Raw genomic sequence first — 1,153,433 nt, 5'->3', positions numbered from 1 at the left:
CCCATAGTGAATGCTGCTGACAGGTGAATAAGCAAGCTGCAGTCATCAGTCCTTGTCCACCACTACTGAAAGAATAATGGGTGCTCACCCTGTTGAAAACTGGGTGCTGAATACACAGATAACCATTTTTTCTCTAGCCCTGTATGCTGCAACATTCTCACATTGCTAGAAAGCTGGAGACTTCTAACTGAGTTTAGTATATTTTACATTAGTGTCTCAATGCCTAGGGTAAGAAGTAGGGCTAATTGACTGGTGTCTTTGCTGGGATTTAGGCTGAAGAAAATTTCTCTCCCAGACTTCAGACTGTCCATAGATAAATAACAGAAATAGGGCTCAAATATGCCATAGCCTGTAATAGAGTAGGAACTGTGTAATGACATATCCCCAACTCCAACACCAACACACTATCTCACCCTGTTTTCTCTGGATAGAAACAAGAAATAACACAATTTTGACACCTTTGTATTTCTGGTTATCACCATATCTCAGAGCAACTGCTGTGGAATTGAATAGCTTCAGAGTGCAATCTGGAGTTAAAATAGCTACTCTTGAAAAACAAAGCCCATTGTATCCTCACAGTCAAAGTGAAATCTACTCAAAGATGCTGATAGGAGCCATCTTTTAAAGAAAAGAGCATTTTCAGAAGTATTCACAGTGCTAAGAAAAACAGAATAAAGATGCAAGTTATGTTTGGGTTACATAATATTTTAACATCTTAATTGTTTATATCTCTGTGTCATTATTTTGCTTTTTATCTCAAGCAAGAAACAGCCATGGTATCAGTGGTATCATTGTCATATATTGATGAGATTAACTTTATACCCATAAAGAGAATAGGAACTTCATCTTTTAAACCTAAACAATATCAGCACCTAATCCTAATACTCTTTAACAGACACTGCTGTCTTGGATTCTGCTACTGAACTTCCTTTTGGCAGATGTACTAGAAATAATTATTTACCTTATATTCTGCTCTTCCCTGAACATTAGTATGGTAGCAACTGCAAAGCAGTAACTGCACTGGCCTTAGAGTCAGATTAATTCTCACATGTATTACCTATGTATGCATGGCTCCATTGGCAAATATTTTTCACCTCTTCACCTGAAATACTTTGATGTCTCTTCACTGGAGGGGGGGGGGGGGGGATTTATAGGAAAAAACAAGGAAAAAAGTCCATAATATTTTTTCTCAGGAATGTAAGTACATGAATGGGATTCTAAATTGCTAAGTGCATTTTATCCAAATTTTGACAAAACGCTTTCTTGAATGGAGTCTGAATCTGGAAAGTATTGGTTCATTGTGAAGATTTTTGGAAAATTACTAGCCTAGGAAAAAAGGCAAAACAATGTACCCTCTCACACTTCCACTAAGGGCGTTGCTATGGTAATTAAAAACACTTACATTAAAATAAAACCCAACAATATTTTTCACATTTTCCCAAAATTTATTTTCCTATTTCAAAAACATCATGGTTACATGGATACATCTAAATCACATGTTAGACATGATAGTAAAGCAGAATATACTCCATTTATCTGTAACATATTTTGCTTTCAGCAACAAAAAAAGAAATAACTGTTATGCCATGTGTGGGATAATAGGATTATCAGGGATATATGAAACTCCACAGGTGTCCCATAGCAAAGGCAAGACTTTTTCAAGCTATTTACAGAGGTAGTCCTGCTGCTTCTGTGTAGCCTCTGCAAGTGTGATGAATGCACGTATCATTATCCTGGCAAACGGGGGAGAGGAAGGAGGATGTTAGAAAAAGGTGTAACTGGGGTAAGATTTGTGTTTGTTGCAACTATGAACTTCAGTGGAGCTGTGTAAGAAGACTCTGCAGCCACAGGAAAAAGAAAATTAAAAAGCTGATTCCCTGTCTTTGTACCAAAAGCATTTGTTCTGGACTAATTTTATCCCTTGAATTCCATGGTAACTGTTAATACTTCTGTTATTTCAAGTGCTGTGCACTATGTTTCCTAGCATGGATGTGTCTTAAAATAAGCATCAGTATCTGTGTGAGGAAGAGGAAATGCAAAACAACTATAGAAATAATTATAGGGGCCAGTAGTACTCAAATGAGAATAGAAAACTGAATGCATCCAAATAATGTCAATTGGCAGGCAACTGTCTCTTTAGAGTGTTTTATGCTGTAGAAACTGTGTAAGTATTTAGAAGGAAGAAAACAGTTATGTTCACAATGAGGCAGCAGCTTTTTTTAAGTAATGAAGTGGATGGAAGTGAAGGTGTAAGATAAAACCTAGAACACTGCACATTTGGAGACAACTGGGAGTCGTAGAACAAGTTACTACCTTGCTAAACTCTAGTTAGGGAGACATTGGGAGGAATGGAAAATACTTTAGTCCCTACTGCTGTTCACCAGGACTTAACCATCAACAGGATTACACCACCTTGTGAAGTTGTGAGTGCTAAACTGTTCTGGATGATTCAGGGCAAAAGGAGGAAATGAATCCTATAGACATTATATACATGAGTAACTGCTCTCCCAGGGCTGTCCTATGCCTATTATGTAAGTGAACTGATGTGTATAGAGATGTTTGCAAGGATTAACATTAAATAAAGATTAAAATTTTCTCATGGCGGCTTATAGCTCCATACAGCTGAGACAACAGGCAGTAACTGTAGGGGTAAAGGAATATGCCAGCTATGCTGCTTTTCCCTGAATACTCTCACTTTATAGAAAGAGCTGTAGGAAGGAGGAGAGATAGACAGGAGTTATAGAAGATATCCCTAGGCAGGGAATTTTGATACAGATCTCACAGCTGTTTTCTGCTGGGATAACACAGCTGCTGTAAGGCAGATATAGAAAGAATCTCAGATGCACAACCAGATACTTTAAAAGATAGAGCCTGGAACTTCTTTTTTTTTTGCTTTGTGGGCTGATGAAAATAAATAGCATCACTTTCAAGCTTGTTATCTTAGCAGGTATTCAAACTTGCAAGATGCTTGAAAAAATTGTGTTGCACAAGATGATGCACTAAATTGCACTGTCAGACACACAGAAAACAGATGGATATGCTCCAGGTCTACAAACATGGTTTTGGAGGATGGGCCCCAATGCTTCAATCGAACATCTTTGAACATGAAATTACAATACTCAACACAAATTCAAACAAGCACTACAATGATCTTGGTTGTGTTTATAAATATCCCATGGCTGGTCACTAAGTATGTCTATTACACAGCTGGGGAAAGAATTATAATGTGATTTAGCAGGAGCTAAGCTAGCTTTAAGCAACTTACTCTGTTGTTGATAGCCAAGTGCAAGTAGCACTAAATTCAGTGCAGCTTATTTTCACAGGTCCAAAGCAATTTCTTGGGAAGAGAGGAATAAGCTACTGTAGCAAGACTGTTCATTATGTATGTTGCTGACTCAGAAATGTTTTCAGTCTCTTTATATCTAAGGACAATAATTTCTATGTCCAGTGCCTAGGTGCCTTTGAATACCAGCCAGTGGTTTCAGCTATGCCCAGCTTTACAGATACTAAGCTCGAAGACCAGCTTTGCACAGTAAAAGCATACTGCTTTAATACAATTTGGGTTCATACATGTCTTATATGGGTCATGCCATTTTAATAATAGCAGAGGCAGTGTTACATAGAGTTGCTTTTTAGGACAGGAAGTACCAAAAAATAATACCCAGTTGAAGTGATAAAACAATAATCCCAGAAATGTCTCTGACCTCATGCTACTCTTACTAACAAATACTCCTTTAATAGTGATGACTTAATGGTATCAAGCCCTGTGTGATCTGACAGGCAGCATGTGAGATGACAGAGTTGAGACAGAAATACTCTACCTCCGTCAAGCTAGCTGGCTCCTATTATAGCATGGGTGTTAAACCATGCTGCTGAACAAGCTTTGGCAGCTATCATGCAAGCTTCTGAAGTGAATGAATCACAGTGGTAACGGATGATTGAACAGGGGTATATACAGCCTGACTCCAATTGCTTTCAGAGTTTCACACTTCAAATCAAATGCAGCAAAGTTCAAATTATACGACACTGAAAACTGAGTTCCATTTCTTTCAACACCCCACCCCCCCCCCCCGCCATTCTTCTGTGGAAGCCACAAAACTGTAGATGGAAGGACCTTCGTATTTCCAGGTAGAAATACATCTTGATATTTTATTTTGTCTCTGAGTAGCTAGTTGCAATATCGACATAAGAAAGATATGATTGTCTTCTAGATATTAAATGCAGTATTGCTCATGTTTTATTTATTGCAGAAGAACATTTCTAATCTGTTACTAAGAAAAAATCAAAATACTGTCTTCAGAACGTTTTACTAGATCTAGACTAACTGTACCTAATAGGTTGCTTTCCAGTGTCTACTGCTGAAAGGGGGACTGTGTCTAATTAACTTTGCTCTTCTAAATAGCTTTTAATAGAATTAACAATTTTATTGGAAGGAAAAAGTAAACCTACAAAGCTGTTTTTGTTGAGAATTTATTTTTTGCACGAAGTTCACAGTGAAGAACCATCTGATGACTATGTTTCATTAATTCTTCAAAGAAAGAACAAGTTGTGCCTTATTCCGCAAACATCCCTAATGTGAAATACAAGTTCGGCCTTGTGACAGGTATTGGGAGAAATTTTTTGAAAGATGCTTTTATAACATTTAATTACCCACATTGAAACAGTCTTTCTACCTCTTCATTAGTGTTTGCTGTATATAGAAAAGAGCTGTAGAACTCACATATGGCAAAAGCACAGCTGCATGTACAATCCTGTCTAATACTTGTAGAGGAGAAATGAGGAAAAAGGAGTAACAGACAAACAGAAATTTAAAGAGTAGACGCAGTAAAGATTTTTAAAAAGATATTCAAAAGACCTGTTTTTGTTAACAGGATGCTACTGCCATCTCTAAAATTTTTATTGCAATTTCTAGGACTCCTGGTGTCATAAAAGGCATACTGCTGGAATAAAAAGCAATTCCTAAGCAATTGCAGTATCTGCCATAAATATGAACCTGCATGGTCAATTAAGGAAAGAAGAAAATGAATCCTAAAATGTTAGGAAACAACAGATAAACTGAAATAAGTTTGTTTGCTTTGACAGTTGCCTTTTTTGTAGCTGCTTCTTTTTTTTACTTAGAATTTTGAGATCATGATTTTGCTACATCATACAATAAAATCCATTAATATTACTAATATTTTAACACAATTTTTTTTTTAAATTAAGATATCATTTATTGTGATGCCTGTTTTAATTTTGCATTTCTATGCCAATAGTAGAACCAGAATAAACAATCTCATTTATCAATTTCCACACATCTGTGAAATGCTGATATGTTAAGACTCACCAGCTGGCAGTCAGGGAAACTTTGAAACAAAATGACATTCCTTAAAACAAACCAAAAATAATTGAGAGAATTTTGTCCACATCAATTTTTGTAAGACCTCTGTAACTTCTTCAGATTTTGTCTTTCCTAATATTATCTCTATATAGGCTTTGACAGTCTTATGTCATCTGCTATTTCCTGTACTATCAGTTCCATATATTCCTGCATCTCTTTTCCTTCCCTTTGGAGTTCTCTGCAGGCCATTCATAAATTATCTCCTCGTACAATTTTCTCCTTGATGCCAGGAGCTATGTTGCTTACTATGGCCTACTGCAGACAAAGAAGTGCCATTGTATCACTCTTACAGCCTTGCTTTCTTTGGCCAGTTTTCTGTAGTTTTAGCATATTCTCTATGGTGTACCACAAGAATGTGATGCAACCCAATATGCTGGGTTGCCTGAAAGGGAAAGTAGAAGAGGAAGTTCATTCTGGACCTCCCTGCTTGAGAGGCCCAGTGCACTTCAGTAAACCATCTTAATATCCACAGAAAGTAGTGTCAGTGGGCAGTCCCCATTTCCACTTTTGCCAAGGGCCCCTGGGATGTCTGCAGACCAATACCATCATGCCACCACGATCTATGGCAAATGGCAAGAACATATATTGCCTTTTTATTTTTCTTAGTTAATTTTACTAGTTACTTTTTCCCAGTTAATGAAAACTCTGTGCTTCTAACATACCACTACACTGTTTTGGTTGAAGAAGCAAAGAAACTGAAAAATTTTGCTGGGATGGCTAAACATAAAGAATTCCCTGCCCTGCAAATAGCTGAAGAGATGGTATCAGACAATGATCCATAACATAGCTGAAAAGAATGATAAAAGCCATTGTTATGCACTTAATTCATCAATGACATCGAGCCTTTGTTATTTGCAGCCGTAGTAAAAACGTGCATACTGTGAAATAGGCAGCTTTGCTTTTGATTTAAAGAATTGATGTTTTTATGGAGATGGTAAGTAATTTATTTCAGAATTTCTTCAGAATTTCTAATGTTGACTTTCTTCACCTACAGTTTCTAGGTTTTGTTCACTATGACAAATTAGTAGGAATATATCATCTGTATACACCTTTAGAACTTCTTTTCAGTTTTGGGCCCAAGTATTTGGCCAAAATCATTAATATGCTAAATACTGGTTTTTTTTTTCACTATATGAGGTAACTTTAAGTAACAATTCTGCACATAAGTGCTGAGTGTCTTGATGTTTAAAGGTTATGACCATCAGGGTCATGATGATCCAGGTATTTTGCTTGACATATAGAAAACAGGTAACTGGCTTCCTGCATAATGTTATTCATCTGGTCCCACATTTTAATGCATGCATTTATTAAGATGATAAGTGTAGAAGTATCTTTTGTATTTCACACACACACACACACACACACACACACACACACACACACATATATAAGGTCTTATTTCAAAGGGACTGTTAAAATCGATCTGTAGAAAGTTCATTTCTTAAACTTTGACAGAGACATGGGCAACTATATATCATGAACAGTGACTTTATAACTGTAGTGTCAGGCTAGAAATCTGTGTCAACTTCTTGCACAGTTAATTTAGAGTGAAGGAAGTGCACGTGAAGCAGAATCCAGCACTGATTCCCATCCAAGTTCAAATTTCACTCTTCAGAAATAAGATACACTGTTTGTACACATATTGCCAATCCCAGGGTTCGCTGCTGTGCTTCCAGTGCTCTAAAGCAAAAGACAAGGTTCTCTCTCTGCAACTCTAACAATTAAATAACTCATGGCACTTTTCTGCATGTGAAGGGCGTTAACGTTGGTGTTCCAGTCAGGCTATAGTTCAGGAAATTACATTTTTCCTCCCTGTATTTCCAAATGGATAACGTGACTCCAGTTCTGTTCAAGGCTGATAACCGGTGCTTATGAAACGAAACAAACTGCTCCATAAGTAGCAGAACAAATGATTTATTTCTTGTTCGTCCGCCTGCAAACCGATGAGCACCCCGTTCATTCTCCCCTGTACCCCCTCCAGAGGACCCTGATGGCATTCCATGCCTCCCAGCTCCTTGGAGAAAGCTTTGGTGGTCCCACCCCCAGAGGGCCACCCCGCAAGCAGGCTGCGGGGCGCTGGCACCTGCCGAGGTAAGCCACCTTCTCTCCGCAATTACGTTCATTGTCTAACTCGCTGCTAACTCGCTAACCCTGCGAGTTTTGAGACCCCGCAGCGGCTCACTCCATAGCGGCCAACAGCGGCTCTCCCAGGGTGGGGAGGGAGCCCGGCGCCAGCTGGCGGGGCGGCAGCTCCCGCCGCGCCACCACCGCCGCTGCCCGGCGCCGTCCCGTCCCGTCCAGTCCAGTCCCGTCCAGTCTAGTCCCGTCCCGTCCCGTTCCACGGAGCTGCCGTGAAGCGCCCGTTCGGACACTCCGCAGCCCCACCGCGCACTCCGTCGCTGCGGCTGCTGCTGGCGGTGGCGGGACGACAGCCCACGCCCGGCGCCGCGCGCGCGCGCTCCTCTGTCTCGGACTGTTCCTCTTGGCGCGCCGTAGCGATGCTCCCGGCTCCTCTGCCCTCGGAGGCTGGATTCAAGATGGCGCCCGCGCGGGCGGCTCTGTGCGGCTGTGTGTCTGCAGCTGGGTAGAGAGCCCCCCTTTCCCTCTGCCCTCCTCCTCACCGCTGCACCCTCGGCACCGCAGCGGGCCGGGCCCAGCCGCGCACTGTGATCCGCCGCCATGCCGGCTTCGGTGCATGTATGAGAGACGTCGCCGTCGCGCTGGTCCGTGCCGCTGCCGCCATGGAGGAGCCGCCGGTGCCGCCGGGGAGGTCAGTATCCAGCGCTGCCAAATAGGCGCATGCAGCCTGCTGCCGGGCTGCAGAGCGGGGCTGGGAGTGCGAGCGCCGGCCACCCTTCCTGCAGTGCACGGGCGCAGCCTGCCTGCCCTGGGGCCGGTGGGCACGGCGTCTGAGCTCTGCGTGGCTGCGGGCGCGTTCCGAACCTTCCCACCCCCGGCCCGTGCGCGGTGCGAAAGCTGTGGCTGTGGCTGCTGCAGCTTCAGCGTTTCTAATAGCGCGCCCACGGAGTGAGAAGGCGCTTCGATAAGGAATCTCTAGTGGCTGCGGTGGGTAAGGCAGTGTTTTGTGAGTGCTTTGCAATTAGAACCAGATCGTTTCCTACCCCCCCTCGCTGAGCAGCAGGAGCAAACGGGTGTTTCTGGATATTCGCAAGGCCAGCTCCCGGGGACAGCTTTTACCTGTGATTAGGAAGCGTGCAGAGACGGGGGGAAGCAGCTGCCTAAGCCCCCCGGCAGACTGGCGAAGCGTGCACGACCTGTGCTTCATGGCTTTGAGCTGCACGGACAAAAACACCGCCTGCTGCGAGGGTGCCTCATGTTTGCAGCGGCCGTGATTAAACCCCAGTAGTTTGGTTCTCTCGGGCGCGCCGATAAAACAGCAGGATCTCGGAGTATTGCTCCTGGCAGCTCTGCGATTGCTGTTCGGCAGAAGACAGAGTTAAAAAACAACTTCCACAGAAAGGGCTAGCGTTATGATGCCTCAAGCTTTTTGCAGCTGCTGTTAACCTCCTGAATGTGCTGACCTGCAGATTGGCTTTTTGCAGGTCTCCATCTGTGCCCTGCTGAGAGATGGGGATGCAAATTACTTCATGGTTTAGTGTTTCCAACTGGCTGTAGAAGTGTTGCATAAGTCCAAGTTATTAATTCTGTGGCAATTATTTCTCCTTTTAAAATAACATCCTGTTGATGCACTTCACTTCTCACTAGGAGGCATTCAGGAAGGGTTTCTTAAACTGCTTGAGTGATCAATTAGTATTGTGAGGCACATTCTATTCCAGGTGTGCTGTGCAGAAAAGCTTCATGCTGTCTTGTTCCTGAGATCACTCTTGGATATTGCAAGCTACTGTTTCTTACTGATGTAATAAAAGGGAAGTGGTGATGCACTCCAGTTTGGATCGAGGCTACAGAGTTGAACAATGTCTGCTTTAAGTTTTCATTAATGTATTTTAATGATTTGTTTTTCTTAAGTCATGAGAATGCCAAAACCAGAAGGTACATAACAGTTAATTAGATTTAACAGAAATATTGTGAAACACAAGTGCCAGTAGGGCAACTGCATTCGTAAGCTTCCAAGTTCCTTGTTACAGTATCTTCAAAGAGTAATACTGCAGGTTAAGCAGAAAATGATTTAAAGTTTGTTCAACAGCATGACCCTAGACCTGGGCTGTCTTCATGTAGAAGAGTAATCTGCAGTGCCTGGATGGAAAACACCCAGGCATTTCCTGTCTAGGGCCATTTCTGACCTCTGCTGGATTCTGCTTATTAAAAGACAGTTTATATGAGTCGGATGTGGGTGTGGACAGTGTGGTGGCAACTTTACCCAGCAAACGAAAATTGAATTGGTTATTTCAGAGTGAGCTGGTGGGTGGGAAGGAGAGGTCTCAAAACAATTAGGTAGCCTTAATTTGGGTAGGGTAACGCATGTACTCCATTGTGATTCACTTCTGTGTGTACTCTGTGTACCAGCTTCACTGCTTTAGAGCAAACTGTTTCTCTGGCTTTATGCAGTACTTACTTTATTCCTGTGTTATACCTGAGAAAAAGCATCTGAAGCTTTTTGAAATATAATTAAAGTTCATTTAAATTTTGGGCTTATCATTAGGTGTGCAGTCTTGTGGGTGTGAGGTTAGAATCTTGTTGAAATCAGTGGGACTGTGTGAAGGCTTGGGAATTTGAAATCCATGTGGTGGCAGATAGCCTTTAATCCTGTTTGTAGCATATGAATGTGTTTCTGGCCAGAAGAGAAGTGTATTGATGTAATGCATTTTCTTTAAGTTAAATACTCAAGTCATTCTGATTAGCAATGTACCTCCATTTATTTAAAAAAGAAAGTTTATTGATTTATTGTTGTGGGATTGCTTTATGATAGACAAATAGATACTTTTTTGTTTTTGCGTAAGGATTCTGTGTCTTGTCAGAATATAAATGTGACGGTCCAGTTTCTAACTCTTAAGGCAAACATACAATATATTCATGGCTTTTTTGGAATTATGTAGTTCTTAGTCCAGAGGATTTGATTGAGAATCCCCTTCCAAAGTAAACTGTTTTTCTGAGGTCTTCCTTTCTTTCTTGAAAAATATGCTTTGGGGTAGGGAAAGCGGGGAGGTAGCTCTCAATTGAACAGGCACGTGTTTGGTGCTTCCTGGTTATGGCCTATAGACTTTAAATTTTCTGAGACCAATTTGCAGCTTTCCTAAGAATTTTCTGGCACAAAAAACACAACAGAGAAGAATGAGGCCTTAAGCATGGCCTTTGTTGGGATGCCAGTTTTGGTGGCACTGCAAAAGCATAAAGAGGCATAGGGCTGTTTTAACTTGTGCCTAGGTTGTAGCCCTCTTTTTTTCCTAGCTTACATCCAGTGCAAGCGGTGAAGGAAGCAGCAGGGCTATGAATAAAGTGGGACAGAATTGTGAATAATGTGGAGGCTTCCTACACGCTGGGGAGTTTCTCAGTGGTCTGTCTATCAGATTTGTTGGCTCTACGTTGACAATGAATTGGGCTGTCAGTCTGCAACATCTGTTGTTTGGGGGAAGCCTGAAGTCATGTCATGGATTGTGCTTCAACCTATTACTCTGTTTGCCAAACTATCTGTATGACTTAGCAGAGAAAGAGTTTAAAATCATTTTATTAACTTATGATCGCAGCTTCAGTGGGAGAAATTACTTGAGTGTATATAGTTTTACCATACTCTTTTTTTTTCCTTTTGTTATTATTTTTTCATTCATTTAAATGAGGCAAGATGTAATCTCTATTCCCCGTGTACTGCATTTTCTTGTTTACATGTGCAAGATTGGGATGAATGACTGATTGCTCCACCTACGCACAAACACACATGCAGCGCTGGCTGAGATGTCTTTGGTATTTGTAGGAGCAAGGATTAGTCTGCGTTGTGTGGCTGCTTGAGTTGTTTTTGTGTCTGTTAATTAGTGCTGTGTCAAGGTTGGTTTTACTATTATGTAAGCTAGTAATATTGGCCCTTGTGGAATGCAAACTGTGCTGTGATGGAAAGCAGATCTGCAGAATTTAAAGGAAAGGATAAGCAATATGCAGTGATATTTATTTTAGGGAGCAAATTGGGATTTTTAGAGGCTTATAAAGATTTGGTTTCCATGACAACATTTCTTAAATTATCCAGAAATCATTCTTTTAAACTGCATCTAAAACAGATTTAGAAGACTATTTTTTAATACTGCTAATTGCTAGTCAAGTAGTATATTGACCTGTGTTAGGAGAGGTATCTTGGCTCTTCATTCTTCAGCTGTCTGGGTGGATCTGCTGTTGTATATGCTGTTTATGTTTGCAGGGCTATTACTTTCTTCAGGTTTTCTTCCTCTCAAGTGTTTCTGCATTGATTCTATGTTTAGCCTGTAATCTATTAACAAAATAATTTTTGATTTTTTAAAAATAACTTAGAAGCTTGTGATTTAAAAAGCTGATAATTGTCCTATGCTCATCCTTGGTCAACTGGAAATGTAAAGCCAAACCAGAATGTTTGCTCTGAACACCTGAGTTTGCGCGTTACTGTGTTGTCAAATGTTCACCCATGTCCAGTTCAAGAGCCCTGTATGTAAAATCACATCAGCTTTCCATGAACCTTGATCAGGTTTATTCTGGATCCAGACAAGACGGGCTATAACTTTATTGCCTGATGAATGTCCCCTGCTGTCATGGGGTAGGAGGAGGGAATTAATTCTGTTCCTTCTGTGTCCTGCTAACATTTAATGGTGTTGATTGTTGTGTATTGCTTTCTGATGTGGTATAAATGTATGATTTATTCTGTTCTTGGCTTACATGTGCTGCTGGCTTACTTGCTGATGATTTCTCAGAGAGCAGTATTTGTAAAGGTTTTTCATTTTAGCTATGAAACATCCATCCAGTAAGTGGTGAGAAGGCTACAGATATATACACTTCTCAACTCCTTGGCTACAGTGTAAAACTCCATGGGTGCATGTCCATTGAGCACCTGGGGTGCTTCAAGTAGTGCAAAGTACCGCAGGTCCATTACATTGCCTGGGTTTTCCAGAGGTCATAGACTACCAATTCAGCATCCAGTGCTTCAGCACCAGCTTCCACTAAAAACATATGTAACTTAAAATGCTTCATCATCAGGGTTCTTGTAGACTTTGACTTCATCTAGAACATGAACTGAAACTTTGCGATCAAAGCCACTTGGTAACTTTTTCTTATCTAAGAATTGAACTTTCTGCCAGAAGAGTAAAGTTTGAGCATGGGAGAGTGGGGGGAGAATGGCTGTTACACATCTTATTTTCTTAGGTCGGTGTCTTTTCCAGTTTATCACCATTATAAATGGTATCTGTAGCTGAGCCGAGCAGCCTAACACTTTGTCATAGTATCTCTTTCCCTGGCAGTGTGCAACTTTTCCTGGTGTGGCTTAAATTTTCCTGAAAATCCAGATTTGTTGGTATAGATTTCTCATAAGAAGTACTTAAATGAGCTACACACCCCAAAAATAAAGTATGTGCACCTTGAGACCTTGGGATCTGATCTGTGCAGGTACCAAGAGCTTAACTGCAACACTTATCCTATGGATTTATACTGTGCTATGTAATGCTCAACAATCTTTATAGTACATATTTTGGAGTTTCTCATTAAAAAGCAAAACAAACAAAAAACCCCCAACCTAAAACAAACCAACCAACCAACCCCAAACAAACAAAGAAAACCCAACAAAGTGCTGTTCTTGGAAGTTACAGTTTAAAAAATATTTTTCTCCTCCCCCCAAGATGAGTTAGGATTTAATTGAGGTTGAAAAGATAGTACTAAGGATGAAGCAAGGTGTTTGAAACCAGTTAATGTTTTGCCATTAGTTATTCTGAGACAATGGTGAAAAGAGAGCTGGATACTGCCCAGGCTGGGTATAGCTCTGCTCCTTTTTTACAGTTCTAACCTTTAATCTATTTGCAGCCTCACCTGGTAGGCTTAAATGTAGATGTGGAAACTTGAGAAACCCAGGAACATTTTCACACATCTGTAACACATTGTCAGAGCAATGTCAGAATTAAATAGGTCTGTTGCTCTTTATTTGATAAAAAATTAAGCCGTATTTTATTTCAATAAGAATCTATTTATGAATGGGAAAATGAAAAGTCAGAGATGAACGTACATGCATATTCTGTAAATGCTGTTGTATCATAATCCAAATTTGTGTGAAAACTTACAGTATTCCAAGATTGGAAAATTAGTTAGCCTTTCTGTGTTTCCACATTTACCAGAAAAAAGAGCGGGAAGTTCTGATTATTCTTCTCTGAGATGAGAACGTGTAGAACTGCCAAAACTGTTATAAGAGATTTTATATGTTTATTTAAAATATTTATATAATATTTTATTTTTTAGTTATTTTTAGTTGGTCTAGCTTGCAGAGGAAAAAGTTCTTCTTTAGACTATTTAAGTAGGTCTCAATAGCTCTTATCTCTGCTTGCAATAAAAAGGTATGATGAATACTAATTTGCATTTTTTCTTAATTGATTTTTAATTGTCAGTTTCTGTCTTTTCGAGGTGTTTTTTTTTTTAGACACATTATTATAGTCAGGCAAAAGGTGCTTCAGCACCTCTCCGCTGTTTGAGTGTTGCTTTTCCGGGACTCTCTGTCTTTCTGTCATAAATATAATAATCAAGCACTTAGAAGCTTCTGCCAGCGAATATAAGAGAATTTGGGGAAAAGTGTGGAAGTATTAGTCATTCACAGAGCTGAGTGTGGTAGTTTACACATCTTGAGAAGCGGAAGATTTGGTTGGAATTTCTTTCAAAATAAATATTGTTAGTTAGTAGCAGTGTGAGGAAGTTTGCAATGGGGGAGACTGGATACAGTCAGATAATATGCTTGAGTTGTACTGTAGAAATTGTATTCACACTTGCTGGGTCCTTCTGTTCTCATTAAACAGCTTAATTGAGAGTTACCAAGAGAGAAAAGATGTCTATGGAATCTATTAAAAATTAACTCTTCATCTCTAAGCTTTACATTAGTCTTTTCCCAATAATGACTTTTTTTCCTTTTATATTTCTGCAGAAATAGTGGATACTCTGTCGCAGTGAAGTCTTCCTATAAATCACTGTTCCATCTTGCAGCAGAAATGCTTTGTGTTCTTCTCTCAGGCCTTAGCCTATCTGGGATTCATTGTATTTGGTGCTTAATTGTTGGCAGGGCAGTTGTAGCATAAACCTCTAGTTTTCAAACAGGTAGGAAGATGTAGGTCAGGGCTTCATAGCAGGATTGGGTGTTTGCATTTGTGTGGCGATGCTGCAGGTTAAACAAGGCATCGTGAGCAAAGCATGGCTGTTGTGGGGCTACTATTACATTTTGACTATATACTAGTTGAGTTTTAGTATTTCTGTAGTTATTTCTATGTTGACAAGGCCTTTACTATTACATTTTGACTATACACTAGTTGAGTTTTACTGTTTCTGTAATTATTTCTATGTTGACAAGCCCTTTATCGTAGTTAATTTATAAATTAGCTCCTGGAATGATGTAGTTCAGTCACTCCTTGGTAGTGATACAGGTATTACCTTAAGCATCTTCCTGCCCATGTACTTCAATTCTGTCATTTCTGCAAGTAAAAAAAAAAACAAAAACAAAAACCAACAAACTTGCATTAGTTTTGCAGCTGACCCAGACTAGAAATTGCTAGTCTCATCTCCTAACATAGAATCACAGAATAGTTAGGGTTGGAAAAGACCTTAAGGTCATTTAATTCCAACCCCCTTGCAATGGGCAGGAACACCTCATGCTAGACCATGTCACTGAAGGCTGTGTCCATCCTGGCCTTGAACACTGCCAGGGATGAAGCATTTACCATTTCCCTGGGCAACCCATTCCAGTGCCTTGCCACCTTACAGTAAAGAACTTCTGCCTTATATCTAACCTGAACTTCCCCTATTTAAACTTAAACACGTGGTTCCTTCACTACAGTCCCTGATGAAGAGTCCCTCCCCAGCATCCTTATAGGCTCCCTTCAGATACTGAAAGGCTGCTATGAGGTCTCCATGCAGCCTTCTCTTCTCCAGACTGAACGGCACCAACTTTCTTAGCCTGTCTTCATACAGGAGGTGCTCCAGCCCCCTTACCATCCATGTGGCCCTCTTCTGAACATACCTCTCTTCTCCCCCCTCCAGCTAGGAATATCTGCCATATGAAACTTGCTATCTTACCATTAAGTACATTTGTTTGCCTAATCAAAATTTAAATGGTTGAAGTTGGAAAAATCATGCAAACAAAGACATTCCATCTGAGCTGGATTGTTTCGGCAGCACCAGTGAAGAACCAGTGTTGGTATTTTCATTTGCCCTTGTGCAACTTGGGGGCTGGTAACATCTGGAGAAGTGTCAGTGGAAAGCAGAAAGGACAGTCATCTTATAAATTGTTTCATCTGCAGCCAGAAGAGAGTGACTGAGGGCATGATTTCACATTACACTCCATGTGTTGGAACAGCAGGTTGCTTTCTTCCCCCTGATCTCCTCAAGAGGAAGCCAAACTCTTTCACAGCATTCTTTCTGGATCTAGTAGTCACATGTCTGTAGTTTTCACTTCAGCTTATTGATCTGATGGGTAACTGGTGCAAGAAAAAATGGGCATGTTTTGTTTTTTCCCCATCGTATTGGTGAATGAATATGATTATTGGCTTCTCTGTATAGGGGGCAAGGATATGCAACCTGGGGAGCAAAAAGTGCACTTGGAACAGGTTCCCCTTTTTGTGTCAGCTTACTATGACTATAGTCTTGGTAATTGCCGTGGCTCTTCATCCTGGTAGAAAGTTGTGTGAATAAGCTTCATTACATGTCATACTTGATTTTAAAAGTTTTTTAGTATTCACATTTTCTGTGTTTTTACAAGCTTCTCTGCTATAAGATGCTCTAATGTAAACTTAGTCTGCAGATGCAAATTTTACAGAATCTTACTTGCTGAAAGATGCAAGTGTTTGGTTTGTTGTTTCTTTTTTCAGTTAATATCAGCAGTAAATGATGAAATTACTATGTTATAAGTAAATTCCTTCCCCCCCCCCCCCCACCTTTTATCCCCAGTACTTTGGCTGTTCATTCCTAGACTATAGAGATAACTGATCATATATCCCACCTTCCCCTAATTTCTCCGGGAGGAAAAATGTAGCTATATACAGCTGAATTAGAATTCAAATATTTTGTAAAACTGAAATTGTTATGCTGCTACTATTTTTTTTTTTAAATGCTATTTTGAAAGACAGTGAATATGTTAAAGCCTCAGGTTTCTGCCTTAGGATGTTGTTTTAAGATGACAACATGATAAAACACTCTTTTGTTTCCTCATGTTACTTCCAAGCATTATCTTTAGAATCTGTTTCTCCTTTAAACTTTCCTCTAATTTTAATATAAATTTTGAGTTTGTTTTTCTTTTTTCTGTCCCAGTTTATTTTAGCCTTGACCTTGGTGTGCCTTACATCATATCTGCTTTTACGGTTTGAGAAATCAGTGAAAGGTTGAATGTGACTGTCATAAATATTTATGTCTTAGCTTTTAGAAGAGATAGGAAATGGATGCCTTTAACTATATAGGATTAGCTGCCTCCTGTAGAAAGGAAGATAGTGCAGGTGTAATGGTGGTCACAGGGATACACAAATTGAGTTAGAGAAGTGTGCTTGAAAAACAGGTCTTGAGAAATGATGGGAGTTAGCAGTCTTGCTTTTTACTTACTAACTGAAGGAAGAGTTGCAAGGGCAACAAGTGCTTTAGAGTGTTTTTTTTATTTTATGCCTTTTTATTTATAAAGCCTTCAAGAGATGATACCCTGAAGTTCCCCTTTTCCACTGTGAGATGGCTGTTAGGTGTTCCTTCTGCCAGGCTTTATTGTCAAATTAAGTTATCCAGATGCCTCTTTTCTAGGGTAGTGTCTAACAGATCAGTGTGAGCTGGAAACTTGGAACTCCAAAGCTCTTGTTCCTGATCTTTCCTCCAGCTTAAAGTTGCTGTTCTACTGGTGAGATGTGGCATCTGGAGGGGTCTGTGTGTTTTGTTTTGGTTTTTTTTTTGCTAAGCAGCGATATTTTCCAGACATAGTAAGATTTTTGTTTCTCATGAGGAAGCTGATCCGGGCCTTAATAGAAATGTGGTAGAAGTCTAACTGCATTTGCCCTTAATGATTTCAGAACTTTTCTGTTCTTAGAAAAATTTTACACTAGAAAAACCTTAGAAAGGACTGTATTTGCAATTTATTTTCATGGTAGTGATTCTCATTCAGAAAAGCCCAATGCCAGGCTTGTTTCTTTCCTATAGCTTACCCAGATTATCTTAAATATAACACATTAAAAAGCCAGACATATCCTGAGCTTCAAGTTGAATTTAATTACACTGTTAAAAATCTTGGCATATTACCAAGTTTGTAACAGTAAATCCTATTAATATGTTGGCAATAATCACAGTTTATTGGTGACTAAGGTTTGACATTGACTGCTCAGAAAAGTTGAGCTCGGATTTACGAGATTCAAATATGAATACAAGGTCAAGTGTCTTCATTACCGTATATCAGTATTAGGTTTTAATGTGAACAGTATGTTTTTTTTTTTTATAGTCTCTGGAGGCATAGTCACAATAGGAGTATGTGACATGTACATGCTAGTCACAGAATTTTTTTGTATCTTGCTAACCAGGCTATTCCCTGTGCCAGATTTACACAGGATGTATTTGGGAAAAAAATACAGTGTTATTTGTATAAACTATGAGCAAATTCCTCTTTCTCTAGAATAAAAATATAAAATAATGAATAAAGCTCAAGATTTTTTTTCTTTTTTGCTTTTTATTGAGGGCTTCCTCAGAATTGTGCTTATAGCCCTTTCTTCAAGATTTGTTGTTTCTTTTGCTTCCTTAGAGCAGTTTGTAATAACTTTTTTAAATGCAGTAGTTGCAAACGCTTATTTTAGTACTCACAAATGTAGCAGAATGACAAATGCAGAGACCACTATATACAAAACTGGATCTGTTGTCCTTTCTGCTTTCAGTTCAGAAACTTTTAAGAACCAAGTCTATTTATTTAAGCTTACAGCTTCCCTCATAACAGGGAATTTTTAAATGATGATTAAAAAATAGGGGTGTATGGTGCTTTCATGATGTTGGAATGACACATTAGGAGTTTATACCAGATAACAGTCCTGTACTTTAGCAGAACTTCATTTCATCTTAACTTGGTTTTCTGATTAGATTCTATACTCATTAGTCTTAGTTTCCCGAGGTACTGCTGATAGATTAATGAAGTTCCTTGTGCTGTTGGTCCAGGAGTACCATCACATTTTCTAGTGCTGTGCAGATAAAACAAAACCCCGTACTTCCCCACAGAAGTTAGAGCTGCTGATTCCATAGTTGTATTGTATGTGGTGTTCAGCAGCTCTAACGATACCATTTCCTTTTCAGTTTTAACAGATGCAGAGGTGGTTATGTAAAAATCCTGTTTTCTCTTTGCATTATCAGCAGTGGTGGGATGATGACAGTTTGCAATTATGTTCTTGTCAGAATGTTGTTTATCTTTGAAATTGTTGCAACAACATTTAGGGAGAGCTACCTTAGTTTTAAAATTACTTGATTGATAGTGTGTAGTGTCAAAGTTTTCTGCTTCCTTATCTAATTGGCAGTGTACAGGCTAATGGAGCATATATTTGAAAAATAGACTCTTCACCTTTAAAGCAAAGACACTGAGTGTCAGTAACTAGGACTTGGTAATTCAGCAGTGGGCCTTGTGCAGATCTTGCAGTTCTCTCTGTGGAAATGGCAGTGTGCCATAGGAAGTGTGGAGAAAGAGCCTTGCTGATGTGTGAGTGGTGTAATGTCTTTGAAACTGAGGGAAGCTGTTTACGGCAGCAGCCCGTGGAGTGCGCAGCTTTGTAACTGTTGTGGTGGGTGATTGTCCTGGCTACTGTGTTGGAATTGCTTAACTCAGATTTATTACTATGTGCTTGTAGTCCCATCATTTGACCTCTACTGCTCTGATTCCCAGCAAGCTTTTAAACTGTGTGTGGGATGATGACCAGTGGCTGAACCTGAGTTAATTGTGTGTCTAATACATTCAGACTCCCGCTTATGAGGATCAAGGTTAGCTGATAGGGAAAATCAAAAAAATTATTCCCCCCATTCAGATGTCACAGTTTTTAGCATGACCTCTTATTATTGCTTGTTACAGTCTTTGAAAGTTTTTTGAGTAATGCTTCAGTAAAGTACAAAAAATTTGTAGTGGTTAAAAATCATACTTTTCAGTGTGACTTCAGCCTACTTAATTTTAACATGTTCCTATGTGATCTTCAGTGGTCTTTTCATTTATTGATATATTTTTAAAGATAAATGACTATTTTTCTGAAGACTCATGGTCTTTATTAACAGCAGTGGTTACCAGGCTTTCTTGCTCCCTGCCCTGCTGCTCCAAATTCTGTACCTCAGTTTTCTCACTTCTGTTTCTGCTTGCAGGCCTTTGGAATTGTAGATGATTTAACTCAATTTTCAGGATTGAGCTGAAATTGTAGATACATTACCAACATTTCGATTTAGTGAAGAAAAAATAATTATTAAAAATCCTGTTGCCATCTACACAGGCAAATTAAAAAAAATCCTGTATTTTGTCTTTTCAGATTCTGGTTGAAATGCACACTGGTATAGCATACAGTAGTTACTTGCTGGAAGCGTTCTTAGTTATTTATTTCTTGTTGCATTTCCGAGCTGTCAAGGTATTTTGTTTGGTGGGTGGTTTTGTGTTTCGTTTTTTTACCATATTGATCTTTCAACTCTCCCAGTATTCCTGATTTATTCATCCTGGCTACAGTCCCTTCTATATTCATCAAGGCAAAATTGATGAGAAACATGTTGCTTGTTAAAGTTAGGGCTGGGAGCAGCCTATAAATAGGTTGATGTGAAAACTGTGCACTTCCAGTTTTCCTTGTAAGCATTGGGTTCAAACTGTCCTTGGCAAATAGTAACTTCACTTATCACACTTCTAGCTTTTACTTTTTGGATATATGCATAAAGAGGATTAGGATGGCTTTCACTGGCTGTGGGGGAGAAAGTCTGTTCTTGGTAGCAAACAAGAAATTAGTTTTGATTAATGTTTCCCAACTCTGCTTGCAACAGTATTTAGGAAGCAGCAATTTTGTGTAATAACAAATACTATAATCTGATTTAGGTTAGCCAGCACTGCATTTTATAGGTTTGCAGATTTAATTATTCTTTGGTTAAGTTCATAAAAGTGAATAGCACATGGACATTACAAATGCTATGTCAGTAATCTGTTAACTAGTTTTAATACCAGAGGGTTTCTGCTGATGATCATATATGTCTAATGTTGTCTGGATGAAAAAAATTGAAACCAGCATGACTAAGCTGATGTAGTTGCTTTAGTTCAGCCCCTATATATTTATTGCATTGTTGTATGCTAAGGCTTTCACTGGTGAAACTGAATCTTTGTGTTGACTGGCATTGATTTGAGCTCTGAGATACAGTTTTAGCACACGAACCCTAAACCAAGCATGATGTATTTTTAAACTTGAGTTACAACTTGAATTGGCTTCCTCCCTCTATGATGAGCCAGCTCCAGTTAGATCATCTGGTTAGCTGCTAACAAGAGTGGTTCTGTACAGCATGATTGCTGTTTTGTGATACGACGTCTAGTACTGCATGTTTTGTAATAAATATGCTATGGTTCTTCACAAATTAAAAAACAACCTACTAAATTACCTGGGGGGGGGGAAGTCTGAATGTCAAGTAAATCATTCTGGATCCAGCATGATGCCAGTGAGTCCAGAGGAGGGTCACGATGATTATCAGTGGGCTGGAGCATCTCTCTTATGAAGACAGGCTGGGAGAGTTGGATTTGTTCATCCTGGAGAAGAGAAGGCTCAGAGGAGATCTTACAGTACGTAAGGGGGTCCTACAAGAAAGCCCGAGAGGGTCTTTTTATAAGGGCATATAGCGATAAGATAAGGGGGAATGGCTTTAAGTGTAAAGAAGGTAGATTTAACTTACATAGTAGGAAAAAATTCCTTCCTATGAGGGTGGTGAGACACTGGAACAGGTTGTCCGGAGAAGCCATGGACATCTCTTCCCTGGAAGTGTTCAAGGTCAGGCTGGATGGAGCTTTGAGCAACCTGGTCTAGTGGAAGGTGTCCCTGCCCACGGCAGGAGGGTTGGAACTAGATGAGCTTTAAGGTCCCTTCTAACCCAAACCATTCTGTGATACTGTGATCCCACTGTATAGTGTATATGTAATTCAGGTGTAGGATTGGAGGGTGTTCTGAATACTTTTGGCCTTCATGCCTTCTCCTCAGCCATATCAAGAAACAAACAAGGTAGTGACTGTTAAGGAAAGACCTAGCTTATGGTCTCTAAAGATCAGCTCATTCAGCCTGGTGAAGAGGTTTGATCATTATACTCTTAGAAAAGGTTACTCACTGTAAAACAGAAGGAAAGCAGTGTTTTCACTGGTCTTTTAAACTAGGACAAGTTACCTCATTATAAAACTGCCTTGGAACTGAGACTGAACGCGAGTGCTGCAGGATCCATTCTGCCAGGCCCAGCCAAGAGCATCAGCACCCCACCCTGTGCCTTGCCAGGCCAGTGAGATCACTGAAAAAATAAATAGTTCCATAAGTACTGGAACTAATGACTTCTGTTTCATGTGGTTTAGTCTCTTGTGGTTGATTTGTCTTTGGCAAATTCAGAGGGGTGTGCTCTGCCTGGAGTGTTTTCTGCAGTAAGGCTGTTTGCAAGAGTTCTCAAGTATAATTTTTTCCTGATGTAAACTCGAGTTCCACTTTCACAGTTCAGCACTTACAAGATCCTTTTCTGTTATTCTTCCACCTATTTTCACAGGATCTGTAGGAACAAATTAAGACCTCTTTGTTATATATATAGGGGTTAATTAAATCAGATTGCTAAAAGACACACAAACAGCATGATTTCCCAAGGCAAGGAACCTAGGCTAAAAGTACCAGTGATTCTGTGTGGTGGTCAGTGGCCAAATTCACTGCAGAGCTCCCCTTAGGCTACAGGTGGTGCTATGGTACCACCTGAATAATTTTTCTTAGGTAACCTCTAAAGTTTATCTACAGTAGTTGGTGAACTTGCTTGCTGCCTTTTCAAAGCTGTAGTGTGAGAAGAGTAATTTCACATGCTAAAAGTTTCCATGGCTTTGTAGAGAACATAATTGTTCTGCATGTTTATATCTAAAGGCAGAGCAAAAGTACAGTATCTGATTTGTTTGTTTGGTTTTTGTTAGCCTTACTGCTGTTCTGTTGGCTGGCAATATCCTGGTGTATTTCTTCCTGCAGACACTTGGACTCGCTCCACCAGAATATGGGTAAAATTCCTCATCTGCCTCAAAAATAGGAGAAAGTAAACTGCCATTTATGATTCAAGTGAAACTGAAATTGACGTTACCTCTTCCTGATGCCAGTCTTGCACTGGTTGATTTAGGTTGAATGTTTCTTTGCCTCCATGTCTTTTACTAGAGTGAAGATGGTGTTATTTGCACGCTTGCTTCAGGAATAAAATATCTGAGGGGACGGAGGCAAACTGGTTTTTTTTTCCCCTCCTTGGAGCTAGTGGTGCATGTTGTTCTCCCAGGTAGGTGTATGTTAAAGCAAGAGAGTTCCACATATGGCTCCAGTGGGGAGTGCTGGTGATAGGAGGACTGTGCTGGGGTAATGGGCCCAGTATTCTGGGAGAAGGCAGACATCTCTGTGTCACTTCGAGCTCCAGCCTATCCATGGGATTCAGTCACGTAGAGACTTGTTTTGGCCTTAGAGTGCTGTCCTCCTACTGTTTTTCTCCCTTCTCTACCCAGAGTAGATAAACATCAGATGGGTTTAAAAGGATAGTGAGAGATACTAAAACTCTGTCCTGCTGCCATCTACTTTCCTCTGAAGCCTGAACTAACCAGAGGATTGTCATTAGTTTGGGCAGCTTTTTTTAACTTTGTGAAAAATTCATGATACGTTTGGGCAATGATACAGTTCACAGATTGCCTTAAAATAGTTTGTTTCCATGTATGAATCTGAAATTTTGTAGTATGTCAGTGAACAGCATAAAATGTACTGCAGTTTGGCTGTTCAGAGTCTGAGAGTAATTTCACTGCTGTTTGTTTGTCACTTGATCATGCAGAGGAGATCCAGCTGTTGTGCCCAGGTGCAACTCTGCTGAAGTAATTTTATTTGGTAGGACAGTGCAAGCGTCCAGGAGGGAAAAAGGGGTATCCAACATGATTACTTATATATTGTATTTGTCATGTATTTTTAAAGCAAGTTACTGAGACTGCATGCATGCCCCCTCTTCTGGTGGTTTTACATCTGACGTCTTTTTATGAGAGGAAGTTGGTACTGGAGCTTATCTTTGAACTGGCCCAGAGTTTACATGTAAAAACTGATGGCTCTTTTTAATTATTTACACACATGCACTCACACACACCCACCCCATGTGATTTTACAAATAGATTAAATCCTGGCTTAGGGGACAGCTGTGTAAGTGCCAGAACTGACTTGAAGGAAAGGCTATACGAGTTTTTGGCTGGGGAGAAAGGGAGACCCGAATCATAGCAGTCTGGACTTTGATCGTCTTGTTCTGCAGTGGAATTGTGCCATTGCTAAGGTTAACTACTTGATACCATACAGTTGTTGTTGAGTTTTGGTTGGTTGTTTTTAGGTTTTGTTTGATTGGTTTTTGTTTTGAAGGCCTGGCCCTCACTGAAGGAAAAAGGTGTTACTCTCTACTTTTATATTCTAGTAGTTTAAATTAAAATAGTGTAGAGATTTTGAAAATTACAGAGACAAGTCAGCATTTTTAAAGTAATGGAATGTTTTGTATTACTGCATGTAACGCTACTCTATAATGTTTGCTGATACTATGGAAAGTAATAGTAATGAAATGTCTTGTTTGGCATTGGAAAGTTACTGTGCTGGACTCTGTACTGACATAGGTGCTAATCCTGCAAAAGTACATGCTTTCTGTTGAATTCAGTGATACAACATCCAGTTGTAAAGCTGGCCATCTGGATTTGAGGTTTGAAGAACGTATATACATTATCTTAATTTTGGTTTTGCCTGAGCTCTGACTTGTTTTAAAGTATTATCAGTATTTTTTTCCAAAGTGCCAGTGTAATCAAGGCTAATTGAACAGTTACTGTGGAGACCCTGTTGGGCTTTTTTGGTTTGCCAAAAAAGAATTCTGAGGTTAAATCCAGTTAGTATTAAAATCAGTGGGAAATACATAAAGTACATTCAGGTCTCTTATGCTACATAAAGTTTTGTGAAGGGTAGAGAGGCTTTCCAGTGAATTTGAAAGCTGCATTCATGGTATGCACATGTTAGGGGGTGGAGGATAGAAAGAAAGGCCTCTGCTGCTGTCTCTGCCACTGATTAGATTGATTGTCTTGCATTATATTTGTATATTTGAACCTTTGTTTGGTGTTCCTCTTAGTTTAGGCTTGCCCCAGGTTTTCTCAGAAATGAACGCATTACATATGCATGTATGTTTACACTGTGTTCTAGTGACACTGGCCATACATCCCCTTTGTTATATGTAGCCTATACTTTGCTTGATTAGAAAGTTGCCCTTAAGGATGTCAAAAAACGGGATAAATACACATGGCTGTGGCAGGAAAATATAGAAGGTTGACTGTGGTTGGGATACATCAGTGAATTAGCTTTCTAAACAGATATTGCAAGTAAAAGTTCTTTAACGTAATGGTTTAACTTGTTCTCTACAGGAAAGTGTGCACGTCAGAAGATGCTGCTTGCAAGATCTCAGAATCTGACCCTGAGGAATTATCAGATGAAGCAAGTGCTGACACCTTCTATGGAACTTCTCCTCCTAGTACACCCCGACAGATGAAGCGTATGTCAACAAAGCATCAGAAAAATAACGTTGGGAGACCTGCTAGCCGCTCTACTTCAAAAGGTAGGTGTGGTGTTTTGGTTTTTTTTCCTAAAATGACCATAAAGTCGTAGTAGTTGCCTTTCATTCCCTGATGGAGGAGATGCACAGAAATTGGAGCCAGGTACTGCAGTATCAAAAGATACTTGATACAAGTTTTTCCTAATGTTACTAAATACTGACATCTAATAATAAAACACTTTTAGGTTAAGGTATGAATTTAAGCTTTTTTTTCTTTAATTTTGAGCAGATAAAGAATATGGTAATTACTTGTTGAAAAGAATCTTAAAAAACATTCAGTAGCTACATCTTTTCAAGCTGCCCTTCTAAGAGAAAGAAAAAATGCGTAACAGTAGTGGTTTTGCTGAGCTTGTGATGGGTGAAGAAAACCCATTTTTTAAGATGATGTGTTCAGTATTTTCATACAGAATTATACCTAGGCTTTTAACTTTATAAAAACCCCAAACAAACCCACCACTATGTCTGACAATGTTATTTGCCAAAGTTGTTAACGGCAGCTTAAGTATTGACAGTTAATGTTTTGGAAGCAATTTTTTAACTGGTTTGCATGATACAGGAAGTGGTGTCTCAGAGCACATTTACTTGCAAAGATTACATTTTCAAGGTGAGTGCTTCAGCATGAATAAAGGAATACAGTCTGTTCTGCAGTTGCATGGAGTTGTAGAGTGCAAGTTCATAATAAAAGGATGGCCCACATGAACATCTTCCAAAGCATTTGGTTCCCTTTCGTTTCATACAGTCTCTGATTATTGTCACTGTGAAGAGACCATTCACCAGAAGACCTCTTCCTCAAAGTGCCAGTACTTGTGTAAGCACTGGAATTATTAAGCTTTGTTTATTGGCTTTTAATTGTGCCGTTTGGCTGCGTTAAACTCCTCTAATGCGACATTAACCTTATTTAGTTCTGTATATGGTAGTTATGTAATAAGTTCTCCTGCTTTCTGTCATTTTCTTTTATTTCTGTGCTTTAAAAAAAAAAAAGGGTTGGTTTCTAACCAGAGAAATTGTGGTAGTGAAGGACTGTAGTGCATAAGACTTCATAGTAGCCTTTTAGTGCTGAGCTTGTATTAAGGATCTATAATTGTATGAGAGATAGGGAGCTGTTGTTTACCCCTGCTATCCTCTAACCCACTGCAAAGTCAACATCTTCAAAGTCTGTTTGTTTCTTGTTTTCCTAGAAGCAAGGTAGAGATTCTGGGATGTGATTTGCAAATTGTTGAGAAGTCAGGGTGCAAATTTAAGTCAGAGAGCGTTGAAGTGCTCAACATTCTGAAATGTTGAGCAATAATAGATCTTCCCATTTTTGGCACCCAAAAGTATGTTGGCTTGGTGGATCATTCTCTATCATGTTTTTCCATTGACAGAAAAAGAATAATATTATTCTTCCACTGAGGAGGCCTTTTTTGCAAATAAGCTTATTAGTATTTCTGGTATTAATGGACGTCATAATGAGGAGGACTGTAACAAAAACTCTAAGGCAATCACTACTTCTAGAGTGGAAAACGAGCCCTGAGCAGCAGATAATCCTTAACAGCATACTAAACAGGGAAAAAATGACAAGGTGTTCGGCCACGTTTTGTTCTTGAATAAGCAGGGGCCCTGTGACTCTAGCTGCTTGTGTTCCAGCTCCTGATTCCTGGACTGCAGCTAGTCTGCATTACAGGGATTTTCCTCCAGCGTGCCATCAGTTACTTGAGGAAGAGAAAACCACTGTTTCAATACCAAGTAGTTCCTCCTGTCCTGAACTGTAAAGCCTAGATTGAAGAGCTTTTGTTATTGCTGCAGAAGAGCGATAAGGTCTGCTGCTGCTGAGGAAAGAACAGGAAGAAAAGAGATTACATAGTTGTGCAGAAAAGGGCTGTTACGTAGTATGGGAGAAGACAAGTGTTTGTGTGTTGGGAGAGTGGTAAGGTAGGCTCCTGGTGTTAAAGCAGTGTATTAAGATTACAGACGGTTTCCCAGACCTCAGATCAAGCCTCCCAAGAGCCATTGTTAGGTCATTTTGGCTAGATTTCAGAATCCATACATGCTTCAGTTTTTATGAAATTGCATGTGCAATGTAGTCTCTTTATTTCTGTTTGACTTGGAAACTCAAATGCTCTGTTACATTTTGAGGTTTTTGTTTGGGAGGTTGTGTGACAAATGTATGGAAAATGAACTTGGAACCCATTCTTTTCCTTTTGATCATACCCAATTTTCAGTAGGTGGCATGCTCAGGACAGTGGCAGTTCTCTGAAGTCCTTTCTACAAAAGAGGTAAAGCAAGAGGAGAAAAACATTTTCTTTGGTGATGCTGTTGATTTAGCTGTACTGATGGTAATTTCCAGGACTATATTTCACTTCTACCCATGCCTGTTTTGTTTTGTTGCTATTAAACCATGCTTTATGCTCAACGTATGAAATGGGATTGTGAGCTGGATTGAACGATCCTTCTTGCTGCAGTCACGTTCATTCTTTTATTCTTTTCTTACAGAAAAGATGAGTATGCCAACTCAGTCTGTGCATAAAGACAATGGGAAAACCATTGATAATGTGGAGGAGCACACTTATAAGCAAGGGAAAAAGATCCGAGACACACTAAGGACTACAGAACGAGATCACAAGAAAAATGTGCAGTGCTCATTTATGCTAGACTCAGTTGGTGGGTCTCTGCCAAAAAAACCAATTCCAGATGTTGATCTCAATAAGCCTTACCTCAGCCTTGGCTGTTGCAATGCTAAGCTTCCAGTCTCAGTGCCCATGCCAATACCCAGAACTACACGCCAGACTTCTAGGACTGATTGCCCAGCAGACCGCTTAAAATTCTTTGAAACCCTGCGGCTTTTGTTAAAACTTACCTCAGTCTCAAAGAAAAAGGACAGGGAGCAAAGAGGACAGGAAAACACCTCTTCTGTCTGGCTGAACCGATCCAATGAACTGATCTGGCTGGAGCTACAAGCTTGGCATGCTGGCCGGAGCATTAATGACCAAGACCTCTATCTCTATGCAGCACGACAAGCTATCCCCGATATCATCAATGAAATCCTCACCTTCAAAGTGAACTATGGGAGCTTCTCCTATGTAAAAAACGGAGCCAGTCTCAATGGTACTTCAGGAGAAGGAGCTTGCAAAGCAACACGTGGAACTAGTACTTTAGGTTACTCAAGTTACCATGAACACCTCCATCGCCAGCGGGTCTCTTTTCAGCAAGTAAAGAGGATAATGGAGCTGCTAGAGTATATAGAAGCACTTTATCCATCTCTGCAGGCTCTTCAAAAGGACTATGAAAAGTATGCTGCAAAGGACTTCCAAGACAGAGTGCAGGCACTCTGTTTATGGTTAAATATTACAAAAGACTTAAATCAAAAACTAAGGATTATGGGAACTGTACTGGGCATCAAAAATCTTTCTGACATTGGCTGGCCAGTGTTTGAAATTCCTTCTCCTCTACCGTCTAAGGACAATGATCCAGAGGATGAAGAAGTTGATGGGGAAACAGAAGTAAAGGAATCCTCAGGAACGTGCACAGAGGAGAGCGATGGGGACGAACAGATCTCTGAAAAGAGTGTTGAGGAACTTAGACAAGCCATCAAGAACAATTTTTCTAATAAGCCAAATTTTGACTTTCAGGACCATTTTTCAAGGAGACTTGATAGGCTTGAATCTGAGGATGACTCCGCCTCTTGGGTTATTCCAGAATGCAGTGCTGAGGCAAGCTGTAGCCAACACTGTTTGACCTCTATTTACAGGCCGTTTGTAGATAAAGCACTGAAGCAAATGGGGTTGAGGAAGCTAATTTTAAGACTTCACAAGCTAATGCATGGTTCATTGCAAAGGGCCCGTATGGCGTTGGTAAGGAGTGATCACCAGCTGGAGGTAGGTTGCTAGTAGTGTAAATGGATAACAGAAGTACCTCCTCTGCTGTATTGTTTCTAACTGAAACTGGAGGAACTGGGATCATATGAAAGTCTTGGTTGCTTCGTTGGCTTTTGATAGCGTGTGTTACAATTAAGAGCCCAGTTCTACTTTCACTGAAATTAATCTGTAATTTGTCCTGAAGTAGAATTTGTGTGAAGCACAAGCTAGTTCTCTATTCTTGTTTCTAATTGAAATGACATTTTTATGCTAACATCTTTTCTCATTACATTTTCTAACATTTATTGCAAATAAGTCAGAAAAATTGCAATGAAAAATCAGGCGCAAAAATTGAAATGTGGGAAGAGTTAGGTATGGAAGCATCATTTTCCTTTTCTTGTCTCCAAGACTGGATATCTTTCTGCAGGACATCCTTTATGAAAATGTCACTATTGTTTTGAGGTTATCTTCATCTAAGTGAATGAAGTACTCTGATGGTATGTTATGCTTGAGGCCAGATGGGAAAAATGAACGGATTCTCTTAACCTTGAAATACGTGAAAGCAAGTCATGTTAGAATGTTGCATTCTTCAGCTGGCTTAGTTTTTCTTTCTTTGGGTCATTTTATATTCTTGATTGTGAGTTAATAAAAACAAAATTATGAAGTGGTAAACAAAGGACAGTAGCTGACATTTGATGTATATATGATCTCAATAAATGGCTCGGACTCTGATTTCTTGGGGGTTGTTTAAGAAGTATTGGTTAGTCACTTGAAACATTTCAGATTGGGCCTACTGAAGATTGATTAGTTAGTTAAATTGAGCAATAGAAGTTTAGGTGTCTAATACTAAGTCCTAATGTCATGTGCTGTTATCCTTAATGTTAGAAAATGAAATAACATTCATTTTATTTTTGCTCATCAACTAGGGGTGTTTTAATATTTTTATAAGGAAAGAAAAAAATCCAGCACTGTACTTGCATCACAATGAAGATTGTATCTCTTATGTATTTTGTTGTATTTTCATAATCTATTGTTACCGAAAACTTCTTGTATAAAAGCCTTCAGCTCTGGTGCTATATGATTATTTAAGAAATAGTACAAAGAAGACTTTAATATACCATCTAAGAGACATTCTTATACTGTAAATCAGCTGGTGATTAAGTTATTATACTGTAGATCAGCTAGTGATTAAGCTTCAACTAAACTAGGTGTAGAGGAAATCCCCGCTCACACATGTTTGCTGTCTCTGCATAATGAGCAACTAGTTTTATAAACTACTTAAGAGCCTGCAATGCATAGTACATTATGTGCCAGTGTTATACAGTAATGAATAAGCTATTCCATCCTCCATGACGGTTGAGAAACATCACAGTATTAAAAAATGAAAGTAAAATTTTTCTTCTTCCTTTTTGTTTTACTTTCTAGGCAGCACTTTACCAGGAATTAGATCAGCAATAATATTTTTCTCTCCTTTGAAGTGATACTGTTTAAACTTGGCACTGAAGAAAAGAATAAAAAATGCTAGTTATGGCTAATATGAATGAAGGATATTCAGGTGTTGTAGTTAGCAGCTGTGAAATGAGAATTAGGATAGAACAACCTGAAACAAATCTTATCCTTAGGTGATGGACAGTGTGTGGTTATCTTTGAGCTTCAGACATATTGTAGGCCAAATTTCCTTCCTAAATTAAAGAGTACCTCCATATGTGGAGGCTTTGAATTGTATTACAGGGTATATAGTTTAGATATCTAGCGTATCTATTTCAGATAGCTTCAATTACTCATAGAAATGGCATTTCATCTAAATGAAAATTAAGTTTATTAATTGAAAAAAAAGCTTGATCTCTTTATATTTCATCTGCCTTTTTAAATTTCAATTTCTTAACATTTACCAAAGTTTGTAAGTAATTTTTTCAATAGTTTTAATAGTTTTGTTCAGTTTAGGTAATGACACTTTCTTGAATATTGCATTACTTTACAATACGGAGTTTTATATATGTGCATTATGTATTTGAAAGGAAAGAAGTTGCCATCTCTTGCAAACTTGTTTCTCTAGATATAGTTATTATTGTAAGACCTTTTTTAACATATTTTGGAGTTTTCAAGTCCTGTATCTTATAATGAATATATGTTCCTGTGTATGTTGTTAGGCTTGCGTGTTCATCATAACCTCAAACAGCAGTTTCTTCTGTGTAGTGAGGTGATCTCCAGTGTTAATGGATGTTTTAATTGTTTTAAAACAGAAACATAAAGAGATTGTTTCATTCGCTCCCGGGGGCCCATAATTGTTTTCCTTACCCTGGTGTTGCTCAGATTAAAAAATAAAAAAGAGAAATTCAAACTTCTATGGTTGATTTGCCAGTTAGTAGAATCTTACCTTTTAAAAATACTTTTGTATGATCTACTTTAAACAAATGCTAAATCCTAAAGAATTTAAGGATCCTTTTCATGATATCTATTTCTTGTTACAGTTTTCAGAATTTCCAGATCACATGTTGTGTACAGATTACGTGCAGTTACTAAATTCCCCGCCTTGTTGTGAGCAAAAATGCAGTACTGTATCATGGGAGGAGCTGAAATCCATGGATTTACCGTCTTTTGAACCTGCATTCTTGGTCCTCTGCCGAGTCCTACTTAATGTTATCCATGAATGTCTCAAGCTAAGGTTGGAACAAAGACCTGCTGGTGAACCATCTCTTTTGAGTATTAAACAGGTTTGCTTCAACTGTCTTGTGTTTGCCTTTTTCTAATATATATTTGCTATTTGAAATTATTTTGTCATTTTGTTATAAGGTTGTCAGTTTAAAGAGGATTAGTTAAAGAAATGACAATCTGCAAGTATGTAACAACTTTTAATAAATAGTCTTTTATTTCATATGGAGATCTGGTTTTTTGCATTGTAAACAACTAGTCAAATATACCTTTCCAAATCAGAAGTGGTGATTAAAGAGTTATCAACCAGTGAAGTTATTTGTTCCATTTGCATTATAAGCTGTATAACAGTGTCCAGCACATCTTTCTCCATTTGGGTTTCTTAGGCAGTGTATTTTATTTTTTTTTGTTTGATCTGATCCTTTTTTCTTTGCAAATGTAAGATCTCTGCCAACATACAGTGGTCACATAGAGAAAGTTGATCAAGAATTAAAACAAAATGGAAAAAAGAAAATCTTTCCTAGGATATTGTTTTATATAAATATCTGATATTTTCTGTGGATAGTGACCCAAGGTTATCAGTCCTGTCACTTGTTGCGAATGTTGTATAAGGATTCCTTTTCTGCTGCTTATGGGATACACTGAAGACTGTTTAGATCAATGCCATTTTTCAAAGTCTAGTCCAGGACATCCTGCAGTTATCTGAAGTCATCTCCCTGTTCCCTGGCAGGCATAACCAGATCAAGGTTTTATCAGGTGGTCTTTAAGGGTAAACACTTAAATAAGCTTTTGGGCTGATGATGATTTCACATTCCAATTATCTGCTGCTCCAGAATCACTTTACGGTACCAAATAAATTTCAGTCACCTCTCATCCCCATTGACTCACCCTTACTGTCCCCCTTTTTGTTTCCTGGGTATGCTAGGATTTTGGATGTCCTTCTATCCAAAAGTACAGTACCTACAATTTCAATCTTAAGAATCATAGTAAAATATAGTATAGCATACTGTATTGGAAAGAACAATAGCTGGGAGAACAGAGACTGGGGCTTTTTTTTTTCCCCTTACATTTTGTATTCTCTGTGTGGACTTTGATATAAGTAAAAATGACACTTTCTTCCTGAAAAACAATGTTGTTTGTTACAAACTGTTTTGATGGTGTCTACTTTCTTGGTAATTACATTATAAAAGTGAATTCAACTCAGCAAATGCTTGCTGTCCCACGCAACATTTCTGAACAGGCAAAGGAGCTGTGGAGGATATTTCACAAGTCTGTTTGTTTCCTGAAGAATTGTAATTCCTAAAATCTTGAGCAGGCTTGAAACAGAGTCTGTGGGTCTGTTTTGTTTTGCACATTCACAAAGTATTACAGAATTACAGAAAATTCTGGGTTGGATATACTGTGGTCCAAACCTGGGGAAGCTGGGCCTCATACTGAGTTATACAGGGCCTTGGTAGGCCAGGTCATGCATACTTGAAGTGAGAGAAAGATTCCACTGCTTCTCCAGCCAGTCTGCTCCAGCATTTGTTTTTTATCCCAGTAAAGCTTTTTTGGATCCACACACAGTTTCCCTGAAGCAGCTTGTACTGTTGCCTCTACTCGGGTTACTGTGCATCCTTGTGAAAGGAGTACCCCTGCTTTCTCTGTAGCTGCTACTCAGTAGGCATTGGAAAACTGTGATTAATTCCCCTTGCATATTTTCTTCTGTAGGTTGAACAAACCCAATCCCTTGAACTGTAATTCATATGCATATAGAACAGTGCAGTCTGATTTCTATAGTGATTGACCTAGTGGGTGTCATTTAGGGCACTGAGACCTTCTAGTGTCTCTTACATTTTGGTACCATTTGAAATGCGTAGCAGTACTGTTTGAACGTATCAGGCATGCAAGTCTTGATACTCGGCTTTTCCAGGGTGAAATTTTTGAATTATTATCAAGTCAATTCTATGAAAAAAAAAAGTGATTTGCAAGAAAAAGTATACTCACGGAAAGAAAATCAGCACAGATTACGTTCTTCCTACAGGGTGCTTTTTCTCCCATCCTTTCTTATTAGCTGCTTTTTTAGCCATCTCATCCATGTTTTAGTAGTAGCTCTTGTAATCCTTATGATCCTGTGTTACTGGATCTCTTAATGTTTTGACTGATGGCCGTTTTCGGGTTTTTCTTTTGCAGCTAGTGAGAGAGTGTAAAGAGGTTCTGAAGGGTGGCCTGTTAATGAAGCAATATTACCAGTTTATGTTACAGGAGGTATTAGATGACTTACAAAAGACTGATTGCAACATTGACTCTTTTGAAGAGGACCTACATAAAATGTTAATGGTAAGCTTCAAAAAGGAGAAAATATTTGGAGACCTAGTGTTATTAATCTGAATGCTGCTAATACTGTCCCTGTTGTAAGTCTTGCTAATTTTTTGCTCTTGTGCTACTTTAACATAATTTTACTATTTTAATGGACTTGTAACACAATAGGCATTGCCTTTTTAGCAGTGGTTTTAGCAATATTGATTTTTATTTACTGTACTGTGGTACAGAATACTTGTAAATTGCGTGTATTTACAATAAAATGATTCATATATAGAACTGTAAATTCCATACATTTAAACTAAACATTTAGTAACCTTTTGGTATTAAATAGAAAAATAAATACACTTATTTGACTAACATCATGTCTTGATATCTTGCTGTTGCATTCATCCATTAATGATACCTTCCTTCTAATGTGTATTCATACTCCTATAAGTTAAAAAACGAAGTATTTTCAAGACTAACACTTGGCCCCTGAAAGGTATTAAATGAAATATTCTTTAGTAAATTTAGTTTAAATTCTGTTCTCTTGGATGTGACTGGTTTTTATTCTTTGTGAGTTGTTTGAGCTTTGTCCTCAGTATTCTGGGAGAGGGAGGGAGATGACAAAAGTTACACCTCAGTACCTCATCACTAGTGTTTTGTCAGCAGAGCTGTTCACAGAGTCACAGAATGGTTGGGCTTGGAGGGGACCTCTGGAGATCATCTAGTCCAACCCCCTGCTATAGCAGGTTCACCTAAAGCAGGTCTCATAGGATTGCATCTAGGCAGGTTTGAATATCTCCTGGGGAGACTCCATGACCTCCCTGGGCAGCCTGTTCCAGTTCTCTGCCACCCTCAAAGTAAAGAAGTTCTTCATTATATTCAGGTGGAACTTCCTCTGTTTCAGTTTGTGTCTGTTGCCCCCTATGCTATCACTGGGCACCACTGAATAGTCTGGCCCCATCCTCTTGACACCCACCCTGAAGATACTTGTAAACATTAAGATCCCCTCTGTCTCTTCTCCAGGGTAAACAGGCCCAGCTCTTAGCTTTTTCCCTATAAGCGAGACGCCTCAGTCTGTTAATCATCTTGATAGGGCTCTGCTGGACCCATTAGTCAGAACTCTGTCCAGATGGCTCTTTATTATCTCCCAGAAAGGAGACTCCACAACCCCTCTGGACAGCCTATTCCAATGCTCAGTCACCCCAATGGTTCTTCCCCATGTTCCAGTGGAACTTCTGGGGTTTAGTTGATGCCTGTTGCCTCTTGTCACCTGGCACCACCAAAAAGAGTCTGGTCCCATCCCTTTGACACCCTCCTTTCAAGTACTTAGGCACATTGATCATATCTCGCCTGAGCCTTCTCTTCCTCTAGGCTAGACAGGCCGAGACTTTCTCAGAGGAGAGATGTTCCAGTCCCCTAATCATCTTTGTAGCCCTCTGCTGGACCCTCTCCAGTAGTTCTTTGTCTGTCTTATACCAAGGAGCCCAGAACTGAACACACTACTCCAGATGCAGCCTCACCAGGGCAGAGTAGAGTTGGGGGATAATCTTCCTCAACGTGCTGGCTATGCTCTTCGTGATGCACCCCAGGATATAATTTGCCTTTTGGCCCACAAGGGCACATTGTTCATAGTTGACTTGTCTACCGGGACCCCCAAGTCCTCCGTAGCTGCTTTCCAGCTGTTGATACCATCTATTGTTGAAAGATGGTGAGGGACTCTATCAGAGAGTGTAGAGATAGGAGTGATGGCTTTAAACTGAAAGAGGGGAGATTTAGACTGGAAATTAGGGGAACTGTGAGGGTGGTGAGGCACTGTAACAGGTTGCCCAGAGAAGTTGTGGATTCCCTGTCCCTGGAAATGTTCAAAGACAGGTTCGATGGGGCTTTGAGCAACCTGGTCTAGTGGAAGGTGTCCCTGCCCATGATTTTATGATCTTGACATTATTACAACGTGGTCTGAAGATACGTAAAACCAATAGGAAGTGTCTTAACCATTTCTAAGGAGGGGTGTTGCTTTGTATTGCAGGTTATTAAAGAAATTACAGCTGATCTTGAAGGGTGGGTGTTTTAAAAAGAATTGTACTTAACTTTGTCTTGGTTTAAAACAATAATAAATAGAAGTGAGGGATAAGACTTGATGTGAAGGAATGCAAGGTATAAAGTAGAATTTGTTGACTGCACTTACCCTTATCCAGGAGGATATGTACAGATAAAATCTTTTGGAGTAATCCAGGTAATAAAAAGATTCAGATACTGTAGTTCAGCTTTAAAAACTGGCCACTGTAGGTACTTACTGATACAATGCTGAGTACCAACACAGCAAGCAATGTGATGATACTCAATACTTTCAGAGAAGTTTTGGGGAGACGTAGTATAAATACTTCAGTAGCACTTTCTACTTCCTAAGCCATAAATTGCCCCTTTTTTATGGAAGCATGTATCTCATTTTCAGTCATAGCAGATGAAAAATGTAGAAATATTTCCTACAAAATGTATAATGCTGAGGTGGTTGATCTGAGAAGTTGTAATCATTAGTTACATATTGTAACTATTTCTGTTTAAATTATCTCTTTCAATGTACAGGTTTACTTTGATTATATGCGAAGCTGGATCCAAATGCTACAGCAGTTACCTCAGGCTTCTCATAGTTTAAAAAATCTGTTGGAGGAAGAATGGAATTTCACCAAAGAAATAACTCCCTATATAAGAGGAGGTGAAGCTCAAGCTGGAAAATTGTTCTGGTAGGTTTTATTTAATTATTCCACTTGTGGTGTTGATTTGTACCAGACAGATACTCAAGTCAGCACTTGTTCAGGGTTCCCAGGTTGGACTTCTGAAGGCTTCAATAAGCAGCTGATAGCTTTTGTGAATTTATGGATTATTACACTATGACAGTAGCTATAGGATGCAGCAAGTGCAGATTGCTCTTACTCTGGCTGTAACAGGTATGACTGCTTCTATGGAAAAGTCTGTTCTTGTTAGCCCTGTGCATGTAGAGTAACTACTGAGGCCCCCCAAGATGCTGCTTGTTTCTGCAGGCGGACTTGGCAACGCGGCTCTCTTGCGTTGGACAGAGTAGGAAGAAGTTTAAGGTGCCATGCTACCTGAATAAGACTCTGAAGTTCCACCATTTCTGTTGCTACAGTGATATTGCAGGAATGCTGCTGAAATCTACAGGAATGTTTTTAGATTCTGGACTACAAGACAGTTGTGATGAATTTTGGGCCAGTGCCGATGACAGTACTGCATCAGATGAAATCAGGTATTAAGCCCTTCGGCTTAATAATAACAAACACACTCATGTTTCTGTACCCCTGACAGGTACATAACTGCATTTCATTTCTAAGAATGAAAACTTTGTAAATGCAAGACTCCCTAGACTTTTATTGCTGATATTTCTGTATGCAGTGGTAAAGACCATCATCTTGTTCGTTTGAAGCTTAGTAACCTTCTTTTTAGTTCAGAGTATGAAAGATTGTTTATGTAGCAGTCTTTAAATTCACTTTACATACCCTTATCAAAAATGTGCCTGTGCAAGTTTAATTTATTTTGGTCAGCTGTTTGTAAATATTTACATTTCTATGTTCTTTCTACTGACACATATGTAAATAATTCTTATTTTCTAATACCTATATAAATGCAATATGATTTATTAAAACACTGTCACTTCATTCTTACCAATGTTTCAGGAGGTCTGTTATAGAGACCAGCAGAGCACTCAAAGAGCTGTTTCATGAAGCTAGAGAAAGGGCCTCCAAAGCTCTTGGCTTTGCTAAAATGCTGAGGAAGGTAAGTTAACAGTAGAGTTTCATCTTATTTGTATGTTTTAAAGAAATGTAGTCTGAAAGCATATTCTTTTCTTTTGTCATTGTTTGTAGGACCTTGAAATAGCAGCAGAATTTGCGTTGTCAGCCCCTGTGCGAGATCTTCTGAAAGTTCTAAAAACAAAAGAATATGTAAAGGTAAATTCAGTTTAGAGGCATGGAAGTAGAGTGGAGATAGAAAGCAAAATGTCAAAGGATATTTATTGGCATACTTGCAATTTTTTAATGTGGCATCTCTAACTCAGTATTTAAAATACCGTATTTAATGTTGAATTGTGGTAGTCAAATTATTTTCTATACCTGTGTTTGTGTGAGTGAGAACACTAGCCTGTATTTCGGGAGATCAGTGTCTAATTCCTTTTCTTTCCAAACATTATCTTTGTGATTTAGGAGAAGACTTTTTGCTTCAATAGTACTTACTCATTTGTGGGAGGGGAGAAATAGCCCTTAGTAGAGAGTGTTGTGAAACATAAGTACTTTAAAGTTTGTAAGGTAAAGAGGTACATCAGGAAATAGACATGTTTAAGAAGATCATCTAAGACTATGGACCTGTGTTCTATGTGCTTTTATAAAGCAACAGTATTATACTGGAGGTATATAACAGCATATAGGAAGTTTAATTTTTTTAACAGGCTTTTAACTCAGATGCTCATTAGTTTCGTGACTATTTTAGCTTTCAGTAATAACAATCTAGTTTTTACATCAACCTACCATGAAAACCGAATGGTTTTCATTATAAATTATGGCTGCCCAATGGTAAAAACATCAAGTGCAGTGTTTCATCATTGCATGGTGACATCAGACTCTGAAAAAGAGAGAATTAAGCTCCACTATAGTCAGTTACCTCATGTCAAATCACAGGTATCACAGTCTGATTCTGATGCCTGACTTGGTTAATGACAGATAAATGACAGATATAATGTAGAAGTAGTTTTTAAATAGTATTGTAAGTAGTATAATCGCAATAAGTAATATAATTTTGAGTAGTATTTTTTTTAAAAGAGAACGCTCTTATTGGACTTAATTAATCTCTCTTACATGAATAGTAAAAGAATAACTGATATTTTTTAGTAATATTTTTTGCTTACTCTTAATCTTTTGTGGCCATTGGGAAATGCTATATGAATTATTAAAGATTCTGAAGGAATTTTTCTTCTTTTAATATTCCAGTCATAAAAATGTGCGCTTCAGAACTGTTATATTAGTGTTGACTAATTTAGTTTTTAAAATATGTCTGTGTATATATATATGTATATGAAATCAGACTTCTTTCTAGCAAGCTTCCTTTAGAAGAATATGTAGAAGGATCAATTGAAGGTGCAAAGAAAGGTATCATTGAAAGTTGGTGATCTAGCAGGTTTTAAGACCAATAATTTCTTATATGCATTTTGACTTTTAGTGCAAAAAAAGCTGAATGTATTGGTTTAGTATATGTACTGTGCAGGTGTTTAAAATGGAAACTCTCCCTGTTGCTTAAATGCGATGCCATAGATTATTTTATCTATGTATCATAGAAGACAGTGAGATTCACTTGTTTATAATGTTTTTATTTTTTCTATAGGTACAAATCCCTGGACTTGAGAGTTTACAAGTATTTGTACCAAATAATATTGCAGGGGAAAAATCTGTGATTTTGCAGCTCCTTAATGCAGCTGCTGGAAAGGATTGCTCAAAGGATTCAGACGAGCTTGCGTATGAGGCCTATTTACTAATGACCAAACACAGTGGTAAAGAGCCTGAATTAGATGACAGCTGGAGTGCATGGGAAGGTCAACCAGTCAAAGTTGTGCCACATGTAGAAACTATTGATACCCTACGCACCATGCAGGTGAGTTTTGTTAGTTTTGGGGATTTTTTTTCCCTGTTTAAATGATCCTCACATTTCCATATGAATGCTTGTCTTTCAGCTTAGCCATGCTAATTCAAGTGAGGCATGTGTTTTATGGGTAATAAGAAGTTAAATTCAAGGGTAGGATTGATTTGTAAGTTGTGTTAATGCAAGATTAAATTCAGTGGATTTTAACATTTATTTCTACAATGTACATTTTTCACGGTTGGGCTTTTGCAATAAAGAGATACTTTAAATATCTAGTTTGGGGCTTCAAGATTAAAAGTGTGCATGAGTCTTAAAAACTGTGCATTAAGAAGTCATCAGTCTCTGAGAACGTGTGGTGGTTGTGTGCTTTCCACACACTGAGACCAGTTACTTTTGATCTTGAATGAATTGTGACATTCAAAGTTAAATTTCCGTGGAAGCTACTGGATGTTCAGTGGTTATGCAGGGAGAAATATTTCCAGTCATACTTTCCCTCATAGCAAACTAATAGGGGTTCCCTACCAGCAGTTCTGCCATGCTTTAGCAACTGAGCCAGCTGCAGCTCCCTGCCCCTTCTGTTCTTATATCCTTACATTACGCTAAGTGAATTTTCCTTTTGTATGTCATGCAGTTCCTTGAATCCCTACCGTAAGTGGGTTCTACTGTCCATGAGCAGAGTGATTTTCCATGTCACTGTGCCTGGCCTCTAGCATTTAGAAGGCTGTAGCAATTATAGGAAGTTGAAAAGGTCACTCCTGCCCATACTGGTGTTTTTAATGTGCGTGTTACTTTTTGTCTGTTGTCCAGACTGAACAATAAAAAAAATAGCCTTTGATTAAGTGCTTAGAATTTCACTGGACTTCTTTTGAAGTCAGCATTTCATTCAGAAAATGAAAACAGCAAAAGATGAAATTTGGCTTGCAAATGGTACTCTATCTGACATATGTAAGTGCATGTAAAACACTGTGTGAATGTGTTTGTATGTGTATAACACTGTTTATTAAGTTTCTTAATCTAATTTTGAAAGGTTAGAAAATAAAAAGTCTCTCAGAAAGATGGTGTCCTGTGTTTTTTAATAAAACAGGTTTTGATTGCAGAATAGAGAAAGTGTAAGATGTTATTTAAAAAATACTCATAAAAGTATCCCATCAGCATTTAAAGAATTTTGAGCATGAAAATATTCTGGGTGAGGTATTGAAAATCAGGATGAAGTAAGTCTTGTTTTGTGAGTAGCTTGTTGCAGATGGGTTGTCTGTAATTTGAAATCAACAGAACTCACTATGTGACTCATAGTGCCGCAGCAAAGACTGTGACTGTGTACTGTTATAGACTTCTGCAATGTCAGAGCTCTGCTTTCCAAAACAAATTCTTACATTTTAATAATTTTCAAAATGTGAGCAAACACTGTGTGGTAATCTATGACTTTCCTTGTTCAGTCGTAGTTTTTTGTCCTGAAGTGTATTACATTACTTGGATAAAAACCTGTTTATTTATGAATGGCTGTTACCTCCATCTGCTCTGAGAAAAATATAATTATTTTGCTTAGATTTTGCTTCTTTGTGTGTAACTATAAGAACTACTGATATCTTGTATTCCTAGGTTAATAACCTCCTCCTTGTAGTCATTCAATCTGCCCACCTTGTGAGTCAGAGAAAAGCTTTCCAGCAGTCTATTGAAGGGCTCATATCTCTGCACCAGGAACAAACATCGAGCCAACCAATCATTGCCAAAGCTCTACAGCAGCTAAAGGTAGTATCTCAATCAAAATTGATGGTACTTCGCTCACTGATAAGTAAATATGTGTAAGGAGACTTGATTGCAGAGCTAATGACATATTCTGCAATTGTAATTTATGCAACCTCTATGGACCTTACTGTCAGTACAACTTTCATTGTGCTTCTGCAAACCGATTGCCTAGTGTATTTTTGAGCAACATTGGTGTAATCATTTTTGCACTGGGTAAGTGGGACAGTAGTCCATAATACAAGAGAAATAATAACAGCAACAGAATGAATACATCTTTCTATGAGAGCACTATTGAATTAAAAGAGTTTGATTTCATAAAAATGAATTCTGTCAAAATCTGAAAGAATTCTATCAATGATATGCAAGAAACAACTTTTTTTTTCCCACTCTTTGGTGAGGTGTGTTTTGGTTTTGTGGTTTTTTTTTCCTTCTGTGTTTTTTTTTTTGTGATTTTTTTTTTTTCTTTGTGTGTGTTTTGTTGTGTTTTTTTTTTTCCTTTGGTTTTGGTATTTTTTCTGTTTTTGTTTTTTGTTTTGTGATTTTTCTTTTTTTTTTTTTTTTTTAGAGGACCAAAAAAGCAAAGATTTGTTAGGTTGAAGTTGCAGTGTTAAGTCCCTGCATTTCCCCCTGAGTTCAGTAGAAGCTCTGCACACATACCAGGTTGAAAGTACAACCAAAGGCTTGGTCATCTTATAGAGAGTAAAACTCATTTCTTGTCTGTCTGGTTTTGGTTGAGTATCTTTATTTTGTGTCATCCCTGCCTCCTCCTGCTGTCTTTAAAGTTAATCTTATTCAAGCAAACAAAATTATAATGCTTCAGTTAATTGTAAGATTTGCTTAGTGCAACTGCTAGAAACTTTCATTTTCCGAAGACTGAATGAATTGTAATGGCATTACAGTACATTTCCATTTAACGTAATGTAATTGTTAGATTTGTGTTTGCCTTAGTCTTGTCAACTGTGGAATATAAAGACTAATTTGATGCCTCACCCGTCTCTTTTTATTGTTGTTACTCAGAGTGATGCATTACAGCTATGCAGTAAGATAAGCAGTGCCATTGATAGAGTTGATCACATGTTCACATCTGAGTTTGATGCTGAAGTTGATGAATCTGAATCTGCCACTCTGCAGCAATACTACAGGGAAGCCATGATTCAGGGTTATAATTTTGGGTTTGAGGTAAGGAAGCCAAATCTTAATGACACCTTTTACTTTTGGTAAGAACCAGTTGAAATTTCTGGTTTTGTATTGGTGCAAATAAGGTAACTGTAACTCTGTGGGAATAAGAAGAATTCATAGAATCATTAAGGTTAGAAAAAATATATAAGAACATGAAGTCCAACCATTAACCTAACGTTGCCAAGTCCACCGCTAAACCATGTCCCTAAGCACCACATCTACGTGTCTTTTAAATACCTCCAGGGATGGTGACTCCACCACTTCCCTGGGCAGCCTGTTCCAGTGCTTGACAACCCTTTTAGTGAAGAAATTTTTCCTAATATCCAATCTAAACCTTCCCTGGTGCAACTGGAGGCCATTTCCTCTTGTCTTGCTTATTAAATGGGAAAAGAGACCAGCCCCAGCTTTACTACAGCCTCCTTTCAGGTAGTTACAGAGTGTGAAAGGTTCTCCCCTGAGCCTCCTTTTCTGCAGGTTGAACAACCCCAGTTCTCTCATCAGCTCCTAGCAGGACTTGTGTTCCAGACCTTTCACCACCTTTGTTGCCCTTTTCTGGACCTACTTCAGCACCTCAATATGTTTCTTCTAGTAAGGGGCCCAAAACTGAACACAGTATTCCAGGTGTGGCCTCACCAGTGCCCAGTACAGGCAAACACTGGGGCCTTTGTGCCCAAAACGCAGGACCTAGCACTGAGCCTTGTTGAACCTCATACAGTTGGCGTCCGCTCATTGATCCAGCCTGTCTAGATCCCCCTGTAGAGCTTTCCTACCCTTAAGAATATCAACAGTTCCACCCAACTTGGTGTTATCTGCAAACTTACATAGGGTGCACTCAATCCCCTTGTTCAAATCATTGATTAATATATTAAACAGAACTGGCCCCTGTACTGAGTCCTGGGGGACACTGCTTGTGACTGGATTTAACTCCATTCACTACCACTTTTTGGGCTTGTTCATCCAGCCAGTTATTTATCCAACAAACAGTACACCCATCCAAGACTTGGACAGCCAGTTTCTTCATCAGAATGCTATGGGAAACAGTGTCAAAGGCTTTACTAAAGTCTCAAAAGACAACATCCACAGCCTTTCCCCCATCCACTAAGTGGGTCACCTTGTCATGGATGGGGATAAGGTTAGTCAGTCAGGATCTGCCTTTCACAAACCCATGCTGACTGGGTCTGATCACTTCGTTGTCCTGTACATGCCACATGATGGCACTCAAGGTGATCTGTTCTTCCCTGGCATCGAAATCAGCCTGACAGGCCTGTAGTTCCCTGGATCCTCCTTCCAGCCCTTCTTGTGGATAGGCATCACACATTTACTAACTTCCAGTCAACTGGGACCTCTCAATTCTAGCAGAACATCATATAAAGTATATGTTGGTGCAGAAATCTTATGGGAAAATGGTTGTAAAAGAACAAAGAGCTCTATTAAATGCAGGCTCCAATTAGCAATGCCTGGGACTTTCAAAAAACTTAAGAACTTAATGATTTCAGGTGTAGTCATGTAAGCTCTGCTAGTTGGCAGTGTATTAAGTGAAATCAGAAGTATCTTTTGATATTGATTGTAATGTGTAACTTGGCTTCTTAACAGTTTTGTCAGCGTAGGATAGCATAATATTGTAAATGAGCCATTCTTAAAAAGCTCACAGTGATTCTTTGTTGTGCTGCGTATAGCTTTTGAGTGCCTACCTTATGAGTGCTGATGAGGAAATGCCATGTTCATGTTGCTTTTGTATACAGGTTTGCTATTTGATTCCTGTGAGCTTTGTAAATGTTTTTTAAGACTGTATTATACTCCAGCATGCTTCTAAGGTTAGTCTTAAAAAAAACCACAACAAAACAGCTGCCATTTCTGTTTAATTTTATGAATGCAGACATATAACTTTTTAATCCCCTAATGCTACCTGCAGTTTACCTAAAAATAGATGCTACTTAGCAGTTCAATCTCTAATTGTAGAATTGAGCTTTTTTTTTTTCTATAAATATGCAACTGCTTGCATAAAATGATTTTGTCTAAGACTAGGATGTGACTGTTACTACACTATAGAATTTAGGTAGACTGCAAATACTCCGGTGTGTATTGCAGATGGTATTCCTGTTCTTATTATTAAGATGTGAAAAGTAATCTTTAGTTTCTTACAGTACCATAAAGAAGTTGTTCGCCTGATGTCTGGAGAATTCAGGCAGAAAATTGGAGACAAATATATCAGCTTTGCCAGAAAATGGATGAATTATGTGCTAACAAAATGTGAGAGTGGCCGGGGCACTCGACCCAGGTAACAGCCAACTTGTTACTACCATAGCAGTTTGTGTTTAAATACCATGCAGGATTTCTCACACTGTGAATAATGCTTTATTGTTTAAAAGTTCTTCTGAACTATTGATTCTTATGGCTCTTAAATTTTGAAAGTAATTTGAATAGTAAATGCATAAAGCCAAGTGAACACTCCAGCTGCTTAGCAGAAGAATGCAGAACTTTTTGCCTTATGTTAGCTGACAGAAAATGGAAAGAAAAAGTGGAGATTGTTAGACCCAGACAACTAAAAGACATTAGGTAAGGGTCATTAGGTTGGAACAAAAGTGCTGTGTGGTCAGGAGTCAATAAAGATTGCAGAATATGCAACAGTAAATCTCTGGGTATTCTGCAGAGAATTCCATGCCAGTTGTGGAAATGTACATATGAAAGCTTTAGCCTCCTGTCCTTCTATTAGTCCTTTCTGAAAGCATCTGAAGTACGGCCTGCAGATGAGGTAGAAGTATTTCCACTCTGGTGAAAACTCTTCAGTTTTATGATTGCAGTAATGGATGGATTTGTGGATTTTGTTTTATTGTAGTCTCAAGTACTTTCTGTCTGTTGTGAGTAGTGTTGTGTCTAGCGATCTCTCAAACTGCTTGCAGCTGGTGCTATGAAACGACTCCTGGGCACTAATGAAAAAAGTTATAATCTTACATCACTTTGAGGATGTAAACAGAGGAACTGGGAAACTGGCCCAAGCAAAATAATACCATTACTTACTTCATTTATTTAGGTGGTTTTGCAGCTGATATATCAGAAATTTAATAGAATTCTTTTGCATTAAAATAGATGCCTTATCTTGATCTGTGCTAGCAGTTTATATATCAGTGACAGTTTTGTTTTCTTAAAATATAGGGCTAATCACTCTGTCCTGGAGGTGGTTTGTTCTGCTTGCTGAAAGGCAGAAAGAGTGGGCAGCCTGAAGTGGATAGGCTAGTTAGGGTGGTGTGCTAATCTTCAAAACAAAAAAGTAAACAAACAAAAAAGCCCAACCAAAACAAACTTAAAGGATTTGTCAAGTATATTAACAGCAAAAGGAGGATGAAGGTAAAGCAGAGATGGGTAATGCCTTCTTCACCTCTGTCTTTAACACAACTGGTGGACCCTGGGACTCCTGGAGTCCTGGGTTGGAGTACCGCGACTAGGGGAGTGATGAGCCCCTGGCTGACTTTCAGCTTTAACAAGTTTTGCTGCAGCAATAGAAAACACACAAGTCTGTGGGGCCTGATGGAATTAATTCCAAGGTACTGAAGAAGTTGGTCAGTGTTATTGCAAGACCTCCCTCTGTTATTTATCAATGGCTGGAAATCTGCAGAGGTCCCTCTTGACTGCAAGCTAGCAAACGTTATTCCAATTTTCAAGAAGGGCAAGAAAGAATACCCTGGTAATTATAGCCTGTCAGTCTCACTTCAGTTCCTGGGAAAATTATGGAGAAGATCATTCTGGGAGTTATTGAAAAACACTTCAAAGACAGTGTCATCATCAGTCAAAGTTAACGTGGGTTCATGGAGGGCAAGCCATGCCTTGCTAGCTAAACATACTTTCATGACAAGGTTACATGCTGAGTAGACGAAGAGAAGGCAATAGACGTGGTTGGGTTTTTGTGTCTTTCTTAATTATTATTTTGACAGCTTTTGATACTGTCTCCCACAATATCCTGAGCAAAATGTCCAGCATGCAGGTAGATGTGCACAATATGATGGGTGAACAATTGCCTGAATGGCTGGGCTCGAAGAATTGAAGCAAATGAGGTAATATTTGGCAGGTGTTCTCTGGGGCTCAATTTTAGGGCCAGTTCTCTTCAGTGCTTTTATCAGTGATCTAGACATGGGAGTTGAATCCCTAATAAGTAATTTTGACAGTGATACTAAATTAGGAGGAGCTGTCGATTCCCTTGAAGGTACGGAGATCTTACAAGAAAGAATTTGATAGATTATGAGTACTGGGCAGTCATCTTCTGAAATTTAAGAAGTGCCAGATTTTGCAACTGGGGTGGTGTAATCCTGTATGTACATGTAGATCAGAGGCCAAGAGGTCAGAGTGCAGCCCTACAGAAAGGGATCTTGTGGTTCTGGTTGATGGTAAGCTTTATGTGAGTCAACAGTATGCCCTGGTGGTGAAAAGGGCCAACCGTATCCTGGGTTGCATTAGGCACAGTATAGCTAGCCAGCTAAAAGAAGTGATTGCCCCATGATAGAGTACCATTGGTGCAGCCTCACCTTGAATATGTGTGCACTTCTGGGCTCCACAGTGTAAGGAGGATGTAAAAATATTACATTGTGTTTAAAAAAGAGCAACAAAGATGGTTAAAGGACTGGAAGGTAAGATTTAATGAGGAGTAATTGAGGATACCGGGTTTGCTTAGCTTAGAGAAGAGGACACTGAGGAATGACTTCATTGATCTCTATGACTTCCTCATGTGAGGTGAAGCAGAGTGGGAGGCATTGTAGTCCATGAGGAAGCAGCTTAAAGCTGTGTTAAGGGAAGTTCAGACTGGATACTAGGAAAGAGCTCTTCACTGACAGGGTGAAACAAGCTTCCTAGGGAAGTGGTCATGGCCACAGGCGTGTCAGTGTTCAAGAAGCATTTGGACAATGCTCTTATATATATACTGTTTAATTTTTAGGTTGCGCTGCGTGGAGTCAGGAGTTGGACTCTGAGGATTCTTGTGGGTCTCTTCCAACTCAGGATATCCTATGATTCTACTTGCATTTTGTAGGTTGCAGCTACTAATTCTAGTAGGCATAAGAGGAGGCAGTGAGGGGGAGAGCAGGTGACTGAAGACACAACTTTCTCTAGCCATGTTACTTTTTTTGTTTTACATTACGAATGTAGGCCCTGAAACCACTGATGCCCAGTTACTACTGATCAGATAGTAGTGAAATCATTAGTAGTTTTGTTTCAGAAAGGAGAATTTAGGTAGGGAGCATAGTGGTTTGGCTTGTTGCTCTGAAACATACTACAAGGGAATTGTTGATACTGTTCCTGTAGATAGCATGTATATAGGTTGAGATATATAGCATGGCCTGCTTACTTTATTTGGCAGTGTCCTTGCTAAAATCAGACTTTACCTGAACATAACTGGGCAAATACACAGAATAAATATTTTACCTCTTATATATTGATCCAATTTATTACAAAGATTTTATCGTATTTTCCAGAGGAAAAATAATTAACTGCCATTTACTGATCTTAGATGTTGTTGAAACTCTTATGATAGCTTTAGCCAAAGAGCAATTAATTTTCTTTCTTTTATTTTTCTTTGAGATAGGTGGGCAACTCAAGGTTTTGATTTTCTTCAAGCCATTGAGCCAGCATTTATTTCAGCTCTGCCAGAAGATGACTTCTTGGTATGGAATAAGTTATTCTGCTTGTTGATTATTTCTAAGTGCTGGTGAAGCTATCAGTATATGTTTTCAGAGATATTTTTTATGAAACAATGTCTGAATATAAGTGCTGTCTGAAACAACTGCTGTTGTATATTACTGTTGATGTTGATCTCATAAAATCATAGAATCATGGAGTCAGCAAGGTTGGAAAAGACCTTTAAGACCATCAAGTCCAACCATTACCCCAGGACTGTCACGCCTAAACCATATCACTGAGGGCCTCATCTATATGGTTTCTGAACACTTCCAGGGATGGTGATTCCACCACTTTCCTGGGAAATATGTTCCAATGCCTGATTACCCTCTCTGTGAAGAAGTTTTTCCTAATATCCAATCTAAACCGCCCCTGGTGCAACTGGAGGCCATTTCCTCTTGTCCTATCACTTGTTACTAGGGAGAAGAGACCGACTCCCGCCTCACTACTGCCTCCTTTCAGGTAGTTTGTAGAGAGCAATAAGGTCTCCCCTGTGCCTTTTTCAGACTAAGAAAACCAGTTCCCTCAGTTGTTTATCACTTAATTCCCTCACCCAGATCATCAGTGAAGATATTAAACAGCACTGGCCCTTACACCAAGCCCTGAGGGACACCACTAGTGACCAGTCACCAGCTGTATGTGATACCATTTACCACCACTCTTTGGCCTTGGCCATCCAGCCAGTTTCCAGCCCAGGCAAGAATACATCTCTCCAGGCCATGAGCAGCTAGTTTCTCCAGGAGAGCACTTCTCTATTTTGTAAGATTCTGAGTAGAGCAGTGAATACGGTGTGTTTGTGACCATTGCCATTAATGTTTTCAAATTGCTGACAAGTTGCTGGTACATCTTAGGAGGTTATTTTCCTTTGCCTCTTGGGAAATTTGATGGCAGCTTTTTTTTAGAATTACAGTTTATAATTGTCATAATAAATTTCAAATAAGATTCTGACTCTTAGTTAACACCTGGAATTCATTTATGGGTATGAATACAAAGTGACAGTTGTTTAAAGGTATTTCTTCAAATTGTGCCAATGTGAAACATACTTTAAAGCATCTTTCTTTTGTTTTTATTGTGGAAAAAAAAAAGCCCCAGTATACTAAAGCTGGCTTTCTCTGTGCTCTGCCTTCCTCCTTTTCCTGTGGAAGTAAAATTCTGAGAATTTATTTCTCTGGTCTTGGTACAGTCCTACAGAGAAGTGAAAGCACAGTTGCCACAAAATAGCAGAATGTGAGTGATAGCACCTCTGATTTTTATTAATTTCAGGATGTGTTATGAAATGCCAACCACATTAATCTTGCATAATACAGAAACAATATAGTTTAGTATTTTTTCACATGTATTTTTATCAAGAGCTCTCACTAAGTTTTGTTTTAGTCCTGTATGTGTTGCTGGGAAAGGGTTGTCTGCCTAGATGATGGAGTTAAGCTTGTATTTGAAATACACTGATACTTTAGCTTCAAGAAGTAGCCGCTCAAAACTATTTGTGTTGACACAGTTTCTGAATAAGACACTGAAAAAGTGGGAGAGAAAGGGGGAGCCCAAAACCTTAGCTGCATTTCTGAACTTCTGCTTTCTTAAACTGGATTTCAGTCTTGGAGAGCATCACTTGAAATCTCTGATTAATCTGACTCCTGTATGAAACAGGCCACAGCATTTCACCTAGAAACGTCTATGTGAATCCTGATCCTTTATTTAGATAATACCTGGTGTCATAGGAGAATTGCCGTCTGGATTTAAAGCTGAAATTCTTGCTCAGTCTGGGTTGGAAAAACACTTTTTTCTTTTTCTTTTTTTAACTAGCTTCAAGTTCCTTGTCTTCACTAAGTTTTTGAATTTCTGGAAGCAGTTTTGATAGTCTGAATGAGTGGTGTATAGAAATGGCCTTTACAACAGCTATACCAAAGAACATAATTCTGATTCCTTATTGTGAAGATACATCTTATCCCTGGTTTTCTGACAAGTAAATTGAATCAGAGGAAGATTTAGTAACTTGTCTGAGGTTGCATACACAGTGAATAGTACACCTAGTAATTACGCTCAGATTGCCTGAGCACCACCAGTTCAGTGGTTCTAACTATTAAAGATTCATGAAAGATTTGCTAACTTCAAGGGCAGATAAGTAGATTTACGTAGTGCTTCATGTTTGTTGTTCTACAGGCTTCTGTCTTGTGATTCATGCTGTCATACTCTCACCCATTTGGGTGTTTCTTCTTGGGGTGGGAAGAGAAGGTAGTTGCAGCTTTTTTCTAGTAAGCTTGGTGTTTAGTTTTATTAACAACGGATATTTTTAAGTTCCACTAGCTTTATATTATGAAATGTTCTTTATGATGAATCATTGTTCAGTTCTTACATAGTTTTGACAAGGTCAAAAGGCAAGACAAAACTAAGACTTCATAGCTTAAAAAAAATAAAATCAGTGAAATCAAAACTCTAATGTGGATCCAAAATTTTAATGTAATTGAAAGAATGCATGTAGGGGTGCTTACTTGACAGATTATATATTTAACCAATGTAATTTTGTTACTGTGAGATTTAGCATATGACTGTTAACTCTCTTGTAGCATAAAACATCACTTTTTCTGTTTGTCTTTTTTAGAGTTTACAAGCACTGATGAATGAGTGCATTGGCCATGTTATTGGAAAACCTCACAGTCCTGTAACAGGTTTGTACCTTGGTAAGGCAGAAGTTACTGGCCTTCATTCTGGAGCTTTGCTGCTATGGTTGCAGAATTTTGATTGTAAAGTACTTGTAAAATGCTACAAATACCAATAAAAGTATTTTTAAGCTTTTTGTGAATGTTGATGCAAAACCGTTATTGCCTGACATGTAAATACATGGTGGTTTTAGTCAGGAAGTTAAAATGCTTTACAGATGCTTTCCTCTGATTTGGTCCTTGAATTCTTGCAGATGTTGTAGAAAAAGATTGTGCTTTTTAAAGGCTGGCTAAAGAAGTAATTACAGCTTTAAGGAGGTAGTAGTAACTCCTTCTCCCAAAATTTCATTATGGTGCTGTAGACATTTACACTTCTGATGGACTTTATATTATAGAGGGTACAGAGGAGTTATACCTGGGGGCTTGACAATAGAGCTGTGGGAAATAGTTCTCCAAATCACAGAATTTGTCATAGTGTAAAAAGTATCCTTGGTGTTAGAGTGAAATCAACATATTTCATTGTTTATCTTGAGAAAAGGATGTTTCCTCAGCTGTGTTTCCCTTTTCTATATTTCTTTCTCAGCACCGTTTCCCTCTTCCTACTCCCAGGTCCATTGACTGTTTTAGCTTTCAAAATAGCATGTCATCTTTTCTTTCTCCTGATGTCCACTTCCTGGATGGGTTGATGGCAGAAGGCACATTAATTTGACTTGGGCAAAAGGAGGTTTTTCAGTATTTCAGGAAAGTTTCAGTTTTGATATAATTTTGATGAGAAACCTTTACAGCTGAGAAACCTTTCATAATGAAAGTCAGTCCAATTCTGTGGAAAGAAGCATAGTCTAAAATAATTCAGGCAAATTCTGTACTGTGATGTAAAATCTGTATATTTGCTTTTGATACTGTTGTTCAGAGAAAGGCCCATGTTAGGTAAATCACTAGCGTGATGATCCAAAATTATGGAAACTCTCATAAATGCTATTGCAGAGCAGATCATGCGAACTAAATTACTTGACAGCTTTTGGCTCAGAGGCGTGGAGAGAGAGTGACAAAGAAGGATGGCATGGCGCAGAGTTGAACAGCAGGCTGAAACTTCAATACATAACTAAACATAAACTGTATCCTTGCTGAAGATGTTGCAGATACCCCTTTCTATTTTGTGATCAAGAGAAAAATAAGAATTCTTAGTTCCATTTGCATACCCTTTTAAGGGACTTAAACCCACTGTGATCTCTACCTCTTTCCGCAAAGCTGAGGATCCAGCTGCATTCATGCTGCTGCCTGTAGGCGATCTCCCGTGTTTTATCCTGTCTTTTTACGTTGAGAAACAGCATGTGGTCCACCCAATTGGGTTAGGTTATGCCTCTGGATCTTCTGCTACTGTCCTTGTGAATTGTAACAGGACAGCCAACACATGGCCCTGGTATCTTTTGCTGGTAATGCAAACAAAGCAGAAACTCAGCTTGCTGTGATTAACCTAGCCTGGCAAAAAGTGCTGGCTCATATTTTGATTGGGCATCTTGCAGTGTGACTGCCACAATACTTTTCTGGCTAGTGAGGAGGGAGGAGTTGAGGAAAGCAGAAGATGCTGCAGACTGTTCTTACAGGCTAAGCATGAGAATAGTGATGGCTCACTTAGGTTTGACCCTCTCCTTTTGTACTACTTCCTTGGGGCAGACTGTTGTGTTGGGCATTAATATAGGTAGAATTGTCATATGTGGGTTTTTTTCCCAGCTCATTTTGCTTTCTGTTAGTGTCTGAGAAAACTAATCCTGATGAAAAGGAACATAATAATCCTGTTTGCTTTTTAATTATTTAAATTGTTTAAAACAGTTTAGTTTGTTAATATTGATTTTACGATAAGATTAAAAAATAAGCTTAAGTCTGTGAAGCTGAAATAGTGAAGATATAGTTAAGAAATTACAGCTCTTCTAATTGCTATTTTTTTAATTCTCTGGAAAATGTTCCTTATTTTATAGATGACTTACATGATACAATAATATGAAAAGTATTCATACAATTGATTTATTTTAAATTTGAATAATTCGTATTTTTCTTAAAGGGTAGGAAAAAATTATGTGCCAGTTCATACTTAGCTTTATCAAATAGGAATTTGTTTTAATTTTCTGTCTTGAAATGGCCCTAACAGTGTCTTTCTGACATCTGAATAAATGTTCTACCTTTTTTATGTTTACAGCTATTCATCGAAACAGTCCCCGTCCTGTAAAAGTACCTCGGTGCCATAGTGATCCACCAAATCCTCATCTTATCATCCCCACACCTGAAGGCTTCAGGTATTTAGCATTATACAGATTTGTAAATTGGCTTATCCTCTCTTGCTATGCTGACAGTAAGGGTAACACCTTTTCTGTTGAAGACAAAGAAAGTAGAAAAAATTAGCATGTTATCAATCTGAATTGTGTAAATATGCATTTAATGACAATGTAGTTCCTTACTTTCCTCTACTCCCTTTATTTTACAGTTTTTATTGGTGCATGCTTTCTGTCTTTGAAGTCATTCTTACCCTCTTTGCCTTTCTTGAGAACTGTGTTTCAATGTAACAAGCTTTAATTCACTGAAACCTGGTCATTAACAAGACTTCTGTTTCCTTCCCCGCTTTGAATGTCTGCGTATGTGCCCACAACAGTGCTTTCTATGGTTTAGCGTAGATTCTTTAAAATGTAGCATTTTGGAATATGGTGGCATTTCTGCATCATTACCAACCCGATATGAAGCAACTTAAAACACTGGATGGTTTTGCTTACTTTTGAAAGAGTTGACATGAGAATTAATGCAAAAATAGTTTTAAAAATCTCAAAAAGAACTTTGCCGTGCTTATCTTTACACAATCAGAGGGCCTTGGTTTTTAAGATCAGCACAGTGTCATGCTCTACACTTGACTTTGTTGTTGTTGTTTTGTTTGAAGTTGCTTAGATGTTGGCAGCAGCTAGCTCTACTCTAAAGATACAGAGATTTTTCTTTCGAAGATTATTATTATATGTATTGACAGCCCCTGAAGGTCCTGAGACACAGAATTACGTCTTTATGTACTAGAAAACCCTTTAAAATCAGGCCTTATCATGCACACTTCAAAATTTGACTTTTAAAATAAACCTTCAATTCCATACGTTTTTATTTTTTTTTCCAAACTGTTTCCTGAAGTTTTTCTTCTTGCCACAGCACGCGGAGTGTCCCTTGTGATGCACGGAACCATTGCAGCATAGCTGTCAGTCGCCCCTCTCCCGTTGGTAGCGACTCAGCTCAACCCAAACCCGTCAGCAGTGCAAATGATACCAGGTAGCTCCACTCCATGATGTAGCAGCCTCATTCTACTTACATCACCCATATAACTTTTCCACATACTTGCATCCTAGTAGATCATTTGCACTGTGTTTTTCCGTCCCATCATGTCTTCCACTGGCTCCTTCATTCATGTTTGACTTGAGCAAAATCTTCTTAGACATAGATGATAAGACTGCTTTCAGACTTAAAATGCCTGACCATATGGTAGTTAAAGTGTGCAGTTCTGATGTAGATTACAAATTTGCTCAGTAAAAATATCTGTGAAATTAAAGTATGGCAGTCAGTTCATTGGTATAACTTTACTAAATAATTAGTATTGATAACTAACACTTTGCACTAAGATGACTGTAAGATGCAAATAAACCCAAGGATTTTTTTGTTTGTTTTTATGTGAGCTAACAGTTTTGATATTGTCTGCTATAAATATTTGGAAGTACTGTGTAGTGGCAAACTCAGAAATAAACACGTAACATTTCAGGAAGGTGTTTTTTTTATTTCTTGCTACGCCTTTGGCTTCTTAGGGCTATGCAGCATAAAGTTAATATGAAAGAAACCATTCCTGTACCAGGATATGTGAAAGAAACCATTCCTGTACCAGGATATGCAACAGAAACCATTCCCGTATTGTCTGTTTGCAGAGGTCACAAGTGAATTTTTTGGCAGACCTAGGTTAGTATCTTTCTTGCTTTTTGGCCTCTGATTTGGCTGTTATGTTTCAGACTGTTGGTGTTCTTTCTTCCCGTCCCACAGTCAGACCATTGACAAGTCTCTCTTTTTTCCCTTCACCCCGACCATGAAAATCCTGCTATTCACACAATGATACCGTCTTAGGGTTTGTAAATAGCTTTTTGGATTTTTATTTCTACTGTAGAGTACCAAAAACTCACTTGTACGAGAAATTTTTATGAATGGAGACACATGAGCTGTTTCACACAGCCACAGAAAAGAGAAAGAGCAGGTAGTGAAGGACAACAGCTTGATGGTGACCAAAGTGAACTTAGATATGACTTGGTTATGAACCATTATTATTTTAATAAATAATTTTCAGTTGTTAGGCACAAAATCATCATTGTTTATAGATTTGTTTCCAGATGCACAGCAGAAGCATGCAGTAAGTTCTTAAGAGGGAAGTTACCACTTTTTATAAAAAATCTTTTCTGCAAGTCTTTTCAGTTAATTTTTATGGTAAGATGTGATTTACACTCTGCAGTAGCTTCCAGATGTACACCTTGTGAGTCTGGGCCCCTTATTTTGATTGGAAATATATCCAGAATTTCTGTCATTCAAACTACCTATATTTATTATACGTATTATTAGTCTCCAGCTCTATGCACTTGAAAAGCCCTTTTCAAGTAATGTTGTAGGGAATTTTCACTGAGAAGATTCTGGCATCTTTAGAAGCTGACGGGGTGATGGTTAATTAGGATTTATGATTTTGAAAATGCAGAATTTGTTCATTTAATAATTAGTCTCTACACAACATTTTCCTAGAATATGTAGAGCTCTTTGAGCCAAGGAATCTCTTTGAAGTTAGTTTTTCAAGAGGGTGATAGGAAGCTAGTTTTTAATACTTGTAGGCTTTGACGTGATTTTGTACCACTCTGTCAGGTGGCATTTTATACACAACTGTCAAGTTTATAAATTGACACACTTGAATACAGCGTTATATTCTTCTAATGTTTTCTTCATATTTGTCCCACACAAATACCAATCAAAGTGTAAAGTTCAGCATTTTGACAGTTTCTTCTAGTTCAAGAAAATAGTCATTAGGAAGAAATGAGAATTTTGCTCCTTAGCTACAATCAAATGCATGATACTTTTATGGATTGTAACACAAAAGTTGATGTGAATGCAGCATTTTAGTCAAATTGCCTCGGTCTGTAATTCAAGGACTTGTATTTTCCTCAGAGCTCTCAGTTTTTTACTTTTCTGATGGTTGTTAATAAATCGTCCCATGATTTTTTTTTCCTGAGCGCTGCGTGGATTTTTAACTAGCGCTGCTCAACCCTCTGGATTATCTTGGGAGAATTCAGAGAAAAAGTTATTAAAAATTATTAAAGCAGAGACAGAGTTTTGGAGGCTCTTAGGGGTTTTTAGGGGTTTTGTTTATTGAGGAAGGCAAACTATTGCAAGGTGATGTATTTATAGCAAATTCTTGTTTTTAATATAGTCAAAGTTGCAAATGGAGTCTGTTGGATCAAGAGAGTGTTTTCTGGTTTTGTATGCAAGGTGTGGGGCCCAGCTGCTGGGCTACCACAGAAACAGAAACTTTGTACACTTTCCAGAAATTCTTTAGGCGCCTATAACGTGATTGTAGGCATTAAATATCTACAAAAAGTTGAGTGTAGGAACTTGATAAATCAGATGCATGAGGCAGCGTGTAGTGCACAAATGCCACCATAGTTCTGCTGAAGTTTCTCTTAAAAAAATAAAAATAAAAAATCAATGTAATACAACTAGAAAGCAAAGTCCAAAGTAGCAGTTCCTGGTTGTTTTCGGTAAGCTTTTGGTTGGTTATTCATTTTGCACTGTGTTCATCCTAATGACCTTTAATGTTAATTTTCTGAGCTAGCTGGGGGTTATTATTCATCGTTTTATATTTATCCAGGACTGAGCAGAAATTTAGCAGGTCGTCTTCTTTTTTTACTCTATTTCTTTGCCTAATAACATGCACACAATCTTTCTGGACACAAACAGTGAAAGATCTGGGTGGCAGAGATGAGCATGAAATGGATTTTAAACACCTGCATTCAAAGCTATAATACTTAAGGTCCTCTGTTTAACTACTGTCTCATTTTAGGGGTGGTTTAGCATTGCTTGTTTTTGAGGTCTTTGTGCATCTAGAATTGTTGCTCTGTATGTGCTGAAAATAACCTCAGCCTTCTTGCTGATTAAAACCACAACTTCCTGAAGAGTATTGAGTATTCTCACTAGCTCAGGTTCAGTTCCTCTTCAAACTTCAAAGATTTAGTTGGCAGTAATAGGGAAGGCAAAGCAAACACTCTACTGAGAACATTCTCATGGGAATAGGGTAACTTGGGTTTTGGCTTCTGTTCTTAAGATTATGAAGTTTGCATCTTTTCTTTTTCTCTCTCTCTTTTTTCTTTTTCTTCTTTTTCCTTTAATAAACCCCCCAAACTATTATTAGATAATAATTGGGTACTATTCAGAAGCAACTTTAGAGCGGTAGGGAAGCCCTCTCATAGGTGTGTGCACGTTGTGATGCCAAGTATCTTTCATCCTTTTGTAGTTGTTAAATCCTTCACTGAAATCTAACAGTGTTTCTCTTTCCAGTAGTGTTTAGCTCATACCTCTAAAGCATTATGTTAAAGGAGGCATCAGTCACACATCTTCCCCACCATACTTTAAAAATTGAAAGGCACCCTTATGCAAAAGGGACTTAATGTAGAAAGACTGCCATGAGAGAATGATGGGTCTAAAACATGAGTGGATTGATTAATGTCTTGGGCTGGAGAAAGGTGCTTGAAGATTTAAGGGTTTAAGACTCATTTCTCTCAGTGTTATTTTCACGTTCTGTTCAGCATGCTTGTTCATCTGGGACTTATTCTGAGGTATCTTATTCTACTCTGTGCTGTCTGGAAGAGCTAGGGCTTCCAAATAGTCAAGTTGCTGTCATTTAACACTCTCCTTCCTGTCAGCTTGCTTATGGCTTTTCCCACTAGTTTTATCTTCATGACTGTGGACTATGACTGTATTTGCAGCTCACTAGGAGCATATGAATTCAGTTGCCACCCTTCATCTGATAATGTGGATCACATTATCATCCAGCTGAATCATTTTTGATTGTATATCCAAACCTGGCACCAGCTATGTCCTGCAGCAGCTGTCTTAGTAGTATGTTCCAAGTCATTAAAATGCATTCTGTGTTATGGGCAAGTAACAGTTGCAAGTAGTTTGGGCTTTTGAAGCTTAGGGGGTTTTCACAGAGTGGCATGACTAAAATAATGTAAAAAGTCTTCATTTGGGGGAAAAAATAGCATAGAAGGAGCTTTTAATTTACCTCTTGGCATCAGGTTTTCTTTCATGTTACTTCCAGGGTTCATATCCTAGGCTTCAGAGATTCTTTCTCTTTAAACTGCAGTTAAATTGTCACTATTAGTTATTTAGTGCAATGCTAAGTTAATTAGTACAATGGCTCTTTTTAACAGGGGTTCCAGTGTCCCTGAAAATGATCGACTGGCTTCAATAGCAGCCGAGTTGCAGTTCAGATCTCTTAGTCGTCATTCCAGTCCCACTGAAGAGCGAGAAGGTGATTGTCACAGTAACAGATTGTGACCTGGATGTGCAGATGATTTATGGCGTTTACATATTTCTCTCTGTTTCCAGTTCTGCCTCTTTCCAAATTTTTTTTTCACCTTTTTCCATTCAGAAATCTTAGGTTTTTAACTTCTAGGCTTATACTGTCAGAGTAAGTTCCTCTGTTTTCAGAAACATCCACTATTCTCTTGCCTTTCATGTTGTTTCTGAATTGTAGCAGAAGAAATTTCCTGGTATCTTACTAAGTTACAGTGTCCAAAATGAAATGAGTAACATGATTGCTGAATTATAGTAACTTTCTAAATGCTGTTAACGAGGTATGAACTGGAGCTATCAGAACAGTGAAGTTTTCTGTCCAGTTCTTTAACTTCCACTGCAATATTCATCTTACAAATACTTGCTGTTATTTGCATTCTGGAAGAGGGGACAGGGTGTGTGACTTGATCTACTGAATCAGAGCTTCTCCTTCAGGTTTCCCCAGTCCCTGTATATGTGGTATTAATTACATCAAATACCTTGAAATGTTGATTGTTAAGACAGTGTGTTCTGTGCAAACTAAAATGAAGTACAAAATCGCAAGTGAAGTAGAGTTGATACTGTGGTCATCCTTCAAAATGAAGTGGATTTTGAAGAAAGAATGGCCTTAATAATTTATACTAAGAGGTGTGGGGATTTTTTCGTTGGTTTGTTTGCTTTCTTTTAAGCAGATGTTGAAAATACTGTCTGCCTCATGCTTATTTCCTTTTATATTATCTGTATGAATAGGAAACTGGCTGAGTTTGGAATGAATACAGGTCTTTTTCTAAGGAACTTTAAAAGATTTTTTTTTCCTTCAAATTTCTTACATATTTGATTAAGTGCCCTGACTTGAAGTGCTTCCCTCAATTGGGAAGGAGATCACTGTTCCTGTATAAATTAAATCCTGTTTCAGGATAGCTTTCACAATTTGTTTTCTAAAGATAAGTGATCTTGTGAGTTCAACAACATACATTGCTATATGGCTGCCTCATATACTTGTAGGGTGTATTAGTCCTGATATGTAACATCTCAGGTTCTGCTGAATATAATGGCATAATTCTTAATATGAGATAAATCCACTTCTATGCTCACAGTATTTTTTCTCTAGAACCATCATATCCAAAAGGAGATTCAAGTGGCTCTTCCCGGCGGAGCTGGGAGCTCAGAACTTTAATCAACCAGACCAAAGGTAGGTGTTTAGGAGTCACTTTGATGTAATAATTATCAAACTAATGCTGCAATAAAAGGCTGAATCTTAATGCTGATTGTAAAGAGATTTTCACTGCTTTTTAGATAGAAAAGGGAAAAACCAAAATTCTGATTGCAGGTAGAATAGCTTACAAAATCACAAGGTGTACTCTCTGAGGTAGGAGAAATTAAACTTCATGAAGGTTAGATCTTTTCTGTTCCTGAAAGATGCTAGCAGTGTTTGTGTTTACAAAATTAGCACATTTATTACTATAGGAATTGAGGACATTTGCTGTCCCTGCTCAGTGCCCAGTTATGAGTTGCATGAGAGTAGGAAGCACTTCCTCACTTTCTGAGATCTCTTCCCCAGTATGGGATTTTCTTACTGTGGGTGTCTAACAGCATGTGATCCTGACTGTTTCCTGAATTCAAGGCTGTTGCGGGGTCCTTCCTCTCTGTCCTGCTGCTTATTTTTATGAAACATAAAGTAACTGAATTACTTGTGAGACTCCTATACCATACAGATATATACGTGTAGCTTGCTTGCATGTATCCTGGCAGGGTGGAATCTCATGAAACATTAGAAGAAAGTTTTCTGTCATATGAAATCTGGTCTCATTAGGTGGCTCAGGCAGAACACAGGAAGAACAGTACTTTTTTCCCCTGAAATCAAAAAGGCTTATTTTTTTGTTCAGAACATAAACATTGAAGGAATTGAGTTTGTTTAAACTAGGAAAGTAGAGTGAAGGAAAACCTGAGAATTTCAAGAAGGCTGTTGCAATGGGAACTGGTTTTACTGTTCAGAGATTTTGGTTTAAAACAACGAGGCAGATTTGGTGTAGATGAAGTGGTATTAATGTGTGGGCACTAGAGTATGTCATTTAGGAGTATCAGTATCTCCATCTTTTGGAGGCTGTTAGAAACAGGTTGGACTACTGTCAGTCAACAGTGACAGATATGTAATTTTGGTCATTTACAGGGAGGGGATAAATTAATGCTGCCCTGAGATATCTTCCAGCCTCACTCATAAGGATTCTCTTTCATGATAAGATGTGAAAGCTGGAGTTACCTGGTACCACTAAATCTCTGAAATAACAGATACTGAGTTTTCCAAGAAACCTCTTATATCTCTGTATAGCAGAACTTAACCTGTCCTTCTTTCCTTGCTGCCCTTAGTGACCCTAATATATTTCCACTATCTGTTGGTGGTTAGTTACAGGCTAAGTGCAGACAAGTGTTCCATTTCATACGTTTAATTTCTTTCAATCAAGTAAGAGATGACTGAAAAAGTACCAGTACTCATTTTACTTTAGTTTCATATTTGATTTGTAAGTGATAGTTTAATATGTGATTGCTAAAATGTTTTATGCTTTTCCTGCACCTTAAATTAGACTCACAAAATAGGTGTCTTCTAATTAGGTCACTTCACGTGATACCAAAAGGTAACAAAATATAAACACAGCGAATATTTCTTAATCAAGGAAATTGTTCATCACTCTTTTTAGACACTGCTTCCAAGCAAGCACCGATTGAAGCTGTTCAAAAGTCTGTTCAGTTGTTTGAAGAAAGGAGATACAGAGAGATGAGGAGGAAGAACATCATTGGCCAAGTTTGTGACACACCGAAATCTTACGATAATGTCATGCATGTAGGTTTGAGAAAAGTGACTTTCAAGTGGCAGAGAGGAAACAAAATTGGTACGTTCATTATACCTTCATTTGTCAGGCTAAAATACCAACCTTAGTATTTTTGAAGGAAATCTAAGGCTATCTTTCGAAATCTTGGGTCTCCATGTAGGTAATACCAATTTTACTGGAATCAGAAGGTTAAAATACTATTGCAGCTAGGACTTCCTTTATGCAGAACTTCAGTGAAGTTTTCACTGGTCAAATAGCAGGAAACAACAAGAAAGAAGAGGAGGATTTGGTTAGGACAATTAGTTAGGTATGAATCTGTGATTCCTGCATGTGTTTAACTCTGTGAGATGGTTGACGAGTTCTGCTTTTGGAAGAACCAGAAATACAAATGGAAATGAGCACAAACTTTGGGACTTCATTCACCAATATTACTGTTTTTCCCCCGTATGATCATTGCTGATCAGGCTTGGGGTTTGTGGAAAAAATCCTTGTATTCATGAGAAGCTATCTTTCAGGTCAGGCTGTTAATGTAGTGTTTTTACTTTTAATCAGCTTGAATTCAGGACTATGAATGTAAAAATAGGTGTAACAGGTTAAAAGCTACTTAAATTCTTACATTGAAAGAAAGGTAGATAACTTCGGCAAGCTGATTCCAGTGATGTTTTCTCATTGCAGTTGATGTTCACGTTGGTTATTGAATGTAGTATCATTTTTCTTATTTAATCCTGCAGGTGAGGGCCAGTATGGGAAAGTCTATACGTGTATCAGTGTTGACACTGGAGAGCTGATGGCTATGAAGGAAGTGAGTACTTGTACAAGAATCACTGCTGCCCTTGTGGGTTTTTTGTTTTTTATTTTAAACCGAATGTTCATGACTTAGCAGATATGAAGGATTTCTGAACACTGTTGCTAGCTGAGAAAGGGCAGGAAGGCAAATGTTTCTTCATGTAGCCACACAGGCTCTTATCGCTTGTTCCTCTTAAGTTACTTAAGCTTTTTCTTTTCAGTTTGCAACTTCCAATTTAAATGTATGTGAAATGGATAGGTTTCAGAGGGATGTTGTGAACTTAATGAAAGCCTGCTTAATATATAAGAGCTCCCCTTAAGAGATCTTCAGTTATTTTGGAAAAGAGTTTTCTGGTCAGTGAAGTCTGTTCACAAACTTACATTTACTTTGCAGGTTTTCCTTTCACATTTTATTCCTTTTTTCTTTACTCCTTAGAGCAGAAGTGTGGCATCAAATTTTTTCAGCTTCTCCTGTAGTTTAAGTAAGCTAAGCTGAGTCACAGAACTGTTGACTAACCTGGTGGGTACAGAAAATTTGTCAGGGTAGAAGCAAGTAAAGCTGTGTAGGTGCAGAGATCTGTTTTCCTACAGCACCTTGCCTTTTAAAATATTTGTATTGTTTAGTTTTATGGCATTTCTACATCTTCAGACAACTGTGGGCATCAGCTGTTCACAACAGTTGCCATGCCAGCCATTTGATGCTGGAGCAGTTATATTTCATGAGCCAGTTCTGCCCCCCTCCCAGTACGTATGTGATCTGAAAGGTTTGGGCAAGCAAGGCTGGTCTTACGCTTAACTTCTTGTACCATAGTCATTCATTAATACCAACACTTGAAATCTTGTTGTTGTTTCTTTTTTTCTTAAATAACGTTTCTCCCCCCATTGGTAGCACTCAGCTTCTGGAATTCAAAGTTGCTTTCTAGGTGCGAGTACTTTTTACAGGTTAGCATGTGTGTGCTGTTTAGCAGAAGCTCAAATAAGTCAAGTGGATCCTCTTTCACAGACACTTTACTAGGAGGCTGAATGTGCAGTGTGCCGCCTTTTCCTGTAGTTTTAACTTCCAGAATTATCTATTTATTTTTAAGCTAGTTAACGATACTGCATCCCCCCCCCCCCCCCCCCGAGATTTCTTTACTGTCTAAAAATCCCCTCAGAGTATAGTGGAGAAGCTTTACCACAGAGTATGGCAACTTTGAAGTGTTACAAAGTATGTAAAATACCTGAATGTCAGTTGTTACCTTTTTGTAACCTCTATGTATTTGATTTTAACACTGAGTGCAAACTGTAGCCTGTAGTTTTTGTACAGAATAAAACAATCACAAGGCTTGATAAATTTTTCCTCCATGAAAATTCCGTCATGGGATATTGTAGGAGAACTAATGAAAACCTGGTTCTTTCATTAAAACCTTTACCGCTGTATTTGTTCCATGCTACACCTTTTCCTTGCAGCTGCCTCATTCTCAGTGAAGAACCCCTCAGTGAAAACCTTTAGAATCTCAGTTGATGAAGTACCTGGTAACGAGTCTTTCTTGAATGATAGCTCTCACTGATACTACTTTCAGATTCTCTTGTACTGTGCCTATCTACCTTGTTTAAGCTAGTAGGCAAACTTGGAAGAGAGATATGTGCACACATATGTGTAGTTACACATTTAAGTTATGGCGTTTCGCTCTTACAAAGTTTATAATTCATCATACCTGCACATAATCTTGCAAAAATATCTTGTTTGTGGTTTTTGTTTAAGTGTTTGGGTTTTGGTTTTATTTCTTTTTTTGATGGTTTGTTTTGTTGTTTTTGTAGTTGTTGTTGTTTCTTAGTAATTTGAAATAGTGGGGAATAATGAAAAATCTTTCTTGCAGATAAGATTTCAACCAAATGATCACAAAACCATCAAAGAAACAGCTGATGAACTGAAGATTTTTGAAGGCATCAAACACCCTAATCTTGTTCGTTATTTTGGTGTGGAGCTCCATAGGGTAAGAAAACATTAATAATTTGGGCTTTTTTATAGGGCAGAGAGAAAAATTTAAGAAGCTTTGGATCATTGGATTTACTTGAGGACATTCTAGTTTAGCTTGTCTGGATATCTCTTGATATTTGAACTTGCAACATGTCTTTTTAGCTCTGAATGTTGAGGTCTCTGAAACATAATTTGGAGAAGTATTTTGGAGCTGGTACATAAACAGAGAAGGTTCCTAGTAAGTGAATAGACTGAGTAATGCTGGAGTTATTTTGTGCTGCTACTGTTTTAAGTGCTCTAAAGCAAGCTGTATCATATACAGTACAGTAACTTTTGCATGTAGGTAAAGACTAGAGAGCCTAAAACCCTTCACTGTTAGCAGCAAAGGTTTTACCAATGTCTTTTTGATCCCTGGAAAAATTTTGTGCTGGTGTTTAAATGTTGATGCCAGAAAAGTATCTTAAGAAGCAGATCTTTTGGAAGTCAGGTAGCACCTCTTCAGAAGGAAAACCAAATTATCTTTCTGGAGCCTGGTTTTCTTATGAAACTGGATTCCAGAGCTCCCCTTTTTATTAGTCCTGCTTCCCATGTGCCCTTCCCACCTCCCCTGGTGAGTCTTGGGTCCTTCATGTTTCTCTACTGAGTGAAGTGGGCAGGGAACAGAATGCCTGGTGTCTGGCTGGAAAGTGGTGTGTGGATTTGACTGATTTGCTCAATATGAATGAGCTGATTTGCTGACCCATTGCTGGTTTAGAAGGGGACACGGGGTGCTTTCTGTCTACATTTCTGTACTTGAGGACAAAACTGAGGGTGTCTGTGTCACTGGGTCATTGGGTTCTCAGGGTAGTTCTAAGAGCTTAGTGTCTTTGCCATCTTTTTGTATTAATTGAGGCTGTCTGAAATTGGCTGGGCTTGGAAACAGAGAGAAAAGAACCTAACTTCTTAATGTGAGTTAGAATTGGCATGCTTGTTCAAGCCACAGAAAACAGCAAAAAACTTGCCCTCCCCAAGCAAGCAACACAAGATACTGCAGAAACTAGGAGAGAGGGAAAAAAAAACCCTCATTAAAACCCATCATTTTACCTTTTTGTCTAAATATGCAAAGAAAGAAACTTTTTGTAATATGTCTACAACATTTCCAAAATGTTTTTTGGTTGATGTCAAGGTAATATTAATAATAATAGTTTTATACCACCAAATAGATAGACAGATAGACATGTAGCAGAGATTTTCCATAGCTGTGCAATAGAATATATTAGTTTGAAGCATGCTGAAGAGAACAGAGTTCTGAAGATATGATTTATTAGACATTCCATGGTAAGAGGTACTTCATCAAAACATTATGTGGTACTTTCATTACTCTTGTCACAAACAGTGAAGGATGGAAGGAAAACTTGATTGTAATCCAGTGTTAAAAACCTAAAAAAAATCAAGCTAAAACTAATCATATCTGGTTTGGTTCCCACAACAGGAAGAAATGTACATCTTCATGGAGTACTGTGATGAGGGCACTCTGGAAGAGGTATCAAGACTGGGCCTTCAGGAGCATGTCATTAGGCTCTACACAAAGCAAATCACGATTGCTATCAATGTACTACATGAACATGGTATTGTTCATCGAGACATTAAAGGTAATGTTTATTGAAAATGGCAATGTTTCAGTGTTGTAGATGAGGGTGGTGTGGGGAGGGATGGGGGACATATTTGCCCAGATTTAGTGCATGTTGTCTATACAGCCTTTAAGTGTATGAAGCCTTCCAGTCATTTTCAGTTTTCAGTTTACAAGTGGTTAGCCAGTAACATTGCATTTTGTTAAGTGCCGAACATAAAAAGTGTTCACACTTGTCATTGAAAACTCATAAATTCTGCCCATGATTTATATAGTTTCTGTGGAGGTTGTTAAGATTGTTGGGGATTCATCCAGACTCAAATTTTGGTCCTTGTATTTTTAGTACTAATATATTGAGTTATGTAATGTTGTTTTTCTTCTCAACTATGCAAGAAACGGTGTTTTCTGGGAGCTGACAAGCAGCGTACTGTGCTAGAGTTGTTCAGCAGAAGTCTTTCTGGTGATTCTCATTTTCCAGAAGAGTTTTAGGATTTCAGATGGGAATTGCTTAAACATTGTTTAAGCAATAATATAATAAAAGCCTTGTTAAAAGAAGCCAAAGGGATATGGTAAAATTACTTATGTATTGTTTTTGTTTTTGCCATACATTTATCTACTCATGCCTGGCTCTCAGCATTTGCTTACAAAGTGAGCAGACTGGAACTATGGTAACCAAAGGGGCTTTGGTTTTGACATTTGCTTAAAGCACTCTGTGTCAGTCCACATTTCACATTCATTTTTCTTTTCCTGCGCCTCCAAGAACATCCTCCATGTGTGGTTTATCTTGATTTTGTTAGTCTGGCATATTTTGCTCACCTATGACAGAAACTTAACTGAAGGTAGGGGAAACGATGAACAATGCAGACTATGCCCTGCGAATGCTCATTTTGTGTCAAGGCAGTGCAACCCAACGATGCTGGGTTTCTATGTCCCTCTTGCTCACAGGGTTTTGAATCACCGCAGCAGTGTAGGAGGTTCCCAGTTGCTCTTGGTCCTTTGGCCTCGTGCTTCTCATTTGGGAAAAGAACTATCTACGATCCAGAGGCCTCCCACCCAGGTAGGCCACTCTTGAGTCAGTTTTGGCTTTTGTTTCCTAGAAAACACTTTCCCTCAATCCCGTTTCCCAGCAATCTTGCCTTTTCTGGTTCTCCTTCCTCACCCAAGGTTTCTCTCCAGTTGTGAATTTCCCTCTGTGCTATTCACAGTGCCCTCCTTGTCCTTTACTTGATCATTCCATATCCAGGTTCTGATTAGCTGGATTATGCTCTCCTGGAAGCTTAATGTGATCAAAGGCTGTGACCAAAGCTGGCTGACAGGGATTTCTTTTGTGCAGCTCTATGTCACTGCTGATTTTTGGATATATTTCCAAATAGGTCTTCCTCTCATCAGGGAAATGCAGGGAAGCGAGAAGAGCTGTTTAACAGAACTGTAATTCAGTGTTATTTGAAGGCATTTCTGTTGCAACAGGTTCCTCTTATCAAATGTTGGGGTGTTCCTTGAGAATATAGCAGCAGCTATAAACAGAGCGTCACTGCAGACACATCTATGTATAGACCTTCCTGAAATTTAATGACAGAATTTGAAGACAGAGCACAGAGGGTGTTTTTGCTAAGGATGCCTGATGTTATGTTGGGAGTCTCTTGCTGTCTCCTTTTATGCTAACATTGCATCCTCAAGTTTTCAGGCTAACCACAGTAAAGAAAGTTCTGGTTTTCATTTTAGCTCCTCTGTAGTCAGGTATTTTTCTGATAGGGAATCAGAATGATAACACGTCAGTCAGACTTTTAAAACTGCTTTCCTGTGGAAATCTTGCTGTCAGATCAGACGTTGCTAAACATCACTGTGGATCTCTTTCTTTTACCAGCAGATAACAAATTCATAATTGTTTTTATGTATTCTGCAGTTGTTGTCTGCTAGTATCTTGTGCTCAAAACCTGAGTCTTTCAGTTAGTAGTGTTCACTTGTGCCACTGTTGTCTTTCAGATGCTATTACAGCATCCAGTTCTTCAAGTGTAAAAGATGAAGCAAGATACAGCTGCCTTGAATCCTATTCAGCCCATGACTGCGAGAGCAAACTGAGGGTAGTGTTGCCTGGTTGTTACACTTGGCTGCACTGGTTTCAATATGTAGTTGGTGCTAGTATGTGGTGGTGAAGTCTTTTGGGATACTTTTTTAATCTCTATTCTGGGTATTGGATTTTAAGCCCTGTGGCTAAGACCAGATTCCTCAGTTATAATTCATTCATTCTTTGCCAGAAGCTGTTCTGCTAAATGATCAAGAGTGATGGAATATTTAATGCTGAAGGGACAGCTCTTGGGCCCTGTGTTCACAACAGGGCCAGCCTCAGTATCAGATCCATTGTCAAAGTAGATCAGATTGCTCAGAACCTCTTTCAGTCGAGATACTCCTGTCACCATGGATGAAGATGCTCTGGGCCCTATCCCAGTGACTGGCCTATCCCCACTGTGGAAAACTTTTTCCCAGTACCTCCCTGGAGGTATTTGTGTCCATTACCCCATATCCTTTCACACTGCACCTTCGAGGAAAAATCTGTTTCCATCTTCTTGATATACTTCTGTTACACAGCTGAAACCAGCAGTAAATTCCCCTCACACACACCTTTCCGGTTTTCCCTTCTTCAAGCTAAACAAACCCATTTCACAGCCTCTCCTTGTACTTCGTGTGAGCCAGTCTCTGACCATCTTGATGCCCCTCTGGGCTTGTTTCAGTATGTCAGTGTCTTGTCTTGTACTTGCCTAAACCCAGGACATAGCACACCACGTGTGGGCTCACAAGTGCTGAACTGAGAGGCATTAATCACTGAGGTCATGCCCTGTGCTCTCTCTCTGGGAGAGAAGGGCATATTCCTGAAGAGTGCTTGGATTGCGTTTTCAGGACGAATACAGAAAATGAAGGGGTTGTATCTGAAGCCTCAGTAAATGAGAAACCTGTGAATGAGATGCTTCAGGCCAGGAAGTCTTCATTGAAGTGTTATTGTGTTACTGTCCTCGTCTTAACTTTGTTGTTAGCTCAGAATTTCATGAAGGCCATTTCTGACTTCATGTCTTTGTGATGAGCACAAGGAAAGGAAAGTCATTCAGCAAAAGATGAAAGGCTGCTCAATGGGAGACTATAGGCATGTGTCAGGCTTTCTAAGAGACCGAGTAAAAGAGGATGCAGAAGCTGATTTTCTCATCAAAGGGTAGCATTAGTCCTGCTTGTTTCTTGAATGAATTTTGCCGCTGCACTGCTGAAGTAGTGGCTGAGGATTGTCTGTGAGCTGTGCCTCTTTGTGGCATTATGCCACAGTCTTTGGTGGGGCTTTTGGTAACTGTCCTTTGGCGTGTGGTATTTACACCAGCACCTTTGGAACATCATGCCAGTGTAGTTGCACTTAATATGGGGCTGACTTGGCAGAGATACAAGGCATGCAACTTCAGCTTAAATGCTTTGGGCCATGGTTGTTGTTTTCTCTAGGAAAGGTACAGCTTTTGACATCTGCTGTTTGTTTGCAGTCTGCCTGGAAGGTCTTGTGGCATATATGGCAGTAGGGCTGTGAACTGGGCTACCTCTTGCCTCTGCCAAGTATATCCAATGAAGATGCTTTATGTGTAGGAGGACAGAAGGACCAGATGGGTGTGTTGTTCCTTTTTGCTGTTTTAGCCATTGTCTCTGGTTGTATTTGGCTCATTAACTATGCAGATATGGTACAAATTCTGTCATTTTCCCAGCAGCATGAACTGTCAAAGATAAAAGGCATCAAGCGTCCTTTAGGCCTTTTTGTCCCCTGTTCTCTTACCCAGGTCAAGCAACCTACAAAACAAATGCTCCAGCAGACAGCACATCAGTGGAAACTTTATTCAGGTGTCAGAAAATGTGAACAACACGAGTCTTCAATCTTCAAGTGCTGCCCGTTTCTTCATGGTGAAACTTCAGTTTGTTTCTTTGCCCCATTCGGCAGTTCCAGGTGCTTGCAGGAAAAGGGCTCACAGGAGCTTTCACAGTAACATTTATGCAAAGTTGTCTCTACTTTCTTTTAAAAGGGACAGACTTTAGTTTGAAAGGCCTTGTAAGTTGGTTCTGAACTGTGTTAAACCAAACAATCACTATAGCTTTAGGTTCAGTCAGAAGAGAGATCCTTGCGCTTCAGCTCTGCCAGTTTCCACCCAGTGCAGGAGCTGGGAACAGCTTTATAGCCTTCTGTGAAATTTGCGTGTTGCTTTCTTGAGGAACAGGAACACAGGTTTCCAAAACACCCTTGTGAAAGTGTTTGCTACTGACAGCTGTTCTTCCAGAGCTCTTTGCGTGGGCTAAGTGCGCCTACTTTCTATAGGACAAGTGATTGCTTGAAAACCACTAGAAAAGCTGTGGGCAGCAGTTCAAAGGCAAAGGTGCTGAAAGAGTAACTGTCACTCTTCCAGTGCATTTCCCATACTTGGTGTTCCGTCGAGCTCCCTTCCTGTACTGCTTTGGTGCATTTCTGGATTCTCTTTCATTGAAGAAGCTGAGGGATGGTTGACCCATCCCTGTTACATGCCTGTGATCATGTTGTGACTGTGGACGTGTCTGTTTCTCTGATGGCAAACTGCAGAATCCAGCCTAGGAATTCTGATTTTGAGTATGGGCAGGCACCTGAATGCTGGAGCGGAAAACTTACGGACAGTGTGCACGGGAGTTGTATTCACTGAAGGTTAATTCTTCTTCCAGAACTTGTAGAAGGCTTGTAGTAATAAAAGGTTGGAATTTATTTCTGTTACTGATTTCTTTCCTCTTTTTAGTGCAGTTCTGTGCAATGCCTCTTGGACTAAATAAATCTTGATAACTAAAGCAAGCATTCTCATATTAGTTAGAGAAGCCCTTTGAGAAGCAGGCAGGGTTTTGGCATCATTGACCTGCACGGTTGTCTTTGACTTGAGCTTTTTGAGGATTCTTTTTCTTTTCTGTGAATATCTTGGGGATGCTCAGCCAACCTAACTGGAAAAAATCATTAACTAAGAGAACATAACACAAAGGAGGAGCAGCCGGGAATTCCTGCACTGACCTCTGTTCAGGGTGGAATGAAAGGGAGAAAATTCTGAAGGCTGTATTCAGATGAGCCACTTTTGAAAGAATTTTCTGTGTGACATGGGAAAAGGCTGTGTGTAATGAAGTCCCCAATGTTTGCCTGCTCCTACAGCAGACATACACTTTTGTTCTGTGCTACCATCCATCTCTCCTTAATAGAGATCACAGCTGATACCATGTTGACTCTTGCAATCTACTTGTAGTTTCATTGTGGTACTTTCAGAGCCCAGGACTTGACCTGACATGTATAGTGAGCTGCTTCTGCTCTACCTCTTCTCTGTTGGCTCTCAACATGTGTTTTGGCAGGATGTTGAACAAAAGAAAACCACTTGGCTTATTTTGCACTGTTGTGTAGAGCAAGTGACTTGAAGGCACTTGCAGATTCTTCTTGGAGACTTTTCAGCTATGCTAGGGAAGTTTTTTCTAGTGTAAACTAGCAGTGTATCCAGCTATTGTAATGGTAGCCCTTCTCCAGAAGTTCCTCTGGAAGTACAGCACAACAGGAGCGGGTATTTGGTAGTACATGTAATAAAGTGCTATAAGCTCCATTTTGTAGTTGGCTGTGATGACACAGCTGTATGATATCATGGCTTGACACTGCAGAACTGCAGAGATAGCTAGTGGGAGATGCACAGCAATGGCCTCTGCCAGGAAGCTCCTTCAGGACAGGTGTTTTTACACAGTGCAGCATTCACAAGGATAAGCACTGGAATTCATAAATTCCTGGAGGAGTCATTTCTCATAATGAGCATGTGTGGAAAGCTGATGAATTTGCCTGCTGTACTGTTCTGTGATTTGAACACTTCCTATTGTTAACTTCCAGTACATTTAGTGTTTACGCAAACCCACCAAAAATCCTGGTAGCCTACCCTTTGGGGAACGTCTCTAATGCTGTTGTATTTTATACTTAATCCACAGGTAAAGACCCAAGTGTGAATTCGCTGTTATCTGCCATGTAACTTCCAAGAGTATATTGAGAAACCCTCATTCCTCAGTTCAACACCAGTTTAACAAGTGTTACTGTTTTTTGTTGTGTTTCCTAGGAGCCAACATCTTTCTTACCTCATCTGGACTGATTAAACTAGGAGACTTTGGCTGCTCAGTGAAACTGAAGAACAACACCCAGACAATGCCTGGAGAAGTGAACAGCACCTTGGGGACTGCAGGTAAGGAAGCCTGTGCTAGGCAAGCACTTGTCTACCTACCATAAAAGAAGTTACCTCTGCCAAAAGTGTGGGCCAGAGTGAAATGCTGTGTTTGGGGGAAACTTGGTTTTACAGTAGCTAGTTAGATGTGCCTTACATCCAGAAGCCAAAACAATCAGTGAATGATGTCACTGGAGAAATAAAGTTGTGTTTGTTTGGTAACTATAAAGGTGCTGGAGCTTGTGTTTTCTGGGGTTGCATCTTTCTCTGCAGCCTTACTGGAACAATGCTGTTCTTATTGAACAGCTCCTGAATCTGCTTTTTTTAAAATGACAGCAACTGAAAGCATGTTATTGTACCAGCGTTTTCACAGTCGCCTTTCAAATTGAAAGAGAGTTATGCTGCCGATGTGTCCAAGAACAAGGAGAGCGCAAATGACAAAACTTAGCAAGAAAAGCTGAGTGGTAATTCATTACAGATGTATTAAAAAGCATTTGGCTTACCCAGTTAATCACTTAATGTATACCATTCCTTCTGCCCTATGTACTGATGACATCATATGTGTTGTTTCAAAGCATACATGGCTCCAGAAGTAATTACTAGAGCTAAAGGAGAAGGGCATGGACGTGCAGCAGACATCTGGAGCCTGGGCTGCGTTGTTATAGAGATGGTCACTGGCAAGGTAGGGATGTTTCACATACTGGATGACTGCAGATTGTTCCTAGCAGTTTCTCTGCAAATTCTGCCATTTATCACACTGAAGTCTGCAAGTACTGGGGTGGTTTTTAATTTCCCGGGGTCACAAATATATGCTCTGTTGGATAGCAAGTTACTCACTAAACCTTGCAATGCTGTTACCTGTTGCAGAGGCCTTGGCACGAATATGAGCACAACTTCCAGATCATGTATAAAGTGGGGATGGGTCATAAACCTCCTATTCCTGACAAAGTGAGCCCAGAAGGGAAAGACTTCCTTTGCCACTGCCTGGAAAGCGACCCAAAGATGAGGTGGACGGCCAGCCAACTCCTCGATCATCCTTTTGTCAAGGTTTGTCTCGTGGCTTTGGCTACAAACACTGTAGATAGAATCAAAACCAGACTTTTTGCCTCCCTTGTTTGCAGCTATGCTGCAGGGCTTTGGATTACAGTGGGAGGTTGGTTATCAGGTTGATGCTGTCCAGAAAACAAGGTTTGGCAACTTCTCAGAAGCACATGTGATGCTGCTGGCAAACATTTGACTAAAAGAACCTGGTGCGCACCATGTCATGAACTTTTTTCTGCTGTTTTGAGATGCAGTATCTTTATGTTGGAAAGACTTGTCAAGCTTCAGCTCAGCGGTGATTACTTGAAGGGCTCTGTCCCTAAAACTTCAGCACGTACAGATGCACAACTTGGGTAGTATAGAGAGTAAGGGTCCCCTCCAGAAAAAGGGAAAGAGGCACATGCTTGAGAACTTGACCAGCCTTCAGTGCAAGGGCCTGTTTTTCTTTAAAGCTCATACTTAACATGACATTCATGCTGAATGTTCACCTGGCAGTTGGCATAACAGTCTGCAGTTCCTGCATGAAGTGGGGTTTAATGCTTAGCTTAGGAACAAGCAAATAATGACAGCTACACATTCAGGTGTATTAGTAACTTTTTTGAAGAACAGGGAGCACAGCAGGTTATTGAATTCTCTCATTTTCCAGCTTAAAGTTTAGTTGCATGGTGACAGTGCAAACATGGGTATTCATGTGCAAACACTTGTAATTCATTATCTGTGTAACAAAGGAGAATGAAGAAAACTTCAAAGATGTTCAGTGAAGGTGCTGAAGAAACTGATCTGTTGTCTTGCTGTAGCAGGGAGACAATGGAATTAATTGCCTTCTGTTCCCTTCACAGGTTTGCACAGATGAAGAATGAAGTCATTCAACCTCTGGCCTTTTATATTCTGGCAAGATATCTTTTAATCACTACTGTATGTAATATTTACATAAAGACTGTGCTGAGAAACAGTATAAAAGTTGAACTTACGAAGACTGCACAAGTGACGAGCGTCACTTTCTCTGCTGCTCCTGTATGTTTTACTTGGCACATGTTGCTCATGTGACAGTGTCTGCGAGGTGGAAGAAGCTGCATGTTTCAGTGAAAGTGCCATTACTACTGTATATGGACCATACCCTTTTTGTTCTTGCTCCCGTTTCTCATTTGATTGAGAACTGTAATGTTAATACCTAGTATTTTTGAACTCATTAGGTTCAGAAAAATGCTGTAGTGTTATCAGGCGTTATGGACCTTGTTTTTTAATCCGTTTGTTGAGTGCACTGACTGTGAACTTTTACTGGGATTTTTTTGTTTATTTGTTTTTTGGCAAGCTTCAGATTTGTTATGCAAAAGGCTGATTAATGAAATTTTAAAAGAAGTTTTTTCCCAATAAATGGTTTATTTTAGGAGTTGTTGGTGAAGGGGTTTTCTTCTGAAAATAAGCATGTGGGGTTGTGTCACATTTTAAACGAATTTTTTTCAATGCCTGTTTGAGACTGCTAAGCTAACCCAACTGGAATAAGCTTCTTTTATATTGCAGTGGTCACATTTTGTCAAGTTCAAGATACGCTTCTTACATAGTTGATAATAGAATTAAGGTGCTGTGTCCCCACCCCTTCGTCCTCTCCTGAGGAAATAAGGTGATGTACAGCTCTTGATACTGTGTAGTATCTAAGGGAAAGAGTCATGGTCTGAAGTAACTTTCTTCTGGAATGAAAGTACTGTGAAGAGGGAGCACTTCTGTGGCCAAGGAATCAGTTAAGGTTGTTCCTGTGGTTCGTGTGGCAAAACCAAGAACTTACTGTTAGCTTTTTAAAACCGATTTCTGATCCTGGACTTTGATGTCCCCACCATCCCCCAGCTGTCACTGGTGTGAGAAAACGCAGAGAGGTTAGAAGTGATTAACAACTAGAAGAAACAGTCTGTAACACTGGATCTAGTTAGATTATTTTAACTTGCTAGTGCAAACAGATGACTTACTTAAAACTTACTTGTTACTTGTAAGTATTAGTGCAAGTTTCCATATTCCTGTTCAGCATTAGACCTTAAAATGGGTAACTTGCTTATAAAACAGAGAACTTACTTGCTTGGCTTTATTCTAAAGTCCTGTTTCTCCTCTTAACCCACAGTGCCTTGGTTTGTTTCAGGTGTGCAGTAGCTTTTAGCAGGTGGGTGACCTGTTGCTAAGGTACTGTGAAATCTGACATTTAAATCTAGAAAAGGATGAGTCTCAGTGTGCAGGTCACCATTGAAGGTAAAGACTCTCCCCTCTCTTCAGGTCTCTGTTTTCAGTTATGACAGGAGAAAGTACGTTGTCATCCTCAGCAACAGACTATGACCAGAGGTAAAAGTAACCTCTCCAGCCTGCTGTGCGCTTCCCTTTGTGGTGTATCAGAAGTGACTGAGTGGTTTGTGTCCTTATGTGCCTCATTTCAGGTGCCCCTGTACAGAAACAGGAACTGTGGCCAGCTCTTAGGAGTCAAGATAAAGGTGAAAAGTAAACTCTTAACTAGTTCCTTGTTGCCAACCAAAAGAAAACTCATTCACTCCACATTAGCTTTTTATACTTTTATTTTTGTATAAACAAATGTTAAGACTACTTTTGTTAAGGCAGTTGTAGAACATATAGTTGCTTGTGGGGACACGGGGCAAACACTGCTTCCTGATGACATACATCATTCTTTTAATACAGTGAACTGGACTAGTATAACTACTTTGGCAAGTTCCAGTACTCTTGCTCTGTTTGCCAGTGGATGCTGGCAGGGCCCAGTGCTGCAGTCCTCAGGTGCTGGGACTGCCACAAGTGCTTAGGAGGACAGATCCAGGAGCGGCATGTCCCAGGGAACTGGATAAGGAATAGCCTAAATACTTTCTCAGAAGTATTTACATGGTTGGTATTTTCCTCTGGGAGAAGTGGCACTACATGCAGTTGGAGAGGAAGGGACTAAGAGTCATAAGGAATGTTCAGTGTCACCCTGCCAGCATGTTTCACCAGTGGCTCTTGAAAAAGGCAAAAAAGCTACTCTCTGTCACTGCATGAATGTGTATTTGCTGCTCAGAATTACTTGCCCTGCATACAGGATCATTCTTTAACCCTGACAGAAGTCCACTGCATCTGCCAGGTAAGAGTTATAGTAAAACACTAGCTTGGAGAATGCTCTTCTCTCCCATCCCACCCACATTCAGTGTCTTGTGTACAGTGGCTTCAGGCCTGGCTCTGTAACATGGCCTGCTGTATTACTGTGGGATAACTGGATTGTCAGACACTACTACAGGCTGTAATACTCAGTTTTCCACTGTTAGGATTAAAAGAACAGCTTTATAAGCATGGCAGTGTTTTCTGATTTTGGGTTCTATCTCCTGTGTTGGAAAAACTACACTAAAGCCCATGTTTATGTTCATGACCTCATACACTTCTTTGAGAAAGCTTCAGAGCATAGGGGATGTGTGTGTACACAAGACAGGGAAAAAGCCCCCAGAACGAGTCCCTCACATGTCCCAAGGCCTGTTCCTTCCTTCATGTTATACTTTTTATTGCCTCTACTATCAAAAATCTTTACTTTCTGTCCCATACTAAAAGCACTACTGCACCTGCTCTTTAGGTGCTGTGTATTAAAGACAGTAGTTTCAAGATGGTCTGACATCTGAAGAGCAAACGTGTATTTCATGGAATGATTCATATGCTGTTGTATTAGCCCCCATTTCTTCTGGCCTCTGTTTTACTGTAGGGAAAGAGAAATGTTTTTAGTATCAGCTGCTAGAACTAAGACTTTCTTCTCTGGGCTCACACAGACAGTTTACTCCTAGTCTGTCACAGTTTAGTCCTATGCACAATGAAAATGTACCATCATTGAAAGTGCCAATCCTGATTGCCCCTGCTCAGCATCTGTATCTTTAGATTTCAGAGATTTGGGGTTTTTTAAATCATAATTGCCAGTAGCTGAAGTCTGCTCTTTCCTTTTTTCTTTTTTTAAATGAGTTCTTTTTAGTAACTTGTATACCCTTAACTCCTTAAGTTCAGAACCAGGAGAAGGCTGCCCTGGGATGTCAGAGCAACACAGGTGCTTGATTCTAGATTTATTTAACTGAGAAGGGTGTCAAAGTCCAGAAAGCCATAAAAAGTCCCAAGCACTGTCACTGTCCTAGGTCTGTCTAATACTTCCCCTCTTCTCCCCCCAAAAAAAAGGCAAAAGATAATTTAGCTGTTACCTCAGGGTGACTGTTATGAGGCACTGTGTAAACTAACCGAAAATGACAGACAAGCAGATTAATAGGGATCACAACAGTAGTAGGGGTGTGGGGCATAACTTTTAATGTGCTTTGCATTACTTCGTTACAGCATACCCAGTTGTTCTGTTTCCACCACTATTAGAAAGGCCTAGAATTTTAATCAGTTTAAAGATGAAAAAGAATTTTAGTACCTCCGTTTTTCCAAACTATAAATGGCATTTATTTACTCGCAAAAGAATTACAGGTTTTAGTTGTCCCTCTGATACATCGCCTGGGGAAAATGTGGCAGTGGGTAACTCTTAGCTCTGCAAATGGCCCCAAGGCTAAATGCCACTCCAGGTTATGCCACTGCAAGATTACGATGTTGGGATGTCTGGGGTCTGGCTGAGGTTTCAAAGGCCCCATGTGGTGCCCACTATGGGAGTAAGTTCTAGATGTAGAAAAACCTCTACTTGCAATTCTCTCAGTTCAATAGAGCTGCTTCAGTCTAGTGCTGGTATAACCAAGCAGAGCCTCTTACTGTATTTAAACACTGACAGAATATGGTTGTTAAACTGTTAACGTGTGATCTAGACAACTACCAATTTTAATCATCTTGTAACAATCTTCTGACATTTGTCCATTCCTTAGAGCAGGTTAGGAAAGATAAAGCCTGCACCTCTGGTTAGTTTCCAGGTAATCTCTCATCATACAAGTACACTGGAATTACTTTTTTTTCTTCTTCAAAACTTAAGACAGTTTATAGGGAAACAAACCAGCCAAACAAATGCAAACTTGCTGTGGCAAGTAGACAAAGGAGTGCATCTTTCAAGTGTGTCATCCAGCCCAAACCCCCAGAGAAAAATAACAGGAGCACAAATTCAGATATGCATGGCAATTGCTCATCCTATGCTTCCTCTGCTCTCACTTGAAGGACCATGATACACACTTAAGAGTTTTCAGAAGTTGGATTTGTTCCCTTTGGATTGAAGCAGTCTCTGAAGATACTACTTTCATTTCTGCTTGTTGTCATTGTTGCCATAGGTGGAACCCCTGTTAATTTCTGTAACGCCTATCATCCATCTGACACCGACAGAAGCTGCAAAAGAAGTAACAATAAAATTAGACGCTGCTTGCAAAGACTGAAGATCTGTACACGTGTAGCATTTTGAACAAGACTGTTAGTGTTCTCAGCCTTACAGCAGCACAGCATTAAAGGTAACTACCCCTACTTGACCTTTGAAAGGTACAGCCCCATTCATCGCCATCAAGTAGTTTGCCTACAGTATTTCATTAAGGAAGGTCATAGGTCCCTACACACATCCCTTCTCCCAGCAGAGAAGAGGCTGCATGGTCCAACATTGGTGTGAGAGGCACACGCATGGTATGCTCAGCCCTGTTAAACCCTGAACAAGGCTGGCTGTGAAATGGGGCTGTTGGGATTACCTGGCTCCCCAGTCGAGTGTCAAAATGTACTAATGTGTCTGCATGCGAGGTGTGGCGGGGAAGGGAACTCTGCTTGCCTTCAACAGCCCCTGTGCCTGGAAGAGTAGGAGCAAGTGCAAGGACACTTCAGATCTTGATGGACAAAAATTGTTGCAATTTTAACTACAGCCATGAAACAGTCCATTATAAGAGGCCAGGCTAATTTATAGTCAATTTAGTGATGGCTGAAAAGACAGAGGTGCAGTGGGGAAGCTGGGCTGCCTGTGGGGCTGCCCTCCAGCCTTCTGGATGCCAGACAACAGGAAAGCAGGGTCCTCTCAGAGGCAGACCAGAGAGTGGTAAACAGACCAAAAAGAGAGATGGCTCCTTGGGAACCACTGCTAGTTCCTGAATGGAAATACACAGCTGGGACAAGTGAAGGGTTTCACTCTTACAAACAGACTAGAAAAAAACATCCCTGACATTTAACTGGCCATGAGCTAAGGAAGACAAGAGGAAGATCCAAAATGACCTGCAGTCTGGGATCATAGCATAATAGTAAGCATGAAATCATTAAGATTTTAACCACAAGGGATAGAAACAGCGTATAAATAGAAACGGAACATAAATAAAGAGCAGCTGTTACAGCAACCACACAGCACATTGGGGATTTCATCCTCTTCCAAGAATGCCACTGCCTGGACACCAAAAACTACATGGTTCAGCAATTCAGATTTATTGGTGTTTATTTCTCCTTTGCTCCCTGATAGAAGGTGCTGCTGCCCCTCTGTCCTCATTTCACCCTGAGCCCTCAGTGGTTTCTCCCTGCACTGCCAGCCTCCTCTCCACAGCTATCCTGGCGCCTTAGAGCATACTACTGATCCTCATTTCACAGCAAACCGCAGAAGGTAACTGAGCTCCTGCCATCTTTCTGCCACTATTACACACCAGCCAAAAGAAGCAGGAGGCTGGACCTGCTCTGCCTGCCGGAGTGCTGGGGCTGAGGGAGGGATGAGCTGCACTGCCAGCCTACATCTCTCCAGCAAAACCGTATCTATTCCCACCTTTTCTCTCAATCCTCAGGATTTCTTATCTTTAACCTGGGGTTTGTACCACACAGAAAGTGCCATAAACAACACAGCAGGTAGGGGCATGAGAATTTTCTCTGTATAGTCTGCTGTACACCTGAGTTATACACTGAAATGCAGATCTGTACAACTAAAGCTTATATGAATGGTAGAAATTTCCATTGAGGCCCTATTTTGCCCACTATGATGGAGAATAAAAAAAAAAAAAAAAGTACCTGTTTTAAGCACCAGGTTGAAAGGCCAACAGGCAGAATCAACACTGGCAGAATCCTGCTCACTGTTTGTATCCAGCTGTACAACTTACTAAAATGTCGCTGGCTCATGCTCTTCGTACCTCCTACTCATCTCAGCCTATAGACATCAACAGCTTTAGAATCACAGAATCTACTAGGTTGGAAAAGACCTTTAAGATCATCAGGTTCAACCATTACCCCAGGACTGCCAAGACCACCACTAAATCACATCGCTAAGGGCCTTGTCTAGATGTGTTTTGAACGCTTCCAGGGACAGTGATTCCACCACTTTCCTGGGCAGCCTGTTTCAATGCAAACAGATTTTTCCTAATATCCAGTCCAAAACTCCCCTGGTACACCCAGATACCTCTTGTCCAGCCTTGCTACCCAGATCACACCATGCTCCAACCCATCAGTCCACACTCGGCACTTGGACACTGCCAAGTCACCAAGCACTCACAGCTTGTATTGTGATCCATGGAAACGGGTTTTCCAATAGTGCCGTGCACACACTGTAGAGCAGGCATACAACTCCTGCAGAATCACAGCTGTCTCCTTACTACTTACACTTGGTTCAAATGAAATACTTCTCTCGCCTATAACTGATACTTAATGGCTGGCCCCATGCCATTATGCTTTTAGCATTAGATGCATAAGAGCTACTTTTTCATTTAAAAGCCAAGAGAAGCCCTCTCATCTTTTCACGCAGAGCCAACATTTCCCTTTTAACTGCTGCTGACAGCTCTATAATAAAATACTTCTGGAGGATGAAGGTTGTCCTCTTCCACACATGTTACCAAAACATGAAAGGCAACTTAACACTGGGTTCTTTGAAGCCAAATGAAACTGGGGAACAGGAGGAGATAAAAACACAAAAGCTGCTGTCAAGTACTGGCATTTGACAGACTCGCTCACTACTTCAATACCAAAATATCAGCCCCAAGTTTTAAACAGCAGTTGTGAACTAAGTACATAAATGTCTTGCCATGCATCCTATGAAACCAAAGCCAGTTTTCAAAAGAGACTTTTGGCCCTCAAAACTACTTCAGTATTTCTTCTCTGGAGCAGGGATGGCCTGTATTATGATACTACTTGTTCAAGTAGTATCATAAAGGGCTCCTGGTTCCAGACCAGTAGTTCAATATTCACACAATGCAGTGATTATTAGGAGTATAAATAGCCAAACTGCTGCAAAGCAAGAGGGGATGGCTCAGCATTCTCAGTATAAAGAGGAGACATCGTTTATTTAGGGCTGACAGTGTTTGAGCTGAACAAGCAGAGCTATATATACATTGGTTATTCATTCATTGGATCCAAGAGTTAGGGTCTGAGGGATCACAGTGCTTTCACTCCAGCTTGACCACCATTACTTACGAGTAACAGTATTTTACTGGAGTCCAGCATTTTACAAGTCCAGTGTTTTATTGGGAGAGCACAACTGGCAAACACTCTCCAAAAGAGAAATGTCACTTTCGAAACAAAGTAGAGGGTACCAGATAAAAGGACTTCCTAGTTCCTCCCCTCTTCACTATCACAGGAGGTGTATGCATATCTTGTGCTGTAACAAAGGTTATCAGGTACTGAAATCTGCTCCTAGAAACAGCAGCCTACTTATAATAGGCTATTAGGGACTGCAGTAAGCTTCCTGATCCTGGAGTAATCAGGTGAGCTGTCAAACTGCCATATAAAAAGCAACATCCCAAACGCTAACTGTGCTGCTTCAGTTAAACTGCAGGAAGAAGTCTGCTAAGAATAATGTGAAACAGCATTTTCATCATCTGACCCCAATGCTAAATAAATTCCTCTGGTTCACAGAAAAAACTTCCTTTTGCACTGTTAAGCCACCAGGTACCAATTACTGCTCACCCTCGAAAGGACAGCGAGTATAGTGCTCCCTACAAACCAGCTCCCAACAAACCAAGAGTCACAACCTCCAAGGTGCATTTGTGTTCATGTACCTCTACTGCCCAGCCACTGCAGAATTCACTTCTGAGACCTTGCCTAAAGCTGGAGATAAACTGCAAAATAACATACTGTTTGCTCCTCTGTCAGCAGGTGGCTGCATCTGGTCCAAGACATTCATGACAGAGATATGCCTTGGGATATAAAACACAGTTTGGGGAGAACGGCCTTGCTACATAAACTCAGCTATAGGCTAGAAATGTCAATGTGGCAGCTTGGGTTGAAGTTCTGAGATGTTTCCACAGAAAGAGAGCAATGATTCCAACCATGTTGTGGTTTAAGCCCAGCCTGTAACTCAGAACCATGCATTAGGACTGCTTTTAAAGGTATACAATAAAACAGGAACAGACTGTAACATACAAAGTGAACTGTTGCTCTTTTGGCAAGTTATGACATACCCACTTTTAAGTGACCAGGACAAACCAGCTCTTCTTTCTGCTTGTTTTTACTGAAGGCTGAGCTTCCTTCCACTCACACAGATTTTCCTCCTTCCACAGCTTCACGGTGGCTGCTATCTGCTAATAAGTGACAACAGCATCTTTCTTTTTAATCTGCTTGTAAGCAGGCTGAGTCTGATCAGGTGACAAGCCTCTACTACAAGCAGTGCAGTGTCTTCCACTGTGCTGCAAATCCTGGCCAATTACAAGCACTTTGGGTTTGATCACACCAGGTATTCAGGTATTCAGAGTGAGAACAGAGCTATTGCTAAGCACAGAGGTCTTCCAAAGGTTGCGGAGGACTGCGACCTGCACCATCCCACAAATGTGGCGGGTATGTATGGGGCAGCAACGCACATCACACAGTGGGCCATTAATCTCGCCATTCGTATTGCGTTCTTCAGCTGTGCTTTTGCAGCCTGGGAGCTCATATGTTCATTCTGGCAGCAGACTGCTTGCTGCTGTAGTTCTCTGTTAGCTCCAGCGTTACTGATAACCTTCAAACTAGTCCTTTGGATTATCACTGCATTCAAAAGAAGATTCATAGCAGCTTGCTTATTAATCTTTCCTTGTGTCTAGAAGCAGAAAAAATCTAAGTGGGGACTAATACAAGGAAAGAATACAGGTTCTTTCCTTCACTTCCTGATAGAGAAGATGTGACCTAGTTGTAAGGGTCCTTAGTGGCAAGATGGTATTGGACTTGGGCAGGGGGGAGGGCAGTGAGGGTTGTGGTGTCACTTAAATTAATAAGGACTATATCCAAAGACATCACAGATGCCACAATGCCAAGCATTAAAGCATCCAGGTCTGAGGTTTCAATCCAGAAACCTGAATTATGCAGCAAAGCTCCCTGTGGAGGGTACACAAGGCATAAGGCACTTTGGAACAGCACCCAGACAACTAGCCTGCTGAGTGGAGAAACTGAATTAAAAGAAAATGCTGAAGGAAGGATGAGAAAATAAAATTGCAGTGGCTAAGCTTCAGTGCCCCATTAGGCCATCGTTCCAAAGCCAAGTACCAAACACAGACTATGCCAGCATTCCTTCCAAAGGCAGAACAAATGCCCTATTTGCCAGTTTGTATTTATAATTTGTAATTTGTATTTATATATAATTTGTATGTATATTTTGTGTATATATATATAAAATATACATTATATATAATATATATATTATTTGTATTTATATTAGTAATATGAGTGCCGTTGCCAGGGATGTAGTATTTGCAATGGTGTCATACCTCATCCTGCCCACTGCTGTGTACCCATTTTTTCTTAGAGCACAGGGGAGACAACTGACCTTTCTCTGCAACTGAAGGGGATCTGAATCTAGCATCGCCCGTTCCTGAGGGGCACACCACAACCGTGGTGCTTACTCTTCACTATTCACTGGTCAGAGAAGGGGGGGGGGGGGGGCATGTGTGTTGGCAGGGAGTACAAGTGGGTGAAAAGGTGCTTTACTGCTCCAAGAAATTCTTACACATTTGAGCAACCTAGTCTAGTGGAAGGTGTCTCTGCCCATGGCAGGGGGATTAGAACTAGGTGATCTTTAAGGTCCCCTCTAACCCAAATCAGTCTGTGATTCTATGATTTTACATAAAACATTCCCAGGGTAAAAACAATTTCTCCAGGTGAGAAAAGCAGCACAGGATTCCCCTCCTTTTCCCTCTACTTTGACCATATTAATGTACCAACTACTATGTTACTTGCTCTTGTTTTCCTTCCTCTGGTCCAAAGCATCATGAAGCAAACTGCCTGTGTGTGTATACACACACAAATTCTTTCTCCTCCAATTATTTTTATAAACAGCTTCCACAATATCTTATGTAGAGTTTGATTTGGTGGGCACCTTCTGAAAAAGAATACTGTGTGCCTACCATACCAAGCTCTTCACAGATGGACAAAGGGACAGCAGGTAATTCACCCTGAGCAGACTAGCATGGGACCTGCTCAAGATTCAGACTTCTGAGAATGCAAAGAAATATAATGTGTTAGGAACAATCTCCTAGGTAGAGAGCAAAGATGCATTTCTGAGACAAGAAAATGCGCAATGTTTTCCTATTTCCTTTGTGTTGCTCTTTTGGACATGGCTTTTTAAGCCAACTCTAATATCTCTGCATCCAAGTTCACCCAGAGCCAGAAGGACTGTGAAGTTCTGTTTCTTTTTCAAAGGATGTTTGCAATACACATAGGCATTAAGATGATGAAGCCATAAATACATGTGATGGTCAGTGCAACCATAGAAAATATTTGCTTTATAAATGTATGGGTTATTCTGGAAATTACTCTTCAAACAGCACCCAATATACCAAAAAAGCACAGACACCCAGATATGAAAAAAATTTGCCAAACTGACCTGGTTCCTGCTTCTGTGACAAGACACCAAATAAGACCTCCTTGCCTTTCTGTTGGTCAGCTCCTCATTTTGTTTTCCTTCCACCTCTTAAATAACATAGTAGTTTAAACCCAAACCAAGGCAGTCCAGAACTACCACAGGAACTGTAGGAGTCACCTGTGATAGTCTATGATGTCCTGCTGCTACATAAAGTCAGAGTAGATGGCCATAACAGGTTGTCCTTAAGTCACAAATTCATGGATTTCCAGTGGGCAACATATCAGATTACGATTAGCTGAAAGAATTCTCAACAGAATAAATTATCCTTGAGCACCTCTTCTAGGCATTCAAAGTGCAACCCAGCAACACACAATACAAGAAAAGAAAGCCTTTTGTAGGCAACCCACTGGAAAGTTATTGATTTGATTTCTACAGGAAGACAGAATTTTGTATGCAGCTTTTAAAAAAAAATAATACAACTATTCAAAAACAAAGAAAGGAACAAAAATTATCTATTTAACCTATTCCAGGCTAAAGTTGACATAGTATCAGCTGGTTTGTTGAATTCACACGTTTATATATAGTAAGCCTCAGTAAATTATCTAACAGTTACTCTATAAGTAATCTTTCTCTTTCAGAAAACTTACCCATTACAATGACAAATGCAAAACTAGCCAGTGTCAGTGATGATCCACTGCTGATCATGTTGATGAGCAGCTTGAATAAGGGATATAACAGCAATAAGGCCCAGAAAAGCCAGTTCAAAAGCGTCCATGGTCGTCGGGGTGGTACTATAGGGACTTCTGGGTAGGCTCCTGTTCGGTAATATTCTTCCTGGAATGCATCCTAGTAGGACAAAGGAGGGCAACAATTAAATCCCATTTGCCAACAAAACTAGCCATTCCTGACTTTGATATTTCTCTTTTTTGCGGGCTTGTAACTATAGGGGGCAGATCAAAGACCAAATCATGGCTGGAAAGCTTGTACTTTGAAGTCAATGAACATACAGTCAAAAAAAAAAGAGCTTACACTGATGTGCACATCTTTTCCTTCTCTTACACAAAGAAGACTGAAAAGTAGTGTGCCTGGAGAGTATAACAAGCCCAGTAAAACATGAAGGGTGAAGGATGTATACTCCTGCAGCAATGCAGACATCACCCTTGAACCTCCTGCAAGAGTCACAACCCCTGGCCAAACACTGTCAGTAAGACAGAAAGGCTTTTGAGCTACATGTTCTGCATCCGACCCTCTGTTTGATAATGTTTTCTCCAACCACTGCTCTAAAACAGCATCCGCACCCCTGTCAGAAAAGTGAGCACGCACCATTTTGTCCCATACTCCAAAGAATATCACCCTCTCCTGTCTGCTTTGTCCCATAGACGTAGTGTTGTTCATCTTGTTCCCATGAAGCTTACGGGAAGAAAATGTGGGTGCTGCACCTCTCTACAGACACTTGAGCATGCAAACAGGTTAGAATCTATCACTGTTTTTGACTGAAAGGACTGTCCCTTTTGATATAATATGAGGAAGATAATAGGGCATGGTTTGGTTTTTTTTTGTATTGTGGAGCGTGCTCTTTAAAGCACAATACAGAATTGAGTATCCTCCTCTAGAGGCTGTATGGGTGAACAGCAATGCCTTCAGTGATGCGATCAATACAAGATACCAGAGTAGGTGGGGTAAAAAACTTCCTACTGGTTCAAAAGCAAACATTATTAATCTGTGTTATCAAATAAAACTGGTTAATTAATGAATTCAGAATTAGACAGACATAAAAAGGAATCTCAATTTAGTCAGACTGAGGTATTAAATTTCTTCAAAGAAAGGAGTATTTCACAAGTTTCCAAAAATTCTGGTAAAGCCAAGATTCCCTTAATCAACCATAAGATTATTTCTACTGTGCTATGATTTTACATTTACTTACACTCCAGCTGACAATTCTGTACTTATTTAATGGCAACTTGAGCAATTACAGTCTGCTACCATTTTATCTATTTCAAAGGGAACATTCAGCTTTTAAGAGATTACACAGTAATTAAAGCATTGCACTGTCTTTTTTTGAGATTAGAAAGATTATGAGTGTTTTGTACATGTGAGCTAGACTATAGTGGGATCACTATGGCACATTAATTAGCTGTCTTCAATAAATTACAGTGTATGAAGTTTTCTTTACAGTGCCTACAGAGGATTTTGGTCTATGAGTGGTTTAACACAGAGCTACTAATCATCAGTAAATTAAATTTTACTTTATACAATTAGGTTTCTAAACACCAGTATTTCCCAGGAAAGTTAAGAACTTCCAACTATTATTGGTATCACCATCAGGGGGCCTATTACTACAGAGAGCCAGGCAGTCTAGCTTCAAACAAGCAGCAGTTTTCTTTCTTGGCTCTGTGCAGGATTAGAAACAACAAAACCATTGACACATCTCACCAAGAGGTTTGAGGCAGGGGCAAAATAATGTCAGTGCCATCACCTCCGCTACACGTTTTACATTGTGGCGAATAGCTCTTCAATTCAGTTATGATTCCTTACCCTTAAAAACATTCCTATTTTTTGCAGAAGAGATCTGTGAGTTGATCAGTCTTCTAAGCTTTTGCAAGAATGCCTATGGTTCCCATCAACAGCTCAAGTCAGCATTTAAACCCATGATGGATCTCAAAATTTCCCTCAGTCACCTTGCCCACATCAAGTTCATTTAATTTCTGCACACAGAACTTGTTTTCAGTTTGTAATAAACCCCAACTAACCAAGTACCATATCTGGACATCAAAACATGCTCACTCTAACGCCTCCACCAAATCTGTGTTACTTCAGACAGTGAGGTGTGTAAGGCAGGTGTGGGGAAACTGGGAAACATACATCACCTTGTGATAAGCTGTCTGGATTCTTCAACCCCGCTCCCACCAGGGAGGTCTGACTGCAGAGGTATGCCTCTGGTCTTTCATGGGGAAGTCCATAAAGAATGTAGTATCCAAAAATACATCCTTTGTTCCCAAACACAGGCATTCTGTGCACTTCCCCTCTTCAGTCGTGCTTTGCTAGTTCCCTGGGGCATTTCAGAATATATTTTCATGCCCTGCTTTCTATGCTTCTTTTACAAGTGAGAAGAGTTTAGAAGCTCGATTTCTTTTTAATGGAAATGAAGGTTCTCAAGCAGAACTTCTATTTCAGGTGCTGAGGTTGAAAGGAGGTGAAAAAAGAAAACAAACATGCAAGGGCTTGCCAGGTTGTGGCTATTATACAGTACCTCTTCAGAGGAGGCACTAAGATGCTCAGCCTGGTCCTTGTTACAAAGGGAATCTTTCTAACAATTGCATCTCAAAAAAACAACATTAAAAGGAATAAAACCCCAAGAAAAGGCAATGTGCAACTCAAATCGCACCTCTGTCATAATCTGGTATTAACTGATACAGTGCTGGCCATCTGTAGAAGGAAAAATTACAAAATTCACCCAAGGTGAGGAAGAAGTACATGGACGTGTTTGGTTTAGAACAGCACAGTACCACTGTTACCCGGCAAAGCCCTTGTTCACTACATTTTCATCAGTGGCTAAAGCAGAAATTGAAGGTAAGTAGCAAGGACACAAACACACCAGATTCCCACAGAGCAGCATCTCAGAGGCACATGCAACTGAGATCAGGCAATGAGGTAAAACGAACAGAACAAGCTTTACTCAGACTCTCACTCCTTTAGTCACGATAGTTTAAAAAAAATAAAAGTAATGTCCCTTCATGTCCACTAAACTGCTAATTTCATTACTCATTCAAACAGCATTGTGGCCCTGTCACCACAAGTACACAGCGCTCCAGCCTTGACCTCCCTGCCTTTGGCACAATCCTGCTACTAAATCGTGCTACTAGAGCATAACTAGCATACTTGCACACAGCATGCAAGTCTTGAGAAGGTACTGGAAAATTATAAAACCCATTTAGAATAAGCAGTGGTTCATGCAACCATAATGCAAGATAAAACAGGGGCTGTTTTTCAGTAGTATGCATACTTACCTTACTTTGAGACAGCAAATGGAGTGTTACAACCAAAATACACAAAGCAGGGGATGAGTGTGTATGTTGTAATTAATTACTGCCCTTTGAAGACAGCTTTGTTACATTTTATCACAAATATTTACTGACTCTGAAGACATTAGCCTGAAACAGATTTCATTTTTGGAAACAACATGTAGGTGGCAATGCTGCTTGCTATCCAACCTAAGACCAATTATCTTTTTAGAGATGCATGGCAGAAAGGTGAAACAGAATTGCAGTATTACCCTGCAGATAGGCTTTCATAATCTTGGAACTTTTGATGAAGTTGTCCCTGCTCTACATTCTCCCACTCTGATTTTACAGAGACACGGGCTTGCACAGAGTGGGAATGACTGCAATGAAATAACAGTTTCACTAATGCAAAACAGCTGAAGAGGAACATACCACCTTCAGAAAAAAGAAACAACAAACAAACAAAACCATCAAACAAAAAAAACCCTAAGCATTAAAAAAAATGCCACATCTAAAAAGGTTTTAATGGAGAGGAAAACTGAACACACATTCCTTCCTCCTATATTAAATAGGAAATTACGGATTTAACCAATCAGCAAACAGTTTTTATGAAGAACGCAGGACAGTTGTACCCTCTGTACTAGAAATAACCGAGTGTTCACCAAAAAGGGAATAATAGAAAAAACTTGAAAGTAATTACTGCAAACTATGTAATAAGGGACTTAGGAAAACAATAACCACATTCTCATTTGATATACCCTTGTCTTGCAAAGGTCTAAACAGTTCTCTGGAAAATGAAGCAGGGTTACAGATCAACTTACAGTAGCAGATAGTGGACTTTTCGCAACATCCAGCTAACATGGTGTTCTGTATAGAGTACAGCAAACAGCACAGCAGAAACCTTGCCACCCCAGTGAGAGGAAACCAGAGTAGCTATATTCTATCATTTCTAAATCCAAAGCACTGCTGTATTCCAGTCTGAATACATAAGTTAGATCAATTTATTGAAACAAATGGAGCTGCCAGGCCCTCATGCCTTGCATACCTATGACTCCCACTGACTGAAATGGGACTGCTGCATCTATTCAAAGAGTGCATCCCTCAACCATTATCTCCTATGTTCATAAAAACAAAAGCCATGAGAAACAGATTCTGAAAGTCTGAATAATGCATATGGAAGTATTTGGAAAATAAAAATCAAAATCAGCAGCATCTACAAACACACAGTCATTATTATTCTGCCCCCATCTTATGTAATTAGGAATCTTAGATGCATGCCTTCTACGCACACAACGTGAAAGCAATTTATCAGCCTGTCCTATTACTGTTGAAGCTTTGCTTTGGTAAAAAAGAAAAGGGAAAAACAAGGGACAAAAATTGTAATACACTAAAGCAAAATATACCTCATTTATCCCAGAAATTACTTCTTGATTTAGGAGGTGCCTTTCAGTGAAAGGGAGGCCTTCTACCAACCAGGAGGTAGTTGCGGTTTTATGTATCCTAATGCAGCTTTCTAAAGAAGAGTTTTAAAACTGTTCTATAAAGGCTTGCGTAAGTTTTCTTTCTGTTGCTCTTTCTGTTGCAAAATAAAAGCAACCATGACTGACAGTGCAAGACCAGTTTGCCTGGAGAAATAGAGCACTTCTCCTGAAAAACAAACAAACCAGCCCAAAACCCCTAAAGCAGGGCCACCACACACGTACACCAGCAGTACAAACAATTGAGCACGAGTGGCTCACAAATGCTGTCTAGACAAAAAACCAACCTTTTCTTGATACAGCTTGTGAAGCCAGTTAGAACATTCCTGCTCATCTTCTGGGACTTCCTCTAGCGGAATCCGCCTGCCAGTGGCAAACAAGAGAAATTGAAGAATATTAAATACTTCGGCTCCCATGAACAGCACTTACATTACACAGATTATTGAACTGACAGTAGACTCAACTCCATATTCCACCTTTTTTTAATCTGTGGTAACTGCTTCCAGATCAGCAAAGCACAGTTTACTTCTAGAAACGTTCAGTTTTCAGATGTATCTGAAATTGAGAGATTTAGATTTCTGAAACAGTAATGCATATGTCTGAGCTCACTAGAGCCCCTTCCAGATAAAGGTTTGCAATTTTCTGCTTCCAAACAAAGGTTTTGAATTAATTAATTTCTTACCCCACCTGTGGGGTTCAAGGCTGTGTTTAATCAGATAGGTATCAGAGATTAAAACCAAACTATTCTTATACCTAGGTTAAAGCAATCTAGTACTAACATTTCCCATTCTTATAATTTTTGTTATGTACAGCTTGGTTGGAAAATTTCCAGCAAAACAGCTCCTATCACTGAAAAACCCTCTCTTGACAAAACAAAGATTTCATCACACTACATGAATTTTGGTCACTAATCCTGCAACAGAAAAAAAATCCCCTTGTCATCCTCATTTAGGTATGCTAATAGCAATACTTAACAAATTCACATTTTTCAATATAGCATATATAGTAACTAATATCCATTAAGAGCAACATCAAATTAACCTCCTTCCGCACAGGAGACAGCTCTTTTACAGTCAGGACACTCCTGTTTGCAGTTAATAAACTAAGAGGTATAATAATATTGGTTTGTTCCTTTATTTAAGAAAGTCATAAGATGACAAACATCAGATGTCAACACATTTTAAGCAGAGACTAACAAGAGCATCCAAATTTTGCAAACTTCTCCCGAGTGCAACACCTGCAGCACTTCAATAAGCAAATGTGGAGACTTTGAAGAGCATCCCTAATGGGCCCCAATTAATTGCCAAAACAAATTTTGCCATGAGGTTTACCATTTACCATGTCTGTAAGAGCTTTTCAGGAAGCTCAGAAGGGCAGAAGAGCAAATAGCTGACCTGAGTTGTGAACAGCAATTTCCATGCTCTGCCAGACTGACTTGCAGCAGGCTGGAAGGGTGTAAAGGGAGACATAGTACGATGCACACCTCTGCAATGTTGGAGGAATGGCCCAGGCAGGTAGGGCCAGTTACTTCGCCATGAACACATGGCCAGCCAGGCCATGTACACCAAACAAAAGGCTACTAGGCTGATCTACCTATGAGACCCAAGTGGGGATGCAACTTCATGTTGCATCCATAAGGAATCAAAAGAAAATTTCCTTTTAACCTTGGGCAAAACGGTTCTGAAGAAAATGTCTTTTTTTTCAAACAGGCAGAAGAAGAAAAGATCACCCTACTCCACTTGACGTTGGTACCCAAGATAAAACAGTTGGACTAGCCGATTATAGCTATAAAGGAGTTATGATGAACTTGTGGGATCACTTCTAGGCTCCTATGCTCAAACCCTAAACCATCACATAACCTGAGGGCCTGCAGCATGGGTGCTGCTGGTAGAACCTAGCATGGGAATAAGGGCTTTGGAACTGGCCCTTTTCCATGAGAATTATGGGAAACTGTTGGGGTATTCATCACTTATATAAACATTTATGATACAGAATCCAGGTAATTTTCTTTTCATTAAAAAAAGCCCTTCTTGGAAGGGAGGGAACAGCAGTCAAATACATTAACAACTACATCAAGCAGAGATAGGAACAGTCCTGAGCCTGACCTCCACCTGAGTGGGAACTGTGGTGGCAGACAGGTGTAAAGCCACTCCATCTGAACACTTAGGTATTTGGTATTCTGGCCAAGTGAGTGAAAAGAGGCCCCACTGTTGCTGATAAGCTGACAAAAAGACACAAAAGTGAATAAGAAAATAACAAAAAAATCCTGTAGACATTCACAGGGTCCCCACATACTTACAGTCACAGTACTTTACAGGAAACCCTTCCTATCCCATATGAGGTTTTATCTGCAGTTGTGCGAAGCCAGGTTGGTAGAGATTTGCTATCCATTATCCACTCAAAAATACTTCCCTTATTTGTGGAATTGTGATTGCAAGCACACACTCCTGTATGGCAAAAAGGAATTAAAATATGGATTACTTGCCTTACATATAAATCTGCATGATATTTCTTTCCATTCAGAACTCCCAGCAATGTTGGATTCTCATTATTTCTAAAATTGAGGGTAGAATCATACACTGCAGAAACTACAAGAAGAGAAACAGGTTATGTTATTACTGTAGAATGGAAATAAGTCATTCTCTCTCAGGCAAGAAGCATATTTAAATATGAAGTCATCAGCAATAGCAGCATAGTTTGAGCTGTTACCAAAGCAATGACAATGGAATATTCAACATGCAGTTTTTATGAAGCCAAATAACCAGCGGCTCTTTCAAGAACTGCACCAGTAGAATAGAAAGGTTTCCTCTCCACCCTTGTCTACCATCAGGTGCAGGATGTTGGGACACAGGGAGCACAGTTACAGTTTCTGTCAGTTAATATACCTAGGACATCCTACAACCAAATGGCTTAAAAACTATTAGCATTCTCAACTCACTGTGAATGACACAACCCCCCTCCAAATCTGCATAAATAACCAGGCACATACACACTTTAATACTGACAAAGAATGGGTAAAGTGCGCGAGCCACATCCCACAGCAAGAAGGCTTAATGCAACTATGAATCACAGTGGCTCAAAGCAACCTCGCCTTCATGTTCATTACTTGATAACTGAGGCACTTACTATACAGCAAAGGCAGAGACATAGTAACAGACCACATCCTGTGTGAGCTGGGCTGCTGCTATGAAGACGTGCAGCAGTGAGGGATATAACATACAAGTTTCACAGAACAAAACTACAACCAAGCTTTAAGCCTTGAGAAAACAACTTCTGCATTTCAGGACTGCGTGTAACAGCAAAAGTATTTGCAATGGTTGTTCGTAGTTTAACTAGACAACATTAACAAGTAGTTTCTACAGAAAAAGTGTTCACTGTTTTAAACCACATAAAGTGTTTCAAACAAGTTTCTCTGAAGACATCCTGAGAGACACTGTTTTCCTGATGTCACAAAATTACTAGATAGCAATTCATTCTCTTGACACTGAAACCAATTGCGTATCGTGGCATTAACACTACAATCAATGCCAGCCACAAAACTTTGATTTATTTATTTTTGATCACAAAAGCAACTAACATACACTTCACATGTAGCCTGCTACATTTGAGGTTTTCTGCTCTGAAGTTTTACAATAACAAACGCTGAGATAGATGAACTATTGTGAGAGCTCCTGACCCACCTAGGAAAGCCTTTTATTAGACAGATTTGCTTTTCATTTTGAAACCTCTTTAGCTACAAGAGATAAATATAGCTTGGTCACAACATTTACCCCCAGAAACTCACCACATCATTTGTTATTGCAAAACAGAATTCATAGCGCAAAACAGAACGGCCTGGCTTCAGCTTTGCACAGAAATCCTGAAAGCAGAGGCCAAAACACTGCTGCTGATGCAGACTGTATCCTTCATTAACAACTCTACTCTTTTTCTACTACAGCTGGGTTTTTAGCCCAAACTCAAAACTACAACATGTAAGTGAAAAATCTACTTTGAGCACACTACTCTTGCTGTGCAATGTAAGTAGTAAACTGTATTTTGAATGAACTACCTCCCTCCATTTTTAAGACGCTTAGTGTAGAAGGATTTTACTAATCTACTCTAATTTACTAATCCTATGTAATTGAAAGAAGACAAGAGCACAATTTGATTTACACAGGGTAAGCTTCTCAGTTTATTCTTTAATAGCCTGAGTTTATTCTAGACAAAAGGAACACAGTAAGGGAAAGTATGACGCACACAGGACTTGTAAGACATCTGCATTTGAGTTTTTATATGGATTGGGTGCTTGTTCAGACATACTGGAAGATGCTTCTCCTTTTCTGAAAAACTCCTGCAGAATTGTTCAGGAACATCTGTATGTGCTGATAACTTAACACAGAGTTTTTCTTCACTCCAAGGAAAAAAAAAACAAAAAAACAAAAATCCAATCCAGATTTTAACTAGTCTGTAGTTTGATATTCAGTTCAGTCCTTTTTTAACATCGCACTGAAATCTTTTGGTGCGATGAAGTGCTAAATCCAAGACAATGATAGCATATGCAGGAGAAAACAGACCTCTGTCATATCCAGATAGAAAACAAATTAAGACTTAAACTTTTCCATTTTGTAAGTGCAGAAGAACAACATTAGACATATCAAAGAAAAAGACTGAATGGAATTCAAACCTGCCAGAAAGCCTCCACAGCCAAAGCAGAACTAGCATGCTGTGTGACACACTGGGGTTGTTTTTCATTAAATGTGTAATTCATAATTACATAATTAGAAGTGCGTATCTCATGACTGTCTCGTCTGAAAGCTGAAGAGTCCAGAAATTTCACGCTCTAAACCAAGTAAAAAACCCAACTCTACAGTACCTTGACAGCATCACAACTGTCTCACTCTCAGACTAATTTAGACCGTGTTGGAAAAGTTTTGTTTCAATTGCAAAACCAAATGCCTTCTCAAATAAGTTATCTTGAAGCATCTTTTTAATTAAAACCCAAACACAGTTCAGTATTTGGAAGCCTTTTCAAAGGCTCAGAACAGATCCTAACTGAAAACAACATTTTTCCAGCTAAACGGCTATTTTCTGACAAAAAAGGCTGGGGTTTTTGTTCTGTTTTCTAATCTCTGTCCAGGTTGTTTTTTTTTTTTAATATATCTTCAACTTTTGGTTCCTCGTACAGCATTATAACAGAGAGCTAGGTATTTGAGAATTTAAGACTTAATTTCTGAATTTCAACCCATGAAATTAACTCTCTGGAGAGGATTTTTCTTACTTCATCTGTCCTCTTGAATTTCATACATTATTTTGTGGGCATGGTGGATTATGCCAGTACAATCATCTGACAAATGGGCAACAAGTATGCCCACAGATTCATACTAGCCCCTCATTAGCTGAAGTGAAGACTGTTTGGAAAGAGAGAGGAAGAGACAGTGGAATTCACTGTGCTGCTGGTACAACAGCCACCTTGACACAATCCTCCAACATTTAAGCTCTTGGTCAAAAATCACTCATCCTCTTAAACTTGGTACCTTGCTCAGGAGGATGACCAGGAGCCTCAGTAAATATCGAAAAAGAAATCCAGGACTAAAGTGCAGTTCACGGGATAAAAAAACCATCATTGCAAAACCCCCAAACACTGTCATATTGAACTACACGTGCGCATCATCCTGGAATTTATTCTCACACGTTGCCTCTTGAACAGTAGTTCCCAGCAGACAAAATTGGAGGAAAAGGTTGGCAACTTGGAGTTATCTACAACCCATCATGAGGCATATTTTTAAATACACATCTTAACTAAATAAAAACAGCTGAAAGGCACTGCCTGATATACAGCCAGGCAATAAAAGTAACAGTTAAATATATCTTCTGCAATATTTATGACATTTATTTTTAATGTAAGTAATGGATGAGAGTTTTAGAAACAGATCTGTATTTTCATTTGCTTCCATGAACAGTATAGGCAGCAAACTCTGAAACCTAACGCCAAGTTATTAAGACAGCAAACAGCTTCTAGAAATGAAGTTCCTGGGGACTGTGTCTGTACTAACAAACTGGTAGAGATGGTCACTGATAAAAACATCAAAACAAGTTCAAAAAAACTATTAAGAGCACTCCTTTAAGAATCAAATTGTGTGAAGAGATCTGAATTTGTGAAAGTAAGTCTCTGAAGAGAAAAGAATTCCATTATCACTTATAAAAGAAATTAGTTATGAGGGAAGGTTCTTTTCTTGTTATTTTGTGTGAAAGATATTTTTATCTTGCGGTTATTCTGACAATATGGAAGCAGTTTCCCATGTATGCACATTAAACTCCTTCTGAAGCTAAGTTTTTCAAAACAGATGGACTTGTCAGATTGTCACCAATGCCTGTTTCCAACATACAGAACTAGTGCATCAGGTAGCATCAAGAGTTGACACAAAGTTTTGAAAAGGACCATTTTGTGCTTGAATTACAGCTACAGCCACAGAAACCAGCATCCATACATCCTATCGTACTAAAGCCTCACAGGTTGAATCACACCCTTGTCAGAAAGGAGGAACAAATAACAGAGGAAAAGGAAATGCTGACTTTGTCACACTCAGCTTGGAACTGGATCCAAACCATTTGGTTTGCCTTCAATGCTATGTCACACTGCAGCTATCTCCCTTAGTGAGGCATTCCAGCCAGGCCCACCACCCCTTGTGGAATAGCAGAAGTGCATTAGCTTAAGTGGGAGGCCCCAGAATAGGCTCAGCCAGCACTCAGCCCCATTCTCACACTTTCGGAGACAAGTAGGAATACCCCACTGCAGACCTGGCCACCAAAATGGGTGTGAATAGCGCCACACAGGATAGGTCAGCCTGCAAGAGTTATTCTTGTAGGTCACTAGTCATGTCACTGAACTAAAGTTATGAACGTCTGCTTGTTGCCATTGCTGCTTCTGCAGAACAGCAATTCAGCAGTCACACCAATGTTGTTTGTTAGAAGTAATTTGAGGCTGTAATAGAGGGATACAGTCACTGGCAGGTCTGCTTTATACGACAGAGCATAACAATAAAACTTAGGGGATTTACAGTGAACAAGTCAAAGAGTACTTTGTACAAGGTAAATACTCAAAACAAAAATCTGCCCAAATTATTACAGCATACAGCCTCTGCATATATTGACACCTGCATGTGACCACTTATAATGTGGGCATTAAATGTCCATGCAGGTTAACAGAGATAAGTGGTCAAACCTTATCAGTATACATGCAAGAAAGGAGCAATTTCTAGACAGAACTTACATTTCTAGATTATGGACTTTCAAAACAGACTTTCATCATATTCTTTGTTCGAAAAACATTTCTGGACTTCCTTGTTACCTGTACATATGAATGTTATAAGGAGCTCTGTTTACAAAGGACTTGCAAATACTCTTCACATGCACCCCTTGTCTCTAAAGAAGACAAACATTATTGTAACCCACACAGTAGCTCTTATTATCTCACCCTCATTGCAAAAAGTGGCAAGGCAAATAAAGCAACATACCTAGTAGATTCTGCAACACCAGTCTGGGGTCATCAGCTGTTTCCCTCAGGTATGTTTTTTCAACAAAAACTGTGAGAAGCTATGACTCTGTGCTTCTCCTTGAACCCTCCGTCTTACTAGCTGTACCCTGTTTGATCTAGCAAGTCACAGCTTCTGGATTGAGATAGCAACATACACTTCTCTAAGGATGTAAGTAATCCAGAAATGTCAGGCTTTTTTTTTCTGAAGGTATTTCAAATATTCAGGATCCTAAGAAGCTTTACTGTAGTGTATCACATGAATGCCCAAAACTTTTTATAAAGGTCACTCATGTTCTTTAAAAATGTTTCCTTTTGAAATATTTTCCCATGAATCAACTACTTGTCCACAATCATACCAAGTTTGCTTGCTTTACTAACAGTAGTGAAAAGAAACAAAGCACCAAAATAACCTGTCCCTGATTCCCAGCTCAGGCACTGAAGGTCACAGAGTTTTGACTCAGCTCTTCTTCAGTGTCTTAAGTCTACCTCCCTCCACCCTCAGCAAAACAAGTCACCTATATTCAGAAGGGAAGGTTAAACTGTGCCCCTAAGGGCATTGCTGGATGCTGCAAATAACTTACCTCTTTTCCACATATCAGAAAAGATCCAATCTATGCTACCCATTCTGGGGATGGGAAGTTGTGGATGCCTGACAAGCTACAATAGCGATACCATCTACCTGACTTGCAAGAGGACATGTAGAATTAAAATAACAGAGAGCAAGACAGCTGACTTCAAAGCTTCTTTTTTTTTTTTAAAGCAGCTATCCCAGATATGCCTCATGAAAACATGTCTTCAAAGACAAAAGAGGTTTTGACATTAACTTCCATCAAACTAGAACATTCTCTTCTAAACCACTGACCACTTTGTCTTTCTTACATATAAGCCTTCTAAGCAACACACAAATCTACCAAACCCCAAAGATACTGTAGCACTATGGCTAATTAGCACTGTCTTTCCTTTGCCCGTGAAGTATACAGCAGAAGACTTCGGTGGATTTTATTAGTCAAAGAAAATCACTTCAAAGGTATGTGTGCCATGTTCTTACTGATGTTACTTTAGAGCTGGCAAGTGCAAGTAATTTTTATTACCCAGCTCCACAAAGAAACTAAAGCGTACATCTATAGAGAAATTTAAAGCAGAATAGGTTTTGATTTTAAAAGGGTGCGGAGGCAGACATTTACCAGAAGAGAATATTTAAGACACACTGCCTCAGATTCTCTAGTGATGGGTTAGCTTCATTTAGAACAGGATTGCTTAGTAAATACTAAGAAATACTGCCCTTCAACAAGAGGTACAAAATACGCAACCTGAGATCCCCCAATACAGAGTCACAGTAACAGAAACCAAAACAAAAACAGGGAAAAAAAATCCCAAACCAAACAAAAAAAAAACCAAAGCCCCAACAAAAAAACCAACACACAAACCCCCCCAAAACAACCAAACCACAACAACAACAAAAGCCACACACAAAAAACCCCAACACAACAACCAAAAAAACCACCAAGGTGCCCCAGGACTTTGTTAGTAAAACCTAATCTTTAATTTTTGCAGGCTAGTGGAAGAAAAGTCAGAAAGGCTCCCAGGGCTTTTCTGTTATGACACATGCTGCAGGGAAAAGAAGAGCAAAGTGACAGCAGTTACATGAAATAACCATTTAGGATTGTTCCGTGTGACTTTCCTTACCTACATTTCTCAAACACTGCACGGTGACTGCAAATCCTTTTGTTCTTGGCAGCAGGTGGTATTTGAGCTTGGGCAGGCCTTTGGCTTCAGCTACCTGCATGCTAATCTGGTGCTTCTGTTCTGTGAACCTTGTGCCCTCGCAATGAATTAGGAACTAAAACCAAGAGAGAACTACAGTTAAACAGCAGCTCACATCTTCTGCATCTGTCTGACCAGAGGAGCCTCTAATTCTCACTAACACAGCCCAAATGAACACTGCTAGCAGGGACACCTCTAGCCAAATACACATTTAGCCGATTTAATTGCCCTGGAGCCTCAACTGCCCCCACCCACCCACCCAACTTGCCATCCTCTGGTTTAAACTCTAGCCTTTAGGCTTTAACATCTGCTCTGCTACTTGCTATCAGAACGACTTGATTTCTCTAAATGAGTCACTCCATCTTTAATAAGAGATTAGAAAACACTCAAAACATACCTCCTGTTGCAAATCTCTCACTGACGGTGTAGAGTTTGAGTGCCATGGTATCTAAACCTTGGTAACTGTCTAAACCAAACATATTTCTAAGAAATGCTTCAGTGCCCAGCTTGCTTCCCATCTCTTCAACCTGCTTGCTTTCCCTCACTTCAACCTGCTTGCTGTCACTATGGCATCAGGACTGCTGACAACTGCAGACAGTAACTATGATGCCAGCGACAACTGTTAAGAGATGCACGGCAGTAGATGCAGGACAACTGAAAGCCTCATCCCCTTATGAGTGGAAGTGCTCAGACATGAACAATTATAATTTTGCCACTGGCAGGCAGGGGAGAAGAACAGACAGATCTTTGGAGATTAACCACTTGCTCATCTGCTTTCTGCCAAGCCTGAATGTAAACTAACATGTCAGACAGCACTGCCAAATTGCAGAAGCTAAGTCTTCATAACCCACAGCAAAGATTTAGCCAACAAAGACAGACTTAAAAAAACTAGCCAAGCAGCCAGCTTCAGTTCCAGTTCATCAGTAAAAGAGCATTTTTACTCATGCATCACATGCATAATGTTAAACAGCCAGATGAAACATACAGAAACTGATGAGAAAATCCTTCTGCTCTTTCTACCTTCCCAGGTGCTATTGCTGTGCATTTTGACATTATGTCACCATACAAAGGCAAATTATATCTACACACTGCAATAACACCAGATGTACATTAACAACTGTACGTCTCTCATTACAGATACAGCTCCTTCTTAGTAATCCCTCTACAACAGTATATAAAGAATGATAGCAGTTTGTGCTCACCAATTAGAACTGAACTGCCTAGGTGTGCAGATGGGCATTCACACCTTTGAAGAGTCACAGAGCACAGGCTTTGTGAGTTCTCTCCCTCTGAGAAAGATTGGAACTAGAAACTAAGAATCGTCCCTTTGCTGAACAGCCCCCTGCCTGGAAGTCACTTAATCATTAATGGAAGCACAGAGCTGTGTTTCGGTTGCTTAGTGCTCATCTAAATCAATGATAATTTAAAAAAAAAAAAAAGAAGGAAAACAAAACCCAAAAAAGGTTTCGTTTCAAAGAATGAAAGACAGAATATCTCTGTCTTCACTAGGAAATTGCTTCTTAAGCAATAGTTTCTGTAGGCCCTTGTAAAGCTGCTTAAGATACTATTTCCTTAACCAAACCCCTTTCTCACTATCCAGCTCACAAGAAGAAGGATTTTTCCGAATACCAAGAAGTGAACAAAATCAAAGGCTTTTCATTCCCTCTAGAACTAGGAAATGCCAGACAGGCTCCATGCTAAAAAATGGTGATGCAAAACACAGCACTTTTCTGTTACTGGAAGGTGACCCAAATCCTCTCCTTGTAACACAGCCAACGGCCCCAAAGGTCACTTCTCTGACAGGTACTTATCTGTGGCTTCCACTTCTACTGGGCCATGTCTGACCTACCACCTTCACAGGAATGGAAGAATCACAGGGAAGTGGAAAAAGAAGAAAATAGTTTGAACTCTGCAATCTAAGGTGAGACGCAAGCTCAGGTAAAGAATACAGCTAATGTATTTCAATACAACATTGTTGCATGCATCTGATACACTGCTATGAACCCCTACATCTACCACTCTCAAGCTCCTGTACTTAGAGGACTACAAAGTTTACTGAATGACTGCAGTGGAGGTATTTTTGCAATAACATCTGTAGGGCTCCATACTACAGAAGAAGAAAACAGACAAGACAGACTATTACACAGAAAATTCAAGAGAAAATTCAATTCTTAGAGAACACTCTCCTGATACTGCCAGGAAGCTTATGAATCAGAGTTCTCAGGAGCAACCTGGTGACCGTCACATATTGTCTATGCCCTTCATACTACGCCAAGCACTACAGCACTTTACACTCCACTTGTTAGTCGTCACTCACCCAAAAGTTTTCAGGGTAGTCCCGGAGATTCAGCAACTTCTGTACGACTGTTTTCCGATCTTCCTCCCACTTACGCTTGCAGAAGACTATCTCTAGGAAATACCACATCCAGCCAATGATGGGCATGTAGGAGAGCTCCTTCTTTGCAAGCACTTTGGCACTCTGCAAGACAGAGTTAAAGCAAATGAAGCAGTTACACCACTTACGGTTCTTCGTGGATATGCCGCATGAACAATTAGACACTAATGATTCATATTGACCAGTCCCAGTTTTAACAGCAGCAAAACAAAGAAAAAAAAGTTTTCTCAAATGACAGAAGAGTGAAATCTAATCTCAGATATCAGCATGAAAGAAAACTTTAAGAATTAAATACACGTATGTGTGTGTTCATGTGTTTGTCTATGCTACCCAAAAACTGAAACTCAAAACACAAGGCAAATTCCTTCAAACACTGAGAAATCCATTCAAAAGACCCAAACCATACAGAATGAAATTCGTAATTCGAATTAAGCAGACCCTCGGCAGTAGCCCAGTCCTAAAGGACTCAAGTTTTTTTAAGATCTCTTGCAGCTAAACTTGTCCCCAAAGCTGGTACATCTCACCATGATGAAAAGCCCCACTATTCTGAACAAGCAGCAGAGCCAAGAGCCATTCCTGAACAACAATATATTGATGCATACACATGGTTTACCAATGGAAGAAAACATAACCACTAGAAACAACAGCAATAGAAATACTTCGTGTTTTGGTTTGTTTATGGAAGGGCATTAATACTTACACTAGCTATCTGTGTTACATTTCACTTTGTTATTTAATGAATAAAATGGCACACGCGTGCGTGTGTATACAGAAATTGTTGCTTTGGCATTTCCTGCAGAACAGTGACATTTTCTTAGAGGACAGATGGAGCAATTACGGTCCAGTTTCTATCCATGATATCATTATAAGCTATCCCATCAAAGTGCTCTGTAGGCAGGTTCCAGGACATCACATTTGATTAGTAGGAATTATTTACTGGTAGAAATTAACATCAATAGAAATTATTTACTTCTATTTTTTGGTCACTGCTGTTCATTTGTTTACTAGTGGAAGAGAGTTGACCTAATTCTTTATCTCAGCACACTTCTCTCATTTGTTTTTCTCCCTTGAGAAGGAAAATACCTTAAATAATTAAGCTATCTAAAAGCTCCTAAGACTGAAAGGCAAGTGCATGTCATATAGCTTCACTAGCAACTGTTACACAGAATCAGACCGGAAGATGACATGAGACAATTCCTTTTCTAAGAATGCAGGAACCATCACTGTCAAATGATTAACCACTTCGTAATGAAGTGCTGCCTCTTGATCATTTGAGAATTTCAGTGATGGAATGGCAGCAACACTGAGCCCAGCCTCCTCTTCCAGCTCCCAGACCAGTTCATATGCTCTTCCATTCTTCTCCCCCATACATGCCTGAGGAAGACAGCTGAGCCAAGAAACTCCAACTGATGCAAAGCAGTTTTGGCTGAGCAGAGAGGCCTAAAACCTTAGGGAACCACTGCCCACCTCAGCCACAACCAGGCCACCCATCAGCCACAGCCTAGTGCAAGCCACTGCACAATGAGGCAAACAGCAACAGTGTCAGCCCCCCAAAACAGAAAAAAGCCCATGCTCTTAAAAATTTATTTACAATAAGTACTCAGTATTGTAAGATCTACCATAAGCATGCTCTTTATAGAATGTACAAGGCCTCCAGAGCACAGAGACAGACTATTATTCCTCCCTCCTAGACTTTAGAACACAGGAATCCTAGTCCAAAAACCAAGCTAAAGTAACTATTTCACCATAGCTGCTTTCTAATGTTGGGTATATTTTTTAAAGTGTGTGAGTTAAAAAAGGGGCCACTGTTGTTATTCTTTCCCCAGTGAAACAAAGAAATGATGCTGTGAGCTAAGGTGTCGCGTAGCGAAAGCATAACCACAACAGCAGAATAAATGTTTGAATTCTTCCCCAGGGCACATTCTTACTCATTTTCTGTACCAACTCGTTTTTAAAATTTAAAGTACTCTTCTAAACACGTGAGAGTATGGCTCCTTAGATGCACATAAAAAGAAACTAAATCACCTTATGCTATTTTGTGCATCTCATCTATCCTAGGAGTAGAAGGAAGGCTAATGACATAGAACTAATTAGAGAAAGGAAACTCCTCAGTGCATTATACTGGCAAGACTGCTCTGGTGTGGGAGGAATACATTAGGCCTCCCCTCAGAAGCTATAATCTCTCTTACAATAACCAGAGCTACAATCTGCTCTGTCTCAGTCATCTACCCACACACAGCTACCACATAAAAATCTGAAGGGGAAAATGCAGCTTCAGTTGACTTTGGCCACTAGGTTCTTCTTTACCAACGTGCTTTCTCAAAAATGTGACAATCACCTCTAACCTTCAACTTCAACTTGCTCCAGAGAGTAAATTTCATTTTAAAGTGCCCGATGTCTTCCATATAAATTGTCTTCTTGAAGGAAGTAAAATATTTTCAGTGCTCAGAACTGTCCAATTCCAACAGCTGTTTAATGAAATTACCACTGGATAGGGACAATTTGTCTACAGTTATAGCATTTTAATGCAGGTTAATTTCTTCTGCGCAGGTTTGTTCAGATGAAAATACCCATGAAGGTCTCCTTTCCTGAATGACTGCATTAACATCCCATTAAAAAATGTATTATTACGAGCTTACTTTAGATGCACTTGCACAGCTATGCTGTCACAGAAAGAAAATCTTGATTTATATATCCACCCTCAGTTATTCAATACTTCTTGATCACAGGATGCAGCAAACAGCATTAAATCAACCTGCAAAGTGAGGATGTCTAAGAAAATTTGTTCTACAGTTTCAAAACAAATTCATTGCAGTTGTAAACCATTACAGTAACAATCTCCTTTGTGAGTGATTTGCGCCCCAGGCTGCCCTCAGCACTGGCATACTTCTGATGATTCTGTTTGCTCTATTTTTGAAATACAGTATTCATTCATATTATACTTTCTGGGACATCAAGATGGAAAGATGTTTCTTTACTCCCTCAAAGCCATTGTTCCAGAAATTTACTTAGGCTCCTACTTTCTAATGCTTCATATTGAATAAAACTCTTCCATAAATGAAAGGTGACACAACAGTATTTTAGAGGACATATGCCCAAGCATATGGTAAAATGCTATGTTAAATATAAATAATAATGCAGTTTTGGCTGCCTACATGAACAATTACATAATTTAGAATCATTTAGGTTGGAAAAGACCTTTAAGATCAGAGTCCAACGATTAACCTGTCACTCTCAAGTCCACCCCTAAACCATGTTCCTAAGCACCTCATCTACACTTCTTTATATACCTCCAGGGATGGTGACTCCAACACTTCCCTGGGCAGCCTGTTCTAGCACTTCACAACCCTTTCAGTGAGGAAATTTTTCCTAGTATCCAATCTAAAGCTTCCCCAGCACAACTGCAGGCCATTTCCTCTTGTCCTATTGCTTGTTACTTGGGAAAAGAGACCAACACCTGCTTCACTACAACCTCCTTTCAGGTAGTTGTAGAGAATCGTAGGGTCTCTCCCAAGTCTCCTCTCCATGCTACGCAAACCCAGTTCCCTCAGCTGCTCCTTATCGAACTTGTGCTCCAGACCCTGCATCAGCTTTCTTGTTCTTCTCTGAATATGCTCCAGCACCTCAATGTCTCTCTTTTAGTGAGGGGCTCAAAACTGAACACAGTATTTCAGATTCAGCCTCACTTGTGCCGAATACAGGGGGACGATAACTTCCCTGGTCCTGCTGGCCACACTATTTCTGATAGAGGCCAGGATGCTGTTGGCCTTGGCCACCTGGGCACAAAATGGCGCATGTTCAGCCATCTGTTGATCAACACCCTCAGGTCCTTTCCCACTAAGCCACTTTCCAGCTACTCTTCCCCAAACTGTAGTGTTGCATGGTGCAAAGGACTGTTGTGACTCAAGTGCAGGACCTTGCACTTCACCTGTTGAACCTCAAAAGGCTCAGTCCATCAATTCAGCCTGTCCAGATCCCCTATAGAGCCTTCCTACCCTCAAGAAGATCAACAGTTCCACCCAGCTTGGTGTCATCTGCAAACTTACAGAGGGTGCCCACAATCCCCTTGTCCAAATCATTAAAAAAGGATATTAAACAAAACTGGCCCCAGTAATGAGCCCTGGGGAGCACTGCTTGTGACTAGCCACCAACTGGATTTAACTCCATTCACCACCACTCCTAGGGCTTGGCCATCCAGTCAGTTCCTTTACCCAGTGAACAGCACACCCATCCAAGCCATGAATGCTGTGGGAAACAGTGTCAAAGGCTTTACTAAAGTCTCGGAAGACAAAATCCACAGCATTTCCCTCATCCACTAAGTGGGTCACCTTGTCATAGATGGGGATCAGATTAGTCAAGCAGGACATGCCTTTCACAAACCCATGCTGACTGGGCCTGATCACCTGATTGTCCTGTATGTGCCACGTGATGGCAGTAAAGGTGATCTGCTCTTCTCTGGCACCAAAATCATCCTGACAGGCCTGTAGTTCCCTGGATCCTCCTTCCAGCCCTTCTTATAGAAAGGCATCACATTTGCTAACCTCTATTAAACGAGGAACTCTCCAATTAGCCAGGACTGCTGATAAATTAGATGGTGAGCACTTCTGCCAGCTTCCTCAGTACCCTTGGGTGAATCCTATCTGGCCCCATAGACTTGTATGCGTCTAAGTGGTGTAGCAGGTCACTGACTTGGATTATGGGGCCTTCACTCTGCTCCTCTTCCCTGTCTTCCAGCTCAGGGGGCTGGGTACCCCAAGAACAACTGGTCTTACTATTAAAGACTGAGGCAAAGAAGGCATCAAATACCTCAGCTTTTTCCACATCCTTTGTCACTGTGTTTCCCCCTTCATCCAATAAAGGATGGAAATTCACCTTTGTGAATGTATTTATAGAAACATTTTCTCTTATATTTTATGAGAGTAGACAGATTAAGTTCTACTTGGGCTTTGGCCCTTCCAATTTTCTCCCTGCCAACAACCAACCTTACAACATCCTTCTTGCCCTCCTGAGTTGCTTGTCCCTTCTTCCAAAGGTCATAAACTCTTTTTTTAACCGAGTTTCAGCCAAAACTCTCTGCTCAGCCAGGCCAGTCATCTCCCCATTGGCTCATCTTTTGGCACATGGGGCCAGCCTGCTCCCACGTCTTTAAGACGTCCTTATTGAAGAATGTCCACCCTTTCTGGACTCCTCTGCCCTTCAGGAGTGCCTCCCATCAGACTTTGTGTACCTGAAACAGGTCAAAGTCTGCTCTCTGGAAGTCCAAGGCAGCAGTTCTGATGACCCCCCTCTTACTTCACGAAGAATCATCCATAAACTCTATAATTTTGTGATCATTATGCCCAAGTTGGCCTCCAACTGTCACATCACCCACAAGTCCTCTATTCACAAATGACAGGTCCAGCCATACACCTTCCCCAGTTGGCTCACTCACCAGCTGTGACAGGAAGTTATCTTCCACACACTCCAGGAACCTCCTAGACCATTTCCTCTCTGGTGTATTGCATTTCCAATAGACATCTGGTAAGTTGAAGTGTCCCACAAAAACAAGGGTTAGCTATTACAAGACTTCTCCCAGATGCTTATAGAGTACTTTGTCTGCCTCCATTCAGGTTGGGTGGTTTATAACAGACTGCGACCATGATGTCTGCCTTGCTGGCCTTCCTCCAATTCTTATCCATAAACAACCCTATCGTCATTATCATTAAGGTCTAAACAGTTAAAACACTCCCTAACATACATGGCCACCCCACCATCTCTCCTTCCTTGCATGTCCTTTCTGAAAGATCTATAGCCACCCACTGCAGCACTCCAGTTGTGTGAGTAATCCCACCATGTTTCCGTGATTGCATCTATGTCATAGCCTTCCTGCTGCACAACAGCTTCCAGCTCCTTCATTTGTTGCCTATGATGTGTGCACTGGTGTAGATGTACTTCAGTTGGGCTATTGATCCCACCACCTTTATGGGGGAAGAAGTCCCAACTCCTACATGACCATTCTCAGGCACTTCCATGGTTTCTAACATGTCAGTAATCCTGGCATCTTTGCTGCTGCATGGATCTCCAACCCCTCCCTTGAGTGAGATGGCAGACTGAAGAACCTTGCAAGCACACTGTCCCTCAAACATTTGCCTGCCATACCCAAGGCTTATTTCTGCCTGGTTTTATCCCTTTTACCCCTAGAATCTAGTTTAAATCTACTAACGTATTAAAATGTGCAAGAACTACTGTGTTCACATAGCTTTCGGTCCCATATCAAAACCTATAAAAACTGCTCACACCTATATTTAAAGTCATACTCAGTTTTTCCAACAGCCAGCTTCAAGATAAACAGCTTTTAAATAAAATTTAGGTTTCCTAGCATATAGAACAGACAGAGTTAAAAATTATTACATGTGCTTGGCAATTTTTTATGAGAAACTAAAAGCCAAGTAGTTAACAACTAACAACTAACTACAACAACAAACTCATAATGGTTTTCTGCCTTGTTTACCCTGCCAAGGAATAAAAACTATGGCCTCTTTTGGAAATGCACAGATTTTGATGCCAATACACTGAGCCGCTCAGTATAATGTTTATGTTTTGCCAAGGTAGAAAGACCACCCATATCAATGACATAAAACTCAAAGACAGCAGAAGATGAACAGACAAAGCGGCAGGTTCAGTTTTAAAGAACACACAAATTTTGCTAATACAACTGACTTCATCTCAGAAAAAAAGGGTTACTAAAATTAAAGAGCTTTTTTATCACTGCTGGGTCAGATCAACCAAAGATGCAGAAGAGTAAAGTGAATCCTGGCAGGGAGTGTATTAACGCGCTTTTGGTCTAAATGCTGAAGAACACCTCCCTGCTCAGAACATGCCTATGTCTTGACCGCAAGTTCTTGGTGTCCAGTGGGTCTGTTTTAAAGAGATACTTAGCCTACAACTTGAAGAAACTAAATGCTACTGATGTGTTTAAATGCTTATACAGTAGCTAGGCTGTCCATCACTAAGAAGGTGGTAAGTCCTAGGACTAGAATGTTACAAAAAGGAAAAGGGAATAGCACAGGAGAGTTCAGGGACCTATCACCAAGACCACATCTCTATTTACACAACAGAGCAACACACAGACACCAGAGTCAGTATCTCCCCCAGCCATTGCACCAAGCATGGAGTGGAAAAGCAGAGAATCCACAACACAATCATCACAGTCATCCTGTCTCAGGGTCATAACAGACCTGTCCTTTTATTATGAAACACTTGTGTGAATAAAGCTCTATCTGTTGGGGCTATGCTACTTCCAACCCTACAGAAAGCCAAGTCAGAAGCGCAGCTCCTCCTTCCCTCACAGCTTGCTGCATACACCTCTGTTTGAGGAGCTGGGACTCCACCATCCCTGTGGACAACCATGCTGCCCACAGCAGCATGATGCTGACTTGACATCAAGTACCCCTGCATTCTCTCCCTTCTGCACACATCACTGAGGACTGGCAGCACAAGGAGGTGGGTATGTGTGGCGGATGGGTGTCAAAGACAAAACAAAACAGGAAGATCCCTTTACAAAAGAAAAAAAACATGCCACATGTGGAATACAAATGTAAATGATTAATAGTTTGGGCTGAACAACAGGTTTGCCTGAAATCCCTGTTGACTTCTAGGTTTTCTGAAGCTTACTTCCTTCTAATTTCCAACAATAACCAAAAACTCTTCTAAGGCTTGGTTCTGCAAACAATTACAAACCAGTAAGTTCTGCTGCACAGAATCCAACTGCAGCTAGCAAGACAATCTCAGTGGCTACAATACCTTGCAAGAGTAAAAGCGAGCACAGAATTGCTGCTTCATGTGGTTTTCTCCTTCTCCACTATAAATGAATAGGTCTCTGTCTCTCAGCACTTTCAGCCCATTCCCTCTGAGCATTTTCAATGGGTACTCCAGAGGTATCATATTAAAGAAAAATATTTAGAAGTAGCATCAATGTTAACATTGTCTATTCCCTCCACTCACCCCCCGAAATTCTCTACCCTATCCCACTGAGGACAGTGCAGGGGACTTAGGAAGTGGCTGTAAGGTGTTTAGCTGTCTGCTGGGTGAAACTGGGCTGACCAAGTGAAAAACAACAGCATTTAGTATCTTCATTTAATAAAAGTTCAAGCTGCAAAATACTGAGTTTGGACACATGCTTGTGACACTGTTAAAAGCACTGGTGGTGTCTGCAGTGGCTGCAGGGTACAGCTGGATGTCACAACAAAGCCATTCTGTCTGCCTGCTGCAGCCAAGCACAATCAGTCCCAGTTCCTTCAGCCCTAAATCATCTTCACCTTCACCCTTTTCTCCTACCCCAGTCATCTCTCCTTTCTTCACTGTATTAGTTAAGGCAGGAGAGAGAGAAGGGGGTCTCTGAAACAGGCCAAAACAGAGCAGACAGGCACCAGAACAGATGCAGGAGATAGGATGGCATATGCAAGATTTTCTTTTCAGTAGCAGTGGACGCAAGATCAGCTTAGTAAGGTATTGGTAGATACCTAAAGCTTGCATAGAAACTTCATGGAGTATAAAATCAAAGAGCATTAAATATAAAACACCACCGGAGCATAAATTCCCTAAGCTACAAAATGCTGGAGTCTGGGATGCCACTTAGGAATCTCTCTGGACGCTTGTCTTTTTAACTCCTTTTCCCAGCCATCATCCCTCAGGATAATGGGTCCTACATTCCTAGTTGTGCTGTCACACCAAACCCTGAAGCTTCGCACAGTGCAAACTCACATAAGGCAGCACAAAGGCAGGCCAAGCTACACTCCAATCAGGAAACCAATTGTGCATAATTTTCAATTTAAAATGGATTAAGATTAATCTCAACTGGTTGCCCCAACAGGGAAATGCACTGCTTTGGTGGGTAAAGACATCTATGCAAATGACAGCACATGGGAACTATTTCTTCCTGGAGCAGTTTCTGGGAAGTAAAACCACATTACTCAAGTACAAAAGTACATTACTCAAGACTGAAATAGTTTAAAAAAATAAAAATAGGAAAAAAATTAAAAAGCACATAGCAAAAAAAACCCCCAAACAACTGAGAAATGACTGTAAGCGTCTAAAAAAACCTAAAAATTATTTTCAGTTAGTGCAGCACAGTAATTGTTCAACATTTATGCTTCTACACGGTGGTTTTCTTATGCATAGGGAGCAATATAAAAAAATAAAACATGATCCTGATTACCTTGGGAAACTATTAAAAAAAAATGATAAAAGCTAATGAGATTCAATCCAATCACACAGCACCAATGTAAAACAGGACATTTTTGACCTTGTAGGTCCCTATTAGTTTGTACAGAAATAATCCTTTAATTTTCTACAACAGAGCTTTCTGAAGCACCACTTGATCCTCTAAAACACAGTTTTATTTAAAGAACTGTAGCCATTCGGCTTACAAAATTAGATAGGCTATACTCAGAAACACCTCTATAACAAGCACACAGAAGAGAGAATGTTTTTGGCATGTACATCTGCCTGCTAGGACAGGTTTCCCTACATCTCCAGTTGCCTTATGCTATCCGCCAGCTCTGTTCTCAAGTCTTAGACATTATGGTAGAATTGTTCCTCAGTGATCAGGAGCCAACAGCCATTTTGGCAATATGCAGGGCCTGTAATGTTTAGGTTCATTTTTCTCCAGTTTTAAGAATCCTTTCTTATTTAAGTAGACTGTCATTGTTTTAATTTGAAAATGACTAGAGTGGTGCCTAAATGTCCAGGAAATGCAGAGTCCAAAGGAAAGGCCACAAGATGTTTTAGGTTCACACAGTCCAAGGTCAAGACTTGACAGCAGCCAGCAGCAAAGTTGGAAGAGAACGCTGCAGATATGCCAAAATGAAGTATTAGTCTGCTTTCTTAGGAGAAGAAACTCTTATCTAAATTCCTTGTAGGCAGGGAATGTCATCACCACCAAATAATTAAGTCAAGCTGTCTTAGGAGCGATGCTTGAATCATCCCCATGAGCTGACAGGGGAGACAAAAACCACCCTGAAAACAAATGCACATGTACTCCTAGCCTAACTTAATAGTGTATTTAACCATGACTAAGTCATTCCTCCCCCATCTCGTACTAGCTATAACCTGGTTAATGCTTTCACTTGAGATGACAGCTCTTTCATTCTGAGAGACAGAGACTACATCATTCAAACTCTAGCTGTGGGTTTGTAAGACTACACTGGAGAAAGCAAAGTCTACGATTTACTGGGAAAGAATCTCAGAACAGCTCATCCTTCTGCAGCACAATGAACCGTAATAGTTATCTAGCAAGCACACAGAAATAAACAACTGTAATGACCTCCTCAGGTTAAAGTAATAGCTCCATCAGCTATAACTGCAATGCTTTTAACACTTCCATGAACGCTCCAGCAATCCTGTCTCTGTATTCCGTACTTGCACTGCACTGCTTTACGTTCACCTCTCTAATTCTAGAGAGGGAAATTTGAGCAAGAATTTGTTGTGGGGTGTTTTTCCTGCATTTAAGAAGAGGAAGTTTATTTTAAATGCTAAAGAAAACTCACCCCCAAGACCCCAAATCTTTCACAAAAGTTCCAACCACAGAGAAAGTCGATTTCAAAGTTGTGATTAAGGATTACGATGGCATTCTCCTTCCCGTACTTGGAGTAACTTTGTGGGTCAGTGTAGAGAGTGCAATTGGTGCCTGACCACCATTCCAGTAACATCACCATCTCTGGAAAAAAGAACAAGAAATATATGAATGTACATCGTATATTCAAAGCCACAAGTTAGTAACATGTTAAAAAGCATCAGTCATTTCAACCAGCACATAGCAAGAAAGGGCTGTAACGAAGTTGAAATGCTGAACATAAATCAGACAGTCACACATCTTGGTACAGCAAGGCAGGGACAGAGGAGAGAAGGAAAATAAGGATATTGCAGGGAAAGAAGGAGCAGAAAATTTCCACAGTGATACTGAGGAAAAGGAGTTCCATTTATTTGAAACCTGCAAATTCAATGCTTCAAAAATCAGTAATTTGCATTCAAAATTCAAATTATCAAAAGACATGTAAAATTATCATTCACTAGTACAACAAAATTAGATGAAGAACAGAAAAAGCTTTTAGAAGGAAGAAACGCAACTATTCCTGCCATATACAAGTCACCATGCTCCTCTAAAAACTGTACAGTTTTAGACCACAGAGCAGTTCGGACACGACATCTGCAACCCGCTCTGTTACATGTACACCTTATGCATCATCCTGGTAACTTGTCAGAAGCAACTGTCGTACGACCTCCTACAACTGATGCGCTCTACATTTGGCAGGGGTGCATCAATCCTCTAGAGCAAAGCCAATAGCTCAGACTGGACGAAGAACTTCCATGCCCAGACCAAAGGTAAGGTGAGTGGCTGGCAAAGTGTGTAGAACCAAGGATAGTTATTAATAGCATAACTATCAGCATATCCTTTAGTTGATGCACGGATGAAGTAAACTGGCGGATGGGAGGGAGGGAACAGGGAAGGAGAGAAAACAGGGAAATGACTGTTAAATATCTCAAAGCCACTCTGGATTTACATGCAGATTTGCAAAAACCTAACTGTAAGAAATGATAAAAGGACTGGGAGGACAGTGAGAGCTGTTTAAAACACAGGTGTACTTAGAAGCTGGAGTGTGGTTTCTCAGCAATTTCCTAGTGACTATCATATAACTGTCACCTTCCTATTTGCTTGTCCCACTATCAAGCACAGGCAAGAAGTAGGCTTTCACAGAATCACAGAATGGAATGGGTTGGAAGGGATCTTCCTTGTTTAGAGACAAGGATGCCATGTAGAAGAGTGTCAAATGCTTTGTACAAGCCCAGGCAGACGACATCATTTGCTATTCCCTTATCTACCAATGCTGTAGCCCCGTCACGGAAGGCCACCAAATTTGTTCGGCAGGACTTGCCCTGAGTGAAGCCATGTTTGCTGTCACCAGTCGCCTCCTTATTTTCCATGTGCCTTGGCATAGTTTCCAGGAGAACCTGCTCCATGATCTTGACAGGCACAGAGATGAGACTGACTGGTCTGTGGTTCCCTGGGTCTTCAATTTTCCCTTTTTTAAAAATGGGGATTATGTTTCCCCTTTTCCAGTCAGTGGGAACTTCACCTGACTGCCATGACTGCTCAAATATTACGGACAGTGGGTTAGCCACTTTATCTGCAGTTCCCTCAGGACCCACAGATGCATTTCATCAGGTCTCATTGACTTGTGCACCTTCAGGTTCCTTAGATGATCTTGAACCTGATCCTCTCCTATAGTGGCCAGTTCTTCATTCTCCCAGTCCCTGCCTTTGCTTTCTGTGACTAGGGCAGTGTGGCTGGAACACTTGCTGGTGATGACAGAGGCAAAAAAGTCATTGAGTACCATAATCTTCTCCATGTTCCAGGTAACCAGGCCTCCTCTTTCCTTTTGGAGACAGCCCATCTTTTCTGTAATCTTCCTTTTATCACCAATGTATCTACAGAAGCTTTACTTGTTGCCCTTGATGTCCCCGGACATAATTCTATCAGGGTTTTATTTTTCCTAACATATGCCTATCTGCTCAGACAATTTCTCTGCATTCCTCCCATGCTGCTTGTCCTTGCTTCTACCTTCTGTAGGTATCCTTTTTATGCTGGAGTTTGTTCAGGAGCTTCTTGATCATCCACACAGGCCTTCTAGCATTCCTACCCAACTTACTCCTTGTCAGGATGCATCAGTCCCGAGCTTGGAGGAGGTGATCCTTGACTACTAACCAGTTTTCTTGGGACTCTCTTCCCTCCAGGGCTTTATCCCATAGTATTCCACCAAGCAGATCCCTCAGGAGGACAAAGTGTACTCTTCTGAGGTCCAGGGCAGGGAGCTTAATGCGCACACTCCTTACCACCCTAAATGTCTTGAATTCTACCATTTCATAGTCACTGAAACTAAGACTGCCCTCCAGCTTCACATTTTCCACCAGCCACTCCTTGTTGGTGAGTACAAGGTCCAGCATAGCACCTTTCCTCACTAGCTCCTCTATCACTTGGAGGAAGAAGTTATCATCAATATATTCTAGGAACCTGCTGGATTGCTTATGCCCTTCAACAGTGTGGTTGAAGTCACGCATGAGGACCAGAGCTTGTTAATGTGAGGCTGCTCCTATCTGTATAGAGCCTCATCCACTCGGTTCTCCTGGTCAGGCAGCATGTAGCAGACCCTCACTATAATATCACTTGTCCCTCCCCTCCCTTTAATCCTGACCCATAAGCTCTTGGTCAGATTGTCATCCATCCCCAGGCAGAGCTCCATCTGGTCATGACATAGAGGGTGACACCCCCTCTTCATCTTACCCATCTGTCCTTCCTCAAAAGCCTGTATCTCTCCATTACAACACTCCAGTCATAAGAGCCATCCCATCATGTCTCCATGATGCCAATAAGATCATAGCCCTGCAGGTGTGTGCATGTCTCTGCCTCCTCTTGTTTATTCCCCATGCTACATGCGTTTGCACAGGGGCATTTCAGTTGGGCCCCCAGTGAACCCAACTGACTGGCCAGAGGGGCAGGAATTCCTTTGTGCTGCTCTTCAGGTGCTCTCCTTCTGAGCTGTGATCCCTCTCCAGGCTCTGGGCATCTCTTGCTGGCTCTGGCACCAAACTGGTAGGAGTGGGATGGATTGAGGTTTCTGCCCCCCGGTCGCTTAAGTTTAAAGCCCTCTTCAATGGCTTGGCAAGCCTATGACCAAAGATGCAATTCCTCTTCCCTGACAGATGTACCCCAGTAGACCAGGTGTCTCAAAGCAAGTCCCATGGCCTAAGTAGCTGAAACCCTGGCTGTGGCACCAGTCCTATAACTTTGTATTGGTTTTGCTTTTAACTATAAGCCTGACGACAAGACTTGTCAATCAAACCTTTATTTATTGAAGTCCTTCCAGTCTGGGGTATGGAGTTTGAGGTGAGTCAGTAAAGCCAATAAGCTTGGAGAGCTCTATCTCCATGGAGATAGAAAAAGAAAATCTAAAAGCAGTGGCTCTCCTCAAGCAACCTCTGTCCTGAGCTGGGGGTCCATGGGACTAAATCTGTCAAGATGGAAAAGGAGTTAAGAGACATGTTTGCCTCATGTCAAAGCTACCAGGAAACTTCCGCACCAAAGCAAAGGTCTAATGTGAGAAGCTGTTCTTTGCTAAGTGAAACATATCTCCTTCTCAGAGCCTATCTGTGCCATCTGAATGTCTCTGCTGGAAGGATATCTGAGATGCTCCAAAAGCACCAGAAAACCTCATTCTCCTCAGGGAAGATCAAAACCAGACCAGCCTTTGAACCTTTCAGTCTTGGTTCCCTACTGGCCTCGACTAGTGACCGAAAACAGAAAACAGCTAGGAACAAGTCACCTACACTTTCAAGGCATCATCAGTGAAATTAATTGGCTGAAGATTTTGTATGGCATCGTGCTGTACACTGGAGAATAGGCATTAGTGATACGAATAAATTTTATCTTACAGTCTTACAGTCAGGCTAATAATAATCTATTCAAATAACATTACGTTAATATGATAAAACCATGTTTATAGTCAGATAAATGACTGACTTGTCCATCCATCTGCTTATTTCTAACCAGTGCAGGTAAGTACTACCATGGCTGGAGTACATAATATTCAATACATGCTATTAGGCATCAAAACAATAGTCTGAGATGCAGAGGGAGACCTAAACTGCCATATGTTATTCGAACGACAACTTCACTGGTTGGAAACTGACTTCCCAACAAAAGCCAAAAGATGGCCATATCTCAGCAAGAGAGCTGTGGATATCTCCACAGAAATCACAGAATCACAGAATAGTTACGGTTGGAAAGGACCTTAAGATCATCTAGTTCCAACCCCCCTGTCATGGGCAGGGACACCTCACACTAAACCATGTCACCCAAGGTTCTGTCCAACCTGGCCTTGAACACTGCCAGGGATGAAGCATTCACAACTTCCTTGGGCAATCCATTCCAGTGCCTCACTACCCTTACAGTAAAGAATTTCCTCCTTATATCCAATCTAAACTTCCCCTGTTTAAGTTTTAACCCGTTACCCCTTGTCCTGTCACTACAGTCCCTAATGAATAGTCCTTCCCCAGCAACGTACATACACGGTTGTGCTTCTGGACTTTCCCTGCTAAGATCTGCTCCTTATGACACACATTCACAATTTTACATCTTTCCAAGCATGTATTAAGATTTGCATTGGACATAAAAGCTCTCCACTCCCAAAACACAGAAAAATTGAATAAAGATTGGGGGGAAAAAAAAAACCTAACCCAAACACAGTCATTTGCAAACTACAGAATCTACAGTCATATCACAATCACAGAAAAGAAAGGAAGTTAGTGAAAGGATTAACTTGTCTTTTGCTTAAATGGGAACCTAACTAAGAGAAGAAATGACTGCCAGCTGGGATTTTCTCTTTTTTAGCCTCTACTGCCCTGAGACCTATTGCCTAATACAAACAAGTAGAGATGATGACTATCAGGCCAGCCCTTTTGAAGAAAAAGCCAAATTTATGCCAGAAAAAAAAACCAAAACAACACTTCAAAGCCATCCCTCTTCAAGTGTGCTGGTTTTATTTTTGCCTTTTGCTAATAAATTTCAACAAAGCTAACACTACATCACGAATCTCACTAGACAGGCATGACACATTCACCGAGCTCTTTCAGTCTCAAATACATTCCAAAAAAAGCATAGACAAAAATATTTCTGATACTTCAGGTTTCATATAAGCAGGATTTTTGTTTGAATAAATACTGCAGAAATAGGTCCCTGCCCATGGCTGGGGGGTTGGAACTAGATGATTTTAAGGTCCTTTCCAACGCAACCATTCTATGGTTCTGTGATTCTACTCCTGACCTTTCATGCCCATTGGTCAGCGATACGCTCAGGCAACTGCTGCAGAAACATAAAGCAGGCAGCGAACACCTCTGTATTAAATACAATAAATACAAACTTTCATCCTTTAAGTTCTTAGCCTGTTTCTTCCCCTCATATTCCCTACTCTTTCTTTCCCCTTCTTCCCTGCCTCCATCCTCTTTGTGGTTCTCAAGCAGTGATCAGCAGTATCAGTTTGCACTACTCTTGCATCATGTCCCCAGCTTACTTCCACCACTTGCCTCAGAAATTTATCACCCAGCAGCTTGCTGTGGTGGCTCAGCAGCACAAGGTCACTCATACACACCCTCCTTCCCACCTTCACAGTGTAAACAATCAGTGCAAGTTTCCTCCTCTTCATACACCAATCAGAATGTATAACTAAAAATCAATTTATAGAGGGAGAAAAAGGATTCTCCTGCTCCCAGTCAGGGCTGGTCCAAGATTTCTAAGCCTTCTCTCCACTCCCTTTCATGGGGTTTTGCAGTTTGAACATCATGACCAAGCTGGTAAATTCACATTCACCCATAAGGGTCGTAAGGGTCATAAGGGTTCCTACCTTTCAAAGCAACTCCTCCAGCGACACTTACACACATTTAAAAGGAAGGAGAAAACTCAAAAGAACTTGAAATTTCTTGTCACTGTTTTGAAGGCAGAGTCCTGCAGTACATTACAACTAGCTTCTGGAGAGGCTGATGGTAGGGAGAAAACATTCCTTCAAATGTCTAATACAGACAGTCTGCCTGCTTAAGAATTTTTGAGGTTTTCTAACTTTCTGGAACTAAAAACCCTGCACCCTGGAATACAGAATAGCTCCTACCTCCTGCGAGAGTAGACTGCTTCCTAGTCCTTCACTGCACGAACCTGAACTGCCTCAATGCCTCAACAGAACAAATAACGAATGAGAAAACATCTCCAAGGCAGACCTGAACTAGTTATATGAAAAACATTACAGGGAAGAAACAGAGAGTTCACTGATACGTGTTATTTCCCACCTCAAAGTTTTAAAAGAATGAGTCATTAAAACAGTTGACACTTAGAAGCTGTTAGTAATTCCTTTAGCTAGCTATTCTTGTTAAGCTATGGAAACATTTGTTTACAAGATTAACCATAAAATGCCTATTTTAAAGTGCAACTAAAAGCATTGTTATGTATTGTCTCTGTAAGTACAATAATTTTAAGATCTCAAGTAAGTATGTAAGCTGTTCTGAAGAGCAACAGAACTGTTTTCCTCTATGACATTCTTCATTTTGTTTAACCTATTTTTCAAGGCAACATCAAGAAAGAGAAAATTCTACTGAGAATATATGATACAAGTATAGTAAACTCTTCAGTTTAAAAAGCAAGACAAGTGGGCAAGCTGTGACCACCATCCCAAAGACTTGACAGGGTAAATGACTCTATGATGAATGGCTACATGATGGCCACATAGAACACTGGGGAAAGCCTTAAAAAAATGGCAACAAAAAAAAACCCAAACACAAGTAAAAATAAGGCTAAAGACAGACTGACAGACATTGCAGACTGGTCCATGCCTGTCTGTGGAAGAATGACTTACAGTAATAACTTACTATCTTTCCAAATTTTCAGACCACACCTACTAGGTGCACCTCCTAAACATTTTCCATAGAATGAGTTAAAGTCTACAGGTAACAAAGACTTTAATTCATTCTGTAGAAAACTAATTCTGTAACTAAGAAGCCACTCTGTAACCATGCAGCCACTCACTCACTCCTCTCCCCCCACCACCAGAAAAACAAAAGATTTCTCCCTGCATCCCTGGCCTACTTGTAGCTTTTATTATTTTTAAGCCTGCATATCTTTAAGAAATACTGTGCCTACCTATTAAACCCTTTCACTGTTAAGAAAGGTGCACTATGACCATTAGATTTATTATAAAGACCTCAGCATTCAGATCCTCATGAGTACTGGTTTTCAGCAGGAAAGAGATAACAACCCGAAACAAAGTCCAAAAGCTACCAGCTACAGCTTGCAAGCAATTCCAAAAATTTTTTCGGAAGTTACTGATGCTCTTACAAGTGAAGGTTGAGAAGAAGAAAGCACATACATCTGTCTTGGGCACACATGCATGTTTTCCATGTTGATGGATTCATACGAGTGGCTTCCACTTCCTCTCAAAGAAAGCCTAGTCTATAATATACTAAAACCAGTCAAAAGATAGCTGGAAAGAATGGTTATGAAGTTATGGTTTCTGTCACCTCCATGATGCCTGTGTATGTCCAACTAACATCAGTGCTCCACAAACTGTTCCCTGTCTTTCTCTGTCTTGTATTCCTACTTTTCCCAACTCCATAGGTACCAACCCTTCCTCCTTTCACAGGCTAATGGGTGAATAGATATGTTAACTCTTGAACAACTGTTCTCAATCTGAATTTAACCTGAAGATTGAAATTTCTCTTTTAAGCTTGAATAAGGCTTTCTGCATGCAAATCCTTTTCAGCTTTCCAGGTAAGTCAACTAGTCTAAGAACCAATACTTTTAACTGCAAATCATTTATATTACTCATTTTTCTTAATTCTGTCTTCAGCCACTCAGACAACATCATTCAAAACAGTAAAGCCTAGATACACTATGGCCTCCTGTTATTCATATGGGCAGGCATTATCTGCCATAGTACTTCATGATTCTATTATATGATTTTATGATGCCTAACAAATAGCACTTTACACAAGTAATCCCCACCACCCCCAGGAAAGCAGGTTGGACTCCAGATGTCAGTACTGATTTAACAGCACTAACCTACTCTTCTGTCTATCTTAAGCAACCAGCATCATCAACTATCTCAACTGCTATATGCAAATATTTCTAAAGCAAATTTTAATTGCAATATGATGGATTTATATACTATGCATCATCTTCTTGAAGTTTAACATAGGTTTCTGGCATGTACTTCAATAATATGTTCCGTTGAGGTGGCCTGTTAGGATGCAGTAGACATTCTGGAAAAGCGTGCTCACAGTCGTTCTGTCCCAGCTGCTATACAAGGTTTGTACTATGAAGTAGCCTTCCTGAATAAGAAATTTATACAAGGAGTATCAGGAAAAGTTTTGCTGTGTCCTTACTAGAAGGAAGCATTTTATCTCAGCAAGCAGGAGCTGAGGTCAGGTTTCCATGAATATTACATTATGCTTTTTATTAAATTATTCAGTGTATGATGTTCTCGAACCAGGAAGTCTAGTATATTCATCTGTACAAGTACTGAATGGTGTAAGAGATGAACTGGTGTAAGAGATGACTGGTGGGAGAGGAAACATGAAAAGACTGGGTAAGAAACAAGAGTTGTGAAGGGTTCTGTGATGATCAGTAATACAGTGTTTGATAGCCCTTATCAATTAGTTTAGCTTGGGCTTGCATATCAACTGCTTTCTGAAGAGGTAGCCAAACAGCTTTCATACTCTGGCACAGAGTCCCATCCTAGGACAAAATAAAATACTACCTGATCCATCACACATTCCTCTCCTGACATGCCTTCATCAGGTATTGGCTCTGTGTCATGACTTACTCAGGAGAGTGTGCAAGGACTAAATTTTGTGTCCCACTGAAGCTGTTGCAGCAACGACAGCTTGTTTGAGCAGTACATTTGAGGTTACTCCAGTTCTCATTTTGATGGCTAGGGTGGCATATTACTGTCTAAATCCCAAAACAGAAGCTTAAATGAGAACAAGGTGACCTATATTAAGCATAAGCAAGTGCCAGCTTAAATTGACAGACTCAAAAAATCAAATCCAATAATTATGCAGTGGTCACAAATCTGTTCCCAAACTTTACCGAATGCACAATCCTTGCAACCAGGCATTTGAATCTCTACAGTTTCTTTTCAAGCTCTTTCCTGATATCAGAAGAGCTAGGAGCAACTTGCTCTAAATAGAGGTTGAGAAGCTTTCAGAAGAAACATCAGCTATTTACAGTAATTAGAGCATGTACAGACAGAGGAAAGAAAAACAAATAATTGAGGATGCAAAACACACATAAAAAATATCACTGGGTAATATGAAAAAATTACAAATACTGTTAATCAGACAGAAACATCTGACATATTTATAAATTTTTTTCATGGTACAAGCCAAACCAGAACCTACCTGCTAGTACAGAAAAGGCTAGGAGAAATAAAGTAGATGTGCAAGCCAGGACTGCAACCTAAGTTTTAAACAAAGTAGATTTTTTGCTTCTTGTTCCTCAATAACTGAGGCCATGATATTTCTTTTTGTGAAAAGACAGCAGGAATAAGTCAGGTTAGTTTGGATTTAAGTGAATGGGAGAGGAGAGGAATGGATAAATAAGACATTTCACTGGGACAGACCCAGAAGTCAGATGGATGAGCCCCATGCTGCATTTAATTATAGAAGGGTTAGGGTTTTTTTTATTTTGTCTCACATTATTTGAGAAAAATATACATTATGGGTTAACCCCAGTCAGCACCTAAAGCCAAGGAGCTAGGAGGAGCTATGCTTCTGTACCAGCTATTTTTGAAGTAGCTCAACTCTGTCTTACATATGTTGCTAATATCTATTTCATTCAGGGTGCTGCGGGCCTCAGATCCTCTATACCCCCAGAGGTCTCCCCAAAGCATGGATCTCTCATGAAGGTCCTTTGACCCTGCTTTATTTTGAAATCAACTTTCAAAACCATCTAGAGTATTCTCTTCCCTTTCTCAAACACTTCCTCAGCTGTGTTGCCCCAAACTAAGTGTGACAAAGGACTGTTGTGGGTTAACCCCGATCAGCAGCTAAGCACCACACAGCCACTTCCTCACTCCCCACATCCCAAGTGGGACAGGGGAGAGAATATAAAAAGCAGATGCAAGAAAACTCATGGGCCCATATAACAAAAGTTTAACAAACAAAGAAAAGAGGAATTAGAAAAAAAGAGGAAAAAAACCCAAAGCAAGTAACACAAAAGCAATCACCTCCCACAGGCAAACTGATGCCCAGCCTTGTTTCCAAGAAATACCTGCCTTCAAAAAAAAAATGCCCTCCCCTCAGTTTTTACTGCGGTGCATGCCACTATATGATGGCCTTGGTCAGGTTGCATCCCCTCCCGATTTCTTGCAAACAACTTCTTGCCGGGGGAGAGCAGACAAGAATGGCAAAAAGAGAAAGCCTTGATGCTGTGCAAGCACTGTTCACCTATAGCCAAAACACCGCTGTGTTCCCAGCACTGGTTTAGTTACAGATCCAAAACACAGCACCATACAGACCAAGTACAATCAGAAAGAATTCATTCTTTATGATTAAATTCTTTCTTTGAATGGTGTGCAGACTAATGACTACATTTAATGATTTAGTCATTCAGTCATTCCTAGCCATTCCCACTTAACTAAACGTTTTTAGTTAAGTAAGAGTGCCCCAACAACAAAGCAAACATTTTTGCCCCCATATCACCAGTGAGAAAGCAACAAGGGAGACTGCTGGCAAGGGAGCAGTGCAAAAACAGAGGTACTGCAAAACTCTCAAACAAATTTCAACTCAGGGAGACCCAGATAACCTCCCAGAATACTGAATCAGAGAAGAAATGATGTTTTGTCAAAAAAATAGTTTCTGACTGAACATGGCACTGTGTTTTTAAAAATAGAAAAGAGCAGAAAGTACTAATAATTAGACTGGTAAGTAGATAAATGATCAGGCTAACTACAGATAGAGTAATCAGACCCCACAAGACTACACAGGAACAAAAACAAAACAAAATCACAGAGTTATTCAGAAGAGACGTCTGCAAGAGTCAGAATTCAGGAAAACAAACTCTGATTATTTTTTAGAGGAAGGTCTATTTGTCACTATCTCATAACTCTGATTTCACTGACAAAAGACAGACTTCAAATCTAACATCCTAGGCTATATTAAGCCATTCATTTAATGCAATAAAAGAAATTGCTATTAAACCAAAGGGAAACTGAAGATTAGTAAACAGCTGTAAAGACGGACCAAACTGAGAAGTGCGACTATCTGGTTTTGTTGTCTTTCTGGTCAATCTGGATAAACAAAGATCTCCTTGAAGTGTTTCTAAGGACTAAGACATTCAATGCAAATGAATAAATTTTGTGGATGATACGAAGTCAGAACACACTTTAAGAATTAGATGACCTTGAGAGGTAAGGTAGCAGAAATGGAATTAATTTTGATAGGACAGCTCATTGTGCGATGCCTTGCAGAACTAATAAAAGGTCTCATAATTTCAAAATGACAGAGGAGAAAGATATCTGAGAACATCAGCTTGCCACTGAAAGTTTCTGTTCTGCTCATAATATTCAGCTCTAAGAAAGAAAAAAAACGGCATTAGGATGTTTGTTCCTAAAAGCGAACAGCGCATTGCACCACCGAGTTAATCTCTGGACCAGCAGATCAGTACCAGACATCCATGCTCAGGAAGAAAAAGCTGAGACAAAGCAGATGCAGACCAGGGCTATCAGGGTGGCTGGAAAATAGAAAAGCTTGGCTTCCTCAAGCCATTAAACAAATGCTGAAAGAGGATTGGGTTGCTCCCCACAAAGGTGGCTTAAGGATGCAGAAGGTTAGCAGTGTATAAAAAGCACAATTTATGCAAAATACCACTAGGCCAGTAACAACTGTGTCTAAAGTGACTGAAAATACAGGTATCTGATATTCTGAAGCATCTTCTCATTGCTTTGGGAGATTAAAAATACCTATCAGCTTTACAAATTGAAAAAGATTCATCTTAAGAAGAGTATATCATAATGCTGATAGCAACAGCATGACTTTACTTCAGAGACAGGAACTCTGTTTTAGTCCTATTTCCTGACACTGGATAAAAAAAAAAAGAGTAAGATTTCCGAACAGACAGACTTACAGGTCAATAAGGCCCTTCCATCACTGCTCAAGAAATACACTGCAGAGGTATGCTACACAGGCTGCTTCGAGCATTCACTGTACAAGGAGGAAGCCAGTACCTTGCAGCAATATGCAAAGGCTGTTTAAGCAGGGTAGCATCAGCCAGAAACCTTTCCCAGATTTCCCAGATTTTCTCTGCTGAAAATCACTTGCCAAGGTCTAAGGATCTGAAAATTCAAGTACATACAAATGCAAACGTGAACTAAGTTAATACATGTCATAATTAACTTGCAGTACTCATTCAATCTCAACTGATTCCTTTGAGGCAATGAATCAGTGTTTCCTTAATTGTAGGGTGATCAACATTGTCCATACTTAGGACTCATACTTCGACTCAGAACAACAGCCCACACACTCATGTGACTGTGTTTTTCTGCCATATGTATTGCTTCTATGTACTAATTAAACCATCTAAGGACTAGGGAAGTTATTTGACCCTTAACTGAATCTTTCATGTTTAATCCATGTATTTAGGGAGGTAAACTATTTTCACATAATTTCTCTCCTTGTAGCACATATTCTCACAATGGTCTTAATTTCTACATGTAGCAAGTTTACCTTCTTTAGCTTCAAATCAAACAAAAATTTGGACTCTGGAACAAAAGCATTTCAAGGAAAAAATGACACATCAAGACAGAAAATCCACTATTTTTGTTGCTCTAAATCCATGCCATCAACATGTCTAATCTGCATTTTCAGTTACTAACGAGAAAAGATGTGAATTTATTTCAGAGAAATAAGACTGATGAGAAAAGAGACCACCAGATGCCAAAGAAAGCCATCTCTAGCACAAATTGCAAAAGTGAATTTAATTAGGAAACTGAGCAAAACCTAATTTAAATCCTAGGAAAATCTGCACTGCTTTTAAATAAAGCTTCTAGTTACCAGTATTATATTTCACAGAGGTGCAAACACACACAAAAAAAGAAGGAATTACCATCTCTGTAGAACAGCAGAATAAGAAAACTAGGGGTAAAGGCATCTAAGTTTTCTGTACTTTCCCAGTAGTATCTGTGTTTGGCTTTTGATTTCAGATAACTACTGCACTCGTAAGAAATACCCACATATTAGCAGAAATAATACAGTACAACTTATTTTTAGACATAAGGCAGATAACTTCTACTTAAGTCTTCTTATGCACAAGATTCTATCTGAATTGAGCACTGGAAACAAAAAGTTGACCAAGTACCTGTATTACATCATGGGAGTTTCATACTGAATAGTCACAGAACCTCTATCATTTCGAGAACATTGTTCAGAACAAAACCATTATTCATTTTTCACTGGCATTCCATGAATTCCCTGTCTCTGCATGTAATCTTATAGCATTTCATCACATGAGGTCTTGAGAGACAAGAACTATGTCCCAGTGCTTATTTTAGCTTCTTTATCCCTAACAGTGACTTTCACAAAGTGTTCTTTAAAGGGACAATAAGGTCAGAAACTACAAACCAAACAAATGGCTCTCATCAATTAATAATAAAGTACCACAGATCAAATATACCTATCAAGTATACATAAAGCAGTGTTTTTTGTACCAGGTACAGTGTGTAACCCCTCTGCCGAAGTTATCCAAATAAATTAATATACAAAAATTCCCACTTTTCTTACCAAAGAATGAAATACACATCAGAAATAGTACATTCTCTTAAGAAAAACAGGCACACGAAGTACACAACAGTATTATACCACAAGTCAGGACACCAGTGCCTCTCAATTCACATCTAGTCTGATTGTGCTTGCATTAATATCTCCTCAAAGCTTAAGTGCAGTGAGGAAGTTAGAAAACAAACCCACAAGCACAACATGATGACCTGCTCAGACAGCCTGCAGGTCATGTGCTCCAGCAAGTGAAAATGCCAAGATATCACTAATCTGCCTAACCTCTCACTGCTCAAACTAAAAAGGTCCCCACAAAAAAAGATTACTGGCTTCCTGCTTCATCGTCCCAGTGGCTTAATATAACACTGCAGAAATAGTGCACACAGAGGTAATTAGCTTCTTGCTTTTGCATCTGATACAGCAGTGTTGTACTCTTAGAATTATTTGTGTTGAATAGTTTTCCTAGGAAACAGAGGTTTAGTTTACATGGTACTTGGCAACCTTGCATGATCAACACACTCCAAGCTTACACTCTTCTATTCAGTTTCCAAAAAGATAGCCTCTGCCAGTTACAAAAGGCAGGCTGTGCTTCTCTGGTAACCTGTAACATTTTCCTGTTCAGTGTTTTGCCAATTATCACAGAATGGTTGGGGTTGGAAAAGACCAACAGAGGTCATCTATTCCAACCTCGCTGCTCAAGCAGGGTCACCTAGAGCATGCTACTCAGGACTGTGTCCAGACAGCTTTTGAGTAACTCCAGGGAAGGAGACTCCACAACATCTCTGGGCAACTTATTCCAGTGCTCAGTCACCCTCACAGTAAAGTTCTTCCTCATGTTCAGGTGGAACTTCCTGTGTTTCAGTTTGACTGCTGCCTCTTGTCCTATCGCCTGGCACTACCCTCTTGACACTCTTCCCTTCAGACACTTGTATGTACTGATCAGATTCCTCCTGAGCCTTCTGTTCTCTAGGCTGAACAGGCCCAGCTCTCTCAACCTTTCCTCATAAGAGATGCTTCCAGACCACTAATCATCTTGACAGCATGCCACTAGACCCTCTCCAGTAGTTCTTTCTCCCTCTTGTACCAGGGAGCACAGAAGAGAACTTAATACTCCAGATGCAGCCTCACCAGGGCAGAGTAGAGGTGGGGGATAACCTTCCTCAACCTGCTAGCTATGCTCTCCCAGATGCATCCCAGGATATCATTGGCCTTCTTGCCCACAAGGGCATATTGCTGTCTCAAGGACAAGCTGCTGTCCATCAGGACCCCTGCTTTTCAGCAGGTCAACCCCCAGCCTGTACTGGTACATGGGGCTATTCCTCCCCAGCTGCAGGAAAAGGTGCAGGTACCTTTGTTGAATTTCAAAGGGTTCCTCTCTGACCATCTCTCCAGCCTGTCTAGATCCTTCAGAATGACAGCACAGCACTCTGGGCTATCAGCCACTCCTCCCAGCTTCGTATTGTCAGGAGGAGGCACTCTTATCTCTTCATCCAGGTCATTGAGGAATGAGTTAAACAATACTGGCCCCAGTACTGACCCTTGGGAGACACTGCTAGTTACAGTGTTACTGTTCACAATGCTCTGAGACCTGCTATTCAGCCACGTTCTCAACCCACCTCATTCTCCACTCACCCAGCCCACTCTTCCTGAGCTTGTCTATGAGGATGCCATGGGAGAGAGTGTCAAAAGCCTTGCTAAATTCCAAGAAGACAATATCCACTGCTCTCCCCGCCATCTATCCTGCCAGTTGTCCCATTGTAGAAGGCAATTCAGCTTGTGAATCCACGCTGACTACGCCTGATCACTTTTGGACTTCCACATGCTTAGAGATGGCCTCCAGAATGAGCTCACCTTTCCAGAGACTGAGATGAGGCTGACTGGCCTGTAGTTCCCAGTGTCCTCCTTCTTGCCCTTTCTGAAGACTGTGATAATATTTGCTTTCTTTCAGTCCTCAGTCACCTTTCCTGACTGCCATGACCTTTCAAAGATGATTGAGAGTGGCCTAGCAACAATGTCTGCTAACTTCCTCAGCACTTGTGGGTGCATCCCATCAGGGCCCATGGACTTCCAGTTGTCAAGTTTGTCCAAATGATTTCTAACCAAATCCTCTTCAGCCAAGGGAAAGACTTTTGTTTCTCCAAACCTTCTCCCTGGTTTCCTGAATCATGTCCTGCAGGCTCTTCCTTGGCTGCATGGAGCAAAAAAGTTGTTCTGCTGTGATCAAGGTCCCTATAAACCTCCCCTTCCTCCACCTTTCCTAGTTTAAAGTTCTCCCTGCCAATGTGGCCAGTCTGTTGGCAAAGATATGGGTGCCCCATTGAGTGAGGTGATCCCATCTCTCCCAGCCAGTTGTCAATCTTCAGAAAGGGTCCCATGATTATAGAAACCAAGATCCTGTTGTCAACACCAGCAACACAGCCAGTTTTTAATTGGTGAATCCATCTACTCCTCCCTTTACAGTTCACCCAAATAGCTAGGATCAAACAGAAAACTACCTAGGAGCACAGACCCTTGACCACCATCCCCAGAGCTCTGAAACCCCATTTGATAGTTCCTAAGTTATCCTTGGTATCTTTGGTGCCCACTTGAAATATCAGTGGGGGGTAATAGTCGGATGTGTGGACAAGCCTTGATAGTCTTTCCATGGCATCTTTAATTTGAGCCCCCAGCAGATAACAAAGCTCTCTAGAAAAGTGGTCAGGCTGGCAGACGGGTACATCTGTCCCCTGAAGCAGACGGTAACAATCACTTGCTGGCTCTTTCAGGTGATCCTGCATGGCATGGGGTCCAGCAGCCCAGTTGCTCCACAGTAAAAAAGAGGAAAACCTTCAATATTTAAGCAGGTAACACAATATTACACTAAGTATATCAGGTACCAGAATTTTCTCCCATGATAAACTGATCAGAACTGTACAGAAATCCCAGAACAAAGAAGGCACTCTATTGCAAGAGTCAGTGATTTCCCTGAACTTAGCAAGAGAATTTCTTTCTGCATTACCTCTACTAACTTCATTACCCCAGTTTTCTCTAAATTAGAGATACACAGGACTCATATGACTCAAACACTGATGCAGCATTTACCAGCTTGCAAGGTGATGGAGACAAAGTTATCCTCTTCCCAGCCTCTAGGCCATACACACTACTGATTTACAACTGATTGAAATACTGTGCTTTAACTCATGCAAACTGCCATTTCCTCTTCGCATTAGGAAGACTGGAAGCTTTTTAAGATGGTTATATGGTCTTTTTACAGGACTCCAGCCACTTAAAATTAAGAGAAGCACAGGAGTAGCATCAGCTCCATTTGCTATTATCAGACCCACCAAAGGCAGACTGCAGAGTTGTTAGGTTGCCAGCTGGCACTGTGCCTGAGGTCTCTGAGGTTCTGTGCAGGCCATCTGGATCTTCTCTAAAAGTCTTGCCTAAAAAGCTGGAAAGTGAAAAGCCAGTGCAAACAAACACTATTAGCATTTCAATTTACTGGCCTTATTTGAAGGTTTAAACAATAACCTCCTGTGATATCAGCACTGCTCCTTTAATTCTTTGCAACAGCTTGCATCACAACAGGACCAAGAAGAAGGGACAGGAAGAGTATAAAGGTACTCCACCCTCTCTCATTACAGGCCTGTCCTGGGTTCAGCAGTAGCAGTCAGTTTTCTCCTTAGTAGCTGGTGCAGTGCTGTGTTTTTGACTTTCAGCCTGGAACAGCACTGATAACACCGATGTTATCACAGTAAACACTGACCAAGGACTTTCTGAGCCTCACGCTCTGCCAGGGAGGAGGGGAAGCCAGGAGGAAGCAGAGACAGGACACCTGACCTAAACTAGCCAAAGAGGTATTCCATACCACAGCATGTCATGCCCAGGATGTAAAACTGGGGTCAGTTACTGGGAAGGGCTAGATCGCTGCTCGGGTTGGGCTGGGTATCACTCAGCAAGTGGTGAGCGGTTGCATTCTCTTCCCTTGTTATTTCCCTTATCATTATTATTATTGGTGGTAGCAGCAGTGGTTTCTGTTATACCTTAGTTACTGGACTGTTCTTATCTCAACCTGTGGGAGTTACATTCTTTCGATTCTCCTCCCCATCCCTCCGGGAGGCAGGGGGAGGAAGGGAGGGAATGAGAGAGAGGCTGTGTGGCTGACTGAGTTTAAACCACGATAAGGCCTGTTACTTGAAACTGTGATTTTTACCAGTTCAGGTATTTCTCCAACTGGAATTGCCATGTAGGCTGACAGTAGTGGAAGAAGCAATGTCAGCAAGTTCAGTTGAAGTATGGAAATCACTTATGACCTAGGATGATGTGAGCATCATTCCTTCCAATGTTTTTCTCACTGCCATGGTAAGACTGAGTAGCTTGTGAAAAAAAACGTACAGGAGCAGAGGAAAACACTCCAGCCAGATGGCATGTAAATGCTCCTCCAACAGCCTGGCTCCGTGGGATGAAGCTTTCATGGAGGCTTCTATAAGGAAGAACTGAACCAGGGTCCTCCATATCCAGGCATTGCAGAACATCAGATCACTCCCTGACACAGTACAGCAGTGGTCCAAGTAAGGCACCAAGTAAAGTTCAGCAAGGAAAACTTTGATTTATCAACTTTGTGCAAGAGGTACATCCTCTTGCAGAAAAAAGATCCATGGAAAGGAGTAGAGCTTCTTCTATAGAAAAAGGGGCAAGACCCAAACCTGAAGAGGAAGTCCCTCTCTGTTCTTAGCTGAGAAAACATAGCTTAAACGGCAAAGGAAAAATAAATCTAAAACAAGACGCAAAACTCTGTTTTAAGGTACACTTCAATTTTCAAACCAAAGGTGGCCGTTTATAAAAAGAAGCCCACAAACTCAACAAGGAATGTGAACAGGAAGCAAGGTTTCATCTAACATCACTAGATGGGGACCACAAAAGGAGCCCCAAGCTAGCCACAAAGTCCACTGCTATTGCTTATCTTTTAGATGTAGTGAGCTGTCAGGATATGCAGTGTACAGAATCAGCTCCCAGGCAAGCATATAAGGTGGGTTCTTTTATAGGACATGCACAGGTTGCTAAAAGCAGAGCTCACTAATAACTGCTTAAAAGCATGTTCTAGGCAGAGATAGCCCGTGACTGGCAAAGAATAATATGCTAAAAGGAACACTTCATAAGTGGGTCATCTGGGATATTAAAGTACAAAGTTATCACTTTAAAGTGATAACAACCACCTCTAACAGTACTTTGCCAACATAACTTCAAGATAAAAATCACAGATTAGGAGAAAGGATAATATATCATGTTGTTAAACCAAACTGAAGAATGACAATACAATGATTTTTTTCCCTACTTCCCACTCCCACCCCCCCCATCAAATATGCACTGACATTTATTTAACTTGGCCTCAACTGGCACAAAAATAATTCTCAGCTCCAGTATAGTCACTGTCACACCACGCTAGTTACACAAAATAAGGATTAGATTCATCACACCCATTTCAAAGCTAAAGCTCTATCTGTGGTTTAATCTTCTTGGCAATTTAACCTCAATGCTTGCTTAGTCACAGAATTAAAACCTGCATGTACACATTCATGAACTGACTTGTGTAATACAGGAAAAATATGTTGGTCTACTGAAACATTATGGCTGTAATTTTGATGGCCAACATTACACAAAGGTACTTCTGGCGCATGCTGTGCCTCAGCTCCATGAACACAATCCACTTCATTTTCTCACAGAATGAAGACAACAAAGACTTTATTGATATAAAGTGGTTCACCCTTTTTGATGAGTGTCATCAGTGTTTTCTCAGATGAAACATACTAAACGAGATAAACTACAGACAGTTTAATATGGTCAAGCTTATGTTCTTGTAACACAGCCAAGATATAATTGCTTTGGGAACTGAGATCACAATCAGATTTATGCAAGATCTTAAATGCACAAGTCTTCAACATATCCTGCAAGTTGGAGTATTTCAGATCCTCACAGGGACAACAGGAACTGAGAATGTGTGGTTAAAACCTGTACTGTAAGGCACGCCTCTAGTATTTGAGCCAGCACCCTCATCTGGGCACAAGCCTTCTGCAGGACCCTTACAGTTACTGCACGTGTACTGCCACACCATCTCACTTCCCAGTTTTCCCCCAGCTACAATTCCCATATTGCCTTCCTTCTCAAAATGCACACTGATCATTCAGGTTTGACCAACTAGATTCTCTCTTTCTAAAGTAACACCCACAAACTGTAAGCCATAATTTTATTTCAGGTGAAGAAGGAATTTTAAGTCATCAGATGTATTCGTGAAATAAGGTTTCAATTGATGCTGCCCCCTCCAGTGCAGTCTTTAGCTAGAGGGGTACAGCAACAGGGAAACAAGTTATCGTCATTTCTTTAGCCACTGTTCCTTTTAAACTATCTCCATGCTGAAAATTAAAGGCAACCCTCCCTTCAGAAAAAACAGCTGCACACTTCAAACATTTCACAGCTTTTTTCTTTCTTTTATCCTTACACAATCTGCCTACAAAACAGCTTCTTCTCTCCACGTTACACAGTGTGCGGAACAAAGCCAGCTTTGCAACTACAACACGCTTAACACAGAGATCTGCAGTAGTCAGTGTTTTGAAATGCTTTTTTCAAACCCTTTGGAGAAATTAATTATTTAACAGCCATGTGTCAGACATATCTGTCTCACATTTGAAGGCTCCCCTTACTCCTCTTCCCCATGGAATTCAGCAATATTCCTACATTTCAACAAGCTAGCAGTTCCTTGTGGCAACAGAACAGTCACTGCAGATAACAATCAAACATTTCCTCCTACTCTTCCATCCACCAAGACTGCCCCCAAAGGCCAGCACAATTCCTTGTTGAAGACCTAATGGGACACTGAACACAGCAGCAGGAAGGACCTTCCAATTGTACTACCAGAATTCAGTAAAGTGCCCTTCCAGACAGACAAGGTGATTCCACAGGTTTCTTCTACTAGCATGTATTTTTCATATCTCAATTTTATTTTGTAGAATTCATCCTGCAAAAGTATCTCCCTTTAACAGGCACTGCTCCTAACCCTTTTTCGGTCTTCCCTGTTTGAAAATGCAATCACGATTACAGGACTTTCCTGCAGTAACAAATCAATGACACAAGCTGGAAATAAAGGAGCATTCTGACTCTCTGTATGAAGGTCAGGGACAGCATTATCATTCCCATCCCATTTGAGACTAATTACCCAATAGTATTTTCAACCTTCTCATATTGTTCACAAGAACCACCTTTGAAAAACAGTCCTGAAGTCCTGAGTCTTCTGGCACCCCAATATCCTACCTAACACAGGAAGAACCTAGAGTACCACTTTTCCTAACAGAGATCCAACATAGAAACAGAACGTTTTAAGTTCATATGTAAATAAACATGGCACATACATCAAGTAGCAGCACATATCAGGTTCTAAAAACCTCTGGAAACTAAGAGGCATGTCATCTATTTTGCCTATCTTCCTCTTCCTTTATGAACACAAAGGCAATACATGTTCAAATAATACAACTCTAATTGATATATTTTGGTGGGTAGGACAACTCATTGATGTTAAAAATTCAGCTAAGATCAGTTTGCATTTAATTTCTGAAAACATCACCCAATCCAGACAATGAATGCACCTTCCTGAATACTGCAAGGTTAACATCCCTATTTTTTGCCTTTGTATGAAAAATAGCATTACAAAAGCCTATCACACAGGCCCTACAGAGAAATGTTTTGAGTTTGAAGGAAGTAATAGACTCTTTAGTTTTCTATGGCTAGCTTACCAATATAGAGTCCTCATCAACCTGCAGAGTATTAACACATTGCACATCTTCAGATGAGACACCATATGTGGCAGGGAAAAACCCTGGAAAATGTCAGAAAATGGTATGAGTTTGGTTTAGTAAAAAAAAAAAAATAATAAAAAAAATAAATTAAAAAAAGCCAATAAGACTCTCCACAGCATTCAAGGGTGGAGCAGGAAAAGAGCTCCTTTACAACAGCAAAGCTGTATTAATGAGAGCCCCTGTCAAAAGACTCACAGCTGCACATCTCCCACGCTTCCCCAAAAACCAAGGGCAAGCTTCTTTAGAAGTGACAGCAAGAAATTAAGTCTGTACAATCACTCTCTATATTCCCTTGCCTTACACAGGCAGCAGATACATTCATTCATCAAAATCTTTCATTAGTATTACATATTGATTCCTAGATTTTTTCTGCTTTAACAAAGCCACATAAGTACTGATGAGCAGTAAGAAATCCATGTATAATGAAAAAATCCCTTTTTCCTATGTATTAGGATGCTCACTTGGTTTTTAACTGTCAAAGAAAACCCCACACTTGGAGTTCCAATATACTGGAGATTCAATTTAGAAACACAGGTAAGTGAACTGAAGAATAATCACACTGAAGTGTACTTCCCGCTTCTTTAAAACCGTAAGAGAAATGTTAGTTATTGACACTCCAATACAATTTGCTTAAGTACAGAAAAAGCACACAGACGTAAAATACTAATAAAAATGTGTTAGCAGAAAAGCAAAACAAACTACCCACAAACAATTGCACTGTAATCTCTTTTTGGTTCCTTATTTTGGCAAGGACCAAAATGGGTCTGGCAAAAGAGTAACTGCCTCCCCAAAACCAAGCAGATGAAAGAATTGTTTTGCACACATTTCCATTTTGTTACTTATTCTAGAGTTAAAGGATTCCTACTTCTGAACAGTGTTGGAAGAAACATGCTTAAAAATTCAGCAACATATATTTAGATTGCCCAACAAGACCCTGCTACCTTGCAAGTCTCCAAAGTGAGGAAACATAACCCTGAAGTAAGAAGCCTTAACCTGAAGGTCACAAACAAGTTACAGAAAACAGCCACCTAGCCACACAGGAGTACAACTGTGTGCATTCAGCAGCTCTTTCACCTCAAGTGTCACACTGAGAAGCCTCAACTACCTGCTCAAATACGATACTGCTTCCTACCAGTTTGGAAATCCTCCTGCACAAAGTTAATCAGACACCAAATACTTTCACTGGACCAGCTACTGAAATCCTTGCTGCAGGATGAGCTTGAAAACCTACTCCACAACTTGCTGCTACGCCACTTTCACGCTTTTGGGAGAGGGGGATTTGCCAAGCTGTACACTTTCAGTGGTACACATTGCTCAGAAGGAAGTACAGGGGTGTAAGATGTAGCCAATCAATAACAAAAGAAACAAGGCACACTGCATCTCACTTGGATGTTACACCAGTGCAGCTATTCCCTGACCAAACACAGGAGAATTCAAATTTTCCCCAGTAGCACTGCCTATGAAAGTACTGTTCTTCCCAGACATGGCTGGATTACGGCCAGTTTGTATTTTCTTGGAACTGGTGATGGTGACCAGTGAGCTACTCCGCATCTTTGCAGGAAGGTAACATAGGATCAAGAGGCTATCCTCCAGTTTTAGTACCATTTTAGCAATTAAAATTGGGCTTATAGCTAAAATGGGGTATCTACGAATATACAATGTATTTTAAGAATAATTTGATACCCTCTAATATCTACCCTTAATGAATAAACAACGCTAGCACCAAACTCATACAAACATTAATGTCTTCATATTCTGTGCTATGGCTTAGGTCACTAGATATCACGTTCCTGACGTACCTTGTGTCAGATGGAAGTACTTTCATAGAAACATTTAAGATTTACCCCAGTTTAGAAATCTAGGAAGCTTACTGGCCAGACCTAATGCCTAACAAGATGTGCTAGAAACTTTGCGATGTGAGATGCCAGACACCAAACAGAATGTGGTTCACCTTCTATTGCTTCCCTGCCATCCCTCTCTCCAGTCTGCAGGCTACCACCATCACCCTTCTTCAGATCAGGAATCTGAGGCAAAAAAAAAAAAAAAAAAAAAAAAAGAAAGGAAAATGAAGACAAGTAACCTCTACAACGGCTCTAGCAACAGCAAAATAGTATCAGTGACAGTGAAGATGCTCTTTTCATTAAAGATTGGACTACATGCCTCTCTAGCTCTTCAATCTTGGACAGAAATAATCAGTATCAAAAGTTTTTGATCCACACACATCCATTTGCCCAGAAAGCAGTCCCTTTCTAAACTAAGAGCTGGTCATAACAGACCATATCTCTTTTTTGGTTGAATTAGGAACTCTGCTAAAGGTCATGCACAAATGTCATTCAATTACACCCTCATGAATAGAACAGCTCACACAGCATGCCTGCAATCAGCATAGTCTTGTTTGATCCACTAAAGCTCATCGTCAATACCTAAACCACTATGAAAACTGGGTAACAACGCCTGCAAGTGGCATAAAATGAGAGGGAGTAAAACAACATTAGTTGACACAGCAAGTTACTGGTAGTAGGAAAAATAGAGAGGCATTTGCTAGGCACTGCAGAGGACTTATTCACAGATGAATAGAATTCCACTAACATAATCTGGAAAAAAGGCAGCTCAAGCTGTGATGTATGCAGATAACAAAAACATTATCTTACTCTACCAGCAAAATAATGGAGAACCTGCTGCAGTGACTGGCTCCTCCAGTCTTTCCAAATTGAAGCAGAGAAGTTCAAGGTTTGGTCTCAGTGGGGAACTGTACAAATCACCAGCAGCATTCCCGTAAGTATGTAACAGGTAAAAAGGGGTATTAGGAAGCAGGCTGGAGGAAGGCATTAACAAATTAGAGTAAATGACACTTTTGAGCATATTTCTACTCTAACAAAACATCTACATTGTCAAAGCAAAGGAAACTAAAACTTTTGAGAACAAAACTCATTTTGGGGTGATGAAGATCTAACTGGAGGGCTGGAAGCCTTTGGAAGGCTTCAAAAGGGAAATTAACCATAAGAGCGAATCTGATCTACCAGAAGGAAACTGTGTATGCTCATAAGTGGACATGCACACACAGACTTGCAGGACAGCAATTCAGACAACTAAACAGCAGGATACTGGGGAACATGCCAACATATAACAAGAGAATGCTCAGCAAGAGAGAGAAAACATTTCAAAAATCACATCCACAAACAAACATGGTGTGATCTCCCTGCTACTCCCAGAATAGATCCTGACAGATTTTATGAATGGCATTACAGAGCCTATCACCTGAAGAGTGAAAAGGTTCGTATTTCAGTATTATGGCACATACCAGTAAGTCTACTTTTGGCCCTCCTGCCCCTAGAAGGCGGCTCACACACCAGAATGAAGCAAGCAAGAGCTGGAAAACACACCAATATGGGCTGCAATGTATTTCATACCTGTAAACATTTAATCTACTGATCTCTCAGCATTATTTTGTGAACAAATACTGATACTGCACCAGCTACTAAGAAGGAGAAAAATGACTGCTACAGCTGAACCCAGGACATTTACCAACAGACATGTTTTCAGGAGAGGGACAAACCAGGGAGCTCTTTGCAAGACTGCTGACCACCAGCATGTTTTGAACTAACAAGACCAAAACCTTGAAGTCATAAAATTTAGATACATAGACTGTTTAAAATTGAAGCATACTTTTGCCCCACATTAATGGAATTATTATTTTTTAAAACAATAAAAGGTATTCTAGATGTAGAAGCTAACACCATTTTGCTATGAAGTTAATAATTTGTTATATATTATTTTTAAATCAGAGGAATACCTCCTGCTGCCCTTACTTCGATGGCTTCAGTGAATCAGACACTACTTTCTGATTCTGGTGTTCTTGCTAGCAGTGAAAGGTGAGATCACTCCAGTCACTTTGGTCATTTTCACTACATCTCTTTTTATGTAAGTTACTACGTTACTTGTAAGGGAGGGAAGACAAAGCAAGTTAGAAAATTAAATATTACCATATGATGACATATATACACACTCTCCTCTTCTCCAAGCATATTTTGTATTTAACAAAATCTGTCACACACCATTTACCCCTATAAATTTGATTTTTGAGAGCAAAAGAATCCAAAGATTCAATGATATCCATCATTCTAACAAAAGTAAATTTTAAAGAAAGCTAATCACCTAACTTCCTGTACACAGCTCAATGATCAATATCGACGATGGGAACTCACAAGCATAACACCCTCCTAGTCTGACATGCAAATCCCTACTTCAGATTTGCAGGGAATATGGGAGGAAACCTAAAAGCTATGTTACAAAAAAGAGGTATGGCAAAGGGTTGACGAGAGCTACCAACGTAGCCTGAGTGCTGAGACTGAAAGTGCCACAGCAGCATGGAACTCAATGCAGGCTGCAACAAACACTTCACTGCCCAGACAGGTACTTGGACACCTGTCTACGCAGATGTTCATGCTACCATTAACTATCCTGCCATCAGTAGCTGAGTTTAACTAGGTTAAAATTAACATAGACATTTCCTTAGTATGCTCTATTTCTACAGTCATCTCCATGGTGTGGGGCTTGAGAGAAAACAGAAAGCTAAGGTGAGAATTCCAAAGCTTGAGCCAAGAACTCCAAAGGTTCAAATCAACATTTTCTCTTTGCATGACTATCAAATCTGGCCTCCAATTTGCCATCAGTCCTTGTTGTAAACTTTTCATAGCGTTTACCAGTGGATGTGGTATGTGGAACCAAGGTAACAAAGGATTATAGATGCAAGTAGCACCTGAGAAAAAGTAATTCACACAGATTACTCAAATCAGTGTTGCAAGCAGGCTAAGAAAACAGTTCCACAGTGCTCTATGAAAGCTTTTTGCTACATCTCCCTTGACATGCATAACTCTGTTTGCCTTATAAATAAAACACTATAGGATCATATTAAGGACACTGTGGCATACTTTGAACAGCAGCGGACTGCTTTCTCTGCAATGCAAGATGGCAGGAGAGGAAAGTGGAGGAAGATAAGCACCCTGCCTCTCCAGGACCCTCTAGCTTCCCACCTGCCCAACTGCATCAAAAAAAAAAAAAATCTCTCTGCCCCATACCACCTTGGTACAAACAACAAGCAAGATGGCCAAGGGCACCCCTGATCTCCAAGTGGGCAGTGGGCTGCATGGAAGGAAACAGCTTGAGGATTAACACGGACCCAATACTACCACAGAGCCTTACTTGCATGCCCAGTTCTCACATTGCAAAGCCTACAGTTATACATGGAAGGAATTAGCTTTACTGTCTCAGAACAGCCAGCCAAGATGATGAACTTGAAGCAGGTCTCAGTTTCCTCTGGTTTTGTTTCTAGAAAGCTCAGTCATAAGAATAATCAGTTTCCATCTTGGTTTTGCTGCAATAAGCAGGAATCAGGGTGCATCTTTCAATGCAAAGGGCCTTCCCCTCAGAGGAATTTGTAAACTGCAGTCCACGTAGTGTAACTTTACCCAGAGGTGCAATAACACCCCTTTCATAGCACAAGAATAGGTGTTAGTACTACTGTAATTTATTTATGAAGGCAGAATAGAAGTTAAGTCAATTTATTTTAAAGCCCTTATGCACCTGTCCGCACCACTGTGCCACTGTTGCCAGATCTTTTGTTTACGCAAAGTTCACCTCAAAGTGCAACAAATCAGCAAGAGGGAAGTTTGCCACTCACCCTGGGAGCACAAGGTGGATCTCAGCACAAGAAGTTAGTTTTCCCCAACACTGTGGCAGCAACAGGACAAGCTATCAACAACTGCACCACTCAGAAGCAAATACCTTCCTGAGCATAAAGACCCAGCACCGCTAAAGAAACCTGTGTATGTTCCATTCTCAGTCCTCACCCATGGCAGAGTTACATCCCAAACAGCCTGCAGAAGCCCAGCATTCTCTGCTCACCCCAGGTTAGCGCTGTACCAGCCTACCAAGCACAAACTGGTTCCTGAAGTACAAACCACTTTCTCACTGACCCACCAAGCTACACAACCCTATGCGCACATGTCACTAATACCCAAGACAATCTGTTCCCTCTATGTGTTCAGCCAACTTTTTAAGATAGTGCAGGAAAGCTGTGCATACCCTTTTTGGTGGTTTGCTGTTCTCAGATAAGAAGGGCAGAGGAAAATGCATTCCAACCTCTTCCAATTAGAATCATAGAATAGTTAGGGTTGGAAAGGACTTTAAGATCATCTAGTTCCAACCCACCTGCCATGGACAGGGATACCTCACACTAAACCATGCCATCCAAGGCTCTGTCCAACCTGGCCTTGAACACTGCCAGGGATGGAGCATTCACAACTTCCTTGGGCAACCCATTCCAGTGCCTCACCACCCTTACAGTAAAGAACATCTTCCTTACATCCAATCTAAACTTCCCCTGTTTAAGTTTTAACCCGTGACCCCTTGTCCTATCACTACAGTCCCTAGTGAAGAGTTCCTCTCCAGCATCCTTGTAGACCCCATTCAGATACTGGAAGGCTGCTAGGAGGTCTCCAAGCAGCCTTTTCTTCTCCAGGCTGAACAGCCCCAACTTTCTCAGCCTATCTTCATGGCATCCATAAGAACTGTGATGTATTCCACACTAAGTGCTTCCTTCCTTGGCACACATCTTGGCTCTCAGTCTTTTGGAAAAAGAGACTGAGGACAAGATGACCCAAAATTATTTAAAAATAAAAAACAACATTGATTGCTTGCCCAACCTTTGTTTTAATGCCATCTTCCAAGTACACATCTAAATTTTTTACTGTTACCACCTTGTTGAGCTTCGCAGTGTTCAATTTCCTTGATAGAGGTACAATCTGGAGTTCATTATTTAGGGAGAGTTTTATCAGGGCTGCCACTTTACAAAAGGGGGATTATCAGGCAGTTGAACCAGGCACTGAATACGTACTTGGAGCCAGAAAATATTTTCTGAAAGTTAGAAGTCCAAAGGCTTTGGGGTTTTGCTTGGTTTCATTCTGTTTCTGTAAACTTAAGAGTGTTTGTAACCCTCACTACTTTTTTAACTTATTTCAAGACCAACACAGACAAAAGTCTGTTCAAGTTGAATGTCCACTCTCTGCATATAACACTCTTCAGTAAAGTGTTCTTTTGCTCTGTGTGTCTCAGAAGAACACATTCTTCTGACACAGAGAAAGGAGGACTAGAACTAACCATTACCTTGTAGATATTTGTCAAATGGGATAATGGGATCAAACAGGATGCGTGTATTCATAGTAAAACATGAGAAATATCTTGGAGATTTAAAAGTAACCCAAACTCCAATCTGATGAATGGCCAACAGCCTTTGGGGAGCAGGAGACTTGAGCTGAATAAGGCTTCCAATCTGCAATTAAAGAACATTTGCCCAATTAAAATTTCATTAAAACTTGGCAGTTTATCAGATCCAGTATTTTTTTCATTTTTCAATGCTTTCATTAGAAAGTTCTCCCCAAAGCTAATATACAATGAAGCAGGTCACTAGAGAAGCTAAACTCACCCTATTTGACCAATCCGGGATTCACAACTGGTTTGAAGAAAGACAACAAATTCTCAATACCAGTTATTGAAGGTAACTTGGTAACTATGTTCCATTAAAAGCAAGTTGTTACACTCCCAACTCTAGCTGAACTACTGAAGCTAGAATAAGTCATTAACCACAATAGCAAGTTAGCTTCCCATATGCAGTATGACAGCAGATATTGCATGTGAAGTGAGAATATTTTGTTCTTGTACTAGAAAGGAGGTAGAAAGAAGAAAGGTACAATAAAACACCACCACTACCTGAAACACAGAATATCTCAAAGAGCATAGTTTCAGAGATTAAACACTTTCCCTGATTTTATGGAATCATTTATCTCTACTTTTGACATCTAATGGAAACTCATCATACTTTCAAGTTTTAAAGGCAGCTGCAGCATCATTCCATTCTTAAGTTAAACCATGCTGCTCCATTTCACTCTTCGGTTGACTCAGAGACTCCGGCTGTACCACTCAAAGCCACTCACAGCAACATGATGCTCGTCACCATTGCAAAGCACATGCCTCTCTACATTTGCCTGGGCCAAACTTCATTCCCTCAAACTGGAGGCTGCTTCCATGACTTTCAGCAGACCCATACCGACCCAAGTTACTACTCAACACACCAATAGCCTTGCTCTATTTTAAAGATAGAGTAATTGTCTTTTACCTAAATACAGTTTGTTCTGAGCATGGCTGGGTAAAATTCTCACAACACAACCTTTTCCACTGGCATCAACACTGGAGACTAGATCAGCAAACCCTGAGTACAAAGCCATCTGCCCAACCAAGGACAAGCATGCATTTGTTCTTGAACAGTGAATAGCCCCTAGATGAGACTACACTGAAGGCAGTTGAAGAATTCAGTCTGGAAACTCGAGTAGCTCATATCTCTGCTCTAAGAAGCCAAAAGGAAGAATGGGGCGGAAGACACTGCATGAAAAATAATAATAATATACCTGTACACACCTGTATACAGCTGTACATTTTACATGTTCAGCTGTATCTTCTACATTCCATGGCTTCACACATATACTATCCTACCAAGCAGAAGGCAAAAACCCGGCCATATTCATGCCACTGTTTGTACATACAAATGAATATTACTTGCAAACTCCTTACTTCAGGGGCATACACATGGACACAATTAAATCTTTTAGCAGGAACATCTTCTCTTTATTACAGAAATAATAAAACAGCACCCATAATTTACTTGGGCCTATACCTGCTGATGCAGCTTTGACATTTAAGTCAAAATACATTTAAAAAAATGCTTTGAATATTTGCACATCAGAGTCACTGATGAGAGATAAATAATCCCTAGTGGACGCCCATTTGTGGCAGGTATCTCCCTCAAGCAGTTCATTATGAATACTAATAAATGCTTTCCCTTTTCAGGTTCCTAGTAGCAGAACAAATTACCTGAAAGAAACCACTCTGCGGCAGTTCTGCAACACAACTCTTTAACACTACATTGGAGGGCTGTATTTCCCCCGTATGAAACCATCCATAACTTACTTGGCATTGACAGTGACATCACACTTGAATAACCTTTAGGGAGCCTCAAAAGGCAGGCACTTTACAACAGTATGCTGTTTAGAAAGCACTTTCGAGTTTCAGACAGATCCAAGGGAATCTCCCTGAGAGGTGGCCACTTTTATTACAAAGCACTCAGCAACTGAACAAAAGCACCATGTTTCGTTACAGCTTCTGCAGGGAATGCTCTCTGCTTTAAGCTGAGAGCAATTATGTGGAAGTCAGAAGTTGCACTGCAATAAATCACTACTGAAACTGCTGCCACTGTTCTTTAAAAACAAATACGTAAGTAGAGGTAGGCAATATCAAGAAAACTACACATGCTTTGATAATTCAGTGTTGATGGGTGGAGATTCTATCAGCCTCATACTAACAAAGAAGAAATGAATGGGACAGGTGTCATTCATTCCACTGGAATTACCTGTTTAGTCAAGCATCAGTGAATTGTCATGTCCCAGCAGTTATAAAGATCTGTTTTTTCTAAATGTAATATCCTATGCTTATGTTCCTATCTCCCCCAGAAAATAGAAGTAATTGCAACCTCTGCTTCTTTCAATGCTTACACACTATGCTGTATTCTACATTATAACTATATGCATAGTGAATACACACAGACGCAGCATAAGGTCCGAAATGTCTACTCAAAGAAACAACAGCTTACAACTGGCTTAAGAAAGAAGCACATGGAATGAAAGATTTTTCCTTATTTTACTGTTATTTCTCAGTCCTGAACAGTATTCACACATGAAAAACTTAAACCAAGACCATAAACAAAATCACGATAAAAAGACTGAGAGCATTATTGGAAGTGACTTGTTAACACTGTAAGCATACAGATAATGCATCTCAGCAAGTCCAGCTATTATTTGGTCAGTATTTCTCATTTAGCTTAATGGAACATGATGGATAGCCAAATGATAGGCAGTCTTTCTTCAACATCCTGAGTCAAGCAAGTATCCAGTATAAAAGAGCAAAACATTTAAGAAGAACAGGACATTTCAACAAAGCACACACCTCTTCATGCAAACAAGTAATGTAGGAACCAGTAATGACCTTTACATATGTCACTTTTAAATCTGTTTCAGAACTTTTCTACCAGTTCTCTCAAGACAAAATATGAAATACTCTTAAAAACAAAATGAAATCTTACGGCTTGAAATGCAGTAAGACAGCCTGCAGTTGATCCTCCTGAATAGTTGCTTGTTGATTGGCCAAAGTATAAGTGTAAAAAGTTGAATGAAGTTAATGATCAGTCCTGACACTATAAATATGTAGCAGATCAGAAGGTGGCAAATGAATTGAGACTTCAGAAAGCCAACGATGTCCATGATTTGCTGAGAAAGTAAGAGGGTACCTTCAGACCCAAAATCCAGAAGACAACCTGCAAAACCAAACAGTATCAGTGGTTACAGTGTGCATTTATTTAAGACAGAGTTCCCCATTTTACACTTAAATACACTAAATACACTAATATGAAAGTTAAATTCTATTGTGGAAAAATGCCTAATAACAATATTTGCAAAATTAATCATGGAAAGATAATACCATATTTCTGAATCAATTTACTTTTGGCTTGGGAAATAAAATTTCACATTCTGCAAAACCCATGACCATACGACTGTTCCATGGATCATAATACTCCTCTATCAGCTCCTCATTGATAAAATACAAGGAAAATAATCCTCTTATATTTGGATATGAATTTTATGTACGTCATAAGACATGTACTGAGGCCTTTGTTATCTTCAGAGCAGATAGCAGAGCAGCTCCAAAGTAAACACAATCTTTACAGTTTTTTTAGAGTTGTGCCTTCCTCTACAGGCTATGCCAGCATGCTCCCCATAAAGTAGCTGAAGCCCCTTAATTCTAGCTTTGTTGTCTTGTTCCCTTGTCATATTCAAATATCAGTTGACTTTGGCAAGAAAATAAAAGCTTGGCTATGTGCAATGCACACAAGTTGTTCAATTATGCCTTGACACTGTAATTCTGTCAGTTATACTACATAAGCCCAGAAAGGAAACATCAACAACGGTACTAACACATGACCCATAGTGTTTCCAAGAAAAAATCAACTCTTAGGTTGCTGAAGAAACATTTGTATAATTTTGGAAAGGACTGGTCCAACCTTAGCAGCTGAGCATTCAGAGGAAGTGTTCTCTGCCAAACATACTGGCCTACCAAACACTCATTGACCTCCCCCACCATTCCTACCACCACCACCAGTCCCATTTGTTAGCAGAAAAAATGTGAAGACAGTAAACAACACACCACTACTTTAAACACAGTTAAGCAGGAGGTGCTGCCATCTTGCTCCACTGTTTCTCCCTCGAAACATATGAGAGCTTGCCCAGGGAGGAAGCCCTGAGACACTATTTCTGAATGTGCCAGTCATAGGCAATAACAAAATGGCAGCTGTCAGCATCTCAGGGAATTAACTGATCAAAAAAATCTTTATGCCTATCCTTTTAGTTGATATGAGACCCATTATGTGAGGCATTGAGTCTAGATCAGTGCCCTAAACATTTGTTTTACTGACCTTGCTGGCTATGCTTACCACAGTGAAGAGCACACACAAGAGTTGCTGCAAAGTGCTAGGAAGATATTCGGCCAGGTTTTCAATCACAAAGAAGATCAAAAAAATTTAAGAAAGATAATATGCATTGTTGAATAAAGAGTTTATGGCAGTCCCAAGCCTATTATTAGCAAGGAAAATGTGCCCTTTGTGTATCACAGGCTTTGTTCCCTTTAAATCTTGCAGTACTATTCAGTATCAAAGGAGACACAATCTGTAGCTCAGAACCGCGGAACAGGCCTCTGTTCATTGTAATAACTGCTGTCGTGATACTTGGAAAACGTTTTTCCAGCTTTAACCAACCATTCTATTAAAGATACGTTTCTGAGGGTGGCAGACAACTTATTAGCATGGGCTTTGACCAAAGGCTTTGTTTCTGTTGAAGGCTAAGTAGAACTGAGAAATCTTGTCTAGTAGGAACCACTGCAGTGATTCATGTCCCAACTCCTCCATTGCACACTCTGAAGACAGAGACAAATAAAAACAAACAAACCAAACACAAGAGAGTAAAAAAAGAGTAAACCCAAGTTTTGAATGAATTTACAGTGAAAGATACAAGATTTCACTTCCCTAATTCAGACTACCATACTTCACAAGTAGCAGGATGAGATTACTTCTTACTTAATACTGAATGGTTTAAAAGACTGTGCGCTGCACCGAAACCCCCTGATGACTGGGTTTATCCTATTGTCCTTATAAGGTTAAAGCACTGTCTACTTACAGTGGACACTACTTGATATAATCAGCAGAAATCTACTGCAGTAAGCAGTTATCAACAGGCTTTGTGGACTAATTCCTGCATTAAATTACATTGAAATGCTATGCTTAAGTGAATAATTTACTCCACACTGGGTCTTTAAAACAAAACTTCACAGAATTAAAATAAATAAAGATGAGATGACCCTGATAAAACATAATTACTGTCTTACAATTTTATGAAGCCACAATGGAATGTTTGGAAGTAATTTATTCCTTTCACACCTCAATCATCAAATTTCAATTCTGCAAAGCTTCTAAAACACGTTTTATAGGCAAACTAAATCTTCCCAAGCCATACCACTGAAAGACATCTAACCTAACTTGCTTGTGAAAGGAACAAGAAATTAGAGAACTGCTTGTATTTTGCTTCTGTAAAAAACAGGGAGACTAGAAAGATTAATTTTCTCTTCTGATTAAATGCAAGCTGTTTTCCCTGCAAAATTTGCAAACATTGTATGCAGAGTGCTAACTAAGTATTCTTTCTCAGGCATAAGCAAAGCTCATTCTTGTAAGATATTTTTCTTATGATACTGTTTGGACTGTTCATTATCCACACTCAAAAAAAATGCAGTTTGTCCTTGGTACAAGCAACAGAAAAAAATTAGAATTTTATTTTCAAGAATCCATTCTGAGATTATTAAACAGGTCCAGAAACTTGCTTTTTAAGAATTCTTAGGAGCTTCTTCCACTTGCTCTTTGTCTTATTAAAGTTCCTCATGGGTAATATCAACATAACACCAGTTTAAATGATAAAAGAATCAGGTCTTTAATTCTTAATCCATGATGCTGGTTTAATAAATTACACTGATTTCCTTATAGATAATGACTGAAAATCACAGCAATCTTTTGAAAACAAAAGGGCCAATCAATGCATTTTCTCAGAAGCTATTAAGATCGGAGAGCTGCCAAGAAGCTCTCTTCTATCAAACACCCCTTAAAATGAATTAGGAAAAAATGGCCAGCCAGAACATCAAAAACAGATAGGGTCATTCTTTAGTAACAGTTTTTCTCTGGATGTAAAACAAAATACTCAAACCTCAAATGTCTGCCTAGGGAGCAAGCCAACAAGCATCTATTCATGCAACTAAGATCACAGGATGGATCAGGTTTAAAAGCTAACTCCACAACTATTCATTCTACCTTTTTTTTTGTTCCAAGTTTCATTCTTCAGCAAGATCCACTGTGCTTTCTACTTCAACTACTCTGCATTTCCTTCTGCTTAGAATAACTGACCGAGACACAGAAGTGATAGGCAAGGTGAAAACCTCTCTCCAGGAGAGGCTGCTGCCAATTAAAAATGCTACTTTATACTTCAAAGTCTGTAAGAGTTTCAAGGCTACAATTAGTGATCTTGTAAAGAACACAACTGTTTGCACTTTTATCAAAAGCACAATGAAGCAAAGAACTGTCACCCACCTTGTCCAAAGTTTAAGCAGTAAACGAGTCCTCAGGGTGTGGAAAGCAATACAGAATCACAGAATGCTTAGGGTTGGAAAGGATCTTAAGATCATCCAGTTCCAACCCCCTTGCCCCAAGCAGGGCCACCTTCCACTAAACCAGGTTGCTCAAGACCCTGTCCAACCTGGCCTTGAACATGGTACCTACCTGGCAGATGCTAGACTAAGCTAGCACTGTCCATACTTACACATAGAAGCAAAACAGCACTTTACACATTTTTTCAGGACAGTGTATTTCAAGTCTATACAAAGGTTTTCACTTATGTCAACAATCTGATATAGTCCTTAAATGCTTTGCTGCAAGTTAAGAACAACCAAGCACATGATGATGCTGCTCATTCTTTCATTTTCTCATATAAACCAGATTCTTGCCTGGATGCATTACAGAGATTACAACTATGAAAATATGCTCAGGTTATATTACAGCAGTTCCAGTAGTGAATTTCTTTAAGTGAATTTCAGTTACCATCAGAACAGCACGGACAGCACCATTGTATTTCATATTGGACTCCATTTTAACACCTCTTCTGCATATCAAACATATATGTAAGGCAAGTCACTGAGCATCAAATGTCAGCAAAAGTGAGGTTGTGTTCATTTTCAAAGAGAATGTATTTGTACATGCCACACGAAAGAAACCCCAGGTCTGCGGGAAGAATTATCCGTCTATCTGCCTCATGCTTCGTTAGGGTTTGAACTGCTTCTCACTTTCCCCAAGAAACACTAGAGCATTACCTCCTGTGTTTGATTTACATGGCAAGGTTGTTGGTTGGTTTGGGTTTGTTTGTTTGGGTATTTTGTTTGGCACTTTTTTTTTTGGGGGGGGGAAGGATGGGGGGGAAGGAAGGGGCAGGGACTGCTCTTGTGAGAAGGCACCAGGAGCATCAGAACCAATTCCAGCCACTTCCAGAAAGGACTAGCCACTGGCCAAAGCTGAACCCATCAGCAACACTGGTGCCTCCGTATTTAAGGGTAAAGAATGCTGCACAGCAGCTGTGAAGGAGGAGCAAGAAAAAGGTGACAAACAGCCCCGCAGACACCAAGGTCAGTAAAGAAGGAGGGGGAAGATATGTTCCAGGTGCCAGAGCAGACATTCTCATGCAGCCTGTGATGAAGACTATGGTGAAACAGGTTGTCCCAGTGCAACCCATGAGGGAGCATGGTGGAACACACATCCTGCAGCCTGTGGAGGAGCCCATGATGCAGCAGGTGCCCTGAAGGAAGCTGAAACCCATGGAGGGGACCACACTCAGAAGCAGGTTTTCTAGCAGAAACTGCACTCTGTGGGGGATCCAGGCTGCAGCAGTCTGTTCCTGAAGGTCTGTACCTTGTGGAAGGGACCCCATCAAAAGCAAGGCATCAGTGCAAGGAAGAAGTAGAGGCAGAGAGAAACTGTTATGGACTGACTGCATCACCCATTCCTCTGCACGACTCGGGGTGCAGCAGAAGCAGGGAGGTAGGTTTCAAGTTGAGCCTGGGAAGAAGAGGCTTGGGGGGAAAGTGGTTTTAGTTTTGTCTCTGTTTTTTCACTGCCCGACTCTATTGTTAATCATCAATAATCTTCCCCAAGATTAGTCTGTTTTGCCTGTGATGGAAACTGGTCAGTGATCTCTCAACCCATGAGCTTTTTCATCTTATTTGCTTCCCCTGCCTGGCTGAGGAAGGGAGTAAGAAAGGAGTTTGACACAGACCTGGCAGCCAGCCAAGGTCAACCCACCACACCTCCTAAGAAAAGTCCCAAACGGGAAGAATTTGAGCATATCTTAAGACCTTCCCCTAAAGTGAAGGGAACTTAAGAATGTTTTCAGGTTTTCCTGAGGAGTCATGCATTCCTGGACTGCATGTTTTGTAATACAGTCCACTACAAAGAAGATTGGTCAGTTTGGCTGTTTCAAAGGCTGAAGAACGAATAACACCTACCAGCAACTTCGAAGATTTCATATTTACAGACTTGCTGCAAAACTTTTTTATTTTCTGTTGAGCACAGAGATAATTAGAGTATAATCTGAAGAAATGAAAGTAACACAGGAGTTTTTGAAATGGTCACCATATCATAATTCTTTCCCCTTTTCTGTTTTCTTCCTGCTGTGATCTAAGACAGCTACACAAACCCTGCATGTCTGCCAGGAGACAAGCTTTCTATCTGTGTATGCATACTCTCTGCTGGTCTGGGAAGGAGCAGGAAAGATGGGGAGGTGGTGCCCAAGTTCTGGTAAGAAGCAGTTCAGCCTTGCTCCTTCTTCGAGGAGCATGAAATGTACAGAGAAGAGAGAGCTGAACAAGGAAGCCATAGGGAGCTGGGCTTCAACACAAGGCAATACAGAATCCCTTGGAAGTGCAGTGTTTAGGCACTGCAGGCTTGATGCTGAGGGAAGCATTTCTTTTAAGAGGGTAAACCGCTTGAAGTTGAACACTTCTGTTCCAAGCTCCTAGAAAGATTCTCAAAAACTGTGTCAGGGTAAAGTACAGCAGTTACCTCAGGAGCAGAACACTAAGTTCACAAAAACAGCTGTGGAAGGCAAGGCTTCTTCCCAGCATGTCAAGCATTGCTCTTCAACTGTTTCTCACTCAAGTTTCTGTATTTTAATAAACTCACATATATTTTTTTTTTTTTTTCCCAAAGCACAGTTACCTCCAATTTGCTTGGGAAAAATAAAAAGAGCTGCATGAAGATACTTAAGACCTGGAGGAGTCTTTCAGAGATCAGCCCCAGTGTTCAGTCCTGGGGACCACCGACTCCCTCTGTTTCCTCATTTACTTTATGTGGGTTCATTAATCGAGTAAGTTACTTGTGCTGCCAACAACGGCAACATAACCAACACAAGTCAAACTTAGGGACTAGGCAAGTGAGCAGGACTAAACAGCAAATAAAAATTTACCAGAAAGTACACCCAGAATCTAAGCAGGATGTGGGCTAGGCTGTCACACAAATATAAGCAACCTGGATAATTCCTCAAAAATAACCAGAGTAAACAACAGCAATGAGCCTAGGACAAGCAACTGCATCATGCTCATAGCCAATTTAATATTTGCTCTCATAGGCAACATTAAGTGCTTAGTCAAAGGTAATAAAGCCCACACATTACTGTCATCTAGAATCCTCCTCTATAAAAAAAACAACCCCCCAAAAATGTTTCTACAAAATCACCTCAGTGGATTATCTGGCTTGCTGCAAAAGTACAGATGGCCTATCAAATAACAGAATCTGCATGTCTGCAATAAATAAACCTTCTCAAATATAAATATAAATATAAATATAAATATGTATGTGCCCAAGTACGGATCCTTTTGTGTTTATGATACATGAAATTGTGTACAGAACAGTCATGGACCATTTAAGGCAACTGTATACTTGAAGAACAGGGATTGGAGTCTGCCTAGTTAAGCCACTGGTCATTAATGCATGGCCTGTGAGAAATCTCTCAATGGTGAGATCCACACCATCACTCCTGTGCACAGGAAATTAACACATTAAAAACTACAGACGCAGCAGGAGCAGTGAAGCAGGATGCTGCCACCTGCACCATGGTATTTACCCAGCATCAAAGACAAACAGCAGTACGGCTGATTATCTCTGCACTGGGCATTTCAGAAGGAGATCCAACACAGGAACAGATACCAAGCTCTCCAGTGGTTATTATTAAAACATATATTTTAGAAGATCCCAAAGAAATAGGGGAAGGGAGGAAGGCAGACAAAGGATTATTAAGGAGCTGATATAAAACCAGGGTTATCTCTTTTTTTTTCTTTTCTTTTAATTGTGCTGGGAGTTCAAACATTCTCTTGATAATAGGGAAGCTTTGGGGATAGCAGGTGTCTCCTATGAAGACTTCATGCTTGCCAAATACTCATCACTCTCATCTTGTTATAAAGAACTGTAAATTACATTCACAGCAACACAAGGGTCAGCACAAGGTACAGGAACTGCCCATACTCTCAACGGACAAAATATTTTCCCTGCATCCAAACCAGCTTTAGGTGTGAGGCAACAAGGAAACATGGATGACATGTTTAATTCAAAGCTTTAAATATTTAATCCTCCTATTCTTACCCACAATGAGCTAGTTACAAAGTTAGACTACAGAAGTATCATCTTCTAACTCCAGTTCTGCGAGAGCTAGCTTTCGGCGCCACTGACACATGTAAGGAGTTGTATCCAGGCAGAGGAGTTTCACATCCCCTCAGCAGACTTAGTAGCATGAGCAAGTCCATTTCTGTATGCAAGATCAAACCCTTTACGGATAGGATTAGAAAACGGTGTAGATTTTTGTCAGTTCTTTCATGGATTTATCCATCCCTCTCACGTGGAAAGCTATAGCCATTTAGAAGAGGTTACTGAACTCAGCCTAACAAGATCTGTCTTGCTGTCCCCATCTCACACATGGGGAACTCAGAACAACACTTCAAGAGCTTGTGACAGTCACATGGCAAATCCAAGGCACACCCAGGTCCAGAATTGTAACCTGCCAGCTACCCAGGCTCCAGCTTTCAACACAGACCAGCACTTTTCATCCTCCTTTATTTCCCTTCTTGTCCATGTTCAAGTTTCCCTTGCAACAGCTTCTGACAGGCCAGTATAGACAGCAGAGTGAATGGATGCATCCCACAAGGACCTTCAGTGGCAGCACATAATGCAACACGCATAAATGCAGGAGATGGTTCAATCCAGATGCGCTGTTCTAACAACCCTACTTTCCCTTCCCTTCTCCATTTCTCAAGAAATGAAAATCAAGTATTCATCAACAACTTGAATGGCTCTGTACTATAAACCAGAAGCTACAACTTTAGTATCAAAACAAACATACATCTCTCATTGCTTCTACCAAAGAAGGAATTAAAGGCATTGCTAGGTGCTTCAAGGACAACAATCATCAGCACTGGGAAAAAGTTAATTTTCTTTCCTTGGTATTCTTGACCACTTTATATTTTCTGGAACCGTGATTTACATTTTAGTAATTCTGGATAGCCTCTTTCAGCTTTTTCCTAGAAGTCTAATTCTTAACCTGTGTGGTTTTGTTGTTTTGTTTACTTAAGAAAGCCATAAAATGCAACTAATGAATAATACAGAATTTTGTGGCAGCAAAAATCTTAAAAAAAAGATCTGAAAATTGGCAGAGATTGGGCATAAATCAATGAACTGAAATAAACACCATGGTGGAAGTACTACTGGTTTACAAGTGAGACTCTCACCACCAGCCTGTGAACTGGTAACAAATTTTCTACTGTCCCCTCAGAAAACAGCATGAATACTTTTAACATAGTGTCTCTCACTGAGCATCTCTATGGCCTGCTGGCAACAACCACATTCTCCCACTCGGTGGATCTGAGCCCCGCTGACAATACTGCCACAGACACAGTGGGGTGGGACACACCACATCCTCCATGCTTCTGAATCACAGGGATATGAGGGAACAGTGCTGAAATGTGAAGGGATAGAGCAAAAGCTTCCAGGACAAATCACAAGATGTTGTTGATAGTGCTAGAAACAAAAAGTGCCATCCACCTGATTACAACTCCAAGTGAGCTATTAGTTTTTTTGATCTTCTATTACAGTAGACTGCCTCCTTCAGCTAATCCATTTGCATATTTTTAACTTATAGGAAATAACATCCATTAGCATGCTCTTTGAATACTGAGTAAATGTTACAGAAAAACACAAGATATTTTTTAACCTCCAAATATTAATTTAATTTGGCTGTATACTATCATATGACACTTGAGAGTATGAACAAGATGTAACCACACCAAGATGGGATAAGCAGAACACTAATATTTATTCATTAAGTGTTTTCTAATGCTTCTTTCTGTAGAAAATAGTTCAGCTGGAGAATGAATGTGACAGCGAAGCTTCTAGATTTATTATTCAAAGAAAACCAACTCCTGCCTTAAAGAGGTAACACCCAATACTTAGGGAAACACGTCTTACAGCTGAGATGTGTTTGACATGGTTTCTAAAATAAATGCCGGCTTCACTGTAAGGCTCAGCTGCACCTATACACTACACAATCAGACATCCAGATTGTGCTGGGCTCAGCAGTAGCAGTTATTTTTTTCTCCTTCTTAGTAGCTAGTGCAGTGGTGTGGCTTTGAGTTTTGGCCTGGGAACAGCGCTGATAACACCGATGTTTTTAGTTGCTGCTCAGTAATGTTTAGTCTGACCAAGAACTTTCTAAGTCTCATGCTCTGCCAGGGAGGAGGGAAAGCCAGGAGGAAGCAGAGACAGGACACCTGACCTAAACTAGCCAAAGAGGTATTCCATACCACAGCATGTTATGCCCAGGACGTAAACTGGGAGTTACCCGAAAGGGCAAGTTCACTGCTGGGTGGGGCGAGGTATCAGTTGGCGGGTGTGAGGTGTTGTATTCTCTTCCCTTGTTATTTCCTTTATCATTATTATTATTGGTGGTAGCAGCAGTGATTTGTGTTATACCTTAGTTACTAAACTGTTCTTATCTCAACCCGTGGGAGTTGCATTCCTTCTGATTCTCCTCCCCATCCCTCCGGGAGCGGGGGAAGGAAAGAGGAGGGAGTGAGAGAGCAACTGTATGATTTACGGCTGAGCTTAAACCACGACACAGATGCCAGGCAAAAATCCAAATAAACATGGTGGCTGCCTAACCACATTTCAGTGGTCCCATTCTACACCAGGTTTGACTCACCTCTGCCTCCAAGACACAAGTGTTCAGAATTATTTTGCTATACCACGAACTCAAAATACTTCCAGCGTCCTCATTTTCCTGATCATTAGTCCCCAAACAGCCTTATTTAATTTGAGAACTTCAGAGAATAAAAGCCTTCATCACAATCCCCAGATTTATCAAGTCCAATAATAAAGGGAAGTTTCATTTTGGACCTGATTCAAATCCTGTTGAAGCCAAAAGAAACCTCTTGACAAGCTTCAACAGTCCTTGTTGTTCAGAAAATATTATCCCTCAAAACCAGTCAAATGAAATACAACTAATTAATGCACTTGTATTCTCAGCACCTTAGCCAGGTCTAAGGTGGCAAAACCACCTTAAACCTCCAGCAAAATCATTCAGAGATAGTGTTTGATCCAACAGCACTTAACCTTACTGGATGGCAAGTGTGCAGATGTTACAGTTCCTAAACATCCTGGTAAGAATCCAGTAACATTTTTATAAATTTTGCACTAAATTAAGCATCAGGTGCTTCAACATCTACCTGGATTTTTTACATCTCTGCACCATTTCAGGTGCCTAAATCTTTTTGAAAGCCTTGCTTTGAGCATTTGTCCTGCTAACTTCAAATAAATTTGAGACATTTTGCAAGGCTTAAATTCAGAATAAATCCTTTCTCTGCCTCCATCTTAGGTGAAATGCAGTATTTATGCACACTCTCAGAAGTACAGGCATAGGCGTGTGAAAACCAGTCAGTGACACACTGAAGGCTCAATATAAAAATAAAAAATGTAAATGTCTGTGCAATTTTAAGCACTGTTTAAACATACCCTCAACCGTAAAACAAACTAAAGCCTTTGTGACTTAAAGGAGGGAAACCTCATACATGATTCAAGTGCAGGTGTAGGCTCCTGCAGGCAGAATGCTTCCAGACCTTCCAGAAGTATAAAAGCAACATCTGTAGTAATGGTATATTCTGAAGTGCTGAAAAACATGATTAAAAGGCAAACTGTGATGCATAAAGAGAGGCATAACATGGAGACAGGGAAAAACAGGACACAGTTTTAACTTTCACACAGTAGTTGACAGTTTAAATTGATAAAAAGTCACATGTCAATTCTACACACAGACTTCCCCCAAATATATTCTTTCCCCATCTTTAACAGCAGGGTTTAACTCAGCTCTTCCCCTTTTCCTGATAGGTAAAAAAAATTGCATAATCTGCTAACTGAATTGCACAGGCAAACCTTTTCGTTCACCTGAATCCTGCTGGGAAAATATGACTGAAATTTAACTGTTGTTGGTCAGATTAAAAAGAAATCCAGTGCACACCAGAAATTTTTCAGGCGTTAATAAACAGTCACAGATACATGTGAAATCAGTGTGCTTGTCCCCGCCTGCAGCTCCTTCTGCTAAGTGACCTCTACCTCTGACTTTCCAGCCTAGAACTGGTTAATTGTCTTTCTCTGTTCCTGTTATTTATGCTACAGCAGAAACCTCAAGCCAGGTCAGCTCTTCTGCAAGTAGCAGAAAATGACTTCAGTGTTAAGCTCTTCATGGCAGAATATAACCAGACAGACAGAAGGGCTGAAAGTGCAAACGGAGGCAAAGGAGTAAAAAGGCTTTTTGTTCAAAATGAAGAGCATACCACTAACAGGACCATAAACCAGCATCTCCCAGTTGTGGGATCACTACAGTTGTTCGACAGCTTTGCCTGGATCCTAACATATGGTTTATTATGTACCTTTTCAGGAAATCCATTACAGCCATCATCTTTTTTTCACATTACCAAAGAAGGTTTTCTTCAGCATCTTCATCCTTGCCACACATACAGTTATACTCATTCATTTCTGTTTCCTCTTCCCCTGACCTTACCTTGACCCTACCACATCTCTAGTCCAAGGCTCTGGAGGAAGACAGGGGAAAAGTATAAAAATTAAATGAGTCAGCAGTTTCTGTGCAGCACACAAGCATTAGTCAGAGGTGCTCAGGGTACTCACCACACAGTCAGATGTGAATGAGTTTAAAACCACCAAAAGATTGGTGGGCAAACTTTCCCAAACACCTGAAACTGAATCACTGGGCAAAGCAAGCCTGTGGACAAAGCACCTGGGGAAAAAACACATACTGGGCTGCTACGTACCAGCGCCAAAACACAACAAAGTGTACAGGGTATTGCTCTCAGTCACATTTCTAGTTTCTTCACAAAAAAAGTCCACTGCATTCAGTACAGCTAAATCAAACACACCTCAGAAGAAATTTGCTTTGACTCACATAACATGTTCCCTAACAAAGGCGGCCCACAGTTGCAAAAGCTTTCACTGACTAAAGCATAGGCACACTGCACAACAATGCATTGTTGCCTTCTTGTTCATCTGCTCCCTTCCCTGGGCATATCAACAGCAGCAGTAGTGACACAATTAGTTAGGGAAGTGCTCTTCTACATCATGCAATGGATATTTGGCTTTTTAAAATTTAAACCAGAATTACTAATACAAGTTCTAAGGCCCAGAAGTGCATTTTTGTGATACGGGAATATCATCTTGGTAACCTCACCACAGCTGTGACAGTGTCTTCCTGCACCGAAGAGATTTCAAGGGGTGTTACTGCCGGCCTTCACCTTCCAACAATAAAATCAGGGTATACAACTGAGAACAGTAAGCTGCCTCTTTTCAGCAGGGCAGAGCACAGGCATAGGATTCTCATCAAGTTCCTGTAAGAGAACTCTCCTTCTACACAGGTCTTCTCTGTTATGGAACAGTAAGTGCACTAAACTGTAAATGATGTACAACTGTCATTCCAGGAAAGCATGCCTCATTCCAATGCAAAGACGCTTCAGTGCCCCTGGATTTTGGGTGGATAGAACAAGACTTGCTGAAAGAAAACAACCTCCCCACCAAACTGACACCTCCTGGGTCTCAACACACTTCATTACCATGCTCTGGGCATAGTGTTCTCTGTTCTGTGACTCTGGGCAAGCATTATCCTCACTGTGTAGTTTCTCCACTTCTAAAATATAATACTAAAAATCTGTTAAAGTACTTGCCAACAACACAAGCAAACTTTGCTCAAGAGCAACCTTTATCCATCAGCAGTCTACAATATTTCCCCTGCTCATTGGAGGCTTTCTGTTTTATTCTTCCACATGAATCCTGGCCGTCTTGTCTTCCAGAAAATGCGGTTGAAGCTACATTTTTAGACACAGTTTATTTAGGCATTGTTATGCAAAACATTAATAGAAAAGAACAAAGTTATGCATAATATTTACACAAATTCCTAAAATGGATCGAAATGTATTTTAAACCACTGTATTTGGAAAAACACAACATTAGATCAGATAACAGCTTGAGAAAGCTGTTGGTCAGTAAATGACAGGAAACATCTACAGCACAAGCAACTGCTTTAGTGATCCACTCAGTCAGTCTTTATACAGAGATAGGCCTTGTTTACCATAAACAGTCCTCTGTATGTCTGCAGTAATCTTATCATTCACATGAGAAGTTAGAGAATATGGCTGCAATAGTGTCTCTACTCCACCAGCTTTTAATTCTTTTGCAATTTAGTGAGGTGATTACCAGTACAAGCTGAGGCTACAATCACCTGGCACAACTTCCTGAGCTGGATACATCGCTGGTTTTAACAAAATGCTTGAGGGGGTGGGGAGGGGGGGTTAGTGGTGGGTTTTTTTGGTTGTGTTTTTTGTTTTGGTTTGGTTTTTTTTCTGAGAATGTTTCTTGTATCCTTCCACTTCTTGTATTGTCAGTTTTGACACAGCAGCAAGGCTGCTCTCCAATACAAGTACCTGCATAAGGTACAGCATTCTTAAATGTCTACACACGCTCCAGAAACACAACTCTTAGAAATGCATAACAAAGATACAGATGAGAAGTTTCCATATGACATTGTTCAAACAGATGCTTTTCTTGGTTGCTTCTTTTTAGATATGCAAGTGCTCACTTGTTGAAACAAATGCTACAAAGGGTTACTTCGTATTTAAACAACACCCCCCTCAGAGTTCTCCTTTCACCACTTGGTATCGGTCGACAAACCTTAAACCAGTTTGTGGTTGTTACCTAATTCGGCTTAAATATCTCTAAGAGACACAGGGAGATGAAGGGCTTTTACAACACGTGAGCACATCACCAGAGAGGCAGGCTCCCCAGTCCTCCGCCCAACCACGGCTCACGCTACCTCACCTCATCGGCACGATTTTCGGTACCATGTTAAAATCAGCCACCGCGACCTGTGACTGTAACTGCACGCCTCTCCACACGACCCCCTCCCGCCACGGACAAGCGCCTTCGGCGAGGAGGAGGCACCGAATAGGCGACCGCACAGGACCGTTTCCACAGCAACCGCCCTGCCCGCACCCTCCTCCCGCCATCGCCAGCCCCGCCGGGGCAAGACCGAAAGGAAAGTGGAAGGGGCCGCGGTGACCGCCCGATCCGGCCCGGCCGTCAGAGGCCCCCCCTTCAGCGTGCAAAGGCCGCCGCCGCAGCTCCCCCGTTTCCACGGAAACACCGGCACGGGCCGCGCTCGCCACACAAAGGGGGCCCGCGGACAGCAACAAAATTCTCGGCGGCCGCAGGAAAAACGGAGCGACGGGGCCAGGCGACGGCGGCGGCTGAGAAGACCCGGCCCAGCGGCGAATAAATCAGGGAACTTCTGTCCGCAGCCCGCCTCCCGCCCAGCCGCGCCCCGCCTCGCTCGCACATCCCGCCGGCGGCTGCCGGCCCCTCGGCTTGCCGCGCCAGCGCGCCGGGAGGTGGCTGTTTTAGGAAGGGAGCTGGGACGGGGATGCTTCAGGGCTGCTTTTTCCGAACGAGACACCAGGGCGGGTGGAGAAGGGCGGCCCCACACCTGAGGAGCTCGCCGGCCGCCAGGGAAAGAGCACGTACCTGGCGCCGCGGGACCTTGGCATGCGCGCCGCGCTGAGGCACCGGGAGCGACAAGGCGGCGGCCGAGCCGCACCAACTGCCACTAGTTTGCACGCGCCGGGAGGCGGCCGGCTCGGGCGGGGCCGCCAGGCTCCACCCGCCGGGCGGCTCCAGGAAGAAAAGGGCGCCCCTCGCCTTCCCTCCCCATCGGCGCTGCCATGTCACTTCCTCCCGGGGCGGCGGGAGAGGGGCGACGGCTACCCCGCACCGCCTCCCTCTGCCCTGCGGAGCGCCGCCCGACAGCGAGTGGAGCGAAGCGGGAGGGCTCTGCCGCTGGGGAGCGCGGGGGGACGGCGGAAGGGCGGCTCTGAGGGGGAAGCGGCGGCCCCAGTCCCCAAAGGGACGCAGCATCCCTTTTACGGGGGTAAAGGCGGAGGGGGGCTGGTTGGGCCGTGGCCGCAGCGGAGTACTGCTGTAGGGCAGACTTGCGGGGTGAGGGGCACCTGTGAGTGCCTGCCACTTCCCGCAGCACCTGGGGAGCAGTACCAAGGCCATGACCAGAGCGCTGTGGAGAAAAATAAATGCACATGGCAGTCATCCAAGCACCGTGTACCCTTACTCACAATATTCCCTCTCTGAAAATGCGAACATACACTGTGGAGCTCTGACTGTGGAGTGAAAAGCAGCTTCCCTGAATAGTAGCAAGAACCGAGCCTGTTAAACACCCTAAGCACTGGAAGGTGGTAATGCATGGGAGACCTCATAGCAGCCTTCCAGTATCTGAAGGGGGCCTATAGGGATGCTGGAGAGGGACTCTTCATTAGAGACTGTAGTGATAGGACAAGGGGTAATGGGTTAAAACTTAAACAGGGGAAGTTTAGGTTGGATATAAGAAGGAAATTCTTTCCTGTTAGGGTGGTGAGGCCCTGGAATGGGTTGCCCAGGGAGGTTGTGAATGCTCCATCCCTGGCAGTGTTCAAGACCAGGTTGGACGAGGCCTTGGGTGACATGGTTTAGCGTAAGGTGTCCCTGCCCATGGCAGGGGGGTTGGAACTTGATGATCTTGAGGTCCTTTCCAACCCTAACGATTCTATGATTCTATGATTCTGTGATGTACCGCCAGGACAGCACTGTCACCTCTGCAGGGTGTGTGATTGCACTAGGCCAGGAGGGCTCCAGAGGCTGGGGAACAACTAGGGGAGACCTGGGTGAGCTGGCCAGAGCAGAGCCCTGTAGTCCTGGTCTGTAACAGCCACATTGCATCAGTGTTTACACTCAGTGTAAACTGGTTTTCTTTTTTAAAAGGACTTGAAGCAAACACTGAACAATGGGAGTTGTACTATGCGTTAAGGAGGGGGGAAAGAGGGTATACACAAGACTTCCCAGACTAGTTGCTGCAAGAAAAGAAGTGTCCTGACTATCACATTTGGGAGGAACAAGAAGCTATAACTCTTCTTGGTGAGCAGCAAGAGCAAGGCTTCTTGGTGCCCAAGGGAAGAAGAGCCTAGAGCTGAGGGTGACCACTGGGCAGGCAGTATCCTTACCAGCCAGAGCTCTGCCCCACAACACCAGAACAGAGCAGTCACAGCAGAGTGCAGAGAGAGTCCTGGGCAAGATGAAACAATGAATCAGGTGCAGAGTTTGTATAAAGGGAATCCAGTGACACCATAGCTGGAGATGGGGCTACAGCATAGATCCACCCAGGAAACAAGGCAGGAGACTAAACAGAAGGCACATCCATCTACTAGATAGGTCAGGCAAGGACTGAAGTCCCAGACGTGGGCTTAAATGGAGCCATGGTCTATATGCAGGGTGGGTGGATGGGGAGCCTAGGTCAGGGCCATTAAGGGCTAGCAGTGCCATCAGGGCCCTCTCAGGTTACTGCTGGTGGGGTGGGTGAGTGTGCTGTTTAGGAGGTTGAGATTTGGCAACCTACCTCCCATTTGGTCATGAAGGAGTTGAATCCAGCTCACTCAACATCCTCAGGCCAGTGGTCTAACTGCTGAACAGTTACATAAAGATAGATAGAGGGCATTTCTGCAGCCATACTTTAAGACTGACCTTGTGGCTGCATTTGGAAAAAGGGACAGTTCCAGGCAGAGGGAGAAGACTTACAATCCCTTACAATTCCTCTACTTAATTCTGGAGAGTGGCTGGGAGTAGCACAGCTCTGTCCTAAGCATCCCCTGCTAGCTACTTGAAGCTGCTTTGTGTACTACACATACAGATATTTTGGGTATTATTCCAAGACATCTCACTCAGTGTATAGGTGCTATCCTGAGAGCCAAAGGTCCAAAAGTCAGGCCCCCTGATGCTGTGTGTGGTCATGCCTGAACATCTTTTACATATCTAGCCTTGAGACGAAACTGTGGCTGCTTGTTTGTATGTTCCCCATTTTCTGGGAAGCCATAATAAAAATCTGGCTTCTTGCTTTCATTAGTGTTAAGCTGCAGCTGAATATAATAGGATTTATGGATGCTTTACACCTGGAAAACTCTCCAGTGAAGAGATAAATCTAGTTCTCAAAAGTCTAACCAAAGAAATGTGAATAATAAACCCCTCGTAATTAAATTGGAGTTTAAAAGGTAAATGTATTAATCTTATGGAGCTGTTAGATACCATGGTAATAGTTGAGACTAGAAAGCCCATAGAAAAGAAAAACGCTTCTGTCTTAAGAGCAAGGTTTGCGAGGTCCTCACTTTGTAGTTCTTTAGTTGCTACTAACAAGGAGGATGAAAAGGAATCAGACTAAAAAAAGCTGGACCCCAGTCCTGCTCAGTACATGCACTTTGAAGTGCCTTGTGAATTCGATTTCACAAATTTAATTGCAGCCCAGAGCTTCTCTATTCTGGAAAGTTCTTCAGTTCTAGATAGGCCAACCTAGAGGGAGAGGCAGCACTGCTAGTGTTGATGCTGCTAGATTGATAGGATGGATACTACATAGGGATACGCTATGATACACTGCCATGCACAGCTAGACTCTTTGAATCCCTGTTTGCTCTTGCTGCATGTCTTACAGTTTGATTGTCTAATATCCAATAAGGTGCAGATTATAAAAGATATGTTTCCTGTCTTTAAAAGCATTCATAATGTTCCTCCTCTGTGTAGGCTGAGTGTAATAAAGGCTGAACTGCAAGCTGTCCCTCCATGCAGGCAATAACAGGAAGTCTTTCCTGTACTTGTCATATCCATCTTTATGAAATCTGTGGGAAAGTAATTGTGTCTGAGATTTCTGCTGTGTTCTTGGGCTTGATTAAATTCAGCTAACAAGTTCAGGAATTATTGTGAGGATTGATGCGTAGAGCATGACTGCACCTTTTTTTTTTTTTTTAGGAAGCCAGATGAAAGTACATGTACATGGGTAAATATATGCTAATAGTGTCGTTAAATATGGAAACCAAAAATGAAAGGTACTGATACAATGCTTTGTTGTAATGATAAAAGCCCTAACACAGATGCAGGTGTACCAGTTTAAATAGGCCAATGGGGGGGGAAGGGGGGTGGGGTGGTGAAAACCACACACTTGGCAGCCCATGTAAGTATCTTTTGTGGGCAAATTTTTCTAATGTGGACTAACCCTAACTTCTCCAGCTTTTTGTTTACCTCAGCTATACAGTGGATCCACTGTTTTCAATCAAAAACCCCACTTCCCTGCACAGAAGCCACCTGGTACCCACAAATGGAAACATCCTCTTAAAACTAAACCCTGGGGCCACAGTTAATTTTAGAAGAGACTCATTCTTTAATTGAGTACACATTAGCAAAAGCGTTGTGTGAGATGCGTTACAGGAATTTCAGCTCCAGACTGTCTAATTTGATCCTTTACTAAGTTTAGTACGTACAGAAAGAATACTGGTTGAGATGCAGAAAAAACATGTTTCTTCTTTCAGCATGCTTCTCTTTCTGCAACAAGTCCATGGCTACTAATAAGTTCTGGTGCATTTATCATTTTAAATAATACTATTCCTTTAATAAATACCAAGGATCATACCATACAAAAAGTTTTCAAAGGTACTCTTTGCAGAATTGGACAAAATATTTTCACATCTACTGACATCCACAAAATAAACACTTACTCCTTACATACGTGCAAATGTAGTTCCCACAATTGTTTTAAGTATTCAACTTGAGCCTACCCTATGAGAAGAGGGACCTTGCTTCTCTCCACACCGGTCTAATACAAAATGCCACAGACTTGTTTTTTTGTTTTCCTTGATTTCTTAAAGCTTGATTAAAGTGAAGGCTTCTGCATGGACCACTTCAGACCAAAACTTGGTGGCTCAGATGACTGGTTTTAGAGATACCTGAATGTGCAGATGATGGAGCAGAAGTTTTTACACATGCAAAGGCAGGTGCCGCATGTGCACACCCACACATGTCTGTGGTATGAGGAAATCTTGCAGATGTGATCACACATAGTTCAGAGAGTGACAGAATGATGAGGGCTTCAGTGGCACCTTGAAAACACAGAGATCCTATGTCTGTTATTGTCATGGTCATGGGTGTGTGTGGGAGGGTGAAATTTCTCCAAGGTCTTGAAAGAAAGATCACTTTGGAGCTGTAAAGGTGAGTGCAGTTTAGAAACCAGGACACTCAGGAAACTGCCACTCTTCCAGAAGAAGAGATAAGAAACTGTAAATCAAAATGTTTGCCTGAACGACTTGGAACCTGAAGTAGCTCAGATCTTGTAATAACAAATGCTGCTTTTGCATATCTCTGTTTACATCAAGTTTACTGGGGAAGAGTCACACTGGCTGCTCTCCAGGTCTTCAAGGGCAATACGTAATCTGCATATATAGTATACACATACATTAACAGAAACAAATCACACAACTATTAATTTTGATTATATATATGTATATTTCCACCCTTAGAAAAGGAAATAATTATTTCAAAATGATAAGGAGGAGGCTGCTTTGTTGCAATAATGTGTTGACACAAACTATGCAAGCCTTGCATTTTGAGCTTTTACACACTTGCAGAAAATGGCAATCGCTGCAATAAATATGTGCTGCCTGGTCTAGTTCATAGTGAATTCTGTAGCAGTGTCCTGACACTGCGAATGGCTGCATACTCACCCTACCCATAAAAAGACAGCAGCTTTAAGCCACACATAAAGCATTCATTTACATTCTGCCAGGGAGCAACATTAGTTCCCTTGCCAAATTTACATGGAAGTTAGCATTTGATTATCTGTTTGTTTAATTATCAGATTTGGAAAGGTCATGAAAAAAAAAAAAACAACCAAACTTTTGAGAAGTGGCAGGCAAAATACTCAGACATTGCTCACCGAAGAACATATTGCCTGCTGCAGCTCCTCCAACCCTGCACCACCTCGTCCATAGTGGAATCACAAGACGGGACACGACTCTTGTCTTAATCAGCTGTTGCAGTCACTATCTAGTGTTGTCATATGTGCTACTTTTGTAAAGACTGCTTTATCTGAAGGGAACATCAGGGAGCCATCTGTTTCCCAATAAATGTATGGGATTAAATCCTGGCTATGTAGCAGGAAATATCCACTATACAGCAGCCTTCATATGGATGGTGTGTATATATATATATTATTATTTCTGTGCAGTCTGATCTATTTGAAGAACAGATTTGTGTCAAATTTTATTCTGTATACTTTAATTGAGCCCACTGATTATTCGTAAAGACCCCACACTTTTAGAGACATTCTGGGAAGTACGGCTCCTCAATACTTAAGGGTTAAATTAGTAGTCCACCTTGTAGACTGAGGTACTTGACCCCTCAAGAATGGAGATAACTGGCATTCTGTAATGTTGCTTTCTTTCTTAAAAGGAGCCAGTGGTTGATGAAATAGATTTTTAAATAAAATGCATTAGCTAAAACCTAATTGGGTAAAAACTGGATACTTGCAGTTCTTGTAAATGTCTATTATGCACATTAAGGAATGAAAAAATTTGGGACAACATCTTTAGTACTAAATTTCTGAAACAGATTGCATAAAATGTGCTAACAGGGAATAGAGAGGAAAAAAAGCATTAGAAGCTCAGGACTTAGAGAAAAGGGGTGAAAGAGTCCAATAAGATTTTGTACTGGTATTGCCTTGGTCTGCCAAATACCTGTGATACCACTGAAAAAAATACAGTACACTGTACATTTAGAATGCCTTATCCCATTAAGTAGAGCAGATCTGTGTCTTGTGTTGCAAATCATACAGGACACTAGTTTTCCTCTAATTTCTCCCAGTTAATCTTGCTCCTCCTCTATAGATTTGGTCTGAGAATCTAAATATTTCTAGTGTCACAGCAGGAGGTAGGTCTCTTACTTTGACCCCTTAGTTCTCAGTTTTTTATTATTTGGCCTGATCTTGCTCCCAGTGGCATTTCCTTGATTTCAGTGGATGCAGACACAGGTCCAGAACTAGCTATTGCATAAGGATGCAGTATTAAGAAAAAATAAACTTCCAGAGAAAAAGAAAATAGTTCCTGAATATAAAACTCTTAAGTGATCATTAAAACCTCAAAAGAGGGACGTTTTTACATAAAATAGCTGTAAATTTATGAAGACATCTGCTCATTCTTCTGCAGCAGTCACTCAAAAAGGAAAGGAGCCAGGAAACAGAAGGTTGGACACCTGTGAGAAAAATGACAGTGTAATTCTGAGAAGCCCAGGCCTCATAGTGCTTAGGCTGTTTCAAACACCACACTACTCTTAGGCTGTAATGAAAAGAAACCATTGTTGAAAGGGTGATGTTATAAATTCTGAAGTGAAATTGCTTCAGTGTGAAAGATTTTCTGGGTGCCTTCCTGGCATCTACTAATCATTTACCTTTGAATCCTTAACTGTAGTATTAAAGACATGTTTGGTTCCAGTTTTGGAACCTTGCTGTCCTGCTGCCTGTGCATGGGGCAAAGCTTAAAAGGATTTGCCAGAGATCTAATCTGGCAAAGTTTAAAAAAAAAGATGTGATCTGGCAAAGTTTAAAAGGATTTGCCAGAGATATAATCTGGCAAACAAGAAAGGCATATAATACGGGGATGCTTTTTGGTAGGTGCAAATCAGTGATGATGCCATACTTTTTCCCTTCCCAAAGAGTCTCAGCCATGGCTCTGCCATGGCAGAGCCTGTCCCTGTTATCGGACACAAAAGATCACACTATTTCTGGAAAAGCTTTCTTGTGCCTCCAGCTGCCCCCATGTGTCTATATATTCTTGTCCACCTCAGTCTCAAGTGTGGCTTTTATGCACTTATCACAGCAATCCCCAGGACTGTCTCTGTGTAAGGGCCCTGATTCTCTTCATAGATAAGAAATCAACCCTTCCATCTTTGCTTCATGGCACAGGCTGCCGCACTGTATTGTCCTCCCTTCTGTTCTTTGATTCTGTGAAAAGGTCTGGGCCTAGGGAATAGTGAGGGGAGTGGCAACAGGGTATGGAGCTAGTCAACAAAGCTGAATCCAGCAAAAGATGGTGAATGGAAGGTTGTTTATTCAGACTTCTCCTTTGTGGTCTATGTGAAATTGCAATTGTGAATTTGCAATTGCAATCCACTTCCTTTGGAAAAATCACTGCAATTGATAATAATTAGCAACCTCTTACAAACCATTGGCAGGCTGTCCTGAAACCAGTCCTCAAGTTCCTTAGGCATTGCATTGCCTGAGACTGCTGAGTCCCTTGTCAACAATTTTAATATGTTCCTTTGCTGGAGGGAAAGGCCCTACTCCAAATACCTCTTCAGTAGGAAACTGTGCTAAGTGACCTTATGGCTAAGTGCCCAAAAGGCTCAGCCAGAAATTTGGCAGTTCTCCCACTTGGCCCTGCAGGGGTGAACCTCCTGGAGATGGCCACCTAAAGCTGGTACTAAGGTACTAAGGGAGTACCTGAGAGCAGTCAGTACGCAAGACCACCTCAGAGAGCTGCCTGCTTCACAAATGGGTCTCAAACACCCACCACCTTGTGTCAGATGAGTGTCAAAATCACAAGTTTAGATAATCCTTCATGAAAACTGATACATACAGTACTCTGAATTGACTGTTTTATGAGAAAAGACTGGCTCTATAGCCCAGCATCAGGATTACTTTGACAAGGCATGTGTTTGTATAAGAAGGCTTAAAAACATCAACAATGCAGTTTTATAGAAAACGCAGTAGGAAGTACAGAAGCACTAGAGCTGAGTGCCATACATGTTGGATGTTTTTCTCTGTGATATGTTAAAAACTGATTGGGCTGAGATACCTGGATTGCTGTTGAGACACCTCTTGCTCTACTGTCATCCTAGTAGCTGTCATTTATTGCAGGAGTTCAGGTGCTCCTAAGCTCAAGCCACAAACGTTAGCAAACAAAGGCTTGTGCATACTTACAGCCTGGTAAACCCATGTCCTTACCAACTCCTGAGACACTGAGCTCAGGCCCAGCTGTTTGATGTACCTGGTTTAGCACAACTGCTCCCAGTGTGATTTGGCATTGTCTTATTTGCATGCTCACATATGCTAGCAGCATGTTATTAATCCTACAAACCCCGGTGATTCATATTTTTTGCAATCTGATTAAAACAGCTAATGTCATTTCCTACTCACCAACTCTAGATGACTAATAATCACTAACCCAGGAAACTGAGCTCTGGGATCTGTCAATCAGTTACCTGGCAATTCAACCACAAAAGTCTACATAAGCACTCTGAATCTAGTGCTCTTCACACCTTCGTTAAAACACAGGTGTCCCAAGTATTATCAGTATTATCAACAAAGCCTGCTGCCTCCCAGGCACAGTAGCTGTAATGGTAGCATGAATCAGAATTGGCTACACTAACTGCAGTAAATGGGCAGCAGTGAGCAATCCCATTTCATTAATAACAGCATCTCATCACCAGCTGCTCCTTGGAGACAGATGGCTGCAGCTGCTTCCCTAAGCATCACTTTTTCTTGCCACCTTCCAATGAATTGTAGCATTTGAGACATAAGTGACCTAGAAGTCTGAGTTTGTTTATACACCGGAAATGTGTTTTCTGTCCTGTCATCTTCTTTTCCTGTCCATTTTTCTTCATGAGGAGAATCACAAACAATTAAAAAAAATATAAACACACACACACACACCAGTATTTCATTCAACACAGATAATAGAATTGCAAAACCCTTGGCGTAAAAATCTCCACCTCACACTAGCACTGTTACAACACCTACATTAGGCAGTGCAGTAACATCATGACAATTAATTAAAGAGTTTCCCTCTTTTGCCAGAGGTAAAACTTTGTACCTGACAGGTATAAAATGCTTTTTTGTCTCTTGATACAAATACCTTATTTAGGCAAATAAATGAACTCTGAAAACAAATCCTGTGCAGTGGCACTGGTCAAACAGTTGCAAACCTAATTGTACCCTCCCTCCTGCACTGAGCTGTGCCAAGGGGAATTTCCCAAACTCCATTTGAAATTAATAAAGCTTCTACAAAGACAAGGGGATTTGCTAGTACTCAGTTTAGAGCAGCATAAGGATCTTACAGACAGTGTTACATTCACTCACCAAGATACATGGACTTCCAAATGGCAATGATTCTCCATCACACAAGAAAACAAGGGAAGCTTGCGCAGCTCCATAGTAAAGAGTTCTGCATAGAGTGGTATGCTTCATCCAACAGCCAAAAGAAATTCCTGGGCTTGCATGGTGAATCACTGTGTTTCATAGCTGGAGGGGTCCAGCTGCTTTCATAGCATTTTGTGGATTTTGCCATCAAGTTTAAGCTCTTCTTCTCTTAATGGAATAGAGCCTTGTGGGAATATGATATGTCTTGCTCTCTGACTGTTGCTCTGTTACTACAGTACTGCTCAGAAGAGGGGGTGGGAGGGAGGAAACGCCAACCATCTGGGTCGTGACACCTTAAGGGCACAAAAAGTCGTCTTTTGCCATAGCGCTAGACAATATGAAGCACAGTAAAGCTTTGCAAGAACTGCTAAAATATTACTAATAGCACTCCACAGCTATTAGGAGGCAAGAAGTGACAGGCTGGGGTAGCAGAAGTTGTTTAATATTAGAGATAAACTATTTCATTACAAATAGCTTTGGGAATCTAAAAGCCATTTCTGAATTCAAAAAAGAAGGCAAGCAAATAGAGAATACATATTTTCCCACAAGAAAGTAGCTTTTGAAAACCTTCTTTCCAAAATGTTTTCACTTAAAAGCAATTCAAGTTTGTTCTTTTTTTTTTCTTTCTTTTAGTTTCCTGCATCCTAAAATTGTGCCTAGAAGCTGGTTACTAAGAGTGTATTTTTGGAAGCGTGGCCATCAGTACTTTTAAAGCAATTTAGAGCAAATGACTTTATATTGGATGCTAGCAGCAAATGGGATCCAGCACAGTAATGGCAGAGGTAGTGGGTTAGCAGAGGGTAAATGCTCATGAGGGAAAATACAGTAAGTGAAAACTTCTCTGACTTCAAATATCAGCACTAATGATCACCTCGCACTACTGCGTCTGGAACGCAAGCTGATAAAAATAGAGTTATTAATAAGATCCTTAAGTGTTTATGGATCAGTTGATTGTACCTTCTTAATTAGACAAGAGTTGAACTCCTTAAAGTTGCATTCAGCTCACTACCTGAGTGCAAATCACTGTGGGGAAAGCTGTGGCAGCTGTGGAGTGATGTGTGGGCAGGTGGGAATGGGAAGGACTTGCACTTGTGTAGAGAGGAAGCTGTACCCTAATCTGACACACATCTGGTCAGTGTAGACTGTAGTGAGCCTTGGATTCTGCTGCCTAAATATTTATCAGGGCATGAACTACGAACAAGTATAAGTGCTTAACTGGTGTAAATATGGTGTAGCTGCATGAGTTTACATGACACTAGGTTTACACTAGAGGAGACTGTGGCCTTTCATGCTTTACTAACATAGCCAAGGGGCTTTTTAGCAGACAGACTCTGGCAAATCTTGCAGGAGCACTTTCAGATGTTATTAGTCTCCTAGCTGTCCTTCCCACCCTCTTGGGTTATCGATTCTGTAGAAGACAAAAGAGCAACATGTGTCTGTGTCTTAACTGCTCCAAGGCAAATCCCAAGTTTTCAACAACATCCTCTCCAAAGGTGAACTGCTTAATGCTAACTGTTCATTGGTATAAGTCAAGTAACAGAAGAAGGGCAGGGCACACAGACAGGCGTGGTAGTGTCTTCAGCTACTTCAGCAAAATTCTCCAGAGGACATTTTCCAAGGTCCTCACTTACATCAGATATATGCAGAAAGATATGGGGGCAGGGGGAGTACGTGGGTACTTCTTGCTCTCTGGGTTAAACCACGACAGGAAGGTACAGTAACTTGCTTCCCATAATTAGCTCTCCTAAGGAGAGGGGAGAGGGCACAGATGTACAACAGATTTGAAATGAGTCTAAGTAGCAAAATGTGGCTACAGCATACGATTTCAAGCCTTACAGAGCTGATAAGTTGGTATTATTAATGCACCGTTTCAGTTTAGATTTATATGCTACACACATAAACAGCAAACAGCATGCTGCAAAGTCAAATATGGAAGTGTCAGAATGAAAGTGACTGGTGCACATTTACTGCCTCCTCTGTAGGTCTTTGTATGTCACGTAGGTTTCAATGGACATGGCTGCCCAGTTCTTTTTCCACAGACCCCTTCCCATATTCAGAGCAAAGACCAAGGAGGCCTCATTTAATGAGAACTTATTCAAAACTTTTATTCTTCGTTCAATGTGTTTGGCAGCAGCACAGGCTAATATTTATTGCATGCTGTTTAAACACTCATGGGAATTGTTAATTGTACTGACTGATACAGTGTTTATTTTCACAACTCATCTGTCAAGTGAGGCCAGGGGCATGAACCTGATTCTGCCACCCTTATCCTAAGTAGTGAGTAACTTCCTTCATGATTACTGGTGCTGCTCTTCAGAAAAATGAAAGAAAATTCAGGCCTGATTCACAGTCAGTTGTGCTTTTTCTAATGCCCTCTTTACCAGAAAGGTATGTGGGAATGGGGATGAGTTAGGTTCTCAGCAGAGAGATGTGCAGTGAGCTTGGTATCAAGTTCAAAGAGGAGGAATCTGGATTGTCAATGATAAAGGGATTTGTCATTAAGTCCAAACTTTGTTCCGAAAATGCAGTTTTTCCATTACCTTATGTGCAGTTCCTAGCCACATAAATCCTCATGTGCAGCCTCTTTCAGTCACAGTGCATGGCACTCCTGGCTGGAAGAGACAGAAACATGCAGAGGCAGCCTGAAAGAGCAGTGAAGGAAAGAGGATGAAATTGGTTTATCATCCTATTTAACAACTTCCTCTGAAGTATAATACAAGACATTTGATAACCCAGCTGCTTGTGTGTACAGGGTCAAAACATTGTCCCTGGGACATAATCGTTATTATTGTAATTAATGAAAACGACAGAGCTGGGATATAAGAGATTATAACAGCAAAAATGAAAAGCATGCTTAATACTTTATAGCAAAGCTCTTCCAATGGCGTATGGCCCTAGAAAACTTTTGGCTTTCAAATTGAAATTCCCCACCAGTGCTCACTCTTCAAACTCTATTCTTGGTGAAATGACAAGGTGCTTGCTTTGTTCTTTTAAGATAATAAGAAGCTAAAACTGAAGCAAAACCACGCATTATTGTTTTGTCTGTTTGTTTGGGGCTTTTTTTCATATACTAAATGAGAACTATTGAGTTATATTTGGAGGAACTGTTGCTCTTCAGCAGTTTACCACAGAAGAAGGTAGTTTGTCACAGAATAATTCTGCCAGAAAGTTCTGCAAGTACACATTAATGCATTTTGCTCAAGGCCTGGCAAGTCATCAGCGGCAGGTCAGGAGGCATATTCCAGTGTTCCTGACTTGCTGGTTAACATGTTTAAAACAAAGGTCATTTGTTGATGCAAAGACTGCTTGGTTTTTTATTATTTTTAAATGAATCCTGGCCTAAGTGTTGCTCCTGTAATTGTGGCGTTCAGCAGGCAGTTCAGTATGGTACCACCTTTTATGAAGTTTGCAATGCAAGATTCACGATGTTTGTAACTAGGAAGTAACAAAGGAATAAGGTTGTACATAAAAAGTTATTTTTTTCCTTTCTCACTTAAGTAGGATATGAACCACACAGGATCTATAGCTACATGAGGAGGTTTTAATATTATATTTGCTTTCAGAGTATGGAAGTTTCAGGGTCTCCACAAACATTAAACTGTATTTTGCTGAAATGGTTTCTGACAAGCCATTGCTCTCTGCAGAGAGGGTGCGCTGAGGCCACTTACCCAGTGGTGCTGGCATTTGCTGCTGGGTTTTCCACTAAGCAGTTTGCTAAAACATTCTGTGTGTATTTGAACAAATTTCTGACCAGTGAAGTGTTTTATTTTTGGTTTCTTTGAGCAAAAAAGAAAAAATCCTGTAAAAGAGTTTAGGTTTTTTTTACTTCCTTCCTACAGATATAAATGAAAATTCTGTCCATGCTGTAGAGTAGTATATATTCCAGGTAGCCTATATAGGAAATAAAATCATGCCTGCTATGTGGTATACCTTCTTATTACTTACTCAGTGCCTATGGGATACAATTTATTTAGAATTTATTTAGTCCCTATTAGGTGGTATAAGACAAAACTAATTCTGGGGAAAATGTTTAAAAATGCATAAATAGCAGAGAAGACAAAATCCTATTTTAAAATTTGGCTTCTTAGCTAGTGCGATAAAGAGTGAAAAAAAGCTCTTTAAAAATGTGTCCTATTTAAACCTTTTTCAAAAGTTATTATCTAGCAATACAGTTTATATTCTGCCAATCACCAAAGTACAATGAGTTCAATAAAAAAAGAAGCAAAACGTACTTTTGAAAGTCCCCCATGAGATGTTAAACTAAGCCGGAAAATAAAAGGATGTGATTATGTGGCATTATTTCAAACACTGGTACTTAGTGATGAAGAGCCATTATAATCCCTTCTGGAAAACTCTTCCTGTTCTCTCCTTACAGATAAACTGGGCCCAGCCTGGAATCTGGCAGACCAAAGACCAAGATCACTGAAAGCCACCTAATGTCTCTCCTCCTCTCACCTCTCCCTGGAGTATTGCTTTGAAGCTACAAGAAGTGAGAAAGTTGGTTCCATAAGCCATGTACCACTGGACTACTGCCACCACAGAAAAAAGTTTGACTGTAATGAGCTGTGACTTGAATGTCCTCTCTAGTGAGCTGGGAGTTGTGCTGCATGTATCCTGGTGATCTTTAAATAGTAGCCAAAAGCAGGCTGTCTGCAGCTGGTGTCATCCCACCAATTTGAGATATTTAATAGAGATACCCCAATTAGGAGCATGGTTGCTCCAAACTTCATCTTCAAGAGAGAGACAGGCAGGCACTTGGTGAAAATGAATCAGACAATTTCTGTAATTTTCATCATTGATGTGTTTTAATTAATGCCAACCTCATTCTCCCCATGAGTCAGTAGAAACAACATCCACTTCTTCATGCTCCCTGTATAGCCCCAAAAGGCAGGGTTGGTGGGCAGTGGGGAGTTAATCCATTTATCACAGCCACCTGTCCAAATCTATGCAATAGTTTTCCCCTTAAGTTAATGGGGAACTTCTGATCTCAATTTAAAGTAGAAATTAAGACTGGACTGGGAAATGCTGAATGCTTTGTGTAGCCATCATTTAATGATACACTGAGGCTGTTTAGCCTCCTTAGCTTCATTTCTCTGTCTTTACTGCACACTTGCCAGTAGCTCGGTGAGAATTTCATACAGCTGTCTGGGTTTTAGCCTAGCTTCCTTACTGTCCAAATCTGTCTGTCTCTGCAGCTGTCAGTCCTCCCACAGAAGCTTTTCAATGTTAGCCTATTTCAACCAGATTTAGTTAAAGCAAAAATTTATAAAAATAGGCTGCCAGTCATGTACAGAAAACCTGTCAATTCTCACACTCAGAAAAAAACTTCATTGCTAGTTTAACCCTTGTTAAGCATCAGATCACTTAGGGACACCAAGGCAGGAGGTAATTCATGCTGCCAGGACCACATGTACAGCAGTATCCTGTGTCAGCTACAGCAAGCTCTTTGTACTGGGTCTAGCTGGTACAGACTTAATTTTTTTATAGCAGCCTGTATGGTGCTGTGTTTTGGATTTGTAACTAAAACAGTGTTGCTAACAACCCAGGGTTTTATCTGTTGCTGAAAAGGGCTTGCATGGCATCAAGGCTTTCTGTATTTCCCACTCTGCCCCCTCAGTGAGTATGTTGGGATTGGGCAAGATGCTTGGAGGAGACACAGCTGGGCCAGCTGACCCAAACTGGTCAAGGCAATATTCTGTGCCATGTAACATCATGCCCAGCAATAAAACCTGGAAGGGTGTCTTTCTAAAATAGCTGTTGCTTGGAGACTGGCTGGGCATCTCTGCTTGTGGGACGTGGTGAGTGATTGCTTTTGTATCACTATTTTTTTTAACTCTTGCCTTCAGTTTTAAACTATTTTTATCTTGAGCCATGAGTTTTGTCTTGCTTTTGCTCTTCCTAGTTTCTCCCCCATATTGCCGGGTAGGGGAGTGTGTATTTGGTGGTTACTTAGCTGCTGGACAGAGTTAACCCACTACATTAATCTACCTCTACATGAGGTCTAACAGAGGCAGTATAGATAAACCTTAAAGATAAAGAACTGAAACACATTTGGCAAGTAAATAAGTTACCAAACTGGAAGTATTCAAACCCATCAAGCTCCCAGATTCATTGAACATACCAGATTTACAGTAGTGTAAAGTAGTCAAAAATGCTCTTGGAGCACAAAAAAAAAATCATAACAGAATGCAGATGTGTACAGGGGTGATTACCAAAATAACCTGCTCACTTTGCAGTAACTTACCTGTCCTGAGATGCACAGCAGCAGCAACATCTGCATAAATGGAGAAACGGACAAAGTCAGAAGGAAAGTGTAGACACCTCACAAATTGGAAGCACATCATTTGAAAACAAGGTGAAGAAGGTGTTGGATGAGGCAGACCATCACAGGGTGGTTATGAATTGCCAGCATGATGTGTCTGTGAACAATGTGTTGTGACCTGGCATGTGTCAGAAGTGTTTCCAATAAAGACATGGAGGCCTGAATGCCACAAAAGGTGGCGATGCAACCACACCTGCCATGGTATCCAAAAGTCCATCACTTGTGCTTGAGAAAAGTACATCTCCAAGATGTTTAGAGAAATGTTGATTCAGCTTTTAAGCTTGGCCTTTTAAGATTAATGAAACAAATGAAGTGGAAATATAATTGCTGTCTACCCCATCCAATTAGGGAACAAAGGGAATAGGAAACATAAGCAGGAAAAAGAAAACCTTAAACTTAGAAATGCTATCTGTATAGTGATAAATAATTATAAAGTGGCCATTAATACCTTGGAATGAAAAGGTCTCTCAATACTAGCATCTGGAATCAGGTTCCAGAATTGCATTGCCATGAAAGGAAAGCCACAGCTTTCTGTGAATTTATGGAGACTTGCATAACAAGGTGACTGTGATGGTAGGCTGGACACAACAAACTAACAATACCTTATTACTCCTTAATGCATGAAAGGGAAAGAAACTAAGTGGCATGATGTATCAGAAAAACCTCCTAGTATAGAGATGTATCTAGTAATGCCATTGACTAGTAAAGGATCTGAGACAATGACTACATGAATAAGAACGGCTTCTGTATGTCTCTCTCTTCCTGCAAGCAATTGATTGAATAGTTCTCAAAGTTGGAATTTTCATTTGGGATTAGGCCAACACAATGCTGTAGGAACATATATGAAGGGACCTCTTAAGGACATCTTATCTGTCAAGGACTACTGCTTGTAAAAATAGTGCTCTCTTCCATAGTGGAGTGAAGGCAATAAGAAACACCATTTTTCTTTGCACAAAGCAGTGCTGCATAATAATAAGTATAAATAATTTATCTAAGACTTGTTAAATCTCTGCTAAGGCCTTTTACAATCTAATACAAATGGTTAAATAACTAGCAAAATATCATGATTATATATTGTTTACTGGAAATATAACAGAAAAGCGACACTGAGGATACTCATTACAAAGGGGTCTGCATTGTGGACTTTTTCATTTTTTGAATAAGCAAACTTATTGATTCACATTTTCTCAAGGCCAGATTTTTCCATACTACTCAGCATCCACAATCACAGAAAAGGTCTCAACTGTTCTTTTATGGGCACTACCTTTGCGTAGACACCAAAAGAAGGTGTCAAAGTACATCTGGTGGTGACATTTGACAACCTGGCCTCTTTTGGGTTCCTGAGTGGGAGCTGAGTGCTTACAAATAGGAAACTCCAAGTGTGAGAGCAGGCTGTACCCCACCTCACACAGATGACAATACAGTTTATGTGCTAGCAGTTGGACTACCTCAGTCATCGCTCATATATTGGAAAGGGCCCTAATTGAGGAGGGAAGGGGCTTACAAGTTTTCTAGACTCGCAAAGATCTTAAAAAAATAGTGCAATATAATGGCATAAATAAATAGGTAAATTTGCTGATCTACAGCTTCTTTTGTAGACTGCACTGGACAACCAAGCTGCTATACTGTATCAGGCAGGTCTGTGGTATAGCTGTACTGAAACAGCAAGAAAAGTAGGATTTCTGTTGTGTAGACTTGGCTTTATATTTTTCTTTTTTCAATTCTACCCTGAAGCTTACACAGTAAAGAGGACTAAAGATGAAATGTCACTGATTGTTTTTACTTTGTGCACAGTAAATGTCACACAAGAAGAGATTACTAGTTCAGGATAAGATATCCTACCACACAGGAGCTTATTGCTAGCACTGGTTTGAAGCCTGTGTTTGCTTTCTGCAAAATCCAACAGAATGAGGCAATAGGAATAGCCTTGATCATTGTACTTCGAAATAAAATAAGGACCTGAGTGATTGCAACTCAGCACCTTAATATTTGCTAAGCAAAGCCAGCATAACATTTTGGTATAGTGTTAGATTCAGTTACATCACCACTAAAACCTACAAGCTCGAATCAGAATTGATTTCTGCTTCATTAACTGACTGATTTTAATGTAAATATCACAGTCATTTTTGCCTTTGAGAAGCAGATTTAAAAAAAAAAAAGCAAACCTGGCATTTGCTGTGTCACTGAGCGCCTGAAAAATATCAGTGTAGCTCAGTGAGGTGGTTTGGTTTTTCTGTCTTTTAATTCCATCAGCTCCAGAACACATGGACTTCAGCTATTCATTAAAAAAATTTCAAACCCTTTTACTATACTGTGATCGCTTTATTTTCGAAAAGAACAGTCCAAGGCTTTCCAGGTTTAGCTTCCAGGCATAAACAAACTCAGTTGGGTGAACCTATTCAGGAGCATTTAGCATCCATTCCAAGAAAAACATTATATTTGCCCTAACAAAAATAGTGTCTGAATACTATTTCATTTTATTGATTGCTTCTTTTCATTTTAGCACTATATTTTCATCGTTACTTAAGGTCTCCATCCAACAAGTTTTTGGCCTGGTAACCAGCAAATGAAGTTGGAAAACTGCCTGAGATTATGAAGCAGACAATACAATCATGTACCAAGTGAGTGTCCAATGTGTTGCTTCAGCTGTACTTAACACTTATAAAGCGACTCTGACATCAGTGCCTGATAGATTTTAGTTTACGCTAAAATGAGGTGGAAAGAATGGGCATGAATGTGCTTTGTAGATAACATATTCAGCTAACAAAGAGGCAAAGAGGAAACTGGGACATCAAATTGTTCTAGAGATCTCCTATGTACTGCTAAGAAGTCAAACTAAATGGTGTTTTCAAAGTCTCTATATTAGCCTTCTCTTAGTGATGCCAGTGGTAAAACTCCCAGTGGTTGCAAAGGACATCAGGTTAGGTCACTGTTCTTTAGGCAACTGAAAATGCTACCTTTTATTTTAAGTATTTCTTTGTGTCCCTAGTGTCATACTGGTGTCCTCTGGGCCTTAAAATTCAAACTTGCTTCCTGCTTCCCTGAGCTTGTCTCATCACTGTGCTGGCACACAGGTGGACTCCACTTTGATGCAGCCACAGATTTCCCCAGTTGTGATGAAAGGGCTGCTGTACATTTGAGCTGTTGCCTCCATGTAGTCTGGTTATGCTCTCTGGACTAATTCCCTGACTGTAAAATACAGATAATGGCACTTCCCTGCCTGCATGGGTTATGTGGATTCCTCAAGCTTTCTAGGGATAAAAGCCAAAAAGTAATGTAACAGGTGATGTCTTGCTGCATATTTTATCTACTGGCATAGAAGCATTACTCCATTATTCAGAAAGATGGAGACGCAGACAAGAAAAACAAATTAAAAGCAAAGAAAAAAGCACTATTAATAATAATGAAGAAAAACAAAATGGCATATGACTTGATTTCTAAAAAACAATAAAAATCCCTGCAGATCCACAAGCCACTACATTAAATATGATTCTCCATATGATCAAATGAGCTTCTCTCAGCTTGCCTACCTTACTGCTTGCTTAAAGCCATTTACATTTTTTCTTGTCTGCACATACCCAGAATATGAGAAAGACTACTCAGTGCATGTATTCTAGTAGTTCCCAGACAGTCAAGTTGAAAACTTCTGGAGCATTACCTATCTGAAGAGGAGACGTATCTGGCAATCAGTAGGTGATACACAAGGAGAACCACATGGGCACACGTGCACAAATAAACATAATAGGAATCAGTAGAGAAACATTTTTGAAAACAATGAGAGAAGCATTTTTCTAAATTTGCTGACTAGAGATAGAAATATTTCCTTACAAACTGTAATCAAGTATGATACAATGGAAAGTGGTAAATTTGTCTCTTTTTTGCTGAATCACTGTCAGTGCTGTTCTCTCAGATACATCTGGGTGAAGTTGCTGAAGAACCGTCAGGAGCAGTCAGACGTGGGGTTTCCTTCTGGCAGGTTGGGACCAGTGCTGTCTTCTTCAGGCTTTTCTGTTGCTTGAAGGGGAAAGGAAGGAAGCACAAGAATTTTGCCTGGGGACAGAATCTAGTTGTTAAGAGCTGTGCTGCAGCTCTCCACCTCTGTGTACAGTTTCTCTAGATCAGCCATCACAATACTAGTCAAATGCTAAATCAGATAAATTAAGACAGCATGAAGTGAACCAGTCTTCGGAGTTGACAGTACGCTTTATCCTTATCTTGCTGCAAGTGTTGCTTATTGAGCTTACTGCACTACTTGTGTAGTAGTTTGAGCAGCACTGTGAACATGAGGAACATAGCAGTTGTTACCTCAAAGTGTGAGAATATTTGGCACAGAAGGATAAATCTTCTCAGTCTTCCAGGGCAGAAGAATCTCTTAGAATCTGGCCTCTCAACTCCAAGTGCCCCACGTTCTCCCCTATAAATGCAAATTTTACTTCCATTTACATAATCTACAAAATGTGTAGGCAAAAGGCTTTGCTACTGTACTGTTTTGCACTATAGGTGGTACCTTACTAGTCATATGCAAAAAGCAAACCCCACTGCTTGCTGTCCTTTGAAAGCATGGCTTTTATTTCCCAGCAGTGGTGTAATGTTTCTTCTGGAGTGCCATTTACTGAATCTTTTTTAAAGTGTACATTTTTAAATGAAATTATTTGGCATGCAGTTTGTGACAAGATAAGGCAGACATATAAATGATTTTTTACTCAGAGTCACAGCTCCCAGAGTTTTATTTATGCTAAGCTTTGAGATGTTTTTTCCTGAGGGAGCCAAGCTGTTACATATTATCTTCTAAATCTACTTGGTATTCATATTTCACTGCCAGCTGTAATTAAATATTAGACATTTTCATTGTTGTTATAGAGCTGAATTATTCTAAAGATAATTATTATTGAATATTTCAGCATACATACTGTACTTTATCCATTTAACACACACTAAAAGGATCCCAGATTGCAGTACCAAGATCAACTCTATTTTAATCTGAAAGATGAAGATGATTCAAGGTAAAGAGAATTCAATTAACAAAGGCAAACCTAGATGTAAAAATATACAGACTTCTTTTTTGGTTTATATCACCATAATAAATAATCTTCTTGGAACATATAATTAAATTTTAGTGTTTACAGAGTGTATTGCTAGTAGAGAACATAAACCCACAAGCTCTTGGATGCCCTCAGGTTGGTTTCCCTCTTGTTTTGTGCTTGGTCCTGTTTCTCTTCATTACCCCCATGGGTGCCTGGGACAACTTGCAGAGATACGCATGACCATGCAGAGGAAATGTTTGCCAAGTCTGGCTTCACGGACGCTAAGCAAGCAATGCCAGTTCATAAGTTTCAAAAAGAGGAAGGCTTCCTTCTACACATAAGCAACAGAGCCAAGAGCGTGTGGGAGTTCTGCAGTCCTGTTCATCCTGTCAGGAGCTGCACTCTGTCTCTGGCAATGATGCTGCCATCACACTTCTAGCCATAACTAAGTTTACTTAAAACTCTGCAGGTCCCATCATACACATGCACGACAGGTCTCTGTGCAAGTCTCTGAGGCTATTGAACAAATTATGTAGCTAAAGTTGGGTGAGATGAGTTCCATTCTGATATTTCACAGCTGAAATAAGAGTAACAGCCTGAATAAACACTGCAGACTTAGTTTGTTCTGTTTCATTTCAAATTACAAATTAATTAGGGCTTTTTTTAAAGTTTTAGATTTTTTTTCAAAAAAGGCATTTTCCAGTTTAGGAAATCTTAGATCCAGTTCACACATCTCTATAGGAATTCCAGCATCCTTACAGTGTCATCTGAGGATTAAAACTGATTTTTCATGTCCTGTAAATTGTGCAAACTATGAGACTCTCACTGTAAACAGAAATCAGGTTTACAGCCTATACCATCTCAAACTTTGTGGATGTATGCATACAGATGTATATGCATTAAATGAGAGAAGATCAGGATGTGTTCTATTAAAATCTGGCGGATTCACACTTTCTTTTTAATGGCAGGATGTAAATCTATACTGAGTGAAGCAAACATATGTGACAAGGACCTATCAAGTCAGTCTCTAGAAGTGGATAATCTTGAGTCAATGCTGGAACTCCTTTCTTTATTCACCTTCCATGCCCTTGCTTATGTCTCAGATGAATGCTCATAATCCCATTCTCTGACAAGTTCTTCCTAAGAAAGAGATGTTTCTAGTCTAGCCTTATGAATCACACCTACCATACCCTTTTCAGGCCAGAAAGAAATACAGGAGCTGATCTATAGTCCATTGACTTCAATGGACCTTGATCCAGGGGCATAAATTACATTTTTCTACATGACGATTAAAACATTGACTTGTTAGGGCAGTCTTTAACCCAGTGAAACTGCCTTACAGTGAACAAGTTTTTCTTCCTCAATCAGACAGACATAAACACACACACACACAAAAACAAAGATTCAGACTTCTTTTATTCCCAGTGTTTGTGGATATGAAATATAGTGATGAGCTCCTAAGTAACACGCTATCAAAGTAAAATTAAGCATTGTGATTATGTCCCTAGCCTGTTGGCAACAAGCCATATAAATTATAAAATAGACCCAGGTATAAGAAATCGAACCATGAAATAATCAGGGCTCACAGTAAAATACTGCCATTAAGATAATGTACTTAAATGAGCTACATTGATTGAGTCATTCTGTTGCATCCCTGCACTTTAATGTAGCTAGCCACTTCTGCATACATATTAGCTCACCAGTGCCAAAAAGGAAAATGACCTTTAAGAAATGGCCATTGTCCTCTCATTGTCACTTTCTTTCCTCTCATTTTCTTAATTCTGCCTGATCACTCTCTCATTTTTGGTACCTCATGCCTTCATCCTTTTGTTTCCTCAGACTTTTAATGTCACTCCTAGCTGACATAGTCGAATACTCCACTTCTTTGCAACTGGACATTTTTGTAGTAAGCCTGGACTTCCTTATACCTCAAGCTTCTTGCTCTGCACTGAGTGATACCAGGCACATCCGTATTTTCAGGACTCTACCGTCATGCCATATAAAATATTAATTCAAAGTTGATAAAAGAAGTCCATGGCCCTGGACTTCATTGTGTGCTAATAGTATGTTTTAATCAAAGGGCTAGTTTCTTAGCTGGGAGTTCAAATCAGTCAATGAAATACATGACCAACATCTTTGTACTCACTTTTTATTCAAATGAAAAAGGAAACAAAGTTTAACATTTTGACCACTGCATTTATTGTGTTGTCTTTTTCTTTGTTTGTTTGTTTTTCAAAACTGAATTGTGCAAATCCTTAGTGGCATGTTGGATATGGACAGTACCCATTTCATTTCAGAATAGACAGTGTGTAAAGCACGTAAAACAGTAAGATTGTTCAGGCTTGGAAATGCTAGTAAGCTTTACTTACTGTGTTAACATTGTAAAATGAAAGATGTCTTTCTGCCCCTCAGTGAATGTATTTAGCTGTGAATGTATTTTCAGAAATACAACCATATTCTACTTGGAGAATGATGGTAGGGAAAACCCCTGAGAAGTCCTGCCTCCCCTTGCCATGTCCAAAGTACTGCTGTAAGCACAACACTTAATCAGAACCACTGCAACAATGGTCATGGTTAGAACTGAAACTGCATCCTTAGTTAGTCTTCCAATGGTAACAAAGTCTGTACTGAATATGTAGGCAGGTTTCGTGTGGTGTGTTAGAAATACACAAGCACAAATATTGCATAAAGCTGGATGTTCTGTTAGAATTTGGCTAGAAAGCAAGACCCCTACAGAAGGAACCCTGTTAAAATTAGGAAGGAACCCTGAGAAAACACTGAAGAGCCACAGTCTTCCCTGTGCCAAAAGAGCTGTTAAGAAATATTGCCTCAAAATCAAAAACCGTGCTGAATGAGCAAAGGAGTGGGCAAAGACAAAACAGCTCATGCAGGGGACACTCTCCAACCCCGCTGACACACACACACTCACACACACATATACAGGCTGCTGTCTCTTGCAAGAGTTGTTGATTCCTAACTGTAAATGTCAAGCAAAGTTCCTAATGGAACTTTGTCTGCTCTCCATGAGACAGACTGTGTAAGTCCAGAAAGGTGTAGTTTACCCCTCTTTGTACTACAATGGGCAAGTTTGTCCATTAAAACAGTTACTCTTTTTACTTAGTGGATTTAAAAACTTCAATGCGATTTTGGTATGATTGCATGTGCAAGAAAGCAAAAACCAAAAAACTTGGCCAACTTCTGAACTCTGTGACCCTGAAACCACTGGTAATTTTGTTTAAGCAAGGGGTTCAGAAGTTTGCCCTGATGAAAACAAGCTTTACGCAGCAACACAGGCTGGCCTCAGCACCACTACTCAAACCAGTGATCTCCCATGCAGGTTCTGTTCCACTCCAGGCCACAGTTCCAGCACCACTCAAATCTACACTGAGGGCGAGGACATTTCATGTGCATGCAGCCACCTGCAAAACAGCAACAGAATTAGATAATTTAATTGAGAATTATCGGTGTGAAAATCAACTTTCTTAGGTGCTCATTTATTAACTAAGTAGAATGTTTAATAAAAGAGAAGTACAAACCTGAAGAATATTTTTCCTGAGCTTTCTAAAACTTGCTACTCCATTTCATATTGGGGTGTAATGTGTTGGTCTCCCTTAAGGGACTGCAGGAGTAGGAGGAAATTAGAAATAACTGTACTAGGGTCAGCAAAAAGAGATGACAGTCTGTGGCCTCTGAAAGCAGACATGGAGGTGTCTCCTCAAGGATACTCTACCTTAGTCCAGCTGTGAGCCAGAAGGCGAACAAAATGCAATTCTTTTTTGAAATTGGATTCAACAATTTAGGGATTTGCAGAGAGTAAATCAGGAGATACAGAATTTGGTGGCTGACTTCTGATTATATCAAAATGACAGTAGTAATTTAAGTTGATTTGACCTTCTTAGTATCTGAAGCAGTCTTTTGATCGTGTGTTTCCTGTGTGCTGAATTTCTTACTTGCCCATACTGTGAGAGCGGCTTTAATCTCTGCCCACAACCTTGATCAAATGTTTATCTTGTAATATATAAAACATTAACATTGTCAAATGTCATTACAGAAATATACTTCAAATGGAAATTATGTTGCTTACCACACAAAGAGATGTCTTGTCTAATTCAAACTGAAAGAAAAGCATAGAGTATGAAGAAATGCTGAAATGTCATCTTGGTTTGACTCCAGATGGTGATAGGAGGTACAGGGAGTGCTTGTTCCTGACTGTATGACCTGTTACCCTTACACCACCATTTTTATAAATACCAATCCAGAAGGATCCTCAGAAGGTAAAAACAACAGGAGACACAAGAACTGGTCTGTTAAAATAGGCCTGTCTGCTTCATTTGACAGAAAGAGAAAACTAGCTGTGATGGCATGGTCTATTTAACTATTTATATCTTTTTTTAAGAGATGCAATTCACCAGACATTTTTATCTTATTTAAATGTAAGCGTACCAATGGCCAGCCTCCATGTCACACTTTACTTATGGTTTAGGTCCAATCTTCTCTTCTGATTTGTATTAAGCAATCACTGGGTAAAATACGTCTCAGTCCTGGTGCAGGACTGAGACCTGTGGGTACCTTGTGGTCAAATACGTGCTCTACCTGCTAAACTACATAAATCATGTTATTCTCTGCTACATGGCAGTTGAGATCAGCAGTAAGAGTGGAGAGTGCCTCAAGCAGCATGGCTTACAGCTTTGTGGGTACAGCGGTCCTCTGAGAGATATGGATGGGTGTTTAAACTCACTCAGAGTGGGAAAGTGTTTCACTTTTTCACTTTGGCTAATACAGAAATGTTATTGGTGTACTGAAGTATTCTACAATGCCTATAGCTATACAGGCTATTATAGAAAAGTTATTGACATAGAGAAATATAGGCTATTACAGAAAAGTTATTGGCATCGTCACCGTCCCTTGTAAAAGACAGTGTCCACAGAAGCATTTGGGGAGTGAAGACACAATTATTCTTTTGTGTGGACTCAGTGTACTCCTCCCAAATGAGGACTGCTGGAAGACAGTGTACAGTTGTCAGCCTCTTGACACCTGCTGTACTTAGGCAGGAGTGAGGTGATCCTTTCAGCTGACAAATGTCAGCCTAGAAGGTGGCACGTGCAGTACCCATGACCAGAGAAGAAAGCAAGCACTGCACTTTTTAAGCTTCACTCCTTAATTCGCAAGATCACAGAATCACTGAAGTGGGAAAGGTGACTTTAGAGATCATCCAGTCCAAACCCCACTGCTCAAAGCAGAGACAACAAAAGAAGGGCTATCAAGGTTGCATGCAGTGAGTTTTAAATATCCTAGAATGGAGACACTTTCTGGGGTATCTGTTCCAGCCTTCAATCACCCACATGGTAAAAGCATTTACTTATGTTTAAGTGAAATTTCCTGCATTTCAGTTTGTGCCCATTGCCTTCTGTCCTTTTAGTGGGCACCACTGAGAAAAGTTTGGCTCTGTCTTCTTTGCTCCCCACATCAGGTATTTCTGCAGTCCTTTTTTTCAACTTTGTAACCTTCCATTGGACTCACTCCAGTCTGTGTACAGGGAAGCCCAGAACTGGATCCACCACTGTAGATGTGTCTCCCTGACCTGCTGCTGGTCATGCTCTTCCTGCATGGTGCTGCTGGCCACCTTTGCTGTAAAGGCATGTTGCTGGCTCATGTCCAACATGCAGTCCACCAGGACACTCAGGTGCTTTCCATCCTTTTGGCCCTTAACCTGTACTGGTACATTTCCCTTTATTGAACTTCATGAGGTTTCTCTCAGCCCATTTCCCAGTCTGTCAAGGTCACTCTAAATGGCAGCACAATCGACTGATTCCATTGTGTTGAAACTGTTGTGGCTTTGGCATTTTGCATTATGAGGCATTGTTCTGACATGGATCAGGGTATAAGCAAGCAAAGGTCTTTTCCTGCTCATTATCCGTTTTCAGTAAATATTTTCTTTCAAAGATAAAAAGTATAATGGCCTTTATTTCCTTTTTGATACACTGGGGATTTTACAAGCAACTTCTCTGAACATTAGTGGGAGTTGTGTAAATGGTGTCAAATAGGGATATCCTGTTTGTGACAAGTGACAACCTCCTGAAATTTAACAGTAAAGATTTTGTAGTAGAGTCCAAGGGAAGGTAAAGTACTGCCTCAAGTCTGTCCAGAAGTCTTTTTTATTTGGCTGCACACAAACTGTTAAGTATGAAAACTCAGGATTATTATTTGCCTGTTTCTAATCCAGTTCAACTTCTGTTTTCCAGCCTGTTTTACAAGCCTGTAAGTAATTTTTTTGACCTACCCCTCTGTTATCTCTCCTCTGCTGCCTACCTTGCTCTCTACACTTTGCCAAATCTTGTCTCACCTTCCCACTCTTGAATTCATGCTTTCTTTCCTTCTGCTTCTTGTGCTTGAAGAAGTCTCCCACTTTCCATCTGCCAACTGCCTTCTCTTCTTTCATCAAACCCTAGATCTCAGGATTTTGTCCTATTTCTTCCTCAGTAATATTACTGTGGTATCACTATTTGAAGTGTTCTTGCAGTTTACAGTGTCTTACTTGGTGTTTTCAGCATCCCACTGGAGTAAATGCCACAAAACTGAGAGGCATCCTCCATACTTAATATTTCCATTATATATAGGCAATAATTTGGGTATATTTTAATTAACATAAATACAATTAAATTTTGGAACAGTATGAACCTTTAGGGTTCCTTTTCCCCATTTTAACCACCCAAGTGCCAGTAGATTGCTTACGTTCCTACATAGTAAGCATTGACTAGTGCAATCAGTTTGGCAGAGTTCATGTTTCTTCCTCTAACTTGTTCTTCTACTATGGGCATGTCACTGGGTTGAGATTAATCTCATCTAAACTCAGCTATATACTGTGTAGAATTCCGCAGCAGGACTAATTATCACACCCCACTTTTAGGTGCAATTCTTATGGCCTACACTAGACGTGCATTCTGTTTCATTGTGAGATGAGTTTTACCCTACAAATGTCTATGTTTTACAGTGACAATGAAAAATCTAGACAACTAGATGAATATTCAGTCATATGAATGCTACATCCAGTGTCTCTCTAATGCCTCATTTTCCTTAGCTATAAAACAGAGGACATTTTGTGAGGCTTAAGTAGTGGCTTTAGAACTACGTGATTTAGATGTAGTGATTTCAAGATAGTTTAGTTAAAGTGACAGGCATTCTTTGGAATAATAGTGTGCGTGTGTACATATGAACATTCATACATTGATATTATAAAAAGAATTTTAAAAGATAGTTAAGAATGAAATATCTAATAAATTTACCGTTTTTCTCTACTGGAATATTGCAGTTGGGGCATGGCTTAGTTGTCTTCTTGATTGTTTCTCTAGATGCCTCTTCCCATCGAGCTTGCATGGCTGCATGTTCATCAACTACATATCCCTGCAAAGAGCGAAAAAAACCACCTGTGGGCACAACACTGAAAGGCTGTACCGGGACATGATATCTACATTGAAGCAATAACTATCTATCCATGAGAAACAGACAGGAGTGATTGCCAGGCCAGGTAGGTTGGACTTGTTGAGAGATGCAGAACTTTGCTTCAAAATGCAAACTTCTTTTCTCCCAGTGTATTGGGTTAGATCCAGGGCTGCAGGATGGTGGGAGGAGATGCTGCAGCTGGAGCATGTGCCATCCCAGGGGTCCTTCTTGCATCCAGCTGCAGCACAGGCTGCTTCCTCCACCCTGCTCCCTGCCCCGAGTGGAAGGCAGAGCCCACAGGAGGACACAGAAGGCATTAAGCCATGCTGCAAATGCACAAAGACAGGTAAAGCAGAAGGCAAAGAGAAGCAGGAGTCAGATGAACCCAGCTGAGGTGTGACATGTTAACACCACAGGTTTGATTCTGCTTCAGGAATTAAAGCCCTCCTTGCAAGGAAGGCCAAAACATCATGGCTATGAAACACTTGGTAACACAAAATGGTGGGGTCCCCGGAAGGAAACTCTTTTTCATAATAAAGCATAATCCTTTGTTCCAGAGGTCTAAATGTCATTCAAACATAAATCCATACAAATTTAAGAGGCCTTAAGAGGCACAAAGAAGAAACACAAAAAAATTTGGAGAAAAAGTAAAAACACCCAACCCTAGTGAACAATGAAAGCAAGTAGCTCCACAGATAGAGCGACACAGATGAAAAAAGTCATCATGAAGAGGGTTTTAAAAGGGACTCCTGTGTTTGTCCTATTTATGACTGGGACAAAATTATGTAATCTACACAAGTGTCCTACTTGGCAATTTCCTACCTAAAATGGTAGTACAAGGACAAAGGAGATGGCAGTGCCTAGGGTCATTTATATCACACAAGGTTGGTAACTACGTGAATAGCAGCTGTAAACAATGTATGTAGGTCCCAGCCTTGAAGTTCTGCTCTGTCCATTCATGGTGTGGTTTGTTGTTTTTTTTTTTTTGAGCATGTGGGAAAATAATGAGCTTAAACTAAATTACATCATTTGCAAAAATTCCCCTAACTTCTTTGTGTATATCTTCAACATACTTGTAGGCTGTACATGGATATTTTAAATATATTTATTTCTATCAAGACAGAAAAATAAAACTGGCCCAGTTTTGAAACATGCAGCACAATCATTACTGCTTGATTTCTGCTCAGCTAGTAGAGGTTTTACTTAGATAAAACCTATGAGTTGTTGCAGTGTCAGTGAGTAAGACCTAGATTTTATTTCTTAGCTGAAGTCACCTGAGTTAAAATGGAATAACAAAGAACGATATCTGCAGAAACTAATTTCCAGCTCATCTGGTGGCCATTGCAAGGTGCATTAAAAACAAAACAAAAGAAAACAAATCAAAACAAAACCCCAAACCCACAAAAACCACAACCCCAAGCCTTTTTAATCAGAAAATCTCAACAATGGTATTTTTTTTTTTATTTTACTACCAACATCCATCTCCTCACACCTTGAATTGCTTTTGTTGCTCCTCACTTAATATTCTCCAACTTGCTGTTATTTTTGATGTCGAGGGGACAAAAGTGAACATAGTCTTCTCATCTGTATCCTTAGAAGTGACTTTTACTTTTGTTTTTCTGCATCTGGAGAGGGAACTCGGCTCTGCTCCCTGCTGGATTATTCAGCAGTTTGGCAAAAGGATGACCTCTATACAACATCACATTAGTAAGTTCTGGGAAATAGAAAAAGCAGCTCAGGCTAATAGCAAAGAACATTATCTAGTATTGATCTTGCAACACCTTGATCTTAAAGGATGACTTTAGTAAGCAATCTGAGATAACTCAGAGAGTCCTGAACACAATACGGGGAGAGTGGGGAACACCTGACCTGGGCCTCAGTTTGCGCAGTGACAGAATGAAGTTGACGTTAATTTGATCTCATTGTGATGGGAATTAATTGCTTAACATCTATACAGATGATTCAAGATGAAAATCAGTATAGCAGTGATAAATCTTTGCTATTCTTTTCAGAATAATAGCTATATGAGACCAGAACTATTTTTAGGTTGTAGTCAACCCAAAAGAGGTTCACAGTGGCTCTGTTTCTCTCAAATAGTCCAAATCCAAACTGTGTGGTTCAGCACTTGGAAACACACTTTTTCTCCATCTTCTTGTCTTTGTTGTGCCCTAATAGCAAATGAGAGTGAGGAAAATGTCACATGCCAAATTGCTAATTTGATTTGTATAGATACTTGATTTTAGTTCTGAAAACAAATGCAAACTTGTAAAAGCTTAGGAAGAACTAAAATAAACAACTTCAAAACACTCGTATGCAATTCACCAAGAAAGAACAAATTGCTGAAACAGCAGTCAATTATTATATCAATATTTTCCATTGCAAAAATTCTAGCATGAACTAGATGCAGCAGCATGATGTTTTCAGCCCGTTAGAGCTGAAATGTCCCTCCTGAGCCCAAAGCTGCTGAATGCTAAGTTAAAAACTTCCTGCTACAGGAAGCAAATGCAGAGTAGTACAGTGATGGAGTCCTGATTCAGTAAAGAAATCACACCATACTGATCTATGAGCCTCCAGTGTTCATGTGCTTTATTTAGCGCTCCACATACAATCGCTGCAAGCACACATAGATTTATCTGCATTTTTTCCTCAAACAATAAAGGAAAGGCTGTTCTCCATTACCAGTATCTACTTAAATCACATTCTTTCACCCTAAGATAGCAAATCTAGTCTCTTATTTGATAATGGCCTAGGTAATAGAGCAGGTTTATCAAGCAGAGGTGGCTCAGTTTATTTGGCCTCCTGATCTTGGGTAGGACGTTCAGAGATGCACATCAGTTTGCCAGGGAGAGAATACTTTAATCACGTGTGACACTGACCTCACACAATATGTTCCCCAATTACTACAAAATGTTTGCCCTAGTAGTGAAAAGCTACTAGATTCTACCCATGCCGCTTTATGAATTATTTTTTTTTTTAATGCTTAACTATGCTGCACATTATGACCAGGAATGAATGCCCCAAAATAACAGCAAGCTACAGTAAAAGCTGTTGCAAGCATTATTCAACATCCCCTCTGCAATATTCCTTGAGTGAGACAGTGGAAAAAGTCTGTCTTGCTATCTCTGGGTCACACTGAAGGGCATAGAGTTACTTCTGTTTCTACGCTGAGTCCTTTGGAAAAGTTAACAGGGATAAAGAGATCAGAGAGACTGCTGAGCACCATGCAGCAATACAAGAACATGTACATGAAAAGCTTTTTATGGAGTTAATCAATACCAGTGAGTACTGGAAAGAGTCTTACAGAGACAGAAAGCATCTTGAAACAGAAATAAAGTGTCCTTAAAGCAGCATCTCATTCAGGTAATAGTGGACACATCAACTTGTCGGTAGAACTACATAAAGTAAACCAAGTATGTGTTCAGAGTCAGCTACTAAGTAGAATTATAGAATACTTAAGGTTGGAAAGGACCTTAAGATCATCTAGTTCCAACCCCCCTGCCATGAGCAGGGACACCTCACACTAAACCATGGCACCCAAGGCTCTGACCAACCTGGCCTTGAACACCACCAGGGATGGCGCATTCACAACTTCTTTTGGCAACCCATTCCAATGCCTCACCACCTTTACAGTAGCACCATCTAGATAAAAGAATGATGGAAAAAGTTCTGTTCTGGAAGTATTAGATATATAATGTTTAAATCCAATATCTACTGCAGAATATAATGCAATATATAAGCACACCTTTTTATGATCATGCTTATTTTACCTAGCATAGAAAATATCTGAAAACTGAAGACCCTTGATTCAGAATAGAATATGAAGCTGTTAACATTATGCTGTGTTTAGCTTTAGTACATGTAATTTCTAGACTTCTGCTTCTTTGCTCTTGGTGCTTAATTTCTTTCTGATAAGCAAAACTGGTCATGCATAACTTCAAAAATGCATCCTAGTGCAGCTTCCTTTACATCAGAAATACCTATTCTTTTGATCAGAAATGCTCTGGTTTAAGTTAATTTTCCTTGGAAAAGTAAGATTAAAAAAAAAAAAAAGAAAGAAATGTGTAAAATGATGATTTTTTTTATGTGACATACAGAATTCTAGAAAGGTTCAAAACAGAGCATATTACTCATTTTCTAGCATGGATGTGAGAATCACTATGGATATTTGAAAATGATTGAAAGGAAAACAAAGAATAATTCATTGTACACAAAGCAATGTTCAGCCCACCATAATACTTAGATTATCACAGCCCACTAATTATTTTGGGCTAGAGCTCTAAGCAAAAGCAGCTTCATCTGTTGAAGCCTGATCCATGAGGGATGGTGACAGTCAGACTTGAATTTCCTTTGTTTTCTCAGTATCTACGGGGCTGTTTTGTGAACATGTTCACATGAATTAATCTCCTGTTGTGTTTAGCGGTGTCTTTTGCTTCAGTTGTGGGGAGTAAAAATAGCAGATGTCTAGGGCACTAGATAAATTGGAGGGACTTTGGGTTAAATGAAGTTGTTTAGGAGTAAAAATCTCACAGAGGTGTACATAGCTATAGGACTAATGTTCTAGTCTAGAGAAAGCTTTGGGCTAATTAAAACACTAAAATATGTCTATAGATAAGGAACAGGAACAATATCTACCAATGGGAATATGTTTCCCCAGAAAACAGAAGTGTCAGTGCCACAGGGACGCAGTTAAATTCACATGAAGCAGCTTTGCGCTAGCCAATTTGTCTGGTGTGCCTAGGTAATTCTGCCATTAAAAAGAAGTCACTTTTTGATGGCAGCAACTAGCTAAAATCAAAGTGATAGACACATGGTATTGTGTCTGATACAAACAAAAGAGACTTCCACAGAATAAAATCAGAGATCTCTGTTTTGGTGGCACTGTACATCAAGGTTCTCGCACTGCCTCTTGGGGCCATTCATATCATCATGAATTAAATTCAGGTAGTTGTGAATATTGAATTTACACTGCTCTACAGCAGAAAATCTAATCTAATACAGGTCATTCTTGTAGGACTGTTTTCCATGAGTGGAGTAAAGATGTGCCTTCTCCCATAAATTGCAAAAAAGCTGCAAATGACTGTCAGCTTAACCTCATAAACAACAGCACCCTGTCAAGTCTTTTTAGTTTATTGCTGCCCAAAATGGGAATTCTAGAATTCTCTCTTTATAGTTCCCATCTCTTTCTCATTAGACAGAAAGTTAAGACCTATTCTCAGATTTCCTCCGGTGCATCTTTATTTATAACAGAGAGATTAATTTTACAGGACATTTCCTGGTTATAGTTATTTTTCTTGCTCCTTTAATTAGGCATCTGTGGGTTGAAATGTCCTGTTCTTGACATTGTGAATATACTAGGTACTAAATGCCCAAGCTTTTCTTTTACAACTGCTTAAGATACTTTAGAAATCAAGCTAGGTGAGCCATTATTTTTTTACAGCCATGTTTTATTTAACTTTTTAAATTTATCTGATGGAAAAAAAATCAATGGTCTAATAATAGATGTTCCATATTTCATACTGTGACTGAGGACTCATTGAAAGATGTTATATATGATGAACCTCTTCAGTAGCTTTTTCTTTCACTAAAATGCAGAGAAATTATTAATGTTTTTTGTGGTCAGCATTAACTATTTATCATTTTGATTAATGTCACCTCTCTTTTGAGTAGAGAAAGAAGTTTCCATACAAATGCTGTGTGTTTCTCATTTTAGCTTTTGCCTGTAGTACACCATTTCCAATACCTCACCATCTGTTTTGATGTTCTAAAAGCAGTAAGGAAAGTTTGCCGAAACAGTGAAGGAACAATTCTTAAAGTGATATTTGCAATATTTAGAGCATATATACAAAACACTGACAGCCATGAACTGATTCAGAAGGTCACGTAACTGTGGAGTACAATATAATGTATGTTTTCCCTAACAACTCACTTTTCACTGAAGGTTCAAGCCAAAAAGGAGCTTGCTGCTTCCTTCATACAGTAAGTCAGGGGACACATAGTAATTCCATAGTTTTGTCAGCATTATGGCTTTCTGTTACACTTTAATATACACATTGCATAGATTTCAATTTCACAGCAACATTATAAGAAATACACTGCACCAAGACCGATTTTACTGAAGGTTTGGAAAATATTTCATGTCTTAGCATTCAGCTAAGGACATTTTGGAAGCACCTTTTTTGGGAATTCCACATTAAAATCAAATTTTGAAATATCTTGTTCTTACAGTGGGCCAATATGTTCTGCTATATAACTACACCAAACTGCCACCCACATAGAGACCCTTCATGCTTGCTGGAAACCTACAGGCATAAGAGATTAGACAAGATGCTGTTTAGTGGATGGATAAAGAAGCCTGGCAGGTAATAACTCTATATTTTATACCACCTACTGGCAACTTCAAGACCTGCATACGTGAGGCAATGGGAGGGAAAGATGGGCTAGAGGCTCACCTGCAGCCCAAGTGAGCTGGGAGCTTTAGAGGAATACATTACAAAAGCACTCAGCAGCATGCCAGGTGATGTGACAGGCTTTCCTGGATGTGTGCACACATACGGGTGTGCTTTTATGCTGCATCTGTGCAGCAAAAAAGCATTTCTGGGAAGTGATCAAATGGGTCTGCTTCAGGGCTGATTGTTTGCCTGAAGGCTCATGACTGAGTTAGGTTTGAGACCATAAACTATGGTTAGGGTTGCAGTCAGGGCCCCAGTGGCATGTGCTGATGAGCAGAATCAGCCTGCACTGATTCTGCTGAGGCACGGCACTCCTTTTGATTTGGTCTGATGGGTTCCCAGGCTAACAGGGGTTCTGGATACGTTTTACACTGACAGTGGCAGAAAATCAAAGTTACTGTCTGAATCCTGTTTTAGCTACGTTAGTACTGTAAGGACTTGGTCCCAAATAGCAAACAGCTGAGGTCTGATTTGAAGGTGGTAAATTTGGAGATAGGTTTTGGTATTTTGGTGACCAAGGCTTCCATCTTAGGGCTACAGCTGGGAGAGGCAGCATCCCACAGGTTTGGAGTGGCGTTGAAATTTTACAGCACTAGCTGTAAAATAACACCAAAGGTTTAGAACATGTAGCTTTGTGGCTTAGTAAAAATGCTGTTGCTCTTTCTTGTAAGAGGCCACAGCTTTTGCGCCAAACCAGCACCACAGGCCTCAGGATCCATCAGGCTTTATGTGGACTTTTCTTGGCCTGCCTGGAGATTTGGTTTAGCAAGTGACAGCAGTTATCTAATTACGAGGTGACTATTGCCTATTTTGCTTTTGCTCCTGTATAATTTTTATAATTGCATGTTTTAACAATGTTACATGTATTTTTGTAACTAACAGATGGCAAGGACAAATATAGGTATTACGGGCAGAATGAACTCTCTCTGACCCTACAGTAAAAAGTCATGCAGAGGCGTAAAGGCATGGGATGGTAGCAGAGGCCTTGAAAGCACAGGCACAGGATAATATGGGAGGCCCTGGTGCTATAAACAACACTCCAGCGGTTAGTTACCCAAAAGAAGCCTTTAGAAATCAGTAAAACAGTCTTTAAGGATAACAAAGAGAACAAAGACATAACTGACTTAGGCAGAACATTCCATAGATAGTAAATTTGGATCCAGTCAACCTGCACACCAGTGAAGGACTGTGTTTACATATAAAAGTGACCCTGAACAGATCATACAGTGAGAAGGAAATAAAACATCAATATCAACATTATTCTCTTCCTGGTAAAGGATTCACTATGCCAGGCCGTCGCAGACTGAATTGAGCCTCGGACCCAGAGGGGCAGCGGAGGGTTAAACATAACACCAAAGAAATGGGTTTTACCAGAAAGTTTGCATATCCATTAATTTAACTATATATAAATTGAACTATAAGACCCAGTGTTATTGTAAATGGATTAAAAATAGTTCTTCAATTACCTTTCTAAGACTTCTATAAGACTAACAATGAATCTTTTACTTTGCATATAGGATGAACCTGGTCTGAAGACCTTTAGCAAGTAATGAGATTTTCGATTTTCAATGTAATAAAATGGCAGAAATTCAGAAAACCTGTTCTATAACCTGTCACCAAAAAAACTGCTACAGTTTTTAGCTGCATCAGCAGCTAAAGGTGCATGGGTTTTGCTGGACTGCATATTTTTCAGGGCTAGGGTTGCTAGAGCTGGCTGGAATTAAGGCTTGGACTAGCACTAGATATGGCCTGAGAGGATTTTTAAGGAGCTTGGGTTAGATCCTGGAGCAGAAAAGACCACTGGGCAAGTTTTAAGACTTCAGCCACCATGGATGTTTAATCCAGTTTAGATTTACAGCTGTTGCTGTCCCAGGGTTAACTGCGGAGTTTGCTCAAATGAGATGAACTGGATTTACATCTGGTCCTACAAAGACTGCCAGACTGGTTTTGTGGGATGATGAATTAGACATTAGATGTTCTTTTAGGTTCAAGCTTTTGAATGCAGGTAATTGGAGAGATTTGTGCACAGCTGTACTATAGAAATCTACCATGATATTTATTCTCTTAATTCACAGCAACCTCTGAAAAAGCAAACTTGCTAAAAAGTTGTTACTGTTTTATAATCACACACTCAGTGGCTTGGCAGAACAAGATAATTAGCAGCTAAACATTCCTGGGGAAATTTTTTTTCATAGAACCATCTCTGAAACATACCTTTTTATAACCCATTTTATCCATTTTGTGTCTTTTTTTCCCAAATATTTATGTCTCTGTGCCCCACACTGTGGTCCTTATTATATATGCACTACTTTTATATTAGTGTCATTGCTATCGCTATTATGGTTTACCTTGCAGATGTCTTATCAACATGCCCAGCACCAAAACTGTCCTGGGAGCTACTCTGTATGTGTTCAAATCTAATGTGGTCATATGTTGTCCGGTTGCTACTGAGCAAGAAGATGCATTACTTATTGTGGTAAAAAGCAAACTGTCTACAAAGGTTTTGTGCTAGGAAAGTCGGGCTAATTTTAAGCTGGGGACTTAAAGAGGAAGCTGGTTTATGGCTAGATTCCCCACCAGCATAGACTATCTCTGGGTGAGGTTAAAAGGGGCCAGGAAGCTTGGTTTTGTGGTGTACGTAGCAGGGACTATGTGGTTATTTCTAAACCTAAATCTGGATGGAGTAACCTTTAGTGTCATTGATTCCATCATGAACACTGTGCCTTTTAATCCATCAAATACGATTACTTCTCTCATCCCAAACTTCAAACAGCTCCAAGAGGCTGCAGTGGTTTTAAAAGAAAGCTTCTCGACTGGAATTGCCACAGAAACATTTTATTTTCCCTGAAATTATGCATGTTTCACACTAAGAAGGGTTATAATCAGCCCTGCAGCAGTAAGTAAATGCTTAAGATGAACTTTCAATGGCCTATCAGAGCTAGAAGTGGGCATTTTGATAGAAAGAGAACATTCTGTCCACACCAATGGACCATGCAGTATCTGTGCATAGACCGGAAAGAATATGATATGCTAGTATTTAGAATTAGGCTCCTCTCTGCATGGCTGCTGCTGAGTTTGCCTTTTCTGCCCCAGGCAGCAAGCATTACCCTCTAGCTTCCCACCATTATAAGGTTCAGCCTCCTCGGTTTCGAATAGCCTTAAGCACCACATGTGGTACCTGCTTTATCCCTCTTGTTTCTTTTTCTTCCTCCTGCCAACTGACTCCATTTTCCCTTCCCCGATGCCTTCCCTCCCTTCACAATTCCACCAGCTCTGCTCCCCACTCTTGACCTCAGGCTTTTTCCTTAGTCCTTCTGATATCTACCCAAGCACAGGCCCCTTTCACCAGCACCATTCCTGCTTCCTAGACTCTCATAATTGTTCCCTGTCGCTTAACAGGCTTACTCCCCTTCTTCTCTCTTCCTTTTCCTCTTTCTGAAGCTTTCACAGCAACTCTGACAGGTCACAGTCACTCCATCACCTCTTGGCCTTCATGGACACTTGAATGCTTCTGTATCAGGCTCTCTTTCTCTTTCTGAGGGATTTCCTGCTCCAAGACTTCCCAAATGGGTCACACAGGCTGCTTTGAGTGGCACCACAGCTCTTCCCTCTCTCCAAGTTGCCATCAGCTCCTGGCTACCCAGATCCTCCACACACCACTCCTTTTTGTCTTCTCTTCCAGTGCTTTCACACCCCTAATGCTCCACCAGATGCATCTCTGTAATGCTAATTTAGGCCTTGACCTACCCACAGTGTTTCCTCTCATACTGGGAATGTTAGAGACATGCAGGCATTTGCAGAAATGTGAAGACAACAGAAAGTCTTTTCACTACTATAGCTGCTAGAGGCTAAAGTAAAACCTGCATTTTTCTCATAGAAAGTATTTTCATGAGATCATGTATCCTGAACCAGTTTTGGAGAGGAACAGTTTGGTGGCAGAGTGTCTTGTTGACCCTGAAATCCGAGTGAAAGGAATTGTACCAATGAGATCTGTTTCTAAAATAAATGATATGGAAAGAATATGGAGAGGAGGCAGCTACAGGAGATGAAGACAACCCTGGAAGTGTGTTATTCCCACCTTGAAACAGATGACGGTCAAAGATAAAACAATCGTTCTCACTGCCTCAACAAGCAGCGCAATACCAGCAAGTTAACTCTGACACACAGGGCTGTGCATCTATCACAGGGTGGCCAAACAGAACAAAAAGGCTGAAAGCACAGATGGATAAATGTTTAAATTAATCCCAGTGAGAGATGAAGACACATGCCCTGTGTTCCATATATGTTCTACGAATGATTTGCATGCATCTTTATGCTTGCCTTGGTTTAGCTACCTCAGTTTGCTCGCCTGGTTAGAGAAAGTGAGGGAAAACATTCTTTCAGTGGCACATCACCATCTTGTGGAGAAGTTTAATTAGTGCAGCTCTCAGTTGGGAAACGAAGGCTGACCTGTCTCTTAACCTCAGATTATGCTGGAGTCTGAATGAATTTTGGGTACTTATGGTCTTGTTCATACTGGGGAACTGGCTTGCATAGTTGCAAGATTTATTCTGGTACTATCAGTTTGCTCTTCTGGAACAGCTCTTTGAGAGCACAGGAAATTTTTCAGGATCAGCAAAGGTGTCAACATTGCATTCAGACAGCAAAATCGGTTAACTTCCCTGAGTCAACGGATCTAACAGGGTGCAATTCATGTGCTGAGATCCTGGACCAGATGGATGGAGGGCTTCCACTGTCATTCAGGAGAAGCTAAGACAATATGCAAATATTTAAAATGAACCACTTCTTCCTATGGTATTCTCATTTTTCCTGGCACACGTACATCTCTGCCATAGAGCATGGAAATTATACAAACTAATATCCACAAAGCCAACACCGTTGAACTTATTTGTAAGGTTCCATGATGGCTTTCAGTACTCTAGGCAAAACTTTAGGCATAAATAGGACTCACTGTTCCTGTTGAGATATATTCAAATTCTAGCTCTATTTAGTTCAGGTAAGGCATTGAGCCTTTGTCTCTTACTTTACTAGGCTTTTGGGTACTTCAAGCATCTCTCAATGTCTCTGTTGAAGTTGTTTTTACATAAATATGACTAGGAGCTGGAAGACTGTTGTCAGTCTACTGCAAAGAAAAGGAGACTTCTTTAGAGAGGCTAGTTAACCTGCAAATCTCCTTGTATATATATGGCTTCAAAAAAAGGTGTTTGCACAAATTAATGGAATACAAATTTGCCGATAGCTGCTAAACATAAATACCAAAATCTAAATACCAAGTCACAAGAGGCTAGAAAAGTAGATGGATTTTGGGTCTCATACAGTACACGTTTCAGGGCAGCAGAGGTAGATAGCCTGACTACTAGGATACAGGCTGTTTAATTCTGCCTCAATGAGTGCTAATTGTTATTATATATTAGAAGAGTTTCACTAAGAAAGGGTAAAGAGAAGAATCTCTACACAGCTCATAGCCTAATGCAGTGTCTCCAAAGTATGGCAAAATGAACTGTCCCATAGTAGCACACAGCAAAAAGATTTCCAACAGGCCTCCAGCTCCCTCCCCAGTCTCTGTGGTCAAAGAGTGAGAGGCCCCAAAAGTCTGCCTCAGATAGAGCGTGCCTGCAGGCACTGACAGGAGCTGGACATGCTTTGCTGAGAGCTGGCTAGATGAAAGTCCATCAGCACCTGCCCACAAGCCTGTGTCTGCCACATTGGACTATGTGGGGGCTCAGGATTTGAGTTTCCTCTTAGCATCAAATATACCAGACATCAGTTTTCTGCTTCCTAGGTGCATATCCTGGGCATCAAGCTGTGAGATACTTATGGAGTATCTCTCCTGTTAGAATCATAGAATAGTTAGGGCTGGAAAGGACCTGAAGATCATCCAGTTCCAACCCCCCTGCCATGGGGAGGGACACCTCACACTAAACCATGCCACCCAAGGCTCTGTCCAACCTGGCCTGGAACACTGCCAGGGACGGAGCATGCACAACTTCCCTGGGCAACCCATTCTGTTCTTTGCTCCCTCTCTCTCTCTGAAAGATTGTGATTTATTTTCCATGGAGATCAGGGAAACTTGAATCTCAAACAAAGAGAAATGCCAGGAGAGAAAAACTATTTCCTGTCCAGGTCTATATATAGCTGCAATAGCTACAAAAGCTACAAGATTATAGAGCAGCCTAGAGTAATTATCATCTAACAGCTTCCAGCCTAGGCAATCCATTTCTTTATTTCCCTAAGCTGAAACATAAATTATTGGCATTTTCTGCATAGGCAATATAAACCCCCAGTTATTCAGTCCAAACCCACATGATTTCCTGACTGGTTCACTGAAAATAAGCTGAAAGGCAGCAAGGCTACAGAAACACAAGCATATTCATATTGAATAGAGACAACCCCAAAAGCCCATTGGGAAAGCTTTTTTTTCTACTAACTGATGGCAGAGCCTGTGTATTCCTGAGAGAACTCAGCTACTCTATCAGTCAAAGCGACTGAAATCTACTGCAAAGCCAATCTGGCAACTCCGATGGCTGGAGTAATTCAGCATGAATATCATTGCTTTTACTTAGGATTATAATTAGGACCTATTTGACAAATGTCACTCTAGCTGGGCCAGGGATAATGATCAGGAGTTGTGGGATCCCTACCTTCTGGGCGATAGCTCCCTGCAGGCTGAGGAGAGAGCTGCATTCCCCTTCATGGTACTCTTCTTTACATTCACGGCAGAACACAAACTGGAAAACAAACCAAAGCACGCAAGTCATAAAAACACATTAGGGATATAGACAGCGGGTTACAATCACGAAGAGTCATACAGCAGATGATCTCTTGCCCTTGTCATCCCATTAAATTCCCATAATCATCCTAATTGTGCATCTTATTATATACTCTGATCATTAACACAACAATTTGCTGTTATTTTTATACATTTCATTGGTGAAATAACATAAATGCCATTATTAAAAATGAGATTTTGCTGCATGGTCCATTTAGGGACATAAAGTCATACTAGATACTTCTGGGTGTGGTTTTCCTACCGTAAAATCTGTTTATACAAAGGGTGCTGGCTGAAACAAGCAGTTCTGCTTTATAGTGTTCGCTAATGGAAATAGTCTATTCATATTTCTGAAACAAATAATTTCTCTATGGAAAACAATTGCTGACTTGACTTTACATAGGTCATATGAAATACCATTCTTGAGAAAATGATATCTATACTTTTATAGAATGGTTTAAAAAAAAAATCCATAGAAGGAACACAATGATAGGTTACTTAACACAGGTTTTAGGTGACTATTTCTAGACACTTCATTTCTAGCAACTGTTCTGGTTTCATCTTCCTTAAATTGCATGGTTCTTTATCTAAGGCTTCATTGAAAAGTAATGTCTTTTGCAGATGAGTAAACCAATTGTCCCTAGCTCAGCCTGAGCTGTTTCTGCCACCTAAACTGATTCATATGTATCAAGATTGATGCCTTTTTTTTTTGAACTCAAAAATGAAGATACCTGTCTTGACATGCGTCAAAATCTTTGACCCATCAATGCTGCATTAAATTCTGTGTCCTTGCAGGTAAGAAGAAAAGTCAATAATGTAAAATGGGTTTCTCTTATGCTGTTTTAAAGCTATACTGTCTTGATGCAACTCCAGACTCTGAAAGATCTCTCAGCGGTAAGCCATTCTGACTGCCGTCATAAGCAAGACTGATATAACAGCCTTGATTTTTAGATACAAGCTGCATTCACATGTAATGAATAAAGGATATCAGGAGGACATGGCACTAGAACATTTGTCTGCCACAAATTCCAGCTGTTGGAATTTCATTTTGAACTCTTTCAAGCTGTCACTTTTCTAAGAAGCACTGAAAATGATATTTCACTGTCATGCTAAAGAAACTGCACTTTTATGAAAAGGAGCATTGTGCAAGTCTGAAAGGATTGATTCTGTTCTTCAGAAAGTCAGAGAAATGGGGAGCAGAGGGGTGGAGTTAGTGTTCTAACTTCCAGAGATATCAAACCTAATCACTTATTTGCTCTCTTGTCCCTTCTCTCCACTATTTTGACAATGATTTAAAACGTTTTATTTTACTTCAGGTAACACGGATTTGTTAATTCACTTGTGCTTGTTAGAATACAGCTTAACAATGGAAGCACTTTTGTAAGGTATGTTGTATGAGAGGCTGCATTATTGTAAAAGAGCATCATATGAATATAACAATTTGCACTACATTAGCAGTCAAAAGTTTCAGCTATGTTAAACACTTCTCAAATGCATAAGGAGGGGTACTCGCTGTCTGGATACCGAATATCTCAAAGACTTGTTATCCTTTAACAAATAAGGTTATGGCCAGGTTTAACTGTATTTCCTACTATTTGTCCTATTCTCTGTTTCCTTCATGATTTTATTTCCTTATGAACACATCTGGCTGAAGGGATTTTGTGTACACTTGCTTTATCACTGCCTTATCGCACAATGCCTCAGCTTGCGTTCTGCACTCCAGTCTCTCTCACTTTTCCTACACAAGTGCAATTTTAAACCTTCCATAAACACTGAAAAGGGGAAAATAATGAAGAAAGAACACCACCACCACCATCCTCCAGGCATATATTTTGCAAACAGTTTCCATCTGCCTCACAATGTAGTTTATGTGGCATTGCTATTTATTATAATAATAAAATTCACAAACTCATGCTGTATTATTTAAAGATGTGAAACGCATTTTCTCATTATAGAGCCCACTTTTTATACTTGCCTTTAAAATGGAAAGTCCTCAAGATCAACATTACCAATGTTTTCCCCATAGGATTGCTGTCCTAGAAGCATGCATGAGTGTATAACTGGGCCTTTCACTAACAGCTGTATATCCTGCAAGTAAGTCCATGAGTGAGCTTGCCACATCCTTGTAATGAAACAAAGCCTGATTTTTTTTTTTTTTTGGGGGGGGGGGAGTGAAACAGGATACTCTTTTCACATATTATTAGAAAATGGATGAGATGTAAAATCAGTTCTGTGGCAAAAGAACACCCTGGAGGCTGATCAGTTTGTCAGAATAAATAGGCATCTCCCAACAGAAATGCAGTAAGCGCTCCCTTTTTATGGCAAAGCATGCATCATAAAGAAAAGGCATGTCACAGCAAAGAGCAGTTTGTGGTAGTTTTATTCATTTTTTACATTCTGATATAAAAAATATAATAAAGTTTCAGTAATAAAATACAGCAACTGCAAAAATGCTGTCAGTCAACTTGTGTTTTGTGGCTTCATTAATATTAATACACTTATTTTGGCCTTGGAGAAAAAAAAAGGATTTAAGTGGTTCAGTCAAGATTTAAGACTTTTGCATAAATTTAATATTAGCAAATGTTTAAAATTACTATAAGTAGTGTAATTACTAATAATAGTTACACTTTCCTTTCATTTACCAAAAAAAAAAAAAAAGACTGGCAGATTATTGTGATAATATCAACAGCATATAAACTTTCTATGTCATTGTGTATTTAATACTTACTTTCATTACCCTTGAAAAATTCTTCAGTTGGAAACAACCAACACAAAGAATAAATACCAAAGGTCTCAAACCTATCCCCTAGGTTTATGCAGTAAAAAGAGGATTAGCAGGGAAAACCCCAAAGCTTTTAAGGGATTTAGGCACTGGAAATCAATATAACCTGTGTGTGTGCTATTACAGGCTTCTGAATATCTGTAAAAATGTATGTTACAGCCCTAAGCAGAAATCCTGAATCCAAGTGATCTTAGAATAGGAGGTATTTAAAACCTCAACAAGGATCCAGATCATGTTTTTAAAATCCTCCCATGTTTATGATCATTCAAACAACAGGTAAAATCAGATCAAACTCTGGTCAGCAGTATGGAATTCAAACCCCACAGATCTGCAGCGCCGACAGTGATGCCAAAAAAAAAATGAGGATAGTGAAACCAAGCTGTAGACTCAGTTATTCCTGACTGGCCTATTTATGGTGTTTTAAATTTGGGAGTGGCAGCAGAATGTAGCTTTATTTTTTTGTTTGTTTGTTTGTTTTTGTTTTGGATGAAAGGAAAACAAGTTTGTCATTTACATGCTATGCTGCTCTTTTGGAAACAAGATTTTGTCATTTTCTTTTTCCCAGCATTTCAAAGATCTGCTTTCCCTTGGATTAAGCACCAGAGCTCTCATTCTCCCTCTTGCCTACTGCAAATGCCTCTTCTTTGGTCTCTGATAGTATCTCCCTATAGTGCTCATAAAATATTACTGTCAAAATTATCTTTCTTCCAACTTCAATACAGTACTCCCATTCTGAATCCATATACAAAGCTTCCAGTTTGAGCTCCCTACTATTATTTTAAAGTTATTCCTCAAATCAGAGATTCCTTTTCTTTTTCACCCTTACCTCCTTCCTGCATGTGTCTACACAGCAGCATGAAGGCAAGATTGCTGTGAGGTATCCATAGCCAAGGTTTAATCTGCATCACTGTAAGTGCACTGCAAGTACTTCAGTGTGAGCTAAGAACTCAAGCACATACCCAGATTTCTTACCAGGCTTCTGCAGTCCATGTTGAAATCTGGACTGCCACATCTTCACTCCTACAATTATTACTATTAGCTAAACTATACACGTTTTGGCCAAAGTGTATCTTCCAAAACAGACATTCACATCCAGATTAAAGATATCAGGCAAGGAAAGATGCACTTTCATCTCTGATAATATCTCCCTGTAGTGCTCATAAAATATGACTGTTAAAATTATCTTTCTTTCAACACATAACCATGGCTCAGTGAGGCATCCATACTGTATCATCTGATAGTGATGAGACAATGCTGCTGCACAGACACCAAACACATCAGTTGGAACCCAGCCCCCTAAAGCCTTTTACTGATATCTTATGGTGATGATTTCTTAATCAGAACATTCTGTAGTTTGAAATCTTACAAAAAATGAAATTGATTTTCACAATTATTTTTTCTTATCAAACCTGTAATCTCATCATAGAATAAAATCCGTTTCCTCTGATATGACATGCTGTCATTAAGAATATATTGACTAGCAATCGTATCAAGATTGTTTTGTCTTCTCTTTCTTCTACCTTTTCTTCTACCTTTTTTTCTCATTCAGTGATGTCTGTCTGGACCCTTCACTATGGATGTGAATCACAAATTCTTAATCTACTGAATGCAGGCAGGATCAACACCTCTGTAAGTACTGAAGCTTTCTGCCAGTACTGCAAAACTAGTACAGAAAGAGACACAAAGGTTCCTCAAAACAATGACTATATAAACAAAGAAAATCAACACAGATATTTTCACCTTTCATTTAAAATGTAGCATACAAGCTTTATCCTGCCTTCTCAGGCAAGCAAGTACTTCAAGAAATCAATGCCTCTACTCACACTTTCCTCTAAAATCAAGTCTAAAACCAAGCCAAAAGAACACTACATTGTAATCATAATTCATTCTAAGGGTGAAATAAACTAGAGCTGACTTATTAATTTTATCATTTAATGAGCAGCCAGAAAATGCACATTAAGTGCTACTGTAATGTCAAAAGGCTACAGTATATTCTAAAGAGAATACAAGGGAAACCAAGTATAATCTAAGATATACATAGAACTAGACAGACTTGTTTTTATGTCTTCAAAACCAGTTTGGTTATATATTGCACATCAAAGCAAAATAATGTAGCATTGTAAGATACTTGGCGTGGCTTTGATCACCAGAGCATCATAGCATCATCCCTCTCACCGTATTCCTGTAAAACAGCAACATACTACTATTTCTGTTTTAGTGACTGGAGCCTAATTCAGAGAAATCCTTGGCCACAGACCCCTAAAATTCGAGGATCTTAATTAAGTTGATGTGGAAACACAAATGCCATTGAGGATCCACACCAAAGAGTCTTGTCCAAGATCACACAGCAGCACTTTAAGGGAGATTTCCAGTTTTTAAACACTGGAGTCCCCACTGCTCATCCCAGGTCATTCATCAAAAGAACAAGACCTCGGTTTCAAAAGGTCATGACTTAGCCTAATAAAAGCAATCACTAAAGTATTTCCATGCCCTTTATTTTTCTGGGGGGAGGTGTAAATGAAAATATGATGGGGGAGTGCAAATAGAGAGTCACCAATCACACAGAAGCTCCTGTGAGCTCTAACCAGCAATGTTTATATTGTATACAGCAAACGTATAGTTGTTTGTTTTTGTCATCAGGCTAACAGGATGTTTCTAATACATTTTTCTTACCTGGAGAGTGTTTTATTAAATAGTAACATAAACAAAACACTGGAAAGGCAAAACATTCCTTCTTTTCACCTGACAACTTGATCACTTGGTCAAAAAAACCCTTGAAAATGTTAAATATTATAAAGCACCAAGTTTCAATCCTAAATGAGCTTTTGTAGTCAAACTACAGGCTGCTGATTGGAGCAACAATTTATAGTGAAAATATAAGCATGACCTAAGAGAAATCAAAGCTATTAGAAAGTGACATACAGAATAGCACTGCCCATAATACTCAAAGGCATCTCTTAAAGTGTTTCTGATTAGCAAAATATAGCTTCTAAATTCACTTTCCAAAGTACAAATTATAACATTATATTGTTATAGTGAGTGACACATACCTACAGATTTTTTTTTTTAAGAAAGCCCCCAAACCCCAAATTTCACCGGGAAAGTTTTCACCATACAGTGTATCTTTTGAGTAAGAGAGCATTTGGATTCTTAGCTAGAGTTCAAACCTCCATACACACAGACTAAGCATTTTTTACCATGAAACTATGTATTATGATACTTATATCCATTCAAAGTCAATTAAAACCACCTCCCACACTCCGCCAAACGTCACAATCCTTGTGTTACTGCTGTGAACCACATGTCTGAGTATTGGATTAACTTTGCCTCTGGCATTTTGTTATATCCAGCATCAAGTGTGAGACTGTCATCTGCACACCCTGTCTTTTGGTGTTTCTTGTGCTTACAGCAAGAAACTTTAAAAGCAGTATATTTGCCATCCGTAGTAGCTATGTTTACTTAGGATTTGTGACTTTCCCAATTGTCAGTTATAAAAAAACCTGCAAATTCTACAATGAAGATAAATGCCACAGTAGAAGAAGTATCCATTTTTAATGATGCCAGTCTTATCAGATAGAAGGCAATTGAAAAGCACAGTAGTACTTTCAGAGCAATTTTGATTTTTCTCCTTATAATAAAGTGAACATATTTACTATGCATATTTCATCTAAAATCAAACTTTTGTGAGAAGCACAACAATCTGTCAAAACATGGTGTCAAAAATGTAGCTGCAGTCTCTGTGCAGCTTTTGAAATCTTCAGGCAATTTGTCATCAATACTATAAGAGGCAATTTTCTATAAACATTAAAAGCCTTAGGTGTAGGATGCATCAAAACATTTTAAGACATTTCAGTGTGTTTCTTTTGAATCCGAAGGTGAAAGTCTCCCTCCTGACTTCTGCAAAACAACCCATGGGCTCATTCCCTAAGATCTAGATGACGACATGTACATCACAAGGCTCTTCAGAGAGTGCTGATGAGTTTGTGTCTGCAGACAGACAGACTTTCCTGGAGCTTGCCTTACATCAGGCAGCATTAACCTGTAAAATGGATTGGTAAAATGGGCAGCCTAAGGTCAGAGAACCTGTCTCAGACCTCCCCAAATCTTGTTTGCTGATTTATGTGGATAGGCAATCTCACTTCTTCTTTCCAGACCACTTCTGAATTGCCTTGTGGACTAAGTGCTGCAAGGGATAGAACAGGAGGTTCACAAGGGTATTGCACAGTCTTGTTCTCAGCATGTTGGCTGAGATGTGAAACTTACTAGCCTGTTTCTGTAAACAAGAATGAAAGCCGAGTTAGTAACAAGTGGTATATTGAAAGTACGAAACCCTGTTATTTGTTGTGCTATTATGTGTACATAATAGAGTCAGGTCTTATTGAAGAATCCCATCTGACAGCTGACTACACAAGCAAACGTGAGTTCAAACACTGCAAAATTTTCAAACTAGGCCATAGTTTTGGTTGTCTGAACAGGCACATCTAGCCCTGCCAGAGTTGCACAGCTTTACCTGGAAGCAGAACAATACTGTGCCCTGAAGCATTAGGAAGGGATGCCCAGAATGATGCCAACAAAGCTACCTCTGGAAAGGGAAGCCAAACAAGCTCCAACAAAGTAGGCAGCTGCCTACAGCGGCAGGCTGCTAAACACTGCAAGACATTTATGTCCTTGTTACTCACCTCACCTATGCCAGAGCTGCAGACAGCCATCAGAGAGAGCAAGTCTTCTAGCTTGTCAGGCTACAGGGACTACGACAAGACCTCAGATGTTAAACATCACTATCTTGAGGAGTTCTTCCTAACCGCAGAAAATGCTGCTGCCACAGACTCCGATCTGTCCTTCAGGACCAGCTGTCACAGACAGGCATCTTCCCCTGCTCTTAATTCCTGCGTACCCGCTTCTTTCTGCCTTCTCATTTCCACACAGCAATAGCCTAGCTCCTTTCCTTCTTCTTCAGGTGGCAAAACTGAAATTTATTTGCATTTTACACTGCTGAGAAGCTTTAAGGTAGCCCTGCTGGATGCCTTACAGCCATGTCAGTAACCTGTAGATAATGCAGCTATAGCACATTTGGTACCTGGACTGTTGTATCTGCATGGTGCTGCACTGTGCCAAGTAAGATGTTTCAGCACTGCTTGTAGCTAGCTTGGGGATGCAGAGCAACAGAGATCCCTTACTTCACTGTATAGTATAGACATGACAAAAAAACGTAATTCAGTATTATGTTCTTGCTGGCACCACTGGAGGCAAAAAAAACAATTGTGTAATGACTTAATTCTGTTCCCATTTGAGTAAGTCGTAAGTGGTACAGACATCTAACCACATCCACCTAGTGTATAATTTTGAGCAACTTTATGCCTGGATGATTAACAAAATGCCAAGTGGATGCAGGTAAATGTAAAATTTCTACAAATTATTTCCATAATAAATTAAATAATATTTATATGAGGAAACATTGAAAATAAATCAATATTATTGACACCTTATAATTTAATGAAATATATCAGAAACTAAATGAAAGGGATAAGGGAGTTAGTCACTTATGAATATGAGGAATATTTTTAAAACAGTCAGAGATGTAAAATGTATCAAACCTGTGATTTAAAAAAAAAATAGCATTTTTGTAAGTTAGCGAATATTATTCTCTATTTTGAGTATCTCACAGAAAATGTAGCATTCCACTCATATCTTATAAAAAATAAAAAAGGAAAAAAAAAAGTGAACCAAATCCCTAAATACATGATATGCAAAAGGCATATATTAAAACATGAACTGTGTATCTCTCTCACTCACAGTAGTACAAATCCACTGTAACCCTAGTGGAACAATACACTATTTACCCTAGAACAGATAAAGTCAGAGCAGGAGTTATGTTGTAGAGGAATAAAGCATGTTGTCACCACTGAAAAGGATACAAAGAAGAATAAGAAGTAAAATTTTATATAGAAGAAAGCATTATTTTTAAGGAACAAGAATGCAAAGAAGGAACATGATAGTTATCTTGAGATGGCTTTAGAAAGTATGAGACAAGGCGTTTTACAACTGCAACAGTGTACACTGTGAAGATACTCTTCCTGCAGCACATGCATCACTTCTTTACATGTGTGATGTCAAAATCTGGGTTTTTTTTTGCAACAAAGTGGTTGGAAGCTACATTAAAATATCACTTCGTACAAGCTTGAAAAAGATGTTTTGTTGCTGAATGCATAGATCAGCTCACAAGGGATGTCATAAGGAATGAATTTTATTGCCTGTGGCTTTAGCTCCTGCTCTAGAAGCTTTGGAGCTTTTAAACAGTACAACAAACCTATTTCCATATGATAATATTGCTACTATGAATGCATGCCCTGGGCATTTGAGCATCTAGCTGCACATTTATATGTGCAAACAGACTTGGAAAACTGATGGATTCATTAACGTGCTTCTTGAAATGAACTACTGAACATGCAGAGTGGGAAGCTGATGAGAGTTGAGCAATTACCCAGTGCCTAATTCACACTGAATTGTAATAGAAATCAGGCCACTCACTTCCCTGAATGTTTTTTAAAATATTCCTAACAGAACCAACGCACCCCAAGTACAAACTTTTATTCCATGCATTCAGACTGTGTTCCTCTAGCCATCTCCAAGAAGTACGTATTTTGTTCATCTCCTGGCTGCTGGAATTCATCTCCATTACAAAAAGCCATTCAGTGGTATTGAAAACTTTCCAGAGGATGGCAGCAGTGACACAGGAATTGATACAAGCAGGCTTTGCTAATCTTTTGCAATTGAAAAAGATTCTAAAAAATCATACTCAATAGCTAAGATCCTGTTCAGGGTTACTAACAGCTGACACATGCAAAACCAGCCCTGACAAGACAGTCTCATAAAGAAGAAATGGTATTCAGATGCACTGAAACACATAAAAAGAAGCAAGGGGTGCTCCTTGTTTCAAGGGCATTGCATTTTACTTCTCTTGAATCTGCTAACAGCTGAAGAAGCCCTGTGAAAAGAATATCTTTCTAAATATGACCATCTAGCAAATAAAATAGCATAAATAATGTATCTTGGATAACTGTGGTGCTGCTTTATTTGGCTCATTCTATCTCCTATGCGTGCACTTCCTTTTTATAACTATAAACACACATCTAGCCCATGTGCTAGGGAGAGCACAAAATAATGAACAGATTTCTGTACACCTCTCTCTTCTAAGGAAATGCCTACCTTCTGCACAAGGGCCCAGTGAAGTGCCTTACCTCTCAGTGATGAGATTAAGCAAGACATTAGGATATTTCCCTACGAGAAATGTGCTTTTTTTTTTTTGGTGGTTTGGGGAAGGAGAATGATCTTAAGCCTCTATGTAGCTTCTTGTTTAGGTTTGTCTTATGAAGAAGTGAATCCTTTAAAATTAGACGATAACTAAACTACAATAGTTAAATCCAAACCATGTTCTCTTCAAAGACCAGCACCATTCAGTTCAACAACTGCTTTGTTCAAATTCTGAGTGTGAGTAGTAATTTACTGAAAAACAAATCCTGCATTAGATAATTCTAATTAGAGGTGTTTCTAAGCCTGAATACTGATGCTGAACAGCACTGAGAAACTTTGGGCAAATTTCAAAAGCTGATGAAAACTTTGTGTTAAGCCTCAGTCTAAAATTAGATGCAGCCAGACCTCGGAACTCCATCAACTCCAAGCTCTGAAGGATGGATTTAGACTCAGAATCTGCAATTGCAAGTCATCTGAAAGGGGAATAAAAATTGTTTAGGAGAGAACTGCAAAAGGAATTGCAAGAAGTTTTGAAAACCTTCATATCTGGTTCTTCTGAATGGGGCATCATCTCTGCAAAATGTTCTATAAACACAGCTGGAGAAAGTATTGGAATGAAAATGAAAATATCACGCTTCATCTTTCAAGGAAGAAAAGCAGCGCTTCCTGAGAGGCACAGGCCTGATAAAAAATCATTGATAGCTGGGCTGGTTCAAGCTAGGAGTACCCTGTCACAACCCAGAGCTCCCATTAAAGATCCCTCAATTTCTGTATGTTCTTTTCAGTGTAAAGGCCAGCTGTGTGGTTTCAAGTGATTTTCTTCTGAAACAAGAATGCTTTTTAAAACTTGCACAGTTTGTGCTAATTACATTCACAGAGTATATAGTTAGTCAATAATGTGACTTCTGGTCTGACCTTTTGAACTGATCCTTTTCTGGTTTCTTGATCCTAGACATTTTCTGTAAAGTAATTATACAAAGTACCAAAAAATGAGCCTTGAAATGTGAGCTCAGAATATTAGCTGGTTTATGGAAAATGCAGACAATTTGTCTCTTATCTCAGCATTGTTTTGGTGAACACACAAGAAACATTTTAGCAAAAGAAACTCTGTAATTCAGATTCTGAATACATATACATATGTGTATAAAGCCAAAAAATATTGTCCTGTATCAGCATATACTGACAGGCAGCAAGATCCCTGTCTACAAAAAATATGTTTAATGTTTATAAAAAATACTTTTACAACTCATCAATTTTATTGCTTTTCTTTGGATTTCTGACAGATCTACAAATCACCCAACATTCACTGTATTTCTCTCATGCCTGGGAGGGAACACACCATGTCATGAGCAATGTAGACGTTTTCTGTAGTGCACTGAAGACAATTCCTTGACACAAATGATGGAGGTTCCAACAAGGGGACAAAGTCTGCTGTACCTTATACTTCCATTAAGGAAGAACTGCTTGGAGATCGGAAGACTGGAGGCAGCCCAGGCTGCAGGAGCCGTGAATTGATGGAATTCAGGATCCTGAGAGGGAAGAAACAGGACCACAAGCCTGGACTTTAGGAAAACAGAGTTTGGCCTGTTCAGGGAAATGCTTTGAAGAATCCAATGGGAACCAGCCCTGGAGAAAATGGGGATCCAGGAGACTGGCTGATGTTCAAGGATTGTCACCTCCAGCTCAACCATGGTCCACGCTGACCATCAGCAAGTCAATAAAAATAAAGAAATCTGCATGGAAATCTTCCAGAAATCTGTATAAAAATCTTCCTCACGCACATCGGTATAGATAGATGTACAGTGAATCCCTAGGACCCACAAGTAGCATAAATTTCACTGCTAGTAAACATATGATATATAACTACAATCTGTATGGAACAGCAGATTACACTAAACCAAAGCCCAGATGCTCACCCTTTTCTCAGCACAGTCAGTAAAGCAGATGTGACTCTTAAATCCCATGGAGACATTCATCTGCACGTGCACTAGTACAGGACCACACCAAGCTGAACTTTCTGCACAACACGACAGTTCATATCTGCAAGTATTACTCTCCTCACATGCCTCCTGAACATAGGAAGAGCCTCATAATAGCTGTTAGAATTCAATAAAAACAGTAATACACTTCTAACAATGGCAACAATATCACCTTACCAACAAGTAGGGTAGCATGAGCTAAATTCTGTATTCAAGACCTGCATAAAAAGCAGATAATTAATCAAGGGGAAAAAAAAAAAAAAAGGAAACTTTTTTTTTCTATATATTATGAAATTATAAGTTATATAAAATTATATATTACAAAACTGAGCCTGAGGAAATTATTACTGTATATCTAATCCCCACTACATGCCTGTGGTTCTATTCTGTTGCTAATCATGATATTTTGGCCCTTTTTGGGTTTTCTTTCTGCATAAATCAAAGAGAGAAGCATACTAATGGATCACTGATAAACAGAAAGGTATCATTTACCACAAAATAATTATAATCTCGGAGCAAATGTCATATTTTTTCTCTTTTCCTTTCAAAATTCAAAGCCCTTTGCTACTGGGAATTTAATGCAAAGAAAAAAGAAAATAGCCACTGTTAGTGTATGACCCCACTGTATTTTTGTTCTTCAGCTTCAAAGGCAACCTGTAGCTCACACAGAAAACAAAGAAAGGTTACTTTTGCAAGCCATATTAAAAGCACTCGATAATAATGGCCCCAAACCACTATCTGCCTTACTGCACTATTTGGGGCTATTACTGTAGCTTTTTATTAAATAGGCATCATTAGCAAACCTTAAGTCTTATGTTGCGTTACCCTTATGCTGTATGCTTACTGCAACTGTGTGGCACAAGATCCTTCTGACTTCAAGTGTGATTTTTGGATACATAGAAGGTCAGAATTTTTCTACAGGCACCAAAACAAAATGAGGCAAAGCATGCCTGCTTGCACTGAAGTGACAAAATCATGTTTGTCAAATAGAGGCGGACTTTAATTTGCCCTTGCAAGTTGTGATATGTGTTATTTTCCCACTGGAAAATCAAGTGTGCATCACTTTTCTCAGCTACTGTATGAAAAAATTGTAGTTCGTGGAAAGCTTGCAGGTATTAATGGGAAAAGGATACAGTTTGACTTACAGTTCAAGTTATCTTTATTTTCCATTACCAGAAAGTGTTATGTTTTCAAATTAAAAGTGGTCCCAAGCTACAAAAGTCAAGGTTTGTAAAAACAATTTGTTCAATCTCATGTTCAAGGAACAAGCTGGAAATGAATCCATGCTTAGGTTCAGGTCACTTTATATATCCTCTTCTTGCGGACTCTAGCGCTTGAGGAGTCACGATCCACTTTCAGGAATGTGGTAAATGCTCATCTCTTTTTAAGATAAAATTAGAAAGTCAGAATTAACAATTATTGGCTCTAGTTTGTCCACCATCCTGGATGCTTGTAGTAAATACCTAGCCATCTGCTCAGTACACACACACACACAAGCAGAATTATGCGACAGCACCTCTTCTCGTTGAATCACATACAAGCTTCCAAAGGGAGATAACTTTACAAGACACAAACCCACGATTTTATTTATAATAATGTATATGCCATCTGAACTAGTAATGTGACAATAGATAAAAGAAAGGAATTGCCCCTGAAGTCAAATAATAATGTACACCTTTGCTATTTTTTTAAAAAGCTTAATTTAAACTAAAGGAAGTTTTGACAGATGTCACTGTCGCTGTGGGGTCCAATTAGATGTTTTTGTCTTGCATAATGACTGCTAAAGATACGTACACATGGCATTACACAAAGAATTAAGATGTATAAGTCTTAATCAGAGCTATGTCTAATGCCTGAGAGTAGCAGCCTAGGCATTAGGTCCCCATTAAGAATAAGCTTAATTTAAACCATTTGAATAGTCTCACTGAAATGGATCTCAAGTATAAGCAGATGCTTAAGTGAAATTTTGCATTAGGTCTTTACTCCTAGTTCACAGCAAATTTATTTAATTCAACTTTACTAAGAACTTGTATTAGTAACATATAAAGCCAAGCAATTAAACCACATGTACTTACTTACATAAGGCTTTCCCAATACATTGCTTTTTACACCTGATAATTGACAAGTCAACCTACAGTGAGTCTTTGTGAATCATTTTATTAATGTCTTCTCTACTGTTTGTTTTTTTTTTTTTTTCCTTAAAGAAGAAAATTATTTCAAATATTTATGGTGTTCTTGGTGTTGCTATTGGGCCATCTCAACCCCCTAACAGCTCTGCATTCAAATCTGTCCACACATTTAAGGGTTTTCAAAGGAAACTAGTGTTACGTCTATTTCTTTCTTGACTTTGGTCTAAGGGTCTTCCAATTATACACATCCGATACATGATGGTTGTACATCTTGGCCCTGAACTGTAGACAATGGGAGAGCTATAAACATATAAAAGTAGTATTTCTGTCAAGACCCTCACAGGAAGCTTGTCCATTAGCCACAGAAACTGTAAGGCTCAACAAGATGTGTGGTACTCTGAGATAACACCTGCCTTGTGGGTGTTGTGAAGTATGAGGCAGAGGCAAATGCTTTTAGTGACCTGACAGTGTTATCTTACAGTAGCACACATACCTTGGAATATCCTATGAAATTATAAAATAGCCCCAAACTCACAGAAAATTAGATCTATTTTTTAATTTAACAACTAAACAAAAGAAATGAGGTGCATAACAATTCAATGGCCAGTAAAGAGCAAATAGCTTATGAAATGTTTTATTTCTGGACTGGTAAGGAGAATAATAGGCAGGGTCACAGGTGAATGAAATAAAATGTCACGTACATTCTTCATGCTATTCAAGCATAGCAATTTCCCAAAAGGTCCTTCATTAAAACAAAAATGAAATAATGGAAGAGATAGTTTGGAAATATTTTTTTCTTTTTTTTCATGCACCTTCATTTTTCTCAAGAAGCCCTCCTATTTATAATTCTGACTGGGATTTGGAATACAAATTTTTCAGCCTGTAATTTACCTTATATAGATACATATAACTAGAATAATCTAATGTTTCCAATAATCTGTATAGCAAACAAAATTCAGTGGAAATACAGAATCCTTTCCTAAAGTATTCTTACAAAACAATAATCATTATTATTGAATTCTTAAAGGAGAGAAAATCATTTATCAATTTGTTCTGAAATCTTGCACCCTGCACAATGTTTAAGAAATATCAGGTACTATTCTGGATTTACAGTGTTTTGTTTTTTGCATTTATGAAAAAAAGCCTGTTCAGTTATATGGGATTAACTACTAAGAGATAAGAGATACTAAACCAGCAAGTTCCAGCTGTCTGTTGAAGCAACCTTTCAAAAATGCTGTTAACAAAATCTGTCAACCATACTCTTTGAAAGCAAAAAATCCTTCCTAATTTTGTTGGACAGTCAATTACAGATAAAACATTTTTGTCCAGACCACCACAACAACTAATGCCTCAATTCTTTGTTGTATCGGTAAATAAATATTGGCTTTGTCTGGCATAACTGACCAAATATTGATTGCAACTCAACTTTCAAAAATATCTCGCTGGACTCCATGTCTTAATGGCTTCTTGAATCAGTGCGTTCCACTTTAGTGAAGTACTTTACATTCAAGAGGGAGTTTCCTCTTGTTTTTCTGTGAGAAATGGTTATATAAAATTCATATGCCAGACTATAATACACCTTTGATACAAAAGGGAATGAATGAATCAACATTCAAACAGTGTAACAGCAGCATAAGACTGCACATACTTAGAATTTCTTAAAAGTCTTACTTTAGCTGTAAAGATACATTATAAATCCACCCCTGATATTTATGCAGTTATTTAATATAGTATTATTTATTTCATAGTATATTTGCTGAAAAGTAGTATCCTGTTCAAGGGCAAGATCTCTGCAGACAGACAACAGCCTTTACTAGACCAGCTGGTACAGCTAGAATACTGAGCAGGGCATTGGGATATATACAGTCATCTTCATTTTGATCCAAACCCAAAAACTTCTACCTTTTAGGAGTTTCCCAGAATGAAAGAAATTAAGAAAGCTTTTCTATAAGCATTAGCAATCAAGACGACAGTTTTACAGACATTTGTATAATGACTTTGAGAGATGATACGGATTTTCTGATGCTTAATCAGACTTGAGCTCATAATGCAGCTCAGGACATTTGAAAGGTCTCTCCCTCTTTCTCTTCCATCCCATTATTTATTCAAGAAATTTGTGGAAATGTATCTGGTAACGCACAGTTAAAATAGGCCCCACAAGCTATCAAGTTACTACAGGGCTGGGAAAGATCTGCAAATACACAGAAATAGTGCTATTGCACAAGACTTATTTCCATGCAAAATCAGGATAAAAAAATTTGGGCTCATCTCGCACTTTCTGACAGGCAAAGTCTGCTGATAAAGAGAGAACAGGAATGTGGAGCAGATACATAGTGATGAACACAGGGTAAGGACTTACAGAGTAGAGAACAGAGTGACATGTCCCATTGTTAAATCTGCTCCTCTTTGTGCTCTCTATATAATTTTCTTTCGTGCTCCTGTAACTCTTTATCCTTCTTGCTGCTGTATGTTCTGAAAGGCAGAGAGCTATCTTTTAAAGGCCCTCAATAGGTTTTTGGTAACCTATTTTATGTGATCATTAGCCTTCATTATGTTTCCATCATCTGATTTTCACATTACTTAGCTTCATTTTTTGCTCTCTGTGAAAAAAGAACTGCACCTACATCTAGGTTAGCTTCTAGCTTTTTTTATGCTAATACTTTCCATAAATTACTTTAAAGGTTTTCTGTTGTTGTGGTTTTTTTTTTGTTTTGTTTTTGGTTGGTTGGTTTTGCTTATTCCCCGACCCCCCCCCGGAAAGAAAAACTCCTATTTTGCAACATTGTGGTGCTTAAATATTCGAAACTTGTTACCACTTTGGTCGTTCTGATTTGTTTCTTTTTTTGAAGAGCAATTATACCCCGAGGTGCAGAACACGACAGGGGTTATAGCATTTTTGATGCAACGAAGCTGGTGTCTTATGTAACAAGACCATTACCTCCCAGGCTTTGCTTCACTCTGTTTACCCCAGCAATGCAATCCAGCATCTGATTTGCTTCCAGCACTGCAGCTGTATTTTAGTCCAAAGGCTTTATGGACTTTTCTATAAACAGCTCCCAAATCTCTCTCCCATTAAATAATCCGTATTCTGTCCTGGGAAGAATTATTATTTTTTTTCCTGTGAGTGCTGATTATCAAGGTAGCTGAGCCGCAGTTGTTTCCTTTCAACCTTCCTACTGATTCACTTGTAGCAAGACGATAATGGGGTGCTTGTGACACCACAGCTATTTCCAAGAGGCAGAATTTTGATGTCATAAACAAATGTGGGCTCATGCACAAAAGCTATTAAGACAAAGCCAGTTATAAAGAAGAAAGCTAAAAATAAGCTTTTTCTCACACCATTATTAACTAATGGTAAGCCATGAATCATCTGTGTCTATTTAATGTTACTTCCTCATAAGTTATGTAGATTCTCCCCTAGAGATGACAAAACAATAACATTTAAAAGTATTTGTTTTATGGTTTTTTGATTGATCAGGCTGTGATCTGATATACTACTACAGCAAGTTCAGCAGAGGACATTGACAATTGTATGTGATATAAAGGCAAACATATTGACACATAAACACAGGCCATTTACCATGCTTTTGAGCCATTTTCCTATAAAGTGTGTAATAGAAGTTACAAATACATACTTTGCTTGTAGTTGACTCTGTAGTCACTACAATATTGTGGTTTTGTCAAAAAAGTTTGTAATGGAGAAAAGCTACATTTTGTCTTGTTGCTCTCTGGGTCCTGTTATATGCTCCCAGGGGAGCAGGGGCTCTGGCATGTACGGACGTATGGGTGTTGGTCGACAAGAAACGTAACATGAGCCGGCTTCAGTGTGCACTTGCAGCCCACAAAGCCAACCGTATCCTGGGCTGCATCAAAAGGAGCGTGACCAGCAGGTCGAAGGAGGTGATCCTGCCCCTCTACTCTGCTCTTATGAGACCTCACCTGGAGTATTGTGTGCAGTTCTGGTGTCCTCAACATAAAAAGGACACGGAACTGTTGGAACAAGTCCAGAGAAGGGCCACGAGGATGATCAGGGGACTGGAGCACCTCCCGTATGAAGACAGGCTGAGAAAGTTGGGGCTGTTCAGCCTGGAGAAGAGAAGGCTGCGTGGAGACCTCATAGCAGCCTTCCAGTATCTGAAGGGGGCCTATAGGGATGCTGGGGAGGGACTCTTCATTAGGGACTGTAGTGACAGGACAAGGGGTAATGGGTTAAAACTTAAACAGGGGAAGATTAGATTGGATATAAGGAAGAAATTCTTTACTGTGAGGGTGGCAAGGCACTGGAATGGGTTGCCCAGGGAGGTTGTGAATGCTCCATCCCTGGTGGTGTTCAAGGCCAGGTTGGACAGAGCCTTGGGTGGCATGGTTTAGTGTGAGGTGTCCCTGCCCATGGCAGGAGGGTTGGAACTAGATGATGTTAAGGTCCTTTCCAACCCTAATTATTCTATGATTCTACGATGCAGGAAAAGCTGTGGTAGTACAGAGTGGACAGAGAGCGGAACCTGACAGCTAGGGCATGGATACAGGGTAGGACTCTCTTGAGAGGTACAGGTGACTTGCTTGAAGAAGGCAGCAAAGCAAATGGTAAGTCCTTATAGAAAGCAGATGAGTTCTTAAAAATCTGGAGGGCTCTCTGAGAAGTTTGTTGTAGCCTACAAAGCCACTAACAATTGATGGGTTGGAAAGCAATATGGAAGTAATGGCACACTTGTAATACACACTGAAGGATTTATCTTCTCCCAAACATTTTTATTTAATGTCTTGGCCACCAGCTTTTCTCTGTTTAAAATTATTACTTTATCCTATCTCCGTATAAGGAATATAAATATGTATATGTACACAATGTATAGTTGTGGGTGCACATGTGTGTATCTGGTTTGGGATATTTTTAACAAAATTCCAGAGATGGAAAATTATTTTTTCAGCATGCTTAAAAAATTGGGGCAGTTCAACTTTATGGCTTTTCGTTAGTTGCAGGTCCAGCCATAATATACAGCAAGAATGCATTACCATTTGGTCAGGTAAATGCCTCTTGGGTTCAAAAGACAAGTCAATTAGAATTTTTTTCTGTCATTACTATTTTCTAATGATTAGTCTTCACAGTGTTTGTCTTTCAATCTCCTCATGAGAATCGTGTTTCAATAAATAAATGAATTCTACTGAAACCAAATCACTGGGGAGAGGTTTTAATATCCTCTGAACAACATGAAGCCATTTATCAAAACTGACTTAACCTCTAGGACTATGCAATCACCTCTGGAGTGTGTTTGGGAAGGGTTCTTTAAAGGGGATCCTACAGCTTCAAGTGCAGAAGACACAGCTGAGATCCACCTGCAAAAAACTGAGAGTGAGACTCCCTGCATCAGGTTTCACCATGGGTCCAAAGTGTGTCTACTTCTGTCTCCCACATAAGCTTTCCCATTTCAGTGAGATATCTCATCAGAGATCCAAAGATTTACTGATGAGAGAGAAGCATGAAACTGGGCAAATGAAAGACTTCAGTCTCCTGACTGTGCAGACAACCTCAGCCCAACGTTTATCATTCTTTCAGAAGCATAGCCAGGTTTCCCAGTAAAGGACTGTAAAAAGGTAGTACCTTCAAATGCTTTTCTATCCTACTGCTTCTGTACAAAGGAACACTGTTGGTGTGTACTTCAGGCTAGATCCAATAAAGGACTTGAGTGCACTGAAGTTAAATACGCAGTATTTGATGTCCTAGAATGAAATACAGAAATTTTCACATGAACAGCAATTTGGTTTAGGTGTTTCAGAGCAGCACAAAGCTTCTGGCAGACAGATGTGTTGTTAGCCCATTGGGACTATATAGCGGCCACAAAGGGACTAGGTAGACTGACTATTAGAGCTCAGGCCTACACAGAAATGAACAGGGGGTACTTTGCAGGCAAACACAAAGCAGGGAGTAAACAGCCTGTTTTTTCAGTGCCACTGCAACATGAGTGGAATTCCACAGGAATGCATACTGGGAGCTGCTGTTCATCATGCCCAGCCAGGAGTCTGCAGTGAGGTGAGAGTCTGCAAATGACACTACGTTGTTTAGAGAGGTAAGGATGAAGGCTGATTCTGAAGAACTGTAGAGGAACCTTATAAGACTGGATGAGGCAGCATCAGGTTAAATTCAGTATTTATTTTGTGGCTGATTACTCTGATTCAATGCAAGATATAAGGGGTATCGAGGAAGATAGTAGCAATGAAAGTCAAAGCAGTTGACTGGAAGGAAGCTTACTGAGGACTTACTGCCAAATGATGTTATGCAAGCTAAAAATCACACCTTTTCAAGAAAACCTGGTCAAGTACAAGAGAAATCCAATGAAAGTAATTATAGACACACTGGTATTGGAAGCATCCTTAGCTAACTGGAGTCTGAGAAGGTGTAAGAGACAGTACCATAGATGCTGCTTCTTCTCCTGCTCTTTCCTAGGGACCTGCATAAGGCTACTCCTGGGGACACCATACAGGCTTGGGGAAGCTCAGATCCAGCGCAGCATGGCCATTGCCCTCCATAGAGGAGTGTGTTCTGCCTTTGCCTAAGTGCAGAGCCCAGGCATGTGCTGGTGCTTGGCCCTGGGGCAGGGGCTAGGGGTGTTTAAGGGTCAGGTGGGACTCAGTGAGGCTGGGTGGGTTGGACAGTAGAAAAAGGCCAGTAATACTGTAATTCACTGGCACAGAGATTTAGAACTGGACATTATTGTGGTACTGCTACCAGGGCAATGGGGCTGGCAATGGTACCACCTACCCCTGTGTTGCAGAATGACTCTAAGAGCAAGACCATAGAGACCTGGAGGACTGTGCGAGCAAGGCAGGGGGTGGCCCCCACAGGTAACCGGAAACCGGACATGGGAGGAGAATGTGGAGGAAGCTGTGGGGGCTAACCAATACTGTTGTGCCAAGGAGGAGTGGCTGAATACCACTCCTATATATATGTGAACTGCGTCACAAATAAGGTAGAAGTTTGCTTATCACCCATATTGGGTTGGCCTGTCTGCTTCTCCTCGCCGCTTACACCCCTGCTGCCAGAAAGCTCTGGCAGTAGGATCTTGTTGGGGAGTAGACTGACAGTGAAGCCCCAGAGCATGCCATGACAGCTATGCCAGCTGACTGAAGGAGCTACAGGAAACTGATCTACCCTGTGGCTTAAACTACATTGAGAGCCATGACAATGCCAGAGTAACTCAAGATAGAATGCATTCCTACACTACTACTCCTCCATTTGCACTAAACTGCATCTTTGGTGATGCCCCTGCTGAAGGAGCAGCGCAGGAACTTGTTCTTCATATATGAGATGCTGACTATGTAAAAACAGGTCTGGCACAACATTAAGCAATGAAAAACTATACATGGAATGAGAATTGAAACCCAAATTTAAAATTAAGGGCTTCAAACTCGGTTCTTCTTCCCAGTCAGTTACAAATTATATAGCCTTCAGTATTAGCCTAAAAGAACAGCAGTTCTTGACAGCAGTTAACCTCTTTTTTCATTACTGGGGCTCTCCCAGTTCCTCCAGATCAATAGCACTCCTATGTGTCTTTATAAATCTGAGTAGCAGATACATTATCATAAAGTTGACCCCATCTTGCTTTTCTGCTGAAAAGCAGAAACAAAATGTATTCTAAGGGATATTTGAAACAAGAAGATTAAATTCTCTCTTAGTTATACCATGAATAAAATCCAAAAAAGAATGCTACATTCCTTGGTTTTTACATGTTTTACCCTTGAACTGCCTCAGAACATAGTTATTTTTGTCATTTTTTTTTCACATTGCTTTTTGCAATCCTGAAAGTTTTTAATGCGAATTGACTAGGTTAAAAGGTGCCTATATTTCATAACCTATTAAAAGAATGAAACCCCTTTAGTTTATAAAACTGACATTGTTTTTACATTCGGCAGTTTACTTTTAGAAACAGCCTGAGTAAGTAAATGAGTCAGTCCAGGTCTATCCTTCTTCCCAGTATGTTTCTAACCACATTTTTATTCAGGGTCTTTTATACCAGCATAAATCTGTTCCTTCCGTGCTCTAAGGACTAATGTGGATATTAAAGGAAACAGATTTTTTCACTGATCAAAGGGTATTTCAAAATAAAAAAAAGCACGAGGGAATGTGTATATTGATTTTAAGTTTCTTTCCAGATTGATTTTACAACATTTGTAAGCTAATCAAATTTCATAAGAGTCATAGAATGGTTTGGGTTGGAAGGGACCTTTGAAGGTCATTTAGTCCAAACTTCCTGCAATGAGCAGGAATAATGTTGCTACTCATTATATTCCATATAATATTCCATCAGTAAAGCTCTTACCGTTTATCTCAGGTCTCATGATAATTTGTACCAGGTCTCACGAGTGTTTATACTTTTTCCCACTGCCTCAATCCCTGAAATCCCAACATTACAACCAGCTCCCATGCAAAAATGGGTAATCCTGGTATTTACTGAATTTAATCCTGGTATTTACTAAATTTAATCTGATAATTTCATTTTAAAATTCAGCTCGACTTTATACTAGCATTTTCTATGTAGGTGCTTCTCAAATGGAGGATACCAGGATGCTTATGCATGTATGCCCACTCATCTTTCTAAGGGTTTTGCAGAAACTTTGTCACAGTGAACAGGATAATAAAAAGCCTGTTTCCCAAGCTAGCTAATAGTTGTATGCACCACTAACTACAAATACAGGTAAATGTACTTCAGTGGAACGTAACTTAACTACTCAGACAGCTAAGTAAAAATGCAAGTTGCTACAGAATGATTTACAACTTGCTTATTTGTTAGTTGATGACAAGAAAACAAGTGAAATACTTTGGTCTCCTTTTACTGAGAATATTAAAAAAACCACCTCATGTCTTTTCAAAGACAACAGAGGAATTTCTGACAAGATGCTGAAGCCGTCAGATATCATACACAGATTCGCAACTAAATTTGCTTTAGGAGCAGAGCCTCTTTTATGTGTGGAAGACATTATGAAGGCTGTGTCTGTTTTAGGAGCTGTAAGTTTGCTTTTACAAGTGACACATCCATAGAATAATAATGACAGTAGTAGCAGTAATATTAATAAAATCTAAATTAAAAAAAATATTTTACGACTATTGTTATTAAATCATTTGAAAGAATAATGCTTTAACATCAGTTATTAAACTAGTACCTTGATAATAATCTCCAAGGTACCTAACTGTAGCCTGAGACACCTGTATCATTGCTACATAAGAAATGGAAACTAGAGGAACACTGACTTTCAGTTCTGCTTTAACTCACCATGCTACCTCCAGCAAGTCACAACTTCTCAGTCTTGTCCCCTGCATTTCTGAATGACTGTGGGAAGCAATTCAGAAACTTCTGAATTGTACAAACTAAAATCCCTCATATGGCAAGTGCACTTGAGCATCTGCACTCTGTGAATGTGGAGAGGGCAGAACCTCCCCCTGCAAAGCACAGCTCAGCCACACTGGGGTTGTCTGGGGCATCCTGGAAACAGACACACAGACAGACAGATCCTGGCTGAGGTGATGTAGAAGGTGTGATTATTTACCAGCCTTCATAAGAAAGCCGTAACTAGCAACAAAATGGAGCCAACTGTAACCTAGGAAACTGCTGTGAAATAACGACAGAGCAATTGAGCACAACTGCTGCATGGGTTACATCTGCACAGACTTCAACATCTGTAAGTTGCTCTGTAAGCTACCAAAACCCCCTCAGCTTCTCACTAACAAGCTTTTAAAGGGCCTATATAGCAGAACTAGGAGTTTGGCCAATGGCTGCTCAGCAGAGAGCAGAAGGCGCTCTGTGCATAGCAGAAATCAGGGGCTTCACAGTCTTCTGGGAGTGGGCTCCAGTGGAAATGTGACAGCAGCTCTAATTCAGGGCCTTGGAAATATTTTCAGCTTATCTGTGAGGCTGACAAGCAGTTGTTCAAAATTTATATTATGAGGTATGCACTCCATAAAACTTTAGAAAAAGCCCTTGACCCAGAATGAACATGTTAAAAAAAATAGCTGTAAGACAAAGGTATATGTAGGCTGCATGCAAAAGAAAGGTATGTAATACAGAAAAGCAGATTTCCTTATATTAGATAGCTGGGGTTTTCTGCAGGTGTAAGTAACTCTGAATTTCAAAGCTTTAGGATATTCATTGGGAGCATTTTCTCCCTTTCCCCCAGTTTCTGGATTTGACAGACTCCCCTGCCTTCCCCTACCTACTAATCTCAGCAGTCCTGCTGACCTCAACAGAAGCTTTAAAAAACTGGAAAGCATTTCCCAGAACTTGGAAGGACTCAGTATCTTTTGGATACAAATATCCCAGTGCCCAAGACCATAAAACATGTAAATTCTTCAATGTCACTAAACAATTCTGAGCCTGCATAAATTTGCCATGTGCAAAAATTAATATTTATTAGACTTCTACACTTCCTAACCTTTCGTAAACACACAAAATTCTGGCAACTTCACTTATTCTGAGCAATCCTCTTCACTACAAATATTCTTTTTGTTTTCAGTGGTGTCACTTTTGAAGTAAGATACCATTTGTTGTGGTTTAAGCCCTGTCAGCAAGACAGCCACACAGTTTCTCTCTCACTGCCCCCCTTCTTGCCCTCCCCCTGCTCTCGGAGGGATGGGGAGAAGAATCGAAAAGAATGTAACTCCCACTGGTCAAGATAAGAACAGTCCAGTAACTAAGGTATAACACAAATCACTACTGCTACCACCAATGATAATAATGATAAAGGAAATAACAAGGGAAGAGAATACAACACCTCAGCACCCGCCAACCGATACCTCGCCCCACCCCACCTGACCGAGCATCAACCAATACCTCGTCCAACCCCGCAATGAACTTGCCCTTCCAGGTAACTCCCTGTTACATCCTGGGCATGACGTGCTGTGGTATGGAATACCTCTTTGGCTAGTTTAGGTCAGGTGTCCTGTCTCTGCTTCCTCCTGGCTTTCCCTCCTACCTGGCAGAGCATGAGGCTCACAAAGTCCTTGGCCAGACTAAACATTTGAACAGCAACTAAAAACATCGGTGTTATCAGCGCTGTTCCCAGGCCAAAAGTCAAAAACACAGCACTGCACCAGCTACTAAGGAGAAAAATGACTGCTACTGCTGAACCCAGGACAGTATCCACCCCTTATTCCATACCATTCACCTCATGCTCAGATCCCACATTTTCAACATACCATCACTCTTATCTCAGTGCAGTCTTAGGAACAATCCCTATAAAACTGTTGAGTCCATATGGTCCATGATGTTGGGCTCTATCTCTTGTCAGTCTTTCAGAGCAGGAGAGGCAGTGTTCACACTTAGGAATAACCTAGGCAATAGTGTCCATTGCTAAGTCCACCCCTCGATCATGAGTCCATCTCTGTTGCATCTCTGCTCTGATGGCCTGAAGTGTCATGGGACCACCAGGCTCAAAATATTTCACTGTCCCCTTCAGCAGTTTCTGCAACTTGTCACTGGGGACTCCATACAACTCCTTCCATCTCCAACGCTTCCAAAGCACTGGAGGGGCCCAGTGGACCAGATATTTGCCCATACTGTCCCACACACCCTGCCACTCATGACTGTTCAGCCTTGGGGAAAGTCTCATGGTCCTCCTATATCATCGTCTAACCCTAGACAAGACCCAAACCCGACTCTGCTTTACTGCTGAGATCAGACAAAATGGTCGTGGGCAAAACACAGTCTGTATGTGTGCCAACATGCTGATCCCCATCACAAGCAGCAGGCAGGTCCCAAGGGTACCCAAAGGCCATTCAAAACCTTCAGAACTCTCAAATGATGCTGCTGTGCTTGTCACCGGGGCTGGTGTAGCTGCTGTGCTCGCTGGCTCTCTCACCACCAGCTTCTCTTTTTCTGAGTCCAGGTCTTCCTCCTCTGCCTTGCTGGGAAATGCTGCGTGGTCTCCTGCATCCTCCACTTGTTCTGGGTGCCTGAGGCTGGACCCAGCTGAGGCTCCCAAAGGTGTTATCTTGCTTTCCGCATCCTCCCGGGGCTCAGGCTCCCGGGGCTCAGTGGGTGGCTGCTGGGGGATGCTCTCAGCTGCTGCGGGGCTGGGATTGGCCGTAGGGCTTGGCTCGTCCGCCACCTCCTCCCACTGCTCGGCAGCTGCCTCCTTCCCCTCTTCAAATGCCCCGACCTCCTCCACTGGCAGCCACTCCCTGCCGGCCACAAAACACAGCACTGCACCAGCTACTAAGAAGGAGAAAAATGACTGCTACTGCTGAACCCAGGACACTGTTGAACATGATTATTTCTTCTATTTGACCTCCAGGAACAAATCCGATGATTGCCTATCATACAATAATACAGTAGAGAACTAGAATCTGTATTTTGATTTGAAAAGCCATTCCTTTCATATTTTTCTCAGTCTCTTTTCCTTTCTTCCCGACGTGGAAAATAAAAGTGTCCTAACAGTGCACACATTTATTTGAAATATATAAAACACAGAACTTTGGAGTTACAATGACTGCAAACAGAAAATCAGATATCAAAGATTTCCTACAACCAAATGAAGCATAGGCTCTTATGAGGCTACAAGAACAGGAAAAAATTGGTAAAGTTTGGATATGGATTTAAACTTTTGCTTTAGGGTTATCACAAGAGCCCCCAGATTTTAATACTTAGTAATATAATAAACTGTGGAATTTTGCTCCGAAGAACCATTTCTATGCTGAGTATTGTTGGGAATACATAGCACATGTGAACCTGGCACATGAACATTGTTGGGCTCTGGAATATACAGAACATTTGTTTCTTGCAGCTGCTGAACCTTTTGAACTGTGGTGGGAAAACAGATCCAACCGCAGGAAAAAGGAGTTGTTTGGACCATTTCCTTAAACAGGTTTCATACTGTAATACAAGCAAACAAGGAATTGCTTGAACAAGGATTTTTTTATACATACATAGCACCATGTTTGGGTTTGTTTTTGTTCTTTTTTCAGATGAAGCTGAAGGCTGATTTGGTATAAAAGGCAAATTATTCTATCACCCATTAGAGGATAATAGAATCATAGAACAGTTAGCGTTGGAAAGGACCTTAACATCATCTAGTTCCAACCCCCCTGCCATGGGCAGGGACACCTCACACTAAACCATGCCACCCAAGGCTCTGTCCAACCTGGCCTTGAACACCACCAGGGATGGAGCATTCACAGCTTCCTTGGACAACCCATTCCAGTGCCTCACCACCCTTACAGTAAAGAACTTATATCCAATCTAATCTTCCCCTGTTTAAGTTTTAACCCGTTACCCCTTGTCCTGTCACTACAGTCCCTAATGAAGAGTCCCTCCCCAGCATCCCTATAGGCCCCTTTCAGATACTGGAAGGCTGCTATGAGGTCTCCATGCAGCCTTCTCTTCTCCAGGCTCAACAGCCCCAACTTTCTCAGCCTGTCTTCATATGGGAGGTGCTCCAGTCCCCTGATCATCCTCATGGCCCTCCTCTGGACTTGTTCCAACAGTTCCATGTCCTTTTTATGTTGAGGACACCAGAACTGCACACAATGCTCCAGGTGAGGTCTCACGAGAGCAGAGTAGAGGGGCAGGATCACCTCCTTCGACCTGCTGGTCACGCTCCTTTTGATGCAGCCCAGGATATGGCTGGCTTTCTGAGCTGCGAGTACACACTGCTGGCTCATGTTAAGTTTCTCATTATCTCTGGATGGTCTCTATAGATCAACATATCAACAGAGAACTGCGGTAAAATTCTTTAGCTGTCAAAGACTACATTATACGTGGGCTGTGAATGAATGGATTTGGTTCTAATTTCAGAAACTCCCATCACAGAAAATGAAACTTATTCCAAAAAGGAGAAATATTGAGGATTCACTTTCTTTCCAAAATTATCTGACAGCTTCAATGCTCAATGACATACAGCCTGTTGTTCCTCAGAAAATCTGTGAAAGCCACAGCTGCTGTGTCACCTGAATTTTACTAATGCACTATTCACATCATTAATAAAACCATATGGATGGACCATGCTTTATCAGAAACAACATCAGCATACACAAAAGCTTGTATCCTGCCCACTTCTGATACATTGCCAATGACTGTGACTAAGACAACATGATCATGTGTTATCTATACCTGTGCAGTTGAGTCAAGGCTGTATATGCTAATATGACATTTTCTTAACTTTGACTTCCTAGCTGTTCATCCAGAATATTTTTGTAACCGTTTTTGAAAAGGAACTTATTTATCCATAAAAAAAAATTATGTCATTTCAGGGTCTTAATTCTGATTTCTTACTCTTGAGGCTCTACGGTATCAAGAAGGCTTAGTTGCAAGTGTTGAGGACCACAGATGAAATAATATGAAGAAATATCCCTAAAATGAATTTTCTTGTACACAGAAATGGTGGTATTGTTTATTTTATAAAGCTGTATTTATGACTATATAAGTGCCTCTATGAATGTCTCCATGAGCCATGCACTAGCTACTTTTGTTGTGTTTTTCACCTATAGTTTGATCAAAGGCTTTAAGGAAATACAGAACAAATGTGGTCCCTCTCAACATTCCCATGTCTTTTCACTGTTACAGACAGCTACTTCTAGGTAAATTTTTCATTGTGGTCTGAGTTCATTTTTCATGTCAAAACAAAATGCTGTTTATTGGCTCACATTAAGGAAAGAAGAATATATCTCTACCAATGTGGAAAATTCCTGCTTTGAGTAGTAAAATTCAGACATCTTTTGCTCTAAACTTGGGTCAACTCAATTCTCTTAAGTGTCAGATTGTTCAAAATGCAGACTGAACAAAAATTAATAGCAGCTTATCTGACTGAAGAAGAAGAGATAGAAGAGATCCTCCTTCATGACACTCATTTCTATTTCTGCTCATCACTTTCTGTCTCTGTTGTCAACCATGCATTTGTCCCTGTGCTGGACCGATTCTGCAGCACTTCCTGTGCCAGGTGTCGTGGTTTAAACCCTCGCCAGACAGCTTGTTCACTCACTCCCAGTGAGTGGTGCTGGGCTGAGAACAATCGAGCCCCCCCCCCCCGCCCCGGGCTCTCCCCTTCCCTGCTCCTAAAGGAACGGGGAGGAGGATTGAAAGAGTGCAACTCCCACGGGTTGAGACAAGAACAGTCCAGCAACCAATGTACAACACAAATCACCACCGCTACCACCAATGACAACAATGATAAGAGAAAGTAACAAGGGAAGAGAATACGATACCACTGGCCAAGAAATGAGTCCCACCCGGAAGCCTGTGTCCTTCCGGGTAACTCCCAGTTTACATCCTGGGCATGATGTGCTGTGGTATGGAATACCTCCCTGGCTAGCCTGGGTCAGGCTCCCCGTCTCTGCTTCCTCACGGCTCCCCCTCCTCCCTGGCAGAGCATGAGCCTCACAAAGTCCTTGGTCAGGGTAAACATCACTTAGCAACAACCGAAAACATCGGTATCACCAGCACTGTTCCCAGGCTGGAAGTCAAAACACAGCACTGCACCAGCTACCAAGGAAAAAAATTGACTGCTAATGCTGAACCCAGGACACCAGGCCTGCCCGGCAGGGACACATCAAGGTGACCCTTTCTAGATAGAAATGATGGACAGCAGGGAGATGCTGTCTTCCCACAAGACTTGGTCAAGCTTCCTCACAAGACATTTAATAACGGTGAAAGCAGATGACAAGAGCTTTTTGCCTCTGGCTTTTCTTGGCCTAGGGCAGCCCTTGAATGTACAAGAGCACCAGCTGCTAGAAAGTCTTAGAGAGAAGCAGAGCTGAAGAAAAAAGCTCCCCAGAAGGTGAATGCAGCCCAGGGCACATCTGGGGAACAGACAGACATATTGCTGAGCATTCGTCTAGGTCACAGATTTGAAATACCAGGATTTCAGTTTCCCTTGAAGGAACTCTGGACCCAGAGGGAAGGTCTCCAACTGAGTTACCAGCCCCTTCTCTCCGCACCAAGATAATAAACAAACCAATGCTTCCCCTGCCAAGGGCAAGGGAAAAAGGAAAAAAAAAAAAAAAGAGAAAAACTGAGAGGATGAGGTTTTCCCTATTCGTTAAAGAGTGGCAGTTCAGTCCTGCCCTCACACCCTACTAAAGACAAAGTGTAGATACCCCTGGCTGGAAGAAGATACTATAAGAATGGCCATATTCAAGGTCCTTCTTCACTTTGTAGCTCATCTTCACTTTTATGTAGAGGAAAATCTTGTGCCTAACACAGCTCCAAGTATGATGCAAGAATTGTGTTGGCTCACAGGATGACTGCTGAGGCAGTGTGTAATCTGGGTGCCTCTTTTTATACTCTTGACACCAGAGGAGAATGGAATGAAGGAAATTACATCTGAAATAGCAAATGTAGGGTTTTGAGTCACCACCCAGAAGCATCTTTTTATAGATGAAAACTGCAATCGTTTTGACAAGCAAAGTGTAGTTGGGTGTTTTTTGTATAATTCGACTTATCTGGGTTTGCTTTTTATAGATCTCTTTCCTACCCACAATGGCAATTTCCTGTTTACTGTCTTTTCCAAGTAAAACATCATTTGTTTCCCTTTGTAATTAAGACATTAAAAATTACAGCAGTGTTCAGTCATAAAAGTTGCAATGGTATAGGCTTTAATAGTAGAGTTTGATTCTTACAGACAATGCAGGGGAAGAGAGAGAGAGAAAGGAAAAACATTTTTTCCTTGCATCACAGCAAATATGCTCTCCAGAACTAAAATAAATATGAATTTCTAAATTCTGACTTTTGTAGTGGAGGTCACTTCCATTCACAATGCAATAGGATTTGTTACGTGGGACTCTTTATTGCTAAACAGTTCAATGTGTTCTGCAAGTGTTTATGTGAAATATGACACACAGTTTGTTTTTGTGAACATTAGCACAAATAAAACTTGATGGAATTATATGTTTGCAATGGGAAAGTAAACAAGCCCAAAACATAGGTAGGATCAAACCATATTCACTTTAAAACTGAGTTGCTTTTTGAAGAAAAAGCTTTGCATAACATTAGAGTTCCAATATGAAATATCACTTCTACCATAAAATATGCCTTCCAAATTGGGCAATAATTAACAAATTCAGCTGTAGAGTATTTGCACTATTTTCAATGCTCTTTTGTAAACCAGCATTATTCACAGAGACTAAGGTAGAAGAAAATGCAATCAGACTGTACAATGTGCTGCTTTGATAAGCTCAGTATATCATGTTTAACAATACTGGTTGTGTAAGTGCAATATCTGTATTATCATTTGTAAAAATATTTGATTCACTAATTGTGCAAATATAATAACTTTGTTTTTGGAAAGCTAAAGCATGTGAAAGATCTTCCAATCTTAGTCCAATTTGGTTGTGTCTGGCTTCAGTTTTAAGACTTGGTTCTTGTTAAACTCCTACATTATTAGGTTTTCAAATTCTCAGATGAATTAGAACATCCTTAGCAGCTTCCCCAGGAAAGGGAAAAATCACCCTTTAGATGCTTCTGTTGACTTATATTAATTGAGCAGTCTCACTTTTTAAGGCATTTTCTCCAGATCTAGAATAAATTTTGTGGCTCTTATCTGATCCTCCTCCTATTTTCCACTGTTCCCAGTCATGACATCCCTTTTCTCACATCACCTGTTCCTGCTGCATCATCCTGGGAGTGCATGGGTAGTTTCATGGCCCTTATGACCCACAGGTCCTTATCAAGGTCTCCACCACTTTCTTAAATGTAGTCCTATATTTGGCAGGCAGTTGTACAGCTGTACCCATATATTAAAGTGCACTGTTTTATTATCTCAGTTTCTGAGAATGACTGTCTTTGTTTACAGTACCCACCAGTCTGTGTCACGCACAAGTTCTATGATGGGTCATTTCCACTCACCTCCAGATCAATGATTAAAATGTGGCTTTGTACCAATGTCTATGAAAATCAAATGAAATCACTCCCATCCAGGATAATTTCTCATTGGCAACAGCTTTTTGACATCTGTTCAGTACATTAGAATGTCATAAGTTATGAAGTCAAACTCCTTGCAATAAATCATAGTGCATTGTTTCTACCCAATTATATTCATCAACCAAATATGTCATTACATCTGAGATTTAAATCAAGTTTGTTGACAAGATCTTCTCTACATAAAATCACCCTGTCTGAAATTGATTATTTTCTTGCCCTTTAACTTTTTATTAATTTAATTTCATTGGCCCTTTCTTGGTTTTGTCAGGGCTAGGTCCCTGACTAATCGGCATATTTACCTGGGACATCCTACTTGACATTTTTTATAGGGAGAAGATACTATGTATTGCAACAACAGCTACCACTTCATCATTGTTATTTCATTTTGCCAGAACCTCCTCTCTTCCAAGATTTATTAGAAAGAGCATCAGCAGACTTTAGATCTCCTGATCTGTCTCTTTCGGGACTTCTGAATACGCATTATTGAATGTACTTACTTAGAAATATTTATGCTAAGTACACATTTCTGCAGTCCTTCCAAGTTAGTAAAGGCTGGAAAGCCTGCATGTGAAATAAAATGAATTATGCTACCTTTTTTCCAAATAAAGAGCTAAAATATTTATAGAGCACTATTGATAATTTTGCTGACTAGAGCTAAAGATGAGACTACCACACTTAGGCTTTCTTTAAAAATGAATATATTAATTTTTGTTGTTCTTATCTTCTTATTTATACTTGAAAACATATTTGTTCTGCAAATTTAGCAACCATATTTTATAAAAATACTCCTTTTTTTATTTGACTCAAGTGAATACATAATACATTTTGTACCATTTAATGTTTATGTAAGCAGCAGTGTTTGCAAAACCTTACAGAATAAAGTGCCTGAGAAGGCAGGAACAAGCTTGGTGGTTTTGGCCTGTGCATTTCATTACTGTGGTCACTCTATGACCGTCTGCTGTCGTATTCAAAGTATTCACAAACCCGCTTCCTCACTAAAATCTCTTACAATTCCCTTTAAATGGTTTTCTTCCATGCCTTCAAAATTTATCCTTGTAACTTCAATTAAGAACTTCAGCTCTATACCTGCTATTGTCAGGACAACAGGCTGAGAAATATACTTAATACCTTATTCCCAATTAATGAAAGTACGTCCAATTTTCTTAAAACTTCTGAGCACAGAGAAAAAATATTTATAAAGAAATTTAACTGTATCTTTGCTGGAGATGGTCAGAGTTTGAGACAGGACTGCAACTTCCCACCAAAATCCCCATTTATTAAGACTCTCCTTGAACAGACCACAAAGAACTACCAGATAATGCAACAGTAGCCTTTGAAGCTATTTGAACTGAGCCTGCACAAAGAACAGGGATCAGTAAAGAGTAGTCACCATGGACAGAGGGGTGGACTGTATGGCATTTCCCAACTGCCATTTCAGTGGCTCTGCAATGTATAAACCAATCATATGCTAAAATGATCAGTCAGTGAGTGTGAGACTGATAAGTGCTTACGTATACCTAACAGGACTCATCTACCAAGAAATGAGAAATTTTCTTATTTTGAAGTGCAGTTTATGTGCAAGGCTTATAGTCATAATTACCCATGATCACAAACCATGTATCTCAGATTCATTGCAGCTTCAGAACAATTTTGCTTATATTTTTGCTGCTTGAGGTATCACGTACTGCGAGGGTAGTCCATGACAGCGTATTTCAATTAAGTGTCAAAACTGACAGTCATCTGGGATGGGACAGCACACTATAAAATTATCTGTAATTATTAAAAGTGATTGCCATGGCCTTACCACTGTCCCATGCATGAGGGAAGATACTGAGAATGGGGCTGTGTCACTGTATTTCATTAACCTATCCCACATTTTAATCCAGACTGAACTAAGCCCTGTGGTTGATTACTTTCTACAATCTGTGCTAATTTGTGTAGGTAGCGATTCGTGCGGCTCTCTAGCACTGGTGCTTTAGAAACAGAATGTGATCTGGCAACTCAGACTTATTCCTTCCATTGCTATGCAAGTTCCACAGAGCAAGCAGAGAGAATCAAGTAGGACAAGATGCTTCTCTTTTAATCAACTGCAATGGCATGCAGGACAGACAATAATCCTTCTGCACACAGTGTTTAAAGGAAATTAAAGCTTTCTGAAGGATAAAAAATACATACACTTACAAAGTGAATTTCGGGGATTACATTTATCCACAGTTATATGCAAAGGAGATAAAAAAAGAATCTCCCTTTAGTTTTAACAATATCTAAAGGTGAAAACAATCTGTGACTGAAATTTACTGCATAAAATGTGCTTCACTCCCCTCAAAAGTTTCATTTGCAAGCTACTTTCCTATGTGGTATTCAACTTTCAAAATTCTCAGTTTTGAGGCTTGATTGCATAAGATCATATCTCCAATTAAATTAAACACAGTTTTTACTTTATGAGTGAAAACAATGAAAGCACTTAAAGGTTCTGACTATATTCCTTAGGAAAAAGCATTCTTACATAGCTGCTCTCTAGCACTTGCATCTAAGGTCCCCATACTAATGCAACTTGACTTTTGTGCATCATCTTTGATTTCTAGGAAGAAATCAAAATTTGGAATGCATAGGACAGATTAATGCTTCCCCCAGTTACTTAAACTACTGGATTTTGTCTATGCTGCCATTTAAACTTACCATCTTATTAAATTAAGCCTCTGAGAGATGAAGTGACAGCTAGAAAAGTCCTTGATACATCAGAAGTAGTGGCATACCAGGAAGAGATTTGACAGCACTAATGTTCTTGGGAATATGAGAATCTTCAATTTACAGACATCTTGCACAGGTTTGGTTTAGTTTGATACCCTCAACTGAGAAAAGATGCCCTCAAAATTGCAATCTTGTTTTATTAAATTCACAGTTTTCAGAGTTCAGTGTCAAGACTGGATTTTCTTAAGACATTTGAACACTTGTCTAAGAGTATTATCTTAGTTTTGCTGTGCTGTCCTATATACTAAGATGTCCATATCAAGACTGATCTTGTAAGAAAATTTCTGCTTACATATGCAATAAAGGTAGTACTCTGTCTCCGTCACAAAGAATGTTCAAATTTCTGCTTCAAAGAAACTCCAAATAAGTTTAAGATATGTTCCTTAAAGTCGATCTGTATTGCCGCAGATGTACATAATGCTGAAAACAACTTCGGGAAAGAGAAATTACACTATGAAAATCTAATTTTTGGTATTGCCAAAGCAATAAAAATATTCTAAATCTAAGTTGCAAGCCAAGGATGCCTTTCAGTTATTTTCAGAACTGAGGTTTTCCCCAGGTTTACCTTCAATCTCATTTTTGTTTTCTTTCCTAATGAAAGGGATACAAATGGGTTGTTTTTGTGGTTTCCGCAGTTTTGCTGTTTCCAGGGCTACTTCAAAATATCTTCTTTGGAAAATATCAGAGCTCTAGTTTGAGGTCCCTCCCCTCTTTACTTTGGCCTTATTATTTGAAAGGTAAAGTTGTCCTTTTCCTCTTAGCCCAGTCCAAAAATGTGTGTGGGTAGATAAAAATATATTCAACACTGGTTTAATATTTTTCTCTTAGTTCCTTACAGGGTTTAACAAAGTTCTTTTCCTAAGGTTTTGGAACATGGCTTAAGGTGATTTAAATGTATGTCTTAGAGAATGGACCTTTCTTTGAAAGTTGTTCCAACTGAGAAGGAAGAGAAGGAGATACAAGTTAAAATGGACATAGTGAATCTGCAAAACACACCAGGAATTCAAAGTAATCTGACTTTTAGAAGGACAGTGTTATCCATTCAAATACTTCTTTTGTGTCATGGTCTATTGTGTACATGCTTCCATATGTTCAAGCTGTTTTATTGTTAATTATAATACAAATGGGAAGAACTAAACAAAATTAAAGAGTTCAGGCATAAGCACTGACCTGAGCTATTTATTTATTTTTTCTAGCAAAACGGATCCACATATGTCACTTAGGAATGTCATTTTGCAGGCTGACAGATTTGCTGATGACACCACTCTGCTATATAGAAAAAAAAGTTAAAGGTTATCACTGCTCCCTTTCTTTTTGCAGGCTTGTGTATGCTGGACATTTGGCAGACATACCATGACCTTTAAATCTTATAAAGGCTGCAAAAATGGCTGTGTCTTTTGTATAAAGTTATACACCCCAACTACTGATTAACTGAAGTCTCGAAATTTCCTGGAGAATTTTTGAAATGTTTTCTCTCTAAGGCACTTCTAAGTGAGGGTGACAAACAAATTACTCTCAATTGAGTCTGGGATATTTGATAGTAGATTTCCAGTTTTATAAAGGGTTTACAGGTTCTAGCAAGTGGCAAAACCCATCCATCATTCTAAAGAGCTGCTGCTGGAAGTTTCAAATTCCTCTCTTTCAAATTCAATGTTTTGCCATAAGCTAAAACCATGAGTGATGCTTTGTAATCACTGCAGTGTTGCATGGTTGAATCAGGCTGCACTTCCTAAGTGTCACGAACCTTGGTCCTGGCACAATAGAGAACAGACACTTTCTTCTTTCTCCTTTTGAATCAAACATATTAAAAGCAACTAAAACTTTCTCAAAGCAATCTAGCTGTTTTCTTCCCAAATGGTGCACTAAGTTTTTAGCATGTGACATGTCAAGAATGTGAAAAACATAAAAGCCTCACACTTTCACCAGCATATCTAAGAAAAGCAGACAGAAATTATAGCTGGAGCATTTGGGTGGAGTAGACAGACCCTGTGTGACTCTGGCTGACTTAACATCTAACAGATGGGACTCCATATCACCAGGTCCTTCTGTTGCTCAGCATTCATTCTGAAAGAATATACTTCTTACTGCAGCCTTGAAGGTCTTTAATTTACTGTGTTTTTTTTTAAATGTGCTGAACTAAAGCTGCATTTGATTGTTTAGGGATAAAGGTCTGAAGGGCTGTGTTTTAATTTCCAAGTTATTTTTCTAGCCACAAGCTCAGCATAGCAGTCTTCCAGTATCTGAAGGGAGCCTATAAGGATGCTGGGGAGGGACTCTTCATTAGGGACTGTAGTGATAGGACAAGGGGTAACGGGTTAAAACTTAAACAGGGGAAGTTTAGATTGGATGTAAGGAAGAAATTCTTTACTGTAAGGGTGGTGAGGCACTGGAATGGGTTGCCCAGGGAAGTTGTGAATGCTCCATCCCTGGCGGTGTTCAAAGCCAGGTTGGACAGAGCCTTGTGTGGCATGGTTTAGTGTGAGATGTCCCTGCCCAAGGCAGGGGGATTAGAACTAGATGATCTTATGGTCCTTTCTAACCCTAACTATTCTGTGATTCTATGCACTATAATATTATAGGAATAATAGTAATAATGCTCTGAAGATGTGCTGCAAGTCCCACCTTTTTTCAAAGACTAAAGAACACCATGAAATTACCACTCCTGCTACATTTAGTCATCTAAGCCTCCTACCACAACTATATCCCTTACAAGAAGAAAACCTGAAAAACAGCCATTCTGTGGATCTGGTGTTTTTCCTACACCACTTAAAGATCTCTATTCCACAATGTAAGGCTCTTGCTTACCTAAAACTTGGTTTAAGACACTAATTTAGCTGAGAAAAAGGAGGTGTTAGCTTTTCCCTATCAGAGCTTGCCATATCTTCAATTATAAGTGATGGAGTGGTGCTTTTCAAGCCTGACACTGCTTGAAACACTGATCCAGAATCTGCTAATGAACATTTAAAAAGTTATTTATCTCTGATCCACATGTCTGTGGGCAGCTGGATTCTCAGATCACTGCAACACTTACATATATTGCCTTGAAAAAATGTCAGATTACTTCCATTCAGGAAATATTTTGTCACATCTGCATTCACATATAGCTGAATACTTCCTCCTGGGAATACAGAGATAAAAATCAGTGTTTCATCACAATCTGTGTGAAAAAACAATATAGAATTGGATTGTTTCACAGGGCAGAAAACATGATTTTTTTTCACCATGATTCTTTATCAATGGACTTATTTACTCTCATCCACTTTCTACTGCTGATAGAAACTTTATTCCAAGGCAGTGCTGAAAGACATTCTCCTTCATCAAAGTTACATTGCTCCCAATATTCTTTTTAACATCTCTTTTTCATGTCCAATACCTTATCCCAGAGATAATTATTCAGCTATTCAGGTTTGTTCTCTGATGGACTAAACCAAAGCAGCATCATTACTACTACTAAAAGAAAAAAAGATTCGCTGTGATTTTGCTTTGGGTGGTTTATCAGGCTCTTTTTTCATGTTGCTGTGCCCTTCAAAACCTCTTAGACTAGTCCATTGGTGCTAAAAATATTTTCTTTGTACATCTTTGCCAATTGTATGCAGAGTAACTTTGAAGTCATTGATAAAAGAAGTCATCAACAGGATAATGAACTGAGCTTCTCATTTCTTCCCACCAGAGTCAGCCTCCATGACCGTATTTTTTTCCTGAGGTACAGTTGGTAACACAAAGATATTATCATTCTCACAGTCTTCTTTCTCAAAGGAATAAGATTTATTTCATCCACCAAAGAACTTTTCCCCTAGAAAGGCAGATGGAAATGGTTTCACTACAACCCTTATGTGTTGAGACCTACTCATGAAGTTGCTGTTACTTCTTACTAAAAAATTGAATGGGTATGCAAACACTGCAACTGCTGCTAGCAGGAGCTGCCGCTTACCTAGAGACCACTTCATTTAAGAATTGTGTGCCAATATAGCTTCAAAACTACATACGTATACTGAGCTGAAATCTGTTAAGAGAAGTAAGAGACTCCTAAACTACAAAACATCTCATGTTCTGCAGCTCCCTTTCTAGAGCTGCCTTAGTGGGAAAGTCTACAGGAAAACCCTATAGGCTTGGAAATGAGCTTGGGAGGTCAGTGACTGGTATTATTGATAGCTTAACTGAGAACTAATGAAGTTCTACTATATCTTAAGATGCTTAAAAAGGCATTTTAGGCTTAACCTGACCCAATTAAATATGCTTACTTACTATTCATATAATTCCATGTAACTAACTTTAAAGCATCACATTCAAATCACTTATCTATTTTATTCAGATTCTGGTTTTAAATCCAACCTCTTTGTGGCACTGCAAGCTCAACATAAAACACCCTTAGTGTTTTCTGAGTTGCTTGGAATGCCTAAGTAAAAACTGTTTTCTTTGTTTCCTTATCACAATAACATCTTAAAAAAATTATGACATCTCTATATAGCTTAGCAAAACAAGTACTTGGCAGAGGTAGCATGCACTATACTGTTATTTCTAGCTAATGCTTCCTCCTGATACAATCCCACCATTTTTATAGAAAGAGTTATTCTGTCTAGAATAACTTATTGTGCCCATTGCATTACAGCCAAGAAATTAAACTTTTTCTACTGCTGGTATCTGAACAGTTGTGATCTAGTTTGTCTACGTATTACACACAGAAATAAAACACTTAGTATTGTACAACAGCCTATTACAGAGATAAAATGGTTCGATCCTGATAAAGTTATAGAAAGGGAAATGAAACATTATTTCACTGTGAGATTTTTTTTTTTTTGTGGATAGCGAGCAATAAAGCAACATTATTTTGTATGCCATAACTAATGGACAGTGCAGACTGCAGTTTTGTATTTTTTAGGTCTATGTCATTTCTAATTGTCCTTTGGGGATTTTTTCACTGTGCAATCAGCTCCTTCCTTGAGATCCTCTTTCTTTATTTTGTTTTTTTTTAACTAAGTTTGTTTGCCAGTATATGGTTGGCTTGTACTTTTACTTGGAAATGTACTCTGATCAGCTCAAACAGCATTTTTACTAGGGTCTTGCAGTACTTTTAAAGATGGCGACATTGTACAATCACACATCTAACCCACACCTCAAAGAATCAACGCTTATTTAATAGTACTATGACTTGGAAAGTCATCCTTGAATAAGTTGCATTTTTGGAGATGCTGTGAAAAAGGTGAAGCAGAAAGGGCTGGGTAGAACAAGAAAGTTCTGTGAGATCAGGATCTATGAGGACATGCAAGAAGACAGAACTCAGGGCTAAACACCTGTAATATGTGCATTGCTGATCAATCACAGGTGTTGCTTGTCTTTAGGGGACAGCACATGGACAATGTGTATGAAAATGTAATATTTGATGGATTTTTGCTGACTGCTCCAGACTGATTTAAGGACGTGAGAGGGTGGGGACCAAATGGGAAGTGTGTCCCCACTGTGGCAACACAAGCCACTGTGGAAGAGCTGCATGATCCTGAACTCAGCAGTTGAGGACTGCAAATTCATGGACAACCTATGGCATTCCTATCTTAATATCAGCAGAAACAGCTTTTTTCATCTAGACTGCTCATCTAACAAAGTGGAGGTATCAGTTTAAGTACAAAACCTGTTAAATGTATTATAGTGGACAAGTAACAAACAATTATTGATACTTCAGTCTCTTCAACAGAATATGGCAGAGCATTAAAACACACATATTTTTATTCCTAACATAAATTGTTAACTACTTCTTATTCCTACTTGCTGCTCACCTCAAACATTTAGCCCTAGCTGACTGCAATATCTGCATGACTTTGGAATCTGAATTCTCATCACACCATGCTTCTTCATCCTCCATTTAATCCACTAAGCCATATTTCTTTACTCATACCACAATTGGAATTTAAAACTCACTTTTGATCTATTAATAATATCAGACGTGTTTGTAACAGACCTTTGCCATACATTTAAGGCAATAGGAAGACTGCCAATAACTTCTTTTTTTTCCAGGCCAGACTGTGCTCTAAATTCATTTTAATGATCCTTAACTTGGGCAGCATGTTTTATAATCAGATTGTACTTTTGCACTAGGGACACACCACACCTGTGATGGGTGAATGCTGAAATCTTTCTAAACATCTAAGTATCTAAGACTTACTTCTTTAATTTATTGAGTTTTCTTTTTCACAGATCCACAGCTACTCTCCAGTAGGGTTTTAAGAGAAGATAGCTGTTTCATGATTCATAGCATAAGTAGGTAGCATTTAAAATAACAAACATTAAAGCATTTGAAAATAATTTTGCTGATATCTTATACATGTATTTAAAAGAGCATAATATGTAAAGATCATAAGAAAAAAGCTCTTCACAAACTCAGTACGCATGAAGTGAGGCATAGATTATGTAAGGCTAAATTTTTAAATGTGGGCATCTGAAACTGAACACCTGTTTCTGCATTTATATTTTAGGGATATGTGAATTAATATTTACCAGGAGAAGATGTTCCTGCAATTAAGTCACTGTTTGGGGCACTAAATACAGAATCATAGAATCATAGAACAGTTAGGGTTGGAAAGGACCTTAAAATCATCTAGTTCCAACCCCCCTGCTGTTTCAATTTTTGCTGAGAATATTTTTGCTATGCCACAGTTCCCAGTGGTACTGCTTTACCATACAGGCTCAGGACAAGCCATCAAATGTGAAAAATGTATCTATATGCCAAGGTGACAAATACCACCAAGAAGCTATTGACAAATACCTACTTATTATAATAGTGAATAATAGTCTATTACTTTTTTGTCCCACAATTTGGATTTTAGTGATTGTTTTAGACACTTAATTGAAAATATGTCCTTTAGCTACTTGTCAGGTTATATATTGACTTTAGCAGAGCAACCCAAACCTCAGGGCCTTTGTGTTGAAAACTACACCACATTTACTCTTTAATAATGTTCCTCTTTTGATCAACAAATTCAAGACTTAAAAGATTATAGAAGCACAGAAGAGAAAGATTAATATGGACTCCTGATTTCAAAATAATAAGATAATTAATTACTGTAATAATCTAAACCTGACAATGTGCTGAACTCAGGACACAATGGCTTAGATAAGGTAACTTAGTTTTCGTGCATTCTGAAGGAATATGATGGGTATGCAATTTTATTCTTTTGCTGGTGTAACTGTCAAAATGGACAAAAACGTAAAGCTATATTCATTCTATTCCCAGGTGGCTCTAACTGCGGTATGAAAAGGAAATCATGTGTGGTAATAAGTATCAAAGAAATGCTACCATAAAAGCCTACCTATTTATATTAAAATCCTTTCTGTGATCTGGGAAAGAGATAATGAAAAACTCAGTGAATACAGTTTACAAACCTATGTAAGCTTGAAAGTATTTGCCATGTAAGCTCAGACACATCTATCATTAGAGGTCAGCAGTGAAAAAGAAAACAGATTCCCAGAAGCCCCAAAGAAAAATGTTCTTGAAACAGCAAGGTCACACAGCAGTGTGTACTCAAGATAAGGTCTAACATACCAAACAATGACAGTGTTTGTGCTATTGAAACATGAAAGACAGTGGTGGATAGCTGCAGCATTGGAGTGCTAAAGCTTTTCCATTGAGATACATCTTGACAGCGTTCTTTGGTGATGCATGCAAAAGCCAAATCCAACCCCTTTATTACTTTGGTTGGTTCAGCTTTATCTTCACAGGAGCCTGCATAGCTCCACTGCCAAAACAATTTTCCCAGCAGATACAGCACGTATTGTGAAATGCACCCCCTCCACCCCGCCCAAACCCCATAACACATCTGTTGCTTGTGGAGTGGTGAGTCCTGCTTCAATCTTCATGCTAGACCTATTCACAAGCATGAATTACATGGCACACATTAGCAAAAGCATGAGAAAGCAACTGCATAATTTAGAAGGAAAACCCCAGAAAATCTAAAATATATTTCTGTATTATTCCTATTAGTGTAGCATGACTAAACATAGTGGTGGATTTATCTCTGTGTACCTAATCAAAGGCCTGATTCAACTTCCTTCACCGAGAACTGCTGAGCTGCTGTACAGTCATCCACACGGCCTTGCTTGCTGCCTCATGTTACTGTTCCTGTGTTTATACCTACACATTCACCTCAGCAGTGTGAATACCTCAGCATCTCACTGAAGGACTGAGGCTTCTGGTTTAGAGTTAATCTCTGTAACAAAGGAACAGAGACTTCGTGGAAGGTTATAAATCAGTTACTTTTTATCAGATAAATGAAATGTAAAAAAGCCTATAGATGTTTGCTAGTAAGAAATACTTTCAGTGCCATGGTATTCACTCTTGCCTTTCCTTCCTTTGAATGATTTGCTGAATGATTCATTTTGATGAAATAGCTGGGACTTCCCCTGCATCGATATTGTCCCACACCAAATAATCTGTATTTCTACTCAGGAAAATGGTCAGAGATGTAAAACTGTCTTTATGTTTTTTATAACCTGTCACTTTCCTGTGTCATAGACTCCTGATCTACTTTGACAGGTTAATAAGCATCACTTATAGGCAATGTCACCCCTGCAAAGCTACATGTCTTGCACATAAGCCAACCTATTGCCTTGAATCAATTCTTTTCTGGGACAGAACACCTAAAACCAAAGACTCATTTTGTCAGTCCCATGACCATGCTTCCTGGAGCTCTCATCCCACAATTAAAACAAGTTAAAAAGGTAACAAGAACATAAGAATATTCTCAGGATCACATGAAAAGTAATAATCCTCAGCATCAGTCAGAACTCAGAAACTGACTGTAAACAGATTATCCGAGTCATAACCCTTGAGCCATGAATTTCTTCTGTTTTCCATTCTTGTGTTTTTGACATGTAAATTCCAACACATATGCCTTCCAGACACTTTTGTGAGACCTCAGTCATGATCAGCCTCTTAATGATCATTTGCTATTTCATATTGTAATTGAATATTCATTTTCACCTTTCTTCTGTGTTACATATTTCTACTGGCACTTCATTTATAGTTGATTATTGCTACCACTTTTGCATGTTGAACTGCCACATTTTGGTGATTCCTACATTAAGCAGGGTCAGATGGTTTGAGTCTCAGCTATAAAATAAAGTAACTCTGTTACAGACATACGTGAAACTAGATCTAAATATATTGACGTGTATTAAGTGCTTGGCATCTGTATTAGCATGGCGGTATACAAAGCATGACACAGTTACATTATTATAAGCAGTAAAGAAGATTACTATGCTCTATCTCTTTATGTCATCACACCAAAAAATCATATCTTAATCCTGCCTTCTATGTGGTGCAAGAATATACTGTCAATTATTAATGCTTCTATTTTATTTCTTAAACATTCACTGGATTGCTATCAGTAGTAATACTGTAATACTCATTTAGGATTTTGTGAAATAGAAAATCTATGAATGAATAGAAAACCTATTAATTCAACCTTCTCTTATAAAAAATAAAATGTACCTTCTCCTTATTTTCACTATCGAAAAACTCCCTTCTCTTCCCCTTGTCAAACCAAGGTGTTTTTCATCTGTTTGCCTCTTCTGAGCCCTTGTGAAATAAGGACTTTGTCCTTAGTTCTATTTTCTTCTCTTTGTATAATCTTTTTGGGGTGATTAATCTATAGACATACATTTAACCTGACAACTCACAGACCTCCTTCTCTACTCCTTACTTGCCTCTGTCATTCACACTAAATTCTTCATATATCTCCAATATCTCCTCAGATAGATTCCTAGCCATACCATGAAGTTAAATATGCTTAAATTAGAACTCTTCCTTTTTCTCCCTAGTCTATCTTTTGTTTACCATGGATAAAAGAACTATCTTTAGATGAGTGAGTTGGTACTCACCTTTCATTTTTACCTCTTTCATTTCTTTGTGATGCTTTGAAGTGTTTTTCCTGTTCATACACATATCTGGAAATGTCTGATGAGAGCTGTGTTGGGTAGTGCTCTGATTAATAAAATACCCTCTTTTCTTGCTTCCATTCGGATTGCTGCTGCAGAGATCATCTACCCAACCAGTATCTCTAACTATGTCATTCTCCCTCTGCTTCCCCCTTCATCTTTTTTTAATTTACCATATTTAGCCGAAGCTACTTGTCATCTCTTTCAAGACCTTTCATTGACTATTGTTTCTTTACATACCATTTGTCATTCACCAATAGAAAATACTGATTCATATCAGCCCACTATGATAATGTCAGCCTCAATCATCTAATTGCATTATTGCTTTCTACCTTAGTGCATTTGCACCTCAGAAAAGCTCCCTATAATAAGCCACACAGAATTTTTTTCCTCCAGTTTCACATCTTTGACCTTGAAGCACGTATTTGCTTTAATGTCTACCTATAAAAATAGCTGAGAATAGTTAGGACACTCATCTGCTGAGAGTCCTGCTTGTTGTCCAGTTGTGCTACTGCCCGTGCACTCTCACTTCTCTACCTCTATCTGTTGTCTTGTGTCTTATCTTTTTATTTTTGTTACCTTTATTTTGATATCTCTTATAGTGGGATTTGTTCCTTGGTCAGTCCACATGAATTACATGGCACAAAATAACTGCGTAAGTCTGAATACAGGTGTAAGTTGGCAGCAACGTCATACTTAAGGTCAGAGGGGAAAAGAAATAATGAAGTTAAGAGTTTCAAACTCAGAATTATACTTATGGTTTTACTATTGTTTAGAGTGCAAAACTCCTTTCAAAACAATTCAAAACTACAGCTGCTGCAGAAAGATTTATTTTAAAATGCATAAACCCAAATTTTTACATTAAGATATGAACTGTATTCAACAAATTAAAGTTCATTTTTTAAGTGAGATAGACAGGTGATGGGGTGAAAACCCCACAAACCAGTTCTGTTCCCTTCCCCATCCATTCTTGCAAGACAGTATTGAAGATACAGAGTAAATACCAGCAATTTCCCAAAAAGCAGTTATTCCAATACTACTGCCTTGGCAATTGCCTATCACTATCCTTAATAACCCTATAGGAGACATTGTTTAAAACTTACAGCTGTGTACTTAGAAAAATCAAAAGCTTTCAAAAGCACATTGACATGCACTGGTTATTTGCCCTGAATGGAAGCAATGAGATGCCCAGGATACTTTCTGACCAGACAACAGAACAAAAAGCACACAGTTCTGTAATTAGGTGTAAATCCTTTGGCTGAATGAAAGATTATTACTGAGCCTGAAAATAGAGTTTGGAAATCCAAAGCTCTGTATGTGGAATGCTACACAGTACAACCAAGAACATTAGGGAGTCTATTATACTGAGGCAACCACACGCCCACACAATAAAAGTGGTGTGCTCATGTTGTCTTTCCTTTGTAAAGCATTTGGGGAAAAATGATAATAATAAAGAGCAATTTTGAGTCAGGATTTCAAAGACTGGAAAATCATTATCTGACACAGAGAGAACTATCATATGGAAAATGACTACCTTTAGTATTACCTTGAATGCCTGGAATGCTTTATAGAAAAATGAGAAACATTTTTTTCTTATTACAAGCTTTCAAAAAAAAAAAAAAAAAGATTTTATACATGCAGTATCATTCTACTAGGAAGAGCAGCACTTAGCACTACAGTGTGCCAGGCACTCAGATACCCAGGTGATAAACAGTATCAGCTGTTCACAGAAAGCCCTGGGAGTCTAGCTGACTGTTGAAACTTCTTACAATGTCTTCACAATTGAGAAATGTCCTTTCATTTTCATCACCTTTGTGAGAAAGGAAGAGTGAAAGTTTAATTTGTAGAGTGAAAAGAAATATAAAACAGCCTTTCGGCACTAAAACACTAGTCAGTGAGACATTATCTAGCTGTGCTTCTTGCAGTCTTTGAGATCCTGACGTGTTACCAGGGCGATATGACTCTTATTTACCACAAAACAGTAGCCTGCCTACCTACTACCCACAGCTTCTTCTTAAAAATGCCTAAGTTGCCCTTCATCATCTGTAAATTAGAAGAAATTCTTTGCATTCAGCTTAAATCATACTGACTAGACTCAGTGGCAGGAAACAAGGAATAGGACTGTTATGGCTCCCCAGCTTAGCCAAGACTTTGACCCTTTTAAATTCAAGTTGCTTTTTCTTGGTGGTACAATCAAGTTGTCTCTTCAAAGCACTGTGGCAAAGCCACAGTGCCATTTTAATAGTGGCCCACATATTTCAATCTTTTTGAAGGCACTCTCTGCAACTCACTTTTGAGCTATGCACACTGCACAATTATCAGAAAAGGGGGAAAAAAAAAGCCCCAAAACAACAATACAAACAAAAAACCAATAGACCTGTTTCAGTTCTGCAATTTGTTTTAGTGGCAGAGAAAGTTCCATATGGATTTATACCTTCTTCGTTGCCACCAAATAACCTTTGGAAAATTACTTACAGTCCATTTTTCACTATTACCTCTAAGGCAAAAGCTACAGGACAGGTAGAATAGAATGCTAACCTCTCTCCATGAAGAGATCCAAATTATATTTTAAATGATAGGTCACCAATGAAATTACACAATCAGGACCTTAGGCTAGTCATTTTGAGTAGAACTTCTGTTATAAGAGGTTAGGGAAAAAAAGACAAAAGAGTAGGAAAGCAGTATCCATGCCAGAGCTGGTAAAAGATAGGTACTTGTTACTCTTAGATTCGCAAACTATTATTGTTTTAAATTAAGTAAATTGATGTATCACCTTTTTTTAAAGTGGTGGCATGCCACTTTTGAGTGAGTGAAAAGAACTGGGTTTGTTCAGCCTAGAGGAAAGAAGACTCAGGGGAGACCTTATCACCATGTTCCAGTATTTAATGGGTGGCTACAAAGAAGAGGGATACTCCCTTTTCACAAAGGGTCACATGGAAAAGACAAGGGGCAATGGGCACAAATTACTCCCAGGGAGATTCCAGTTAGACAATAGAGAAAAAATTTTCACAATGAGAACCATCAGCCACTGGAATAATCTCCCCAGGGAAGTGGTAGACTCCCCAACATTGAACACATTCAAGGTTCAGCTGGTCAGGGTGATAGGACATCTAGTCTACATCATGCTTTGCCAAGAAAGGTTGGAGCAGATGGTCCTTGAGGTCCCTGCCAACCTGGTATTCTATGATTCTATGAAGGTGCTAAGAGCAAGAAAATGCTTGGGACACTGCAGCAAGAGATGCTACCTTTACTTTAACACTTTCCCCTGTCCCTGTGAGAAACCTGGAAGGTTCAGCCTTAAGCTGGTATTAAGTGAGTTCTCAGAAGCATGTGGCTTTGAGATTTTTACTTCAGAAACCAAGGCCCTTTTTGGTGTTTTTTGAAAAATATTAAATATTTTAATATGGAGAGCAGCATGCTGCTCAGCAGGTCTGAAATCTCAATGCTGCTCTGCATTTCTGGAGCCAGACCTTCAGCTGGTGTAAACTGATATAGATGTTTTGTTTTCAGTGAAGCAAAGCCAATTTACAGCAACTGGGAACTGAATCTACAGCTGGTAAAGCATTCTTGGATCTTGGATACATAATTAATAAAAATTAATATTCATTCAGCAAATAGTTACTGTAGATAATTAATAACTGAAACATTTACTAAGTTTTCATCTAACAAGTGAAGAAAAATGTATTTCAGCTTTATACCAAATATGCAACTAGTTTCAAACGAAAAATATTTCTACTTGAAGAAATTACTTCATTTACTTTGCTAGGGCTTGTCGAAAAATTGTTTTAAAATGCTCTCCTAAACAAGTTCTAGGAGGGTAAATTAAAGCACTCAGTGGTAGGTATTTTTAATACCATTTTTCTTCTTTCTCCTGTGTACCCCCGTACGGTTATATGTTTGATGACATTTTCCAGGAGACATCCTGAGGTCAGAGTGCATGTGGATTTATGCAATTAAATAGAAAGAGCCCATGCTATCAATTTCTCATTTAGTCTATGGGAAAAACCAAGTTGCATAGCAAGCAATGATAAAAGATAATGCACTAAATCTGAATAGGTTCATAGGCACCAACAGAACTGGAAGACTGGTTTCAACTCATGATCAAGATGCAAATGTATAAATGTTTTAATTCACAGCACTGAAAGTAAAAAAAGAGACATTTTCTGTGACTTGGCAATGTGTAAGATACTGTTCAGCAAGACTGAACATCTCTCACCATTAATTACATATATATGAACAAAACACATACACACAGTTTTGCTTTGTCACAGGTGCTGCAGCTCCACCTTCACATGGCACAGACTTTTTTTAGAATTGTGAGCTATTTTAGTTATTCATTTATTTTACAGTTCCAGTGGTAGAGTAGAAATTTTTATCTGATTTTGCACACACTGGACAATGTGGCATATGCTTTCCTGTTACTGAATGGTTAATGACTTTCTAAATCAGTTTGAAGGCCTAAGGCAAGGAGTGGGTGGTTAGTACATTTGACCAGTCATTAAAGTGTCTCTTGCTGGAAAGAAAATCCTCTAAGGCAAAATTATACTTGGGTTTTACACTAGCAGCCTACCCAGTCCGCATTCCAAAATTTTTATGTAATAAGTGACTTATGAATAATTCTGTAAAAATTTGAGGAGGTAAGGAATCCTCTTTTCACCTCGTTGCAAGCAGAAGACACATCCTGAAATCCAAACTGCATGATAAGGACCTCTGTAAGGACTTTTCCAGTAAAGAGATAGTCCTATTTTCTGTAGAGGTAAACCACAGTCACTAAAACCTCCCAAACAAACCAACCCACCCCAATCCATTTTAATTTAACAGGATACGCTTACTGCTTATAACCATAATGCTTTTTATTTTTTTTCTCTTCACTTAGAACAACCTTCTTCAGTACTGCAACCCAACAGTTTTGAAAAGTCCAGCTGTTGGTGTGGGAGACACAATGTCCACACTATGTTCCAGCAGTTTTATTTCAAAGCTTTAGTCTGTCTTGCAGACTGAGTGCTCATTAGCAGCAGGAATGCATGATATAAGCTCTTGGACCTCATTGTTCAGTTTAATTTTTTCAGGAAAAAGGCCAGTTGATGTGCCCTGAGATCATGCTATGATGTGAATCAAAGTTCAGTGAGTGGGAACAATCAAGAAGTTTGCTTCACATGTGCTCTGCTGAGATGAAAACTCTAAGGCCAACACACATCCTGATATCCGAGGTGTTATGAATTTTAAACAATATTATTTCCACTCTGAAGTTTGTAAATTTTTAATGGAAATAAGATTTTTCTCCCTCTTGTTCCTTCCAACCTTTATTCATCCTGTCACTTTGTGGATAGTTTTGAATTGACCAAATACTTACCCAAAGAAAAGAATGAAATTACATTTCTGTATCAACGTGATATTCTAAACAGTATCTTTCAAAATCCTTCTGATATGAAAAAAAAGATGGGGACACAGAAAATTATGAAGCCGTTTGTATGAAGTCCCTGAAATCTGAAAGGAAACAGCATAATTCTTTTCTTCTGATCATGGTTTAAATTGGACCTACCTTATGGTGGTATGATTTGGCCTGGCTTTGGGCTACCCAGTGTTGCCTGGAACACTTGGAGAGTTATGAAGGAGTGGCTGGTAGTACATAAATCAGCTGAAATTTGGACTCTGAATTCATTCAGATGCCTAACTTTCCCATTACTTACTACATCGTGATCAATGATAAAACAGACATTGACGCATCTATAATGAGTTTGATCTCCAATAGGATTTGAAGCCCATTCAGTGTCATAACTCATCTGCCTAAACTCTACCCAATTTCTGTGCTTAGAGCTTCAGATAGCTAGTCCATTGATTTAGGCTATACTTAAAGATTAGGGCCCTAATCTTCAATTCATCCCTATCAGTTGTGTTCAGTTTATTGTCTGTTTTCTGTTCCATGTTTTTTATGTGAGACAATGATATTTCCACTTTCTTCTAAAATGAAAAAACTGCAGAAAGAACTCACATTGTTGTGCACATTACATGGCCAAGCTCCCTATTTTTTCACATTTTGAACCTCTTTTCCTGTATATCTGTTCACCAGTCCTGTTTTTTACAGTTAGTTTAATATTTTTTCCTCTCCCACTGCTTGTTAAAGCATCAAGATGCTGCCTGGACTACACTAGCAGTTTCACTGAAGTCTATGCAGCTCTGCCAACTTTCACCTTCTCAGAATCAGGCACATGACAACTCCTTACATTCAGGACAAAGAGCTAGAGCTCTGGCTTGCACAGCAAAGGCAACTCCCCAGGGTGTATTTAAAAGCTTTTCTTTCTCAAGGATGACTGCAGATGTCATGAGCATGAATTTTACTACTGACATGTTGATCTCCCTTATTGTATACCAGAGATGCCTAAAACACCTTTGGATTTTTAAGGCCTGTAAAAATATTTGCTACTCAAACCCCTAAACTGCTTCATGCATTTTTTATTCTTGTTAATTGCTTCTGACACATAACAATGGATAAGTTTTCATCAAAAGTCCTCTACGTCATTTGTTCTAGAAAAGGAGGACAGGGATGATTCTGCTTCCTTACCTATCAGCAAATGAAAAGGCATCAGACTAATTCTTTCTCTTGACCCATCAAAGCACCAGCTCTGCGCTGCAGGGTCAAGGTATCTACATCTACAGAGGGGCTATACTTTGAAAAATAATCCAAGCAAAAACTAGGTTATCAATCACATAGCACTGTAATTATAGGTATATGACACAGGGACAGACAGCTGTTTGGAAACTTCTTTTTGGCTTGAAACACTACTATCTATAGCACCACTTGATGCTCCTAGATGGATGATCTCTTGGCTGACTCTAAGCCTGGGTGGAGCTGTGCCATCTGAACACATGTGCCATCTAAATTGCTTGGCCAGTATTGCTAGGGGTTCAGTGCCAAGTGACTGTAGGTTTAGACAGGCAGCATACATAATATGGTAAATGCAGGCTCCTCTGTAAAACTCCTATCCTCTCTGACAATGCTGCAAATTTGGCTTTACTTTCCATCCAACATGTGACTGCACCTGCTGGTGCTTACAGAAATCCTCCTTCCCCAGACAAATCCTCACAGCAATAAATGACCATTCAAATGGTATTAGGCAAGGCAGGTCCTCATCTACCTAGGAAATTAAACACCCCTTTATATAGATATGAGAAAAATAATAGGTGTCTTCAAAACTGAAGGGTCTACAGGGACTCCTCAATACAATCACAACATCTCTTTTAGTATGTTTGACCTCATTGTGACAAATCCAATTAAATTAATCTGTTTTTTTTCAAAACACCGCAGTGTGATATCAGCACATCACTTAGGGAACCACACCTAACATGCTGTCTACCTGTGCTTGTATTCATACTTACTGGTAAAATCAGGACAACTATCCCATTACGCTTCATGTGTACACAAGCTGTGCAGAAAAGATGCAAAATTTCCAACAATTCAGGAAATGTTTGATTGCACAGAGTGCTAATGGAAAGAAATCTCAGCCAAATTGCTTATGCAGGCACCGTTCTGGGAATTTTTTGCTCTACAAAATAATTAGCTTATTAAGTCACTTACTGGAAGGTGATCAAATACCAAACCCTAGCTTCCAGTGAGTACACAATAAAGCTAACTAGTTTGGTTGCTATCATTTTGTCACCTAGGTTCTATCTGTCATGGTTTTATGTAGGTGCAGGTTTGAAGGAAGAAACTCTATGCATTGATGTGTGTGTGTGTGTGTGTGTGTTACAGGAGTAGGTTAAATATTATACTACCATTCTCCAAAGGAGAACCTTATTTTACAGTACAGAAAAGAACTGTGCTGCTAGAAAGCCTTCCCCTTTCCCTCCCTATCAAAATCAGATGCATCCAGCCTTGGATGACTTACAAACTCAGTCAACTAAGTTGTAGAGAACATGGAGCCTTTGAGTTAGTTCTTCTTGAATATGGAATAAAAGTCAGCAATTAATAATCAATAAGCTGAATATCTGAGGGACTTATTCAGGAAGAGAACTACTTTGAATACACTACAAAACCAATACCTTCAGACAACAGAATTTTCTATTTCCTAGGAAACCTACTGGAGAATGAGAGAACGGAAAAGACCTATGATATTAAATCCATGCAAGTATTAATAAAAGTGAAATTGCTAAAGAGAAATCCCTCCCACTTTTCACTATTGAAGGATTAAAATGGCTGCAAAACCAAAGCATTGCTGTGAATGAAACGGCTGCGGTCTCTTGCAGGACTCACTGAATGCTGCCACTGACATCACACAGTGATCAGTTGTGAGAGTGCTAGAGAAAAAAACGAACTACTGTAACTTTTCCACACTTTGCCCTGACTCTTACTGGGATGTGCCACAGTAACAGAAGAATGAACTCCTACTTCACAATTGTGTATCACCATCCGTCACACACAAAATAGACAAAAAGTCAAAAACTGTATGTCAACTTACACACTGTTAACTGAAAACTACTGAGTGACCTAAGGTGAATCTCAATTTCAAAATACAAACTGGCATCCTTTAAACATTAAACAGTGCGATACTCAAGGAAACAAGGAGGTTTCTTAATTAACTTAGATGATGCCAAATAGCTTTTTCCATGATGAAAAGCCAAATGCACTTAATATTCGAATGCAGTTAATTTTTAGAAAGAAGTATGTTTTCTCTTTTCAAAAGCATCAAGTACAGTTTTTAACCAAGTACATTATAAAAGAGTTCTGGTTTTGTTTGAGAGGATTTTAAGTCATACCTGTTTACTTAAACAATGTTGTTTACATCCAGAGACACAAAGGCAGTTAAAGGACTGATCATCAGATTTTCCATTATCCACTTATGAGTTCATTTACTGCTTATTGGCAGAATTTAAATATTACTGCAATTAAATAGATTTTTTTTTAACACATAACAATACAGTTTCAAACAATTCTCTTCCATTTCCTAGATTTTTACTCACTGCTCAACACCACAGTCTTTTAGTACCTTTTAGCAATTCAAGGAACAATGCAGTTAACGTTTTGTACTTATTTTCCTGCAGTATCCCCACAGGGAACTGGGTACATAGTCTTGTTCCAGTAGGATTTTTTTTTTTTTTTTTTTTTTTGCTGTTTATATTAACAAGAATTTATATAAGTGCCAGGGGAAAAAAGGTCAGAGAACTGTCCCTCTGGAATGGTAAGCAGTATTCCTGCTGCTCATTCCTGATAAAATGAACAGCAGCAAGGAAAGATTTTTAGAAATGATGAATGGAAAAATATCTTCATCTGTTTACACACACAAACACACAGAGACACACAGGCACATGTTTTATGTATGCATGAAAAAAAATTGCCATCTTTGAAACAGCCACAGTCGTATCATTCCCCAAGATGAGGCTACTTCAAACATCTTTAGCTTATCACCTCAGTACTGTAAATTTCTATTATGTTCTAGAGAAAGGAACCTTAATAGGCAAGTAAAGAACTTGCTTTGTTTCTGTCTCTTTTGCTCTGAACCAAATAATAATCACCATAAAGACAAATTGGCCACCTAGAAAAAGATAATGCAACATGGGATGGCAGCTTCTGTAGCATCAAAATCACTTAGGTACACAAGATACATTCAGACTCAGAAGGATTTGAGCTCCTAAATCTCTTTTATGCTTTTAAAAATTTCCCACAGTTTTGGTTTTCTTTTCCTAGAATTACCCAGGCAATTCCATTCACTGCAATGAAATAATTTGTGATTCACAGTGCAGCACATAAGAGGAATATCATACCCTTTAACTCTACATGACAAAAGAACTTCCTTTTTTTCCAAGGAAGAATTTGTAATTTAAATGCTAAGACTCGGAAGTGGGAGTATGGCACCCCTGAGGCTTTGAACGAGTTTCTGAATCTTGCAATTCCAGGTTCTCCATCTGTAAAAAAAGAGGATAATACTTTCTTGTGCAGTAACAAATAGAAAATAATGAAAGTACCTGCTGCCTCCTGCCATGGGACAGGTGTCTTACTGCTTGGGCCAAGAAAAGGAAAGAGATTCCTTACCAGCACTTTTGCTCATAATGCCTACAACAAATGCCATTCTGTAATTCATATATGCAATATATTCAGAATGCAGGTTGAATATAAGTACTGCCTTGGAGGTGTAAAAATACTGCATTAACTTGCACTTTATTTTAGTATTATTTTCCAGTTCTAGCAGTGAGATGTAATTGTTTTTCAAATTTGGGGCGCAGACATCTTCTCATATTTGTTTCTTAAGGGTGTAATGGCTTAAGCTGAACCCAGGACACAGGGTTACTTACATTCATACTGAATCATACCTGGACTGCACCAGTGGGAAATGTATTTACTAGTTCCTAGTAAATACATCTGAGTTCCTAACTCAAAGCAGATTCTTGCGTTACTTGAGATATTGAAGTAAATGAATTGGTCTCACAATTCATGTCCTACACCACCTTCAGCAAAAACTACCTTCCATATTATGCCCTGGTGGGCACATTGCGTTGGCTTTTGACCTTTTTCATTCCAGAAAACCACATCCTAGCACTGTATCAGTGACACATCCCTGAGAGAGATTTCTGCTTAGGCATCATAAAAATGTATAACCTAAGACACAAAGAATCACGTAAGTGAAGAGACTTGTTAGCTCAGTAGTTACTGCCAAGGAGCTGGGTATTTAGATCAGCTCTCTTCATAGCCCTCTTCCCTTCCAGAGTGGTAAACACAGCATCTGCCTGCTCCAGCATGGGGATGTAGGTGGATATCTGCTCCACCATGGACCTCCGTGAGCTGCAGGGGAACATCCTATCTCACCATGGTCTTCACTACAGATTGCAGGGGAATCCAGTTATCCTTGGGGTTTTAACCCACCTTTCTTAAATCTTTTGTCCCAGAGGATCTACCACTGTTGCTGACAGGCCTGACCTAGGCCAGTGGTGGGTCCATCTTGTAACAGGGTGACATTGCCTTTATTGGAGATGGGGGAAGCTTCTAGCAGCTTCTCATAGAAGCCACCCCTGCAGGCCCCCAGCTACCAAAACTTTGCCATGCAAACCTAATACAGTATTAAATACCAAAATGAACATCACATGCTAGTCTGTTATTTGTCTCGCCATTTAGTTTAGCATTTATATTAACTCCCTCCCGCCCCATATTTAAGATGCCAAGAAACTCCCAGGGAGAATCAGGAACCTTGCCAAAGTGCCTAATTTAAGTTCAATTTGTTCTCAGACTCTGTGGGACAAAGCCATGACATAGAAGTACCACTATCACAAAGCACTTCATTATTTTTCAGGACTGAAACACTTGACAAATAACACATTCTTACTAGTGCATGTATGAAGACTGCCTAAATCCCCATCTGTATTAATTATCTCACAGAGCTTGAAGAAGTTGAAACTTAATATCTCGATTTTTCAAAAACTTTTGCAGAATCCCCACCAAGGGTGAAGATGACAGAATTTAAGATGTTTTGAAACTTGCATATTTTAGAAATCTCACTCTCCCGAATTCAAAATTTTAAACAGGAAAAAAAGTCTATGTTTGGATGCAAACGAAGCTGTGAAGTAGGAGCAGAAATAACAGCAGGAAATAAATCTATCAGCAGAAGCTGCTGCCTGTCTTTGGGAACTCATCTAATGAATCTTGTGATTCAATAACCTCCACTACATCAGTGAATCATCATTCCACTATTTATTAAATTCTTCTGTAGTCACAAAATCCTATCAAGGGTCTCCTTTAATTTTAAATCTATCTGTTCAGCCTTCATTCCTAGTCCCCACAGACCACTTTTATGATAATAATGCTGAGTCTACATTAAGTTGGATACAAAGAAAATGGAGAAATCCTTGAAATCAAGCAGAGCTCATCTTTCTTAAACTGCAATAACCTACTGTACACTTCAGCTGAATACTGTTTGTAATAACTTCCCTTGAGTACCGCAGTAGTGTTGGATACCAGTACTTGAGAAAATTGAACAGAAAATAATGTAACATTTCTTTTGGCTCTACCTTCTACTGATATAAGGCAGTCTTGTTCGTCTTTTTAATTTAGATTTTTAAAAAGAAACACCACACAAGGAATCTGCTGCACTGCCAAATCCAGTATATAGCTACAGGATGTGTCGGAGAAATTGCACCTATTTGCTGCTGCGCTAACATAAAAGAACAGTTCCTGCTCTCCTAGACATAAAGGAGGTGGAGGAATCATGTTCTCCCCCAGAGATCTAGGGCAAGGAATGACAACTCTTCCAGAAACTGTTTTATTGCAGGGCTGAAGATATGCTAAAACACCTTTTATGCCCCCTTAAGAAAAAGTATTTTCCAGCCTTCCTGGTTAATGGAGAATACCTGTTAAAAAGTACCTTAAATAAATAGAGAATATTGACAAAGTAGATAAAATATAAATATGTGCAAGGACAGTGGCTTTTTGGTTTTCTCAGTAATACAGCTTTCAGTACTTTTTTGAAAAATAAAAAGTTTAAGCTCTACCTTGTTTAACAAAGAAAATGTAAAATTGAGCTGAACTGATTCATGACCAAAAGCAATTTTTCCAAGAAAACATGTAGAAATTGCTGAACTCTCTCTTTATGGTCCAACTAGTAAACCTAGACTCTTCCAAGGAATCGTTGCAGTTTTTCAAAGACTCTGTAGAAGAAATTAATGCCTTTTGTCATCCTTGCACCACTATGTGGTAAATAATGGTCCAAAACATTTTCATGTAGGCTGATATAGAGCCAAGGGAGAAAATAGTGCATTAATCCTTTGGGGAGATGCAGTAGGTTCTTACGGGAATTCAAATAAAACCAAAGAGATGAACCTTGAATTAATATGTGTGATGGTTAAATAATGATGACTTGAATGCCTAATGCTGAAGGAACTATGCTTACTTGATAGACCCATGAAATTTTTCAAGATCATTTCACCTGTGTGAAATTCTTCATTGTGCATGACTGCTAACAAGTACTGCGTTAACTAGGACAGCCAACTTTTCCAGGAAAAAGCTAAATATTTTCACTCATGTATCTGAGGCTTTCACTCATTCAAGCTGAGTCCCATCATTGCAATGACAATTTGTCTATCTGTTTTACAGTGTGCAAATCATCAGGCTTGATGAACCCTTGTTGCAGGATTCTCTTTGCATATTACAATTTTGTGTACATATTTCAGAGAAGTTATATAAACAGTACTAAATAATTCAAACCCATGTTTTCATTGTATTTATAGACCAAAGACTCCATAAGCAAGAGTCCTTTGCACAGAGGAAAGGCCAGCTTTAGTATATGCTACAGTTTGACAGTGAATAAACAGGCATGGAAATGAATTCTTGATACAGAATTCTTGAAGCTCTTGTACAAATGATGCTACAGATGTGAATCTACAAAAGAATATAAAAACATGAAATGGAGAAGAAAAAATCACCAAGATGCACCTACATGAGAATTTGAGTTTGTAGCAAAAATATACTTTTGAAGCAGAACTCCTAGCCACATTCACCTAACAGGCTTTGATTCATGTTGTGACATGGGCTGGAGCATGAACATGACTCTTTTCTGACATAACTGCATTGAAAGATATACTCCAAGATCTCACTTAATGCCATATGCTACTAGTGGGTATTACGTCTATAGGATAGATTAGCGCTAACCTGAGGTAGAACGAAAATGTTAATAGTATCATCACTGTCTCTAGCACCAACTATTTCACTTTACAGATCCATTATTGAAACTACATTTGCTAATGCAGATATAATTTTAGTATACTGGCAGGATTGCAAACTATACAGAAGTCAAGCAGGGAACGATTCTTGATACAGATCCCAAATTGGTATGTGTTGCAGCCTGTAGATTAAGTTTTGTGTGCATACAAATATTTGATTACAGAAACTGCAAATCCAAATTACTTCAGATTGAGAGTCATAGTGCTGCCATCTGAAGAAGTTTAGATGTGAGCTGAAAGTCTGGCTCCACAGTTTTGTCTTGGAGTCCTATCTGCTCTTTCAAATGCCTTCCAGTCCCACAGGAAGTAAGGAATAAAATCTTGACCCCAGTCAACCCCACTCAAATTCTGGTGTCAGAATTTTGCTACTGACACCAGTGGGACAGGGGTTTCATAAGTAAAATGCATTTCAATACAATAATTTTAGTCTGTTTTACAAAGCTCCTATTAGACTTCAGTTGAACTAAGTGAAAATAAAACATGCAGTCATCTAAGAACACACTAAATACTATTTTTAGGAAATTCTGCTACGTAATAAAGTAACTAACAATAACTTATAACAAACTAACTAATAAACATTTAAAGATTATGATCTAAGGCTTTTATGTGTTCTCTGCGTCATGAACATCTGAATACCTAGTACACTGAAATGTCAAAACAGACACACCCCCTTACAGAGCTCATGCACCTCAAGTAAGACTATCAGGCACAACGGTATCAGTTCCACATCTGAAAGTATAATTTGCAAACTTGTACTCAGCTCCTCCAGTTCACATTGTCTCCCACCAATACACAACTGGACTCTGAAAGAATTGCTTAGGCTGTGAACTCTCATTACTTGCATTCATACACATTACTATTTCCACAAGCAGGGAGGCTAAAATAATGTATAGAAGACCCTTTTTTTGCACTGATAACATGCTATAATATAATACCAAGCTGCTAAATCCATTATCATTGATGGATTAAACCCCAAACACTAATAACTGTAAGTAGTAATGGGATAAGAAAAACACTTTCCTTTGTAAGGGGCTATTAATAATCCAGCAAAAAAGAAAGACATTTTCTAAATGCTGCATAAATATGCAAAAATGACACCCTAAAGGCTGCAAATACAAATTTCTAGGAAAAAAAAAAAAAAAAAGACTCTTCTTTTGTCCTATACTTTGAAATAAAATATATATCAAATTATAGAAATCTGTGGCCTAGATATGTTGGACCTAGGTTGTTCAAGGAACCGTCCTATTTCTATTAGGTAATAGTTAAATCATTACCATTTGATTTTTACTCACGAACTGCTACCCTGATTTAGTTTCCAGAGGACAAGGGTTCATACTGCAAGTACCAACTTCATTTGACAGTGTACGCAACAGTTGCAACTGGCTTATTAGGGAGAAACAAATTTTAAGAGACAGTAACTCATTACCTTTAAAGAAGATACTGCAAAGGGGACTAGTACTACTTTGCAATTTATATTGAAAGCAAGTTCCAGTGATGAGACATCATTTCTCTACCATAAAAAAAAAAAATTAAAAAACTCACTCTCAAAAAAGTACATTTGATACAAATTCAACTCCTTACTGACTCTGTTATTTATTACAAGACTGATTCTAAGGAGTACAAAATTGACCAGATGGAATAATAGATGCTAGTAGCTACATTTGTTCTTTAACATCAACACCTGAATCACCATGAAAATCAAAGCATATTAATTAAAACTTTGCTCCTATACAATTTATCATGATTTGTTAGAAATCAGCAACTGATTATATAATGACTTGTATTCTTCCCTTTTTTCCCTTCCCTGAAAGCAGAGAGCACAGCAAAAGATCACTATCAGTAGACAATTTCATAATAAGGAAAACTGAATATTGCTTTCCACTATGTGTAAGACTTACATGAATTCCATAGGTCTCAAAAGCATATTTTTCTATTAGGATCAAAAGATAATTTCATTGAATTTATTAATTCAAGGGGTATCCCCTGTATTATGTTCTAGTTACATACAAACAACAAAAAATGTTTCTAGAACAAAATCTAATTTAGTATTTCTCTTTATTGATAGGCTAGTGAAAAATATTAGGTAATCTTATCTACTTCCACTCTTTCTTCCAGTGAGGAAGCTGCCTTATAATAAGGGTACTTGTTTCATGACTTAACTAGCTTTCTTACTCCTTTATGATAATTACAATTTCGTTCTTATGTTTTATTTTCTCCATTTTATATCTGGTTCACTGGCTCTCAGAAGCCACTTCAAAACCATTCTTATTGCTCCATCATGATTTTGCTGTCTTTAATGCATTATTATCAATAAGAACCATGTTTATTTTTCATGTATTTTAGTTTACCTTTAACAGAGAGCAGCTTGATTTCTTATTCATTAGCCATAAATAGAAGCAGTCTTTGTTGTAAGGGATCAAAGACCAAAGATGGGATTCTATGTTTCTGTAGGAAAAGATGTATTTGATGAAATTCCATTTCTCCACTGTTTATCTAACATCCCTTTCATCATAGGCTAATGGTGGTAGCAGTATTCATCTCCACACACAGTCACATAACGCTGAAATTCTGCCTAAGCATACCTGAATAATCTTTTTCCTCAGCACTTCTGGGGAGTAAAGTTTTCAGCAAATTAATATACATGCATGCTTCTTGACTTCTTTGTCCTTAGTTGGTTGGGGTTGGCAGAATTTATTTTTAGCCTGTGCTTCTGCTTATCCTACATCTCTGTCCATTTTCCTGAAAAAAAGTATGCATAAGTACACATTCACCCATAGAAACAAACAAACTGTGAGCAACTCACAGAATGACTGCAATTCTACTACCAAATAATGGTTTGTTTTCTGGGCTATAAACATGGGAAACATAGATGTAAAAGAGAAGAAAGTGTTCTGATAAAACCTTTTTTATTTTTTTTAGTGGAAACACCAGCAAACCAACACTCATTTAACACAGAAGTACTTTAAAAGCACCTCTTTATACTAATAGAAGGTACATATAACCAGTCTTTGCTCTTGGAAAGCATGGGATCTAGAAGTCCATTAATAATACTCCCTAGATAATTTTCTTTTGATTCTCCACATTAAGATTTGAGCATTATAAAAAAAGAGGTCCAGGTAAGGCTTCAAAATAATAAGCCAAGTTTGGATGTGAGTCTAAATGGGAATGAGTTGCTTCTTTTTATTCCATGTTAAGATTTAAGCCAACTGGCTAAAAGTTTTACTATTTTAATACATACTAAGAACTCCAGTAAGCAAAACTTTCTCCTGCCAGCTTCTGGATGTATAACCATGGTATTACACGCTAGTTTCCAGCAATGTGTTCTCTGTATAAGCATCTTTTATCTTACTTATTTTGTCTATTATGCTCTATATTTAACTCTAATCATCTGTACAATTTAAAGTGTACAGAGAGAGAATGTAAAGACAGTGAAGTGTAAAGACAGAGCCATCTCATTCAACTGAACCACTCCCTGCGGATGTTCAGTCATATCAGCAGCCTTCAATGGAAAAAACCCAACTGTTAATGCTGTCAGAGTTTTAGGACACAGCATAGCTACTAGTGATAATAGCTGTAACAGATAATAGCTGTGGCGATCTTGTTTCTACTTCTCCTGGTACATAATAAAATTATTCACTGAGCTCCTATTGACTACATGAATAAATTACATTTGAGTGAATGCCTTGCTTGATGGGGCTGATTGGTCTTTCCAATAGAAACTTCATCGCAAGAAATGGTCCCAACATAGCACGTTCATGTTGATATTTTGAATCCAGGTTGAGTTAGGAATAAACATAGGTTCTTCAGTTCAATGCGTTTACTTCATGGCGATGAGTATCAGTTGTATGGCAGTGACATAAGCAGTAACACGGTGTGGTTGAGCTTGCATTCTAGGTACCTTACAGATGTGAAATATAAAGGCAGTTCCTTGTCTCAGAAAGTTTAATGCAGTACCAAGCATCGACTCCCACAGTGCCATTTTTACAAAGTGCATTTCAATATGGTATTTACACTGTAAGGAACTGTACAGTTAATTAAACTTTTGAAAAAGCAGAACACTTTGCGTACTTTTTATACACAGGCCTAAAAATCTTGGTGCAGACAAAAAGCAGATCATTCAAAATAACTGAACTTCAGTGCCTAAAGAGTCATTGACTACAGGACAGGCCAGCAGCTTGAATAAATCCAAGTGCCAAAGAGCTCAGGTTGCTTTGTAAATGAAGGTCTTTAATAAATAATAGATAATAGTGTGAGTGTAACAAGCAGAACGTGCTCTATAGAATCACAGAATGGTTCTACTTAGGTGTTACTTTGGAATTGCTAAATTGGAATAATATCTGTGAATTTATTCAGGGCTGCCAAATGTGTGACTAATTTGGAATCTGGTAATAGTAAAGTTTATCTAAATGCTTTAGCACCAGGAGCCACCTGAATAGTTTTGACTTAAATAAAAATATTTCCTTGAAACGCTTGGGAACATGATGTATCTGTAGCCTAATGATTCAAAAATCGGGTTGTTAATAGAACTACCTGATTACTCATTAATAAAAAGCCATCATCAAAGTGGACAATATTCTTTCAGGCAGCATAATGCTAACTTCCTAATTAAAAATAAATTAATTGCTGAAGACTGTACTAAGTCATATCCAGAATAACAAAGCCTTTGTTCAACAGACAAGAACTTTTTTCAGGTATCTTCAGAAGCTCCTTAAAGAACTGGTGCATGAAGAGTAGACAATTATCACTAAATCCTGAGAAACATACTTGCATAATTTCCCCTCGACTACTGACACTACTTGTTGATTGAAGTTAATTACTTGCATGAGCTCCAGCAACCCAAAAGAGCAATTTTACTTCTATAATGGGCATTCAATAAACCTGTTCATTTCCTGACCACAGAAAATAGAATCTGGTTAAGTTCATAAAACATAAAAAAAAAAGATCCCAGAAAGCTTTGTAAAAGGGTTTCTCACATATAAATGATTAAAGCATTAAGGAGTGCTCACTGACATTTCCTTTTATTTAGTCTTTTAAGAGTGAGGAATATTTCCTTTACTAAAAAAGTAAAACCAGTTTGTGCAGACTTTCAGAAGAACTAGAATGGATATTAGTTGCCCCCTGTCTCTGCACTATAACAGCTGTACTACCATGTGCCAGTTCTGACCGATGGAGTGTTTCTCCTTGTCTCATAGATGGTGACAATTGCAAGAACCAAATATTCAGGAAAATACAAGCAAGTTTGTAGTCACTTAGTGATTTAATTACCTTGATTTTACATGCAACTAGATCATAACACAGCATGTCCCTGCTGGAAGGAAAGAGGCAGTTCTAAAAGATGAAGTACAAAACCTATACAGTTAGTTCAGTGTTTATTGAACATAGAAATATGGGTCTGTCTAAATTACAGGGGGTTCTATAAGTTATTCTGTGATCTACAGCACTGTCCAGAGTACCTGTGGCACTCCAGGTTGTGACAAATGTATGTTGAACAAGCTCCTCCTTTTTTATGATGACATTTACAAAAGGCTCCTTTTAGACAGCTTTATGGCTGTTCTCTGTAAACCTGTATCAGGCTGGCAGCCTGAAAGAGTAATACTTTATTAGTACACAAAGACAGGTCACCTAATGATGGAAAAATAACCTAAGGTTAGTCTCTGCAAACTTCTGACTGACTCAGATTGCGCTGAGGTCAAATACCTACTCAGCCATTAGCAGCTGGAGTTTCATTAATCCTCTTACCTTAGAAACCACAGGCAACTCTCCTGGAATACAGTAACATTAGCAATTTACTATTCTTTTATCATGGTTTAAAGTATTCTGGCTGTGATAGCCATTCCTTGTGGCTGATTTGTTTCTGAATGATGTAAGGCTAAAATATATTACTACAAATTTTTGCCTCTCCAGAGAAGGAGGGGAAAGTATGGAGATTTTTTCTGCATTCCTTAATTATCATTACTACATTCTTTCTGTACATTCTTTTATACTCAGAGGCTTTTACTATTGCTGTAAACGTTCATATATTTATCTGTTAAACTAATAGCTGTCGCTTTCCAGCTTGCACAGCTCTGTACATAGCATTTCTGCAGCATGTGTGAATAAGCAGCAGAAAGTACAGCAAAGTAGTGTTAAGTTTGCACAGTTAAAATAGCAAAATGTCTGAAATTCCCAAGTGAGGATCCAATAGCATTGTTAGCTAAGCTGGTCAGGTCTGTATATTTTGCAATGTATACTGCAGATTCAATTATGATCACTGAATTAAATGATGAAAGAAAGATGGTTATAGATAATGTTTTCTATAGATAGCATCAGTTATTATCTTGTGGACAGATAGTCTCTATCTTTATAGATAGATAAAGGTATCTACTTTCTTCCTCTTTGAGTTCTTCTCTGCTTCCCAATTCCAATTATTCATTAAGCAGCTTCTGTGAATCATCTATTGGTCTTTTAATTTAATTTCCTATGTTAGAACAAAGAAGAGAAAACATTTACAAACCACTCTCCTGAATTTTCTGAGTATCTTCAGGAGCTAAACAGGGTTGACCTGACTCAAAATGAACCATAATAATCTATAAGCAAGAATCAGCCAAAATGCAGAAGCATGTCAAAGGTCCTTGGGGTATTTCCTAATTGTTTTACCTTGCCCAAGTACTGCAAAACAGTGGAAAGTTGAGGATCTGGTTCTTAGCTACTAGAAAAATGATCTCCTAAAATATTTCTGCACCTGGTATGACAGTTAAAACATTTGACATAGTAAATCCCCTAGGAAACCTTTACTGCACTGTGGAAGTCTTGAAATAAAGGGCAATAACTAAGCACAAACCAAACCTACTTAGATAATTGGAATTACCTGTTACTGTAACCCTCTTGCTTCCTTCCCCTCACTTCCTTTCATCATGCCACTTCTGAAGTTTCATCTCTGAGGCAAGGATATAAGTTTTCTATGGTGTTGTTGAGAGGCAGCAAGTAAAATGGTGAATATCCCAATACAAGAAGTTCATAATTGTCCATTAGAATTATGACTATGCTATTCCAACACCCACACAGTAACAGAGGCCTAATGCTGTTCAATTATCCCCTAAACCACTCTGTAACTCCATAAATTCAGTCCAGTACTAATCATGTTCAATGAAACTGAAGGTTCCACTAGTGAGACATATATTTGTACCTATGCAAATGTTGGCCAGATTAGATAATAAACTCTTTAACAATAATTTATCACTCCATTCCTTGTGCTTTTTATTAGATTTTTTTTTTTGACTAAGTGCTTTATAATTTTCTTTTAATGAAAGCAGATAATCTGATGCCATTGTGATACGAGATCTCTATTTAGATTACTTTAATTGAACAACAAATTAGGGCACTGGAACCTAATGTTTGCTTTATCACTCTGTTTTATCTGAATTAGGAAAAGAATTATCACCATACAATGTGAACAAGCATGTGCTCAGTAACTTCCTGTGAAGTTGATTAGAAGTTGCTGTGAGCAAATGTAAACCAACAGCTTCAAATAGTTAAAAAAGATTCTTACGAGACCTTGAAGAAATGTAAGGTTGGGAAAAGTTGATGCAGGTAAGGGCTACTGTATAGTTCTGGCAGCTGTGCTCCCATTTCACCCCTCTTTTTGGCTTTGATGTAGATGTTTTTTCAAATGCAATGTGACTGGAGTAGGCAGAAAATTGAAAGAGCAAGAACAAGGAGCACAGTTAACACCGCATGGCACAAGCTGTGCAAAACCAGACAGCATTCTGCAAATAACATCTAAAATCGCTAGGTGCGTTAGACACTGCTCTGCAATTTGGAAGATTTAACAATTTTTGGGATTATAACTTTTCTCTTTGTGCTGTAAGAAAGATTCTAGAAAAAAAAACCTTAACTATTTAGCTCTCACAATAGGTTTTATTTCCTTGACTACTAAAGTGCAATGTTCTGATACATTAATACAACAACAGATTGAGAGGTCTTTATTTAACACTAGTAGTACCTCTGGTATTAAATTTATTCTCTAATAATGGTGATTCTTGTTCAAATGCACAGGGTTCAGTTTGTTTCCCTACATGAGATTTAGAAAAGATCAACCTAATGTCTTAGTTGCTGTTTTCTATCTCTAGATTGATGAACAGTGACTATATACACTGCAGTCAGGTGAATTATCTTTGCTCACAAAACAAAAGAAATGGTAAGTTTCAGTTACCTTCAACATTTGGAGATATCAATTAAAAAAAAAAAAAAATTCTAGTATCAAAACCTTCAGGTATTCATCCATTCATTTAACAAAAGAAAATTCCTAACGAAATAAAAAGGAATAACAACTGATAAAAAATTGAGCAATGATTTTTTTTTTATCTTTGAGGCTTTGACAGAGAGGGAGGTTTCTAAACTTGGTCAGATGTGAGTACAACACTATCAAAGATAACTTAAAATCTGGAAAATCTTAACAATTCTAGCAAAGAGATGGTTTTGGCCACGTTCACATACTAAATAGCATTCTGTAATAGAAATAGACTGGAGTCAATACAGTTCTTGTTATTGTCTGCACTGAAAACATAAAATTTATTGTAGTAATGTCAAGAAACCCCATTCACAACCATGTATGGCTGCATCACTGAACAAACACAAAACCTGCCACACATTTAACAGTCATAAGTAAAAGTATGACTCAAGCTAGCATCACTGTAAACAATGCCACCATACTCTAACTCTTGGGAATATAATTACCCCTTTCAAAACAGCCCAATTGATTTATGTCACTTTAATCCTATGTAAACTCTGTCTAGCATATAAAATCATCTGAAAATCATGGTCTCTCAAACCTCTGAGGTCACAAACCACCATCAGCCCTCAGAATGTCCTGCATATGCTCAATTTCTAGGGGCAAGCACTAGAATGGCAGTATTTATGATTCTGCAGACCAGCTATAGTAACTGCCAACATCCCTATGTACCACAACGCACTCACTGAACATCAATGAACTAACCTAATCTAGCTGTTCAATAACATTGACAGTCTACACCTGATGTTTAATAGCTTGAACTATGCTTTTCTTTATTAAATTATAGCAAATTTTAAACATTCCTGCTTATTAAAGGATGACATGGGAGCCTGCTGCATGGTTTTGGGAGATTCTGGAAACTAAATAACATTCTACATCACATCAACATTCCCAGCTCCCCAAGATACAGTAATGAACAACTAGATTTCTTTGTTCTTAATGTCTCAGTGACTTAATTTGTCTTTCTCAAGGGTATGCAATTTTAAATGGTCTTTTGTTCTATTCTTCACCCCCATAATATTCTCTGTTTTTCCTCTGATAGGTTTTCAGTGAATTCAGAAGAGAAAAAAAGGCTGATGTTATAATCTCTTTGACCTAACAATCTGTTAAAAATCAGTTAGACAACCCATTAAACTACATCATATGTTTTACAAAAGTGGGTGTTTAACACTTGTGCCAAATTTCTCCAAAAATATTTAGAATAGTCCTCAGGCAGTTGCCTAATGTGAATCAAACAGGTTTTATTTCCTGATAGATTTTATCCAACAGTATGATGAATACCTCTTCCAAATGAAAAAGCAGGGGCTGTAGTTCCCAGCATTCAGAGGGCCTTCAAATAATACCAAGATAATTTTTGTTTATAACTCTGTGCCAGACTGGCTTTGTTGCTATGTTCCTAGTTATCTTAAGACCCTATGATCTCTTCTCATGCTTATCCTTTCAACAGAGACACTTGCTGCGAACATTATAGTTGAGGGAGAAAATAAGCTATTTTTCTGTTCAAGCCATCTGTCTGTTTTAACAAATTCAGCATGGTCTCTCTCATTTGCTCCTCTTTTAAGTTTCTTAGACATCTTTGGGATATTTACTGGACAGAGAGGACTGTCTGAAAGGCTTTTTTTGGGGGGGTGGTGTTCTTTCTTTTGGGGGGAGGATGTTAGGAGCCTGCTGAAACTACAAAGGAAATAGTTTTGCCATTCAATTTTACTTTATGACACAACAGAAACCAAAATGCTTTTCTGCATGCCGAATAAGGAAAACAAATTTAGCTATGAGTTTTATTCACTAGAAAACTTGATTCAGACCCACCAACACTCCTTGTGGATTTGGCCTGGGCTAGGCACATAGGTTTCATCGATTCTACTTTTTCAGGATATATTCACGAAATCAAGAATGTCTAGGAGCAGATGACAAGGAGACAGCAGTTCTCTCTTCTGACTGAGAAGCTGTGAACCTTCGTCTTTCAGAGGAAATACCCTGAACACTGCATGTCTGGAGGACTCTCCTTGAAAGTACTTCAAAGATCATCAGATGAATAGCTCAGATGGGTGTTTCCTACCTCCTGGGAAGATGGGAAGTTTCAGTTCCCCTTCCTCCTTGTTGATGCGACTTAAATCTAGCCCAGCATTCTGTTACTTTGCTGCTACATACATATTTCTTGCTACAGGAGCGAAACAGACCGTTTTGGGCCAAATATAAAATTTTTATATATGTTATTTTTCTTTGATGACTCAAAGTCTTCGTCATGAGATGGCTGAACCAAAAGATTGGTCCTTGGTATGGTCCCTTTACTGATCAGAGGAATCATCAACAGTGAAAGAAGAAATTAATCCAGATTCAGAACACACTTCAGAAAGATGATCCATCCCTAACTGTTCTCTCTCATACAAGTACCAAGCTCCACTGATCAGATTTCATTCATGTAAAGTGATCATCTTGATTCAAAGGGGAAAACAGCGGTTGTCCTGAATAGTAATGGAAGCAAAGGCCAATAAAGGACAGAGTCTTTATTGTATTTTAAGCACAGAAATTTTTAAACTAAAGCAGGAAATTTGTTCTTTATGCAATCAGAAACACTTTTTACAGCAAGGACTGAGAGTCAGTGAAAAGCATGCATTGCTATATATGATCACAATCAGAAATATCACAAAAAAGGAAAATAATCTCCCTCAAATGGGAAATAATCTCAATAATCTCAAAAGCAATCTCAGTAATATCAATCTTTTTTTGTTTTAGTGACCAATTTTTTATGGAAAAGTAATGAAATTTTTTGGTACCTATTCCTTTAAAAATTTCACAGAAGTGCTGAGACAATTGCCATTAGAAAGAACAAAGGATAAACTGTGTTAACAGGGCACAGTCTTTAGGGGAACACTAATTTCTAGGAGCCCCTAAAACCTCAGATATTTACTAGTGTCATCAGTTGCCACATACGCTGCTCTGAAAATAAATATACATAATTATTTCCTGGACTGCTTTATTTGCTTAAAATACTCTGATTTTATCACTCAGCTGCAATGTTACCATTTGATCACAGGTCAAGATCAGAAACAAAAGCACAAGCAGTGAGTTGCAAAGATTCTATGTGGTTCAAGCAGCAGATGGGTTGCTTTCTGAAAAAAAGAATCTGCCAACTGGCAGGAGAAATGTTAGACTGGAAAAACAATATCTCAGTTTTGTGGAGACAGCTCCTGCAGTAGCATTCATTTGTATCATGAGATGGACTTTGTCTCACCGTCAGCTCTCAGCTGCAGCATATGGAAGAATGTTTTTTATCCCCTCATTCTCTCTCACACACACACATCCTCAATGTCACTATAATAATTCTTTAATATTAAATCTCATATTAATATTAATTTGCTCACATACTCTGAATTTATTTAATCTCCAGGTACCAAAGTTTCAAATTACAGTTTCTTGAGTAAGGTTTAATATGCAGGTACTTTTTAATGATTTGAAACCTGCAGTGCCATAAGTGTGCTTAGTGATGAGATTCATTGTTCAAAAGTCAACATTTCTAGGAGAGTATTTGACTGTAATTTAAATGAGAATTCACACACAAAAATGAATTATGACTTCAGCAAGGCTTTTGGCACTGTCTCCCGTAACATCCTCATAGGTAAACTCAGGAAGCGTTGGTTAGATGAGTGGACGGTGAGGTGGATGCAGAACTGGCTGAATGGCAGAGCTCAGAGGGTTGTGACCAGTGAAACAGTCTAGTTGGAGGCCTGTTGCTAGTGGTGCTCCCCAAGGGTCAGTACCATGTCCAGTCTTGTTCACCTGCCATCGGTGGCCTGGATGAAGGGACAGAGTGTACCCTCATCAAGTTTGCTAACGATATAAAACTGGAAGGAGTGGCTGAAAACACCTGAAGCTGTGCTGCCATCAGAGAGACCTGGACTAGCTAGAGAAGTGAGTGGAAAGGAACCTAATGAACTTCCAACAAAGGTAAGTGCAGGGTCCTGCATCTGCGGAGGAAACAACCCCATGCACCAGTACAGGTCAGGAGTTGACCTGGAAAGCAGCTCTGCAGAGGACCTGGGAGTCCTGGAACAACTTAACCATGAGTGACCAATGTGCCCTTGTGGGCAAGAAGGTAAATGATATCCTGGGGTGCATCAGGAAAATTGTGGCCAGCAGGTCAAGGGAGGTTATCCTCCTCTACTCTGCCCTGGTGAAGCTGCATTTGGAGTACTGTGTGCAGTTCTGTGCTCCCCAGTTTAAGACAAGGAACTTCTGGAGAGGGCCCACGGAGGACTGTGAAGATGATTAGAGGAGTGGAGCTCCCCTCTTACAAGGAAAAAATGAGGTAGCTGGGCCTGTTTAGCCTGGAGAAGAGAAGAATCAGAGGGGAACTTATCAATGCATACAAGTATCTTCAGGGTACATGTCAAGAGGATAGGGCCAGACTTTTTTCAGTGCTGACCAGCAACAGGATAAGGGGCAATAGGCACAAACTGAAATACAGGATCTTCTATCTGAATATGAGGAAGAACTTCTTCCCTTTGAGGGTGGCAGAGCACTGGAACAGGATGCCCAGAGAGGTTGCGGAGTCTTTCTTGGGAGATATTCAAACCTGCCTGGACATGATCATGTGCTACCTGCTCTAAGTGAATCTGTTTCAGCTGCGGGGTTGGACTACATGATCTCCAGAGGTCCCTTCCCATCACAACCATTCTGTGATTCTGTGAAAATGTACATTACTACATTTATTGTGGTAACTATTATTGATTTTCAACAATAATGGCTTACATAAGCATCTCAGGCACTGAAATATCTTGCTCTGCACATCTGCTTACGTCTGGCCCACAGCCCATACTACGCACATTTATAAAGGAATTCGGAAAGAAAAGAGCAATAAGAAAATCTAAGAAAGGAAGAGGAGATTCATCTGAAAATGCTGAGAATATTATTAATAAGACACATGCTCATAATGAGTGAGCACTTTGAAAAAGGGCAGCATTTAAACTCTGAAAACTCAAATGGCTGAGTTAAAACACCTTAACAAAGAAGAACAAAAGTAATCTCTTACTGTCCTGGGTTCCGCAGTAGCAGTCATGTTTTTCCTTTGTGTTAACTTCCAGTTTGAGAACAGTGTTGGTGAAGTGATGTTTAAAGGACTCTGTGAGGCTCATGCTCTGCCAGGGAGGAGGGGAGCTAGCCGGGGAGGTATTCCATACCACAGCACGTCATGCCCGGGGTGAGGGGTAACTGGGAGTGACCCGGAAGGACAGGGGCTTCCGGGTGGAGCTCGTTTCTCTTGGCCGGTGGTATCGTATTCTCTTCCCTTGTTATTTTCCCTTATCATTGTTGTAGCTGATAGTAGCGGTGGTGAACTGTTTTTGTCTCAACCCGACAGTTGCATCTCTAAGAATTAGCACCACTCACTGGGAGTGAGTGAACAAGCTACCTGACTGGGTTTAAACCACGACACCTTCCCTGCTCCCGGAGGAACGGGGAGGAGGATCGAGAGAGTGCAACTCCTACGGGTTGAGACAAAAACAGTCCAGCAACAAATCACCACCGCTACTATCTACAACAATGATAAGGGAAAATAACAAGGGAAGAGAATACTCAATGGAAGCCCTTTACATCTTTCTGTGGGAGGGTACAGAGTCCTTGGGCAGGGTAAACATCACTTAGCAACAACCGAGAACATCGGCTTCACCAACACTGTTCTCAAACTGGAAGTCAAAACACAGCACTGTACCAGTTAACACAAAGGAAAAACATGACTGCTTACATAAAACCCATGAATCTGTAGAATTATCACCATCAGTAGATCTATTGAAAATCAGATTCTTAACCACAAAAGAAGCCCTTTACATCTTTCTGTGGGAGGGTATCCACTTGCATACAAGCATACATGCAGACTTTTTATCAAAACACAGGTGAATTCCTAAATTCTGAATTTTTTCACTTTCAGACTCTAAAAAGAGAATTGCATGACAAATGTCTGTATGCTACCTCCTCATGTACAAACTCACTTAATTTTGCTTTGGAAACTGTCCTGGTTTAAGTCCAGTCAGTAATTCAGAACCATGTAGTCACTCTCTCACTTCCCCCTTCTGGAGGGATGGGAAGGAGAATCAAAAAGAACGTAACTTCCATAGGTTGAGATAAGAACAGTCCAGTAACTAAGGTATAACACAAACCACTACTGCTACCACCAAGAATAATATGATAAGGGAAATAACAAGGGAAGAGAATACAACCACTCACCACCCACCGACCGATACCCAGCCCGACCGAGCAGTGATCTAACCCTTCTGGGTAACTGCCTCCAGTTTATACAGTGGGCATGACATGCTGTGGTATGGAATACCTCTTTGGTTAGTTTGGGTCAGGTGTCCTGTCTCTGCTTCCTCCGGCTTCCCCTCCTCCCTGGCAGAGCATGAGAGTCAGAAAGTCCTTGGTCAAACTAAACATTACTGAGCAGCAACTAAAAACATTGGTGTTATCAGTGCTGTTCCCAGGCTGAAAGTCAAAAACACAGCACTGCACCAGCTACTAAGGAGGAGAAAAATGACTGCTTCTGCTGAACCCAGGACAGAAACTCAGTTGTTCTTAGATAAACTAAGTTTTCCTAGTTTCATTATTGTCTATTTCATCACTTTGCAAGCAAAATGTCTTAAAGACAACTCACAGCTTTTCCTGTGTACAATGAGTAATGAGTCTATGCCTAGCTTTATATTGACTTTATTTTAAGGATTTCCAGAGACAACAAGAAGAGTAAGCTCCATCTGAGAAGCGATTTAGCAGAGAACATATTTTAATTCTTACTCAGCTTCTGAGATGGGTTGACATAGCTGAGGATGAGTGGAAAAGGTGATTTCATGTTCCACTAAATCATGACCCAGTCATTTTCAGGCCAATTTCAGACATAGTAAAGTTTCACTGAGGCTGCTTTATCCTAAATTGACTTTCCCTAGCACTAATCTGATTAATCCAGTTTTACTGCTGCGAATGGATGGATTAGCATAAAGAGATCAACAGTTAAGAAGACAGCCTGGAATATTTCAGATTCTCTTTTATTCCATTAATTTGTATATGAAACACAAAATCAAGTCAGGAGTAATTTCCATTAAAAGTTATGTAAGTACTCAAAGTATTCCTATGCAGTTTCTGAGTTCAGATTCTTTCTATTTTGATTATTTAGCTATATGCTGTACCTAAAGTTTGTTCTAAGCACAACAGCAAATAAATAAGCACAAGCATGTAGGAAACATCTACAGCCTCGTGCACCCTACCCCTCAAGTAATTATTTCCAAGGACTTCCCTTTTAGGTTACTGTGACTTTGACACCTTTAAATCAATCTCATTGTGTTAATATTAATCCTAGATCCAGACCATGAAGATGACAGGATTCTCTCAAGATACAGTAGGTAAATGTATTAATGCTGGCAAAACCTTGTTCTTATAATGTCCATAGAAATAAATCTCCAAAACAAAGTGTTTTAAAAATATAGCAACTTGGAGATTAAATGATATGTTTGGTAATGTTTGGTATTTTTATAATGATCCTACTAGGGAAAATATGTGGAAAAAATTAAAAAAGATATTGCTATGAAAAACTGCCTGTGAAAATTAACTAACAAATCATATAATTATCTGATTAAACATTTAAAATAAAAAACATGACATTGAAGACCATTTTAAAAAATGAACCATCACAATCTTTCATATACAATGTATGTATTTTATGCTTAAATACATAATGAGATAGAACAAGAGGACTGTAGAGTGATTACATGATGTTTTTTAAAGAGTTTCCCAATGTAATTGGAGGAAATAGTAAAATTAACTTTTCATTTTTCCTTGCCAAAATAGAGGTCCTTCCTATCTTGCACCACACTATCAATTTTGCTAAACTACAGGCTGAGGTTTATGCCACTTCCATAATACGATATCAACTATAATATACATAAAATCAACCAAACATTTGTCACTGATATCAGGCAAAAAGTGGGGCCAGGAATTTTCAGTGAAGTATGTCAACTCTGCAAGTTAAAACTTTTCTTTCTTTCTTTCAACTGCAAAAGTCTCTTATAATGTATAACTCCAGAAAGATGTTGAAAATGAAAACAACTAGGAGGAAAGCATTTATTAGACTCACTGGTGTATCTTATAATACAGATAGTGTAAGTAGCTGATTTTAGTAATAAGGTTAAAAAAAAAGAGTTGACATATCCTGGTCATATTCTACTGGGGTTAATTCAGATTAAAATCTGACAATCCATTTTATGTTTACAAACTATTTCTCAGCAGCTACCTTCTGAAAAATGATGCAGCTTTTGAAGTCCTAAGAGATATCTGAAAGCACTGAGGAACAATTAAGTAAGCTAAGGTTAGAGCTGTTTTCTTTACTGAATTTCATTACACTGAGAGCTCAAACTATTTTGCAGCATCTCAGAAAGAAAATGAGTCCAGCTCTAACCAGACATTTACACACTCCTTATCCCAGAATTTGTTGACAGGGTTCTGATTAATTCAGTGACATAAAAATCATTGTCTCTAAGTAAAGAAGTTTCCTTCAGCTTAACCTATACAGACAGTATCATTAAATATGTGGAGCCCTCATGAATTTTTCAAGGAGACCTAATTAAGAGGTATGCTTTAATATGCATGCATCTTATTTATTAGCAGGTTGTATCATACACCTTATATTGTACTTACCTGTACAGTGATGTCACTATAGCCATAAAGATATAGACTTTCACCCTACTTGTACACTGCTTCCTCTTAAAATCACCAGAAAATTATTTTTGCCATAACTATAGCCTAGCTTCATAAATGTAGGCACCCCCATAATAAAGCTCTCATAGATCAGCTAACATACATTAATAACCCATTGAAAGAGACCCCAGAAACATCACATTTCTCCTTCATTAGATGACTTAAAATCCAATTTGGAATATAAATGGAAGAAAAGACAAACTGACAAAAGTTACTCAAGGGGTTAAAAGTACTTTGTGGAATGTGTGCAGAAAGAGGAGAAAAGGGACAAAAATAGTCCTCAGTTTGTCAGAGTCTCTCCAAGCGGAGGTTTAAAACCTGACACTTAGCAAAAATGTTCTGAAATTGTGTCTCTGTAGGGCATTTTTAAAAAAAAATCCATTAATAACATGTTTGCTGTTGTTGAAGTGTCTATTATGCAGCTCAGGCTGTGTGAAAGCCTGTCTCTCCACAAGAGAGGTATGATAGGCTTGTTGGGAGGGAAAGGAGATGACTGAAGATGGATATGTGCTGCCCTGTTGACAAGTGGTGGGGACAGGCAAGGAGATGGATCAGTAAAAATTTCCATTAAGTCAAGAAAAACACAACTTGCCCCTAACATCACCTCTGATAGTTTCTTAGACCAGCTGCTTCCCCGACACCCTACTGAGGAACAAATTGCTTTCCTAGCAGGACATTTGGACACTCCTGCATTAATAGATATGGATCCCAGCATGCCAAGCCAAGCAAGAAGGCAATTTAATATGAGCAACACTGTCATCTCAATTTAGGACAACAGTTAGGATGCCCTACAGGGCACTGCAACAGCTTCTAGAAGCACACAGTGCAAGACATTCTGTCTGTCTTAAGGCTATAGAAAGCTGGTATTTCTAGTAAATAGCCAAGCCAAGGAGAATGGAAAATGTAAATGCATAGATGACAACAGCATTGTACTGCCTAGAAGCATCAGTTTCAATTCAAAGGGCTTTCATTTCTGTGGAGAAATGCAGCAAAATTTTCAAGGAAAGAAAAGAGAAAAAATTTCGAGGAGACAGGAATAACACCAGGTTGCAGGCATTTCACTTTTAGGTAGAGGCATATTTCAGAACAAAAAATTTGCCAGTTCAGATAGCTGTCTGGCATAAGTGCTCACAGTGCTAAGTAACAGGAAGGACACAAATTTTTAGTATGCACTTTCTGACAGTGAATGCTTCTATAATCTGTGGTTGTTTTCAGTAACGTGCTGTTATTTTTGCACAAGTGTGCTCTTCATTGCAATCTCCAGTAAACCTAAATAGGAAAATAGTTTTCAAGTGCATACTTGAAAACAATGGGCAGTGTAGTGCAAAGTCTCCATGACTATGTGGAGAGAAGGACTGGGGATTTCCTGAGTTATCAGCACCTGCGCTCCTGCAAGTCTTTTGTAGTTTGGTGAGGCAATGAGTCTTTGATTATATGTGGTAAGAGAAGGATAAATAGTGGGATCATCTGATAAGGGAATAACAAGACTTTTTCTGAATCTGACCCTTTAGGAAGAAAATCTCCTCCAAATATGAGGAATATATTTTAGGATTAAGTGGTGTTGCAGACAGACTATATTGGAAGGATGCTTTATAAGGAAGTTGAAAACAGGGCTGTGGGAGGGAATTCAGAGATGGCTATGAGAGAAAGGGAGTGAGCAAACATGTCATCATTGGAAAACAGAGGTTTTTCCTCTATGCTACATACAAATATCAGATCTACATGATAGATAAAGCAAAGCTGTGACCCTTCATCTGGATATCTTGATGAAGGATGCTTTAGAGAATGTATGTCCTGGTCAACTATCTATCCCAGCTTTGCAGAGCAAACTCTGACTTGATCCATCTCCAAACATGATTCAAGTATATGGTTATTCAAAATGTTTCTATCAGCAATGCAAGCCCATCTTCCTGATCACTTGCCGTTCCTGAAGATGGTCATCTGTGCATGACAGTGCACATTCTTGGTACAAGTGTAGAGTTATGGCACATGTCCAGACGTTTAACCAGTATCAGGAAGACATTACAGGGAGATTTGCTTCCCCAAGAAAGACATTACCAACCCCAGATATACTACTTCAAATTTTCTAAGTGAGCATGGAGTTTCACAGAAGTGCTGAGGGTGAGTCTTATCCTCTGTCTTCAGGAGACCTGCTCAAGGTCCCTTCTCTGACTGGTTCATCTGCACACCATATAAAGATGGTATGACCAGAATTGGCAGCATGTGTTGACCACTTCCAGAAGCAACTATATGATGTCTGGATAGCTACTACTCTGACAAAATCAGCAGCTGCTATAGAGGGCCAACCAATTTTTTCAGGAGTAGAAGCAGACAGGGGGCCTTTCTGACTACAATTATCTATGGTCCTCACAATTTTCTCATTTAAAATGACAAGGAAATAGAAGGCTGGAAGCTCTGATGGCTTTACACATTGCAAGCCCATTGCAAGCCAGCTAATGATGCAAGGGAGCTTTCTTCTTTGAGAAGAAAGAGAATGCAGATAATTGTTGACTACAATGCCAAAAATGGGAATCCCTGATTCTACTGGTAGCTTCACTGCTTGAAGCTGTTTCTGGTCTCCTATGTGTCGCATATGTTAGTCAGATGGTTTCATTCAGTATTCTCTATCTCTAAGTTGATCTAAGTTGAAAAATGTCTTCAACGAATTCATGCAGCAGGAACAGGGTTATTTAAAAACATTAATAATAATACTCAAGGAAAATGCTGTGTTTGAGAGGACTGTATAAGGGAAGAAAATAGACTATACATAAATAAAGGTAAAAGAACACATACACACAATAAATAAAAATGCTACATGAATAGCTAAGTGCTGAAGAACCAATATACAACAAATAAAATATGAAGGGAATTAAGTGAATCTAACTGTACTCAGAAGTTTTAAGATAAATATGAAGTTTTTACCACAAAATTGAGGGTATTTTTCTGTTTTAAAGCGGAGATAGTTGAAAACATCCGACACAGACTGAAAGACTTCTTCACTTGCTTAATAGCATGTCTAAAGGCTTTACTTCAAATGTGGGTTTTACAGAGACCCACATTTAGGTGAGAGGATGAAATCACAAGACAAATGATAGAATTGAAGTGGTACAAAAAGGCACGGAAAACCCACATGCATCTATACACACACACAGCACAGGTATGCATCGATTCTGAGAAAGACTCCTACAAGGAGCTGGTTCATCCAAAGAACAGAGTGCAACTAGAAAGATTTCTTTTTAAAAGGCTGAATGTTTCCTTCCTCATTAAATGTCCACACTGATTTTATGACATGGTGGCTAGTTTATTCTGTGTTATCATGAAGTATCAGCAGTGTCATCTCATAAGCAGCTGGCTATTTGAAGGAAAAAGATTATCTAATCATATTTTGGCAGTGAGAACTCACAAGAGAGATGAAAGAACTAATGTCACTGTGAGCTAGGATTTGCTTTCTGTATAGCAGTATTTAGAACGCCACAAGGGATGTGAGCTCTCCTTAGGTTTATGTATGTTAGTTGCTGACAGCATATAAGCATTCTGCAATACTGCACTTATTAGATTTTCTCTTTTTCATCTGGCTTTTATTTGGGACTTTGTATTGCTAAAGCAAAGTCTGCTAGAGACTGGAATGAGCAGAGAGTCAAGCAAATACAGAGAAAGGTGTTGACTGCACAAAACCAAATTGTTTGAGAAAAGGGTAGAAAGAAGACCCTTTTCTTGGATAAGCAGCATTTTTAAAATTGATATCTGCCTGTTTTAACTGAGTCATAACATCAGAAATGAAAACAGGGCCCACTGCTCAGGTTCGTGTTTCCTCACTGTGCATTTAATCTGTTATTTTGGATTAGGAGAAGTAATTTACTGTGATTTATACACCTCAGTCCAGCATTTGCTTTTTTTTTTTTTTACACTACTATCCTCTTGACTTCAGATCAGACTGTGATCTGTTGCTGTTCCCAGATCAATTTTTACTGTCTCTTTAAGCATTTATTCTCTCATAACATATGGCTGCTGGTGTTTGTCTAACTATAGAAACTTTACATTTATCCTAACTGAATTGCTTTCAAGTTCCAAACTGTTTGCTATCCCCTTGGTACATATCCTATGCAATTTTAATAACCTTACACTATAACCATTCATCAAGGCATCAGAGAAAATATTAAAACCTGTCAACCTCAGGACAGATTTGAAACATCCCTCTGCTTTGATTGCAAAATGCTGACAAATAGTCTATACACAACTTTCCAACTAGTTACATATCAACCTAATAAAATTATCATCTAATCTTGTATTTCCTAATTTGCCTATGGGAATTTCATATGAAACAATGTGAAGAGCTTTACTGTATTCAATACAGATGACATCAGCTACTTGTCTACTACCCACAAGTCTAGATTGATGTGATAAACTCTTGCTAAGTCCATGCTCCCTGAGGCTTCCTTTTTTTGTCCTCCAGGTAATTACCAGTAGTTTGATTATTTGCTACAGTTTTCCTTCAGGAATTCAAGTTAAGCCTACCCGTCTATAAGTCTGAGATTTTTTTTTCCGTCTTTTTTAGATACAGACTTCATGTTTTTGACTTTTTCAAAATCTTTCTTACATATTCTTAGAAGTGAACATTAATGTTGTGGATTTTCTTCAGTCATTCCCAGAGGAAAAACTCCATCAGGTCCAGCTGATTTGAAACCATGTCTCTATTCTGTCCTTTCCCCACTAGAGCTGGTATTTTTAACCCTGTTTCACTGGTTTTAGCTCTGCTAATCATCTGAGCAGGTCTGACTTTTTAAATTAAGTTTGAAAAAAAACAAGTAAACTTTAGCTTTCTTGGAGCTGTTTAATGACACATTTTCTTCTCCCATGAGGAGCTAACTTACAGCTTCCTTAACCTTTCATGTTCCTGTTTCTATTACTTCTTTATGGAAAACTTTCTGAATATTCTTTGGTAGACTTTATATTAAAAGTATTTAATGCTTTCCACTTTATGACTTTGTCTCTGTTTTTTTTTTCTGTTTTTCTAGCTGGTCCTACTGATACAACCTTCTTAAATTTTTCACAGACTTTCTTACTTTTCAGGTCATAAAAAACATTATCGTTCAAGCAAGATGTGTTTTTCCTCACCTTTCCTAGTTCTCCTTTACATGGAGATAATTTACTATTGTGCCCTTAATACGATTTCTTTACTGAAGCTCCCTCTTTCTGCTTACATCTGATTTCTTATTAGTCACCCAAGCTTGCTTACTTCTGCTTTCCACAAATCACTGTTTATCTCTTGCTTCACTTGCAAAATTATGTTTTGATATTTTTATTCACTTTTGTCTAAGGGACTTTCTCTAAAAAAAAAACCTCTAAAAGAATCAAACTTTTTATTTCAGGAGTTGACCCCTGGACATCAATATGAAAGAATTTCAATACTGTTTCTTTCTGAAACAAAATGGAGAGAACATGTTTGAATTACACAGATAACATTTTTGCAATCAGGAAACATTTGCAAATGTTGTAGGGCAATTTATTTCTGTCATGTGTCATCTCTTCAGCAGGAATACTCTGCATGGGTTAAATGTTTTCTAATGCAGTTTTGACTAGTTATATGTCTCACTCTGAAAATAAAAACTGAGCTGCTAGTTCTCTGTTGACTGAAATCATGTAAGAGATCTTCTGCTAATAATGTCACGTCCCACTGGGACAAACACTATTTGCATGGTTTATAATAAAAACAATTCAAAAACACTAATGTGTTTCCATGAAAGCTTGTGATGCATATTATGAAAACACCACTGGTGAGAACCACAGTAGCATATAAAAGCCATTATTTTATTATACATTTATTGCTAATTTTGTTTCCTCTTTGATTTATTTAACTCACCAATTAACAGTTGTTTTCACTCCTCTGATGGGAGGATAGGGTGAGTTACTAGCTCAGAACAATACCACTATTTGGAGCCACATTTTTGCCCATCTCCAAATCTGAAACACTTTCCTGAATAACCTTAGGAAATTACTCCATGCCCAGAAAAAGCTTCCTGTTGGTGGAAAGGATTTTAAAATATGATAACTGTAGATACCTGAAAACACAGGTTCCAGTTAACTCCTTCCAGGCTGTTCCTACAAAATGCAGGAGCACTCTTCAAGTCAAGACAGGTGGTGAGGATATGGGTGCTCCTCTGAGAGTTCTGAATATTCAGTAAGATCCCACTAGGTCTTCTCAGACCTCACCTTGAGGCTGGTTCCTTGTTGCCCTCATTTTACTATTTACTACTTCTCCATCTCCAGTGGGGATCTTATAGATTTGTTTTTTGGTGGGTTTTTTTTGTTGTTTTTTTTTTTTTATCAGAACTGCTCTGCTCCAAAAGATTTTGACATAAACATCCTTACCATAAAGATTAAGACATTTCAAAAAGCACATTTAGGAGGCATACAAGTAGTTCCCTAAACAAAAAGAGGAAATAAAATTTACATTCATTTTATTTTTGAAGGGAAAAGTAAGTAGCAAAGTCTGGTAAAGCTTTCTTTATATATGATAATGTTGTAGAACATGCTATATGCTCATTTTTTTATTTGCAGATGATATTTAATATTAAGCACTGGCTTTATCTTGGTGGCCTAAACGTCCATCTTTTTTAATAAACCATTTCAGATGTGCATAAAAGACTTATCACTGCCATTATCTGGCATTACATATGTAAGCATTTTCACCGGCATAAAAGAGAAAATGACAGAGATAAGTACAAAACATACTACTGCTATTTGATATTTCTTGATGGAAAAAACGATCAGCTTAAATCAGCCTCTTCTACTGCTCACTTAGTCTGAACAAGTGAGCCACCAGTACCTTTAAACCTTACTCTTTATCTCTTCACTTTCAAGTGTCAGTGGAATAGATTTTCTATCATGGTAGTGACTGTCACCCTATTTAACATGAGAGCTCTTGGAAAAAAAAATATAATTGACTGATATGAATGACTTAATTTTTGATAAATATAGGGATAAAACTGAGTTAACTGGGATTTAGTTATCCACCCATGATCTTCCGCTCTTAGCCAAGGCCTCCATTCAGAGATATATTGTTTTAGAATCACAGAATCATAGAATAATTAGGGTTGGAAAGGACCTTAAGATCAGCCTGTCTTCATACAGGAGGTGCTCCATTCCCCTGATCATGCCTGTGGCCCTCCTCTGGACTTGTTCCAACAGTTCCATGTCCTTTTTATCTTGAGGACACCAGAACTGCACACAATACTCCAGGTGAGGTCTCACAAGAGCAGAGCAGAGGGGCAGGATCACCTCCTTCGACCTGCTGGTCACGCTCCTTCTAATGCAGCCCAGGACACGGTTGGCTTTCTGGGCTGCAAGTGCGCACTGAAGCCGGCTTCTGTTCATTTTCTCATTGACCAACACCCCCAAGTCCTTCTCCACAGGGCTGCTCTGAATCTCTTCTCTGCCCAACCTGTAGCTGTGCCTGGGATTGCTCCGACCCAGGTGTAGGACCTTGCACTTGGCATGGTTAAACTTCATGAGGTTGGCATCAGCCCACCTCACAAGCGTGTCAAGGTCCCTCTGGATGGCATTCCTTTCCTCCAGCGTATCAACCGAAACACACAGCTTGGTGTCACCGACAAACTTCCTGAGGGTGCACTCAATCCCATTGTCCGTGTCAGCGACGAAGATGTTAAACAAGACCGGTCCCAACACCGATCCGTGAGGGACGCCACTCGTTACTGGTCTCCAGCCGGACACTGAGCCATTGACCACAACTCTTTGTGTGCGGCCATCCAGCCAGTTCTTTATCCACCGAGTGGTCCATCCATCAAATTGATGTCTCTCCAATTTAGAGACAAGGATGTCGTGTGGGACAGTGCCGAACGCTTTGCACAAGTCCAGGTAGATGACATTAACTGCTCTACCCCTGTCCATCAGTTCCGTAGCCCCATCATAGAAGGCCACCAAATTGGTCAGGCAGGATTTCCCCGTAGTGAAGCCATGCTGGCTGTCACCAAGCACCCCGTTGTTTTTCATGTGCCTTAGCATGCCTTCCAGGAGAATCTGCTCCAAGATTTTGCCAGGCACAGAGGTGAGACTGACTGGTCTGTAATTCCCCGGGTCATCCATTTTCCCCCTCTTGAAAATGGGGGTTATATTTCCCTTTTTCCAGTCATCGGGAACTTCACCTGACTGCCATGATTTCTCAAATATGATGGCCAGTGGCTTTGCAACTTCATTTGCCAGCTCCTTCAGGATCCGCGGATGGATATCATCAGGACCCATTCTATTATCCTTATCACAATTTTCCCTTTATTTTTCCCTCAGGATGTTTTTATGAACACATACTGCATTCTGGTTTTCTATTATTTCCCGCTGAATTACAGGTGGTCATTGTTCTCCAAATCTGTCTTTGCTTTTCATTAATATTATTATTGTGTAAGGGATGTCTTATTTAATTTGTTCATTATATTTTAATTTTATTTTATTTTCATAGCCCTCTCTTGACTTTGCAACATTTTCTTTACTCCCTCTATTACAGCTTAGTGATCTTAATATCACGGTTAAGGCCGAGATGCGACTTCTATTCTAAACTTATTTTTACAAGCTTATAACTTTTCCCAGATACTCTCTTTTAGGCTGAGATTTTTTAGATATTCATGCTTTGTTAGAAGTGGATTTTGTTTGAAGCTTCAGAAGCTTCACCTATTTGTTTTGAATTGTCCAACATGAAAACATAGCAGTTTTTCGGCAATCAAGACAGTTTTCAGATGTTTCTTTTTGACTCTGATAATTGAAAATCAGCTTTGTTTCAGCACTTCAAAATCAGCTTTGATTGTGGAATGGTGGCTTTGCTATCTCTTTGAAATGGTTTTGAAATAATAAAGTTCTGTGTGTGAGATCATCATTAAATAACTTACTGAAGTAGTAGTGACAAGGAAAGTTGATCTCAGAATAACCCTGTTCTACTTCATATTATTTTAAAGAGCTGTTTATTTTCTGTGAAAAAATGACATTTAGTTATATTTTAAATCTTTTTAATGCCATTTTCCTCCCACTTTTCCAGGAATGTAGCCTAACCAGATGCATTACAGAGTGCTCAGTCAGTCTGGAGTCTATACAGTATATGGAAATAATGCAACATGTGCAATGAAAAATAAACATTTCTCTTGTACTGGTGAAAAGACAAGCAGTTGTTTTGCTTCATTGCACAGACATACTGTTGCAATTATGAGAAGGTGCTGGAAGGAGCTTTTGCTTAAACGTCCAGTAAGAAATCCTATATAGCTGTGAGCACAAAAGGAGCACTGGTATGCTGTGGACAACTTCTTGCTTGTCTTCACGGAAAAGTTGTTCTTCAGTGAAGAACTAATGCAGAATACCCCTAGCTTTTCTGTAGCCCCTCCCTATGGTATACTTGTACTCGCATTTGTTGCCATTCCTTTTTTCATCACTAAGGGCTGCACAATCTCAGGAAGTAATAATTTTATGCCCTCCACATGGATAATGCTGTTGTAACCTTGAAAGAATGAACCAAGAGCCTGGCTGACCAACAGAGACTTTACATATTTCAGAGAGTTGAGGCAAAGCTGAGATGAAATTCTTCGGGAATTTCTTTGATCACCTAATGGAGAAATATAAAAGCTTGAAAACATTTGTAATTGGGGTGCTCCTTTTAGAAGAGAAAAAAAAAAAGAGGTGTCATTATGTCTAAGTTTCAAACTGACATAAACTGATGCTTTCCATATTTGCACTTACACAAAAGAGGCTTAAATCCCAAATCTCTATTGCACTGTTTCACTCTGACATCAAATGACGTGAAGACTAGAAGTGCCACAAAAGCTGTAGCTGTTTTTTTTTTTTTGATCTATGTAAGCTTCTCACTTTATGAGCCTTGTGATTTACTTTTGAACTGTGCTATGGGCCAGAACTGCACCAGAACCAGACACATAATGAGGACATATTTTCTTTAGCGTTTTTAACTTTGAGTTTTTTTCCTGGCTAAGTTACAAATACCAGTCAATAGATTAATTCTAATCTATGATCTTATTGTTCTGGTCCTATCTTTTTACTCCATCATTTCTCATTGATTAAGCAGCTCTCGCATTTTACAATAACGTAGTGATACAATCTACAGTGTCTCAGGAGACCTTCATATGAAATTTCATATGCAATTTCATAAGCAATAAATAGGCTTACTTTGATTCATATTTATTTTTCTTTTCATTTATAAGTGATTTTCTGCACTCAGCTCGTGTTTTTCTTTCCTGTTCAAATACAGAAAGTTTTTAGAAGATTGCTCAAATAAGTCTCTTGCTCAATTAAAATCCTGCCCTTGGTGGCTGCCATTCTCAAGCAGCACATCCTCTGCTGATTGCATTATTATTCCCCTTCCAGTGATTCAGTGATAGATCTGTTTATTCATACCAGATCTTCCATTAACCCCCAGTTCTGCTAACTTACAAATTTATTTGTATTCATGATTAGAAACTGCAGCCAGTATGTCAACTGTAGAAAGCAGGAAATCTCAAGCACCTCTTTCCTGTGGTCTGGGACAGACTGTTATAACCAGAATATTTTAATCTGTTAACTGAAGGAATCACACACTGGTTTTAAATGGCTACTCTTTTCCACCGTGTGCAAAGTGTCTCTCTCTACCATAAAAGGGAGAATAATCCTACCCTGTATGCAAGTGGAATATGAAGTCAGAAGACAGAGCTCAGTTTCTCATACATGCAGAGTTAACTAGAGATTCCTATAAACAGTTTATTTCTTATCTCCTACTGTTGTACTCCAAGCCCTTCCTGATGGGCCACATGATAAAATATTGTCTGCTGACTGTCAGACATATTTCTAGGCACTTTGTTGAAGAGGAAAGAAATAGTAAGGAAAAAGTAGTTCCAAAACCTCTCCAGTCATAAACTTCCATTATATTTAAGGCTTGACAGAATTATGAGTTCACCTAATATAATCTCCTGAGCATCATAAGCTATTAAATATCACCCAGATACTGCTACATGGAGACCAATTATTTTAATTAGGCAAGAGCACTTCAGTTATCAGGAGACTAAACTGTAATGTGCCACTGGCACAGACCAAAATAGTCAAAGATGTCATCAAAGCCTGAGGCTCTTGCAATAACAAGGAACTTCTAGGTTAGAAAAGCTCTCAGAATTCCTGGAGATGGTGTGTCACTCATCCATCAAGTTTGGCATGGAATGTCAAGTCCCTGCCAATGAGACCTGAGAGAAAATTTTGACATCTCTTTCAAATTTGGTGATCAATTTAACCCTGACCTGAGCATCAGAGTATCATATACTCAATCAGTACCTAAGAAAAGGAATCAGTCAACCAGAGAAGGCACTTTTTAAAGGCTGTTTTTCCAAGTCTGTGTGCTAAAATTAATTTCCAGTAAGTTGTGGACATGTTAAAATGTGCATATTTTTGCATTTCATCTACTGTAAAATGTTGTTCTCTTTACACAGGTGAAGAAATTAGAAGTCAAAGTACCTTCAGCTCTGGAATCTGAATACTGAACGAGTGGCAGAGTCAAGTATTTGTTACCTCTAATATGAAAATCCCTAGTACCCTTCCAGAGGAATGGTTGATCTAGCAGTTTAGGAGGATAAGATTTAGTTGATAAATGCTAAAATCAACTACTAGAGTAATTTTAAACTTGACTCCTACTTTATCTCAACCTTCAATTTAAAATGGGTCTCACATGCTTGCAATTTTAGCTCATTCCTATTTCAGACAAATTGGCAAATTTGGGATCATTTACCTTCAGCAAAACATTGGTTTACAAATCCCAGTCTAATCTGATTTACATTCATAGAAACCAGTATTATCTTTGCTAGTTCCTAGGTCCACATGTCCAGCTTTGACTATCTTTACAAGCAGGAACTTGATTTTATCCTAGTTTTCTCTAATACAACTTCCCTGACTCAAATACAGTGTTATTCTACTATCTGTGTTCTCATGCTATCTTACAGAGACCAGCAGCCTCCATTCCTTTATTGGTTAACTATGACTTTTACCTCCCTCCTTGCTCCTTCTTTCTCAGAACACATATGACAGATTTTAAATGGTGAACTACTACTACTACTACTACTACTATAAATCCAGCCAAAACACTGAAGATAACACACATTCAGTACAAAATCTGCAATGTGCATGTACAACAGCCATGTTCCAAACGCCTGCATGATGCAAAAGTTAGGGAAAAGCTATACCCTGCATAAGCTAAGGGATATAGAATTTGCTCACATAAAATGGGACATTCCATAATATTCCACACATCTAGCAGACAAAACTAACGAAGTTTCAATTCTAGATCATTTAGAGCTGAAAAGTCTCACATGTTGTTTTCTAGCATTATTTTAGTAGCTAGTTCTTCGTGATTTGGGATGTAAAGGAAAAGGCAGTTATTCTTCTGCCTACTGAATGCAGGCAGTAAATTGATTTGGTCTCCATATAAAAAGTAGTTGTTTTGCTTTTGCAAGTCTTATGAACTAATGTGATCCATGTTATTAATAATGGAAACATTCTCTGGATTGCTTTATCAACTCACTGCTGACAGTGGAGTTTCTTATCAGCTACCAGATCAATGAAATGAAGCATGCCAAGACATGGGCAATGGAAATAATACACCTTGACAATAATATAGAGGCTGTTAATTATACAGTGCTATTATAGGTTAAATGTTTTTATTAAAACATCAACAGTCTACTGCATCTTAAAAAGCTCCATGCTTTTACAGTTAATTTTAAACCACATAAACTAGAAAAAAGCTGCAAATCCAAAAAGAATTTTGGTCAGCCTGAGAAAGGCTGTCATATTTTAGCAACGAAACAACTTGCTTAGCTGCTGAAGCATAATGTGTCAACAAGATGGAAAAGATGGAATTCCACTTTCTAAAGGCTAGAGTGCCCACTCAACAGAAGGAAGCAATACATGATTACAGCTTAGAGCTTGTGGAACAATGCTAGCAACTCAGTATTTAGCAATAATAGAAAACGTCTGTCTCGTTTTCATTCCCCTTGAAAAAACTCCCTACACAATATTATGAGACACTCCCACTGTGAGTTGGTTTCTTAATCTCAACGATATCTTCTATTACTTTATCCATGGTAATACCTTTCTGGTGAATTTTCTTAAAAGCAAAACTTTGATGACATATGGAACAAGGACAGACACTTGAAATGTAATAACAAAGAGTAACCCTTCAATTTTACAACGTGTACTAGATAGCAGCAATCTCCTATTTCCATTTTAGTGTTCTGCAAATCGCACAAAGGTAAATTTTAAGGTCTTTTATTTTCTGAATTATTCTGCATTTTTCAAAACATTGTAGCCTCTTATTTCTGCTTGTGCTTCAACATTCATTCCAATCTTAAAACTGAGACAAAAATTCAAATCATTGTGCACACAGCCCTTCTTCACCCATGACCTTTTATTCATCTCATTATAAAATTAAAAAGATTTTTTTCAGTGCAATAGTCTTCAAAGATTGCATTGAATTACCACTACTCATCTGGACAATCTTTATATGTTGAAATATTTTCAAAGGTGCCTACTTTTTCTTTACATACATTCAAGATTTTCCTGGTACTGCTAATGGAGAAGCAAAGCACGTGTCTTGAACCAAACATTTATACCTACATCTCGGTTTGAAAATAAAGTCTTTTAGGTTAGTCAGACTTTCGAATTTTTGATCAGGCAACATATAAGGAATAATGTGCCAAAACTAGGCACAAGATGGATAGAAAGTGCACAAAGAAAGTACACGCTGATCATGACAATACATTATGTTAGAGCTGAACTTTAACACCAAAAGACTTACTTAAAACTGCCAGATGTGAAAACCGCTTTTCACTTCTAGACTGTAGTACACTTACAAACTCTCATCCACTTTAATATACACAAAATAGTTCTGAAAAAGTAATTGCTAGCTAGTTCAGATTTGGGGGGGGGGGGGGGGGGGGTATAGCTACACTCACATAGCACTCCCATTGAGATATAAAACCCTAAAATAAACAACCCCACTCCAGAAGTTTAGAAGGACACAACCAACTCATAGAATCATGACTTGTACTATCAAAATAAAGTGGATAGAATTTGTTGCTTGGAATTTTCATAACTCAGATTTGTTTTCTCCAAACATTTTTTCCCAATTATTAGTTTGCCTATATGCATGTTACTGTGCTTAACAAAGACATCACTGATCATGAAACATGCATGCTAGGAAATGCATGAACAGGAGATAATGGACCACAAAAAACAGCTTTGCAAACACCAGGACCGTATATTGCATATTGCACTTCTCATGTAACTATTTTAGAGTGTCCTCTATTAAGCTTTCTGAAAAGGCAGACAATTATTAATTCTACAAATACGCTGCAATTGCTTTTGACATATGCTTCCTTAGCCATGGAAGAAGAATGCAAGAAGAAATCAATGGGGAAAAATTGCTGGGAGAAGCAAAATTGCCTTAGGGATTTTGTTTTATGTAATACAATGATCTAGAAATTCTATTTATAAGGAACACAAGGTATTTATAGCCATTATTTTGGGGGACTTCTTGCAGTCTGCAACGTAAAAATTTCACTTGCCTGAGAAGGGAACAAATCTTTAGTGAAATCTTGCTCTTCTTCAATGGCATTATGCTTACAGAACAGTAAATATAGTGTAAAAGAGGTGAAATAACCCCAAGCTTTGTGCTCCTTTTGCAAGGTTATAAAACTTCCTTTATCATTGCACATTTATTACACTAAGGTTCAGTATACACTTGCAGACTGGAGTTTTGCATTAGGAGATAGAATGAAGGGCCACAAAAACATCACTTGTGACAGTTTGTTTCTATGACTGTTTAAATTGTCACCCAGACCTTGGGATAGTTTAGAGTTGTCTCAGGACCTCCATGAACCTTCAAGAGTCAAGTCTCCTAGCAAGGGATTTTCAAACAACAGAGGATCTCTGCAAATATATTCTTCTTGCTTATTCAGACTATGATAGGAATGAGTAAACTCAAGAGGAAAAGACTGTCAGAAGCTCTATTTCCACTATCCTCAGTCTCCCATCTCACCCCATGCCAGAGGATATGTCAACTGATATGGCATGCTGCAAAATGTTTACACAGTTGTGGAACAAGGGCTGGGATGCAAGTCCCTCATTAGTCAGTTATCTCACTGAAAGATATTGACAGGGGGTGTTTTGCAAGACAGATGAGCTGCATGTGTAGAAACAAACAAGTAGCACAGTCTGTTTTCAAGCTCCATTCTAACCTAATTTCAACCCCAAATTATTTTCTTTAATATGTAGGAAATAATATGCCAGTATAATATAAAACAAGACAAAAATGTTTATTCATAGAGCTTTTGTATGCCTCAATTACCGCAGCTCTTCCTGCGCACAGGCCAGCTAGTACAAATGTACTGTCTTCTAGGTTTTGTTGCCGATTTCTGATATTAAATATGTCAAAATTTTGTATCTCAGCAACAGAAGTTAGTAATGTAGGTCTGATGCATAGCAATTAAGGTCGAACAACAGTGTATAACAGTAGTATCTTGGTAAACCAATTAATATGTTTATGGCTAATGATAAAAAATATGAAAGATTAGGCAGGAGTGATGGCAGTCAGTGGTACAGCATATCTTTGGCGAGGACTATTCATAATCATTAAAAACATATTTGCAGGCTACTTCTCAAGTCAAAATAGATCTCTTTTGTTCTATTTCTTTGCCTTAAAGCCTGAATAGATAGCAGTGCCTGAGTGCAGAGGGTACATATGGGGATGCTTAAATTTAAACCTTGCTCCTCACTTTTTGGTACAGTTGTCTTACCAGGCTGTTTCTGGGCCCCATATATTTCTGTTTCCAAATTTCCTGAGACAAAGCAAAATCCACTATCTTTACCTTTCCCAAAGGCTCCTGTGGCAATTACAAGCCCTCTCTTGAAGACTCACATTTAGCTTTGACACCAACAGCCTTGACTTTGGAAAACCAGATTCTAGTTCCTCATTTCAAATACCAGAGAAAGAAACTGAGAAAGGCAAAATGTCAGTATCCTAGCCTGGCTCAGTTACCTGTTCGTATTTCAATGCTCTTTCATGTTGGAGTCCTTACATGTTTGGGACTGCTTCGCAGGTTTTTTTGCTGAATAATGGAATATGTACTTTGCTTCAGACCCCAGTGTCCAGTTTATTCTCTATTTTTTTCTGCCTCTCCTTTTTGAAAATGGCTCCTGAAAATCCTTTTTAATTTACTTCTCCACTTTCTCTTGAAAACCTCTCCCTCCTATCCCCCTTGATCCATCTCATCTGTTAATTAAAATCTCCATCTATTTAACAGTTGATAGCTACCCTTATACTGCAATTCTGACCCAAACAATTGGTCTGTTTTGTGCAGTAGACAACTATTTCTCTACAAGGGCTTTTGGGTGAATAACAGACCACTGATGTTAGATGTAAATTCTGTTGTCAGCAATATGCTATCAACTGTGAACTTTACCCAAAGACAGAGGTTCAAATACCCTCCAAAAGACTCTACATATCTTACGTATAGCTTAAACGATGACATCTATATTCATAGAGAACCTCCTGGTTCACATTACCATCCTTATTTCTTTGCTTACCAGCTTCAACAAGAAACCTAAGCTGTACATGTAAGCATTTCAAGGCACCTTTTGCAGCCTTAATTGGGATGGACAAAAGGGACATTCTTCATCTTGGCCTTTCTTTGAGATTATAAATCATTGTGTACACTCGTGAGGAAGCCCAGAGCTCTGAAGTGGATGTTCTTGGATTCCATAAAGAGTTCACATTAAAAAAGGCCAGGTTTGGGAGAAAACTCACCATAGTTTAACTTTCTGAATAGAAAAAACTCAAAATGACTTCAGAAAATGAAGCAGAAATAAACAGTCTTCCTAACTGTCTTGGTATCCTTGCAGGGGGATCCTTACCTGCAGCCAGCTTTGTCTCTGGCAACTGACTTCAGTGTTTAGACCCTCACCATCATCTGTAACAAATCTTCCTTGAGGTTATCATTTGTCAAGGTGCAAATAAAGATTTAAAGACACATATTTTCACTCTGTTCCATTACAGATTCTGAGGAAGGGCCTTAATGTTACCAAAATTTGGCTTGCAGACCAGCCTCTTGCTTCTAATTTCAGCATTAGTGAATTGTACCCCGTAATGTTCAAAGATGTCATGTAATTCAAAACAAAGGTTGAGGTTATACTCAAGGCTGCAGATTTTGTCTCTAACCAGCACAGCACAAAGTCCATAAAAGGAAACAGAACTGTTTGCTAAACCAGGCAATTCATCAATCCTCTATGCTATGTACACTTTATTTACAGGGCATTTGCAGATTCAGAATGATGATGAATGAAGCTGCAAACCAGTTTGATTTTCATCACTTCAAAGCAAAGAGCAGAGTGAGAATCATTTGTGATTTTATCTTTTTTAACCAAACCCTAATAATTAATCCAGAAGAATTTCCCGTTGTTTACTCAGTTTTGTTTCTTATTACTGTCCCACCTTCTGCTTTTTTTTATAGACCTATGTCTGCTCAGTGAGTCTGGGGAGTACTCTGTTTTACATGCACCACTGCATGGACAGATAGGAAATTTGACCAAGGTCGACAGATGCTAACCTACTCATAGAAGACAGGCTACTGCAAATTCCTAGTTCAGCAAACTATTACTCTTCCACTGTATCAGTTTAGGCAACACCAAAACTGCAATAAAAAGTGCATTTTCCACAAGAAAGACAAGGGCAAGAGCATGATAATATTTTACAAATATAGGTATTTTCTCTTTTCTCATAGCCTGCATGGAGTCACTTAGTACAAACATCAGTTAGTTAAATCTTTTATTTAGATATTTCTCTCTACATATTTCTATTTCCCCCAAAGCTTGATTACTGTAAAGTACCTGTTTTTTTCTACTGCCAAAAAAATCATTGATCAAAAAAATACGATCTGACCTCCTAGCAAAAACATTTTCATGTGTCATGTGGTTTTGTTTTCCAGAACTCCACCATTATTTGAGCATTCACTCTTCTTAAAAATAATTTTATGAGCAAACAAAAAGATTTCTATATTTCTTTTCATTGTGTAGCTTAACACATATAAGCAAGGTCTTACTTATAAAGAAAGTTGGTGTTTATAGAATAATGATTTGCCCAAGATCCCATTCATTTTTGCTGGGTGCAAGGAGAAGGTCAAAGCACATTTAGATTGTCATTTGCACAGTTCAATTTCTTACTATAACTACTCAGCAACTTCTTAAACCAAGTAAAGCAAAGAATTCTGGAATGGACATAGTCTATGCAATGAAGCCATTGTTCCTAAGCCATGGTGCTATATTTAAATTGTTTACTGAGCTACAGTATCCCATTCTGGTGTGAAGGACAATTCAGTCACTGATGGAAAAATGAAAAATCATATTGTACAATATCCATTGTTTCCCACACACGAGTAGAAAAATGTATGCTCTTACCCCACAGCCTATTCCATTGCCTGGTTCACATACAATTTTCTTCACTCCTGGTTCAGGAAGCAAACCTGCTCCACAGCCGGGAGTTGGACACAGCACTCCTCCCATCTGCAGCACGCATTCCTCGGCCCCATAGCGCTGGTAGCGGTTGTACTACAATACAACACACCAGTGTTAAACTTCCAACAACACACAAATATACCCCCCACTCCCAAACCTTTGAGCTTAAATCTCTCCCACATAACCAAGTCAACCATCCAGATGTTAACCGTACATTCTGTGACTCCATGTCTTACATGCTAAGTTCAGTTATTTGCAGAAAGTGTAAAATTCCACAGTGTTGTTAAATGGGGTGTCACTCTGAGCTGACTCACATCATACACATCCTTTTTGTGACTCACAAATATCATTTGCACTACCAGAAAATTGTGGGGGATATTAAAATCAAGAAAATAATAGACTGTTTATGTAAGTAACCTCAAGAACTCTTACACTGTTACAAAAAAAATACTGTAAGCATCATAAATGTAATCCAACAGCAGATACTGATAAATGCTGAATAGAGACTGAAAAGAAATTCTCAAAACCCCTCAAGGATCTATAGCTAGAAGTATCACATAATGATTTACAGCTAAAGTGTAGTAAAAATCGTGCAGCCAATTTTATTTTCAAAATAGATTTCATGAAACTGATTGGCAAAATAATTCTCTGACACACATTTATTTCAATGTTAGGTGTAGGTTTTTTCCAGGGTCTCCCAGGAAATTTTCTTAGTTTCTGCAGTTTTCATCTAGTTCCACCCTGATAGCCTAAAAGGCTATGGAAATGCCTTCATTTCAATGACGGAGACACAGACACAGAGCAATATTAAATAACATGCTCGGTGTATCCTCACTAACAAAAAAGCCCACTCTGAAATGACTGATGCCATTGCAATGAATTTCCCTGGTCTAACTTACCCTGCTTTCAGCTGGAGATAAACTGAGCAAGTACAAATCATGCTGTGTACATGTAAATCACAGGCACTCTAGGGTTCTGTGTTGGTGCAGTTCCACACTAATGGCTATATAACCATTGTAAACCAGGCTTCAGATTTGCCTATAAATCTGGCCTACTGTAAAGTGAAATAAATGAAAGCATTTGGTTCTAACAGCTCCAAAGAAAACAGGAAAATCCAAAGGCCAAAGAGGAAGGAAGTAGCATGAGTTTTCTCCGCGAGTGGAATGAATTTATGGTGGGCTAAAGGAACAAAATGGAGCTTTATGTTACAGCACTCACAGCAGTATTTAGTGCTTCATAAACTTTTATCTCATAACTGCTCATGAAAATCTTGTTCCTTTCTGGGGGCGATAACAAACAAAAAATTCTTTCTTCAATCTGCAACACTCCCCAAAGAAATCCCACAACTAAAATTCAAGGACCAAATATTAGGACCAAAACCTCATACGCAAAGCATACAAAGAAGCATTTTAAATCATAACACAGGGGCTCCACTGCATGTTTTCTGAGTACATTTGAGATTTTTCTGCAAATATTGCCATAACATATCCTGTTACACTGTCTTTTTAAAAATAGTATATGACATCTTAAACCATTATAATATAGAGACACAAAAGTGCTCGATCACAGGAAGAAATAATTAACAAACTGAAGGTATCTGCCTTTGTCAATTTACAAAAAATCCAAACAAAAGGAGGACAAAATCTAAAAGGAGAGAAAGCCTTCAATATATCACTCAGTGTGTGAACAACAGACAGAAATGCTGAATTAAGGATCTCAGATCTAGAAAATAACAGTATTTTGAGAAATGTAGGATAAATGTCTGCAAAATCTCCTTGAATACAGGGGCTCAACAAGTTGACTAGTGTCTTTCTATGTTATTGTTATGCTCGAACATAGAGTAATGGCATAAATATTTAATGTTGGAGTCTACCAATTTTCAGCAAAGTTTGTAATCCTTGCACTAAATACATGCTGAGTGCTCCAAGTTGTTCTGCTCGCCTTGAACAGAAATATGGGTAACCACAGCTGCAAAATTCCCTGCTGACCTAATTTTTCTTCAAGGCAGACACTGGACCTGAAGGTGAGGATGGTGACTTACTGTGTTAAGAGGGAACATTGTGCTGGATGTGGGATTGTTAGCAGCTTCTCATTACGGCAGCAAACACCAGTGACATTGTAGCTGAGATTCTGTCAGCATTTCCATTATAAACTCTCAGTAGAAAAAAGGGATATGCTTTCCAGTCATTAACACAGCAAAAAAGGACATGGAGAGATTTCTCCCATCTTGTCTCCTTTTTGTTGTTTTAATACACAAAAATGTAAGATAGATAAGCTGGGAATCAATCTGTCTTGTTAAAGAAAGTTACAGGAAAGAAATGTCCAGTCTATCTACTGGCAAACTGGACAAAGCCATTATATTCTGTCTAAAAATTTGACATTTTATACTGGTTCAGCACAGGACTTCTACCAAATCAGTAGAGCTTGTCATCAGTGTTTTTCACACTATAAAATCCCCCTAAAATGATCCCATTTCAACACAGGAAAAATCCTACTGAATGCATTTCCACATTTTGACATCTAGTTACCAGCCTGTTTTCTACCTTCAAAGTACAGATACATTTATAAGGTGTCATTTTCCAATTTCTTTTTCTTTGTGCCTGTACACTAGCTCACATAAAATCCAGCAACCAACTAAACCACGTAGAGCAGAACGCATATACTTTTGCTGCCGTAACACAGTCATACATAACATACATGGATTTATATTCTTTATTCAGTGTCCTGAAACAAAATGACTCACTTTACATTAACGGTGCATTTATAAAAGGCTTGTAAAGGACCAAATCACTTATTAATTAATTATTAAATAATTGCATATAGTCACAGATTATGTCTATTAGAGGCATTCTTTTCCTATATATCACAGCTATACATATCACACAAGACTGATACAATCAACATGCTTATAGCAAGTCAATTTTCAAAAGCCCTTAAATGTCTTTGGAGCCCATGATGTATTTTTGATCATATGCCTGGATGAGATATTTAAGGATACTCAGCAGACAACCACCATCACTCCATTTAGTTTGGATTTCTGTGGTTGTGATGCCTATAGTTGTGCTGGTTGCTTGGACTCTTTTTATAATTAACAGGAGAGATAGGACGCAATTAATCTTTTTCTTTTAGATTTGTATGTGAGAACTAAGCACGGGAGTGCCCTGTTCTATTAACAATAAAGAGAGATCAGACAATTTTTTAGATACTGACACCTGAAATCAGGTGACTCCCACAACAGCTGTTTCAGTTCCAATAATCCTCATCCTAATTCATCTGGCCTAAACTATTTTTGAAAATAAGGTTTAAGAACCTAAGTAGCTTGGACTGTGAACCACTTCACACCATATTAGCTCTTCACACCTTAAACATCTAACCTAAATAAGTAATATAGGCTCCAAATACACCGAATGAGAAGAATCAAGATCCCAAGAAGGGAATAGGGAATTTATCACTGCTGTGATGTCTAAGATAGGTAGGATGAATCTCCTTGTGGAAGTGCTATAGTTGAAGCTAAGAAAACTAACTTAGGCTTGATATCTGACACATAAAGAGCTGTCATTAAAGAGGAGTCTATGAAGTCTTCTGTATGTTCAAAATATTTCACAGTATTTATTAGTCAATTACTATCAATGTGCCTCCTATTTAGAGATACACTCATCATCATCATCACAGTGTAAAATGGTTCTTCATTCTACAAGAAGCTAAAATATCTCCAATTATTTTTAGGAAAAACTTCTTAAAAAGTTTAATATATGGGGAACTTGACTGAACTGGTATTCATGGCACCTGATTTCATTCCTGGCAGCAGCACAGCCTTCCTGTGGTTTTCACATAAGGTACTTAATCTATGCTTCTTATCAGTTGCCCACTTGTAAAGAGGGAGAATGATACTTGCTGATTTCATTGTAGTGTTAAGAGGCAAAAGCCATTAATAGTCATGAGAACATCAAATACTATGGCAATGAGGCTCATAAAATTACACAGATATCACCATCCGTCTCCTGCTGCTAGAAAGTAGCTTTTGAGCAAAGCATGTCAGCAATTTATATGCTACTGTAATAAGGACCTCAGAAATACAGGTAGATAAGTAGTTGTTGGATTCACCATAGAACCATACATTTCAATGCTTATTTTTTGGGGAAAAAAAAAAAGACCTAAAAAATATGATTTACCCTGAATCAACAAGGCTAAGACAGTTAAAGGCATATGAACAAGATAAACATAAAACGTTCTGATTTTTTTTTTTAATCTTGTGAACTTTCCCCTCAATTTGTGAATTGTCCCAGTCAACCAAAGCTATACTTTTCATGGAATAAAATTCTAACCGGAAAAGATTCACAGCTCTACTTATGGTATTTCAACCATATCATGAAGTTCTTTTGCACAATCTGCTCATAAAGACTTGTCAGGGCCTTTAGAAAGTATTTTTATAAGTGATTATAAATTACAGTATGACACAGATATGGAGGCTATATAACTGTAATCATTTATTCCCTGTTCCCTATTTTCTAGATGGGGATGGTTTTTCTTGAGTCATAGAATGGCACCTACTTGGTTTTCAACCAGTGGAAATTCAATCACTTGATGTTGTAAATCAAGGGTAATATACATGAAATAATTGGGCTGACAAAAGAATAAAACAGGTTTAACTATAGAATTCAGTCTTTTCAATTACATTGAGATTCAGATACTAAGCAAAATGGATATTCACCTGGATGCACAAAACTTGCAAAATGCTCTTTGTGAACACAGTGATTCCTTACCATACTATTTAATTTGCAATATGCTTTAATATCCTAGAATCGTAGAACAGTTTGGGTTAGAAGGGACCTTAAAAGATCATGTATTCCAACCTTCCCTGCCATAGCACATATGCCTTGTGCTATTTTGCTTTTGCCTTTACACTTTGGGCACAGTTTTATTTTCCTTTTTTTTTTCCCCTCACACCTAAAGGCATCTGCTCAGTAGTAGCCTTGCAGGGAACTTTAGACAAAAGCTTAATAGTAGATGTACAGCCAAAATTTTTAATCTTTGAAAGGTAATTCAGTTACTTGTTTCTTTTAACTGCATGTAATGGTCTCAAATGAAAGAAAATCTACTTTCTGGTGTCAGATTGTTTTTACTGCTCTTATAAATCAAATAACCATCTGTGTGTTTCAAAATTAGATTGTGGAGGCTATTAGTCCATAATGTAGACTAAGCACTTTATTTATATGTATTATACACACAAAAAAACCCCTTAGAATTAGTTCTGTAATGTAATTAGGCAACTTAAAGTATAAACCCCTTAGTACTTATTGGACTAGGGTCATGGTTTCACCCCAGCTGGCAAGTACCATACAGCTGCTTGCTCACTCCCTGCACCCCGCTCTCCTGGGTGGGATGGGGAGGAGAATTGGAAGAAGATAAAACCTGGTACAAGTCAGGACAACTAGATGACTATACAAATATGTCATCTAAAATACAGATTAAAAGATGTGGACTGACATGAGTCTCCATGGGGCAACCTTATTTAATTTTTCCTGAGTTACTGGGCTCCTCTGCTAGCCAGTAGTAGGATAGGAAGTGGAGAGCATCAGCTCCTTGTTTTTCCCGCAGAAGCTCCACAAAGCAGACCAGAAAGACAACCACCTTCTAGAAGGCTGGAATTTGCCTGACTTTGGAAAGTCATGGAAAACTGGGTGAGGCAGTCTCAAGAAAATATTTAGATAAGAATCCCCTGACTGGATCAATGCAACACAATTCATGGATGAAATTAAACTGGAATAGAGAGGGGGAAAGAAAGGAAAGACTGCAGTTTGCAGAATGATATGAAAGAAAGCAAAAGGTGAGGAATATGAAAATAGAAAATAAAGAGTACTGAGAAGAGAGGACACTGAAGCAGGTTGAATCGGAGATCAAACTGAATATATGAGAAGCAATACGCTGCAATGAAGAAAGTGGACTAAACATAGTGTATGGCTTGGCACTATATTTACAAACCATTGAAAACTTGAGATCTTTCAGCTGGTATTTGGGTGATCACACTGAACAGACTGAATGCTGGAGATAAACATCCAGTTCCTTCCTTGTGGAGCTCAAATCCATATTCCTTTCTCCCCTACAAGTAACAACCACCATGGCTCTAACTGATTTAAGGAAATCTTTTCTGTTGATATTGTTGCAAATTGTGCAACTGAGATTCAGTCAAATAGATACTGGATTCCAGGAATTCCACTTCTCAGGTCACAGGAATAAATACATTCACGTCCTGTGGAAGCAGATCAAAGTCTGTACAAAGGGGCTCATCACTGGTCATAAGAAAATGCAAGACAGTAAGCTTTGTTGTGTAATTCCAGCTATATATAAAAAAAAAAAAGTGATGTAAAGAGGATCAAGAGTTCAATTTTAGAGAGCAGGCAATGGATTGGTGATGACAAATCCAAAAGCTGAGACAAATGAGATAGACAGAATTCAGATATTAAGACAGAAGAAGTGGAAAAAAAGGAGATAAATGTAGGCATCACTCATGTTAAGTAGTAGCTGAAGCCAGGGGTCTGCGTGGGAAAGTGCAGAGGTGCAAGAAAGAGAGATTTGAGAATGTTAACAAAATAGGTTTGGTTTAGTAATTACAAAGTGGGAAAAAATATGCAGTGATTCTGCCCCCGCCAAGTGTGTATTATTGAGAGGTGACTTTTTTCCAAGCGTAGTTACCAAAAATTCTTGACCCATAAATATTTCAGAAGCACTTTGTTGATCATATCTGACAGTTTCCTGCACTGAACTCAGCTGATTAATTTGAATTGTCACATGACATTATTTTTGCTGGAATGGGTTAATACATAGCAATTAGTTTAAGACTGATTTAAAATTAATATTCTGTAGCATATACTTGAAATGCACTTGCCACACATGTCATTCCTTTAAAACCTCAATTAATGTTAAATGATTTCTGTCCACACTGTGATCTCTTAATACTAGATTTCCACATTTCCTGAAGTTACAGCTCATAGCAAAGCCCACACACCTTTGAACAGCATCAGGATGTGCATCTGCAGATTTTCAAATCAGGGTATTCCTTTGCATATGTTTTCCCCATCTGGCAAGGAAATGTGAAAAAATAAAAAGGAGCGCTCCCATTTGGGTTTGTTCAGATCCCAGGGATACAAACACCCACAACATTTCTAAAGAAAAAGTGAGCAGTAATATGAGTTGCAGTAGCAGCTGACAGAAGAGATCTGTTAAAACTGATCATTCCCCTGTCAAAATATCAAGAAACTGGCCAATACATTCTGCAAAGTTGTCAGAGCAGAAGATATAGCAGAGAAGCGCAGCTATACATTACTTAGCAGCTTCTTTTCTTGCCACTAGCATGTCATCTGCTTCATCTGCACTGTGACCTGTTGGGGGCACTCAGGTATAGCAGCAGATTGCTTGCTATTGCATTATTTGTTTTCCCTTCCAGCCTTCAGATGTATCTGCTATTTTATTCATGATTCACAATATTCCATTTAAACAATTAAACAAGATTTTTTAATCACTTTGGGGAGAAGAGTGAAATTTCTCAGAGAGTCATTAGGGAGACTCCATAACAGTTCACTGCGCGTCATCTTACTATATTGGTATACTGTAGCATTTAGGTCTGAATTAAAGTGTTTTCTCTGCTGTTTCTGGCACTGGCCTGTTGACTTACTTGCTCTCCACTGTATTTGGCCATATCCCATATCTAGTGCATCTTGAACATATTTTTGTAAGCAGCTTATACTATCAACACTTGTAGAACCATTTGCATTTACTTGCAGAGACACCCAGCCTGAGAGGGCAAATGGCTACTGCCATTTCTTATATTGTACTATTTTTCAATGGCTCCTCAGTTAGTAACTCTTTTATCCCAATACTGAGTGTATCTCAGGAACCTATGAAGTGAAGCAGTTAGCCAGCAGGTTGAACTGCATCCATTATTATGCTAGGGGAAATGACGGATTATGAACAGTGAGATCAAATTGCAAAAAAAAAAAAAAATCAACAGAGCTAAGGACATTTAGAAAGCTTCGGGTTTTATCCTTCCTGGGGCTGCATGCCCAGGAGACTCTCTTTGCCTTGTACAGACCTTTGTGGACTGTGAAAAGGACATCCAAACCAAACCTGTCAAAACTGCTTTTGGAGAGTTTTCTAGGTCAGAGTTTCTGGCACTTTCTCAAAGCATCAAGTACCAAGTGGGGTAGCGATCTATTGATTAATGTATTTGTGTTGCATATTATAGCAACTACTCAAAAAACCAGTTTTATGTGGTAAATCAGGTATCCAAAATGCATATCATATACCAGGGAAGTTTATACCCTTCTATTTCACCACGACTACGACTACCCTTCTATTTCAGACTAGGATTACCTCTTTCCATAAAGTCTAAAAACAATTCCATCTTTAAAACCCCTCTTGTTGCCACCAACTAAACCTTAAAAGATAGGCTTTTCAGCTGGAATGAACTTCCAATAATTTACATTCCTGAGGGAACAGAAGACATGTCCAGCAAACTACCAAAAAGTTTGACTACTTGGACAACTGTGTCAGTTTTTTGTACAACTGTGGTCAGGTGATGAGGTGAGTAGTTAGAGAGAGGACGCTTTCCATAGCTAAGCGGAGGGAAGCTCAGCGTCCAGGAGCCTCAACTCAGAGCGGCGACGGCCAGCGAGGGAGCCTGGAGTCCCCCACATGACTTGCCCAGGAGCCGGCAGCTCAGCTGACGAGAGCGAGCAGCTGACTCACACGGGGCGGAGCCAGGAGGGACGACACCCGCCCTGGCTGGGTAAAAACCTGCCCCGGGGAGCGCGGGGAACAGAGCGGGGCGAGGCAGTTCGGGCGGGCAGGGGAGCGGGATGGTGAGCACTCGTCGTATGAGCAGGGCCCGTTCCGGGAGCTCTGCTCTGTCTGCCCCGGCGGTGGCCGGTGTAGGCATCCAGACAGAGCCGATGAGAGGGGAGGCTGCAGTGCAGAGCTCGGGGTGTAGAGAGGAGAGTGCCTGCACTGGTCTGGTGAGGGGAGGGCGCGCAATGGGCAGGGCTGCACTCGGTGCTCCCTGGTGGAGGTCCTCCTGCAGCAGGGGCTGAGCTGCGGGATGCTGTCAATAGGCTGCGAGATGTCAGGGAAGCTGAGAGGAAGCAGGAACGCTTGCTCCCGGCCCAAACTGTGCAGGAGTCTCGGGCTTCCCCTCTAGATCATGTAGGAAAGAAGGAGGCCGCTAACCTGGGAATTAGTGCCAAAAAAAACCCAAAAAACACAAAAAAACCCAAACACAACAAAGGAGGAAGAGGACAATTAAAAGCAAGGGACTTCCTCCTAAATCTGTTGTCCCCACCCAGAACTGCTTTGCTGTCCTGCAGGGGGCTGATGAGGAAACGCACTCGCATCATGAACGGCTGATGCACTGGTAAAGATCTCTACTGGTGCTGCCAGGAAAAAGTGGTGGGTCATAGTGGTAGGGGACTCTGCTTTGAAAGGAACAGAGGCTCCCATCTGTCGGCCTGACCCAGTCTCAAGGGAGATGTGTTGCCTACCAGGGGCACGGATCAGGGATGTTGCAGAGAGACTGCCTGCTCTAGTAAGTCCCACTGACTATTACTCACTTCTAGTGACCCACGTGGGTGCTAGTGATAAAGATACCAGTAGCCCAGAGAACATAAGGACTACAGAGCCCTGGGAGAGGTGGTTAGGGGCTCTGGAGCTCAGATAGTCTTTTCGTCAATTCTCCAGGATAAAGGAGAGGACCTTAAAAAGGCTGGGAGGACCTTAAAAAAGCTAGGAGGATTTGCCAGGTTAATAAATGGTTAGAAGGGTGGTGACATAGCCAAGGCTTTGAGTATCTAGAACATGGGATTGAATTTAGTAGGCCAGGTCCACTGGGGGCTGGTGGAGCTGGTCTGACAATGAAGGGGAAGAGTGGTTGTGGTAGGAGGCTTGCCAGACTGGTCAAGAAAGCTTTAAACTAGATGCGTTGGGGGAGGGGGGCATCATTCCATCCCAACACACCCAGTCAGTTGCCAGCACCTATAATAAATGCTTGGAGCAATGTAGAAATACCCCAACCGCACCACCCAATGAGCCGGCTTCAGTTGGAGCTCAGCTCAGATGCCTCTATACAAACGCCTGTAGCATGGGGAACAAAGGAGGAATTAGAGATGTGCGTATGTCTACAGGGGTATGATATAATAGGCATCGCAGAAACATGGTGGGATGGCTCCTATGACTGCAGTGTTGGAATGGAAGGTTACAGGCTCTTAGAAAAGACAGGCCTGGCAGGCGGGGAGGGGGAGTTGCTATTTATGTTAGGGATAGGCTGGAGACTATGGAATTCTGTCTGGGGACAGGTGAGCAGTCAACAGTTTGTGGGTCAGGGTTAAAGGGAGAACGGTGATGGGAGACATGACTGTGAGGATCTGTTACAGACCACCTGATCAAGAGGACTCTGTGGATGAAGCTCTCTATAGACAGATAGGAACAGCCTCACACTCGCAGGCCCTTGTTGTCATGGGGGACTCCAACCATCCTGATATCTATTGGAGGGACAGTATGGCCTGGCACAAGCAATCCAGGAGGTTCCTCGATTGTGTGGAAGACAATTTCCTTATGCCAGTAATAGAGAAGCCAAGAAGGAGAGGTGCCATGCTTGAACTCGTGCTCACCAACAGGGAAGGGCTGGATGGAGATGTGGCGCTCCAGGGCAGCCTTGGATGCAGCGATCATGAGATGGTTGAATTTGAGATCCTCAGGACAGTGAGAAGAGCGTGCAGCAAGCTCACTGCCCTCGACTTCAAGAGAGCAGACTTTGGCCTCTTCAGGAACCTGCTGAGTAAGGTTCCATGGGATATAGCCCTAGAGGGCAGGGGGGCCCAAGACTGTTGGTTGATATTCAAGGATCACCTGCAACAAGCTCAGGAGTGTTGTGTCCCAACTAGAAGGAAGTGCAGCAGGAGGGCCAGGAGACCTCCTTGGATGGATAAGGAGCTGCTGAGGAAACTCTGAAGGAAAAAAGAGGCTTATAAAAGGTGGAAGCAAGGACATAAAGCAAAGCCTTTGACACAGTCTCCCACAGCATCCTCACGGCTAAATTGAGGAAGTGTGGACTGGATGACCAGGTAGTGAGGTGGACTGCGAACTGGCTGAAGGAGAGAAGCCAGAGAGTTGTAGTCTATGGGGCTGAGTCTAGTTGGAGGCCTGTAACTAGTGGAACCTGCATCAATGATTTAGATAAGGTTTGCTGATGACACTAAGGATATGTGCTGCCAGCGAGACCTGGACAGGCTGGAGAGTTGGGCAGGGAATAACGGGATGAAATATAACGAGGGAAAGTGTAGAGTCCTGCATCTGGGCAGGAACAACCCCAGGTTCCAGTATAGGTTGGGGAACGACCTGCTAGAGAGCAGTGTAGGGGAGAGGGACCTGGGGGTCCTAGTGGACGACAGGATGACCATGAGCCAACACTGTGCCCTTGTGGCTAAGAAGGCCAATGGCATCCTGGGATGTATTAGAAGGGCGGTGGTTAGTAGGTCGAGAGAGGTCCTCCTTCCCCTCTACTCTGCCCTGGTGAGACCCCATCTGGAATATTGTGTCCAGTTCTGGGCCCCTCAGTTCAAGAAGGACAGGGAGCTGCTGGAGAGAGTCCAGCGCAGGGCAACCAAGATGATTAAGGGAGTGGAGCATCTCCCTTATGAGGAAAGACTGAGGGAGCTGGGTCTTTATAGTTTAGAGAAGAGGAGACTGAGGGGTGACCTTATAAGTGTCTATAAATATATAAAGGGGGAGTGTCACGAGGATGGAGCCAGGCTCTACTCAGTGGCAAACAATGATAGGACAAGGGGTAATGGGTGCAAACTGGAACACAAGAGGTTCCACTTAAACTTGAGAAGGAACTTCTTCTCAGTGAGGGTGACGGAACACTGGAACAGGCTGCCCAGGGAGGTTGTGGAGTCTCCTTCCCTGGAGACATTCAAAGCCCGCCTGGACACATTCCTGTGTAACGTTATCTAAGGGGGATTGGACTAGATGATCTTTTGAGGTCCCTTCCAATCTCCAGCATACTGTGATACTGTGATACAGGCGGCCGGGGAAGAATACAGAGATGTTGTCTGGGAAACTAGGGACCACATTGGGAAAGCTAAGGCCCAGTTAGAATTAAAATTGGCTAGGGATGTGAAAGATAACAGGAAGGGATTCTATAATTACATTGTAAATAAAAGACACACAAGGGACAACATAGCCCCCTTCTGGAAGCTGTCAGGAGAACTGGCTACCCTGAATTTGGAGAAGGCTGAGGTTTTTAGTGACTTCTTTGCCTCAGTCTTCACTGGCAAATGCTCTGACCATACCACCCAAGTCTTGGAAAACAGATGCAGGGACTGTGAGAATGAAGACCATGGGCCCACTGTAGGAGAAGATCTGGTTCAAGACCATCTTAAGAACCTGAACGTACACAAGTCCATGGGACCTGATGGAATCCATCCGCGGGTCCTGAAGGAGCTGGCAAATGAAGTTGCTAAGCCACTGGCCATCATATTTGAAAAATCATGGCAGTCAGGTGAAGTTCCCGACTACTGGAAAAAGGGAAGTATAACCCCCATTTTCAAGAAGGGGAAAATGGATGATCCGGGGAATTACAGACCAGTCAGTCTCACCTCTGTGCCTGGCAAAATCTTGGAGCAGATTCTCCTGGAAGGCATGCTAAGGCACATGAAAAACAACAAGGCGTTTGGTGACAGCCAGCATGGCTTCACTAAGGGGAAATCCTGCCTGACCAATTTGGTGGCCTTCTATGATGGGGCTACAGAACTGATGGACAGGGGTAGAGCAGATGATGTTATCTACCTGGACTTGTGCAAAGCGTTTCACACTGTCCCACACAACATAGAATCATAGAATAGTTAGGGTTGGAAAGGACCTTAAGATCATCTAGTTCCACTCCCGCTGCCATGGGCAGGGACACCTCACACTAAACCATATCACCCAAGGCCTCGTTGAGCCTGGTCTCGAACACTGCCAGGGATGGAACATTCACAACCTCCCTGGGCAACCCATTCCAGTGCCTCACCACCCTAACAGGAAAGAAATTCCTCCTTATACCCAATCTAAACTTCCTCTGTTTAAGTTTATCCCGTTACCCCTTGTTCTATCACTACAGTCCCTAATGAAGAGTCCCTTCTCAGCATCTTTATAAGCCCTGTTCAAATACTGGAAGGCTGCTATGAGGTCTCCATGCAGAGTTCTCTTCTCCAGGCTGAACAGCACCAGTTTTCTCAGCCTGTCTTCAGACATCCTTGTCTCTAAATTGGAGACACATAAATTTGATGGATGGACCACTCAGTGGATAAAGAACTGGCTGGATGGCCGCACGCAAAGAGTTGTGGTCAATGGCTCAGTGTTCAGCTGGAGACCAGTAACGAGTGGCGTCCCTCAGGGATCAGTGTTGGGACCGGTCTTGTTCAACATCTTCGTCGCTGACATGGACAGTGGGATTGAGTGCGCCCTCAGCAAGTTTGCTGATGACACCAAGCTGTGTGTTTCGGTTGATACGCTGGAGGGAAGGAATGCCATCCAGAGGGACCTTGACACGCTTGTGAGGTGGGCTGATGCCAACCTCATGAAGTTTAACCATGCCAAGTGCAAGGTCCTACACCTGGGTCGGAACAACCCCAGGCACAGCTACAGGTTGGGCAGAGAAGAGATTCAGAGCAGCCCTGTGGAGAAGGACTTGGGGGTGTTGGTCGATGAGAAAATGAACACAAGGCGGCTTCAGTGTGCGCTCACAGCCCAGAAAGCCAACCATATCCGGGGCTGCATTAGAAGGAGCGTGACCAGCAGGTCGCAGGAGGTGATCCTGCCCCTCTGCTCTGCTCTTATGAGACCTCACCTGGAATATTGTGTGCAGTTCTGGTGTCCTCAACATAAAAAGGACATGGAACTGTTGGAACAAGTCCAGAGGAGGGCCACAACGATGATCAGGGGACTGGAGCACCTCCTGTATGAAGACAGGCTGAGAAAGTTGGGGCTGTTGAGACTGGAGAAGAGAAGGCTGCATGGAGACCTCATAGCAGCCTTCCAGTATCTGAAGGGGGCTTATAAAGATGCTGGGGAGGGACTCTTCATTAGGGTCTGTAGTGATAGGACAAGGGGTAACGGGTTAAAACTTAAACAGGGGAAGTTTAGATTGGATGTAAGGAAGAAGTTCTTTACTGTAAGGGTGGTGAGGCACTGGAACGGGTTGCCCAGGGAAGTTGTGAATGCTCCATCCCTGGCGGTGTTCAAGACCAGGTTGGACAGAGCCTTGGGTGATATGGTTTAGTGTGAGGTGTCCCTGCCCATGGCAGGGAGGGTGGAATTAGATTATCTTAAGGTCCTTTCCAACCCTAACTAGTCTATGATTCTATGATTATTATAGAACTCCTTTTAGGAAATTCTAGATTAATCAGCAACTCTTGAAGCTTCAAGTTAAAGCCTTTTTTTTTCTTAGCATTATTTTTCTTTCGGTGCTTACATTTAGATAGAAAAAAAGTTATTTGGCGGGCATATAGAAGGTCTTGAGTGGTTTGATTTTGAAAGCTGCTCAAAACCTTTCTCTTTTAATGATATCAGTAAAAATTTTATTTTTTAAGTGTTTGCAGGAAGCTTATACTTGATGAAACTTATACTTGATGAAAACACTTAATGAAGAAATGGTAGTGACCATCATTTTGTACTAGGAAAAAGTTGCTTGACTTATTGAGTAATTTGACTGGAATTTTTTTATAAAGGTAAAGAATGATGGTAAAAAATTGATGAAGCAGACCTCTCTAAGGCATTTGTCATGATGCCACCTGGCATTTTGATTAAATATCTAGAATGGTATGAAATTATCATGCCATATACGAAGAGTTTGAAAACTTACCTATCTGGCATGTTTAAAATAATTGTAAATGGGCAATCAGTATTAAGCAGGTGTGTTCCCAAAAAGGTCCTTAAAGTATTGATTCTTGGCCTTATGCCACCTAAAGTTTGTTTCAATGACTTGGAAAAACCCAAGAACATAGAACATCATAAAGAACATAGAACATTATAAAGCTTGCAACAATTTTGTAAGAGGAAGTAATGAACATGTATCTTGGATGGTTAAGTTCATGCTAGAGAGATATCTGAACTGTTTTTCAGAGTTGTTTAAGCAAACAACTTTTCAGCCCAGTCACATGTAAAGTTATTTTTCTAGGAAACAATCTATTACCCATCATTACAGAACAGAATTTCTGGTTGGGAAGCATTGTGATGGATTGTGAGCTGAATCTGATCTATGTCCATCCATGTCCAAAAGCACTAAGGAACCACTTAGATGAATAAATAGAAATCTTTAGAAGGGAAATTGTATTTCTTCTATGGCAGCCACTGGTTTAACCAAAATCTGAAACTTCCAGTGGGAATCTCCACTTCAAACTGCAAAGTTTCTTTATTCTGTCTGAAACAGATTTAGCTGAAAGTCACCTGACAAACAGCCATTTTACTGTATAAGCAATTATTTTAGTTCTGTTTCAGGGCTATGGTGGCTTTTTTCTGAGTTGCATTCATAGACTGAAGTAATTTATTATGATGATCATCTATTGCCTTGTGACAGGACAAAGGGAGTAGGAAATGTGAAGGATCTGAACACTAAGGAACAGGAGATATGCAATGTAGGGAGCATACTGGTAGGGTGGTGGAAAGAAAATAGGCTGGGAGTTTTTCATCTTTCACTATGGAGAGGTATAATAGGATCTAATGTCTGCAGCGACTTGTAAACAAAGAACTGATGTTTTCCTAGGCAATATATTCCAGCTTAAACAAGAATTAATCCAAGAAAGTAATGTAATGTTCATTCTAAAGGAGATCAGAACAGATTATCACAATAGCCCATTCTGCTTTTATAATCTGGCCTTAAACACATAAGCATTTAAAAAATAAATCAAGATTGGACATGAAGCAGTGCATGACCCTATTATTCTTTCACTGTTGCTTGGGGTGGAAGGTATATATGTTGGTTGATAATACCAAAACTGTAAGCAGTCTGAATAAAACAGTGCTATAATTATGATTTTTTTTTCCCATCTAGTATGCATGATAACAGAAAACACTCTATATCTTTTTAAAAAGCAAATATGTAACTAAATAAAAGTAAGAAAAAGTTAGCCATATGAATAAAGACTTTACCTGAAATTCCTTTCTTTATTCATTTAGATGTATTTGAATTTTATTTCTTTTTTTACCTAGGTTTTGAACCAACTTCTGTCTGTCAAAGTGTGTGCTAACTTCAAGCAGGATGCGGTCATCAATGGACTCAAGATAACAATGTTTTTGTGGGGAGAGAATATAATTGTAATATTCTTTATACTTGTATGGGCTTATAGAATAATTAAAGCATCATGGCAACGTTCACTACTTGCAAAGACATTAATGATAATCACTGTACGCAAATAGCCAGTTTCTGAAAAAGGCAACTGTTTACAGGTCAGACCCATTCTGCAAACAACTTTCCATCTGCACAGTTTTACGCTCCTAATGCATGATGACAAAAAATTTTCATCTCTTTAGGTGTATTCAATAAAAAGAGTAATTTTATCATAAAAGTCTGAAAGAATACCAAAAATATTCCAAGTGTCAAAAATACTGTATTTATTTGATTAGCGAGGCTTTCCTTTTCAAACTCCTCTAATTCAACTTCTCTTATTATTGGACAGAAATTGATTATCTTTTCTCCTGTGGTTCTTTATGGCTTACATCATCCCACTTCTGATGTTTGTGTAACCATATAATTTAGTGCTCTCTTAGTGCAAAGAAAGCATTAAAAATAAATAACCTTAAGTCTGACATTTCCTAATGTCTGAATTCTTCATTTGCACTCTTAACTCTTTTAGCCTTACTTTTTATGTCTATCAGTTTCTTTTCTAAAAAGCAAACAGAAAAAAAAAAAGTCCATCAATTAAATTACAATGTTCTGTCAGTGGTCATTAGCAAGCCTGGGTCTACAACCCCATCCTCAGAGCTCCTCTGAGCTATCAAGGTCTGCCTGGTTCAGCCGTCCCACTCATACTCAGTCTCTTGGTTTAGCTATTCCTTACTTTCCCTTCAGGTCTCTCCCTTTTTCCCACTCCTCCTACTCTGCATAGCTTCACCTCCTTGTGCAGCTCATTAAGTACAGATCTTCCTTTATTTACCAGTCTCTTTAGCAAGTTTGCATAATTCGTCATTCTCTTTCAGTTCAGCCCTTCATCCTAGCTTCTTGTCTGCTTTCTCCACCTACCCTCTTTCACCAGGCAGCCCCATGTCTCCAGTGTCCCGAGGCTTCATCACACCCTGCCCTCCATTTGTCAGCTGGCTGTAATTGGTCTATTGGCCCCATCAGTCCTGGTCATAATTTCTTTTATTACTTCTTCCTAAATCCTCAGTCTCACCAGATTCCTGCTTCCAGGATCTCCTTTGTCCTAGTCTGTTTTCTGTCTTTTTCCATTCCTGTCAGACAAACCCTCCCACACTCCCCATCATGCTGCCTTCTTGCTGAGTAAAAGCTGAGTCCCTGAGGAATTTGGCTTTTGACTTTCTGTAACAACTGAAGTGGGGACTGGTGGGGGAAACCTGGAAGTCTAGAAAACGTACCAGCAGCCTCATCTGTGATAAAAAAAAAAAAAGGAGAGTGAAGGAAAAGAAAAGCAACAGGGTGTTCTTGACAACAGAATCTGACCTAAAAACTAAGAAACAGTCTTTGAATTAACATTTCAGGAGCTGCTCCTACCTCTGTCACAGCCCTCACAAAATCTTGTCCAAGTCCCTTGGTGCCAGGTTCCTTAAGAAATGCACATATTCTCATGTACAACACGTTAATGCCAAGCTTTCAGGCCTTAGTACTTGCGACTCATTTTGGCTTTATAACCAGTGCATTAGGAGAGATACTTCAGATACAAAGACAACTTGAATTTCAGAAGCATTCAGCATTTGAAAATTCAACCTATCTCTCAAAATATAAGGCCATTACTCAGTATATCTGTATGGTGATTTCATTATTGACAAAATAATAATTATGACTGTCTTGTGAGTATTGTAAAGCGAACTTCGCTAATGCTTTCCTAAAATCCCTCTACAGAAATAGTTTTATGAGTGCCAAGCACAACAACAATTATGAATGAGACACTTCTAAAAGAGAAAAAAGACAACAAAAAGTATATCATGAATAGCTGTAAGTATCAATCCTTTAGTCGGATTGTTTGCCTGTCTCCTGTTTTAGAAACCCTGTTTACTGCTGTAGTTGAAAGCTGAAAAGCTGTGGCAGATAGCAGATGTACCAATTAATAACCTGTCAAGGCTGATGGATGGAATGAAAAGAAAATCTCACATACATCTCCTGTGTGGTTTTTTCCCCACATTTCAGGTCACTGGGGGTCATGAGATACACTCTACCTCCCTGGAGAGAGATGAAACTGTCTCATTAGCGTCTATCTTCCATGACATTAAGATGCTGCCTTTGAGCTGCTGAGATGCTGCTAACTCACCTGTTCTTCTCCCAGAATCCTGAAGTGATGAAGCTCTTTAATCAGGGAGTCTGGACAGCCAGCTGTTAGAAAGAAACAAAAATATGCATTTTAGAGCTTCCTGTCAGTGCAGTTTCAGCATAAGATACATAGTTCAGAGAGGACAGAATATACAGATTACCTTAGATAAAGAAGATTAGAAAGATTAGCCATGGTTCTGTGGGCACCAGAATGCTGAAAACCATCTATCAAATAATCCTTCTACATTTCTGAGCATGCTACCAAGAACACTTAGAAAGGTTATATTCAGAATATTTTAGCCCTTTCCCCAAAGAACTACAAACAAAAGCAAGATGAAAAGGGCAGCACTGTCTGCCAGATACTGCCAGCCCTTCAGTGTAAGCCAAAAAGCGTTAAAAAAGGATCTCATATCAAAACCTTGGAGCTGCCCAAAGCTGAATTCTGATTCACTCATCAGGTCTGGACTCATTTCTAAGCATAATACAGGCTTTCCTTGATTCCCTGAAGGATTTCATAGGCTCCACAGATCACTTTAATTTTGGCTGTCACAAATGCAACCCATTTCACAAATATGTTGTTGTTACCCACAGGTATAATATACAAACCAACTATGCAGGCAGGGGAGTGATTTGCCAGAATTTTGCAATGAGATTAAGGTTTAATTACTACAGAGTCTTGCATCTGTACCAGTCAGTAAGAAAGAATATGTCTTGCTAGACGCCATGCACTTTACTGACATGTTCAGACTCTGATTACCTTCCTGGTGATGAAATCCAGGGCTGCTACTTGCTTTTGTACACTACTAGACTCATGTCTGGCATGGGATAAAAGTGCAGACTGTGAAAGCAATCTGTGTTTTATTCTTCTTGCCATAAATTGAAGCATCTGCTTGTGAATAGATAAAATTCCTTAAAAGGAATTAAGAGCAGCTCTCCCCAGAATATGGAAGGAACTATGATTTTTATCAACTTCCTTTCCTGCTGATGAAGCTACAAATAGTTACCTCTCACTCTAAATGACTGCCATTAAAAGGATGGAAATAATTTGGAGGCAGTTGTCAGGAAATCTCCATCAGTACTGTGGCTTCACTCAAAGCCAATGAGGCATGGCCTACACTCATGAATTCTGTTGGCATAGCTGTCTCTTCACACAGGATACAAAGAGAATAGCCTTTATACTTGCAAGCAGCATAACTAAAAAGGGCAAAACCCCTAGTATAGACAAATTGTCAGAGAATCATAGAATCACAGAATGGTTTGGGTTGGAAGGGACCTTAAAGCTCATCTAGTTCCAAATTGCCTTCCATGGGCAGAGGCACCTTGCACTAGACCAGGTTTTGCAAAGCCCCATCCAACCTGGCCTTGAACACTTCCAAGGATGGGGCATCCACAGCTTCTCTGGGCAACCTGTTCCAGTGACTCACCACCCTCATAGTAAAGAACTTCTTAACATCTAATCTAATTCTCCCCTCTTTCAGTTTAAAGCCATTACCCCTTATCCTATCACTGCATGCCCTTGTGAGAAGTCCATCTCCAGCTTTCTCCTAGGCCCTCTTTAGGTACTGGAAGGCTGCTCTGAGTTCTACTAAGACAAATCTCCTACTAGTATAACTTCAGACACTTAGAGAATTGATTTAAATTATATTAGGATCACCTTATTGCTGGTAAATGCTTTATCTCCATTCAGAGGAGGTATGAGTGGAGAATGAACCATCAACACAACTTCATATTATCCAGCTATGCAGAATTTTTCTGTCCATTTTCACTGGGATTTACATCTTCATCTTCCAGCTCATCTGAACCCTGAATGTATCTCTGCCTAACTTCTTGACCTGATTTGTAGCCCAGAAATGTTGACTTCTCTGTGTTTCAGATTAGAACTCACTGCATAAAGCATAGGCCCTCCCTCCTAACCTCAAGCCCTTATGTAATTAATAAATTACATGTAATTTTCTCTGAAAGTATCTTCATTGACTCTACACTGCTTTAGGTATTTCTGTGTGTAGAGGATAATTATGAGTTCATGTAACACGGTGTTAATCTTTGTTGGATATTAGCTTTGTAACGCCAACTACACATTGCTTTCTGCTTTTCTGTGCTTTTTGCAGTCTTCACAGCTTCTTCTTCAACCAATCATTTCTTTCTTCCCTCTTATCCTTTCCAATTTATTATTTACTATATCGCTTAAGATGGGAATGTTTCCTTTCTCTTGCTATCTTTTTCTTTTACCATTCTATTTCCTGAATGCCTGTTTCTCCCAGAAATCCATCCCATTCTGCCCTCATGCATAATTTATATAATCTCTCTTATGTGAACTGCTTATATGCATTCTGTCTTTCTTCCACACTCTGGAACCAAGGATCATTGTGAAAAAGTGTGAAGATATATATAGACATCTATATATAAACATGTATATGTTTATTTGATGTATACTAGTTGTTCATTGCTGGATCCTCTTCGCAATACAGTATTTTGTATAGTCTATTTTTCAGATACTTGCCAATCTAGTTTTCAGTCTTTTCATAGTACAGACCTTCACTGGATCTTGAAAGCTGATTATAGAAGAGATCCTGAAATTACTAGCAAAGGAGAAAAGAATGCTTAAAAAACATGACGCTGTTGGCATGATGCTTTCCAGCAAGAATTAAGTTCAGAAATGTCAAATGTGTGTAATATTGGATTACACTGGCACACATGAAGAGTCTGCTGTCTGTAAGAAGTCCTTTCAGGTCTTCACACTGCAGAATCAATAATTTGAGGAAACAATGGAAATTATTGTTGTCAAACAATAATTTGAGGGGGAAAAAGGAAATAAAGTAGAAACATGGAAAACAAAAAAGGAACTGAGATGGAAATATCTTCCTTTCTTTTTGGATATTCATGGATTTATTTCTGATATTTCCTATTCCTACTTTAATTTCTTCTGTTTTGTAAGTGGAACTTTGTAAAACATGCTCCAATGCTTTGACCCGCTTTTACCAACTATTTGGGAGTCCTGGATGATGTTGAATTCTTGCACTGTCATTAGAAACAAATGCTATAACAAATAGCCATTCCATTTATAAAAAGGAGATTAAAAAATACCTATTCTTGTAAAAAGCATTAAGAACTATTTGTTATCTCATCCACAAAGCTACCCATGTATGTATCTCAGTATTCATCTATACGTAAGCACATGTGATGACTTGAAAAATATTACAAGTTAAGCACCAGACTCCAGTGGGTTCATTGGCAAACTGTGCATAGCAAAGTTTAAAAGAAAAATGTATTTTCTAAGTCTCTGATGTGCAGATAACACATGCCACATGAAATAAATAATCTGCACTTTATAGATTTCTGCTGTTTTGTGTAGAATGTTTTAAGGATTAGGTTTTATGCCCCCTATAGCACAGAAACCCTTATAATCAATGGTCTCAGCAGTCACTGAATCTTTCTGTTTCCTTCTTCTCAATTATTACTTGAAAAAGTACAGGTATACATAAAATTTCCACAGACATAAACTGAGCCATAGGAATATTAAATAAATCAATCAATGACAATTACACATAGGAGTGTTAAAAGGAAAGGATGTAAAACCATGAATAATTGCCTTTAATCAGAAGCCAAAATTTAGGATTGAGGACATCCGCAGACTGATAAAAAGGCAACTAAACTGTTTATTAGTTCCTTCTTTCAAGTCACATTCAAACCTATGTGTTTCATATGTTCTCACTATAACAACTGTTAGAAGCTTTTGCTAACTGTGAAGGCAGAGCAAGATGTAAAAAATATAAAATTGATGCAAATCTTTAGTATATTCATACCATTTTTTACTCTGAGATATAGCCATTGTCCTCAAAGCAATAAGACCCATAAAACTAATGTGATGTCTTAGGAATGAGCCTGAGTCTAACCAGGAAACTAAGTTATGAAGGGATGATATCCAGTTCGTAGCATCAGCAGCTTTATAAACTCATCACAAGTAATTTCTTTGCTTCCTATCTAAGCATTTATTACTTAAATTAAATTTAAGCATATTGTTTGCTTCTAAATGTTCCATCATACCCCAGATTACTTGAATAATTTTGTTGTTGCTAAATTCTCATATTGCTTTAACTCCAAATGCTGCACTTATGAATAAAAGGTACATACAAAGTTACAGAAATTTTCAATTGTAAATCTACAGTTTACATTGTGGTATTCTCATCATAAATGTATAAAGATATTTTTAACCTGTTCATATATGCATCTCCAAGAGAAGAATAAAGAAGCAAAATTTAGGAAGGACAGTTTTATGTCTTCTAATATCATAAATCCCCTGACTTCAACTGGTCTGAACACACATTTTCAGTTTCACTTGTAATTAAACTGTGATTCTAACTACTACCAATTTAATTACCCAAGTCTTCACATATTTTTTCTCAGACAGAATTAGCTTCTGGTTTTGTTTTTGCTCAAAATTATCACTTTGCATTACTTACATTCTCCAGTGAGAAGGCAAAGGAAAAATTAAATCAACCCTTTAATATTGCATAAACTGGCAAAATGAAACAAAAAAAATTACTGCTGTTACAAACAGAGCCAACTGAGAACCAGTGGAAGTGCCAGGGCCCTGATGGCACCACCAGCCCTGACTGTCCCTGCCCAGCCCCTCTGGGATCCCCACAGCCCAAGACCCTATGTTAGCATCTTGGGCCATCAGCCCCAGTGATGCTGCAGCAGGGCTGGTCTCCATCTCCCCACAGCCCTGGCCAGCCCAGCCATGGGCCTTCCTGAGCCACGTCCATCTGCAGTATGAAATTCAGGCTTGGCCTCAGCTCATCCCCATCCCCAGGCAGGTGCTCAATGCCCACAGCTAGGACAGCCCTGTTTCCTCCAGCTGCCTACTCCTGGCTGGTGATGGGAAGGACCCTGGCCAAATTTTAGCCTCAGAGAATCACAGAAAAATTATACAATACCTTCACTGACTGTAGTTACAAGCACTTATATGTCTTCTGTAGGATTGCGTGCTACATCTTCTACTATCATTTGGCATTACTTCCTGCTTTGCATTTAAATTTCATCTTTCTATCTAAATTGTACAGTTAGGTGAGATTCAATTCACTGAATTTAAGCATCAAAATATTGGCTTTATGAGTCTAATATATTCACTGCAGGCTTCCTTTTTAGCCAGTAGAAGGCTTCACCTTCACAGGGTAATTTCCATCATCTAAGACAGGCCCAACAAAGGTATCCCATTATCTCCATTAATTTAGGAATCTAAGGTGACTAGGTAACGCTTATAGAAGTAACGTTCAGGCTTTTAAATTTAGACAATCTTAATTCCACACAACAACTACAATCCCAATAATTTCTGCACATGCAGGTTGCCCAAAGGAATGGCAAATTCTTCATCCCAGGCCAGGTTGGACAGAGCCTTGGGTGACAGGTTCTAATACAAAGCATCCCTGCCCATGGCAGGGGGTTGGAACTAGATGATGTTAAGGTCCTTTCCAACCCTAACCATTCTGTGATTCTGTGCTTAACTTTGAGCATGCAAATTTTCCCATCATATTTAGCTCTGTGCAAACTGAGCATTTACATTGTGAACACAAGTGTAACTTCCATTTCTCTCACTTAAAATCTATGTCTGCATCAACACTTGGTAATTCTGAAAAGTACATACCCTTATGTGAGCTCTGAACAAAACCATGTAAAAATATTTATCAGCGTCCTTCAAAGGATATCTTTCCACAGTGCTAATTGTTAAACCAAGCTTGTGACTGTTTCAAATACCTGAGAATAGCTGCTTCAGCCTGAGAAAATAAATGGATGTGTGTCCTTTTTTTCCTGATTGCTCCTTGTAGAATCATATCTGATGAGTACAGTTATGAAAAATACTCCATATTACCAAAAAAAAAAATTCTAAAAGTTTGGAAATGCAGTACTCTAATGGCAGCACTTGCAATATGGCAACAATTACAGATATACATATATATATATATATATGTTCCCAGGCTGAAAGTCAAAACCACAGCACTGCACCAGCTACTAAGAGGAGAAAAATGACTGCTCCTGCTGAACCCAGGACAATGAGCAATACTTTTGTAAACAGTAAATTACTGAGGGGTTTTTTTTTCTGTTATCTAGATAATTTTCTACTGCAACCAAACTTAAAGCTTCATTTATAGATGTATGCTGTGCCTACAAGATATCTTCCCTTGTATAAGAAAGATTCACGTTTTAAAGAAAGAAAGGTAATAAAACTGTTCTGAGGATAACTTGTCACCTCAAATCCCAAGCCTTATATCTGCAGATCTTAAAATTCGGAGGATTCATGTGGGTACACAACTTTACCTGGAATATCAAGATCAATTATTGCTAACCAAGCTTAATCATAAAATTACACATCAGAGTCAAAACTCTCTCATAAAATCAGCTTGCAATCACTAGGTTTACCTATTGATTTATTAGTAACGAAAGTCCTTATTTACCTTCTGAATTCTCAGTGTTGATTGTGCATTCAAGCCACATTTGCAAACTGAAATTCTCTGACCACTAACTCATGCTTACACTTCCACACATGTTTTAATGTAACTGGGGTAGGTACAGTCACGGAACATTTTTCTATGAAGAAAGAAAACAGAACTATTTTCTGTTCAGCAGATGCACAGTGCTTATTCCCTTGTCTTACCTATAGGTATCAGAACTTTTCTCAGCAAGTATAACATGTCTTAGCTGTAGATTTATTTTGAAGTGCTAGATGAAGCATTAAGGCTGTTGGACACACTAAAACATCTGATAAATTTTTTTTGGAAATATATTGTTGACTGCAGTCAGCAGTATATTTACAAACTGGGAGACAACTCCTTAGTACTCAAATATCTTGCACTGGCCACCTTACAATTGCTGTAAGAAATAACATATCCAGTAAAAGCAAAAAAAAGTAAAGCCAAATATTACTTGGGGTTCTTTACTTGTACTCATGCCATTTTGATAACATCAGTTTGCAGATGCTATTTTTCTGTACAGTATTCTAGATAAGTAGATACAAGGTATATGCCCAGAAAGAGACATATTGAAGTGTCTCAGTAATACAAAAGGAGGTCTTTCAAAAGCAAGAAATATTGAATTCTGGCCTTTAAGTCAGCAGGCATGTATTTAGGCTGCAAACCACATTTCTGCAGTTGGGGAATGCTAAACCAGAGGGCATGACGTGTCCCTGCCCATGGCAGGGGGGTTGGAACTAAATGATCTAAAGGTCCTTTCCAACCCTAACCATTCTATGATTCTATGACAAGCAATTGTTGCATGTTATGAGCAGTTACCAGAGATGTTAATTGCCAACCTGAATGGTTGTTTTTGTTTGTAAGCACTTAATTTCAAAATCATCTAAAGGCACTGGCATTTTTTCCCTCATGAAGTACTTGTGCAAAAATTCTGCAAAGGGAGTGCAATAGAGTTGGGAAAGTATCGCATAAAGTTTGACTACTGGCAGCAGAACGAAGCATTTCAGAATACAGAAAATTCTGCTGGCCTGGCTCTTTCTCCCACTGCACACAGTTCTGGACTTCAATGTGTGGTACTCACCACTTTTTTTGTAATGATGTGTTAAAGCCAAATGACTAGAAGTAATGAACCACGTTATTAGTAGCCACTAGTTTCTACTAGGGTCTTTCTTTTAATCCTTACAATAGAAAATATCAGCAGGAATACTGACCTGACATTTCAGTTTGCTTCCTTGCTTGCTGTTTGCATATTTAAAACAATATTTAAAACAGACTTGAACAAGTACCGTTTAATCACAAGAGCACTCAAACCCTGAACGGTACTAAACTGAACAATGCCAGCATGCCACTGCTTGGTTTTGTTGGGAGTTTTCTGTATATGCTGCACTGCTATGCGACCAACTGTTGAAAGAAAGAGTCTGTCAGAAGTGGGGAAATCTTATAGAGAAAATTGACTGTTGCCCAAGAGACTAAGACTTCAGGGCAACAACGGAATAGTGCAAACATATATGACTAATAGTCTGTACTATCTCGTTGCTTGATATTCCAGTTTAAATTATAGGTGTAAATTATCCATGCAATTCTCAGTAAAGTCAGTGAATACTATACTCACACAATAAAACAAAATCCTGTCTATCTGTAATGAGAAATTGAACTATGACCTTTACTGCTTGAATACAGCAGCTTCATGAGCAGAAATAAAGACTTGACTCCCTTCTTTCCATTCAAGTACTGACTTTTGTTGACTTGAATTTTACAGAAACAACTTTGTTATAGCATAAGTCAGAAAATCAGGATATCTAACGCTCCTAACACAGCCAGGTGATTTTCTTTTTTTTTTTTTTTTTTTGTTTTGCTTTAAATGAGATACAGCATAGCTACTCTGAACTTCTTTTGGAAGACTCAACACCTTCTTCTATGAAAATTTCATTGCAGGGAATTGGGCTGAAACGAGTGCTTCGGTCTCAGTATGCTAGGTTTTTAGCTCGATCAGCTCAATTCATGAAAGGCTTTCTCATCTTTTATTTAAAAAGTAGTTGAAATCTCTAAAGCAACCGTTCTCTCAAATTCCCACCTTCATGCTGGCACTGGCCTCTGATGACGATCAGTACCTTTGAGCAGGTAAGTGAGAGGTCAGGAGCTTTCAGCATGTGGTGTAGACTTTATAAGAGAAGAGACTGTCTTCTCAGGGAAAATCCAACTTATCCCTCAATAAAAGTCAACACATGACAAAAATACCTATAGAAGAATTTCATTTCCCAGTTACTGAAGAGCAAGTCTTTAGAAGATCATAATTTCTGAATGCCAGAATTAAGCAGGTACAATAAAGAAAACACCTGAAGATTTCTAAGCTGAATTTAAACCAACGTTCACACAGCCATTTTCTATGTGATGGTTTGATAACAGAAGTTTACTGTAAACTCTAAGTGCAAAGAATGAGATTTGGGGAGTAAATATTGCTTCTTTTTCCCCTTAAAAGTTGAATGAAAGAAACAGTCTTCCTATAATTTTTTTTAATAACAGATAGAATGAACAGTTTCAGTAATTTATGTTGCAATAAATTTCCGTTTCACTCATATTTTACCAAGTGAGGTTATTACACTATACAATGTAGATGATGTAATGTAGAATAAGCCATCAAGAAAGATGTGGCCAGGTGCCAGAAGGCAAACACATCTTTCCATTTCTTTAATTACAAAACTGATGTTCAAGGATCTTAAAATGCAATTTTTAAAGGTTATTTTCTGTCCATAGTACAGGAAAATCAATATGCCAAGCTAAAGAAAAATCTGTCAGAGAAAACAAGATGCACACATGTAGGTCTCACTCTCTTACTCACACATGCATAAGCATGCACAAAATTACTGTTGGTGGAAGGAAAATGGCAAACAGTATTCAGTGACCCAGAAACAGCAATGCTTTTCTTTCTACTTTTGCATTATTTTTTTTCCCCCCACAGGATATGACATCATTCTGTATAAACAGCATAGAAAAAATGCTATTCCTTTTATCTGTGCAGCATTCATAAGACTTCAACATGAGCCTTTTACTGAGAGTTTAGACAAATATTTAAATTGCTACATAAATGACTCAGGCTATAAGGCAAGCCCAGGCTACTCTAAAAATAAATGTTCATGGACAATAAGCCCATCCAACCAAAAAAGGAATTTTAAAAAGCTATTGAATATATTATGTCTCACAGAATAGTACAGACATATCTGGATGAATGCCTATGATTTTCTCTTTTTCATAGGGATTTTATGACAGAAAACCATTTCCAGAACACTGAAGAATGAGCTAGTTGTCTAGAAGTAAACTGCACTCTCACAATGGAGTTGAAATCTTAATTGTTACCTAATTCTCATATTTTTCTTCCTCCTTCGCAAGAGCAATATACATATGCATATCTTATTGTTCTCCATAAGGGAACATGGCAAAATTCCACTTGTGAAATGAGGATGGTTTTGCATTTCACCTTAATCAGAGCAAATTAGGGCAGGTGGTAACCCTGCAGGCAACATAATTATGAAAAATGCCTGTGTTCAATACAAACTGCCCTTCCAGTCTTCAGGTCTAATAGGACATCATAGTACAATCTTCTCTACATTTTACTGGCAGCTCAGAACACAGAAGTCCACAGAAGGGGAGGACTACATACTGCTCTCACTTTTGTCTGTGAAAATCCAGACAAATAATACGTTATGTTCTTCAATACTTACTCTAACGCAAGAGGCAGAGTGTTCCTGGGAGTGCAAAGGCTGGTATGGGATGAAAACTAAAGTTGAATACAGAAGAAAAAGAACTTAACTCACTCTCTAGTATGGTCTAATTCTAATAACATTGTGTGAGACAGGCTAATCCTGCATTACAAACAGTGATTTGTTTTTCTACTATAAAAAAATGTGACAAGCAGATATAAATACAAGAGATCATGCTGTCTGTTCATTTAACAGAAAAGAATTGGAACGACCTAAGAGGTTCCCCAAAGATAGAGAGTTAAGGATTTTTCTGATTTTATATTGATATACTGTCCCTATTCTCGAACAGACCACTTGTGATGAATAGCTGGTGAAACACATCTGAAATAAGCTGAAAATTTAATGCAAAATTCTACTCTACATTAAAGGGATAATACAGCCAGGCTCATTTAGAATATTACTCCTCTGAAGACACCCCAAGCACTACAATAACAAATGTTATATCAAAGATGCACTCAGCAACAAATGCAATATGAGTCTCTGCGAGGCGATTTTTCAGTATGTCAGAATTATAATATCACTCCATGGAAACAAATTAAGCAGCAGAAACTTGGCTGTTGGAATCACTTTATTAGCAATGCAGTGTTTTCTCATAAAGAATGTTTTACTTTGGATCTGCCAATGAACATCAAAGATGGCCTATCTGTTTTTATAGTGCACAACTTATTATTTGCCTATGACATAAACAAAACACTTTAACATCCAGATCTCTGCAGCACTGCAAGAAAAGAAATATTGACAATAGCAAAAAAATTCCTGATCATTTTTACTGTATGGCTGAAGTCCAGTCCAGTGCGGGGGTTTTTAATCAATGGGGATAAACATTTTAATCAGGAGGGATAAAACCAGTACACTAGCACCAGTGAAGGAATACTGAACAATTTCTACCTGGTGGAGGAATACCTATTCTTAAATACCCATGGGCTTCTGAAAAATATTGAAAAATATTCGGCTCTAGTTAGTTATCATGCTGATACAAGAATTGACTTAGTTTTGTCCCTTGTGCATAAAAAAGAAAACAGCCCTTGCTAGGTGGATAGGCCCTTTCAATGCGTTGGAGAAGGATGCTGCTCCTGCACTGTGGGCATAAATTTTCAAGGCTCTTCCAGTTTACCCCAAGCTCAGTGGTCACACTGGACTAGGAGCACAGGGGAAAATGAAAATGTTTTACTATGTACAGGGCAGGAGAGAGCCCCCACAGCTCAGCATTATGCCATCAGACTCATCAGGACACTGAAGTGAATTAGTGCAAACAATTTCATGAGATAACGCTAGCAATTTAGTACAGAGCAGCTGCTGCACCACGCTAGAGGATATTCCTTCTAGTCTTTACTTACACAGCCACAAATAATTTCTGAGTTAATCCAGAGCAACAGCATACATCGTCTATCTTTACCACCTTATACAGAGATATGTTATGCCTTGTAATTAGTTGGTCTTGTCTAACATTTACACAATAATTCCATTATCACAAGCCCAATATATCTTCATTAAATTAGATGGTCTATGTGACACTATTCTTCTAATATTTGAATTTCTTCCCATGTCTAAAGCATGTCTATTTTTTCCCTCAGCTACCCTTTTTTTTGTATTCTTTCAACAGTGTAGAGTATCTAAGCTGTGAGCCTGAAGCCAGCATAGACAGGTAGAGGAGCAGATCTCCAGCCTTATTAACTGCATATATGAAACCCCACAGGATACAGAGTTTGACTGCAGAGGACTGGTGGATGCTGGGTGCACATATTTGGTTTTTTTCCCACCTTAGGTACTGCTGTATCAATGATTTCGAATCAGGAAAAAAGAAAAAAAAGTCTTTCTGAAAATTTGTATCTAGTGGGATCCTAGAGTCACATAGCATAGCTTGGCACTATGAATGCTGATGCAGACACTAGAAATCAGGACTGGAACACCTCTGACCTCAATGCTAAGACTTAAGCAGGCTGATAAGCCCACTCAGATCTGGTGTCCCCCAGACATCCCTTCTCCCTCCCACACATGCAGTCTACTCCTTGCCTGGCAACAGAGAAACAGAGCTCAGGCATAAGTGTACTCTGCTTTTTCTTTCCTTTTGCAAAATGGAAAGTCAAGTTATTGAAACTAACCATACAGTTCAGCAATTTTTTTTTCTCATGTCATTAAAATGATCACTTGACTTTGCTTCATTTCAAGTAGATCACCGCGTTGCAGTTGTAAAAAATAACACTAGGTCTCATCACCTGTATGCTTACCTTCTGACACCATGTTAACTATTTTTTCTGTAGAGTACTTCTGAGCAGCCATTTATATGTTAAGTACTGAACTCTGTATCACTTTTGCCTTTCAAAATTACATTGCTTGCTATGTATTTTCCACTTGTGTCTGTTAGGTCATGCATCAGAAATTCATTCCTTCTACTTCTGTATGGCTCCAGAATACCATCGTGCATGAAATTTCAGAGGTACATTTTTTCCTGACTAAGAATTATTTGATATACAGCTATAAAAGTATACATAAAAGCTAAAAGCCCCTAGAATTATTTGGAGAGCAAACAAAACATCCCTTAAGCATTAAATGGGTTGGAAATTTTTCATACTGTGCTTCTGCACCAGTTCCTGTAGGACTGTAGCTTAGCTCCTGCCAGCTTCAGGAAAAAGATCATCAATTATGATAAATGATTCTGTATAGAAGGATTTGGACACATGCTACAGAAAACTGCCTCTAATGAAATTATCTGATTCTTTTTTAAGGATCAATAATTTATTTATAGGCAAGGGCCTCAAAGGTTAATTTCTAGTCCTTTACTCACTAAGGTATCCAGCAGTCAAATGACTTGTAGGAGACACACAATCAGAACTGGGTAATCCACATCATCTTGTTTTAAAAAAAAGTCAGGTTAACAAATCAATGATACTTACACACTAAAAAATTGGTTCCCACTTAAAAGCTGACTGGATTTACAGAGTTCACATATAGCATAAATCCTGTGTCCATGTAATTTAGCAGGATTCCAGGCAAAGTGATTCTCCCCTCTCTTGTCAATGTACAAGACATAAACTGGCCTGCAGAAATCCTATTGCAGTTTGATGGATGTCTATTGAAGGAAACAGGGGAAGAGAAAAAAAAGAGCGAAGCAGGATTTTTGATGTTTGGCTACAGATTGCTGTCACTGGTCATTTTCCTATCTCTGCTTCCACAGCTAACTGTGGCTTTCCATTTAGAGAGCTTTTCCCTGCTTTACTGGTTATGCCAAGAAGTATGTATGCTACATTCATGGGGTTTTCATCCATTTTATCATTTTAATTCTGCTCACACTTGTTGCACACATTATTAAAGAGTCAACAGTGCAGATGCCCTCAAGCAGTCTGTAGCATTGAATGCAAAAGTTAACTTTGCTGCAACAATTCCTTGGTATGTGCATGCACGTCTCCTTTCTCTCTCTCTCTCTTTCCCCCTCTCTCTCTATGTCTTTACTGCACCCCTTTGAAGGTTGTGGAGCATTATTTGTTTTTATTTTTTTGTTACTTTTGGAATTTGATGGAGAGTGTGTTGCGGGAACACAGCACACTTGAGAACATTAGGAATATATCCTCCTTCACTGGGACAACAACAAACAAGGTAGCAAACAACTGAAAGGCACAATGATATTTTTTTGTGCAACGGCCATTGAATTAGAAAACCTGTGATATAAACCTGATTTGGGTGACAGGTGCTTAATCAACTGAATCTCCAACAATTCTAATAATAGTTTCCTAACTTTTTTCTGTACCTGGAAAATATGATCTCAAAACAGACATAAATATTTGCAATAAAAAAATACACAGTGTCACTTTGCTTTTTTCCAGTCTTGTCTCTACAGATCAAGCTGAACTGAAGGTTAATGCTAACATTTAAAGACAGGCTGTGCATAATGTAAGCAGACGAGACATTTTCAGGTTTCAGGCTAATGCTTTGTGTCTTTGTTGTTCAGGAGAGTTTCATGTAGGAAAATAAGCTAATTTCAATGACTATTTCAATATTAAATAGATAAATAAATAAATAGAGACAAAGAAAAACATGATGGAAGTGGCTGAAATGAGTGGCATGTGGACAGTACAGTAAATAATTCTGCTGAGCACCATTCTAATTTGTCCCAGTCTACTACAACCAATCACTCCTGCTTCAGAGACTCTATCTTAGATTTTTCAAGCCAGCTAGCCTCTATTTCTTGATAAAAGACACAGCAGTATTTCAGAAAATTGCAGACTAGATAAAGAAGAAACCCAGTGCTAGAAATAATTGCCTGTATTTTTTTCCTCAGCTGAGCTAATCCTCCCTCCAAACAGTTGAAAAGCTAACTATCTTCCAAATTAGGTCTCAGTAATCCATCTCTATTGGCCACAAAATAATGGCTTTGACAATATTGTAGAAACACTGCTCTTTGCAATACTGTCTGCTAGAAAAAAGATGGGAATATAATCTTTGAGAGGTCAGCAAGTGCAAAAAAGGACTGGGTGGAATTGTGCTCTCCACAATACTGGCTGGACATAACATGCGCTTGTGACACAGATGACACACTGAGAACCACAATGCACAAACGCAGAAATCATTCAGGCCTGCTTCTTTCTTCTACCTCTCCCTCCTCATCCCCCTTCTGGGAAAGAAAATATAATTTGGGGTTTGGCGAAGCTGGAGCAAGAAGTATGTACTACAAACAAACAAAACACTGAACCTTACAAAAGGTCCACCTCTTAGTATCCCATCTCTGACAAATGCTATGAGAAATGCGCAAGTAAAAAGAAGAGTTAAGTATCTCTCTATACCATCCTTATCTTCAGAGTGAAGTTTTGGGACATTCTGTGATAGAGGATGAAACCAGACCACTTTCTTCCCTTGCCACTCTTCAGAATTCTTCATTTAGTCACTTTGGGAACCCTGAATAGTTTTGGTCTCTACAATATCCTTAAGCAATAAGTGCCACAATTTTAATTTGCAGTGGGTGAGCTTCCTCTATTTTCTTTATATCTGCTGCCACATAGTTGCATGGCTATCTCCACTTCTCACATAGTAAGAACGGGTAAACCCCAATTAATCTTTTATATTACTCTCATGATTTTGGAAAACCCTATCACATCTTGATCCAAGTATCTCTTGTCACAACAGAAAAATAAGCAGCCCTTCACATACAAACTGTTGCATACCTCCGGCTATCTTTGCTGCCCTATATTTAAACAATAGCACTTTGTTTTTCAGAGGCAATAACCAAAACTGCACTTGAGAGCAAGGTGTGCTCTCAATTTAACCCAGATAGATAAATAACATTTTGTCATTCCTCAGAGTTTCTAAGATCTTAATTGCCCTTTTGACTTCCACTTAGTGCTCAGGTGATATTCTTAGTGAATGATCCAAACAGGACACCAAATAAAGGAGGCAGCAGATGAGAGACCAGTGCTGCACTGCCTGCTTTGCCCTTCTACACTGCAAATGATGCCACCTCTGTTTCTTAAGAAGCCTTACTGGAAAGCATGTTCAAAAATACTAGCTGTGTCATGCTGAGAGCTCTGTAAACTGTATCACTTTGTTACACCAAACTCGCACCAATGCATTGCAGCCAAAAATGGGCCATGGCCATTGACCTGACTTGCCTTCCAGTTAGGTAGGAAGGCTTGAGGCTCCACCTCAGCTCACCTCAGCTCACCTCAGCACTGGAACTTCCCTGCTGATAACAGAGCTACAGCTGCCCCTGCGCATTGTGCCCCATTGGCACAGCACAGCATAGCACTGTTGCCAGGATCACTTTGCTCACCACATCCTGCCAGAAAGAAGTCACTATACAAGAGGTGCCATGCTTGACCTCGTGCTCACCAACAGGGAAGGTCTGGTTGGAAATATGACGCCCCAGGGTACCCTTGGTTGCAGCAATCATGAGATGATCGAATTTGAGATCCTCAGGAAGTGAGAAGAGCGTGCAGCGAGCACACTGCCCTGGACCTCAAGAGAGCAGACTTTGGCCTCTTCAGGAGCCTGCTTGGTAAGGTTCCATGGGATATAGCCCTAGAGGGCAGGGGGGCCCAAGACTGTTTGTTGATATTCAAGGATCACCTGCTCCAAGCTCAGGAGTGTGGCATCCCAACTAGAAGGACCTCCTTGGATGAATAAGGAGCTGCTGAGGAAACTTTGAAGGAAAAGGAGGCATATAAAAGGTGGAAGCAAGGACAGGCGGCCTGGGAAGAATACAGAGATGTTGTCTGGGAAGCTAGGGAACAGGTTAGGAAAGCTAAGGCCTAATTGGCTAGAGATGTGAAAGATAACAGGAAGGGATTCTATACGTACACTGCAAATAAAAGAGACTAGGGACAACGTGGGCCCTCTCCAGAAGCTATTGGGAAAACTGGCTACGCTGGATTTGGAGAAGGCTGAGGTTCTGAATGACTTCTCTGCCTTGGTCTTCACGGGCAAAGGCTCTGACAAAACCACCAAAGACTTGGAAGGCAGAAGCAGGGACTGTGAGAATGAAGACCTTGGGCCCACTCCAGGAACGGATCTGGGTCGAGACCTTCTTAAAAACCTGAATGTGCACAAGTCCATGGGTCCTGATGAAATCCATCCACGGGTCCAGAAGGAGCTGGCAAATGAAGTTCCTAAGCCACTGTCCATCATATTCGAAAAATCATGACAGTCAGGTGAAGTTCCCGACGACTGGAAAAAGGGAAATATAACCCCCATTTTCAAGAAGGGGAAAATGGATGACCCGGGGAATTACAGACCAGTCAGTCTCACCTCTGTGCCTGGCAAAATCTTGGAGCAGATTCTCCTGGAAGGCATGCTAAGGCACATGAAAATCAACAAGGAGTTTGGTGAGAGCCAGCATGGCTTCACTAAGGGGAAATCCTGCCTCCAATTTGGTGGCCTTCTATGATGGGGCTATGGAACTGATGGACAGGGGTAGAGCAGTTGATGTCATCTATGTGGACTTGTGCAAAGCGTTCGACACTGTCCCACACAAAATCCTTGTCTCTAAATTGGAGAGACATCAATTTGATGGATGGACCACTAGGTGGATAAAGAACTGCCTGGATGGCCGCACACAAAGAGTTGTGGTCAATGGCTCAATGTCCGGCTGGAGACCAGTAACGAGTGGTGTCCCTCACGGATCGGTGTTGGGACCGGTCTTGTTTAACATCTTCGTCGCTGACACGGACAGTGGGATTGAGTGCGCCCTCAGCAAGATTGGCGATGACACCAAGCTGTGTGGTTTGGTTGATATGCTGGAGGGAAGGAATGCCATCCAGAGGGACCTTGACACGCTTGTGAGGTGGGCTGATGCCAACCTCATGAAGTTTAACCATGACAAGTGCAAGGTCCTACACCTGGGTCGGAGCAACCCCAGGCACAGCTACAGGTTGGGCAGAGAAAAGATTCAGAGCAGCCCTGTGGAGAAGGACTTGGTCGATGAGAAAATGAACATGAGCCGGCTTCAGTGTGCACTTGCAGCCCAGAAAGCCAACCGTATCCTGGGCTGCATTAGAAGGAGCGTGACCAGCAGGTCAAAGGAGGTGATCCTGCCCCTCTACTCTGCTCTCGTGAGACCTCACCTGGAGTATTGTGTGCAGTTCTGGTGTCCTCAACATAAAAAGGACATGGAACTGTTGGAACAAGTCCAGAGGAGGGCCACAACGATGATCAGGGGACTGGAGCACCTCCTGTATGAAGACAGGCTGAGGAAGTTGGGGCTGTTGAGCCTGGAGAAGAGAAGGCTGCGTGGAGACCTCATAGCAGCTTTCCAGTATCTGAAGGGAGCCTATAGGGATAATGGGGATGGACTCTTCATTAGGGACTGTAGTGACAGGACAAGGGGTAATGGGTTAAAACTTAAACAGGGGAAGTTTATATTGGATATAAGGAAGAAGTTCTTTACTGTTGGGGTGGTGAGGCACTGGAACGGGTTGCCCAGGGAAGTTGTGAATGCTCCATCCCTGGCGGTGTTCAAGACCAGGTTGGACAGAGCCTTGGGTGATATGATTTTGTGTAAGGTGTCCCTGCCCATGGCAGGGGGGGTGGAACTAGATGATCTTAAGGTCCTTTCCAACCCTAACAATCCTATGATTCTATGATAAGACTGCAGAATGACTTACCTAGTTTCTAAGGGGTTAAGGATATTGGAGCTATTCTGTGGTGTGAGGCATGAGGAAGAAAACAAAATGGACAAAAATCTGATAATCTGAAACTAACACATGAAAATGAACATATCAAAGCTTTTATCTGAAAGTTGAACCCAAGGAACAAAAAAGATTGAAATAGCACAGAAATAGGAAGAACAAAGAAAATGTCCATCAGCCTCCTCCTTTTCATCTTCTACAGGACAAATACTTATCAAAGAGCACTATATTTACTCTGTAATAAGTAGCCTTGTAATTTTCATTATAAAGGTCATGGAATAACAAGAAAATTACAAGGATCATTTTATTTTCTGACAGATTAAATAGCACAGGATTGAAAATTCAACACTAGACAATGACTGATGTCCAGTGGAATTTTTCCAGTCCCCAAAGCATGGTATTAAGTAATGTAAGAAAAGTGCAATTAACCCTTAACTACACAATATTTGCAAAGGCACTGTATTCTGCTGGATGTTGTATATGATATTGGCAGCTTCTTTTCATCAAAGCAAAGAGAAATGGAAACAGAAAGCACCTTTTTATACACGCCTTACAGACTTGAATTTGAAAACTGTGAAGAGTGATTTCTCTAAACTCTAGATGTGAAACCATGGAGTTTCATAAAGAGCACAAGGCTCCTTTTAACCTGACCTGTGCACCCATAATGCTGGAGCAGCCAGTGTTTATGTAAAGCCTGTATTGAACTCATGCAGAAGATTCCTGAAGATAATTTGTCTGGTGCCCTTAGTTTTCTTGTCTGTACTAGGAGAAACAAAGGCCTCAAACCTAGACAACATATGACCCACAATAAATGGAAAATGAAATCTCCATTTTTAACTTAATCTTTCATCTGCAGGTCCCTCTACAGGTTTGATTTTGTTTGGGGTTTCTTTTCATCTCCGTAGCTCTCAGGACAAACTCTTTTGCAATGGAAAATCTAAATTATATGAAGTACACTGCATCTAGCTGTGCAGAGGTGATATAGTATTTACTTTTATTTATATTACACTTGAGCTGAAAGTCTCCCCTTTGCTAACAACCCCACTGTGCTAAATAGAGGCTGAACATGTAAAACGGAACAGATGACACAGTCATTTTTAAGTCTATCAGAGGATGCCATGTGCACGGGTGATACAGAATCTATGGCAGATTCCCCAAGGGAGGGGGCTGAAGAAGAACAAGAGAATTCCATGTTCTTCCATGTTATGGATATAATGACCAATGCAAAATCGGGATTTTAATTGCCTTTCAGCATGACAAGATGTGAGTTTGGCCTAACTTAGTGATCTTACAAAAAAAAAAAAATAAAAAAAATTATACTTCCAAAGATAATTATCCAGCTACCTTTTACAAGCAGAAAACCATAAATCCTATAACTTGAATTTACAGAATATAAACCAACAATGTGCAGCAGACTTAAATCTATGTTAGAGAATGACAAGGCAATGCTGCCCTGAAAGTACCTTGGGAACTTCAACTGGCAATGGCAATTGAAAGTTATAACATCTGGCTCTGAATCCTCACATTATGACTTTGTGAGGAACGAAGAACAGTCATAGATGGGTGACAAAACATCAGTTTCATATTTTCTGACCTTTCTCTCAAAGTCTTCACAATATTTAAATATGGCTCACTTCACTTTAATGCATGTATTATACAATTGAAAAAATAGAAGATCTGGATTCCACTAAACCTTTTATGGAATATACTAATGTACATTTTACTCAAGAGACTGAAGTCTTCTCTTCACAGGCATTTCAGCCTTTTGCATAAATGTAAGTTTATGCAGGATTTAAGAGAAAAAATAAAAAAACAACACAAACAACAAAAAAAACACAACACAAACAAAATAACAAAATAAACAACCGAACAAAAAAAACCCACCTTTTTTATGTGCTCAAAAGACCAGAACAGTTGAAATTAGCGACTTCAGTATGCTAGGTACAGCCTGTTTCTTTTACCTAGCTTATTTATTTGCCTTACTGGGAAAGGAGTTATTAGAGCCCACACGTTATTGGCCCTAAAACCTGCACAAAAACGCAGAGGATGCCATTTAAGTAACAGGTCCCTTATCATTCTTCTGCTTTAACAATATAACTATTTAAACAAACAAAAAAAACAACTTTAGGGCCTGAGGTAGCTCTATTTTTACAGTAAATTTTGCTAATATATTGCTTCATTGGCAGGAGGCAATCTGTAGCTTATGCAGTCTGTAATATTCTCATATACTAGTTCTGATGAGTGAGTTCAGTGCTCAGGAACAAGCTATCTCTGCTTTGAAGGAAGTAGGGCTTAGCTGGGCTGAAGGATAGATTGGAAAACCAACATCCTATATAATCATTTGTGTGGGGTGAACAGAGAAGAGCAAATGGGGATAGTTTCACTAGGAAATTGAAGGTAGGTGTACAGGAAGAGGAGGTGGGGATTGAAGCATACAGAAAAAAATCAGAACACTGAAGACACTCAGCACCAGCAGAGCTATTTTTCATGTCAGATTTTCTTTAACCTGCAAGCTCTCAGGGCCAGACCCATTAGCATACTGACCATGATGCCTCAACCCAGGCACTGGGCTGTATTTGCAGGACAGTGGCCTACATTTTTATGACAAATGAGGTCAGGAAAAGGATGGGTTGCACTGAAGGAGCTGACAGCTGACAGCATCTCACTGATAGAGGGAGAGGTTCAGAACAAGGGGCTGTGCTGAGATACATTTGTAATCTGAGAGACCTCAGTGAGATGGTATCATTCATAGAGTATGTGGGGGATGTCCAAAGACAGAAGAGCTGAATGCACATCTCCCAGGAGAAAATGGCTCCTCTGCAGGGAAGAATATGACTGGTCACTTTGCATGTAGATTGTTATACTCCCTAGCAGTAACAGCTATGTGGAAGGAACTAGTAACAAGCAAAAAATTCAACCAAGAATTGGTGACAAGCATGAGAGTGACAGAAGCAGCCCCCTGCCAAATATGCTAGGCACAGTAGTGGATGTGTCACTTCTCAGAAGTATGAAGCCACTGAAAAATTGCTACAGCACAACACAAATGAACTCTACTCTTGTCCATATTAACCTGCGTGGACAACAGCTATACTGCAAAATGATCTTGTGAACATCAAAAGGGGCTGAAAGCTCTGATATGTGAAGAGATGGCAGTTCTAGGGCTATTCTGATTAGTCCTTTTGGACAACTGTCAAAAATCAGATAAAGACAGATATGATCTAGAGGTAAGTATAGGTAGTGTTCACAGGAAGACAATTAATCTTCTCAACCATGGAATGGTGTTCCGTGAATGCAACTTCCCAAAGTTCATCTCAGGGTAGTTAAAAAATGCGTGAAGAAAACTCACAACTTCTTGCAGTTTCCTTTGAGAACACAGGGAGAACAGGTTTTCCTCAGTAAAAAACAGAGAAAAATGTCTTTAGACCTTGACTTATAAGAAATAATAACAAACTTAAATAGCTGTATTGACAGTATGTTCAATGTTGACAAGATCCTTGCCCCTAAGAAGAATTTTGGGCTGACCTATCACTCAAGATCCTCTGTAAAATCCAGTTGACGGTGATAGCTTCAGGGTCTGTGTTCAGTGTTTTTCATTTCTCCGTATTTCACATACAGTTTCTCCAGCAGTGACATATATTAACATTTGTGCATCTCACATAGTGTCTACGCAGAGGGAATCTGAATGAAGAGAGACATTGCATGGAAGAGGTATTAAGAGGTACAGTCCTTGCCCCTTCCACCCCTAACTTTTACAGCCAAATACAGGACTATTCAGTTTATGTCATGATTTAGTGCAGCCTAAGGAATAATTTAATTTTTGCCACCTGCAGCATTTTAAAGATGTTTGGCATTGAGGGACTGCTAAATGAGCCCTATATAGACACCCTTTTCTATTCCTCCCTCTCTAGGCTCTCTAATGGCAATTCCATAGCTCTGTGCTACCACTCAGGAAGGGAAATCTCAGCTGACTACCTGATGTCACCTCAGTTTAGTAGTTTCATGAGGGCCTGGATATGCTCCGTGACAGAATGTCAGCACTTAAAAAGATAAAAAACACTGCTGTTATAGAAAAAGGTAAATGGAGATTGCTAAATATGTATGTGAGGAACACAGTATTATTTATCCAATTCTTAAATATACATTACATACAAGTTTGTCCATCACTGAGAAAGCCACTCAGTCTCTGAAGAAAAAGATGTGCAAAAATTTCTTTAGAGGTCTAAAACAACATCCATGTGTATCATATAGGACTTTTTAATGGAATCATATTTGTATCACTATAAGCCAATACATTAATAAATTTATCTTCTAAAAGGAAACCTTTTAGAAGGGCATACCACTAACCTAGAGGCAAACTGGCAATAATAAACCTACAATGGGTTTAAAATAAATGTGTGGTATGAAAATACATACACCAAAAATAAAATTGAAGATTCATCCCCAAAGAAATAATAAAAACAACTATCAATATATAGCAGTGTGAGTACCCCATAACTTCAACTAAGCAAACTCTAATGCCGACATCCAGAAGTCTGATTCTAATAACTAATCCACAGCATATGTGTAAAAAAAGTCCAGGGGCCCTTGGTTGCCTCACAAGAGTTCTGGACAGAAATAAATTAGAACTTTGCCTTATGTGAACTGGGATTCGATATGACCTTCATGCTGCAGACCTGTCAAGCTGTAGCCATGATGAATGCAATCAGACAGCTATTAGTGTTCTAATTTAGACACAGCAAAACCCATTGAGTAATGTCAAGTGAAACAAAAAACAGGACTGAGTGTGAAAGTGCTTTAGTTCCCTTTAGGTAAAATTCAAAGGACTTTGTAACATCAAGGCCTTGCTGAGGCGGGCATGAAGGCCTTGGAAGTGATGAGGCAAGATTGCTCATCGAATATGGCCAAATCCTGTTACAGTCCTCAGAGGAAGATTAAAGTTTCTACAGGGATGCTGTGTTTTGCAAAGTTGAGCAAGACAGTTAAAATAATTTTGAAAGTTTGGCTTGTCAAGAATACCTGGAAGATTAATTCTTAAGCAAGAAACGGGTGAAGGAAAGTATCATTTATTTCAATACTGCTTTATCATTTTAGTCAAGACCCTGTCTATGAAGAACACTTGAACAATTTTCTGTGTGCCAATATCTACATAAGCAGAAAGACACAGGAGTGAAAATCTCTCCCCTGGATCTGACCTATTTTCAGTATTTTAACACATACCTGAAAATGCTCCCCAAACCCCTACAAAGCTGTATGTGGAAAAAGTTCAGGATATTGACAAGTGGGAAATATGTAAAATATTTTAAGAGTAAGGAACTACCTTTTCTCTCTACTACAGTAGACACTGGCTCAGGAATATTCAGTTTCTGTCGTTCATCCTTCCAAATTTACAAGAAAATAGAGGATGTTTTAAGCTCAAAAGCAAATTTCTGCTGATCAGATGTGATTAGATTTTTAGCCTGTTCTAGATCAGAGGAAGTCTCTAGATGAGTCCAGGTCTAACAGAAGGACTAAATGTAGTTTGGAAGCTATTTTAGGGGCAAATTCTGGCAGGGGCAAATTCTGGCAGGGACATAGGGTTGACTTTATTGTTTCAGAAGCAAATGTCTGCTGACCTCACCATGAAACCTCTACTGTCCCTGCCCTAAGTGATGATGGCACAATCATTACGATAGAATAAAAAACATGATGTCAAATGCCCAAAAGAAGATTCAACAACCTATGAGATATCAAAAAATCAGACACAGAGAGAAAATAGGAGTTATAATCCTGTGAAGATTATTACTGCTGGTTATAATAATGCATTGGAGGGTGGCGTGGGTCTACACTGAGCTGGCACAGCTGGTAGATGCAGCAGTTGGGTACATTCACCCCTTCAAAGCTCACAGGTAATGTAAACCAGGATGAACCAGTCTCTCTTGAAAAGAGACAGCAGTGTAAGCAGACATAGAATCTTTTTCATTTGGGCTTGAAACTGCTTGAATGCTCTTTGCAATGTTTTCTAAAAACTGCCAAATATGCCAGAACCTAGACTTGAATATTGGGAGTGTGAGAATCTAGATACAAATATTTTCTTGCTTTTCTCAGAAATTTTGTCCATACAAAGGACTCAGCTGGCCAAGGGCAAGTCTACCCAAGGGAGCTTTAGCGGGTTTAACAATTTGTGGATGTTATATTTGCATTATCAGAGCTACCGATACAGATAATTTTGCTAGGCAAAAAAAAAAAACAACACCCAAAAGCCAAACAAAACAAATGAATGGGTTTATTCTATTTAGAAACAGAAACTGCTTTTCAGCTGTGAAATGGGCTCAGGTCCTCTTACAGCAAACTAGGTGACACAGGCTACTTCTGTTTTCATAGATAAATACAGTGATTATTTATATAGTTAAACCATGAGAATGGTCCCTGGTGTACTTTTGGCCCTTGCACTGTCTCCAAAAATATGTCAGAATGGTTTCAAAACAATAACATTTCACGGTCCATTTCCCAAAGACTTTCTGCATGCAGTTGCCCTCGTCTGGAGGCTAGAAGAGCTTCTTAGCATAGACATAGCTGCTTTTGTGCCAGGTAGTCTTCACGTGCCCAGGTACCTTCCTTTTCAGTTTTAATTCACTGCTTTTGATACCAAGTCTGTGGAAAAAAATGCTGACCAACACTATGTACAAAAACCTCCTGAATGTTCTACTCTTTTGTTGATCTCTAGTGTCAGAACACAAGAACAGACCTGGACTAGAAAAAGGTCAATTATTCTCTCAGTTGTATTAAGTTACTATTTAATTAAGTAAAAGCAAAGTTAAAGCTCTCATTATCCTAAAATGGAAGCAGAGTTAGGCTAGAGTGAAGTGGTTTTGAAAAGCCAATACAGATGTGGTACTTAATGGCAAATAATAAATTCCTTTCAAATAAAATCTACTCCAAGCTAAGACTGGAAACATATTTTGCTATCTGTCAATTCCTATTAGTGAGATTCTGTACAACCCCACTTGCTGGGTGACAATTCCTGACATCTAGGTTTTGATTTATGGTATGTCCTGAGGATTAAACTACTACTTAAGATTTACAATAATTGCTGGAGCTGCAGGGAAAAGAAGAAACACAAATCATTTGATGTAATAGAACTTCATGTGTACGAGCTGCTGTATTAGCTTATCATTCAATTGTTTTAATGTTCTAACTCAAAGGCTCCTATCAAAGAAATTACTAGTCTTAATAACAGTATGAATTACTGGCAGTTTACAGATTATTCATTTCAGTGGCCATAAGCTCCCTTTCCTTTGAGACCTTGTGAACTTCAACTGCAGTAGATTTATAGCTTTACTTTGGGAATCGTTACTTAAATTCAGTTAAGACTTATTATCATCCCTTACAAATTGTTAACATTAAGTTGTCTATAATGAAACGGTTTTATTATAGAAAAGAAATTTATAAGTTTAGATTTAATAAGGGCTTCACTTCCACTGGACAGCAAATATGCAGCAGTATCAAGTCTCAAAAGCAGTTTAAATAACTGCGAATTTCCTAAAATAGCCTAAAGTGAAACTTATATTTTTTATTTTTGTGCATTCTCTTCTGTTCCTGAATGTTTAAATGTACAAAATACACATAATCGTCAGCATGAGAGCAAGAGCAAGTTTGTATACTTCATCAAGTATTCCAGTAATTGTGCTATGGAGGGATGCAGAAACTCCAACACAAAACTCCTTAACTCACTCTGACTGCACGAAAGATCATCATTAGATACACTCAAGGGTTCAGCTATCATTCCCTTTCTAAGAGGAAGAAAAGACTAAATGGATAAAAGATATCACAATGAATTAAAGTGAAATAAATGAGCACAACATACATAAGTGGAAAGTAGCATGGTACTGCAAGCCAAGGATACTACAGAACTGCTTAGTGCTCAGTAACTATGTGGATACTTGAGCTGGTAGATTTGTAAGCAAAGCAGCAGATCTGGTCACTTTCCAAATAGCATAAGCGGCATCGCATAAGAAATATGATTTTCTTAGCAGGTGAACTCATACTTTTTCTGAAAAGCAAGAGGTCAAGGGGCTGCATATGAACCTGTTTAAAATGTATATTTAAAAAAAAAAAAAGTTTTAAACAAGCTTCTCAGAGACATGACTTTTTGAGTATAATACTTCTGTATTATACCTTCTGTTCTACATAAATGCTTTCACAGTGACACAAACTTTCATTGACCTATTCTGTCTATTAAAACCTGCACTCTTACGAAAGTCTTGCTCTGTTATTTTTGGTGGTAGTAGAAATTATAATGCAATTATTTAAGACATAGCCAGAGCTGTAAACTTTCAAGGATTATTTGAAATTTTTTAATGGAATGCCTACTGCACTATGACATTAAGTAACTGCATAAAGGTTGCTTCTTACTGCTGAATTTTTCTGCTCTACAATGCTTGATTTTAGAAGAAAGCATAACAGCTCCATAATTCAGGATACTATGAAATGATGATAACAATCTTACTATCAAACTTAATTCATCTCCTGGAACACCAAATTCGGTAAAAAAAAAAGAAAGTTTATGAATATTTCACAACAGTCTTGGACGCTGCACTTACACGTAAAGAACCTTGCAAAACCAGTGCTTTAAAAATAAATATTTTAGATGCATGGTTTAAAAATATATTTTTAAAGTGGAACTGTAAGCAATTGCATCAAAAATTCCATTTCAAAATTATTGTTATATAAGTGTGTAAAACATCTATCATGAAAGCAATCAAAACACTTCAAACTTGGAGTAATAAATACTTCCACTGCTTATAAGCCATACAAAGAATGAAGTTGTTCAAAGAAGTTGTCCAAAGGTTTGAAAAACAAGCATCTTAATAGTTTTCAAACAAGTCACGAACATGGAATGGGTAAATTTCTAAAAAAACCCGAAAAAAGAATATGTCTAATTTCAAAAGGTTAAGCTTAGCCTGCAGCAGAAAAGCAACAGATTTGGTTCTGTTGCAGGAACAAGTTTCATAAATTCATAACTTAAATGGTTCTAGAATAACTATAGTGTTATGATAGCTTAGAAATGACATTGGATGCCTGTGTAATTAGAACAAAAAACATATTGCCATTATTATAACAATAAAACAAAAAAAAAATCTGAAAACCAAGGATATTCAAAATAGAAACATTATGTTTAGAACCCCACAGATAAAGCTATGTTTACCAATTAGCTAAAAATCCTTACTGCCTTACTTTTTTTCCAAGTATTAATGAAGGTGCCCACCTACAAAAAAATCTCTTTGCTTCAGTAATACTACCCACATATTTCAGCTGATGTTTTTACAGAACATTCGTCATTCCAAAGCTCCCTAATAAAATGTTGGGATGCCACCAAAATAGTTCTAAATGCCAGTGTATTTCCCAAATTTTGACAATTATTTCAAAATGGTACTTGACTCATTTTTAAGCTGTTTTTAGATGGAAAATTCTCTCACGTATCGTGACCTTGAATTCACTTTTAGCTACCCACAGAAAACCAGTAATTCCCTGCTTTGATCCATGTATGTTAACCCATGACTTTAAAACCCAGAAATAGGTCTGAAGATATTGCCTCTTTCCCCCATTAGTTGCTCTCCTTCTTCCCCTATTCCACCCTGCAGACAGGATATGCAGTCATGATATCACACATGTTAAATTCCCCTTTTTACAATACAGGATAGTATTGTAATCCACCCCATAAACCTCAGAAAGAGTTCAGATTAGAAAATCAAAGTAGCTTTGCTAATATTCACAAAACAGTTACCTGTTATTAAAGTGATTACTGTGTACACCTGAAGACAGCTTGTGTGACATAGCATGCCACACCGGTATTGTTTTCACTCCCAAAGATGGAAACAACACAAAAAATGAAGTATTCCTTTCTAATGTCCATTTCAAGTAATCTGTGTTTTCTTTTACCATTTCAAATAAAAGTAGCACTTGAAAACCTGAATTCCTCAAATCTGCCATTTTTTCAGTTAATGGATATAACAATTAGTAATGAATTTATAATGCAGTTAGGGTTTTGAGGACCTAATTGAGATTACGTGCCATTAAATTCATCATTATCTTGTCAAAATACACAATAAAATTAAGTTAAATTCCCTTCTTTCTGGGCTTTTTATCTAAAGGACAGTTTTGTAAAGACCATCCAAAATTTGGAGGGCTACTGGGTTCCATCATATCCATAATGGTCTAAAAGAGATCCCAGAGCCATTTTCCCTTCCTTCCTCCCCTTTATGTTATCCTCAGAATGAAGGGAAAAGATTGCAGAAATATATGACTTTATTTATTTTATTTTTAAAGACATTCAAGGAAACATTTTGCTCATTTCAGACCCAGTACTGGTCTCCCACCCAAACAAAATCACAGGTGACCGTGCAAACCAAAGGCAACTACATCAGTATGTGTTAGTGGAAGAGTTTTCCTGTTTACTGTTCTGTGAAGGGTTGGGTGTAGAACAGAGAAGGAGGGAGAGTGAACTATCCCACACAACATCTTTTCATCAGTAAAACTGACTTTAGGAGCTCCAAACCTGAACATGTGGTGAAAGAGTTTTGCTGCTCCAAAGCCGTGTTAGTGCAATTGTTGTGAGTCTACATTGTGAATTACACAAGGGAACTGTACATATTAAAATCAACACTGCAAATTTCTCACCATGACCCTGTTATGGTCAACACAGATAATTCCTCTGCTTTACATCTGAGTGCAGCCCCAAAAAACTGCACTGACCCACTTACATGGATGGCCAGGGTTCGGGACCAGGAATCCAGAGATAAACAGTTCAGGTATACCTGCAACTGGCACTGCTGTTAAAAAATTGGTACATAGAAATGCAATGTGAGAGAGACACAGCAAGGTAAATCCAAGGAAAGTACAGCTTTGAGAAAAGCCTAGAAAGGAATATATTGGGATGAGTACTCCCCAAAAGACACTAGACACTGTGAAAAACACATTATCTTCTGCTGTGTCCAAATAAACAGGGCTTTCTTTATAAATTGATAAACTCTCCCAAGGTAGCACCTGAAGCTGTAAGCATTCTTCTTCTACCCAGAAAACTCACAGGAGCAAGCAAGACAAGTGCTCCCCAAGTGGCTATTCAGTGAAGGGCTATCAAACACTTCCAAGCATAATCCTAAATTATGTATAATTGCAAGGAAGACTTCAACTGTAAACACAATCACCATGTTGTACATCAAAGAAAAAAATTCATTACATATTCATTCCTGATTTGGACCAATACAATTAATCTATACAATGCTGTAGCCCTAGACTTCTCTAATGGGTGCAAACTGGAACACAAGAGGTTCCACTTAAACTTGAGAAGAAACTTCTTCTCAGTGAGGGTGACGGAACACTGGAACAGGCTGCCCAGGGAGGTTGTGGAGTCTCCTTCCCTGGAGACATTCAAAGCCCGACTGGACACATTCCTGTGTAACATTATCTAGGTGTTCCTGCTCCGGCAGGGGGATTGGACTAGATGATCTTTTGAGGTCCCTTCCAATCTCTAGCATACTGTGATACTATGTGACTGAGCACATAAAGAAACTGCAGTAGCAAGGCTAGATGAATAGATTTCTCCAGTCCATTATCCTCTCAATCATATCAGTCCAACTGCTTGTAAACCTGATTATTGAGAGATCCAGTCACTTATGCTTTGTTGCTTCTTAAATAAAATAGTGATATGGTTTAGTTCTGGGCTCAGAAAGAATTGTATCGACTGAAGAGGTAGTAAAAACGGTGCAAGGGTAAGAAGAGGCTGGCGTGATGGGAGGGGGGTACATATGAATTTCTTGAGATGTTTCTGCTACACATCACTCCATCTTTTGAAAGAAAAAAACAAAACCAAACAACAAAACAACGAAAAACCCTCAAAGAATGTTTAGGGAAGAGGTGATCAGCAAGAAGCAGCAAAAAGGCTTAATATCTCAAGACAATAAAAAGTATCAGAGATATAAGTGTTCAGTATGGAGACTGTTAAGTCCAGAACAATAACACTAGTTTCAATGGTATTATTTATATGCAGGAAACTTCTGACTCCTTGTCATTTTTTGGCTCATCATAAAAAACCCTGGAGGGATCTGGTGGGTGTCATGTTCGGAGAGTTGTTGGCAAAGACAAGGCTTGTGGAGTCATGAGGATAAATTTAAAAGAACAAACCATGAGACTTAAGAGATACATTAGCATTCTGTCTCTGCCCCACTCTGCACAGAATGAAAGGTGTATTTGGAAGGCCAAGAATGTTATAAATTCTTCTGCTGCTGTAAGGATATCTGCTTTCTTAGTAGGTATTTGGTTTACTTAAAACCTGTCAGAATGAACAAAGAAATTGAATATTTACCTTTAAATGTGAATACTGTGTAAAAAATTGTGTCACAATCGGGTCATTCTATTGTCACACCAGCTGTGAAGGAATATTACAAAATTAGCCAATATGTCATTGCTGCAAAGAAAGCCTTTCACTAATCCTAGAATCATAGAATAGTTTGGATTGGAAGGCACCTTTAAAGGTCACCTAGTCCAAACTCCTGCAACAAGCAGGGATATCACTGACTAAATCAGGCTGCTCAGAGTCCTGTCCAATCTGACCTTGAATGTCTCCAGGGATGGGGAATCTACCACCTCTCTGGGCATCCTGTTCCAGTCTTTCACCACCTTCATCATAAAAAATTTCTTCCCTACATTTAGTTTAAAAAAGAGGTTTCATTTTGCTGTTGTGTTTTTTTGTTCTGCTTTGTTGAGTTGAAAACTGTTAACAGCCATTTCCTAAACTAATACTACTAATATCGCTGGCCATATTTGAGCAAACTACTAAATACTGTTTACTTATTAGAACACAGTGTGCAGCAACAGCATTCTATTTTATGCACTCAACTCATAAATACGTCAGCTATCTTCTCAAATACCATAGTGTGTAAAAGCAAACGGTAGGGGAGAAATTCAAATTTAAGAGATGCCATTACAGCTATCACAGGATTTGTCAATACGCATGTTGAACTTCTTGTGTATGAAATACTGTAACAGGGGAGCTACTGTAGAAAATTGGTACTTCAGGCTACTGGATGGAAAACTGTAGAATTAATATTGCTGGACTCCTAGAAATTTCACTGCCTTCACAAACTTGATTTTTTTTTTTTTTGTCTGCTCCCTCCCCTTCCACTAAGCAAAAAGCTGCATTAGAGACTTACACTCTGTTTTATAGCTTAAGCCTACCTACAAACTATACATCAATACAAGACTAATTGTGCATAAAATTTAAATTCTATTGCACTGCTACATAAAAATGCAAAACGCTCCAGTGGTATAATGGCTGGTGCTGAGCTCAATCCAATAAGGGTTGCCCCAAGGCAAGTTATCCAAATGCAATTACCTCTCACATACTCGAACTACGTTCTTTCACAACATTACTTTTATTATGCAAATGTATAAATCTAATTTTAATCCGCAAGACCATCTAGAAGATTAAAGCAGTACTCGTGTCTTACCTTCACTAACTGTAATTAAAGATATTTAAAAATTTAGTCTTGAAGGAATGATTCTAATGCAAGGGTGAGCTCGATATTGCACACAACTTAAATTATAAAAGACAGATATTAGAAGAAAGAGAAAAAATGCTTAGATTCAATATGCTCAGTTGCTCTCTCACTCTTTTCCTTCCCCTTTCCTCCTGGAGCAAGGGGTCCTTATTGTTCAGATGAAGGCAATGTGGAAATGGGACTATGGACTAGAAGTCCCTGTTTGAATAAGGCAGGCAGAAGTACTGAATATTCATTGCCCTGCAACCTGTGTAGTCATTTTGATGACTGGTAGTTGCATTCTGATCAGGCAGCATTTATACTCACTCTACACAACTGTGACTGACGATGGAAAGTGCTGAAACAATGAGTGAGCCAGACTGGCTGTGTCAGCAGGGAAAGAGCAGAGTAAAAGCCTGCGCAGAAAAGTGCTAGGATACAAGGACAAAAGGGAAAGTGCCATTCACAATCAAGTGGGATGTGGAATGGAACAGACTACTGCTTTGATCTGGCACCCCTTTGTAGGATCCCATGATTTCTTATGATCTGCCTGGGGAGAGGGTTTATTCCAGGGCCAAATGGACCTGCTCCTTCAGCAGGAACGAGGGGTTTTAGAGCCTCTTCTATCAAGGCAGTCCTCTTGACTGGTGAAAAAGCACATCACAGATAATAACTGCTATCCTGATAATCCCTATTGAAAATTAACAGTTTTTAATAAACCCATCCAAAATGCACTCTGATTTCCTGGCTGTTATTTTGGGTTCTCTGGTAAGGACCTATTATACATGTCCAAGAAAATAACTTATATTATATAGGTCTCATGAATGCAGAAAAATGAAGGGATGGAAATTTCATTCCAGTTGTGTTTGAGCTGAAATACTGAGGAATCCATTTTTCAATAATAAAAAGTACAATGACAATTGAAATTAAAATAATCATAAGGAAAGGTTGTGACAATTCCAGGAAGAAAAAGCAACTTAGAAAGTGCTGTGGTCCTCATCCCAGACGCCATCTTTTTCTTTTTTTTTTTTCCTTCAAAGAACTCGTTTTGTTCTAAGTATTTTCTGAATTTTAAAGAGGTGTCCAAATACTTCTGAAGCCAAAATGACCACAAGGACAGAAACACTCAAGAATCAGCAAAAGCATTTAGTTAGTTACTTTCTTTAAAGTGATCTTTAAAGGATGGCATATCTAAAATGTCTTCCCCCTCTTCTCTTTATTTTCCAACCTTGCTTATTAAACTATTTACAATGCCTCAAATTCTCATTTTGTTAATCTACTGATTGATAACTTCATGCAAATAAACAGGACCCTTCTCAAATCTCAGTACATGTAAAACAGAGTTTAAAAACCTAAACATGAATAATTCCACAACATATAGTTCATTTACCAGTTCAAATGTGCACATATTTTAGATTAAATGGTTCTTGGAAAAAAAAAAACAGAACTTAACAACTCAAAAATAAATGAGTGAAATACACAGATGGATGATATTCTTTATGTTCTGTGATGATTTTCTATTACCATTGTGAAAAAAAAAAATACACAGAATTTTTGAATTCCACAATTTTCCTATAGTTGTCACTGTGAATTAATAACATTTTTTATGGCCTATAATATTCTTTTTCAACTGCAATTTTTTTGCTTCCAAGTTCAAAAGGAAATACACCTTTTCAGGCTTATTTCTTTCTGCATTACTTGCCAGCAAATGTAATAAAATATTGGTCAAACTATACTGACAAATATAAAAAGACAAAACCATTTCAGAAAATACCCTGTATAACATGTAATTTTTCGTCCCTAACTCTAATAAGGAAGGGCTAACAAATGAAAGCTGATTCTCCATTTCCATAGTATGCTTTGCGTTGGTATTTCTTCTCTTCCCAACATACAGTCTCATGTAGGAAAGGGTGTGTCCCAGCATGCTCATGGAGTTACAAAACACATTAGAACTTGGACTTTTATCCTATTGCCTATTCCCTGTAGACTTCTGTAACCATCTCGCTCTCTTCCTCTTCACTTGGTTTTGAAAATTTTCCTAACTGCAAGGACTGCTGTGTTTCGCAACTTCACCCATTTTTTGATGATTTTATATTGTGTTTATTATGTTATCATTTTTATTTCTTAACCTTCCTCAGTCAGAGATGAAATAAGGTAACTGCAAAACACAGTAAATTGCTAAGACACTGTAAATGCGTGTAAAGTGAAGACAATGTAATTTCCCTGTGCTGTCTCATGGCACATCTAATCTTTGGACTACTCCTATAAAATTAAATGAGTCAACTCTAGATACCTCATCCCAGTGGCTTAATTATGAGGTTTTTAGGTAACTAAATATGCTTCTAAGAGGGGTTTTATAGAAATGCACCTTAGATGTAGCTTTTGAAAGGAAAGGATAACATGAAGTGGAATAAACACGTACTTTTTAGAAGTCTTAGAGACACCTTGGAGCATGAGAGGCAGCATGCTTGCTGAATTATGTAACAGTAATTACAGTAATAACATGTAAAAATTTATATGTACTTCCACTCCAATATAAAACAATTAGATTTTAAGATGGTCTCAGTTGTTACTAAATATTGGTAGCTACTAATATCTCAGAAGACTGTTTTTTCTTCCAGAAATGAAAGGGCACGTAGGTCCAAAGGGATACAGTAGGCAAAAGCATGTGAACATGGGCTTTTAGCTGCAGTAAAAAGCACTTTGACAGCTATTTAAATTAATAGGGATGAGCAGTGGATTGGAAAGTGATTGGAAAGAACAGTGATTTCAGTTTTATATACAGCAGCTACAAGCTAACACTGAAAATCCACATCTGTGTAGTATTCCTAGTCTTAAAGGCATGTTAAGAAGCTGAAGAGGGTGGAGAAAAGATCCACAAGAATGATTGAGGACTAAAGAAAATATCTTACAATGACAGACTTAATCTGTTAGACTTGCTGGAAAAGAAAATTGAGAGCTGACTTGATTACAACAGGTAAGTATCTTCATCAGGAAAAAAATACCCAACCTGGATAGGACATGATGCTACGGTGGAGAAATACTTGATGAGAACCATTGGTGGAAGCTAAGGCCAGGCAAATCCAAATGAGGATGAACCACAGTTTCTTTTGTAAGAAGGTGGCTTACTAACCTTGAGCTAACTAGCAAGAAAACTGGTAGTTCCTTTGTGACTTCACAATACAAATCCAGTGCCTTTCTGAAAGGTGTGCTTTTGTCAAATAGTCATGCTTCGTCAGATTAGGGGGGTTCAGGAGCAATACACATGGAAATGTGCAAAATACGATGCTCTGTGATATACAGGGTATCCAACTAAATTATTTATGTACCCTAAAATTAAAATCTAAAAATCTGTGAAATCAGAATGATGATCTTTGTTGCTACAGCTTAAAGACTTTGACTCAGAAGCTGATGGGGACAGAGGATTCCTTGGCAGTGAAATTGTTGTGACTCAGCTATGCAAAAGGGCAAAAAGATACTAGATATCCATGAAAGATGGCTCTGAGGAGCTATAGAAACATTCAGCTGGCATCTCTAAAAGAACTACATGACCCATCACTACGAACTTTTGCAAGGCAGGGTCAATATTAATTGCTTAATGTCTGCATTAATTCTTAAGGTAGACTGTAAGTTGTCAAGTCAAGAGTGAACATTTTCCTCCCTTGCCCATCTTTGGTTCCTATCACCTACCTGGATATTCATATTTAAACAACTGATATTGAATAGACTAGGGAAGCAGATAGGGAACCTAAATGAAAAACATGTTCATAATCTGTGGGACTTTTGAAATCAAAACCTAAAAGCAAATAAAATATAAAACCATTTGCTGCAAAAAAGACCCCTAATAACAATAACTAGAGAAATAAATTTATCAGGACAATCCTGATGGTCTGCCTTTATTCTTACAGCTGAAAGCATACTTCATCACATGAAGGAACCACTATGGAATAAGTGTTCAATCTCCGCCCTCTATATTTTAATGACTTAAAAATCAGTCCTTCCCAAACTTCCTGGATCATAGCCTACCTATCTTCCAAATTTCTTTCATTTTAAAACTGTAATATTAATGTGTTAATTGAAAGTAGGTAATACAGTCCCATGGACCACCTGAAGACCATTGTCCGGCTGGGCCACTACTTGCCTATTTACAGATTAAGAACCACTGACTAAGACAAGGTTCCCCCAAGATCTACTGCCTCAGAATGGAAGACACTCCCCAGGCTAAAAACTGGGGTGTTTGAACCTATTGGTCCAGTGAAGTAATTTTTATTTTCCATGACATTGAGGAATAAAATAATACAATCACCAACCCTGCTCATTGCCAATAATTTAGCCTTTGAACTGGGGAAATATACCCACACTCACCTTCTGCACACAGATTGCTATGATAAGCATTGTTGAAGCGGTGCAATTGATTATATAAAGGGCTTTTGTATTACAGTAGTATAAGAAGGAGGAAAATAGAACTTGACATACCTTGCTGACTAGAAATCTTGTTGGCTGGTGTGACATAAACAGGAATAGTTTGCGCTTCAAACATTAGAAAACATTTTTAATTGGCTGAAAGGTGATAAAACACACTGCCTTGTTATGTGCTATCTGTTGGATTGAAAAGTCTTTAAAGTGCCGCAGAACTGTAGTGAAGATATTTTAACAAGGTATTTGTAGGGTAGGCTGTGCTTATACCAAAGACTCTCATAAGATATAAGTACAGTCAATGTAGCCACAGAGGATTTCAATAAAATATTGAATTAAATAGGTCACTGTGAACTAAATGAAGTTGCAGGTACAGAAGGGAAGAAAATGTAAATATGTTGCTCTTTAACCAATGAAATAAGCGCCCAAAATGTATATTGAAACATCTCTCATTTAGACAGTTCTGTTTGTGAAAGGGCATGTTTAAAAAATAACACTCCAGAGCTCTTAAAAAAAGTGCTTTTTTTTAACAGCTATCAGTCACCTTGTTCTGCCAGGCCAAGAAAACTGTAGGATAACAGTTATATGTTATCCCAAAAGGGGGAACAAATTACTAGCAAGATCTGGCTTCACAGGAATGTTTCTTTGGCTTTATAAAAAGAGAGCACTAACTCTAATTCCTCATTTCCTCTTAAGTTTGCTTGTAACTTTCTGTATTAATTTTAGCATGCCCAACAGGAGTTGAGCCTTATAGAAGTAGTGTGAATTACATTTTACCAGACTTGGGATAATCTGTAAGCAGTCTATTCTACAACATTCATACTGGATGAAAATCAGCTTTATAACAGTGATGCTTGTGAACCCTAGCACAGTCAGCCAGTATGTACATATGTTGTATGTACATATGCCAGTATGTTTTCTCATTACTGCTAATAAACTCGCTCTAAAAGCTAACATACAAATGAAACACATGCGCATACACAGGCATCTATGAAGACTAGAGAACAAAAGAAAGAATTAAAGACATTTGCATAAACTTAAAATTACAGTTTAAATTACAAAATATGGTGCTGAATTATTCACATAAAATACTCTGAGAAACATGCAGCAAAGGCCCAACTTTAGACTATTAAGCACTGATTTTTTTTTTTCTCTTTCAGAAAATTCAATTCAAACTTTAAACTACTTTTTTATGTCCCCTTTTCTGTTATCAGTCAAATTTAGGATTTACTCTCTTTAATATACTTGCAATAAAGAAAATGGGCCCCATAAGGATCTGGTCTCCAAACTTACTTCCCATGCTCTGAAATGCCTGAATGTAAATGAAAGATCAAGGAAGATAAAATGCAAGAAAGATAAAATCCTAAACAACTGTTTCTATTCAAAAGCATCTGGGCAAATTTGCTTGAGGTATACACAGCAGCCTTCATGCATAAGCAATATCATCCTTGGTTATTCATGGAATACGTTTGCTTTTACTGTCTTCTAATCTGCAGCAATTTCTCCCTTGTTTCCATGTTATGGTAAGTGCATAATAAGTGCCAGCCTTCTGGCTTCTCCTGTGTTGCAGTCTGTACTGCAGTGATACGTAAGAATGCGTTTCTAAAAACATTTGTTAAAAATTAAAGTGAAACTAGTGGGAACTACAACAACATAACCTCTTTCAGCAACAGAAAACAAGGTACATTTTCTAGCTCGACACAGATGACTTTGGGTAAATTCTCAGTGTTACTGCCCAGCATAATCAGAGCTAGAGACAGAAAAAGAAAAAAACAAACCCCCAAAACAACAAAAAACCCAAAACTTACTCCAGTTTCTACTATGCTCTTGTGTACAATGCCATATTATTCCACTGATGCTTGAGCTGGAAGACCATTTTTTTTCTCACCCATTATTGTAACACCTGCATAGGCACTCAAAGCTGAAGGTATATCCATCCACTATTTCCTTAATACTTCAGGAAGTCCATTTGTATGGAAAACCAAAAAGATTCTCGAATGAAAAACACAGAAGAGAGCTTGTTAAACATGAAGAAACAGCATCACCTCTGTGCCCACACAGGCAGCCCCAAAGTTTTCTAGGCACAACCTAGACTATTTTAAACTCTGGTTACTAAACTTCTTGACTTGCTGGAATAGTAAAATTTTCCAAATGGGACTCATTTCTGCTGTGCTATATCCCAGTTCTGCTGCTTAGTATAGGTATTGTAACTGTGAGGACAGCTTCCACAGAGGGAAATTGTGTCAAATCTCAATCTGCTACAGTACATTAAATTTTGTCGGTTTAATGCTGAGTCCTGTAGACACTAGCACAATTTTCTTTGACTTGATATGTAATAGGACATAGAAGTGTTAATATTTTTACTTGATGAATTTGGTTTTTGCTTTCAGCAGCAGACAGTTCTGAAAAGTTACAGTGGTACATTAGTTACAGTAATTTGGTTTTGGGACACAAGCAGAAACAAATAAAATACATTAACAGAGCCAATAGCTATAACCAAAGCTAATAAAAAGGGCTAAAGGCAATTTGTAAAAAGGAGTCTGAAAATGTCTACAAAAGAAAGAAAAGTTAGAGTGATCTTTAAAGTAGCTGAAATAATATTTTCCCAATACTTTAGTTAATGATTTTCATTTTAAAACATTTAGCAACATATATGTGTAGGGTAATGCAAAAAATTCCTTTTGTTTTCTCTAGTTCCATATATTTATTTACTTTAAATGCTTATAAGACTTTTGTAATGCTTATAAGACTTTTTCATGTTAAGATGAAAAAATACACCAATCCAGAAACACTAAAATGAGACCCTCCCTATAATTCTAAGTCTGTATCCAGGTCCACATTCCCTTCATCTTTCAGTAGTGGAATAGCCATGTATTATTTTAAAAAAGCATGATATGCGTGATTTTCAGAACCCTTTTCTTTTTCTGTCAATCCTCTCAAGACAGAGCTATAACTTGATCCATCACGAATCTGACCTTAAAGATATTTTAACTTTTTCTTTCTGAAATTAAGTACTTTGAATGACATAATTAATTAAAAGACCACAAGGAATGATGTTCAAGATACCAGTATGAAAACGTGAGACAGTCTGCACGTGAGAAAAAGCAGGACTCAAGAAGCAGCAGAGAGACTACACATGGATCAGCAGTTATGGCACTTTAAAGCAGAATGAGATAACCTCATTTATTAAAGTATGTTACACACCAATTCTTTTTCTTGAATCAGAGAAGCAAAACACTATAGTGTTTTCACCAGCACTCATGCAAAAATAGCATGATAGGTGACTCAGAAATGGACTTAGGGACATTGGATACATATCATTAGTAATAAGACATATGGCTTTGTGTTCTACACATTATCTGAAATTGATTCAAGACACTATGGGCTACAGAAAGCACTCTAATGGCATGATGTATGTAGCCCGTAGAACCAAGTCCATCAGCAAAAACAGCCACCACACAAATTTATGTGCCACTTAACACTACTGCTTCGTGGCTGTGGATGGGGCACAGTGAAGGATTTGCTCTCCTAAGGCAAATAAAGAACGGTAATATTTTATTGCTCTGGGGAACTAGAGCCTGCAGTATAAAAATCAAAAATGGTTATAACTAGAAGTAGGTTCTAGCACAAATATTCGTCTCCATTAACCAACAGAAAATATCCGGTTATCTCCTCTTAATTATCAGAAAATTAAAAATGTCTGTGTGCACTTGTCCACACAAAGAGGGTAAGGCACAGTAAGCTGCAGCATAAAACTGCAGCAGATTTGTAAACACTCTTAGCTCATTTTGGCCACCAAGCAACTTACTCCATTTGAAAAGTGCAGTAATGAGCCTCATGCAAATGCAGTTTTAGGTTATGGGTTTCCACAGGAAAAGCTAACAAGGAACATAGCTGGTAGACTGCTAATTGCCTACTTTATCTGCTCATACTTTAGGGTAAAAGTAGCTTAACCATATATAATGAAAATTCATAATATTTCATCATCACAAGCTTGGGATGTTCCCCATGCCATACAGTTAAAAAAGCAGGTATTATGCTCTCTGACAGTCTTTAGGAAATTGGCAGCCCTTCATCTACATAGTGAGCAGAGTACTAAAAGTACACCTGAGTAGGACTTGAATAACAAGCTTTTCAACTTTTAATGACCCAAGAAGAAACCGAAGAGAAACACAGAATGTCACATCCTCTGATACCCATCTTCTCCATTATTTTTACAGTACAAAATTGACTCTTTGAGTCTGTTGCTTTGAAAGGAACAGAAATTTCTCCAAGAGCAGGAGCTGAACATGACAGAACCACTTAAGACAATAACAGTATTCCTTTACACATATTATAGTGAGTGGAGGCCATCAGCATCATGTCTTCATTTGTAACTCTGCCTTTTATGCAGAGATACTTGGCCATTACATGACCATAGCAAGACAGGCAAAAAGCAAGAGGGAAAACACTAACTTTTAAAATAACATAAGTTGGACACCACACTAAAGAAAGTCCACAGTTTTATGATGAAAGTAGTTACTGCAGAAAAAACTGCCATCAGAAGGATTGAACAGTCTGTAATTTTAATCTATTACTACATAATGATACCATATTTTGGTTCACTGATCTAACATTCTAAGACCCCTATACCTATGTTCATACTCAAATTTCACTTACTAGCTTCTAGAGTAGCTAATACTTCTGAAGAACTTTACTTTAGAAAAGGTTAGAAGGCTATAAAAAAACTCCAAACCCAAACCAAACCACAGCCCCCTCCAGTTTCAATATTCAGTGCAATTCCAATTTCATTTTGCTAGACATAGCAATGGCAGAGATGAAGTGAAATGAAAGTAGGTTCCCTAATCAGGGTGTCCTAAGTTGCAGATGGCTGGAGAGTTATCTCCCAGCCGCATCTGGAAAGCTGTACAGGAGGAAGCACTACTTGCTTTTACATCCTGATACAATCTTGTCATAGTCTTTCCCTTACTGTCCTCTGAGGGAAATTTTGGTTTGACGCAGTATGTTAAAACAAAAAGAAAAAAGAGAGAGATCCCAATAAGTTAATAATTTCTACTGTATAAGTCCAGGGAATAGAAATCTTTCATTTGTGCTTTCTGTCACTAGAAAGAGAAGTATATTAAGTGAGCCTAGAAGCCATACCACAGTTTTGTATAAGTGAATCTCAAAAGAACTACAAAGAATTAGTGACTCTGCTCCTGTTAAAGGGAATTGCTAGTTGTATAAAAGCTGCTCTTCAAGTTCAAATTATTCTGAAAATCCTGACTCATATCATTATTACATTTCATGCCTGTCAGGGTGTAAAGGGTTGAGCTAGTTTAAGATCTTGCTCACTTCAGTAAATCAGCTCTTCAGCTCAAAGGCTTACACAAATTTTGCTTTGGTACTATTGAGGATACTGGCATTAGAGGTAAAGTGAAAGATTTCACCCAAAGTAACAGACATACTTGGCAGTATTGTGGGCTCAGAAGAACTCAAGCGGAGAAGGAGAACACAGATGAACAGAGCAATTTGCAGCCATCGGGGTCTTATTTCAAACTGTATTTATCTCCACTAGGTGTTCTCATCTAGGAACATCAAGGTATGATTAAGAGGCCACTTCATGTCTTCTGACACCTTCTATGCTGCTGAAACCAGGACCAATTTTGGTGCAGAACACCAGATATCTAATCCGCTATTCCTCGTTCACAGGTATGTGCACTTTAACAGCTCTGCATGCCTTTACAAGCTTACTACAAGCGTGGGGTAGCAAGAAACTGGGTGGACATTTTTCTATCTTAAAACAGCTTGAAACCATAAACAGAAGAGGTGTGGAATTGAATCCTTTGAGTTACAACCAACCTACAGGGACAACATTAATTTCTATTTCCCTCTACTCCATTACAAACTTTCATTATTCCTTTATTCTTTTTGCAGATACTCAGCCAGAGAGGCCTTAACTAGTAAATGCTCCTTTGGCAGGAAAAGGAAAAGACTTTGCAGGTAAGAATTAATTAACCTGTATAGCTCCTTCACTGTTCAATTCCAAAGAGCTCATGGAGGAAATGGGGAAAAGCTGGGTTGTGGTAAAGGGGAAGAAGCCAGGCAATTAGAAATGAGGATGTGAACGTCAGAGGGAAATGAACCTGGTAAAATATCCATCCTTTTATACGGAAATAAACTGTGTCCATGAATCCACATATGAAGAGTTAATGATACAGAACAACATCTGCGCACACGTTCTTTCAGATCTGCTTGTCAGAGCAGTGGCAAATTAAAAGGTTCATTTAGAAGAAACCAAGTTCCAGTTTGTCAGCAGGCTATCAGAAAAAGAACAGAGAGAAAGGATCCTATCCCCATGTTACTTCTCCAGTATGGAAAAAAAAATATGCCCTACTAGCCTTTTCAAAACCACAAAACCCAAACAGAACCTACCTTACTCTTTTACCATTCCTGGATTAAAAATCCCAACATGTTATATGTGTAATATCTCTGTTACTTTAAATGGGTGAAATCACATTGCTTACTCATATATTAACAAAAATGTTTTGCCATTACACAAAAGCTGAAGTATGACTGCTATATTCATCTGTTCATGTATTGGTACTGAGAAGTAATTTACAAAACAGAAAAAAAGCTACGGGAAGGCCATTGTTTGTATCTAATATTTGATGCAGATTTCCAATTTATAGATAATTTAGACTGCATATGTTTGTTTTCTCTTAATCATATTAACACAATAATATTTTAAATAGTCTTACATGGTTTATGTTTAATCATGTACTGTATATGACATTACCTACAATTATGTCACTGTGCCAAGCTTCTTATGAGATCAAAAGATCTTTGTGGCTTAAATGGACTCTGCTTAATGCATCTGAATTGCTTGAAAGGGAAGAATGAACAGGCTGCAGTAATTTAGTATAGAGAGATGGTCAGTGAGCACCTCTAAGAAAGCAAAGCAGTAACTTCTGCTAAACAAGGACTGCTTTCTAGGTTATAGCTTTGAGTTGCTGCAAATGGCAAAGATGATCTATTTTTCTACACGAGGAAGGGTTATCATTTTATTATCAATAAATAAGTACTTAAATGCATAATGAATGTGGCTAACATTTTCTTTCCCTATTTGGTGGACAGGAAAATTCATCTCCTGTAAAAAGGGAAAGGAGAAAGTACATCTATCATTAGACTAACCTTTGCCCTTGGAATTCATTTTGAGACATAACCTTCATTTACCCCTTACAAGGGCCCACAAACAACAGTATGTTTACCATCAGACTGCCGGTAAATCCCATCTGTACACTAGTCCTGATATACAGAATTTAGCACTAAAATTAGATATATTTTGTCCTTCAAGAGGTACATACCCACTTATCATATCAGAACAATAATTTTACTCCAGTCTGCTCCATCTGATCTTCTTCCTCATCATTAAGAAGCATGGAGATACAGAGACAGACCTAGGATGACACAGTAGAGCATACACGATGCTTCCTGGTCTTTTTTTTTTATTCTTTTTTCTCCTCTGTGTTATAAGCTCTTAATTTCTCTTTTACGTACTTTTGAGCATAGGTCACACTTTTGGTGACCTCAATTCTGAGCACCTTATCTCAGCAAAACCCAGACCTTCTCCCAGGTAAGATTCTGGCAATTGTTGTAAGTAACAGTTAATCTGGTAACTATCTTTTCCTTTGGAAACAGGAACAATATTCTAACAGGCTGTTGGCATGAACATTTGATAAATGTTAAAATTAAACTGACCACATCTGTATATGGAAGCACAAGGACTGCTTCACTAATTAGAAACAATATATGCACCTTCACAACACCATGACTTGCAAGCTGACAGTGAGAACTACCCCCAAAAAAAACCCAACAAAACCAAACCAATAGATTCAGTTTAACAATGCTTCTCTATCTTTACACATTCCTTTCATTAATATAGATGAGGCCTAAAGTTATGAAAGCTGTGGAAGAAGTAAAACTTAATTGTGCCTATGCAATATGTCCTGGAAAAGACAATATAAAAAGAAATACAAACAGCTCTTTAACTTTCAGGTGAGTACTATGTGACTGGACAGACTCTCTAAGTTCCTGTCATGTAGAGTATCTCTGCTTCAAATTATTGGATCAATTCATTAGCTGATTAGTCCAAAAACTGTACAGGACTTTAGGTTTTTTGTATGAGCAGATGGAGGCAGGCAGAAGTATATGTGACACAAAGCCCTCTACAATTTTCTCCAAGGATAACCTGATTTTCTTCCTCAATCTTTTCCACAGCAAAGTCCTAAAACTTAAACAGGCCAAAGAGATTATTGTTTTAAGGGAGTGTCATGTGAAGGCAGGAGATTTTCTCAACCCCTAGTGTCTGATCTATTGGTGTCCCAGGAAAGCTGAGACCCTTGTGCCCGACCAGTCTGTCAGTGTTGCTTTACAGAGATCCTTCACCAATAGTCCTGCTGGATCAGAGGGCAATTCAACTGACTTGTTCAGGGAAATAAGCCAACAGCATAAGGGAAACCCCTCAGTGTGTCTGCTCACTTTATCTGCATATTTTACCCACTGCCAGAGACTGCTAGTGTCAATGAAGGACTAACACTAGCAGTTTACGGAATAACACTCTTTATTAATATAAAACCCTGAGAAATTAAGGTTCAGACACTGACGGTGATAGGGACTGTCTGCAAAAACAAGCTTGATGTGATACACAACCAGACTATAATCACTAATAACAGCTAGCATCAGTTAGTTATTTAGCATGTATAAGATAAAGTTTTTACCCAACAGGCATCCCTCAAGGAGAGAAGACAGATTCAGCCCATTCACTGATCCCAGAAGTTACAATGGAGTCTTCCCTGCTTTCCCTTTCCTAATTTCACATATTTATACAATTTGATTCAGGTTAGTAACTCCCTGTAACGCCAGTGTAGAGAGTGGTCAGTTAATCTGCATAAGGTTACATCATTTTCATCAAATGGACAGCCTAGTCATGTTTTGGTGATGTGTGAAGCTGTACGTTGACAATGCCTATGTGCTGAACCAGGCTTCAAGAACAGGCTTTCCTGAGTAGAGATTAATTAACTCTGTTTCTTAATCTCCCTACAGAAGGGCAAAGCATTCTCCCCCACTATCAGTTCTTTGTTCATAAGTGTTGCTCACCCTGACCTTGTAGGAGGCCTTGTATCTGTCCAAGCTTCTCCCTAGTAACACAAGTTTCAATTTTTTAACTCTGTGTCTATGGAGCTTGAGTGACTCTAATCATACATACTGTGATACTGATGGGTGTAAAATCCTGTCACTTCGCTTTTAGAAATACAAATCTAGTTTCCTTGTTTGGCAGCTGCTGCGTGGTTTATCAGTATATGGTGCCTTCAACTTCCTGCTTCTGCCTGGCCCCAAGGCCCTTGCTCCACTCCACCCTCTGTTCAAGTTTCTCTTAGCATATGCCAAGGTTGCAGGGTCGCCTGGGGGAGCTATCACTGGTAGACTCCATACATGCCAACCGCATCCCATCCTGGAAATAGCAGCTGCATTTTACCCTAAGGCTCCCTTAGTGTTATAATACAACTTTGGAGGACTGGGGAGCAGTAGTCTCTAGCTTCCCCCATTTTCACACAGAGAGTAAGGCATGAGGCTAAAGCCAAAATTTGTAAAGTTAAAAGCTTATAGATGAGCAACACTACTTGTTAACAGGCCTGAGGTTTTTGTCTTTCATGGAGAGGTCTAACAGTTTAATAAACCATCAAAAATTAATGTATTTTATATAAAATTAATTTTACAAATATTTGGCACAAGATATACACAATGCATATTCTTTCTCTTTTATTATCTGTAATAATTTTGTAAGGAATAGTCACATGAAAAAAGGACACTTTTAAACAGCTTATTTGTTCCTGCCTGTTATTAAATCCTTGAAATCACAATAATGTTCTCATGACATCACAAGTATTTCCACATCAACCATTTGTAGCCATTGCATTTACTGAAATAATGAGATGGACATTTCAAATCCAAACTCATTTTTATGTAAATAACCCTATCACTGCAAAAAGAAGAAACAAAACTACAGAAAGCATGTATTTGTACAGTCAGAAGAGTCTGTAAATATAATGAATGTTTTTCTGTGTCTGCCACGAAATGCCAGTGCAGTAAGAAGTGAATAGACTTTCTGTGTTATAAATGAATACACAGACTGGGAGAAATGCTCCTTCCATTTCAACTCCAGTCTTCACTAATCAATTGCTGCACTGTACATTTTCAGTTTCATGGGAAAGAAAATTACAAACTGCACTATTTTGATGTTTCAAAAGGAAAAGGGAAGAAGGATGAAAAAAAAATATTGGAAGGACCTGGACAATATTTTTTTTACTCTTCACAACATAAAAAATACCACGTTCTTTGAAGTACAGTTCAGAGTGCAAGTACCTGATGCACAGATTTGCTAGGTTGTATTTGTGACCCTCTGTTGATTTAAAATGTTATCTGAGCCATCTGGCTTAATCGCATCTTCATCTTCCACTGTGCTCTAAAAAATGGCAAAGCAGCACCTAGCAGCCACAGTGCAGCCTTTCACATAGATAGGCAAGTATGGTACCTTTGTCCTTTACAGAACTCATTTGACTCAAAGATGGCTCTGTGAAATAACGTATTTTTTTAAATAAGATCCTTGCACAAGAAAAACTGCTTTTGAAAATGCTCTACACTTAGTTTTAAAGTGTACTGCTTTCTGCACAGCCTTGGGCCTATTACTCAAGACACTGTAGACTGACCCAATTCTCCCTCATTCCTCTAAATCCTCATCAGCGCATATGTGATCACCCCGGACAATGTGGTGTGAATTACTTTCTCTTTGATTATTTTTACTATCTCCCAGCACTTCTCAAATTCTTATGTCTCTTTTAAGCAATAGTACGCTAATCCTGTATGGTTACATATTCGGGGCTGATTTCATCTTTACCCTACACTGCAGTTAGAAAAAAACTGTGATGCTACTGCATGTGAAGTGCTTTAATATTTTGCATTTTAGGGAATATTTGGGGCACTATTTCCCAAACTTATCTGCTTCTTCTGATACCATTCCCACATCTTCCCTCCAAGAGGTACCAACAACTTCTCCACATGAACAAAATGGCAACACTTGAAAGCTTTTCACTTGGAGCTCTTTAAAGAGAGGTTCTCAGCCACTATCAGAGTGACATTTTCAGGAAGTGATCTAGGCTTTTTAGACCTTCCTTTGAAGGTGCTGAGAAACTTAAATAGTCTCACACTAAGAAAACAAATTACACCCTCTAGACATTATTTAAAGACAAACCATTACCATCTTAGATAAACCAACAGTTCAGAGCTCTTTACTAGAGTACCTATAGAATGAAGCCTTAAAATAGTCTATTGTAATGAAAATTCAGTTTCTAAAAGACTATTGCAATTCTTTCAATATTCTCCTTAGTAGCATTCTCTATTTTGAACATCTGTTAAAAATCAGTAGCATTAACTTAATGGAATAATCTGGCTGGGCTCTTTTGAAATTAATCAAACAAATTAGCATTATGGATTTTTAACAGAGACTGAGAAGAGCTGATTGGAATGCCACACACTAAAGCAACAAGCACATCTGTACAGGAGCACAGAATTTGCAGCAGATAAGCTTCCATGGTGCAAAAGCACTTTTAGGGTCACACAGTTGTCATGCATTCATAAAGTGATAAAGGAAGGTCCTATTCCGTCAAGTGAGATATAATTCAAATAAGATAATTGCCAAAATAAAAGCATTTCCTCCCTTTCTGCACCTTCCTCTGTTAACGAGGAAGTCGAATAATTGCATAATGATAAACGACCTGAGACACACTGTTCCCAGACATTCATAACAGCTAAGTGCTGTACTGATCATATAATACTGTGATGTGCTGGTATATGATTCAGTCAATGGAACAAAACAGCAGGGCAATGTTACTTCTATCCAGCTTTACAGAATACCTACCTGATACATTCATCCTTGAATGAAAATAAATGTGTTACAGTTGTACTCAATGACTGCTTAGTAATGCAAGTTCTCAAACCACAAAGCTTCAAATTTGGTATATAATACTGAGAAGACAAACAGTGACAAAATTTTTAAAATGTGATCAGGTTCAGTACATGACATCAGTATCAATATCCAGTTTGCCTGTGCATCTGCAAAGTGTGAAACACAAAAGCATAATCTCTTGTGAAACTTCCAGGTCTTACACATTAATAGCAGGTCAAAGTACTGTAAGGAGAGGGCAATCTCTATTGCACATGTGCAATTCCCTTCATTCTTGGCCCTTCTCATAATAAAAAATATAAAGGAAAATAAAGATAAAAACTAGGGGGAGCAAAATTAATTAATTGATTTTGAGACTGTTTTAGATGTAAATAATATAAAAATACAGAAATAATAGCAAAAAAGTTAAGCTGTATGAAAAATCAACTTTATGTATTCACTGTTCTCTAGTTCTTTATTCCATTTGTATTGCATTTCTCTTTTGAGAATGATGTTACTGAAGGAGGTTCCATACGGCTGTTGTTATGCAGGAGGTCAAACACTTATGATGACTATTTCTGGTCTTAAATTCTATTCACCTATCACAATACTAAGGTATCCATTATTTCTTATTTACTAGCAGGTATGTGCTGCTATATCCCTTGTCTCCTTGAATACTATTGTAATTGTTGAAGATCACACAATCTTAAAGTCCTCCTTTCCTAGCACCTCCTTTCCTTTCAGATTTCTCATTTATTTTATTCTTTCCCTTTTTACCCCATTTGCATTCACAAAACAGTTCTGAAATGCTAGAACAGATAAGCTGTCTTCTTCCATCCACAGTTTTGGTCTGCGTATGTATTCTCCAACCTCTTTTCCTCTCAGTTTGGGTCTGTTTTGGTCATAATGCAGAGGACCTGTCTGCTGCTCTCCTGTGTGGGGGCTAGCATGACAGGTTCCAGTTTTCACTGGCTATAGCATGGTACTGAAATAAATATGTCTAATGACAATATTGGAAGGAAAGTGAGTTTTCTTTTCATTAAAAAAAGTTAGAGACTACAATGCATCACACAACTGAATGCTAACACTGAATATGCCGGGCAGTTATGGCTAAATGTTGCATGATCAGTCAAGCCTAGATAGGAAAGTTTATAAAGAAGAAAGAATACTTGGCTGAAGGGCTGCTGAAGGAATTTCACAGAAGTTAGAGCTATTGCTGCTCTTGGCAGAAGTTTCAGAAACAGGATTTTGTCCAAAGTGTCCCCTGATATCTAGCAAGATAGAATATGAAGCAGAAGAGCTGAAGGTATCAGGTCAGAAGGACAAAGTTCAAAACAGAGCAGAACTATGCAACTCTGCATCAAGTATTTATGCATTTCAATGCCACACACCGATCCTGATGCTGGCCTTTCAGGCTGTTATTAGCAATGCTACAATTCACAGTGACACCTGACAGCTACTACAGATTCTGAAAATCTGAAATGCACCTCAGTATTTCTGGCTATACTGATTTAGACCAGAAAAGTTCTGGTAACGTTAAAGATACTCAAGTAAAATTCAACAAACAAAAAACTGCAAAGCATAGGGATACTTAATCAGTGCAATGAACTTTAAAATAATTAATATTTATCATCTTTCTCTGTGATTTTAGATTAGATTGCACACAGAACTAACAGCCTTTACTAAGTGTGCCATGTCATCTCACACAAGTGTCTTATCTGAAATAAACAGCAACTGGTGGAGTATGAGACCTCTTATCAGAGTTAGTAGAGCATGACCAAGAAGAGGATTTGAAATAAGATTCTAGAATAAATGGAACTTCTTGAATAAAAGAATGATTTTTAAAATCTTGCTTGGCATGTTTTGCTGGCTGATCATTTCCATTTTGTAGTTATACTTTTGCAAGCTAGATCCATGACATTCTTTTTATTTTGCTGATATTACTCCCCCCAGTTGTCCACTTAAATTTACTACATCTAAAAGCCAAAGCACATTACCTCCAAGAGCTCTGGGAGCTTACATAATCTGAATCAATTTCATTACCATAAATAAATGTCAAATGGCTGAAATAAATTTTCTCTGATTAAACTATCAAGGGCAAGAACATGCAGGACAAGTGTGTCTTTGTTTTATGCCTCTTAACAGTTAAAAAAAGGGGAAAAAAGAGTGATCATAAATGATCTTTACACAATAGAAAAAGTAAGGTGATGCTTCTCAAAGACAAAAAATGACCTAGCAGTCCATTCATTAACTAAATAATTCTGTTTCAGGAAAAAATCTGAACACCCAGTATACTAAGTATTCATAACTTGAATCATATTTTGCTGCCTTCAAACCTTTGTAACAAGTTTTTCTGCCCCCAGCTTATGAAGAAAACCATGTTTCCATTTTCCTAGCTATCCCAAATAAAATACAGTGAACTCTAGCATCTTTATACCATGCTTGCTCAGAGAATTCACTCTCTTAAAGTGGCTAAAGTATTTCCAAGAATTTTATTCATAAATTATTCTTACTGCTCTAGTACCTGGAAATCCTCTAGAAACATCTGTTTTTTACCTCTGACAGTAAAGGGGCTTGAAGTGACAGGCTCAGTTGTCAATGTCTGTTTTTCTTGGCTGAGGTCTCGACCAAAACACAATCTCTCCTCTGGAAACAGATGTTCAGGTCCCCAGGTTTAGTAAGAAACAGCACTTTGAAAAAAATTCAGGTTTCAAAACAGTCACTTTCAAGGTACTAATCTTTCTTAAATAAAGAACTGTAGATGAATGGGATTAAGTGGTAATGCTAATTTTGAAATTCATTACAGAAATTCAGAAACATTTCTAGTATCAATATAGCACTTGTGACTTATACTGTACATGTGTATCGTCCCAACCATTATTCATTCCAGCTTCTAAAAATACAGCTATTATGAGTACTGTTCATTAGTGTCAAAACACAAGTGTACTTTAAATATTCATCTCATGCATTATGGATAAGAAAGAGTGGACTGACAGAATGTCAGAAGTAAATGGATTGAAAATAACAGTTTAGGGTTATCTAAAGGAGATGCAGCCCTTCAAACTGGAAGTATCACTAACTTACATGTTCTTTTAATGAAAATTGCCTAAGGCAAAGTACAGCTACATTAAGTAAACAAATACAGTAAATTGGTGTTATTTCCAAACTACCATCTCCGAGCTAAATCCTAAATAAGGTTGTTTTGAAAAAAAAAAACACAAACCCACCAAAAAACCAACCAAACAACCAAACCACTTGGAACCAACTCAGCTGAGAATGTTACAGAGTTAGAATCAGGAAAGGGCTCAAAATGAGAAGATTTGGAAGAACAGCAGCCAGATTTTGATTATCTCCTGGTTGCATTACATTCCATCAACAGGAGAGAAGCTGTAAGCATTTCTCAGTACAGGTACCACAGGATAGTAAAACGCCATACTAGGAACAAAAGGTGTGATTTCTGAATGACAAGAGTGCTAGCTCTCACTTCTGATCATGGCCTCAGGGCAGCCCACTAAAGACAGTGAGTAAATTATCAAAGAAGAAACCCTCCAACAGCTGCTTTCAGGGTTGTGTTGCCTATGTCCAGGCACCTTTTCTGTCCCAGCTACACAGCTCCCTGCTTGTTACAAATTTTAATTGGCTTTAGCTGATGAGCACAGTGGCTTCATCCAACTTTCAACAGGTTAGAGTTAGCTGCGCACCATTCTTGCATAAACTTTGCTTTCAGCTGAGTTTAAAGCATGTCCAATGTAACTGAAGGTGGATTTGGTTTAGTTATCAGACTAATGTAGATACTGAATTATTTCTGAGTTAGTATTGTATGATATGGCTGTATTGATTTTACAGGTCATATCTCAGTTTGGTTTTGCAATCTTTGCTTCTTGATTTATTATTCATCTTGTGTTTAGTCCCTGCTGTTCACTTGTATCTCTGTTAATCACTGTGTACAATATAAGGCACAATGAGTTTTTAACTGCAGCATGCGAAACTGGCCCCGTGGAAAATGATGAATCACCTAGACCATCCACTACCTGCCTCATGCAGTGCTGCACATACAACAGCAAACAGTGAAACCCAAACAAAATCCTCTCTGTATTAAGCCTATCCTATAACATTGGACATGAGAGACAAAAGAAAGCTTCCATCTCTACCTCAGATTGCTGCAATGCCTCAATTCAGAATATTAATACAGCATAATTTCCATGCCTTAAAAAAAAAAAAGGAAAAAAGAAAGAAAGAAAAAAGAAGTAAAAGAAAAGAAGAAAAAGTAAAAGTTGTGAATTGATATGGGCATTTGGGAAGGCATATACGTGAACAGGAAAATGTGTGAAGTAAGAGAAGGAGAAAAGCTTCTCTTTCTTTCTGTTCAGGGAAAACTGCAAGTTGAGCTTGTTCAGCCTATCTTGGCTGATCTCACTGACTCACATAATCACCCCCCCCTACCCCATCCTGGCCACAAAGATGATTAGGGGTCTGGAGCACCTCCCGTATGAAGACAGGCTGAGAAAGCTGGGGCTGTTCAGCCTGGAGAAGAGAAGGCTGCGTGGAGACCTCATAGCAGCCTACCAGTGCTAAGTCCAGCTTTCTGAAGGGGGCCTACAAGGATGCTGGGGAGCGACTCATCATTAGGGACTGTAGTGATAGGACAAGGGGTAATGGGTTAAAACAGGGGAAGTTCAGGTTAGATATAAGGAAGAAGTTCTTTACTGTGAGGATGGTGAAGCCCTGGAATAGGTTGCCCAAAAAAGTGGTAAATGCTCCTTCCCTGGCAGTGGTCAAGGCCAGGTGGGATGGAGTCTTGAGTGACATGGTCTAGTGTGAGGTGTCCCTGCCCATGACAGGGGGGTTGGAACTAGATGATCTTAAGGCCCTTTCCAACCCAAACCATTCTGTGATACCATGAATGGTAACTCATAAGCAATCTCCCTATCTCAACCTATGAGCTTTCTCATCCTGTTTTCTCCTCTTGTTTGATGGAGGGAGGGATGCAAGCAGCTGTGTGGGAATCTGACTGTTAGTAAGCTACCCACAACAGTTAATAGCCTGGGTCTGTGTGGCATTGATTCTATCTTGTAAGCCCTATTGGATATTCATAAACTCTGTGAAGAGAAATGTATATTCTCCAAGGCAATTTGCAGCTTACCTTGCCATACATCAGATATCTGGGACATTTTTAATTGTCTAGTACCTTGGTTACTAGGAGGCTAACTGTACAATGAAGGAAGTGAATCTACATGCAATCCCATAAGCATGTATTTTCACATTCTGAAAATAAAATAGCCTATAAATTATTACAGATTATGACTCATCTTTCCAAAATTATTACATAATGGGAAATATTATTGGGAAGATTGTTGTGCCCATTTTTCAAATAAAAAAACAAACCAAAACACCAAAAAACAAATTTTAAATAGCACTAAGGAATTTCTCAAAGAAATATCTGGGAACTAAGCCTTTTTGAAAATCCTGATCAGAGCAATAAAAATGTCATCCATCCTTTCCCCTAACCAGCTAATATAACAGCTGCTATTATTGCCATTGACCATTGATAATGCTGCATTTTGATAAAAAACTTCCATCAGGGCAAACCCCAACAAAATCCTGACAAAATAATTGAACAGTATCAGAGGTTAAAGCTTAAGTGGATTAGAAAATTGAGATGAAATTTCTAAGACAGACAAAAATATAGCACAAATGTAGGCTAACTTGAAGGACTGGGATGTCATTACTAAGTGCTGAGAACATATTTGTCTCATTAAGATTAGTTTTGCCTCAGGGCAAGTTATTACACATTGCCTATAGAATTTATGACAAGAAAAAAATAGATAGCAAGAATAGACCCTGCATACATCAGACTATATCGCTTTTATGTTGTTTTCAAGAAATTAACATAGATGGTTGCTAATAAAGCTTAAAATCGTGCAACCTATTTAGTTTCTAAAAGCTAATTTCATAATGCCATAGATATCTGCATAAGCCATATATCAGAGAACTGGGAAAGAAATAACTGATTACAAACTATAATGTTCCTGAAAAGATTAAAAAAAAACCCCAAAACAAAACAAAACAGAAAATATGACTCAATGATACTTTTTCCAGCCAAGTTTCTGCTTACAAAATCAATACACTATTAATTCACGTCTTCGGTTTTCAGCAATGGAAAGTTAATGCAGAAAGTAAGAAAAAACACTGTACTTTGAACAACTTGCATTTTTCACAGCTTTAGCGCCATTTCTGCTTCTCAAAAGCATTCAGGAAAATAAAAAAACAAAAAACCCTCACAAAATTTGACATGTAAGTCTGAAGGACTTCGGGCATTCTAACGGGGCTTTCTAATTTCATATGATTATGAAAGAATAATTTGGAATGGCCATAGAGACATATGCAGATGTTGCAGAAGTCATTTTATACTCAGCAATGCTGAAAAAACAGACGTGATTATTAGAGCCAATTAGATAATATTGGTCTGAAATGAAAGCGCAAGGCCTGGCCTAATGATATCACCTTTTTCAGTTGCTGAACTAAAAACACAGCTTCTAACATCTACATGAATTAAGATTAAATATGCACCAGCACTTTCAAGAGTCTTTGGTTTAAATTTTATAAAAACCCTTGACCTTTTAGCAATACAGCAGCTTTCTTGTGATAGATCAAACAACTGTTACAATTAGCTGGTTTTCTAACCCCTGAGTTCAAAATGAGGAGCCAAATATTCAGTATTAAGTGACAACCGTACTTTCTGTTTAATAATCCATATTTTAGTAAAGCCCTCCTGTTGGAATACAATATTGGGGTGCATAGCAAAGTAGGACTGCAAGACCAGTTACCTGTGCTTGAGGCAATAATTTCTTGCGTAAATACATATCTGTATCTTTCTGTTTACATATTTGTATTTTTTGTAAAGAGAATAATATGGATCCTCTTACACCCAATTCTTCAAATCTGTTTAAATATTAATAAATTTTTAGGAGCCCAAGGGAAACTAATTTTAGCTGGACATATCTATCTAAAGAAAATTTCAGCTACTAAGGCAGGCATGTAGTCATGAAGTTCTTATAAGCTATACGAGGCTCTGTTTTTAACAAGACTCTTCCAACAACTAAGAACTCCATTCAGAGTGAAACTTAGCCTATGACTGCTAAGTAACTTTCTAAGTAGTTCAGGCACTGGATCTTGAGACTGAGAAATATCTGGTATCATTTCCTGAAGGACAGCATCTTTCTCTCCAGAGACTCCCTACAATGCTCTTGCCCACTGCAGAAGCATTATGTTCCCATACAGGACCTGAGAATTCAGCCCATTTAGGATGCAACTCCAGATGACAAAACCATATTCCATGTTCAGTGAAACATGGCACTTAATGTCATTGCTGCTGTAAGAGCTTTTAAATTGTGTGGCAAGACTCAAACCTTCCAGTGGTTTTATACTAACTGGAAGAGGGCAATGGCAAGATTCAGTCCAGCAGGAAAAAGAAAGAAGCTGTGGAAAATCTATGAATATAAACACAATTATTGGACTTGAGGGAAAAGCCTGTATGCTGAACAGCTACTATGATTAGCCAAGCCATATGTTTGCGAAAGATCTCACTGCTCACCCAACACATTTAATGGGCTCCCCTGACAATGCCCCTTGTTAGTACTCTCTTGGATACAGACATGAGGGGAGGAATCATGGAAACATGCACCTTATCAACACTGTAAATGAAAAGAAAGATATAACCTCAGAGTCTGCATCTCCCAGGGTAAACAGAGGAAATGAACATCAATTTCTGTAGATAATTTTGTCAGAATTAAAGTTGCATTTTGTGTTACATCTTTACACAACCATTTATCTGCAAGCCTCCATGACAAAATAGGTAAGCCAACTGACATGGAAAGATTGGAAACTTATAATTCATAGTATTTGACTACAGATAACTTTGTCAATAAAAAAGTAGTACCACTATTTAATGTAGGAGAATGATAGTAGTATTGCCTATCACCTTATAGATTTGCTGCTCTGCAATACATGCTATAGCAGCTTGAGAAAAATATATTCAGGCATGCTGAACTTGCTCAAAGAACATAATCCGTGAGCTCTTGGTCCAGTCAAATTGATTCTTCAGTTTCAAAGGAAAGAATCTTTGGTTGTCATCCTGAACAAAGTAAGAAAAGAAAATGGCATACCTCTGTAGAGGTGATATAGTATCTCTCAGGAGCATGTGGAACTATGAATATTAATTACAGTAATTACTGCGGTTTGTATCAAGCAAGTAGAGGTCTGACTGATGCTTATTTTTCATTAAGGGATTCCTGATGAAAAGACACGATGGTTACAAACATCATATTCAAAGACTTGTATACATAGCTACATTTGTATAATCATATGACATATCAAAGCAAGGCAGGACTTTAATGCTAGCTAGTGTTAAAAGATTCAAAAGTGATTGAAAAGAGAGGAACAAAGCTCCTTCTACTAAAGAGGTTCTAGCTACCAAAAAGAGGTTACTAGCAAGTCAATTTTTGCTATCGTAAATGCCAAGCACTTGACAGTGAATCAGCTGTCAAACTCAGCAAATCTAAGACATTTAGATTGAGGTTGAAAGAATTCCTCAGTTGATGAAAAAAAGCTAAAGTATAATGATAGCATTCTATGAACAATCAGAGCCAAAGTCTTTTTAAAGATACTGCCAGGAAAAGAAAGATCTTAATTTGGTGGCAATCCCACTCTGATTCCAATATTAGACATAATCCAGTGTAACAATTTGATAATCTCTTGCAGGGCAACAGATGTGATCTCACCACCCTTCTACAGCAATGGAATAACTCATTGAGATTATCTTCTGCATGTTATTTTACTGATAAAGAGAAATAATTTTTCAGTATCTAAGGCTGCTATTCACCCTCTGTTCTTTTCTGCAACCAGACATATTTGCTGTGGAGCCCCTTCCTCTGAGAAACAACCTCTCACCAGTTCTTTTACACTGGAGGCACAAACATGACTGACAGTCCTGAGAACGGCACTGAAGAAGGAGGGAAGAAGCTTCAGAAGGTGGTAATGCCCAACCCCCCCCGAACTTTACATCTCTTTCACAGGATAGATAACCCTACTTGGTTAAAATACATGGCAGTCTGCTCACCAGAAGTTACTGGATTAAGGTACACAGAGATTTTATTGCAGAAAGGAACAATACTTTGTGCCTATTGATATGACTTCAGAAGTGTGTCCCTCATTAAGCACAGCATTACTCCATTCCTAGTGAACAGCAGCAACTAAACAGTTTGAAATTTTGCAGGCTCTTGATGCCTCAATTGCAAGAAAAATGATACAGCAGAATATGTGGATCTGAAACAAAGAGAATATTGACAGAATATTTACTTTCTGGAATCCGTTGCACCTGTTACTAGGAATGTCTTCCAAGAACAACAGCTTGATGATCATTCACAGAAATTTAGGGATCTTGGAAAACAGCTGCAGTTGCAACTGTAAAAAGAATATCAGAGTCCTTTCCTAAATTTCTGCAGTAGAAACCCACAGAAAGACAGTAAGTGAGCAAGTACTTTATGGAAAAACAGTCCAAGAGAACCTCATAATGTGCAGCTTCAAACTGCAGAACAGCTGCAGAAAACTTCCTCCCTGAAAGGAACAAATATGTGAAGTCTTGGTTTCATTGATCTTCTTAGCAGATTCAGCAGCTTTCAGAGAGGAAGAACTGCAAGAAATTTAGTATTTTACCTGGGAATGCAGGACCTTCTTCCCTCTCACCTAGACATTCTTCCCCTGCCCATCTTATCCCACTCCACTGTGTCAAATTAAACATGCTAGACCTAAGAGCCCTTCACTAACAGCCAAGAAAAGTTTAGAAGCTGAGTAATGGTGGAAGTTCAAGACTATGTTTCATCCAGAGGCTTATTCAAGGGAATAGTAAAAGAGGAAGCTAATCTATTTAAAAGCTCTAGGAATGACTAATAGGTGCCATATGCCACTATATGAATTACAGCAGTTCCTACTAGTAATTAAAGTAGGCTTTCCCAGAAAAAAAGAATCTAAAGGCTTTGGGGCTATTGGCAATATAGTTGAGAACTCCTATTTTAGTATTGGTACACTGAGAGGAGGTGCAATGAAGCATGTAGCTGTAGTGTGACAGAAAAGGACTTTTCATCAGAATAAAATATCACAGGACAATCTGAATAAAATGGGGTCATGGTATACAGCAAAAATGCATATTTAAAACTTTGTAGTACTGTCAAAGCTGGGCCACTTTAACAGCTGTGCTAGTCTACAAGGAATACAGACAGGTCCTCAAAGAAACTATAAGAGGGTTTCAACAATAATGAAAAGTTAAGGGTACTCTGCTTTAGGCAGGCACAGAAGGACTATTTCCATTTAGCAGAACACTAGAAGAACACTGGAAGAAAGAGAGAAGAAGCACAGTATGCCCCTTTCCTTTTAAAACTACAGAAGAAAAAGCAGAGGCAAGTCTTTTAGAACATGACCCTCATAACACTGGCTAATGGTGCAAGAAAACGCATGCTCTGCAGTGTGAATATGAATATACATCAACAGGGATGTATATGAGTAATTTGAAAATAGAACTGATTCACACCTCACAAAAAAAGAAAAACAGAAATGATGGGATGGAAGGAAAAAAAAAAATAAAAGAATTGTTAAATGTAACATGCAAGCCCCTCAGGATTATACTGGCTTTTGGCAGACAGATGACAAAGCAAAGCATGAAATTTCAAGAGGTATGCAGTACAGAGCAGAGCACTGTAGCATTCCTGATGCGAACGACAAAACACTTGCTAAAAAGTAAACAGAACTATACTATCTGGATGAAACAATGCAAATCAGAAATACTTTAATCATAAGATAGCTAACCATGCACTCCTTGCACAAATGATGTAAATCATACAGCACAGATTCATCAAAACCTGCAACATGATTCAAATATCATCTTAGAAAGACCAATAAAGGAATAAGATCATAACTTTCAAATTAAAAGTTAAGAATTCATTTCAAAGTAGATTGGAGAGCTCATGCTTACTAATTATTTTGTTAATTTGTTGAGATTTTTTTTTTTTTAATAAAAAATGGAATTTACAGTAATTTAATATTTTCAATTGGTCCTCAACTGGTACCCTTGTTAAAAATCTTTTCTGAACATTAAGGCCTACAGAACATTTATGCTTTTTGTATTAATGAGAATACTGCAGATTAGCTAATGTGAGGTAACTAGTTGCTGCTGTTGTTTTCAGTTTATTATTGCAAACACCATTTTATCATTTAGTTCTGAAGAGTTTTACTAATCATCTGGTAGCAGTGAAAAAAAATCAATGAATATTTGGAAAGAAAAGGAATTGCATAGAGGTGACAATGAAAACCAAAATGACAATCCAGGCAATTAAATCCACCCCTCTTTTGAGAAACAGTGCCAAGTAGGGAGTATAATGATGAGTGCCAACAGCAAATAGGTGTTTCCTTTAATCAATATAAATATTGAAGTTTTTCAAATGTTTGAAATGCTGATGCAGACATCTTGTTTTTATAATTTCCAGGAATAGATATTAACTTTTAGATGAAAGGCTTGTTTACTGCTTTTAATCTTTCAAGCTCAGCAAATAAATCGGTTTTGTTTATTTACTCAAGTGTTGAGCACACTTTATCATAGAAATGTCTCTTGCAAATTTTGTATATTTTGAGCCCATTTTCCGGTTTATGCTTTTAGCCTTTTGGTGCCCTTTTTTAAAAAAGCAAAGTTAGCATGCAAAAAGCATAATTTAATTGAGCAATAAAGATCCTAATATTTTCATGCATCTAAGAAATTTAATATGCTCTACAGCTCACTGAGATAAAACCAGTTCAATAAGGTTTTGCTTTTTCCCCCTCATTGTTTACTTAAGCTTTTATTACCAGTGTGGTTCTCATGATGGGTGAAGAAATGACAGCACAGAAGCCTTGAGTCCCCCGCATACGCACCTGCTAGGAATGGTTCAAGTGGAAGCAATTCAAAGTTATTCCACCAGTGCAGATCCACTTCACACCTGACCTAACAGTGCCATCTCTTCTAAAGCAAAATGGCCAGTCAGGTTTCATGTTCACTGAATTTTTTACCCTCATTGTGGACTTCAAGCTGTGCCAAACTGTGCATAAGGTTTCTATAATGCTCTTGCCAACTTACCAACAGTTAGTCTTCAGACAGCTCTGTAGGATTTGAATAAGAGATTCCAAACCTGCACAATTAGGTACTGGACACAGTATTTCCAGTATCCTCTCAGGGAGAATGGTGAATGTGAAAATGTTCATAAAGAGATAATAAACGCCTACATAAATGAACAAACACTGGTCTGACACTTAGCTGTGTATCTGGTAAGGTATCGTTTACATTTCAAGATTTGATTCAGATGTTTGTATTTTTTATAAGGCATAATTCTTCATATTTAATTTCAAATCTCTGCCAATGATTCTTTCAGCACAGTTTCTAGTGTAACATTATGTCCTGAAGCAAAAATCAAAGCTACCATGCAATATATGCCTCTTCGGTAATTTATCCATAATAGTCAAGAGCATGCATCAGATTCCAGTAATGTGGAAATATATTTAAGAAATAGATTTCCTCTTTTATTTTCCATGAAAAGCACAGTATGATATGATTTTCCCTAATGAATGCATAAAGCACTTCTGTAACGGCAACACTAATAAAAAGAGAGAATGTAAAAATCTACCTTTTCATTTGAAAGAAAGAGGTTCTTTTACAGACATCATATTTAAATGCTTGTACTGGGATTTTAAAATGTTTGTACTGGCATATAGATATTATTTTAGCACGGTTGATATGGAGTTAATTTCATTCAGAGCATCCCAGATGGTGCTGGATTTTGGATTTGTGAGTAAAAGCACACCAGTCATTTGGCTTTTGCTGAGCAGCAGTTGCATGGCATCAAGGTTTTCTCCTTTTCCCACTCTGCACCCCAGTGAGTAGGCTGGGGTGAGCAAGAAGTTGAGAGAAGAAACAAGCATGACAGCTGACCTGAAATGACCAACATTCATACTGTATGATGCCATGCTCAGCAAGAAAAGCTCAGGGGGTAGGAGGAGGAAATAGGGATATTAACTTCTGAATAACAAAAATAAATAATGGTATTTCAAGTATTAAGTAACTGGTTGTGTGATGAGGCCCTACTTTCCAGGAAATGGCTAAGTATCTGCCTGAGAATGGGAGGTAGTGAGTAAATGCCTTATTTTGTTTTGCTTAACAGTCTTTATCTCAACCCATGAGTTTTATTGCTTTGGCTTCTCCTATTCTGTCTCCTGTCTCACTGAGTGACTGAGTGAGCAAGTAGCTGGGTGAGTCCTTAGTTGCTGACAGTGGCCAACCCACTAAAGTGTTGTTTTAGCCACAAAGTATAGAAGAAGCCATGTTTTGCAATTATTAAATAGGCAATCAGGAATGGCTGAGACTTCCTAGCACCACTTATGGTAATGCTCTTACACTGATATTTTAAAGTTGATTGGGAAATCAGTTGGTGTCTGCACTTCTGTACGTACTTTATGACCTTCTTTGCAAAAATCTGAACCCAGTTATGTTAGTGTCACCCATTAGGATGGGTGGAGCACGAACATAAACTGAATTAAGAGTAATCTGAGAAAAGTGTATGTATTATTCAGTCATATGACAAGCAATATTCCATAGTTTCAGTTCACTTATATATAGGTTTTATGTCATTAGACCTCACGTCAGCAGAAAGGTTAATATAGTAAGTATCTATTTACAAATATTTCTTTATTTATTTTACCTGAGAGAGTTAGGCTTGTTCAGTCTGGAGAAGAGAAGGCTCTGATGAGATCTCACAGCAGCCTCCCAGTTCCTAAATGGGACCTACAAGAAACCTTGAGAGGGACTTTTTACAACTGCATGTAGAGACAGGACAAGGGGGAATGGCTTTAATTTGAAAGAGCGCAGATTTAGATTTAGATATTAGGAAAACTTAGATATTAGGGTGGTGAGACACTAGCACAGGATGCCCAGAGAAGCTGTGGATGCCCCATCCCTGGCAGTGTTCAAGGCCAGATTGGATGGGGCTTTGAGCAACATGGTCTGGTGGAAGGTGTCCCTGCCCATGGCAGGGGGATTGAAACTAGATGATCTTTAATGTCCTTTCCAACCCAAACCATTCTACGATTCTGTGATTTATGGAGTTGAACACTAAGGCACAACATAGGGTATTTTGCTAATCTGAACCTTATCAGCCAAATGAGTTTACCAATGAGCTGAACCTTTGCCAGATTTGTGCTGTATCTGTGTCACGAACAGAAGTAGTTAAAGAGAGGAAATGAACAAGTTTCCCATTCCTAGGTAATGAAATATCACTTGCCCTGCAGACCTTCACAGAAGATGAGAATAATGAGGCACCAGCTAGGTTCCATGAAATTACAGCAAAACGTAGAAGATGGGGCAAAGGATCTCACAGTAAAGACAGTGGCGGACCTATTCCATACCCTAGCTCTGACTTGCTAAATGACCTTTCATTTTCACCTCTTTGGATTTCAATATCCTTAACTGAAAATTGGTGGTGTCAATTATAAGGCACTGCAAAATCTGCAGACAAAATTGCCATCCAAGGCCCACAGAAATCCTAGTGCTATCAAACATATACGATCAGCTACTCTAGCCGTAAAAAGCAACAGCTGAATTGCCAAACATTGACTGATCATTGCTAACAATTATTTATGGTATTACTGTTATTAAGATTACTACTACCATCAGCATAACATCTAACTACAGACCAAGTGATTGATGCTGCACAAACACTGAATAAAAAGATCCTATAGGGTTTGCAATATAATAAAAAACACCCCCCCCCAAAAAAAAAACAAACACAACAACACAACCCAAACCCCCAAGACAACAAAACACAGCAAAACAAGAGAACAAGGGAATGAACACTGTCAGAAAGATGAATGGACTAGTTTGATAGCCAGTAATTTTACCCCATTTATATAACACTTGTATACACCAGCTAAGAGTGCTAAAACATGTATTCACTTCAAGGACTTGCACCAGTGCCATCTTCAATGTCATTTTTGCTTTTGGCATTGCAGCTACAGCTGCTTCCTTTTCCTTTCATTTCTGCCTGCTCAGAAAATTAAATTACCAATTTGCTTTTTACAACTTGTTAAGGTTTAACTATGCCTAAGACTATTGGAATGAAAGTAAGACTAATATAAATCATATTGATTTTTTTCTGCATGTAGAAAGGACCATATACTGATGAGATGTATGTATCAGTCATATCGAGAAATCTGCTATATTTGTTTGTTACAGAGGGGACCTGATGAGAGAGCCGCATAAAGACTAACTACCACAAAGAACTGAGTTCTAAAACCTACCAAAACCAGCAGAGTGAATAAATCTGATCAGCACCTTTGGCCCTTACTAAGAAGGAAGTGTACCCAACAGCAAAAATTTGGTTACAGAACAAACTTGCGAGTTCCATAAGGAGATATAGGAGCAACCTATTGCCCCTTCCAAGTCCCCCAAATGAGACTCCTGCTACGAAGATTTTGTGGGTCTTGCCTCTTCATGGGGTTTCCAAGATAAGACACTTTTGCTGGATGTGAGTCAAATGAATATAGGATTTCTGTTATTCTGTCTGAAGTCTCCTGCAGGTATGTATTGCATAACTCAATTACTAAATATAAAGGAAATCCCTTAAAAGCCCCTTGATGTAACGTGGACTCCTTGCATGCCAAAATGATGTTTTCACTGCACTCTGGTTGCTGACTCCCCTTCAGAAACCACTTGTAACCCTGATTCTCTCTAGTCAATAGGGCACGGTGCTGGAATTTTGACATTTATGTGCACAGAAATCATGCTTGCTGCGTAAAACAAGTGTGTGAAACATGCTTGTGATTTTTCTTGAGCTTATTATCCTACGTATTCTTTTTCTGTCCTGATCAATATATGATCTTTCGACCTGCCAGGACACAATAAACAACAGAAGGCACTATTTAAAGCAAACTTTTCAAATCCTAATTCTTTCAAGCTCTTTATTACTGCACAAAGATCAATTTACAAATACAGTAGGCAATATTCCAACAAAATAAGAAAATTGCACTGAATAAAAAACAGCTATTCTGCTCTCCTAAAATCTCATTAGGAAGAAAACTGCTCACAGCTCAAAACCAGAGAAATAGCCATTTTAAAATAGATTCTATCTGCCGGCATCCATCATCCTTTCTCCTGTTTGTCAAGACTCTACGGCCTTCAGCTCTGCTTTAATTCATAATGGTAAATTAAGTTCATCCTTTATTTAGTCTCAATTTAATAAATTACTGCTAAACGGTCCTTTTGGTAATTAAGTAACATAAAATAATGGCTTTACAGGAGGTCATTTAAACCTGTTCTGAGCTACAGAACAGCTAGTCCACAGCATCATAAGGCTCCTCTCAGTTAATAGTTATCTACCAGTTATTAGTTTTAGGGGGTTCGGTTACTGTTTCTATAAGATTATATTTTTCCAGGAATGCAACTTTGGATGGTTCCATGAACAACTTAAAACTCAGGAACAGATATTTAGTATTATTACAGTTCATGTTGATATTCATATAAGTGATTCTTAGTTAGGTTATATTAGATAAAAGTCCTAGAACTTCCCCTTCGATCTCTTGGTGTCCTTCTTAAACTGCTCAGAATAAAAGCAGCATCAAATTGGTCTGCTAAAGAATTCTAGACCCAACTAAAAAAATATCAACCTGCAGCTTAATATAAATCATTCTCAAAAGATAGGGTGGAAACTTCTATTTTAATGCCCAGAAAAATGGGGTTTCTTTTTATTCATTGAACTGGTGGGAGTTCAGAGCTGTTCAGGTTAATCACATGCACTGCAATATTAGCCAAAAAATTCTTCTCTATCAGAGTTTGGTCTGGATGCAGTTGCAGACTATCTGGAGTAATGCATGGATGTGCATCTCCTTCCCCAAAGTTATGGCAAATGACAAATGAATAATGCTAATGAATGATAGCATTTTCAGGAAAGAGCATGGATACAGAGTCACAGTCTCCATTTTTTGAAGAATATTTGAGGTTTTTGAAAGAACATTAATTCCAGACAGCAGTACATTGATAACAACAATGTATCGACAACATGGACATTGGTATGGACATTACTTCCATTGATATTAGCTGAGTCTTGTTATTAAATGTAAATTCACTTGCAAAAATTTATTGAGCTGTAAGGAGTTAAACATAATTCTAATGTCCCTGGTTTCAGCTAACCATATTAGATTTTCTTTGCTTCATCGTGAATATTTTGTTGAAGATAAAAAGTCTTAGCCGCTATTTTAACAAAAGAATATAAAGAGCTATAGTCCAAACATCCCAAGATAAGATGGGAAGTTTAAACCAGGAGAAATACTTTGCAAGTGAAAAATGCCTCAGAACTCCCTTGTGCCCAAACAAGATGTTCTGATTAGTCAAATGTCTAATGTAAGACGTTAGCTTACAGCAAAAGTATTTTCTTCTCCCTTCACCTTGAGTCAGTTTGTCCACCATTAATACAAAGTATGCACAGCTTAGACATATCAGATGATACAAATTATATTCTTTGAAAATAATACTCCTTGATATAATGGGAAATGAAGAAAATATGTCATCAGAGAGAATGATGGGCATTACATTCACAGGCAACTTTGGCCACTTGCCCAGTCACTGTGTATTATAGCTTCATATTCCAATAAAAGGATGACCATGTGGTTTGTTGTTTCGTGGTTTGGTGTTTTTTTTAGTCTTTGCTTCAACTAAAATTACTATTAACCCAAACCAATTGGTTTATGGTGGTATAATCAAGTTAGTCTTTTAAAACAGAAATTATACTTGAAACATTACTTGTGCATATGCCCTTAATAACAATTAACAACTGGAAAATTTTCTCTTTAGAAGAAATTCTAAGTGCATGAAGAAGACTTTAGACAAAGGTCACACTTTTTATTAGGGTAGTTATGCATTTGTGCAAATCACAGATTCCTTTTGTTGTTAGAATTAACACAGAGAATCATAAAATCAGAATCAGGGTCGGAAAGGACCTGAAGATCATCTAGTTCCGCCCCCCCCTGCCATGGGCAGGGGCACCTCACACTAGACCATGTCGCTCAAGGCTCTGTCCAACCTGGCCTTGAACACCATCAGGGATGGAGAATGACCTAAGCCAGCGGTTTTTCTGTTGTTCTGAACCTCTAATGTTATTAAGTTGTTGAAATTTAGTAGAAGAGTAAAAGCTAATCGATTGACCCAGCTGGTGTGCAAAGCATGGCAATGATCACCTCAAAGGCTAATCATTTTCCCAGAATACTCTCAGTGTCAACTCCAAGAAGGAAATGTGAAGCTTTACTATCTTCTGTCACACGGGCAGAATTCAGAAAGTAGTAGCTTGCGGGCAGTCTGTGTCTTACAGTACTCAGCTACCCCTGAGAGTCAAGTGTTCTTAATGAATGTCACAGTATGCATTAGAGATACTGTTTCCTAGTGATAATAAAAAGATTAAGTAGGTAAAAAGCAGCTATCAGCAAAATAAAAAATGAATGGTATGCTTTCTAAAGTGGACAAGGAAAAAAGTACTATGATGATGGAAAAACAAAAACCATCAGAATGTCTTCTCCTAAAACCTGAGATAAAAGAGATAGCATTCTGGCACCTATTAATGTAATAGCTTCATAACAGCTTTTGTGATACACAAAAGTATTTTGTGTATCAGAAGTATTATGTGGATAAATACGTCCATGAAGTCTTTCCTTTCTGGGTGTCATATAATCATGCATTTCTAACCGCCTTAGTGTTCACAGGAGGAAATTTATCTCTTTTTATATCAGTTTAATTTCTTCCCCATTCTCTGCTTCCATCATTCCACTCAACACAACAACAAAAAACAACTTGAAAGTAAACTGAAAGTAGTAGTACATAGTACTTTCTCCTCAATACAAAGGAATTCTCTTCTGTTTGAACCATAACAAGCCAGGAAGCAGAACAGAAAGTAGAATTCAAGAAGTAACCACTTTCCATGGCAACCTCTCTTTAAATGCTTCATGGCAGGACCAAGAGGAGACAAGTCCAAATATTCACATATAGTTTTAAAACCATATCCAACAACTAAAACCATATTTATTAAGTTCTGTAAACTTTCTTCCAATACCAGTTCACTCAACTTTCTGTGAATGTGCACACAACAGCAGTTCAGTACACAAATATAAAATACTTCCAGTTTACATTCTTTCTGATGTCTACACAACATTTTTCAGTTGCAGGTCTACACTAGATATAGGCAAATATTACTGAAATGCTCCATAAATGTCCACTGTACTTTAAAGTAGAACATTTACTGGCAAGATTTCCCCAGGACATGTAAGTTCAAATCAATATCCTCTAATAACTTTTATTAGCTGGGGCAGTCCCTTTATCAGCTTCACTCAGAAAAAAAATCTACTTACACTGAAAGGAAAGGAATACTACAGAAAAAAGCTTTTGTTTTTCTTTTTGTAGGTACCATATTCTGGTGGGAGTTATTTCTCCTCTTTCAGTGAAGCTTGTGGTCTAACACTCATTCCTTTCTGACTTAGGTAAGAAGACCAGCAACATTAACAAATGCCTGTGCATGCTGCAGAAGCACCTTCTGAATGCAAGGAAGTGGTAATTATGGCTGATGGCAGCTGTGTTCTCTCAGCACTGTAAAGGCAGTACTGTGCATGTGTAGATCAGATTACCACATTATGGACTACTAGAGCAACCTATGCCACAGGGAACATGAACAATCAGAGATCACACCCTTGCAAAACTAGTATTTTCAGCCCAGCTATCTCCTAGAGGAAAAGAAAGAAAAATCAAGGTTTTGGATGAAGCTAAATCTTAACATAACTTAGTGTCATAGGTGCAGTGGGAAAATCATCCAAGAAAAATCCTGGTAAGTACTGAATAAAAAAACAAATTTCTCATGCAGTTGAAGGAAATTCATTGAAATTACTTTTGCTACAACAATCATATGGGAAAGAAAGCTATTTAGAAGCAGAGGAGACATAGTACATGCTGTTTCATGTGTTCAAATGAATGGGTCCTGCTAGCAAAAATAGCAGTGTGACAAGCAAGTATTTAGCAGAATGGGCTACAAAGCCTGCAAAAACTTGTGATCTAGTCACAGTCATAAGAAAACCTGCAACAGCCCAATGGTAGGTCAGCAGTGCTCTTCAAGCCACTGAGGGCAGATGATTACCAAGCAGCAAGCTACTGAACCCTCAGCAGCTTGGCCCTTATTGCTGCTGCTTCTGCTGCTACCTCCGGCCATGAACACACTGCTTGACTTTTCTGCACAGCAGTTTCCCTTACTGGCAAAATGTGAAGAAAAGTACTAGCTTTCCTTGTCAGAAATTTTGGGATTTACAAAGCACTCTAAAATAATCAAAACGCAATGCAGTAAGTTGGTATTTAATAATACCGTTGTATTATTGTGTTGCCATTCACATGCAAGTATTTCAAAGATCGAACAGATCTTGGTGGGTAAAAATTTGTCCTTAGCATGTTTTGTTGTAACAGCTTATTTGTCATATGCTGAGGTAACTGATTAGGTTTCATTTTCAAAACCAGAAATACATAATTTTGTCAAAGATAACATGACAGAAATGACGAAAGAGTCAAATACTGCAACTCAGCATGTTAAGGATACATCATGGATGAAACTGAAGCTGAGATTTTTGAAACTGAGCTTTTTGTCATTCTAAGGATGTCTTAAATTAATATTGATCTATTTGGTAAGCAAATCAGTCAAAAATATAAGTTCTTCTTAAAATTATTTTTTTCAGTCATTGATTGTCTTCTGGTTTAGAAAATCAAGTATACTGAATACACACATCCATACAGAACAAGCAGAACATTTTAGCATGAGAAAATCTATTATGCTATCAACCATTACAGTTGTCAGGCAGGCAGTATTTGCAACTTTGTTTGCACATCTATTGTGCCTGACATCAGCACAATATGGAAAGGATTTTTCTACTACCACTTCCGATCATGGCAGTAGGATTAGACTTTAGTTTGATTTTTTAGGTTCAAATCCTTTCCTAAACCTTGTTGTTTCTGAAAGATAACATCTGTCTGTCAACTGAGCTGACTTACAGATCTATATAATGAATAGAATGGTAGAATAATAATGGTAGAATGAATGAGAACATTTTTAAGAAGCATTTTAAAAACTTGTTTCAACCCTCATAGTTACATTTCCATTACTGATAATTTTCCTGAGAAAGCATCCCGCAAGAAATATGCTAGCATTTGTCTCAGGCAAAAATGATGGATGTGCCTCTCCAGGATGAGATTTGTAGCAGGGCTAGAGCATGTCCTTGGCCGGATCAAGCAAAGGACACAAACAGCTGCTGTAATCAATTGATACTGTGAAACTGTCAGATTCATGATCAAAAAATTCTAAACTTCTTTCTTACCTAAATAGGTCTGGAATTCTTAAATGGGAATATATAGGATAGACAGCCATTGATATCCAAGCAGAGGAATCACATATATCCAGTGAAGCCTTAAGATGACTAACTTCTATTTAGGCTCTTAAATAACCATTGACTTGAATGCACTGCTAGGATACTCAATATTCCTTTGATTCATGACCAAGCACCATGAATTGCCTGTGAAAATTCCAGTCAACAACAACAAATATTTCTTATACTGAGACAGAAAACAAATTTGAGTAAGATGTAAGCACATCTCTGATTTTTAACTTAAAAAGAAATTTACTGTATCAAAATGCAGTGAACATAGTAAACCATGTTATGCATAAGCACATTAAAGTACTTCCTATTTAGCTTTAGTATTGAGGATGTTGATGCTGTTGCTATTGTGCAATGAAGATGTTGAGAATACAAAAATTACCTGCATATATATACTAGTATTCCAGTTTCAAGTCTGTCAGACATTTGTGTTTTAGGAGACCTAAATTATGCATGGAAAAAAACCCAGATTTTCATGTAACATTTGACATCAGTTTACTGTTATAGTCGTCAATTTATGAAATGTTGCTATCTTTGTCTCCTAAATGATCTGTAAACTGGTAAAATCTAACTTAGGACATTTTGTGTAAAACAGAGGAAAAGAAATGGAAGGAATAATTCCTAGGCACAACATTAAGCCAATATATTAACAAAAGGAATATAGGGGTTTTCAAGGAAAGGAGAGATGGTGCCAGCTTCTCCAAGTGATTATTCTTTCCCTGCTTTCCACTTCCTTTCCTTGCTTTCCATCTTCTTCCCCCACGGTATAACTTGTCTAGCCATTAGTTGAAATAGAACTTTTTGCTGTTCTTAACACTTTGGTTGCACAAAGCATTGCTTATACTGCTAATTTGTTTTCACCATACTGAGCCTCCTCCTGGGAGGCAAACAGGCTACTTATGTAAAGCTACCCAAAATTAAACTCTTTGGAGTTAATTTTCTGCTGAGGCCCTCTCTGTCTCTTGATTCAATTTAAACAGAAAAAAATAATCAAATTTATTTCTCTCAGAGTGATCTTCCTACAAATATAATGTAATTCTTTAAACTTAATGCCACTTCCTGTGAAATGCTCTTTAAGGCAAAAAAATCCCTTGAATTTTATTAGATTTCTCCACGATATATTTAATAAATCAGTCAGTTTATTAAAGCCAAGTAAAGAAGCTGGTGGTTTACCAATATAAATATAGTAATAATAACAACAACAACAACAAAAACCCCCATACATTTTAACCTATATATGCATCTTTAAATACTCAAACCAATAAATCTGTAAAATTAAAGTATATATGTAACAGAGCTCAGGACCTGTATGCTAATATGATGTCTTCTTTGACAAAGACTTCCTTAGGAATGAAGGCTAAACAATTCAACCTGTAAGTGTTTAAGAAACTGAAAAACACTTAGGAAATGTGATCTAAAAGAATTTGCCCCTTGTGCTATTATACCTGAAGACATGATTAATATATTTCATTGTACTTTGTTTAGTAGTGAAGATCTCAAGTCATTATTTCATACAATCCCTTTATATCTTAAGAGCAAAGTTGAAAATAAAGTGACCACTTTATACTTAATATTAAAATCAAAAGGTAAAAAAAACCCTGATGTGTAGAATTTACAAACATCTTCAGGTGTAGGCCACTAACATTATTTTTATAAGATTATTTTTTCTAGTTACTACTGGGAATTTTGATATTTGTACATTTTATCTAATACTTTTGGCATCATGAAAACACCATCATGTCCTCTAGAATAATATGCAGTAAACAGATTACATAAATAATACTGACTAATTTTACCAAAAAATATCTCATTACAGTTACAGAACAAGGTGACCAACACGTGAAGAGTGTAGCAGAGACTATATGCCTGTCTTTGCAAAAATCCACTGTAACCACTACCCATTGGCTCCCAAGCCAATACTGTGAAGGCCCAGTGACACTGTCTGCTATAAAGAGCAACACTGGGGCACGTTAGCAAATAGCATATTTCATTGTAGCATTAAAAATGTAGGTAATGGAGGAGGTACTGGAAAAGAATGTTAATTGTGGTTGGATTAGGGGACATTACTGCCCCCCCGCCCCTGCCCCCCCAAGTAGAAGCTAGTTGTCAGGAGTTTTTTCTTCAAATATTCTTCCTTCAAATACTTCATAAATATCACTCGGAACTGCCTCCTAGTTTATCAATTTGGAGATTATTTGTTGTTTTCTGAATTCTCAGGTTCTTTGTCTGAATACTATTCATTCTCACTCCACTGGTTGGTTTCTTCTGCCTATTTCCCTCTGACATATATGCTTTTAAATAATATATTAATTCTGTATCTTTTTCAGCTACTAAAAATCTGTTGCCTTCTGCTGTAAGAATTACAGGGAATTCAGACCGTTAGAGGTTTTTTGCACATATATTTTTCTAATTTCAGTGTAGCTAACTCATCAGCCCAACATATGCAATCATTCCTCCACTTGTTCTTTCATTTGAGAATATTTAAGTACAGTAAACTGGCATTGGTCATACCTCCATATTATTGTAAGGGAAAGATGTTAAATTATATTCTTGTCTGTGACTGCTAAAAGACTGCTGAGAATACATCTATATTAAAAATCTGAGTTGAAAACTCAGATGAATCTGATGTTTTAAGAGACCGAAAGAGGAAGAAACTAATAAAGCTAAAAGAACCACAAATTAGCAAGCAAGTTTAGCTACATTTTTTTTCTTTAACACAGATATATCTAGTTTGAAAATATCTATACATGCTATTCAGAACCTTGCTGCATGACTCAGCGTACTTCCAGTAAGTATAACCTTGTATGTGGCATGTTGAATTTCATTGCCTTCATGCTGCCTAACCCTCCAACATCATTAGCAGTCAGCAGAGTTCCTCAAGATTTTCTCTAGCCTGAATTTATTCACTTCATTTGAAAATTTAAATAAAATGAACCATTATTCAGAGTATTTGAGTACCCACAGCGCCTCATGATTTTAGTCATGGAGTCGTAGATATTCTAAATTTGTGAAGACCAATTCAACAATATCTGATATCATGCTGCAGCCAGAAAAAGTTAATATGGCATAAGTTTATGTGAAGAGAAATGCCATGCACAGAGCACACAAAGTAGTTCTTCCAGCCTACTTAGCCTGGACAAGATTGACTCAAACGGACTGTGTTATGTTTTGTGTAATGCAGCCCAAGACAGCAGGCTGGTGTAGTGTAGAAAGCAATGAATGGTTGTTTAATTGGGTTTTGCTTGGTTTTGTCTTGAAAAAAAGAAGATTGAAGAAAAGGAAGGCATGAACATGCAAATGTGGCTAAAGGATCTGCAGGGAGGCAAGAGGAGAGTCTCTGTGACCACAGCCAACAGAGGAACAACACAAAAGAATCATAGCAAAAAGAAATCCATTTCACCTGTTCTGGGAAGCTTGTTGAATAACAGACAGCTGAGAAGAGGTAGAACCTATGTCACTGGAATTTTTCGGTAAAACAAACCTGATTACTACCTTAAAAGCTTGGCATGGCATGACTGACTTGCCTTTGGGAAGGTGGTTGGGCAGGGACCTCTTAAAGATTTTTCAGATTATGGTCTCCAACTCTGCATGCAAGGCTTTGAATTCTTTAAAGGTTTCACAGTCATATGCATATTCATCAAATTTTACAGTAGTGCCCGACAAGGGACCCCATTCTATGCACATAAACATTGCAGTTCCAACAACTATCACATTAATTCTCCATGAGAGAGAGGAGGCAGGGAATGGACAGGGATTGTTATTAAAATTCCTTTAGTAAGATAATGCTAAAATGAGATTACTAATATGGAAACAAAACAGGGTGTGTTTCAACAGTCGATAGGAGGCAGTAGGTTTTCATAAACCTCCATATGGAGAAGATGGTACCTGTGGCACAAGATTCTTATTCTCATAGTACCAATAGATATTTTAAGAGGGAGCGGGAAAAGTCATGTATGCCTTACTCGTCTAAGACATCAGTTATCAATTTAGCTGGGCAGACACTAGTTCCTATATATTCCTATTTCCTAATATGAGATAATGCCACTATATACTTCTAATAAAAAGTCAGGGCATGCAAAAGGACATCACAAATGCAGTGCCTACTGAGTTGGCCTTCTCCAACTTATGGCTCTACTGGGTGTATAAAAATTTAATGGAAAAAAAGATTATGTCCCTAACACTCACAAAACTCACAGATTTAGCCAGCCAACATGAACATCACCATTTGATATAAATACCTCAGTGTGGGGAAATAATGTAATCAAAAATGGTAGAGAAGCAAATAATGTGAAAAACCTGTCTGTACCTTAATTAACAAGATGGAAAACAGGATATGCCAGTTACTTCTTTTCAGTCATTATACATTCTACCAAGTAATACTACAGCATAAAATTATATTAAAATATATCACTAATCTCTTTAGTCCAGAAGCTTTTGCATTCTAATAAAAGAAGACATTACAAAGGTGGTGAAATATCAACTTTTGCTACCTTGCAAAAAATCTCAAAACAAGGTGAGAGAACTGGTATGAAAGATTACCTAATATGGCTAGAAATCCCCTTAACACTTCTCCTTTCCCTCATATCTCACTTTTCCAATCCCTCCCTACTTTTCCCACCTGAAATGTCTTGAAAGAGAATGTAGAAGTAAAATCCATATGCTTGGAATTTTGTAATTAATAAGTGGGAAGCCAATTAGTATCTAACTGCTTTGGGTTCTGATGAAGTATTGTCCTTGAGCTGGCTATGCTGGCACTTGAATTTGCAAGTTTCTAGAAGTTTAAGAAGTAGTTTTAAAACACTTAACATGCTTGGCAGAGTTTCACTTTGTATCTTGATGTTTCTATTGCAACTCAGGCCCACATGGAGACATTAGTGAGTCATACTATTCACACTTGAAAAGAAACTAGAAGAAAAAAAAGTAGTGTGTGTGTATTTTAAAAGGAACTAGACTAGGAAAACAGTCTTGTTCTTTCTGCTAAGAAAAGAACAATGAAATTAGAATTTTAAATTCAATTCTCAAATAAAGTGTTACTACCACTCATTTCCCTTGCCACTAGTTTGTAAAATATCTGCATTGCAAAGGCAAATGTGCAGTATTTTAGACATATTTTGTCTTCCCTTGGAACATCAGTTTTTTCCTAAAGATACTATGCCAAGCTATCAGAAGAGATATTTTTTCTGAATTTAATTTCTAAAATCATGATGACATCTTTGTTTCCACTGCATAGAGCTATAAAATGAGAGAGCGGACTTTTCTGCTTTTGTTCTGTCACTTTGTTTTTACAGTCACTGTGTTTTTACAGTCTCTCTGATTATAGAGAAAGTAAGTTACACTTTGGGCCTGTATGAGACTTATTTCTAGAAACTTACAAATATATTTCTAGCTCTACATGCAGAGCACTTTTTAAAAAGGCCTTTGTATTAAAATCTGAAAGACTTGTCAGAGTGATAGTAGGCTATGTTTGTACTGTTTTCCATTCTCATTAATAAGTACCATCATAGTTACAGATTGAAACTGCAGCATTTCTCTCTCTTGTGGCAATCCATGGCGCAAGAACGAGCTATCAGAGTTTTAATACTTCATATATTCTGTAAGTTAAGTACAGTTCTGTATGGCTTTGACCTTTTCAATATTCCATAATTTGACTGACTGGCTACTCTAAGTTTTCCCCTGTTTACAGTCTCAAAAACCTGTGGGGAAGAAGCAAAATGCCCAGCCAATCAAAATAGTGAACACTGAAAAGATCAAAGTAGTAAAACATACTACAGTCTTTCACAGAATATATTAGGCATTAAAATTTTCATATCACACTATAAAAAGATAACATTTTCCTCTGCAACTCTAGATACTATAAAAGTGGAGACACTAGTGCTGCAAAGGTGATATCACTAAACCAAAAAACACCATTTATGCTACTCATACATTCTTGGTTTAGAATGTCACAAATTTCCCCAAATAAGTAGCTCTTTCCTAGCACTGAAATGAAATCAAATTCAACTTTATTTTGATAACTTTAATAAAAACTCATGACTTTCTAGTCTGAGTTCCAGTTTTGGAAACTGAAGGGCTAGATGCTTCTGATCCCGCTGAATGCATAACACAAAACTTCTGTCAACATCAATCAACATTTCTGGCTTGGCTTTATGTGATACCATTCCTTTTCTTTGTGGTTCACAGATACAGGAGAACCTACTAACATAGAGGCAATTTTACATTATTTTTTTTACAAGACTCATTTGCTTTCCTCTACTAGTGAATAAATAGTAGTATGAGCAGGTGACATAAAAAAAGAATACATCACTTCATCACTTTGCCAATACAGCATTCTACTAAGAAATAAAAAAAAAGTCATCTTACTAAGTCAAAGATGCTAATAGTACACAATGAACAAAAGAGATTAAAAATCAAATGTAAACAACATTGAGACGATATAATCTGAATACTTTATGGATTCATTTCCATGTAATCATTGCAGCTTAATTGGGTTATAGAACTATAATGTATTACCCTGTTATCACAATGCATGTTTCTTTATTTAGTTGTTAATGAAACAGAGTTAAACAAGATGAAGAGCACTAATATGATTTGATTTGTAATTCTTTCCTTGAAAATGCCCAAGGAACATTCTTATTACTAATACTCTTATCAAACAGGTTGTTCCATTTGCTACCTTTTGAATGCAAATTGCTAATGTGTATCCTTAACAAGTTGCCAAACCAACACACAGTTAATTAGAAAAGTTTATCCCTATAATGTGGATTTATCAGAATCTCTGCTCATCTTTAGAAGCAGACCACTTATAAGAAGGATGTTCAAATATAATGGACAAGTTGCTCACCTTGTTTGCAAAACTGCCTTTTGTGGCATGATCAGACAGCAAGCACAGTCACCAAGAAAACAAAGAAAGAGGCTACTTCAACATCAACCTTCATACTGGAATAGCAAATATCTTATAAGACAATAAGAAGTTACACTATTTGCAAATAGAATAATAATTTTTGTTATAAAATTTATAATTTAATACCTCTGCAAAGAGAAAAACAAAGACAATGGTGCCACCTAATTTGTTGCATTGTGATGGTGAGCAAGGTTTACAGGCAATGGTGCAGAGCAGCAAGCATGAATCTTCCTCGCTACTCTCTGTTATATTATCTCATACTGTGCGCTGTGCTGTTCTGTATTTCTTCCTTCATATTGCATTACAGTTATCACATATCCCATCCTGTTTATTTTTTCTTTTATCTATCATGACTGCCTCTTTTACTGTCTCATTGAAATGGCCCAAAAGAACTTCTAAAGGGCAACTCTCCCACAATTTCTGAGGAAAATGCTATCCTACATGTGAATCTGGAAAGAAATATTTGTAACAACAGGTACAGTAGGACTCCACAGAGTAATACTAGTAATTTGGGTAGGGTCAAGGGGAAATTACCCATATGCTTGTATATCACTCTAGAAATCCCTGAAAGGAGGTTGCAGCGAGGTGGATGTCAGTGTCTTCTCCCAAGTGACAAGTGATAGGACAATACAAAATGGCTTCAAGTTGTACTAGGAGAGGATACTAGGAAAAGTATGTTCTCTGAAAGGGTTTTCAAGCACTGGAACAGGCTGCCCAGGGAAGTGGTTGAGTCACCGTCCCTGGAAGTATTCAAAAGATGTGTAGATGTGGTGCTTAGGGACATAGTTTAGTGGTGGACTTGGCAGTGCTAGATTAACATTTGGTCTGAATGATCTTAAAGGTCTTTTCCAACATGAATGATTCTATGATTCTGTGAGTATCAATAAAGAATCCAGGCAAGTATAGAGAAAGATTAGCAATTTGTGCAGGATATGTGACGTGACATGATACAGGTAAATGCCAGGCAGGAAAAAAAAAAAGAAAAGAAAAGTCAATGGTAATTTGGTAATTTTCCCATAGAAAAAGTGGATGTAAGCTGGTTATGAATATGCTGACACTGGAAATTAGATGATGATTTTTAACAATAAGGAATACATTTCTGTAAAAATATCCAAACAGTAGCAGCTGAAGGAAAATATTCTCATCTTGAAATACAAAAGGAAAAATATATTGTCAAACATTTGTATTGCAAATAATTTTTTTGCATCACTTTCTACATCTTTGGTGAAGAGAGGATTTACTTTTGCTCCTGATAATTAAATTTATTTTGTATGCATACTTATTAAAGTATAAGGACTGATCTAGACAGATGTCTCACCGAGTTAAATGCTGTAAAATTGAGCCTGTGAAATTGCATGAGTCAATCCCTCTACAAAGCAATTGCAGTCATCAAGAGGAATATGGACTACAAGAAAGATTATTTCCCATTTGAAAGCACCTGTAATTGTGCAACAGACATTAAAGGACATATAATTTCTTCTGTCTCAGATGCTCATCAGAAGAAAGGCTACACTGACCATCGCCATCGCCAGTCTCCTTGGCAATATAGGTCTAAAAACCTTGGAAACATACTCCTAAATAACAGCAGAACACTTATGTTCTCCTCTATTAAAATGCTAACAGGAAATTTAGAGTTACTAAATTATAAGCACTGTACTTCAGGGAACAGCTGAAGAATGAAGATGCCAAATCTCAAGCATTACTATCTGGCAGATAGCCTAACAGAAATCAATCCAGTTCTAAAGGAAAATCTCCTATAGACCAAGTGGAGATTTAAGGAGAGAGATAGCAAGTAGAAATGAAGTTCACTTCCAAGCAGAGTTGTTACTGCAATCAAAAGATATTGCTGTTTTTCACTATGCCATAAAAAGTTATTTGCTGACTCAGGTGATAAGTTACCAATTTAGGAAGAGTGAGGACTCTGGTAAGAGGGACTCTCTAATCACTTCCATAACTGAACTGAAAGTATCCCTTGCAGTTGGATGGATGGAAATATGGTGATATCTCCAACTGATCCTGTGTATCAGGTGAGACCTTGAGCTGTCCTCACAATCACAAGCTTACAGTCTGCTCTTCTTCCTATTTAACTGGATGTGAAAGAGGATGTTAACAAACAGGTTTATAATTTAATATGTTCAAAAATTTCATATGGAGTATTAGTCTTTCTCTGTGTTTGATGGTGAGAGCTTCATTTCTCCAGAGATCAGTTCAAAGCACAAGCCTAATTTTGATGCTCTGTGTCATTTACTGGAGGACTTCCTATTCTCTCTTATATGGGAAGATAAAGGCACCCAGCTTCACAAAGCCAGGACTACCCTTTGTGACTATACACTATATTGATGTGGGAGAATATTTTCATGAATGAAGACCATGAAATAAACAATGTTGAAGTTTGAGGAAGAAAATGTGGGGGTTTTTAAATTAAGAGTATTAATTTTTAAAAATAGCCTGGAAAAATAATAAAAATTAAGATGTTCCTTTTCCCCTTCCTTACTCGTAGATTTTATATATATATGTTAGCTCACTGAGGAAAAATCTTGGGATGCAGAAAATACTAAGACTAGGGAAAAAAAAAGTCTATAAGAACCTTCTCTTCATCCTCTGCTTTTACTAAAGACTTTTACAAAATTTTAGGTTCCAATCCCTTTCCATTTTTGGAACTGAAGTCTTAGCAAGATTTGAAAAATTTTTATATGGCTTTTCATATGAAACATTTTTCATATGAGAAAGGCTATTTTTATGCTGCTTTGCTCCTACAGGACAGGCTGAAGAATTAATGGCTTGCTCTCAAAAGCCTCTTGTAGAGAGATTTCCAATGCCATTTAATAAACTCAAGACATCTGAATAAACATCTAGATTTTCTTCTTGCAACCAGCTAAGCAGCTTTTGAATTTTACTGAATGTATATTGATACCACAGGCATCAGGTAGCATTAAATAACCTTAGTGGATCAGTTGAACTGGGTCTTACTGTTAAATAAGGAAAGTATTTACAAGGATAAGTTTAGGAACAGCAGGCAGTTTTCTAAGGCTCCTTCTCTAGTTAGTGAATGGTGACAGAGAGTCCTAATCAGGGACTCTGCTCCTGGGTTCCAGATTTCTTGAGTTCAGGATAACAATTGTTCTGTTGTTGGCCACCTCTTCAGCAATACGTAGGTGGAAGACATATAAGGTAAAAGTCAAGAACTAAAACACCATAATTTCAGAGTAAGAACATCAGAATGAATGTGTATCACTAATAATAAATTACAAACATTTATCTACAGTGTGTGTTTTACACATTAGTCCAGTGAGGATTCAATGATACTCTAAGTTTTCCAGATGTTTCATAAAATGGCATATCAAAATGAAACTGTATTTGACAACGAGAGCACAACTAAGCACAAAAGTGCGAAGAAGTCAAGGACACAATGAGTTGGTGGATACAGGCTAAAGAATAGCATATGTGAGCACTACCAATTGCCAATTATCAATTAAGTATCTGGCAGTTGAATTACTTGCTGAAATACTTCCCTTTTTGTGCTTCTTCCCCTCCCCCAATTTCCTTTAATCTATCTTTCCTTTTCCTTTTCTCTGACACACTAATATTTTCTAACCCTAAACTTTTCTCCTCACCACCTATATCCTAGGATAATTACTTCCTCCCCTTATGTAGAAGAGGAAGAGATGTGACTTGGAGAACTGTGCATGAGAAAAATCCTGGAAATATAGATTTGAAATATGTAATACTAAGAATTCTGTTATATTAAGACATGGATGTGTTCTGGCACAGATCTGTCCCAGGCCTTTTTGAATGATGGAAGCCTGTTAAAGAGAAATCTCAAAGCTACATTGCTGAACTAGCTTCCACATTCCACCTGTTCAGATTTCATCTGCCATTTCTAGTAAATTCCCATGTGTTTGCTATTCTATTTGTTTCACAAATGACCTGATTTAAACATGCTTAATTTGTCTGCTGATAGTGAGCATACAGTCATATGATACCAAGCAGTTTAAAATCTCTCCATAGGAAATAAGCAAACTCAGCATGAATTTGATCCCAGGCCTCCTCTGCTCTTTCCCTTTTGTCTAATGCAGCATATGCATAAAAAGAACATAGGTTCAAGAAAACAAATTAAATTCCAACTGCTGGGTATTATCACTGATGATATTTGTCAGAACCCTGGAGTATAAAATATGTTTTCTTGATAACAATGGTATTACTAGTTGCTGAGAGAGACCACAGTAGACATTCTTACAAAAAACGGGAGTGACATAATAAAGTCAGCTGAAACAGCGGTAAGAAAGAGAGACATTATGTAATTATTACTGAAAAGCTATACAATTCAGACCAAATCTTCTCATTAATGAATGCATATTTATTAATAAAAAATGTTGAGTAATCTGTAAGTCTACGGGAGTATTATTGTAGGGATTTATTTAAGTCTCAATATAACAACCAACAATCATTATGTCCTCCAACCTGTATATACACAGACCTATTTTTAGATGTTATTCCAAAACAAAAAATCGAGATGCTTTTATACATGATGAATACAAATTGAAAGACTTATATAATAGCTTTGGTTTGGTTTTTATGCTGTTAAAGACAGGCTTAAATTCAGAGTGGATGCACAACTAAGTTCTGTGTAGGCAGTCCTATGTAAGAAAATGTAATAGTCACATTAACTGGATCATCAAAGAATAGTTACATGTACAAGTAGGATGTCATTACTGAATTTCATGGTAACTTTTAAGAGGAACAGAATTAAGGCACAGCATGAATTATTTTGATTGGTGTTACACTTTTCACCTATGTTGTATATGCCTGTATGCGTCACACTCCTTCCTAAATTCCCTCTGCCTTTTTTTTTCCCCTCTTCAATCTCTTTTGTTCCGTAAGGCACTTGCTATCTCTTGAGGGTTAGAAGAGGAAGGAAGGAGATCAGAGACGTACAAGTACTCTTATGTTCATGTGCCTGGGAAAATAACACAAACCATTTGCCATCTGTTGACTCCATCTTACTAAGCAAGGGACCAATTGCACTGCTGTCCAAGGGAGGTGGAAGGCAGCCCTCTGTTATCTATTTCATTCTATTTCAAGAGTGACCCAGAAAACCACAGAATATAGGTCTTTATCAAGTTATAGGAAAGGACACCATGCTTTAACAAGTAGATGTCTATGAAACTACTCTGCTTTCTCAAAGTCCTCGATAAATTGCATAGCTGTAGCAGTCAGTCAATAACTGGTTGTTTTGATACCTGTCAAAGACAGAGATGCCTCTCTCAGATCAAAGATATATGGTGATTAATACTGTGAATATGCTGCAGAGTGCACCAGTGAGTGCTAAAATGGCAAATATGAATTTAAAGTCTCAGATACTGTCAGACTTAAATACAAAGCTGAGTTGCGTTGTCCCTGTGAGACCACTCTACCTTTGGGAAACAAAGACAAGTAACAGCTTTATGCACATGTTTAGGTTTACAACAAAATGGATTACTTTGGTTTGCAGAACTAGCAGGGACAAGTGTTAGAAGGCCTATTTAACAAGCAATACCTCCTTTTCTGCTGGAAAAAAAAACACAAACCAACTAACAAACAACAAAGAAAAAAACAATGGCAAAAAAGATTTTGTATCACCATGCATTATCCACAGACAGGAAATCTTAGCAGCTTTAGGAAACAGAAACAACAAAAGCCATGGGGGAAAAAATCTTGATGCTCTTGCAAAATGAAGAATAAAACTGGAATTAAGTCAAGGCAACTAAATAGCAAAAATATATTTGCTTATAAGGCTTCCCCCATCTTTTCTATTTTCTTAAAAAGTGTAATGAATATTATGAGCATCATCTAAATGCATGGAAGTCTGAGTATTTCTACTGACTTTAGTGGAGTTCAGAATGGTTCAATTCCTGTGCCATGCAGGTTTAAGTGCACAGTCAGGGTAAACGTACTGCAAAATCAGTGCACAATTTACCCAGCTAAAAAGACAATGGAAAAAACAATGGCCTGTGTGCTGAGAAGGCAATAGGAGTAAAGAGCTGTATCCAACTCATGTTAAAAACCGAATGACTGGCACACAGTGAGGGGCTACGCTGTGAACTCACTATACATAAACACAGTAACTGTTCCACATAAAGAGCTGTGAAATAAACCTGCAAGAAGAATCTTTTACGTGCTAAGGAAAACATCAAAAAGCCAGTTTTGCTTGTCTTTCTTCGACTGGTTAGGAAATGCATAATTATCTACATGTATCTACTGCTCTGTTTGCAGAAATGATCAATGCCAAAATTACTTTGCGCTTGATTATTCACCAAAGAACTCCATAAGTACTACTGAAAAGTAGGACCTAACAGAAACAATGAAAAGTCACTAGATAGAAGGAACTGATCACAAGTCATTATGAGGTTTTGCATAGTAAGAAAATAATTTATCTCATCATAGTCCACAGAAACGTGCTATGACTGTAACTGATGTTGAAATAAGCTGCATGGGAGGGAAATGGGCTACACACCAGGAATACTGAAATAATTCATAGTTTCCAGAAAACCTGGAGAGTCAAGGCAAATTTTAGAATTTAGCATACAGAAATCAACATAAAAATTGATAAATTTAAACAAATCACTAATTCAGATATCAAAGCGGAGAAACATAAGTCCTTTTGTGTGATTTATTAGGTATCTTTAGCTTCCTCAACTACAAATGAAATCAGCGGATAATCTGAAAACATAAAAAAAATAAAAAATAACTTAAATATTAGTTTCCTAATACTTAGGCTTTGCAATTTGCAGGCATATAATCAATTTCCTGCAGCATTAAATGATAGGAATATTCAAATGATAGGAACGGGCTTCAAATCTGAACAGCACTCAGACACTGGTGAGTCACAATTAATGCTTTTCTTTGTAGTTCAGATCACTAAATACATACAACTTATTTTTGTGATGTGATGCATTTTCTTGTTGAAAAATACCACACTTGCTGAATATTAAGCTTGCAATGTTTAAAAAGGCACACTGCCATTTTAAACAATATATCTACCTACTGTCACAACATTCCGATGCAGGTATTATGCCACATTCTGAACATGTACATTACAAAATATATATTCGTTTTCTGTCACACAGCACTTACTGAAAACATCATAACAGCCTGTTAATGGTTTAACAACTAAATTAATAAATAAAGTTTTTGAATAAGAACAGCCTGAGTCTGTCCCCACTGACATGGCTTTATAAGGCACATGTTTTTTCACTCACTTATGATCCAGACTCAGTTTCATCCACAGATTTGGAATACATTTAGATATTTTTGTTTCTTCCTTTGTGCACTACTAAAAGAAATTCTTATACCTTATTTTATTCCTTTTTATCAACTGTCTTATAATTTATACATACTTGGGTGCTGACTAGCAATGAAACAAGAGTCAAGATACTACCTGCAAGACTTAGTGGTACAGTTAATAGGCAGAAAACTGGGATGTGACTTTACATGGCAGGAGTGGATGGCACCATGGACATTCTTATTAGTGGTTTTAGTATTTGAAGCTTTTGACTGTTTAATTTAGGGCTTTGTGGGCTGCTTGGATGAATCTTAAAAATGCAGCAATATACTGCAAACAGGATCAAGCCTAAAGCCAAAAGACCTGCAGCAAATTTTCAAGAATCAACTCAAGCAAAGAAATATTGAGGCTAATAACAGTATTACAAGACAACCAAGGGTCCACCAGGTACTAGAAATACATCTTCAGAACAATGGAAAACAAATCTCAGTTATTCAGCATGTTTCCTATGTTGAAAACACAACGAAAATGTTTTACGCTGCATCAGCCACCGTTATCTACTGAGAAAGAATATAAAGTGGGAAATAGCTCTTTCTGCTTATAGAAAGTATATTTTTTCTGTATATTTGCTGCAACTCCTTTCCCACATAAGTTAATGGTAAAACGTCTACTGATCAGAATAGAATGAATAAAACTTTGATAAATGAAACTTTTCCAGTTTTTGTGCAAAATACATCTAAATTAGTTCAACACAAGATCTGCTAAAAAGGGTTTGAGTTTATGAGCCTGTTTCTATGAAACAGGTTCATAAACATGGAAATTTAGTTCAATACACTCAAGCCAATATGCGTTTCTAGCAAAGAAAGAGATGGCTGAACAAAACAGGTCATCCAAGATGTCATGATCCAGGAAGCATGAGATGGGGAAAAACAGAGCAAGAAAAAAGCAGAGATCAACTAACTGACTTTGGACTTTCAAAAGACTACAGTAATACAAAGTCAAAGCTGCCACTCAGTTCCATGCAAATAATTTGATTTCTTTTTTTTTTTTTGCAATGTATTACCTCAGGGATTTCCTTTAACATTTGGTAGTACAGCAAAATTTCTTACTTTACAATAATGTATAACAATGGTGTTCTAGAAACCTCCACCATTTGAAACCTACAAGATGATAAGACACTAAAATTCCACTACCCCTTTTCCCCCATGGCATTTAATTTAACTAAGCTGCTGACTGACCTTGCTTAAAATTTGTCAAACATTCAATCATTATGTAAAATTGTATTTTTGGTGACAGAACAACTTTTCTCGGCAATGTACGCTGCAACTGTACAGAATATAAGGGGTTTCACACCCTAAAAAACGTTAGTCTTTTACAACTAATAGTGAAAAACATACTCTTTTGCTGAGAGGCCATCCATCACATATATAGTATCTGGATTCAGATGGTTAACAAGTGGGCTAAAAGCAATCATACAAAATAAAGCTCTTCACTACAAATCAGAGCACTCTGTGAATGAGAATCATTCACTGTTCCCTGAACTTACAGTAACAGAGACTCTGAAACAACTGCCTGGCTGATTTCTTCTGCTTTCAAAACCAATTAGATAGATTCATTATAGTAAACTTTTGAAGAAAGGCAATTTTAGGTTTTCTATCTCATATTTGCTCCCTCCACTGGGAGGCTGATTTTCCCTAGCAATTTCTCTGAATGCAGTACCTAATGAAGATTCCCACTTTCATCATAAGCAGACTCCAAGGCCCCCAAAATACAGAGCAAAATTGCTACTATACCGCAGGGTAAAAAACCTACCATAGCAGTCATTACCAAGGGTAGGCAGAAAAACCAGACTAATTGGAGGAGACTTTAAGAAATAAGAATACATATAATAAGTGATAGTACATGAAAGGTCCCTGATATCCCCAAATACTGCTCATTTTAGATGTCTCTAAAGAGTCGCTGGGTATGTGCGAGGAAAAAGCAATGCAATCAAGATGGTTCCATTGACATCAGGTAACTAAAGCCTAGTCCTGTTTGCCTGAAATCTAGTTTTGCAGGCATCTCAAGATGATGCAGGCATCTCACTACAAAGTATTTTCTGCTTAGAAACAGAATTTACTGCTTAGTCTGCTTAGAAACAGTAAGAATCTTTGCTTCTGGTGCCTACTATTCAAGAATAGTGCTTGTTTTCTCCGCTTCTGTCTCACCAGGGGAGGAGATAAGACAATCTGGGGGTTGGATGAAAATGAAAACTGCTTTTTTACAAAAAATGTGATGGATACAGAAACAATCTCTCACAAAGTAAGGCAGTTATCTCATTTATTGCAACTGTACAGTAATGTAAAGGGTGCACAGAAAACACCACAGCTTCAGGTAAGCCTGAGAGAAAAGCCTAAACGGTATGAATAGACATGTATTTTCATATAAATCAATGGAGCAAGTCCTCTGTTTAGCTCTGATTTTCACTGAATCAGTGGCTGTAAATGACTAAGGAATCCATAATACTGCAGGGAAGTGATTAAACTTTAGCATGACAAATGTTTATGTGTTTGTATTTTCTATAACTAATGGCTGTAAGCATTGGCTTCAGTCATTAAAAAAACAGACCCAATTTCAATAAAATGAAAGTTACAAAATCTAAATGATCATTTATAACATGAATAAATGGAGAAAGGTACTTGAAAATAAAGGTAATTACTGTAGGAATTTCTGAGTCACCCTCTGATGGCATTCATTTGCCTGAAAAGTAATAAGATTTGTGACACAAGCTGCACAGTTGCAGGAGATAAACTACTTTAAGAAGCGTCCATCCTTATTTAATACTGGTTGATGAACCACAGAAAAATATTCTACTCTTTAAATATTTATCATATTGTTTAAATATTAAAGATTAAACTTTTCTTCTTGATTGCCAAATCAGTATTATAGAGTTGGAAATTGTTTACAGTATTCTACAAGAGGATCACTACCTGTCAGTAGTAGATGACATAATTTTCAAGCCTCTGGCTGGTGACAGCTTTCTTGCTGTGAGATAGCAAGTGTAATTAAAAGTTTGGTTGCAAAAGCATTTCCATTTTATTCCTGGTGAAGAGTGTTTCTGCTTTATGAATCTTCAGACTACAGGGTTGAGCAAAAATATTGACTTTTCCTATAACTGTGGCTTAGGATTTGCAGACTGAAGTGAACAACCATTGTTGAAAGTCCCTCAGAATAATTATTTCTATTTCTTCAGTGACCAATACAGAAAAAGCAGTGAATTTATGTCAGGGTAAAACAAATCTTGTGAAACTCTGACAAAATATTTCTAAATAACACTTGTTAAATAATGGTAAACACATGAAGATATGTAAAAAATGTAAATCAAGTAATTAAGCATGAATATGAGTCAAGGCAATAAAAAAAGCAGACGCCATATTATCAGCAGATTGCAATGCATTACTTCTAAAGATATGATAGAGAAGTAGCAATAACCTGAACCAGACCTTTAATGCTAAATAAGCAAATGATTATGAAATTTTATACCTGCATCCAAGCTTTGCGGTTGGCTCTACTGCCAAAAGCTACAGATCTACACATTCATAAAAGATGCAGTATATCAGAAATACACATCTCAGCTTATTCTACTGCACAGTCTTTTAGAGAACTTGACACTTCAGAGTTGCGGTTACCAGGAAAGAAAGACAGAAGCAATGTTCTTGAAGAACGATGAGGTGTAGTAGGGAGGTACCCAAGTTATCATTTGAAAAAGGTAGATGTGAAGTTGCCATTACTGCAGGTAAAAAAAGGCAAATATTTTCAGTTAACAGTTCTGTGGAAGTCCTGTATTACAGAGCTATAGTGGGCCTCTATCTAAACTTGCCTAGTAATTCTAATCAAAACCTATTGCAGAGCTTTTTATTAGCAAATGCCTTAAGCTATACACAAACCCACAGATTATATTTCTAGGAAAAATGACAGATCCTCCACTCTTCTCCCAATCACAAATATGCTTATTTCCAGTATTTCTGCAAGAGAAACAGGTATTACTGCTTGGTCAACATAACAACTGCACATATTTTCATATCCAGCAATGTATTACATTCTTTTGCTCAGCATTTTGCAGTATTATAGGATGTTATGTGATATTTATAATTTAAACACTGAGCAATTTTGATTATCAATATGCATATGTCATAAACATATAATTAATCCTCTGAAAACACTCATTTCTACATAAAATTGTTTATCTAATGATTCTGCCCACAGATTTTTTTTAAATTATTATTTTTCTTAATTTCTATTTTATTAACTCATAAAAGTTGTTTTTGCAGTTTTGTTTTTTGGAGACGGTTTAGGGCATTGGTTGTCTTGTTTTGTAAATTCCTAATCTATCTGCAATTAAAATAGTCCATAACTGTGAGAAATAGTCTTTAACTATGTGTGAATCTCTAAGAATCAGTACTTAGGACTGGGTTTACCTTTTTCTCACAATACAGGCAACCTGGACTCGGTGATCCAGGATATTAGAGGAAGACAGGGACAAACTGGACCAAAATACCTTGTCCAAAGGATCCTGGAGCTCAGGAAGGCCCAGCACTACCTTTTATGAAAGGCAAATAGATATAGCATGATCAGTCTGCTTTTTTTCTTATTTTTTTTCTGAAGCACTGGTGAATGGTGGCTCTTGAATACCCTGGCACTCTACTGCAGGTGAACTTCATGTCTTTACTACTGCAATGGTCTTGTGTTCTGTGATGGAATTGTAGAGTTTTCAGGCTTTATGGATGATTTCTATGCCTCCCAGTAGTTATTTCAGGAGGAAATAATAACATATATATATATCATATTCTTCCTGTGTCTCTTATATACAGTCAAAATATTCTGTTGTACTTTTTAATCCACAGGATAAAAGCAGCCATCTAAACATTCCTTGCCTTTGTTTCTCACAGATTCATTTGTAACAAATCAAGAACCTACAGGTGAGAAGTCTCATGGACTGAAGCATGCTTTTCATTCCCTGTTTTCCAACAGGGAAGTGAGAATTTGAAGGCATTCAAGAGAGAAAATCAGACAAAACTGAGGGAAAGTTTGATATAATATTTTGAAATACCTTGACTCTTTGCTACTCTATAAGCTGGCTTTAGACAATAATTTGTAGCATTATTAAATATCCTGAGGTTAATTTATGTAAACAATCAACTTAGATTTACAGTTTAAATTATGTGAATCTATGAATTTGAGACCTTCCCAGACTCTCTACAGCATTTTTCTTCCCAGTTCTTATGCATCCTTATACCAGGACTGCACAGGAGTAGTCAGAATGAAACTCTATTGGTCTTCAACTGCATTGTCACTACAGAATCCCCTCTTGGCAGAAATGAGAGCCCCTTCCAACACTGCATCCCTTTAAACCAGCACAAAGGTGGTTCTCTAAACACTGTCTCACATGAGCTATGCCAGTGACAGCGTATCATACCTCACATCAGGGAACTTAGTATTCTTGTCTCTAAGACTGTGGTAGATAGTGATGGAAGATGGCAGTACATTCTGTATCAGCTTTAGGAGAGGACTGGGTGGCAAACAGCAGTCAAGAACTCATGCTTTAACATAAAAGAGACTTCCAGATCCAAAAAAATGGATAGCAACCAAACCCAAATTTTAAATGCATAAAACTGTATTTTGGAATTACTAGCAGAGAATAAGCACAGAATCATGCTGTAGCATTTTCACAGTCACTTTGTAAAGCTGAGCTGCACCTTAAACAGTAACATTAAGAGTATCTAGACTCTAAAGAGTATAAAAATCAATTCCAGGAGTACAGATCACTCTATCATATACTATCCAAAGACTGTAATTGCAAGTTAGTGTTCCATCTATGTCTAAACCTAACAAGATAAAATTGCAAAAAAAATGTTATTGTTTGACATCACCCATAATAAATAACATGTCCTCCATTCTGTAAGGGAATTAAAAGGGCGTACATTTTTTGTACATATTTCAATTTTATTTCTGATGTGACTCTGTGGAATTAGACAAGAAAGTATTTGGCCAAATACCACACAGAAAGAAAACAGGTTGGATTTCAAGGACAGTGTGTAAGAAGACTCAAAAGTCAATGCGATTATTCTATGCCTTTGTTTCCAGGGACAGTTTTTATAGTTTCAATAGTGGCTTCAGTGAAATCACACTAATTCCATGCTACAAAAAAACCTGAACAATATTTCAGCAAACAAATACTGCATGCTTTTGTTAGCTGCTTTCACGTTATAATGCCATAGCAGCAACTAAAGCTAAATTGGATTTTTTTATTTATGTTTTTTTTAAATATATGATGCCAAACTTGAAGGCATTGCCTGCCTTCCTCAGTTGAGCCACAACATCAAGAACAGATTTTCATTCCACGGAGAACAACAGAATTTGACCCTTTGATCTTAGAAAAAGTTTTAAAGATAGTATGTATAATAAATGTATGCCCATTGGAAGGGTATGGGTCTCATAAATTTGTTCTGTAATGGGTCCTTGGCTTGAACAAGCAAGAAAAAACTGAGCAGTAATAGTGAAGACAAACGGTAGCAGTATTGTTTCAAAGAGAGTGAGGAGGTAAAAGAGGTCTCTAGAACTCAGAGAACACACTGGCTGAAGAACTCTTTCAAGAACAAAAAAAAGGGATAAACTTTATTGTTCTATGAGAATTTACGCCATACTGATACTGCTTTGAAACAATGTGAACTTAATTCACAAAGAGCAGCGTCTGCAACAAACAAATCTACCCAATTGCAGAAAAAACCTGAAGGCCACATTCCTGCAGCTCAAAATGTCATGAAAACCTTAGGAACTAGAAGATCTTAAGGTCCTCTCCAACCCTCACCATTCAATGTTTCTATGATAAATGCATAAACATTAGTACTTCTATTTATTTGTAAGGCTCAGAGAGCTGTGCACCTTCTAAAATTAATAAGCAGTGTTTCAAACTACTCCAGCTTCCCCAGATTTAATCACCATTAAACCGTTTATGATGGTTCCTCCCTTAATATCCTTTGATATTCTTATGTATAATTACTTTTTATAATCGGTGCATAGCTATTAAGTGATGTACTGCTAAACCTTCAGGTTTCAAATGGATAAATATTAGCCTAATGTGCTCAATCAATGCATAGAAATAGCTTTAAGCACTTTTCCTGCCAGGGAAAATATTTACCATATATCATAGTTAGATTAGGTTGAGGTACTAAGCATCTGATAGAGGAGGATTGAAAGCCTGGAAATCACTTTAAAAGTCCTTGCATTTCTGTGAAGGACATCTTCAACAGAGAGAGAGCTCTGTTACCTTGAACTTCCTATAAAACAGAGTACTTAGGATCAGCACCATGGCAGAATATTTGCTTCATGAGACACAAAATGCTCCTTTCTATTGAGAAATATTACTAGAGAATACAAGGAGCTTCTCATCTCTTTCGTTTGCTGAATTTTTCAATCTAAATGACAGCTCTGGATTAGGTTGTTAAAAAAAACAAACTACTCCACTGAAGTTTACACTGTAGCTGGGGTCATGCCTGACAAGATATACAATTAATATAGTAGACTTAATTGCACAACTCTTAAAGAACATAGCTCTTAATAATAATAAATGAGTACCTTCAGTGCTTCTCAGTTTAAAGATGAGTGGCAGGTGGAATAATTTCTATATACCTTAGAGAAATTGCAATACCGTATTCAAATTGAGCTATTTGACTTTCTTCTTCATTCCCATTTAATAAAGTAAGAAAGAGAATGCAAATTACATTTTGCAGGTGTAAGTCAATTGTTTAGGAATTCTTCCTGTCCAGAGAAAAATTTACTTACTGTAAGAGTAGTGCTATAATAACAATGAGTTTTCCAGAACTGCTTGTACATTTAGATACAAAGTTAGAAAACTATACAATGCTTTTTCCACTGCAAAGAGGAAAAGTTTCCGTTAGCAAATATGTCACGTGTAAATAATAATCTTAACATTTCTTGCTATCTTTTGGTTAACTGCCAAATTAATTCTTATTTCCTCAAATGTACTGAATATGAACTGATTGGATATGTTAAGTGGGCTAAATATATAATTTTCCATATTTCAGGCTGTTTACCATTTGAGTTGATTATTATTCTTCCTTTTGTCATTTATTACCGAAGTTGAAGATTTTCTTACACATGGGAACAAAAATATGGAATTCATTAATTTTATCAAAATATTCCTGGTAGCACTGTTAAAACACTTTTGCCATTGCTGTTTTTACTCTATCACTCAAAACTTCTGACACACATCATTTGGCATTCCAAACACTGGTCATCTTGCTTCTCTATTTGATTTTTTTCTGGTTATATAGCACATAAGTGACCACTGACAGGTAAAACACTAAAATGTAAATTAATTTGAAATTAAATACCCACTATTTGCCCTCCTTTTTAAGTAGATCACGATTAAACAGTGAGTAATTAAACTTTACAAATTACTCATCTTTCAGTTTCTTGAAAAGAAATTGTATTTTTGAATAATGTTGCAATCCTTCATGAAAGAAAAGTATACTTTCTTTAGAGCTTGACTTAATCCAGTAGTTTAGTTCAGTATTATTCTTTCAATAGCAAATAGATTCTACTGAATAACATTAACAACACCGAGGAATTACTTAAAAGCAGAGTGCAAGAGGGTAAAGTAAAATGATCTCAACCATGGTTTTGAAAAAAATTTTTGTAACTTTTGAGAGGCAGCTACACAATGTGAAGACAGAATTATGTTCCTTTTAACTCAAACTCTTGTTTCATAAATTATTTCTTATTTCACATACAGAGTAATTGCTGTCACCTCTTGTAAATCAGGATATTTATTCCTTTTGTTTAGCACTTTTTCAGTACCTTCTTAATGAATACAACGGTAGGCTAAAACCAGCAAGGACAGGCACGACACATTTCTGTCATGCAAGCAAAGATATAGGATGAACAGTAACTGCAAGAAATGCTCATGCCATTACTATGTCTCAGCCTTAGAAAGCAGAGGAAAGACAGACAAAATCAGAGTTTTGGTGACTTAGCTGAAAATAAAATCATCAAATGCCAATTTTCCAGCTCAGCTTTTGCTAATTCAAATGTGATTGAACATTCCATTCATTTTTTTTCAGAACAAAATGGAAGAGTCATCATTTTAAGCCAGAATCCCAAGCACAGATAACAAAATTTGACATTGCTGGATCATGAGTGCTGGATTCACACTGTTTTTCTGAAGGCATTCTTCATCTTTCATTAGCCAAAAAAATTTCTCCAACCCTGAGTGCTGCCAACTCAGTGAAGAAGCCAGCTACTGACTGTAAACAGACTAATTTCTTTCATTGCAGAAGATAGTTATTGTTCAGAGCTGAAACTGACTGGTTTAGGAAATTATTGGGATTCCACTGTTGTTACTCTTTTTTGTTACATCTTTATCCTCAAGATTTTTTGATCCTGTTTTCTAATGCAAGATTTACATGATAAATATCTAGCTTCACTAACCTACAGCATTGTTGAAAGGTTTTGAAAAATGGAAGATGCCCATGAACTGAGATAAATTATGCATATCAGTAAAAAAGGCAATTAAAAGTACTTAGAATGAAGGATATTTGCACAATTAAAACTTCATTTAAGAACAGATCTGGCATACATCTGCAAAAGCAGAACAGGAAAAGAAACAGCTTCTGGTGAAATAATTAGTTTTCTTTCATTTTCTGCACTACGTATACTACAGTTATTTCACCTCTTCCTACCCCATCCATTATACTAGTTAGTTCTTCAAACAGAAAAGAATGAGGTTATTTTGCAGCTGTAATACTTGGAATACTCTATCTTTAGGAAGAAGAGGTTTTGCACAGATGACAGCACAGAATTCCCTTGGCAAATACAATTTAAATTCAACTGATATGAACAACAGCTTAGAGTTTCAAAAATGCTCACTACTCATCAGCTCTCGTGTTCTCAGTGGGAACTGCTGGGTGCCGAGTACTTTTGAAAAAATCTGGTTTTGTACTTGGAGCTGTGGGTTATGAAGCTATTTTTAAAACAACCTGGCCCAATATTATTTCTTGTTGTATTGTAAGGAATGGTGACAAGATCCTTTGTCTAGGGCTATGCACTATACATATATTTTTACAGTACTACAAAGAATTATAGGAACATATAGCAAAGACAAAATGTGCATTCATGAATGTGGTTAACATAACTAATTAACATTATGCAAGTAAATGAGCTACTTGTTTGTTATTGCATTGTAAAAGAAATAATATTTGCATGCTCCATTTACCTCATAAAAAAGGATCTAAACTGTTCATTCCCAAATAAGTTGTGAAAAGAAACGTGCATGTGAAATCAGTGGCTAATTGCACATGTAAACCCTACACTGTTTTAATTGTAATAGTTCCTTCTACCCATAAAAGTGCACAAATTCTGTTTATGCATTCGAATAATCTAATTTTACCAGGTGTCTATTAAACTGAATTTGCCACTGTGAAATGCATTTAAGGACATTAAAAAAACTTGCAAAGTGTAATTCTGTAATCCAAAAGCAACTCCATATGAATTTTATATTGCTCCACAACCACCTTATCCAGATTCTATCTTTATTAGATTTCAGCTCTTAATTCATTATTGAAGCGCAGTTTAAATGAATGAACTACCTTATGTACATTATTTGTTCTCAGAATTATTTAATAAAACATTGCTACAGGTTTACAGTTGCGTTAGTCACTGATCAAAATAAAGAGGTTTACAGAGCGCATCATCACACAACAGTAGCGAAAAATTTTTGTCATAAGATCATTTACTCATGTGTCCTTAGAAAAAAAATCTCTGCAAAATCAGAATAACATAAACATCTCTTTCCTTGTCCCACTATTTCCAGTCTCACCACATGTGCTTACTGATTAGGCTTCAAATAACACAGAATAAAAAATAATTCTGTGAGACTGAATTAAATTTTTCTTGCAGCATGATGTGTAAATGTCATGACAGTGATTCATCATAGACAGAAACATGAGGATCAGAAAAGTCTATCAGAGGAATCTTATGGATGGGGCAAGAAGAACATGGGATGAGGAAGCAAAACCCACCAACGAGGCATGGAACCAACCTTTATTTTCATATCATATGCAAACTATTTAAGTTTCAGGGTTGATAGAGAAAATGTTTGGTTTAGTAGCAGACAAAGTGTATTTACTATTACTTAAAAACACAATAAACATTGCACAGCAGTGCTTCATTCATCATTTGGAGTGCAATCATAGTATACAGGGTGATGAACAAACTCCACATTTTTTGTTCAGTGTCACATGGGTTTCATACTCCTTAGTGACTCCGTGTGAATGCATCATAACACAAACTATGGAATGAGGCAACTACACCAGTAATTCTGCACCTGGCATGACACACGACCTGCATATTGAGGGAACTGGCAGCTTTGTGATTCGTACGCATGACCTCATTATGCAGTGATGAACTAATAGCTGTGTTAGCTGTGACTGCCAGCTCCTTGGACAGATGGAGAGCCAGCAGTGTCATAGAATGCACATATTAAAATCCTTGTTCCTGCTGAACACAAAAGTGCAAAGAGCAATCTGTTTTTCTGACAACTATGTTTAGGACATCACCTAGCATACAAAAAGGCCTTTGAACTACCACATTACATTGGCCTCTTTTAGGAGACTAAAACCTCAGAAATATTGGCCCTGTTGTAGACCTTTCCCCTGCATCCCAATATTCTTCTTGGTCATTTGGTCAAAATAAAAATGGCACAAAGTACGCAGATATAATTAGAGAAGTAACGCCCTTCTCATTTTCACTGTGCCTCTGGGCAGCAGTGAACCTCCAGGATTCAACAATTATCTTCTTTCCAACCTGTCTAATCAGGACTAAGCTTCTTTTCTTCTAGTCTACTCCAGTAATTTCACTACTCCTGCACTGAAAACCTGAGATTCTAGAGGAAGAATCAGAAATCCCTATTCCTTGGTAGAACTCTGTGAAATGTACTGTGCTGAAGTACTGAGGAAATGTTTCCAAGGAAACCTCAGTGAAAGCAGAACTTCACCTGATTTTCTTTTTTTTTCAAATATCATATCAAATTCAATAAGAGGTGTCCTAAGGCTTGCAAACATTTTACTGAGCTTTGGCCAATTCACGACTTCAAAGATACTGCAGAAAATAAAACATTTTTTTTCAGCTCAACTGGAAAACTAAGCATCAGACTCTTATTTGAATGAATTGCATGTGCATTCTACTATTTTTTAGAGCACAGGTAAACCTATCAAAAATATTTGGAAGTCAGGCATTTCTGAATGCATGTAAATGAAAATTAGGCCCAGATCTGCACCTTTGTGTGCATGCATTTGAAAACATTGTTTCATGATGCTAGTTTCAGTGGAGCTGCTTCTGAGTTACTATCGGAAAGTATCACATATGGATCCAACCTCAAACGAACTACTGAGAAATAGTTCTGCAAAGGCTTAGTACAGAGGTTTTGTAATGGATCAAATTTAATTTTATTAACCAAACTCCATAACACTCCCTCTTCATTGGCATGGAGCCTTAATGAGCATTAGCTTCTGGATACCAGCCACTGACTGAGTTTTCACTTGCTCTGATAATTTTAAGCAGCTGGCTGCAAGCTTGATTTTATTTCCCATCTCTTTCTTTTTTCTCCATTACTGACTAGGTATTTCAGAATTAAATATGCATTTGAATAAAGTCTAGAATCCATGAGAGCGTTCTCCTGGTCACCTTACATTGCTTTTCTAGAGAAAAGGGGTTTTAGCTTCTCCAGAGAATGATGGAAACTTCTTCTAAATGAGTTTATGAGATATCTTAGGGTGCCAGATACACAATTCCTATGAACAGTCAGTGGTGGCCCCATACCTTATACATGTACATAGCTTTGTAAATAGCACTGTGACAAGGAAAAAAGGAAGCAAGCTAGGATCTCCCAGAAACCAGAGAATTCAGAATTAATAGACTAAAGCATTTCATAATTAGTTGCAATTCCACTGATAAAGTTTCACCTGGTATTTAGCAGAATAAAGTGTGGTCTGGGTTTCCTACAGGAAGTGAAAAAGACTAAGAACTAACATGAGTAGGTAGGGAGAGTTGTTCTACTCTGTACAAAACTCTCTCCATAGAGGCCAGGTCTGATTACTTTCATAAAGACCAACTTGTCGGATTTGTGGTTTCAGTAAAATATTTGCTTTGGTGTACATTAAGCCATAGAGATACCAAGGACCTTACAGCAGGGTATCAGGAGCACTGGAAAGCAGGAATTTTATGCTGGACTGACATTTAAATTGCTTTAACAATTTACTTGGCATTTGCATAGAAGCTGTAGACAGGAAGCTGCCTACATGCCAAGAATTTTGTTACAGATAAAGGTCCTTTTGTGACACATTGCACTGTTTGGTTTGTACCTTTGGTACGCTTAATCCCTCTAAAACCTAGAAAAAGTCCAACATATACATATGTGAATGGCCAATTCAAAATACATCATTTTCTAATCAGTCACATCACTAAACAATTAGTCTAAAACGCATTTCAGTAGTCTGTTACCTATAAACCCCTCAATCTTACATGACCTTTAAATTGAGAAGGCATTTTAATTCAAATTACATGTACACTTTAATTAAATATCAACTAGTGAAATAATTAAGTGGATGCCTGTAATTTTCAGTCTGAAATACATTCTTCCATTGTATGGTCTATGTGCTTGCAAAGTTTGCTCTTCCCTCCCTCTTCCTTTTTTTTACTGTTCAAACCAAAGTGTTATCAGCAAGGATAAGGGTAATTAAATAAACTCCAACAAAAACCACTAAAACACCCTGGTTAGAAACATGGTTCCATTTCTAACATCATGATTACAGTTTCATGTCTGAAATAGTCTGAATGGCTCAATGTACTAGAACTTGGCCAATATGAATGCATAGCTGGTTTCTTTGAGACTCACAGAGATTAGTATATAGATATAAGGACTATATTTTAAAATTCATAATGAAACATTTTTCAGTAAAGTGTAAGTTTATACAGGCTGGAAAAAGCCTTGTCTGTAATTCATCATATAAAGGTTTTTGTCTTCTTAAGCATCTAAGTACCTTTCCAGGAACTTTTTGATACAAAGCATTCTCTTTTACAGGAGAGAATGAATAAATTAGTAGACTGGCCCAGAAGGGAATGAAACAGGCTTTATCTGAAAGCTATTAAGTTGAGAAGAAATATTGCTATGTGTTAGTAATAATGATAAAAATGTTAGTAATAATGATAAAAAAAGAGAGAAATTATGAAGAAAAATGTGAGAAAGCCAGAACTTCAGTGACAATAGAAGCATGGTCCAAGTTGGAGATGCTAGTAGAAAGGGAGAGATTCCATAAACAGAGTACTTCTGAAGAGGTAAGGTTTATCCTTCTGTTTAAACCAAGAAATGCCAAATTCTGCCTGTACAGTGAGACTTTAGCCCAAACCACAGAATGGTAAATATTCTTAAGATTACAGAATGCTTAGTAGGGTTGTTTTGTTGTTCGGGTTTGTTTTTATTTTCTCCTCTCTAATTTATCCCATGTTACTCCGTGGGGTGTGTGTGTGTATATAATGAAAAATGAAAGGGTTTCATAAAAGAAAAAAAAGCTTTGTTATGGCAGATAACTCACATGAAGCATCTGATGAAATTGCAAACTTGATAGCTTTTGTTCAGAATGGAATAACACAAAATACTCTGCAAGAATAAAAATCTTGCTTTTCTTCTTAACTAGTACAAACACATTTTTGCCTTGGGACAATTCTAGGTGTCTTCTAAAACATTACTAATCAAAGTTGGGTACATCTAAAGCCCACTTTAAAATATATAACAAGAGAACTTATAATTTAATGTCTGGATAGACTAAATTTATATTTCTTTGAAACCAAGGAATTTCAGAGAAACTTTGATAAACTTAGGCCTGTCAGGTGAGAAGTATAAGAAGCAAAATGATTAAGAGTTGGTGGTTTTGCTTTTGTGCAAGTACTACTTTGGGGGTTATAAAGAGTGAGGAAATGCTTTAGGAGTGCTATTTTAGTCTGCATGATTACTACTTGTGCCAAAGGTAGCAAGCACTGAGTGGGATCAATAACAACTCCTCGGCAGGTAAATACTGTTTCCACAAATTGTGTAGTTTACTTTACGAAAGGATAAAAGCACAGTGAAAGATTGCCAGCATCTTCCAACGGTTCTGCATAGAAAGCTGGAGGACAACATGAGCAGTCCTACATAAAGCTAGTATGTTGGCAACGACATGAAGAAATTAAAAAAGCTAGTAAAGGAATACACACAGAGAATGAGAAATAAGTGTGACTATGTCTGTTACTAAAATAAGATAAATTGATCACACAATTTTCCTTGTACACAGAAGAGATTTACTTCCATGGCACTGCACTAGGATCAGTGTCAGATTGACTATTTAATGTGACCTGTTAAATCTTTTTTAGACTAGCTGCTGTTGAGGAATGGATTCGTATATTCTATAAATATGATACATGTTCCTTTTTCCAGATATATTTTCCTAATGAAATGCCCAGTTTTTCTTTTCTCAATTTGTCAACTTAGCCAGGTTGTTCCGTATCAATAATGTTTTCTCTCAATTACTGACAACTACTCAAACTTTATTTCTTCTGCAACTGCTTGTTTCATAAAAGTTAAATGCAACCAAGAATATATTACTATTATACCTTATGTTTCTATTATAATCTATTAACTGTAATTCCTCATTTGACATGAGCTCTCACATAACCAAAACCCATGCCATGTACAGCTAGTGCTTCTAGAGCCCTTCTAGTGCATCAAGATATGCTGTCTTACTAAACTGTGAAAAAAAGGCTTTCAGAAGGCTGTTATTTTAACATTATTCATTTTCTAACAAAACTTGTAATCTCATGACAATTATGAGTTCAGAAGCACACATTTTCCACAACTCATTTTTAGTTGTTTTTAACATTATCCTTCTCTATCTCTTCACTAGAGTCTGAAAGCCAAATGACAGGCCTTCAGTTACCTGGGTTTTCTGGTTTCTCCTTTCTGAAACATTTTAGCATATTAGCTTCCTTTTTCCTTCATAACTGTTCTCTAAAACCTATTGTGTACCAATGTTAAGAGTCTGCAAAGCTTCTCAGCTAGTTCCTTTCAAGCAAAGCTGTTCAGCAAGGGGCTCTGGCTGTGATGCCAGACATCATTCCAAAAGACTAATGTCAAAAAATAAATAAATGAATTGTTGTTTTAGTAAGTAGATGATGTCAGAAAAATTGCAAATAAGCTTTTCATTAGAAAACAAACCAGACCAAGAGTAGAAATGTATTGTAACACTTTCTAGCAGAGTCTGGTTAATCATGGGATCCTCTTTGAAAAACAGATTCAAAATGCTTAAACGGGGAGTCTTGGCAGGAGACCCAGATGTGCCAGGAAGTCTTCGTTTATTTACAGGCTTGTCAAGCCACTCCTGTCAGGATTGTCAGCCCGTGGTACAGAGAAACACTGCCTCCTTGCCCCAAAGTCTTAAGTGTGGAAATTGTGGCTTAAGGGAGAAGAGAAATCAGTATTTTTGAAGAAAAGCCAGTAGCACCCTCTCAAAGCATGCTTCCTGCTCAAAATGAAGCTCTTCCACAGAATGGGAGGCCCTCAGGGAAGGGCTGCAGCAGCAGCAGTGAGATGCTGGAGGCCATCCCAGCATGGTCCTGGGGTGGCTGCTTTTACCCAGGCACTGCTGGTTACCTACAGGCCAGCAGATACCTTGGGCTCACATATTTAATAAACCACTGTTAAACCAGTGAGGTTACGATGCACACATGTTGTTACACATGACTAAATGGCATTCATATAATTTTGAAGGTAGCATATAGTAGGGCTAAATCAGCCTTAGCATTGATAAAGCTCATTTAGGATAAACTGTAAAACTATATTCACTCTGTCCAGACAAAACTTAGGGTTCTGTTTTTCTTTTAAATATCTTTCTACCTGCACTTTCTAAACTTCAATGCAATTACACTCCTGCAGCTGCAAGCAGAATTGATAACTCTCTTCTTGTGCAGTAGCATTTACTGTGGTTTCCTCCTTGGAAATTCTCAATATATAAATCAGTAGCATCTGCTGGTTTTTTTTTATAATTTTTTTTCTTTTTTTTAGTAAATACACAATTACTGTGGTAGTTATTTCCTTACCTAAGCTTTGAGTCATCTTATTGCTACATATCTATTGGCTTAACATGCTCTAAAGGACAAGAAATAATTACAGTTTGACTAAAATCACAAAAAAGGAGATATATTCTAACACAATGTCCATTTCTCAAAAAAATATTTGCAGTAATATTAACAATAAAAGGTTTATCATTAATATAGCTTAAGATGGCCAAACCAATTAAAGATGGCATTTGTAGAAGATTTTTCTTTACATTTTCAAAAATAATGAAGTAAGAAAAAAGTTCTTAGAAAAGAGGCATGATAGATAAATCACCAGAAAAGATAAGCTTAGGTTCAAAAAAACCTAACAAGCATGCTAAATAAGAGGTAGAGAGCATTCAATGGAAGATGTATTGGCAACGATTACTTTCTAGATGAAAAGCCTGAGACTGATTTCTTAAAGCATTAATATTTAATAACTTTGCATTTGCAATGTGTTAGACCGCTACTTAAAAATGAAATTGGCTTATAAGTTTTTATAAGAATTGCTGGTCTGCCAGACACTTAAGGATACATTTTCAGCACTGTGCCTAGGAATTAACATTAACGGGATTTATGCAACGAAGTCCCTGAGCACCACTCTAAATATTACTCTGCTTAGTAAGTAATTTAGTGTGGTTACATGAGTGTAAATAAAAGGAGAATTTTGATCTAATACTTTTATACTATGAACTAAGTATATGTAACAGTTTGATTCTGACCAATACAAAATAGCATAGTTACATTAAAACAGTGATTTATGTTAGAACACAAATTTCTTTGCACAGCAATTGAAAATGGTTAAATTCATCAGAATAATATGATAATTATCAGTACAAAAAAAAAAAGACTTCTAGATAATAGTATATCATGGTTTAGATCCAGCCAAGAACTCAGCAGTGTGCAGCTGTTCGCTCACTCTCCTCCTTCCCCCCACCACCCCAGGGTAGGATGGGGAGGAGAATCAAAAGAATGTAAACCTCACAGATGGAGATAAGAACAGTTTAATAACTAAAATAAAGTAAAATATGCTGAAAATAGTAAGAATAGCAACAATAATAATAATAGCAGGAAATGACAAGAGAAGAAATGAAAGCTCAGAAAACACAAGTGATGCACAATACAATTGCTCATGACCTGCTGACTGATACTCAGTCTGACCCAAGCAGTGATCAGTCCCTTCCAGGTAATTCTCCCCAGTTTATATACCGGCCATGACATGCTGTGGTATGGAATACCCCTTTGGTTAGTTTGGGTCATGTGTTTCTGCTCCCTTCCAGCTTCTTTTGCCCCTCCTCACTGGCAGAGCATGAGACTGAAAAGTGCTTAATTGGAGTAAGCATTACTTAGCAACAACTAAAAACATCGGTGTGTTATCAGGGTTGTTCTCAGGCTAAAGCCAAAATGCAGTACTGCACCAGCTACTAGGAAGAAAAAAATAACCATTGTAGCTGAAACCAGGACATAGTAGCTCTAAGAACTGCTATGTAAAAAATGAACTGGAGGCACAAAGTTCAGATCTCCATGTTCTGAATAGTGAGGTCCAAATATTTTGTCTTTGACCCATCTTCACTACTGCTTTAACAGATAATATCACTAACTTGATCAAATGCAGGAGATAAAAATGGTTTAATATTGTATTCATGTGGTACCAGCCCATTAATATTTTAATTATATAGTATATTTTATGTTTTGTAATGTATTAATATATTGTTTTACTTAAAGGAGTAACCTTTTCTATTAACAACAAAAAAATAAATAAATTAAAAATAATGTCCAGTAAGCCCCAAACATACAGGAGAATTTACTGCTGTGCCTCTTCTAAAACAGAATTCACAAATCTAAGTACTGGCTTCTATAAATTCTTACCTGTTTCCCTATATGTTTTGACTTAAAGAAAAAACAGAAACGAGTAAAATAAATATAAATAAAACCAAAAGTTGAGCCATATTACAGAAATGCACTTCTTAAGTCACCAAGTATAGATATTTACTTCTATAGGCAGGTACTTCTTACAATCCCTATCTGAAATTTATCAGGCTCTATCATAAAAGTGCTAAGGCTGTTAACCTCCACAAAATTTGCTCTAGAGCAGCAGCTTTCTATGGTTAGAAAAGTTATATTTTCCATCCTAAACTGATCTTTGGACAGTTTATAGCCATTTGGTTTTATGAGAACATATCACTTTAGCTCTTCTCATGCTCTAATATTTATCATCTCTATGATATTTCTAGGCAGCAGTTACATCCCCTTCTCAGATCTTCATTTTTCTAGGTTAAATTCCTTTGGACTTCTCTTCCTAGGACCAAATTCCTTTGACTTCTCTCCCACTACCCCTTTCACCCTCACAGTATGTTATACTTCTTTCAGTTTACATCAGATTTCCTGAACTGGCAACCATAACAACACGTTATGATGTAAGCACCTGCATAGACTACCATGAAATGAAAGATTACCCCAAAACTTTCACAACCTCTTATATTTCCATATTTATTTACTGTTTGGCACTGTAAATGTCCCTTACTGTATAAGACTTCAAATATATCACAAAGTTAGTATATCTAGACATGCTACCATCAGCTGTGAGAGCTGATCTATGATAACTGCCTGCACATTCAGTCTCCACAGAATGGTGCTGGACACACTCAAAAAAGTTAAGCAAAGTATCTCCACTGCTCTGAGCTAAGAGCACATATTGAGCATATATATCAGAGAAACATTCACTAGTTATTTGTGTGGTAACATTGTTGTTCACTCAGTCACAGAACTACATTTTCATCTATTACTACCAACACACTTCAGCAAAAAAGCTTGCAATTTTAGTGTTAGAGATGAAGGACACATTTCCCTTGGAATCAGGATTGTTTGGGTTGCTGCTGTTGAAACACTGTAATTTCCCACTCAAGACATTTTTTTTTGTAAGTCTGACTATGCTTTTGCTCTCTTTGATGAGATGTACGTATTCATTATTCGTTTTTTTGTGTTCCTACTTCACATGCAATATATGGAAATAACAAAGGCCAATGCATAATATATACATAATTTTAACACATGAAATAACACTAGCTGGTTTAAAAGAAATTCTTAGATAAGCCTCAAAACAGCCTTACTGCAACATGCTTGTATATTACCTGGTAGCATCCTTGGACATGCATAAGTTCTCGTGGTAATTATTTCCAAGGGGAAATGAATAATTCAGGGGCCATAAAATGGTGATTTCAGATTTGGGAATTACAAAAATACCCTGTGGGACATATACTTAGCTTCCTATGTGACCCTGGGCAAGTCAAAGACTTTATGGTTCGGTTCCCCATCAGTAAAGTAGAAATATTAATATTTTCCTTCTTTAGAAATCTATTTTAACAGCAGTATTGGAAGCCTTACAAGTAAACAGAATAGAAAATACACCTGGAAAAAGATACTATGTACTATTACCTATTAATAGGTAGAAATAAGCCTCCACCTGTGGCTGATTTATTTCTTACTGTGATCATGTCTACTAAGTAGGTACTTAGAGCTTCCTTAAGTGTTTGTCTGGGATAAAGGAGCATAGATCTCTATTTCTGTGAAGCCTGAAGCAAAAAAATAGGTAATTCCCCTACTGTTACTCCAAATGCAGGAACTGTGTTTCTGAAAGAAAGCAGCAATGTGTTTTCAGCTACAAGGCAGATACTGAATTGCACCAAACATGACATTTTTGGAAGAATTCTTTCTGGTGTTTATGAGAAGAGATAGAATTAGGAAAAAAATACTTAAAAATTATGTTCTGTAAAATCATTATGGCACTGTAGCTTGAGTCTCGTTTTTTACTTAACTTGCATGAACAACTGAGCTTATTTAGCATAATAAAAGAATAACACCTCTATTTGTGATATATCCTAGGCATAGATTCATGAGCATATAAATAAATTGAAGAACCTAAGACGGGCAATGTGCTTCCAGTTTTTATTTTTTTACATGTTCTTGTTTACAACCAGAGTGATACAAGGATCCAACAAATAAAAATATACAAGAACTGTACTGATCCATCAGTTCATCTAATCCTTCCCCTTTGACAGGGGATAGATATTTACACTCTCTAGTTTTAATCCGAGTCTACTTTAGTAAAGAGAATGGTATGCACTGACTGATCATAGATAAAACTGTATAATCATATTTATAGCATACAGATAGTATGTTTTTACTCATGTCATACTCTATAGATGGGACTGCTTTCATAAAGTGAGATGAAGGTATCTTTACATTAATTAATGCAGAATGGCTCGCTTGAATTTTTTTCCACATAAAGGAACCTCCTCTCTTAGTCAAACATTTTCGTTCCATAAAATTTTCCTTCTTTTTGCCCTTCTCCCCCAAATGGAGTCACAAGAAACATGTTCAGATATTCAATTCTACATATGCTGTGGTAGAGATAAAACGGAATACATTAAGAATCCCTCGAGGAAAATTACAAGGATCCCAACTTTATAGGACAAAAAGATAACCCTCCATCCTTAATGTAGGAATGATTCCACCTTGCTGAACGTCTACAGATCACTATGAAGTATACGCAAGTATTCACATTTACTGCAGGAACTCCCTAACCTACTCACCCTGTCCCAAGAATAATAAGTATCAGCCAACATGTGTTAACACTGATAGCAGCGTATTATATTATAGAATAGTAGCCTCATAGTGCTGCCAAGTCTCTAGTGATCATGTGGGGAATACAAATGCAGAAGTACACAGAATATGTATATATAATGTACATACAATCTGCACCTAATACCTTATAAAGTGAAGCAGTACTATGAGTGCAAAAGAATTGCAAAGAGAAATGAATAAACCTCTTCTATGTGTAGTGAATGGCAAGCAGAAACAATATTGTAGCCATGCGTGTAAAAATGGCTAGCTGCAGAGGATCTCAAAGCGTAATATATCCTCCTGTTCAAGAAAACAAAGGACAGTTTTCACCTTTGTCTAAAATTAACTATTTTACTCAGCCAAGTATTTCTTAGTGAAACTAAGTAGCATTAGCTAAACAGCTCAGGAGAAGCCTCTCCTAAAAAGCACCTTATAATGGCACAAATTTATGTCAATATTTTAACTATTAATTCTAGGGTAACTTGGACAGAATAATAATAGATACAAAACCAGAAGGACAGCTGTCTAGTGCTGGCTGAGAATTTCAGCAAGAACTTAGGCACTGCTTACAACAGTGTGCTGGTTTTGGCTGGGCAAGAGCTAATTTCCTTCACAGTAGCTAGTGTGGGACTGTGCTTTGGATTTGTGCTGGAAACAGTGTCGATAATACACAGATGTTTTAGTTACTGCTAAGCAGTGCTCAGGCAGAGCCAAGGCCTTTTCTGCCTATCACACTGCTCCAACAGTGAGGAGCCTAGGTATGAACAAGAAGCTGGGAGGGGTCAGAGCTGGGACCACAGCTGACCAAAGGGATATTCCATACCATAGGTATCATGGTCACCAGTAAAATTAGGGGGAAGGTTGGTGTAGGAGCCTGTGCTTGGGGACTGGCTAGGCAGGAGTTGGTTAGTGATGAACAATTAAAACACTTGTCTGTCTTTGGTTTTATTTTTGTTATTTTCCTGTTCATTACAATTTATTATTATTATTTTATTCCAATTATTAAACTGTTCTTATTTCAACCCACAGGTTTTCTCATTTTCACTCTTCTAATACTCTTCCCCATTGAGCTGGGGAGGTGGGACTGAGCAAGAGGCTGTGTTGTGCTTAGTTGTTGGCTGAGGTTAAATCACAACAAATAGCTTTTCATTTCTAGATATGATACAACAGAACATGTGCTCATGTGATGTCAAACTTGCCGGAGGACTTGAGCCATGCAAGCTGAACACACCTGGAAAACTCCTTGAGCTTTTTTCTTCTTCCAGATATTAAGTTTACAGAATTTGGCTTCCCACAGAGCTGACTCTCTGAATGCCAAGGCTGAAATGTTTACTTAAAAATAGCAACCTATGTTTCCCAATGTAATTTCTGTCTTTTCATGAAGCCACCTAATAACTAAGTCTAGGCAGATACTAGTACTGCTCCCTTGCGTAGGTCTACATCTGCTCGCTTTAATGTCATAGTGTAACAATCACAAACACAAACTAAAATTAGACATTTTATGGGCTTTTATTTAAGCTTACATGATTTCTTCTGACTGATGTGAGCCTTTGAGCTATACATAGACTCTACACCTGATTTCAACAGCAAAAACCACAGCTGTTTTAACAATATTGGTAATCAGATGATTTCTTTTTCTCAGAATAACTACCACAAAACATTAATTTGTTGGCTTGATACTACTGGTCCAGATATTTGATAGACATTAAAAGTGCAGCCAAGGTACCAAGCACTTAGTACAGACATCAGGTGCCAGGACAATAGAGTGCCAAAGGTACTGGCAAGCTCAGTTTTGAAATATTGGCCTGATCTGGGAAAAACAATAGCAGCAATCCAGAAAGCATTGGTAATACATCATGCTTGATCCAATACTGAAATTGCAAGCATTAAACATCGGGTGTTTGTTCTGCAAGTGAGGGAATTCTGTTAATTTTGTGAACTTTCTGAAAAACAACTGAAAGGTCCTGGACACGGCAAGCAAACCATAAGGAAATAAATTGCTTAACAGCAGGTTTAAGTAAACTCAGAGCCACATGCAACAGCATTTTGATATGCTTGGCAATAAGCAGAACCTTTGTTGCATCAAGCAAACAAACTGGAAAATTATTGAAGGCTTTCGAAGTTATGTCACTATGAAGTCCAACTGAACAGTGTATCAGTAACTCAAATGACAGATACGGCTGAAAATAGGATACTGTAGATTTCCTTTTAAAAAAATAATTCGTAAGTGAATGCAGGTTAATGATCAAAGTAAGTTGGCTGCCCTTCTCCTGTATTTAAAGCTTCAGGGGCCACTCCTGAAAATAAACACATGATGTATTCTCTTTCAGCATATCTTTCTTGGCATCCCTTGTGAAGGTGACAACATGCATGCCAAGTAAGTTAGCCAATTAACCACCAGCAACATTGCTCAGAATATTTATATCAGAGAGCTATATAAAGTAGCAAAAGTTTGTTTATAAAACTGAGTACAAGCTGCTGACACGCTAGCTTGCAATTTCAAGCTAGTGACATGGTACTTTATACACTGTGGAGAACTTCTGCAACAAATCTGGAACAGGAAAACCATTATGGTCAAGAGGAGAGAAAGTATACGATGCTCCCTGACAGACTGTAGCACACTAGCTTGCTACAAAAATATTTTTGAAGTAGCATAGCTCTTCACACTACTTTCATAGTTTTTGAATAGGCTTCTTGTCTCACAGAGTTTACATTCCTATCATAGTATTGTATCATGAAAAGAAAGGAAGGAAATGTGAATGTAAAGCAGAGATCATTCTAAAGTCAAAGAAAACAAGTGACATATCACAAGTGGGCAATAAAGATGTAAATGTTAATAAGCAAGGAATTTATTACAGCATCCAAAAGAGAATGGGCATCACAGGAGAGAAGACCAGAACAAAGAGTGAGTCAACAGGCATCAGATTCGGTGTTGTATTTGGTAGTAAAGAGTAGAAACATAAAAAGAAAGGCAGTGTATATATTGGGACCAGAGAGGAATTAAGTAAAGAAATGAAGATCTGTGTGGGAGGACACAAAAGTTCACATGAAGCAGATCTCGATGCAGCTGTCTGAAGTTTGGACTCATGAAGTCTAAAAATGGTTAGATAGCAAGACCTAACGTCTCAAGACAATAGCATGCCGACACCTGACTGATACTGTTTGACTACACCTGTATACATTTGGCAGAATCTAAATGGCACTACCTTGTGCTATGTGGACTTCAAAATAAGATGCTCTTAGAAATACTTGAATCACCCACACAACAAAGCTGTGCCTTGTTGTACAAAGGAGAGCAAGACTGGACAAGCAGCTAACACAGATTATTACTACATTCTTCAGAGAAGCTCACCGGAAGCTCCCATTTTGGTTTAAAGCTATATTATCCTATTTCATTTTATTCCCAAAAGAATGACTTTGTAAAACAATTACAATCTTGCAATATTTCTCATTCTTAGAGAAAGTTGATGAGGAAGAAGTGAGCTGTGCGATAGTCTGCAACATTTCATGCACAATTTGCAGCATTCTTTTACTTAATAAGAACCTATACTTAGTAGCAATAAAGAAAGAGAATAAAGGAAGGCATGGTAGCATATATGCTTGTAAGAGAGGGGCTGTAGCAAACAATAAAGTGATGCAAACCTAGAGAGAAATAATCCCATATATTCTATGCTATAGTGTTACTAAATGGGACTCTTAAACACAGTCATGAATAATCCCCATTTTTTTCCACCCTGAAAAAATAAGCTGGCATTGTTTTCTAAATGGAGCATTACAATGCCTGTTCTTTGTTCAGCCCTCCATGGAACAGTATGGTGTGTAAAATCTGTCTCAAAAAAAGCAGTCTCTCTCTTTCTTTCTGCTGCCATGGATATGACATCATTTTTGCCAACCGTTGCTAAGTCATGAACAGAGGGAACATTTCCTTTTCTCACACAGAGGGCAGGGTATGAGCCAGAGCTACCAAGAGACACAATGTTCTCTTTATGCAGCCAGAGAAAACAGTAAGAGAGGGCTGCTGATGGTCTGGGAAATGGCAGGCAGCCACAGAGCAGACAAAGCTGACAGTGCTGCCTGGCCAGTCTCAGTTCCCACTAAATTGGTGGCCTATTTTCTCATCTCAAAGAAAGGGAAGGAGCAAACTAAAAAGGCCTACATCTTTGCCACCTAACTCTTGCTGAGGCAATGCTCTGGTCCCTTGCCCTTTCCAACGAAGGCTGCATCCTCTGTTGGAAAACAGGAGAAGGAACACATAGGATGAATCTGGGGCCTGCTGCTTCAAACCCCATTGCATGCTGCACCTACCAACCATGAATATAATGGCTGGGGGGAAAAGGATTCTTTCAGAACAGAAAGAAGTTAGGACCCAGAACTCAGTTATAGTCAGATCAAGAAGCACTCTAAGACATATGCTTTCTGGACTCCTGTAGCCTTAAATGCAGGCCCTGAATTCCTAACTCGGTATTTCTTAGTAGGCAAAACTAATGTCAGTATCATATGAGAAAGGACTTTTGATACATGACCTTTGATCATTTCCCACACTTGCATAGCTACAGGGACATAGATTACAGTGTTGCAGTTTACAGTGTTCAACACATAAAACCTTCTGGTAATTGAAAGAAGCTCTACTTATTTACTTCTCAGAAAACACATTAATGAAGCATGTTTTCTGCAGCACTTCTGCACATCTTACAACTGAAAAACTGGCTTTCTCCCAGATCTGAAATCTTTCAGAGCTCGCATTGTGTGACTTGGACTGAGGAAGAGCAAATGTTCACATTTTCTTTAACAAAGAAGATGATTTCTTTTCCTTATTGCAGCTATCCATCACTTATTTAACTTAAAATAGCCAGACTACAGTTATTTTTGCATGATTCTGTCCTAAAAGAAAAATAGAATTTCCTGCATCTCAGATAATGGCACCAACAAGAGAAATCAATTGCCTTTTGTTTTTTGAAGAATCTTTATGCAAGTTGAAAGGGATGACATTTTTAAAGGGCGGGGGGGGGGGGGGGGGGGGGGGGGGGGAAAAAAAAGAAGAGGTTGTATTTAGATTCAATCTAAAGTACTATTTTTCCATTCCACCATAGCCAAGGTTTTCACAAACTGCTCTCTTCCATCAGGATAAAAATTTACTCCAGCTAAGTTATCTCTGGAATAGGTAAAAATTTTAAATATGTGCTCCTATTTTCTCATAATCCTTAATTTGTGCTAGAAAACAAGAGAAGAATACAAATACATGTTGGCTCAAACCCTGCTTCAACTGGCTGTTCCTGTATAAACTACCAGTAGGGGACACTAAATGAGCGGAAGATTTTCACACTTATTTAACAGATATACAAGGTTGCTCTTAACATGGTTAATGGTGGAAAGCGCATACATTAAAATCAAAAGCCTCTCCAAAGCAAAGCCTCCCTTTAATACATATCTTTGGCCTTCCTACTGAAATAATTTTGCATAAGCAAATTTCATGAGCACAGACACCTATGTGACACATGTTCCACTGACACACTGATGTGTGGTACAATATTGTATTAGTTAAAAGATACTCTGTGTGTGTTTGCATTTCGGAGTACAGATGCTATGTGTAACTTGAGAAGTTTTAAGGGTGAACTTTCCAAAACAATGGTTATCAATTTATTAAAAAATGCACTCAAGTAGTTTGACAGGATGGGATTAGCATACAGTACATAGCCTGTGGCATAAGAGAGCCTAAACTTCTAGATCCTGTTCACAGTTAGATACAGCATCATGAATAAGCAGTGAGCTTCTGTCCTCAGTCATCAAGGGAAGGCTTGATCCTGCCCTCAAATATGAAGGCACTGTCTTGTAAAATCAGCTACTTTACTAGTACTGCATTTGATATTACAAGACACAAAGAGATGAGTGCTGGCTTACTAAAGAGAAAACTCAAAGCACATAGAATAACACTCCTCCAACAATCTCTCCTGCAAGAAAAGAGATGAGTACTAAAAAAAGGGCTAATGGAAAATAACCTTGTGCCCCTATCTTCAGTGTAAGAAGAGAAAAAATAAATGGCAATAGATATACATATAAATTCCCAGAGTTCAACAGAATAACAGCATCAGAGGCAAGGAATTTATATTAAGCCTTTTAGAACACTTTGGACTCTACTGATGGCATTTGTTTTGAGTTCATTCACGCCTGAATGCCCAGGAAGGAAGCAAAGTGAATGTGCAATGTTGAGCTCGCAGGATATGTTGCCTGATAGGGTGCTGGCATCACCAGAGTTCATTTTCCTCTCAGACCCCAGAGCTGCACAAGTGTATTACTGTGTGCTTTTGTGCAACACTAGGGAAGCTGGAACAATTCCACAAACTATATGGATGAAAAGATGGAATGCATCATCCCACAAAAATGCACTCCTTTTCCCCTCCTCCTTTCCCAAGAAGAGGCAGAAAACGTGATCTTTTTCGTAAATCTCTCACAGTCCTTTATTTTGTGTTTGCACTGAATTTCTCTTAATTGAACATACTGTTGGAACTCAAATATTATAGTAACATAAAGAAATTGTTCATGCTATGAGAATTCCCAGCACTGCAGATCCATGTTCTATTACACATGCAAACTCCATCAAAATTGCCTTACAGTTTTGCAGAAGAGTTTTAACCTAATCTAGCTTTCCATTGTTTTTTGGCACTTGCTCACTTCTCATTTGTTCAAAACTTAAATTTCAAGCTCCCCTCCTCCATGCCACAATAAGACAAGAAAAATTTACGTGAATCAACATAAAAGCCTGTGGATTAGCAGTGAAAATATCCTAAACCAAATAATTCATATTTGAGAGTATGATCTCATCAAAATTCACAACCCCGGAAGTCTATTTGCATTAATTATTTAGGAAGCTTACTAAGGAGACTATGAATACCATGTCTGTTTCTTTTTTTACTAGATGAACAACTTTTTGTTAATTAGATACAGTGTAACTAGCATCATCAGGAGAAAAATGTGCCACTAGGGAAAAGAACGCTACTAATGTAATGAAACATTGAGAGATAATGAACCTAGTCAATAGATAATCATGTACTTTTGGTTAAGAAAAGTATGATTTTACATGTTTGACGAGTCTAAAGCTTTGGACTCTTTCAGAAATTGCCACAAAGCATCTAACAAAAGTTCCATGATGGACATAGACCAAACTGGTTTAAAAATGTATTTAAAACAATGTAACCAGGAAGTGAACTGATTCCTCTGTTTCAGCTAACAGAAATGTTCCAGAGTGAAAAATGAACATGAAGTGTTTGATGCATTTGCAGCATGATTATATCATATCAATGGAATGGCAAATGTTAAAACTTTCCAAGTGAATTAAACGGGCATCGTTAAATAGTTGGTCATTTTCTGAAATTGGTACATTCAAAGCATTAGTAACTTTAAAAAGGAAAAGGAAAAACTGACCAGCTCTGTGCTGAAGAAATCTCTACTCCCTGCAAGCACTACAACTTCACAGTACTAGTAAAAAGTAAAAAATTATTATTGTGACTAAATGCAGTAAATTTGCCCTTAGGCTCCTCAGCTCCTTAGCTGGGGTGCTAATGATTGAAAAATATATTTCAAAATCATACTCTGATAAAAAAGTACTACTGAAAGTCCCAGTGAAATGAATCCTGCTGAACCTTAAGATTACTATCATTTACTTGTTTTATGAACCCACATTGCAGCTGCACTCAGTGACCCAATTTCTTATGCCAAATAAACTGTTGCAGAAATCCATTCATGTCCCCTCCAAATAGCAGAGGCTGCTGTACAGCAGGCTGACTTGCCTGAAGGGTAAATGAAAGAAAATGGAAATCACCTACAGAATAAATAAAATCTTGTGGTATGGTCCATGTATTAGAAAAGACTGAGCATAATGAGACATCTCATCAGTGAAAGAGTAAAAGGGGAAGTCATATTAATCTGAAATCCTCTTGGAAATGATTCATTATAGCCTGCTGCAGAATTTGGGAAGAAGCTCCTCCACTAAAACTTCTTGGACATTTTTCATTATAGCATGCTCTCAGGAAGCCCTGAATGACAACATTTATGAGTTATGATGGCACAGATTTAGAACTGTGGATACTACTACACATTTCCATCTTACCCTCTGGTAAAGTCAGGTTTATTGTAAAATGACCAAAACCACACTGGTCCATAGTCTCTGAACCCTAAGACTGCACTTCCATACAAAAAATGAAATTTTAGTTTTGAAAGAAGCACTCAAACATTCATTAATAGGAATACACCCCACAAACCAAGTTGAATTATAGACCTAGAGAACCAGGGGTTTCCCAGTAACAAATGGTGCAGTAATTAAAGTAAAATAATAATTTGCCATCCAGTGCAAACTGAACACTGACCTACAAATGTACATTACGTACTCATCTCTCCTTTCAACCATCTATTTCCTAGCCTTAAAGAGAGGTGGAGAAACAAGCGTCTAGTGAGTAAACATGACCATATTTCAGCTGAGATAACAAAAAAAGTGTTGAAATCCAATTTCTGGGACAGTCAGACTTCACTACATGTTTCCCTGAACAGCTATCCAAATTGAAATTTCAAATTTCCAAGCATTATTGCTTTCATTTTCTAAAAGCTTTAATGCTGATGAACTTTTTCATTTTCTTTCATCCTTATTCACAGTTCTGGGAGCCTGCTAATCCTTTGATTAAAAGTTTACATTTATTTAAAACCACACAGTTTCCACTTGGTGTGAGTGCAAAACCAGTTATCTTAATCTCAATTAAGTAGGAAAAATCTGATACCTCAGATACTGTACACCCATTTCAGGTGATAGTAAGAAGTCATGTGGTACCTGGAATATCTTTAGCTATATTTCTAAAAGTTGGATTCTAAAACCAGATGTTCCCAATATTTTAAACCATAAATTTCTGATACAACAATTCAGGATTGGTTGCAAAATCTCTGTTGACAAGTCTGTATAATCTATTATTCAAAAAAACCCAAAATGCAGATCTAGGTTACAACTTGGAACATAAACATATTTCTGGTAGAAAATTACTATTATTTGGTTTAACTTATGGAGCAATTCAATAGACTCTTGCTAGACTCTACTGGTAGAGAGAATCCTCCGAAAGTAATGCAAACCTTAAAGTGTAAAGGATAAAAATCAACATTTCCCTGATTCATACTGGCATGATATACCATTGCGATAAAATTAGTATTGCCCTTTTGAAATGGAAAACAATACACTAGCCTATTCATTCTTGATATAAAAATCACTGGAACCAATTTGCTCTGCCCTGTAGATAACTTGTGCTCATTCCCTTTAAAGTTACAGCAACAGTAGCCTCACAGCAACTTAATCATCATAAAAACAAAGTGCCTTTATTCCTGAAACATGAATTAAATTTCTGGAGAAATATTGATTGGATCACACTATTTCTGTCAAACAAGAACAAGTTTCTGTTTGAAATCCACGGATGGTGCAGAGTCTTCGATTTTACACAGAAATGAAGGAAAACATTTGTACCTAGTGGCCTCAAACACACAGGTGAAGGTGATATAAGGTCACCAAATGGGTGACCTAAATAGCTGAAACAGTATCAAGAGCTCAGCAGGAGAACTTTACTCATTAGTGAACACATGCCCTGTATAGTGGTATTCAAAACAGCAGAAAGCAGCACCATTTGTAACTTCTACATATTTGATACATACGAAGTTGTATATACACAAACATATATGGTTGAAAGCATATAAATATGTACAGATACCTTTGAATATGTAATCATACATAAAGAAAGCATAAATTCTTTCTCATATGTGGATATTGGCCAACCTCTGATACGTCTGGGTCAGGAAATGCTTAGAAGTCCTCTAGTCTATTTAGGGGTTATGTTTGTAAGAGGTGGGAGCTATAGGCTGCATGAATCTGGAAATATTCATCCATTTTCCTCAAAGTTAAATATCTACCATTCACCTACAAGCTGACCCCTGGTCACAGCTTGAGAACTCCAGGTTGTCAAGAGATCTTTTATCTTTAAGGACTGACCTTAGCCATCTGACTGCAAGGGACCTAGTGGGTGACCTAAATAGCTGCAACAGATTCCAAGTGCTCACCTGGGGCACTCTGCTCAGCAGTTAAAAAAACCCTCCAAACCACCAAAACCCACAAATAAAACCCTGTTTGTAACTACATTAAGAAAGCATTTTATTCAGTATATGTCTTTTCACTTGGGGTCCCAGACAACTGTTCTATGTTCTGATTTTATTCAAAATATGGTCTGGTTTATTTTCAAAGATAAGGGCCTGATCTGTAGCCAGTAAGTGTATTTTTAGCACAACAGGACACACATGGTTCAATAACTAAACATGACACAGAGTCTCAGATTGATGTTCCATGCCTTGCTTCTTAAAGGTTTACTTATGCTCAGTCTTTATTGCAACCCAAATCCTCAATTTGAATTAATATGTGATATAATACACTAACCTGCAGGAACAGTACTTTGCCCTTGTGCCCTGAGGATTGTAAGCCTCTCAGAAAGTACAAGAACTCTTATCAGAAGACCTAATAGGGAATCTAATCCTGCAGATAAGACTAACATGGAATGGGATACAGAGGAGGGAAGAAGTGGTACAGAATCCATTTAATCGCTTGAGTGATACTGTAAGCAGTTAAATTTATTACATTTATCTACTTTCACGGCCAGTTTACATGACTAGATAAACATCTTGCTTGGGCATTTTGATGGGATCATAACAAGGGAGGAACTTTGAAAAAATAAAAATCCCAGAGACCATAATAGTGTTTTACTGAGATTTCCAGTGTCCTTCCCCTTTAACTAAAACCCGTAAATAAAGAATCATAGTGCGGAATGGATTTATAAACAGCACTTCCAATTGATTTCAGTGGGGTTTGCTTTAAAAAATCAATGGTGTGACACACCATAAAGATAGAGATTAAATTTTTTCCTACAAAATACATTAACTATGACAAATTACAAATTGGTTTTTAATATTCATGTCGTTGGATGATGGCATGTACTATTTAGAAGTCAAAAATCAAATTGGAGAAAACAGACCCGATTTCTTACATAGCAAAAGCAAAACAGTATGTAAAAGACAAGTAGTATAGAAAAACAAAAACAAAGGTAGTGTAGAATTCAGAATATTTACAAGAAAGTTCATCAAAGTTACCTTCATAGTAGATAAAAATATCATCAATACATTAAGCAAGTAAAATAGGAATTTAATAAACCTATTACGCATTAAAAAGAACCCCCCGACCTCCAAAAAAAAAGAGTGAACTTTGCAAAGTTATTTATATGTTTACTGCTAGCGATGACATAAACTCAGATGATATTTTCATGAGAAAATACTGAAAGGGGTATTGGAGATGCTATATATACCCTCTGACAACCTAGAAGCAAACTCTCCACATGGACAGTTATAAGAAAATCAAAGATAAGCCTCCAGCGTGTTTCCTGTTATAGCGCAGGGGCACAATTATTCTGAACTTGGAAACAAATCCCAATCCATAAACATTCAAAGCTGTGACAACTGAATGCATCCAGTGGAGACTGATACAGTGTACCATAAAGTTCAGCTTTACAACCGAACTAAAATGAAAATTACAACCAAGTTAATAATTGTACCTAAAAATACCCACTTTGCCCTTTGTTTTAATTTTCTTTTTTTTTCTTCTGATTTTAAGGATATAGGAAAATGCTAAATTTTCTTAGCACATACAAACATAAGACACACAGCTGATAATCTTGCTTCCCAAAAACACCTTTCTTTTTTTTTTTTTTAAATCTAAACCGAAACCATGACACCTACAGCCCATATTTCAACATTTTACTCTGAACTCTCTGAATACTTTAAGGGGTTTTCAATATCTTAATACCTGTTACAGACTGTCTGCTGAAGCACACAAAAAGTGTGGCTAGTTAGTGCTAGGTGAATATGGTTAGTCATCTGGTAACCTACTCACTTAAAAACAATTGAGAACAACCTAACTTCACTATTCAGTTTTTGATTCATTGTAACAAAAGATAACATTCAGACCTTTCAAAGACTACAGATATTATTTTTTTATCTTGAAAATATGATTGCTTATTTCAACTGAGGTTTTGGGATTTTTTTTTTTTTAACTAAGCTTTTTGAAGGAAACAAAACACTGGATTCTCTTTTCAAGAAAAGCAAAGGAACAGAAGACAAAACATTGCTATTTACATAGAAATATTTTTCAGTTTGTAAGCAACCAAAGTTCTAAGAATAATATTCTATATAAGCCACATTAAATTTACACTAAGTTGTTATGGTAACTCTATTTTTTAACAAAAGGAAATAACACAAGTTTGCACTTGGACATAAATGATGGAACACCATCCTTTTGAGGCTCTTAATAAAACTACTTATGCAAGGTTATTCATATAATTATTTTGCATTATATGCTACCTACCTATTCTTTCAGGAAAAGCTACAATGTTCCCAGGGAGTGCATGGACATGATCACTTGTTACTGTGATCTCTTTTCTTTTTTTAGCTTTTATTAGCAATAAAGTAAGCTTGCCAAAAGTACTGTGTATTGACAACTGCCATATTTTAATTTCACAATATCAGGAGCAAAAATGGATTGAGGAGGCACTCTGAACTCATCTCTGATGGTTAATGCTTTGCTGAAAAAAGGACCGCTGGTGTCATTTATAATGGTTTCCTGGAAATACCTCCTCATTAGCATCAATTCAGTTTTAAAATGACAGATTTCATTATAATATCAATGGTGCACTACAAATGGTAACATGATAACTTTGGTATTTCTATATATAAAATGATTTCTATAACTTTAATGAAAATCACAGTCACTGCACATCAAGCTCATTATTCATTCTAGCAATGAAAATTTACCCATTCATATTTCACAGACTGGGGTGGGAGGAATGCTAAATAAAAAGGAAAGGCCTTGGTACATGTTGCTGAAGATCTCCATTTTAGCACACATACAAAACTAGCCAAATCCTACCTACACTTTTTTTTTTCTTTTTCCTTTTTCTCTTACATCCTCATCAGAGCCTTCACAACATAGATTTAATCTTCAGGAGAACAAATGTCACATGTGAGTCACTTTGCTTTGCTCCATTAATTACACTTTGTATAGCTTTTTGCATATTACAGCCAAGAAGCAGGTTTGTTCTGGTGGCCATGTACAATTGTGCTAGAATTGGCATGCTACAAGCAGCCGTGATGTACAGCAATAAGAGACAAAAGAAAAAAAGAAGTAAATGTGACATTTTCCTCCTGAAGCTTAAATGAATAAGCCCTGAAGAAAACTAATGATGGGGCAAAGAAATACTGTGAGCCAACTCTGTTTTGATGTAGACAAACAAAAAGGAGGAAGAATAAATCAGGCAGAGGCTCCATTCCATTGATATTTCTAAGCTGCATTGAAGACTACTTTGCACAAAACTGTGCCCAAGACAAAGACCCAAGTTGAGGGCAGTGCAAAGACAAACTGTCCAAAGGGAACTCCAGGAGGTACTGTGCCTCACTGCTTCTGTTTTACAGACCTGGGGACAGCCTTTTATTCAAGCTGTTCAAAAAGCATTAACTCAGAGTCTCACCATCTCATTTGAAAACTGTGACATCTTCTTGGAAGTGCAAATTCACAAAAAAAGTCTTCCTTTTGGTGTAAGCTTAACAGTGATTTCATTGAGTAACTGCCAATTTTTCTACGACACATTGTTAAAAGTAACAAAGAAGTATGAGGAGGAAAGGAAAAAGAAAGGAATTCATTGAGCTCAGCAAATTGTACAAAGCTGGGTCTAGAGAGTAGTTCATTGAGCCCTTGCAAAAACATTGGAGCTCCTCCAAACCGGAGACCTTACAGACTTTCTGCACAGCAGAGTATCAACACATCCAGGGAGGTTTGCCTTCCCTGGGAAGAAACGAGTGTTTGTCTACTCGTTTTCTGGTCCTATGAAGATGACTTGTCTAGGCCTGTGATGGAGCTGGCATGGGTTATATCTATGGGCTGCCCAGGCCCATCATATTTAGTATGGATACATGAAAAGGATCACCAGTGTGTGTCTATTCATCAGCACCCTCCCACCTCACCCCTAATTTTAAGAAATTACATGTCCATAACCTCTGTTTATGGTTAAAAGAGTTCTGAGAAAATGAGGAAATGAAGACCCAATTTTAAATTAAGTGAGAACCCTTCTTCTCACACTTTGCCTTCTTCAGAAGGCAAAATCCTTCTGTGGGCATATTACATACACTAATTTTTGCTATGCCAAGAAGCACTGCACTGTCATTGGATGTGGAGATTTTAATTCCATGTCATAGGAGAATATGCCTACATCTAGGGAAAAATAGCATTTATCTTCACCTAAGATTTCATGGAGGTTAAGAGAATTAGAAACCTTGCACACCTAAAACCAGACTTTTTTTGTCTTTCAAAGATCTATTTTAGAAGTGGAAGGAAAAAAAAAGAAAAAAAAAAGAGAGTATTAAAGATTTTTCCTATTTTCTGGAAATAGTTTCTCTCCAAAGGATATAAATAACAAATTTAAAAATGAAAGAAGAAGAAAAAAAGGAATAAAACACTAGATGCAGAGGAACTTATTCAACAACACAACAGTAGTGACTGCTGTCCTTGCTTTAGGCTTCAAAAATCCGTAACAGCTGTGTCAAAATCCTACCCTGTGGAAACATGTAAATTCTGCTGCTGTTGCTGCTGGCATCACTAAATCTGAATGCTACCCACACTGTGTGACAGCTAGTAAATTTTCTTTTGTTCAGTAAGAAACAGAAGCCACAGCCCATTCACTAAGACTAGTGATTTGTAAGGGCATTATTCCAATGTTTGTCCACATAGAGGGATTCTTTTGGTGATATATTTTCTCTCTGAGAAGATTTTGTACTACCTTTCTGAGACTGCATTGACAATTTTACACTGTGACTGTCTATTCTCATGGCAAAACTAGACGCAATTCTCTTTGTGCATACACCTACTCAACTATGTACTTGCTGTTTTACCCTCTTAGATATATCAGAGGGAAATACACTACTTCTTCAAGTTGTAGAAAGAATAAGAAATCACTTAAAAAATATTTTACACTTTTAAGATTGTTATAATGTATTCTCTTTGCAGCTTTGCAACATAAATCAAATGAAAAACATTACTTGATAATACATAGAAGGTGTAGTGGTTTAAGCCCAGCCAGTAACTCAGAAACACATAGCTGCTCTCACTCACTTCCCCCCTTCCTCCCCTGCCCCCCCCGCTCCTGGAGGGATGGGGTGGAGAATCGAAAGAATGTAACTCCCACAGGTTGAGATAAGAACAGTCCAGTAACTAAGGTATAACACAAATCACTGCTGCTACCACCAATAATAATAATGATAAGGGAAATAACAAGGGAAGAGAATACAACCACTCACCACCCACTGACCGATACCCAGCCCGACAGGGCAGTGATCTAACCCTTCCAGGTAACTGCCCCCAGTTTATACAGTGGGCATGACACGCTGTGGTATGGAATACCTCTTTGATCAGTTTGGGTCAGGTGTCCTGTCTCTGCTTCCTCCCAGCTTCCCCTCCTCCCTGGCAGAGCATGAGACTCAGAAAGTCTTTGCCAGAGTAAACATTACTGAGCAGCAACTAAAAACATTGGTGTTATCAGCGCTGTTCCCTAGCTGAAAGCCAAAAACACAGCACTGCACCAGCTACTAAGAAGCAGAAAATGACTGCTACTGCTGAACCCAGGACAGAAGGCCATTAAGGAAAGACTGTATGGACTAGGGTTCATGGCTCACATTCTAAAAAATAACTCATTTTATTTTAATCAAGTCTAACTCATAATCTTGGCTGCAAACCAGCAAAACTAACTGGCAGAATAGGGGCAATTTATGATATTTTAGGGAAGCATCATGCTCTGATTTGAAAATGCACAGTGGTTCACTGGACTCGATTTTACATTTGATTAAGGTGACTTCCAGACTGGACTTTTTAATTTAATAATCATCTAAACAAATGACTCTTTATTTTATGCTAAAGTTCTTAATTTCAGTAATCTCCTCCAAAGCCAAAAGCCACTCACACTGATATAGTAAAAAATTGTTTAATCAGAGACTGTATATGATGATAAATTGGTATGGCATTTGTTCTTCTGCCCTTTTAATGCAAGAAAAAGAAGTGGCTTTCTAATCAACTTATGTGGTGACTTCTTCTAGACCTCTCCTTACCTTACAGGGTATTACAGTAAACCAACAAATACAACTGTGCTGCACAAAAAGCAGAAAAATACAATGAACAAAAAATCTGAGACATTTCAAGACTAAAAGGATATAGCTAGATTACCATAAAATATAGTCAGTATCTCACTGATAGCAAAGTAATAAAGTGGAGTCATTACCCTATTAATAGGAAAGTAATGAAATAGATTGATAGCTATGATGAGAGGCTGGACTGGATGCCAGGTGCCCACTAAAGCTGCTCCATCACTCCCTTCCTCAGATGCACAGGGTAAAGAATATAAAACAAAAGGCTAGTAGGTCCAGGCAAGGACAGAGAGAGATTGGTCACCAATTATTATCACAGGCAAAACAGACTCGAGTGGGGCAAATTTCTTACCACTTAAATCAGAAAGGATAATGACAAATAAAACAAAAGCTCAAATGCACCTTGCCCCCACCCCTACCTTCTTCCTAGGCCCAACTTGACTCTTTCTTTACCTCTTCCCCCACAGCAACACAGGGGGACATCCCTGTAGCCCCCTCTCTCCCTTCCCCTTACCACACAAACCCAATATACACATGCAGATTTAAAAAGCATTAGTTCTTTCAGTTCAAGATAATGAATTGAAATGCATGTGCTTAACAATGTAGATAGGACAGTGTGAAATGGAAACCAGTGCTGTGCACAAGGCTAAATGAAGAGAAATGCACCTATCCAGACATGCCCCTCATGTGCCCGCTCTCTGGTGGTCTTCCTAGGGCTGCTGCTTCTATCCTGGCATCAGAATAACTGGGTGTCTGGAGACACTCCAAAGTGGAGGAGGATCCCATTGGAAGCACTAAAGGGAGGGTGGAGGAGAGTTGCCCAAAGTCTGACAGGAGCAAGAGGCAGGGAGGAGGGAGGAGAGACAAGTACTCTTAGGATCAAAGTTGCTTTCTACATCCCTGTGCGCTTCATAAATAATGGAGTAGGTCTCTTTCTTGCACAGTTTTTACACTGTTATAACTCTACAGAAATACCATTGGCCTGAAGCTAACTGTAAAGGGGTGATGAATCATAATAATTATTAAAACCAGTAAGTAGTACATAAATCCAAAATTCAAAGGACTTTTATAACTGCCAGTCTTTGCTGTGTATATAGTGTACACAGGACCTGTATAACTGGATAGTATGTGGAATCCTTTACCCTCAAAGGAAAAAAAAAAAAAAAAAGAGGGAAGGTGAAATAAAGCCACCCAGAATCAAGGAAACATCTCAATAGCTCTTCCTACTATTTTCTGTAATCACAGACTTGTCTGTAGAACAGCATCAGAGCATACTCACTCTGCTTTCTACTCATATTCTTCATCTACCACTACTTCCTAAAACTCCCAAGGAAAGAAAAGAGATTTATCCAGATTCTATGTTCTTAAAGGGAGCAAATGGAAAGCTAAGGCATCTCTCCCAGAAGCAATGTAAACCTCTGCTTTTGCAATAGCTTAATTTATTAAAGTGCCCTGTATCTTTAAGTGACTAGAACTACAACTCATTTGCCTCAAAACTTTCCTAAGAGTTGTCTTAGTTTATGAACCTTTATGAATTTCTCCATTGTTGCCAATATTAATTGAAACAATTAACTGTGAAGAACACGTGGTGCAAAAATATTAGTAGCACATCATTCTTTGTAGTTAAGAAGTCCTTACCAGATTATTGCAGAAACACTCTGGAGTTCTAATTACCTATGGAAGTCCCACAAGGTTACTGCAGAACATGGTAATTAGATAGTTGTAATACAAGGTGTTAGCAGGGGATTGAGGATTTGTGCTAAGAAACAAGGTGTTTTCATGGCTATTTACTGTGCAGAGTACCAGCATTTAATGGAATTTAGTGGAAATCTCCAATGACAAGTGTAGTTAAAAGGTGGGAGAAATACCTTAATAGGGATTCAGGAGCTGGTGAAGATGATTAAGATGATTAAGGGAGTGGAGCATCTCCCCTATGAGGAAAGACTGAGGGAGCTGGGTCTCTATAGTTTGGAGAAGAGGAGACTGAGGGGTGACCTTATTAGTGTCTATAAATATATAAAGGGGGAGTGTCACGAGGATGGAGCCAGGCTCTACTCAGTGGCAAACAATGATAGGACAAGGGGTAATGGGTGCAAACTGGAACACAAGAGGTTCCACTTAAACTTGAGAAGAAACTTCTTCTCAGTGAGGGTGACAGAACACTGGAAGAGGCTGCCCAGGGAGGTTGTGGAGTCTCCTTCCCTGGAGACATTCAAAGCCCGCCTGGACACATTCCTGTGTAACCTTATCTAGGTGTTCCTGCTCCGGCAGGGGGATTGGACTAGATGATCTTTCGAGGTCCCTTCCAATCTCTAGCATACTGTGATACTGTGAAATACCTTAATAGGGATTCAGGAGCTGGTGAAGGAAGACTAGTTATACTACACCATGACATTTATGTGAACAAAAATTACTCGTGTCAAGATTTTTATGGAATTTAAAAAAATCTTGACCATGTATTTAATGCAAAATACTTTTCAGTTTTGTGCACAAGGTGTTTTATATAAGCCAGGGCCATTTGACAATCCATCTATCACTTGTAAAAAGGATTAGGTCCCTTTCTGGGGTTCACAGCACACAACAAAATTATTTGGCTCATACTGTGTCCAGAAGTCTTTGAATTCTGAACTCACAGGACAAGGTCCACAGATACAAGGTGGTGTTAAAGCAAAAGCTCAGGGCAAGGTTCAAGCTTATACTCCTGGCTCCACAGCAAGACACGAACTATTATTCTCTTACTAGATTCCATGCAGTAGAAGCAGTTCAGCATTACTGGCTTTTTAATTTAATTTAAATGCATGCACAAATACAAAGGCAGAATGCTATTTAATTATTCTAAGATAAAGAGTATATTTGGAGTATCTAAAATTGAATTAAGTGGCACTACTGAAAACTCACACTGCTAAACAGGAAAGAAAAATGTGGTCCCTAGTGTTTCTCTTCTATATGGCTAGGACATTCTAAACACAATTTTGCAGTTCTGAAGCCATTCACATACACCACTACTCAGGAAGAGTAGGAGGACTTGACACAAGCCTCCAGCCTTTCTCAATCTTTTCTTTACAATTCTGTGAAGTGGATATACAACACTACAGATGAAAATTATTGGACAAAGAGGAAGGTAGTGGAGAATCCATCTCTAAACATCATCTTAACATTTTACATGATTGTTACTATAACTCATTTGTTCATGATGGCTAACATCAAATCTGAAGAACCAGTCTTCCACAATGCTTTAGGAACAGTCTTTCATAGAACTCTGTATAAAGGTAGATAGCTAAGCATAGAGCAAGTTTAGATCTCCCTCTTTATTAAATGGTAATACTGCCATTTAATCTTCCTTACCCACTGCCATCAGTAAAATACACCTTTCAGCTTTGTATGTCAGGCTGATTAATAGGACGTTTATACAATTCTGAAGAACACCTAATACTTAAGTTTTTAATTTAAAAAAGCACAGTCCTCACTGTCTAGATACATATATTTAAAACACATGTATTCTATAGCTATTACTATACTTAAGCAAATAACTACAGAGATGCACAAACATCCTAAGCTTCCCTAGTATTTTTCAGCTCTTTTAATCACAGAAAATATTTTTTGTTACGCTGATTCTGAGTCCATGACCTTTTAACCTATCATCTTGCCCACCTCAGTATAACTTTTGATTTGTGACAACAAGATAACAGTTGCTGCTGCTTAGTTCATGATGGTGACTCCTCTCTGTGGAAGTTAAATCATGGGTCTTATGATCCTGGCCCAATTAAAGCAAGTTTATTTTGCCATTTTAACTCAACATTAATTAAGAGTTTGTTACCTTCTGCAGATCTTTCTAATGAAGCTGGAATGCATACGGATTGCTGTGGAAGCAAAAGCTGCCAAGATATGAAAATTCATGTGTGCCTATTTTTCAATATGAAAATACTCCAAAGATATGAAAATCCATATGTCTATTTCTCAATGAATCGATGAAAGAACTCTTTCCCAGACAGAAAAAAAGAAGAAAAAGAAAAATAAGAGGGAAAAGGAGAGAAATTCACCCTGAATGACTGTTGCCTTTCAGCAAAGAAAACATCTTTCCCAACGTTAAAGCACAGAGTTAAAAACAAGAGAGAAAGCAGCTGGGTTGCCAATTCTTACCAAAGGACTTATCCTGAAAAGATTGCCTTTTCTAATTTGATATGAAAATAATGCCAAAGGACCAAAGGAGGGAATGGGGATGAAAGGAAGAAGAAGTCAGTAGGAATGATGAAACTGCATGAAAGCAGGAACTAGGCTGAAAGCACGTACATCTCCTCTAACACATGATCTCGCAGCAGAAAGGTGAGATGGTTGGAAGGATGAGATATTTAGGAATCTCAGTGAAGTAGGGTTTTTCTCTCTGGGAAGTAAATATTGCACTTTAAGGAGGTTACAAAATACAAAGATATTCACTGAAAGTCACTCCTTTCATCCACTCAACATGCACATAATAAAGTTTCACATTGTTTTAAGTTATCCATCTGTTAATGGGCATGACAGCCCAGAGTATCTCACAGCTTTCCAAAGGACATTGGGAAGTTTTGCTTATTGACTTATTGCAGTATGTGAAGTGTAAACTGATTTTCTCATTATTATTTAGATGTATTCAAAGCTTTCACATCCTGGGTACTGACAGGACATAACTGGCTAGCAATTTTATCAAGTAACGCATCTATACCTTGGGGAAATATATTTTCGTGGCATATACTGGAAGTGCTAATTGACTTTTATTTCCTAATAACTGTTGAAACTAATAAGTCTGGAAAAGCTGGTGATTTCAAAGAACTGTAAATCAGACATTAAGACATTCTTCAGCCTGTCAAGCCTATATGTAGAAATCTTAAAAAGTCATATTTAAACTTTTGTCCTCTGGACTGAATTAATGAATTCATCAATAAGTCAATCGTAACTGTCATAATGCAGGATGTTGAGAATCTAATAACATCATATATGTAATTACTCCTACCGTAAGTCATTGGAAAGGTAATGCAATTGCCTTTCCCTGCATCAGCAGAATGGCAGTATGGAAAAAACCTCAGCTGCAGCTAAGACATACAGGACATATTTGGCATTATGCCTCAGGAGTTGGACTCTTAAAAACTGATCTTACTGTGTGCATCTGACAGCCTTTTTCCTTACTTTCTTTTACCAGCCATTAACCCAGTTTTTAACACATTGGCTGATTTTGTGGAGGAGTACAAATTAAAATTATCACAAGACCTGTGAAAATCAGCAGATGGCCAGAGGAAGGGGACCTTGTAAGTGTCTAAAGGAAAGGTGAATATAAGAGCTCATAATGTATTAGATGGCAGAGAATCCACAAAGACAACTGACAAAATGTCTCAGCTATGAGAAACTTTTCAGTCAGTGCTTGTATATTCTTAAGGTACTGCAGTCAATTAACCAGGATTCACGCATCCAAGGGAAACCACTTTTCACGCGTTCTTGCAGTTGAGAGAAATCACTGCAATGCCAAGCCTGACTACCTTTTTCTTTAGCTTCTAGAACAGAACCTATCTTCAAACGTTTTTGCCTTAAAGGTGGGCAAAGTTAAAAAAGAAAAAAAAAGGCATTAGAAAGAAAATAAGGAAATTTATGAATTGGGGTGGGGTGGGGGGAAAGAAGAGAGAGAACAAAGACCCCCTCCCTGCAACCTACCTTCCCTTCCAAAAAAAACCCCAAAACAAACCAACAACCCAAAGCCTGAAATACACAGATGACAGTGTCAGTGCTAAGGAACAGTGTTAGGGGCTTCACTCACCCACTATGTTATAAATGTGGCTCAAATAAATTGACGAGAGCCAGACCAATGAATCAAATCTGTTTATTGAGCAAGCGACAGCAAGCAAAACAGCGCTGGGTGGCCGGGGAGTCTCCGCTCCGCCAACGGCATGCACCCCACTTCCCCAAAGTCACTGGTTTTATACTCTTCTTCATCCGATATACGTGTCCCTAGTCCACTGGAAATGGTGACACCAGGAATACATGGTTGGGACCCATGCTCTTATAAAATGAGACAGCTTCACCAAATTTAACTGGTCTGTTTCATTCACTCTGTGGGTTCTGACTCATTCAAAGTACATTAGCAGCCGCAAAGCTGACTGACAACTGCTTCCCTATTCAGTGTTTATAATTGGAGTGGAGGTGGGAGTTGATAAAAGCAAGGAAGAGGCATAACAAGGCCAAAGAGCAGAGTGAAAGGTAAAGCTGGCCGATGGAGTTAAAAAGAGGGGATGGAAAGCAAATTAGATACCTCATGCTGCCAAAGCAATAAAACAGTGAGAGCCTGGAAAAGAAGAGAGAAAATTGGTGAAGTTCAATCAGGAATGGAGAGGAAATAGCCCAGTTAGAATAAAATGACTGGCAGATGGAAGAAAGGAGGATGGTGCAGGGAACAATCAAAGACACAGAGTGCAGATAAAGAGACTTACAGAAAAGGGAATTAAGCAGTGGAAGGACAGTGTCCCTGAACTGAGGACATCGGGAGAGCTCAGTTTACTAAAGGTGAGAAGTAAAAACACAAAGGAGAGAGATAATGAGGGGAGAATGAGATGTTAAAACCAAAGAATTGAAACAATATCTGCCACTAAGTATTCCAGTAAACCTGAAGGAAACACTGAACTGGCAAGATCAGAACACAGGGAAAGTATGCCAAACAGTGAGACAAAGGGACTTCAGGATGTGTGTACATCTGCATGACTCATAAGATGATCTAGTCAGCACTAGGAATTTCAGCAAAGTCTCCTTTAACACTGAATAATTTAATCACCTTTATTTTTTGTCCCACAAGCAGATTCCCTTTTATAAGCTAAAGTAGCTTATGATCAAGGATGTTTCCAATACAACAACCAGCAATATCACTGCTTCTGGAGCTATCAGCTGTTTGCTGGTTTGCAGTTTGCCAGCACCAGGTGACTTTGAGACCTGAACCTAACAATCCATACTGTCGCTCAAGCAGGAAACTCAAGTTTTAGTACTGAATTTCCACTAAGAAACTCTTAAATAGAAAGTCATATTAAAAGCCAAGCAAGTCACAATTCATATAAAGCGCATCATAAATTCTATAGAGTGACTAGACACAACAAAATTTCTGTGAAAAAATAACAGAAGTAATTATATTTTCCGTTTATCCTCACAAGTCTATAGGGTTGATCCCACATCTAACCTGCAAAGGCAAGTTTCAAAGTGATTTCAGAAGAAATCTGAAATGCACTTGACTAATATTCCATTAATGATCCACATTGTTGGCCTGAAACACATGGGCACATAAAGCCAAAATACTCAAGAGTTACTTCTAACAGTACTCTTTGAAATCAATACATCTTTCTCAATGGAAAACTCTTTCAGGACTACATATCTCATTGACACTTCGGCCATCACTAATGTTCTTTCTCTCAGCAAGGTCACTATTTAGTAGTCTTATTTCACAACTAATCCAGACATCCAAATTTCTAACAGAGGCTTTTTTTTTTTTTTTTTTCCCATCTGAAACCAGGTTTTAGAGTCATGGTATTAGCAGTTTTGTAAGCCTTGGCTCCATTGTGGTTTAACAAGGGACTGTAATGCTATATACAACTGTATCTATCACATCTCCACGTTATTTTCTCCTACAACTGACATCTGAGGTAAGAAAGGTCCTTTCCTGGTCACCAAGGATTTTGTAAGCATTATCAGTAATGTAGTTGGTCGCATTATTTGCAGACAATACTCAGGCATTTACAGTGAAGAAACAGACAGATGCCATGCTGACCGCTTCATAGAGCAGCAAAGGACTATTAGAAATGGGGGTTCTAATAGAGCTATTGTGTCCCATTTCACTTCTAATAACTGTGATCTCTTTGTGTCCTTCAGCAAGGTTTCAAGACACTAACCACTCAGAGCTTAATAGCCATATAGATTCTCACTAGCTAGCAAAATCAGATGACAGAATAATTTTCTACCAACTTTTTCTTGTGCTTATATTTATCTGAAACGTAATTCCCACAATATCTAATGATATTGCAGTTCTGTTTCTGTTTTTCACCTGTGTTCAGTGACTCACCTAGAATATCTTTGTCTTGCAACATTATGCATTGTTTGATTAATCTCCCTATGCATATTTTAACATCTTAGTTACTGAGTCTCCAGCTTTTAAAATGTTTCCAGACTTCCAAACTGCATCATTTTCTCCCTTAAAACTCCTTTAACTGCCTTTTAAATTTCTTGTGGAGATTCAAGCTTACGATACTAAGGACCAATAAAACTGCCCTTGAGGCAGACTGTCAAACAAACCCTTACTTTCAGCAAACAATACAGGTTCTATATAAATTAGGCACACAAGTACAGAATTGATGAGACATAAATATCACAAAGAGCTAGCATACCCCCAGTGTCAAATATCATATATTTCTTAAATGTTGTTTCAGGTCATGAGAAAAGTGTCATTGAGAAGAAATATGATGAAGGAAAAGTGAACGGCCAGGTAGTCCAGTAGAAAAGGGGAATGAACAAAGTATGCAAAAGGAGTAATCAGGCAGCTATGGAGTAAAATTAAGGGGGAGGCGTGAGAAAACAGCCATTCAGCACAGGGAAGAGGCACTCACAGCAAAACAACAGCTTTCTGAAAGTCCCCTTCAGTTTCTCAGAGCAGGAGCATTGGCTTGAACATCTCTGTAGTTTTAATCCTGAAGGCCAAATGTGGAGAGAATGGGAATATCACCTACACTGCAGCTCTCCCCAGGGTGGGGAAATCATCTCCCCTGCACTGTTGTGACCCTCTGAAGTATGGAAGAAGGAGATACTGCCAATTCCATGGCTTCTCCATGCAGCCAACAGTCTTTTTTACTTCTGTAGCTGTTTCTACTGGCTGGAGTCCACTTCCATCTTTCCTCTATGTTTGCTGATTTCTCTTAATAATTATTCTCACCTCCATTCCTCTTCCTATATCTACATGAGTTTTACCTCTATTGTATCACATTATGGTAAAAATGTTTTGTTTTGTTTTTAATGAAATGCTGAATGAATGAATTAATGAACAAACAAAGCAACAAACAGAAAAAAGAACAGAATATTCACAGTAGGGAAAAGAACATAATAACACTGCATAAAGTAATAGTGAAAAATAGAGTCAGAAATTCCTACCGCAACTGACCCCCTTGCAGAGTATGCATCATGTTATGAAGTTAAATGTTTATAGTTTCTTAATAGGCAAGGGTTCAATTCTTCTAATATAACATAAAGAATAATATCAAAATGACTTCATCTGGAGCTTCAGAGAAATATCTAAAAGGAAAATCTGACTACAGTAAATGAAGTAGCCAAGGCAGAATGGCAATTTCTGACATTTCTTAACTTCTAACCTGAAACTCTACCTTTCTGTATATCTATGTGCATGCATGAGTATATACGTACATGTGTGGTTTTGAATATATATGCACAGTAGTCACACATACAAATATTTATGTTTATATAAAATGCATAATATGAATTTGCAAGGGATAAAAAAAACAGTGGCAAAACCATGAAGGATGCTATGCAAGTCATCCTAACTGAGCAATATTAAGCCATAAAAAGCCATCATTCATCCTGCATCCTATATATATTTTACAAATATATTCCTATAAAAATGTTAAACGAGTTTTATAAATTTTATTAGGATTATATTTCATATCTATCCGCTTGTAAAAGCAGGCTCTCTTAGTACTAAGATTCCAACTGTAGAGGGCCCTGAGGGAGAGCAATAGTATAATTTTTTTTTCTAAAACCTCTCAAATTATGCAAAATGGATTTCCAACATATAAAAAGTGTAATAATCTTAAAGTCTGCTGTGAGCTAAAAGCATGTGCCAATGGAAATCAAGGATTCCTCCCTAAAAGTATAAACTTTCCATTTTTATTCCTTAGATTTGCAAGATAGCTCTAATTGGCGCAGCCTTAGCACTAAACTGTGCACAGACCAGCACTTTAAGAAATCTAACTTTTAGCTGTCTTTGTGCACATTCTGAGAAGACAAAAACATGAAAAAGAAATGTTTCTTTTGCAAGCTGTACTAAACACTTTGCATTTGATATTCCTCAAGAGTCTGGAATTGTAAAGGTGTTCCAGTTAAATCCTGGTGGGACAAGGGCAGGAGAGTTGATTGAAGTGGCTATAACTGCACATAACCACAAAGTATATAAATGATCACAGAGACAACTAATGTGCGTGGCATTATACAATGTGACACATGAATAAAATGAGGGATATTTTGGGGAGTCAGATTGGCTAAGTAAACACAAAAGGAAAACTGCAGGGTGATATGTGGCAGAAGCCACACAGGAAGCTTATGATACAAGCAGAGTTTAAATTTGTTTTTTTATGTGTAGGCTACCGACGTGTATTATAGATAACAAACAAAAATTAGAGGTCTAGTTTACACACATGGAAATGGAAACAAGTGTTTTGGCAGTAAATTTTTCAACTCTGGCCTCAACAAAATGAATTAACACCGTCAGAAAAGGACAGTTTCTGAGTGATGATTGTCTCAAAAAGCCTGGATGATCTCATTTCTCCAAGGGCAAAAGAGAAACTCTTCTAAGGCTAATAGGCCAAGTAATACATTTACATTTAAAAGTTACATTTCTCTAGACACTTAGAAGGAGAAGGACTTTTACAGTAAGGGGAAAGCCTCATGCGACAGAACTTAACCTGCAAAATGAACTTAAGAGAATTGGCTTTCAAGAATACATGCTTAAACATGATAACTAAAGTAATAATTCATTGTTAAAAGCAGTCACTTTGATCGTAATCATATTTTGCTTTCAGCTGTGGTAACTATATATAGATTTCAATATCTAGTAGGGTTACTAGATTTGAACTACGGTGTAAAGCTATTCACTAGTGGATTGAAGAATTCTGGGAAGTTGATTATAGCAAAATAATGGTCAGAGTAAGCTTTAGCTGATACAGTTCAATTTCTTTGATAAAGCTACATAATGTCTGTACTTTAATGTAAAAATTTAAATATGTAATGTAAAGCTAAATAAAAATGTACTTGTGCATTTGAATTATCTTCCCAAAATAAAATTTTCAGCATATAAATATAATATAAATATAATATAAAGTGAAAGCAAAATACAGATATGTAAACATATCTACACATATGAAACTTGATATGCAGGGACAGAATCATCAATCTAGAGTAACTTTAGTCCTTTCAGTTCATTTTATAAATACTCAAAGTAGCAGAACAGCAAGCTGAATCAGGACTACTCTTTACAGGTAGAAAGCATTCCATTCTGCTTGGATTTTTTCAAATTCCTGGGTGTAAGTCTATGTCTACATGCTGCCAGATCAGCAGTTTGTAAGTGGGTGGCTAAAGCAAGCCAAGATTTCAGTGTTATCTCTTCCAGATTTTACTGGTGCACTAGTATACACTTTCTGGCTGCAAACAATAACATACTGTATGTGTCATATTGTTAGTACTATGCCTTAATTTCAGATGTAAAACTGCCTCTCAAAATAGAGCAAAGAATGAATTAAAAAAGAATGCCATCATACCAGAACTGTGAGAAACTAAAAAAGACAGAGGACCATATTTTCAGGTTCCTTGGATATATCACAACATATGGTGTAGAGAACATTTTATATTTACAACTTCCCCAAAATACAGAATTGTCATTCATAAGAAAACTCTTCTGCACTTTTGAATTCTGCCAGAATTTCATCTCATTTTATCTTTATTATTGGCATAAATCCACATTTTCAAATAGTGCCCAAGATAAGACATTTAATTTATCTAAGAAATATTTTTTTGTCTTCTGGCCAGGAAACTCTCTACGCACATGAGGGCCCACCAAAACCTAAGTTTTCAAATTTGTGAGCGCTATGTTACTGGGCTGAATTAATTGTAAAGGATTTCTGATTTACCATTAAAACCTAACACCTATCCCCATCTTAGGCACTTTTTAATTTCAGGATTCAAATGACTACCTGTCCTTACTTCTGGAAAACCAAAAGTATGAGTACAAATTTTCTTATGTTGCATATAATATCACTTCAATTATCCCAATTCCCTGTCAATCTGTACAAACTGATTATTGCCAATATTTGAATGCTTTGTGAGAGACAGTGATCTTAATATGCACACAGCAGGCATAGGAATATCATGCTAAAGTTAGGAAACTCTCCCACTGCAAAAGCAGTGTGGGCTGTCCTGAATTTCATGGTCATGGTCCATACCGCACAGTATCTAAAGAACAAATTCAGCATAGAGCTGGCCTATACCAGAGGTATACTGTTCAATTCCCAAATTTCAATTAATGTACAGGCTCTTGCATGGCTAAAATGAAAGCATAAAATAAAAGTTAAACCATCTTATATTTGCTCTAAGGTTGGACCTTGCTATTTGCACTAAATCACAGTGCTGCGCTGCTTCAGTATGTAGCTACAGAGTATGAGACCTATCCACTGCGTCATATATTCTTTCAGCTCTACAAATGCTGTAAATGCCTACTATTTTGTAAACAAAATATAGATTAATCCAAGGTTGCTTTGTTTGGGTTTGGGAGGGTTTTTTTGTTTTCTTTTTTCTGTTTTGTGTTTTTTTTGTTTTGTTTGTTTTGGTGTGTTTTGTTTTTTGTTTGTTTGTTTTATTGTTCGTTTGGGAATTTTTTTTACCATTATCAACCTGGATTTTTTATGTCCAATATTAAAATGTCAAATCTATTCTAGAATGGTGCTTAATTGGGACTTAGAATTAAAAGCAGTGGAACAAAGGAGGGAAAAACACCTTCATGAGCTTCATTCAGTACAGAAAATACACTGTAATACTTTCTGTGCATCTGGATAGTCATGTAGTATATGATGTGTTTTGAAACAATGCGTTTTTCAGGTTAGGATGCATTTCCAAATATGCTGTAAAAATACAAATAAAGTGTGTTTATTTAGAAGTAATAAAGCAGTTCATTGAATCAGTCCATCTTGATAGCACTAATGTTATCTAGCAGTGATTTTAATGCATGGAAATGCCTTTATCCAGGCAAGCATGCAAGTCCATGCATAAACATAAGCATGTGAGTACTAACCAACTGGGCTAAGCATGTGCAGCTAGTCATGCATGTTCCTGTGCACTGCAGATGAGCAATATGTTTTCTATTGGTGAAAGACTAGCTAAGTAGCAGCACATCCAGAATTTTCTTACAAGACGGAAGCAAAAGAGTAAGCTATAGGTTACTTACAATAAGAGCAATGAGTAAAAGGTGGGGGAGTCCTAGGTTACTTTAGGATGAAACACAGAAATGGGGACAGAATGACAGAAGAAAACCTTGTTACAATTTCTTCCTCTTATTTATTGTGGAAATCATCTAACTGAGCACATGAGGTTAGGCCTTTAAGAGGTAACATTTATTACAGGCATAATGCGACTGTTTTCTCCTCAGCTTTTGATATTGATTCCGTGATGGGAAAAGAATTTTATGTAACATGCCCATAAATCCAGATGAAGTCAGGAGGAGATAAGGAGGATATGACTAGTTTTCAAGAATATTTGAACAATATTCTACATTTGGTTTGATAATTAAAACATTCTAAATCCTGACGCCATTTTTGATTTTTAGAAATAAACCTTAATTTACTTTGTAATAACATGCAATGTCACGAAATTGATTCTTCACACAATTCCTCTTGACTAGATTTATTATTATGAAAATTCTACTCTTCATTGAATAAATATACTATTTGTAAATATTTCTGCCTTGAGGCATTTTCTGATGGAAATTATTTCTAGCTTTTAGCAAAAAATAAAAACTGATTTCTTAAGTGGATTTCTGTAGCACCTAAAAATGCACAGTCACACCAAGTAAATTCAGAATAGCTTTCATGATAGTCTATGGAAACTAGTCTATAAATTCTTGAATAATGGAAAGAGCCCAGGTAAAATTCTAATTCTGACAGATATGTATGAGACATTCTATTCTCTTACTAATAACTAGTTATGGTCAAAGTATGCAATTCATTATTCAAACAATTATAAGAGAAAAAACATCATGTCTAGTGCAACAATGCTATGCAGTTTCTGACCTTAACTGTGCTATAGCTTTTAATAACTGCTGACTAGTGATAGCCTGATTTATTTGTGATTGCAGAACTCCCTATTCAGACAGTATTCACCTATAAATATGGCTGCTTGCACATGAAAAGACAGCTATGTTAGAGCAGAATAAAGTTTGAAGCCTTTATAGAAATCCTAAATACTTGATAGAAAAGTAGACAAACCACTGCATTTACTAATAATGTATTTTTGCATTCTTTGATTTGGTGTTTTGGAGTGGTGGGGTAGTTTTCTTTTTAATACCAGTGTCGTGGTTTAAACCCAGTCAGGTAATCCGTTCGCTCACTTCCCCCCCTTTGCTGGCCCACCCCTGCAGAAGAGGAGAATCAAAAAGAATGCAACTCCCACGGGTTGAGATAACAGTTTAGTAACTAAGAAACACAGATCACTAACCACCAATGATAATAATGATAAGGAAATAACAAGGGAAGAGAATACATCATCTCACCACTGCATTTACTAACCCTGCAATGTATTTTTGGGCATTGCTGTGGTGATTCTGGTGTTTGGGTCAGTGTCCTGTCTCTGCTTCCTCCTGGGTAGGCTCACAAAGTCCTTGGCCAAACCAAAACATCTTGTTCTGTTCCCGAGCTGAAAGTACACACTACACCAGCTACCAAGGAGGAGAAAAATGACTGCTACTGCTGAACCCAGGACAACCAGCATTCTCAAGCAGAACAGCTCTGCATGGAAAGTCATAAAATTCACACTACTTACGCCAGTAGCTAGAATGACTTCCTTCACAAATAAATAATTAGGCAGATTTACAAAACACACATTATTTTCCCAAGTGACTGGAACAGCTCCAAGTGATTAAATACATAATTAGGTAGTTTTTCTAAAATGCTTATTATTTACCTGAGAGTCTCATTGCAGACTCTGGTAAATACTGTCTCCCTGTTAGCAGTTATTACCAAAAACACCCCCATAATTTCCAGCCTTCCTCCAGCAGTGATATAAACAGAGGATATTACTTAGGGCAATGGATTATGAAAAGCAAAATCCGACTGTGCCAGGCAGCCTATTTAACTGACAAGCTGAGATTCTTTTGTACCTGGCATTACACTCTTTCATATTACAAACACAGTAGAAGGCAAACAGAAAGACTTTTCTACTTTTTGGTACTTTTAGTTTGTGTTTTAGCTGGCCAGAAATCCTGCTGAAGGCTGTCTCTATGTATGTGTATATGCATGTATGGCTACAGAAAAAATGAGAGCAAAAAAAGACTCAAACTCTCATTATCTGTTTCTTCTTAGTGAAAGAAACATCATGTGTTTGTCACAAAACAAATAAGAAAGCCCCTCAAGCCCCACACTCCTTCTGACATAGCATTTTCTTTCCTAAGCAGCTGTCTTGGGCCAAATTATCAGAAAGGACCAACCTTCATTTGTACCTTCTCCCATTGCCTCTCACTAGAGGATGCACAGTCACAGCCTGAGGTTTGCAACAAGTGAAATGTGAACATTGCTGTTCACAATTCACTGGCTGGTGTCTAAACTAGGCACAGAGAGATGGGAAAGAAAAAGGTCAGGCAATAAGACCTAGCTGGTTCACTTATGAAGCCAAGGGACAATACTAAATGCCCTTTTCCTAGTTATCACAGACAATAAAACTGACCCTTGGAAGTGACCCCTTTACATTACTTCACCACTAGAGTAAATTTTCCTTATGCTTTTATCTGCCCAGAGGCCTTACTGCTTTGTGGCCCTTACGGAAGAGATCAAAAGTGACTGGAATCTCAATTAGAAAAAAGAGGGCAGGAGGACACAGCAAGGCATGACAAAGTGAGGGAGACAAAAGAAGAAATGAGAAATGAAAAGCAAGAGTAAGAGTTGGGAAACAAGCAGAGGGTGAGCAAGTAATTTTTAGGCATCACCAAATAAAGACAACAAAGGGAATGGCAGTGAAGGACAGAAGAGAAAATACTCTGCTTCTCAGAAAGAAGAAAAAAAAGGAAAAAATAAATTGTGAAAAGGCAAAGTAGAATCAGGATAAGCTTGCTCTTGAGTGAGGGACACACAAAAAGAGAGAAAGAAATCAGACCAACTATTCAAGAGGCTTTTACTATGTATTTTTTTCTGTATTTCCCAGTAAGATGTTTCGTTTATCTGTTGTTTTATTTTTAGCACCTTCAATTAAGCTTTTTATATCTTGCACATACATAAAATGAATTCACAGTCACAACCAAATAACTTAAAAGGGGTTGAGAATTTCTTTGGAATACTAATCTGAAGTTAATATCAAATTCTGCCTTGGATATTTTGGGCATTTCAGTAAAAATCTAACAGTAAAACATTCTTGAAGCATTGGTGAGCATTTCATGCATTGTAAGGCACAGAACTGAAGATGGAGTAGATGAGGTGTGCACCAGACTCCAGCAACTGCACACTTTGCCAGGTCATTGCATTTATAGCAGCTGCCTCATTTTTTATGAGGTTTAAAGAGAGACATCTAGGGCAAAGGGGAACAGAGAAGAGAACAAAACAGGTACTGCCAGGCAGACACTGGGTGACTGAGCACACTAGGATGCTACTAGATGCTCTCAGTTTCAAATATAATTGTTCCCATAACATTCGGATCTCTGTTACAAATAAACAGACTGTAGGATGCATTTTGGCGCTGCATCCTGCTAAGCCTGTTCAAGGCCTATAACACAAAATATTCTACATATTATGCAATCTTCTGAACATGGCTGTATTACAACTTATTATTTACTGTTGAAATTTATCCATGAGCATTTGCAGTAAGCAAAGTATGCAAAGATATTAACATGGAATGTGTAAATACTGTTCAAACTTAAATTGTTCGTGAAGGACACAAAGAGCAGGGGTCTGGCAAGTTTCATTTCCATAAGCATTTCAGAAATGGGAAAGTCTTAGAAGAGAAACTCCTTCACCCTCATATTCAAGACCCTGAAGCAACACAAAAGCAAAACTTGAGTTCCACAGTTATTCTTAGCTAATTGCATCCCTTTGTCTTTTAACCCTTACTTCGGCTATGAATAAGACTAAATCATGCACTAGGAAAGTTCATTTTTAGAAGATGTCCCTGATTCTGTCCAACCATGCTATTCACCTAAACTCTGCAAACTGCAATGTTAGTGCTTTTACAGACATTTAAAAGTCAAAACATAAAATATTGCAGTAAATATTAAATTGTTTTGGAGAATAATCTGTTCTATTATCCTCTTGCTTTCATTGAAATAATGAGGCTACATTGTTTTTAAAACTGGAAAATGAAACAAACATTTCTAACTAGCCCAAATTTATCAGGCATCAAAGTACAAAAAAGCTAACTGTAAGCATCTCAGTAATTCCTTTACAAGACCTTATTAAAACTTACCATCTGCTAAACACGTGCATTTTTATCTTAAAGAATCTAGACTTATTTACAAATAAGAGTACTCTGTTATATGGTGGCAAATCTATATTAGCAACAGCTTGACAGTTTAGTGGCCTCTTACTGTAACAGGCTGGGACCCTGCAATCCATATTACCTCTTTCCATGGTCTTCTCCCAACTGCCTGTGTTCAGTGCCATTGCTCCATCTACCCAATTGCAATAGCACTTCAAAACCATCCAGCAATAAACCCACAACAAATGTCATGCAGGTAGATTACAATTGCAATAACAAAGGTCCAATTCTTGAAATTGGCCTATGGCATCAAATCCTAAGGAAAAATACTAAGGTGCAATAACTTCAGTCAATTCCAAGACTGACACAGTGCAATGTGCAGATGTTCAGATTCCATGAAAAAAAAAAAAAAATCTCTTGAGCTAGCATGAAAGGATTTTGAATAAAAGCACTGCAGATTGCATCTCAGTGGCTTTTCACCAGTGCAAACAACACCATTTGTTCTGACTTTGCTTCTGATTTCCACAAAGTACTTCAGCTACAAAGAGCTGGTTTGACTTCCACACTAACAGGATCCTTTTCTGTGTTCTTAGGGAAGGAAACAAGGCTACCAACTAGCAGTAGATGACATGACAGCTTTTGTAATGTGAACATGGATTCCCCAAGGACCAGAATGAGAATGTTATTTCATCCACCACCACTTCTAGGCAACCCCTACATTGGAATGTATTTGACCCAAATAAAGAATGAAAATCTCTTTTCTAAATGGTACGCCTTATCTCCTCCCCCCCCCCCCCCCATGACTTTCTTTTCTTGAAATACATTTCTGGGGAGATAGAATTTACTGCAGTTTCAACCATGTTACTTTTCATAACCCTCGCTTGCACCTACATTGTGCAATCATTTGACGTATCTGTTGTACCAAGAACAAATCTGATTTTAGAGTTTTAATAAGAACTTGCATCAATAAATTATAACAGATTGGTGATCAGTAGCATTATTTATATGCAATATTTTTGTAGCCCTTACAATGCTGATGTCTGCTTCATGGGGATTAATTATTTTCATAATTTTGTCAAAGTAGTAATATAGAAAATGTCAAAAGAAAATTAGATTTTCAATTTCCAGACCCAGAAATTTAATTAAAGCCAACTCCTTGTTGAAGGGGAATGTCCTTAGCTGGTTCTATGATATGGCAGCAGCTCTACATGCTGCAATGTGGGAGACCAAGTCTTAGAAAGTGACTCGGGGAACATTAATCACCAGACTTCAGAGACTAAACACATGTTGAATGTGCCACAGTTGGTCTCAGCAGGTTATACATGGAGTATATAAGTTAGCAGACAGTAATAATTTTTATAAAGGCTGCTGCACAGTCCACCTCAGAGATGGTGCTATACTGAAAGAGACCCTCCTCTGCTCAGGTAAAAACTGATACATTAGGAAATCTCTTATTAGGCAGGCATGAAAGGTCAGCTTCCCCTCCTGCTGCTCTAGTGTAAGACAAACACTTCAAGCACATTCTAGCTGTGAAAACCAGCATCTTCTACAGTCCATTGGACATTTTTAGAACACACACTCAGGTGTCTCCAGTCTGTGGAAGAACAGTCCACACATAAACCACTGAACTACTGTCACTAAAAACTAAATTCCCAGCCTTGCCAAAATGTGAATGAAGCTGGAGGCGTTATTTTCTCACTTTACCCACTCTCCCTCTTTAGAACTTTTTTCTTTCATTCCTTGAATAGACACTAACAGTTCTTAATGCACTGCTTCTTTCACCTCTCTCTCAGTCCCCTTCCTTCATGACCCTTCGCCCTTTTTTTCCCTGTATATGATTCCTTTCTTCTATTTATCTCCCTTACCCCCATGTTTCACCCAGACTCTTCCTCATTAACTGCCCATGGACTAGACTGGGAGCACCCAGAAAGGGGATCCAGGACGTCTATGCACTATCCAGGGACAACTGAATCTAGTCCTGGTTCAAAGTGAAATCTGCAGCCATGGTTCAAAGTGAAATCTGCAGCCATGAATGAACACAAAAGCTTCCTGTTCAAAAGCTTATTCTTCTTTCTTAAAAAATATGTTTTTCTGGAGAAGACAGACTCCAAGGAGATAAAGTCTAAATCACTGAACTTGCTATAACAGCGCTTTATATAAGACAAATTAGAAAACAGCTTGAATTAAAAGCCTATTCAAGTAATTGAGTGTAAAGTTGATGACTAACAAGACTATATTTTATTGTTCATGCAAGTGATGATTTTTCTCAGTCAGATGGCAGCTTAGAAGTGACTTGCCACCCATATACCCACATCAAGTGATTATTGTAAGATAAACCAATATGGGCAGAAACACTTCCAGTCAGAATGAATACCTTTCTTTTCCAAAGACAAAGCCACAGCATTCACTGACTCAATCTGAGAGAAAAATTCACCTTCACTTCAGCTGGATGTGGATATTATGAAGGACAGACAGACCCTCCAACACACTTCTGCCATTGCTTCAGTATTTCTTTATTACTTTGACAGTGGACATCTTATTTCATAGGAAAAGAAGTCTGCTTTGAAAGTTCATTTCTAGTTCCTCTGAAAGCCAATTGATTTCTAAGCAAGATCTTTTCATTATCTCTTATCCTTCATTACTGCTAACCAGGGTAAGCCTATCTCCATACAATTCACAAATGAAATATATTTCAACAGAAGATCTAGTAAGAGATAAGGTAGAACACCTATGGTTAAGACATCTCATGTTGAATTTAATTACTTCAACTAATATTTTTTTAAGGATCACATGGCATGATTTCACTATAGCTGCTCCCAGAGAAGAATACAATGCCTGCCTCAAACACACCATGGGATCAAGCTCTGCTTGTTCTACAGACTGAAGCTGTTTAGATATGGAATTGGCAATCTGGTGCTACAGAAACAGAGCAGACTTGAGGGAACAAACCTCAGACATTGCTGCTTGAACTTCAGCCAACACTGAAAATGGAAATGAAGCAGCTGTTGTGACTTCTAAACGTATCCTTTGAGCTAGCCTCATGTGCCTGTGCTAGTAAAGAACCCAAAAAAACCTACTTGATACACTGTTGGTTCATGTTTATTTCATGCCCACAGTGACAGTAGAACGCAGAAGACCATAAAAAGATTCTTCAGTGAACTGCTGCAAATTCAATTAACTCTTGAAAGTAAAAATTTGGTTCATCTATGTGCTTTTTCCCTTCTCCACCAAAGCCTAGTTGCAATAAACTTGTAATTACTTGAACAAGGTCCGGTTAGCTTCACCTACTAGATGAGGACAGAAAGCAGCCTAGTTGTATTCCCTGAAAAGCTTCCAAAAATTTTTAAAAATAAGTGGACAATTTGGTCAACAAGGCTCTTTCCTCCAACGCGCTGCACAGAGCTATGCTATTTGTTCAGTGCACATACAGTCTTACAGAAAAAAATCATTACCCATCTTAGCATATTGACCAAGAGTTACAAAAAGTTAAAAGAAGGGCAATTAGAGGAATCTACTTTTAAAACTTAAGGGGTGAAAAAGAATCAGGGATTGGTTTGGGTTGGAAAGGACCTTAAAGATCATCTAGTTCCAAACCCCCTGCCACAGGCAGCTTCCACCAGACCGGGCTGATCAAAGTCCCATCCAACCTCGCCTTGAACACTTTCAGGGATGGGGCAACTTCTCTGGGCAACCTGTCCCACTGTCTTGTCACCCTGACAGTGAAGAACTTCTTCCTTATATCTAATCCAAATCTCCCCTCTTGTAGTTTAAACTCATTCCCCTTGTCCTATCACTACAAGCCCGTCTATGAAGAACCCTCTTCAGCTTTCTTGTAGGCCCCCTTTAGGCATTGGAAGGCTGCTATGAGGTCTCCACGCAGCCTTCTCTTCTCCAGGCTGAACAGCCCCAACTTTCTCAGCCTGTCTTCATATAGGAGATGCTTCAGTCCTCTGATCATCCTCGTGGTCCTCCTCTGGATTTGCTCCAATAGTTCCATGCCCTTTTTATGTTGCCGTCATCAGATGCAACACTCCAGGTGGGGGCTCACTAGAGCTCAGTAGAGGGAGAGAATCACCTTCCTCAACCTGCTGGTCATGCTTCTTTTGATGCAGCCCAGCATACAGTTGGCCAGCTCACACTGAGCTTCTTGTCAACCAACACCCCAAGTCATTCCCCTCAGAGTTGCTCTCAATGCATTCTCTGCCAGCTTGTATTTGTGCTTGGGATTGCCCTGACCCAGGTGTAGGCCCTTGCACTTGACCTGGTTTGTTGAACTTCACAAGGTTTGCACAGTCCCACCTCTCAAGCCTGTCAAGGTCCCTCTAGACAGCTTGCCTTGCCTCCAGCGTGTTGACCATACCACACAGCTTGGTGTCATCAGCAAACTTGCTGAGGTTGCACTCAGTCCCACTATCCATGTTGTCAACTAGAACTGTCACCACAAATGCTCTGAAAACTGCAATTTCTTGTTTATTAATTCATCAGGATAGAAAAAGCCTTTTCTAAGTTGTACAATACACAAAGAAAATAAAAAGCATTTCTCCAGCATCTTACAACTGCTTTTGTATGCTCAGATATTTCATACCAACAAGAAATTACAAAAAGTTTATAGCTGCCAAGAATTTAACAACCCCTCTCTAAATATTCAACTTAAGGAGCACTTTGAAGAACTTCCTAAAACTGCAAATATGCGTGCTTTCAATCCCTTTTATTTTATTCCCCTTATAATCACTAATATTTCTTTCCTTTCCGGTTTCCTAAGTTACTTCAAATATTTTTTTATGCAGGGCTATTGAAGAACAGAGATTTCAGAAAGTGTTGATGTATTGAGGCTTCACAGCAGGTAAATCTTATTGCTTGTACCAACCAGTGCACTCTTCTTGAGAAGGCTCTGTCATAGATCACTGACCTTCACATTAAAACCCCTCGCACACACAGACCTCCTACATTTAATAGAGATTTTGTCTGTAATAGAAAAAAATCAAACATACTATTTGGAGTTATCAAATCAAATACAGTTTTCCTCCTCCCTTTTACTTGCCAACTGCTTAGACTACCTGTTTATTCTCCCCTTTTCTTTTTGGGTATTATGAATTTGAAAGATGTTTCAGATCCACCACTGCAATGACATCCTCCACAGGAATAACAAGGTGCCGTTATTATACAGATATCATGTAATGGGATAAAGAACTTAATCTTAATATATATGCCTCCTTAATCAGTCCCTAGAAGCTTTCTTTCAATGGAACACAGCTCTCAAGGCAATTTATTATACTTTAAAGCTTTAGTCTTTTTTATTAGCAGTTCTATACCCAAACTGGTGGTAATTTCACTTATTTATTTATATATCTGTGTGGTAAAATCAGATTACTTCCAGACACAATAGTGTTTTGCAGTCATCAGGAGAACCACATCTTTTATCTGGATTCCTTTAAAACACATCATGCATATGATTACTCATAAGAAATAAAGTGATGCAAAGACATTTTGGAAAGTGCCTACAGCAGTGTAAAACCTTGCCTTTCCTTAGCCTCATCACCTTTTCTTCTACCAAAGATCTGTGGAAGTTTATTTTACCCTGGGGACCAAGACCTATAATGCTGTAATGTTATTTTAAAAAGAAACAGTATTCATAGGAACAGCATGTGTTTAAATGGGCTAATACATTGAATATTTGTATACAATTCCTGCTCTGAGGTAATGCTATGAGATTCTTTGCCCTGCACAGTAACTAAATAACCATAAATGATCTTTCATGCATATGCAAATCTATCCCTCTAAGCACCTTATTAATTATTTCAAAGATACTTGGAGGTCACCACTCATGGAAATTTCTACGCATGAAGCCTCATTAGTACAAGACACCATACAGAGAGATGGGATAGATTTTTGCTGCCATTTAGCAAGGGCAGAGAGAGTATAATCTGTAGCGTTTGCTTTTTTATTTTTATGACCAATAAAATCCAGCCAGCTCCTATCTGTAAGTCCTTGCTCTGAGCTGATACAGTGGGTTTGAATCTTGGGGCTTCTGCTACACTACTCTCAACAGCTAATCCTATCAATGCACTAGTTATCATGCTCAGAACTGCAGCCCTCAATGCTGGCTGTTCTCAGCTGGAGTAGTGCTGCCTGGCAGCATTAGCAGCTAAGCACTAAGAAATTAATGTTGTTCTTCTAAAAATTACAGCAATGACACATTTTGTGTTGGAACAAAGCAAACCTATGGAATTATCAAGGTGATGTATCACAGCTCATCAGCTGAGATGATAGCCTTCTTCTGAGCATGTATTATCTCCTGCTTAATTAGGCCACATAACAGAAATCAAAGCAAAGCAAGGATATAACCATACAAAATACCTGAACGCAGTAACAAAATGCATCTTCTGCTATATCTGTACCAGGAAGCAAGAAATTGAACCTACTTGAGAAGCACTGTTTATCTGAAATCCCTAGATGCTTTCAAGCTCAAGTTATCATACACATGTGATGATAATGCTGATCTTGTCTGTCACTGTGACCCTTTGCTGTAGCAGCTGCTGTTTATTTTTATTCTGTTGTGTGTGGTGCTTTCACCTCTAGATTGATCCAATAAAAGATATTAAAAACTTGCTATGTTGGTACATTCCCTTGATAAAAATCAGGAACAGTGAGTCAAATGTTAACAGAAACTTCAGGCTATGTTCATTATGTTATCTCTATTTTTGAAAAACACTAGAATGAATGGAACTAATTGGAAGTGCAAACAATTTAAATAGGCTTAATTACAAAACCAAACCCTCCTGTACAGTTCTAGGGCAATGTGTGCACATATGCCTTGAAGAAATGGGGTAGTTTTTAAGGAAATCTGTTCTTACCTGAAAATGGAAAATAAAATAATTTTTACAAAGTCCAAAGTCAGAGTGTTAGTATTTTGTATTCAAGACACCATATATGCTATTTCAGTATTAGTCCGTGATGTTTAAAAATACATGTATTAATACAGACTGTTTTGATCTGTCTGTGTAACCTCATCACCTACCACGACATAAACCTCATTACAGTAAATACAACTTTGTCTTGTATTCCTTTTAGAAGCAGGCTCAAATCAACCTCTAACCTTTCAATAAAGCTCAGGTCTAATATTTTTTGCTCTGAGTCATGCTTTGTCAGAGATAACATGTATTAAACCAACACTGACACGGTAAGAAAGAGAAGTCTTTTCTTAGCATGTCCCATGATATTCATTCTTGTCAAGGGAATTCATTTTAGGCTTTAACTGAGGTAATTACAGAAAGTTGTGTCAACAGTGCTTTACCATCCTCACATGCAAATACAAACTGGAAAGTGCAGTTGCAAAAATTAAGATTGCTAACTGTAGACTGCAAAAATGCTGTCTTATACTATAAAGTAAGAATGCCAAGATAAGTGAAAAAGACAATAGCAGGATACCGTTTTGAATGTTTCTCAATTGAACTCATTTCTGAGGAAAGCCACCAGATCCATAGCTATGAAGCAGGCTAAAATCCTCTGTAGCTGAACAGTAAGAAAGAAAGGGTTGGCAACTCATGCATTACTCTTCTCACAGGTCTGATGCAACCTCAGCCTCATGACTTTCTCAAAGAACAAAGAATAGTCATCAGTTCCTAACTCCAATGTAACCTGGTATTTTCTTGCATACCAGAACATAGCTGCAGAAATGAATCACTGAAGTTATAATAGCACTGCTTAAATTCTTCATCCTGCAAAGCACTCTGAAAGATAATGCTTACAAATGCCTTTTTTGGTACAGAACTGATAACACAGCAGACTGATGGAGGTAGAAATCAATTTTAGGTTTAGATGGAATATTATTTAAAAGTGCTGAATACTCATACACTGTGACTGAGAACCTCTCCAACACAAAGCATGCCATCACAGTATAATGTCAATACTTCTTAGAGATAATCAGATTGGCTCTGAGCAAGCAGGTATGCCTAGACAGCACCACACACCACTGTGCAGAGACACTAGCACAGATCTCAAAGCAGTATTTGCCTTGTCAGTCCTCATCAGCCTACCAGAAGTGTCAAAGAGCCTATAATATGTGCTATACTGACACAACTATATTTCCTTCCCTTCAGCATTACAATTCAGCTTTACCTCTAGAAACTCTGTACTGCACAGCAGGGCACTACACTGTGGCAAACCTAAACTATGACATCCACTGGCACAGGACAGCACCTCTGCAGAAATTTTTCCAAGAAACATTCTTACTAATAGGAGCTCAGAGAGAAAATGTATCAGTTATAGTATTATTATTACTACTGCTATTAGTACAATCTTAATGTATAGTATTCTAAAAACAACTTTCCTATTTGGGGAGTCCTGAAACTTTTAAAACTTCCATATTTAGCTATTTTAACACTTAAAGTATAACCCAGCTAAGGCTAGATTCACAGCAACAGCTGCTTTTCCATTACCACAGCTGAACACTATCTCACGTGAACAGCAGAAGTACCATTTACCTTTGCACATCCTTTACAATATTCCTTTCTCAGGCCAAGCCAATGTCTTCCTCACCATGCAAAGACTGAAATCGCATCTCTGAGCATTTCACTCTGTCTTCTTGCATCTTCCCCTCATGCCATACCTACTCTGTTTCTACTGCTCAATTCCCATACAGTTCAACACATAGAGGAGAGAAAAAAACTAGCCTGCTACTGCCAGGCAGGGTTAAAAACTTTTGCAAACTTCTTAGTCTCCTCTTTGAGAAAAAAAAAAAAAGACAGACAAAACTTCTGAACAGAAGTAGAGTTAATTAGAGTTGCAAAAAATCCTAATACAAGTTTTGTGGAGCATGACTAGCAATGGGTTTACAGACAGAAGTTGTGTAAGGGTCATTAGTTTAACATAACACCTAAACTGGAGGAAACTCTGTGATGCTAGCCATGGCAGCAAGAAGGCTCACAAGAGAGGAGAAAGATGAGTTGCTTGCTGCACCACTGGAACAACTGATCAACTTAGGGAGCTAAAAGGAAAAGAGGAAGAGAACTGATAAAAAAAGAGGGAAAAAAGGATGGATCCATCTCAAGTAGCTGATTAATTTGTGTGGGAGCAGAAAATGGATTAAATTTTGGAGAAGCAAGGAGGGAGGCTCAGCGTACAGACTGCCACACAGTACTATAGTAATGTCAAGGTCAAGGAAAGAGAACTGGGTATAAAGTTCCTGTCAGGTTCTTTATGACAAAATTTCTTACACAATGTTATAAAGTGTTTCGTGCAGTATGAGATCAGTGTGTAAATGCAGTAGCAGAGCAAACTGTTGGGCTGTAAGTAAAATGAGACCTGGTGAGACAGCACATAAACAGCAATTTGAGTGGAAGGTGATGACCATTGCTATCCTGCTCCTGAAGCAATTAAAACCAAGTGAGTTTAACAGTTTTTACTACTGTTCTTTCACGTTCTTACTGTTCTAACATGTTCTCACAGTAAGTAAATGCCACTCTCCTAAGAAATTTTGTCTTTTTTTCCCCTATCTAGTAATTTGAAATCTATTTGCCAGCCATTCATGTAACCAGGCAAATCTATCTTCCATTCAGCTTCTAATATGCTGGAAAATTATACAGTACTTGTGAGAAACGTATAAGCACATGTTCAAATATAGCAACATGAAAAATAAATTCTACTTTTTTTTTTGTTCACAGCAAAATTTTTGAGAATTTGCAATGGAATCAATTCTCAAAACATGTCTTCAGGTTCAGTGTAAGCCTTTATTTTGTTAAGTTAAACTGTCTCCTGCTCAGGTAGAACAGATAATCCACCATCTTCTCAAGTAGAGATGGTAGATGTCATTTCATTCAATGACATTCAAGCTGACAATTAGTAGCAATAACTTCATCAACAGGAAAGCTATTTGAAATTCCCATTGCAGTCCTCTTTTTATTAGTACTTGAAGACAGGCCAAGAAAGTTAACACTTTACTTAATTTGAAAGTGGAAATGTGGAAGTCAAGGTGATATTTTTTAACCAGAGTGTAATGCTATCATCTGCTAACATTTTGTGATTACAAAATTCTAATGTAAAGAAAATATCACACAGTATCACAGTATGCTAGAGTTTGGAAGGGACCTCAAAAGATCATCTAGTCCAATCCCCCTGCCGGAGCAGGAAAGTATGCATCTGCTTTTAAAAGAAATGCCCTTTCGAATCCAGTTAATTCCTCAGTTCACATGTCTAGCAAGAAAGGCTCCGATATTCAAATATTTTCTCCATTAAATTAAACAAGTCATATGAAAACAGTATGATTCCACACATATATTCAAAACTAATAGGTGATTAAAAAAAAAAAATCTTGACATGAAATCAGAATCACATAAATTAAAAAACAAAACAAAAAAAAAATCAGTTTAAACATACCTACACAAGGGAGAGAATAGCCAAGCTCTGGGTCATGGATGAACTGGCGGTCATTCAGCATAGTCACACAGTACAAGTGGAAACAGTCTAGGCAAATGACATGGCGATGCACACACTGGAACACAAGCACAGGACTCCTGTAAAAAAAAAAACAAACAAAAAAAAACGAAAAAGAACAAAAAAAATCCAGTGAAAATGATTAATAAGGATGGGATCAAATCTGCAAACTGGCCACAGCCAGGAGAGGCAGCACCTCCCAATATTCTGCTCAGGACCAGCACACTGGAGATGAAAGAAAAAATGAGTAAGTTAGGAAATATTACATACAGGTGAAATGTGCCTTCACTGCAGTCTTCACTGCAGGAACACCTGATCGGTTTGCTCTGATACAGGTTAACTTCTGCTAACTCCTGATGGAGGTACCTTAACTGTTAATTCTGAAACAATGACTATGAACACCTTGATAAAGCACTGTTTGTACTCTGTTATCCTATATTGCTTGCTTATCTCTCCTTCTTGAAGAGTATGATCAACCTTGAGTATCAAAACTGGAAAAATTGAGACATGTATAAGCTGAGAAAAATGCTCAACTACTTTTATTTGTCTGTGGGCAAACAAACAAATGGGTTATATGTTAACATTTTTAGTAACTATGAAGAAAAGGAATTATTTTTAAAAGTAAAAGGACAAATTTTCACATGTTCATGGTAGTCCAGGATACAGGTATTAAAATACAACATCAAATACAGTAGTACTTGTGACAAAATCATTAGAGTTAACAATACTCCTTTAGCTTCTATAAATTCTGCTAGACGATGCTATGAAAACCCACTGAAATAGTAAATCATCAAGCCCTCAATGTAAGAATACAACTGCAAAATGTAATCAATAATAATTTCAGATACTGTATATAAGCATTTAATCTTCCATGAAAATATGCTTTAGAGCTGCACATACTATAGAATTCATGGCAGTGTGTTGGTATCTCCAAAAATACAATTTCTGTGTTTTAAGGATTTTGTTGAATAAAGCAGATTAGAAACTGAATTAAATAAAACCTCCCCATTACTAATCCTTATTAGTTACCCCCTTGCTGTTCTGAATGTAACAAATAATAATTTTTAAAAGACAGCTGTTAGGCAAAATGAGAAGCTGATCTATATCATTTTAGATCTGGATGGTCCCAAAATCATTATAGAGAACAGGAGGAGCAGTCATCTTGCCCTTTGGGACAAAAGTCCCCAGTGTTCACCAGATAAATGAAACCTTAAGCAAAACATCCCAAATATTTCTTTCTGAAATGCAGATATAATTAAAATTTCCTATAACTTTAATAGATACATCATTTTTAGGGTTAACTGCCCATTTTTATTACATCAGTATCTGAGTATCTTTTTTAGTTTCATGGGAAGCTCAAGGGATCTAAATTTACAACACTTTAATTTCAAAGACAAAACTTATCTTATGCGTAAGAACAGATCCACAATAGAAAGCCATCAGAAGTTGAATGTCTTAAAAAAAAAAACAGGCCAGAAATAAAAATGGCATTATCAACACTTCCACTTAAAGTTGTAGGAAACCAAGACTGACAGCATTTCATTATGCCAATGAACTAGTACTGCCAGTTACTAATGTAAATTATTTTTTGACAAATATTTTTGCTTCTTAATATATTACAACTGTTTTTAAATAAATGCTCCATTTCTGGCAGTGTTTAAGGCCAGGCTGGATAGAGCCTTGGGTGATATGGTGTGGGGTGAGGCATCCCTGCCCATGACAGGGGGGTTGGAACTAGATGATCTTAAGGTCTCTTTTCAACACTAACCATTCTATGATTCTCTATAGTCCAGAAAAAGCACAGCTATATACCTATACACTTAAACTGTATTGTTAGAACATTTTAAGATTAACGTTGTTCTTATCTTTTACCAGTACCAAACTTGCAAGCAACGCGCATGAACTAGCTATAAGTCTGGGTTCTGACTGTCACAAAACATGAGCTTAAGCTTTCACAGCTATTATACTGTCTGCTAATTTTGCAACCCACAGTATCTGCGGCGTAAGGCTTTGAGAAACTCAATCTGCATGCAATGCAGATTTATTCAAACGCATTTGGCACTGGAACAGTCACTGTATTCCAACATTTTCAGATTTTGTATCAAAAGAAAGCACTTCTATCTTAAAAGTGATACAGAAGTTTGGTCCCTAAGATCAGTAAAGACAGAGATGTAAAGATTATATTCATAATGGCTGGATGAAACTAGTAAGTACCCATTTAGGATAACCCCAAGAGTTATTAATAGAAGCCTTGCACCAAACACAATTTATTTTAGAAAGGAGTATTATGAAAGTCAAAAAATTTGCCATATAATGTAAAAAGGGCCCTTGCTCAATCTAACATAACAGTCTAGTAATGCAAATCTGGTATATATTTTAGAAGGTATTTCATAGGTTCCATTTACATAATACATTTGGCTGAATTAGAGGCTTCATGAGAATAATATATAAGAAAAATGTTTCTCACAGCAAGGGATAAATTGGTCCTTTTTATTCACCAATTACAAATGTAACCACTTTTAAAAACTGAAAATCCAACATTACAACGCATCACAGAGAATTCCCATAATGTCACTTGCTCCTGTGCTCTGATTTCGTCAGAATGTTATCAGCATGCATTTACTTAGAGAAAGAAAGGAGAATCTAAAATGTTTCTCCTTGATGTTACTGCTGTCAGATACCTGTGTGGCACAACAGGGCCATAGCTGGAAGTACTACCTGGTCTACACACTCTTTCCTGAAAAGCATCACACTGCAGACAATTCTCAGTCAGACTACAACAGTATACTAACTAAACAGACATACAAAGACTACATCTTTTTTAGATAAGAAGCTCACTGTGAAATAAATCTCCTGACAGTTATTAACATACTGTGAGTGAGCCCAGTGGCTATGAATGTGAGGGGCTACTTAGCATAAGGAATTATTTGCAGACATAACAGTGGATTAACTGATGTATCTTTCAATGCCTGCTGAAGAAAAATGTGGGCAACTTGTCCCTTGCTTGGTCTTTATCCTTCTTATTTTGAAAAAAGCTTCACTGAGTAAAGGTTAAACAGCACACCACATAAATCAATCCATTATTTTTTAGCAAATGTGAGTTGTCACAGTCTGAAGCACTTCAGATCAAAGAATACCTCTAAGCCTGTAGAAATCTGTGAAAAACATGTTGGACAAATCTGTGAAACCCCCTTGGGGTCATTTCTAGGTGACAGTTGGATTTTTCTCACCTCAATCTCAAAATCTTAACCAAATAATAATAAAAAAACCCTTAGCAGATGTCTGTAAGTCTGCCTTGTTGAGATTACAGTCAGCAAAGCAAAAAAACAGCCATTTGGGATTCATTTCTGTGCAGTAAATAAATCTGAATGCACACAGCTATATCACAGCCTTTAACCCCACCTATGAGTGCTATATTTATCATAGCACACTTCTGCATTTCTAATACATTTTTCCATGTTGGCAATCTTCCTGTACTTCAAAAGGCTCTCTAAGTACCACAAAATAATTTCAGTTATAAACGAATTTCTATGCCATTCCTTAAGCAGCATTCAAGCAGTTTTGGCTCTACCCATGCACCAGAACAAAGTTACAATGCCTTATTATCCAAATTATTCATCTACCATGTCTTCCTCATAGAGCTGTTATAGGAAGTGTTCTAATTCGTACAAAGCTGGTGGCACACGTGGTTTTCCTGTCTAATGTGTACTGTCCACAGTCTTATGCAAAACTACTGAAAGGATTGCCCATTTATGATGCTTTAAGTTCACGGTTTTCTTACCATTAAAATACTTCCAAGTACTTTCAGTTAGAGTAGATTATTAAATTCCATTAGAAAGATGCTACTAATTATACAAAATATATAGAAAGCACAGAAAAAAATCACAGGGATTTCTCTTTTAGAATTGAGGCAGTTTGAAGGAAAGCATAGCAACAAATTCTGCCTTTTAATGAGCAATACACCATTAAGGGTATTAGAAACAGTGACCTAGCAATTGCAGACAACCTGTAAATAAGAATGCAGACCTCTAATTATTTAGACAAGGGTAGGTATGTGAAATGGGTATCATACAATAAAAAAGAAACAATGATAAAATACTAAGAAATCTCAGTTACAACTTTGCAATCAAGAACCCGTATTTCAAGGACTTTTAGGAACACACTAAAAGTACATCCCTGCCTTCCCTTCCCTAAGAGATGAAAATAATTCTTCACAGACTGTGCCAATTAAAAAAAAACCCTGTGTATATAAATACAGTATTCTCAGAAAACTGACACATTAAATCCACTAAAACAACCAAAAAAAATCTGGTTTTGTGTCTTTGATCACTTGCCACACAGCACATCAAAGGTCATAAGGTGAAGGTTATGAACAGCACGAGACATCACTGCGCAAGCTTACATTTTCTGTCTGTGCTTCTGTATAAAAAATGTATTCTGACCCACAGCTGTTAACTTAAAGGGGCATTGGCAAGTGAAAACTGACCTACTTTCTCCTGTATTATGTTACATGTTTTCCTCTAAAATGTGCTTTCATGTTTCTTATTTCTATTGGAAAGCAGCACCGTGCGGCCAGAACCCAGGAACAGCCTGACAGCAATAAACCAGAATATAAGAGGGAAGAAGAGGCACACTTTAAATTAGCGCTCATCATGGCAAGTGCTCTTTTCAGCAGTGCTCCTGTTAACTCTATTGTTAAGGGTTTTTTTCGAACTGTGGAAATGACACACATTATTGCTTGTAAAATCTGTGATCACTGTGCCAGGCAACAGCATCTGCCTCCCGACAACACAGGCAAAGGAATTCAAAGGTATGTGCACTGGTACGTTCATATGAGCACCCAGCATTAAATATGTGCTATGCCTGCTTGCTCAGACATGCCTTGTATGAGCTCTGTCTTCAGACAAAATAACTACTGTTGGCACTAACAGCTGAATCTTATGTATCCAGGAAAGGACAGTAATTAACCTGGAGAAGAAATTTTTCCTGTAATCTATCAGATTAGCTGTCTACAGCACTCTGCACAGCAAATAACTGATAAATCAGTCATGCTTTGAAAGGAGATCAGTAGAACCTGCTCCTTTTCCTTCATCTGTGCTTTTAAAACCAACTTAATGCTCCACTGGAGGGAAAAGGAAAAGACCTCAGTAATGGAAAGAAAAGATGACAGAGGAAGCAGCTCATTGAACTGTCCTAACCCAAGCCCCAGTGCCAGTTGACAGTGGAAATACAAGAACAACCAATGGGACCAACCTAAGTGTGGAAAGTCTTTGTTTTTCCACACGGCATGGAGGACTTTGCATGGATGTGGCTCTTCAGTGCTCACTGGCCCTTGGATATTGATCCACTGTATTCCTCCCCGCAATCCCCTGGGAGCTCAAGGATTGCCCTGGCATAGGGCTCATGATTTTTTTCACATGTATGTAACTGCACTCAGTAGTACAGCAGCAGTAAGACTGCAATTATCAGTAAGAACACAGCAGAGCAGCCTCCTTAAATGTTAACTCAGAACCTTTATAGCTTGATGAGCACCAGCTTACTGTGAACTGATCCATCAATACTGGCTCTTTAGCATGCAGTCACCTACTGAAGCCTTTGTCACCAAAAGGTGGCAAATACTTCTTTCACCCTCCCGTGGATTTCAGTTGGCTCACAGCAGACTTTCCTCTCCCCTGCGGCAGCACTCAGCCTTCAGCACCACAGGCAAAACTGCTATTATGGGTAGTCCACACAAGCCACACACCATTTTGCCCGGAGCCTCCCTTTCACAGGCTCCTAACTTACTGTTTGGAGCGACTCATCTTGTACAGACTAGAGATACGCAGTAAGAAGTCAGCCTAGTTTGATTTTCAGAAAAGGAAACCAAAACCATACAACCCCAAAAACCCAAAACCATCAGTGAGGTACCCAATGAAGTCAGGAGAATGACGTGATATCACAACAGGAGGAGGAAGGGCTAATTGCACCTGCACAAGCACTATCATGCAATCCTTCAGTAATTAAAAATGAATAAAGCCAAAATGCCTTTGCACCCTATTGTTCTCTTATTTCCCTGAGTGGTTGTTGAGGATCCCATTGATTTCTTTCAAGGATTTAAACTTTAGTCTTAGTCCCTACATCTATGCTAGTAAAATTACATTTGTCAGGAAATGTTTTTATGCTACTGGGACGCAATTGTCTATGCTCTTAAATTGCTAAAATGGGCCCCAGCATTGTTTTAGGCTTGCCAAATTTCTAGTCCCAAACAGCTCCTGGTCACAGTCCAGGGTTTACCATGTGCTGTCTCCAGCGGGCAACAGTAATTTGGCGACCCTACTTTAAAAACTAAGAGAGTTTAATAGTACAAATTTACAGTAGAAGAGCTTTATTCTGGGACACTTCTCTTAACACCAATGCTTACTGAATTATTCTCTTTCTTGATTTTAGATTTACTCCTCCATTCACAAACCAAAACTTTTAAGGCTGCCTGTGAAAATTACGCTGTATGTAAACACACTGCACAGAAGAAAAGTTTCCCAACACAAAAGACAAGACAGAATCATGACCTCTTTTTGATTTCTTGTGGATGCTGAAATCCCTGAAAAGATAAAAGTGGAAAAAAATATTGGGTATCATCTTAATGGATGCTGTCACATTATCCTCTTCATTCCCTGGGACTCCATGAGGGACTATGACTGTTGGACGCAGCATCTTTCACTGTGTAAACTTCAGTTATCCCTTTAGAATGTGTTTCTTAACATGTATAGAAGAAAAGACTGGAAAACAAGGTAAGGTAGAGAAGAGGAGGAAGGGGAAGTGTCGTGGTTTAAAACCAGTCAGACAGCTCGTTCACTCACTCTCCCCTCCCTTCCTCCCTCTTTCTTTCCTTCCCCCCCCCCCCCCCCCCCCCCCCCCCCCCCCGAGGGATGGGGAGGAGAATCAGACGAATGTGAACTCCCAGGAGTTGAGATAAGAACTAGGTAACTAAGGTATAACACAAATCACTACTGCTATCACCAATGATAAGAGAAAATAACAAGGGAAGAGAATACGATACCACCTGCCAAAAGGAGTCTGACCCCCAAAAGAGACACCATGCCCTTCTGGGTAACTCCCAGTTACCCCCCCCGGGCATGACGTGCTGTGGTATGGAATATCTCTTTGGCTAGCTTGGGTCAGGTGTCCTGTCTCTGCTTCCTCCTGGCTTCCCCTCCTCCCTGGCAGAGCATGAGAGTCACAAAGTCCTTGGTCAGAGTAAACATGACTTAGCAACAACTAAAAACATCAGTGTTACCAGGTCTATTCCCAGGCTGAAAGTCAAAACACAAGTAGCTGCACCAGCTACTAAGAAGGAGAAAAAAATGACTGCTACTGCTAAACCCAGGACAGGAAGAAAAAGGAAAGATGTAAGAGGGAAAAGGAGATACACCAGCTGTATCACTTCTATTTGCTCCTAGAGAATTATCGTTTACCACCTTGTTTTATGGTTTTCCTCATCTTTCTTGTCAAATATGAATATTCAATTTATATGTTCATCCAAACAATAGCTTAAGGGTGCTTCCCATTAAATGAGTCTTCAGTCTCAACCAAAAATGTTATTTTTATCTTAGAAACAAAAACACCCTCAAGTTACTGTTTTATTTCTTGATAGAAACCCCTCTTTTTCCAACTCACTATCATCATAATTTACAGATAACATTTACCCTTTCCTCCTCAAGGCAAACACCTTACCATAAATGTCAAGATGCAGTTACCTGAGAACGCTTTCTACATCAGCACCTCCAGTCAAAGGGAAGAAGAACAGGCTTTGGGCTAGCAAATCTTACTGAATGCATTTTGCCTTTTTAAGTGTACAAAGCAGTTAATTCCCCTTAATAGTCTAAAGGAAATGGTTTACAATGTCCACCAGAAAATTGTTCTAACAGTGAGAATGGCTTGCTTATGTAATTTTTCTATATTGCTTACAAGCACTATCATAAGATATTCATACTGTGATTTTTCTTTTTTTCTGATCTTGCTATGGCACTTGCCAGAAGAACAAGTGTGGAATTTAAATGCCCAGCATCCACACAGCTCTATGCTTAAATTTCTTTTGCCTTCTCCATCTTTATCCCTACATGTCAGCTTACATTAATTACACAAAAGAGTAAATCAAACCAACTTTCCAATAAGGAAAAAAAAAAAAAAGAATGAAACACACAAATTAAATAGTAAAAAACCAGACATTATTACACGGTTTGGGAAGTATCAATTCTGAATTTGTAATTGAGCCAAAAAACCTAAACCAAACCAAAATTTTGCACAAAATTCAATGTTTTTTAATTTTTAGAGATTAAACTCAACTCAGAAGAGGATTCTAGAAGCCTAAATAATTTGATGTGCCTATTTCCTGTTTAATCATAGTATACATTTTCATTTTGTAGTGCCTGCTTAGGGGCTGGCTTGTCCTCTTTGTGTCTGTTCTTTCAAGGAATTACAGTATACATTAGAACTCAGGTAATTTACTGTTCTTTACAGAGAAATGTTCAGGAAAAATCTTTTCCCATTTGTCCATCTGACCTAATAATCTGTGCAACACCTAGGAAGTCAGACATTCATCCAAATATAACTTTCTGGTTTGTACAGTGAAAAACAACAATAAATAGGCACATATGAGATTTATCAGCTTTCCCACAACACATAGATCATTCCTACAGAGACTACTCATACTCTTCTGTTACATGCTATTACAGGAAGTAACCTGTCCTCAGGAGAGAGGACAGGATATAGGCAGAAACTTGATATGTAAAAACTAATTCTAAATAAATTCAAAAATATTAATAGGCATTTACTAAGGTAAGATTTCCTCTGCCTTCAATTTCCTTTTGACACATCTGTCAACATGCTATACTTACTGCATATGACCTAGGGTTTGCATTACAGTCTAGCTACCAGGAAACAAAGGAGGTGTCAAAAGAACAAGAAAACAGAATGGAAAAAAATCAAGACAACATTTTTAACATAGTCAAACACATTTAACATGTGACATAATATCTCAATGTCTTGCAATCATCATGGATAACATCACTGCTTCATTTCATTGTCTGCCGATATTCATTCACAGTCTGATTAAGGCATAAACTATATTAGACAAATCTTTCATTACAAATGGTGGATTTCTTCCATCACAAATGGCAAAGATAATGTATATGCACAGGGAGTCAAAAAGCTTGTTTAGCCCTAAGAATCTGTACACCACTAAAATATGCCCAAGGAACACATTTGGACTCTGTGACAAAACCCTTCCTGCACCTTGTTTTGTTCAGGGAATAGAGACATACATCATTACTCAAAACATATTGATAAAATGAACACGCGAGCATCACTTAATTCAAAATGTAGGACAAAACAACAAACATTTCTCAAAAGAAATCTATCTGAAGCTCCTTCATTTTCTGTTTCAAATTACAGAACAGCACCAGAAATAAATGGCAACCCCACCTTATTTAAAATGGTATTTACCAATAATCATTGGAAATTAGATCACTCATGAATCTCTATCTTTTGCTTTTAAGTGAAACATTCAAACTATTGTACTTTTTTCTAATAATTTAAAAAAATATATAAGAAAACAGTACTCTGAGCTATATATTTTTACCCCTAAAATGTACTCTAAAGTTTTACTTGAAGTTTTTACACTCATAAGTTTTTAAGTTTGTGTTTTTTTAAAAAAGACAGGACCTACTGAAATGCACCTACTTTCTTTCATAAACTGTCCCCCCCGTCCCGTCCTCCGCCCCTGAACTAGCAACAAACCACAACCAGAAATCAACAAACCAGGATATAGGGGAATAGCTTCATCGGATTTTGGTTTTTAATTTAGATGCTATGTAGAAATAACCTCTGGGATTAAGATTGTGCATGGTAAAGAAATAAACTTTTTTTAGGATGTTAGTAATCAAGAGTAAAGTACATCAACCAGATTGTAGTCTACAGATACTGTCAGATAAAATAAGGGGGAAAAAAAAAAGGAACACAGATATGCAGATTCCCTGCCTCAAATCTCTGCACCACACTATCTTCAGATAGAAAACCTTAAGAAATGCTATGTGAGAAAATGTTTTAAATTAGGGAATCTCACTTCTTTATTCTGTTTCAAAAAAACCTAAGCTCATAATGACTCATGTAAAACATTACTCAATTACACTACTATCAAGTTCACATGTAACAAAACTCAGAAATGAAATGTCAATAGATGCTTGATATTTAATTTTCAAATAATTCTAATTCATCTATTTTCTAGCATATATATGATTTCTCTGCCAAATTCTAGTCTCATGAAGACAGAAACTTCTCTGGCAATGATGAAGAGAGCCTTGAAATTCAGTGATGAGAAATGGAGGGCTCATAGAAAATGCAGCTGTACAAATTACATTAACAAGTAGGGCTACTAGGAGTACAAACTTCTGAAGTCATACATCCTGCTCTCAGTGTCATTTCATGTCTTTGAAAGTAGTTCATGCAAGGGATTCATTATTTCTTCAAGAGAAAGAGTGCTGTATTGTGCTCAGCCCCACTCATTTCTATACAGATGGACACCGCACGCTTTGATTAGCATGAAAGCAATGACTGAAGCTGATAGGAATCTAGTGTTGCTTCTCTGAAGATACTACAGAAATGCATTTGGCTGCAGTCTGCAAAGGAGTATCTAATATTACAGCAACAAAAACCCACACAGGACACTGACAGGGAAGTTGCCAAAACGGCTAAAAGAAAAGTTACGACTTACACTTCTTTCCTAGGTCTGGTTCTGTTTTCATTATAATCAATAGCTAAATTGTCATTGACTTGAGCTGACCAAAGTTTAGACTTACACTTTTTTTTAATAAATACAAAGATATAATTCAATGTGAAAAATAACATCATCTGAAACTGACAGGGGCAGACCAGGTGTTTTAATCCATCAAAAAATTTTATTGTGCAGCAGCTGTATACAGAAAATTTGTGTGTACCTGTACACCTGCTTAATTTTACCTGGAAAACATTCTGCTTTAGCATTCATTGGACATCTTTGTATTTTTAAGTGGAGGAAGACAGAAAGTTCAGTTCTGAAATAAAACTGATAAAAGCTTAACCAAAATTCCCTTTTCTGTCAAAATAGAAGCTTTCCCCCTTGTTCATACCACTTATTCAGGAGTCTGAGGGACTAAGGCCAGTATGTCTCAGTGCTATGCTCTGCCTGACCTGATTTAGTGTTCAGAATCACAGAGAACAAAGTTCATGAGCCTAATTAAAGCTGGAAGGGCAATAAGGGACCATTTTTATGATGCTCAAGCTACTAACTATGCTGGGCTTTCTAACAGTTACATCTTTGGCTGCATAGGTACTGGAGCTGACTGCCTCATTTCTCCTTTGTGGCAACTTCGTAATCATCCCTTGGCAATGCACAGACTGGGAAGGAAAAAGAAAAACAAAACAAAACAAAACAAATGTAACCCTTGAAATGACAGCTATTAGAAATACTCAGCAATCGAAGTGTCTGGATTCAGTTCAAGACTCTTCCAGAAACTACCGACCCCGTGAGCATGATAGATTCCCCAAAGAAGGTTCAGGCCAATTCTTATCTAAACTGGCTCTCACATTTCCCACTTGTACAACATACCAATTATGCTTCCCATTCTTTCTTATATTAGCTGACCTGACATTGACCTGTTCATCCATGTGTGATTCATCAGGTTTGCCTTCTGCTTCTAAACACAAGCAATAGAAGACAGCAGCCCTTGAACCCCAATCTGCTTTGGCGAAGTGTGAGAAGTCAATGACATTTCCTTGTCATTTGCCATCAGGAACCCAGCAGTCTCCTGGAGCTCTGAATCACCACATTACATGTGCTGAGCTTACAATGGAGCCGCTCAGGTTTTATAAACAGTGTCTACACAGGGTTTCAGCGTACTTGTGCAAAGGACCTTTTTATTTAAGGGTTGGCCTCGCTACAGACAGCCTTGTTACAAGGGGTGAAGTTTATCGGATTAGAAGCAACACTGTTAGTATTCAGGACACATTTCCAAGTGCATATGACATGTCAGCTGCTTATATATCTTCCAATTCTGCTTCACATATTCCTTTTAAAGTTAAACATGAAGTGACAGAACTGTAGAAATATCTGTGTCCTGCACTTTGCGAACATAACAGCTAAAAAACCACCTTGACATGTCAGATGACAACTGAAAAAAATATCTCTGACCTCTGCTGAGGCATTCTGATTTTCTTAACATCAACTACTTGTAACAGAGAGAGGCACCGAAAATACATAATCATGAATACAATTATATATATATACTCCACAATTATACATATATATATATATACATAAAGCATGAGGAATTTTATTTGCATGCCCCCAGATATAGCTTCTGTCTTCGCTCCTCTTTCTATGCCTGTACAACTACCTATTCTACTTTACAGAGACATCCCAGAGAGCTAAAAAAAAACAAACAGCTAGGTAGCTTATTTCACATCTTTGTAGTTATTTTCTTTTAAAATATATCTTCCTTCATCATCCATTAACAGATACACCACTTTCAGCAGCTAGTTCTTCCATCATTTAAAAAACAGAGCACTCCCTGCAGCAACTCCTTTCCTCCAGAATTAATTCCCTACTACACTGTTTTTTCCTCTCTCTGTCCTCATGATTCCTTATTTGAGATAACTCTAGTTCAACCTACAGCTACTGTTTCCATACCAAGGCTGGTGTGGTCACCCTGGGTTACAGTGGAGCTAGGAATCTAGTGCAAGAAAAGAGATGACCCTCCCACGAAAGTGATGCTACATGACATTTTTCCTGTTAGCTTGAGTCTGCATTCTACATTTACGGTACAAATTCCCAATTTCTAGAAACAGAGGTAACAGGTATAGATTAATTTATGATAAACAGCACATTGTACATTGCCAAAGGATTTTTTCTTAGCATTACTCACATCTTAATTTTATGTTCAATTAACTACCAAGAAGCTTTTGATCTTTTAATATTCAATATTTGAGAAGTTATATGAAGACCTTTCATTCACCTAATAGTTGGATGATAGGGTTTATTATGCTTTAAATGCACGCTTTGGGGGAGGGGGAAAGCTGTAGTTCCTTAAAAGCCACACATGCCCTTCACCATCCTGCACATGCTTGTTGATTGTATGGAGGCATTTGTTTTGTACCTTGAAAGGTAAGAGCTTCAGCAACCCTGTCAAGATTCTTATCTGTACTCAGAGGATGGGGCCTAATTTGAATCTTGCTTAGTTCTGCATTAATCAGAACTGACTACACACTAAGAACAGTAAAACTGGTCAACTGTAAAACCAGTGGGAGAACAAAATTTTGTGGCAAACCAGATACTTGTAACTCTTTGCAGTGTTTCTCAGATAATGGGTCAAAATCAGAACAATGGGAAAATTGCAGTAAAAATGTCATTTCAATAAACAAAGTTAATGGAACAGTCTTAAAGAGATCAAAACCTTAAAAGTTGGGTGTTACAGGTAACAGCAGTGCACATTTCAAAGATAAAAGGAGGCCTATTATAAAAATCCTTGTCTTCAAATTGGGCAAACAAGTCACCTGAAAAGTTTGAGAAATGAATCCATAGCCATTTAATCCATTTTACTTATTTTTCTTTTGGTATTTGCTACAGTTATTTGGATAGCCTTCTTATTCTAAAAAGTCATTATTGCTGTCTGTGATGGATATTTCTGAAAAGTCTAGCTAAGATGAAGCTCATGTGCCTGTTTCAGGGAAGAAAGTGCCTTCAAATGTTCTTTGAAGGCTCTCCATAATGCTCCATAATAGAGATGATACTTAATCAATCTGGAGACCAACCATGTGCAGTGCAATATATGGCTGCTAAGTGAAATGTAAGAATGTGTAACTTCTTGACCAAAGGGGTAGAAAAGCTATGAGATGTTCTGCAATCAGGGGCTTTTGGAGATGTAAGGGCTGAAGACTGAAGGATCACCTCCTCCAAACTCAAGTGTGGTCCACCCCAATGCTGAAAGTCAGGCAAAAATCTCAGAAGGCCTGTATGGATGAACATGAGCTCATAGTAAAACTCAAACATAAAAAAGAAGCATACAGAAGATGGAATCAGACTGCAATCCCAAACTGAGCAGTGTGCATGAGGGGTTCTAGACAAGATACTGGTTAAACAGAAGAAAGTTATGGGAGGAGATTATTTTATTTTGTTCATGTTGGCATTGTATATACTAATTTTAGCAAGCACAGCATCCTTTCCCTCCCATGAGGGACAAAACCGCTTGCAGGGCTCCTCTGTACCCTTGTTTAACCTGTGATACTGCAATTGGAATTTGTCACTATAGGAGCTACATCTGATGTTACAGCCTGAAGCGGAGCTAAACCAAAATAAACAATCTGCTCTATTCTGCTTAGACTAATACGACAGTGAGGTAAACCCCAGCACAGTGAAAAATGCATAAATGGGCTGCCACACTAAACATGTACACATGAAACCAGCAACACAGCTCAGAAGTTTTATTACTAATACTTACTGAGTGAAAGAAGCCTTGTTTGGACTTTCCTATGCAACAGTATAATTTTTGTGAGTGTGTTAATGTGGAAAATATGCTTATTATTTCAAAAGGCCCTAAGAATTTTCTGCTGCACTGAGACAATATCTTTTTCGAAAAAAAAAAAAATATATATATAAATATAAATAAAGTTTAGTCAAGTATTTGCGTTATTACAACTTGTGCAAAGTTATTAGGGTGGGATAGCTAAATGGGATTATTTTATCATAAATATCCCACAGTGACACAACTGTGCAAATATTTGTCCCAATATCTTGTGCTTGAATACAGTATTCATCCCCCTCTCTATGTCTCTCTTTCTGGTTTTTGATTTAGGGTCTCTGGAGCTTTGCCAATGCTCAGCTGTTCATTCCAGTTGCACATACAGGCTCACTTATGCAGTCACATTGAAGCCTGAATATGGTTATTCCTTCTACTCAGGTTCACTTGATCAGAAGGGGGGGAGAAGGGGAAACATTCTGTTAAATTCATCAGCTGGAATGGCTGACCTTAAATCTAGAGACTTACATGCAGTCATTTTTCCTTTTCTCTCTCCCAAGCTAAGAAAGCCCTGCAAAGGCAACTGACTGAGCAGGTCACATTCTTCCATAAAGATACAAAGAGGTTATCTTGTTCAAATAATTTTATTTCAGGAAAAAAAAAGAGGATGGAATAAAAAGGAAGGCAACAAGGTCAATTCAATAACACCACAGACTGTTTTCTAACTGCTTTACTATGCATATATTTTCAGCTCCAAAGATGCATTTTCACACAGAGCATTTTTATATAAAAAAGGCAAGGAAAAACACCAACAACAATAAGAAAAATGTGAGTAAAGCAGCTCAGGAAAGTTAAGGGACTACGAGCAAAAAAGCTCCTCTTTCCACATCAGCCAGAATTTATATGGCATCAGTGCAAGCTTTTCCATATAGTCCTGCCTGTGACCTCAGCCTTCCATCAAAGGAGATGAGGTTATCTAGCCTGAGTGATAGCTCAGGTCTTGTGTTGTTTTCATCAGAGGCCCCTACATGAGCCGAGCTAAAGTGAAACAGCCAAAATTTAAAATTAATGCTACGGAAGACACTTAAAAAGCAGGAGATACCCTCTCGCATTTTGCAGAGAAACGGCTGTCATTTTACAAACACCCTGCTCTGCTTTCTTGCTCCTGCCTTGCTGATAACCCAAAGTGTCAATTGCTTGTTTTCCCTATTGCTGCAGATCACGTGCTGGGTGCTGGCAAGGCAGAACTCAGGTCTCACTTGCCACTTCTGATTGTGCCGTGGGACCACAGAACTGCAATATTCGCAAGGTTAGAATTCCTCTTGATGTTTCAAACTCTTGCTTTAAGCAGCTTTTTCTACCACATCCTACTAACAAAGGCATCATGCTTTGCTTGTACTTGTTTCTATTCTCAAGCTGTATCTCAGACTGAATCTGGGTATTTCCCTAAGTCTCCCTTCCCCCATTACAGCAGCCTTCAGGCAGCAGAAACCTTCAGAGCTACCCCTAGATGGGGCTACTGTCCACAAATCGCTGCACTGGGAATACACCGAACACAAGAAACTGAAATTAAATACTATTTATTAATCATCTGCCCATTTATTAACCCCCTCATCTCTCATACATATTTCTTTGGCCTAGGCTGGCACACGGCAGTGATCATATTAAAACCTTTAACTCTCATCTCTTTTCTGCCATAAAATAAGAGCTATTTTCTAATGACATAAAACTAGACAGAAAAAGGAAGAGCTAACAACTGCTTGGAGAAAGCTCTGGATGCTTTCAGCATAGCAGCAGCCAGCAAGTGATGCAGGGACAATTGTGTCATGAAATCCTACACTGAGATATTTCAACAAGATATAATAATGTTGAAAACACCTAGGGGAAGCATATATTAATTTTTCTGCTTAACTTACATGGCACATAGCATCTTTCACATTTATTGCCATGCAAGTTCTCCTTCATATTATTTCCTATTTTCAGCTTCCCACTTGTTTTAGCTGTTTGCAATCAATGAGAATTACATATTGAAAAGCCAAAGCAAATCCCTAGAAAACATGTTTAATATCCAAATAAAATAGTTTAATGAATTCTTTGTGATTTTAGAAAGACTGAAAGAGTGATTTCACATACCAGAATGAACAGTGATGATAGAAACAGATAAAAAATTACTATGAATATTTACAGGTCCATGTCCACTTGATTGCTTCAGGGACCCATCCCATGCTGACCTACACCCTTAAGTCATTTCCACTTACGCTGAGAGTCCAACTCACTGACATATGAGTTGGAATTTTTTTACATTCACTATGTACTATGTAAGTGGACAAAAACAGGAAGAAAAGAATTCAGTCCTCTATGATTACTAGTTACTGTCAAAGTGATTTTTATGCTGTTTCGTTCTATTCTAACTTGAAGACAGTGAGATTCTGCAGTTTTCTTCTCAGAACTAGTTCTAGAAATTTGAATGCTCAGCTTTCTGTAAAGGAAATTTATAGAAGAGTTGGCAGTACTGCTATATGAAAAGATTAAATGATTCCATGCTAAATACAAAAAGAAAACAAAAAAAAAAGAAAAGGAATAAAGAGCATGCATAGTAGAACAAAGCAATCAAATAGAAGTAGACAGAATAATTATAGATGTCTGAATAACACTCCAGATGGCATTTGGGCATCACAGTTAATAAGCAGGCTGTTTCAGGGGACCAGCATGTTAGCACATTATTGGAACAACTGGAAACCAGCAGCTGAAGCATGTCTGTCTGATTATCCAGGGAGCAGGCTACATGCAGTAGCCAAACCCAAGAAAAATACTGTCAAGATGCTTACTTCTATGACAGGTTCAGGGACCAATTTTTTTAACAGTAAGGAAATACTTAAAAGAAGCCATAACTAACAGCCATAACTACCAGTCATTTCATGAGGAAGTGGTTTTAGGCCAGTTAATCTGGCCTAAAGTTTGGGCATTCAGAAAATGTATATTTTTTTGTATTAATACCTACGTATTGAAATCAAAATTTCTACACTTCGAATCAACTGAAAATTAAGATGGTTCCTGTGTTCATCTCCCTCTGTGCAAATTTATTTTACTAGAAGCAACGATAATAGCTGAAAGGGAGTTTACACTAAGATTTAATTTTATTTTCCTTTTCACCATTGTAATCCGCAAACTACTTCTGCAATTGAAACCGTTGAGGTTGAATGCGAAATTTTCTGCCAAAATAAGCTTGATACCTTGTCAGTTATCTTCTCAAATGAAATACATCAGCTTCAGTACAGCAAGGAGTGCAACTGCAGTCCTCAGGAAATGTATTTCAGAGATGGAAGGTCTGATATTTCCATCAAGTAGAAAGACCCTTAGCAACACCCATCCCATAGTAAGCCCTGAATTTATTCTAAACCAGAAATTCTTTGAAAACATAAGATACAATATTCTCCAATATGTCAAAAATTATACGCCTTCTTACTTTCAATTTCAAATCAAGGTTACACCATACAGCTCCTACAGAGCTGAAATCGGAAACAAACTCCTTGGTTTCAGCTCTGGAATTAGAAAGTTTAGTACTGAGTATCCTCATTCTTTTTCTTTGATTCCTGTCTTTAGGTTTTCTCATTAATGAATCTTTGAACCTAAACCGATCTACACATAAAAATCCCACCAAAACAAACAATAAACCCCTTAACAATAATCCCTATGGTATCAAAACAAAGATATTTGAAATAATCTCTTATGGCAGGGTTTTTAACTGTTTGTATTAAAAAAAATAATAAATAAAGTTCTTCACTGCTCCTTGGTTCAGAAAAAGTCTCCTTATAAGTGCTGTAGAATACAATTTTAAATTTAAGCATTTGCAGACCCCTCCTACCTCCCCAAAGGTTTCAGTTACTTGTTCTGAAAACAAAAAATAAATATTATGGTTTGTGGTTTTTGTTTTTTTTTTTTTTTTTTTCCTGGAATTGTTATGTCACTGTATCAGATGATGCTGATAACAACAACGTTTGGTTTGTAAAAGATAGTGAAAGTATGCGGTAGTTTTCTAGCTCACTGTATTATTAAATATATTTATCTATGTACACACATTCCACCCTCACTGAAGGATCTCCTGTTGCAATACGGAACAGTACCAAGCTTGAAGTACCTTAAGGTTGGCATGCACACACATTCCTAGTATCTTTTATCCTCTGGGAAGAATGAAAATATCAAATACATCATAAAAGAAGGCTATTTATGACTATTTCATAGTGGCTTCTTTGGTTCTTACTTTCTTACTTAGTATCTACTTCAGCTTCTCTACATCCATGTTAAAAGAACTACAAAAAAATCTAGACTGTCATGAAAACAGCACAGGTAGGCGCTTCGCTTGATAAATTATACTGGATCTCATGTGCATCCTGATTTGAGCGGGTACTGGAATTAGCAAGGTCTTGCCTTTTTTTTTTAATCTTTTCTCCATTGTGTTTAATGTCATGGTAGAGAAAAACAAACAAAAATATCCAACATAACCTGAAATGCTAAGAAATTAAACACAAGTCAGAAAACAGACAAAGGTGTTTGTTCTCAAAACATAACACCCTTTAAACATAATTAACTAAGATGTAAATTCCGCAAGGAAAATCAGAGTACTAAGTATTATTTATGTACAGCTTGATTAAGTAGAAGTCTGTGGGAGGTGTTTTTAGCATGTTTTGGACTATGAAACACTGCATGCCAGATAAGCCACAAGGGAAAGAAAAGGCATAGAAAGAAGCTGGAAAATTTAAAGGTTGCCAAGTCTCTTAGTGTCAGCTCAAGGGTTCCTAACCACCCTGTACATGGAAATCTCCTTGAGCAGCATCTAGATCATTAAAGTAAATTAGAGAAAAGCCAAAGAAGCATAAAAAAAAGGTAAGAAAAGTTTGGTATACCAACATCAGAGCACATCTTACATGCTTGTTGTAGAGGTGAAGTTAGTAAGAAATGGCCTGCCTCTGCCAGACATAATTTTTATGGAGTTTAGATTCTAACATGCACTTCTCTCACCTCCTTTGTATTATGCACACCTTGCCTCTCTTCTCTTCCCTTTACATCCTGCTAAAAGACTTGACAAAACTTCCGGAGACTTCTGCTGTTCTATTAAGCTCACCATCAGCAAAAAAGCCTTTTCTGTGAATTAAATTCCTTTAAATAAAACTCATAACAGGTACACAAAACTCTTCCTAAAGCCCAAGAACTCATTTTTCTCAGGATTACGGTTTATATCTTGCCCAGATTACCTTTCCGGTTTTTATTTCATCTGTTATTTACCTCAAATGTCTTTTTTGAAGTCCGTAATTTTTTGAACAGAGGTCTATTCAATGTAAACAACATATATAAGAAAAGAGGGGAAAGGAGAACAAAGGTGGTCCTCATACAGGGTATTTTCACCTGGACTGCATCAATCATGAATCACCACAATACTGAAACAGTACATGAAGCCATACCATGGTCTCAAGTTAAACACAGTAACATAATGTGCTTGCTGTCTTCAGAGGAAGTGTGACATTAAACTCAGAAGTGTGTCTTTGAATGGATTCAGTGATCGTCCGTGCTAAGGCCACTGAAAAGCCTCCAGTGAAGATGGCTTCACAGTTCCAAAGTTTTTCAGGATTTTTCAGTTCTAAATGTATAAATCACCTACATTAAAATAAGATAAATCGTACTGTTCATTTACAACAGAAGGAAGGTACTCATGAAGCTTCTCTGAATTCTCAGCTCATGAAAATGCCACTTATCTACAAGATGCTTAAAGAAAAAGGAGATTATTTTTCATTATTTGAATTATAGTCATACCAAAGACACAAGGAAGATTGATACCTCATTGAGCAGGGCACAATATAAAATATAGAACGAAATACAGTTCCTGACATAGCCAAGATAAGAATCTAAATAAACAAAGGAGGTAAAAAAGCGTGAGGAAATAAAATTACTTGCCTTGAATAACAGGCACTTTTTTACCCCATAAACAACAGAAACAGCACATAGGTGTCCTGAATCAGGATGAATGATGTCTGTGCCTCACAGCATCACTGACAGAACAGAACAAGTGTCTTTCAGAATCAGTCTAAATCAAAACATTAAACTCAAATTGAGAAAAATAACCAGAGCCTACAAATACCATGATTGTCACTGTCGCAGGTTCAGGCAATGGAATCTCTATCTTCCTTTCTCAGTAAACATTCAAACTGTTAAAAATTTACTCATTTACTGAGAAGTCAGGCAGAGGAAATCTCATTAGACAGCCACCTTTATCGGTAGACATATCTGCACCAATATCAGACAAGGATGGTGGGTGAAGGAAGGTGATCCTACAGAAGCTTACTTTGAATGGTTCCTGGTTCCTCTGGGTTCACAGACCAGAGGGAAACTGAACTCAGATATAAAACTTTGAAGAGTGTTTTTCTGAGAAAAGTAGCATTTACTAAATAGAAAATCAGATTTATCAATTGTTAAAGAAAAAAAAAGGCTTAGAAAATCTTCAGAAAAACAGCTGTCATCAGAAAACAGAAAATGAAGTGAAACCATGATGTCAGTGCAATTTTACACCTTTAAACCTTTGAGTATTTTTCAGACGGTAGCTTAGGTCACTAATGAAAATAGTTTATTAATGTTTAACCAGCCCCCTTGTGAGGCACAGTAAAACCCCCACAGTTCATTATGATGAGAGGCCTTTTTTGTTTGTGCTCCACATTGAAGACCCGAATTTTGAATAGGTGGGAAGCTGATCAGCATAAAAGAGCTTGTCAGAGTGCAGATAAAAACTTTTGAAACTTACAACTGCTTTATGTCTCACTTTGGGCTGACAGTCCCTCATTTTCAACATACTCATATTCTGTCAACAGGATTTTTGTTAACATAATGCTGTTGAATAGCGAGCCCATAAAATGAGACTGCTAAATCCCAGCTTTATTCTCTAATGACTGCCTATCAAATATGTTCAGATTACCTGTCAACGAGAAGATGATTTTAAATTTCTGGTTCTTCAAGCCATGTGGGAACCCAAAATTCCCAGCACTTCTGTCTTTGATAATCATGCCAGTAAGAGAAAACAAGCAATCAGAACGTAGCTGACAATCACATTAATTATGCCAGCAAAGTGCAATAACTTATGCCTTTGCAGCTATTATGTTTCCCAGACAGAAAAAAACCCACACTCTTCAGTAAAATAGATAAATATAAATACGTTAAGGTTAAATAGTTACCATTTATTTAAAGCTTCCTTTTCATAAAAGCACTGTGAGAACTCAAGGATTTGTAAAATGTAAGAATTTTCATAAAAGGAGTGATGTCCCTGCACCTAAGCAGAAGCCTAAGGTTTGCCAGAGGTATGCTGAGAATCTTCTGTCAGAGATTTTCTGGCTATACATGGAGGGAGGTCTTTTCTACACAGCCAACTAGAAGAGATACTCAGGAACAAATATCCCACAGTAAATATCTTGATATAGTTACCACGTTTGAAGTGACTGTATTGTGCAGATATTCTGTTCTAGAAAAATATGCTCTTGCTTAGAAATTCAGCAAGACATGCAGATTGCAGCAGTTATTATGAGAATAGCTTTTCCATTTAATTCCCTTGTTGCAAATAAGCCTTTAACATCACTTATCCACGTTTTACAGATGAACAGCTGAAGCAAATAATATTTTCCTCCCTCAAAAAGGAGAATATAAACATTAAAGATTGTGTGTTTTAATTCCCTTAGTAATGAGCCCAATATAAAGAATTTTAAGTAATAAAGTAAATCGTGAAGTAAAGGATGTTGTATGTATAACTTCTGCTGCTTACTTAGAATCAGTTGAAAGGTACAGCATTAAACCCCAGCTTTTCACTCTCTAAAAGTAAATCACTGCTTTAAACTGCATGAAATACAGCACACTTCGTTGTTATCACTGCACTACTTTAGAAGCTAAGGACTGAAAACTTCTAGGAGGGTGGGCATGATTTACCAATGGAATTTGCTGTAGTGATACAAGGGTGATGTTTATAAAACCTCAAGGAATGTTCTTATGATTTGGTTTTTTTTTTAACTTTTTATGATAAAAAATTCTTTTTGTTTGCATAGGCTTTCTGCTCAAAGAAGAGTAGAAGATAGAAGCTTCCAGGGCTCTGATATCTGTAGCAGCAATAAACAGCCTGGTAGCACTGTCAAATGCATCAGAAATCTGACAGGAGGAGGGAAGAAAAAGGCAAGGATTGATTCTAACCAGATCAGACTTTAAAATTTTCTAATGCAGATTATTTTTCAATATTATTATATTTTTACTAAGGCCATACAAAATAGACTATATACTTTTGCCAACATTTGTCATATTCCCTCTTACATGCTTCAATTCTACTTCACTGGTTCCTCTGAACTCAACTCTTTATACATGGCATTGAATTACAGTTATAAAGGTATTTATGGCTGCAGTTCAGGTAACCAAGAACGCTGCCAGTTTTCAAAGGCAAATGAACCTACATTTTTCTCTTTTTCTGTTTCTTTTTTGAGGGGATTATGTTTGTTTATTTTTGAAGTAAAAGCTTCTGGAATGTTAATATTCTGAATAATAATGCAGATAATTTTCTAACACTTGTGTATTGCCAGATGAAGTTATAGAAAATGAAAAGGAAAGCTGATGACTGTATTAATTACATTATTCAGACAGAGCTACAGAGGATGTCTTCTTTACCCCAGAAAACACAACATAGTCCTGGTCACTGAGGGGAGATTTTCTGACCTACACTGCATATCTGCTTGACAGTTGAAGCAGTCAGAATGCTTTGAGGGAAAGTCCTTAAGTGTGTGCAAAGTTAAAAAACACTGTGGGGTATCAAGAGTCACTCAAGGACAATACAATAAACTGTCTCCATCAAGGTAGGCACGCCTCAGGCAGATATCCTTGTATACATGCAATAACAAAATCAAAGAGCACCATATTTGCATATACAATAAAGATATACAGTACAGATCTGAAAATACACTGAAGACAAAGGACCACCCTAATGTTCAAGTTAAGTAGATTGTATGTTTTGTTGCACAGAATTTGGAAGCAAAGCTGTACAAGCAGCAGAGACTTTGTCTATATACAAGGCAATAGAAAATTCACCCATGGGAGGAACTACATACTGAAAAACTAATGAATTAGATTAAAACCACACTCAATAAGCAAAGAATTCAACTGTGTTCATTATTGCCAAATTTTTCAATTTCCTGACTTTTCACAAAGCAAAGCACTTCAAATACAGTCTAACAATTCCATTGAAAATTTTAACCAAACAAGAAAGCCTGTGTATATTTCTCTCTTTCTTAATCTGTAATTCCAAACCACAGGTGTAAAATATAATTAAATAGAATAAAGACTTTAGTAATGCAAACAGAACAGTACCTGTTGAGGAGCAGTGATATCCCTTAAATACTCCTCTTGGCTATATTAATGTTCTGTATATTAATATTGTCACAGTTGTTTTCTAAAAGATACTGTTTATATCATATCATGCAGATTATATTTGAGTCTGTTTAAATGAAAAAAAGAACTGGCTTAAGGTTAACTGTAACTGTTGTTACAGCATAAAGTTGTAAAGACAAACCAGTGACTTTAAACTCTTCATGATATTTATGCTGCTGCAAAATGCATTTTTATAGCCTCAGCACTTGTTAGGCATTAAATAGCTGTCAGAGGAGATTTCAAGAGTAACCTTGTTAGGTTTTAACACAGGTTTCACAGCACGGCCAGCCTGACTCACTAAAATTGCCTAGCTCAGGTATAAGCAGCTCCACTGTACAATCTTACATTAAGTTACTGTGTCCTTCCCTGTCATTATAGGATAGCAAAAAATCCCTCCCTGTGTTCAGTGGGACTGTTCACTAAAATTAATTGAAAAAATAAAGCTACCTATGTGAAATACTTATTTTTCACAGTACTGAATTGTTCTACTACATGTTGTTTCCTCAGTGGAACTTTTGACAACTTTGATTTTACCTCCATTTTGGGGCAAGTCCCACTGGCTGACTGATTCAAGCCCAGGATGCTGGAGCGGAAGCATTGTCAGCAAAACTGGCAAATAAACACCAGGTGGGCAATTGGGAAAGCAAGAATCTGAATTACTTTGGACCCATGTGATACATGAGAAAACAAAATTTTTCAGGTCAGCTAGGAGGACACCGTGGGCTTCTCCCATAGGATACAGACTTAGAATGGAGAAGCAAGTATAGAAGTAATTAGTAAAGACCCCCACAGGTGAAAATAGAAAATAAGGCAACAGAAGTCATTGAGAGCAAAATCTTAAAGCATGCCAAGGAAGAGGACTTCTATGGGAAAATCTTCAAGAGAAGCCACTAAAGAAATGGAGGGAGTGACGGCAGAGCCAACAGAGTGCTCCCATGAGAGCCAGAGAATAAGGGTGCCAAGGAAGGGAAAAAAAGAAGAAGCCCAGAAAGAGAAAACCAGGCAAATGTTTATATGAAGTTAGGGTAGAGTAAAACACTGACACCAAGCCAGGACAAAGTAGTTGATGGCTTCATTGCAAGCAGGTTCTCTGAAGTGGAGAGCATGGCATCTGTTGAAAACACAGAGGGCAACATGGTCTAATCTGTTCTGTACAGGTACTTACACCATGCTCACCACCATAATGCGAATGCCCTCCAGCAGTGCATTAAGCTACATGATTAACATCTGCTAGCAGTTGTGCTAATTTCTATCATTCTATCACATACTACAAAACCAGTGAGAGTTAAAGAAGCTCTTCAAATCAGGCCTTTTTGAGGCAGGAAGGTGGTTAATGGATATTCAGGTTAATGTACATCCCACTGAGTTCTGTCAAGACTGTAAATCACCATCCTAGGATAAATTTCTATTTATCCAGAGACTACAGTGTTCATTGCAGGTAGCATCATGACACAGCCCTTGAAAGGCTAAGTTACAGGAAATAACTTTTCAAGCAGACTGCCCACAATTTACAACAAAATTTCACACAGACCCATTGTGAAGTGCAAAGATTGCAGTTAAATCCCTGTGGCCTGATTCTTCTTTCATTTACAACCAGGTGATCCTTATGTAACACCCACTACTTTCAGTACTTGCTCCTCATTTAACTCTGTGCAAGGAAGGACAAACAGATTTTTTAAATCATGTCTGACTTCTCACTTCCGTATCTTAATTCATCTCCCAGTAGCAAGTTAGGTCAAAAAAATATTAGCGGAGTGACCATCCAGTACAAGGGAGAGCTACATCACTTATTGAAGAGTTATTTAAACTGTGACAAGAATTAAAAACACTCTGGCCATTCACTTTCTGTCTAACAAGTACTTAGTATAGAAAATAATTAATCATAACCATTGTAGTGTTACATAAGAAATAATTGTTCCCCTCTGTCACAATTTGGCTGCATTTCAAGGATCTTGAAATAAGTTTTTCTTGAGCAGCATATTATTTCCTGATGGGGTGGGTACCACGAAGTCATACTTCTAAAAGGTCTCTATTCATTTCAAAAGGAGACAGAATGGCATTACGATTGTCTCTGGGATAACTAAAATGTGTGGGTAGCTGCATGGAAACAGTATTATACAGTGTGAGCAATTGCTTAGTCGTGCCTTTCAGTTAACTAAGCTTAGGCTTGTTTTTTTTGCCTCAATTAGCCACGCAAGTCAGCTTGAATGTTTCACTTCTGGGAGAAATTTCACAAGCACCTCAGTCTCCATTTTATTGTCTGAACAGAAATTATCAATAGGCGGTTACTGAAGGAAAAGTGTCAGAGATTTATTACTGATGGAAGTTTGTAACTCTCATTCTCGGTTGACAGCAGTTAAAATATTTTTACAGTACACAACTTCCCTATAAAGCCTTTTTTCTGCTGGGGTTACATCCTAAAGAGAAGGAATTAGCATAAAAATACTAGCAGTGTGCACACTGGTCTTTAGAATAAATTGATTATTGCAAACTAACTGGAGGCAAAAGTCTTCAGAAAAAAAAGTAATCTTTTGATAAAGTTTATATACATAAAGAAAAATTAGAAAGTTTGACAGTGTTTTATTCCATGGGGTGGCTGTAACATTTTTGGCACAGAATATATAGGGAAAAAAAGAAAACAATCGGATTTCTAAACTAAAACCTGTTTCCAGCATTAAAATCTATTTCCCTCAGCTGTCACCTGTGATAAAGGGAAGAAAGACTCAAACTCCTTTTCTTTTCTTCTGACAGCTGCTGTTCCACAACAGGCCAGCCGTCCTGCTGTGGTTTGACACCTCTTTGTCAAGCAGGCTGCTTCCTCTGCGTGAAGGCACCTGGTGCTGCAAAGACCAGACAGAGGACTAGCTACAACGGCAGCGCAGCCACAGCAATGACTGAGGATGGGATTTTCAAAGAGGTTCAAGTCATTTATGATCAAAATCCCACTGAAAGTTAATCATTGTCTGGGCTCCAAAATTACTATATTCTTTTAAAGACAAACAAAAGCCTACTTTAAAAATAAAATAAAATAATTATAACATTTTCTCTAGCTTACAATGAATGTAGTATGACAGATGATAGGGAGGTGTTTTGCAGCTGTGAAATGCAACTCTTCCTTAGGTTTTAGTTCTTGCACCCTTTTTAAGAAAAGGTCTTTGTTTTAGGCAACTCAACTCCTTGTTGCAGATGGGCTTGTCCCTAAACACTCTAAAAAATGACTTTTGATTCTATAGAGCTCATATAAAGATTCAGACATTATTGCAAAATCTTGGACGTTTTCATTATGTGTTATGTTAGACATCTTTAGAAAATCCTACCCTGGATTCCCAAGCCGAAACCAAGCACAAGAAATAAAATTGTGAAGAAGGGCCTTGCTTTTGTGGTGTCCAGGGTGCTTCAGTCCTGCTCTTAAAGGCATATATTAAAGAAGCTTTTTCAGAACACCAAATGCTGAGTGCCTCAGAAGAGAGCTGGGAAATTCTTGACACTTGCATCTTGATAGATGCATTCTGGCCTTATCTTTTCTGATAGCAGCTTGACAAGGGGAGGCTAAAAAGGACTGTTAGGTCTAGGCTGCCCTTACATGAAAGAAGAAACTGAAAAGTCTAACTAAACCACTTGGCTGCATATTTTATGCTACTGAGACAAGAAATATAAATGGCAGAACAGAGTATCAACCTCGACTCAGGATAACTTATATTATTTTCCTTACAGAAAACCTTGAAAATGTTTGCTGTGCTGCTTTGCATTTTCCTCTGGAGTATCAAATGTACTAGAGAACACAGCAAAAGGCCAGAGTGAGTTTGGGGCAAAAGCACTGAAGATTTAATCCTGCTCTGTTAGCCTAGTTTGGTAACACAAAACACTTAAAAAAATACAGTATGTCCTGCGCAGTTCAACATGCCAGTCTGTATTTTTTTGCCTCTGGTTGGCAAACAGTGCAACTTAACCACATCTCAATTTACAGCTGTGTGATAGCCAGCTTTAGTTGCTGTCAGTCATGCAGCCCCTAAGGAAATTAATCATAATCATAATTTTGCGCAGTGACTTTGCAAAGACTTTGTCATAAAAAGCTTGACTATCCTTGTTAGTAAGGTTTTTAAACTTTTACTTATGACAGTTTGTTCTCAAAGCTTTGTATTGGGAAACACTTGCTAAAGATAACTAGGCAAAGTGCTAACTCACCCTTTTTTGTTTCCTCTGCTAGAATAGCTTCTTGATTCTAATTAATTAAAATACACTTGTCATGTGAGGAGCCATTGCAGCTGTCACGAGGATATTATTTATTTTTTAAAAGAGGAAAAAGCTCTGAATCATTCTGACATGAAGAAAGAGTTTTTCTACTTAAATGCCAGAGCTACACAATCTGTTTCGAGACCCCGTTTTTTTACTGTTTGGCATTTTGGATGAAATGACCTAGAAACAATAAAATAATGTATACACTAAAGTGGCATTACTAGTAAATAGTTCAGACCAGGTTGCCAGAAAAGTAAGGTTAAAGGAAAAAAAAAAACAAAAGAGTTAGAGAGCTGATGCACTACCTCAACTGAAATGGAAGACACAGCTGGACAGCTCAGCTCCAGGCTCAGGTCAAAAAATGTGAGGATGCTACAGCCCCAGTGTGCAGACAGACCTGGAAAAGTGACATAGGGCAAAGAAGTGACCAAATCGAAGTTGTGCTAACACCTCCTTGGAGCCCTCAAGCCCACAAGTGAGGTATAAAAGCAACCAGGTTTGTTATTCCTTGTTTCTGACAAGCACTGAGCTTATCTTTTCACACCTAGCAATCAACAAAGAGCAAGTAAAATCAGCTTCAAGTTTTTCTGGTGATATAAGGCAAACTGGCTTTAAGGATCTAGAAAACAGATATACTGATAGAAACATGAAAGACGTGGTAGCAAGACAGTCCAGTCAAGTACCACAGCTGACTTGACTGGGCTGCCTTGGAGATAAACTAAATCCAAATGTTTCTTTGATGGTGCGTCCTTGTTGCTATTATATTTCTTAATTTACAGTGGTAGACAGATGCAAAAGTGCCAAAATAATAAAACTGAGGTAGTTGTATGGAAAACGCGAGGCATGTATTACCCGTGTGCCTCCTTTAAGCTTGTAGTCTTGCGCAGAGCCATTTTACACTTCAGTGAAACTGTCCCTGATCAGAATTTCCTGCAACACCGTAGGGGAAAAAAAAACCTGCATGCAAAATCACGTCAACAAATGCTTCTGAATGCAAAGGTCAGAGAAGAACCAAACTGTTATCAAGATTACATTACCAAGAAAGATTCCCAGAGTGTGTGAAACATCAATAAAAATAAAAGAGACCTGAGAACACAAGCTGAAAATTGTTTGCTTGCAATTATTCCATTTATTTTTGTGATGTGCCTTTCTGTTGACACATTTATCCCAAAAGGATACTCAATTTTCACAGTAGAAATATCATACAAAGAATATGGAATTCTCTTTCAATGAAAAGTGTGAAAGCGCACATTCAAAATCAGAAAATAATTTTCCAGTGCTGACAACACTGAATCTTTATTTCCCTGGTTATCTCTGCTATTCAATGATCAAACAGCAGAAGAACTAAGATACTGGTATCTCAAATAGTGTAATTTGTAACCTAAGCAAGAACAAACAAAAAGTACAGAAGCCAATTTATCAATGGGAGGTGGAACTTATTAAGAATTCACTTCTGTTCAGCATTTATTATTTTAATATTCAGGTCTTTCATTTTGTAGTCTGCACAATTCTCTTCATTAAAAATTTGAAAACACACAAATATATATTCATACCTCAGGGACATTTTCCTGAAACATGTTTGTATGTATTTGTTATAGACTTGGGCAAGCACTATTTAAACAATCTAGTCTAAATATGCACATATATACACAAAGAGTGTGTATCTACATATGCAGATCAGGTAAACCTCTGTGACCTTTTTGCATATTTAATTACCCAATTTGCTCACAAAAAAATGCTTATTTTTTATTCCTGGTGAAACAGATAATAGGTAATACTTCATAATTTAGTTATTTCTTCCTAAACCTATTAGCACAAACATGAGCACCCACGAATTATTTCAAGCACAAGAGAAGTGCTTTCCACAAAAGAAGTTACTCACGCTGTAACGCTTTGCCACACAAGTCTTTATACAAGAAAAATGTGTCTAACCTAAAATGGCGTTGGACTCAAACTTTTCTCTCACAGAGTGAAACTCAGAATTTTAAAGAAATAAACTGCTGAATAGTTTATGAACACTGCATATTAAGACAATTATTTTATACCTTTGCAAATTTTTAGACAAGGGTAAGACATCACAGATGAAGACAGGTGCCTGTACTAACATCAAATCTTTCAACTGTTTTCACTGCTGTCAATTAAGAAAGGAGTTGATGATGTTGAATGCCCTAGATTCAGGCAGTGCCTAAAAAAAGATCCTTTCAAGGATTTTGAGGGTTGAATTCATGGCATTTCTTGCACAAGAAATGTTTCTAGTATTTTCTACGGATGATAATGTCAGTCCCAAATTAAGGAACACCTTCACCAGCCCGACATTTCCAAATATAAACTGTATATTGGGAGGAAACAGGGCTGCTCTTTAAAAGAATCTGATCATTTTGTATTTATTATTGCCAAAGAGAACTGTCAGTTTTTCCTAAGAATTTTATTATATAAAATGCTACAAGATTTCTGCTTTTTCCTCACTATTGACAAACACAAATTAATATCTGGGTGCTAAAAGATAAAAGTGAGGATGCAAAGCTATTCATGATCTCTGCATAATGCTGGAAAGCAGCTGTATAGCCCCTTTTTCCATCTAACCCGGAAAATGCTGCCAAGTATTTTACAGAGCATGTGGTCAAGAGTGAAGCATATCGCCGAAGACTAGCTGGTAAAACTGAATCTCTGGGAAATGGATGTGATACCAGCAGAGTGGCGGAAAATATCAGAGTTAATGTCAAACTTATACATGACCTCTTTTCTGAGGCTGTGCCTACTTATTACTCACATTTGCAATTTGGGAATACTCTATCCCCTGTTGCTACTAGAGAATCAAGCTGCTGTGGGTGTTTCACAGCAGTATTCTTCATTGGTATGTAACCAAAAGACTCCAGCCATCCTGCTGCTTCCACCTATTTGCATTGAATTGCCATTCATTTCCAGTGAGCTATTCCAATCATGAGCTTATGCATCCCTTTAGCTACAACACTGCACCTGCCTTAGGTACCTTTAACATGTTATATGACAATTCCTCCTCCAAAATCCATGTAATGTAAGAGATGGCTAAAAAAAGAATAACTTGGGGACATGACAGTGTTTATATGATAGCACACAGAAGAGGAATAGCAAGAAGCATTTTGCACCAGTCTTGTTCTCTTGCCTTAGACTAATGCTTCATCCACTGGATTATGTTGCATTGCCGTGAACGATTCCCCACATGCAGTATGCAAGGTATGATTAATTTTGCATAAGCCATTTACAAATACTGCCCTAAATCTTATAAACCATGGACTGTAAGGTAATTGCTCCAATTTGATTCTTTGAAAGCATATGGATTCTGTATTTAAGAACAAATCCTGAATTCCATCAATGATTTGTGGAACATGATTATCATACCTAAAATCTGAAGCCAGTAAAAGATAAAAAAATGAAAGCAGAATATAAATTATCCAGCATCAGTGCCTTCTCTTATAATGAGAAAAAAAATATTTAGAGAGGAATTGATGATGCCCAAGATTCACACTGCTTTAGCCTGTAACAGGCTGACATGCTGTATTTCATGGTGTAATGTAATCACAGTTGCACTTTTTTATTGTCCAGCTCTTCTGTATCCTGTAAATAGCACTAGATAAGCCTATAAATAATAGTGTGGTAGCTAATTGGGCCACAGCCATATTTTTGTTTTTATTTCCTTGATGCATCCTGTCATATAAAACCAACATAAACCTGGTAACACTAGGAAAAAATAAGCATGATTAGCCTTCCCTATATGCAATTGTATGTTTTAAGATCTGGCTAAGTGGCTTGGTAGGAATTCACATTGTTAAATAAAGTCAAAATTAATTGTGGAAAAATCTTCATATAACACTACAGCATTTTGCATTCCATACCTATGAGAAAACTTCCAGATCTTTTTGTGGAACAGCTTTCCTTTATCCTTATTCGGGCAAGTAGATTATGTGCTTAAATTCAGCTACAATGGGAGAATGAGAAAAAGAATATCAAATACAGTTAAGAAAAATTTGCTGTATCTTTTAAAAGTATAATACTACAGAAGTTTGTATAATAAAAAACATAGTCTTTCATAGTCTTCCAGGGCAAAAAGTAACTGCTAATTATAGACTGTATGAGCTGGCACTCCCCTTTCTGAGTCCCAAGTCTCCTTTGAGGAGTTTCAAGCTAATTACCCAACATATTATTTAACCAAACTTTCCCTCATGCTTTAACTACAATTTTCTGAATTATATGTAACAGAACTCTCAGCCTATTAACTATCACAGCCTTATAGATTTATATAGGCTTAGAAGGAGAAACTGTATGGTCACCATAAAGTCACCATGGTGATCTTTGCCCTTGCTTTTGAGGATTTGTTTCTTTTACAGCATTTTATTCTAACCTCTGCTGATAGGTATCAATGTTAAAGGAAGCTCAGGCCATGGTGGGCCTTTGAGATGTTAAAGTATCTCAAATTTTACACATAGATCTGTTGCATTCATTAAATTAACTTTGCTCAATAGTGCTCTAATCTTTATGGGTTAGCCTGCCTCTTTTGTCCTCAGATGGATCAGACTCAATTTACCTGGTGGATGAACCACCAAAAACTCCAAGGAGCAAATCAAACAAGAAAGATTTTTTTTTTTTCTTTTCATTTTTTTTCTTTTTTTTTTTTTTTTTTTTTTTTTTGGGGGGGGGGGTGTTTGGGTTTTTGTTTGTTTGATTGGTTTTGGTGAGTTTTCTGGGTTTTGCTTGTTTGTTCTTTTGGCATATTTCCTTTCTCTGCATTTGAGCATTTTGATTTCAAAAAAGAACACATGATTTTGTAAGTAAGCTCCAAATCTTTTGGATATCATTACCAAATAAAAAAAGGCTTTCTACTTGATATATATTTTCTTGCATAGTCAGACAAAGAAAGAAGCTTGGCACCCCTGTGAGCTCGTCAAGAATACAAATCTCCAGGGATACAACATTAAACACGGAACCAGGGGAAGCCAACAATCTGTCTAAACAATGCAGCAACAGTGTTTCCTTGGTCTCATTTTGGATGGAATCTCAACATCCATTCTTTCAACTCTTTAAAACTCCTGCAATTTATTTTCTTTCCTTCTAAATAAATTATGTTGTTGCTTTTCCTGTGTTCTGTTCTATATTTAGCCCAGAAGTCATATGCTGCTTAGCCATAGTTATTCGTCTAGCATTTCATACAGTTTAAAAATTGATTAAGGTTGTAGAAATTTACTGCCAGGAAATATTGCCTGTTGGATTCATAATCTAGTCTAGGTAGCTTAGAAATGAGGTATTTTCTTAACAGTGTCCTCTACAACATTCTCACAACCAAGCTGGGAAAATACAGTCCAGGTAAAATCTCTATCATGATGTGCACACATCAATTAATGCTTCTGCTCAGAGCAATAACCAGTATCAGGCCTAGAATCTTCATCTATTCAAAGTTTTAAAAAACATCTTGTAGGACTGAATAGATGACATGCCTGTGACCTTTAACACTAGCTTTAGAAAGATTAAAATGCCAAAGGGACAGGATGAGAGCTGAAGAGATAGCCCCAGATGAACCAGATAAAGGAAACAGAGCCACTTCAGAAGATCAAATGGGGACTAAAAATGCAGAATAAGTTACTAGGCAGAAGAAAGGCATAAATAAAAAGTTGAGTAGTTCCTTAAATAAATACAAACAATGAATTATGCACAATAATGAGATCATGATCAGACATACTTCAACATGGCATGCACATGGAATATGTAATACACAATATGTAATCTATTTACTGCTGAAGAATACTTAGCTGGAATATTCCACCTGGTTTTGAGCATCACAGTTTAAGAAAATATGACTAAACTTGAGCTTTTTCAAAGGAAAACAAAAGAACATTAAATCTTTTTTTTAAACATGAACTATACAGAGACTGAAGGAATTAGGTTTTTTGAGATCAGAAAAGAGATAAAGGAGGTAGATATTATGGAGAGTTTCCAATGCCAAAAGAATACAGTAACCCTCTGCTCTTAATGTCTGCAGAAAAAAAACGTTAAAACATCAGCTTGCCTACCAGAGCAGACAAGCCATCCTTTCTCATAGTAAAGGACAGAAATTCCATGGAAAAGACTGCGTGAACAGTACAATATCTCCATCCTCAGAGGTTTCTAGGAGCAAGCTAGATAAATATCAGCCTGGATTAATTTCAGCATATTTTGATCCTGCCATGGATGAGAGGTTTGATTAGGTAGTCTCATGAGGTGTATCTACTTCTGTATTTCTGTAACAGTCTTCATTCTGATTTTTGTCACTCAAATGAAGCCATAACTTTTCAGTTCATTATCTCCCTGCAGACTCACACAGGTTTTCTCTATTTTCCCCTTTCTAACAGTAATGTGTTAAAAATCCCCTGTGCTTGCCACAAGTTAACCATCTTTGGTATTCTCAGATAATTTGAGTATTAAACTAGTTCTCTCTGAGTGTGGAAGTAAATGACACAGTTGTTGGGAACTAATGCAATGTACAGATGACATCTATTATTAAGGGCTACTAGGTAATCCACCAAAGATGAAAAACTATAAACAACACAAACTCTGCACCAAAAGGGGAACAGGTTTATATTACTCCACCTTTAAACCATGTTCCAGCAACTTGAAATTTCAACTCCTGAAAAATTAGACTTCTTAAAATAGAGACAGAAAAATCAGATTGAGCTCCCTATGAAGAGATCCTTCTTATAGCGACTTAATTATTTCAAATATTATTTCACTTTGCTCATGAAACATGCCTCATTTTTTCACAGAAACTTGTAAAATTGTTAATATTGATGCAATTTGGAGGTAAACATTAGACAACTAAACAGACATTGAACTAGAAGCTCTTGTTTTTATCAAAGATTCTGTTGTAATAGTACTTTATATCAAATCCTTGATTAGCATCTTTCATTCTCCTATCATCCAGAAGTCTTCATTATATGATCACAATCTTTTCTATATTGTAAACAGTGAAGAAAATTAACTAGAAGTGGGAACTTTAGTAACTAATGAAGAAGCCCTAAAAATACTTTTTGAAGACAATTTCAATCATGTTCTCCAATCTTAATAATGAAGAACACTAAATGTATTTCACTAACACATGAAGCTTGGCAGATGCATTAAAAAAACAAGGTTGTAATAACTGGTATGAATCAGAATTGGTCTGCTTGAAACAAGACACACTCGCCCCCTGTAACTCCCATTAAATTTGACCATGACAACTTTTACAAGAATAATCAGAACCAAACCAAATACAGGAGGAATAATATCAAGAACAGAAGTTTATCTATTTTTTCAGCTATAAATTTGGTTTGGATTAAGTTTATAATGAGTATATTCTAATTCTGTGTTTGTACAGGCTTTGGCAACTTGTCAATAGTTTGTTAAAACAGACAAATCCATGCTTGTGACAGTTTGATGATAAAGTCATTAAATTATGACATTTTGAGGATATTATCAAAGAAGATGTGCCTAATATCAAATATGCAATAGAAATGATTTAAATTAATTTTTACTTTTAAAGTTTAATAAGAATATTGACATTCAAGTGACTGACTCAAAACTCCACTTTCTAACCACCTAGGCTGTAATCATTTTCAACTTTGTTAAACTCACTTACTTGTCTGAGTTATTAAAATGATGTACCCTGTGTTATTATGAGTTAACAGAGAAGTGCTACAATATATACCAAAGTTATTCTAAAGACAGGTAAAATTGAACCTATGATTCTTGCATGTATGATCCCTTTATGTGATTCATGTAACAGCTTTTTCTCCAGGCTGATTACAACAGGCAGTAAAAATCAGGATTTAACACAACTGATACTACATATTTACAGATATTCATTTCATACTGTACACTTTATTCACTAACCTAGAACAACCCCTTTGATCTTCTCTTCTTATTCATTCTCAATATATATGTACTTCAGCACCATCCAAAAAAAAAAAAAAAAGGAGACAATTATTCTCTGGGCTCTCCCAAAAGGTGGACGTGAAGGAATTCTGTCTCAGCACAGACTGCCAGCAGGCGTAGCAACCTTGTATGACGGTACGTCAGATAATTATTAATTTAAGGAATAACTAAAGGGAAGTGGGATGATTCTGGAAAAAACATGCTTTAAGTACATTTGGAAGTACACTTTTTTCTCATTAAAGACTAAACATTTTACTGTCACATTCAATGTCAGGTTCTGTGCAAGTTCTTGCTTGGGTTCATCTATGCTAGAAAACAAGCAGGAAGTTCACTTCTCAGAGCAGCAGAAACCAAGACTGATTCTGAAGCTGTAAGTTCAAGGACTTATCAATACCTTCACAGTGGTCTGAGAAGCACAAAGCAAGCCATGAAAACGATCTTTATCAACATAAAGCTAACAAACACGTCATACAATCTCTCCCTGTAGAGCACCTAATTTATTCATCTAGGTTTTCTATAAATGTGTCTGTAGAACACAGTCAAAATCCATCTTTTACTATATAAAATACGTTATATTATTAAAAAATTACATTATGTTACCCCGCCAGCAATCAAGCTCCAACCTAAAATTAGCTAAGGATCGGGTAGGGTTCCCCAGCATCTTTCTTCCTCAGAAGCTCTCCCCTCATAGCTGAAGTCCTTGAATTTCTAGCTTAAAATTTATTCATGGCCGGCCTATGTGAAATTGCTTTTTATTTTACCAAATTAATAAGTTTAGATGGCTTTTTCTTCAGAGCTAAAGTATTCTGTTTCCTGATTTTCTAAAATGAATTTCAATAAAATTAATAAACTCTAAATTTGATTCAAGTACAACACTGATCTTCTAAGAAATCTTGAGGATCAGATCCGATTTAAATAAACTGCAAAATACTTGGAGGGTGCCAAGGAGAATGTCTACAGCAGACATGGAGCAGGTCTGTTACAAATAGTTACAGACTAACAGAGGAAGCCCCTGTTGAAGTTTCTATCTAAGACAGACTGAAATATTTATTAGTAAAGAAAACACACTATTTTTGTTTGCTACAAGGGCTAAAGAATGCACTAAGGTAGTTGTTACCATTTAAAGGAACTCCAGGGGTTCCCTCAGGTTGAACTGTGCTCATTTTCAATATTCTGTGTGTTCGGGTTTTTTTCCCTGTTATTCAGAATCTGCAACAAGTGCAGTAAAAAAAGGTAGCAGAAGCTGTACAAATACCCATGTGTTAACATGGCTGAGAGGATTAATCTGGAAAATTAATCCGGATATTAAGTAGGCATTACTTCATACTATCAGAAAATGAGAACTGTTAGATGCACATATCATATGTGACTGAGCAGGGGAAAAAAAATGCTGTGATCAAGCTAAACTGTTTTTAAATAAAACACTTACACTGGCCCATAGACATAATGATGACACGAGGTATACCAGGATTTGATATCCTCAGTAAGTTACCCCAGAAACTTTTGAAAGGGATTTCAAACTTCTTGAAAAGTGGTGATAAAGAAGCAGTGTTAAAAAATTCAAGGCTGGGATCTGAAATTCAGTGCAAGTAAAAGGGAATTCACACTAGGTATTCTGGTCCAAGTTTACATCACTGGGTGCATGGATGTAGATAAAACACAGACCCAGGTGCAACACAATAGGAAATGAGAATAGTCAAAGTTCTTGTTAGGTGTGCTCAGCTGCTTGCCTAAACAGGACTCAATAGAAGTAATTTCTGAGTAACAGTCTGCTGAACTGAAGAAGGAGTGGAGGAGTGATAGCACAGCTTCCCTGGCACACAGGGCTGCTCTTATCAAACACTTTAGCTTGTTTACTTACTGCCAAAGTTGCCTGAAAGTATTCTGTTATAAATGAAGTATGGAAATCTGGAAGAGTGAGAGAAATCATTGGAAACAGAAAAGATGTAATAAACCATTAACTGATTCTCCAAGTTTTACTTGTAATTGTGCTGGTGACTCCTATGAAATAATATCCTTTTAAATAGGGCACAGAAAATGGGCAACTATCACACCGAATGCTTTGCAGATATATCCACAAAGACAGACACAGCTGTGCATAGGATGGCACAGATGTTTTAGCTTTATTTTTGTTAGCTCTCGGTCAGATTTTAAGAGTAGATTACTCACAGCTGTTGCACACAGAAAAATAACGTACTGACACTAGTACTCATTTACAGTAGGACTCATAGTACCAGTACTAGATGTAGAGTTGCTGCTGTAGGTGAAGAGGCGAATGCCCATTTATTCTGGTCTTTAGTCTTCCGGACAATAGTAATTAACTGTTGTAGCCCTAGGTGAATGTTTGTACAGTACTATACTTGTCCCTAGGAAGTACTGCTATGACACTTTAGATGAGTAAGGACCAGTATCTGCAGTCACATTGAAGAGGATGAAAATTGTATGTTAGAAAGAAATTTCTCCCTGTGGTACAGTATTACACAATTAAGTGCCTTATAGGATTTTACATCTTTCTTTCAAACATCTTCCACTGCTCCTTTCTGAGAAATAACATTACATGGAATGTAAGAATTGCCACACACAATGAAGCGCACATCTTTATTGCACTTTCCTCACTCCTGTCTTCTTTTAGCTTGAGTTAGTATCAGGTAACCAAACTCCTCAAAAACTACAGAAAAATATGTTGCACTGGATTCAATTAGATTAGCATGTATAATCTCATGTATGTTTTCCCCTTGGTGTTCAGGACAGGTTACAATATTTCCCTTTCCATGTTGTTTGCTGAGTAAAAAACAGATGATAATGCATTATTGCACCTTCAGAGTTAAGACCACAATTTTCACTTTAAATTCAAAGCAAAACCAAATAAAAAATGTTCTGCAACAACAATAACTGGTATCACTGCCCACACAAAAACTTATCCTATAATACCTGATATTTTATGTTTGGGTAGAGTTCTTCATAGGTACCATAATAATCATACTAGAAGGAATTTATATGATTTAACATTGCTGGACTTAATATGGTTTAAAATTAATTGACGTATCATGTAAATGTAGAACACAAGGATATGATTACTGCTGAACAGGTGAATTCTGATGTGTAAACGCAATGCCACTCCTTCCTCCATATTAACTGCATAAATTGAAAGTCAAATGTCTTTAATTCAGATTTGTGTTAGAAGTGGTAATTTTGCTATATCATCAAGGCTAAAATCCCAGGGTTAAAATCCCACTCTTGCATAAACATGTATTTCCATTCATACTGTTTTTTTTCAAGCAAAATACCCGAAATAGATGATGCTTCCATATTCTGGTTTACTTCTTCCATTTGAGACCCTGCTGAAAGTCTTCCTAATGGTGACCTGCTTTCTGTGGCTAAGCAAGATGTATGGACTACTGATGTCTACTTTTTCTTTTACAGAATAATCTGCAAAGCAGCAAGGTCTAGGAACAACTTAAATCATTTTATTTCCTTTAGCACTTTAGAGGAAACTGAACCCCAAAAGAGACACAAAATGTACAGCTCCTGAACTCACAGGTCAAACAAAAATACAACACTAAGGTCCTGTCTTTGTTATTTTCTCAAGTGAGCCATCTCCAAGTTCACTTGAAAGTAGTTAGACCCCAGTTTCTTCACTCACCTCAATAGCTAGCAAAAGATCTTGTAGACTTATTTGCTCAATTGTCAGATGTGGTAGTTACCCACATAGGGAGGCATATACCATGAAAATAATGTCTGAAAATTAAATTCCTCAGTTTTATCTCAAGGACACTCTGCTTTTATAAGGTATTCTTTTCAATAAGGCAAAATGTTCATTGTTAAGCTTCCTTTCATCTTGCAAAACCAAGGATCTGACCACACAAGTCAATGGTATGTTTTTATTCCCTGTAATTTTTATTCTGTCATTTTATTCCCTACTTTATCATAAGGACTCAATCTTTTCCTGAGACTGAGCTTGCAGCCCTGCCACCAGTACTGGTAACACTTCTGATTTACCATTCGCAGGGAAGCCCCTCATGACATGCTGTCTAGTAACATATATATATGTAAACAGAAATCATTGCCTTAGTGAAGACAGCAAAGCCAAATTTTTTCAGTGTTACTCAAATTCATTCAAAAAGATACCTATTCAGTAAAAATATGCTTAACAAATTCCCAGAACAGCAAGCATATTTCATGGAAATTCAATGCCCTTTTGCGCTTTTACCCGAGAGAAATCGTGAGGGCATTCCTTTACTATTCCTGAATGGATTATGCATTGTAACAGAAGAATTTTTAGAGTTTAGAAGGAAAAATGTTACGGGATTTCTTTCCTTGTATCCTGATACTGTTACAAGCTTTGTCCAGACTCATACGTATAATCCTGAAGTACGACTATGGGCTGGTCTACCACAGAAAAAATATTCCTACTTTTTATATAAAAACTCTTCTGCAGCTACCTGTTGAATCACACAGATTTAATTGTATTTCAGGATTCAAAGAGAAGTAACAAGGCAGCTGAGAGGTCCAGTAAGAGGAACAGAGTTTTTTTCAGTGAGTATATTCACAAATCACGGATTTAGGTGTGGTAATACTTATTTCTATCTAATCCCAATCACCTTTGTTGACTAGGGAGAGCAGGTCACTGTTACTACAACAAAGTCACCAGAAATGCTGCAAGGACACAACTGTTTCTAGCTGTACTCATTTGTCATCTGCTTTGAAATGCCTCTAAAAAAATAGCTCATCCAATCAAGAAAGGGAAACAAAACATAAGCAGGCCAAACAGAATAAGTCCAGGTATCTGGATGTGTAAGCAAGCTGAGCGGCTCGGATGTGTTTGGGGTAGACAGCTGGATCAAACTGAGTTTTTTTATGCAATTTGGGAAACATATACATTTCAAACACACACGAGAACCCTAAAGATATGACAGGAAATGCAACTTAGTAGGTATTTCAATTCCCACACTGAGATAGGATTCCAAACCTGAATCAGAAATACATATTTGAAATTATGTTTATATTGTATGTGTTTCATACAAAATGAAATATGAAATACATTTCAAATATTCATGGTCATTACTGTTATATCGGAATGAAATTTATCTCCATTTTAGAGAAAGATTGCCACTCTAAGAATTTTAAATGGGAGAATTTTTCAGGGGAAGTTATTTTATGATGCAAAATAGGCACTGCTCTTGATTGGTGAGAAGTATATGAAAGAGATACCTGACAGTAATGAGATGCTTTTAATTTTTCTGTTGAACAGTTTACCACAGGGGCATCAGGATATGACTGGGCCTTCCTTATTTTGAAATAACACAGACTTCATCCATATCTGACATCTAGTTCATGTTATTTTCTAACAACAATAAAATTGGTGCTAGTAGGTGTTAAGATTAATTTACAAGACATTGTTCAGAGATGAGTAGGATTTTTAACACAGATCTATTATGACAAGGCAGATTTTAGGTGAATGCAGTTCAAATAATGAAATGTATTGTGGGCAGTAATCACATCTGAGATGTCTTAAGACTGAAGAAATCAATCTGATGAAAGATTTAGTGAGGTGGGACATACTGAACCAGGTGAAACATGGATGGGGTCAGAAACTGTTAAAAAGAACAAGCTAAAGTCTTGACTAAAATATTTTGCAATCTTTGTTGAGAAAACTCTTGCTTAATTTGCACACTAAGACAGTAAATATGCACAGCTGCTCTAACTGAAGTGGAATAGGCTTCATACTTGTCCCAGATGACTTGCTATGAGTAAACTACATTTAGATTAAGGAAAACCTCTGAGGATACGTTGAAGCATTTGAAACTAGATACACACAAAGTAGACAAACCTCTCTAGAAGTTCTTGCACTGTAACATTGTGTTTGGATTCAAGGTGAAATTTCATCTTACAAAATGTTTTTCTTAGTTACAATTTATTTGCAATTGCCACTTTTTGCAGTTTGAAATTCACCGTGAGTTCACTGAGGCAAGCATAAAGTGCCCAGCTTGCATTAGTAACTCCACATCTCTTTAAAATGCATGCAAAAACAGAAAGCGTAAAGTACTATCATTATGTTGTGCAGCTAAACAGCTGTTCCTTTTTCCTGTACACTGACTTTTCCATTTCTAGAAGAGTGCCAAATGCCATTACAAGGGTTCATGGAAGATGGTGGTTTACTTGCGGTTTCTATCCTGGAGACAGAATCCTTGCCCCCCCCCCCCCCCTTTTTTTTCCCCTATATTTTTCTAAGACAAACTCTACTCAGAACACAAACACATATTTGCTTTTAGTAATTAAAAAATAGGAGTTTCCAACATTACAACTGGTGTCAGCAGCATTGGGTCTTCTGCTTACAAATTAACCCTGTGAGACTTTGTTAATCCTTCCAATTTAGGAAGTAAAATAAGAGGAAGCAAAAAAGCTACTTCAAGCAGAGTTCAAATAGAAGCCCGGGAGTCAGCTAAGCAAGAGCATAGTCTGATACTTTCACCCAGACCAAATATGCCAAATATTTCTGCTTGATTACATTGTAAATAATAGTTGATTTTGCTACAACACCACATCCAACTATTATGTCCCAAAAAGTATTCACTACCTTCATGATTACACTGATGCTTCCACGATGGACCACAGCCTCCTGACCTAGTGATAGAAAATGTGTGTGAAAGACAGCTCTAAACCAATAGAGAGCAACAGTGATAATAGCCAAAGAAACTTTCCACTTCCACAAGGCACTGCATCAGCATTTCTTAAGAGATTTTTTTTAAAAGAATTTATCAGATAAAATATTTTGAATCCTTCATTTTTAATGAGAACAAGAAAAGTACAGATAACAGTTACTTTAAATTTGTGAAAATTGAAATTATTTTGCAAAGGATGTGTCATAGTCCATAACAGTTTGTTAATGGAAAAAGCTGTGGCCAGCCTGCTTTCAGTTTTGTTATTTTCCAGTTTTGGAGTGCTTGACTTTTCAGTCTTCATAGTCTTATGATGAAAACAGAAAGACATCATCTGTATAGTACCTCTTGTGAGGTATCTGAGGCTGTTCTATACAAGACAGGTTTCAGTTACAGTAATTTATACACTAACATGAACATGTGATTTAACTCCTTAGTTATCTGGAATTATACATATATGTGTACATAATATTATAATTAGATTGAACTCTACACCTTAAGCATATATATCTAAAATAATTTATACTGAAATCATTCATACTTGAAATTATCATTATAGAAAAGAATTTAATAGCTCCAGCCAAGCACTGAAAACTGCTAACTTTCCCACTCAGTTAAGCTGCTAATCATTATTGAGACATCCAGAAATCTGCAGCTGTGAAGTGATATTTGAGGTAAGTTTGCTTCCAAGGCAGATAGCAGGTGAGAAAAATCTGGAAGATTACAATACATGCCAAGGTCAGTCCTCATATACCGATATGAAGAGATGTATCAAGTAGCAAAAGCATCTCTGCTTGCAACAGCAGTCATTCAGAATGGCCACTGTAGTTTCTACAGCTGGGTGTAAATCTGGGAGATTAATGGAGTTAAAGCAGCCAGTGCTACTACTAGCACAGTCCTGGGAATACAACAGCTACCCAGCAGCAAGGGCAAACTCGGCAAGAATCAGAATTATTTACTTCTTGAAGTTATGCTGAACCTCTGCAGCCTATTATAATAAAATTATCTCTCCCTATCCCTGCTTCTTAACAGCTTCAGTCCATCTTGTCTTTAGAATATATGTACTTTTTTTTAACTCTTCACATGAATGCAATCACTGTTTCTGAAAATTTGCTCTGTTCTTCTGCCAAATCTCAGGGGTAAGCTAATTGCTAATGTGACAAAAAGGAAAACATTTGTCTGCAGCAGCAGGTAAATACACTTTATCTGAAGAGCAGGCAGCACTATGAATATGAATTGTGACAGATTCTTGCCTTTGTTAGTTTATTGCTAATTAAAATAAATATTTAACCAAGTTAATTTTCCCTAAATTGAGTCTCTTTTGCCCATGACAGTAATTGGTACGGGATCTTCCTGTCTTTATCTTGACCCATGAGTTTTCTTTCTCCTGTTTTTCCTTGGCTGGGGGAGGGATTAAATAGCAGGGTAGAGGGGTTGGAACAAGGTGATCATTAAGATCCTTTTCATCCCTAACCATTCTATGATTCTACAAATTATCCAGCACCTCTAGTTCTAAATATCTCTTTTTCTTTATGTTCTTCCCATTACTGTAACCTTCTTTATGTTTTCCTCAAGCCCACAACATACGGAAAGCTGATAACCTGTATCTTTTTCTCACAACTTAACCTTTCTCCTTGTTCTCTATTGTCACATTTTTCTGCCTTAAATTCATTCATTAGCTCATGGTCACGAGTTTAGTCAGAATATCAAGCAGCAGGTCAGCTTGACCACATGTCAGGAAATCAAACAGAAACAATTTTCAGGAACAGAAATCTCATTATACTTCCCAGCTCCAACTCACTTGGACTCTAGGGTGCTTACAGTTTAACACTAAAAATAAATAAAGCACAATCAGTTTATTTTTAAAAAATGGTGATCTTTAAAGAGATAACAAGGGAATTTCAAGCCTACCCACACTCAGAAGTACTGAACTCACTGCTGGGAAAAGACAGCAGCTGCTGCTCCAATGCTGCACCAGTCCAGGCACAGATGAGCAGAGCACTGCATTCGCTTTGCTATGCTATTTTTCCTTTGTTGACAGCATCACAACTGTGTTCCTGCATGCCCTAAGGGACTACTGGGAGTTGCTTCAGCTGCTCAGAAAAATAACATAAAAGTTAGTTCCGCCCACCCCCCCCCTCCTTTTTTTTTTTATTCATTGAAAGACAGTTTGTGTTAAAAGAGCTAAGCGCAAAGGGACCAGGATGCATTGCCAGCTGCTTTTTACTCCTACCTATCTGTCATCATTCAATGTGTATAGTCTAAAAAAGAGGCATAAAAACAATCTTAGAAATGGCAAGGCGAGATCAGACACCATGATGCCAGAAGAGATCTTCCCATGCAGACTGAAATAGATGCTAAAGACTCTGGGTAAAGAAAAGGCCCAGTAAGTCTCAGCTGACCTTTGTCTTTTTTTCTGTTCAGTAAATCTCAGCTGGCCTTTCTCTTTTTTTATACCCTAATCTCTGACTACCAATGCACTGCTTTCAGTGCAGCACCCTGCATTCAAATACTAGACCAAAGATATCAAATTGCCAGTTGTGCCTGTCATGGCTGTGATGCACAGTTACCTGTAAAAGCTATAATTATAAAAAGTATATATACTTTGCAATACAGACTAATAAAAACCATATTGTTTTCTAGTACTTGAGGAATACTTAAAAAATAATACCTTTGAAGAAAAATTCTATAATACAGAGTTTTATTTTTTTTTATTTTTAATTGGCGACTTCAGCAACATTATTTTTTCTGCTTCTCCCTGTTGACATTAATTATAACATCCATGGCAGTGGGCTACAGATGGGCTCTAGGTTACAGAGACATTTGTGATAATGAAAGGGGCTGAAGTCGCAGATCTCTGTTTCTAGACTGAATCACCTTTTCTCAGTAAATGTTAAAAAAAAAATAAAACAACCAACCAAAAACCTGTAAATGACCTGTAGGTTCATTCTAGTAGCATATATCTAAAATAAACAAATTTGAAAAAAAGAAAAAGGCAGATACATCATTCCTACTTTGCAACTGATAAGGGATTACAGTGTCTCCAAAGTCTATTTGGTTTTATCCACTTCCCTTCTCTTGATTTTTGTATTTTGTCCCTGTCCTTAACCTATACCCCACAGAACGAGTAAACAGCTGCTAACAGTGCCAATAACATTCAATAGTTCATGTTCCCTTGCTCCTTACCCAAGCTGAAGTAACCACATTTGGTATGCGTTCCATTCTGCAGCATCCTGGAAACCTGCAGCCTGAACCTGTTTTTCAATTTAGCAGCAATGCACTCTGAACAGCAATATGTTACGGAGCCAGCTGGTCTTCCTTAGCCTTTTACCCTCTTTTAATCTTTTGGTGTTCTACGGCCACCTCATCTACTCTTGGCTGCTGTAACCTTCAATCATGTATCATATTTGTTGTATTCTTTTAAACTGCCTTAACCTTCCTGTTGTAAAGGACAGAGACACTGTGATTAGCATTAGAAAACAAAGTAATCCAATGTTCCAATTAATGCAGAGATTGGAAGGAAATTTACAGGTAAAATCATGTGAACATTCTTTGGTGTGTATTTTAAAACAAAAGCAGAGGAACAAATCCAGACAGTTTATATTTATAGCTCCCTATTGCAGAATTTCATTCATAAGTTTATATAGATATGCATACTTCTACATAGAAGTATATACAACTATACATCCACACACCTGTAAAGATGGCCAACTGCACGTGCCCTTGTTTGCAAGCACAGACACTGTTTACATATACAGTCACAGAATAGCAAAATGTATCGTTTTTACACAGTTATTTGGTTAGCACAATTATTACAGTAAGAAATGAACAGCAGAGAGGGAAGCAAGGTTCCATCTAGAACTTTAGACAAACTGACCTCAAAGTATAGAAACAGAAAAGGCTTACTTTGCCATTAATTAAGAGAACTCAGAGAAAAATATGGTATTTAAATTAGATATGCATTAAAAATATCAGATTTTTCAGGTCTTCAGATACAGAACACTTTCAACTTGGGTCGCAGCAATCCCAGGCACAGCTACAGGTTGGGCAGAGAAGAGATTCAGAGCAGCCCTGCAGAGAAGGAGTTGGGGGTGTTGGTTGATGAGAAAATGAACATGAGCTGGCTTCAGTGTGCGCTCACAGCCCAGAAAGCCAACCGTATCCTGGGCTGCATCAAAAGGATCGTGACCAGCAGGTTGAAGGAGGTGATCCTGCCCCTCTACTCTGCTATTGTGAGACCTCACCTGGAGTATTGTGTGCAGTTCTGGTGTCCTCAACATAAAAAGGACATGGAACTGCTGGAACAAGTCCAGAGAAGGGCCACGAGGATGATCAGGGGACTGGAGCACCTCCCGTATGAAGACAGGCTGAGGAAGTTGGGGCTGCTGAGCCTGAAGAAGAGAAGGCTGCGTGGAGACCTCATAGCAGCCTTCCAGTATCTGAAGGGGGCCCATAAGGATAGTGGGGAGGGTCCCTTCATTAGGGACTCTAGTGATAGGACAAGGGTAACAGGTTAAAACTTAAACAGGGTGTCCTGGGTTCAGCAGTAGCAGTCATTTTTCTCCTTCTTGGTAGCTGGTGCAGTGCTGTGTTTTGACTTTCGGCCTGGGAACAGAGCTGATAACAATGATGTTTTGGTTTGGCCAAGGACTTTGTGAGCCTCATGCTCTGCCAGGGAGGAGGGGAAGCCAAGAGGAAGCAGAGACAGGACACCTGACCCAAACTGACCAAAGAGGTATTCCATACCACAGCACGTCATGCCCAGGACGTAACTGGGAGTTAGCTGGAAGGGCGGGGAGACTGCAGGGTTGGAGGAGGCATGGGTCGGTGCTTGGTCAGGCTGGGGGGGGTGAGTTATCGGTCGGCTGGTGGTGAGATGATGTATTCTCTTCCCCTGTTATGTCCTTTATCGTTATTATTATTGGTGGTAGCAGCAGTGATTTGTGTTATACCTTAGTTACTGGCCTGTTCTTAACCTGTGGGAGTTGCATTCTTTTGATTCTCCTCTCTGTCCCCCCCTGGGAGTAAGGGGAGGGAAAAAAGAAGGGGAGTGAGTGAATGAGTTGCCTGACTGGGTTTAAACCACCACACAGTGAAAGTTTAGGTTGGATTTAAGGAGGATGTTCTTTACTGTAAGGGTGGTGAGGCACTGGAATGGGTTGCCCAGGGAAGCTGTGAATGTTCCATCCCTGGTGGTGTTCAAGGCCAGACTGGACAGAGCCTTGGGTGGCATGGTTTAGTGTGAGGTGTCCCTGACCATGGCAGGGGGGGGTGGAACTAGATGATCCGACGGTCCTTTCCACCCCTAACTATTCTATGATTCTGTGATTCATTCGATAAAGTCTCTTTGCTGTTCTTTTGGTCTAGGGATGATGGAGAATCATATGGATTTTTCTACAGATATTAAGAATTTTAGCAATATAGTTAAAAGAAGTGACCAGAATTTCACCCATTAATCAAGTGACACCATTTAAGTTCTAGCATTGTTAGTTTATATTCTTAGACAAAATTCTCAACCTTTCTTAACTGGAGCACAAACGTGATTGTGAGTATGTGTAACAGAAAACAGTTTTAATCCTGAAAATCTTAAGCACAAAATTTCAAATTCTAATATACACTCCAGAATCTCAGAGTGTGCATCTCAGAGATAAGCCTACATAGTATATTTTGAATTAAATGCTAGCAGTAAAAAAGAAGTAATTTCTGTTCTAATACTGTCTGTCTCTCTTCCTATTTTAGCCTGACATCTGGTATCACAGCAGATTTCTGCCACCAGCAAGGTCAGGCAAACACAGACATCTTGACACTTACTGACTATAGCAAGCATTATTGCAAAGATTCTTATATGCGTTTGATGGCTTCTATTTTTTCCCAAGTGTCTCATATACAAAATAACAGCTATGAAAAAGACAATCTTAAAAATGTACAAAACCAGAAACCAGCATTAAAATGATCCAGGTAATGAAAGAAACAATTATGTCATACAACCCTAAATGTGACTAAGTTAGAACACCACCATGAAGTGAGACATGATGACTTCAGTTTGTTATTCTGCCATAATATACGTTAGTTTACACCTGTAGAGGATGCTGCGTGCCAAGCATAGCTGTAATAGCTCAGCAGTATATTGCACATAACCTCTACAACAAGCACAGATCCGATCAGCCTAAAGCCTCACATGCAGACTCAACTCCCCAGCTCCTAATGAAACACATCATCGGGCTACAAGGTATCTCAAAAAACCCAAATCCAAACTCACACACTTCTTGAGCAAGTAAGTTATTGAGTTCATTAAGCTTAAGAAGCCAATTGCTTCCCTTGCCATCTGCTAACTTATTACATCCTGAAGACTTGCCTCAGTCTCATGCACCATGGTTATTGGAATATCATCTGTCCACCTGCAGTCCTGATTGGCTGGAATAGAATATTTTTAGACACTAGTAAACAGACATTTATAATACAACTTTCCTGTCCTTATGCTGCTGTTTACAACTCCTCAGCTGTGGACTACCAGAGAACCCAGCCCCACTGAAGCAGCAGAAACAGGAACAACCATGATAATGAGGTAGGCAGCCAAGCCTAACCTGGCACATTAAATGATGAATCAGACCATATACTATAGTCACATGAGATTTCTCTTCAGAGTATTATTTTCTTTCCTGTTAAAATAGTAGACCCCCTGACCTCCATTTCAGGATGATGTGTAGCTCTTCCGAAGAATACAAATAATAGAAATAATTCTTCTTCTTTTAAAAATAAGATTGTCTTCCCAACATCATTTAATAAACCTAAATTTTAAAAGCATATTTAAATCCCCTTTCCAATATCAAAGTTGATATTTTTTCAACGGCTATAGCCACTTTTTTGTTTTCCCACAGAAAACTGACTTCTAGATCACATAGACTGAGTAAGTGAAAGTAATTCTTGCCTGATCACTGGAGCTTGGCAAAATTACACCAGAGAAGAATCTGGACCAAACCTTTCTAAGATACACCAGCAGGAAGATGCCCAAACACTGTACTGTTCCCCTGTTTTGCTCTTAAACTGAAATCCCAACCCATGTTCCTACACAACCATTTTGATTCTAAATACATATAAGCCTCTAACAATTACGAAAACAGTATCACCTTTTGGAAAGCAAAAGTTTTTTCATACTACTGGAGTGAAAAGCACTAAAGAATATATGCCTGTGATCCATCCTGGCCAAAGCCTGACAAAGGTAACTTGACCACAGAAAATATATCTGAAGTAAACATGGTTTCATTTACTGAGTTATTCTGAGCTGCAGTTTTAGCATTCTTTATTCCTGCTGCCTAACATTTAGCTGTAGACAGAACTTCTGTATATCCAGCTGGATTAAACAGCCTCAGATTATTTATTTATTTATTTATTTGTTTTTAATTCCTGTTACTCCTCTCTTGGCCACAAGAGGTGTATAAGAAAATCACAACACACCTATGTTAATGTAATTATTATTTATAGTGTTGTAGTAACCAGATGCCTCAGTTAGGGAGGTACATGGCTGTTCTAGATAAAATCAAAGGCAGAGGCACAGATGATATTACTCTTGAGGAGCTGAAGAACTAGACTACAGCGGAATGAAAGATCCAAACCTCAGGACGCTTGGATCTCTTTGCTATCTGCTGCCCACAGGAGCTGCCCTGCAGCTGCCTGGCAGCACACCAAAACAGAAGCCCAACACTGCACCATAGCAGGAAGCATTCCTGAATCCTGTTGCCAGCAGGAGCAGGAGTGCAAGAGAAGACATTTGCCACTACTCTGCAATTAACTGCATCATCTGAAGTTCTCTGAATTAATAGCTTTAAATATAAATGCATGAAGATTAGTATTTTGTTAACTTGACAAATAGTCTTACTGATAAAGGTTGTGAAAATATCTAAGTCCCTTGAGAGTAAGTGAAAGTTTGACATATTTTAAACATGCTCCTTACGTCAGTGTTGCCTTGCAAGTTCATAGCTTTGGATGTGCTGGTTCTTACCCTTCTGTTTCACAATTATCTTGCCCGTAAAATGGATACATTAGATACTCAGGTGGCATGGTAGTTGGTTTGTATCAACTATCACAATGCATTTGAAAAAAAAATAAATAATGACAGCATAACAGAACAAATCATACTTTGCAGGTAGGCAAAAGTAAGCAAGCCTTACACATCCAAAATACATTGTGGGGCATGTGGTGAGGACAGTCACAGCTATTCTGAAACAGCCAGTAATTCATCAGGAGCAAGATCTGGAAAAATATCTACAGAGGACATAACTGTGTGCCTTTCTATAGTAGATAAGCAGTTAGCCCATTAAAGCCACTGGAGAGTACTTGCACTAATGCTGCTAACATACACTTGTAGAATCAGGATCCAATTTAATAGAATCATAGAACAGTTAGGGTTGGAAAGGACCTTAAAATCATCTAGTTCCAACCCCCCTGCCATAGGGGATTTCTCACACAATCAATGTTCTGTATCTTAGACTTCTACTCTGTGGGATCATGATTGTTTTGGGCAGGACTTCACCTTGGGGTGTGTCCTTAATTTATTACTGTAGGGTTGAGTAATGTACCCATCACAGAATCATTCATGTTTTATTAAAATTAATTTCAAGGGAATGTAGTTTCTTAGGAAGCATGTATAGCACTTTTTAAATGCTTTGGCAAAACAATACCAGCAATAAGGAATAATGTTAATGTTTCCTTTTTTCATTCATTTTATCTTCAAACAAGTGAATTCTAGCCTCAGAGTATACAAAGGAAAAAAGCAATAGGAAACTCCTGCTATTTTCTCCCAGTTCGTCTGATCAGTCTGTCCTATGCTGCTTCTCCTGGAAAGAGTCCCCCTTTGCTAACACAGATCTTTAGGATCTATCTGCACATCAGGGTTAGCAAAATAAAGAAGTTGTTTGCAAGGCATGGCTCTCCCTACCAAATGTAGATGGGTTTTCTTTAATCTCATCTCTGATCTTCACATGAATGCTTCTTTTAAAGTGCCTGTTTTCAGATCTTTGTTAGGCATGTGGGAACAGCAGAAAATAATTGCTTTGTCTGGTAGATCATTTATTGTCTGAGAGACCATTTTAAAGTGAAGAGATGCCACCTGCTATGAAGTTGTCTCATTTGGTAAGTGATAATTAAAGGCTGAAACTGGAAATGGCAAGAAAGAAATGTTGATGGTTTCTTGGAATATTTCAGCCACTTTAAAGTGAGGCTGATCCAGAAATTCCCATTTTACAAGGAAGAGAGAAAAGGAGGTGGGGGAGGGAGAGTGTGCACACGTGTGTGCACTGGGCATGCATATACTCAGGGAAATATTCAGCAATACGATGGTAATTGTGACCACAGGTACAATAGGACTAACATTTTGTATGACAGGAAGCACATACACACAAAAAGGCAGTCCTATAACAAGAACTAGAGGGGATCAAAACAGCTATCACTGTTTCAGATGTACACAAGATGACAGAGTTCATACATCACCAGCACATGCCACCACTGCGGGCACTTTGCATATGCACCAGATGTGGTATCAAGCTGGTCTATACAGAAGAATCATTTGTCAGTGTTGCATTTTCCACAAACAATATTTAGTGTGGTCAACAGCCTTTGCTATAAGGAGAGCAGAACTGTTAATTTTGTAATTGTGTCACAATACAGAGAAAAAGGAATAAAATTAAAGTACAAAATGACCTATCACATTTGTTTGACAGGTACTAATTCACTTTGATATATCCCTCACCATAATTTCATTGGCAGGGAAACTATACATATTTATAAGAGTGGGAGCAGGCTGCTGTTGTTCTGTTTGTAATTTACAGCAACAAAGAATTCATTTAGATTACCATACTTGAAGTCCCAAGGTGACTCTGCTGTGGTTACAGGCCCCCTGCTATGCAGGATAGCTAACATAATAAAGAACAAAGCAAAACAATGCTACACTGAGACCATGGCTCGCGGGTAATCAATTCAGGTATTTACAGCTGAAACAATAGCTCTGTGCAAATCAGCATCATTACTACAATTTGCTGATAGAAACCCCAGGGAACTCAGGAACTGTCTGCCTGCGAAACAGCTGATTAATCCGAGTTACTTATGTTTTGTTAATGTGTTATTGTTTCCCATCATAATTAACAGTAAATCATTAAGAAAAGCACACGGGAAGTATAACCAAATATACAAGATAGGCATCTCTTCTACCATTCTGGCCTTCCACATTGGTCATCAAACACATCTGTCATGAAAAGGAATGAGACCAGTTTCAACCTCCTATACTGTAAAGCACCACTGCCAGACTCACCTGAGGTTTTTTTTGTTTTGTTTTTGTTTTTTCTTAATGTTTGATTCTAATCTTACAGACTTCTGAAAAAATGCAACCATGGACTCTGGGAGAGCAGATTTAATCAGTCTACTGCTTCTTCTCCTTTTGAGAGCTTGCTGTCTCCCCATTTTCCTACTGGAAAAGCAAGGCACAGAAAAAACAACTTCATTGGCACTGCCTCTCCTTCAGTATTTTGTCTGATGAAGGAAAGGTGTCCCACAGGACTGCACCATTCATTCCTAGTGGAAAAGACCCTAATTCTCCCTATTCCTATGTTTCCTTAATTTTCTACTAATGTAAAGAAAATGGCATTTATGCACACTTCAGAATGTGCCTGCTCGGAACTAGCAATTCATCTTAAAGAGAGGATGAGGCAGACTGAGTTGCTTCACCTGTCCATGAAACAAAGGTGCACAACTATTCACATTGAGTGTTAATTAACCTTACACCGATTTGCAATCTGGCAGAAATTACTTCTTCAGAGAGGGATATTTTCAACACTTTGCAACACAAGGTTAAGAATGTTTCTACTTACAAAGAAATTAGATGGTCTAGTCGATACACCATTGCCTGTAGCACTGTCAGAGTAACAGTTGTTTAAATCTGCTTTTGCCTCAGTAAATGAATAGTCACCATCCAATTGTTCTTATGCTTGCTGTAGGCTGCGCCTAAAACAACTACACAGTTGTACAGTGGCCAAAAAAACTCTGGATTTCACATTAAAAGGCAATTCACTTGTAGCTAAACTGAGACATGTCACAGTCACTATTTGTTTTCATGGTGAATATTTTAGTTTCTTCTTCTACCGTTATATTTTTCAAAAGCATGTCTTCCATGTTAATCTGCTGACTGACAAAGTGCACAAGTATAAAACACCAGAGAAAACATTATTCTGAGCATAAACTGAAATTCTTATATGGATCCAGTATGGATCCATTCCCTTGTTGCAAGCAGAACTCTAAGGCAAGGAGAGAAAGTCTGGAAATGTCATGGCAAAGTAGGGAGTTCTGTCATCTTCCAAACATGATGCCAGGCACAATTTATGTAGCCTTGGAATCTGAAGAAACTCTAGAGAGTGGATGGAACTGTAGAATACTGCAAAGCGCATGGGGAGTCTCTTGACAACTGACTAGTCAGCTTCCCTAATGAGAAACTGAGACATTCTCCCTTGAAATTGGAAAAGTATATGCTGAAAGTCTTACTTCAGTGTTTATGCCTATATGCACGCACTCAACAACTCTGTCACCAAAACAGAGTAGAATAATAGAATACTTAGACTTGGAAAGGACCTTAAGATCATCAAGTTCCAAACCCCTGCCACAGGCAGGGACACCTCACACTAAACCATGTCACCCAAGGCTCTGTACAACTCAGCCTTGAACCTCGCCAGGGATGGAGCATCCATACCTTCCTTGGGCAACCCATTCCAGTGCCTCACCAGCCTTACAGTGAAGAACTTCTTTAGATCCAATCTAAACTTCCCCTGTTTAAGTTTTAACCCATTACCCCTTGTCCTATCACTACAGCCCCTAATGAAGAGTCCCTCCCCAGCATCCCTATAGGCCCCCTTCAGATACTGGAAGGTTGCTATGAGGTCTCCACACAGCCTTCTCTTCTCCAGGCTCAACAGCCCCAACTTTCTCAGCCTATCTTAATATGGGAGGTGCTCCAGTCCCCTGATCATCCTCGTGGCCCTCCTCTGGATTTGTTCCAACAGTTCCATGTCCTTTTTACATTGAGGACACCAGAACTGCACACAATACTCCAGGTGAGGTCTCATAAGAGCAGAGTAGAGGGGCAAGATCACCTCCTTCGACCTGCTGGTCACATTCCTTAAGAGGCAGCCCAGGATACAGTTGGCTTTCTGGACTGCAAGTGCACACTGAAGCCAGCTCATGTTCATTTTCTCATCGACCTACTCCCCCAAGTCCTTCTTCACAGGGCTGCTCTGAAACTCTTCTCTGCCCAACCTGTAGCTGTGCCTGGGATTGCTCCGACCCAGGTGTAGGACCTTGCACTTGGCATGGTTAAACCTCATGAGGTTGGCATCAGCCCACCTCACAAGTGTGTCAAGGTCCCTCTGGATGGCATTCCTTCCCTCCAGGGTATCAACTGAACCACACAGCTTGGTGTCATCGACAAACTTGCTGAGGGCGCACTCAATCCCACTGTCCATGTCAGTGACAGAGAAGTTGAACAAGACCGGTCCCAACACTGATCCCTGGGGGACACCACTCGTTACCTGTCTCCAGCTGGACACAGAGCCATTGACCACAACTCTGTGTGCAGCCATCCAGACAATTCTTTATCCACCGACTGGTCCACCCATCAAATTGATGTCTCTCCAATTTAGAGACAAGGATGTCATGTGGGACAGTGTCGAACGCTTTACACAAGTCCAGGTAGATGACATCAACTGCTCTACCCCTGTCCACCAGTTCTGTAGCCCCATCATAGAAGGCCACCAAATTGGTCAGGCAGGATTTCCCCTTAGTGAAGCCATGCTGGCTGTCACCAAGCACCTTGTTGTTTTTCATGTGCCTTAGCATGCCCTCCAGGAGAATCTGCTCCAGGATTTTGCCAGGCACAGAGGTGAGACTGACTGGTCTGTAATTCCCCGGGTCATCCATTTTCCCTTTCTTGAAAATGGGGGTTATATTTCCCTTTTTCCAGTTGTTGGGAACTTCACCTGACTGCCATGATTTTTCAAATATGATGGATGGTGGCTTAGCAACTTCATTTGCAAGCTCCTTCAGGACCCACAGATGGATCTTATCAGGACCCATGGACTTGTGCACGTAAGACAGAAATGATTTTTCTTCCGATACTGCCAGCACTAGCAAAGCTGCTTAGTCAGTGACACTGCCTCGCTGCACTTAATGGGATCATAAAAATCCTGAGCTGGTAATGAACTGAAGTGTGACTAGAAGTTTTCATGAGAACACATGTGAAAGGTATTTTAGAAAAGAGCAACAAGAAGAATACAGAAAAAAAAAAAAATAATCAGAAAAGAGCCTAAAAATAGTTTAGCAAGAAATCAATGACTGAAGCAAGTAAGGCACTCAACTTCTGAAGTTACCATGACAGTAGTAACATTTGGGGGGATATTAGTATTGCTTGAGCTCAAACTTTGAATAGGGCTGGAAATTAAGTCTCACGGCTGCAGCATTAGGGGGGAGGGAGGTGGGGAATTTGCTTGAAGTCTTCAATTGTTTTTTAGAAAGAACAAAAAATAGTTAATTCTGTGAGATATATGATTAAAAAAATAAATAAAAATATATGTATATACACAAGTAGTAGTTTTGTGTCCATATTCATTCAGTCCCCTCCTGTATACTAAGCTAAAAATGCACACATTCAAGTTGAATCACCAAAAAAGATTACAATGCTTAGGAAGTCTTTTGTGTTTAAATTTTGGAACATTAAACCCAAATAGGCTGAAAAAGAATTATTTTGTTTGTTCCTTATATATGTATATGGGATAACCTCACAAAAGGTTGTTCAGGCCACGGCAAAGATTCTTTTCCACTGTGTTATTTCCTTATGTTTCAGATAGCTTTTTTGATATGCTCCCATGTGACAAGTTATCCATCCAAAGCAACTACCCTTCTCTCAGAGAGATACAGATAACTCGGTAATATCCCTCATGATTCAACCTGCATTTTCTGTTTCCTACTTTCACTCACTGTGCATGGTACTTTCCCACAGGATTACAGAGATGAAAGCTCCTGCTTTTCACTGCTCAAGCATAAAACTATGCTATTTTTATTGGTCACATTTCTAATACCAAATTGTCATACAACTGAGCTTTCAGAATCACTATCCAACAGTATCAGCTATTTAGAGAAAGATCATTGCAGAAACTTGGAAGCAGTAAAGAACAGAAAGTTCAGGTAGGACATATGGTAATTTAATTGTTAGTAACTTAATTTCTCAAATGAACAGTCAGTCACTGTAATGAATTTCAACTGAAAATGGGGCAGAAGAAATCTGTCAAAGAAAACAAAAACACCCTGGTGGAATGAATTATCAAAACGTGAGTAGAATCTAGACTGTGCACAATCTCCCAGAAGGTGTTTATTTGGGATAAAAACAATTTTGTGGACCTAACAAATGAAATATGAACAATTTTTTGTCAGAAGTTGTTACCTTTCAGTTGGTCAAATTTAGCCCCACACCAAAATATTACATGCCAAAGGAGATTCATGTGGAAAGATTTTGTATACACTCAGGGTAAATAGAACTACAGGCAGTAAATAAACCGGAACTGGGACCAAATTCTAGATTCAAAGCATTATACTTTAAATTCCAGTCACTTTAAACAGCTTAAGTTTTACGTAAAATTCAAGAAATAAGAAAATAAATTGAGAAAACAAGTATAGGATGACAATAAATAAAAACAAGACAACCCAGCCTGGAGAAGTAAATAAGGGAAAGGATGAAAAAATAACAGATTATACTTTAAAAAGAAAGCATGTTTGGAAAATGGGACTGAGAATCACCATTTCTAAAATGTATTTTTCTGCAGCTAACTGATATTAGGAAGCATTTTAATTGCACATTGTTATGGTTTCCCTCCCACCCTAGGATATGCCTATGCCAGATAGATATGGCCTGTAAAACACACTGAAGTCCAGCTGCTCATTCCTTTCTCTATACTTAATGATTTTGGAAGAAGTAAAATATCATCATCTTTAGTGATAAGTTTGACAGTTGTCCTCTGCTTTGTACGATAGTGTAATATTAAGTACTGAAAGGTTAGAGTGTTTTCAAAACAACGAAGTTGTAAAGCACACAAGGAAAAAGATATTAAGGATGGTTAAATAGTATATAATAAAAAAGAAACAGGTAAAAGAGAGTACATGCAAATTTAGCATAAACAATGAAAAAAACTGCAGATGCAACCTTCAAAGTTGTAGAATATAAGCTTAAATTGGACATTCTGCAAGTCCTGTTCTCAAATTCTATTTAATCTAGACAAAATCTCAGTAGCTTTCATACAGAGCAATATTACTCAGTAAAGATAGCCTTCCTATCCTTAACCATTTTCTGGGGTTTTAGGGGGGGTTGTATGATTTTTTTTTTCCTTTTCTGAGCAAGATGTAGCTAAGCTTAGTATATGTGACATTATGGAAAAGTCAAGTTTAGGAAACAAAATAAGTTGTAGAATTCTGTAATTGACACTAACCTGGTTGTAATTATGGTCAGGAGAATGATCCATCAGCAATAAGTGTAAAGAAGTACAGTGCAGTAAATCAATCTGCTTCAGTCCTTCTTTGTGGGGGTACCTTGTCAAGCACTACCCACGCTACTTAGCAGCATCCAAGACGTACAAGATTATCAGCTTTGTATTTGAGTCAACTATTAAGCACTGAATTTAAAAAAAACTTTACATTACAAGGCAAATATCTCTTTATTCTGGTATTTGGTGAAGATAAGCTTTGTGAATTATTTGTTTTAACCTCTTGAAAGGCAAAAGTATTTCATTTCATGAAACGCCCTTGATTGTCAAAATATATATGTAGGTCACAAAGTGAGCAAAGCTTCAGCCACAAAACTGTGTTTTCAGAAGTCCCATGCAATTATCTCCTCACCTAGAAGGCATCATTAAAAGAGATTTAGAAAAGCAAGAAAAAAAATTAAAAAGAAATATTATTCTGAAGGTAGGAGTTGAGAGGTTTTAATATCTCACCCAGCCCAAAAAATTCATGTCATTGCCATTTAAAATCATGACAATAAAATAGCTATACTCATAAAATCAGCATATAAAATATTTCACTCTGTAAGCCTTTCTAATTGTATTTTTTTTTTTTTTAAATCAAACAATCAAAACTGAAGGTTGCCAATCAAATACAAATAAGCTGGAGTGCTGGAAAAAGGAAAAACTTGCAGACCTCAGAAGAGATTAAGTCAGGGTTTTCAGGGTAGAATGAGACACAGAGGTACTTGGTACACTGAGGGTAAACATACTTAGACAACAAAGCATCAAAAATTTGACAGCAGTGAAGCAAGATAAGAGAAATAATATCACTTGAACCAAAACTGTTTCAAAGGTCTGAAATTTTCCATAGAAAGAGTATAACACTGCAGTGACAAAGATTACACCATGGCACCCTCAACAGACAACTATTATTCTGCTGTTTTTTCATGGTAACAACCTCAAAACTAAACCTTTCACTTTAAAAGAAAAACAACACTGAGGGAAATACTATAACAAATGTTAACAGAATAGAAACAGGTAGAAAAGACGTAAGTCAATAAGGAAGAAATGAAATAGCTCAGTTGCAATTTTAATCTAATCAGGGTGGCCTCCTTAAAGGTTTCTTCAGAGATATCCTAAAAGTCATAGCTGGTGGCACAGATTGCCGTCACCTCTAATACAGCAATGTCTTTTGGGAAGGTTATATATCAAAATGACATTTATAAATACAACTTTGTTTTGCAGGTTGCATAGATGACAGCTGAAGGACAGAACATGCAGTTGCAAAAAATACACAGGTTTGATTCTAAATTAATCGAAGTACAAAACCAGCTTACTGAAGGGCAACATTAGGTAATTCAAAACATGCAAAACCCTTTGTTTCTGCACCAGTCAGGAATCAGAATGAATCCTGAGCAAATCTGCTGGTGGTGACTTGAAGGATAACCTTCCCAGTATTCTACCAGCATGTGAGAGCAATGTGAGGCAACTTCAAAAGCTATTAGGATTTTGTCTTCTACTTCACATAGTTGGTCTAATTCCACAAAAGAATTTGAGTGCAAATTGTGCCACTGCTATGCAGAAACCACTCATAAATTCTATGCAGTAGGGAAGAGGGGAGGGGAAACTAATGCTGTACAAAAAGCAGCTATGGAATTATCAACATTTTTGGACATCATGCACTGTTTCAAAGCTGGCATTTATATAACAGCCTAATAAAACACTTTGATACTACTGAAATGCAGGCAATGATGTCGTTTTAGGCTTCAAAGGTGATATGAAGTCTAAATGATTCCCAAAGTAGGCAGTAGGTTTTCTTCTGCCCACACTACAATAAGTCAACACACATTCTAGCTAAACATCTGAGCTGAGTTTCCAGAAGACTAACTCCACATACACAGAGCAAGTACACTAGCATGTCTGCAGAGGCAAAAAAGATGTACATTTATTCAGAACTAAATTATCACTTTAAACATCTCATCAGGATAAACCATACCTCCCCAAAGCATGAGGTCATATAACACAATTGCCCCTTCACATTCTAAACCAGCTAAAGATGAATTATTTATTAAAAATAAAAAACAACCAAACTCATTAAGCATATTCCAGTACTATTTTGGGATGTGAGGATAGCATTCAGAAAATGTAAAAGGATGAGACCGAATGAGTCTAGGACCTGATTGAGCAAAGCACACACACCTGCATTTAAATCCTGCTGATTTTGATGGGATTGTTCAGATGCAATAAACTAAACACAGGTTTAATTGCTTACTGAGCCGAGGCCACAATTTAGGTATAGAAGTTCTACAGAACATCAAACAACCATGGAGACCCTAACAGCATACTGCAGACACCTCTATAGAAATATAGAGGTAACACTAAACATTGTATTAAATGAAAGCCATCAGAGAAAAGAAAATTATTTCTCAGTAGATTCAATTTCTGTTCTTTTTCCCAGGGTAGGGAGATGCACTACAACCAGAGCAGAAGTGGCCACATTGCTACAGTGGCACATGAAGCAATCAACTCACATCTAACTTGTAACACAGCACTTCTAACACATTTATGGTTTTTCTCCCCATTCTCTCTAGATCCAGGAATACTGGAATACCTTAACGTTGACAGACAAAAAGCCCTTAAAGTCTTAGGTTTTGGTTCTTGGGCTTTTCCATAGCAAGGAATAAAAGGCAGAGATGAGGCAGGAGGAGCACTCTAACACTTCCTGTACCTTGTCACATCACAGTGTCTTCAAGACACAGCTACTGTTCAGTCTTGTCATCAGCTTTCGTCGCTTCCTCAAAAACTGAATATCATCTGTCATTTTAATGATTTCTTGCTTGCTTCCCTGTTTGTGTAACACAAATTTGACTTTAAAGACACAAAACCTGGGAATAAGATTGAGAGGGATGTGTAGAATGCTTTAAGTCATTATTTTAACTTGCTCAGATTTCTAGAAAGTGATGTTTCATTAAGCAAAACATAATTCAAATACAAACATAGTTAGAAAGTCAAAGATGCAATAATTCATGACCCTCTAAATAACAAGTTAATTTTGGAACAAGATTTTCACAGCTTGCCACTGTCACTAAATAATAATAAATGTACTACTTTAGCATGTAGCAAATTAGGTATTTTCAAATAGTGTGTGAAAGAAATGAGGTCTTAAATCAAACATAAGGTATGCTGTTAAAATAACTATTCTGATAATTCAGCTAACTGAATATAGATACCTGGATGCTCTTAATGTCTTAAATAACTTTCTTTGAACTCATATACCAAAACGTTTTGAAATAAGTGTTTACAGTCTCACCCTTTTTCTTTTGTGGCTGGACATTGAACATCCCAAAAAGAGAGTCTTTAAGTGAGGACTTCGTACTTCAAAACTATCTTGTCCAGGCATTCTGCTGTTGCTGACCTTGCTTGATCAGGGAGGCTGGACCGCATGACCTCCAGAAGCCCCTTTCAACCTCCACCAATTGACAATTTTTAGATTCTGTGAAATGCAGACTATCGAGGAAAACTAACGCTAGGTCAGAGATAACACCAATGGCTCAGACTGCAAACTGTTGAGATGAGCTGTTAGATGAATGACACTCGTTTAATTTCCAATATCCACACACTCCCCCTTTTCCATCTTTTAATCAATACAGAAACTGCATTTTTCTGGTTTTAGGATGAGATATATTAGCAGGAACAGAGAGTTCTAACCCCTTTGCTCTCTACAAATACTTTCTAGATTGCTACTGGTGACAATCAATTTACTTGCCTGCTTAAAAATAAGCAAAACAAAATAATAATTTTATTTAAAAGAGGGAACAACAAAATTTTTAGTGTTATGAAGGTCGCGTTATTTAATTCAGACACCCAGGTTCTGTAACACATCTTTTCAAACACAGATACTCTTGTAAAGTGAAGACACCCTAGTTTTGACCCAGCCATAATGGAATATCTAAATTCTGAAACAAGAAATGAATTATTCTTCCTCGGACCAAAGAACTCCTTTGGGCCTTTCAGAGGACAGATGGGGAAGATCATGCATTTTGTTGTTTATGTAGGCCAATCTGAACATCTCATACTGGGCGGAAGTCTATTAAAGTGCTGCCCGACTTATGTATAGACACCACATTGACTGGAAGACAATTCCTGTGCCTGTATTATCAAGCAGGCACATCATATTCTTGATTTTTTTTTTTATTTGAATCAGTGAAAAAACTAGGCTTTTGCAGTGTTTTGATTTTCATCAAAAGCTATACACATCGTACCCAGAATATTTCCTGAGGTTTTGTTTGTTTGTTTAGTATTAAACAATAGTACCTAGAACTTACTGCATTAAAATGGATGAAATGCCAGTGAGTTGAATGTAAAGTTATTTTCCTCTTAGTATTCTGTACTGAGAGCACTCTGCATGCTTTCCACAAGCACTACTTAATTTTTGAGTTTGGCTAATCATAACTCTCTAACTTTTCATCTTCTTACTGTGCAAAGTTTATGATATTGTAAAACCAGAATAACAAACCAAAATATTGTAATAGCTGGAGAGGATATTAAGCATATCAGACATATAGAGCACTTTGCATTTAAAACACAAAAGAGGGATTGTAATAGGGTAATTCATAAAATCTGTAGCACAGAAATTAAATAAAGATAAAAGTATTACAGACTGCCATAAGCCAGAATCACCTAATAGCATTAAAGAGAAAACAATGACCACTAGAGTCTATGAGATAATCTAGGTACCCCTCAAGGGCCTGTGCATGCTTCACTTGCTTTATGTGAAGCCTTGCATGCCCTTAGAGTACAATGTTGTTAAACAGTTCTCAAGGTCACAGATGAACACAAGAGAGCCTGGTTGTGCATCTGTAGAAGATACTTATTTCTGGAAAAATTATACTTCTATTTATGTGAAAATGATATGCGGTTATGCAGCACAGAAGTCCAAACCTGCAAACGCTTATCCCCATTGACATCATCCAAAATAAAAAAAAAAACAATAAATGAACCCACAAAACTGTTCGCAGAATCAAAGTCTAAAGGGTCAAATGAGAGTTGTTCAAGGTGCCTGCACACCCGTTACAGGGTTTCCATCTGACAGGAGGAAATGTTGAAGGTAAAAGGAAGTGCACTGTCCACAGCAATGTGTCATTCCCACTCAAATCTGGGTAACTATGGGATAGGTAGAACGAGGTGAAGAATGGTAGATTTAGCTTTATTCTCTTCTTCCTCCCTTATGTTATCCAGTACAGCTTCCTCTACAATTAAAGGAAGAGGTGGGAGAAGGAAGAGAAACTAGCCAAGAGGGCTCAGCAGGAAGCAAACCACAGCTTTGAGCAGTTGTTCTGCTTCTCCATTAATCCCAGAACAGCGACATTACAGAGAATCTTTGAGGAGACTTAACATTTTGCCAAGTGAACCATAACACATTATTAGGTATCAACATGCCAGATAGTACAAATATTAGATTTCTGAAACTAACGTTCTAATAGGAAAATACAGGCATTATAAAAATAACAGAATAATGATAACCCAAACTTAAATAGTGGACAAAATACTGTATGAAAGAGGAAAAACCAAAACAAACAACAAACCAAACCAAACAAGCAAACAATAAACAGCTTTCTTGGTTTTGTTTGAAGAAAACTGCCAACCAATGAAATATAATGAAGCAAGCAGCTGAAATAAAAATGGCTCACATAGTCAAGCTGATAAAGAAGGAAGGGAAGAGAATTACTTGGCATTACTTGAGACCCTGTTAGCTCCCAAGAGTAACTAAAATGAGGAAAAGTTACTGGTGCTTTAAGTGACTATTAATACCAACACAACCTTTAACACCTAACAATGCTCACAGAATTTCTATGGGAGGACAATTCAGGGAAGAAAAAAAAGAAAAAAAGAGAAAAGAAAAAAGAGTCCAAAGGTTTAAAGGTTTCAGCAGTTACTCCAAAAAAGAGATGAAGAGTTCCGATGCAAGAAGGTAACCAATAAAGTGACCAAGGCATAAGATGGTAATCAGTTCTTCCTGGGAAGCAGCTTAACAACTTTGCCATTCACAACTGAAGGACCTGGTAGGGACCAATTTATCTAGCTATATTATCATGACCATTCTTCACTAGCCATAGAGGCCACAAATACGTAGAGTCAGAATGCCTAGTCAAAAATTCCTCTACTCCTAGGGACCATCACACTTACCTCTCAAAGACGGTGAAGAAGTAAAAGGTTTTAAGAAAAAATCAGTTTGATTTAATACCTACTGCAGGATATTTATTTCTTTTTAAAACAATTACTTTAGCAGATACACAGACAAGAATATATTCCCACAAAAATATAACAACTATATATCCATCATTTCAGCCAATATTTGAAGTACAAGAAAGAAAAAGAACTACTTTTTTAAAAACTCAATGACAGAAATCTTTGAAATGTCTTTTCTCTCTCCTTACTTCGGTATTTTACTTTAAACACAAGATTAGATTACAAATGCATTGAACTGAATAAATGACTTTTTGAAACTGTTTTATCTTTGTATAACCAGACTGAATCGTACTGTAGCTTCACTTTCATCACATGCTTCCTGATCAGGACATGGTCCGATTCCTTTTCAAGCACACATACCATAAGTGAATAAATATAACTTCTTTTGTTAGAAAATTCAATACAAGTCAGCCAGTTTGGAGGCCCTATTCTGTAGGGCAGCAAAGACATAGCCTTGCTCATGAGTATAGTTCAAGATTGACATCAGCATTGTCAATCCGTTTGCAAGAAGAGGCTGGCCAGATTCATAAAGGTAACATCTCTGAGTGCAGTCAGCCTTGCGGTACAGGGTATCTCAAGAGGCTGGCCATGGGTTTCTTGGCAGCTGTTTGTATGCTACTGACTTCAGTGGTCACAGAGAATGTACCTTATGGGAAGAGGTTTGACTGTTCTTTTTGTTGCTGTGAACAAAGCAAGAAAAAAGACGAACTGAATTTGCAATCTGAAAACTGCAAATAGCATTTGCATACCAGAAGAGCAAAGTTTCTGGTTCCTAATTTTACCAGAAATATGGGCAGACTTGTCTCCTGTGTGAAGTGAAATAAGAATAGGGTAATTAGTGGGGAGAAAAAATGTTTTAAAATGTTTCAAATAACCAAAGATTGCTTATAGAGAAGAAAGACAAAGAAAGAAAGAAGTACATACACATATGTATTTAGATATGCATATATTCACATATGTATACATATGCATTATATGTAAATAACTACGAAGAAATTTCACCACTCCATTTTGCTTAATAAATCTGTAGGCATACGCACACTTAGAGTGACACAGAACTGAAACTCAGATAAGTTTTTGTTGAAATTTATAGTTTTAGAAAAACTCTGAGGAAGATCTGAAATTTTTGCACAAAGAAGCTGCACATATGCCAATTCATGCAGTCAGCAGAGTAGGCATCATTTTTTCCTCTTACCTTCCTACCTAAGAATGCACATTTGTTCTACCATTTTAATCACTATTCATTAATACTGAGGTTTTTTCGTTAGTAATTTCAACCACAGCCTCAGTTGATCTCCAGGGATCAAATGTAAGACAGACCCTCACTGCAAGAGGAAGTTATGAGTGTTATTGCAGAAATTATTTTTAAAAAAGTAGGAAAAATGTTGATGGACAACTACTTTTTTCCATCCCACTTATTGCATTTCAGTTCCACTAGTAAGGAATTACTTTTGAATTTTTTTGTACTGATATAAAAACATGTTTTCATTGGTGCCATTTTTTTTTTTTTGTAGTACTCTTACATTGACTTGCTAGTGCAATATCACTATGCATATCGCTAGTGCAATATCACTATGCAATGTCACTATGCAATGTCGCTAGTGCAATGTCACTATGCAATGTCACTATGCAATGTCACTATGCAATGTCACTATGCAATGTCACTATGCAATGTCACTATGCAATGTCACTATGCAATGTCACTATGCAATGTCACTATGCAATGTCACTATGCAATGTCACTATGCAATGTCACTATGCAATGTCACTATGCAATGTCACTATGCAATGTCACTATGCAATGTCACTATGCAATGTCACTATGCAATGTCACTATGCAATGTCACTATGCAATGTCACTATGCAATGTCACTATGCAATGTCACTATGCAATGTCACTATGCAATGTCACTATGCAATGTCACTATGCAATGTCACTATGCAATGTCACTATGCAATGTCACTATGCAATATCACTATGCAATATCACTATGCAATATCACTATGCAATATCACTATGCAATATCACTATGCAATATCACTATGCAATATCACTATGCAATATCACTATGCAATATCACTATGCAATATCACTATGCATATTGCTAGTGCAATATCACTATGTATGAACTTGTACTGGGAAAATGACCATTCTCTTAATGGTCTCTATTGGCATCAGTCTTCAAACGTCTTCATGCAGCTCCCTTAAGGTGTCACAAACATTGATGGAACTCCACACGAAAACCCCTATGATTTATTTCTTGCCATTTTCAAACCACATGGCAAATCAGCATCTTTTTGCACCAAGTTCATAACAGTTATTTATAAACAATTTCAACTTGACTTTGTCTATGTTTCAAGTTCCACCAGGGGACTGAATTTATTTTCATTGTCCCTACCTCACCTTGCTCTGGATTTTCCCTTTAAGGAAAATTTAGTTTTGTTGCTATCTTTGTTGATAACAATCTTGAGTCTGTCACATTACATTTTACACTAAAATGCTTATTGTCATTTATAGAAATACTATTTCTGTATCACTTAGTATTTGAAAATTACTGTTTTAAAGTAAACATGTATTTAAGTACATTAAATAAAGTTTTATGCAAATACAGTCATTTGGAAGAAGAAGGGACTTCTCTGTCGAAGAGCTAAGAAACTTAGAACACTGCTGGGTTTCTCTTATAGAAGAAACTAAAGAACAGAGACTGGCTTCAGAAACTGCCTTGTCTTCAGAGTCAACCTTTAATAACATCCAAAAAATGAGGGAGGGGAAGAAACAGCTCTGAATGAGCTGCTAAGAAAAAAATAATCCCATTAAAATTACACCGATCGCTTCTGAACAATTACAACACTGTAATGCACACTCAGTTGTCTATAACCACCAACATAAAATACGTAAACTATTTTCCTTACACTGATTGTCAACTCAGTCCAGTCCTATACCAGCCTATTCCATACCACTGGTATAAAGAGAAATAAAAGTGTGTGCCCATTATACATACCTATTTTTCCCCTCTTTTTTCCCTTTGTTTTGGGGGTGTCGGGATTTTTCTTGGGTTTTTTTTGTTTGCTTTAATGTTGTCTCTTTTGTTTGTTTTTGGTTGGTTGTGCCTTTTGTGGTGTTGTTTTTTTTCTTTGTTTTCATTTTGGTTTTGTTTTTGGTTTTGTTTTACATCATATTGGATTCTTGGTGTTTTTTTGTGTGTGTCTTTTTGTTTGTGGGTTGTCTTTTTTTCCTTTGTTTGATGGAATTTGGTTTTGATTTCTTTTTTTAATTTGTTTGTTTTGGTCTGTGTGTGTGTGTGCACCCGCATGTGTTTTTAGTTGTTGCTTTCATGGAGTTTTTTTTTGTTTTGTTTTTCCTAATCCAGTTCAATGCCAACACTCACAAGCATAAACACAATGCACATTTCACAGCCAGGAGAAGGCTGATGAATTCTTCAATTTACCTTGAAAAAAGATCCCTTGCAGCCTGGCAAAGGCAAGTCACAGAGGTGCAGAGGGGAGCTGCAGATACACAGGCTAAGCAGCAGATACATAATCTAAGTATCAGAGCAGAAAGAGCAAACGGTTCAGTGATGCCCTGTCAAGGGGCTGTCCTCTGTTCTGTAGAGGAAGGCAAGAAAACCCCCATGGACTCTTGCAAGCCCACTATAGGGGAAAAAAAAACAACACCTTCCCTCAGCTGCAGGGCACAAGAGGCCATCTCAGAGCAGCTTTCAAATATCTTAAAGAGTCCTTTAAGAAAGATGGAGAGAGACATTTTATCAGGGCCTGTTCCCATACAACAAGGGGTAATAGGTTTTAAACTAAATGAGAGAAGATTCAGGTTGGACATAAGGAAAAAATTCTTTACAATGAGGGTGGTGAAACACTGGCACATGTTGCCTAGAGAGATGGTAGATGCATAATCCCTGGAGACATTCAAGGCCAGGCTGAATGGGCTTCTGGGTAACCTGGTCTAGTTGAAGATCTACCTGCTCATTGCAGGGGGGCTGGACTAGGTGAGCTTTGAAGGTCCCTTCCAAATCAAACTATTCTATGTTTCAGAACATATTTCTCAAATGTATTTCTCTAGCCCTTCTTGTTTTTCCAGTCAAAACTCTGTACCCCTATGACCCTGAAACTAATGCACATCAAAAATATTCTAGATTCTAGAACTGGGATTAGTACCTTGCCCCAGATGTCTATTTTAAGCCATATGTATACAAGTCCTATCAAATTTCATACATTCTCCTAAAATGTTGGTTTGAATTAGGCCTTTCTAAAATCTGATAATGATCCCTGGTGAGCTATTACACTGAGGAATTGAATTGTTATTTATTACCTACGACAACAGTTACTGTTCCATATTAGATCATTAAGTGACTCTGTGAAGTGTCAAGCTACATTTAATATTAAATACTATAAAATATATGACATATTTAGACGTATTACGATAGGTTCTCTGTCTTACGAGTAGTCTGTCGTGTTTGATTTCAGAAATTACATACTGGTACTTTTCCTCATACAGCTGTTCTCAAGTTTTGCAAAGTTTCTGCAAATTTTTCCATGTGCATATTTAGGTTTTTTCTGCCTTGCTGCTTCATTCTATCTCTAATATTTGCACTCTTGTTTCTCTATGCTGTAAATACCAAACACATCTTCCACAAATACTTCTTATTCTTCCCAACCGTTGTTAAATTACAATAATAAGAGTTTGACACTACTTCTATAGCAGATGTCAATGATTTTTATGACTCAAAAATGACCTAGAAAAACAAACCGTACTGGAAAGCCAATGTTCAGGTTCCTTTTTTGTTTTTTAAAAAAACAGAGTTTTATAAAGCTAAATATACAGAATATGTTTTCTGTATATCTAAAGCTAAATCACATTTATTCTTGCACATTTTATTGAAGACATAGCAGCCTAAAGGGATTATTCAATTATCAACGCAAATGCTAATCACCAACTCTTTATGACTTTGTTAGATTTAGTAGCTCTGTTTCTTTCACTTTAAACAATTTAAGTTATCCTATAAAAATTAGGCTTTAATCAATTTAGTGTTTATAATTTTTCAGCGCTCTTTATAGCAGTGTGTAGGAATTTACTTATTTTTATTTGACTTCTGCTTCAGTGACAGACTACGCTCTCTGCATCTTTTTCAGTTCACTGAGTTGTCTATATCTTCTCCACTTTTTTCTTTGTGGAATGCACTTCCTTCCTGAAGAATTGATGATAATGCATTAAAAATTAAATTTCTCAAAACTAACTCAATTAAATAGATACTCATTAGTAGCAACTAAAATAATTTGTTCTATATATATTCTCTCTCTCTAGGACACTGACAATAAAGGACAAAACAAGAAGTGTTGGATAAAACAAATTGGGGAAATGAAACTGAGAAGATGCACTATATGTCTCCTGAAGTTAGAAATGCACGTTACATTAAATCATTTCACAAAAGAAAAAACATTCAAATGTGATTCTTTCATATACTCCTAGCACTGTTTCAAAAACACTTAGAAGTACCACAGTCATATATACCTATATGTACAAACATATGTGTAAGTGTAAAATATCAGCAGTGAGTCAACAGACACTCCCTGCTATGAGATCTTCCTACCTTTGATAATTTCTTTCAGTTAAGCAGAAAATGAATGCAATTTTCTGCCTTTACTACTTCTGCTAATATTCAGTTAATCAGAACAGAGTAGTTCTGCCCCAGGTAGCTGGAAAGTGGCTGAAAAGAGGTCATAGCTGGAAAAGCTGGAGAGACAGTAGGTACACTCTTTTTTTTGATACCGTGGACTCTCGGGGATGTCTTAGAGTTCAAATCTGCCTCAATACAGTAGAAAAAACACAAACGTAAAATGGCAAACAGAGCAACATTCTTCATAAAATCAGCTTCTTAAAGAAATAAATTCATATATACATAAGTTTAAAAGACGTTTATTTTTTTGATACATGCTATCAATCCATGTGCACATACACATTTTTGTGCATATATACACAAAACCAAAGCTTTATCTGAACTATACTTGAACTTTCACACAATAGACACATTATTCCTCTATACTTTGTTACTGAAGAACATTTGTCTCCCATCTTCCATCAATGATTCATTAATGACACATTGAACACTGGTTACTAAATATCGATTCATTAAAAACATTAAAGCAGTGTCTTTTTTTAAAAGGGCAGAGTTCTCACTGCTATATCTGATATTATAAAATTTTCTTCAGCTGTCACATTTAAATTAAATATATTGTTACCCATTTTTAAAATATTACAAAAGAAAGTTAGAAATAGCAAAAAGTGATAGTCTGACAGCTCTCAGATTACTGAAGTACAAGGTTAGCCAAAGGGCCAGCTGCTCAGCAGACAGGAACAGCTGAAGTTCCTCCCCAGAACCTTCCCATAATGCCTCAGATGAGATCTGAAAGCAACATGTATCTGCTATTTCTGCCTCTTGCTCCTGCAGACCTCAGGTCTCTCTTGAAATTATTAGGCTTGCTAATTAGCTTCACCTGTGATGGTAAGGCTTTGAAATGTTAATATATCTCCAAAGACAACTGGATTGTGACCTCCAATAATATTTCTCATAGGTCATTATATTTCTAGCAGAAATGTGATAATGTTCAGCTATTACTAACCTTGCCTGGAGCAAAACTAACCAGAGTTGATAATTTTGTCCTCTGTGTAAAGTAATTAATTTTAAAAAGTAAGAAACAAAAGTCACCGATACCTGAAAATACCTATGAAGAAAAGACCTACTGTTGGCTTGCAAGTTTCAAAAATCTCTCTTTGAACAGCATTTCACAAACATCTGCTACTCTGCTTTTCTTAGACATTGCAAATGAATTCTAAACTTTAATACTCAAACTTACAGCACTTGCACAAAATACATATATATATTCACTAGCTAACATTCTTCATTGATTGCTCATACGCAAGCAGACATACTCTAAGGCTTCCACAGAATATTACAAAGTAAGGTCTATCAAATTTTGCACATTGTGTACTTGGTCAGCTGAAACATTTCAGTTTTAGAACTATTAATTAACCCAAAAATATTTAAACTGTTAAGTTTGTGTGTCTTGCAACATGCATTAAAATATATAATCAAAGAAATCTGTAAAAGCAGCTCACTGTATTAATCATGCCATAGCTAAGAATGGCAGAGAAGACACAACATCTAAGATAGTGCTACTGATAACACTCTGCAATCGGTAGGCTTCGAATGAAACTTCAAATGAAAAATAAAATTGATTATACGTATTGCACCCCATATGAAACTGGAGATGCACATTACTGAAGTAAATGAAGATTTACATTAGAAACAAAATTCGCTTGACTACCTTAAAAATTCTTAGCAGTAGTTGTTTCAAAAGCATGCAAGCATACTACAAGTCATACAGATTTATATTCAAATCAGCAGGTAGTCAAGATTCTCCCTTCCAGTTAACCTTCCTGTCAACTGTACACTAAAATGTGAAGCAAATGTCCCAGAGGGACCTTGACATGCTTGTGAGGTGGGCTGATGCCAACCTCATGAAGTTTAACCATGCCAAGTGCAAGGTCCTACACCTGGGTCGGAGCAGTCCCAGGCACAGCTACAGGTTGGGCAGAGAAGAGATTCAGGGCAGCCCTGCGGAGAAGGACTTGGGGGTGTTGTTTGATGAGAAAATGAACATGAGCCAGCAGTGTGCACTCGCAGCCCAGAAAGCCAACCGTATCCTGGGCTGCATCAAAAGGAGCGTGACCAGCAGGTCGAAGGAGGTGATCCTGCCCCTCTACTCTGCTCTTGTGAGACCTCACTTGGAGTATTGTGTGCAGTTCTGGTGTCCTCAACATGAAAAGGACATGGAAATGTTGGAATAAGTCCAGAGGAGGGCCACGAGGATGATCAGGGGACTGGAGCACCTCCTGTATGAAGATAGGCTGAGAAAGTTGGGGCTGTTGAGCCTGGAGAAGAGAAGGCTGCATGGAGACCTCATAGCAGCCTTCCAGTATCTGAAGGGGGCCTATAGGGATGGTGGGGAGGGTCTCATTAGGGACTGTAGTGATAGGACAAGGGGCAATGGGTTAAAACTTAAACAGGGGAAGTTTAGATTGGATCTAAAGAAGAAGTTCTTTACTGTTAAGGATGGTGAGACACTGGAATTTGTTGCCCAGGGAAGCTGTGAATGCTCCATCCCTGGCAGTGATCAAGGCCAGGTTGGACATAGCCTTTGGTGGCATGGTTTAGTGTGAAGTGTCCCTGCCCATGGCAGGAGAGTTGGGCACTAGATGAGCTTAAGGTCTTTTCCAACCCTAAATTTTCTATCATTCTATGATTCTAAGAAGAATTTCTACACCAAAAAGAAGGGAAAAGTAGGCAGGTTTTGGTCTCCTAGGTGGAGAGCAAAGATCATGCTTTATATTTAGCAAAGTTGATGAATGAGGTTGTATAAAATCCTCCTCCTTTGTCCCCTGTCAAAGGACATGTACTGTATTGAAGCGTATTGAACAATAGCTTCACTAATCTATTCTTTTCTTCACAAACAGGTAGAAGCTGTGCGTTTTCTTACTGAGATGCCGTTGCAATGCAGATCTTAATAGGCTCAGAGGTAAACCAGTAAGAATTACAGTGTTGTTCTGTAACTGCCATACTAGTGGTTAAATTAAATGTAAAGGTTAAGGCCACTGGGTTTATGCATAAGGCATATGTTCCAGAAGCCCATGGTACAAGCATTCGAGTTTAAAACCTACCATATGCACCACTAAAGAATGAAGGTCTATTTTGGGCATTATTAGATTTTATTCACCTTTCAAAATATCAACAAAAGTGCCAACAAAATCTTTTCTTTGCATGTTCTTGCTTGTATGACAACCCAGTTATTACAGCTGTAACAATCAGTACTCTATAGACTTACCTTAGTGGGGAAAAGAAAAAAAGCTCTAAACCCATTAGTAACAGTTCTTAGTTTGAGATTTGATTAATTTACTTTAAACAAGTGATTCTTAAGAAATCCCATTAATTTCAGGAACATTAGGAGAGAAAGCAGTATGCATTGTCCCTGATGGTCATAGTACTTAGACAAAGTAGATTTAATTCTTAACATAATCTTTTCCCACTCTCCTCTTTGAACTACTCAAGGTATATAAAGACAATAGAACGTAACAGCCAGAGATTTGGAGCAGAGACCACATTATCAACACAGGCCACAGCAAGGGAAAATGTTCTTTAAAAAAGATGAGCTAAATAAAGATTTAATAAATTGCCTGGATTATAACAGTCCGAAGAGTAATTTTAGGATGCTATATCTCAGAAGCAAAGAGAAATAGCAATTAGAAGTAGAGAATAAGGTGCTATTTACTCTTCTGAAAAAACAGCACAGGGGTAGTCTTTTAATGGACACTGTCTGCATTTTGATCTCGAAGGGAACAGGAAGTTCCTGGTAAAACTCTTCTTCAAATAACAGCAAAAATGACCTGAATCAATTTATAGGACAGCTTCTTCACTTTGAAAATATTTATAGTTCTTACATTTTACTTCAAATCAGTGTACAATATTAATGAGCAATATGGAACAGCATATAGAGGTCAATAAGGAACTTGTCACACCTTCTATATCAACAATAGTCATAAACATCAAAACACAAGTTACTACATTACAAAAATCCTAAATCCTGTAATGAGCTGGAGTCTTCTTTTGTCAGGTAAAACTCACAGGAAAAGTCCAAAACTGAAAATCATTCTCATATAGATTTATTGCAAAGCAAATGATTCTATCCCCTACCAATTTGGAAATACTACTCCCCAAAAATAAAACTCATGAGTTGCAGTCTTGACTCTACACTCTATAGTAATGGACATGAGTAAGCAGGAGCAATAGGGGGATGGCACAAGAAAAAAAGAAAAAACAAACACCACCACCCCCCCCCCCCCCCCCCCCCCAAAAAAAAAAAAAACAAAACCAATTAAGCCAATTAAGACCTAGGGAGAAGCTTGGGAAGCTCAAAGTAGTCCCACCAGAACCAGATTAATGCATAGCTATCCCTAATGACATGCATAGTCATTAATCCTTTATTGACTGAAAGAGAACTGCCTACTGAATTTCTAACAGGACTTCCTACAGCACATTCACTTTGAGATTTTCCCTCCAAGTACTGACCTTCTCCAATACTCTTCTGCCTATGCAATCTAATGTGATCACAGTCTGGATTCATTTGGCTGAAAAGAATTAAGACAAAGACCTTGCATCGCAGTTACCCTTGAACATGAAGCGTGCGCACTTCTAATTCTCATCACTAGCAAAATGAAGCTCTCAGTTCCAGCCCTAGTGTTAGGAAGATCAAATAGCAGAAAAATGTATTACAAAATTCCACTGGCTAAACAAATTTTTTCCAAGATTATGAAGGATTTATTTGATAAATAATTCTAATAACAAACCAGCAAATACTACTACTTCTGGAGAATTCTTTCTATCTGTTCAGTGACAGCAAGCTCCATTTATCTTTTACATTTATCTGTATTCTCTTGGAAGCTAAAAATAATGGTGCCTGTAGGAATTGTAGCCTACCTAGTTTATGAAAGATGACGTGAGGCACTTCTGTTCTGCACGTTTTATTTTTACACTGCTTAACACTGCTATTATTCCTGAGACTGATTTATCAGTACCCTGGGGTACTCCTAACCCCTTTTGATGTTATTTCTACTGGAAACAGTTGACAAAAGCAGATCTCCCCTTGAGGATTGCACAGTTTTAGTGTTTGTTTCAACTTTCAGCCATTTGCTCAACCTATTAAGCGCTTCTTCAAAGGCATAAAAGAGCAACCCATCACCTTGAATGCTACAGAAAAGAAAAAAATGCATAAAGGCTGCCAAGTCACACTAACTCTGCTGTAGATAAGCAGAATACATTGGAAGGCATTGCACTACATGGAATACTGCCTATGGATTTCGCATAAGCCTGTAAGGGTATTTGGCTCTGCAGTTGGTCTGAGCTGCATGAAAATATTCATAGCAAATATAAACTACTATGCAAACAGAAAGCATGCCTAATGTAAATTTGAGAATAAAAATTGGCAATAGATGTAAACATTGCCTCCACTTTGTATTTTTTCTATATACCACGGAGTACACTACTGCTTTAATTCGATTTTATGAGCTCTGCAAACCTTGCTAAAACCATACAAAAGCCATGCCAAGAATCTTGGAGCTTAATTGCTCTGCTTGTGGTGGACTAACTGTCCATGATAAATGGACAGAAACAACTAGAGAAATTGTATATCTTGCTGCAAACAATATTTAAGAAATACATAAACAGTACCTGGTTGTCATCTTTTCTGATACAAATTTTGTTGGCAAAACAAAAAACTTATTTTGAAGACATTGTGAGGTTTCTGTTTTTCATTTTACTGTAGTGAAGGTAATACATAATAATAGTTAATATACCCAATACAGTTCTTCCGCTTTTGCACCTGAATGCTAGAGAATGACAACAGTAGGTTTCAGAAAATGCTACGAACTTCAGAGTGTCCTGGATGCTACTTTTCAACTGCATAGAAGTATTAGAAAGTAATCACCAGCACAACTACACATAGTCACTTAAATTTTTAACTAAAGTAAAAAGGTTATGGGTATTTGTGCAACTTATGCAAGTTATATATAAATATTCCAAAAACCACTAAGCCAAAGAACTGAAAATTCAAAATACAGCAGGTTTCATAAATAGCCCAAGAACCTACAATGACCTTTGTGCAGCACTGATAAATTATTTCATTGTTTGATCTCTAGCTCTTTGCAAAATTTTCTCATCTTTGACCATCCTTGCAACAGAAAGAAAACCCAGAAAAACAGAGATTGAAATTAAACTAATTTCTTTCACAGCTTTAATTGGAAAATAATTTAACTCATCTAAACATAAAGGTGAAGTTTAGAAACTCACAAGATTTGCATATAAAATAAAACCAAAAGATAATATGGTCGTCTCAGTACCTCTGTTCTTGCTATCACCTACAAATGTTTAATATTACACAAAACTGTATAATAGGCTTGTGGCTTTAAAAAAATATGAAGCCTCTGAAAGATAATCAACATTTAATGCCTGGATACACTCTCAAAAATTTAGTTACCCTTGAACACACGCACTTCTCACCACTAGCCAAATGAAACTCTCATTTCCAATTCTAGGAAGATGGAAATGTGTATCAATATTTTGACATGGTAAGACAGAAAATTTTCTTCTATTTTACTTCCTGTAACATGGCCTAGAGAAAGTGTTTTTAGAATTTTATTCTTTTTTTAATAGAGAGGAGAGCTTAAGAAAAACACAGTAAGTTGTCAGGAACAGATGAATTTTCCTGCTGTCTAGAAATACTTAAAGTACTTGAGAAGCCAGTGGACACAGGTCTTGGACATAGATATTCTTTATCCCACAAAGCTCAGTTTTTAGTTCAGCAATTTTACCCCTTCATTGTACTCACAGTTTTTGTTGACCTGTTTTGATGCTTCCCAACCCCTGCACATGGAATATTATTACATGAATAATCCTTTTGCATACCATCTTACCACTAGGCTAAGAAGTGTACTCTCATTGCAGACCTAGTTTCTGCAATGAGCCTTTATGTTTTCAGCTTTAATATTATCCTAAGCTGGCTGTGATGAACAGCCAAGGCCACCTATCACAGCACTGTGTAGGATATCTGTCAGTCATTGCCATTTGGCTTGGAATCAGGATCAGCCACTGTACCTCTTTCATTTAGCAGGACATATGCATACCAGGGCTCTGCACTGCAGTAAGGCAAACCATTCCTTTTGCCCAATGATTTGTTCGGAGGCACAGGAGAACTAGCCACTTTTAAGTAGTTTAGTCTGCATCCTTGCTGCAAAATGCTGAGGTACCAATTTGGCCTTTAACCTGTACCTAGAACCCAGTTCTGTAAATATACCACAGAAGACAGTGCCAAAATAATCTCTTTCTAGAAGACACTTTATAAGAATCAATTCTGAGTTCAAGCATTGCTTGCAACTTTAATTTGGACCAACAACTACTTTACAATTTTCTTTGGTATGCATTTTAATGCAAGGAACGGTGCTACCTGCACTAAGACAACATCAAGGTACAAGAGTTTAATGTTAGTTAACCAAGAAAGAGAGAAGTAATTGAAATAATATTGCCTACTTACTTCATTTTGTGCAGTTCTGTAGTACAAAAGACCTGCTTATGAGTAAGAGATTAGGAGGTGTCCAGAAGAATGGAGGTCACCCACAAAATCTTATGAACTATTCCATAAGGCAGAAGAGATATCACCCTCATCTTCATTTCACTGCATCACCTGAGGAACAAGAGAAACCTACACCTATAGCTCTAGGAAGTATAAGAAGTCAAATTCTGAATACATAAACACGAGTCCATTTACAACCTTTAAAACTTCAAGAAGGTTGCTAGATTACTCTCCTGCACTCTTGGGATCACTGATTTCACTGCTGCCTGCCAAACAATTAATTCCACAGCCAACAAGACATACTGAGTCAGAATATTTTCCTGACTTTATGGAGACTGAAAGGGATAAAGACAGCCTACAGAGCAGTTGTATGATACCTGCCATCTATTCCTCTTATGTCACAGGATTCTGAGATCCTTCTATGATCAAATGAAATCTGTCAGCCATCCAGAAAACAAAACCAAACTTTCATTATATAAAAAGTTTCTCTATGCTCCATAATGGAAGACAAACCTATTTATGAACAACTCAATCTCCCAGATTGTGTGCTGAGCTAGAAATCTACTGAAACTTAGGTCTCCCAAAGTTATTTGATGCCTTAAAATAATGAGAATTGATATGCTTTTGTGACATGTCAACAAGAATATCACTAAACTTCACTAACACATTTTTGAAAACCAATAGTTAGCTCCAGGAGCTGTTCAGCTAAGCAAATCCAGAAAAGAGTCTTATCTCTTTCTTCTCTTTAGGATTTTGCCACAAAATGGAGGAAAAATTACAACTTCATGAACATGAGTGAATAGGCCTGTACTGAATATATCAATTCAGGAAAATACCAACATAACCATTTCAAATTTTATAGAAATGAAGCCTAACTAAGTATATTTATGGCTGATATTCTTCCCTCTTACTCTTGGGAAAAGGTGAAAGCTGGGCTCAGAACGGAAACTTCATATTATCCTTAATTACAGAGAGGTTAATGATGCTGCATACTTTACTGGGGACAAGCTATCTAAACTAATTCAGCATGTCCTGCTTGCAAGGTAGTCTCTGTATGTCAGTGCTGTAAATGCTGTGTATATGGGAAGCGATGGACAACGTACTCTTCTCTGCACTGCCTAATTATCTTTTAATCTCTAAGAGTCATTTTCTTGAGCCAAATAATGTCAGCAACCAACCAGCTGTTATCAATGCAGTAGCATGCAAGCACAACACAATATAATTATGCCAGCTCTGTGATAGAACCAGAACAACAACCTATTATTTTTAACAGGGAGTTTACTTCCAGGAACCCAGCTTTTCTTCCCCCAAAAGATATCTGCTACCAGATTCAACCATGCTTCCCGCTATCCTGTAAAATTTTCCTAAATTCCTTCTAATGCAAAATCCAGACTAATCAATAGCAGTAGAGTATATAACATGGTGTTATTAGTTTTGAATTCCACCCCAAAACATCTAATCAGGAGATAAATGTGTTTCAGGTAATTCTTCACAGCAATGGTAGCTGTCTTTCTTGGGCAATTAGTTTTTAATCCACGCATTTGCAAGTAACAGTGTTCTTGAATGTATGTGCCCACAGACCATACGATAAGATGGATTACAGTATTTAAAACTGCAGCAAACAAGAAGATGAGAACAGATTCACTTTACTTTGATTTATAAAGCAAACACCCAAAAGTTCCTTTCTGCAGGAAGAGTTTGTCCCCCTCTAGATTCAGGCTTTCTTTCATTGGCTCTTGAATACGGATTAGTATCAAAGGTCTACACACGCTACTATCTTGACCACCTGCGGTTGTAGGAATTTAAGCAGTTATATCTCCATATGCTACTCAATTAAGGTACAGAAATATAAATTGTAATCATGCCAGCAAAATAAAAAAGACACACCTCAAAACGTGGCTCATACTCCACCATGATACTAGGGAAAACAAATGCTTAGTAGGAAAAACAGCAGAGGAAAAAAGCTCCTTGAAATTGATGAGTAGTCTGAAGCACCAAGACTGTGCATCTCTGACAATTTTTGTTGTACTTACCTAATATCTGTGCATGTTATACATGTGATACAGCGACTGTTTGTTGTAACGAGGTTCAAAGACACAGATGTTTCACTGTCACTGGTAGGGTGTGCTCCACATTTAAAGTAAAACTCCTGAAATATTGAAGGAGAGATAAAGAGAAGATCACATACCTGCTGCTCATGTCCTTTCTTTATCTTAAGCTAACTGACATATGAGACAACAGACAAATTACCACTGCCAACGGAAAAAGGAGGACAATCATTAGGAAAGGCTTACAAGGAATTCTTTGCAAAAGTACCAGTCTAGGTGAGTATATTGTTCAGTGATTTCCTTAGCAAAGATCTACTTGTGTACTAATTTGGTATCAGTGTGGCACATTCTATGATTTTCTGGATTTATAGAAAGCAAATTTAGTCAAGACCAGAATACTAAGCATTGTCACTAAATGTAAACATTGCCACACTTTCCTTGTTACAGATGTTACCACTTTTTGAACTGTAAATCACAGAATTTTAGCTGTAAGTTAGTAATGTCCGGCTTTGCTTTTGTGATGTTGGAAATCTAAACAATTTTTACCCTTATATTCAAGGGAACTCACATTACATTGCAATTACATATTATACTGTGTTTGAATTAAGTTGCTTGAGTCCATAGTTCTTTATATAGCCTCTTAAGACTGTTCCATTAGCATAATGCTTTCTATACAACTGCATGTTTTGTTCTCTTTTCCACTGCACCCCAGGGAAAGCCATACCAAACATGCTGTGCTTTGATAAGCTTTTGTTATAAGAGATTGTTTTAAATGTCCAAATCACTTTATGCATATGTAAATACTGGCAGTCTGAAGACATGTGCTTTGCAATAGGAGCCACAGATTAAACTCTGCAGTCCTTATTCCTATAAGACTTCTTTTTCCAGTATCAAATTGTGGAGGTTTGAAACAAAAACTTTAAGCGCAGAATAAATGAAGCGTGAATTGGAAGGTAAGGGTATAAAAGCATCAGAAGAAATGACAAGAAAGTGGCATAAATTTCTGACAGGTGTTGATGGCATCAAGATATTAAGATTGCAGATGATTCTCAGGACAACCAAAACGGGGGAGGGAAGGAAGAGGAAGGACAAAGGGAAATAATAAAGTGCAGCAAAGGAGAAAGACACAGTGACAGTGAATAAAATCAGCAGCATTTCCAAGTGACTCACAGAGGTGGGACAGGAAGAAGGGAAAAAATTACCATTACTGTCAACTTCTTCAGGGTGCAAAAGTCACATTCAAAACTCAGCATTAACAACCCAAAAGCTGTACAAAACCATTTGCTTGGCAGTGTTTCCCAGCACCACTCTGAGTTCCTAGCTAAACTATCTGGACACATATTTTGGTGCTTGGTAGTATACGAAAGCAAGAGAATGAGTGTGGCTGAAAGAAATCAGTTTTAATACAAAAATTACTTTCCCTTCTATACAGACTTGCACTGAGATTTCATGACAATACGGTATTAAAATGAGTCCATCGCCTTGAGCTTCACAGTAGGAAGTCCTTCATCTGCCAAACAGCTGTCAACCACTGTTTCTTCTCAGTGATGACCATTTAGAGATATTCTGCATTTTCACATAAGACACATACAGTACTATGCAGTAATACCTCTAAGGTGAAAACTGGTAACTGGGATATAAGAAGTGTATTAATACAACTTTCCTCTTAGGTTAAGTCAACCCTGCTTCTCAGCACCAAAATATACATTTGACACAAAATATTCAAACTCCACTATAAGTTAAGGACTCACTGTCTGAGGCATGTGCGGTAGCAGTTTAAGAGAACTAAGGGGTCAGAGTATAGTTTAAAGGCAAATAACTAAAGCGTCTTTCTGTCTGGTTTCCTAACATCAGGAACTAGCCCCAAACAAGAAAACACTCTTGAACATACCCTTATGCAAGACTTTAGACTTTCTATGGTTTTTCTTTTGTTCAAGACCCAGTTACAGACACTTTAAACATCAGCTCAACTTGAAGCATTTCAGCAGTCAAGAATGAGTCAGTGGAACTACACCTTCACCCAGAGTACCTGAAAACTTTACAAAAATCTGTAACTTTATTTTCAACCTTTAAAAATATATCCAGTAATCCTTATATTATTTAATAATGGGTTTTGGAGCTCGGGTTTTCTTTGCCTTTTAGTGTGATTTTACTTTTGATTTAACTAAATGGGAAGAAGCATTTATTTCAATGGAGAAGTCTTGGAAATATCTCCTTGCTTCAGTATTACTTCTGCATACAACTAAGGATATTGACAACTCACTATTTCAGAACAGAGAAACTATGAGCAAGGAAGCATACAAAAGAAAAATATATTTCTTTAAAATTAGTTATCCACTATAATAAAACTTCCTTTGGGTCAAAAGCAAAGAGAATAATAGAGGAACTGAGTTATAAAACACTACAAACAGCTTTAGACTTTTCGCTATAAAGCGCCTGTTTATTGATTCTAATTGGTTTTGATAATACCTAACAGTGGCTTCAAGTTTCTCATCATGAAGCCTGTTTAATGAAGATGAAAGGGAAATAAAGAAATACATTTCTTATTCCACACTCAAAGATATACGGGATATTGCCCAAAACTCAGAAGGGAAGGAGGAAAAAAAGGAGGAAATTCAAGATTCTTGTGCTACAATCCCAAAATATTTTTTCTGTAGTGTTAGGAAAATTACTTCTCTATACTTCTGTTTATCAGGCTGGAAACTGCTTTAAGAAAATTCCCCTATTAATTATATTTACAATGTGTTTTGGTGTTGTTGAATGGGGGACATTATAGAATTTGAAAATACTATTTTTATTATTTATATTAATTTGAAAATACTATAACAACAGAAAAACATTGTCTTCTCCAAAATTATTCACTGAACTCCCTGCTTGAATAAGCTGCAATTAAAGAAATAGCAAATTTTAATATTGAATGCAAACAGAACAGAGAGTTTGTTAAAATTATAGGGAAAAGAAAATCCCTGAACACTATGGCAGGTATTTGCTCAGAAGAAATCTTTGAGATTAAAGAATAAAAAAAGGTCATTTTTAACAAATGTGTTGAGACTAGCAGTACAGTAAAACTAACTAACTTATAAAATGATACCCTTTCTGTTTGCAAGGGTGATCATCCCACAAAATGTGCAGTTCTGTAATAGCAACACAACATTCTTCATCTGCAGGCCTGAGACATCAGTGCTGTGATGGGAATTCAGAAATACAGGGAGAGACCGGAATCTGAAAAACTCCTTATGCCGAGCGCCTGACAGTTCTGAAATAACATGGGCTGCTTTTCCACTTTTTTATTTATTTAAATCATAGTAATAAACATTCTGAATGTTCAAAGGCTTCTAAGAAAGTCCTGAACTCAATTAAGTTTCCAGTTGCAAATAAAGATTTATGTGGCCTGGTTTTACACATTATGTAAATGAAAAATCCACAAGTATTTTTGATACATCTACCACATTTCCCAGAGACTTAACATACTTCTTGTAATGCAAACACAACTTTTTTTATGGCAAGGCATATACATATGAAGTTTTAAAGAAATATAACCCATCAGCACAAGTTGGGTTATCCAACTTCTTTCAGCAATAGATTTGCTGAAAAATATGTAAGGGGGAGAAGAGTTTTGTCACTTCTCACTCTTCAGCCTTGCATGTCAACAGGCATGTAAGTACACCTATTCTTTTATTTAGTCTTTCACCCAGTGTATGATAGCCTAAGGAGGAAAATGTGCTGGATCATTTAATCCAAGTCATTTATGTTCCAAGGTTAATCTCCAAACAGGTAGAGAGACCCTGGAGGCAGCCAATTTAAGGCTAACCTTCCAATTTTACCGCAGTCAGTCATACAAGCAGTTGTCACTTAAGCTTGACATTAACATTTCTCTCTATACTTGTCTTCTATTATGCTATTTGAGACAATACCAGAATTTTAACTTTATAGTAAAAGGCCTTTACAGGGTCATTATACCAAACATAAAAGGGACGGTGTCCTGGGTTCAGCAGTAGCAGTCATTTTTCTCTTTCTTGGTAGCTGGTGCAGTGCAGTGTTTTGACTTTTGGCCTGGGAACAGAACTGATAACAAGGATGTTTTGGTTTGGCCAAGGACTTTGTGAGCCTCCTGCTCTACCAGGGAGGAGGGGAAGCCGGGAGGAAGCAGAGACAGGACACCTGACCCAAACTGACCAAAGAGGTATTCCATACCACAGCACCTCATGCCCAGGATGCAACTGGGAGTTACCCAGAAGGGCTGGGAGTCTGCAGGGTTGGAGGAGGTATGGGTCGGTGCTTGGTTGGGCTTGGGGGGGGGGGTGAGTTATCGGTTGGCTGGTGGTGAGGTGTTGTATTCTCTTCCCTTGTTATTTCCTTTATCATTATTATTATTGGTGGTAGCAGCAGTGATTTGTGTTATACCTTAGTTACTAAACTGCTCTTATCTCAACCCATGGGAGTTGCATTCTTTTTGACTCTCCTTTCCGTCCCTCCGGGAGCAGGGGTAGGGCAAGAAGTGGGGGGGAGTGAGTGAACAAATTGCCTGACTGGGTTTAAACCATGACAGGCGGGCAAAAACTCATGCAGTTTATGTCACTATCTGACCACTTCTGTAATATTTAAAAACAGAACAAACCACATTATTCCTCCTTTCTGCACTTGTGTTCTCTCATTTGGTACAAAAATTTCTGATAAATGCATGTGTGGGGAGATTGAGTTCAGTATTTCTGTACCACAATGAGTAAGGATATCAAGAAATTACTGCAAAAGCCAAGACAAAATTTATTGCTTTTCTTAGTTCGGAAAGCAAGTAGTTTTATGGTCACCTTCTACTGCAGTAAATACCTTTAGATCACTTTCTTGCCTAAAGGCATAGGTCCCATGAAATTGTGAACATTCTATTAAACACTACAAATGTCTTCCTTTTGGCAGTGTACCTGACAGATTGCTGTTCAGAGAAGGGAGCAGGCATTGGTCTTCCATACTTTGTCATATTCTTCACTCCTGTTATCACTTTTGTGTCATATAGCATCATAAAATGTGCAAGGGGAAAGAACAGGTTCAAAAATATATGGCCAGTCTTAGCTACTTTTTATGAAACTCAAGAAGAAAATGCTCAAAAATACATATATAAAAAAAAAAACAAAAAAAGAAACCCCCCACAAAAAGAATCCCCTCCCCCCCCAAAAAAAAAACACCACAAACCCAACCCAAACCTTCTCTGATATTTTACCAAAAATATCTCTCTCTACAGTCTGCCTTTTCAAATAAACATGAATTTGCATACCCCTACCTGCTGACAAGTGAACTTCTATATAGATAAGGAACCAACATTAGAAAAAGACCAGTCATACATAAATTGAAGAGTCTTGGTCTGAAACAGAGTAAGGCCCAGAAGAAACTTTACCCTTTTGATACATGTTCCCCAGTCCAGTTTACTGCACTGTCAGAAAAAACAATGCTCTTTGCTAACAAGTACCAAGACAGCCTGCAACTCTGCTGATGCACAACATATACACATGAAGCTACAGGTTCCTACCCCAGCTTCTCATTCACTCATGTAAAAGACCCTATGTAACTCAGGCTTGGAATTTCTCATTACCATTTCTTAACAAGATGGGGACCCTACAGCATTTTTTCTCCAAATGAGACACTCGTATTTATTTAGGATTGATAGGCAAAGCCATTTATAAATATCCTAGAGCCATTAAAGGTGTAGTTTTCATTTTTCAAATTATCAGCACTCTTAAATCTCCTTTCATCTGTATCACCATAATTATTCCCCTGAATGAGAGAAAACATCAACACCATTGTGGCACACTGCTCAGGTGATGCTTCATTTTACTATCCAGCTGAAAAAATCTAATATTCAGTGAGTTAGAGGACAGGTTGAAAGAAATCCACTTCAGAACACTTTTGAAATCAAGTATTTCTTCAGGAATGTTCTGGAAAAGATTAGGTTTAACTCTGAGCAGAGACACCTTAAAGTTCCCAGGAGAATTGCAGACAGTGGCTTTTCAGGAATAGGACTATCTCCACAGTAGGAATTATCTCACATGCATAACAGGCACTGCTTTTAAAGTGAAATAAGAAAAAAGCATTATAAAAGCTGTGTAAGTGTATAAAAAGCATTTGAATTAAACTGGCTAACTAATATGAGGAAGGCTGTACAGCCAAAAAATTAATTCTTTGACATTACAGCAATCAAGTCTTAAATAATTTTGTGATAGACTCAGGAATGTGTTTTAGTCATAAGACAGCTCCACTTCTGTGAGCCAAGGATATTTTGACTAGCTCTAGCTACTGGAAAACGTCTTCCTCAAAATAGTGGCGTGCACTACCAAATTCCCAGTTCCCTTATGCAGCTCAGCAGGCACTACCAAGAACCTCAGATCAGGTATTTGAACATTGAGAGCATCACCTAGGACTAATTACTTAGTGAATGCTACCCTGCATGGTTTGTTTCTACTAACCTAGTACTCCAAAACCTAAACAGCTGTTAAGATCAAAGGAAGAAATTTTTAACCGTAATTAAAATACTTGTAATATAATTGGGTTTGGAGTCCCAAAACCACATAAATACAACAAAAGCATCCCTACTTCTACCTAAACGTCAGAGAGCAGTCTTCTGTTTCTTTTTACATTTAAAGCTGATTCGGAGCTGTTATTGTAACATTTGTACCTGCAAAACTAACCTTAGGCTCTGCTCCTGTCATTGTCACTCCTTTCTATTAAGATGATCTCCATTCAAAAATATTTCTTTTCTACTTTAGGTCCCCATCAAAATCAAATCTCTCTGGATTTCCTGCAATTCATAAACTCCATGCTTGATCATGATACCAATACATAAACACTCTTCCAAAGCGCAGCTGACTTCCCTAAGCATGCAAGCCTTTAAGATGTTGGTCACTTCAACTGTTCCCAATGCTAACAGGAATCTTTCAAAAGCAAAATCACTACATGCAGTCAGCATTTTTTTTCCATATAGAAAAAAAAAAAAAAAGGATTCTTGAAGTAGTTTTTCTATTTGAAAGAGAAGATCCTGTGGAAAACTCAGCGCCTGATCTCAGACCTACATACTCAGAATTGCAGTAGAATAATCAGCAAGAATGAAAATAAAATGATGTCACCAACACCAGTATATTTTATATACATTTCTACCCAAGTTTCCCCACCCTTACACTTTAAAATCCACAGAATCTCTGCTGTAGGACATGCAGCAGAAGGGCAGATAGGCAGCTCATGGATGTGATAAGAAGCGTGAACTTTGAAATAAGTGCCTTTATGGGATGCAAGGAGAAAAACAGATACCCTGGGACAGATCAAATATCAGAGTAAGCCTTGTTAAAATACTACTGATAATTAAGCTGACCTCAAAAATAAGTTGAAACACCTTTTGATGTGAAGAATGACAATGTAGTGCTGATTACATTTCAGTTTATAAGAAGCATATATTTAATCTGGCAAGAGACAAAAGCAGCATAAAAATGCAGAAGAAATATGAGCATCTCTCTAAATATCTGCTTTCTGACCAAACCCCATTGCCCTTCTCAAAATGCCTCTGGCTAAAAAGAATAAAGATCTGTTACTCATGAGGAAAGCTCTTTAGGATGATTATGCTTTGCCAACTCTTCACTGAGGCTCTCAGAGTATGTTTGGTCTCAGTAAATACATTAACTCTGACCTGTGTGAATAACAAGGGAGGGAGGGAGTTAACATTTTAAATTATTACATTTCCAAGAACCAGTTTTGGGGGAGAAATGTTCCTCTCCTGCATTTTTCCAAACTTTCTTTTCTGTTCAACAGTAACAATTGCAATCTAAATGTCTCCAAGTGACTAAAATACACACAGTATTTCAGAGAAAGAAATATCAACATATCTTTAGAGTATCTCCTTTTTATTCTTAGTCAAGGCTGTTTAAAGTTCATGGAAGAAAAACTTTAGAACTATACAGTTTTACTTCTTTCTCTCAGAATCAAAACATATTCACCATTTAGTTGAGGATATAAAAACCAATTTGTTGCATAGAAAAAATTTGAACAGATAGCTTATGATATAGAAAGCATTTTGAGTTTAGTGGGATTATGGGATGGAAAATGTACATGCTGTTCAAAATTCTTTACAAAACCCAATTTTTTCATCCTGACCAAGTCACTTAAAGTTTTAAGCACATAAAAATATTTAAACACTCATGGTAAATGATTTTAATACATTTTCAAGGGCTACAAAATTGGTGAAACCTCTATTCTCACCCTGTCCAGACCTCACACTTATTCATGTTCTTAAAAAACAACAGCCATAAACCCGACAAATAACCACCCAAAACAAACAAAAAAACCCCACAAAACAAAAAACACCCCCCAAAAAACACCTAATCAAAAAAAAAAAAAATAGAAAAAATCAAACCCAAAAAACCCCCAAAAAAACACAACCAACCAACACACAAGCAAGGAAAAAAAGAATTTGCATATTTATTCCTTTTGCAAAGGACAACATTTCAATGTTTTGTTTTTTTCCAGAATTTACTGGAAGAACAACAGAAATATTATTCAAAAATTAGTAACAGGACAGCTGTAGCTACAATTCAGTTTTAATAAGCAGACTAATTTGACATAACCAAGATTATAATAATGGTTAAAAAGCATTTACTATCAGTTTCTGAAGGAGCCATAAATTCTTATATGTGATTTTCAGTGATTTATACTAACATGGCTGCTTTTGTACAATGATGCATACAGCTTATGTATCTAATGTCTCCACTACAAAAAAAAAACAAGTATTACATTTCAGTTAATAATTTGTATTCAAATATTAAAAAAAAAAAAGAGGTGGATATAAGTAAGTTCAAATAACTGCCATGATGGGCTATTAACTGTAAAAAGCTACAACGTCTGGCCTCTGAGGTAACATGCAACTATAGTTTTGTAGGACTTTTGTGAGTAAGAAAAGTAATGAAAAACGCAGTGCCTATCATGTTATTCTTTCATTGTCTACTAGAAAAGACAAAGTGCACAACTGCCTTGGGAATCTCTTTGCAGCTGCTGCCCACACAGTGCTACCTCAACCACCAAGGAAAGTACTCCGTGTGAAAGTGACTTTACAGCAGCATTTCTCATTTGTTTTCCTTGTCTAAAGGCAGCCACACACCATACTTGCTTCACTTCTCTGCAAGCAGTGGCTCAAACAATCCTGTCACTAGTTCTGCTGTCATTCCTTCAAATAACAATATTTTCATGACACAGAATGAACAGGACTCCCCAGCATGATCTAGCTCAGAATCTATCACCCATTTTCCCACTGTATAGACAAAGAAATATGAAGGCTGTAGGGCATCATGTCTCAGAAAATTACTCTTTGCCTAGAATGTTACCTTGTAGTGGAATCAAAGGCCAATCAAAGTGGAATCAAATAGACAATAGCCAATCAGTCACCAGAAATGCGTAACTAACATCACAGGTACTATAATGTCTGTGGTTTGTAAAGATACAGTAAAATCATTATAAGCAAACAACTTTTCTGTGAGAATGGCTATGCTTTCATATAAAATAACCTGAAAGATGTTAACCTTCCTTGCCCCAGATGTTCACCACCCTTCCCTCTCTCTGCTCTGAATTTATTTTATCCATTTTTCCTTTATAAGTACAATTTCTGATCAACACTAACTTCTGAGCTGAACCAAGACTGCAGTTGTCAGGAAGATTAAATTACCTAGCCGACGCTCCAGAGCCCAGCCTAAATTGTTCTGTTGAATTTGTTCACCAGGTTTTAACATTTATGAAACAGTTTGTTTTGGAAAACTCCTTTGAATTACTTGAGCCAAAGAAGTCTCAGTTTCAGAGTAGCTACTTAGGATGTATTATAATAATCATATACTGAACATTAGTGCTGATTTCTAGGACTTAAACTTTCCAGTCAGCCTCTTTTAAAGTAGAATCCAACTGCCTAGATTTGTTACCAAGTGCTTCCTGTAGAGAATCAGTCTTTTGAGCTTAATTTCCTCTGGCAATCAGACTTGAATTTTTATGTGAATGTAAACCACAAGAAGGGTTCAAGGAGACAAGAAACTCAAATACTATCTGATATTAGATCCTCAGGCTGTATTTCTTATGGCACAAAAAGCTGTTTGCAATTACAGGTTTGACTGACTTGTTTCGTTTCCAAGCATGCTAACAAGCACTTGGGGTAAAGATCATGATCAAGTACTCAAAATGACTAGAGGGTAAATCTGAAATGCATAAGAAACAGGACTCCCATGCTTGATTTCTAAACATTGCACACAGGTGACATAATGTTGTAAGGTCTCCCATAGAATCTTACTTTGAGCTTCAGAGAAAATCCCACAGAATTAACAAATCACAAAATGTTTAGGTAAGCTACATCATTTCTTTAATTGAATGCTACTTTTCATGAGTATTCTGCATGACACCACCATTGCCATGGTCTAGTCTGTAAATATTGCTGAGTTTCTGCAATACATACAGTAGATTCACATCCATCTAGTCTTATTACAGCTGAAACATTTAAATTTTGTCCATGCCTTAATACTAAAGGAACTGGTCAGGTTTGAAGCTTAAAATAAAGAAATAAATAAAAGAATAATAATAAAAAAAGTATTTTTAACCCAACAGCCATCTTACAAAAAGTTAGTTTTGGTTCTAGGTTTCCAGCCTTCAGCTAACATCATCAATGTCTTAGAGCCTCACATCTATCCATTAACCATATAGATGATCTACAAGTCTGTAATGTAGCTGAAAGGAGTAGTAAGACACCTTTCATTTAGCACTAAGGCTGCCTCAGGGGGAGCATCAGTATTTATGCGAGGATGCTGGGCAGACAGAATTAGGCTGCAATACTGCAGGAATGGCTCTTTGCCTCATCACTGTGTCTCAGCTCTGAAAAACTGGATGGCTTGTTCTGTCATTTTTTTCTATGCCTGCCATAGATCAGAATATGAATGAGGACAAACCAACCAGGCAAGACACTGCCCAGCTACATTGGAAACAATGAAAGGAGAAGAGGGAGGGTATGGCAAAAGTGTCATTTTCTCCCTTGGAGGTTCTTACAGGTTCTAGATGTTCTTGAAAGTTATAGATGGCTGCAGTAAATGAAGTGAGCTGAGGTGACAAACAAACAAAACCTGCAAAAACACCACACCAAAAACCTCTTCCTTTTCGATAATATCATACTGCAAAACTCACTGAAATCTTAGCCATAAACTAAATTTGTTCTCTGGCATTTAATGTTCTTTTTATATATATATGTATATATATATATTCAGTATATACAGATGAGCTAGATATACTATACATGTAAGATGAGCTAGAAGAATGTACACAAGTCTCAATGGGAATTCCATTGTCTCCTCTATACTTGTTAGGGGAAAAAAAAAAAAAACAAACCCCAAAACCCCCCAACATTTGCACTGCACTCTTACCTATACTTTCTACCATAAGAAATCTGAAAAAAATGCAGAAAATAAGGTAAAAAAAAGAAAAAAAAGGCATTTAAACTTATTTCATGTGCATAGCAGTACAGAATCAGCCAACATCTATCAGTAATTGACAGCACAATATCCTATCTGAAAATGCATTTTTCTGTTATTACAAACAGAAAAATGTGGACATTATGTCTGAGATGATTTAATAAATAGACATTATCTAGTGCAGATGGCTATTTGCACAGGTTTAACACAATGCTGATGGTGCCTTAATAGACCATTTTCACTGAAGTGAATTAATTTGGTTTTCCCAGCAAACCACTATCTATTTACACTGCCTGCGTTGTAAAAACAAGTAGCACAAACCCCAAAGAATTGTTTTTTCCCAAGTTAAAAAATTATGTCCAGGGAGAATATGGCTACATCCACACTAGCAAACAGCTTATGGTTAAAGAATATCCAAGAGCATTTCTGGGGGACTGAGCAGAGTAATCCATACAGTTGTAGTGTTAGCAAAGGTCCCCGATATGTTTTGGCTGGAGCCATTTCTCATAAGTACTGTTAAGGAGCAGGCACACTCAAGCGCTTTTCACAGTGTGTGGCTGGCCTCCCTGTTTAGGGTACCGACAAAACTTACCAGCTATAGATAAGCTATGCTCTGCACTGCCTAGCTTTCAGACGTGAGGAATTTTACCAGCACATGTGATGTTGGGGTCCTGCTAAGAACAGTAAGCAGGGCATGGTTTGTATCTACTACCAGAAACACATTTTCTTGCTAGGTGGCAATATTTCCTGGTCTGATTTCCAATAGTCTTCTGACCAGACAGTTGACTATGGACAGGACACTTCTACCTTACTCCATTGTAGAACACCTCCTACGCCCAGAATTTATTAAGTAGATTTCTACCTGTAGAAATAGCTGTCAGTCTGGTATAGCTAGGGACCTGAACTAGGCTCTAAGTCCAGATTCCTGTCAGGTACCCTGAAACTCCTCAGTGCAAGCCCAGACAGGCAGCATATCCAACCTAATTGTTGCTGAGAACAATCTAACCTTCTCTACAAGCATGATCAATATGTAAAAAATGAATACAGAACACAACTTCATGCAAGAATAAGCTTTTTTTTTCCCCCAAGAGATATTTTTGCTACAATATGCCATCTCCTAGGTAACCAACCCGTGCTCTCTATTCTGAGACTCCCCCAATCACAGCATCCTTTCCGAAAACAAAGTGAGAAACAAGCCCTCAAGGGGTATGTTCCAAGACACCAGTTAAATATATTCAAAATTATCTCAACATCTGACACGCATTTTATACCTTTAAAATAAAAGCACCACATGTGGCAACAGGCGAAAGTGTTACTTTCAACGCAGTGGCAAGCATTACGCTAATGCAAGTGGGTTACTTGTTTTTAAGAGGTTCTAACAGTCTAATTTTTGCTACTTTTTTTTTTTTGGGGGGGGGGATGGTGGGGAGAAGGTGGTTTGGTTTGGTTTTGTGTCTGTTGCTAGCCTTTTTTTTCTTTTGAGAGAGAGCGAGAAGGTGGTGGGGGGTGGTGTAATACGGACTCAATATTTTCTGGCATGGTGGTTCTCCATATATTTTGAGTATTTATTTCTATATATTTTCAAAAGAATAATTATGACCTTTAAAGTTGCTTAGAAAGCTATGTATTTTAAATTGAAGTTTAACTGAACTGCCCAAATTTATTGGATCAGCTTTCTCAGTTAGAAAAAACTGTTGAAGATGATTCTTACAGAGTTCCAGCTATATATATATACACTTCAGAAAAAACTGTGAATTACAAGAATTAAGTTATCATAGCAAATCCTTATTGACAGGTTAGCAGTCCTGCAAGCAATGCATTATTGCCTACCGGTGTTTAAGATAAAGCTTCCAGAAATCAATCTGTGGGGCCCACCTTCAACAGACATAAAAGTCACAGCACCGTTATTAGATATCTCCACAGCGACTTTTGCTCTTTTCCCTCTTTAGAGCCTCAAATTCACAAGAGGCCAATATTTCTGTTTGAAAAAAAAAAAACAAAAAACAGAGATATACACTTACTGCTTCTCCTAATAGCACTGTGACATCGGTGCTTGCTGAGAAGCTATTTCTTGGTAATTACCACACAGGCACCAGAAGTATATGACTTTCTTAAAAGCAGAAGGCACTAAAACATTGATGAAACTTGAATATTCCTGTGCCAGCTGTGATGTTGCAATGGTGAGTTGGCAGGAGCACAAAACAGCTTTATGCATCTAAAGAACAAACACCACTTTTCACTAGAGCATTCTTTCCCCTTCTCCTAGGGACAGTTTAAGCACTAGTAGCTTTTAAATGTAATTTTCCACTGCATTTTTAACTGCAATTTTTAATTTAATTTTTAATGTTTTGTGTTGTCCATATACACTTAAGTAGCATGATGGAAGAACTGAAGCATTTGATTTCAGAATGCCTCAAACATTTACTGAAGTCCCGAAGAGCTGCTATGATATATTGTACAACCGACCAGCAGACTTATTACTCAGAGACATGAGATTTTATAAAGATGTGAAAGAGAACTCCTGCAATGCATAATGTCAAAACCATGGATAACACACTCTTAAGTTGTTGGGGGGTTGTTGTGGTTTTTTTTTTAACTGTATTTCTAACCATCCATTGTGCTGAAGCAAGGGGAATACCTTACTTCTATACATCCTCCCAGCAAACAGATGGAAATAACCGAATATTTCTAATGACACTACAAGCTTTACTAAGCCATTTTTATTTATACAGTTAATTAATATTAATGAAAATTAATGTCCCAAAGGGGGAAGTGCTTAAAGCATAGAGCACTGTTAACTTCAGCAGACTATTTGTATATTTGAAGCTGGATATATACTTTAAGTATCTTCCTTAGTTGTGCTATTAAGACACAAAATCATGAAGACATTCATTATTACAATTTAAGCTTTCTAGACTCAACCAGTCAAAACAACAGTTTTATTCATACCTGACTCTTCTGAGCTAGAAATATATGTTGCATACTGAAGACAAACACATTCACCTGTCCCCATTTAAATATACTGCTATTAGAACCCAGGCATTTCTGTCAGCAATTATTCAAGAGCTGTCCACCATATTAGCATGAGACAGAGCCCATAATCTGTAGCAGCATTTCCAACACGAACTCCCTTGCAGCCCCTGGTGAGACCAGCTTACAGATGATGGCACTGTTATCCAATACCAGCACATCTTATAGTCACTGCATGCTTATTTTAAATTTAGTTCTGATTTGTAAATATGGGCTTATTTCATAAGCTGCATGCATAGAAGACAAAGAGCTTACAAACTGATCAGAAACCAGTTACAGGCACAATTTCTTAAAAATAACTAGACCAAAGGTAGAGCAGACAATTGTTAATCAAAACCTAACACCTTCACATTTTAGAGTCTCAGACCAGAACATTGAGCGTGGAAACCATAGGCGGGAAACAGATTTTATGCCAGGGTAAATTTTATAGCAGCTTTTAGATTTAACAGAATATTTCACACAATGTGTCAGCCTACAAAATGACACAGTTATTAAGCACTCAATAACAGTACTTGCCAGATGTGAATGAAGAAATTGTGTTCTTCCATATAAACGCTGCCTGACATTTGAGGAGAGACTTCTATATAACCACGCGGTACCCTAACAAAATCACCTTCATCTGGTTTGATTGCTGATAGATGATTGCAAGAACATGTTGCATGCTTGAGTGAAAATCCAATGTTTCAATCGCCAGTAATGAATTTGCAACAGCTGCAGAGAGCAGCATATTGTTTATATGTCATGTGCAGTGAACAACAAAAGATTCAGTGAAAGTGTTACTGAAATTCATTGAATTATAAAAAGCTACCCCTGAACACATTAGACGTGCTGCCAGACTGCATGCAAAAAACCATGCCAAACAAGCTGTATTTGAAAGAAAATGCGGGTTTGATTTGTGAAGCAAGGAGCAGAGTAAGCACAATATTAGGGGTTGGAACTGACTCTAGTGTATCTTCTTGAGGTTTTTTTCCTCTGGTTTTAATATAATAGCATTTCATTCATAGGTTTCAATTACTGCTTCCCGGTTTGAATAAGGTCCCTGAATGCCTGCATATTTTCCAAAATTCTAATAGATCGAATATATGAATAGTATAATCACCTACAAATAATATGTGGAAATGACTTGTTGAGCAACATACAACAGAAAACTGTAACACTGGTCTCACTTCTAGGCTTCAGACTATGTTATTTATGGTAGTAACATGGCAGCCAGAGTGACACCTTCTTCCCACATTCCTCCCTGCTATAAGAATACAATATACTGAACTGGGATTCCTCCTTCCCTTGTGATCTTGCTTGGTGTAACTAAGACTTAATAAATGCATATATTGGTCTTATTTATCCTTTATATCACAGCCTGATAAATCTGTCTTTCTTAAGAAAGCTGTTCTGGTAACATCTGGTTATTTCACCACACCAGATCATAGAACAAGCAATTCAGCCAAATCTCTCATCTCTAATAGGAAGTTAAGAGTAGCTGCTTAGGATGTGTGTGAACAAAACAAGACTTGAAACTAAAAACCACCAGTGGACAAAACATAAAATAGTACCTGCCCAGAACATGTTCGTAATCTCCAGCAATTTGTTACTCAGACTTCCTAAACCAGGAACATCTTCACAGTTAATAGTTTTCAATATTTTGTTGTTTGGGTTTTTTTCCTTCCATTTGCCACTTTTTGAATGCATTGTAATTTCCACCATGTATCATGTTAGAGACTTCAGCAGTTTAATTATGTGCTATACAAAGAGGAATCTCCCTGTGGTTGTTTTGAACATTGCAATAACTGGAAAAGGACACAGTATGAGGCCAAAATAGGTACCTTATAATCTTACAACGTTGTTAAATCTTTATGACAGCAAACTCGGCACAGGTACAGAATGAATCCCTTACTGCATGCAGTGCATCATTGACACACTTTACAGACATTTCTGGAAGCTAAACCTGTTAAAAATTTACATTCAGTGTTGATTTGCAAATACTATCTACTTTTCATCACAGTCAATGGAATTATTACCAGAGTTGTAAATGATCTAGGATTTGGTCAGATGAACACAAACTGTGCTCTGCTCACTTTCCATAAATCAGACCCTCAACACCAAGAGTCTAAAGGAGGATATAGAAATGATCATTTATAAAACATTAACTGCTTTCTAAGTGAATCTGAGGCATCAAAAAAATTTGAAAAGCTGTTGACTTGTTAATAGAAGGTATTGGTCTTGCCAAAACTCACCAATTCCTGTTACAGAACAAATATTCAGCTGACCTGAAACTGCCTCTCATCAAATGATGAAGCATCTACACTACCTGAAAAAATTTTCATTGAGGGAAATGTGAAGTCGAGTACAAAACAACTGCTTATTCTCAAAATGCAATTTTTAAGGAACAGGCAAAACATAGCAGTTGAGCACAACCATGCTAAGTAATTGCTCATATAAGACAGAATAGAACACCACTTTCATCTAAAAGCATGATTAATGCTCCTGTTCACAAGATTAGATTTTCTAGAACTGAATTACAGATGCAAAAATTAAGCAAATGAATTTTATTCCCCCCATACCCTATGTGTTTCAGTGGCAGTGTTAACAACAGAAGAACATCAAAGAGCAGAGGATTTGTTTGAAGAAAGCATTATAATCTTCAGCATACTTGGTTGGATCTTTTACAAATTTGTGATATTTCCATACATGTAAGTAGAAACAGTGGTAGCAATACATGCAAGATGACCTAAGCTTCCCAAGACAAAGTACAAACAAATGAGTTCCTCTGGGTTTGTAAGAACATCTATGCAAATTCCAGCTCATGAAAGGCTACTGGCAACTCTTAACTCCACTGGTGAGATCTGAAAACTCACAAGCAATTTCAAAGACCTGGCTTCATCTTAGGTTTAAGATTTTTATGGTGCCAAAAATAATGCATTGATAAAATATATTCTTAAAGAAACAGTTAAAAAAATAATTTATAGATAATCAAATCTCTCTGTCTATATATATATCTAACCATAACTCATCACTGTTGTTTGCCAGTGGTGAGTTTTGATGCAGACACTGTGACCCATCAGAAAATGTTTTCTAAAATACTGTGGCAATAGTCTATTTCTAGGCTGAGAAAGACTGAATAAGTGCTCACTTTAAAAAGAGTGAATAGATCTTAATTTTAATTTTTGAATTTTTATTTCCAAGATAAATAATTTAGCATTTTTGTCCTTGTATAGAAATAATTCTGTTTTATAGTTCTTTTTTTTAACCTATCATTGACTTTTCTGCACTGAGAAGTAGAATAGCCAAATTTATAAAGGAAAAATTGCTCTACTCCAGAATAAGGTTGCTTTGGGAACAACTGTTAAAAAAAGTCTAATTATAGTTTCCTAAAGAGGTAACTGAATAGAAATGTAGACTTGAGATAATTTGCAACTAGTGTGAAGAACCCCAAAACATACTAAAGAACTTTAAATGCAAAGAAAAGTCAATCACTTAAGTTGTTGGGTTTTTTTCACTAATCAAATGTTTGAAGTATTTTTAATTTGCAATTGTGATTAAGTACCTCAATTTAAAGGCCCAGCAAAAATTACCATAGTATAATGACATCACCATTGCACACTATTCCAAAGTCCCAGAGGTATTGTTTTCAGTGCTGTGCCCCCTACTCATTCCTTCTTAGAAAATGCATTGGTAGCTAAACAAAAACACCCACATTTAGAGATGATTTAATATAGAGATTTACATGAACAAAACCACATCACACCATCATTTAGGGCAGCTTTATATGAAGTAATCTAGATAATATTAGGCATGTAAGCCTGATACCAACCCTTGACAGCATAAATAGCTAATATGATACTTGATTAATAAAAGAAGGATGTGTAATTAATGTCAATCAACAAGGATTTATGGTAACTAAACCCCATCAAACTAACCTGACATTTTTATGAGATTACAAATTTAGTGGAACAACATAATACCAATGCTGCAACTTACCCTGATGTGTGTTGCATTTGATAGAGCACTGACATTTCGATTAAGAAACTAGAACATTATGAGATCAGTCTTAGATAGGTTTAACTGATATGTTTCAATATGTAATTGAATCATCAAATGTCTGTTTTTCAAGGTGGTCTGGCACTGACCACCTTCTAGACCCACACTATTGAAAACATTTTTTAATGATCTGGAAGAAAGCAAACTATTTACTCAAAGTTTTCAGATGGCACAAAAGCTGGGAGAGACACTCACAAAGCCACATGAATAGCTTACTTAGCTGAGATCAAACACATAATGTACATTTTAAAACCACCAAAAATAGTCACACCTATAGAAGCAAGAGCCATGCATGCAGGAGGGAGTCTATCCATGGAGACAGCAATTTGAAGTGACTGAGGTTTTTTGGAGAATGAACTTGAACCCTCAGGAATGGCATTACAGTTAAACTATCTAATAAAAGCAGTGGATATCAACACAAGTAAGCAGACTGTAGCATCCCAGTAATTGGCACTGACAGCATTACTATTATAACTGTGCCTTATCCTGATGTGTGAAAAATGTTGGAAATTGGTAGAAGTACAGCAGATAGCTCAGCAAATGACTAAGGACTGGTAAAACGAAGTTTCATTGCTTAAGTTTCAGAACATTAAAGGAACGGAGAGGGGATATCCAAACTTCAGTCTATGGATGCCAACATGAAGAAACAGGAGTTTTAATAAAGGAGATTACATAGTACTATTTTTTTCCTAGCTTCAGCTTCTAAAATTTGTACATTTTAACTATTGATATGCATGTGACAGGCAAGGTAATTAATTAGTCACACAAATCAAGGAAGAGTTTTCTTGTTTAATTAATCACCGGCTTTAAGTCAAGGAGATAGGTTTTCTTGAATTACATGTTCTTACTCAAGAAAAGTCCTTAGCATTAGGACAAGGGGTAACAGGTTAACATTAAAACAGGGGATGTTCAGGTTACATATAATGAGGAACTTCTTGACTGTCAGGGTGGTGAGGCACTGGAACAGGTTTACCAAAGAATTGGTAAATGCTCCATCCCTGACAGTGTTCAAGGCCAGGTTCAGACAGAACCTTGGGTGACATGATCTGGTGTGAGGCATCCCTGCCTATGGCAGGTGGGTTGGAAATAGATGATCTTAAGGTCATTTCCAACCCTAACCATTCTGCAACTCTATATCCATGAATCACTTCTCACACATGCCTGCCAATTACACACTTGGAAGTTTGCATTGCAAATAAATTGCCTTAGAGGGTGTTTTGGGCTTCATACTTTGTATCTCAGAAATTCCCAAACAATTGCACAGGACCAAAGAAGATATTGAAATGCTAGTGCACACACCAGGCTTCCTTAACAAATTACATTTTGGGATGCAACTGTTCAACATGGAAATAAAGGAAGAATAAAAAACAACTGATACTCACTGATATTTTATTTTATTCATGGTTTTGTGGGGTTTGTGGTTTTGGCATTATTTGTTCCCTTTTTTATTTTTTTTTTGGGGGGGGGAGGGGTTGTGGTTTTTTTTCAAGCACGTGATATTTAATCTCTAATGCAAAAGGCAAACTAATACAGGCAGCAAGAAAAAAAAGAAAGTCACACAGTTTCTTGGTATTAATAAATATTTCAGGATTCTTAGACTTACTCATAGCAATATTATGACCTTGCAAATAGGCACCAAGGACAGACAGACATGGCATGGTTCATTCCACAAACAGCAAACAATATCACTGTGCACACACACACAAAAAAACCCAACAATATATAATATAGCAAAGTATCAGAGCCTTCCTATAATGAGATGATAGGTCTTTAGTCAGCTACAATTGCATTCTGATAACATCACTAAATTTACTTTACTTTTGATACTCTGCTACAAAAGAGAAACTCTGCTATAAAAGAGAATTTATTTCTCTTCTCAACATAAAATGAGGTCTGGGCTGATCAAAGCAAAATGAGATAAAAAAAATGAAGTATATTTTATTTGAACAGTGATATTCGAGAACAACAACTTTGGATGCTTGAAAGATAAAAAAAAAGTTTTGGTAAGCTGTATATTTAAATCATCTAAGTTGAATGCTATTCCCTTGATTGCTTAGTTCAGCCTATTCTAGATGAGCACAGACTCCCTGAGGAACAGATTGGCTATGAAAAGCTTACATAATATTGCTGCCCTGCCCTCAGTGCTAAACCTAACGATGGCAAACATGCAGGAGAAGGAAACATGACATGTTCAAAAATTTCAGTATAATAAAATTGCAAGATTCAAATCACAGGAGGAATGTGGAAAAATAGCAGGAAAAGATACATAAATAAACTAAATAACCCGCTCAAAACACAAAACATAACGTGCTTCCTGCTTCCTTTTGCAAACACTTTACCCCCAGACATACCCTGGAACATTGAACAGTGAGGCTACATTATAGTGGAATCCAACTGCTTAAAACCCTGTATGATGACCATACACTAATCATATATGTTTTTAAGATAAGTGACTCCACAGGAAAAAATCTTTGCTGTGGACACAAAAGATTGATATATAGCTTATTCAGAAGGGTATACTGATATTTAAAGAAACCCAATACCTAGGGGTGATCTATGAGATCATAGAAGTTCTGTTGCTCCTTTTAGAAACACTTTGCTGAAAAGTAACATCTTTTCGGGACTGAAGAAAAGAAAAACGCTATTCAGTTATAATGATAGACAGTCAAGGCAGTCTTCATCAGGAATAAATAAATCAAGGTAACAGTAGTGAGACATAACCTGGGATAGAAGTACAGTTTTATTTCCGTTAAAATGGTTATAACTTTTCCTTATTCACAATGGTTTAAGCCATATCTGACTTATAACCCTGTTTAACCATTCCATTATTGTTTGTTAATGTCTACAACTCCTTCTGCACACCAAGTGAGAATCTGAAGAACATTCCACAGGTTCATAGAATCATAGAATAGTTAGGGCTGGAAAGGACCTTAAGATAAACTAGTTCCAACCCCCCCTGCCATGGACAGGGACACCTCACACTAAACCATGCCACCCAAGGCTTTGTCCAGCCTGGCCTTGAACACTGCCAGAGAGGGAGCATTCACAACTTCCCTGGGCAACAAATTCCAGTGTCTCACCACCCTCACAGTAAAGAACTTCTTCCTTATATCCAATCTAAACTTCCCCTGCTTAAGTTTTAACCAGTTACCCCTTGTCCTGTCACTACAGTCCCTAATGAAGAGTCCTTCTCCAGCATCCCTATAAGCCCCTTTCAGACACTGGAAAGCTGCTATGAGGTCTCCACGCAGCCTTCTCTTCTCCAGGCTCAACAGCCCCAACTTTCTCAGCCTATCTTCATACAGGAGGTGCTCCAGTCCCCTCATCATCCTCGTGGCCCTTCTCTGGACTTGTTCCAACAGTTCCATGTCCTTTTTATGTTGAGGACACCAGAACTGCACACAATACTCCAGGTGAGGTCTCACGAGAGTAGAGTAGAGGGGCAGGATCACCTCCTTCAACCTGCTGGTCACACTCCTTTTGATGTAGCCCAGGATACAGCTGGCTTTCTGGGCTGTGAGCACACACTGAAGCCAGTGCATGTCCATTTTCTCATCAACCAACACCCCCAAGTCCTTCTCCACAGGGCTGCTCTGAATCTCTTCTCTGCCCAACCTGTAGCTGTGCTTGGGATTGCTCCGACCCAGGTGTAGGACCTTGCACTTGTCATGGTTAAACTTCATAAGGTTGGCATCAGCCCACCTCACAAGCATGTCAAGGTCCCTCTGGATGGCATTCCTTCCCTCCAGCGTATCAACCGAACCACACAGCTTGGTGTCATCGGCAAACTTGCTGTGAGTGCACTCAATCCCACTGTCCATGTCAGCGACAGAGATGTTGAACAAGACCGGTCCCAACACCAATCCCTGAGGGACACCTGAGGTTTATGAAGTTCAAGACAATTTACCCTATATTTTGCATTGGAGACATGACACTGTGTTTCAGAAACTCACGTATGTTCACTTGAGTGTGAGACTGCTGTGAAGCTCATTCCTATGAAATCACTACTTCAGTGGTTTACAGTGGTGTTACAGCTCTGTCTCTGCCTGCCTACGAAACAGCTGTATTATTTCTGTGGCTCTTGATGACTTCTGAATAGCATGAGCTTATGAAGAGAAAAAACTAATAGCATTTTTATACACAGAAATAGAATAAATTATCTTTTCACAATTAATTCAATGGACATTGGATTCTGCATTACTGATATTTGCAAAGCTTTTTCTTTTTATCTTGGAAAATGTATTGTGATCTCACTATTATGATTTAGTCATTGATTTGGACAAAGTAATTATATAAAATAGTTCTAACATTATTTGAAAAATCTTACAGATAGCAAACAAATATGGAAAATTTTGATTAATTACTTCAAATATTCCACTGGACAAACACAGTTCTCCTTTACTGCAAAGAGAGTAAGTTCATTTCTCTCTTTTTAAGGGAGAAGAATAGGAGCTTGTTCACATGACTCCTTTCTTTAAACATAGCAGTAAATTTTGCTCTTTGATTATGCAGCCATTTGGGAATGTTTCTAGTCAAAGAATATGCTGCCTGACAGAAACGCAGAGTTAAGTTTCCTCCTTTAAAGAATTCTATCCTTTAAAAAAAATAAGCAATAGTTAAAAAAGAGGCCAATAAAAACCCCGATGTGTCAGTGCTTCACAATTTTGTGACACTGAAATAACTACATTCCTGTAGGAGGGAAAAAATGGCTCTTCATCTATAGAACAAGACTTCATCTCCCTCTGTCTACATCAAACTTTCTGATAACATTCAGATATAGCACAAGTTGGACCTCAGACATACAGATACAATTTCTTCATGACATAAAGAGCAGTTTGTAAATCACTTACTAACTAACCTCAGCTAACATATGCCTAAAACAGGTTGTCTCCTGAATTTTGTTCAGTGATGCCTTACTGAAAGATAACACTGATCCTTGGCTCTGCTAAGTATGTAACTTGCCAGAGGCATTGACAGCAACTGGAGTCACGGGACTTAGTTGACTGGGTATCACTTGTTTGCCACAGCATTAGATAATTAAGATTACATTTTTATGGTCAGTGTCTTTTGGGTTCACCCCCCTCCCCTCCACAAAGCCAGGATGATAAGTCACTCCATTTTCTGCTTTTCAGGGGGAAAACACAAAACCAAACAAACAATGATTCTGTGAGGGAATGTGTTGTAGCTCAGGAGCCAGGGTTGCCAAATGGCATTGTTTTTTTCACAGAGATTGAATTAAAAAAAAAAAAACAACCCAAAATCACAAGCAAAAAAACCCCACCCACACCACACCAAAAAAAAACCACTGTAAGTAGTCAGATATGTTCTGGGAGTCCCAGGGCGTGACAAGACTGAGAATCTTCATTATGTGCATTTGTGTATAAGGGCTCAAGCTGATACCTGTCTAGGAGACTCCTGTCCTTGCCAAAAGCACACTTTATCATCTTAAGTTTCCTCTGTCTTTAAAGAAAACAGGAGGGACTTCTCCCCAGTGATGGTAGTAGCACAGTGACAACAAACAGGTAGCAAAAGTTGATCAGGCAATCAACTCTTAGGAGTAGTTCCTGAAGCATAACAGGCAGATACAGTCAATCTGCCCTGAGGCAAAGTGGTGCTTTCTTTTACATACCTAGCAGAGTATTGCTGAGAGAACAGCACATGCATGTCTACTAACTGCCACTTTCAAAAGAGTGGTTGAGCTACATGAGCAGCTACTATATGCAGCACTCTGAGAAGCAGAAGCCTGAAAACTGCAAGACTTCAGTTTTTTGGCCATGCATGGAGACAACTATAAATCACATGCTGTTAAAACAACTGTTTGGTACCTAAACCTACATAAAAAAAATTCTTGACACCATCTGTGGCCAAGCAGGAGACACCCATGAACTTGCATGGATGTGCTACTTCACGACTGTCTTGCTGGGAAGACAAAGAGAAGACTGCACCAGATCAGATGAGTGCCTGTGAAAAGGCACTCATGCCACCCCAGTCTGCAAATATCTGATGAACAGAATCCTTTCATACATACAAAGTTTTGTGTTTACCTCTAAAAGCTACATCAAGAGAAATCACTTAAAAACTAGGCTTTTTCCTGAGAAGGAAATACCTCTAAGACCTTGTCCTGGGTTCAGCAGTAGCAGTCATTTTTCTCCTTCTTGGTAGCTGGTGCAGTGCAGTGTTTTGACTTTTGGCTCGGGAACAGAGCTGATAACAATGATGTTTTGGCTTGGCCAAGGACCAAGTGAGCCTCATGCTCTGCCAGGGAAGAGGGGAAGCCAGGAGGAAGCAGAGACAGGACACCTGACCCAAACTGACCAAAGAGGTATTCCATACCACAGCACCTCATGCCCAGGATGTAACTGGGAGTTAGCTGGAAGGTCTGGGGGACTGCAGGGTTGGAGGAGGTATCGGTCGGTGCTTGGTTGGGCTGGGGGGGGGCAAGTTATCGGTCGGCTGGTGGTGAGGTGTTGTACTCTCTTCCCTTGTTATTTCCTTTATCATTATTATCATTGGTGGTAGCAGTAGTGATTTGTGTTATACCTTAGTTACTAAACTGTTCTTATCTCAACCCGTGGGAGTTGCATTCTTTTCGATTCCCCTCTCTGTCCCTCTGGGAGTAGGGGGAGGGAAAGAAGGGGGGGAGTGAGTGAACGAGTTACCTGACTGGGTTTAAACCACGACAGACCTCTTCAGTATTAAACAATATCTAATGCATTAACAGATATAAGTTTACTGAAATAATGCTTTGAAAAATGTTCCTTAAGAATTTGAGGTGTCTATGCCGCTTCTTACTCGGGCTTTTTACTGATGTCACTTCAAGAAGCAAAGGAAACAATGATAAGCATGTGGAAGAACAGGCTGTAAAATAACTGGTGAGAAGAATCTACTTCTGTGGGCAAAGCCTGAAAATCAGATTTGAAAGATTTGATATGTAAGAAGGTGTGTATATTATCACTGCCCTGAAAGCTTCAAATTTCTACGATAGTTATAAAATAAGCATTGACATAAATGTTTTAAGTATTACATTCTGCATTTAACCTATGCATACTTGAATATGTAAGAGTTCTACTTCAGTGAAATAGATAATATAAAATGATTTTATCCTTCGTTCCAAGCAGCAACTGACCAAGTTGTTCCCTTTTGCTAAACATTAGAGATGTTATCTGATGCTGAACAGCTCCTTGGAAGTGTACCATACATGTCAGTTTACATCTATTTCTGCAATTCTAACATGGTTAGAATTCCTACAAATACTTATTCTTGTAAGTGCCACCATACTTGAGGAATATGTCAAAATCTTACCGCTACATTTCCGTTGCACTTTTGGGACTGGCAAACACCTCTTATTCTGTTGGGCATCAGCACATCATCCCAGCAAGATGGACCCTTCAGAATAAAACCAAAGCACATATAAAGCAAAGGCTTTAATCTACATAACAAACAAACATATAAAAGTTGTTTTGTTGCCACTTTTCCTAGTCCTAAGTATTTTAAACTTCAGCTAGACAATTTTATTATGTTTATGATGAAAAAAAGCCCCATCAGATTATATTACAATATTCATCAGTAAATCTCAGTCACTGAGAGAAGCTACAACCCCTCCATCCTGAGGCTGAAACAGCAGATATATATTTTTTCGATCTTAAGACAGGGACTGACTTAATTCTGACTAAAAAAAACACTACAAAGACTCATCTTCTGGTTCAACACTGTTTGCACCTTGATGTGCAGCAGAGTAGGGAGGGAAAAAGGGAAAAAAACAATAGTTGGAAGTAGAATACACAGTTAAAAAGACTGAAACATAACACAGAAACAACAAAGTACAGAAAAGCTAACCTAGTCTAAGTATTTAATGGCTGTAATTTCACTGAAATCTGTTTCTGTTTTCATGGGATGCTGCATTCATTTTCATGAATGTTGATAATGTTCCCTGTAAATGAATTAGACTTTTTGTCACCAGATAAAGCCTTTACCTAACCATAATACAACATAATGAAAATGTAAAGTGAAAATTCTTAGTAGATTCCTGGACATTTACATTAGCTTCAAGATTTATTTGTCACTGTTAATAACAACTTCCCCCTGTCCCCAAAAGACAATAACAAAAAAAGATAGAAAATCTTTAGCAAACTTTGCTTTCACTTCTTGAATACAAAGAATTAATTTATGTGTGTACTCAGAACACAGAGTAAAGATTATAATTTTCTTAATTATTCAGAATTGCAAAACAGTACGGTTAACAGGATGATTTATCAAAGAAGAATATTTATATCTATGGCATATATAGGAACATTTATTAAAATATTACCCAGCATAAAAATTTTACAATATGCTAGCAAGTCTCAATAGTAATCTCACACCAGCTAATATTTAATTAATAGAAAATTAAAATTAATCAGATAAAGAAATACTAAGCTACAGATATCCATATACATAGCAGATATGGACAACTAAGAAAAATATTTGCTTCTCGGATTACTCAGTGTTGTGGGTAGTGTCACTACTCCGGAATAAAACGAAAACTTTACCCAGAAGAGAAATTATAGGTCAGTCAAGGCATTTAATTGTATTACTGAAATTAATCCCTACTTAAATCATGTTTGGATTACAAAGTAATCTAGTACCACATCTAGATCCATCTTCTTCATACTTCTGTATGAGGCATTTCCTCAGTATAGTGCAGATACGTGTGAGATAGCTCTGAACTAAGTTACTAATGTAAACTTGGTTATAGAAAGACAGATCCAGCCTACCTAAAAACCAAGTAAAACAGCTCTCCTTCCTACTGTCATAGCTGAAGTCCTGGCATTTGAGAATGGTAAAAAAGAGCTTGAATATGTGTAAGTTGTACTGCAGGCATACACAGGGGTGGCTACTGCTACATTTGCCTTGTTGGGAGAAAAACAGCTGCAGTATAATATAGATAGTAAAAAGTAAGAATACTTGAAATTGTGGGAAATAAACCCCACCAAAAAAATCACCACAACAAAACCACCAATTCCACTCCACCTCCCCCCCGCAAAAAAAAGAAACCCAACCGAAAAACAAAAAGTTTTTTCCCCACCCAAAATTGCATTAAATTATTCAAAACATTTATAGAAATCAAGTTTCCCACCAGTTGTTCCAGTGGCTTTTGACCTCTTGCAAAGTTGACACTTTGCAGGTAGAACAGCAGGGCCTCCTTCAGATATTGTATATTTTTTCCTATTTTCAACTCAGTAGCCAAAGGCTTAATTCAACACACCCCCATTTATTTGTTTTTCCACATGCCACCCAATACTGTGTGGATCTGTAACATACTTCTCAAGCCGTTTCCCTTCCATTCCTCATATAGATAAAAGCAGACTAACATTTAACTCTCTTGGTATTTTAGACAACAAGAAACATGACACAGTATACAAGACTTACATGCTGAACTGAAATGGGAAAACAGAGTCTCTGTATTTCTTTGGTTTTTTGATTTTTTTTTTTATAATTATTAAAATGCAATTTGCTGGTGGTTACTAAGCACAGAAGCAGCATTTTGGTGAATTATTTATAACAGCTCCTGTACGTCATTCCTGAATGTAATAGTTATCGCAAAATCCATCGTGTGAATATAAAAATTCAGGTTTATCTTCCCAGCGCATATCACTTAATATTAACATACATTAAATTCCATCTGCCACTCTGACACCAGATGAAGCCTGCATACTGAAGTCCACAGAGGGTCTTCTCATAGATGCTTCCTAGGCTTCTCCATACTGAGTCCATCTGTTTGTTCACAAGGACAAACCAGCTGTATACTGCATTCTCACCAAGCGTTTCCTTTATATAGCAATCATCTAGAGAACTCGTATGCTTTCTGCCCCTTTTATACTTTAAAAGAGCTCAGTAACAGTTTTCATGCTGTTGACAAGTTATAAACTTTTTGCTTGCCTAACTGCATTTTTATATTGAAGGTGCTGGAATTAGGTGCTTATTTTGTTAGTTTTGGTTTGGTTTTTTTTTGTTTTTTTTTTTGGGGGGGGGGGTTGGTTGTGGTTTTTTTCCCTAGGTTTTCTTGTGTCCCATTTCAAATTTCTCATTACTCATTTTTTCTGAAAGATGCATCCTTGATTCTAATAAGATTTCCCCATACTATTTTTCTACCCCTATAATTTAGCCATGCCAGCTTCTGTTCAGTTCTTAAGTTTTTGTGCTCATAATCTTTGATTCCAATACAACTCCCACATCTCCCCCAAAGTTTTAACTCTTTAGCTGTCTTTTCTAGCTTCTTCTCAACAAGCACTCTTTACTTCTATGTATCTTTCTAAAAATTAAGCACAATACTTGTGCCTTTCTCAGATTTTTCAAAGTTGCTGAATGTAAATATACTACAATCATTCTAAAAGACTGTGTCTTTGTTATTGACATTATAAACCAGGTCCTCTGAATCACCTTCCCTTACAGGTTCTTTGATCAGCTCTACCATAACACAACCTGATACCAACTGAAAAAGTTCACTCTTGGGATGATGGTTTGTCATGATACTTGAATAATTTACATGAAAACAATTCAAATATGCCACTATAAACCTTTTCTTACATTCTCAAGCTTTTAATTTCGCAGTTTTAGAATCACTACCATCATCTGGTCAAGTGGCTGTTAATGGGAGTCTTACGTATTTTTTTATTTACTCCATCCCTGGCGGTGTTCAAGGCCAGGTTGGACAAGGCCTTGGGTGACATGGTTTAGTGTGAGGTGCCCCTGCCCATGGCAGGAGGGGTGGTACTAGATGATCTTAAGGTCCTTTCCAACCTTAACTATTCTATGATTCAGGCTCAGATTCTTGCTCCATGAGGATACTGGGTAACCCACTGGCTTGCTGAAGAAAAGCAAGACTAACAAATTAGCATTTCCTTAAGATCTATCCCTCTTCCTTCATATGCAAGTTTGTTATTATACATTTATTAGAACATTTGTTTTTTCAGTTTAGAGGAATTCAGTAGGTTTGCATACATTTAGATAATCCTTACATAGTTTCCTTCCTTCCCATACTTGGAAAGAGGACACTAGAAAGAAAGGATGAGAAATAAAAAGCAAGCATGCTTTATAAAATTCAAGGTCAGGTATGGGACAGGCACAGAAGGAAACACTCATTAAAAACCAAACAAACTAAAAACAAACCCTAAAGCTAAAAAGCCTCAAATGCCCCAAACAAAAACTACCCAAACCCCAAGCACAACCACTTTAGTCCTGGTCATGACAACATCAGCAGTAAATCTTCCTGTTATTTCATCTTTGTGCAATTAATACAAGACTCTCAAAGTTAATGATACTATGTCAATATACACAGAAAAATAATCACAAGTTTGCTACACACCAAAATAATTTAAATGTCTTGTAAAAGCAGTTCCACAGGTATGTGTTACCGACCCTCATAATAATTATGTTGATTTCATAAGATGAAAGTATTTCAATCTTATCTATTTAACAGAATTAACAGTTCAATTTCACTGAATTTATTTCAGGAGAAAAATTCCCAAGTGTTCAGTAGTTTGCACGTAAGAAGGCATAGTAACTCTTTAGCAAGAAAGAAAATACATGCAGAACCATTCATAAGGTTGAATAAGATTCTATAAAAATGCACATTGAAAACGGATTTGATACCGCATCACTACGTTGAGTAAGCCACAGTCTTATAACAGTTGAGAAACAGGCCGTTGATTCACGTAAGAGAATCAAAAAAGCATCCTTAAAGAAACCAGAACAGAATTGGTGCAGTATTGACTATTGTTAAAATTCAACTACAATTAGTGAAAGAGCAGGTCCAAATATGCTTACTATAGCAATATATTTATTAATAGTAACAACAATAGCATGAATTTTGTGGTCACCTTAAGGTCTTGTCTATGAGGGAAAACTAGTGTGCTCTAAGGCCTGGTGTGAACTTCTAGCACTCTCTGCAACAGTTTCCTCACGACATTTCTCAGGCACACAAGGGTACTTTTTGCATGAAGAATCTGTTTGAAATAGGAATATGTCATCTTCCACTTATGGCATGCTAAAAACACACACACAGGGAGGTAGTAGCACAGTTCCACGCTATCGGTGATTACTCAGCTGTTCATTCGTGCTATAGCTAACAACTCCCTATTTTTTCCTTTATAGGAAACACACCCTATCCAACATATCTTTACATTAACTATTGTGATGGGCATAAACCCCATAAGTCTGCCAGAGCCAGCTTAAATCAACAGCATTTTCTCTTTGTTCTAGCAAGTGTTAAAAGTTTTTAAGGGACAAATTAATTCAGCAGGAAAAGTCCAAGGTGGACTGGCAGAACACCTTGAGTTTGTCTAGCAGTGAGCAGTTGAGGGAAAAAAGTAACAAAAGAACACACCCCCCCACCTCCAAAAACAGAAACCAAATCACCAAACACACAAACAAAAAAAAATAATCCCCAAACCTACAAGACATTCTGCCTCACTTCCCAAATTTTTAAGAAGGAGCAAATCTTTTTTTCCCCCGTGTCTGTGCTTGGCATTCTTCAGGGCCATATTTTATCACTACTGAAAAAGTAATACACTTCCAAAAGTTTCAACATGCTTGAGAATTTTAGTTTTCCACCTTCAAACAAAAACATAAACAACAACAACAAAAAAAAGGCAAGAAAGGCATTTGCCCTAGGGGAAAAAAAAAACAAAACACCACAAAAAACTGTGTATGCTAAATGTTAACGTTCCTTTAGCAACAGCGCTACTAAATGCCATTGCTATAATTGCATCAAAATAAAATAAGGAATTCTGGCGAGATAAACAATTTGAAAGGCAATTTCAGTATCCCTCTTTCTTGAGTCTAAGAGAAGTTTGTCAAACTGCAGGCCAGCCAGTCACTCGTGGTGTAACACTGCAAGCTGTAGCGTTTGCAATTATTACTTTGCATTAATCAAGAACAAACTGTGAGAAGAACAAAGCCCTCTGATTGCGAGATTAAAGCAACTTGCCCCTCTTGTACAGAACCAAATGGCTCATGGAGAAAGCAACGCATTAAAATGGATTTCTCAAAAAAGAATTTTCCAGTGTACAAATGGGAAAATGACAGAAAAAGCCGTGTCAGACACAGCTGTGTATTGCCCAAATAACCAGGTATGGAAATTTTTATTATTTGGATGTATGGCAGTTGTTCCTTATGTTTTCCAGGGGGAAGATGTCCTGGGTTCAGCAGTAGCAGTCATTTTTCTCCTTCTTGGTAGCTGGTGCAGTGCTGTGTTTTGACTTTCGGCCTGATGTTTTGGTCTGGCCAAGGACCAAGTGAGCCTCATGCTCTGCCAGGGAGGAGGGGAAGATGGGAGGAAGCAGAGACAGGACACCTGACCCAAACTGACCAAAGAGGTATGCCATACCACAGCATGTCATGCCCAGGACGTAACTGGGAGTTACCTGGAAGGTCTGGGAGACTGCAGGGTTGGAGGAGGTATGGGTCAGAGCTTGGCTGGGCTGGGGGGGGCAAGCTATCGGTCGGCTGGTTGTGAGATGATGTATTCTCTTCCCTTGTCGTTTCCTTTATCATTGTTATTATTGGTGGTAGCAGTAGCAATTTGTGTTATACCTTAGTTACTAAACTGTTCTTATCTCAACCCATGGGAGTTGCATTCTTTTTGATTCTCCTCTCTGTCCGTCCATGTCGTTCCAACCCCCCCCCCCCGGGAGTAGGGGGACGGAAAGAAGGGGGGGAGTGAGTGAACAAGCTGTCTGGCTTACATTTGAAATGAAGCTCCTATGCAGCATATAAAGAACAGGGATGATTGATGTGATTTTTTTTTTTTTTAATGTATGAGGGAAGTACAGAAACCCATGTACATTCCACCAGTATATTGTACCAGTACCCAGTACAGTGGACAATATACCCTGCTCATCTACTCTCAGTGTACTTCCCATCCAGTAGCCAAGATTTCGTATTGAAGAACTACAACTGAATTTTGGTCAACGACCAATCAAGGAAAAAAAATGCTCCAAGAACAGAAATACTGTCTGGAGACCCCACATGAAAAATTATTCAAAATGCAGTTGCTGACATAATTGTTGACCTGTGAAGTTAGGGAAAGGTCAGAAGCAGAGGTCAGCAATAGAAAGACTCTGAATCATTTAAACGGCTGGAAACTATCCACATATTCAATACTTTGTATTTTCCCTGCTTTATATTCAACTCCAGTGAAAAACATGCAGCAGAATATCATTAAAACACATCTTTGTACCTCCTAATATCTACATGAGAGACATAAATCACTAAGATGTTGAGCATATGACCCAACAAAGGGATAAGAATTAATGGAGAAGGATTTTTAATATTATGTAAGAAATAACTTCAGGTACTTGAGAGAGTTTAAAAATCAGCATACAAGCTACTGGTAAAGTGCTGAATCTAATGCAAACCATGCAAGTACTCAGGCTCCTCTGCAAAATGATGACTACTGACCTATCTACATGAGTGTATTTGCAGACCTATATGGTGACCCCTCAGTATTATTTTAGCCAACACGACAAAGCTCCCAAAACGTTAAGGTTACCTAATAAAAACTGACTTTCTTTTTGCCAGTGTAATGGGCGTCCAAACCAAGCTACTACAATTCACTGCTTCCCATACCAATATAGACAACTCTGTCCCCCAGATATAGTAGGAATCAAGATGTATTCTGGCAGTAAATATATATATGCAAACACATATTAACACAAGCAATTAATATTACAAGAGCAGAATTAGATCTTGCCTACTGTCACAGACCTAACCCAGCTTTACAGAGATCATACAGTCTTTTTGCTGTTGTTTTGTTCTACTCTTTTCTATACAAGTTTGAGCTCCCTTTCACAATACAAACACTTCAGCCTAGTAAAAATATTTCATAAGGAAACACATTTTCCTACAACTGCATAGACATTTTTAATAAATAATCAGAGCTGCTTCTCAATATCACCTGATTAAAGCTTTTCTGCTTCTCTAAAATGTAGCACCTTCCAAGACTTATTCTTACTATGCAACCTCTTTAACATACCAAAGCAAGTGACTTGCAAGACAGCTACAAATAGATCCTGGAGGCTCATGAATGTCTTGAAACAGACAGGTTAAGTCTGGAGAAGGGTCAGCAGCTAGTAAACTTCAAAATAGTAGGCAAAGTCTAGAGTCTGTGAGAAAGAAGAAAGAATAGGGCTTTTCTTTGACAGAAAAAATAGTTAAGTAGGATGTTACTATTGCTAAACCAGTACATTCTTACTTTTTTTTCCCCAGCATCCCTAACCCAGAACATGATTTGTTCTTCACATTCCACATTTATCATTAAAGCAGCATTGCTGAATGCTAGATTGTTTCTTCTGAGCTTCGTATGGATATGACACATTGAAATAAAAGATTCCATCCTATTTTATTAGTGCAGTAATGGAGATGAAAAATTAAGACTTTGATACACCAATCCACATTTTATAAGTTCTTAACAAGCTTAATTTAGGAGAGCAATCTGATAATCTTTTGAAGCACTTACTAAGAAAAATCTAGCTGTTAGGCAAGCAATACCCAATTAAACTCAGCAGAGAAGATTCATATGGCACTTCCCTAATAGCAAAGAGATTGGGTATCTCATTTCAGTTCAGAAGAAATAAATCTATTTGCATCATAACATTAATGCAAAGTTCCATATATATTTCAGCATTCTTTATCTTGACAATTATGAATACAACTAGGCTATGTTTATCAAATAAGGTACTTGCTATACTTCTACTGAATGCTAGAATATCATATAGACATTATGATTTTGTTCCAAAATAAGACTCTGAACAGCAGTATCCGGTTTACCACAAAACACATTTCTCCAAATTCCCCAAGCACAGCCTAACAGCATCCACAACTAGGTAAAAATAAAGTTTATGAAAGAGATTACTACTGATTTAGCTAGGGAGTGTTTGCTGGACTTTTATAGATGTTCCATTTACAATACTTTAAAATTTATTATGCTAAATAATCTAACGGAGGTTAAACCTGCCAGACTGGCAACCTTCATAACCAAAATCCTCTGCTTAGCCACAAAGCTTATCACAAAGGCAGAGGTAATTAAAGCTTACCCACAGTTTACACAGACCTGTAGAGGCCACTTCTAGCAGCAATAGAGTAATTTTTTTGTTCCACAACTTTGTTTCCTTACATTTCTTCTAGGACTGACACTAACAGACTAGGACACAACTGATAGGATATATGGATGTAAGAGGCAACCTGTATGTTATTTAACAACACAGGAGTTTTAATTCTCCTACACCCTGCATTTAAATACATGCTACTGTGAGTGATGTTACTCTGCATGTCATACTAGAATCACAGTGAGAATGTCTCCTGTGCCACACCTCATTGCAGGTAAAACCAACCGATTTGCCACAGCCCCTTTGACATGGCATCTCCCATACAGCAGGGAGCACAGTATAAAAGAAGACTACTAAGTTAGTCCTGGGTCTAGTTTTAAAGGGGTTTGTGGAATAGCAATGGGAGGACTTGCGGTAACAGACTACAGAATCCATCAGAAGAAATCTTTTGCTTATTATTGACTTTGTTCATTACAGCAAACAATAAAACACATGAACAGCTTTACTTCAGTATTATTTCTCATATGAATAATGTTAATCACATGGTGTAATCCTTTGTGGGATTGAACCTACTGGTCTGATTTCTAGTGGTATGTTAGGGATGAGATTTTCCTTTCAGAGTGCCCAGCCTAATTAGTACATTGACAGTTTTATGTCAATAGTTATAACTCTTCCAAAATGAAATAGCTTACAATTTGCTGAACTGCTTGCAGTTGAGCAATTAGGAAGACTTCCTGTGTGCTAGTTATTTTCAAACATCAGAGAATTGCATCTCTAACTGAAAATGCAGGTAAGTATAGTAAAAATAATATCCATCTTGTTATTTTACTTATCATTACTTTTTCTTTCTTATCACAGGTATCTTTGCATTTTGGGTTGTTTTTTTAAATTAGAAAAAAAAACAAAACACAAAAAATAAAACAAACCAAAACCAGGAAAAAAAACAAACCTGTGAATAAGATGTTTCAGTAAGTTGTAGTCTTTCTTTTCTTTCATATTGTATTACAGGACATGGGTTTGCAAGAGTAACCCCACCAATTTCAACTAAATAATGAAGACTCGTACAGAGACACCCAAGATAAAAGTTCCCAGAGTCACCTCTTCAGCAACAATATACATTGTGTTGCTAGTGCAAACAATTTTCACACAAGTGATTCTTAATTTGTTTTTGGACAGCTATATCAGTGGATCTTCCTCACAAAACCAAATTCAAGTACAGTAACTGTAGCTGAGAAATTGAATTGAGTTCTGAAAGTTCCTGCTCTTCCCTTTCCCCCTCTGAGCTATTGTTCACTGCACCCTTATTTCCACTGTTTCTACTTTGTCCAAACAGTCACCTTTTCATTCCTGTGGAAAGACTCATGCTCTGAGGATACTAGATATATTAATGAAGAAAATAAAAAGAATCATTCCACATTTTTACTAAGAATAAATCTCAACTAATCCATGCAGGTCTAAAGCAAAAAGGCCACTAGCAAGAGACTAACTTCATAAAGCATTCAAGCAATTTTTTCAGTTACTGCAGTTATATACAACTGTAAAAATCAAGATTACACACTGTAGTATCTGAAGAAATTAGATTGCTATATAGTCCATTTTTGATTTTACACATAATCAGACACCCTGAAAGACAAAACTATACCAACTTCAGCAACAATATTCTTATGTTCCAAAAAGAAAGCTAATAGGCTATCAAAGACTTCTTAAATAAAAATTAAAAAAAAAAAAATCCAAACTAAACAGCATTGCAGCCATTGCTGTTTGAGTGTTACAATGCCTACAAACTTTACATACCCATCACAGCATTCACAGCTGAATGCATCTTTATTACAGTTATTCAAAAATACAGGAAATCCTGCATCAGGTGGATTATTCAGATTCATTTAAGGTTATGTTGCAAGCATGGTGCTTTTAGGGTTTGGTTTCAATTTTTCCTCACCCAGCATGATCCTGCTAATATACAAAGGAAATAAAACAGCGATTCACTAAGCATTTTGCACAAGCACATAGCTGTTGTTAAAGAATTAAGATTGTGGCAGGCGGGTCAGTAAAAGCTTTATGAGAGACCCCATCCATCACACTGAGCCCTTGGCTGGCAGGCAGAAATCTAAGCATACAAATGCTAGTGAGAGCGGTTAGCATGACAGCCTAGAAAGAAACTAAAAAAAAGCAGGAAAAAGGACCAAAACACATACACAAAAAAATAAAGACAAGGGAGCACTCACCCCTGTAAAATAAAACTACTATTCTGGTGTTTCATGACAGATAGTACAGCATCTCTTCTCACAGCAGAAAATCCTTCAGCTAAGAACCTGTTTTGGATTATGGTACCCGATTTTTTTTCTGAATCTTATCTGCTATGCTAAATCTCTTGAAGAATACAAGCATTGATTAAACAAAAAACAAACCCACACACAAAGCCAACTTTATACAGCTACCCAGTAAATTCTAGAGGTCTGACCTCCAGAAGTTTGACATGAAAGCAAAGTTCAGGATCTTGCTTTTGCCATCAATTTATTGCATTGTACAAGGAGCAGTTGATTCAAAGAGTCACTAAATCACAGAATGATTTGGGTTGGAAGGGACCTCTTAAGGTCATTGAGTTCAACCCTCCCTGCAGCTGCAGGGACATCTTCAACCAAAATAGGCTGCTCAGAGCCCTGTCTGATCTGACCTTGAATGTTTCCGGGGATAGGGCTTCTACAACCCCTCTGGTTAACTTGTTCCAGTGTTTCACCACCCCAATCATAAAATGAGTCTTCCTTATGTCTAATCTAAATCTACTATCCTTTAGTTTAAAATTATTACCCCTTGGCTTATTGCAACAGACCCTAATAAGAAGCCTGTCCCCATCTTTCTTACAAGCTCTCTTTACGTACTAAAAAGCTGCTATAACGTCACCCTGGAGACTTCTCTTCTTCAGACTGAACAACCCAAACTCTCTCAGCCTTTCCTCATCGAAGAGGTGCTCCATTCCCCTGATCATTTTTGTGGTATAACATGATTTAATAACAGAGGCATATTCCTAAAATCTAGTATCAAATTCTGAGGCTACTTCTCCTAAAGCAATGCTTTAAAGACTAGCTCAGCCTTTTTTTAATCTCCACATCTCTGTGCATGCATTTTGAATTATTTTTTAATTAATTTTGATTTTTCTAAATATTGGCAGTAAATGCTTCAAGTCAATCTTTATGGTTTTCATGCAAATCAAAGGAAAGGTGAACCAACTCAGGCTAAAGGGGCATTTGAACACAACTTTCCTGTTTACTGGCAGAAGGTTTTGTATGGGCCAATTTATAAAGTGCAAGGGTTACTGCTACCACCTGAATTTTGTGCCAACTCAATTTTGTCTTGTACAAGGTTATCTCTGTGAATGTCTTACAGACCAGGCTTTGGAGAATATAAAGTTAGAGAAATGCCTCATTTCTTTATAATTGCTTCGAATCGCTCACTTAATTCCAGGAGCCAATTGCTTAAATAAGAGGAATTTTAAGCTTTAGCATTGAATTTCCCTGTGCTCCAGTGTTCTGAAAAGACACCTGCAAATTTTAAAAGGCAGCTGAGCAAGGCATCACTTGGATAATTCCACTCTGCATCAACCCTGTCTCAGGCTCATCAGTGCTTTCCTAGGTTAAGCTTTTTGTTTCCTCCTACTCAGTAGAGCAAGATACTTGCTGGTATAAAATCAAATCAGTAACTCTAGTCACATGTAGATGTCAGAAGCATTAGAATGTGTAGAAATAGGTTACCTTAAAAGGTAACTGCTATCAAGATATTTTGAAATTCACAATTCAAGATAGAACAAGAAGCTACATTAAAAAAATATATAAATATTTAATTTCATGGTAAACTTTCAATTCCCACTGAATTCTGAACAGGACAAATACAAGTTTTCTAGACATGATATCTGCATTTCATTTATGGAGGTTATAACTTGCATTCAAATTACTGAATCCATTTCAGGCTGACTGCTACTGCTGAATCCAGGACACTGTTGCAAACCATGTCTGCCAAGCATTTTAGTTTTCGAAAAAGAATAGGCCCTCAGACATAAAACCAGGGTACATCCACATTGGCTTGACAATCAGTGCAAACTAATCTGCGTTTCCACACACTTCATCACATTTTATTCTGAAGAACGAGTTTTCTTTTATTGCAATCTCTTTTAATATTCATTTCTTTTGTCACAAGGAAAGACAACAGATACGTTATTTGAATGCTTGGCATTTTACAATGCAATAGTAACATTCTAACTATTACTGTGATGTTGTTTTCCTTGCTTATGGCTCAGTGTAAACCGTGACAACAAATAAAATTGAAGTGATTAACTAGAATTAATATTATGACTAATTTACGGTTCAGTGCCTATGGCAGTGGTTTAATCAGTACTTTTTATTTATCAGACAGGTTTTGCTATAACAAATTTAGCTATAATGAAAAGGACACAGAACTGTCACTTTAATCACAATATAGATGTGCAGTACATCACACTGTATATTAACACAAATGTGCAGAAGTTCCTCAAACACTAACACTAGCCCAGCCATTCAGTTCTACACAACTGCTCTTTATATTCCCACCATTCCATGTCTTATACATTTCTCCAAGACTCAGTTTCTAATATTAGGCACAAGTTGTTCTTTGTATTATTTTATGCTCCTTATCTCAAGTTTTGGTCCATTCTGGCCTGAATAAACACTGCATCTGCAGAGCAACTTCAACTCTGTACACAGGATAATTTCAATTTGAGTCAATTCTCTTTGCTACAATGAAGCAGAGTATCTCCTTGTTGCAAAATCTGGTACCAGCTACTACACACTGAACACCTCTGATGAAAACCAAAAGGTTTGAATACAACAGACCCTTTCTGGATGAGATGAAAACCAACTAATTGGTCATCTTCATACAGCTTCTTTGCCCCTACATCTCAAGTTATGAGGTTCTTTACTTGTCTCTACCCAAAAATAAGGGTATAAAACAATTGCCACAGGATTTTTTTTTTTTTTTTTTTTTTGTGGGGTCAGGAAGTTAAACCAGGATTTAATGTTTCTTCTCAACAGCTTCATTAATTTGGAATGCCGGTAATAGCCAAGATCAGTAATATGTTACATTATAAATACATAGAACTGTAATATAGACTAATAAGAGTGCCATTTTACCCATCAGTGTTACGCTACCTTCCTTCCTACCAATATTCTTCCAAGGGAGAAACCACTTGATTTTAAGATCAGAAAAAAACAAATAATCTTTTACAACCACTTAAGCAGAAGTTAGATTAATTCTATATTTACTTTAAAGATAAGAAGTTAGTTGCAAACTATCAACTCATATTTTCTGTGATCATACAGTATAATTAGATGAAAATTGACAATGCACACTACATGATGGAAGATACACATTTGCTGATAGGTGTCCATGCATCCACTATTTTAGAGCATTTTCTTGAAAATGCTAACTCAAAGGGGAGGGTGGACTACCACAAAAAAAAAACCAACAACCTAGTACACCAAACCAAAACACCCCAGCTCTTAATAGCTGCTTTACAGCTCTTTTATGGTTTTCATCATAGTAATCCCTGTTATCTCAAATTTATGCATATGCCAGCTATATTCAGCCTTCCTCATTTATTATAGAAGCAATGACCTTTCAAACACTCTCCTAGTCTTCCTTTAAAAGGAAGAAAAAAAAAAATCCACAAACAAACATGTGAGTGACAGTGAAGTGGAAAATTAGCCTTTTGTAACAAGTAAACCATCCTTCTCACCATAATAAGAAAACCATAAGACCGAACAACAAAAAGCATACTGAACCATGCAAGGCTGATTTCACTGTGCATGCTCCAAAAAAGTCCTTGACATTGCTAATGTTTGTCATGCATACCGGTCCCAGAGCCAAACCTCCATCTGGAAGATATTTGAACTACCATCCAGAGGCATTTCAGAATCTGAACCAAAAGGTTTACAGCACTACAATCCAGTTAATTCTATCGCTTTTAATTCCAGCTGGACTTAAAAGTCTTATCTCTACACTCCAGGCCTTCAGATAGAGCCTATCACAGTAACACCAATTCCCAGAGAATTCAACTCCATGACCCAAGTGAGATTAAATCCCTCCAGATACCCCAAGTAAATGGCTCATAACTCGTTTTTGTCACTTTTGCTAATGCCTTTGTATCATTGGGGGGAAAAAAAAAAGGAAAAAAAAACAAGAAAAAACACAGCAAAGGTGTAAATATGGACAAATTATTTAAACTGCACTTTCCCCCTTCACTCCTATCAGCAATTCCAGTTGTCTGGTTCCTGCTGAGAACACCACAGATATTTACTGGCTGAACTCCCTCTTTAAGTACTGTACGAATCAGCTACTGAATATCTATACCTACCTGAGTGCTCTTATTTCTGGTGAAACACACAAACAGACACAGAAATACACTGTGGGGAAGAGGAGATGTATATTTGGTATCAGTTGTACTGAAACTCCCTCAAATCAGGTATTTCCACAGCATGTCTCATGTTAAGCAGTTTCACCCAAAAGAGAGCAGCCTTAAGCTAAAGGGAGCACTTCAAGCCAACTTGTCATGACATATTTAGTTTCTACTCATCATGCAATATTTGTTTTAATGAGCTGAAGATATAATTCCCAAGTATTCCTTTCAGACAAATGGGAGAAAAAGGGAGTAGCTTCTAAAAATACTGTAAGCTAATAATGAGAAATTAATGAGAAGTTAAAAAAAAAAACAAAACAAAACAAAAACCAGCATAATCCTGGAAAATACTCTCTTGGCATATTTTTTTACTTGAGGTTTTTCTTTTATTTCATTCTTTTTTCCCAAAGAAAGGAGGAGTTTAGAGGGGAACAAGAGAAAGGGAACAAAGAAGAGTCTAAGTTGAAGAGAGTTAATTCTCACAGAAATCACCAGCATTAAAAAAAAAATTTGTTCCAACAGATTTTGAAAAATCCAAGTAGGAAAACAGAAGAAACATTTGTCTAGACTTTGTAATTCCAATCTGTTGAAGTCCCATATGTTCAAGCACTACAGAGAGACAGGTAAAACAATCACCTACCAGAAACACACCTTTCTTCTTTCCAGGATAAGAAACTGACCCCCAAAAGCCTTTGAAAGGAAGAGAAATCCACCTTCAAATAATATCATAGCACAATACTGATAAAGTTCTCCCTCTGCTTCTGTCAGAAATATCCCACCCAAAACAATAGCAAACCAAAACCTGAGGATCATCTTACATACAGGTGAGCAGGATCATCACTGATGGTTTATATCAGCTGCAGCTGAGTTACCAAATCAGAAGGGAGACTGGTAGCTGGGGGCACTGGGCTAGTGCCAGGGCAATTGGTGGACCCTAGGTGAGGCTGAGATGAGATGCAGCTAGAGGGCAAAGCCTTGGTCATGTGTGCTGAGACAGCACCTGGGCTCACTTGCAAATAGGCTAATCCAGGGAAAGACTGAGTCAACCTAGAACTGGATATAGGAGCTCGGGTCTCGGCAAATGCCAATGGCTATACTTAGGTCACATCCTTTCTGCTAGGGAATAGGGAATGTGGGTGATATACTGAGGTTAGTCATATCTATCCTTTGTAACCAGATATTGGGAGGCTACTAATATTATTTCTGGGTAGATGCATAGGCAAATTTTTTTCTGGCAGTATGTCCAGAAAGCACTATGCCCTCAACCATGCCCAGAGTGCACACACCTAAACTGGCTAAACCAGACATCTGAAAATTACTCAAAAAATGCTGAGGATGCACCTTCTGTTTGCAGTTAAAGAGTCAGGGATGTGTTTATGGCTCATTTAGATGCCTTTCAGTAAAAAAAGACATTGTGCCTATGCAATCCAAATGAAGTTACATCCACAGGGGCAGTCAGCAAGAGGGAAATGACTCTGTGCCAGTGAGGCAGATGACTCATCTTTAGTCTTAATACAGTTAAAAGATGACAATACCTAGGTAGTACAGGTCAGTCAGTTTACTGGTTGTAAGATTGCCACCATATATTAAACCACAGAATACCTTTGTAATGTGTGTGGCACAGCACAGTAAAGATACAAAACTTATAAATTTATTACAACTATTATTGAGCATTTAGTTAAGGCTGAAAGAACCTTTATTTTATAACATCTCAGATGTTGTATCTTAAAAACCTCTGAAAATTTATTACCTGAAAGTGATTTCCATTCTTACTTTGCTATCTGGCTTGCATTTTCATTTTATGATGTTGTGGTTTAAGCCCAGCCGGCAACACAGAACCATGCAGCAGCTCGCTCACTCCCCCCTCTTTCTTCCCCCTGCTCCCAGAGGGATGGGGAGGAGAATCGAAAGAATGTAACTCCCACAGGCTGAGATAAGAACAGTCCAGTAACTAAGGTATAACAAAAATTACTACTGCTACCACCAATAATAATAATGGTAAGGAAAATAACAAGGGAAGAGAATGCAAGCACTCACCACCCACCAACCGATACCCAGCCTGACCAAGCAGTGATCTAACCGTTCCGGATAACTGCCCCCAGTTTATATACTGGGCATGACATGCTGTGGTATGGAATACTTCTTTGGTCAGTTTGTGTCAGGTGTCCTGTCTCTGCTTCCTCCTGGCTTCCCTTCCTCCCTGGCAGAGCATGAGACTTAGAAAGTCCTTGGTCAGAGTAAACATTACTTAGCAAGAACTAAAAACATTGGTGTTATCAGAGCTGTTCCCAGGCCGAAAGTCAAAACCACAGCACTGCACCAGCTACTAAGAAGGAGAAAAAATGACTGCTGCTACTGAACCCAGGACAGATGATGATAATTTTTTTATTAAAGATGACAAAACCCTGGCCTTTTAATTCGTGACAATATTTTGAACAAATTTAAAAAGGGATGTAATGTTTGGGCTTTCTTGCATGCAATTGCGTGCCAACATACTATAAGTCAAATTGATGAATACACCAAATGCCAGGGTAGCACAATCATCTATCAAGCTGTAAGGTGGCTAATGCACTTACATTAGTTAATAGTATAATGCACATAAACCGGAATTGAAATAATTAACAAGCGGATCCTAGCATACCCTGGACAACAGGAATGGTCTTGAGCAAAGTTGCACTTTCCTCTTTCACCTAGGTCTATATGGCTTCTCATGGGGGAAGGTAGGGGACTACAGTGAATCTGGTTTATGGTTAATAATTTTTATGCACAAATATGCATTCCTATTTCTCTTGAGCCTTAAGTTACATGTCCGTAATGCCATGGCAATACCTCTTTATTTGCGCAGGTGTCTACATTTAATATCAATAGTGAAACACCCAGAGAATTCCTGTGAGAGGTAACACTGGCTCAGCAACCTGCTGTCACAGCAGTCCAGCTGCTTAACCAAGTCAGAACATATTGCTGTGGCGTGTCAGGGAACAAATTAAGCTTTTAGAGGAGATGAAAAAGGCTATATTGAGCCCCATTAGATTTTTTTGCAAGTAAGAAGCAAAGAAATAGAAGGCCTTCATAGAAGGATGGTTAAGGTATCCTAGGAAAAAGCTTCCGATGAGAAAAATTAAATTTGATACTTGTAATTGTTGCCTTTTGCTGTTAGCAAAGCTGCTAGTGATTCTAACTATACCAGAGGCTTAAGAATGCTTTACCCAAAAGAAGTACAGTGAGTTTAATTGCATTCTTTTCCAGTTACATATTAGAGAACACGGCTGTTACAAAAAAAACAAAACCAAAACTACTAGGATCCCTGCTTTTTCTGACAACACAGATAGGAGCATAGCTTTTCGCTTTCTAAAGAGCTTGCCATTTTCAACAGCAGAACATACTTTATCTGAAAGTCTCCTTTTCTAGAAATGAAGCTGGTATATTGCTAATGTATTTTACCAAGCAGCTCACACATTGTTGATATTCTTTTTATTTTTAATAGTATTAAAATCTTTTTCTTGGAGAGACATTTTGTGTTTTCTCCATCATTTCTGGCTCCAGGCTGCACCATCTTCTTAATCACTAATACAATACATTACAATTTGACATGAACAAAATACAAGTCAGAGTTATGCACAAAGCTGAGAATAAATGTTAAAATGTAATGCCAAGCCACGCACTGAATATGAATTGTGCCTTTGCAGAGATTTTTATCTCAAAACCCTGTACAAAATGCAATTCTGGGACTTTGCTGAGTGCAGATCACATTTTTAGATAACTAACTTAAAAGAGGACTTAAAGGTCATCAAGCCAGATTACATTCTGTTCAACACAATAAAGTGCAGCCATGTGTAAATTATTATTGAGCAAATTACAAATGATTCATGGCAGATTTTTCATTAGAATGTAATGTCTCCTTTGCTGTAAAGTCAACATTATGATCTACAGTTATTTCTTAGAGCCCTTTCTATTAAACTAAACAGGAAGAGAGATGATACTTTCATTTGTACCATTTATATCTGCATACAGTATAACCGATAGCAAAGTTAAATTCAAAACTGCCCATCCCTATGCTATTTCAAAACTCTCAATCACAAATTCAACAAGACTCACTTCACACAATATGTAAAAACTTTAGTATTATCCCTAGTATTTGTTTTGTCAAGGTAGGCTTACCATAAATAAATAGCTTCTTGTAACTTGCTTTAGCACTACTTTCTGTCAATCTGCAGCTATGTTTTTCACTCTATGCATGATCATCACTTCCCTCTATTTACTTCTTAAAGGTTATAGAAAAATATCCTTGCCTGCTCTTCAGAAGATAGCCACTTCAAAGACTCTTTTGAGAATCAACAGCCTTTAACAATGTTTGATACAAAGCCAGAAAAGGGCATGGGCTAAGTAACAGGAGAGGGAATGCTTAAGTTAGCACTGTGGGAAATAAATGCCAAAAACTGTTTATCACACGAATGAAATTATCTTTTCCCTAAATAACTCCCCTTCACAGATGCTTATAGACAACACTTCAGTGTGGATATCCATAAAAATTAATCTGTGAAACCCTGTTTTCAACACATCAACTACTTCTTGCTTCAGTACTCAGACACTGTTCTGCTTGCTGCCAGATGTGAACTTAAGCAGGTGCTTCACCCAGCCATCTTCTGTTGCTTTAGGAGCAGACAAGAGGATAGCACTTTGTTTTGCAATACATAGTGATGGGAGAGTGACTGGGATTGGAAAAAAAATGAAGGTAAAAAAAAAAAGAAAATCCTTTTTTTCAATAGCACAACATTAACAGTAGAGAGAAAATTATTAAAGATCATTAGTGTACAACTACCAAACAAACTTTTAAAGAGAAAAAGCCAGTGTAAGACAATGAAATGGGTTTGGGGTAGCCTTTGCTAGTAATTTAAGTAGATTTTAAATCTTTACTTCAAGATTAATATAAATCCAAATTATATATTACAAAAGAAAAAAGTAATTTCTGCAAGAATTTCATACAAGATAGCTAACTAGAGGATATAATTATAAATTAGAAAATAAAATATTTCAAAGGTTTCAAGAGATAACTTTGGCTATCTTTGCATGCTGGAGGGGAGCAGCATGACAATAGCAAACTGTATAAAAGAACATTTATGTCACACATTATCATACTAGAGGAGAATGTGAGATGATTAGAGTAAGAATTCCAACTGGAATGTTTCTGTATCTTGATGATCCTGTTATGGAGCAATGGTCATGGTCATAAGGCAAAACTTGTAATTTCTACACCCAACTTTAGAGCTAATGTTCTCTCTGATATTTGGTGAATTTCTTAGTCTGAAACTCATTTTCAGAATCCTGACTTTCATGGTTGCTTGATACTACAAAACAAGCTAACTACAAATAGCTATTAAAAAATAATTCTGATTGCCTGGCTCTAGAAATCTGGTTTATGATATTGAACACTAAGAATCTATACATATATTGACTTATCTTAATGAAAAGGATCTGATTTTGCAGAAGGTAAATCAGTGGGTGAATGGATGCTTTGCAAAAGTTGATCTTATTTTCCATTTGTTTACATATCTAGAAATATAGCTGCAATCTGCCAATTTTTGGTTTCCTTCTCCCACAGTAAAATTCCTTAAGATTATAAATAATTTTAATTACTAACAAGAAGTGAAAGGAATTTGATCAGTTCATGTTTTCTCTATATTTTAAGTTACTTGAATGGAAGAAAAGTAGTCTGCCTGTGAAGAATTAGTACTATTAGAACTGTCCTGCAAATAAAGTGGAATAAAGCCATTTCACAGGAACATGTGCCCTGAAAATGGCCCCAGTTTAGCAAAGTATTCAAGTGAATACTCAAGATTAGACCCATTGACTAGGCAAATATATGCTGAAAACTGACTCTAATTTAAAATGCGTATATGTAAAGAAAACATGAAACCACTGTCAATGGCTGCATTTTCCCAGTATCATTCTAATATAACTTGTGACTAAAACTCTAACAAAAGCAAGCAAAAAAGTTATCCAGAATCTTAGTTTCTGGAAATATGCAAACAATATTTCATCAACTTCTGTTTCATAAGATTGAAATGTTAATTATCCAATGATGTTTTATTAATACATTGCAAAAATTAATCTGTTAAAACTACATCTATATAGTTTTGCTAATGAAAAAATAATTAGACAAAGAAAGATGCAAACAAACTAAAAAGATCAAGCTGATACAGTCTAGAGAATAAGGCTTGTGATCATGTTACCACTTCTCAATTTTCTCTCTCCTGCATTGCCAACCAAAGTTTCTCTTCCAGTCATCCAGGGGCTTTTATAATATCTAAAATTCTCACATACTAATAATGTTGGTTTTGTTTGTTTGTGGGTTTTTTTTACAAAATAGAAAACCAAAACAAGCATCAGTAGAATAATATAAAAAGTAATACCCATGAAACTACAATGATCCCTTTAACTACCTACTGCTTCTCACACCAGCTCACGACTAATGCAAGAAATACGGGAGGACTAGGTCAAATGGTAGTGATGGTTTACAAAGGAACACCTGACAGCCTTCAAGAAAAAGGAACTGTTACCTATGGCAAAGAATAGTCTTCGAGTTTTAATCCTAGTAGCTTCAGAAGTATAACAGTATATTTACCAATACATAGTTGAGATCATAATCCTGTTATTGGCTAATGATTCATAAACGGTCACAAAGTAAGATTTTACAAATGCTAAGTATGGAAATCAGTCCTTTCTTAACAAGACATATATAACCACAAGATGCTACGACTGACCATAAATTCAAGAAATCATCCTTAACCTTACTAAAATGGGTAATATTATGTCAAAACTAAGGGTTACCATGTATCAAAGATAAACCCATATTTCATTTTGCTTGTTCAAGAAAGTAAATAGTTTAGATCTGTAACTCCATAGTTATCAAAGTAATACATACAAAAGCCTGGACAATCATGTGCACTGTCAACAAATATATTAACTCTAATGCAAGGCGTTCTTCATATAACTGGTATATCTTTAAAAACCTTAACCCAGCCACTCAAGCACAGGGTTAACTTTCAAGCATAAAACACTCTCTACTGAAATAATGAGGTTTGCTGCACATGGGCTTAAGCCAATTATGTTTAACAAGTCTTACTCATATTCCTGAACTTACATAGCTGTTGCACATTTTAAGATATCACTGATATAAGAAATATGCACAGTAAGCCATGTTGTGGATCCTAACATCCACAGCACTGTGCCTTCTATTATTTCTCTGAACCAGTGAGGGATGCTAGTTCACTGAAGGCGATATGAAGTCCACGTAGCTAATATGTGAAATGAATTTCTGATATATTCCAACAAAGGAAAAAGAATCTGAGGTAATGAGTTATGATGCATTACAAAGCAGGGTCAACAATTAACAGAATCGGATCTGCAGTCAGCTGGAATATTTTATCAAAAGATCAAAATCTGACCTAACAAATTTATTCTGAATTCATCTGATCTATTGTTTCTGGTTTTCTCCCCGAGTAAGCTGTTTTATTTATAACAATTTGTCTCAGAATGCTTTCATCAATCCTTTAATATTTATGTTTTCCAGGGATAATAACTCATAGTGGAGACTAATTAATTTATTAATTAATTAATTCCCATTTTTATGTTTGTTTGATCTGTAATTGCATTGCAGTAGCTTTCTACTCGGTCATGAGAGTAATTAAAATAAGGTGGAAGTATGTCCTATAACATATAAACTTCCACCTAAATGTATTGTAATGAAAATATTTGTGTGGCTTCTCAGATACTGTGGTAAGGAAAGTCAAGAGTGAAACCAAGAGCGACTTATACTAACTATTTAAAACAAGCATGTTGATAACCAGTGTTGCTGAGTAAAAAACGTGGTTTAATGGAGACAGTTTGAAATCCACAGCAGAAATGTATCACCACATAGTTACTTGCTTCCTACACAGATAAAATGTGGTTCCAAAAATGCATGTGAAAAGACATATTTTTCCCTCATAAATGACAAGGATACTTTCTTATTTATTTTCCTTAAATTATCTCCTCGCTGAAATAAAAACAAAGGACAGCAAAGGGACCAAATGAATTACAAAGTCAGTTCTCTGCAACTGCAAATCTCCATAAAAAAGATGTTATATTCAAAGCTACCTATAAAATATCTACTCTGCATGCTATCAGACCATGAGCAACAAATATCTTTTGTGTCCTAAAACAAACTTAAGATGTGCAGTAAAAAAAAAAAAAAGAAAAAGGAAAAAAAAACCAAACCCCCCAAAACAGGGAAAGCCACAATCACATTGTAACACAGGAGCTGGCAATGACTTTATTTCCAAGCACGAGTGGGATATATCACATGGCAAAGTGAGAGATTTTATTATAAAAGAAAGCAACTGTATACAATTTTTATCCAGGTTTAGGTTTTTCCACTGTGCATATTCTAAAGAGGAAGACAACTGCAACAGTTCAAGTCAAATATATACCTAGTTACCGAAATATCCTCTTAGGCCCTTGCAAATTATTAGCAGAAACCCTGAAAGCATTGTATTAATAAAATCCAACGTGTTGCAAACAAAAAATACGGAAGGTGGAAATAATTCCACCTTCTTCATAACCCCTTGAAAATGTCCACACAATCACAGAAGTTCTGAAACAGGAAGCAACCTCTACAGATTGTCTAGTTCAAGCCCCCTCCTCTAAGTAGGATCAGCTGGAGCTTGTTGGTCAGGATGGTGTTAAGTTGGGTTTTGACTGTCCCTAAGGACAGAGACTCTACAAGCTCTCTGGGCAGCCATTTTCAAAGTATGCCAAGTGTTGTCACTGGACACCACTGAAAAAAGCACACCTATGTGCTAATTTTCCCATAGGAAATTAGGAGGAAATTCTTTCCTGTTAGGGTGGTGAGTCACTGGAACAGGTTGCCCAGGGAGGTTGTGAATGCTCCATCCCTGGCAGTGTTCAAGGCCAGGCCTTGGGTGATATGGTTTAGCGTAAGGTGTCCCTGCCCACAGCAGGGGGGTTGGAACAAGATGATCTTATGGTCCTTTCCAACTCTAACGATTCTATGATTCTATGATTCTATGTCTTCTTCATTCCATCCCATCAGGTGTTTACACACATTATTTGAATGCTAAACACTAACATTATAGTGATTTTTATTACAGTATTTTCATATTCATCTTTCTGTTCCTATACGTCCTCTTGCTGTTTTACTATTTCAATTGCTTCCCATAACAATGTTTTACAGTGGTCTCCTTTTCCCACAGTTTGCTACCTGTTTCACCCCCTCCAGTGTGGCTGAATCTTCACTGCCTGCCCTTCTTCCCTTCCTTGCACAACAGCCTTTGTTCCACAATCTGTTTCTCCCACCAACCTTTACTTCTTTTCTTCCCCTTCTGTCTTGGATGGTACTGTATCAGCTGTCTCTGTCTCTGTCCTCTCACACTTTCTCACTGAAAACGTATTCTCCCTCTTCTGCACTGCAATACCCTTCTCTCCCAGATTTCAGTTACTGCTCTCCTTTCTTCCCCCCTCAACTGAGACTATTATTTTCCACAGCTCCACAAGATTTCATCAGTTCCTTTTAGGGACAGAACAGAGAAATGGCAGACACCACATGGCAGACACCTTTCTGTGGTAATGAGCTCTGTCACAATTGAGACTCACTTGCAAGATAAGGCAAAACAAATCTCTGACATAACCACATGCGGATCTCCCACAGAAATACAGAGCATTCCTTCAAAAGAGGATTTTTGAGGGTTTACTGGCAGATGAGCAGTGAGGGGCCCAGGAGCTGCTTGGGGGAGGCAGCGGAGCAGTGCGAATGTGGCAGCTGCCTAATTACCCTGCAAAGAACTCAGATGTTTGCCACATTTTATCAGAAGAACTGTTGGAGACAGTGGAACAAGATGTAGATGATTCTTGGACATATTTTTTGCTGCTCCTCCAAGTGAAGAGAAGAAATGGTCTGATACAAGTGCTAGCTCTTAACGCATAGCACAGAAGCTGTTTTCATCCACATTTATGGGCTACCTAAGGAGTTCTGAGAGGAAAAGCTTAAGGAGAGCATGAAGAGTCAGGTAAACGCCCACGTAATCTTTTAGTAGACAGTTACAAAGAACAGCTAAACAATAAGACTTACAGAGTAAATTACATATATAGTATAGAGAATGACCCTATAAATAATTTGCTAATCTACATAATGATATGTCTTATAACCTCAAAATAATTCCTTTGAATATGGTACATCAAATTTTACAAAAGCACATATGAAACAGAAAAATCCTGAAAATAAATGTTACCTGAAATGCTTTCCATCAACTTTTCCTCACCTCATATTCACTTTTTTAACACTTAAAACTTCACCAAGAGTGTCTCAGCCCATTATACCTCGAAGGTGAAGTGTGTTCCATACAATTTGCTACATGAAGCACCTTTCAGATAAAATATTAAAATCTGGTAATGATCAAGAGCACTGAGCACCAGAAACTCTTAAAGACTTAAAAGGAATTACACTTGCTCAGCACCTTTAAAAAAGACAAGTTAGTCCAGTTCTGAGTTAGTGTGCACACCAAAGCAGCTCTGCACAATTTGTATGCTCAAAATTATTACCTTATGCCTTTATAAAGACACTCAGTAATGTGGCACTTAGGAGCATTCAGCATGCCTTAGATTTTATAATCAACACCTTTTTTCTTTTTCTTTTTTTTTTAAAAGGAGTAAAATGCAGTTGCACCAGTTTCTCTGTGTAACTGTTCCTCTGTCCCCACTGCAGTAATGAGTTTCATGCACCATTTCTCTGTCTGCTTGCAGCTCTCTGACCTATGAATCAGGCACTTCTCTATGATGGGAAAAGTCATGCCTGACAGTTCTTTAAAGTAAAGGGTCTTTATTTCTCTGCACCTTGGCTTAACCAACTGCAAAAAATACAGGATAACATTTTCTATTTCACAGCATGATTACAAGAGTACACAATTTGAGTTAAGTACTGAGCAATGATTAAAAAAACCACATCATATCTGGGAAGCTATTTGAGGTATTTGACAGAAAGATGAAAAGGTCACCACAGTGTGTAAAAAATACAAGAACAGGATATATGTATGTCAAAGAATCATATTTAATTTCTACAATCCTTTCTTGTCAAGAAAATTTCAAATATAACGAGAAAAAGAACTTACAAGAAAATAATACAGGGAGAAAAAAAAACCAGCAAATCCAGTCTTTCAATTTACATTTTAGTCTACAATGTATTTGTGGTGGCATCTTTGTATGGCGAAGACTGGTCCTTTAACCATGCAAAGCTATAAAATATCTCCTGGAGAGAAGCTTGTTTTTTAAAGAAAGATCCTTTCTGAATTAGTATTTTCAGAAGACAGTGTTTCTGAATTTTCATAAGAACAAGTGAGTTCAGTGAGGTAGTTTAAAATCTCAAAATAAATCACAGTTTAATATATTTTTATTTTAAAAAAGTTTTCTGTGGATAAGCACATAGTTTTTTTTCCTTAAGAGTAAGATCTTACTCTGCCTGCTTACACAACCTATCTCTGATCTTGTCTGTGCTTCTGCTATCTTAATATATACAGTAAGACAACCCTGAAATATCTGGATCTTGCCTATAATACTTTAATAAGTTACATGATCCACTCATTTCTTTGATCATTATGGCAGTGTTTGCTATGCAAGGAGTTAATTCCAACAGGAGCTAATTGCTTGCAGACAAGAGATAACTACTTCTGAAAGCCCCAACCCCTCACTCTCAGTAAACCGTGCAGGTGCTGTTTGCTCAGGCCATGAAGAGATCAATATTGCAATTGTACAAGACAGGAAAAACCCTGGTAGGAAATTATGGGAGGAAAAAAGCCAACAAACCATAAATAAATGAGAGATCCTGAAAATAGTGAGAAAAAAGTCCCAAAAGGAGAGAAGGAGAAAAAATCAAAGACTGCCTGGGAGTTGACTGAAGCCCACTTAACATAAGTGGAGTATTTGGATTGACAAGTACAGACATTTGTTTGTACTAAATTCACCTTTTCTTGTTATATGTTGTTCCTACTATTGAATTAAACTATAGTTTTTTTTCAAGTAAGCTGGTTTGGTTCAAAACATTCACCTTTTCCCAACAAAAGTAATTGCAGAAATAACTCTAATCCACCATACTCTCTGGGCATTTACAACTGGTAGCAAGGCTGCAGCAAACTGGTGTGGGAGTCATAAAAAGTGGGGCAGGAACTATTATATTAAAGAGTAACATGGAATGTCTTTAAGAAATACCTGTGATGACACAAATAAATCTACCCTTGTGTAGTGGAAAGCTGAAGTTTCAGTTTTGATCTGAAATATAGCCATATTCTGTAAAACTTAAAATGAACTGATTCTACTTTTTATGTTGAGCAGGTAGCACATTAAAGAAAAGGGAATCCAATGTGCAACTGCTTGGCTAGCCCTGTCTTTTGAAAATTTCTCTTTCCACAAGAATATTAGCTAAATATGAAAACAGCAAAACCAACTTCTTCCTGAAGACTTTCATCTTCCAGACTTTCAAAATATAAACAGGACCATTAAGAAAATCTATTACCTGACCTGACACATTGACCAAAAAATATTAAAACAGCAGAATAGGAAGATGAAAGAAATGAAGCAAAATTCTAGAAATGGAAGTGTTGTTGAGAAATATCTACAGACCTCACAAGTCTCATAACATGGGCACAGTTCATAGGAAAAGTGCTAAGAGGCGTAAGCTCTAGTGTTACAGTCACAGAAATATTGAGAGCACCTTTGTGGCAGGCCCATCTAAACATCCTGAGCCAAACGGAAAAAGGACAGTGAGTCAAATCAGTACTGCCTATCCTCATCACCCTGTCTCCCAGATTCATGACAACTGGAGGTTGTTGAGCAAATAGCCTCACCTGCCAGGGCTGGCCTTTGCCAGAAGCTATAGGAAGGCTAGCAACTGAGCATCTTAGGGAGTTGCTGCTACCAGTATGGGATTGCCTTGTGATAGATTTAAGAATCAAATCCACATTAAAAAAAAAAAGGCTTCTTTCCTGATGAATCCAGACTTTTATTCTGGAAACATAGACTCCTTGCTGTAGTACACCATGCCCACAGTAAAAATGTCTAGCTTTGCAAAGTTTCATAACATGTGTTTTACCTCTCACTCCGCACAGCATTCCATATAGGAGTAATTAATTTCAATATATGATCTCTAAAGCTATGAAATATAGCTAGTATAAGAGGAGATCCTCAAAACAATTAATAAGCTATATGAAATGGATCTATTTCAAAAATACCTGGGACATGGTAAGAATTATGTAGATAAATTTGACTAAACTTGAAATTGAAAGGAAAGGGGGTGATAAAAACCCTGTGCAGTGAGCTTCACAGCCAGGCACGGACACTTGGGTTGTCAAGCGGGTATTTCGGGAACAAAAAGCAAAAAGACCCCAAATCTGTCTGTTCTGCAAAGGCTATATTACTACTTAATGTTCAAATCCACCTTTGTACAGTACGTTCTAAGCATAAAACTAAAATAATTCCTGTGGGTCTTATTTACAGGTTTAAACACTGAAACCCTTTATATATATTCTCCAATTATTAGAGGAGAAATATTATAAAGACACTTTGATTATCGCTCTGAACTTTACTCATTCCTTCATTTGTGTGTTCTGGTTTGCCTGTTTTTTTCTTTTAACCTTAGTTGCTCCTCTTCCCATATCTATCCTTACATCTCTTTATGGTGTAAATACCATTTATGCCACTGTTCTTACTGCTAAAAAGTACTTTTTCAAGTTGGTTACCTCTTGATTAACTTTGATATCTCTACTGTAAGAAATGAATTCAACTTCCCCCAGCAAAAATCACAACATAGTGAGAATGTAAATAAGTTCCAGTGGCTTGCCAGCTATGAAATGACACCAATTATCTGTTCAAATAGCACAAACTACACAAAGTAAGCTGGACTTAGCATCACCTAGGATGACTAAGTGCATTACTTTCTCTGGGGATAAAATGTGTCACCATAGGGGATCAAACAAAATTAAATATCTTCCAAAATCATTTTTCCATTTTTCCTAACTTTCTAAAATCTTTCTTCTTAATATCTTGCTGATAGTGCTATAAATTGCACCCAGAAAAACTACCAAAAAAGGAAAAATACAGTTCTGCTATATTACTTCTTATATGTCTTGGTTTTCTGCAATGTTAAATTGCTTATCAAATTTTGCATTGAAACTAGTCACAGACAATAGAACAATATTCCTGGTTGTACTGAACATGATGAAGCTAGCACTAATAAAATTGATTTTCCAGCTTCTCTCCCTCACAACAGTTGGCAAAGTCAGATGAAAATTGCATCCACCTGTACCAAGGAGATACTGACTTCCAGGAGAGCACAGAAAAAGTTACTGACAGAAGAAATGTCTTACTGTGAAGGAGAGTCTGGAGGATGCATTTTTACAAAAAGCCGGCACCCTCAAGTCTTCCTTTTCTCTTAGGAGAATCATCTGTTTCTGAGGATGATGTAAGTGTGGAGGTTTGAGTTTACTTCTCAAGTTGTAACATTTCTCTGAACAGACTTTCCACCATCAAGAGAATATTAGACACAGTGAAGCACAGGTTCCTCAGCATTAATTGCTTACATTATTTCAAAAGAAAACACCCAGTTGAATTACAAAATGGATCACTGAACAATTTCAATCAAATCCATTTTCTGAAATCTTTTCAAAGAAGCTTTAAATGTCTCATAAATTTCAAACTAACATTATCTTCCATTTCTTGAGACTTAATTCTTAGAGTGCAGTGGAAACCCATCCTTCCATTTTTTACTCCCCAGGAAACTTTCAGTTAGCTAAGCAAAATTACCAGATTAAACATATGTTGTAATTTGAGCTAATGCGGTATAAGGCTCTATGATGACAATTTCAGATTTTCATATTGATTTTCTCTAACCAGACCTTCAGAGTCACTTTCAGGTAAGTAAAGTTCATTTACATTAAGGAAATACAGGATCTTTGCTCAAAGATGTGAAAGATTTTTCATCATGTTTGTTGTCAGCATGTTAATTGGAATGATGTCAGCTATTTCTTCTAGTCTAAAAACGAGGAACTAAACTCTTCCTTGGCATCAAGTCATGCACTGAAAGATGAGGCCACCTTGCTTTCTTTTCTAGTCTGGTGTTTCAGAAAAAAACCAAAGAATCAGAGAAACATATTATGACAGGTAATCATTTGCAAACATACAACTCTTTCAACATCTGCCATGTTCAACCTCATTTTATAGCATCTGTCTTAGCAATATAAATTGTGCTTGGCTTCAAAGGTGCTCTGTGCCACACAGTGAAGAAAAACAATCATGACAACTGAAAAATAAAGCACAGTATGGGGGCAGGGAGAGAGAGATGAGAATGTAAAAGCTGTTCACTTTTTCTAGCCTTACTTTAAGCAAGAGACTCTTATGTTACCTTTCCTGCATCCTTTAAGAACCAGAGTTTTGCCAATGGAAGAAAAGTGACAACTATTGCATTTATGAAAGGTACCAAACAACCTCAAGCATTTTCAAAAGGAAGCAATTTAGCCCAACACACACAGACAAATTATGTCAGTAAAAATTTATTGCTACAAAAATTTTGGTTTTTTTTTAGACTCAGAGGCTACATTATAAACATTCTGAGAAAAGTAAATTGGGAAGTGTGTATTTCACAAGAAAACTATGAGGGAAATAAGGTAACTTTGTGTGGAGTGCTACATCACCATCACAATTTACCACAAAAAAACTGTTGTCTTCATTTTCAATTTTAAATCTCTGTTAAAAGCTTACTTTTATGAGTTTAAATACATTAAAAAAAGCTTGACAATATACCAAATATAACACACTATATAAAAAAAAAAAAGTTGTAAATCTGCCTATTTCACTCCACCCTATTTTCCACAAATTTACAGACTACACACAGAAATGTTAGCAATGTTAACACATACTGTCAATGTCTATATGAGATGCTTTTCTGCTTTTGAAAACAGGTTAACCAAGAAATAAAATATTTATAATAAATTCTCATAAAGTACAACATTGTGCAATACAAACATCTGAAAAATTGGCTGCAAGCAGCAGTGGTGTTTTCCTTGACCAGTACTGGTCTCCATATGTGCAATACACTACAGATGAAGAACTCCGTGAGCAATAAACCCTTGACACAAGACATAGTTGAGATTCTTCAGTGGTGCATTAGGAAGCATTTCCAGTACAATGAAAAGCAAACCTTTCCTTGCTATTTGAAAAGACAAAAAACTTTCCCTAAAGCTCAAAAAAAAACCAAACCCCAAACAACCCCACCAACCCCCCCAAAAAAAAAAACCAACCAACCAACAAAACAAAAACAAATTTTGCCTTTGTATTCATGATGAAGAAAGGAAAAAAAGACATTGATTCAGAAGTTTACTACTAAAAGCAATATTAAAGCACTTATGCAAAGTTTAGTTTGTGCTTGAACATAGCCTTTTCAAGAATGTATTTGAATGTGTGCTTATGCCTCAGTGGATTAATGCCTTTAATTGTGTCAATAATTAAAGACAACAATTTACAAAACTTACCACCAATCATCTTTAAAACGTCCACACATTTTAATCCAATATTCCATTTAATCATGTTAAGTAAAACACTTGTTTTTATCTATGATAAACCATCTTATGAAAATTACGTTTTCATTTTTCTCCTCATGGTTTTCTTTCATTAATGCAAAGTTTAATAATTAATGCAACTCAAGTAAGATGGAAGAGACAGTGTTACAGCAAAAGGATGCAAACTTGGAACCACTACACCTTGTAGCCAAATTTTCAGCTCTGTCTTCCTGACTGTAAGGATCTGTAGGGATCTGTACGGATCTAGATAGATTTCCAACAGCAGCCATTTTAAAATGAAGCAGCTTCTTCCTTACTTCTAAGGAGCATCCAAACTTTACTCAAACACTAAGCTTGCCTCCTGCAATTCTCTGGTACTGCTGAAGAAACAAAAAGTTTCAAAAACCCGTTTCCAGTTTTGCAGTAGGTCATGTGCCACGGATCTATCTGATGAATGAAACAGAGTGCTGTGTTTCTTTCTGACCGAGTTCTTGGAGGCCACCACAGACGTAAAGTCTCAAATAGAGTATTACACATGCCTGAAAGTCTGTCCACAGATTGGCTTGCAGGGGCTGGGGAGGGGGAGAAGGCGTAAGTGTTCCAGAAACCACACTGCAAATAGCCTACTTTTGAGCGTATAAGCTAAATTTGTGGTAGTAGGTAAAGTATAAATTAAACATGGAAACAGTTGGATATTCAGAATATAACCAAAGCATTGTGGAAATGAAAATATTCATCTTAGTTATAACTCATGTGTGTAATCTGTAATACAGATATTTATCTTAGAAGGACACTGCCAAGGTGCTCCTCATAACTTTTTCAGTATTTCTTACTAAGTTGCAAGCTTGTAGTAACTTTTGGATTGGCAGTTAGAGCCTGAGTTACTGACAGACCAGAGGCAATACTGCGAGGGGCAGTGCAAGCTTTTCTCACCAGGACCTATGCTACAGCTCATGCCTGCAGCACAGAGACCCCTTGTAGGGCTCCTTTTCACTTGGTTCCCCTTTTCACTGAATTCTTCGGAGTTGCAATCATAGAAGTAAATGATACAATGCGATATGAGTCTTATCCTTCTACTTGTGCTTTGCTAATCCTTCGAGCACATCAGTTTAAATCTGCTTCCCTAACAGAAAAAAAGAAATCCCGAACAAGCTTGTCTAATTGTAAGCATAAGAATGCCAGAGAGATAGTCATACACTTGGAAACAAACAAAAAACAAACCCCCAAAAACAAAAAAAAAAAAGGAAAAAAAAAATCCCAAACACTGTTCATTTGCTTCCGTTAAAATGCAAAGAATTAAACACTCCTGAAAATATAAAACCAGCCACTGAAATACAGCCTACATTTTACAATGACATCTTACCAAAGCAAGGCCTTGTTACTCTACAGATGCAATTGTGTTTTTGTCATGTATCTAACCTAGTTTTAACAAATGTGGTTCAGCTGCGCTTACCAAACAACTTTCTCTACAGCAAACTATGCCATTGCTGTCCTTACAAAATTTCTCATTAATTTTGCTTATGTGGGAATTCTGAATACCTTATGACTCAACAAGAGACTGAGTCCAGGGAAAAAGCATGCGGAAAGCAGAATGGCATCAGATTAATGTAGTAACAACCTATGCTGGTCAGCTTTTTAGTTAGAGGATAAATAGGAAGGCAAATAACATGCACAAGCAGGAAAAATAAATGTATGAATTCAAGTGACGGATTATAATTCTAATAAAAAAAAACCAAAACATTGTTGTTTGTCAAGGTGATTAATATAGTTTAATTATGTCACAGGTAAGATCTGTGTATAAATCATGTTTAGGGCATCTCACACCAAAGAGTAAAAGAATTCATTAAATGCATCTGGACAGACACTTTATTATCTTTCACAGTGTGATTATTTTTGGAAACCCAAAGAAAAACACCTCTGTCTCCAAAGGGACTGAAATTACAAATGGGTACCTAATTTTTAAATATTTTGTCCTTGTAGCAGAAAAAAAAAAAAAAAAATCACTTTCTCTATAGGAATGAAAGGAGAGAAGAAAAATTAATACTTGGGCATTTGGAATAATTGAGAGGTATTCACAGTCTTATGCTATAAGCAAGATGAATGAGCCAGGAGAGGAGAGGGATGGGATGAACAAGCCAGAGAAGAAAAATAGATATTGATTTTTACCATCAGACAGACATCAAACTGTAGCAGTCACGCATAATAAGCAACATATGATTCAAATTTCCCTTTAATTTCATGGATGCTCTGCCTAAGAGGGCTCATTGGTTTTGATTGTTTGTTTTTATTCAGGATGATTTGACAAAATTAGCTTTCGCTGTTCCTTCCTTTATTGTTGATTTTTTTTTTGCACAGCATTTAGAGAGAAAATGGACTGGTAAATGCTACTATCTCAACAAAGTCAGTGATATCCAAACCTTGAAATCCAATTGCTCAGAAGACATAATAATTGTAATTTGTTCAATAGCCACACAAATGAAACAAATGCTTGCTTGGTCTTTTAAAGTGAACTTTATGTGAGAAACTAGAAGGTACTTAATGTTGTCCTCTGACATCACATCAATTCATGGTACTACATAACGCTAGAAAGAAATGACATCTTTGGCACTGCTGTACTGCAGGAAGTACACTTCAGACATATAAGCTATCAAAACGTGAATTGATCTGATTCCTTTCCATAGAATCATTGCTGAGAATTTTCTCCTTCACTATATATAATAATACTGAATCTGTAGCTTATGAATCTTTTCATATGTTTTAAACATTTAATCTAGAGAAGAATGAGCTTTGGTTTTAAAATAGTAATAGAGTAACTTTTCATACAACTCTTCTAGTAGTTTCCATTTTATGCTCCCTGTAAAAGTATCTCAGACTATTTGATGGAAGGAATATTTAGTTAATATCTAATACCAACTAGAATAAAAATGAATATAATAGTATAACGCTTTAAGCCTCACAAAAGTTCATGCTAAAGTAGATGCTACTGAAGAGCAGACTGTAACAATCTCAAAGGATTAAAACAGCTCCACAGTCAGAGAAAGAGCTTTTATCTAACTCTGGGGAGCACTTTTAATGACATGGCAAGAGATACAAGCAGAACATAAAACCAAGAAAGAACAAGAACTCAAAAAACTTAACAGGGAAAAAAAAAAAATATATTTGGATGCAACCAAAGCCACAAATTGAATCTGATTAAAAACATGGATTAGCAAAAGATCTAATAATTCTATAAACCTACAGACATTAATTTTGGCTAGATCTGACATTACTAGGTAGTGTTTCAGGAACAAACATACAGCAAAATAATCTTCCCTTTATCAAGTATGATTTTCCCTCTTACAATTAGTAGTTATTACTGACAGTACAGTAGGTGCATTTAACAACTTAAAAGCATTGCATTTTGAACTCTGAATACTGTTAGAAATGAAGAATATGAAGAATACCAAATTTCTTAATCTTCCAGCCTAAATGGATTTAATTTTTAAATAGACATGCTTACAGACTTCCATACAATTCATTCTGTGCTCAAGAAAAGGAATAATTTGTGGAAGGTAAAGTATGTCTCCATGAGAACAGCCAATGAAACAATGAAATGTTTTAACTACAGTTCATGACATGTCTTAACTACTGTGAAACCTCAGTAACAATGAAAGAAACCAATAAACCCCTTAAAAAAAAATATATATATATATCTGGTAGCTAGCCCTGTGGCTGGCATGACTGAAGAAGTCCTTCCAACTTCTAGCAGACCAGAGAACATGATTTCCTTTAGGGTCAGTCATGGCCCACTGTTAAGACCTGACTCAAACCCAATGAAGTCAATGGCAGTACCACTGTCTGCTTATCAGTTGATGGATTGAAACATGAAACCTAAGCAATAACACCCATCTTGAAGAATGTTGCCTCAGAATGAGGAAATCATGTCTGGAACATAAAAGGAAGGAATGTGATTGTCAAGTGAGCGTTGCAAGGGAGATAATTGAAATTTGCCATATACCTTCATTAGCAATTCAATACTGAAGATTGAATAAAGCAAAATCTACCTTCCCGGATTCTTTGGAAAGAGTTTTGAAGAAGGCTGATCCATCCATGAAAGAAACAAAATATTTGTGATTTCAAGGAATTTGAGAAGCGGCAGGGAGAATTATTATTACTGTTATTACACAAAGGAAAAGTATAATAATTTAAGGCATATGGAAAATGAAATAAGATCTTCTGATTCCCACCTCTCTACTAGTATGGCAGGACAGTATCGTCATGCTGCTATATGTACATATTGTGGTATAAAGTTGCACAAATATTTACTTAAACTTCTACCCTCGATTTGGAGAAGGCCGAGGTTCTTAATGACTTCTTTACCTCAGTCTTCACTGGCAAAGGCTCTGACCACACCACCCAAGTCTTGGAAGGCAGATGCAGGGACTGTGAGAATGAAGACCTTGGGCCCACTGTAGGAGAGGATCTGGTTCAAGACCATCTTAAGAACCTGAATGTGCACAAGTCCATGGGTCCTGATGAGATCCATCTGCGGGTCCAGAAGGAGCTGGTGAATGGAGTTGCTAAGCCGCTGGCCATCATATTTGAGAAATCATGGCAGTCAGATGAAGTTCCTGATGACTGGAAAAAGGGAAATATAACCCCCATTTTCAAGAAGGGGAAAATGGATGACCCGGGGAATTACAGACCAGTCAGTCTCACCTCTCTGCCTGGCAAAATCTTGGAGCAGATTCTCCTGGAAGGCATGCTAAGGCACATGAAAAACAACAAGGTGCTTGGTGACAGCCAGCATGGCTTCACTAAGGGCAAATCCTGCCTGACCAATTTGGTGGCCTTCTATGATGGGGCTATGGAATTGTATGAGGCACAAAAAATTATCCTTAGATGACACAATGGAAACAGTTTCAAAAGTTGTTACATGTGACTCCTTGGAAAGAACCTTGGCTGGCCTAATTTTAGCCAACAGCCTTCCTTTGCAGTTTGCTTTTTTGTCTGGAATTTTCCCTTGGAAGTTACAATTTATTATTTCAATGCTTCATCAACTGCCTGTCTTAGAACTGTGTTGCTACTGTTTGATTAGGCACAACAAACTTACTTTCGTACCCAGGACAGTTTAACACAGTGAGGTGCAAGTAGATGACTAACACGATGAGTTATTGAACAGACCAAATTAAAACAGAATACAATTAAGGGTGCTATCTGTCTGGATGATGGATGCTCTTTGTTTTCCTCTTTTTAAATCTAGTTTTCTGTCTCACCAGTTCAGCCTGTAATTCCTCCACAGAAGATTTTTAACATGCTGTGTTTCCAGTCAAATGGCAAATCCCTCCACCCCAATGACCTCTAATATATGACATTTTGTCCCCTAACACCATTTTCCAGTATATGATTACATATAGGGAAAGGCCACATATTTTACTTCAGATATCAGTGTGCTCATGGGAGCTAACAATTGGAAATAAATGTAGAATGGAACAAAACCAACAAGAGTGACTCTCTACCCTCACCCAAGCAGCATTTCGGGATGTCTGACTTTCTCATATTAAAATTCCTCAAAATAGAGCAATAAAAATGAACTCTGTAATCTGGGAAGAATTCAACTTTTCTAAAAGCCTGCCATGATGGCAGGATAATTAGGAGTTAGCCCAAAAGGGAATCATACAGAAAGAGATAAAGCTTGCAATGAAGTTTGCTCACATCATTAGAAAACCTGCAGGTTTTCCTCTGAATTAACTCACGACACTGCGGTGTATCTTGTCCTTATGTCAAAACACTGTATCCTTAAAGAAACCTAAAATACTTTAATTGTTAAAAAAGCAAGAGATTTCAAATACAGCAGTGCTTTTCAGTACTTTTACTATTTTCTTTACTGCATAAATAGCACACTATTGATGTACTGATGCTCAACAAATGATAGTAATGTTCAGGAGGCTTGAGTAACTCCATACAGTATTTCTTAATCAACTGGTCCCTTGACATGAAATTTTAAAGTTCTGACACAATATCTCAGAAAATTTCCATGCAAATGTAGATATGCTTTGATTTCTAACTGGCATGTTTGGAAGCTGGTTATAAAATGACAAGTAGAGGTGACAGCAACAGAGTACTGAAAGGTACCTAAAGAAGGTGCCGGTACATAAAGAAGGTGAATTGACTTGAGGCTGGCATCAGTTCAACATAGTACAAGCTATTGACATAGTCAAGTGGAGAATTTCTCTTTAAAGCTCTACTTTAAATGACCAAAAATTGGCATTCATGTATATAATAAACTGGGAGGAAGAGCTGGTACTTAAAAGATGTCTGGGCACAAAACAATAAAATGCAATGGACCTTGAAACCTATCTAAATGATATTCTAGGGAATCTTTTCTGACTCCCACCCTTTCAGAGACAAAGATAATGCTGAAAGACATGATGTGATATGATGTCATGGCAATGGATGATGTAGAGATGAGCACGCAATAAGAATCAAAAGGGTCAATATATATTTCATCTACGTTTGCAAAAGGTATTCTGTCACTGGAAAGAATGATAAAATGCATTTCCTATCTGGCTCTTGCATGACAGCACCTTTGCTTAATTCTGTTTCCAGAATATTATTGACAAATATGCATGCAACAACCAAGGTAACAAATGTTGACACATTGTAAGGCTGTACCTTGCTACAGAACCATGGTGATTAAGCATAGAAAACGGAAGCATCTAAGATTAACCTGATAAGCAGAAGAAATGCAAATTATGAAAAAAACTTTTCCTAAAGATTCCTTTAAAAGTTTTATTCTTGTTGTTTTAAAGTATGTGCATTTAACAAATATTAATATATTAATCCTCAAATACTCTAGTGAATATTTCTCTTTTTCTGTTAGAGAATATAAGTATTGGGTTTCAGTTCAGTGAAGTATTTACTTAAGAATTAAGCCTAAGCACTTGACTAATTCCAATTTTCTAACTGAACTACAAGTATCTTACTCATTCAAGACTAGTCCTTAAATATTCAGGTTCATGACTGAAATGCTAGGAGAGCCAAAATTTGAAGTTCTCAGAGGTTCTAACTCGATGCCTTAGATAAGACTGCTTTTCCTTCTATTCATTAAGCTCCCAAAAAGAGCAGCAGAAGCCAAAGGCACTCATAAACATAACCAGGGGATTAGCAGCACTGGTAAACACTGAATATCAACCATTAGCAGAGAGATGAAGCAGCAGACTATCACAGAGGTTTTTTCCCACATCTTAGTCAATATTTCTTATATATAACAGTAAACACTCTTATGTTATTCAGTACATTCACAGTCACATCTATAGCATTAAACATAGATCAGAAAGCATGTTTAACCTGTATGCATGGATCTGAATTTACAAAGCATGCTGTAATGTTTTCCTTTTGCTCTTACTACTCAACATTTTAAAATTTTGCTCTATATAGTCAATAATTAAAAAAAACTCTGTAAAGAGTAGGACTGAATACCAAGTTTCTCACGGTATTATTCAGCAGGAAAAAAGAAGTCAACTTATGTAAAGGAATGGGAAAATCGTGTATTTATAATACTGAAATTCAACTACCATCTGTTAGCCTCTAAGGCAGCTTTCACTAAGGCCATCACCTCTTCATGAGTCACTACAGGGAGCTATCATTAACATTAGCTATGATTAATGAGGATGTTGCCTATTAGAATTATTTCACTCTAAAGCTTAGTAACATTCTGACAGTGTCACATAGCCTAACCACCGCCTTCATCCTCTCAGTAGCCTCATTAAAAAAATCCCTGTTGTAGTTTACTTTAGATTATACTGCAAAACCTTAGCAATCCTGGGAGTTTCTCCTTGGTTACAGACATAGATTGGTTCTTTCAGGCTGCCTTTGGAAAGTACTAAGATGCAACCACTGAAAGAAGAGCCTGCATGCACTGTAACACACGGGGTTTAACAAATTAAGGTAAAAGGTGAAGAAACCTTTCTCTCCTCACATAGCAAGTTAACACATCATGGATTTGCTTCAGCACCTGAGGTGTAACAATTCTTTTTCCCAAGCTACAATTCTTTTACTTATGAATGTCATACAGAGAAAAGAAAAATTATCTGAATTGCTAGACCTAATTCAGTCACAAGGCAAAGAAGCCAAAATGCTGATCTAGACTCCAATACTATAAATCCAAAGAAACTTAATTCTAACCAGTATTTTTCAATATGCTGCTGTTAATAATGCTATTATTAAACACTATTCTAAAAAAGAAAGACTTTGAGATCCTACTTTTCCTTATCCCCTGAACACACTTGATTTCTTGTTGTTGTTTTTTTATTGAAGCTAAATTGCGTGATGTTTTCCTTTTGGGTCCTTTGAATGGATCCAACAGGGAAAAAAATATGTCTTTTCTATGTGGCTCTTCCACCCAAAATGTCTCTTCTGTCAAGTGGGAAAACTACAGGACAGTTCAACCAGAAGTAAGTAAAATAATCAATATACTCCATTTCTCAGGAACAGGAGTGGTATCCTGCTTTGGTCTCCCCAGATTATAGCGACTGTATTTCCACTTTTCAGTCCAACGTTTGGGCTCCATCAAGTATGTGCAATAAAACTGGCACTACAATAAAACAAACGACTATTTTCATCACACAAAATGTCTGTTAGGTATAGGAAATATCTTTTGCTTGATAAAATCAGAGTACATTAGAAGAATGTACAAGCAGCAATGAAGGTACTAAAAGCTTCAAAAGGAAAGTAAGGAAAAGTATGAGAGCTGGACTTAATACACTCTTAAAAGCAAAAGCAATTCTCTTGTTTTAAAATATATTTTAATATGATTACAGAATAGTTCAGCTTGTTGAAATAAATAACTAGTGCAGTAAAAATGAAGACTGTGAACTGTTTTATTTAATAACTTAGAATGAGCTATTTCGGGGTAGCCAAATAGTAACAAAAGAACTCACTGCAAAAGTAACGAACTCTAAAATAATTTTTTAAATGTCTATTTAGGCAGTTCTGCTCTGAGGCTTTCCAAAAAAAAATGTATAGCTGCTTTGCTAAAAGCAATCTTTTTAGTTCCTGTTACTGTAAATGCAAAAGGAAAAAATGTCTTAAAATATAATTAAAGCTGAAGCTTAATGTCATAAAGAAATCTCCTGTCATTAAATCCATGGTACTTCCCTGCTGAAGGACTTTCTAACAGCATTGGTCTTTGTGCCTCTTCCTTTCTCTGATGGTTGCACTGTCTTGGGTTGCCTGGAAAGGACAGTGCCACTAGAACAAACTGCTTCTGAATGATGTGATGGTGTTTCTCCTTCAAAAAGGGACAGTTCCTTACTGCTGAGTAACAAGACATTTAAAACATCATGAGCAGACTGACCCTTATTCTCACTTCACAGGCTCCTGCTTAATTTGGGCTTTTGGTCAGCTTAACTGCTCCCAGGAAAAACTAACTTTTGTAAATTTATTCCCTAATTTAGAAGGGGCACTGTGAAATCCTGGCTCTCTATAAATATTGTATACCAAATTTTATTTACCATTTTTGTTCCTTGTTTATATTCTTTACTCTGTCCACCTGAAACAATTAAAAAGGCTGGTTGATTGCATAAACTAATCTAATACAAGAGTTTCAATAAAACCTAATTTTATTAAAATATGAGAAAAAATCACATTCACACTGCCAGTGTTGTTACATATAAAAGCGCTTCTTAAGAACTTTTTAGAAAATAGTAAATATTACTGAGAACTTAATTCTCCACTTTAAAGAGTTTCCTTTAAAAATCTTCAGTCTTAGTACAAACCACAAAAAAAACACCTCACCATTTTCATTTACCAGAAAACATCAGTATATTCTCTGGAGCTGTTGAAAATACTTAACTTCAAGCAGGAATATCCCTCCTTATAGTCTACACAGTGCTTCAGACTGAAACTCTAAAGAACTTTCTTTTTGCTTTACCAATAACTGAATGTACTGTCAAAAATCAATCATCATGTCTTTGTGAATGTTTTGGTTGGATGACAAATTGACTGACACATAACTATTCATCTTTCATAGTCCCCATTTCCGCTGTACTGAACACTTTGCAAATATTGAAAAATAGATAAAAAATGGCTACCTTTTTTCTGCTTTCTTCCATGCATAGAAGAAAAAAAATGGATTTGTTTCTAAACCTGTTTGAATCTGTATGAGGAAAAGAAAAGAATTTGTTTAAGAAATTTGTCCTGCATTTAATTCTGAAATGGTCCCATGTGCTAGCTTTCACTACTTTATGTTTCACCACCTACCTCCTCTACACCTTCTGCTTATACAGACAGTTTAAATCACTCCCAATTTTCAGAAGGGATGCACTATGTTCTACAACCTTACAATGGAGTCCTTAGCTTACTTAAAATTTGGATTTCAGGGCCAATCTGATCTTTTGGAATCACATAACCTGAATGAAACACAGAGCACTGGCACACAAGGAACTGAAAAAAGATGTCAAGAAGCAAGGCTGAAAGAATGCCTGGTCTCATGAATCCCAGAATCTTCCATCAAAGCTTTGTCCTACCCAATATAAAGACTACCTCTTCATTCCTTGTGATCTGCCTATTACCAGTTTTATGCTTATCAGTAACAAATCTTTACCTATCTAACTAGTCAAATTAAAGCCTAAAAATATAAGGTTCATTTTCTTCCAAATCTTGTCAGGTGCAAGCATACAGGATCCTTCACAATCAACAACAGGATTTTTGTAACTCTAATGAGATTGACACATAAAATTGCCTGTTATTGACAGTGCTAGAAAATATTTTGCTGTGTACCAGCTAGCTTATGGCAAGATACACTATTTAATGACTTTGTATATTTCAAGCATTCTTGAAAAGCGAAGTCAAGATCTGCATGGTACATTCACAGTGTTGCTATGAAAGATGGAATCATAACAGTTTCATAGCGAAAAAGCTGTTAATTATCTACTATCTATTAGAGACTTCAAACATGACTGTATGCTCAGAGAAAAGTCAATGTAAAAAAGCAGAGCACTTACTCTAGATGTTCAAAGGGACCAGTAGTTCCAGAGTTGGGTACATTGCATCTGTAATTTTCCACCTCCAGCACGCTTGAATCTTAAACTGTTTTCTTGTGGGTAGTGATATTGCAGAAAACTGTACCTATTGCTTGCTAGTAGTAGGAGAGGAAAAGGCAAAGGTCCAAACACCTACTAAAAGTAGTGAAAACTGCCGAGGCAATTAGGAAATGTACATACACACACAACAGTGAAGAAGCTTGTGTTTAGGTATATTTACTGCTAAAAGTTATTTGAATGCCAGTTTAAAATGCCTCCTTTTATCTGCATAGGAAGTAAATATTTGCTGAAAACCTGCTGCTGTAAATGTTGCTCGCTTTTTCTCATTAATCAAATTCAGTGTTTAAAACTGCCATAAGCTCCTACAACATTTTCCTAATGACTATCACTTTTGACTATATATCCCATGTTTTTTCTGTAGCTTAAGTAACTTTCTTAAAATCCATCTCCACTAGCAGATATACACAAAACTTAAATGACTGAGCTCCAGGCTGACAGAAGTAAGGTGGAAGGAGAACAGTAGAGCTAGTATCTTCTGCAGTTGAAGACTGATAAAACCCAGAAATCATGCTTCAGTTGACTACACTAATAGGCTAAGAAAAATTCTAATGGTTTTAAACCAGCGAATAACTCAGAAAATGAACATAGCACGTTGTGCATTCCTAAGCAGCTCCATAAAACAGTGTGATACTTCCAAAAAACACATTTAGTCCAATAGTGCTGTCACCACTCTCTGTGAATGAGAGACCGAATACCATTAGGCACTGTAGCTTCTACTTATTACTGTCACCCACAGTGAGCTGCAGATCTTATTAATCTTACTAACCAGCAAATGCATCTCTCTATTAACATTGGCACATACTTAAACATTTTCCAGGCCAATTGTGTAGAAAATGAGCAGACAATATGTGCACAAGTGAATGGGAATGTGCATCCACAACAGAAAGCATCAGCCAATGGATACCTATGTGCATGCAATGGTATGTTGCCTTGCAAGAGTCCATGCTGGCAGCAAGCCTAATTTCACATTTGGCTAAAAGAGAACACAGGACTCCCCAAAACATTTTTAAAAGCACATTTTTGAGGGTGTATGCATTCATATTTTGACTTTACGCTGAACAAATTATGGAAAGATTAGGTTCATTTCACAGTCCTCTTCACATCTCAAAGTCCACATGCTTCAGACAAATAGAAAAGACTTTTGTGTTACTCAGCAGACATTTCTTCAACTGGTTAATTGTTTCGATCAGCAGTGACATCTAGCCCTCTGCTTAGAAACCTGGCAGTCAAGGTATAGGAGTTGCTTGTGAGGAGTAGCTGGAAAATGTGAGGTTTGCAATCACCCATAGTTTGCCATAACCTTTCTGAAGTTGCTAAGAAAAGATTCAGATGGTATAATCAGGAGTTTTCCAGAAGGAAGCCCAAATTGAGTTATTCTAACCTGATATTCTGCTTAGAATATCCTTAAGAAAAGCTGCTGGAATAATCTCCCCAGGGGGGTGGTGGATTCCACAGCATTGGACACTTCTAAGATTTGGCTGGGCAGGGTGCTAGAACACCTAGTCCAGATCATGCTATGCCAAGATAACCCTTGAGGTCACTTCCAACCTGGTATTCTAGACTTCTATGATTCTTGTATATTGAGAACATGAAGACAGCACCTTTAGATGAACAAGAATTTATTTCATTCAAGAGTATTTAATTCTAAACAATGAAATAAGAATATGTTCAGTCAATCTGGAATGGAGCTGGAGGAGTGGCTTCTCCTGTTGGAAATGCCACCACAATGAATTTTTTGATATAGAAAATTCCTTCTGTCTCTGTTTCTGTACTGGAAGAATGCTCTAGGCAGCGTATGCTAAGGAATACATTCATTTGCCATGCTGACTGTTGGACCACCAGCAGGCATAAGAAAACTGAACACAGAATGGTTTGAGTTGAAGGGACCTTAAAGCTCATCTACTTCCAATACCTCTGCCATGGACAGGGAACCCCGTCCACTAGACCAGGTTGCTCAAAACCCCATCCAACCTGACTTTAATACTGCCAGAGATGGGCATTCATAACTTTTGTGGGCAACTTGTGGTGTTTCACACCACGTTCATAGTAAAGAATTTCTTCCTAATACCGAATCTAAATCTGCCCTCTGTCAGCTTAAAGCCATTTCCTCTTGTTCTGTTACTACATGCCCTGTAAGAAAGTCCCTTAAGGATTTCCCTTGAGCTCTTGCAGAGGGTCTGTACAGGAAAAAGAGTCTGGATCCCTGAGTGTAACACTTTCATTACTACCATTTCCACTGAAGTTACCAATTAGCAAAGTTTTTTTTTTTTCTTTTGTTTCAAAAACACCAGTGGAAACAAGAAGAGACTCAACAACTTGATACCATTCAGAGTGTGTTCTCAACTTTATCTGGTGCATTTCACTGCACAACAGAGAATGTCAGGATCTTAAACTAAAGGGATGAGAAGCTCTGGTATGTGGCCTGAGCTGGAAATCTGAGAGGTAGACATCAGCAGATTCTATACCTCACTAAAGTTTTGCATAGGAGACTAACAGGGCGTTACCTCAGATATAGCAAAAGATCAGAGAACAATATACAATAGAATTCAAACCCCCCAGTTTTAAAGGAAGCTACATGTTGTCAGGCACTTTCTAAAGTGTTCAGAAACAAGTGAAAATGTACCAGTGGAAAACATAACACACCCCACCTCTAATAAATTCTATTTCACTCCACAACATTGCCTGCATTTTCTGAAGATCTTTGCCCCAGGTTAAACAGACCTACATTAATAAACACAGTAAGCGATCTTTCTGTGTTGTGTGGCAAATTCTGTCACTGTTTAGAAGCCCTCGGGAGTTTATGACATTCATGAAAATACATTCCAGAGAACTCACACATTTTTCTCAAGCAGTTTTCCTAAAAGATTGAAGCAGTTTTTGAGGAGCTTACAGAGTCACAGAAAAGCAGGAAAAGGATTTCAGCTATTAATAGCTCTGGCAACACAGAACTAACATGAAAACTATGATTTTATCTCCCTCAGTATCATGCTATAGCTATTGATGATACCACAGTTATTGATCCACCAGAACTTCCATTATAAACCTGCATTTTCAGAGGTGATAGAAAACATGCTATTTTTCCTGAGCCTTAGACATCTCAGCCCAAATGCCAAGACTTCATTGAATCTTCTGCCTCCAGAGGAAAAAATGGAACACTTCTAAGAGGATCTAAAGATCCTTTTAAGTCACACACACATTTTTATTCCATTTTTAAGAAATATTTCACACACAATAAGCATGGAGGTGAATTTAAAAACATCACATATTTACCAAGTGCAAGGTCCTACACCTGGGTTGGGGCAATCTGGCACAAGCTACCCAGAGAAGCTGTGGCTGTCCCACCCTTGGCAGCGTTCAAGGTCTGATTGGACAGGGCTTGGAGCAACTTAGTCTAGTGAAAGTTGCTCCCGCCCGCAGCAAGGGGCTGTAACTAGATGAGTTTTAAAGGTCCTTTCCAACCCAAACCATTCTATGATTTACCAAATGTATGGTATAATAATACTCCAAAATCTAAGGCTATTTCTCTGAAGTACTTGATTAGTATGCTTCTCTCTTCATTTGCAAGTTTAAAAGCTTCCTTATACTCCTTTACTATCCCTAACAATCCAGTCACTAAAACATGTACCTTGCAAAAAAAAAAAAAAAAAAAAAAAGAATACGTGCATTTGATAAAATAGAGAATCCACACTTGAAGAATTTAATATAATTCAAAAAGCTGAATACTGTGATGGTTAGTCAAAAGTGATCAATACAAAAAAGCATCAATAGAAAAGATTTCCATTGCAAAAGACAAATAAAATCTGCCAGAGTTGGTCCACAGAGATTTTTAATGTATGAACAAACCTCCCTAAGTACATATTTAAACAAATAATCAGAGTATGGCCTTTTGGGTAAATAATATTTCATTATAAACACTCTGAGGGGATCATTCAGTTTCTTACATTCTGCACTGCACGTTAAACACACCTGAAGACATGGAGCAAACCTGCTTGTCAGGGAACCACAATGGCAGTCAGAATTTTTTCCCCTGTGTATTTGACTGGCTTTGTTTACTGTCTTTATTTGAAAATCTCCATGAAGGGAATGAGGTCAATGCTGTGTCACGGCAACAACAGAGCACACATTATTTTGCATTCCTGATTTTCAGGAACTAAATTTAATTGCCATGGTTAGGAATAAAAGAAACATTCTTAGAATCTTAAATAGTTTCAACAAACAGATGTGACACCACAATTTAAACTAAAAGGCTTAAATCAAGACTCTGCACTGAACTTGACATGCTACAGTCATCTTTCAGGTCTATGCCACCTTACAAGGCCTTTTTTTCCATATTTTTCAAGTTGTCTTATTTCAGACAAAGACAGACTGGAAAATATATTTATAACAAATAAGTTTATTTATTTTTAAAATAAAATCTGTGTTATACTGATGATTTTTTTCATAACTCACAAATATAAAATATCAAACTAAGATTTTGCTAGTGATTTGATTCTATATTTAAAAAAGAAAAACCTTATTTTTTCACTTCTCTGTAAAATCTTAAAGCATTTAAATTATTTAAGGTATACTTTTTATTTCTGTCAGACTTAATTCAGAGAGAATATTCTTTTCTCAATGCTGTACTCTGCTTTCAACAAAATAGTTAGGATTATCTTTGGAAATCCAGCTGGGTTAACAGAAAAACTAATTTGGCAATAGTCATTCACAACTCTAATAAGATTTCCCGTAACAGCTCCTGAACAAATAGTTGTCGTCCCACTGCCACTTGTTTTCTTGTATCCAGAAGTTTGAAGCGACTTTGACCAACTGTTTGTTTGCTTTATTTTAGGATAACGGTTTTTCCAACAGCTGCTCCACTGTAAAATTTCACATTTACTGGGAACTACAAGCGGAAAAATTATAATCAAGAAGGTGAGAATGGCAGTCTGGTACCTGAGAGCAGTTAAATGCAATGGCAAAGAACCCAGCAGTGTCCCAAAGAAAGCAAATAATGTAACCACATGGCTGCCTGCCTCATTACACAAAGAAATATACCCCTGCAAGTTTTGCCTTCGCCCTGTGCTGTGTGGAATAGCAAATCCCAGCATTTCATACAACAGCTGTTACAGTGACTTTATGAAGTGTAAACTCTTCATCTTCCTCTGTGCTGTCCCTCCATTTATTTTTTTTCCTTAATCAGGCATCAGCAAAACAGGCATAACTGAATCTGCTTTGTGGCTTTCCATTACTTATTTCTGTATATCTGTTCTGGGACTAGACAAGATGGTGGGAGATGTGGGAGAAAGTTTGCACATCGCTGTTTCAAGACAGTATTAGTATAAATGGCACTGATATAGCAAAGCATCTTCCCACAGGCACTAATTAAAAAGCAATAAGCTCAGTTGAGAAGTCCTTTCCTTTAGTACTGAAGTTTTCCTCCTTTCCTCCCCAATTACAACTACACATTAAAACCTGAGACAAAATAAAGGTAGGAGATAGATAGAAATTTTTAGCACAACCCAAGAAACAAATCTTGTTTTGTTACTCTCCTGTGCGTGCTTTTGTATAACGTGTTACAGCTAAATTTTTCTGACTAAATAGCCTTATTTTTAGAAATCTGAATGTGCAAGGGCTGCTTAAACAAAAGCCACAGTTCTGAATACAGGATAGTGACTTCACTGCCAGTGAGTAAATATAAATATTTTGGGTATTTTTTGTAAAATGTTAACTTTTTTAGTAGTTATCACATACCCATCACTGGCTGGGATGGTATTACAATGTGTGTAAATTGCATATTCCTTTGTGAACATACATGGTTAGCCAGATTATATTTTGATAGTAAAGCAAAAGCAAAATCAGTGTGAGGAAATGGAGATGGTTCACCATGCCTGTAAATAACATGCAGACAGCTGGCAGAGCACAAATTAAGAACAAGCAAATGATAACTCAGAATTCACCAGTGGGGAGAGAAAGGAATGGGGGAAGGAGGGGAGAAGAGGGGGCATTTAATTTTTATTTGCACCTACCAACAGCTTTACTTCTTGTAATTCCAAATTGCCTATTATCTCTTTGCTTATGCACCTTGCCTCTAGGTAAAGACATCAAATACAGAAACTCTACTTATGAGGTAAATGCCTCAGTTCCTAACAAGAGAGGAAATTGGGTTTTACTACTGAGGAGCCAAGGACCAGCTCCTTGCTTTCCTGATGAAGATGGGTGAAAAGCCTAAGCTTAAGGACCGAGCCATATCCTCTAACTCTATTTTTCCTAAATCTGTAAATCTCCTTGGTCTCCATCTCTCAGAGATAACGTAGCTAAATTCAATAAAGTGCACTTAATTAATTGATTAACTTTTAATTGAGACTCTAGTCAGGAAAGAACTGCCTGCTTATCCTTCGTAACAGGATGCTGAAGATCCTACTCTCTTTTTCATAAAAATAGGCTTTATTCCTATAAGTAGGCCTGTAGATGTAAGAATACAGACCTTTAAAAGGGCTATGTTAGGTACCGGTAAAAGTTTAGACAGACCAAGCAGGAGCTCAACAACGGTTACAAACATATCAGAGAAGTGGAGTTGACTCACCAGTACTGAGTACCTGACCTGCTTCTGTGGTCCAAGTTAGCAAGTTTAAAGCCCGCTCTAGTATATCTACCCTACGCTGCCATCTACAGTGAAGAAGTGTAGGGAGTCTGGTTAAGATTTCTGTCCCTTATCCCACAACTGATTTCAATATTTGAGTTTGTTTTTCTCTCCCCATGTATGCTTATTATATTCTTATACAGACACCCAGAGTATAAAACATTTTCTTTTCCTTCTGAAAGAAAAATACTTTGCAAATGTAAAGACTAGGTAACTTACCAAGAATTTCACTGCTATCTCACAGAGAAAGAAAAAAAAGAGTTTTCTTAAATAAATAAATAGACTCGCTCCTTAAATCCCTAAATCAAGAACACAGGAAATACAAGTTCCTGATGGGCTGAAGACCAGAACTGGTAATACAGAAGGAACAGAAGTAACTTTGGGATTATGGTACCTTATCTGTTGAGGGATACCATATGTTCTGAAAGTGATACGCTTGGTCCTGGGACTGGGGAGGTGGGGGGCAGGGTGTAGGGAGATAACAGATATACTTCACTGTGGCATTACATTTGAAAGTGCTTTACAACTGACCCTTCAGCACCAAGGTTGAAGAAACCACCAAACTGGGACAAAGTTCTACTCCACTCTATAACCCACGAGGACTATCTCACTGGCAAACAACAGGCAAGAAAATTAAAATTAATACTCAAACCCAAGTCAGACAGGTGGCAACAGGAATCTAAATCTAGGAATTTTACCATTTTTTTGTAATTTTCTTGGCATAGTTAATGCTAGTTTTGCTTTGCTCAGATGAAAAATTTTCAACCCCATCCTTGTTACTGGCACCTGAACTGAAAAAACCTGTGTAGTAAACAGGACAGTTTAACCAGTGGGGTCTACTCTTTAACTGTTCCATGTAAGGTTCTCTGCTGCAGCAGTCACAGAAGCAGTTGTCTCTTACTTTGAGGCTTTGTTGTGGTGCTGAGTAACTGCTGCAGCAAATTTTCTAAACCCTATTGCAAAGATACAAAATCATGGTGAAAAGATTCTACCACAATGCAAAGGCAGGAAAAGGTTGCTTCACCGAAAATAATTTCAGAAGGTGATGAAGAGGAGTGTAAAACTTTTGAATACTATTTTTTCATGAAGGATTAATCTTTCTTTCCATTTTATGTGTGAGGGTGAGGTATAACTTCACTCAAGTCAATTTATTACAGGTCTAAAAGTTTTACTGTAATGTAAAATAGGTATAAGTGATGGAGAATAAGGCCCTCTTTCTTCCATGAACTTTCAGACTCTCTATATAACTTCTACTCAATTAATAATGGCTAGAATGAATGTGTTACTCTCATATTTTTTACAGTACATATTTAATAAACCATGAAGAAATACTGTATGTATACTTCAAAAGAGCCTATGTACAGTAACAGTGATTTTCAAACCATGAACAGACATAAGCTGTTAAAATAGAGAACACTGTACTTGTTTATTATACAACATCCCTGTAAACAGATTGTGAGTCTCTCCATATCAGTGTTCCCAGCATCACACAATGAGATTGGTGCCTGAGGAGATCCTTAGCCATTGGGACTTCCTGCAGATTGAAGTTGCACTGCATGGATCTTGTTGTTTACATGATTTTATGCTATACTAAAATTACACTGTAACTGTAAAATACCACAGCTGAAGACAGTGCTTTTTTAAAATCTGGTTTGCATATCTGTTGATATTTGCCCAAAAGACACCATCCTGACATGATTCTACTCCAAAGCTGAAATTTTATTCTGATGTAGACATGGTGACAGGGGAGGCAGATCAAGAGACCTCTTTCTTCCTTCATGATCTCTATTCGAAAGGGTTTTTACAGGCACACTAAACCAAACCTTCCCCTGCCTCTCTCAAAAAGTCCTCATGTGTGTCTGCATTATCCTTTCTCTCGAGTCTTTGTTTGCAGAGTAAGAGCAGGAGGATAGCCAAGGAGTTGCTACAGTCCTATCCTTTTTCATTTCATATGGAGACTGATTACCAAGAAATTCATCAGAATTTTAACAGCACAGCTGAGGTTGACATGAGGTTGTAATGGACCACAAAATAACTTCTTTTTCCACCTGTGTGCTTCCAATTTCTGCACAAATATGAGATACCTTGTTAATAGGTGTGTTGCATTCTGCTGAGTTTTAGCTGTGTATGGAGTACAGCTATAAAAGTACTGAAACTAGGTAGAAAAATCCTTGTAATTCCATCTTAAATTTAGGGGGCATACTGATTTCATTCCATATCTTTCAGGGACAAAGACAGTAATCAACACAAATACCAAGAGATAGATATAGATTCCACAAAATAACAAAGCCACTTAAAACATATTAAAAATCGCATAACAGCAAGAATTAATAACATAAATCCTTTGCCTTTTGCACTTTATTCTACTGCATTTTGTTTTCAGGAGGAGAACTAGGGTTTTTCCATCATTGCACTAACCATATGGTCAAAGGGAGAACACAGTGACTAAGTGGTAGACTCAGCCTCAATGATTTGCATTTGAAAAGGAGCAAATCCATGTTTTCCTCCTGCTCTTTCTCCTTTTTTTTTCCCACATGCCCTGTACCAGTTGCTACAGAACTTGTCTTTACAGCATAAGACAAAGCGTTGTACAGAGACAGTTTAAATTCCTGATGGTACAGGAAGTTTAGGGTCTACTTATTAAAAAGAGCCTGTCCCAGATGTTAATCTACTAGCTTTACCAGCAGTTTTTGGATTTATGCACACTGTATAATTGGAGAATATTTATGTATAATTAAAGTACATTCAGACAGGTAAGTCTAATATAAATGGATTTTCTAAGTGGGATGCATCTATATACACTAAACTAGTGACAAGATTGTCGCATTCTATATAGGTCTAGTTTCTGAAATTGCTTGCTACACATTGCTGAGACCCATTAAAAGTCAGTATCAGTGGCACAGAGATTGGTGAACTTTTCTTTATCATTAACCTCTGTGTCACTTAAAATACTGACAAAGACCAGGTTCTGGACCAGCTGTTTTCACTGATCAGGTAAAACCTTCTTTTCTTCAGTTGAAAGAGTAATAAATACAGGATCTACTGTTTTATACTTGTTAGTCACTTTATGCATAGATGATTCACGCGTTGTACAGAAAATCCTCGCAGAGAAGTAAAAATACCAGACAAGAGGTGAAGCTGTTCACGCAATATGCTCTAACAAATGAAGTGCATCACTCCCAACATGCTTGATCACATCCAGGTTTAAAAGTTTGGCATAATCAGTACTTTGGGGGAGAATCGTTAAAAAGGAAGGAGCAGAGAGTACTCAGTTACATTTATTCTCATTAGTATATCATTTATGGATCTCACATAACCTTATTACTGCAAAGGGAATAAAATCAAGGGCTGATTTGGCTCACTAGCTACAGTAGCCCTTCTTTTTTGAGAGAAGCCCCCAATTCAATTTCTCGCTGGAATGGATTTTTCGCAAGTAAGGATAATCCTTCATTTAGTGTTTACACACTTGGTTACCTCTTAGCATTCTTCCCTGTCATATCAGGTTTTAAAATTTTATTTAAAATTGGCAGAATTCATTTATGCATTAGCTGGTTTTATTGTAGTTATGGACGAGCTGGCATTCAACAAATTTAGCATTTGGAAAGAATAGTCATGATTTTATCAGAATATAACAGGACCCATACCCAATTTTACCTTCATTTTCTTGTGGCGTGTTACTGTTCATGCAGAAACAGAGCCAGCCAGCACAAAATGAGTATCTGTACTGGCAAAAAGTAAACCGTTTATTATTTACTCTTCCACCTCCTCCCTCCCTTCTAGTGAAGACAGACACACTCATGCCCCCTAATTCATTTTATCATAAAATACATAGCAAAAATGGAATTATTGCTAATTATGTGACCCCCCCGATGTATACAGAAAGATTCTGCTTATTGCACATTCTTAAGATTCAATTATATCAGTTATATTTTAAATAAGAAAGCTACAAAATGTCAATTATCTTTAATGGGATTACAAATTGAGATATCTGACAAACATAAAAACGGAATAGAAACTTAAGACACTGAAGGAAAAGTTTTCCAAGTACAAATATTTTAAATAAAACTACACAATTTGTAGAGTTAAAAAAAAGCTTGTAGGTTAGAAGAACCTTAATCTAGCTGTTGTTGCAGTAAATGAAGCCTGTGAATTTTAATTTCCTTTTTAAATTAGTGCTCTGACAAAGACAGCAATCTTCACGTTCATCACTGGGCTTGAATTTCAGGAAACAGCTTTTTACATTAGCAAAAATGCAGCAGTGAGGCAGAAGGGGACAGCAGAACCAAAGAGGCAACCTGCTGGCTCCTGTTTCTGATCACAGCCTAGAACCTGAACAGCCTCTTCCTGCATTCCTCTTAATTGGGTTAGCCACAAGGATAGGGTGAAACTAGGTCTAATGTACTATAGCATCAGCTGAATAATTATGAATGCACATTAAGGAGTTATTATCACAAGGTCAAGACCTGAAGCCAAATTAAGAGAAAAATAAAAAAACAGATCTCTTGTCACTGTTCAAAACTCTTGAGACTGAGGCAACACTTGTTATTTTTAAAATCCATCCTCAATAAGTAATCCTGTGCATTAACAGCAAGAATTGATGGGATTTTCCAACATTACCTTTTACAAAAAAAAAAAAAAAGTGTAGTGCTCTACATAATAAACACCTTACTTAAATTGTAAGCTAAATGTGATATTCTAGAGGATAAATTATAACTATTGCACAGTCGAAACATATTTTCTTATATGAGTTGGTATTTTTGGTTTTGTTTGGGTTTCTTTTTAAGGATTTTTAATAGTACACAAAAGTACAGAGCATTTACATAGCCTATCCTATTAGCCCATAATAAAACTAACCCTCAACCTGTCATCTTACAATTGACTGAACTGGTTTATATCCTATAAGGCAGGAGATGTATAAACTGTTCCTTCTGGTGGCACCTGACTGCCCTGTTTTAAATCTATTTTGCTTCCCACCAGAAGTACTGTCATGCTTCAGGCAGAGGCTTAATCTGATGACTTGATGTCGACAGAAAGCTCCATGAGCCTCAAGACTCATGCAAGTAAATAGATAGTCTTTCAGTTTGGTGATTTTTTTTTACAAAATGGTATGAAATTATTCCTAACTGCATTCAGAAGGAGCTTGGAAGGTCTGGATTTGAGCTAAAGTAGATATATTTACGAATCCAGAAGGGATTGAAAATTATTCTCCCACCCTTCAGCACCACATAAAACACCGGGCAAAGTTTTCATTAACCACATTCTTGAGCATTTGCCAGAGTTTGTTAGTTCAGAAGAAAGAAAGCAATCAGACATGAAAGGAACTGAAAACTTCCCCTTACTTCAGGAGATTTATTTTTTTCCATCTGAAACTAAATTTTTTAAAGCTAGCAAATCAAAATATAAAAAGAGTATTAACACCCTGAACAAAAACGTTGTTCAGGTGAAGACACTGCAAAATTGTACATCCTCTTAGCTGCACAGGTAGTAGTGAGTGAACAGACAGCCAAACTGCAGCTCAACATAGTTCAGGGAAATATTTCTTGATTTTCTGAGAACATGCCCTACCATCTATGACATCTCTATCGGTATCAGACAAATAACACTACCCTGTGTTAGTTTGTTGTTTTGTTTTTTTTTCAAAGTGATGGACATTATTCTTGGCAATGCTCCTGGGTAAGGATGAGACAGCAGCATTTTCTGCCGGTGGTTTACATGCAAAGCCAGATGGAAGAAAGCTAGCAAAAAATATCTATTGGTGCTCTTTACAGGAACCTGAGCCATGGGCAGAAAAGCACTGCTCCAGGCAACTGATCATATCTGGAGTCCTCCTCTGGACTTTCTCAAGCGGGTCCACATTCTTCTTGTTCTGGGGCCCCCAGAGCTGAACACAGTATTGTAGGTAGGTTTCTCACAAGAGTGAAGTACAGAGGGAGAATCACCTCCCTCAACCTGCTAGACACACTCTTTTTGATGTAGCCCAGCATACAGTTGGCTTTCTGGGCTGCAAACGCACACTGTTGGGTCATATTGAGCTTTTCATCAACCGACACTCCCACGTCCGTCTTCCCTGGGCTGCTCTCAATCCATTCTCTGTCAGCCTGTACTTGTGCTTGGGATTGCCCTGACACAGGTGTAGGTCCTTGCACTTCACATTGTTGAACTTCACGAGATTTGTGTTGGCCCGCCATTCAAGCATGTCAGTGTCCCTCTGGATGGCATCTCTTCCCTCCAGCATGTCTACTGCACCACACAGCTTGGTGTCATTGGCAAACTTGCTGAGATTTCCATCATATATTATACTAACAAAGCTCTGAGGAACAGTTTAACGAGTTTGACCTTAATACCTTTAGATCACAACCATATCCAACCAAGTCTAAACAACGTAACTTAAAATTAGCTGTTTTTTTTTAGGTACAGAAGTCTGAGTTTTTGCTTACATTATTTTATAGTAACCTAAACCTTTTTTATTAATTTAGTCCAAACCTAAGAAAAAAACCCATAACTTCAGACATGAGGCAAAAATGTACAGATTTGGAGGGGCTTCTTCCACAGTGATGTAGGGACCTGGTTATAGGTTTGTAGAGCTAAACAGTTACATTAATATGTTTTTAATTAGTCATCTTAATTGTCAAGAATATTAAAATATTATAATTAATTGTAATATAAATACAATATTAATAATATAATTAAATATATTATAATTAATAATATATATAAATAATATGATATAAGCATAATATTAATAATATAATTAAAGTATAAATTACATCACCTTCTTAACAGAGATTAAGCTACACATTTAAGAAAATGGTCTGGTGTTTGCTACTTCTGGTACTACAATACCTTAGGTAAATATAGTTATTTTTTCCTCCTGAGCCAGCTGGTGCATTGGATGTTCAAGCACCTTAAAATTTAGGAAAAAAAATCCTGAGTCTTTAGAATTGTTTAATATTCATCATTATAAAAAAGCTGAAATAATGTATTGTGAGCATGATCTCTCTGTACCCCCAGCTACCCAAGGAATAATACTGGGAAGACAGAAGTTGGGCTGTACTTTAATAAAGAAAGCAAATTAGGAGAATTACACACTGGGATATCTGAATTTCAGTGGCAGATGCCATATTAAAAACACACCATTACACAGTCCAAGATTCATTTGTACTATATTACATCCCAGTAACACATGCATAACATATCGTGGTCTCACTGAGTAGAAAAAGGGATGAGAGAGAGACAGATCTGAGAAGGGGGGACTGAGAAGATTTCACTTACAAATACAGCTTAAGATTAGAGTAGGTATCCCTTTAATGTTTAAAATGCCTATGAACAGTCATTGTATCCTCTTTCAACAGAAAAGGCAAAGAAACTTCAGAGAGAGGGCCTTTTTCTTTTTGAGGGAGGAGTTGCTTCATGGAGAGAAGGCTCTTGTTACATCTTGTTAAGACAATGACAACAGAGCTGCCAAAAATCAGTATGTCAGACGTAAACTAAAGATATGCTAATTTTTAATTTCCCTAGCCAAAATAACACCTTTTTGCTGTCATGTTGTCTGCACATACGCCAACAGAGGGAAATAGTGGTCACTCTCCGGTTACATTTCTGCCCTCAAGAGCAGCCCAAAGTAAAGCTGAGTAACTTTTACTCATCACATCTGTTGGTACTCCCCCGCCCCCCAAACACACCTTCCTTTTTTTTTTTTTTTTCCAGAAGTTATACATCTAAACAAGGATGTAAGTAATACAAATAGAAATAGCACAAGACCCATAAAGGAATGAGACAGATAAAGTCCACACTCTCATCTACAGGTATACATAATCCCATGCCACCCAATTTTAAGTGCTCCAAATTTCTAAGAATTTCAGGAGCAGCAGGAGTTATGAAACCCAGGTTCTATTTATTGAAGGATCCCTGATCACAATTCAGAGAATATGCAATGTTACACAAAACCATTTCAAACACAACTAGTACTTTGGACAAAACAAGTGTTACTCTGAGCATGGTATTTTTTTACTAGTCCAGGGGTCCTTTCAGAGGTGTTCACTGACAGGACCAGAGGTAACACGTATAAACTGAACCACAGAATCTGTTGCCTTGAATATGAGGAAAAACCTTTCTACTGTTAGGGTGACTAAGTGCTGATGCAGGCAGCACAGAGAGGCTGTGGAGTCTCCATCCTCAGAGATATTCAAAAGGATATGGTCCTGGGCAACCAGCTCGAAATAGCTCTGCCTGGCCAGGGAGGGGCTGGACCAGGTGACCTCCAGAGGTCCCTTTCAACCTTAACCAGCCTGTGATTTTCTGCTTCTGTGATATCACAGCAACTGAGAGGATAAGATATACTGAACACCATCTGTATTTCTAGGCATACATCTATCTTCTCTGGCACAAAGGGTTCATAAGACATTTGATTCAGAAACTAATGTAAAATTTCTCTGAAAGTAAATTTGGTAACTGTTTTACTTTTCATTTCTGACTGTTGTCACCCAGGCTGGAGTAACTCACTTTACAATAAAGGCCAGTTTTATTTCACAGCATGACCTGAAGTGATACACAACACTGAAGTAATTTTCACTCTTTCCAATAATTGGTTAATTTTTTTACCAGCTTTTAAGACACTTTATAATGTGTAATCTCACTGAAAACACATACTGTAATAAATATTACAAATCACGCATAGATAACTTGGAGCTTCTAATAGAATTAGGAATTAAAATATACTTTTTTTCCCCATTAAAGTGAATGAAAAACCTATGCTATTTTTTCAACACAGAGGCAAAACTGTTTCCTTTGCAAAGTTTATTCTGAATTAAAAAAAAATTGCTGTTTCTGTCTTTTGAAATGGATGGAATAACCTTCAAAAATAAAGTATGTATTCATTTTCATTTATTGTATATACATAAATTAAACAATTGATGTCCAATGCAGTGAAATTTGACTTAAGGGATATTAGAAAAAGAAACTAAAGAGGCAGCCAAAAACTTGAATAAAACTATATCAAGTTTTCTGAATCCTTACAGCTGTTCTTTTCAGATGGAGCTTAGCACTTTGGAGGACCACCTCAATGGCAGTGTCACTATGTAAGGCAGGTGCAAGAGTGAGGCTGTCCTTTAAGGTGCTCAGTGTAAAGTGAGACTTGCAGCCGAAGAAAGAAGTGTAGAAGAAAGAATAAAATGGTTATAAAATAATGTTGCAGTCACCCAATATTGAGCTTTCTTATTCCTATAATTAGTGCCACAGTATCTTAGAAAGGCCCTAGGAACATTTGTTGGAGCAGGCTCTCCATGGCGTGGCAGGATTTTGCAAATTCTAACATATTACCATACGAAACAGATTTTTAAGGTAGAAATGTAGGTTTTTGTTTGGGTTTAAGTTTCTTTTTTTCTTCTTCTGATACTCGTATTACTAAAAGCAATGGAGACACTGTCTGAGCAGTGGCAGAAAAAGATGTGTAGACCCCACAGGATTGTTCTTAGGAAAGCTCCCCCAGTAATCCTGGACTCTGTGTAAGGTCAGAACTAAATTTACTTAATACTGATATCCTTCACCAGGTCACTGCAAGCAATAGGAGAACAATAAGGAAGAGTGGATGACACAAACTTCTCATGAGGATACCACCTGTGGAACTACAGTAGAAATACTAAAAAAATTGGCCTCCTTGGTCAGGCTAATTAGTGTTAGACTCTTCTATGATGGAAAAATATCCATTTCTGGAACAGATTTTGTTACTGGAAACTGTTCAAACTAACAGATATGAGAGAGGTTTTGTTTCTATGGAAAGGTTTTGTTTACCATGGAACTGGACATGAACTACAAACACCATTAGGAAGCAAGACTTACTATCATACTACAGTCCTGCATTAAGTTTCAGCAGCTCATGTTCTGCAAGCCTGTCACTGTCAGATCGGGTCATGAGAGAAAGACGTGCACAAAAATATACAGTTCCCTGTGTTATTTGGGTAGGGAAGGGATCAGACTATGCCCGATTTCTCTCTGGCATCCTGGCACACCTGGGCTTGGGCTACACAACAAAATAACTTATCTGCATCTTCAGATGTTTGTTCACTCACTCTCATAAAACACCGGTTTACTGGAAAAAAAAAATAGGCTTATAATTATGTTGACTTAATATAACTAATGCAGAAGGGTATCTTCAATCTGTTGACATCCTGGAAAAGAATAGGTCCAAGAGCCCTTTTTCTCTGCACTGGTCTTCTCAAAATGGCAGTAACACCAGTGCCCAGTGCTGATAGTTTAGATGTCAGAATTGAGACATTTTTCATTATTTATGTAGAAAGAAGCACATATATTGAATACATGTAATTTTTTGTAAGTACTGCCTTTGTAGGCCTAGTGCAGGGAAATTAAGCTATTCTTGTACTACCACATTCATTAGCCGTGACCCAACAATAAATGGTTGCTTCTCATTTGTTAGTTTGACAAAGTAGCACACATTACAGGGGTAACTTTCTTATGCACAGAACTCAAGAGAAGTATTTTAACACATAGAGTTTCTTATGTGTTAGCTAAAATATATCAAAACCATTTTTATCCTCACAGCAAACATGGAATTTTAGAGAGACAAATAACTGTCATCCAGTCTCAAAAATTCAATCACATTTTTACTATCTCCCCAGCTTTTGAAGGAGATCACACTTTAGCACATTGCACTCCACTGGATGTTTATTTTACAGTTTAGCTTCAAATGCCAAATTGATTTTTTGTAACCTGCTCTCAATATTACCCCAGCAATGGTAAGCGGCAGTAGGGAGAAGCTGCCTCAGCAGCAAGGGCATCATAACTACAGAGGGGCTACTTGTCCCTTTCTCTTTTTCAGTCAGCCTTGCTTGGATGCAGTAAGTAGTACTCCTTTCTTTCTCTGTCACCAAGGCAGGATACAGCTAATTAATTCCAGAAAAAGTATGTGATCGGAAATGAGCAGTGGTGAGAGGTCGTGCACTGTGGAATGGAGTTTCACAATGATGCATTAAAGAAAGATCAGAAGTAAACTGCCTTTTTATTTTATATTACTGAATATCTCTTCTAAGTTTATATTCATTAAAAAGAAACCACCCTATTTATATAACTCAATTAAAATAGGAAGTAAGAACGTGAAGAAAATTACTGTATTAAAGTTCTTTCTTCTCCTACGAAATATGAAAGTAGGAAAATCGAAATACTATGCTACCATCTATTAGGAAGACCACTTAAACTACTTTGACCTGTTATTTGTCAGTCACTTGAAAGGCACTCAAAAGAATAGCACTTTTCCCTTGCACAGCTGCAATGTACCATACAGCCCACACTGACTGACAAGGTACTTAAATGACAAGCTTTTCATGACGCCAGAGAAACAAAAACCCGTAAATGTCAATTTCCCTGTTAGTTTTAAGACTAAAAGCCATAAATGAAAGCAATATTCCTAATATCACAAACACTGAAGGAGCAGTTCTGCGTCAGAGGTGGTTTAACAAAACCCATGAACTCAAGAAGCTCCTCTGGAGCCCAGATGGCAGGGACAGCTACAGGACTGTCAGCACCAACTGTTGAATGAAATCTATGATGTGCTGCAAATTCCAGAAACTAAGTCTCATATCTGCTGCAAGGAGTTAAATCAGATATGAATATAACTCCCCATGTCTAAGAAGAGCTGAAATAATGATGTGAGGTGTAAAGAACACTTGAAAAGTATAAAAGAAGCTGAGTAAAACTCCTTTGGTCCTTGTAATAGAGGATATACTGAAAACTCAACCAGTACTACCAAGGACACAACATGAAGATCTCAAGTAATGAACCTTGAATCCCCACAGTAGAAATGGCCTCACTGTAGCACCTGTGGCTGAGTATGGACACCTAAAGTCTATTTACTGCACTTCAATCCAGAGTCTTACTCTGGTTGAATATATGCCAAATCAGTCAAATTTTACTGTCTTCTATACCAGGAGTATGTCACAGAGTCAGTTACACTGAAAAGTGTGCTTTATGTGTATAGCTTGGTGTATACCAGTCTGCAGAATCAGGCATTTTGTTTGCAGATAGGCATTTTCCTTTTCACTAGAGAGTTAACATTGTGAATGTTAACACTGCTATGGTTAAAAAAAAAAAACCAAAAAGGATTGTAAATGTGATTTCTACAATCAGTATTTTTTTGTGGCTCAGTTTGTTTGTTTGTTTCTTGGAAAAGGAATATCCTTATCATCTAAATCATTGTTTCCGAAACAAATTGCAGTCTTGTATGTATTTGAAGTAAATAATTTAAAAGCTTAAAAGCAGCAACAACAACAACAAAAATAGTGTGAAATGAATGGCTAACATTTTCAAGCTATTTGAATAAAGTTGCTGCCAGCTTGTTGGTGGTCTACATAAAACTCCCACATCCCAATCTTTCCATTCTTTTCTGCTTGATTAATTAGAGAAACTATGGAGAGGTGGTAATTTTGCAGCAATTGATGTTCTCTTATAAGTAAATCAACCTGGTATACATCTCCCATAAAGCATTAGTTCATGAAATGTTCATAAAAATCAACCTAAGTGTCAATTGGAAAATCACAAATTAATTTAAATTACAAATTTAATATTTAGATGGATGTCTTTGGTAATAATAAAAACACTGGGCTTTTTAACTTCACAGAAATACAGCATCATAAATTTACTCTGAGCATCATATATTAAAATGATGCTATACAAATAGGCATGACAGTTAAATAAGGTTTTAGCATAAGGGTGTTTAAATGAATAGGTAATATTTTAATATGTCAGTCAATACACCATGAAGAAAAGAAAGCTCAGTTTAATCAGGTTGGTCATTTGTGGCATAGGTAGGAAAAGGATTAGCATGTAAAGTAAGTTAAGGCTGCCCAAATCTTTGTGTGGGTTTTACACAGGTATTCACTTTCATCTCAATAAAAGAATTAGTGTAACCAGTGCTGGTTTACATGGCGCTTTGCTGCTTATGGCACAAGAGAGCTTATCAAGAACACTGCTGTGTTGACATATAAAGGTCAGGCACAGTTCACAGAGAACTGGGGAAAAATTAATGCAGAGAGGTCTCTAAACCATTAGCAAAAAATAAATGGGACTTAGTACATATTTCAAACTTCCCCAGCTGGAAATATTTTCTGTCTCCTTGGAAGATGAACCAGAAAGTGAGAAGAAAAGAGGTCACAAGGGCCAGGGACATGCCAAATCTCCATGTAATTTCATAACCGCAGAACTGAAGTAGATGGTATGTATTTATAAAACAAACTGACTGTTGCATAGCACATTCACAACAGTAAGTGTGCTCATATTGTAAATACTGCACTTCGTAAGTCCTGAGGACTGCCAGCCCAAAGTGCTGGAATGGCACATCCACTGTCCTTAGTACTGTGCTTTGCTTCAATTTGATAGGAAAAGAATAATAAAATATTTTCTTTGTTTTGGGGAGAAAGTAACAATAACCTTAAGTACAAATTATTTTTGTAGACAATCCTTTGAAAACTAAACCAGACAAAAATCACCATTTGATAATCCCTAAAAGATATTTCCCTTTTATGTATTCTTATGCTGAAGTACCTTCTAAAATCATCTGAAAACTGGGATTTTTTGAATCAATCTTGAAAATCATCAGTGATTCCACTACAAGTTTCCAGTTATTTTCTTTTTTTTCCGGTTACTTGCTTTTCTACTGTAAAATATGTTAACAGGAAAAAGAAGTAGCTGCACTCTGCTCATTCAATGGAAATTATCAGCTTGTGCATATTTATTGTGTTATTGGCCCTGCGTTTGCTGAAAGTATGCAGACCCCTATACATTCCAGACAATCAGATACAAAAAGTGTATTTAGAATATCCCATTCTGGAACATTTTATAATAGAGTTTTATCATAGAGCTATGAGGGATTCTTGGAAGACAGTGAAGAAATTGATTTTTTTACTTTTTTAAGGCTCCAAAATGGAGAACATTATTTAGCAGAAACTGTAAAAACTTAAAAGTTCAGAAATCTATTGAAATCTACTACAAGGATTATAATGATTCCAAACCAATAGGCACAAATGGGATAGTAATAATTTCCAAAAGTTAGCATGCTGAAGAAAGCCACTGAGTCTAGCAAAGGACATGTTTTGTGCTGTCAATGCAACACATAAAAATTCAAACTCATCTAATGACAACAGCAATGTCTTTCAGCAGCACTCACTGCTGGTATTCAAGCTGAGTACAATGTCATCTGTATTTTTATCCTGAAGATAATATCATTGGAAATGTATGCAAAAGTATGGCAACTTCTCTTCTTCTACACTTTATTCTTTTCAGTGAGAATATAGGAGCGGCCTTTTTAAAGTCTCACATGCTATTACATGTAACGACACTGAAGCACTGAGCTACATCAAGGACATGAAGTTGTAATTAACTACTTTACCTTGAAAGACAAATTTAAACACTTGAACATGTGCCAAATTTGAAAGCCTACCCCTAACCTAAAGCATGGTAAAGTCTCCTACAAAACTTAAGCCTCTCACAAATCAAACCTCGTTGACAAACACTGATTTATGAGAAAGGACTCTCATTCCCCAGTAGTACAACCAGTGAAATTCAGCAACACAAAGAAACATTCCTCCAAAACTTAACACTACTGTGCATTCAAGTCAAACATCATTCTCTCATTCTAGAATAGAAACCAAGCTTGACAGACCGACTAACTTTCTGTCCCAGCAGAAGTGAACTTTCCCTTGACTTTACATGCAGCAGCTAGGCTGGAAAGATTAAGATTCCCAACTGCACAGCCACTTAATCCTTCCTTGTCTCATTCCATAATATTCACAATCAAGACATGAACTGAGGTCTTTCTGTGTCCTTAACAACTGCTCCAAGCTTTCTTATAAGCATCCCTAATTACAACTTTTTAATACACACGTATTTGCACACGTGGTACATAGTACCAGGTTAATCATTAAGTTCTTAAAATTTAAAGCTGAGTATTGGAGCTCTAGTCTGCAATGTGTTCCTTATGTGAGCTGGAAATAATGGAGATAAGCGAGTGAAATTTTCAGAATCCTTTGAATTACTCTTCTGAGTTATGATCAGCAAGAAAAAGAAAAAGTAGAAATGTATATATACATGTAGGTAAATAGGTAACATTAGACATATCATTTCCATATACTCCAAAACCTTGAAACAAACACACACAAAATCTTACCCTTGTCAACGTCAGTGTTCCTTGTTTACACTCACTGCAGCGGACCCTGAGTTTCCCAGGTTTCACAGATTGGCAGATACTTTTGCAAAAAACATAGAAGCTGTTGTAACTAGACACACCTGTCCGGAGGAAAAAAAAAAAAACAAAACAAAAAATGAACTAAGATTTTGATATATACTGAAAATCAGCAACAAGCTGTTCTGAGAGGTTTCTATTTGATTCGCAAGTGATAAGTAAAATTAGAAAAAGTTGACTAATTTTCAGGCCTGAAAATAGCTTTGTGATCAACTTATCTTACCTGGTCTAGTTCCTAACACTTTCAGTAACTCCTGCTTCTGGATCAGTAGTTACGGGTGAACTACAACGTTACTCCTAGAAAATGTATCCTGTATTGAGTTTGAGCTTATCACTGATGAGCACCAACTGTAATCTTTGGCAAGTCATGTATGATATTAGTTATCTCAGCTCTCCATAATTTGCATCTTCCTTCTAGTCTAAATTTGTCTAGCTGCAAGTTTTACTGAGTTCAAATTGCATGAAAATTTCCTTGGACAAAGTTTAAGAGCTTGAGATTGGTTTGACTGGTATCACAGCAAGAAAACAAATATTTAATTCAGGAATTTTAGTTTTATTAATGGAAGACTGAAAACCATTTCTTTATTCTTCCTGGCAGCCGTATAACATAGCAAAGTTTGTAGACTGCTGCCAAGATATTAGGCCAAGTAAATTCTCAAGGAAAAATAAATGAAACACATTCTGTTCTGTGAAACTATGGAACAGAAGATGATATGCAGAGAATTGTGTAAGCCTGGGGCAATGCTAATGAATTTAATTTCACATGCAATCCTGATCACTGTTTTGAGTAGATCACTTTTTAGAATGGCTAGTGCTATTCCTTAGAAAACAACAGAAGATTCACTGCATGGTTTTAATCTAGACTACGCATCTCCAAATTCAGAGATTCAAGTTTACTACCTGAACTTGACCTGGGACCAGAATAATTTTTTTAACAATTTTTTTCCGCATATCAAAAGAAATGGTTGTGGAGATTTGACACATGAAGATTGGTGAACTTCATAATCAACAGCATCCCTTTAGAGATCAAAGGTTTTTCACTTTCTTCTTCCCCATTCTCCTACTTCTCCCTATATTTATCAGCGATATACTTTTAGCATATATTTGAATCCCATCATGTTACCACAGTAGATGTAGAATACTAGTTTAAAGCATGATGGACTTGCTTTATTGTTACATGTTCTTCACATGATAAGGGTCTGACCCTGTGTTTTACCACAGAAAATACCTATCAATTTCATGTTACACCTCTTCATAGGTGTGCCACAACAAATGTGCAACTAGTTTCCAAAACTCAACTTCAGAGAACCACCTCATCCAAAAAAATTTTTTTTCTAAGAAAAAGTATGTAAGTGACTTCAAAGAAGATGCACACTGCTGAAAGAATAAATCTTGTAACACTTTTTCAAGTATTTGGAAACATAAATTACATAGGAGTACATCAGTGATGTATCCAGTATTAAGTTAGTTAACTGATCTATCAAGTGTTTTCAGTAGGCCTCCCCGGGGACTATTAATGATCAGAGCAGAACATAAAACAAAACAGAATTTAAACTGAATTCAGGTTTTGTGGAAAATTAAAATACGTCTATACATTCACATACATAAATTTTTCATCTAAGTACAATTCAAAAGGTTGAAAGCACACTTCTCAAAGCAGTCAAAACCACAGTTCTGAGATTAAAATAGTTATGCTAAAGTATTTAATATATGGTACAATGTTGAGAGGTGAATCCAAACAAAAGATGACATTTGGATCTCTAGTCATTCATATTTTGCCTGAGGCTCCTAAAAGAGGATTTATTGCACATCTGGATTAGACTCTATTTAGCTAGAATCCAGAACAAAAATGTAAGCTACAGTAGTGCAAATGAGGACAAATACACTTGCAAATGATTGAATTTTATCTTTGGTGGTTCTTATATACAGGATAAGCAGGTCAGTCAATAAAACAAAAGGGTAGTACCTATAGCACAGTTCAAAGGAAATGCTACATAGAATCATAGAATCATAGAATCATAGAAGAGTTAGGGTTGGAAAGGACCTTAAGATCATCTAGTTCCAACCCCCCCTGCTATGGGCAGGAACACCTCACACTAAACCATGCCACCCAAGGCTTCGTCCAACCTGGTCCAACACCGCCAGGGATGGAGCATTCACAACCTCCCTGGGCAACCCATTCCAGTGCCTCACCATCCTTACAGTAAAGAATTTCTTCCTTATATCCAAACTTCTCCTGTTTAAGTTTTAACCCGTTACCCCTTGTCCTCTCACTACAGTCCCTAATGAATAGTCCATCCCCAGTATCCCTATAGCCCCCCTTAAGCAAGAATGCTACTTCTAGTAAAGACCTACAATAAACAAGATTATTTCAGCCAATTATTCCTGACTCGGTCTCAAGTGCAGTAAGTGAGACCAGAGCCCTTTACCTATTTTGGTATCACCAGTCCTCTCCCATTGCTGCAATTTCTTATGCAGGCAGTCTAATGAGACTGATGTCTGCTTGTATTAACCTGAGTAGATCTGTCTGCCAACACTCACTGTTCTAATTTGGCCCTGCTCACCTGCCATGACCCTAATGACCCTTCCAGTCAAACAGAACCATGCTATCGAGTACATAAGCCCTTACAGAATAAAATATTTTGTTAGTTGAGCTGACACTTTTCCAGATCCAGGCCCCCAATCACTGATGTCTCACACCCCATCTCACATTTTATACCAAGTTTATTTCAAGCAGTAAACTACTTGAGGAAGGAATCATGCTTTCTGCCTGCTTTGTGCTCTAAATTCATTCTATCTGGACCAAGAGATAGAATTATATTATTGATAATACTCTGCAAAATATTCATAGGATAGTGTAGCATAAATCAGTATGACTGAATACTGCAGTAAAAAACAGCAGTCATAGGAGATGCCTAAAATGAGTCATTGCTGATTTACTATAGAGGATAAATCATATGCATTAACTTGATAGTTACACCATGCAAAAACAGACTATGTTAGCTCAATACTCATTTTTCCTAGCACTTCTTTTTTTTTTTTTTTTTGTCAATTTTCATGAATATAAAAAGTGCCCCAAACTTTAGCAGGAAGGTGTAAATGGAGATTTTGAACAAATCATTCACCATTTTATGCAGATATGCTGATTTCATTCCCACAAAGTGCAGTTACATCATTAGGTGTATATACTGAGCAGCATCACCAGGAGTAGTGAATACTGAATTAAAAATGCAAATGCTGAAAGTCAGCATACAGTACTATACTGATGGCCAGCATTAAACTCTCTACTAACTTGTTAATGTTACTGCGTATTTTAGCATGGCCCTTGGCTGCGACATCATCCCCTTGAATTTCTTTTTCAGAGAGGAACTGAAAGAAACAGGAACAGAGAAATCTGCTTTATGCATCAGGTCTGACATAGCAATATCAACAAGAAATGTAACTACGGCACCGTGCCAGGAATCACTGAAATTACTACATAACCATCCTTAGAACCTTGTCTTTCCTCACTCAGTCATGGTCTATAACATTTCATGAAGCTTCCCATTAATATTTTATAATATTTGCACTGGGCAAGAATGTGCAGGCAAAGCAAATTACAAGTTGAAAAAAACAGAATTCCCTTTATAAATGCTGATTCTGATACTTAACATGAGCATTAACACCATAAATAAATAGATTATAACTACTAGTCTTTTTTTGCAAAAAAGTAAAAAAGATGCCATGAGAAATTTGACCTTACAAACCTGAGTTTCTCATAGGTCCAAAAGCATTTTCAACATATGATCATCAGCTTTTTAAGAAGCCATCTCCCATAAGTCAAGCTTCAGATAAATCTGACTTGGAAACACAGAAATAAAATCTCTTTCATTTCATTGACACTTGATGAATTAGCAGCCAAATAAATAATTTCAGTCTGCATTGTTGACTTCCTCTCTTAACTTGTTTCAATATAGCAAAACGCATTTAATGCACAACAACCTGGCAATACTGGACTACCTTAACTACTCTTTGCATTTGGTGACAACACTTACGGGACTGAATCTTTCAGGGAAAGCAAGTGAATGTCTCCTGTCTGAAGAGAAATGCCTCGCCTACCTACAGTCATAGAGAATTCACAACCTCCTTCCTCAGGTCATCTGTGTTAGTATTTTAATATCTTTGTCTATAAGAAGGTACTTTCATTTCTAATTTTCTGTGCTGAAATTTAACAATTACATTCTCTACTTTCCACCATATATATGGAAGCCAATTAATTTTCTTTCTCTTTAGAGCAGGCTTTTGTATTGGGTAGATATATTTTTATATATTAGATACATTTTTGCATAGATTAGTCAACCCTAATACAGTCATTCCATTCTTACATGTAATACTCCCTAGAGCTCAAAATATTCCACTTAGATTTTTCTTTAAATTGTTCTAGGTGCAGCTCCCTAAGCTTGTCATAATTTTCCAGCTGAAGACTTTGCCATGCTGAGCATAATAGGGTTCTTGGTCTCAATCTTTTTTTTCTTTTTTTTTTTTTTTTTTTAAGATCTTGAAGATTATACTTCTGTTTATCTGTTTCTGTATATTATTTTGCTTAACATTATGGGTGTAACTGTTCCTGGTTACTGTTCAGTCTATGATCTAAAATTAACCTCCAAACCCCTGTCTACTTTACTTGTAGTCCATTCTGTATTTGTGTTGCTAAATACTGCCAGCCAAGTGCAATACCTTATGCTGGCCTCTTCTGGGCAAAATGATGCTTTTTTCTAGACTATGTTTCCAACTTGTTGCGATCATTTTACAATCCCAGGATGTCCTCCCATTTATCTGCAGTCCCTCCTAGCTTGGTGATGTCTACAGCTTTAGTAAGTATTGTGTCAATTCCATCCCTCCTTTTTGATGATGAACTGCTAATAACTTCCCCAGCTACAGGTTAGTAGACCAAGTCCACAGCAGCCCTAGTGTATTTTTATGTCTGGACTCCCATTTTGCTAATGACAGTATCATGCTAAATTATGAAAAACCTTATAAAGACGAATATATGAAATCTATTGCTTTCTTCTCTCCACAGTTCAATATTATCTGTTTTTCGACAAATTGCCAGTTGTTACTCTTATTCTTGGATTCTTTCAGATACTTGCAAGTGTTAGATTTTTCCTCCAAGCATTACTGGGAACTTCAGTTAAGCTTTTAGGTTGAAAATTCCTAGACTTTTCCTTTGCTTTCTAAGATAAAAGTAAAATTTCCTTTTACTTTTTAAAAATATACCCAAATACCCAGCTCTGTTCTTCCTATTATTTATTCCCCGCAAGTTCTAGAAGTTATTTCAATAGTTTTGTTATTCCATTTAATAAGGAGGCCATTTACTTTTAAAGAATACAAGTTATACTAATGTCTCACATCGTAGTAGCAAATTTAGAATCATCCATGTGGGAGCAAACAGAAAATAAGTCTGAGTTGTTCAAAGTTTTTTTCTTGTTTTGCTTCTGCATCTGTTTTTAAACTACAAGAAATGTGTAGTGCTGATATTTTCATAACAAAATTTCCTTACAAAAAAAAAATGCAGTAAAACATAAAGCAGAAACTAATTGACCAAGAAAAGCTACTGAAGGCTCCAAGACTTTCCAAAACTCAAAGCAGAAGTATGCATAGGCTAACCTACAAAGATAGCTCTGGTAATAAGCTATAGCCTTAGGTCGAGCTACAGTGTTAGAAATAAACTATTATTTTAATATTTAGTATCTATATTAACCATCAAGTAACATGACAGAAGAGATAAAGTAACATTTTAAACTAAATTCATCACATCTCATTTTCAATACATTAAGAAATAATGTCTTTAAAAACCTGAGTTTAAGCCCTGTGTAAACTGAATTACTCAAAGAAAGTCACCAGAGGGGTTAAGGATAAATTTAATATCCCTCAGTGCCAAGAGAGAGCATCTCTGTCAGTCAAGAATGGATGACAGGTCAAGAAAAACAACAGTGATAATTAATTTTGTGCTAAATAAGAAATAATTCCCAGACATACTCATTATGAATATAATGTAATTAAAATTGTGTCATGGTGCTAATTGCCACTTTTTTCTACCAATGTTCTCATTTGAGTGAAGCTTGCAACAGTTGGAGAAACTTTATGTTTTCCCACTTGGAAATATCTAAAGTATGTCTGAGAGAAATACTAGAGTAAGAAAATGAGAGAAAAATCAAGAGAAAACTGTTGGTGTAAGAGAAAGTATCAGGAGAAACAAAAATATCCTAAGCATTGTAGCCACCTCTCTACAAGCTCCTTTGTAAGGATTTTTCCCTGACATTTCCACCTCAGGCTTAGTTATCTGTGTTCAAGTGTGTCAAAGGTACATGGCCCACCATTATAACCTTGGCTTAGCCTCCTAAGGAAATGATCAATTCATGAGAAAGAGCTGTGAAAAAGTTTGTAGAAGGATAAAAGTAAAATGGCAGAGAGAAGTGGTTGTGGAGATGGAGCCACAAGTCACTAAGCCAAAAATTCAAGGGGAAAAATACTAACATGGATAGTTATAAAATCTCTAAGGAAAAAAATGAGGGTGTTATTCAATCTGATGCTGTATGTTGAAAGCTTACAGTTTAATGATCCAAGACACACATATTGCAGATTTTACGTATTCTCATTGGTCTCCATTAAAATCTTTCTTAATGTTTTTGCTGTTAGTTCAGGTTCTGCTTTTCTCTTCAGTGTATTTTCTGTATTAGCTATTTGTTGATGTAGACCTTCAAATTATCCATAGAAAAGAAATGAGGAAAGTTTGAAAAAGCCGTGCTGCAGGTTGTGTGAGAACAGACCAACTGCTTCCTCCTGTTTAGTTTTAGAGACATATCAAATAAATTACCCAAAACTTAATATCAGAAGTTTGAGGTAGAATTTTCCTAGTTTAAAAGCAGGAGTGGGACTGCTTGATAGACAAAATCTGTTGTCTACTTAAAAAAAAAAAAATATTCATCATTTTATACCTCCAACATGTCCACTAATTTTTAAACACAGTAAATTTAACAAAGACCAAGCTAATATGTATCACTAATATGTATGAACATACACATACTTGTACATATGTCAATTATACACATGTATGTATATTGTAAATACATGAGGCACACAATTTGTTGGTATATCACTTTAAAAAGTTTAATAAGAATACAGGAAATAATCCCTATTTCGCAGTTTTCACTTTTAATTATCATCACATAAAGCCATTTATTACAGGCTAGTTTTAAGAAAATGCTTGGTAGTTTTCTCTATCAAGTTTTTATTTAATTATGTTGCTTTCAGTAGCAAAAAAAAAAAAAGGAAAGGAAAGAAAAGAAAAGAAACAAAAGGATATGAATGCAAAAGGCTGCTCTCTGCTGGGACCTGTCTTCTCATCCCAGTGAGACACCCTCTCTTTTTTCTACCTCGTCAAAGCTAATTTCTTCACAAATATCCCATCACAAAAACTAACTGTTCTCTTCCTTTAGTGTTTTATATAAAAAGAGAAAGTAGCTTTTCTGATGTCTATCCCAGTGTTTTGTACTGTCTCCCCATTTAGATTTTTAAGCTCCTTGGGACCTGAATTACCTCCTTTTTTTCTGTATTGTTAATGATGAACATGCTGTGGGAGCTTTATACATGTTAGTGATAGCACAGACCAATTATTTTGATATGCATGACTAGTTAATCAGAAAACATTAGTCATAATGACTATAGACCTGATCCTGAAATCTCTCTTCAGTCAAAACACCCATTATCATCCACACAACTGTTTAAGTGAATGAAATCTGAATAGGGATATTAGGAGCTAACCTACTGTTTTCATTTGAACCACATTTTCATATAGATGATAATGGCTACAGAGTCTTTCCTTTAACTCAGCTATTTAAAAGTGGACACAGCTACAGGAATCTTTTAACAGATTGAAAATTACATAAAGCTAACATTGTTTCGAATTCCATTATATTTACTCTTAGACTAGTTGTGATTTGTAAAATGCAGACTGACTGTCAGAGACCTCTCAGACCATTTCAGCAATTTGCATCCACATAATGAAAAATACATAGAAGTGAAGAAAAAAGTATTTTTCTAACTATCTTCACTTTAAGGACTTTGCTTGATTCAACACAGTAGGAGGGAAAACATCTTCAATATAAGCCCGGGAGTCTTGAAGTAGTGAAAAAATTCCATATAAAGCTAAATTTTCTTTTTTTTCAAAGTGTAGAGGTTGCACTTCTGTGCCTAAAAACCAGATGTGACTTAAAAGATCCCATTTACTTTCCAAAAATAAAACTGGTATGCTCTGTCTTTAGCTTTCCTTTTTTAACTGCGCATCTTTACCTGCAAAAATTTCACAAAGCACATTGCTTTCCTCCCCAGACACATATATGCAGATGCACACATTTATAAAACTTTTCTACCTGTTCATGATGGCACTTATTCTTTATTATGCCTATCTAATTTAGATCATGAGAATGACATTTATTTGACAGGTAGACTCATCTAAACAGGTTGTGTTATATTCTAGTAAGAAAAATGGGAAATTTTATGGTTTGATTCAATTCATCCTAAAGTAGATATAAAAAGATACAAATATGTCAGACAAATTGTGCCTAAAAGGGTCTGTTTCTCTCTGTTTTGGGGATTTAGGAATACTAGCTTTGGTAGAGACATCTATATTGCAAGCCTCTAAAATAAGGTCAGATGAATCCCACTTGGTGATGCTGTGCAGAAGATCTCGTGACAAACAGCTGCAATATTTTGCACTATAGATAACAATATTAAATAGACTAAACCTTAAAAAAAAAATTAACCTTTTTATTGATACTCAAATACGATTTGTAAAGTGTCTATGGATCTCAGGTAATTAAAGTATATGGAAGACTCTGCTGTTTAGAAAAAGAAATTGACTTGCCACTATAACAAGGACTACAAATGAAAGTAAGAAAGGATATTATGAGTTGTCATTTTACTGTAATACCTCTGTAAGAGGTAGAATATTGAAGTACTCGACAAAGATGACAGACGGCACACTTATCTTTTTAACTCCTTCCTTCTCAGTGAAAAACGCTTCTGTGCAAAAAAGCCAGGAGGCTTCTATTAATTAAAAATTTTAAAAATGCGAAAAAAATTCCATTTGATCTATTTTAAATGTCTGGAATTTGGAATGGAGTAGGGACAATGTTTATTAGGCTTTCTCTTTCAAGCTTTATCATGAAGAATCTTCTGTTTCCTTTTCTGAGCTCTAGTATCACTTATGTTCACATGCTTTATTTCACCCAAATTCTCCCTTCATTATCTTGCTACCCAGCTAACTGCTGTAATTACCTTTCCCCCTTCATGTTCCTTCTCTTGACCTCTACATAAACTTCACCGTTCTCTGAATTCTCACAATATACTCTTCTCTCCTTTGGTTTGCTCTCTGATTTTCAGACAAAGGAGAAAACATAAACACTAAAGCTAGCACAGTTCATATTAACAATAAGGAGTGAAGTCAGCAAAAAAGAGCTAAAAACAACGGTGATGATTCTGCCAGACAGCAAAACACAGAGAAAAAAAAAAAAATAAAAAAGACAATTTAATGAGACTGCTGAAAGCTTAGCAAGTGATACATGGGAGACAGTGATACGTTGTACAGCATCAAAGTGTTCAAGGTTAAGGACAGCAAAAGGTCTCCCTGAATATGTACTCCGTGTGCACAGGGAAACCACTAGGCACTAAACACAACATCCCCAGCAAAACCCCACCATGGGCTGCTTTTTACCCCATTAAAGGAACTGAATGTGACCTGCAGTGATAACTGGCTGGAACTGGCTTATTTGTAGCTGAAGGCAGGGACTTTTGTGTTTAAGCCTAAACACATAAGGGGAAGAAAAGCTGCTCCCGAAAACCAAGCTTGGGTGGCAAAGATCCTGCAGCACAGGCTTCCAGAAGAGCAGCAGATCCAGTTGAGCACAATTTCAGCAAATGATCTAAGAAATGTTTACAAATTAAAAGCCAGTTGTACTGATCAGCTCCAGCATGGCTCTGATCTACTTGACGTAGTGGAATTTGAGAAGGTGCACACTTGTTTGAGATTTCTGTATGAATAGCAGCATGCCTTGGGAAATAGCCATGACTGGACAGCTCAACACCTAGAAACCTTGAGCCCTCTGGTACCATGCCACAGCACAGCAAGGGAAGGACAGGAAAGCAAGAAGTCAATGGGGATGTTACAGGAAACAGCAGCCATGGTCTGGCCAACAGGGGCTCAGACCCACCGCACCTGAGCAAGGTGAGCAGAGTAGGTATAGCGATGGCAACCCACAGACCAGTCCATATCAAGTCCATAAGGATGAGGCTGGTCCCAGGTCTGGCCAGGAAATCAAGTCAGCAAGTCAAGGTCAGGTTCAAGAAGATATACAACCAGACACAGCATACCCAAAAACATGGCCCAGGGACAGAACAAAGGTAAGGACTTGAGCTTAAAAGCAGCTCCCAGGTCAATGGACCCATCAAGGATGGGTGAGATGGTGACCTCTGTCAAGGCTTCCTGCAGCTCTTTCTCATACAGCTCTTCTCACAGAAGTCTGATCCAAGGTTACACAACTGCCCATTTCACAGCTTGCCTTTGACACAACCAGTGACAACTTCAAAAGTGAGAGTGAAGTTGAAGAAGTTGCAGAGCCTTTGGTGCCTTCACACCAAGCATGTGATATACCACATAATATCTGTGTTGTGTACAACAAGAAATGAAGTAGTGACAGATCATGGAAAGGGTAAAATATCGTGAAATCATCAGCTCCTTAATGGAGAATGAACCACTGAACTTAGGAAAAGAATTAAAAGAAATTATGTTAAAGTTTATGGAACGAATGCCTTCATTTGCAAATTGAAGATGAAATCGTATCAGTTCATTTATAGTTTCAAATATATGACATTTCACAAAGGTTCATCTATATAGGGGATCATGCACAATTTAGGCAGCCACCTTTTTCACAATACAGAATGTAAAATTAAAATTTACTTTCTTGGTTAGATTGAAATTGCTTTCCTAGTGTTAGTGTGCAATCACAGTATCTAATTAGATATGTTTCTTTTGACTGAAAGTTCAAATAACAGCATACCCTCACTCAAAATAACAGCTCTTCCTACTGAGCTTATTCTTTGTATTAGCTCTCTATTTACTTCTAGTGTCCAAATATACCAGTTCTACTCAAATACTGCCATCCAGACAGAGGTAAGCTAACATATTACCAGTAATTACCAGTAACAATAAAAGGCTGGTAACAAGCAGCAACAACAGTATTGCTGTTAGCTTTGTTACCCTATTACAAAACATTCTGGAAAAGTTCATTTTTTAGAGCACCCAAGGAATAAGTACTGAGGTGGCAAGGTTTATGGAAGATAATATAATTATTCCATGTACTAAAACATTAAAAAAGCTTCTCCAGCAGTTTCTTAATAGAAATTACATTGTTACTGAATAAAAAGAAAACTTCCCTTGTGTACAAGTAACTGGTTAAAACACAGCAAACAAAGGTCACAAATAAATGATCAGTTTTCTCAGTGCAGTCCCAAAAGGAAATTGTGCTAGGACTTCAGTATTCACCATCAGAAAAAGAGAAATGAACAGTGAAATAACAAAGTTGGCTGGTGATATGATTTTATTTAGGGAAGTAAAAATGAAGGCCAACTGGAAAAAACATTGAAGACTGCAGGATGCTGAGTGACTAATAATAAAATGAAAAATGAAATTCATTGTAGATAAAAGTAAGGTAATGTACATGGGAAAAATAATTTTACACAAACGGTGATGGTCTTGACTCGTTATTACCACACAGAAACAAGATCTTGGGGTTATAATAGTTCTATGAAAATGTCAACTCAATGCTCAGTAGCAATCAAAAAAGTAAATCGAATGCTAGGAATTACTAAGAGATGAATAGAACAAAAAAAAAAAACATAGAAAACTGTGCTGCACAAATGCTGTAAAAATCCATGGTGTGCTTCATTTTCAATAGCATGTGCAATTCTACCCTTTCCATCTCAGAGCAGAATATGGTAGAACTGAAAACATACAAAAAAAAGAGAATGGATAATCAACCAGAAACACTTCAATAGACTAAAAAAAAATTAAAATCGACAGTTTAAAGAGAGTATCACAGAGGTCTACCAAATCATAAGATGCATAGAGAAAGTGACCAGGAGTAGGACAGCAGCCTGGAAAATATCATTACAAGACTGATTTATACAAGCTACTGAGAGAAGCCATGGACTGCAAAGAGGATACTACGCTAAACGAATCTTTGATCTGAGCTGGTATAGCCACTGCCATTTTTCACATGAGAAAGCAATGGAAGTAATCTGATACTATATTTCATTGGGCTGCTGTGTGCCCTCAGAAAGACTGTAGTGTGGATCTGTAGTTACAGATGCAGTGGTCCAGCCTATTTTGACCTCCAGGCTGCAATGGGAAACACACAGGACAGTCCTGATTCTGTGCTACCCAGACCATGCCCCCTGTTGGAGGCATTCCTGCTCATGAAAAAATCCTGACCCACGAGTCTTTACTAAAAGTACATGAGTTTTCTCTATAAGAATCCACAAATACTGAGATATTTAGCTCTGTTGTAGCAGATACTTTAGTGATTAAATGATAACAGGCCTTTGTACAAGTCTTGTAAGTTTAAACTAGATTATAAATCTTCATGTACTTTCTCTGAACCTCCTTGCTTGTTTTTGAATTTCAAGTTCTCATCTTAAGCTTTAAAAACTGATTGTGTCCTTCCCTGCACCTTAATCTTCTTAAAAGTGTTTTTCTGAAGTAATAATCTTTAAAGTATGGTCTTCATTGATTACAAAATGATCATAACTTAACTCGTGCACCAGTGTTGTTTATAAAAGTGTGCTTTATTTCCAGTTCTTTTGCTAATGCTTTCAGTCTTTTTATTAGTTCTGATCCCTTGTGCATTCAAAAGAGTAAGATCCTTCCAGCTATCTTTTTTGTTGTTTGTTTTACTTTTAGAAAGAAATGCTATTATTTTATTAACTTTTTTTATACTCAAAGACATTTTCAAAGAGATTCCACCTGATGTAAAGAAACATATACCAAATCACATGGTAGTAATGGACAATTCTGATGGTTGAGCATACAGAACATTAGTAATTTTGCAGCAACTTAGCATTCCTCATGAACCTTTTTAGGTTCAAAAGCACTGTAATTGTAAAAGCAAAATGTAATATGCTTTAGAAACAGTTAAAAAATACAGGAATTGACACTTTGTTTAAGTTTTATACATTTATATGAATTGATGATTCCACTGCCCTATGTCTACTCTCAGAGGCAATGAGAAAAAACTCTGGAATAACTGTTACCTCTGGGAAGACTTGGAAAGCCATGTCTTGCCCAGAGTTGCACATCAGACCGCACACAGGTAAGAAAATATAAATGATGCTCTGCCTAGGAGTCAGCTAGTATAGACCACTGGCAGATCAACTCCATGACAGTTACACACTGATATTCACTAGCTATGTAGATTCCTTCTCATATCTGCAATAAATTAATTCAACTGAATATTCTGTTCTGACTCATTTTCTGCTATTTTTAGATGAAAACAAGGAAACACTAGGGAAATGGAAGCGGCAGGAGAAAGGGAAAAGAAAGACAAAGAACTAAACCTTAGTGAGTAAACAACATTGTGTAGGTAAAAAATGGCAAGGAAAAGGTTTTTTAAATTATTATATTAACAGAGCAAAATTAAAATATTAAAGTCTTACATGTGAAGAGATGCTGCCAGGAAAAACAGGGCTGAAAATTTTACAGATTGTTATGGATCAATGAAACAACTGGGAACAGTAGTAGTAGCAGTACAATAAACATAGGAAGCTGATACTCAAAACAGCTCCTTTCATAATACAGAAGAATCAGGCAGCAGCACTATCATTTGTTGATTTTGAACAAGATGACAGGCATACTATCAAAAAAGTATTTTGCATAAGCAGAGAAGCTGAGCGTTGGAGATGAGAGCCAGAGACTCAATCAAAGAAATATAAAAATAGTAGAGGAAATTAACAATGAAGATATATCACTTATGATTTAACTCTGAAAAAAAGGCACACAATAAAGGAAGAATGATGAGGGAAAGGAATATTCTCCCTGACAGGACATATGAGGCTGAACAGCTGCATTATATCAAAGATGAGCAATGAAAGATAGAACTGACAGAGAACAGAAGGATTGGCAATTTTCAATAAGGATGCTACAACAGAGTGATTAAAAAATGCAAAAAAGTGTTTGTCATTTCATATGGCCTGTTGCATACTAGATGACAGTAGTCTGAGGGTTTGACCAGAGACAACATGATAAATAGTATTACACATTTACCTGCCTTTGATGAGCTCTTTGAACAAGAAATGCTTTCATCTTAATCATTCATCTCACTCCTAACTGTATATACATTTAGTAAGAATAATGGTACTCTTTATTTACAGCAAAATAGTGAAAAGCTAAGTATGTCACTCTATATAGGGACTATGTAGATAGCTGCACTGCCAAGGAGCTTTGAGTTTGAATGCTGTCATCTTACCTCCACACAATAGAAATCAAATTTTTTACCACAAGGGAAATAAGGTAAGGTGAGATTATACCTTGGCATCAAACCATAGAATATTCCAGCATAATTAAAGAACATTATTTGGGAGTGGCCCCAGAGAAAGTTCACGTTAGCAATTATATGCTTCAACACAAATACTGTAATAAAGACAACGGAAATTAACTTCAACACAAGTTACTTCTCATAAACACCTTTCCACTTTTAAAAATTAGCATCCATAATGCACTTTTGCTAGCTGTAAAAATTTTAGTGACAGATTAGAGATCTCCTTGAGATCTGAAAATCTCAAAGTAACTCAAACTCCCAATCTATCATTCAGCAAGAATTTGAATTTGTCCTATTCTCCTTTAGTCCCCTGGTGTCCAGGTAATGAAATCTCTTTCTCTGACTGAGTGGCTTCAAAATATACTATAAATATGACAGAACTACGGGATTGATCACCTCCTGCACAGATACATACAAGCTAAATCTTTTCATAGTTTCATAGACTATTTGGATCCTTCATTGAATAGCATATGAGAATCAACCAGAAATCAATGGTTACTGAGGAAGGAAGTGGGGAGGCATCTAGATGAAATCTTGTCTCTTTAGAGGTTTCAGAAATGTCTTCTCACTTACAGCATGACTTGGGAATTCAGTGCAAGAAAGGAGATTCCCCCAGCACAACTGTCAAAAGAATTGTACGAGAAAGAAAAAAAAAAAAAAAGCTAAAAAGCTTTCTTAAGTTCATGTGAGATTGGAGAAAGGGGACAGGGTTCTGGAGAGATTAAGGGGTATGAAGTACTTTTCAAGTTGAAGATACAAAATAGTCTTTAAGCATTTCTATTTAACTTCAACAGAACTATTCTCCAAAATCAATTGGATTAATTGATTGGTGAGCCACTATAGGAACAACTGAGAGTTAAGCTGTCAGCCACTGGCTCAGCGTTACACTAATCGGGTGTAAAGTAGCAACCAGATGCTAAAGCTCTGTTCTGTATGTAGTGTGGCAAAGAATGGAGTCTCAACAGTTCATGCAATAGAAATGCTAACGTGGGGCAGAGGGTGACTTCCTAACTGATAGGTTGAAGGACAATAGTAGGACTCAGTTTAAAATAATTACTATGCACTTTAGTCTCTAAAATGCAATGAATATTTAATACAAATATCACATTTAAAGATACTGTACATATAGTATCAAAAATATGAAATAACTGATGAATCAGGAAACATATTCATAAAAAAAAATCTGGTATATCAATAATATATCTTATTAAGAAGTCCCGCAGGACCTACATATTACTGCTTTGCTCATGGGTCTGCATTAAGGGAGAAAGAGGAAATCCAAGAGTTATAGTGACATATTTAGTTATAATCTTAGGAACTTCATCTGGAGGTATTCTAAGTAGCATTAGCTTAATTCCTTCTGACAGATTAGCCATTGTATTCCTTCTGGAAAATAAAGTGTGGGTTTTGTTGTTTATGAAGATGATCAAGCCAATGGGTTTCCTGGATGGAGAACCCCTGAAGGGCCTCCTCAAATTCCAGTGTGTAATGGTTATGAGCTGAAGCTCAAGGCTTTCATAGGTGGAATCATGTGTCTTGGCAAAGCAAGGCAGTTCACAACATGGTAGGTATCACTACAGGGAACTTTTACATGTGTTGAGGGAATTGTGAAAGTTGCAAGGGTAGGATTAGTCTACATCACTGTTTCAAAGACTGACTTATTTCCATTATCAAATAACAGATGTAGATGCTTAGCAGGCTGTACATGTAAACATGCTAGTGAGGATTCCTATGATTCTATTTTCTGTGCATTTAACACAATGAATCTTGCTGCTTCTCAGCTCACCTGAACATGGGGAATTCTGTTAGTCAATGTTAACTAACTGAACTAACAGGGCTAGCAAAGCTTTGAGGTTCCAGGTCTCAGGGCTCAATTCATGCTGGCCGTATCTACAGTTAAGACTGTATTTAAAACATTATTGATGTTTTAATTCAGCTAATTCAAAAATAATTTCTGAAGGATGAGAAAAGTTGCGATTGATAAAAACTCAGTTGCCAAGTGGTATAGCTTTAAATAAGAAACTAATTGATCGTCACCAGCTAGAGGTTTTTACCCAGTCATATTGTTGTGGTTTAAGCCCAGCCAGCAACCCAGAACCATACAGCTGCTTGCTCACTTCCCCCCCTTTTTCCTCCTCCCACTCCCAGAGGGATGGGGAGGAGAATCAAAAGAATGTAACTCCCACAAGTTGAGATAAGAACAGTCCAGTAACTAAGGTATAACACAAATCACTGCTGCTGCCACCAATAATAATAATGATAGGGAAATAACAAGGGAAGAGAATACAACCGCTCACTACCCACCGACCGATACCCAGCCCAACCAGAGCAGTGATCTAACCTTCCCAGGTAATTGCCCCCAGTTTATATACTGGGCATGACGTGCTGTGGCATGGAATAACCCCTTTAGTTAGTTTGGGTCAGTTGTCCTGTCTCTGCTTCCTCCCGCCTTCCCCTCCTCCCTGGCAGAGCATGAGACTCAGAAAGTCCTTGGTCAGCGTAAACATTACTGAGCAACAACTAAAAACATCGGTGTTATCAGCATTGTTCCCAGGCTGAAAGTCAAAAACACAGCACTGCACCAGCTACTAAGAAGGAGAAGAATGACTGCTACTGCTGAACCCAGGACACATATGTCTTGAGTATTTCTTGTGTGACAAAGCTAAGGAGAAAATTGTGGTGAACAAAAAGAGGGATGGGGGCTCCAAGTACTTTCGTTGCTCAAGTGAACTTTTGATCATTATTAGAAATTTGTTACATCTTCACAGCAAATATGCAATAAAATAATGTCAGCCAGCACTGGAAACCAGGACACCAGTGTTCATCATTAAATCCTTGACAAGTTCTTCAGTGTCCCATGAAACTGAACAGTATATGGTGAACGGGCTCAACAGGGAGCATGATATCCTGGTGTTGCCCCTCCCCTCCACTTCAAGTGCCCATGCTCAGCAGATGTGTTGGCTTTCAGAGTCCTCTGGGACACTTTGCTCCAGGATCCAGCTGCCACCCTTGATTTTTCAATCTTTGTTTTGCTGGATAGGAGGGTAGTTAAAAAATATGAACATATATACATATTAAAGAAAAAATATATATTACAAGATGGGCTTGCATTTTAAGTGGAAAGTAAGTTACAGATATTCTACTTCAGAAATGCAGAAATTATTTCAGGCAGATAGACTGACAATACTAAATCTGAAGCATTCACCTGCAAATACCAGTTACAGCAGCAGTTGGATGCAACTACCAAATCAAAATCTGACACGTTCTTAAGGTCAAAAACCTAAGATGGAATACCAACATAGATGCCAGCAGTACAGATAGGATACATTTTCAAGTGTACTGGTGAATAAAAAGATTCCTGTTTTGTTTTGTTTTGTTTTGAACGAGAATGCAAAAATGCTAGTTTTGAATCTTAATGTTAACTATTAAATAGGGACTTCCAGACCCAGGATGCCTCACTAAGGAAACTATAATTCTAACATAGTAGTTGTACAAAAAATGGTGTCACAGCATATATAATTCAGCTCAGAAATATTCCAGACAGTTTCATTTGCAGGCCACTGTACCATTCTGTCTCATAAATGAAAAGCAGATCAAGGAAGAGATTTCTTCATTTATTTTCCTTCCAGTTTGATCACAAATGCAATCCTACCAAAGTTCAGCTTTCTGCCCAGTGCCAAGAGATCCACAGAGTATCAACATTCCAGAACCTTGTAGCAAATATTTAATAATTAGAAAGGACAACGGTTGTTTTGCTCAACAAAATCTTCATTTTGTTCCAACTGGATAAAATCTTAGTTGCTGGGCATAATGTAGGCAGTGTTGTCTCATGAAGAACATGTAAGGAAGAGTGAGTTTTAAGTATAAGGTTCAGTGTACCTCAGAGCAGGGGAAATAAACCCTACACCGAGGGATTTTTGAAATCCTTCTAAAGCTGATACAGAATCTTGGTTCCAATTTTATTCTCTAAAAGAAAAAAGGAAACAAAAGGACAACAAGAAACAACTGAGGCACAAAAGATGAGCAAAACAACTGCAACCCTTGCTGGCAGCCTCTGAAGAGAAACCTGAATGGACATAAAGGGCATTACCTTGGCATCTCTAACAATAGTTACTCAGGTAGCAGTGAAATGTGAAACCTTGACCAAAACAAATCTGATTGCAAAATTCTAAAGACTTTTGGCACAGCAATGGAAGAGCATGCACTCACTTCAATTCTGTTTTTCTGTGAATATGAATTAGAACTTTTGAATTAAATTAACTCTCCATTTTCCTATCACAACAGTTCTTTTCTTAAAAACAATAAAAACACCAACAAACAAAAAAACTAACAAAAAAGCAAACAAAAAAACAAACCAGAAAATTTGTCTTCCCATGCCAAATACAACACACTTCTTTTTGTTTTTTTTTTCCACAGAAATTAAAGTTTAGTCCCATTGAAGAGAGAGCAGGATATGTTTTGTATGACTATGTTTTATTTTCTAGTGTGAACAGAATTTATTGAACTATCTGTTCTATGTAATTACTTTCTGTAGATCAAGCTTTTCTAATAGATCTGTTCTCCCAATGTCCTTGCTGTGTGCACAGAACTCCCAATGACATTAATGTATCTCAAGCATGTGACTTGAGAGAATACGTCTCATGTCATTTTAAGTGCCAGCAGCCCATAACAGAAACCATACAGTGCAAACACTAAGCTGCATAGTAGCAACAACTACTGTTTTTTTGATGAACGTTAATCAAGCTTTCTTCTTACTTGTGCCTCATAATTGGACTCTTGCTGTTGAAAAAGAATTACCATATACTTCTATTGTTGTGCTTTTACACCTAAGAGATCTTTCCTAAGCGGTACTTTCCTTTTTTTTTCCCCAGTGGCATCAGTAATTAATTCATACCAACAATTATTTTGCAAAACATAGCATGTATAGTTTTGTTTAACCAACACAGAATATTTTCCACCTACAAATGCCACCTTCATCTGGTGTCATAAAGACGCGAGCAATGCATTTGCAGAAGAAAATCTACCTATGCTGTCACCCATAAAAAATCAAAATATATTCCAAGGACACAAGAGTGTTCCCACCCCGCCCCTTGATACAGAGGAGCTAGCAAATGTTCCTTACTTCAGTTAACATGAAAAGGGCCTTTAAAAACAATAAAGTAATTAGAAATGTTCATGAGAGATAATTATGTCATGTAAACATGAGCATTCCCAGAAGTGCTTTTGGCTTTATTAGAAAAGGACATTTCTCCTTTCAAATGAATTTCACAGACAGGAAGGTGTGGGGAAATGGCACCATTCTCATCAGTGTTAAAAGCCTATGATACAAATGAGGTCTTCAGCATGTCACTGACTGCAATAAATTACCAAGTGTGTGTTCTGTTTTCTGAAATGGGCTCAATTTATCATTTTACTGTTGTTCCATTATGCTAATGTTCTATAAAATCACTTTTTGCTGTTGCTGGAAGGTGAAGAGGGGATATCAATTTTTATATATAGAACTTGGAAGTATTGCAGCAGTGAGTTGTCAAGGGTTAATAACCCTAACAGAAGATACAATATGCATAAAAGCAAACTTCCAAGGACTTTGTAATGACAAATTTTCATAACCCTACTGGAAGCAGAATAGCCAGAATATTTTTCTTAGTTTAACTATCTGAAAAAAAAAAACAAAAAAAACCCGACAGAATTAGCAATAGTTAATTGCTGGGCTAAACATTCTCCTCCTGATTTCCAATTAACCCTTGAATTGACACTGGAGATTGTTTAGGAAGTGCTATTTCAGTGAAGGTCAGATCAGAGAATGCCATTATCATTCTTTTCAACCTGCCCATAAAGCAGACATGAAGGATAATGAGGCAGAGGTGATTGCTTGCAAAAATGAATACTCCTCTAAATATAACATTGTATAATAAGAGTGCTTTCTTTCAATTGAAATACTGGATACAAACCAGGTAAGTAGTAAAAGAGGAAGAGAACTGGACTTAGATGGACAACTGTTTTTATCTTATGTAATAGCTTTTTTGCGACTGAAATGTGACTTGTATCCAGAAAACCTCTTTTTGTGGAGTGCATCGAAAAGCAGAGCATTGTTTCAGAAATACGGTCATACTATGAATCACTTCTAATGGGAAGCATTGTTGACATGCCTTCCCTTACCTCTAAACATACATACATAACCTATGAAGCTAAGGCAACTAATCCAAAGGGATAATTTAACGTACACTGACATGAACAGGCTGCCAAGAGAAGTGGTATTTTAATACCTCCCTGGAGGTATTTAAAGACATATAGATGTGGCAGTTAGGGTTTACTGGTGGACTGGAAATTATAGGTTAATGCTAGATCACCATTGGTCATGGTGATCTCCTTTTGGGATGGGGCAGGTAGTATGAAAATATCAAGCAAGAAAAGGGAAAATGAAGAAGAAAGAGGACAAGACTGGTTCTGTACCAGTTTCTCTTGTCAAAGAGCTCTAAGGCCTGATCAACACAATTTCTGTCACTACAATGCATAAGCACAACCAACATGGCAAGAGCTGTCGTATTGCACACTCACAGCAAATTTAGGTTAAAAGCTCTAACAGTTTTGTCTAACAGTTTTGTGTATGTATGTAATCGATGCATAGTGAAAATGATTAGCAATGTGCAGGAGCTAACAATTTGCACAGAAAGCTGTTACTGCGGGGGTTTTATTTTGTTTCAGGAGTTTGTGAAGAAATTTTGTTTTAAAGTTTAAACCAGAATTTTTATATACAGCAAATTTACACAGTGAGTAATGAAGCCACCCTTCCTAGAAAGTATTTGCCAAACTCAGGACTAGTATATTGTTGCTGAGCTGTTACTTTATTCTGCTTTCCTAAAAAAACTAAATTAGTACCTTCCTTTTTCTGGATGCAGACTGATTCTCAAATTGATAGTGCATTTCATATTTAAAAGGTTGTAAAATAATGCATTATAAAAAATCTGAATCAGATGTAGACTAAATCACAGAGTGCTACATAATGCATTTTCATTTAAATTAAAAGTGGTTTAATCCTAATAGAAAAGTAAACTGTCAGTGCATGAAATCTGAAAATACCATAGTAACCTAGCTTGACATTTGAGCATGTCTACTCAAACAATACACTGGTTGCATATTAAGATATTTATCACTTTTCCTTGTACAGCAATCTGAATCTTATTCATATAAATGTCTGTCAAAAAAGAACTACCATAAGAACCATGCAACCACTATTAAATCAGGTACTAATTCAAGACATTTAAGAAAGGTCAGTGTAAGTACTCTGATAATTTGGTTTTAGAACAAAATGTTGATAACTCTGGGAAAATGTCCTAAATACTAAATGCAAATTGCACAGAATACTGATTCCCTTCTCCCCTTCCCCCCACCTTAGACTACTGATTTACAATATTGTGGACCTAAAGTGCATTTAATTAATTAATTTACAGAATAGAATCATAGAATATTCAAGTTGGAAGGGATCATTGAGCTCAACTCCCAATCTAGTCAACATTCAGTCAATTCAAGATGAAGATGCCACAGCTAAACAGGAACAAAAGCGTAGCTGTCTCTCAAACTCACAAGTAACTTACTTGCAGCATCACTGATTGATTCTTCAGGAAAGAAATATTTTCAGGGAAGGAGAACTGTTTCTAAGGGATATCTTCCCTTATGTGTGGAGAATTAAAAAATGACCCACATTCTGAAAAAGCCTTGAAATCCCTGGACAGTGTGCAGTGCTCCCTCATGCACTTCTGTCACAGGGGAATTAATCCACAAATTATTTGTACAGATGCCAAGGGAAACAAAGCCTTTTACTGATTCATTTCCCATGTAAAAATGCACCCAAATGATAGCAGAGAAATCTTAAGAATCTTTTCTAAGGGAATAGTAAATTCTTAGATATCTCATTTTGTGATGCAGCAAAGGAAAATTAGGTGATGAGAAAAATAACTTCATTGTTATCTTAGATATGTCTGGTGCAGTTGCTGAACACTTACAGAGCTTCATGTCTCGGTGTATCAGCAGAGATGTTCTTGCAGTGCTGCAGGCCATTTTTGATCTATCAGCGTTCACGTTTTGACGGCAGTCTCAAAAAGGTGATGAAAAAAAGCTGCAGTTTTACTCAGCTTGGTACTGGGTAAGGGTACTGAGCCTAACGCCACATAAAAACAGGGAGGGAGAGATGCAAACCATACCATTGCCCTATCTGTAATTTATTTGACATTTTAAGTTTTACAAAACTGTGAAATAATTTTAAAATACTTCACAAGTTTAGAAAACTAAATTACTTCAAACACACCTGACACAAAAAGTCTCATTCTTTTAGGCTTTTTCATTAAAAGAATCATAATAAAATGCAATATCAATTACAGAGCACAGGAATTTTAACACACAGTCAACAGAACACTTTTCAAAAAGTGTTCGTACAATGTCTGCAATATCCCCAATTAAATTGATTTGCTGGATTTTTTAATTCATCAGAGCTTCTCTTGCAAGTATGAACAGTTTTGAGTACCCAAACCCTAAATTGTGGCTTTTCCTTCTAAAAGTTTTTGCCTGTGTCTTTCACATATCAGATATAGACTGGGAACCAGCTTATCACTTTATGCTTTTAAGCATTGAGGTTTTGGTAATGACAATTTTACCTTCCCTAATTCATAGTTGTGCTATTTGTAAGGACAGGTGGTTTTAACATATATTAAGTTTCAGTAGAGCATTTCCTAACTAGGTGGAAAAGAGTCAATCCCTCTTTTTGCTAGAATTTATAGCTTGGCACACCAAAGTCAATGTATACCAGTACCTTATTTCCTCTTCTAAGAAAAGAAAAACATGGAAAGGTAACAAGACAGAGGCAACTTGCACACAAGCATTTTTAAAAGGCTAGCTAAAGAACACCAGGATATTCTAGCAAACTCAACAGAAAAGCCCTTTTTAAAAGTTGTAAAGAAAAAGACCTAAGGTAATCATGACCACATCTAATCAATTCAGATAAAAAAAAACAAAGCATCTGATAATGGATTAAACTGGAAATTAAATACATAAACAAACAACGTTATTATTAGCTTACAGAAAACAAATGCCATCAAACTACTGTCAAACTACATATATATTTTTTTTAGATCACAGATTTGCTTGACATTGATATTTGATTGTCCTGGGTTCAGCAGTAGCGGAAGGAGAAACACGACTGCTACTGCTGAACCCAGGACATTGATAAATACGTTTAGAGAGGGAAGCAATGTGATTCTGTAGTCTGATCTCCTGCCTAGCATAGTCCACACTACTTCTAGGTCATAGTCCAACCTTTTTTGCTGGACATGTGTTTCAGAAAAATGTCCTATATTTACTTTCCAATGGCCAAATACAGATAATTCTTACAAGCCCGGATAACATGTGTCAGTGGTTGATTTCCTGGCAAATTAAAATCTCTGTGTGTTATATTTATATTTGCTGGCTTTCAGCTTCTAGATAATGAAAGCTTAAATCCTGAAAGTTTGTAAGATCTCCACTCCCATAAATGTCACAAGTTTACAACAACATACATAAGCCAACCATGAACTGCACTTTTGCACAATTCTTGTGAATCTTCTCCTGCACCTTCTAACATTTTTTTTTCAGCAGCTTTCTTGAAACTTAGAGATTAAAATGGTGCATGATATTCCAGATTTTGTTATGCAAGTGTCAAAAGCTGTCTGTCTCCTGGATTGTCTGGTAAAATTCTACTGTTTGACCTTCAAGCATTCAACTCAATACTTCAATGATGTTACTTTTGCAGTCAAATGGTGCAAAACCTTCTGGGAGAACATTTTGTGATGCAAAAGTTACCACAAACATTTTTCCTCAGAATTCAAAGGAGGACAAATAAAATAAAAGCAGGGCAGGGACACAGGAGCAGCATCCTCTGGTAACAAACAGGAAAAACTTGGACTTCAGAAAGAGATCAATGTTTACTGCTACAGTTATGGAATAGCTGTGCAACATGTTAGACTAAACAATAATGAATGAATACTCTGACTCTAAATTGTATGTTTAAATTTGTCCTCTACTCATTGTTTGCAACCTCTCACACACAGAAAAAAAAAGATCATATTTGCTTCAACTGTATAGGTTTCTACTGTACACTCATCACCACAACAACTATCTACCTTCTAAGACAATAGCTTGACAAGTATAATTTCAAGCAGCATTAGTGGCATATGAAAACTTCAGCCACTCATTCCCACTAATATTCAGCTGTGCAAAAGAAAATTCACACTATACGGTAAAGTTTACTGGAAAACTGATCTCTGGATTTATTTTTTTTTCTTTTATTCTGGATGGACTATTTTTAATCCAGACTACTCTTAACTCAGTGAACTCTGACTACAAACTAACCTGCCTCTAACCTTAATAATAAAAACATCAAAATCCTCTATATTGAACAAAAGTGGTGGGACTGAACAGATCCAAGGACGAGTTTTCATAGTGAGAGTCAAAAAGAGACAAGGAAAAGATAACAGGCCTTTAAAAAGTACTTGTTACTAACATCATCCCAGGTGGAACTGGCAGTCATTAGATTGGCTTTTCTTTTTTTTGTTATGATAAAAAAATATGTTTAACTTAATCAAGGACAACACTTATGCACATATACTCTCAATACATTTTTTTTCCAAAGCTGTCACTCTGCCACGAAAATATCTGCTGCAATAGAAGACACCTATCACTGTGTACTTGGCTTCACAGAGTTTGTAGTCTGTGGAAAAATGTATCACATGACAAATTTTAAAAGGCCTTACACATGTGTAAACTATTTTGTAAAGTCAAGTGCAACCATTAAAGCCCTGTACATATCATAGAACCATAGAATGGTTTGGGTTGTATGGGACCTTAAAGATCATTTAGTTCCAACCCCCCCTGCCATGTGCAGGGATACCTTCCACTAGAGCAGATTGCTCAAAGCCCCATCCAACCTGGCCATGCAGTAGTGAAAAGATAAACAAGGAGTAGCACTAAAAAAGTCAAACCACTGCCTTGGTTTCAATAATAAACTCAGCCTGAAACCCTGCCTTTAGTTTAACATCTCTAGATTTAAATCAGCATTTACCTCCCTTACCTCATTATTCATTCAGGTTGGGAGATGTGGATCATTAAGCTGGGTACTAATTTGTTCCTAAACTGTATTCATTCATCATTAGTTGGCAGTAAGAGGTTGATCAAGTCAGTTGTGGAATACTTCTGTGACCCTCCTACAAATTGTATATTTTCTGCATGAGTTACGTTAACGGTTTTAAGAGCCATTTTGTTAAGCATGATTTCCATGGTCAGGTTAGTCACAAGAGTTATCTCTGTCATATTCACAAATTGTCCTGTGTTCTGAACCTATATGTTTGTATTAACTTCTGTATTGTATATAAAGGATATTTGTGTACTGTTCTTTCAAAAAATACATATCTGATATACTATTATGATAATTCACAACAGAATCTGGTATTGCACAGAATGAGGTCTCTTTACTGGGGAGAAGCACAGTTGTCAGGATTAGCTTGACTGTGTGAGGAGGGAGTTACTCTGAGAAGATTCATGTAATAGCTAAAAAGTTCTTAATTTCCTTCTGACTTCAGCTTCTCTCTCATGAACAATTTCAAATATTACAGCACAACCCATTTGCAGTAACTTGTGTCTCAGATGATTTTTCATGATGAAAAGAAGATAATTCTCAGCAATAATTGGGTGGATGAAGAACTACTAAAATCTGTAGTATGAATCATCATCATAATTTGTGCCATCTATGTTTTTATAAATAATAAATCTATTGCATAGAAATACTTCCTTGCAAAATGTACGGGTATGAAAACATCACAACAGATTAAGAATAAAGCAAATCTGCAATGCATTAGATGCTCAACATTCTAGTTAAGGAAACTTCTGTAATGGAAATTTTACAGAGACTTTGTTTTGCCTTCCCACAGACTTCTGGGGGTTTTGCCAGCTTCTAAAAATTTGTAAAAATATTAAAATAAATTTTATAAATAATAGTATAAAATATTAAAAATATTATTACTCTGTTTATCCACAAAGTAAAATTATTTTGTTAGAAGACACATCAGGTGCTTATCCCTCTTAATAAAATTGCATTTTTTGTTTAATACCTAAAATAAACCATATGCTGGTTTGGCTGATTGGTTGGTTTCTTTTCTTTTTTCTTTTTTCTTTCCCCCCCCCCTCCCCCCTGTGGTTTAGAACTGTTCACTCTACAAAAGCAACAGAAAAATATTCAGGTCTATGTATTGGAATGTACCAAATCAGAAATTTACCTGATTTTTCAGAGGGAAGAGAAATGCTGGGTTTTGTAGTATCCAGAATAACAGCCAGTCCTGCAGAGAGTGATGGGAGGATGCTGGTACTGAGGTCTATGCGAGTTAGACTTTCAGTTTCTTTTTCCAAGGCTTTTAGAATACCTCCAGCACAGCTATTTCCTGTCTCATCCTTGTTTGGACTGTTCTTCTGTGGACTCTGAACAATATGAATGATACTCTGCTGGGCCAGGTCACAGTTCTGCAACATGAAAGCAAAATCTCAATAAATAATTAATTATGACATAAGGGATGAAATCCCTCTATCTCCAGTTTGGTATGCGTTAAATGGCATCCAAGCCATTTTGTGTAGAATGTCAGTGTGCAGTAACGTAGCTTAAAACAAAGTGACAACTGTAAATTGCTGGAATTGGGATTACTTGCATTGGCAAAAGGGTTACAACACTTACAAATTCTAAGCATTTAACACGGAAATGGTGGACCAGAGCCAATGTCTCTAAGTCTAGTTTATTGGCACAAAGTAAAAACTCCAGAGGGAGCACTACTAAACCAAGTGCTAAGAATATTCAACACTTAACAGGCATTTACACAGATAATGCTGATACACACTCTTTGCTGTAGCAATTTAGGGTCAAATTTGACAATCACAGAGAGCTCATGAGCAAGCTACCCCAATGCATCTTTTAAACAGAAACAGGGAAGATGATGCTACCAATGAAGATTGATACTTATTTCCTGTCCCTAATGTAATTTTCAATCTGAATCTGGCTTTAGATGCACACTCACTATGTTGCGTTTCCTGTTCTTTCCAGAGGTGACATTTAACTACTCACTTCAGAATTAGAGAAAGCTTGTAGAAGATCTCATGACTGCTATAGTCTTCGGTGGTAAAACAGAAGGTTTCCTACCCATTATAACCCAAGAGTTGTCACGTATATGTAAATAACTTCCTTTTTCAATTAGAATCAGTAGCATTAGCCAGTCTTACCAGACCTTGTGTCTAAGAAAAAAGCAGGCTGAATAAGTACATTATGAAAGGTTTATCCATCATAAATCAAGATAGAATTCACATTTTGTTCACCATTTTCATAATTCAGACTATGGAACCAAAATATTGCCTCAGAACTAGAAACTACAGAGACTTTGGATGGTTTATAATTAATGAAGGGCTTTCAAGGCTTTCATTACTGATCCTTCCACAACACCATGCAACAAAAACTGTTCTTTTGGGGGTGATACCTCCAGCAGATCCACACCTAGTTCTCCAGTGTCATGAATGAGCCACGTGCAAACATCAACCTACAGACAAAGAAGTTGTTTGAATTTCCTTCAAGGAAACTCTTTGCAGCATCATTATATTGGACATATCTGCCCTGAAATGTCAAGGAGGACTGTCAATTACATTTGGGAGGAACAGAAAGACAATTCAGAAGCATTTGTCTCAGCATCTATGCAATGTTCAAAACATTCAGTTTGTATTTGCAATTACTATATGCGCTTTTAATTGAAAAAGATTAATTTACAGATATTTTAGTGCTGTCTATACTCTTGTTATTACCCCTTTCTCTCTCTTTAACCACTTCTTCTCCTCTGGTCCCATATTTTAAAGTGGTTACATTCCATTCTCTTTCTAATGCTTCCCCCTCCACCCTTTGTGTCTTATGCATTGCAGTTTTAAAAAACAAAAATATGTTTTGGCTTTGGTTCTTAAATGGAATTTTTAATAACACAGTTTTTTTCTTAGTGAAGCAGTAATCAGGCAGAAGAGATTTGTCAGTGCAAGGACACTGCACTCTTAATATTCAGACAAAGCAGTTATTAGATTTCAAGTTTAATATATTTTGTTTATATTAAAGGTCTCATTTCATTCTGTACAACTTGTTGCCCATAATATTTTAACAAGATCCATTTAAATAGCTCAATAATTTCCTTCACTAATACAAAATCCAAAACACGGCTGTCACTCTAAAACTTCTCCAACTGAGAACACTGCATACCATTGAGAAGGTAATAACCTAAAATATATTAATAATAAAATTAATAACTTAGGTAAATGAGGAACTCAAAAGTGATTTGCCCTGTACAGCTAGAATTACAAAGGGAAACAGGTATATATGTAATAACTCACAACCTTGGAAACCCCTGATCAACTGTCCATCAAGCCATGTTTTAACAAGCATCTCTTCTGGCAGTTTTGCTTGCTTAAGCAGCCCCTCTTCTGCCCTTCATTTTTCGTCACCATCTACTATGCTTCTCAGTTTGTTTCTTTTTAACCTTCGCATCAGTTCCCTGATACAGTTCGCAGCTTGATGCTGTGCTACACACACATTAAGGGGATGGTGAGAAAGAGAGAATAAGAGGGATAGCAAGGGCTGTTTAAATCAAACAAAATGCCCTCACAAAAAAAAACAACCTTTTTCAACCACTCTTGCTTGATCTTGACTGTTGTCCACAGTTAGATGTATGGTTTGAATAGATCAGTTCTTAAAACGTACAGGTTCCTTTCCAATTCTTTTTTTGCAGGCTGGAGAGCATGTGGCTAGCTTAGGAACAAAGGGAGGGCTGACAAAACAGAGCCCCATCTTATCTACTATTCTCTCTACAATCATGTCAAGAATCACGTATTTCGAAAGAAGATATGAAATTTGCACTATGGGCAATTATACATCCAGATGATGATAGAAATAACATATTCCTGGATTTCACTTAATAAAAGTTTTATTTTAAAAGAGCAGATGAATGTGTTTTATCTCTGCTTTCTTGTATCTCTTTATCAAAACCAGGAACAAGCTTCAGAACATTAAACATCACTACTGGTGATGATAATGTAGATTATAGACACAGAAAAGCTTAATTAGAAGATCCCAGGATAACTTTTTAAAGATGGCAGCTTGGAAAACTGAACAACATATTTGATTTGTACACTGCGTATATTTGATATGGAATTAGGGTGATTAATGTTTTATAGCAGACTATACTTTGTAGACGGTAGGTCAGCTAGATCTGCAGCTTTTTTCTCTGAGAAAAAAAGGTAGAATTCAAGCTATTTCTGTAAATGTTTAGGTTGTGCCTTAGGTTACTACTGTAACAAATCTAAATACAATTGTTTATGTCAGCGTCACTTTCAATTTCTTCAGGTATTTTTTTTTCGCCTCAGGAAACACTTCTTTTGAGAATATCTATTATTAATGATTCTAGAGACATTTTATTGTCTTAGCTGTTGATCCAAGTTAATTCCTGTGATCCATATTCCAAAGGGAAATACTGCGAGTACATAGTGTAGGTTAGGAAGTACGGCCTTGCACTGGACCAAAGGGAGCTGAGAAGATCCAGACTTGATGAAACCCAGTATTAGGGACTGGGTCTTTAGGGAGAATGAGTTTTGGCTGACTTGGAACAATGAATTCATGGCAGATGAAATTAAAACTTTTTTTCATTCAAGGCTCTTCTTTCATTCTGGCAGTGATCAAGGACAGTCTGGATGAAGACTTGGGTGTCACCAAGTCATGGTGTGACCATGTCATGGTCTAGGGTGGGGCATTCCCACCCATGGCAGGGGGGTTGGAACTAGGTGATCTTAAGGTCCTTTCCAACCCTAACTATTCTATGAGTGTATGAATATCCTTTGGTTCTGCTAGCAGTGAGCTAACTGAAAGGTCACTTTGGAAGACTGAGCTAAACTGTGAAGAGGGAGAAGATGACTCTGTTTCAGTAAATGAAATACTCTTGTTCTGACTTATTTCTGCTTGATATCTTCTTGACAACTTATTTTGATATGCCAATACTGAGTGTTCTCCATCCAACAAACATAAAGCCCACTTGAGAAATCATATTTTCTGATATGCAATGCACTTTATTTTGAAACATTTTATTTAAAGAAACACTACAGCAGAGAATAGTTTGAATTTGAGGATATGGATTTGAATGTAAAAAGATAATTTCTTGTGATATTTTCTCTTGAAACGGAATTTGAAATATTTTCATTCCATGTTAACCACCAGTTGGGATTTTTTAGGTGTTTGTTTTTTTCTATCGCCTATCATCTCAAGAGCAATTTTTCACATTCCACTACCTAAGATCCAGTTCTAACTATTCCTATTATCTGGAGAGCCACATCTTTGCCCATGAAGCCCTGAGGCCTATAGAGTGGAAACAATAACAGTTTGCCTAATTGCTGCTTATTTAGATTAAGCAGATAATAGACTGCCTGATGACACTCAGAAAGAGATTCACACTAGACAAATGCTCCAGAAAAGGTGTTTTAAACTTCTAGGAATGATCAACAAGAATGAAAATGTTGGCTTTCCAGTTAGGCTTTTTCTTAACTGTATTTCAATATCAGATGGGAAAACAAGTGGAACACTTTTGTCTTATTAATCTTCATAATTAATGAAATAATAAAAAAGCTCTCCAGAGTACCTATGGCACCATACACCTCTTCAAACCAATAGGACCCATGTAAAAGTGCAGATGGCACACCCACTATCCATGGAGAAGTCTTTTTCCATGAGCAGCTTTTTACTAACAGGAAAAGTCTTTTTCCATGGATAGTCTAAAGAAATATTAAAGGTGAATTTCTAAGAAAAAAAAAAAAAAAAGGCAACATAAGGAGTTCCCAGAAGAAACACCAAACCTCTCTTTATTACTGCTGTAACTCTCTTACAATCCAAGGACAGAGACCAAGTCTCAAAAGCAGCAGACACAGAAAGAAGATCAACTGGAAGAACAACACAATTTTCATTCCCTGTTCACAGACCAATGACTCAAAAAAGCAAGCAGAAGAAAGCAGGAACAGAAAAATATCCTTTATTATATAGGAAGGAAAAGCTGAAACATCAATGAAATTGAAAGTAGATATTACCTAAAAGTACAAAAAAAAAAAAAATACAGACATGGTATTAACATTCGGTTAAGCCATGACGGTCTAAGAAATGGGAAGCAATATTTGCAAGAAAACTTGACTTTTAACCAGCTAATACAGAAAGAAAACCCAAATAAGCTTTTGGGCTCAGAGACTCTTCCACAGGTCATGGCACCGGTAAATCTGAAGGGAAAATTATCCACTGTTAAAATTATGAAGCAAATCAGCACCCTGATACCACCATCCATTTGTGTGAATTTTGGCTGCTGAGTGGCATTGAGATAAATATTGCTCCACATGGGTAAAGCAAAAAAGCACACCAACGGGCCTAAATTAGGCAGACCACTTAGCAGTTAAAGTCCAGCAGTCAGAAACTATTTGCTATTTTATAATGCTGTAGAATACAGCTAATATTTGATTTCAGTTCACCTTTTCAACATTTTCAGAGTTATACATTACGGAACTTGTCAGACTATTGTGGGTGCTAAGCAACATCTAGAAATAGAAGGAAAAATAGATGTATTATTGAAAATACCAGATCTTCAAAAAAATGTGATGAATAGGCAAGAAAACCCTTCACTTGGCAGAATATTTTACCCTGATTTTTATAATCTCTTCCTATTCAGTACTTGCAATAGTTTAAATAGTGACTGTGCCAAAGAAATAGAATAAAAGGAAAGATACAAAAAATGTTCCATGAAAAAGGATTCATTGCTTTCTAAATGTAAACCCTAGTATCATTTTAAGGACTACTATTAGAGTTCCAAAGACAGACTACTGCAGCAAATGACGGTATGAGTCCATGGGAGTTCTCAGTTTTCAGTTCAGCAGATAACAGTGAAGCTTAAAGCAACCAGACACAAATAAAGTGACACAGAATTACAAAATTTTAACACAACCAGCAGCAAACACCAGTGGATGGGAGGCAGGTCTTTAGAGTATTAAGATGTTGGGATATAATAAATTGCCTTGTTTTAAGCAGATATTGAATATATCTTCAAAACAACTTTAAAATAAGGATACAACATTCATACGGTGATATGGTTAAAACTTCTGCAATAACAGGTAATAAAGGTGGACACAATAATCAGCAATATAAACTTATGGTTCCCCAGATAAGCGACATTCATGGCAGCTTCATTGCATTATGAGGGGGTGTTTAATCTCCACTTCCTCCTTTGCATCCTCTTTAAATTTTTAATCGTGTTTCTATATCTTTTTGTTATCCCATTAGGAAGTCCAGGGCTAACTGAAGAGTGCCAAGTCTCAAACTATTTATTCAAGTCAGAGTAACTTCTGAACAAACCTGGAGCAAAGTCTGAGAGCTTTGTTACTTACAGACTTTTTGGGAGGAGATGAAGCTTATAAAAAGTGTGGCACTGAGATGGGAGCCACTGGAGAAGTATGTGACCTGTGGGTTTCCTTACCACCTTCTGCTGTTGGAGGTGGCAAGATCTTATGCTGCCTCACTGGGTGTTATGAAGATCATAGTTTTGAACTGAAGATAATCAGTAAACTTCACAGTGAAAGTTTCTTTTAAAAACAGGTATACTTGTCTGGATCATCTCTTCATGAGACTCCTCCAGTTCTCAGTCTAGTTTTCAGTTGCAAGAGCACTTTTGTGGAGCTTTGCACCCCAAATACCAATATAAGAAATTTATGACAGGATTTTCATTATACCATTGACTGCAGTGATCCCAGAAAACCACCAGCCCATAGCACACCTATTCCTCAAGACATCCCCCAGTCACTGCCCTCCTGGGGAACAGGAACAAATAGCAAGTTATTAAAAAACAGTAACTCCACTGCAACTCTGTTTGAGTGTCAGGGTATCTCTGCCAATGATTTTCATTGCTATTAATTCATGTTTCCTGATACACAAATAAAATAGGCTAGAAACTGCCAAGATGCTCAGATTTTCTCCTTTTGAAAAGATAATCAGATCCATTATATCTATATAAAGGACAAGAATTTGTAATTACAATGTATCTGCTGAAATTTTCTAAAGGTTAGAAACTGCAGAGCCTTACAGGTATGAAATGAACACAATATATTTTTTCAACTCTCTTCCATCTGGAAAATTAAGAAGTAATTTATTAAAACAAAATTATTTTAGGAAGAATTCCTTCAAATCTATTCAAATAATAATGTGAATAATAAAGTTATTAACTGCAGCTACAGTTTCAATAATGCACTAGAAAAAGTATCTGTTTCATTAAATTAGTGATTGTGTGGTGTATGATGACTGACTATAAGAGAGAATAAGCAAAAGATTTCTAAGTGGGTTTCATGGAGTGGTTAGTTCAGGCTAGCTAACAGGTGCCTTCTAACTCTGCATCACACATCAGCTCAGAATGCAGGATAGTGCATTTCGATGTAAATCTTACACGATCCATAAGATGGTAAATTGTGTTTGCTAACTGATAATTCAGGACTAGAGCAAACAGCAAGCACAGGTGTAATACTGGTATAAAATGCTATATATTTTCTCTTCCTGTGAGGCTGAACTTTCTGAAGAGCTCTGTAAAGACTGTCCCATATGCAAGTGCCAGGTGTGAGGGAGAAAATCCATCTACACTTTGTAAGGTCCTCAGACATTACTTAAAACCATAAATCTTAACACTGCCTTGAATTCTTACGTGGAGCATGATATACTTACTACAAGAGCTGCCTGCTGCTTAACTGGGTACTTTTTTATGTCATGCCATACAAAAAGGGTAATACATACACATTCAAATTAAGATTCCATTTTTTTTTCAGCAAAGAGAACAATGGAAATTGGACAAGAAGCAATGAGTAGATACTGTGTGACTTACTATAGCTGCTGCAGCTAATGTCCCTCTGTGTAGCAGGATGCCTTGATTAGCCTTTATGAAAATAAAATTCTCTGATTTATAGCACAACAGAATAGGTCATATATTACAAAGGTTCTGCTATGAATGATACTCTTTAAAGCAAATTACCAGACTTACAATTTGATACTGACTAGTCTCTTAATGAGTTAATAACTTGCTGGAAGTGGAAATGTATTCAACCAATAGTATTTAAACTTTCTCACACTAAATTTAAAGTAAGTCAGAATTCCCCCTCTTCCTCCACTTACAAATCATATTATGCTACATTTTCATCTTTTTCATATTGTAAGACACAAAACTTTAATGTTAATTTCTAGCTCAGTGGAGGGATTGCAGACATAATTCTTATTTAGCTACTTTGCAGGGTTATTATTTTTTGTACACAATCTAAGACCTTAGCAAGTGGCATTACTAATACTACAACATTATTAATATGATAACATTACCTGGATGTAGGCCTTCTAGCACAAATTACCAAAAGATGAATTACTCTTTAAACTAAATAAAAATGTTTTATTGGCAGCATATGAGATAGTTTGCAACATTAAAATACCTGCTTAATTATTGGCATTCCCTTTAAAACTTCACATAATGATCTGCAAAACTTTAATGCTATGTTTACAAAGCTATCAGGATCTCAATAGTGACATTAAGAATATATCATGCTGACATAAAATGGAAGAGAAATACTCAAACACTAAATTCACATGCAACTTTTTTCCTCAGTAAATGAACAGTTTTTTCCTTGTAATTTCATATACTGTGCACTAAGAACAACCTATAAAATTGCAATCTATTATCTCTGTATAGAAAGTAAAAGATCAATGAAAAGTTTATAATACTGATTTATGAAAAATGAATACAGGTATGTTTGACTGTTTGCTTGCCTTCTAAATGCAGTTGAGTGCACCCCATTATTATTTCATCTTCTGCACTGAAACCACTGACAGAACTTACTCCCTCTAAACATATTATCTCCAGCTGTAAACATAAAATAAGAGAACATCCAGGAATTAATCATATTTTCCATTTCTCTGATTTCTTCTCAAGCCACACCAAAAAAAAAAGCACAAGTAAAAAGTGTATGCTCTAAAGTGCTTGAATTAAGTATATTTTGAATACATTTTGTCTGGGTTAAAATGTGAGAAAAGGTATTAAGCTCTTAATAGGTCTCATAAGCCACCACTGTTAGCAGTCTGCAGTGAGGCCTCAGGACTGCGGACTGTATGTTGATTGATTAACATGAGATTTAATTTTTAATTCTCTTTAAATTCCTTAACTTTTCTCACCCAGGTAGAAGCTGCCAGTCTGGTCACCGTTCTGTCTTAACACATACATTAAGCATTAGCGAGCATGTGAAGAACAGGTTATGTGAGGAAGCAGCCTCAAAGTGACACATAATAGATGTTAGGACATAAATGAGATATAGCAGAACTCTGAAAATGCCCTGAAGAGTTCAGTGGACCCTCATGCTGATGGGGGGACTACATTTGCAGCTGCAGGGCTGCAGAAAGGAATTTGGGAAATTTCCTTCCTTTATAGACTTCTAAAAGAATTCCTACACATAGTTGATAATCCATCATGGAAAGTGAACTTCCATACAAATTTATTGCCTAATGCATCAAAAGTTTAACAGCTATAAATATTTATTTCGATTACTTCAACTAGTCATTCACAGATGTCTTTTTCATGCTTTATGACCAGCATCTGATATACATCCCAATCAAAGAGCACTTCAGTCTTCTACTTACCCCACTGCATGCATCTATGTATCAGTTTGGGCAGCTGCTGTGAGAGCAGACATAAAGCCTACTGGGCATTCGGTGTGGGTTTACTTGGTAACTTGTTAACCCTCTAGCATAAAGATGAACAAGAAACACATCCAAGGATACACCAGGTACACTACCTGTACTGCAGACCCACACAGTTCATGACTCCTCTTTTCTTATCTGCCAGTAGCAAACAGACCAGAACTAGTTTGGGGCCACACAAGACATGTCCACTGTCATTGCTCTACGTGCACTTACAGCCTCTTGCCTGGCCAACAAGTCACATACTATCTTGTTCCTCTGATGTCATCAGCAGTCCCTTGACTGCATATGCACTTTGACCACAGGCAGGCAACTGATCACAAAGCAGCAGGGGTTTGCCAGCATGTGCCTCCCTCTACACAAAATTATGTATTTTCCCTATTTCTCCATGTCCCCAAGAGTTAAACTATCTGGAAGATTTAATCTGACATGTTAGTTCATAAGGCAATTAAGAAAGGGACATGAGCACAGCTCAATGGTCAGTCTTGAACCTGGACATTCAACTGTCTGTGGTCACCTATGCATACATGTAATATACTAACACAACTCTGCAAAAGGAACATGCAAAACTCACTGCAAAATTAAGACAACTGGTAAGGCAAATCATATGTATTAATTAAGCATAACCATATTAATTGTACCTGATTTTCTTTTCTGTATTAATTAGCAACAGTTTATGTTTATGTTGAAAGTTTTTATATACAAAATTGTTGCCATTTATCACCTTTAAAGATACAGCCACAAGGCACTCATAAAAATTGTGTTCATTTTCTCATGAACCAACACCCCCAAATCCTTCACAGGGCTGCTCTGAATCTCTCCACTGCCCATCCTGCAGCTGTGCCTGGGATTGCTCCAACCCAGGTGTAGGACCTTGCACTTGGCATGGTTAAACTTCATGAGGTTGGCATCAGCCCACCTCACAAGCGTGTCAAGGTCTCTCTGGATGGCCTTCCTTCCCTCCAGAGTATCAACCGAACCACACAGCTTGGTGTCATCAGCAAACTTGCTGTGGGCGCACTCAATCCCACTGTCCATGTCACTGGCAAAGATGTTGAACAAGACCGGTCCCAACACCGATCCCTGAGAGACACCACTTGTTACGGGTCTCCAGGCAGACACTGAGCCAAAATTTAATCTAGTATCCAACAAAACATCACTAATTACTTACATAAATTCCTAACATCCTGTGAGAGGTCTTCTCCCTCCAAGCCACAAAACAGAATTTTCGAAAACCTTCCCTATCAAAGTAAGTGCAATGATTTTCACTCTATAGTGCTTTTAGTTGTAAGAAACAATCATTTTTATTTTATATCCTATTGCTTATCATTGGTTTTGTACTTTTAAAGAATACTACAATATTATATGTAGACAGAAAGACTTTTGGGGCAGCAAGGAGGATTATGACATGAATTTCAATTAAATAACTGGTGTGCTCTGTAACAGTGATATGATGAGAAGAGAGGAATTGCTACGCTGGCTCACACACTGGGTGACAAAGAGTCCATCTTGCTATCTATCAATTGCTTCAAGGGAAAATTGTAAGAAACTCTGCAGAAGGCAGTTACAGCAAAATCTGCCAATGGAAAGCCTTTTTACCTAACACCTGTAATATTAGTGTGAGGATCCATTTATTTCCTAATCTGTCAAGGTATTTTTATTATTTGTACACACATACACAGAGTTATAACACAAATGCAAAACCTCTAGGAAATCCTACTGCATTCTTTTCCAGTGGTCCTGTCCACATGGTAGCTGTAATGATATTTGTCCTCAAATTACAGCACTCATACTACATATTCCCACTACATCACAAACACAAAACATCTGAATGAAAATTTCTAGTCTACAGTCATTCTATAGCTATTATGTTATATATGTTTATTATGTCCTTACTGATTTTCTCTCTCACGTAAACAGTTTGAGTCTTTTCAGTCTCTCCTCTTATAGAAAAGTTGTCTCTAGTACTAGTGACAGCATCTGTACTGCTAAAGTCTAGACTGAACAGTAATACAGTGTGGTGCAATCTTAATGGATGATGCACCTTCACTTCATGAAGCCCTCTTCTTCCCCTGCTTTTGCAGTTTGTATTTATTTTCCTGTTTGTTTAAATCAGACATAAAATCAAGTCCCACAGGACACAAGAATTCTACAAGAATATTGCAGAATACCTTCATAAGTAATTCCTTTTATTGATTTAAACCCTTAAGGTCTATTTAATGGATTTCAAAAGAACTAAATAGGGCAGACTGCCCTGGCACCAGTTTATGTAATTTAACACAAATCCATAAAAGAGGATTGATCTTACTGAGCTGGTTTACAAATACTTATTCTTAGTGTGGTCCTCTTTGATCTGAAAGATATTTTTATGACTACTCTCATACCAGATGGGCTCGCAAGTATTTTATAAAAGATGACAGAAAAATTACATTATATAAATTTGAGAAAAGGCAAACTAATATCAAAACAGAAAGAAAAAAAACAATCCAAAAGTAATGAATTTGCCTGAACCAATCTCATATTTCATGACCTCATCATGCAGAAGCTGCCGATCTATTTCCCAGCAAGCAATAAATATTAAAATGAATTTGTTTTGCATGTCTTATCAAAAGCTTCCAATATCAATTGTTTTCACAAATGTTTTCTCCTGCAAGCAGTGAATGACTCTTCATCAATCTTTTAGCAAAAGCAAACTCGTTCTGATTTCAGTCTTACCAGAAAAAAGTTTATCTTTTTTTGTTTTTTTTCTGTTTTTTTTCCTTTCTTGGCAGAAGTACATGAATATCATTTTACATTTGACTGTGGCTGCACCTCCATCGATGAGGAAATAAAAAGTAAGGCTGAAGGATATGTCATGACCCTGCAGAACTCCAAATAACAGAAACAGACGTAATGGTTCCACTGTGCCTGATAGTGACAAAGGAGGAAAGCATGCGTGCATGCCCACGTGAATGTGCACATAAACCTATTCCCAAGAAATGCTTCCATTGCCAAATATTTCTAAGAAGAGAAAATTAAGATTTAACAAAGGACTCGGTTTCTTCCTGATATGTCCATCAAGCTTGAAAGAGAATGCACATTATCAAAACACAGTTACAGCACAGAGCTTGGGCTTTCAGTCTTGTCATGTGGGACACACATGGCAGGGTTAGGTAGTGGGACCTCTGGTGAGGACCTCTGCAGGAAGATGCCATGAGCTGCCTTCTCCAGTCACAACTGAGCCTAGCCACCTCTGGAGCCGGTGGTGGAAACACAGCTTTGAAGGAAGTTCCCCATTGCAAAAGGAGTTATTCACTGGGGAATTCAGCCCGCAGGTAAGCCATGCCAGGGTGAGGAGACCCCTGATGGACTACAACCCATGAGCATCCCACACCAGGGAGGGACACCTCTCAGGGACTGAAGCCCACAGGTGACCTATGCCAGGCAGGGACACCAAGAAAGAAGGAAAGGCAAAGGAAAACTATGAAGGCGTGTCAGACAGAAACCATTACACACTTCAATTGCCTGCTCTGACCATTGCCGCATCAAAGAGACTGGGAGGGACCGAGCATAACCAAGCATAATAAGGGGACTTCAGACGAGGAAGGGGGAGGTGAGTTTGTTTGTTTGTTTATGTTTTCTTTTTTACTAAATACCCAATTCAGTGATAAGATGCTTGTGTTGACAATAAAATATATTTAGTAAAGAGTCCAAATCCCGAATGTTTTGCCGGCGAGACTTGCTCAACCTCCTTAAGCCCATAATATGCTGAAAACTATTCAGTCTGAAGCCTTGTTTCAAACATCTAGGACTGTGGGGAAGAAAATATTCTGAAAAAATACCATCTGTTTTCTGCTGTTAAACCTGGACAGCAACCAAGGTTTGAATATATCTGGACAGGATCCTCAATTTGTACAGATAAATGTCACATGAAAAGACTCACAACACTCCAAGGCCACCACACAGTGACAGAGTTCCAGAACAAAGTGAAATGCAGCAGTGATAAAAGTTTGAATATATAATGATTTCCATGCTAAAGAGGAGGAGGCTACAAAGTTCCCCATTTCTGACTCCTGAGAAGAAAAAATCACAATAACCATAAATGAAACCATTCTCTTAAGAGAGAACAAGGAGAAAAATTTCAAATGAAATTAAATTCATGGGCAAGTGTCTGGAGTCTTGTGCCATGTAGTTGTTTGATTTATAGGTATGCATGTGCATCAGGTTGCTCCTGCCTCTCAGAGACAGAATCTTGTCTTGAATATCACAGGCACAGTAGCACTAAGGAGATGAAGTGCTTCTTTTAGATGAATCCATAATGAAATTCAGAAATGTAGAGACAGACTATACCTAAGCTGCCCCAGCCAGGTTCTCGGCTGCTAAGGATCCATCATCATGGATCCCCACCTTGTCATGATGTCTTCTCACACACAGGCAATACATATATGAGCACTGCTGGGGTTTAGGAACATGTTTTGACTTGATCCCACTCAGCAGAAAAGTGGCAGACTTGTGGCATATCAAGATAACGCTGGAGAAAAGATGATGATTTGTTAGTGTTTACCCTTGAATGAAAGATTCCAGAGACAGGGAGGGCTATATAGTAATCAGTGGCACACAGAAGGTGAAGGAATCATAGAATGATTATTCACTCTTAAATAATAAGGAAGCACACAATGAAAATGCCAGGTATAAGATGAAGGCTGTTATTTACAGACATTTATATTTTATTTATCTGTAGCTGCCTTGTCTCAAGGTGCAGGGAGGTTGTGGGATGTGTGTTTGCAGGTTAGAAGGTCAGCAGACAGGTAAGTAGATAGATCATTTCTCTTAAAAACAGCACTGTGTGAAATCTCTTTCCTGTTACGCTATTTATGTTTATTCCTGGCATTCTTTTTTAACTATTCCTATATCTGACAGGACGCCTACAGGATAGGTTGGCAGATTTGATAAATACTTTTCTTCCTAGGTGAGGTGTTAATTATGTAAAAGAAGAAAACAGATCAAGTGTGAGGTGTCCTTTCCCGTGGCAGGAGGTTTGGAACTAGATGATCTTAAGGTGCTTTCCAACCCAAAACTTTCTGATTCTATGAAAAAGACGTGTGTTATGGTGAGCAAGTTAACTTACATTTCAGAGATGTTCTTTAATTGGCTGTTCCAAACTTTCTATGTGTTTATCTTGAGACTTAAATACTGCGTAAAAAATATCTCCTGGAAATAAAATAATTGTGCAGCAAGTTGGACAAAAATGAAGAGCTGACCTTTACAAACCCCTAACTATTCTGTAGGAAACAGCAGTCTGGCTGTGTTAAAGGTTATATCATAAACCATGTGGACTATCTACAAGGAGATCTAAAAATCTAGTTTTCCTCTGAACCTTACCAGGTTATAGCATATTGTTCCTTCTTTATTCCAAGACAAATGAAACTGGACAGAAATAATGTCTTCCTTTCCTTCTACATTACTTGGCTGTCCCTCACTGAGAACAGAGAGGCAAGAGTGTTTTTAATGTTTGAATGAATGAATGTAAAAATAGCTTATTTAGGGGAACAGCTATGATGGACACTTTCCTGTTTGTGTTTAAGACAGTGGCAATTTCAACTTCATCTGTTTTACTTGGGATATTAAAGAGATCTGAAAAAAGGATCATTTAAGATACTTTGCCGGACATAAGAAAAAGCTGGGTTTTGCTGCATCATAGTTATCTGGGCTATTTATGATATTTATTTGCTAATTGGTCACATTTAGAAGGATGTTCTTTTACCAGCTGTTACCAGATTGGTATGGAATTGAATGTAGATTAACATACAAATCACAAACTTCATTAGTAGCAAAAAGGGTCATACCTCCACATATCCAGAATAAACAAATGAGACAACATACAGTTGGCTAAACTCAAACCACCATGAGAACCTTCAGAATAATACAGAAATAAAATCTTGTTTTGAACTATAGCTCTGACTATTTACATAGAAATGATTACTTTTTTCTCTCACATCTTTTTGAGAACTTCAATTATGAAGGAATTGCTAAACCTCTTTTTTTTTTTTTTTTTAAATACCACAAACCAACAATTAAACCAACCTGTGCCATGAAGAAAAGAATGACTAAAACCTGATTTCCTAAAGATTTTGGTTCCACATCCCACTGATCCTACTTTAATAACTATGATTTCCCTGTGCATTCCTGTGATGGCTTTCTCCACTTGCCTTTCGCAATAAGAGGTCAATCACATCCACAGATCTCGCTGCGTTCCTCTGAGCTCACTCACCCATCCTCTGACCCCACCAGTTGGCAGAACATGCTGTGGCTGCCTCTGAGCTACACAGGCTGACCAGCTGATCCTGCTGCCAGAAGGAGTGGATGGCAGCTGAGCTCTGCCTGTCCTCTCCTCAGTGGGGACATGTTTTTTTCTCCTCTACCGAAAAAAAAAAATAAATATGAATTTGCATTTAATCCCTGAGATTTTTAGCTTCCTGTCAAGTGTGGCTGATATTGCCCATCAGTTTAGAAAGTTAACAGGAGAGCAGACAGGCAGTTGAACAGGCATTACATGAAGGCAATGAGATAACAATAAACTGCACTTCCTTAGAAAACAAGCCTAAAAATTATAGTCCAATGTCAGCAAAGCTGTAATTTATCTTCAACAGTAGCTGAAGAGGAAACAGGAGGGCCTACTGCTTTTTTAAAAGACATTTTTAGGGATATTAGTGACTGATTGCACTTTTCATTGTAACAGCTGGGCATCTTAATTTGGTATGTCAGGTGTTTGCCAGTTCTCTAATTATGACACCATGCTCCACAATGTGATGTTTTTATATATTTTTCCTGTGTCACACAATGAATAATTGCATTTCCTTATGCTTGCTGTGACTTTCCCAAAACCAATACAAGATCTCATGGGGTAATCTATAACCAGTTAATGAATACTAAATAAACAAAAAACCCGTAGAAGATTAAAGAATGCAATAATCTAGCCTTGTGCTGATGCATAATATATGTAGTTTAGAAAGTCTGGTAAATCCCTGAGCTATTAGACACTGCTTTATGCTAGGGGGATTTAGCAATCACTGGGTGGGAATGAATGTCACACCTGGGCAGAAGCCCCTCCTCCAGCCTCAAAACTAAAATCATGTCCATGGAATGCATCATTTTGTTGAGGATACATGACTTTAGCCCAGGGGTAAGCTGATGCATTCTATATGCTTGTCTGTATACACAAGGGCAGCTGTAGTCACCACAAAGATGTATTGCACCATGAATTACATTTACTTTTACGGTAACGTCAGCTGACTTTGCCGTTCTTCTGTCTGCGTACGCCTCTACTGAGTCTGAAGTCATGTCAGAACAAAGTCTAACTACCTCCTGGAGCTGAAAAGGATGTGTCTTATATCCAGATGATACAGAAAAGTGAAACAAGGTAAAGCAGCGGGCCAGATTTACCCAGCATACATCGAGCAGTCTACCAACACACAGCATACATATAATAATCTCCTAATCATTTTCTTGGTAGCATGATCCAATCTGAGGACATAAGTGTTGGGTCTGTCACACTGATGTCTGCAAGCACTATTTCCTCCTGCTGCAGCCGTCCCATACACAAACTTTTTCCTATCAATTGTCCAATGCTAATATTATTTCAGACTGGAATCGAGACACTTCAATAGAAGGGATCCTATCTGTTTTTTTCATATCTTGGTTTATGTATAGCAACATTTATTTCATTTTTTGTTCTCCTTGACACAAGTTATTCTTTCTCCATATCAAGCGCAGAATCAGCAAAACTATATTATTTTCATATTTAAAAATCTAATAGTCAAGCTAGCATGATCCAATTAAAAGAGAGTTCTTAGCTCAAGATGTGACCAGTTGTTTCAGCAAATGTAAAAAAATGTTCATTTATCCAAATGCTGCATTAGCAGTTTTCAGCAGTGACAAAGTTGTTCATGGCTGCTTTGATACACAGAGTGATGGAGAAAGAGGGAAGAAGCCTAGATAACACTTACAAAAGCGTTTTCACTGTAATCTAAGATGGAAAAAAAGTTGGAAGGTTATTAAAGGCATTTCCATAGGGAAGCTTATCTCTTAGATATTATCATGACCCCCGTGAGGTATTTAGTTATTTGAGTGAACAGCTATCTGATTTTTACACACAAGTACAGTAGATTTTTGTCTCAGCATAGAAAGATACACAACTGGATAAACATGTATTTCTGTATGCTTCAGTTTTACAATAGCTTCACTATCTTCCTGTTCATACAATTCTGGTTTACTTAAATGTATTATATGAAGAATACACAATCTAAGAAGGGAAAAAGTAATTCTGGATCACGATCTTGCAAAGAAACAGCTGACACTGGAGACATAATTCAGTTCAATGGTCAATTCTGATGCTCATTTTGTCAGTCTTTGAATCTGTGTTGAAAGAAAAGTTCTTTTGAACAAGTAAAGCTTAAAAAATTATGAAAGTCAGTGTATAGAGGAAAAGAGGATGCCATATTTAAAAAAATTATAAAGAACATCCAAGAGATCATAAATATATGTCACAAAAATTGATACAGATATTTTAAGAAAAGGAAAACTCACAAAGGTCAAAGTGTAATTTTGCAAGAAAATGCAGTAAGAGATAAGGGATAAAATCTTTATAAGTATGTAGTGCAAATGGAAAATGAAGGGACAAAGTAGAAAGAGACATGACTAAATGGAAACCTAGTAGGCTGTAGGCATTGTGCTATAAAATCACTACTTTGGAAGGTCATGACACAGCCTTTTCATTATTTTAGACACTCTGATGTAACAAGCTGCCACAAAATTATAATTATGCCACAGAGACAGAGGGCAGAAACTAAATCCCAGCAGATGTTCAGGCTGAGCAGGTTTCTGCCATGATACATTGGTGTCATGGGTCTGAGCCAATCCACACCAACTGATCTTGGACCCAATACCTCTCTCTGTATAAGCAACACAGGCCTACCCAGTCCCATTATCTACCCATTATCTTTTTACAATCATATAAAAAATTCTGCTCCTCCTCTTTGGAAACAGCAGTCCCATTCTTCATTAATCTACAGATTTCTTTCCCCAGTATTTTTAACTTTTCTTTTGTTCATGGCTCACCTGCTTTCCATTTCTTCTTTTCACTGCTGAAGATCTGAATTTTGCCATCTTCCTTAATTCCTGTGGTTCTAAAATATAGCATCACATAAAACTGGCATAACTAGCTGACCTAAGAGTTCACTGTGGATTTGGATATGTATTTTGGGCAATCTGAATTTTGCTGACATTTGCGTTTTAAGACTTTTTGTAAGTGTAGGGCTAGTCAAATCAGCCCCTCTTTGTGATCTCCTCCCTCTTTTTTGTTTTATTTGGGTTTTTTTTTTAGGAAATTAAACACTTTCATCTTAATTACTGTTCTTGAGTTTTCTGTATGCTTCAAGACTGATTATCTTCAGCTCTGCATGTCCCAGTACAGGATCCACAAAGAGGAATGTAACTTCATGTGGATATTTGTCGACGAATGCAAACAGGATACATGTACTTCTATACACCAAATATCACTGCAATGCGGGCAATGTAAATTAGTACTGGTACTAGTTGAAATAATTTTTGCATACAATTATATGCAGAGATAGACATAGGCACCTAAGAGCTCTATGAAGTTTTCCAGTCCCTGATGTAAATCAAATGCTTAACCGACTGCTCAAGAAAAATCAAGTAAATTTATAGCACCAACAGAGGAATTTTCACTTCCTGGACCAATTAATAGGCTTTGCCAGCTATATCCAGGACTGTATTAGTGACATATAGCATTTCTAATTTCAATATATTATTTGTCTAATTTATAATCAGGCTAAATATAACTGAATACAACATGGACATACTAGATCAAAATGTACTTCCAATTAATAAATTCTTATTTCAAACTCTGCTGGCAAATATATCAGAAAGGGAATTCCTGAAACAGATTATTGAAAATGATTGGACAAAATGGTCTGTTTCTCAGCCAAATCTGCTCTGAGACTGCCATGACTGCTCTGAGGACATGAGGAATAAGGAAATAATTTCTATTTCCATATCCGTGTTCTAGCCTATAATCAGATAAGTTATACGATTTGATGGAATAATTAATGTATTTTTGAAAGCATTTGCAATCTAATTTATATATTATTCATACAAAGTTTGGATGTTTTGTGCAGGTAAGCATACGTTATAGATGCATGATGCCACCTCCACGATTTAGTCTTTGAAGGAGGATTCACTAAAAAATTACCTTGATGCCTCTTCTGATTTCTGATCTAACACATTTCAAAACCCATGTGTTCAAAGATAAATAAGGAAAGATTTTCAACTGCACACACTGCAAAGGTAATTAGTAAATATTATCAAAAGAATGTATCTATCTGTCATGCATTAACAAACTAGTATGGATTTCAGCTGGTTTGCATGTTTTTGCAAAAGCTTTGCCTGTAGTATTTCTTCAATAAAAATTTATCAGAGGATTTCACAGTCAAGAGGAATAATCACTTTGTTTGAAGTATACTACCTTACTCACTGGTGAAATGACAATAGGACTTGAAAACGAAGTGGGCAAAAATTTAGACAAATAGCACTTTATATTGATGTAAATATTAATGAAAGATGCCAAAACTATAAAATGAAATGTTTTTTCATGGGGAAATAAGCAAAGGGTTTAAAAAGTATTTTGGGATAAAAAGGGAATTTTAAGAGTGACATAGCCCACTTACAGACACAGACCAAAAAAATACTGATGATGCAAAAGAAGTGCACAAAATTTTTTTTCTCTCCATTTATACAGATGAATGAAGAGGCAACCATATCATATAACGATGAAGTAGTTTCCATCCTATTACCATCTAACAAGGATGTTGAAACATCTATAAGCAATTTCAAATATCAAAAGACTTGGATAGTCCATGCTCAAGGATTCGAATGAAGCAGACAGGGAAGATCTCTGACTCCCTTATGCTAATTTGTGCTTAAGTGTGAGACACACTATTTTGAAATGCTGAAAACGAGTAAGCAAGATAACTTGCTTTCTCCAGTATAAGAAAGGTAGATGGAATTCAATGTGGATAAAAAGAAACTCAAATAATTACAAAAGACGTACTTTAAATTAAAGCTTTAAAAATATATGTACTATTCATGTGGGCCAATAAAACTTTATGGAGGAGTAGGTCTTGCCAAACAACATGTTTCATTTGTTAACATGGAAATGAGCAGCTTGGCTGAGAAGAAGCTCTTTCTTTGCCAGCAACGCTAACTTAAGAAGTTGCCTCTTCTCATCACCCTGTTGCAGAGCTGTTCCAGCACCCCAGCTGCTGTTCCAGTACAACCTACAGAGCTGCCCTGTGAACAGGAGAGACTCTATCTACATCTGAAATAACACCTTCTATCTCAGTTATAAGGTCTGCCACACTTCTTTCTCCAGCTCAGTGATATTACATAAACTTTAATGAAAGGCACAGACCTGCACGACAAATGTAGAAATGAGAGACTGAAGGTGAAAACATACATTCCTTTGACCTAAAATTGCCACCAATGCCTCCATTTCATGGAACAACCATCTAGCTGATCTATGTCAATAAAATGTTGTTGTGAGGATTCATTGTCAAATGGGGCTCTTCTAAGAGTTCTTCCACAGTCACTGGTACTAAGCCTGTTGTGCTGCAGCAGTTTTCAATCAATAGTATGTGAATAAGTAGACAATCATTATCTGATGTGTACAGCTTTATTCCGAATTATTTTTATGACATTGAAATATAGGAAGGATGCAAGGGAGAGGCATAAAAAGGTTCAAATGGTGGAAATAATTACAACGTAAAAGAAGACAGAGAGCTCAATCTGTTGAACTCTTCAAAATAAAACTGCTATATGACTTGGTTGTATAAAGTAGAAATATCAAATGCAGAATTTGCTGAAAAGTCATTCAAGCCATGGAGCTTAACAAGAGAAAGAAAACTAATGGTTCTGAGATTAACTGGTTCTGTGTCTTAAAAGCCACTTTGTAAAGAAGTTAGGAGCCAGACTGTAAAAATGAAAGGCTCCTTTTAATCTTACTCACATTACATTTACACTACTGTTTGCTTCAGTGACTTTTATGGAATTGTCAACACTGGTGAATACCTGATAATCCAAATATTAAGAAAACAGGTCCATAGGAAATCCTGCTAAGCTGTTAAAGAGAAAAGATATAAATGCCATCATAATTTGTTGAACTATTTTTCTTTTAAAGGAAAGATTGCTTCTAAATAAGGAATGTAAGCGCACCTGTTATGTACGTGAGAAACAAAAGCTCATATTTTTTTTCATTACTTCTCTTTCTTAATAAAGCTAGAAACATTTTAATATTTTATAGTTTTCCATAATGCTAATTGCCACCAAAATAAAATTAAATAGATGGATGCCTCTATAAAAGTGTCAAGAGTTTAAAGTCTTCTTCAGTCAGTGCTGCACAGCTGTGCTTTTCTAACTTCCTGACTGACAGCAATTACTATTCTCATGAGCTTTCAACATGACCAAACTGCTGTAATTTGGTTTGGTAATGCTAACAAACAAAATCTCATGCGTTGTAGCCCTATGTTTCTGAATGATCAGCCCAATGTAATTTCAGGAGGAATCCTTAATAACAGATGCCTCTATGGGTCTCTCAGCTCATCTGCATCCTCCCTTGCACTGCTGTGGTCCTCTCTGGGCTCCATGCTGAGGACACACAGAGACACGTGTCCTCTGAGAACCAGCAGAAAATGAACATGACAGTAAAAGGAGTTATTTCTGCTGGATTAGGGTGTTACACCAGATGGCAGAGGAGTTCAACTTGCTCAAGAGGTGAGCAGTGGAAGCATGTGGCTACTACGAGCAGGGAAAACATTGGAGTATACGTGGTGAAGGGAATTGGATAGATCCCAGCTGGTCACAAGAAGTTAGACTAACTCAGTCAAGCCATTTAACTGCTGTTTCTTACACATATGCTACCAGCTTTCTCTTTCTCCCACTCAAGCAACCTGCCAAGCAACCTCTCTTGAGGTTCTTGATCCATCAGACTTAGCTTCTGAACACTGGACAGGAATATTTTACCAACCTCACTGCATAAAAGAGCCTTAAGAAGTTCTTTCATTAAACTGAATAATGGTGCTTAATACATACAAATCCATTAACTAGGTTTACAATTTTGTAAAGATCACAGAACAATCTGATGTCAGCAGTTACACTATTGCTTGTCTAAGCTCTTTAAACCAGCATAAATACAGCGATAAAATAACTGGATTTTTTCAATATTACATGATGTGCTATACTATATCCATCTGGAACTGGAGGTATAAACTAGCATCTGATTAGAAATTGTAAGAACCATAAGCCACCTGCAAATTACAGCAATTACAAACAAACAAACAAAAAAAAACTCTGGAACATTTATGTATATATATATATATACATAATTCAAGACTCTAGCTGTATGAGAAACTATAGCAATATTTTTGTCCCTACTAACAATAGACTGATTAGAGAGGACCCATATCTTTATTAGCTACTTCCTGAATCATTCAGTATCACCCATCCTGCTACGCCAATATTTTTAACTGTTTTCTTGGAATTAAGAGTTGTACATTTTGTGTAAGAGTAACATATAAATAGAACTTTGTGATTGAAAAACATTTCCACGCTCCTGGCTAATCCCCTGACATTTGCACTCAGCATGATTCAGCACCTACCCTCAATTTGCTCCCCATATAGATAATTATATTAACACACAGCAATTTAACACTGTGAGACAAAATGATCCCAAGGGCTTTCTCTGGCTGGAGGTTTCCTTCACACTGCAAAAGAGCAGAAGGCTCTGACTCTATAGCATGTGTTTTCATTTACAGTATTTGTTCTTACCGATGGCCTTAGAAGTGAGTCCCCACCCTAAACTCTATCCATGCTGCCACAGCTATACCGTATACAGCTATACACCCAAAACAGTTCAAAGATAGTGCAGGTACCTTTCTGGCTGAACTGCAACAATTCTCTAACATCTGTGGACACTATTTAAATAGGAATACACAGGGTGTTCTACCCATTCTCTAACATGGTGGGATCCTCTTGTTGAAGCAAAACCAATTTGGTCAACATGGCTCCTCCCAAACCATACAGGATGGAAGATAAACAAGAGGGTAAAACACAAAAGAACACAGTGGCATGTGAACCAGCTCACCTCCTGGCTTTGAACCTCTGTTCCACACTTTCGTCTTCCTGTCCACAGTGTTATGTTGAAAAATATTTTACATATATTTTTTTCTAGGTTGCAGTGGCCTTATCACAACAGGATCCTGAACAGTGCTTATTAAAAACACATACATCTACAGATATCTATATAGATCAATATTCACATACTGTAAACATTACAGAATTATTCATCCCTACAAATTCAGGAGATGTCTGTCAGAATAGATAAGCCAAACAGCAGTCTGAGAGGGGCTGATTAGACTCTCTCCTGTCCTTGAGTCTCAAAGACTATCATCAGAGTCACGCACTGCTAAAAGACATAACGTCTCTGTATGGTCTTACTGGAGACTTGCCCAGCTACCTAAAGTCAGAGTATACATAAAATGTATGTATGATTCACGTCTTTTCACCATCAAAATACGTGAAACCTGGGCTGTAATCTGGCAACTGTTGTGACAGACTCAGCAGGTAAGGAAAGAAAAGGACAAAACCTAATCTAGTTACAACCACAGAAAACTGAAGCCAACAGAGCACACAATTACTCTTCCTAGAACTGAGCCAGGGTGTAGAAACATGTTCTCAAACATGTCAAAAAACCCCTTAATCATCCTAACTTTCAGATTTCCTCTTTTCTGTCTTCTCTAAAGATTAGTGGCAATAGTCTGAAACAAAAACGTGGCATCGGTTGAAGACTGAACTACAACTACATAAATAAAGATTATAACATACATTAAAATAGAGCAAAATTCTCCCTCCCTCTGTCAGAAGTTTAGCCCAATCTTTGATCAAGACCTGGGGTAGCAATTAAGATGTTTAGGTTCTCATTTACAGGATATAATAAAGTCAGCCTTGAATTATTTATTTTGGTTTCTGTGATAGTGTGTTTCCTTAGTATCAGCATGAAACACCACTTACGACTTTAATATGCCATATTCCAAAATTTTAGCCTGTTTCACAGCACATCTATGCCAGGCAGGAATGCTTTAGAAATCACAATGTTTAATTTCAAAATGATCAGGCATTGGGATTTCAATCCTGCTGTCAAGGAAGACTGAAGTCTATGCATAAAATTGACTCACCTGAATTTTATCATACCAACCGATGTAGATGAAATGATATTCCACTCAACCCTTTGCTCCTTCCTTGTCTCCCACTTCACACTTAACCCCCCCCCCCCCGCCCCCCTGAAAACCAAATGCTTCTACACTCCCATTTGCCTGGACAAATGTGTAGGCAGATTTGCAAAACTTTTGTAATGTTATGACCATTGACCCATGATTTAAGAAGGTTGAGGTTTCTTTAATTTCATTTTTAAAACAAAATCAAATAGAAATGGGTGAATTTGGTCTTCAAGACACAAGGAAACAACCATCTGGAGCTTGCTGAGATACAAACAGATAAAGATTCCTTTCATCAAGGGTCATACTGAGGGTCACAATGAAGTGCTATCAATCTGCAGCTTCACAGGCTGCCTCCAAATCTTGCATGTTATGCAAGAGAAAAATAAATATTTATATATTATCTGCCTGGTAATACTGAAGATTAGAACTATTTATTTTATGTCCTTTATGGAAACATTATCCTTGCCACCAAAATCTATTTAGATGGCTTGATAATTCCTTTCAGGAAACAAGCAAACAAAAATAACTAGGAAATGTATGACAAATATAATTAAATAATATTTTGATATGTTGTTATGTTAAAAGATATTACCCAAAGGTGAATTCTAAAGTTGTCTTTTTATTAATTGCCAAAGGACTCAAAAATATTAATGATACTTAAAATTATGTACACCTTTTTACATTATGCAAATCCTGAACCTTGGCTCTAATCTTTTACTTAACAGTGAGAATTGTTCTTGCCTGAGGTCCTTACTACTTAGACTTCAAGAGATTAAAACTAGCTCGCCAAACCATGTAACTTTTCCTTGATATAAAACAACCCCAGCCTTTAGGAAAAAGAAAAATGGCAGTAAAGAACTTGAAAAATAATGATGTTCCTCTGTTAAAAAATGCTCTCATTTGAAACATCAGCCATTGTCTCTATGCCACTAGATTCAGAAACTCTGACTGTGGAGCTCTGCTGAAACACAACAGTCAGGTGAGCAGAGACTTCTGTGCACATAAGCACATTTGTAAGGACAGAAAAGCAAGCACACTAATTCACAGAAAATTGAAAAGTTTTGTTTAAGTAGTAGATGTGTCCACCCGTTTTTGCTTTCTCCAAGAGCATTATTAAACCAATGGGGTCTATCGGGTAACACAGAGCAGATAAGTATCTTCTTTGTACTTTGTCAAACCATCCTTAAATTGGAAGATTTTATATTCAGCTACTGTTTAAGAGACAGAACTGGTTTGAAACTGGATAAAAAATTCCAAGGATGCAATTTAAAAATAGCCAGAAATAATTTACACTTTTTACCAATTTTGGAATGTGTCTGCGTACTGACTTTTTTGCAAATTACATGTGTTGTAGGGTCAGAAGACACAAACAGTCATGATGTGATGTTAGAAGTAGGTAGTACAGGAGAGTAGCTCTGGAAATTATGATCACTTGTGGGATTTCACAATTCAAAAATAACATCTTCAGAGGTTAAAGTACCCAATTAGGAAACAATTTGGAATTTGCTGAGGAAGAAAGCAGACTCAGCAGATGTAGTTCATTAAATCAAGCATGGCACTGGGAGAAAAGTAGCCTGAAATTCCCTCCACATCCAAACTGTAAACCATGATGCATATTGGAAATGCTCCTGCTTACATCTATTATAAGCCTGTCTGAAGTCAAGAAAAACAGCTGGCTCTGCCTGGTGGTTGTCTGTGCTGAAAGTCATGACTTATAGGTACCTCTCTGTTTAGGCTCTCCTTGGAGACTTAACTCTTACAGGTCTACAATAGAATAAATAATTAAATAATTAATAACAAAAAATGTGGGTCTTTTTTTCATCAATCGAGCACCTTCCAGGTTATTTCCTCTAAACTGTCCAGAACCCTCATACTTCAGTTAGACTGTTTTCTGCACAGGTCCTGGCCATCATGTAAATAGCCCTCATTCCAGGCACAGCTACAGGTTGGGCAGAGAAGAGATTCAGAGCAGCCCTGCAGAGAAAGACTTGGGGGTGTTGGTTGAGGAGAAACTGAACATCAGCCAGCAGTGTGCGCTCGCAGCCCAGAAAGCCTGGGCTGCATCAAAAGGAGCATCACCAGCAGGTCGAAGGAAGTGATCCTGCCCTCTACGCTGCTCTTGTGAGACCTCACCTGGAGTATTGTGTGCAGTTCTGGTGTCCTCAACATAAAAAGGACATGGAACTGTTGGAACAAGTGAAGAGGAGGGCCACAGGGATGATCAGGGGAATGGAGCACCTCCTGTATGAAGACAGGCTGAGAAGTTGGGGCTGTTGAGCCTGGAGAAGAGAAGGCTGCGTGGAGACCTCATAGCAGCCTTCCAGTATCTGAAGGGGGCCTATAGGGATGCTGGGGAGGGACTCTTCATTAGGGACTGTAGTGATAGGTCAAGGGGTAACAGGTTAAAACTTAAACAGGGGAAGTTTAGATTGGATATAAGGAAGAAGTTCTTTACTGTGAGGGTGGTGAGGCACTGGAATGGGTTGCCCAAGGAAGTCACAATGGTCTATCCTTGGCAGTGTTCAAGGCCGGGTTTGGCAGAGGCTTGGGTGACACTGTTTAACGTGAGATGTCCCTGCCCATGGCAGGGGGGTTGGAACTAGATGATCTTAAAGTCCTTTCCAACCCTAACTATTCTATGATTTTATGATTCCTGTGCTAGTGGGGCAGTTTGCCCACCTCCTCCACTGCAACAGCATGACTGGAATGGTCCACACTAAGCCACTCATTTCTGCAATGAACTTTTCACGATCTTAGCAATTCGGTTTACAGAATGGCTTCGGAAGTGTCCTGATTCCAGCTGGGACAGGGTTCATTTTCTTCCTACTAGGTGGTACAGTGCTGTGTTTTTTCCTTTAGTCACAATAATGCTGAGTGGCTGTGTGGTTGCTTAGCTACCAGTTGGGTTTAAACCACAACAAGAAGTAATTGCACAGCTACAGCTGAGAAGAAAGCTAGAGAACATAGGACTTTAGTTAGACACATGTACAGGAAATGTTTGTGTTGCAATTCAAGATACTATTCAGGTACCTGCTTAGCTTAGCCCAGGCTGGAATGAGTGAGCCCCATCAGAAGGGTAAGAAGAATGCTCCTGCTGAAGGGGAACTTGGGATGCTCCAGAAGGAAAGCTAGAATAGACTAAACTGTGAAGTGTGTCAGGGAGACGAAAGAGTAAGACAAAAACAAGGAAAGAGACCACTAAAAGAAGAGAGTTGAAAGCTCTAGACATGATGGAGGAAAATTCATTTTTTTTGTCACTGAGAAAACTGAGTTGGCTGACACTAAATTGAATTCATCTGAAAGAACAGTGTGGAAAGAGCAAAGATGCTTATAAAATGCCTTTATTTTTATTCCTTTTTATCTGACCAGCTTGATTTTTCCTAATTTAAAAAGTTGATCTTAATTATAAGCTAATAAAAACCTGGAGTGTGGAGTAGTTGTTTGTGGGGGTGAGGACTGCTGAGTTTAAAAGACTTTACCCTTCAGACCCATAACTACAGAAAATGGTGTAAGGAAATCCTTTTCAGCCACCTTTTAACCAACCTGGGTGTCACAGCATATTCAGCAGTAAACATAGTAATCTTTGCAAAGCAAAACCTACCAATTCTTTATGGACTCAGGATAATTCCTACTCTTTCAGCATGAACTGGAGCAGACTTCAAATCTTCACTTAAGTATCATCAGGATACTCTAGAGCACATTTACTGTGATTCAGTGCAGTAAATATAATTAAAATTAAACTAACTTATCAGAATAAAGAACAAAGTACATTTTGTGATGTAGTATCTTTGATTAGGTTAACATGAAAAACTGCATATTCCACAGTGGGTTTCCAAGTCATAATTAATTAGTGATTTTTGTTGAATTTACTTTTATAAATATTTTGTTTTAAACAGAACCCAAGAGCTCTGTAATTTTCTTTTTCTTTTTTTTTTCATTTTTTCATTTTCTTACCATTGCCATGAAAAGCCACTCATGACTTGGCTCTGATAATTGTTCAAAGAATGCCATGTAAGCTTTGAATTAATCTTGGAGCCTATTTATGATAACTGGTCATTCATTTAGCCTAACTTATTGTATCAACTGACATGGCAAAAAAGTACATGAAGTTAGGCCTTATTACAGAATGAAAGACATATAGAAATTTCATATATATCCTTAGATTGACTATAGGGATATATATATTCATATATATCCCTAGATTGACTATTCCTAGACCATGCCTAGCATATTTTTCCATATTCTTATATGTAGGCTAAATTATTATTTCATTTGGCATATATATTTGGTTTTGCTATAACAGATTTATATTCAATAGACATATTGAGTATTCATATTTTAATTATAAATATTTTATATATTTTTTCACTGAACCTGCATATATATTCTTTCTACAAAGAAGGAAAAGAATCAGTCAGATCACAATAAAAAAAATGCATTGTTTGGTCTTCAAATGACAGGGGGATAAATACCTTTGCATTGCCACAGTTTATGCGTCTGCAGTTTCTTAGAGACAAATATTCACATCACAAAAATACATTTACATTCACTTTTGCTGAAAATCTTTTAAAAAAAAAGATGGACAAAGACTAAAGATGACAAAAATAATCACAGTTTCCCCAACAGATTTGCACTTATGATTCCATCATCTTAAGGGAATTTAAACTGCAGATATGCTGTTAAGTTATCAGAAAAAGGTGGTGAGAATATTTCCAGTGGAGAACCAACACGTTTTGAGAATCAAAGATGACAAGCTCAAAAGCTGCAAAGAAGCATAACTTGTACTGTGAATATTATTCATCAGGTTGAAGCCTTTTTCAAAATATGCCAGGGGATAGTACAAGGTTGACAACTGCTCTCTGGGAAGTTTTATTTTGTCAAGAATTTCACAGATGTGATTATGCTGTGTAATTTCAATACATTTTACCAGATTCTTTCAGGCATGGTTAACACTCTACTGAAAAATATATCAACAAAATTGGTGAAGTACTTGTACATATTCAGTGTCACTTAGATAAAGCTAACTAACTGAATAGTTGCAAGAGATTTAAAACTTCCTACTGATTTATTTGACAGCATTTGTTATTTGGCACTAACTGATTATCAAATGCAGTCCCTCACCATAACAGACTTCCATACAACATATATTTATCCAGAAGCGTACACAAGAAAAAGCTACTTTGCCCTTCACACTTGAAAGTAAGAACTCTTCCTCAATGCATTATTCCACACACAAACCTGAAATATAAGTATCAAAATTAATAAATTAAAGAAAAAAGAGGACCAAGAAATAATGGAAAATACAGTTGTTCTATGATTGTACTGGAAGGGAATTTATCAGGCAAAGGAAGTTGAGTAATTCAATGACAAGAACTGAACCATGCTACAAGTGAAGACCAGAAAATCTCTTAAGTCTAAACTAAAAGATGGATGAAAGCTTCATCTTAGTCATCTGTAATTGCTGTATTGGGTTTGTGTGGCAAGGTTTTGGTAGCTGGGGGGCTACAGTGGTGTCTTTATGAGAAGCTGCTAAAAGGTCCTCCCCTATGCCCGATGGAGCCAATGCCAGTTGGCTCCAAGATGAACCCACCACTGGCCAAGGCCAAGTACATCAGTGACAGTGGTAGCACATCTGGGATAATGTATTTAAAAACGGGGAAAATTTGCTGCGTGGCAGAATCTACAGTGAGAGAGGAGTTGAGAATATGTAAAAGAAATTGCTCTGCAGACACCAAGGTCAGTGAAGGAGAGAGAGGAGGTGATCCAGGTACTGGAGCACAGATTCCCCTGAAGTCTGTGGGGAAGACCACGGTAAGGCAGGCTGTCCCCCTGCAGCCCATGGAGGGCCACAGTGGAGCAGGAAATCCATGAGCACCCCATGGAGGACCCCATGCTGGAGCACGGATGCTCAAAGGAGGCTGTGACTGGTGAGAAGCCAGTGCCGGTGCATGCTCCTGGCAGGACCCATAGCCTTGCAGAAGGAAGACCCCACGCTGAAGCAGGTTTTCTGCAGGACATGTGACCCCATGGGGGACCCACGAAGGAGCAGTTTGTGAACAACTGCAGCCCGTAGGGAAGGGCTCACACTGAAGAAGTTCATGGAGGAATGTGTCCCATGTGAGGGACCTACATTGAGGTACAGGAAGAGTTTGAGGAGTCCTCCTCCAGAGGAGGAAGGAGTGGCAGAGACAGTGTGGGATGAACTGACCCCCATTTCCCATCCCCTTGTGCTGCTGTGGAGGAGGAGGTAGAGAAAATCAGCAGCAGGAAAAGGGGAGGCGTGGGGATAAGGTATTTTTAAAGTTTGTTTTCATTTCTCCTTATCTTACTCTGATTTAATGGGTAATAAATGAAAATAATTTCCCCAAGTCAAGTCTGTTTTGGTAATTGGTGAGTGATCTCTCCCTGTCCTTATCTCGACCTAGGAGCCTTTTGTTGTATTTCCTTTCCTCTGTGCATCTTGAGGAAAGGAGTGATAGAGCAGCTTCAGTGGTAACCTGGCATCCAGCCAGGATCAACCCAATGCACATTCCCAATATACACCAAACAACCACCACTCCTGAGATATTTCAAAGAGCCACTACAGCTTAAATTACCAGTACCCCATTTCTGTCTGTGACCAAAAGAAAATGAAAACCACCTTGAGCCTGTATCATACATAAAAATGCAACACTTTTTTTTTTCTATTCTCTGCAGTAGAACCAGCAAAACTTTGACCCATGAGATTATTTAAATACAATACAGATATGTTACACAAGCACAATGACCAGTATTTTCTTTGGTTACATCTAAGGAATATCGATAAATTTATCAGCTGCAGCTTCACTTCTAATGCTAATATCTCTAATTTCAGGACTGCACCTATTCTGTCATACACACTTTTCAATTTGTTCCAGGTATACCATCATGAAATAATTTTCCTTCTTTGCCTCCACAGCTCTTCAAAAACATTTTCTACAATCTCATTGTGGTTTTTAAAACCCCTCTCTATAATTACACAGGAGATAGCATTAAGTGCCTCCTTTGTGGATTTTCAATACTTGGGTGTTCACACAAAAAAAATTAAAATCACAAACTCTTGCAACTGTATAGAAGGAAGAATTTAGAATTATAATTGTATCAGCTTTTACATTTGCAATAACTACACATTTCAAAAAGTGAGAAGATCAACAGAGGATAACTTGCATTACAATAATAGATAAAATCAAGGGAGCTCTCCATAAATTTCTCCATGATAAATTGCTGTGCCCTCAGATTAGAGCTTTTTAAATACTGCATTTCTAGGCTCTGTCTCTTGGAGTATTCACTATATTGTAAAAGCTCAATATAGGTGAAACCACTATCTCACCAAAGTCAAAAAGGTGTTTTGACATTTGCTTCAACATGGCCTAGGCCTACCCTAAGATGAAGAGATACAAACACAAAAAAAAGAAAGGAAAACCACACACATATCCAGTGCTCTTACAGAATTTTCTTTAAAAAGCTATTTATGGTCTCCCCTTTCATAAGCAGCTTCAGGATTAGATCAATCTCTCGTTGCTGTAGGGATAATCATGTGAAACAACATGTGACCAGATCTTTAAGACTGAACTAAAGTTTCCAATGGATGTGAATGTTTCCATGTATTCTTTTTCTAGTCCCTGCTATGTATTTCAACCTTTTTACAGCTCAAGTCCTCTGATGTTTCAATGGTGTGTTTATGACATGCAGGACAGTTTAACCAAATATCCATTCCTGTTCTAAAAGTTAAAGCCACCCATCTGGCATATAACTTGGTGCCAACTGTTAAGCATTAAACTGATAGAGGCTCATGACAAAATGCTAATTCTCTTCATGTTTTGCATGAGAACAGTAGAATGAATATGGAGGTTATTAAAATGTGAAAATGATTGATGCATGCCTCATTGACAGCATTTCCTACTCTCAACTGAAGTCAATTATTCAAATAATGCCAAGCCAATATTTTCAGGAAGTGTGTAAGGAATTTGGCAGCTACTTCAGCTTTCCGGCTCATTTTATGAGCAGTTCCACAAAACCCAAGTTAAATCATCCCCTCCTTCAAAGACTGCTCACTGAAATATCTGGCTGGTGTTAAAATGAATGTACTAAAACTTGCTCCTGCTTTAGAAGTGGCAAGTTCAACTAAGTGCAAAGATGTATTTGAATCTCCAGAACAGCACCTTATGATATCAAGGGACATTTTAGAGGTCTTTCTGGGAGTTTTAAGCCCATAAATCTATAAATCTGTCTATTAGAGCTGGGACCCTGATGGCATCACCAGCCCCAACTGTCCCTGCTTGGCTCCCCAGGGCTCCCCCATGGCTTAGGACCCAGTGTCAGACCCTGGGGCCATTAGCCCCTGTCTCAGCCATGCCACAGTCACCAGCTCTCCACAGCCTTGGCCACATAGGCCTGGTCGACCCTGGCTTACCCATGGCCCCATGTTCCAGCCTGTCTTCAGCCCATTCCCTGGGAGGTACTGAGTGCCCAGGCTGGGACTGTCCAGGCGTCCCCAGCTGCTGGCTCCTGGCTGGGGGGTGGGATGGTGAGACAGGCCCCAGCTGCCAGGCCCTCCCGACCACCCCACCATGGGGAGCCCCTGACACTCCCAGTCTCCAAGAAGCCCTGACACTACCCACAGATTCTTTGATCAGCTATTTCTTCTTTCTTATTAAGATAATTAAATAGTGTATCAATGTTGTTAAATTAACTGTCTTTATTATAAAAACCTTCTATTGAGTAATTTCTTTTATCCAGGAAAAGGTTATATGAAAGAATATAACAGTATGATACAGTGAGCATTTAACAGCAACTCTAGAAAGCTGGTTTCAATTGCCACCTCTTTTTACTAGTCTTCCTCTCTTGTTAAAGTACTTTGAGATTGGCACATGAAAACAACTCTTTGCCAAGTGTAAGACAAAACTAGACATTTAGTGACCTTTAATAATACAGCCTATCCTGTAAGCATACAGAGTTCACATCCAAAAAAGAACAGAGGTCTAAGTCCAAAAGACATGAAGCACCCTGGAAGGCCCTGAGGAAGATGGTTACAGGTGCAGAAGATTTGATGCTGCTCTTGTTCCCTTTTCTTGTAAAAAAAAAAAAAAAAGAAAAAAGAAAACATATAAAAATAAAAATATTCATAATTTCTTAATTTTTCTCATTTCAGTCTCAGTGTGATTAAAACATTGGTACATGATTTTCAAAAATCAATATTTCATGTGTAAAACAACTAGAATTTTCCAGCTGCAGATCAGTGAATAGTCTGCCTGGTTTATTTTTATCTTACAAATAGGCCGTCCAAGTGCTTAACATAAACCTTAAGAATCAGTCTCAAAATATCCTGTTCTCATATGCACTGTCCTAGTCTTTCTTTAAATCAGAATATAAAGTCAGCTGGCCAAAAGGCCATCTCTCCTAGCAATCCTTTTCTCAACAGTGGCTGCAAACAGCAGAAGGAAGAAATATAACAGGGCAAGCATATACAATACTTCCCTTTCACTCTTAAAAATCTCCAGTTATTTTAAACTCTGGGGTTTCCAAAGCTGGATAAGGATTGTGTGGATTTTCTGCTGGTGAGGCAACATTCAGCCTGTATCATGGCAATATATTCCAGTTCTTATGTGTCAAAAGACAGTCCTTGCAATTGATAATATATTAACTCAAAGAAAATTGCTGGCTGTTCCTAAAGAATATGCCAGGTCATGACTTGCATAATTAAAACTTGGAAAGAACAAAAGATTAACTCTCAGAATAAAACCTAATCATGCAACAGGATGCTGAGGAATTCCACTGCAGAGAATGAGAGGAAAAGAAGACTACCCTTCATTTATCAAGAATTTGGCTAGATACAGCAGTCTTTGCACAGAAACCCAGAAAAATATACTGCTACCAAACCCATTAGTTAGGCCTCCTCAGTGCAGTCACAGCTCAGCTCTGGAGTTGTAGTTTTTTCCGAAGGTTCACATCCGTCCTCGTTTCAGTTGTAACAGTTATCTTTCATCCTTCTTAACTGGTGCAGTGCTGTGTTTTCAGCGTTAGTCACAGAACAATGCTGATAACACAGCAATGTTTTCTACTGTTGCTCAGTAATGCTTACTCCGATCAAGGCCTTTTTCAATCTCATGCTCTGCCAGGGAGGAGGGGCACAGGAAGCCAGGAGGAAGCAGAGACAGGACACCTGACCCAAACTGACCAAAGAGGTATTCCATACCACAGCACTTCATGCCCACTGTATAAACTGGAGGCAGTTACCTGGAAGGCCCAGATTGCTGCTCAGGTCAGGCTTGGTATCAGTCCACAGGTGGTGAGCGGCTATATTCTCCTCCCTTGTTATTTCCCTTATCATCATTATTACTGGTGGTAGCAGCAGTGATTTGTGTTACGACTTAGGTACTAAACTGTTCTTATCTCAACCTGTGGGAGTTACATTCTTTTGATTCTTCTCCTCAGCCCTCCGGGAGCTGGGGAAGGAGGGAAGTGAGTGAGCACCTGCATGGTTCCTCCTTACCGGCTAGACTTGAACCACAACATCTCTTTGTAATGCCTCAATTTCTCCTTCTGTTTCAGCAACCACTGTTAATGGTTCTGCTATCGTACAATTATGGATGAGAAAACAGCACGATTTTAAAAAATAACTTACTTCCAGATCAAAATCTATGTTTCTGACTCTATCCAATTTTAGGATGACATAAGGTCAATATTCCAAAACAAAAGATGCCATTAAATTTCAATGCAATTTCTTAATGTAATTCATGAGATGACATTCGATTAAATATATGTTTTCAAAACTCCCAAGTGGAGACCAGAAATGTTACTAAAACTGTCTGGAGAAAGGTTCTGTGGCTCTGCAAGTATCAGTTGCTGGAAACTTCAAATTCTGCTCAGAGTTTATGAAAGTCATTGAAATTCTACAATGCCACTAAGTCATGTCAGCACGAATTGAGTCTTAACATCCACTTCTGCAATTTATGTGTCTAAGTGAGTAACTGTTAGTTTTCTTAATCAAATAAAGATGACAGAATAAAAATCAGGGATTTTAAGTTGTCAAATATCTATGAGAAAAACTGGGAAAAAAGCCCCAAAATTTTATAGTAAACTTTTCTAAGTGTTCATTTTTGATTGTGCAGTATGTGAGACCTCTGTGTTATGAAGTTTCTAGATAAATAATTTATATAATGTATATTTAAAGTATGGATTTTGAAATAATAAAAATAATAATAGCTGTGAAAAGCCATGAAGATAATATTTGTAGTACAATGAAGTCTTAAACAAAGAAATTGCTACTCTGCCTTCTCTCATCATCACTGGCAGCTGGAAGATCAGCAGGTTTTCATCTATATCATTAGTTGCTGGGTTTGATGATGATTATTACTGTGCCACTTGAGTCTGGGATCAAATAATTAGTACTTGTAACTGAGAATGTGAGCCTTATCACAGCTTCTGACACTCTCATGGTAATTGCAATGTATTTAAATTAAAAAAAAAAAAATGCATTCCATGTGACTGAAGTTTCTACTGAAAGTTCGGATGGAGAACCATGCCGAGATCCCTGAAACGTTTGTGAGACATTCCTAAAAGTGGACATTTATTAAAATGAGTCTTTTTAGTACAATTAATAATGGATTTACATTCATAACCTGTTAATGCCACCCTATGCTGAATCATCCAGGCCTGCATAGAGGCAAAGTTTGTCCGTGATTCTATCATCCCTAACAGTTCCAGAAACATTAGTTCTTTATAGTGTGTGCTACCACCTCCAGAACACCTGTGTTGCTCTCACCTTACAGTCACCTGAAAAGACATACAGGATATATGTCAATGTCCCATCAGTGCTGCTTTGGCCCCACTGCACTGAAGAAGAACTACATTTAGACTACACTGAATGTCTCACAGTTTGCCAACTGCCTGTCCTCCAAATGTTGCCTCTCACATTGTTTCTATGAATGTTCATGAATGTTTGCAAATTATGTCAGAAGGAACCTCAAGTTACAACTGCTCCCCATCCATACTCTTCTAATAAAGTCACATGTTCCTACTCACATAAAGTGCTATAAAACATGGGAAAATACCATGAACAACTTTAAAATAAATTCAAGCTATAACTGAAAAATCTGTAGGAGATGTATGAGATGACGACAATTACCCCAAAACTTCCAAATATTATGAGATGATAGAGGAAATACATTTCTTCTGGGACACTATCATAACATGCAAGGAAGAAATGCAGCACCTAATACGAATACCATGAAAATTTTAAAAGAAAAGCTTTAAAAAAAATCCTGTGATTATTTCTTAGAAGAAGAAAATGCTGATTTAAAACTGAAGAAAAAAACTCCATGTTTCTGTAGGATTACAGTAAACAAACTTTCCCAGTATAGATATAACTTATTTCATGCTATTATCTTCAAAGTAGGTTTATATTATCATATATTATTATTTTTAGAATATTTTCATCAAACTTCAAGTATTCTGTCAAGAAGCAGAAATTTGTTTAAATTGTGAAGGGTAAATTTCATCAGACTTTAAAATCATTAATCATTTCAACTTTGATTCCAGGCACAGACTTAAAGAACATTTGAAAAACTGCCATAAACCAATTATTGTTTGGTTTATACAGTGTAATCCATTACTGAGCAATATTTATCACATCTACATCTAACAACTTTATTTCCTACATAGAAAAATTAGTGAACTGTGGCCACTTCAATTTTATATACTGGCACATAGCCAGAGTGCTGCAGTTCTCAAAGTTATAGAAAGTGATAATCACTGAATGGTAAAGCTTCTGGTAAGAAAATTCTATTAAAAAAACATAATCCACTGGACTATGAAATTTTCATATGGTTATCACATTTATGATTCAAAATTTCCAGAAATGAAGAGGAAGAGAAAAAGCAAAAAATCAGTACTTCTGTCTAGAAATGACAACTTTTTCTTTTGGTCAGATATGAGTAAGAACTTTTTCTAATTATAGAATCAAATTGTTAAAATATGTAAAAATAAAATAAGTGAAAGCTTGCCTTGGATTAGAAAATGTCAAGAGACAATACTTCGCCCTCCCTGCCCCTCCTCCCACCAACTATGAAAATGAGGATCTGGATAGTGGTTTGATGCTAGAGGCTGAAGTTTAAGTGTATTCCTGCAGCTCATAAAGGAGAAGAGAGAAAATGTTGAATCTTGGAACAGAGAATGGTTTGTCCAAGAGGCAATGCATCAGGGAAATTATAATAATCATTTTGGTGACCATGGTAACATGACAACCAACCTGCATGGTTTATTTTCATAGAATCATAGAATGGTTAGGGCTGGAAAAGACCTTAAGATAATCTAGATCTAACTCCCCTGCCATTGGCAAGGACAACTCAAAATAAACCATGTCACCAAAGACTCCCTCCAAACTGGCCTTGAACACTGCCAGGGATGAAGCATTCACAACTTCCTTGGGCAACCCATTCCAGTGCATCACCACCCTTACAGTAAAGAACTTCTTCCTTATATCTAATCTAAACTTCCCCTGTTTAAGTTTGAACTCATTACCCCTTGTCCTACCACTACAGTCCCACTACAGTGAAGGGTCCCTCTCCAGCATCCTTGTAGGCCCCCTTCAGATACTGGAAGGCTGCTACGAGGTGTGAACAGGCTGAACAGGCCCAGCTTTCTCAGGCTGTCTTCATACGGGAGGTGCTTATTTTAAGATGGAGGTTGAGTTTCTACACTATTAGAGGACATAAAACCATACATTATATTTTTACAGTTGGGTAAGCAAAGGAAATTTAATCCTCCAAAAACTTAGAATGAGATGGAAGAGAACAGAGCCTGACTCTGTCCAACTGAGGCAATAGCTGTTATTAGGGTACTCACGGAATACTGATTTTGATACCACATCAAATGCTACAAAGATGCAATTCTGTCTCAAATACTGTGCTGGTGTTTCATTAAAACATTTGAATTTTATCAGCTATCCAAACCTCCATATTTTTACAAAATGGAATTTCTCGATTTTTTGCTATTACTACTGATTGCATGACTTCCACTGATGATTTTGACAGAATCTGTACTCTTAAGAAACATTTCTATGATGATGTAAAATTAGCATTTTCCAAGGGAAAATATAAAACCAGTTAGGATTATTTTGCTTTAGCGCCATTTTCATACACTCTGCTTTTAAAAGCACAAGATACCTTATTCTGTTGTTAAAAGCAGCAGTAGTTTAATTTCAAAACAAAGATCAATGTGTTTAAATTTCCACACAATTCATTCTAAACTAACAATATCTGTCTTGGCAAAACTGCCTCATAAAGAAAGGCACATTGTAATTTAACTGCCTCAGATCAAATGAACCTAGTGACAACACCATTCTCATTACGGTACGTTCCCATTTTATCTTAATCTTTTTCTAAATAGTGACAAATTTATTAATCTCATCCAAACATTTCTCACTTTCAAGGTACAACCATTCCTTAATGTCAAACAAGGATGAAGCCAAATTTGGGTAATTAAACCAAAGCTGTTAAAGTACCATACAATAGCATATGTGCAGGTGCAGATTTTTTATACAGAATCTCATTTGCCAGTTTTCTTAAACATAATCCTTAGCATTCAAGAGCTACAAATGTTGGATCATTCTCTAGCAGAATTTTTCTAATTCCTTGGCAAAACACTATTAGAAAATATTGTGAATTGAAATAAATTTGTATAGATACCTTCAGGTCACATCAGTTTTAATCACCAAAGTTTCTAGTTACTATTATATCTGTATTTTTTCTATTATTGGTATTTCAATTTAAAAACTATATACACTTGATTATTCTTAGGCCCTTCAGGGCGTATTTGAAAAAAGCAGCATTCTACATAAGGGTTTGATATACATCATATAAAAATTGAAGTAAAATATCTAATTTCATACCAAGTTGCTGAACACAGGATACAGGCATTTGACAACAGGGCCTTTACTTCCACGTTATGAGTTCAAATTCAGTGTCAGGCAGAAAAGATAAAGATGTCACCAGGTGCTAAACTGTCCATGACTTGTATTAAATGAATGTCACAGCTTTTAGTCAGTGGGGACTGTTATGATTCTCATATCTGGCTCAAGATTCAGCACAGGCCATAGAGCTTTACAGAGTAATTTCTGCATGCAACCTCTGAATTGTAGCAGGTAAATAATACCTTTCGGAAAGATGTTCTTCTTGGTTTACACTTCATCTGATGAAGACTCTACACCACTGCAACATCCCCTTCACTATCAAAAGCATGGCAGTGCCCATTTAGGTAACAGAATGTTACAAAACACATTAAAAATAAAAAGCAAAGCCTTTCAGTGGAGACGACAATGCAAGGGAATCTAATTGCCCTATGCAGATGTAGTATTGCTCACAGAAAAATATGAAGTACTGTTTGTAAATAAAACAAAAATACATAAGGAAATGGGTTCTGGAACCAAGCAAGTTGCACAGCATCAGCTCCCTGGGCTTTATACACTTGTTTTAGACCTACCATGTCCTGTCAGATCTGATGAAAGAAAATACATCTATTTTGCTTTTTCAGTCAGCGTTTCTCGTTGATTTTCTTGTCACAGAAAAAAACATTGCATTTTTTATTAAAGAAACATGTTTCAAATTGTATAGTTGAATCCCAGCCTATTAATCAACAATGCAAAATGTTATCTTTTGACTGCAAAATAGAGCACAAACTACTTGAAGTATTTTATTTTAAGACACTCTAAGTAGTGGCTAATACCTCAGCTATATAAAATGAGTTATTGGTATTTCAGTGCATTCTTATTTGGAGTGCAGAAAGCATCAACAATTTTCATTTGTTTATATAACTAGGCTCTAAATTTCAATTATTTGCTCTATGAAGAAGGTAGAAAGTAGAGATACCAACATAAACTTTCTCCTGTATCCTTGTCACTTAATTACCATCATTTCACAGTCTAAAGTACAAAGCTTTTCACAACATTTAATGAATGAGGTGGTTGTGCAACTGAATGCAGGAATATAATTGTAGAGCAGAAACTTGTGCGTCATTTAAGAATACCAGTGGAAAACAAAGTATGAGAGCTTTACAGAATAGGCAACACTAGTGAGCAGTATATTTAGAATACCTTTCCACTCAGGATCATCAGGACCAAAATAAAAAGATGCTTTCCTACATCTGTAGGACTGACTTGTTCACCTCACTGAATAAAGCTGTAAAAGTGCTTTTCTAGGTTTTCAATTTTTTGAAGTGTTAATTACAGCACAGGTAGAAGAAAGTAGAAAATATTCTCCCCTTCTTTTGTGCATTATGATTTTGACTGATCACTTGCCAGTAAACCAAAACTATGCAAATCAGCAGATAGTAAAGAAATCACATATGTAGCATTGAATGTAGACTTGAAAATGGTGGGTTTTGTCTCTCCAACTTTCTGAGTGCTAATATATAGAAAATATATAGCTTAAAGCTCCAGCCTCAGGCTGTGTCTTCAGAGACAGCAATTACAATCTCCCTGTAAACTGAAAAATTTCAAATATGTAACTTGGAGAACAGAGAGAAAGTAGAAGCACAGTTTAAAGCTTCAAAGAATTTTTTATTCAGTTAACTTACTTTTAACATATTTATTACTTTGGGGAGGAATTTATCTATTGGATTTCAAATTTTCAATCATGATTTCCTACCTTCCTACACCATTTCCATTTTGTTTTTCCTCTTAGGAGATTAAAATAAATCACCACAGGGTTTTTTTCCAATGGATTTTAGACATAACTGCACTGCAAACAAACATTACCAGTTATCCTCTCTATCCAGCTAGTTGGTTCTCTTCTTTTGAATTCCTAATATGCAGTCTCATAGATAAAAGACCAACATCCTTACTCACTCCACACTAACTCTTACTATATGCTGCTGGTGCATCTGAATGAAAATATTTCACTGTATGAAAAACATATTTTCAACATAGACATAGAATGTTTTGGGTTGGAAAGGACCTTAAGATCATCTACTTCCAACCCCCCTGCCATGGGCAGGGACACCACACACTAAACTATATCACCCAAGACTCCGTCCAACCTGGTGTGCCAACTGCACTAAAAATTATATATATATATATAAATTCTCAGTAATATATCCCACAGTGTGGATTAAAAAAAAAATAAAAAAGTCTCATCTGATGAGGTATCCTTTCTTAAGCTCACAACTCATATATGGAATCAGTTTTGATAAATTTGAAAAAAAAAAAGTCACCTCTGATGAAAATAAGCACGTCAGACTTCAGCTAAAAGAATTTTTCAGCAAGTCGTGGGAGTCTGTAGAGAGATGCTTACAATAAAAGTGCCACTCAGATGCAGTGGTACTGTGCATTTAAGCACATCTTCTACTTTAATTTGTAGCCAAGATCCTGGTACAAAACTAATTGTCCTTCTATAGTTTTTCTTCCACTAGTCTGTTGTTTATTTGTTTTGATAACTGTAAGTAGTAGTGCACATGACAGGGCTGATAAGGTATCCAAATTTATACCAGCTCCCGTCTACATCTGGTTTACATAACTCCTTTTTAACTCCTATGGAAGCTGGCAGAGCTGTAAGAAAGACTGTATGATTTATTGTGCCTTAAAAGAGTTTGGCTTGCTTCAATCAGTTTGTCCTGCCAGTATTTCTGAAAAACAGCTTTATGGATAAGTACTTAAAGTCATGAACGTTCTCATTTCAGAAACCTTAATGAAGCATCACAACTGCAGCATGTTTCTGTTCTATCATTTCATTTTCCCATACTTGAACAACTGCACTGCATTTAAAATTCACACAAATGTATGTTAACACAATACTGGCAATGAAGTTCTTTTGCATGACATTTGGGACAGAAGACAGGAGCCGAGAAAATGCTTTGCAGTTACAACAAGGACAAGATTTGTATTAGATGCAACTCAAAAGCAAGATATGCTATCAACTCTTGAAGCACATTTTTTGTGAATTTCCCTTGTCATCACTTCAGAAACACTCTAAATTATAAGCATACACATGGTTTTGCATTGCCACCCTCTATTACCCATCGATACCAGAAGCTGAACAAGTCTGACACTTTAAACTAAAGGAAGGAAATTTCACTGCATTTTGTCTAATCTTACTCGTATTTTTTCATGTTTAACTTCAGAGTTAGCTATTCATTTTGCTTTGGTATTATTGTTTCTGTCTTTCTTTGCCTTTTTTACCTATTCTTTCAACATTTAATCCCACTAAGGGTTGATTAGCAATGCACAACTTAATGGGGAAAATGACTACTTTCTTGCAAGATTTAGAAATGGCAATTATAGAAAGTTCCCATTCAGGTTTTTGCTCTGAAGCCAAGTCTTTCTTTGAAACCAAACTCATGCTGCCTATCTTCAGCAACTTTGTTCTGTGAGCTTTCCAGCAAGCCATTTCATGTAAACTTCTCAGTAAGGCAGAGATTTTTTGCTTTGTGTCCATACAGGGACACAAAGCCTTTCACCTCTCAAAAAACTCCACATCTTTACAGATTTTGAATTAATTTTCAGGCTGCCTGACTGCCATAGTTTGTGTGCTGCCTGGTCTGTTACATTTGCTGTCAAATCCACTTATCCACAACTATGCTTATACATCTCAGTAGCATGTTTCATTAGGACTCATTGCAGAGGATAGGATTTTTTTTTATTTGCATTACCACTAGATATATCCATCCTTAGGTTCTTTACAATCACATAGTATCTGCAGATAAACTGATGATCCGCAAACTGGTCTATGTGATATATGCTGATTCTTTTTATAGTATTAATTATACTCAAGTTTATCAGATGGAGAACATGTTCCTACAATGGAACCTGGGTGTGCTGATTGACAGCCAGCTGAACACGAGCCAGCAGTGTGCCCAGGTAACCATTTCTGTATCAGAAATTGTGTGACCAGCAGGACTAGGATAGTGATCATGTCTCTTGTACTCAGCACTGGTGAGGCTGCAGCTTGAATCCTGTGTTCAGTTCTGGGCCCCTCACTACAAGAGGGATATTGAGCTGCTGGAGTGGACCCAGAGAAGGGCAGCGAAGCTAGTGAAGGGCCTGCAGCACAAATCCTATGAGGAACAGCTGAGGGAACTGAGATTGTTTAGTCTGGAGAACAGAAGGCTTTGGGGGGACCTTATCACTCCCAACAACTACCTGAAAGGAAGATGGAGTGAGTTGGAGATCAGTCTCTTTTCCCAAGTAACAAGCAGTAGGACAAGAAGAAATGGGCTCAAGCTACACCAGGGAAGGTTTGGACTGAATATTAGGAAACATTTCTTCACTTAAAGGGTGCTCTGGTGTTGGAACAGGCTGCCCAGGAAAGTGGTAGAATCACCATCCCTGGAAGTGTTCAAAAACTGCGTAAATGAGGCCCTTACTGGTGGGTCTGGCAGTCCTGGGGTAACAGTTCAACTTGATGATCTTAAACGTTTTTCTTTTATAACCGATTATATGAAAACTTCTATGAAAATGATGGCATGTTTTAGCACATCTTGATATATGTGTGCAGCTTTCTTCTCTCTTCCAAACATCGCTGCTTTTTTTTTTATTTTTATTTTTATTTCCTGTTATTTCCACATTTCCTTGAGCTACTTTTCAGTCTTGGTTTGAAAGTGAAGTTTTAAAAAAACATTAAGTCTTGTTATATCTTTCAGGTTTTTGAACAGGAACCATATCTCAGAGAGGAGTAATGGATGGACTCTTTGAGGAAATGTGAAAGATGCATCTCCTGCAGTAGTCTGGGAATAGCACTGGGACCAACAGCACTGGAACCACTGTAAGGATAAGGAGTCGAAAATCATATGCTCACTCTCAAGATATCCATTTGACCTAAATGAACCTAAATATAAAAACTACTTCTATTATATAAATATATTAATATGAGAATGCTCAGTGAGGGATCTCTGGTCACTGAATGCCCTGTTCAGACAAAGGGTACCATTTGGCCTAAAGACCAACCTGTGAAGGATATCAAGGCAGTAGATAGTCTCAAGCAAACCAAAATGACAAGAGTTCTTGTATATACCACACAGCTACCAGACTCAAAAAGCCCCACAGGTAAACTATATCACTTCTAACTAAATCCTTGATACTTTTGAGATTGACACTGTCCAAGAGAAGGAAAATAGTAAATAAAATGGACTAGGGATTAACCTCTGGTTCTTAGGCTGGCAACACTGCAGTTTTTATTCACTTGCCAAAATCATTTTATCTTCGAAATAGTACAATATCATCTGAAGTGCCTATTGGAAATTAGTGGCTGTTGACTCAAGCCACTCCTAAGAACTGTCTGGAAGTTTGCTAGGCTGGAGCAGATCAAATCTATGCCAGAGAGTATGCTAGCAACAAAAAGGAATGAGAGTCCTTGCCATGCCCTGTTTCATTCACTTGTAAATACTCAAGGTAGGTGACCAGTACTGATGCTCTGAAGTTGCCTTACTGAAAACAGCAATGCCAACACTGCCACTGCTTTGCTAACATGCATTATCTCTGTATGCCAGCTATGATTCACATGGTTACAGAAGACTCAAAGGGACTCAGATGAAGTATTGAAGTCAGATTGAGGTATCTTCAGAAAAGTATTTCTTGGCATAAATTTCACCTCTTTTTATAGAAACACTAGCTGGGGTTGCAGTTTTCACATGTCAAGAGAAGTGTTACTTTTCACATGAGAATTTAAGTGATACAGCCTTATGCAGATCTAGCACAGAAACTATAAATGTAAAGACACAAGAATTGATCAAGATGAGGTTGACAGGGAACATTCTAGCTGGAACATTATCTATGAAATTGCTGTAGTTGGATTTGAAGTTGACCTCAGTTTATAATATCAAAAAAAAAAAAAGAAAAAGAAAGAAAGCAGACCTGAAACATGTTTTTCCAGTCTTTAAATTCACTTTTAAGAGCTTTACTGTTAAAACATTTACTAAGGATGTCAAATTTCCTCAGATAAAAAGACATTTAGCTAATTTAGGTAAAGACATCAACTAATTCTATCTCAAATATCTAATTTAACTTCATTTAAGAGTGAAGTTCTAACAAGGTTTTTTTTCCATAGCAGAAGCCTCCATGCGTACTTGCATAGGATCACAGCATGTGCCCTGAAAGTACAAAGTACAGGATGGTATCAGAGGCCCAAAAGTACAAATTGCAAATGGCAAATTACAGTCACTAGGATTTAATGCCTAGGAAAGAGAACAAAAAAATATATATCCAAAACAGATGAACTACACCATACACAGTCAGAACACAAAGGACGTAACAGGAGGTATACGACAGCGACAACCCCAACGGGAACAAGGAGAAAGCAAGAGAAGTATTGTTTCATCGTCTCCCTGATGCGTCTCCACACTGTGCCTGACCACTTTGCAACTTCACTAACAGCAATGTGTATTCCTCCTCTCCCACCTTGATGGAGAAAGACCATCGCTTTTCAGCTGCTGATCACCAAACTTTCCTCCTGTGGACTCAGTAATCATATATAAGAATATTGTTACTACATAAGTGGGTTAAGTAAACAAGATTGTAAGAAGCAGGTTTTGTGTGCATGCATGCATGTTCTCATGTATGCTTCTATTTCCGGCTCCAACCTCCCACACTACACTACAAGGTGATTGACACTGCAGCATAGAGTCAGAGTAAACTCAGATGTGACATCTAGATATTATTATAGTAAAGAAGAAAGAAAATCACTAACACAGTTTTCTAAGATAGGTAAGTTATCTTCTTTTGGAGGCACCTAATAAACTCCATTGATTAGGAACAGACATCTAATTTTTAGATGGCTACAATTTGGAAAATAACCATGTTCCTTATATAGCTTTAATTTACTGATACAGCAGCTTCCCAAAACAAAAACTGCTTCCACTGAAGACCTTCATGGCTCAATATATAAAGATCCATAAAGGACAGAAAGCTCCATAAAGAGATGGAACATTCCTAAATAAATGCATTAGAAACTATGCTGATAAAACAGAAGGAGGTTGAGGTGGTACCTGCTATTTAGCATAGATACAATAAAAAAATCAAGAACATTTATTCAGTCCCTAAAACAATAGTTGGAATCCAGGCAATAGAAGAAAATTGAATCTGTGGAACTGAGGTACTAATCTGTGCTAATCAGTGACACTAGTCAGTGTTTCATTACAGATAGGTGGAACTGCTTTTGTACACATTTTCTAAACTTCATAATTCATACTGTGCATGATATCACTAGTTGCAAAGTCATAGTGGTGAAGCTTTCCTCACACAAAAAAAATGCCATGCTATCTAAAACACAGCTACATCTGTTCATTTATAAAGGTATTTCTACTTTGCTCATCTCAGTTGCACCATTTATATAACAGATCTGTTAAAATTTATGACCCTTCTACTCAATAAATAGTGGAGGTTGTATGAAATTATTTCAGTCAGTATCTGAGGGGAAATTCAATACTGTAAACTCATTCAACTGGAAACCTGGATTTCAAATCATATAGCAAAATTTATTACAATGAGATCTGCAGCATTTCTTCTATTTATTTTTACCAGTTCTACGCATGTATCCCCTTCAATCAATGCAACATTTTGACTTTGGCCTGTTTCAGTAATGAAATGGTTTTTACTCTTTCTTAGGAAACTTCTTTGAGATACTCAGTACCTATATTTTAACTTCTGCCATGTCTGCTCTATGGAAATTTCTGTAGCATTTCTGATTTTCTTGGCTTGCCTGTGAATAAGGTACTGCTTGTGCTTATCCAATTTTTATAACAAGATAGTGGGAATCAGCAATTACCACTGGGAAGGCTAACATTTTAACACGAGTCCACCATCGAAAGAGAATAATGTATGTGCTGGAAAACCCAAAATGTTCGGACATACTGAGCATACAGTTTTCCATCATTCAGGGACATGTTCCCCACATACAGATTTTAATTTCTTGTGTGCTTACTTTCCTTATTCTTTCCAATATAATTACTCAGCTGTAATAATGTTAAATGTTTAATACAGGAAAGTATTCAGTAACTATTCAGGTAATTATCACCACTGAAACTTTTCAGGCAAAAGCTGACAGTTGTTAACCTACATGGAAGGCACTTTTGTTAAGACTTATGAGCAAAAAAAAATACTAAAATAAAATAATGAAATAATCTGTCTTGCTGGTTTCACTCTTGAAGTGTAAGCTTCAGTGTGCGTTCCCCAGCATAATATCCAGAATCTGGTGCAGACTGAACAGGCAGTTCATAAGGATTTTGGGACATCATAGATTCTGCCCAAATGTCACATCTTCTCTGTATTAAGGCACTGTCTTTTTGAGTATACCCTTCAGTAATGTTGGGGCTATTTGTTCCCACAGTTTTAGAAAATACTTTTAAGAAAATCACTATCCATTTGTAGGTACTATTCTATGGTTTAGGCGCGCACACCAAGTTGAACTAGATTTGCAATGTGCCAAGATATATTTCCAGTGCTTGTATTCATTCCTTATGCTGCCTAATTTTCTTCACTAATTGATTACTTATCACAGAATAGTGGTAGAATATTGCTGATTATGTTAAATGGAAAAGACAGAAACATGTTCCTCCAGGAACTATGTGATTTAGGAGAGTCTGATTTCCAAGCATGATATCAAACAAAATTATTAGGAACAGTATTAATGCACATCTCTTCAAATAAAAGCTGAGAGACTTCTTCTCCAAACAGGAGGAGGTTCAATAAAAAGCATGATATTTTCAATCTGCCTTTGATAAGGACTGATAATTTGGAAAATGGTACTTTTAACAGGGACTGGCATTATACTTTCTTAACTAAATAGACCAGCTAAAACCAAATTGTAAGCTGTTAGGAAGTTAAAAGTCTGCAACTTTGCATCTCCTTTTCCTCTTACAAAATAAACATATTTAGCTCAAACCTGGAATTCATAGAAATTATGCTTTTAGTTGAATATTGTTCTCACTTTTACTCTGAATTCCAATGGAAGCAGACAGTAGGCAAGTTTTGAATGACTGAAAATTTTCTCTCAAATGTGCACATACATCCCAGCATTCTCTGATGGAGGAAAAGGGTAGAAATAAAAGCCTAATTTTATATTATTTTTTGAAAAAAAACCTGTCTTATATTAGTCAGTGCTGAATGAAGCTTTCCTCAAATATGGAAAAATTCTAGGTTGGTAAAGAAGCAAGGAGCCAAAGAACTATAGGGACAAGGTAGGCCCCCTCAGGAAGCTATAAGGGAGAACTGGCTACACAGGATTTGGAGAAGGCAGAGGCTCTGAATGACTTCTTTGCCTCAGTCTTCACTGGCAAAGGCTCTGACCACACCACCAAAGACTTGGAAGGCAGAAGCAGGGACCGTGAGAATGAAGACCTTGGGCACACTGTAGGAGAGGATCTGGGTTGAGACCTTCTTAAAAACCTGAATGTGCACAAGTCCATGGGTCCTGATAAAATCCATCCATGGGTGCAGAAGGAGCTGTCAAATGAAGTTGCTAAGCCACTGGCCATCATATTCGGAAAATCACGACAGGTGAAATTCCCGACAACTGGAAAAAGGGAAATATAACCCTCATTTTCAAGAAGGGGAAAATGGATGACCCGGGGAATTACAGACCAGTCAGTCTCACCTCTGTGCCTGGCAAAACCTTGGAGCAGATTCTCCTGGAAGGCATGCTAAGGCACATGAAAAACAACAAGGTGCTTGGTGACAGCCAGCATGGCTTCACTAAGGGGAAATCCTGCCTGACCAATTTGGTGGCCTTCTATGACGGGGCTACAGAACTGATGGACAGGGGTAGAGCAGTTGATGTCACCTACCTGGACTTGGGCAAAGCGTTCGACACTGTCCCACAAGACATCCTTGTCTCTAAATTGGAGAGACATCAATTTGATAGGTGGACCACTCAGTGGATAAAGAACTGGCTGGATGGTGACACACAAAGAGTTGTGGTCAATGGCTCAATGTCCAGCTGGAGACCAGTAATGAGTGGTGTCCCTCAGGGATCGGTGCTGGGACCGGTCTTGTTCAACATCTTTGTCGCTGACATGGACAGTGGGATTGAGTGCACCCTCAGCAAGTTTGTCGATGACACCAAGCTTTGTGGTTCGGTTGATATGCTGGAGGGAAGGAATGCCATCCAGAGGAACCTTGACACGCTTGTGAGTTGGGCTGATGCCAGCCTCATGAAGTTTAACCATGCCAAGTGCAAGGTCCTACACCTGGGTCGGAGCAATCCCAGGCACAGCTACAGGTTGGGCAGAGAAGAGATTCAGAGCAGACCTGGAGGTGTTGGTTGATGAGAAAATGAACAAGAGGCAGCGGCGTGCGCATGCAGCCCAGAAAGCCAACCGTAACCTGGGCTGCATCAAAAGGAGCGTGACCAGCAAGTCGAAGGAGGTGATCCTGCCCCTCTACTCTGCTCCTGTGAGACCTCACTTGGAGTATTGTGTGCAGTTCTGGTGCCCTCAACATAAAAAGGACATGGAACTGTTGGAACAAGTCCAGAGGAGGGCCACAAGGATGATCAGGGGACTGGAGCACCTCCCGTATTAAGATAGGCTGAGAAAGTTGGAGCTGTTCAACTTGGAGAAGGCTGCATGGAGACCCCATAGCAGCCTTCCAGTATCTGAAGGGTGGCTATAGGGATACTGGGGAGAGATTCTTCATTAGGGACTGTAGTGACAGGACAAGGGGTAACAGGTTAAAACCTAAACAGGGGAAGTTTAGATTGGATATAAGGAAGAAGTCCTTTACTGTGAGTGTGGTGAGGCACTGGAATGGGTTGCCCAGGGAGGTTGTGAATGCTCCATCCCTGGCCGTGTTCAAGGCCAGGTTGGATGGAGTCTTGGGTGATGCAGTTTAGTGTGTAATGTCCCTGATGATGGCAGGGGAGTTGGAAGTAGATGATCTTAAGGTCCTTTCCAACCCTAACTATTCTATGATTCTATACAGCAAAATGCTTGACCAAGTGCACCAGGTCCACCAGATGTGTAGCAATCTTAACCGATATGCAGCTTCAGGGTTTTGGGAATGCATAGTGTGTACTATTATGTAAGAAGAGTGAGAAATAAGTCAGTGTATGTTAGATGAGAAATCTGACTTTGTTAGGAGTATTGTAAACATCACAGAAATAGCATGGGAATAGAGTACAGTTAAGTGCAAATCCTACCATAGAAAGTTTCTAAATCATAAGAAATACTGTCTCTCTGTATGACATTTAATAAGCCCTACAACCTCTACATAAGACAGTTTGTTCTTACTTTTATGAGTCATAGTGCCAGAGCATAAAGTACCTTAAAAACTGTTTTATCACCAGAAATCTAATTGCTTAAGAAGCTACTGAATATGAAGCAAGCCTAAAAAACCTCAATCAAATGAGGGAATCTCAAAGACTAGGGAATCAGCAAATTGCTGTATTTCAACACCCTGTGAAGCCAACTACTAAATCAGTAACAATTAAAGGAGACTTTTATGAGTACAGCATGCAAAACAAAGATTCATTGGTATCAATTATATTGTTTATACGTCTAATGATCACTCTCCTTTCCCTCCATTTTTTAACAATAACTGAGAAAAAAATGTGAAGCAGGTATTGTGACCAACAGAATTCCTCCTTCAGAGTTCATAAAGCAAAAATTAACCTACTGAAATTATCAGGGCTGCTAGGAATAACTGCAATAGTGAATCATTCCGTATTTCACTCCTTTTTGCTTGGCTTAGAATGAGCAAATGTCTGTTATTTTACGGCTGCACAACAGATTGCTGTGTTGGGTATTCATCCTTGATTGCATAGAAACAGGGTATCGTTGTCTTTGATGTCATTGCCCCAAAACATTGCTGCTTGCATTAAATTCTATTTTTTTTTTCTGATAAAAGTTGTTACATTTTATCAAATGACAGTAAATCTAATTTGGAAGACATTAAGCTGACATCAAAAAGCTTAGATTAGAAACTGCCTATTATAGAACTAAGAAGACATTAAGGATTACCAATTGTTTGGTTACATAGTCTGAAAGTAGTCTTAATCCTCTATCAAAACTGAATCTTCTATTTAGAAATGAAGATGAGAAACTTGCTATTCAAGGAAAGTTATAAAACTCAATACGATTTTCATGCTCAGTTATAGCAAGACATGTTTTTTGCATTTTATTTGGCTAAAAGATGGATCTTCAATTACTCTAGTAAGTTTGAGGGACATGCTGTCAAGATTATTACCTATACTAACATCAAGTATCAACTGGTAAGCATCAAATGGACAAAGAATAACTGGATATATAGAGTTTTTTTAAGATAAATAAAGAGGCAAACACACAAGAAAAATTGCAGAAATAGAAAATAATTTGTTAGTTTAACTAGAAAAAGAAAAGAAAAGGTCTTTTATTAGTATGAAAACCATTTTTAGTTATTTTGGTTTGATTTTCAGCATGAAGCTAAATGCCATAATTTCTAGATCATACTTTCTGGGAGAAGAATCAAATAACAAAGAATAATCTTTATTACAGTCATTCCAATTTTTCTCCTATTTAATGATTAAGGTGTGTGAGTATTCATCTCACAGAACTCTGATAAGAATTTTCAAAGTGAAGAACAAGTACAATGGACTAGTAAGTAAAATGCTGTACAGAAAGGAATACAAATATTAAAAAAAACAACAAACCAACAATATATTATCTGTACATCTGCTGAAGAACTAATCTGCTTTAAATGTCAAAGGAATAACCACAGTAATTGTCAAAGACATTTGTCAAATGGAATTTTTAAATCAATATCTTAAACATTAGGTATAAACAGTGTATATCACATTAGTCCCTATCCTCCCTTAATGCAATGACAAAACTAATAACTTTCCTTAGTTGTCTGTGTTCATCTGAAAATCCTAAAGTGTATATCAAAGTTGTCCTTACAGATCTGTTTCTGTTTCATTTTCCTTTATCTTCCCCTATTTGTGGGCAGAGCTACGGGAAATGCAGATCAGCTGTCAATTTTGAAATACCTGCTGTTTCTTAATGTTGTGGGTTGTTTGGGTTGTTTTTTTTTTTTAATTAAAAATTAAATTAAATTTTTTTAATTTTAAAAAAAAAGGAGTTGTTTTCACAGACTATTCTTATATTACAATGGAAAAGAAATATCAAATCAACATTTTTGTCACTGAGGTATTTTTTGAACTTTTTAAGGAGCAATTACTAGAATAAAATCTGCTGAAAGAACAAAATCATGCTATGAGCTACAGCAAAGCTTTCCTAAAGTGCTCAGTACCTAATCCTATCACCTGATCATCAGGTAATGCCACCTCATGCTCTGCAAAAATGTTCAATAGTGAAGTACCTGAAATCTTTTGCTATTTCAAGTTTTGACCAACCTTCCCAGAAGAAGATGAATGGAAACATTCTGGTTTTGCTTGATCCTTCAGTATAGCATATAAATCTAGTTGGTGAAAACCCATTTCACTGCTAATGCCACCATATGTTTCCCAGCAGGAGAGGCTGGAGAAATGAACTCACATTTGAAAAGATTCAAGCCTTCTGCTGAACTCCAGGTTTTATTCTCTGAAAAAGGGCACTGTTTCTGGAAATGGTGCTTTGCAGACTTTATGTATGTACAGTGTTTTGGTACTAGCCAAAAAAGGAATAATTGGAAATGATACCTTTTTTGATATTTAAGAAATGAAACAGAAAACAAAAAAACAATACTTTAAAAGTATCTTTAACTCACTTTGCTGTTTGCTGTCACCATGTAACAGCTGTCATCCTGATACCTGCAACTTAACATGTCAGGGAGAACTGATGTGGGTGATATCGTGTTTTGCATGGACTTTCTATGTAAAGTGATAAAATTCAAACACTGTTCCACATAGGAAAAAAAAATAAAAATATATGTTTCCAGCCATCCCACCTTCAAGTATACTGAGACAAAAAAGAGAAGAAAAAAAGAAAAAGAAAAAAACCCCAACAAGTTTATAAGCCCTTTACAATCCCTTCTGTTATTCACTTAGATAGGTAACTAATTGCATTTCATGCTGCCACAAATTTTCAAAAGGTCACAGATTGAAAAATTCAAATCTATGAATAAGTGTACAAGTTGTCAGGTTTGAAGCTGGAGATTTTGGCAGCCAGGAGGGGTGCAGCTGGATCTCTGGCTACCTAACAAGTCGTGATCAATAGCTTAGACACTTAAGAGACCAAGGCTTTAAAGAGGTAATGTCTCTTTTTCCTTCCAGTGTGAACTTGGGAAAGGGTGCTCGGGATGGGAGTCAGCTCTCCTACTGTATTCTCCTGAAGAATTCACCTAACATTTTTGCCTAACCAATACAGCTGAAACTGGGGCTACTTTTTACTAAACTGTGCTCAGAGGGAAAAAAAAAAAATAATTATACAAAGAACCTGCAATACATGAGTGATAAGAAAATACAGGGCACAGACGACAGCAACAAAAGGCAAATGGCAGAGTGAACTTCCAGCTCTCCTAGATAACATTAATATTCTCATGTCCATGCTACTTCTCCCATTTTAAAAGGATAATCTTCACATTTCAAAGACAACAGTTTGGATTCACAGTTCATATGACTACCTATAAATAAGGAATTTCCCCTCCCTCCATCTCAGAAACAGTATTTCAGGCTGCCTGAATGATCTGAAGGACAGCAATACACAATCATAGCTCCTACTTAAATTCTTCCCACAGTATGGAAAGTTACCTTTGGAGCAGCAGGAAATTTTGAAATGAATGCTTAGAGACTACCGCACCCTGCTATGATGGGAGATCACTACCGCAGATCTGCAGCTTTGCAGTTGCACAGCGTGTGGTCAGAGATGCATATATCTTTTTAACATAAAGAATGAAATGAATGCTGTTAGTGAATGAGGCTGAAAACAATCCTACAGAACATCAAATACACAGAGTGGTTCACTAAGCAAAACCAGGTGGAAACCAAAAAAAAAAAAAAAGAAACAACATTATTGCATCAGGTATTGCATCCACCATATTCAGCAAAGGGCTCAAGTGACCAGAACAAAACGGTCAGTAAAAAATCAACTGTAAGGGAAGTCACTCCAAGTAATAATACGTTTAGCATGGTGTGAACAGGAAGGGGGAGATAAAAACAATCACTTTTACTCTTGTTAAGCCTATCATTACAACAATATTAATTTTCACAGGTTTTTGAAGATTTTCTTCAGAATGACTACCATAAACTTTTCCAATACTACTTTTTTTTTGAGGCATTACAAGAAAGCTTCCTTAAAAAATTACCAGAAGCTGTACTTCTATATCAAACACAAAAGGAAAAGAATTACATAAAATTGTAGCTTTCCCCATGAGACTACAGGAAGACTTACAGGATCATAATAAAATACTGTTTTATAACACACCAGTTATAACTAACATTTTCATAATCCCAGGTTAGTTCGTGATACTAACATTCACTTGGAGAAACAAGGATGTAATTCATTTTCTCCTTATAATTATCTGACATTTTGTAAATCAACAAACTTCAAATGTCAACATCCATTTAGATCACTGAGAAAGCTGTAATGCCATGAAAATTAAAAGGGATCTCAGGAGGCACTAGAGTAAAATACATTGCTGGAAAGAAATCAAACCATGAAAATCTGTAACATTTTTTCAGATGTCCAACTTCAGGTTTTAACCTTTACTTACAAAAAATAATCAAAGGTATCTGTGAAAGTATAAAATAAGCCTGGTAGGATGATATCCTGATTCTAATCATCAGTATTACTTTCATCTTTCCTTTACCCATTCACAAGCTATTCCACCTTTTTCAATGACTGGAAGTTGGTCTTCCTGAGAAGGTAAATAAATGCCAACTTTTACAATGAAATAGTTTGACAGTTTTGAGTTTTAGTGAAAATTAGAAGGGGAAAAGAAAGTCCAACATTTTAAAAGAGCCTTTCATCACAACTGATATATTCTCATCAGAAATTCTGGCATCTCATACAGTACCTTTGAAGTCGGCTGTAAAACAAGAAAATTCATCTTATTAGCTAGGTAGGAATGTCCTTCAAAGAGTGCTGAAACTATTGTGTGTAAACATCAGTCAATTTGAAATGTCTGCATTTTTACTATGTACACTGGCTTTGTACTTACTGCATCGAAGATGAAAAAAGTATGTTTAACTTGTTTAGAGACATTAAATAACATTCTTTAATTCCAGAGCTAACCTTTTTAGCCAGCGGTGATGAAGTGATGACGTACATTGATTGAATATTTGTGGAGCAATCAGTTAAAAGTCTCCTATTAAACATTGGACCAAGTGTACATGGATGAAGGCTATTACACCAAAATCTACTATTTTCTTCTGTTGTTCATGTCTATGTGAGCATTAAGGTTAAGTACCAAAGTTACACTTTGAAGGTAAATGGAATATAAGCACATAAAAACGAGTTAAAATGAGAACTAATATTAAATTAGGGTTCAAGTACCATCTTTATACAGAGAAGATGTTACCAAATGAACTGCTGAAATCACATCCAGAGCTGATATTACAGTATTCTAAAATAAAACTAAAGGCTCAGGAAAAAAAAAATCAAAATAAAACATGAAGCGTTCCAAAGAAGATTATTAAAAATTAAATTGTTCTTAAAACTTATCTTTTCTAGATAATTTGTTATTTCTTAAAATGCATAACTGTCATTTCATGCCTTAAATAGAAATATGTAATTCTATGGGGCTGCATTCAGTGATACCATCAGTATTAGTCAATGTCATGTTATTTTTTCAATGCAGTCTTTTAAACCTATACAAAAATATCTTTATAGTATTTCAATTATTGTATCTCCATTTTTAAACTAAATTCCTTCTTGCAGTACTTGAATACATTTCTTACAAGAAGATTGTGGTGCCACCACTGAATGAATTTTAATTGACTACCTACAAATTTACTTACACAGTTGTTATTAATGAGATACTCAAGCAGTATCTAAGTTACCGCATTTCAAGACAAATGGGGTCTTTCAGTACTTGGGATTCAGATAGAAAGATATTTAAACATTACTGGCAGCTCAAAATATTTCCTCTTCTATTTTGTATTTCTGGAACACTGACTAAGCAAAAAAAGCAGGAAAAAATTGCTCACTCAGATCAGGAAAAGATGCAGGAAAGAAATTTTGATTTATGACTAGATTAACTTTTTCACAGTATTTCTTCAGAGTCAATACAAGAGCCAATGAGATGTCTGATCTTGCACATCCTTATCCACCTGAAAGTCCATTTAGCATGAATATTTACCATGTCAGATGCTTTGAAAGAGAGAAAACAATACTGAATTTAATGCGCATGGAGTGATTGTAGGCTGCATTAGAAGTTGGCAGGCAAAGACCACCGTGTTCACCTTCAGAATATATGCAGAGTTGTGGAGTTGTCTTCACCAGTTTTTCATGTTAGTGTGGCAGGTGTTTTTCTGTCCACAGCTGTTCAAAGATATTTGAGACTGGATTTTAACAAGGGAATTGATGTCAAAATCAATCTGATAAGCAAAGTTTCTCTTTCTTCCAGAATTCAGTAATAGCTGATGAAGAGATAGGTCAGCACCACACACAGAATACCTAGGGCAATGTGACAAAAAGTTAAGAGATACCTTTCCTAAGGATCAAAAGATAGAGTGCTGATTGGGCACACTTAGACATCCGTGGATGGATAAGGAGCAGCTAAGAAAACTCAGAAGCAAGAAAGGAAGCTTATAGAAGGTGGAAGTGAGAACAGGTGGCCTGGGAAGAATACAGAAACATTGTCTGGGAAGCTAGGGATCAGGTCAGGAAAGCTAAGGCCCAGTTAGAATTGAGTCTGGCCAGGGATGTCAAAGATAACGGAAGGGCTTCTATAAGTCTATAGCAAATGAAAGACAGACTAGGGACAATGAGGGATCTCTCTGGAAGGAAAAGAGAGGACCGGCTACCCTGGAGTAGGAGAAGGATGAGGTTCTCAATGACTTCATTGCCTCAGTCTTCACCAGCAAGTGTTCTACCCATGCCACTCAAGACTTGGAAGGCAGATGCAAGGACTGTGACAATGAAGACCTTAAGCCCACTGTAGGAGAGGATAAGGTCTGAGATCATCTTTAGAACCTGAATGTGCACAAGTCCATGAGACCTGACAAAATCCATCAGTGGGTCCTGAAAGAGCTGACAAATGAAGTTGCTAAGCTGCTGTCTATCATATTTCTAGTCACACTTCAGTTCATTATCGGTGCAGGATATGTTGTTATCCCATTAAGTGCAGTGAGGCAGCGTCACTGACTAAGCAACTTTGCTAGTGCTGGCAGTATTGGAAGAAAAATCATTTCTGTGTGGCGTGTACAAGTCCATGGGTCCTGATGAAATCCATCCACGGGTCCAGAAGGAGCTGGCAAATGAAGTTGCTAAGCCACTGGCCATCATATTCAAAAAATCACGACAGTCAGGTGAAGTCCCCAACGACTGGAAAAAGGGAAATATAACCCCCATTTTCAAGAAGGTGAAAATGGATGACCCGGGGAATTACATACCAGTCAGTCTCACCTCTGTGCCTGGCAAAATCTTGGAGCAGATTCTCCTGGAAGGTGTGCTAAGGCACATGAAAAACAACAAGGTGCTTGGTGACAGCCAGCATGGCTTCACTAAGGGCAAATCCTGCCTGACCAATTTGGTGGCCTTCTATGACGGGGCTACAGAACTGATGGACAGGGGTAGAGCAGTTGATGTCACCTACCTGGACTTGGGCAAAGCGTTCGACACTGTCCCACACGACATCCGTGTCACTAAATTGGAGAGACATCAATTTGATGGATGGACCACTCGGTGGATAAAGAACTGGCTGGATGGCGACACACAAAGAGTTGCAGTCAATGGCTCAATGTCCAGCTGGAGACCAGTAAAGAGTGGTGTCCCTCAGGGATCAGTGCTGGGACCGGTCTTGTTCAACTTCTCTGTCAGTGACATGGACAGTGGGATTGAGTGCGCCCTCAGCAAGTTTGCTGATGACACCAAGCTGTGTGGCTCAGTTGATACGCTGGAGGGAAGGGGTGGGATCCACAGGGACCTTGACATGCTTGTGAGGTGGGCTGATGCCAACCTCATGAAGTTTAACCATGCCAAGTGCAAAGTCCTACACCTGGGTCGGAGCAACCCCAGGCACAGATACAGGTTGGGCAGAGAAGAGATTCAGAGCAGCCCTGTGGAGAAGGACTTGGGGGTGTTGGTTGATGAGAAAATGAACATGAGCCAGCTTCAGTGTGTGCCTGCAGCCTACAAAGCCAACCGTACCCCGGGCTGCATCAAAAGGAGTGTGACCAGCAGGTCAAAGGAGGTGATCCTGCCCCTCTACTCTGCTCTTATGAGACCTCACCTGGAGTATTGTGTGCAGTTCTGGTGTCCTCAACATAAAAAGGACATGGAACTGTTGGAACAAATCCAGGGGAGGGCCACAAGGATGATCAGGGGACTGGAGCACCTCCCGTATTAAGATAGGCTGAGAAAGTTGGAGCTGTTCAACTTGGAGAAGGCTGCATGGAGACCTCATAGCAGCCTTCCAGATTCTGAAGGGGACCTATAAGGATGCTGGGGAGCGACTCTTCATTAGAGACTGTAGTGACAGGACAAGGGGTAACAGGTTAAAACCTAAACAGGGGAAGTTTAGATTGGATATAAGGAAGAAGTTCTTTACTGTGAGTGTGGTGAGGCACTGGAATGGGTTGCCCAGGGAGGTTGTGAATGCTCCATCCCTGGCCGTGTTCAAGGCAGTTGGAACTAGAGGTTGGAACTAGATGATCTTAAAGTCCTTTCCAACCCTAACCATTCAATGATTCTATGATTGCCTGTAAATTAAAATAGGAAATGAGACATAGAGAAATACACTTTAAAATCAAATAATCCTTTCTTTCTAAATGTACAATGTCCATAAATTAAACACAAATCAAGAAAAATGCCTGCTGTTCAAATAAATTACAGGTTAACACAAAGGAATCAAATAAGTCCAGCTGTAGCAGTTGTTGCAGACACCAAGTAAGGACAACAAACTGCTCTGGAGAAGCTAAAAGTCTCCATGGAAATTTATGTTAAAAGTACCATCAGGAAACTGAAATATGAGCTTGCTTTTCGCTTATTAAATGAGAAACCAACATAATTCATGTTCTTTATCCTTATTCATTTCTGAAAGTAATGTAACAAAGCCAAATCCACACCTTTATTGGCTTACAGTCTTAAGTGCTAAGGGAGAACATAAATCCCAGCAAAGCCTGGTAACTCCATTGGCCTCTTAGAAAACATAAAGAGCAGCCATCCACTTGTCAGACAAACAGCTGGATCTCAAACATTTCAGGCAATTAATTTTCCTCTCAGAGTTTAGGCTAATGTCTGACTAAGACACAACAAGCTTAGGACGTTTGTTCCAGTGCTTCTGTAATTAACACAAGCTCAGAAGTTACCTGCTATGTGTTACTCAGCAAGCTTTGGCAAACTGGGGACCAGCTGGCAAAGGAATCGCAAACTTCAAAGCAAGCCCTCAAATACCCGACTGCATAATAAAAAAATACTCACTCTTAGTACCTTATCTTGGAAGCTCACATTGGTTAGACGGTGACCTTTACAGGATTACCTTAACATGGAGGGAAATCAGCCCCTCTCTGAAGTGATCTCAAATTTGTAACAGAAAACAGCTGCATGAATGATGGAAAGAAAAGAAAAAGGCTTAAATATCTTCCAACATAACTGAACCTCTGATTTAAAGCCACTGGACTTTCAAAGGAATGATGAGAGACAACTGCCAAGTTACAGCATGCAACACAACATATTCACTCCAGCAACTACGCAGGGCAGAATGCAGCTTCCAGCTCCTTCATCTTTTTTATTTCTCCCCGCTCCCTCATGAATTTGCTCATTTTACCAATATGAACAAGCAGATTACTTCAGCTATTTTCTTTCCCCCGTCGCAAACAACTTGTTCTGCCTGGCAACAAGAAGTTCACAGAAAATTACTGTCGTGGTTTAAACCCTAGCCAGACAGCTTGTTCACTCACTCCCAGTGAGTGGTGCCGGGCTGAAAGCAATCGAGGCCCCACCCCCGGGGCTCTCCCCTTCCCTGCTCCTGAAGGAACAGGGAGGAAGATCGAAAGAGTGCAACTCCCACGGGTTGAGACAAGAACAGTCCAGCAACCAATGTACAACACAAATCACCACTGCTACCACCAACTACAACAATGATAAGGGAAAATAACAAGGGAAGAGAATACAATACCACCGGCCAAGAAACGAGTCCCACCCGGAAGCCCGTGGCCTTACGGGTAACTCCCAGTTACCCCCCCACCCCGGGCATGACGTGCTGTGGTATGGAATACCTCCCTGGCTAGCCTGGGCCGGGCACCCCGTCTGCTTCCTCACAGCTTCCCCTCCTCCCTGGCAGAGCATAAGCCTCAAAAAGTCCTTGGTCAGGGTAAACATCACTCAGCAACAACCAAAAACATCGGTATCACCAGCACTGTTCCCAGGCTGGAAGTCAAAACACAGCACTGCACCAGCTACCAAGAAGGAGAAAAATTGACTGCTACTGCTGAACCCAGGAGAGTATCCACCCCTTATTCCATACCATTCACGTCGTGCTCAGATCCCACATTTTCAATACACCATCGCTCTCCCACATATATACATCCATATACATACAGACCAAGAGAAAGAGATCATTTTCTTAGTGCATGGACCAATCCCTATAATGCTGCCGAGTCCATTCAGTCCATGATGTCAGGTTCCATCTCTTGTAACAATCTTTCAGGGCAGGAAAGGCTGTCTGCAGTATTGGACCATTGCCTGCTGCTGCTGGTCATTCCTTTACGGCGGAACTCATCCGGTTCTATCAAAGTTCATTCTCTGTTGGGATGATGGTTGGAGGGAAGTCAGGGCTAGTCGCTGGTGACCTGGAGACATCTAGTTGGTGGGCTATAAAAGTATTACACAGCAGGTAACAGCATACAATTAAGTTCTTTGGCTGTTTTCCCCTAAAATCAAATCCCCTTGAGGTATACATCGGACTTCCCCATCTTCCCGCATTACCCACCAGGTATATCCAGGTCCCTGAGCAAAAGCAATCCCACGAGTGGGTTTGCCTTTACCTGAAGCAGGAATTACCCAGACTGTCTTCCCCAGCAAATTCTTCATATGCACCACGGGAACTTTGTCCCCCTCTACAATATGTAACAGTTCTGACTGGGCTGGGCCAGCCCTGTTGGCAGATCCTCTGGTGTTGACCAACCAGGTGGCCTTTGGTAAGTGTGTATCCCAATGCTTGAAAGTTCCCCCACCCATTGCTCTCAGTGTAGTTTTTAACAGCCCATTGTACTGTTCGATTTTCCCAGAGGCTGGTGCATGGTAGGGGATGTGATACACCCATTCAATGCCATGCTCTTTGGTCCAAATACCTATAAGGTTATTCCGGAAACGAGTCCCATTGTCTGACTCAATTCTCTCTGGGTTGCCGTGTCGCCACAAAATCTGTTTCTCAAGGCCCAGGATAGTGTTCCGGGCAGTGGCATGGGGCACAGCGTATGTTTCCAGCCACCCGGCGGTTGCTTCCACCATGGTAAGCACATGGCGCTTACCTTGGCGGGTTGCTGACAGTGTGATATAGTCAATCTGCCGGGCCTCCCCACATTTATACTTCAACCATCGTCCTCCATACCAGAGAGGCTTTAACCGCTTGGCTTGTTTAATTGCAGCACATGTTTCACACTCATGAATAACCTGGGCAATAGTGTCCATTGTTAAGTCCACCCCTCGATCACGGGCCCATCTATATGTTGCATCTCTGCCCTGATGGCCTGAAGTGTCATGGGCCCACCGGGCCAAAAATAATTCACCTTTATGTTGCCAATCTAAGACCATCTGAGCCACTTCAATCTTAGCCGCTTTATCCACTTGTTGGTTGTTCTGGTGTTCCTCAGTGGCCCGACTCCTGGGTACATGGGCATCTACATGACGTACCTTCACCACCAGGTTCTGCACCCAGGCAGCAATATCTTTCCACAGTGCAGCAGCCCAGATGGGTTTACCTCTGCGTTGCCAGTTGCTCTGCTTCCATTGCTTCAACCACCCCCACAGGGCATTTGCCACCATCCATGAGTCAGTATAGAGGTAAAGTACTGGCCACTTTTCTCGTTCAGCAATGTCCAGGGCCAGCTGGATGGCTTTCACCTCGGCAAACTGACTCGATTCACCCTCTCCTTCAGCGGTTTCTGCAACTTGTCGTCCAGGACTCCATACAGCTGCCTTCCATCTCCGATGCTTTCCCACAATACGGCAGGACCCATCAGTAAACAAGGCATACTGCTTTTCACTTTCTGACAGTTTATTATATGGTGGGGCCTCTTCAGCACGCACCACCTCCTCCTTTGGCGACATTCCGAAATCTTTGCCCTCTGGCCAGTCCATGATGACTTCTAGAACGCCTGGACGACTGAGATTTCCTATTCGAGTTACTTGTGTAATTAGTGCAGCCCATTCACTCCATGTAGCATCAGTTGCATGATGTGTAGAGGAGACCCTGCCTTTGAACATCCAGCCCAGCACGGGCAACCGGGGTGCCAGGAGGAGCTGTGCTTCAGTGCCGAAGCAGCTCAAACCCCTTCATAGGCTGCCAGTATCTCTTTCTCAGTTGGGGTATAGCTGGCCTCAGATCCTTTGTATCCCCGACTCCAAAAGCCGAGGGGTTGACCTCGAGTCTCCCCTGGAGCTTTCTGCCAGAGGCTCCAGGTAGGACCCTTCTCCCCAGCTGCAGTGTACAGCACATTTTTTACATCTGGTCCGGTCCGGACTGGTCCAAGGGCTGCTGCATGAACTATCTCGCGTTTAATTTGCTCAAAGGCTTGTTGCTGCTCAGGGCCCCATTTAAAATCATTCTTCTTTCGGGTCACATGACAGAGAGGGCTTACAATCGAACTGTAATTCGGGATGTGCATTCTCCAGAACCCCACTGCACCCAAGAAAGCTTGTGTTTCTTCTTATTAGTTGGTGGAGACATTGCTATTATCTTGTTGATCACATCTGTGGGGATCTGTCTATGTCCATCTTGCCATTTTATTCCCCAAAAATTGAATCTCCTGTGCAGGTCCCTTGACCTTACTCCGTTTTATGGCAAAACCGGCTTTCAGCAGGATTTGGATTATTTTCCTCCCTTTCTCAAAGACTTCTTCCGCTGTATCGCCCCACACAATAATGTCATCAATGTATTGCAGGTGCTCTGGAGCTTGCCCCTGTTCCAGTGCAGTCTGGATCGGTCCATGGCAAATGGTAGGGCTGTGTTTCCACCCCTGGGGCAGTCGGTTCCAAGTGAACTGGACACCCCTCCAAGTAAAAGCAAACTGTGGCCTGCACTCTGCTGCCAAAGGAATTGAGAAAAATGCGTTGGCAATATCAATCGTGGCATACCACTTGGCTGCCTTTGACTCTAGTTCATACTGAAGTTCTAGCATGTCCGGTACGGCAGCACTCAATGGTGGTGTGACTTCATTCAGGCCACGATAGTCTACTGTTAGTCTCCATTCTCCATTAGACTTTCGCACTGGCCATATGGGGCTATTAAAGGGTGAGCGGGTCCTGCTGATCACTCCCTGACTCTCCAGTCTACGGACCAGCTGATGGATGGGAATCAGGGAGTTTCGGTTGGTGCGATATTGCCGTGGGTGCACTGTTGTGGTCGCAATTGGCACTTGCTGTTCTTTGACTTTCAGCAACCCCACAGCAGAGGGATCCTCTGAGAGATCAGGCAAGTTGGACAGCTGCTCAATTTCCTCAGTCTCCAAAGCAGCAATACCAAAAGCCCACTGGTACCCTTTTGGGTCTTTGAAGTACCCTTTCTTGAGGTAGTCTATGATGAGGATGCATGGAGCCTCTGGACCAGTCACAATAGGGTGCTTTTGCCATTCCCTCCCAGTCGGGCTGATTTCAGGCTCCAGCACAGTCAACTCTTGGGATCCTCCTGTCACTCCAGAAATAAAGATGGGTTCCACCCCTTGACAGCTTGATGGCATCAGGGTACACTGTGCACCGGTATCTACTAGAGCCTTATACTTCTGTGGGACTGATGTGCCAGGCCATCTGATCCACACAGTCCAGTAAATCCGATTGTCCCCTACATCCCCTACCCTGGCTGGAGGCAGGGCCCCTCTAATGGTCATCACAGCGTTAGACACTTAGGTAGCGGTGAAAGGGATTATTCTTTGTTATCACAGGAGCTGGAGTAAAATCAGCTCTTCCATTCCATCTGGGAAACTGCTCACCAGAGACTGAAGCCGTAGCTCTCATGGGATGATCAGTCTTGGCCCTTGCTCCCCTCTTCAATTCACTCACCCGTTCCTCCAAAGCTGAAGTAGGTTTTCCATCCCGCTTTGTCATGTCTTCTCCGTGATCCCGCAGGTAAAACCACAGGGTACCCCATGGTGTATACCTCTTGTATCTCCTCTCTCGAACAATAGGACGCCTTTTGTTAATAGCTGAGACATGTGTTGGTACACGTGAGGAGCTGGATAAATCAGATAGATCGCCCCTCAATTGTTTGAGGTCCTGGGACAGTTTTTCCACAGCTGAGATGATGGAAGGAGTGAGATTGTCTTTGAACTCTTCGAGTTTATGAACCATTTCATCCACTGTTAGTGGTACTATGTCATTCCAGGTTACTGTTGCCAATGAATGGGCATATGATGACGGTGCATTCCGTGTAAGTTTTCACCGCATGGGTCGTGTGCATTCAACTTCATCTGGATCTATGGGTGTATCCCCGTTATTCGGCTTGATGTGATAGATCATCTCTACGATGGCTGATTACCTCAGAGACTGGATGCCTTTGTCTATAGTAGTCCACTTGGCCAAACAACTCATAACATCGTCCTTGTATGGAAACCTTTCTCTCACAGCTGCCAAGAGCCACCTCCAAAGACAGAGGGACTTTTTCTCTCTTGGAATTGCTTTGTCAATTCCCCCTTCTCTAGCAAGTGATCCCAGCTGCTTGGCTTCTGTACCTTCTAGTACATGACCATAGGCCCCATTGTCCCAGCATCGGAGCAACCAGGTGATGATGTGCTCCCCTGGTTGACGGGTAAAATCTTTTTGCATATTCCATAGCTCGGTTGAGGTCTGAGGTCGAGAAGTCACCTCTTCTTCTTCTTCATGTGATGATGACTCCTGATCAGATGCTAGACCAGGTGGTGAATTCATTGGTTCTTCATCTCGCTTCACCCTTCTTGCCTCTTTTTTTGCTTGTTCTCTTGCGTACAGGAGCAACCGATATTGGTACGAATTGGTCCTCTGGTTTGGCTGCAGTGATTATCACTGTGGTTTGAGTAGCAACTGTACTTGTTGCTGGGGGTGGTGCAGCTGCTGTGCTTGGAGCTGGGGTAACCGCACTGTCTGTTGCAGTCGAAGTTTGAGCAGCTGCTGTACTTGCCACTGGGGTAGCTGTGCTGTTCATTGCAGCCAAAGTTTGAGTAGCGACTGTACTTGTCACTGGGGGTGGTGAAGCTGCTGTGCCTGGAGCTGGAGTAGCTGCGCTGACTGTTGCTTTGCCCTCAGATCTGCTGACATTCTTTTCCTTTTGAAGGTGCTGGATAGTGTTGAACAAGGCCCCGTAAGCACAAGCCAAGCTCCAGCACGTTGTCATGATTTGTCCATCTCTGGTATGGCCAGAATGACCACACACCTCATTTAAGTGTTTTACTAATTCTTCTGGATTTTGCAGTTGTGCGGTAGTGAAATTCCAAAGTACTGGAGGGGCCCACTGACCTAGATACTTGCCCATACTATCCCACACACCCTGCCACTCATGGCTGTCCAGCCTCAGGGAAAATCTCTCGGTCCTCCTACATCGTCGTTTGACCCCAGACAAGACCCAAACCTGAATCTGCTTAACTCTTGAAATCAGTAGTGGGTAAAACACACTCTGTATGCGTGTTAGCATGGTGATTCCCATCACGATCAGCAAACAAGTCTCAACAACATTAAAAGGCCATTCAAAAACTTCAAAACTCTCAAATGTAAATGGTCTGGGGGAAGGACTGGGAGGGTAAAAGGACGTCTCCTTCACAGGTTGAACACCTGAGAAGAAGAGAAAAGATGTGTAATTGCCAAGCACTTCTATTATATACCTCCCAAAGTATAAAGGTGGTGACCTCACTGGGAACATAAGCCAGATCAGTTTCATGATCAATGATCCTATTGTATTACAAGTCATTACCATAAAGTACAATGGGACAAAAACCTTAGCCCAAGCCCCACACTTGAAAAACACTAATACAGCAAATACCGGATGGAAGTAAGATACGATATACTGAAACTGTGAGATCAAGAGGAACAACCTTGAGAGTCAATAAATCAGCATTGTGACGAGTGACTATTAATCCAGTCAGATCTGTCGTTATCTCAACCCCTCGTGCCCCACATTGGGTGCCAAAAAAACCTGTTTTGGTTTAAACCCTAGCCAGACAGCTTGTTCACTCACTCCCAGTGAGTGGTGCCGGGCTGAAAGCAATCGATGCCCCACCCCCGGGGCTCTCCCCTTCCCCCGGAGGAACGGGGAGGAGGATCGAAAGAGTGCAACTCCCACGGGTTGAGACAAGAACAGTCCAGCAACCAATGTACAACACAAATCACCACCGCTACTATCAACTACAACAATGATAAGGGAAAATAACAAGGGAAGAGAATACAATACCACCGGCCAAGAAATGAGTCCCACCCGGAAGCCTGTGTCCTTCCGGGTAACTCCCAGTTTACGTCCTGGGCATGATGTGCTGTGGTATGGAATACCTCCTTGGCTAGCCTGGGTCAGGCGCCCCCGGTCTCGGCTTCCTCACGGCTTCCCCTCCTCCCTGGCAGAGTATGAGCCTCACAAAGTCCTTGGTCAGGGTAAACATCACTCAGCAACAACCAAAAACATCAGTATCACCAGCACTGTTCACAGGCTGGAAGTCAAAACACAGCACTGCACCAGCTACCAAGGAGAAAAATTGACTGCTACTGCTGAACCCAGGACAAGTACAAAGATTTAAAAGATATATTTAAAAGCAGTAACTGTTGCTGTCTTCTATTTTATTGACCACAGGTGGGGAGTGTAGAGCAGATCTGTCAGCCAGTTTTTCTGTGTTACAGAACTAAAACATTTCTTATACTGAAAACATCTAGCTATCAATGATTTATGTATTATTGTGCCTACTGAATCCTCAACAGATGTGGAAAACTTTCAGCTGTTCTACAGATTTAAGAAAGCAAAAAGTCCTTCTATTTAAGGATACTAAAGATGTACTGCCTTCCTCCCAGCATCGACTTCCTGGTAGTCCAAAGACCAATTTCTTCTCTTACTGCTGATATATTATGTTACAGAAGATAAGCCTTACTATTTTTCAAACATTCAGATACAGAGAATATGTAAACTGTATTTACATTAGCATTTTGGCTCACAGTACTAAAGTAGTCTTGAAAATAATCACCTCATTTCTCCCTTTTTCAGTACATGGGTCAGCTTTCCAGAGCAGTTTTGGTGCACATTTTTGGTCCTTGTGAAGAAAACTGAACAAGGTGTGTACAAAATGCACTTCAAACCCTAAATCCCTAAGGGGGAACAGTCCCTTGGACAGTTTTTAAATTGTATTTGTGGTACAGACCACCTCAGTCCATGGACCAGACTAAATCTAGCCCAAAATAAAACGCCTCAACCACACATTTTAAGATGCTGGTGCCTCAATACAAAATGTTTCACTTACTGATCCCTTCCCGTTTCACTCAATTGTTTCTTAATGTAGACAACAGCCATGCAAGGCCTCAGAAAACATACAAGCATATTGCTGAACTTGGACGGATATCAAATCTCACTCAAACAATTCTGAACTAAGGATGTTCTGAGCATTGTTAGCCAAGCCATGATAGCATTTACACAATACCATAACATTTCCATTCCCCTTCTTGGAATTGTTTCACTTGTATGTTTAGCATAAAAGTCCCTCCCTATGTGGTATTTTAAATTTTCAGCTTATCTTAAACTTAGGTAGCATTTCAGAATACACAGCAGATGCGTATAAAATATTCTTGTATTACTACTACTAGCATCAAGGGTGACATTTATTTACTGCATTTCATCACTGTTCAAAATAACTAGTTGTATCAGGCCTATTTAGTTTTGACCGATGAGATATAAACAAAGCTCCTGGGATGTGGTGGCACTTCAGGGACAATTTGCAACAAGGATCAGAGAATTTTGGAACTCATCTATGACAGTGAAAGCTTGAGGATGTGGAGACAGCACAGGCACACATGGGGAAGCTGAGCAAAACCACTGTACCCTCTTCATTCTTTACTGCTTGTACAGTGAAAATTTTATATCCTTTTCTGCTAACAAAGCTCCTCCCTTGAGACTACAATCATAGCTCCTTGCAGCTGAAAAATCAGCAGGCAGTAAGAAGGACCCTGGGAGGCCAGACCCAGTGGCTAACATCAGGCAGTGCAGCATACAGCGAATCAGGCTGCTGAGATGGGGCTGTGAGCAGCAGGGCCAGTCCCCCTCACTTGGAAGCTGCTCTTCACCTGGGCCTGAGGGGCTGCTGCTATGCCTGTGCCTGGCCATAGGTCTCCTAGACCCCAACTTGAGGTCCTGGCTCCACCTCAACCTGCCCCACTGCCGGGACTCGTGTGATGCGGCTGGCCCTGCTCACCTTGTGTGGTGCTTGGCACAGCACAGCACAGGGGTAGCTACCTCACTGCACCCTGACAGTGACTCACTGGCATATTAGCTGTTCTGTGTTAAATACCTAATGAAAACAGTGCAAAATACTGTCAGAGGGTGAATTAATCAAATCTCACCTAATAAGGGCTAAAATGTTCCTAGCAGATGTATGGGTATACCTCACCCTGTGAAGTCTCAGGCTAAAGTTTTCTAAGATTAAAGATCCTGAAATTCATAAAAATTGTTATGATTTACAGTGTTTTCAAAGAATCAGTAAGGTGGAAGGCAGTTTCAGCAGAGAGTATAAGTAGGTATATGTGGTGAACACAGAGTGCCTGCAGCTATGACTCTGGATTCCCACAGTAGGTGAAGCTCAGTGTGCTTTGCCTTCAGAGAGACTCAAGGCAGTGACACCTCCATCCAGCCCTAGCTCTGGTCTCACAGCTGAGCGCAGTTTGAGAGGCACTGAGATGAAAAATAGTATGTACTGCTTTAGCTTTCACCTGTGGAGGTAAGGAAAGGAGAGCAGTGCTATAATCTTTAAAAATTATCTTTGACAATATAACTAACTAGAAATAAGAAACTATTTCCTTTGCTATGACAGGGACAGCAAGTGGATAAAAATAAAAAGTAGCTGTTTCTTCTGAAAAAGCAGCAAGGCAGAATCAGTTTCTAAGGGAAAACAGAAGGATTCAGCAGTTCCATTCCTCACCTCCTTTATTACTGGACTTCTTTTCCTCCTTTTTTTTTTCTTTTTCCTTCTTTGCAAAAGTGCATTTAATTTACCTGAAATAATTGTCAGAACAATTATTTTGTCTCTTATCTTTTACTGTTACTATGTACCTGTCAACTGCTGCTACTTGGATGTACCGTACTTTAGCTCCTTGCTTCTCATTTTCACTAACATTTTCTTCCTAGTAGCTAATGTATTTCAACCAGTAGTTCTTTGAGTAACACAAAGGGCAAAACCCATCTCTTATTTCGCTTTGCTACTGCCACTATACACACCAGCTTATTACCTTCTTGTACAATTACAGGTACTGTTTCAATGCCCACTGTGCTCTTCAGTGCATTCATAAAGCCTCTGCTTTCCACATCTATTTCCTTCTTAAAGACTTCTGTCACAGAGGCAACACTACTGACTTCATATTTTTAAAAAATGCTTATTTCTTGGTTCTATTTCTTCCGCTGTTTCACAGGACTCAGTCTCTACCCACTTAAGTGCCTCTGGTAATTTCAAGTTTACATCCGGAAAAGGGTAACACATGTAGCCATACCTCAAATGTATTTTAATTGCACCTACCTCAGGTAGCAATCACAATAGAATTGTACAGGCATATGGTTATGTACTGCCCGTTTGCTCAGGCAAGCTTCTGCCCACACTGAAGCCTCTGCCCGTGCAGAATTAACATTGCAACTACCATCCACCCTAGCCAGACACAGACTATGGCTCCAGCTGCTACTATCATAGTAACCCAGATAATGTGCAAACACATGCTTCATTTCTTTACAGTGGGGCTTCAGAAAATCTACCAGAAACGGCTGTTTGCTAATGTACCATGTTTCCAAACAGTTTGCCAGAAGAAGCTGACATCTCTAACTTGAAATGCCAAGTCAATCTAATGTTTCATAAAGGGATCAATAAATCCATAGTGTTCAGAGACATTTTGGGGTATATTTTCTATTCAGTAGCTGTTTTATTTTGACTGAATTATCAATGAGGTGGTTAAAAACTGCACAGTTAAAAATGACAATGAATGAAGATGAGCAAAATAAATACACAGCACTAAAAGTCAACTATGCTAAATGAAATGATGATGTCAAGCATTGATTCAGCTGATACACAGAATGCATATTCAGTGATTATGATTTAATGTCTTATCAACTGAAATCCATCGTTACAATTATACGTGATAGGCAAACACTATGAAGACAAAATTTTATGCAAAAGCAAAGAAATAAACAAATCATGAATCAGAAATGTACTGGAAAGATAGTGCCAACAGAGTGTGGTGCCAACAGAGTTATTCATGTACTAATCAACAGAAAGTAAAGTAAAAAATAACAAACAAGGCTAGAAAACACTGTGAAAAGCAGGGGGAATAAAGTTAACATGAAAAATACAGAAAGACTAGCCAAAATCTATAAAATCAGCCCAATACACTGATTAAACTCTAATTTTGCAAGCATTTGCTCACATAAGAAGCTAAAATAAAGAAGTAACTCTCAAAACATGTATAGAATGATGTAATCAGTAAGTGAGTATCAGAGATAGAGTGTATTTTTTACCATTTCTATTTACATTTTAAGGAGTTTAAGTTTACACATTTTATTCAACAGATAACAAACTAGAAAAAAAAAAATCCACTACCATCTAATGTGAAATTTCATGAAAGCATCTCATTTCAGTCTAACAACACTTCAAAGAGAGATTTAGTTAAACCCAGGAAGCAGGATTACATGCAGATGTCAAGCAGTAGGTCCATATTTATCTGTATTTAAAAAGAAATTTAAATGCCATGCTTAATAATTACTTTTTAAATGTCCTTCTTATCAAACATAGCTTGAATAAAATTGTGTAGAAGCATGTTACAATATGCCTGTGCTCTGCAGCTTCAGAGGAACATTAAGATATCACCTTCAGTTTCACAGCACATTCATGTTTGTTAATGAATGCCATTTCTTGCCTGGAAATGCTGGGTATCACATATAAAGAAAAAACAAAAGATGCAAAAAAATAAGTGCCTAGGCAGATCTAGGGGTAGAAACAATAACAAAACCAAACCCCCACTATAGAACAACTATATATAGAACAACCATGAATAAAAAAAATAAAGAAATCCAGACACAATTAATTGTTATTGACATTTCCCTTTCAGAGACCTCTACTAGAACAGACTTTACTTATAGCTGAATAGTAAAAAATCCAAACAAACGGCTAAAAAACACTTCAAATTTTACAGTTAAAAGTATTTGTAAGAGGTGGTGTTTGACACTGTTATCTGGTATTTGAATTCAATGCAGTGTAATTGACTTTATTCTGATGTTCATCTGCAAATATTGGCACACTTGCAAAGAAAAAAATGCAGTCCAACAAGCTCAGGTTTTACAGGAGCCTACAGTGAATTACAACACTATACTGGTAAATAAGCAAGCAAGCAAATGAAAAAGATTTACTTCTGCCTCCCGTTTAAACAACTCTGCCACTGCCGCCTTTGTGCACACCAATTAAACTGAGGGATCAGTAAATCCTTCCAGCACGAGTATTCCTCTTTACCAGTCAAAGCACCACTCTAGTAGGCTTCTGGCTAATGTTTTGTATTGCTGACACAGCCAACTTTCTATGGCTAAACATTTGTCAGTGATAAATGCCAGAGGCAGCTAGCTCCTGGGATTTGACCGTAAAGGTAGCACTGTGTATCAAGAACTCACCCTCAAGCTGTAATAGGATGACAGCAAAATGGCAAATTTGCATATTTGCCCTTCTGTTTTCCTCCAGGATACAATTCAGTTAAATACATTCTCTGACAAATATCAGCAAGGAACTATTGCAGGCTGTATATGCTCTTTCATGGCTATCAGTGTGCAGTATGAATGGAAAATTGGGAAAAAAGTCCTAAGCCACAATAACAATGGAAATGCATGATACTATGCGATATTTGGCTGTACTAATGAAAAGAAGGTGAGAGAGTACACACAAAGCTTTAATTTTCTTTTGCAGTGGTCAGGTATGCTCATCTCTTTGGTACCTCCCTGTCAATACCCAAGAGGAGCAGCACTAAAGAAGAGAAACCAAATGGGAAAGGAGTTGCAAGCGCAGAGACCCACCAGTGCCTCTGAGATGATCATAGTGCACAGGCTCTCTTGAGTACCAGAGCTACAGGCAAATTGCTTTTGCCCACGGAATATCTACCCCCAACAGACTGGCTGAAAAAAACTGATGCTTTTATAATAGTGCAAGCATGTTGTAAGGTAAAAAAGGACTGGGGACTCAGCCAAACAAACATTTCTTGGATCCCCCTCTTATCTTATTTAACTGCCTTTCCCAGGTATGTCATTGTCTGATCAACCCCTGCTTTCTCATTCCCACACTGCAAGACAGTTAGATAAGCACTCACTTAAAATTTGTTCTAACTAAGGAAATACAGAAAGCTAATTTAAGTCAAACACTGATAGAAGGACTTTCCATCACCTGGATGACAGCAGGATTTGAGTAGAAGTAGGGAAAAATACCAGCCCTGCTTCACCTACATACATACCTTTTAGGAAATGGGTCTACAATACTGTTTTATTCTAGGGAAATTACAAAAAAGTTCCACTAATGCCTCCATCAGTTCAGCAGAGCATCATACCCTACACTGTAGCCAGAAGTGCATTTTCATATGCCTTATTTTCAACTGAGATTAATGAAGAGATTCTCAGGGGCCTTCAGGATTCTTTTGCTTGGAAGAAATGTAACTGCTACTTGTGGGCAGCCATGAGTACTTGAATTTACCACTCTTTACTTGCAGTTATAATTTCTGTACTTGTAACTGAACTGAATGGTTTTTTTCTATTCAAAATTTTACATCCCAATGGATGCCAAATTTCTTAACTTCCAGTTGACCAGGACCTCTCCACTTAGCCAGGACTGCTGATAAATTACTTGGTGAGCACTTCTGCCAGCTTCCTAAGTACCCTTGGGTGAATCCCATCTGGCCCCAGAGGCTTGTGTGTGTCTAAGTGGTGTAGCAGGTCAATGATCATTTCCCCTTGGTTTATAGGGCTTCACTCTGCTTCCCATCCCTGTCTTCCAGCTCAGGGGGCTGGGTACCCCAAGAACAACTGGTCTTACTATTAAAAACTGGGGCAAAGAAGGCATCAAATACCTCAGCTTTTTCCACATTGTTTGTCACTATGTTTCCCCCTGCATCCAATAAAGGATGGAATTCTCCTTAGACCTCCTTTTGTTGCTAACGTATTTATAGAAACATTTTTTGTTGTCTTTTATGAGAGTAGACAGATTAAGTTCTAGTTGGGCTTTGGCCCTTCCAATTTTCTCCCTGCATAACCTCACGACAGCACCAAAGGTACCTAATTAACATCTATTTTATTCTATTACATCTTACTTGAAGCTGAAAATCATGCATGAAGAATTTTCCACGAATCCTCTTAGTTTAAGCTAATCAAGTGTCTAATGCTTGATAGCTGGAAAAAATTAAATTGCAAATGTGTTCTTAAAAAGAAAAACTAATTCATTTATAATGAAAATCACTGGAAGAAAATAAACCTCCCCACACATACAGTGTACATATTTTTAATTTCAGTTTTCTATGCCAGGGTCCACATTCACAGTGGCTCCTCATGCTACTGCAAACAAATTGCTATTTTTTTAAAAGATGGAATAAAATACACTATTTATTGTTATACAAGTCAATAGCGAATAATAACATCCAGCATCACTAAATGCTTTGGTTGTTTAAAGACTGTATGCATAAAACAGTGTAAACTACAAAACTAGAACATCATATCAAGTAACCATTATATGCCAAACAGGACAACAAGGTCTACACAGGGCTTCCCAGGCATTTTTCAGCTATGCATTTTATTAGAGGATGTCACTCTGTAAAAACGGAAACTGCAGTAGCATAACAGTTTCAGTGATTCATTTCTAGGGAAAGTTTTCTTCAGTCAAGAAAGCAATTTGTGATGTAAATGAGAGCCATCCATGGGCCACCCTGGAAGCCCAGGCTCTCACATCCCCACCCAAATCAGAGCCTGCATCTGTGCGCAGGTCCCAGCCAGCTATCTACTGCTGCGCTGGGGCACTTTGCAGTAGATACCCGAAGCTTTAATGTACCAATTAAATACGTTATGATTGTTTCTAAAGCTATGGGGTTATGCCCGTCAGCTGAGGAAGACCCTGCCTCAGATTCCCTCCTGCTTAATATTAACAGCAAAACCTACTTTGTCTTACAAAAAAAAAAGGAAACAAGAAAACAGTCTGGCACATTTTAAACAAAACTAACTTTGGAGAAGTTCACAGTGGAAACAGTGCATACAAGTTTGATGAAAGAGTGTTGAATGGCACATCTGTGTGCAGATGGAAAATGCTTTGTGGAATTTGTACTGTAAAAAGAGGAGGCTTTTCTCAAGTTTACCCATGAATGTTCAGAGTTTCTGTCAAAGGTTGTTGTCTAGACTCCTAGTGAATAGAAAAGATAACTCTGATAAGTCTGCAGAGTTGTAGCAAATACACAGAAGTGTCTTATGTTGGTGAAAAACTCTTGACAATACCACACTGACACAATACTCTGAATGGAATATCAATAAAAGAACAATTTTCTCTTCTCACGGAAGACTTGTGTCTCCATCAGGACTTCACCAGCCCTGCTGAATCACTCATACTTTTATCCATTTTTAACCTACACAGCTATCCCTGTGACTTTCTAAAAGCAGAGCAAACCTCAGTGCATATGTATTGGCAAATTATTCTGTGCGATAGCTATGGCTTAAAAGAACATAAAATGGGAACAGAATTAACAAAAAAAAATAAGTAAGAAGAAAATACTGAGCCAAGTGAAGGCAGTATGAGGATGTGTAAGGTAGTTGTTCCAAAACATTTTAGAACCACTGCCAATCATCCTCCTCAGATACTGGGATCATTCAACACTCCAAGATGTTTCTCTGGTGTACATGAACTACACATCTTTCCGTTTTCTTCTAGAAATAAAATAAATATTTCTGTTTTCTATGTGAATATCAATGTATTGACAGTATATATGTAAGTATATATGCATATACAGAACTCACACTTTCCTTCACGGGGACAATTTCTGGTACATTCAACTTAATTTATTATTTTAAACTTCAGAAAAAAAAGTAACCACAACAATAGCAAATTATCACGCTACAGTAGCAGTACTGACCTGTTTGTTATTATGCAGATGGAAATTAATGTCTTTTCTTACACTCTTTTACCTATAAACCAACAATTAACCTTCCTTCACATAGTCAAGCTTATGAAAAAAAAGGAATCATTACATTCATGTAACGAAAGAAATGAGTGAGTTTTTCAGATTAGAAGGGGCATGAAACTTAAATGAACTTTAAGAATAATGAATACACAAATTGAAACCCCAGTGTATGTATTATTTACAGACATCTCTTTCACTTTAGTTGGCTACAGTGTTTCTTAATTTTGTGCCTAAAACTACCTTTAAACTCTGCACACTGATAGACAGAATCTGATTTCTTTAGGTGTTGCATTTATTGCTTTATGCATTAAAGATATTCCTAACACGTATTATGTAAGTAAGTGGAAATACAACCTAATTAAGCCTGCCAGTTAGACAATCCCATTTTCACTTGATTATAAGTCAGCACTTACTCCAGCCCTCCAACAGAGCAGAAATCCATTCCTTTGGATGCAGGACTAGAGTCTGATTAGTCAATAAGAAATCTGTATCAATACACTCTCTTCCCCCTTCGGCATTAGCAGCAAACTAATACATCAAGAGTACAATAGCTCGGAGGGCCAGCTGTCTAGTCTAAGAATTCAAGTCTCTAACATGTCTAAAGACACTGTGAGATGAGGGGGTTGCAGTAGTACAGTCTATCACAGCTTCCTTCTTTTGCCTCTTAAAAGAAATAAGGAATTGTCTGCAATAGCATACTTTAGAAGCACATTGCAAGTGGGAAATGCTGGACTTATCCAGTTTCCTGTGTAAACTGAATTCTTCCCTCACTACATTCATATCTATGCATTGTTATATAAATTTTAATTACCCTATTGGATACGATTTTTACCACAGGACATCACTCAGCCCACCAGATGAATGCAGAAGAGGGCTAAATTAACACTGCACTGACAGTCATTAAAATAGCGGTTTTAATTTGCAAGTTCCTGACTTTGCAACCAAAGTTACATTCTTTTGACACAAATCTGAATAAAATTTGAATTTTATAAACGCACATAGATTTGAAGGAATAATACAGCAAGAGAGATGAATTATTTATGTATGAACGGCATCAATGCAATTAATAAGAATAGAAGGAGGTGTTAACATCTATATGGTTGAATATACTTCACAAAGACAAAGTCATCATCATAATTCAGAATTTCAAAACATTTAAAAACCCCACAGCATTATTACTTATGACATTAACCCTTCCAAGACAATCTTCAGAAACTCCAGTATAACAAAGATAATCAAGACCAAAAAGGAAAACTGGTAAGCACCAAAATGTACTGCTTATCCTTCAAGTTTAGCATATTCTGAAAGGGAAAAATATCTGTCCTTTTGTTAAAGGTAACTGGGTGTCTTTCTAAGATGCAATGGGCTTATACTGGCATTGGTTCTACAAAAATATTGGTATATAAAAGATACAACTGAAAAAGAACCAGAAACTGACCCAGGAGTTGCACTAAAGTCAAAAGCTCCAGCCCTATGGCATAGTCAGTCATCTGGAAAGTTGAGCCTATATTTATTTTGCATTTTCATGCTTTTATTAGCAAAAATCAGCTATGGCTAAAACAATCACTACCAGGCTAAAATTGCTCTTTCAGATTAAATGAGGTTTTTAAATGGTATTTGCTTGCTTATGCACAGAATGATTCTAATGTTTTCCCCAATTTACAAATTTCTGACAAATTCAAAGACACATAACTGATGTCACGTCAAAGTTGTAACTCATTTTCTCTCATCACTTCTCACTATGATGCATCATGTTGTGATTAACTGTACTGCCATACAAAAACATTATGGAAATGTAAATAAAAAGGCTCTCATTTGGAAAACAAATCCTCACTGCTCTGCTGTAGCTTTATATATATAGCACTGACTTTGATTCAAACGTTTCCCTTCAGAGAACATATCTCAGTAACCAAGATCCTTTTTTTTTTTCACTCTTGCCCTGGATACTTTTAATCTCACAAGTTCTACTACACACAAAAAGATTAATAATAAATAAATAATAATCAAGTAGATACCTAAAGATATAATCATGTGAAATAAGAACCTGCTCTGAGAGTTTCCAGACTACAAAGCCAGCAGGAATTTCTAAACAAGTAGCTGTTTTTTTATTAGAAATAGAATTAAATTATACACAGTCATTCTACTCCTGTTTTTAATAAATTGTTGCATCTTCCAAGCCTCATTTAAAAAAAAAATCAATCCAAAGCACTCGAGACTGAAGTTAGTCTTCATTACTTACTTCCATACACTGCTGCTCCCTGAATTCACAGATTTGCCCTGCCAGCATCAAATCATAGAATCATAGATTCATAGAATAGTTGGGGTTGGAAAGGACCTTAAGATCATCTAGTTCCAACACCCCTGCCATGGGCAGGGACACCTCACACTAAACCATGTCACCCAAGACTCCATCCAGCCTGGCCTTGATCACTGCCAGGGATGGAGAATTCACAACTTCCTTGGCGAACCCATTACAGTGCCTCACCACACTCACAGTAAAGAACTTCTTCCTTATATCTAATCTAAACTTCCCCTGTTTCAGTTTGAACCTATTACCCCTATGCCTATTTCTCCTCAGCCAACCCCACTGCTTCCTGTTCTACGTCCTAGAGTCCAGCCCCACTGCCAACCATCAGCCACATGGTTAGCAGGCCACTTCCTCCACTCCTACCAAAACCACATATAGTAAATTCATCCTTCTCTTTGGAAAAGGACAACTCTTATGGGAAGCAAATTTTATGCAGGACATCAAGTAAACTGATCCTGTCATTACTGCAAATGTCAAGTTCCTTATAGCAGATGTTTCATCTGAAGATTGCTACACATTAAAATCTCAAAACAAATGTGCAGAGCATTCACCATTCAATTTAGTGTGTCTGCTCCCATGTTCCCAAAAGTGAGCCACTAGCAGCTTCAGGTGTCACTGCCCCACCCTTATATAGCAGGGGCAGGCTTCTGGCTGTGACGTCCCTGCAACATGTCTTTTCCCCAGCTGCTGAGAATGGTTGTTATCGGTGCTTGGACATGTAAGATCCTGGTGAAGTACAGAATGGAAAAGTAACTGCTAATGCAGTTGGAGACTGAAAAGAGCTTGGCAGTAGCAAGGATCCTCTATCATACTACACACACTGTTACAGGACCCTCTTCATTTGGAGGAATGAGATGGCATGATGCTAATAGATTATGTTGTTTCCTGTAAGCGTTTCTGCGCTGGAATTGAACTGCTTATGGTGTCTTCAACCAGAGAACAGCAGGTGAAGTCCAGTATCAGGAAGAGTGATTTCTGAGGCTCTTGCAATTTTGTACTCCAATCTAAACCAGAAAAACAAAAACCTCCCCTGTCTTTCATGCCCAAAATAATTTGCTGCAATACTTAATGACAACAATAATTGAAAAAATAGAACAGTGTCTCAAAAAAAAAAAAAAAAAAAAAAAAAATTGAGTGGGTTTTGAAAAGCAGCTTCTAAACATTCTTCCTAAGATTATTATTTTTTTCAATAGCAGTATTAGTCTGATTTATAGGAATTTACAAACTGTAGCTGAAACTCTTCAAAAAGCAGTAACAACAGTCTGAAACAGATTAAGTAAAAAAAAACTAGATGACCACGTGGGATCTCCCTCAATCTTACACAGGCCACAGTACATGGGAATCAAACACTGCTTTAGAGAGCAAAAGACTGTCATAGCCTTATTCCCATGTAGCTTTAAGGTTCTTCCTTTCGCGCTTAAAATGCCCCTCCTCTGCCCCTCCTGGAATATGACAGCCAGAAACCACTTCAGACAATGATCAAACACAGGATATGTTTAACCTAAAGATGGAAGAGTTCCGTGGGTGAATGAATGATTTAGGAGCCTACACGTGACTCACATATCACATATATGTTCACAAAAAAAGGCTAAAGAAACAGCAGAGGGATAAGTAAATATAAGAGAAAGAACCTGGAATTTATAGGCTTAGAGACCAGACTTAAAATTTGGACACCAGAGTTAAAGCAACAATTCAAAGGCAATCTGCACTTTTACATATATATATATATATACGTATTAGCAATTTCATTTTAAGCATAATTTTAGCTGACTGAATAGAAAAGATCTGTGAAGTCTTGCAAACCATCTTGCAGAAGTCTGAAGTGTAATTGGCTCTAGTGAGACCAGCCTCACATGTAATCTTAAAAGCCAGGTCCAAGTTCTGGCAGATGCAGTTGCAGCATCCTAGCCATTCATAAGTCAACACAGGAATATACAGTTTCTTGCTGTTTGACACTTACAGCTTCACTGCTGTCAAATGAATACTCAATTGTTTCTGTTCTTTTAAGTCTATTACTTTGTCTGCTTCACAGTACTGCTAAAAATGCACTCCAATCAATGAAATTTTCATGCAGTAATCCTATAAAAACATATATTTTACATTTAGCTGTATAAGGACATCTCAAAACTAATCCATCTGAGCAGAATCAAGGATTTAATATACACAATTCAGTTCTGAGAGAGCAAGAAAGCATGGCTGAATTTCCTTTTTACAAGGTGTATGCATTATGCCAATGTAAAAGAAGAAATAAACTAATCTTAATTTCATAACTGAAAACAAGTTCCCAGTTGAGCAGCTTTCACTGAGCCAGCACACATGGCAAAATACATTATCAATGAAAATAATTTTACTGCATAATCCAGCCTTTGTTTTTTCATGAACTACTCTAACAAATCTCCCACTCAATAGCTGTATGAATACATACTTCTCATAAGAGGAAAAAAATCTTTTTTTCTGCTACAGAGATGACCTGCAAAGAATAAATTCTTGCCGGTTTTGTTATTGGGTTATGTTTTTTCTGATAGAGATGAGTCCATTTGGAGGCAGCACAAATTCCACTGATACTTATTTTTTTCCAAAAGTACAGAGTCTTTTTGACCTGTTCATTCTTTCCCTGGAAATCACAACTGATTTACTTTAGACACTGAAACTCCTTAAATCATAATAATAATGATAAAACACAACTCAGAATAAGAAGTACTTTGTCACTGCTCCTTTGAATGGAAAACTGCTCCTTGAGGATAACAGACTCATAATTTCAAGCTCTCCTCCCCTAAAGAAATCCACAGCAGAACAAAAAAAAAAAAAAAGGACAAAATTACTAATGCTTTAAGGTCCCCCATAAAAACATCTGGTTTACCTTTAAGGTGAAGTGTTCTAGGGTCAAGCCTTTTTCTAGGCCAAGAAAAAAAGAATAAAGGAAGGTTGTTTTTTCACTTGTGTTCTCTGTGTGCATACTTTTTTGTTGTTGTTAGTGCATTCTTATTTACTTTATACATCCTTTCCTTTAACAATACTCGCTGGATCTGCCCTATGTGTGTAGTTTTCACTGAAATAAAAGATAGTGTATGCTGCAGCCTTTCTCTGCTTTAGACTTTCCTTAGTGTAAAGACTCCAGTACCCTCTCTGCAGCTCTCAGGGGAAGTGATATTCTACAAAAAATAGTCGGCCTTCTTCTTAAACTCCATAGAAAGTGGCCTGGTAGCCAGAAACAGAACAATCTTACAAGGTTTACAGCTGTTTCTTAGATATCAAGACAGGGAAGTACCACCCATGGTAAAAGTGCTTATTTTCTAGCTTTCTTGATTACAGATGTGAGCAGAAAAAGTCTTCTAGAAGGGACTCTTCTGTCAACAAACAAAAAGAGAGCCTGGTAAATGTGAAGAGACACCTCAGAACTACAAGAATACAGCTAGGCAAAAAACGCTGGTAGTTAATTTCACAACTTCACTGAAATTTAAACAACACTCTGAGGCTCTAAAGGAGACCCTGTCCTGACAGACAAAACAGGGGGACAGGAGGAAGTGCATGAAAGATCACCTTGGAGGAACAGCTTTCTTCTACCATCCTGCTGAAAGTCATGACCATAGATTCAAAGGGGTGGTACATTAATGATGTAAGAGTTAGATTAATGTTCCACAGTAGGACTGGGTCTTTTATTACCAGTGCAAGGGAAGAAATGCACAGAAGAGGAGCCTCCAAACAAATCCTGAAGGGATCTTAGGACAGACAAAGAATAAATTCCCAGTGTATAGGAGGTATCTAGATATAGCTAGATAACATTTTGTGAGAAGTGCTAGAGAAGCTGCAACCATGATAACCAATGCAGAATAGCAAAGCTGAATGAAAAGGGGAGACTGACAGAGACACACGGTACACCAACAATCTGTATCTACCCAATGGAATTGTCCCTGCTATTAATCATGTCTTTCCTGACTGGGGACTGGCAAGAGTAGTCTAGTCTTCAAAGCTGTCCAGGAAAGTAGAGGCTGAGGGAAGAAGGTGGCCTTTAAGCATTTTAACATAAAGAGGCAAGGATCTAGATCTTGCTACCAAAAATGTCTTGGTCATCTGGGAGCAGCCTAATCAAACTGAATCTTTCCTTACACTGTGCAGAGTGCTAGCAGAGAAGGCACCTCAGGTTTATCAAAATCACTAGGGAATCAAAAATGTATTTGACAGGAAAACTGAAACAGAAAATTGACTTTTTCTGACAGTGTCAAAGACAAAGTGGCAGACACATGTCCTGGAAAATGACTCTTGCAGTGATATCCCAGCCTGCCATTACTGATCCAGTAGTTCAAAATAACTCGGGCTGAACACTAAAAGTAAATATATACTAATTAAAAAAAATCTCTTGTTCCAATCACCACATTGGCTGAATGGTCCAAGAAAGGTTCAATAAATCACACATTTTTGGCATACACTAAAGAGATGGAGTATTCCTGCTGTCTGTCTCAGAAGTGAGCCCTTTTACAGGTTCAGAGCACAAACCAACCTTCTTCCTCAGGCAGGGTTCCTCCTGATGCAGAGGGTCACCATCCATAAGCTTCCAAAAACAACACTCATTTTTCAAATGGGGATCTAATCACCTTTCTTCCTCTTAGCAGTAGCTTTGTAGGAGGTATTCAGACAAGCACCTGCCAATGACTAAGGTTCTTATGAGAAAAGTACTTGGAAAGAAACAGGGAAGGGGAAGGCTAATGAATGAAAGCTTGGCCGAATACCCATATTGAGGCTTATTTAATTGGATTATTGCTGTTTTAGACAGCAATTCAAGAGCTGATCCCAAAAGGCTGTTGGTTTAAAGAGTTTTTTTTATGAAGAAATGGGGTTTAAATTGTGTGTTGAAATCTTTCACAAAGCCAGTGATAGGTAAGAGTTTCAAAAACAATTTATATTTGAAATGTCCCAGACAACAGACGATGCAGCCAGCTAATTTGCATGGGAAGGAATAGCAGTAAAGATAGAAAAGGGATTCCTAATTAGTAAATCAGGACTATGGTCACAGGAGGCTTGCCATCACTTTGTAATCTCTAGCCATTAGACGGGCTTTCAAATATAGAAGGTCTGGAGTAACCTTTCATTACAGATTGCTTTTACCAATTTACATCCTAAACAAACTTGCTTCCTTGAAGATGGTGAATATGAAATCTCATTTCTAAGAATCCATTAACTTGGCTTCCTAAGAGGCTACATAATCAACAGAGAGTGAGGAAAAGGGCTTCTCTCTTATTCTTCTCACCAGTGTTAAGGTTACTAATTGTGCAGGGTTCCAGGGATTTACTCCTTCAGGGAGCAAGACAGGAATAAGAAGCAAATTCTTGCCTTTCTTATAATTAATAACAAAAAGCAGTAATCACAGGCCCATCAATGCAATAATATAGAACAGACAGATAATGGAATTGATAATAGGTAATTGTGATAGAAAATGGAGTTTGTGCTGTTTGCTACACAGCTTGGAAGAAATACTAATGTAAGAAACCGAATACTGTAGAGTTGAGAAGAAATTTCATTTAACTGAAATAATACGCTCAAACAGGTGGCTTGAATATCATCCTATGACCTATCTTAACTTCTCATGGGAAACAAAAACCCCAAACTAAACAAAACCCAACAGTTTAGAAAAGTTTTGCAGGCAATGATTTTTTCTTTCCAGATTTAAATTCAAGTGAGACAATTGGGAAAGAAGAACAATGCATTACTAATACCAGTACTTAAAATCCAGGAAGGACTTTTGCAGCTCACAAACTTGATCATATACAACTTGGCTTTCCTTGGCTCAAGGAAAGAAGAAACTGGCTCTAGGTAGAATACTCAATTACAGAATAAAGGTGGAGAACAAAACAGGACAGTATAAATTGGAACAGTCTGGCAAGTAGACTGTGGCAATTTTCCAGTGGCTCTTTCTTCATGCCCTGTTTATGAAGCTGAAGTTTTATTCACTGGCAGCCTTCCTACAGCTCATACATGTAGCACATTGTTCACAGGACACACTCGTGTTTTTCCTCTCGCCTAACACAGGATACTTGGCTGGCAGCCACAGACATCATTAAGCTGTTTGTTTCCTCAGAAGGTCCTAATTTATCTAGAAAAAGAAGGAGGCGGCTCTATGCTCTCAACATGTAAAGATGCCAAGTGACATCCACTGCGAATTGAAGTCATACTGTAATCAAGGAGTGCTAGTCCTTGAAATCAGCAAGATGCATGCGTGGCAACCTGCCCGATTAATGCATGGCTTTTAAACTGTAGTATTCAATATGCAATGTCAGAACCTTGCATAAACGGTTAAAGTCATTATGAAACTAACCAGACATACTGGCAAAAGACTTTCTGCTGAAAATATATGTGGAATTTTTAAATTCTTTGTATAATAGCAATTTTCCATGCATTAGAATTTATTTTACTGGGGACCACTAAGGAATACATTTTCCCTGACAGGGGGTGTTAGTTGATGAGAAACTTAACATGAGCTGTCAGTGCGCGCGCAGCCCAGAAAGCCAACCGTATCCTGGGCTGCATCAAAAGGAGCGTGACCAGCAGGTCGAAGGAGGTGATCCTGCCCCTCTACTCTGCTCTTGTGAGACCTCACCTGGAGTATTGTGTGCAGTTCTGGTGTCCTCAACATAAAAAGGACATGGAACTGTTGGAACAAGTCCAGAGAAGGGCCACGAGGATGATCAGGGGACTGGAGCACCTCCTGTATGAAGACAGGCTGAGAAAGTTGGGGCTGTTCAACCTGGAGAAGAGAAGGCTGCGTGGAGACCTCATAGCAGACTTCCAGTATCAGAAGGGGGCCTACAAGGATGCTGGACAGTGACTCTTCATCAGGGACTGTAGCAATAGGACAAGGGGTACTGGGTTTAAACTTAAACAGGGGAAGTTCAGGTTAGGTTAGATATAAAGAAGTTCTTTACTGTGAAGGTGGTGAGGCTTTGGAATGTGAATGTTCCATCCCTGGCAGTGCTCAAGGAAAGGTTGAACAGAACCTTGGGCAACATGGTCTAGTGTGAGGTGTCCATGCCAATGGCAGGGGGCTGGAACTAAATGATCTTAAGGTCCTTTCCAACCCTAACTATTCTATGATTCTATGACATTTGCTCATAACAAAGAAGTAGTTGATACTAACCAATATTAATGCCTGCTACTAGAAATCACAGACTAAATAACAGCATTATGTGGTACAGACATTTAGCATCTACTAAAAATATTTTTTAATGTATACTTTCTAATGATTGTCTAATGAGAGATAGTTTATGCTGAATCGGAAAGTATGTACACTCATCATAAGTATTAAACATATACATATATTGTGACAAACTGGCAAAATATTTGCCAGCAATCCACATACTGTGGGAGCAAGGAGAACAGAGAGGACATAAGAATAGCAAGTAAGTGCCTTAAGACAAAGCCAGGTTGAAGTGGGAAGAGGCCAACCAAGGCAAGCCAGGGGAATGAGGGCCCAGAGAAAGGAGGCAACATGAGCTCCAGAGACCAGGGCTTACTGGGGGAATTTCTAAGCACTAATTCTGCTGAAGTGGCCAAAGTGCCCCCAGTATAGCCCCAGTAAAATTATTTTCATCTATTTTTAGCTCTTGCATTTAGTTATCTACTGAGAAGAATGAAAGCACTTGTTAGCTTACTAAAACGTTAGCTCATACTTTGCCTTTCTGGGCCTGGGGATTGCAGTCTGAAGAATAGTTCTTTTCAGTGAAGCAGAGTATGCACATGTGTGCCCATGTTTGTTTTGAAAGCAACCACAGAGTTCAATGTGGAAAAAACTACTTTGTTCCTTTTTTTATTTGGTGTGTTTCTGCTATTGATTGAAAAGGGAACAAGCACTGCTGAAGAGCAGTTATTCAGGAGGTTAGATTTTAATACTGGATAAAGAGAATAATGGCCTCTCTAAATGAGTATAAAAATAAAATCTTTCTTCAGTTATTTTTAATCAGCAGAGGGCATATTTTAAGAGTGATGAGTATATGCCACAAAAGTGTCTAAAATAAACAGAAATCTACTGTGACCTTCTTTAGAAATGCTGCAGCATGGGATATATATATATATATATAACATTTTTTTTTTTTGCCTGGATTTAACACAGTAAAAGGACACAAATAGGATCACAGAAAGGAGTGCAAATTTTAGCTATCTTCCATCTTCCCTATCACTTTCAACTCAAGGCTTAGTTTGGTCTTTCCACCAGATCCTGAGCTTTAGTATGCATCCCAACCAGAAGGAAGTGCAGCAGGAGGGCCAGGAGACCTCCTTGGATGGATAAGGAGCTCCTGAGGAAAATTCAATTGAAAAAAGAGGCTTATAATAAGTGGAAGCAAGGACAGGTGGCATGGGAAGAATACAGGGATGTTGTCCGGGAAGCCAGGGACCAGGTTAGGAAAGCTAAGGCCCAGTTAGAATTAAACTTAGCTAGAGGTATTAAAGATAACAGGAAGGGATTCTACAGGTAAATAGCAAATAAAAAACAGACTAGGGAGAATGTAGCGCCCCTCAGGAAGCTCTTGGGAGAACTGGCTACGCAGGATTTGGAGAAGGCTGAGGTTCTGAATGACTTCTTTGCTGCGATTTTCACTGCCAAAGGCTCTCACAAAACCACCCAAGACGTGGAAGGCAGATGCGGGGACTGTGAGAATGAAGACCTTGGGCCCACTGTAGGAGAGGAACTGGTTCGAGACCATCTTAAGAATCTGAATGTGCACAAGTCCACGGGTCCTGATGAAATCCATCCGCGGGTCCTGAAGGAGCTGGAGAATGAAGTTGCAAAGCCGCTGGCCATCATATTTGAAAAATCATGGAAGTCAGGTGAAGCTCCCGATGACTGGAAAAAGGGAAATATAACCCCCATTTTCAAGAAGCGGAAAATGGATGACCCGGGGAATTACAGACCAGTCAGTCTCACCTCTGTGCCTGGCAAAATCTTGGAGCAGATTCTCCTGGAAGGTGTGCTAAGGCACATGAAAATCAACAAGGTGCTTGGTGACAGCCAGCATGGCTTCACTAAGGGCAAATCCTGCCTGACCAATTTGGTGGCCTTCTATGATGGGGCTACAGAACTGATGGACAGGGGTAGAGCAGTTGATGTCATCTACCTGGACTTGTGCAAAGTGTTCAACACTGTCCCACAAGGCATCCTTGTCTCTAAATTGGAGAGACATCAATTTGATAGGTGGACCACTCGGTGGATAAAGAACTGGCTGGATGGCCGCACACAAAGAGTTGTGGTCAATGGCTCAATGTCCAGCTGGAGACCAGTAACGAGTGGTGTCCCTCAGGGATCGGTGCTGGGACCGGTCTTGTTCAACTTCTCTGTCAGTGACATGGAAAGTGGGATTGAGTGCGAGCTCAGCAAGTTTGCCGATGACACCAAGCTGTGTGGTTTGGTTGATATGCTGGAGGAAAGGAATGCCATCCAGAGGGACCTTGACACCCTTGTGAGGTCGGCTGATGCCAACCTCATGAAGTTTAACCATGCCAAGTGCAAGGTCCTACACCTGGGTCGGAGCAATCCCAGGCACAGCTACAGGTTGGGCAGAGAAGAGATTCAGAGCAGCCCTGCAGAGAAGGACTTGGAGATGTTGGTTGATGAGAAAATGAACATGAGCCAGCAGTGTGCGCTCGCAGCGCAGAAAGCCAACCGTATCCTGGGCTGCATCAAAAGGAGCATCACCAGCAGGTCGAAGGAAGTGATCCTGCCCCTCTGCTCTTGTGAGACCTCACGTGGAGTATTGTGTGCAGTTCTGTGTCCTCAACATAAAAAGGACATGGAATTGTTGGAACAAGTCCAGAGAAGGGCCACAGGGATGATCAGGGGAATGGAGCACCTCCTGTATGAAGACAAGCTGACGAAGTTGGGGCTGTTGAGCCTGGAGAAGAGAAGGCTGCGTGGAGACCTCATAGCAGCCTTCCAGTATCTGAAGGGGGCCTATAGGGATGCTGGAGAGGGACTCTTCATTAGAGACTGCAGTGATAGGGCAAGGGGTAATGGGTTAAAACTTAAACAGGGGAGGTTTAGATTGGATATAAGAAGGAAATTCTTTCCTGTTAGGGTGGTGAGGCACTGGAATGGGTTGCCCAGGGAGGTTGTGAATGCTCCATCCCTGGCAGTGTTCAAGACCAGGTTGGACGAGGCCTTGGGTGATATAATTTAGCACAAAGTGTCCCTGACCACAGCAGGGAGGTCGGAACTAGATGATCTTAAGGTCCTTTCCAACCCTAATTATTCTATGATTCTATGATTCTATTTTGCTCTAAAGGATTCAAATTTTGATAAAACTGTCTACGGGTTTATCTACTTAGAAAAATTTGACCAAATAAGCTAACAAGAAGTCAAAATCAATTATTCAAGCTTCTAAGGTTTTATAGCTAACTGTCAACCATCTTAAAAGTGAGACAAGCAAAACCAAAACAACACTTTTTTTGCACTGGAAGAAGGCTATTAACTTAGCATATAGCAGTAATGAGTATGCTACCTGTTAAATTCGATTGATTTCAAATCACATCCAGGTATAATAAGTATGTATTTCTTTGATGTGCTTAACTGCCCAAGTGTGGTAGCAGGATTTAAAACAAAAAAAATGACATGTTTACTTTCTGCAGAGAAATACCTAATGGAGACAAACCCAATGTGTTCAGTGACTGGTAGGTATTTTATAGAAAAAAAAAAATAAAGACCTTTTGAGAAGAAATAAGCAGGACTTTTCATCTGTTTCCTAAAAGGCACTTTTGACTTGAAGGTTCCTGTTTTCTACCCTGAAGCAAAATAGCAAAGTTGTCACAAGCAATGGCATAACTTTACATGAAAAACTGACATTGAGATTAAATTTATGGTATGTATATTGCCTTAGAACATAGTATTACAATAGCTTTCACAGCTACCCAGATGATTTTATAGGTTCTTTAAAGGCTTCCTAAAGTCTGCATGTTTCTCCTATTCACTCCTGTCAATGAACTGATGCAAAAAAGTCACCCAGTACTTCCAGCATAGCCTCCAGAAGTTTCAGAACTAAAATAAATAGTGTAAATTATGCAGTATTCTGCCATCCTGGAGTTGAGATAACATTTGTCTGAAATTAACAAGTTCAATGAATTAGTAACTAAATGTAAAGTAATACATCATATCCTGACAAAGAATATGGAAAGTAGCAATGAGCAATTGAAGAGTTTCTGTGTGTGGATGGTGGCTGGAATGTGGAACAGGGGACTCAGACCAGCAATTTAGCAGACATTTATTAGTTCAGGAAAGAATGAGCAACAAACATGCAGCAACAAATTGCATTTTTGTTTGCTTGTAATAGAGACATACAGATCTCATTCATATTTCATGAATTCCACTATTTTCTGAACTACTCTTTTCCTGGCATTTACCAAGTTTGTGTTCTTATGCATTAGAAATTTCCAGCAAAACATACTAAAATATCATTTGCTTGCAGTACCTGAAATTGGCTAAAATAACAGTTTTTACATCCCGAAACTGTCAATTAATTAGGTGTGTTATTTGGAAAAAAAATGACCTTTCAAGCTAAATATGCACACGCTTTTCCTGATTAATCCTAGTTGAAGCTATTTAAAATTCCTTAAATTAAAATTTATTTTTAATTTTATGCCTGTAGTTAGCAGGCAAAATATACTATTAGCTATTACACACTTCACATTACAACGGCAATCGCTCTATTACCAAAAATGTGATAAATCAGTGCATGGTCGGATGTTTTTTTCCCTCTCCCCACCTCTAGCAGCAATTATCTCTACAAGGTACATCTGTTAGAGATTCCTAGGCTTTCCAGGGCATGGAAGGAGATGCCACTGTTCCATGATGAATTTCTGCTGCTGTTCTGGTATGACAGAAGCGTGAGCTGCCTGACACCTCAGGTGTTAAGTACTTAGAATTCCAGATATTCCTAAATTATTCTGTGTCTGGATAGATATATTTCAAACGATTGCAGTTTCTGTTAAAACAATATTTCAAATAAATGTTTGAGCAAATATAGCTGCTCCCAGATTAATTCCATGTTACTTAAGTCTGGAGAATACAGAGACATAGTTCATTTGGTGCTTGGCTATGCGACAAACCTTAGAATAAGACAGGGTATTATATTGTACAGATTGATTTCATGTCTTCTTTTCTTGAAAACTCTTAGCAATTGAAAATCAGCATAAAAGGGAAGGATGGGGAAATGATTGCTTCCAATTTCAAGCAATGCAACTCCTATCAAAAAGCTTTGTTTTTTCTGCTCATCTAGAATTTGAACACCATTAGTTTCTGAAACATTAAAAGAATCCAAATTGAAACAACTAAGCTTGAAATTATCAGATCCTGTAATACATAAGAAGCCTTAAAACAAAACCAGAACATTTTATGAATAATAATATAAAATGTCCTACTTTTTTTTCTTATGCTTACACTTCTACTATGACCACACAAAAACAATTAGCTAAAAGAATGCTGACTGAAAAAGGTTCTTAATCTGTATTTTTTTGACTTTGCAAAGGGATCTCCTGTGCCAGAGAGATCCCTTTGCAAAAGGGATCAATAAACTTAAAGTATTTGCTTCTTTTTATATTTTGCTTAAACTCATTAATTATTATTGTTTACTCCCTCCTTCTAAGTCTGCAAGCAGAGTTCATTCATAAACACGGCAGCAATTTCTTCCTAGGTTATTCTGGTTTTGGTTAATGTGATTTCAAATGTTCAAGATAAGTCAGGCACTTGCCTCCCCAGTCTTTTTCAGTTGTACAGAAACTCCCTAGCAAAAATTTAAGCACACGTTCAACCATTTGGGAAAGCATTTTGTCAACACTGATACATATAGAAAATAATTCAAAATTTGAAAAACATGTAAGAGATGCAGTTTATTGTGAATAAAAACACACGTAAGAACTGATGACTGGCAATGAAAGTTCCCTCCCTAATCTTCCAAATACCTACAACAGGGCAAATGAAACAGTGGCTTTGGGCTAAGTTTTTACTAGGGAACTTTGGGCTAAGTTCCCTTTCTAGGGAACTAGAAAGACAAGAAAGTCATAGATACACTGTACATTCAACCAGTGCAGACTATACAGGATGTAAAAATTGCTTATGGCTATGAAATTTGAAAATTTGCCTTAAAAAACAAAATGCAAATGAACTACACACCACAATGCCCAGAATATATAGGTATTCTATATATACTGTCTGGACACACATATACACCATTTTGAAAGTATGGCATCCTCTAAAGAAAACTATAAAGAGTTAACAACTGTAACTGTTATATGAAACAAACCAATCATGTCCGCAGTTGCAATTAAACACTCTTATACAATATTATGTCAATGCATTTTTCTCCAACACTTTGTAATAAGATATTTTCAGATAGTTTCCTTATTGTATAAGTAAGAAACACACAGTTATTTATTTCTCTGTGGAAATTTTTGGCATTCATGAGTTAGGGCAGGCAGGAAATACAGAATGGAGGTAAGTAGAATCAGCTATAAAACAGGATAGTTCAAAAGTAACTTTCAATTCCAAAACTAACAAGAGTGTCTTTTTTTTGGCATTGGCAGGAAAAAGTGTTTGTTTTTCTCAGAATAGATTTTAAGTAATTCTAACTTTCATATTTATGTTAATTTTCACAAATGCTTATGGGCATCTTAGCGTATGTGATCATCATTAATGTATGCTTTCAGTTTCCCATTTTTTTACTGCTTCAACACTAATACCTGAAAATGAACTGAATGATCAAATACACATCTTACCACTGAACTAAAAAGACTTGTAGGCGAGAGGGAGGAGTATAGCACCTCGGTTCTTCCACAGAACATTCAATTTAAAACATAAACATTGCTTTAATTGCAGCATTTGACTTTTCTTGCATGAAAGTGTAATAAATTGCAGAGAGGTAAAGTACACAATAAACAAAACATCAAAGCCCACAATTCTAAATGGAAGTTTAAAATACATACTTCAGCCTCCTCCCAGTACTGTAATGAATTATAGAATCAGCTAAGTTGAAAAAGGCCTTTATGATCATTAAGTCCAATCATTACCCCTAGACTGTCAAGACCACCACTAAACCATATCAGTGAAGGCCTAAACACTGCCAGGGACAGTGATTCCACCACTTCCCTGGGAAGCCTGTTCCAATAACTGATTACCCCCTCTTGACTTGTATATGTCTAAGTGGAGCAGGAGGTCGCTAAACATTTCTTCCTGAATTATGGGGATTTCAATATGAAGTCAGGACATCACACAGTTCTTCAGCAACAAGACCTCACACACTGTTTCTGGAATGCACCTTTGGAAATGTCAGCATGCCAATGACTTTATAAAACAACTGAACATAGCTACCACAAAGAGATTTCAAAGCAGGCAATGACAAAGCAAGCCTCAAAAGCAAATCTCACCTTTTTCTCATTTTAAGGAAAGATTATTTCTCTCTCGAATCCTCTATTTTCTAAGCACTGGTGCAATTGCTCTCATGTAAGGAGCACTAGAAACCCTGGCGCTGACTTATAGCCTCCAAAACAGTGCAACTCCAAAGCTGCAGGTACGAGCCTTACTGTGAGCTAGTATATATCCTGCAGGGCTATTACTGTTCTCTGCTGCTGGAAAAGTTCAATTTTTAGCTTTAACTATAAATACACAATATATCATATTAAATTACCTTACAATGGAAGCACCATGTCTCCTAATGCAGTGAAACAACAGAACATATGAAAGTCTCCATGAATGCAAAGTGAACTTTCTCTCCAATTCTACATTTCATTTATTTACCAATAACATTTTTTTCAGTATTTTCCACAGGGACCTTGCAAAGTCAATCCTTCTTTTTAACAGAAAAAGAACATTTCCAAGAGATTTGAATTATGTCAGGAGATAAGTAATTCACAGACTGATTTATGACTGACACATACACACCCAGAGATTCAAGGAGACTAAATCCTGTGGCTACTTGCAGTATGAACCCACTCTGTGTCAATATTCCTCCATTTGTTTCTGGAGACTGACACTGTGCAGGGCTCACCAGTCAGAAATGCATCAATCCTTCAGAGAAACAGAAGAGAGAACTTTCATTTGCATTCACCTAAATAGATGAGATCAGCAATGAATTCTATCAGAAATGAACACTTCTGGGGATGCTGCTTTTATTACCTTTGCAGTGATAAAGGATGGCATTTACAGAATAGACCTTTGAAAAGCAAGCACACAAATCATTTCAGGCATATGGGTAGTTAAGTGTTACTGCAGCCAGTTTCTCCACTCTTCTGAAATCAGAATTAAAACTCATAGCTCTAATTTATAATAAGGCTAAGTGCCTACCTGGCTGAATAGTGCTTACATGGTTAACATTTCTGTTTGAAAATATATTCCACCACATCAACAATGGTTACCAGTTCAACCTCCACAAATCTTGTTCCCTATAATGTATTTAGAATTGAATGCACATGTGCATTGAGAAATTCTTCAGTTGCCTTGCTGAATTACAGGATATATATACAATTTTAAGTATCTGCCTTCATCCTAAATAGGAATACTGAGTATGCTGAGCAAGTTTAAGTGTAATACTTTGTTTCAATATATTGTTGCATTCACCACATAGCTCAAGTCAGGTAAATGAGCTGGAGTATTTCCTAAATTGGTTTTCCAGACAATAGACTTGCATGGGTTACTGTTCTTCAGTTTGGATTTTTTTTCACTGCTTTAAAATGTACTGAAAATTTTCTTGTCTTTTTAATTAAAAGAAAATAAAACATAAAAAAAAAAATCACTAATTTTGCAAGGGTGAAGTCTTTAATCTCACCTGATGATGTATTTAAGGAATCGGTTGGGTCTGGTGACCCACTGAGTGTGTCTGCCACTTCAGGTAGATTTCTTTAACATAATCCACACCTCTTTTGACGTCAATAACCTGTTCACTTCTGTTATTTTAGGTGTCGGGCCTTGAATGTAGTTCTTTATGTAATAGCCTCACATTGCAAATTATATTAAAACATGGAAAATTTCCCGTTCCACTAGTTAGTGGAAATTTTTTAGATGTGGGCTTACCAGTGGTTGCCATCAATTCATAAGCTTTTGCGATCCAATTCCCTGGGTTCCCTTGCTTTTTCAGCCATCTCTAATATATCGTAACCTTCACTTTATGTCTTGGTTTCCTGCCTGATAGGAAAATCTGAGATGCTTCTCAAACTCTGCTGTATAATGGACTTTTCTTTGGTTGCTTACCTAATCTCCCTCACATTTAGTAAATGCCATATAATTAAGAATAACACTGTCCATTAAACCTTTCAGGTCTACCTGAACTCTTTTTATCTGAAATTCCCACAATCCTTCTAGCTTTCTGATACTCAGTCTTGAAATCTTTATGTCAGCATGGCATTTATTTCTACATGCATCCTTTCTTCCCCTTGTTATTCTGCCGCATTGTTGCACGACTTCCTCTCTTGCTGTGTTTGCCATAGCGACAGCACAAAAATTTATAAAATCATTTTGAGAAAGCTAACAGAAGTTTCCACTACTACTTGCTGCCCAGAAACAAATATTATATAAAACATTACATAAAAAATCCATACCCTAAAGCTCAGCATCTTAGTACATTCAGGAGAAATGCACTACTGTTTATTAATAAAGAAAAAGGGAACACAGTCACATATAATAAAGTTCCCAATGCCATATATCCAATTGGTTATTTTAATTTATTTATTGTCATTGAAACATTTTTGCTATAAAATTTTGACAGTAAAAACATTAAGATGTTTTAAAATTGGATTGATTCTTCCTTTCCTGAAGCTCAGACACTTTAAACTACATGTGCTTAAGATGCAGTAATAAACACACTGATGTAAGATAAATGGTAAACAAAGACCCCAAATCACCCTCTAGGGTAACAAATATATGGCAGGAATAAAGGTTATATGATCTTGGTTAAAGAGGGAAGTAGCTATTATTTCCTGCACTTAAACATACTTGCATACATTTGCCTGTTTTGTACTCTCAGTATGCTGCATACTGTGAAAGACAAAAATGAATAGATTGCTATGTTAAAGATGCTAACTTAGTACAGTAAAAATATTTTATAGGATAATTTGGGATGAGCTGTATAAGAAGCAAATCATGAAGTCAGAGCTCTGGTATATCCCAAATACCAAATATACAGCAATAAAACTTTTATATGTTTCCATCATCCTGTTTTATATCAAATAGTTAATAGAGAAAAACTGTATTAGAAACGTTTTTGAAGTTTAAAGATGTTTCATTATTGGTATCTTTTTTATATTAATTCTACCATATAACTAGCAACTGTGGTGTCATGTCTCTTTTCATGAGAAGTACAACCTCATCAACCAAAAAATCACCAACATTTACATACCTCTTCAAAATAGCATGAAATATGGTGATAATCTCTTATGCATTATCACACACATATAGATAAACTAATATGAAGATATGCATTAACTCCAGTATCTCACAAGAGGACCTAGATGTTTTCCTGCTGGGAAAACAGCTCTCTAAAACAATTCTCCTGAGATTTCCCACAAGGCCTGCAGGCCTACCTATAGATTATCTTGTAGCTCTATAGTCTCCTGCAGATCTATCAGCTTCATGGTGAGATAAAGAAGATCAGAAAACAAGGAAGTCGACAGCTAGTACAGAAGCACATCATCCAACGAGGGATAGAAACCATAAGCAGAAGAAAATGTTAACAGGTAGAGCAGATCTGCAAGACAAATTAATTTTTTTCATTTTCTCCCTCATCTTTATTTCATAGACTTAGAGAAAGAAAGATTAGAAAGAACAATTACTATCCTACGCTGGTTTAACACCTCAATGGGCAACGGATGTTGGATGGAAACAGTATTTTAAAGAACTGGAATTGATTGGAAGATGCAGAAATGAAAGCAGGAAAAGTTACTTGATCTATGAGAAACTAATAACAAGAAAAGCAGTACAAGTGAGGAAAGCCATGGTCAACTTATTCAGGAACAGCACTGGAAACTGGAATCAGCAGGAGTCACATCCATACTTCTGTGAATGGAAGGTACAGCATATGTGTGTAAGAGACAAAGGGAGAAAGAAGAGGGAGAGAATGAGTGAGAGACAAAATGAGAGGAAGAGAGAATCAGAGGGAGAATGCTGGCTCGTGGAAAGTCAATGGCATCACTTTCACTAAATCAACAGAGCCAATGTTCTACCTGATAAAATGAAGTAACAGCCTGCTATGTATTATGAGGAAAGTGAAAATTATTTCATTTGTGGAAAAGATACATTTTCCTGCTTTATTTAGTTTAAATGAGGAGAAAATTGCATTGCTTTGTTCTGCTCATTGTTGTTTTTTTTTATTTTTTTAAACACTTCACATTTATTTATTTACTAGGCTTTTAGAATTCATAAGAAAGCTTCTAGGAATTGTAAATTCATTGAGGGTTGCTCCAATGAAAAGATATATAAGGAAATATATGCCTAGTTTTGCTTCAATAACTCCTAAAATAATTGTATTCTTTCTCTTTAAGCCTGTGTTGGTGCTATTTTTTTAGGATGACCAATGTTATTTCCTTTCATTGGGCTTTTGCTGTCAAAATGGAAAAATGGAAAAACTCTGTCCTTTTGATTTCTTCTTCCCTCCCTACCCCCTCCATCAAAACCACTCATAACAGGAATAATTATATGTCTCCTAGTGCATGAAGGTTCATCTATGATGAAAACTGTAGCCAGCTATGAAGCATTTATATTTCCCTCCCACATTTTCAATTAAAATGAGTGGGAAAGCTTGAAAAGCAAAAATAAAACAAGAAGGAAATCCAGAATGGGCTTAAAGAAGCCAACAGGATGCAAGAAAGCCAACAGGATGCTGTGTTACATCAAGGGCATCACCAGCAGAGATAAAGATGCCATTATTCTACTCTACTCAGTTCTCATCAAGCCACACCTGGAATACTGTGAGGAAGCCTGTCATATATATAAGGAAAGAATGAGAAAACTCTGTTTGTTCAACCTAGAGAAAAGGATTGGTAAAGACTTTATCACCATGTTCCAGTATTTAAAGGGTGACTACAAAGTTTAATTCCCTTTTTACAAGGAGTCCCATGGAAAAGAAAAGGGGTAATTGGCACAAGTTATCCTAGTAAGATTCCAACTGGACACAAGAGGAAAAGTTTTCAAAATGAGAACAATCAGCCATTGGAATAATCTTCCCAGGGAGGTAGTGGATTCTCCAGTGTTGGACATCTTTAAGATTTGACTGGACCAGGTGCTGGGACATGTAGTCTAGGTCATGCTTTGCTAAGAAAGGTTGGACTAGATCATCCCTGAGGTCCCTTCCAACCTGGTATTCTATGATTCTATAATTCTGTCACTATGATAGCTTTGTGACCTTGATAATCACAAATATTTATAGTATTACAGATGATATCTCAGATGAGCAGAGCTGTAAAAATCTAAATTAGTAAAATTAAAACTAAAGCAAAGAAATTACAATGTCAAGGGACTACATTCCACTTTTATATTGAAGAGGCATATTTGGTGTGCTACCTGCTATTTTAAATATATTTCCAACACCGAAGTTTCCATTCTTCTTTTATAATTTTATTTTCCAGGCACAAAATTATCAATGTTAAAAAACAATTCACAGATACTCTGTCCCAATTTCTCATTTCTTAACCCAGTATTATCAGTATGTAAGGTGTTAAATAAATCCTACTTTTGCTTGGTTTTTAACACAATAGAAATGTTTGACACTGACTGCTCTATACAGTGATGAATTAGAAAATATATAATCTCTATTGATCCTTATGAATGTAATCTACCAGAACAGTTAATAGCACATTTTTCTTTTGAGGAAAAGGGAGGAAGAAGAAAGGAAATACCCCCATACCCTTGAACTTCTGCTAATTCAACTATAGGTTTTGGTAATGCTGTGCAATATGCTAAGAAATTTTACATCACAGCCATTTAGAAATGTGATGAATGAAAGATGTGGGCTGACCTTTCTTTTACTGTCATGATTAACAAACTCAGAAGTTATTACTCACTGCCACAACTCCAATAACTACAGTGTTTTGAAGTTTTATCTTACACCCACATTATCCCTCTGTTTACCTAAAGGGGGCTCTGAATCAAAACAATGTACAGGACTGTAAATGTATGAATTGGATTATACTCATGAAGAGAAAGAAAAGTTCAAAAAGTGCCTAACACAAGTATTCAGGTAGAAAACAAAAGCACATCTAATATTAGGGCCATTTTCAGATAATTTCATTCTGAAACACTATATATATCTTGAGAACTACAGTGGTTTGCTGGAGGAGTTTCTCATCAACATACTGTATTTTGTGCAAATAGTATTGCAGTTTCTCTATCAGTCCCATGCAAAGCAACTGCTCTTTCAGAAATGGATTTTGTAAAATTCACTTAATGGCCTCAATACAGTGAGTTTTAACTGCCTAAGAGAAATGAAGCTAAAAAAAAAAAATTCATCTGCCGCCTGAATATGTTTTCACATATAAGAAAGTAATAACAATCATAGATGGAATGGAAATTAACTCTATAATAGACTCCCAACTTACTGAAATTGTCAGCAAAGTGGAAAACAAAAGAAGCTCTCATTTAGAAATTTGGAATTGATTCTAAAAGGGCAACACCAGTCATTCAGAAATATTATGAGTCCATAAGACTCCTGTAAGAATACTAGCACCAAAATCCTATTCCAGGGAACCATGCACCGGATTTAGCAGACAACACAGAATTCACCTAGGTACCAAACCCTTCTAGAAATTAAATACAAATTTGTAGAGAGCGCGCACTGCAAAAAGTTTGCAAAGAAAACCCTATCACACATCCTCCTCAACCATCAGTAGACCAGCTAACACACGTAAGAAATATGTCCACATTCATTATGGACGTATAATACCAAAAGGCCCAATGCAAATCTTGGAAAAACATTCAACACATAGAGTCTCTGTTGTCACATATAGTAAGTCTGCAGCTATCAAAAGACAGGAACACTTTTAACCAAGTCCATATTACCCGCAACACATACAACATCTCTAGATTTCCTTTATTACTATAACATACCTAAATATTCTTCAGCTAGCTTTTTCTGTTTCGAAGTACAATATACATCTCTTCCAACTTTGCAAATAAGAAAAGATCCACAGGTCAATCAAATATTGATCCAAAATACTGATTTAAACACACACACAAAATAATTATTTTCTCTTTGAATTTCACATATGATGATTGATTCTGTGAGCAAATCTCTCCAAACAGCATTTACATATGCAAATGTTGGCTCAACTGTATTCCATAACTTATAAAACTGCCAAATATCAAAGACATTCTGTGAGTGATCTGGTATCCTACATATGAAAATGTAGGTCGTAACAAAAAGCACTACTAGCTGTATGTCAAAAGACCCATTCTAATCTTAGTGTTCATGGGTTTATAACTAAAGTCAAGCACATGGAGGTTTGTTTTTTTTGTTGGTTAAGGACATATTTTGCACTGTGTTACCTGGTTTCTCCTTTGTACCTTCAGTAAACTGAAACAGGGAAATACAAGAACTTCTGGAAGCTCTATTATAATGAGCTATGCTTAGAGTAAGAAAGGTGCCACACACTTAGGTATACAAGGTCCTTCTTCAATAAAATGCAATGTTCTATTGTTCAAATACCTGTTCCTGCTAAAAAAGTTGATCACTGAGAACAATAGTATTAATGATACTTTCATAAATATTTATAATGTGAGAGATATAAACTGAGACCTGATGTCACAAAGTGCCCCCTCTGTCCTTGAGCTTTCCACACAACACCAGCAGAAAGTGCTTTCAGTAGAGCCAGGCGCCCTCTGGACTGATCTCAGAAATCCTTCCAAAACGAAATATACTCTTTCCAAATCACTTTCAAAATGCAGCCCACTAACATTACTCATAGTGCAATTTCTCCCCCACCACTGCTCTTTTCCCTTCTCTGCAGAGATTATAATCTATGTTGCCACTTCAGTTATGCCACTCTTTTTCACTCACTTTCAGTTACGCCTGTCAGCTCACATGCCAGTGTTTAACAACACTTCTAGTCATGTTTGTTTGTTTCATGAATGTGTGTATAAACCATTTCAGGAAAGTACATATATGGATGGATGCAGCCAAAGCCAAATTCAGGAGAAGCCTATGCTCCAAGCCTCAAGCCTATGCTCCAAGCCTCAAGCCTATGCTCCAGTCAAATGTAAGCTAACTCTGATTCAGAAGCTGTCCCAGTGGAGACTGAGGACACCAGAAACACCATCAAAAAGAAATGGTAATGGATTGGGAAACAGAAGACATAATTCTACCCTCCCTACTTTGCTACTGACTGTGAATAAGCCAGGCTACTGATTCCCATCACATCATTTGTCTGCCTTATTCATTTAGATTGTAAGCTCTGCAAGGCAGGGAATATCTCGTGCAAACTGTTTGCAAAGAGCTTCTTCACACAAAGGAATTTTGAATGGGAAGCCTGTATTAATATAATAGTGCTTCTATTAACAGTAGTAAATTTCAAATTGTGCACATTGAGCAAAATCATCAATCAATATATTTTACTTCCAGAAGGCTTGTTACTAATTTTGCTATTCTTGGAGGCAAGGACAATATTATTATAAGCAGTCACCTCCTGTTGCAACACTACAGTGTTCCTGATACGCAACTACCACCTGTTCATTCCTTTGGTGACCGTTACGGCTCTGTTCTTTTTCCCTTATGACTGGCACAAGAAGATTTTACCACTGTTCTCATATACTCTTGAGAGCTGCCTGAAAGAATTCCTATTTTGGGCATATATTAATTAATTACTTCTATTCATGCCAAAGTGAACTGTAATCAGCAGGGAGCTCTTCATCATTTTTCAGAATATTTAGCACCCTTACAGTGACACCATTTGCTGTGCTTTTAGCAAGCAGCTTATTGCTCTAATTCCTTCTTATGAGATCCAAATTTGCAGGCCTCATTCTTCATCCAGTCATTACCAATCTTTCCTTACCATGGCTCTAATACCACTACTTGCCCCTTAGTCACTAGCTAAGACACTGATTTCCCCTGTGCAGAGCTGAATCAGTGTCTAGTCTTCCTCTTATTTTTCAAGGACAAAACACTTATCTGAGGTACCAAATTAAATGTCTTCACACTTCTTCCTACAGTTTTTCTACGGTTGTTGTTGTTATCAAATTACCTATTTAAGACCTCAACTTTCTTTTTTATAATAATTTCCCTTTAATGTTTTTCCATTCTATCTTCTTTTTCTGTTTGTTTTTACAGGTTTCAGCTACCATGAAAGATCTTTCCTTCTCTCCAAACAGAAAAATAAATGCAGCTTTTACATTCTCAGTTATGTTTTGCATTAGCTGCCTGAGATCCTAAAGTAGCTGTCAGTCCAAATCTACTTGTTCTGTGAGCTGTGAAACCAATAAAGTTTGCTATCCTGGAGTATTTCCTATATCCCTGCCCCATAATCCTGCAATTATCCTGCAAGCTTTTCCCATGTCCTCTATAATCTCATTATCTGTAATACTCCTTCAGTCCTCCTTCCTGACCTCTACATTCTCCAACAGTATCCTAAGACAAATAAGTTCAAAAGTAATTTATGAAAAATGGAAGGATAAAATGGACTTACTAGAAATTCTACATTTCCATAAAATGAAATTACTTAAAAGTGACAACTCAGTACAAATCTGTTTTTTGTTTTATTCTGCATGCAAATCCCTAGGCCTAGAAAACAAGAGCTAGTTAATTTGTTCATATGTGATGTTCACTCCGAAATTACAGATGCAACATAAATGCCAGCAGTTAGTGTTTCAGTAGCACTCAAGTTTTACTAGCATTCAGTTCCTTATGCAAAAAGCCCCAAAAAGCCTACCATAGGAACTCAAACATCTCAAGCCCTCAACTGTTCTTTTTATGCAGACACATTTCCACAATAAAGAACTACACATACGCAAATATACGACAGAAAAAACTGCAAACACAGAAGCAGAGTAAAATACACTTCATTAAATATCAAGAATAAAAATACAGTTGATATGCCACTAATTATATTAATGCTTGCAATATTGAAGACAATTAAATAAAGGTGCTTGGATTATACTATCTGAAACAGCTTCTGAACTTCCTAGCTGCTTTAGAAGCCAAAAGTCAAAGCAATGAGTCCAGGTTCAGTTTCCTAAGTAATAAAAATTCTTGGCTACACATGGTAATTCTGACATTCAAATGAAATTAATCAAATCATCAGCAGACTTGTACACTTGAAAAGCAACTTTTAATTTACCCTGACAACATGTTGTAGCTGACAACAAACTTGGCTGCAAGAGCAAAAGTAGGCTCAAAATCTGTTTCATGCTGACATAAAATGGCAGTAACAGCAATACCTACAGCTTCCAGGAAATGTTACATGGTTCAGAAGCTTCTGACAGAACAACACAGACATCAAATTCAGCAAATGACAATTTCTAGAGTTCACATTATTTTTTTTCTTACATTTTCATATATCTGTTTTCACATATAAGTAATTGAAGGCACAATGCTGTTTATGCCATGAATATGTGCATCAATATTATCCACAGGTGATGTATTGGAGACTGACAACAATTCACATTTCCATACCTTCCTTTGTGTGTTGGAACTCCCTAAAACCCTTTGCAAAGCAAAAAATATCATAATCAAGGAGAAACAGTGATAGGTCATCAATACGGTAGTGACCTTCTGTACCCAGGCTTAGCAGCCATTCTAAGTACAGCAGTACTTCTGAAATATGAGCGCCAATTAATAGTTCTGCCTGTGAGGGATCATTTATATAATCACATGCACTACTACAAACTGCATCTGCAGTTTTTTGATACCACTGCAGAAGGACAACAATTTCATTAAATCAGTATCTGTACTTTGTCGAGAGGCCAGTAGGTTTCCCAAAGTTCCCTAAATGTCTTAAATGTGTGTGACCTTATGCTAAGCCCTGGCTGAGTGAACTCCCAAACCAACATACCGGATAAATAAATATATTTATAAAGCAACTGCTGCAGCACTGGCAATAGTAACAAAGGTAACAAGGAAGAGAAAACTAAACCTATCTTTCCATGCTTACTACTGCTTACAACAGCTGAACACCCCGCTGAATTTATGGAAGAGAACAATTAGCTGACCTTCAGGAGCTGAAATTCAGATACCTACTTATAGCCGCTCTTCCATGCTCTCTGCTCCTCTCTTAGCTTCATAGAGTTTTTGAGCTCAGTAGTTCTGTGGGCTTTCTGATCTGGAACCATCCCTCCAGCAGCACACTCACCTGCACAGGCGCAGCTGCACATGGAGCAGCGGCAGCCCTGTAGCTATCCTCCAGGGGTCACAATTGGGTTACAAATTCTATAAAATGTGATGACTGTGCAGCGTGATTTAGAGCAATTTATTCACATCCTTCTTCATTAAGATTCAAATGGAATAAGATAGAAATTGAACAGATACAGAAAATGTGCATGGCTTGCTTCTGTAGTCAGTAAACATTTATTCACAAGGCACAGCTCTCTCTCGTGTTCTCTCTCTCCTATTCTCTCTCTTCCCCTATCCTTCCTGCTTGCTGTTTTAATGCATAATTAAGAAGGTCAGAATTAATGAAGCATTGTGGAGTAAAGTTCAAGGAATCCCCAGGCACTATTTATTCTATTAGATCTCAGGCATGAATGCCAGATTGGCAGCATTAGAGGTAGAGGCAGTGTGGCTGGCAGCAGTCCAGAAGCAAAGCTACCAAGGGAGACTTACCTGCAGTGTCAAGTCATTGCTGAGCTCCCTCCCTGCAAAAATCACCCGCAGCTGGTCAGCTGGAACTCCCTGTCGCTGGGCAACCACCTCCTTCAGCTGGAGGATGCTGGCATCTGAACCAACCTCCACAGGGAAACCATGGCTAGAGTTGAACCTGACGAACACTGAAAAAGAGTAAAACACCTTTTAAAGCAAACATGTCTCATGACAAGTTTGTACTTGTGCCTACAAGAGGCTTACTCTTCTATTTCAGGGAGCATGAACTAATTTCAGAGAAAAGCTATTAATATTCCAGTATAACATTCTGAAACCCATCATAGAATAGTTAGTGATCAATAAATAAAACCCACATGTTTTCTAACCCTTGGCAGTGTTAGAAATTACAGAGAACAGTCAGAATCAAAAAAGACCCAGCTAGGCAGCTGTCTAACTAGTTGCTAATTGGTAAAATACATTTCAGTTCAGTCCTAACCTCAGTGGGCATGGCCCATACACGATTTCTGTGCCCCCTCACACTCGTGCTCACTGCATGTAACGAACTATTGCAGGAAACTGAGGTAGGCTTTAGAGCCAAATATATATTAAATAATACAAGGGAAAACCAATTCCTTGTTACACAGTAAAGCACAGTGATATAAGCTGGCTTCCCACAGATATAATTCTACAGAAGATAATGATGGAGAGAAAATCACACGCTAGCAGAAATGTTTGGGAGTATTACAGCATGGTCTTTTCAGAGTTCACTAAAATATCTGCAGTACATAACTCCTGCTGGCATCCACCTTCAGTGCAGAAAATCACTACAGCACCAGCCACATCATTTTTAGAGCTGCAGCAACTGGTTTATGCAGCCAGTGAAGTCTGGCAAACAAACATACAAGCTTCCTGCCATTCCGCTGGCAGAGGTGTTTTCCGTAAGGAGTTTGAAAGCGCTCATTGAGCCCATGGTCAGGGGAATTACTACAAGAACTATTAAAGGGGAAAAAAAAACATTACATCCATATCAGTCACAAAGACTGTATGAACAACAGTCGTGTCCCCCGAGGACTGCTTCAACCAATAGCTCCACAGGCAGGAAGCAAAGGAATTAGCAAAACCCAGTATAAAACAAAAAATTTCTATCAATTAGACAGTGGGCACCTGTCACCTAAACAACTTGGGTATTGATTGTAACAACCAGTCTTAGAGATTTATTTCCTGTTCCCACTGCAATCCTTTAGCTGAAGATGTTATTCCTTTGCATTTTTGATGACTGACAGAAGCATAAGCTCAAAAGCATTTATATTCTTTCAAGATACAACTCTTTTTAAAACTGAAAACTGTATTTCTTGTTAGTTTTCAAACACACAGTTTACCCAACCACTGCAAAATCAGGTATTTTAAGACCATTTCAGTATGGCTGAGAATGCTGCCATTGTCTTGCTGAGCAATGAAGGTTGTAAATATCTGCAATTTCACATCTTCAATTCAGATTTGTCTAATCTTTAAGGGACAAGGCCATATACCAGCAAAATTTAACACAACATTTTAAGTTTAGCACTTGAAAATACCCTCTTAATATACTAAAGTGGAAGGTAAGATTGCATAATATGTCAGGCAGGGTGTAGTACATATGCCCTGCAGTGTGCTACACAGTCTCCTGTAGTACATTGAGTTACTGGTTATGATTTCTATTTAAAGGTGTTCTGGAAATAGCTAAACTATGAAAAGCTCAGTAAAATCAGCAGAATTTGGACTTTATTTAATTGTGGTTTGGAAAGGTAGGGAAGATTTATGTGACAAAAAGGAGTTCCAGCCAATGGGAACTGAACATTCCCCATCTTTTACAGGAATACTCATAATGCTCAGCTGTAAATAACATTATCTGGGCTGGTAGCAAAATATATAGTTAAATCAATGGAGAATAACAAACTTTTTTAATATGCTAAGCTTTGACTGACTATGGCATATATGCATACATTTAGACATTTATATAGATATGTTCACATACACACATAAAATGCACAATGTGCATCTCCAAAGGTTTCTTCCTAATAAATAATCTCCTTCAGTCTTACAAAATCCACTGCTATTGGTTTAGGAAATGAAAAATAGTTAGCAAGTGCACTGACTGCAAATCAAATGTGTTAGCAAAAGGAAAGTGCTTCACAAAAGAAGCATAAACAAGTGTCATTTAAATTGATTATAAAGCATTTTTAAGGACAGTATAAATCCAACACATTTACCACAAGCATAATTCATGTTCATCGTCAACAATTCCCATCCCTTTCCTCAAATAAGTTTATTTTTATCCACTTCCAACAGATACAGTCTCCTTTTCCCAACCTATATGAGGCAGTGGAATTTTCAGTCTCACAATTGTAACCACAAGCAAATGTGGAAACCGGGTGCATGAGTCCAACACTTTGCACACCACAGCAAAGATTACACTACTGTCTTATAAGCCTGAAGAGCTAACTCAGAAAAATGCTAGAATGTCAAACTTCACTTGCTGGAAAGTTCTAATTCACAAATACTTTGCCCTTAAACACGTTTATTCTATTATAAAGTCTGAAATCCACAAAGCCTCTTTAATGTAAAAGAACAGAAGAGACCTTTGCTTACTTGCACAGAGCAAAAAAAGATTAAACACAAAACTTCAGTCTGTGGAATAAAAACAGAATTTAATTAATATATTTTGAGCTTCTTTCTAAGTAAAAGAAACTTACTTTCTTTTTGACATTTCACCTCAATCGAATAATCACTATCAAGTTGATACATAGAACACGTTATTCAAGGGATCACAGGTGAAGTTATGCAGACATTTGAGACCTCTTCCAAAGAATACATACTTTGAAAAGTCTTAGAATTTAAAGTTTGTCCTGGAAATTAGTATTGGTTTAACAGAAGATGAGGCCTAAATTGCTGATTGAAATCCAAAAGAAATAAATCAAGTTACTAAAATTAAGAAGTAGCTAAATAAAGCTGAAAAAAGGAGGGCCCATTTGTATCAGTCCTCCTACTCCCACATCTGTAAGATGTGACAAGCAATAAAGGTTGTCTGATAAAAGGAAACTTTGTGAGACTTGACTGTCATGCCAAAGGATAATCTCTGTAAATATCACAAAGATCAGATTCCCACCGGGACCAAGACGTACCTAGGTGCTTTTGTAAATCTCTTTTGCATCTACTTGAATCTCTGTATATCTTTAAAATCTCACTTTCAAGTCCACACGTTAAGCATAGTACTGAATGAAGGAAAGCAGTGTAACTGAAGCAGCAAATAAAAAAGAAATATGTAAAGATTTCACTACATCTTTCAGATACATAAGGTGTTCATCTTCATGCAATGATTTTTATTTTACATCTAACAGTTGGACAGTAATAATCTCCTGTTTGGAAGGATCAGCAAGTGCTACATAAGGGAATACTTGTAGTTTAGTAAGTTTTGAATATTTTCAGGCGAATTTCCCAATTCCTATCCACTACTAAAACTGAGTCAGCAGCACAATTCAATCACTTAGGATACAATATGATGAATAACTTTTCCACATGAAGTAACAAAAGAATTGTTAGTGAAGGGAAAATAAGTTAGGATGATTGTGACTAAAATCTTGTGTTCAAGACAATCTTGGGTTCAAGACAATCTTTAGCTCAAGACAATACTGGTCCTGGCCATGGGTCCATCCGTTACGCTTGAAGTTGCTACACATGTAACTGGGATACTGAAAGAAATGTGCATCTCAGCTGTGCGTGTTTACAATTCAGCATGTTAATACCAACACAACTGAAATTTAAGCAAAGGCAGATACAAACTGGTTAAACTCAGACGCAAGTACATGGGGCAGGTTTGGAGGGGAGCTGCAGAATTTCAGGCTGGAGAAAACTGTTGGATCTCAACAGGCCATTTCTCGGAGCCCTGGCATTCAGCAGCCTTTTTTCTTTGGAATTTATACCAAAAGTGCCAACACTTTAACCACCACTGCCATCAATCTGACAGGTTTTCTAGTTCTGAATAAAGAAGATAAATATTGCATTTCGGAGAAGCTTACGCCTTGCTTGTGAACAAACTGTGAAGGCACAATCTCAATATATGGAAGCAAAACAATTGAACTGTGCCAATAATGCAAAGAAACTTGCTGACGTTTTTACATTGCTACATACAAAACACAAATTTCCTTTTTAGATTTGACAGAAACTACTCAATTTCTTTTCTTCCTAAAGTAGTGACTCAGACAATCCTGCTTCACTGCAAAACAAACTATAACCTACAATTTATGATCTGTTGCAAAAGAATGTACATATTTAAGATCTTACTGCTGAGCAATTGCATTGTGTCCATGATAATTATGGCTGCTTCAGGTACTTTTTATTCCCCATTCTTCCTAGAGACAAAAAGAATATAAGCAAAGATTAACACAAGGATGGTGTGAAAAATGTGTATTTTTTTCTATTATTTTTAAAAGCCTTTTCCCTACTGAGGTCAGATGATAAGACCTTTGAAATGTCTTTTCCGAAGACTGGGGAAAAAACTCTTGTGATAGTATCTGTCTGTGGTGATCAGTACCTCTTTGGCTCAGCACATGACTTTAGAACACTGCTCTTCTCCGCTCAAAAACCCACAGCCAAACTATTTCACACTAGAAAGTACTGTCCCTTCTCAATATTATTTTTTCTCATAATCTGTGATTAATAATTTATCCAGTAAAATGAACTAGTTTAGCACAGATTAAAAACAGGAAAATGTACAGAAAGGATAAAGGAAAAGAAGGTGGAAATTAAGGTAATGCAAAATCCTAGCTACCTGCTAGAGTACTATGAAATGTTCTGTAAGTCCCTCCATTATGGCACGATTGCACATCACCTCTCAAGGAACAGCCTGGAGGCAGCTGTTCCAAGTATCTTTTTTGTTTCAATAAATAAAATAAGAACATATTTTTCAGATGCTTGGGGTTCTTGAATACTCTATCTCATGGTGAGATACTGTTCTATTATTTTAATCTTTATATTTGATGAACATAAGATACATTCGTACGCACTTTATGAGCCCCAAATGAAAATCAGTTGCTACCTGGAATTTCTATAACGTAAATTGTAGAAATGCAACTGTAGGATATATGTAGCGCAAGAAACTAGTAGCAGAACACAATATAATGTAATGGTAGTAAATCTTGTGCCACAACTTTTTATTGTTATTTCCTGGTTTTCAGTGTGTCAAGGGAATTGCAAAAAGGGAAAGAAGTAAAGAAAAAGATTAAATAGGAACAAAAAAGATGAGATGGGGAGACTCTGCAAGCTGAGGTCAAGTCTCTAAAGAATAGTTCAGAGCTGTGGCAGGCTTTTATAAAACAGTCAGCACATGTTATTGAAAGTCCAATTAAATGGTTAAACAACATTGTGCAAAGTTCTTTGAAGTGTCTTTCCACAGCAGCTCCAGCAGCCTGGAACTGGTTGAAGTCTTTTTCTTCACAGATTTGTGTATCTAGGTTCTGCGTTAGAACAGGAGACCTTCCCAACCCTTTTTGCTCCCAGGAGCACTGGAAAGCAGGATGGTTCAGTCAGCTCCATTCTACCCTACTGCCACTGCATCAAGTGCAGCTTTGGAGGCTGTCCAAAGTTCTCACCAACTGGCTTGCCTGATATTTTTCTTGACATATATATGTCATAAAATAGAATCTCATCAGCATTAGAATAACCAGTCCCAAGTGGTATTCATATAGTCCTTTCATCAATTAGCAAAAATACCCTCAACTGTCTCCAAGAAAGCTCTCAGATGACTTCATCAAAAAGCTGCCAAATTCTGACAAATTGGAACAACGTTGAGATAGCAAGATCCCCGTCTTGAGATGCCCTTGCACTGAACATCCTGTCAACAATTCCCTTCTTCTATAAAGAGCGAAATCCAACTGCAGAACCTCTTCTGTCAACACAAGGAGTGAGATAGTGTTTCAGAGATAATGATTTCACACATTCAGTCTGTATGGCTGAAAATCAACACTTTTAAACACTGCCCTGATATGAGTGTGCTGCTGCTGCAGATGTTGATGCACTGGCATGATGTTTTCCTGGCAAAATGACCTGCTGTGTATTTTGCACCAGGTCCAGACTGAGAGGTATATGCCATGAAGTTACCATGACTTAATGAGTTACCACTCACTGTTGAGCCATGATAACCGGCAGCATAAGGCCTCCCCAGTCACTGCATTTGTGCAATAAAATTAATGCACATTAATGTAAGCCAACTTCACAGCCACAGCAGAAAAAGAGCCTACACTGGCAACTCATTAAGCTAGAGTAATTTGCTTGCTTCTGATTATTTGTAAATTACCTTCACCTAACAAACGATTTTATGATGTAGTCACACATAGAGAGCAATGTAGTAATCTGACATAAACAATGTCTATAAAACCCCATCCTTGGTGAGGTTATTTCTCTCCTTAGCAGGGAATAAACTCTCTGATGGAAACATCTTTAGTTCTAGCTAACACTAAATGAGTATCATAAAAAGTGTTCCTTGATTATTAACTGAAATTTTAAGATTGAGTATCAATCATGATTGACTTTTATTCAAACAACTGTTTATGGAAAGCAATATAGCAGTATTCATAAATGCTATAAATACTGATGACAGTTTTATACAAGTCATGAGGAGCATAGAAAGGTTGAGCAGGGGCTGGGCACTGCAAGATTTAGGGGGCATCATATTAAGCTGGTGGGAACTAGGTTCAAAAAAGGCAAAAAATGAGATGTTTGCTGACAGTACCAGCAACAGACCTTTGGGAAAGCTCTGCCAGGGAAGTGGTAGATGGAGGACTAATAACTTCAGCCGATGGGGAGAAAAGAAACCGGCAGTTACTGCATAGTCAGCCCAGTAATCTCCCTACGGAAAAGGACAGAAGAATACACATTGTTATGAAATAAATAGTTTATATATAGGTTTTGAGCTTAGGAATACTATGTCTTCAAGTCACATGCTGAGCCAAAAAGAAGCTTATCACTGCAAGGACATTAAAATTAACAGATACAGATACTGTCACAAGTATTTTCCCATTCTTAGGGAAATAAATACATTTTAAAGCTCATGTCATTTAATTAAAAATAGCTGTGAGAACATCAGGGAGAAATATCATCTATGTTTGCCCTATCATCCTTCTTCAGAAGGGTCAGTCTGCTTAAGGTCATTGCTGATGAAAGTAATACCTGGGGTTAAACAGACTTTTGTTCCGAACAACTATGGCAGCTCCTTTGTAGATATCCTGGGTTTGTATTTCCATACAAGCATTCCAACCAGTGTTACCTGAATGTAACACTGAGTAAAATCCAGCAAATAGACAGGTTAACAGTTTCCTCCTGACTGCTCCTTGCTACCAAGTAATCCAAACCAAGAATAGAGGCAAATAAAAAAGACAACAGTGCAGCAGCACTTTTCCTCCAGAAATATGCATGCACATGCAGTTGCTCTCTTATATTGTAGTAAGGCACATTTTAAACTCAGCAACTCTCACAGTAACCTAATTTTATCCTAGGAAGTATGCCTCTTAATCCAAGACAGAAGCTAAATTTGTCTAGTGAATTACTTCCTGTAAATAATTCACTCGGTTTTACTATACCCAAATTCTCTATAGAGGAATGCAAAGCTAGCTAACCCAACACTACAATTATGTTGGCATTTCCTTTAAAAGTCTCTTGAAAATGCTATTTTTATCTATTTTTATCTTGATTTACTGGCTGCTCATGTCAGCACAAAGCTGCCTTGAACTTTCTTGATATAGAATTAAGCTAAATTTGTGTTTCATCTAAAATAGACTTACGCCATTCTTTAATGTGCTTAGATATGGGTAAGACTCTTTAAACTCTACATATTTCCAGCTACATGCTACAGCTTTCTGTATTAATAAGAAGTATTAGATTTAAAAATAAAGTGTATATTATTGCAGCTTTTAAATTACCCCTCTCCTGTGGAAGAATGTGCCAGTATTTTTGCAAAGACTGCATGAGTTAAATAAAATTTGTAAGGGTCAGAAAATCTCAAGTAGAACTACTGCAATAGGTTTAAGGATAGAAAAGGGACAGCAAGGTGAAGACTGCAATAGTGAGATTCCACTATTTCAACAGTTACGCTCGTTTGCAATTCCCCAGGATATTTATCACATAATTCTTATGGCATCTATATTCTGCTAAATATTAGAAGCATTAGTGGATAGCTGACGACTCACTCAAACAAATATACAATTGAATAAAGCAGCTCTCAGACTTAACTAGGGAAGGAGCTTTCTAACTTCATGAAGTTTGTTAGCTGTTCAGTATACAGCAAACACATATAAAAAAATTATACAATCCATATCAGAATACGAATTAAAATGGTGTCTATACCATTGGAATGTCTGTGTAGAAACAACTAGCTCCAAATATAGAAAAACCAGAAGTTCCAGAGAAAACCTACTTACCCATCTACTGACATGGAAATGTTTGTTTTCACATTGTTTAATTTCTACAAGAACTACTAGAAATAAAAACAAGCCAGAACTCAAGGGAATAAACATTGTTATAGCTCAGGACAGTGTTAGCCCAAGTAGGTAGCTGTATGCAGTACAGCCATGCGCACTGCTGGAAGGGAGAGGATGAAGCCAGCTTCTCCAGAGAACAGACACATAATAGGGCTTCTTTCCTTGGTGTTTACAGGTCTAATGTTAGATTTTGAAAGTCTAAGTTAATTTGTTTTTACTCGTCCCATTTGAGGGGATCCAAGTATCACTACAATCATGTCCCAATTTGTTTTGAAACACACAATGCAGAAATGAAATTATAGAATTATAGAATGGCTGGAGTTGGAAAGGACTTTAAGAACATCTACTTGCCATGGTCAGGGACACCTTCCACTAGACCATGTTGCCCAAGGTTATGTCTAACCTGGCCTTAAACACTGCTAGGGATGGAGCATTTACCACTTCTTTGGCCAACCCATTCCAGTGCCTCACCACCTTCACAGTAAAGAACTTCTGCCTTATATCTAACCTAAACTTCCCCTGTTTAACTTTAAATCCATCACCCCTTGTCCCATCACTAAAGTCCCTAGCGAAGAGCACCCTTGTAGGCCCCCTTCAGATACTGGAAGGCTGCTATGAGGTCTCCATGCAGCCTTCGCTTCTCTAGGCTGAACAGCCTCAACTTCCCCAGCCTGTCTTCATATGGGAGGTGCTCCAGTCCCCTACTTATTATATTTCATCACTGAGCACTCAATTTTAAGGCTACATGCCACAGCCTCTTTAGCATCTTTCCAATTTACTTGTGTTACTGATGTTTTCTCTACTCGCAGAAAAATAAGCTACAATATTCTGGGATAGCCACATTCCTGCCCTTCACCTTTTGAACTGGGGGCAGGATCTCTCCTCTCTGTGACCTGTCTTCCTGACAGTAAATTTACTGCAACAGCAGAGCAGACTTCGGAGGGTGAGTGCCCTGCAGAACGGCCTAAAGAGACATTGAGGGCACTGGGGACACACAGCTCTGACTGTCCATGCCTGCCTTCCCTGGGGACTCCCCACTGGGCCCAGGGCACATGTCAGTCAGCCCTGGGGTCTGTCAGCCCCTGCCTCAGCAACACCACAGCAGAGTCTGTGATCACACCAGCCTGTTGCTGTTCCTGCCTCGGCTTCTTACATGGACATGATTTGATGTGCCACCTGGCGCTGACCTGGAGGCGGATCCATCCCTGCTCAGCCCATCATCACATGGCCAGCCTTGCCCTGCCTGCTGCAGGGCTCTGGGCTGCAGTGCTGCTCAGCAGGCCCAACCCCAGCCCAGCCGCCACTTGCCCTGGTGCCAGCTGTGGAAAAGGCAAGAGGGAGGCAAGAGGAAATGGAACATCTCTTCAAACACAGCAAATCCGCCAGTCTCAAAACATGCTCTAAATCTCAAGTGTCAGAGAGGCTGTATGCATGTGCGTGAGCTGCCGGATGGGTTGGTTTTTTTTAACATCGACTTTTGCTATCACACAAAATAACAAATACAAACATTCCCGCATTAAATACCTCTAAGAACCTGACACAAGAAAATACCCAGCAGTCACTTGTGCCAGGCAAAAACATATGGCCAGAACTGACTGCCAAAATCAGTCTATCATTCTCACTTTAAAACTGCTAGTCAACTGGAAAAAAAGCAACACAATTTCAAATATCCCAGTGTCACACCAGAATTCTATGAAGTCACTATATTCTCTGAACACACAAAAATTAATTTGATCTGTTTAAAATATATACAGTGTAGTCATTTACAATCATCCTTTAATTATATCAAATGCATAAAAGTGGGTGTGTACACATATATAGAGATACATATGTATGAATAAAATCCCCAACTCAAAATGTAGTTATTTCACTACAAAGTGAAATACTTATTCACCAGGCAGATGTAGACAGGAACTTGCTGAGCAAGATGAGAGTAGGGACACAAAAATGTTTACTGGGAAGATGACACAAATACTATTCAAATATGAAAAATTAGAAATGCCAAATCATAATGAAATGCCAAAATAAAGCAGGAGGCCTTAGACTGATAAAGGGTGATGGATATATTACATCAGTTGAATACGATGGGATAAAAGTTATGAAACATTTCTGATATGGTACAAGCAACTTTGTTTCTGTTTTGTTGTTTTTTTTTAATCAAAACTAAGCAGAGCCAAGGCATGCATATATTACAGATACGCACACCAGTGAAAACCACGCGGAGCTATATTGTGCCACGTATTTATATCTTTCTTGACACTTTACCACTGCCAATCTGTTTTTCTGGATTTAACTTTACTGTCCCATACATCAGCAACTTTGAAAAGGATGACACAATGACTTGTTTCTCTCCGTCAGATCTAGGTCCATAAATGACATGAAGTTAGATATTTAAGCTTAAACAGGGGAAGTTCAGGTTAGATATAAGGAAGAAGTTCTTTACTGTGAGGGTGGAGAGGCACTGGAAGAGGTTGCCAAAAGAAGTGGTAAATGCTCCATCCCTGGCAGTGTCCAAGGTCAGGTTGGACAGAGCCTTGGGTGACATGGTCAAGGATGACGCACCCCTGCCCATGGCAGGAGTTGCAACTAGATAATCTTAAGGTCCTTTCCAACCCAAATCATTCTATTATTTCAAGGCCTGCAGGCTTACAATTTCACAGTATATTTTACTAAAGCTAAAAAAATATATGAATATATGTTGTTAGGTTTTTTTATTAAGCACTAATATGGCTATATAGAGTAGTACCACCATTAAAAAGAAGGCCTCACAATCTGAAGTTTTAGCTTGTCACCATGGTAGATCAAAGTACCTCTGACATCAGATAAAGAAAATAATTTTAAAGATTTGCTTTGAGAAAAGCAAGATCCACATAAATTAAAATGAGAATTAACAGCTGAACTGATGATGATGGGGTGAATTGGTTCCTTCTTGCTGTAGTGAAAGCTTACGGCAAAAAAAAAAAAGAAAAAAAAATTAAATATTATTTTTCTTAGATCAAAATTCATACTTTTTTCCCAAAAAAAACAGAAGCTCAGAATTTTCATTATAACTAGCAAGGCATGAAGTTAAAATTTCTGCACAAGCAGAACAATAAATCTGTGTTTGATTAAACGTAATTCTCTATACATGGCCTGTTTTTGCTTTACATTGGGAAAGCTGAAGCTTAGGGAGAGGCAGCAAACACAGGCTGTCTGTAACCTTTGGTAGTGGGTCATGCTGCTACCAAAATGTACTTACATGGCAGAGTTCCACAAATTCTCATGCAAAAATCCCATTTTGCATACCTTACCTCCATGGGTGGAAGACAGAAATGCACCACCATTTCTGTGAGGCACATGAGGCACAATGCAGTTTGGAACAGCAGAATCTGTCTTAACATTGTTTGTTTTTTAATGCTGACTGTGCTGACATCTTTCAGCTCTCTGAAGAAAATGTGGGAGGCTGGTAGAAGTTATTATTTTGGGCCATGTGCTGTGTTGCCATTGTTCATGTGGTCAGGAGGAATGATGCTAGAAGAGCAAAATAGTTTTCTATAGCATTTGGTCATTTTCAAAACCTGGTTTGAGACCTGAAAGAACACTCAGTCTTTTTTGCTGAAAAAAAAACCCCACCAAACAAAACCTAAGTTCTTTATTTTATGAATATTCCCATAAGATCCATTTCACAAACACCTCAACACTTCTCAAGATTTCTTTTCATTCTGTCTTTCTGACAAAACAGGCACACAGCTGCAGCCAAGCACTCCCTGTGCCAGTGCTTTTTTCAGTTAGTTTGAAGGAAATCACCAGCACACACGGCTGAGATTATGATCAGACAAGAAAAGTCTATTATGCAATTTTATTCTTGTCTGTGACTGACTGAACATCAAAGGGTCACTCAGTGCCAGCCACAGATACTTGTTAAGGTAAAAATAGTTTTGTAAAAGCAGATGGTGGAAGCAAGACACCAGTTGATCACAAATACTGGGTATGAGTACAGTATACTTTACATGAGGCTTTTAGAAATCAAAAGGAAGGATTTTAACACATCATAGCATTCCTTTGCAGTATATTGACATTACAAACTGTATGGTGTTTTCAGATAAAGTAGAGGTCTGCCAAGTCCTCCTGATCACAATTTTCCTTCCCACCCAATTCAGAATGGTCTGGGCATCAGCAGTTTTGTAACTGTAAATAGGTAAATTTTTTCATAGCATATGCTCCAAGCATCAGGACCAATGGAAACACAGCACGCACTACAAAGTAATATCTTAATACCGACCTTAATTCTTAGCAATTTGTGGGCTCAGGCTAACCTGGATCTTCAATAGTGGTGCTCTATTGTCTGTCCTTGAAATATTGGTAAGCCCTTTCATCACAAAAATAACTAGGACTGATGTAGAAATGGATGTGTTGTAAAACAGAAGGGAGCACCAAACACCATGATTTAACGAAGTGTGAAACACCAAGAAGACCCAGAAGACCTCAGAAGCCTAAGGCCTGTATCCAGACAACACTCACCAGATAATTACTCTAGTGACCCATGAAAGATTACTGGGAAAACATAGTAAATACATTTCAGCGCACAACAAAATTTAAGTGCACAACAAAGCAATGCGGAAGGGAAACAATGAAAATAATGAAGCTAAGACAGAAAAGTTTGAAAATGGAAAAGAAAAAGTTCAGAGGACGAAAAGGCTTCTCCAGGAAGAGAAGGAGGGAGGACCTACAGTCAGTGCCATGATTTGAAGAATAAAACTCCAAATATCTAAATCACCTTTTCTGAAGACTTTTTGGTGATATGGAGAACAACCAGATTAGTCTAGCCCTGTATGTAGTTCATAAAATCACCAGTGCTAGATGATTCTGTGCCATTAAGTAATATAAAGAGAAAACTGTTTTGAACATTTTGAAATTTCCATTAAACCACACAATTCAAGAAGCAGTGCATCAGAGAAAGATTAAATGAGAAAGCATTGCTTTAAAAATTGAAGCCAAAACCAATATAGCTGATACAGTATCAACAATCCTGACCCCATTAACTACACTCCAAAAATACAGAAGGCTCAAGAGCCACAAGATTCATACTACACATGCTGAAGAGACAGACACAGGGGTTGCACTAGGTGTGCTGTAGTCCAGAGGCAGGACATCAGAAGGGCTTTCCAGGGATCCCTACCTCTCCACTGAAAGACAGGATGGAGTAGGATGTATAAATGAATTCTTACGTACTTATAGCAAGCCTCTCTAGTTCTTACCCGCTCATTTTCCACAGCAAGGGATCATCCAGGAGCCCTCGTGCAACCGTACATCTCCAATCCATCATGTGCCGCAGCCTTACTACAAATGCTGCCTTCAGCTTCCAGGTGGCATCTGGCTCAAAAGTGCCTCAGATCTGCTGTGCCTGGACTATCATGACTGACAAATAAGGTACACTGGAAGAGAGCCTGGTCCCACCACAGCAGTGAACCCATGCTCTCCACAGCAGGGCCAAAATTTCACTCAAGAGGTCCAAGACTGTACATGATTCTTCTTCAAGAAAGAAATTGCATTTTATATCTATATATATTTATACATATATATATTATGGTAGAACAGAATGTTTTCATTTGAAGTCAACCAAAGAATGAATACAGATTAATTAAAATAAATGAACATTTTTGTGTTCAGTATAAAAATGTATTCCACTAATATACCCCTAAAATAGGTTTTAAAAGTATAAAATGTTGCGGGTATATTATTGCCATCTGGTTGAGAGTACAGAATTTTGAATATTTTAGAATCTATCAAATAAATATTTGGCTCACAGATCATAAATATTTATAAGCATGAAATCTGAACTTTTTTTTAAAAAGGATTGTTAGCTTATTAAGTTACTAAAAATTACCCCTTCTGGGTACTTTTGATGTAATTTTCTAACATTTATCTTTTCCCAAGTCTGTGACCAACTACATGTTTATATGTTTTCAGGAAAATATCAGCATATTGAAACAGATTTCATTATATTGTGGCTTTGATAAGGATACATATTTCTTTAAGTACAAATAATAGGTACTTGTTAAAAAATACTCTGGATATAAAGCCATACAGAATATTACTGATACTGTCATTCATATGAGTATCAGATATAGTAATATATACATAGTAAATACTCAGTCCAAGTAATAGAATAATATTTAATATACAGACTGAAAACATATTATGTAACTGTCAAAACAATTAGCATTCTGAAACCTAAAAATGGTCTAGCGTAAGGCAACTGCATCTGCCCAGTTTTGTTGCACTTGAAGTACTTTGCTTCTCTTCTGCTGGTGTTTATAAAGGCAAAGCAGTGAAAGTAGAATGATAGACTTAAGTACTGTTTTTGAAAATGGTGGAAAGATCTGCTTTTTGGTGCTCAGGTAGGACATTACTCAAAGATGTGAGAAAACACAGATTACAGGACTGTTCAGGAGCTCTATTCATCAGTCCGTTGAGTTTTTCAGATGGGATACACTCCAGCTCACTGGTGAATTTTGTCATTCATTGAAACAAGACTTCAAACAGTTCATGCTTAACTGTTGTCTTGAGCATCTATAATATTAATCTGTGATACAGAACAACCTTTTCAAGGTTTTGCTCCAGTAAATAACAAAGTATGTTACCAGAAAAAAACATCAAAACATGCTATTTTTTTCTTTTACTGTCAACCAAAACTGAGATGAAACTAGGATGAAAATCTGAATTAACCTACACTGCTTCACAAAGCATTTGTTAGTCCAAATATGCACCAATCAAACAATAAAATCAAATAAGCAGAAATATACACCTGACTGTACTGTATCTTAAGTTCTGTACCTGTGTTTAGATACACAGAAAACAGGAACCTTCTTGCTGATTTAATGAATGCAGCAGAGAAACTTTCTAACAAAATAAGTTGGCAGACTGAGCTGAATTAAGCTTCTAAATGACAGCTGTGTGGCTTTTTATTCGACTATTATGATGTTATTAATCTATTATTTTCTTGAATGTAATATTTACTTAGAAAAAATTACTATCTCTTTTTAATCTGATCTGTGTTACACTCAACATTGGTATACACAGTGACTGCTGTCATCCTGATATCTAGGACCAGCTTGCCTGAAGAGTTTTCAGTATAGCAAACAAGCACTGCAATTCACTGCATGAGACACCATCGTGTTCTTGTGTTCAGAGAACCATCAGCAGCACCAGGGATTCAGCTTGACTTACTTGTAGAAAAGAAAATTTCTTGCAAAGGTGCCACTAAGAATTTCCTAAGGTGGTAGACAGATATCAAATTTTAATTGTGTACCATTTTGAGCAACGGCAATCACTGAACCCCTACAATAGAAGAAAGAAGGCTCAGAAGGGATGACCAAGGGCAATGTAGTCCTAAGGCTCATGGAAGGATGTAGGGAGTGAGTGGTGACAGCTGCTGCAAAAAGAACTGAACTTACTGCCATACAAAGAGGCCCAGAGGGTGGCTTTCATCTAGATAAATGGCTTTATCAGCTGAGTGGAACAGCCAGCTGCAACCAGTTTACTGGATCAACTGGTTATGTCAACTGAGTGAACCAACCAGTTGTGTAATGTTCATCCCTGAATCAATCAAAACTGAGCAAATGTCTTCCTGCATGTGCCAGAGGAGCACAGGGTGGTTTAAACACACCTCTGCCAAACGTAGAGTATAAAATAACAGAGCAATGAACAAAAAGAATTTTGAACAGCAATAAATTTGAGCTGACTTCTTACTCCATGTATTCTTCCCTGGCCACTGGGGACAGCCAATCGCATCAGTGAGCATATCATACAGACTGCTAAGATGCAGCACATTCACATAATGATTTAACTGTATATTAAAACTGCTATACACTGCAATGTGTAATTTGTCCTGACATTATGATTTGTGTGTATTGTTGTATTGCTGTGCTAACTCAAAATCCCACGTAACATCATATAACTTCAGATAAGTAAATTTATTATTAATCACTAAACCTTCCACACCTGAAATACCTCAAACAAAATAATCAGAAAGTACTGGGCTCCAACAGGAAAAAATACTCTCCCATGCTTGCCAAAATATCCATTTTTTTACTCATACCAAATCAACTTTGACGATCTAGTTTGTCTTTCCCTGATGGAAGGAAGTAAACAATAATAAATTGTGTCTAAAGGATTATTTTTAACATGGTAAGTAAGAAACAGGAGGTGCTTATTTCTAGCCTTACTTTTCCAGTGCTGTGAACTAATAAAACCTTTACTAATCAATATATTAAACATACTAAAAACAAACTCAGAAGTTCATAGACTACAAGGAATGCACATTAAGACAAGCTCAATATTGAAATGTGACCCTGTGACCTTCATTTGGTTGTGCAGCTGTGCTATGAGGCGGATTTCACTCTCCCCTGTCTCCTCATTGAATAGGTGATACTCTGACAGGTCATTTTCAGTAAATTATTTTAATCATTAGAATTCATGAGGTTAACTGTGGTGCTGACTGCAACAGAACTTGTTCTCCAAGTAATGTTACTTTGTTCAACATGTCATATCAGAATAAGTCAAAGCCCTGTAAGTAAGTTTTTGTGCTGAGGCAAAGCATACATTAAAATGATGAATTGTTGGGAATCCTGATCAGCGAGAGGTAAATTTGTATTTCTCGCTTGAATAAATTCCACTGTCTCACATTTGGTTTGTAGACTACAGAAGCATGCATTTGGTGACAAAACAGGCCTACTCAAGCAGGTGGATGCCCAGCCAGCTCTCAATCATTGTCACAACTCAGGGAGTAACTGCATTTTTTTCAAGCAACTATTGTTTGTAGAAATAAATCACAGCAAAACAAAAAGCGGAAATGACATGCCATCTTTTTGTTAATTTTAACTGCATAGCTAGTGCATCTGACATCTTAAAAAATAATTTTTCTAATAGCCCCTTCTAGTTGTGGAATAAGTCATGTCATTATCTGCTGGCCTCCGGCACTAACATCCAGTTCCTTTTACAAAACCTTAAAACCTCTACTGTGGAGAAGCTAAATATAATAAATAATAAGCTACTACAGAATTCTTCCAGGTTTGGTTTGTGCTAGAAATTTCTGAAGATGATTATAATCAGAAGTATAGAATTAACTTCAAAAACACTAAATAACTGAGTTTGTCAGAAGGGATTACAGATGTTTTCTTCAGCTGTCGTACAAATAATTCCCAGTGTTCTGATTATCTAAGGACTAATGTATATCCTTGGGAAGTTGAACTGAAGCTTTATCATATAAAAACCAACCAATAGCATACTAAAAAAAAATCCTGTTCTAGAATCTTTCCCATCTAAAAATACATGTCCCTCTGCTAATAACGTACAGTGATGGTAACTATTTCAACACCAGATCCTGCTTGAAGACCACACCTCGTATCTCTTTTCTGTAGCCTTTCTCTGAAAATATATGCACACACTAGCTCCAAGTAAGGTCAATCTGAAGAAATACCGTCTGTAGCAACGCTTTTGTCTACAATTTTAATTCCTGTGTTTTGAAGTATGTTTACTAGTGCCAGGCATGAAGGAATCAAAGCAAGTGTCTACAGGGGAAAAGAAAAAGCTTCAGGACTTCCACAGAGCCCTCAAAATCATGCCTAAGGGCAGAATCAATCTTTATGTTAACAGAAATGTTGGGCCAGTAATTGTCTCTTTCAGAACGATCATCCCCTCAGGTAACAGGGTGACAGCAATCACTGCAAGTTTTTCCTTGAGCAATCTGCATAAACGTGCAGGCTGCTTGTTCATGCCTCACTCCTCACTGACTCCTACTAGTGAGCACATTCAGCTGCCAAGGTGAAAGCAAGGCAGAACCAGAACCCTAGAAGCAAGTTACCCCTTCTCATATCAGATCCAAATATAGGCGCAAATACAAGTGACAAACTAATGTCACCACCTGCCTTTTCTTTTACCTTTTTTCCTTTTCCTTTTTTTTCCCCTTATATAGGAACTAAAACCTATCCAAACTTAAAATATATATTACATTAAATTATTAGTTACTGGATTTTCCAGTCATTTCATGTAGACTTTCACTGCTATGGTGCAAGGCAGAAAAAAGACTGCATGATGGAGAAGGAAACAATAAAACCCAAAAGCTTACATACTGTTGAGCTTCATCAAAATTATAGTATCAAAGAATCATATTTTAGTCACAAATATCATAGCTTCATTAATCAATACCTGAATTGCATAAATCTGCATTCTGTGAGGTGTAACTCAAGATGAAACTTTTCCAGAAGTCTGAGATCCACATTTGTCACAGAAATAACTGGAAGAATGAGAGCAGGAATGGGGGAGCAGCCCTCTCAAAAATTTTCACAATGTACTTATATCAAAAGTTCTTTCATATTGAAACTAATGTAATACAGATCTTTAAAGTGGAGGAAACATGATTTAACACCCTAGAAAACAACATGCATGGACATTTAGCACTACACCTACACTGACAAAAGAGATACTCCCAGAAACCTCTTGAGCCACAATCTGTAAACAAAGAATAAAAACATTAAGGAGACCATAATCACTTTTAAGGTCCATTAGAAGATAAATTGCCTTCTAATTAACATTATGCACAAACACATCTTGAAAATACCGTGCATATACTTCTGTGAAAACGATTATGTAAATAACGTGCATTTGCAAAATTGTTGACTGTGCCAAGATTTCTATTTATTCGGGAAAGCAGTCTATCAGGTCTATCCAGTAAATAACATAGGGTTTAGAAATTATCATGCATGTAACAATATAAATTTAACCAATAGCCAACCAGTTTTTTTATTATGAATAATGCATACAATTAAAAAAAAAAGAATATGCATAACTAACATCTGACCAGACAACTAATATATATTTTCATGTAACTAGTGTGCACATACAGGATGTAGCTGATTATTATTTTTATATATATATGTGAGATGAGTCTTGCAGGTAAACACTACACATTTTTTCAGTTTGAATTAATGGAGTGACATCACAGTTAAACTAAGATGAGCTTCTGATTTATAGACATGTTTTGAACGCTAAAAATCAACACGCATGCTCATATTGTCTTGGAAATTACTATCCTTGATTGCTGTAGAAGTTTAGTACTAAAATGTACAGTATTTTGTTACTGTATTTTTGTCACTTTACAGATATAAAATTAACACATATAAGCTAAATTCTCTAAATTCCCTCTCAGATCAACAGAGAGTTTAGCAGCTGCAAGCATCCATCCCACTAGCTATAGCAGGAACTCAGACAAATAGGTTGGCCTTCTGTAACAGCAATGCACTTGTAGTAAGCTGATAGCCTAGAGACATGATCATGACAGTTTTAAGGAGATAGGATACCAACAGGCTGCTATAGACAGACAAAGAAGAGAAAGGCTTGCAGGCACAGAAGCACTTCCTCAGGTCAGAAATAGCAGCTGCAGCCTTTGAAGCTACATGGAAGTTGACAGTGATGAATGTATTTTGATGACCTTGGTCCACCTAAAAGGTCTAGGTATAAATTACAGCAAATTGTATTAGCAGTGTAAAGGTTATTGGCAAAAGTGACAGCTAATGCGGTCCTAAGTAGTTGATTAGCTTTAGCCACGTAAAACTTTAATCATTTATCCATGGGAGTATTTGATGCATTTAAACTACCACAAACACAACAGTCACCCAAGCTACATCTGTAGTCAATGGAGATAAACTGCTAGGATAAATGATTCTATCAAAGTGACTCAATTCTTTCAATTTGAAAAACTGTTTCGAGATCAATCCTACCCTTGGTAAGCATTTCCTGAAATACTGCATACTATTTCCCTCTCTCATTCATGCCTATGAACCCACTAAGGCTGGCCACAGATATATCTCATATATCCTTCATACTGGGAAGTGATATTTGAAAAAATGTTGGGAATTAAATACAAAAGGCATCTTCAGATTATATGACACATTACAGCAATCATCTTTGTGAACACTGCCACAGGGTTCAATTCATCTTAATGCTGCAATGTATAAACCACAATATGCACATGTTAACCTACGTGTGCTTGGATCTGCTGCATATATTATCAGTCTCTATCTCCAGTCTATTTAGAGAGATATTGTCTCCACCCTAAAAGACAACTTTAATAATCAAAATGTCTAAGTTAATTTGATGCTACTTTCTAAATATTCAATATAAGGTATAAGCCACTTACAAAGCATATGGTTCAGTAGAAAGATAAGCATCTAGTAAGCTTCAATTACCATTATATCAACAAAATAAGCTGATGACATACGCTGATCTTTCTACAGACTTTCTCATGAAAAGACCTCCAATGTTAATGTAAGCATTTTACTATGCGATGGGAAGTACTAGACAGTATTCCAGCAATAAATTAAATGTACAGGGTGATATTTTTCCTAACAATATCCCTCTTTGTTTCATTCCAGCATAGTCTGCTTTTTAAGTATAGCCCTTAGCTATCAGCAGTTCTTATTCCCACGAAACCACAATGATTTTCTCATAGTATAAATGCCAACACATTGTCGCAGAGAAAGAACGGAAGCATAGGACAAATTCCATGAGTTATAAAAGGTCCTTTGGGAAGCCTGTCTGAACTCAGTGTGAGCACAGAAGCTCTGGGTCCCAGTTCACAGCTTCACTCATGGGACCATCATTTCTATTAAAAAAAAAAAAAAAAAAGGCAGTGGGAATGTTACAAAGTGATTGATGAGAGCACTTCAGCAGTTGAAGTTTGTACATGCTCATCAACAAACCCGCACTACTGGTCCTTTTGCTGGTGATACTGCTTTGAAGGTGCAGCCTTTGTTTTGCCTCAGCGTTACTGTCCCATGATCAGCCTGACTTCACACAGTGCACAGCTCGAGAGCACAGACCAGGGTAGAGGCTGATCGCACCAGCATTCAACACTGACATATAGAATGGACATGATCTTTTCACCAGAAAGAATTATGGGGCTTCTACAGCATTGATGTGAAACACCAAACCAGAGGATTAAAAAATACAGATATTGTCTGGCACATTTTTCAAAGACAGCTATGTATACATCACACTCACCTAAGCTACTATTTGTTTTGTTTTACTGCTCACCTTATGGGTAACTAAATTCCATGCTGGCTTAAGCACTTTTATTTTTAAGCTATCTACAGTTAGATCTAGCTCTTAGTAAATTTATTAAATCCTTTGGGGCTTTACTTAGTTGAAGAGTGTTAAATAAATATAAATTCATCATTGCTAAATCAGTGGTGGTGTTTCCTGAAAACAAATTAGAAAATTCTAACCAGAAAGAAGCAATCTGCCTTTACACACAATTAAAATTAATTCCTCCACTGCACTTCTCTGCCCTCCCTTCATTAATACTCAGCCTTCCTCTGAGTTCATCAACAAATGCTTATGAGGAGAACTTTACTTAAAGACAAAAATCCTTTCGTGTTCATAAAGGCCTCACTTTGACCTAAAAGATTTCAAATTAATAGATAGGCATCTATTGATCTATCTTCCAGAATTGGACTAAGTCAAACAAATGTTAAGAGACCAAATCGGAAGCATGGCTCCAAATATTCTTTGTGTTTCTAGTGGTTTTGAACCTGTGCTTTCTTACATAGGGAAATTTGTTTGAGCATTTCAGTACCTTTGCTCATGACCATCTATTTTCTGTGCTAGAAATACTATGCTTTTGTTTAATGCAGTAACTTTCTTATAGTTTTCTTGGTATTAGTATTATAATATATCCTTGCAATCATATGACAACTTCTCCAATAAAATTCAAACTATTAGAAAGCAACTGCTTTGAAGAAAGAATTAACTCTGGTTCAGTCTGTAAAAACCTCCAAGACTAAACTGCAGACCCTCCATAGACTCCATGTTAATGAGATGAGAGAACACCTTGAAATAGAAGTGCATTTAGCTGAAAGGGGGAAACAAACCAATCAGCAGGACTTCTCCCTTAAGTGATTGCTTCATGTCATTCTGCATCTAGTATGGGAAGCTGGGATCTCAAATAATAGAAAAAGACTACTAAATGTATAGTTGGGTATATAATGCCTGTGACTTGACTGCTGGAGATTAAAGCAAAGAAACAGAGACAACCTCTCAAAGCAGAAAAAGGACAGAGGGAATATTTAAGCTGTTCTCTAAGACATTAGAGATCACAACAGCATTTTCTGGGATGCCTACATTCTGGAGGCCAGAATGCACAACTGAGCAACTGAAGCAAATTTATAATTATTACGAATTGGGGAATTTCAGGAATATAAAGGGCAGGTATGGAAAGAATGAACTTCAGCTGAACCAAAAAGGAAACTGAGTTGTTTGCACTCAAGTATACCAGATGAGAGAACAGTGATATAAACTACGGGGAATGCAGGCTGATACAGAACAGTCAAGTTTGGAGCAACATGTTCTTCAGAGCAGAGGGCATTAAAAGGTCTTCAAGAAAAGCTGAAAACATTGAGGGATTAAACAGTGAAGAGCAATCTCACCAACTGAAGTTCAGTTTAAATACCAGTTAAAACATCTGAGCAAACCAAGATCAAAAATTAGTGTGTTTCTACTCAGACACCAAAAAGATAAAGGAATAAAATGGAATGCGTGGCTCTAATTGACAATATTAACTGAAAAGGCATGTCTGCCATAACTGAAAGAAGGTAGTCAGCAGGAGAGTGGTAATACCAAAGAATGAGTTATATTAAAATGGACTGCAAGATGCATCTGTGAAGAATTGTTAACATATGTTCAAGAAAGTCTTGAGATTAATGAAGTCCACTAAGGAACAAGATTTCTAGAGGTTGAAACTGAGTGGCTAAAAAAGCAAGAATATAGCTTGAGGAGTACTCAGTTATCTGACTAACATAATAACAGTGACTGAGTTTGTGAAAAAAGATCATTGAGATGCAAGAGAAAAAAATACACATTAATGGGAGAATCCTCTTAGTAAATATAGTCTCAGACACTGGAGGACTGTCATGCCTAAATTTTGGATACCTTTAGTGACCATTTCTAATCCTGAGTGCCAAGGAGTCCTCCTGGTTGAAATGCAAACTGTGATCATAATGCACAAAACTTAAACAAAATCATCCCTTTACTATTACACAATAGACATAAGAATCCCAGGAACCATAAGAAAATATTTTTCAGCAAAGGAAATTAAAAGGAGGAGCTAAAGAATGAAGCATCGGCATCAGTGGAGTAAGTGTTTAAAAGCTCAAGCTCAGAATAAATGTATACCAGTTCTCACAAAAATTTTAAAAAGTCAAAAAAAGTTAAATGGTGAAGCATAAGGTTATTTGACTTTAAGAAACTGCAATTTGAGAACATAAAAAGGCAAACAGATCAGGGCAAAATGGCAGACTTAATGGCAAGTAGAAATCTAGCATTTGAAATCAGAAATGGATATGATCACTGAAATACAAAGTGCAAATGGAAGAGATACTGATAGATGCTTGCATGACCAGAAATAGAATACAGAATATAAAGCAAACTAGGAAAGAAATGATTGCAAGAAAAAATAGGACTCGGGGGCATTAAAGCTAATACACGGTAAGATTTTTCACCAAGCTAATATGATCAACAAAACCAAATCCAGATGGAGGGTAGCAAAATGACTTGAAGGCTCTGAGAAATTACCTTCTCTGTTCCTTTTGAGATTCTAGCATTATACTGACATCAGAAAGCTGGAAAAAGCAAATGTCAGACTGAAGAGAATGCAGCTGGAGTGGGATAACAGGAAATCAAGCGCATGCTTAAGGAGATAACTAACCAAAAGGGAAAGAAATGGAGAACTAATTCGCAGATACTGAAAAGAAGGATACATAGAGTTAATGGGAACCACAGAAAGAGGAGGACAAAAGGACCTTTGAGCAGGAAAGAAGAAATACAAAGTGGACTGTAAAGAATGACAGGTGAGTTGTGATCGGTCACACTGACAAGTAATCAATTATCTTGAAAGCAATTACTGTGCAACTGCTCCATAGTGCAATGATTCAATTAAGCTGTGAAGTAATTATATGATGAATCGAGTATTGTATGAAAGAGATACAGAGAGAAATAAAGTATTATGAATCAATAACATAGACAATCAGTAATGGAGTGAACCAGTCACGTCAATAAGTACATATGCAATGAATCAACTATGGAATTAAACAATTATTGGGGGAAAAAAAATAGTAAAATTCATTAATATCTCTAATATGGAAAGGATATAGCTGCCAAAAATAACCCCATGCTGAATATATTGTTCTGGCCTTCCTTTTCAAACCCTCCTTCTCCATACATAGAAAAGCATTTAACCCTGTCCTTCCCTTCTTTTTGTTCTTTAGACAGTTTATTATCTTGCATCTACGGTAGACTTTGTTCATCAATAGCTGGGGAAACTTAAGAGGTACCCTAAACTTTGCTGTCACAATCTCATAGTTGCCATAAAGCAAATACACTACTTTTGGAGAATTTTAAAGAAGAGAGATGCATAAGCCATAAAGTCTGTCGACTGCAGACAGACAGACATCTCCTAGTATGAAGGCATATGCTCTAATGTATTGTTACTCACTGAAATGTACTTCTTTTCCTTTAGGGTAGGTACCCTGTGTCATTTGAAATGCACCATGATGTCAGACTTGCATGTGGAGCTTGCAGAAAAGGCACAGAACACATCAGAGACCATTCCCTTGACCAGGTGGTGACACCTGGAGGCCAGGTAAGAAACAGAAGATGACCTTGAATGGCATAACACGACGCGGTGTAGGAAGCAGAGTGTGGTGTCCCTCAGGGGTAGGTGTTGGGACTGGTCTTGTTTAACATCTTCATTGCTGACATGGACAGTGAGATTGAGTGTGCCCTCAGCAAGCTTGCCGCTGACACCAAGCTGTGTGGTTCGATTGATACGCTGGAGGGAAGGAATGCCATCCAGAGGGACCTCGACATGCTTGTGAGGTGGGCTGATGCCAACCTTATGAAGTTTAACCATGACAAGTGCAAGGTCCTACACCTGGGTCAGAGCAATCCCAGGCACAGCTACAGGTTGGGCAGAGAAGAGATTCAGAGCAGCCCTGCAGAGAAAGACTTGGGGGTGCTGGTTGATGAGAAAATGAACATGGGCTGGCAGTGTGCGCTCGCAGCCCAGAAAGCCAACTGTATCCTGGGCTGCATCAAATGGATCGTGACCAGCAGGTCGATGGAGGTGATCCTGCCCCTCTACTCTGCTCTTGTGAGACCTCCCGTGGAGTATTGTGTGCAGTTCTGGCATCCTCAACATAAAAAAGACATGGAACTGTGGGAACAAGTCCAGAGGAGGGCCACGAGGATGATCAGGGGACTGGAGCACCTCCTGTATGAAGATAGGCTCAGAAAGTTAGGGCTGTTCAGCCTGGAGAAGAGAAGGCTGCGTGGAGACCTCATAGCAGCCTTCCAGTATCTGAAGGGGGCCTATAGGGATGCTGGAGAGGGATTCTTCATTAGAGACTGTAGTGATAGAACAAGGGGTAATGGGTTAAAACTTAAACAGGGGAAGTTTAGATTGGAGATAAGGAGGAAATTCTTTCCTGTTAGGGTGGTGAGGCACTGGAATGAGTTGCCCAGGGAGGTCGTGAATGCTCCATCCCTGGCAGTGTTCAAGACCAGGCTGGATGAGGTCTTGGGTGACATGGTTTAGTGTGAGATGTCCCTGCCCATGGCAGGGGGGTTGGAACTAGATGATCTTAAGGTCCTTTCCAACCCTAACTATTCTATGATTCTATGATTCTATGTCCCAGCAACCTGCTTTTGGGGTCAAAGTCACCATCTCCTCTCTGCTCCTCTCAGCCCTCAAAACTGCACTCTCCAGTGACATGAACAGGAGTACAGGCAGCCAGGCACTCCTGCAGCTGCCCAGACAAATGCATCTTAAGTATTTAAATCTTCCTAGATCCAATTCATCTTGGCAGAGAGTTGAACTGGATCTGACTTAATCCTAGTTAGTAGCCTAGAAATGCCAAAAAGGCTTTTCCTTCCTGTTTCATCATCCACTAGTCTTTCTTGAATATGAATGATCAGAATGATAACCTACATGTGTCAGTAATAAGAATCATAGATTTGTCATGGAATAGATTAATCATAGAATAGTTTGGGTTGGAAGGGACCTTTAGGATCATCCAGTTCCAAACCTCTGCCATGAGCAGGAACACACTCCACTGGACCAGGTTACTCAAAGTCCCATCCAACCCCGTCCTGAACACTTCCCAGGTATGGAGCATCAACAGCTTCTCTAGGCAACCTGTTCCAGTGTCTCACCACCCTCACAGCAAGTATTTCTTCATAAAGTCTAATTTACATTTCCCCTCCTTCACTTTAAAGCCATTTCCCCTTGTCCTGTCACTACAAGCCCCTCTAAAGAGTCCCTCTACCAGTTTTTTTTCAGGCCCTCCTTAGGTATTGGAAGGCTGCTGTAAGGTCTCCCCAGAGCCTTCTTTTCTCCAGGCTAAACAACTCCAACTCTCTCAGCCTGTCTTCATAGGAGAGGTGCTCCAGCCCTCTGAGCATCTTTGTGGCCCTCTGGACTCGTTTCAGTGAGTGTACAGAATACACTCACTCCAAGGATATTCACTTCAGTGAGTGTACAGAATACAACATATCAGCAAGTGATAGTACCTGAACAGTTTAATATCCCAGTAGGACAGGATCATCTCCAATCTCTGGAAAATTAGAACATGAAAACATAAATCCAAGAACAAGTATTGCTAAAAAATCTAAGAAAACCAAGAAAACAGCATATAACTGCAGAGTACCAAGTGCCATGTATATATTTAAGAAACAGATAAAAATGATCTTGGCAATTATAGGCTCATTAATCTTACCTTCGTAGCTGAAAAGGCTTTAGAAGACATTTTGAAGGAAAGTATAATTAAACCCATAAAGGCAAATTAAAAATTAGATAAAAGGCAAAAGTTTAAAAAGTTTTAAAGCTCTGTGCCAAGCTAAATATGTATTTTTCTATGAAGCATGTTTTGTTTGTTTTTTTCCTTTTAAGATTGGAAAACAAAGATTTAATTGGTCTGGAGTTCAGTGGAGCTAACACATGGCAATGAAAGCATAGAACTTGTATTACTTTCTCTAATGTAAGATCTTAAAAGCTAAAAAAGGAGAAAACAATGAATTATGCTAGAATAATTTTATTATTAGAGTTTCTCAAGGATTGCCTTTGGGATTAATAATTAGAATTCTTTGACTTTACAGATACTTACATTTGTTAGTTTTGAAGTTCTTATCAAATTGGCAACTTTCTTCTCAAAATACAGACATCAGAAATGGACACAGCATCCCAGTAATGCTCTCATAAACGTACAGGTATTACATTTGCCTTATTAGCCACCACATCACACTGGAGATCATGTTCAATTGAACAGATCCTTTATGATGTTCTTTGAGTGATTTCCAAGTCACCATCTTGTAAAAGAGGCACAATCTTTGTTTCATGGACATATGACCTTGTATTAATTTTTATTTAAACAGATCCTGGTCAAATTAGCCAATGCTAATGCAGCATCCTGATCACCTTGTAGAACTGCTTCACTATAGCTATGTAACTTTCTCCTCCACCACTGTGAGTGTTTGAAGATTTTATAAACTGATTTTATCTCTCATCATCACTAAAGCATAGTCTTGCATCCTCCGGGGTAGCTTAATAGTGGAACAGAATGCACCTTTAACTCCTGCTAAAATTCCAAAAGGGTCATTTATTTATTCAGTGGAATACGTATTAATAATTAACTAATGAACATATGAGGCACGGACCTAGAAGTCACACAACTGAAAAACAGTTCCCACACTGGTAACAGTTTTCTTGCACCAGGAATACTCCTACTGAGTGGATTTTGGGTTTAGTTATGTGTTCACATGCCACAGATCCCTAAATACTATTTCTTCTGGAATTGTCTTTCCTTGAAATGAGGATTCTTAGCTTGAGGCTGAATTCCTTACACATACGTATGTTGACTAGTTAGCTTAAGGCTATCCGTTTCATAGAAAATCATATCCTTACACCTTGCAAACTCTGTGTCTGTACTATCTCTGGCACCATTAGCTTAGAATTCAGTCATTTCTCATAGTCAGTGTTTGCTGACATAACTTTTTAAAAAGCACTATTTCAAGAAAATTACTTTTTTTCTACCTTTTACCACTCAGATTTTTAAATAAAAATAAAAAATAAATCTAATCCTCTTAAAGAGAGATTAAGGATGTCAAAATCATGCTGATCCAATCGTTGGAAGCCAAGAAAATCTTTTTATACTGCTAAAAGACCAGAGGCATTGCACAAATGAGCATGAAAATGTTTAATCTAAATTGCTCTTAAATTCTGACTACTTAGCAAGCTATTTTCAGCTTATAACATAAACATTCAGTGACACACTGGTAGAAAAATCTAGGGCAAATCTTTCTTTTGTTTTTAACTGGTTTTAGAAAGGCCATTTCTATTTCAGAAAAATGCAGTAAATTACGCTGTGAGAATGTGACAAACTTTGGTACTACCATCTTCATGACCTCCGATCCTCTCAGAATGTTTGTTTCTTTTCACTTTGATTTTTTAGCTGTCATTAGCCATATTCATATTAAAAATCCCACACTTTTTTATAGAATCTTCCATAAACATTAGTGGCTTGTGCTTGTAAGTGGGGATTTACTCTTGTCATCACTGCCATCTGCAGCAAAATGACAATGAATTCAACTGATACAAGGTTTAAGAGGATTTTAGTTGAACTCCATTAATTTTGTTGCATGAACAGGGGCCTGTTGTGTTTAACATCAAACAAATGTAAGGAACAATTGCTATCCAGCAGAACCTGCAGTCTCATTATCTATTCACCACCTCCTACAAGTCCTTCCCTACAAAGTAACACAGAATTTTTTCCTACCTAGATTTAAATTGCTATTAGCACTGAATTGTTGGATGGGGCATTAAACTGTTGATACCCTCATGCTAATTAATTCCATACATATGAATTCAGTATATTGAAACGAGCCATGAAAGCTGCAACAGGGAAAACACTGAAACTTAATGGCCACGACTGCATGACTTCAAATCAGAGAGCTCTGAGACTAAAAAGCAAAGACAACTGCCTAAGATCAACTTCACACAAAAAAAATATCCAATCACAGAAAGAAAAAAAAATCGCATGGAAGAAAATTTCCCAGACTGCAACATTTTTGCTTTGATTTGGAATTGAATCACATGATGATTTTTTTTTTTTTTCAGTGTTTTTTTTTTTCAGTGGTACCTTCTTTATTTGCTCACAGCCACTGTCAGGTTAAACAGGCAAGAGGAGCAAAGGAATGCCCTGACAGTTGCTGTATGCTTAAGTTTCTACTTAAGTAAAGTTTCTACTGTTTTACACAAGAGGGAAATTCAAACCTCTTACAGAAGGAAACCTGATTTCTATGTTTTTTTTTTAACAATAGAATTTCTGAAGTATGGCTCAAGCATTACATTTTTATTAGATGTGCCATGTACTTTGAGTACAAAACCGAAATAGTAACGTCTGGAAAACCAATGTTACACATGAAGAATACTGCATGCACTGATCTATCACATTATTTCTCCATGACACTGAGAAAGAAAAGAGTATATAGTTTTATTCAGACTTGTTACTTGCAGTGCGATCCCTATTAGTTAATTAATGGAATGAGCTACTTGTGGTTTGTATTTTTATATAGACAAGAAACACAAAATGACAGCCCTTTTCATAACAAGCATTTAAATGCTTACTTCCAGACCAACATATCTATCTATTATTAGTGAAAATCTGGAATACAGAGAACACAAAGGTTCTATAAGTTTGGTGCTGAGCTTCTTTGTTCTATAACGTGACTCATTTAGAACAAGGATAAAGTGTATTTTGTTGGACAGCCTTGAGGAAGCTTATTCGCTGCCAAAAATATCAAGACAGAGGATTAACCTGACTGAGCTAATTTTGTTACAAAAAAGACATGTACTAATTTATATCTTACTATTTACATGTACATATTGTAGGCCAAAAGAAAATGTAGAATTATCTTTTAGCCTGTGTCTGAATGACTAGGGCATATATTTTTGTTAATAGATTACATTAATATATTATGTACATTACATTCATATATATATGCTAAAATTTTTTCAAGTAACTAAACTCACAACAAAAAAGATTTAGAGTCCAAACATATTGTCTCTAATACAAACTGAATCTTTCCAATTAAAATGCTGCAACCCTTCTTTGACTTTAATTGCATTACATACTTCTGACTAATGACTCCATTTCACTAAGGAACACTTTCAAAGAAAATCCAGCTATAAATTTAGGTGCTTAAAAATTCTGCTTTCATGAAATTACAGATAAATTGAAATGTTTCAATAATAATTTTAAAATTTAAAATATCCCTTTTCTGGTTTTACATAATAGTAGCTAGAGTTTTTGCTATTTTGTGAAAAGCAAATTCTGTTTTTACTTTCAAGAAGCAGGCAATAAAAACATAAGTACATATACAGTAACACGGAAACATGGGCCAACACACCACACGTCTCTATTCTTGCTATGTTATATAAACTTACCAGCCTGTCATTACATAGAACTCTAAGTACCAGAAGAGACAGACCTTGAATCCACCTTTTTTTTCAAAAAATACCCTCTTACTATGCACATTAGATGTTAGGAAGAAGTTCTTTGCTGTGAGGGTGGTGAGACTCTGGAAGAGGTTGCCCAAAGAATCTGTGGATGCCCCATCCCTGGCAGTGTTCAAGGCTAGGCTGGACGCAGCTCTGACTAACCTGGCCTACTGGAAGTTGTCCCTGTCCGTGGCAGGGGGTTGGAACTAGATGATCTTAGAGGTCCCTTCCAACCCAAACCACTCTATGGTTCTACTAGGACTCCTCTTTGTCTATCTGTAATGCAGTATATATAAAAATAGCAAACCAGCCATGGTTTCATTCAGAAAAGTGAATGAATATATGTGATGAACATATGATGATGGCACCAGATATTTACTTTTATATATATGATGTTAGCATCTTAAACAGTAAATTACAAGAAAGACTGCAGAGAGAGTATACTGAATTCACAAATGCAGAATTTCAGATGCAGATCTGTAATTGGGCTGAGACCATTTTTTTTTTTGGTTCTTTTCAGGCGCACTTGGATGCATGAGTGCTATGGAAAAAAAATAAAAGACCAAATCAGAAATTAGTCATTCCTGTACTAAAACTGCATGATTGAGGTTTTGAGAAAGCAGGAATAATGATATCGGTATTTTATATACCTTTTATTCTGGCTTTCTCAACCATTTTATCAATCCAATGAAAAACTGAAGCAATTGATTCTTAAAATATAAGTCGATACGGGAGGACTTTTGTGAGATTACTCATAAAGATTTCTAGCCCACATTCTGTAATCCAGGGTTACTGCCTGTATCATCATACTGACAGGTTTATCTTAATAAGAAATGTTTTGTGCTAGGAGAATTTATGCTTTTATGCTCAATTACAGTTTTATGTTGGAGGTATTAGGTAGGCAATAAAAAGGGCCCTTACATCTATTATTCATTTTTCCAATCCACAGTCATGAAGGTAACATACCCTTGGAAATGTATTTCTCTTGTCTTTATTAAGCAAACAATTTGTATTAATTCTGCTTATCTCAAACCTTACCATTTTTAGGTGGGAAAATGGTGCAACATAAATTACATAACCCTTCAAGAACGGTACTTTCCCTAGATACTCCCAGTTAGAACTGGGTTCCTATTATGTGAAACACTGTATAAACATAAAAGGACATAGACAGTCTCTGCCATTAAATGTTCATAATTTAAAGTAAACAGAACATAAACCAGGAAAACTGGAAATCCAAGACTGTCTGCATGCCAGCAGATCTTGGTTGGGAAAAGGCACAATTCTCTTTCTAAGCAAAATAAAGACTACAACATCCAATTGTAAAACACTAATGGCAAATTTAAGAAATTATGCAAAATTAATAATAAACATCTGAAAGGTCCCTGTATTTTTAAAAAGTGACCACACATTTTTCTTTCTCCACCCCACCAACGTACTGCACTTACATATGAATGAATAATGCGAGACACAAAGTTTGATTTAGGTTGAAAAAAAAGCCACAATAATTATGTTCATTACCATGACAGGTTAGAGTCCAGTAAAAGCTCTAAATGTCCTTTTGATTGCAATTAAGTTGATACTAAGAGGGATGGCTAAGTAGAAATTTCAATGTTACCTTTTACTTCTGCACAGCACACTGAAATGCCCTAATGGAAAACCTGCATAACTCCCTATTCTTTATTTGAAATGATGGCTTCTGCATTAACTATGCCCTAATATTTTAACTTATTGGGCTCATCTACAGTAATCACAGGAAAGAACCTGCTACTTACTGATCATTAGGTAGGTTGTAATTTTAGCACCTTCTGTTTTTTGTCCAAAGCATTCATCAAGAGAAAACACAGGACCTTTCAGCAGTCTGGTGATGCACACGCTCACTAAGGCTTGACAAGACAGCACAGTGAAACACAAAGCCTGAAATGGGAATATTTAGTGGAAAAGAGTAACTCAACTGTTCATAATTCATCAGTGAATTATACTGCTTAGATTCATTAAAGGTGTAGCCAGTAACCAGGTTGGATTAACATGACAGTAAAGAAAAATATACTTTGAAACATCTGTTTATTTGAATGCTTGCAACGCTATAGCCTCACGATTCTTGTATGTCCTCATTTATCATGAGACACTCTTGCATGAAAAACTATGGAGTGTATCCTCACGTCTCCAATCATATACTGGGAGGAGCAAATCCACCTTAAGCATTCAAAAAGGCCAAAATCAAAAACCTCATTAAATCAAACATGCATCAGGCTGGAGATGTGTTTAGTTATACATACCTTGAAACCATGGGAAGATATTAATAAACAAACCCATTCTAGGAAGTATTATAACTGTAGCCAAGAGGCCAGTATTAAAATCTGGGAATCATTACTGTATGTCTTCCAATCCATATTTGCCAGTCCTATATTTATATTGTGATTATCTGGCCACTGTATGATTCTACACTTTATTTTTTTCTTCCAGATTTATTTCTGTGAAATAAAGCAGTTTTGGACCAACATTTCTTGGAAATGGTATAGTGGAGTCTATACAGTCTGCTCTTGTTAACATGACCTGGATAACAGCAAGTGATATGAAAAGCCTGTGAGTGCAGCCAGTGTGTGTGAAAAGGTTTTTCACAACTGCCTCTGCTGAGAAGGTATTTGCCCCAAACCTGATAATGCTAAAATTAAATTAAGAGTGGCATTTTGCTTAGGGTGACCACCAGCTGAATTAAACAGTAGCCAAGGCTTACCAAGAGACTAAAAAGAGGAATGATTTTGGAAGGAAGTATAAAAAAAAAGCATGACAATTTCTGACTGGGTATAGACCTTGGTATCACCAGCTGCCACACAGGGTCTGGTATTCCCAGAAGTTGCTCCACTGACACTGCAACATCTTCCTGGCAAGTGCCATCCATGCCCTGCCCTCCAGCAAGAGGGTTTGGCAGTAGGGAGTGCAACAAGAAGGGACTCTGGAGCTGGTTTCTCACTAGGAAATAGATTGTAGGAAGCAAGGTGGGCACACAGCGTATGTGTGTAATTATAGAAACTGTCACTGATAGAAAAGGAGGTACTTGCAAGTAACACTGCCTGCAGGTTGCCTGCATCCAGCTGTGAGTTTGTGTATGGTGAGATAAGATCTTCCTCAGAACCAGTACAGAAGTGTGTTTAGCAAACTGTAAGAATATATTTACAGTCACTAGGTGTCTAGTATTGTGGTTTATCTGATGTATTGCTGACATTGATCCCGCAAGTATAGTTTACTGACTGCCGGTTAATTACATGTTATTAATAAACCAACAAACTCTTCCATACTGATTTGATTTAAAATATGTGTTCAGCAGTTCTTCCCTGCAATGAGGCTATTCCATTTTGCTGTAATTCCTATGAAAGCAGACATAATCTGTTCTAAGAAAGTCAAGCAGCTGCCTTTCTGACTAAATCATGGCTCACTTCTGAAACAGATGTGAGCATCAGGGCCAGACAGTCTAATACATCACTATCTATATGGTAGTGGATCACTGAGGAATGGGGAGAGGTACTGTGGGAAGTCTTATGAAGGTGAAAAAACAATTCACTTTTGTTTACATGCCTGAAGTTAGAAATAAATCATTGTCTGTGGCCAGTAATAATGCGTTCTGCAGAAGATACTGTCCATATCACATCACCAGGGGCACTGCTAGCTTGGCTTAGCTGCACAGGTAGTCTTCGGGAAAATTTTAGCTGAGTGTGCTGTTCACTTAGGACTTATAGGCAGTATTTGGAGAAGCAAAGAAAAATTTTTGAATTTTAAATGGACTATGATCTGCTTGTGACCTTGTCAGCTGGTTGAGCCATGGTTATTGCTGCTGGACCTGTTCTAAGCTTATTGTTTGGGTACTGTGCCACTCCTCCCTTGCCAGTAAAGCCACAGTTTCTGCCTTCCATGCTATGGTGCTGAGCTCTCATCTTTCTTGGCTTTGGGAACAACCTGTCCTTGCCGCTCCCTGACAAGATGTACTCAGAGCATGTTTATTAGGCTGGGTTGTTTTTTTTCAGGGACATAGACAGGGGCCACCTACCAGTTCATTAATTCCAAAACATTTGGGAAGAAAAACAGTTACAAAAGCACTTCCCGGCGCTCCCAAAGGAGCAGCCCCTCTGAGTCCATGCAGAAGCAAAAGTACTGGTATCAGTGAAGGCTTACCAGCAAAATGCTTTCTTTTTAAATTAAGCACTTATATATTTCCTTAAACACGCCTTAAGAAAATCCCTTCATGAGTTTAGGCAACATGGTTTATCTCAATCTGTGTAAGAACAGAACTGAATTTGGGTATCCCAGTAACTCATTCAGCATTTAATTTTTAACCCATCTTTCTTAGCTACCTATTTTGTGGTGCGGGAGAACGACAATAGGAGAACCAACTGAGGCGGTGAGCTCTTGGCCTGGAAAATTGGAAAAATTAAGTGATACCAGGTTATTCCTTTTTTTTTTTTTTTTTTTTTTTTCAGCAGGAGATGGATTAAATCTCTGTACCAGCAAACCAGGCTGCGAGATCCTTCCTCTAAGGATTCCCTTCCTTTGTCTCTCAGAGATCTGCTTCCCAGCAGAACATGAACACAAGAGAGCACTGCCCTTGAACCTCTGTTCACTGGAAACCCCACTATAGATTTTGGCAGTTTGTGAAAGACTGTTGCAAAGAGAAAGGCCTAATTTGTTCTCCGTGTCCATGGGGTATCAAGCAAGGTGTAAAGGAGCTTAACTGTAGCAAGAAATAGGTTAGACATTAGGGAACATTATCAAAAATGGGAAGCATAGAGGAGTACTACTGGACTAAAACTCAGGTGAATGTAGAATTTCAACTGAGGGATTAAAGAAACATCTATGAAGAAACACATTGGTAGAGTTAGCTGAACAGAGACAGAGCAGGGGAAAGGGAATTAGATGGTATGTTGAAGTCTCAGCTATGTTTTTTGATGCATTCTTTGGAGCACATAACACTTAGGTGATGAGCAACCACACTGCCTGGGTTTCCTTTGGGAAAAAAAGAGACTCCTGGTGATAGAAACTTGCTGATAATGCATGCAGCTGAGGAGGTGTACTTGAACACATTCAAATAGGAGCCAAAGAGGAAAATCTTATACTCCCTTACTGGTCCATAATCAAACCAAACAAAAAGAATGGATAAAGGAAAAGAAAACTCCCCTCTAAGAGATACACTTAGAGAAAATTACATTCTCAGATGTTGTTGATGTAGCTATAAAGAGAATATAAAAACATCCATTCTTGATAAAATCTGTGAACCTCAAATCCCTGGTTCAGCCTCCCCAGCACACTGAGAGATTGGCTGTTAGCTACACAGAAGTGTGACAGGGTGAAATGAAAGCACTTAGAATTTGTTCTGAAACTGCTGAGTTTACGTTTTTTAACACCAGAATTATTAAAACCAGTTTCTGCTCTCCCAAGTGTATTAATACGTTATTTTCCTACTTTGCCTGCTAAAACCAAAGGTATCCATAAGGTGCATAAAACAAATTTAGATGTTATATACAGAAGAATCAAAGAAAATGGACAAGACCTAACAGAGCACATCCTAAATTTTCCTTCATAATATATGAAGACTCTGCCATGAAAACTTCATGCACTATGCTGACTCCATCAGACACTGAACAACCGCAAAGCATGGTCTGCACAGCATATTATACTATCTCTTACTTGGATTAGACTAAAACCTAGTGAATGACTCTATACAGTTATCAATATTTGACTGTTGTTTTAAAGATTATAGGAAAACTGAATGGATTTCATTTGTTCTTTGAGAGACAAAGAAATGAGCCTTACAGTCAGAAGAGCTGTTAGGATTATTGATACACAGTGCTGAAGCTGGCAATATATCTGTCAATAGTGAGCAACTGGGCATTCAAGAACACATAAGCCTAGGTCATAGCTGGCACCTCTTGCCATTCACAGCCAGCTACATCCTGGCTTTCTGGTATTCATTACTGTCAACCTTCTGGTGCTTGCAATTCTGCTTTTAAATCCTGAATCCCACAGTCAGCTTCACAGGCTAGAATAGCTTATGTACGAACTTTTTCACTGCAGGCATCCTGCTGGATTTGGGACCTGCAGCTCCTTTCTCTGGGAACTGTGATAAATCACCAAAGTATTGTTTCCTCTAGTGGAATAATACAATATAGCAAAAAATAAAAATAAATAATAATAATAATTAAAACAAAAAGTTAATCATAAATACCTACAACTTACTTTACCTAAAAATAAAGGAAGGCGTAACTAACCCAGATCTGTGATGGGGCAATTGCTGTGTCTCTGGAATTTTTTTGCCTCAAACCAACTGTAACATCCACACCTTCTCCCCCAAACACATTTTGCATTTTTTCCATATAATCAAGGCTCCTATATGCTTACTATCTCAAACAGATACAATATTCCAAGAGAAAACTGTTTAGCAAACTAGCTGATGGATCAAGTCAGTAATTCACAGGACACAGTTCCAGCAGTATTCTTCCTGTGTTTGGAAAGTGACATACTGGCCATGTCTTCAGTCCTAAAAATACATTTCCTATCAGAAATACCATATATCTTCATATCCTAAATAGTCTTTATTCCTATCACTGTGCCCTTGGCCATGTGATGGGATTTGCAAAAGCAGCAGAATGCCCAGCAGAGTGACACAGAGCAAGGGATTCAAGCACACCATCCCAAAGATATTGCAGATATTCTAACACACAGACAGCTCTTATAAATCACATGTGTCAGTAAAGGAAACATGGAACTTCAGGTTACCAGCCAAAAAGTCAGTGTAAGGTAAGATAACACAGGATAACACAGAAAGACCAGGCACAGAAAGACCAGCTGCATGAGACAGCTGTGAGAGGTCCCTCTATGTCCATGTGCCCTCAGAGGTGTCCTGGACTCAGCTCTGCCATTGCCGTGGCTATGTGGGACACTCAACCAACCCCACTTTCACTTGTCTTCCCACCTCTACCCTCAATCTTTTTTCATTTTATTTTTATTTCACTAGCTATGGGGGGTTTATGATAAGCTGTCTGGCCCTTTGAAAACTGAAGGGTTTTGTTAATGACATTCAGTGTCCCCGGTCACTCCCGCCTCCCTTCCTTCTGTGCAGATGGCACAAACAGCCAGGATTACTGACCCAACTTTTGTAACAGAAGTCCCACCATCTGCTCCTCTGGTTGTTTCAAATGGCTTTACAGTCAAACCACATTAAATGAAGAAACTATCAGCTCAGCAGCTTTGAATGTACAGGCAAGTTTGAGTAAAGACAGGGAAAACGTCTCATCTTTATTGCAAACGCATATGGCAGCCTCTCCTAAGAAGTGGTTTTATCATGAGAGGTCTCATATTTCATGCATCCGTAGACACCCATGAGATTCCCCTCCCCCATATTTAATCCTTCTGTAGAACAGTTAAGGAACAGGACAAGAGATAGAGCCATTTCCTTGTACGCAGTTCCAACAGCTACAACTTCAAAACCTACTAGATCACAAGAAAAATCTAGAGGGATTGTCATGGTTTAAACCCTAGCCAGACAGTTTGTTCACTCACTCCCAGTGAGTGATGCCGGGCTGAGAACAATCGAGGCCCCCCCCCCAACCCAGGGCTCTCCCCTTCCCCGCTCCCATGGAATGGGGAGGAAGATTGAAAGAGTGCAAATCCCATGGGTTGAGACAAGAACAGTCCAGCAACCAATGTACAACACAAACCACCACTGCTACTACCAACTACAACAATGATAAGAGAAAATAACAAAGGAAGAGAATACAATACCACCGGCCAAGAAACGAGTCCCACCCAGAAGCACTGCACCAGCTACCACAAAGGAGAAACATGACTGCTACTGCTGAACACAGGACATTATCCACCCCTTATTCCATACCATTCACGTCATGCTCAGATCCCACATTTTCAATACACTATCGCTCTCCCACATATATACATCCATATACATACAGACCAAGAGAAAGAGATCATTTTCTTAGTGCATGGACCAATCCCTATAATGCTGCCAAGTCCATTCGGTCCATGATGTCAGGTTCCATCTCTTGTAACAATCTTTCAGGGCAGGAAAGGCTGTGTGCAGTATTGGATTGTTGCCTGCTAATGCTGGTTGTTCCTTTACTGCGGAACTCATCCGGTTCTATCAAAGTTTATTCTCTGTTGGGATGATGGTTGGAGGGAAGTCAGGGCTAGTCGCTGGTGACCTGGAGACATCTAGTTGATGGGCTATAAAAGTATTACACAGCAGGCAACAGCATACAATTAAGTTCATTGGCTGTTTTCCACTAAAATCAAATACCCTTGAGGTATATATCAGACTTTGTCCCCATCTACAATATGTAAAAATTCTGACAGGGCTGGGCTGGCCCTGTTGGCAGATCCTCTGGTGTTGACCAACCAGGTGGCCTTTGGTAAGTGTGTATCCCAATGCTTGAAAGTTCCCCACCCATTGCTCTCAGTGTAGTTTTTAACAGCCCATTGTACCGCTCGATTTTCCCAGAGGCTGGTGCATGGTAGGGGATGTGATATACCCACTCAATGCCATGCTCTTTGGCCCAAATATCTATAAGGTTATTCCGGAAATGAGTCCCATTGTCTGACTCAATTCTCTCTGGGGTGCCGTGTTGCCACAAAATCTGTTTCTCAAGGCCCAGGATGGTGTTCCGGGCAGTGGCATGGGGCACAGCGTATGTCTCCAGCCACCCGGTGGTTGCTTCCACCATGGTAAGCACATGGCGCTTGCCTTGGCGGGTTGGTGGCAGTGTGATATAGTCAATCTGCCAGGCCTCCCCATATTTATACTTCAACCATCGTCCTCCATACCAGAGAGGCTTTAACCGCTTGGCTTGTTTAATTGCAGCACATGTTTCACACTCATGAATAACCTGGGCAATAGTGTCCATTGTTAAGTCCACCCCTCGATCACGGGCCCATCTATATGTTGCATCTCTGCCCTGATGGCCTGAAGTGTCATGGGCCCACCGGGCCAAAAATAATTCACCTTTATGTTGCCAATCTAAGTCCATCTGAGCCACTTCAATCTTAGCCGCTTTATCCACTTGTTGGTTGTTCTGGTGTTCCTCAGTGGCCCGACTCTTGGGTACATGGGCATCTACATGACGTACCTTCACCACCAGGCTCTGCACCCAGGCAGCAATATCTTTCCACAGTGCAGCAGCCCAGATGGGTTTACCTCTGCGTTGCCAGTTGCTCTGCTTCCATTGCTTCAACCACCCCCACAGGGCATTTGCCACCATCCATGAGTCAGTATAGAGATAAAGTACTGGCCACTTTTCTCCTTCAGCAATGTCCAGGGCCAGCTGGATGGCTTTCACCTCGGCAAACTGACTCGATTCACCCTCTCCGTCAGCAGTTTCTGCAACTTGTCGTCCAGGACTCCATACAGCTGCCTTCCATCTCCGATGCTTTCCCACAATATGGCAGGACCCATCAGTAAACAAGGCATACTGCTTTTCACTTTCTGACAGTTTATTATATGGTGGGGCCTCTTCAGCACGCATCACCTCCTCCTTTGGCGACATTCCAAAATCTTTGCCCTCTGGCCAGTCCATGATGACTTCTAGAACGCCTGGACAACTGAGATTTCCTGTTCGAGTTAGTTGTGTAATTAGTGCAGCCCATTTACTCCATGTAGCATCAGTTGCATGATGTGTAGAGGAGACCCTGCCTTTGAACATCCAGCCCAGCACGGGCAACGGGGGTGCCAGGAGGAGCTGTGCTTCAGTGCCAATCACTTCTGAAGCAGCTCGAACCCTTTCATAGGCTGCTGGTATCTCTTTCTCAGTTGGGGTATAGCTGGCCTCACATCCTTTGTATCCCCGACTCCAAAAGCTGAGGGGTCAACCTCGAGTCTCCCCTGGAGCTTTCTGCCAGAGGCTCCAGGTAGGACCGTTCTCCCCAGCTGCAGTGTACAGTACATTTTTTACATCTGGTCCGGTCCGGACTGGTCCAAGGGCTGCTGCATGAACTATCTCGCGTTTAATTTGCTCAAAGGCTTGTTGTTGCTCAGGGCCCCATTTAAAACCATCCTTCTTCTGGGTCACATGATAGAGAGGGCTTACAATCGAACTGTAATTCGGGATGTGCATTCTCCAGAACCCCACTGCACCCAAGAAAGCTTGCGTTTCTTTCTTATTAGTTGGTGGAGACATTGCTGTTATCTTGTTGATCACATCTGTGGGGATCTGTCTACATCCATCTTGCCATTTTATTCCCAAAAATTGAATCTCCTGTGCAGGTCCCTTGACCTTACTCCGTTTTATGGCAAAACCGGCTTTCAGCAGGATTTGGATTATTTTCCTCCCTTTCTCAAAGACTTCTTCCGCTGTATCGCCCCACACAATAATGTCATCAATGTATTGCAGGTGTTCTGGAGCTTGCCCCTGTTCCAGTGCAGTCTGGATCGGTCCATGGCAAATGGTAGGGCTGTGTTTCCACCCCTGGGGCAGTCGGTTCCAAGTGAACTGGACACCCCTCCAAGTAAAAGCAAACTGTGGCCTGCACTCTGCTGCCAAAGGAATTGAGAAAAATGCATTGGCAATATCAATCGTGGCATACCACTTGGCTGCCTTTGACTCTAGTTCATACTGAAGTTCTAGCATGTCCGGTACGGCAGCACTCAATGGTGGTGTGACTTCATTCAGGCCACGATACTCTACTGTTAGTCTCCATTCTCCATTAGACTTTCGCACTGGCCATATGGGGCTATTAAAGGGCGAGCGGGTCCTGTTGATCACTCCCTGACTCTCCAGTCTACGGATCAGCTGATGGATGGGAATCAGGGAGTCTCGGTTGGTGCGATATTGCCGCCGGTGCACTGTTGTGGTCGCAATTGGCACTTGTTGTTCTTCAACTTTCAGCAACCCCACAGCAGAGGGATCCTCTGAGAGACCAGGCAAGGTGGACAGCTGCTCAATTTCCTCAGTCTCCAAAGCAGCAATACCAAAAGCCCATCGGTACCCTTTCGGGTCTTTGAAGTACCCTCTCTTGAGGTAGTCTATGCCGAGGATGGATGGAGCCTCTGGACCAGTCACAATAGGGTGCTTTTGCCATTCCCTCCCAGTCAGGCTGATTTCAGCCTCCAGCACAGTCAACTCTCGGGATCCTCCTGTCACTCCAGAAATACAGATGGGTTCCACCCCTTGACAGCTTGATGGCATGTTGACAGCTTGATGACTGCTACTGCTGAACCCAGCACAGGGATGTTATTTAAAAATACGAAATCATTCAATATATATTTCCATATATTTTCAGGAGTTTACAGTTTCTCCAAACCCACAGACTTTTCACCTCTATTGAGGACATCAGACATGTCATTTATGGGTTATTATACCCAAGAGATTTTACCAAAAAAAAAAAAAAAGTAAAAATAAATACTATTTTTGGATCTTTTAATAGCTCTTTTAAGCATTAGAATGCAAAGAACATATTTGTTTTGCAGTATTAAGTTAATTTCCTGATAAAGGACATTTTCTTCAGGTTTGAGGGAGATGGAAATGTAATCTATGGTATGCTGTTCTCTAGACAGAGTCATAGCCTCACTTTAAACAAGACAGAAGATTGTATTGTCAGCATCAGTTCCCAAACTTCCACAAGCTAAATACCATTTTCTGGTCAAAGATATCTATTGCATGTATTGACATGCTTCTAACCTACCTATGAAATATATTTAGAATCATACTCTGGTACTGATATTCTTGTAAGAAGAGTATGCTACTCATTCAATCCTGCTGTTTATAAAAGCAGCATTCTCATAGAATCATAGAATTGTTAGGGTTGGAAAGGACCTTAAGATCACCTAGTTCCTAACACCCTGCCAGGGGCAGGGACACCTCACTCTAGACCATGTCATCCAAGACTCCATCCAACCTGGCCTTGAACACTACCAGGGATGAAGCATTCATCAATTCTTTCGGCAACCTGTTCCAGGGCCTCACCACCCTCACAGTAAAGAGCTTCTTTCTTACACCTGACCTGAACTTTCCCTGTTTAAGTTTAAACCCATCACCCCTTGTCCTATCACTACAGACACTGATGAGGAGTCCCTCTCCAGCATCCAATTTTAATACAGTTAAGTCAGTGTGCTTTTGGTTTCATATCCTGCAAAGCTGTATTATCAATACCAAAGGACATTTCTGTCTTTACTGTCAATTATTTGTGTCCTAATTGTACCTCAGTATAAGAAGCTAAAACATGCGAGCTAACCTCTACTAAACAAACTAGATTTCTTTCATCCAGGTTTTAAAATAAAGGCTTATTTTGATTAAAGAATTTTGATTCTTTGTGTAAATCACCTTGGAAGAGGTAAACTCTTTTTCCTGTAAATTGCTGGGTTAAAAAAAAACTGCATAGATTCTTTCTGTAGTCTGCTTTCCTTTACAGGTTATGACATCAGACACAAATAAAAAAAAAAATAAGAAAGTAGAAATATGACTTGCTATAATAATTTACAATGCAAAACACATTTGCTGTGATACAAGAGGAACAGCTCTAGCTAAAAAGCTTCTGAAATCTTTTTGTAATTTTTACTAGAAAGTATGTGTTTCTTCGGGGCAAAGAAAGACATACAATAATGTGTAACATCATCATTTTTTTCCATAGTATAGTAAATACAATCATCCACACAGAAGACAGTCAAGAAGAATCTCACATTATGATGCTCTCAGTTATCATCTGAGCTGAATGCCTGAAAAATAACCTTGCAACTTTTGAAATGCTATTTTCTCAGAGTAATACCATTTCTTAGATTAAATATTAAGGATTTGATAAATGATGACAAACCTTGAACTGATTAACAAATCTATTTGTCTTACTCACTGTTTTTCTTTAAAATAAAATTACATACACCTGAGAAATAAACTCAAATAGTTTCAATCAAAACCAGACAGGAACTGTTTCTGAGTAAAACTAAAATATTTTAGCTTTATAATTACAAATTGAGAGAATAATTATTTTATGGCTTTTTTTTTAAGATAAAGTTTTTATCGATGGTTGCCAACTATGGACAATACTACTAAAAGCACCATATAGATGGTTACTATCAGTATGCAAAGTAAGCAGCAATACTTGTCATCAACTGTGATCAAATAAGAAATAAACACATTAAGAGTTATTTTTTACTGGTATTCTTTTGATGTATTTATTTTAGTAATTTAAAACTATCATTAAAAAAGAATAGAAGAATTATTGAATACACAGCTTTCCCAAAGGACTTCAGAACTTGCATTAGTACTCACTGCTGCTATGGAAGCAATGCTTTTCTTTGTGATAAAATGACTGTACAGCTCTGACATTTGCCTGACCACACATATCATCATTATATCTATCCCGTGTAATGATCTAAAACTCAAAAAAATATAAGGTAGTATTTTACAAAATCACTACTAAGTAATAGTTGGGAGATCTGACACTTCCAGAAATTCAATTATTCTTGGGTTTATTAGAAATCTGAATTCTACAAGCATAAAGCTATAAAAATAGACTGAAAGTCTCCTGCCTTCTTTATACCAAACAAGGTGTTTGAATTTAGTTAGTTTTCTATATACTCAAATTATACACAATCTAACAAATGGTACATCTCGGATTGGATCAAAGCTCCAGCTGTCAAATTTATATCTACAGGCAGTTTTGATGATTAGGTATTACTGATTCTGGTTTTAAGTAAGGGAATGTAATTGATTACTTTCTGGTGTTAGCGCCAGCCCTCTTATGAATAAATAAATAAATAAAAAATAAAATAAAATAAATATGTGCAGTAGTATACATGTTTCCAACCCACGTCACCCCACCTGTGAGAAGTGTAGAAGATAATAAGGGAAAATACTACTCAATTAGTCTCAGACTAAAGCTTAATTTCATAATTACTGGAGAAGATCTGGCTAAACACAGGTATCTCCCGCTTTCTCTCTGTAAAGGGAAGCTGATATTTATCTAATAGTTTGGTAATGCTGAGAAAATTATCCCATTAGAGACCTCCTGAAGTTAGGGAACCCTGCCTTGTACTGGAGATTCTGATTTTATTCTCCTTTTCTCACTGGTAACTTCAGCAGGATTTTCAGAGACCAAGACACACATCAAGTACATTTGACTGCTCAGGTGACACACACCAGTATCTGAACACTGGGATGCTCCACAAGAAGAAATTATGCAGTTAATTGATCGTAATGCATAACACAGACTTGTCTCAGAGTGCAAAGTGACAATACTTTAATGGAAGAAAACCTGAACATGAGTAAAGCAAAAAAAGCTAATAGTGTTTCTGTTAGTATTAGACTTGCCCTTGTGCACTTGTCCACCAAAAACAGATGTCTTATTTTTAATGACTTTAAGATTGAAGACATGGACTCTAGAGTAATGCAAGTAATAACCAGCCTTAGACTTCAAAACTGCTTCTCTATCTCAAAGTTTTGAAAATATCTATGGCTCACTCCTCTCTACCCTTATTCAATAATTATATGAACTTCTCATTCATTATTCACAAAGTAACCTACAATATCCAAACATGCATAATTTCCAAGCTCAGATAAGGTAACCTTTTATTCTTTTCATTTAAAAATCAACCAACCAAAAAACACATGAAGAAAAAAAAACAACAGGAAAAAAAATCACCATCTCAATTTCTTAGCAATACAATCATCATGAATGTCTTGCTTTCCTCCCCCTCCTATTTCCCACAGTCCAGCTTTTTACAGAAGTTCTTCATTCAATGAAGAAACAGCATATTATGCCCCCAGATATTCAGAATTGTTATGGCAATCTGCCTGAATGTCTAAAATACCTCTGAGATGGGTCATGCCTCACAGCAGACACATCCAACAGAACCCCTGTACTATTAGGCTCTCATGTGTGAGTACAGAAGACAGAACCATCAGAGAACAATCAGTCTGCAAGTCTGCAATACAAAGAAACCACTTTTAATAAAGTTTTGGGCTCAGCCTTCCTTGATAAACATGCTGTAAATTTAAGGTTGAATTCTAATGTGTCATTTAGGTTGAAAACTATAGCTCAAATGGAAAACAAGGTTTAAGGCACTGTAACAAAAACCCAATAAATTCAGTCAGTTCTGACTCCAGTACATTTAGAAGACGTCTTCTTTTAAATGCCCTGGAGGATGCGATTAATTTCATATTTTATTCCTGGCAAACCCAAGTCTTTCACATACACTGAAAAATGTACGCATTTTAGTGTCACCCTGCTTTCCAGAATATACTTATTTCTACTACTGCAATGAAATATTTGTTTTAAACAAAATTGATGCTTATAAGATGGTTTCACATGCAATTGTGTCAGAACTACTTTGCCCTTCTTTGATTTTTTTGCAGTACTAATTCACAAACAATGTTGATGAGGTTCAGTTTGAGCTTCTAGAAGAATTTTTGTTCATACAGTGATTCCACTTAGCATAATGTTTGGTGGCAGTGGTGACTTTGTTGTTTATTGATAGCAGATTATTCATTACCAAACAATCATTTCTCTGAACATAACTGAAAACAGTTTGTCCTCTCCCAGGCAAACTACAACTGGGTGTAACTCGAACAAAGTACAATGTTAGCTTTACTACTACTAATAGAGAAATAATTTATACATGCACAGCTATGTTTCCCAAAACGAGTAATGTTTTTCAGCTATTGTATCTGCATTATAACACAGAATATTAAAAAATAAATAAATTCTGCAATGTTTTATATAGGGAAATAGCCTTTATGAGTAAAGCCCATTTTCCTCAGCTTGTTAGACTGTATAACACACATATGACTTCCTCTAAAAGAAAACTTAACAGATGTCTTCAAGCTTTAGGTTTTTTTTTTCCTAAGAATCACTTTCAAGGTTTGTGTTCTTACAGCAGAGTTGATGAAAATATGATTGCTTTTCATGACTCCTCCTCTGCTGCTGGGTAGGCACATTAAAAAGACATAGCTGTCTATCTCAATGTACACATGCCATAGTAAAATGTGTGTTATTTACTGATAAAAACCACATGACAGCAGTTTAAAACCAGGATTTATTCTGTCAATCAAATTAGGGAGGCAGAATATCCTCTATGCCAAGTGATTACTGTCTGGGGCTAAGTGTGGCGAACTGCCAGATCAATTATAACGGTAGAGAAGAGGAAATATGAAGACAGATTGGCTCAATTCTAAGCAGAAGCACCACTAAAAAAGAAACCCAGGGACATTTTAATGCAACATCCAATTACTTAGAAGTGCATCTTTGGTCTACTCTGAAGTTTTTATTTATATAGTTCCTTTCTACATTGAGTATAAAAAGAGAAATCAGAACAGAGTTGGACAAATCTGGTGTAAATAAAACCCATGCTGATTCCACTGACATAACCTTTATGTTGATGGTTTGAGATGTATCAGTGTCAGTTTTTTATGACAAAAGCCAGAAATATCATGGGACAACACACTCAGAAGATATCCAATAAAATTTCAGATGTGATCACATTAATATATAACCATTTTCCCGCTTTGACCTGTAACTAATTTCAAGGAGAACAGAAAAAAAAAGCTAGATTGCCCTTCATACCCAAGCTTTTCCTCTGATATTCATTATTTTATGGATAATTTACCTTTCCAGTGCTGGAGGAAAAAGGGTATTAGGTGGACTGGTCGATTAAAGCCACTTAAAAGTGATCTATGGTGTGAACTTTCTTATCATAAGAGGAAATTTTTTAAAAAAAGCAGATAAATGTGTTCTCTGAGCCTTTTCGTACTATTATTTTTATTGATAATGGGATTCATCCTCTCAATTGCACATCTCGATTCCAGGTCCCTAAAACCAATGTGGGAAACATGAGTTTCCATGAAGAAGACAGACAGTTTAGTATTCTGGAGGATAAATTCATCAGCCTTTTATGGTCTGAGCAGTCTTCAGATGAAGCCGAAAAGAAATTGATCCAACTCTGCTACAAGTTGTTAAGGTTGATGCCCCACAAGTGGTGCAAAATTAGCGTCTGATCATTATTTCATAGTGCAAATGACATTGTTTTGAATGAGACATCGTCTCAGACCCTGCAGCCCTCATCATCATAAACAGCTTCTGGCCAAATTAAAACTGAGTATCTAGAAATGGATACAAAAAAGTAACATTAAATAAAGAAGATTTCATACTGGAATAACTGCATGATAATTGCTATTTTGCAAAACCTTGAAACTAATTAAAATTCACAGAGGTACAAAAATGTGAAACTATGAAGTTCAAGGGATTTGCACCAGAGCAAAGGGAAAATTAGGCCCATTATTTTGCAGCCTTGACTACTAAGATGATGCATAATACATCTTAAAGATATCTTTTGCTAGACTTTGAAGAAGATTTATGACAAAAAAAGGAATGAAATAAGTTTTCTACTGAGACTCAGAAATGGTAAAAAGGCACAAAATGTAATAATATGAGAGCCTTAATATTTTTTATTCATTAGGAAGAATGGTTCATCTTTAACAGAACAGAGATTTAAAATGAGTGATACTGCCATACAAAACCCTGAAAATAAGCACAGGAGAACCTAATGTTAAGCACTGCCAGCTGGTACTCCACTTTCCATTTTTTAACAAACCATTATGAAAACATATTTATCCTACATAAATCTATTTTAACAGTCTAACATATTCAAAAGAGAATTACACTTTTATACAATATATATAACTGGTTAACTGATGGCTTCACATCAGGAATCATCATGCCCTGGAGTATTCTTTGTTACAGGGCCATTTAGTCTCACATAAGAAACTGGAGAGAAAATACCATTCAACTAACTGTAGCTCTTTGTAACTGCTCAGTTTCAAGCCAGCCTGTCAATGTGTGGAATTCATATTTCTATCTTGAACATACAAGCAGGTAAATATAACTCCCTCTGTTTCCACTTTATAACTGCAGTATACAAAATCAGGAAGACCAATGCTGCAATGCCATCATTATTTTTGCTGTTATTCCTTTAAAAAGGATACTGAGAACAAATGGAAAGAATAAGCTGTGTGAATGACTAGAAATTAGAAATAAACTCCAACATATAAAGACAACAAAACTGCAATCTACATTTTTTCATCCATGAAGAGGTTAAAATTTACTCAATTGTCAATGAATAGAGACTAAAGACTTTTTTTTTTTTTTCCTGCTAAGTGCAACTAACCCCTGAAATAATTTACCTAGGGTACCCAAGGGATAATCCATGATTTGAAGTCCTTAAATTATGACCAGACAACTGTCTTGAAGAAATGCTACAGTCCTGATAGAAGGTTTGGGTATAAACTAGAAACTAGTAAGCAGCACTCTGACCTCTGCTCAACAGATCAAGCCTGAAGATCGCCAACAATCCTGGTATTAAAATCTATGCATTTTAAATGGCTCTCCACTTTAACATTTACTTTTTCTATTATATTTCAGGACCCAGAGTGATTACTCTCCTCTTGTGACTGCCTTATCTCTATCACCACTAACTCCTTTCTCTTTAAGGGAATTTCATTTTCCAGATTAAAAAAAAAATAAATAATCAAGCTACGTTTCTCACAGTATGCAACTTAAGCTGATCCTGTAATTAAATCAAGTGCAGAGCAACTTCTAAAACCACTCAGGCTTAAAAAAAGTATGTCTCACATGCTAGGCCAATAGTAGAACATATATGTGCAGAAGCTGAGGCCTGCCATCTGCTTTCTAAGACAATGTGAATGAACATCTGTCGTGGTTTAAACCCAGTCAGGTAACTCGTTCGCTCACTTCCCCCCCTTTCTTGCCCTCCCCCTGCTCTCGGAGGGACGGAGAGGAGAATCGAAAAGAATGCAACTCCCATGGGTTGAGATAAGAACAGTTTAGTAACTAAGGTATAACACAGATCACTACTGCTACCACCAATGATAATAATGATAAAGGAAATAACAAGGGAAGAGAATACAACACCTCACCACCAGCTGACCGATCACTCGCCCCCCAAGCCCGACCAAGCTCCGACCGATACCTCCTCCAACCCCGCAGTCTCCCAGCCCTTCCGGCTAACTCCCAGTTACATCCTGGGCATGACGTGCTGTGGTATGGAATACCTCTTTGGTCAGTTTGGGTCAGGTGTCCTGTCTCTGCTTCCTCCTGGCTCCCCCTCCTCCCTGGCAGAGCATGAGGCTCACAAAGTCCTTGGCCAAACCAAAACATCCTTGTTATCAGTTCTGTTCCCGAGCTGAAAGTCAAAACACTGCACTGCACCATCTACCAAGACGGGGAAAAATGACTGCTACTGCTGAACCCAGGACAACATCTGTCTGAAGTACTTGGCAAGGTCCCTTTCTTCTGCCCTTGCAAGCCAGGAGCACTCTCCCACTGACAGATTTCTAAAGAAAACTAAGGAAGCCACCTACAATTTCCTGTATTACTGGTCTGGCTCCCCTGGTTCTGCCTCTACCTAAATCACCTGGGGCATATGGTCAGTAGATATTCACCTGGGGCATTCCAGTGGATATTTAGATCAGCTGAGCCCTTCCTGAACCTAGAGATGAGGTTTCCCCACAAAATTAAGGATAAGTAATTCACACAGGAAATGATGTAATTAAGCATGCATACATGTGCTCAGCTACATGTGCTATATTTACAGGCTAGATAAGCTCTTTAGTTATAAGATCAGGTCATGGTTCACATAAATAACTCGTTACGATTCTAATGTTGCATCCCCATGTGCAGGAAATTTAGTTTATGTGGAACTATTATTTATATGATTTCATCAGGTCTCTTGTATGCTATGGTAATTCAATCTTTCTAACAGTTTCAAGGGACCAAACACATCAAAATAAATTCTTTAAGAAATAGCATTGGTTTTTAATGCAATAACTAAATTTGCTTACTATTAAAATATCTAGTCACCTGTTGAAATGTTAGTTTGGATTTCTTTTACAGTGTAATCACTACGGATTAAGTTGCTCATTGACTCACTTCAGGCAATAAGCCTTTAAGTGTTGTAATGTAACACCATATCGATATCTGAAATGAAATGTATTGCTATGGTCATCAGCAAGATTTCTAAACAAAACAGTTACTGTAATTGTCAAGTACTAATAACTATTAAAGCACTGACTTGGTAGGACCTTTTTGCCCTTCCTGGAAATTCCATTTTTATCCATTTCATTGGTGTAAATCAGACAAGTGCACCTCTAAGAGCTGTTCCTAGCCAGATGAAAAAAAGGAAAACCAAACAAACCAAAACAAAAAAAAAAACAACAATTTTTCAACTGTTAGGAAAAAATAACTAAAAAACATGAAGAAAAAGAAGTGTCTACTTATCAATCAAATCCTTTCTACAAGCCAGAATACCAGTAATTCTGCCACTGATTTTTCATTGTTGGTTTGTGTTGAAATAAGGGACAAAGTGGCATACTCCTACCTTTCCATGCATAATTTCCACAAAGAAATAATAAATTCTCTCCTTGTTCTGATAACTCTCACCTTCAGTACAGCTATTATAAAAATCCTAGATCAAAAGACTGCAAGGTATAACCTCAACTCACACAGATAACAGGGAAAGTCAGTAGCTCTGCAAGGAAACTTCCTATGAATGGCAGATATAGATATGCTAATTGGTTTGGTATTACAATACAGTCACATGAATTTTATTATAATACAGTCCCATGAATTACAGAGCACAAAAATATTAGAGACTTTACAAATTTTTTTTGGAACTACTCAGTTCCTAAATTCAGGGGGTTAGAAATATTTATTTTTCTCCCTGAAATTAAAGACAGCAGAACATCTGAATAGATTTCCTCTTCAGTAATATTATTTTTCTGCTTGCTCACACCTAATCTGTCCATGAGCAGGAAATGCAATGTCCCCAGCCCTGGCCACTTGGCCTTTTAGATGGTCCCATTTGCCTTTCAATCAGTTCCATGAAAGAAAACTATCCTCTTCTAACTGCTTGGTAACTTGGCAATACAGAATAATCAACCCACATAGTAAGTTATTTTGGATGTGACTCCTAGGAGTCATGCGGTAAAATACCCACCTCAGAGCAGGGCTAACTTCAAAGTCCAAGCAGGTTGCTCAGGGCTCTGTCCACAGATGGAGATTCCACAAACTCCCTGAGCAACCTGATCCAGAGCTTTGTCACCCACACCGCAGATTTTGCCCTCTACAGCTGACATAATTGATTATTGTGTTTCTCACATAATATAAAGTGTCCCAGCAAAGGAGATTATTCCTTTTCCTGTATTATACCCTATTCCCAGTGGTTCCACCATTCACTTGTCAGAGGGGACATCCTGACTTGGTGTTTCCCTATCCATTTCAGTTACAACTGAATGGGTCAGGAGAAACCCAGCTATCAAAACTGCTTATGCAACTCCATACAATTGACTTTTTCCTCCCAGCTCTTTCAACATAAAATATGTAGTTTTACTTCACTGTGGTTTCACACTGACTATTTAAACAGCGGGTTTTTTTTTGCATAATTTCCACAGTTTTAGTAACCTCATAGGTTACACAGTGCCTGGCCACACAGCCAGTCCCTTCAGCTTGATTTCCAAAGCAAGTGCAGTTGGGTAATTGTGCTTGCTTTGGCTGGGATAGAGCTGTTTCTTCATTGTAGCTAGTATGGAGCTGTTTTGTATTTGTGTTGAAAACAGCGTTTCCAATTATTCCAGGATGTTTTCATTACTGCTGAGCAGTGCTCACACAAAGCCAAAGCTTTTTCTGCCTCTCGCTCTGCCACACCAGCGAGAAGCCTGGGGGTGCACAAGGAATCGGAGAGGACACAGCCCGAAGAGCTGATCCTAACTGACCAAAGGGGTATCCCACACCATATGGTGTCATGCTCAGCATATGAAGCTGGAGGAAGAAGGAAGGGAGGGTGTCCTGAGTGATGCCGTTTGTAACCATCACATGTGATAGAGTCCTGCTTTCCTGGAGATGGCTGAACCGATGGGAAGCACTGAATGAATTCCTGATTGTATTTTGCTTATATGGTAGCTTTTGCTTTACTTATTAAACTGTCTTCATCTCAACCCATGAGTTTTCTCACTTTTAGTCTTCTGATTGTCTTCCCCAACCTACTAGGGGTGCAGAGTGAGTAAGAGGCTGTGTGGTGCTTAGTTGCTGGCTGTAATTAGTTTCCCTCTTAGTTACACATCAACAGTATGCATTTTCACTAATGCTCTGGATGTTTAACTATGCCACTTGGAAGTTCTACAGAAAAATGTCAGCAGGCTAATTCATTAGCAGATGAATAAATCAGCATTTGTTATAATTACATTGCTTCACTCTGAGTTATGATTTATTCTTGATGCAAAAATGTACCTCCTATTTTACCAGCTGTTTTCAAAAAGATAATCTACACCTCAAGCTTGTAGTGATCAATAAAGGATATCACTAAAGGCCCAGTTGTTATAAGAGAAATATAAACTTCCTAGTTCTGAAAAATGAACACTTGCATGACTGCCAGCGTTTGAATGAAGTGACATCTGGTCAAGCTCTCCTCAATACATGTAAGTACACACAAACATGCCAGTCATGGTGCAAAGCAAGACATCTGGGGGACTGCCAGGAAATCTTAAGGACACAAACTCACTATAGGAGGCATGCTGTACCTAAGATTACTTATCAGGGAACAAAATAACTCACTTTTTAAAAAGATGCAAGCCGTTGCCAGGTAATACCAAGTTGAATGCATTAAAGTTAATCTGAAATAATATCCCCATACAGCCAAGTCTTCAGAGAGTCATTTGGAAGAACTTATGGGCATAATGAGTACATACTATGTGCGTGATTCCAGCTAATGATATCCAACTCTGTTCCATTAGTGCCAAAATTAATCTTCTTGCTATCATTCAGAATACAAATTAATATTTACCTCCTAAAAAAAAAAAAAATATTTCCAAGAAACAAAAATACCTTCTCCAACAGACAACTTAAAAGTTACTTATCAGTGGTATTGACAGCTCTTGTCTTCTCCATAAAGCTGAGTTTGGGGTACCGTCATAAAAGAAAACAGTGAAGTCAGTAGAAATACTCCAGAGGATTATACACAGGAAGAGAAATTCCACTAAAATCAAAAGATTTGCAAGACTTTACATCAAATAAGATGCCCAGCAGCATGGAACTGTTGAGTACCAGGAAAGCAGAATTTAACTTTCTGCATTGTTTGAGAGTATTAAGGAACAAGTATGAAGGTCCCTATATAAGAGACCCCAATACATTACTTGGGTGTCTTTTTCACATGCTGCCATTCAGTATTTGAAATTAATCTTGCTTCAACTACCTCACTCTTCCATTTACCAGCCTAGAAGCAGAAGAAAAGAGTTTTCTATTTGAATTCCAGCTGCAGTAATTGAACTAATTCATCAGTTCTAACAAAGCCAATAGCTTTGTCCTACAATCTCCTTCCATTCAAACCCATCAACCATGCTAACATAAGTTAATATAGATCAGTGATCATGGAACTCGGAACATGTTTTTCTTCTCTGAATGTATAATTGACATATTTTCTTTTCCAATTCCTTTTTTTTTTTTTTTTACTTCATATCGTGTCTGTAGCACTTTACAGTTACTAATGACTACAGAGCAAAGTCTGGACTTCACAAAGCACAAACTTCCTTGCTGGAGAAACCATTCTTAAGCATTATCCCTCACTGCATGTGTCAAAATCTATGAACTCTGAGAAAAATTCCCTTATTTAAGTCAAGGTAGATATCAACTATGCAAACAATCCTCTAAAATCTGGAAAGGAAACTGTAAAACCCTCAAATCATTACAGTTTGCTACGTAGCTGCCTGATTGAGTAGGTAGCATTTCTATTCATAAATCTTCCAGAGAATGGTTTTCACGTTCTTCTATTTTCACATTGATCATCTCTCTATTCTGCACCTGGAGGTGACCAGACTGTTCACCTTTACATGGACCATGTTCTTTTATATTCATCTTTTTTTCCTTAGCTTGTTAGAAGAAAGTGTTTCTTTCCTGCACATGGAATTCTATTTTCCAATTGCATCCCCAAGTTGTTGAAAAGTAAAAATAAAAGAAAGATGCCTACATCACTGACAGCAGAACAGAGCTGATTATTTTATACAGAGAAATGTATTTAACTTCTTTAACTTTTTCTGAGCTTCATTAGTTCACAGAAAGTTTTAAGGTACTAAAACTAGACTTGAATCAGAAGAGATGATGCAAACGTGTGCTAGTACTGCTCTACAATTAGGCATTTTGTAGAACAATCAGGGCCAGAGCTGGTCTGGAGTTGCAGATTTAATATATTGGCAGATCACTTCCAATAAAAAATAGCTGTTTTTTTTTCTTGCAGAATTTATAAATCATGATGAAAAAATGACAAAACCAGTACTGGCCATTTCTATGGCTGCCCTTGCATTAGCGATATTCACTAGAAAATCCAGACTGCAAAAGCAAATAAGTCACTAGGACTATGAAAGGAATAATTTAAGCACATTTAAAAATGTTTAGTTTGATTTCTTAGGGAAACAAATATAATTTTTGCCCTTTCTTCCCTCTAGTAACTCTTGAGTTCTTTGATTTTCAAGCTATTTTCACAAGAAGAGTAGAAATGAAAAAAACCAAACTGAAGTATAAAGAAACCTGAAAGATGTGTGGATCAGAAAGCATTAAATCATTACTTTCTGAGGAAAAAGTCAAGCAGAAGGTGGGTATTATGTATTCCCCTGGATGGGCAGAGGCCTACTTGTACAAATGTATGGTGAAGACTACCTGGACAAAATACAACATGAGATGCCACAGCTGTGATAAAACTAAAACAATTTGTTTCTCTTCTGAATCTCAAGACAGTTGTCATGTATTTGTTATCTTACAAAAGAGAAAATCCACACCAAAGCCAGTAAACAGAAGACCTTAATAAAGTAATCTGACAGCAGGTTTCATAATGTGATCTGTGGATGTGTCTGAACTTCAACAGTTAACATCAGCACAGATTCTTTCCCCTTTCCTCATTCTCATACATTCCTAGAAGTCCTCTTCAAGAAGGCAGGCACAGCTATCAATCACACAGTAACACTGAACTGAAAGACTATACAAAAAGCTTCTTAAATTCTCTTAGTTATGACTGATAATGCAAGTGCATTTCATTGTAACTTAGCCAGGTTAACTGTAAGATCTTTGGTAGTGGTTTCAAGTCTACACTGCAGTCAATAACTTCAGCTGACATATGGTAAATAACACCCATTGGCTCAGACCTCAGGCAATTCTTGTGCAGCTACACTCATCAAAGCACTTCCAGCTGTATAACAAAGTTTCTGGGAAAGTGGCAAGTGTTATGGTCTTTTCTGTTGGCAATTCTGATGCAAAAAACTTTTTACCTAAATGGCACATTTCAGTCATTACAATATGAATTAATTTGGCCCAAGTTATTCCTTGCACTGTGTGCACAGGACACAACCATGGCAGAAGAGCAACTTGCAGAACTGAAGGCATAATATAAACATGAGGCTGTTCCGGAATGATCCTGAACACATGACCCTCATCCCATTTCCATGTTAGCTGTTCTGTTTGATCCTAGATCATTATATGACAAAATGGCATCTTTCTTTGCTTTGCAGGGGATTGGAAGGCAAGTAAGTGTGGTAATATAGTAATTAAATATGGTAACTACCTATTAGTTCTGGTGAACTCCCCTTGCACTATATGAGGCATAGAAAAAAATGAAAATAGTATATACATTGGCAATTAATGTATTAAGGTGATTTTGATGTGATTTAAACTTCACCATGACTAATTCTTATATATCCATTTACAAATGTCTTATCGTGCAAGTTACAGTTTATGAGTAACATTAAAATTAGAAAAGGAATCCTTGTTAAACACAACATAAGTAAAGATATGCTGGATGCCAAATATTTCTACACATCTGACATATTACAGAACGACAGTTAGCAGAGATAGTTAGAGATGAAATTTTAAAGTGGGCAAAATTGGGATCCAAATTAGGTAAGCATCTCAGATGGTATTTAATTTGAATGCATTTGACTTTCACAGGGCTCCAGCCTATGCTGACCTGTGTAGCAATGTTTGCCTGGATCTCTGTTTTACATCTGAATTGCGTAAGATTAAATAAATAAAATCCTATGAAAGTATTATCTAATCAAAGTAAAAATAAGTACTTTATGTGCTGTGATACACTGCACATTTAATCCAATATCTGAAAAGATGATGACTGCAATAAGCATTGGATCAGGTCCTGGATCAGCAATATATGTCAAATACTTAACTTTTTCCAGCTTGTTCTTAAGTACCTATATTTATGTGGTAGAACTGTTCCTTTCAGTAGGTTATTCTACTACTCATATATTATGTTCCTTAATAACTCACCTAAACTTTCATTTTTCAGCTTCAGGCTACTGCTTGACTTTAGAAGATGAATAGTTAACTTTTTAGATTTTTATAGGCTCAGTTCTCTCCTAGACTACTTTAATTCAGTTTCTTTTGTCCCACATGTGTCTTTGAAAAAAACTATATAAGTTCTGCTTGCTTCCTTGGTGTTTTCTTCAGTTTCTTTTATTCTTTCTAAACTGTGGATACCATGGAATCAATACAGTGAAATTAATATGCAGTCTCTTATCTGCCTTATATCTTCATCTGACTACTTGTGTTCATTGACTTTTATCCCTCATTTTGTAATGATGGAATTTCTTCTGAGGTGTAAGAATTGCACTTCGTTAATCAGAATGAAAACCGCTCTATAGTTCATGCTGAAATGGAACAATTTTCTCTTTAAAGAATGCAGACAGCCTTTAACTAGCATAAAGGAACAATACTACACAGCATTTCATAGCATTACTGTCAAGCAGATCCTATTCTATCAAACTTCTAAAAAGTCTGCTTAAATTAATTTGCATTGAGGAAGTCCATATGGCAGAGCCATTATATTTTTATTGAGATGTCTGCCATTACAATGCAAAGAATCACTTTTTAGGCAGCTTATTGTTACTCAAACTCCTAAAGAATACTAAAGGGATGTAATTTAAATACCAGCAACAACAACAAATTCTACTTCCCTTTGTAAAGGTGCTATCAGATATCTGATTATCAAAAATGGCAAAGGTTAGTGACATTTTGCGCAAAGCAGGTACCTTTTTCCTTACAAAGTGTTGTTGCCATAAGGACAAAGAGCAAACAAAAATCAAGTAAAAATTCTTGTTTAATTTTGTATCAATGATAGTGTCTGCATGGCTACCATTCTCTTCATCGGGAAAATCTGAAAAATGTAAGGACTAGTGACTGAGAAAATCATTCGTCAAAGCATTTGCTGATCTTGCTCACAGTCTTTCTACTCTTAAAGTCTCTGTGCAAATCAAGATAAAAATGAAATCATCTTCTTTGCTTTATGCACTTTAAAAGGAAATCTGAAAAGCTATCAGGGCTGATTCTGCAAGTGTTCCATTTGCAGAATAAATAGGGGCTTCATAAAAATTTGGCAGGATAGTCACTGAAATGTGAAGTGGAAATTCAAGCCAATGGGAAACACAAAAACTCAGAACATCACAAGTTTTTTGTGATGACATCTCAAAACTAAACAAAACATTTATCAAGGTCAGAAGATGAAATCATGTTAATGCCAATCAACTAAATTCTCTCTTTTATGATTTCAGGAATCATGAAAAAAAATAAATAAAAAAATCCAAGACAAGCCTTTCAAAGACAAAGACACCTCCAGTTGAGAATCAGGGAAATTAAACACAGCAAAATACAACAAATTTTCAGTAGTGTTGCAAAGTAGGTGAAATAACATAAAGTACAAATTGTCATTTTGACATAAGAGAACACTTGGCTTCTGGGCAGAAGAAAAAAGTAAAAAACTTATTCCTATTTCCACATCATCAACTATTCTAGGAAGTACATTTTTTACAATCTTTCATTTCTGTACACTCTGCACTGAGTTTTCCAGCAAATAGCAGTTTGGCACTCAAATACTTTTCAGTGCTGTTAGAAGTTTTATTTGCAAAATAAATTCACACATTCCCCACACCTTTTAAGGAAAAGGTTTTATACGAAAAGACTTCCTGGTGGGATAAAAAAAATAGTATGCATTCATTACAATACATTATGAACTGCATGCTTAAAATGCTGCTTCTCAAAACATGCACTTTTTTTCCTTCATGACTTATTTATATACCTAGCAACCCGTATTGCTTCCATGTATAATGCACATATTAAATAACAATTTAGGATCAGATTTTTAAGAGCTCTTTCAATTCAAAAGTCATGTGTGATATGCAAAGACATACATTGTCTAGGTATATAATTTAAAGGGCAGATTTCCAAAAACACTGAATATAGCTTCAACAGACTTTCCAACACATTTCTCTGTTGAGATCACAAATGATGCCAAAGGATTTTGCAAATACTAATTATCTGTAGGTTTGGCCATTTTACTGATGCAGAAGCACAGAAGAGTTACTTAAACTACAAGGCATAAGTCAGCATCACAGCCAAGAATAAGTTCCAAAACTCTTAATACTTAACCATTAAGAAATGTTTTTATCCACACCATGCTTGAGCACAAAGGGCAGCAGTCATTTACTCAATACTGCTGGAAATGTAAGCATTTAAATATCATTTTGGCTACTTTAATTTTGTGTATTTCCTAAGTTATACAAAAAAATATAATCAGGTTCTATGTAACAAAATATGTGGGGTTTTTCTAGTAAGAAAACAAAATACTTAAACTTTTAAAATATTTTCAATATAAACTGTGCTTTTAGCTTCCAGGCTCTAGAAACTGTTGCAAGCATAAATTAAACTTTAATTAAAATAACTTAATAGGAATTTTGAGTGTTCTGCATGCATAGTTTAGAATTATACAATTTTATAACAAGAGTGATCAAATGGCTTGACTTTAATAGTTGTCATCACATTAAGTAGATTTCTAATTACAATATGGGTTCCAGAGAGAAAACCACAATTAATGAACATATGACCCAGTCATTCAAATCTACTGAACGGTGGGAATTTTGAGACATAACATGCCAAATGCTGGAGGGACAGTGAACAAGGAGGGTGGAATGGAGAGCATTGTGAATTCATGTCAAATTTTACTTAAGCTGTTAATTCAGCTCCAGCATGGGTCAATAGTGAGAAAACAAACTATATCTGACATAGGGTCTGCTCCTCACTTTCCTTTTTACTGTCCTGTTCTCTTCCTATAGCTTTGCTAAAATGTTAAATACATAGGCTTACATACTCTATATCTGACATCCAGTTCAGACTGAACTATTCTAGAGCTGCATGCTCTAGATGCTCTTTGACAACACTTTATGAGGTGGTTTGCAATCATGTATTGTTCTCTTTTTAATGCTTAATTTAGGTCCTTAACTTAGGATGGGGAAGACAGGGACAGAACACAGCTGCAACTGAAGTCAACAGATGCTGTTCTTTGAACACATGTGGCACTATAAATGGTGGTTAGATGAGGGCCTGTTTTTCCAGACAACTTCAACATACCATCTAATTATCTATACCCAGAGGATGCTGAAATACATTTTTTTTTAATATATAATAACATCCATACAAAATGAAATTCCCAAAGAGCAGAGGAACACAATAAAAGAGGGTATTCCCTAATTGTTCTCTGAAAGTTTTGCTCTTGGGGAAGAATCCTGACCCACGAGAACAGTGTTTTCAAAGCTCAGAGGCGTTTCCAGAAGGAGTTCTGATAGAGACTTGTCCTGGGCTTAGCAGTAGCAGTCATTTTTTCTCCTTCTTAGTAGCTGGTGCAGTGCTGTGTTTTTGACTTTTGGCCTGGGAACAGAGCTGATAACACCAATGTTTTTAGTTGTTGCTCAGTAATGTTTACTCTGACCAAGGACTTTGTGAGCCTCATGCTCTGCCAGGGAGGAGGGGAAGCCAGGAGGAAGCACAGCCAGGACACCTGACCCAAACTGACCAAAGAGGTATTCCATACCACAGCACATCATGCTCAGGATGTAACTGAGAGTTACCTGGAAGGCCTAGAGGACTGCGGGGTTGGACTAGGTATTGGTCGGTGCTTGGGCAGGCAGGGTGGGGCGAGTTATCAGTAGGCAGGTGGTGAGGTGTTATATTCTCTTCCCTTGTTATTTCTTTTGTCATTGTTATTATTGGTGGTAGTGATTTGTGTTATACCTTAGTTACTGGACTGCTCTTCTCTCAACCTGTGGGAGTTGCATTCTTTTCCATTCTCCTCTCTGTCCCTCTGGGAGTAGGGGGAGGGAAAGGGGGGGGGGGGGGTGAGAGAGACCCACCTGCGTGACTGGGTTTAAGCCACGACAAGACTACAATTTTATTTATTTATTTACCTGTTTGTTTACTCCAGGTCCTGAAAACTAAAAATTATACAATTGCCTCAAATTTGGTAACATGAGCTCAAGTACTGGGAAAGCACATGGCTTTCCAACATTTTCCTCAATTAATGAGTAATTTTATACTGACATTTTTCGTTCTTGAAAATATTCTGATCAAATTTTTCTAATCTCTTTTTTTTAATGTTCAGATCTTAATCTTATAAACACACAGCTGCTTATCTTCATATGAATGCTTTCAGCCAGGTGAGTTTGTATTAAGAAAAAAGCTCTTAATTTTTTACAGTAATAATATACTCATTTCTTACTTTCTTTTATTACTTCTTTCATCTTGACAATTTCCTTTTTGAAATGCTCTTGTGCTGGTTTTCCTAGGTAACCATTTTAAGCACCTGTTCACTTATGTGTGCAGAAGAGCATAATGCTTCAGGAAAAATAAAAAAAAACAAAAGACTGGAGAGCAAATGCTGTTTGTTTAAATTGTATTTTTTATTTGAAAGAACTGGGTAGTATACTACAAATAAAACAAGGAAAATTAATATAAAATAAGGTAATTAGACTGGTTTTCCCCTAAAAAAAAAGTAAGAGGAAACAAATGAAAAATAAAAGGAAAAAGTGACCAATATGTACACCACCAGGCCTTTATGATTCCAACACCCAAAGTATTAGACATAGCACAAATAAAACTGACTCTATTTTTCCTTTTCTAATCTGTAGTTATTTTTCCTTAAGTTTATATTTTCTGCTTGAGAAGATCCGGGGCATGATTTCTGTCCTCTTGCAGAAAAACAAACTTTTTTATTTTCAGTGTCATGATATCACAAAGTACATGCAATGTCACATGAAAAACTTTGTGTCTTTGATCTCAGAATCAGAGTAGACATACTGACTGTAATACCAGTACATGCTGCTTTTTCATGGTCACAGTAGACTTTGCTGGTACAGAAAAGCACTTACGGTCTCCTGAGCTCCCCATTTTGACTAAGAGATCAAATAAGATACACAGTTTTAAAGGACAGAGGCCAGCTAGAGAGTTCTCTCTAGTTGTACAGTCTATTTAGAGAAAATTAGGGATGGGTAAGTACTGGGTGAAAGGAGGAAGCTCACAAAACTCTGCAACATGATTAGTTAGTATGATCTACTAAATGGAAAAAGATGGACTTCTCTCACAGCAATTAAGTAGAATTTAACTGAGGTAAAGCAAGGGCACTATGCTTCTGTGAACTTACCAAAATTTTTGTTTTGCCATTTGCATTTTGAAAGTTTACAATAAGAGATGGAAAAACAAAACATGAAAAAAGAAAATGTGAAAGGAGTGTTAGTAAAGCCTTAAAATCTAGGTCTTCTATGGTAACAACTAATGCTTTATCATGAAATAAGCTGTGCCATAAAATAAGTCTTTGGTCACTATGGATGGGTTAGAAGACAGTCTGACCTATAAATCAATCAGGAGATGGATATGATCTTATTATTGGTGCAGCTATGGAAACAATGAGAATCTATTACAGGTGAACTAGAAAAAGATGCTAAAAGGATTTACTTCACATGGTGCGTGGATATTCCAGGCCTCATTCTGTTTTGTCCTTCTGTGATGCATTTTTTGTGTCAGTGGCTGCTTCCACTTTTGGAGCTTCCGCTTTTTGGCGGCTTTTCTTTGGAAAGAAAACCAGCATCTTTATGATTTACTGTAAGAAGTTACCTAGCAGGAACCAAGTAACAAGCAGCTTTTCACAAGTGCTGTTCAGTGACTGCAGTGTAAATACTTGTTACTGCTAATAGCAGAACAGTAGCTATTAAACCTGGTGGTGCCTTAGCCTTGCTTAGTGCTCCCAGCACTTGCATTAAGTGCTCCCAGCACTTCTTGCATTAAGTGCTGAACAAGTTAATAACCGACTTATACAATAGTTGCCCCAAACTGCTTAAAACAAATGCAGATAAAACAATAAAATAGATTCACTTCAACACTGACAGGCAAATGCAATAAGGCCAGTGTTCATTTAGTAAGTATACAGGTTCATCGAAACCACTGATAGAGAAAAATAAGAACAGGTTACACAAGCTACCCGGTGGAATAGCCCCACATGTGAAACCACAAATACAGCTGACCTTCTGATTTTGTGCAACCAATCAAAAATAGAAAACTCTATTGAAAATGTTATGAGAAATATGCTCCTTCTACAGTCCAAAAATTGAGACCAGAACCTTCAACTTACACAAAGAACTGAGTGATTGCAGAAAAAAGGATTTCTAAAAATATATGTGCTGTTGGAGACAGCCAGCAATCTCTGCAATTTACTGTTTCGAGTACGCAATTTGTTGGATGAGCTGGTAGCTGCCACTCTCATCTACACTGCATGCTGCAGATGTGTAAAGTTATCCCAACACTACAAAAGCAGATATGGAACCTACATATGTGCTGAGATCCGGGCCACCAGGCAATTGTTTCAAGCTTTGCTGAAACACAAATCGGCTAGGAAGCTCATATATTTCCAACATAAATGCTGCATTTCATTTTTTATTTCCTTATATTTTTGTCTGCCAGGTAAGCATGTTAGGTACAGGTTTCATCTCAGCACCACTCCTTCAACTCCAACTAAAGAGGTCTTCACCAAACCAACATGAAGCAATTCATCAGTGTAAAGTGAATATATTTGCTCTCTGAAGAGTATCTGGACTCAAAAATAAAGAGATATTACACTTTAGAACTACAAGCTGTCCAGCACAGTTCTCCATTTTCTAACCATAGTGTTAAAGAAAGTAGATCACATATTTTATAGGACTGCATCGCAAACTGATATAGTTGATAAATGTTAATGATTTAGCAATTATGTAACTGCCTATTCTACATTATCTACCAAGCAGTTTGAGGAGAACAGGAAAGCTGAAAAGTGAACTTCATTAAACTAATATAAACAATGAGCAAAATCTTCAGAGACTGTAAGAGAGTTTGTCATAAGAGTTTATCAGCCAAACAGGATTATTGAGCCTGGAGCCTGGGATAGATCTCTTCAAGCCCAACTCAGAGAATCTAAAGCCTGGATGCACGCAGGGGCTGAGCTGGCTGGTAACTTTCAGTCACGTTTGCTTGATAGGAAGTGCAGTGATCATAAATCTTACCTCAAGAAAATTAATTTTTATCAGAAAATGTGAGTTTTCCATTTGGAAGGTCAAAATGAAATCTTTGGGTTTGGGTCAGCTCCATCCACATCAAGGATTTAATTTCAGCTGACTAATTGAAACATCATGTAATAGAGTGTCTTTCATTCCCTTATTTGCAAACACATTTACACACACGGAGCTTGCTTGTACCATTTGTGACCTGACAAGATTTTTCTGATCAGTATCTGATGATCAGTATCCAATGATCCATCCAGTTGTATAATTCTGCATAACTAAAAGCAAATACATTCTAGCCAGGAAGACCATGCTGAAGAGGAGACCTGGGACAACAAGCTTTCAAACAAGAATTCCCAGGAGGTACAGTGCAACTGTGGAAACAAAGATTTCTCCCAACTGATTTGAAGCACACGTTAGAGGGTATATTCAATGAGTTAAAATAAAATTCTTTCTTTTGTGAATAGCCAGCGGTACTTACACAGACTAATCATAAGAAGTTATTCTAGAGCATTACTGATATGACTGTTAAAGATGCATTAAATTTCATTAAAAATTCAAAGATGATAGAAGAAAATTATTGTTTCCACTATGTCCTTCTTCGAATAAACTGCTCTTCTAAAAATTATTTTCAGTTAATAGAAAGGGAATTTTATTCATAACAGTGAGATAAGAGCAGCATTAGACAGTCATTTAAACTAGATTTTATATTACAGAACAGGAGGAGGCAATGCTGTAAGTTGTACAATATGTTGCTAGGTCTTGAAAAAACGTGTTTAAGTATATTAAGGTCTAAATGAAAAACGTACTTGCACCTGTTGATAGTTGCAGTCCTAAAATCTGAACAGTTTCATCAGTTACACTGAACATTTTGTTTTTATACAGAAATATCCAAGGTTATTTTCTCTGTTGTAATAAAACAGTAAGCCATATGAAGTGCAAAATCAGTCTTGGCATATTCATAAATTGTGAATCCTGTCCAGGAGGTCAGCTGCCAATGCAGGAATAATCAATGGTATTTCCAAGTAACATCAAGTGCACATTGGTTTATTGCTCCTCTTTTACTGAAAGCATTCCTATAATATCAAGATCAAAGACAGCTGGGAATCCGACAGCAATTAAAATCGAGAAGCCAAAGTTTTCACGTAACTTATGTAAATCCAAAAAAAAGTCTCAAAGCCTATAAATATCTACTCAATATAGTGAATACATATAAAAACATTTTGTGTTTATCATATTTATTTATTTAAATATTGTCAAATGTTATGCTACTGTCCTGGTAACCTGTAAGCTGGTTTAGCAGTCAGGTGGCCTGGGTCATAGTGCTACAATTGCCTAGCAAGTGCCTGTAAGCTGCAGCAGTGGTATTTGAGTGTGATGATATAGCGGCAGCTAAAAAATCTGATCCAACAATATGCAAAAGAAACTGGCCAACTGTTTCTGAACTTCTCAGACAAATATTTTGTACCTCCTTCAGACCAAAGGCAGCGGGCAACAGGTAAGCATTGTGTGAGCTTATCCCAACAAGCCATCAGCTGGACTCTTAAGACTGACTTGAGAAAATGAAGTAGCATTGAATAAAATAAAATAAATGAAATTCATAACTAGTAAATAAATAATAAATAAAATTATGTCAATAAAATACTTTCTTTGCTCTTTTTTATGGGTTATGTCCCTTGTTTCCTCCTTTCTCTCAATATTTCATTATTGGAAATTAACATTTTTTTTCAGATGAGTTATAAGTTAAAGTATGGCTGTGATAGCAACAGTTATTTCTATACTCACAAGATGCTACACATCTGTTAAAACAGCCATAACAACCTGCCATGAAAGCTCATTCATTTAACCATAGACTGGAAGAGACCCCTGGAAGTCACCCAGTCTGATCTCATGTAAATATGCACAGCCTTTTCAGGGTATATCTTAGTTTTCCTCTGCCACTTGGGTGGCCTGTTAGACACGGAGAGAGGAAATACAAACCTTCCTCCCAAGAAAAGCTGAAAGATCCAGAGGGCTTGAAGCCACTGTTCGGAGAAAGCTGACACCACAGTGTTACACAGCAGAGGAAAGGTCACAAGACATTATTGTGTTGCCCAGCTAGCCACAATTTATCCTAGAACGTAAATGAATTTCATTAGTATAGACACAGTTCAAATTTGACAAGTTTCTTGGAGTTTAAAGCCCTGGTTTCAAAAAGTGATGGGTTCATTAATGGCTAACACTGGTTGGTGCTTTCTATGCTGCTTCGGTTCCGAAAGGCAATTCTGCAAAACATTCAATTTTTTACTATCAAGCTATGAAAGAAGTGACTCCACAGTTAACTCAGAATAACTTTATTAGCTGAGTAGGTTAGCTTTTACATTTAAATGATTGCTGCAAGCAGGTCAACTAGGGAATAGATTCATGGGATTCTGGCTGTCGTACAACACAGTTCTGCCCAAGACTCCCAGCAAAATAACTTTCAAAGAATGAATTGTTCCAAATGTATTGCCTGAGAAATATTCAGTTCAACGACCAAACACAAAGATGAACCCTTATAATTTTAATACCTCCAAAACAAGGCTTTGTCAATTTTCTATTTGAAAACACCTTTATAATAATATACCTGTGCAGCAAATATATACAGTTCCATTTGAGTTGCATTACTATTGCTCCTATTGTCTTACAGTCAAAATGAGCAAATGTGTAAGAACTGTATAAAACATGTGAATTATGTTAAGCTGATCTGCCTCTGATATGCTTTATTAAAGCCTTACAGCAAAGAGAAGGGAGTATTGGAGAGTCTGCTCATGCTCCTCTGCAAAGCACAATGAAGAGACTTGTGAATAATAGAGGAATTTGTTGCACTCTCTTTAATGTAAACTACCCTTCTTAAAGTCTTCCAGAGGCACTGTGAATCACAAACAAAGGTGTCCAGGAATTTTTATTTAGGTGAGTGACTTCTCAGCACTTGCTGTACATGGCCATACTTTAAATCACTATTCCAGTCTTATGTTATTAAGTCTTTATTAAATATTCATGTCTAAATTTGATTTTAATTTCATCTTCATTGTTCACAGCTACTCACTGAAATCTTCAAGCAATTGGCAAAGATTCAGGTGGATCAACAATGTAACATTAGTGTCCATGAAAATATATTAAGTAACAAGTACTTTTATTGTACCATCAATATAATGACCTTACTTGGCACATCGTTCTTATTATTCTTTTTTCTTATGTTTTCATTCCACCACACTGCCTCTTCTCTTCCTTTTTTTTTTCCCTCTTGTAAACATTATTAAAATTCAGACAGAATCTTAATTGGAAACACCCAAAAATAATTATTTTTTTTTTATTATCTGAAATAGCAGGCTGAGAGCATTATACTCAGAAATTGATCCTATTGTAGAAGGGAATTTTTGAATAAACAAGTAACTTCCTTCACAGAAGGAAAGAAAAGTTCCTAAAAAATCTCAAAAAGTATGAATTATTTACTCTATATAAGCCCTAAAGTCAAGTGTTAGAATTTGATATTCATGCTCTGAAGCACTAACATAATTTGTACTGATTTAGTCAATAAAAAACATTAATGGGATTGAAGGTTCACATGACTAATTAAATCAATAAACACAGCAATATTAAACCAGATTTGCATCAGTACCTAAAAGCCAATATCATCATCCAAACCCAGACAGAAGTTAAGCAGCTAATAAAATGTTTTTTTGGACAGCACTACTCATAGATTATTTGAATTACAATTATCTTTGCTTTCCTTTTGTGAGCTTTTTTGCTATTACAGTCAAGTGAACTGAAAATCAAAAGCACAATAGCTTCCCATTAATTAATACTTGTAACAATAAAATTGTTTTCAGTATACTTCACCTTGAAAGTAGTAACTACTGAAATGACATTATTTTATTTATGCCTACGTATGTTTTGATTTAGTAACGTTTGCAGAGAGGCTTATGTGGGATTAGTAAAATTTGGCATTTATGAACTACTTCACACACCAATAAAAGTCAGCATTTTCCAACAGGAATCAAAATAAAACAATAAATTTAGTCTTATACTTACAGAAAGCAATTGCTTCCTTCAGATACCACTATTAAACAGCAGCTTATTATCCAATTTCATATGTATGGCACATAGATGAGGAATAGTTCTTGTTTACAGCCAAATGCAATAACCCTGTATTTGCAGATATATCTTCTATATCAAATACACCTCTTTTAGGCTTTAGCAATAGCAACTTTTTTTGGATATTTTAAAAATCTAATATTCCCAAAATGGAAAAAGCATGCTGCTGCTGGACGTTATAAAAATTAGGTCCTGAAGGCTATGAAACACATGAGAATTAATGGTGCCTTGTAAGAATATCATTCTCAGGATTTTCAACCTGGCCAAACTGTAAAATATAATTGTATTCTTGCTACCTGAAAATCCCTCATCAGTTTGCCTTGCCTTATTTATGCCCCATATCCAGCACAATTCAAATGTATTTTATATTCTAGTTTCACTTCAAAAAATATAGTTTTGACTAGTCAGTAGTGTACTTAACTTTACCCTTCCTCTTCTAGTTTTGTAATGCCCTGCAAGTATTAATTAAAAGACTGAGTAGAAACATTTTTCATGCTACAAACAATGCATATCATCACCTAGGTTTTAGCCACTACGCTTAGCTTTACTGAAAAGTATCTCAGGAAGTATGGCAGTTTCAACTACTACAAGCTTTGTGGATGCTCTGAAATAAATCTGAGACCTGCATCAGAAAAACTTGTGTACTTTTGTCCTCTCTCTCTGCCATAGTGGATCCTCTTTAAAGGTAGGAAAGGTAGTGAGATCATAGCCATTACTTTGTCTGTGGCAAAATTCCCATTCAAAATTCCCATTCATTTCACAGGGGCCAGGTTTTTGTCTACAATTAAGATATTCTACTAAACTGAAGAAAAGCTGGATCACGTGGAAATAATCATTTTAGAAGGTGGAATGATATGTGAAAAGAATACCTGAAAAGCTCCTGAAAACCTGAGACAATAAAATATCATATCAACAACCTTGACCCACTCTGGGAAGTGCAGGGAAGCAGAAGAGCCTTAAATGTGAACATTTACAGCCAGTACAATACTGGCGACCTGTGTCGGCAGAATGCCGATGCAGCATCTCAGACGTGACATCAAATTCATTTTGGTGATGGACAAACTCAGATGTCTGCATGACATTTTCAATACCATCACTGTTCAATTCTGAAGTGCTTTAAATAATGCAAGAAGAAGATTTCATAATATATAACAAAGATATACATACTGTAATGAACTATCTGTCCCGACTAGATACATTTCAGCGGTATTTGCTGAGACTGTTTGTATGCAGACACATAATATTTCAAAATCTTGGGGAAATTTTATATAAGGGTAATAAAACTACAGTTAGGCATCAGATGTCCCTGAATTCTCATGTCAGCTAGCTAGTTCATGCTGCGATATTAAGCTCAAAGACCATTTGAAGGCTGCAGTGTGGAAACACGGTACCACAGGGAAACAGCTTGTCGGAAGTGTAATTCACTTGATTCTCACTCAAAAGTGACCTATATTTCAACCAAGTATGATGATGAGACAAACTAAAGAAGACAGTAAGGGCTTAGGTAGAATGGAGTGCCTTCACTCCATTTAGCTGGGGCCTATGGGATAGGATGAGTTTTTCATAACTTGACGGGACATTAAAATCTTTTCTTTCTTTAACTGGAAAGTTAAAACTATTAATTTCTGATTCCCAGAAATTCTTGGAGACTGCAGTAAACACGTTCTAACTCCAAACAGTAACATGTATTATCTCAGGTACCTCTTGTAATCCTTATTTGTTGCGAAGCATTTGTAGAATAAAAGCATTCCAAGCTGAACAGCTGAGGCTACATCCATAGCTTTCTTCCCCTCCCAGTGCCCTACATGACCAAGCTAGCATGAAGTACAGAATATCGATCAGAAGTGCACTATGGATTCCTTGCGCTGCAAGTTAAATTACCGTATACTGTATATTTTTAATTTCCCACATATAACAATAAACATGATTGATTCTTCAATTTCAGAGCATCATTTTGGCAATTAAGAAAATAAATACCCTTTCTATGTACAGCTCGCTTTTTTTCTAAGTAAATGTCTGCAGAGTATTACCTCATGTGTGACAGACAAATAACTACCCCTCTCCCTGTAGGTCTCATTCACTTTTCTATTTCTATTTATTTATTTATTTATAACCTAACATTCATTTTCACACCTGACGGTAAAATCCTCAGGACGTGGTTGTTGTGAAGTGGATTATCTTTCAGATCAATGCTGAAATTGATTCCAAACCACACTATTTATCAGACTGCAGCTAAAGCACGGGGAGTCAGGAAATTTTCCCTCTCCTTCAAATCCATCCTTATTTTGCTGCTGGAAAATCACAGTACTATGGTCTTCATTAATACACAGTTTTTCTGTTCCTTGTGTATGTGGAATATCAATGTCCGACAACGCAGTTAGCTGAATTATCAAATTTGCTTCAAAAAGAAACAAATTAAGAAAATAGTGCAATTAACTTTTGCACTAGTACTGAACAGCTGCTGATGTTAACTAAGAATATAGCCTTACTATGACGTCATTTCTGAATCTCTTCTGTATTCCACATAAAACATACTGGATATTTCTATCGGTATCATACACTGATACAAGAAATACACACAAATGTCTCTCTTCAAAGCTGTGCTCACACACCTTGTTTTTCATTGCTCGCAGACTGAAAGGAAAGAAAAAGAAGGAAAAAGCCCCACTGCATTGCTGTGACTTTATATACAAAACTCAGAAAATTAAAACAAAGAGATCCACCAAACTGTCTAGGCACCATACAACATTCATTCAGGTGTGCAAGGTCAAATCAGTTAAACTATATCCTGCTTCTGCTATTAACAAACTTCATGATGAATAATTAGGGACAATCTGATGCATGGTGAAAGTTAATGTGAGTCTTCCAATTTATTTCAGGAACTATATTAAGCCTTTACGTGTCTGAGAGTATAGTGACACTGTTAGCTCACTATGACATGACTTATATTATAGTTTAATACTGCCTGAAAGTACAGTACAAACCCTGTGGTGAAGTTCAATCTAATGTAGTACATAAGCTCAAAATAAATAAAAATTATAGTGCAATTTACAATAGATAAAGGCACACAAGGTGTAGGAAAATTTAAAGTAATATCAAATAATGTTAATATATAGTGAATATAAAGATGGCAAAAAGTAGTTAGATCAAGCAACTCTGGTTTCTTCTCACTTCATTCCTTTTAAAAGAGAAAGCTCTCGGCACTGCCAAGCCCTTCATGGCAGAATGAGGATGTCTGGAATTTCACTAGAAGTGCAAACTGAAAATTATTAAATTGCGATTTAATTAATAAAACCTTAATATTAATTGCACTGGCTTATGTTTAAAGTGCATACTAACTTCAGATGTCTCAGATTCCGACAGGCAATTACATATTCATTGCCAAGATCTATGGGGTATTTATAGGAAGTAGGTGTTTAATTCTTCCTGAGAGGAAAGACCTGTCTCAACAGTTTCTTGAAATAATGAAGGCAAAACAGTAGCTAATTTTGCTCATTCAAGATATAATATTTAACATCATTGTGGCAGATTTAATCTTTGAATTTGTTTTAGTGTATCTCGTACTTAATCTTTATGTAAATTATTCTCTCCAATTACCAGATTATTACAAGCATGTTTTGATAACAAAAAATAGCCATAAACCATCCTTAGAAATGGTAACTGGTATAGTTAATCCCCTATATTCTGCTTGAAATTTAATACTTGTTGGAAGCTGTAGCTTAGGGGTACACCCCTAATGAAGCAACATGATGCTAGAAGTGAACCTTGTGGCTCATATCACTGCTGTGCATTCTTCCTGATTTTATAAAAAACAATATACCATTTCCATGAAAAGAAATTCATCCAAATGAATTACTGACACTCCCAGAAGACTGAGCTTGGAAAAACAGCAAACACTACATAACAAAAATCTCTGAACTATTTAGCAATCAAATCACTCTATGGGTACAGGAAGGGAACAAGAGATCTCTCACTAGTAGCCAACCCAGTAAGTTTTTCAGCATGATCACATTTTTCTTTATATTACCATTATGTTTTTTTTCTTTGTCTTTTTATTTTAAATTATTCCAAAATTCCAAACAAAATGTGCAGAAAAGTAAATCTGGCGAAAAAAGCCCTTCAGATTTGGGCCTTCCACCTTCCATTTCAGTTTCTTATACACACTATTAATATCAAAACAGAAGGAAAATGGAACACTGTTCATAAAATTCTGCTCTTCTAGAAGCACATGCAGCTTCGAGCATTTACTCATATTCAGAACAGCAAAGCACTCAGTAAGATGGAAGACTGCTATTTTTTATGATCTGTGCTGAATACACAAGCACTTATTCTAAGTATGATCAGTACAAAACAAAACTCCTAATAACACTTCATGTTAGTTATGAATTGTTTTGACTTTTTCATAGAGAAATAACAACGTTTTCAGAGTTCATAGAAATTCATTTATATCAAAGAAAAGAAAATCATAGTCAAAGGGCATTTGTTTCTAGTAGAACTGAAAAATTATACCAGTTCTACTAATAGGAAATAAAGTCTTATCACATATATACACAAAATGACTGAAATTCACATTGAGCATTGTAGCATTTCATTTCTGAGATAACACTCTGAAAGCGGTTCACAACACTTCATCAAAGCACTAAAAATAAACTATTACTTTTATTAAAAAATGGTTTTGTACAGCTGGGCTTGCTTCAGAAACTGCATTTGTACCACCATAACCATGTCTTGAGCCTATCAGGAAAGAGTTATCACTGAAAGACTCTGATCAGTGGGAAAATGTTGGATGAAATGGCATTATTATTATATAGTAGATTCTTAGTAACAAAACCTTTTAGGAAATGATTTTACTGATTTACACAGCTATGCCTTTTACTTGGAGCATAATAGGCTACTGTTGGTTACTTTTTTATCACATTATGCAATTATTTCCCACTATAATTCTTGACTCATTGGTCTGTCTACTTATTTCTAATATAGATATAAAGAAACATTACCCAGATAAATGTGATCTTACAGCTACATATCACATTTAATAAAATCCCATTAGCGAAGGAAAATGCATCAGTTAAGAAATTATCAGAGACCCATAATGTCTCAGTAACTTCGTAGCTCAATTTTTTGTTCAACATTTAAGTAAAAGGAGCTGGTTTTAGCCTTAAGCTATCCTCTGAAAGCCTGAGGAAAGGATTCAACCCTAACTCAAATTGCCTTCCATGTTCACAGATACTTGCTGTATCTGTGTCTACAGGCACATATGCTTTCAAATTATGATGCAAAATACAGCTCAAGACCCTGGACATGACTGAGGGTACCTGGATTCTATACTTTGCCACAGTCCTGCTTTCTGATCTTTGAGCAATATTTCACCTTTTTCCCTTTTTCTTTTTTTTTTTTGTGTCACTTCTCTGTTCATATTTGAAGCCCTGTCCCACTAGATGTAGAATCTCATATGTAAGGCACCTGATCTCAACATGGAATTTACAATCTAGGCTAAGCATGCAAATGTCCTATATAAGGAAAGCTTAGAGTTTGAAAACAGCATTCATACCTAGCATGAAAAGCAGAAATCCTCCTGACCTATACACTAAGAGCATGTAGTTCTTGAGTTATACAAGGCCATGTAGACACAGGATCTACCAATTACTAAAAAGTTTCCAGCCTTGAAACCAAAAGAAGCTGTGTTAAACTTCTCATTTACCAGAACTGAAGAGTTCTGCAAAGTGCGGGGCTAACTGGCCTAAGCATTGAGCTGAGCTACTGAAGGTATGTAATTTCCAGAATATAAAATATCTGTGTTCAGTGCAGCACTGGTGCAGGTATAGTATCTTTACACAGTGCTGCATGGCACAACATCGGAAGGCCTAGCAACAGGGGGAGAGGGTGTTCATCAGTCTAAGTTTCTGTAACAGACCTGAAGGCAAAAGATTAAAAGGTACTTGGCTTGTTTTTACATAAAACACAAACAGTGTTGAGAACAGGAAACAGACATCAGGATTATCACTTCATGAATACTAAAGTTAGGTCTCTCACAAGGCCAAAGCAGCCCCACGACTCTGCTATTTCTTGTTGTGCCATGTCCTTTCTTCCACCTGACACTCTCTGCCATGACAGTCACATCTCTACCCCAGGGGCCAAGAAGTGGCCAGTGCTCGAAAAGGTTACTGCTGCCACTACTACTGGCTGAACCGTGTTTACAACCATGGTTATTGATTAAATGCTGTAACCTCCACGTTATGATCTAAGTGGTGGACAGAACAATTACTGTGACTGATGTGCTGAAAATCTGTTCTGCTACTACATGTATTAGGCATGGTCCAAGGATTTCTGCTGCTTTGGAGTGGAATATATGATTTATAAACTCCATAAATGGTTTAGGTATGCAGTAGGGGCATACAGACGGTACCACTGCTACATACCTAGATGGTGAGTACTTTGAGTAGTACAGTTGCAGATATGTAAGCATATAAACAATTTAACCGTCAGAATACAAGACACTAGTCCACATTAGATGGATCACATACTCTAGATGTAACACAAGGATTTCTCCTTCGTTCCATGTCAGCACCTAATACTGGGTCCTGGCTACTCATGAGTGGCATCATTTGAATATTTTATGACAGTGATTAGATAGATAGACAAAAATCTTGACAGCACAGTGCTATTCACAGCAGGTGATACTCAGCCCTGCTCCTCTCTCACTTTCAAGTGGCACACTCTTCACAGCAGAAACTCCTCTTCTGCTTGTGTTTAGGGCCACTAATTCTGCTCCAGTTCTCTAGAAACAAAAATCTTTCCCAGAATACTACCTTCTCTTGTATATGGTCATATTCCTGAAATATCTTTATTTCTTTAAAAAACATGAAAAGACAGTGTCCTTTATAATTCAGAAAAATAAAAAACCTCTAAACATATTCATGTTTAACCAATGAATGCACGTTTTGTCCTCATCATGATGAGAAAGTCTTCTCTTTGACTCTTAGAATTTCATACTGCCTTTCTTTTTTTTTATTTTTTCCCCAGTTTTCTCTTTGTATTCTTTGATCCACTGGTCTTCTTTCATGCCATAACTTTTTACTAGAGCATTTTCTTGGGTCTTAAACAGCTGCCACCTTTTCATATACTTATTCTGGAAATATTTCTGTATCTGTCTTTTAGGATGTCAGATTATTTTTTAATAAGTACATACATTTACAAAGACTAAACTTTCATTCCGTGTATGATAGGCAATTGAATTTTAAGACTCAAACTTAAACCAAATGTTGAAGAAGTTGTATTAAGCTTGTTTATTTCTCAAATTGAGTGTCTTGGGTAGAGTGCTGATCACACTGAAAATTCTCAGAGTATAATTCACTGCACTGGAACACTTTCCTTAGTGCAGGTGCTTCTTCACTCTTCAACAACCAAAACATAGTTAAAACATAGTTCACCACTGCATTATTGTATTTGTCTATCTTCATCTTTCAATAGCTTTCAGTGGATTTACACTGTGGTAAAACTGAAGCAATGCAGCGTTTAATCAACCCTAATATATGCCCCTGATAGATTTTTGTTTTATTCTAGCCTATTTGTTTGTGCCTTCAAAAAAAACAAATGCAGCTGTTGCAATTATGTATTTCATGTCCTGTGCCTTCAAACTTCAATTATGTAGTTGTAAATTATCTAAGATATACATATTCCTCATGTTAAAGCACTCACTAATACTTTAAAATACTGGACTACTTTTAGAATTATTTATAGGCATTGTTCTGATATTATTTCTATAGGGAATTGCTACATATTATTTTATTAATCTGTGCTTCCCAATGTCTGGCATTTAAAGGATGCACTATAAATAAGGTTATGCTCAAATCTGAACTTTATACCATTTTTTAACCTGGTAATAGGTATGCTAGAGGTTTCAAAAGAAACATTTCAAAACCAATGCTTACACTGACACAACTGCTGAAAATATTAAGCTTGAAAAACTGCATATCCGAAGTTACTCAGGTACCTACCTGAGTTGGGCCTAATGGTACGTCCAAGTATTACTACTATTGTAATTCTTCTACTTTGGCCATATTGTCTAAAGTCAGCAACATCAAGAAAAACATAGTACTAGATTATGCATCTGAAAACACTGCTGTACCCCTGCGGATCCATAAGTGCTTCTTAAATTGTTGGTTTATTTATTCCTTAAGTCTATTAAAAATATTAAACTAAAACATAATGTTTTATAAAGTTAGACATTACATGCAGGAATATCTAATGAAAATCTAATAAAAATGTCTGTGGCAGAAAGAAACCTATAGAAGGCACTTCCTGACTAATTGTAAGGTAACTGACATAATTCTGCACATTTAAAACTACACATGTACATATAGGTGCACATATACCTCTATATCCACATATGCATAATCAGTCATTCTGCTTACTTTTAGATGTAGATTGTCCTTACAAAATACTGCAAACAGATACTGTATGACCCATTTTCTCAGCATCACTGGACACAGCCCACTGGGTTCCCTGGACTTAGGTGGGACTTGACCCATGTCCACTGCTGGTAGTTCTCCTCAAACTGAGTCACTAAGCACACAAGCCTGGGAAACCTTGTTAGTAAAGGTTAGGGTAAAGAATACAATGAGTACCTTGGCCTTATGTCTGCAGGGTGAGAGGGATCATTTCTTAACCTGAAGGATGCTGTCCTTAAACACCTGACCATTTCCTGAATTCATTTACCCTTCAGAACTGCTTCCCGTGGGACCCCAAGTACAGTTTCCCAAATAAGAGGAAGTCTGTTTCTTTGTATACCAGGATCCACATTCTGCTGCTCTCCTTCCTCACTCCCCTCAGGATTTCAAACTGCATTTTACAGTCATTGCATCCCAGGCTGTCACTGATTACCATGTTATCACAACCATTTCTTTCCTTGTTAGTGAATAGCAGTATCCAGCTGTGCATCACTCCTGCTTGACCTAGCCAGTACTGTATCAAGAAGTTACTCCAAAACCTATCAGAAGCCTTCATGGCCAGAATGTTCAAAAATCAATCAGGAAGTGGAGAGGCAGGGAGGAAAAGGGGAGAACTGAAAAATGGACTGATAGTGATCTTGAACAAGCCTCGCTTACCTAGAAAATTGGTTTAATTTTCCACAGAGAAAAATTTTAACTGCTGTTTCCAATGGAAGAGTAAAGCATACAACCTCTTTTAGCCCTTACAAGTACCTTGTAGGTACTTGGCCGTAGGTGCTTGGTGGATGGTATATTGTGTGCTTATACACAATTGCAACATTAAGTGGCGACTTAGCAGCACTAAACCACAAATGAAGAAGACATAAAATATAAAGTGGGTCTTTCAAAATGGAGTTCAACAGGCAAGCTATCAAATTGTGACTTTTTTTTATGGCCACATGCAAGCCATAACACAATGTTTAAGTGTACAAATCCACTAATCGTAACACTTTCAGAAGTGACCTTAGCAAATATTCTACAGATATCCAGGGTATCCATATCCCCTAAACTAAAGAGAGAAGGGGAGGAAAGCCTAAATTATCCAGGATCTAGTGTCCCAGTAAAACCTTCCTCTCCTGTTTCCAGTATTATACATTAAGAACTTGCTGCCCTTTCTCCTTTATCCTGCAGCATTTGCATTTAAATAGTCATGTGTTCACATACTGAAAATTCTATGTGACTATAATTAAAAGATGCCCTGCAAACATGAAAAATATTTTAAAGAATAAATAAAAATTTGTTTCTCCTATGTTATATATTCGTTCCCTAGATTTAGGAATCTAAATAAAATCAAGTCATTCTGGGGAAATTTTTATTGCAGATTTACACAGCCCTTAGTTTGATTAAAAAAGTGCTGATATATATCGTTGGCATCACAAATGCAAAGCTGTATTATTTATCAATTTTAAAAACATATATTTCAAAAATCTTGAAAGATGTATTTAATTGCTCTTTACTTTCTTTTCCCCTCAAAGAAAAATTAATCTCTTGTCTATCAGTAAGGTATGCATCTTCTTTATTATGTTTTGTGACTACTATATTCTAAAATGTAAAGAGCTATAGACCGATGAACATCCAATGTTCACTTGAAGCAAAGGTATAATAATTTCTTCACAAGTCTTGAAAGTGACTTGAACTAACTTGGTAGAAGTCTCAGTGGGATAAAGACAGACTGATATTAGGAAATGGTTATTTCTTGGTCTAGAATGTAATAAACCACAAGACTGGAAGACTTAGAAAATACGTACATTTATTTTTTGTCAAGTAAGCTTAACAGCACACATACCAAGGCAGGTTATGTGAGCAATTCTGGGATAACAATACAGTAGTTCTTCAAAGAAGTAGTTCTTCAGGAAAAATTGCTTGCAGCTATACTGTATATGCCCTGAGATCCTCACTGGAGCACCTCCACTGATCTCAGCTAAAGACTTCCGTCAGAAGATGGAATATATTCGGCCTGGAGTGATCACTCCATTTTATAAATAAAACCATGAACTCCAGTGAGAAAGCTAAAACACTAAATACTAAGAACATATGGTAGCTATAGCATCTACGTCAAATGATTACATTCTGTAATGAGTACACCTCAGGGCAAGTGCTTAGTACAAGTTTAAAGACATGTAGGTCTGAATTTAAATGCAATATCCCGATTTAATGCCTCTTCCTTACTGCTGCTACCTGAGAACTGGCTTAACCAGCTGTTAATCAAATTGGGTGACAACTCAAGTGTCCTGGGAGAAGAGGGGAATGAGCAAGTGGCTGCGCCATTCAGAGTTACTGGCTGAACTTAAACCATGGCATCAAGTTCTAGGCATGGAGAAAAAACGAACAGTTTGCAGGTGCAAGGCAGGAGCTGTGCTTTTGAAAAGCTCCCTCAGTATCAGAGACTCATCCTTACAGGCAGACTTTATTTGCCAACTGGTGATTTGCCTACTTGAAATTTGAGAATGAATCACCTGAAGAGTCATATTTTTGTCCATGCCTCAGTGACGCCCTAACACTGAAAAATGCGTGCACCTGAATGTGCACTCAATGAGACAGAAAAACAACTATTATTTCCTCCTTATTTTTTCCTGTGACTTAAGAAAACTCATACAGACTTGGGAAATAGTCGAAATTTGTAAAACCTGTTCGCTGTTGTTACATAGCACAATTCTCTTCGAGCCAACTGCCTGATTTACACCAGCTGAGAACAAGCTGTTTCTAGTAAATGTATCTCTTTCATCAATAAAGGGTCATCAATTTTCTCAGCTCTTTATATCCAATATAAGCATAACCAAGCATTCTTTATGCATAATGCTTAAGTAAAAATAAACAACCAAACCAAACAAAAAACTAAAACCATGACGGATGCTGGCATTGGTAACACAGCAATCACAGTAAAAGACCTTACCAAGTACACTCTAAAACCACAAATAAGAATTCTCTGTGAGCTTATAAACTTCATAAATCTTAAGACAGGCTTAAAAGGAAAACAGCACATGAAAATGAAATAAGGGCTCTTTTATTATTGTTTTAAAAGGCTACAGTAATTTATTAACCACAGTGCATTCAGCAGAACTAGAATTTGACAGACCCATAGATGTTTTCATTCCTAATAAAACAAATTCATCATAAAACACATATAATTTTCTGCCCAGCTCCCATCTGTTAATCCACTTGGTAGTCTTAAATTCTAACTACCAATGCTAATTATAAACAAGTAAGAGCCATAACAATTATTTACAAGACCTGGCATCCTTGCTTATATAATTTTTCTATTTTGCTAAAACCAATGAATATATTTGTTTTTAAAAAAAGTTCCATGGCAGTGACAATTTTAGATAAATTACAGAAAATGATGAACGATTTAACAGTTAACTACAATATAGAAACAAATGGAGTAAGTCTTGAGCAAATGAGTGTTGCTGAATTTCTTTTAACCGATTCAGGCTTGGTAAACTAGGAAGTCTGACTCCCAAATAATCTTTTAATATGAGAACATATTTGCACTGTAAATGTGGACAAAGAAAGTAACAATGTGGTGGATTTCTAAACTTATATTTCAGGTTATTAACTTTAAAAGCAACATGGCCAAACTTTGGTTTGGACGTCTAAAGAGTCCAAGTTTCCTATAGGTTTCATGGGCAGCATAAGCTGATTCACAGAAAAATAAAGTGTCCTTTTTCCCCTATTTTGCAAAATTAGGTTTCAGCAGGGTCTGTAACATCTGATTCACCTTGAAGTGGCCCAAAGGTGACAAGAAAAGGAAACAGAGGTGTTACACAGTAGCTGGCCATCATTTTCATTGGCATCGTGGTCTCAGAACAAATATAGCTTTTAGTGTAAGAGGTTTGGCTCCGAAGGAGAGAGAAAAGCTGAACAGATCCAAGATAAACGTGCTTTTGGATTGTGTTAGTCATTTTAAATTTGTATTCAGTTCAACTGCACCAATTTATTTCATTTTCTGTTTATTGTTCCTGTTCATTTGTTTGTACTCATTAAATATGTTTAGTTAAATCTTCATTGCACTGTGTTGCATGACAAAATCTGGATGAATGATCTTCACTTACCAGCCCCTATTTTCAGTCACAATGACAGAGCAAGATGCAACCACTTAGATTTACTTTCATTAAAGTATACTTCTTTTCCTTGATCTATAGCAAAAACACAGCTTGGTCTTAAAGAATAAGATACCTCTTGAATTCAAAGTAACAATTAGGTGCAATGGATGACATACGATATAAATAGGCACTATGTTCTATCACCTGAATAGAGGAAAATGTCTTCTGGAAACACAAGCAGAAATACTGCTACAAACAGAAACACTGCTACAAACAGAAACATAGCATGTGGATTCTAGTGACAGAAAAAGGGATGGAGATTTTCCAAATTATGTACAGGAAGAAGAATAACAGCAAATATGTCTTCTTTTAAGAAAAGCAGCAGCACAGGGCTGAGATTCAAGCTTCATTCTATACCCAATCCGCCAGCATCCTTATACAGTTAAAAGTCAGAGGTTTTTAAATTTCACCTTGGGTGGAACAACAACAACAACAAAAAAAAAAAAAAAAGAAAATCACATTTTTATTAAAAAAAAAGTCATATTCTGTATTAATGCACAATTTCATCGAAGAATTCATGTTGTTATTGTAAATTCACAGAAATGTTGACATGAGCCAACTACTCAGAATAAAAAAGAATGTGTCTTCAAATATCTAGTGAGTAATGAATACCAGCATCCATCATTTAAAAAAAAAAAAAATCATTGCTTTACTGGAGGCAATATTTTGTCAAATGAAGAAGTTTGGAAATTACTATCACAGTAAAATGATGGATCTGAAAAATTACTTGACCACAATGAACTGTGATGAATACTATTATATATTAGACATCTGCAGTTTATACAAGAAACTGTTTTCAGCACATCGTCGCTAAGAATATTATAAAGCATATTTCAAAAAGAATGCACTTTCTTGAGTGAAATATTTTATGTTTGGTTTTATAATTCTTTAATGTCAAGCAATCTTTCAAATTGCAAATAGCATTGTAAAGATGACTGTATCTGCCTAGTGATGAGCCTTTGAGAAAGATCTGTTGGGAAACACAGGTAAATTCTGAATTCCAAAAAACAATTTGGCAAAACAGCCTAAGAAAACAAGCACTGCATGTAGTATATTTATAAACTGAGTAGAGTTGTGCTGTGGTTTATTTTTCTTGTTGCTTTTCTACATGCTTTTCTTTGTTGCCTCAAGTCATTCAGCCATATTTTCCCTTTTTATGGGGCAGAACACAGTTACTGTAACAATTTTAATACATTGCTCCCTGAACTGCACAGTACTCAAAATATCTTTTGTGGCTGATGCATAGTAAATGAAAAGTCAATATTACCGATAGGTAAAATAGTTTTCTATTTGGCTTTTATTCTTATTGTTGGATATGAAAGATATCAAATTAAAAAAAAAACCTGGAGACTCAACTCTTCCATGCCTGTGAATGGATTCAGAACTGGCAGTACAGACCTCTTTAGCTACTACAGACCTACTAGCTACAATTCTGAAGGACAGCTTACTCGGCATGACAATAGTTCATAGTCCACCTTTATTTGCTCTGTGCTCGGACTGCCACCAAGACAATGTAATCATGCAGTGTCATCTGTAAAGAATGACGATTTTTTTCTTAAACCAGAAACCCCAAAAGAGTCTGCTCTACTCAGACACAATAAATGCTAAGTGCTTTTGGATGAAACTGTAGATCATCATCTATCTGGATTGACTCAGAAATGACAGGAAAGACTATTCTTGCTTTCATGAATCCACTCGTAGAGTTGTAATGGTCTATTTCCTGTGCAAATCCATTTTAGTTCTTCAGTCACAAAATGCATCATCTAAATCCAATATAGATAAACATAACTACAATGATGACCATCAAACAACAGTGATATAATCCAACTTTGGACCTGACTTAGAGAACATTTGGCAGGATAGCCCAGCATCTTTTACAAGCATGAGTTTGTTTATAAGACCACCACATAAGAAAGGCCAGATCTCCATGGTTGAAGAATCTTATTCTTTTATCCATCTAATCCATAACGTATAACTCTCAAATCAAATTTCCTCACACTATTATGTTCATAAGTATCACTGCTTCTGTTCTAAGCCAGCAATCTAAATAAAAGAGATGAAGCCATAGTGTGTGGCACTTGGAAGCCAACAAAGAGTACATCAGAGTCCTCAAAGAGTATGAAGGACATAGATCCTGGGCTGAAGGTCTACAAAAGCCAGCGGAGAGCACAGATGACATAGCTAGAGCAGGAAAAATGTAGGATAGGAAATTAAGCATAAGACAGAAGCATAACACTTAGATGTAGTCATCTTGCCTTGTAGATTTATGAATATTCATGAGATTATTTAAAGAGCTAGTCAAAGGCAACTCTTATAATTGCAGCACCTACTGATCCCAGTTGAGTCTTAACAAAAAGGATGTGAGAAAAAAAAAAGTCTATAAAACATCTGAATGCGTCTGCTACAACAATCAACTGAGAGGCAAAAGTTACCATATTGTGTTCAGGACTACACTAACATTATGATGTGATGGTCTATATGCTATTCATTTTCCACAGTTTGAGCTAGTCTGAAGCAAGTTCCTATTTTGTCTTCAACAGTCTCTGTACATTCTTCTAAATCTTCCTCAAAAAGCAGCTGCTACCTCATGAAAAGGTGACTATCTCAATTTGAATTATTTTACTATTCCATTGACTTTGCCAATAGGATGATAGCTATGTTTTTCACCTTTTTTTTTTTAATAAAGCAATTTATTAAAGTTCTGCATCACTTAAACTATGGATGCTTTGTTATTAGTGTTACTGAGCAGAAACAGAGATTCATTTAGTGGATTGCAACTTTGGCTACATCTAATCTCAGACAAACTAGAAGTAATGGACTGATAGTGAAAACTATTATAAACTATTTCGTGTTTGTACCCTGAAAAATTTTAATATTAAAAAATACTGTAATAAACTGGGAGAACCAATGGAGCAGTGGCATTACACTGAACAATTATTTCAATTACCTGCTCTCCTGACAAGAAAAGCTGTCTCTGGCCACAATTCAATGTTATTTGATTCATAACCTCAATACGCATTTTTGCTTAATACTCATGCAAGTTTTCAAAGAGAGCATTTCAAAATTCAAAGACTTGCATATTTCCCTTTCCAGTGCTTTCTGTATTCTGAGAATACACATCTGCTTTCACTTTCTTTTCAAGCAATTCAAACAATTGATTAGATCTGAAGGAGAAATCAGGCTTATAAAAGTCATGCTTTCAAAATAATGAAGTACATCACTTCCAAGATATTTCAATACTTACAAAACACAAAGAATACCGATTCACGGTTTTTGGCAGTTCCAATACATTGGCTGTCATATACAGATCAATGGTCTTTGTATTTGAGAATGCTATATTGAAAATTTGTTTTAGCCTTTCCTATTAAGGATTGCAAGCATCAAAAGCAGGAAAAGATTTTGAAGAACAGAGGAAAGTATTTATATATGTTAGGTAACTTATTTAACAGATTTTTTTCATTAGGTTATGAATTTATAGACTGCCTGTAACAATCTCAGACTCAAAACCAGGTCCACGTTGAAGACTAAGAAGTGAAGACATACATACTGGTCAACACCCTGCTGCAATGCCATTGTTTGAACAATTCCTCTGCACAGCCTATTTGTGAGAAGTACTCCTAATCTAGTATCATCCACAATCATTACTTTCCAGAAGATATTCAATAAAATCATATAATGAATTCTATTTGATTTGAACTGTTAAGCTGTTGATTGCCTCCTGTACCCATTTTTTTTTAAAAGCCTCATCTAGCTTACAGAATTACATGAAATCTTAAGCAATTTTTTCAGGTGAGGGCCTCATGGTGCTTCCCATATAAAGGATTCCACAGTATATTTTAAAAGAAAGATTCTGATTACAAAGAACATATTTTCATAAAATAAAATGCTATGTGAATTCATTTTCCGTAGCTGAAGTACCATCACAGATAATTGTACAATTACCTTAAACATATTAGTCATAGCCATGTAACTATATTCTAAATTACTTACTTTTGAGAGACTGCATGTATCCTACATCTACACACACTTATACACTCAATATCACTTTATAGAAAGCTATGTTTCAATTTCAACATAATTCAGCATATACTGCCTGCTGTTTCTTTCCTGCTACATGTTAATAGAGTATGATTTGATCATCCAAAAGTATCCTGTCAGCTTTCATAAGTGCAGTAGTGCAAGAATATTTGCTATGTGAATTGTAACTATCCACTTTCTCTCATTTGTAAACCCCCTAAAGATGGTATTAATAATTTTATCATGCTATACGTGTTGCTCTATGATGAAATGAAAGTTTTCTTAAATTATTCAGGAAAGAAAAGCAAGCAGTGTAATTAAATATTACAAAATCACAGAATAGTTAGGGTTGGAAAGGACCTTAAGATCATCCATTTCCAACCTCACTGCCATTGGCAGGGACACCTCACACTAAACCATGTCGCCCAAGACTCCATCCAGCCTGGCCTTGAACATTGCCACGGATGGAGCATTCACAGCTTCCTTGGGAAACCCATTCCAGTGCCTCACCACCCTCACAGTAAAGAACTTTCTCCTTCTATCTAACCTAAACTTCCCCTCTTTGAGTTTGAACCCGTTACCCCTTGTCCTATCACTACAGTCCCTAATGAAGAGTCTCTCTCCAGCACCCTTGTAGGCCCCCTTCAGATTACCCTTTCCTGTGATCTCTGATAAATGAAGGGGAACAGATGGCACCTCCAGAGACCCAGAAGTAATTTCTGCAATTATGTCATAACTTGCTCTGGATAAAGTTCACTTATAGCTTTTCTTATAGCTGTCTTCTCATATTTCTTTACAGATTATATTTTGTTATTAGGATTCTTCAGTATTTGCTTAAAAATACTACCTTTACCTCCTTTCATTATGCCTAGTATATAGAATACGTATCTTAAATGCTGTAATATTTACTCACGTTTTTTCTTTTCAAGTTTTGTTCTCTGAGGTTAGAACACTGATTACCAAATATACCTGTAGTGATTTTTTCAATATTCCCAACTCTAGGACAGCATTGCAGAATGTTACCTTACTGCCTGAGGCTCAAACTTCACAAAATATTTACAAACAATATAAAATATACTAAAACAATGCAATGAGAATTCTTTGTTCTGTATGACTGGGAAGCTCATCTTACTTTTTCAGAGAAAGCTCATCTTAGTTTTTCAGAAGAACTGAATGCTCATTTCTATAACTTGTTTGTAACATTGAGTCCTCACCTATAATTTCCACTCTTTGTTGGGTTAAGTACAAATAGGGTCAATCTTCAAAACTCAAATATTTTACATAACATTAGGAAAATTTTCTTCGGTTTTGTTTGACTAAAAGCTTATTAAAACCATGTTGGCATATAACTTTATCTCCAGTAGCTCATAATAATCTTACTTCTCTCAATACATTTAAGCTAAGTTATAAAAGGCATGCTATCAAAAGCTTTAAATAAAACAGATTCAATTATGCATGCCCAGAGACTCAGTGAAACAATACTTGCTATACACATCTCAGAAGTGGACATCTCATCTGAGTGTGATAAATGGACAACTTCAGTAGGGCCAAACTACTTTTGATTTAGGATTTCATTTACAGCGTTAAAATAATAGAGTATTTTCTCTGAGGCTTTATACTACACACAGAGAAGTAGTTAAAATAGTTGCTGCTATAGCCAAAGCTTATAAAAGGTCAATTACCTGCATTCAAGTGATACACATGTGAGTCTTTCAGACTGTAAACTCTTTTGGCCAGTGATACACAGGGTATTCTGTATCATCCTCAAAAGCGTTACCTCTTTGCCTGTCAGAAGGCAGGAGAAACAACAGGATACTTATACAGGCAAAAAATCGCAAATATTTCACAAAAAGTTTTGAATTTTTTCACATACATTCTCACGTTTCTCACTCATGGGTCCTTTCCTTCTTCATTACACAATCTCTCTTGGAAGCAGAAAAATAATTCTTTTTTTCTTGCATTTTTTCTCTACCAGACAGATGGGCATATTTATTGCAAACAAAATCTAACATTTTGCTTGAGTACCTCCAACCTTTTTGGAATAGGGTTTTAATTCTTTGCCATTTACCATGATCTATCAAATCTGTCACTCCATCATCACATACATGAGTATATGCATACATGTAAACACCATAAGCATGCAGATATCTGTGAAGCAGGTAAACATTTTGGATCAAATACCTTCCTATTAGTATGATCACTGCCCTGCTACTAAGACAAAAGTCAAAGAAATTAATTAATTACACACACACAAAATATGATTGTTTCTTTTTTTCATAATCAAGAGCTTTAGACAAAAATCAGCTCCCTTCGTGAATTTTTAAGAACATGATCCCTCCTGTATTAAAAATCCTGCCAAACAACTGCTCTTGATCACAGAGAGCTGAAAGTACACAAAAGAGCACGTAGTAATAGGACAACGGGGAATGGCTTTAAGATGAGAGAGGAGATTAGGTTAGATACTAGGAAGAAGCTCTTCACTGTGAGGGTGGTAAGGCAGCGGCAGAAGTCGCCCAAAGAAGCTGTGAATGCTCTATACCTGGAAGTGTTCAGGGCAAGGGTGGATGGGGCTTTGAGCATACTGATCTAGTGGGAGGTGTCCCTGCCCACGGCAGGGGGGGTGGAACTAGATGATCTTTAAGGTCCCTTCCAACCCAAACCATTCTATGAAAAATTACGTTATGTATTATTTACTACTGGAGAGGAATATTAACAGCTAGCAGGTCAGTGTGCCTGAACTATAATGTCTCCACTACACAGTGCAACAGAACAGATGGGAAGTCCAAACCAGCTCTGAGGATGGAACAGTGCAGTCCTGTCAACATGAAGTTGGCACCAAACATACTTAGTCCTACTGAGGACACTGTGCAACACTGGCTCTCTGGACCTCACACCACTGTGACAGAGATGAGCCAGAGCTGATTATACGACAGGATGTGTTGAAATATATTGCTGTCTCTAAATTGGAGAGACATCAATTTGATGGATGGACCACTTGGTGGATAAAGAACTGGCTGGATGGCTGCACACAAAGAGTTGTGGTCAATGGCTCAATGTCCAGCTGGAGACCAGTAACGAGTAGTGTCCCTCAGGGATTGGTGTTGGGACCGGTCTTGTTTAACATCTTCATTGCTGACATGGACAGTGGGATTGAGTGTGCCCTCAGCAAGTTTGCTGATGACGCCAAGCTGTGTGGTTCAGTTGATACGCTGGAGGGAAGGAATGCCATCCAGAGGGACCTTGGGCTGATGCCAACCTCATGAAGTTTAACCATGCCAAGCACAAGGTCCTACACCTGGGTCGGAGCAATCCCAGGCAGAGCTACAGGTTGGGCAGAGAAGAGATTCAGAGCAGCCCTGTGGAGAAGGACTTGGGGGTGTTGGTCGATGAGAAAATGAACATGAGCCGACTTCAGTGTGCGCTTGCAGCCCAGAAAGCCAACCGTATCCTAAGCTGCATCAAAAGGAGCGTGACCAGCAGGTCAAAGGAGGTGATCCTGCCCTTCTACTCTGTTCTCATGAACCTCACCTGGAGTATTGTGTGCGGTTCTGGTGTCCTCAACACAAAAAGGACATGGAACTGTGGGAACAAGTCCAGAGAAGGGCCACAAGGATGATCAGGGGACTGGAGCACCTCCTGTATGAACAGAGGCTGAGAAAGTTGGGGCTGTTGAGCCTGGAGAAGAGAAGGCTGCGTGGAGACCTCATGGCAGCCTTCCAGTATCTGAAGGGGGCCGATATGGATGCTGGGGAAGAACTCTTCATTAGGGACTGTAGTGATAGGACAAGGGGTAACAGGTTCAAACTTAAACAGGGGAAGTTCAGGTTAGATAGAAGGAAGAAATTCTTTACTGTAAGGGTGGTGAGGCACTGGAATGGGTTGCCCAAAGAAGTTGTGAATGCTTCATCCCTGGCAGTGTTCAAGGCAGGGCTGGACAGAGCCTTGGGTGGCATGGTTTAGTGTGAGGTGTCCCTGTCCATGGCGGGGAGGTTGGAACTGGATGATCTTAAGGTCCTTTCCAACCCTAACTATTGTATGATTCTATGAAATCTCATGTGAAGCAGGGAGGTGGGTGTTTTGTGAGTTTTATTTAATCAGACAGTAATGACTGGAAGAGGACAACATGTCAACATCTGATGACCTGCGAGAGACGTGGTCCTGTAGTTATGCATGCGTAGCTGCTCTGCTTCTATTCTGGCTCACATAAGCTACAGCTTCTCACATATCTATCCTGCAGATTTTATAGCAGCAAAGCTGACACAGAAACACCAAATGACCCCAGAGACCACATAAATAGAAGGCTCTTTGAAACATACCTACCAAGTAGATGTTTGAGAAACACTTCTTTCTTACTGCCATTATTGTAATACAGTTATCTGACAGTGATTTATTCTTATATATTATCTCCATTGAAAGCTTATACATTTTTCTGACATTACACTTCTCCTTTAGCCATGATCAACAGTTACACTGCAATTGCCTAAAATTCTTAAATTCAGCTGTAAAATTGTGAATAATTGTATACTTCCAATCTTTATCATGGTAATATGCAGATCTATGTCTCTAGTCAATGGCAATATATTAGAAACAAACCTAAAATTGTACTTCTACAGGTCTTCTGCTACTTAAAATCAGACACAAGAATGAAGTTACACCAGCTTTGCCATCTGAAAGCAAAAATGCATCCAAAAATAACCAAAGCATGTTGACATATTTACAATAATTTATAAATTACATTTTATTTTAGCATCAAATATACTGCATAAATAAAATAATATTACTAAGTTAATTAGACAAAAGGCCTAGTCTGTAAGATTTTTTTTGCAGACAATTAAGTAATCCATAATGCCTGACCATATGGTCTTTTTTGTCCTGTTGCCTAATTATCTGCAAATTGCTGTACCAATTTTTTTGATGCTGTTTTTTATTAACTGGAGTATGTTTTCTCCTGAGTATTGTTCTTCTCTTTCACATCGTTTCAACCTCACTAGAGAAAATGCATTTAGTATTCACACTGCTTATTGGACTGAATTGCAAAGGATACCTTCTACAACTGAACTCTGTAAAGAAGAGACACCACCCAAACAAAAAGCTGACTGAACAAAAGCTATGTTGTACTGCTTTAAAACTGGAAGTTCAAAATATTGAACACAGTCATATTTGCATCAGAATTTTCTCTGGCTGTGTAAAAACAATGTAGCCCTGGGCATATACTCTGACAAGCATTAAAACGATGCAGTAATGATTTTTTTATATAGAAAGCAATTAGCATTTTTTAATGATCCATTCTGTAGAAGCCATGTCTAATTTAGGGCATCTGCTTCTAACAATACTTCACCATTTCTGTATTAAAGTTTAAATCTTAATTATTGCTTTTGCAATATAAGAACTCTAACATAACTATCGATTATGGAAACTACAATCACTCACAAAACACAGCTGGGGCATTCTTGCCAACTAGACAAAACTAAAGGGATACATAAAATCCTTTTTCAACCACCCCACAGCCCAGAAGAGCCTTGAAGTTCCACTCTTTGATTAACAACTAAGTATGCAAATTCAGATCTACAATTCAAACAGCTAAGAATGACTCTGCCTAGCTTATTTAGATTATGCACAGACTTTATTTTTCTCCTTCATATGTTTATATTGTTCAAGAAAGAAATCAATTTTCCAAGATCAATAATTATTCAGATGTTCCTCTAGTAGATGTCCTGCAAACATCATCACAGTAACCAAAACCGAAACCAAACAGCTTTGATATACTATTAAACAAATGTGCACCAGTTGGACTTCCAGGTTTTTAGCTTGCCGAAATTGCTAACTAGAAGACAATGATTTGAAAACTTTGCTTTAAATCATTCTCAAACAGGAACATCTCTGTATTATATAACACATGTTTTTCTTTATATATGCATGCACCAAAACTTTAGGATTCTATGATACTTTACATTTAGCAGTATAACTAATGCATCATCATAAAAATCCTTGGTTTCCAGAAAAAAAAAAAAAACACAAAAAAAAACCCCACATAGTAATGTCTTCCTCACTTTCATAAATTGTACTAATTGGTAAGTTTCAAATAAATTCAAAAGCCAGTAATATCTTTACACTTTTGTTTAGTTGTTTGAAGTGCACTTAGTCATTTCAGCAGTGCACTGATACACCAGTTGTCTAATACTAACTTCTAGATCTGCAAATATTTATCCTTTTTTATTTCTAGGAAGGAACCTATAGATACTGGGGTTAAGTGAGGAATGCAAATTACCATAAGCAAACTACTAGTTATAATTCTATAATACAATTCTACCTACTTCTACTACCATCACAGTTAGTGATGGACTTTATGACTTCTCTATTGTATCTTAAGTGTGAAGGCACTTCAGTCAAGTATCTTACTTGACTTCACTAAGGCTTTCGACACTGCCTCCCATAAGGCCTTCATCAACAAGCTGATGAAGTAAGGGCTAGATGAACAGATGGTGAGGTGAACTGAAAACTGGCTGAAGGGCCAGACTCAGAGGGTGGAGAGGGTGACCAAGCACTAGCATCAACTGCCCAGAGAGACTGTAGGGTCTCCATCCTTGGAAGTACAGTGGACTGTACATGGTCCTAGGCAGTCCTGCTTACGTAGGGCAGTTGGACAAGACCTCGAGACATCCCTTTGAACCTCAACAGTTCGGTGATACCTAAGCCATTGCAACTAAAATTGTATCTGCTGCAGTTCTCCAAATAACACCTCCAATCACCTTAATATTTATTCTGGCATCACATCACCTTCCATATTAAGTTGCCTTGAAGATCTTTACAGTCTTCAAGGTGGAGCTTAGTCTTACCTTCATTTTTACTGTTTGCTTTTATTTCCTACCATCTGTCTCCAGTATTTAGTGCTTGACAGAAATGACCAGGAGAAAGATTTGCATCTCGCAGAAATGCTCTGCTCAAAATTTTCAGGCTAGACAAAGAGGGAAGGAGGAAAGAAATACAAATAACAATGTGATAGTCGAACACATGCATTTGATACGGGAGATTCTAACAATTTTTAAGTTTGTTGTCTGCAAGAGGCAAAGAAGGGAACATTACACTCATGTTTTTTTTTTTTTCTGGGATAGGGTTACTATTTACCATTATATTTTGACCATAAATTCCAGCAGAGCCTAGGAAAGAAAAACATGATTCAAATTCAACTGGCAGATGATTTCTGACAAAAAGACATCTGCTCAGAAGATTCCCAACCAGCTGTTCTCTAATCTTTTCTTCTCCCATATTAAAGCCTTATAAGTCAGTGTTCTGCTCCCTGTTTCTAAATAGATTCCCTTTCCCCAGCAATTCTTAATGTCAGTGAACCCAAGTGTTTTTTCACAGAATTCTGACAAAATGTGCTTAAAATTTTCAACACCTTCCTGAGACCTATCGTTTCAGTTATTTACATGGCTCCCACTGCCAAAATACAGCTTACCGAAGTATTATTAGGTACTTTACCACTTCCAGTACCAGTTGTTAAGGTGACAGAGAAATCCTTCAAAATAAGAACGTATTTATGCCGTGGATAACAACTTCAACAAATCTAATCCAAAACCACATCTTTGGTTGAGCAGAGTAAAGAATCCAGATGAAATATTTCTACTCCTAGCACCTTAGCCCCAAGGGCAGTGACAGCTTTCTTCTTTTACTCACTTCTTCAACTGACTGTTTCTGTGTCTTAGACGGGTTCAGCAGTGCCAGTCTGAAACAGTCAAGTCTGACTTCATTGCAAAAGGCCTTCTGCGGCATGAGCCAATTAATGAGGAAGCATTATCTTTCTCCTGTCTGCTTTACTTCTTTCCCACAGCATGACCAAAATTAGGTTAATGAGCAATGTGCTGGGGGAAATAAAATCACTTATTTAAATTAACAGTTTTGGGATGGCCTCATTATGAAGTATGCAACTATCACTAAAAAGGAATCATAACCCTGATTTAAGTTTTCAAATAAATTTCCTGTCAAAGAGGTGGCAAACTTGAATTAGTTTGAGTCCTCTTCTATGGAAAACAAAACAAAACATACAAACAAACAATTGAAAAAAAATAATCCCAAAACCAAACCATAGAATATAATGTAGATAAACTACTTCCTTTTTTTTTTTTTTTTGAATTGAAAGAGGCACCTTCATACAGAATACAGCTATATTTTCTTAATGTTTACATGCACAATAAAGGCAGTTTAAAAAGTGAAAGGAAGGTCTACCACCCACCTGGGAAACTGAAAATATTGCATGAGTAAATTAAAAATGACTAAGAGTGCAGCTTCAGTACAACAAGCTGAACTAATTTCCATGAGAGTTCTTACTTCCTGAGTCAATTTAGCTCAGGAGAGCGCAGTTACAGTGAAATAACACACTGCATAGATTGTTTGCATTAGCAGCACCTAAGCAGTTATTGTGTTCCTACCTCTATCAACACTACTCTAACCCAGATTCAAAGCATTGCTAATCCTGAGCTCTACACTTATGTTTGGAATAAAATCAGATTAATGCAATTGCTGAATTACATTTTAAGATAACGCAGGGAATATGAGCCTTGAAAATGAAACTATCAACTTTCTTTAGTGCCGAAAAATAGTACAAGTCTCTTTCAGCATGGCTATGCCATTTTACAGTATTTGGGGATCTGCTGCAAGAGAAGAGGAGAACAAATAGACTTACTGACCTGGTAAGAAGGTCTTTAAACCAGTATGTTGAGAAAGTTTATCATCTCAGTGAGAAAGAGACCAGCGGACAATGCAACAAGGGAGGCTCCTACACTTCCCCTTTTCAAAGCAAGGTGACTGAGAGTTCATCTCAAGCACCTCTACACAAATATGGGGTAAAAAACAAGATGAATGAGAAATCTGTCTGTTGCTGTAGAGCTATGATCTCGTTGGATTAGAGGGATTTGAAGCACAGCTCACATGACAGGAGTACTGCAGGTAAAAAAAAACCTGCACCTGGGCTGGAATAACCCAATTACAGTGGAGTCTGTGAGCAAGCTGGAGAGAAAAGACTTGGGGGTCCTGGTGCACAGTAATTGAACATGAGTCAGCAGTGAGCTCTTCACAGTCCAGAAACCCAGTGGCCTAGTGGACTGCATTAGCAATGGCCTAAGCAGAACGTGGAAAAGTGATTATTCCCCTCTCTCTCCAGAACTTGTGAGACTGTATCTGGAATTCTCTGACCAGTTTTGGTCTTTCCAGCCTTGTAAAAGACTTGACATACAGAAGCAAACCAGTAAAAGACACTATTTAAAGATGAAGTTGAGAGCACTGGCTCTATTCAACTTTAGAAGAGGCTGAGGAGGGATCTTCCTGTTGTTTGGCTTCCTGACCGGAGGGCACAGATACAATGCAGTCACACTCTCCTCACTGGTGCCCAGGGATGACACAAGAGGCAACAAGTTGGAGGACAGATAGTTCTAATTAGGGGAATGGGAAAAAATTTGCACACTAAGGGTGGTGAAATACTGGAATAAGGTTGCTAAGAGGAGTTGCGCATTTTCTACCCTTGGAGTGATTCAAAACTCTGAGCAACTTAACTGACTCCAGTTTAAGCAGTGAGTTGGACTAAATGATCTCCAGCGGCTTTAACTTAAAACAGGAGCTAATATTTGTTTCACTGAGTAACCTACAGATTTACAATGTAATAAAGCTTTTATTAAATAGCTGTTTTGTTTGGTTTTCCCCTCCTCCTGTCCCTTCTCATTTTCTTATTTTGTGAGGAAGAAAATTAGATCTTATAAGCCTCAGATCAAGTGTAGTAATATTGACCCTCTAGGGGTAAACCCATTAATACAATTAGAAATGCATTTCTTGAAAGAGGTACAGAACTGGCTATAGGACCAAACTTGTGAGTTTATGGGCCATTCTTGTCCAGCAATAATGTCATTTTTATACTCTATCTCAAACGCATTCTGACAGTACAGCTTTCTATCATGCCTTTATTTTTTTATTAATGCTTCCCTATTTTACTTAACAAAATCCTGTTTTCATTACTTTAATGTGGAAACGTTTGCTCCTATTTGGCTGGCACTCAGTGCATTCTGCTGTCTACGTGATTTATGAGTTTGCTGATTCTCAGTTGTACTACAAAAAAAAAAAAAATCCTCTACAAGAAAACATAATTTGGAATTGCTTAATATGCCCTGATGAGTATGCTAATTATTTCAGAGAAGCAGATTTACTGTCACCTTTCATTGCTGAAAGCAACACACTCATGGCAGGCTTTAGTGCTATAGAAATAAATACCATAACCGTTTAATATATGAAAATGTGATTGGCTACATACAATGAGTGCTTCAATTTGTTCACCAGCCGATGAATTTGCACAAGTCTTTCCCATGATTTATAGCACAGACTGTCTTATGGCCTATAATCTGTCATACTTTGAAGGGTCTTGGGATACAATTCTATGAAAAGTAATATATTAAAGTTAGTCTTTATTGTAAAATGCTAGAAACTTCCTTGCTGCATCATATCACAGCCCTGGAGCCCTATAATCAGATTTCAAGGGATGAAGTGAATAAGTGATTCCTGAGCATAAAAAGGAAAATTTTAGGGAAACCCAGAGTTTAAAGGAAACAAAAAATAAGTAAAAAATTATTTTCTTTTAAGATACTGCACACAACCATTAGACAGCTAGCTTTAAAATAGTCACGTTTTATTCCTTAGAATGTTGGGACATACTACCCTTATATTATGATCCTAAATATATTGTTTCAGAGGACTGGGCATAGAGCATAATATTTTAGCTCTTGATAACACCTGTTAGCATATCTTAGGAAGTATAATATATTCTGGGCAGCAGCTCTGAACAACAGCCAGACTTCTAACTGCAGTAAGTTAGTTTTCTTAATGTTTTCAAAGTAAAGGTTAATTAACCAATAATCATATGCTACATATTAGTCGGCAAGTGCCTAAAATATGCTTTTGATTTCTCAATTCCTTGATTTTAGATTATTAAAATATAAAACCTTTTCATTTCTAAAATACGATCACTTGTTGGAAGTGGCGTCTCAGCAGTCTTAATTTATGCCTGCAGGTTTATGTATATTGTTTGCAGCTCTAATGCTATTTGCCACATGGCCACCTAAAACCAAAGGTGTTTCTTGTGAAAGGGAGATACATGTTCCACTGCATCAGGCAAGTAATGGCTATGCAATCTTTTATGTTAAGTGTGTCTCTATGTGGATGCTAGCTTTTAAGGTTTAGACTATATTCGCTTTCTGTATTAAGTTGCAGAATTTTTAGGAGCATTAATGTTATAATTTTTCACATTTAGATATAAGTTGAAAATGCAGTGTATTTAAAAAACAGTGTATTTAAAAAGCAGTGTATTTAAAAAACAAAATCAATTACAGATTAATTCGGAAACTCCAGAGACCTAAGTGTTACAAGTTCATTTCAGCTCAATTTTTAATACACTGCATACTTGGGATTCTCAGATATACAGCACTTCTATCTCCAGCCAAGCATTACACAAACATCTAGTCTGAATTACACTACTTGTACATTTTGTTTAGTAAGAACATCTCTACTCGGAATTGTAAACATGCACTTAAATACTCTCCTGATATGTAGTTTTTTGTGAATTAAGAAATAATCCCAGTATTTTAGAAAGTAAATCTGAAACACTTATCCATATATCTATGACTCTAGATAAATGTGTCCTGCAGATATAATGTGCAAAGCTTTAGCCTGCTGCATTATTCTGTCTGAAGCTTTCAGAATGAGCGTTCAAGGCATTTCTTAGACCTGTACTTCCAAGTACCTGAACTGAAATTCATACTCAGTGTAAATGTTCTAAGATTTTTGGTATTTGAGGGTTCCCTCAAATATAGCTCCTGATCATCTCACTAGGAAAGCAAAAGTTTGGCCATCCTTCTCCATTACTAAAGGCACTGAAGTGTCCCTGAGGAAACGCTCTCACCCCCACCCCTTCCCTCTTCTTCCTTTACAGCGCAGTAATCTGTAGCTCTGTTTCTAGAGCAGTAGCTGAGGGACGTGATGAGGAGATATGCAACAAATAAGGGAAAGGGGAAGCAAAATCCATGCCAAAGAAGCAAATTTGATAATTTAGCAACAACCTGCAATCTAATTTACTGTACTGAAAAATAACACTGTGACAGCAGATTTCAATGCCCGCTCCAAACTACAACCAGCTGTAATATGATTTGCTTCATATTTCAATGTGGCCATCAGCAAAAGGCTTGCTATCATGAAGATTTCTGCTCTGTGAATGTTAAGTACAGCTCTTTACTCACAGTTTCACTATTTTATGTTTTACACGTGTCGTGGTTTAAGCTCAGTCGTAAATCATGCAGTTGCTCTCTCACTCCCCCATCTTTCCTTCCCCTGCTCCCGGAGGGATGGGGAGGAGAATCAAAAAGAATGTAACTCTCACGGGTCGAGATAAGAACAGTCCAGTAACTAAGGTATAACACAAATCACTGCTGCTACCACCAATAATAATAACAATAAGGGAAATAACAAGAGAAGAGAATACAACTGCTCACCACCCGCCGACCGATAGTACCCAGCCCAACCCCAGCAGTGAACTCTCCCTTCCAGGTAACTGCCCCCAGTTTACATTCTGGGCATGATGTGCTGTGTTCTGGAATACCTCTTTGGCTAGTTTGGGTCAGGTGTCCTGTCTCTGCTTCCTCCCAGCTTCCCCTCCTCCCGGCAGAGCATGAGACTCACAAATCCCTTGGTCAGTCTAAACATTTGAGCAGTAACTAAAAGCATCAGTGTTATCAGCGCTGTTCCAGGCCGAAAGTCAAAAACACAGCACTGCACCAGCTACTAAGAAGGAGAAAAAATGACTGCTACTGCTGAACCCAGGACAACATGGCACGAGAACAGTTCAAGAAAAATTCTCAGTAATCCCCATTCCAAATATTTCAGATCCTGAATTCCAAAACTACTGGTAATATTAGACTTCCGAACTACCTTCCAAATGAACGGCTGCAAACCCTTAGCAGCAGACATATTAAAAAAAAAATAGAAATATTTTATTGGAATGTAACATGGAAAAATACGTATCAAAAACCCATTCTGCAGCATTGTTTTGTAACCCGATGAATAAGGTAAAGAACTATGGGATGTCAAAAGAGGCTTTTCCACCCTTGCATATGTTGCCTTGCTTCTAAAGTCTTTAATTGTTGATCAGTCAACTGACTACTTTCTAGCCATTGACATAGCTTACATGAAGATAATAAATTTTTTATGTTTGCCCTCATTTCATGCCATAAATGCTTTATATGAGTATTCATTTTGCTCATGAATATTCATTTTGTTTTAAAAGTTATTTAAAGACAAACGGGTTTCCCAGGGTCCTTTAAACCTTGCTACTTTGCAGTCTGTTTTGTTTCATTTGAATTATTTTGTATTATTGTAGCTGATTAGCTCCTGTGTACACAGGAGCACATGTACACCAAAGTGGCAGATTTGTTTTTTTCTTGGCAACATTTCACCAAGTACATAGGAAAAATATTTCACAACACAGTAACTGATCCTGTAGCCTGCAAGCCAGCTTTCCTATCACTATTTGCAGCAGCCAACTCCAGTAAGTCTCACCACAGAAGTCATTTCACTTTGTAAATAACCACAGAAAAGTTTAGATTGGGTAACCAAACAAGGCAGCACTTGTTTTGACAATTGTCCCCCTGAAAACATTAGAGTCATCAGTTGGAAAAAGAATAGTACATCGTCTTACTACCTATTAGCAGCTGTTACTTTTAACAAATAAGATGATCTACCGATTTAACAGTGTTTAGATTTGTGAGCCCAATTCTCTGCAGGGATGGAAGCAGAGAAACAATATTTGAACAGCTGCTGCCAGGAGGTTAGAAGCAGACTGTATTCTGACTTCGTTCCTTGCATAGCACACACAGTCAAGGGCTACTGTTCAAAGTCATCACCCTTCTGAGAGAATGCTTTCAGACTTAAATTATGAAAGCTGTATTTACGAAGACTGTATTCATAAAACCCCAATCTTGTAAACATCTTCTAAAGAGTACAGTGCTCAGGAGTATGAATAGCCTTTTGGCTTCAAAGAAATTCATTCAACAAAGCACTCCAAGACAAGTGTTTTACTGTTGTAGATAAGTATTTGAAAACTGTGTTTATAAGCACTAGGTCCCAATGGCTTTTGAGAATGCAATGATTTGAGCTTCTGTGAAGCAAGACGTGTTTCTTTGTCTTATACTTACCCCACCCCAGGCCTTTCCACACACAAAAGACACACTTTTTCAGTTTAATCTATTTAGAAACCAACACAAGGCAGTTTTCCTGAATTAATGGAAAAGTCTTCTAAAATTGTACGCTTACATTGATGCAGCTTTCACATGTAGACACTGTCTTACAGACCTGTTACTGACAGTATCTGTCACTGTCAGGAGATTTCAGTTTCACATTGGCCTTCAGAGTGTTGGCTTTGATACAGGGCTGTCGCCTCTCACAACTCAGCAGTGTGCAGCCTCTCACAGAGCCTAAACACAACTCTGCTGTACAGCATTAGCTAAACGTTCAACTTAGTATGGGGAACCAGGGAACTGGCTTCAGTGTTACCTACTAGCTTTCATCTTAGAGAATGCTGCCTCAGTAAACACCTTGACAACAACAGCTGCTCTCTCTACAAAGCAGGGCCACTTGGAGGATTTTGCTTTTTTTCCATAGTAGCCTTGCTGCACCTGCTTCTTCAGAAAACCCATTTACTGGAGTTAGGCATCTGGCTGTGACAAAGCCACTGCCCAGAATACATCATGCTTTCCAAGATACAAATGCAAGCGTTACCAACAGCTAAAATAGTGTGCTTTATGCCTGCTCCTCTGAAAGACATTTGTGCATCAGAAAGATTGAACTACCACACAGACATCCTTACTTCCATTGAATTTCCAATTCTTTTTCATTTGAATTTTAGGTATGAATCAATAGATTAGTCCTGCACTAGTCTCTAGGCCACCTTCCTGAAATGCATGGGAGCCCAGTATCAGAGACAGAGAAAGGGAAAAAGGAGTCTGACAGCGTGATAGACACCTAGTATACGCATCACTGATAGGGACACTGGACTGAGTCACAGAATCACAGAGTTATTAAGGCTGGAAGAGACCTTCATATGGGGGTCATCTGGCCCACACCACTGCCTAAAGCAGACCCAATTATACTAGGGTGCTCCGGGCTGTGTTAAGGTGTGAATATCAAGGAAGGAGATTCTACAGCCTCCCCAGGCAGCCTTTTCCAATATTTGAGTAGTCTCATGATTATTTTTTTTTCCTAATATTAGGGACATATAGTGATATATATATATATATATTAGTTATATAACTTTTATTTTGCCTGTTACCTCTTGTCCTATAACTGTGCACATGGGAGAAGAGCTCCATTTCACTGTATATGTCCCAGTAAACAGTTCTGAACAGCAATAACACCTCTTCTTAGCCTTGCCTTCTTAAGACCGAATACAGCCTGTTTTGTCCTTCTCATACATCATGGATTCTATAACCTCAAGCATTTTGATAACATCTTACTGGATTCACCCACATGTCTACAAGGAGCCTATAATACCAAACTGTTTCACGTTATAGCATCCGTTCCCTGCATCAGAAACCCGCTAGTAAAGTGCAGTTATGAAGCACATGCATGGACTGCCAAACAGCTGTATCCTATGCATTGGCTCCTAGAGAAAATGAGTGGCAGTGGTGATGAGCAGCCAACGCGCAAAAGACATCAGGATCATGACAGAAGAACATGAGAATAAGGGATGAAAAAGCACAAAATTGGTGTTTACAATATTAAAGTTCACAAATACACTTTAGCTTTTGAGAGGGAAGGTACTCTAAAGCAACTGTCCTGGGTTCAGCAGTAGCAGTCATTTTTCTCCTTCTTGGTAGCTGGTGCAGTGCTGTGTTTTGACTTTCGGCTCGGGAACAGAGCTGATAACAAGGATGTTTTGGTTTGGCCAAGGACTTTGTGAGCCTCATGCTCTGCCAGGGAGGAGGGGAAGCCGGGAGGAAGCCGAGAGAGGACACCTGACCCAAACTGACCAAAGAGGTATTCCATACCACAGCACGTCATGCCCAGGAGGTAACTGGGAGTTAGCCGGAAGGGCTGGGAGCCTGCGGGGTTGGAGGAAGTATCGGTCGGTGCTTGGTCGGGCTGGCGGGGGGGAGCGAGTTATCGGTTGGCTGGTGGTGAGGTGTTGTATTCTCTTCCCTTGTTATTTTCTCTTATCATTGTTGTCGTTGGTGGTAGCGGTGGTGATTTGTGTTGTACATTGGTTGCTGGACTGTTCTTGTCTCAACCTGTGGGAGTTGCACTCTTTTGTTCCTCCTCCCTGTTCCTCCGGGAGCAGGGAAGGGGAGAGCACCGAGGGGGGGGGGCCTCGATTGCTCTCAGCCCGGCACCACTCACTGGAAGTGAGTGAACGAGTTGTCTGGTTTGGTTTAAACCACGACACAACTCAAAAGGCAGCCTTGCAACTTCCAGGGTCTCTGTCTTCACAGCACAATCTGTAACAAATGCGAATGATCAGTTTCCTATTTTGAAAAGGCTGCTATAAAGCAGAACATTGTTATGAAAGCTGTGCAGTAATCATTATTCTTTCTGGATACTCCTTCCAGAGGTACACACATCAGATCATTATTAGTCTGTGCATATTCTTGCAGCTGCCATATTGCATTACAAAACTCAACCACTCCAAGTTAATTGGTTCCTTTAAAATTAGCATCACATTGCCACCAAGTTAATACCCAGTTCTTCACCTGGCATTGCCTGCTTCACCAATGGATTATTAAAAAACTGATCTCTGAACTGAAAGATCAGAAGGACAATATGTATATTTAAAAACAAGATATAATCATTCACAAGCGTCATTACTCTGAATTAGCCCTAGTATTCTATACTATCCTGATATTGACATTCACTGTTCATTTTCATATTAAAATACATCATTACAGAAACACTGAGTTAAATCTGGCTCCTACATTGACTTGGAGAGGCAAAAGTTCATTATATGATTTGAAGTGTAATGCTGATGTAGTAGTTCTCTGAAACACAATTTCAAAAGCCCAAGAAAAAAGAAAAAAATACATAAAACTCAAACTGCATTAAGAAAAAAATGGGAAGCAAAATCACTTTAACTGAAGTCAAGTAGCAGAGACTGACATTGTTTAAGATAATAAAATCTCAAGGCTGCACAGATTAGGGCTAACTCAGAAATGCTAATTTTATCATGCACACCTGAAAATTTACTTCAAGTATTAATATCCATAAGTTTGTTACAAGAAAAGCTGTATGCTGGTCTGTGGCAACTCCATTCATTGGCAACAAGGAAGTGCCTCATGCATAAACAAACAAACAAAAACTAAAAAAAACAAACAAACAAAAAAAAACAAACAAAACCTCACCCTAAACAGACAAAAACCCCAAAGCTACAAGTTTATACAATCCTGCTGAAGAAAAGGCCTTAAAGTCTATTTTGTTGAGTCATAAGTCTGTCAGTAAATTGATTTATCTCAAATAAGGACTTCTTTCGCATATTCTACTCATAAATATTCAGCTATCTAGGTTTAGTAGTCCATTTATTTCTGTCAAATGTCCACATTAGCACCATCTACTTTAAGATAGCAAAAGAAAAACTGTTTCTTCTTTCCTTCAGATATTCCTTCATTGTTCTCTAGCACCAATAAATGAGATATGCCTTGAAGAACTCTAACTCAGATGCTTCTTCAAATGAGCCCTCACCTCAATGTGTGCTATCAGGTATTATTAGAGTGCTGCACAGTTACACAAGGTACCTGAACTGGGAGTACTCACTGAGAAACTCAGGAAATGTGATCTCCTTTCCCATTTCTGACAGACAGGGTTAGACCACACTGACTTTAAAAATTTAAGAGTATGATTCAGAGAACATATTTTCAATTCAGAACTGAGCTGCCTTTGAGATAAACCCCCTCCTCAACTTACCACAGTTGGATATTCCTATAGAACTTCCAGGACCTTCAGAGATCTCATTTTAAGAAATACAAGCAGAGTACTCTCAACAATGCTTCCTTTAGTTTGAACTGCAGATTTGTTTTGTTGTGGTTTGGTTTGGTTTTTTTCCTAAACAGCAAACCCACAAATTTCTTTCCTTGCCTGCAATTTTATAAGAGCTGTTCTTTATCAGACCCAATTAGTAAAGCAAAGCTAAATCTCTTTTCCTTCCAGTTAGAAGGCTTTCATATTTAATTTGTGTCTAAAGAAATTTTACTAACATAGAGGCCCTGGGATAAAAAAATTTATGGTTATAATAGAAAACAGGGAAATTGAAAAAGCCTCTTTGGAGTTCAGTCACAAAAAAGAAAGATTCAATTACTTTGAAAATCTTTAGAACCACAAGACAGAAATATTGGAAATGATCAGCCAGACTGGGGGGTCATCATCAACTGTAATCCCAAATGGCATTTATTCCTCAGCTTGTATTATTATTCATTTAGAAACATAATGAATGAGGAGATAACTGCATATAAGGAAAGAAAGTAAGCTCTCTCATAATTATTTATTAATTGAATAAAAGCAAATGTTAACCTTAGGAATATTTTCATTGTCTGCCTAGTGTTCAGAGGCAAAACTGAACTTGCAAGAAAATTACAGTTTCTGAATATGTCTATTTATGCAAGATCCCTAATAGCAATATATTATTATAGGGCAAATATGCAAATAAGAGTGTTTAAGATATGTTTTAATTCCATAAAGATTAATAAATATATATAGAAAAATACTGTGATATTACAAGTTAGCTGTACTTTCACAGAGTGACTCTGACTCACACAACTTTACACCACTATTGTTCTATTAATTTTAGTCATTTACTCCTAACATACTATACAAATATGAGCTACATGAAGTTATGTGCATATTCCTCCAAAATGAATACTTAGAACAAGAATAAAAAACAAAACTGAATTATTAACAGGTAGCTACTTGTATCAAACATTTACGTGAATCACTGCTATCATACAAACCTATGAAAATGTGACAATTAACTAGAAACAGTTTGAAAGCAATCTTGTGGAATGGACTGGTTCATTTGAAGTGATTTGTAGTTGGACATTAAACCTATGTGGAAATCTAGATTTATCTTTTGGGGAAACTTCAGAACTCAAAACAATCATCTTTAACATTGCCTTGGCAAAGTACTGATCATTCTTTTTTAAAATACTACTTTATGTAACAGTGAATTCTGTTTATGGTTGAAATACATTCAGCATCTAAAAAAGTCCTTCTCTGTGTTTTACGGTTTATATTTTTTTAAGCGAAAATTCTTCACTATCCTAAACAACCTATAATTTCTTTTTATGATCCTACTACTTATATGCAAACCAGAAATTCTTCCTTCTTACATATTCAGATCCTTAAGTGTGTGTGTGCGAACTGCAAAAGTTAGCCCCTGTCACCTGAAGCCATAATTGTGCCTGACTGGTATAATACTGCAAAAAGTCCACAGATACATTAGTTAGCATGTAATATATTAACATACTAAATTAATGTACTTTAAACTGCATGTGCAATAATGACTATGATTTGATGTTAATGATGACTGAAAACTGGAAGCTAGACAATTAAGAACAATGTTGTAATTTCATTTCTGTGATCTACTGTTTAACACATGTGATCATTGTATCTTGAACTTCACTGACCAATAAACTACCAATAAAACCAAATTCTGCTTATGTATGAAGCAGTTTTCTATTTCAAATACATAAAGAAAAAGAAATGACAACTCAACGAAAATCACAGTACTGTCAATTAACGCACTGTCTTCTAGAAATAATTTAAGGAATTATCTAGGCTATTTAATTAATCCATTAACAAGAAGTGACTTTATCTGTTATAAATTGATTTCTCTCCTACACACTCAATTGATCTTGCCATTGATCTGTCATTCTGCTCCTGAATTATTTCAAATTAAGTTCTTCATTGCACACTACTGCTTAGGACTCTTAGTATGGAATTTCGAAACACCTAACCTAAAAAAAGCCTCCTAAAGATTCACTAGACAGAAGCCTCTGGATGAAGGAATGCTAATAAACGAGGAAAATAATATAAAAGTCAAAATATTTTATCCAATATCATGCTGTCTTCCTTTGGAGACTGCTTTATAAGGTTTTTATCAAAGAGCAAGTTTTGCCAACTACTAATAATTTTAAAATTCTACATGTGGCATTAACTGAGGTGACTAATTCCTTGCTCTACTTACAAGAACTCAGTAGTAAGAACATGCTGGGTGGCAGACACTGCATCCTTTCTTATGGCTCTGCTGCAATCAGTGAACAGGCAAAAAATCCATCTTTAGTGAATACCATGACTTGTTTTGTTTGGTTTGTTTGTTTTTTAAATACCTAATATGACTGATCAAGACAACTGAACAGGATTTCAGTTCTGTGATATGTTTAACTTACCCTGGGTTGCTGGGCACTCTCAAAAGTGCAGCTTCAAACTCTGGTTTCAAAAAATCCTGAACTGCAGGGAAAGACTGAGGAATCAGTGAACATATGCCTTGTTCTAATGTCCTTCCAAAATGACATCCAGCTACCATTTGCCCAGAAAACAGAAAATTCTTGGAATACAGCAACAGGCAGAACTAACAATATAACTATAGTGTTTAAGACTAAATAAAGGGGTACTAGAATGGGACATTGGGAAGAATAACCTCAAAGTGCTCACTGACTTCTGAAGAGACCATCAAGTTCAACTAGAAACAGAACATGGGCAAACTGAAGCTGGTGCTATGGTCACAAAATATTTATCATTAAGTCTTCTAAAAACAGCCAAACAAGGAAGATGGAATGAATATACTTATTTTATCACGACATTACATACAGAACCTACGTTACCATTCTCAGTCAAATCATAAATTTTTAGAAGCAAGAACTGAACCTTCCAAGTGGGTTAGCATTGAAGTGTTTGTCTTTATATCCAAGCCTTTTTCTTTTGATGTGCTCCTTATTAAAAGGGAACAATCAAGCCTTGGAAGAGGTTACCCAAATTGGCTGCAGTAAAGCCATTCTTGAAGATTATCAAGACCTGGCTGTATTCAAGAACTCAGCAACCTAGTCTGAATTGACTGACTGTATTTTTCACCAGGCTAGATGACTTCCTGAGGTCACTTCCAATCTGAATTATCCTAGGACTACATGAAACACGTACTTCACAGAAAATCTGTCTGCCTTTGTTTTCCCTTTTCAAGGCTTGTAACTTAATCTTAAAAAAACAGCAAACAAACAAAAAAATAAAACCAACCCACTAGTATCACTAGTTATTATCTTCATTATTATACTGCCAAGGAGATAAGTCACAGGAATGTCTTATTCCTTACATTTATAGACAATTTTAAATATATTGACAACTGTAAATTATTACTGCAAATTATTAATGCACACTATAAATGCAAATAGTTTCTGAGAAAAAAAGCAAGCTCTGCCATTAAATTATTTTTGAAACTACAAGTGAAAGATTTATAAATCCCTTGGCTCTAACGCCATGCAAAGTACGTGTAAAAACATTATAAATCCAAAAGATTAGCAAAAGCCAATCCATGGTTACCCTCTTTGGTTGAATAGAGCATTACAAATCTAAAACAGTTAACCCAAAACCCAATTATTATGGGGCACGTGAAAAGACTCTTCAGTAAGTGTTTTCACTTTCAGACCTGAACTACTTTTAGTCCATCTTTCAAAGGTTAAAAGAATAGAGAAAGGAAAAGGGAAAAAAAAAGGAAAACAGAAAAAATCTCTCTCTGCCACTTTCTTTAAGGTTAAAAATGAGATGGACAATAAATTGAGTAACAGAGACAAGAAAAAAAACATGTCTTGGGAAGAGCAACAACGCAACAGAATTATCCTGCCCTAGAGTAAACATCTGTTAAGGAAAGTAAGAATAGATAAAGGTGCTAGCACTGTTTTAGCAGATACTCTATTGAAATGGAGGATGGAAAACTCTACTATACCATAGTGTCCAACTCTGCAGGTCAAGAATCTTTTTAAACATCCTTAGTGACCATTTCTTCTCCCTTCCCATACCAAAACTCCAGACTATAGATACAAAACTCTTCCCAGGACTCTGAAAACTAGAGGACATTGCTCGAAATTGCTCTAAAAGGATTTTAAGTAGCTTTTATTAATACACAGAAAATTTACCAAAGAAAGCTACTATAATATAGAACAGTACTACACATTTAAAGGGACAACCATAATAATGCTGAAATATCTGTTTCCCTAAAACTGTGATGGCAGAATGAAACTCTGTCAGCCTTATAACAATATTTGTCCAGTATCACCTTAGAGTACATTTTAGCTGTGCTTTGAATGGTAAGGAATTAAACGACTGGAAAAATGGAAATATAACCCCCATTTTCAAGAAGGGGAAAATGGATGACCCGGGGAATTACAGACCAGTCAGTCTCACCTCTGTGCCTGGCAAAATCTTGGAGCAGATGCTCCTGGAAGGCATGCTAAGGCACACGAAAATCAGCAAGGTGCTTGGTCACAGCTAGCGTGGCTTCACTAGGGGGAAATCCTGCCTGACCAATTTGGTGGCCTTCTATGATGGGGCTACAGAACTGATGGACAGGGGTAGAGCAGTTGATGTCATCTACCTGGACTTGTGCAAAGTGTTCAACACTGTCCCACATGACATCCTTGTCTCTAAATTAGGGAGACATCAATTTGATGGATGGACCACTCGGTGGATAAAGAACTGACCGGATGGCTGCACACAAAGAGTTGTGGTCCATGGCTCAATGTCCAGCTGGAGACCAGTAATGAGTGGCATCCCTCAGGGATTGGTGTTAGGACCGGTCTTGTTCAACATCTTCGTCGCTGACATGGACAGTGGGATTGAGTGCACCCTCAGCAAGTTTGCCGATGACACCAAGCTGTGTGGTTCGGTTGATACGCTGGAGGGAAGGAATGCCATCCACAGGGACCTTGACGCTTGTGAGGTGGGCTGATGCCAACCTCATGAGGTTAAACCATGCCAAGTGCAAGGTCCTACACGTGGGTCGGAGCAATCCCAGGCAGAGCTACAGGTTGGGCAGAGAAGAGATTCAGAGCAGCCCTGCAGAGAAGGACTTGGGGGTGTTGGTCAATGAGAAAATGAACATGAGCTGGCTTCAGTGTGTGCTAGCAGTCCAGAAAGCCAACCGTATCCTGGGCTGCATCAAAAGGAGCACACCAGCAGGTCAAAGGAGGTGATCCTGCCCCTCTACTCTGCTCTCGTGAGACCTCACCTGGAGTACTGTGTGCAGTTCTGGTGTCCTCAACATAAAAAGAACATGGAACTGTTGGAATAAGTCCAGAGAAGGGCCACAAGGATGATCAGGGCACTGGAGCACCTCCCATATGAAGACAGGCTGAGAAAGTTGGGGCTGTTCAGCCTGGAGAAGAGAAGGCTGCGTGGAGACCTCATAGCAGCCTTCCAGTATCTGAAGGGGGCCTATAGGGATGCTGGAGAGGGACTCTTCATTAGGGACTGTAGTGATAGGACAAGGGGTAACGGGTTAAAACTTAAACAGGGGAAGTTTAGATTGGATATAATGAGGAAATTCTTTCCTGTTAGGGTGGTGAGGCACTGGAACAGGTTGCCCAGGGAGGTTGTGAATGCTCCATCCCTGGCAGTGTTCAAGGCCAGGCTGGACAGAGCCTTGGGTGATATGGTTTAGTTGTGAGATGTCCCTGCCCATGGCAGGGGGGGTTGGAACTAGATGATCTTAAGGTCCTTTCTGACCCTAACTATTCTATGATTCTATGAAATAATCTACAAAAATCAGCAAGGGATGTTCTAAGCAGAAGCCTCTTCAGCCACTTCATCTACAAATACTGTTTCAGAGGAAAGATTTCCCGAAGCTTTTTGAAAACCTTTATCAATTCCCACGAGTAGCCCATCAGTCATCTACTGCTCATACTGAAACCAGTGACCTGAATTTCTCAGTCACCTGTATCAGAGAGCAACAGTAAAACAAACCACTTTCATTGACAATGCTGTCAAAGAGCTATAGACCAAAACAATTACCTAGAATAAACCTTTTATTGGAAGTCCTCAGATAAAAACTTTTTCAATCTTTTGTTTTCATTTTATGAGTAGCTTTACTTTAATGGCCCTATGACAATTAAATGACTTCCAAGTAGAATAACATGAACATACAGGAATTTATGGAAATAAAAATCTGGAATGAAAATCACCTGCCAAGGCACAGTGAATACACTCAAAGATACACTAGTATTTACAATAACCACAAAAAAAAAAAAGTGTTTTACACCTGTAGTTCTAACTATTCAGAATAGATTAGAACTCTCCAAGTCTCTTTCTACCCCTTGCTTTAAACTCTTAAATCTATATTACATTGCTTCCTACACACAATATTGAAATTGTCAGAAATTATATCCCAGCACTGAATCCTCTGGTATATATTCTTGTTCTTAACAAGTTAGTCATAAAAGATAGGCAACTCTGCTGTAAATTAATGTGTTTTTTTATCTGAAACTATTTGAATAACTCTCAGTTCAATGCTTGTTAGATAAAGCATCCCCACTATAAAAGCAACTACACACCTGGGGCAAATGGTGCAATCAGGCCTGTAGTTTTCTAAAGAGAGCTCTTCCAGTGCAACTCAGGTATACAAAGGAGTTGAAATTCTTAGCACCAGCTGAGATGACAACTGCTGAAACAGAGAAGTAAATCCCCATAGAAGCAGCAAGAGAGAAGCAGAGAATCATAAGACAAAAGACTAGAGAACAGAGGTGCAAGGAGAACAGCAATAGAGGGTCATCAAATATGGCTGAAATTAATACAGAGAGATAGGAAGCTTGTGTAAGAGGAAGACTGAAAAGTCATCTGTCAATTGCAAATATTGTGATGGGGAACGGGGAGATACTAGAAAACATTCAAGAAGTACAGTTGGGGGAAGGAGAAAGTAATCAAGTGTTAAAAAGAAAGCAAATGGAAGGGACAGCAAAAGGACAAAGTACTGCTCAAGAAAGGTCACAGGGAATACACTGACACAAAAAGTAAAGCAAGAAACATCCTGTACACTGATCTCTGAGGTCATTAAGAGCTACAGTTAGATAGCTTTAAACATTTCTCTGGGTACTCTGAATGGAAGGGAAAGCTGTCCCAGAAGTTCTTGTCTCCTGGAACAGGAATATTTCTGTCCTACAGGGCAATCGATGAAAATCAATTGGCTGATAATTGCTTTGCATCAAATTAAATTATGGAGGACTACATGGCTCAGAGGGTTGGAAATGAGATGTGGAACCTTTCACCTCTAGATCACTGCTACAAACACAATCCAAGTCAATAATGACTAAGAGTTGTTACTGTTGTATTAGTAAAAAAACTGATTTTAAGCTCTACTAAAACACACCTTTGGCGCTTTATAACCTCAGAACTTTGTTTTGCCAGTCCCTGAACAAAGCTGAATGAAGCTCCCAACACTTCTCATGTGACCTTTGTGCTGCCTGTGATTACAATCTAGATAAATCCTTTTCAAGAATGATGGTTTTCTATGCAATTCCTCTCCAAGAATACTGTTCTTACCCTTTCAACAGATTACAACCCAAATTGTCCAAAATTACAGTCTGTAAATAACACACAAAGACCACAAAATCATGTATAGTGTTTCTTCTTTTAGCCAGGATCATACACAAAAAGAGAAATTTTGAGCATTTTCTTTGATTCTCTCAAGAAAACGCCAACACAAAAAAACAAACCAAATGAAAAAAACCCAATCCCAAACCCCACGAAGTTGTGCTTCACTGTCAAAGCAGAAAATCAGAAGGAGATAATACAACTCTTTGAAAACATCAACTGATGTTAAATGCAGGGGTTTTTTTTGATGGTAAGAAAGTAGGATTTGTTTTTATTTCAGTTTAATTTACGCATGTGTTCCTGTTTGCTAGTTTGTTCACAGTTTGGACAGATCTGACTGAACTACAATACTAGTTGAAAAGGAAAAATACATTTGGATAGCTATCATGGTAGACTAACCTTTGCTGTCCAATAATGTGCTACTTTGTAAGTCAAGGAAGTTTAAAACCACATGGTCTCATGCATTATGTACAATTATCACTGCAAAGGCAATATTGACTCTGTTTTGGCTGATGGGGACTACAGACAAAAACTCACTCCTGTAAGGTTAACCGAGGTAGGCAGCTAAGCCCCACACAGCTGCTTGGTCATCTCAAGCAGGATGGGAAAGAGAATCAGGAGAGCAAAAGTTAGAAAATTCACAGGTTGAGATAAAGACAGTTTTATAAGTAAAACAAACAAATACACAAACCCCAAAACCCAAAGAAAAACCAAAACCGAGTGATGTAAAAAAGCCCTCTCCCAAATGTTCACCACCAGGCAATCGAAGCCCAGCCAGTCCCTGAGCAACGGCAACCCTGGCCTAAAATAATCAAAATACTAGCAGAGTCAGTAACCTCTAATGCAGAAGTAATCAGGGAAAATACTTACCTCCATGGAAGAAAACACATATTGATGGAGGCCGCTAAAATAAAGGCTATTATAAAGTTTCTCTTCAGCTTGTTACCCCCTAGGCAGCAGCAGAAAATAGCTGATGTACAAAAATTTGCTCGTTGTGGTCTCTCCCTTCTCACTGTTCAGACGAGTGAAATGTTGCTCATGACCTCAAAGATTTCTAATCTCTACAACAGATTCTCAGAGCCTGCAGCAAAGGGTAGCTTCTGTGACCACACACACTGCCTTGGACTTCTAGCATAACGTTTCCTGAGAAAGGTGAAAAAAAGCATTTCTTTTGGCAGTTTTACATCTTTGAAGGTTACAAGTGCTCTAAGTAGATTGTGAGCTCTGCTTTTGGCAGACAAAAGATAACTCGGTTTGATTGTGAAAGTAAAGCCTGAACAGTACCTCTGATACTGCTGCCAGCTAAACCTTCATGCACATACACACTTCAAGTCATGTATCTGGTAGTGGCATTCTTTTACTAAAATGCATCCTATTTTCTAAGACCTAAGTTTTATTTCCAATTAGATTCAGGAAGCTATCATTGTTTTTAGTTATGGCGTTTCAAACTCTGTATTTGACTTCATTGCTAATTTAAACTTCAGCAGCCAGATAGTCTGTTACTATCAGCTCTATGACATTCATAAGTATCACTAACATAACCAGCAGATTGATGAGGACAGCCACATGCAGACAGAATTGCTCCAGGATCTAGAAGACTGAAATGAGGATTTGCATGTTCAGAAGACTGAGAACATGCATTTTCTGGAGATAACTTTTTAAATAATGAAACTTAAATTCTTCAGCCTGAAACTCAAAACTCAGGAGGAGCTCTAATTCCTAGAATAGAGGAGGTTTCTGGCCCCTTGCTTGAGAGGGGTTGTCTAAACAAACAGATGTTCTTGTCCAACACTACTGATTAGCCTTCATCTTTGACAACTAGGACATTGTCACACTACTCTCTTCATTCTTCAGGAACCCCCATGTCCGTACACATTCCAAGACTGATGTTACAAATAGTTCGTAACAGGGTATGAAAACTGATGTACTAAATGATTAATTTTCTGATTAAGGAAGCTAACAGGTTGTTCATAAGCTGTAGCACAATCTATTCAGATGATTATAGAATATCTACAAGTTGTGTTACGGGTGCCTTTAACATGCCTACAACATCTATTGCTTATGAATACATCTTAAACTCCTGTATTTATAAACACTCCCCTAATTTGAAGCTAATTTTCTCACTAAGATTAGAATAATTATAATGCTTTCCTCCCACAGGTAGCTTATTTTTTACAATTCATTATTTTAAGAATTGCACAGCAAATACCTTTACAAGGGCCATAGCTAAATGCTGGGGGGGGGAGGGGGGGGAAGGAGGAGGTGAGCTCCAACAGCCACAAGTAAATAGGAAAGAACTAAATTCTTTGTAATTCCCCTTTCTTCCCTGTATCCTGGCAGCAAAGAATGCACATCCTCCTCTGGTCAGTCAGGCACCTCCTTAAATAGCACATCCTGCAGTATACTTAGCTTTACTCAAATGTACCAAATTATCTCTGGAAAGCAAAAAGCCATGCCTAGTATTTTAGTGTTGAAGACAATCCATCATAATGGACCTCATTATGAAAAGCAGTCTCCCTGTAGCTTCATGATACAAAGACTGATTAATGTATCACATTCTTAAGTTGCCACTCTCCACACTGCTGCAGCAGAAGATCGGCTCATGGTTATGATGTAAAGAATGGATTAATTTAAAGAAAAAAAAAAAGAAAACAAAAACAAACTTGTCAAAAAACTTTCTCAAAACATCAGCACTGTCTCAGTGCAGTTTATACAGCACAGTTATAAAACCCTTACAACACAGAGACAACAGACCAATTTGGGGATAACAAGCAGCACAAGGAACAATGGCAATATCTTAAGCAGGCACCTTCCATCATGAGGCCCAAAGCATTTCATCCTCTGTTCACAGAGAAACAATCCTCATAGCTCAGTAATTTTTTTTTAAGTAGTATTAAACATAAAAAACTCAATAGTTTACAAATGACCATGCAAAACTGTGCTAACAGCACACTGATACCGGTTGCACTGCAGTTAGAAAAGACTCCTCCTTTTGTACAATAGTACAGTGATTAGAGCATTCATCTGCAGAAGCGCTGATTTCCAGCCACGTTCACCTTGAAGCCACAGCTTCTTTCTAGGAAAAAGCTTTCAGCCATAGAGACGACCAGGAGGGGGTGCTTCCACTCTCACCATGCACACAAAGGGATCACCCCAGGCATACAAATCACATCAATCTCAGAACTTAGAGATGCTATCTCCATTGCCTCATGAAACTTGTACTGCTACAAAAGGTCCCAGTTTCCTCTGCAATGATGGCCCTTTTCCCTGTCCTGGCTTGGCTAGGAACTTGGAACACATTTATGGAAGCAGAGAACTATACATGCAGACAGTTTGTCTATGGACTTTTGGACTTTTGTTGATGCTCTCTAACCACCCACTGCCTGTATGAAAGGTCAGTGTCACAGGAGTGTTTTGAATTGAAAATGATGCCAAGACAATTAGCTGTGCTCAGAGCCTGCCCAAGAAGCCAAATTATTCCAGGAATTTAGGTGGAGGTAAGGTAACCTTCCAAAATGCATGCAATTTATGATCCACGTCCTCCTGCAGAAAAAAAACAAAGATCTCTCACCTATTGGAAGGTGCTGTGCATCCTGGAAAATATTATTACTGGTGAATAGTTACTAATCTTAAGACTTTTTCATCACCACAAATAACAATGCTATAAGTCTACAATACAGATCCACCATATGTAATCTTCAAATTAATACAGAAAATAAATATTGCTGTATGAATCATGACCTGAAAACTTGAATGAAAGATGTTTCAACTTATAGTACCTAAATATTAGTCTAATTCTTCACTGTACTTGAAAGCTACATCTTTTATACTTATTTACTACACTTTTTTTCCTCTGGCACAGCAACTGCTGAAATAATTTTTCAGCAAGCTTTGAAACAGTCTGTCATAATTTTTTAAACATACTTTTTATTCACATAAACCACTTTGATTTCAGCCTGATTTATAATGTAGGTTGTGTAACATTGTGTTTCATTTTTCTACAGCATCTTTTAAAAAGCCATTTCCATTCACAGCTACATTGCAATGAACTTACATATAAAAAGTAATATGCCACTATAATTTGAAAATATTCATCTCATTCATGTTTCCCTCCCTCCACTAAAAGTTTTATAACACATCTAAAACAGGAACTGATGAATTCATCAGTGCCTGGGACATTTTGATCATAAACAATAACATAATTTTACCCTTTAAATGGGATTTCATTAAACTACATTTTTTCAAAGTATTTTTATCATAAAAAAGTTCCTGTGCAAATTGACAGCATTAACTCATTTAATACCAGGCACTATGTTGTGAGGGATGATAACCTACACAAACAATGATAATACTATACTTAAGACATATAAAATTCATTGTGCTGTTTCATAAGTTAAATATTAAAAAGCAAACCATTCATTCAATAAATAAGTGCAAGCATAAAGATCAAACATCATTACATGAGTTTAGAAGCCCATTATCCAACCATGATGAATCTAGGGGCCACAACAGAGTATCAGTGTAAGGAAGACAGGCTGACCTGGCTCCCACAGATTAAGCCTTCTCTTGGTTCTCAAGAAAACACAGGGCAAGAAAGTCTAGTAGCTTCCACAGAAACTCAATTGAAAAGATTTCTTGGATGGAAGTCTGCCAGGAGCAGCAGAAATGGAGCAGACAGACCACCCCTAGTCACACCAGATGATATTAAATGACTACATCCACTTATTTTATCTCTTCAGAAGCTGGTGATATTTGGCTAGAAAGCTGCCACAAGGAGATGAAACAGGGAACGTTTTAATTTTAGTATTTTCAATACTACACAGCAAGAAACTTTAGAAATAAGAAACAGAAACAAAATGTAACAGTCTGGAATAAGATGAACGAACAAATATATATATATATATGAAGCCATGCTAAACCAGAGGTTTTGTGGTCCATTGAACAAATACTCCTCCTGTAGGAAGTAAATTAAATCAAGTGGTGTGATCTGATTATCTTCAAGGATTATTTGTCATGGGCAAACTACTGGTCGAGGTAGGAGCAGACTGTTACCCTTCAACTAAGTGGCAGTTATTGATCTTTGTTGGCACAGCCTCATTGTTGCATGACTTCACTGTTACGGAGAGGATGCTAGCTTAATGTCTGTCAGTCTGGGAAATAAAAGTAGCCCTTACTTAGGAAAGATAAAGGGAGGCAATTTCAGGGGGTTTCACCTTTTCCAGAGATATACTGCTTAGAAGCCAGCAAATATATTTTCTTTGTCTGTGGCAATAACTAAATCTTGAACATCACAGAGTTTTTATGGGTGGACAATATGTATACCTAGACATAGGGAGAAAAATTCTGGCTCTGGTATCAATGGAAATACAACTTCACCCAGAATCATCACACTTCATCAGGACACAGCCCTCAGAACAAGGGCAGGAGGGAAAACAGGTAACTATTTGAAACCCCCAGAATTCTGGTGTCACTCCTGAGAACTTTTGGAATCAGATGGAGAAAAAATTGCATAGAATTTGAAGAGGAAAAATAGGTTTCTGTAGCTCTAAGAATAGACCAAGGCCTTGTCCAGAGAACTGCTTTGCACAAATCTTCACAAAGTCTCTGAGAGGAAGTACCCAGGACAGAAATAACCTGAATTATAGCTATTTCTCAAGCTTGAGTATCCAGCTTATTTTGAGGCAAATCTCAAGACAAATACATTAGAACTACAAATTAGAGAACTGTGTTAGACGTTAGCAAAATAGGACTACAGAAGCCCAGGAACAAGGGCATGATACTGCTGCTTCTTTCGTCAAAAAATATTTTCAAGTTTCACAGCTCTCCACATAACTGTAGAACTGAAAGTAATAACTTGGTAGCAGTCTTGGAAATTTCACTCCATTCAGCTTGGGGGTGCGAGAAGCTGTAGCTTCCCTTATACTATTCCAGCCGAACAAGCAATCAGCTCCTGTTAGTCTACATTTGGAAGACAGTCCTGAGAAGCTTCATCATACAGGAAAATCTTCTTTCTATGGTAAGCAGCCGAACAGGTATAAATCCAGTACATGAATTATCACTGCAGAATGGTAAATGCACAGATGCAGACCAATTAAATACAGAGAAATCTTGGTCTGATATATGCCCCCCTTAGCAGAGAAGATGAATTCCCGTGATGCACCATTCTGAATAGCTTCCATCATTACTTTACACATCCACCTAGGCTCTTCGGTGCTGCGCACTGAAGTCCTAGCTGGGAGATCTGAACGTATAATGACATTCTAGTGAGTTTCTGAGGCTCAGTAAATCTGGCGGGGGAGTCAGGCTCCTCGGAAAGGAATGACAGCAGATGCCTTCCAGGGGAGCCACAAGCCATGAGTCACCCCGGACTGCCACCACGGGCACACGCCACTGACTCACGGAAAAGAGCTGACAGGCAGCAGCCATCGTTTCACATGTTTCGTTTAGGTCTCTCCCAGCAGATGTCACCCCGATGTAGCACTGCTAGAAAACCCTGAAGTAACAAACAGAAAAGCAGCTGGGTTTCCCCGCCCCTAAATGAGAATAAAAGCCACCCCTGTAGACTAATTATGTCAAACCTGAATAATCTGCAGAATTCAGCTTTGTGCACCATTACCACCTTCATACAGCTAATTTTCTACTTGTAAAACATTATACCTCTGGAAGAGATGCTTCTAATGAAGTGGTTAATTCAATGCAAAGACTCAGCGTTCCCTTCTTAACAGTAATGTACGCAGACGGCTGTATACCAAAATCCATCTATTTCAAATTGTTATAAAATGGCTGTTGAATTCTGTTCTTTGGAGAGAGAAAATATGTTCACAATAAATATGGCACCCACCACAAAGTTTTCTAGCAACTGCTTCTGAAAATAAAAAAAAAACCCACACAAGAAAATGATTTTTCATTTCAAAAACAGTCTCCATGCAGACTGACTATCCTACCACCCAGCTACTCTGCAGGCATTCAGACACTTCACTGTAATGTCTCAAAAATCAATAGCAATTTATTCTCTCTTTGGACCCCAAGCAACACAAGTAAATAATACTGTCACCTCCAGTCTGCCTTCAGAACATGGTCACAAAACAGTCTTGCTACTACACTGCAAACCTACAGAGCTGCTTAGCTACACTGGCTTCATAAGGGGAAAACACGCAAGCCACCAACACAAAGGGGTCAAGTTCCTATACTCCAACCAGCTAGAGTGCTGAGTGAGAGCTCAGAGACAGGCATGGCATGTCTTCACTTTTACTTTTTTTATTGGAAAATTTTGTTTTCCCATGCAATAAAAGGGAAATCCAAGAGGCAAAAGTGGAAAAAGATGCTGGGACTTCAAACCTTGGCAACATTACAGGTATTTCTTCATTTCTTAAAACTGAGAGTCTTTAAAAATCATATTCCTCACAATGCTACTGAACATATGTCAGAATGTTCAAAATAGTCAAGAATATTCAGACATATTTCCTTCAAAATCATCACAATTTGAAGCCAATACTAAGAAATCAATTCCTGTCCTATTACATGGCAGCCAGTCTCTTTCAACTGCTCATAGCATTAAGTGTATCATCATCACAGGGACTTTTAGCAAGTTTCAAACACATTCAGTTTGTTAGATATGAAGATATGCTCAGTCAACAACTGGTGCCCGTGTGCACATGTGTAAAATTGACTGTTTTTTCAGATAATAGTATTTAAATATGCTTGTACCTTTGCATAGCTTATTATGTTCACTACTGGATGCTATGTAAGCCTGTACAGCAGAGAAATTGTCACCATCACCATCCCACCCCCAACACCAATTCTGTTTCTCTTTGCAAATACCAATTTCCATGGATTCACATATAACAAGTCCAAGAAGCGTCACTAGCTTGTAGAGGCATCAAGTCCTGATTTAAAGGAGTCCATCATTTCTTCTGTGGCAGTTTTTATCAACAAGCACAAAGACAGGCACAAGCTGAATGCAAAGCAAGGACTATATCATTCAGAGCAGAAAATCTACCTTCTATTCCTCCAGTTCTCACTGTGGACTGTTGAAGCAACTTTTTTCCACGAAGCAATCTTCCACTCTAAATTGATAAATTGCTGAAACTTAAAAAGAACAGTAAAAATATCTAAATTTAATACATCTCATAAGAATTCTCATCACCAGCCAGGGCAGATTTGTAATTTTTTTCCAATAGGGATTAACTAGTAAAGAAAATGGAAAAATCTAAAAGAATTTAGGTTAACACTTTAGGAAAAAAAGAAAAATCTGAGGGGATTTTACATGACTGCTTGAGAAAAATTGAGGAGATACCAAGACTGTTTATTCACATAAGATATATAGACAGATATACTTGTCTAATCAAAGGGCACTCCAAATCAATGTTAGCAAGGAACTCTAGTAACGATTATGGAAATCAGGTGCAAAATGCAGGAAATTCAACAGCCACTATTGTGAAAGAAAAGCAACAAAATAAACTGAATTTTATATTGAATCATAAACAGAAAAGGTAAGAAAGCTACAGAGTTCTAATTCTTGTATAACAGTCATGTAATACACAAAGTGCTTTGGATAAGAGATGCCTGGAAAGAAGGTAGGACTGGAGATGGAAATGAAGCCACAGGGCTTTCTTTTACTGTGAAACACAGCCACAATAAATGGGAAGTCTGCTGCTGTAAGAGCCAACAGTCAGGGTAGAGAAAAGACAGTCTAAACAAAAGTTATTATTCAATTATTTAATTAAAATCTGTAGGGCTTTTTAAAGATTATTTAGCAAGCATAACAGGCATCTGAAATCAGACTGTTGGCATATGACTGTCTCATCGGGACCTATGCTGGACACTCATTCAATCCTATGCAGGCTCTTATTAACCTCTTAAAAAAACAAACAAACAAACAAAAAACAACCTCACAAGATAAAAAAAAAAGGTTAGAAATAAAAATCTCACAAGAAATTAAAGAGCATATGAATCAACAAAGCAACAGTAAAAATCAGCAGTGACTCTTTACTGCTCAATTTGTATCCCCCAAGAAGTGCATTTCATTTAATGCACTACTTACTCATTTTACATTTGCTATTTTCTACAGGTGTCAGTGAATGCAATGCTAACTACACCTAGTGCTAGGCACACAAAGCAGAGATTGAGATGGGTTTATATCATTCCAGAAATTCTTCTGTGGCTTTGAAGTATCTCCCAGTAAAGCTCTGACAAGCGAGATAAGCTTTAACACTTTCAAGAATAGTTCTATTGTGCTAAAAGGAATGATTCTATGGAAATGCTCTGGAGCTTTAGGATTCAATAGTTCTTTAGGTAACAAGAGGGCACAGAACAGTGAACACCAGATCAATGAGTACCACAGTGCCTGGCTAATACTGTTAGTTTTGTAGCAGCAAAACTTGAAAAGCTTAAAGCCAATATCCCATAAAGGATTTATACACAATGTCTTTTTCAGGACCAAGTTTACAAAACATCTAAAATACAAATCTGCTCCGATGTTAATCACAGACACGTCCAGGAGTGAGAACTCCATACCATGACTAAGGGACCCATTCAGATCCTTGGGAAGTCAGCTGGAGTTTTGCCATTGGCTTCAATGAGCATCATCAGATCACAAAGCAAACAAAATGGGTTAAGTCATACAGAAACAGGAATACCCTAATATTGCATAATACAGCTGCAATAGCATACAAGACTTCTAAAAGCCGCTAAGCAAGCTACAAAGTACTCACACAAGTGAAGGAGATCCAAGTTTACAACAGACCCTCAAAAAAATCATTCGGACAACACCCCTATGGTGACCAGCTTAGTATTCACCTAAAATCCCTGTACGGATGCCAAATATTTGTAGAAGGTAAAATTTGGCTATAACCCTGAATAATGTGCCCTATTGGTGGCCCTTACTGCAACACACAAGCCAGAGTTCAGAGTTCCTCTCAGGTGTATCTTTACTCTGCAACACATTAGCCAGCACATTGTAAACTGTTACCTAATTTCTATTTTTTACTTCAAAAAATCAAGAGTAAATCTATTTATGCTAATTTTCAGAGACCTTTGTATCAACAAATTGATTTAAAGTAGTTTTGCAGAAGTACAAATAGGAACAAATATTATTTTGGTGCTTGTTTGTATTTTTTTATGTATTTCAAAATACAGTACAAGCCTAAATCCAAGTGTTACTCATTATACTCACAGAAGTATATATGCACATCACATATGAATGTTACTACCCTAACAAAGTTCCTCTTTATAAAGAGTCTTAATTAAAATCACTGCTGAGTATATTTCATTTCACTAACCTGTCCAGTAAAAGATTTGTTATGTTTAATAATTTATTCATCCATTTCCTGATCTAATCATAAATTTGAAATGTGGGAAGAAATTAACACCTGATGTTTGGAATTAATGTGACTGAGGCAATATTGATTTAATATTTTGCCATATTTATTTTATCTGCTGGCCATCTACTACTCTCCTTGATGTAGATTCACAGTAAATGGAAAAATGAATGATAAAGAAGAGACCAAGAAAAAACAAGAGGAAAGAAAGAAAAGGTTGCCTGTGTTTTTAGTTTTCATATGCCAATTCTACCACTTCAAAATCATCTCTTTTCTTCAGGAAGAAAATAAAAGACTAAGAATTCAAATGATCTGCTGCAGCCCAGCATTGCCATTTTAAAGAGGCTACAACTTCCAAAACCAAGTGTTCTAATTGGTTAATATTCTGAAAATATTACATTGTATTTGTGTCTGTTGTCTGACAGGGAAGCTTCTTATAGGGCCTCATCTACTCCAACATATATATGTGTGCATGTGTGTGTGAAAGAGACAATTTATGATATGACTTTAAGCACTGCTCTGTTACAAACTTAGTTAAAACAACATTAACCTACAATAATGGTTAATTTTAATGGACTATTTGGTTTTGGTATACTTTCTAATGCTATTGCAACTGAATGACAATTTTTGACATTTTTATCCTTTTTGAACCTCTGACAATAGATGATATTTGAATAGTTCCAGCATTTGCCTTGCTGAAATCAATATGTCTAGTGAAGAATAGCAAGCAGGTACATCAATTTGTTAGCTGGATTTGAAAGAGTACAAGTTTATAAGTTTCTTGGAAAAATGAAACATTAAACGTATTTAATTTTAAGGTTCTTCTCAAATCTATCGACTATCTGTGAAACATATGACACAAGACATGCCATTCTGCACACATTGGAAACCATATAATGAAAATAACCATGATAAAATAAAGAACTACTCTTAGGATAACAGTTATTTACAGAAGGAAACAAAATCCACAATCCAATGGATTCTCCAGCTGGACAATTCCTTCTCTCCTGCCATTATCTCAGAGAAATACTTTCAAGATTGTCCCATAACACTTAGATGGGAGACTTGAGATATTTCTGCTCATCTCTGCACACATCACCTTCAGCCAGAAGCTACCTTTCTCCTTAGAATGACAGCAGAGACGCCATGTGTACCAGCTCTACGACTATTGTAGTTCAGTGTAACATATTGCCTCCAAAGAACCTTGTACTGTTTCAACCAAAATCCTGGACTGAATTTCAAAAAAATCTAAGCTGTTGAAATTAACAGTTTTCTGCTAAAACAGGGTAATGACTTTTACAATGCATTATATTTCTCACATTCTGTTCTCCTCTTTTTTAACTAGTACTAATGGTAAAGCAAAAGTAATACTGTTTCTAGTTAGCTGATAGCTGCTGAATGGGAATTATTTATACAAAGAATAAATTATCAAAACTGCTTTTTTACTAGGATAATATTCCCCATCACATAAAAGTGGAATTAAAAGTTCTATTCTAGGAAATCAGGCTTGTAAGTAATGGCAAGTCAACCTGAAATATCCCTTCAAATCACACACAGATGTGTGTAACAACTCTTGGTTTAGCTTAATAATATATATTATCCCAGAGTACAATACCTCCTCATCAGAGGTATTTTTTGTATGCAAAACTGTTTTCAATAATAGGCCACAGAATATTAAAATGTGTCTTGTTTGGCACTACTCAGGCACTTTGAAACTGTCCTTTATTCTCTATAGCAAGTGGCAAAAAACAAACCACCCTGCATGAAGAAAGATGCAAAGTTTTCCAACCTTAAAGAGCTGGAAATGCATTGCAATATTTTCTGAAGTTCACCATGCTAGCTGATACTGCAAGTTTTCAGCATGATTTATGGAGACAATTTTTTTCCAAAAGTTTCCAAGTTAACAGTGTACCTGCACTGCTCTCAGTAAAGGCAGCGTGTAGAGGAGAGAATGGAAGAGGGGGAAAAAAGAATGAGTGAAATAACCTTTTCTAAGATACTCCTCTGGGTGCAGAGAAATATAAAATTACTTGCTTGGACAAGAGACACGATTTGCATTTATTGAGCACACAGGTACAGCTTAAGACACTACTTTCCTGGAGCTATTTAGTTTCTTTGCTGAGCATCAATACTATGCAATGGTTAACAGAGGAGATGCATTTTTGCACCCTCCTTTCCCATACATTTTCTCTATGGTTGATACACCTGCAGACTTCCATCTTTTTACCCTTCATATCCCTGGACAGATACAACTCCAGTCAGGCTTCTGTTTTCCTAAAGCTTTCCTTGCATGTTCAAACAGTGTCTCTATTCATCCTGTATCACCTGCCCCTGCTTCCAGCTCTTGCATATTTCCCTGTGTTTTAGTGTTCTACCAGGAGCTCCTTGCTACCCATGCCACATTTTCCACATGTTGCCATGGACCACTTGAACTCAGAGGAGATAATTCTCTAGGTGATGCTCATCCATGGACTGGAATAGCTGAGGAGAGCCTTTAAACATGCTACTTGTTCTGCTGACTATGCTCGACGGCAGTAGCCCCTGGCAGAAGAACATTGTTGACTGCTGCATGGAGTAACTAACCTCTGAAGTGCCAAACTGTTGGCCAGATCTCATCTGCCAGAGCCTGGAGATGAGTCTAAAACCCCAGCTGCAGTAAACAGCAAATTTAAGTTCTTTTGCACCAAAGTGGACTGGCATGTATTTTGCTCCAATTAGACAAATCAACAGTAATGAAAGCAGCTGGGGAGTCTTAAGATCTGCAGCTATTTTGCAAATTATTACAATACCATGTAATAACAAATGAATTACATTAGAATTTACTCAACCTAAAAACAAAGTCAAACTAAGCCAGACAGCAACCCATAAGAACAAATGTACATGCTGAAAGTACAAAAGTGGAATTGTATAGAGATACTTCATGTATCAGTTTACCGAAAGAAAATTATTGTACAGTGAGAAGAAAAGCCTAAAAAGTGACCAAGACAGAAAAACTAAGAAAAACTACCATACTACATAAAGGGTGAATTATTGACTTATTTTTTTCAATTAATTATTTTCCTCTGTTTGAACTACTGTTGATTTGTATCTTGTAAGTTTCAGCATGTTTGTAAATAGAAGAGTAATTTCATGTCAACAGAAAATTAACATACCTTTTGAGAACCAGAAATTGCATGGTACTATAAAACCAGACAGAATAGAAATCCCAGCAAGGCTGTTGAATTAACTGCTCACTCTGAAAGGATTTATAAACTACTTCATCTTAAATTATCAAAATTTAAGTAGTTTAAGAAGAGAGCTCTTGCAGTAAAATCACCATTTCATTCACAGCATAGCTGTAAGAATGTAATTTACAGTCAACAGTCACTACAAGTAACATTAACCAATGCACATAAAGTGAAACATCCTGCTTCTTATGAGGAAACTAAACAGAGGTTTTACAAATCCGCACTGTTGGGATGGGCACTGCCCAGTACCATCTCCACTGGAGGTACAGCTGTGTATGCTAAAAGAAAGACACTGCTGAATACACAGATGACTCAGTTACGCTTTCTGGTGACCAGTGGTAAACTAGTCAAATTCAAGCTGGATATTAAAGATCATTATGCTTTTAAAATACGTAGTTAATGGACAAATGAATAAAAATAAACATAATTGAGAAAGATTAATATATTTCCAAATATTAATATACTACAAATCTCATTTTGAACAGTCATTTCAAAGGTAATGTTCTGGAAACAAGCATTTTTTATCAGGTCTTTAAAATGTCAACACAAACTTTGCATATGCCACCAATTCTGGAACTCTTAATGCATTTATAAAACAAACTTAGCTTAATTTATCAACTGTTAAGACAATACAGTTTTTTTAAATCATTGGGGTTTTTTTGCTACCTATCATATTGCTACAGAGAACATTTTTAACTCATAGCATATTATCAGAATAAGCAATAGATTCAGTGTCGCATACTTGCCATTTTTCAGTGAAATGAAACTGTAAAGGTTAACTTCACAGAAAAGTATTAGCTGACTGCATTAAAGCACAAAGATAGGAGACATTTATGGAACACTATTCACCATTATAATGTTCAAATTCTACAAGAAGGCTAAATATCGATGCATTCCCAAGTCACCTTTCCCCCTCTTTAGTTTTAACAAGTAGGAGTATGTTTTGATGCTTCCAGTTTGTCAAGATCAGGTGAACTGAATGGTTTTACAGAGTACACAATTCCAACTCCTTCAGGGGCTATAAAACCACATTAAACTCAGCTTGTTATTAATAATTCATGTCAACTTCCTTAGTTCACTACAGGGGCATTACTCTTAAGGCATCATGCTTATTTAAACAATGTAACAGGAAAAGTCAGGTAAACAGTGTTACCATGAACGTGAAAATAAACCTACCATGAACCTGGGGACACTGAAAGCCCTAAAGAATTTCAAGTCTTATGATTTTCAGGCTAAATATAGCATTCTACACCCCTTTCTAAAACTGATATTAATTTAATAGATCAGTAAAACTGAAAAAATTCCTTCTATCTCCCAAAATTTGGCTTATATGCAGATTGAAATGTCAAATTTCCACACATTTAGCTATACTGCAAAGGTATTAATGCTCCCATCACTCTGATACAGACCCCTTTAACAAGAATATTTTACTTTAATTAAGGATTAAATAAAGCATATCCCATGAAACATATCTATGATGCAAAACTTTATGAATTAGAATACTTTTTTTGAATACTTTATGAATTAGAATACTATAGGTAAAAAAAAATGCTCACTAGTAAAGCAGTTACAATCAACACCAATTACATAAATAACACAAGCCTTCATTTGTCATGGTCACAGACTAGATGGCTCATACAGGATCACAGCAATTACTAACATATTTGACTATAATACACAATACTAAGCAGACGGGCAGATTCAGAAAAAAAATGGCATTCCATATAAGCACATTAAGGCAGGGATTGGACATCCAAATTATTTTTTTTTTATTTACTCAATGGAATAAAATTAATTTTGATGCTTCAGTAAACCACCATGGAAAAAACTCATATTTATCCTCACAGAGTTCGTTAATTCTGGTGTGGAAGGAAGGCAAATGCACTCCAACAGCTTAGTCTGCTCCTTGAATAAAGTAATGACTTAGACATTACAAACTTTTAGTTGTATGGAAGTTAAAAATCCATGTTTGATTCTTTTAAGTAACAAGAAAAAACACCATTAGTGTTTCAATTGCCTTCTCCCTTCTTTCCCCCAACACTTTTTTTAATCTGCTACTATACTACTGCAGGATTTAACTCGTATGAGCAATAATGTTACTTAGTGTAGGCTTTATGCTATCTTGATTTTGAACATTCCTTGATTTTGTATCTCAACCCCCACATTTGCACAAATGGCAAAGTAAATCAAAATTCCTCCTTGTGCACACAGCTCTTTGTCCTCAAAGGGCTGCCTTAATCATATTCATGTCTAGAAATGAAATAAGATTTCAAAAGCTGTATTCATATGAAATCAACTATATGATTTTTGTGTGTGTGTGGCAATTGCATCCTAAATTGGTTTACAGCTGGCTGTCTGCTTTCTCTGAGTTTAGGAAACTGATTATATGAACAGTTCTAAAATAACAGATTTTAAATGAAATGGAAATTGACCTGAATACTCATTCCACATAGTGATAAGCAAGGACATCTTAGCTCCTTAACAGAATTATAGCAATAGTTCCTCTATCGCCCATGGAGAGTGCTTAATTTTTTTCCATTTTACTTACAATAAAGAGAAATGCTGATTTCTTTCTATTGGAAAATCAGGAATGGAAACCATGTGTTAGAACTATTATCACTGTCAGACAAAAGCAGAGAAATGCCAGGCTTTCAGAAGTGGAATGCATCATGAGAAACATCTGAGTCCAGGTTGCTCACAGCCCCATCCAGCCTGGCCTTGAACACTGCCAAGAACGGGGCAGCCACAACTTTTGAGATAACCTGTTCCAGTGCCTCACCACCCTCACAGTAAAGAGCTTCTTCATAATATCTAATCTAAGTCTTCCTTATTTTGTCTTCAGCAAAGCAAGTGAACAACATTCTCGCCACAGATGAGGACATGCTGCTCTAAGACTCACTAGTATATGACAAGGATCCAGTGTGAAAGCTGCTTTTGTAGCACATGGGTGGGGTTTTTTTGGAGTGATAACTAGATCTGCTAATCATACCCAAATCTTCAGACTTTTGAGTCATGTTTGTGCAGATAGTCAGATGTCCACTGATGTTGACTTCTGATCCCGTAAAACCTTGATCAAATACCTAGAAACAATTTCTGTTCTCTGGTATGCAGGGGATACAGTGTCCGATGTGGACAGCTGTGTTATTTACCAGCATTTGAGTATTAACTGGCATTTTGAATGCAAACCCTTACACAAATAAGAAAAAAAAAAAATTCTAAATGCGCTTGTGACATGATTTTACAAAGCTCATATCACAAAACAACCTGTTCACTTTAATGGAGGTTACATGTTCTGTGGTCAGGGCACCTGGTGAAGAGCCCAAAGTATGTGAACGTACAGCAGGTGTTCACTGATTTGATACAATGTTACATTAACTGTGTGGTGCTAACAAGAATTTACTGATGCTTACTTTTTAATGTGCAATTATTCTTATCTTCATATTAATAACAAAAAATAGTAAATTTAATTCAGAGATTAATTCAGAGGTGCAGTTTTATAACACCTAAGCGGAAACACTACAGTCAAATCAACCTGTGGTAAGTATACATAATTCTCAAGAATCTTCAGGTACTAATAGAAGAATAAAGTTATGGACTGAAGCCATCAACTGAATTCAGAGAGCATAGGTAAACTTTCAGAGCAGTGCTGGGATCAGCTGTGCAGTTCCCACTGATTTTATTACAGGTTACTCAAGTCTGGTATTTATTTGCAAACATGTAAGGCAACAGAAACACCTCTTGAAGTGCATCCTTTAAGCTTCAGATGTTTAATGAGACTGATGTGGCCAAAGCAGAGTGCTACACTTTAAAAATCGGAGTTTTAATGTTATTTCAGAGCAGCGTTTGGTACTTTTATAAAGCTGTAATGCATTTTCATTTTACCTGTAGTGAGGGGGGAGAAAGGGGGAAAGAATGGAGAACAGCAGGAAAGCAGCTATTCTAAGAAAGGAAGGCATAAAACGTAAACATACTGCAACAAAGAAGGAAACGAAGAAACTCTTCTTTTCCTTTATTAGAAATATGGGAAACAGATTGTGCTCATCTTGCTTAGGGCCAAGAGCCTCATTGTGTGGAATTCAGCTAGGCTTTGCCACACAACTCACTAAGTAGTTTTGCTGTGTTAAAGAGTAAACCAGATGGGATATTTCCTTCCAACAAGAGAATTCTACTGGGAATTGTTAAAAGTACTGTAAAAGAAACTTTTCAGCTTCATCTGCTATTTTATTGTGTACAATGAGGGCAAAAAGAATGAAAAGTAGACTTATGAAAAGAAAAACACAGAAAATTTAAAAATTCACATTACTCATTAACCAATTTTAGAATTTATCTGCCTCAAAACTCCATCTGCTTACATAAAGCATACACTAGGCTGAAGCTAGACCTCAAACAATAGTAAGAGTTAGTATCAATAAAATACCTTAAAATTATGCACAGTAAGTCAAAGTACTCAACACAAAGCTGCCTGTAACTTCATACAGCTTGAAATAAAAACATGTAGCATGTCAACAGACTGCTACACCTAGGGCCTGGTAAGACCATAACCGACACAACCTTTTGGTTCAAGACCACTAAGATGATTTTTCATGTTCTTAAAAGACTCCATATTTTCCAGATGAGCTGCAAAAAATACAGAAGGGAGATTAGGTATAGTTCCTGTTTTTGATATCTTCTTGTAAATCTGACTAAATTTTTGAAGTCTTCTGCCCTAACTGTGCCAAAGTAAAATGAAAAGGATTTTTTTTTTTAAATTGTTAATCAGTATCTTGGACTGTAGACCTGAAAACTGTTCCATTTGGTCACAACAGCAAACTTATTCTTACAGAATGAAAAAAATAAAACTAATAAATGTAGTATTTTGTAAACAAAGTAGCTCAGATACATCTGAAGCCTATTACTTCAGAGAAAGAGGGTCAATTATCACACAGGGGCAACCTTATGCTTCAGTTACTCCCTTGCCAAGCAGAGGTACCTACAGCTAAAAATTTACCATTAAAATGGGCAATACATATAAATATATGTATCTCTTTAATCTTGCCCTCTCAGACTAAAAACTGCTCTAAGATCCCTTTTCTTCTTTAGCCTTTAGTACCAGGCAGACGCTCTAAACAGTCTTTGACTTTGACCTGCCATGTTTCTTCAATCAGGCAGACAGCAGACTGGAGTGAAATTGATATGATTGGATAAAAGAAAATCAAATTTTTTCAACATTTAGTTTCAGTAATCTGATTATGAAGGTTTTAGTAATAGCATAATTACTTTGAAGTCCTGAACATATGCTTCCACTGAAAGTATTCCACAGAGGACACTGTCTCACAAAAGGGAAGAAATGCAAACATAAATGTACCAAAATATTTAATCTCAAAAAAAAAAAAAAAAATTGAAAGGAGAACCATATGTCAGAGATGTAATATGATGTTCAATATGAACCACTTTCGTTTCCATCATCCACAGTCCCTTTATTTAACACCAGTGAAGAAAATGGAAAATATTTTTTCCATGACCTCCAAGCACATAACCAGAAAGTTACAGGATTGGCATATTTAAAAAAGGAAAAAAAAACACACAGAAAATGTCTAAGACAAAAAGCAGCTGAACACTGTTTGAAGTGAAAAATTCAAGCAGTGCTAATGTTTCCACTGATACAAAGGGTGCCTTAGAGAAATAGCTCATACAGTCATCTTGAAAAGCCCAGATGTTTGAGTTTCTTGTGATTCTTACTCTTTTGAATTTAACTAAATGTCCTTTGCTCTATACACTTAAATTTATAAAGTCTGATATATTAGGTCTGACACAATACAGTTCTATTGCCTGAATTTACTAGGAAAATCAATGAACTAAGAGGGGAAATTTACCACTAAGCAAAATATTTAGAAAGGCTGAAAAAAAAAAAAAACAAAACGGCAACACAAACAACTGGAAAATATTGGAAAAACAAAGAAAATGAAGTAGTGGAACTATGTCATCATGCAGAAAAGCCTCACCCTTTTAACAAAGTAATATTCATATTGGTCATCAAAACAGCGATGGAGAAAACCAAGTTTATCTTTTCTGCATAAACAAGTTTGCTTTATTTGTCCTTTTGTGGTTTTATGTACCACCAAAAAAAAAAATTGCAAGCATAAGTTAATTTGCTTCAGTGCTCATCTTTGTCATCATAAACAAGCTCAGTATGTATGTCTACTGTTTTAGGTAGTACACAAAAAAAATTCAGACATTTGTAATCACATGAATAAGTTTTCATAGATAAACTAAAGCAAACAAGGATGTCTAACTCTTCTGATAATGAATGCACTGTTCATATCACCCCCACAAATAACAGCACAACCAACACCTTTTGATGGCAACTACTCTCTAAAAAGCTGTGCTTTCATTTCCTGCACATTAATACAGTATAACGTTGCTGTCCTTTAAACTGCCAACAAATGACAAGCTCTTTCCTCAATTAATATCTTCATTCATCTTTACCAGCTTCCGAAGCTCTTAAACAATAAATCAACTTCTAAATGCTTTCCTTTAATATACTCATGTGAGGACTGTGTGCCCTCCCAGTAGAGGGGTCTGGCTTAGAGCTTGGAGGCAAAGACAAACTGTGACCTCAAATCATGAGACAATGTCAAAAGAATTTCCAAAAGCATACAATAAAACACATGAAAATATCTGCTGTTTCCTATAGCAAAAGATCTATGCTATAGTGGCAAATAATGAAAGAACTTCTGACATATACAGAAAATAAACTCCTTAAGGTCGTTGATTTGATAACCAGCTTCCTTTCATCATTTCAATTTAGCTCAAACCAGCAAAGTATAGGAAATAATCAGTCTTCCTTAACAATCATAACTGGAATAAAGCTGAGAGGTGTGGGTAAAAACTGTATGCAGAATCCAGACAATTCATTCTGAAGATGTCTAACGGGCAATGGCCCATCATTCCTTTTAGATGTGTGCGTGTCACTCTTTCTCTCACCCCACACCAAAGATAAATGGAGAAGAAAATAATGGCATATAATATCACAATTTCACAGGTCACCAGAGAGGATGAAAGCTTTAACCTATTTTAAAGTTTAAAAACTTTCTTCCATTGAGACTGTTAGCATGAATAGATGCACTAATTTCTGCAAATAGCCTCAAAGGGTTCCAAAGTCCAAGACAGGGCTTTTGCTGTAAAAATTTACTGTAACTGCTTGGACATTCCAAAGCAGAAAAACGGTTAAAGTGGTTAATTTCCCTGAAGCATGTAATTTACAATGCCACTTCTTTTGGAAGACATTGTGATATATTTAGAATTGCTGAAGATTTTGTGGCTTAACCATGATAAGCATGCAGCCACTGTAAAGGAAGACATCACTGAAATGTACTATGTAAAGCTATCACGCGCTTAATGCATTATAATTGTGACCAGTTATTTACTGCAATCTTTTGTCTGAATTCATAAGAATTCATTGATCAGACTGCCTTATTCAGAAGAGATGCATGTTTACCAGCACAAATACCAGCTACCACCACAAAAAGAGCTGAAGAGTATGAAATAAAAACCAGTCTCACAACTAATTGTTCATTAATTTCTACCCTTAAGATCACTGAACTCAAATTTAGTATTTGACTAACGGCTGGAGAGAACTCAAATGATTCCTCTCATCCTTTGTCTTTTAATAGCTATTTCATGATTATGGGGCAAATCTCTTAGTTATTTTCATACGCCTCAAAGAACAACTTCTGTGCTACAATTTTTCCTGGGTCAAATTTTCACAATACTAATGTAGACATGAACATGCTTATTGGGAAAAGCAATACAAAATAATAAGTCTGCCTTAAAAAATACACAGCACTGAATTCCCCATCTTGTCCTGCATCAAGAATAAAATGTACGAGAGAGTACTGATGAATTCTTCTATGCAAGGTAAAACTGATGGATTTTTATCCTTATTTTGTAAGGTCATCTATTTTTCTACTTCTTTTGCACTGATCAAAATATAAAGGAACTGGGAGAGGTCTAAGGTACAACATTTGGAAACTGAAATATTACATTTTAGAGACCATAATTTACCATACTAAAATTTAGTAACTTTATGATTATCAAATCCTCTTAAATTCAAACACTTGCAAGATACCACACACTAGTTCAGAAGGGAGAAATCATGTATTGTGAAACAACTGAGAACTGTACAATTAAAGCTTGCCTGCTAATTATCTCCAAACCAACCTTTGTAGTAGCACTCTGAATTCTGGGTATATAGCTGCACATTTCCATTTTTTAGTTCCTTTAATGGAAAATTTCTAACATAATTGGCTACATTTTGTGTTAAAAGCTGTAAAAATTTTCAGTCCAACAATACTCACACACAGTGCATCACAAAAAAGAAAAAAAAAATAATAAAAAAAAGTTAATTGGAAAGAATTAATTGTTATCTGGTTTACATAAACCTGTTTGGCAAAGAACAACGTTCCCACTAATGGTTTCACTCTCCCTTGGGCTTCTACTAAATAAACTTGCAAAACCTGCACCATTCTTGGTATTGCTTGCTTCTGTGACCTGAGCACTTACACAGCTGACAGTACCATGACACTATGACACACTGTATGGTAGTGCAATTGATTTATTTCAGTAGACGAGGATACATATGTTTCCAATTAAGAAGGCTACTCCACCTCTTGAGACAGTGTTATCAAAATAGAATCCAATAATGTCTCCAGCTTTCAATGTACCTACAAAAGCCACAGTCATTACTTTGGCAGGGACTTTCAAGCAGCAACATTTGCTGTTAAGCTTTCCAAAGTATCTTTTAATTTTTTTTTCTATTTTGCTAATGCAGGTGTTCTCCTAATCTTTTGTGGGAATAAGTGGAATTTTAAATTCTTCATTTTATTCTCATCTCACAGACTGGACTAAATGTTTTGGCAATCGATATTATATTTACACATCACAAATGCAAAAGTTTATCCTTCCCAATACAAAAGTTGTTCTTGGTTTATCTTTCTTTGCCACTCAGAAAAAGAAATAGGAGTTTAAATATAATCCCGTCCTTTATAATGCCTTTTATCCAAAGGACTGTGTAATCCTTTGTCAGCTGTGGATATGTTTCCAACATCAGCAGGAGCTAAACATACCCTATAACAACTGACGGTGAAGATGCCAAAGGACTAAACAGATCAAAAAAGCACCCTGCTAAAATTACTTAGTGCCATTTTTGCTATCTCCTATTGCATTTTCCACTTACCTTGAGCCAATTTTGATGTTCACTGGGCCCTTCTTTGAGGATGATATCCAGTGAAAATGGGTAGGATTATTGCTACAATAGCAAATTGAACCAGTTCAACAGTCAATATTATAGCCAGTGACAGGAAAGAGGCAGGATGCACAGATGGCATCAGAGAAGAGGAAAAAGAAATGGTAGCAAAACCTTTTAATGACTGATTCAGCTGCAGCAGAAGTCATACAACCCTATCACAATAAGAATTTAGCACAGAGAGAAATCATAACATGTGTATGTCCACCCATTATTCTCTTTACAGATACATCACCAGGTAACCAAATAATATAGAAAAGGATGGAGATTTTGGCAATGAGAAATGATTTTTGAAAACTGACAGATCTCTATCTGTAGGGCTCTATCCAAAAGGCTCAGAAAACATCAGAATATCATAGCCATTGCTTGGTCAGTCTTTAATGTGTCTTGATATTACAATACTGCTATTCTGTGGTCATTAAAAATGAAACAAACCAACCCAACCAACCCTCTTTCCTCCCCACTCTGTTACTTTTCCTTCGAAAAGAAATCCAGGCAAAAAGTCTTCTAATTCCTCTTCAAGGAACAAAGTATTCCAGAATGCTCACGTATACCTTACAGAACTAGATGTCTTTTGACGATAACCTATTTCATGATACTAACTATCTAAAATCTTTCTGATAATTACAAAGCATTATGTAGGAAAGTAACTAATGAAATACAAATATACACACAATGTTTCATGATGCAGTTCTGTACACACACTACAATAAAGTGACCGCAGCAGAATAAAAAGAGGCTCAGAACAACCCCAGCAAAGCAGGTAATGCACATGAAATGTGAGGAATATTTGATGTTCAGAGATTTAGGTTTTGTTTAATCAAATAAACTATTAGAAAGATTATATCACATGTTCATGACACAAGTGTAACAGTGACCCTCAACTCAAGCTATCATTCCAGTGAAAAATAGGTATTGTAGGGGAACTATCCATGGCATTACATAAGCAAAATCGAATGCCAAGATGGCAACAACAAAAGGGAAAAAAAAAAAAAAAGAAAAAAATCACAACATGAGATCCTAAAAATATCTAAGAGAGAGTTCCTAAAACACTTTTCCTTTGGTTGCTAAACTGGCACCATTATTTTCTAGTCTCAATTCATTCAGAGAAATTCTGAAAGTTTGTCACTTTGCTTCCTTAAGATTATATTCATAACAATGAGAAATAGAAATACTTATGCAGAAAGATTACTGACACACTGAAAAAAAGTGTAACACAGAGGAGTGATTGGTCATACAGATAGCTAAAACTTTCTCCTAGGCTCCCATTCTCCCTTAACTTGATTACTGCTGTATGAATCATATTTCATTGTCAAAGCCCTTTGCAACCTGTTTCTACTATTACTTTCACTACACATTCACTACAGAAATGCTGACCTGCCACTCTTAACTATCTAGAGCCCATCTTCTAAATTTTTAACACAGTTTGCGGTCTTCTCCCATATTTCTGCTCTTTGAGATACTTCAAAAAAAAATCCAAGAAGTTGCCCCAGTACATTCCTTAAGATTCAGTTTTAATCATTTTTTTTCACCCTCCTGTAATACCTATTGAAAACTAAAGAACACAACACTCTCCTTACACCAACACTGGTTCTCAGCTGACCCAGTAGTAAACGTGTCAGGTGAATGAATGTTAGGTCAGTGAAAACAAACTAAAACACCCCCTAGACCCTTAAATAAGTGGGGATTTTCACAACCCAGGTCAGTAACTAGCTCTCTCTGGAGTCAAATTAATATCCATGTCAAATCAGTTGAATACAGGGCTGGGGAGTAAGGGGGAAGCAAAGGCAAGGGAATGTTCTCCTTTAGGCAGCACTCAACTGCCCTATTCACCACCACTTTTGCATGTGACTCAGCAATTTACAGTCAAGCAATACAATGAAGCAATGCTCCCTTAGTTACATCCTTGCAACTTCTGTGTCACCACATTGTGAATCAGCTCAGGGAACTGTTCCAGATTAAAAGGAAACTATTTCTTCTGGATTATTTTTTGACTTCGCAAAGTGCCTGAAGCAGAATGAAGCCACTAAGAAAATGTGAACACAGAAAAAAAAAAAAAGGGAATAGGAAGTGACAAAAAAAGGCACAAATCCGGATATACATGAAGTATTGTAAGCTTGAGGTAAAAGGCAATACAGAAGTTGTCCACAGAAATGCTTTCATCTATAGCAAACTCCTTTGACAACTGGCTGACAAAAGACAGTAAGTGTGACAGAGGTCCTTCAAACAGCTGATATTGAGCTCATTTCATTTGTTTCATTTCATTTCATCTGTTATAAATATGGAAAGCAGCAGGAATATGGCTCCCCAAAGGTCAGTAATTTGCACAAGGATTCCTATCTTGCATCAGTCAGAATGTAGACATATAGCATTCTCTATTCAAAATGAAAAACACCAACTTAAACACTCCTTCTTTTGTATAATTATTTTTAATTATTAAAATAAAATTAAATAAGTTTCTATAGAGAGTTTTCCCAAAGTCCTTAATGGAAGAGCCAAGCAGCAAGCAATATAAATAAACTGTAAATGTAAAAAACCCAATATACCCATGAATGGAAAAAAAACACTCAGGAATCATTCTGGCAACTTCACTTAGAAGCGAAGCCCATTAGAGAACAATCTTCTAAAAACATTTATAAAAGCAACAGTCATCTTTACCATTTACCTTCATAAATACTTTTAAAGATAAAACCAAGAATTAAAATCCCAGAAGCACTCATGAACACACTGCAATGCCATGCAAGTGGCAGCTGCCATGGACTTTCCAGATAAATTTGTCCACAGAATTTCTACAAAAGTGGACTGCAACATAATTAACTTGATATTGTAATGTGGATTTCACACTGATGAAAATAGTTACATATTTTGAAGGCCTTCCTCAAGGAATAATCTCTTACTGAAAATAAGCATATACTTTTTTCTTTTCTTCAGGTAATATGCTAGCACTCAGAGATACATTTATAAGCAAATCTTTCTTCACAAATCTCTGTTCAGTCAACAAAAATCTAACAAGGCAGGAGAATGTAATAACAAGCAGGATGGAAAATCATATGAAGATTACGAAAAGCCAAGTCAATTGTCTAACCTCTTCTGGAGCAGTAAGTGCTACAGAGAAGGATCTGCCACAGCAAAACATCTTAAAAAACTTCCAGCAAAGTTCAAAAAAGAACCATGAGCACAGTCAAAAACTTAGGGGAAGATGGAGTAGAAAGATCCACCTCTTTCACTAGACAAAAAATAAAAGCAGAGAAGAATAAGAAAAAGTAAGAAAAAACAGTAATACTAACATATTAATGAGGCTTATTGTTCCTATTTCACAGCGCAAGAACTAAGGAACATAAAAAGAAAGGGATGGGAAATTATAAATCAATTAAAGGAATTGTCATGTATTGCACAATTATATTATAGAATTCCTTGGCACAAAGACCCAGGAGGACATAGATGTGAGCTACATCAGAGTGATTCGTGTCAGCAACTCAGAGGTCCTAGTGATCATTGCACTTTGTGTGGAGATGGAATCCCTTGTGATCATTGTGCTATGCGCAAACGGTATGATAAGTGTCCCTGCCAATGCCACAGTGAGGAGGAAGAAGAAACAAGCGAATAATTCCCCTGGGTCAACCGCAATATTGTGCAAAGAAATGTTTTGTTCATTGTTTAAATTGCACAAATGTTCTTAGAAAAGGAGGGGGTAGGTAACTTAGAGATGTGTCCTGTTACAGAACGTTGTGAAATCTGCGTGTTGAACAAATAAACGCATATGGAGTGGAATTTAGGGGGGCTAAGATGGTGGTCAGACTTGTGATAGACATAGTAATTCTTCACCCAGAGACAAGACCCCAGCAACAGGTGAAGAAGCCCGGGAAAAGAAGACAACAGGATTGGCTGAAACCCAAGAAGCTGGGGAAAAGAAGACAACAGGACTGGCTGAAACCCAAGACAAAAAAGTATAAAAGACTATCCCCAGAAGTTCCCTTCGTGCGTCCCCGGTGGAGCGGAGACTCCCCGGCGCACCCAGCGCTGCTTGCTTATTGCCTCTCAATATTAATTATAATAAAAATCAATTAAAACAGATTGGCGATATTAGGTTTTTATAACAATAGAGCATTTCCAAAAATATGACACTAAAACATTTTGGAAAATATGCCATGGCCTTCATAGGATAACTCTTTAAATACTCGGGTCAAAAACCTGCACACAGATTACACAAATTATTTCACCCTTCACCTCCTGCCCCCAATATCACCATGTCATTCCTAACTCAGAGATGTTTAGAGGAGACCTCTGAGAAAGCAGGAAAGAAGACTAAGTCTCTGTATCATATAGTTTAAAGACAATTCTTACATATCCAGGATCTGAATTTTAATTTCCCACTTCCCCCAACAGGTTGCTACTTAAATCATTTAAGATTGCAACTCATGTAAAACTGTGTTTATAAATATGCAACTAATTTCATAATTAATATTCACAAACATTTCCATTTGCCACAGTGAAAATGAAATTATACGTCCTCAGACATATAAATATTATCTTTATGAGCTGTAAGTAAACATTTAGAATTCAGTATGAGGGCCAGAGGCATCAACTCTTAACCACATGGGCAGTCCCTTACGTACACTCAACTTCTCAAAAGCATTCAAAACCAAACACACACTGCAGTTCTGTAAAAACATGTATAGAATCATAGAATAGTTAGGCTTGGAAAGGACCTTAAGATAAACTAGTTCCAACCCCCCTGCCATGGGCAGGGACACCTCACACTAAAACATGTCACCCAAGGCTCTGTCCAATCTGGCCTTGAACACTGCCAGAGATGGTGCATTCCCAACTTCCTCGGGCAACCCATTCCAGTGCCTCACCACCCTTACAGTAAAGAACTTCCTCCTTATATCCAATCTAAACTACCCCTGTATACGTTTGAACCCATTACCCCCTGTTCTGTCACTACAGTCCCTAATGAAGTCACTGTGCAGCATCCTTATAGGCCACCGTCAGATACTGGAAGGCTGCTACGAGGTCTCCACACAGCCTTCTCTTCTCCAGGCTCAACAGCCCCAACTTTCTCAGCCTGTCTTCATACAGGAGGTGCTCCAGTGCCCTGATCATCCTCATGGCCCTCCTCTGGACTTGTTCCAACAGTTCCATGCCCTTTTTATGTTCAGGACACCAGAACTGCACACAGTACTCCAGGTGAGGTCTCACAAGAGCAGAGTAGAGGGGCAGGATCACCTCCTTCGACCTGCTGGTCACACTCCTTTTGATGCAGCCCAGGATATGGCTGGCTTTCAGGGCTGCAAGTGCACACTGCCAGCTCATGCTCATTTTCTCATCGACCAACACCCCCAAGTCCTTCTCCGCAGGGCTGCTCTGAATCTCTTCTCTGCCCAACCTGTAGCTGTGCCTGGGACTGCTCCGACCCAGGTATAGGACCTTGCACTTGGCACAGTTAAATTTCATAAGGTGAGCATCAGCCCACCTCACAAGCGTGTCAAGATCCCTCTGGATGGCATTCTTTCCCTCCAGTGTATCAACCAAACCACACAGCTTGGTGTCATTGGCAAACTTGCTGAGGGCGCACTCAATCCCACTGTCTACATCACTGACGAAGATGTTGAATAAAACCCGTCCTTGAGGGACACCGCTCGTTACTGGTCTCCAGCTGGACACTGAGCCATTGACCACCTTGAAAATGGGGGTTATATTTCCCTTTTTCCAGTAGTCGGGAACTTCACCTGACTGCCATGATTTCTCAAATATGATGGCCAGTGGCTTTGCAACTTCATTTGCCAGCTCCTTCAGGACCCACAGATGGGTTTCATCAGGTCCCATGGACTTGTGCACATTCAGGTTCTTAAGATGGTCTCGAACCAGATCCTCTCCTACAGTGGGCCTAGGGCCTTCATTCTCACAGTCCCTGTCTGCCTTCCAAGACTTGGGTGGTGTGGTCAGAGCTTTTGCCAGTGAAGACTGAGGCAAAGATGCCATTAAGAACCTCAGCCTTCTCCAAATTCAGGGTAGCCAGTTCTCCTGATAGCTTCCAGAGGGGGCCTAAGTTGTTCCTAGTCTGTCTTTTATTTGTGATGCAATTATAGAATCCCTTCGTGTTACCTTTCACATCCGTGGCCAAGTTTAATTCTAATTGGGCTTTAGCTTTCCTAACCTGGACACTAGCTTCACGGACAACATCCCTGTACTTTTCCCAGGCTGCCTGTCCTTGCTTCCACCTTTTATAAGCCTCTTTTTTTCCTTCGAAGTTTCCTCAGCAGCTCCTTATCCATCCAAGGTGGTCTCCTGGCCCTCCTGCTGCACTTCCTTCTAGTTGGGATACAACACTCCTGAGCTTGCAGCAGGTGAGGCGATATTTGAATACCAACCAACAGTCTTGGGCCCCCCTGCCCTCTAGGGCTTTTTCCCATGGAACCTTACTCAGCATGCTCCTGAAGAGGCCAAAGTCTGCTTTCTTGAAGTCGAGGGCAGTGAGCTTGCTGCACGCTCTTCTCACTGTCCTGAGGATCTCAAACTCAACCATCTCATGATCGCTACAACCAAGGCTGCCCTGGAGAGTCACATTTCCAACCAGCCCTTCCCTGTTGGTGAGCATGAGGTCAAGCACCCCTGCTTGTTGGCTCCCCTATTACTTGCAGAACAATTTTATATACTATAGCAAGGTGTCAAGAGAGACAACACTGCAAGATGAGAGATGGCAGAATACCTGACCCTGTGTTCTTTCCTTAAGCCAAGCTCTTCATTTAAAATATTCTTTGTTACATAAAAAAGGTCCACTTAGCAAGAAAACTGAATAAGATCCCATTAGAAAGAGACCAGTTACATAAATAATTAGACAGACTGAAAATACCATGTACATAAGTTTTTTAGCTGATGTAAAACTGAAAGAAAAAGAACATTTCCCAAATACTTGTGTTCATATACATATAATTTGAAAATATTCTGTCTAGTTGAAAGATCCATAGGATTCTTGGTCACTTTTGAGATGTTTATTATAAAAAACAATAAATACTTCAACAACAAATGCATGCTTTTCGATTTGATCAGGTCTTACATATACAGCAACTATAACACCCACACTCAAGGTGAAACAGCAAGTCTGAGGAAGGCAAGGAGTTCTTGAAATACAAGCACGTGTTTTACATTTTACAGCTTTTACTTTAAATAATCCACAGAAATGAGAAAGTGAAAGCAAGATGAAATGTGTCATGAGATGCCAGGACTACAAAATGGATCCTGTGATTTGTGGGACTCCCCAGGTACGCACCGATCTTATAAACAAGATTAAAAACCCCACTTCTGAAACAACCTATTCACATGTCATATCAGCATTAGATGGTACAGAAGCCAAATCAAGGGCCAAAGGGTCAAACGTCCAACATGACTAGGCTTAAATTGCTTTTTCAGAGCACCCCCAACAAGTACCGTGAAAGACCAACACCACGTATGTATACAAGGCAAGGGCAAAAAAACACCACAGATCACACACACCCACCCAGAAATATTTACAACCGAGAGGCAATAAAAACCAACTTTAAAACGACCTCAGTCACTAACCCTGGGCATGCCGCTGACGGGTCATCCCCAGCAGAGGGGTAAAGGAGAGCACTGACACCTTGACACTTTTGACCCCGCGCCCTCCGCGCGCTCCGCCAAGCGCACCGAGCGCTTTCCCTAGAGGGGCGGTAACGAAACAAGGAGGTGCTGAAGGCACCACCCAGCCGGCGACCCCCGGGAACCGCGAGCAGCGGGCGTTCCCCGCCTCCCGCAGCGTGGTCCCAGGAGGCCCATCCCACTGAGGCATCAGGGCAGGCTGCGCGGCCGGACACGGCGACCTGGACCAAGGGGAGACAAGCCTACCCAAGCCGCCCGCCCAAGCCGCCCCCCAGGGCCGACGCGCCCGCAGCTGCCGCGGCGGCAAAGGGGCGGGCAGGAAAGGGCGGTTCTGCATCCGGGCTCGCTCACTCACCTATCATGGCGGCTATAGCGGGGGAGGACGGCAGGGCATGGAAGGGGAGGCGGGCGCGCACCCTCACGTACATACACGTACGCCGCGCGCGTGCACACGCACCCTTGCCGGCCGCGCTGCCAGCGGCATGCGCACAAGGCCCAGGGCCCCCTGGGTAACGTAGTTCTCTCTTCTTCACACCGCCTGTTTCTCCTCACGTCACCAGTTCTTCCCCCCCCGCGTTAATGACTTCGTGTTAACTGCTGTCGAGCCGCCCCCGCTTTTGGAGTGCACCTGCTGGTGGGCAGCGCGGGGGGAGTGTTGCCATTGGGGTGTCTCTGCTTAACCCCCTACTTCCCCAAGCGCTCGTGGCGCCCGCCGGCAGAGGCGGCGGGTTGTTGACGCGTTGCCTAGTGACGGTAGCGAGGCCGGGGACGCGTGCTAGCGCCGGTGATAGCCGGTGGCCGGTGACGGCCACCGCCCGATCCCGGTGCGGGAGCCCCGGCAGGGAGGTGAGGTGCGGTGAGGGAGAGGCAGGTCGGGATGAGCAGGTGGCGGTGGAGGTGGGGTCGGGGATGGGCGAGTAGCGGTGCCGAAAGGGACTGAGGGGGCAGGGAAAGCGCCTGGAAGGGGGTTGTAGGAGGGTGTCGCTGCTTGGCAAGGGAACAGAAGCAGTTCTACTGCTTTTTCTAACTTAGTGGGTCCGCGGCGTTGATGTTTGTTTCTTTGCTTTCCAGTCTGTGTTTTCCATCTTGCCGTGGTGGAGGCAGGTGGGGAAATGGTAGAGAAGAAAGAGGGCTCGGGCCCCTCAAAGCCCGCAGGTGACAGGAGCCCTCAGCTGCAGAAGCCCCTGGGGCATGTGAAGAAAAACAAGCAGCAGGTCTCCGAGGGATTCACGATTAAAGCCATGATGAAAAACACCGTGGTATGTTTACTGCTAGCATAGAAGTGATGTTAATTAATTTGCTGTCATGTGTCCAGAAAGCATGGTTGGAGCTGAGGATAAAGCATGTCAGGAAGGTGTGTGAGTTGCTAAAACTTCATCTGGAGTTTGCTGGTTGCTGAAATTGCCTTCAAGCTTTGCAGAAGTATTATTGTAAGGTAACTTTGTGCCTGTGGAAATGTTGTTGCTTCAAATCCAAGCATATTGATTTGGTACCACAATTCTTTTGTGTTGTTTTGTATTGGCAGTTCATGTTCCATTGTATTGACAGCCTGCAGAACTGTGTGCAAGGCCCACTTTTAGCAAACCTCACTTTTAGCAAAATGCTGTCAAATGATACTGTAGTATTATTTGAAAGTGTTTTCATATACTGGCATGCTGTGATACAAAATTTAATGTGAATGTCACACAGGCTAGCTAAGATCTAGCAAATACATTTATTTTAAAAATAAGCCTAAAAATAATAAAAAGCTTCCACTCAATATAGGAGAACACTAAACTGGAAACAAACTTTAGTTCTCAAACTGTTAAAGACAAAGATGAATTGACCCAGCAAGCTTCTCTTTTACTACCAGCCCCAACAAATTTAGAGGTACATGAGAGAAAATACTAGGGTAAAGGCCTTTGAAATTGCTTTATATTGTTTTATTTGGCTACTTTTGTAAGATTTTAGGAATAAAAAAAGTTTCAGCTAGTACAGAAAGCAGATATTTGACATGTAAATCTATGAACTAATATAAGCACATCTTATGCGTGAACTCCTCAATTGTATCTTTCTATATTTGGACACAGTTAAAAGTGCAATTGCTTGAAGTAGAAAAAGGAAGTTATTTAGATTGCAGTTCCAGATTTTCATCCTTCTGTCCTTCATTTTGGAGTCTACAGTCTGTATGTATTGGAATGAATTCTCAACTGTTGTTTAAACTCCTCTTTCAAGCCATTGTCAGTAGTGTGTGTTGAGAAAGACTTTCTTACCCTTTGCTCTTTTATAATAAGTCATAGCAAGGTTTTTATCCTAACCATAGAGATAATGTGAATTGATTACATTCTGAAACTTGTGATTCCACATTATATTCAACCACATTCTGTGACTAAAATGGCTTTGTTTACCTTGTAGCAGTAACAGTTTCTGATCTGAATTTAAGGCATTTTTAAAACATTGTTTAAAAGAAAAAAGGTTTTACCTTTCTATTATATTAGCTAATTTGTTGGCAAAGGCAGTACATTTTGAAGCAAGTAGGTGTCAAGTTAAAGGAATGTGTTGATAAACAACTTGGCCGGTAGTATGTCCATCTTGGAGGACCTGCTCCACTTTAGCAATTTTGTAAAATCTATGAGTATACTTTAGTGAACCCTATGAGTCAATTTAAACTGTCAGTGCACTGGAAGGCAGTCCTGTCTTCTTCCTGTTTCAGGCTGTTTATTTCTGCTGCCCCTTATTGTGCCCACATTTGTACAATATTAACTGATCAAGAGATGATCCTGCTGAAAAATAGCATCCAACTGCAGTCTTGGGAATTGAGGCAGACAAAGCTACTGCTACTATGAAGTTCCTCTGCCCTGCCCTCCTCCCCTTCCTAACGGCATGCTTCTGTCTCCCCTTTTGCATTTGTGTTTCTTGCAACTATGGAGGAGGCTGTATCAGATCTAACAGCTGTTAACATATGCATGGGGAAGCAGGAATATGTTGTCAGTGCAAGCTGTGTGGGTGGAATGTCCCTCTCAGCAACACTGAGGTCTTAATTCATTTAAAATCAATTACAAAACTGAGTTCCAGCAGAGTAATTCTGCAGGCATTTAAGCATTGAAAGGTGTGGTTTTCATTCCTGGACAGTATGAATTTTTGCATTGCTGTGTAGTAAACTAAAGTGGTAAACCTAGATTAAAAAGAGCTCAGCTTTTTTTTTTTTTTTTTTTTTTTCATGGCAGTGCAGGCTTGACCAACACTTCAGTAACAGTAAACTAACAGAAGTTGTGGCTGCTACAGTTCTGCTTGCTTCTGCCACATATCTGTACCTCCTCCTCTGTGCCAGTGCAGAGTCATGCAACTGAATTGATGAGGCACTTCAGTTGCATTAGGTCCAAAAATGAAAAGCTTCAGTGCAAGGAGGCTTTTATTTCCCCTCATAAAGTTATGTTCCTTTCCAATTCCATGCTTGTTTTTACTGTAATGATCACATTGAAGTAGAATGTAAAAGCAGAATACACAGGAAAAATACTAATGCTTAAGACCATAATGTCCTCTGAAAGCCTGTGTTTCATATTATGTTTTCCAGCTGTAACTTACATGGTTTAATCATACTGCCCTTGTTATATTAAAATACTTTAAAATCAGCCCTCAGTTTTTGCAGGTGTGGGGAGAAGTTGGTATTGTTCATAGTTGCAGTGCTAGGGTGATAAGATTTACTTGATATGCTCAAGCATGAAGAAATTGTGCTGGTTTGTGTATGAAAATCTGTTGCACACTTGACTCTCCAGTAAGCTTTGTTTTCGTAATTCAGTCATAATGCTTAAAATAGATAATAAATCATCAATTAGACTCCATTTCATGTTTTTGATTGACATTTCAGGATACATTACATAGAAAAATAGTTTGGAAGGTTTTAAATTTCATACCTAAAGGAGGTAAACATAAATTGATTTTAAAGCATTGTAACTGTGATGTTTCAAGACTCTTCCACTAACCACTTTTTATGAACTAATGGAAAAATATTCTAACTGAAGACAATTACAGAGATAATTGTCAAATTCTGTCAATTCTTGAATTGGAATGCAACTTCTAGACTTTGCAAACTGAAACATGTATAAGAGCAAATGGCAGACCATTTTTTTACGTACATGAGAGGAAAGGTCTTAAGTGTTTACAGATTTCATACAGGTTAAAATCCTTTGATGGTCTGAGTATGTCCGTATCTTTGTCTGATATTTCACTAAATGAAGGAGTTCAGAATAAAAAAATAGCAAATAGCTAATACAAGAGGCTCAGAACAAGATTTTAAGCTGTCAAATTGCTGAGTAGGGAATTTTCTAAGGTCAGCATTTCCTATACCTCTAGAACTACCCAGTAGAACATCATATTGTTGTAATAGTTGTATAGTTAAATGCATTGTAAGTGTAAGGTTAACATTATAAATACAACTGAGTAAGCGCTTCGGTCGCAGCAACACATACTTAACATTTGAGATCCCTACTGCTGCTAATTCTTATATGGTCTGCTTTTACAAGTGTGCAAGTGAGTACTCAGTGAATGCTCTGAGGAATTGAAGCAGCAGGCCATGTCTCTAGCTGTCAACCTCTGGATGCTGTCCTTTGTCTCAGAGCCACCTCTTGTCACTGCTATAACTTAAATGACACTGGAAGTTTTAAGTGGGTGAAAGAGATAGGAGAGGTAGCATAGTGGCATTCACATTAGAGAAATTAGTGGAAGAAAGGTGGGAAAACAGGAGAGGAATTAAATGTCACTTTCCAGAGTGGGACCTGGATGATCACTAACCCAACATGGGTTTTGCTCTGGCTGTGCTCTCCAAACATGTGTGCTGATGTGCTGAAGCCAGTTATTGCCTTATTACAGGCAGAGAAGACTGGAGTCTGTACCAGAAAAATAGAAGTTTTCTTTCTTTTCCCATTTTATACTTCCAGTTAATATATATGCCTGGTCTATGTTTAACTGAAGTAACCTGGTAAGGCTTTGAAGGGGTCAGGAAGGTTTTAGTTTTTTCATGAAGTTTTCTTAGCCATTTTGAAATGACAATTGCTGCAAAGCCAAAAAATAGTAGCAAATAATACTGCTGGTACATTGATACAATTTCTAGACAATGCAGGAGAAAAAATACTGTGAAAGACTGAGTGGTTCATCCCAGCAGTAGTTGATTCTTTGATATACTTGATGTTCATATAAGCAGTTTGGCATAGTTTTTAATTTTGATAGCATAGTTACATATTTTTTTCCTGGAAAATGCACTACTCTCTTATAACTTCCTTTCTTAAATAAAATATATGTCAGGTAAGATGCAGTTATAAAGGTCCAATATACTATCACATAGGCTGCATTATGGAAGTCTGATATTTAATAGTTATGCTCTGACTCTGGATGCGTTACAAAAATTATGCTTATTATAGTTGCACATTTTGGTGTCTGATGTGTGTAAGTACAGGCGATGTGTGTAAGTAAAGGACTTGCTCTTGAGAGCAATGCAATTCTAGAGCCAGATAAACCTTCTATATAACTTCAGTCAGGCATCTTACTTGCCAAAATAGCATTCTGGGCTATAATAAAACCTGTCTGAACTGTAGTAGGATAGCAAACATAATTTAGCTTTTCATATATTTGTGATGGTATTTTTTAATGTACATTTTGCAGTTTGCATGCTTGTGTTTGAAAGAAAAGTTTTTCTTTAAAAAAAATTAGGTACTCTTCATCCATGTTTCCACAGTGTGATGTAAAGATCTTGATAGCAAGAGTGAATACAGGTTTGTTTTCAGGTTGATAATAGAAGTGTGTGGTAGTGTGTTGTTGAAAGCTAATGTCGTTAGCCTGTTTAGGATACAGACTAGTGGGGGGGGGGGGTCTTTGGAGGTTTGGAGAGGGGGATTGTGGTGGAAGACTTTTTATTACTTGCATACAGTAAACAACTGTATCGTGCAGTAAATGCAAAAGTTCTGAACAGTGTGTGACAAAGTTAAAACATATCATAAAATACACTATAGAAATGACTGTGCAATGAGAACTCTTGCATGCCTTGAAGCAAGCATGGCATACTGTTACTTTCCTGTGTAACAACCATATGGAGGAAGAATAGCTCTTTAAACTTACATTTTGATGCCTATTTCATTAGTCATAAGCATAGGCAATACATAATATTCTGCACCAAACCAAAGTTTAGAAGTGTTCTAAATAATACAAGAGCTATGAATTAGTTTCCTTACATTATAAGTCTTGTTGCATAATATTAGGGGAGATACTTTATGATCCAAGTTTTCTGTTTCAAGAGTAATGTTTGTATACCTTCTTAGAAGAGACTGGTGGTCTACATTTAAATCTTTAGAAAAAATAAATTGTGCCCTGGCTTTTCTTACTGTCCTATAGCTAGTGGTTTAATGTGACATTGGCATTTTATACCGGATGTCTTCTCAGCTAAAACAATTTAGGCAAAGGTGCTTGCATACTTTATTAACACTGGTAGCCAGTATTTGATAAACCTTCTTGTTTTCCACAGAAGTTGAAAACATACATTACTACTTCCCAGAGCAGACATATTGATCTCTCTCTGCACTCTTGTCTGCTGCTCCATGCTCACTTTTTCTCTTTCTTTACTTACCCTCCAGATGTGTTGGGTTTTTTTTGTATCAGTTGGTTTCTCTTGTGATGATGGTCAACAGGGTTGTTTTTTTTTTCAGGGAGAGAAGTTTCACGTGGCTAGAAACCTTTTAGGCAATGTACTTTTAATACTTCAACCCAGAACTTATTTGAATACTCTAGACATAAATTTTACTGTAAAGAAAATCTCAAAGGAATGAGCTAATTATACTTTTAAATTGCAGCTTTGTACGGTATGGCTTGAAAATAATATTTTTCACAGGAAGTATACATGTAATAGCTGATTTTTTTTTTTTTTTACATCTTTTATACTAACTTAGTGTTTTACTAACTCATCTTATGCCCTTCTAATTTTTTTTGCCTTTCATTTATTTTGTCAGGTTTTAGATTAATAGTTTGAGGTCAGAGGAAAAATTCATACAACTGGATTTGCTCTCCTGTCTAATATAGTCAGTGAAATTCAGAAAGTGGTTTCTGCATGAGAGGTGGAACTTCTAGGTGAGCTAGAAGATATGGTTTTTGGAAAGTAATGCAACCCTAAGACAATGGTGGCCTCGGAAGGTCCATTTTATCTGTAAATGGTGCCAATGCTTAATTTAACCAATGCAATGTGATTAGAAATCTGTAATCCAGACTTACATGTCTTTACCACAAAATAGTCTAATTTCACTGTGTAAATATTTTAGTTAGACAGCCAGCCACTTACAGAGAGATACTATCTTTAAAAATCCGTGAAAGTTTTAGCATGCTTCAGACTTCTACCTAAAACCTATTTAAGTCACGATTATTTTATGAGCTTCTAATATGCCTCCAGACATGCTTAACATGTATTACAATACTATTATTCGGGACAACAATTAAGTTTTAATATTTTATTTGATAGCATCTGAAGGCTTTTGGTCATCCAGTTGTTTATCCAATATGAAGAATTCAGGCAGTACACTAAGATTGTGTGACATCTAACACTTGAAAAAGGCAAAATAAGTTCAGTTGTATCAGTGGAAATAAGCAAGTTACACATTTAAGTTTGCATGAGATTTCACAAACTCTTCTTTCTATTGTCATCTGACAAATGATTCTTTATATCAGTAATGTTAACTGTTTGTCAGCCATTGACAATACTGTACCCACCAATAGTATACAACATTTCTGGATATAAATTTTGTTGAGGAAATTGCTGGTTTTAACAGGGTTACTTTGTTTGAATTGTCATTTTGACTTTTACCTGCCATGGGATAGAATAGAATTTTTTCTCAGGTTAAGTGATAATAGAAATAGCCCATTACTAGCAATAGAACAATTCTTCCTCTCGTAGTGTACCACTAGACAGTAATAATAAAGCATGTATTGGAGGAGTATATAAAAATACATTTGCACACGTAATCACAAAATTGCCACTAATAAATCAGTTAACTCCAGATTATTTTTTTTTTCTCCATGTTTGATATTCCTTGAATTGTTCTTTATCAGTCGTCTTGAAGTAGCATTTAGGTGATTATTTGGTACATTTCATCCTATTTGTTCTTTTGCTTCTGGCAAGTGGAACACTATGAGCTCTTGTTCTTGTATGTTATTAAATATTCTTCATTTTTGCTAGTTTTAAGTTAATACTCTTTTAACATTGATAATTAAAAAGCTTGTTTAGGACCAGTGTTTAGCCAGCTGCATGGCTAAGCTCTTCTCAACTTGTGAAATATAATCAAAATGTTTGTACTGATTGCCAAACTGATTTCAGTTCCTCTGAAAGCAGCTCTAGTTGAGATGTGCATATGACCTTATCTGCTTGAAGTCACAGGCTGGAGTTCACACGTCAGAGAAGCTAGAGACACATCAGCTGACTTCTAACTGAATGCTCTTCCCACTAAATGGGAGGTAGACTCCCTTGTGTAAGAAGTTCTAAAATCTTAATTCACACATTCTTAACTCATGAGGCCTACTGGGCAAAGATAGTTTTGCAGTTGGATTATCAGGATATGCTGCTGGGAAGTGAAAGTTGTAGACTTGAAATTTTGTGAACTGCAAAGAGAAATGAACGAAGTTATTACCTCCCAAGCTTGTATTCTAACTCCTAAACAAATATGCAAAAATGGAAATATTAAGAGGACCTTCCCAAAAGGTTTTAGTCTTTGGAAAAGAATTTCCTGGTCTGCATTTTCAATAGGTATGTATACCAATTTTATAGTCTTGATTCAAGTGACTAAACTCCAAAGAGGAATGGCAATTCAGATACACCCCTGTATTCAGCATCCTGTAGATATTTAGTATGTCTTCCTAGCAGTTAATATTTTTGAATTGCTGAAGTAGCTCATTCTCTTCACCAACAGTTGAAGGAGCCTGGGTTCGGAGCCTAATTTAGACTCCTTGAATTGTCCTGTTGTTGGGGGCTGGTGTGAATTATTGGACTGTATTTTTCACTCTGAGTTTGTATCATGTGACTCAATGGGGCAAAAGTCTTTTATTAGGTATCTAGAAAATATTGTAATGCAAATATTACATTATTATTAGTGTATTATGTTCATTATATGGGGGGATACTCCCGTATCCAGTATTATCCATTAAGCCTGCATTTTCAGGCTTCTTTATTCTTCCTTTCTGCATTCTGTTTCATTATTTTCTTCATCCCTCTCTGACTTTTAGATATATGCTGACTTGACTTTAGGGTCCCATAGACCCACTCTTAGAGACAGAATATTTCATAAAATACCGATTGAAGAAGCTATTATGGCATCTTCTTTTCTTACAAGTTACAAACCGTCTGATTAAAATGATCATTTTGCATCATGTTTTTCCAAAGAAAGGAAATAAGATGTGTTTCTGAGGGAGACCTTCATAAATATTGTCATGGTTCTTGTGGTTTTAAAATGACTCTCTAAAGCTGTGTAACATTTGCAGCCAAACCCCTGGAAGATTATGCACTACATGAAAACCCACAAAGTGGAAAAAAACCATTGCACTAAGAAAGGCTGGTATCCTGCAGGGTTGGTTTGGTTTGGTTTGGTTTGGTTTGTTTGTTTACATGAGAGATAAGCCGTTTGGTTGCAGAACTCTTTATCAGTTCTTTTTTATTTCCATAAAACATAAAGGCAACTTTATACTTGAAATCTGCCTTTTTTTCAAATTCAGATGAAAATGACCAACAGATACACATTCTTTAGAAATGAAGGCAGGCAAGTGTACACACAGCCTAGATGCATAAGCCTTGTTTCCTTATGAAGCTGTTTTAGAAAGGATACCCATATGTATTCATTCTATTTGCCAGGGAAAGAAAAGAAGAGATAACAAAGGAACTAAATAAAATTGCAATTTTGCAATATTGCAATATCACAACTGAATCATACAAGCAAGAAAAAGATTGAATTCCTTTCAATCAGAAACCATTGCTTGAAGATGAAGCAAAATGTCTGAAAACTTAATAACTTACATGTTTTTATTGCAAAAATAAACTATCTCGCTCAGACACTAGACTCCAGGTTTGGAACTACAGAAACATTAGAGACGTCAGTGTTTTCTCAGTGAAGTGACTGGTAGTGTCACCAAAGTAGACAGTAGGGTGCATCAGCAGCACAATGCAGAACTTCGTGTAGAATCAGAATATCTGAAGCAGATCCTTTTTGTCACTTCATTAGACAGCTGAAGTTTTCCTGTGATGATAGAGGAGAAACATCTGTCCAGCTTTCTGGCTTCCACGTTTAACTTGTAGGTGTTATTCCACATAATTAAAAGTTAAAGTATCTGTTACTAAGCTTTGTAATTAATCACTAAATACATTGTTGTTCATTTGGTCCTGTTGTTTAACCTCCTGATTTTAATTTAATACTAGAAACATGATTTTAATTAAAAAATATTACTTAAGAAACTTTATCAAACCTTACTACATGTCTTCTGATAACATACATGTGTTAACACAGAAAACTAGTAATCATGTAACACTGTTAGTTTGCAGAGATACAAAGACTGCAACTGCAAAGCTTCCAGTAAGACTTAAACATTCTAATGTATATTGAATAGTTTATTATAGAAAACATTTGTGTAGTATTAATGAAAATCATCCTTGCAACAATAAATTCTTGAAATAAAATAGAACAAAGTGGTAGATAAAAATCAAATGTATGGAGGAAACAACTGCTTTGTGTATAAAACCAATATCTGTGTTCCCATGTGACTGAGAGTATGACAAGAACTTGAGCTTTATCAATGTCCGTTAATATAAAATATGGGTTTGTAATTTATGTATTCTATATGAGTAAATCTGTGAGACTGAAGTGGTTTTGCTACTTATGTAGGTAAAGGACAATTTATAAGATGGAAGTACTACTTAATTTCCCAGCTCTTGTGTACAATACTGTGTCTTGGGAAGAATAATAATAGGAATTCTTCCGGGAAGAGGCATTTTATGGAGAATTACCATTAGAAAACTTAATTTTATAGATAAAATGGTATGAATGATAGAGGTAAGATGGTATCATAGGATAATAGATTCTTACCACACTGATAAGAATCCATTTTGCATTATTTTTTTAAAAGCATTTATTCAGTCATCTGTAAGTTCAGTTAATAGACTTATGGAACATAAATATTTAGTGACAATTTTAATTTATCGTAAGGTGCTAAATGAAATGTCTTGGTGAAAGCTGGGGTAAGTTTCATAGGTTTCAAGAAATCAGAATTTTAGTACTGGCATAGGAATGCATATTGGATACTTAATTTCATTTTCTCAGAGTAGATTGAATTTTTTTTTAATTTAGTGTTCTAAATAGGTTCATGTACTACATTTAAAATATTACTTCTTAATGACTAGATATGCTTTGCATGGGCTACCAAAAACTGAAAAGAAACTGATAGCTGAACACTTTGACTATGAAGAGTACAGAGTATGGAACAAGTATCAATAAGCCTTTTTTCTTTTGCTTTTATGAGTCATGTATTTCTGCTGCCTATTTTCTCAGGACAGTATGATTTTCTGTTTGTGCTGAAACCAAAACTAGGCTATCAAAATGTAATTCGTTCATCTAAAAAAAGAAAAAAAAAGGTTTTGCTAAAGGTTTGAGTAGAAGTTTCAATATTTTCAGAATTAGTACACAAAAACCTTAATGGATGTAAAAAAAAAAAAGAAAAAAGGCAAAATCTTCCCATTTTCACTTTGGTGAAAAGAAACCACTGCTCAGAATTGTCTCGAAGATGACTGATAGGAATTGACCTATCCAGTTCAGGGTGACTGACTCGTTTCTGCCAGTCTCCCAGGCAAGTAAGCAGCACATGCTGATCTTCGGTGTCAAACACTGCTGATAGTTTTAATGAAGTAACTATGGATATCTTCCTCTTAGCTGTGCCAGAGAGGAAATAGTTCACAAGCAAAACGAATGCACTATGAAAGCTGTTACCAAGTCTGAAAGCCTGACTGCCCAGATTGAGGTCACTGGCAGAGAATTCAAATTCTGTGAAGATGTTGGTTTGGTTTTAATTAATTATTTTTATGATAATTTTCACCCAAAAATAAAATGCTGTATTATGTAGTAGCTGAACAGAACATTCAGACTAAGAGGTTTTTTTTAACCTAAGCATTAGCAACTAATTTTTCATGTTGGTTTAAAAAATATGATTTAGATTCAGATTATGTTCAGATTACATTAGGCTGCTCAGGGCTTTGTCCAGATGGGCTTTGACTGTCTTCAAGAATGGAGATTCTACATCATATTTGGATAACCTGTTCCAGTGACTGCCTTCATTGTGAAAAAGTTTTTTGTACTGTCTAGTCAGAATTTTCGTTATTGTATTCTGTGACCATTGCCTCTTTTCTTTTTGTTGTGCATCTCTGGGAAGAGCTTCAGTCACCTCTACTGTGCTCTCATGCTGAGTAACTGCAGACAGCAATGAGAAATCTTGTTAAGCTTCCTCTTCTTCAGGCTGAACAAACTGTTTCTTTCAGCCTCTCCTCAGGATTCGCGCTCCAGCCCTCTCTACGTATTGGTGGCCTTCCATCAGCCTTGCTCCAATATATCAGTATCTGTCTTGTACTGGGGAGTCAGAAATGTGACCTAAATACAGTCTCACATCAAATAAAGGGGACTGCTGAATTCCTGCAATGCTTTTGATGTAGCCCAGGATGCAGTTGTCTCATCTCTGTTCATTTTGTTGTTCACGGGGACCCCCAAGAGCTTTTCTGCTAAACTGCCTAATCTTTTCTGCTACATTCCTGGCCTGAACTGGTCCAATGCAGAACTTTGCTTTTACTATTGCTGAACTTTGAAATTCCTGTCAAGATATTTGTGAATGCCCCTCCAAATTTGATGTTATTCACAAAGTCTCTCAGGATGCATTCTGTCCCATAGTCCAGCTTCTTGAGGTGTTAAATAGCTCAGTACTGAACCCTGAAGAATGCTTCAACCCTGTAGTTGGTCAGCTAACTTCTATACTTCAGGCCCAACAGTCCACCATTTTCCACCCTCATTGTGGTCAGTTCCTCATGGAACTTCCTTGAAGTGATTGGGATGTAGACTGCCAAATGGCATTAGATGCCATGCTACACATTTATGGATGTCTCCATCTCATTAAGAACATGGGTCATGCATAAACTCATTTCTACATCAACTCCCTGATCCTTGAGAATAAGAATCAACTGACTCACTACTTTTATACTATCTTTTACTATATTTTAATATAATCTCATTCTGTACCATTTCCTGAAGAGGCAAATCGCATATCCTAGTGTGATGAATATAAAGACTATAAATCTGACTTTTTTATATCACTATTATTGCTCTATAATCAGTGTATCTTATATCTATTATTACTCCTGAAATTCTGCATGCCTTTCTATATCTATTATGTAAAACTTCAATTTAAAAAAAAATATATACAATAATATTTCCATGATGCAAGAAGGGTTAGCAATATAATTAGTATTAATAGGGCCACACAGATTTTACTATGCATTTCTAGATTATGTGGATTTCAGGTTATGCAATGCAAGTACAATTTCAGCATTCTAACGGCACTAATAAATATTACAATGCAGTGTCTGAAATGCTTTCACAGTTTTGTGGCATTTGAATACTAGCTATTTTTCACTCCAGGATCTAGGCTGGAAGGAACTTGTTAATGATTGGCTTTTCTGTGTGGAGAAAGACAGATGGGTACCCGCTACTTAGCTATATTATTGTACTTATATTTGATGCTGATTAGAATAATGTTGGCTGAATATACTGTTATATCAGTAAGTTAGAACAAAGCTAGATGAATAAATTAACCAACATCATTGGAAAATTCAGTTTTCAGGCATCAGGTAAACCAGACCTATTTTATTAAACTCTGTAGAAGGAAGATAACTCCAGAAAGTGTCTCTGGTATCTCCTTCATTCTCCTTAATGAAAGAAAGCTTATATGTGTAACTTCTCAAGCTTAATGTACTATTGTATATCTTGGCTTCTGTTGATTTTATTCTTTGGAAGTTGGCCTTTTACTTTTTGTCATCTTTCTGAACATGATTTCATTAAAAATTTATAAAATCTGTCATGTATAGGAACATAAGTAGAAAAAACATGTGGAAAAGTTTGGTAACCAGTCTTTATTCTGTAACAAACCTAGGGGAAGACTTACTTGCTCTTTACTTTTTCTATCATTACAGTCTGACTTTTTGTGATAGTCTGACTTGATTAGGTATAAAGATTAGCAGTCTTCTGTATAACGTTTCATCACTGTATAATCATATTAGCTGTTCTTTCATTACTATTTCAGTGGTTATAATAAGATGGTGGCAGTGTATAGTGGACATTTGGTTTGCTTTTGACCAAAAGGACCGCAGTTACAAGTGAGCAGGGGTATAACTGAGCAACAAATTACAGTGAATATGAATTAAACAAAGCATCCCTAGAGCTACATGGCAGAAGCCAAGTGTTACTAATTCTCCAAGTTATTACCTCATAATAACTAGCATCCTGAAGATGTTCTTCGGTTATTAAATTCTTGCAGACTGTTTCTATGAAATACTGAATAACATTTTTCACAACATGTGATTCACATTCAGGACTTTTATCTCTGGTAATCAGATCACATTGCAAAAAAAAAAAGTTTATGTGCTTGAATCAAGCAGAATTGAGAGGAAGCATCATATTTTAATTTCATTTGAAATAATATTTAGAAGAAAAATGCATCAAGCAACTTTTCTGCATGTTTAATGGATCACATCATACAGACTTCTGCAGTTGCATGGTTGTCAGAAAATTATTCAGTAAAGGGAAAAGCCAGTGGTTAATCTTTTTTAATTTTACCATCTTTCCAAAACCCTCTACGTTTTATTTTAAAAAGTTATGTTCAAATTTCTAAAAATTTGAAACTTACCTCCAAATCAGTAAAATAATAACGTTTAAACCCTATGGTTTGAAGTACCTATTATAAAATATCATTGCATTTAAGCAGTTGTATAGATAATGATCCATTCCTCTTTATTATAGGCTAATTTATCAGAATTAACTCTAAACACTTGAAAAAATTTAAGGGAAGTCAATCATAATGGTGGCTTGTGTGGTAACTCAGAACTAAATAGAGACACCAACCTAACTCAGCAAATAGTAGTCATGTATATACAACTTTCTCTACTGCTGTGAATAAGGTAAAATGTAAATAGGGCTAAAAAAGCCTAATATTCTATTACAGAATGTTAAGATGTTAGAGCTTCTGTCTGTATTTTCTCCAAATGTTGCCAAGGAATGAGGTCTTTTCTCTAAATCTTAAAAAATGATATTATGTGTTGAGATTATTTATAAAAACTTCAACATAATAAATAAAAATGTATCGTCTTCATCAAAATATTCATTTTAATTATACTCAAAGCAACTTATGAATAAATAATATATTTACCGTAATGCTTTTTCTTTTAGTAATGTTTGCTTGATCACTTACTATACTTCTACAGGATTTAGGTGGTGGGTATAGAGTTCCATCATTTTGCATTTTTAAGGCTTTTACACAAGTATTTAATGAAAAAAAAAAAAGCAAAAGTAAGATACATGGAAGCTGTTACTTTCCTGTGCTTCATAAATTTGATTTCAGCATGAGCAAGAATGTGAAACTTCATGCTGCTGTAGCATGAAGTGCAGTACAGAGAAGCTTCTGAAGTTAGTATTGGGGAATCGGATGAACACTTTTTTGCCAGAAACTGCAATCCTATTGACGGTTCCACTACCTGTGTCAGCTCAGTGAATGCTGGTACAGGGTGTGCTTACATGTGGTGGGATAATCCTTCTCACAGTGAAGCACCTTCACAACACAGGTCTACCTGATTTTTAATATGTGTCTAGGTATGTTTAATATGGTGTGTATTAATATATAGAATATGTTGCTAAATTATAAATACATGTAGTTACGCAGGCACAATATACATATATACACAATATATATACAGTTACGCAGACACGATATACATATATATACAATATGTATATACAGTTACACAGACACAATATGCATTTATACAATATATATGTTACACAGTACAAATATAAACAAATTTGTGTTTAATTTAAAAACCAAACTAAGGCATTTTCAGACACAAGTCAATCTTAAAGCAAATTTATCATTATTTATTACTGTGCTTACCTAACTAATTACATTGTATAGATGTGCAGAGGTAATTATTAAGTATTTTAAAGAGGTTAACCTTTTAGCATAGAACTAGTATGAGAAAATTTAGCCCAAAGGTTGTTTTTCCCTAGTTACAGGTCTTTAAAAAAAAGAGTTCATAATGGCAGTATTTCTTGTGGTCCCTCTTCTTACAGCCTTCATAGCGTAACTTGTTAGCTAATGGGGGCGTTGCTAGCAACCCTAATACTTAGATGGCATAACCTTTTCCATTTTAATAGATTCTTATATTCTTTTCCTTCAGAAGCTGTCACATTTGCAGTTTGTAGATCTTTGTTGTAAATAAAACCTTCAGGCTGTGGTGTGGTTTTTACAGCATCAATTCTCTTCAGCTTTTGCTGATACATAAACTTGAATGTTGAGATTTCCTGCTTTACGTGCAAAACGACTGTGGCCAACTGCCAGAATAATACTGCACCAAAACTTGAAGGCAGACAGCCCTCTCTGCTGAAGCGAGTGGTTGAGAGCCCTCTGAGCTGCTCTGTAGTGAAAGGGTTGGGACAGGAGCCAAAACAAGTCAAACTGTAATGTCTTCAGAGCTTGGCTGTATCCTTCCTGTGATAAAACTGTCTGCAGAAGGAAAAAAAGCTCAGTTCCCACTCCCAGTAAGTGTTTCCTCATGTCCAGGGCATTTTGTTCCTGCATATAATTTCCCTTCCTTTTTCCTCCTTTTCTGCCTCTGATACAACCATCATATGGTCATGAATGTATCTTAATATCCCAACAAAACCAATGAGAGGTGGAGGAGAAACAGAGAGTGCAGTCAGTTATTTTCATTTGTCACAGGTAGAACTGTTTGCTTGTTTGCTCTTTCCTTTAAAAAAGCACATAAGAGTGATTACATAGGAACAAATAATATAATAGTTGTAACATATACCAAAATCAGGAAATGCCAGATTCCATATTGCTCATAATATCATAATTGCTGCTTCTTTGTGCATTTAGAGTATGCTATAATTTTTAATAATGTTATAGGGCAATTATTTTTATTGTTCAGTCATCAGGATAGACTCAGAAGGGTCAGAAAAGATATTGCATGTACAGTATTTTTGTGGGGTTTTATTTTATATTTTTTATAAAATTGTTCAGCCTGGAGAAAAGAAGGCCTCAGAGGAGACCTTATAGCAGTATTCCAGTACCTTAAAAGGGGCCTACAGGAAATCTGAGAGGGACTTCTTACAAATGCATGTAGTGATTGGACAGGGGGAAATGTTTTAAGCTGAAAGAAGGGAAGATTTAGATTAGATATAAAGAAGAAATTCTTCACTGTCAGGGTGGTGAGGCACTGGCACAGGATGCCCAGAGAAGCTGTGGCTGCCCTATCCCTCAAAGTGCTCAAGGTCAAGTTGGATGCGGCTTTGAGCAATCTGGTCTAGTGGAAGGTGTCCCTGCCCATGGCAGGGGAGCTGGAACTAGGTGATCTTTAAGGTCCCTTCCAACCCAAACCATTCTATAATTCTATGAATCGTAAATCTGCTGGTTCCATATTACTACTTTCTTTTGCAACATTAAAATCTTTTGCTCAATCACTGCATGTATACAAATGTCATGAAATCTAACAAGCAAGCATCTGGGAAATGAATATTTTAGAAATCTGTTCATGTCAAATGCATTTTCAGTTATTTGGGAAAATAATTGTTCAGGAATGCTAAAATTTATTTAATCATAAAATGCTGATGATAATAATGATTAATGAAATATGTGTCTAAGTTTATTTACCATTGCTGTGTCCATTCATGCAATGAAGACAAGAATTTCTAGTTGTAAAATTCTAAGCTGCTGTTATAAACAAAGCAAATTTTAGAAAACATAGTAAAGTTCCTGTTATATAAAATTAACATAACTCAAACTCATTATGGTGATGACTGCCCCTGCATTTACATCTTTACTGTATGCAGATTAGCATTACATTTATCAGATCATAATAGTTATGAATTTTGCATGTTCATTCCGTTGAAGCTCGCAGAATTCTTCATAGCATAAAGATTTTTTCATTTTGTCTGATTGAAATTTTCAATTTCATTTGAAATTGAAATTGTGAAATTGAATCACAAATGAAATTGTGATTCATACTGTTTACACTGTAATTCTGGCTAATGGTGTTCACAGATCTTGTTCCATTTTTGTTCAGTAGTTCTAAAGAGGCAAATTGAGAATAGAAAAGCTGTGAGTTAGCTGTCCTTTCTTATGACTCAAGACACCAGTTTTTAATATTGTAACATTTTTCTTCTACCCACTCAACTTGCTGGTTGTTCAACTTCCTTCTTTCTTCCCGACTGTAGAACAGGCTACTTTCAGCACATATTTAGAGGATATGACACACTTCCTTGTGTATATGCTTTCTAAAATATACTTCCAAATGATTTTTTGTTGTTGTTGTTGATCCACCTTTCATTCCACAAAATATTTTCTGTGCTTTTAAACCTAGTTTGCGAAGGAAGAGAGAGAAACGAACTGTGAGCAAGGCAAGATCATAAGGCATGAGGTTGCTGTGGTGCTGGCTACTATGGGAGAGAGTACAAAACACTAGGAAACTGCAGTTTGGAAGTTTCCCTCTTCTTAGGAGAGCTTCTTTTCTATATTGCCACTGTAGAATTGTTTAAACTTGCCCTTAAAGGGCTATTTAACATTCCAAAGGGATAACTAAACAGGAAAACCAGGGTACCAATTCCTTTCCTGGAACACAGGGGTTAAAATAGAGCTATATGATATCTCACTGAGTTTGTTAAGGCCAAAGTACACTTAATTTTTTTAAATGATTTTTTTTAAAGATATACATATAACTAATTCATACAGGATGCTGTATGCATATTTACTGCTTTTCTAGCTATCAAGCGACCATAAGTAATCATTATTACAAGCAACAATTTTTACTTCTGTTGCTTCTCTGTAAATTGATGTATATTTACATTACAGTTTCAGTGAAAAAGGCAGTATTCGAAATCTTCAGTTACAAAATCAGATTACTTTTTTTTTTGTAAATGTTGATTTTTTTAAAACCTGACATGCAGTTTGTATGCTAAGAATATATAGGGTCTTAAAAATAGTTATGAAAAAAATCTTACATAAACTTGTGATTGACTATATTGCTAACAATGATTAAACACACTTTCTCTAAAAATACTAATTCTAAATGGAGGCAGCCAAAATGGATCATAAGCAACAACATTTCTTCTGAGAAAAGGTACCTTTTGGAAAAACACGACCTCAACTACTCTGTCATTATCTTTATCCTCCAAATGTAAATTATGTCAATGTTGGATTGACTTATTTTGAAAATTCTTATTTCAACTTCTTTTTTTCCTCCTTATCAGGCACATAGGAAGCTTTTATTAGTAAAAAAAAAAAAAAAATTGAAGTCCTAAGCCAGTGTTCTAATATAAGTTGATAGCTCTGAGTAGTTCATATAATTGTCTTATGTGTGTGTGTGCGCAATTTTAGGGAGGATTATTCATATGATAATATTAAAAATCTCACAAGAACCCCATTGCTTGATTTCCATTGTTTAGAATTGACCAGAATTAGAAGGTTTCAAAACCAGCTGTCATGTGGAAAAAGAAAAAAAAAAAACTGGTTCATAGGTACCTGGAAATAAGGTGGGTGTTTTTATCTGAACATTGGCATTTCAGTTTCTGCCTTAATTTCTTAATTCTGTGCTATATTTCTGCACCTATCCCTATTTTATTTGTTTTTTAGTAATTCCTTTAAATTAAGATATTGACACATAAATTCCTGTCATAAAGGAATAAAACTCAGCTGAATATACATTTATCTTTCTGTACTTTTCAGATTCTACTTGATGATTCTATAGTGAAATTACCAGTTAAGGAAAGCATGCATAACTCTTTCTTTGAACACATGCTATTGCCTTCATTTATAAAGGTTACAAAAGTTAAAAAACATTTAAAATAGCTATGCATACTCAAGGATTGAGACATATGACTGGCCCTGGTTTCGAATCACTAGCTTGTTTAGATGCCTGCTTTGTTAAATAAGAATCATAGAATAGTTAGGGTTGGAAAGGACCTTAGGATCAGTTCCTTCCAAACCCCCTGCCCCTCACCCTAGACTGGGTCGCCCAAGGCTCTGTCCAAGCTGGCCTTCAACAGTGCCAGGGATGGAGCATTTATCACTTCTTTGGGATAGCTGTTCTAGTGCTTCTTCCTTCTATCTAACCCAAAAAAGAAGAATTATTTTAAAAAAATGGATTCTTTTTCTGCCATTTCACTGTCTCTATACTGTTCAGAATGAATCTGCTTGCAAACACTATTAAATGTGTATTTTTCTCATTTATGAACACTTGTAATTTTGAGGGCGCTAAGCAACTGACTGTCTAAATAGCTCCTTTCTTTTGATACAACATTCTTAAGTGGTCAATGAGGAAAAAAAAAGAGTATTGCATTCATGGTGAATTCTGCTACTTTTAGTATCTCAATGTAGCAGTCTTTAATAAGCTATTCACTTAGCTGTATATGAGAAAGAATGAAGTTCAGTTACTCTGTAGATCTCATTTCAACTTGCTGTTTAGAGCATTTCTTCAAATAGTAGTCACTCAGACAAATATGTTCTTGAAATCTTCTTAAAGGCTAATTGCATATCCTATACTGAGATACATGTTACGTCGATGAAAATACTGTAAATCAAGACATACTTATGAAGTTTAGTAGAGCTAAAAAAGCAAGAAAAGGAAAATTGAGGATTAACCACAGTTACCATTCTACTTAAAGTTCTATGATTAGCATAACTGGAATGACCCTGGTAAAGATTTATGCAAATCTATAAAAGATAAATGCTGATTCCTATAGATTTTTGTATTTTGGAAGCTGCCATAGAATACAGTTCACTAAAATATTTTTTGTTAATTTGGTATGGCATAACATGAGTTATTCTCAAATATAAAATGTCATTGTAATCATCTGTTACTGGGATTTATCTCTCCTCATCCAGTCTCAAGAGAAATATAACTGCTTGGCTCTTTTCCAATAATAAAGTCCTTGTCTTGAGTCTGGTTTACCCTGTGATGATGATTGTATAACATTTCCCGCTTTCAAAAACCCTGTGGTTTTGCACTGCCTCTTGAACCAGGTACCAGCTGTTAGATTAGGCATTGCCATCATCAAGAGGCTTTGCAAATCTCAATCATGGGCATAGAATGCAATCCTAAATTTTAGGTGCTCGAATTCTCAAGGAGGAATATGGAATCTGCAGCTTAGTCACTAAGCTCTGTATATAGCATCTTGAGGATAAGTGCTAAAAACAGATAATCCACAAAACTTCTGTTCTCAAGAGGTGCCTCTTGTGTTTATTCAATAGGAAATGTGAAACATATGGTGTCATATGGTATCACATCAACTTAGATTCATCATTTTTGGCTTAGAAGTACAGTGAGGTACCCTCATTCACTCGAAGTCAAAAGATTAAAGTGTTTTTCAGAGAATAAACAGCTACCAGTATTCTTTGAACAAATGAAATCAGGACTTGCTCCTGTGCCACTGCTACAGTTGCTTCTTTCTATATAATAAATGAGTGTTTAAAGATTTTGGCTAACAAGTGGAAGGTCTGGATTTGATTCTCTTATGTTGAAGAGATTATGATCCACTTCTTACAAGAACATCCATCCATCCTTCCATATATATCCTTTACCTTTCCTACTGCTTTCCGATAGTCATGTCAAACAGGAACGTGACCAGAATGAAAAGATTTCTACTTTTACACTTGTGAGGAGCTGTTTTAGCATGCTAAATTGGCAGAAGAGTAACCCCTCTTTTCCCTAAAAATGAATATTGTTTTCTGATTACTTTGTGCATGGAAACAGCTTAGCATAGCCAGATCTAAGGCAAGAGAGGAAAAGAAACACTGCACCAAAGATAAGGCTTTTGTGGCACAGCACCTTTGAGCATACTAAAAGACATTTTAGTTAGAAGAATAGATATATTTACTTCTATCTTTGCATTATTCCCTATCATTTTATAAACAGTTTTGGTATCTAAATTTTCATAAATAATTGACAACCTTTAGAGGTTAAGTAAAATACCATTATAAATTACTGTGATTACACTTTTAGAATAGCAGGTGAAAATACTGGACATAGTTAAAGAATGATTTTGGAAATATGAAGAGCTTAAAAATGGCAATAGAAGAAGCAACTGGAGAAGTAAATTGCTGCAGTATAAATGTTTGATTGCCAGCATCTGTGCACCTTATTCCTTTTGAATATTAGAGACAACCTGGAATGGATGCTAGCAAATTTACTTAGTATGTTACTTGAGCCAAGTTCAAAGTAAGTTTCTTTCATATCATCTCTAAGCAGTGTCAGCATTCATTTACCATTTAATGAAATACAGACTTACAGTGGCTGGTTGAACAAGAAGGCCAAATTGATATAACAGGTTTGCTATGGTATTTTCAGCACCAAGAGCAGTATTTTATCGTGCTGCATTTTTTTAGATACTTAATACCTGAAGCATACAAGACAGCTGGAGAGGGACTATTTACAAAGACGTTTACTGACAGGACAAGGCAAAATGGCTTTAAACTGAAAAAAAATATATTTAGATTAGATATTAGGAAGAAATTCTTAACTGTGGTGAGGGTGGTGAGGCACTGAAACAGGTTGCCCAGAGAAGTTGTGGATGTCCCATCCCTGCCAGTGTTCAAGGCCAGGTTGGATGGAGCTTTGAGGAACCTGACCCTGCCCATGCCAGGGGGGTTGGAACTAGGTGATCTCTAAGGTCCCTTCCAACCCAAATCATTCTATGGTTAATAGTGCAAGATAAAATTTCAGATTGTGATTTAAGTACCGTACCCATTTTATTTGTTTGTTATTTTTAAACTTCAAAATATACTGATAGTTGTCAGAGCACAATTACTTGTGAATACTTACGCTATCAATTATTAAAATGAAGTATGGTAGTGTCTTCCATTGTTTGCCAACAGAAATGTAATTGAGAATTGATGCTTTTCTAGAGCTTTGTTGGAAGAGTTATGCTCTGTCAGAAGAGTTAGTAGTGACTTCTGTACTGAATTGGCCATGTCATTTATTTTTATGAAATTTGAGTACATCTTTAAAACTAGTTTTAAAACGTTATTGCAGTAGGTACATGCAGATGTGATGCTAAAAGAGTCATAATCTTTTTCTAAAATAATATGATGTACATTTACACTGCACACTTTATAATCTGTGCTGTTTGGTAAGGTTCCTTTGCTCTTAATTTTGAATTCTACTATATTTAAGTTTCATTGCTATAGATACAAATTTGGTCAATATAGCACTACAAAATGGTCATGCAGTCATAACTAAGAGCTCATTTCCAGTGTACATATTAGAATTAGTGAATGAATACAGTAAGCTCTCAAAAGTTCATTTCAGATGCTTGCATCTGTTCTTTTTAGAAATTTACAAAGAAAGCTTTCATAGAAAAATTCCATAACAGCTCAAAATAACATACTCCATATAAAATAATTTTAAATATTGTTACAGCTACATAAGCAAGAGAAGGAAATCTGCAAAATAGAATAGAAAGCAGATTCTGTGGTAGTTAGCTCTTAATTTTCTGTGTATCTTTTTTCCTTTCATCCATATTGTGTTATAGAGAAGTGCTGATGGCAGTTGTCTTCAAGGATGTGATCAAACGTTATATTTAATAATACCTACAAAACAGTCTTTCTACAATGTAAGTAGGTTTACAAACCACCATTTTGTTTAAAAATCATTATCATAAGGCTTGGAGTAATCAGCATAGCAAATAAATTAATGAATGTGAGTGGTGAGGTACTGTGGCAGATCAGCACTTGTGGAACAAAGATGGGAGTTCAGGGTATTACAGTACTTTGTCACAACTGATGTTGTCCTTAATCAGTTATCATCTGAGGTTTTATTATCATTGTTTTATTGAATCTTCGTATCCAAGATAAAAGGGAAGTCTTATACTTAATGTTTATGCTAAGATTCTGTCTTAATGCACTGAAATCAAAGAAGACGTTCACTAAAAAGTGTGGTTTAATTTTTTTCTATTGCAGTAACACTGAGAGAGAACCCATTTCTCCTGAATTTTGATGTTCATTATCTATAGAGGCAGTAGCAAATTCAAATGTATTTTGATGTGCATTATCTACCCAAATCTTAAATGCCCTTGATTAATAAAAACATATGTGACAGCAAAGGATAGCTCTGCTTTTAATCTGTTACAAAGATCATAAAAGCACTGAATGTTATGACTCTAAGATGTTTCCTGAGAGAGAGAGAAATCTGCACTTTTCTTAAGATTGACCTATCACCTTGAAAAGCAGTCAGGAAGGAGAGCTGCAAATGCAAGACCACTGTCAGGTCAACCTGTCGTGGTGCTGACAGGTCTGATATAAAACCCAATTTACTGTTTAAGAAGCACATCCATTATCCTTCTGATTTTAAAGTAGAACATACATCAGCAGAATGATAAAAGAAAGTGCTTAGGAATTATGAAAGTCAAGGACTATTTCATATTAGAAAGTCACAACCTTTTTTGCATATTACTGATTGAAATTACAGTGAATGTTAATATTCATCTGTGTCTTCCTTTCCTCCAGAAAGTTAAGAGTTGGCATCATTTGAACTTTAATCATTGTAATTCTACTTGTATTATATTTAATTTGGATTAATCAGACATTATATTACATTAATCTTTGTAGGAGTTGAAGAGGTATTTGGAAGTGTATCTATTTTTAGGAAAATTGATGTGTTGGTTTATGGGGGGGGTGGGGAAATATCTGTCTTCTTGATCCTAATGAAAAAAACTTCACCACCACCAAGCTATGTTTTTCCTAACATTAAATTTAAGCTTCATCTCCATTTGTAATTTGGAATAGAATAGAATTCTGAAGTGTCCTGTGTAAAGAGGATCTATAGACTCTTTTACATAGTACAGTTTCAGTTCTTGAAAATAGAAAGTTTAAGGCATTACTGAGTGGGCAATAAAAGTAAAAGCATATTTTAATTGATGACCTTAATGGGTTTAAAAGTTGGATATCCTAAAATGGAAGGAACAAAACACTGACTATATTACTGAAATGTCCACCATGGCTGATGGAAAAATAAGATTATGGATTTCTACTATCAAAGCAGCTTTCAGCCTTTCAGTTTCCAGTGTCATCTTACTTATTTTAGAATAGCTGGTTTAACTTGTGCCTGTATTTGATCATACCTTTTTCCTGCTTTTTTTTTTTTTCTTTTACTGCTAGTTAAAGAGGGGCTTACTACATAACTCAGTTCTGTAGAATAACTAAGCATAAGATTGCCTAAGTGTAATTTTTATCCATAAAAGTGCCCTGGGGATAAATAATGCTATTGGTTTCATATTTTCATTTGCTTTTGACTTTTTTAAAGGTTTGTCCAGTCTGTTTGTAAAGGATTTGCAATTTTTTAAAACTAGTAGGCTTTTACATTCTCGAAGGGCTCTAAAATCTTGACTGCATTTTGTTTTAGTTTAACTTCTACTGGTAAATATCTAAAATCATTAATCTGCTCTGATTAGTGTAGCTATGTTGCTTTTGTCTAGAGACTCTAGATAAGAAAAATGACATTAATCAAGTTTTCAAAGTTGAATTATGTTAATTAAATATTTCTAAAGTCTCAGGAGATCTTCATATGGAGTTATTTTTAAAGGCAGAAAATAACTGTAATTTTAGCCAACTGGCTCAAGATGTGTTTTGTTCACTTTGCATGTAGTCGCTATTACAGTCTGTGCTTTCACTTAGCATTTCCTTTTTTCTTGAAGAGAGTGAGCTAATATCTATTGGTTTGGTTTCTTTTTTTTTATTTCATGCATCAGCAAATGTTAGGATGTTTATAATTTAAATGAACTAAGAATACTCTCAGCCATGTAGCCTATACACTATTTGGCAAGATTGTTTTTTAATTTATCATACATGTAACTGCATTGCAAGCAGTTGTCCTATGGACCTTTGGCCTTTGGCCCTATGGACAGTTGTCTTATGAACCTTTATTTACAAGGTTCATTGTTTTTATTGAAAGGCAACTGCTTTCTTGGAACAGAAGTAATTCTGCTCTAAAAAGTGAAAAGAACCTTGTACTTGCACCTGAATTTAGCTAACAGGTAGCGGACCTCTGTAGTTAGACATTTTTTGAAGTAATTACTCTGATGATGAAAGTAGGTCATCTACCACAAATAGCTTTTTTAACCTGAGGTTTTCTAAGAGGTACCAGACAGCCATTCTTTAGAAGGTGGCTTCTATTTTGGTTGGCTTTTTTTTGATTGTTTGGGATTTTTTTCATGGAGATGAGATATAGTAGAGCTTTTTTGGAATTAAGGTAAAAAATTTCAACTCTAGTCATAAAAGTTGAATTTCATGCATTTTTAATTTCATGGAAATCTTGAAGAGTCTGTGTTATTCTTCTAATGACTGCTTGAGGTCAAACAAATCCTAGAATGCATACTGTAGTTCTTTGAGGTTCTAATTTCAAAAGAATTTAAATAATAAAAAGTAACATTTACTTTGAAATTTAAAAAGCTTTGTACCTGTAAAGCAAATTTTGGATTTTTTTTGCAACATATGTTCTATTCCCTGTTGATTAAGTTGCTTAGTTTTGATTTCCTGAGGCTTCCCTACATGACTTGTTTGAGCTATTACAAATGTTCCAACAAAGTGTGGTTTTATGCAGCTCAGGGCAAGGTTAGGCAAGCTGCAAGCAGGAAATACAGGCCAAATAGGCAGAGCAGGGTCTATATAAAGCAAGGATTCCAAAAAGCTGCCTCTCAATACCAAGAAAGTAATAACAGGTAGCAGCAATTGGCTGTAGTCCGTAATGTATCTAGTGGACTAATATGAAATCAAAGTTTATAGAGACTGAATGAGAATTATTTTGCACTTATATATAATATCAGCAGTTGGGGATAGGTCATGAAAGGTAATTTCTTGCACTACTTGTAGTTCTCTTATACCACAAGACATATGTAAAGGGAATGTTTATGCCTTTATTGTGTGTGTTTTAATTTTTTCCAAAGCATAATTATTGTTGAATAATTCTCTCTGTGTGCATACATTCCTCCTAGGTGTATTCCCATACAGAGTTTAGGAGCAAGAGCTTATAAGAAACAATTGTTCTCAACTAATTAGTGCATATTAAATATTTTGGAAAATTTCCAACTACAGATGAGTGTTAATGATGTACCCTGCAGCTTGGTCCAGAGCCCACTGGTTTTAATGAAACTTCAACGAAACTTCTTTCAGAACTACTGAGACAGCTTTTAGTATTTACTAGAACAGATACAGTTTAGGCAATTTGCAAGTTTGAATAGAATTTAATGGGGCATTCAGATGATTTATCGAACTCTCAAAAGTGTTACACTGACTAAGTTTCTTTGTAGTTGTCTTGCTCCACAGTGAAGGGAGATATCCCTCTAGTCATTAACACTTTTGTGTGTTGCAGCAACCATTTCTACCAGCTTTCTTCAAAAACCAGCAGTAAATACTCATATCTGCAGGTACGGTTCCATGAGCAAGTGAGCTTATATAACACTTTAATTTGGCCAAAACTTACACTATTTTGTCACTGAGCTGTTGTTATTGTTAAGGTTTTAGATGACTTTCAGTATTTTTGAATATAAGTTTTACCTGACACCTAACACTGTCATTGGTCTAATTTTGGATTTTTGGAATTCACTATGTAGTTACTTCATATGGTTTTGGTCTCCACAGAACCTATATGTTTATGGGGGCATTCTCTCCTTTATCTTCTTACCTGCAGTCTGCTAAAACTCACAGAATCGCACAAAAAAAGTACATGGAACCATGTTCTTTGATACTGGCTTTTACAAACCTACTGGCTAACTGTACCTAGTTGTTTTCTTTTTTTAATTATTATTATGTAAACGTCTTTGGAAATTTATTCCAGATTCTTTGGGGAGTAGATTCTCTTTATTGGTGATCTGAAGAAAATTATTATAGGCACTCTTCATTTTGATAATTCATTTGACTGCTAATGACCTCTTTGTCAGATATCTGTAGTACTACAGAATATTTCAGCTTAGAAAAAAATCTTTATAAGGTATAGGTATCTTCTGACTTCTGAGTGTTTTATGCCCTTCATCCTAAAGTGGCAAAATTGCTTTGGTTTAATGATGTTCTGCTTTTTCAAGGTACTTGCTCTTATGGCAACATCTTTACAAGTTTGCATTCTTGTTTATTTTAAGCAGATCTTTTCTTAAAATGGAATGTGCCAACTATCAGTTCCTTCCACTTACTAGTTTCCATATACCTTGACAATCTTCCATCTGGTTTGGTGACTGACTGATTTATTGATCGATTTATTCCATTTTGAGATTATCTGACAGGGCTTTTACATAATTATTCACAAATTATTTGCATTTCATTCTGTTGCTGAGTGTTCTGTTAAACAGTATCTGGAGACTTAAGTCAGTATTCAGCTGTCTTCTGAAAAGTATCATCTTATATAATGTTCTGTATATTATGTAATATGTAATCTTATATAATGATTCTGTACTATTGTCTTGTCCGTGTTGCACAAAAGTTACATTTTTAGTTTAATCTTCAAAAATTGATGGAAAATTTGCTCTAGAGTATATAGCCTGCTAAAAAAAGTTTCCTGTTTTGAATTACATTCCTATTTTTATGCCAGTATTGAAAATTCATTTTGTTATGTGAAAGATGAACGTAAACATTTGGAGACATTCAGTACATATGTTCACATATTGCACGAAGGATCAATTACTGATTTTCCTCGGCTTTCAAAATATTGGTCTTTATTATGAATATGCATGTTTTTGTCTACATTTGGGATAGTAGGACTTGATATTTCTAAAGAAGATACATCTAAAGGTTATACAATATGGCCTATGATATCTGATTTGTGCCAGTATCAGTTGTGATTAGTGTGATAATCCCTTATATCCTCTTTAATCCTCTCTAAGGCCCTTTCTTATTGCAAACTCTGGTCTGTGACATCAATATTTTTATTATGCTTGTTACAATCTGGATTAATTTAGGAAATTAGGTTTTCTAACTGGTTGCATGCTCTTCCTCTGCATCTTGGCAGTTTCTTTTTGTGGCAATACTGCATAATCTTCTAAAGCATCTTTTGCTGAGATTTGTAGAAGTTGTAATCTTCACAGTAACCATATGATTAGTTTCCTCCTTGCATTATTGCTAGCTGTGGAAGTATTTTTGATGGATAAAGCAAAAGGTGACTGATCACATAAACTTGGGATTTTAGAGCCTCCTTTTTCAGGAATAAAGGAAATAATAATAAGTAATTCACTCATAGAGTTTAAATGAGTTTACCTTCTACTGTTTCTAAAGTGTTTGAGAATATGTGAATTCTCTCAATCTTATTTATTGTACTGATTTGTTGTGTAAATATTTTCACCAATGGGGTAATGATTTTTTACTGCAAATATTCAGGTTTATACTAAAGTGCAGCTTCAATTAGGTGAGCCTTCTAAAAAGTCTCTTCAATTCATCTTAGTCAACACAGTAACTGCCTAATGGAAGGCCACTATTATTTAAATAGAACTTAAGACTATGACTATTGTATACTTGACAATAAAATGTGAGATTGCAAGTACTTTGGCATATAGAATGCAAAATATAATGTTTAATCATCTGATTATTTTAATTGTGTTCAATAATCACATAAATTCACTAAGGGATGTGTTGTTATTCAGCTGTGTAGAAAATAGTTCTTCATTGCACTAGACTTCTTTTTCACAGAAAGAAAGCTTTCTGGAAATGTAAATGTCATCCATACACCTTTGTTATGGTTTAAACCCAGTCAGGCAATCCGTTCACTCACTCCCCACCCCCCCCCCGCGTTCTTTCCCTCCCCCTACTCCTGGAGGGATGGAGAAGAGAATCAAAAGAATGCAACTCCCACAGGTTGAGATAAGAACAGTTTAGTAACTAAGTTGTAACACAAATCACTGCTGCTACCACCAATGATAATAATGATAAAGGAAATAACAAGGGAAGAGAATACATCATCTCACCACCAGCCGACCGATAACTCCCCCCACCCCCCTCAACCCGACCAAGCACCGACCTCCTGGGCATGACGTGCTGTGGTATGGAATACCTCTTTGGCTAGCTTGGGTCAGGTGTCCTGTCTCTGCTTCCTCCCAGCCTCCCCTCCTCCCTGGCAGAGCATGAGGCTCACAAAGTCCTTGGCCAAACCAAAACATCATTGTTATCAGCTCTGTTCCCAGGCCGAAAGTCAAAACACTGCACTGCACCAGCTACCAAGAAGGAGAAAAATGACTGCTACTGCTGAACCCAGGACAACCTTCTTATTAGACACTATTTGCCAATAAGTTTCTAGAGAATTTAATATGAAAATAAGGATTGAAAATTTGGACTACATATTTGCAATCAAGAAAATAAAAAATCACCAGCAGGAAAACGTATTTTTCACAGTAAGAACCGCATTAAAATTAAAATTCTTATTAAGGTAATTTATTGTAGTGAATAAATTATGACATTTCACAATTCCCAACCAAGTTTTAATTCCTTCTGCACGTGTATACCTCTGAGGAAATTTATTTGGTGAAAAGAAAGACAGTGACAAATTGTTCTGCTTGTTTCCTTTAAAAGTTCCATCTTTCTGAAAAAATGCCTCAGCTGGTAGGGAAAACTTTCATCTACTGGCACCAATTTTAGCTATTCCTGATATAAAATAATTTTTTAAAAGACAACTAATTTTTTAAAAATAACCACTATCTATTTTTAAATATAATTGAACTATAAATAGAAATGTATTTTTATCACAAAATACTGTATATTTTGAAGAAAAATAAATGTGTGATCTGCCCTTAGCTTTTGTCTGATATCAGAAGAAATGACTGATTATTAGATTAATAATATATATGTAGCTTAACTGGGTTTTTCTTCTGATTTTGTCAGTCTTAACTGAATGAATTTTATTTATTTTTTTGTGATGTACTTGTAGCTTTATTACCTGTTGAGCAAATACAAACATTTGAGCTCTTTAATAACAAACACTTTGTTTCTTTGTCTCATCAAATTTCCTAGATTGATACATTCTGTTTGATTGCTACAATCCTACTGCACTAATTTTTGCAAGATACTGAAATAAACTAGTAAAGGCACTAGAAATACATTCTTTTTCTTTCTTAGTTTAGTTATATGAGTTCTGTGCTATGATTGAAGGAGCTTTAAACCAAATCTGAAGGGTGAATAGGATAAAACCAGGCTTGCTAGAAATAAGTCTGGGGCAGCATGCAAATGTTTGAGGGACAGTCCGCTAGTGAGCTCCTTTGTTCTGCCCTCTCAGTGGAGATAAGGGGTGGATATCCATGTGACAGCAAAAGCACAAGGGTTCTTGATGTGTTAGAAACCACGGGAGCACCTGAGAATGGAATTAGGGCTTCTTCCCCCACAAAGGTGATGGGATTAATAGCCCAACTGAAGTGCATCTACACCAGTGCACACAGCATATAAAGCACTGGAACAGGCTGCCCAGAGAAGTGACTTGAGTCACTGTGCCTGAAGGTATTTGAAAGATGTGTAGAGAAGTTGGGACATGGTTTAGTGGTGGGCTTGGCAGTGCTGGGTTAACAGTTGGACCTGATGATCTTAAAGGTCTTTTCCAAGGTAAATGATTATATGATTCTGTACTGTGATTCTATGATTAGCTGCACTACTTACTTTGTTCTGACTTCCATCAGGGTTATTATTAGGTAATCTCAGTTGACAGCTGAACTGTCAAATACTGTATTACTGAAAATTAATTTCTTCATAAAATGTTAGTAGGTCTGATAACTAAATAATAGTTACTCCTCACCTTTCTTTCACGTCTTTACTTCACAATTTCTTGAATATCTTTTCTTTCTGAGATGATGCAACCGATATATATCAAACTGAATTGTCTTCAATTTTTTCTCAATTTCTGTTTCACTTTGAAGCTGCAGTTTCTATTACAGACCTGAAGGAAGGCTTCTGGTTTGATTTTGCCAGTTATACCAATTCATCTAATAAAAGACATTCACCCTGTATTCAAACCTTGTTGCTGGATTCTGTGAATACCTCAAGTCTTTATATACATTGCTTGCATGTGTCAAGGAAAATAGAGCTGATAAAAAGTTAAATAACTGCAATAGGTTAGAAAAAGTGATTTACTACAAATCTATTTACAACCATTATTTAATGCATAGTCTTCCATTTCATCAATTTGATTTTATAAAATCTGCATCATAATGAGTTACTAGATTTTGAAAATTAGTAGAAATAAAGGGAGGCAATGGGCATAAACTGAAAGACAAAAAATTCTATTTAAATATGAGAAAAACACATATGCTTTTTTTTTTTTTTTTTTTTTAATCCAGGAAAATGATATAGTGACATCACAGAAAAACCATTTCAGAAACTTCCTTGACTCAGGACTATAGTTCTTGTTCATTTGTGTTCATAGGAGAACTGCCTTCTGATAAGCTCAATACATTTTTATTTGAATCCCTTGAAATTTATGGTGAGGAAAATAATTTGTATTTCTGGATTTTGGCACTTATAAGCACCTTTTCCCTTAACTCCATCTACTACTAGATTATGTTAACTGTTTCTTCTATCTTCATCCCTACCTGAAGAGTCTGCTAGTTCCTCAGAACTGTGCTTTGTCATGCTGAAAATTGAAACTTTTACTGCAATTTTGTTTTTCTTAAGGATTGGCTGATTTATTTTAAAATATTTTCATTTATAGTACAAACTCTAGAAATACTATTAGTTTGATTGGCATGGTCTTCAAAGCACGGTATCTTTGTCTTGAATTTCAAACTGGTGGTTTGAAAATTAATTCTCTGCATTTAGATACACTAGTCTGAGAGGCTGCAAGGACATACAAAATTATAGTAGACAAGAGTACCCCAAACAAATAATTAATGAAATTGGCAGTCCAGATATGTCTCGGGAAATGAGAATCTGAATTTTCTGGCAAAAAAGTAAAGCTGAATAATAAAACTCTTAAACCTCTTAAAAAAGCTTAATAAACAAGGGTTGTCTCTAGTAGAATAGTAAATACATGCCGTTGCATCTGAATTGCAGACTAGGTCACCTGCATACATCAGTTATTGCACTGAGATTTAATAGGAAAGCCTTAAGGGCAAGGTTACCAGACTAAACACCCTGTGCAGTTTCTGTGGGCTACAGAAACATAATCTCTGTGTGAAACCAAGAATTTATCATTCATCTAATTAATTTCTTAACAGAATTATTAGAAAACATTATCACTCTAGGTAAGAAGATACTTACACTTATAGTCAAATTATCCAAATATGACTGCTTATGAGCAATAACGAAACTATTAAAAATGATACACACAAGCTTTCTATTACCTATGCCATACACTGGTCCTGTTGTTGCCTTTCTAATTCATGCCTAGGTCCTGAAGTCAATGGTGTTATTCTTCCTTAAAATAAATGGTTATGGCAAGTCATCAGTACCCCAACTTTTTGATAGGAGGAATGTGATATTTATGTTCATGATTTCTTCTCCCTTGCAAGGGGGAGGTCCCTCTTGGGTTTACTTGGCATCACGTTTGTACATTTGCTGACAGAGTTGGCTTTTTCTTCATTGGTCTGCATTTCTGCAGTATATCCTAATTTACTATAAATTATATGTTTTGCATATGCCATATACTTGTTCATGTCTCATTGGAGATGGGGGACTGTTACAATCCTGGTTTTAAGCTGTAGCTTTCTGATAATCTAAATTATGTTTTACTAGGATAACATAGTTATGCATATATGCTTGTTCTGAGTACAGTAAGTTTTCAAATATAGCAGTTCCCTAGAAGGCGTTATATATAAATATATACAGAATCAGATAGAATATCCTAGTAACAGCTTGTCACCAGTATCTGCTAGATATGTCAATATCACTGATAATGTTATCACAGCTATTTCACAGCACAGTGCTTGTCATAAACTGTAATCTATACTGTTTGTCTCTGCTCAAGAATGAAGACAAGAAACATGGTTTAACAAGTGTGTAGTATTATTAAGCCATTTGGGAAAATATCCACCAAAAAACCTCCCACCCCAAGCTAGGAGTTTTATTTCTAAAAGTGACTTTCTAATACGAGCGAAAACATTAATATAGATGCACTCAATGAGTTAGCAGTGGAAATAGTTATAAAGTGTCTGAACTGCTAAACCACAGTTTCTGTATTTAATTTCCTGTTGTTATCCATGAAGAAGGTAAGTGACGAGATTACTTTTATTCCCCACATACCAATTTGCTTTGGGGTCTCCAACTATCCACCATCTTATTTTAAAGACTCTGGTACACTGAAATACTCTAGACATATAGACTTTTCAATCTTAAAAGGAGCTATTTCATATTTGAAGTTGAATTATGTATGTGACTTAAGTGACTCTGATGGCAAAACGTCTCTATCTGAGATCTGTACAGTTTTACCCTGAACTTTTATTTTTTATTTTATATTTTTTATTTTACCAAGCATTGCCAAAGCCTCCAAGTATTAATTTGAATTTGAAAGAACTGCCCTTATCCCTCTATATACATAAACATTCTAGAACCTTCCTTCAACTAAATAGTGGCTCATGGGGAGCATAAATTGAAACTTGGCATGTAGTAAGGCAGACAAAAGTTTAATGTTAGTTGTAAATACTGTTCTTCAAAGTATGTCAGCTAGGTGTGTTATTCACAGCCCATTTTCTGTCAAATCTAATAAAATCTTAAAATTTGAGGGTTGAGAATTAGAGAGGAAAAAGATGATGCTGCATTATTGATGGACATACATTTAAAAAAAAGCTACAGCTCACTGCAGACAAACTGCAGAGACAAATACTTCTCTGGATTTCACTGCTCAGTCTTAGAAACACCTACAACATACACATAAAAAAGTTGGTTACAGGAAAATGACTTTTCCATTAATTACCTGACCTCATCTGCTTACGGTCTGTTTATTCATATAAATTGCCATTAGTGCTAGTAATTTGGCTTAATACCCTTGTGTTTGATATCTTGTGTTGACAGAAGAAAACAAAGTCCAAAGGGTTTATTCTGACCAGATTAGATACCACTGTTCAGACAAATGTGTTGTTTGGCTAGTTTCTATTCCAGATATTTTTAGCACACACTTTTGTTTCCCCTTATTTCATATGGATAATTGCTGAAAGACTAGATCCATAGTTTTCTAGGAGGAATATGAATGTAGTGGTGCCAGAGTAGGGGAAATTTAAAATGTATGGTGTATAGAATTATTGAATCATTCAGGTTGGAAGGGATCTTAGGAGGTCCGTTGTTCAACTTTCTGCTTAAAATAAAATCAGCTGTGAGATTAGGTCTCAAAGGATGAAATCTGGACAACCTCTCTCAGAGCAACCTAGTAGAAGGTGTCTTATTTCCGTTTACACCTCATCCTCCTCTCATGATGCAGCACCACGAAGAAAAAATCTGGTTTGGACACATGAGGTAGTGAATGGATTGAAATAAGAACCAAGAAAAGATGAGCGTAGTGCTATTAGCAAAAGCCAATTTATCAAAAGCATTTCTTGTAAAGGTTCAATCATAGCATAGATCCAACAAAATAATCCCAGTGGGTCAGAGACAAGAATAAGTGCCATGACTTTTAAGAGCTGTAGAAGAATTGAAACAAATTTAGAGACTAAAAACCTTGCAGGATGAGTCTGGCTCATTTATGTAGGGGAGGCATGGACTTCTAAGAAGAAATATAGCAAAAGCATAGCATAATTTAAGTTGGAAGGGACCTCTGGACATCATTTGGCCCATCTCACTGATCAAAGCAGGGCCAAACTCTAATTTAGATCCAACTGTAAAGGTCTAAAGATTGATCAGGGACCTGTCCCCAGTCAAGTATCTCTAGTGGGTGAGAATTCCATAAGCTCACTGGACAACTTATTTTAATGTTTGACCATCATAATTATGAAAACTTTTTTATTCCTCGCACTTGATCAGAATTTCCCACATTGTAATTTAGGAGGCAGCTGTAGCTGCTGCCAATGTGTATATTGCTGTCATTATTTTTGGTCCCATTGATAGTGGCATGACTATGACTGGCCTTAGCCTGAGAACTGCTGACTGCAGCACTGGGTGAGACTAAATTGTCACTGACTTTCTAATGCAGAAGGCTGGTGGCAGAACTGGAAATATTTTGTGCCTCCTTGGATCTCACCTGTAAAACAGCAATAATCTGAGCTCTACTGAAAAAAGATCTATGTATATAGATATTAATTATTCCTGGAGAAGAGAAATTGAGAGTGCAAAAACCATTGTACTTATGTATTTTGATCACAGTACTAAAAGTAGATAGAAAAATAGTAAAAGGTATTTTCAGATTATATTCTTTACATATAATTGATAGAAAAAGAAGTAGAGCTGGATGTCACACACTGGCTGTTGGACTTCCGAGTGGATAGAATGCTAAAACTTCCCAAGCTGGTGTTAAAATATTTCTAAATATTTCTAAATATTTACTTAACCTCTAGTATGCATAGAGAGGTGTATGCTGATTTTTCTTAAGCTACATTAGAAACTTGGGCCTCCTGAATCTGGAAGTCAGTATGAGCTCTACCTGAAAAACAGAAAGATATATTTTAGATGAGAACTGTAGCTAAATTTTCCCCTCAGTGTCATTCATCTTTTATCTAACACCATTTCCGTGTGTCTCAAGTACTCATGCTTCTGTTACAAACTAAGCAGACAAACAAGAAGAATCTTTCATGTTGATCTCATTTCTTTTCAGGGTGCAGCATTACCAGCTTTTCAGTTTCTGTTACTAATGGAAAATTTAAGCATGAGATGTCTCAATTTTCTGTAATATGTTATTATTCTATAATTTATTTGTATTTTTTTATTTTTAACTAATACATTTGCTTAAACCTTGAAAATACCATTATTAGTGTTCAGTAGCATTGATGTCATTCCATAAACACACAGAATTGCTGTTATTTCATTGGACATACATGTGAACTCTCTAGTATACAAATTAATGAAATCCTCAATCAATGCCATAGATTGTAAAGAGTGTTTCTGTAAATGTTGTTTCACAAATATTCTAAATTTTTTAAAGTTTTTCATTAGTTTCTGCAAGATATCATAACTCTTAATTTGGATAGATTGGATATCCTAATGACTAGTTACCAGTAGGTAGGTGTTATTTTTACCTTATCAGAGAGAATAATCAGTATTAGCTAAAGTATACAGATGCCTACACTGTTCTAGTGATTGAATTATATAACTTCTAGGACTATATTAAAATTTAGATAAATAGTTTTATAGTATAGTATACAAAACCTTGTATTACAGTGGCTTCCCTTTATAATCTTGGTACCATGATGTTTGTATTCTTGGTCACCGCTTACACTTTCATGTCCTCTTCAATATGCCTGTGCTGCATATTCTTGATCTTATGACTCTCAAGCGGTAGGAAGGTGGAGGAAAGAACAGAAATGTTAATACAGTCCAAAGAATCTTTTATTATGGTTTCACTTCTATTCCATGGAGATACCTTCATCACCTGGGTCTGTATAATACATCCTGAAAAACAAGCAGTTAAGAGGTGTTAATTTCCAGTATCAAAATAGGCATGGAGTTAAAATACAGTGAACTATAGCTGCCTCCTGAGAAGAGGGAGCAAATGTTTTTGGCCATAGAACCTGGTGAGAATGATCGCCTTTAGGAAAAGGAATTGAACCTTTCTAAAGCTACAGCATTAAAACTAGTCCTTAGAGGAAAGGGAGATAATTTAAAACTCATTTCTTTCCTGTTTTGTTTTGTTTTGTTTTATCAAACTAACTATGTTTCTCATACCTTTTCCCCTGAAATTCTACCTGGTTTTTGTCTTCCATGTTTCCCAAACCCTCCTATACCTGCTGTCTGTTGACTGGGAGAGTATATCGTGCTGGTGCTCTTTATGAGCTACATGTGCTCAGATAGTACTGGACAGATATTACAGCCAGGCAGAATTGCTTATAGCAGCTACACAGAACACTAAATTGATACATTCATATTACCACCCCTCCCTCGATGGAATATAAATTGAGATCTGCCACCTTTACCTGGCTGCAGGTTTTCACAAATCATCTAGGATTCTACTTGTATCTCTTTAAATCTCTGTTGGTTTTGGTTTTTGGTTTGCTTTTTTGGGTTTGGTTTGTTTTGCAGGTTTTTTTTTTGCAATTGATCAGCGTCCTCAAAAGTCACAGAAGGGGGAGCATACAGCTTAATAGAAGTCTGGTTAGATTATTTTCTTAAAATACCAGGGTAAAAAATATGGTGATATTGATTCTATAATTACAGTGGAAGCAATCTTCCTGTCATAAGCATGGAAAGAATGTGATTCCCTGTGCCTACTTTCCAAGAATTTTTGTGAAACTCAAAAAAAGAGCTTTTATATTACATTGTTAATTGTAATTGCAGTGGTTTGTTGGTAGTGGATTTTGTGATGTACTCTGATTTCTTAGTATCCATATTAAGGAGCTAGGACTCAAGAAATAAAAAATGCCCCCTGAAAGTTTCCAATTACTAATTACCAGCATTAGTAAACAAGCTATGTGTTACCTTAGTCTATAATGTATACTTTTCAACTCTTAGTGGGGATCATTTATTTTTTTTAATGGAAGAATTACTTTTGACTAACATACAGTAATCTTTCAGTTTAGCTGTACAATTTTGATACAGTTTTCTATTTGAAAGTTTTATTAATAATTTTTTATTAACACTCTTTTCTAGATACCATGTCATAGCTCCACCTTCATTTATTTTCTAGTTCTAATTCATTGATAATCAATTCTGGAATATGTTTTTCAAGAAATATTGTTCTGTGATAGTATCCTGGAGGTCAAGACAGTCATCTGTGATATGGAAATCTTAGATTTTTACAGAGTTACAGCACTGGAACAGATGAACTTGGGGTATGAATTATTTCTTACTTAATCAATTAAAACAATATTGTCAAGGGTTTTAGAACCATAGTGTGTTGTAGTTGATGTTGACACTGTTGAAGTTTATAGGAACTACTTGTATACAAAACATGCAAGAAAAAAAGATAAAAATAACTAGATTAGGGCACTCCCTGTTGAAACTCTATACCTTTAATCCAGTCCCTGCTCAGAATAGCATATATAGCACTTAAAACTACATCAGAAAAGCATCCCAATACCATGTAGTCCCATGGGTAGGTCATTCTCTATTTTCTGCCAGAACCATCCCTTTTGTTATGTAAGGACTCTATACACAGTAAAATGGAGATGTCAGTTTAAACTGAATTAGATTATGAAAATGGATGTTACAGTGCAAAAAAAAAGCAGAATGAATTAGACATAATTTGACTGAAAACCCACATAACTTCTAAAAGGATCTCTTTCATTCTGGAAAGGGTATGCACATTGTGCATACCTTTGTGCATGCCATTGTGCGTACATTTCAGTCAATCCCATGTAAAAAAGTCCTTGTTAATTTTTAAGAAACTACAAATCACTAAAGAAAATTATCATTAAGTTTTACGCATTCACCGTGTAGGTAGTTATGGCTGGTTTGTTAATAAAATATACTGAAGATACTCTGTTTCTGTCCTTTGACTTTCACCTGTGAGTATCTTCTTGCTTCCTGCTAAGCCCAAAACTGGGGGAGGTTAAAATTCTGCTCCCATCAGCATCAGAGCAGATCAGATGCTGAGATGATGAGGACTATAGAAGAGGAAATATCATGATGAGGAAAAGGAAATACATAGTTGGTCATATGTGCTGGAAGATAAAAACTCTACATCTTTTATGGGGATTCATGGAGCACAAAGAATGAAATGAGGCCCAAAAGTTTTCAAAACCTGTGTTTTGACTATCTAGATAGAAGCTATCCTATGCAAAAATACATCTCCAAGAAGATTCTTATGAACCATAGGAAAACCTAGGTCATTCTTCTGTATTATTTCAAGTCTGGATGGAATAAAAGATGTACGCAATAATGAAAAAAAAATAATATCTAGTTGAATTGATACATAAATATATAGGACAGGAAAGCCAGCAAGCTGCTGAAGTGACATTTTAAGGTCTAATTATCTTATGTGGGAAAAAAATGAGGAAATTACAACTGAAGCAGTCTTATGTTAGTGAATGATGATGATGCTAAAAAGGATCTGGGTCTCAGACTTTTCAAAATGGAAACAAAAAAAAAAAAGACAAAACCTGATAGTACTCTCCAGTCTAAACCTAATCAGCTTATTGAGAGACATTTGTAATATTTCAAGACATTTTTGGCATGAAGACTGAAATAATGGATCACAAAAACAATACTAAGGTTTTTTTTTTTTAAAAAAAAGGGGGTGGTGATGTGACATTCACTAAAGAAAACTTAATCTAGCTCTATTTAATCACATACCTGAGAGATCGTGATGGCCAAACAGTTAATATCAAGTCCTGCCCAAATGGTCTTTTAAAAATGATGGTAGAAATCACAGTCCATTAATTTCAGATAATTCTGAAGAAAATTCAGTAATTACAGCAGAAGGAGAGGAGGCTTCAGAAAAGGTCTTAAGGCAAAGAGTGATTAAATAGATTTAAAGCTATTTCTTAAGTCACAGCAAACATAAATGAAGGAACTGTTAGAGAAAAGTATGGGACTTGATATGGAAGAGGTTTTAAATTCATCAGTGAAGATCAACAAAAAACAACATATGATTGCCAAAATAACAAGTGTGAAGATGATAACTTCATTTTAAGAATTCTTTTTATATTCATCTTCCAGACCTCAAAGAGATCACAAAAATCCTCACTGCCCTGAATATGGAACAGTTTAGCCTGTACTTTGGTTTAGTCCATAGTAACAATGCTGTATGGATTATAAAGGTGCTACATAAGAGCTTTGGTATCAGAAATAGCTATATTCAATGAATAGAAATAGTAATACGAGCCCACAGAGTAGAAAGTTCAAAGTTTCTGGTTTAAATATTTCATATGTTCTGATCAAGATTAATATATTTCTATGCAGACTTAGTAGACATCAGTAACAACAGTATGTCTTCAGCTGTGCTGAAATTATTGCCATAAATATAATCAAATTTTATCACCTTTTCAGATATGAAAAGAAAAATTTCAAGGAAAAAGCATGCAAAAAATTAGTAAGTCTAGGTGAATTTGCAAATATGAAAAGTCATTTGCAAATATGAAAAGCATTTCAAATAAAATACAAAATAAAATTACGAAAGTAATAGCATTATCACCTATGAAAAACATGTCTGTCCCTCTACGATCACAACTTAGCTGCTGTCAGTATCTGTGAAGACATCTCTGGGAGAGCCTTTTTCACTTGTTTTGGATTCTGATATGAGACAAAATTGACTCTTTTCACCAGAAAATTTTGCTAGGGGGAATTCTTTTTACCTATGTGCAAAGTAGACAAATGGAGATTGTTAAAAATTTTTTCAACTGCATATAATTTGAATTAAACAACTATTCTTTTCCTACTACGGTTCCTCTTGTGAGGGAATGATTTTAATTTAACATTAAAGCAAGCCATCGACCTGCTGTCCTTGCAAAAAGGACAGATATTAGCAGGTTAATACATACCTTCATCAGCAATATTAGCCCTGAGAGAAAGGAAAAAAGCCCTGCCATACACTGTATGAATAGAGATTGCATCGTGTCCTAAATTCTACTCTCAGTGCCAACGAACTTTTTTGCTACTGTTTTGTCCCAATAATATCTTACACAATTATTTGTAATAAATTTGAATCTAAATAACTAAGGCAATTAGATAAGTAGAAAACTTACTCACATAAATGAAACTTTACACCCCAAACCAGGTCTAGACAAACTGTGTCTATATATGCCTAAAAGAAAGGATCTGAAGTGAAGGAGTCATGTGTGTAGGGTTCCTATGTTTGTTTCTAATGATAACAAAGAAAAATAAACCAAAATGCTAGCCTGGCTTTCAATTAACTGGATAAAGATAAGGAAAGAAGCATGAAGATAACTCAAATATTATATGGAGATAAATTTTAACAGATAGAGGTAAAACCCCTCCTATGTAGAGAACCTTTAAGAATGTTGATTCTCCTAAGACTTTAGGCTCCTAAAAGCCTTAGAACAGCCCACTAAGTCAACTGAGAACCCCACTTGGATATACAAAAAGGCTTTTCACATGTGCTTTCTGGTATGCTACTTTTTGAAAGCTGGCTAAACTACCGGTTAAGTGTAGTGGCACATTAACTGCAAGTCTGTTCTCTGTATTGTCACTGGAAGTTTAATATTTGTGTAAGGTGTACTTTGTAAAAAGCACAGATGGTCAAGTGGCAAGCAGCTGACTGGGTGCTTGTGTAAAGGCTCTTTGAGAGTGGCGTCAGTTCATGTGGCAGTGATTTCTACTGTTACTGATGAAAATGTTCATAATAGTATAAAAAGCTGCTATCATTCATATAACAAATCTGAATAATATTATCATGTCCTAATAATTTTACTGTGAATTGTGCCTATGAGGATATATTTCAGTAGAAATCGTCAGATGCTTATAGCCAGGCATGTTCTTTTATATTATGTTAAAGCAGAACTGTTTTCTTTACACAGTATCTTATTCATAAAGTAATTTACGGAAAGAAAAAATATGTAAAATAAGTAACAATTGTTTTCTGGGGAGGTTTTGATAAATACAGGGTTTTTTTGAAGTGTATTATAAAAATGCAAGATTTCACAATTTATTGCTGCAGTCAGAGCAAACATGCATATAATGTAGTCTCTCACCATGAGTTAACTGCCTTCACTTCTGTGGCTTAAGGTCTCAAAACCTGGAGTACGAAACTGTCTTCTGAGCTTTGCTCATCAAGAAAGGTTGGCAATTCAGTTAATAAGTGCAGCTGACTAACACCTGCCTGGAGAGTAAGGTGAGACCTACTGTCTAATGAGTGGTCAGAGTCATAACAGAAATGTAGTGGCTTGAATTTGAACCTTAAGTATTTGAAAATGAAATAAAATACACTTGCGGGCAGTTGGATTTATTAATAATTTCATATTGGTTGAAATAACATCTTTTATTTTGCCAGATTTCAGAAAACTTTTCCTGTTTCTATGAATAATGTTTGATATATTATTATATCTGATTTTTATGTTTATAGCACACCAGGAATTATTTCCTACAGGTGAGATTTTCTACCTAGTTAAGACAGTCAAGGAAAAGTCCTTAAACAAGCAACTACTAAATGCTTTATAAATATTTCAGCAGTAATTCTCAAGCTGAACAACAGTGGGTAAACTTATTTTATCAAGTCATGCAGAAGAAGCTGGTAATTAAAACCAGTTCATTTCCTTTATGTTTGAAAGAGGTGAAGTTTGGAGGATAATTTTACATTTAGCTGTTAGTATCATCTCATTTTAAGATCCATCTTTCTATTTATTTTTGTTTTGGAAGCATGTCATACATGGAGTTGCAAAGCAAATGGAACTGCTTTGGCTGTTAAGATAACCAAGTTTTCGTTCCTTTTAAGTTTGAGTTACCTTTGTTGTGTTTAATAAATAATTACCTGATAAAGTGAATAAAAAATGTAGTAGCTTTTTAAGCAGTTTCTTAATCTCTTTCAGACATTTCTAATTTAGCAGTTTTTTCTAATAGATAATGATTTCTTGCAATGGTTCAGTATTCAGTTCTACCATTTGGTTCTTCAGGTTTAAAATGTAGTGGGTGGAAAAACATATACAGGACTGTAGGACATATGGGGTCTGGTCGTAGGGCTGTGCTGTTTACTCAAGATGGGGCAAATGGGGATAGGTAATGGGGGTAATGAAGAATCCACCATTTCTTTCCTCTTTAACTGTTGTTTTGCTATTCCATCTCTTGAGATGCAGTCAAGTAATTTGCTGTTGAAGACAGACATGGGATGGGATTTTGTGCGTTTTTTTTTAATTGTGAGAGGATAGGGGTCCCACATTTTAATTGTGGGAGAATAGGGCTCCCAATTAAAAAAAGTAACTGCTTTGCTAGCTGAGGCCTCTAGGCATAGGAAGTTTCCAGGTGCATGCAACAGAGAGCTAAAGCATGACTTTATGAAAACTGACAGCTAGCTCTTTGCAACCCCATTTGACTTTCTGGATTTTTACAACGTTGGTAATTCTAATCCAGTTCTAACATGGGGAATTAGTGCCAAAATGTTGTTTCAGCAAAACCATGGATGGAGTCTGTCACAATCAGATTGGGTTTATTCTTTTCCCTAGAAATCCTCTGTCAGGGTCACAATAATAAGTTAGGATGCTAGGTGTATTCCAGCATGAACCTTCATACACGTGTGTGATGGAAGTGTAAAATAAGCTGAGAAAAGCTCTCCTAATATTTTACAGTTTTATCAACTTTTTTTCTTTGAAATACACACAGATATGCATCTTAATGTGTAAGAAAAGCATTATAAAGAGCTAAAGATTACAGAATTTAAAAAAATATAACTGAATTATATACATTACCAAAAAAAAGCCATATTTCATTTTGTTGCATGGCCAACAAAGTTCTTATAACTTTCAGTATATACATACGCAGTCGTAAAGAATGATGTGGTTCCTTCTACATCAAGGAGCAGTGCAGGCCAGTAGGAGAGGATCGCCAAAAGAGAAGTGCTGATACTGAAGATGTGGTGTTTTACACATTTCAGGGATTTTCTTCATTCAGACTGGCTGTTATTTGAAACGACTGCTTGATTCACTTAGAAACTGTTTCATGACATAAACCACTTCAGAAGCACACTTGTGATCCTAGGTGAAAAATGAATGCAAATGTACTCACAGTGAATTTATATTTTTCTAAACATTAGACTGCAGAGGGAAGAATTTCCACAATCAGGAAAAATTTAGAAGGCTCCTAGATTTAGTGCAATTGAGGTACCAGAAAGCCTTGTGATACTAATAAAGCAAGAAAAAAAAAAATCCGTATTCATTTGTGAAGTGGAAGAAGGAGAGAAATATATTAGCAGTTGTCACTCTTCTCTCTTTGCATTAAAGGAAATTGCTTTGCAAGCCTCAGGAGACAAATCTAAATGATATGAAATAGTTACACTATACTACAGCAGAGAACAAAAGATGGAGGACTTTCTAACAAAGTGCTGTAAAGCAGTTTGTAGCACAGGCATATCTGTCTTATCAAATCAGCTTATCTTTTCCGCAATCAAAAATAACATTTCTGAGGTGATAGAGTAATTCTGCATGCAGCTTGTGACTTACTTTCAGTAGTGTCTCAAGGCAATAATGAGATACAGTATCTTTGTACAAAATCACGTCTGATTTTTCTTTCAAGTTCTGGTGCTTTAGAAGCATTTGTAATGTTTTCTGACCTTCTATCAGTAGTTTCATTTTGGGATCTTAAAATTGATTTCTCTCATTCTGACTTTTGAAGCTATGAGATGGGCTTTGATCTGTTGTCCAGATTTATGTAGTAGCCCCAGAAGCAGCTTTTAAGCATTAGATATGGCACCATTTAAAGCATATCAAGAGTGGCACATGTGAAGAAAGATCTCCCTGTTTTTTTTTTGGATATAAAAAGCTTTTGTCTGATACACGTTGATGGATCATGGTCTTTTTGATATTGAATGCTTGTGATACTGATATTAAGTAAAAGGAATTAATGTGGAACTCAGGAGTACCTGTTGGGACATCTTACTGTGCCTCTCCTGTCATTTGAAGTTTCTCGTTCAATTTTGGTATGTCTGCATAGCAAAATCAAAATGTAATTATAGTATGTATTAACCCACCTATGTTAGTTTAATCAAATTAGGATCAGTAGAAGAAAACAAAGCAGTACAGGCTTTGTTGCTTATTACCAGTCAGAGTAGACATTCTTGGGGATGCCCAGTGCAGACTGCAATTGTTAACACTTGCGAAGATTTGGGTTTTCAAGTCTTTACTACTACTATTACTTATGTTTATTACAAAATCTGTGGACATGTCACCAAATACTGTTATCATGCTGTTCTGTTGTGGTGGTAGGTACCTGCCAAAATCTTGATGTTTTTTCATGTATGATTGCTGGGCTTGTCTGATGGTGGGCTTGTCTATGTTACAGTTATAGAAACACATAGGGTACCCATGCGTGTAGTAATTTGAGAACCATAAACTGGGGATCAGGGCTTTTACACCTAGGCTTGCTTTCTGGGCACAAGCTGTAACTAGGCAGTGTTGTGACAATGCTTGGCAGGCCAACTTAAGACCTCTGTCAGACTATATGCATGAGGACCTTGCAGTTGATGGTTCTAGTAAAGCTTTGTATATGTCAGCAGGGCACCGCATAGTGCTAGGTGTATTATTTGGCCTTTATTCGTACTAGCTTGAATATTTCTTCATTGAATGGTGTAATTTATTTCACTTATTTAATATATCTTGCATTTTACTTGAGGTTTATATTAGGATTTGGCTTCTGGCTTGGGTACACAATGAAATGAATGGTGATCTTTGCTGTGGGGAAATAAGTGGCTTGCCAGTTGGACTATACTGCATTAGCAAGTAGAGTGTTAGTTTAACACCAATACAATACCATAAGACAAAGACCCTGTCAGTGGTTCCACACACTGCATTTTTTAGGTGAGACAGTTCTGGTCATATAACTTTTTATCCCTATATCTCCAGAAAAAAAGAAATTAATGAAATATTTTTGTGAGGTAAAAACATAAAGGGTTTGGTTAAGTTCCAGTCTTCCTGTAAGGAACTTGGCAGACAAAAAAACTGAAGTTTTTTCATTCTTTCCAATCATCATCTAAATACATTAACCTGGGTTAATCAAATGAAATATCTCTTTAACCATTACATTTCATTACAATATTACTGATTTTTTTTAATATATGAATCATTATATAACAACAGTAGGATCCCAGTCCATTCTACTTTTAGGAACTGAAAACATTGGTCTCTTAATATCCTTAATCCCTACAAATTTATATGTGTTCACATATTTTATTTTCCAAACAGCACTTGAACAATTTTTGACTTCTGATTTGAATAAAACAGCGTATATCTGCATAGACAAATGAGAAACTATATGTCCGATTAGTTCTTGGTGTTAAATTTTACCAGCACCACTCCTTGAAGAATTAGTCACCTATTTCTTCCTGTCCCACTCCAAGGTCCTCTCTTGCTTGTGCCAGCTTAAAGTGTTCACTCATTTTTCCAGTAAACCTCCTTAATGAGCTGATACTTCAGAAATCAACCTAAAAAAAAACAAACCAAATACAAAACTAACAAAAAAATCCAAACCAACCAACAATACCAAGGGAGAAAACAAGAAAACCCATCCTTTTGTTCCTGATCTGGTCCTCTGAATACCTACATGAAAGCTTTTGTCATTCATGGAGGGCAGTAAATTGTGGTGGCTTGCAAGTGCATGAGGTGGGGAAGACCACGTGTCTCCATACCAGTGTCAATTTTTGTCTGACTTAAACTGCTCATGAAGCTAGTGTTGATTTCCATGATGTCCTGGGTTCAGCAGTAGCAGTCATGTTTCTCCTTTGTGGTAGCTGGTGCAGTGCTGTGTTTTGACTTCCAGCCTGGGAACAGTGCTGGTGATACCGATGTTTTTGGTTGTTGCTAAGTGATGTTTACCCTGACCAAGGACTTTGCGAGGCTCATGCTCTGCCAGGGAGGAGGGGAAGCCGTGAGGAAGCAGAGACGGGGCGCCTGACCCAGGCTAGCCAGGGAGGTATTCCATACCACAGTATGTCATGCCCGGCGGGGGGGGGGTAACTGGGAGTTACCCGGAAGGACACGGGCTTCCGGGTGGGACTTGTTTCTTGGCCAGTGGTATTGTATTCTCTTCCCTTGTTATTTTCTCTTATTATTGTTGTCGTTGGTGGTAGCGGTGGTGATTTGTGTTGTACATTGGTTGCTGGACTGTTCTTGTCTCAACCCATAGGAGTTGCACTCTTTCGATCCTCCTCCCCGTTCCTCCAGGAGTGGGGAAGGGGAGAGCCCCGGTGGGGGGGGGCCCTCGATTGTTGTCAGCCTGGCACCACTCGCTAGGAGTGAGTGAACAAGTTGCCTGACTGGGTTTAAACCACGACAGTTCTTTTTGGCGCCCAACGTGCAGCACGAGGGGTTGAGATAACGACAGATCTGACTGGATTAATAGTCACTCATTACAATGCTGATTTATTGGCTCTCAAGGTTGTTCCTCTTGATCTCACAGTTTCAGTATGTCGTATCTTACGTCCATCCGGTATTTGCTGTATTAGTGTTTTTCAAGTGTGGGGCTTGGGCTAAGGTTTTTGTCTCATTGTACTTTATGGTAATGACTTGTAATACAATAGAATCATTGATCATGAAACTGATCTGGCTTATGTTCCCAGTGTGGTCACCACCTTTATACTTTGGGAGGTATATAATAGAAGTGCTTAGCAATTACACATCTTTTTTCTCCTTCTCAGGTGCTCAACCTGTGAAGGAGACGTCCTTTTACCCTCCCAGTCATCCCCCCAGACCATTTACATTTGAGAGTTTTGAAGTTTTTGAGTGGCCTTTTAATGCTGTTGAGACTTGTTTGCTGATCGTGATGGGAATCACCATGCTGGCATGCATACAGAGTGTGTTTTGCCCACCACTGATTTCAAGAGTTAAGCAGAGTCAGGTTTGGGTCTTGTCTGGGGTCAAATGACGATGTAGGAGGACCAAGAGATTTTCCCTGAGGCTGGACAGCCATGAGTGGCAGGGTGTGTGGGATAGTATGGGCAAGTATCTAGGTCAGTGGGCCCCTGCAGTACTTTGGAATTTCACTACCGCACAACTGCAAAATCCAGAAGAATTAGTAAAACACTTAAATGAGGTGTGTGGTCATTCTGGCCATACCAGAGATGGACAAATCATGGCAACGTGCTGGGGCTTGGCCTATGCTTACAGGGCCTTGTTCAACACTATCCAGCACCTTCAAAAGGAAAAGAATGTCAGCGGATCTGAGGGCAAAGCAACAGTCGCTACTCAAACTTTGGCTGCAATGAACAGCGCAGCTACCCCAGCAGCAAGTACAGCAGCTGCTCAAACTTCGACTGCAACAGACAGCGCGGTTACCCCAGCTCCAAGCACAGCAGCTGCACCACCCCCAGCAACAAGTACAGTTGCTACTCAAACCACAGTGATAATCACTGCAGCCAAACCAGAGGACCAATTTGTACCAATATCGGTTGCCCCTGTACGCAAGAGAAAAAGCAAAAAGGAGGCAAGAAGGGTGAAGCGAGATGAAGAACCAATGAATTCACCACCCGGTCCAGAATCTGATCAGGAGTCATCATCACATGACGAAGAAGAAGAAGAAGAGGTAACTTCTCGACCTTGGACCTCAACCGAGCTGCGGAATATGCGAAAAGATTTTACCCGTCAACCAGGGGAGCACATCATCACCTGGTTACTCCGATGCTGGGACAATGGGGCCGATGGTCACAAACTAGAAGGTACAGAAGCCAAGCAGCTGGGATCACTTGCTAGAGACGGGGGAATTGACAAAGCAATTGCAAGAGAGAAAAAGTCCCTCTGTCTTTGGAGGCGGCTCTTGGCAGCTGTGAAAGAAAGGTTTCCATACAAGGACGATGTTATGAGTCGTTCGGCCAAGTGGAATACTATAGACAAAGGCATCCAGTCTCTGAGGGAATCGGCCATCGTAGAGATGATCTATCACATCAAGCCGAATAACGGGGATACACCCATAGATCCAGATGAAGTTGAATGCACACGACCCATGTGGCGAAAACTTACACGGAATGCACCGTCATCATATGCCCATTCATTGGCAACAGTAACCTGGAATGACATAGTACCACTAACAGTGGATGAAATGGTTCATAAACTCAAAGAGTTCAAAGACAATTTCACTCCTTCCATCATCTCAGCTGTGGAAAAACTGTCCCAGGACCTCGAACAATTGAGGGACGATCTATCTGATTTATCCAGCTCCTCACGTGTACCAACACACGTCTCAGCTATTAACAAAAGGCGTCCTATTGTTCAAGAGAGCAGATACAGGAGGTATACGCCACGGGGTACCCTATGGTTTTACCTGCTGGATCACGGAGAAGACATGACAAAGCGGGATGGAAAACCTACTTCAGCTTTGGAGGAACAGGTGAGTGAATTGAAGAGGGGAGCAAGGGCCAAGACTGATCATCCCATGAGAGCTACGGCTTCAGTCTCTGGTGAGCAGTTTCCCAGATGGAATGGAAGAGCTGATTTTACTCCAGCTCCTGTGATAACGAAGAATAATCCCTTTTACCACGACTTAAGTGTCCAATGCTGTGATGACCATTAGAGGGGCCCTGCCTCCAGCCAGGGTAGGGGAGGTAGGGGACAATCGGATTTACTGGACTGTGTGGATCAGATGGCCTGGCACATCAGTCCCACAGAAGTATAAGGCTCTAGTAGATACCGGTGCACAGTGTACCCTGATGCCATCAAGCTGTCAAGGGGTGGAACCCATCTTTATTTCTGGAGTGACAGGAGGATCCCAAGAGTTGACTGTGCTGGAGGCTGAAATCAGCCTGACTGGGAGGGAGTGGCAAAAGCACCCTATTGTGACTGGTCCAGAGGCTCCATCCGTCCTCGGCATAGACTACCTCAAGAGAGGGTACTTCAAAGACCCGAAAGGGTACCAGTGGGCTTTTGGTATTGCTGCTTTGGAGACTGAGGAAATTGAGCAGCTGTCCACCTTGCCTGGTCTCTCAGAAGATCCCTCTGCTGTGGGGTTGCTGAAAGTTGAAGAACAACAAGTGCCAATTGCTACCACAACAGTGCACCGGCGGCAATATCGCACCAACCGAGACTCCCTGATTCCCATCCATCAGCTGGTCCGTAGACTGGAGAGTCAGGGGGTGATCAGCAGGACCTGCTCACCCTTTAATAGCCCCATATGGCCAGTGCGAAAGTCTAATGGAGAATGGAGACTAACAGTAGAGTATCGTGGCCTGAATGAAGTCACACCACCATTGAGTGCTGCCGTACCGGACATGCTAGAACTTCAGTATGAACTAGAGTCAAAGGCAGCCAAGTGGTATGCCACGACTGATATTGCCAATGCATTTTTCTCAATTCCTTTGGCAGCAGAGTGCAGGCCACAGTTTGCTTTTACTTGGAGGGGTGTCCAGTTCACTTGGAACCGACTGCCCCAGGGGTGGAAACATAGCCCTACCGTTTGCCATGGACTGATCCAGAATGCACTGGAACAGGGGCAAGCTCCAGAACACCTGCAATATATTGATGACATTATTGTGTGGGGCGATACAGCGGAAGAAGTCTTTGAGAAAGGGAGGAAAATAATCCAAATCCTGCTGAAAGCCGGTTTTGCCATAAAACGGAGTAAGGTCAAGGGACCTGCACAGGAGATTCAATTTTTGGGAATAAAATGGCAAGATGGACGTAGACAGATCCCCACAGATGTGATCAACAAGATAACAGCAATGTCTCCACCAACTAATAAGAAAGAAACGCAAGCTTTCTTGGGTGCAGTGGGGTTCTGGAGAATGCACATCCCAAATTACAGTTCGATTGTAAGCCCTCTCTATCATGTGACCCAAAAGAAGAATGATTTTAAATGGGGCCCTGAGCAACAACAAGCCTTTGAGCAAATTAAACGCGAGATAGTTCATGCAGCAGCCCTTGGACCAGTCCGGACCGGACCAGATGTAAAAAATGTACTGTACACTGCAGCTGGGGAGAACGGTCCTACCTGGAGCCTCTGGCAGAAAGCTCCAGGGGAGACTCGAGGTTGACCCCTCAGCTTTTGGAGTCGGGGATACAAAGGATGTGAGGCCAGCTATACCCCAACTGAGAAAGAGATACCAGCAGCCTATGAAAGGGTTCGAGCTGCTTCAGAAGTGATTGGCACTGAAGCACAGCTCCTCCTGACACCCTGGTTGCCCGTGCTGGGCTGGATGTTCAAAGGCAGGGTCTCCTCTACACATCATGCAACTGATGCTACATGGAGTAAAAGGGCTGCACTAATTACACAACGAACTCGAATAGGAAATCTCAGTTGTCCAGGCGTTCTAGAAGTCATCATGGACTGGCCAGAGGGCAAAGATTTCGGAATGTCACCAAAGGAGGAGGCGGTGTGTGCTGAAGAGGCCCCACCATATAATAAACTGTCAGAAAGTGAAAAGCAGTATGCCTTGTTTACTGATGGGTCCTGCCGTATTGTGGGAAAGCATCGGAGATGGAAGGCAGCTGTATGGAGTCCTGGACGACAAGTTGCAGAAACTGCTGACGGAGAGGGTGAATCGAGTCAGTTTGCCGAGGTGAAAGCCATCCAGCTGGCCCTGGACATTGCTGAACGAGAAAAGTGGCCAGTACTTTATCTCTATACTGACTCATGGATGGTGGCAAATGCCCTGTGGGGGTGGTTGAAGCAATGGAAGCAGAGCAACTGGCAACGCAGAGGTAAACCCATCTGGGCTGCTGCACTGTGGAAAGATATTGCTGCCCAGGTGCAGAACCTGGGTACGTCATGTAGATGCCCATGTACCCAAGAGTCGGGCCACTGAGGAACACCAGAACAACCAACAAGTGGATAAAGCGGCTAAGATTGAAGTGGCTCAGATGGACTTAGATTTGCAACATAAAGGTGAATTATTTTTGGCCCACCGGGCCCATGACACTTCAGGCCATCAGGGCAGAGATGCAACATATAGATGGGCCCGTGATCGAGGGGTGGACTTAACAATGGACACTATTGCCCAGGTTATTCATGAGTGTGAAACATGTGCTGCAATTAAACAAGCCAAGCGGTTAAAGCCTCTCTGGTATGGAGGACGATGGTTGAAGTATAAATATGGGGAGGCCTGGCCGATTGACTATATCACACTGCCACCAACCCGCCAAGGCAAGCGCCATGTGCTTACCATGGTGGAAGCAACCACCGGGTGGCTGGAAACATACGCCGTGCCCCATGCCACTGCCCGGAACACTATCCTGGGCCTTGAGAAACAGATTTTGTGGCGACACAGCACCCCAGAGAGAATTGAGTCAGACAATGGGACTCATTTCCGGAATAACCTTATAGATATTTGGGCCAAAGAGCATGGCATTGAGTGGGTATATCACATCCCCTACCATGCACCAGCCTCTGGGAAAATCGAGCGGTACAATGGGCTGTTAAAAACTACACTGAGAGCAATGGGTGGGGAACTTTCAAGCATTGGGATACACACTTACCAAAGGCCACCTGGTTGGTCAACACCAGAGGATCTGCCAACAGGGCCGGCCCAGCCCAGTCAGAACTTTTACATATTGTAGATGGGGACAAAGTTCCCGTGGTGCATATGAAGAATTTGCTGGGGAAGACAGTCTGGGTTATTCCTGCTTCAGGTAAAGGCAAACCCACTCGTGGGATTGCTTTTGCTCAGGGACCTGGATATACTTGGTGGGTAATGTGGGAAGATGGGGAAGTCCGATGTATACCTCATGGGGATTTGATTTTAGGGGAAAACAGCCAGTGAACTCAATTGTATGCTGTTGCCTGCTGTGTAATACTTTTATAGCCCATCAACTAGATGTCTCCAGGTCACCAGCGACTAGCCCTGACTTCCCTCCAACCATCATCCCAACAGAGAATAAACTTTGATAGAACCGGATGAGTTCCGCAGTAAAGGAATGACCAGCATCAGCAGGCAACGATCCAATACTGCTCACAGCCTTTCCTGCCCTGAAAGATTGTTACAAGAGATGGAACCTGACATCATGGACCAAATGGACTCGGCAGCATTATAGGGGTTGGTCCATGCACTAAGAAAATTATCTTTTTCTCTTGGTCTGTATGTATATGGATGTATATATGTGGGAGAGTGATGGTATATTGAAAATGTGGGATCTGAGCATGACGTGAACGGTATGGAATAAAGGGTGGATAATGTCCTGGGTTCAGCAGTAGCAGTCAATTTTTCTCCTTCATGGTAGCTGGTGCAGTGCTGTGTTTTGACTTCCAGCCTGGGAACAGTGCTGGTGATACCGATGTTTTTGGTTGTTGCTAAATGATGTTTACCCTGACCAAGGACTTTTTGAGGCTCATGCTCTGCCAGGGAGGAGGGGAAGCCGTGAGGAAGCAGAGATGGGGCGCCTGGCCTGGGGTGGCCAGGGAGGTATTCCATACCACAGCACGTCATGCCCGGGGTGGGGGGTAACTGGGAGTTACCCAGAAGGACATGAGCTTCCGGGTGGGACTCGTTTCTTGGCCGGTGGTATTGTATTCTCTTCCCTTGTTATTTTCCCTTATCATTGTTGTTGTTGTTGGTAGCGGTGGTGATTTGTGTTGTACATTGGTTGCTGGACTGTTCTTGTCTCAACCCATAGGAGTTGCACTCTTTCGATCCTCCTCCCCGTTCCTCCAGGAGCAGGGAAGGGGAGAGGCCCGGGGCGGGGGGGGCCCTCGATTGTTGTCAGCCTGGCACCACTCTCTGGGAGTGAATGAACAAGTTGCCTGACTGGGTTTAAACCACGACACATGAAAATCACCAGTTGTCCTTTGCAGGTCTGTGTTTAGATCCCTGAGCATGCACAGAGTTTGACACTCAGGAAATGTGGAAAAATCAGTCTTCAAATAATTACTGTTTAAACCTGCCTTCAAATAATTTTTCTTAGTTATTTTCCTAATGTGCCATCACTGAAAAGTCCAAGAATGCAACCTGGCACAATGATTTTAAATGCCCATGAGTCAATGAAAGAAATATGGTCTTTCTCTTTTTTTCCTTTTTTTTTTTTTTTGTTTTGCTTAATGGCTTTTATCTTTTATCTTGTTGCATAGTTCAGTGGGATAGAATTACAATAAGTTAGTTTTGCAGTTATTAAACTCTTCACCTTCTCTTTGGCATTTAACAAATCTGAAAAGCTGTTTATTGCTTCATATATTTTGCCATCGTGAATAGTACCCTTTAATTAACAGGATCTCTAATCTTAATCTTTCTAGCTATGTCACAATAAAATATTTTTGTTAGATTGAAGAAGATAGTATTTGTTACTGTTTTCCCAATAAACAGAATACTTTCAGAATTACATTTTTAGTCAGTAATTATGACAATATAAAATATTGTAAGAAGACAAAACTCATATTGCAAGGAAAAAAATTATATGATTTCTTTTTGTATATTTTACTTAGCAACATAAAACCACCTAAGAGGAACCTCTGGAGATCATCTGATCCAGCCTTCTGTTGAAAATTGGTCTTAAATTTGTTTTTCCAGGTCCCTGCCAAGATAGATCTTCAGTATTTCCAGTGAGGTCCCACCACTTATTGGGACAACCTATTCCAGTGTTTAATTTTTTCCATTGAAGTTGCATGGCTAGAATGATGCAAATAGAGGTTTGCATTAGAAAAGTGTTCAGAATACCAAATGTGATGGTCTCCCTAGTAATAAAGACAGGAAAGAAAGAAAACTATTTGCAATAGGTAAGCAGTATTAGCTCAGGGCAGCCACTCTAGTGAATGTGTCATAATCTTCTTTTATCAGGTGCAAACAAAAGGAACAAGTCTCCATGTAATAAACTTAAAGCAGAGCAACAGTACTCTTCAGTCATGCAAGGTACCATTTCTTCAATTCAGGGACAGTTCCATTCTCTTCCTGATCATTGATATTTCCTTGTTTGAGGCAGATCTTAGGCTCATTCCTGTCTAGGTTGTTTCATTGCTTTGTAGTCACTTGCTCTTCCTGGTATTTAAAAGGTCTTTATGCCTATTCCAAACAAAACTGACAAGAAAAACATCTTGAAGACAAATGGAAAAACAACAGCTCTCTCAAGCATTTGGTATGCTGCTACTTCTCTAGCTGTACACACTACTTTGCTAGTTATATAGTAAAAGAATTATGAGATGCTTAAGATGGGTAAGAAACTCCATATTGAAAAGGAGACAATAATGACATGTAATGTTGAAATGAGAGATATGGTAATAGATGGAAGTTATTAATAGAACTTTTATGAATGGTTTTAGGGCTAACCTAATATAATATTTTCATCAGTGACCTGGACAAAAAATAAAATAGGATGTATAATGAAATTGATAGTTGACATAACATTTGGAACTGTTATTAAAACAGATGAAGATCACAGTGTCAGAGAGATGGAAATGAAAGCCCTTGAGAACTGGTGTAATAGAAATGGAATTAAATACAACAGTGCGAAGTATAAGATAATGCACTTAAAACTAATGACAAGAAATTCTGTTATTAACATAGAGCTCATCAGCTGGAAAAGATAGATGCTGTGGCAGCTACTCAAAGGATAAGTATGAGATTCCAGTATGATGTGGCTATGAAAAACTAAAAGTAATGCTAGATCTCTCAGACAGATTGTATTGTGTGAAAAGAGATAATACGCGTTGTATTTCCATTCACTGATCATGTGGATTTAGAAAACCTGAATGGATTTCTCTTTCATCAACTTTTCCAGTCACAGCTTGAATGCAGAGAAACTTTTAGGATTTCCAACACTGACTTTTGGCACTACTTGCTGCATGAGTATATAACTACTTGAGTTTGTTATGAACTTGTTAGTTACTAGATTTTTCTTATGTCCAGTACTTTTAATGAAGGAGACAGTGGAAAATCTGTCATTATTCATCCTCTCCATGATTTTATAGATCTTTATGTTGTTCATCCTTAGTCATAATTTTCCCAGTTTATTCTTTTTCACGTGAAAGCTATTCTGTACCCTCAGTCATTATCCTTGTCTGAGCCTTTTCTAATTCTACCATATCTTTTTTTGAGGTGGTAGATATGAGTAGGCATTCTGTTTAAGATGTAGTTTCTAACCACTGAAGTAAGGATAATCCACAACAGCATGGATTCGATAACCAACACCCTTTTAGTCCTTCTAGTTTCTTTGTTCCTGAATAAACAATAGGAAGAAGTAGAATTTAATACAAGCATATTTTCTAGAAAATTTATAAAGGTGCAATAGAAAAAGGTTTATAGCAAATTTGCTAACATGAGTTGGGAAGAAGAAAACGTTTCATTTCAGGTAAGATGCAGTTTGGGATTGCATTAACCACCTCTAATGGTGATAGTCTGCAAGAAATAATTAAGATTGTATCTGATAATCAAGACAACATATGCTTTATCAATAATTTAAGATTTAATAGAACAGTGATTCCTAATATTGTAAGAAAACAATGTTTTAAAGGACTTGTGAAGGTCCTGTGTGTGAAAAGTAAACAAAAGGAACATGGATGCATTTCTAGTGGCCTCAAATAAGCAGTGACTCATAGAATTGCCTGAAATGCAAAAAAAAAAAAAATTAACAAGAAGTGAAAGTACTTATACTAGTAGCACAGAACAAATTGCTCCTCCACGGAACAGTAAACGGAGATTTATTTACATTGGTTAGAAATGCTTTTCTTGGAGCATTACTCTCAACTGCTGCAGATGTGTTTACTAAGCACATATCAGATGTGTTTCCTAAGCTATGCATATCAAATCTATTTTCACTAGACATGGTCTATCAGTGACAGTAATATGCAACAATAGGTCACAGTTTAGTAGCTCCAGTTTGAGCAATTTCTAGCAAAGTACAGTGTAGGCATATCACTGGTGGACCCCTCTACCTCAGCCAATGAAAAATTATAGAATCACAGAATCATAGAATAGTTAGGGTTGGAAAAGACCTTAAGTTCAACTAGTTCCAACCCCTCTGCCATGGGCAGGGACATCTCACACTAAACCATGTCACCCAAGGCCTCGTCCAACCTGGCCTTGAACACTGCCAGGGATGGAGCATTCACAGCCTCCCTGGGCAACCCATTCCAGTGCCTCACACCCTAACAGGAAAGAATTTCCTCCTTATAGCCAATCTAAACTTCCCCTGTTTAAGTTTTAACCCGTTACCCCTTGTCCTATCACTACAGTCCCTAATGAAGAGTCCCTCCCCAGCATCCCTATAGGCCCCCTTCAGATACTGGAAGGCTGCTATGAGGTCTCCACGCAGCCTTCTCTTCTTTAGGCCCAACAGCCCCAACTTCCTCAGCCTGTCTTCATATGGGAGGTGCTCCATTCCCCTGATCATCCTCGTGGCCCTCCTCTGGACTTGTTCCCACAGTTCCATGTCCTTTTTATGTTGAGGACACCAGAACTGCACACAATACTCCAGGTGAGGTCTCACAAGAGCAGAGTAAAGGGGCAGGATGACCTCCTTTGACCTGCTGGTGATGCTCCTTTTGATGCAGCACAGGCTACGGTTGGCTTTCTGGATTGCGAGCACACACTGAAGCTGGCTCATGTTAATTTTCTCATCGACCAACACCCCCAAGTCCTTCTCAGCAGGGCTGCTCTGAATCTCTTCTCTGCCCAACCTGTAGCTGTGCCTGGGATTGCTCCAACCCAGGTGTAGGACCTTGCATTTGGCATGGTTAAACTTCATGTGGCTGGCATCAGCCCACCTCACAAGCGTGTCAAGGTCCCTCTGGATGGCATTCCTTCCCTCCAGCCTATCAACCAAACCACACAGCTTGGTGTCATCGACAAACTTGCTGAGGGTGCACTCAATCCCACTGTCCATGTCACCGACAAAGATGTTAAACAAGACCGGTCCCACCACCAATCCCTGAGGGACGCCACTCATTACTGGTCTCCAGCCGGACATTGAGCCATTGACCACAGCTCTTTGCATATGTCAAAAAACTTTGGAAGAAAAGGATGCCAAGTCAGATTTGGATCTGTAGTTAGTAGTTAAATTACAGAGTAGTGCAAAGGAAACAAAGGATGTTACATGTTTGCATTCTGTTCACTGGAAAGTTGAATGTTTGTACTGCTAGAAACTAACATAAGAGTGAAGACAGGCAAATAGAACAGTATAAATTACTCTGTATGATTTATGTTCCTTGAAGTTATCTGAAAATGATACTTCCTGTCTTATAAAAGGTAGCAAGTCAAAAAAGCATTTTTGACAAAAGAGATATGCAGAGAATTGTAGAAAGTTCTTGTCCCAGAAGTATGTCTATAAAACCAAAAACAGTCAAGAGTTTTTCTGGGAAGATTCAGTTGTCAAGGACATTTGAGATTAGTTTAGCTCTCTCAGTCTCTTTTAGCATTTGAGATTAGCTGTGTTAATTAGCTTAAACAATAGATTTCTTATAAGTACTTGAAATTCTATTACTTTAGTGCCACTTCTTAGCTGCTGTTACTACTATGTTTGAGAAAAAAGTTCACACTTGTGCATTTTGGAATTACACTGTCATTCAGGCACTCAGGCTATGCAATATACTAACCAGCAATAACTCAGATAAGGAACTAGGTGGAGCTAAATCAAATTTCTTCACAAACAGAGAAGGGAGTTCTGAGAGAAGACTTTCCTTCATTTCTTCCATTCCTTCATTTCTTCCAGTGCTTCAGCTGTGAATACTGAAGGACTGGAAGTCATATGAAAGCCAGATCTGCAGTAGCTGAGGAAGGGATACAATGAAGAGATTAGGTAATGACCAGGGAAGGACAATGGAATTTGAGGATAGTTAGACAGAAATTGGGTCAAATGACTTCTAAAAAGAAACAAACAGAAAAGAAGAAATGCTTAATTTTCCAACTTCTTCTACTGCATAATGTCAATATGGTGTCAGTGATGCTCTTGGTGTTCTGCTTAAAAATGCTCCAGTAATAGAGATGGCTACTTTGAAATAGAAATGGGTTTTATGGAACAATCTGAAAGTGGTAGTTAAAAAAACCAGCAGTTAACAAACCTGTAGGTCATTGCTGAAGTGTACTTTCAAAGAACGGAAATATAACATATGAAGAAGAAACCAAATTATGATTTTGGAGATCAATTTTATTATTCTTTCTTATCTGTTTCTGGTTGGAGCCATATAAATTAGGCTTTTTCTAAAAATATATTACCACTGAACTATGGGGGTTTTTGTTTTGTTTGGTCTTATTTTTTTAAGGTAAGAGGGCCCCCATCTGCAGGAGCATTTAAGGAAAGACCACCAAAGCCCACAGTATTCCGCAAGTTTTATGAGCGAGGAGACCTCCCAATTGCCCTTGATCATGATACTAAAGGAAACAAAATCGCCTGGAAGGTAAGTCATGGCACAGCTGTGACAACCAGCTGAGCTTATTGAAGTGACATCTCTCATTGTCAAACAAAGTTACCTTGTAAGTAAATAAACTGAAATAATTTCTTAGCAAATGGAAGATGGTGGAGAAGCCATTAGAGAAAGGCCCCTGAGTCAGCTGTCTACCTTGGCTAACAATTAAATTATATGCTGCAAAAAGGAAGATGACAGAGTTGCTTTGCCTTAGAGAATTGTTTCCTGCCCAATTCATCTCTGTTTTTATGAGGATCTAGCAATGCAGCCTGTTTCAGGCAGTCCATCAAATGATGGAAGTGGCTGGATACAGTGAGCAGCAGCCATTTATCTCCCCCAGATTTCACCTTCCTGCAGGACACTTCCAAATAGAAGCTTTAATAACCTAAATGGATAGGTCAAGATTGCCTGCTCCCTGAAAATGCAGAGCAGAATACAAACGAAGGCAGATTCTCATTCCACAGCTGTACTCTCAGTCTACAGCATATGTCAGACAGCATAATCGCTGTCATACGTGCCTCTGTTACAGGCTGACCTCCACTGCTGAAACCATTACAGCTCCGACATTTCTCTGACAAAAGGTTAATTGGCTTCAAAATAAATGTATTGCCTAATGACTCCATCCTAATGCTGCTGTGTTTCTCTCTAAAAGGCTTGGTGATGCTATTTGTAAAACTTGCCAATCTTCTAAGTAACTACCGCAGACTTTTAAATTTAATTTGAAAAATGAATGCTGATCTTTAACCTGCTCCTACTATTTAATTATTTTGGTTATCATGAATTACTTTTTTGTGTGTGTGTGTGTGTTATTTATTGGTCTACAATGAGATTTTGCTGGGAGCAGTGATAGTTACAGAAAATGAATTATATGTATGAGCAAAATATGTCAGATTTGCAGATTGTTTTAAATTTTTTATGCCAAGAACGCAATATCAATTTTAAATGTAGCTGTGTTAATTCAACACAAAAAGGAGGGATTTTGCAATTTTAAAGCTGATTCTACTGATGAAGCCAACAAGATTAGACCTATACTGCGGTAAGTGGTACTATGCAATTTGTTAGTAACTAGATTTTAAGGTAGCTTTTCTAGCTGCCTTATTGAATATAAAAGCTTATTGAATAAAGAGGAAGGAATAATTAATAGTTCTTGCAGCAAAGGGAATCTGTCCAACAGAACTTTACTCATAATCTGAATGAGATTCCAGTGCAGCTGGTCTTTAGGTAACCCTAGAAATGTCCTTTCTGGACTAAAACTCACAGGTTTACAACATGAGTCTGCACTCTAATCTTTCATCACCAGGTAAGACCCAAAGGTGATTTGCAACTGCAACTGCAAACAACCTGCAGAATTTAGTTTTTTATCTTGAGGCATTATAAGTTCTAATTTCTCAAAATTAGACTGAGAGGTTCAGACAATTTACCTAATTTTAATTGCTATTTGATGCATGTATTTACATCATAAGGACTAGCATTCCACTAGATGAAGCTAGTGACTGCTTAGTTGACTTAGAACATGAGGAAATGGAATGAAGCTGCATCAGGGGAAGTTCAGATCAGATGGGACATTAGGAAGTGGCTCTTCACTGAGAGGGTGGTTGGTCACTGAAAGGCTTCCCAGGGAAGCAGTCACAGCACCAAGCCTGTCAGCATCTGGACAACACTCTTTAGTCATGTGATTCAGTTGTAGGTAGTCCTGCAAGAAGTAGGGAGTTGGACTTGATGATCTTTATGAGTCCCTTCAAACTTGAGCTGTTCTGTGACTGTGACATTTTGCTATTCTATCTACAAGCCTTACAACCACAGCTGAATGTCTAAAGTGTTTGCTCCCAGCATCAGTTTGAATTGTTCAAAACCATACTACCTTAGGAAAGTCACAGTGGCAGAGTCTGTAGCCATTGCATGATCCAGCATGTATTTGGATGCAAAGATCATCATGCATCCATATAACCTAAATGCAAAGATCCAGCATGTATTTTTTTCTTAACACAATTTGCAATCTTATAGACCAAGTGTTTCCCTAGTGTCTCCTTACCACAGTAGAACATTGGCTAGTTAGCTAGCTAGCTAGTCCAATGTAGGACCAAGGTTTCATGCAACAGTTGCTTTTGCTATTGTTGTTAATCCTTTCTTTCAAAACATATTATCAGTACTTCAGCATGCATACAAGAAGGCAGCATAGTAGTGGTCTATTCCATTCTTACATTACTGCCTGTCAGGGTCCAACCGTATCTCCCTTATTCTATGCCATTTGATTTAGTTACAAATCAATCCAAACTGAGTTCTGTGGCAGGCACTCAAGAAAACAATACTGAGTGGTAGAATTACTTGAGGCTGTTTAATCTGGCATGCAACCATCATTGATTATTGTGCAGTTTAAGTAGATGAAGCAGGCAAATAGGAGTTTCCTAGTTCAAATTTTACATTAGATAGCTCCTAAAGTCTTAGAGGCTGCCCACCACTGCAAAACGGTGAGAATGTTGTTCATCATTAGCTAATATTTAAAGGTGCAGATAAAGTAAGGTCTGTTTTTTTCATTTGTTTTAAGGACATGCAACTAGTCAAAATACAAAACATACCTCTAAAGGCTAATTTCATCAGTCCACTCTATTTATTTGTAAATCTGATTAAATAAGGGGTTTTTTTTTAGAACTATATTTTACTCAATACTGCTTAAATTGATAAAAATCATAAGTACTTTAATAATGAAATGTGTCTAGGCAAAATGTTCCATGAAATTTTGTCTGAACTATTTTCTTTGCATGAATTGTGATTCTGGTGAAAGGATAAAAAGAATAAATAAATGGTAACAGTGATATTTTAATCCTGCTATAATTGCACAATATCAGTGTTTTAATGTGAGGGGTTTTTTTGCTCTGTTTAGATGTAGTGTATGTCAGGGTTCATTTCACTGTTATTTTGTTTACCAGTTGGTGCATGAGATACGAAAATGCAGGGGGTTCTCAAAACCATGATTTTTTTCTGATAAAGACAAATTCTACAGGATTTTGTTCTTTCCTGCAAAATAAACAGTTGGGTTTTGTTTGCATTTCATAATTACTGAAAAAAAAAACCAACCCAAACCAAAACAACCATAATTGTCAGAGATGATAAAATCTTTTTTTGAAAATACTTTGAATTCTTGTTCGCTATATTGTAAATCTGTGGACAGAGTACAGTCATTTTCAGCTAGAGCAGAAGAATATGATAGATGTTAATATCCGTGGATTGTGTAAATACGTAAAAAAAAAAAAAAAAAAGGCACAAGTGACCCTTAATTTTGTAACAGTGCTGCATATCTCTAATTTTAAGTCCATGATTAATTTTCTGTAAGGGCTGGCTACTTATAACTATGGTCATAGGCCCAGATAAGAGAGAAATTTAAAGTTCAGGAACTATTCAGAACTATTTCTGAATAACTGCACGTGTTGATTCTTCAATTCTGAAATAACAGTACGTTGTTCTTGTTGTTTAGCTTAACTATTTCCAAAATGCACTAAATTTAGAAGGAGGCATTCTTACTCCAAATTAATCCTAAACATAGTAAAGATTAAACTGTGCAAGTAAACCATGGTGTTTACCTCAGTGTGTTTTCTTTAAAAGAAAAGGAACCAAAAGCCAGTTAGATCTCACTAAAAGATCATTAAAGCAAGATGTATCTTCTATGTGAATTCTCAAACTAAGTCTTTAAGTTTAGAAAGGCATCTCTTTGAAGATTCCTTTAATACTGGCATTCTACTTGGTAAGTTTTACTATTATTGCAAGTTCACATAAATCTGTTTCAACCTAATGGAAGAAAACTTATGAACAGATAAAAATGAAATGTATTTACAACATGTAAATCATTACATACAAGAACAGGAAACTGAACCTAGTTCTAAAGAATACTATTCAGAGGAAAAAAAATAAGAACCACAATGTCGAAAGATTTGGTAAGACCAAACTAAAATCCTCTGGTGCTAGAGGCTGTAATCATGTTTATGTTGCTTGGTTTTCAAAACTGAAGAAAAGTTGTCGTTTTCAAAAGGTGGATATAGAGGATGACTTGTTAAAGAAAAGTAACCCACTATCTTTGTAACTCGCTACACAAATTTCTGTTTTTCATTACATTTAAAGTGAAAGAATCCCTATGAAATGGATTCAAGTTTTTTCATCCCCAGTCACAGGGTCTACTAGCAGTCAGTGAATTCTTTGCTAAATGGCACACACTCAGTGTAATGTTTTAAATATCTAATTTAAATTCTTTGTTTTTATGCTCCATCAGTGGTCAATAAATAGAACTGTATCAATATTAATTCCTTAAAATTGCTGCAATTACATAATACTCATATTTTTTTATAAAGCAGTAGCTTTTAGGATCTAGAAATAATAACGTTCTTTGGTTGTATTATTCAACAAATGTTCAAGGGTCTTTCCAATTTTGAAGCCTTTGGTTTCACCCACTAAGGGAGAATTAATAATAATGGTACAGTTTGAAAAGGTCTTTCTGACGTGTATCAAATAAAAAAAAGTTTGTAGCATAAATTGTTGTCAATTTTAGACTTAGATAATAGTAGAAAGTAGAAAAATAATGTGTTAAAATATTTATAAGCCCTTTAACTACTTATGTGAGATCCTGCAGTTCTCTCTTAGCCTATGTATATCACAATTTCACTTCAAAATGTAGTAATATATTCTTTTGCACAATCTCATACCAAGCTATGAATAATAAAAGCTCATAGTTCAGGTCTGAAAAGGACTTCCATTTTTAAATATATGTTACTGAATTAAAAGAGGTCAGAATGCAATTAAACCTTAGGCTGAGAAAGTTGATAACACTGAGAAAGTATTTCTGAATTATTAAGAAAGAATGTGTTTGAAATGCAGTCTTTCTGAATCTTACAGAAAGTCATCAGAATGCTTGAAAAAATATTTTTTAGGGAGTAGGCTTAGTCATGAAAGTCACTATGTAGGGGGAAAAAAGCTGCTATTCTTCAAAATAATTTTATGAATTTCAGAGAAGTGAAAACCAAAATCAAAAATGCAAACTTCTCAAGTGAAATGTCAGAATGAAAATTATTTCCATCTTTGGGGGTTTATGGTTTTTTCCCAGAATAGCTGTGTTCAGTAAGGATGTGACTTTTAGCATTTTAATTTATGTTCGTCCTCTCTTTCCTACATAGCTTGTTTTTTTCAGGGGCCAGTATAAGCTACAGTAGCAAAATTACTTCTTGGTGATGGAAATTAGATGCAGTGGTAAAAGAATGTGTTCCGCTCTTAATGTCATGAATTTGGATTGTGCAAAGAATTTTTTCCTGTTCAGACACTTTTTCCTTGTGCAGACTATTGAAGGTTGCTTTACAAATAATTTTAACATGCCACAGAACTGAAATTTTTATTAGCATCTCTCATTCTTTGGTTTTATTGCATGTTATTTTCCTGGTCTGGTTTGATTTGGTTTTGGGTTTTTTTGGGGGTTCTTTTTGGTGTTGGATTTTGGTTTTTGGTTTGAGGTTTTCGCCATAAAATGGCTGGGTTTTAAATTATGTTTTCTTTTCCTGAAAGTGCAACCTTTTTTTGCTTGTTTGAGGGATAAGTTTTAAGTGAGAGAAAATATATCTTTTTATATCCACCGATATAGTTGGGAGACAAGTACTTTTCATTTATGTGGCATTGTCTTGCCATTAAACCACATGAATAAACACTCTATGTTATTCCCTATGTAGTATTAAGGAAACTTAAGTGACACTTCCCGAAGTTCAAATCCCAAAACAAATTAAAAATAGTTTGAAGGAGTTAATTTACCCTACAGAATGACCCCATTATTATACTAATGTCTTGCAGTTTATACAGGTGGGGTGTAATTCTAGAAATAGAAGGGGTTTAATAGCTTATTGCCATCATGAGAGGAAGGTCCAAATTTCTTTCACCTCTCCTGCTCTCTATTTCTAAGGCAAACCTGGCACTGGGACTGATTCTTATCAGAGCTTTCAGTGAGTAACCTTATCTCACTAACTGGGGGAAAAAAGGCAGATGTGTTTTTTCTCAATGAGCAACATGTACACAGTCCTGGGAACTTAGATTACAAAAGCATGCAGGAGTGCTGAAGGTGTGTGTTGGTGAAGGAGGGAGGAATAGTAATATAAGTAGAGGGAAGAATGGGAGAGAGTTGAAGGATTTCAAAACTTTGACAGCAATGAACTGCCAGATTAGTTTAGCTGCTCATGGAATTGTAGCCTCAGACATCTGAAAGCAAAGAGCACAAACTGCCTATCAAAAATAATACTTTAATTTTGGATTTAATTTCAGATATAGGGATATCTTTTTCTGCTTCCATTCTTTGTTAAACTATGTTTTATATCTTCTTAATAGAAGATGTTGAGAGGACACTGTCATCTTAAAGAAAAATTGTAACCCCCCCAAGTGTTGCCATGCACAATTAAAGCTTTTTGCAAGATTTATGCAAAGAGGAGCTGCCATGTATCATGCTTAGGCACAGTGAGTACAGCACGGAGTGGTGTTAGTTTCTATTTGATTTAACGTCTTCGTGCATGTTTTAAGAAATACCTCAGAGTTTTCTTCTGCAATAGACTTCTGTTTATCTTCTGCAGAAGGCTCCTTTTTTTTTCAAGCATTTCAGTGATTCTTTATAAGGCTGTCTCCAATACAGTTATGTTGTTATAACAGCAAGTTGCAGTGTGGATTCAAAAGAAGTCAACTGAAAATAGAATTTCTTAAGCCAGAAATAATATATAACACTACAGAGACACTAGAAATATGAGTTGAGGTAAAGAAATGAAGTTTTGGAGAATCACATTTTAAATGCTGTCTCTGGGGAAAAAAAAAAAACAGCAAACAATTATATTAACAGATTTAGTATAAATAAATAATTTGAAAAATAATTTTATTAAACCTCAGGTTTTTTGAAGCAGAAGGGAACCTGTAATACAGTGAACTTGAGGTGTGGCATGGCAGCAAGAAAGAATTGTTCAGTTTTAAACTAGAACTGTAGCAATAGGTCAGTTGATCATTTTAAATAAGAAATTATTAGTAATCCATATACTATGGCTTACTGAAGCAGGCACATGCTAATACTGCTTGTAAACAGTTGTGTATAGACAAGTGCCATTCATAATCCTTTTGTTACTCTGATACGAGAGCCCAGCTAATAGACAAAATGCAGAAAAGTGCTGTCTTTGCTGATATGCATATGACTTTTTGATAGAGATTGTTAAAAATTGCTGTCTCAAGTCTGTTCTAGTTTTGGTTTTTAAATGCATAATACTGAAAAAGCTTACATCTTAATGACTATGATCTAATTTTCATTTAAATGAAAACTCCTTTAAATCTCTTAAGCAATACTGTGTATGGGCTGCACTTATATTCACTCTGTGACCTGAAATCATGCAAAAGAGTTACAGAATAAATGCAATATCTTTTCTATCAAATAAAACAACATAATTCCTATTGACTGCATTAGGTTGGGATCCTTTTTGCCATAGATAAATATTATTCACTACCTTGTCTCTTTTTCTCCCTATATTATAGGTTTTCTTGTAGATTTATTAGGGTTTTAGTCCTTGATAATGCTCACAGGAATCCATTTCTGATCACCTATAAATTAGTGTCCCGAGTTATCAAAGTTGTAAAGTTACGATTATTCTTTTGATAACAGCAGACTTAAATCTTTCTCTTATAGCTAAGAAGTTTTATCTTGCATCTAAATATATTTATATTCAATAATATGTTACTTTTATACTTATTTTCAATAGGAATGTAGGGCTTTTTTTCTTTACAAGTCACTATTTATATTGACTCCAGCATTTTATGTGAGTTAGCTAAGATTAAGCATCTTTCATTTACAGAATAAAATAGGGCACCAGGCTGGTGTCCTTCAGTTAAGGCAACATTTTTAAAGTTCTTGAGTAAGTCTGGGTGCTTACATGTTCTTACAGTTTCCATGTCATGTTCTAAATTTCTACGTTGATTTGTTCCCACCAGTAGGTAACATTAACTCCAAATAAATTTAGCCTGTTCAAATCTTGCTTTTTAAAAGCACTATACTATAATTAATTTTCAATTCCAAAACATTTCTTAATAATAGTGCATCAATTAATTGCGTGCTTAAAACAGGCATCAAAACTGTGTGTAGCCAATGGCTTCGTAATATGCATCTTTCTGTTGGCTCACTACTTCTTAGTACTAATCTACAAATCATTCAGGACTTTACTATTTTCTGTTAAGTTCTTTTTCACATCTGAAAAGGAGATGTCTTTGCAGGCCTTAAAAGAAATGTGTGATATTAGAGATTAAAAAAAGGAATCTTATCAAAATGCTATTTCAAAACACTGTAGCAAAACTCTATGTGTTTGCGAAATGCCATAAAATTTGAAGTAACTATTTCAATACTTACCAACATTCTCATTGGTTGTTTTTAGTTTGTATATTTAATATTTATGGTGAAATACTGGATTATATCACGTTATGTATTAGAGGTTACTCAATGCGATCTCTTTCTTACCATTTTGGCTCACAAAAACTTAATTCTTTCTAGACTTAGGTTTTCTACAGTCCTCTCATCTTTTTCCATTTCTTTCATATTTATAATTTAAGAATCTAATGAATTGTGTCTTTTCTCCATGCTCAGATAAAGTCCATATTTGTTTAAAATATTACATGTGTGTTTGCTGAACAGCTGAATAATGTGTTTCCTTTAAAAAGTAAAGACTGTTTTCCTGGAAATGACCAAGACTGCCTTTCTTTTAACAACATCAGTGCTGAATCTGGGGATTACTGTTCAGCTGGAGTCTAAAATGGGCCTTACAAAGAGTAACAACAGTTTACCTGATTCCTATAGTACAGAGCTGCCATATTTCAATTGTTAATTCCTCTATGGCTAGTTAATAGCCAAAACTTAATGCAGGATTCTAGGAAACAGTAATATTGTGGCAGTTAATTTACTGTTCCTTTTTCCCCGCATTCACAATTAAAGCCATTCCTTTATTTGATGTAAATTGTCATCTCTTGAAAGCATATGAAATGAAAACACAACCATGTATCAGAAATAATTTTAATTTAAATTTGCTAAATGACCTCTGGAATCTTGATGAAAGATTTCCTGCTGAATGGGCTGGTGCTCCCTGCCTGTATAATTTATGTGAGAAATTAGTGTGAAACGTTCACTTTTATGGAGCAGTGCTGCTTGTAGCAAGCCTGCAGAAGCAATTTTCCCCCAAGCCTCCATCTGTTCTTCAAACCAGGGCATATGCCATCTCATCGAGCTTGAAAGTCGATATAACTCCTGAAAAGTGCATGGATTGAAAAGAAAGGTCGACTGCTGCTATGTGACAAAGATTTGTTGGGCACCTGGATAAAGACACTTCACATTGCTGTAGACCTGAGAGGACACAAGTGATGTAAGCTTCAGAAACTTGTAGATTGACAACCAAATTCCTCCCCCTTCTTTAGTTAAACAGCTACCTCTCTTCTTAAAGATGGAAACTTTTTAGAAGATAAGTAGATAATTGTAGTGGTTTAAACCCTAGCCAGACAGCTTGCTCACTCACTCCCAGTGAGTGGTGCCAGGCTGACAACAATCGAGGGCCGCCCCCCCCAGGGCTCTCCCCTTCCCCACTCCTGGAGGAACGGGGAGGAGGATCGAAAGAGTGCAACTCCTACGGGTTGAGACAAGAACAGTCCAGCAACCAATGTACAACACAAATCACCACTGCTACCACCAACGACAACAATGATAAGAGAAAATAACAAGGGAAGAGAATATGATACCACCGGCCAAGAAACGAGTCCCACCCGGAAGCCCGTGTCCTTCCGGGTAACTCACAGTTACCCCCCCACCCCAGGCAAGACATGCTGTGGTATGGAATACCTCCTTGGCTAGCCTGGGTCAGGGGCCCTGTCTCTGCTTCCTCACAGCTTCCCCTCCTCCCTGGCAGAGCATGAGCCTCACAAAGTCCTCGGTCAGGGTAAACATCACTTAGCAACAACCAAAAACATCGGTATCACCAGCACTGTTCCCAGACTGGAAGTCAAAACACAGCACTGCACCAGCTACCACAAAGGAGAAACATGACTGCTGCTGCTGAACCCAGGACAATAATATAGCCAAGTCATCTTGTGTTTCAGACAGAATAAGCTTTTCCTAGCTACAAAGGTTGCCATCTAGAAGTGCCAGGACTTGTTCCACTTTAAGCTGCAAGCAGAAGTATCTGTCTTTAAAAGCTGCTTTGTCAGAAAGTTTTGTTCAGTGCCACAAACACAGCATTGATGAATTTCCTGTATCTACTCTGAAGGTGATTTCTGAGCTCTATCCCAATTAATGGATGGCTTGTTCTCTGTCCATTACTTGTCAGCCTTCCTCCTTTTACCCAGACGCTGCAGAGTTCTCTGGCAAGTGACAGAACAAATGGAATTGACAACATAAAAATCAATGTGTGTTTGATGTTTTCATTTCTGGTAGTCAGATACTGTGACTGTTCTACTTTGAGGCTGAGAGACTGATTAAGTTTTTCAACTACTTTGTCTTACCAAGTCTGAATATCTTTTTTGTAGTTTCAGGTAAAAAAAAAAAAAAAAAAAAGGCATATAGTTAAGTGCCTTTTTAATTTAAGAAAGGTAATGTAAAAATTATATAAGTAGTCTTTTAATGTGAAAATTTTGGGGGCAGATTTTCCCTTCAGAAACACAGACATGTAGTATAAAAAGTTCATGTGAATATAGCAGGAATCTATACAAGTATGAGCTTATTGTTTGTTGAGGTATCTGTAGCATCTGCAAGAAAAAAAATGGCTTTGTAGCATTCCAATTCCGCAATCATCTGATGTTGTGTACCCATGGATATCCTGACCTAATTCACATAGATGAATATAATTTCTGAACCATATATAACTCAATGAAAAGAAGTAGAGCAGTGCAGATTAACTAGATCACTATTATGAATTATTTCTACTGCATAAATGGAAACTCAAACACTTAGAGCCAGTATGCAGCATACATACTGGGTATTCATATAATGTATAAGCTATTGACTGAGGAAAGAAATGAAAATGTAGTACTAATAAACTGTGACAATTAAATACAAATTGTAAACATTTCACTGGTGAAGAGTTCTGTTAAATAGTTATAATATGGCTTTATAAAATCATAAATTGTGTAAAGGAGAATGTGAGATGTTTAAGAAAACTTCACTCTATGTCACACTAATTAATAAAGAAATGTTCACTATCACTGAAAATATATTCTAAAAACATATTCAACAAATGCCTCTAGAAATGTACTATAGTGGATGTCTGTTCTCATCAGTTTTGTGATAAATGCTATATATTTTGTTACCCTTTCATTGTTCTATTTCGGTTTTTCATTACGTGTTAAGTATTTGCATGGGGCAAACTTATCTCTCTCAGTTCCATTTCATTTCCTATACTGTTTCAAAACCATAAATTAATTCATCACCATTTCAGTGTCAATTTCTCATCACTAGCTTCTATAAGCCTTTGACATCAAATTCATGTTCACTTACTATGCTTCAGTGTTCTCATCTGAGCTCAGCACTGCTCCCATTCCTCATTTTGGTATTCTGTTTGTTAATAGTATCTGTGATACTATTATACTAATTAACAAATGATACTAGTATCTGTGATACTATTATACTAATTAACAAATAGTATCTATGATACTGACATGGGTTTTCTTGTACTGTGTGTTGTGCAGTGGTGTTAGTGAGATGTACCTGCCTCTAAAATGAGAAAAAGATATTTACATATTTTTTTTTCAATCACAATGATGTAACTTTCTTAATAAGTGCTAGTTTCAAATTCATGTTACTGCATCTTTAAGATACTAATGAGCAAGACCTGTAAAAATTAAAATAATTTAAATGTGTCTGATAGAAACTCTATTGAGGTGGTTGAATTGTGCTTTTTCTAATAAAGAATTTGAGTCAATATTTCCATTTCAAATAGCAGTGTGGATTTTTGACAGTAGTAGTAGCATGTGGTAGGTTATCAGGGCTAAAATAAATTATCTTAAATATTTAAATGAGGTAGTTCCCCATGGCTTTCAGCTTTTGCACATTAATGCTCAGGAAACAGGCAATTGTAGGGAACTGTAAATACTGCATTTTTTGTACTAAGTGACATAATCTGTGGGTTGCTAGTTTTCTGTCCTGTGACTTCCTTCAGTATCAGGCCAAAAAATGTATCTTACTTTGGGTTTAAAGGAATACCAGCTGCATAGTTTCTATAAAATGAAACAATCTAAATGCTGTAGGACCTGGTAGAAGTCTATAATATCAGAGTTAAGCCTCAGAAATATTAACTGGCACATTATAATTTAAAGTAATTGAAACGTTATACATTGGACTTGATTTTCTATGGTTTAAAATTTATATTTTGTTCATATGTGCCTGTTACAAAAAGGTAGATAAAAAAAAATCCTCAAAAGATCAAAAATAACGACCTTTAAGTAGATATGAATATTCAGATGAAAATTTCCTGAGGATAGAATGAAGCTAAAAAAGAGTGTTGCTTCCAGTGTAATCTTCAGCCAAAATACATATCTCTTTAGGAACATGAGTTGTATTGTAATGAAGACTAAGTGCACTGAAGTACACATGTGCACATATTATAACAAAGACTAAGTGCACTGAAGTACAGTCCTGCTCTGAAAAAGAAACACAATCAATGTTGATGTATTCTGTTCATATCCTAAGAAATTTTATTAGGGTCAGAAGCCAGTGGTCATGCACTTAAGAAATCATAAATACCTGTATGAGCCTGAAGAGTAAGTGATGTTCCCACTCTGTGTTTCTTATCTTCTCCTTTGTCTCTTAAAAAGGCAATTCATATGGGAGAGCTGTGCTTTGCCTTGCCATTTAATACAGCACTGGAACCTTGCTGCTCTTACTGTTCTTAGGGTGATAGACTATGGCCCCAGATAAAACCTGGCGGATGGGGCAGAAACAATCCCTTTAACAAAGCCTGAGCCAGAGCATCAATTTCACACTTGAAATCAGGTGAACATCAGTTTCCTTTGAGTTCTTGCTTACCTTGCACCTCCACAATGTGAAAGACAATACTCATTACCTAATCTTTATATGCATTCTGTGCTTAATAGTGTCACAGATGGGTTCCTACGCTTACTGGAGGTGGGGAGGAAAGCCACATATTAACCATGCGAAAACTGCAGTCCTTTTTATGTCTGTGCTAAAGTCTAATCTTCTGCTTTTGTGAAGCAGTTTTGGTAGAAACATGCACAGTTGTAAGTTGATACAGAAGGCCACAGTATACGTATGTTTGGGAATTTGGATGTCACAGTTATTAGAGCTAGTTTACTCTCCACAGTTGAAGTAAACCTGCCTTTTTTAAATTCTCGCCATCACACAGTTCTCAGGGGTTGATTCAGTCTGAAGTCAAATAAATCACAGTTTTGTGATTTAGCTGGAGATTTCTAGTTTAAGCTAAAGATGAGGGAAGCTGCATTTCTTCTTGGAGAATTAAACCTGTATTTTATTTCTTGTTTCTGCTACACTATTTTTCATTCCTTATGCTTTTTTATGCTTTTCTGGAGACATGGGAAAAACAGATGTCTAAAACTCTTCAGTAACATACTCAGTTTGCCCCATTTTTTCTTGACAAACTATAAGCAGCAGATAGCCACAGTCATAATGCTACAAAACCTTTCCAAAATGAGAAAAGAATATATTATCTGATGAGGAAGAAACCTCAATCTTCATTGAATTTCTGCATGCAATTTTACTCATTTTTAAACTTGAACTTATTCAAATCATTCACTCACAAATTAAATCAGAAACGCATAGCAAAATATGTGCAATATATTTATCATCAGCTGTGATAAACTGGATATATTATTTCTGTGAGATAATAAAAGACCATAAAATTCAGTCCAGCTACAATAGAAGTCCTTATGCTATGTATAACAAGTATGAAAAGATGAAGTGAATACTACTGCCTGTTCACATAGCTCTTGCCATCCTGTTTCACATAGTCTGTCAGAGATCTCCCGTCTCCAGGCATTTCTGATTACAGACAATAAGGTAGTATTTTGCGTACAGAGTTGCAGATAATTAGGACAATAAGTCTGCTTGCTCTCAAGGCCATGGAAAGACAAACAGAACAGATTATTTCAGTTGGAATGCATCTACAACAATCACCTAGTCCAGCTGTCTGAGCACTTCCTGATGCGTTAGACAGACACAGCGAGTAACCATCAGTAACAGTCATGGAGAGGAGGAGCTTTGGCCCCATACCTTTTCCCCAGGTAATTGTTCCAGGATCCTAGAACATTAATCTAGTTTCTTGAAACATCATGACCTTATGTGGTGACATCACCTAACATGGTGATTACCAGGTTAGAATAATTCCCACCAAAAGTGGTTTATTTTTTAGATATACACAAGCTGTGGTCAGAATTCAAGTTATTGGTTAGCATAAGATTATTTGATGAAAACTTAAAGCTAGCTAATACATGTTGGGACTGCTAGAACAGTGCTGTTGTTCTTAATCTTTTATTTTATCAAAGAGCTTTGCTGATAAACCCTAGAATGTAAAAGTGAGTTCTCTCTAAGAGTGAAGCGTGTTTTCTCTGCTTTAATAATTAATTCTGTACCCATGTATATTTCATTATAAAGTGGCAGCCTTTTACACTGCTGTTCCTTCTGTAACAAAGTCAAAACTAATCCCCTATCCTTATGCAGGATAGGCAAATAATGTGAACAAGCATGTTAGAATGTTTTTTTAAGTTTTGAATTTTAGCACATTCCTATTTTTATATCAGCTAAGAAATCTCTTTATTTATAGGCATATAAAGAAAATGGTGGCATAACAGGATAAGCCTCTAAAATATTAGCTGGATAAAACCTACTGCCTTCTATTTCCAACAGGTTTTTAAAAACAGTTATGTCTGATTTGATATAATCTTATATGAAAGATATGATTCATGTCTTCCATATCTTGCCATACATATCAAATTTCACTACACCAGTAGAAGATATCATGGCTTATCTAGAACTTAGCAAGAAATATTATGCATCTGTTTGGAATTCTTTACAGTCATTCAGCAAAACATAGTGTCCAAGTCCTGTTGTTTGGTCAGTATTTGTTACAGAACACTTTGAAATACTTGGTGAAGTTGTTAAATAGTTGAGTTCTTTCTTCACAAATTCCCATGTAAGTCAGTCTCTCTAATTCATAGATTTATTGGGCCAAATGTTTTCTAATAACTATACTGACATTTTGCTCCTATTTATTTCTAATTTTAAACCTGTTTTTTTCTTACAGAAATTTTTATTATTCTCCAATAAATGCTACTTTTTATGAAGAACTATGACAAAGCCATTTTAATGACCATCTAAAGAAAGACCTTCTAATTTAAAGCTTAAAATATAAAGTATTTCTCAGTTGCCTACATTACTGATCTTCCAAGAATTCTAATAAGTTCAAAACACTCATTCCTCCTTAGCAAGAAGTGTTATATCTATATCCTGTAAAATGTCCGAGTATTTATTATTAATTTTTTTTTAAAAAGTTCCAACATTTTTACCAACTAGGGGTGTAATAACTGTTGTTCTACAATTTCTGGAAAGTTATTACATTTCCTGGCCATCAGAATTTTGGCCCAGTTGTTGCTGTTAATCACTGTGTGAATGGTGAATGTTCTCTAGCACGTCAACCACTCTTTACTCCTTTCAAACTCACACCACCTGGTTTAGTTTGTGAGTTTATTCCAGGATCTTCTCCATTTGTTTTGGTTTGTGGGGGTTTTTCCATATCATTTACTGTTGTTGATAATTAATTTTTATTGTTATAAACCAAAAAGTCTTTGGGTTTGTATCTTGCTTTTACATTAGATGTTCAAAACTGTAACAAAAATGGTATTTACTTTCTCATCAAAGACCTTGCCTTTCTAAATTACATTCAGAGATCCCAGATGCTTTGGAGTTTCCACAAATATTTTGTCCTGGCATTTTATCATATTTCTCACTGTTTGTCTTTATACACTTACGTATTAGGTGTTAGTTTGGGGGGGGGGGTGTGTAGGTTGGGTTTCTTTTTTACAGGTGTCTTATTATAGTTCATGCTTAATGACTCCAAGAGAATTTGATTTTCTTTTTCCTTAAACTGAATGAAGTGAGATGTTGAAGAATGACTGACTGGCTAGTAGCACTTATACACACTTATACAGAAAAGAACCTGTAGGTCTTGGTGAACAGCAAGGTCATCATGACTCAGCTGTACACACCTGCAGAATGGAGGCTAACCACATATTAAATGACATCAGCAAGATAAAGTCAGGGACTCAGGGGAAGGATTATTCCACTTTATACTAAGTAAAAGAAGTGATACATGAAGTAAAAGTATAAGGCTGCAGCTGGAATTCTGTGTCTGGTTTTGGACACACAGAAATAGAAGACAGATATTAACATAATTGAGGGGTTCAGAAGGCAAACCCCCAGGGAAATGACCAAGGCGCTGCAGCATGTGACACTGAGACACTGAAGAGACACTGAAGGAACTGTGAAGACACTGAGATCTAACTGCACTCTTCCAGTACCTAATGGGCATTATAGTGGAGGCAGAGCAAGACACTTTTCAGTGGAGCAAAATAAAAGGGCAAGGGGTAGCAGTCAAAATTTGCAATAATGGAAATTCCAGTTGGATAATAGAAAAATAATTATCCATGTTTGGGGCAAGGGTTTGAGCAAGATGATCTCCAGAGGTGTCTTCCAATGTAAATTATTCTGTGATTCTATGAAATTAGATGGATGAGCATATTAGTCTGTATTTCTGAATTGCCTTTCTTTTGAAAAAGTCAAAACAAACTACTGCTTAATGAGTAAGCCCTCACAGTTCTTCTGAAACAGCTGTTTTACAGGGAAAGAAACTGAGGCACCAAAATAATGGTACAGCTTTAAATGCTGTTCATGGACTTAATTTGTTCCATTATATTATTTATTATGCCTTTAACTTAAAACCATATTTTTTCCATGTGCAGCATTATAACATATATATGTGTGTATATATACATATATTCAGCCCATAATTGTAATCACTTTCTAGCCAGAACAGGTAAATTTACAATTGCATTCATAAGATGTCTGGGATTTGTATTCATGTTCAGTTTACCATAACTAAATGCTAAATGTAAAAACACCTCCAGCTGTAGATCCTACAGCCAACACACTGTAGCAGCTCTCTAAACTTGTGTCAGTCTGATTCTTCTTGAAGACTTTGAAATTGATGTAGCTTACTGAGGAAAATCCCCTCTTGATGCAGGAAAGCCAGAAACATTTAAACCGACTGTGATTATTCTATTGACATTGTACAAAGTGCTTTAGGCCTCTAGATTTCATGTGATTTAAATGAAAGTAGAAGAATTTTAACAGTCCCTATCATGTAGCATTAGGTTCTAAAAGTGACTCAAGTAGAGAGGCTTATCTGTTTTCTTTTCAAGTTTAAAAAAATTGAGGAAAACATAAAGTAAGTCATAAATCCCTCACAAAGTTATTGAATACCAGAACCTAGAAGCAATATATGGAATAATAATATATCTGGTAACCATCTTGTTAGCCATCAATTGAATCATCTCTCCAGTTCCTCAATGTCATTTTTAAGGTTTAGCAAGGAAACAGGATATAATATTCTACATAAAGCCTCACCATTGCCTGTTAGAGGAGGATAGTTACTTTCCTCTACCTGCTGGCCACATTCTTTTTAATGTGGCCCAGGATGTGATTTGCTTGCTTTGTGATAGGAGCACCATTGGCCATTAGCCAACATGCTGATCCCCATAACACTCAAGGGGGCAGGACTGTTGGCCAGTTGGTTCCCAAAGTGTACTGGTGTATGGGGTTGTTCTATCCCAGCTACATGGCTTTGCATTTCTCTTTGTGGAGTGCCACAGTGTTTACGTTTGCCTAGTCCCTCTAAATTTAATCTCTGTTATACAGTTACTCATCATTCTTAATATCAGGCTTTGCCTTTAATGTTTGGGGGGGATGTAAAATGGAAATATAAAATCCACATATAATAACAAAGTCACTTTAGGTGTTTCTACAAAATTCCTTCTCCAAGGTCTGTGGGTGTGTGCACAAGTGTATGTGTATATATGCTCACACGCAGATGCACAAACTATGCATCCTGGAATTGCTTAGCTGCTATTGCAGTAATGAGGATTCAGTACTGCAGTTTAAAAGTTTTTTTGGATAATAAGCATTTGAAGGCAAAAGGTGAAATATCCTTCTGTAGTTGAACTTCACTCCTAATAAAAAAACAAAAGAAATTATTCCAAGCAAGTGCCTAAACTACTGGTGTAGGGTTGAAAAATATGTCAAAGAAATGAGAAAAACTTGAGACAGACAGAAAGAAGCTATTTTTTAAAGAGATGTTAATTATAGCAGTCTCTCAACATTTAGGGAGAAGGTGATGTGGAATATAACTTCTCACAGAAAGAGGAATAACCTTAAGATACTATTTTCCAAAGAGTTAACAAGCGTGCCAAAATTCTTCTTTTAATGTTTTCTGTAATCTTACTTGAATGGAATATGGAAATCCCACCATACACACTTTTTATTTAGATTGCATGGGAGAGATGAACTTCACTCTTCATATTTTGATAACTTTTGATGCAGAAAAGTGTTAAAACATTTGTGTGAAATATTTTAATTATAAATATATATTGAACAGGTTATAATAATTATAATTCATTAATAGCTTGCATCTTATTCCATATTGTTACAATTTAACAAATAATGTTTTATGTAATGAGCTAAAAGCTTTTTTCTCTACCTTTCAGTTTTAATGAAATATTTTCTTTGCTGTATCAGTATAAAGAATTTAGTTTTTTTCTGTAGTTATTATGCAAAACATTAGTCAAAGAGGGAGGATGAAGTCCTAAAATCTAAATTAAATAGTAAAGAGTAACATAAATCTGATTGAACTGAGTAGAATCTCTTTCACCAATTTCCTTTACCAAAAGTTACTTAAGAGGCATGCTGCAGAAGTATTAGAAACTGCTTGTTTGCTTCAACTGACCAACTAAACTGAACCCAAAGAAAGTAACAACACTTTCTGAATTACTAGTTCCTATTGTTAAATGATTTACATATTAAGGTAAGGGGATTATTCAGCATGGTTGTTTACTGAAGGGCAGGAGGTGATCTTGCAATGTTGTTATGTTTCTAATGATGACTTCAGAATACAAATACCCTTATGGAGTGTTTGCAGCAACAGGCAACAAACATATCGAGCTGTAACCAAAGGAGAGCCCAACCCCAGGTTCCAGTATTGGTTGGGGAACAACCTGTTAGAGAGCAGTGTAGGGGAGAGGGACCTGGGGGTCCTAGTGGACGACAGGATGACCATGAGCCAACACTGTGCCCTTGTGGCTAAGAAGGCCAATGGCATCCTGGGGTGTATTAGAAGGGCGGTGGTTAGTAGGTCGAGAGAGGTCCTCCTTCCCCTCTACTCTGCCCTGGTGAGACCCCATCTGGAATATTGTGTCCAGTTCTGGGCCCCTCAGTTCAAGAAGGACAGGGAGCTGCTGGAGAGAGTCCAGCGAAGGGCAACAAAGATGATTAAGGGAGTGGAGCATCTCCCTTATGAGGAAAGACTGAGGGAGCTGGGTCTCTATAGTTTGGAGGAGACTGAGGGGTGACCTTATTAGTGTATATAAATATATAAAGGGGAAGTGTCACGAGGCTCTACTCAGTGGCAAACAATGATAGGACAAGGGGTAATGGGTGTAAACTGGAACACAAGAGGTTCCACTTAAACTTGAGAAGGAACTTCTTCTCAGTGAGGGTGACAGAACACTGGAACAGGCTGCCCAGGGAGGTTGTGGAGTCTCCTTCCCTGGAGACATTCAAAACCCGCCTGGACACATTCCTGTGTAACCTTATCTAGGTGTTCCTGCTCCGGCAGGGGGATTGGACTAGATGATCTTTCGAGGTCCCTTCCAATCTCTAGCATACTGTGTGAAACTGTGTGTGAGAGCAACTGCAACAGCTACCGCCACAAGACTTTGTCTGTCTTGCTTCCCTCGTTTCTGTTTGTCCTAAGGTAGTGGAGAAGACCCAGGTGACCTAAACCTCTATGTTACTAGGTGACTTTATGTGGCAGCTTGCTGAACATTGTATCTTTAAAGGTATTTGCTAGTCTAATAAAACAGTACTGATATTTTTCAGCATCTGGGAAAGATTCTCCAGCATGGACTGTAAGGGTTGACAGGGAAATGGTTGCCATGGAACTATTTTCTGAGCTGGTACAGGAGAGCAACTTTTAGCAGGATTTAATTTGCATCTTTTCTGTGCTGCAGTTTCCTCAGGATTGGTATGGCCATAGGTTTCACCAGTCTCACACAAAGTAGTTGCATTTCAAGTGAGCACTGAAAGTGGTTGTTTCCTCAGAAACAGTACAAGTGTCAACCTTCCTAGCCCCACAATTAGCAAGATTTCTAAAAGCAGTGAAGATCAATCTACAAAATTATTTAATAATATAGTAGTTATCACATTTATTAGTTGCAGTAAGTTCTGAGCTGTTTTTTCATGAATGTTGGACTTATTTCTCTGAGGGCAAAAAGATGTTAATTACAGCAATTAATAATCACTGACTCATGACTGTAAGTGTTAAACACTTGGACTTTCCATTTCTGCTACAGTAGAGGCACCTACACATAACAAATTGTTTTTATCTTTATCTTCTATTGAAATTTAGTTTAATACTCTGAACTGAGTTTTGTGCTTATCTGAAGAGACTATTTAAATTTTTACTTAATCTAGCAAATAATTAACATTATTAATTATACTGTTAATAGAATATTTGTGATAAAAGTATCATTTCATGACTATTCTATTAATTTGGAGGATCTGGAAACAATAATGGCAAGAAAATAAACTAACTAATATATTAAATACAAGTAAAATAGTTTCAAAATTAAATGTATTAACAAAGCTGTGAGCTTATCTACTAAGGTATCCGGGCATTATTTACATATTACTATTTCCTCAATAAACAAAAAAAAAATCAGTTTTTATTCGTTATTCACAAAAGGTTCATTTCAGGACTGTACAAGTCAAAGTTTCATTTCAGCTTAGAGGTGTGTGGCAACTTAACCAATAATTCTTTTTATTTGACATTTAATGCGCCTCTGAGACTTCTTCTGACCGAAATATTGCTAAACGTGTTAAAAAATTTAACTAGATCGTCGTGCAAGAGCTGCGGTCGTGGAAATCGGTGTTTTCCCACCTAACTCCCTGCTTTGGCAGCAAACAACTTGGACTGTGCCTCAGAGCCTGTGGCAGGGCTGCCTCCCGTAGGCACCTCGGCCCGGACGTGAGGGGGAACCGCCATTTTGCCACCGTTAGGTGGCTCACTGGGAGCGCGGTTGAGGCGGAGGGCTCCCGCTGCCCCTCCTCCCCTCTGCCCGGTTCGCTGCCTCTGGGCCGTGTCTGCTGCGAGGAGGCTTTTTGCAATGTGTGAGTCATTTACAGAAATGAGGAGAAAAAGGCCCTGTCTTTGAGTGCCAGAATAGCCGAGACCTGGGTCTTACTCTGAGGGAAGGGCTCACAAGCTTCAGTGTAAAGAGAGGTCTCTGCCTCGCGTTGCTGCCTGCCCCTTTGTTCCTGTGTCCTTGGCAGAGGCTGAAAGAGCTGGGCCTCTAACACTCGGGCTCTGCTGTGCCACTTCAAGGAATAATAAGCCATTGTCTTCATTAAGCAAGCCTTGTTTTAGCAAACAGAATTCCGATACTAAAAAGGGAACATTTTAAAGGGGGGAGAATCAGAGACAGGGGTGCCTTACAAAATTCCCTAGAGAAACTGCTTTGTTTCCACTATTTTATTGCTCCTTACTGAGAAGATTCATATTCAAATACGTTGGGGTTGTGAATCGGTCGTTTGCACATTCTCATGCACCCAGGAAGGCTATGATTAGGGCTAATTACAATGAGGAATGAAATCCTAACAAGAGTGCTCAATCAGATTGCTGTTCATGCATGAAGCAACTGAGCCTCGCCAATGGAGGTGTGATTTGGGTAATTACCAACAATGGGGAGAAGTTGGAAAAAGCTTAGTAAATCTGCCCGAGACAAAATAAGGGCTAATTAATCACTTTAAGTTCTGAATTCTCCAGATGATCTGCATGCTCTGTTCTCTTTAGCAGTCTTTTAATAGACTTAGTCTAAGGGGTAAGAATGCGTCCTTTTTTGCTCATACTTTCACTGGATAAAATGCAACTGTTTCAAAATATTCTGACTTTCCCTTTGTGACAATCGTGTTGCAACCTGTTTTTCAGGCAAGTAGATGGAATGTTCGAAAAATAAACACGCGTTTTTTTTGCCTTGCTAGCACTGCCATTATCTACGGTAAGAAAAACAACGAAGTTTCTTTTAAAGTTGTCATAGTATTATTGACCTAATTCCAAACTTTATTTTGCTGAAGTAAATGGGAATTTTGACATTGCCTGCCAAGACTGCAGACTTTAAATCTGCTGTAAAAGATGGTTCTGCTCTGGCTAATGTGAATAAATTACTCAGAAATGGGAGGGGTTTTAATTATTACCTTATTTTACCTTTTTTTTTTAATAAAGAAATATTAGCAGCATATATATATCAAGACAGTTGAAGTCTAATCTTTTGGCAATGAGACTTTGAGGAGAGGGCAGTTTTGTGTATTAATACTCCAAATTTTATTTTAAACATTCTATTACATGAGCCAATATTTGCATATCAAGAATTCTTAGATTAGTTTGTCCAGAAGCACTGTACTGGAGAGAAAAATTTGCAAATAACCTGGCATAAGTACTTCAGGGAACATTTGAGGAACTGCTTTTTTTCGTGTAGATTCACTTGGTGTGAAGGGATCACCTGTGCATTTTACTTTAATAAAACCTTGTTTTGATACAACCTTTGGGAGAAGCCATTTGGGTTTTGCACATCTAAAAGCACCAGTTGTTTAGATTTATGTTAAATACTAGTAATTCTTCATATTAAGTCTTCTGGTATTTTTCTGATCATCCTCAGAAAGCTGTCTGTCCCCGTCTCTGTTAGGCATGTTTTGAAGGTATAACATACTCAGAAAACCTGTAGAATAAATTCCTTTTATTGTACTACCATGTGAAAAAAAAACCCAGAAATCATAAAGTAAATAGCATTTGTTTTGTTTGGATAGATATGTCTTCTCTGGTTTCACTGAGTTTTTTTCTAGACAGATCAGCAGTTTGTCAAAAGGCCTTTTTATTAGAAAGATCTTTTAGAATACAAAATATCTTTTCCTTGCCAAAAATGTTAATGAGGTTGATGCATGGGTTCCCAATTTTACTGCATATATGAGTTTATGACAAAATAGTTTTAATCAGTGATATTTTCTGAGATCTCGGTGTTAGAAATTATAAAGCTTAGATTTGAAGGGCTAGAATAACAAATTAGTCTAAGGGTTTTTACTGGTGCTTATTTCAACATGATCTTACAGATTTGTTAATAAGTTTGCCACTAAGAAGTAAAACTTCTGTCCCTGATTCTTCTGAAATAATGTCACTTTTATACCACAAAATAATGTATTGCCTAAGTTGCTGTACTTCTTTCAGTGTCAGTTGTCTTAAAACATGTGATTTTCATAGTGTGGTTTGGCTGTGTTTGCCTTGGTGGAAATAAATAGTAACTTTCTGGTATGCCCTGTAACTAATGTGGTAGGAATTCTGCCATATTATGAGTTATGAATGATAAAGTAATGCACAAACCTCTCATTAAGGATCATGGAACCACAACGTTCATACTTGTAGACTTCTCTGCATAAGCCATGATCCATAGTGCTTCATGAAATGGTAGAACAAGCAGAGAGATGGAAAGGTGGTTTATGTCCAGACACGGAGCTGGAGAGAGGAGGAAGTGAGACCTCACCTCATCAGCTATGTCAGGCAGTTATAGTGATTTAGTAATCTCTTGAAACTATATCCTATGTAAACCTTGATTGTATTTAGTGCGTTTAATTCCTTTCGTTAACAAAATTGTCCAGGGAGTGTCTTTCAAAAGCTTTTTGCCTCCTTTGATTACATGTAATGTGTCTTAAATACCTATGCTTTTGTGTGGAAAGCCTTTTGTAATCTTCTCCTTTGATTTTCTGGAAGTCCAGCAAATTAAAGCCATCTGTGTTGTATGTTAAACACTCAGACATCCTACAGTTAATTGGGTGGTCCCATAGCTCAGTCATACGCACTGTTTATAATCTAACAAAAAGCAGAAGTAACCATTTTGCCTAGTTGAAGTTTCTCATTTGGTGTAATATAAATCCGAAACTCCTTTGAATATGGCCATGAGCTTAACTTGAAAATTTTATGACAAATTCTGTATGTGTTGCACATACAGTGATCTCACCTGTGGACTTACCGACTGTGGAGACCAATTACTTTTGTCCCTGCTTCTGTGCATCTTCAAATCCCTACTTCTTATTTTGATAAAATACATGAGTAGGAGGAAGAAGACTATTTCAACCTTTTCTCTCCATGAAAAGAGTCTCTTATCCTTCACTGATGTTAAAACCAAGATAGGAAATGATAATTCCTACATCAAAGAAGTCCAGCAATGCATAGGTTATTGACACAGGTAGTAATAAGGGGTTTCTGCTGTTAGATAGTCATTGCTATCTATCTGCGTTGTTCCAATGGATTTGAAACGCTCTTTTAAGCCTTGCTAGATGGTGAAGATTATATTAAAATATATATGAAAAAATTATTTTAAATGTATTTGGTTTCATTTTTAGAAGATCATTATTTTTGTTAAATTTATCGTTACATGTAATTTTAGTCCTAAAGGAACATTGTAATTGGAGAGAGAATAAAATTAGGACCAGTATATTTGCATTACTAGTCTATAAAATAGAATTTATTTAAAGTATGAAACATTTCTAGAACACATAGTGGTGTGGCGCAGTATAAAAGTTTGTGTTCGTTTATGGATGTCCTACATAGTGCCTATAAAACCTTTATTTTGACAGCTTAATTCTTTTTCATAGTAACTGTATGGAGCTATAGTAGGGCCTTTGTCTTATAGTAGCTCTTTGTGTTATCAAGAAATTAATTTAGCAAATAGGCTTCTTTAAAATGTTATTTGAAGTAAATGCAAAGAAAATCTGTTTTTATTTCTGTTAACATTCTGTTACAGAATGTTGTAGATTTCATCTTGTTATCTCCCTGTATTTTGTTATATATCCTATATATCCTTCATGAAATCTAAGAGTAGTTTGGAGACCTCTAATAAACAGACTTACAGTTACTTTTTGTAGTCTTAATTGAGTTACTGTAACATAAAAGTGCAGGTAAAATGCTATATAAAGTTACTTCAGATATAAACAGATCCATGCACAAAAAAAGGAAGGAAAAAGAACCTTTTCAGTTGCTTTTTTTAGGCACTCTGACTTAGTTAATTTATTCTGGTTGTCAGAAACTTTTGGGATATAGGCAACTCAGCTGCTTTAATGGCATCTCTGACAATTTATTCTCGCAAGCATCAGCTCGGATATTTCATTTTTGGAACAGGAGACACTTAATTGACAAAGCATCCTGGAAAACATACTGAGGTTAGAACAGTACCCTATGCTCTCTAGTGACAGAATTAGTTATGAATCAGGGAGCTATATCAGTTTCATAGCTACACTACTCCTGCCTATCTCAATGACACTTGGGGTAGGAGGAATTAGAGACTCTAATCTGTGTAGGTTAGTATGTATAATTCATGTATTATGTAATGCAGCATACGAAAGATATTATGCTGGTAATGAATAAAATTAATCATTAAATCTTTGATGCTGCCAACCATTTTCTTCATAGTTATTTTCTCACTGTTTAAGTAACATTTGTTTTGCTGGTACCCATTATACTCTGTAATTGTTACCTTTTTCTTGAGATATTTGCAAGCCTTAGTGAGAGGAATAGTAATACAAACTGGGAAGGTTTTGCTAATGCAGAGGGAAACCATAAATAAGAAAAGTTAGACAAGTCTGTCAGCTGGTGTGCTAGAAGTGGGTTGAAACTTAATACCAAAAAGTTATGTGTGTAGACAGTAAAAGTTACTCATAGTAATATTAACCTGATTCTTAGGGATTTTAATGTTTTTTTTCTCAGTAAGTGGGAGTTTGTGCTTAACACGTAAACCAGTAGATAAAGTTCTGATAACATGTCAGTTGACTGGAAGATGGCTGTGGGATGCTGGCAGGATGCAACTCTAGGGCCATTTTGCAATGCATTAGTGCATTTAGGAGTGACAGGGAATACAGTGTTTTGCAAGGCCTTGATAAGACCTAATTTGGAATACCCTGTCACCTCTGTTCAGGAGAGGTGTAGAGAACTCCCAGGATGACTAGGAGAATGAAAGACTGGTTTTACAGAGAAATATTTGAGGAAAGTGGTGTATTTAGCTGACTGTCTTGTATGTCAAAACTTTAATTCCTGGAGATGATAAATTCCTGGAGATAATAAAATAAATTACTTTGAGTATAGCTCCATGTGTATGTGTGTCTCAAAGGTTTTCAAAGGTAAAAGAATTGCACCTTATTTGTACTGTTTTTATTCAGTTCATCGGGTACTGCCACTGGGAGTGCAAAACAAGAACCTTTTTACTAGAATTACATTTTTCTCTTGGTTTATCTATTTAATTGTTTGTTTGCTTGCTTTGAAGCACTTAGTGTTTCTACAGTTAAAAACAGGTTATCAGGACAAGTTTTCTCTAGAAGTTTGACCTATGCTTGTAACACAAAACAAATACTTCTTGTAGCTGTGAGTGGATTCTGCATGAAGCAATGTAAAACAAGACAGATAATTGGAAGTAATGTCAGTAGTTTTATTCTGTAGATTTATTGAGAATGAGACATTTTTTAATAATTTCTAGCTTTACCCAGTGATCTAGAAGGTGTGGCAAAAATTGTTCTCCTCTAACCACATTTACAGATCGAAAAGCTCTTTAGCAATATTCTTGAGACAAATTTCAGTAGTAATAGAATAGGTATGTAGTGGTTGCAGAGAAAGGTCATATCATGGTTCCTTATTCTGTTGATACAAATTTTTCAAAATTGCCCAACAGTCAAAGAAATCCTGCAGTATTTACTAGAGCTAAACGTCCATTTTTTTTTGTGACAATATGCCTACATTATTATTCACAATTTCCAGAAGATTCCAGGGCTGACATGTCAGTAACTATTGAGATAAAAAGTATCATTGGATAGATAGTTTAGGCTCAGTAATTGTAGCCTGAATTAGATTATCTTTTTTTTTAGTGTCTGTAAATTACCATAGAATATAGATTGGAAGAGACCTTCAAACCCAAATTCAGAGGTCCTATAGTCCAGCCCTCCTAAAATGAGCAGAGACATGTTGAACAAGCTTTTGCATTATGACTGTGAAATAACAGTATTCCCTTTGGAGGAGTTTGAAAGAAAGGAAGAAAGAGAGAAAGGCAAATATGACTGATTTCTTGCTCTTGACAGAGGACCCAACAAGAATTGATAGGAACTGGTTGCTGGGTAACATACAGCTGCTCCAGTAAGCATTTCTTATGGCACACATTTCTCTAGGCAGTGATATTTAGGACCATGTCAGGAATTAGAAAAAATACAATCATAGAATCAGAATAGAATTATAGAATAGTTAGGGTTGGAAAGGACCTTAAGATCATCGAGTTCTAACCACCCTGCCTTGACTAAACCATGTCACCCAAGGCTCTGTCCAAACTTGCCTTGAACACCGCCAGGGATGGAACATTCACAACTTCCTTGGGCAACCCATTCCAGTGCCTCACCACCTTTACAGTAAAAAACTTCCTCCTTCTATCCAATCTAAACTTCCCCTGTTTAAGTTGTAACCCAGTAACCCTTGTCCTGTCATTAAAGTCCCTAATGAAGAGTCTCTCCCCAGCATTCTTATAAACCCCCTTCAGATACTGGAAGGCTGCTATGAGGTCTCCATGCAGCCTTCTCTTCTCCAGGCTGAACAGCCCCAACTTCCTCAGCCTGTCTTCATACAGGAGGTGCTCCAGTCCCCTGATCATCCTCGTGGCCCTTCTCTGGACTTGTTCCAACAGTTCCGTGTCCTTTTTATGCTGAGGACACCAGAACTGCACACAATACTCCAGGTGAGGCCTCACAAGAGCAGAGTAGAAGGGCAGGATCACTTCCTTTGACCTGCTGGTCCTGATCCTTTTGATGCAGCACAGGATATGGTTGCCTTTCTGGGCTGTGAGTACACACTGCTGGCTCATGTTCATTTTCTCATCGACCAACACCCCCAAGTCCTTCTCTGCAGGGCTGCTCTTCTCTGCCCAACCTGTAGCTGTGCCTGGGGTTGTTCCAACGCTGTGCCTGGGGTTGCTCTGACCCAGGTGCAGGATGTTGCACTTGGCATGGAGGGACTTTAAAAGGTTGGCAGCAGCCCACCTTGCCAGCATGTCAAGGTCCCTCTGGATGGCATTCCTTCCCTCCAGCATATCAACCAAACCACACAGCTTGGTGTCATTGTCAGACTTGCTGAAGGGGCACTCAATTTCACTGTCCATGTCACCGACAAAGACATTGAATGAGACTGGTCCCAACAGTGATCCCTGAGAGACACCATTCATTACTGGTCTCCAGCTGGACATTGAGCCATTGACCACAACTCTTTGTGTGCAGCCATCCAGCCAGTTCTTTATCCACTGATTGGTCCACCTATCAAATTGATGGCTCTCCAATTTAGAGACAAGGATGTCATGTGGGACAGTGTCAAACGCTTTGTACAAGTCCAGGTAGGTGACATCAACTGCTCTACCCCTGTCCATCAGTTCTGTAGCCCCATCATAGAAGGCCACCAAATTGGTCAGGCAGGATTTCCCCTTAGTGAAGCCATGCTGGCTGTCACCAAGCACCCTGTTGTTTTTCATGTGCCTTACCATGCCTTCCAGGAGAATCTGCTCCAAGATTTTGCCAGGCACAGAGGTGAGACTGACTGGTCTGTAATTCCTCGGGTCATCCATTTTCCCCTTCTTGAAAATGGGGGTTATATTTCGCTTTTTCCAGTCATCGGGAACTTCACCTGACTGCCATGATTTCTCAAATATGATGGACAGTGGCTTAACAGCTTCATTTGCCAGCTCCTTCAGGACCCACGGATGGGTTTCATCAGGTCCCATGGATTCAGATTCTTAAGATGGTTTCGACCCAGATCCTTTCCTATAGTGGGCCTAAGATCTTCATCCTCACAATCGCTGCGTCTGCCTTCCAAGACTTGGGTGGTGTGGTCAGAGCATTTGCCAGTGAAGACTGAAGCAAAGAAATCTTTAAGAACCTCAGCCTCCTCCAAATCCAGGGTAGCCAGTTCTCCTGAGAGCTTCCTGAGAGGGCCCATATTGTCCCTAGTCTGTCTTTTATTTGCAATGTAATTATAGAATCCCTTCCTGTTATCTTTTGCATCCCTAGCCAAGTTTATTTCTAACTATCTAACAAAAGTACTGAATTCTAACAATCTAAACACAAGTACTGAAAAAAATGCCTTCTTTTTGCTGGAAATTTTACATGAACATATTCATGATTCCTTTGATATGTTATTAATTTTATATTAATACAGTATAGTTGAACTAAAGTAAGACATACATGTCACTGAATCATGTCAAATCAGTTGCCAGAAACAATATTGCCACAAAAGCAGACAGGAATGGCTTAATTAACCTCCTTATGATAGCTCTAAAATATTTTTAGTGATTAGCTAGAACTGTCATGTGGCAATAAATATTATCTTAGTAATTACTAGTGTATAGTTTAGAAGCTAAAGGAATACATTACAGTCAAAGCCAGAACTGTATATTGCTTTGCTAAGAACATTTTAATGAATTTTAAATCATAAAACTAGTTTTATAGTTAATTTTTTCCTTTTTTTTCTCCATCCTACTTAATACCTCTTCCTGAAGCTTCTGAGAAAATGCTGCCGTAAGAATCAACTTTATCTAGTTAACTTAATCTTAAACTAGTCTTATTGACTGATGTGTGAGAAGAAGAAAACAGACCTCTACTAAGAAAATACTTTTGCATTTCACTTTTAAAATAGGGATTTGCCAGAAGCAGCTATCAGTTCCTTCAACACAAAACACTTTCCATGCAACTTGGAAAAAGTTTATAGTACAAGTCTAATAGTCTATTCAGACATTAAACCTATAGATTAAGATATATTTGCTAATAATACTGGTCATAACATAAAGAATGATACAATTCTAAGAGAAGACTTAGAGACGCTTTCATGTCATGTGTATATAATTCATTTTATAATGTCTATATAATTTGGTTTAGAATGTGTGTTATTTAATGGAAATGCAGGAGGCCAGAACACTTTTAATGAGATTTAAAACAGTCAAGGAATATGTATCTGACAGGAGAAATGATTTTAAGAAGTACTGGGCTGTGGAAATTAGTAGTTTGAGGAAGTCGGCACTGCCTACTATTCCTGTATTTCACTTGAAATGAGAATATGCATGTTAGGGATGTTTCTAAGGCCTTTCTGTGATAAATATAGCTGTGTGAAACAAGACTTACTTCATATTGCAGTGAATGAACATGTAATGAATGCCATGTAATAGTTCAGTACCAAGTGAGAGAGATTTTGCCTACCAAATTTTTTTCCCTTAAGCAATGTCACATTGTTTTTTAAGAAGTCTTACTATTCTTACAAAATAGTCTTTATTTATCTCAAAGTAGGGGTATTCTTAATGGTTAACATAGTTGCCAGTCATACTTCTACCTCTGAAATAACTTCTGACAAGCTTTCTTCTAGAAATAAGAAAAAAAACCCCATGTATTAACTATTACTGTTAATGAATTTTGCAGTCAAATCACTATTCTGATATCATTAATTTCTCCATTATTTCTTCTCCATTAATTTTCCCTCATTTTGCAGTTAGTTTCTGTGCGTGGTAATGAAGTGATGCTTATGCTTTCTGTTAGGGAGAGAGATAAGTATGTTTCTCTGTTATCTTATAACTTTAAAAGTTCCTTTGACAAATAAATAGGTGCTATTTACCTAGTTGCAAGGTAATACCTGGTTTATTTCTACTACTAAATTACATGGAGAAAGAATTGACCTCTCTTTAATTTTTCATATTCAGTTCATATATTTGACTGACAATGATACATGTCACTTCAAACTAAATTTCAGGCCTGTTACTGCAGTTGATAAAAAGCCTCCCATTTATTTTAATAAGCATGATCCCAACCTTGAATGAGAACTTAAATTCAGTGAATATTAAAAATGTAGATTGTTACCCAAAATAGATTTTGAATTTCAATGATCATATTCTTTTTTCAGTTCAGACCCCGAGAATATTTTATATATCATATTACACATGAGAGCAAGAGGCTGTCATATTCATTCAAAGGTCTGTTTGTCTCATTTCTAGCAGTGATTGGGATGAAACAGTTAGGGAAAGTATCATCAACAGGGTAAATATTTCTTCCATATTGCCCTGTATATCCTCCTAGTTTCCAACTATGGGTGGCTTAGCAGCTTCCTAATTGGGATGTTGAATTAAAATTTTTGCATTTAGGAAGACGGGGTGGACCTTTCCTAACCCTTTTAAATGTATGTATTAAATGAGGTCCACAATATACTTTGTCAATAAACTCTGCAATCTCATTACACGTTGTATGAAAAAATTCTTCCTTTGATCTTAAATTTATGCCTGATTTTTTTTCTTTTGTATGATGAAAAATGTTGGAAATATCATTATTGATTCACTACACCTGTACTGTTCATGACTTCCCATGTAACCTGCTCTGTCATCACCTGTTCTAAAGAACAGTTCTAGCCTACTTAGGTCTTTCGACTATGAAAATATATTCTGTACTTCTGATAATCCATGCTGCCCTTTTCTTGATTTTCTCAATTCCTTTTGCATACTCTTTATGATAATATGAGTACAAAATTTTGCATCAAGCATCTTGGATTTGCCATCTGACGTAATGAAGTCTTATGACTAGTACTAAATATTTAGTAATAATTGCAACCATTTTATTTGTCTTTCTGACTGTTGCTAGACACTGTGCCTACGTTTTCATATGTCTGCAGGGGCTTCCAAGATCCCTTTCCTGAATAGTACACTGGCATAATTAGGATTGTTTGGCTGTTTTCCCTCATATATATTACTCTGCATTCACCGATAAGGATTTTAATCTATCATGCTATCACCCTTTTCTAGTTATTTTTTAAGTATAATGAACAGCATTGGCCAGCACATATCCCTTTGGAATCTTACCAGTAACTCCCTCGCATTTTGGAAACTGACTGCTCACTTCTATCCTTTATTACTGTACTTCAACAACTTACTAATTTATTAAAAGGTTTTCCTTCTTATCTTGTGAATGTTTATTTTCCATAAGAGTTTTGTGGTGGATATGGGGCTCTGTGCACATCTGCAATTTCAGACACTTCCTTCGTAGGCATCTTCTGTAGACAATGAAAAAGAGAAAACCTTACATAGGACAGATTCAAGCTATCATACCATTAGCAGAAGTGTATGGTGCAATAGAAACAGGTCTGTAAAACAGTAATGGTAACTCTGCATCCATATGCTGTTTGTTACAGGCGACTTATTTCTGACTAACTGTGGTTTGATGTCGTGGATTGAATACCCATTAGCAGTTGAAATAGACTAAGTATGCTCGTGGAGCACATCTTTTGATTTAGCTTTATCTAAAAGAAATCTGATTCAAGAACTCCCAAGACCACTTTATAAGTGAGGATGATCAGGAAATTTGCTTCAAAAGCATACTTCTCCTCCTAACTAATCCACTAACATAGATTTTTTTTCCACACAGAATAAGATGTACTCCTGCCCAGAATCACCCCCAGAAATAACCTCTGTTTCTCTTCTCCATCTGTAGTGGGCTCTAGAGATCTTACACTAGGGTCTTACAGGTATGTGAGGTTTCCAGAAATACAGATAAAGACAGAATCATCCTTGTTCATGTAATTGGTGGCTGTTGTATGGCTTGGTTATGATTTTTGAGATTTCTTTGAATCCCTCCAAATCATATTTATATATGTATCCATTAATTTTATGATCCATTTTACCAGTTCCAGTGCTGTTATATTTCTCATGTTCTGTTCTGCTGTTACTGGTATCTATGTAAGTGATAGGATGTGGCCTACAGTAGGTGTTGCAGAAATTTCATAGTGGTATTTTCCTTTAAAATTAATTGCTTTGAGTAGCTTTGATACAAATACATTGTTATGAAATGTAACATTTAAATCTTCAGAGCTTCTGGTATATCTTCTTAGAGTTAACATTTACTTCATTGTATTTGCTTCCTTTAGAATGCAACAGCAGCCCTCCAACAGCAGGACTCAGTTATAATTTGTACCTTGGTAATACCTCTCACTGGTTTTCTTCCTTCCACCATGTTTCCAAGGCATCTTTTTCAATCTATCTCACATTCACCTCATCCATTACTTTGAAAATTTGTAGGTATCAAGCAGAGACAAAAATTTCCAAATTCAGTATTTATAATGTCTGTTGCTTCTGAAGAGCTTCCCCTAGCAAAATCAAAAAAATAAATGAACAAAATGTTCTTCTGTGTTTCTCTTCTGCTTTATTCCTTTAAATAAACATGGTTGCTTAATGTGCAGGAGCTTTGGGAGCTTTGTGGATAAATTTGTCCCTGCTGCTGCATCTTCTGTAGTGCCCAGAATTTTGGAGTCATTTGATCTCTATTTGTTTATGATTTCAGACCTGCCTTTACATGCAGAGGAATGTATGATCTCATGAAAAGAAACCTAAATCAAACAACAAAACCATGTGGTATCTTCAGCTTAAGTATTAGGACTTGCACCATACTTATGAAGCAGGTAGCTTGTTTCCTTTGATGTAAAAATAGCAGAACTTCAATTCTTAAGAAAAGATGAGCTTTGGTATTCCTAACTGCAACTCTGGACACTATATACTCATGGGTAGTCCATCTTTTTTTCTATCTACTCTGTACTTTGTTTTGATGTTTGAGCTCAGACAGGAATTTTGCATTCATCTATGCAGTCCTTCCTCCATGGCTTGATTGACTTTGGAGGGGTCAACATGCTTTGAAGAGTTCATCCAGATGTTTTGGCCCCCTTTGTCCTGTAGGACAGTTTTCCATTCTTCTGTATTCTTAGTAAATTTTTTTATCCATCTGTGATGGCGCAGAGATTCTGTAGAAGTACATTGGTTCATCTCATCAGAAAGAATGTACCATCACTGCAAACTGTCAGTTTGTACGAAAGAAATGTATTGTAGGCATAATTGTAGCTTGGTAATCTCTAACCTCTGAAAGGTAATCCAAATTTTGAGGAGAAAAATGGAAAATTGAAAAGATTAACTTTATTCAAAATCACATAGACTTGTAGGAAGTGTATTCTTTCATATAATGGAAGAGAGTCCCATGAATATCATCATACTTTCTGAAAGGTAGTGACAATTCTGGCACTACAAATGGAATGAAAAGATGAGGTACACAGGCTGAAATGTTTGTTGCTAATTAGTACTTTCAGTTAGTGGTAAAACATAGCAGTCCATCTCTGTGTGAATTGTGTTTAATGGACAATAATAAAAGTAAAAATCTTAAAACAAGATTTTCTATCACTGACTGCTAGGCTGAAATCTAATTTAGAAATGTTTTTTAATTTTCACTCTTTCAGTTGTTTTACTGACACATTGTCTAATGTATTTTTTAACACTGAGTTGGGTCTTTCGTAGTTCTAAATATCAAATCTTTTAAGAATACTGTTTGTCTTCTATTGGTTGCAGTGTAGCATTTCTTTTATCAGTAATGGACAGTTAATGTAGAGTAGCTGTGTAGTATAAAAACCCTTCCAGTCCTTTCAGTTCAGCTATTGATAGATACAGTGTATTTCAAATGAGTAGGATATTCTACTTTTATACATGTCAGGACTATGCTGTAAGTGGGTAAACCCTGAACCTTTTATCCTGGGAAGATGCAACTGATAATTTCACATACTGAAAGAAAAATTTTGGTCTTTAACAGCAGATGATAAGAGTATAACTCATAATGGTTACTGAAGTTAATTCCCAAACAATGCTTGGGGTATTTTTTTTGGTTTTTTTTTTTTGGTTTTTTTTTTTTCCTATCAAATATATATTTTCCCTTCTGCTAGTAATTTTTGATGTTATAAATGATTGTATTGCATTTTTGAATGAAAAGTAATAAGGTTCAAGGTGACAATCATCTACAGTTTCTATAGCTTTTCAGAAGGTCAGCTTTTTTTTTGGTTTTGAATACCTGGAAAAATACAGGAAAAACAAAGACTTGGCCTCAGCTTACCTGAAGCATTGTTTCTTTGTCAAATTCCTCGTCTGTCCAATAGCATTACCTCCACATGACACTACTAAACACTGGAATTGTTATAGTAGATCAGAGAAAGGCTATTCCTGGCCTGTTATGTTCTGGATTCTGGTTCACCCAGAACCAGTGGGAAGCTCCAGTGCAGAAATATAAAATTATCTGATAGTTTCTACTTGTAAGTTGTGAATTGACTGAAACTCTGAAGTACAGGGTATCCCAAACTCCAAAGTATCAAAAATACTTTTTAAAGGATTGACTCATGTGTTTTGTTGTATGTTTGTGTTGTATTATTAAATTCATCCCAGGCAGTGTTCAAGGCCAGGTTGGATGGAGTCTTGGGTGACGCAGTTTAGTGTCTAATGTCCCTGCCGATGGCAGGGGGGTTGGAACTAGATGATTGTAAGGTCGTTTCAGCCCTGACCATTCTATGACTCTATGATATATTTTCAATAAGATAGTGAAATGATCATTCAGTCATTTGAATCTCCCTTAATTTTTGCAACATTATATGATGAGTTCCATGCATTAATTTTGCACCTTATTAATAAAATTTACTATTTTTTACATTATTTTTTCATATCTTAATTTCACTCACTGCCCCACTCTTCATTACAGCAGGAACAACAGAACATCCCAGTCTATCTTCACATATGCTATGCATTTTTTCATGTATTTCCAATAGGATCATTTCTGTTTATTACCTTTTTGAAGTAATCAATCACAGTTTTTCAGTTCCTGAGAGTTTTTTTGTCTAAATCCTTAACCAATCTCACTGTTTCACTGTCTTTGAACTCTCTTTAATCCTGAAGTTTCTTCTGAAGGGAAGTGATCATTACTTCCTACCTTATTCGAGATGATTGGCATTACCTTTTTTTTACTGTATTTTATTCTGTATTTTTTTTAAATTCTTTTTGTTTACTGCTTAGACACAGCTCCCTAATGAACAGAGTCTTTTTCATTTATGTGTGAATGATTGGTGAGTTGGCCTTTTTCTTGTGGTCATTTAGCCAATTTTCTGCAGTATTTTTTTTCACCTGTATGGCCTGTTTTGCATTTAGTAACACTCATTACGTTTCACATCATGAGTTCATTCAGTCACTTCGGTAATGAGCAGGACACTGGCTGTTGTTAACATTTTATCCTGTTCATTTTGTAGAATTTTTGAGGAGTTCAGTAGAAGGATGTCCCTTTTCCTGAAAATCAGGCGAAAATCCATTATGAGTTAAGCAGGTCAGAATGCTAGAGCTCCTGCAGCTGAAAGTCCATTTACATGCAAACTGAAATAGCACTTTCCTATACAGGACAAAACAGTTTGTATTGGAAAACAGGTCTTTAAACAATTCATACCAGTGTGATAGAACTTCTTACAATCTTTCTAAAGTAATTACTTTCTTTAGCACCTATTTTTATTATGTCTTTATTATTATCCATATAACTATTTTCAAAGCATATATAGAATCTTTGTTCTTTTGAGAAAAAAAAAAAAAACAAAAAACCAACACCCGGTCCCCCCTCCCCCCCCCCAAAAAAAACCAAACAAGCAACCAAACAACAAAACCAAAAACCATATGTTTTAGGATAAGTGGATTTTGAGTTAGTATTTCTGAGAAAGACTTGAAAGACTTGAAACGTGCCAATAGTAAAACTTCAAGTCTGTAACCGCATGTTATTCTCAGATGCTGCATTAAACAATAAAAAAGTGATTTATTAGTTTTTAAGCTGGATCTCATAGATATCTTTCTGCAGTAATGAATGCAGACTGTTTATTATCTAAATCAGCCTTGCTGGAGAAAAACTGTCCAACAATATTTTAAGTCAAAATAAACTAATGAATTCCTTTGTGGTCTGCAATCAAGCAATCATGGATGGACATTTTCTTTCTTAGAGCTGCATATTGAATTTGAGCAAGACACAAAGCTACCTAGGCTCAAGTGACTTGCAGTCACTGCTTTAATCAGTATCTGCCTAATAAACTGATAGGACTTTTATATTCTGATTATTTTCTATTTAAAAGTTTCTTTTAAGGTATTTGAAGTTTGTGTTTATTATATCACATATTAAACCTAACCTTATCTGTAAAATATTGGAAAGCACCAGCAATGCTAATATAATTTTGCATATTTTCTTTGAGATTAAGCTACAGCACTAAACAACAATGGCATGGACCTGTATGGCCCAAAATAAAAGAATTAAAACATATTAAGGAGACCTGAATACATATTTGAAAATTGTCAGACATTTAGGAAAGAAATTACTAGGCACTATTGCTCAGATAGCTAACTAAATTGGAAGATTAAAATGGATTTTACTCTGGGAAGAATTCTCATAAACTCCCAACCTAAGAACTCAGTAGCAAACAGGTCAGTGATTTTTTACTTTTTTTTTTTTTCTAATTTCTTAAACCTAGATGTTTGGTTTTTATTCTGCATCCAAATCCAGTATACTGAACTTCAAGTTGTATGTCTCTCTCTCTTCAGTAATACCTGTAACTCTCTGTTTTTTGGGGCTTTTGGCCACAAAAATTTGGATTGAACTCATATATTCCTAAAGATAAACAGTTTTCACTGAATTGTTTCAGGGTGTACTTCACAGCACAGTGTTTTGCTAGGTAGACTAGAGAGAAAAGTGAGGTCATTGAAGATGTTTAACAGAATATGTGTATTACTTCACACTGCTAGACTATTAAAAGCATGCGACTTTCTGGTAAATACATTCCTTGAGAAAATGCAGCTATGGTGGGTCGGCAGAAATGGTATCATCTCAGTTCTAAGACGGAAACAAACAAAAAAAGACCAGCAGAAGTCTCCTGGTTTTGGCTTTTGACACCAAATAATCTATCTTCCTCTAAATCTCCTTTTTCCATTCGTAACCAACCATCATGAAATTAATATGGAACTAGTTGGATTTCACCCAGGTAAAGGGTGCAATTTCTTCCATTATACATAATTGATATGTATGTGAACATGTGAACAGCCTGTTGAGCATCATACTGATATTCCATGGGGTTTGGGGGTAACATTAAGAAAAAATGGTAGGAAAATTTACATATCGTACTTGTGAAAGCTGGAAAGCTCTGCTAAAACGAGTATCCTGACATACGTAGAAAAAAAGTTTGCAGAATAATTTCTGAAAAGAGGAAAGGTATCAAATGGATTGAAATGAAAGTGAAAGAAATAATTTTAACAGCAGTGTAAGAGGTAACAAGAGGATTGATTAATGTACTTGTTTCTTTAGAATGTATTGAGTGAGGTACATTCATTGATTTGAATAAAGTACTGTGAAGCTGCAGCAGGGTTATAGGCCTAGGATTGAGGAAGTGTAATGCTTTACAGGGTGAGACGTGGTGTGACAATGAATATTGTTTTGTATTTCTGCATTCCAGTTTTTCACTCTTTAAGAAAGATGATGTGATATTAATGAAGAAAGTAAAATTACATGAGGCGAACATTTAGAGAGGAGGGAAGAGTGGAAAAGTTTCACATAAAAGAGCACTGAGAGTAAAAATGGATTAGCAGAAATTGGGAAAAGGGGTTTGTAGAAAGTAGGAGATTTAAAACTGAATTTTAAAAAGCAATGCAGAAAAATAAAGAGAAGGAAGAAATAGATTCATGGCAAAGGCCCGCCTGGGAGAAAGAGGCTGAGGATGGTCATCTGGGGTTTTCTAGGTACAGGTATAGGGGTGACCTCAGTTATTGTCTTGGACCTGTACATCTTTTATTCTAGGACGTAGGTTTAATAGAAAGAACTGAAAGAAAGTAAACTCTTACTAAATGAGTTATTCCACCCAAGAATTTGCTGGTTTTCTCTCAGCCAATGTAAATGCATATTGGACGGGGCCTAGAGCAACCTGGTCTAGTGGATAGTGTCCCTGCCCATAGTACGGGGGTTGGAACTAGATGATCTTTCAGGTCCCTTCCAACCCAAACCATTCTATGATCCTATGATTTTATGTTAGTTATATTCTGATTGCTATATCATGTTATTTTTAACATTAGAATGTTCAGTGAAAGAAACTCCATTGAAGTGTTTCCATTAAATCTCATTCAGTTTCTCAAATAAATTATGAAAATATTTATTTAAAGCTGCAGGAAGTCTTTATCAAAATCTGATGATATAGGGCTTATTTTTGAAGGAATCTTTGAAATTGTTGCAAAGAGGTAAAGATGCATATATTTCTATAAAGCTAGTGGTTAGTGAGAAAATTACCTACTCCCTGAGGCATTATTTTTTGCCAAAGGAAATAATATTTATTTATATGCATATGTATACTTAGGTGTATTTATAATAGTATTTATTTATATACATATGTATATATGTATATAAAAAAAGTGTGTATGTATACATAGACATGGAAATATATTTTCTTTAATCATTTTTCAATTCAGTAACTAGATGATGTATTTTTTCCCATCTCAAAACCTCTTTCATATAAAGTAGAAATACCTCTTGACAGCATCAGAATAAACATCTACTCAGAGAAGTGATTATATAAAAATGTCAACTCCTTGTTTGGTGGATCTATTTCTATTGTGGCATTTGAGTCATATCTGACACTAGTGACAAAAATATTTTTAATTTGATTACCTAGCTTTAATTACAGCAACAGGGGCCCCACAAAGAAAAGAAGATTGAATAACTTCTGTCAGCATCTGCCTTGCAAAGTTTGTATTATTGGGGAGTGCTGATGGGCAAGGTATGAAAACTGATGAAATTCAGACTGCAGATGACATTTTTTCCTCTGGTAAACTTTATAACCTAGGAAACAGAGAAATAATTACCCAAGAAGAATGTGACATTTTTGAGAATACTTTCATGTAAATTTCCGCATTATTTTTTAGTTCTTTAACTGTTTTCTAAATATGATCTCCAATCTGTATTAAAGTTCCCAAGTTATGGGAGAAGATGGAACACATTTACATAACAGTAGTAATACATCAAAGGTCATCAACAACTAAGCATTATTAGTATTTCTGAGTAACAGTTGCAACATCTAGTTGAGGTTGACAGGATGGACCATAAACTTTGAACATCCTCTGAAATCAGCCTCACTTGAATGCCATGAGCATAAAGAATCCTGGAATGAAAATAAAGGTAAGTATCAGGTCATTCTTTAGAGAAAATGGGTGCTCTGTCGGGTCACAGAGAGGCAGAAGCTTCAGGTGAGTGAGTGTAGGGCACCTGTGGGAGGGGCTGTTTCAAAGATTTTGCAGATGTTGAGGATTGCTTAAGGTCTGCTATGATCTGGCTATTCCATTCTTTTTGTACACAGCCTTTGTACAAAGCTGTTACTGTACATGGCTTTCACACCTCTTTGTATTAGAGGCCCTTTGCATATGGAATTTATTTGCATATGGAATTTATTTGCATATGGACTGGAGCTATTCTTCTGGGTGACTGGAAGAGGGAATAGCTGCCATAAAAATACAGAAACTGTGTTGCCCCATGTGATATATTTTAAAGGACAGATTTGGATCCTTTGAAACTTCATTCCATTATATGGGACCTCTGACACTGCCAGGATTGTCTGATGGCTCTTGGAGGGCATTTTATAGTTAACACTTTGTGATCCCATGTTTAAAAGGTCTTTCAGTGGGAAGGAAATAATTTGCATATGGATATTACTTGGTTTGCCTTGGTGTGTGCAGTCTTCATTAAAAAACAGTGCTGATAAAGTTCTTTGGGAAAGGCTATGTATTTTTTCACATATTGACTGGATGAGTAATAAGTAGATGCAAAACTGGAATTTTGGGAGGTTGATCTAAAGATACTCAATGCAGTACTGGTTTTTACCTTTGTAGGGGTGAAACACTCTTTCCAGTCTATAAACAGCTGGAAGTTAGATCAGATCACTTACAAAATGTTCCTGAAAAATCTGTTCTCAGAACACTGATCAGCAATAACTCAAATTCAAGGAGTTTATTGTTGGCAGTATTATTTTTGTTGGGAGTGTTAGTTTTAGTTAGCAACTAGGAACAGTTGTTGTTAAAACAACATTCTTAGGGGAGAAGAAGGAATTTTTGCATAACAGAAAATGTCAGTATTTCCCAAAACTGGAAATACACATAATCTTGAGGAACAATTGTTAATTCCACCAGAGGTCCTATTTCAGTCTCCCCAAATGCTTCACAATAGGATCCTTCTCCAACCAATGAAGATTCCCTCAAAAGCCCTCCGATTAGTTTTGTCAAACATTCTTCTGTTCTGATGACTCATATAACACATGATAGGAAACACCATCTATTCCTGATAAAACTTGAAAGAACTTCTGTCTTTCTTACCTTTTGTATTTGAAAAATTGATTGCAGAGTTGAATTGGTGGCCAATGTTTATAGAAAAGTTCAAGTGAAGTTTATGAGATTCATTTCGTTCTCTTGCAGGCAATGAGTCCCGTGCTTTCTTTTGCTCTTCATAAGCGAAAAGATAATAGCATTTAATCTTCAATTTTTCTGTCATTTTGTTTCAAGCAAAGAAATTATTCTAATGATCTACCACTTCTCTACTTTTCTGGGATCTAGCTACTTGAATTTAAGAGTTAGTGTGATTGCTTGTTCATACATAGTTCAGGATTTTTCATCATGCAGTTAGAGTTCCTTTATAATGGATCAAAACATTAATGCATGTAAATAGATAGATAGATGCCCACAGAACAGTTTTCCAGCCCTGAGATATGTTTGGTGATAACAAAGGCTGTAAGAAATCTGATATATCCTTTACTAAGTGCATTTGACTTATACCGGTATTAGAAAGCATGATGTTCATTTGTGTTTATAACAACTTGTTTTTTATTATCAAAGCAATTAAAACCAGGAACTAAATTATTTTTAGCAAACAAGTTCATTTAAAATTTACCTATTTCTGTTGGAAATAGAACACAGCTGCACTGTAGTGTTATCAAGCACAATAAAAGCTGCTCAATATTATATGAATGGCAGAACTTTACAATCCAGGCATATTTACTATTATACCTTTAATGTCTTGAAAGTAGAAGTTTCAGAGATAAAGTTTAACACTTTCAGTTAGTTTTTGCAGCTGACACTCTACTTATATTTAAGGGTGTTCTAGCTATGTCATGTACTGAATTAATCTCTTTGCTTCTGTCTGTCTTGAGGTATACTTGTTTGAAATCCTTGACTGTGATATAGTGGTACTTTTTGGCACTGAGCTCCATAGCAACTAATTATGAATCAGATGCATGTATCCTGTACCAAAGACCTTCTGATGTATGTATGAGATCGACAGCCTTTGGCTTCCATTTTCCTTGCTTAATCTGGCCAGATGGTCATGTATAATATTAAAGGGTTAAGAAATAACATTTGTCTTCTCCCTGGATAAGAGAAAAAAATATAATCAAATAATCTTCTAAAAAAAATAATCAAAGTTAAAATTAAGCTGTAAATTTTAAATAAAGATTTTTGTAGTAAAGAGAAAAATCAATATCTTCCATTTAGAAACTCATATATATTCACTAGCAATTAATCATTATGTTAATTCTATTCTATACTGACTTTGTTACTAAACTTACAAGAGAAAGAAAAAAACTTGTAAAGAAAACCTTCATTTTTTTTTTCTTTTTAAAGAAAAACCCAGACTGAAATAAATATTTGATGTGTTGTTAACTTTGTAGGCAGGTATGCTGAAGTACTCATTTTAAGCCTTTCTGGAGAATGGTTCTCTGTGAAATAATCTCAAGCCCTGGAAGCATTCTTTATTTAAAAGGATAAAATGGAAACTTTGTGAGCAGTGGAAATTATGGTATTTCAGTAGGGAGAAAGAGCATCTAATGAAAGACATGAGAGGTAAAGAGGTATGGAGAGACAATAGCCTTCATTAAAAAGGAAGGACGGGACTTTAGTTCATTTATAGGTGGGCAGCTTTCAGGAATATTACTGGATCTCAGTAAAAAAAAAAGTACTTAAAATGCAGTCTCATGGGACTGCATATGACAGCTATGCTAGAAGAGCATTATTTGAGAAGTAGCTTTAAGAAATCAGGAAGTACCAGAGATACAGCTACCTGAATAACTCAAATTCTGATCATTTGCACCTTCTATCTTTGCACTGAATGTCAGGCTTAAAGTATAAAAAACAGGAGCACAGTGGTGTAGATACAAAAAGGCAGTTAAATGTTGTGCAGACAACTGAATCCAATTTTTTTACAGTTGTCAACTTTTTAATCCAATAACATTCTGAAATAAGTTTATTTTGTTTAAAAGCAAATCCCTAGGGTTCAAATGAATTTGATTTTTTTTTTTTTTTTAAGGAAAGAGGTACAATAAGTAATTTCTTTTCTAAGAAAGTATAGCAACATTGCATGTCGTTAGGAGGTTTTGCAAGCTGAAGTCTTCAACAGCATGGTAAAGATAGTGGCAGGATGAGAGTATATATACATCTTTGTTCTGTCTGTTTTTTTCTCCTCCGCAATACCTTTGGTGTCTCCTGAGTGTGTCTTTTGTGGGAGCTTTAGTCCAGACTTGTAAAGTACACGTTCAACTGATTTGGCAATCTGCTAAAATTTGTTTGCACACTGAAAATAAGAGAAAGGAGTTTATTGTATTTAGTGATTTTATACCTTTTCTAAAGCTTGTGTTTTGCATCACAAAGGAAAAACACTTTTCCAGTCTGAGTGGATTCTCTTACTCAATCATAGAATAATTTGGGTTGGAAGGGATCTTTAAAAGTCATCTAGTCTGACCCCAATGCAACAAGCAGGGGCATCTTCAACTAGATCAGGTTACTCAGAGCCCCATCCAACCTGGCATTGAACACTTCCAGGTATGAGACATTTCCCACCTGTCTGGGCAAGCTCAGTCCCTCACCATCTTCACTGTAAAAAATTTCTTCGTTACATCTAGTCTAAATCTACCCTTCTTTAGTTTAAAACCATTACCCCTTGTCCTATCACTACAGATACTGCTAAAATATTTGTCCCCATCATTCTTGTTGGCTCCCTTGAAGTACTGAAAGGCCCTAGTAAGGTCTCCCATGAGCTTTCTGCAGGCTGAACAACCACAGTTCTCTCAGCCTTTCTTCATAGCAGAGGTGTTCCAGCCCTCTGATAATTTTTGTGTCCCTTCTCTGGATTCACTCTTAACAGGTCCTGCAGCATTCTGTGTTAAGTGTTATGAAGCAGGAAAATGTTAGTGTTCATATCAGGTCATCGCTGATCATATTCACTAGAGGTCAGAGATGTATTTCCTGAACAAATCAACCTTGTAAAATTGTATTTATGGGAAACTTGAGTAGATCTTCAGGAATCGTAGCAGAAGTGTCTAAGAAGGTCAGCTGATATTCTCTTCATATAACTCAGCTTCAAGAAGGTGGCCATTGCTCTTGTAGGACAAATTTAGAACCTGTTAACACTGAAGATATGTAAATACAACAGACGATACTTTGTATGTAGCTGTATGCATGTGTCTATAATTAATGCTAATATTTGTTTACTGATTATGTAATTATAGGTCTGCTTGTAGTAGCAACTTTGAAATGTTAAAGCTGTGTGTGTTTTCAGATGCTATTATCTTGTAAACAGGTGATTTGCAGTTCAGTCTAGGGAAAGTAAAAGGATGACTGAAGTGGCAGAGGCAAAGAGAAGTTTTCTAGAGGGATGAAAATTACAACAGACTCCCCATTTTCTAATGTTTCTGCTAATCTATTATTCATATTTGTTCTTTGATCTATCTCTTTCAAGTTGATGAACGGCTAAACTAAGAACACAATGAATAGCCACATTATGTGGCTAAAATAAGACCGGAAGCCAAGATAAAATCTTGAAAACTTACTGATTCAGTAAAGTAGGGTTGGGGTTTTTTAGAATTTAGACATTAACCCTAAACTAAACCACTCTGACAATATCATGGAAGAAAACAGAAAAGGCATAAAGCATGATCTTATAAAATTTTGATCATGTTACAGTAACTGCATGTTTTTCTATTTGAAAAATTTCTGGTTTAAGTGTAATGCAATGAAACTAATTAGTCTCAATGTAAGTAAAGCTTTTGATACAGTCTTGTTTCAAAAAAATACTTATTTTTGCATTTGGTTATTTTATATATATTTAATGTAGCAATAGGGATTAGCAGGATCCCAAGCTGATAAAGAGATGGGTAAAAAGGAGATGGTAAATTGAAAATTATTGGGATATAAAGAGTTTTGTAATAATGTTTGTCAGGTATCAGATTAGAAACAATATATTTAAAGATTCTTGTAGCAAATAATGTGAAGTTGATGGGTTTCAGCATTACTGAAAAAGACCATATTATAATACCAAAAAATGGGCTGACCTTGGAAACTCAAATAATTAAACTGAAATGGAATTTAATAGATCTCTGGCTTCAAACAATGGACTCTCATTCAGAGAAAGCAAAGAAAATATGTTTCAGAGAGTGTTGCATGATTTTGTAATGATTGTAAATTGCCAACATAATTCAGAAATGCTAGTGGGCTTCTGGGATGTGCAGGGTGTTTTTGTAAAGTCTCATTACAGAAAACATTGATAAAGCCTCACAGTCGAGGTTGTATTTTGCTCTCACAATCTCTTTCCAGAAGATACTTCTTTTAATTTGAAGTGCAGAGAAGACTAGTGAAATGGTTGAGGTATACGAAGTCTGTTTTAGGAGAAAAAAAATCTGGGTGTTTTCTTTAGAACAATAAAACAAGAAAAGATGAAAGAGAATGTTGACAGTGGGGTGCTCTTAATGATTTTAAATATTTCTTGGCAGTTAGTGCATCATCAAAATTTGCTGTTCCACCTAAAACTTGAACTGCGTGAAACTGCAGACAGTGATTAGGATTGGTAAATTTGGTGTCACCTGTAGATTTTTCAGGGACTAATACATAGACTCATGTATCAGTTGTCTGTCTTACTACCTGCCTAAGACTGTAAGAATGTTTGACTGACAGCGCTTACTGTCTCTTATTCTACTTCTTCTGTCATCCACCAGTGAATGCCAATTATTCAAGCTTAAACAGGAAGAGATGACACCTTCTATACTAAGAAATCATTGATAAGCAGCTTTAATTCTGTAGTGACTATTTGTGTATATTCAGAAGTAACTGAAACAAACTCCACTAGAGAATTATATTTACTTGGCAAAACAGACACTATCTGAAAAGGCAAAGGGAAATTAAAGGCATTGTAGTTTTTAGTTATAAAAAATCTTGAAGACCTGTGAATTTGGCGTGTCTCTGAAGAAACATAACCATGATTTACACTTGGACAGGAAAAAAGAAACAAACAAGGAACTGGCTATATACTAAAACTTTCACTTCAGTTTGTCATTGTGTTTTCCCAGGTTGGTAATATAGGATGTAGCACAGGATGCTAGGTAGTCAGTGTAAAGTGTAAAGCTTGCTCCCTCTAAAATGTCTTGTTGATTTTTTTTAACTCTTAGCAGCTGTAATTAAGATAAAATAACCCTTGTTACACTATCCAAGTAGTGTTAATGCAAAATTCAAAGATCTCATCTATGCTCAAATAACAACTAGATTTGTATTTTTAACATTTTTTTCATTACATACTGACATTTGACTGAAAGCCTTCGTAAAGAATCAAAAATAAAATCTGGATTTAATGTATTGTTTTCTGCCGGAGTAAAATAGATGGGTAATGAAATCAGGTCACCTTACTTTCTTACCTGTTCCAAACCCCTTGCTTGGATTGCAGAGAATCAGTTTTGAAAACCATTTTAATGAACTTTTTGGTAGACATTGCTCCATATGAGAACAGTTTGGGAAATTATGTTTTATAGATGCCTAATGGAAAACATATTTCTAGCAGTATCTGTTCTAGTCTGTGTAATACATCATAGCATATATTCAGTAATTAGATCCCTACTGTAAATGTATTTTGTTTGGAAAACATATGTATTGTATTTCTAAGTATTCACATAAACCTTAATGGTGGCACATTTTCCATCAAATATGTTAGACAGTAGTTTATATAAATGGTAATGAACATTTGTATCTTCTTGATAGCTACTTCCTTTTTCACAAGGAATTATTTCAGTTCTGTAGCAAGTTCTATAGCCTCATGATCTGCATGCCCAAGTCTAGCTCATTGTCAATGAACTAGTTGAATCCCTGGATATTCTAAAAATTTTTTGATGCTATGTGGCTATACCCAGAGGACCAGCCTCCATTGGTACTCTTCTAGTCAAGATCTCTTTTTTCGTTGCCTTTCTAGATTTCAAGTGTATCCTGCTTCACTGCAGTTGCTGTTTGGCCACAAAACAAACAAACATTCAACTCCCCATTCCCCATAGTAGAGTTTAGCTCTGGATCTAGATAAATCCGTGTTGGGAGATTGTTTCTGTAGAATGATTGAAGTTGGTCGTTAGGGCTGGCTGGAAAAAAAATCCTATTTCTGTCCATCTTTTCCAGCTCTTATTTTTTGTTGTATTACACTGATCCAGATCAACCCATGGTGGTGTTTTCAGAGTTAGTGAGTAGGGGGTTGCATTGTACAAGGCTGAAAATTTAAAAAATATTTTCTACACAGAGAAAAGCTGACTTAAAATGAGAGATGGTGCATAATGTAAAGGAGCATTTTGTATCTTTTTACTCAAAAAATTTGTTGTGTCTATTCAGCTTGAATTTATATGAATCCTTTGATAAGTATATTGCATCATAGCACAGAGGCTGTGAAACTAACCACAGAGTTATTTGATTTGCTTATGAGTATCCTTACTGTGTTCCTCTTCAAATATATTTCTATGTCATGTAAAATGTAACTCTCAGTTAAACACATTACTTGTTTGTTATGTCTTCTGACCAAAGTGATTAACTAGAGTTAAAAGTTTTGCACATCATTTCAGCTAGGTGGAAAAAGTGTTAATGTAGTTCATGTTTTTAATGGAATTTCATTTATTTACAAGAAAGTGTGAAGTCCTGCTTTCCTAAACACTAGAGGAATTCAACAATGAGAAGCAGTTTCTGCTCAACTCCTGCTTTTTTAGGCTTCACTGTGCAATAAAAGCCTTTCAAGCTTTCTCCTAGAACAGGTACACCAGATTTGTTGTCCTTTTTCTAGAAGTTGATTATCTCCTTCAAAAACTGGCCTGCCTCATTCACACGCAAACATACTCTGCCCAAAATGATGCTCAGAAAAACTGTTACGTCCACAGAGATCATATGGGTTAATAGAATGAAATATTTTAAAATAGGAGTTTTTCTAAGGCTTGATCGAACCTATTACCTAATCTTTAACTTCACTGTGAGTTAAAAAAATTACTAAAATTATCAAACATAATAGCAACTGAAGAAAACAGCATGTGGGTATGTGTATATTTGTTTTTTTCTTGATTTTTTAAAGTGTTTTAGGGCTTATTTTAGGACACTCTGTAACTGCAGGTATAGAATATTAAAACTGCAAAAATCATTCTTACCTTTGAAGTATTCTTCCCAGACCTGTATGATAGAGGGTCAGATTATGCAAATTTCTTTTTATAGCAGTCACAAAGTCTTATTAAGTTACTGAAATATGGTTTTCAAATGTTGTTAATACTAATTAAAAGAAAACGAGTTATAAAGCTATCGTGGCACTTAAAGGCTTTCTGTCACATGCATAGTAAAGTTACAGAAATCTTATGCTATGCTGAAACCTCTCTTAGCAGCATCAATGATCTTGTTTGTTTGACATGGGAATCACATTTACAAAGCTGCTTATTTCAGTTGTTAAGATTTTCAGACTAATTTTAGGCATTCAAGTTTGAGATGTTTGAAAGTATTAACTTCAAAATTTTTGTCTTGTCACATTCACTGTTTTCAAGCTTGCAGTTTTAGAAGAATTTTAGTGAGAGGCTGTAAAGCCACAAACAACTGAACTGAAGAAAAAATTAGATGAAATTCACAAAGTATGAAATCAATTGTGCAGAGTTCTACTGATAGCATTGAAGCTGGCACCTTTCTCTAGAGCCTCTTGAATTTCAAAAGCAAGAACAATCAGATGCCTGTCATTGTATTTATATGCACCATGTGTGGAATAAAATTTGTTTAATTAATCTGTTGAAAAATAGGGAATTTTTGTAATTCAAATTTGGTTTGGTCAGCTAGATATGTACTATTAGATCTTTCTTCTGTCAGTTATTACTGTAAATGGTTGGTCTCTTCCGCCGTAAATGATTCTGTGATCCTATGTGGGAGCAGATGAATTAAAAGTAAAGCCTTTGGATGTGGTGTGTGGTTGGATCAGGCTGAATACAACCACAGGATCATATTAGGGGCATTTCTAGAGCTGTGCCATGGCTAATGGAGATTTTCTGGACATTGCAGGGCTGAGGATGTGAAACTCTTCTTCAACAAAATGGTTTTCTTTTGTATAGTCTGGAATGTACCACGGTTATTACTGAAAAGTCACATTGCTCTTGGACTTACAAAGGGATTTTGTCCAATGTCCTGTGCCTTGTTTTCATTCTCTATATGATCAGAGAAGGAAAAAAAGTATTTTCCACATTCAGGTAGAATTTAAAACTTTTGTTAAAATGAGGTGAAATGACACTTTCACATGCTCCCTACTTTTTTACAAGTGGAAATATTTAAACACAGATATGTTAATTTTTATCTTGAATCTAAAGCATTTTGCAACAAATATTTAGGTATTTTCAGCCTTCATAGCTGAATTTGTATTGAGGCAATGTGTTCAGGAAGCTGTCAGTGCAGATATGTTTACAAAGCAGATGTGAATGCAGATTGTAGTAATAGGTCATGTGAAAGAACTGGAAAGTGAAAGCTTAGTCCAATTTCCTAACTCTCGTTTCAAAATGTAATTTTTTAATGTGGGAATGTGAAATCATAATTCAGCTAGAAAGGGTTAAAGTTTTGAATTCTTTATTTGAATCATCCTTAGTATATTTCCATGGTGTTTGTTATAGTAAAAAAAAAAAGAAAGAAAGAAACTAAAAAACGGTTCAGGTGACAGAAAATTTTCTGTCTATATTTTGCATGTTTTAAACTTAACCTGTTTTGATGCTGAAAAGGAGTAGTTAACTAATCAGATGCTTGTGATTCCTTTGATTTATACTGTTAGAAAGCATTTTTCATGGCATGCTGGTTTGATTCAGCTCTCACAACACCTTGTAAGAGATAAGGATGTCAGAAAGATACTATTGGATGCTCAGGGACTGCTTTTGATGTTACTCTGAGCTGACAACTAATGAGAAGCTTATTTTGATAACCTACCCTTCAGTGTAGATAGATGTTATTTTTACTTTTGTTTGCAAACTGGTGGATTAAGTATGCTTTACTGTCTGTAATATAAAATCTACCCTACCACCAAACAGTTTGTTAATTTCCCATTTTAGTTTTGTGGGGGTTTTTTGCTAGTGTGGTTGGTTGGTTGTTTCTTTGGTTGTTTCTTTTTTTTCTTTTCTTGTGAGTACCTTCTTTACTGTGTGTTAGACCTACACAGCAATGTTTTGGCATATTGAATATGATGGGAAGTCTGAATTCAAAACTGAAGTTTTAGTGTAATTTCAGTGAATGTGTTTGGCATGACAGCAAGGAGTCCTTTTTTTCCCAAAAAGGAAAATACATTTAGTAAAACAAGCATACTCCTGTATGTGAGGAGCCTGTAAGGTTTCCTGGGATGTATTTGACTGAAATTACATGAAGAAGCAGCAACTGGTTTTGTCTGCAGGTGCACTTTTTAGTAATCCTTTATTTATTTATTTATTTTTTTTTTTACCTCATAAGCACAGTAGTTAAGATACTTCTGATGCCCATGATAAAATTATAAAATAATACTGTTGGAAGCTGAAAGCATTGTGACATTAGTGGAGAAGGCTCCAGGGAGATGTTATAGCAGCTTTCCAATATTTAAAGGGGTCCTAAGGGAAATCTGGAAAGGGACTTCTTACAAGGACATGTAGTGACAGGACAAGGGAGAATGGCTTTAAACTGAAACAGGGTAGATTTAGATCAGATATTAGGAAAAATTAACTATTATGAGGGTGGTGAGACACTGGAACAGGTTGCCTGAGAAGCTGTGGATGCCCTGTTCCTGGAGGTGTTCAAGGCCAGATTGGATGGGGCTTAGAACAGCCTGGTCTAGTGGAAGGTGTCCTTGCCCATGGCAGGGGTGCTGGAACTGAATGATCTTTAAGATCTCTTCCAACCCTAACCATTCTGTGAGTCTATGATTCTATGAGATGGAAAGAGCAATTTTTAAAGACTTAGAATTTTTATTCCAAGAATATATAGAATGTGAAGGAAACATGAAATAATACAAATAGCTTCAGTTTCAATGTTCTCAGCTGTCTTCAGAAGGATTAGTTGTTCAAGAATTTCCTCATACAAACGAGTAAATGTATTTATTAATGCAGTATCAACCATGTAGAGTTTTATTAAAAACAGACCTGAAACAGACTTGGCTAAATGATTATATGATAGAACCAGTTCTACTCAGGCAGTTTTGCCACAAACAGAGGAAGATGAAAAGCGAGTTCTTATTGTTCTGGTTTCATGAACAGTTTGAGAGCTCTCAAATGAAATTTATTAGACACCATATCCATTTTCAGTAAAAGATTCTGTATTGAATCATGGTAGAACTAGTGCTCATGTAAAATTGTCCTCTTTGTGCCATAAATTTGGTTCATCAAGATATTAAATCAGTTCAGTAATACATGACAATAATCCATGATTTCAAAATTAGTGTAGCTAATGAGCCTTTGGAATAAGCTGAGGATTTAGGTTCTGACCCATCAACAAGGATTTCCATAGACTTCACTGGTCACTGAACCAAACTATCATGAATAGGATGGTACAATTTTAGGTTATTTCTGAACTGTGAAGTAGGTGCTTGCCACATTATATCCTGGGACACTGAGGGACCTAGCATTGCAGGGAATGCTTTCCAGCCTTCCTGTTTAGATGCCTTTCCCTCTGAAGTAGGGTGGAAGTTGATTATTCAGTGGATTATCCAGTGCTGAGGAGCTGGAAGATATTCTTCTTTCATATGCAATTTAAACCACACCTTGGTCACAGCCTCAGGCCTTAGAACTTACATTTGGCTGATGGTTAGAAATTGAAGGATTGGGTATTACTGTCACAGGCCTAAAATTTCTCACTTGTAGAAGGGCATAGCTCACTGACAGACAAAACATTTCTAAACAGTGACAAGAGAAACTGCAACGCTTGCAAGTTTGAAATAAAAAAAAATCAAATGTTGATTATACAGTGCATAAGAAATCCTTATGCAATGAAAAGTATCCGTACAGGAAACCACTGAAGCTATGAAATTATTCATATCAAGAGTCAGAAATTTAATTTCTGGTTAAATAAAATTTTGAAAATGTGAATGATACATACATATGATTGTAAGCTTCATATAAGCTTCATTCATCATCAGTGTTGGAGAAAAACGTGTTTTTTACAGGCTTTCTTGCTCATTCTCCTGAAGTATCGGTATTAGCCAGTATGAGCCATGAGATAGCTGCTCTGACTCAGAATGGGAGATTTACATTTCTCTTGTTTAAACCTAACAGCCATTATCACTTTCTCTTTTTCCATGTTTATCTCCTTCCTCTTTGCAGAAATATGCACAAATAGTGCATATATGAACTTCGGGGTTAGAGTATGTCTTTGGACACTCTAGAGTATCTTTGGGGTTAGAGTGTGTGCCAGTGTCTCAAACCATTCTGACTGCATCTGAAATGGAAACATGGCCTCTGATTTTAGAAAGTAAATTAATTCTCTGAAATGATAGGTCAATACCTTTGACTGCCAGACAAGTTCACTTGTGTTGATGAACTAGGAACATCAACTGCATTTGCACAGATGACTATTGAAGCTTGGACTAATGGCCCAGTTATTAAAAAAATAAGTTTCTGTCTCTAGTTCCCATAGAGAATTGTCCTAACATCATGTTATTTCTCCGTTGAAATTCCAGCCCCCGCATATGATATGAGGTAGTTTTCAGTTATTAAAATGGAGTAGAATGGGGGTTTTTACACTGGAAAGTGTTGGTATCTAAATATTAAAATTCTTGGTTTGGTCTCTTTAGGTACTCTCAAGAAGACATCTTTTGTTATGATGATAATGCCATGGGAGATAAAACCAGAAACATCAATCTTAACAGAGTATTAAGGCTGAAATTCGATTATGATCGCTTAAATCTCAGTATGTTTAATTATTTTTAGTGTTCATTATTCTAGGAGAATATCCATCTTGAATGCTTGTCTAGTGTGATTAGATGAAGTTGTTATATCATAAGGTTTAATTGATCTTACTAAATTTCATATTATAGGAACAAAGCCTTAAGTGTTGTGGCAGGCACTGACTGGTCTGTCAAATAGAATTTATATTACTCAAATAATGAAAACATTTGTTATTCTTTCTAAATATTAAGAGGATTTTGAGTAATTACTCATTTAAAACTTTTTTGGTTCACTGCAGAAATTTGGGTAACTGTGGCTCTTGAGGTATTTTTAGGGCATAACTGATACTTAATGATACTATGGACAATAATAAAAAAGAATATTGGTGTAGCTTTTCTATAGCATTCCAGCAATGCACCCTGTTTTCAACTTTATTTTCCACAGCCCTTTTGACAACTATTAATATAAATCTTTATCAGATTCCATTTTCCATCTTATCATTTCCCTTTTTGAATTAATGTTACAGTTCATATAAATATATGTTTATATAGCCTTTATAATACATTTCAGTCCCAACTGATCTTACAAGCAGTCTGGAAGCTTATTGCAGTAGGGTGACAAATAAGCCTCCATTGACCCATAAAACATACTCCCAAAAAAAGACAATGTGGGCAAAAATGTAATGACAAGCTTACGGTTTTAGCTTATTGCACAGCAAAATTAATTTTCTGCCCCTGAAAATTGCTGAGACAATACAGACACTGTTGATATACTGATTGAAGCAAATGCCTCAGCTCAGTTCAAAGAGAGATTCATGTAGAAAAATCTGTCAGGGACACACCCACTTATGTCACTGCATCTTCCAGACAGCAAATTGAGTTACTGAAGTAACATTACAACAATGTAAAAATTGATATAGCAATGCAAAAATTGTAGCCACTTTTTAATAAAATACACCAGTATTAGAAACATTTGCATAATGGCTAAAAAGATAGAGGATAATTAGCATCTTTCTGCATTACGTAGCACCATTTTGGTAGCTAAGCAGACTGTGGGATAACTTGTGTGATTAAAGCCAGTCCATGGTAGCCTGTCTGCTTTTTTTATTGTCTTTTTACCTCAAAAATGAGTGCAGAATTCCTCGTAAGATTGCTCAGGCTACACTATATTGCATCGCAAACACACCACATTATATTGATTGCTAAGGAAATAGGTCTGTGGAAGAAAAAGTTCAAGGAATTTCTTCATTGCATGATCATTGTCTGCTGAGGCTTCTAAAAAATTGAGATCCTCACTGTAATGGTGAAGTCTGTTTATACTTTAGCAGCGTGTTTTATGAAGCTCTACTGTGCAAAACCATTCAAAACCATAATAATGGTATATTAGCTTAGCTTATCAGTATATTTACAAATTCTGTCAACTCTAATTAGTGATAGTATATTTAGTCTCTTATGTATTGCCTTTGAACTATTATTCCAAAGTATGATATTTAACATGTTTATTGCCAATCCGATTGTACATCTTATTCAGATTATAGTTTGATTAGGAGATAGATAGTCGTAAAGCTAGTGTCTGTGAAGCTTCTGCACTTGATGATGTTAGCAGAGCCCGAATTTAGAATAACTCTTATCAACAAATTCTTTTGCATTTTCATCTCTTTTTGAGGAGTTCAGCTTTCACATTAATTTCCTGAATCAAAACCTATCTAGGATATCACAGTAGTAAAATAAAAATTCTAATTTCTTTGGTTGTTTACTTCCATTCTGAGACCTTTTTTATATGTCCATTAGAATCTTCACTGTAGCAGTGAGCCTTTCCACTGGTTTCAGTGATCCCGCCTGTGGTGGTTTAAACCCAGCCAGACAGCTTGTTCACTCACTTCCCCCACTTCTTACCCTCCCCCTACTCCCGGAGGGACAGAGAGGAGAATCGGAAAGAATGCAACTTCCATGGGTTGAGATAAGAACAGTTTAGTAACTAAGGTATAACATAAATCACTACTGCTACCACCAATAATAACAATGATAAAGGAAATAACAAGGGAAGAGAATACAACACCTCACCACCAGCCAACTGATAACTCGCCCCCACCCCAGCCTGACCAAGCACTGACCGATACCTCCTCCAACCCTGCAGTCCTAGCCCTTCTGGGTAACTCCCAGTTACATCCTGAGCATGACGTGCTATGGTATGGAATACTTCTTTGGTCAGTTTAGGTCAGGTATCCTGTCTCTGCTTCCTCCTGGATTTCGCTCTTCCCTGGCAGAGCATGAGGCTCACAAAGTCCTTGGCCAAACCAAAACATCATTGTTATCAGCTCTGTTCCCAGGCCGAAAGTCAAAACACGGCACTGCACCAGCTACCAAGAAGGAGAAAAATGACTGCTACTGCTGAGCCCAGGACACTGCCCTACTACTCAGAGGTCTTTACCATCATCATTAACTTTATTTTGAAGATCGCTTTAAATGGAGACTGTTCTTTTTCCTTTTTTCTGTTTTTTTTTTTAATTTGCATGGATTTGCAGAACTTATGTTATTAAGGTTTAGTGACTTTTGGATATTTATGTTTGAGAAAACATAATTAAATAGATAATGAGTAGATCTTAGTTGTCGGTCTCTGCTTTTCAAAGTGACTTTCTTTTCCCTTGCATTAATAGGGCTACTCTACAACCCTATTAACAAACAAAAATACATAGGACCTGAGAACTTGACTGTAAATTGTGCATAACACCATATCATCCATTAATCAACTGTGAGTACTGACATGACAAGCTAGTCCATTGTAGGACTTACGCACAAAACAATGTTAACCAGAACAAAGGCAGTTGCTTATTGTACCTGCATTAACTTCCTTTCTCCTCCTAATACATAGTTTTATTTTCTATGATCTGGGAACCAAAGAGGTGGTTTTTAAGCTTGTAATCTTACCTTAATATTTAGCATTGGGTTTAGTCCATTTAATTTTTATGTACAGTTTACTGATGCTACTTATTTATTAATGCTATTTAACTGTGGATGAATATACCTATGGCCAACAAAGTGAAAATAAAAAAAAAAAAAAATCATATGTATCAGCATGATTTATCAAGTTGCCTGTGCAAAATTTATTGCCATTTATTCTTCTGGTCAATGTGAAAACAGAACAGCATTCCCAGTGAATCTATGAACTCTTTTAAACATAAAACTCTTAGAAGTAGCAATCAAAATATCTTAAGTAAATGTATTAAGATACATATGTAGAATGTAGATCAATACTATAATTTACAGACAGATATAACATGATGTGTTGACCTCCTCAGAGTATTTTTTTCAAGGACAGTTTAAAAATCCAATGACCTGATCTCATTCCATCTGGTAAAAACCACATTATAAAAACCTGTTTGTTTCAAATTCAGTTTGCAACACACTGGAAGACACAGTTCATCTTTCACTGATAAATTGAATAGAAAAGACAAAGAACTGGGCAATGAGCCTGTGAAATACACTCTGACTTGCTGTACTGTGGGATAGTAGATTTCATATAATGTAATTCTTGAGGTTTGCAGAGATAATAAAGCATAGTGCTAGCAACCATTTTGCTGTTAGTTATTTTACTTAAGTTCAGTCTACTTTCCACAAATTTGTCTTTGGTTTGCACTTTTTATTACTTTCAAAGAAAATAAAAAATCAAGCAGAGTTATCACTGCCATAGTCTACAGTTGTTATTTATGTAAGCCTCTATGGTAGTTTTTCCCTTCCCATAATTTTCAGAAGATACTCGTCTAGCCAGGAAGAAGTTCTTGAGTCAGTATGCTGGATGGTTCACATTTAAAGCATTGGGAGCATACAAATAACTTTAGTAAACATGGCCCCCATTTTCTGTGGTGAGAAGTTTAACTTTGAGTGAAGAATGCAAGATTTAGCTGCTTTCTTAATTGCTTCTGCTTTTGAAGGGAGGTGATTAGGAACGATTTTCAAGTTTGCTATGCAAATTAAAAATATTATTATTTATATATATTTAAAGTATTATTGTCTTATCTTCATTTCATTGTCTATTCATGCTTTTATGTTAGGATTTTATATTGGCAACTACTGCCACAATGTCTGCAGTATGGTTAGACCTCGAGTAGATGTATTTTAACAAGAATATTTTATGGATTTCCATGAAGACTATAGATATGCCAGCAAAGTAGATCCACAAAATGCAAGAAGGATTCTGGGATCTTTTTGAAAATAATTTGGAGTTGTTTCTTCATTGTTTCATGTCTTAAAGAGCACTATTAAAGTAGAAAAATGCAATAATACAATATATACAAAACTATCATATTTCATAATGGAAATTCAGATGCAGGGACTGTGAGAATGAAGACCTTGGGCCCACTGTAGGAGAGGAACTGGTTCAAGACCGTCTTAAAAATGTGAATGTGCACAAGTCCATGGGTCCTGATGAGATCCATCCGTGGGTCCTGAAGGAGCTGGCAAATGAAGTTGCGAACCGCTGGCCATCATATTTGAGAAATCATGGCAGTCAGGTGAAGTTCCCGATGACTGGAAAAAGGGAAACATAACCCCCATTTTCAAGAAGGGGAAAATGGATGACCCAGGGAATTACAGACCAGTCAGTCTCACCTCTGTGCCTGGCAAAATCTTGGAGCAGATTCTCCTGGAAGGCATTCTAAGGCACATGAAAATCAGCAAGGTGCTTGGTGACAGCCAGCATGGCTTCACTAAGGGGAAATCCTGCGTGACCAATTTGGTGGCCTTCTATGATGGGGCTACAGACCTGATGGACAGGAGTAGAGCAGTTGATGTCGTCTACCTGGACTTGTGTAAAGCGTTCGACACTGTCCCACACGACATCCTTGTCTCTAAATTGGAGAGACATCAATTTGATGTATGGACCACTCGGTGGATAAAGAACTGGCTAGGTGGCTGCACACAAAGAGTTGTGGTCAATGACTCAATGTCCAGCTGGAGACCAGTAACAAGTGGCATCCCTCAGGGGTAGGTGTTGGGACTGGTCTTGTTTAACATCTTCATCACTGACATGGACAGTGGGATTGAGTGTGCCCTCAGCAAGTTTGCCGATGACACCAAGCTGTGTGGTTCGGTTGATACCCTGGAGGGAAGGAATGCCATCCAGAGGGACCTTGGCACGCTTGTGAGGTGGGCTGATGCCAACCTCATGAGGTTTAACCATGCCAAGGGCAAGGTCCTACACCTGGGTCGGAGCAATCCCAGGCACAGCTACAGGTTGGGCAGAGAAGAGATTCAGAGCAGCCCTGCAGAGAAGGACTTGGGGGTGTTGGTCGATGAGAAAATGAACATGAGCCAGCAGTGTGCACTCACAGCCCAGAAAGCCAACCATATCCTGTGCTCCATCAAAAGGATCGTGACCAGCTGGTCAAAGGAAGTGATCCTGCCCTTCTACTCTGCTCTTGTGAGGCCTCACCTGGAGTATTGTGTGCAGTTCTGGTGTCCTCAGCATAAAAAGGACATGGAACTGTTGGAACAAGTCCAGAGAAGGGCCACGAGGATGATCAGGGGACTGGAGCACCTCCTGTATGAAGACAGGCTGAGGAAGTTGGGTCTGTTCAGCCTGGAGAAGAGAAGGCTGCATGGAGACCTCATAGCAGCCTTCCAGTATCTGAAGGGGGCCTATAGGGATGCTGGTGAGGGACTCTTCATTAGAGACTGTAGTGATAGGACAAGGGGTAACGGGTTAGAACTTAAACTGGGGAAGTTTAGATTGGCTATAAGGAGGAAATTCTTTCCTGTTAGGGTGGTGAGGCACTGGAATGGGTTGCCCAGGGAGGTTGTGAGTGCTCCATCCCTGGCAGTGTTCAAGACCAGGTTGGACGAGGCCTTGGGTGATATGATTTAGCGTAAGGTGTCCCTGCCCATGGCAGGGGGGTTGTAACTAGATGATGTTAAGGTCCTTTCCAACCCTAACTATTCTATGATTCTATGATTCCATGAATTCTGATGTGTACAGAGAAATGACAACGTAAAATGGCATACCTTTCAATATTTTATGCTTTTCATATTTATTTTATAATATATATGTCATAATGCATGCATGACATATATGTATTACCTTGTAATAATAAACATTTTTTTTTCTTAACTTTATCTAGACTTTCTATAATGTGAGCTCTGTTAACAAGAAATTAAAAACCTTTAAAGCTCTACATTTTCAGCTTTACAGGGGGTGTTAATATAAATTTTCAAGATAAATTTAGCATTGTAACAAAAGAAGTACAATCAAGGAACATAAAATGTATTATGCCAAAGAGAAAAAGACCCATACTTTGACATTTAAAGTAGGGTCATTAGTCATGGTTTTAATTAGAAAATAATCCTTTACTAAATCATTCAGTGGCTAAGTAAAAATAACATTTTACTGTAAAATATTTCACTTGAACAGTCAAATGACCAATGGGTTTACTAACATTACAGAAGCTGGTTTGCATTTTAAATTTCAAATATAACTTTGTCTTTTACTTTTTAACCCAAAAAGGAAAGCCTTGGGTATGCAGTACATTTCACCAAAACTACTCCTTCTTTCCAGGGACTTACTCTGTCTTGCTGAAATGAATGCATTTTAGAAAAACTTTTCTTGAAAAAGCAAATAAATGCTTAAGAAAGCAGCTAGAACTACATGGATAAGGTTTTCTAAATTTAATGTCTTAAGTTGATGTTTGATCAACAGGTGACCCCTTTGAAGTGCCGCAGTTTTTGTAGCTATGTATATAGTTTTTATAGCTATGTAAATTTGTTACGGGTACTAAATTCAGAAAGATCTGTTAAATTATCTGATCGGTATGAATGTACTCAGTTATCATAACACTAACCCTATATTCAGTATCTGAAAAAACCTTCTGTTTCAGCTGGCATGGCATTTTGCACAAAAATCCAAATGAGTACAACTGGATAAATGATCACAGGTAAATGGGTATACCACAAAGAAGCAAATGAATAATTTAAATATCTAAGTTTCTGTTGAATTTGTTGGCAACATATGATCGCCAAAAAAATCAATAAAGGTCAAATGAATGTATGGACTGAAAGTCATCTGAAGACTTCTTTCCACCTGTGAAATGCCATTTTCAGGGACACCATCAATGTAACAGTTATGTTCAATGACTCATTTCACAGACACCCATGTCAGATGCCAGAAGCAGCTGTTATCTCCTCCTAAGCAGGGTTTATTTTTAATGTTTTGAGAGTAATATTGTCTAATCAACTCAACTTGCTTAATAGTCTTGAGTGATACATCTGCGCCAAATATTTTGCTTATATATTCTTTGATATATTCAATATAATATTAAAATGTTTCCAGCCATCCGGTGGTTGCTTCCACCATGGTAAGCACATGGCACTTGCCTTGGCGGGTTGTCGGCAGTGTGATATAGTCAATCTGCCAGGCCTTCCCATATTTATACTTCAGCCATCATCCTCCATACCAAAGAGGCTTTAACCGCTTGGCTTGTTTAATTGCAGCACATGTTTCACACTCATGAATAACCTGGGCAATAGTGTCCATTGTTAAGTCCACCCCTCGATCACGTGCCCATCTTTATGTTGTATCTCTGCCCTGATGGCCTGAAGTATCATGGGCTCACCCGGCCAAAAATAATTCACCTTTATGTTGCCAATCTAAGTCCATCTGAGCCACTTCAATCCTAGCAGCTTTGTCCACTTGTTCGGTGGTGAAATTCCAAAGTACTGGAGCGGCCCACTGACCTAGATACTTGCCCATACTATCCCACACACCCTGCCAGTCATGGCTGTCCAGCCTCGGGGAAAATCTCTTGGTCTTCCTGTATGATCGTCTAACCCCAGACAAGGCCCAAACCTGACTCTGCTTAACTCTTGAACTTAGACAAAATGGTCATGGGCAAAACACACTCTGTATGCATGCCAACATGGTGATCCCCATCACAATCAGCAAACAGGTCTCAATAGTATTAAAAGGCCATTCAAAAACTTCAAAACTCTCAAACGATGCTGTAAACTGTCGGGGGGGGGGGGGGGTATTGCTGCTGGGAGAGTAAGAGAATGTCTCCTTTACAGGTTGACCACCTGAGAAGGAGAAAAAAGATGTGTAATTGCTAAGCACTTCTATTATATACCTCCCAAAGTATAAAGGTGGTGACCACACTGGGAACATAAGCCAGATCAGTTTCATGATCAATGATTCTGTTGTATTACAAGTCATTACCGTAAAGTACAATGAGACAAGAACCTTAGCCCAAGGCCCCCAGCCAATAAACACTAACACAGCAAATACCGACTGCAAGTAAGTCACAACATGCTGAAACTGTGAGATCAAAAGCAACAACTTTGAGAGCCAATAAATCAGCATTGTGACGAGTGACTATTAATCCAAAACAATGAATGCTTATCACAAATACAATTAGACACACTCTGGTCAGATCTGTTGTTATCTCAGTGTTGGGCGCCAAAAAGAACTGTTGTGGTTTAAGCCTGTCAGCAAGTCAGCCATGCAGTTTCTCTCTCCCCTGCATCTTTCTTCCCTTCCTCGCCCTGCTCCCAGAGGGATCGGGAGGAGAATCAAAAGAATGTAACTCCCATGGGTTAAGAACAGTCCAGTAACTAAGGTACAACAGAAATCACCACTGCTACCACCAATAATAGTAATGATAAGAGAAATAACAAGGGAAGAGAATACGATACCAACCGCCAAAACAAGCCTGACCGAGGAGTGAATGCCTTTCCGGGTAACTCCCAGTTACATTCCAGGCGTGATGTGCTGTGGTATGGTATACCTCTTTGGTTAGTTTGGGTCAGGTGTCCTGTCTCTGCTTTCTCCCGGCTTCCCCTCCTCCCTGGCAGATCATGAGACTCACGAAGTCCTTGGCCAGACCAAACATTTGAGCAGTAACTAAAAACATCAGTGTTATCAGCGCTGTTCCCAGGCTGAAAGTCAACAACACAGCACTGCACCAGCTACTAAGAAAGAGAAAAAATGACTGCTACTGCTAAACCCAGGGCACACCTTCATATGTTTGATATCAGCCAGCAGATGGTGCAGTATTCCCTTCTATTTCTGAGGTTTTGACAATTAATGGAGTTGGCTCTTTTAGTATTTGATTCACCTGTCTGCAGTTTACCTCTGTGGATGTTTCAGCATTGCTAGCATATTGTCTTAAGTATTTAATTACACCAGACCATGACTGAAAAGTGTGAAGTAACTTCAGAGCCATCACCCATGATCCTTGGAGACCATGGGACAAAGCATTTCTGGTGGTTAACCTCTTTTTTTTTGACAGTCCTCTAGTCCAAAACTGATCTTGGTCCATGCTTCTTCTCAGACACAGTTACAATCAGTGAGAATGTTTTGATTTTCATCTGTATTATTGCTGCAGTTAATGAAGATTCACACATTTTGGTCCTGCTTTCTTCAGCTTGTCTCAGAAGATTTGATTGCATAACTTCTTTGTTGGCAAGATGCAAGAATTCTTCGCCTAGATATAGAGCATTCATAGTAACTGTCCCAGTGTATAATGCAATGTATTTTAGTATCTTTCTGAATTCTGGATTGTTACCTGGAAATGTTCAGACATTGCTTTTCATTTGGGAAGAATGTAATCTTTATGTGTGGGAAATTGAACCAAATGGGACTATTAGGCCAATGGATGGAATAGATTTCCAAACGGATGTACCACTGTATCACTTTAAAAGTTGGGGAATGATTTAGAAGAGTTGTCATTTGAGAGACGATCAGTTATACAATTACTTTACCATCATATGCCACAGACCCCTTACAGCTTCTTGGCACTTTCTGAAAATCACTTGGTCTTAAATATCAGTAAGGGTTTAACCAAAGTTTCCCCCTTTAAGAGATCCTGTTGATCAGTACAGAGGTTAATCTAGTTACTGTGGTTCTGAAGAAGCCGCATGGTAGGTCAGGCACTTTTTATGTATGCTTGACTTCACCTTAATGGAAATGCATTTCTTCCAGTGTCTATAATCGATTCCAGGAAAGTGAAGAATTCAGATGTTAAAGAGGCACACATCTTAAAATATTCCAGTTACTGGAATAACCTTATCCACCCTCATGAAAGATAAGAGCTTTTATATATTTCACGATATGTAATATCCAAAATAGTATTAAACATTACTGTGATGCCTTTTTACATGAAATGCCATTAAAATACCTATACTGAGCAAACTGCACAGGATGCAAAATAAACAGTTTCTTGAACAGTTTCTTCAACTCAGTTGAAATTTGGTTTGTTATATAGTTACACTATCTCTAGAGATACATAATTAGAAGTCCTGCATGATGGGGTCACCTTTACATGTATTTGTTCTTTCGTTAAGTTTAATTAGTATGAAAATAAGTATCAGGAGCCCCATGTTAGGGCTTCTAGGAAGTGGAGTAGCATCCACTAGCTTGTGTGTCTATATTTATGACTTGATTTTAAAAATTGAATAGTTAAGTCTGGCAAGAGATTGACTAGATGTCAGTGTTTTGATTTTTAAACTGATATTGTTGTGTTGATTTTCTTTTAGGAGTAAGTTCAGCAAATGCATTGATAGTAATGACTTGCTTTGCCATATTTTACGTAACACAATTTGCTGTCACATATTATTCCCTCATCTGAAGCTGTGCTATATATAATTTTGATTTTCATATATGCATTTAAAATATTGTAGATCTCAGCTTCTGTGTCCAAGGGATTAATTGTGGAGGGGGTATAATCAAAAGTAGCAAACTTAAATTCATCCAAAATCAGTTGAAGTTGCCCACCAACCTTCTATGAGGAGCACTCTTCTTTGTGACAGCTCACATAATTCTATTCAGTAAGCAGAAACTTGTATTTAGCTCCAGTCAAGAACTTCTAAGTAGGCTAGTATGGGACATTTCAGGACCAAGTGGCATTAGTAAAACTGGAATGAGTCACCAGAGGATAACCTGACCTTCTGTGGCAAACTTGCTCCTGGAAGAGAACATGCAAAGCAGGACCCCATTCTACTGACAGTGCAAACAGAGCATGTCTTGCAAGGGGAGCCCTGGACCTAAAGACAGAGGACTGTTCTCACTGGCCCCACTTTCCTCCCAGATAAGCTTCATTTTTTATGAGAACTTAATGAACTTCTCCCCTGAAACTCTTGGAGAAGATGGTGTTACCACAGTCTGTAAAAATCTTAGTCTTCTTTCCTTGGCTGACACTGTGTGTATAATCACTTTGAGAAAATGGTATTCCACAATTCAGAATGTTTTATGACTTTCAGAAGTTTCAAGATGGTGGCAATTAGAAAAAAAGTATCACAAAAATTGAATCTTAAAAATTGTTAATTTTTAAATTGCTTTAAAATCAGAGATTCAAGGAAGTACCCATATGAGAAAGTAGTCTTTCTTAATATTGCCTATGTTGTTGAACTTTGCCTGAGGTTGGGCTTTTTACAAATCAGACTAGGTCTTTGAGATAGGAACCATCTTTCCTAAATGTCTGCATAGTTATCAAATTGATTTGGCCTTAATATTAATTGATTCAATTACCAGAAGCTGCAGCATTATAAATTGCAAAAGTAATCTATACTTTTCACTTTTCCATCTTGCATTCTGTCTTTATCACATTGGTAAATAAGTTTGTCTGTAAATTTCAGTTCCTTGCAATATTCCGTAATTTCTATGATTCTGAGTAATACTTTTAATTTTAAATTGTTGTGGCCTGTAACAACATACAGGCAACAGGATCATTTCTGCTAATTCCCAGGGCAGTCCGTCATTAGCCTTTTGCTCCAACTACTATAACCAGCTTTTAATTGATGAAAGGACTTCATTTAGCCTCCTGTGGCTACTAACTTAATAATCCCCTGAAAAAGAATCTATTGAAAGCTTTTTGAAATCCTAATGCAATATCTATGGACACAGATATCCTTCATCTATTATTTTTTGTTAACTTAAAACAGTGCCTTAGATTGCTTTCAGCAAGCTGAACCTGCAAAGTACAGATTTCTGCTCTGTGTCTAGCAAGGCTATTTCATAAGAGCAAGAGACCTACAAAAATTTTAGTTTACTGTTTTAAACCAGCTTCTCAGTTGTTGCTGAATTTATGAGACAACCAGTTTAGTCACTGGGCTCTTATGCATGTAAAATTCTCATTATACTTCTGAGAAGCATAGATTCTTTTTGAAAATGTAAAAAGTAGGTTGTTCTCATTAAGAGATATTATCCAAATGCTGTTTAAAATCAATAAGATTAACTATATAATAAGAAATGAATGATCACACTGTGGACTATGTCTTCTTTCCTGGTTTGTACAGTTTTTCTTGCTTAATGATGATGTTATCCACAAATACACAGTTACATCTTTGGAGATTAGTAAAATGTGAGGGAAGATTTTTCCAGTGTTGTTGGTATAGAAATATAACCTAAAAACCTGCATGTTGGAACAGGTGTAGCATAGGTATGATTTTTTTTTCCTCTGACAATACTCAGAAATCCCCCACAGCAGTACAATTTTTGAATTTGTGAGCAAGACTTTAACATATCTGTTCCTGCAGGGAACCATCAGTAACCCCTTTACTTTGCTCAGAATAAAGGAATAATGGGAAAGACTTTAAAAAATAGCTTAAACATTCATATAAAGAAATACACTTGCTTCACGTTTCCTTTTGTTGCAAAATGCAACTATTCCCTGTTTTGATCAACTTTGAAATTGCATAATGTCTCCAAAGTAATATATTAATGTAGACTCACCTTAAATGCTTAAAAAACATTCTTTTCTACTTTGCTTTTGGGGAGAATGAACCCAGTACCACTATTTTATTCTATTTATTATGGCCATTCTACCCACTTCCCTGCCTACAGGAAAGTCAAGAGTCAGAAACTGATAGAACAGTCTTGTAGAATGCACTTAAGGTAGAAAAATCACTATTCTAATTTGCCTTTCAACCATTTGGTTTCATCATTTTTATTACATTTTAAAAAATGCTGTGTGTGAAAACACACATGATAACATATAGTGACATGTTTTACAAGCTTCTCCAATTTCTAAAGCCGTAAAACTGCCAGTTTTTCACTATGTGTCTGTCTGAAACTTATAACAAAATTGGATGGACAATTCTAGTTGTGCATTACATTATAGAAGGTTTTCTAGTATTTTGTGCTGTGATTTAATTATTAAAAAAAGTAAATCTTCAGATAGTTGTTCTTAAGTTTTCCCACAGACACTTTTTTCTTTTATTCCAATGTTTATCTCTAATTTTTAATTTTATGTTATTAAAACAAAAAAAATGTTCAAGTTAATTTGACAGACAGCTTTACATGATTGGCAAAGGGAACAGAAATTAATACCAAAAAAAAAAGAAAAGAAAGAAAACAATTATTTGGACACTAGCTTTCCAACTGGGATAGAAGAATCAGTTGACATTCTGTCCTTATTTACCTTCACAATTAGTTCTTAAAAAATAGCATAAGAGTGTTAAGTTTCATCTTATTAGAATGGTAAAAAAAAATAAAAAATTCTTGGAACTCAAGATAAATATTTTTTCCAAAAAGTCAATTCCAAATTAGTTCTGTACTGGCAGACTGCATTGTATATGTTTTTGTTGGTATGGACAAATTGATTCACTCTTCTTCTGATAAAATTTAAAATGAACTCCATATTGCATGAAGTAAATAAATTTAAGACCAATCTGTCTTCCTCAACAAGGTAGTGAAAGTCTTGCTGCCACCTCCTTATTGTACACCTGCTTTCAAACTGCCTTGGAGGGGGGCAGGATTAATCTCTACCTAGCCTCCTTCCCTTGCCTATTACTGGGACAGGATTGTCCTCTTTGCTTTCCTTTCCAGAGAACAGGTGATAACTGGTGTCTAATTAAGTGTGTACAAAACTGAAAATTTCTTCTTAACAATGATAATCCTGTGTGCATTCGATAGTGAAGCAACAGAGTTTGTCCTCTGCTTCTTGCTGATGCTTAAGTGCAGCTGTAAGGGATTTCTCAGATGTTGCAGCTGAGAGTGGAACTTAATCTACCATGGGCTATGGACCCCGGAGGAGTTATTAATTCCCACTCACCTCTCAAAGTAGGTGTATATACTGCATATAATATTTCACAGCTATCATAATTGCAAATTATCTTTACATGTCATGTAATGCTCGTATTAGGCAATTGCAAATAAGAAAGAATAACAAAATGTAGAGAAATAATGCCTCCCTGTCTTAATTTGAAGTTACACCTTTATTGTACTTATGGAACTCTTACAACATACTAATAAGTAATGTAAAGAAAAAAAATGGGACTGTTGGGTGTGGCTGACAAGGTGTCAGCAAGTCTTCAAACAGCAAGAAAAATGTAACTAGATAAGCATACATTCTGAAGTAGTGGAGGTACTTTTGTCTGCCACTGAGGTTATCGTGTGGTCCATTATTTGTTTTACAGAATTCACAAGTATGTTTCACATTTGTCAGAATCATGTTTAGAGACCACTTTTCTCAGGGTGCATTCATCTTCTATTTATAATGCTTCCATTCAATTAAGAGAAAGCAATCCTTTAAGCATAGTCCATAGCTATTTGCCCTATTAGAAGAATAGTGTATTTTACATGCTTTTTTTGGAAATCGGTTGACTGAGATAATCTAATGTGATCAGAATCCAAACAAATAAGAACAAAGTAACACTTAATTTCCTTATTTCCTTTCTTTTTCTCTTTTTTTTTTTTTCAGTTTGGAGTATTTCTATGTATCAGTTTGTCCCTGTTATTTCCAATGAAAAATTAATGAGAATAAAATCTGGATATTTTACATTAGGGCAAATTGATGATAACAGATAAACTCTCACAGCTGCCTTGTGTGGTAGCATTCATGCTTTCCTATCTGTACCGTGCATACCTTATGCATTTTAAATAATATTTTCCCTATTCGCATCTGCATCATATTGGTGGCTCATAATGATTAATTATTCGGTTCAACTCTTTTTACTTTCTTACTGTATTACACTGGTGAACTCTTAAACTATAGCAGAAATCCTTGCTATTAGTCTGCCACATTAAAATTGCATGTCATAATCTAGGGAGTGTTTGTTTCATCTTGGTTTTTGTTGTCTGATATGCTGATCCTCCTCTATATTGGCAAGACCTGCCTGATCTGTATAATCAGCAAAGTATATATTTACAAAATCTAAACCCAGGTATTACAATGAAAAAGATTTATGAAAATGCAAGAATAGAATCCCCTCCCCCCCGAAATGTCCTAGATTATCTTCTGGATGGCAACGCACAGACTGTTAGCAATTCACACGTGTAAATGAGAATCCATTTGTTAAATAAGAATTAATTCTTAGGTTGCATTGATAGGAAGATATTTCACATTGTTGGTTTTTTTACTGTCTAGTTGGGGAGAGGTTTACACAAATTTGTATCTTTTTTCACCTTGCCCCCATTTCTCAGGGAATCACTGATCTTCTAGTTACTTGGGGAATAATATGACCTTGTTGACTATTAGTTTTCCTCACTTCTTTAACCCTAGTAAGATTAGATTATCACCTTCAGGTGTGGCAATTGGAAATAAAATGTTTTCTTTATCATATGCAGAACCATCACTGCTGCTAGTAGCAGTTGTTCTCCAAATAATATCTGTGTAGTATGTCTGCTGTAATGCCATAAATTGGAGAATTTGTTTTTCAGAGTTCTATCCAGAGATCATATCCAGTTCTAACCATTGTTGCTTACAGTGGACTGTGAATAGTTTTGCCATATTGCCAGATAATTTTGATCAAATATTTCTGGTTCAGGAATGTTTCTCCTCCATACATATCAAGCATGAGCCAAAAGTAAGTGGATGCTTTTTATTAGAGTGCTTCCCCAGAATTTGAAAATAATCCACATGGGTTAGGCAGCAGTGTCAGTTGAGAGAAGGCAATTAGTCTGCAGGGGTAAGGAGTTCTTTTGCTTCAGTTTGGAGATATATGTAGAAGGAAAATCATTGAGCAGGTAGAAATAATAGCTGGAAAATAATCACCAATTATATGCACCTAAAATTAGAATGAGAAATTTGTTTAGAACTACATTTACTTTAAGGTACACATCATAGCTGAGAATTTTTCATACGATAGTCAGTGTTTTCATACCATAGTCAGTGTTTTCAGACTTAAAAGTTACTGTATTCCAGCTTCATTTAAAAGAGCAATAGGACTAAAAAGAGAGTAATTCTTGAGGGAAAACTTGGAGGGACTAAATGAAGAATTAAGCTTTGTACCATAAGCAAAGTTACCATATTAAGCACTCCATTTAATCAAGTCTAGTGAGCACTACTTGCTCCATAGTGAAGATTAAAACTGAGATCCCACTATGAATTAAGAGACAAGAGCCTTGAATACAGAGATGAAAGCAGATCTTAAAAGGAACCACATAATCCTCATGAAATCTTAACAGTCCTCACAAAAACTCCTGGTTTTCCTTATCAAATCTGCAAATCCAGAGTTTCTTTTATTATACCTAATTTTAATGTCTTAGATAAAGACATTAAATGAGTACATAAGCAGTTATATGTAATGTTTCTAGGAGATCAAATCCAATTTTTGGATAATCATATCAAAGACATAATATTATGTAATCAGTTGTGTGAAATGGGATAGAAAATTGTTTATGTATCTTAAACACTAGCTTCTAAAACTTGTGTTTGCCTTATAGATTACCAGATTACTTAAAATATGATTAATTAAGAAAGGCGAATTACATCCTTATTGTAAAATGTCTTTACCTCGAGTTCTCTCAAATACCTTGCTTTCTTCCGCAAATAGGCAGATTAGCCACAAAGCTTATTTTTGCTATATGCAATCCAGACTCTTTACATTGGTTTTCGTTTTCTCAGCAGTCTTGCCTCTCAGTATGAGTTGCTTAATAGGAACAGATTTTCTGCTGGACAAATTAACTGTGATACTGCAATCATTTTCCTCCCATCTTGTGCATTGGTTATACAACAATTATGAACTGTATTTTGTTTCTTTTTCACCTAGAGAGCATAAATAGTATGGAAATTTAATGAAACAGAACATTTTGCTGATTACAATACAGTTGGTTTTGTTGTGTGGTCGTACTTTATAGTAATATATCAATTTTTATTGCTGGACCTATTTACTGAAAATTCAGAAGCTGGGTTATCACAACTTACAAACCATTAGTACAGAAGTTCATAATTATTGTGAGGTTTTTTAGCATCCATGGTTACAGCTTTATTGTCACATGTGGACAAATTTTGCTAAGAATTCAGTCTTTAATCAGCATTTTTGTAGGTGGATGTGGAAAACAAAAGACTTTTTGTGGGCGTAAACAGAAAAATCACATTTTTCTCAGAACAGCTGTATAATAGCTGCTTTTAAAAGCTAAATAGTAAACACAGAAGGAAAGGGTTTCGCACCATAGAATGTGAGGCAAAATATTTCTGGCTTCCATGTTGTGGGAGTTATTATAGAGCACAAAATGCTAAGTAAAATTGGCTGTATTGCTGGACAGCTGACACTTGAAGAAATGAGTTAGAAATCAGATTCCTTTTCAGAGCCATGCCAGTTGCCAGCCACTTAGGGCTTTGGATCTAACTGAGAAGCAAGGAGTACACACAAATGCTTTATGATCTACAGCTTGTCATATTTTGTAGAGATTTTTTTCGTAATAAGGCTTTTGTGTCATGTAAAAATCAGCTTTGTTTTTAAACCCAGAAATCATATACACCTTAAGGTTATTATATTATTTCTATGTATGTGTAATGTCTAACTCTAAGACAGAGCTGCTAGATGCAGGTAATATCTTTTATTGACCAGTTATAATAACTGAAAAACACTGACAAGCTTTTGAACACATATGCTTTATTTATATCTGAAAGAGAAAAAGCATATTTCAAGGGCAAAAAACAGCTGAGAAAAATTGCTCAGAGTAACAGAAATACCACATCTTTCAGAAAAGATAACTGGTAGATACAGTTGGGGGGGGGGGTGTTAGCAAAGAGATTACACTGTATGTGTTTTGAGCATAACAGCTGCAAATCCTGATTCAGGAATCTAACATGGATGTGTATATATCAAGGATATTTTTCCATGGAAATAGTTTGTAGTTTTGAAAGAGTTGTCAAAAATCCATGGAAGGAATGATTTCTTACATAAACAAAAGGACATCATCTGCTAAAGGTGTTTTTCCTTATGAAGCCACACCCCAAGTTTTATGAAAACCATGCATTACTAATTGTATCTCTGTCTTTCATATTTAAACCTTTCCCCAGACACAAGTAGATGTTGCAGATTTTGGTTTTGATTTTCTGAAATGAGAGGATTCAGTGACAAAAAGTGCAATCTGATAATCTTATAAACAACAAATTAAAATATAAAAAGGACATCTTATTGGCTTATGGACAGAAAAAATTGCTGCATTTGATCCTGCTTTTTTTGTCAATATTTTATGTCTGCTTAGCCACTTCTTACCTGATAGAGGTTTCTTGCTGTAATGAACTACTCAGACTTAGGCTTGTCACAGGAATTTTGTAGTTGTAGTCTTCTGTTCTTAGTGACTTTGAGGTCAGACTTTTTTTGCATTTCGCAAGTATTGTCTGTGTAATGCTGATTGCCCTCAAGAAATACAAAATCTATCAGTTAATGAATTTAAATGTCTTCTGATTCTTGTTTTGGAAAGATTTTCGTACATGGTTGCTCAGTATAGATATTTTCAAACTTTCTAAAGAATTGACCCTGGAATATTAAACTTAAACAGGGGAGTTCAGGTTAGGTACATGGAAGAAGTTCTTTACTGTGAAGGTGATGAAGCACTAGAACAGGCTGCCCAAAGAAGTGCTAAATGCTCCATCCTTGTCAGGTGTTCAAGGCCGGGTTGGACAGAGCCTTGAGCAACATGGTCTAGGATGAGGCATCCCTACCCATAGCAGGGGGCTTGAAACTAGATGATCTTAAGGTCCTGTCCAACCCTAACCATTCTATGATTCTATATGATTCTATATTGACCCTAAAGGCATCTTGTGAACCAAAAGCCAATGATGAAAATTTACAGAGAAGCCATCATATGAGGTGCTGTGAAAATAGGAAATTTAGCTTTCATTTGTTCCTTCTTCTGTATGGTTCATTGCAGGGACTTGATTTCACTTACATAAGTGTATAGGTGTTAAGTAATTGTTCTTTTTAGTCTCCTATAAGAGTTTAACAGTCGATGTATGTGAGACTATGTAAGTATGTAAATGGCTTTATGTCTGCCAATAGTGGGATGCTCACAGCCTATGTGAAGGACTTACTTTCAAGTATCTGTTCCAGTTAATTTTCATTTATCATGGATGCATCAGTTTCAACATGAAAGATTGAAGCAGTCAAGTCAGTAGTTAAGGCGTGCAAGGCAAGGATTCAGATCTGCTCAAAGCCAAGCAGGGAGGAAAATGAATCCTGGTTGCAAAGAGAGAATATATATCTTCTGGTTACTAACTATGGGATTTGCCAGTGAAGTGTAAACCCCGAAGCTTGTTAGGTGTGAAGGAGGAGGCTTCTCCCCTGTTCCAAAACATAATCTCACTGGAAAATAGGATGGCAGCTAAGCAGTGTTTTAAAGGTGGAAATGGATGCCTAAAGAGATGGCTTGGTCTCAAACCATGTGCCTAAGTGCCACATTTATGCATCTTTCAGATACCTCCAGGGATGATGGCTCAACCTCTTTCCTGAGCAGCCTGTTCCAATGCTTGGCAATGATTTTGATGAAATTTTTTTTTCTAATATCCAATCTAAAGCTACCCTGGTACAACTTGAGGCCATTTCCTCTTACCCTGTCACTTTTTACTTGGGGGAAATGACTGACAACCACTGCAACCTCCTTTCAGGTAGTTGTAGAGAGCAATAATGTCTCTCTCCTTGGCAATGCTATGTCAACAGTTGGACTCAATCATCTTAAAGGTCGTTTCCAACCTAAAATATTCTATGATTCTATTATCTCCAAATTATTTTGAGGCTAATATTCTGTTCAGAGAAAGTGCTTTGCTGTTGATCCACTTTGCTGTATTTGACAGGCTGAAAGCAAACTTCTGGTTCTCTCTTGCTATCCTGACTGTGTGTAACATCAGGGTACTGGTGAGTGGAAGAAGGAAAGGGGAGCAAAACTAGCAGTTTGCAAAATCGTTTTCAAAATCTATAACTTGGGAAGGTTAACACACTTTGTATTGTAGGATTGGAGGGAGATTCCTATTAGAAAGAGGTACCTAAGTTTTCCACCTTTTTTCACAGTAGAGACTCATGTAATTTCTTTAGAATTTTGCTCCTGAAATTAATAGGAAATAAAATTAGGTCAGTATTCTAGAAAGCTGGGAATTCTGTAAAAATATTTATATTTGTGCCATGCTGGATATCTGTTGGTTAAAGGATTCGTTCTCTTATTTGTTGTTGGCTTGATTATATCGTATCATTATTGAGAAATTGCATTTATTTTCTTATTTATTTTGTATTTTCAGGTAGAGATAGAAACCCTGGACTATAATTCCTATCTGCCTATTTTTTTTCATGGCCTTTGTGAAATGACATTTCCACATGAGTTTTTTGCTCGTCAAGGAATTCATGACATGCTGGAACATGGCGGAAACAAGATTCTGCCTGTCATTCCTCAGCTCATTATTCCAATAAAAAGTAAGTAAATATGTGCAATAAAAAAAAATTTATAAAATTGCATTTCTATAGTGTAGATTTTGATAAGTCGCTAATTAAGCAATGTAACATGACAGACTGTACATTTCATGGAGATTATTGCAAATGTGAGTAAATTGTAAGGTGTAAGGACAGAGGCTTATGTTTTCAATCACCTGGTACATACAGTAATCCAGAATAGACTGTCTGGTTAATATTTTTTTATTATAAATGTGGGTCTTGGTCTTTGTAAATGTGAAGTGTCTTTTTCTTCCCTGATTTTGTATATTATATAAAACCATTACTGCATAAACCAGTTCATCTAAAATGACGGAGGAATGAACAGATGAAACTTACAGAATTATGTTCCTTTCTGTCCTTTTTATTTATTGTACAGTTGTCAGATATCTATTTACTAGATATCTTTTCTATCATCATTCTTATTGCTTTGCATATACATATATCTATCTAAATTGGAAATTCTGCCTGACTAATGTTGTATGTAGAATTTTGGCATTTAAAAGTATTAATTTTAAATATTCAGACATAATTCTTTGTAGAAAAAATATGTGAAAGGTACTAAATCCTTTTAATACAAGTGTAACACCACTAAAGCTCCAAGTTTAAAAATCCCCTAGTCTTATTTTTTTGAAACACCTCATATTTCAGACATATTGTTTTGTCCTTTCCTGTTTCTTTAGATCAGTGTCCTGAGGAGATATGATTCTGAACCATCACCCTTTATTAGTTAGGTATTATTCTTAAGTCTGCATGCTACACCTGTACTGCTAGATGCTCATATTTTTTAAGCTTGGCTTCTGTTTTAGCATTGCTCAGTATCATTGGCATCATTGCTGTCCTTCCTATTTTTATGAGGTGATTCAGCATCCATGCTAATACAGAATAAAATGGAGTCATTGTATTTGTGACACAGAAAGGAGTCAAATACAGTTTTGGAAAAGGGTAAAGGGAATGTCATTTAAGGATGATAATACTGAAATAATAATGTTGGAAGGGTCAGAATTGTGTTTTGTTCACTCAATTTATTCCCATTTTAAAAGATTAATTATAGAATTCATTATCTGTAGATTTTGAAAATGTCAGAGGGAATATATAATATTCAGAATGGTTACTCTGAAAGTGACACTTGTGAAAGGTTTACGAAAACTATCTTACAGATTTTTTCTCTGAAAAGGGAACACATAGAGAAATCATGTATTTTCTCTAAATATGTTTTTCCAGCACAATCCAAATATATTTATAGTAGTACCATTTTTTCTTTTTTTGAAAGCTGAAATAATTTCTTTGGAAAAGACATCAAGTTTATGACAGCAGCTACACAGCTAGGATTTAAAAGTCTTGCTGAGACCAGAATCTAGCTCAGAAATAATTATCTGGAAGCTTTAGCTGTTACACAACATTTAGCATTAGAAAGAGACTGCTAGGTAAGGATATTTGTATGGGTTTGATATATAGACTCTTAAATTAAGTCATAATTTATTATTCTGGAACACATTCAAGATTCTGCTAGCTCAATATAGTTGTTGGTTCTTCTGTATCGACTTTAATGTGTGAAGAGTTGAAGTATTCTCAGTGATAAAGGCTTCTTCCTAATCAAAGACATATTAATATTAAAAAGACGCTGCCATCTCAAGGAATCTGAAAGTGTACTTCAAGAGTTTCTAAATTTACTATGACTGTGTAGTATAGGAGTCAGAGCTATACATTTCTGTGACTCAGCTGCATCCACAATAAACTCAGCTATGTTTTACGCATATTACTGTCTCTAAAGTCTGCCATGGGGTGAGTTATATCTGCTTAACCCGTCTTCTTCTGGACAAATACCATATTTCTATTGTGAAAAAGTGAATCAAGTAATGGTTAGGCAAGATAATATATACAATAGAAGGGAAAGGGATAAAAGAAAGACAGAGAAATAGCTTTTTAAAGCATCTTTGTCTCCTGCATGTTCATCAAAGGAAAATATTGGTAAAAAGCTGTTCTCAAAAAACATTTTAAATTACATATTAGAATTCTGTACTATATTTTAATGATTTAAGAAATTATCCTCCACCTGTTCTTGCTTAATATTCACACTTCTTGAACACTATATCAGAAAGATGAAAAATATTTATATATTATTATCTTCTTTCTTATAATAATATTATTTAATGAATCTGGGTTTCAGATTCATTTTCACTGTAAGCCCAAACCAAAATATTTTCAGAGTGACATTACTTTTAAACTCAGATCATTTCAGTGATCTAATTTATACCTGCAGTGTTGCAGATGAAGGAAGAGATGACGAAAAGGAACATCTTCATAGATTTTCTAGTGAAGAAAATAATGTGAAATTAAATCCTTAAGTATCCTGGATCACTCAGTTTCCAGAATCCTTTCTGTTCTGTACTGTGAATCCTAAAACAGACACATAGGCAATCTGAACTTAGGTCTAGGAGCCAATAAATCTTACATCTTTACACTTAAATTGTAACTTAGACGGAAATACTGTTTCTACACAGTTGCAGTCAGCAGACTGGCACTTCTGATTGAGTCCAAAAAGAGTGATTTCCATCCTTAGAAACACCGAAGTTTTCCTTTTTCAGGCTTTTTCCATGCTATTAAAAATTCTGTGACACAGTACATCAAGGACTTTCAATAAGGGAAGCAGATTTTTTGTGATTCAGGTACAGAGAAATACTCCCTCGGTGTCACCATTTTTTTGATGTTTAATAAATTCATAAACTCATTTATTTTTTCCTATTTCCCACGTTCTATTTGCATGTAAAATGTGGACTGTTGTCTTGGACAGCAGTGTAGTTAATTTCCATTTAAAGTCAAATCAGTGTCAGTGTTGCATTTAGACATGTAAAGTTGAACCTGTCGCTAGCAGTTGTTCTGAGCACATTTATATTTGTTTCTTCATCTATCTTCACTGTATTTGAGATTTTAATAGTCATTATATTCTTCCTTGAATACTGAAATATTTTTCTTGAATAAATATTTTTTTCTGGTCTATAGTCTTTTTCTTTCTGCAAGTCATGTAAATTAATTTCTGTCATCTAAAGAAAGTAAATTAAACCTTTAATGGAATTATTATCTTCCTCCCCACTAACTGTTGCTCTTGAGAACCAGTTCTGGTTATTAAGTTCACAGGCTGAAAATTGAATCTAAACAAACTTCTTTGTATAGACCTACAATGCTTTAAATAAAGCAAAGATCTCTGGTTAAAAAAACAGAAAAAATTGTCTTGATTCCTAAATACCAAAACATTTCCCTTGTAGACTCCATCAACCAGCACAAGTGATTGCAATTAGAAAGTCTATGCTAGATTCTTCCACTCAAACCTGATCATTTCAGGTAGTTCCAAATGGTTTAGAAACTAGATACTTTTTCACTCCTGTCTATGAGGAGAAACTGTTTCTCATTCAGTAGAAATAGATCTCATACATGTTTGGAAAGTGAAATCTGCAGTTAACATCTCTCACTTTTGCAGTTGGAGATCAAGCTACTGTCTACTGAATTTATTAATTTATTGGGTTTTAACATTTAGTACTGAATGTCATCTGCCATTTTATCACCCAGTTATTCTGTATGATAAAATCCTTCTGCAGTTTTTCAAAGTCAGCAGTTTGGCATCTGGAATAACTTTGTACTATCAGAAAACTTTGTTATCATTAGTAAACATCTCTTCCAAATCATCTCTGAATATGTACTGAAACACATGTGCTTCAACACAGATTCCTGCAAGGCTCTACTAGCCTAGGAGATACTCCTGCTCTGTGGCCATTTATTGTTGCCCTCATTTCCTATCTCTAAGAAGTCATTTATTTATATGGAATCCATGGCAATAAAAATGTTTCAAAAGCCTTCAGTGAGGGACCCTAACAAATAAGTTTTGGAAGTGTAAGAAAACCATATTATCAGAGGCTTTTCTTGTCCACATTCTTCTTCTTCAAGGACCTACAGTACATTTACAGCACTATTTTTGCAGTACAGATGCCAATATTACCAGTTTCTGTTTTCTCAGATCTTTCCTGAAATCTTTAAAAAATGAAGTCACATTTCATTAATAAGAAATCTTTTTAGTTGAGAGAGTGGAGTGGATACTCAGTGCATTTTAGTAGCTTGAGGCAGCAGAGGGGAAAGGAGGTACGTCTAGGTCCGGACTGAAGCTCTGTAAACTGGCATAGCCACTGAGGTTTGGGGGACTTTATTCTCCTTGTATTCTTTATGCTAGTTATTCTTTATATTAATTATTGCTTTAAACTAGTAATAATTAACTAATTAACTAGTTAATAATAATTCTGTGGAGTAGTTAGGGCTTGCAAATATTAATAGAATTCAAGTTTTACAGATGCCGATCTAGTAAAATACTACAGTTACAAGCACAATTAAAGCTGAAAAAAAGCAACTGACTCTCATATTCTGCTAGACCACGTTCCTTGCAAGTATCAATTATCCGCTTACGGATTTTAGACTTTTCTGTGTCTTGGGCTCTGGCTTCACAGGACAAAGTCTTTGATGACAAAATTGGCCTACGGTTTTCATGCTTTGCCCCCTATTCCTTTTTCCCATCACCTCACTGTATAACATCACTCATTCAGTTATACTGGAAGTAGTATCTGTACATTTATATTGTGAATTGGATCAGGACCTTACCTGACTAAAAAATTACACAAACACAAGGTTGTTATTCTGGTTTTTACTCACACTTGATTGAAACACTTTGTTTGTAACAGCCTTCATTAATGTTCTGTAAAATTAACGTAAAACTTCTATTATATCAGTTCAGGTACTTATTTTTAAGTTTTGAACAAAGTTCTCTGTAAGAGAGGTACATATCACTTTAATCAATTGCATTTTGAGAACACTTCATGTTAGCAGTTCTTTAACCTGACCCTCTGAATTTAAAAAAGAAGCCCTTGATCAACAAGATTAAGTAGATCACAACAATTGAAGCATCTTTTCCCTGACTGCTTGTTGTCCTGCAGGAGACCTGCTCTATGTATCTTGTTCTGCTTTAGGCAAAGAATTTTCTAAAACAGGTACCTTATTTACAAATTGGCAGGAGAGAGATATCAAAGCAAACTAAGCTGGTTTTAATCCTTGGTTGTGAGATCTAAGGAAAAAAAGGAAACTGTCAGTGCGTTTCTAAACAGATTCACAGGTGTACTTGGAAAAGGGGTTGAATATAATTGAAGGCCAGTGCAAATTAAAGACGATTAAAATATCATCATAATTTTAAATATAACTACCAAAATCTAAACTTTAATTTTTAGAGAATATATGGAAGTTTGGGGAATCTGATTTGTTTAGACTGTCACTGTGCTATCTGGGGAAGAACATTCTGATTCAGCCTCTTCTGTGAAAATATACTATCTCATGGAAAAGATCAGCTGTATACTGGGAGAAATTCTGTCATGTTTCCTGGCTTTTAAAATGTATCAATTCCACATTTCATTATATACTTGCACTAAGCAGCTAGCTAAGCTAGAGGGTCTCCTGGAAAACTGTTTATCCTAATCACAAGCAAAATTCTCAAGCTTATGTACCATTAAAGGAGAAAACATCAGAACTGCCACACACCGAAAGGGAAATATATACCAGTGAGGGAGGGAAGTCCTCTAAAAACCCTTTAGGGAGTAGAAAGGTATCTTTAACTGAGAAGCAAACTAGTCATTCACTTTGCTATTATTGTGAAGATCCATGTCTTATAGCAAACTTCTAGGTCAGGAGGCAACAGCCTACCATGCTTTCAAAGTGGAATACTTTGGATATTATGAATGTTTCCTTCTTCAGGGATATGTAGCTGTACTGTGCCAAGAGTTTTCAATGGTCTGCTTTATTCCTGTGTGAGGATGCTAGTACTTTCTTGCATTTTTATTAACCTCTGGATATCACTGACATTTTTCAAAATGTCGATATGTACTTATTTCATATGCTGCATTAAAATTTTCTTCCTTTGATTCATGTGGGAGAATGGTCTCCAGTGATGGTAGTACACAAAAAATAATTACCGGATTTTTAAAAGATAAACATATGTTTGAAATTGATGTATCCTTGGGGCAGGGACTGTCTCTAATTAAGTGTTTATGAAGTGCCTAATATAATCAAGCCAGGAGCTTTTTGACTGCTATGCATGCCACAGTCCAAATATTTAATAATAATAACAACACTTCTGCAGTCAATTTGATATTACTTTTGATATTTGCAAGTGTTTTCCAAACACACACTGAAAATTTCTGCAATTTGAAGGGCTTCAGGCTCAAATTCTTTAGTCTGTTTTATTCTACCCTATCCATCTGCATCAAGATCTGTCCAGGCCAAAGGGTCTGACCTACGTTTATGCCAGTATCAGACAGTAGCAGTAAGGACATCTGTGGGAGGTGTACCCAGGCAGAGGAACTCCACTTAGCGACAGAGCTCTGGGAAGCAGTGGGAGAGAGTGAGAGAGGCAGACAGGATGTCTGATACGGGGAATTCCCCATCTTTTCTCCAGCTGGCTGAACACAGTGACTTAAGGGATAAGCAAAAACGGCAAGTTCCTGCCTGGCACAGTAGGCCTGTTTCCTCTGTGAGTACCCCACCTTCACAGCTGCCTTTCACAATAGAATCATAGATCATAGAATAGTTAGGGTTGGAAAGGACCTTAAGATCATCTAGTTCCAACCCCCCCTGCCGTGGGCAGGGACACCTCACACTAAACCGTGTCACCCAAGGATCTGTTCAACCTGGACTTGTTCCAACAGTTCCATGTCCTTTTTATGTTGAGGACACCAGAACTGTACACAGTAGGTGTGAGGATCTGCAAGAGGAACTGAACAATAAAGAGGATGATGGTTTGTCTAGCTCGGAGGTGTTGCTGAGGTTGTCAGCCTACATCCTCTGTCAAAGCTGCTTCTATTTAGAAAAAGAAGATTGGTCATTGTCACAGAGACTCCCTTCTGCAGGGAACAGAAAGCCCAATACGCAGATTGGACCCACTTCTTAGAGTAGTCTGCTGTTTCCCTGGGACCTGAGTTAAAGATGTGAAGAGAAAGCATCTTAACATGGTACAGCCCTCAGATTATTATCCATTATTGATTTTTCAGGTAGGCAGCGATGAAGTTGCAACAGGATGTCCAAGGCCAATTATGAGAGACTTCAGTGCCTTGGGACAACTGGTTAACAGATCAGGAGCACAAGTAGTGTTCTACTCTATCCCTCCAGTTGCAGGAAACGATAAGGGAAGAAACAGAAAGAGCCAGCATAACAATACCTGGCTCCAAGCCTGATGTCACCAGCAGAATTTTGGGGTTTTTGATTATGGGTCAGTTTACATAACATTCAGGCCTGCTGACACCAGATGGGGTACACCTGTCTCAAAGGGGAAAAAGGATCTTTGCACAGGAGTTAGCAGGGCTCCTTAAAAGAGCTTTAAACTAGATTTGAAGGGGAAAAGGAATAAAACCAGGTTCTCTAGAGATAAACCTGGGGATAGCACTCCAGTGTTTTAGGGACAGTGTGCTAGCAAGATCCTTCAGTCTGCCATTGCAGTGGAGGTAGGAGATCCGTGTGGCAGCAAAGACACAAGGTTTGTGGTGTTAGAAACCATGGAAGTGCCTGAGAATGGACACATAAGCATGAGGGCTTATCAAGTCCTCCCCCACAAAGGTGGTGGGATCAGTAGCCAACTGAAGTAAATCTACACCACTGCATGCAGCATGTACAACAGCAGGAAGAGCTGGAAGCTGTTATGCAGCAGGAAACTGTGGTTTAGGATTAAGAAGCTGTGATTTCTGTCATATTGATTAATTTTGATGTCCCTTAAGTTAATTACTAGTATTTGTATGATTAATTAATTTTATTAATATTTTTAATTGTTAAAAAAATAATTATTTTATTTGTGTTTATATAAATTCATTCATACAAGTGAATACAAATATTCATGTTTGTATGAATAACAAATAATTATTGTACTGAAAATTACAAATGTTAAGGATAATTATTGGTTCAGTTAGCTGCTATTTCTGTGTATGACAGCTAAGTCATGAATAAACCTGTATGTTGGAAGCCCAGAGCTTTCTTTTCCGATCACTCTTTTAAAAAAATAAATATTGCCTGTTCCTCTATGTAAGAGAATATTTTCCTGCTTGAGATTTGGACTGAATATTTAAATTTTTATCTGAAGTTTTCTCTTTGCTAAAGTAGCCTTAGAACATCCACCCATGAGGAAAGCTGGAGAGGGATTTTTTACAAGGGTGTGTAGTGATAAGTCAAAGAGCAATGGCTTTAAATGGAAAGAGGGTAGACTTAGGTTAGATAGTAGGAAGAAATTCTTTACTGTGAGGGTGGTGTGACACTGGAGCAGGTTGCCCAGAGAAGCTGGATGTGGCTTCGAGCTGCCTGGTCTAGTGAAGGGTGTGCTTGCCCATAGCAGAAGGGACGGAACTAGATGTTTCAGGTCCCTTCCAACAGAGACCATTCTATGATTTTATGGATTTATGGTAGCATACCAAATTTGACAACAGATTCCAGCTGCATAATTTCAGGGGTCTTATAACTAGACAGTTTTTTCAAGAAAATAAACAAAACAGATTTCAAGCATGACTCATTTTTAATTACAAAAGAGAACGCAAGGTACTTTTTTTTAGTAAAATTAAAAGACAAACAAAAGGTATTTAGGAAATATCTTAGTATTGTAAGATTAGAAGCATGATGCTGAAAGCTAAGAGAAAAATCTAAAGTAGGCAAGACAAAATCCTTTTTTTTTTTCACCTAGGATGTTTGTCTTTTAAGGAAAGCTACAGGGGGGTTTTGTGGATTTTTTTTCCCTATTAACATTTGCTTCATTGTACGGATTCTCATAATAGAAGGCATTGTTAGTTGAATGAATAAAATGAGCATAAAATAAATGAGTACAAACATACAAACACTAATTGTTGCACTAGAATGTAGCTGTTGTCAACCTTCGCAGGTTGTCTTGCAGTTGTACAGTTCCATTGGCCCCAAATGGTACATACTGCACATTTATTTTTTATTTGTTTAGACCATGCCAGTATTACGCAGGCACCATGAGTGAATAATGAGCTGCATTCTTTGGGTTACTGAACAGTCATCACAAATTGTGGGAACAAATAACAATCAGACAAGGCAGTGTTTTATAACATCAGGACTGCAATCCATCTTTGGGATCTTTCAAAGCTGCACTAATAAAGAGCCACTTACATTCCCCAGCAGAGTACAGTTTAATTAAATTTGTCCATTAGAGGACTTCTCCCCCTCCCTCTACATTTTAGAAATTAATTCTGCTTTCTGCCTGTTGTTCTTTCTACATCACAGATGCACTGAACCTTCGTAACCGACAGATCATCTGCACCACACTGAAAGTCCTCCAGCACCTGGTGGCGTCAGCTGACATGGTGGGGAGGGCCTTGGTGCCCTATTATCGGCAAATCCTCCCAATCCTAAGCATCTTTAAGAATATGAATGGTGAGTTATTCTAACAGACACTGTGTCTCTCAACTCCTAAGGTAAAAAGGGGCTTGAGGCAGGGTTAATTAAGAATGTATTTAAGATTTATTACTGCATATAAACTCAAATCCATTTGGAGCTCTAAATAATGTAACTACCACCCCCTCCTCCATTATTCCCTAAGGATGCACTGAAATTAACAATTTCATTTATTACTCCTTGCACGTACAGTTTATTTAACACAGTACAGAAGCACTGAAGCAGTTCTATAATCTTCCAATAATTAAATTGTAAAGTTTTGTAACAGTCTTTTGAATACATTAATAAATTGCAAAGGTTTTTTCCTCCCTCCAACACATTAGTTCAGACCCGCCTTTTTATTCCATTCCATGCTCTTCACAAGAAAGTCACTGCTACCAGCAAGCTTAGGAAAGAATAAAAGTAAAAGTAACAAGCAGACTAATTAATTTGAGGGTCAAGAGAACTACTTGCAGAAAAATTTCAAGTTACATAATGTCTAACAAAATGCTGAAGTTTGAAGTTATTACTGAATACTTAGAAGGTTTTATAAAAGAGAAATTTGGAGCCGATTTGTGTCTACAGTGGAGTATGTTGTTTTCTTTGTAGCGCAAACCTCTATTGCCACTTTTGGTCTCTAATAACTGGTAGCTGTGTGTACTGTGACTACTGTATACTATGACTGCATTTATACCACAATCACCAGCTGAAATCAGTGTGATGTATCTCACTTTTTCCAAATTACTCTTTATTTTTCTGTAGTAAATCTGTCTGTACTTATCTGTTCAATTACCTACCAAGTTAGTGACTTTAAAGTTTCTATTATTGACATGCAACTATTTAGATCAAAAGAAGTTAATTCCTTACATTAAATTAGTGACATTTTAATAGCTATCTACAGGACTGTTTCCTCTTATACTTCTGTGTTCGTTACTGCATAATGCGTTATCTTATTCTTTGGTGAGTGTAAGGTTCACTTCAGATTGAAAAATGCTTGTCCAAAGATTGACATGGAGACAAATGAGATTTCGATTTTAGATCCCTTTATATACATATATATCTGTGACTCTGTTTTGCTTAGTGAGAAACTTGAAGCAACATATGGAATTCCATAAATGTGACATGGTTCAGATGACAAGTATGGCTTTTTAGAAGTTGTGGGTTGAAAGGTTATGAAGAAAACCTGTAGGTTGAATTTAAGTAATTTCAGTAGGGCTCTTTATGAATTAGAAGATTCCCCCTTAACAGATGCAAATTCAGTATCTGACACAAAACAAGACCATAAAAAGGACTCACTGATTAATGAATATACAATACATTGTTTTTCCAAATTTCAGTCTGAAGTAGCCCATAAATTCTCTTTGACTGGGCTTTTTTTGTAGTCATTTCAGATTAATAATAGAGAAGGCTCATGTGTAACCAGGTGCATAGCCTTACAAGGCATTAAACGCATTCTAAATATATCCCAAGTTTTGATTGTATTGTTAGCAAAATCAAACATATTTTTAACATATTTGAATGACATCTGTGCTATGTGAATTTGTGCTTATATCAAACTACACTAAATCTTGATATTTGGCATTTAGGAACTAAAAAACGCAAAACCAAATGAAAAGTAATAGTTCAAACTTAACACATTTTATTAAAGCATTACTTCTTTAGGAGTAAAGGTTTGGAAAATTCTGTATTATCAACAATGAAATGGATACTGTTTGTGAGGCCTACTGTATGAAATTGTTCAGTTAGTCAGTAGATGCATATGGGTGATAGGGAAAGAATCTTGCTCTTTCTCCTTCTGCCTCAAAAAGCTTGTATTTCTTTCATTCTTCAGTGGTGATTGCACAAAAAAAAGTATGCTCTTTTCCTTCTCCTTTTGATCTCCCATATGCTTAATTGTCAACTGAGGTGGAGTTCTTTGCTCCCAGTTACAAGGAAGGTGTAGAGACTGATCCAGGCTATTTTTTCCACTGCTTGTTCATACAGGGGAAAGATGAGGTGAGAGGAATGTGATCTCTTCTTCCTTCTATTATTTAGAGCTTGAGAAAGGAGGAAAAATGGTAGATCTTCCAGGAGTTGTGTGAACTTCAACTATTAAGTCTGACACTATGGAAGTTTGTCCAGAGTTAAGGTAGCTGTAAGGAGCCATGTTTTTTTTGTAGTGAGCCTCACTACATCAGTATCTATCTGCTGATAGGAACTCTTTCCCACATTCCCATCTGTGAATACTACTCTCACTCTAAACAAACCTCAGTAGTTAAGAGAACAATAAAAAAAAAAAAGGTGTAAATAAGATATTAAGGTCAAATTACCTGTGACCAAAACAAGCCAAAGTGATTCTTCATGCACTGTGATGTGAGGCTCTGGAACACCTAGCAACAAATTCTTTGTATACCAAAAGTTTACATGGGTTCAGTGGAGGCTCAAAAATGTCATAAAAAAGAATCTGTTTCTTGTTTAGTAAACCACATGATCACCTCTGGTTTATGACATTCCTAAACCACAACATGGTGGAAGCTGAGAAAGCTGAGAAAAACCTTAAATGCTTGTCCTGTATTCACATTTCCTAGTCATCTCCTTTTGAGAGACACGCTTTTGGATGAGACGGGCATTTGCTATCATTTAAAACATCTGTCTTTATGTTCTTCCTACAATGGTCCGTAAAAGACTTGCAGAAAACACTGAATTTCCATTGAGTTTAAAAATGTTCTGGAATACAGGTTCCTCAGAAATTTTCTTCATTCTACAAACCTCTGATTTAGCTGAAAAATGATTCACCTCACAATATTAGTCAGGGCTATAAATAAAACAGTAAAAAACTTGCATGGGTAAGATCTTAAGGTTAGGATATCAGAAACAGGTATTTAATAAAACAAATATAGAATGTAGCTTGCCATGTGTTTACGTCTAGTTGTTCTCCAGCCACCAAAGTTGGTAAATCATTGTTCAGAGTTACAGTGTTACCTGTGCTCAGAATATAACAATAGTTTGAGAAGTTCTCAATTCTGTCCCCCTTCAGTCTAAGCAATTTTTTTCCAAATTCCTATCTGTTCCTCAACACGGAGGCTACAGTTTCACTGTCAGCAACAGTGTTGTGTAAAACACATTGCCATTGCCTTCAAGGGGCATTCTGTGATAAAAGAGAACTACCCTTGATGACTCTCCCTGTAGGCAGCCATTTAGTGCAGCTGACTGTTATTCCCACTGCACATTTTTACTGGATTAGCCAAGGAGGTTCTAAAGTACGTAAAATACTCTTTTCTGGGATCTGATGTCTTTGGTGCTTAAAGATGGTATCTCCTTGCTCCGATTCAGCCTGCTGGCAAACTGCTTCTCAGCCAGCCTCAGGTGTTCCTTTATGCAGAGTTATTAATGCATTCTTTATACATGTACACAGAATATTGATTGTGCACATAAATACAGTTTCTCATATGTTCCTTTGCTTTTCCATTTTTCTTTTGACATTTCTACTTCTACTTCCATCTGTTACCTCCAAATCACCCTGTCATTATTTTGTAAAAATAGCCCTTTTTGTAAATTAGCAGGTTCTGATGCTGATGTCTTTTTCTATCTTATGTTGTGTCCCAAACGTGCTTGTCTCTAAAATTGGTATCTTCATGATGATTATGATGTATAATACCAGCAAAAATGTTAAAGCACTACTGGCCTTTTGGAACAGGAGATAATCTAGGTATTTAATTTTAAAATTTTTGTGCCCATATTATAAATCTTCATTAAAAGATTTTTGGCTAATACTTCACAAACTGTCTATAGACTTCTTCAGCATAACGCCTTTTAGTGAAGTACATTTTTCTTATAGTTTCATATATCAAAGAAGTAATTTTGATTTTGTTTTCCAAATTCTCTATAATTTTATGGCAGTCTGTGAGAACACATAGTATAAATGGAATTGCTGTTAATCAGCAAAGTGAGGTATGCTGAATATATCTTATTATTAGAGTTTGTGGGCCACAAAATAGGCATTATTCATGTAAGTGATTGCCAGGCATATGTTCTGTAATTTGGGTCTTTGGAATTACAGAAATGGAGAGGAAGGTCTGTTGGTTGGATACGGGGAAATTCTGACATTTTCTATCCATTCATATTTCTTATATGCAGATTACTATTGGTAATGTTTATAAAATTAAAAAAAAAAGTGCATTGATGAAAGATAAATTAAGAGCTTTAATTATTGAAAATATCTAAAACACACACCCATCTGCATTGTAAGATAAAGGTAAAAATAGATCAACACAACCTAAGTTACAAACGCCAGGGTTAAAATCCAGGCCTCCTAAAATTGTCTGAAAGCCAGAGGAGAGAGCTCAATGAACTTGTAAAGAGTCTTGGTAGTGAGCAAGGGTTTTTTTAGGTGCACAAAGCATATTTGGTGTATCTGAATTTATGCCCTCACTGGAATTTAAAAGCCTGACTTACAGTAGACATGTCTTTCCACTTGGGTTCCCGAGTGCTCTGATGCAGAGCATTAAGACGTAAAAGAGCAAAGTTGTGTTCTTGGTGATGCAACCACTAGTGTCTTTTTATTACTGGAGACAGTGAGAGCATCCTCACCAATTTGTGCTCTGAAAAAAGGGTTGAAGCTTTCTGTTAAAACTGTTAGCCAGAGTTGTAAGGCTGCCAGGAGAGCAAGGAAAGGGAACACAAATTCATCACAGTGATTAGGGAATATTTAATAGGAGGAGCTGTTTGTCTCATCTCTGCAGACTGAGAGGGGACTAGCAATCTCTAAGCAAGCTCCCCAACATATAGACTACTATGGAAATGTGCTATGATATAAGAAACAAAAAAAGTCATGATAATGCTTACTAAGTCTATTATGAACCCTGTAATCCCACTGTAAATGGCACATTTAAATGTGTAAGCTAAATGTACTTATGAAATGCATTTCAATCTTGTGAAGAGGGAAGAAAAATATGTATAGACTCAAATGTAAATATTCTTTGCATCATAAAACCATTTCGTGTGTCTTATTTTTATAAGCTGTCATAAATCTGTGACTTTTCTGAGGTAAATACGATTTAAGAACAAATAGAATAAGTTTGTTATTTTATGAAAGCAGTCAGAGGATAAAATTTAAAGGGAAAAAAAAAGAAAAGTCTTCAGAACCTGGAATATGGTATTAGGGTATAGGTATACCAGAATACTGTCTGAAACAGAAACCCATCTATTGGAAATATTAAATGGTTATGAACTGCAAATTTCTCTTGTTTAATTTACCTTACTGGTAAATGAAAATTTCATTGATTTGGTTTAACAACTATTTTATGCTGTCAAATCCAAGCAGTCTTAACAGCTGTACTACATCAATTCTTGTACACAAAAATATTTTCATGTCATTAATTTCTATTATTCAGCAGTGATCAAAAGCAGCTTTGCAAATAAAATAATGTAGAATAGGTGAAAACAAAGTATTATTAGGAATTACATGCCTCAGAGAGAGAAGTGTGGAGTGGCACTGCACTGTGGAAGGGACCTCTCCAGCACGGTAATTTTGTCTGTGACTTATTTCAGTCACTGTGAGGCAAAGAGCAGTAACAAGGCAGACTGAAGCCTAAGTTTCTTTTGGCTGCAATAAAAATGCTTTGACAGTTTCAGTAACTTAAAATTAACATAAGCTTCTGACAGCCTCTACCTATCTAGTCAGTCCCTTAAAATAAAATTTTAGATATATGACTGAAAATACCTAATGTAGATGAATCAAAGCCTTCAACAAAGTGCAAAGCCACAAAGCAGAATTCTACTTTGCGCTTTACAGCACCTGAGCTTCACTTGCGGAAAAACATTCTCATGTCCAAAAGGTAATTCACATACTTTGGAGAACTCTATTTTACAAAATACAATAGTACTGCATAGACTGTAAAGGAAGAAGCAAGACTCAAGTGTTTAATCGCAGAAGCAAGAGACTGTGCCTACAGACAGGTACAAGTATTCCCTGTATTGGAGTTGGAGTATTTTCAGAACTGCTTGTGTATTCCAGAGGCAGTGATACTCCTCAGAGCAGTTCATGGTTATTAGTAAGAGGCAGCAATTATCCCTTAATGTGATCAAATGCACCCTAAGGAAAATCGGTAGCCAAGAACATTTCAACTGTTTGCTCCTTCCGCTGGGAAATTCAAAAGTGCTTTCACACAGAATGTCAACCCTATTCTAAAACACTTTACAGTTTGCAACTCTGTTCAGAAATCATGTTTCAAATTAAAAAAAAAAGAAAACCTGGATGGCTTGATCATCTGCTTTTATGATGTGATGTACTTGAGGTTCTCTTCATTTCTCCTCTGAACTTGAAGATTCCAGATTATTCTCAGACACCTTTTCTCAGGGTTCCCCTGGTACTAAGACTATATGGTTTATCTTTTCTTTTTCTTAACAGAAAGTGGATAATCCTACAAAGTTAATTTATCCATGGCTGAGATTTCGATAAAAAACACCTAATGCCATAAAGTTATTGATAAATAGTGCACACTAGTATACTATTTGTATCAGAGCAGTAACTTAAACTGTGTTCTAAACCCAGTTTTCAAACTGTTCTTATACTTCATTGTGACACTTATTCTTTGAATTGTTATGCATATTTTGCAAACTGCTTCATTATTTCCAAGCTTTCTTTGAATTCCATTTTCTGAAACTAGTTATGATTTCTGAAAGTTAAAAACAAAATGCTGAGATGGCTTTAAGGACACAAATTTTAAAGGAAACTACCATGACATCTGAACAAACAAATAAGCTTTGATGAATTTTCTAGGTTTTGGTTTATACCTTCAGCAAAAGAGGATTCTGAATGCTCTGATTTGTCAACTTTTAATGAAAAATACTGTGTTTTTCTGAAAATGGAGTCTCTTGTGCCAGTAAATCACTTTTTTTAAGCAGATAACGATAAATTGATTGCACTGGTGAGAAGCAAATTATATTTCTGTCATTGTGAAGTGTAATTAATGATATTATTTCAGTAGGCTTCCTACGAATTCCAGTTCTAATAATATTTATTTAGCAAATATACGTGAATTATTTTAAGAACATTAAAACATTTTTCTTGTATGAGATCAGCTGATAGTCTTTTTAAAAGGTATTTTTCAAAAATGTCTGTTTGTTCGTTTTGTCAAAAATTTCATCTTGACAGCAAAAATCTCCCTGTGTAATGTTTCATGCACTAATCAAATATAGACTAGGATGAAAGTAATCCTCAACAGTTAACAGGTGTTTTCTTGCATATTTTATTGCACACTGGCCAATCCCAACCTGTTTCAATGACCATTCTTGCATACGGAGTTACAAAAACCCACTGGGACTGTGAAGTATGGAAATTAGAAGTTGCCAGGACCCACCTGTATCAGAGCATTCTATGCTTTAGTGTCTTTTATTACAAAGCATGTGATCTTAAGCTGATGATATAGTAAACATTTAATGTATAATCAAAATCCTGTCAGGTACTTTATAACACATTTAGAGAATTATCACACTTACATAATAATTGCTGGGTAATTTCTAATTACTATATAATGTCTTAGCTAAAAATACATCATCAGTCTGTGTAAAATAAAACTGACTCAGCAGTGATTAAGTTAATGTTATTAACACTTAGCTCGTACTTTTAATGTGTTAATAGCCTTATTAATTCAGCATCTTCAATTCTTGATAAAAGAAAAATTTAAAAAATTAAAAACTTCCCATGTCCGAGGGTCTACAGTGCATCCAACATTTTATTTTTCCTTTTTAAGTTTTTAATTTTTTGAGCATGTTAACCCAAGGAAAAGAGTGTTGTCTATTTGATGACACACAGACGTGAGAGTTACGACTTCAGAATTCACAGGAAATCTGTGGACAAGTAAAATAGTGGAAATGTCAAATTCTTCCTCTGCTTCACTGTAAACATCTGTAAAATGAAGTTGGTGAAGGGTCTAGAGAACAAGTCCTATGAGGCATGGCTGAGGGAACTGCAGTTGTTCAGCTTGGAGACAGGCTCAGGGGAGACCTTATCGCTCCCTACACGTACCTGAAAGTGGGTTGTAGTGAGGTGCATGTCAGTCTCTTCTTCCAAATAACAAGAGATAGGAAAAGAGAAAATGGCCTCAAGTTGCACCAGGGGAGGTTTAGACTGGATATTAGGATAAATGTCTTCACTGAAAAGATTGTCAAGCTGTGGAACAGGCTGCCCAGGGAAGTGGTAGTCACCATCCCTGAAGGTATTTAACAGATGTGCAAATGTGGCAGTTGGAGACATAGTTTAGTGGTGGACTTGGCAGTGCCAGTTTAACAGTTGGATTCAATGATTTTAAAGATCTTTTCCAACCTAAATGATTCTATGATTCTATCAAGAGAGTAAACGTAGGCATCTCAGCTCTTTCCAATGTTAAAAGTCTTTCTTTGAATCTGCCCCTTACAAGTAATCTAGATTATTAAAAGTTTGACTACTGCCTTTTATTTCAGAGTTATTCCTTTTTTTGTGGGCAATTTATTTCTACATTTCTCCTATACTGGGACTGAGAAGTTATTACTTCAGTTGGATTGGCACTGCTTGCTTCATTTAGAACTGCTTTCAGACAACACATTAAATAATTCTGAGAAAATCATAGAATCATAGAATAGTTAGGGTTGGAAAAGACCTTAAGATCATCCAGCTCCAACCTCCCTGCCATGGAGAGGGACACCTCACACTAAACCACATCACCCAAGGCTCTGCCCAGCCTGGTCTTGAACACTGCCAGGGATGGAGCATTCACAACCTTCCTGGGCGAACCATTCCAGTGCCTTACCACCCTTACAGTAAAGAAGTTCCTCCTTTTATCCAATCTAAACTTCCCCTGTTTAAGTTTTAACCCGTTACCCCTTGTCCTATCACTACAGTCCCTAATGAAGAGTCCCTCCTCAGCATCCTTATAGGCCCCCTTCAGATACTGGAAGGCTGCTGTGAGGTCTCCACGCAGCCTTCCCTTCTCCAGGCTGAACAGCCCCAACTTTCTCAGCCTGTCTTCATACGGGAGGTGCTCCAGTCCCCTGATCATCCTTGTGGCCCTTCTCTGGACTTGTTCCAATGGTTCCGTGTCCTTTTTATGTTGAGGACACCAGAACTGCACACAATACTCCAGGTGAGGTCTCAGAAGAGCAGAGCAAAGGGGCAGGATCACCTCCTTCAACCTGCTGGTCACACTCCTTTTGATGCAGCCCAGGATACGGTTGGCTTTCTGGGCTTCAAGCGCACACTGCTGGCTCATGTTCATTTTCTCATCAACCAGCACCCCCAAGTCCTTCTCCACAGGGCTGCTCTGAATCTCTTCTCTGCCCAACCTGTAGCTGTGCCTGGGATTGCTCCGACCCAGGTGTAGGACCTTGCACTTGGCATGGTTAAACTTCATGAGGTTGGCATCAGCCCACCTCACAAACGTGTCAAGGTCCCTCTGGATGTCATTCCTTCCCTCCAGCGTATCAACCGAACCACACAGCTTGGTGTCATCGGCAAACTTGCTGAGGGCGCACTCAATCCCACTGTCCATGTCAGCGACAAAGACGTTGAACAAGACCGGTCCCAACACCGATCCCTGAGGGACACCACTCGTTACTGGTCTCCAGCTGGACATTGAGCCATTGGCCACAACTCTTTGTGTGCAGCCATCCAGCCAGTTCTTTATCCACTGAGTGGTCCATCCATCAAATTGATGTCTCTCCAATTTAGAGACAAGGATGTCATGTGGGACAGTGTCGAACACTTTGCACAAGTCCAGGTAGATGACATCAACTGCTCTACCCCTGTCCATCAGTTCTGTAGCCCCATCATAGAAGGCCACCAAATTGGTCAGGCAGGATTTCCCCTTAGTAAAGCCATGCTGGCTGTCACCAAGCACCTTGTTGATTTTCATGTGCCTTACCATGCCTTCCAGGAGAATCTGCTCCAAGATTTTGCCAGGCACAGAGGTGAGACTGACTGGTGAAGGTCAAACCAAATATTTGTTTTCTGCACAATTCTTTTCTTTTCTTTTTAGGTATGTTTGCAAACAAATGTGGCTAAGTTTGATGGGACACATGGTTTCAACTTCTCATATTAATGTAGCATATTTTTTATTTTAAATTTGAATCTGAAATATGTGTTCATTTAATAATTCTAAGTGGTTTATGTTTGTTTATATTAGATATGTAGATGTATTTGTATGCTCAAATGGGATTTCTCTTCTGAGAAGACTCTTTTTGTGAAAGTCAGTGTGAAGTTGCTAAATTGCAGAAATTGGCTCCACACACCTGGCTTTCTGGTTTCATGTGAGATAAAAATCCACAAACAAACAAACAACAAAAAACAATGCCACCACCTCCCCCCCCCCCAAAAAAAAAAAAGGACCAAAAAAAATAACACTAACTAGACCAACACAACAACAACAAAAAAAGCAACAAAAACCACAAACAGGTAATGGGGAGAATGAGCTTGGGAGAGAGTGAACTCCTTTTCTGGATGGCAGTTCTCCTTGTAGCATCTCTCTTTTGCCCTAAAGGAAAACAGATTAAAGCCCCATGTAATGGAATTATACCAGTGGGAACATAAATATTGCACTGTGATTAAACCACCAAAATACTCAGGTGATTAAAGTGCTTCAGGTCCTTCTGTTATTATTCTGTTATATTTCATCTCATTTCAAGACACTGTTTTTCTCATAGTTTTTGAAGAACACTCTAGGCAACAAAGTTGATTTTGTGAGGCCCATAGCTTTGGACTACTGATTCTTTTTTCTATATTTCACATCCATCATCCTTCTTTTTAAACACACCAACAAAAATATGTATTTTTATTATAATATCATCTGGTCATTCCAGTGCTGATGCAATTAGCACATGAGAATCTCAGTTTCTTTGGGAGCACTGTACTGAGAGTATCTTGAGAGTTTAACTGAGAAATATCCTTTTGACTTATCTCAGATTGAACGTACTAAATTAGACATTAGGCTAAATTGGAGCATTTGAATACTACTGTCTGCATCTAATCCAGAGACTTTTGTTTCAGCTAGAAGTTACATTTTTCAAAATAAAACAAAGAATGAAACAACCAACAAAAAAAACAAGAAAAGCAAACCAACCCTAAACCACCTGGATTTACATTGATTTTTCCCTTATACAGCACATCAGGTTCCCTGTTATTTTCTCTTTGAAAGCTAAATTAAACATTCAGGAAAAGGTATGAAATGCCAAAGCTAACACTCAACTCTAGTTCTTCTGGCTTCATTTTATGTATTATCATACAGTTTCTAATCAAGTCTTTACTTACGGTTGTCGTGGTTTAAACCCAGTCAGGTAATTCGTTCGCTCACTTCCCCCCCCCCCTCTTTCCCTCCCCCTGCTCTCGGAGGGACGGGGAGGAGAATCGAAAAGAATGCAACTCCCACGGGTTGAGATAAGAACAGTTTAGTAACTAAGGTATAACACAAATCACTACTGCTACTACCAATTATAATAATGATAAAGGAAATAACAAGGGAAGAGAATACAACACCTCAGCAACAGCCGACCGATAACTTGCCTCCCCTCAGCCCGACCAAGCTCCGACCGATACCTCCTCCAACCCTGCAGTCTCCCAGCCCTTCCGGCTAACTCCCAGTTGCATCCTGGGCATGACGTGCTGTGGTATGGAATACCTCTTTGGTCAGTTTGGGTCAGGTGTCCTGTCTCTGCTTCCCCCTGGCTTCCCTTCCTCCCTGGCAGAGCATGAGGCTCACAAAGTCCTTGGCCAAACCAAAACATCCTTGTTATCAGCTCTGTTCCTGAGCTGAAAGTCAAAACACTGCACTGCACCAGCTACCAAGAAGGAGAAACATGACTGCTACTGCTGAACCCAGGACAACGGTTTATAACAAAACGGAACTATTTTGTGCAGGTTTTTCACAATCTTGGATACTGCTGTGCTGATTCTATACATTTTACTGTCACACAGTTTCTGTATTCATTTTCTCTCTTATTATTTAACAAAATTTGCTGCAATTTGTTGGCCAAGTGCTTATGAAATTGTATGTATTAGAACATATTTGGGAAAGACCACCTGGGGAGCCATTGGGAATAAGTTTAAAATTTATTCTCTCCAGAAAGGATGTAGTAGGGGTATTCAAGGGAAAAGTAGCCACAGTGAGGACAATATGCTATTAAATACTTTCCCTTATTTTGAAAGATACATAAGTCTCTTTAATAATTGCATACTGCTCATCTGTCTCCTTCACTGATAAATTTAAAGTCTGGTAAAGAGGAATCTTACCAAAACTTTTGAAATTATCAACTATACATCTTTTTACAAAAAAATGAAGACTTTCTCTTTAAAAATAGAAAACTGTAAACTGCTTTTGGTTTTGGGGTGAAAACAAAAAATAAAAACAAACGCAAAGCATCAATTGGCTCCAGAAAATATTTGTCTGCAGTTCCTGCTGCAGTTCTTCAAGTTTGATTTTGATGCCTCATGCTCTCATTCTCCACTGTATTCTGTGTTTTCACCCACATTACACTCCCCATCACAGTCCTCATCCAGGATTTGTACAGATCACTCATTAATCAGTTGCTGCCTCATGAAAGCTGTAAACAAAATGAGAAGTGTGTGAAGCTGCAACTTCAATTAGCCATGATGACTGAATTCCCAAATCAACATTTTCTTAATAATCTTAAGACACATGTGTTGCTTTGAAATACTTTTTGTAATGTTCCTTGAATTGGTGTAAACAAGTACTTGTTGTAGGGAGCCTACTGTCACAGACCTCTATAAGAGATATGTATTCAGCAAAGTTAAATGATCAGAAGTGTTTGACATACTTTTTTCCAAATACTTTTCTGTTTGGAAAATTATAAAATGAAACAATCCTTTACATTTGCATTATAATATTCTTAATTGCAAGACAGATAGAAAATACAGGTTGCTATTTGCTTCATATTCTGCCCTTTGATACGACCTAATAGTTTCAGAATTTACTGTCCACTTTTTGAGGACTCTGACATGTAATTCCAGCCATGTCCCAGATCTTTGAGACATCTCTGGACCATATAACACATATGAATAAGACTGACCACAGGCTTCAATCTTCAATCATTATGCAGATACTGAGCCCTTGAGAGCTTACTCAGAATTGAGGGCTGTGAAACTGAGTGTCAACCTCTCAAGATAAAATTTGACATCACTGAATCCATTGAGAAATTTTCCATTTTTCGGAATCATATTCCTTTCAAGTTAAACACTGTATTTGTCAGCAAGGGTCTGTCTCTACTACATTCTTTGTATTACTTCTTAGAGGAAGCAGGGATTTTTATGAACTGTAATTCACAAAGCTATCAAAACAAATAAAGTAGAAATACAGGGCCAATTGCTTTACAATACATGCTCAAATCTTTGTTTTGATAAAAGTAACTCTGAGGAGTAATATTTCATACATGGGTGAAAAATTACTTTTTTAATATGTTGTGTGCTGAAATGTAATATAGTTCTTTTGCTCAGATTTTATTCAAGAAAAATCATGCCACTTTACACATTAATTTTGTTATTTCTTAACCCCTTCCTAACAATGCATGAACTCACTAGAGAGTTTTAAACTGGAAGTGAACCAATCAAATTCTAACTTTTGTGGACTTTTATTTCTTACGACTTTCTGAGATAGTTTAGGACTATCAAGAATATACCGCTTGATAATTTTCAAAATTAATATAAGTGATCACTTACCATATTAGTTTATTATTTACGGTTGACTTTTATTTCTGTTTTGCTTTTATTCATTACAGCTGTATCTGTTCTTGTATCTCGTATCAGATATTATTACTATATTATTACTGGTTTTAATCTTATTTTTTCATTACTAAATATATATTTTAGGTTTCTGTAGATTTTTTTTCCAACTTGTTATTGGTTACAAAATAATCACAATAAAATAGACATATTTTAATTCCTTGCCTCTGAGAAAAAAAAAAAAAAAGAGTAAATACTTTAAAGTCTGATGTATTAAAATTAGTGAATTAGAACAAAGATCGTTTTATTTTGCCCTCATTTAATACAGAACTGATGCAGCCCTACAAAGAAAGATTCAGGGTGCTATCACTGCCATTACCTGATGTGCTTATGAAAGCAATAATAAGGATATTGCTCTTACCAAAGATGGATACATTAATTATCTGTATTTAGGAAGATTTTTTTAGGCAGCAAGACAAGGCTTATTGATATACATGATCTGATAAAGAAAAATGAACTTTAATAATAATTCAGAGAGTCTAGAACCATAACTCTTGGGACTCTTATTTTCAAATTTGAAGTGCTGATAGTTAAGAGAAACTTGCTAGATAATTTTTTCCCATTCTATTTAGACACATTAATATTTTCTGCATTGCCTTCATAAAGCCATGTTCTTCCATCTCTTTTGCTCACAGAAAAGAAAATCTAATTTTTGACCTTCAAAATTGTAGAAGTAAGTCTTCTTACTTTACTATACAGAAATTAGCATACATTATTCATGCACTTTATAATATTATGCAATGCTCCCTGCTTGGGTTTTGCTTAGCTTCTACACTAAAACCAAGTAGTGACCAATTTTTTTTTTCCACAGGGTTGAGACTTAGGCTGCAGTTGAGACAATAAGCTATATACTTTCCTGCTAAGTAATAGAAATAGGACATATTGAGCTCAAGTGATGGATCCCTGATCATCCATGTCACTTTCCTGTTAGCACTGTGCCTGGCATGGATGTGGCCTATGCCAAGTGGCACAACTGCTGCATGAGGGCCATCAGAGATACATAGTACATTATTTAAGGGCAGGATTCTGCACACATTTACTCTCTTATGATTATTATTTAGTATGTTTTGTCCAGTGCAATTGGTCACCAACATACTGAGAAAATCAACCCTTTTGTTGTATTATTCTGTGTAGTTACAATGGCATGTGATATATTACTGTTTATGTAAAGGAGCCATTTAGAGGGCATGAGTCCCAGGTCTCCTACCCTCATTCACACTGAGGCAATACTTTTTATTCAACCCAAAGGAACAAATTGCCTGGGGGAGCCAGGGGATTTCATAAATGGAAGGCCTGTTCAAAGTCTTAACAAGAGAAGTGTTTAAATGGAAAAGCCCAAATTGTCAGATGCAGAGTCACCATGCCGTAAATTAATCTGAACACTAATTACATTAGTTATGCATATACTAATTATATATTATGCTTATAATTATATTATGCTTATAATTATATAATGCTATGTATATAGTAAATATTTATTATGTTTCCTTTTACATAACATCGTTTTCACATTGGAAGTGGTTGTGAGCATACAATATTGTTCTGACCAGGCCAGGAACAGATTGCACCTTTTCTACTGTACTTTGTTGGGCAGAAGATCCATTTAGCTGCTGCTGTATCGTCATTTTGTCTTTAGAATATGATTCTTTAACTTCCACCATAGGATGGGTGTGTTTTGAATATGAACAGAAGTAGAATTTTGTGAATTTTTGCAAAATGGCAGGCAAGTCCTGCAATGGTTTCAGCTATGTCTCTAGGTAGCTCTCCGGGGTCAGGAGTTTTTATATAATTTACCACTGGGTTACTCCACTGTTCTTTCAAGAAGACAGTTCCTTTGGAAGTAATCTCTTCTACAGATTTGTGAGTTCTCACTGCAGGCTGGGGAAGTCTCAAGTATAGGCAGAAATTGAGAATACTTAAAATCTGTCAGACAATTCAGATTGAGTTGCAATTTTTAGCAATTGGGTGAGTAGAATGATAGAATCATAGAATCGTTAGGTTTGGAAAGGACCTTAACATTATCTAGTTCCAACCCCCCCTGCCATGGGCAGGGACACCTAAAGCTAAATCATATCACCCAAGGCCTCGTCCAACCTGGTCTTGAACACTGCCAGGGATGGAGCATTCACAACCACCCTGGGCAACCTATTCCAGCGCCTCACCACCCTAACAGGAAAGAATTTCCTCCTTATATCCAACCTAAACTTCCCCTGTTTAAGTTCTAACACGTTACCCCTTGTCCTGTCACTACAGTCTCAAATGAAGAGTCCCTCCCCAGCACCCCTATAGGTCCCCTTCAGATACTGGAAGGCTGCTATGAGGTCTCCACGCAGCCTTCTCTTCTCCAGGCTGAGCAGCCCCAACTTTCTCAGCCTATCTTCATACGGGAGGTGCTCCAGTCCCCTGATCATCCTTGTGGCCCTTCTCTGGACTGGTTCCAACAGTTCCATGTCCTTTTTATGTTGAAGACACCAGAACTGCACACAATACTACAAGCGAGGTCTCACAAGAGCAGAGTAGAGGGGCAGCATCACCTCCTTCAACCTGCCGGTCACGCTCCTTTTAATGCAGCCCAGGATACAGTTGGCTTTCTGGGCTGCAAGCGCACACTGCCGGCTCATGTTCATTTTCTCATCAACCAGCACCCCCAAGTCCTTCTCTGCAGGGCTGCTCTGAATCTCTTCTCTGCCCAACCTGTAGCTGTGCCTGGGATTGCTCCGACCCAGGTGTAGGACCTTGCACTTGGCATGGTTAAACTTCATGAGGTTGGCATCAGCCCACCTCACAAGCATGTCAAGGTTCCTCTGGATGGCATTCCTTCCCTCCAGCGTATCAACTGAACCACACAGCTTGGTGTCATCGGCAAACTTGCTGAGGGTGCACTCAATCCCACTGTCCATGTCAGCGACAAAGACGTTGAACAAGACCGGTCCCAACACTGATCCCTGAGGGACACCACTCGTTACTGGTCTCCAGCCTGACATTGAGCCATTGACCACAACAATTTGCGTGCGGCCATCCAGCCAGTTCTTTATCCACCGAGTGGTCCATCCATCAAGTTGATGTCTCTCCAATTTAGAGACAAGGATGTCGTGTGGGACAGTGTCGAACGCTTTACATAAGTCCAGGCAGATGACATCAACTGCTCTATCCCTGTCCATCTGTTCTGTAGCCCCATCATAGAAGGCCACCAAATTGGTCACGCAGGATTTCCCCTTAGTGAAGCCATGCTGGCTGTCACCAAGCACCTTGTTGATTTTCATGTGCCTTAGCATGCCTTCCAGGAGAATCTGCTCCAAGATTTTGCCAGGCACAGAGGTGAGACTGACTGGTCTGTAATTCCCCGGGTCATCCATTTTCCCCTTCTTGAAAATGGGGGTTATATTTCCCTTTTTCCAGTCATCGGGAACTTCACCTGACTGCCACGATTTCTCAAAAATGATGGCCAGTGGCTTCGCAACTTCATTCACCAGCTCCTTCAGGACCCGCAGATGGATTTCATCAGGACCCATGGACTTGTGCATGTTCAGATTTTTAAGATGGTCTCGAACCAGTTCCTCTCCTACAGTGGGCGCAAGGTCTTCATTCTCACAGTCCCTGATGTGCCTTTCAAGACCTTTCAGGCCTGTAACTAGTGGAGTGCCTCAAGGGTCAGTACTGGGACCGGTATTATTTAATATATTCATCAACGATTTAAATGACGGAATTGAGTGTACTATCAGCAAGTTTGCTGATGACACTAAGCTGGGAGGAGTGGCTGACACGCCAGAAGGCTGTGCTGCCATCCAGCGAGGCCTGGATAGGCTGGAGAGTTGGGCAGGGAATAACTTGATGAAATATAACAAGGGAAAGTGTAGAGTCCTGCATCTGGGCAGGAACAACCCCAGGTTCCAGTATAGGTTGGGAAACGACCTGTTAGAGAGCAGTGTAGGGGAGAGGGACCTGGGGGTCCTAGTGGACGACAGGATGACCATGAGCCAACACTGTGCCCTTGTGGCTAAGAAGGCCAATGGCATCCTGGGGTGTATTAGAAGGGCGGTGGTTAGTAGGTCGAGAGAGGTCCTCCTTCCCCTCTACTCTGCCCTGGTGAGACCCCATCTGGAATATTGTGTCTAGTTCTGGGCCCCTCAGTTCAAGAAGGACAGGGAGCTGCTGGAGAGAGTCCAGCGCAGGGCAACGAAGATGATTAAGGGAGTGGAGCATCTCCCTTACGAGGAAAGACTGAGGGAGCTGGGTCTCTATAGTTTGGAGAAGAGGAGACTGAGGGGTGACCTTATAAGTGTCTATAAATATATAAAGGGGGAGTGTCACGAGGATGGAGCCAGGCTCTACTCAGTGGCAAACAATGATAGGACAAGGGGTAATGGGTACAAACTGGAACACAAGAGGTTCCACTTAAACTTGAGAAGGAACTTCTTCTCAGTGAGGGTGACGGAACACTGGAACAGGCTGCCCAGGGAGGTTGTGGAGTCTCCTTCCCTGGAGACATTCAAAACCCGCCTGGACACATTCCTTTGTAACCTTATCTAGGTGCTCCTGCTCCGGCAGGGGGATTGGACTAGATGATCTTTTGAGGTCCCTTCCAATCTCTAGCATACTGTGATACTGTGATACTGTGATACTTGGGTTGTGTGGTCAGAGCCTTTGGCAGTGAAGACCAAGGCAAAGAAGTCATTCAGAACCTCAGCCTTCTCCAAATCCTGTGTAGCCGGTTCTCCTGAGAGCTTCCTGAGGGGGCCTACATTCTCCCTAGTCTGTTTTTTATTTGCTATGTACCTGTAGAATCCCTTCCTGTTATCTTTAATACCTCTAGTTAAGTTTAATTCTAACTGAGCCTTAGCTGTCCTAAGCTGGTCCCTAGCTTCTCGGACAATATTCCCATGCCACCTGTCCTTGCTTTCACTTATTATAAACCTCTTTTTCCATGTGAATTTTCCTCAGGAGCTCCTTATCCATCCAAGGAGGTCTCCTGGCCCTCCTGCTGCACTTCCTTCTGGTTGGGATGCAACACTCCTGAGCTTGCAGCAGGTGATCCTTGAATATCAACCAACAGTCTTGGGCCCCTCTGCTCTCTAGGGCTGTATCCCATGGAACCTTCCGAAGCGGGTTCCTGAAGAGGCCAAAGTCTGCTCTTTTGAAGTCCAGGGCAGTGAGCTTGCTGCACGCTCTTCTCACTGTCCTGAGGATCTCAAATTCGACCATCTCATGATCGCTGCATCCAAGGCTGCCCTGGAGAGTCACATTTCCAACGAGCCCTTCCCTGTTGGTGAGCACGAGGTCAAGCACGGCACCTCTCCTTGTTGGCTCCTCTATTACTTGCAGAAGGAAGTTGTCTTCTACACAATCGAGGAACCTCCTGGATTGCTTGTGCCGGGCTGTACCGTCCTTCCAACAGGTGTCAGGGTGGTTGAAGTCACCCATGAGAACAAGGGCCTGCAAAGTGTGAGGCTGCTCCTATCTGTCTATCTGCTTCATCCACAGGTTCTCCTTGATCAGGCGGTCTGTAACAGACCCCCACAGTAATGTCTCCCATAGCTATATTCCCTTTAACCCTGACCCACAAACTCTCTGTGGACTGCTCACCTGTCCCCAGACAGAGTTCCATACTCTCCAGCCTATCCCTAACATAAAGGGCAACTCCCCCTCCCCGCCTGCCAGGCCTGTCTTTTCTAAAAAGCCTGTAACCTTCCATTCCAACACTCCAGTCATAGGAGCCATCCCACCATGTTTCTGTGATGCCTATTATATCATACCCCTGTAGATGCGCACACATCTCTAATTCCTCTTGTTTGTTCCCCATGCTACGGGCATTTGTATAGAGGCATCTGAGCCGAGCTCCAACTGAAGCCGGCTCATTGGCTGGAGTGGCTGGGATATCTCTACATTGCTCCAAGCATTTATTATAGGTTCTGGCAACTGATTGGGTGTGTTGGAATGGAATGATGCCCCCCTTCCCCAACACATCTAGTTTAAAGCCTCCTTGACCAGTGTGGCAAGCCTCCTACCTAAACTGCTCTTTCCCTTCTGTATAAGACCAGCTCCACCAGACCCCAGTAGACCTGGCCTACAAGCTTGGGTCCCGTGTTCAAGACACCCAAACCCCTGACTATGACACCACCCTTTTAACCAGTTATTAACCTGGCAAATCCTCCTAGCTTTTCTTAGGTCCTCCCCTGTACCCTGGAGAATTGACAAAAAGACCATCTGAGCTCCAGAGCCCCTAACCACCTCCCCCAGGGCTCTGTAGTCCTTCTTTATGTTCCCCAGGCTACTACTATCTATACCACTAGCACCCACATGTATCACCAGGAGTGGGTAATAATCCGTGGGACTTACTAGAGCAGGCAGCCTCTCTGCCACATCCCTGATCCGTGTCCCCGGTAGGCAACACACCTCCCTTGAGACTGGGTCAGGCCAACAGACGAGTGCTTCTGTCCCTTTCAGTGTAGAGTCCCCTTCTACTACGACCTGCCGCTTTTTCCTGGCAGCACCAGTAGAGATCTTCTTTACCAGTGCATCAGCCGGCTGTTTCTGTCGGGAGTGCATTTCCTCATTAGCCCCCCTGCAGGACAGCAAAGCGGTTCTGCGTGGAGACAGGGGATTTAGGGGGAAGCCCCTCGCTTTTAATTGTCCTTTTCCTTCTTTTTTTTTTGTTGTTTTTTTTTGTCACTAATTCCCACCTTCCCGGGTTGACGGCCTCCTTCTTTCCTTCATGAGCTAGAGGTGAAGCTCGAGGCCCCTGCACAGTTTGGGCCGGGAGCAAGCATTCCTGCTTCCTCTCAGCTTCCCTGACATCTCGCAGCCTATTGACAGCATCCCGCAGCTCAGCCCCTGCTGCAGGAGGACCTCCACCAGGGAGCACCGAGCGCAGCCCTGCCCATTGTGCACCCTCCCCTCACCAGACCAGTGCAGGCACTCTCCTCTCTACACCCCGAGCTCTGCACTGCAGCCTCCCCTCTCATCGGCTCTGTCTGGGTGCCTACGCTGCCACCGCCGGGGCAGCCAGAGCAGAGCTCCCGGACCGGGCCCTGCTCACACGCCGAGGGCTCACCGTTGTACTCCCCGCCCCGCTCTGGTCGCTCTCACTCCCTGGGGCAGGTTTTTACCCACCCAGGGCTGGTGCCGCTGCTCCTGGCTCCGCCCCGTGTGAGTCAGCTGCTCGCTCTCGTCAGCTGAGCTGCCGTCTCTGGGCAGGTCCTGTCGAGGACTTGAGGCTCCCCTCGGTGGCTCTCGCCGCTCTGAGTTGAGGCTCCTGGACGCTGATCTCCCCCCCGCTCCGCTGTTGAAGGCGTCCTCTCTCTAGCTACTCACCTCAGCAATTGACATATGTGATGAAATGATATTCTGAAAATCAAGAGTTTCTTGTACAACATGTATGAAGTGTGCAAGTTCCAAATATTAAAGACTATAAATAACAGTAAAATCTACAATGAACCACGTTGATCCATAGCAGAACAATTATTGTTAACCATAATTTTGGCTTTGGAGAGGTGTTAATTTTATTTCAAGACCTTAGTATGAAATTTATTTTAATTTTAAAAATTACATAAATGGCAAAATTATTGAAAGGAAAATGTTTTTTAAGGCTCTTATGTTTGTTAGACAAAATGACTTTCAGTTGCAGTACAGGAAATAAATATATTCAATATTTGAGTCTTTTATTACAATAGCAACAGTTTTGTTTCATGTCCATCTCTTTTCAGATTTTTTTATTTTTTTTTCTAATAAATTACTCTGCTCTCAAGAAAAGAACAGAGACTGATTACAATGAAGAATGACATTTCATTTTTTCTTTGGTTAGAGCTAATGTAGGTCTAACCTACCTCTAGAAGTTCAGCTCGAAACATATTTTTATGCCAAAATGGTATGTGTGACCTGAAGGTGTATAAATTTTGTTTATCTATCTTAGATGTTTTCTACATTCCAGTTTGTTTTCATCAGTATTTATGCTCTTACACTCCTGAAGAGTGGAAGAGTCCAGCTATATCCTAAAGAAGTAGTTATGTGCAGACATTTTCTCTTTCCTTCTAAGATGAAGACATTATAAAATCCAAATTTCTTACTTTATATATGAGAACACATAAAAACATTTTATATATCTTCATTAAAACTAAAATAAATATTACTCTTTATGCTGTTTCTATAAGCATTGTAGTTTGGTAAACGTGGATTTTTACTTACTGAAAAATTTTGGTTGAAGGGCATTGTTGATTCAGTTTAAATACCAGCTTTGTTTCAGAGTAGAATAATACATTAAGTTTAGGGGATTTTTTTCTTTTTAATTCATGACAATTGTTTGAGTTGTTTAAATCTAGTGCTGTTTGCAACATCGTCCAGGAAAGAATGTGACAAACAATTCCCTGCTGTTGTGTACTAGTTTCTTATCTATACATCCTTTCTAGTTGTTGATTTTGCTTTATATTTTTGCCATTTTATTTGCAAATGCCTATGTACCAAATCAAAGTAAGTATAGTAAATTGTTGTTTATGAGGATGATAAGGGGGCTGAAGCACCTCATATACAAAGACAGGCTGAGAAAATTGGGGATGTTCAGCCTGGAAAAGAGAAGGCTTCATGGTGACCTTACAGCAGCCCTCCAGTATCTGAAGGGGGCCTACAGGGATGGTGCAGAGGGACTTTTCATCAGGGACTGTAGCAACAGGACAAGGGATAATGTGTTTAAACTTAAACAGGGGAAGTTCCAGTTAGGTATAAGGAAGAACTTTACAGTGAGGGTAGTGAGGCACTGGAACCTGTTGCCCAGAGAAGTTGTGGCTGCCCTGTCCCTGGAAGCAGCCACCAGTGCCAGGCTGGACAGAGCCTTGGGCAACGTAGTCTAGTGTGATGTGTCCTTGCCCATGGCAGGGGTGTTGGAACTAGATGATCTGAAGGTCCTTTCCAACTCTAACCATTCTATGATTAGTTAAACAAAAATGTATGTTTAAGAACCTCTGTAATTTGTATGCCTTTATGTATTTACCAAAAAATCTAAACACATGTAGGCAAATCCTAAAAGATTATTTACTTTTTTTGTATTAGCTATTGTTAATTTTCCTTTTTCCAACACTTTTAGTTGTACTGTGTGAAATTTTAAAATCTGCTGCAGCAGCACTGGAAGATGAATTATGATGGTACTTTAGCCTTAAGTAAAGAATCTATTTTTGTGCACAGTTTTTTAACATTTGTTCGAGATTTTAAGTGTTTGCTCAAATGGCAGACTGTTTCCACCACATATTGCATATCTGAACTTTATTCTGTAGGTGGTGAACATCAGGGATTAAAATTAAACTGGTGATAACGATTTTACAGTATTAATTGCAGATGATCATTAGAGCCCTGATAAACTAATTACCAGGGAAGCTCCTCAGTATGCTATTTTGCTATGCAAATTATATTTTATTATAGGGTCTAATAAATAAAAACCGATTAGAGAGGAATGGTGATGTCAGATTTTACAGTAACCAGAATCACATTTTTCTCTTGTTTTTCAGTGCATTCTTTACAAGATTTTGTGCTCTCTGCCATACATTTCTGTCACTTATGTGCATAGTGTCAAGCACTGTACAAGTTGCAATTGGGTGACAGTAGGAAATGATCTAAAACTGATTTTGAGAAGATAGGGAGTAGAAAAGGTGGTACAATGTGTTGTTTCTGGGCTATGGACAGCTTTACAAATGTTCTGGGGACTGGTGGGGTCAAAAACACTGGGACAAAAACAAACCTGTAATTCCCTTTGTTCATATAGCCATCTCTTGCAGTAAGCAATCTCAAAAATTAGAATAAATTTCTATATGATAATGTAGATATTGCATGAGAATCTCTTTATCTTAAGGATCATTGACAGCAGTGTAGTATTTAATTTTAAAAACCACATCCTGAAGTCATCAAGGTGACTGTTTTTGAAAAATGCTGGGTTTTTTACAATATTGTGCATACTGGAACAGAAGGATGGTTATCTTTCAAACACAACATCCTCCACATGACACACAGACTGAAATATAACTGTTACACAGTATTTGGGTATTTCTTGTGTCTGTAATGTTTTCTTAGTTTGATAAATTGTATGTTTATAAACTCATACCTACTAGTAGTTTCAGATTTTGGCAGAGAATTCTAGGATTGGCTACTGCAGATAATAGTAAAAGTTTTATAAATAAAGAGAAATTGCCATAGAATCCAGTTGCTCAGTCTTACAGTGTCTTTCAGGCATCCAAAGCCATTATTAATGACCTTGGTAGCTTCATTAAAAAGAGACAAAACAACTTTCATGTGTGTGTCAGTACAGATGGTGATAGCCCCAGAACTGTTGCTTCAAGCCACAGATCACAAGCTATTTAAAAAAAGAGCATATCCCTCGATATAGTTCCTACTGCTCATGGTCCATTAACAGTACAAAGTTCCAGCGGGAGAGTGGGCTAGTCAAGAACTCTGCTTGGCTGCTTTAGGGCAGAGCCTGTGTTATGCAGTTTACTGCACTAATTATATACTCTTGATGAGCTCATTAGAGGACAATAAAGGAAAATTAAAACAGTTTGCAATATGTGTGGTCAAATTAGCCACACAGAGAAATTAGGGTTTGTACTTAAAATGCTGTTTAGAAAGTGTCCATTAAAAAAAATGTAGACACTCATGTATGTACACTGTAATGATGCCGAAACTAATTTTCTTTAATGTGTTTATTTTTCAAATTGGGAATTGGACCCTGTTTCTATCTGATTAGAATGCAAAGGAAAGATTTAAATGAGACAGTCAATGGGATATCTACAGTCATGTAGTTCATGGAAGTATACTGCACAGAAGCTGTTAATTGTGCAGATTGGAGTTGGTGGTCAATATGCAACTTGTTTTATTTTAACACCAAAAAGCTGAAGTTGAAATATTGTCTCCATTTAAGAAAGACACTATTCTTAAAATGATAGACTCCACTTAAGATTATCAATTTAAGACTATCCATTTAAGTCCCAATTTAAGACTATCATATATGCATTTAAGTGAAAATAAACTGGACTTCACTGCAGTTAAGAATCTACTTTAACTAATTGATGGTAATTTGAAGAAAAAACACTGGAACTTTTTTTTTTTTAATAAACACTATATGTACACACAATTTCATATACAAAATACCAGCATGGATAGAAGCTGACAGTGGTAATTAAGTTTGTAGGCTTTACTGACTTTGAAACTGCAAAAGTTTTTCTTCTCTGTAGGTGTACAAAAGTTACTGAAATTTATAAGTGGGAAGGTACAGTAGGTGTAGACACGGTTTATGACTACAGCTAAATCAGATCAAGGTAGTGCTTGACAGAAGACAAATAAGGGACCTTCCACCAGTTGGTGTAGTTGCATGTGTCATTGGTACTTGCCCCAGATCTATAAAATAACTCAGAGTTTTAAAGTCTTTAACCTGGTTTGTTCTAATAGAACATGGTTAGGAAGCAATAACATGTGCAATCATAGTGATAGACTTGGTGGCGGAATTTATTTTCAGTTGGGTATGTATATAACAGGTATAATGGACAGCTGAGGGCTGGCAGCCTTTCCACCAGGTTCATCTTAACCAGAATGGAGTGTGTCATTAATGCATATATTGCTCAGGATTACATAGTCCGTGGCAAACCAGATTCCTGGTACTTTGACCAACTGCATTAGTTCCATATAGCAGTTTTCAGCAAAAATGCATTTAAAATTTCAGCCCAAGTCTAAATTTCTAAATGAGTCCTGGTGTGCCTTGACCAATGATTTGATAAATCACTGTTAATCTGAAATTTCTATTTTGTTCATTATAGCTTTTTCTCTACAATTGTTTTCTCTCTCTTCTGTTTGGTCTGCTGTAAAGAAATTCCTTTACCATAAGATAGAAATACCCTACAGAGTCAATACCATGTTTTAAATTTCTTATCTTCATTGTTATAGGCCTATTTCATTAAGGAAATAACTTGATAGAATTTTTTTCCCTCCTATTCTTTCTGAATCAATCCAGTAATATGAAAATTTTGAATGAACTTGTATCAAGAATTCTCATGTATTTATAGATTTGATCACCTTCCAACCACTCACTGTATTTGTACCAAATTGACACTAGAGTAATGCTTATAAAGCAACCACTTTGCAGTTTTCCAGTAATCTATCTCTTTTCGTTTCTTCTTAGGAATGAAATTTGACCAACTTTCATGTTAGAAAAGCTAATTTCCCCACTGCCACCACTTTTTGTATAACTCAGTCTGAGAATTACTAAAGTACACATAGTGTAAAATTATTTTTAGAAGGGCTAATTTATTGGTAAATTTTTTATTTTTTGGTAAATAAATTTGGTAAATTGGTAAACTTTTTATTATTATAACAGATAGGTATGATATTATAAGCCTCTCTTCAACAAAGCTTAATGTAATTTACTTTTAATTATAGCTGTTATTATCATAAATTTATCAGAGATTGGTTTCAAAACAATATACTTCCCAGGATATGACCTATTATACCTTATCAGAGTGCATTGTGACAATTTATGGAATAGGTAATTGTAAAGTACATCCTTAAAACAGGAAAGTCCAAATAACTGAATTTTCATTTGTAAGCCGGGAACAATAACTAGGCAAAACTTAAATTGTGAAATCACCATATTTTTATCACAATAGTTTTTTTTTCTTAAACATTTAAGGTTATGGATTATCACAAATAATCTCAGTTTTTCTTTGGGATAACTGAACAGTGTCATCTTCTTCTTCACTAATTACCTAAAGTTCTTTAACCTTAACTGAGCCCTACTGTATTCAACGAGCCAGAAAATTCATTGCCAAAAAACCCCGTGAGCCTTCCTTTGCGTGAAGAATGCAGCGTATTTTTTAAAATACATTTTCCTGTTACCAGGAGACAAATTTATTGCCCGTTTTCCATTCCTGAACTTGGTCCTTGCTGTGGGTGGCAGTGCAGTCCAGAGAATTCATGGTGGCTGGTTGTACTTGCAGCATTAGTGGATTTTCTGGACTTTCCTTGGAGGTGCATGTTGCGGTCAGTAGGGAGAGGGAAGGAATAGGGCTACTTCAGAGATAAACTAGCAGTGAAAATGTCTACCTTATACTGTATAACTCTTTAGTACTTGATTTTACTACGTTTCTTCTGTCAGTGTTCTCATAGCTTTGCTGCCCATCTCTCACAGCTTTAATGTTTTCTTAAACTTAGATCATAATATCCTTCCAAACTCAGCAACAGGAGTACAGCCTGACCCAGTTCTCAATAAGGAAGGATTCCCATTGACATTAATGAGAAACGGATCAGCCCATAAATGAACAATTTGTATTGCCATTTAATTAACTAAAGTGGCCAAGTTAGTCATCACAACAGAATCACAGGACTATGTGTACAACTGGTGGTTCAATTTCTCCTAACTGAAGGTCTACATGTGCTATTAGAGGATATAATTCATCTTATCACAGTGTAATCTGAACTATTCCTTAAATCAATAATAATTTGAAAATAAAGAGGCATCCTTTCTGCCAAACTGCAGGAAACCACAGGTTCAATAATGAAATGATTGACTCTGTACTTCTACCAAGAAAACGTAGTTAAACTGCATGCAGTTTTCTCTGTACTTGGACAAAACATTAGAAACTGGAGTTGTATTTACTCCAAATGAAAATTGAAGATTCCATGAACTTAAATAAGAAATAAATCTTGATTTGATACTGTAGCCAAAGCTTTGGGTCTGTGCTGGAGCATAAAGAATATGAAGCTGTGTCTATCTGGCTGCTACATGTTACTGTCCAGTTTTTGGTTTATAAGAGCTACACTGTATATCTAAACTTTTAAATTCTTTTGGGGTTCTCTGAGATGATGTCCACAAGTTCAAAGTGTGCTACAGTTATAAATTACATTACTTAGGAAAAGATAGTGGTTTTCATTCTTATCTATTAAACTGGTTTATAATTCACAACTAAATATTAGTAATACAAATCCAATTTTAATTATTTTTTTAAATAGTTATTTTTAGTTTCTGTTTCCACATAGTCTTGCCTCCAGAGTAGTGGTCAGAGTTTTGAATGCAAACATCTCAGCAAATACTTAAAGTGGAATAATCAGCCTTTCCTCATCTAGAATTAAAGACAATACAAAATTCTGTTGAGGCTTATGTAGGTTTCATGCTGATTTGCAAAGTACCTGAAGTGCTTTGTAATGGACAAAAAAAAAATAAGGTGAATAAATAACACTAACCAACCCATGAGTTTTACTTGATGTAGATTCTAAATTCTGCTTGAAATGGTATAATAAATACATGATTATGTGCTAAATGCTGTAGGTTTTAATATAAACAGAAATCAGTATTTTATATCTACCAAAATTAGTGACTCTCATTGACTAGGGAGGATGGAATTGATCCTGGAGCATAAAAGATGGTATGAAATGTTGTTAATCTTACGAAGAAAAGTGGTTCATGTACTGGGAACATTTTAAGAAGTGCTTTTGTCATTTGTAAACTATTTGCAAGCGTTAGTTTGCTAACTAGATTTAGTAGAAAAATATGAAAGACTTCATAAATAAGGAACTTAATTCTAAAATTAGCAGGGAGGTGATCCTCCTTAACCTGAAAGTCTACTTGCTAAAGAACCAAACAAAACCTGGCAGGTGTGGATTTGAATTTGTCCCTGCACACAGAAAGTAGATCTGAACTGTAGGATACTGTGTATCTTCTGACTATGTTTTTTCAGTTTTTTTTCCTTTAGGTGTTATTCCACTAAGCACAGAGAACTTAAATATTTCTCAGTGCAAGGACTTGAGTGTCAATATTTTGTAATTTTTTGTTTAGAGTTGGATATCCTACATGTTATCTGTGTCAGCAAGCATTTAAATAGCCAATGCAAACCAGATTTAACAGGAGTGACTGAGAAAACACAAACTAATGCATAAAACACAGGCTAACACATAATATAATGATCAGAGCAGTTTCAGTGGGAAGCAGGAAATGCAGATAGAAGTCCTGTCAATTTGATGAGAAAGCCTGAGTGTTTCAGAATTCTGGACGATTCTCTACTATTTTCCTAGGTACAGGAGAAGCTGTGACCATCTCCTTCCAATTTGTGAAGTTAAATATCTAGGGCATAGGTCCATTTGTTCCCTATAGTTTAAAATGTCTAAGATGGAAATAATAATTTTCCCCATTTTTATTGCAATGACATCTTTTCAAGAAGATCCAGATGTGCTTGTTTGGAGAGATAAAAGGCGAAATGGAAGGCAATCTTTAGATTTTTGGCCAGAAGAAGACTCAAAAGACCCATTTTTCATGCAGCTTTAAGGCAATTTTATTTCTTACATAGCCTAAATTTTGTTCTACTTTGCAACAGTGTCTAAACATATTCATGTATATATTATATTATACAGGGCTATGAACATAAAAAAAAAAGTCTGCTTTCTATTTGCTGTTAAAAATCTACAGGTTCAAAATTACGTTATTCATACTGGTCGTGCCATTCAGATGCTGTGTATCAGGGAGGCTTGAGGCCAAATTTAGCCTTAACTACTTCTGGTCATTTCAGGAGGCAGATAAATGTCCTCGCATGTGGTCATAGTAACTAGTCTGAGATTCTGTATGAATTTCACCATTAAGCACTGAACTGCCATTTCTCCCATACATATCTGGTTTACCTCCACGCTTGAGGAGGCTGAAGAGAAAATAAACCACGGCCTCTTTTCTTCAGGAATTGCTTCCAATATCTAACAATCAAGTTCCATTTTCAGTTACTGAAACATAGGCTTAAACCACCTGATTTTAACTGCCCAGAAGTCTAGCAACTTTGGCTAGGAAGTCAAGGTACTTTTGTGAAATTCTGTAATCCCAGTTGAACCTCATGACATCTAAAAGTTCTATTTTGCTCAGAAAACAAACAAATACATAAAAATTAGAACAGATTTTAATTTTTTTTTCATGTTCTAAGGCTGTTTGTCACTGGAAACAGCTGAACTAGGGAGTAATGGATTAAAAAATTCTCATGATTCTAGCAAAGTCAGATTTGTTGGGAAGCTGTACCTTTATTCTTTTAGAATCTGTGGTAAAGGATATATGGTAACAAGAGGTAAAAATCCATTCAAGGCTGTCTCACTGTGTTCTAGCAAGTCTCCATCCTATGTCTTTTGATGTCTTGAGCTATTTTTTCAGGTGCATTCTAAAGTAAAGATAATTTTATTAGAACAGAAACTACTGATAGTATACTTGGTTGGTTTCTCATGGAGAAGTACTATGCTGCAGGTAACCAAAATAATTTAAATCTTTTCTTGCATATGAACCTTTATTTTTCCTTCTCATGTGTAGTATAGATTTTAAAAGTAAAGTCTTTATTTTCTTCCTTTGTTTATTCAATGGAAGCAGTACTCTTCTTACATAAAGTCCAAGTAGTAAACTTGTATTTCTTTTACAGCAGTTTGACCACATCATGTAATTGCCATTAGTTTTTTGTTAGTCATCTAACATTAGATGGTGTTAGTTATCATACTGGTACATGTTAATATTATGATATCATGCATTCCAAACATAGTGATTTAAAGGTAATAATAAAACTCAGACAACTTGTATTAGATCTCCTAACCATCCACAGCTAGTGAAGATCTGCTTTCTACAGTAGATTAGAGGTATAATCGAGAATAGTAATAAAATATTAATAGCTTTGTTTTTCACTTCTGAAATATAACATCCATTTATAAATAGGCTATGCAATGATATTAGGTATTAAATTTCCCCATGTGTTTTGTTTCTTGAAGTAAATAATTAATTTAGAGGTATATAGGGCTTGAAAGGAAGAAAAACAACTGCAGAGGTCTAGCTTAAAATGTGAAGACTTCCATGACTATAAAGTAATTATAATTGCAGTGAGTAAAAATGCTACTGATATATTTTTATTGGACTGAAATAAATTTGAGAAATTCTGTAGCTATTACTTGAGGTCAGACAAGCAGATTTAATATTTTTTTTATACTACACTCAATATATTAGCTAATATAAAGTTCAAAATCTTTGAAAAAGTAATATAAGAAGGTAAATATTTTTAACGTGATCATACTTAGTATTATTTGATTGAAAATATTTAAGCAGAAAAGATATTATAGAATCTGAGTCATATACTATACAGAACATGCATGCTTGAGCAACTCAAGGGGTTGAAAATGCTTAAGGGATTTCTGCATTTATTAGAAAACTTTAGTTACATTGTCATATATATTATTTATAACAGCATTGCTACTGTACCATCTATAGTCACTACAATGCAGCTGAGCATTTTGTTAATTGTGTAAACATGAACAATGAAAAGATCGTTTATTCCCAGAATGTGAGAGAAAAGTATTCTAATTACAGTTTGCGTTGTTTTGCCTGTGGCCTCCCCAAGAGCCATTCCCTGATGGGAAGCTGCTGCCTCACATTCAGTGATGCACGAGCTCAGGCTCTTTGTTCTGCACTAAGAAAAAAAAGTATCTGTGCAGTGCTATTTCTTGACTAATGGATGTAAAAGGTTATTGTACTTGATTCCTCTGCATCTGCACAGAGCTGTCACAGAATCTATGCTTTTTTCTTTCCACTTCTGCATGTAACTATTGTTAGGTTTTTTTCTTTTATCATCAAAAGACATAGTCAAAATAGGGAAGAATCACTCTTTTATTTCTCTAGTAATGAAAGAATAATTTTGTGAACTTATATGTTGACATCTGAGTAATCACTTATATAAACTATTCAGAATCTGTAGGTGAAGGGAAAAGTAAACTCATAATCACCTGTTTCTCTGGGAAAAATACATAAGCTAAACTAAGTGCAACCGAATGTTATATTATTTACCTGTCATGCAAATTTATTTTCAAAAACATATTTGACATAGTATTAAATTTACAATTATGAGTATATAATAGATCTCACACTGAAGCTCTTTTTTAAATTATATTCTGAATAATTAAATCATATGGAAAAATGTCAGAAGGTAAAATAAAATGTATTTATTCCAGCCATATCCTCCCACAGCATGACATGTCATCTGAAAACAACATTAAGCATTTTATGCCATCTGCGCTGGTTGTGGATACATTTACAACACATGTCAACATGGAATAATCCTTTTAGAGTTACGCACAGTCGGCTTATAGCAGTAAGCACCTAAATAGAGCGATCTACAAAAACAGACAGCCATTGATTTTTAGTTCACTTTCATCCACTTTATCTTTGGGAGATGGAGTTTGTTCATCATGCTGTCATTCACAGCTTTATGCAAATAAAATACTACTACAAAAATTTGTTTCTGTAGAGTAGTGACTAGATTTTTATGAGATGCATTATACATTTTTAAATGGTTGTTTGTAAAAAATATTAAGAGAATGCATCAAAATGTTCAGAAAAAAGCCATCATTTCCCAGGAATTGTACATAAGGTATTTGGTAAATGTAAGAATGATTAGCTCCTAGTTGTAAGTAACTGATAATCATTGTATACCAGATCTCCCTAAGTGATCTGTAGAATCAAAGAATATACTGTTTCAGTCTGCACATGTTGTGTAAATTGCATCTTTCAGGTCACTCTCTCAAACAAGGTAGTGTGTATGTTTGCTACATGTAATTATTACCAATGAAATCACAACAATTCGATGTCTACATTTTTTTCTTAACAGTTAAATGGTTTCACAACACACACACACACACAAAAATGGAGATCAAAACAGTCTTGATTCTCTATTTTGTTCAAGCAGAGCTTTGACACTTGTGACGGCCTCCTAAAAAGGCCTGCTTGAAGCTCTGTTGCTCAGAAAGGTCCATCTTCAGCATAAGGTAGAGCTACAGAGGGCAAAGCTTAAGAGAAGTTCTTTCTGTCATCCTACATGTAGAGTCCCAGTCTGAGCTGAGGCAACTAACCTCTGGGGGTTCTTTTCTTACCTAGACTGTTTATTGTGCAATAATTTTTCTTTATTAAGTAGATATATATTATTTTTTATTTAGTATTTGTTAAGTATTACTTTTTTTAATCTTAGTACTTTGCTTGCGTAAAGTATGCTGTGCGATTTCACAATAATCGTGCAAGAATTTCCATAGCACAATAGGAAAGGGCCAGAAAGCTACTGCATTACAAGAAAAATTTATGCATTTTGAATAATAAGAAATAAGATTTTCTTCTTCCAGCGTTAATCACTTATGTCCCGCTCCAAAATGCCAGTTATCAATGTCAGTGCCTCCTTAAAGGACAATCAATAGGAAGCAATCAGGCTCCTTGGGGGAACAAAACCAAAACCTCAAAAACAGATAATCCAACCCCACAACTACACCCTCCAAAACCCTCATAGCAAACACAAGAATATAGCAGGATGCATTGATTATAGCCAGTTTCTACTGTAATTGAATTTATAACTAAAATTTGGTATTATAGCAATTTTTTTTTAGTTAAATCTGCCTAGAAAAAAGTATTCAGGCTGCTTAGTAGCTCTGTTGTTTTGTCTCAGTGATGGACTTTTAGCATATACATACTGTGCATGCTGTGTATAATATATGTGCTAATGTCTGAACAAGAACATTTAAAAATGTGTTATGAACAGTTCCATCTGGTGGAATGAGCTGTCAAAATGGCTTTTTTTTTTTTTTTTAATTAGAGTTGAGTGAAATTGTAAGAAGGTATGATAGGCATTATTTGTAGGGAAATATCTTTCATTAAAGCACCTGATAAAATTGGAGAACAGGATGTTTTCTGATATTCAGACTCCAGGTTCACTCTAGACTGCATATTTGTTGTTCTACAATGATTTGCTAAATTACATCTGGCTTGAATTTTCAGAGATTTCCCCATCACTGTATTTCATAAAGACTGGTCTTTAGAATGACCATTAAATATTTCTTCTTCCCAAGAAACAGTCTTGTACACGGAGTTTTGCAACATAGTTTCTGTGTAAACAGTTTTTGCATGTAACCAATCTGCCCCTCAGCAATAGCCTTAAACCCCACCTTTTAGATCTTTATACTTAGCACATTCCGAAAAAATAAGTAATGTGTTTCTTCTGCATCCTGCTATGAGCAAAATTATCAGCCTACTATGTTCCAAGTGGTGACAGTGCTATGTTACTTTTCTCTGTTGCTTGCAGATTGTTCAATAAAATAGAGCATATTCCAGACAGATTTAAAATATGCAGTACTAATTGTGTAAAAGGCAATAGGAGGATAAAATCAGTGGCAACAAGATAAACTCCTGGTAGTTCTCAGTCAGCAGTTTTCTTTGAACAAGGACACAAATACATTTTGCAAATGTGTTAACAATTGAAAATGTGCATGATATCTCAAAGGAAGAGGAATACTGGCCAAAGTGTATTTTGATCTGAAATAACATTACACATTTAGCTTGTGCTACTTTATTTAGCAGTTGTAATAATGGTCACTGACGATTAAACTTGCTCTGTATCAGAGAAAATAAATCTACCTGATGAAAAACTGATGATAGGTAGCATATTAGACAACTTGAAGTAACGTAGGTGAGGTACAAAAATACATGTTTTAGTTAAACTAGTTTCTAGCTGTAAAAAACCTTAATTGCTGAAGTCTGTAGATGCATACTGTCCATATCCAGACAGGTGGTGGATAACAGGTTGGTTCTGCTCTTAGCTCTGTAACAGCGTGAAGAAAATTGTTCACAGCAATACAAATCGTATACAATAGGAGTAACAAACACAGAAATCAACTTAATCAGAAGCATATATGCCTTTTTATTTTTATTTTTTTTTCTCCCTGTAGTTCTGATTAGGCTCAGGATGAGAAATTAATCTTCAGCCATAGAGTAAGCCCTGTATTCTTTAGTAACATCTGCCTTTCTCCCACATTAATGTTTTTTAGATTGAAGGAAGCATTTGCACTTCTGAGTCACCAGTCAGTGGTGACAGTTTGCTCATGCCTCAGGATATTGAGTCCATTGGTTTCATGCGTATTAGTCATCTCATTTGCAAGATTCTGAACATGTCCTCTTCATGCTTACCTTACTGCACAGATTTTTTGCAGATACAAGTTTGGTAGACTTTCGAAATCCATATAAAGAAAGGATAAATGGGAAGCTACAGAAACCTGTACTTGACAGCATATGAAAAGTAATTTAAAATTTTCATTTTCTTTTGCAGTTTTTGAGAGCAGTACCTTTTATTACCTTGAAAAATCAGCTTGTCTGTGTTCAGTTTAAGTTATACATGTTAATTTGCTTACCTTTTACACACTCAGTACAAACTCCTGAGTGTTGAAATTAGCAGGGGTTTTGCTGTCGACTTCAGTGACACTCAGTTTTCTATGTGCGCCTGCCAAATTTTGTTTGTGATGCAGGTGGTTGGCATTTTCTATGGTTAGGATCTGGCTTTCTGCATTTATTTTTTTTTCTTTGTTATTGAGAAAACAGGAATGTCTGGGTGGTGTAAGGCAAAACCATTTCACATTTTCACGTGAACAGAACATGGGTAGAGAATGGATTTACTATCTTTTCCTATAAGGTATTTTCTAACACTTATTAACATGACATGCAACAAAAAGTACGTATATCTGAAAATGATGGCGTAGAGGCTGATAAATACATTTTGCAGCTTGCTTAAATAGCTTGTCTTTTGCAAAGTTTGACTCAGTGGCAAAAGAAGTTACAAACACAAGAATGGCAACAAAATTCTATTACTACTAAGAAAAAAAAAAGGTAGAGAAACTGACCTGTTTTGATTTGGCTCCCAGGGCTGATAAACCAGTTCTACCTGCTGAATTACAGGTTTAAAAACTGTGTTAGCTGATACGCCTTCAGGGCTCCCTGGCCGCTCAAGAAAGTTCACCAAAATCTTGCACACAAAAGAATGCTGCAATATCAAATAAAAAAAACATTCCATCAAAGAACATAGTATGTCACAACACATTCTCTTAATTTTCATTCCGCACAGTTAACAGATGAATCACTCAGAATAGAAGTGCAGGGAATCACATGCTGTTCGTTATTGATGCTTCAAGTGTGCATTCTTAAATCAGCACTAAACAGACAACTATGTCTTCATTTAAATTAAGATATAACAAATCCCATGTACTCTGATAATTCTTCAATATTATGGACCCTTAATTCTCTATAACATGGCTTTGGCTGTGTTAGAACATAATGAAAGAAGTGAGATTTTACCAGAAACATCATTGTTAAAATTTTTCTATAACAATCTTTTATTATATTCTTGTTGAACTTCAGCTACTAGAAAACAGGATCTTCTCTCCATCCCTTGTAATTAACTATGAACATAAAGCAAAAGACAAAATCAATGATCAAATTTGAATTCCAGTTTGTTTTATGATTGCTAAAGCTGCAGATGATGTGCTAATATGTAGTTAGGGTTGCTGAGACCAATTGCTAAATACAAATATTAAAACCCCAGAGCATCATGAGCTATGATTTGTTCACCAATTTAGCAATCATTAACTTTTAAGACATTTGCATACCTAAGTTCAAGCAAGCTACCCAAATTTATAGAACAGTCCTTATTGTGATTGTGTGTATATGTTTGCATGGGTGTTTATTAGCATGCATGTGTGCATGTGTATCTCTTTCTATATACAAATCTCCTATCACATGGTGCTTTAGAGCACTGGGAACGAGACTGAGGGAAAGCGAAACATCTGACAAGTAGCAAAGGGGGATTGAATCTGTGACAATAGTGGGAGTAAGGGTATAGCATGGATTTGGCTGTAAATACAAGATATTTCTGTAAATCTTTGTTCTTTCACAGGTTTTAAAATATGTAGAAAAAATATGGGTAAAAGGTATACAAATACTTTATATCGTTACTTAAACCACAGCCTATCTGGGAGATTTTAATCAATATTTATATATGTTATAAATAACACATTTATTAAGTTTTAAGTACTTAAAATTAGAGAAACCCAAAGCAACATATTTTGCGTCTGTTTTGTTCTGTGTTATCTTAATCACTAATTTAAAAAAATCTTTTTAACTTAGAATCTTTCACTGAATCACAGAAAACACTCACAAATATTCAGTCTAATTACTGATTTGAGTTAGGGAAGAGTATATCTAATGATTTTTTTACCAATGCAAAAATCACCAAAATTAATTTTATCCACATTTGCAATGCACCTAGAACTATGGATTTTCAACTGGCATACCCAGAATAATACTCATTATTCTAATCCCATGCAGAGAAGATTTTAACAAATAAAAAAAATGAATAAACAGAAAAGGTAAACTCTCCCAATTAATTTAAGATTGTTAAATTGATGTTAAATATACACAGCATCTTTTGCAAACAAGACATTTAATGATGCATGTTGACCCAGTATACATGAATCTTTCAATTGATTTGTTTTGGTGATGTAATATGCGGAATTAATCAGATCTACTAGGTGAATTAAGGACTGTCTTACAAGCAGTTGTCAAAATGCTGTCATTTGTGGGAAGACAGCAATGGCCACAAACAAAGAGATCTCTCAGAGGGAATTACTTCCTGACTGGTGTTTGTCCATGTTTTGATTGATCATACAAGTAATATTACAAAGCCTTTGCAGCTAAAAAATGTCTGTTAAGGTATGAAAAAAGGACGACAAATCAAAAGCTCCCTAAATCACCAGATAGCAGAGAAATTGTTTTAAGATAGCTAGGTGCAGTTTACTAAACCTGGAAACAAAGTATACACCTTGTACTTACATAATACAGCTTGCCTTTGAAAATGACAACTCAGGAAAGAACATAAGGTCATTGAAGATCACTACCTAAACAGGGATTCTCGGCACAGTGCTATGGTTAAATGGGATAATACAATGTTTATAAGAGGAGGACTATCAAGTCAAAGGTGTCTGTGCACATTTCACTATAAACTATTGTGACATTGCTGTGTTCAAAGCTGATGCTCACACTTCAAGAAGAATATTGGAAAGATTTCAAAGTGTTCTAGAATGAGAAAAGATCCCCTGAAACATGAAATTTACAGGTTTCACTTTAGTCCTTCATACACAACAGAAACTGTTGAGAGAAGACATAGATAATTACTCATGACAAAGAACGGTAGAAGCAGTTGGTAGGTCTTAATTTTGCCAACAGAGGATAATACAGTTTCCAAAGACTAAAAGTTGTTAGCTTCAAGCTCAACTTACATTAAGTTCTAGTTGCAAGTGTAGATATTGAACCCTAGAACAATTTATGTATCATATTCAGAATTCTGCAATGGCATTTAAGATAGGATTGAACAGATTTATTAAAGAGATTTATTTATTAAAAGTATTTTAATCCAGTTCTTAGGGGATGAAATTGTCTCATATAAATAGCCTTAGATTCTATGGCTTATGTCTGTATTAGCAAATAAAATATCCCAAACCTCTTCTCTAGTGGCTCAGCATTCGTGCCTGGTAACGGTTAAACAGTATAGGCAATACAGGAGCAGTGCTTGTTCCATTAATACAGCTGCAGTCTTCTTTTTTTTCATTTTCCTGCAGGAGAGATGAAGCATATGTCTTGAAAACATCTAGCCTCATATCTCTCAGTTTTCTTATCTGCAGCACACAACTTGTAATTATTAGAATTCCTGAGATGAATTAATAACAGAGCCTAATTTTGCTAATGATCCTGGTCCCCAAAACCTTAACAAGGAAGAAACTTCATAAACTAATAAGGCTTAGTAAGTTCTATAGTTACTAAGCAATATGAGGTACGCTTTCTACTTTGCCACAGATTTGTAAGCAGGTTTTGAGATTTCAGTTAATAATATAAACTGAGTACTTCAAAAGAACCTTCTATATTAAACACCTGGTCATTGTACAATTACTGTGGAATCAGGAGAAAAATGCACAGGCAAGATTGGTAGAACTGAGGCCACTGGGTTGCTGAATGTCATGGGATTCATAGATTTCAAAGCCAAAGAGATAAGCAGACCACCAGCTCTGATTTTGACTGCCTGATAAGATGTGTTTGTATTAAACATGCCTCCTATCAAAAAAAGAAGAGCTCAGAGGTTGACAGGATTTTACCTTCCACAAAGGCATCCACACATTATTTGAAGCCCCTGTTTGGTTTGTATTTCTTCTAGTGACCGGATGTTCTTACTGTTGAAATAGCATGCCTAATCTGCATTGAATTTTCCATTTGCATTTGAATTTGACTTTGGTACTCAGCATCTTGTTCTAGTGATATCCCCCTTCATAAGATCAAAGAGCTTTTTAGTAGATAGTGTTTTTTTTGCCATGAAGATATTTACGTACTGTCAAGTTACTTTTCAGTCTTCTTTCTGAACAGCTAAATCATACTGCACTTCTGAAGTCTCACACTGTATGATGTTTTCTGAGGCCTTGTGGTTCTTTGCTGTACCTCTGCCAACTTTTCACCTTTTATTTTGAGCAAGACAGAATCAATACAAATATTCAAGAATTAGCCTCTCTGTGACTATAAAAATTCTTTCTGCTTCTCTCTCTGCACCTTTTTAGTACCCCATAAATAAGTACAAGCTTCCTCGCAGCAGAGATCTACATCACCCATAAAGCCAAAGGTGTGAGGATTTACACTGAACTTAAATATTTTAGGTAGTATTTCATTAAAAAAAAAAAAAAGAAAGAAAGAAATCCATGTAGGAGAACAAGTGAAAGAAGATAGAGCAAAAATGAAAAGCAAAAAGGTGTGGTTGAAACTGAAATAAATACAGTAAGAGGTAAAACAGAAAAAGGCTGGAAGTTGAGGAGAACAGGTGAAATCAAAGATAAGAAGATGTCAAGAAACTTTTTAAAATGGCAGTCTGCTGTCAAGGGCTAGGAACCACAATGACCAACAAGAAAGCCGAGAAACGAGAAGTTTTGCTGGCTAAGAGGGAGAAATCCGTTCTCTGAATCAGAACAAAATAATACTCTCCTATACTATACACTCTACACTCTCCTGTGCTTCTGAATATGCTGTTTTCTATGAGGCTCAAGAGCAGCTACTTCTAGAAGTTCATAGCAGAAATTGTCCAGCTCAAATGCTTAGCCACATTTTCATTCTGAAGATGATAGCGTTAGTAACTGTTATTCATGTCCTTTATTGTATTTTTCAATAATAGATATCAGAGCCATTTTATCACATTTTACTCTGATCATGTACTGAGTGTAGTATATTCTGACTTTATTGTGGTATTTCACTAGATGATCTGTAACTGTTTTTAAAAGGTAACATTGACCTACTTAAATACATGTATAAAGAGAAATAGAGTAATATATATAAACATTTCTTATTTATATACCAACCTATTGACTGTGCCAAGAATACCTCTCTTATTGTGTACTCCAACCACTAAATTACTTGTTTGCTATTACATCTACCATCTTTACTTTCTCCTAAAGTGCAATGGGTACAATAGAAAGTAATTTTCTTTCATAGTATTATAAAATACTACGTCCTGTGCTTTTGGGTTGTTTCTGCAATTTGATTCAGAAACAACTTTTCAATAGTGCCAGGAGTCAGATAATTTTGCTGTTATTATTTGGAAATACATTGTCTAGTAAAATAAACAGGATGACGATATTTAAGATAGATTAGCATATGATTTTTCTTTTCATTTATATTTTAAAACTGAATTTAGCTAAATATTTTGTCTGAAAACTGAATTAGACTTGATTTTGGTTTTCCTTACTGAATTACTTTCTTACTCCAGCATCTCATAAATGGAAGCCACATAGTTTAGAGGTAGAATTTTATTTTATTCTTTAAATCAAAATCTATGGATTTAATTACAATGTGTTACCCCAGTTTAATCAAAATATGTATTAGCAATTCTATTGATTTCCTTTTTTTCTGCAGCATTATATAGCTAAACCAATGAAATGAACTGTCAGACTAATTTTGATAGGGCATATAACACAGTAGATAATTACTTCACTTTGCTTAATGTAATTTTAATCCTTAAAAAGACATTTGTTTTATATGGAAAAAGTGGGCTGCCTGGTAGAGAACAGGAACAAGTAACAAAGAATACTCAGTGGCAAATACAGACTAAAGAATAAAAGTTGATTCATTCAGAAATTTTATGAGCTGTTTATTCATTATGCTGTAGTGCCATGTACTGCGCCAGAATTCTTTTTCAGTTGGGTTTCCTTCTTAATCAATTTCAGAACATTGTTCTCTTCTGTTTTCATGTTTCATAGAGTGCATCACTGTATGTTAAGATTCTTTTGCAAGATCATGTTATTTGTCCTGTATGTTATTTTTGTAGGATCAAAAAAACCCTGTCAGAACTGAATTTAAAGGTTAGCTCACATTTCAGTGTTTTATGTTGTCAGCATCTGGCACTATAGAAAAGAAGTTTCTGGAGTAAACTGTAGAAACCACCCAAAATATATATTCCTTCCAGTGCTAAATGCAACTAGTAGTATGTACAAAAGGTAGCACACATTGTCCTTCGAAGATGTTAAGCATAGCTCAGTTGGCAGCTCAGTAATTGTACCTTGCACTCACTTCCAGAGCCAAATCTTGGCAGACTAACATCTGGAAATCTGAAACAATACTACATTTTGTCCTGCAAAGCTGTTTTTTGTACATCAGGAAATTCTGTGAATGCCCTGAAAGCAGAAAACAAAAAATCTGATTTTATGTAGGTCTGAATAATTCCCAGAGCCTCCAGTGACATTACTGTGTATCTCACTTCTTAGCATTGCTGGGGAACGACAAAAGAAGGAAGAAGCAGAGCATGGCCAGTGGTTCAGCAGACTAAATATTTGGAAAAAAGGCTGCTATACTTTTTTCAGACAAATAGACATCCCAAGTGGTTTGATGGCAGAATGTAGTAACTACCTTGCAAAAATATACATCTCTGCAGAACGATCAGGAAGATGTGCACTGTGAAGGTATGTTAGAGATGCAACTAAAAATCTTGATCTACTGGATCAAGATATTTGACTATGTCATTCTGCTGTCTTCCAGCACTAAAAGAATGGGAGAACAATCTAAAAGTGTTTGTTTATTCTTTCCAGCCTTTAGATATTATATCCACATGCTTTCAGTACTGTCATGCATCAGTAGAATAGCCAATTAATGCATGCAGTTACAGAGCACAGTACATGCTGGTAATGGATAGAATGGATTCTTACAGGAGAATATTCTTAGGCCTGTATCAACCAAATGAACTTGCCATCAAATATTCTTCCAATCTTTTGTCCCTCCATTGCTTTCCCTCAGTGTTTCAGTCAATTTTTACAACTGGAAAGGATAGGGTGTCTGTAGCAACTTTAACTTGATACAGTGCTTAAACTATGTATTTCATGGCATATGAATAGTTTACATAACAGCATATTCAGGCAGAGAAGGGCCAAACATACCCCTATAGAGTCGATCTTGTCAGAACACCAGTGCATTTGCAAAATTTGAAGTTCTGAAGATTTTCTGGGGCAATAATCCTCCCTTATTGCTTTTAAGAATAATTTGATTCAAAACTGAACTTTTTCTCCCCCCCCCAAAAAAAGAAGCTTTATTCGGATTTTCTAACTCAAAGATCAAAGTTTAGCTGCCATGAGCTTTTTTGGTAAAGCATTAGAATCCTTTTGTTATGGAAAAGTGCACTTGACTGCTGGACCAAGCACAGCATTTACACCCAGAAAACAGGAGGAACTTTTGACTTTTTTTTTTTCCAATTATAATCTCTAAAATTCAAGCACTGAAAAATTCACCCCTAAATTTAAGAGCATACCTCAATCTTCCCCACATGACAGGTTTCCTCTCTTTACAAAATCAGTAAGTATAGGTTAAACTAGGTGTCTGATGAAGCTCTTCTCATTCTCTCTTAATTTATTATGTTTTCCCATGAGAAACTTTATCTCTGGAATGCTCTCTTTATGCTGGTCCAAAGTAACTTGGGTCTCTTGATTTTATAAAATCCTACAAAGATGTCTTTTGGGATAAATCTGTACGCAAATGGGATTAATTTAAACTGTAAACACGTAGTAGCAATAAATCCTTAGCACTTGTCTTCTCAAAAGTAACAAGTAAGCGTGGGAGTTTGAGGTGCAGAAAAACTGCTGTTTCCATTATATAGTTTAATTTCTCTCAGATACTGAGGTACTGATATATGGTAATTTACATATGTATACTCTTTGCTTAGAAGTTTTGACAACTGGACTAAATATATTTTAAAAAAGAAGAATAATAAGATAAAATTATATTCCTTTAAAAAAATTGCATCCAAGAAACCCCATAAATTATTTGCAACCTTCTTAAGATTCTCTAGCATTTGAAGGCTATAATTACTGTCTGAAAATGGAAAAAATGTTGTTCTCACTGTCAGCAGATGATCTCCTGTGTTTTAAAGTCACTTTTCTATACGTTTGTTGAAGAGAAGAAATGCAAATAGCATAATGTATATTTTGTGACTTAATGTTCTTGAGATCCTATCAGTTTCATATGAAAATACATTTTAAAATGATTCACATTTAATTTATGAACAAGTTTTCATTTCTTTCACATTGGAATTAAACTGTGATATACTTGCATTTACATTTCATGCAGTATCAGTCAAAATATCAAACAAACTAGCAAAGAAACTTCTTCACCATATGTCCTGCTCTCTTTCAACAAAACCCCCTTATTTTTCATCTAAGTTTCTGAAGTTTCCAAGCTCTCTTGCAGTATCGATTGCTTATTAAAAGTTCACCTTTCCATGCTTCTCTTAATGAATCTGAATCATCATGACTAGCAGAGTAGCTAAGAGAAAACAGGTTCTTTGAAAAACCTTCCAGAAAAAAGTTAATTCCACTAAAACTGGGATTTTTTCTGGGGTATGTTTCCAATCCCAGAAAACATCAAATGCAAAAAAGCATATTCAGAAATTAATTCAGTAGCCAACTCATGATGAAGTCAGTGAGTTGATAGAAGAATTTCAGGGTAGGATTGCTGGACTAGGATTGTTGTACAGTTTGTCATTATGGACAGTGGAAGAAATTGTTACTTGGAGTGCTACATGCTGTCTGATTGCCTACTGATATTAGTGGCAGAGATCAGAGGCTTGCCTTTTGGTCAGAGAGCGCAGCAAATGCAGCTGTCTGAAGAAAAGTGCTGCGGGTTAGAACATGTAAAAATAGTGGGGGTACTGTTTGTCAGACCAGGTGCAAGAACAGAAAAGATCCCATGTTTCCCCAGAAAGAGGAGGAGGATAGAGAAAACGCACACAGAAAAGAACAAAAACATTCCTTTTGCTAAATACTGAACTATAGTCACTGGAAAGAATACAAGAGGTTATTCCAGCTCCTTTGTTGACTAAATTGTATGTTCTTCCTACAGATAGTTCCTAAAAAAGAACTGCTCTTTGTTTTCCTACGTACAGACACAATATCTGTTGTTTATGACCATAATCATAGCATGCATAGTTTAAAATGTGGGACTAAAAGATAGGCTGTGTTTCTCCTTATGGTCTGTCAGACACTGAAAAACCTTATTCATTACAACTTCTTTGTGATTTACTAACAATATATTTGTCCTTAATTTCTTTTACATTGCTTCTACTACCCTGATCTGTTTCAAAACCATTGGACATTTTATCATGCCTTAAATAGAAAGCAGATATATTTTGTCCACCACCATTTTTTTTCCTGTTTTTTTTTAATATTAAAAGAATTTTCCTAAAATTTATGGAGATGGAGTATCTCTAAGTTTTCAGGGTCTGCTTTGTTGAAACACCTTGTCAAGCTTTGGAAAGGTGCAGACACCTGCAGCTTTATAAAGCTTATTGCTGCTACAGGATTAGCTGTTGTAGAGAGGATCTTGAGCTCTCAATTTACTGATTCTGCTAGACTACCCACTACCTTCTAGCTCAAGCACATGTACAGAAATTCAGGACATGAATGCAAAGTTAGTTATAAATTGAAAGCAGTTGAAGGCTTACCTATGAAGGAATCATTCCAACTCATTGGGGAAAGCTCAGGTGATCGTAATGTAGCATTCATGTTTTCCTTTCCTGATATTTTGCTTAATGGCCCTATACATTTGTGGGCCTCTACATCAATTTATACTAGTCCTTTCATGCAGAAGCACACTGAAATAATACATTCAGTGTCTGATTATCAGAGAAAGCTCTACTTAGGTTTAAGTATACTCATAAACTTTAAAGCGTTTTATTGCAGGGCTGACTACCTTCTGACTTTATTAATGTCTTGGAAAAGAAAAACAACCCACCACGATTTTTATTGTTCTGTATCAGCAATCCTCATGCTTGCTGACTCCATTTGTAGGTTTATGGTCAGGTTACTATGTATTGCAGCACTGGAATTTGTTGCTTTCTTTTGTAGCCACATACAAAAGGCTCTAGTCAAATTTTTGGAAAACTGTGAGCTAAACAAATTTTGCTTGTGGGTTATCGGAGAAGTGAGTGCATGGCAGAGCTGATTATCTACATATTTTCCAAAAGGCTCAGCAGTATGCTTCTATGTTTTTGCGTTCATTTGAGAGAAGGGGGAAAGAACCATAGATGTGATTATTTTTGCAGTTTGTTTTGTTTTGTTTTTTTAATCCACCTATCTTTGGACATTGCTGTTTAGAATATCAGATAACTTTCACAACTTATGGGCTTTCACAAAATTACATCAAAAACCAGGTAACTAATGCTGTGCTACTGCAGCTAGGACTACAGTGTTATACTTGCTTTACATAATCCAGGACAGAGATTTTAGTCAAAATAGTTCAGAATAGATAATTTACCCTTTCAAGTAGCTCTTCTTAACACAAGAAAAGAAAAGCTTTAGAGAGAATATCTGGTTTCTCAGCTTAAGTTAACTGGCCTGGCCCACAGACATAGTTTTGTAGCCTACTCTATCAAGAAAGTATGTTATGTGGTAAGCGTGGTCTCTTTCCAGGAATTTCTTTTATTTAGGAAATAAGGTCAATCTATTCATTAGCATACTAAAATTCATTTCATTATTTGAATAGACCTAGTAACTCTTTTGCAACTAAAAAGGCTAAAAATGTTATAATCAGAAAAGTGTCCTGAGCCTCAAGTGGAGCTTTGTTACTGATTTCAAAGGGAGCTACCCAGCAAATCAGCTGAGTAGCAGACAAGAATGCATAGATATAGGAGAGTACAGTGAAGGAAGGGAAAGAAAGAGCAGAGCATGAAAGGAAGCAGGGTGAGAACACATCATAGAAGGCTTGTTACAACTTTCTGGGAGGTCGGATTTCTAGACTTCAGACTGGACAGATTTACAGATTTGAAGACAATCTATACCTAAGAAAAGCAACACAGCTTTCAATTACATCTAATATGAAGCTCATAGCTACTACATCATAACAGCAAATTGCTGCTCAGTTCCATTATGCATTATGAGCTTCAAAATAAAAAAGTATTAACCCTGAAATACAGACGGCAAGATCACAAGCTAAACTGCGTTCATGTGTCAAATGCTTGTGAACTCATGCATGCCTGCATAGCAGTACATCCATGTCTGGTACCAAAGAATTGCATTCCCCTTACACTGTTCAAGATCCACGGATAGGAACCAGGGCTCAGGAGCAAATGCCAATCACCAGTGTATATTTCTCGAGTGGGGGGGGAAGGGGGGGTGGGGTGGGGGGAAGCCAACATACAGCAACAATAAAAACAAACAAAAACCCCACAGAAAAATTTAAAAAATGTAATTTTGATACTAATTTTGAAAACATAATAGGCCATGTCTTTCTGCTATGAATGCATTAAATATGAACATGTTTCGATATTTTTATTTCAAGCATATTCTCTTAATATGTTTCCTTTTTCTTTGTTCTTTTGACATTTGTCTTTTTCACCTCTGTTTCTCTAGGATCATAAACATTGGCAAGTCAAACAATAGTGATTATCTTCATATCTTAAAGGCAACAATAACTTCCTGTAAATCCATAGCTCCTACTGGGCAGGGAGTCTTCACTGTAAGCCAAGTCATTTTACAATAGATAGGACAAACAGAGATGAAAAATGTCTTGAAAAATTAAGTGGTATTAAACATGCAGGCATGGACAAAGTTTTAATGGCCTGAGCACCCCATTACTCTAAAACAAGTTTCAACCAACTGAAACTAAATGGTTTACACAAACACAAATACAAAAGATAGAATTGATTAACAGGATTTGGAGGAAAGAAATAGACCATGGTTAGTTCAGAGTATTGGGGCTTTCTCTAAGTACAACCTCATCTTTGAATTTCCTGCAACCTTAATACTTAATTTGGGACAATTACTAAAACTTTTTTATGCTTACATTTAAGAAACATACTCTCAGTTTTATCTCCACTTAATACAGATTTTCTACCTGGGAATTAAGACAGTTACTGTGAGGATTTTTTTTTTTGGTGGTAAGAAAGGGGTTTCTTGTTTGTAAATTCATTCCTTCACAGCACTCGCTAACAAGGGATATAGTACTGCTGCCATAGATGTAAGTGGAAGGTTTGTAATTGATTCGGAACATCAATATTAAGGATTTAGATGATGTATTCGTAAACTACACTTAGCCATAAATATGCATTTTCCTGTTTTGAGTATCAGCATATTTTTTCTTATATCTTGAGTCAAATGTTATTTTCAGCTGTTATGTGGGAATACTTATTAGCTTTTCTATTTCCATAAATCTCTCCTTATGCTTATCATGACACCAAATTGGAGCATAAATTTGTTAATTTTTTTTTTGTGACTGCCAAGTAATGTTTGGACTTTGAAACTGGGACTTCATTGAACAAGTGAAGATGCAAATTTGTGTAGTTAAACTACAGTTGTAGCCAGACACCTGTCTCAGTCTGATTCTCAGAACTGATGCATTCAGGGAAATAAATCAGGATTTAAGTGTCATTTTAAAATCCCAGCAGTCAGTTTTATAGGTGCTTTTATGTCATGATGTAACACTGAATGTGTATTGTTTTCTTTACTGTATGAAACATAGTCAAAAGGTTTCTAAAATACAGTCATCAGGGAATCCATTCAGTTTCCTGAATGTAATCTATTCAGGGGAATGATTTGCACCACACTGAAAAAGAGGAGATAAAATGGTGTAAAATTAAAAATCTCCAACCATGCTTATAATGTGAAGAAGTTCAGAGGAAGCTATGATACAGATACTTTGAACATTTTCATTTAGTAATAATTTGATTTTTAAGTGTAATAGCCACCCTTCCTAACCATTAGATATGGAATACACATATTAAAACACTTGGCAAGTATCTTGCTTTCCAATAGCTGGTAAATAACAAGGATATTTGTTATACAAAGTGTAAGACAAGCTACCTCTGATAAACCTGGTTGAGGTATTGGGACCATCACAGCCAAGTAAGCTTGCTCCAGGAATTGAACCCTTCAGCAGAGTGAGGTAAAATGCCATGGTAACTTGTAGAGTTCAGGTGTCTCCACAGAGTACTTGAGTGTAGCAACTACCATATATGCCAAGTACTAAAGAGGCAGGTGTTGTGACAGAGTAGCTAACCAAAGCATCAATGCAGAAAATTCCTATTTACATGTGTATACTTTAACAGGATGTACAAAATTAGTCAGCTTCACCATTCAATCGGTAGCTACTCTAAAATGAACAATGAAATTATTTTTTTTCTGCTATTGCTTGACCCTCCAATGAGAAAGCAGCTGTTGCATTAACTTTCAAGCCTTCCCAATAATATTTAAATGATCGTCCAAATTTTGAGGAAGCCTCAAAAGCCTGTCTACTCTCTGAATTCTTGCCATATTTATAGCCTCTTAACATTCACTGCTATCATAGGGTGCTGCTCCAACAACGCGAGCAATGAAGGGAATGCTTGCATAGGCTGGGTGTCAGCATTCCTGCTACCATAGCATTTCAGCTTCTGAGACCAAAGCCAGCTGAAATGCATGACAAAACATCTTGTGACCTCTCTGCACTAAACCTCCCACTTCTGTGTGACACTGAATGCAACAATGGCAGTTCTTATGAAAGAGCTATGTGCTTAACGTTTGAATGCTCTGTTATCAGGGAATTCGAACCTTGTTAGGCGTTTAAAGGAGAGCTGGGTGGAGCGGGCATATGACAAACACTCCACCATCCAGGTATTTTTCAAGTGGATACTTTATAGCTTTTTGTTGTCAGGAAAGGAGGGGGCAGCACATGGTATTAGGTTTTTGTACTGCTGAATACTGCTTTTACTGACTGAAATCCTCAACACTGTAAATGTCATTAAAAAAAATAGTTCCCAGAAGATGCTCTGAGCAAGAAACTTTTACTTGAGCTGACAGCAGAGCTACTTAGGATGAGAGACAGAAAACTCACTCACATTCAGCTTTACCTAGAGGACTGGCTTCTCCACCATGCCATTCTGTGACCAGGGATGGTATCAGTCCCATTGGAGGTACTTACTGATTTTGGATCTGCATCTCTGTCAGCAAGAGCAGTGCTGCTCCATGAAGAGCTACAAGCCAGAAGCCAAGCACAATCCCAGCACAGGCTAGTGACACTTCGCACTGGGGCACAGTCTACACAGGATCTAGCTACAGCAGGCAGAGCTGGCAGCAGGGTCTACCAGCAGCCACATACAGCAGTGAGCCGGGGTCCATGCAGCAGTCACATCTAGAATTGAGGCTCCACACAGGCACACCTCCTGTGCAGCAGACAAGAAACAGCTCCCCAGTCCTGAGCTCAAATAGGGCCCACGGGCAAGGATGTGGCAAGGAGGGCCCTGGTGGAATTGCTCAGCTCATGGCAGTTATGGCCTATTAGTGCACCTAGAGCCCTGACAATCTCATTTGTTGTTAAGGTGAATTATAGATATCATAAAATAGAAAGTCTGAAGTATAATCTACTTTTTAAAAATAATTCTCTTGCCTTTGCTGTTTGTATATTTGTGTTTGTGGCTACTGGGAGACTCTGAGCTACCTTCATTAGCCTAACTTAAAGAAGAAATTTTAGTAACCTCACTTTTGTAGTGTCAGGTGGGACAGTTAACGAAAGATGATAAGCCACATAAAAGGTCCAGCCTGTTGTCATTTATTTACTCTTTTTCAGTATCCATTTGTTCCATATATCATTTTATGATATCAAATAATATTTTCACCTTAAATATGAAAGGTGTTTATTCACCATGTTTTTATACAAATGACAGCAAGAAATAGCAAATAAAGATAGCTACAAATCAGAAATTTTGAATTAAATACCAGATATGCAGGAACTTGTTCTGTATGAATTTTGTTTTGATACGTATGATATCCCGTATTTGAAGCCTGTATTAAAATGATCTGTAGCTCTCCCTTAGTCTTTTCTGATTCTCCCAGCCCCCTGTTTTTTCTCTTGACTTTTCTTAGTACTTCAAAATGCATTAGGCATCCCTGGGGAGGAAATAGCATCTTCTTTTCCACTTATTGTCAACACTGAGTATGTCATATGCTAATCTATAGCTTAATTAACTCAGAAACAATTATTATGGCTGTCCAGTATGTCTTGCATATAATTTTATTTGTGCACCTTGATTATAAGAATTGACTAGATCATAATGTCCCTGTTATCTTCATGGCAGGACATCAAGGGCATTTCATCACTTGTGGTGTGGGAAAAGGGTATGTTGTTATTGTTGGTGACTACCACTGGATTACTGAGTTGTTCTGAAAATAGTGTGGGTTAGATTCAATGAAATTCCCTGTGCAATGGGCACCTTCATCTTTTCAAATTTCTTCTGATGCAAAAGGGCCGTTTTCAGACTTGAAGAATTACAAAGTGGCATTCTTAAAAGGATTTAGAGATCACAAGATCTATGAGGATCTAAAGGAAGCAGAATGGCATTCTCAAGATATTCCCAAAGTTGTCATGACTTTTCAGTCAAACCCCAAAGTCCCAAGAAGGACACAACAGAAATAAAAAATCAGAACATTTGTGATAGTTAACAAGTGGAAAATGAAAGTCAATTTGAGAGAATTTTAGACAGAAAAATTCTGATGTAAACTTCTATATGAAGCCGTCCTTGGGACAGTCAAGCACTGGAGCAGACTGTCCAAAAGGGCTCTGCAGTGTCCATTCTTGGAGGTATTTGAGACCTAACTGAACAAAGACCTCAGCAGCCTGATGTGAGCTTATAGCTGATCCTGCTTTGAGCGGGAGGGTGGATGAGAAACCTCATGATGTCCTTTCCAACTTGGATCACTCTATGAGTCAAAAAATCCATGACTCTTGTGACTCAGACAATTTACATCAGGAGCAAAGCCCATCACAACATATTTCACACCAAATATAATTCTGGATATATTCCCCATAACATTTTTATTTTTGAATGAAGTATCAAATAGAATTAACAATTGCCTAATACAGTTACATGCAGAAAATCAGACCACAGCTTTTACTGAATGGTAATGTCAAAGCTCTACATTCCATATGGATGTCACCAAAAGGAATTGTGATTTCATCAACACAGCTGCTAGCTTTTCAATGACATATGGGAGTAACTTTTTTTTTATGAACGTTCTTTATGAATGTTCATTATGAATGTTTCCTCTGCCTTCTGCATTTTTCCTGACATCATGAATTTAAATATGATCACAATTTAAAAGGCAGTAGTAATTTCTGACAAACTCTTTGCGCTGGTGTTAGCAATCTAACATCTCCAGAATTATCATTGTCTCAAATGATACAACTTTAATTAATCTGTAATTGTAAGATAGATATTTTAGTCTAGAATCTATTTTGTCTTGTACAGCTGTATGTGAATTTAGATTTCTAGAGACACACACGAGTCAAAGCCTTTCTGAATTTTACTTCCATAAAATAGATTAGGGAAGAAAAATAATTACTATAAAATAATATTATTAAGGGTGTAGCAAGGATCTATTGACTGTTATTGCAAATAAAATAATAGTATACCAAATTGGTAAATATGATGACAAAAACATAATAACAGCATAATAACTTGCTATATGCTATGCTGTATTTAATGTCATCTTGGATTATGTAGGTGCTTCTAAAAAAAAAAGATAAAACTCTACAAAATTTGCACAAAGGCAAAGGCCTCTGTACAAAAGCACTCCTTGTGATGCTGTGAATCTCTGACTTATGCGAAACAAATCAAGTATTTCAAGTATTATTTTTAAAAATATGGAAAAATAGTTTATTTTTTTTATGTCATTGATAAATTTCATGTCAAGCCAATTGAATTATCATCTTTTGATAAGCATTTTTTTTCACCCTGTAAGAGGATGAAAAAGAGAGATGTTACCTTTTGAATGTGAAGTATTTTATTAGACAGTTGTACTTTTAGTTACATCTTTATGGTATGCATTTTATTTGTATGTGTTTTTTGCTTTGATCAATGAATGGTGTGCAAGGACATGCTTGTGTTATGCTGAGATCTACTCTAAACCTTCATAAATTATGAAAGCTCCATCCATTCAGTTATCTTCCAGAGCTGAAGGTGTGCCAGCAACATGATATCCCTAGCATTTTTATTTTTTTTTATTTGGTGTATTCATATTTCATTAACTAAAGCTATCTCAGAGGCCTTGTTGACTATTTTATGACCAAAGGGCAAAACCACCTCATGTTACCAGTCAGAGTGAAAACAGTGAGGGAATGCATTTCAAGAGCCACAGATGGGAAGGTGTCTCATACATATAAATGCTAAGATATGCAATGAACAACATAGATACAAAGATATAAATTCATATAAGGAATTAATACTGTATACACCATAGCAAGGCACATAAGTTTTAAAATTCACATTTAGCTGTGAAATGGAAAAGTCCAGTTCTAACTTTTGCGAGAGTATGGGGATGAAGGAAAGTAGTGCTGTATTAAACTTAAATATAAAACGTTAACTTAAAAAATTATTGTATATACTGTAAACACATACATAACCTTTATATTATGAAATATCACAATGGATGTCAAAAAAGTTTCAATTCAAACAAAATACACATTTAAAGAAGTGAAAATTTTACTTCAGAGTAGGGATCAAATATTAATAAAAATTCTGTTCAAATATTCAGTCCATATCAGGGAAGAGGTTCATTTCCTTCCTTTCTTGGGATGTTCCTTCTTAACTCCTAGCAACCTTAATACTTGCACTGCTTGCATCAGGCACTAAGACAATAAAAAGTCTGATTTTTCTTCCTTTGCTCCCTGACTCTGTTATGATGCAGAGAGAAACAGTAAATATCCATGTGAAATGGCTTTTTTTCTAATACATCTGTATGGGTTTTTTTACTGGGTCAGAACAAGTCTTCAGAAGGGTCCACTAACATGATATGATAACAAATATATTTTGAACATTTCTGCAAGCGTTGTGTAACACCCAAAATGAATTAACTTTGATCACTATAGCTGAGCAGCAGCCTTCACTGACTTGTTGAACAGCTGTGTTTTTTGCCCTTGCTGTCTGTAGTCACCTCCTATAGCACATTTTTTTGAATTGGCCATTCTGAATGACACTGCCCCAACTTCCCTTCACCAGTGTCAGAAGAGACTTGTAAGCTCACCTTTCTCTGCAGCAGTTTCTTCATCAGTTTCTTTGTGGAAGCATCTTTATTCCCAGTTGACATCTGTGAGAGTATTACTTGAGAAGGAGTCAAAGATGGCCTCTGGGGAACTGGAATTGAGGTTGAAGGTCTCACATAAAAAAGTCATTTACTTCTGGTTTAGTTTTGCTCTTAGGCATTATTCACAGCTTTGCTCTGTCTTCAAACAAAAGGAGCAGTGGCCTCACTAAAAGAAAAAAATCTGAAGCTATTGAATGTGCTTAGAGTTAGTAAATATTAACTTGGGCTTTCAGGAGTCAATCCACAGTATGTCTTTAAAGCAAGAGAGCCACTGCCTTTCATTGCTCTGGCCTTGTTTTTCCTATTCTATTTTAATTTCTTTCTTACCAGACAAGATATTTTTAATAACATTTTTTCATGGCATATGGGTTTGTATGTCACTGGAGTAAAATTGTTCTTCCTTAGTTGATTATAATCATGATAGTTTGTTTTCTTGTTGGTACTAACTAAAATAAAATATGAATGTTTACAACGAAATGCAGAAATGTATTTGCTTCAATGCTTCGTAGTTCTGGGCTAGACATCTGAAGCTTCAGTATGTATTTTAACATATCTGGTGCTGACTGCAAAAATGTTCCAGAACAGGTTTGATCTCACAGTCTTATTGTGTGCTTTTGATTGCGGGAATGTCAGTGTATTTGCTTTATCATTCTCATATTAGAGGATTTTTCTACCTAACTATTTTCATGTATTATTTTCATATTTTTTACTTATCAAGTAGCATTAAATTTAATTTATTTAAGCAAGGCTTATTTGGCAAGTAAGTAGGCTAGGGTATTTTCCTCATTGATGAAAGTGTTTTGATAAGAAGTGTAAATTTATATCTAAAGAAAAAGCACACAATACTGACTGATTTCAAAGGGAATTGTTTCCTCTCTTTCTAAAGTAGATTTGACCCAAATAATTTAAGCTGTCAAGATAGCCAAGAGTTAAAGTGAACATAGCTTACACACTGTGACATTTTTGTCATTGTTTTTCACTTTCAATTAAACAAAGGACTGCTAATATTTTCAAAGAACAAATTTAGCAATTTAGTAAGTAATGCTGATTCAGATTAAAATAGTCTTACCACTGTTATCTCAGTAGGAGTTTCTATCCTAATACAATATCAGCATACTGTGACCAGTCTTTTTCTTTACAAGATGCATAAACATATGTGCAGATATGAATGATACAATAGCTTGCAAATCTATAGATTAATTTTTGCTATTCATAGTCTCTACAGTCATTACCTGTATCACAGCTACTGGCCCTAAATTTCTACACTGTCTCCTAGCAAATAATTGGAAGTGTCTGAACTGCACATTGAGATGTCTTAGCCATGACCAAGCAAGCTGGAAGGGCAACACAGTCGGGACAAGCAGAGTTAGTAGCTTGAATCAAGATGAGTGTAGCTGAATCACTGGGTGATGATGTGGGGGTCTGTCAGTAGGGTTCCACTGCCCTGTGTGGGCATAATCAAATGATTTTATTTGCCACTTTAGGCATTAGTGATGGATTCCTCTAAAATGTTCCCATTACATAGTTACATATGTGGCTAACTTTATATTCAAGTATATTTCACTGAGGACAGTTACAATATTTGATACGCAAACTTAAATGTTCATGTGCTTGCAGGGTCAGGGTTTAAATGTCTGTGCAATTTAAGCAAAAAAAAAACAAAACAAAACAAAAACATTTTATCAAATTATCTCTGCCATATTGAAGGCTTCTGCTTTCTAATCTCTTATTTTGTACATTTGCATTTGAGTTTCTCAGGTGAAATTTTACTGTAAATAGGGAATGTCTTGTTTCTGGGAAAAGGGAAGGAAAAGAAAACAAAACCAAACAAGTCATATTCTTTCTCATATTTTCTTGAGGCTTTGTTTTCATATTTCGAAAAGTGGTCAGCCTAGGCTTTGTTTATCCAGAGTATCAGCTGGAGCATTGCAGGCATCTTTCTGTTGTGCTTGTCAGGAAAAGATATTTAAAAAAAATAAATCTAAAATAGATTTCAATAGCAAAGAGAGATTTTCACAAATATCCTTCCCTTTAACTCCTTCTTGTAAAGCAAAGAACTCTCACATTATAGCTTCTGCTACTATTTTCAAAAGTTTTAGCATTATAAGATAGCCTGGAATTACAGTATCTTTTGTCAGATCACCAGAAAATCTTTGAAATACATTAGCCTCAGTTTGAATTCCTTGTCACTGTCACTTGCAGTTTTAATATCACTGTAAAGTACTCCAATTTTTCTTTCTAAATGGCTCACAGAGTCAAACTTTTATTCTGTTTCTTCCTCCAGAATCCTGTAGGTTCATGTGGTTTTTAATGAACACAGCCAAGGACTCTGCTGTACACAGGAGTGATCAGGTCAGATCCAGAAGGATTTTATGGGCCAGTTTTGCACATTTTAGAAGCAAGCTTGTGGTTACGTGGTAGTTAATATCTAGCATAAATATGGGCTGCTTCCAAAAAGGGAAGTCCTTTACCACTGCCTGCCCTCTGTCCCAGACACCCGCTATTCATTCCAACCACATTCTCAGTGCCAGCTCATGGAGCCACGAGGGGAGTCAGATCAAAGCAATGGCTGGAATCATAACAGTTCTCTTGGTTTTAGGTTTCATGAACTGATGGGGAATATCAGGATTTGTTCCCCGTACTAATCCTGTACTAATAGGTTATATGTCTATAAATGCTCTTTATCATAAAGTGTCCAAGTTCTTTAGTTCAATACAGGAAGAAATTGAAGACATTTGACTTGGATAGCTATATTCACAAGAGGTACATTTGCCAGTACTTTCTATAGATTAGGAACTATTGTTGTTGAGGGAAATAGTCCTTTGCTTCCCCAGAGAAAAAAAATCAAATTCTGTAATTTGGAATGAAATTGTTTGAAAAGATAAGTAATCCTAGTAATACTCTCTTTTATCAGCAGTCATAAACATAATAGCTAATGAAAATGAGTTTTTAAAGACTGTTTTCCAAACATTTGTATACAAGCTTAAATTGAAGACATAGGTTCTGTTTACTTGAAAAAAAACCTCCATGTTCTCAGGATTGGGACCATCAGAGATAATATTTTTCTTTTGTTGTTCTTCTGGTAGAGTGAATAATTGCTTAACTACATTCCCTGACTTCTGACTTCAAAAAAAGGAAATGCTATTGTTCTGGAGAACAATTCAGTACATTTAAAGTGCTGCTTTCAAAGGTATGCTAAAATTTTGATGACATTAGTATCTGTTTTTATTAAGAATTCTTGTACTAATTAGCAAAGAAATGATGTTAGGTTAGATCTGACACACCTGCAGCAGTCATTATTAAAGAAGTATAAAACCCCCAATTTTTGACTCAATAAATAAATGAAAAAAAAATTGGAAGAAACTTTATTTGAGAATGAATTAGACACTAGTTAAATCAGATCAGCATGTTCCTTTTCAGTGTACCATAGCATGAACAAAACGAAAGTAATGAAAGCTGTGGACCTTTCCTAAGTGTCCTTGCCAGACAAGGGGCACAAGATATTTATATCATTACCAAATGGTTTTCTAACAGTTGCTGCTCATTATGGCAGGGAAATTGTTCTCTCCATTATTTTTAAACAGTATGTTACATGGAAAAGGAAGGTGATCTGAACTTAAAGGTTAGAGAGTGTGTTGCTCAGTCTTTTCTGCAATCTCTTCCTTGATGTGTTAGTAGCAAATCCAGGCAAACAAAATTGGACACTAGGTTCAGGGCCTCTCCTACTCGAAAGTAACTCTCCTGAAAGGTGGTCAGTGTGAATTCACAGATGGTTCAGTGACAGTTCATTGAGAACTGAAAGTTGTCTTTTTAATGTTCTGTGGAATGGTACCCTAATTACTCAGCTAGTTTGGAGAAAGGGGATGTCATTTTTGCTGTACCATTATGCTATACCAGAATGTACAGAATGAACTCAGACTGTTCAATTAATTCAATATAAATATATAGTTTGTTTCTGGATGACTGAGGCTTTACATCCGTTATATTGTCCAAACCAGAAACTACCCTGCCTTTGTCACTGTTCTGCTAATTAATTTATTACAGTGTTGGGAAATGAGAGTTGTGATTAACCATCTCTAATTGCTGGTTTTGAAATAGTTATATTTTATTATTCAGAATTAAAAAGTCCATTCAGAAACAACAGTTTTCCTAAGTTCAATATCTATGAACTATTTTGAAAATATTATTATAGTTTCCTTCATCTGCTACAATTTCTCTATCTTTGATCTGTGCTTCTCATGCAGTTTCTTGGGATTGCCTCATGTTGATGAAGCTGCACCCCTTCAGAATGTACCATTGATTATTTTGTGCTGCTCTTTTTAAAGATGCCTTGCACTAAAATTGACATTTTGATGTTTTATTGGAAGCAAGACCACACCTCAGTGTCATTCTTTAGGGCAAAAAGCATAACTACATTGTCCAATATGATTTCTGTTCATAGCTAAATACCATATTCTACATAGCCCTATAGAACACGTAGATGATCAGATGCAGAGCTAGTTCTGGATATGTGATTCTGTATCTCCATTTCTGCCTCCGTGTTTTCCTGATGACTAATTCTGACACAAGTACAATAGACCTGAGCCAATAATCTTTTTTTTTTACATCTGTGATCGTTAGTCATAAAAATAGTCCTTTGCAAGCAGGCACTTAGGCTTGAAGAGAAACATCACTTATTCAATACTGGGTGGTAGGCAATGTGAGATTCAGGATGTGAGATATACTCATTTTCAATTAAAGTTTGCAATGCGTATCAGGCCAAGTTACCACAAGCAGCACAAAGTGAAAATCTTGTCTTGCTGTGCTGCCAGCAATCGCTGTACCGTGGTAGTAGTAAAAAGGTGAAATTTCAGAGAAAGAGCAGTTGGCATATCTGCTGTTATGGGCCTGCACACATTTTGGGAAAAGCAGCAATAACTGTGCTTTGGGCTTAATCAGATGCTGGCCAATAGAAGCAGCTATGGAAATGCACTGAAGTAATGCATCTTCTGGTACTCTGGTCACACTGTCCCAGAGTGTTATTAATTTTTCAGCTCTAGTAGCCCACTTCAGACTTGGTAACAGAAGGAAAGTTGTTGCAGTTTTGCGTGTTTTCATTTCTATCCAGCTGTCTTTCTGCAATTGAGGACAGTGGGGAGTAGTCTAAAACCCAGTAATGATTAAAACAAACCGGGGTGATGATGGACAATAAATAAGTTTTCAGTGTAATGTGGAGGACAAAAATTGCTGATTCAACTTACGTAAACAAAGCCTCTTAAGAGCTAGGAAAATCATGGTCCCTCATATGTGCACCTGGTGTCACAATTTTTGGAATACTTCTCAACTTCAGGTTACCAGGAAAAAAAAAACTTTTTTGAATGCAGGCCACCTAAAGGAAGCAATAAATAATCTTAGAAGCCAGAGGAACTGATACATGAAGAAAGACTATATGAATACTTTCCACAAGGCAAGACTTTATCTTAAAAATATTTGAGTTCTATCAAGGAAAGAGAAAAATGTGGATTGATACCATGGGGCTGTAATGATGAGTGAAAGGATGAAATTTAAAAAAGGATTTATCAGACTGAAATTAGATAAATAGTCCCTGATATTTCAGTTTGCAGAAAAATCTCTTGAAGGAACAGTCTCCTAGGAGTTCCCAAACTAGAGGAGATGAACTTGGAAAAACACAGCAGAGGAACAGTTATGTCACTGAGGAGATGTGAAAAGTAAACAGCCCCTTCTCTACCCGTATTTCTATTGTAACGTTTCTATATAAAATTGCTTTAGGTGACAAAAGGGGAAGTTTTCACCTCTAACAAGCCAATATGATCTTTAAAGCATCTATTACTATAAATAAACTGTTTTAACAGAGAACATCGCAGCAAGTATGTTTTAAAGGAAAGTTTAAATGTTTCTCTGAGGACTGTTTATGTAACCAGAAAATCATCAAGAAGGGAGCATGTTTGAAGCCTATGCCCATGAAAGAAGCAGAACATATTTTTAATAGTGCTTCATATTATGGTGTCTAGTCAAAACTCAAGAACCTTAAGCATCATTATACAACATCCCAAAACATGATACCATATTACTAACCTTTGTTCACCACCATCTCCATCAAAAAGCTGGCTCCAGGAAGTAATACATACAATGTCTGGGTTGAAGTGGTAGTTTTATGAGTCATTGAAACTTTTTTTAGCAAGAGCAAGAAAATGTAAAAATACTATATGTTGATAAAATTACAACTTCGTGCAAGAGCAAAACCAAGAAGTTCCAGTGTCATGCCAAAGAGGAGACAACACTGTATGTTATTGACACATTTACTGCATTTATTCCTCAAAATGATGCTATTATTTTTAATAAAATAAATGCATAAAGCATCATAAATTAAACAAATGGAAGGCCACAAATTCTCCATGATATAGTCTGCTGTGTCTTGAAAATCAAGTCCCTGTAGAAATCGTGGCATAAAATCGATACTGTTTTGTTGAAAATGTTCTTAGTTTATATTTTGGTCTGTATACCAGCCATTTAATTAACAGAAACTAACCAGTGCCAGCAACTGTTATCCACTCTGATACCTCTTGTTTTATAGTACTTGAGATTTTATTTATTTCTTCTTTAAAGCAAATGGATTTTATGTTTAATTAAATTTGGTTTTGGCTCCAACAGATCAACAAGGCCATAAAAAAATATACTTAATGTTTTAGACAATGACTGTAGAAGGTAGTGTTTACACATCTTTTATGTTAGATTTTGGTAAAATTTCTCTGTTGATTGATGGCATAAAACCAATTTCTGTTAACATTGTAGGCTTGTAGTAGCAGTTTGGTTTTGTACTAGCAAGGAATTTATTTGAACTTTACACAGCTTATAGCAAAACCACCATTTAAATTTTGATCTCCTTCCGAGAAGTTAGCTCTGTAATTACTAAAGACTGTCATTGCTGTAACATTTGAGACTGCAAAGATTTGCAAAGGTTTCCTCCTCCCACAGGCTTTGGCTATATTTGTCAGCCCAATAAAGACTGTAGGGTGAAACCTGAGGAGTGCAGATTCCATGTATCTCCTGCTGACACCGGTAGGAGCTTAACACCTATCAGCATCAAAGTGTTTTGTTACTGCAGCTGACTCTCAATAATGGAAGACAATTAAAAATAATAGCAAATGGAACAAAACCTAAATGATCCAGTAGATTCTGGGAAAGGTTTTGAGGATAATCTTAAAATTCAGAATCATCTTATTTTTACAATTCAGCATTTCAGTCAAGACCAGACTGTACCATGAAAAAAATGATACAGAATTAAATTAAGATTCAAAGCTGAAGTAAATTGCATAATGATGAGAGTTTGAAAAGACTGGCTGTGATCTATACACAAATTAATACAAAGTCAATCTAAAGTTACACTGTGATAGGAATCAGCATTGTTTCTGCTGTCAGAAATTATTTTCACATTTCATTGACTTGTGCATTCATCGTGAACATTTAGCTTTTTATTTTCTGTCCACCAGCCTATCTGTTTTGCTCTTTGACACAGGAATGATTTTTTCACATGTGACTTTACACAATGGAAATTCTGAACCATAAGTGAAGCTCCAGTAAATACATAATGAATAATAAGAAGTAGCGTTGCTTACACTGTTGAGGCTTTAGTCCCCACATATGCTTTCCCAAGTTCTAGTTTTAAGTGTAAATCTGTCAAATCTTGGTTCTTTCTGCCATACTACTTCTCATCCTTAGGAAGAGGTTCATTACTGTGATCTGGTGTGTTTAATATCTTTATTTGAGTGGTCAAGATTTACTTGGGATGAAGCTGACGGAATGTCACACACCTTTTTTAAAGTTGGCAGCAAGGCTTAGCATATTTGCACTTGCTTGTGCCTTCACTGAGTGTAGCTAGGACTTCGATCTACTCCTAAGCTATGCTTTGATATCCAGCTAAAAAGCTGGACCTGCACAGAAGTCCTAAATTTATTTGTCTTCTCAGAACATTCAATATTCTAGAAGCCCTGCAGATAAGAAATCACGACAGAGACATTTTCTGGTCATGATAAAGGCACAGCGAAGCCTGATCGTAACTGGAATTGCAGTTGCAATACCACATTAAAACCAAAGTATGAAAATGAATCACAGAAAGCCCAAGAAGAAAAATCAGACCTCTAAACTATGAATTAAAAAGTAGGATTTTGCCACAGAGCATAAGCATCAACCTGTACTTTCCTTTGAAAGCTACTGCAGAGATTAAAAAAAGCAGGGACTCCGGGTCTAACAATAACTCAGTAGTTGAAAAGGTTTTGCAAATCTACAGTATCCAATGTATAAAATCAGCCAAGATCTCTCTGAAGTGGATTGTGTCTCATCTTTACTGCCAGCTAGCCTTTCAGCCTTTAATATGTTCAGAATGCATTGCTATGGAGAAAATCACTGAAGCATGAGCTGGCATACGAGCTTTTACAGTCCTGTTCATTACTTCCAAGTCCCGGCTGCTGTTTTTCCGTTTCAGACAGGCAACCTATCTTCTCTATCACTATCTTGTAATAGTCAGCCTTCCGTGCCCTTTTCTTCCTTATTTCCCTCTTTCCTTTCCCTTTCTTTTCTGTCTGCTGAGACATCTTCAAACACAGGACTATGTGTTCAAATAACAACTGTGATAAAAGTTGCAAGAGAAGTACACTGGCTTGCAGACATGCAGCTTTGTAGTAAAGTATCAAGTTTTACTGCAATGTCTACCTAACTGAACATTCATAATTGCCAACTTTGTAGCATAGGCTACTGTTTTGTTCATGTCCGTTGCAGACATAAAAAGCTGAATTGCGAGATAATTTACTGCACTTTCAAATATCTAATCATATTGTGGTATTGCAATGACACCCCACTAATTTTCATAACATTTCCATCACACACTGCACAGTCCTTCCCAAAGGGACCCGTGACACAAAGGGACATACAGAACATGAGCTATACACCAATTTATAGTGAACATATAGTTCTGAGAAAGTACCTCTATGCCTGCAAGAAATTACTCATTGTGAATTAAAATGCACTGTTAATTTGCATGCAGCTACTGTGTTTCATCCACTGTCTAGCGCTACATGGCTGAGTAAAGCCTAGCCATGTATATAAGTCATTATCAGCATCACTTTCCTGGGAAGGGTCATGCTTGTTCATGTATCTGTGATAGAGTCATGCTTGTTCATGTATCTATGATATCTGTGATATCAGCCTATGTGAAAAATATCCCTTTTTATACCATTATGCCAGGCCAATAATTCAGGTAATTGGAATTGTTTTTAAAGGGGGTGTGGGGGGTCTTGTTAATTTCTAGTTTATAAGCCATTTCTTCATGGTATTGGTGGAATACTCTGAAATTGTGTTATTGTGCCACTTGCACATATTCTCCTCTCTGTAGCCAAGAGATGTACCAAAGATGTATGGCTTCTTACAGGATATATCAGTGCAAACATAGATTTAGCTCTGCTAAATTTGTAAGAATGACTAATTATTAATTTTCTAGTCCATTAATCAAATACATTTTCTTTGTTGAAAGCCTCTTCCTGCAGTCATTACCTGTTTTAATAAGACATAGTAAAAATCATGAAATATGTCCAGTCTAAGAGAATTTTGCACAGTTTGGGAAAACTTTTCAAATAAGGGTGATTCTAACGTGACTCAGAGTCTTTCCATGAGGGTAAGCAGAATTCATCCCAAAATAATACTGGTATAAATATTCTAAAGTGTCTAGGACACTCTCACTTTTGCAATGGACAGTGAGATTATTTGCCAAAGGTGTTATCATTAATTCTGGAGGATGTACAGGTGATTTAAAATTATTGTATGCAAAATGCAGTGCAACTTGTGAGTGCAATTTGTTGCACTGTTTATGAAATAACATTTTTCAGCATGTTTTCAAATCAGGAGAAAGTCTTTATATTCCATCTAAATTTCATTACTTCTGAGATGGATGCATAATTAAGGATGATGAACCAGAAGGAACAATATTAGTTAAATTTAAATCTATTACTTATAGTCATCAGAGAAAACTAAGCGCATCAATCAACTAGATTGTGTAGATGTATTGTATTGCACTGATAGCAATTTCCATCAGCTCTGAAGTGGACCAAAACTTGAAGGCAACCTGAAGGAAAGCTGTTCAGTTAGTTGCATCAGAAAGATTCTAAGTGCATGTTAATTTAAACGGCTCTAATGATATTCACCATAGTTTCACAGACCTAGATAATTTTTGAATTTTTAGTTCACAAAAATAGAGCAATTTCAAAGTCCTGTACCAAAATTTGTAAGATCATTGTTCATATAAAGTAGCTGGACATACATGAGAGAATTTAATATACCAGGCTCTTCTATTTACGTATGACATAAGACAAGGTCTCCTTTTCCTGTTCTTGATGGACTGCTCAGGTAAATGATAAAGATCTAATGAATTAAAAACTAATAGCTAACAGATGTACAGACGCTATCCACTCATTTAATTAATGCTGCTGTACATTATGTGGAACTAATGCAAATTACTGTATGCGAAATGTTTACAGATTGGAATTGTGCCTAGCAACTCAGCACCTCATTTCAAGTATTTCCACCATATTAGGAAAAGTTGGGTACCAGCTCTGTGGCATTTATTCATTAATCAGTTTCTGATTATCTCTCCTTTCTTAAGGCTGCATTTTATCATTACTTTTTAAAAGGTAAGAAAATACTGAATTTTACTACAATTAATAAAAAATGATAAACACAGAAAATTAGTGCCGATGAAATGGTCTTCTGTTGGCTTGTTTATTTATGTATGTCTAAAAAAAAACATATAAGATGTGGCACTTCTAAAACTCATACTCTGGTGCCAACATGTCATTCATTACATGTCAAGTTTTCAGGCTGCTAAAAATTATTTTTCATTCACTCCTCAAAAAGGAAGATTTGTCCAAATATTACAGGAAATTGTCTCTTTTGATACTGAAGGTGATTCAGATGCAAACTAACATTTAAAGGGAACTCAGTGATGAGTTGCAAATTGTAACTGAAATGAATCTTGTATGGTTGACAAGTTTAGTCAACAACTATTTGTCTGTTTCACATTAAAGCTATGCATACTGGAGTAGGAATCTTAAGTTTTTATTTTTTTCATAATACAAAAGTATGTTTAAATAAACTAATTGTTGAGTTTGGACAGTGTTTAACGATTGCCTGTATCCAGCTCAAGCACTGGAGCTGACTCTTAAGATGAAGAAAGGAAAAATAGTAGTAGTTAACAGAGAAAGAGTGAGTAAAACAAGTGCACTTCACCCAAAGCACGGAAGTTAGGTATGACATGTTCAAGTAAGAAGTGACAGATTCAATAGCAGAAATCAATACAAATTTGGTGTCAACTTGTGTCTATACCACTCACAGGATACCACTAGAACAGGTGTCATGATATTTAGACACCATGTGTAAACATTGCCATTTATAATGCCTTTGGAAAAAAAAAGATTTTCACACCTAATAACCAAAGCCAGAAAGCTAAGTAGGATTATGGTATTTTTACTGATTAAAAATATATATAGCTATTGAAAACCTTTTTGCTTTCCTGGTATTTAAGGGAGTTAAGTATGGTTTTATGTGTTCTTAAATGTGAAATTAATTTTTTTAATTCTCATCATGAACAGATATATCTGCCCAGTAATAGTCATGCTCAGCTTGTAAGCAGTAAAAAAATGTTTTCCTGTTTTGCAATAAGGTCTTTGTTCTATTTTGTATATCAGTTATGGAATTAAGTTTGATCATTAAATCTACCACCCAGACATTTGTATTAAATACACTATTGTAATAATGATATTTTTTGGTCTTGAAAAAGCTAGTTTCTTGGAGACTTCCAGTCTGAATTCAAGGTTTCACAGTAACACTGGGATACTGTGAATTGAAAAACCAAATCAAACAAAACCTTGTTGTATATCTGCTGCAGTGTTTATAACTCCACCTGATCTCTGCTAAGCTGTGTGTTAATTTTTTTTTAACATAGTCAGAAACTCCTGAAGCATTTGGCAGGATTGTAGAAGGGAACAACCACTTGAGGTTTGGGCTGCCTGCAGTCAAGTCATTAGCTTAACTGAATAGCAGAAGTTCTGGGATGAGATTATTTAGGAACCTAATTGACAGCTTGCACTGGTTGACCATAGGAAAGGGAAAGAGATAATCTAAAAGGAGGAAAAGCTACCCTTAAAATGGAACTATTACAACAATGAAATTACATGATTTGCGTAATTTCAATCTTCTTCATTTTATGGTTGCCTTGCTGGGAGAAATTTTACCACTATCTGTTGAGGAAATGTTATTTTATTTTAAAAATTCTGTTGTGTCAGCATCCGAGATTTCCTCGTAGTGCACTGTTTAACATCTCTACACTGTTTGCTTAAACATGATAAGCTGCCTTTCACACCTGACCTAACAATTGTCCTAATGCAAATTCTCTTTCCTCCTCAAAAATGTCAGTATGTTTATTGTAAGAGATTTCAAAATGTCTGTAATTAGGGTTATTTTGGGATCCTAAATGGGTTTACTTTATCCTACCAAAGCTTCTTGTCCTCTGTTTTCTTGTCCATAAAATGATACTAGTGACACATTATTTCCTGTTAGGGCAGTTCTGTAAATAAGCAAACATATATTGTATGAACATTCAAAATAAAAAGATCCTTGCAATATCTGAGTAAGTTTTCTATTTATTTGTGATATTTGTTAGCAATTATAATAAATAACTACTCCTTAACCTCTTGAGAGTCTTGGTTGAAAACATTATAAATAGGTCTTATTTGTAGTTTTCAAACAAAGAAGCAACAAAGCTGTTGTTACACAGATATTTTCACTGACTCAGATATAGTATAAAACCTTGAATACTTAACAGCCGTTATCATCTGATTTTCTAGATGGTAAAGGTCATCATCAGCATGAACTAAACCATAAGTACTAAGATTTAAAGCTGAATAAGTAGAATCAATTGATAGTTAAAGACCTTAAAATAGCTCACTGTAGCTTCTGGTAGCTATGTAACTAGCATACACAAAATTTCCTCTGCTCTACTCCCTGCTTTTTTGACACAATCATTTGATAAAAAATGAGCACTTTATATGAAAATACTTTTTCAGAAGAAGACATGGAAACTGTGTGAGAAATCAGCATTTGAGCTTTGCTTAATTATTTTAAAATATTACAGTCAGACTGCTTCTGAAAACTGCTAGATTTAACAGACAATGAAAATAGCTATTGCATTTGACATTTCTCTTAGTGTCTATTTACTAAGGAGGTTAAAGTTTATCTACATTAGGAGAGAGAGTTCTTTCTTGTCAGTTCCACATCCCTCTCCATAGTCTTTCCCTTTGTCCCAGATAGAGTGTGGAGCTGCAGGGGTTTTTGATTCAACCCATGACTTTCACACATTTGAGCAACTGTTTGTGCACTGCAAAATTCTCCCAGAATTTGTACGTGGTTATAAAGCCAGTCACACAGGTTTTTGAGCAGTTACTCCACACGTGGAAACAGGAGCATCCTTCTTTCATACAAAAGTTAGTGTCCAGTTCTCTGGAAGTCTTCCATGCTGCTCCATACTCATTTTCTCCAGCATTCCTCCACACTCTTCATTACTGGTAGCGGGATAGATATCGTTATAGAAGGATATAGATGTTAGCAGGACAGAAGGGGACAACATAAATTATACCAATTTAATTCCCAGTTCGGAAGGATCACAGAACCTGCTAAGAAAGAAAAATGGCCATCTTCTCTGTGACTGCAGCTGTAGGTTCTCATGAGCTCTCCCCCCTCCAGCTTTAATGGAAGTGAGGGACTTCCTTTCCTGTCCCTCAGATGGATATCACATAGGCACTTCTTGGGGAGTTTCTGGCTCATGTAAGCTCATGTGAGCAAAGCTGGAAGGCATGAAGATGGATTTGCATGCATACCTTCCACTAACTCATTCATTTTGAAAAATTTTAGCTGCTGCTCCTTGCCAAAACATCTTACTGCACTGAGACTGAATTATCTATTTAGTCAAATTTCTTTGGCCAATATTTTCACAGATTTTTAAAGGGAGCTGACACACATCAGTTCTTTCTACAGTTCTCTTAGCAGCTGCTGTAAGAAAATTGAACAGCTAGGGTTGGTATAGGTGTTGATATTTTTTCCAGCTCAAACTGCAGAGGATTTTGAGCACACCTCTGTCACCTCTTGATTTGCTCTTCCTGTTAAAGACCTTTGATGATTTGTTCCATTTGATACAAAGCTGGTTATAAAGAATAATCAATAAAACATGTCCAAGGCTGATAAGGTGAGTAGCATGGAAATTAGAGTAGGTTGTTAAGTGGTGAGGGGGTGAGTAGAAGAGGGACTGAGATGGTTATGGAACCAGAACTCTGAGTCTGAAACAGTGAAAAAAGGTAAGCTACAAAGGTGTCCAAAGAGGGTCTGATGCTTTACACCAGAGCTCCAGGCTAGGAGGATGACAGCAGATGTGTTTTGTGTTCGGTTGAAGAAGGAAGAGTCTCTGTCAAGGAGACTAAAACTGAAAGAATTGTCAAGATGCAGGGTTATAATGAGGTTGCTATGTTGTAATTCTGTTAGTCAATAAGATGAAAACTACCCCATGTTAATAAGCCAGCAGACAGTGAGATTGATTTTGCTTTCTCCCTTTTGAAATTTCATTTTGTACAATGTATCCACTTTCTTCTTTACTGAGTGTGTGTATCTTCCAAAGGTTTTTTTTCATCTAATTATTTCCTTTCTTGTGGTTGCTTTTAATATTCAGTCAATGCAATAAAAATATTTTCTTATGTGTTTAGAAACAATGCACTTTCTTTATTTTCAACGTTTATAATTCCAATGTGAAGTTCATGCCAGACTGTAGATTTTTTGTATGAAAATTTCAAAGGACAACTTTTACACTGATACTTTTATTATCATTATTATCTGTGTGACAATACAACATATACATATTATTAATAACGATACTTTGCTCTCTACAAGTTTGAGTGGTGTCAGCATCAAAGGCTACAGACAATTTTATTCATTACTTTTTTCTTTTCTCTCTTTTTTTTTTTTCTTTTTTTTTTTGTGGCTAAAGCAAATTAAAGGGGAAAGTGAAGTAATGATAGAATAACTTCTTTCTGGTCTTATAGCTACATTCTCCTTTGAGGCAATTCACTTCCTCTGAATTTACTTAAAGGACACAGAATCCAAGATGCATTAATAGGATTCACTTTGGCCAGATCAGACTTTTGTTGGTTTTTTTTCTTAAAAGGGAAATAAAGTCAGTTAGACTTATAGAGCCAATGATATGACACTTTCTTTGCTTCCTGTATGCAATTTCTTCCACAGGGAATAAATGACTGAAACACCACCCCCCCAGCCATCATAACAATGTGTCACGCAAGACCATTATTTTTCAAACACTGGTGGCATCCTTACAACTGGCTGTAAGGTTGCAGGTGTACTTTTTAATCATTACTTTGCCTATTGCAGGAAGATGAAGTCACACCATCTAATGTGTGCTCATGATAAATTTCACCTTGTTGGTAATAAAAGGGAAGCTAATGAAGCACAGCACAATGGCGGTGAATTAGACAGCACTAGAACAAGGCAGGAGAATACCCAGTTATTGACATTACCAAGCCTGTCTTAAATGCATTGACTTTTAAACTGACTAATATTCAATTATTGAAAAGGGGCCAGGGGAGCATACTCTTGTCTTCCTAAGAAAGATTTTAACAGTTCATTAATTACTAATTAATTGACAGGCTCATTGCTCGATGTCTTTACATTTAATAAATACTTCTGTACCCAGTGACTTACTTCCATCCATTTTATTTTTGATTTTAATGGCATTTTATTTCTTCTGTCCACACATATGAGAAGGGTTAAATCATCATATTTTAGCAATTTGTATTAAGATGATTCCAGTGTCAATTAATATATTTACAATATGAGTTGGGTTTGGAATTAGTAATATTTTGGTTTTTTTTAATGCAGTTAGACATAAAAGACATCTATCTTTTTTTACTAGAGATGAAATTCAGGTGTTAAACTTGTCTTAAGCAAGCAACAGTTTTCCTGAATAGAAGCTTGTGGGGAAAGGCTGGAGGGAAGTGGGGGAGATGGACCCCATAAGGAAAACAAGAGGCTGTGATGTTCCCAGAATAGAATGAATTTGGCAACAATGATTAAGAGACAAACCTCTTTATTCTTCCATAAATTATTGTTTTACTGTAATTTTTACTCACAGCAATTAGAAGTAGAGATTTTTGCTGCTCTTTTATACCCCATCCTTCCAATTTACAAGCAATATACTATTGCTCTTACAATATCTTGAAGCAAGGAAGGCATATATATTCAGGAATGTAATGCCTTGCTTAATCGCATTAATTTAATTCCAAAATCTATTGATATTTATTAAGTCAGATTTTTGGGAAGGTACAGAAAGACTATAGACACTCCTATACATGTGACCCAGTAAATGTCCTCAGGGCAATGTGACAGCAGCAACTAGGACTGCTGTATCCCTCGTGCAGACATACTTCTTATATTTTTTTTAATAATAGATTTTTTTAAGGTCCACTAATACTATGGACTGCTATGAACAGAACTAGAATCGCACTACCTCAGGGCCTATATTTGTTAATTCTCATAGGCTGAGGTCAGCCCTGGTGATGGTATCTAGATGATTGACAGGGAGGGAAGGAACAGGTAGAACCTGGGGCTACCAGTGATTCAATACATACTATAAAACAGTATTTTGCTTAAACCAAACCAAAAAACTTGTTATGCTGATGACTGTAGGTGCTGTCACTCACAAAATTAGTGATGTGCTAGTTGAATCCTTACCACCTTTCAGCACATAACTATAATGTGCCTTAAGTATACAAAGATAAAAATAACTCAGATCAATAGCTTCTCTTAAAAAAGGTTTTCCTTATTATTTTTTTGCTAATCTTATGAAACCTGTATATGGGGTGGTCAATGAAATACAAAGAATCTGAGAGGATCAATGGAGCAGTGATGAGTCTCTAAGGCTGGTAACTTTACATTATAACTTCTTAATCAAAATCACAGGGTCTTTTCCAGCAGCTGGGACTGATCGTCTGACCACAGTCTCAGAGTGGCTATAGTATTTTGCTACTGCTAAAAAAGGCAGTTACGTTCTTACCTTCTCTCTTGGTTGAGAGGTCCTTCTGCTTCATTCAGCTCACCCCTCAGAGAGCTGATTCAAGTAATAATTTTAGCAGAAAATTGATCTAGCAACAAAAAGGAATGGTTGGTATTTCTGCTGGGTTTGTAAGCTGTATCAGCCTACAAACATCTGAGAAAACATGTAGAGAAGGTGACATGAAGAAATGTTTTCAGGACCTATGGAAGAAAACCGGCACATGTTCAGCTAAATCTAGGGCTCCAAAACATAAAATAATTAAGTACAATAAAATACTGGATTTTTTAGCACTGTGCATATACAAAAAAATGAAAATCCTGCCTAACATGAAATTGGAATGCATCCAGAATAAATGATTTTAACAGGAAAGAGGAAGAAGTAGAATCAAAGAGTGTCAAAAGCTTAGCAATTAGGCTAAGGAGGGTTTTTTCCATAGAGGTTCTCTTTACTCATTTATGAAAAGAAAGCCTCTCCAGAAGTCAGTTGCAAACACGAACCTAATTTTAGGTATTTTGATTCACCTCAGGAGGAATCTAATCTCTTTTGGTACTATAAATGTTGAGAAGACTAAGAGACTAACCTTAGGCTAATGTTAGCCTTTGTGATTGCCTTTCAGTGACTTCAGCAATGTGCAAATCAAATTCTAATGAGTGCAAATGCTAAGAATGAATATACTTCAGTGCAAAATTCAGCTTTGGCAATTTTAAGCAGATTCTTGATTTCATGTAATGATTCAGAAACCTAAGAATAGTGTAGAAAAAACTTGTATGGATTGAAGAAACTTGTATTTGCTGGAATTGATTTGCTTCCCCCCCACCACCACCTCTACACATGCATTACCCTGGAGGACAATGTGGACTGTTTAGCCAGTAGTCAAAAAAATGTCTGAAATTGCATCTAAGGCTGGATTTGACCTAAAATGTCCTAAATTCTAGGATGATCGCTATGTTTTTTTTTTCTTTTTTATATTCTAATATCCTAAAATTTTACTATTTGCCTCACATGAGGTAATGTGCGTCACTAATATAACTACTCCTGTGCACTATTATAACTCCTGGGGGGTTTTTGACCTTACTGACATTTTGCATACATTACTATACAGTAGGCCTTTGTGCTGCGATACTTTGTCTCCTGATAAGCCATTGATTATATTTCTGTAATGATTCGGCATGTCACAGTTTTGTGAAAAATGAAGTAGTTGTGTAAAAATTCTTTCCCCAAATCAAAAAAGAAATTCAGAATGGACATATCATCTCTCTCTTCACATTTGATAATGTAAGAGATTTCATGATAAAATTCAGATGTGGGTAAGAAAGATTTAAACATTCTTTCTCAAAAAGTGAGTATGCAGATATATCTAGCTCAAAATAAATATCATGCTCTGTTATCTGTAACCTGTAAATATCTCAGAGTTCTAGCTTCAGTATTGGTTAGATTGATTACCAGTTCTGATTTTGGTTGGTTTATTTGTGGAGGGTTTTTTGTTTAATTAAGGAATTCCTACTGTGCAAAAGTATTCTTTAACTATGATGGAATAAATAACTTCAACACATGCTTAAAATAAATAAACTAACACTTAACTCTAAATCTAGAACTAGAACGAAACATTCAAAAATACATTTTCCACAAAGTTTCAGGATGACTTTATATGCTGGTGTATTACAAACAAATATTTTTAGGGGAGTTTGACAGACAGGTGAAGGAAATCCACTACTATTTCTGACAATACAGAAATGGGAGTAAGACAAAACAGAAAGCAAAATGTTAAGTGTATCTCTGAAGGTAAGGCTAAAGACTTTTTCTTCTTCCATTATGATTTCTAAAGAAATAAAAATGGCAGTAATGCGCTCTGCCATGGTTCAGGATTCTGTAGCTTATACTATGTCAACTCAGATTTAGCTTTTCCTTTTTTTTTTTTGTAGCAGCCTACTCATGAGGAAAAGATAATATCTTTTTTGCTTTCTCAAAAGAAGGAAAACTTTCAGTCAGCTGGGATTTATCTATCTGTTTTACATGCTTTATAACACATCTACTCTAGTTCACGCTATCCTCTACATTAAAATTTTAATAATTATTTTAATACTTGCATTGCTTTATTATCATTTTTTTGTGTATACATATACAGATGTTTGCAAATCAAAGCTTAGAAATGTGCTCAGCATTAGGCTTAAACGAAAATAACTTTCGCCTAAAGAATATCTTCTGAAAAAAAGCTAACTCTTCCTAGTTTGGCATTTTAATTGAAAAAAAAAAGGCAAACAAGGGTTAGAGTCAGTAACTGAAAACTTCCATTCTTATGTTTACATTAAAAATTATGATCTGAACAATCAATATTTCTAAAATTTCCATTCAGATTACATTTAAAACCTAAAAAAGGTATAATTTATTTAAGAATCCTAATCTAATTCTGTTTTAACGTGAACTTTTTCAGCCATAACTAACATTTCAGTCAAAATACCAAACCATTCTACAAATATTTTCCATAACATCTGAGTATTTGATTTTTTCTTACTGAGAGCCAAATCTTCTTCTTACATAAACTGACATCATTCCATTTGATGCTAAATGAGCATCATTCCACTGTATCAGGTAACCATCAAAAAATGCTATATAGTCCTGGCAAAAATGACATTCTCCACATGGTTTAATTTTGTAAAAAATCTTACTTCAATATGGTTTTTAATTTTTAGATGTCTAAGATATTTAAAGAAACCATAAATTATGAGGATAATAGGACAGTATAGACTTTCTGAATGTTAATTATAGAACAAGCATCCCCTTGCAGTAATTCTTACAGAGGACTTTAAACTGTAACTTGTACACATGAGAATTTTAAGTGTTATGTTTATTTAGTATCTTCAGTTTTCCTTACATTTCCTTTTTTTACAGCGTATCTTCCTTAAATACAAAACAACCTGTTTCCTTGGCTCAGTATCCGGAAAGTAATGAATCATTTCAGATAGTGATATGCTGAAGATGGTATGAATATTTAAAATGTAGATATACAATCTATCTCTAAATAGAATATCTATGCCTGGAATTCCAAAAGTGGCTAGACGTTTTTGAGCTTTTACAAAAGTACAAGTGAAAATATCTAAGTTGTGAAGCTGAAAGTGAGGACTTGAAAGGACTGAGAGATCCATTCTTTCTACCCATTTCTGTACACTGCTCCTTTTTGGTTTAATGCAAGCTTTGTGTCAAAAGTTTGTTGCAGATTTTAAATCATAACTTATTTTCACTTGTCAGAATAATATTAACGTGTAAATGTCTATAAAAATTAATTCACATATCACTGTGTGTACACTTCATTATTAAAAATCTGATGCTTTTCAAATTAATCTTCTCTTTTGTTTAAATTAAATTCTGTGATTTCATCTTTTCTGCCTTAGGTTAGAGCATTGCCTTGCACAAAATTAACACGTCTAATTGCATAAATATTTATTCATAGATGATGTTCCATCTAACTCAGTAGAATCACTTATTTTGTAAAGTGCTGGGGAGTCAGACTTGGGGACTTGGGTCTCTCCTTCCTACTAAAATATAAATTTTTTAAGAGAAGTAAAATACTCTCTAGCCAGACAGAAGCACCAAAATGCCTGTTTTCTTATTTAGTGCTGGTTTTCATATCTTTAATATTGCTTCTTAATTCAAGAAACAATTTCAAGTGAAACTCTGCTAATGCAAAAATCTGATTTCCATATGTATTCTTGAGCAGTAGGCAGGATCTGACTTTATATTTCTTCCAGTTCTGTTTATAGCCAAGAAAAGGAAAGGCTGTTCAGATTTGCATTTTCCATGTTTAAATCCAAAATTTAGGGTTACAGTATTTTCCAAGGTTTGTATTAAATTAACATGGATCTTCCAGGTAATATATGGATGTTTCAGAGACCTCGCATGAAAAGAGTTAAAACGTGGGCTAAGTAGTAGCCTTTAGCGCTTACGTTTCTGCTAACCAGGAGGCCAGGGTCATAGTTCATCCCCGAAATTCTTGAATAATCAACTAGCCTAAAATCTTCCAGAAGATGCCTTCATAGAAAGGATCACGTAATTCAGCATTTCACAATTATCAAGCCATGATTTGCTTGACCTAGTCAGATTACAACCCAGAGCAGTAAAGAATGTAACACTGTGGCATGAGAAGAATGTGGCACATTACCCATGTATGATAACCCAGCCCAGCATTGTCCCTGCCTGCTGACTGCATGGCTGGCCTGTCTGCAAAATGAACCTGAATAAGCAACAGCATCTTTGTTTGCTTTGCTATTATTCACACCATTTCAGTGCATTTCATACCATTTACCATTTCAGACCACCATGAATGAACGTATTTACTTGTATATAACAGAAAATAAGTGTGCAAAAATTAGCAAATATGATCCTGAATGAAAGAGTATTAAAATCCTGTACATCTAATTTTCAATCTAGCAGCATAGGTTTGGATAGTGGATGTTCCAGCAGCTACTTGGGAAACTGTTTTTTCTTGTAATGAATTTAGCCACGTGCTTATAAACATTTGAAGTAAACACTGCATAATGAACATAAGCATTGTCTTGTTGTTAAGCACATAATCAAGTATATTTCCTAAACTAGGATAGACTTAAACATATTAACTGATTTCCTGAAGTAAGGGCGTGCAGCCTAAAAAACAAGTGTTTTGATTGCTTTCTGGTTTGACTCCTAGACCTTAGTTTGAATTCATATATTTAAGTGAGCATGAGTATGTTATCTCTTATTTAGCATAAAATCTGTCTCTCATCATTCCAATTGTCTTCATGGGGGAAAATAACAATGATGCATCTTTTTGATGTACTCTTTCAGCTTTAATTGATTTAACTGTTGTCTGATGAAGATATTTGCTATCAAGCTTACTGCTTAGCTTCATTTTGTTGACTAAAGACTGCAAATGCTTGGGGACAGGAATGACCAGCACCTGTAGCCTGTAAACATTAAGACGTTCAAAATTTTTGTTTGCTTTCAATATTTACCCAATACTGAGAGCAAGTGGGTCTTTTTAGAATGAGAAATGGGCCTGTGATACTGCAAAGTTGAAAGGAGTTCAAACAAAACTTCAGCTAGATTAGCAAATTAGGAATGGACAGGAAATTCAACAGAGGAGCCTTTCTGATGCTAGGCTGACAGTTCTGCACTGGCTAAAGTCTATGTAATTCTCTCCATTATTTCTGGGGGAAGTGGCAGACAAGAAGACACCAGGAACAGGAAGATAAACTATTTGTAAGTGCACCTCACTGGAAAAACATGACATTTATGTTGTCTCTGGTCATTAATGGTAATTAATATTACCTACTAAGATCTACATTTCTTCAGCCTTTTTGTGGGAAGAAAGCTCAGGCAGTGAAATTTTTGCCTAAACTACAAATAGATATGCGCCTTATACAGTTCTTCCTGTGGACAACATTCATTCTGGAAAAGGAGTCAGTGTTTTTAGAAACTAATGTGTTTGAAATTTGCAATATCAGCAATCAAAAAGGTAGCTCCTATCTGCCCACATCCTTAAGTTTATTTGCATAAATGGGCTTACTGGTTTCCTGCTAGAAGTAAACTGTGAAGTTAGTAGTGGCAGGAAGCCACTGCAAGCAGCAAAAGGAGAGATTTATCTACTGACATCATAATAATTTTCTTAATTACCTGAAATATAAATCAGTCGTGTTTAAATGAAATCTGATTTTTTTATCCTCTTAAATATACATAATCTTCCTGAAGGCTTCCTGAAGGCTTCAAAAGGCCTGTCACACAGCATTTCCTTGCATTACTCTTTCTACCCTTTCATTTTACTGTTATTTGGGGGGAAGGAGGAACTGTTTGTCCTTGCTACTTACGTTTCTTGTTTTGTGTGCGATGTTATTTCTTGGAAAAATAGAATGCTGTTTACCACGGAAAGGAGATAAATATAGAATTATCATGCACCCTTACCTTTCTACATGGATATTGTAGCTTTCTCATTTTACACAGCTTCTAGGACAGTTCCAGACTATTTGAATACAGCTGCCAATCACAGTTAATCAGAGAAAATTATATGGTGATTTTGTTCAGTGAACAAATGGACATGAATGACATCAGAAAATGCATTTCATTTATACAGCGACTTTGACTTCCAAATCTTATCTTTCAGGGTGAAAAGCCACTTAGTCTGTCAACTCACCATGCTACTTATATTTCTTCTTTTGTCTTTGTCTTCTTACAGTTTGAGTCTAAAATTTACTTGATAATACTGTTGAAACATGCTCTCCCTTCATACAGAAGCTGATTTAACTTTTCATACAGGCCACTGATTTTGTCATGCAGGAGACTGTGGCTGCAGAATAAGCTTAGATGATCTTTATCTTATGTTTTTTGGAAAACATCAGGGTTAGTTGAGTAACCTTGCTACTGACTAAATTGTGTATGTTTTATTAACTTCCAGATCATGTGTGGAAGGAGGAAAAGTTTTTTTTTTCTCTTGGACTAACTGATTTTAGAAAAGATCCTGTGCCTTATTTGGCTTCTGTTTGCAGTTGTTGTTTTTTTTCTGCACCTTTTTTATTTTTATGCTATTGCCAATAATCCAGAAAGTATCATATATGGGTAAAAGCCTGGTATTAATATTACTAAGGATTGTAAAAATTAACATGCATATCAAGATCTATAGCCCAACTGATCAGCTTCTAAATAGTAAAGGCAAAAACTTTTCTAATTGACTGACGCCATGCACTATAGCCATGCCCACTTTTCTTACATGTTAATTACTAGCTTGTCATTTAAAAACATACTTCAAATTAGATTGCTAAGGTAGTGTAGCTCACTGAAAACCATATGTACATGCTAGTTGAGCCACAAATGGGAACTTGCTACAATAGTTAATAAGCCATAAATTAATCAACCACTGACAAAAATATCAAATTATACTAACTACACATCTGAAACAGATGAGAAAAAGAAAGGTTATTGTGGGATCCTGTTTATAAGTGATGCATTTGAATGCTAGTCAGTGTATTTATCAAAAAGAGTCCCATGTGGATTCAGGAGTTTAGTGGAGCCCATTGTAGAAGTGAGGTAGGCAGCCAATGTTCACTGATGCTCAGGACCTTTTGTACCTGGGTTTCTGTTCTGGTTTTCATTTTTTTTGTGTTTGTATTTGGTCACTTGTTTGGCGCAAACAAAAGATGTAAATTTTATTTGTTCAAATCCATATCTGAATCATGGGATTCAGAAATATTGATGTTATGAAAGAGTTAAAGTATAAAATTTGTCAGAAAAAAAAATCAAATTCTTGGACAATATGCTATAATGATGGCATCAGAAGTAGAAGTTACTGTGATTTAATAGTACAAAATATTATGTGCCAGTTAGGCTCTACTTAATACAACTTGTGATCTACAAATTTAGAGAAAGAAATGAGATTTCATTTCTAGCATACATGCTAAATTCAAATTACATCTAACAAGCATGCTGACAGTGTACTTTTCATTTCCTCATTCAGAGAGACAATCATAGGATCATAGAATGATTTGGGTTGTAAAGGACCTTAAAGATCATCTATTTCCAACCCTCCTGCCATGGGCAGGGACACTTCACACTAGACCAGGTTGCTCAAAGCCATGTTCAGCCTGGCCTTGAACAGTTCTAGAGACAGGTCAACCACAACTTCTCTGGGCAACCTGTGCCCGTACCTCACCACCCTCATAGTGAAGAATTTCTTCCTCATATTTAATCTAATCTAATATACCGTCTTCTAGTTTAAAGCCATTTTCTCTTGTCCTGTCACTACATGCCCTTGTAATGTAGTATTACAAGGGTAATACTTTTGGGTATTGGAAGGGTGCTGTAAAAGATCTCCCAAGAGACCCAGTGTATTTAACCAGTTTAATTGTTCAATATGAAGCAATGATGGGTACCAACTAAAAAAACCCAACCATCCAGTTCTTCAGGAACATTTAAAATACATGTTTCCATTTATAGTATTTTGTGTACAGTAGAATACTTCTGAATGGTGGGGATTTTTCTCGTTACTTGTAAGAAAAAGATATCTGAAAAAATAAGACAAAAATTATTAGTGCATTTTAATAAATAATGTATAACTAATAAATGCTATTAAAATTATGCAAATAGATGTATAAATGTATACAATGTATAGCTGGAGTACAAATGGTGATTTTACAGTCAAATAGCTACATTCTGTATTTAAGTTCAAATTTGTAAACTCCATGAAGGTCATACATTATACTAATATCATACATACATTATACTAATGTAATTTAAAATGGTAGATTGGTTATCTTAGATTTGGTATGTAGGCCTATTTGCATCTCCATTAATTACAGTAGAAGACATGCATATACTCATTAAGTGAATTTGACCTTAGATAGTAGGACTAGGAAACACTTCTTCCTTAGTCATTTACTTAATCTTCCTGAACAAAAGCAGATTCATGTTTTTATTATTTAGGGACAACCCTAAAGACCATGATCTTGCCATTTCCTTGTTCACATAGACTGTGGTGAATCAGGTCTAATGGCAGTATTATAAATGAAACACCTACAAGGAACAATCTCCATCACTGAAAGTTCATAATATCAAATTGCAGGCTATATCCCAGATTACTAATACAAGTCATGATCTAGACATCTAAAAAGCTCACTTTTTCCCTCTTTGTATTAGTCCTATTACTTTTCCTGAAACCAAACTGAATACTGTGCATTTTAAGATAAAGGTCAAAGGAGGTGATCCTGGCTCTTTTCTCTCGTGAGACCCCACTTGGAGTACTGTGTGCAGTTCTGGTGTCCTAAAACATAAGAAGACATGGAGCTGTTGGAGCAAGTCCAGAGGAGGGCCACAAGGATTATAAGGGGTAAGGGGGCTGGAGCACTTATACAAAGATAGGCTGAGAAAGTGGGTGCTGTTCAGCCTGGAGAAGAGAAGGCTATGTGGAGACCTCATAGCAGCCTTCCAGTATCTGAAGGGGGCCTATAGGGATACTAGAGAGGGACTTTTCATCAGGGACTGTAACTATACGACAAGGGATAATGGGTTAAAATGAAACAGGGGAAGTTCAGGTTAGATATAAGGGTGTTCTTTACTGTGAGGGTGGTGAGGCACTGGAATGGGTTGCCCAAAGAAGTAGTAAATGCTTCATCCCTGGCAGTGTTGAAGGCCAGGCTGGACATGGGCGACATGGCCTAGTGTGAGGAGTCCCTGCCCATGGCAGGGGGGTTGGAACTAGATAATTTTAAGATCCTTTCCAACCCTAACTATTCTATGATTCTAGTTAAGGAATAGGGGGATTTTGGTTCTGTTATATAAAATAATAATGGAATTCTATTGATATCTTTTACTATTGAGTAGGCATTATGAAGCATTAAGGAATTGATGCCCATGTTCCATTTTAAATCTGTTGTATGAAATATTTGAGATGTGCGTACAACATCCCACTATTTGTTTGTAGGAGTCAATTTAAACTATTTCAGGCAACATACGCATTACATATGAAATACTCAAAGTTCCAGCTGAATAAACACTCAAGTTTCCCATCAGCTTCAAAGAGCTACAAAAAACTTTGCACAATTTGAAGTGAAAAATGTGTATTACATGCATCTGACCTTTTTCATTTAAAATGTTATTCTGCCTTATCTAAATTACAGATGTTTAGATCTTTCTGTATTAAATAATTGTAGGTGGAGGGATGAAGAGCTTCATAGCTAATATTTCACCACAATGCATATTTATGGGCACTCAGGTTTTATTATCAACACTTATTGTATCAAGTGTGAATTCATGTGTCGTGAAACCAAAAGCATTTCAGAATATATGGCTAGTAAAGCTGTTTTGAATGCCTATTAATACTTCTAGAGGCGGGGTGAAATATTATGATAGCTAGATGGTTTAGGGGAACAATACATTTAAATATTAGGGTTTTTTTTTTCTTGAAAGATAAAATCCAATTACATTTCTAAAGCATAATTTTTTAATTATCATGTTTTTATCAACTATAACTAAAATGTGGCCTTAAGTTGTTATGTGAAAAACTTAAGCTGCTAAATGAAAACACATTCATTTGCAGCAAGAGCTACATTTAGAAACAAACCAGCATGAATTAAAACCATGTAAGTAAGAAATGGTTAACTGACATAGGCAGTTGTTAAAATGAAGTTCTGGTGGATATTGCTGATGATGCTGAAGAGAAAAGAATGATTTTTTCTTTGTTAAAGGAATGTGATTTCCTTCAAAATAAACTGCATAGCACTAATCCTTCCGAAAGCAAATGGGCAGATTTTCGAAATATACCCTCAGAGAGAAGAATGATTGTATTCTGCTTTACATTAATATAAAAACAATTTCACAACATGAAGAAAAAGTTAATCCACACTCCTATTAACACTTCACCCATGAAAATCAAATCATAGCATTTGATCTTGCTCTCACTGAATTCAGTGTACTGAATCTAAGAGAAAGTCAACCTCATCACAGCTAAGTCCAGTACTGGCCCTGCTGCTCTAATTTGACTTTAACAATGTTAGTTTCTTTTTTCCCTCATCTTTTTATTTCATTTCCCTTGACTGGAGTGCAATTTCTCAAAAATGTAGTCGACTAATCATTAACTGGCAGCAGCATATAGACTGAAACTTTAAATTGACAATTGCAGCAGGAGAATAGCAGGAATTTATAGAAGCATAACTGTTTCTTCTGCTGGCTGTGTGATAACTGTTTTTCTGCTCATTTACATTCAAAAGTAATTAAACTCTACAGCAGAACTATGCACTGTAATGTTGGTGCAAACTCTGGAGGTTATGCAGAGATTCCATGAAAACATCACGGTGGGAACTGTCATTTGTTTGTATTGTCACTTCCTAAAAATTTGCAGAAATATATCCTTGAAAGAATTAGGTCACACAAAATGTGGCCTAAGGGCTTCTTGTTTCTGTTTTCCCCAGTGGAGTTCTGCAGCTGATGCAATAAAACCGTTCTACATCAATAATTTCTTCAGTTTATGTTTCCTGAAAAATTTGGCTTATGGAAATAAACCATCTTTGTCATCCAGTGGGAAAACTTCCCTGTCTTTCCTCTACAGATCTGGTTTCTTGATACAAATGCAGTTGTGTTACAGTGCATATAAAGGTGCGTAATAAGTGTTGGCAACTGTAATGATCTTCTGAATCTTCTTCAGACGGTTGTAATTAAAGCTGTGCATTAAAAAGCACGTCAGTAATGTAAAAAATGATTATAGCAAAATTTACTTTCCTAGACATTACAACTTATATATAAATAAAAGCAACTTAAAAGCTGAGAAATTTTCTTTCTCATGACATTCCTTACCAAAGTCTCATAGTATTTCATGGTCATGTGTGCCATTTCCTGTTAGAGGGGTAATGTATAGCTGTACTTTTGGCAATGTGAAAAAAGTTATAACAATATACCTAGCACTCTTCATATTGAAAAATAAGCTATTAATCACTGTAGTGGGAAGAGAAAAGGTAACTCCCTCTCTCATTTAGTCTTCTCACACACACTGATTTACATGGTGAGGCATGAATATAGCTGGCAGCAGTATTAGGTCCTTCATTTCTTAATACTTTGTGTATGCTTGCCTTGCTTGGTTGCTTGCTTCTTTAGTTAGGACATGCTTTTGGAATAAATAAACACCCTTTAGTCCTGATTTTGCAATCACTTACACACTTGCATGGCAGTTTCCTGAATCAGATGAATCAGACCTGTACCTGCTTACGATACCAAGAACTGCATTTTATGTATGAGATTTATCTTGTTGAGAAATTTTGCATTAATTTTGTTGACCTCCATTTTCTGAAGCTTCTGCTCAAATATTTTCCTTACCTTCCTCTATTTTCTCCTCATTTGTTTCACTTTTTTTAATTTTTTTTTTTAATTTTATGGTAATATTTTGCTTAAGCTTACAATGTTACAGATGATGCTAGCATCTAGTTTATGTTTGTCCAACTTGCCTTACGGTCACAGCAGTTTTTCTTGAATATTTGGAAGGACCTCTTGTGAGTAGAACACAGAAAGACCATCTTTATGTAATTTCTATAAGTTGTGCAGTAAAATAATGCCTTTAACTGTTATTGCAATATAAATAAAAAGACAAAGAATAAGCTTGTATCACTTTTAGATCAGTTATTACATCTGTAAAACCATAAACAGTCATAATTAAATGAAGATTGATGCAGAATAACCATCTGTTAGGAAGTTAGTTTAAGTCAAAACACTTAAAACTTGGCACTGTAGATGTATTCATGTAAATGTGTATTTAGGCATTTAAATACCTAGCCTCATGTACAGATGTTCTGATTCACTGCAGCCCTCATTTAGGAATTGGTAAGGGCTCAGGATCAGCCCACTCAGCTACTGAAGACTGGATTCAGGTGTAAACTTTGGGTCTCTCTTAAAACATTGGCACAAGTTCATAGTCTAACAAAGGCCTATCTTACTGATTCTTCCTTGCCAGATCATAATCATATAGGGCACAAGAGCCTTTCTCTATAGTAACGGATTTGATAATTAGGTAAAATCTCCCTGATTGTGAAAGATGTAGATTTGAAGCTACATAGGTACAACAATGCTGTGCTTATTTCCTGGAGGGCACTTCACCACTAGGTTTTCAAACTATAAAAACTAAAGCAGCCATTGCTGCCTTTGCTCATGTTTTTTTTGTTTTGTTCTGTTTTGGTTTGGTTTTTTTGCATGCCTTTTTAAAAATACAGCGCTTAATGGGCCACAAGGTTATTCTGTCTCTCCCCACCCCCACAGCTCCCACAACTTTTAAACTCATTGTGCAAAATTCAAGGGGTCAGAGTTTGTGGAAAAATAGGGAAGATCCAAATTCATGCCCCTGGTAAGAGAAATGTTGGTAGGGTGTAAAACATGTAAAAGGTGTCAAAACAAGCCTTAGCTTATACTATAGGGTATCATTACTGCCTTGTGCCGCAACTTGCTTTTAAAGAAATCAGTCAATCTCACCCAAAAGAAATGGCAATAGATACCTACCCTCAGGAAAACTGGGCTGTAGTTCCAGGGTTGATGCAAACATTTCAGTCTCAGAAACAAAGCAAGATTTTAGATACTATTCTGCTCTCTGTTCCCTGCTGTCTACCTTCACTGATCAGCCTTTCACTCACTTGGACTTTGATCTTGGGAATGTAACTCCTACCTTACGCTGCGAGGTAGGTCTAGTACAACCCTACCAATTCTCCTGCAGATCCCATGTGGCAGATATAAAGTGTTGCAACTCCTGACTTGGTCTGAAATTTCTATTATGACTGTATGAGAGTTATACAATGATGTTGCCTCCTGCTCTGTGTCTCTAATTCTGCCTGTTTTCACAGTTGTCTTCCATGGATGTGTGAAGTTAAGTCAGTCTGTTAGCTGATAACTGTGAGTGCTATTATTGTTCCTCTCCTACAAAATCAAGTTCTTATTTTGCCTACAGAGCTAGAACCATAAGCCATGTTTAACTCAATCTGGGCTGATAGATATGAATATATTACAATAGTGAGAAGATGTAAATAAACTGATATTAGCCTGACTTCCTCTATGACTTCTGAGGATTCAGTGACAGTGGTTATAATCTCTGCCAGACAACTATCGGCAGTTTTAGGAGCTGTTGAGGCAGATGGCTGAAGCACTAGATCTGATAACAAGCATGCCTAAAATGACTTACTGACTTTTCAGCATTTTTTGATATTAAATAGAGAGGAAAGCTTATGCCCCTCTAAAATGAGGATATTACCAAACCAGCAAGAGACCTCTGTATAACTCTATTTTTTATCCATATGATTAAAAGGATAGAAAAGGAGAGGTCTCAAGCACTGTGATGCTGTCGGTACCTCTCCTGTCATGGACTGGTAACAGCCTTAGTTCACCTCCTCCATCTTGAGAAGTCAATACTTAAGCTGATAGCACACATTCCTGTAGAAGCCCTATACTTACATTACTAAGGCTGACATCCCCTTCTAATCATTTTCCAAAGCAAACTTGTAATATTCTTACTTGTGAGATTCTTACTCAGAACTGTAAAGCAGAGATATTGGATCTTAGCTACAGACATGCAGCTAAGCCTATTTACCTTTTAAGAAACTTAACTAGCCAAATGCATGTGCTTGGCTTCCTTTCCTCTACTTTCAGCACTTGTGTTTCTTTGTCTTCTGTTCTTCCACATTCTTGTCCCTGGGACAAGAATTGTCTGATTTACTTATCAGTCAAGTGCTCAATATACTTTGGCTGTGCTGGCCAATTTAATTCAGAAGGACCTTTCTAGATATCATCATTCAGTGATGAAACTTCTTGGTGACTCAAGAATTTTACTCACATGGATTTATGGAGACTAGTATAAGTTATTCTTTTCCCTTAAAATAACATCCCATAGTTTTCTTCAAAAGTCATCATTCTGCAGCAGCCACTGTTGTCCAAAAATGCTGTGATATTTTTCTGAAGCAGAGTTTTCTATTACTCTCGATGTAGTGCTTCCATGGGTACCAATTCAGCACTGCAGCTGCAGAGCTGGATCAGAGACCTGTAAGCTTACCACAGCCACTACCACTAAACAGCGTAGGAGGTGAAACAGACATCTGTGGGCTGCTGAAGAGAGGTGATAAAGGAATTCTGTGAGGCATTACTTCTCCCTTTCCTGTGGAGGTTAACCATATCCACTGGGCAATAAGCATTCCAAGAAAACTGCACAAGAATATTACTCTTTAAATATGTCTCATTTATATATTAGTCACACTGTCTTCCAGGTTATCTTTTCAGTGGGTCCCAATTTTATCTAAAAAAAAACCACTCATGAGTTTCCTTCATAGGAATGGCCATATCATTGTTATTAATATAAAGCTAGTAATAATGTGTGAATGTACTCTCAGATCGTCCAAGTGTGAGGAAACATAAGTTGCTAGGGAAGAATTGTCTTGAGAGTTTTTTACTTTTGTTCTTCATTATAATACATGAAAATGCAAACTTACAAATATTCAAACACATTGTGTTCTGCCATGCTATTTAACTGTTTTCTTGGCTGTTAGTTATAAACCTCTAGGCTAGCCTGAATTGACCAAGAGCATTCAGCCATATCACTTCTTGTCTTGTCTCTTCCTCCCTGTCCTGACATGTGTGTGTGTGTGTGTATGAGCTGTTTTCCTTCTGAAGCTGAACAGCTGTAGGCTTGTCAGGCACCAGGGCTTGAAGGGCTGTAAGATGAGTGAATGGTGAATAAAAAATTAAGATTGCAGTCACAAAATGTAGCATGCTTTAATGATAAGCTGGAGAATGTAAGTGCTATGTGCCAGGATTGGCAGGAGAATAACAAATTACAAAATTTCTAATCCTGTGTTTTAAGCCTTTGTCACAGCAAGATGTTGGGACAGCAAACACTCAAATAACCACGGCAAGGGAGATGAACTTACTGTTAACTAGTATATTTCCATCAGTCTACAGATACCTGCTATTCGCAGCAGTTTAGGACAAGCAAACGCAAGTTCACCTGAGAGCAAAAATTCTTTTTCCAGCTTTACTGTTCAGGTTCATTGCTTTTGTAATGAAGTGAAAGTGTATTAAGCAAAATATTAGAAACAGAAGTGCTGTTTGTTAGCAGCTTGATGTTTTCTATGTGATGGCACTTGTACAGATATCATAAAGGTATTACTAGTGTTAACCAGGTTCCAATTTACTCTGCTGAGCATGTCATGTATCCTGCTTGTACACAGAAAAGCCATTTTCACTTCTATGTATAGTCCCAGAATAGATAAGTTTAAAGGTCTTTTTCAGTAAATGTGTAAAAACAAGTACAGCCTTAAGAGATTATGTGCTTATGGATGATTGCAATTCTTCAGGTGTAAGCAATGTAAGACACAGCAACATTTTTTTTTCCTATATTCATACACACCAACATTAAAACTGTATCAGAGCACTGTAAATCAGAAAAATATATTCTTGATTCTTTGTCCTATAGCTAGGATGTATGATTGCTTTTTATTTTTTTCAGAGAAATACTATCTGGAATAGGAAAAAAGATTCTGCATTAACAGTTTTTAGTGGAACACCACCATTGTCTTAAAATAATGAACAAAAGTAATAAAGTGTAATAAAATAAATTCATATTTTTGTGTATTAAAAATTATTTTCTCTGAAAATATTGTAATATATATGAATAATAGTTTCATCTCAAAAACAAAGCCACTAATAATTTCTCACCTGTGGGTTTTATACACACCTATTGTGCACAATTAATTCTTTGCTATGAACAACTGTATTTAGGCATCACTAAAATGCTCGTGTTTTAATAACACTACAATCCCTTTGTGAAAAGTTAGGACATTTTAGAAAACACAGTCTAGAGTCTATGCTACCTACAATGGCATGGTAAGTAATGATTTTACGTTGGATAGTAAAGGAAGTAATCTTATAAAAGTTGCGTAAGTGGTGAAACAAACGAGTTTGCTGTGTATTGCAAGAGCTGCTAAATCTCAGTAGGTGGTCGAAGTACTGGGTCAGGTTACTGGAAAAGCATGTGTAAATATCTTCTGTCTTTGTACATGCCCACTGATGTTATCAATAGCATAGTTACTGTTAACTGCCATTGCAGTTCAGTTTCTTTCTGTTGTTGTTTTTTTTTCAAATTCAGCAAAGTTCTTCTCAGACAAATGAAAACAGCAGACAGGCAGGAACTCATGGTATCAGCATGCTCCACTATTTGAGTTCCTGCAGTCTTAATGGCAAGCTAGACAAATAAGCAGTTGTACCTGAGGTGGCTGAATTAGTAACCACTGAGATGGGTTAATGCAATTTCACAACATGCCACCAACCAACTTCCCTTTGACTGATTTATCTCAGGAGAAATACATGTTCAGAGAAATATATGGTTCCTCTGTTCACTTAATATCAATAAAAAGTTCTAAAGTGATCTCTAAAGGAAGATATTTAAAGCCAATATTTAAAATAACATGTTTAAAATTAGCTTAGGTCAGAAAAAGTTTTGAAAAACTCACTAAGCTATATTGGAGAGCTCTCATATCCCCACTCCTTAAATCACTCTCCCTTCAGCTTACTACTTCATAATTTAAAATGACACAAGAAGATGCAAAGAGTAAATGTCTGAGATGATCATCTGCTGTACTTTATTTTTGTTCAGCTGTAGTCTCAGGCTAGTGGTAGTATGTCCTCACTAAGCTGTGTGCCACAGAATACAGGAGTGGTTTCTTGGCCTATCAACATCCAGTCTCTTCGAGCATCGCTTCTAAAGATTGAAGTAATACAAGAAGAGTAACAGAAACAGTAAATTTCTATAACCTGAGATATTGGGGTTTTTGCATGCCACTTTATTTCCCCCATCTACAAGAAGGGCCAGAAGGAGGATCTATAAGGAAGAGGAACTACAGGCCTGAAGAAACTCCTGGAGAAACTGGCTGCTCATGGCTCACGGGTATATTCTTCACTGGGTAAAAAAACTGGTTGGATGGCTGATCCCAAAGATTGGTGGCGAATGGAGTTAAATCCAGGTGGTGGCCAGTCACAAGTGGCACTCCCCAGGGCTCAGTACTGGGGACAGTTCCATTTAATATCCTTTATTAATGATGTGGACAAGGGGACTGCATGCACCCTCTCTAAGTTTGCAGATAACACAAATTTGGGTGGAACTGTTGATCTGCTTGAGGGTAGGAAGGCTCAACAGAGGGATCTAAACAAGCTGAATTGATGGGCTGTTTTATGATGTTCAAAAAGGCTGGGTTCTGCACTTGGATCACAACAACCCCATGCAACCCCCCAGTGGCCTGGGGATGAGTGGCTGGAAAGCTGCTTGATTGAAAGGGACCTGGGGGTGCTGACTGACGGCCACTGACCGTGAGCCCGCTTGTGCCCAGGCAGCCAAGAAGATCAAGAGCATCCTGACTTGTATCAGAAGTAGTGTGGCCAGCAAGGGCCACAGCAGTGATTGTACTGGGCACTTGTGAGGCCACACCTTGAACACTGTGTTCATTTCTGGGTCCCTCACTACAAGAGAGATATTGAGGCTGGAGTGGGTCCAGAAAAGGGCAACAAAGCTGGGCAACAAAGGGTCCAGAGAACAAGTCTTATGAGGAATGGCTGAAGGAACTTGGGGTGTTTAGTCTGGAGAAGAGAAGGCTCAGGGGAAACCTTATCACTCTCTACAACTACCTGAAAGGAGGTTGTAGTGAGGTGGGGTTGGTCTCTTTCCAAGTAAAAAATGATAGGACAAGAGGAAAGGGCCTCAAGTTGCACCAGGGAAGGTTTAGGTTGGCTATTTGGAAAAAAATCTTCAATTGTTGTGAAATTGTTGTCAAGCATTGGAACAGGCTGCCCAGGGAAGTGGTTGAGTCACCACCCCTGAAGGTGTTTAAAAGACGTGTAGACGTGGCACTTGGGAATATGGTTTAGTGGTGGACTTGGCAGTATTAGGTTAATGGTTGGACTTAATGATCTAAAAGGTTTTTTTCCAACCTAAATGATTCTATGATTCCCAAAGAACTACAGCTTTCTTTATGAAACTGTCATCTTTGCTGTGAGAAGATCTCAGCCATTCAGCACGTTGGGCTGGGGGATGATGGGCTTCAGGCTTTCTTCACACTCAGGACACCTCTGAATAACAGGTCAAGCAACAAAAGGTACAGGTGCAATTTTGACAAGATTAGAGTATCTAATTGAATAGTTCTTCTTATTCACTTATCTTTCTTCACACCTAATGAAGCAAAAATGTTGAAAAAGATAAGAGACAGTTTTGTGAGAGATTCCTAAAGCCTGCCTGTGGTGTCTGTGCAGTTCCTATATTGCTCTCGGAGGCTGCAATGCTCACAATCCAAAAGCTGTGAATCTACAGAAAAACCACACCTAGGGGACACAATTTTCTTTCTTTTTTATCTGTTTTACATTCTTGTAAGTAAAAACTACACATTATAATACATTTTAGTTGTATAAAAATTGTTTTTTTTCTGTTTGCTTGAAAAGCTGTTATAAATTCGTATGTATGCTTTTCTTAACGTAAAAGGAATGGCTGTTAACTAGCTTTTGATAAGTATTTATTTTTATGTCTTTTATGTTCTTCATAAAAAGAATGCAAATTCATATCTTGGGAAGGTAATTTTTATTAATTATTTTTATCTATGGTATGCACTGATCCAACTGAAAAAACTCAGAAACAATAGTCACATTATTCAGTTTACTTTAGAAAAATATGTATTACAAAAATTTAAAGACAAACTAAAAGGACATATACTGACCCTTGTAAGTACACATACCTGGGGGAGCAGGGTGTTGCTTTCTGTCTGGCTTGAGGATAAAATAGCACATTCCAGATTCTGTGATATCTGTCCTTCAAAATACATAAATTCTCTCCTTGTCCCGTAGCAATGAAAGAAATCTTGGCAAATCCACAGAGTCATTCACAGCTTTCATCTCCTTGTCCCTTCTCAAATCACTGCTAAAGCACTCTCATTTAACTTCAGGTTCTTGCTTATTTCATTTAATTAGGGAACAGAAAAAATAGAAAATTGTCAACTTCTGGCATATCCAGCAACTTATAGGCATATCTAACAACTTGCTCCCATAATTCTGATGGGGATTTTTTTAAATATTGACCTACTTTTTATACGGTTGCATTTCAGTGACAACAAAGGGCTTGCCCTTCTGTCACAAAGTTATGAAAGCAGTTACTGAATCATTTAGTCGTCAATGAAAGTTTTGATGGGCAAGCTATAACAAATAGGGTCCTTAAATAGTAATGATTTTGAACAGTGAATTTAGACACAGCAAATTCTATTAGTACATGACAGATGTACAAACATATCAACAGTTATTAACATGAAGAAATGAATTACTGAGCTTTTTGCTTGTGGAAAAAAACTAAACCAAAAAAAAACCCTAAGGCTTCCCCTAAAAAGCATTCTGGTTACATTAATAAAAATATTCCAATGGGAGAAGGAGGATGGATTGCCAAGAAGCTTAAGTTTAAATATGAATAAACTCAGTGTTAAAAGTTGGCTGTTGTAGGGTTACGTTTCATACTGAAATCAGCATTCTTTAAAGCATTTTGGGACTTTCAGCTTTGTCACTTTACATTACATTTAAAAATAAATTATGTTTGTTCCACACACACACACAAAGATTTCTTTCCATGGTTTTAATTCCTCTTGCATTAATTATGCTATATTTGGGTTAGAAAGTAATGTGACAAACAAATGTATTTCACATCAGTCCAGCAAAGCTATGCAAATTTTGCAGACACAAACATGATTTCTAGCTAAAAAAAAAACAGTATTTGTTTTGTACTGGCTTATATGCATCCAAAACAAAAGGAAGAACATCAGATTCACATAAATGGTGCAACTCTTTTTGCACTTTAAGCATGATTTGTAACTAATGATCATTTTGCAACAGTAAACAGTGTACCAGGGTCGCAGAGATCCCATCCTCCAGTTTCTGTTCCCTTCAGCATGCTGTTTGTCTAAGATTATTTAACTTTACTTTGCTTGATATTGATCTGTAGCACAAACATAAGCAAACTTCAAAGTCTGCATTGATTGGAGAAGTTTAAGTACATATAGAGGAAAAAAAAATCACAATAATATTCTCTGATTTTTTAACGTCACTGGTCTAATATGTTTGCTAATATGATTTGTTACAAAAGCTGTGATTTCATTTTCATTATTGTACTTCTATTAAAAAGAATAAAAAAGAAAGAAAGAATTCTGGGCTTAGAAAGGATTACATCTGATGTTGCTAACGTTTCCTGGAAATGGGAAACTGTGATAACAGCTGCTGTCTTGGCTCATTTTCAGATGGGATTTTTGGTTTGTTGGGTTTGGTTTTTTTTTATACTGCAGCAATTTACGAGTGGTTACAGCTATCTCTAGCAGGCTTACATCATTAGTAAAACATCGTAAGTCAGTCAAATGTTTCCTTTCCAATCAGAGCACTTCCTCCACTTACTGAATTGTTGACTTTTGAACAGTATTTATAGTAATGGCACTTAGATTTTAAAATAAATGCTGATTTATGAAATAACTAAAAGCTAGCTGCATATGGAAGATAACTATAGAAAGAATCTGTATTTCATGCTAAAGCAAAATGCCTTCAATGAGAATTAAGAAAATCATGGAAGCATCTTACTTAGATAATACTTAGCTGATTTATATCAAAAGTGCAAAATCATTTTTTTTCTGAGACCTATGATGAGCAGAAATGTCTCTCTATTATTATTCTTTTTAAATTCCAAGCATAGATTCTTTCTTCTTGGATTGAAACATTCTGCAATCTCTACAGTAGCATTGTAAAGTGATAAGCACTCAGAACTAGTGGTGAAAAATAGAAGGAAGAACCAAGTAAAGAAAGAGAGAGAGAGAGCTCTGTGTGTTGATAGTATCAAAAAACAGGTCTGTGCATATTCAAAGGGTTTGGCCTCTTTAAGGTATAAAAGTGCTTTCAGTTTTAGAGTTTTCAAGTGCTTTGAAAGATACATGTTAATTTTTTTTAAAAGTTGTGTTTTCATAGTTTCAAGTCAGAGTGGTAATGAAATTTTATTAATTTTTCAGCCAAATCTGTGCCTCTTGCTTTTGTATATGATTAAGATTCCAACAGCAATGCTACATACACAGCTTAGAATCTGTTACTAGGACAAAAGTTTAGGCTTGTTTTCTATCAAAACAGATAAAAATTCTCCATGTGAAGTCTGCAACTTCAGCAAATCTTCCTTCACCAAACACGTTTTGATATTTAAGGAGTAGTGCTTCTCTTCATCACATTTGAAATGGCGGATGAAAAGCTCTGCCAGCTCCAGGGGATCTCTGCACCATTTCTCATTCTGGGATTACTCTGCTCTGAGCAACTGCAGATATTTCACCCTGAGCAACCTGACCTAACTTTGAAAATGGAGCTGATATTGAGCTGGGCATTTGGACCACTTGGCTCCAGAGGTTCTTTCCATCACAAATTATTCTATGAGCTCTTTTTTCCAGTGCTCCAGCTTTAGGACCAGCCTGCATGAAGTCAGTTTGTGCTTTTGTGCCCACCTAATCTAGACATGCCCTAAGAAACATTTAAAACTGGTGTTCACACTGTTCCGAGCCCTCAGGAATGGAATACGGGGTTTTCTGTCTGGGTTAGTAATGTCCAGAATTTGTAACCTCCTGGTGGCTTTTCCTTCACCTAAGCCAAACAAACTGGCTATTTCTTAGCAGACAGGATGGTTTAGAGTCCTACCCTAGGACTTTTCACAGATTTTCCATTAAATGAATAGGGAGATGGAACTACCTTATCCTTCCTGGAACTGACAATTTCAAAGCACAGTTGAGTCACAGTGAGAGAAGCAGTGGTACGGAGCCCTCCTCCTCCCTGCCAGACTTACTCATTAGGGGCTTTCATTTTCCACACCAGCCAGGAAGCCAACATATTTTATGACAATTAAACTAATCCTAACAAGAGTACATTGAAAAATTAAGCTCTGAACTGTATCTGAACGGTGAACACTATGTGAACCCTGACATAGATACGTGTCAATCTATAGCTAAAATCAGCTTCTGTTTCTTTCTTCATATTGATGCTAACTCCTAGAAGAAAAAAAGTCCTGAAATTTTCCACAAAATATTTAAATGCTAGTTTGTACTGCTTAACTGTATATTGTTCTGTGCCAGGCTTTTCTGTAGAAATACAATTCTGTACTGAGAAATATATCTGCACCTTACAATCCAATCACTGCTGGCTTTTTGAAGTAAAAACCTTATTCTGTTAAGTGGTTAGCATGCTGGATTACTGTAATAATTTTAACTGCTGAAAATAGCTGTTGATTTTACTAGGATGAACAAGCAGCTTAAAAATTATTTTTACCATAGTTGTATTTTACTATAAATAGTACTTTCATTGTATACATTAAAAAGTCAAAAAGCATGATTTGTGACTAATCCCTTTCATGACTTGGAGCAAGCCACTTTACCTTTTGCTATCTTTGTTTCTCAAGATTCAAATAGGGAGGAATGATAACTGTCTTTCCAAGCAGGTTTATTGATTTGTATACAAAAAAAAACAGCCCAAAACCTTTATACAAGAGCTCTTAGTTGTTAACTAGTAGTTAAAAAACTCTGCTAGGACCTACTTGTTCCAAGACAAGTTGAAATATATGCGCGTGTATATATGCACTTAAAAGTTCATCAGTAAAGAAAGGAATGGCCTTTGAGTAACAATTTGATTTAAAACATTGCTTAACCTAGGGACACAGGGCTTCTTTCACTGTCTCTTCAGAAATCTCTTCTAAGTATTATTCTGTCCCCCACACTAAGCATTCCTCAGATATTTAACATCTGTGGAAATTCTAATATCCCAAGATCTACAGCATCCCTACAGCATGAAGTGTATTGAAACTCCGTTTTTAATCTGTGTCTTCCATGAAGCAGAACCTTAGGAACAGCCACCACTCTGTTATCTGTAACATACTTGCAGCATACGGTACATCAGCATATTCAGGGTATTAGAAAAAATTCTTTTCAAGAGCTGACCTGCCTTGAAGTGAAATATAATAAACTGAAAGAATGTCTCAGACACTTTCAGATGCTAACAAATGTCCCTGTTCTTATTCAGAGATAAGAATAGATCTGCCTGAACTTTGAGGGTTGGTTTACATTTCTCGTCCACTCCAGTACTTAAAAGTTGCCACATCAAGTTCTTATTGCATTGATAGAACCTTGCTTGTCCTTCTTTAATGAAGTACAGTATTATATTTGTAATATTAGCCTAATGAAATTTTAAAATGAAATTAGATGGAATACAATTAGCACCAGATTTTCATTAATATCCTGAATCATGAATAGAAGCATGTCTAGACTTAAATGCAAACCATGTTTTAAAGCAAAATTCAAATCCACCTCCATTCCCTGCCAAAGCCTAAGTTCAGTCCCTGAGGGTCTGAGCAGGGTTTCCTTAGCTACAGCAGTTGGCATCAACAGTGCTGATGGTAGGGCAGGGAGTGCCACTCTTGGGCTCAATGAACTGGGTGATTTCATCAGCTAGCACAGGTCTTGACAGGTGCAAAGCCTTTCATTTAATGTTAAGGACTATGAAACCCTTGGTGCATGATTTAGAAGACTAGGAACTAACTTTTTTTATCCAGGAAGTGAAAATGAGATCTTTTCCTGAGTGTAATCCTGTAGATCTCTTTCAATGCATTTCTTCTAAATACAGAAATAACATTTGCTGTGAAAAGAGTTCTTGATGCATGCTAAATTTGCCAGACATTTCACTTCGAGACAAAGATATGACAAATGTGCTTCTTAGCATTTTCATGTTGATTTATTCTTCCTCACAAAGGACAACTTCATAAAAAGCTTGAATCAGATTCATGTTCACACTTTACATATGCAACGTTTTTGTGGCTGACAAAGTTGGCTTCTCATGCAAACTAACTTGGAAATAAAGTCAAACCATGCTGAGACTGCTATACTTCAGCAGCTATTTTCTTCCAACTAATCATCATTATTATTATGACTAGATATTTACCCTTAGGTGCATTGAGCAGATCATTGTGACTCATCCGTTTAGTGGATGTTGTCCTGTTGGGTTAATGATTATCTTTTTTGTCTGAAAGATTTGTTAATTCCTGTAACTGCATAGGATAGCTATTTTAGTACTTAGCCGGTGACCTCGATGCTGACATAACCTTTCTGGTATTATTAGTTGTAGCTTGTGTCATGACATTAATGTGAATTATGGCTGTCTTGAGGATACAAACCTTCATATAGCACAAACAGTCTGTAGGGAAAAAAAATGTAATGATGGTCTGCACATCACACGTTCAGTTTTCCCTTGCATACTATTTCCATTATCATTGCCTCATTCTCTTAGGCACCTTTCAATCAAGCACCTAGGGCATCATTTTTTGTACAGACTGTGCTCTATAATGAAGACTATAACAGGGGATTTTGGAAAATACTTCTGCTACAAGCATTATTATGCTGTCTTGTTGGCCTCCTCCAAACTTACTTAGCAATATATCACCCTTACTTCCAGAGAGCTGATTTTTTTACTACTTCTTTGAAAGAACAATGAAAGCTGTGTAAGCTCATTAGCAGAGCATGTGTGTAGGCTTAAAATTACAGGTAATAGACAAATGGTTGGAAAGTCAGTAATCCCTTTACATATTTGCCAAAACTTAGGTCAAGGTTCAGGGTTTCCTTTCTTCAAACCAGTGAAATGAGATATACGTCCAGGTGTTCTGGGGAGTGCTGGCAGCACACATGCAACACAGGTGATGAGCCACAATTGTTATCAGTTGTTTTCTCTTTTGTCTAAATTGCACTCAATTGTAAAGGGCTTTTCTTTTTGCATCAGTATTTTGTACAAGACAATGCTTTTATTTAATAGGTCTTGCTGTTTCCTCTGCACTCGCATAATCTGTTATTTTTAACATTACACTAAATTCATTGTAGGAAATTTTGATGTCACAACTCTGGCTCCTCATGTCAGTGAAAAAAACAGTTAATATATAGGAAACCATTTGCTTAAGAGCAATCATAAAAAAATATTACTGTCTTTCCACTTGAAGCCTAGTCCTTGTATGTCCCATCTGTACCTGTGTAAACATTCTGCAAGAAGCAAAGTGACACAGATGTGCGTAAGGAGTTTGAAAAGCTGGTGCACATATAATTAACTTGGAGTGCAATCAGGTATTTTACAGGAAAATTCAGCAAAAGGATGATTTTTACCCATATTCATCAGCTCTTTCTTCATGAACATAGTTCTTCAGTTTTTACTGGTAACAAAGTCACAGACTTTAAATCCAGATCCTCAGGATTAAATCCTGGACAGGTTGTGAGGATGGGTGCAGTTGTATGTCTACGTCCCACCAGCCTGGGGATGTTGAGGCAGCAGTGGGAGCAAAATCTACTCTCACCCTTGAGTGCACTGTGTTTCTGATGTGAAAGGCAGGCACTACCCACGAAGGTGGTTGCGTTGTCTTGACAAACGTGTCCTTTGCTGGCTGAGAGTGTCAATAAGTAAGCAGCACTATTTGAGATGTTAAATGTATGACATGGGCACAAGGCCACCACTGCCCACAGTGAGACCACTGACTGACTGTGTGTGGACTACCCCAGAGCAGTGTGACAGCCTCTCCCCTGGCCACTGCACCACAGCTGATCTGAGTATGTTATGCTCCTACTAAATAATTTATATATATATATATACACACATATATATGAATCTTGGAATGTCTTTTATATACAATATATATTATATATATAATGTCTTTTATATATGGAATGCATTAAGATAGCTTTCATATTGTTTCACCAAAATGAAATGTATTTTCCTCCTTTAAATCTCTCAGCATTATTGCCAGTTATTTTTTATTCTTGTATTTTTTTTATTGTCACAGTTTGTCATCACAGCTGATGTTTTTAAAGAATTAAGCTCTGTGTGTACAAATGTGTGTCAACCTTGCTACTCCATGTTAGAGAAAGCAGCAGAAAATGTTGCTGCATCTGGGGGCTGCAATAATTTGTCCTTTTGACACTGACTTAATTTTACACATTTTTCAGGGAACAGAAATGGAATGTGTGTCATGTCAAATTCCAAAATCTCTTTTAGGCCACATGACATCTCCTTGATCAAAAAAAAAAGTGTGTGAATATGATGTCTGACATGGAACAATCCCAAAGCAATACCTATTTAAGATTTCAAACCATAACAAGTCTAGCTTAAGTCACATTTTGTACATAAGCGTTTATGCATCTGGCACTGGAATTTTGTCCTAAATAAGCAATGTTTAAAATAAAGACGTAATGGTCTTAAGAGATTAACAGTGTAAGAGAGTCCATCTTCATGTTATAGAAGAATGTGTTTTCTTTATTTTTATTAGGATTTTTGCTTAGATACTGAAGTAATGCACACATAAGCAAATTTTGAAGGCATACAGAGTTGGAGCCTGATCAGAACCTAAAGAGATATCAAGCCATCCTGTTTTCAAATTCAGCTCTGTTTCATGTCGTAGAGCAAAGTTTCTGATAAAGGCACAGTGACAATTTCCTATGTCATTACTTCAAAGCATAACAGTAAATTTAATATAATTTTCATTTTTTTTTCTGCTTTATTAACCAGTTAATTCAGGTGATGGGATAGAATACAGCCAGCAGAAGCGTGAAAACATTGGAGATCTGATTCAAGAGACACTGGAAGCCTTTGAACGCTGCGGTGGAGAAAACGCGTTTATAAACATTAAATACATGATCCCTACTTACCAGTCGTGCATATTAAACTGAGCTGTATCAAATGGGATAATTCCATTTGTGTTCTAAAAAAACTGTGTCTGACTCTCTATGGCATCTTGTTAGTCATGCTTTTTTCTCTACAGCTGCTAAAATAGTGGCTTCTGGGGCATTAAAGTGTTAGCACTATTGTGAACAAGTCTTTCCAATAGATAAATAGTGCCTGTTCCTCTGATTACAATGGTGTACTGTGCTTGTTTGTTCCCTGAAAGAATCGCTCCCTTATAACAGAGCTGACTCGAGCAGGAATCGGAGTTAAACCTTCACTTGTATAGACAATAAAACTATAATTTTCATACGCGATTCAGCAATTGCTGTTCTGTGTTCGCTTGCCCTGACGGTGATGTCAGAGGCTATAACAAGAAGAGTTTATGCTGACCGCTTAATAGGTGTTTGTCATGGAAGAGAAACAGCAGTTCAGCAATGCCTCTCTAGCAGCTGTGCTGAAAAATGTGCACTGACATCATATAACAAAACTGTTGAATGTATATAGCAATTACAGCAGAAAAATATATATGGTCCATTATAAAGCACTGCCATTAAATTAATCAATGTTTCTTACACACTCCTCATCTCAGCTTCCAGGTGTTTACCTTTCTATGGAACTTCAGTTCCTCCTGGCAAATATCAGGCACGACTATAGTTTTGAAGACAGGAAGCCCAGAAAGAACTTCAATAAATCAGAAGATACAGAGTACATAATGTATCAGTCCCTACAAACACTGTTCATCTGGGTAAACACAGAATATACACATATATTTTTAACGGGCACTGGGTATTTTTTGTAACTGCAAGGTTGCTATTGCTTTTCTGTTGTTATTATTATGGTATATATGTGTACAAACAATGTACGAACTATTGTTACAGAAATCCTTACAATTTCCTACTCAGTTAGTTTCTCTCTGCATAACCACCACATGGAATTGATGTAATTATGGATTAAAGCAAGGCTATTGAGGTTCACTTTATTGCTTTTAAAGCATTTCTATGGAATAAACCTACAAAAAATAAACCAAGTTTTACAATTCTCAAGGACAACTATTTAAAAATACCAAGTCAGCTCAAAAGAAGGAGATAACAGCTTTATCTGCAAAGCCTGAGATTCTTAAAAGTACAGACTTTGGGCTCATTTTGCTTTTATTCTGGTTTCTGGAAGCTCTTAAAATATATGCAAGTTGCACTTTCAAGTGTTTCTCTGTAACTGTTAGAGCTTGAAATGCACTCTTTGGTGTTAGACTCATGAGCCTTTTCCAAGTGATTTTCCACATCCATATTCACACCCTAAAAGTCTTGCCTGTGTGAGAGACACAGCCCCTACAATGCTGTGTGTTCCCTTGAGTGCATACTGGAAGCGTGGGGAGCACCTTCCCACCTGCTGATACGTTGAGCTGGATCTGTTGTTAGACTCACATTAGACTTGCCTTTTTCTGTCCTGTGGGATTTTCAGCCTGCGTATTTTTTATTATTATTATTATTTCTTCTCTTTCCTTTAATTGAAAAAAAAAAACCAAAACAACCCAACAAAATCAACCAACAAAACTAAGGGGAAAATCTCCCACCTCTTTGAGGAACTGCAGCATCAAGTGATGCCACTGGCCACAAATGCTCACCAGTCCTTGTTTTAGGCATGGCTGCTGCAAGTGTACCCTTTTCCCAGGCTAATTATTTTTTGGCTCTTTCTGAGTGTTCTTTCACACATCACAAGGATTTCCCTCAAGTCCCTAGAGCTTAGGCAGTGTCTATCCTATGACTAACACACACCTGGATGGAGGAGCACATCCAATATACTGCCTGGGTATCTGTAAATCTTTCACCTCCCAGGCAGAAAGGAAGGTGAAGTTTGGCTGTAGGCCCATGTCTGGGGAAACTCAAGAGCTTTGTCTTCAAATTTGCTGCACAGAGCCTAGCAGGATATGCAGGGAGGCTAAGACCACATCTTGTCACAGCCACTCTGGCACTAACAGCACAAACTTTGCTTACAGTTTCTCCCCATTTCCCCTCAACAGACCCCTGTTCTGCACTGTCCCTGGCACCAGTGAGCTATAATTTTTCATTTACTGGCAACTGTGGGTTTGGTTACTGTGGCATTGCAGGTTTCTCAGGAGTACAGAGTGTGCTGGAGGACTGCTGCTTGGAGTGAGCAGAGTTATTCAGCTCAGAAACAAATGAAGCCCTTCATAAAAGGAAAAATCCCAGGCCACCTTTCACAACTTAGCTATTTGTATTCTGTCCTTAAAAGAAAGTCCAGTACGCTCTTCGCCTGACATCAAAAAAAGTCCTCAATAGCTGGCTTCAGCTCCCTCGCCACCGGGCTCCAGCCACAGAGCTGCTCGTAGAAAGGACAGTGCGGGAAAGAGCTCTTGTTCCTGGGATTTCCCCATCCTGTCAACCCTCTGCATCCCAGCAACGCTGCCAAGGATGAGATGAAGTTGCAGGCTTCTCACCAGCTTTGTAACTCTCTTCCCTGACTCTTTTTGCATTCTCTGCACTTCAGCTCAACTAGGACAAGACTACAGACTGACAGACATCAGAGAATGGGTACTTCGTGCAGCTGCAGGCTTGTCCAGACCTGAGCCCTTCAGCCCCGTGCTCACTCTTGAAGATTTCTTTCACAAGATGTTATTTCAACAAGGGACGACTTTATTGCAAACCATAAGGGCAATAGAGGTTATGCCCATTCACATCAGGAAAAATAGGTGTTACACCCAAGTACTTTTGCTTGCATGTTCAGGATGGGAACATTAGCCTCTATCATACTATTTCTTTGCCTGGACTGTTGCTTTAAAAGTGAACATTCTCCAATAACCTTATTAATTCTAGGAGCTGGACTGATAAAAAGAAGCATGATAAAAACCACAGGCTGGTAATTTAGGAACACTGAGAATAAAACTATTTTAAGATGTCATTTTACTAAGCCAAACTGTAGGTCCTCCAACCTTGACAGTGTCCCTTTAAGCATGATCAGCAGCATATTTATAGGCAATTACACACAGCTCAGAGCACTTTATAAAGCACAAGATCAAGGACCTGGGTGCTTAAGCATATGAGTAATACTATGTCATTCAGTACACTGCTTAGCTATTTTACTATGCTCAAAAAACGGAATTGTGGTTAAAAGATAGTAACTGCCTCTCTTTTCACTAGATGATATAATTGTGGTCACTGACACTAGGGGCAAGCCAATCAACAGTTTCTAATTGCAATCAATTAAAAGGCACTCTAGGCCAGCTGTTTCAAGGGATATAAATTAAGCATAGTGCCAGTAAGTGTAACTTGGCTTTACAGAATTGATGTGATTTGTGCTTTACTTGCAGGTCTTTTGTGGCTTTCTAGCTTTCCAGTGATTGCAAGGTAAGGAGTGTCAGTAAAGTAATCTGCGTCATAGGTGGTGGCTGTATGAAACTAAGTGTTTGAGATGTCTCTAGTTTATGTTGATAAACACATTAGGCAGGCTGCCCGTAGCTGTTTAGCTTGAAGAATAGAAAGCATATGCTAACGTTAGAGGGAGAGAAAGACTACCTGTGGCTGTCTTTGTCTTCATAATCATCAAAACAGGAACGAAGCAGATCTTTTTAATGATTCTTCCCCAAAGCTGTGTAAGGGAACTCCATATCAAGTGTCATTGCTTTGGGAATTCTGGCACTTGGTGAATGTTGGTGGGCGCTACAAAGCTATCTCTGTACAAGCTGTTGAGCCACGGACTGGTACAATTTATCTATATGAAGATGAGCAGGGAAGGAGGTGACTGCAACTCCTGCCCAACTTGGGCCAGGAGGCTCCTGTGGAAGGACTGAGCTTGGCAGAAGATGGGGCAAGCTGCTGCCAGCACTGGCAATGGCGAGCTGGAGCCAGGCTTCTTGCTGGTAGCTTTCCAGTGTTTCAAAGAGATGGAGCTAACAAAGAGCTTGAAAAGGGCCTCCCAGGAGTCAAAAACAAAAGGGTTATGGGAAGCTGTAAGTAGGAGAAAAGGTAGGGGACCCTGGCTGGGGGGGCTGCGGGGAGGTGTAAGCCTCAGCCAAGCAGGGCGATAAAAAAAGCTAGGGCAGACACTACGTGGTTTCCTAATCCTGTCTGGAGACCCTCTGACTTCCAGAAAAGCATTCTCCAGTCCGAGGAGTGGAGTGCAAGCAGTGGGGCAGTTCACATTTTTCCACTCATCTGTAACATCCTGTATTTTCTGCTTTAAATAAAAGCAGTGATGTTTGCGGGAACTCTGTACAAAGCCTGTCTGCTTGCAACTGCTCCGAGATGCTTTGTGCCGCCTGGAGACCGGGTGAGGAAGGTTCATACCCTGGCAGGACAAGAAGTTCCCTGCACAGCCCCGTAATCCTTCCGGCGCTGGGGGGGAGGGAAGGGGAGTGTGTGTGGTGAGGCATATCTTAGCTGGGCTTGTTTTTGCCTAGCAAATACAGCCTGGTTATGTCTGTGGGGCTCCTCACTGGGAGCTCTCCCCTGCTCAGGTCAGTGTGTCCAGAGGGAGGAGTGGGCCGCCCAGCCCCTCTGGGGCAGCGGGTGCCCTCCAGCATAGTCTCTGGTGAGGTGGGTGGAAGTCTGAGCTGAGGGGGACTGTCTGCAGCCTCGGGGAGGAGAGGGAATGTTTGTGGCGAAGCTGGGGTCAGCTGTGTGCCTGGTGTCCCTTTTGTGATGACAGTTTGAGTGCTGATTCCCCAGATCAATGAATACTTAAATTTTACCAACACTTGGGAGTGACTCAGGCAGCAACGAACCGCGCAGCCCTTGCAAGCCATCGGTTCATCAGCCCCTGTGTTCCCCCCATGCTGGGGGCAGTGGCTGCCCCAGGACAGTGCAGTGTCAGCTGGAGCCATGGTGCCCAGCACAGGCAGTAGCACTGCTGCCCTCTCTGTGCTTCCCATTAGCAGCAGAAGCCCCTCATCTCTGCCACCCTGCTGTGGCACTTGCCAGCTGGGCCCATGCCCTGGGTCCCCTTCCTCTGGCAGAAAGGGAGGGCTGATCAGGTATTTTGCTAACAGAGCCCCTCACATGGAGCAGAAGCCTCAAGCTACAAAAGAACAGGCACCCTCATGGGGAAGGAAGTGCAGGGCCCGGCTGTACTGGTGTGGCCAGGGGCCTTTTGGACCTGCAACCTCCCTGACAGTGCTGTGGGCACCCATGTGCACAGGAGCCCTCTGCAACTCTGCATCTGCTGTGGCCTGCTGACCCTGGCTGCTGAGGGTGTGGGGTGAGAGGGGATGAAATGGGAACTAATACTGGTGCTTTACAAATGCTGAAAGAGAAGTTAAATCCCAGCCTCTGTTCTCTGGCTTAGTGAGTGTTCGTTAAATGCATCGAGCTAATGGGAAGAAAGGAGCCATCTAAACAGAGAATCGTAGTGTTGAGTGTTATGTGCCTGTCTTGAGATATGCGTATGACATACCCATAGTGTACTGAAAGATCTCAGCAATCCAAACTTCCTGTGTTTGTCTGCATCAGCATAATGTTAAATAAAATCAGAAGTTAGGGCTGTTGGAGGACAGAAAGGGAGCAATTACATATTATCCTGCTGCTGCCACCTCCTCTGTGCTGTGGCACAGTGACAGCATGTTGGTCTTGGGTCTCATCTCTGTACCTCTGCCACCTCCATAGTCATATGAGGTACAATTTGGTAAAGATGAGTTGACACCACTGTACTTAATGTGACTGTGGATTAATGCATGGGTGCTTTTGGTAGCATATCATAGAACCACAGGATGTTTTGGGTTGAAAGAGACCTTAAAGCCCAGTCCATCCTGCCCTTGAACACTGCCAGGGATGGGCAGACACAACTTCTCTG

General features: G+C 37.8%; 6 protein-coding genes and 1 long non-coding RNA gene across 27 annotated transcripts; 4 read left to right on the top strand and 3 right to left on the bottom strand.

The window, feature by feature from the left end:
- The first annotated feature begins 3,945 nt into the window (after positions 1–3,945).
- On the top strand, positions 3,946–74,379 carry MAP3K4 (mitogen-activated protein kinase kinase kinase 4). 11 transcript variants are annotated; one of them, XM_062641850.1, is made up of 27 exons: positions 3,946–4,128; positions 25,122–25,312; positions 27,782–29,163; positions 31,614–31,856; positions 33,967–34,113; positions 36,667–36,824; positions 37,229–37,345; positions 37,773–37,872; positions 37,962–38,045; positions 39,469–39,735; positions 41,323–41,472; positions 42,487–42,648; positions 44,793–44,926; positions 48,218–48,296; positions 50,906–50,984; positions 53,158–53,254; positions 54,141–54,257; positions 58,433–58,533; positions 59,668–59,748; positions 61,253–61,444; positions 62,116–62,186; positions 64,030–64,146; positions 65,602–65,761; positions 71,847–71,969; positions 72,524–72,630; positions 72,816–72,995; positions 73,829–74,379. In XM_062641850.1, the coding sequence occupies exons 2-27, from the start codon at positions 25,243–25,245 to the stop codon at positions 73,847–73,849; spliced, it is 4,539 nt and encodes a 1,512-aa protein (XP_062497834.1). In that variant the 5' UTR covers positions 3,946–4,128; positions 25,122–25,242; the 3' UTR covers positions 73,850–74,379. The 11 variants fall into 11 exon arrangements, 9 of the variants coding, with proteins under 9 accessions (XP_062497834.1, XP_062497835.1, XP_062497828.1 ...); XM_062641844.1 differs by lacking the exons at positions 3,946–4,128; positions 44,793–44,926 and adding exons at positions 7,258–7,471; positions 47,573–47,661; XM_062641843.1 differs by lacking the exon at positions 3,946–4,128 and adding an exon at positions 7,259–7,471 and having other exon boundaries at positions 50,906–50,972.
- A 1,144-nt stretch (positions 74,380–75,523) lies between these two features.
- Positions 75,524–159,596, bottom strand: AGPAT4 (1-acylglycerol-3-phosphate O-acyltransferase 4). Of its 5 annotated transcripts, none has more exons than XM_062641876.1 (9): positions 159,340–159,596; positions 144,166–144,396; positions 112,335–112,504; positions 101,731–101,892; positions 99,336–99,489; positions 92,622–92,724; positions 90,424–90,499; positions 85,305–85,503; positions 75,524–78,278 (listed from the first exon to the last, which is right to left on the bottom strand). In XM_062641876.1, the coding sequence occupies exons 2-9, from the start codon at positions 144,341–144,343 to the stop codon at positions 78,193–78,195; spliced, it is 1,128 nt and encodes a 375-aa protein (XP_062497860.1). In that variant the 5' UTR covers positions 144,344–144,396; positions 159,340–159,596; the 3' UTR covers positions 75,524–78,192. The 5 variants fall into 5 exon arrangements, with proteins under 5 accessions (XP_062497860.1, XP_062497861.1, XP_062497858.1 ...); XM_062641877.1 differs by lacking the exon at positions 159,340–159,596 and adding an exon at positions 158,638–158,772; XM_062641874.1 differs by lacking the exon at positions 159,340–159,596 and adding an exon at positions 155,328–156,454.
- A 22,013-nt stretch (positions 159,597–181,609) lies between these two features.
- Positions 181,610–906,763, bottom strand: PRKN (parkin RBR E3 ubiquitin protein ligase). 4 transcript variants are annotated; one of them, XM_062641870.1, is made up of 12 exons: positions 906,655–906,763; positions 765,016–765,179; positions 660,483–660,723; positions 633,479–633,597; positions 568,802–568,885; positions 542,955–543,070; positions 463,123–463,259; positions 313,332–313,393; positions 294,763–294,912; positions 200,742–200,828; positions 187,495–187,612; positions 181,610–183,630 (listed from the first exon to the last, which is right to left on the bottom strand). In XM_062641870.1, exons 1-12 carry the CDS (start codon positions 906,725–906,727, stop codon positions 183,521–183,523), a joined length of 1,461 nt encoding a protein of 486 aa, XP_062497854.1. In that variant the 5' UTR covers positions 906,728–906,763; the 3' UTR covers positions 181,610–183,520. The 4 variants fall into 4 exon arrangements, with proteins under 4 accessions (XP_062497854.1, XP_062497855.1, XP_062497856.1 ...); XM_062641871.1 differs by lacking the exon at positions 906,655–906,763 and adding an exon at positions 810,887–811,083; XM_062641872.1 differs by lacking the exon at positions 294,763–294,912.
- Positions 304,582–329,787, top strand: LOC134175668 (uncharacterized). The gene is made up of 2 exons (XM_062641886.1): positions 304,582–305,840; positions 329,714–329,787. Exon 1 carries the CDS (start codon positions 305,209–305,211, stop codon positions 305,815–305,817), a length of 609 nt encoding a protein of 202 aa, XP_062497870.1. The 5' UTR covers positions 304,582–305,208; the 3' UTR covers positions 305,818–305,840; positions 329,714–329,787.
- On the top strand, positions 691,500–959,906 carry LOC134175667 (uncharacterized protein YagA-like). The gene is made up of 2 exons (XM_062641885.1): positions 691,500–691,514; positions 958,573–959,906. Exon 2 carries the CDS (start codon positions 959,063–959,065, stop codon positions 959,756–959,758), a length of 696 nt encoding a protein of 231 aa, XP_062497869.1. The 5' UTR covers positions 691,500–691,514; positions 958,573–959,062; the 3' UTR covers positions 959,759–959,906.
- Positions 907,017–1,147,945, top strand: PACRG (parkin coregulated). Of its 4 annotated transcripts, none has more exons than XR_009969097.1 (7): positions 907,017–907,145; positions 907,371–907,558; positions 966,381–966,515; positions 1,040,400–1,040,571; positions 1,049,893–1,050,042; positions 1,052,026–1,052,170; positions 1,147,476–1,147,647. XR_009969097.1 is itself a non-coding variant. In XM_062641883.1 (7 exons), the coding sequence occupies exons 2-6, from the start codon at positions 907,412–907,414 to the stop codon at positions 1,133,758–1,133,760; spliced, it is 648 nt and encodes a 215-aa protein (XP_062497867.1). In that variant the 5' UTR covers positions 907,017–907,145; positions 907,371–907,411; the 3' UTR covers positions 1,133,761–1,133,765; positions 1,147,476–1,147,647. The 4 variants fall into 4 exon arrangements, 3 of the variants coding, with proteins under 3 accessions (XP_062497867.1, XP_062497866.1, XP_062497868.1); XM_062641883.1 differs by lacking the exon at positions 1,052,026–1,052,170 and adding an exon at positions 1,133,717–1,133,765; XM_062641882.1 differs by lacking the exon at positions 1,052,026–1,052,170 and having other exon boundaries at positions 1,147,476–1,147,945.
- LOC134175674 (uncharacterized) lies at positions 1,082,359–1,099,164 on the bottom strand. Its single transcript, XR_009969102.1, has 3 exons — positions 1,099,074–1,099,164; positions 1,085,459–1,085,598; positions 1,082,359–1,082,973 (listed from the first exon to the last, which is right to left on the bottom strand). It is a non-coding gene; the product is annotated as an uncharacterized LOC134175674 (long non-coding RNA).
- Positions 1,147,946–1,153,433: the final 5,488 nt, after the last annotated feature.

This window comes from Pezoporus occidentalis, unplaced genomic scaffold (genome assembly GCF_034315485.1).
Source record: "Pezoporus occidentalis ecotype Australia unplaced genomic scaffold, CSIRO_AGI_Poc_V1 ctg7, whole genome shotgun sequence".
NCBI classification, from domain to species: Eukaryota; Metazoa; Chordata; class Aves; order Psittaciformes; family Psittacidae; genus Pezoporus; species Pezoporus occidentalis.
The sequence above is the reverse complement of the archived record's forward strand: the minus strand, read 5'-3'. Positions and strand labels throughout refer to the sequence as shown.

What these genes read in the sequence shown, in the direction of transcription:
- MAP3K4 (XM_062641842.1), top strand. Translation starts at nt 7,290, where the DNA reads ATGATTTATTTCTTGTTCGTCCGCCTGCAAACCGATGAGCACCCCGTT. An exon ending in AAGCTCTACAGCAGCTAAAG is followed by an intron (nt 41,473 to 42,486) that starts GTAGTATCTCAA and finishes GTTGTTACTCAG; the next exon opens with AGTGATGCATTACAGCTATG. An exon ending in TGTTCATCGAGACATTAAAG is followed by an intron (nt 65,762 to 71,846) that starts GTAATGTTTATT and finishes TGTGTTTCCTAG; the next exon opens with GAGCCAACATCTTTCTTACC.
- AGPAT4 (XM_062641874.1), bottom strand. Translation starts at nt 155,478, where the DNA reads ATGTTATGCCTCTCTTTATGCATCACAGTTTGCCTTTTAATCATGTTT. An exon ending in GTCTTACTGCATTTCAAGCC is followed by an intron (nt 112,505 to 144,165) that starts GTAAGATTTCAT and finishes TCTTTTTTCCAG; the next exon opens with AGATGGTGATGTTACTGGAA. An exon ending in AAAGATTTGGGGTCTTGGGG is followed by an intron (nt 101,893 to 112,334) that starts GTGAGTTTTCTT and finishes TCTGTCTTGCAG; the next exon opens with AGTGCCAAAGTGCTTGCAAA.
- LOC134175668 (XM_062641886.1), top strand. Translation starts at nt 305,209, where the DNA reads ATGGGAGACATGACTGTGAGGATCTGTTACAGACCACCTGATCAAGAG.
- PRKN (XM_062641870.1), bottom strand. Translation starts at nt 906,727, where the DNA reads ATGTACGTGAGGGTGCGCGCCCGCCTCCCCTTCCATGCCCTGCCGTCC. An exon ending in GCAATGACTTGACACTGCAG is followed by an intron (nt 660,724 to 765,015) that starts GTAAGTCTCCCT and finishes TTCATGTTGCAG; the next exon opens with AACTGTGACCTGGCCCAGCA. An exon ending in TATTCCAGTAGAGAAAAACG is followed by an intron (nt 183,631 to 187,494) that starts GTAAATTTATTA and finishes GCTGTTTTGCAG; the next exon opens with GTGGCTGCATGCACATGAAA.
- PACRG (XM_062641882.1), top strand. Translation starts at nt 907,412, where the DNA reads ATGGTAGAGAAGAAAGAGGGCTCGGGCCCCTCAAAGCCCGCAGGTGAC. An exon ending in CCATGATGAAAAACACCGTG is followed by an intron (nt 907,559 to 966,380) that starts GTATGTTTACTG and finishes TATTTTTTTAAG; the next exon opens with GTAAGAGGGCCCCCATCTGC. An exon ending in CATCTTTAAGAATATGAATG is followed by an intron (nt 1,050,043 to 1,147,475) that starts GTGAGTTATTCT and finishes TTTATTAACCAG; the next exon opens with TTAATTCAGGTGATGGGATA.
- LOC134175667 (XM_062641885.1), top strand. Translation starts at nt 959,063, where the DNA reads ATGGACTTAGATTTGCAACATAAAGGTGAATTATTTTTGGCCCACCGG.